At 46.0% G+C, this 1,153,433-nt stretch overlaps 3 protein-coding genes across 9 annotated transcripts; all 3 read left to right on the forward strand.

Moving 5' to 3' along the window:
- The first annotated feature begins 187,877 nt into the window (after positions 1-187,877).
- HDAC7 (histone deacetylase 7) lies at positions 187,878-721,763 on the forward strand. Of its 7 annotated transcripts, XM_075337158.1 has the most exons (27): positions 187,878-187,964; positions 379,226-379,301; positions 451,810-451,870; positions 526,878-526,940; positions 630,665-630,837; positions 637,682-637,766; positions 638,395-638,506; positions 653,725-653,843; positions 659,287-659,409; positions 659,765-659,874; positions 661,332-661,455; positions 662,922-663,109; positions 663,500-663,697; positions 667,859-668,075; positions 668,799-668,932; positions 671,245-671,365; positions 680,983-681,032; positions 685,058-685,165; positions 686,460-686,515; positions 686,648-686,735; positions 695,362-695,481; positions 697,972-698,069; positions 711,231-711,349; positions 711,471-711,604; positions 713,279-713,363; positions 715,343-715,493; positions 716,691-721,763. In XM_075337158.1, the coding sequence occupies exons 5-27, from the start codon at positions 630,712-630,714 to the stop codon at positions 716,740-716,742; spliced, it is 2,718 nt and encodes a 905-aa protein (XP_075193273.1). In that variant the 5' UTR covers positions 187,878-187,964; positions 379,226-379,301; positions 451,810-451,870; positions 526,878-526,940; positions 630,665-630,711; the 3' UTR covers positions 716,743-721,763. The 7 variants fall into 7 exon arrangements, 6 of the variants coding, with proteins under 6 accessions (XP_075193273.1, XP_075193275.1, XP_075193270.1 ...); XM_075337160.1 differs by lacking the exon at positions 526,878-526,940; XM_075337155.1 differs by lacking the exons at positions 187,878-187,964; positions 379,226-379,301; positions 451,810-451,870 and having other exon boundaries at positions 526,540-526,940.
- A 94,867-nt stretch (positions 721,764-816,630) lies between these two features.
- Positions 816,631-888,067, forward strand: LOC142290550 (twist-related protein 2-like). The gene is made up of 2 exons (XM_075334512.1): positions 816,631-817,393; positions 886,449-888,067. Exon 1 carries the CDS (start codon positions 816,866-816,868, stop codon positions 817,352-817,354), a length of 489 nt encoding a protein of 162 aa, XP_075190627.1. The 5' UTR covers positions 816,631-816,865; the 3' UTR covers positions 817,355-817,393; positions 886,449-888,067.
- Positions 888,068-981,924: 93,857 nt separating this feature from the next.
- Positions 981,925-1,029,676, forward strand: SLC48A1 (solute carrier family 48 member 1). The gene is made up of 3 exons (XM_075334513.1): positions 981,925-982,154; positions 1,023,932-1,024,099; positions 1,028,634-1,029,676. The coding sequence occupies exons 1-3, from the start codon at positions 982,022-982,024 to the stop codon at positions 1,028,768-1,028,770; spliced, it is 438 nt and encodes a 145-aa protein (XP_075190628.1). The 5' UTR covers positions 981,925-982,021; the 3' UTR covers positions 1,028,771-1,029,676.
- Positions 1,029,677-1,153,433: the final 123,757 nt, after the last annotated feature.

A 1,153,433-nucleotide genomic window follows, 5' to 3' on the forward strand; every position in this document is an offset into this window, starting at 1 on the left:
AACCACATACAAGATATCTCCCGCGCCTCCCCCATAATCTGGAACGCTCTACCCCAACACATCAGACTCTCATCTACCATGGAAAGCTTCAAAAGGAACCTGAAGACCCACCTCTTCCAACAAGTGTACAACCGACAATAACCCTCAGACCAGTACACCACTGTGCAACCAGCTCTGTCATCACCTATTCTATCCTCACCCATCCCCTGTAGACTGTGAGCCCTCGCGGGCAGGGTACTCTCTCCTCCTGTACCAGTCTGTGCCCTGTGCTCATGATTATCGTACTTGTTTTTTTTTGTATACCCTTTTCACTTGTAAAGCGCCATGGAATAAATTGTGTTATAATAAATAATAATAATAATTAATAATAATTATTACACCTTCTACACCTTGGGATAAGATCTTGGAGATGGGAATATCCATTTAAATTTCGTAATTTAATCTATTATCCATATATAATATTTTCTCTGTGTATACTATCACAAAAGGTTTGAGCTATTTCAGGTTTTCCCAAATTATTAATATTCCATTACGTAAAACTCATATTTGCAGGGGAAAAAAAACAGTAAACTTTATTGCTTGAGTTATCTGGATTTTTGTACAACTTTGTCAATGTTTGTGATAAAAAATGATTACTATAGACCTTAAGGAAGGCTTAGAATCCGAAACGCGTAATCTTATAGATTGATTGCTACATACAACTAATTTTACTGTTACCTGGACTTTTTAATATAGAATTAAGTTATTGTTTACTTATTTTGGACATTCTGAATGTTCGCTGGACATTTCCTACATTTTCCTATGTGGTGAGCTCCCACCCCCATTAAGCTGGATTTTCTTTTTCATTAAAAATAATTAAGGACCTTTTTCTGAATGTCCATGTTCAAGTATTTAATCATTAGTAGCAGTGGTATATGCTGTGGATTCTTCCAAGTAAGAAAACCTGATTTGGGATATTATAGCTCCAACTTCTAAAAAAAAAATTCCAATGTTAAAACGTTCCTTATCCAAAATGTATACAATTTCAAAAACTATGTGAAAAGGTCACAATGTACTTCCAGGGAGAAACAGAAAGATGATACGGGAGGTTTCTCTGATGAAGGTTAGTTTACATCAATCCTAGTCTGGCAGTTTTAGAAATCCAAATTTTTATTCAGTATCAGTTATGTCTGATATTGAAGTTGTTATGAACATAATTTACAATCTAGAACAAAAACAATACATGGAAACCCTACAGTTAGTAAATAGTAACAAAGGTAACATAAGGACTTACGAGTGTAAAAGCTATCCCACCATGAAAAGGTGTACCCCAATCAGACTGGTCCCTAACTAAAGGTTCCTGTCTGCCCATAAAATGCAGGGGTTTTTTTTAACTCAAAGAGAGGCATTAGTTTGACAGGGACCCAACAAACATGAGGTCGCCTTGCCGCTGGCTGTTGGGCTCACATATAATCTGGTTAATTTTGTGTGCTAAGTATCTCAATTTTTACATGTTTTTTCAGAGCAGTAATGCATGTCTATATTCCCATATTCATTGTTCCATATATGTTAGCACTGTAGTGTGCAAGTGTCTTTTTTTTGTTGACTTATTTAAAGGGCACACCAAATTTACACTGTTGTACAAGCTGTACACTGACTACTTTACTTTGCATCAAAGTGTCATATCTTCAGTGTTGTCCCATAAAAATATATAATTAAAATTATTAAATTATTGTCCCATAAAATGATACAATATTTACAAAAATGTGAGGGGTGTACTCACTTTTGTGATATACTGTATAAACAAGAATAAATACAATGCAAAGAAACCTTATATTAAGTAAATATTATTATTATTATTATAGCGCCATTTATTCCATGGCGCTTTACAAGTGAAAGAGGGTATACGTACAACAATCATTAACAGTACAAAACAGACTGGTATAGGAGGAGAGAGGACCCTGCCCGCGAGGGCTCACAGTCTACAGGGAGTGGACGATGTTACAATAGGTGAGGACAGAGCTGGTTGCTCAGTGGTGTACTGGTCTGAGGGTTATTGTAGGTTATAGGCTTGTTGGAAGAGATGGGTCAAATACTAACATATGTATATATTATAGAGTATGTAGTTAATATATATTTTTTTTTAGCAAAAAAGCATAAAATCCATCCTACCATGACAAGCTATACCCAATCAGGATAGTCCTTACACTATTTGCTGCTTGGCTATAACTTTTTCCACTTGTCCTAGGTTCATGCTTTCAGGCAAACCTTGGACAAGGGAAAGTGGTAAGACTACAATAGTGGCCGCTGATTGGCTGTAGTGCTCACGTGACATAATTAGACCTAGGAGACCCGGTGCCAGGTAGTGGATGACTCTGTAAATATTTTTGCTGGAAATACTTTATTTATATTGGGTATCTCAGATATGTATATGTTGCGGGCGGAGGAGGGGACGCCGCGCTCTCCCACTGCTCTGGTCCGGCTGGCACTGCGGCCTGCTGCTGCTGCTCGGTGGCTCGAGCGATGGGCCGGATCCCGGGAACTCTAGCGGAGCTCCTCGCCCGTGAGTGAAAGGGGTGTTTTGGGTGTGGGGATTGTTTATTGTCCGTGACGCCACCCACGGTTGTGGTGATTTGTTGACACCACCGCTGCTCTGTATGGGGATCCCGGGAGGGATGGTATGGAGCAGCCAGTTGTTGTGTTGCCCCTCCGTGGGTAGGGGTTGGTGATCCCGGGGCCCAGTGATGAAGTGGGAGATGCAGGGCTTGGTGGGCGCAGGGACGCGGGGGCAGCGCTGTGCCTTGCGGCACTGTGGTACCCACTCAGCCTGAGACGATGACACAGTTCTCGGTAAAACACACGGCTGGAAAGACGGTTCCCACGGACGGCTGCACCCGCTTTCCCCAGTTGGTGACGGTCCCTCTGTCCTGCACCTAAGTTGATAATGGTTGCGATGGGTTCCCACCGGTAACCCGCTCCCCGGCTTGGATATGGGCCGGAGGAGCCCTACTTTGCCCGCAGACGCTGGCCCTGAGAAACTGGTGCCCTGGCGGTGGCGGTGTCTCTCTGTAACGGTCGGACTGTTGCCTTCAATCGGGACTTGGTTGATTGGAGACAGACGTCCCCTTCACTGACGGATTTGGCAAATTATGGCGACTCCTAGCCTTGCCGGGATCCGAAAGGCCCCTTCCCTGGTGCTGACTGTTCTTCGTATACTGCTCCAGACCGCCGGGTCACTACCCGTCCGCGGTCCTTCCAGCAACCTCCGAGCAGTCCCCCTCCAGACTATCACCGCCGTCTGCTGACCTTGCTGTCACTGTCCGGGCACACAGCCGGACCAACTTCAGGCTTTCTTCACTCTCACTTTTTCTGTCACTTCAGCTTTCCTCTTTAGCTCTACTACTACTTCCCTCTACTTTCACTTCCAAACTCTAACTTTACTGTTTACTCCTTCACCTCCCTAACTGAACTGCCTGGTTCTCCCGCCTCCAGGGCTGTGAACTCCTCGGTGGGCGGAGCCAACCGCCTGGCCCACCCCCTGGTGTGAACATCAGCCCCTGGAGGAAGGCAACAAGGATTTTAGGTTAGCCTTGGTGTTCCTAACTGGGGTGTAGGGTGTGGTGGTGTTATGACCTGTGACGTCTGGCTTGCCCAGGGCGTCACATATAGTTTACAATTAATCATTTTACTACTACCCAGGATCGGCTGAAGCCTCATCACAGCAGGTCTCAGTGTTCCAAGGGCAGCATCTCAAACTGTGAGTAAAGACCTTGTGACTGCATTCCTGTGTTGCCCAGTTATTTCCTGCATCTCCGGCCCTACACCCCACCATTACAGACTACGACTCTCAGCTGCATCACCATCGATCCCCAGGGGAAACTGAATAGCATTGGCGACATCCATGTTGTCGCATACCACAGGTGGCGTCATGACATCTCCCTTGTAAATATAATCTCCACCATCATTTGCCATTAAACAACACCGCCAGGGTCACGGAACCAGGCCCTGTCGCCGTGACATCCTCCAAGCAGAATAGAGCCGACCCGGTAACAAGAAACCCCCAGGCCCCGGAGCGGGCGTGTCTGATCAATGGAGCTTTAAACCACTGTTGCGCTCTTCTGATCTAGCAAAGGCAAAGTTGTCTCTGTTTGCAGCATGGGGGTCTATAGTCTTCATCAGCACTACAAAAATGCTGCAGGTCTGAACCGTCAATCATCACAAGTGCACCACTGTCCCAGAAAGTAGGAAGCCAGAAGAGCAGCACTCTGCTGTGTTTCTTTGCACACTTGCTGACAGGTTGTTTGACACCACAGGTTTCCATGCAGGTTCGCGGAGGTGCTTACTCAGGTGTTCCACCTTCCTGGTAATTGCTCTGTTTCATTACTGAGCATGCTCTCCCAGAACCTCGCCAGTCGTACCCTCTGATTCTGCAGTTGTGCTCTTGGCTCCTGTTTGTGCTTGTGTTACGATCTATGTTTCTTGACCCCGGACTGTTCTTTGACTCTTCTCTGCCCACTCCCTGTTCTTGTTGTTACCTCCTGGCTTCTGACCTTGGACCATTACCTGACCATGTCTTTGTCTGCTCCCTGAATCTAATATGTACTCTCCTGGAATTCTGACCCTCGCCCTGTGACTTGACAACTTACTCCCTGAGTCCTGTTGTGTCCTCCTGTTTTCGGCTTGTCTGACTACCCTTCTGTCCCTACTATCCGTAGTGAGACTTGTCAATTGTTTCTTTTGCCCTTTTCCTAATCTGGCTCACAATTAGAATAGTACATGATTTGTACATTGATAATTATTCACTATTAGCATTTCCCCTATAAAAAAAAAGTGAACAGGCAGCAGCTTTGTTTTTTCCTCTGGGCTTTTGTGTATTTCTTTTCTGAAATAAATGCTTTTTAATATGAACCATACCTCACTTTAGCATATTGAACTCATTCAAAATCCCTTCAAGCAAGAGGAAAAGCTACACAGTCTTGTAAACTTTTGCTGATTTTTATTGTATCTACATGACAGGAGTCAATAAATTTCCATTAAATTCCAGCTTTGTTTAGATTACATGACGAACAAATTTGACTAGTTCGCTTTCTGTCGTTTATTTTAATATTAATGACAAGGCATGTACTGGAAAGATTCCAAATGTGTATACTGTGGTTACTATTAATTGTAAACTGGAGTCTGTCATCTCACCAATCCATGGTAGCTATTTTTCCAGAAGAGTATCCTATGTCTGATATTTAGATGCACTGTAGTTAACTCTATTCAGACAATTTGGCCCTGCAGTTCTCCAAGTGTCTATGTGTGTTTGTTTCTGGGGTAATAGATTTTGGTAAATCCCTGATCTGTAAATCTACATAATGTGGTACTCTAAAGGCTACTTTACACACTGTGATATCGGTCCCGATATCGCTAGTGTGGGTACCCGCCCCCATCTGTTGCGCGACACGGGCATATCGCTGCCCGTGCCGCACAACATCGCCCAGAGCCGTCACACATACTTACCTGTCCGGCGACGCCGCTGTGACGGGCGAACCGCCTCCTTTCTAAGGGGGCGGTCCGTGCGGCATCACAGCGACGTCACTGAAACGTCACTGAACCGCCGCCCAATAGCAGCGGAGGGGCGGAGATGAGCGGGACGTAACATCCCGCCCACCTCCTTCCTTCCTCATATTGGCCGGGAGGTAGGTAGGGAGAGCTTCCTCGCTCCTGCGGCGTCACACGCAGCGATGTGTGCTGCCGCAGGAACGAGGAACAACCTCGTTACTGCTGCAGTAACGATAATTGAGAATGGACCCCCGTGTCGCCGATTAGCGATTTTGCACGGTTTTGCAACGATGCAAAATCGCTTATCGGTGTCACACGCAACGGCATCGCTAATGCGGCCGGATGTGCGTCACAAAATCCGTGACCCCAACGACTCCGCATTAGCGATGTCGCAGCGTGTAAAGCCCGCTTTAGGCCTCCTTCACACGTCCTTATTTCCGGTGACGTCCGTTTTCACACATACTGGAGACAGGGACCCACATAGACCCATTAAAATCAATGGGTTTCCACACATGTGCGTGTTTTCACATGGACTGTGTGTCCGTGTGGAGCATACGTGTGTCAATGTGCTCCACATGTAGGCATGTCTATCTTCGGTAGCACGAATGTCACAGGGCCTGCACATTGTTGTGTGACACGTACCAAAGAAAACACGAGTCTGTGAAATAAAATGTTTTTCTATACTCACCTGTCTCCACTGCTGCTGTCACATGCTTCCGACCCCCACTCATTATGCTTATTGCATATGCACTGCACCTCGGACCGGAAACAGCAGCAGCGCCGGAGACAGCAGCACCATGGATAGGTAAGTATAGAAGTTCATGCTGTCAGTGTGCTATGCAGATGTCACACGGATAGCATACAGAAAGCACACGGAAAACACACACACACGCACCTACAACACGGACCATGCAAAACGTGTGTGGTTTTTTACAGACGTGTGAAAAAAGCCTAACATGATACTGTTGCGGGCGGGGGCGCAGACCACGTCGGGGGGCTACTCGAGGTGCTCGGATCCGGGATCGTGGCTGTGGCTCGAGTGGCAGCCGGATTCGGGGCTCGTGCAGCAGCCGTCGCCCTCAACTTAATAAAGGGGTTATTTACAGGGGAGAGTTTTGTCAGTGACGCCACCCGCAGGTTGCGGTGATGGTTGGTGACACAGCTGCTGCCTTTGTATGGGGCGCCCGGGGCTGATGGAGCGGACAGCAGCAGGATGGTATCCCCTCCACGGGTAGGGGAGGAGTAGTCTCGGGGCCCAGGTGCAGGTGGGAGTGGAATGCTGGACCGGATGACACCGGTGTACTCACTGTATTTGAATAAACCACACAGAGTCCAAATAGTAAACCAAGTGCCGGATACCGGTAGCCTCTGGAGGGGTGTGCTCAGGTCCCGCACACCGGTGAATAGATCAGGGGCCCTTCCTCCTGCACTCTAGTTTGGTGTCTCATGTGTTGACTAGTCCGAATGGAATGGGAAAAGTCCACTCCCGGTGTCTTTGCTGTGGGAGCTGTTGCCCGCGAGATCTGACCCTTGGGATTTTTGCAGGCACTTGCAGACGCCCTTTCACCCGCGTTGGGCTTCCGTCTCACTCTATCTGGGCTACTCGTGGGACAAGACTTGGAATCTTGTCCCCTGCTGGTTAATCTGAAAGGTGCTTGAAGCTATCCTCGCCCTGGGGTCCAGGTACCCCGACTGTGCATGGCCTCTGGACCGGATTCCCGCTGTCGGCACCGGCGGGCTACAACCCTGCCTCAGTCCACTTAAAGTCTCCCGCGACCAGATCTCCGTCGCCTGTGGCCCTGCTCTGCCATCTGCCACCTAGTCAGCTCACGCAGTCCAGTAGTCCAGGAGCTACAACCCCCGACTATCACTTCACTCCTCTCACTTCCACTGCAACTCACTAACTGACTTGTTCGCTCCCTGAACACCTCAGGACCCTTAGGTGGGCGTCAACATCTGCTTGGCCCCACCCACTGGTGTGTCCCTATTGTCCTGGGGGGGTGACTAGGCTTTGTGGCTGGTGTATGTACCTGTGTGTGGGTTGTGTTGGTAGGACAAGGAGGAGAGAGTCCTGCATCTGAAAGATGGATGCAGTCTCCTGTGACAACCTGGTTTTGCCAGGGCGTCACATTACCACATGATGATACACTGTTGGCAACTTGTCTCAGGACAATAGACCTCAGATTTTAGAGTCGTCTCATATATTACATTTATAGTGTGGCGCCCGGGACAAGCCAGGTCGTCACAGGTACTACACCAACAGACCCTACACCCCGGCTAGGCACACCGAAGCCAAACACAAAATCTTTGTTGCCTTCCTCCAGGGGCTGATGTCCACACCAGGGGGTGGGCCAGGCGGTTGGTCCCGCCCACCGAGGAGTTCACAGTCCTGGAGGCGGGAAAAGAGACCAGTTTAGTTTTGGAGAGTGAAGTGGTAGGAGAGGAGACTGACCGTGTCCGGGTGTGTGGCCCGGGCACTGAGCAAGGTTGGCAGACGGTGGTGACCGTCTGCAGGAGAGGCTAATCGGAGCAAACCGTATGCACCGTGGACGGGTGGTGGCCCGGCGGTACCGGATCGGAGAGTAAAGAGAAGCCAGCACCATCCGGCAGGGCCTACGGACCCCAACCAGGCTAGTAGTCGCCGTAAAACTGGTCAAATCCATTAGCGAAGGGAACCTCCGGGGTTTCCCAGCAGCCAAGACCCGATTGAAGGCAACAGCTCACACCGTAGAGGGAAACACAGTCACTGCCAAGGCTACAGTTCCCAGGGCCAGAGCCTGCGGGCAAAAGGGGCTCCCTCAGTATCCATCCAAGCTGGGGAGCGGGTTACCGGTGGGAAGCCATTGGAACTGTAAACACAACACAGGTGCAGGGAAAGGCAGTCACCATCAACCTGCCGGGAGGAGAACAACCGCAGCCGCCTGTGGGACCTGTCCATCCAGCCGTTTGTTTGACCAGAGACTCTGTGTGGCTCATTGGCTGAGTGAGCACCACCGTGCCGTGCGGCACAGCGCTGCCCCCGTGACCCTGCACCTCACCAGGCCCCGTAACCCGCCTGCTATCCCCAAACCCTCACCGGGCCCCGGGACAACCAATCCCCCTACCCACGGAGGGGAGAACCAACACCCAAGCTGCTCCCTGTCATCGCTCCCGGGATTCCCTTCCAGAGCAGCGGTGGTGTCACCAATCTCACCACAACCGTCGGTGGCGTCACGGACAATAAATCCCCAAAATCATTCCCCTTTTAACTCACGGGTGAGGAGCGCCGCTCGAGTCCCCGGGATCCGGCCCACCGCTCGAGCCACTACAGAGCAGCAGCAGCAGCAGCAGCAGTAGCCGGACCCGAGCAGTATGTGAACGCAGCGTCCCCTCCTCCGCCCGCGACAATAGCATATCAAAAGGATATGCTATAAATGTCTAAAAATGCCCCTCCTGAGATTCACATCTCTCCATTCATTTCAGAGCTCTGAAATTCAAAGCATATCCTTCCTCTGATTTTTGGAGTTCCCATACAAATGAATAAATAGTGGTGCAGGTGCCGACACCTTCCAATTTGTAACAGCAGTGCCCCACTCTGAAAATATGTTAGGACCCAGGCTCTCACAGTTAGGGTGCCCTCACACGAGCATGAGTATCGGAACGCATCACTTGGTGCGGCCGCACACTCTCAGCCGCATAGAAATACATGCAGCTGAGCTGCTCCTGTCAGCAGAGAAGCTAGGCGCGCCGGGTGATGCGTTCCGATACTCATGCGAGTTATACGCTCGTGTGAGGGCACCCTCAGGACACTCATCTATGTGACATTTTTCTTTTAAGAATCTTCATTCTATAAAATTGCCGTCCCTCCCCCACAATTTTTTAACACCATTAACAACCTAAAATAAATCAAACACTATAACTATGGTATAAGGGCTCGCTCATACAAGCGTATATATCAGATGAGTGCTATACAATGTTTTATTGGATAGCACTTAGATTAATATTATTCTGTGGGACAGTTTGTTTCTATTCTCATTTTGATTTGTTATGAGAAACAAAATCACAGCATTCTGCGATTTTCTGCACAAATCGAATGTCACTCACTCATAGACTTGAATTCATCGAACTGCACTCGTATGACGTCTGCGTGCAGTCCGATTTCAGCCGACTCACAGAATGGAGAAGAAGTAGACATTTTTTTCTTCATCATCTCTTGATAGTCTGCTCCAATTGTCTTATGCAAGAGAATCGGATCACACTGAGCTGACACTGATCAAACTCTGATCAGCGTGTGACTGAAGTACCATTACCATACACAATTGTATGACCCCGGCCTAAGGGCGGCTTTGCACGTTGCAACATTGCACTTGCGATGTCGGTGGGGTCAAATCGAAAGTGACGCACATCCGGCGTCACTTTCGACATCGTTCTGTGTAAATCCTAGATGATACGATTAACGAGCGCAAAAGCGTCGTTATCGTATCATCAGTGCAGGCTCCGACTTTTTCATAATTACGCTGCCGCGACAGGTACGATGCTGTTCCTCATTCCTGCAGCAGCATACATCGCTGTGTGTGAAGCCGCAGGAGCGAGGAACATCACCTTACCTGCCACCGGCGGCTATACGGAAGGAAGGAGGTGGGCGGGATGTTTACATCCTGCTCATCTCCGCCCCTCCGCCGCTATTGGCTGCCTGCCGTGTGACGTCGCTGTGACGCCGCACGGCCCGCCCCCTTAGGAAGGAGGCAGGTCGCCGGCCAGAGCGACGGTCGCAGGGCAGGTGAGTGCATGTGAAGCTGGCGTAGCGATAATTTTCGCTACGCCAGCTATCACAAGATATCGTACCTGCGATGGGGGCGGGGACTATCGCGTGCGACATCGCAGCATCGGCTTGCGATGTCGCAACGTGCAAAGCCCGCCTAAGTCTCTGAGTATCTTATTCTATTTTTTATTATCTGTGTCTCCACAGTATTATATCCCAAGGTATGATAAAATAAGGCTATGTGCACACGTGTGCGCTCTGCACCGCACCGAAAAGGTGCGCTTCAGAGTTAGGCTGAACAGCTGCGTTCTGAAGCGCATGGTGCCGGCAGAGAACGTGCGCTCTGCATGCTGCCTCTTCCTATAGACAGCATGCAAACCGCACGAAAGAAGTGACATGTCACTTCTTAGAACGCAACGATTCGGGCAGCAGCCGAATCGCTGCGTTCTAATATGCCACATGCGCACGGCTCCTGCACAATCTCCATAGACTGTGCAGGGGACGCAGGACGCATGCAGTTACGCTGCGGTGCAGAACGCAGCGTAACTTCATGCAATACGCACACGTGCGCACATACCCTTATACTCTTGCTCTTATAGATTTTAGTTGTACTGCTTAACCCTTTACGAACCAGGGCATATTTCATTTTTGTACTTTCGGTTTTTCCAAGAGTTATAACATTTTAATGTTTTTTTTTTTTTATCAACATAGCTATATGAGAGATTGTTTTTATAGGGCAAGTTATAGGTTTTAATGACATCATTAATTTTATAATGTACTGAAAGAAAGAAAAAGAAAACAAAGGGGGATAAACTGATAATTTATGGGGGTTTTTGCATTCATTACGTGATAAAAATAACCTGGTAATATGATTCTCCAGTCAGGATTATGATTAAAATGTTTTGTTTTTAACATTTGGGATGCTTAAAAAAAATTCAGATCTTTGTAAAAAAAAAAAAACATAAAAAACCACAACCCCCCCACTTTATTTGTGTCTCCATTTTCTGAGATAGGACCTTTTTTATTTTTCCATCAATAGAGCTGTATGAGGGTCTGTTTTTTGTACTGAGCTGTAGTTTTGAGGTGCAAACAACATTTTGATCACATTCATTATCATTCATTATATATTTTTTAGGAAAGTGCAGCTACCGAAAAACTGCAATTCTAACATTTCATTTTTTTTCCTTTTTGGCACTTATCCTATGGTTTAAATAATATTATATTTTGCTAAAATATATATTGGATATTTTCAAACATAATGATATCAAATATATTTCTTTTTTTTCCCCATATTTCCCCATTTTTTCCCTTCTTTATTTTTTAATGGGATAAGTGGGGTGGGTTAATTTAAACATTTATATATATTTAGAATATATATTTTCAAACATTTTTTTGTAATTTTTCATTTATTTTATACCATTGTAACTATTTGTTGCAATTTTAGTGCATTGCAGTACATAATATAATTGCAGTTCTCCTATGAAGCACAGTGTCATGCCATGTTCAGTTCCAAACTCATTAGGTGCCACGGCAGCGTCAGGCTCTGTTCACACTGCAGAGTCTGACAAGCAACCTGATGTCTCCTAGTTGTTCAGCCAGGCCGGGCGTCGGTTATTTCATGTGCACTGTTCCTCAGTTCTACAGGAGTTAATTCCTGTTCACCTTGGGAACTCTGCTAGGAGCCCAGGTTGAGCATTCAAACAGGAGAAGAGAAGGGGTTAATGCTGCGCATCAGCCAAATGAAGATGTAGAGTTGTTTATGAATGAATATCTTTTTTATTTCATAGGTCTACGCGTTTCAAGGACCTCAGGACCAGGACATCAACCACATTAGGTGAGTGTATATATTTTGTATATTACTCCTGTCATCTGGTAATACCCTATCAGCGCTTCTTTTTTCTAGTCTTAGGCTAGTTTCATACTTGCGTTGAACAGCATCCGTCACAATGCGTTGTGTAACGCATGTGACGGATGCCTTGCAAAAAGTGTGATAATAAAGGCCACGGATTCCAGTGAAATAACGCGTTGCATTATGTTTTCTTTAGCCGAGAGAGAGAGCCCTCATCTTCACTGCACACACCACGATACTACCGCCCTCATCTTCACCGCACACATCCCGACATCACCGCACACATTCCGACATCACCGCACACATCCCGACATCACCGCACACATCCCGACATCACCGCACACATCTTCACCTCACACATCCTGACATTACCGCCTTCATCTTCACCGCACACATCCCGACATCACCGCACACATCCCGACATCACCGAACACAACCCCGACATCACTGCACACATCGCGACATTACCACCCACATCTTTACCGCACAGATCCCAACACTACAGCCCTCATCATTCCCGCACACATCCCGACATTACTGCCCTCATCTTCACCGCACACATCCCCACATCACCGCACACATCCCGACATCAACGCACACACCCCGACATCACCGCATACATCGCGACATTACCGCCCTCATCTTCACCACACACATTCCGACACTACAGCCCTCATTTTCACCGCACACATCCTGACACTACAGCCCTCATCATTCCCGCACACATCCCGATACTACAGCCCTCATCATGACCGTACACACACCCCGGCAATACCGCACCCATCATCATTGCACACACACACCGGCATTACCTCAGTGACGTTTCCGCTGACAGCGTGATTCACTTCAGTTGCTGCGTGGAGCTCACAGGAGCGGTGGTGTTCTACTGCCACTCCTGTCAGCTTCATGTAGCAGAGCTGGATGCGTCGTGGGACCTCGTGGATTACGCCGGACCTGGAGGAGTATTTGGGGATTTTAATAAAGTGGTGAAAGAGGGTGTTTTTTTTGTCTTTTATTCCAAATAAAGCATTTTTTCGGTGCATGTGTTCATTTACTTTCACTTACAGGTTAATTATGGAAGGTATCTCGGGGAGACGCCTGCCATGATTAACTCCTTATTACCCCGATTGCCACTGCACCAGGGAAATTTGGGATGAGCTGGGTAGAGTCCCGGGGCTGTCACATCTAATGGAGGTGGCTGCTGGCTGATATTTTTAGGCTGGGGGGCTCCCCATAACGTGGGGCTCCCCATCCTGAGAATACCAGACTTCAGCCATGTGGCTTTACCTTGACTGGTATCAAAATTGGGAGGTACCGCACGCCGTTTTTTTAAATTATTTATTTATTGCACTGCACGATATAGACCCGCCCACCGGCGGCTGTGATTGGTTGCAGTGAGACAGCTGTCACTCAGCGTGGGGGCGGGTCTGACTGCAACCAATCATAGGCGCCGGTGGGCGGGGAAAGCAGGGAATACGAGATTGAATAATGAGTGGCTGGCTTTTTCTAAAGAGGAAAAGCCGTCGGAGCTTTGTGACAACTGTGCAGTGTCGCACCCGTGATCAGTGAGTATGAGACAGGGAGGGAGAGGGGGGACAGAGACCAGGAGGGATTTTAAACGATTTCGCATGCGCAATAGAACATGATGAAATCCGTCAGCGGATTCCACCGCTTAGTGCATAGCGGTGGAAACCACCACCATAGACAATCATTAGACACCATGGCGGATTCCAACGGAATCCATCAAGGTTCGCTATTTTAACGATACAAAAAACGCTACATGCAGCATTCCTTCCACCCGACGCAGCATCAAAATAACGACGCTGCATCTTGCAGAGGATGCAACACAAGACCATCCGTTGCTATCCGTAGCTAATAGAAGTCTATGAGGAATATAACGGTTTCCTGCAACGGTTACCATAATTCCTCAAGGCTACGGATAGCAACGGAAGCCGTCCAACGCAAGTGTGAAAGTAGCCTTATCAGGAGCCCAGGTTGTTAATTACCAATCACAGCCATCTCCTTCCTATATAAGGTACTGGATCCTGGAGCTCAGTGCCGATAATAGCTCCAGCTTGTGCAGTGATTCTGTTCTTATAGTGGTTATGCAATCTTTTTTTTTTTACTTCAATCCCTGTGATGTTTAGTTTGAGAGCTGCACTCACTTCCTCACAGTGTGTATTACCCCTACTGGAATAAAACGCCATCAGTGGGGAGGCAATGCAGTTACTTACTACAGTTTCTTGTATCATCAGCCCCTGAACATGTCCAGGCTTCACGGCACTGATAGAAGCCATGGGAGAGGCGAGTGCAGTGCCAGCATTCTGATTCTGTCTCTGTCATCATAGCTTCTAATTGTGAAACAAGATGTGCTGGTGTCAATCACATAGCTCCTACCACTGCCTCCTGAAAACCATTGGGGGACCAACCCTTTAAAGTCAAGGGGGAGACCTTTTTTTCATATTGGGACCCTTTTCTAAGTTAAAAAGCATGTATTTAAAAAAACAAACAAACACACTCACAGCAAGCCAAGGATAATCTTTAACAATGATAACATCACAAAACGTGGGTATGTGTATTTACATTTTTGAAGTTTTTTTGCTACAAATAAAAACACTCCTGTGTGATAGCATCCAAATTATGTCTCCATATTGTGTACACCATTTGAATATAATAATAAACGTTTTTCTTACTGCCGGAGAGTAATCTTGCGGGGTGACAACCTGATAGAAATGTCTCTTTACCGACACGGTTCTTTAGTCACATAGCCGTTACAGAACCTGGTAAAACATTGAAGTGGGTAGTTTATAGAGACTTTATTGTGGCATTTCTCAGAAACCATAAGAAACCTGCTGACTCGGTAGGCAGTGTACTAATAAGTAACAACTGACAGGTGGCCTAATATTTCTAGTACCAGGTGACTATCAGAAGGCTCAAACTTCTTTTTATTTTTAAGGAAGTTCCCCTTGCAGGTGTCTTTGTTCTGTGCTCCCAAATGTGGCCATAGCTTAAAATTTATATATCATGTTTATTAGATATTGTATTCCAAAAAAGAAGAGTTCCCCTACGTTGTTCTTTACAGAAGGCTGCTCAGATCCTGTATATTCATCATACTGTACATCATGGGGCGGCTTTGCTACTTACAGTCCATCATAATCCCCAGCACATGGCCACAAAGGTTCTTTTATACAGGTTATCGTTCTTATATACAGTAAAACAATGAGTCCCAACTACCGTAAGTGTTTCTGGAGCACAGTCATATTTAGTGAGATTCTCTGCTGTGATTGACAGCTGCTTGGAGACTCTATATTCTGTGTAACATATCTAGCCATGTAATGGTTTCTGCAAATATCCCTTATTTGAATGTGTACTTTCTTTTTTTTTATTTTTAATTTAGGCCACCTTTGAACTTCTATGACATGAACACATATAATATACGGCCATAGTTGTGCACTTTAGTGGCATATGCCTGTCAGCATAATAATGAAAGGCATCCTATTACAGACTAATATTAGTGCCTAATAGGGGAACCTAGGTGGTCAACCCACTGGCATACCTAAAGTCTGTAAATTTGGACCAGAGCCACCACCTGCGTGTTGATTTGATCTATGGTTCCTTGTAGTGTTCTAGATACTATAAAGACAAGCGTGTTCACCCCCTTTATAATAATGTCCCCTGTCTTGGCTCCTTCTTGTAATAACCTCCCCTATCTCCATTCTGGCCCCTTCCTGGTATAATGTCCCCTCTCCTGCTATTATGTTTCTATCCTGGTATAATGCCATCCATCCTGGTATAATGTCACCCATTCTGGTATAATGTCCTCAACCCTGGTATAAGGTTCCCATCCCTGGTATAATGCCACCCATCCTGGTATAATGTCACATTCTTTTATAATGTCCTCAACCCTGGTATGTGGTTTCCAACCCTGGCATAAGGTCACCTGTAATGCCCCACGGGGCCTCAGGGGTTAATCGTCACCGGGCCAGTGGTTTTGTGGGGTTGCTGTGACTGGCCTGACCCGGCTCCGTGGCCCCGTCGGCTACATATAAAACACAGACTGGTGCAAGGTGTAAATGGGGGTGGAAGGAGGGTGGAGGGTCCCTGGGAAGCGTGTCACCAGTTACAGCGATGACTGGGGTCTCGGCCTCCTCCACTGCAGACCCTTCCTGTGACTTTTCTTCTTCCAGGAGTGATGTTGGATGGGAATGGGGGATGCTTTGCAGCGACACCCGTGGTGCTCGGCCAGGAATAGGCCGCTGCTGTGAGATGTTGCTCTCCTCCAGGGCTGATATTAACACAGCCCAAATAGTCCAGCTCCCCATAGATGGAGCGACCCCCTGGTAGGATGAGGGCGATGGGGACGGCTGATGGCGCCAAAGTGCAGGGCAATCGTGCCACTAATGACAAGGACAACACCGGGGCTGCGGTTCAAAGTTCCTATTACACACAGTTCTTAAAGCTCCCTGGAGGTGCCACTTTCCACCGCCATGGATGAACTCCAGCCGATCCCGGGTGAATCGGAGCAAATCACCGGTATATGTGGAAATGTGTGAGACTTTCCTTCTTGCGCTTGGTTGTGGATCCCCATGGCTTGAAGCAACTTGGGGACACTGCTGTCCATGTTAAGTGTTCTGTCCCGTGTGCAGGTGACACAGGTCGTCGCCGTGGGTCCTGGCTGTAAACCCGACCCCGGATCCTATATGTTACTGTGCTCCGGGAAAGTGGGTGGTGGGCGATGGGACTTGAAATCCCCGTCCCCTGCATATTCTGGCAGACAACATAGAGTATAATCTGCCCTAGGGCTTCTGCACCCTGTCAGTGCTCGCACTGTGGGAACTGTTAGGCTCGACCTCAGCTACCATGTCTCCTCTGTCTCATCATCTCCATCGGCCGTCTCTCACCCTATTCCAGTCTCATTCCTGCAGACTCCATGCGGTGTTGTCGCCCCTGGTCCTGGGACACCGTCCACCAGTCTCCCGTCCTCAGGAGCCTTGCTCTCCTTCCTCTCTTAAGGCTGTCTGCTCTCTCCTGCTCCCAGACTGAACTGAAGTGAAAAAGGTTTGTGTCTCTCTTACTCACTTAGTGCCTCCACCCTTGGGATGACTCTTAGTGGTGTTGCCCGGGTAACCTGGAATTCCACAGACCGTCAAGCTTCCTGTGTAAGTGGTGACTAATAGCTAGATGTTTTGTAAGTGAAAAAACAACACCAGGGATTATCTCCTTCATCACTCGAGTCCAAGCATTGCATCCCAAATGAAATGCAATGCCCTGTGGCGACTGAAACCCCAGGGGTGCCACACACCCATCCTGGAATAGCTGATTACTGCATGTCAGCATGGGCAGCACTTGATGTCACTGTCATGCACCACCCACCTTAGGCAAATCAGTTTCTGCTGCGAGCCACTGATTTGCCAGCAGCGTGTGTTGAAGCACAGGGAGCCAGTGGGTCTCTGCACCCCAATACATTTCAGAATGAGTGTTTGAGGACATTGATTTCAGTGGTTGAGGATAGGCAACAAATGCAGTTTTGCTGTAGGACAGTTCTGATGCCGGAGATATTATAACCATATCCTGGTTAAAACCCACAAGGGGAACAGAAATTAATTTGCAATGTCCCACCTGATACAGTATATGGAAATATGCCAATTAAAATAGGTAGTATTGTGTATGGCAGAGGTCCTCAATCTCTAGGACTGTAAGAGCCACATTCAGCTCTGAGAGAGGGTCGCAAGACACATTGCGCTCCCGCCCCCCTCATGTTAATGACACCCAAAGACCCCATTACCAGTTTAATGACAGGTACATTTTTTTCACAGGAATCACACCAAGACAGTATACTAAGTTCCAATGGTTCCTTCCGTACCCCTATACCAATCTGCTCTTCTATGTGGTGCTACTCACAAGTCACCATCTGGAGATCTGCTCTTCATAGTTGTTTGATAGACCTGGCACTAAGGCACCAAGTTAGCAGACAGCCACGAGCCACACATCATGGTCCCACAAGCCATATGTGATTTCCTGTCCTACAGGTTGGGGACTCCTGGTGTATTGTATAACTACATAGCTTTCACTAACTAGTTTGTGATTTTGATTGTAAACTTAATTTTTATTTATTTTACTCGCGTATATATTAACTCCACAGTGCTCTACAGACGTAATGTTAGCCGTTTGTAAACTTAAACTGAAAAAAACAAACATTAATCTCCAAATAAAACATAGTGTGAACAGGGGCCAGTTGCTATAACTACACAAAGCACAAATAAAGGGATACAGTAACACGCTGTAAGCGGGAAGACATATGCAAACACTGAATATAGGGAAATTTAAACTGCATCAATGCAATATAGAATATACTTAATTAAAAAAATTAAAGTTCTTAGGACAAAAGTTGGCCAATTCTTGTGTGCCCACCAACCACGGCAAGGTGACGTTTCTTTGATGGGACCTTATCCTAGTGTCTTGAATCTCCTGGACTAAAAGTCTACAAATATATGGGCAGATAGGATCTGGCACTAATTAAAAAAAACCCTGTGGCTGATGGGCGGAGAGCACAGTCAGGAAAGGAGGTTGACTACACCTCCAATATATACTGCAAAATAACCCCAAAAAACTTAATTTCCTAATAAAACAGCAAGTGTGAACAGATGCCAGCTGCTATAGCTACAGGAAACAAACAAAAGGATAAAGTAGCACTCTGTAAGCAAAAAAGACATGCAAACATTGAATATAGGAATTTTAAACTGCATTAATGCAGTTTATGCTTGGAACCTGTGCTAAGAACCTTCATTTTTCTAAATATATTCTGCATTAACACAAAATATAGTTTGAAAATTGAAGGTTCTTAGCACACAAATTGGCCAATTATTGCATGCTCATCAAAAGAAGATAACCTTTCATTTATGGGACTCTATCCTACTGTCATGCCTTCCCTAGTGGCCAGCCAGAGGCACACCTGTGCAATAATCTTGCTGTCTAATCAGTATCTTGATATGTCACACCTGTGAGGTGGATGAATTATCTCAGCAAAGTAGAAGTGCTCACTAACAAAAATTTAGACAAGTTTGTGAACAATATTTTAGAGAAAAAGATCTTTTGTGTCCATACAAAAGGTCTTAGATCTTTGAGTTCATCTCAAAAGTGTTGCATTTTATATTTGTGATCAGTGTATATTTTGAGATAGATTAGCTTTGAAATACATGCAAAAAAATTCATCCCATGTAGCATTCTATTGTTTAATCTGAGTTTCCATTGTTACACTCCTTATACAGCCTTATGAAAATATAATATAACCACGTACAGGAATACGGCTATAGCAGTGTCAATATAATAACCTTGGCATTTTCTATGTTGTACTGTTATCATGTAATCCATGCCTTAACATGTCTGCTGGAAGGACATCACAGCAGTGGGAAAATTACTCTGGTTATGCTCTGTGTTTCCAGCGGCTCTCCTCAAACCTCTAATTGTGTCAGCGTGTATTATGTTTTGCAATATTCACTGTAATCCCCGTTGTATTATACCATTCCGAATGTCAGCTAGCTTCATATAGGAATTAAACTAAGATCGTATAGAAAGTGTCTCCTCTTATAAGAGGGGAATGTGTTTGGTATTTGAAAACAGCTGTCCTCAGAATGCTTAGCGCACCGCGGATTAGTCACACAAGTTCTCACATGAATTCTGTAAGAATCGCCTTCTGGACGGACTATTGACGATATGTTCATTTATTATCACATACAGTTGCGATCCGAAATATCCACTCCTGGAGTGAGAAAATGTTTTAAAATTAAAATTGACCCATTTCACTGTTTTTTTTCTAAAAATTTAATTTGTGACTAATTAATTCACAGAGAATTGCAAAGCATCCAAATGACCTGAAACGACGTTTAAAACACTGTGAGGCCTCCGAGGATTGTATTCAATCCATTACTAGCTCTAAACATAACCAAAGTAATGTCAAAGTGACCTCAACATATATAGCTATGGGAAAACAGATGGTAATATGTGGTAACAACAGCCTGTTTAATAGCACAATGCACTGAAGGACTTTTAAAATGGAAATTTGATTTCCAAATTATCCTTTTTTTGTGGACAGATGCATGCTGATGTTTATACATAGCCGATGTTCTCCAAAGAAGCCATGGCTTCATTACATTTGGGGCTCCAATAATTGGGGAGTAGTAACAGGTTTTCTGTTTGGAAAATTAAAGGGAAGGTGTCATGAAAAAAACATTTTATCAATAACTGAACAAATGTAAAGCATTCATGCTTCAATGTTTTGTTTAAATGTTATCAATTGTTTTCAATTGAGCAAAATATGAAAAAATAATGTAAAAAGTTTGATATGTATCACTTTTAAACACTAGGGGGAAGCAGCAGCTGAAAACCTAGTTTTCAACTAGCTCACATTACAACTGCAGTAAAAGTGGGTGGAATCTGCTCTCATGTGTGTGATGTCACACTTCCCCCTTCTCTGTTGGGGGTTTGCAAAAGGATAAGGGAGCATGAAGCTTAGAATCACAGTGTGGATCCATTTTGTTAGTGACTGCAAAGTGATCCTGCACTGTGGAAAGTGTCACTGAGGACAGCTGGCATAGTGCTCCACTGTATAATGTGCCCCACTGTATTCTGTGCCCCATATACAGTATTCTGCAACCATTTTACTATGCCCCCATATTACTGTGCACCATATACTGTGCCCCCATATCACTGTGGCCCATATTACTGCGTCCCCAGTGCTCTCTGTGCCCTCAGCGTCCTCAGGTTTTGCTATGTGCCCAGCATCCCCCAGTTCTCTCTGTGCCCCTCCAGCATCCCAAAGTGCTCTCTGTACCCCCAATGTTCCCGAGCGCTCTGTGTCCACAGTGTTCCTGTAACAGTTTGTCCCTCCCCGCCTGTGCTCATGGTGTAATATTCTGTCCTTCCTTGACTGTCCTGTATGTACTGCTTCTGGTGGGAAATTCTTTGTTCTTCTCAGCATGGGACTCCTCCAATCCACAACTTGGTACACAGAATAGAGCCAGGATGTCTAGAATCCTTTCATGTATCAAATGTCCAGGGGAGGTGTGCTCTTCTGCCCACCTAAGGGGCTGATCCCAGGAGAGGAAAACAATGAGACAAATGTTAGTTAGTTAGTTAGTTGGATCTCGGCTGGAGACGTACTAGGATCTATGGCTGAGGCTGGATCCTATTGCCTGTGTATGGACTGTTACAGATTGGAGATCAGTGGCCACGTGGGATTGTGTTTTGTTGTTCACTCATATGAGGACCATTGCCATATTTTCCCTGACGTCGGAATACCGGGAGTTGACCCTGGATCTGTTGTTTTGTTGTGGACTCCTTGCAGACTTTAAGGATTTATATTCATGTTTAGTGCTTTATCTTTGTGGTTACAATAAAGCCCTTTGGATTGTTCCTCGGCCTAGCGTCCCTTACTGCTCTGTCGCATACCCCGTCACAAACTGGTTGGCAGCGGTGGGATCAGAGCAGAAGAAATGGAGGCCAACGGCTCATCAACGTCTGGAACCACAACCTCAGGATACAGGAACTGGACTATGTCGAACCTTAAAACAAAGGCCCATGAAATAGGAGTTGGCTACAAAGGACTCTCCAAGGAGCAACTAATTGAGGCTTTGAAAGGCGCTTGCCTGCAAGATGGCACTGAGGAAGAATTTCCACAGCAAGGGGAGGAAAGATGGGAGCTGGAGGTAAATACCCAAAAAAGTCAGTGGGTTGTTTAGTATGAGGAGGAGATGGCACTGCTGGGAGATGAGGCCACCATAGAAGATAAGAGGGAGGCTATACGTGGAGCTAAGGAGAGGGCATTGCTGGAAAGAAGGTTTGCTGTGGAAGCAGTTAGAATTTCAAGACAGACTGTACTCACAGCACTCACCATGAGTGAATTCCCCAGAGTGTCCAGTAAGGACTTTAAACCATTTAATGAGGCTGTATGTGACATTGAGGGCTTCTTCCAGGACTTTGAGCATCAATGCTGAATAATGGAAGTCCCAGTTTGCATCTACGGGAGCGGAGCCAAGATTTTTGCCTGTTCTGTTACCACACGGCATCCCGACGGCTGTTGGGGCCACCAGAGTTCAAGTAAAGCCAGAGCCACACAGGGAGCTGAGGCCGGACGCTGATGCCCCCTACTGGGATTGACAACCACACCAGCAACAGATGATGCCAGTGATGACCACGCAAGAGCAACAACAGCAGGAGATGCTTGCCCGAACCTGGAAGGAAAAAGAGTACCTGAGGAAGCCACCTTCCGTGTCTGTGGGCCGCAGCACATAGAGTATGTCCGGCGGTTTCACTCCGAGAAGGGATGGGGTTTTCTGTGGGAAGCAAATCTCTCAGAGAAAGAGTTTGTCACCTGCCGAGATGTTGAGCAGCATCTCCCCAGTGGTCACCCAGGTCGTAACCTGGAGGCCAGACAAGTGGTCTGCTACACCCACCATTGGGGGGAATGGGGCTGGTATGCCTTAGATGTGAAGCGGCTCGCTATAGTCGATGAGCGAGTAGTACCAGCCGCCGCTGTTGATTACCTGCCTCCCAGTGCGCGGGAATAAGAAAAAAAAAATGTTACAGTACCAGTAGTTGCGATGCCATAAAATTGCTAGGTATCGGTGCTTTCGTTTGTTATTTTTCATAGCTTGTTATTTTCCATATGGAAAATGTTAGTAAATAAGTGCCTAATCAACCAGTTTTAATGAAAAGAGTACAAATTACCAGATTTGCCAGCAAATTGTTGAAAAGTGTACAACCGGTACATGGACTCCGTTTAAATGTTATATATAAGTAAATATGGACCACGGTCACAGGACTGGCGTGACCAACACAAACTTCTGTTTTGTATAATAGTTGCACCTCCTGTGCCAACCAGAGTCGTCTAAAGTACAACACCCGGGACCTTAACCCGGTCACGGACCCACAATTGGTTTCCAGAGGGAACAGGTTGTTTGGGTGGCGGGTTATTGGGATCCAGGACGTTGGGACTGGACTGTCACAGGAAGGGGCTGCAACGGAGTAGGTTGAGCCTCCATTACCATAGAAACCGGTAGCGTCCCACGGTTGGGCGACTAACTCTTAACAATTTTAGTAACGTTTAAGGGCATTGCCTCTCCTGTGTAGGATGGACCTGTTAATAAAAATGTGTTAACTAGAGTTGAGCGCGGTTCGTGGTTCGTGGTTCTCCAGTTCTAGGCTCGAGTTATTTTGGGGCCTGTTCTAGATCGAACTAGAACTCGAGCTTTTTGCAAAAGCTCGATAGTTCTAGAAAAGTTCGAGAACGGTTCTAGCAGCAAAAAAACAGCAAATTCCTAGCTGGCTTTCCGCTGTAATAGTGTAAGTCACTCTGTGACTCACACTATTATGACATTTCAGTGTATAGTGTGCGTGAACAGCGCCTTCAGATCACTCCTGTTTGTATAATGGCGATCGCCATTTTTTTTTTTTTTCCTTGTCTTCCTTCCCTAAGCGCACGCGTCTTGTGGGGCGGGCCAGCATGTCAGCCAATCCCAGACACACACACAGCTAATTGGACTTTTAGCTAGAGAAGCAACGGCATGTGTGATAGGATGTCCATGTCACATGTCCCTGCATTATAAAACCGGGCATTTTCCTCCAGCACGCCATTATCTCTTCTGCGTCCTTGGTGTCAGACATCACTGGCGCAGCTCCGTCCTGACTGAGCCCTATCGCCGATACTGCTGTATACACAGCGCTGGACAGCTTAGGGAGAGCACTTTCTATAAGTCCTTTTAAGGGCTCGTATGGGCAGGGTCAGAGCCATAGGTGACAGGTCCTGAAAACAGAGTAGGTCAGGGATTTCGTCGCTGCATTTCCCCATTAGGAGGGAATAGAAAGGCAGGCTTCCATTCCTCTACCCAGAGCCCCACAATCCTGGCACTGTACCCTCCTGTCCTCTGCACACTCCAACTCATTATAACTAAGCCATTATACTAGCAAACAGTCAGTGTACCTAGTGGCATCCTAAACTTGGCTATTGGACTTTGCTATAGTCCCACTAGTGCAAAGACATTTGCAGCACCTCTACCTGCATTGCACACTCAAACTCTTTTTAACTAAGCCATTATACTAGCAAACAGTCAGTGTACCTAGTGGCATCCTAAACGTGGCTATTGGACTTTTGTCTAGTCACACTAGTGCAAAGATATTTGCAGCACGTCTACCTGCATTGCACACTCAAACTCTTTTTAACTAAGCCATTATACTAGCAAACAGTCAGTGTACCTAGTGGCATCCTAAACGTGGCTATTGGACTTTGCTATAGTCCCACTAGTGCAAAGACATTTGCAGCACCTCTACCTGCATTGCACACTCAAACTCTTTTTAACTAAGCCATTATACTAGCAAACAGTCAGTGTACCTAGTGGCATCCTAAACGTGGCTATTGGACTTTTGTCTAGTCACACTAGTGCAAAGATATTTGCAGCACGTCTGCCTGCATTGCACACTCAAACTCTTTTTAACTAAGCCATTATACTAGCAAACAGTCAGTGTACCTAGTGGCATCCTAAACGTGGCTATTGGACTTTTGTCTAGTCACACTAGTGCAAAGATATTTGCAGCACGTCTACCTGCATTGCACACTCAAACTCTTTTTAACTAAGCCATTATACTAGCAAACAGTCAGTGTACCTAGTGGCATCCTAAACGTGGCTATTGGACTTTTGTCTAGTCACACTAGTACAAAGATATTTGCAGCACGTCTACCTGCATTGCACACTCAAACTCTTTTTAACTAAGCCATTATACTAGCAAACAGTCAGTGTACCTAGTGGCATCCTAAACGTGGCTATTGGACTTTTGTCTAGTCACACTAGTGCAAAGATATTTGCAGCACGTCTACCTGCATTGCACACTCAAACTCTTTTTAACTAAGCCATTATACTAGCAAACAGTCAGTGTACCTAGTGGCATCCTAAACGTGGCTATTGGACTTTGGTCTAGTCACACTAGTGCAAAGATATTTGCAGCACGTCTGCCTGCATTGCACACTCAAACTCTTTTTAACTAAGCCATTATACTAGCAAACAGTCAGTGTACCTAGTGGCATCCTAAACGTGGCTATTGGACTTTGCTATAGTCCCACTAGTGCAAAGACATTTGCAGCACCTCTACCTGCATTGCACACTCAAACTCTTTTTAACTAAGCCATTATACTAGCAAACAGTCAGTGTACCTAGTGGCATCCTAAACGTGGCTATTGGACTTTTGTCTAGTCACACTAGTGCAAAGATATTTGCAGCACGTCTACCTGCATTGCACACTCAAACTCTTTTTAACTAAGCCATTATACTAGCAAACAGTCAGTGTACCTAGTGGCATCCTAAACGTGGCTATTGGACTTTTGTCTAGTCACACTAGTGCACAGATATTTGCAGCACGTCTGCCTGCATTGCACACTCAAACTCATTGTTACTAATACATTATAATACCAAAAATTGAGTAAACTTAGTGGCATACAAGAAGTGGCTGTTGTACTCCATTAATGCCCCACTGGTGCAAATCTATGTGCATCACCTCTGCAGGACACCCTCCTGCTCTGTTTTTAATAAGCTATAATGATAGCAAAAAAAACTGCCATTTAGTGGCATCATAGAACTGGATGTTGTATTTCATTATTGTCCCACTGGTGCAAATCTATTTGCAGCACCTCTGCATTCTACCCTCATGCAGATTTTGCTACGCTAATGTTATAGCAAACTCAGGGAATTCATTGCTGCATTTGATAATTCGGAGGGATATAAAGTGAGGCTTTCTTTAGCTTTTCCTTCTGTTCATAGACAGCATCTCCAAGTCCACACCCGAAGAGCAATTTCTCCTCCACGTTTAAGTGTGGAGAGGCAGCTAGTGCGCATGCGTGTGCCGATTTACCCCAGCTGCAGCCTAACTACAGTGTTTCGCCTAGTGAGTATGCTCAGCCTGACTGTGCCATTCCTGACGCTAAGTCTTCATTTCGGGATACAGCGCATGCTCCCACACTTAGTGTGAAAACCCTCTTTGCACAGGTACTTGCATTCCGTGCCGGGTCTAAGTCCTGTTTTGTGCCTAGACACCATGCTAAAGCTGATAGTCTTTTTTCAGAGACTCTATTTCATGCAACTGACCATGCTCAGGCACTTACTGCATCAGAGACTAGGTCCGGTAATGAACTCTTTGGCCCTGCACCTGATGTGGGGGGGCCTATATAGACCACAGGGCATCAGGTGTCCTGACGATGTGGCCAGGCCACTCCCAAATGGCTTGCAGAGGCCTGCCCCTATGACTTGTCACCTCATTATTGATGGTCAGACGATGACTGGTGAGGTGTTTGGGTCATGACAGCCATGAGGTCATCATTGAAGTTGCGGTTCCAAATAGGACGCTAGTTATGCCACTCATGACGTGTCACTCTGCTTTTGTCTCCAGGAGGTGCATTGTGGTCCACCCTGGTTTGTGGCGGACCCAGGTTATAAAACGGGCTGGAGCCAACAAGGAGGTGCGCAGTCTTCTATTATGCTCTGAAAGAGCACACCTCCATGTGTTGAACCCATTGCGGCTTTAGGCCAGAGGTAGGCAGGGATAGGGCGTTGATGCAGGCCGCCACCACAGTTGGTAACGCAGAACGGTTAAGACCAGCTCCTGTCCTACAAGTCCTGCTTGTGCAGCCCAGTGGCATTAACAGGCCTGCTGCTGCTGATGCGCCTGCTGTTCACAGGTGTGGCCCCAATGCACACGGTCAGCGTACTGAATGGCCCCTGTGATGTTAACAGGGAGTTCCTGGGCTGGGTGGGCGTGTGGACCCTGTGACGCTAACAGGGCTCCCAGTCTCAAGATCCGAGTGGCGTCTAACTTGGTTCAGGCTACTATTAGTTTCATAGCCACACAGCTCTGTATCCTCCACCGAACCTTCCAGTTGCCAACCTCTCCTTTTCCATCTGGGAGCACGGTGGACACTGACTGCTGATGGGGATATATACCTTTCTCTTTCTTTTCTTATTAATTTTCGTTATATTGCGGTAACATAGTATATACCACCTTATCCAAATCTGCCAGTCCCACCGTAACAGATGGTGTTTCTTCATCAAATGTTACTTTTGCTTAACCACCAAACCCACGGGCCAAAACTTTTTTCCCCTTTCCAACACACCTGTTCCCCTTTTCACCCGCATCTGTCCTTTTTCAACTCATTTTGTATATGACCAAAAGTGCAACTCTGCAGGGACACCGTACTCAATGGCATCTCAGCACAACAGCCACCCCTCGGTCCCTCAGATGTGGACAAGTAAAAGACCATTTCCTCCTATCCATGACAAACCGTTGAGATTCACTCTGTGCAGCACTGGTGTTTAGTGGAAAAGCAGATCTAAGATTGCGTACCACCTTCTGCAGATACTCCTGTATACGTGCGTCCATTTCTATGGCAGGAATTATTTCGCCAAATTTTGTCTTGTACCGGGGATCTAACAGTGTGGCAACCCAGTAGTTAGCATTACTTCGAATTCGTACAATCCGAGGGTCATGTTGTAGGTAGTGCAGCAAGAAGGCGCTCATGTGTCTTGTGCATCCAGGAGGACCAAGTCCTTGGTGTGTTGGTGGCAGAGAGGAGAGAATCGTGCCTCCTTCCTCTGCCCTCTCCCCACAACCTCGCACAACCGAAATGTGAGCAAGCTCTCACTCATCTGCTGAGTCTTCCATGCCCATCGCCAGTTCGTCCTCCATTTCTTCATGGGCTCCTGCACCTTCCTCAACACTTTTTGCTGATACTATGCGCCCTTGTTAATCCCTCTCCCTCACCATGACTGCCGCATAGGTGCCGCTGACCATCTGGACCTCGTAGATCTTGTTATCCCTTCCGCATATGACTCCTCCTGTACTTCCTCCCCTTCCTCTTGTCCCAACACCTGACTCCGAATAATAATTACAGTGTGCTCCATCATGTAGATGACCAGAATTGTCACGCTGAGAATGACATTGCCAGTGCTAAACATCTTCGTCGACATTTGTAAACTGTGTAGCAGGGTGCATAGGTCCTTGATCTGACACCACTCCAGCAGCGTGATCTGCACCACCTCTGGATCAAGTTATCCCAGGCTATATGTCATAACGTATTGCAGCAGGGTTCGGCGGTGCTGCCACAAACGCTGCAACATGTGCAGATTCAAATTCCTGCGTGTGGGCACATCACATTTCAGGCGTTTAACCGCCAGACCTAAAGACTTCTGTAGCGACGAAAGTTGTTGAGCTGCTGTGTGCGCACGATGGAAGTGAGCACATAGTGAGCGTGCCCGCTGCACAAGGCCATGTAGGCCGTGATGGTGTTTTAAAAATTGCTGGAGAATTAGGTTGAACACGTGAGCCATACAAGGCACGTGTGTCACATTGCCCTGTCGATGGCCCGCAGCCAGGTTTGCATCATTGCCGCACACGGCTGTTAAGTCACCAACGGAGTACGCTCCGTCAATTTGTACTCCGGTCGCCAGGTGACAACGTGTTCCTTTCATGCATAGTGCTGATGATGGGAGAGGAGTCGACGCCAGCGGCGCAGGTGGACGCAAGTTATGCTCACCCACTGGGCTGCATTACCTTGACAGATGCAGAATCTCTGGATGAATGTAGCTGGTGGGTATCTCACAGATTAAATACCATCATTCAGCTACAACCAATGGGAAGACACCACACCCTTTTTTATGCCCATCCTGTCTGCAGACCATTGCCAGACATAGCTCTGCTTTTACCCCCAGTTCAGTTTTATGATTTTGTGTGCTTGTTACCTGACTACTTTTCCTGCTTGCTGTTTATGTACCTTGTTGGCCGATCCGCATTTCACCTCTGCTTGTTTTCTGATTAAGTCCTGGCCGTTCCATTCTGTTCCTGTTCCTCAATTAATGTTTTGACCCTGCCTGACTACTATTCTCTGGAACTGCAGCCTTCCACAGGTATTAATCACCTTGGGCCCTGTGTAATTCCTAATCCCTGTATAGGGGTTAAAGGGTTTCAGGATTCTAGGGGTCCTGCTTGGTGAGTGGCTTCCCTGTAGCCTATCATTTACAGCCCATCTGAGTGTGTGGATCAAGGAAGGCGTTACACCGTGCTCTCTGCAGAAGGCCATGTGGGCCAGGATAGTGCTTTAAAAATTGCTGGACAACCAGGTTCAACACGTGAACCACACAAGGCACGTGTGTCACATTGTCACAGCGAAGGGCCGCACCCATGTTTGCATCATTGTCGCACCCGCCCTTCCCTGGCTGCTGGTTGAGTGGAGACAACCATTGATGAAACTCGGTCTCCAGAGCTAACCGTCCACAACTTCTCAGCGGTGTGACTCACATTTCCCATACATTTCAAAGTAAACCTTTGACCGCCTGATGGCATTGAGCTCTGCTGCCAGCATAGTAAGGAGGTGTGTGGTATTCCTTGTGCGCAGTTACAAGGAAGGGTGGCCTGACCACACAGGGTTTGCGCCAAGGTGGAGGACCCACACGAGGTTGAAGAGGCAGAAGCAGTGTATTAACTTCTACATACAGAAGAAGGATTGAAACAACTCGTGGGGACGGCAAGACTTGTACAGCAGACCCTTCTCCATCTCTCCCCACAGTAACCCATTGCCCAGTCAGCGACATGTAACGCCCCTGTCCATGCTTACTGGGCCAATTATCTGTGGTGAAATGCACCCTGTCACACAGAGTTTCTCAAGGAATCAGTGATGTTTAGTGCGACATGCTGGTGTAGCGCGTGCACGCCTTTGTTGGAGGAGGAGTGGCGCCTGGGCATCGGCTCTTGGGGCACTGCGATGGGCATAAGGTCTCGTAAATCCTCGGTTAAAAAGGTTGGAAAGGCAGCATTTTGGTAGCCAACAGTTTCCAGATGCTGAAAGTCAACCTCTAAGCCATGTCATGCCCTTCTAAAAGCATGTAAAACACAGCGAGGGGACTCCAACCACAGTCTCCCTCGTTGCCACTAACTGGGCCACACACACCCCACTTGACTGGCATGGGTTGACCCCCCTTTTGAAAAAGAAACAGATGCTTTGCATGAAGCACTCTCAAAAATACGCGTGCCTTTGCCGTCCCCTGGCTGACCCAGGGGAAGAAAAGTCCTCTGAGAGCCATGACTTGTTCATCTTGGTTCTTTTAGAAACACAGCGAGGGGACTCCAACCACAGTCTCCCTCGTTGCCACTAACTGGGCCACACACACCCCACTTGACTGGCATGGGTTGACCCCCCTTTTGAATAAGAAACAGATGCTTTGCATGAAGCACTCTCAAAAATACGCGTGCCTTTGCCGTCCCCTGGCTGACCCAGGGGAAGAAAAGTCCTCTGAGAGCCATGACTTGTTCATCTTGGTTCTTTTAGAAACACAGCGAGGGGACTCCAACCACAGTCTCCCTCGTTGCCACTAACTGGGCCACACACACCCCACTTGACTGGCATGGGTTGACCCCCCTTTTGAATAAGAAACAGATGCTTTGCATGAAGCACTCTCAAAAATACGCGTGCCTTTGCCGTCCCCTGGCTGACCCAGGGGAAGAAAAGTCCTCTGAGAGCCATGACTTGTTCATCTTGGTTCTTTTAGAAACACAGCGAGGGGACTCCAACCACAGTCTCCCTCATTGCCACTAACTGGGCCACACACACCCCACTTGACTGGCATCGGTTGAGCCCCCTTTTGAAAAAGAAAAAGATGCTTTGCATGAAGCACTCTCAAAAATACGCGTGCCTTTGCCGTCCCCTGGCTGACCCAGGGGAAGAAAAGTCCTCTGAGAGCCATGACTTGTTCATCTTGGTTCTTTTAGAAACACAGCGAGGGGACTCCAACCACAGTCTCCCTCATTGCCACTAACTGGGCCACACACACCCCACTTGACTGGCATCGGTTGAGCCCCCTTTTGAAAAAGAAAAAGATGCTTTGCATGAAGCACTCTCAAAAATACGCGTGCCTTTCCCGTCCCCTGGCTGACCCAGGGGAAGAAAAGTCCTCTGAGAGCCATGATTTGTTCATTTTGGTTCTTTTAGAAACACAGCGAGGGGACTCCAACCACAGTCTCCCTCGTTGCCACTAACTGGGCCACACACACCCCACTTGACTGGCATCGGTTGAGCCCCCTTTTGAAAAAGAAAAAGATGCTTTGCATGAAGCACTCTCAAAAATACGCGTGCCTTTGCCGTCCCCTGGCTGACCCAGGGGAAGAAAAGTCCTCTGAGAGCCATGACTTGTTCATCTTGGTTCTTTTAGAAACACAGCGAGGGGACTCCAACCACAGTCTCCCTCGTTGCCACTAACTGGGCCACACACACCCCACTTGACTGGCATCGGTTGAGCCCCCTTTTGAAAAAGAAAAAGATGCTTTGCATGAAGCACTCTCAAAAATACGCGTGCCTTTGCCGTCCCCTGGCTGACCCAGGGGAAGAAAAGTCCTCTGAGAGCCATGACTTGTTCATCTTGGTTCTTTTAGAAACACAGCGAGGGGACTCCAACCACAGTCTCCCTCGTTGCCACTAACTGGGCCACACACACCCCACTTGACTGGCATGGGTTGACCCCCCTTTTGAATAAGAAACAGATGCTTTGCATGAAGCACTCTCAAAAATACGCGTGCCTTTCCCGTCCCCTGGCTGACCCAGGGGAAGAAAAGTCCTCTGAGAGCCATGATTTGTTCATTTTGGTTCTTTTAGAAACACAGCGAGGGGACTCCAACCACAGCTCCCTCGTTGCCACTAACTGGGCCACACACACCCCACTTGACTGGCATGGGTTGACCCCCCTTTTGAATAAGAAACAGATGCTTTGCATGAAGCACTCTCAAAAATACGCGTGCCTTTGCCGTCCCCTGGCTGACCCAGGGGAAGAAAAGTCCTCTGAGAGCCATGACTTGTTCATCTTGGTTCTTTTAGAAACACAGCGAGGGGACTTCAACCACAGTCTCCCTCGTTGCCACTAACTGGGCCACACACACCCCACTTCACTGGCATGGGTTGACCCCCCTTTTGAAAAAGAAAAAGATGCTTTGCATGAAGCACTCTCAAAAATACGCGTGCCTTTCCCGTCCCCTGGCTGACCCAGGGGAAGAAAAGTCCTCTGAGAGCCATGTCCACATTGTCAGTGGACAGACACGTGTGCTTATCTGCCAGCAGACCCCCAGCAGCACTGAAGACAGGTTCCGAGAGAACGCTGGCTGCAGGACACGACAAGATCCCCAAGGCGTACGTGGCGAGCTCAGGCAATTTATCCATATTGGAAGCCTAAAATGAGCAGGGCTCAAGTTGCACAATAATGGAATCGATATTTCCTTGCATATACTCATATATCTGTGTGTCCTCCTCTTTTTCCTTGTCCAGCTGTTTTGTTTTCGCATGAGTATATGTCCTTGTCACTTTCCCATGTGTTTGTGTTGTGTTGTGAGTTGTTTGTCACCTTTTGGACACCTTTGAGGGTGTTTTCTAGGCGTTTTTATGTGTTTGTGATTGCCTGCCATTGTTTCCTATGCAGCTCGAGTTCGGTTCGTCGAACGTTCGACGAGCCGAACTCGAACGGGACCTCCGTTCGGCGAGCCGACCTCGAGCCGAACCGGGACCGGTTCGCTCATCTCTAGTGTTAACTTGTTATATTTCCTTTTTACAGTTCAAAGCAAAACAAAAATAAACCTCTGCTGTCCTGTAGCTCACGGACGAGCTACGTTTAACCAAAGGGGAATGTGACGCCCTGGCCTTTCAGGTCGTCACAGGTATTGTGCAATCTGCCCATCTGCACAGTATCCACCCTCCTTGGTTACAGGTCCTGATCCTTTGGTATTGCTAACAGCTTAGCCAATTAAAATCCTAGGAACACTTTACACTGTACCCACCAGGCACACCATTGGGGGGCCTGAAGGGAATAGGGCCGCCCACATGGGGGGTTGGTAGGGGAAAGTGAGAATGTGACAGTTGAGCTGATGAGAGAGTGAAGTGAACCAGGAGAGGAAGGAGGTGCAGGTGACTCTCTGAGAGAGAGAGGTCACCGGCCTGGAGCAGGGCTCCTGTAGTTACTAGGTGGCAGACGTTGGTCTGGGCCTGGTAGGAGCTGGAACCCTGGTCGCAGGGGATTGTGTCAAGGGGCACGGACTGCCGAGTAGGGCAGCCGGCGGCCTTGAGCTATCACCGGGCAGGGGACAGGGTACGACAGGGTACGTGGACCCTAGGCCGGAAAGTAGCTTCACGCGTCCCGGTAATTTATCCGACAGGGGTGAAGACTTCAAGATTCATCCCCTACACACTCAAAAATCTGGGTACTAGCGCACCGATGGGATAGGACTTTCCCAATACAGTCCAAAGAAATCCTACACGTGAACCCTGAGAGCAAGCTCACTCCATTAGCCATACGGGTGAGCGGGACCCGAAGAATTTTATACCTGAGGGTCCAAATAGAGACAAAGGTGCCAAGGAAAGGGCCACAGGCTAACAGCAACACCAAGGGCACGGACCCAAGTGTGCTCCCTACCAGCTGCAGTGGTGCTCAGAACTTTAGTTTACAAGCTGTCAGTGTTGTTATTCATGGACTGAGTGAGTACACTGGAAACCCCTTTTCCTATCCCCCATGGCACCCCAAGCACCAACAATGCAACGGGCCCTGGGACACAAACCCCCTACCCACGGAGGGGTTAAACACATGGCTGCTGCACCATGGTCACCGGGCTCCCAAACAGCAGCGGTGGTCCCTCACATTACCACGCACCGTCAGTGGCATCACAAACTTTTTATCTCTCTTGTACATATCCCCCCTTTTCTTTTAATTCAAGTGTCCGCGCGGACTCCAGATCCGAGCGGCTCGCCCGCTGACATGGAGGTGGTACAGGGTGACCTGCCAGGTGCGGAGGTCTGAGGTGAGTTACATGTGCAGGGACATGAATAGTACAATACCAGGCTGCAGGTCACGGCTCACCGCCGGTCCCGTGCTCAGGGGGAAAGTGGAGCGCATAGTATAAGCTGTAGGCTCCACAGAGACGGCAGCGGCCTCCTCCCAGAGCTGTGATCTGGATATCCCAGGGGGTGTGTCCAGGTCACAGCAGGAAGCAGCCACAGTGCAGGAGAAGGGGTCGGAGCCCGACTATCAGCCCTTATGCACAGGGACTGCTGTATTTGTGGTGTTAAACTGTCGTTACACACTTCAAATCTAAGATGGCAGCCACCAGTGTTTCAGTAAAAATAGAACTAAATAAAAACTAAATAAACAATGAATTTAATTTTGTATTAAAAATAATTGATTCCATAATCAGCAATTATTAATACAAAAACTACAATCGCAGCCCCTTCCCTTTAAGCAATAGATTTTTAACAAAACTTCCATAAAATATTTTTTTGGGACCAGCAACATTATTGCTCTTTGGAAAGGGAAGGAACCCCCAAGATGTCTTCAAATATTATACAAAATACACATAGTGCCTGAGGATGTGGATGTAATTGATAGCACCATATCCTAAATTATGTGACAAACCAGAATAGACCTCTAAATAACATTTCTCCCAGCAGTGAATATACCTGCAATGAATAACTTTTTTTGTAGGGGGGTTGTTATCACGGCATTCTTTGTATTTGCAAAAATGAACTATTATCAAGATTCTTCAGTTAAATACAATTATGGTGATACCATAATTTTAAGATTTTTTTTTTCTTTATTTAAGTGATGGAAATAAAATACAGAGGTTTGTAAAAAGATGTTTGTTTGTTTTTAACCCCTTCACCTCTGAGTCTATCACCTTCATGACCAGGCCAATATTTACAATTCTGACCAGTGTCACTTTATTATGCAATAACTCTGTAACGCTTCAACATATCGTGGTGATTTTGTGATTGGTTTTTCCTGACATACTGAACTTTATGATGGTGGTAAATTTAGGATGATATTTTTTGTGCTTATTTATGAAAATATCGGAAATTTGACGAAAATTTTGCAATTTTCAAATTTTAAAATTTTTGTCCTTTAAACCAAAGAGTTATATCACACAAAATAGTTACTAAATAACATTTCTCACATCTCTACTTTACAAAAGCGTAATCTTTTAAACATTTTTTTTTTGTTTGGAAGTTAGAAGGGTCCAAAGTTTATCAGCAATTTCACATTTTTCTAACAACATTTGCAAAACCATTTTTTTAGGGACCACATCACATTTGAAGGGACTTTGAGAGGCCTAGATGACAGAAAATACCCAAAAGTGACCCCATTCTGAAGACTGCACCCCTCAAACTCCTCAAAACCACTTCCAGGAAGTTTATTAACCCTCCAGGTGCTTCACATAAGTTAAAGTAATATGGAAGGGAAAAATGAAAAGTTTACTTTTTCCCACAAAAATGTTACTTTAGCCCCAAATTATGCATTTTCACAATATATCAAGAGACCATGCACCATACAATATGTTGTGCAATTTCCCCATTGTATGGCAATACCCCTGATGTGCCTAAACAGTGGAAATACCACACAAGTGACCACGTTTTGGAGACTAGACCCCTCAAGGAATGTATCTAGATGTTTGGAGAGCACCTTGAACTCCCAGGTGCGCCACAGAATTTTATAATGTTCTGCCATGAAAATGAAAAAATACATTTTTAACCACAAAAATGTTGCTTTAACACCAAATCTTTGATTTTCACAAGGGTAATAGGAGATATTGAACCATACAATTTGCTTTGCAATTTCTCCTGAGTACGCCCATAACCCATATGTGGTCAAAAATTACTCCTGAGACACATGATAAAGTGAAGAAGGGAAAGAGCGCCATATTTGAGTTCAGATTTGGTTGGAATGGTTTACGGGTGTCATGTCACATTGGCAGAGCACCTGAGGTACCAAAACAGCAGAAACCCCCCACAAGTGACCCCATTTTACAAATTGCACCCTCAATGAATTCATCTAGGGGTGCAGTGAGCATATTGCCCCCACAGATGTGTCACAGAATTTTATACTATCGGACTGAGAAGACATATAATTAAACTTTTATTACTAAAATGTTGTTTTAATCTCATATTTCCAATTTTCACAAGGCTAATAGGTAAAAAGACCCCATAATATCTTATACAATTTCTCCTGAATTTAGCAATGTCTCCACATGTGACTGTACAATACTGTTTGGCTGCACCGCAGTTCTTGGGAGGGAAGGAGGGCCATTTGATTTTTGGAACACATATCTTCCTCGAATAGTTTGTGGACTCCATTTGCAGAGCCCCTAAGTGCCAGAACAGAAAAAAAAACACTCAAGTGACCAAATTTTGAATGTTTAACACCCTTCTGCAAGTTAATCTATGGGTGTAGTGACGATTTAGCGTCTGGAAAACACTAATGGAGTCAAACGCTATGAATGTGGCAGAATTCAAAATTGCAAATAAGTCCTTGTCGTGCCCAGTACATTGTAGTGCTCGTCCATTGTGCCCAGCTTGTGGTTCTAGAGACACTCACCCCGTAAATTAGGTGGGCTTTCCTCACTACAACAATGATAAACATGTGGATGCTAGCAGTGGTTTAGTTATATTTTGCTGCTGAGAAAGAAGGAGGGCATTTACATTTGGGAGTGCTAATTTTTGCTGATTGTCTTTTTTATAAAGGATCCATCGTGCTTTTCCAAAGCCTTTGTGCTACCAGTGACGTGGAATCCCCCTTATTTCCATTAACAGCTGATGGACCTGAGTGAGGCAGCAGAGTTACTCTGCACTCCGTTTGGCCTCTTGTTCAGCCTTGTCTGACTTTTCAAAAGTGAATAAAACTTTTGAAGGCCTTACTTTTGTGCACACCTAAAAAGATGAGTAAAAAAATGGACAACACCTCACCACAGATAAATAGGAGCCGCGCCGTACATCGATCTTTGGGAGACAGACTGAACAAATCATCAGCAGTCATATATGTATTTTTTGCAATGTACACCATGCGGTGTAAGTGATTAGGTGGCTTTATTTCTCAGGTCAGTTCGATTACAAATTTATACTGTTTTCTTTTTTAGGTTTCGCTACTATCACACTAAAAAAACATTTTTTTTTACAAAATAAAGCTTGTTGCATCACCGAATTTTGAAGGTTATAGTTTTTTTTAGTTTTCGGCCAACGGTCATGCAAAGGCTTGTTTTTATGGAATGAGTTGGAGATTTTATTGACACCATTTTGGGTCATGTAATATTTTTTGATCGCTTTCTATTCCTCTTTTTTGTGAGGCAGAATTAAGAAGACACAGAAAGAAATTCATGAATTTATTGTTTTGTTTTTACACCGTGTCATAAAAGTCAAAAGACAGTGTTAGACTTCAGTTCATTTCAAATACAGTGAAACCAGATTTATATTGTTTTTTTTGTTTTGCTGCTTTTACACCATAAATACAACTTTATAGAAAAAAAATGTTTTTGCACTGCTGTATTTTGAAAGCGATAGCTTTCTATTTTTTTGCTGACGGAGCTGTGTGGTGGCTTATTTTTTGCGGGACAAGATGAGTGGTACTATTTTTATTTATATATGACTGTTTTATTCCACTTTTTTGTCAGTTGTAAGATGAAAAGACATAGGTTTTGCTACTTTTTTTGTTTTTTTTTTACAGTGTTAATTGAAGGGGCTAACTAGTGGGAAACTTTTATAGATCAGGTTGTTACAGGTGCAGCAATACCAAATATATGTACTTTGTTTGCTGATTATTTTTTATGTAAATCTACATGGTATAATTTTTTTTTTTTAATTTTTTTGGTCTTTATTTTCAGATTTTTTTAAAAATATTTTTACAATATATTTTTTACTTTTTTACTTTGTCCCTATATAGGACATTACCTTTTATTACCCTGGTCGCTGATATAATGTATTGCAATGCACCATTATTGCAGTCCGTGTAGTACTGACAAAAGCCTCTAGGATCATGCTCCTGACATTATCCCAGTGGCTTTCCGTAGGTGGGTGACCTGGAGGTTATCATGATGACGTTGGGTCACTATGGCAACGAATGGGCCCTCAGGATCACATCACAGGGGCACCAATCAGAGAGGAGCAGGAGTGCGATCCCTCCCCCAGACCCCTAAATCCTGAGATCGATATTGATTGCAGCATTTAGGGGGTTAAACAGCTAGGGATTGCACGGGGACCATCTAACAGCTTGGGCTCGGCTGTCAGAAAAGCCAAAGTCTCGGCGGCGATCAGTTACTGTGCCTGCACGATCATCAGAATGTATCCCGTACATCCTTGGTTGGGAACGCACTGACCACCAGGAAGGTCGGTATGTGTCCATTGTCATGTGTCCATTGAAGCTGTTAAAGGGACTCTGTTGGCAGGTTTTTGCTACCTCATCTGAGGGCAGCATGATGTAGGCAAACAGAAGACACTGATTACAAAGATGTATTACTTAGTTTACTGGTGAGCTGCTAATCACAGAAGAGGACGTGTCAGACTGCCCTTAGCTCACCTAGTCTACCAAGGATAATCTCCTGAAGATAAAACAAACATTGCAGGTAAACAACATCTGGGCGAATAAGAATGGGAGAAAAATAAGAGACAAGAAGAAGTAAAAGAAAAGAAGAGAAAAAGAAGAGAGAAAGAAAAAAGAAATGGAAGGTGAGATAAATGGTGAAAAATAAGAGAAAACAAGAACAAGAAGAAACAAAAGGAGCGGAAAGAAGAACAGTGTAGTGGATGTTGATAAAAGGACAGTATAGTAAATAGAAAAATATGGGAACATCAAGAGAAGTATGTAAGATTAACGAAAACTGAAATGTTCATTATTTTGGTGCAAAACTGAAAATCAGATATGGTACAAAAAAGAGGGAGGCAGAGGATAATGGAATATTGCATGTATAGAAAATAACGACTTGCAGGAAGAGTCTGTGAGTACACTGAAGTGGGAGGTGTATGGTAAAAAATCGTTTTTAAAGGGGAAGTGGTATTATGACAAGTGGCAACATATAACTCTTCTCCTATACAGTATATATGATTTTCTCCCACTGTGAATTTTCCCATACACAGTAGGATGGCCACCACAGCCACCCATGCACAATGTGATGCCACTACAGCCCCTCATTCACAGTGTAAAGGCCCCTATACACACTATTATTGCCATAACAGTCTCCCTTACACATTATGAAGGCCTCACAGACCCCCCTACACAGTTTGATCTGTGCACAGTATGATGATCACCATAACCCCTAAACACAGTATGATGTCCTCCACAGCTTCCTTAGATACCATATGATGGCCCCACAGTATAATGCACAGTATAATGCCACCACAGCCCTTATACATAGTATGATGCACCACAGCCTCTGTCTTCTCTAGGTCATCTAACAGGGGGATGTCAGACAGAGTGATCTTGTGATGTCTTTGCACCACTTGGCATCCTATGCATGTGTACTGCTCCTGTAGATGGCTCGGATCCGGGATTACTGGAGGGTCTCCAGACCCGGGGGCTCTGGGTCACCTGAAAATGAAAGGGGGCTATTTACAGGGGATTAATGTTTGTGACGCCACCCGTGGTTCGCGGTAAGGGGTGTACCGCCGCTGCCAATGGGAGTACCCGAGGGAGATGGAGTGGGGCAGCCAGATGACGTTCCCTCCACGGGTAGGGGAGGCCCCGGGACTGTGGACGGTGGAGGCGTAGGGGAGCGTGATGCAGGACAGGCAGGGAGATTGAGGGGAGGACAGTGTACTCACTCAGGCCATATGGATGTTGGTGAGACCATTAAGCAGACTCTGACACAGAAGTAAACCAAGTCTCTGGGTGCCGCGGCCGCTTCAGGGGGAACACGATCGGGAATCCGTCCCCGTTGGTATTGCTGATAGTTCAGGACCTGCCTCCATGCACTAAATTTAGACTGTTCTGTGTGACCCCTCGGCCTAGAGCTCTCGGGGTCCCGCTCCCTACAGTTAGTTAGAGGAGCTGTGCTCTCGATGGCTGACACGTGGGATCTTAGTGGGGGACCGCATAAGCTGGAAAGCCCTATCCCCCTTGTTGTGTTGATGTCTTCGATCTCTGAGCTCTTGGGGAAAGTTCATAAACAGACTATCCTCCACAGGTTAATTATCAGGTTGCGTGAAGCTACTCCCTGATCTAGAGTCCAGTACCCTGCCGTGCTCTGTACCGGTTCGGTTACTAGATTTTCCGGTGCCGACCGTTCTCCCAAACTAAGTCTGGCACCCCTCTCTAATACCCTGCGACCGGGTCTCTGATTCTTCCAGTCCCAGACCACCGTCTGCAACCTAGCCAACGTCTCCCGGGGAGCTCCAACTCCCTCCAGCTACTCACTCTCTGAGGGCTACCACTGCACAGACGAAGTCCCTCCCACCAGTCTGCCTGACCCCTAGGCGGGTGGGCCTGTTCCAGCTAGACCACCCACTGGTGTGCCTGACAGGGTGTGGTGTGAGGTGTGGCTAGGATTTGAATGCTGATGGAGCAATAACAAAGGTTAGGATCCCAGAACCATGGGGGGTTGAGCTCTGCACCAAAAGAGAGAGGAATGCAGTACCCTGTGACACCCTGACTAGTTCAGGGGCATCACACATGCTGATGGACTCCACCAGTCTGCAGGCACAGGCCAGAAGTAGCCATTGCCTCTTTGCTCTTGGCAGTAAGGCAGGCTTTAGCGCGATAGCACCCGCCGCCGTCGCACATGCGATATGTGGTGATTCCTGCTGTAGCGAACATTATCGCTACAGCAGCTTCACACGCACATACCTGCTCGTCGACGTTGCTGTGACTGCCGAACAATCCCTCCTTCAAGGGGGAGGTGCGTTCGGCGTCACAGCGACGTCACCGCGACGTCACTAATCGGCTGGCCAATAGAAGCGGAGGGGCGGAGATGAGCGGGACATAAAATCCCGCCCACCTTCTCCCTTCCGCATTGCCGTCGGGATGCAGGTAAGGAGATGTTTGTCGCTCCTGCGGGTTTACACACAGCGATGTGTGGAGCTGCAGGAACGACAAACAACATCGTACCTGTGGTCGACCCGACATTATGTAAATGAACGACATTACACAGATCAGCGATATTGTACGCTTCTGTGCTCGTTCATCGTCGCTCCTAGGATTTACACGTTGCGATGTCGCTACCGTGCCGGATGTGCGTCACTAACGACGTGACCCCGACGATATATCGGTAGCGATGTCGCAACGTGTAAAGCCCCCCTAACAGCCCTGGAAAAAGCACACCAACCAATTACCAGCTATTGTATTACAGAATCTCATTCATTTTCATACTCTTCTTACCTTTATATCTTGTCTGTTTTTTAAGAGCTCCTACATGGGAAAATAAAACCCTTTAATATTTGGGTTTCTAGTTTTGTGCTGTCGTTTAATACTTTTTTACAAACAGACTTTTAAATTGTGAGTCCTTTTGTAAACTATTATAAGCTTCTCTCGTAATAATAGCCCCAGAATTTTATTTGTTTTTAAATATCTGAGGTTTTTTTTGTTTTTAAATTCCCCTTTAATTTTTTTTCATCCCTTAAATAAAAACAAAAAAAACAGTTATTAACTAAATAGAAGATTTCTTCTTCTGTTCTGTTGTTCTACAAGTTGTCGACTTTTTACTAATTGCTTTCCATTTATTTCTCCAATTTCATCAATTATGTTTTGTAAACATTTGGATTTCTTTTTTTCCTTTTCCAAATAATCTTCGTTTTGTCCAATTTTTTATTACTCTTATTTTGGAACATTACAAGGCCAAGGTGGATTATGGCAACTTTCTCTTTTTATAAATCCATTGCAATCAGTGAGTTTAAAAAATACATTTTGTCTCCTATAAATTGTAAGGTCAAAAAACTGAAAGTAATAAGCTAATGTCCCAAGACAACTTTACATTCCAGATATTTTGATGTAAACCAGAAACTGAACTAACCTTTCCAGTTCTTCCCAAATAATGAGACAATCGTCTATATAATGCCCACCCTTAGACAAAACTCTCCTCACACATCTCCATAAAAAAATTGTAATAACTGGGGAGAATTTCATCCCTGGGACTTTCGGATGTTTATTGCAAAGGTATTTAGATTCTCTCTTAGTAATTATACAATTAGATTTCCCTTTATCTAGTAAAGTCATGTTATTTCTGGTACAATTCAGTGATATTTTTGTTTACATTTTTTTATATGCATATCCTTCTGCCTACGTTTTAGTCATTATTAGCGATGAGCGAACTCGAACCATAAAGTTCAGGGTTTATACTGGACACCAGGTGGTAGGGTCCTGAACCCGATCACACACTTTTACCTGTATGTCCTATTCCTGTTCAGGCTTGTCATCCCAATAAAGCTTGTTGAAAGGTTACAGAGTAGCCAATCAGCAAGCCTTTTCGGTGTGGGTACTTCCGACCCCATCATAGCCATGTCAAGTATTGATATGGCTCTGATTGATCAGGTAAATCGCTGTAGAAAAAAAAATGGTGTAGGCTACCACCCTATTGTGACAACTGTGTGCGTAAAATAGACAGCTACAGGCTGCAGCCCCCACCGGTGAGCTTTACCGTGGCTGGATATCAAAATGGAGGGGATCCTATGGCGTTTTATTTTTAACTGTTTAAATTAATAATTTAATAAAAGGCGTAGGGTCCCCCAAGTTTTGGTAACCAGCCATGATAAAGCAGACAGGAGGGGGCTAGTGTGATCAGGATGGGGGCAGCCATAAATATTGCCCTCCCAGCCTAAAAATACCAGCCTGCAGTTGCCCAGAATTGGCACATCGCATTAGATGTGCCAATCCTGGCGCTTTACCTGGCAAGTTACGTGATTGCCCTGGTGCTGTGATAATCAGGGTAATATAATATTTTAATGACAGCTGTGATTTGTCAAAAAATGACAGCTGCTGTCAAGCCCTGATTAGTAATGGGAGGCGTCTATGAGACATGCCCATTACTAAACCTGTAAGGGAAAAGAAATAAAACACAAACACGGAAAAAATCCTTTATTTGAAATAAAATACACACCCCCTCTTTCATCCATGTATTATCCCTCAAAACACCTTTGCAGACAAAGTCCTGTGACGATCCTCAGCTCTGCTATATCCAGAGGCTGTTGAGAGGGAAAACATGTCGACTGTATCCAGGCATCACTGACAGCCGAGGGGGAGCCGGCTGTGAGCAGGTGATGTCACTCAGGTTCCCATGGTGTGATCTCAGGTGACCTGACTGCCGGACTGTCAGACTGCAGGACACGGCCATGACCTGCAGTCCGGCAGTCAAGTCACCTGAAGTCACACTGGGAGCTTCCCCACTGCCCTCAGTGAAAGTTGAAGCCTCTGCTGTACTGTCAGGTTGCGAGTTACAGCCGACAAGCCAGAAGCACTTTCCCTGAGGACAGCAGGGTAGCTCCTGCTATCCTGATAATATCAGCCCCCACCTGTCTGCTTTACATTGGCTGGATATCAAAAATAGAAGGTAACCTCTGCCTTTTTTAAAATTAATTATTAAAATAATTTTTGAACAAAGGAGCTCACATGAGGGGGCTTCAGCCTCTGTCTGTTTTACCTGAGCTGGCTATCAAAATATGTTGGGAGCCTACATAATTTTTTTTAAAATTATTTATTTATTTTTACACTACCGTACAGCAACTGACCATAACCAATCCCAGATGCGGACATACAGTAGGGTGCATTGTATAGCCGTCTGCAACCAATCACAGACGCTGGCACAGAGAGTGGGCGATGGAAGCAGTGAATATTGATAAAGCTTAATAAGCAAGCCCGGAAGAGAGTCTGACTGAAGTGTGATCCGCCGGGAAACACGGTATATATAACTATCCTGCCCTTACTACAATCTAACTCCCTTTGTAGCCCCCTAGTGTTAACTACAGCCCATTATACAGCCCAGAACTTCTCGTCACCATTAACTTGTATGGAGTTTTGTTGTTCAGGTTCAGTTGCTGAACCCAATTTTTTTTTGTCCATGCTGGTTCAGCGAATCCGAATATCTGGTTTAGTTTGCAGGTGCCATGTCATATTGCAGCGTCCCTAACATGCCAGAAAAACAGAACCCCCCCCCCCAGTAAGTAAGCCCAGTTTACAAACTACATCCCACAATGCATTCATCTAGGGGTGCAGTATTCATATTGACACAATTTTAGGAATTACACACCACTGGGAATTTATCTACAGGTGTATTGATGATTTTGACTCCATGGGTGTTTTCCAGAGACAAGTAACAATGAATGTGCTGAGTGAAAATTGCAAATCTGCCATTGTAGTGCCCAGTTCATTATAGTGTCCATGCATTGTTTCCAGCTTGTGTTTCTGGAGACATGCACCCCGTTAATTAAACGGGCTCTCATCACCACAGAAATTCCAAATGTGGATGCTACATGTTGTTTTAGCGCACTGTGGGGCACAAAAGGGGTGTGGGCATTTGGATTTGGAAATGCAGATTTTGGTGTGTTGTTTTTTTTTGTGGGGGTGAGGGTACGACCATGATGCTTTTCCAGAGCCTTTGCATTACCAGCAACATGACAAAGTGCCTTTATTTCCATTGATAGATGACGGACCTGAGTGGGACTTTTTTTATGGATTCAGTTGAATCTTTTATTGAGAACACTTTCCAAAAAAATTCCATTCTACAGGCAGATTATACTGGTACACAGAGTTACATTGTAGACACCACAGTGTATTTTTATGTCCCTGTATTCTAGAGACAGAATAAAAGATTTTTTTCTTAATATAAAATAACAGCAAAATAATATGAACAGTTAAAATAATGAAATTTTAATATGATTTTTAAAATAATAATAATAATAATAATAATAAACATCGCAAATAATGTGGACATATTTGCTGTCTCAGCAATCCTAACGACCCACACAACACAGAGATCAGATTGTTTATGGGGGCGGGTGAGCCCCCAGTGTGACCTCAGGTGACCTGACTGCCAGACTGTTGGTCACGGTCATGTTCCACAGTTCAGCAGTCAGGTCGCCTGAGGTCACACTGTAGGAACCTCTGATGAACTCAGCAGCTGTCGTGATCCAGGCCGGCTTTTCCCTGCTGTGGTTACACCTAGCTCTGGCTTGGTCATGTCAGGGGTTAACTTCCCTTGCTTCGCTCTGGATCCCAGGATCTTGCCTCTCTACCTAAGGGTCAGTGCCAGTGATATTCCTGCCTTGCAGCTTGTATACTGGTTCTGGTGAGTGTTCACGATCTGTCCTTCCTCCCTGCAACTGTGTCCTGACTTGTACCCTCCCCCGTTTGTCTGCCAGTCTCAGTCCCTGACTTCCCACTCCTGTCTGTTGTTTGTGTTTCCCTCTGCATACCTGATCTCCCGGCGTCCGACTCAGTTCTGTTTTCTGACATGATTTTAATACTCCCTTTGCAGTTACTTGACTTTTCTGGCTAGACCTTGACTGTTTGACTACTCTATTGCCTGCTGGTGGTTCACCTGTTAACTGCCTGCTCAAGTTACTCTGCTGTGCTTCAGCTGCCTTTCTGTTAAAGTGTGACTTTTTCTCTCCTTCACTATTCTGCTGCCACCTAGTGGGGAATATGCTGTACTATATCTTACTAGCCCTTTGTACAGGGTGACACCAGCATGATTGAGAGAACAGTTGGTTCAATTTCCACACAACTTTGCATCGGTTGGTCATCACAGCCAGTGTTGTCATCAACATCAGCAATTTCACACTGACTGTCCATCTCTTTCCCTGTCTGTACCTCTGATAATTCAATGTGCCCCTCCATGTCTCACAGCTGCTGATTCCACTGCTCCCTCTCCTACATATCCTACTGTGTAACATTGTGCTTGGGTTTCTGAGTTTCTGTTCTTTCTCCATTCTCTGTTACATCATTTTGTGAGGTTGTTTTCCTATATAAATATAAGGGAGATGACATAGTTAATGCCACAGTTGTGCCTACTGACAAGTTTGGAAGCCAACTTGAAGAGCCTTTTTAGGCGACATGCATCATTAGGTGCCAATGGCAGATTTCAGCGTAAGCCAAGCTCAAATTTTCCTGCTGCATGATATCAGTCACCACTTTACACTGCTCAAACAGTTGCTCCAACATACACAGAGCTGAATTTCATAGCCTTACAAGTTACAACATTTCAAATCAGGTGGCACTCAAGCAGACCATTCTGATGTTACAATGTCTAGAAGGCATGCTTCGCCACATAAGAATGGTTGAAATGCTTAGGCTTTAGCGGGCTTTACATGCTACGATATCGTTAATGAATTATCGTCGGGGTCACAGTGTTTGTGACGCACATCCGGCATCATTAATGATATTGCAGTGTGTGAAACTTATGAGCGACCTTAAATGATCGCAAAAGCGGTCAAAATCGTTTGCCGCGGAGAGGTCGTCCTGAAACAAAAAATCGTTATCTGCTTATTAGCGATGTTGTTCGTCGTTCCTGTGGCAGCACACATCGCTATGTGTGACACCACAGGAGTGACGAACATCTCCTTACCTGCCTCCACCGGCAATGCGGAAGCAAAGAGGTGGGCGGGATGTTACGTCCCGCTCATCGCCTCCCCTCCGCTTCTATTGGACGCCTGCCGTGTTATGTCGCTGTGACGCCGCACGAACTGCCCCCTTAGAGAGGAGGCGGTTCGCTGGCCAGAGTGACGTTGCAGGGCAGGTAAGTCCATGTGACGGGGTTAAGCGAGGTTGTGCGGCACGGGCAGCGATTTGACCGTGTCGAACAACTGACTGGGGCAGGTATGATTGCTTGCGATTTCACTAGCGAGATCGCAGCGTATAAAGCCCGCTTTTCTCCTGGCCATGGCCACAACCGTCTTCAAGCTGAAATATTTGAAAAAGAAATTTAGCAAATTTAGGATGTGTGCAATTCAGAGAGCAAGAGTTATTTTGCCCAAATATGATACAACAAGAATTTTCCAGGCATTGTCGCTCATGGCCATACCCAGTTGCAGGTCATGGGGAGCCATCCAGTATGAGATTTAGTGCTTGAAACATAAGAGTAACATCCATTCTGTGGCTTTTATCACACATGATCATAAGCTGTAAAACAGCTTAGCAGTGTGCTAGCTTAAAGGGAAGCAATCACCAGGATTTTCGTATATAACCTAAAGCCAGTGCTATACTGGTACTATCAGGCAGATTCTATACATACATGCAGTGGTTAGCTAGGATCTTTAGGTTTTGAAATCCAAGAAAGTGAAGATTATAAAATGAGCAACTTCTTGAGTGATAGTTGCACTGGAGCAGATCATATATTCATAGTTATCCCCTCCCCCTGTTAGAATTAGCATAAGTATTATACAAACGACTCAAATTTGTCTAGCAGGACCTGTGTGAGGTTATATCCATGTGACCTGGTATCCAGCTTTGGTGGCTGAGGCCCCGCCCCTTCTGGTCACATGGGTATCACCTCACACAGGTCCTGCTAGACAAAGTGAGTCGTTTGTATAATACTTATGCTAATTCTAACAGGGGGGAGGGGATAACTATGAATATATTATCTACTCCAATGCAACTGTCACTCAAGAAGTTGCTCATTTTACAAACTTCACTTTCTTGGATTTCAAAACCTATACATCCAAGCTGACCACTGCAGCTATGTAGAGAATCAGCCTGATAGTGCCAGTATAGCACTGGCTTTAGGTTATATACGAAAATCCTGGTGATTGCTTCCCTTTAAAAGAACAAAAAGACAATGTAATGAGTGGATACAACTTCTTACCTTGTTGTTGTTGGGGATAGGGTCATGTCCACTGTGGAAGCTTCACAATTTGTCCTCAGTGCTGTGTTACATCGCTGCCACTCAAATCATTGATTCAATGGGCCATGAAAAACATAGAATCCCAAAATGTCAGTGTCTCGGACGTGTACTGCCCCTGCAGCGGTCAAACTGCTCGGATCCGGGTGTCGCTACTCCTGGCTCGATGGTCTCCGGACCTGGGGGCTCGGGGTCACTCCAAAACATGATGGGGGGTTATTTACAGGGGAGTTAGGTAGTTTGTGATGTCACCCGTGGTGTGCGGTAATAGGGAGTACCGCCGCTGCCGTTGGGAGTACCTGGGGTGATGGAGTGGGGCAGCCAGATGACCTTACTCTCCACGGGTAGAGAAAGGCCCCGGGACCCTGAATGGTGGGATGGATTGCAGGGGGAGCGCAGACTCGCTGGGAGCAGGTGTTAATCAGGTACTCACTCAGAAGGAAAGCAGATGCTGACAACATGGTAAACCAAGTCTCTGGGTGCCGCTGCCTTCTAAGCTCATCCAGGTTCCATGCCCCGTAAGGCACTGCCTGATGGTCTGATGCCTGCCTCTATGCAGAGAATTTTAGAAGTGTCCAAGTGGCCCGAAAGCTTGAAGCTGTCCAGGCCCCGCTCCCTACTATGGGTAGTAGAGGAGCTTGCTCTCAGGAGCTCACGCTTGGGATTTCAGTGGGTTGCTTTGTTTGGAAAGCCCTATCCCCCTAGTTGTGCTAGTGCCCCCAATCTCTGAGCCTCGTGAGAACAGTCCATAAAGGCCCTGTCCTCCGCAGGTTAATTGCCGGGTTGCTTGAAGCCTCTCCCCGACCTAGGGTCCAGTACCCCAACGTGCTTTCGGCCCCAGACCGGCTATTGGACTGCAGCTGCCGACCGTCCTCCTCGACTAGCCAGGCACCCAGTCCCAATATCCCGCGACCAGGTCTCCGACTCCTCCGGGTCCAGACCACTGTCTGCAATCCAATCTGCTTGTCCCCTGGGAGCTTCAACTCCCAGCTTCCTCGAGCTCCTCACTGCTCGAGAGCTACCACTAAACTGACATGTCACCTCCCACCTCCCTGCCTGACCCCTAAGTGGGCGGCCCTATTCCAGCTTAGCAGCCCACTGGTGTGCCTGAGAGGGTGTGGTGCGTGGTGTGATTGAAATTTTTGGATGCTGATGGAGGCAGTGCCACCAGTTGGGAACCCATAACCATTAGGGGGTTGAGTCCTGCACTAGGAGATAAAGAGCATGCAGTACCTTGTGACGACCTGACTAGTCCAGGGACGTCACATTAGCGTTTGAGTGGACCTCTAGGGTCATCTTGTATAACACCCTTCTCAATGCAGAATTCACTAAACCATCTCATGCAGATGTCTGTCCAGTCTGTGTTGAAGACTTCTATTGAAGGAGAGCTCACCACCTCTCATGGAAGACTGTTCCACTCATTGATCATTGTTACTGTCAAAACGTTATTTCTAATATATAATGTGTATCTTCTCCCTTTCACTTTCATCCCATTACTTCTTGTGTTTCCATGTGTCAATAAGTATAAGGAAGATCCCTCTACACTGTGACATCCCTTCAGATATTTGTAGGCAGCTGTTAAGTCTCCTTTTAGCCTTCCTTTTTGCAAGCTAAACATTCTCAGATCTTTTAACTGTTCCTCGTAGGACATAGTTTGCAGTTTTCTCACCATCCTGTTAGCTTTTCTCTGAACTTTCTCCAGTTTTTCTATGTCTTTTTAAAATGTGGAGCCCAGAACTTGACACAGTATTTCAAATGAGGTCTGACCAAAGCAGAGTAGAGAAGGATAATTCCTTCACATGATCAAGACCCTATACTTCTCTTAATAGATCCCAGATCTATGTTTGCCTTTTTTGATGTTGCATCACACTGTTGACTCATGTGCATTCTGTGATCTATTAAAATACCCAAGTCTTTTTCACACTTGCTGTTGCTTAGTTCTCTTCCTTCCATTCTGTTGATATTATTTTCATTTTTCTTGTTCAGATGTAGAATTTAGCATTTCTGTTAAACACCATTTTATCAGTCACAGCCCATTGTTTCAGCTTATCTAGATCCTTCTGAATCCTTTCTCTGTGTTAGCTATCCCTTCTAGTTTTGCAGTGTCTGCAAATTTGATTTGTTTACCTACAGCTCCCTTATCTAAATAATTTCTAAAAATGTTCAACAAAACTGAGGCCAAGCAAAGCCTTGTAGTACCCCACTTGAGACACTCTTCTAATTGAATTGCAACCATTTATTTAACTCTTTGAGTATGATCACTGAGATAGTTATGAATTAATCTAACTATAGCCTTGTCAATCCCATACTTGTTCATTTTGAGAAGTCTGGCATAACTTGTTTGCCACAAACCCATGCTGGCTCTGGTTAATTATTGCATTTTTATCCAAGTACTTACATACATGCTGTTTAATAATTTGTTTAATCTTTCTTAGTATAGAATACGGACAGCAGGAGAAAAGCAGGTTAAAGTACCGCGCCAAACCACAGGAGTACAAATGGAATTAATAGATCTCTTTTCTTTATTTTCACAGGTCTACGCGTTTCAAGGACATATCCGTCCTCTTCCTCAGGACAAATGCAGAGAATACCATCATGGTATTCTCTGCATTTGTCCTGAGGAAGAGGACGGATATGTCCTTGAAACGCGTAGACCTGTGAAAATAAAGAAAAGAGATCTATTAATTCCATTTGTACTCCTGTGGTTTGGCGCGGTACTTTAACCTGCTTTTCTCCTGCTGTCCGTAACTACTCTGTTTCGCGGGACTGCTGCCTTCCACGCTACTTTTATGCTGTTAAAGGGGTTGTGACTGTCACAACCTTATCAGGTGAGTGTCCCTTCTTACATTCACCTCACACTGTTATACCGGGTAAGACCCTATTTGCGCCTTTTTTTCCCACAGCCTCCTTGCTTAGTATAGAATAGGGATCACTGGCCTGAAATTTCCTAGTTCCATTGTCTTTCCTTTTTTGAAGAGAGGGACAATATTTGTCTTTCTCCAATCTTCTGTAACTTCTCTGTTTTCCATGGATTTTAAAAGATTCTGGCTAGTGGTTCTGCAATTTCCTCTGCTATCTCTTTCAGTATCCTAGGATGCAACTCATCTGGGTGAGGAGATTTAAATTCATTTAAATTAGCTAAGTATTCCTTCATCAGCTCTCTGTTTTTAGATAGTGTGGATTCTTTTATCACTTCAATAGCACAATGAAGATCAGTTGATGTTATATTTACTTTCTTAGAGAACACAGGTGCAAAATGGTAATTTAAAAGTTTGGGTTTCTCAACATCATATTTAACCACTTCACCTTTTTGTCCTGCAAAAATGATTATAGCATCTTTGGCTTTTCTTTTGCTTCTGACATTCACTCCAAAACTTTTTAATGCTTTTGGTCTTCCTTGGAAGCCTCGCTTCATTATTGGCTTTAGTTCTTCTAACACTTGCCACGCAGTCCCCGAAGACCGCATTAGATTCTTCTTTAGATATGCCCCCCTCTTGCCATTTGATATGCATTTCTTTTTAGCAAGTGTTTAAGTTCTGTGTTCATCAATCCTAGACTCTTTAAATGCTTCCAATTCTTCATTCTTTTACAGATTGTTACTAATTGTGCAGTAAGAATTTAATGTATCAAAATATATCATTGTTTTTGGACATTTATGTCCAAGGGTAGTGGGTAGGAACCATCCAGCCATTGGATTTTTCCTATCCTTTTTCTGAGACCATTAAAATCTGCTTTTCTTAAGTTCAGCCTTAGGCTATGTGCCCACGGGGAAAGTGTCCTGTCGATATATCCGCAGGATATTCCGCAGGAGCTCCCAGAAAACTGCAGCACAACTTTGTCTGTTTCCATGCTGCGGTTGTATTGCGGAATGTCCTGCGGATATGCTGTGGTCATTCTGCATTGAGGATACAGTACCATGGCTCCGGCAATGCATCCTCAATGCAGAACAAGTGCTGAGTGATCAGGGAGTTCATACTTACCTCCAACATGCAGCACTTCTCTCCGGCCGTGTCTACACTGTGCAGGAGAAGGTGGGCGGGCCTAAACTAGCTCCGGCTGTCACATGACCAGAGCTTGTGCAGGCCCTACCCACCTCCTCCTTCCTTCTCCTGGCTCCACCGCGCTCCACCGGAGGAAAGTGACCGGGTGTCTGCTATCAAGGCAGGCAAGTATGGGACCAAGGCAGATTTCCACAGGTAAATCCGCAGGAATAATTGACATGCAGTTATGTGCGGCTGCGGGACATCCGCAGTATATTCCGCAACCGCACATTCCGCAATGTGGACACAGAGAATTCACATGTCCCATAGGGTAACATGGGGAGTGTCTGGACTTGCTGAAACCTGCGGATTTATCTGGAAAATCCAGATAAATCCGCAGGTTTTCCGCGGCAAAATCCGCTGAAGCAAGCTTCCGTGGGCACATAGCCTTAAAGTCTGAGTCCTAGCAGATCTTCCTCCTTTTGTAATTCAAAAATTGAGGATAGCTTGATCTCTGCTACCTAAATTTCCAGCCACCTTTACCTCTAAGACAGCAGATCTTCATGTATTCTCTTCTACCTTTTGAAATATATAGTTGTCAGAAGGAGAAGATAAGGCCTAAGACACACAGCATGAAAATCAGAGCGAGTGGAATGCAATAAAACATTCCACTCAGACCAATATTAGCCTATGTGCCAGCACCCATGAGAGATTATTTTCTCAGCCATAATCAGACCAAGAAAATAGTCACAGCATGCTGCAGGTGCAATGGGATCCTTGTCTCTATCGCACCCATTCAAGTCTATGGGGCGAGAAAAAAATCGCACTGCACTCGCAACACACCGGTGTACTGTGCAGAGCGAGAATAGCTGGCAACGGAGGAGAGAGGGAGATAAATCCCTCCCTCCCCTCCGCAGCGCTGGCTCGCCCCTCCTCAGTGCCAGCCTGCCCCTCCTCAGAGCCGGCCCGCCACCTGCAGCTATGGTCCGATTGCAAGATCGGACCCCAGTCGTAGTGACATCCGCATGACACTCGGCTCTCTCTGTGCTGCCAGCGTGAGCCGAGTGTCATGCGAGGATCGCAGTAGTCCCCCGTGTGGCCCCGGCCTAAGAATTTTACTGGACTAATTACTTTTGCCTGAGAGAGATTCCCAACAAATATTTGGAAAGTTAAAATCTCCCATGATCACTATATCATACTTTTTTGAGAACAAAGACATCTGATGAAAAAAAGAGTTCATCCATGTCTTCCGTCTGTCCAGGTGGCCTATAGTAAACACCTACAATAGTGTCCTTTCTGTTCTTCTCTCAAACACAGCTCACATTCTCTGAAGCTTGTGTTTCTGTGGAGATATAGACTTTCCTAACATACAATGCAATACCTCCCCCCTTGTTAAGACTGTTTCTAATAAATAAGTTGTAGCCTTCAAGGTTTGTATTCCAATCATGTGTATCATCCCACCAAGTTTCAGTGATATCTACAAAATCATATCTATCTTTGTGTGTTAGTAGCTCCAATTCTCCTTCTTTGTTTCCCATACTCTGTGCATTTGTATAGACACATTTTTAGTTTGTAGTCGGTTTATCTTGCTCCTTTATTTTCATTCGTAATTCGCTGTAATTGTTCATTATTTCCCCTTCTAATAGCAGGGTTCTGAAAAGAATTCATTAGCTGCATACTTTTTCCTGGCTGTACATTTCTAATCCTATATTTCACTAGTTTAAAACTCTCCTGATTAGTGTAGCAAGGTGTCTACCAAATATGTGTTTTCATGTTTTCGTAAGATGCAACCCATCTCTAGCAAGGAGTCCATCATACAGGTAATTCACGCCATGGTCAAGAAACCAAAACATTGCTGACGACACCATTGACATAGTCAGTTGTTCACCTGTAGAATCCTGTTCAATCTCCTTGTCGCATGACCATCCACATGTAAAGATGGATGAGAAGACGACCTGTGATCCAAGTTCCTTCACTTTCCGACCTAGATCTTCAAAGTCTTAGGTTCTTTTTAGCTGCATATACTGTCCATGTCCATATTTGCTGCTTTATGTGTTGATGGTGTATTTCATTTTCATTATTAATTACAAGGCTAGAGGGCAGTCCATATTCTCCTGCCCAAGGAAGCACACAGCAGGCACCACTTCTTGCAAGAAATAATGGCGACTGGGTATTTTATTGCAAGACTGGGTGCACATCATCATTTCTCAAATGGTAGTAAAATCAAATTCCCAGTTGATTGTGCGATTTTGATTTTGCAGCCATAGCAATCCCAATATGATTGGAAAATGTGGAGATGTGATTAATAAGAAGCAGAATACCTCATGGTGATTAGGTTCCATAACTATCTCCAAGGGTTCAGTCTATTGATTTGCTGGTTCTGAGCTTAGTGGGGATCCATGAACTGCTTCCATAATAGATGAATGTCTGTTTTGAATTGCATTTTTTGGTGTGTTTTTCTGCAAAGAGATGCAGGTTTGGTGCAGATTTTTGCAACAAATTTCTTCACCAAATCAGCATCCCCTGGGAAGAAAAACACATCAAAATTACATTGCATCGATTTTCTGCAACCAAATGCTCACATACCCTAAGCCAGTAATCCGGCATTGAGTTCACCTCAAGTGAGTTCATAGAGATTACCTCAGGTGAGTTCACTGAGTTCATTGAGTTCTCCTGAGGTCACAGCTGATGTACCTGGGAGTCACCAGCTGTGATCTCAGGTAAACTTGCTGATGTCACTCTCATAACTGCAGCTTCGTCAGTGATCAAGGTTACGTTTTCTAATGTAATCGAGCACTACAACCTTAGATGTATTAGAGTCAGGGGATAATGTGTCAATGGATTACGTCAAACCTGCAGGGAAGTTTTGGGGGTTAAAAAATTGGAGAAAGAGGGTTTTTTTTTAAATAAAGGCTTTTTCTCTGTGTATTGTGTTTATTTATACTTACATGATTAGTAATGGGTGGGTCAAAGACCCCTACCCACTACTGATCCAGGGCCTGATGGCAGCTGTGATTTTTTGACAAATCACAGCTGTCATTAACCCTTATATTACCCTGATTGCCATTGCTCCAGAGCATTCCGGATGAGCCAGGTAAGCGCAAGGATAGGTGCATCTAATCGATGCGCCAATTCTGGGGTGGCTTCACCAGAATAACCAATGGGCTTCCCCAGCCTGAAAATACCAGCCCGAAGGTGTCTGCTTTATCTTAGCTGGGTATCACAATTAGGGGTGACTGCATGTTGTTTTTTTAAATTATTTATTTAAGTAATTTAAAAATTTTGCATGAGGTCCCTCATATTTTGATACACAGCCAAGATAATGCAGCTGGGGGCTGCAGCTTTCAGCGGTCTGCTTTATCTGCATTGGGTATCAAAATACAGGGGACCCTAAGCCATTTTTCCAATTATTTTTATATTTTTACACTCAACTTTGGGACCCATACAGCTAGTGTGAGGGCAACTAATCACAGACGCCAGCAAGCTGGCAGTCTAACTGCAACCAATCATAGATGCTATCACAGAGGGTGAGAGGGGGAAGCAGTGAATATTCATGAGATTTAATAATTGGACCCGGAAGCAGTGTAACAGCCGCGCGGAAGCTCGGTAAGTATAACTGTCCTGCTTTAACCCCCAATTTGCTTCCCTTTTTCTTTTTTAATAAATATATAACATCTTTGCCAGTCTGTGCACCAGAAAACCAAATCTGCAGTATAATTTACACGGTTCTCTAATGAATCTCTTAAAAAAGTTATCACCTAATTTGAAATTTTAAACTAGTTTTACTACTACTACTACTACTCACTTTTTTGCTAACCTGAACCTTCTCACTGTTTATAAAGTCTGTTGGATGACAGAAGGTCTGCCCTTTCTTGCTAAGAACTGTCCATTTTTCTTAAAACAAAATTTTTTTGTTCCAAATTTTAGATTTTGTAATGTCAGTATTCTGGCCTAATGCCATCAATTAACTGCTCACTATTCATTTGTGGGTTAGACTCATAATTTAACCAAATTTCACAAAATACTAGAAGGTCATTTAGCCTTTGGTGAAAGTGTATATACAGTCATATGAAAAAGTTTGGGCACCCCTATTAATGTTAACTTTTTTTCTTTATAACAATTTGGGTTTTTGCAACAGGTATTTCAGTTTCATATATCTAATAACTGATGGACTAAGTAATATTTCTGGATTGAAAAGAGGTTTATTGTACTAACAGAAAATGTGCAATCCGCATTTAAACAAAATTTGACTGGTGCAAAAGTATGGGCACCCTTATCAGTTTCTTGATTTGAACACTCCTAACTACTTTTTACTGACTTACTAAAGCACTAAATTGGTTTTGTAACCGCATTGAGCTTTGAACTTCATAGGCAGGTGTATCCAATCATGAGAAAATGTATTTAAGGTGGCCACTTGCAAGTTGTTCTCCTATTTGAATCTCCTATGAAGAGTGGCATCATGGGCTTCTCAAAACAACTCTCATATGATCTGAAAACAAAGATTATTCAACATAGTTGTTCAGGGGAAGGATACAAAAAGTTGTCTCAGAGATTTAAACTGTCAGTTTCCATTGTGAGGAACATAGTAAGGTAATGGAAGAACACAGGTACAGTTCTTGTTAAGCCCAGAAGTGGGAGGCCAAGAAAAATATCAGAAAGGCAGAGAAGAAGAATGGTGAGAACAGTCAAGGACAATCCAAAGACCACCTCCAAAGACCTGCAGCATCATCTTGCTGCAGATGGTATCAATGTGCATCAGTCAACAATACAGCGCACTTTGCACAAGGAGAAGCTGTATGGGAGAGGGATGCGAAAGAAGCCGTTTCTGCAAGCATGCCACAAACAGAGTCGCCTGAGGTATGCAAAAGCACATCTGGACAAGCCAGTTACATTTTGGAAGAAGGTCCTGTGGACTGATGAAACAAACATTGAGTTGTTTGGTCATACAAAAAGGCGTTATGCATGGAGACAAAAAAAACACGGCATTCCAAGAAAAGCACTGGCTACCCACAGTAAAATTTGGTGGAGGTTCCATCATACTTTGGGGCTGTGTGGCCAATGCCGACACTGGGAATCTTGTTAAAGTTGAGGGTCGCATGGATTCAACTCAGTATCAGCAAATTCTTGACAATAATGTGCAAGAATCAGTGACGAAGTTGAACTTACGCAGGGGATGGATATTTCAGCAAGACAATGATCCAAAACACCGCTCCAAATCTACTCAGGCATTCATGCAGAGGAACAATTACAATGTTCTGGAATGGCCATCCCAGTCCCCAGACCTGAATATCATTGAAAATCTGTGGGTTCATTTGAAGCGTGCTGTCTATGCTCGGTGACCATCAAACTTAACTGAACTGGAATTGTTTTGTAAACAGGAATGGTCAAATATACCTTCATCCAGGATCCAGGAACTCATTAAAAGCTACAGGAAGCGACTAGAGGCTGTTATTTTTGCAAAAGGAGGATCTACAAAATATTAATGTCACTTTTATGTTGAGGTGCCCATACTTTTGCACCGGTCAAATTTTGTTTAAATGCGGATTGCACATTTTCTGTTGGTACAATAAACCTCATTTCAATCCAGAAATATTACTCAGTCCATCAGTTATTAGATATATGAAACTGAAATAGCTGTTGCAAAAACCCAAATTGTTATAAAGAAAAAAGGTTAACATTAATAGGGGTGCCCAAACTTTTTCATATGACTGTATAGGCAGTGATTAAGATGCTATCTAAAAGTAGAATTGAGAGCAGACACAATGGAACACAAAAAACAGAATGATATAAAGTGATGTATAAAAGACAACACAAGGGGCTAGAATACAGCACAAAGGCGTGAGCGGGATTAATATGGAAAATCCTTAATTGAAAAGGCTTTTTCTAAATGATTCCCTTTTCCCATGAGCCAACTTCAGAGACTCTGAAAAAATAGACCCAGAAATATTTTCTTATTTTGGAGCAGATTGGTATGAGCCGAGTGCAAAGGTTAAGAACTAAGGGCACAAAACAAGCTGCAAAATGATATTCAAAAACAAAACAAAAAGAGCTTGTGCCCGGTGAGAAACTAAGAGAAAGACAAAGAAGGATTGCTTTAACCCCGCGACTGCCAAGCTTTGCCCTCAAGCAGAAGACTGAAAACAAGAGCGTATTCTTGGAAGTTGCGCACAATAGGCCGCTTCATTTTCCTGTCTTGTCAACATGTGTTAGATTTGGATATCTAAAAATATAATCCCCTCTCTCATAAAAACACAAGTCGTACAAATAGATGGCAAATCATCTTCAGGCAATGGCAGTGAACTGTTAGATGGCATATGTTTATCAGGCGAGATAAGATGTTCCAGGAAAAAAACATTTATTTTATTTCTTAATGTTTGAACTTGGCACAGTTACAATCCTGTGGAAGAAGGACCATTAAAATATAACCATACAACCAGTTTTCAAACTGTCTAGAAATTCTTCGACAGCTAATAAAAATAGGACACATTTTTATAGTGTACATGAAAAAATAGGAGAAATAAAAACATAGCGTTTACATCAGTATACTGTACAGTATTGTGCCACAGACAATCATTAGCTGTAATCGCTAGAATTTTTCTTCAAATTCAGGCATGAAAAAGGTATCCTGTCTAGTTTTTGGATAAATGTAAGCCCCCCCCAGCTGGGGGGCACCCCCCAGTTTTTTTCTGGGAGGTGCCCTCTATCTGTGTGTACTTCCACATGGTTTGGCACAGTTCCCACGGTACCCCAGCTATGATCTCAGCTCCTCAGCTGAACTCATTGAACTCAATGATGGATTACCGGATTAGGCTATGTGCGCTCATTGAGTATTTGGTTGCAGACATTTCTGCACCAAATCTGCATTTTCTGGCAGGAAAAATGCACCGAAAATGTGTAAAAAACGCATAGTGTTTTCGGTTCATTTTTCTGCCAGGAGATGCAGATTTGGTACAGAAATGTCTGCCTAATCTGGTAATCTACCATTGAGTTCAATAAATTCACCTGAGGTCTTAGCTGAGGTTCTCACGGTACCTCAGCTATGACCACAGGTGAATTCACTTCAAGTCAACTCATTGAACTCAATCCCAGATTACCGGAATATGTGTTCATTCTGGTAATCCGGCATTGAATTCAATGCTGCTGGATTATTGCCTTAAATGGTGCCGATTAATCAGATAATCCAGCACCATTAATGTTAATAATCCGGTAATCCAGGACCACTGAACTCAATGCTGGATTACTGTATTTGAGTTCCATGAGTTGACCTCAGGTGATTTCAGCTGTGACCTCATGAACTGATTGACGTCACTTCTCTCAGAGCTGTGGTTCTGTCAGTGTGTCCCACCGGCTGCAATGAAAGTTAATGTTTTCTAATGTGACTGTGTACTGAGACCTCAGGGTGTAGTAGAGCCGGGATCATTATGGGATGTTATGGTATGGATTACGGCGGACCTGCAAAGGTGTTTTGGTGGTTAATAAATTGAAGAAAGAGGGTTTTTTGTTTGTTTTAAAAAAAGGATTTAGCTCTTGCTATTTTGTGGTTTTTTTTTTCTTACACATCTAGTAATGGGGGGGTCTCATAGATGATCCAGGGCTTCATAACAGCTGGTATTTTTCTGACAAATCACAGCTGTCATTAACCTGTTATATTAGTCTGATTGCCACCACTCCAGGGCAATGGTATAGGATGCGTCAATTGTGGGGCAGCTGTAGGCTCTTTTTTTTCAGCCGGGTAGGGCCAAATAACCATGGTCCTCCCCAGCCTGAGAATACCAGCCTCCAGCTGACTGCTTTATCTTGGCTGGGTATCAAAATTGGGGGGGATTACATGTTTTTTAAACTATTTATTTAAATCATTAAAAACAGCCACATGGTGTTCCTCGTATTTTGATAGACAGCCAAGATAGAGCACACAGCTGGGGGCTGCAGCCTACAACTGTCTGCTTTTTCTGTGCTGGGTATCAAAATATGGGCAACCATATGCAATTTTTTCCAATTTATTTATTTTTACACTATACTTGAGGGACCCAGACAGCGAGTGTGAGGGCAACCAATCACAGCCGCTGGCGTGCTAGCAGTCTGTTTGCAACCAATCACAGACGCTATCACAGAGGGTGGGTGGGGGAAGCAGTGAAATTTCATGAGATTTAATGAGCAGAATGAGAAATAATGTGACAGCCGCATGGAAACTCAGTAAGTATAATTGTCTTGCTTTAATCCCCATTTAGCATCCTTTTATCTTTTTTATATATTATTTTTATCTGTGTGGTAGAAGTCAAACACTAACATGGATTTCCCTGAGAAGTCCATGTTCAGGATCCATGCATGGACACTAGGTGTCTGGTATGGAACTTAAACTTTAGAGTTCTATTTTGCCCATCACTAATTACCAGGTCTTTTTTGCTGCACATTGAATGCCATGAAAACGAAACCCAATAAACAATGGTGGAATTGTTTGCTTTTTAACTCCCCCCTTTAAGTACATTCAATGATAAAAAGAATGTTGTTATTCAAAACTACAGCTTATTCCTGCAAAACAAACCCTCATAAGGAAATGATAAAGCAAAAATAAAACAAGAAATTATGGCTATAGGAAGAGAAGTAAGAAAAATGAAAGCATGAAGATGAAATTAGTCTGATCATGAAGGGGTTAAGGGATTAATCCTACTGGGCACAAGCAGAAGACAAAATAAATTCTAAAGTCTCATAAAATTGAAAGTCAACTGGTAAGTGGTGAAGTAACCCACGTACAACTCCAGTTTCATTCTTGCCTAACCTACGGAACATCTAATATTTATTGTTACTTCACAAACTGTCCTGCCAAATTATTACAGTTATAAAATTAAAATCTCACTTACTGGTTTCAATAAAGTAAATGTAAAAAAACGACTAATATTTCCTTTTCATATCAATATCAGTATTATTTCACTTTTATAGGTAGCCATACATATGATAAAGTAAGCCTGTTATTTCTGCTATTTGCTTAGTCTGTACAAACTGTGAGAACGTCTAAGAGTCTGCAATGGCCTCACCCACAATATTATTATCCTCATTCAGGAGCAGAGAGGTTTCTGAAATAAAACCTAGATCTGGTACGCTAACTAAATATTTTCATGTTATCTGAGAAGATCCAATAAGTATCTTAGTAATGCAATTCAGATGTTATCAATGTGCAAACTCAAAATGATGTTTTTGCGCTATGAGGCCCCTTTACTGGTGGTGGGATACATCATTTCACATAGCCTGGAAAACAGTATTTGTTTGGATGTTTCAACATGTTCTCCCACTTCTCATATGGTTCCTGTAAGGGTGGCCATCCCCACAGAGCAGGGAGGGACTAATGTGTTCTCCGGTTCGGGAGACTTGGCTGGTTGTAAGGGGTGGTGTCGTGTGGGTCATACCTTTGGAGCTGCCGTATGTTGCCGATAGCTCAGGCGACTTAGGTCCCTCCAGCGGAGAAAGCAAACACGGAGGTGAACAGTTATTTTCTGGTTAACTTTAGTTCAAGAGTTCCAACTTTACAGTTGAGACAGCAGGCACATTCTCTTAGTTCACAGCAGCAAAGCCTATCATGCTGGGCACAACATCTTGTCCACTTGTTTCATTACAATGCACATCATTGACAATATGTGTAAGGGCGGCTTTGCACGTTGCGACATTGCACGTGCGATGTCGATGGGGTCAAATCGAAAGTGACGCACATCCGATGTCGCAGTCGATATCGCAACGTGTAAATCCTTTTTGATACGATGAACGAGCGCAAAAGCGTCGTTATCGTATAATCGCTGCAGCCTCCGACATTTCCATAATGCCGGTGCAGCGACAGGTGCGATGTTGTTCCTCGCTAATGCGGCAGCACACATCGCTGTGTGTGAAGCCGCAGGAGCGAGGAACTTCACCTTACCTGCCGCCGGCTGCAATGAGAAGGACGGAGGTGGGCGGGATGTTTACATCCTGCTCATCTCCGCCCCTCCACTTCAATTGGCCGCCTGCCGTGTGACGTCGCTGTGACGCCGCACGACCCGCCCCCATAGGAAGGAGGCGCGTCGCCGGCCAGAGGGACGTCGCACGGCAGGTATGTGCGTGTGAAACTGCCGTAGCGATAATAATCGCTACGGCAGCTTTCACTAGATATCGCACGTGCGACAGGGTCGGGACTATCGCTGCAGCATCGGTAACACATTGTTACCGATGTCGCAGCGTGCAAAGCCCGCCTAACTCCTATTGGACTACCTTCTTTTCCCTTGTTTCCGGGGGCTCACCCAAAGATGCATTGACTATGGCGGGGGACATCATATGGTTACTACTATCCAAGCGCTAGTAATCTTGCCAATATGGAGAGGAGGAGGAGAGAAGGTTGCCCACAGTCATAGCTAAGGGTGTTACACTAGATCAAACCTCCAAAGGATCCAAGTAGGATGATGAGTTACTGGGATAGGCCAATATCTTAACACGACACATGTACTTCTCCTCCTTTCTCTCTAGCCACAGCCTCTCAGATATTATAGGTCCATATTTCTCCACCCAGCCTGGCATCATGGTTCCATACATCAGAGTCATTAAGTCTCGTTGGCTAGAGATTGGTGTCTCACCCATGGAGATTTGTGTTCATCCTTCGACCAGAGTACACAGATTATTCAGCTGATCTATCGTCCATTACTATGGCAGCCTTTTCACCAAGGCCTATACTAAGCATCCCCCAGTAGACCTGTCTATGATCCCACATTCCTGCCATGAACTAGTTTCAGGCACCACCCATGCATGTGTGTGGCCATTCCTCTAGGGTTCACACTGTCACACTGACTGTAGCCTACATTTTGGGATAACTCACACTCATACCTGCAGTCCAATTTATTGAGCAACCAGCATGTCCTATCTAATCTCTAATCAGTTCCTAACTAAGGGTCCCGTTACATGTAGCGACGTTACAGCAATCCCGACAACGATACCACTTGGTCAGGATCGCTGGTACGTCGCTACATGGTCGCTAGTGAGCTGTTAACCAGGCAGATCTAAGTAACGACGCAGCAACGTTACGGCGATCCTCGGTGGTCGTTGGGACCCTGTCAAACAGCAGCTATTCTGATGGGCGTTGAAAAGACAAAGCAAAAACACAGTGATGCATGCTGCCCAGCGGGACACCAACGATGAGAAAATGAACCAGGGCGTTCAGGTATGATCGGCAATATCGCAGCGGGTGGCCGATCGCTGCTATGTGTCACACATAGCGAGATTGCTAGTGAGGTCGCTGTTGCGTCACAATATCTGTGACGTTGCAGCGATCTCGCTAACGACATCGCTATGTGTGACGGGGGCGCTTAACTATCTAAGACGGAGTCATCCTATTCCCTGTGACTGGTTCCTCCCTCAGTGGGTTGATCTTACACTTAACTACTGCTTATCCTTACTGTTGCTACAGACTTTATTTAAACCAGACATTAGATGGTGACATTTCCCGCAACAGCCTACGTAGCAAATCTGCACTTTACATTTACATTTCTACATAGCAATCTTATTATATACATTATATATAGTGATATGTTTGTGTCTTCAGGGGAAGGAATCTGACCACCTCTCTACATTCCCACTAGCTTTCCTTACTGGAGGTTACTTGCAGGATTAAAGTGCACATGGGTGAGAGACATTAAACTGAATCTGTCAGGAGGGTTCCACTCCCTAAACAATTTGTACGGGCAAGTAGCTTTCTCAAAGACAAGTTAACATGGCCAATCCGTTCCTCCATTACTGAGAAATCAGCTTTTGAATTTATATAGAAATGTGACCTTGGAGCTATTGTAGATCTGATGCCTCTGTCACTCCAGCTCTATTCCAGGCCCAGAGCTGCCTTCTCCTGCTTGACTGACAAGTGGTTTGCCTGAAGCCATATAGATGCTACCCCATGATTGACGCAACAAGCCTTCATTAGAAAAGAAATGCCACAATCTATATGCCATTTCTGTGGAAAAAGATCTTCTTGTAGGAATATATTTGATGGAATTGAGTGTATACTTAGCAAAGCATCTCCCTATGCCAGCAAATGTGTCACAATCTCATCCATTCTTGATGAACTGGGAGCTTTACAAATGCCCCATGGGTTGAAACACCAGTTCTGTGAATGATTTCATTTGCAGACCTGCATCATAAATGTCTTCGCCATGAGGTGTGGTATTAGATGAGAATCTCTCCAAGGACAGCAAGTGAATGGCCCATGGAAGAAAAGCTTCCCACATTTTTATAATGTGATTATATGGAAAAATAAGTCAGGTTTTACTGTTTGTAAAGGTCTGAGGTCTGATCAGATTAAAGGAAAGTTGCTATATGTTGAGCAAAGCTGTGGTATTTTGGAATCACATCTTGCTTTTAGGTAAAGGAAAAAACAAAGTAATGTGGATGGTATTAAATTAAAGGAAAGTTTACCATAAATCGGGCCAACTGCATGGATGACATTAAGAACAATCTAACATCAGAGTATCACATGAAAAAAATATACTTATTGATATCTCATCTTTAGCAAAATACTATTAGTATTGTGTTTTGGTCAGATGAAATTATAAGTTGTACAGCATACAGTGCCTTGAAAAAGTATTCATATCCATGGAGTTTTCCCACGTTTTTTCAAATTATACCATCAAACGTAAATGTATTTTATTGGGATTTATGTGATACACTAACACAAAATGGCTAGTATTTGTGAAGTGTAAAGGTAATGATACATGTTTGTTTTTTTTTAACTATAAACCTGAAAATTGTGAAATGCATTTGTATTTAGTCACCTGTAGAGTGATACCCCTAAAAAAAAAAATCATGAGTGACTAATTGTCTCCAGAAGTCATCTAAATAATAAATTGAGTGCACCTGTTTGTACTTTATTCACAGTATAACTACAGCTGTTCTGTGAAAGTCTCAGGCTTGTTTGAGAACATTAGGGATGAAACAGCATTATGAAAACCAGGGAACACACCAGACAGGTCACAGATATAGTTGTGAAGAAGAATAAAGCAGAGTTAGATTATAAATAAATAGTCCAAGCTCTGAACATCTCAGAAGCACAGTTCAATCTAGCATCCACAAATGGAGTATGGCATAACTGCAACTCTACCAAGATGTCCACCTAAATTGACATCCCAAGCAAGGATGGCACTAGTTAGAGAAGAAGCCAAGATGCCCATGGTTACTGTGGAGGAGCTGCAGAGATCCACAGCTCAGGTTTGAGAAAGTGTCCATAAAAAAACTAATAGTCCACAAAAAAACTCCACAATTTTGGCCTTTATAGAAAAGTGGCAAGAAGAAAGCAAGCCATAAGAAGTCACACTGACAGTTTGCAAACAGCAATGTAGAGGACACAGCTAGCATATGGAAGAAGGTGCTCTCGTCAGATGACACCAAAGTAGAATTTTTGGACTAAATGCAAAGCATTTTGTATGGAGAAAAACAAAAAACTTCACATAACCCTGAAAACACCAGGTACTGTTCATTTTGATAAGTCAGCCTGCCAGCATTTTTAATTGACAGAAGGATGCACCTATCAGATATTATGCCCCTAGTTGCACTAAACGTCTGCTCAGACATAATGCTAATGGCAGGACAGGTGAGCACCTCCAAGGCTTAGAGGGACAGTTCATGCCACATGTCCAGCTTGGATACCCAATAGTTGTACTGCACAAAGGAATCATGGTGGATGCTGGAATGATTGACTGGGTACTTCTTCACCATCTTCCAAAACGTTTCCCTCCTTGTCGGATTACCCTGTGCATCAGGGCCTGGGTGCTGGGAGGGTCTATTGAAACTGTCCCAGACTTTTGATAGTGGTCCCCTGCCTCTGTTGGACGTGGTGTCTCCGTTGGCTTTCCTCCTTGGTTGCAAAAAAACACCAAAAAGGAGCCAAGACAAATGATATGTGCACACACAGAATGTGGTGAGCCTTCCTCATAAAGATGGCTGCAGCCGAGGTGCAAGATACTGATGTCACAGCCACTCAACCTCCACACTAGAGGGGAGGGGTGGCTGCTTAGCATAAGACATGCACACTAATAAGGCTTGCACTGGGAGCCCATCATATAATGAGTGAAATGCACAGTGTCTGAACTGTGACCTATAAATGACGCCAGAAACCCAGGTCAGGCGGGCTAAACAGCACTATATAGGTGCATCTCGCACGGATACACGAGACGCACAGTGTCTGAATAATGGCCTATAAATGACGCACAACACCAGGTCCAGGCGGGTCAGTTAGCACTATGAGTACATAACACATGACATGCTCACCATTTAACCACCTGAATTCAAAAGGTCCACACACATCCTGCAAAAATGGATAAAATGTGCCATACCTCAAATAGTGAGATATTAGTGTCGCGGGCGGAGGAGGGGACGCCGCGCTCTCCCACTGCTCGGGTCCAGCTGCTGCTGCGGCCTGCTGCTGCTCGGTGGCTCAAGCGGTGGGCCGGATCCCGGGGACTCGAGCGGCGCTCCTGGCCCGTGAGTGAAAGGGGTTTGGTTGTTGGGATAGTTTATTGTCCGTGACGCCACCCACCGTTGTGGTGATTGTATGGACACCACCGCTGCTCTGTATGGGGATCCCGGGAGCGGTGACAGGGAGCAGCAAAGTTGTTAGTTCTCCCCTCCGTGGGTAGGGGGTGGTTGTCCCGGGGCCCAGTGATGAGGTGGGGGATGCTGGATGGCAGGGCCGGTGCAGGGCTTGGTGGGGTGCAGGGACGCGGGGGGGCAGCGCTGTGCCTCACGGCACTGTGGTACTCACTCAGCCTGAGACGGGGACACAGTTCTCGGTAAAACACACGGCTGGAAAGACGGTTCCCACGGACAGCTGCAGTTGCTTTTCCCCCAGTAGTTGACGGTGACGGTCCCTTTTCCTGCACCTAAGATGATGATGGTAGCGATGGGTTCCCACTGGTAACCCGCTCCCCGACTTGGTTATGGGCCGGAGGAGCCCTACTTTGCCCGCAGGCGCTGGCCCTGAGAAACTGGTGCCCTGGCGGTGGCGGTGTCTCTCTCTAACGGTCGGACTGTTGCCTTCAATCGGGACTTGGTTGTTGGGAGACCCAGAGGTCCCCTTCAATGACGGATTTGGCAAATTCACGGCGACTCCTAGCCTTGCCGGGATCCGAAAGGCCCCTGCCAATGGTGCTGTCTGCTCTTCGTATACCGCTCCGGTACCGCCGGGCCACCACCCGTCCACGGTCCTTTCGGCAACCTCCAAGCAGCCTCTCCAGCAGACAGTCACCGCCGTCTGCTGACCTTGCTGTCTCAGTCCGGGGCACACACCCGGACCAACTTCAGGCTTTCTTAACTGTTACTGTCTCTTCCACTTTACTCCTCTGACTTGCTCCTCTACCACTTCACTCTCACTTCAGACTCTGACTAGACTGAACTGCCTGGTTTTCCCGCCTCCAGGGCTGTGAACTCCTCGGTGGGCCGAGCCCACCGCCTGGCCCACCCCCTGGTGTGGACATCAGCCCCTGGAGGAAGGCAACAAGGATTTTTGTGTAGCTTTGGTGTACCTTATCTGGGGTGTAGGGTGTGGTGGTGCTGTGACCTGTGACCCCTGGCTTGCCCAGGGCGTCACATTCCCCCTTAGCAAAATGCAGACCATCAGCGGGCTGCCCGTCCAACACCGGTTTTATTTTCTGGAAAGATATAAAAGGTAAACATACACATAAAATAACTTCATCCCACATCGGGAGGTTCATTTCTTAAACGTTACTAACATTTTAAACGGTTGCGGCTGCCGCTCTCTCCTACCCAAGTAACCTGGCCCTGATGCTGCCCCTAAAACCCAGGCAGCACCCCTTGACCCCAGTCCTGAACCAGTTACCCGAGCGGGATCTGTCCTTCCCCTCCAGAGGGTAGCCACCGGTTCCTGTGGTGACTGGGCCCCAGCCTGCTCCACTGTGGGCCCTCCCTCCAACCTGCCTCTCCGGAGGCCCTTAACGGTTAGCTGCACCAACACATTTTATTTACAAGCCACTAATGTTTGTGGTTGCCCTGCAAGTTCACGGGCTTGTCCATAGAGAGTTCCCTATGCAACCTTTTAAAGGGTCCCCACGGGGACAACGGTGCCGGCAACGGCCGGTTTCAATCACGGTTAATCAGGTTACTGTTCGGTAATCATTTATTTTCATTCTTTGGCAAACTTTTCAAAACTTTTAACACACATACTTTCTTGTCCCAATGGGGACGGTGCAACGGTGCTCCGCTGCCCTTACTCCGATCCTTCATCATCGCTTGAGGGAGGGGGTGTAGCGCTCACACGGGCCTCTTGGCTGCCCCTCAATTTTGCATCTAGGGCGAACCACCCCCTCTCTCCACAGTGCCGGGTGTACTGGACCAAATCGCCCGGCATCAGATTACGACCGGTGTTCTGCCTTCGTCCACGTGTGAGCTGTGTGGACTCCGGCATACAGCTAACCTTCATCCACTGTTTCAATAAACAGACTGTGCTGCCTTTAAGTCTTTATTTATTAAATGATGATGGATAAGTGGATGATCATAAGAAATGGATGATTAATTGGTAAAAACTATAACAAAAGATACAAATCCAAATCAGTACAGGCATATCACAAATAACAGAATGACATACATAGTAGTACTGGTATTTACAGAATCTGCATAACATAGAGAGCAATGCATATGACTGAATACAACATTTACACTGCTGATGCTGCCCTACACCTGCTCTGCATGTATCACGGCCTATGTAATCTGAGTAGAACCACTGTTACTTCACAGTGCCTACATAACAACTGTACACATATTCTAACATAAATATGTAGTTTAGTACAATGATTCCTACCGGGATCCACTAGTCAGGAGGAACGATTGAAGAAAAGGAACTGGAGCCAGCTATAGCACCTCTGAATCCTTTGGAGGCACCAAGATATCTGCGTCTCCAACTCAGGAAGGGAAGGGAAAAGGGCAGTCGAAGGAAGTATCTTTTCCTTAAAGCAACAGGCTCCAACCCACAGAAATACTGTGGAGATGTATGAGGAAAACACTTAAAACATAAGAAAGCCAACAGTGACCTCTTGTGGGCAACAAACGATATTACCCTTATCCTATTTAATGAATAGAAGACAGAACACTCCCCGCTTGGCGTTAACCAATGCCACTATTGGACTCCTGAGGGGATAACAACAACACAATTTCAGTGACTGGTCTAGTGAACAGTTTGTTCTCTCCGAGCTTGCTCCCTCTGACCTCTACCTTGCGTACTCTCCCATCCTTGCTGGGAAAGGGTTTGGTGACCAGGCCGAGTGGCCACTCATTTCGGTGTGATTGACTGTCCTTTACAAGTACCACATCACCAAGTCTGATGTTTGGATGGTCTTTCTGCCATTTTGTTCTGGTTTGCAGAGTGGAGAGATATTGTTTCCTCCATCTGTCCCAAAAGGCATTGGACACGTTTTGTACTTGCCTCCATTGTCTTCTGTAGAGGTCTTTCTCGGTGAATTCTCCAGGTGGAGCTCCTGGGACACAGGTTTTCTGTGTAAGTAACATGGCAGGAGTAAGAACTGTTGAGTCTCCAGAATCTCCAGAAAGAGCTGTCAATGGCCTAGCATTCATGATAGCTGTAACTTCGGCCAAGAACGTAGTCAAGCTTTCGTGGGTAAGTCTGGTGTTTGCTTGCAAGAGGATAGAATCTAGAATCTTGCGTGCAATTCCTATCATTCTTTCCCAGGTGCCTCCCATGTGCGAAGAGTGTGGCGGGTTGAAGGTCCAGGTGCATCCTTGCTCACCTAGGTACCTCTCTACATTTGTAATGTCTAGATTAGAAGGGATTTGGAGTTCTCTTGCTGCTCCAATAAAGTTCGTGCCTCTATCAGAACGAATGTGCTTCACAGGGCCTCTGATAGCGATGAAGAGACGAAGTGAATTTATGAAACTTGAAGTGTCCATAGATTCTATTACTTCGATATGAACAGCTCTGACAGACAAACAGGTGAATAGAACTGCCCAACACTTTGCTTCGGCATGGACCTTCCTAGTGCGTCTTGTAGCTACGGACCAGGGGCCGAACACATCCAGTCCAACGTTGGTGAAGGGGGGTTCAGTACTGAGCCTGTCAGGTGGAAGATTGGCCATCTTCTGGTTTTGAAACATGCCACGAAGTTTGCGACACGTAACGCAGTTGAAGATGAGTTTGCTCGCGCTTCTCTTCGCTCCGACTATCCATAGTCCAGCCGCTCGTAGACTCCCTTCGGTAAACAAACGACCTTGATGTCTCACCAAGATGTGATGATGTTGAATGAGCAAGGTTGTGACGTGATGACGCCCGGGAATTATTACCGGGTGTTTCTCTGAGACTTCTAACTTAGCTTCTTGAATGCGGCCACCTATTTTCAGCAGCCCATCTTTGTCAATGAACGGGTCGAGTTTCCTCAACGCACTGTCTCTAGGAATGGGTAGTCCTTTGTCGAGATTGCCTATTTCCTTGTTGTAGGCTTCATTTTGTACAACATGGAGTATTGTAATCTTGGCTTTCTCTTGGTTGGGAGCAGTAAACGCATGCTTGCAGTGATGCCAACCTTTACTGCATCTCTGATTTGTTGGTAGTTCGGACTTGTAAAACTGAGTCACGTGTAGTAAAAAGGCGATGGCCCTAACAAGTGAGTTCCAGGTTGAGAATCTACTGAACCGATGAGATCCGAGGTGACATCCTGAAACCACTGTATGAAGAGCTGACACGTGAGGACGAAGGTCGTCGTCGACATCTGGATCCATCAGTTCGAATGTATCGGGCCTGCTGATGTAGGATGTTGTCTGGTACAGGAAGGCAGGGCCTGTGAACCATGTAGTGTCCTTAAGGTGACTTGGTGCAACGGATCTAGTCGCCTGGTCGGCGGGATTGTGATGAGTAGATACGTAATGCCACTGATCAGGGCAAGTTGATCTTCTTATTCTCAACACCCGGTTGCTGACGTAGACGTAGAAGCGTCGTGTTTCGTTGCAGATGTATCCTAGTACCACCTTGCTGTCAGTGTAGAACTCTGCATCTTTGATCTCCTGATTCATTCCATCTGAGATAAGTTCAGCCAGCTCAACTGCAAGGACAGCAGCACAGAGTTCCAGTCTAGGTATCGTGTGTTCACGGAGTGGCGCCAGTTTCGTCCGACTCATGACGAACCCAATATGGATCTGTTCATTCACATCGGTGGTTTTAAGGTATACTACTGCTGCGATTGCTTTGACTGATGCATCGCAGAAGATACAGAGTCTTTGAGATTTGACTTCTGTGGATGGCACAGGAGCGTATGGTCGGTTCACATGAAGATCGGTCAAGGCCTCGAGAGACTTCCTCCACTCTGCCCACAGGTCTGCCTTTTCTGCAGGAAGTGTATCATCCCAATCAGATGTCTCTTGGGTGAAGTCTCTTAGCATCATTTTACCTTGGACGGTAACTGGAGCTACGAATCCCAGAGGATCGTACAAACTATTCACAAAGGAAAGGACACCTCTACGTGTGAAGGATTTTTCTTCTTTGTTGATCTGAAAGGTGAAGGCATCTGTCTTCAAGTCCCAAAGTAGTCCTAGGCTCCGTTGCATGGGAAGAGAGTCGATGCTCAGGTCTATGCCCTTCAGATCACTGGAATAGTCTTGAGAGGGAAAGGCTTCCATCAGTTCTCGGCTATTGGATGCAATCTTATGCAACCTTAGGTTGGACTGAGCGAGCATTTCTTGAGCTCTTTTTAGAAGACTGATTGCTGCCTCGTTTGTGGGTGTGGATTTCAAGCAGTCGTCTACGTAGAAATCCTTTTCCACAAAGGATCTGACATCCGACCCGTACTTCTCTTCACCTTCTTTGGCGGAATTCCTGAGACCGTAGATAGCCACTGCGGGGGAAGGACTATTCCCGAAGATGTGTACCCTCATCCGGTACTCTATGATGTCTTTATCTGGGTCGTTGTCACGGTACCAGAAGAACCTCAGGTAGTTTCTGTGTTCCTTTTTGACGAGAAAGTAGTGAAACATCTGTTGGATGTCAGCCATAAATGCCACCGTATCTCTGCGGAAACAGAGTAGAACTTCTAGGAGTCTGTTGTTGAGGTCTGGGCCAGATAGTAGGACATCATTCAACGAGACGTCTTCGCACTTGGCACTTGAGTCGAACACCACTCTTATTTGGCCTGGCTTTTTAGGATGGTACACTCCGAAGATGGGTAAGTACCAGCGTTCCTCAGAGTCTCGTAGTGTAGGTGCGATCTCTGCATGGTTATTTCGGAATATCTTCTCCATGAAGGTAAAGAAATGTTCTCTCATCTCGGGAGACTTCTTGAGCTTGTGTCTGAGGGAGACAAATTGACTGTAGACCTGTTCCCTGTTGTTGGGTAGGCGTTGTCTCCGTGGTCGGAATGGTAAGGGTGCCACCCAGCTGTTCGACTTATCTTTGGTTATTTCTTGGTCCATGATGTCCAAGAACATCCTGTCTTCTATGAACATTGCTGTTTTGTTGTCCTCTTTGGTCCTGTGGAAGACTGTACAGCCTATGTGGTCTTGTTTGCCCTCACAAGCGTGGTCTTCGTTGGAAGGAACTGCGAAAAGACATGGCAGAGGAGTACTGCTTGGTAATTCCTTTACCAACAGACTGTTGTGACATGGTCGGAAGAAAGACGGACGTCCATTTTCTAGTGTGTTGGTGAGCATACTGTTGACTGAGGCTGGCTTGTGTGCTCCTCCTAGACAGACATCTCCTACTATGACCCATCCTAGGTCAAGTCTCTGCGCATATGGAGCGTTCTGGAAGCCGTTAATGGACTCTCCAGCCTTATGCACGCGTAGCATGTCTCTTCCAAGGAGTAAGGCTATTGGAGCTTCTGAGTCCAGTTCTGGAATCAGGTGAGCTATACGCTTCAGATGGGGGTGATGAGCTGCTACCTCTGGTGAAGGTATCTCGGACCTGTTGTCAGGAATCTGGTTGCACTCCAGTATGGTAGGTAATGATAGGCAGGTCTGACCATCTATGGATTCCACCTTGTATCCGCTTGCCTTCCTCCCCGCCGTCTCAACGGTACCTGAACATGTCTTCAAGGAGTAGGGAGAACCGGGGCCTGCAATGTTGAATCTGCTGAAGAAGATGGACTTGGCAAGAAACCTGTTGCTCTGGTCGTCCAAGATCGCATAGATCTTAATTGCTTTGTCCCTGCGGCCTGCTGGGTAGACTCTGACAAGGCAGATTTTCGAACAGGACCTTCCTCCTGTGAGTCCTTTACAGATCTCCGTACATTGAGAGGTAACCACCGTGGTGTCTTCATCAGTGTTCTTCTGTTTTCCATCGTGTTCTTGTGCTTGCGGCAACACTCGTGTAGGTGGTCCAGGGTCTAAGGCTGTATTGTGATCCGTGCTGTCACATTCTGCACATTTCACGCTAGCTTCGCAGTTCCTGGCCATGTGCGATGTTGCAGCACAGCATTTGAAGCAGATGTTGTGTTCCTTGAGGAAGCCTTTGCGATCCTCTAGAGACTTCTCCCTGAAGGCTCTGCATTTTAGTAGAGGATGTGGTTTCCGGTGTAGAGGACACTGTTTACTGATATCCTGGGGTTTGTTCTCTTCTGGAGGATGCTTACTCTCTTTGTGAGCAGGACCTGAGGAGACAATGTTAGTTTTGTGGACTGCCACGGGTGCCCTACTGGGTTTGACACCGGGGGCGGTGGTACATGACAGAGTAAAATCAAAACTAGGGTCATTTCTGATTTTAGCTTGCTGAGCTACAAAACCTACAAATACAGCAAAGGGCGGGAATGGCGCGTTATGTGTTTGCTTATACCGTGAACCGTGTGAGACCCACTTTTCTTGTAGATTGTAAGGAAGTTTTTGCACTATCGGATTGACACCCCTAGCGGTATCCAAAAATGCCAATCCGGGCAAATCTCCTTCCTCTTGGGCAACCTGTAACTCTACTAACAGATCACTTAGCTCTCTTAGCCTTTGAAAGCCTTTGGGTCCTATCTTAGGGAAGTCATCAATTCTTTTAAACAAAGCATTTTCAATAACTTCTATGGACCCATAGCATTCATCAAGTCTCTTCCACGCCAAGTGTAGACCTTTGCGTGGGTTTTTAATGTTAATGTCTCTTAGTCTTTTGGCGTGTTCTACCGATTCACTACCAAGCCATTTTACCAGGAGATCTAACTCCTCACTACAAGAAAGGTCCAAACCTCTTATGGTGTTCTGGAACGAGGCTCGCCACGACCTATAATTCTCGGCACGATCATCGAACTTTACAAGTCCTTTTGTGACCAGATCTCGACGAGCAAAGAACTTTGCAAAGTCCATGGTGGCTTGGTCAGTGCTGGTGCGAGCCGGTGTGTGGTCGTGTCTATTGTGTGGTGTATCACCATACCTGTAGGGTGTTTCCGCCTTCGGAAAGTCAGCATAGTACCTCCCCGGAGAGGAAGGTGTCTCTTTGTGGTAAGATGGTGGTTGTACCTTCCGCTCTGTGGAATAGTAGTTTTGGTGAACCTCCTCGTGCTGTACACTCTCTTGCTTGAAGCGGTGTAATTCGAGGTTGGATGGCTGGCCGTCTGCGTAGTCTGTTCGGTGAAGCACATCTGAGCTGTCATCTATCCTGGAGTATTGGTAGACGTATTCTGCGACGCGCTGTGCTGGATCAGGTCCGGCCCAAGAACATCGCTGCGTCTTTCTTCGGGGTGCTCTGCCGCTTCCAGGAACTCTGCCTTGGCTATTGCGGCCGCTGTCTCCTTTTCTACCGCAAGTCTTTCTAGAGTCAGTTGCAGACGTGCACTCTCTGCTTCTTGTTCTGATTGCAGATGTGCACTCTCTGTCTGTTTTAGTTTGAGTTGCATTTCCTGTTCAGCAAAGGAGGACCTCACTTTAGCTGCTTCGGCCTCAGCGCGGGCGACGGCAGCAAGCTCCCTAATTGAGGACTTAGTAGAGCTTGCCCGTGACCTTGTCTTCAGGGAAGACGCTCGGCTGACAGACATTGTGCACTTGGCTGCAGACTACTTTAGCGGGAAACAGAGTCTATTTGCGGACGGCCTTCCGCGTGGTGGAGAGTGGAATGGTGGTTTCTGGCGTACTGCGGTCTAGTCACTGCGGCTGTATTGTGGCTTGTTACACCTCATGGCTCTCCTGTGGCAAGGAATGAGGCAGTCTCCTTGCCTGCCACGAGCGCTCCTGCTCAGCAGCGCCGAAGGTCTGCCAGACTGCGCAGAGTGCAGGAGAAACCTCCTCAGAGAGGCAGCACAAGGGTGACACCTAGTGGTACTCCTGTTGCAAGAAATGAGGTGGTCTTCCATTCCTTGCCTGCCGCGGCTCCTCCTACTCAGCAGCCCCGAAGGTCTGTGAGGTTGCGCAATGTGCAGAGGTTTGCTGCTCAGGGAAGCAGTGAGACTCCCGTTATCTCTGCACATTGTGAGACCGAGGATCCCGCCTCTATTTCCCAGAGGCAGGAGGGTGAGCATGTGCAATGCTTGGTGGGTCCTGATTCGCCCACTCACGTCACACGGCTTGATGACAAGGCTGGTGACGTGGTGAATCCTGATTGGCCAGGCTGGGACGTCGTGGATCCTGATTGGGTCAAGTCCGTCATCTCCGCCTCGCGCCCGCCCTTGGCTGGAGCGACACCTCCTTAAAAGCTCATCCTGCCATCATGGCGGCGCTCGACCGTCCTTCTATGTTTGGATGTCTGGCAGCGTGCTGCCACGCCACTGCTCAGGCATTATCGTCTTCTGTGGGCTTGGCCCTTGCTGCTTAGGCAGCACCTGGTTTGCAGGCCGTGTCCCTGCCTTGCTGCTCCAGCAGTAGCTCCTTCGACAGGCCGTGTTCCTGTTCCAGGTGAGCTCCTCGAGTCTCCACCGGACTCACCTGGTTATTGAAAGCACACGTGCGTGGGCACCTCTGTGCTACCCTCGTGCCATATTCTCGTGACTTCCACTGGCACACGTGCGTGGGCACCTCTGTGCTTCCCCGTGCAACAGGTACACCGAGCCGTGTGATCCCTGCCATACAACCCTCACGGGTTAGGGCAGACCGGTGTACATAGATCGTCTGTGACATTCCAGACGATCGCTAGCAGCAACCCGCTCACTCTTCACCCACCATAGCAGCGGTCCCTTACACCGCACAGTGGACCTTGACCGGCGGAAGCTGTCCATTCCCCATCTTGGCACGCTTCCCCGGGTCCCCCTCGTAACAGTGGCTGCTGCGACATCCATATGCAGTACAGCGTGGATGTTAGCGGTCCCGTACTACAGCCTGCGACCGGCTATCTTTACTGGAGCTGGACTGCGCTCTTGTTCTATTTAGCTGTATGGCGGCTGCTGTAATACCCGTGTGCCGTGTAGCGTGGGTGTTAGCTGTCCCGTACAGTTCGTACAATTGCTGCCTGCGACCAGCAGCCCGTTTTTACTGTTCTGCCTTCGTCCACGTGTGAGCTGTGTGGACTCCGGCATACAGCTAACCTTCATCCACTGTTTCAATAAACAGACTGTGCTGCCTTTAAGTCTTTATTTATTAAATGATGATGGATAGGTGGATGATCATAAGAAATGGATGATTAATTGGTAAAAACTATAACAAAAGATACAAATCCAAATCAGTACAGGCATATCACAAATAACAGAATGACATACATAGTAGTACTGGTATTTACAGAATCTGCATAACATAGAGAGCAATGCATATGACTGAATACAACATTTACACTGCTGATGCTGCCCTACACCTGCTCTGCATGTATCACGGCCTATGTAATCTGAGTAGAACCACTGTTACTTCACAGTGCCTACATAACAACTGTACACATATTCTAACATAAATATGTAGTTTAGTACAATGATTCCTACCGGGATCCACTAGTCAGGAGGAACGATTGAAGAAAAGGAACTGGAGCCAGCTATAGCACCTCTGAATCCTATGGAGGCACCAAGACATCTGCGTCTCCAACTCAGGAAGGGAAGGGAAAAGGGCAGTCCAAGGAAGTATCTTTTCCTTAAAGCAACAGGCTCCAACCCACAGAAATACTGTGGAGATGAATGAGGAAAACACTTAAAACATAAGAAAGCCAACAGTGACCTCTTGTGGGCAACAAACGATATTACCCTTATCCTATTTAATAAATAGAAGACAGAACAACCGGGGTGCTCCTCTGGTAGGTGAGCATTCACATCCCCCCGGGCTATAAGCACTTCGGCCTCCAGGCCCGGTTCATATATGAATCCATAGCCCCAGCGGACATCAAACCGCCTCACCTGCCCTTCATACAACGGGCCCCGGACACGGAAAGTTGCCTGACGGAGGTTCTCTTTTTCCCGGATTGCACGGGCCACCAACTCCGCCTTCTTTCTTTCCCTCTCTTCAATCTCCAGGCCCAACGGTACCGGCTCCCTGTCCCAGTACGGCGCTGCTGCGAGCTCCGGCGCACGGGTCGGGCCCCGCGGGACATTTTGGACGCTGCCCACTGTTAGGGATCTGGGCGGCAGGTCCCGCGGCTTCTTGGCCTTGGACACCGCCTTGCAGCGGCAACCCGGCGTAACCTCAGCCGAGGTGTGGGGGATGGGCACAGGGGCTTTCCTCTGTTGGGCCTTCGGCACGGAATGGGCTATCAGCTCCGGCTTGGGGAACGCCTCCGGTTTGGGCTTCGGGGCTTTCCACGGCAGCACCTCCGGGCGGCTACCGGCTCCGGCTGCAGGTCGGCCCGCCGGGGCGGGCATGCTGGGTTTCACTACCGGTTGCGGTAGCAGCGGGCCTAGTGGCGGGGTCACAGCTTCCGGGACGGGTGGCGAGGGAGGCAGCAGGGTGAGAGGGTTTAGACCGGGTCCCGCAGCCACGATGACCGGCCTTTAAGGGCATCGGGGCGTGGGTCACTCACCCTCCCTTCCGCAGCTTCCTCCTCGCGTCTCCGCACGGTTGCTATCACGTCCGCCATGTCGGTCTCCCACTCCTCCATGAGAAGCTGCATTTTGACCTGCAGCCTCTGGTAGAGCTGCGCGGTCTAGATCTCCACCCACGCTGCGGTTCCCGGCACGGGGGCTACGCTGTTATTAACTGGAGCGGACATCTCGGCAGTCGTGCTTTCCAGGAACTAGCAACAAGATGGCCACAGAGTCCTGGCGTCCCTGCTTTTAGAGCCGTGGCTACATGTACTCAGTCGCCATTTCGTCCCCCTTAGCCTCTTTCCGGTCCCTCCTCTATCGGGGCGGGGTCTTGGCCTTCGCGCCTCCGCTACTCGAGAAGACGCTCGAGCGGGAACTTTTCACTCCAAAGATGGCGGCTTCTGAAATTTTCCGGCCGGACACCTCCGGCGGTAACAAGGCGCACCTCTACCCAATGGCAGAGTGGTAAGATCCTGTTCGTGACGCCAAGTTGTCGTGGGCGGAGGAGGGGACGCCGCGCTATCCCACTGCTCGGGTCCGGCTGCCGCTGCTGCTGCGGCCTGCTACACCACCGCTGCTCTGTATGGGGATCCTGGGAGCGGTGACAGGGAGCAGAAAAGTTTTTAGTTCTCCCCTCCGTGGGTAGGGGGTGGTTGTCCCGGGGCCCAGTGATGAGGTGGGGGATGCTGGATGGCAGGGCTGGTGCAGGGCTTGGTGGGGTGCAGGGACATGGGGGGGCAGCGCTGTGCCTCACGGCACTGTGGTACTCACTCAGCCTGAGACGGGGACACAGTTCTCGGTAAAACACACGACTGGAAAGACGGTTCCCACGGACCGGCTGCAGTTGCTTTTCCCCCAGTAGTTGACGGTGACGGTCCCTTTTCCTGCACCTAAGATGATGATGGTAGCGATGGGTTCCCACCGGTAACCCACTCCCCGTCTTGGTTATGGGCCAGAGGAGCCCTACTTTGCCCGCAGGCGCTGGCCCTGAGAAACTGGTGCCCTGGCGGTGGCGGTGTCTCTCTCTAACGGTCGGACTGTTGCCTTCAATCGGGACTTGGTTGTTGGGAGACCCAGAGGTCCCCTTCACTGACGGATTTGGCAAATTCACGGCGACTCCTAGCCTTGCCGGGATCCGAAAGGCCCCTGCCAATGGTGCTGACTGCTCTTCGTATACCGCTCCGGTACCGCCGGGCAACCACCCGTCCACGGTCCTTTCGGCAACCTCCAAGCAGCCTCTCCTGCAGACAGTCACCGCCGTCTGCTGATCTTGCTGTCTCAGTCCGGGGCACACACCCGGACCAACTTCAGGCTTTCTTAACTGTTACTGTCTCTTCCACTTTACTCCTCTGACTTGCTCCTCTACCACTTCACTCTCACTTCAGACTCTGACTAGACTGAACTGCCTGGTTTTCCCGCCTCCAGGGCTGTGAACTCCTCGGTGGGCGGAGCCCACCACCTGGCCCACCCCCTGGTGTGGACATCAGCCCCTGGAGGAAGGCAACAAGGATTTTTGTGTAGCTTTGGTGTACCTTATCTGGGGTGTAGGGTGTGGTGGTGTTGTGACCTGTGACCCCTGGCTTGCCCAGGGCGTCACATTAGTTTATATTTTGGCGCAAAACATGTAAGCTCGCAATCTGTTCGTCAAGGATTCTCACACTTGCGAGTCCCTACACTGAATTAGTTAGAAGCTTACATATTTTGGGCCAAAATATAAACTAATATCTCACTATTTGAGGTATGGCACATTTTATCCATTTTTGCAGGATGTGTGTGGACCTTTTGAATTCAGGTGGTTAAATGGTGAGCCTGTTGTGTCGCCCTGGGCAAGCCAGGGGACACAGGTCATCACACCACCGCACCCTACATCCCAGTTAGGAACATCACAGCTAACCAAAAATCCTTGTTGCCTTCCTCCAGAGGCTGATGATTCACACCAGGGGGTGGGCCAGGCGGTTGGCTCCGCCCACCGAGGAGTTCACAGCTCTGGAGGCGGGAGAAACCAGGCAGTCCAGTGAGGGACATGAAGGAGTGAACAGGAGAGTAGCCCAGGCAGGGCTTGAGTGAACAGCTAAGAGGAGTTAAGGAAGTGAAAGTAGAAAGAAGTAAAGTAGTAAAGGAGGAAAGCAAGAGTGGTGACAGAAAGAAAGCCTGAAGTAGTCCAGCTGTGTGCAGGACAGGTCAGCAAGGTCAGCAACGGCGGTGACTGTCTGGAGGGGGACCGTTTGGAAGTTCCTGGAAGGACCGCGGACGGGTAGTGACCCGGTGGTCTGGAGCAGTGTACCGAAGGACAGTCAGCACCAGGGCAGGGGCCTCTCGGACCCTGGCAAGGCTAGGAGTCGCCATAATTTGCCAAATCCGTCAGTGAAGGGGACGTAGATCCCCCAACAACCAAGTCCCGATTGAAGGCAACAGCCCAACCAGAGTAGGAGAGACACCGCCACCGCCAAGGCACCAGTCTCTCAGGGCCAGCGCCTGCGGGCAAAGAGTAGAGCTCCTCCGGCCCAGCTTGAAGTCGGGGAGCGGGTTACCGGTGGGAACCCATCGCTACCAACACAGAAACAAAGGTGCAAGGAAAAGGGACATCACCGTCACCTACTGGGAGAGCAAGTGCAGCCGTCCGTGGGAACCGTCTTTCCAGCCGTGTGGTTTACCGTAAAACTGTGTCAACGTCTCAGGCTGAGTGAGTACCACAGTGCCGCAAGGCACAGCGCTGCCCCCATGTCCCTGCGCCCACCAGGCCTTGCACCTCCCTCACCATCACCGGGCCCCGGGATCACCAACCCCTACCCACGGAGGGGCAACACAACACCTGGCTGCTCCGCATCACCATCCCCGGGATCCCCATATTGAGCAACGGTGGTGAAATCACCACAACCGTGGGTGGCGTCACGGACAATAAACTATTCCCACACCCAACAACCCCCTTTCACTCACGGGCGAGGAGTGCCGCTCGAGAACCCCCGGGATCCGGCCCACAGCTCGAGCCACCACTGAGCAGCAGCCGCCGGACCCGAGCAGAAGGGGTGAGCGTAGTGTGCTGACACCCTCCTCCCCGCCCGCGACAACTTGGCGTCACGAACAGGATCTTATCGCTCTGCCGTTTGGTAGAGGTGCGCCTTGTTACCGCCGGAGATATCCGGCAGGAAAATTTCAGAAGCCGCCATCTTTGGCGCGAAAAGTTCCCGCTCGAGCGTCTTCTCGAGTAGCAGAGGCGCGAAGGCCAAAACCCCGCCCCGAGAGAGGAGGGGCCGGGAAGAGCTAAGGGGGACGGAAACAAGATGTCTGCGCCCGACGGAGCCGCTGGAGGAGTGGTGGTCGCAGCCGCAGCGGCACCCGCAGATGGGCATGGGCCTGCCCAGGTCCCGGCCATACCGGCGGGAGGTGCCGCGGCCCCCGCGCTCGCTCAGGTCATGCCGTTCTCCTTGCCCTATGCGCCCGGAGCTGCCTGGCTACCGCAGTATGACGGGAAACCGGATGCTCTACAGGCCTTCCGGAAAAAGCTTAACCCGTTGCTAGAGCTGTACCCCCTGACCGATAAGCAACGTGCAGCGATAGTGCTAGGCCAGTTAACCGGCGCGGCTGAGCAGGAAGCGGAGACCTGGGCCGAGGGGGACCGGCTCTCTGTAGCCACCATCTTTGAGAAGCTACAGACTGCCTTCGAGACCCGGACTGAAGCTGAGCTGAGGATGCAGTTTTACCAGTGCCGACAACGGGCTGGGGATAGCATTCGGGACTATGCTTTACGTCTGCAAACCGCCCTCCGCACGCTGAAGCGGGTGAACCCTATTAATGAGGCGGATAGCAACAAGATGTTGGTGGAGCAATTTGCTCAGGGGATGAGGTCTCCTGAGGATCGTAAACAACTCCGGCTGTGGGCCCTGGAACACCCTGATGTGGACTTTGCGGTGTTAAAGGAACGGGCTATTAAAGCGCTACAGCCCCCAGCTGCAGAAGTTCGGGAACCTGCCCCGTGGCCCGTCGAGGCGGCCCCCGTTGTGGCGGCCTCTGCCCTACCAACCTCTCCAATACCTACAGCCCCAAGCAGCACCGTGGAAGAACTGGCAGCCCAGGTCCGTCGCATGGATGGAGACCTCGCCAAGATCCTTGCTGCACTACAACCTCTGACCAGATCTCAGCCTCCAGCACAGATACAGCTCGCTGACAGCCCGGAGGATGTTCCCTGGATGCAGCGGAGAAGTGCCAATAATCCGCGGAGCAGACCTCCAATCTGCTACAAGTGCCGTAAGCCTGGTCACTACTTCCGACAGTGCCCGTTAAACGAGCAACCCCTGGGGCCCCGGGCCAATCCTCAGGAGTAGAACATCGTGGCCCCCCGGACTGGCGAGATCGAGATATCGGGGCCCGACCCATCATTCCCGTGGCTGTGGACGGTATACCGGTGATGGCTCTCTTGGACACTGGATCACAGGTAACCACCATACCGTACACGTTGTATCAGCGGTATTGGGGAATGGACGAACTGGCACCCCCCAGACACTAGTATAACACTGATTGCTGCCAATGGACTTCCATTGACCCAAGTGGGGTATAAACAAGTGGCTATACAACAAGAAGTAACAAGGCACTCCCAAAGTGTGATGAAAAAGTGTATTTATTGTGCTTGAAGAACGTTTTCGGTCCAAATTGGACCTTCCTCAGTAGCACTAAGCATAAAAATAAAATACAAAAAATAAATAACATAGATACAAACGGTGTATATAACACTGAGGGCAAACAAAATAGTTACATGTACAGTGTACATTGCAATATTCAAATTCATATTCTTTGATAGAAAAAATCTCATACATATATTCATTTCATATATGTGACAATTTATACATTATTCTGTGATAAATAAATTTCATATTGACTCAGACTTTTTTTGAAGATAAAACATGAAATGAAGAGAAAAGGAGTAAAAATGGAGAAAGAGAAGAGGAGCCAAAGGGAAAAGAAGTTGGTTTGTATAGGGTTAATGGAAAGAGGATGTGTGATAAATGTCTTTAACAGTGAATGAGTGTGGTGGCAGGGAGAGACCGATTGATAGCATATGTATATAGTCATCAGGGGTGTAGGATGTGATAATATGATTACAGAGTAGGGTAAGATAGTATGAACACAAGCGCTATGTGTGGGAAAAGGTCATATAGGAATTGTAAGTATAGTGTAAATGAAAGTGAAAGACTGGATATGAGTAGTCTGAGAGAGAGGGAAAGGATTTATTGAATAGGCTGTGAAGGGGTAGATAGCCGTCAGACAGAAAGAGCTTCATACGTATATTAATTTCACAGATGTGGCAATTTGTACATTATTCTGTGACAAACAGATTTCATAAGGCTCAGAGATTTACTGGAAAAATATGACATAAAAATGAAAACAAGGAGTGAGAGAAAAGAAAAGAAAAAGAGAAAAAGAAGAATCAAGAGAAAAACGGGGGAATGTTGGTTTGTACAGGGTTAATGGAGAGAGGGAGGAGGAGGTATAGTGGATGTCCATATGAGTAAATGAGAATGGTAGCAGGGAAAGATCTGTGGGTAGTATGTGTGTATTACCATCAGGGGTGTAGGATGTGATAGTGTGATTACAAAGTGAAGAGAGCTGATATGAATGTAAGCGCTGTGTGTGAGAGAATGTTATGTAAGAATTGTAAGCATTGTGTGAATGACTGGATATGAGTACAAGTAAAATATATCTTTGTACCGTGTTAGCCAGTAGAGATAAAAAAATTGTTTAAAAGAACAGAGAGTCCTCAGTGGTTGATACCTTTTAATGGCTAACTGAAAAGATGGTAATAATTGCAAGCTTTCGAGACTACTCAGGTCTCTTCATCAGGCATGGTATAACACAAAATCTGAAGAGTCACGTATTTATACACAACAGGACTTAGAATAGTGCAGTAAAAAAAAAAAAAAAAAAAAAAAAAAAGAACAAGTTATATGAAACAGAACTATCTCTATGGCAGGGGGACAAGCTGTTCTAGCCATAAATACTGCTGCAGTTCAGTGTGAAAGTTTTATTGTCCTTTGATAAGGGTCTGGTCCAGGGCTGTGACATGCTCGGATGGTCAGAGGAGCACATCTTTTAACTGATGTAAAAAGACATGAATCCATGAGACACATTCATTCCTACTCTGAATGTGTCAAAGGTCATCATAAGTTTGTACTCCCATAGTCTCCTGTCTCTCTGGGACTTGAAGTTTCCTTTCAATACCAGCAATTTCATGTCCATGATGCTGTGGTCTGGGTTACAAAAATGTTTGGCCACAGGTAGATCCATCCTTTTTTCTCTAATTGTGTGGCGGTGAGAATTCATCCTTGTCCTGAGCTGTTGTCCTGTCTCCCCTACATACAGACCCCCAGTTGGACATTTGGTACATATAATTAAGTACACCACATTGGTTGTGGTGCAGCTGAACGTACCTGGGATCTTGTAGTCCTGATGTGATCTGGGAATCTTTATCTTGTCCGTTGTCAATATTAATGGACAGGTCTTGCATTTTTTCTGGTTGCAGGGAAATGTTCCTGTTGGTGTTGGAGAGGACAGGGAGCTTCTGACAATGATGCTTCTTGAGTATTAAGAAGGAGAGGGAAGGGATTTACAGGACAGTCTTGTAACGAGGTAAATAGCCATCAGAGGAGTATAGAGGAGGCTGAGAGGATTAAGTGAAACATGACAGGAACAACAAGTGAGGACGCCGAGGTGCTTATCGAGATATCGGGGCCCGACCCATCATTCCCGTGGCTGTGGACGGTATACCGGTGATGGCTCTCTTGGACACTGGATCACAGGTAACCACCATACCGTACACGTTGTATCAGCGGTATTGGGGAATGGACGAACTGGCACCCCCAGACACTAGTATAACACTGATTGCTGCCAATGGACTTCCATTGACCCAAGTGGGGTATAAACAAGTGGCTATGACTGTGGGGCAAGCTGAACTACAACATCAGGGTATGATTGTGATCATGAATGAACCCAGTGATCATAACCCGAAGATAGTGCTAGGAACCAATGTGATGAAGCACTGTATGACTGATGTGTTGACCCTATTACAACAGCTGGCCGCCACAGCAGCAGGAAGCTGGCAGAGAGCTGTGCAGCGTGGGATCCGGGCTCTGATGTACCGCCAGCATGTCAGCTCCACAGGAGGGGAGATTGGGGGAGTGAGAGTAATGGATGTGGCTCCGTTGACTGTGCCCGAGGGGTGGTGGATGTGAAGAAAGGGAGAGTGCCTGTGAGGGTGTTGAACTGTGGAGAGGAAGAAGTCAGGCTTCCCCGGTATGCCACCATTGCCAAGCTGCTCACCCTGGACCCTCACACTATCCATGAAGCCAGTCCATCCACACACACACCCACCACTAGCACTTCCCCACCCCAGGGGGAGACAAAGGAGTGGCACCAACAGTTACATGTAGGCACCGATGATACCCCTACGCACCACAGGGCAGGGGTATACAGGGTGGTGCAGGAGTACGAATAGGTTTTCAGTAAGCACCCCCTAGACTTTGGGCAGATCAAGGGGGTCCAACACCACATCCCCACCGGTGAACACCCCCCTATCAAAGAGAGGTATAGACCTATTCCCCCTGCACATTACCAGTGTGCCAAAGATATGTTGAGGAATATGAAGGAGGCAGGGGTTATTCGGGACAGCTGTAGTCCCTGGGCCGCTCCGTTGGTACTGGTCAAGAAGAAGGATGGTACCATGCGGATGTGCGTGGACTACCGGAAGATCAATCAGATAACCCATAAAGATGCCTATCCATTACCTCGTATTGAAGAGTCTTTAGCTGCACTGAGGACTGCAAACTACTTCTCGACCCTTGATCTCACCAGCGGGTACTGGCAAGTGGCCGTGGCCCCAGAGGACCGGGAGAAGACCGCCTTCACCACCCCGATGGGTCTCTGCGAATTCAATAGCATGCCGTTTGGGCTGTGCAATGCCCCCGGAACCTTCCAACGGCTGATGGAGTGCTGTCTGGGACATCTAAACTTCGAGACCGTCCTGTTGTACTTGGATGATGTGATTGTTTATTCCCAGACGTATGAAGCCCATCTGGAGCACCTGGCCGAGGTGTTCGTGTCCCTTGCCAAGTACGGGATGAAATTGAAGCCCTCTAAGTGTCACCTGCTGAAACCCAGGGTGCAGTACCTAGGGCACGTGGTGAGTGCGGACGGTGTCGCCCCCGACCCTGAGAAGATTGCTGCCATCCAGAGCTGGCCGAGACCAACTACGGTGAGAGAAGTAAGGCAGTTTCTGGGTCTGGTGGGGTACTACCGGCGCTTTATAAAGGGGTACACGAAGATGGCTGCCCCCATGTAGGACCTCCTCGTGGGACAGACCAAAGGTGGTAGACCCATTGGAGCCCCACTGTCGTGGGAAGACAAGCATGAGGAGTCCTTTTGCCAGTTGAAGGCGGCCTTGACCGGAGAAGAGGTCCTGGCGTATCCTGATTATGGGCGCCCATTCATCCTCCATACAGACGCCAGTAACGTGGGACTGGGAGCGGTCCTATCCCAGGTCCAGGATGGAAAGGAGAAGGTGATTGCCTATGCCAGCCGAAAACTCCGGCCGACCGAAAGGAACCCTGAGAACTACAGCTCCTTCAAGCTCGAGCTATTGGCGTTGGTATGGGCTATCACGGAGCGGTTCCGCCACTACTTGGCAGCAGCAACATTCACCGCGTTTACGGATAACAATCCACTGACTCACCTGAACACGGCCAAGTTGGGCGCGCTGGAGCAGCGGTGGGTAGCCCGGCTAGCCAACTATGATTTCACCATAAAGTACCGAGCCGGTCGTGTCAATATAAATGCTGATGCACTCTCCCGAATGCCCCATTTGTCAGAAGAGGGGTGCGACGATGACGACCTCGAGGAGATCGAGTTGCCTGCGTTTCACCAGCCGCCTACTGAGAGGGTACAAGTACATCAGCAACGGGTGGATCTGGACCCACGGCCCAGTCAAGAGTGGCAGGAAGCTCAGAACCAAGCGCCGGCTGTTTGCCTTGTCAAGACTCTGGTGGAACAAGGTGCTATGGGAATAGACCCTGCCGCTCCAGCCGAAGCCCAACGCTTGTGGAAAGAACGGAAACGGCTTTACCTACACCAAGGGAGGCTGTACCGCGAACTGATCAACCCGAAGACCCATGAAAAAATATGCCAGTTGGTCGTTCCTCAAGCTGACGTGGCTACTGTCCTGCGGGCATACCATGATGGTGCTGGCCAATTTGGGTGGAAGAAGCTGGAGATGCTGTTGAGGGAGCGGTTCTATTGGAGTGGGATGCGTGAATCGGTGGAAGCCTGGTGCCGAGAGTGTGGTCCTTGTACGCTGAGGAGAAAGGACGAGACTAGCCAGAGGGCACCCTTACATCCAATAGTCACCCATCAGCCGCTGGAGCTGGTCGCCCTAGACCATGTCAAGCTCACCCCTAGCCGAAGTGGGTACACCTACGCATTGACCATTGTAGACCACTACTCAAGATTCATGGTGGTAGTCCCTGTTAAGGACCTAACTGGTCGAACTGCTGCTCGAGCATTCCAGGCTTATTTTTGCCGACCCCATGGGTACCCAGAGAAGGTGCTGACTGACCAAGGCCCGGCCTTTGAAGCAGAGGTGTTCCACGAATTCTGCCAGTTGTACGGCTGCAAGAAGATCCGGACCACTCCTTACCACACCCAGACCAACGGCATGTGTGAGAAAATGAACCACTTGGTCCTGGGGCTCCTCAAGACGCTACCACTGGAAGAACGGAACTTGTGGCCGGAAAAGTTACCCGACTTGGTCGACATGTACAATAATATCCCGTCTAGCTCGACGAAGTGCACCCCAGCGTATCTGATGAGGGCTAGGCCTGGCCGCCTGCCGGTGGATCTGGAGATGGGGTTGGAAGCCCCAGAAGCACTCCCTTCGACGGCGGAGTGGGAAAGTCGGAGGAGAGCACAATACCGGCAAATCCAGGAGTATGTGGAGAAAAACCTCAGCCGAAGTCGAGAACAGCAGGAGCACCGCTTCAATCAGAAGGCATCCGCGGGTCCTTTCCAGCCAGGAGATGTAGTGTTGAAACAGAAGAGGAAGGCCCACAAGCTGGATGATCAGTGGGAGCAAGTCCCCTACGTCATACAACCCACAGAATGGGGAGATGGGAAGGCCTACCAGATCAGTCGTGACCAAGGGGGCACCCTGGCCACAGTTTCCCGGGACCATCTAAAAAGGTGCCCACCAGCGTTGAAGGCAGAGGCTGAAGTACCGGTTCCTCCACCAGCAGAGAAGGCAGCAGAGGTAATCCACACCGTAATGGGTGACTTCCCAGCAAACTGGCCTACACAGAACGGCGCGGTGATTCTTCCAGTGATACTGTTCCCACAACCCGTGGATGAAGAAGTAGTGGAAGCGGTCAACCGTGAGCCAGAACCAGAGCCAGTGCCCAGGGATGAACCTGTACCCAGCTCCCCTACACCTCCGCCTGCTCCACACTATAGCAGCGAGGAGGAACCGATTGTTCCCTCTACCCCACTGTCTAGCCTCACTGACACCGGGCCCCGGAGGTCCACCCGTCCCAACCTAGGTAGACCCCCACTTAGGTACAGGGAGACCGTCCTGTGAGTAAAAGGTGTCAGGGAATGTAAAGAGTTGTTTGTTTGTTTGAAAAAGTTGAAAATGATGAAAAATGATGATTACCGAGTACCTAACCTGATTGTCAGAAGTGATTTGCAACCGGCTGGAGCCGGCACCGTTGTCCCCGTGGGGACCGTTTAAAAAGTTGTTTTGCATGGAGGACTATCCATGGACAAGCCCGTGAACTTGCAGGGCAACCACAAACGTTAAGTGGCTTGTAAATAAGTTGTTTGCCGTTACCGTTTCTGCAATGCCACCTCCGGAGAGGCAGGTTGGAGGGAGGGCCCTCAGCAGAGCAGGCTGGGGCCCAGCCACCAAAGGAACCGGTGGCTACCCTCTGGAGGGGAAGGACAGATCCCGCTCGGGTAACTTGTGCTGGACTGTGGGTCAAGGGGTGCTGCCTGGGCTTTAGGGGCAGCATCACGGCCAGGTTGCTTGGGTGGGAGAGAGCGGAAACCGTAACCGTAAACCGTTTGCAACGTTTAAGAAATGTGCCTCCCGTTATGGGAAGATTCATTAAAAATGTAAATATGTTATTTTACCATGTTATCTTTTACAGAAAAATAAAACCGGTGTTGGACGGCAGCCAGCGGACGGTCTGCATTTTGCTAAGGGGGAATGTGTCGCCCTGGGCAAGCCAGGGGACACAGGTCATCACACCACCGCACCCTACATCCCAGTTAGGAACATCACAGCTAACCAAAAATCCTTGTTGCCTTCCTCCAGAGGCTGATGATTCACACCAGGGGGTGGGCCAGGCGGTTGGCTCCGCCCACCGAGGAGTTCACAGCTCTGGAGGCGGGAGAAACCAGGCAGTCCAGTGAGGGACATGAAGGAGTGAACAGGAGAGTAGCCCAGGCAGGGCTTGAGTGAACAGCTAAGAGGAGTTAAGGAAGTGAAAGTAGAAAGAAGTAAAGTAGTAAAGGAGGAAAGCAAGAGTGGTGACAGAAAGAAAGCCTGAAGTAGTCCAGCTGTGTGCAGGACAGGTCAGCAAGGTCAGCAACGGCGGTGACTGTCTGGAGGGGGACCGTTTGGAAGTTCCTGGAAGGACCGCGGACGGGTAGTGGCCCGGCGGTCTGGAGCAGTGTACCGAAGGACAGTCAGCACCAGGGCAGGGGCCTCTCGGACCCTGGCAAGGCTAGGAGTCGCCATAATTTGCCAAATCCGTCAGTGAAGGGGACGTAGATCCCCCAACAACCAAGTCCCGATTGAAGGCAACAGCCCAACCAGAGTAGGAGAGACACCGCCACCGCCAAGGCACCAGTCTCTCAGGGCCAGCGCCTGCGGGCAAAGAGTAGAGCTCCTCCGGCCCAGCTTGAAGTCGGGGAGCGGGTTACCGGTGGGAACCCATCGCTACCAACACAGAAACAAAGGTGCAAGGAAAAGGGACATCACCGTCACCTACTGGGAGAGCAAGTGCAGCCGTCCGTGGGAACCGTCTTTCCAGCCGTGTGGTTTACCGTAAAACTGTGTCAACGTCTCAGGCTGAGTGAGTACCACAGTGCCGCAAGGCACAGCGCTGCCCCCATGTCCCTGCGCCCACCAGGCCCTGCACCTCCCTCACCATCACCGGGCCCCGGGATCACCAACCCCTACCCACGGAGGGGCAACACAACACCTGGCTGCTCCGCATCACCATCCCCGGGATCCCCATATTGAGCAGCGGTGGTGAAATCACCACAACCGTGGGTGGCGTCACGGACAATAAACTATTCCCACACCCAACAACCCCCTTTCACTCACGGGCGAGGAGTGCCGCTCGAGAACCCCCGGGATCCGGCCCACAGCTCGAGCCACCACTGAGCAGCAGCCGCCGGACCCGAGCAGAAGGGGTGAGCGTAGTGTGCTGACACCCTCCTCCCCGCCCGCGACACTGTCATGTGTTATGTACTCATAGTGCTAACTGACCCGCCTGGACCTGGTGTTGTGCGTCATTTATAGGCCATTATTCAGACACTGTGCGTCTCGTGTATCTGTGCGAGATGCACGTATATAGTGCTGTTTAGCCCGCCTGACCTGGGTTTCTGGCGTCATTTATATGTCACAGTTCAGACACTGTGCATTTCACTCATTATATGATGTGCTCCCAGTGCAAGCCTTATTAGTGTGCATGTCTTATGCTAAGCAGCCGCCCCTCCCCTCTAGTGTTGAGGTTGAGTGGCTGTGACATCAGCATCTTGCACCTCGGCTACAGCCATCTTTATGAGGAAGGCTCACCACATTCTGTGTGCACATATCATTTGTCTTGGCTCCTTTTTGGTGTTTTTTTGATATAGTTCTTTGTGGTTTTTCTCTCCTGCTTGGTTGCCCTAGGAACTATGTCCTCTGCCGCCAGCATTGTCAGAAGGTAATTTTTGTAGTAATTGCTCAATTAGGGCCTTCTGGTATTGCACCATTTTACTAGTGCTCTCCTGCCACAGGAAGGAGAGATGGAAAGTTCTTGTAGCATGGGTTGAGAAGGGTGATAACCAGTAATCAGTGTTGGCCAAAATGCGTATAATGTGAGGGTCATGGGAGAGGCAAAGGGACATAAAGTCAGCTATGTGTGCCAGACTCCCAACTGGCAATACTTCCCTGTACCCACCAGGATGACTCTCCTGCTCCATCTCCTCCTCTTCAGCTCATCCAAGCTCAACAGATGGGATGAATTTGGTGTGGGTAGTACCCCCTGTAGTGCAGGCAACATCTCCTGTTCCTCCTTAGCCTCCTCCTTTTCCTCATTATCACCAAATCTGCACTGTGAAGATGAAATGAGACTGAGTTGCGTAATATCACCCTGAGTACTTTCTTCCTCCATCTTCACCTGGTCCACATGTAAAGCTTCCTCTTTAATTGTGAGCAGTGAGCGTTTGAGTAGACAGAAGCGGGAAGATTGAGCTAATAATGGTATTATCGCCAATTATCGTCATGGTTTATTTCTGAAGGTTTTGTAGAACGTCACAGATGTCAGACATCCATGCCCACTCATTGGTTTTATATGTGGAGGCTGAAGGGAATACCGACTAGCATGTTGTAGCTGGTATTCAACTACTGCCCTCTACTGGTCACAAAGCCTTGCCAACATGTGTAATGTGGAGTTCGAGCACATGGTCACATCGCACACCAGTTGGTGAACTGGCAATTGCATACACTGCTCAAGCTTAACAGACCGGCAGCAGCTGTAACTAACATTCAGAAATGGGAGCAAATTCCGCACACCTTCACAAGTAGCTCAGGCAAATCTGGTTAGGTTTTCAGAAACCGCTAAACCACTAAGTTGGGCACGTGGGCCAGGCATGGTACATGTGCGAGCTTGCCAAGCTTCAGAGCTACCACCAGGTTACTGCCATAATCACACATGTCTATTCCTGGTTGTAGGTTCAGTGGCGAGAGCTACAGATCCATCTATTCTGTTATATCTTTCCACAAGTCTGCAGCGGTGTGCTGTTTGTCACCTAAACAAATTAGTTTCACCAAAGCCTTTTGTTGCTTCTAGCTTGTGACTGATATGGAAGACATGCTCATAGATGAGAATTTGAAGATGGCGGATGAGGAGGAGGGGGTGCAGCAACTGGTGTAGGAAATAGAAGAAACCCTGAAGAAACTAGAGCACACAATCCACAGCATTGGTAGTTCGTGTGTCATCCCAGGGTCCTCAATATTCACCCAGTGTGCTATCAGGGAAATCTAGCTTCCCGTGCCACAAGCACTTTTCCACGTGTCAGTACTTAAGTGGATTTTCCCAATAACTGCATTGGTCAGGACACGGGTGATGATATGGGAGATTATATAGGAAACGTGCACCGAGGGATAGCCGCTGCCATGCGGTTGCAGAAAGCCTCACTGTCCACAAGAATAAATGGCAACATTCCCATGGCAAGCATTCTGGAAATGTGACCGTTTATTGTTTGCACCTGTAGGTGGGTTGTTGGGTATTTACATCAGCTGAACATTGCGCTGGGACAAAGAATCAGATATGGTACCTTGCGAATAGGCAATGACAGGAGCAGGACCAGAGGCATCCATGCCTGCATCCTGGACAGGAAATTGGCAAGCACATAGCACAGGGGAAGAGGCATTGGTGTCACCCACAGAAACTGATTGTGGACCCAGATGTTTGGCTCACTTATTCAGGTGCTCTCATGATGTTCCTGAGCATGCTGGCAGTGGTCAGGCGCTTCTGATCTTGGTACAGCACGGGTTGCAAATAACTGTACTTTTATCATCTGCAATTTCTTCAAAAAAGTGCCAGACTGGGGAGAACTTAACCCTTGGCCTGGGAACTTCACGTATTTGAGTGCTATAAGGAACAGTTGCCTGCCTTTTCCCTATGGACACTCCACTGCCTATTCCTGCCTGTTGCAGCTCTGTAGACCCCTTCCCCTCTGTTCTACTATCCTCGCTCTACATAGCACCTTCCTAGGTTGATTCAGTGACTTCATCGACCACCACCTTGTTTTCCACTTCCGCACTGTGGTCCTTCTGACTTCTTGACTTAACAACATCACTTGTTGGCAACTGTATCTCATCATCATCTACCTTTTCTGACAAAAATTGCTATTCCCCACTTTCGTCTTCTTCTTCTAACCATGGCTGCTCAAATATTTGGACATCACTACAAACGATCTTATCATATCCCTCTTGAAACATGCAGGGACAAAGGCAAGAATTAATAAATAGAAATATAAAGAACTCCTCACAGTGTCTGAGTGTGGCATCACTTGTCTACTGGGATTCGCTCTGGTGGGAGGAAGGAGGATCAGTGTGAGGATTTTGTGGTCCACATTCTTGGCTAGTGAGAGTGGACCATGTGGAAATTATCTGCCATCCAATTCACCAACTGTTTTGGCCTCAAGAGTGGTGTCCCTCTTGCCCTACAAAGTAGAACAGGAAGCTAGGTTTCGTGGATGAGGATGTTTGTTGTTCTCCTGCAGAAGGCACAGTTTCACCTGGCCCATGACAGGTGACAGCAGCACATGCACTTCTTTGTCCCTTACTGCATGCGTTGCATATTTCAAATTAAGTATATAATATGTGCCTGCAAACTTCCTAGTATTAATAGGGAAAAGAAAATATGTAGCCCTGAAAACAACTTTTGTTTTTAAGTTACAGCAGCAGTATACCTATAGAAGGCTTGTAAGACAATAAACCACAATGGTTTTAATAGAGAAAGGACAGTATGTGAAAAGGATTTTTGTTTTAATGGTGTAGCAGCAGTATACAATTACTGCAATAGCAATTAAACACTGTCTATATGCCTGCTCTAATCTAAGCTCTTTTTCCTAGATCAGCTTTCCCTGAACTGCTTCCAGAGCAGAGTGTGCTCAGCATCGTGTCACTAGGTCTTATATAAGACCTAATGACGCAATGTGTCTGGCCAGTCACAGTAATACCAGTAGCCAACATGGCTACGGTATTATCAAGTATGTCAGGCAATTCCTGCATGGTAATTGGCTTTCTAACAGCCGCAAAACATGTGAGGGAGGGAGTTAAGCATGGCGCTCAAGCAACGGTGATACTCAATTGAGTAATAAGTAGAGCTGATTGGTGTTCAAATCGAACTGTTTGCCAATCTCAAATTCGACCTGTGTTAGGCGATGTTCGAGTCGTTCGACGAGCGCGAACAATTAGCTTCAAGTTCGACAGTTCGAGGTTATGTTCGATAACGGTTCGATCACCAAAAGCGTAACTGGCTTTTCACAGTAAGTGTAATGCGATCATTGTTTCTCTTGCACCCATTCAATTCAATGGGGCGAGAGAAAAATCGCACTGCACTCGCGGTACACCGGTATACCGCGAGTGCAGGGCGAGAATGGCAATAGTTGGCTATGGAAGAAAGAGGTGTACAGGCCCTGGAGCATGGAGATTGGGAAATGAGCAGGGGAGTAAGTAGACCACCAGTAGTGGTGAGTACGTCAGAGTCCATGGCGAGGAGAGAAGGAGGACAGTTCAGGGATACTGGCATTACACACTACAATTGATCACTCTACTAAACTTGGTGCTGTATCCCTGATCTGATGGTGTTTGTGGTGATGTATTAGTGAACTGATGGTAGTACTGGCACTGCATTCATGAACTGATGGTGGCTCTGGTGCTGCATTCCTGTAGTCATGGTGGTTCTGATCTTGAACACTTGTAGCAGTCTATAAAGGTGCTTCATTGCTATATTAAAACTAAAAAATCCTCAAAACTTAGGGGCACTTTGCACACTACGACATCGCAGGTGCGATGTCGGTGGGGTCAAATTGAAAGTGACGCACATCCGTCGTCGCAGGCGATATCGTAGTGTGTAAAACCTTTTTGATACGATTAACGAGCGCAAAATAGCAATCGCATCATCGGTGTAGCATCGGTCATTTCCATAATTTGGAAATGACCGATGTTACGATGTTGTTCCTCGTTCCAGCGGCATCACACATCGCTGTGTGTGAAGCCGCAGGAGCGAGGAACATCTCCTACCTGCATCCTGCAGCTCACGCCGGCTATTTGGAAGGACAGAGGTGGGCGGGATGTTTACGTCCCACTCATCTCCGCCCCTCCGCTTCTATTGGCCGCCTGCCGTGTGACGTCGCTATGACGCCGCAAGACCCGCCCCCTTAATAAGGAGGCGGGTCGCGGGCTGGAGCGACGTCGCAGGGCAGGTGAGTGCATGTGAAGCTGGCGTAGCGATAATGTTCGCTACGCCAGCTATCACCATGATATCGCAGCCGCGACGGGGGCGGGTACTATCGCGCTCGGCATCGCAAGCATCGGCTTGCGATGTCGTAGTGTGCAAAGTGCCTATTAGTTGTGAGATTGAGAGGATTACTTTTCAGTTTCTGCTCCAAAAACTTTAACTAAGGATGTGTTCACACTGATGTTGTGGATTAGAAACTGTCCAAAACATCATCAAATAAGCAAAACTTTGTTCTGGTGATGTGTGCACGTACTGACAGTGGTTCTGGTGATATATTCATGCAAGTGCCCATTAAAAAATTTTTTGCAGCTTTTGGAGTTGGTTCAAGATGACAAAGTGGCCCTTGGACCCAAAAGGTTTGCGAAAACCTGCACTAAATACTTTAGCCATTGGGTAAATGACCATTCAGCTGACTACTATGTTTCCCATCTGCCAATATACAGGAACACTTGGCTTGCATCAGTGATCCTTTGTTTTCTATAATGGCTTATCTTTACTATGGAAAAAAGAATCAGCCATTGAAGTTCTAACTACTGGATCCTTCTCTGGACCAATATCATCTGTCAGAAGGTCCCCTTACACATTGCATGGTCAACTTATCTCATCAAAATCGGTGGGTTCAGCTGCCTTTATGCCTTTTACACAATAAGGGGTACTTTGCGACATCGCTAGCATTGGCTAGCGATGCCGAGCGCGATAGTCCCCACCCCCGTCGCACATGCAATATCTTGTGATAGCTGCCGTAGCGAACATTATTGCTACAGCTTCTTCACACGCACTTACCTGCACTGCGACGTCGCTCTAGCCGGCGACCTGCCTCCTTTCTAAGGGGGCGGGTCATGCGGCGTCACAGCGACGTCACACGGCAGGCGGCCAATAGAAGCGGAGGGGCGTAGATGAGCGGGATGTAAACATCCCGCCACCTCCTTCCTTCCGCATCGCCAGTGGAGGCAGGTAAGGAGATGTTCCTCGCTCCTGCGGCTTCACACACAGCGATGTGTGCTGCCGCAGGAACGAGGAACAACATCGTATCTCCTATTCGTGCGACATTATGAAAATGACCGACGCTACACAGATCAGATTTTCGACGCTTTTGCGATTGTTTATCGGCGCATCTAGGCTTTACACGTTGCGACGTCGTTACCGGCGCCGGATGTGCGTCACTTTCGATTTGACCCCGACGATATCGCAGTAGCGAAGTCGCAGCATGCAAAGTACCCCTAAGTGTATGGGGGTTCTTTATTGTTAGGACCTTGCTAACAAAAGGTGGTTGTCAAAGGTTGACATTTAAGTGATTAGCTTAGCAGGATATATCTTATGTCAGCATAAACTTCCAACAATTTACACAAGGTTCTTAAGATAAAAAGGATGCCACGGTGGAGCTAAATTTTAATAATTTTATATACATGAATTAGTTTTCTCTTTTATTATCTTGGGTCACTTTTACATACATATGTCATCATTATCTTTTTTCTTTAGTATTGATGCTATACTTGTCTTAATATCCCCCAGAGGAATAATCATCTTCCTGCCTTTGACATTGGTTTACTAGCTGACAATGTTAATAATCACTGTACTATACAAGACTTAAGAACGGAATTTGGGAAACACCGAAGTATACAAATGTAGGCGCATTACTCAAGGGTGTATCATATGAGTGCTTGGCAAAGCGTAGTGGAGATTACTGCCCAGGTCTCTATAAATGGGTTAAACTGCTCCTTGTGAAGATGTCAAATCTACACAGACAAAAAGCCAGAACTGTGCAAAGTCAAAGTGTCTCAGCCAAGAATCACAAGTTTTACGAGTTAAACCTCCTCAGATGGTGCATACCAAATTGGTAACATTTTTGTAACACATTGCTAACTTTTGACTCATCATCACAACTTGAAAAGCTGCAGATCCCAGGGTTCGGAATCTGTCTACTTTGTTCTCACTTTAACCCATTACATTTAAGTATTATTTCAGTTATAAAGTCTCTTTGGAATTGCTGAGCACTTATATACATTGGTCTCAAGTCTAGCATAATTAACCCCTTAACGACCTTGGACGTACTGAGTACGTCATGGTGACATGGTGCTAAACGACCCATGACGTACTCAGTACGTCCTGGCGAAATCGCGGTCCCGGAGCCCCGGGGAGTGAAATTTATTTACTTAAACGGTGGATTCGGGAAGGAGGGGACCTCTGCCTGACGTCAGGAGGGGTGGTGCCTCCTCCCCGAACCTACAGAGGCTGTGATTGGCTGACGAACGCCGCTCAGCCAATTACAGCCACTGTAATGTTCCAGCCATTGAAAATGGCTGGAACATTGAAATCCAGCCCTGATCAGTGCTGCTGTAGCACTGGCCATTGGCTGGAGCTGGGTGATCGATGCTTCACCCGCCCCCAGCTCTGATTGGAGAGACCGGTCTTGTGACCGCTCTCTCCAATCAATGTGGATCTGCGGCCTGTGATCGTCCCTAGAAGCCGAGGAGAGCGGTAAGTTGTTGTCCCGCCGCCGCCCGCGCCCTGTCCCCGATCGCCCCCGCCGCTCGCCCCTGTCCCCGATCGCCCCGCCGCTGCTCCCGCTTCACCGCTGTCCCCGCCGCTGCTCCCCGCTTCACCGCCGCTGTCTCCGATCGCCCCCGCCGCTGCTCCCCGCTTCACCGCCGCTGTCTCCGATCGCCCCCGCCGCTGCTGCCGCTTCACCGCCGTCCCCGCCGCCATGCTCCCGATGCACCGCTGTCCCCCGCCGCCATGCTCCCGCTGCACCGCTGTCCCCGACGCCGCTCCCGCTCCCACCGCTGTCCCCGCCGCCGCTCCCGATCCACCGCCGTCCCCGCCGCCATGCTCCCGCTGTCTCCGCCGCCATGCTCCCGCTGCACCGCTGTCCCCGCCGCCGCTCCCGATCCACCGCCGTCCCCGCCGCCATGCTCCCGCTGCACCGCTGTCTCCGCCGCCATGCTCCCGCTGCACCGCTGTCCCCGCCGCCGCTCCCGATCCACCGCCGTCCCCGCCGCCATGCTCCCGCTGCACCGCTGTCCCCCGCCGCCGCTCCCGATCCACCGCCGTCCCCGCCGCCATGCTCCCGCTGCACCGCTGTCTCCGCCCGCCATGCTCCCGCTGCACCGCTGTCCCCGCCGCCGCTCCCGATCCACCGCCGTCCCCGCCGCCATGCTCCCGCTGCACCGCTGTCTCCGCCGCCATGCTCCCGCTGCACCGCTGTCCCCGCCGCCGCTCCCGATCCACCGCCGTCCCCGCCGCCATGCTCCCGCTGCACCGCTGTCTCCGCCGCCATGCTCCCGCTCCACCGCTGTCCCCCGCCGCCGCTCCCGATCCACCGCCGTCCCCGCCGCCATGCTCCCGCTGCACCGCTGTCTCCGCCGCCATGCTCCCGCTGCACCGCTGTCCCCGCCGCCGCTCCCGATCCACCGCCGTCCCCGCCGCAATGCTCCCGCTGCACCGCTGTCTCCGCCGCCATGCTCCCGCTGCACCGCTGTCCCCGCCGCCGCTCCCGATCCACCGCCATCCCCGCCGCCATGCTCCCGCTGCACCGCTGTCTCCGCCGCCATGCTCCCGCTGCACTGCTGTCCCCGCCGCCACTCCCGATCCACCGCCGTCCCCGCCGCCATGCTCCCGCTGCACCGCTGTCTCCGCCGCCATGCTCCCGCTCCACCGCTGTCCCCGCCGCCGCTCCCGATCCACTGCCGTCCCCCGCCGCCATGCTCCCGCTCCACCGCTGTCCCCGCCGCCGCTCCTGATCCACCGCCGTCCCCCGCCGCTCCCGATCCACCGCCGTCCCCGCCGCCATGCTCGCCACTGTCCCCGCCGCCGTCGCACCCACCTTTTTCAGCCGCTGCTGCCCCCGATCGGCGGCGGCCGCCGCCTCCGTCATCGGCTGCCCCTTCTCCATTGCCACACCACCTATCTCCCTCCATGTGCTGCAAGCTACCCTCCCCCCACGTGGGGGGAGGGTGGCTGGCTTGCAGCACATGTGGGGGGAGGGTGGCTGGCTTGCAGCACATGTGGGGGGAGGGTGGCTGGCTTGCAGCACATGTGGGGGGAGGGTGGCTGGCTTGCAGCACATGTGCTGCAAGCCACCCTCCCCCTACATGTGCTGCAAGCCAGCCACCCTCCCCCTACATGTGCTGCAAGCCAGCCCCCCTCCCCCTACATGTGCTGCAAGCCCCCCTCCCTCCCCCTACATGTGCTGCAAGCCCCCCTCCCTTCCCCTACATGTGCTGCAAGCCCCCCTCCCTCCCCCTACATGTGCTGCAAGCCCCCCTCCCTCCCCCTACATGTGCTCCAAGCCCCCCTCCCTCCCCCTACATGTGCTGCAAGCCCCCCTCCCTCCCCCTACATGTGCTGCAAGCCCCCCTCCCTCCCCCTACATGTGCTGCAAGCCCCCCTCCCTTCCCCTACATGTGCCATCTCTCTCTCGCATCAGACTCTGCCCCCTCCCCGATCTGCTGCCTGCTCTCTCCCATTTTCCATCTACTGCCCCCTCTCACCCTCCTCGATCTGTTGCCTCCTTCATCTGCTGCCTCTTCTGTCTGCTGTGATCCTGCTGCCTAGATCCATCCTGTAAGGTAGGTATCCCCATCTCACTCCCCCATCCTCTGCCGCTCCTCCATCCGCTGCGCCATTTCCCATCATCCATCCGCTGTGCCCTTTCCCATCCTCTGCCGCTCCTCCATCCGCTGCGCCATTTCCCATCCATCCGCTGCGCCATTTCCCATCATCCATCCGCTGCGCCCTTTCCCATCCTCTGCCGCTCCTCCATCCTCTGCCGCTCCTCCATCCGCTGCGCCCTTTCCCATCTTCCATCCGCTGCGCCCTTTCTCATCTGCCACCCCGCCCTCTCGCATCGCATTATCCAGCGCAGTTGCTCGCTTCCAGACTGCAGTGGATGATGCGATGCGAGACTCGTGCATTGCTCTCACGTTTGGCACTGGTCTTAGTGGCAGGCGCTCTTTTTTTTTTTTTTTTTTTTTTACTGATGTCTGTATTTTTTATTTCGCCAAACTAATTTTTTTTGTGTGGGGGGGGGGGTCTAGTTTCCAAAATGGGATCACATGTGGGGGAGCTCCATTGTTTAGGCACCTCAGGGGGGGCTCCAAATGAAACATGGCGTCTGCTAATAATTCCAATCAATTTTACTGTGAAATGGCGCTCCTTCTCTTCTGAGCCCCGCCGTACGCCCAAACAATTGATTTCCACCACATATGAGGTATCGTCGTACTCAGGAGAAATTGCACAATACATTTTATGGTGCATTTTTTTCTGATACCCTTGTGGAAAAAAAAGCTACCTGTTTGAAAAAACAATTTTGTGGTAAAAAAAAGAATAAAATATTTTCACGGCTGAACATTACAAACGTTTGTGAAGCCTCCAGGGGTTCAAAGTGCTCACTAAACAGCTAGATAAATTCCATGAGGGGTCTAGTTTCCAAAATGGGGTCAATTGTGGGGGAGCTCCATTGTTTAGGCACTTCAGGGGGGTCTCCAAATGAAACATGGCGTCCGCTAATAATTCCAACCAATTTTGCTGTGAAATGGCGCTCCTTGCCTTCCGAGTCCTGCCGTGCGCCCAAACATTTGATTTCCACCACATATGGGGTATCTGCGTACTCAGGAGAAAATGCACCATAAATTTATGGTGCATTTTTTCCTGATACCCTTGTTATAAAAAAAGCTACCTGGTTGAAGCAACAGTTTTGTGGTAAAAAAAATTTTTTTTCTTTTCACGGCTCAACGTTATAAACTTCTGTGAAGCCCCCAGGGGTTCAAAGTGCACATCAAACATCTAGAAAAAATATTTGAGGGCTCTAGTTTCCAAAATGGGGTCATTTGTGTGGGAGCTCCATTGTTTAGGCACCTCAGGGGGTCTTCAAACCCGACATGGCGTCCGCTAATGAGTGCAGCTAATTTTGCACTCAAAAATTCAAATGCCTTGCCTTCCGAGTCCTGCTGTGTGCCCAAACATTTGATTACCACCACATATGGGGTATCTGCATACTCAGGAGAAAATGCACGATACATTTTATGATGCATTTTTCCTGATACCCTTGTGAAAATACTAATTTTTATGGCTAAAGTAACATTTTTGTGTTAAAAAAGTAAAATTTTCATTTTTTCGTCTACATTGCTTTGGTTGCTGTGAAGCTCCTAAAGGGTTAATAAACTTCTTGAATGTGGTTTTGAGCAGAGTGAGGGGTGCAGATTTTAGAATTGGGTCACTTTTGGGTATTTTCTGTCGCCTAGGTTTCTCAAATCACTCCAAATGTGATGTGGTACCTAAACAATTTTTTTTTGTAAATTTTGTTGGAAAAATGAGAAATTGGTGATGAACTTTGAACCCTTCTAACTTCCTAACGGAATTTTTTTTTTTTTCAAAAATTGCGCTGGTGTAAAGTAGACATGTGGGAAATGTTATTTAGTAACTTTTTTGTGTGACATATCTCTCAGATTTATGGGCATAAAATTTCAAATTTTGAAAATTGCAAAATTTTCAAAATTTTCGCTAAATTTCCGAAATTTTCACAAATAAACGCAAAACATATCGGCCTAAATTTACCACTGACATGAAGTACAATATGTCACGAAAAAACAATCTCAGAATCGCCAGGATCCGTTGAAGTGTTCCAGAGTTATAACCTGTCAAAGTGACACTGGTCAAAATTGCAAAAAATGGCCGGGTCTTTAAGGTGAAAACAGGCTGGGGGCTGAAGGGGTTAAAAGTACAAATTGTTCCAATTTTATTGTGGAAATGTTGAAGGAGTCTAAGGAAGACTGATCCAAAGTTAACACTTTTTACCTAAACTAATTAATTATACAGTACTACTTCTCATGAAGGCAATAATCTGATGAACTGCACCTACTCATACTCGGTCAAAAAAACATTCAACTATGGTCTTGTGGTTTGTATGATCTGTTTTTACAAAATTCATCTGCTCTGCCTTTAATCACCTGAATTTTCATATATAAACTAAAGCCAGTGCTATACTGGCGCTATCAGGCTGATTCTATACATACCTTTAGTTGTCAGATTAGATGTATAGTTTTTGAAATACAGGCAAGTAAAGTTACAGAAATGTACAACTTTTTGATTGGCAGCAGCTGCCAAATAGCTAATATGTGAGTCGGGTTTTGCTATCTATTCCTGCCCCTGTATGCCTGCCTGGCCTTAGACTATATGGGCTGCATTTATAACACGCCCCTATCACGTGACAGAAATTACTCATATCTGGAAGGAGCCCATACAGTCTAGCATCAAAAGAGGCCAGGCAGCAGACAGGGGCGGGAATAGACAGCAAAACCTGACCCACATATTAGCTATTCGGCAGCTGCTGCCAATCAAAAAGCTGTTAATTTCTGTAACTTTACTTGTCTGTATTTCAAAAAGTATACATCCGATCTAACAACAAAAAGTATATATAGAATCAGCCTGATAGCCCCAGTATAGCACTGGCTTTAGTTTATGTAGGACAATCCTGGTGATTAGTGCGCTTTATAACCTCATTCAGATGTCAAGGAGTCACATGTGTTTTTTCTGTTTTTGTTTTTTTGTATAGAAAATCTGTCCATTATAGTCTATGGGGTTGTTCACATGGCTGTGTTTATTATGAACCAAGTGGTCTACAAAAAACACTAATGAACAATGGTCTGTGTGTTTATGTATGAGTAAAATGACAGATGTCTGAATAAGGCCTTACACTGTGAGAGGGGATATATATCTAAGTTAAAGCTAACATCCTATGACAAGTGTCTTAGGAGGCTCATGGCCTCTCTCTGCCATATAAGAAGACAAGAAAACCATAACTAACAAATGGTATGTGGGAAGCCCTGATACACATTTTGAATTTTTAGCTCAGGAGCTTCAAGTTCTATCTCTTGCCAGAGGTGGAACGAATGTGGTTGAAAAGGTATCCCACCGGACTCAGCGCTATATTCACCTGGCGGACCAACTTCAGATGCACCTCCAGTTGAAATCTATTGCGGAGCACAGAGCCACTAGTTCTCCTTTCCGCACTAAAGGGTGCTTTACACGCTGCGACATCGCTAGCGCGATAGCACCCGCCCCCGTCGTTCCAGTGATATGTGGTGCTCGCTGCCGTAGAGAACATTATCGCTACGGCAGCGTCACACGCACATACCTGGTCAGCGACGTCGCTGTGACAGCCGAACAATCTCTCCCTCAAGGGGGAGGTGCGTTCGGCGTCACAGTGACGTTACCGCGACGTCACTAAGCGGCCGTCCAATCGAAGCGGAGGGGCGGAGATGAGCGGGACGTAACATCCCGCCCACCTCCTTCCTTCCACATTGCCAGTGGATGCAGGTAAGGAGATGTTCGTCATTCCTGCAGTGTCACACACAGCGATGTGTGATGCCGCTGTAACGACGAACAACATCGCTACTCACCTGTCAACGATTTTTGGTGTTGGAGCGACCTCTCCAATACCAACGATTTTTACCTCTTTTGCAATTGTTTAAGGACGCTCACAGGTGTTACATGCTGCAATGTCGCTAACGACGCTGGATGTGCGTCACAAACACTGTGACCCTGACGATATATCGTTAGCGATGTCGCAGCATGTAAAGCACCCTTTACTCTAAAGCCACGGGACTATGCCTATTAAAGGCCAGTAGCTGCAGAGTATGTCAGTGTAATGATGTCAGGTGTCACGGTGCAACACTATATCATTGCTCCGCCTGACAATATTACACCAGCGTTCTCTGCAGCTGTGGGCATCCAGGCCATTCTTGTACTTTTGAAGTGACTCTACCATTACAATCTCATGTGGCAGAGAGTTCCACAGTCTCACTGTTTGCATTTAGAGATGGGTGAGCACTAAAATGCTCAGGTGCTCGATCTTCGAGTCAAGCAGGTAAAATGGTCTGAAGGTGCTTAACTCGACTAACGAGTATGATGGAAGTCAATGGTTGGGTAGTTCATCTCTCAACCCACATACAGCCAGCCTTAAAGAGCGTGCAGCCAATAAGTTTGCTGTTCACCAAGGACTTTTTCAGTTCCAATTCTATTACATATTTAATCTTTTACTAGAGATAAGCAAATACGGTAAGTTAGAGTGGAATTGATTTGATTTTACAAAAACCAGCATTCGCCAAAGTTCGGATTTTTGTACTTTGCTTCTGCGTGGATTAAGCAAAATGGTGGCCGCTAGCTTCCATTTTTCTAAACCAGAAAAGGCCATCAAATCATTTAAAAAAATCAAAAATCTTATACTCACCTCTCCAGCCCCTCCACTAGCCACCTGTCCGGTACTCGTCACAGTTTCAGACCTTTGCCAGCGCATGCGGAGAACACTCCCAGGCCTAGCAAAACTGAAAGCCTGAAAGCCTGAAAGCCTGAGGATAGTGACCAAAGGCCCTGGGAACTTCAGTGCTGCTGATGCCAATCTGTAGATGCAATGCGTATCTGGTTGGTGGAGGTGAGGAGCAATGGTGCCGGAGCAGTAAGGTGAGTATAAAGATTTTTATTGGTTTTTAGATATTACGTTTATTATGCTCTGAGATCTGAAGAGACTGTGGAGTATACTAAGGAACATTAAATTCACAGAAAATACCTTTTCTGCAAATTGAATTTTCCAGGAAAAGATAAATGAACAGGTGAATTCAATTTTGGCCTAATCCACTCATCTCTACCTTTACCACATAACTGTATATTTTATTTCTTTGGCTAAATAAACATGGCCTTATATTTATCTACGTTGAACTTCAATTGCTATTCTTAGCCCAAGCCACAAGGTTAGATACAGTGAAAAGCAAAAGGGTAACAATGTTTTGAACTTTTGACTTTCATGCTAAATATTGCATCATCCACTACATCCTTGAGCGTGAGACTACCTTCATTTTATAGACAATTATCTTGGCTCTCTTATACAGAAATATGTCTTGCAACTATTTAGCATATGATTAGTTATGCAGATTCTTGTCTTATTACTATTTTTCATTTGGACTTGCATTGTTACTGTTGTGTTTGCATTGTTACTGTTTTGCTCCTTGTGTTTGAAAAACATTTCTCTTCCTGTACACTGCAAATTACAATCTTTTTTCACATTCCCTAATAGCTCAGTGTTTTATTAGGCGAAAGGTCACTGGTTCAAATTGAGACGCAGCCATGAAGAAGATTTCCCAAGAAAAGAGAATTAGTATCATCCAGCTCATCGATACCGGTCTGTTGGCCAATAATATTGCCAAACTGTTTTATGTAACTACCATGACATTTGAAAGAATACAAAATGAAGTCTGTCCATCCATTCAAAACCAAGAGGAGGACGTCCAGGCAAAATAGAGTCAACAAGTCAGTTTATCACAAGTACTATCAGTTCTGACACGACAAACATGGCAGTTGAGGTGGCTCATTTGCTCCATAATAGTGAGATCACAGATGTCCATGCAAGCATTGTGCGATGCATGTTAAACAAGTCGTCTGGAATAGTGGCTTGAGAAAAGGTGAAGAAGGCTTAACTTCAATATCATCATAAGAACCGTTGACTTGACTATGCAAAAAAAGTCAGAAAAGTTGACAGTAAAAGATTGTAAACAGTTGATTTGGAGTGATGAAATGAAAGTCAATATGATTGATGATGATGGTGCAAATAGGTCTGGGGAAAAAAACGGTCTAACGGATAGAGAAATTGAAGGAACTCTTGCAGAAGCCTGATGATATGGGGTTGTTTCACAGCCAAAAGTGTTGGACCAGGATCGATGGTGTTCTCAATGCTGAGCTATATGTTAGTATCCTACATGACAATTCGTACACTTGAGTACTATGGGTATGAAAAGGATGACATAGTGTTGCAGCAGATCAATCACAGCATACATCAAGTTTAGCAAAGGAATTGTTCAATGACAATGAATTGGAGGTGCTGGATTCAACCCCACAGTCCCCAGACCTTAACTCATTGAACACTTATGGGTAGAGTTGAAGAAAAAGCTGTAAACAGTGAAGGGGGGAGTATTTAGTCAGCCATTAATTGTGCAAGTTTTCCCACTTAAAAAGATGAGAGAGGCTTGTATGGAAAATCATAGGTAGACAACAACTATGAGCGCCAAAATGAGAAAACAAATCCAGAAAATCACCTTGTCTGATTTGGCAAGTTTTTTTGGAAAATAATGATGGAAAATAAGTATTTAGTCATCTAAAAACATGCAAGATTTCTGGTTCTTACAGACCTACAGACCTGTAACTTCTTCTTTAAGAGGCTCCTCTGTCCTCCACTCATTGCCTATAGAAATGGCACTTGTTTGAACTTGTTATCAGTATAAAAGACACCTCTCCACAACCTCAAACAGTCAAACTCCAAACTCCACTATGGTCAAGATCAAAGAGCTGTCGAAGCACAGCAGAAACAAAAGTGTGGCCTTGCACCAGGATGGGAAGACTGAATCTGCAATAGGCAAGCAGCTTGGTGTGATGAAATCAACTGTGGGAGCAATAATAAGAAAATGGAAGACATACAAAACCACTGATAATCTCCCTCGACCTAGGGCTCCATGCAAGATCTCACCCCGTGGGGTCAAAATTATCACAAGAACGGTCAGCAAAAATCCCAGAACCACACGGGGTGGAACTAGTAAATGACCTGCATAGAGCTGGGACCACTGTAACAAAGGCTGCAATCAGTAACACACTACACCACCAGGGACTCAGATCATGCAGTGCCAGACGTGTCCCCCTGCTGAAGCCAGTACATGTCTGGGCCCATCTGAAGTTCGCTAGAGAGCATTTGGAATATGCAGAAGAGTATTGGAAGAATGTCATGTGGTCTGATTAAACCAAAGTAGAACTGTTTGGTAGAAACACAACTCGTCGTGTTTGGAGGAAACAGAATGCTGAGTTGCGTCCAAAGAACACCATACCTACTGTGAAGCATGGGGGTGGCAACATCATACTTTGAGGTTGTTTCTCTGCAAAGGACCAGGATGACTGATCCATGTACATGAAAGAATGAATGGGGCCATGTATCGTGAGATTTTGAGTGCAAACCTCCTTCCATCAACAAAGTCATTGAAGATGAAATGTAGCTGGGTCTTTCAGCATGATAATGATCCAAAGCACACCACCAGGGCAACAAAGGAGTTGCTTTGTAAGAAGCATGTGAAGGTCCTGGAATGGCCTAGCCAGTCTTCAGATTTCAACCCCTTTGAAAACCTTTGGAGGGAGTTGAAAGTCCGTGTTGCCCAGTGATAAGCTCAAAACGTCATTGCTCTAGAGGAGATTTGCATGGAGGAATGGGCTAACTACCACCTCAATGTGTGGGAACCTTATGAAGATTTACAGAAAACGTTTGACCTCTGTCATTGCCAACAAAGGATATATAACAAAATATTGAGATGAACTTTTGTTATTGACCAAATATTTATTTTCCACAATAATTTGCAAAAAAAATCTTGCCAAATCAGACAAGGTGATTTTCTGCATTTGTTTTCTCATTTTGTCTCTCATAGTTGTGGTCTACCTATGATGTCAATTAGAGGGCTCTCTCATCTTTTTAAGTGGGAGAACTTGCACAATTGGTGGCTGACTAAATACTTTTTTTCCCTCACTGTACATACCCAAGTGAGTGGACTACTGTGTACCAACATTGGGAACAAGTAGAAGAGCCCTGGAATCAGATTTAGGCCAAGAATGCTTGAATCTGATAGAGAGAATACCCAGAAGGATTCAGGCAGTGTTGAATGCCATTGGTGGATTTACAAAATACTAACAAGACAATTCAAATTAAAATTTAGATTTTTAGGAGCAAAACAGTAACAATGCAGAGTCTGACTTATCTCCCCTACGATATCTATCTATTACAATAAATGGCACCACACTCTCTCCCGAAGTCCGCTGACTCAGAGTAACCCTTGACTCTGCCTTATCCTTCAACCGCACATCTAAGCTCTCACCACTTCCTACCACCTTCAACTCAGAAATATTTCTAGAATCCATCCTTTCCTCATCTCCCAATCTATAAAAATGCTAGTGCATGCCCTTATCATCTCCCGCCTCGACTAATGTAACATCCTCCTCTGTGGCTTACCTGATAATACTCTCGCACCCCTCCTGTCCATACTTAACGCTGCTGATTGACTAATCCACCTCTCTCCTCGCTACTCTTCTGCTATCTACTACTAACACTGACTTACAAAGCTGTACGTTTCTCCTCCGTGTAGCTCAGAATTTTCTGATATATTCCCACACGTAACCTCTGGCCCTCCCAAGACCTCCTTCTTCCCTCCCCACTTATCTGTTCAGCATCCAACCCCCTTCAACACTTCTCCCGAGTATCCACCATCCGTGGAATTCTGTGCCCAAACACATCTGATTATCTGCTACAATCGCAAGCTTCAAATGGAACTTGAAAACCCATCTCTTCAAGAAAGCTTACATCCTGCAATGACTCCACTACCACCTCACCAACGTAATTGCCGCAACCTCCCCAACCTACTGAGTGTAAGCCCACAAGGTCAGGGCCCTCTCCTGTCTCTACCAGTCTGTCTACTGTAATTTATATCTGTATTATCTATGTAACCTCTTCTTATGTACAGCCCGATGGAATCAATGGTGTTCTATAAATTAATAATATTTAAAGGCCCTTACTGAGGACATGATAACTTTTAAATAAATCAACAGTTATCACAAGATATTAGTTGTTAAATAGATCTATATTTTCTACATCTCCTGAACTTATCTTATATGACTGGTTGCACCCATTTTTACCCTGCTTTTTCCTAGCTACTCCTGTGTGTATTCCAAGGTACTTAATTCCTATAGTACTCGGTGGTGTATGCCATTGTTCCGCCCCCGAGGAAGCAGTCGAGCTGCTCGGATCCGGGTTCACTGTGGCTTGAGGGTCTCTGGACCCGGGGTATTTACAGGGAAGTTATAGTTCCTGACACCACCCGTGCTGTGTGGTAATTAGGAGTACCACCGCTGCTGTTGGAAGTACCCAGGGGTGATGGAACGGGGCAGCAAGGTGTTGGAACCCTCCACGGGTAGGGGATTCCCCGGGACTCGGTGAAGGGGGGATTGCCGTGGGGATGAAGGGGTCACTCTCGTACTCACTCAGTTCATAAGCAGACACCGACAATCAGGTAAACCAAGTTTCTGGGTACCACTGCCACTGAGGGGAGCTCGTCCGGATCCCATCCCCAAGTGGTGCTGCCTGGTGGTCCGTGCCCTGCCTCCTGGCACTTAGTTTAAACTTCAACTTGATAGCCCGGTAGCTTGGAACTAGCTGGGCCCCGCTCCCTACTATGGCTAAGTAAGGGAGCTTACTCTCAGGGCTCACGCTTGGGATTTTCTGGACCGTTTTGGTTGGAAAGTCCTATCCCCCTCATTGCACTAATGCCCCGATTCTGGAACGGGTGGGAACGGATCATGAAGGATCCTTTCTCCTCAGGTGAATTGTCGGGTTGCCTGAAGCTACTCCCCGACCTAGGGTCCGTGTACCCTGTCGTGCCTTTGCTCCCATACCGGTGATAGGGCCAGGCTGCCGGTCGTCCTCCTCGATGGGTTCGAGCACCTTGCCACAATCCCCTGCAACTGGGGGTCCGACTCCTCTAGGCCCATACCACCGTATGCAACCTAGGCAGTTACTTCGGGAATCCCACTCCCAACTTCCTCTGAGCTCCTCTCAACTCAACTCCACTCACTTACTGACTACACTTCCTCCCCTCCCCGACCCCCCAGATGGGCGACTCTATTCCTCTCAAGCCGTCCACTGGTGTGTCAGGTGGGTGCGGTGTAGGGTGTCTCTAGGATTTTCATTTGCTGGTAGAGGCAACACCACTTAAGTAGGAACCCAGAACCAAGAGGGAGGCGGAATACTGCACAGAAGGGCAGCTTGTACAGTACCCTGTAATGACCTGATAGTCCAGGGGCATCACACCATCAAGACCCAGTGATTTGTCTACTTTAGTGATTTTAAGGCAGCGCTGTAATTCTTGTTGGGTTAAGCAGGTGACATTTATTGGAGAATTTATGGTATCCCTGTAAATACTGTGGAGAAGAAGGTGTATAACACATTAGCTTTTCCTTCATCCTCCTCCACCATTGTTTCCAGATTATTTTTGAGGGACCAACACTCTCATTTTTGAGTTTCTATGTGACGCCCTGGGCAAGCCAGGGGTCACAGGTCATGACACCACCACACCCTACACCCCGGATAGGTACACCAAAGCTACACAAAAATCCTTGTTGCCTTCCTCCAGGGGCTGATGTTCACACCAGGGGGTGGGCCAGGCAGTTGGCTCCGCCCACCGAGGAGTACACAGCCCTGGAGGCGGGGAAACCGGGCAGTTAGTGAGTTGGAAGATAGAGTTTGAGGAGTGAAGTTGAAGGAAGTGGTAGAGGAGCAAGTGAGAGTAGTGACAGAAAAGGTGACAGTTGAGAAAGCCTGAAGTTGGTCCGGGTGTGTGCCCCGGACTGAGAACAGCAAGGTCAGCAGACGGCGGTGACTGTCTGCAGGAGAGGCTGCTTGGAGGTTGCTGAAAGGACCGTGGACGGGTGGTGGCCCGGCGGTACCGGAGCGGTATACGAAGAGAAGCCAGCACCATTGACAGGGGCCTTTCGGATCCCGGCAGGGCTAGGAGTTGCCGTGAATTTGCCAAATCCGTCAGTGAAGGGGACCTCTGGGTCTCCCAACAACCAAGTCCCGATTGAAGGCAACAGTCCGACCGTTAGAGAGAGACACCGCCACCGCCAAGGCACAAGTTTCTCAGGGCCAGCGCCTGCGGGCAAAGAGGGGCTCCTCCGGCACATATCCAAGCCGGGGAGCGGGTTACCGGTAGGAACCCATCACTACCAACATAGACTTAGGTGCAGGAAAAGGGACCGTCACCGTCAACTACCGGGGAAAAGCAACAGCAACCGTCCGTGGGAACCGTCTTTCCAGCCATGTGTTTTACCGAGAACTGTGTCACCATCTCAGGCTGAGTGAGTACCACAGTGCCGTGAGGCACAGCGCTGCCCCCGCGACCCTGCACTTCACCAGGCCCCGTAGCCTGCCTGCAATCCATTCCTACCCCCTCACCGGGTCACTGCACCCCACCAAGCCCTGCACCGGCCCTGCCATCCAGCATCCCCCACCTCATCACTGGGCCCCAGGACAACCACCCCCTACCCACGGAGGGGAGAACCAACAACTTTGCTGCTCCCCGTCATCGCTCCCGGGATCCCCATACAGAGCAGCGGTGGTGTCCATACAATCACCACAACCGTGGGTGGCGTCACGGACAATAAACTATCCCAAAAACCAAACCTCTTTCCCTCACGGGCGAGGAGCGCCGCTCGAGTCCCCGGGATCCGGCCCATCGCTCGAGCCACCGAGCAGCAGCAGGCAGCAGCAGCGGCAGCCGGACCCGAGCAGTGGGAGAGCGCAGCGTCCCCTCCTCCGCCCGCGACAACTTACTTGGCGTCACGAACAGGATCTTACCGTTCTGCCGTTGGGTAGAGGTGCGCCTTGTGACCACCGGAGGTGTCCGGCCGGAAAATTTCAGAAGCCACCATCTTTGGCGCGAAGAGTTCCCGCTCGAGCGTCTTCTCGAGTAGCAGAGGCGCGAAGGCCAAAACCCTTCCCCGATAGAGGAGGGGCCGGAAAGAGGCTAAGGGGGACGAAATGGCGACTGAGTGCATGTAGCTGCGGCTATAAAAGCAGGGACGCCAGGACTCTGCAGCCATCTTGTTCCTGGAAGAAGCCGCCAGCAGCATGTGGATGCCGTCCCGATGCACCGTAGCCCTCGCGCCGGGAACCGCGGCGTGGGTGGAGATCCGGACCGCGCAGCTCCACCAGAGGCTGCAGGTCAAGATGCAGCTCCTCATGGAGGAGTGGGAGACCGACATGGTGGACGTGATAGCAACTGTGCGGAGACGCGAGGAGGAAGCTGCGGAAGGGAGGGTGAGTGACCCATGCCCCGATGCCCTTGAAGGGACGGTCATCGCGGCTGTGGGACCCGGTCTAAACCCTCTCACCCTGCTGCCTCCCTCGCCACCCGTCCCGGAAGCTGTGACCCCGCCACTAGGCCCGCTGCAACCGCAACCGGTAGCGATACCCAGCATGCCCGCCCCTGCGGGCTGACCTGCAGCCGGAGCCGGTAGCCGCCCGGAGGTGCTGCCGTGGAAAGCCCCGAAGCCCAAACCGGAGGCGTCCCCCGAGAAGTCCCCCGAGTCGGAGCTAATAGCCCGTTCCGTGCCGAAGGCCCAACAGAAGAAAGCCCCTGTGCCCATCCCCCACACCTCGGCTGAGGTTGCGCCGGGTTGCCGCTGCAAGGCGGCGTCAAAGGCCAAGAAGCCGCGGGACCTGCCGCCCAGATCCCTAACAGTGGGCAGTGTTCAAAACGTCCCGCGGGGCCCGACCCGTGCGCCGGAGCTCGCGGCAGCGCCGTACTGGGACAGGGAGCCGGTACCGTTGGGCCTGGAGATCGAAGAGAGGGAAAAGAAGAAGGCGGAGTTGGTGGCCCATGCAATCCGGGAAAAAGAGAACCTTCGTCAGGCAACTTTCCGTATCCGGGGCCCGTTGTATGAAGGGCAGGTGAGGCGGTTTGATGTCCGCCGGGGCTATGGATTTATTTACGAACCGGGCCTGGAGGTCGAAGTGTTCATAGCCCGGCGGGATGTGAATGCCCATCTCCCGGAGGAGCACCCAGGTCGGAACCTGATGCCGGGCGACCTGGTCCAGTACACCCGGCACTGTGGAGAGAGGGGGTGGTTCGCCCTAGATGCCAAATTGAGGGGCAGCCAAGAGGCCCGTGTGAGCGCTACACCCCCTCCCTCAAGCAATGATGAAGAACCTGAGTAGGGCAGCGGAACACCATTGCACCGTCCCCGTTGGGACCATCAAACAGTGTGTGTTTAAAAGTTGAAAGTTTTGAAAAGTTTGCCAAAGTATGAATGTAAATGATTACCGAACAGTAACTTAATTGTCTGCAACCGTGATTTGAACCGGCCGTTGCCGGCACCGTTGTCCCCGTAGGGACCATCCACAGTGTTATGCATAGACAAGCCCGAGGACTTGCAGGTCAACCACAAACATTAGTGGCTTGTGAATAAAAATTATGTTTGTTGCAGCAACCGTTACCGCCTCCGGAGAGGCAGGTTGGAGGGAGGGCCCGCAGTGGAGCAGGCTGGGGCCCAGCCACCACAGGAACCGGTGGCTACCCTCTGGAGGGGAAGGACAGATCCCGCTCGGGTAACTGGTTCAGGACTGGGGTCAAGGGGTGCTGCCTGTTTCTTAGGGGCAGCATCAGGGCCAGGTTACTTGGGTGGGAGAGAGCGGCAGCAGCAACTGTTAAAATGTTCCGTAACGTTTAAGAAAAGTACCTCCCGTCGTGGGATGATGTTATTCTACTTGTATTGTGTTTTCTCTTTTTTATATTTTCAGAAAAATAAAACCGGTGTTGGACGGGCAGCCCGCGGACGGTCTGCATTTTGCTAAGGGGGAATGTGATGCCCTGGGCAAGCCAGGGGTCACAGGTCATGACACCACCACACCCTACACCCCGGATAGGTACACCAAAGCTACACAAAAATCCTTGTTGCCTTCCTCCAGGGGCTGATGTTCACACCAGGGGGTGGGCCAGGCGGTTGGCTCCACCCACCGAGGAGTACACAGCCCTGGAGGCGGGGAAACCGGGCAGTTAGTGAGTTGGAAGATAGAGTTTGAGGAGTGAAGTTGAAGGAAGTGGTAGAGGAGCAAGTGAGAGTAGTGACAGAAAAGGTGACAGTTGAGAAAGCCTGAAGTTGGTCCGGGTGTGTGCCCCGGACTGAGAACAGCAAGGTCAGCAGACGGCGGTGACTGTCTGCAGGAGAGGCTGCTTGGAGGTTGCCTAAAGGACCGTGGACGGGTGGTGGCCCGGCGGTACCGGAGCGGTATACGAAGAGAAGCCAGCACCATTGGCAGGGGCCTTTCGGATCCCGGCAAGGCTAGGAGTCGCCGTGAATTTGCCAAATCCGTCAGTGAAGGGGACCTCTGGGTCTCCCAACAACCAAGTCCCGATTGAAGGCAACAGTCCGATCGTTAGAGAGAGACACCGCCACCGCCAAGGCACAAGTTTCTCAGGGCCAGCGCCTGCGGGCAAAGAGGGGCTCCTCCGGCACATATCCAAGCTGGGGAGCGGGTTACCGGTGGGAACCCATCGCTACCAACATAGACTTAGGTGCAGGAAAAGGGACCGTCACCGTCAACTACCGGGGAAAAGCAACAGCAGCCGTCCGTGGGAACCGTCTTTCCAGCCGTGTGTTTTACGGAGAACTGTGTCACCGTCTCAGGCTGAGTACCACAGTGCCGTGAGGCACAGCGCTGCCCCCGCATCCCTGCACCCCACCAAGCCCTGCACCGGACCTGCCATCCAGCATCCCCCACCTCATCACTGGGCCCCGGGACAACCACCCCCTACCCACGGATTGGAGAACCAACAACTTTGCTGCTCCCCGTCATCGCTCCCGGGATCCCCATACAGAGCAGCGGTGGTGTCCATACAATCACCACAACCGTGGGTGGCGTCACGGACAATAAACTATCCCAAAAACCAAACCCCTTTCACTCACGGGCGAGGAGCGCCGCTCGAGTCCCCGGGATCCGGCCCATCGCTCGAGCCACCGAGCAGCAGCAGGCCGCAGCAGCAGCGGCAGCTGGACCCGAGCAGTGGGAGAACGCAGCGTCCCCTCCTCCGCCTGCGACAACTACATTATGTGCACACGGTGCATTTTTGCCCCGTTTTTGTCATGTTTTGTCCTGCAAATTTTCAGAATTCAGCAACGATATCCTGATGCCAGCAAACTTGATACAAATTTTGATGTGTTATGCACATGTTTGGGATTTTTCCCTTGCAGATTTTGCTGCAAAAAAAAAATCTGCAGCATGTATGTCTTTTTGCTTTTTCGTCATTGGAAGCAATGAAAAAAAACATATTAAAATAAAGCAAACTGCGTCAAATAACGGCAATAATATGTGTTTTTTCCGCACTGTTTTTTCTGCCAGAGCATGCAGATTTGGGGGCAGATTGTCTGCAACCAAATCTGCAAGGTGTGCACATAGCCTTAAGGCCGCTTAACACGCAACGACATCGCTAACGAGATGTCGTTGGGGTCACGGAATTCGTGACGCACATCCAGCCTCGTTAGCGACGTCTGATGATTAGACTCCCCTCCACAACCCACCACCGGGGAGGAAGGTGCAAGAGCAGAAGTCAACAACCCCACCGACAAAAAGACAAATCAGGGAAAACAACGACTACAACTCATACACACGGCAACCAACCACACACAAAGGAGCCACTAAAAGTGCACAAGGGGCAACAACATAAAAGGGGGGGGGGGGGGGGGAACAGACTACTGGATAACATCCATACCATACAACCAGCACACCACGAACTGCTGCAGCCTGCACCAATGCTGCAGCCCACAACGAAAGCTCCTTTCTCCTCCTGGCCAAGCTACCAAATGATGCAAATAACCGGCACCCTCTGGTGGAAGTAGAGGGTATGTATAGGACCTAGGCACAGTCCCAACCGAAAACATCTGACCAGGAGTCAGGAGTTGTTAGAAGGTAAACTGACATTAACCCTCTCCTCCCCAAAGGAAAGGGAATCCATTTAATCAGCAGAGTCTCACAAGGTAAAGTGAGACTCTGACCCAGAACCTGACACTAAACTCTATACGGCCTCGTTCACACGTACGTGCCTCCGGTACGTGTCTGGTGCGTTTCCTCACGTACCGGAGACACGAACACACGTAGACCTACTGTATGTATTCCTATGGTTTTGGACACACGTAAGTATTTGCGCACAGAACGTGTGTCTGTTTCGTACTTACGTGTGTCCGTGTGTTTCTCATGCCGACATGTCCGTTTTCTCTTCGGCATCACGGGTGTCACACGAAACGCAAACGTGTCACACATAATGCAAAGGGACCACACGGATGTGTTCCGTGTGACACGCATTGGAGAGAAGACATGTGTCTGTGAGAAAAAAAAAAAACTTTACTCACCTTCTCCAGCCCTGCAGTCTCTGCCGCTGCTGTCACTTGCTGCCAACCGCCGCTCATTATGCTAATTGAATATTCACTTCACTGCGGCCGGAAGCAGCAGCAGCGGGGAGTCGGCAGGACCGGAGACCGAAGATTAGCACCACGGACAGCGACGCTAGGGACAGATGAGTAGAAAGTTCCCGTTCTCCATGTGTTATCACAGATAACACACGGAGAACACACGTGTGCCATACACACTGCACACCGAGGGCAATACGCACCTTTGACACGTCCGTGAAAAACGTGCGTGATTTTCACAGACGTGTCAAAGAGGCCTAACACAGAAAAGTTCATGACAAATAATGACTTCTCACTAATTCACTGCCTCATCAACTTGCTTTATAAGGTTATTTTCTGCAGTTTCCCTTATATTTGGTGACATAGCAAACCCCATCAGAATTGTATTCTTTATTCTCTTTCCACTTATCTCCACCCATAGGGACTCTACATTTTTATTTGCCTCACATATTATCACGTTAGATGGGTTTTAGGGACGGTTTTACATATAAACGAATCCCTCCACACTTTATGTATTTATATAGGTTTATTCCTCCTCTCAATAAGACCAGCCACCTATGCCACCTCCACTTTCAACACTTGGGCTCAGCTCTCTATTCACACTATCTTTCCCGCCTGTACAGTAATTGCTCTTACCTTACCCACAGTGCCTAGTTTAAACACTCCTCCAACCTTCTAGCCATTTTTTCTCCCAGCACAGCAGCACCCTCCTCAGTGAGGGGCAGGCCATCCCTAACCTGGAGCCTGTAGCCAACAGAGAAGTCGGCTCGAATCTCCAGGAACTCAAAATCTTACCTCTGACACCAATTCATTAACAATACAGTTACATCCTTAACCCCTTCACGACCGTGGGCAGTAAAATTACGTCCTATTTTAACGTGACTTAACGACCAGGGACGTAATTTTACTGCCTAAACTTCATTTGATTGCCGTGGCCATAGCAACGGCTTTCAAATGATGTCCCCTGCTGTTTCTTACAGCAGGGGGCCTTTGCTTCACCCCAGGGGGGGTGGCATCGCCACCCCCCATCGACGATCGATGTGATTGGCTGTTCAAATCTGAACCGCCAACCACATCTTTCGCACTGATTTCGGTAAAAATAATACCGGAAATAGTGCGATACTGTGAGATCCGGCTATGAGATGCTGTAGAAGCTACAGCAGATCATAGGTGGATCTCAAACATGCCGCCCCCAGCCCCTACAGCACTGATTGGAGCGATCGTGCTATGACGCGCAATCGCTCCAATCAGTGTGCAGTGGGGCGGTTTGATTTGCTGGTGGCCGCCCTCCCCAGGCCTGTGCTAGTCTGGGGACCCTCCCCCAATATGTCTGCAGCGTGCAGCACTGGCTGGTACTAGTGGTACCACGCCACCGCTGCTGCTGCCGCTGCTGTCAAGTCATGGAGCAGGAGCAGGAGCGGTGAGTATTGTGCACACCTTGCAGCCCCTGCGCGCTCTTGTGATTGCTCCTGCGCGCTCCCGTAATTGCCCCTGCCCGTGCCCCCCTGCGATCTGCCCCCCCCGACATCCCGATCTGCCCCCCGACATCCCGATCTGCCCCCCGCCATCCCAATCTGCCGGCCTCCCCAGTGATCTCTATTCTGCAGCCCCTCCGGTATCTCCCTCCTCCTCTGCTCTCCTTGCAGCCCCTGCGCGCTCTTGTGATTGCTCCTGTGCGCTCCCGTAATGGCCCCTGCCCGTGCCCCCCTGCGATCTGCCCCCCGACATCCCGATCTGCCCCCCCAACATCCCGATCTGCCCCCCCACATCCCGATCTGCCGCCAGACATCCCGATCTGCCGCCAGACATCCCGATCTGCCCCCTGACATCCCAATCTGCCGGCCTCCCCCGTGATCTCTATTCTGCAGCTCCTCCGGTATCTCCCTCCTCTGCTCTCCCCCTCCCCCTCTGCTGTCCCCCTCTGCTGTCCCCGTCCCCCTCTGCTGTCCCTGTCCCCCTCTGCTGTCCCCGTCCCCCTCTGCTGTCCCCCCGACGTCCTCTTACCTGTCTTCACCAGCCGATCACATCTGCCTCCATCGCTGGGTCCTTCTTCCTGGGTCTTCTGCTGAGCTGTCCAACTTCCTGCCTGCTGGCTGCTGCTGTAAAGCTGTTCCTTGCCTTCTGTTCCTCCTGCTAATCCTCTGGGTACTGTGAGTATAACTTTTTTTTTTTTCTTTTTTTTCCTCTATCCCCTGTCGATTTTTACACCTCATGCGTCCCGCGCTGATCAGGGATGAAGATAACGTATCTGCATCCGTGGTCAGTTTTCGGCGGGACTTTTTTTTCCCGTATTCCCGATGCTTTTTGTATCGCATCTGTCCGTGCGTCCCGCCGAGCGCTGATCAGGGATGCACATAACGGATCGGCATCCCTGCTCAATTTTTGGCATGGCAAAAAGCATCGGGGATACGGAAAAAAAAGTCACGCCAAAAATTGAGCAGGGATGCCGATCCGTTATGTGTATCCCTGATCAGCGCTCGGCGGGACGCACGGACTGATGCAGTACAAAAAGCGTCGGGGATACGGATCTGATCGTGCGTCCCGCTGAGCGCGGATCAACATCCCTGCTCAATTTTTGGCGTAACTGTTTTTTTTTTTCCGTATCCCCAGCGCTTTTTGTATCTCATCCGACCGTGCCTCCTGCAGCGGCCGATCAGTGCACTGCGTCTGTGCGTTTGAAAAGTCAAATGGCGTTCCTTGTCTTCTGAGCCCCGCCATGCGCCCAAACAATTGATTTCCACCACATATGAGGTATCTGCGTACTCGAGAAAAATTGCACAATACGTTTTATGGTGCATTTTTTCCTGATACCATTGTAAAAAGTAAAAAAAAAAAGCTACCTTGTTGCTGCAAAAATTTAAAAAAAAAAATAAAAAAAAATAAATAATTTTCACGGTTCAACGTTATCAACTTTCAGTGGAGCCCCTGGGGGTACAAGGGGCTCACTAAACATCTAGATAAATTCCTTGAGGGGTCTAGTTCCAAAATGGGGTAAATTGTGGGGGAGCTCCACTGTTTAGGCACCATGGGGGGGGGTCTAAAAACGTGACATGGCGTCCGCTAATGATTCCAATCAATTTTGCTGTCAAATGGTGCCCTTCTCTTCTGAGCCACGCCATGCACCCAACAATTACTTTCCACCACATGTGAGGTATCTGCGTACTCAGGAGAAAATGGACAATACGTTTTATGGTGCATTTTTTCCTGATACCCTTGTGAAAAAAAAAGCTACCTAGTTGAAGCAACAGTTTTGTGGTAAAAAAAAAAAAAATTTTTTCTTTTCACGGCTCAACGTTATAAACTTCTGTGAAGCCCCCAGGTGTTCAAAGTGCTCACCAAACATCTAGAAAAATTATTTGAGGGCTCTAGTTTCCAAAATGGGGTCACTTGTGGGGGAGCTCCATTGTTTAGGCACCTCAGGGGGTCTTCAAACCTGACATGGCGTCCGCTAATGAGTGCAGCTAATTTTGCATTCAAATGGCGCTCCTTCCCTTTCGAGATCTGCCGTGTGCCTAAACATTTGATTTCCACCACATATGAGGTATCTGCGTACTCAGGAGAAAATGGACAATACATTTTATGTTGCATTTTTTCCCGATACCCTTGTGAAAAAAAAGCTACCTAGTTGAAGCAACAGTTTTGTGGTAAAAAAATGTTTTTTTCTTTTCACGGCTCAACGTTATAAACTTCTGTGAAGCCCCCAGGTGTTCAAAGTGCTCATCAAACATCTAGAAAAAATATTTGAGGGCTCTAGTTTCCAAAATGGGGTCACTTGTGGGGGAGCTCCATTGTTTAGGCACCTCAGGGGGTCTTCAAACCCGACATGGCGTCCGCTAATGAGTGCAGCTAATTTTGCATTCAAATGGCGCTCCTTGCCTTCCGAGCACTGCCGTGTGTCCAAACATTTGATTTCCACCACATATGAGGTATCTGCGTACTCAGGAGAAAATGGACAATACATTTTATGTTGCATTTTTTCCCGATACTCTTGTGAAAAAAAAGCTACCTAGTTGAAGCAACAGTTTTGTGGTAAAAACATTTTTTTTTTTCTTTTCACGGCTCAACGTTATAAACTTCTGTGAAGCCCCCAGGTGTTCAAAGTGCTCATCAAACATCTAGAAAAAATATTTGAGGGCTCTAGTTTCCAAAATAGGGTCACTTGTGGGGCACCTCAGGGGGTCTTCAAACCCGTCATGGCGTCCGCTATTGAGTGCAGCTAATTTTGTGTTCAAAAATTCAAATGGCGCTCCTTGCCTTTCGACCTCTGCCGTGCACCCAAACAATTGATTTTTACCCCATATGGGGTATCAGCGTACTCAGGAGAAAATGCACAATAAATTGTAGGGTGCACTTTCTCTTTTCTCCCTTGTAAAAATGAAAATTTTATGGCTAAAGTAACATTTTTGTGTTAAAAAGAAAAATTTTCATTTTTTCCTTCCACATTGCTTTGGTTCCTGTGAAGCACCTAAAGGGTTAATAAACTTCTTGGATGTGGTTTTGAGCAGTGTGAGGGGTGCAGTTTTTAGAATGGGGTCACTTTTGGGTATTTTATGTCACCTCGGCCTCTCAAAGTCACTTCAAATGTGATGTGGTCCCTAAAAAAAATATTTTGTAAATTTTGTTGGAAAAATTAGAAATTGCTGATGAACTTTGACCCCTTCTAACTTCCTAACGAAAAAAAAATTTCTTCCGAAAATTGCGCTGATGTAAAGTAGACAAGTGGGAAATGTTATTTAGTAACTATTTTGTGTGACATATCTCTCAGATTTATGGGCATAAATTTTCAAAGTTTGAAAATTGCAAAATTTTCCAAATTTTCGCACAATTTCCTAAATTTTCACAAATAAACGCAAAACATATCGGCCTAAATTTACAACTGACATGAAGTACAATATGTCACGAAAAAACAATGTCAGAATCGCCAGGATCCGTTGAAGCGTTCCAGAGTTATAACCTGTCAAAGTGACACTGGTCAGAATTGCAAAAAATGGCCCGGTCATTAGGGTGTTTTAGTGGCTAGGGGTGAAGGGGTTAATCTCCTATTGTCTTCCTGTTGTTGCATTTGGCACAGATAGAACTTCAGAGAATACTACTACCTTTAAGGCATTGAAGCTTATGGCTTAATTTTTAAGGACATCTACATCTAGCTTTGACTTTGGTGCCCATGTGTGCCATGAATGCAGAGTACTCACCAGCCCATCTGTAATGCTCAACGCCACAGGTGGTAAAGCAGCGAGCTGAAGTAGACCCAATGGACCATACTGGACCTTGCAATTTCATGGGAGAAGCTTGACTAAGTACCCACAGTGAGGCAGACGCCAGGTGCTACTCTCAGGACTGAGACCGGGACTATGGCGGCTGACCCGCAGGGCAAGGGCGGGTACAGGAACAGACAGCCAGAGGCCGGTGGCACGGCCAGGTAGGACAGGCCCAGTCTCTGGTGTAGCAAGGACTACTATGGTAGCTCAGGCTGGAGACACAGCCGGTTAGGACAGGCACAGTCTCTTATCTAGCAGGACTACCGGGATAGCTGAGGGTGGAAGCACGGCCGGGCTGGACAGGCACAGTCTCTGATGCTGCAAGGACTACCAGGGTAGCTGAGCATGGAGGCACGACCAGGATGGACAGACACAGTCTCTGATGTAGCTAGGACTACCGGGGTACTTAGGCTGAAGGCACGGCCTGGCTGGACAGGCAGGGAAGTAGTACACTGTAACAAAAGCACAGCGGACAAGGGGACCTGACAACTAGCTGGCTGGGTGCCGAAAACCACTAACTAACTAAACACGTTGATCAGGCATCTCCCCTAGTGCTCATGTGGTGCCCTGGACTAGCCAGGTCGTCACAGGTAACACACACACACCCCCACCCCCACTAGACAGTAACATTAGCCAAACACAAAACCCTTGTTGCCTCCCTCCAGGATCTGATGTCCACCCCAGGTGGGGTGGAGCCAAACGGTTGGCCCCGCCCACCGAGGAGTTCACAGGCCTGGAGGCGGGAAAGAACAGTCAGAATAGTTAAGGAGGTTGAAGTGAGAGGAGTAAAGGGGAGAGTGTCTGGGTTTGTGGCCCAGGCACTGACAACAAGGTTGGCAGACGGTGGTGGCCGTCTGCAGGAGTGGTAAATCAACGCGGAACCGTAGGACAGGGGTCGGGCGGTGGCCCGCCAGTACTGACCGGGGAGCGAAGTGAAGCCAGCACACACAGGCAAGGCCATCGGACCCCGACTAGGCTTGGAGTCGCCGCCAACAGTCAAATCCGAGTGTGACAGGAACCCCAGGGGTTTCCTAACAACCAAAGACCCGTTAGAAGGCAACCGTCCGCACCGTGAGGGTATACAGCTACCGCCAAAGGCTAGAGATCCAAGGGCTAGCGCCTGCGGGCAAACGGGCTCCTCCGGCATCCATACACCGGGGAGCGGACTACCATTGGGGACCCATCGTAGTCAAAACAGTACACAAAGGTGCAGGGAAAGACAGCCGCCATCACCTGTCCGGGGAGAGACACTGCAGCCGGCTGCGGGACCCGTCCATCCAGCCGTTTGGTTTACCGAGGACTTTGTGCATCACTTACTGAGTGAGTACACCCGTGCCATCCGGCACTGCGCCGCGCTGTTCCTGCAACCCGGCACCTCACCAACCCTGCCTCTCCGTCACACCACCGGGCCCCGGGACCACTGACCCCTACCCACGGAGGGGGAAAAAAACATCCCAGCTGCTCCCTACCATCGCTCCCGGGATCCCCGTCACCAGCAGCGGTGGTGCACATCTTCACCACAACCCGTCGGTGGCGTCACAGACTAAATCCCCCAAAACCAACCACCCTTTTCACTCACGGGCTAGGAGCGCCGCTCAAGTCCCCGTATCCGGCCCACCGCTCGAGCCACCGAGCAGCGCCAGACCCGAGCGTTAGCGAGCGCAGCGGCAGCGTCCTCCCTGCCCACGACACTCAGAGGCACTTTCTGGAAGTGATGCGCTGGTCCTTTAAGAAAATCGCAGCGTCGTTCGCATGCACCCCAGGAACACTCCAGGAGGACCTGCGCCATGTGCACAGAACCCGGGAAGGGGAGGCAGGGAGTGCACACGTGGAGCAGCGAGGAGAAGCTGGGACACATAGTGACAGTAAGCGCGTGTTTCTGTGGACAGGAGAGGGGAGAGCCCATGGACTCCAGTGACACGCTCGCACCAGGGCCGTGGGGCACTCGTTCCCAGGCCAGTCCTTGTCTTGGGTGGGATGTCGTGGCGGCAAGGCCCAGTTCCGTGACCCTGGCGGTGTCATTATAAAAAGGGGATTATTTATAAGGGGTGATGGTAGTCATTCGTGATGCCACCTACGGTACTCGGCCACAGATAGCCGACGCTGCAGGATGGGACCCCTGGGGCAGATGGTGATGCAGCTGAGTTTGTATAGCTCTCCACAGGTAGAGCTGGGCCCCAGGGCCGATGGGGGTAGTAGTCTGCAATGGTGGAGGTGCAGAGCCAGAGGCCCAGGCGAATAACGTAGGGACACAGGAATGAAGTTTCAAGGTTTTTACTCACTGTAGCAAGTTCCAAGGTAACACGACTAGTCAGTGACTGCCATTAGAGTGCTGGGTTCCACTGTGATGAGCTCCAGTCGATCCTGGGCAGTTCGGAGGTGAAGACCGGTGCACCCTTCTTATGTTCTTTCCCTGGTTGTCTTCCTGCGCTGACCTCCTGTCCCTCGCCTGCATACACAGACCCCGAGCCGGTTTCTGCAGGCCCTCTCAGGTTGCGTGATGCTCTATCCGTTTCGCCCTTTGTGGTCACCATTTCACTGGATGTGTGTGGATTTGGCTTTGGCACTTGAAGTAACCTCCTCTATTCTCCTCTAGTCTAGGGACTGGATCCCCATCTGTGGCCAAGTCCCTCCACTCCATTACGTTGTATGTAGAACGAGGCCACGAGAGTATGGTAGCTCCTGTGGGCCCTAGGACCTTTTCTGTCGTGTGCCTGGGTCAAGCTGCACCAGCTCCAGACCACAGGTCTTTACTCCTCCACTGCGCTTTCCGACTGGCTAACTTCCTACATTCTGCTCCCACTAACTAGACTCCAACCCCCCAGGCCGACACTACCCCGGCCTGATGGAGTGTTGCTAATGAGAGTGTTGGGTGTTTGTGTGTACACCGATGGATGACCTCCTCCTTACCCATGGATAGGGCACCACACCTCTGGCTGAGATGTAGTACCTCTGTGGCAAATGAAGCCTCAGGGGCGCTACACCATCTTAATATTGAAGGATCAGTGTGACATGTACCAGAGAAAACACGGCTCTTTGAAATAAAAAGATTCTCTATATTCACCTGTATCAGTGCTGTTTTCTTTGGCTCTGCTGTCTTCTGCTTCTGATCCCCGTTCATTATATTCATTGATTATTCACTGCACTGAGGACCTGGAAGCTGGAGCATCGCGGGGACAGCACTGCTGAGAACAGCATTACTGGGTACAGTGCCGGAGACAGCATCCTGGAGGGCAGCATCACCGGGTACAGCATTGCTGGACACAGCGCCAGGGACAATGCCAGCATCGCCGCATTGCCAGTGACAGGTGAGTATTCAACAAGCAAGCAGTGTGTGTGCAGTGACGTCCAGGAGGTCATTGGAGTTCCCAATGAACTCTGATGAACCCGTGAAGTCACCGTGGTGACACCCGCTGTAGGTTTGTTCTTTGGGAACTCCAATGACCTCCTGGATGTCACTGCACACACACACACACTGGTTGCTGGATACTCACTTGTCACCGGCGATGCTGTCCCCACGATGCTCCTGCTTCCAGGTCCTCAGTGCAGTGAATAATCAATGAATATTATGAGTGGGGGTCAGAAGCAGGAGACAGCAGAGTCGAAGAAAACAGCGCTGGATACAGGTGAATATAGAGAATCTTTTTATTTCAAAGACCCGTGTTTTCTCTGGTACTTGTCACACTGATCCTTCAATATTAAGATGGTGTAGCGCCCCTGAAGCTTCATTTGCCACAGAGGTACTACATCTCAGCCAGAGGTGTGGTGCCCTATCCATGGGTAAGGAGGAGGTCATCCATCGGTGTACACACAAACACCCAACACTCTCATTAGCAACACTCCATCAGGCCGGGGTAGTGTCGGCCTGGGGGGTTGGAGTCTAGTTAGTGGGAGCAGAATGTAGGAAGTTAGCCAGTCGGAAAGCGCAGTGGAGGAGTAAAGACCTGTGGTCTTTTTATTTCAAAGACCCGTGTTTTCTCCGGTACATGTCACACTGATGTCACACGTATGCAAAGACAGATGTCACATGTGTGACACACACACACACGTGACACACGTATGACACACATATGACCATAGCAATGCGTGTGGCTTGTACCTGATCAAACATGGACGTCTGAAAGGGACCTTAGAGTAAGTTGGCAACTGTTATCTTTCAGGTTTTTTTAAGGTAAGCACTGCAGGATGAAAGCTATATTATCCCAAGGTGCATTATTGGAAAGATTCCTGACTAGCCTTGTCTTCAAAACCAGAATTAGGACTGGCGATGAGCGGACTCATTAAAGTTCGGTTCAGTAGATGCAACCGGACTTAAGATAAAGTTCAGTTATGGACCCGGACTTGACCTGAACTCCACTGAACATAACTGATTGGGCAGTTCAGGTCTCCACCTACATAGAGCCAGCCATAAACAGAGCACTTACAAAGGGAAGGAGGGATCGGTTTGTTTTTCTTGTGCATACCATATCCGATAACTCTGTTTCTACCAGCAGTGGGAATCATTCAAACACTGCAAGTGGCTTACACTGGGCCAAGCACCTAGCGTACCCGAGCACAGGGATGCTCGATCGAGTGGTTAGCATATGTAAAGCACCCGAATGCGAATGTAGCACCCAGGAATATGAGGTACTCGGTTCTGGGCAGTGTCTCTATTGGGAATGTCACGATTTTGGCCAATACCTGGTTCCGTGACCTGGGCCCTTTTTGTAATGGGGATATTTACAGGGATTGGTGAATAAAGTTTATTCGTGACGCCACTTGCGGTGTTGCAGCTATATGTAGGGAACCGTCGCTGCAGAATGTCTGTACTGGGGCTGATGGTATTAGCAGCTAGTATGGTAGTCTCTCTGCAAGTAGGGTATTGCCCCAGTGAGTGTATGGTGCGGTGGGAGTCAGAAGGAGTCCAGACAGGTATTCAGTGCAACTGGTTCACTCACTTTAGGTGTTAACTGGTTGCCCGAGGCCGGCTGGTTTCGCCTCCAGGTCCCTGTCATCCCAGTGCCAGTCTGGTTCTCTGGTACCTTCTTCCCCTGCACCTGTCTCTGGTAAGTGGGACCCCATGTTATGGAACACTGGGGGTCCTCAGTCTGTGGTTTGTCCACATCTGTCCGCCTGATGATAGCGTGAACCCTGTGGGGATGGAGTCTCTAGTCCTGTACCCAGTTCTCCCTTTGCTACTGAGTCTTCAGATTCTTTAGGGTCAGCAAGGTCCTTGATGGTCCCCTTTGCTGTACAGGTGTTAACAGGTCGGCTTGAGGTTCTCTCCTGTCTTGGGGTCCTGTACCTCGTCGGTGCATAGTTCCGGGAGTACTCCACCGGAAACCACTTCTCCTGGGTACCAGTTCACCGTTAACCTGAGTCAGGGAGTCACTTCACTTCTACCTTTACACCTCTGCAGTCACTACAGTTGTCCTCTTAGACTTACTACTGACTAAGTGTGTTCCTGACTACTTTCCACGGTCTGCCCCTCCCACCTGGTCAACTAGTGGACTGGAGTGGCTCCACCTCTAGGCGGCCATCCATGGTCCCACCCTCGCTAGGTACCATTCTATAAGGGATTGTTGGGGAATACTTCGATTACCTGGGTTTTTTGTGTTACCTGCACTGGGGTTCTGGGTCCCTAAGGGGTAGGCCCTGCATCCTTGTGGGGATGCAGAACCTTTTTGCACCCTGATGGCTTTAGGGGCGCTATATTAACACTGATTTTTTTTTTGCAACGTCCGTGTTCGGTACGAACACCGAACTTTACTGTAGGAACTTTTGTGCTTGATTATTCTTAATTTTTTTTATTTATTTATTTTTAAATACCAGTTTATGTTTATTAGTTGCAAAGTTTCATTATCATCTAGTGAATTAATAGGTTTGGGCTCAATATAATGTTGGTTGTCATACTATTATAAGCAATCAGATACTGATAATATTAATGCTTCAGATATTAAAGTGTTCATTGTGCTTAGTTTGCAAAAATGTCAATAAAACTAAATTTATACTTTTACGTGACCATGTGTTTTGTTAATTTACGACGTCACATAAGTAAAACCCAAAAAAAAGTAATAACATGTGAGCAGATTTTCCATTCAAAACAGTACATAAAGGTTGGAGGTATGCAGGCTCAGGTTAAATGCATTCCAGTCTTTATGATCAGAAGGCAAAGTGTCTACAGCTTCTTAAATTGGCTTGTAGGCTTCCCTAGAGCCTCAGCGGTGATAATGTTTCTTACCGTAAAGGCCACTTCACACATAACGAGATCGTAAACGAGATCGTTACTACGTCACAGTTTCTGTGACGCAAGAACGACTTCAATTGCGATCTCGTCACGTTTGACACGTACCAACGATTCACCCCCTGCTGCGAAATCGCTGATCGATGCCGAACAGCTTGGGCCATTTTTGGCTCGTTGGAGTCCTGCTGGGCTGCATGAATCTGTATGTTTGACACCCTATTAACGATTTCGTTGACGACCTAGATGAGATGCACGAAGGCGTGTTGTTGCGTCCCCGTTTCCACGCCCCTTCTGCACCCATTGGTTGGCGTGCCCAATCAGAACGCAGTATTGGACACCAATCAGAGCGGAGGGTGTGGAAAAGGCGACGCCCGCCCGGCCGCCCAATCAGAACGCAGTATTGGCCGCCAATGAAAGCGGAGGGGGGTATGGAAAAGGCGACGCAAATGCACGCCTACGTGACTCACTGCATTTTACTACGCCCCTAATGGGATTGGAATCGTTAACATAGTTGCTGTGTGACAGGGTCCCAACGATTTGAAAGATCGTTATACGGGACGCATGCTCGTTCATAAACTCGTTATGTGTGACACCCAACATGCGATTTCAACAACGACTCATAAACGATCCAGAAAGTGTGACGTAGTAGCGATCTCGTTCACGATCTCGTTATGTGTGACTGGACATTAAGTCTCTTTACATGTAATCATTAAAGAACATCTTGTTCATTGCCGCCGGGTGATTTAAAAATGACAAAAATAACACAACATATCTCATCCTTCAAGTTGTTTCAGAAATATACATTGTAGATACAGCGTCCTGAGCCATCATTCTCTCACACACATCCTTCACCTTCATGACTTCCTCCTTCTAGTTTTATGTATCTACATAAACAAATCAACATGTCAAGTATGAACTTATAATCCTATCTTCAGGGCTAGTGAGGATCAGCATACTTGTACATTCTCCTCTCAACCAGAGAGAAACCTGTTATGGTATCCACCAGGGGTGTCCTGAAAAGATTCTGAGATCATACACAAGGATTAGTTACTGATTCTGACCATAGAGTCAGAAATGAGAGCAATCAGCCAAGCAGAAAGTCATTTGCCCCAATGATGACTTCAGATAGAGATCCACCAGAGGCTTCATCTTACATGGGAAATTACTATGCAGTCACTCTACTGGTCAGTTCAGTAATGCAAATCCTGATGATACAATGAACCTTCGGCAAGTATTTCTAACAGAAATGAACACTCTGTGAGCCTGAATTGTGACGCCCTGGACCCCAGGGGTCACAGAATACCATCACACACATACACACCCCCTTCCCTGGTAGGGACCATCCGTCAAACAAAAACCCTTGTTGCCTCCTCCAGGGTCTGATGTCCACACCAGGTGGGGCGGAGCCAGGCGGTTGGCCCCACCCACCGAGGAGTTCACAGGCCTGGAGGCGGGAAAAAAAAAAGTTAGGTAGAGTTTGGAGTTCAAGTGAAGTGGAGTTGGACATTGAAGTGGAGAGACTGTGAGTGTCTGGGTCGGAGCCCAGGCACCGTCAGCAAGGTCTGCAGACGGTGGTGGCCGTCTGCAGGAGTTAGTGGACGTCCGCGGAACCGTAGGACCGGGGTCGGGCGGTGGCCAGCCGGTACCGAATCGGGGAGCGGATTGAAGCTAAGCACCAAGGCAGAGTACTCAGACCCCGACTAGGCTCGGAAGCCGCCGTAACGGTCAAATTCTCTGATTGCGGTCTAGACCTCAGGGGTTTATTCCCACCCAAGTCCCGTCAGAAGGCAACAGCTCAACCCGTCCGGATAAGAGCCACCACCAGTGGCCAGAGATCCAAGGGCCAGCGCCTGCGGGCAAAACGGGCTCTCCCGACACGTACAAGCCGGGGAGCGGACCACCCGTGGGAATCCATAGGGGTCAAACACTTACACACAGGTTCAGGGAAAGACAGCAGCCACCAACCCGTCCGGGGAGAGTGAAGAAACCGCAGCCAACTGTGGGCCCCGTCCATCCAGCCGTTTGGTTTACCAGAGACTCTGTTATTGACTATCTGAGTGAGTACACCAGTGCCATCCGGCACAGCGCTGCACCGCTGCCCCACATCCGCGCTGCCTCTCCGCATCGGCACCTGCACCTAGCCCCTACCCAGCTACATCCATCCATCCAAACCCCCAACCGGGGACTCGGGACCAACCGCCCCTACCCACGGAGGGGCCAACACCTCAGCTGTACCCCGCCATCGCTCCCGGGAACCCCCTTCACAAGCAGCGGTGGTGCCCACCATCACCACAACCCCGTGGTTGGCGTCACAACCGACATCCCACCACCAAACCTCCCCCCTTTTCACTCGTGGGCGAGGAGGCGCTGCTCGAGCTCCCGGGTTCGGCCCCGTGCTCGAGCCACCGAGGAGCAGAAGCACCGGACCCGAGCGCCAGAGATTCCCCCAGGCGAGCGGCGTTCCCCAAAAACCCCTCTCCACTCGCGACAACTTGGCGTCACGAACAGGATACTACCCATCTACTTACCAGTAGAAGTACGCCTTGCAGTCACCGCCGGCGGTGTCTGGCCGAAAAATTTGAAATTCCGCCATCTTGGGCGCGAAAAGTTCCCGCTCGAGCCGTCTTCCCCCAGCAGGGAAGGCGTGAAAGTGAAGCCCCGCCTCCTGAAGAAGGAGGTGCCGGAAAGAACCAAATGGGGATGGGTGAAGAATGGCGGCAAGTAACTAGTGCTGCAGAGTGCAGGGACGCCAGGACTCTGCCGCAACACGTTCCTGGACCCAGCAGCAAGACGTGCCAGGAGCTCCTGACCATGGTCCACTCCATGATGGCGGAGTGGACGTCGGAGAAGAAGGGCCTGGCCGTGATCGTTCGGGCATCCGAAGTGGAGGTGGTTCCAGAGGAGCGGGTAAGCGACCCACGCCCCTATGTCCCTGAGGGATCGGTCGATACGGCTGAGGGGCCCGGCCTGCTGCCGTCCACCACACCGCCTCCCTCGCTGCCCCTGCCCGCGGCCAATGCCCTGACCGACTCGTTACCCCTGTCACCGGTAGCGGAGCCCCCAGCGTTTGTGGAAAAAGGCCCGAGCCTTACCTTTGTCACCATCCTGGCACCTGTCTCTGCTTCCATCCCAGCCGCACCGGAGATGACGACGGCCCCGGCAGTCCGCCCCGCCGCAGCGGAGGCAACCCTCGACCGGAGGCCAGCACCGCAAGTCACGTCCACTGCTCCCAGACACCGGGCCTCGGCTGAGGCACGGCGGGGATGTAGCTGCCAAGAAGCAGAGCAGGCCACGTCACAGCGGGGTCCCTCGGTACCAAAGGCGCCAGTCATAGCCGGCATGGAGGGACTCCGGCTGGGCCCATCCCCCACACAAGCTGACCCGGAGCAGGTTGAAGATGCTCCATACTGGGAGCGGCAGCTACGGCAGCTGCGCCACGAGATCGCTGTTTAAAGAGAAGAGTTGAATCGGTAGCGGTTCCCGGTTACCTTGCTGTCGGTCCCCATTGGGACCCTGTTGATGTTCCAGTTGGCCCTCAAGATTAAAGAGTCCGGTTGAGGAGCAGTCATACCCACACCGCTGGCAGCTGAAAATGGAGTCCTGTGGGACAGTGTCACCCCTGAGTGAGGGTGGCATTGGGGGCTCGTGCTATCCGGTGGTGGACTGTGAGAAAGCTGCAGGAGGAAGCTGTACCGGAGTCAAGTGTTGTGGATAGCCCCTGGGACCCAGCTGACAGTCCCCGTTGGGACCCTATAGCAAGTCTCCGTTGGGACCCTACAGTTTTGTTTGTGGTAGCCCGTTGGCTATGAAGAGCCCCGTCCTAGTTGGGACAAGTCCTGTCACCTTGGTCACGTTGTTCACCTTGCTCCCCCTCCTTGTTTGCATGAGAAACTGCTCATGGACACGGCCGAGAACTTGCAGGCCAACCCAGAAACATTTGGGTCTGTAAATAATGTCCCTTCCTGCCCCCGGCCATACCTTCTCCCGCACTGCCAGTCTCCAAAGAGGCAGGTTGGAGGAGGGACTCACAGCGGAGCAGGCTGGGGTCCGGTCACCACCAGGACCGGTGACCATCCTCCGGGGTCAGGGGTCCCCCTGGACGTGGGGCCCCCTGAATGACAGTCGGGTGCGAGACACTGCACCCGTTCCCGCTTGGGCAACCTGAACTAGGTTCTGCATTCCGGACTGGGGAAGAGGGGTGCTGCCCATTTCTTAGGGGCAGCATCAAGGTTGAGGTTGTTTGGGTGGGGAAGCGAAAGAAATGGGACCCGTTCGTTATTATTAAAAATGTTATTATTCATGTTTGCAACGTTTAAGTGACATACCTCCCATAAGGGAAGATTTGAAATGCATACTGTTTTGTTTTTAAATTTTTCAGAAAAATAAAACCGGTGGTGGATGGGCAGCCCACGGACGGTCTGCATTTTACCAAGGGGGAGTGTGACGCCCTGGATCCCAGGGGGTCACAGAACACCATCACACACATACACACCCCCTTCCCTGGTAGGGACCATCCGTCAAACAAAAACCCTTGTTGCCTCCTCCAGGGTCTGATGTCCACACCAGGTGGGGCGGAGCCAGGCAGTTGGCCCCACCCACCGAGGAGTTCACAGGCCTGGAGGTGGGAAAAACAGTTAGTCAGAGTTTGGAGTTCAAGTGAAGTGGAGTTGGAGATTGAAGTGGAGAGACTGTGAGTGTCTGGGTCGGAGCCCAGGCACCGTCAGCAAGGTCGGCAGACGGTGGTGGCCGTCTGCAGCAGTTAGTGGACGTCCGCGGAACCGTAGGACCGGGGTCGGGCGGTGGCCCGCCGGTACCGAATCGGGGAGCGGATTGAAGCTAAGCACCAAGGCAGGGTACTCAGACCCCGACTAGGCTCGGAAGCCGCCGTAACGGTCAAATTCTCTGATTGCGGTCTGGACCTCAGGGGTTCATTCCCACCCAAGTCCCGTCAGAAGGCAACAGCCCAACCCGTCCGGATAAGAGGCACCGCCAATGGCCAGAGATCCAAGGGCCAGCGCCTGCGGGCAAAACGGGCTCTCCCGACACGTACAAGCCGGGGAGCGGATCACCCGTGGGAATCCATAGGGGTCAAACACTTACACACAGATGCAGGGAAAGACAGCCGCCACCAACCCGACCAGGTAGAGTGAAGAAACCGCAGCTGACTGTGGGCCCCGTCCATACAGCTTTTTGGTTTACCAGAGACTCTGTCATTGACTATCTGAGTGAGTACACCAGTGCCATCCGGCACAGCGCTGTACCGCTGCCCCGCATCCACGCTGCCTCCCCACATCGGCACCTGCACCTAGCCCCTACCCAGCTACATCCATCCATCCAAACCCCCAACCGGGTCCCAGGGACCAACCGCCCCTACCCACGGAGGGGCCAACAGTTCAGCTGCTCCCCGCCATCGCTCCCGGGAACCCCCGTCACCAGCAGTGGTGGTGCCCACCATCACCACAACCCCGTGGGTGGCGTCACAACCGACATCCCACCACCAAACCTCCCCCTTTTCACTCGTGGGCGAGGAGGCGCTGCTCGAGACCCCAGGTCCGGCCCCGTACTCGAGCCACCGAGGAGCGAAAGCACCGGACCCGAGGGCCAGAGATTCCCCCAGGCAAGCAGCGTTCCCCAAAAACCCCTCTCCGCCTGCGACAGAATCATCTTGCTTATGTAGTGCCCCTGAATACAACAGGGTGCTACAGGGAACTGCATCCTGCCCCCAGGGTGCAGGGCCTACCCCCTATGGTTTTAGGTTCCCAACAACGGTGTCACTAACATTCGCACTACAAATCCTCACCACACCTCACACCATGACCTGTACAGACACACCAGTGGGTTGGTCAAGTTGGAGCAGGGTCACCCACCTAGGGGTCAGGCAGACTGGTGGGAGGGGAGACAAAGAGTTGAGTGTTAGCCCTCAAAGAGTGAGGAGCTGGGGAGTTGTAGCTCCCAGGGAGGCTACAGGTTGGGTCACAGACAGTGGTCCGGGACCACAGGAGTCGGGGACCAGTGGCAGTGACATTGGAAAGGGTGCGACGAACATAGTGTAGAAGGACTGTCAGCACCAGAACCCCAAAGGAACTGACCGGTACCAAGCACGGTGGGGTACAGGAACCTGGGTCAGGAGCAGGTTCATCCGTCCTGATAATCTGTGGAGGATAGTCTCTTTATGAACTTTCCCCAAAACCTCAGAGATTGGAGGCATCAGCACAACGCAGGGAATAGGGTTCTCCAAAGTACACAACCCACTAAAATCCCAAGTGCCAGCCATCAAGAGCACAGCTACACTACACATAGTGAGCGGGGCCCTGAAAGCTTCAAGCCGAGGGGTTACAATGGTCAATCAATTTCACGGAGGCAGGGCTCCGGACTTACCAAGTGACACCGGTGGGAGCGGGACCTGGACAGGCTCCCTTCCCCCGCAGAAACTGCGTTACCTAGAAACTTTGGTTTACCATCTGTGTGAGCGTCTGCTTATGCCACCTAATCCAGCACCAAGTCTACCGCAGTGAGTAACTTGATCCCTGCACCCTGCTTTCCCTAGGCCAAGCCACCTGCTCACCATCCCCCCCACTGTCTGGGGCCTTCCCTACCTGCGGAGGGACTGACACCTTGCTGCCCCACACCATCTGCCCCGGTACTCCCTTCTGCCCCAGTACTCCCCTTACCGCAACAAGCAGGTGGTATCATGAACATTTATCCCCTGTAAATACCCCCTAACATTTGAGTGGCCGCAAGCCCCCGGATCCGGAGACCCTCGAGCCACAGCAACCCCGGATCCGAGCAGTTCGACTGCTGCAGGGGTGGCACAATTACTAAGGAATAACCTGTATATCTCAAGGTCCCACGCAGGACAATATAGGTAATGGGGTAAACAGATGTGCTTCTCCTTACCTTTTATCCTGGGTCACACAGGATGTGCTTCTTGAGATTACCAGTTTAAAAAAAAGAATATGTTGGTATGTGTGTACTTATATTATTTGTGGTGTTTCATTTTTCTCATTTTATGTATATATATACACAGTAGATACTGAAAATTGTAGATTCACATTGAAGGTATCCAAACTATGAATTAACACATGTGGAATGAAATACTCAACAAAAAAGTGTGAAACAACTGAAAATGTGTCTTATATTCTAGGTTCTTATAAGTAGCCACCTTTTGCTTTCATTACTACTTTGCACACTCTTGGCATTCTCTTGATGAGCTTCAAGAGGTAGTCACCGGAAATGGTTTTCACTTCACAGGTGTGCCCTGACAGGTTTAATAAGTGGGATTTCTTGCCTTATAAATGGGGTTGGGACCATCAGTTATGTTGTGCAGACATCTGGTGGATACACAGCTGATAGTCCTACTGAATAGAGTCCCGGGACTATCGCATCTAATGGATGCGGCAATTCCGTGCGGCTGCTGGCTGATATTGTTAGGGTGGTGGGCTCCTCATAACGTGGCGCTACCCATCCAGACAATACCAGCCTTCATCCATGTGGCGTTATCTTGGCTGGTATCAAAATTAGGGGGTACCGCAGGTTTTTTTTTTTATTATTTATTGCCCGCTGCCGTCTGTGATTGGCTGCAGTGAGACAGCTGTCACTCAGCATGGGGACGTGTCTGACTGCAACCCATCATGGGCGCCGATGGGCAGGGAAAGCAGGGAATACCAGATTGAATAATGAGTGGCAGCATTTTCAAAAGAGGAAAAGCCGCTGGAGCTTTGTGACAGCCGTGCAGCGCCACGCCCGTGCCCAGTGAGTAGAAAAGAGAGAGGGATTGTGCTGGGGACGCAGGACACATGCAAATACACAACGTGCGCACATAGCCTTACTGTGAAAAGCCACGCTTTTGGTGATCGAACCGTTATCGAACGGTAACTCGAACGACCGAACTTGAAGCTAATCGTTCGAATTCATCGAACGACTCAAACACCTCCCAAAATCACTCGAATTTAAAATTGGCGAACGGTTCGAATCGAACATCGCTCATCTCTAGTGCCAGCCATTAAGAGCACAGTTACACTAAATATAGTGAGCGGGGCCCTAACATCTTCAAGCCAAGGGGCCACAACAGAGAACTAAATTGTGCACGGCTCCGGATTACCAAGTGACACCAGTGGAAGCGGACACCCGGACGGGCTCCCCGTAGTGACTGTGATGCACAGAGACTTTGGTTTATCTCCAGTGTGAGTGTCTACTTTATAATCCTCATCCAGCACCATGACTACCCACAGGGAGTAATCTGGTCCCCTGCACCCTGCGCTCGCACATAATCACCAAAACCCCAGAGGCTGGGGCCTTCCCTACCTTCGAAGGGACTGACACCTTGTTGCCCTACACCATCTGTCCCAGTAGTCCTTCCAGCAGCGAAAATACTCCCATTACTGCAACCCGCAGATGGCTTCACAAACGTCTCCCCTGTAAATAATCTCCTTTCAAGGATCGGAGTGAGTGCCAAGCCCGGGTCTGGACCCCTTGAGACACGACCACCCCGGATCCGAGCACCCCGGTCTGCACCGGGGCAGTACATCTGGAGAAAGAGAGACGCTGCCTGTGTGGCGTCTGTGAACTACAGTGTTGGAAGAGGTATGGTGCCGGCTGTGACCGTGAGAGTTTGCTAGTCTCTGTTGGGCGAGTAACAAACCAAGAAAAAGACATTCCAAAGGCCGGCGAATCTGAACTGAGGAGAAGACATCATCATGTGGAGTCCCGAGATTCTGGGTCCGTGTTAGAAGAAAAGCTCCACCTGCCCTGCTGGAAAAAGGGCGCACTGACAAAAATCACAGAGCCAAACCCCCAGAGTGGACTAATCCCCCCTCAGTGGTACCGTGAGCCTCTATCACTGTGCGAACTTAGTCAGGTGTAGTGTAGGCCTCAGTAGCCAGAGCACGGCATCCGGCAAGGTCCGAAAGCGGATGCCAACTAGGTAATAGTGCAGTTGTTAGCATATTTTGCCTGTCCTGTATGCTGCTTACCAGTGTTTGTAATAGTTGGGGTTATGCACTGTTGGTATGCTCCAGCCAGAATCTGAAGCTTTAAATTTACTGTTGCGGCAATGCATTGCAGACCCCGGTAGCTTGCATAACTGCTTACCTTCTGCTTATAAATAAAGCTGTACCCTTGTTTCTGCAACCTCGTCTTGTGTACCATAATTATACCTGTGTGACACCCTGGCAAAACCAGGTAGTCACAGTTAGGCCCCTGCATAACACCTTCCCTCACTAGGAAACATACAGCCAACCAAGAAACCCTAGTCACGCCCCCTTAGGGAAAGATAGACACACCAGTGGGCGTGACCAGGAGGTTGGGACACGCCCACCCAGGGGTCCAGACAGCCCAGGGCGGGAAAAGCAGCAGATGAGTTTTGGAGTTCAAGTTCAGAGGAGTGTGGAGTGGAAGTCAGGTCTGTGTGTCAGGCCTGAAGCTGACTGACAGGTACCAGGGTAGGAGCCCTGGTACCACTGGCTAGGAGGCAGACGGTGGTCTCCGTCAGCAGGAGACGGGTAGACGGCTCGGTGGAACCGAGGTGGACCGGGACAGGGTTGTAGTCCGCCGGTACCGACACGGGGAACCGACCCAGAAACCGGAGCACAAAGGGGGGTACTCGAACGCTGTAGCCAGGACCAGTACTGGAACTGGTTAATTAACTGATTGAGGCCAGGACTAGAGGTCCTGTCCCACCCAAAGTCCCTCATAAAAGACAACAGCCCACCGATTAGGGTTAAGAGGTCACCGTCAGGGCCCATAGATCCCACGAGCCAGTGTTTGCAGGCACGGCTCCTTAGGCCACATCCAGCCGGGAGCGGACTCCTGAGTTTCACACTAGGAAAGTCCACCTTACACACAGCAGTGCAGGATAAGGATAGAGACCACCAGCAGGGTGGGGGACCAGAACGCAACCGGCCGCAGCAGCGGCCACCATCACCTTGGTTTACCAGAGACTCGTGTGATTTACTAACAGTGAGTATGTGGCGCCCTGGACAAGCCAGGACGTCACAGGTACTGCAACAACACACACCACACCCCGGTTAGGCACATCAGCCGCACACACAAATCCTTGTTGCCTCCCTCCAGGGGCTGATGTCCACACCAGGTGGGGTGGAGCCAGGCAGTTGGCCCCACCCACTGAGGAGTTCACAGTCCTGGAGGCGGGAAAGGAAGGAAGAGTAGTTAGAGAGAGTGAAGTAGAAGGAGTGAAGTGGCAAGTGAGGAGCAGACTGACCGTGTCCGGGTACGTGGCCCGGGCACATGCAGCAAGGTTGGCAGACGGTGGTGGCAGTCTGCAGGAGTGGCCTATCGACGCGGAACCGTAGGGCCGGGGCTGGGCGGTGGCCCACCGGTACCGAACCGGGGAGCGAAGAGAAGCCAGCACAAACTGGCAGGGCCTGCAGACCCCGACCAGGCTGGGAGTCGCCGTTCAACTGGTCAAATTCGTTAGCGACGGGAACCTCCGGGGTTTCCTAGCGACCAAGACCCGATTAAAGGCAACCGTCCAAACCGAACAGGGAGAGACAGCTACCGCCAGAGCTAGAGCTCCCAGGGCCAGAGCCTGCGGGCAAAAGGGGCTCCCCCGGCATCTATCCAAGCTGGGGAGCGGGTTACCGGTGGGAAGCCATCGGGACCGAATACACACACCAGGTGCAGGGAAAGGCAGCCACCACCAACCATCCGGGAGTGATCACAGCAGCTGGCTGCGGGACCCGTCCATCCAGCCGTTTGTTTTACCGGAGACTCTGTATCTGTTCTTGGCTGAGTGAGTACCACCGTGCCCTCTGGCACCGCGCTGCCCCCGTGACCCTGCACCTCACCTACCCTGCATTCCTTCCTTCTCCTTACCGTGCCCCGGAACCTCCAACCCCTACCCACGGAGGGGAAAACATCCCAGCTGCTCCCTAACAACGCTCCTGGGATCCCCGTCACCAGCAGCGGTGGTGCCCCAACCTCACCACGACCCGTGGGTGGCGTCACAAACCAAATTCCCAAACCAAACCAACTCCTTTCAATCACGGGCGAGGAGCGGCGCTCAAGTCCCCGGATCCGGCCCACCGCTCGAGCCACCGAGCAGCAGCCGCAGCAGCCGGACAAGAGCCGTGAGCGTGGTCGAGCAGCGCACCGCCCGCCCGCGACAACTTGGTGTCACAAACAGGATCTTACCATTCTGCCGGCTGGCACAAGTGCGCCTTGTGTCCCACCGGTGGTAGCTGGCCAAAAAATTTCAGAATCCGCCATCTTGGGCGCGAAGATTTTCCCGCTCGAGCGTCTTCTCAAGCAGTGGAGGCGCGAAAGCCAAAGCTTCGCCCCTGAAGAGGAGGTGCTGAAGAAAGACCAAGGGGGGACGGATGGCGTCCGGCCGCATGTAAGCGCGGCTATAAAAGCAGGGACGCCAGGACTCTGCGGCCATAGATTTGGTTCCTGGAAGGCACCGTTACCAACATGTCCGCCTCGTCTGGCCACGCAGAGACTACGGAGCCGGTGCCCGGAACAGCGGCATGGCTCCGGGCCCGAACAGCGGGGATCTGCTGGCGCTACCGGAATCAGATATGCCTTCTGATGGAGCAGTGGACCGCGGAGGTAGAGGAGTTAGCTGCGGTCGCCCGGGTGTACGGGATGGAGGCCATGATGGAGGAGCTGGTGAGTGACCCACGCCCCTGTGTCCCTGAGGGACCAGCCGCTGCGGCTGAGGGACCCGGTCTGCCCCTGGCCCCCATACTGCCTCCATCTTCCCTGCCCGCGCGCCCCGCCGCTGCTGGTCCATCTGGCTTGCACCCCCTCTCAGCGGCAGTCGAAAGAGTAGCGAGCCCGGAGCCTGCGGCAGCTGGCGGCAACCCGCCTGGCGCAGAGACGGATGATAGTGACTCCGGGCCGGACACGGAACCTGTCTCGGAAGAAGAGGGGGTTGCTGGCTTGCATGACATGGAGGCCACCTACATTCCAAGGAGCGGAAACAACGGATATCGGGCGGCCCTTCCCCGCCGCGCCTGTTATGCGCTGGAGGGGTTGGTACCCGTGTTTTTTCACCCGGGGCCAGGTGAAGAGGATGAGAGTGAGCAGTGGCGGCAGCGGTCCCTCCGTTGCACCGTTGTTCCCGTTGGGATCACCAGTACTGTTGTTAAGTAAATGAATGAAAATGAATCAACCAAAGTTTAACCAGATTGTCAACCGTGATTGAACCGGCCGTTGCCGGCAAGTTTGTCCCAGTGGGGACCTTTTGCACGTGCGTAAGGAACTGCTTACGGACACGCCCGAGAACTTGCAGGGCAACCACAAACTAGTGGAAATGTAAATATTTGGCTTAATTCCGTTGCCGCCTCCGGAGAGGCAGATTAGAGGAAGGGCCCGCAGCAGAGTAGGCTGGGGCCCGGTCACCACCTGGACCGGTGCCCATCCTCCGGGGGTCAGGGGTTCCCCATGGACGTGGGTCCCCCTGAAAAGACCATAGGGTGCGAAATACCGTACCCGTACCTGCTCGGGCAGCCTGGATATGGACTGGGGTCAAGGGGTGCTGCCCATTTTCTTAGGGGCAGCATCAGGGCCAGGTTGTTTGGGTGGGAGAGAGCGGAAGCCGTGTGTTGTTAATAAAAATGTACCGTTAGTAACGTTAAAGAAAGTGCCTCCTGTTAAGGGAAGTTTCATGAAAAATGCTTATGTTAATATGTTTGCCGTTTACTGTATATTTATCTTTTTCAGTTGCAAAAATAAAACCGGTGATGGACGGGCAGCCCGCGGACGGTCTGCATTTAACCAAGGGGGAATGTGGCGCCCTGGACAAGCCAGGACGTCACAGGTACTGCAACAACACACCCCACACCTTGGTTAGGCACATCAGCCGCACACACAAATCCTTGTTGCCTCCCTCCAGGGGCTGATGTCCACACCAGGTGGGGTGGAGCCAGGAGGTTGGCCCCACCCACTGAGGAGTTCACAGTCCTGGAGGCGGGAAAGGAAGGAAGAATAGTTAGAGAGAGTGAAGTAGAAGGAGTGAAGTGGCAAGTGAGGAGCAGACTGACAGTGTCCGGGTACGTGGCCCTGGCACATACAGCAAGGGTGGCAGACGGTGGTGGCCGCCTGCAGGAGTGGCCTATCGATGCGGAACCGTAGGGCCGGGGCTGGGCGGTGGCCCACCAGTACCGAACCGGGGAGCGAAGAGAAGCCAGCACAAACCGGCAGGGCCTGCAGACCCCGACCAGGCTGAGAGTCACCATTAAACTGGTCAAATCCGTTAGCGACGGGAACCTCTGGGGTTTCCTAGCGACCAAGACCCGATTAAAGGCAACCGTCCAAACCAAACAGGGAGAGACAGCTACCGCCAGAGCTAGAGCTCCCAGGGCCAGAGCCTGCGGGCAAAAGGGGCTCCCCCGGCATCTATCCAAGCTGGGGAGCGGGTTACCGGTGGGAAGCCATCGGGACCGAAGACACACACCAGGTGCAGGGAAAGGCAGCCACCACCAACCATCCGGGAGTGATCACAGTAGCCGGTTGCGGGACCCGTCCATCCAGCCGTTCGTTTTGCTGGAGACTCTGTATCTGTTCTTGGCTGAGTGAGTACCACCGTGCCCTCTGGCACCGCGCTGCCCCCATGACCCTGCACCTCACCTACCCTGCATTCCTCCCTTCTCCTTACCGGGCTCCGGGACCACCAACCCCTACCCACGGAGGGGAAAACATCCCAGCTGCTCCCTAACAACGCTCCTGGGATCCCCGTCACCAGCAGCGGTGGTGCCCCAACCTCACCACGACCCGTGGGTGGCATCACGAACCAAATTCCCAAACCAAACTAACCCCTTTCACTCACGGGCGAGGAACGCCGCTCGAGTCCCCGGATCCGGCCCACCGCTCGAGCCACCGAGCAGCAGCCGCAGCAGCAGCAACAGCCGGACCTGAGCCGTGAGCGCGGTCGAGCAGCGCACCCCCGCCCACGACAAGTACACCAGCACTCCCTGCGGTCGCCATCCCCTGCACCCACCAACTGGGTCCCGGGACCACCATCCCTACCCACGGAGGGGTTAACAACTTGTTGCACAACATCTCCCCCGAGTACCCCGTAACACCAGCGGTGGTGTCCCACCTCACCACACACCGTGGGTGGCGTCACAAACTTACTATGGTCTAGCCCGTACATCTACGTCCCCCCCATTTTATTCGGCGTGTCCGCGAGACCCCCAGGTCCGGAGACCCTCGAGCCACCACCCCTGAAGGCCCGGATCCGAGCAGCGCCGGCTGCTGGCACGGGGGCCGCACACCTGCATCGCAGTGGTCCCTCGACTATCGCTACATCACAATAGGAACCTAACACTGACCCTCACTACAAAAGCGTCCTATCCCTGCGAGCAAAATGACTGTGCGGCCCTTAATTTTCCTTTATTCATTACTTTGCATGGCTGCAATATCTCCGGCAATGCCCACAGACTAAAAGCTTTCTTATAGGCTGCTCTGTAGCCTTTTAACAAGCTTTATTCGGATGACAAAACTGAATAGGAACTGAACATACAGTCAAATGTCCATGTACGGGTCCGAGATCCAGAGCCCCGATGTTCGGTACAAACCCCGAACTTTATAGTTCGGGTTCACTCATCTCTAATCCTTAAAGGGAACCTGTCACCTACAGTATGTGTTCTGACCTACCAGCAGACGCATGTGTGCCCTAAATCAAATTCAAGAAAAGATAAGGGTGTTAATAATGCCAGTAGATTTTTTTTCACTAAGGTGACACAATGAGATGGTTATTATTAGTGTCGCGGGCGGAGAGGGTTTTTTGGGGAACGCCGCTCGCCTTGGGGAATCTCTGGCGCTCGGGTCCGGTGCTTCTGCTCCTCGGTAGCTCGAGCATGGGGCCGGACCCGGGGGCTCGAGCAGCGCCTCCTCGCTCATGAGTGAAAAGGGGGGTAGGTTTGATGGTGGGATGTCGGTTGTGACGCCACCCATGGGGTTGTGGTGATGGTGGGTACCACCGCTGCTAGTGACGGGGGTTCCCGGAAGCGATGGTGGGGAACAGCTGAGATGTTGGCCCCTCCATGGGTAGGGGTGGTCTGTCCCGGGGCCCCGGTTGGGGGTTTAGATGGATGGATGTTGGTGGGTAGGGGCTAGGTGCAGGTGCTGATGCGGGGAGGCAGCGCGGATGCGGGGCAGCGGTGCAGCGATATGTCGGATGGCACTGGTGTACTCATTCAGATAGTCAATGACAGAGTCTCTGGTAAACCAAACGGTTGGATGGATGGGGCCCACAGTCGGCTGCGGCTTCTTCACTCTCCCCGGACGGGTTGGTGGCAGCTGTCTTTCCCTGCACCTGTGTGTAAGTGTTTGACCCCTATGGATTCCCACGGGTGGTCCGCTCCCCGGCTTGTACGTGTCGGGAGAGCCCATTTTGCCCGCAGGCGCTGGCCCTTGGATCTCTGGCCGTTGGTGGTGGCTCTTATCCAGACGGGTTGGGCTGTTGCCTTCTGACGGGACTTGGGTGGGAATGAACGCCTGAGGTCCAGACCGCAATCAGAGAATTTGACCGTTTCGGCGGCTTCCGAGCCTAGTCGGGGTCTGAGTACCCTGCCTTGGTGCTTAGCTTCACTCCGCTCCCCGGTTCGGTACCGGCGGGCCAACGCCCGACCCCGGTCCTACGGTTCCGCAGACGTCCACTAACTCCTGCAGACGGCCACCACCGTCTGCCGACCTTGCTGATGGTGCCTGGGCTCCGACCCAGACACACACAGTCTCTACTCCCACTCCTCTCAACTCCACTTCACTTGAACTCCAACTACTAACTCTAACTCCTACCACCAACTGACTATTTTTCCCGCCTCCAGGCCTGTGAACTCCTCGGTGGGTGGTGCCAACCGCCTGGCTCCGCCCCACCTGGTGTGGACATCAGACCCTGGACGAGGCAACAAGGGTTTGTGTTTGACGGATGGTCCCTACCAGGGAAGGGGGGGTGTGTATGTGTGTGATGGTGTTCTGTGACCCCTGAGGTCCAGGGCGTTACATTAGCACAGCAGTATCATAGTCAATATGCTAAGCTATGCTATATGCTACTATACTCATAGGTCTATATCTTTATTTGTTACGGATACTGCGTATTTAACACGAGGTAAATATAAGGTCATTACTGGCAGTCAGCACTGTCTTCTGCTCACGCTTATACTGGTATTCATTTCATAATGTATTTGAGCATTTTCTTTTGTAATTAGCTGTCAGTGGAAAATTCCATACACATAATCTATTTTTGTAAAACCATGATCATATTTTGACTTTCATGTAAGATATGTATTGCGGAAATTTTAACCTTCAGCTGCCTCTGCTTTTGTATATACTTGACCTTATAAAGACTTAGAAGTGAATATAAGACAAATGCAAAAAATCCCATTATACAGTAACTGTGACATTTCAGGTAACCAGGTGATATTATTGGTCTCTCCTGTTTATTTTGCTGGTAGGAAAAACCTGGAAAGGACCTGGATAATGGAGGCAGAAGAGAAAAGATTCTGCGCCAAATGGGACAGTCCAAGGTTTGGGCTATTAATGAGTGTAATTAGGATGAAGCTCTGACAGGATTTCCAGGGTTTTCAGAAAAGTCTAAAGTGACACTATATGACTGCAGACTTGTGAATCCTCACATCGCACACAGTGCATGATCTGAACATTCTGCAGTGCCAGAGATGAGTCCGAGCAGCCATGTGACCACAAGCATGCGATATGCACAGTTCTGGCTACATTCCCACTAGACGTGTGCAATCTCTCGCTTAATACAAGACAATTGAGTGAGGCTGTGCATGTCTAGTCCTAATGTGGACAACTACTTATACTTCTATATAATAATAATAAACTGCACAGTTGGATAAATGAATGCCCAGATGCTGCCCTTGTCTGGACATAATGAATCAATTCTATTGTGCCAACTACCGCTCATATAAGTGGGTGGGGGCCCATGCCTGCACAGGGGCCCATCAGGGGAGGGCAAGTCCAAGCCTTGGTATGCCTTTTTTTGATGGGATCCTATAGCTTTCAGATTTACCTCAAAACAGCCCTATAGATTTATTGATATACAGCTTGTGAAAAGTATTGAACACGTCACCAATTTTCAAAGTAAATGTATTTTTAAAGGTGCTATTAACATGAATTTCTCACCAGACGTCATTAACAATGCATCCAATCCACAAGAGGCAAAGAAATTAAGCACAGATGTCCATAAATTTAGTTACGTGCAATAATGGTAAATGACTCAAGGAAAAAGTATTGAACACACTTACTGAAATGTATTTAATACTTTACACAAAATCCTTTGTTGGTGATGACAACTACAAGATGCCTCCTGTATGAAGAAACTAGTTGCATGCATTGCTCAGGTGCGATAGTTGGCCCATTCTTGCACACATACTCTTTAAATTCTGAAGGTCCGGTGGGATCATTCTATGAACTCTGAGCTTTAGTTCCTTTCATAAATTTTCTATTGAATTATGGTCAGGTGATTAGCTCAGTCATTCTAGCAGCTTTACTTTCTTTCCCTGAAACCAGTATGAGATTTTCCTTGTCTGTGTATTTGTGATCATTGTTTTGCTAAAATGTCCACCTTTGTTTTTTCTTCATCATTCTGGTAGATGGCAGCAGATTTTGATCCAGAATGTCTTGGTACATTTGTTCGTTCATCCTTCTTTTATTGAGGCCTAAGACAAACATCCACGGATACACGTGGACCTATGTTTTCATTATTGTTTGGACACACGTAAGTATTTTGGAACGGAACGTGTGTCCATTCCGTACTTACGTGCGTCCATGATTTTCTCACGCTGACATGTCCACGTATTCTCCGGCAGCACGGGTGTCACACGGCCCGCACCCGTACCACACGGATGTAGTGTGGATGCGGTTCCGTGTGACACGCGACGGAGAACACGTGTCATTAATTGAAAAATAAAAAAAACACATACTCACCTCCACCAGCCCCGCAGATTCTTCCACTGCAAAATCTTGCTGCCGGCTGCCACTCGTTATGAGCGTGTAAAGGAGGTGGGTGTGGTGTCACAGGCACTAATCTCCGCCCCTCCGCTCGGCCGGAAACAGCGTCAGTGGGAAGTGGGCGGGGCTGGAGCCGAAGATCAGAACCCTGGACAGCAGCGCGGACTACGTGAGTATGCAAATTACCGGTTCTCTACGTGGTATCGCGGATAGCACACGGAGAACACACGTGGACCGCACGTACCCGAGACACGTACTTACCACACTCAACACGCAGGGAAAATACGTGTTTTGCGGCACGTGCTTGTTTTTAACAGATGTGTGTTGGAGGCCTGAGATGAAGTTTGTCAGTGACATAGGATAAAAAATAGACCCACACCATGATGTTCCCACCTGCAAACTTCACTGTTGGTATTGTGTTTTTGGTTGATATGCAATGGATTTTGGCCTTAAAATATGGTGTATATAATGGAATCCAAAGAGTCCAACTTTGGTCTCATCTGAGCAGGCCATATTCTCCCAATAATTTACAGGCTTGTCTAAATGTTGTAGAGCAAACTTTAAATGCACTTGAGCATGCTTTTTGCTCAGTCTTAGGCCTCTGCCACACTCACGTGAAATTCACGCACGTGCCGAGAGACACGTATTTTCCCTGCGTGTTGCGTGCAGGTAAGTACGTGTCTCTGGTACGTGCGTGACACGTGTGTTCTACGTGTGCTATCCGCGATAGCACACGTAGAATCGGTAATTATTATACTCACCTGTTCCTTCCTGATGTCCGCGCTGCTGTCCGTGGTGCTGATCCTCGGTCTCCAGCCCTCCCGTCTCCCCGCTGCTGCTGCTGCCAGGCAGTGAAGTGAATATTCAATGAGAATAATGAGCGGCGGTCGGCAGCAAGAGGCAGCAGCGGCAGAGACAGGAGGGCTGGAGAAGGTGAGTTAATGTTTTGTTTTTTTTTCAATGACATGTGTGTTTTCTCCGGCGCGTGTCACACGGGACCGCATCCACACTACACCCGTGTGGTGCGGGTGCGGGCCGTGTGACACCCGTGCTGCCGGTGAAAAAACGGACATGTCAGCGCTTTCAAAAACGCACACACGTACAAACGCACACGGACACACGTTCCGTGTGGTTTTACGTGTGTGTGCCTGCTACAATAGGGTAGCATTGGTTAAAGTGTCTCCGTGCCGCCGGTACGTGTAAAAAATGACAAACACGTGCCGGAGGCACGGATGTGTGGCGCAGGCCTTATGTGGTGAGCGTTCATGCAGGCCATGGAGATTGTGCTTTACTTATTGTTTTCTTTCAAACAATTGTAATTGCTTCATTCCAGGTCTTTCTGTAGCTCTCCACAGGTAGTCTTTGGCTATTGGACAACTATATTGATAATTCTTTTCAATCCTCTGTCTAAAATATTGCAAGCACCTAGTTGTGGTCGGTTTATGGTGAAATAATGTTTTTTTCCACTTATGGATTATGGCCCCAACAGTGCTCTCTGGAACCTTCAGTAGTTTATAAATTCTTCTGTAACAAAGGACATCAGTATGTTTTGCAATAATAAAGTTGCAAATGTCTTGAGACAGCTCACTGGTTTTACCAATCATGAGAAGTTTCTTGTGTAGCACCTTTGTAATGAGACACTTTTCTGTAGGCCATCAGTTGAACCAGCTGATATTATTTTTCAATAAGTGTCAGGATTGCTTTCTAATTACTGATAGATTTCAGCTGTTGTCATGACTTTTCATTTATTTTTTCACCTGTCTTTCGTCATGTGTTCAATATTTTGCCCTCATTTTTCACTATTACATATAATTTAATTTATGGACATCTATGGTTTGATTTCTTTGGCTGTAATTGACATTTCGGGCGAAATGAATGTCAACAGCACCTTTAGAAATACATTTACTAGAAACTTGGTGGCGTGTTCAATACTTATTCCACCCACTGTGCCTACAATTCTATATTTTTACATTCTTGAATTTACTAATAGTTGAACTTTACTGTTGTAGTTTTATTTATTTTTTTACCTAAATAAAGACTAATTTTTCCTCAATTATTTTTTCTACTTTGCTGTACATACATACCAAAACTTCCTATTTATTTCTTTATATTAAATTGATTACATTAAAAATGGCTGGAAATGCACTCAATATTTTGGTAAAATACACTAGACAATCAGAATGAATCTAATTTTACAATAATTAACGACAATACCATAAGCATTCTGTCAGTGTTATGGTGTGTAATGGTAAACTCAATTAGGTTATTTGATCCTTGTGGTTTATACATTTCAAAGCATGAAACCAAAATTCTTACGTTTAAACAAATAATTCTTGCCCCGTCTCCTCCACTGCAAGTCTCTCATAATGCCCTTACTGTGTCACTTTGTGTCTCCTAAAAACAGTAAATGTATTATTTACTTCACAATCTCCAAATGCTGATTTCATGGAGGTGGTAATGACATGGAAGTCATGATCTGAAGTCAGTCACAAGCTTTGACCGAGCGATCTACTGAGCAATCCACCGAAAGTGTGATGTTGTTATTGAGGTCCAGTACCAGCTCAACGTAGTGACTATGACTTTGTATCCAAGTATATAGAGAAAATCAGAACAGCACTACAGAATCTTACAGGTTTCTGTCAACCATATTCCAGACGCAACAAGAATATAGTTTGTATAAATCTTATTCTTTATACACAAAATTTTGAGAACTGATCTGTTCATCAGACAGCATGCATCAAAAGGTCAGGAGGATCCCGTTGAGAAGATGCTAAGGGCTGTATCCATTATGGTATGGACTTGGTGGTATGGAAAGCACTAGTGTGCAGCTTCACAGGGGATCATATCCTTGGCACCTTCTCAATAGAGTCCTCATGACATCTTGATTGATGCACCCTGCCTAATGAAGGCTCTTCTGGATGGAAACATTGCAAATAAAGAATATGAGCTACACACAGTGGCATAATTAAAGTTTGATGGGCCCTGGTGCAAAGTTTGGACGTCCCCCCCCCCCCCCACGTACACTGACACTCGGAGTATAGGATAATGATGCTGACACTTGGGGAACAGGATAGTAACGCTGACATTTGGCTCTTTCCCTCAGTACCCAGGTTTACCATGATCTGAAATCCCTCTTTCTCTCAGCACTCAGCTTTCCTATGTTCTGACATCCATCTTGTCTTCGGCACCCAGCATCCTCAAACTCTGCTATATATCTTTCCCTCAGCACTCAGCTTTCCCATATCAGAGCATGGGAAAGCTGAGTGCTGAGAGAAGATATATAGCAGAACATGGGAAAGCTGGGTGCTGAGGGAAAGAGCCTTTTTCCCTCAGCACAAAACTTTCACCTCCCATGCTTGTATCTTTGTCCCCCCTTGTATATAGTTCTCCAAATACCATAAGGGCCCCACATAGCCTTTCATATTGTATAAAGGTTCCCACATAACCCTTCCTATATTAGAATGCACATGTGACGCCCCTGGACTATCAGGTCGTTACAGGGTACTGCACAAGCTGCCCTTCCGTGCAGTATTCTGCCTCCCTCTTGGTTCTGGGTCCCTACCTATATGGTGTTGCCTCCAACAGCAAATCAATTCCTAGATACACCCTGCACCACACCCACCAGACACACCAGTGTACGGCTTGAGTGGAATAGAGTCGCCCACCTGGGGAGTTGGGGAGGGGAGGTGAGGAGTGTAGTCAGTAAGTCAGAGTGTGTAGAGGAGAGAGGTTGGGAAGTAACCCTTGAGCTGTGAGGAGCTCAGAGGAACTCGGGAGTGGTGACTCCTGAAGGAACTGTCTAGGTTGCAGACGGTGGTCTGGGCCTAGAGAAGTCGGACCCCCGTTCGCAGGGGATTGTGGCGAGGTGCTTGGACCTGTTGAGGAGGACAGCCGAGCACTATCACCGGTCCCGGACCAAAGGCACGACGGGGTACACGGACCCTAGGTCGGGGAGTAGCTTCAGGCAAGCCGACAATTCATCTGAGGAGAACGGAGCCTTTATGATCTGTTCCCACCCGCTCCAGAATCGGGGCATTAGCGCAACGAGGGGGATAGGACTTTCCAATCCAAAACGATCCAGAAAATCCCAAGCTTGAGCCATGTGAGCAAGCACCCATACTTAGCCATAGTAGGGAGCGGGGCCCGGCTAGTTCCAAGCTACTGGGCCATCAAGTTGAAGTCAAACTAAGTGCCAGGAGGCAGGTCATGGATCACCAGGCAGCACAATTGGGGATGGGACCCAGACGAGCTCCCCTCAGCGGCGGCGGTACTCAGAGACTTGGTTTACCCGGTTGTCAGTGTCTGCTTATGAAGTGAGTGAGTACGAGAGTGACCCCTGCACCCCACGGCACCCCTTACCGAGTCCCGGGGCATCCCCCTACTCGTGGAGGGTTACAACACCTTGCTGCCCCACTCCATCACCCCGCGTACTCCCAGAGGCAGCGGCAGTACTCCCCAATTTACGAACTATACATCAACTCCCCTTTCATTGGAGTGGCCGCACAGCCCCCGGGTCCAGAGACCCTCGAGCCACAGAGAACCCGGATCCGAGCAGCTCGGCTGCTTCCACGGGGGCGGCACACATACCCATAGTCATCCATGTATTATAATGTATTTCCCATAGTCCTCCATGTGTAAAGTAGCTCTCAAAAATCCAAAATACACAATTACCCCAATAAAATAATTTTATTAATCAAAACATTATAAAAACACCCACTCTTATAGAAAAATACATAGTACAGTATAAAGATATATTCAATGTATGCCAGGTCATGGGTGTAGGGAGACACGGATGACTAACTCACCCTAAATCTTTCCCTATCGATAATGCACCTACCTAAATCGCAGAGATGCACCATAAGATAAAAGGGTGCCCTCGCTCCATGGTGGCTTTTCCTGTTCAAACCCTCCAAACACTCTTCCTTTATCTAATTAATCCAATCATCAATTGATCATCCACAAATGAGAAAATAGGAGAGAAATGTAGTAAAGAAGAGGAAAACACATTAGAAATAGTATACGGCACACATTCCACTGCTAAAAGTAGCCATTGTTAGTTGTAATATACAACTCAAGTCTTGTAGCTTATGCTACCAAAATCTAGTTAGCCACACTACCTCAATGGACACCATCAGATATCAACTGTACTACAAGGGTCCATTGGGGCAGTACCTAAACATATATAAATAGAAAACCTACATCAATAAGATATATTATACAGCTCAAATCCTACCGCTTATGCTACCAGAATCTGGTTAGCCGCAGTACCTCAATGGACATCATCAGATATTTACCATATTAAAGGGGTCCATTGGGGCAGTACACATGCATATATTCAAAAAACACCTATATCAAGACTTGGAGACAAAACATATTAGCTATACACAAATGAGGTCCATCTAAAAAGTGACCACCCAATAGGAGAGATTTTTCTTATGTAGAAACCAATTATTTTGCAGATACATAAATATACATTGGCATCACATTAAGTCCAACTTCCAGACAATCTCCTCCATATTGATCACAGACTGTCTTCTGCAGCACCTCTGAAGCCATCAGGAGCTACAAGGTAACTGTCAAAGATGCAGGGCCTACCTCCAGACACCCAGAAGACCAGTGCCGATAACACCAAAACATTCATTCTAATCCTTGTTTTTCCCTTCCCAAAGACTGGTGAAAGACTAGGGTTGGGCCCAATGGATTGCCACCTTGGAGTGGAGATGATTCAATCCACTAGACGACAACCAGGGGAGGAGGGGACAGACAGTCAGTAAGTGGAAGTGAGAGGAGACGGACATAACCGTACTGACAGCAGAGTGCAACGGTGATCTGAGGGCCCAGGCGTGTGGTTGCCGGTGGAGTACGGTGGAGTACTCCCGGAACCATAACACCAACTGGGTACAGAATCCTAGGTCAGGCAAACACTCCAGGCAGACCTGATAAAATCTGCACAGTGAGGGGACAATCCAGGACCTCACTGACCATAAAGTTTGGGACCCATTAGTAACGGGAGAACCAGGGAAAAGGTCCAGATAAACCGACCCCACAGGGTTCAAGCAAATAGAGGAATGGAGAGCCGGTATGATGGAGGCGGTGGCAACCATGTGGGCTCATGAGAGCCGGGCGCCACTTGCCCGAGTTGCACCGACCTGTCTGCCAGAATCCACCCTCGACCAGACCGCATCCTCATCCAACCCAGCCAGACCAGACCAGGCCGCATAGCCTTCTCCGGTCGAGAAGGACCAGGCTACACCGCCTCCTGACCCAGCGATGACAGACCAAGCCGCACCCCCATCAAGAGCCATGGAGGAGGCCGCTGCCACCACTGATAATGACCACCCTCAGGTACTGTCTCCAGTTGCTGCTGTGGACTTGGCAGTGAGCTACCCTGTTCTGGCACCAAAGGGCCCTGAACCGGGTTTAGAGGGAGCAGCGATCGCCACCTGGGAACGGGCCCGTGTCGAGAAGGACACACTTGGGGCATGCCAGACCATGATTATCCAGTTGGCCCGGGAGCGGGAGCAGCGGGAGGCACATTGGGCGCAGGTGGATTCCAGGGACCTCCATGAGAAGCAGCGCCTGCGGTGTGCCAGCTGCCGGGCACGGGGACTGTTGCACCAGGGGGTGGTGGAGCAGTTCAGCCAAGGGAGTCCGGGACATGAGACCCCTTCTCCCTAAAGGGAACCCTGGTCGGGACTTGCATGCAGGAGATGTGGTCACCTACACACGTCACTATGGGGAGCGGGGCTGGTACGCCTTGGACGTGGTGATCTGTCCAGCGCGGGGCCGCTACAGAAATACCAGCCCCCACCCCTGCAACAGCACCAGTTTCCCAGCTGTCACCAGGAGGCAGTAGAGGTGCACAAAACCAGTGCACCCAAAACTTGAGTGCTGATCCCAGGAGGACAGTCGACCCACATGGCTCCTTTCCAGTTCCCTGGTAGCTGTAACCTGCTGTACTACCAGATGTTTTCTTGTTCCAGTTTAAAGGTTGAAAAATGTAAATGTTGAATTAACCTGGTTTTGCATAATTATTGATAAATATGGACCAAAACTGCGGGACTAAAAGCAGTAAAAACCTTTGTCTGTAAATAGTTGCATCAGTTGTGCCTACTACCGGAGTACAACCTTACAAAAAGGACCCTCATTGACACCACAAGCAAGGAAAGGAAAGGTTCGCAGGAAGGGTCTGAGGCAGAGGTGGTCAAGACCCAGTCGCCATGGAAACCGGCGACATGCCTCCTAGGGGTTTTGGGACCAGGACCTTTGGGTGGTGGGTGATGGGAAGGGAAGGGTGCTCAAGTTTAGTAACGTTTAATAAAGTGCCTCCCCTACATGGGAAGAGAGTTTGATGTTTGAAAAAATGTGCATTAAAAATGTTAATCTTGTTCACTGTTGCAGCCCGAGGATCTGCTGGAATTAATCAAGGGGGAATGTAGTGCCCCTAAAGCCATCAGGAGCAACAAGGTACTGCATCCTGTCAAAATGCAGGGCCTACCCCCAGGAACCCAAAAGACCAGTGCCGGTAACACCAAAACATTCATTCTAATCCCTTTTTTTCTCTTCCCAAAGACTGGTGACAGACTAGGGTTGGACCTAATGGATGGCCAGCTAGGGGTGGAGCCGATCCAGTCCACTATACAACAACCAGGAGAGTAGGGGTCAGACAGTCAGTAAGTGGAAGCGAGAGGAGACGGACGTAACCGTACTGACAGCAGAGTGTAACGGTAACCTAAGGGCCTAAGCGTCTGGTTGCCGGTGGATTACAGTGGGGTACTCCCGGAACCATAGCATAGGGTACAGAATCCTAGGTAAGGCAAACGCTTCAGGTAGATCTGATAAAATCTGCACAGTGAGGGGGCCATCCAGGACTGACCGTAAAGTTCGGGACACAGTAGCAACGGGAGAAACAGGGAACAGGTTCAGAGAAACCGACCCCACAGGGTTCAAGCTACCTGTTACATGGACTAAAACTGAAAGACAACCAGGAGGTGACCCCAAGACACTCCAAGCCACGAGGACCCACCAAGCAGAGACAGGTGCAGGGGAAGACAGCCACCAGGTTATGACACCCGCACTGGGACTAAGGGGATCAGTGGTGAGGACCAGCCTTCATCGGGTTGCCAGCCATAACAATGCTGTGAGTAAAGAAACCAGTTACACTGCAATCCTTTGTGTGGCCTACATTCTTTCCGCGCCCAACAACATAATCTATCCCCTGGGGCCTGGCCCTACTTGCGGAGGGCCCAACATCCAGACTGCCACCAACACCAGCCCCAGTAGTGAAAACTGTGCAGCGGCGGTTCCACTTAAATAGTCGCAACCCGCAAGTGGCGTCACGACAACTTTTATTACAATTCCCCTGTAAATAACTCTCTTTTAAAGCGACCCCCAGGGTCACGGAACCGGGCAACGGCCACCCAATGAACTGTCCCAGTAACTACACAGTCTGGGACCGAGTACCCCATAGCCCTGGGGTGAGTCACTTCCAAGGGTTTAATAGCATTCAGCAAATTAGTAGATGGCTTATCAGGTCAATCACGTCCTCCACCATAACCATAGTTAGTAGTGTTAGTCAATGCTGCATAGGTTCAATATAGTTAAAGTTGATCACCAAATGTGATGTAGCTCGAGTAGCCAAACCCTTCTGAGATTGTGGCAGGCAGAATCTGTAGCATCCTCTGTTCATTTTATGGGTTTGTTATTGGAGGAGGAAAAACGGTTACTCCTAGAATCAGAGAAGAGTTTGAATGGTTTAATTGAAAAAACCCTAAAATTTAAGTCTGATTCAGAATTTAATAAGAAGGAAAGTCTTTTACAGATCACAGTGGAGAGATATCAAAACCAGTTAAAGACCAGAAACATTCACAGTTTCAAAAGGACTATAGTGAAGTTAAGAACTATAGAGCTTATACCTTTTTGGAGGTTAATAGAAAACCTTCTGAGGTTTCTTCTTCTGAGACTGATCAGTCAGATTCTGAAGGAGGGAAAACTAAACCTAGGTCTAAGAACCAGGGTGATGGGAGATTTAGCAAAATAGGTGGATGGTGTAGTCTGAGAAAGAGATGGGGTCTAGTACATGGGACCAGAAGTGCCACAAGGCAACACTTTGTGGAGGAGAATTTTGGAGCCGCTGTTGGTGCTCCTTTGCCAGGTGTAGCCTCTTCCTCATCTTCATTGTCCTCTTCCTCTTTTTTTGGGACAACAGGCCCCCAACAACTTCTTCTCCAGGTGCCGGAAATAACATTGGCCAAGGCTGTTGGACAGGTTGTAAATCTTAGTGGTTGCCACCTCTCTGAGGAAGAGATTAGTGTCCTGAAGAGGGACATATCCTTTGTACCCACAACGTCCTTGAACCTTTTTTCCTGGGTTAAAGACTTGAATCTGTTTTGCTGTAAGTTAAGGTGGAACATTTTTTTCAAACTTAATGATGGAGAACAATGCCTAGCTTTGGGGTTGGAAGAGGAAGACCTAGAGGGTTTCAATGATCCTTTGAGTTTGATGAATGAGAACAACCATGCTCAAGGTCAGGGTCCTTTTACAGATCTTAAAAAAAGAAGTACAAGAATGCAAGCGATTATGGCAATATAGATTTTTTTTTTTTTTAAGAAGATCAAGCCCCCTAGTGGTAGAGCTTCTTCTTTTGAATAGAGGTGAGTGGGAGGCTTTGGAGCAATTGGACAAAGGAGGCAATGTTGTGGTCCTTGACCATCATAGATACCACGCGATGTGTATGATGATTTTGGACAACAAAGAAAACTATAGGGTACTTGAGAGTGATCCTACTAACAAGTTTCAGGAAATTATCATCAATTTATTGGATGAGGGGTTAGGAGATGGACTCATCTCTGTAAATGAGCATACATTTTTAGTCCCTGGTCTCCCGGTAGTACCCACATTCTATGCACTCCCTTAGTTGCATAAGGGGGTTAACCCTCTCAATGGAAGACCAATCGTGGCTGGGATTAGATCTATTAGCTAGAATATTGGCATCTGCGTTGAAAAGATCTTGAGACCATTTGTTGTTTCAATGCCTGAGGGACACATCCGATTTGCTTCTTAGATTGGATGGTGTGACAGTGGATCGAGGGGAATTTTTGGCATTGATCAATATGGAGGCCCTTTACAGCAGCATTATATATGCTAAGGGGCTTAAGGCTGTTGAATAATATCTTGCGAGGAGGGTCACACAATGAGTTCGTCCTCGATCTACTGTCATTTATCCTGCACCACAATTATTTCCTTTTCAACAGTAAGTACTTCCACCAGCTCAGGGGGACCACAATGGGTTTTTCCTGTGCACCAACTTATGCAAATCTCCTCCTGGGTTGGTGGGAGGAAACTGTTGCTTTTTCTGATGAGGAAAAGTGGTGGCAGGATAAAATAGGGGCGTGGCATCGTTACATTGATGATGTACTGGTCTTTTGGATGGGCATGAAGGAGGAATTTAGCAAGATGGTGGACAAGTTAAGTGTTAATCATTTTAACCTTAAATTCACCTTCGATATTGATCAGCGTAGTATCCCATTTCTGGACTTGGAGATATTTATTGATGAGGGGGGTGCTGTTTACAACAACATGTATGTAGGAAACCTACAGTAGCAAACAGCCTCCTCCGTTGGGATTTTCACCATCCACTGCCCCTTCGTAAGGATATCCACAAAGGGCAGTATTTAAGAGCGAGGTGGAATTGCTCTGACAGCCACTACTTTTGTGTTGAAGCATCCAAATTGCGACACAGATTTAGGGAAAGAGGGTACCCTGAGGAGACACTTTGAGATGCCTTTTACAATGCCTTGAGAAGTGAGAGAAATTTGTTACTTATCCCGAGACATAGAGAGGACACCTCTGGACAGGTGAGGCTTATAGGCACCTTTAACGAACAAACTGATCAGGTTTTTGGGGTGTTAAAAAGGTTTTGGGGTGTCCTCAATGTGGATGAGGCTTTGGCAGAGTTTATCCAGTCGGGTCCCAAAATTACCTTCAGAAAGGGTAGGTCCATTTCGGATCATCTGGTGCATAGCCATTAAAGGAGGCCAGTACCAGACGATTTGTGGCTAAATAGAAAAATCTGTGGGACCTATAGGTGTGGTAGGTGCTCCTTCTGTTGTTGGGTGACCCAATCGAAATCTTGTGTAAGTGCATTTTCAGGCAAGACTTTTTTTGCAAGGGATTTTTCTAATTGTGTGACAAAAGGTGTGGTGTATGTGGCTACATGTATGTACCCTTTAAGCTATGTTGGAAAAAGTTGACAAGAACTAAAACGGCATATTGGCGACCATCTGGGGGATATACGTCATAGGCGAGATACCTCTATCTCTCGCAATGTTAGGGAGTTCCATGTAGATAAAGAAGATGCTATCTCATTCTATGTCCTGAAAGTAATTAAACAGAATAATAGGGGAAGAAACTAGGAAAACAGAATCCTCCATAAAGAAACCGAGTAGATCTATCGTATGGACTCTGTGAGCCCCGAAGGTCAATGAGGCATTAACTTTTGGGTGTTTCTTGGATCAATAATATTGAGCGTAGGGGTTGGTTTAGCGACCTCTGCTTGAGGGGTACTCCTTGTGGTTCTCTGTCAGGGGCTTTATTGGCCTATATCTATACATTTGCTAGCTTGCATAGACTCAAGAAGATGGTTTGTGATCGGAGTCGGACCTTTTGGTGTTATTTTGAGGGTCTCATTTTGAGTATGATATAATATTCTGGTATTACATTGGAGAAACATTGTGGGGATAAGACAGAATGATTATATTTTGACACCCAGTCAAATTCTCTCTATAACCCTTTTTTTCCCCTATCTTTTTTCCCTTGGAAATGGGGATTTATGATATGTTTATCTGCCTTGAACAATTAATGTACCGTACGATAGTAATTATGATAGTTATTCCCTGTGTAGTTATTCCCTATTCTTCTCTGAATGGTAGGGGGATGTGGTTATTAGCCTACCTGTAGATTCAGTGATCTCTCTGCCTGCAATTAGAGTGCTTTTCTGTATAGCTCTCATGTGGGTAAAAGTAAAGATGTTTTAATCATCTACCCTCTGAGAATATGCCTGGTTGCGCACTTTACGTCGGATTGTTCCAGCGCTGTACTAATTGTGGGCGTTCTATGGTGGTATAGCTAGGCTATTAGTTGCCTTTGTGAATATGCCTGCCTACATACCCTGCGTGGGATTACACACGCGCTGTGCTTTTTGTGGGCGTGCTACGGGGGTGTGACAAGGTTGAGAGCGCTGTCTGTATTCTAATCTGAAAATAAGCTGCCCCTGTAGCGTATTCCAGTCTGTGAATAGCATCTTTTCAATACTTATATAGATTGACGCAGGCGCAAAGCTCCAGTGGATGTACTGAGGCAAAACCGGAAATGGGGTAGCGTGTACTGTTTAAAAAGACGGCGGTAAGCATCTAGATCAGGTATGTTGTGTATCGATGCCGATCCTGCTGGTTGGTGAGGGCCAGCTGGCCTATTCAGAGGAGGAGACGGGGGGGAATGTACTGATGGGCTGCAAGACTATATGGACATAGGATTAATTGCCTTTGTAGCCCATGGGAGACTAACCTTGGTATTCTGGTGAGTCAGTCTGCTATATTCTATGCATGGTATCACCAATGTATATGGTCTCGCTGTGTCTGAGCACTGGGTCTTGGATTTGGCACAGTGCACAAATACATGCATTTTGGGGATAGGGAAGTGAGAATTTGGGAACATGAATTGATATATATTAACAATCGTGGGACGCATTTCTTTTGTATTTTCTCCCCCAGATCTACAGTGCCTACAAGTAGTATTCAACACCCTGCAGATTTAGCAGGTTTGATAAGATGCAAATAAGTTAGAGCCTGCAAACTTCAAACAAGAGCAGGATTTATTAACAGATGCATAAATCTTACAAACCAACAAGTTATGTTGCTCAGTTAAATTTTAATACATTTTCAACATAAAAGTGTGGGTCAATTATTATTCAACCCCTAGGTTTAATATTTTGTGGAATAACCCTTGTTTGCAATTACAGCTAATAATCGTCTTTTATAAGACCTGATCAGGCCGCCACAGGTCTCTGGAGTTATCTTGGCCCACTCCTCCATGCAGATCTTCTCCAAGTTATCTAGGTTCTTTGGGTGTCTCATGTGGACTTTAATCTTGAGCTCCTTCCACAAGTTTTCAATTGGGTTAAGGTCAGGAGACTGACTAGGCCACTGCAACACCTTGATTTTTTCCCTCTTGAACCAGGCCTTGGTTTTATTGGCTGTGTGCTTTGGGTCGTTGTCTTGTTGGAAGATGAAATGACGACCCATCTTAAGATCCTTGATGGAGGAGCGGAGGTTCTTGGCCAAAATCTCCAGGTAGGCCGTGCTATCCATCTTCCCATGGATGCGGACCAGATGGCCAGACCCCTTGGCTGAGAAACAGCCCCACAGCAGGATGCTGCCACCACCATGCTTGATTGTAGGGATGGTATTCTTGGGGTCGTATGCAGTGCCATCCAGTCTCCAAACGTCACGTGTGTGGTTGGCACCAAAGATCTCGATCTTGGTCTCATCAGACCAGAGAACCTTGAACCAGTCTGTCTCAGAGTCCTCCAAGTGATCATGAGCAAACTGTAGACGAGCCTTGACATGACGCTTTGAAAGTAAAGGTACCTTACGGGCTCGTCTGGAACGGAGACCATTGCGGTGGAGTATGTTACTTATGGTATTGACTGAAACCAATGTCCCCACTGCCATGAGATCTTCCCGGAGCTCCTTCCTTGTTGTCCTTGGGTTAGCCTTGACTCTGCGGACAAGACTGGCCTCGGCATGGGAGGAAACTTTCAAAAGCTGTCCAGGCCGTGGAAGGCTAATAGTAGTTCCATAAGCCTTCAACTTCCGGATGATGCTCCCAACAGTGGAGACAGGTAGGCCCAACTCCTTGGAAAGGGTTTTATACCCCTTGCCAGCCTTGTGACCCTCCACGATCTTGTCTCTGATGGCCTTGGAATGCTCCTTTGTCTTTCCCATGTTGACCATGTATGAGTGCTGTTCACAAGTTTGGGGAGGGTCTTAATTAGTCAGAAAAGGCTGGAAAAAGAGATAATTAATCCAAACATGTGAAGCTCATTGTTCTTTGTGCCTGAAATACTTCTTAATACTTCAGGGGAACCAAACAGAATTCTCGTGGTTTGAGGGGTTGAATAATAAATGACCCTCTGAATAAACTTTTCTCAATTTAAAAAAAAAAAAAAGAAATAACATTCTTTTTTGCTGCAGTGCATTTCACACTTCCAGGCTGATCTACAGTCCAAATGTCACAATGCCAAGTTAATTCCGAATGTGTAAACCTGCTAAATCTGCAGGGGGTTGAATACTACTTGTAGGCACTGTATCTGCTAAATCTCCCACCACCCTAATTCTTATGTGCCAGCCCCGTGCACACAGCCGCCGCTGCTCGGATCCAGACCTTCTAGGGGGGTGGCTCAAGTGTCTCCGGACCCGGGAGTCTCGCGGACACGCCGAATAAAAGGGGGGACGTAGGTGTTCGGGCTAGGCCGTATTAAGTTCGTGACGCCACCCACGGTGAGTGGTGAAGTGGGACACCACCGCTGCTGTTATGGCTCACCCGAGGGAAATGTAGTGGCAGCTGGATGTTAGCCCCTCCGTGGGTAGGGATGGTTGCCCCGGAACCCAGTGTCTTTGTGCAGGGTATGGCTATGGCAAGGGCGGCACGCCTGAGCAAGCAGGGGGATGTTTGGTTACTCACAGTAAATGAATCACATGAGTCTTTTGGTAAACCAAAGGTGCTGGTGGCCAGCCGCCGCGGCCAGTTGCATTCAGGTCCCCCACCCAGGCTGGTGGTCACTGTCCTTTTCCTCTGCACTTGTGTTGTGAATGGTGGACTGCCTGGTCTGGAACTCAGGACTCCGCTCCCGGCTGGATGTGGCCTAAGGAGCCGTGCTCGCAGACGCTGGCACGTGGGATCTATGGGCCCTGGCGGTGGCCTTCTACCCCTATCGGTGGGCTGTTGTCTTCTATTAGGGACTTTGGGTGGGACAGAACCTATAATCCTGGCCTCAATCGGTTAATTAGCTAGGCCGCTGGTTTCGGTTCTGGCTTCAGGGTCCGATTACCTCCTCTATGCTACTGTTTCCGGGTCAGTTCTCCGTGTCGGTAGCGGCGGACTAAAACCCTGTCCTGGTCCACCTCAGTTCTGCCGAGCCCGGCTGGATGTGGCCTAAGGAGCCGTGCCCGCAGACGCTGGCACGTGGGATCTATGGGCCCTGGCGGTGGCCTTCTACCCCTATCGGTGGGCTGTTGTCTTCTATTAGGGACTTTGGGTGGGACAGAACCTATAATCCTGGTCTCAATCGGTTAATTAGCTAGGCCGCTGGTTTCGGTCCTGGCTTCAGGGTCCGATTACTTCCTCTGTGCTACTGTTTCCGGGTCAGTTCTCCGTGTCGGTAGCGGCGGACTAAAACCCTGTCCCGGTCCACCTCAGTTCTGCCGAGCCGTCTTCCTGTCTCCTGCTGACGGAGACCACCGTCTGCCACCTAGCCAAAGGCACCAGGGCTCCTACCCTGGCATCGTTCAACTTGAACTTCCTCTGATGGAGCTACACCTAGCTCCAGCCCACACTCCTCTCCACTTGAACTACAAACTGAACTAACTACTGTTTTCCCGCCCCGGGCTGTCTAGACTCCTGGGTGGGCGTGTCCAACCACCTTTCCTGCCCACTGGTGTGTCTATCTTTCCCTAAGGGGGGTGACTAGGGTTTCAGGTCGGCTGTGTGTTTCCTAAGTGAGGGAAAGGTGTTATGCGGGGGCCTATCTGTGACTACCTGGTTTTGCCAGGGCGTCACACTTAGACCTAAGTTTAGTTTTCCCTCCTTCAGAATCCAACTGATCAGTCTCAGAAGAAGAAACCTCAGAAGGTTTTCTATTAACCTCCAAAAAGCTATAAGCTTTATTGTTCTTAACTTCACTATAGTCCTTTTGAAACTGTGAATGTTTCCTGGTCTTTAACTGGCTCTGATATCTCTCCACCGTGATCTGTAAAAGACTTTCCTTCTTATTACATTCTGAATCAGACTTAAATTTTAGGGTATTTTCAATTAAACCATTAAAACTCTTCTCTGATTCTAAGAGTAACCGTTTATCCTCCTCCATTAACAAACCCATAAAACGGACAGAGGATGCTACAGATTCTGCCTGCCACAATCTCAGAAGGGTTGGGCTACTTGACCTACATCATTTGGTGATCAACTTTAACTATATTGAACCTATGCAGCATTGACTAAAGCGGGCTTTACACGCTGCGACATCGCTAGCCAATGCTAGTGATGGCGAGCATGATAGCACCCGCCCCTATCGTTATGCTGATATTTTGTGATCGCTGCCGCAGCGAACATTATCACTACGGCAGCGTCACACGCACTTACCTGGTCGTCGTCGTCGCTGTGACTGCCGAACAATCCCTCCCTCAAGGGGGAGGGACGTTCGGCATCACAGCGACGTCACCGCGACGTCACTAAGCGGCCGGCCAATCAAAGCGGAGGGGTGGAGATGAGAGGGAAGAACATCCCGCCCACCTTCTTCCTTCCTCATTGCTGGTGTGTGGCAGGTAAGGAGAGGTTCCTGGTTCCTGCGGCGTCACACGTAGCAATGTGTGCTGCCGCAGGAACGAGGAACAACTTCGCCCATGCGACAGCAGCGATATTTGAGAATGGACCCCCATGTCAACGAGGAGCGATTTTGGACGTTTTTGCAACGATCCAAAATCGCTCCTAGGCGTCACACACAACGAGATCGCTACAGCGGCTGGATGTGCGTCACAAAATCCGTGACCCCCAACGAGATCGCTGTAGCGATCTCGTAGCGTGTAAAGCCCACTTAACATTACTAACTGGATATGGTGGAGGACGTGATTAGCCTGATAAGCCATCTACTAATTTGCTGAAAGCTATTAAGCCCTTGGAAGACTGTCTGTGATCAATATGGAGGAGACTGTCTGGAAGTTGGACTTAATGTGATGCCAATGTATATTTATGTATCTGCAAATAATTGGTTTCTACATGAGAAAAATCTCTCCTATTGGGTGGTCACTATTTAGATGGACCTCTTTTGTGTATAGCTAATATGTTTTCGCTCCAAGTCTTGATATAGGTGTTTTTTGAATATATGCATGTATACTGCCCCAATGGACCCCTTTAATATGGTAAATATCTGATGATGTCCATTGAGGTACTGCGGCTAACCAGATTCTGGTAGCATAAGCGGTAGGATTTGAGCTGTATATATCATATTGATGTAGGTTTTCTATTTATATATGTTTAGGTACTGCCCCAATGGACCCTCGTAGTACAGTTGATATCTGATGGTGTCCATTGAGGTAGTGTGGCTAACCAGATTTTGGTAGCATAAGCTACAGGACTTGAGTTGTATATTACAACTAACAATGACTACTTTTAGCGGTGGAATGTGTGCCGTATACTATTTCTAATGTTTTTTTCTCTTCTTTACTACATTTCTCTCCTACATTCTCCTTTGGGGATGATCAATTGTTGATGATTGGAGGAAAAGTCACCGTTTAGCGGGGGCACCCTTTTACCTTATGGTGTATCTCCGTGGTTTAGGTAGGTGCATTATCGACAGGGAACAATTTAGGGTGAGTTAGTCATCCGTGTCTCCCTACACCCTCGACCTAGCATACATTGAATATATCTGGTGGGTGTTTTATAATGTTTTGATTAATAAAATTATTTTATTGGAGTAATTGTGTATTTTGGATTTTTGTTTTTTTTTGAGGACCCCTATAAATATTTAATGGTTGTTTTTGATATAAAGTAGCCCTCATAGCACTCCAATTATTATAATGCAACTCCCATAATCCTCCATGTATTATAATTCACCCCATAGTTCTCCATATATTATACTGCACAACATAGTCCTCCATGTTTTATAATGCACCCCCATAGTCCATGTATAAGGTAGCCCGCATAGTCCTATATGTATTATAATGCAGCCCCATAGACCTTCATATTGTATTATGCAGTCTCATAGTCCTTCATGTATAATGCACCCCTATAGTCCATGTATAAGGTGTCCTTTAGACTGTATTATGCAGCCCCATATGCCTCCATGTATAATGCACCGCTATAGTCCATATATAAGGTGTCCTTCATATTGTGTTATACAGCCCCATAGGCCTCCATGTATAATGCACCCCTATAGTCCATGTATAATGCACCTGTGACGCCCTGGGCAAGCCAGGGGTCACAGGTCACAACACCACCACACCCCACACGCCAGGTAGGCACATCACAGCTAAACTACAAATCCTTGTTGCCTTCCTCCAGAGGCTGATGATTCACACCAGGGGGTGGGCCAGGCGGTTGGCTCCGCCCACCGAGGAGGTCACAGCTCTGGAGGCGGGAGAAACCAGGCAGATTAGCCCAGGCAGGGCTTGAGTGCAGACAGCTCAGGGAGGAGCAGGAGTGAGGAGCTAAGTAGAGGAGTTAAGAAAGTGAAAGTAAAAGTAGAAAAGTAGAAAAAGGAGAAAAGCAAGTGAAGTGACAGAAGAGAAAGAAAGCCTGAAGGGTCCAGCTTTGTGTAGGGCCAGATCAGCAAGGTCAGCGACGGCGGTGACTGTCTGGAGGGGGACCGTTTGGAAGTTCCTGGAAGGACCCCGTTGGCTGTGTGCCCGGTGGTCTGGAGCAGTGTTCCGAAGGACAGTCAGCACCAGGGCAGGGGCCTCTCGGACCCCGGCAAGGCTAGGAGTCGCCAAATTTGCCGAATCCGTCAGTGAAGGGGACGTAGATCCCCCAACAACCAAGTCCCGATTGAAGGCAACAGCCCAACCCGAACCGGAGAGACACCGCCACGGCACCAGTTTCTCAGGGCCAGCGCCTGCGGGCAAAGTGTAGGGCTCCTCCGGCCCAGATTGAAGCCGGGGAGCGGGTAACCGGAGGGAATCCACCGCTACCACAAGTCAACCATAGGTGCAAGGAAGAGGGACATCACCGTCACCTACCGGGAGTGCAGGTGCAGCCGTCTGTGGGACCGTCCTACCAGCCGTTTGGTTTACCGTAAAACTGTGTCCACGTCTCAGGCTGAGTGAGTACCACAGGGCCGCAAGGCACAGCGCTGCCCCCGCGTCCCTGCGCCCACCAGGCCCTGCACCTCCCTCACCATCACCAGGGCCCCGGGATCACCAACCCCTGCCCACGGAGGGGCAACACAACACCTGGCTGCTCCGCATCACCATCCCCGGGAGCCCCGTATAGAGCAGCGGTGGTGAAATCACCACAACCGTGGGTGGCGTTACGGACAATAATCATCCCCTCACCCAACAACTCCCTTTCACTCACGGGCGAGGAGTGCCGCTCGAGAAACCCCCGGGATCCGGCCTACAGCTCGAGCCACCACTGAGCAGCGGCCGCCGGACCCGAGCAGAAGGGGGTGAGCGCGGTGTGCTGACACCCTCCTCCCCGCCGCGACAACTTGGCATCACGAACAGGATCTTACCGCTCTGCCGTCTGGTAGAGGTGCGCCTTGTTACCGCCGGAGGTATCCGGCAGGATAATTTCAGAAGCCGCCATCTTTGGCGCGAAAAGTTCCCGCTCGAGCGTCTTCTCGAGCAGTAGAGGCGCGAAGGCCAAAACCCCGCCCCGAGAGAGGAGGGGCCGGAAAGAGCTAAGGGGGACGCGATGGCGGCTGGATGCATGTAGCTGCGGCTATAAAAGCAGGGACGCCAGGACCCTGCAAACATACCGTTCCTGGAAGAAAGAGAGAAAGACACCATGTGGATGCCGTCCCGAAACACCGTGGCCCCCGCGCCGGGAACCGCAGCGTGGGTGGAAATCCGGACAGCGCAGCTCCATCTAAGGCTGCAGGTCAAGATGCAGCTCCTCTTGGAGGAGTGGGAGACCGACATGGCGGACGTTATAGCCACCGTGCGGAGACGCGAGGCGGAAACGGAGGAAGGGAGGGTGAGTGACCCACGCCCCTATGTCCCGGAGGGACCGGTCGCTGCGGCTGAGGGACCCGGTCCAAGCCCTCTCCCCCCATTGCCTCCCTCGCCACCCATCTCGGGGGCTGTGACCCCGCCACTAGGCCCGCTACCACCGCAACCGGTAGCGATACCCAGCCCGTCCGCCCCAGCGGACCGACCTGTAGCCGGAGCCCGTAGCAAACCGGGGGTGTTGCGATGGAAGGCCCCGAAGATTGTGCCAGAGACAGTCCCCGAGCAGTTTCCCGAGCCGGAGCCGATGACCCGCTCCGAGCCAAAGGCCCAGCTGCGGAAAGCCCCTGTGCCCATTCCCCACACCTCGGCTGAGGTGGCGCCGGGTTGTTGCTGCAAGGCAGCGCCCAAGGCCACGACACCGCGGGATACGCCGCCCACCTTCCTGACAGTGGGTAACATTCTGGATGTCCCGCGGGGCCCGACCCGTGCGCCGGCGATGGCGGCAGCGCCGTATTGGGATAGGGAGCCGACATCGCTGGGCCTGGAGATCGCGGAGAGGGAGAGAAGGAAGGCCGAGCTGGTGGCCCGAGCCATTCGGGAGAAAGAAAATCTGCGGCAAGCGACCTTCCGTGTCCGGGGCCCGTTGTACGAAGGGCAGGTGAGGCGGTTTGATGTCCGCCGGGGCTACGGGTTTATATATGAACCGGGCCTGGAGGCCGAAGTGTTTGTAGCCCGGCGGGATGTGAATGCCCATCTGCCCGAGGAGCATCCTGGCCGTAACCTCATGCCGGGGGACATGGTGCGGTACACCCGACACTGCGGAGAGAGGGGGTGGTTTGCCCTGGATGTGAAGCTCAGGGGCAGCAACGAGAGCAGGGTGAGCTCTGCGCCCCCTCCCTCGGATGAAGCAGCAGAAGGACCGGAGTAGGGCAGCGGATGCCCGTTGCACCGTCCCCGTTGGGACCACCATTCTTTTGTTTGTTTAAAAGTTGAAAATGAAAAATGATTGATCCAAGAAGAAGTTACCTGATTGTCTGTAGTGATTGAACCGGCTGGAGCCGGCACCGTTGTCCCCGTGGGGACCGTTTAAAGTTTTGCATGGGAACTATCCATGGACAAGCCCGTGAACTTGCAGGGCACCACAAACGTTAAGTGGCTTGTAAATATGTTGTTTACCGTTACCGTTTTCCGCAATGCCGCCTCCGGAGAGGCAGGTTGGAGGGAGGGCCCTCAGCAGAGCAGGCTAGGGCCCAGCCACCAAAGGAACCGGTGGCTACCCTCTGGAGGGGAAGGACAGATCCCGCTCGGGTAACGTGTGCTGGACTGTGGGTCAAGGGGTGCTGCCTGGGTTTTAGGGGCAGCATCAGGGCCAGGTTGCTTGGGTGGGAGAGAGCGGAAACCGTAACCGTAAACCGTTTGTAACGTTAAAAGAAATGTGCCTCCCGTCTTGGGAAGAGTTATGATTAAAAATGTAAATATGTTAATTCCAAATGTTATCTTTTTCAGAAAAATAAAACCGGTGTAGGACGGCAGCCTGCGGACGGTCTGCATTTTGCTAAGGGGGAATGTGACGCCCTGGGCAAGCCAGGGGTCACAGGTCACAACACCACCACACCCCACACCCCAGGTAGGCACATCACAGCTAAACTACAAATCCTTGTTGCCTTCCTCCAGAGGCTGATGATTCACACCAGGGGGTGGGCCAGGCGGTTGGCTCCGCCCACCGAGGAGGTCACAGCTCTGGAGGCGGGAGAAACCAGGCAGATTAGCCCAGGCAGGGCTTGAGTGCAGACAGCTCAGGGAGGAGCAGGAGTGAGGAGCTAAGTAGAGGAGTTAAGAAAGTGAAAGTAAAAGTAGAAAAGTGGAAAAAAGAGAAAAGCAAGTGAAGTGACAGAAGAGAAAGAAAGCCTGAAGGGTCCAGCTTTGTGTAGGGCCAGATCAGCAAGGTCAGCGACGGCGGTGACTGTCTGGAGGGGGACCGTTTGGAAGTTCCTGGAAGGACCCCGTTGGCTGTGTGCCCGGTGGTCTGGAGCAGTGTTCCGAAGGACAGTCAGCACCAGGGCAGGGGCTTCTCGGACCCCGGCAAGGCTAGGAGTCGCCAAATTTGCCGAATCCGTCAGTGAAGGGGACGTAGATCCCCCAACAACCAAGTCCCGATTGAAGGCAACAGCCCAACCCGAACCGGAGAGACACCGCCACCGCCACGGCACCAGTTTCTCAGGGCCAGCGCCTGCGGGCAAAGTTTAGGGCTCCTCCGGCCCAGATTGAAGCCGGGGAGCGGGTAACCGGAGGGAATCCACCGCTACCACAAGTCAACCATAGGTGCAAGGAAGAGGGACATCACCGTCACCTACCGGGAGTGCAGGTGCAGCCGTCTGTGGGACCGTCCTACCAGCCGTTTGGTTTACCATAAAACTGTGTCCACGTCTCAGGCTGAGTGAGTACCACAGTGCCGCAAGGCACAGCGCTGCCCCCGCGTCCCTGCGCCCACCAGGCCCTGCACCTCCCTCACCATCACCAGGGCCCCGGGATCACCAACCCCTGCCCACGGAGGGGCAACACAACACCTGGCTGCTCCGCATCACCATCCCCGGGAGCCCCGTATAGAGCAGCGGTGGTGAAATCACCACAACCGTGGGTGGCGTCACGGACAATAATCATCCCCTCACCCAACAACTCCCTTTCACTCACGGGCGAGGAGTGCCGCTCGAGAAACCCCCGGGATCCGGCCTACAGCTCGAGCCACCACTGAGCAGCGGCCGCCGGACCCGAGCAGAAGGGGGTGAGCGCGGTGTGCTGACACCCTCCTCCCCGCCCGCGACACACCCCTATAGTCCATGTATAAGGTGTCCTTCATATTGTATTATGAAGCCCCATAGACCTCCATGTATAATGTAGCCCCATAGACCTTCATGTATAATACAGCCCTATAGACCTCCATGTATAATGCAGCCCCCTAGGCCTCTGGCCACCGTGTACTCACTGATTTTATAAAACAAAAACAAAAAAAACAAGTACTCACTTCTCCTCATTCTGCCACTGCTCCAGTCAGAGCGTCCTCTTGTCCTGCGCTCTGTGCTCAGCAGTCGCACGAAAAGGACGTCACCGCGCTCTGCTGCACTGAGGCGTTGAGCACAGGGGGAGAATGATGGAGCATGGAGCAGGGCAGGCCGCTAAATGCTTCATCATTGCTGGGGGAGATGACAGGTGAGGGGGCCCTGGTGCCACTGCTGCTGACACTGGGCACCCCTGACTCACGGGCCATATAGCAGCCGCGTGGTCTGCCACAGAACAGCGCCGATCCTCTCTCACAGAAAGGAGCTGGCTGCTTCTCTGCAGGGCAGGTGCCGGGCCCCTAACCTGCCGGGCCCGGTTGTGATGGCAATCTCTGCGGCCGCGGTCGTTACATTCCTGCTTACAAAAGTTGTGTTTTGTTTAGTCTGGAATATTTCACTAAATCTAAGGTTGAGTATTCAGCTATGTAAATGAGATCTACCAAAAGGCAGAGTAAATAATTTAGCAAAGGTACAAAATAAATGAAAACTTAACCTTAAAATGTTAAAATCAAGAGACTCAATTGACAAACAAACATAAACGCCTGTGAAAATAGGCACCACAGTGGAATAAAATGTGTGTAATGTATTACCTATCACAAAACTAGACATGTATACCACCAGTCGCACTCGTTGCTATAATGAAGTTTACCAAGGCAGCAAGGTGCAAACACAATACTAGGTGACTTAGAAAAATTGGAACTGTCTCACCATTCGTTGTCCTGAGACTAGTTCACTAATGAGGTAAGTAGCGGGCAGGGGGTGGGGGGGTGCAAATACAAACTGCCTCACAATTCCCCAAAATTACCAGGCTGTCTGTGACCACTCACATCCCTCCTTTCCAACGCGTTTCTTCAGTGTGTGAATCATCAGGGCATCCAGAGTTTGGGATTGGGTGAGTTTGAAACGTTTTTCTTAAAAAATGGAAAAGATTAAAAATAATATCACAGTTGGTCTGAACAAACGTAGGGGCAGAGGTGTAGTCTGGTTTTTCTGCTTGAGGGGTAAAGAATCAGTGTGTCCCACTTCATCTTAAATCGATTGGCTGTATCACCTCCAATAATTATTGCAACCTACCTTTTCTGTAAGTTTTTTTTTTTTTTTTAACAAAAAACAATGTGTGGTGGTGATGGTTGGGGGATGATTAGCTACTTGAAAAAAGCACTGTAATCAATGAAGATGCAGCATTATTCATCAGAGTGCAACAGCTAATTAGTGGAGGCATCTGAAGTTGGAGTTCCACTGATCCAATATTGATCGTCTATCATATGGATAGGCCATCTATATTAAAATCCCAAACAAGTTCTTTAAGTTTTACATTGGTTTTCCATTTTATAGGAGTCCTAAAACATTTCAAGTCTCTCAAATGTGAAAACATTCATGTGGCCCACGGGTCCCCAACCAGGAGTCATACTTGGCTTGTGGGCCTATGATGTGTGGCTTGTGACTGTCTGCCAGCTTGTTGCCTTAGCACCAGATCTAGCAAACAGCTATGAAAAATTGATCTCCAGATGGTGAATAATGTGGGTAGCCCCACACAGGAGAATAGATGTGGATGCCCATATACTGGCTTAGGCCGAAAACACACTTCCGCATAAAAAAAGTACGTGTGACACGGACCGTTTTTCGGGTCCGTGTTCCGTTTTTTATGGGTGTTTCTCCGGTACGTTTGTCATCCGTATGATGACGTATGCTATCCGTGTGTGCATGTAAAATGTCCGTGTGTGCGTGTAAAATGCCCGTGTATGTGTACGTGGAATGTCCGTGTGGAATGTCCGTGTGTGGGATGTAAAATGTCGTTGATACATGTCGTCTGACAGCAGACAGAGTTACGCGATGAGAATGAACTCGGGTGAACTTCACCCGACTTCATTGTCATACCGTGGCTCTGTCTGTGTCGCGTACTGGTTAGCGGTCACCCGTGAAGGACTCACCGGTGACCGCTAATCCCCTGAGTGACTGAATTGAGCAGCGCGATTAGTGCTGCTGTTACTCAGGTTACCCGCGGCTAGCTGGATCCGCCCCCCAAGACCGCAACTCACCTGTGACTTCATCGCTGTCACTTGGGCGACTTGCAGTCATAGTTGGAGGATCCAGCGGTGGCCGCGAGTAACCTGAGTGACAGCTCAGCTGATCGCGATACTCATCTCAGTTGCTGCGTGGAGGTGACAGGAGCGGCGGTGTCCTTCTGAAGCTCCTGTCACCTTCATGTAGCTGAGCTGGAAGCGATGCGAGACCTCCGTGGATTACGCTGGACATGAATGGGTATTTGGGGCATAATAAATTGGTGAACGAGGGTATTTGTTATTGTTTTTTATTTCAAATAAAGGATTTTTTCACTGTGTGTGTTTATTAACTTTAATTTGCCGGTTAATATTTGGGGGTGTCTCATAGATGCCTGCAATGATTAATCTTGGACTTATTGGCAGCTATGGGCTGCCATTAACTCCTAATTACCCCGATTGCCAACGCACCAGGGCAAATCGGGAAGAGCTGGGTAGGGTCCCAGACCTGTCGCATCTATTGTATGCGGCAATTCTGGGCGGCTGCTGGCTCATATTGTTAGGCTGGGGGGCTCCCCATAACGTGGGGCTCCCCATCCTGAGAATACCAGCCTTCAGCCGTATGGCTTTATCTTGGCTGGAATCAAAATTGGGGGGGACCGCACGCCGATTTTTTTAATTAATTATTTATTTATTTCACTGCACAGTATAGACCCGCCCACCGGCTGCTGTGATTGGGTGCAGTGAGACAGCTGTCACTCAGCGTGTGGGCGTGTCTCACTGAAACCAATCATAGGCGCCGGTGGGCGGGGGAAGCAGGGAATAGTAGATTGATTAATGAGAGGCCGGCATTTTCAAATGAATTGAAGCCGCGTATTTTCGGCACAGCTGTTCCTCACCGCGCTGGTGATCGGGGATTGGTAAGTATGAGCCGGGGGAAGAAACAGACCGAGCGCCAATGTAAGTATGACTGAGAACAGCAGAAAAAAAGGTAAGTAGACTGACTTTAATAAAAAAGAAAAAAAAATAGATCGCTTGTTTAAAAACGCACACGGACGAAACGTGCTGAACACGGACATACTCCGTGTGCGGTCCGTACAGGCACGGACCCATAGACTATAGCGGGTCCGTGCCTGCGTGCTGCCGGCCAAAAACGGACATGTCGTCCGTGTAGAAAACCACACACATGTACTTACGACACGGACACACGTTCCGTGTGATTTTACGTGTGTGTGCCATCACCCATAGACTAACATGGGTCTCCGTGTCTCCGTGTCTCCAGTACGTGCAAAAACGTACCAAACACGTACCGGAGGCACGGATGTGTGTTGCAGGCCTTAGGAGGTTTAAAGATAATTTAAAGTGAATCTGTCACCATATTTGACCTTTTAAAACTGTTAATATGAGCATACAGGATATAGAATGCTGAAATATCTCATACCTGTCTGCCTCAAATCAGATGCTTTAATGTGGACAAATTATCTTTTATCACTTTATATAACTGAGCTCTTCCAGGCTATGGGGCAGATGTTGTCTGGAAGATAACTCTGCCTCCAGAGCTTATTTTAAATAAAAGGGGTGTTACCAGTGTGATGTGTGATGGCCGCTCTCTGCTTTCACTGTAGCGCTGTGTGTGATTATATCTGACACTTCTTCAGGTTCCTCTCCGCTTCAGCCTCCAGCTTGCAGGCAGACAATGTTGCTAAATTGCTGCAATACATCAGAGCTCAAGGAGCTGCAATTTGTTTGCAAGAAGTCAAATTTAATTTCTCCTGTTCTGTGTCAGTTACTTGTCTCACACTGGTAATGCCCCTTTAATTTAAAATAATCTATGGAGGCGGATTTATCTTCTAGGCAGCAATCGCCCCATAACCTGGAAGAGCTCATTTACATAATGGTTTATCCACAACAAGACATCTGATATGAGACAAACAGGTAGGACTTTTTTCAGCATTCTATCACCTGTATTACCATCTTAACATTTTAAAAAGGTCAAAATAGGGACAGGTTCCCTTTAAGTATGGTAAGATGGAGATAGTGGTAAGCTGGAAATACTATCAGATGTGCTTGAAGCTAGATGAAATAGTGTGGTAGGAGTTCTTGATGTGAGAATACTTAATGGAGGTAATGTGGGAACCTCTGGATCTTGGTAAATAATTCCTGTGGAAAATCTTTGGCTGTCATTATACCGGCAATGGGGTTCTAGGTGTCACTACTGTGAAGGAAGTTGGAAGTGGATGTTCCTTGCTACCCTATCTCAGAACTGAATGTGGTTGTCAAGGTTGGGAACTACTGATGTAACCCATAGAATAGCAACATTTGTAAAAGTATCTAATCTTAACATGTTTTCTTAATCAAATTTTACTAAGGTTTACAAAAATTTGCAACATTGGCGGTAAGGAATAATTCACATAGTGATGAGCGAGCGTGCTTAGCCTCACTCGTTACTCTAATAGCGTTCTTACCCTAAGGGTATGTGCGCACGTTGCTTTTTACCTGCTTTTTACCTGCTTTTCTGCTGCTTTTTCTTCTGCGCTGTTTAACCCCATTACGACCGCGTTACGTTTTAAAACGGCACTAAAAAAGGGTACTTATTCCTTTCTGCCGTTTTAAAACGGCGGTCGGAAAAAAGGATCTAGCGCCCCCCAGAGTCAGAAAATTTCCGGGGTCTCAGCTGCCGGGGGTAGCTGAGACCCTGGAGATCATGATTCGGGCCGGTTTTTCCGGTCCCCGCTCACCTGATGACCGGTATACACCGTATACCGATCATCAAGTTATAGTAAATGACCGCGCCGGTAAAAAATCATTTATCTCCCATCTGGCATGATCAAACATGCCAGATGGGAGATAAATCTTTTTCCCGGTTCCCTCCGGTCCCCTCGGTATCCCCAAAGTGCCCCCCCCCGACCCCCAACCCCCTCCCGAAAATCCAAGATGGCCGCGCGCATCGGAGAGCACAGCAGCGCGCCGGCCGCATTTACAGTGTTCCTATGGTTTCTGTCGTATGTGCCATAACACATACGACAGAAACCTGCTCCCTAGGCCCTGCCGGGTCCCCCCCTACCCTCCCCCTGGTGTCCCCCGGTGTCCCCCGGTGTCATACATACCGGAGCGCTGATCCCCCGTGGCCCCCTCCTCCGGCTCCTTCTCTGCAGACTCCGGTCACATGAGCAGAGCGCAGCTGTCAGCTTCCTGTGTTCAGGACGCTGGCTGCTGCTGCACAGAGTCTGCAGCTGTGACCCGGGGAGAGTGGGTGCAGATTCTTTGCACCCACTCTCCTCAAATGGAGGGTCTGCCCTCCTAGAAAATGGGGGATACGTTCCCTGAACGTGTCCCCCATATTCTAGAAGGTCCAGAGGCGACGTGGGACGTCCAAATGGATTACAGTGGATTTTTTTTTTTCTTTTCAATAAATTGGTCAATCAGGGAATGTTTTGGGGAGTGTTTTTTCAAATAAATTTTTTTTTGTTGTCAATTTTTTTTTTATTACTGTCAATTAGTTATGTCGGGTATCTGATAGACGCCGTGACATAACTAATTGCTGGGCTTGATGCCAGGTGACATTACACACCTGGTATCAACCCCATTCATTACCCCGTTAGCCAACGCACCAGGGCGCGGGATGAGCTGGGGCGAAGCGCCAGAATTGGCGCATCTAATGGATGCGCCACTTCTGGGGCGGCTGCGGCCTGCTATTTTTAGGCTGGGAAGAGTCCAATAACCATGGCTCTTCCCATCCTGAAAATACCAGACCCCAGCTGTCAGCTTCACCTTGGCTGGTGATCTAATTTGGGGGGACCCCACGTTTGTTTGTTTTTTTTAATTATTTATTTATAAATAATTAAAAAAAAAAAAACAGCTTGGGGAGCCCTCCAAATTGATCACCAGCCAAGGTGAAGCTGTCAGCTGTGGTTTGCAGGCTACAGCTGTCTGCTTTACCCTAGCTGGCTATCAAAAATAGGGGGGACCCCATGTCATTTATTTTAATTATTTTTTTTTTTTTTTGGGCTAAATACAAGGCTAGGCATCCTTTAGTGTCACATGAAAGGCACTAAAGGGCGCCAGCTTAGAATATGCAGGGGGGTGGGACGTTATATATGTTTGACATCTATCCATTCATCCATTGTAGCATTTTAGGCTATGTGACCACAATCAGGGTTTGCAACGTTTTGGGCGCAGAGTGTTTTCCCTGCGTCCATAACGCTGCGTTGTGCAGTAGAAGCACAGTGGCAGGATTTTTAGAAATCCCGTGCCCACTGTTTCTTTTCTCCGCAGCATAAATCGACCTGTGGCGCAGCTTCCCGAGCCTCAGCATGTCAATTTATGCTGCGGAGATGAGTGTTCTTTGCAGGTAGAATAGAGCTAAAGTCCACAGCAGCCTGAACCCAAATCGTGGGCATGGGCAGCTGCGTTCTCCCGTGGACAACACTCACATTTCTGCAGGAGGCTGACACTGGGTACTAGACGCCGTGTCGCTGGATCATGGCCACATAGCCTAAAGGCTACTTTACACGCTGCGATATCTGTCCCGATATCGCTAGCGTGGGTACCCGCCCCCATCTGTTGTGCGACAAGGGCAAATCGCTGCCCGTGCCGCACAACATCGCGCAGACGCATCACACATACTTACCTGCCCGGCGACGTCGCTGTGACCGGCGAACCGCCTCCTTTCTAAGGGGGCGGTCCGTGTGGCGTCACAGTGACGTCATTGAGCGGCCGCCCAATAGAAGCGGAAGGGCGGAGATGAGTGGCCGGAACATCCCGCCCACCTCCTTCCTTCCTCATAGCGGCCGGGAGGCAGGTAAGGAGAGCTTCCTCGTTCCTGCGGCGTCACACATAGCGATGTGTGCTGCCGCAGGAGCGACGAACTACATCGTTACTGCTGCAGTAACGATAATCGAGAATGGACCCCCATGTCACCGATGAGCGATTTTGCACGTTTTTGCAACGATGCAAAATCGCTCATCGGTGTCACACGCAGCAACATCGCTAATGCAGCCGTATGTGCGTCACCAATTCCGTGACCCTAACGACTCCGCATTAGCGATGTCGCAGCGTGTAAAGCCCCCTTAACAGTGAGAAATTTGTTGCTACAGCAACATTTTTGTGAAGTACCTGTGGATTCAAAATGTTTACTATACTCCTGAATAAAATACTTGAGGGGTCCAGTTTCCAAAATGAGGTCACTTGTGGGGGGTTTCTGATGTATAGGTACCCAAGGGGCCCTGCTAAAGTAACATGGTGCGCGCAATTTACTTCAACTTTTCCAAAATTCAAATGGTGCTCCTTCCATTCCAAGCCCTCCCATTTATCCAAACAAAGGTTTTTGGCCACATGTGGGGTATCCCTGCGCTTACAAGAAATTAGATAACAACCTGTGGGGTACACGTTTTGTTGTTGCCTCTTGAAAAAGTGAAAAATGTGTCGCTAAATCAACATTTTTGTGAAAAAAATGAAAATTTCAATATGGCAACCTAAGCTTATCAAATTCTGTGAAGTATTCGTGGATTCAAAATGCTCAATATACACCTAGATTAAAGCCTTGAGGGGTCTTATTTCCAGAATGGGGTCACTTGTGGGGGACCTCCACTGCTTAGGCACCTCAGGGGCTCTCCTAATGCAACATGGCGTCCGCTATTGATTCCAGCCAATTTTGCAGTCAAACTGCACTCCTTCTCTTCTGAGCCCTGTAGTGTGCCCAAACAGTTGATTTCCACCACATACAAGATATCAACAAACTCAGGAGAAATTGCGCAATAAATTTCATGGTGATTTTTTTCCTGTTACCCTTGTGAAAAAAAAAGCTACCTGGTTGAAGTAACAATTTTGTGGTAAAATTTTATTTTTTTATTTTCATGGCTCAACGTTATAAACTTCTGTAAAGCTCCTGGGGGTTCAGGGTACTCACCAAACATCTAGATAAATTCCTTGAGGGGCCTAGTTTCCAATATGGGGTCACTTGTGGTGTTTTTTTGCTGTTTAGGTACCTTAGGGGTCCTCCAAATGCGACATGGTGCCCGCAATCTTTTTCAGCCAAATTTCCTTTCCAAAATTCAAATATTGCTCCTTCCGTTCCAAGCCCTCCCATTTCTCCAAACAAAGGTTTCAGACCACAAGTGAAGTATCACCGCGCTCATAAAAAAGTGGGTAACAAACATTGGGGTCAAATTTTTGGAATTACCTCTTGAAAAAGTGAAAAAATTGATGCTAAAGCAACATTTTTGAGAAAAAAATGAAAATTTTCAATGTGACAACGTAACGTTATCAAAATCTGTGAAGTACTTGTGGATCCAAAATGCTCACTATACCCCTAGATAGAAGCCTTAAGGGGTCTAGTTTCCAAAATGGTGTCACTTGTGAGGGGTTTCTGCTGTTTAGGTACCTTAGCGGACATGTAAATGCAACATGGTGCCCGCAATCTATTTCAGCCAAATTTGCTTTCCAAAATTCAAATATTGCTCCTTCTGTTCCGAGCCCTCCCATTTGTCAAAACAAAGGTTTCTGACCACATGTGGGGTATTGGCGCGTTCATAAGAAAGTGGGTAACAAGTTTTGGGGTTCATTTTGTTGTGTTATTTCTTCTAAAAGTGAATAAATTTGGGGTAGAGCAACATTTTGGGTAAAATTTTATTTTTTGCTTTTCTCATTCCACTTTGCTTTAGTTCCTGTGAAGCACCTGAAGGGTTAATAAACTTCTTGGATGTGGTTTTGAGTACTTTGAGGGGTGCTGTTTTGAGAATGGTGTCACTTTTAGGTATTTTCTGTCACTTAGGCCTCTCAAAGTCACTTCAAATGTGATGTGGTCCCTAAAAAATGGTTTTGTGAATTTTGTTGAAAAAATGGGAAATTGCAGATGAACTTTGACCCCTTCTAACTTCCTAACCCCAAAACATTTTGTTTCAGAAATTGCGCTAATGTAAAGTAGACATGTGGGAAATGTTATTTATTAACTGTTTTGTGTGACATAACTCTCTGGGTTAAGGGCATAAAAATTAAAAGTTTGAAAATTGCAAAATTTTCAAAATTTTCATCAAATTTCCGATTTTTTCACAAATAAAAGCAAAAAATATCGTTCTAAATTTATAACTATCATGAAGTACAATATGTCACGAAAAAACAATGTCAGAATCACCGGGATCTGTTGAAGCGTTCCAGAGTTATAACCTCATAAAGGGACACTGGTCAGAATTGCAAAAAATGGCCTGGGCATTAAGGACAAAACTGGCTTCGTCCTTAAGGGGTTAATGCCAAAATGGATGTGTTCTTCTATTCAAGCAAAGTCTATGGGAATTTGGGTTTCTTGTTCACACTATGTTGTTCAAAATGCTGCCTTTTTGTGGCAGAACTTTGGTCAAAAACTCAGCTTTTCAAGGAAGCAACATGTCAATTGTTTTTGCCATTTGGGTTTTGCACTGCAAAGCTGAGTTTTTGACCAAAGTTCTGCCACAAAAAGGCAGCATTTTGAACAACAATAGTGTGAACAAGAAACCCAAATTCCCATAGACTTTGCTTGAATAGAAGAACACATCCATTTTGGCATTAAACAGCGCAGAAGAAAAAGCAGCAAAAAAGCAGGTAAAAAGCAACGTGCGCACATACCCTAATAGTGTTTGGGGACATGGCAGGTTTGAAGTCGAAAGCATAATGAGATGGCCCTTTCCTCACCTGATATGAACTCTATTGAGAACTTGTTGGCCCTTCTTGAACTGGAGATGAAGGAAAACAGTCACCTATCTGAGCAGTGTCTGGGAGGCTGTGGTTGATGCTGCCCAAAAGTTGATCATCAACAGATTAAGAAACTGACAGACTCCCTGGATGAAAGGATTATGACTCGTATTGATAAAAAGGGTGGCTGTGTTGGTTACTGATAATTTTGAAATGTCAGAAATGTGTTTTTGTAGATTGTGAGTTGCTTGGTTTTTATTCTCACTTTAACAGATGAAAGTAAACAATTGAAATGGTAGAATTTAATTTTTTGTTTAGTTGCATAGTGATCCTGCACAGATAGATGTTTTCCTAAGAAAGAGAAAACCTCAATTTTACTTTCGTAAATATTCAGGTTTCAGGTTTATTAACCTTTTGGATTGGCCAACACCACTGTAGTTGTTCAATAAGAAAATTAATCATCAAAAATACAAATTGCCTAAAATTTGTGTATAAAGTATAGTGTGATGCCTTAACAAAACCAGGTAGTCACAGATGACTGTACTCCCCACCAAGGGTACAGGAATCACCTCCTCCTTGGGAATTAACACCACACACCCCACACATAGGAACACCAGCCACAAATCCTAGTCGCCCCCCCATGGCAGCCAGGACACACCAGTGGGCGGGACCAGGCAGATGGGAACGCCCACCTAGGGGTCTTGAGGTGACAAGGGGTGGGAACCAGAGAGTTTTTTAGTTGAGTTTTGAGTGCAGTTGGAGTTGGAGTCTGGAGGCAGACAGAGTGAGCAGTCGGTGAGAGGAGCTGAAGTGCAGTGTGGTCAGGGTTGGAGCCCTTGGAGCCCTTGGAGGACCGACTAGGTGGCAGACGGCATTGTAGGGCCACAGGCGACGGAGATCCGGTTGCGGGAGACCTGAAGTGGACCAGGGCAGGGTTGTAGCCCACCGGTACCGACAATGGGAATCCAGTTCGGAGGCCGTGCACAGGCAGGGTACCTGGACCCTAGGACGAGGCAAACTTCAAGCCCCTTGTTAATTGACCTGTGGGACAAGGTGCCAGGCTTTGTTTCCGAGGAGATAAGCTTAGATAGAGCAGACCGGCAGCCCAACGCGGGGGATAGGGTGTCCGCCAAGAACCCACTGAGATCCCACGGGAGCAGAGTCTGCGGGCAACGGCTTCCTCTGCGTACAAAGCTGCAGGGGAGCGGATTTCTCCCATTCCAAGCGGGTTTAATCAACACACAGCAAGACACAAGTGCAGGAGGAAGGGTCCCTACATTGTCAACCCGTGTGCGGGACCAGCACACCCCTCCAGAGGCAACTGGCATCCGGCCTTGGTTTACAATACAGACTCTGTGCGAATCCTTCCTAATTGTGAGTACACCGGTGTCATCCGGTCCGACCTGCCGACAGAGCCCCAGCACTGCTCCTTACATACACCTGGGCCCTGGGACTACACCTCCCCCTACCCATGGAGGGGATACCACTTTGCTGCCCTCACACCATCGGTCCCGGACGCTGGCCCCGAGAGGCAGCGGCGGTGCCACCATCCCATCACCGCAACCCACGGGTGGCGTCACAGACAATCTTCCCTGTAAATACCCCCTTTTTTCACAGTTGCGAGGACGGGCAGTTGCACGAACCCCGGGTCCGGTCACCACTTGAGCCCCAGACACGATCCCGGATCTGAGCGCCACTCGAGCAGCCCCGTTGCCGTAGCGGAGGCGGCACCCATCCGTGACAATAGTACCCCTCAAATCTGTGTCAAAAGCATCTCATTCATCACCGCTTCAACCTACATAATGCTCTGTGTCGATAAGGGACAAGAATAGCTAATGGATGTTAGGTTTGGCCAACGTGAGACATGTTTAATCCTTCTGGAGGTAAGCTAATTCAGTTAGAAAAACACATCTACTGTCTCTATGTCACTAGGAATTTTGCACAAAACTCACTAGTTATCATAGCGGCATCAGACTCTGTTCACATTACAGATCTTGACACTTCATCTTATGGTTTCTCTTGTGCTTCTGACCTACACAGGCAGGTTCGGGCATCAACCAGCTGGGGTCTCATTATTGATCAGGCTAGCAAGAGTTAACCTCTGTTAGCCTGCTTTTCATTTCTTTGATCACATGTTGTTGGAAGCCTATCACATCCTATTCTAGATGGTGGAATCTGTCCTTTCACGCCGACTATAGTTTATTGCTGTGTTGGTCTGTGTGCTGTTGTGTCTAAATGCTGATGATGATTGTATTGCTTTGTGCTTGGAATTGTTGTGGAATTCTCCCGTTGCCTTGTTTCCTCCCTGCTCTTATTTTGCTCCTAATCTCTTTTTGTCTTAAGGCCCCTTTACACACTGCAACATCGCTAGCGATATCGCTGTAACGTCACCGGTTTTGTGACGTAATAGCGACATCCCCAGCGACATTGCAGTGTGTGACACGCATCAGTGACCTGGCCCCCACTGTGAGGTCGCTGATCGCTCCAAATTGTTCAGGACCATTTTTTGGTCCTTTGTTTCCTGCTGCGCAGCATGCATCGGTGTGTTTGACACCGTTACAATGACATTGTTAGCGAGTTAGAAGCCAGCCCTTAGGCGTGCTATAGTATTTCCTTTTCCGCCCCCTTACCTCCGATTGGGCGGCTTTCACTGAAAAGAAGGCAACTTTAGCACCTCCGTCCTTTGTTTCAAAGCTACCTTGTTCCTGAGCGTGCTGGTTTGCAGATCATTAGAGAGTTCTCCAGTCTGCAATACCGCACAGAGGACTCTACAAAGATCCGCTAAGCAACAGAAGCTCAGGAACAAAGGATATACAAGCGCGACTTTTGCCAATCTTTCCAAGCTCGGGGTCGCCAATAAGAACACACTAGCGATTACCAATCGGAGCTGAGGGGGCGTGTAAAAAGGACACCTATCTGGCTTCAGCGCCAAACACCACGCCCCTAACATAGGTGTGAGTCGTCAATTAGCTGCTGTGTGACACGTCCCCAACGACCAGCGAAGTCATTCTGCAGGTCCGTATCGCTGCTGCATCGTTGGCCAGATCTGCCTTTTTGACAGCTCACCAGCGACTGTTAGAGACTTTTCAGAGATCCCAGCCAGGTCGGGATCGCTGGTGGGATCGCTAGAAAGTCTTAGTGTGTAAAGGGGCCTTTATACCTCTATGTGTGTGCCAAGAGATAGAGTTTTGGTTTCCCCTGTTTATCTATTTCTGTTGGCTTCACCACTCCTGCTCTGGCCCTCCCAAGGGTTGAGGGGAGAGGTATAAGATCAGGGCTGGTCATGAGCAGGGCCAAGAAGGCGGCTCAGACATCCTCACCTTCAGAGGTAACTCTGATATCAGGGATTGCTAGGGTCCCCTAACCTGATGGCCAGTTTAGGAGCCCCTGTCCCCTGCTTTCTCCCCATTCACTATGACATTCTTCTTATGGAACATTTCCTCCAGGGAAGACTGCACTGAATTCCAGAGACACCATAGGACATGAAGTGCTGGTGTGCCCAAGATGTAGACCTGATATCTCTTTATTATGAGTCCTAAAAAACCCAGCTTTTCCATTATGTAACAGAAGATGGAATATTGTGCCAGGATAATAGACTGATCCTTTTCTTGCAAATAAAGCTCAAAGCAAAACCAATTTGCAAGCAAAAAGACAAACAAGCTAATGTGATAGAGATGGGGCTGCTGGGTGAGTTCATGAAAGAATAGGAATCTTTGATGGAACAATCGCATTTTCATAGTACACTATTAAAAATGTTTTTTTCTTCTCAAGATGTAAAAATGGCTATTTTTGCTATTTATATGCTCTGTTAGGAAAATTAGACATTTTATAGTCATTCTTAGTTATGTTCAGACACATTTTCAGACAGTTCTCTGTTTTAGAGAGAAGAGTTGACTCAGTTTAACAAAAATAGGAAATAACTGGAAAATCTATTGTATTAAAGTGGTATAGTTTTGGATACGTGTACAATATAATTCCTTTAATATGACATTACCAGGTGGTAATTAGTGCTAGATAATTATAATTTTAGAGATTACCAGGAAAGTATTTAAAACTTTCATGCCGAATCGGCATGAGAAAAAAATCGCTGTGCCTCATTGACTTAAATTGGTCAGAGTGGAATGAGAGATTCCCTTCTGAGCCCTGCCGTGCGCCCAAACAGTAGTTTTCCACCACATGTGGGGTGTCGGTGTACTCAGGAGAAATTGCACTACAAATTTTATGGTCCATTTTTTTTTCTTTTGCCCTTGTAAAAATGAAAAAAATGGGGCTAACGCAACATTTTTGTGGTTAAAATGTATGTGTTTCATGGCTTAACATTATAAAATTCTGTGAAGCACCTGTGGGTATATATATTCAACAAATTAAATGGACACTGTCATTTCAACAAACTGCGTAAATTTATGGTAAAAGTAAATGTCGCACCCACGGGGAAAGGGGTTAACTTGATACTCGTCGGTGGGCCTGATTACGTCGGATCTGGGGATGTCACGGGTGGCACTTGCCTGGCTTTGTGGGTCGAGGTGTACAATAAAAGGTGTTAGGGTGATGGAGGATGGATGGTGGATGGGATATTGGGGGTGGTTGAGGATTTGTCTCGTGACGCCACCTGCGGTACGCGGCCAGGGAATTAGGCGCTGCTGCTGTCCTCCGAGGTGGATGGTTATAGTAGCCAAGATGGTTCTGCTCTCACAGGTGGAGCGGACCCCGGGGAGGATGATGAGGGCATACCTCCCAACCGTCCCGGATTCTGCGTGACTGCCCCAATTTTAGAGGTGTGTCCCGCGGCTCACAGCTGATGTCTTGGCTCCTCCCCTCAGTGCAGTGAATAAATTAAATTATATTCTCATTGGCTCTGGATTTTTGGGTCAGCCAGGACTCAAACCCATGAACCGTGAGCTCATAGTTCCATAGGCAGCAGCTCTAACCACTGAGCCACTGCCTGTAGTGAAAAGCATAGAAAGATTTGGTAATCTTGACCTCTATATTGCAGGTGAGACACCAGAAGCAGATTATTCAGCAGCAAAGATGGATGGAGGGATGGATGAATGAATGGATGATAGAGGGATGGATAAATGATAGAGGGATGAATGGATGATAGAGGGATGGATGGATGATATAGGGATATATAGATACATGACAGATAATAGATAGATACATACATAATAGATAGCTAGAATCATAGATAGATGGATAGATTGATAGATAGATAAAATCATAGATAGATAGATAGATAGATAGATAGATAGATAGAATCATAGATAGATAGACAGAGGGATAGATAGAGGGATAGATAGATGGATAGATAGATGGATAGATAAATAGATAGATAAATAGATAGAGAGATAGATAGATAGATGGATAGAGGGATAGATAGAGGGATAGATAGATGGATAGATAGATAGAATCATAGATAGCTAGAATCATAGATAGATAGAATCATAGATAGATAGAATCATAGATAGATGGATGGATGGATGGATGGATGGATGGATGGATGGATGGATAGATAGATAGATAGATAAATTTGGCATCTCTTTGTAGGTGAAGGAAAGAGTCAGATTCATTTGTTCCCATAAAACTACTATAAAGAAATGAGGAAAAAAAAAACAAATACATTTTTTTTTCTTTCTTATTTTCACCAACTTGGATTCAAGCCAGCAGCCTCCTAGCTTTCTACCTGATCTAAGCTGTTGAGCCACCGGGAATCGATGATGTTAGATGCAGGATTTTACATAAATGAACCTACAATGCAGCCTCTGATTACACAGGACACAGAGCTACATTGTATTCTACAGGGAGAGGAAAAGAGGGTTTTTTTTGTCTTCTAATAAAATTACTAAAAATAATAAAAACAAAATAGAACAATGTCATTTTATTACACTTTTTTTTATAAAATAATAGACATCACAAATCAGCAAATAGCATGGACATATTTGGTGTCCCTGTAATCGTAACGACCCGAACAACACAGCGATCAGACTATTTATGGGGATCGGTAAATGGCGGAAACAAAATGGCGCAATTTATTATTTTTCTTTATTAAAACCCATAAAAAATGTAATAAAAATGTATCACTGAGGCCGTGTTCACACATAGCATAAATGCTGCGTTTTTTCTGCAGGTGTCCGCACCACGATCACAATAACATTCTTCTCTGATTATTGCGTGTTTGCGGTATTTTTTATGCATTGTCCTCTTATTTGATACATGTTTGTTGCAGATGTGAATCCTGAAGATTATAAAGAAAAAAAACACCAAATCCGCAGAGTTCAGCAGTATCTTTACATGCACCAGGGGCGGAGATTTCATGACGTCTCATCCACTTTGCTTGGACAATTAGTCTGTGTTCACATGTAGTGTGAATGCTGCATTTTTTTCTGTAGTGTAAGGGTATGTGCGCACGTTGCTTTTTACCTGCTTTTTTGCTGCTTTTTCTTCTGCGCTGTTTAATGCCAAAATGGATGTGTTCTTCTATTCAAGCAAAGTCTATGGGAATTTGGGTTTCTTGTTCACACTATGTTGTTCAAAATGCTGCCTTTTTGTGGCAGAACTTTGGTCAAAAACTCAGCTTTGCAGTGCAAAACCCAAATGGCAAAAACAAGTGACATGTTGCTTCTTTGAAAAGCTGAGTTTTTGACCAAAGTTCTGCCACAAAAAGGCAGCATTTTGAACAACATAGTGTGAACAAGAAACCCAAATTCCCATAGACTTTGCTTGAATAGAAGAACACATCCATTTTGGCATTAAACAGCGCAGAAGAAAAAGCAGCAAAAAAGCAGGTAAAAAGCAGGTAAAAAGCAACGTGCGGACATAGCCTTAATGCATTTTTTTCTGCTGTTTTTTGCACATTTATTCCGCTGTGTTTAATTATCCAAGCAAAGTGGATGTGATTCCATGATTCCAAAAAATGCAGGAATAAGCTTCTCTGTACAATAAAAACACTTAAAAACGCAGATTCACACTGAACCAAAAATACATTAAATAATGGAGAAAAGGAGAAAAAATGCAGCAAAAATGGAAAACCCAGAGAAGATTGTTATTGTGTAGCTTGGTGCAGACAGCGGCAGAACAAAAATAAACAGGATTTATGCAACGTGTGAATACGGCCTTATAGGCACAAATAAGCAACATGTCATATAGTGACACATAGAAATATAAGAAAATTCTGACTGCTATGAATATGTATGAACAGTCTGGGGAATCTGCTGAATGACCCTTACTGACAAATGGGTGTGACTAGGGGTGTGGCTAGGGGCGTGGCAAAAATTTGCCACGGCGCACTGCACGCGCCGCATACTTTGTCCCTCTTTCCTTTCTTCAAAAGTTGGGAGTTATGTGAGGGGGGTCGTGGCCATTGGCGCCGAAGCGTGGGGCGACAGCGTCAGGAAGGAGAAGCGGACACAGTCTCTGTGGTTCCAGGTGTTTTACTCACAGTTCTTTAGATAATCCGATTGCCGCTCCCGGAGTACCGGTCACCGCCGTGATGGGCTCAAGTCGATCCTTAGCAATTCGAGGTCACCACCGGTGTTCCCACTGTGAGTCCTTTCTGGTCAGGGTCCCTCCAATCCCTGTGTATGAGAATGTGGAACGGGCTGCGGGTGTCTCCTGCACTCTCCGCAGACCCAAGAATCCCGTGTAGCTGTAGAGAACCCAGGCTGAGCTACCTGCTCCAAGCCGCGGTCCTTTGGCGCTCCAAGAAATGTGAGGTAAAGTAGAGTGGACCGAAGTCCTGACTGTGCTCCTCACCCCAAGCTGTGCCCGGGGCAATCTGACTATGTATGAAGATGCTTCTTCCCTTTTCACCAAGTGGTGCCCACCCCACAGGTGGTGGTCCTAGTTACCGGGAAAGTCCCATGTTTCGTGATGGCCACCCCCTATCTACCCTAGGCCAACCCCTGGTGGGAAAGCACCTAACTGTGTGTGGTGTGTGAATGTGAGAAACACCAGCGATTAACCTCTTCTTACCCAGGATAGGTGGTATACCTTAAGGGAGGTGCAGTATCTTGTGGCGACTGAAGCCTCAGGGGCGCCACAGAAACATATATACTTTGCAATTATTTCTGCACTTACGGGCCATTTTTCCCTAATCTGTGGGAGGGCTTCACTCTGAAAAGCTGCTTGGGCTGTCAGCCTACTATGGCATTAGATTACAACTGCCTATTGAAGTCTATGGAGAGAGGAAGAGGAAGAAAAGGCAAGCGCAGAGTGAGAAGCAGATGGAGAGAGAGAGGCACAGACACACAAAGACCACTGCTGCTGTTTGTCTAGCAGGTAGGTTTGCCAACTTGATTTTTTAATTTTTCTAAACAGCTTATCGAAAAATCACAGACAGTTAACATTTTTTACATGCTCACTGGTAAATCATAATAAATCCTTCAGATTCTAAGTGATATGTGTCTACAGCATGTAATTCTGATATAAAGACATTAGCTGTTTTTTCTGTGAACTGTTATATGACAATTACAGTCACAACAATCTGTACAGGCTTTTCCAAAAAAATCAGACACATCATTTTTTTTTTTTACCAGTGGTGGAAAAGGTAACTTTTTTGTGATGAGCGAATGGATTTGACACTATTCGCACAAATATTAAGGTATTCGGGATATTCGTTACTCGACAAGTATATTGGTATTTGAGTAGATGTGCCAATTCTGGCACTTTGCTCTGCTCTTCCCAATTGCCCTAATTCGGTCACAATTGGGGTAATATTTTTGGGGTTGATGTCAGCTGTGTAATGTCAGCTGGCATCGAACCCTAGTGTTAGTAATGGAGAGGCGTTTATCAGACACCTCCATTACTAACGCAGTAATCCCCTCAAAAACACATACATGGATACTTAAGGTCCTGCAATGCCCTGCACATGAGGTAACAGACATAGTGAATCAGAAGAACTGTACTACATTGCTAATTGGGGGTATTTGCTATGCTATTATCATTATTATTATGCTAACTGCATATCGGGATAGGATCCTGGAGATGGGGACACCCCTTTAATCTCTTACAGGACCATTTACAGTTTCCCATCTTACAGAATTGTAATGTATCAGTAAATATCGGATACCATACTGATGGGCTGTCTGGCATACAGTTTTCATCTCGCACTGTACTGATTTCAGAATCAAATTGCAGCATGGTGAATACATCTGATTAAATCCCATATCTGCACTGCCTCATTGAATAATAACATGGGTCCGAATGCAGTCCCTTTTTATATTGGATTGCACTTGATGTATACACTGGTGTGAGTGAGTCCTAAGAAGTACTACAATATCCCGCTGTAATATCTGTTAGGCTAGGTTCACATTTCCGTCAATTTGTATCAGTCACAACCCGTTTGGCGGATTCCGTTGTTTCCCATAGACTTGTATCGCTGATAAGTACTGGACAGTCAGTTTCCAGCAGCGATGCAAAGTCCAGCGTCCCACAGATATCACTTTATAGGGTTTACCTTGCTGTGATGCATATTTCTGAATGAATGCCTGATACAACTAATGGAAATCTCTAATATGTCCCAGTAGATAATCTGATGCACATTTGGAAGGCTCCGACTATTTATAGCCCTTATTTATTAATACCAGGCGTGTTCCATCCCGCCAGCGTACGCTACTACTGGAGGCGCTTCCATCTACTCTTTATGTATGATAATGTATACGCCAGGATCTCTTCAAAGCCGCTGCTGAAATTGGTTCCTGACACTGTTTTATCTTTCGCTTTAGGTGAACATCTTGGCAGACCCTTCTGGTAGCACTGGGGTTAAGGGCAAGTAAAGCATTTCCTTCTATTGTCAATTGAACGAGCCATAGATCCCTCCTGTAGGGGTCCTCCCCTTCCCTCCTCTCCTCACTCTTCTGTTCTTCTGGCCGCTTCTACTCTCACTCTCTCCGACTGCAAAGAGTGGATCTTGTGATGTTTCAAAGGATCTTTGCAGAACAACATCCCCTCACTATGGTTTCCCAGCTGTAGGATTGTCCGCATAGGCACCCACCACTGGTGAGTCTCTCCATGCCTCCTATGCATGGCCATCGCTCTGTCTTTTCTCCTACACCATATCCAAGGGCACTGAATTCAATTTCCCCCTTCTTGACTCATTTCCAGTTATTTTTGTTGTGTTCTTGCAGAAGCCAAAAAAAAAAAATCTTTGTCCCGCAGCCAATTTCTGTGGAAAATAAATGACAACGCACTCCTTTATACACAAACCATAAATGTAATCCATATCTCGGGGAGGTTTTCATACTCCAAAAGTTTGTATATGGGCTTATCAGTTTATACACGTTTCCAGCTCGATGGATGGATTCCCATTACACAACAGAGAAGGTTAATTTAGTTCAGATTCTTCCGCTAAGAGGCTTTTCCGCAAGGAATTTGTTTATATTCTTGTAAAATAATCCGGCATTTTTTGTTTAACCTGCAAATGCTTTCTAGGAATTCCAGGCAGTGAGATTTCTCTAATCATTACTTGGTAAAAAAAAACAAAACAATATCCACTAGAACTAAATTTAGGGGATGACGTTTGAGAGATGTGATGGGGGCTGCGATTATACGAGATGATGTATTTATATACAGAAATCACTATTATTATTAGGAAAATATTACCCAAGACCCTATAAGTGACGGAAGATAATGGAAATATTCACACTGGCATTATTATGTTTCTAAAATTTGGGAAATAACAAGTTAGAAAGTCTGTTAGTGGTGGATGAGATATATTCAGATGATATATGGAATAAAGTAGAAGCAGAGCTGAGCTTGTTGAGATGACAAACTGTTCTCTGGATTTTTATTAGGGCTCATTCACATGTGACTTTTTCATGTACTATATGAATTGGCTGAGTTTCATCAGAGATTAATCAGTTTGGTCTGAGTTTTATCATCTTTTTTTGTATGTAAAAAAATCCCATTCTCTACCGTCTAACAGTCCGTGTAAATTGGACCGCACTGAGATGGTATCCGACTGCTGTCCAGTTTTTTCACCGACCCATAAAATTACTATACTTTCTCACTTGGGTCCACAATTTTGCACAGACTGCACAGACTGCATAGACTGCACAGACTGCATAGACTGCACAGACTGCACAGACTGCATAGACTGCACAGACTGCATAGACTGCATAGACTGCATAGACTGCACAGACTGCATAGACTGCATAGACTGCATAGACTGCACAGACTGCATAGACTGCATAAACTGCATAGACTGCATAAACTGCATAGACTGCACAGACTGCATAGACTGCATAGACTGCACAGACTGCACAGACTGCATAGACTGCACAGACTGCACAGACTGCACAGACTGCATAGACTGCATAGACTGCACAGACTGCATAAACTGCATAGACTGCATAAACTGCATAAACTGCATAGACTGCATAGACTGCATAGACTGCACAGACTGCATAGACTGCATAGACTGCACAGACTGCACAGTCTGCACAGACTGCATAAACTGCATAAACTGCATAGACTGCACAGACTGCACAGACTGCATAGACTGTACAGACTGCATAAACTGCATAGACTGCATAGACTGCACAGACTGCACAGACTGCACAGACTGCATAGACTGCACAGACTGCATAGACTGCATAGACTGCATAGACTGCACAGACTGCACAGACTGCACAGACTGCATAGACTGCACAGACTGCATAGACTGCATAGACTGCATAGACTGCACAGACTGCACAGACTGCATAGACTGCACAGACTGCATAGACTGCACAGACTGCATAGACTGCATAGACTGCATAAACTGCATAAACTGCATAAACTGCATAGACTGCATAGACTGCATAGACTGCATGGACATGTGAACAGCCCCATTCATTATAAGGCTGAGTTCACATGTCCTATAATCATCCATTAGGCTGGAGTCACACTTGCAAGAGACTCGCGAGAGTCTCGCATTGCATCACCCGGCGTAGCCCTCCGCTCTCCGGACAGGAGAATCTCAGCTGCATAGAAATACATGCAGCCAACCCGCTCCTGTTAGAGAGTGCGGCCGTGCCGGGTGTTGCAATGCAAGACTCGCGTGAGTCTCTCGCAAGTGTGACTCCAGTCTTAGAGGGGATCCTGCAGAGATCCGTTTGCAAAATGATTTCTGCTGGATCTGGTTTTTTTAACATCGGAGTCATGGAGAATGGATGTGTTAACGGATTGCTAGATATCTTCCATTTCAAACGGATCCTGTAGGGAAAAAACAGATCCATTAAAAATGCCAGAAAAACGGTTGACTAAGTATCACTCCGTTAATGAATCCGTTCTCCATAGACTCCAATATTAAAAAAACGGATGCGGCAGACATCAGTTATTTAACAACAGACAAAAAAAAAGATGTGTTTGCAGAACTTTGTTCCCAACAAATTTCTCCAGGACTGGACATGTGAAGTCAGTCTATGTACAAGGGATCTCTGTACAAAACACGGAAAGCACTCGCACACCAAAAACTGATGTCAATGAGCCTTAAGACTGCAGTAAACCTTCCTAATGTATCAGTTAATTATCAAGGTGCAAAAATATGGAATAAAACTTTTACTTCATTCATTTTAAAGGGAATCTGTCAGCAGGTTTTTGTCACCTAATTGGAGAGCAGCATAATGTAGGGGGAGAGACCCTTATTCCAGCGATGTGTCACTTAGGTTGCTTTCACACTTGCGTTGATCTGCATCAGTTGCAATCCGTCGCCTTGAGGAAATACGGTATCCTGCAAAATATTTAGCAGGATTACGTTTTTTCCCCATAGACTTGTATGGACGACAGATTGCGACTGATGGCCTTGCATTGCATACACCGCTTGACGGATCAATCGTGGAACAACTGACCATCAAGCGGCAGGAACACCACATGTAACGTTTTTTGAGCGGCGGAATCCTTATGTTTTCACTGCACTTGCTCAGCTCTTGTGTTTAATCATTGAAATCAACCTCTCTCTCTCGGCAGCCGAACGATCAGCTGATCGGCGGGCGGCGGATTTTGTGAATGATCAGCTGATCGGCCGGCGGCGGATTTTGTCAACGATCAGCTGATCGGCCGGCGGCGGATTTTGTGAACGATCAGCTGATCGACCGGTGGCGGATTTTGTCAACGATCAGCTGAACGGCCGGCGGCGGATTTTGTGAACGATCAGCTGATCGGCCGGTGGCGGATTTTGTCAACGATCAGCTGATCGGCCGGCGGCGGATTTTGTGAACGATCAGCTGATCGGCGGGTGGCGGATTTTGTCAACGATCAGCTGATCGGCCGGCGGCGGATTTTGTGAACGATCAGCTGATCGCTCGGTAAAACAGTAAAAAAACAAACAAACAACAGATCGTTTTTTTTGCAGTATCAGTCACATCAGTTGTGCCACTATCTGCAACGCATCCATTGCATTAGTCACACAACGGATTGCAACTGATGCAAAACGACGCAAGTGTGAAAACAGCCTAGTGTAGTTTTGATAAAATCACTGTTTAATCAGAAGGAGCTTATCATTAGAGGACTACTTGGTGTGCTGCCAGGTAGTCCAGCATATTCATGATCTGTATAACTGCTAGAGCTGCAGCAGAGAAAACATTGATTTTATCAAAATAACAGCAAACAGCTCAGTAATTGACACATCGCTGGAATCTGGGTCTCTGTCTCTACATTATGCTGCGCTTAGATGGGGAAGCAAAAACCTGGTGACAGATTCCCTTTTACTGTGCTACCTTGATCTGAAGTTATCACCTTGATGTGACACTAGGGCTATGTTCACAAGATGTTTGTTAAGGAGTTAGTGTAAATCCGCTCCAAAGTCTTCCAGATCAGCTCCAAACAACGCCTGGAAAGTTTTTCCCAATCATTTCTACTGAAAATCTACTCTGTTATTCATAGGAAGAGATTTGGAGAGTTATTTTTTTCCTCTGAACAGGTGTTGAAAAATGTCTGGTTCTCACAAAAAGTGCATGTCACTTCCTCGACATCGATTTTGATGGAATATGCTCCAAACTGGGCACTGTCAAATTAATAGTAAAAACACTTCCTGAAAAAAACTGTTCAAAACTTCTTCAGGAAAAATAAAAAAAATTGCCAAAAACTCCTCAAATAGAGAGCATGTCTGGAAGCGGATGTTACTTGAAAAACTACACAATAAATTCCAGTGGGCACAGGCCTAGAGATCACGGCTTTAGAATAGTAAGACATGATTGCAGAATGTGACTGCGGACTATAACACTAGAATGTTCTACATAACTGGTTTACATTTCTATGCAAAATAGTATTTTTTATGAGTTAAGGCCGATGTTATATTTATTTCTTAGTATTTATAGCTCTAACATATTCCAAAGTGCTGTACAAATAATATACTCGAGTCCTTGTACCCAGCGGTGCTCACAATCTGCTTGTATCACATAGATGTAACAACACCCCAGGGTCAGGTACAATTGTTTTTGTTTATATACTGCTCCACTACAATATACAGTATATATTCCACAGATAATAAGTGGTGTATGTAGCTGACATGTCAGATGCCATACATTTGAGTTTGTCATTTCATTGTGGAGACTGAGTCCTCAAATAATGAAATGTTTTTGCAATTTCTTACATTTATGATATAGCCACAGTAGATGCCACAAATTCTTGTTTGATGCTGGACCCTTAAGGCCCTAACACACATAGCCAACTCATTCTGCTGATTTGGGCAAGATCGGCTAACCATCTGCTGCTGTTGAAGGAATTAAAGGGGTTGTCCAGTAAAAAATGACAAGTGTACACTCACTCTGTGTGTCACTCTATGTGATTTCAGACTTATGAATCCTCACATCGCGCACACTGTGCACTGTCAGGGTTCTCCGGTGTCAACACCGATATTCATCTTCCTTAACAGAGTCCAGCTCGAATTTTTCCGGCAAGCTCAATGTAAATGTGGTACCCCTGAGGCTTCAGTCGCCACAGAGTATTGCACCCAACATTGGGTGTAATGCTAAATCCGGTTCCTCAGGAGTCCCGGTTTTACCACATTACACACTCAAATACATACCAGGTTACCCTGTTCCCACTGGGGACTGGGCTAGGGTCGGGTAAATATGGGGTCGCTGACAGAGAGGCATTTACAGGATGCCCTTAACAGGGGCCCCAGTCCCACCAGCTTAGGACCTAGGAGGGGGGAAGTGCAGCCAGTAGGGGGAATCAGGAGCCAACACAACAGTTAGAGAGTTCTCCAGCAGGAGAGCAAGGGAGCAGTCGCATCTTACAGGTGCTCCGGAGGGAAGAAGTTCTCAACTGTTGCCACGGGAGAGGGATCTCTGCTCCCCACAGAACCAACGCCACACAGGGTGGCAAGACCCTAGGGAAGATCATACTTCACGTTGGTTTTCCAGAATCTGCCTGGTCGGAGAAAGTTTCAAGCTTCCCTGACCACACAGGGCCTGACAGCACAGTGCCATATAGGATCCGGGGCCTCGCTTCAAGCCGGACCCCACATCGGAACTGTGGCACCTGCAGATATGGGACAAGAGTACATGTCGTGAAACCCAGGGTCCCCTCGCAGCTTCAAGCCAGGGGATCCACAGACAGGCGTGACAAGGAGAAACCCACTAAACACCAAACCAGACTGATCTTTAAGGGGATTCGGGTTCAACGGAGCCCATCATAGCAAGTGACCGGTATTACCTGGGTGAGTGGCATCGTACAAAAGTGAGTAAATAACCTGGAACCGCAGCCATAGACACTGACTCTTTATTTCCCGCACTGCCGCTCCCCACCACCATTACTGCTCCCCTTATCATCCTCCCCGGAGCCCGCTCTACCTGTGGAGAGCAATACCATCCCTGGCTGCTACTATCATCTGCCCCGGAGGACAGCGACAGCAGCGGCGGCCCATTTCCTGGCTGCATACCACAGGTGGCATCACGACAAACATTCCTCACTACTACCCCCAACATCCTTCCTTCAGCCATCCTCTATGCACCTCGGGGCAACAGAGCCAGGCCAGGCCGCCTGTGGTATCGATGGTCGACGGTCCGGCGACTAGTGGGTTAAACGCACCTGCCCCGTGGGGCGCTACACAAGTGTGCGAGGCTAGCAACAGTCAAGTTGGAGTCTAGCCGGGAGTCTGCATATCGTATACTTAAAGTCACGTGACCACCTTTCCCGGCGTTGACACCGGATAATCCTCACAGTGCACAGTGCGCGATGTGAGGATCATAAGTCTGCAGTCAACCCCTTTAAGGAGAAGGCAGTTGGAATTTCAACGCCTGATCCTTTTGTTTTGGGGGAGATAATGTCTGGAAGTGGCTTTGTCCTCTCTTCTTCCGTTAAAACAGTTGAATGCTCAGCCGAGCTGAGTGCAGATGTATGAGTGTTGAAAGAGACAGTTGTCTACTATCTCATGTGTATGGCTGGCTTTAGCTGGGCGTTCTCAAGAGATGAGCCCAATCTCATGCTCCCTTCACTTGTCCGTGATTCCGGTACGTATGACATCCGTTTTCATACATACCAAAGACACGGACATACGTACACCAATTAAAATCAATGGGTCTGCGCACACATCCGTGTTTTCTCATGGACGTGTCCATGGGGAGTACTCATGTGTACGTGTGTTCCACATGGAGACAAGTCCGTTTTTAACCGGCAGCATGGATGTTTAAGTTCAATAGTGTGACGCCCTGGACTAGCCAGGTTGTCACAGGTAGGCCCTTACACAAACACCTCCCCATTTATTAAGGTGACAGCAGCCAACCTACAAAAACCTTGTCACCTCTCCCAGGGGGCGGAGCCAGGTGGTGGCACCGCCCACCGAGGAGTTCACAAGCCCTGAGGCAGGAAAAACAGTGAAGCTCCCCGTGGGGAGCAGAGTTGAAGGGTGTAGATGAGCTTTGACTGTGAAGTGGAGTGAAGTTCAAGGGCAGACTTGCGTTCAGGTCTGCCATAGTCTACGACAGGTGTCTGGGTTGGAGCCGAGTCACCTCTGGCAAGGAGGCAGATGGTGGTGGCCGCCTGCAGGAGCTGGGATTACAGCCAGTGGAACCGTAGGGACTGGGGACGGGTGGTGGCCCGCCGGTACCAAACCGGGGAACCGATCGGAAACCGGAGCACCAGGAGGGGTACTCAGACCCAGTACGAGGCCCAAAAACAACTGAGCTGAGTCAAATCAACTGATTGAGGATTGGACTTTAGGCCCCTTCCCACCTAAGACCCGACTGAAGACAACAACCCAACCATTAGGGTAAAGCCACCGCCCAGGCATAGAGACCCGACGGGCCAGCATCTGCGGGCAAAAAGGGCTCTCCCAGCACACACCAGGCTGGGGAGCAGACTACCATTGCTCAGGCATAGGAGTTGTCATTTTCTACACAAGTGAGGTGCAGAAGAAAGGCGGAAACCACCAACCTGAAAAGGGAAAAAGCGCAGCCGGCTGCGGGCACCGTTCACCATCTTGTTTACAACAGTGCCTTTGGGCCGCGCGCCGCACCGCACCGACACACCAGTACCATCCAGTCCCCTGCCTCAGCATCTCCCTCGGGCCCCCGGGACCATCATTCCCCCTACCCACGGAGGGGGTCAACACCAAGCTGCGCAACACCGTCCCCGGGAGCCTAGTCAACGGCAGCGGTGGTGTCCATCCATTCACCACAACCTGTGGGTGGCGTCACAAACTCAAATCCCCTACAAACAACCGCGGCTCCGGCCGTGGACCTCCCCACTGAAGTCTCTACGTGTAGCGGCAACCCCCTTGCAGAGCGACGTGACCCCCGGGTCCGTGAGAAGCTCGAGCCACCCACCGACGAGCACGGATCCGAGCGGCTCGGCAGCCGGCTGAGCCCCGGGGCGGTACAATAGAAATCAATGGGTTTTGGAAAATCACGGGTGGAACACGGATGTCATCCTTGTATCGTCCATGTGTCATCTGTGCGTGTTTTTTTATTGTACCAAGAAGAATAATTTTGTGCAGCCCCTTTTTTTATATTTGATTACAATCTGGTGTGTGCACTTTCTGTGTGGAGTGTTGGAGTTTGGTAGAGAAGGTGTTTGTATTTGTGCTGATTTTGCTTGAAAGAATGGCCCCCTCGTGGACACAGATCTTTAAGCACTAATTCCTAATTTGGCACACATTTTCACATAAAAACCCTTGATTAAAACATTTTCCATTTTTTTCTAGCATTGTTCACACGAATGTTAGACAGACGTAAAAAATGGATGCACGGATAGTCACGCAGATGTACAAAACGGACCATGAAAAATGTGCGTTTTTATCATGGACATGTGAAGGGTGCCTAAGGGTGCTTCAATTTGAGCACAACCTGCACCTATCTGAAATAGGAATCCAATTTAAAGGGAACCTGTCAGGTCCAATATGCACCCAGGACCACGAGCAGTTCTGGGTACATATTGCTAATCCCTGCCTAACTGCCCCTGTATCTAGTACCAAAGATAAAGAGATCTTTAGAAAAAGTGACTCGCCCACCCCAGGGCTATGGGACACCCGGTGCCGGACCGGACTAGTCCGGTGGTAGTCAGTGGTGGCTGGGCCCGGCTCCGTGGCCCTGGTGGGTGTCAGTTGAATATGTGGCTTAAGTTAAAGTTTGTGTTCGTGACGCCACCTGTGGTATGCGGCTAATAAGCCGCCGCTGCTGTGTGAGGCCTCCGGGATGATGTTATAGCAGCAATGGTAGTACTGCTCCCCACAGGTGGAGCAATGCCCGGGGCACGGTTGGTGCTTGTAAGTGTCTATGCAGATGAAATAACTGAGGCAACTTCAGAGGTGCAGTTCAAGTTCTTTTACTCACAGTTCTTGTCAGGGCAGGCAGAACCCTTGGACTGCTGGGACCGCTGTCAGGGACCTCCGTCTTCTGGTTGATTCAGAGTGTGAAATCCGGTACCCTCTCTCTTAGTGTCTCTTTCTCTGCTGTCTTCACTAGCCTTGCCTTGTTAAGATGGACTTGGCTTGGCCTCCATTACAGTCTCCAGGCTGGGGGGTCACCTGTCGGCTGATTACCCCTTTTCTGAAGGGCTGCTCTGGGTTCTGGCCCTGGGAGCTTGCAACGTCCCTGGGCCTCGGTTTTTACTGTTTGGAGATTGTCTTTTCACTCCTCCAGTTTCTAGGGACCGTCCCCTGTCGCAGCTAATCACTCCACCGATGTCACTGTGGACCAGGCCACCGCAGCCTGCAGCTACTCGTAGCGCCTCTGGGCCCTCGGCTTCGGTACCCAACAAGGACAGCTCGTGGTACCTACAGGACTACCCGCAGCCCTGCGACCCTTTCTTTCCTTCTCTTCTTTCTCCTCCTTGCCTGCCTCAGCAGGCCTCCTCCTCCCTCCTTTCTCTCGTTCTTCTCCTCCAACTACATGCTGCTTCTCTCACTCCCTGAGGTAAACTGAAACTAACTTGACCTTCCTTTCTCTATCTGCTCTCTGGTCTCCTCCCACCTCCCCAGTTGCTAAGCTACCACCCTATGGGAGCAGGGATGGGTCTTACAGCCCCTCTCAGCATGCAGCATGGGAGGGTTGCCTGCCACTTTCCCTGGTCCTGTGTGTCCCTAGCAATGGGTGTAGTGTGGATTTACCAGGGGACCGGAGTTCACTCTCTTCCTCTCCCAGAATGGGGCATCACACCGCTGATGGGGTGCAATGACCTGTGGCGACGGAAGCCTCAGGGGCGCCACAAAAGTATCATGCGCACTATGAAGCTTCGGAGAGGTCTAGTGCGCATGTCCGGAAGTGGTGGGGACTTATGATCATGCGCATGACCCTATACCTGGCATCAGAAATGGTGACAACAAATCCAGGTATGTGCGTCACTGCTGATGATGCTGGGCAATGGGCATTGAATAGTATGGTAGCACGTCCTTGTGGTCGTGCTAACATACTTAGAGGGCGGACTAGCCGGATTAGCAGGGATTAGCAATATGTACCCAGAACTGCTCGTGGCTCTGGGTGCATATTACACCTGACAGGTTCACTTTAAAGTCATTTTACCTGTAGCCCCATAGAAAATCCTAGATCTCATTATATCAGGACACATTATCAATAGTGATGAGCGAGCATGCTTGTTACTACTCGGTACTCGCACGAGTATCACTGTACTCGGGCTACTCGGCGGGGACCGAGTAATCTCGCGATACTCGTGCTGTACTTGTGGTCTTCATGTTGGCGCTCTTTTTACAGCCATCCCTTATGCAGGGATTGGCTGGCAGACCACTGCAATGCCACAGCCCTGTTACTTGTGGAATTACAGTGATTGGCCGGCCCTCATAGCATGACCGTGCCTTTAGCCCGACACTTCCCCGCTCGGCTACGGCCCCTCCCGCACTCCACTCCGCGTGTATATATATATGCACGCTTACACACACACGCACGTTTTTTTTTTAAATTTAAAGTTTTATGGTTTCTACATGCTGCCGGGGATCATTTCAGAATAATACTCGGGTCTCCCATAGGATAACATTGGGCTCGGTGCTCGGGCCGAGTACACGAGTATTTTTAGATGCTCGGCCCGAGCCTCGAGCACCCGAGCATTTTAGTACTCGCTCATCACTAATTATCAAATGTTATCTATATATATAATTGCCTTATTCTGTCTGTCTGTCTGTCTGTCATGCTCCAAAATTGTGTCCTTACGGTGACATGTCCTTACGGTGACACAAAGCTGATTGGCCGCTGGGCTCGCCATGGCCCCGCCCCCCCCGCACGGATTGGCCGCTCGCCTCGCCTCGGGTCCGCCCCCCCGCACGGATTGGCCGCCACTCAGACTCAGACTCAGACTCACGCTCACACTCACGCTCACGCTCACGCTCAGGCTCACGCTCAGGCTCACGCTCACGCTCAGACTCACGCTCAGACTCACGCTCACACTCAGACTCACACTCAGACTCACACTCAGACTCAGACTCAGACTCACGCTCAGACTCACGCACAGACTCACACGCACACTCACACGTACACTCACACGTACACTCACACTCAGACTCACGCACACTCAGACTCACATGCACACTCAGACTCACATGCACACTCAGACTCACGCTCAGACTCACGCACAGACTCACACACAGACTCACGCACAGACTCAGACTCACACTCAGACTCACACTCAGACTCAGACTCACGCTCAGACTCACGCTCAGACTCACGCTCAGACTCACGCACAGACTCACGCACAGACTCAGACTCAGACTCACACTCAGACTCAGACTCAGACTCACGCTCAGACTCAGACTCACGCACAGACTCACGCACAGACTCACGCACAGACTCACGCACAGACTCACGCACAGACTCAGACTCACACTCAGACTCACACTCAGACTCAGACTCACACTCAGACTCAGACTCACGCTCAGACTCACGCACAGACTCACGCACAGACTCAGACTCACACTCAGACTCAGACTCAGACTCAGACTCACGCTCAGACTCAGACTCAGACTCAGACTCACACTCAGACTCAGACTCAGACTCAGACTCAGACTCACGCTCAGACTCACGCTCAGACTCACGCACAGACTCACGCACAGACTCACGCACAGACTCAGACTCACACTCAGACTCAGACTCACGCTCAGACTCACGCTCAGACTCACGCACAGACTCACGCACAGACTCACGCACAGACTCAGACTCACACTCAGACTCAGACTCAGACTCACGCTCAGACTCAGACTCACGCTCAGACTCACGCTCAGACTCACGCACAGACTCACGCACAGACTCACGCACAGACTCAGACTCACACTCAGACTCAGACTCAGACTCACGCTCAGACTCAGACTCAGACTCACACTCAGACTCAGACTCACGCTCAGACTCACGCACAGACTCACGCACAGACTCACGCACAGACTCAGACTCACACTCAGACTCAGACTCAGACTCACGCTCAGACTCAGACTCAGACTCAGACTCACACTCAGACTCAGACTCACGCTCAGACTCACGCACAGACTCACGCACAGACTCACGCACAGACTCAGACTCACACTCAGACTCAGACTCAGACTCACACTCAGACTCACACTCAGACTCACACTCAGACTCACACTCACACGCACACTCACACGCACACTCACACTCAGACTCACACGCACACTCAGACTCACATGCACACTCACACTCACACTCACACGCACACTCACACGCACACTCACACTCAGACTCACGCACACTCAGACTCACACGCACACTCAGACTCACACGCACACTCAGACTCACACGCACACTCAGACTCACACGCACACTCAGACTCACACTCAGACTCACACGCACACTCAGACTCCCACGCACACTCAGACTCAGACTCACACATACTCATACTCAGACTCACACGCACACTCAGACTCACACGCACACTCAGACTCACACTCAGACTCACACGCACACTCAGACTCCCACGCACACTCAGACTCAGACTCACACGCACACATACTCATACTCACACTCACACTCACACTCACACTCACACGCACACTCACACTCACACGCACACTCACACTCACACTCACACTCAGACTCACACGCACACTCAGACTCACACGTACACTCACACGCACACTCACACGATGGAGCACGATGGGGAGTGCGCAGCATGGGGGATGGAGCACGATGGGGAATGCGCAGCATCGGGGATGGAGCACGATGGGGAATGCACAGCATGGGGGATGGAGCACGATGGGGAATGCGCAGCATGGAGGATGGAGCACAATGGGGAGTGGGGATGGAGCACGATGGGGGGTGTGCAGCATGGGGGATGGAGCACGATGGGGGGTGCGCAGCATGGGGGATGGAGCACGATGGGGGGTGGACCACGATTGGGGGTGCACACCTTCCCCCAAAACACACACACACACACACACACTGCCACACACGCATTGCACAACACACCACACACACACTGGGAACCACAAACACCGCCCTACACAGACACCCACACACACAGACAACGCCGCAGACACACAACACCCAACACACAACACCCAACACACAAACACCGCGGCACACACAAATATATGCACATACCGCACAACACACACATTGCACAAAACATACCTCCCCCCAAAACACACACACACATACACAAACCGCGCAACACACATACACACAACGATACAGACACACAGCGCTCCACAAATAACGACACACAACACAACACACAAACAACACCGCTCTCACCCCCCGCTACACCCAGACAACACCCAGAACATGTACAGCCCCTACACAAACACTTGGTAACTACACACAACAACATCTATATATATAACAAAAATCATACATTAACTACACAATTCTAGAATACCCGATGCGTAGAATCGGGCCACCTTCTAGTCTAATATATAAAGCTGAATGTGTGTATGTACGTCCGGGATTGGTATCTGCACCGTCGCAGCTACAGCCACAAAATTTTGTACACTCACACGTCTGGACCCCGAGAGCGTCATAGGCTATGTTGTGGGGCGAAATTTTAACCCCGCACGTTCCAATTTACCAATCAATTTGCCCCTATCTACATAATGGGGAAAAGGTGAAACGAAAAGTGTATCCACACCGTCGCATTTACAATCACAAAACTTTGCACAGACACCTCATGTGACCCAGGAAACGTTGTAGACTATGTTTTGACAGGAAAATTTAACCCTGCGCTTTACAGCTACTCTCCAAAAAACATGCCTTCATTAAAGTAAATGGAGCCTGGAACTACAGGTTATTAGTAGGAGCTGTGATTGGTTGCTATAGCAACAAAATACATTCATAGTATAAGAAGCTTATATGTGAGGTAATAAGATGTCGGTGGGGAGATGGATAGAGAGAGACAGACAGGGAAGGAGACTGAGAGATAGAGACAGACAGGGAAAGAGACAGACAGAGACAGACGGTGAAAAAGAGAGACAGACCTAGAAAGAGACAGACCTAGAAAGAGACAGACCTGGAAAGAGACAGACCTGGAAAGAGACAGATGGGGAAAGAGACAGACAGACATGCAGACAGGGACAGAGACAGGCAGACAGGGAAGGAGGAGACAGCCAGAGAGATATACAAAGATAGATGAGGAAAGACACAGACCTTGATAGAGACAGACGGGGAAAGAGACCGAGAAATAGAGACTGGCAGACAGGGAAAGAGACAGACAGGAAAAGACACAGACAAAGAGACGTGGAGACAGACCTGGGAAAGAGACAGACCTGGAAAGAGACAGAGAGATAGAGACAGACAAAGAAAGAGACAGAGACAGGCAGACGAGGAAAGAGGCAGACCTGGAAAGAGACAGACAGGGAAAGAGACAGACAGAGACAGACGGGGAAAGAGACAGATCTGGAAAGAGACAGATGGAGAACATTACTTGGCCAATTTAGTTAAATCTGTGTGGAATATCTGTGGTGTTGAAATATATGTTGTGAAATGCTTATATTAGCTTAGTTTTTGCCTTTTAATAATTACATTTCTATCTATTTGTTTTGTGTTTTTTGTGTGCAGAATAAATTTTTGTTAATACATTCTATTTTGTTAACAGCAGTTATTAACCCGGGCGAAGCCGGGTAGTACAGCTAGTTATATTATAAACTGGGGTGTTACAAAGGCTTCAGGTTAACCTATTGCATTATTTATTGCCCTGTAGCCATTACATGACTGATTCAGCTTTGCTGTATTTCTATAAAGGTGTCACCTTGATTTACAATGTATGTATTTGATTTTTTTGAAGACTTTTGTTCCAGTGATGACTGAACCATTTGGATGCCGCATGTGACTGGTCTACTTTATCATGAAATCACGTTTTTTGTTATTTTCATCTTATATATCTTATTGATAAAGCACCAATATATTTGATTGTGGTCTCATTTCCGAACTTATAGCTCATGATGTAATAATATTGTATTATTATCTGCAGTTTTACACAGGACTGTAGGCAGACATACAGCTTTAGTGAAATCTGAAAGTTATGATTTGCAAAAGAAGGAACCTGCCACATGGCACATGCAGACTGATCTGTAGGCAGCATGGCCCTGGAAAGAGGCAGACCAGGAAAGAGACAGATCTAGAAACAGACAGCCGGGCATAGAGACAGCCGGGTAAAAAGACAGCCGGGTAAAAAGACAGCCGGGTAAAAAGACAGCCAGGCAAAAAGACAGCCGGAGAAAGAGACAGACGGGCAAAGAGACAGAGAGAGAGACAGACAGACAGATACCGAGATTGAGACAGATAGACTGATGTAAATACAGACAGAGAGATAGAAACAGACAGACAAGGAAAGAGACAGACAGCGAGACAGATAGACAGCGACACACAGACAAAGACTGGGAGAGAGACAGAGAGACAGTTACTATCCCGGGCAACGCTACTACAGCTAGTATATATATATATATATATATATATATATATATATATATATATATTGTGAGATAGCATCCACCAATGTTGTAAATGGTCGCTATGTGTTGCTGCAGTGCAGAAGGTTCCCTGCGAAATGAACCTGAAAATGTTACTATAAGACCTGTAGTTCCACAAGTCTTGGTGTTGTATTTAAGGGTCAGGTTTAATTTAAGAATAGGCAGTGTGCTGGACAGGTCTGGATAATCACATACCCTGCCCATGGGTGTGTTTGACATGTGGTTGACAAGCCACATGGCTCTTTAATGGAGTCTGTTGTTTGGCACATGGCAGACTGTGTGGAGTCTGTGAGCAGTGTGTGGTGCCACACTGTAGGAGAAGCAGCCTGACACAGGTTGCTAATCTCTGAGAGCCAGGAGCCTCTGTATGGAGCACAGCTGAGGGACATCAGCCTCTGTTGAGAGACTGCCAGGAGGCAGAGTGTGTAAGGAAGCTGCCAGGCTTCCATGAAGAAATCTCATGGAGAGGTGTGTGGACTCACTTAAGTGAATGTGTGCAGAGACTGCTAAATTTCCTGAGAGGAATGGACTTAGAATCTGTGCATTAATCAAGACTGGGGTGCGTGTGATCACTGGGTGAGTCCACAGTTACACAGACTGTAATACCGTGTATATTCCTTTTAAGCCAGAAGAGGCTTTTTGTGTTTAAGTTGCAAGTGTGGTTTATGTAGCTTTAAATAAACCAACTAGACTTTTAAATGGGAAAGTGTTCCTGTGTGCCTCAGTTATAGCAGCCAAGTGAGTGTCCCCCAATACATTCAGTGAGCGCAGCCTCACAATATCAATTGGATCATCTCCTCCTGTTCTATAACATACAGCCTGCAGATCAGAGACCATTTTCCACATGACAGGTTCCCTCTAACTAAAGAGTTAATTATCAATGTCTGCATTCTGTCTTATAATAGTAGATGTGAGTACTGGATGTCGTCTGCAGGTCTCTGTGTTGTGTCTGCTCCACGGGTTCAGGATCGGCAATGGGAATTTAAGATAGTTTTTCTTGAAAAAAACAGCAGAACGTCGGGAAGAAAAGTGAGGTAATTAACGTCTGTTTGTGGAAATGTCTTGCTAGCCCTCTGGCATTAGACTTGAGAGAGTCATAACCCAGGACCATGGCTCTCAAGCATCTCTGACTCATTTTTGCTGAGGAAGCAGACAATACTTATGTCAGCGAGGCGGAGTCTGTAATAAGACGCTCGTACAATTCATGGTCTATTTTTCATTTTTAATATCGGAAACACAGGTTTCACTGTCTGTGATCCCGATGACCAATGTTATTAGGGTCTAAAATGCAGGAATTGTCAATAGATGTGGAGGCAGTAGACGTACGTCAGTAGAAAAATGGATGACTGATGTCTGTGTATCTGGCTCACATACAAACACACAGCCAAGAGAATATTAAAGCACTTTCCAAACTTTATATCATACAGTATCGAATAAGGTCTGGTTTGGCTCATTAACTCCAGTTATAGTGTTTACAGTTTAGATATAATTCTGATTCCATTGACACAATTTTATGTGCGTACTTCACTAAAGCCTACTCCATCTGTATGCTGTATTAGGGAGAAAAAGTTATAAGCAACTTGGAAGATATGTGAGAAAAAACATTTCTTTTACCTTCAATTGCCCATCATACAAGTAAAATAGGCCATAGACCAGGGGTCTCAAACACGCGGCCCGCGGGCCGCATGCGGCCCTTCAGGTGGCTTCTTGCGGTCCGCTGGCCCGTGGACCCGGTAAAGATGGCGACCGGTGCAAGGGGCCGCAGCCGCCAGCTATTTACTTCAGTTTACAGTTTGGCCTTTGCCGCGCACAGTGAAGTTCTCGCTGCAGAACGCAATAACAGCCGCCTGCCAATCAGAGGCAAGCACCTGCTGCATATGACCTCAGATGCTTGCCTGTGATTGGCCAGTGGCTGTTGTGCAGTGAGAACTGCTCTGCACGCGCCGGCAGAAAGTACAGCGGTGACAGCAGCTGTGATCATTACCGGGTCCACGTGCCTGCGTGCTGCCGACGGAGGATAGGTGAGCAGAATGTTTGTGTGTGTGTGTTTTTCTGTTGCTGGCTGAGGCTGCAGTGTGTGTGTGTGTGTGTGTGTGTGTGATTCTGTTGCTGGCTGAGGCTGCACAGGGTGTGTATATGTGTGTGTGTGTGTGTGTGTGTGTGTGATTCTGTTGCTGGCTGAGGCTGCACAGGGTGTGTATATGTGTGTGTGTGTGTGTGTGTGTGTGTGTGATTCTGTTGCTGGCTGAGGCTGCACAGGGTGTGTGTGTGTGTGTGTGTGTGTGTGTGTGATTCTGTTGCTGGCTGAGGCTGCACAGGGTGTGTGTGTGTGTGTGTGTATGTGTGTGTGTGATTCTGTTGCTGGCTGAGGCTGCACAGGGTGTGTGTGTGTGTGTGTGTGTGTATGTGTGTGTGTGATTCTGTTCCTGGCTGAGGCTGCACAGGGTGTGTGTGTGTGTGTGTGTGTGTGTGTGTGTGTGTGTGTGTGTGTGTGTGTGTGTGTGATTCTGTTGCTGGCGGAGGCTGCACAGAGTGTGTTTGTGTGTGTGTGTGTGTGTGTGATTCTGTTGCTGGCTGAGGCTGCACAGGGTGTGTGTACGTGTGGGGACATGCATGGGGCACATTACCACAAGAAGGGGGCCTGCATGAAGCACATTACCACAAGAAGGGGATCTGCATATGGGGCACATTACCACAAGAAGGGGACCTGCATGGGGCACATTATTATAAGAAGGGGACCTGAATGAAGCACATTACCACAAGAAGGGGACCTGCATATGGGGCACATTACCACAAGAATGGGACCTGAATGAGGGTACATTACCACAAGAAGGGGTCCTGCATGGGGCACATTGCTACAAGGTGGGACCAGGATGTGCACATTACTACAAGAAGGAGTCCTGCATGAAGCACATTACCACAAGAAGGGGACCTGCATATGGGGCACATTACCACAAGAAGGGGACCTGCATGGGGCACAATATTATAAGAAGGGGACCTGAATGAGGACACATTACTACAAGAAGGAGTCCTGCATGGGGCACATTGCTACAAGGGGACAAGGATGCGCACATTTTTACAGAATGGGGAACAGGAGGGGCACATTACTACAAGATGTTGGCCAAAATTACTATGCGGTGCTTATTGTAAAACTGTATTACTTACAAAAAGGGGAAAAAATCTAAATAAAAAAAGTGTTTTATAATATATATTATACACACATACAAAAAAGTACACATTTGTTATAATAGTCAAATGAAAAATGTTCAAAAACAGTGATCCAAGGGTGTATAGAAAGAAAAAATGGTACCACTAACAATGTCACTTTGTCCTGAAAAAAATTCGGCCCCTCAAATTTTGTGTGTGCGGCCCGTACACCCGGCCGAGTTTGAGACCCCTGCCATAGACAATGATGATTTCAGTGCTACAGACAATTCACAGCCATAGTTACTGAATAACCGGCTGTAATTAGGGATCTATTTTACCAGTCATCGTTACGCTCGTCTCATACTACGTTAGTGAATTCTTTACTGTGCCGTCAGTGGCTCTTAACTTTTGCCTGAGACTTTGGACTCCTTTTGCCTCCTTATATGAGTATTCTATGATTGCATGGTTCCATCTCAATTCCATTTTTTTTGGCTTCAGATGAAAGCCCCTGACCTATACAACAAAGAAGGCAAAAATGTATTCTAGTCTTAGGGCGGCTTTGCACGGTGCAACATCGCACATGCGATGTCGGTGGGGTCAAATCGAAAGTGATGCACTTCCGGCGTCACTTTCGAGATCGTAGTGTGTAAATGCTAGATGATACGATTAACGAGCGCAAAAGCGTCATTATTGTATCATTGTTGCAGGCTCCGACTTTTTCATAATTATGCTGCAGCGACAGGTTCGATGTAGTTCCTCGCTCCTGCGGCTGCACACATCGCTGTGTGTAACGCCGCAGGAGCAAGGAACATCAGCTTACCTGCCGCCGGTGGCTATGCGGAAGGAAGGAGGTGGGCTGGATGTTTACATCCTGCTCATCTCCGCCCCTCCACCGCTATTGGCCGCCTGCCGTGTGACGTCTCTATGACGCCGCACGACCCCCCCCTTAGGAAGGAGGCGGGTCACCGGCCAGAGCGACGGTCGCAGGGCAGGTGAGTGCATGTGAAGCTGGCGTAGCGATAATTTTCGCTACGCCAGCTATCACAAGATATCGTACCTGCGACGGGGGCGGGGACTATCGCGTGCGACATCGCAGCATCGGCTTGCGATGTCGCAACGTGCAAAGCCCGCCTTAGGCTTCATGCACACGTCCATGTGATATATCCTGATATATCCTTGTCTTGTTTGATTTTTAGCAAACATCACTCAAAGCCAAGGAGTAGAATGGATGTATTTATACACTCGTTAAAATTACGGATTCGAGAGTGAAATCCGTAAAACTCAGAGCAGGTCCTGATTTTATCTGTTTTGTGGATCAGACTTGGCCATTAAAGGGGTTGTTCATTACTCGGATACACCTTCTCAGTCACCATGTGAAATACTAACCGCTATAGTCACCTTTGATGCCATTTCTGCTATATTGGCGCCTTGTCGCCCAAGGCTTGTGTGTCATTGTTATGACAAGCGAGCCTTGTAGACAATGTGCAACCACTTCCCTCCCTCTCAGGAGACTGAAAGCCAGAAGAAGTGAGAGGTGGTGCTGCTCTCTAACCTCCTCCTGTTAACATTTTTTTCCAAAGAAGGTAAGAGTGAAGCCGCCTCTAATAAGCTGCGGGGCTCCACTTTGTGCTTTAGAATTCCATCCGAGTTTTTAAAGAGCTTGTCCACTACTTTTACATTGATGGCCTATCCTTAGGATAGGTCATCAATGTGTGATTGGCCATGGTCTGAGACCCGGTACTCCCACCGATCAGCTGTACTCAGTGCCGACGGCAGCAGGTGGCCAGAAATGCTCTGTTCCAGAGCTTTCCCATCAACTGATAGTGGCCGGAACTAGGTACGGCACATCTGCCTTCCAATCAAATCAATAGGAGAATGTGCAGTACCCGTCCACAGCCGCTATCAAAAGAGAGGGCAGTTCCAGAACCAAGTATTTTCCACTGCTTGCTGCTGCCGCCAGCACCAGAAACGGCTGATCGGAGGGAGTGTCAGGTGTCGGATCCCGGCCGATCAGACATTGAAGACCTATCCTATGTAAATGCCATCAATGTAAAAGACAACATCTTTAACTTATTCATTGCTAAGAGTCAATTGCTAAAGAAAAGGTTCAGGCAGTCTACCTACGTCAGTGAAAAAAATGGAGAGAAAAAACGAATGCACCTACAATAACACTTGAGAAAAAAAAAATGGTCCGTTTCTCTGAGATGGTAACACTGATATGGATGTGTGAATGCAGCCTAAATAGTAGAAAAATGGTCTGTGTTGCTTATAGCAACCAATCACAAAACAGCTCTAATTTCTTTTATTGCTCTCGAAAAATGAAAGCTGTGCTGTGATTTGTTGCTATGGACAACAAAGATTTTTTTTTCATCTAGACGATTTCTGACCTTTAGTGTTCTACTTTTATATGCATGTGGTTTTAAGAAAACGTTCCAGTAATTGACAGTGGTCACATATGTGTATTTATGGCCAAGCCATAATCATATATATCAGAGACCTAGCCAGAACATAGCGAGCTGCAGCTTTCTTTCACCCGGAGCACAATGTACTGTGCCCTGAAGGCTATGGCAAGTGAGTTGCATGTGACTTATGACTGCTGAAAAAAATCCAAAACATATGGAAACATTTGCCACTCTGTGTTGCAGTACGTCACAGCTCACAATGCATATTTGTTCCAAGTCCTATATCAGTCCTCCATCTTGAACCCCTCCCATGTATATATGTTCACCATTCTGGTACATATGTTCCCCATCCTGGGCCTTTACTGGTATAATTGTTCCCCAAACTGGAATATATACCCCCCTTACTGGACCCCTTCCAGGTATATATGCCCACAATCCTAGGCACTTTTAAGGTATATATGTCCCCCAGTCTAGGTCCCATCCTGGGTTCCTTCCTGGTATGTCCCCCCTCTTGGACCCCTTCCACGTATATATGTTCACCATCCTGGTAGATATGTCCCCCATTCTGGGCCTACCTGGAATATATGTCCCCCTTCCTGGTTTATATGTTCCCCATCCTGGTTGATATGTTCCCTATCCTGGGCCTTTACTGGTATATTTGTTCCCCAAACTGGTATTTATATCTTCATACTAGGCCACTTCTAGGTACATATGTCCACAATCCTGGGCACTTTTCAGGTATATATGTTCCAAAGTCTTGGCCCCATCCTGTTATATGTTCCTCATCCTGGGTTCCTTTCTAGTATATATGTCCCCCCTCTTGGACCCCTTCCACATATATATGTTCACCATCCTGGTATATATGTCCCCCATCCTGGGCCTATCCTGGAATATATGTCCCCCGTCCTGGTTTATATGTTCCCCCCATCCTGGTTTATATATTCCCCATCCTGGGCTCTTACTAGTATATTCCCCAAACTAGTATATATATCCCCCATAATGGGCCCCTTCCTGGTATATATGTCCCCAATCCTGGGCATTTTTCAACTATATATGTCCCCCATTCTTGGCCCCATCCTGGTATATGTTCTTCATCCTGGGTTTCTTCCTGTTATGTATCTCTCCCGTTCTGCCACTATTCTATAACACACTGAAAAAACCCAAAACATTTTACTTACCTTACCCCACCCCCCAGCCGCGGCGTCCTTTATTATAGCTGGCAGAGGAGTCAGAAACTTTCATGGTGGATGATGTCACTGCCATGCGACCCCAGTCATGGGCACGCCCCTGCAGCATGGGCCCAGTTGCGGTTATGATCTCTGTGACCGGGATTGCTACGGCATGTCAGTGCCGTTTCTGTTTTTACGGCTCTCCCACTAGTGAGTAGTAGCATAACTGTGAATGAATTCTATGCAGTATGTTTCTATTAAAACTGATATTTCATTGACTTCAGAGTGACCTAAAGCAAAGCTGCCCCTCCACCTGTTTATCACTCTGTTCTCTGCCTTTGAGGGATTAGTTACTGTATAGAGTATGATATGATTTATTTAATCGTAAAAATAGAAAAGTCAAGTATTTTGCTCCTCTGGACAAATCTTTCCCCGAATCTGAGATGCCCCTGAGATTTCCTAACTAGATGATCCAGTTCCCTATTCACTTCTTCACAGGGGTCTGTATCACTCAAACGTTTAATGCAAACCAGATGGGCTTGAAAACTGCAACAAACACTGCAAGGGGCCACGACTTACCTTGAGGCCATGCTGTGTGCATTCCTTATATTCCTGCAAGCCTCTGGTGAAAGTGATATAATATACATTTCATCCTTAATCTGGACAAAAACAATTATTTAATGTTTTCTTAATATGCAACTAATTTCTTTCCTATGACGAGTTCATACATCTTATTGTAGTATGTTCTTTATTGTGGAAATTGTAAATGTTCATTAAACAATATACTCATTTCCGATTATATACCTTCTATGCAGGGCCATAATAAAACCACAAGGTAAAACTTACATTAGTTTAATTTTTTTTAACTTTTTTTAAGTCAGCGAAAATAACATTGTGAGGTATAGAGAACATAGGAAGGCCAAAAAATGAAAGCATAGCTCCAGGTTTCATTAATATTTTAGATTTTATATGCAGAATTAAGCTGTTACTGAATGGCAACAATGTCGCACAACAACAAATATCAGCCACATGACGAAAAACAGCACAATTACAGTAGTAGTGCAGTGTATAAGTTTTTAAGAGATCTCATACATAGGCTGCTTTCACACATCCGGTTTTTCCTGTGCGGCACAATCCGGCGCTTTGCAGAAAAACTGCAACCGTTTTTTTTTGCCACTGGTTGCGTTTTTTTGCATAGACTTTCATTAGTGCCGGATTATGCCGCCTGGGCTTGCGTTCCGTCCGGTTTTTTGCCGCATGGGGCATATTTAGCCGATGCGACGGCCGGATGGAACGTTGCCTGGCACGTTTTTTTGTCCGGAAAAAAAAAAACGCATCGCACCGCATCCGGTCGATATGGCGCGATTTGCAATGCATGCCTATGGAGGCCGCATGCGTTTTTTTCCACTGCGCATGCTCAGCAGCGTGCCGCAAGCGCCAAAAACCGGAGGGGCTGCATGTCAAAAACGTATGCAAAGGATGCGGTTTTGTCGCCGCATCTGTTGCATAGGTTTTAGAGCCGGATTGGCCGGCTCTGCAAAACCGGAGGTGTGAAAGCAGCCATAGACTTCGGAGGATATCCAAAGCCCAAAAATTGACTATTGACTAGCACTGTGGATTGGAAATCTGCAGAATATGTTGCATATGTTAGCGTGGACTTCACCCTTTGCAATGCAAAAAGTGAACATTGAAATTGCAACACCAAAAAGAAAAAAATATGGAGTTACGGAAATCACAGGATCAACATGCATGTTAATGATATGGTAATAATTAAAAAATGGAAACAAAATGTTCAAAACATCTTTATTTGTTTAATAACAAATATGAGCACCAGGAGCACAAATATACAAACTTACAAAACTTGGCTGCTATCAATGAGGTTATTAATGGTTGAGTAATATTGTGTCATGCTGAATACACTTGTGCATGCGAATCATCAAGATCCACTGCTGGCAGCTGCCTTTGCAGTTACCGACCAATGACATCACAGATGTGCTGATGGGAGACGAGTCCAAAGACGCTAAAGGCCATGGTAGCACTATTGGGCCATGCAGGCTGCTCACTTTAGCACAAACAAAATGCAGTCTGATGTTGTTTTTGAAAAATGGGACATTTTGGAGTAATGAACATAACACTGATTCCATGACCAAATCAATGTAACACTAAGCTGCTCATGTTCCTAGAATGAAGACGATAGGTGTCTGGCTATCGTATTTTATGCCACCATACACCATAACCCTGGGAGTAGGACCAGTGCAACGTTCACTTGTGAACCCTACTTCATCGCATTGCCCAGATGGTATCTAATTGGAGACTAAGGCTATGTGCGCACTAGAGCAAAATACCCGCGGATTTACCCGCGGATTTGCCGCGGAAATTTCTTGAGAAATGTCTGCAATCTTTGTGCAGACATTTCCCATGAAATTCTATGAGAAAAAAAAAAAGCTGTGCGCACTGGTGCGGATTTTTCTCAAGAAAGTTTCGGTGCGGAAATTTCTCGAGAAACTTTCTTGAGAAAATGAACATGTCCATTAAGGCTCTGTGCGCACTAGTGCGTTTTACCCGCGGATTTACCCGCGGATTTGCCGCAGAAATTTCTTGAGAAATGTCTGCAATCTTTGTGCAGACATTTCCCAGCAAATTCTATGAGAAAAAAAAATAGCTGTGCGCACGCTACAGATTTTTCTCAAGAAATTTCCTTGAGAAGAATTTCTCGAGAAAATTTCTTGAGAAAATGAGCATGTCAATTCTTTTCCGCAGGTACCCTGCGGATTTCGGCAGTACAGCCTGCAAAATCCGCAGGAAACCACCCGCGGGAAAATCGCGGCAAATTCGCGGCTATTCCGCGGCTAATCCGCGGCAAATCCGCGGCAAATCCGCATGCGGATTTGGTGCGGATTTTTTCCGGAGGTCCGGAAATCTTTCACTCCCAGAAGTTTCTCAAGAAATTTTCTTGAGAAACTTCACATTTCTAGTGCGCACATAGCCTTAATCCGCAGGTATCCCGCGGATTTCTGCAGTACAGCCTGCAAAAATCCGCAGGGAACCACCCGCGGGAAAATCGCGGCAATTTCGCGGCAATTCCGCGGCAAATCCGCGGCAAATCCGCATGCGGTTTTGCCGCGGATTTTTTCCGGAGTTCAGCAAATCTTCACTCCCAGAAGTTTCTCGAGAAGATTTTCTCGAGAAACTTCACATCTCTAGTGCGCACATAGCCTAAAAGCTGGAATGGAGGTTTATCATCTTCAGTGATAATAATAATATTTATTCATTTATATAGCGCTGTTACATACAATGGTAACACTGTCCCCATTGGGGCTCACAATCTAGGTTCCCTATGAGTATGTTTTTGGAGTGTGGGAGGAAACCAGGGTACCTAAAGGAAACCCACGCAAACACGGGGAGAACATACAAACTCCTTGCATATGGTGTTCTTATTGGGATTTGAACCCAGGACCCCAGCGCTGCAAGACTGCAGTGCTAACCACTGAGCCACCGTGCCGCCCCATGATAAGTCCCAATCTTGTCAAATGATAGCCGGAGATTAGTTTGGAGACTAAATAGGCAATACCAAGAAAAGGCTTTTACAAGGGAATATCTGTCACAGCGATCTCCCTGCATTAAGAGACTAGTGACAGATTGAGGGCTAGAGAGCCATTTACATGTAAGGCTCTCAAAATTAAATGTAGTTTCCTTTATATTGGCATGTAATGGATTAATGTCAGTTTCTCCTTGCCAGGAGCTTACTCATTACCTCTCCTCAGGCGCTTGCAGTTTGGGACCATTCCCAGTCCCTATATTTATTATGTACTCACTGTAGAGGGTGAAAGTTATACTGAACCCTTAGTCTGAGACTTGGCCTGGAGGTGGAAGGAGCTGTTGGAATCCTTCCTGTCTGTTGTGGTGTAGGCTACAGTCATGGTGCCTGACTGTAGCCAAGAAGTTGATGTTTATCCTTTGTTGATTCCCCTGTATATCTTTCTTCCCTGAAGTGTTGCTTTAGTGCAGCGGTGGGACTAGTGATCCATACCTGCCCATTCACTAGTCAGGACTATTGTAGGGTCTCTCAGAGCTTCAGGTTCCTGCTCGGTGACAGGTGAGGAACCTGTTTAGGGACTGGTTAGGAGTGCAAGGTACAGTTGCAGGTAAGTGGAGACAGTGTTCATCTTCCCTTTCACTAGCACTAGGGTCCACCATTGTTAACGTGCCCCTGGTGTATCCCATGTTTGCTGAAACAAACTGTGTGTTTTGCCCCACGCTTGACTTTCCCCAAGTCCGTGTGTTACAATATCACACTGGTCCTATTTCCAGAATTATGGTGCGGGATTGCATGGAGTACGGTAGCTGGACCCCCTAGTTTTCATTTCAGGTACACGAACAGCTCACCAATACATTGATTTAATCATAGAACCTGTTATATGACTATTTCTCCAAAGTGTTCCAGGAACCGCTTTTCAAAATGACAAAGCCAGGTCACATGCTGGTCACACTACAATGAGCAGGCAGTGTGGCCTAAATGTGATACCATGGTCTACAGTGTCTCCAGACTTACCTCCCAACAAGCACATCTGGGATGTTATTGGTTGGCAATTGCAAAGAGAGCTGCAACTTAGATGATTTGAGAGCCCAAATGCGTTTGGCAAGGCAGAACATTCCTCAGACAACCATTAATAACCTCATTGATAGCAGCCAACTCTTATAATTGTGTTTTCCTGTGGCGCTCATACTCAGCACTGAATAAATTAAGATGTTTTGAAAATTTTGTTTCCTTTTTTTCATCATTTACATATCATTGACATGTCTATCTATCCTGTGATTTCCGTAACTCCAAGACTTTTCTTTATAAATATTGAAATTTTTATGTTGAGTAGTATATATGGTTTGACCTAACAACTTTTGCAAGAAATAGGCAGAAGTAATTATCATTGTTTTTTTTTATTGTCGTCTTTCGACTTTAGAAGGTCCGCAACAGCAATGTATCATTTACACATACCACGATAAAGCATTTTGCAATCATACTTTTTGAGTTGTTGATGTAGGCATCAACAATCTGAAACATGATTGCAGTGATCTTAAGCGGGCTTTACACGCTGTGACATCGCTAATGCGGAGTCGTTGGGGTCACGGATTTTGTGACGCACATCCGGCCGCATTAGCGATGCCGTTGCGTGTGACACCGATAAGCGATTTTGAATCGTTGCAAAACCGTGCAAAATTGCTAATCGGCGACACGGGGGTCCATTCTCAATTATCGTTACTGCAGCAGTAACGAGGTTGTTCCTCGTTCCTGCGGCAGCACACATCGCTGCGTGTGACGCCGCAGGAGCGAGGAAGCTCTCCCTACCTGCCTCCCGGCCGCTATGAGGAAGGAAGGAGGTGGGCGGGATGTTACGTCCCGCTCATCTCCGCCCCTCCGCTGCTATTGGGCGGCGGTTCGGTGACGTTTCAGTGACGTCGCTGTGACGCCGCACGGACCGCCCCCCTTAGAAAGGAGGCGGTTCGCCCGTCACAGCGACGTCGCTGAACAGGTAAGTATGTGTGACGGCTCTGGGCGATGTTGTGCGGCACGGGCAGCGATATGCCCGTGTCGCGCAACAGATGGGGGCGGGTACCCACACTAGCGATATCGGGACCGATATCGCAGTGTGTAAAGTAGCCTTAAGGCGATATGCACACGTTGAGTAATTGGTTTCAGAAATTTCTGCACCAAATCTGCATCTCTTGACAAAAAAAACATGTGTTATTGCAGTGATTTTGATGTGTTTTTTCCATGTGTTTTCTATTCACTCAGGGGTGGTAAAGCTAGTTTCCATAAGGAGACTGACATAAGCATTCCACCATGCCAGTGGTGAGGAGACTTTAAGCCGCAATGCTCCTCTGGGAAATATGCAAATTGTCTCTTCAGTGAGGAAGTAGACAAACTCTAGTGCCACCTATTAGAGGTAGCAATCTTAAAAGTCAAAAGTGACCCTTCAATGAGCTTTGTCATATGACTTAAGATTTGTGCCAGATCAGAACTTCAATTTGCAGACATGTTGTCCCTCGTCAGAGCAAAGTATGAGATTTGATCTGGCTGTATGAGAGGCTAAGACAGGGTCTAAAGGGGAAGCTATTCTCCTTGTGAAGACTGACACACCATTCCAGCATGTCAGTGGTGAGGAGACTTTAAGTTGCAATCCTCCTCTGTGAAATATACAAATTGTCTTTTCAGTGAGGAAGTAGATGAATTCTAGTGCCACCTATTGAAGGTAGCAATCCTAAAAGGCAAAAGTGACCCTTTAAACAACCTGTGGTGGAAAAACACTGCAAAAAAACTGAAAGAATTGACTGCTGCAGATTTATTTGTCCACCAAATCTACAAGATACAATTTGGTGCCAATGAGTCTCATTCCCGGTAAATGCCAATCTTTATTTACTCCTTTATGGCCATTCTTCATATTCGTTTAGCTTTCCTGCTCTGAGCACAAAAATAAAGGGTGCTTTACACGCTGCGACATCGCTAGCGATTGCTAGCGATGTCGCAAGCGATAGCACCCGCCCCCGTCGTTGGTGCGATATGTGGTGATCGCTACCGTAGCGAACATTAGCGCTACGGCAGCGTCACACGCACATACCTGTTCTGCGATGTCGCTGTGCCCGCTGAACAATCCCTCCTTCAAGGGGAAGGTGCATTCGGCGTCACAGCGACGTCACAAAACAGCCGTCCAATAGCAGAGGAGGGGCAGAGATGAGCGGCCAGAACATGCCGCCCACCTCCTTCCTTCCTCATAGCCGGTGGACGCAGGTAAGGAGATGATCATCGCTCCTGCGGTGTCACATGTAGCGATGTGTGATGCCGCAGGAACGAGGAACAACCTCGATATGTACGAGACAACAATTTTTGGTAAATGAACGACCTCTCACATACCAACGATTTTTGTCTCTTTTGCGATCGTTCAAGGTCACTCCTGCCTGTCACACGCTGCGATGTCGCTAACGGCGCCGGATGACGTCACAAACACCGTGACCCCGATGATATATCGTTAGCGATGTCGCAACGTGTAAATGGCCCTTAAGTTTGATACGATGATTTCAGTAATAAGTTAATCATTGGATAAGAACCACAGATGAATGAGCTTTTGAGAATTGTTGGAAAGACAACCAAGGGCTGACAGCTTCACTGTATGACTTTTGCCTACAAATGGAAACAATTACATTTGCTAAAAGAGGACTCAGCACTGCAATACATTAAATTCACAGATTGTGATTAATTACTTGTGTATGCATTCACAATTCTTTCAAATTAAAGATAAATGAGCTAAATGGATACAAATTATAAAGTGACTGATTTTTCATGAATTGCTTATTACAAGGATTAACATCCAATGTGGTACCTAGTCTATGATGCTATAGGGCCAGTGATGGCGAACCTGTGGCACTCCAGCTGTTGCAAAACTACAATTCCCATCATGTCTTCACAGCCAAAGCTTTTGCTTTGAATGGCCAGGCATGATGGGAATTGTAGTTTTGCAACAGCTGGAGTGCCACAGGTTCGCCATCGCTGCATAGGCCATAGCAATCAACCAGATTCTTGTTTTCATCAGTATCCCTATTACTAAACAGAGCAAACCCAAATGCTCTTTATGGGTCACTGTGCTGTGCAAATCTTTGTCAAGCCCCAATTATCCCCCCGTGTATATCCCTATGCACCAATGAAGCCATCATACTCCTGTAATCCTTAGGATATTATTTCAATTAATTACATATAAATACAACATGGAGATCATGTTTGCTTGGCTTGTGGTTTCTTTTAGACTTTGGTTTTACAATATTTAGTGATTAAACAATATATTAGTAAGGGTAATATTAGATATTTTAGTTAAGTTGCTATATAGTTCAATTAAGGGACATAAGTATAGCAGACAAGTTTTCCCAGGCGAAGCTGCTTTGGAAAAACGCTGGCAGTTGAAACTCTATAATATGACATAGAGAGTATAGAAGAATGGGCCAAAAGGTGCCCAGCAATGTTGTGCATTTTGTTTATATTATAATGCACTTTGCAGTGGTTTTTTTCATGTGGAATCTAGCTGAAAAAGACATAATCTCCCAGAGGAAACCCAATGCGAAACGCGCGTTGGGGCCCGGTGGACCGCGCCTACCTTAGGACGGGATAATATGGGTAAGCTGGATCATAGTTAAATGTAGCATGTTTATTGCATGAGGTGATTAGCCCTATAGCGGCTGATGGATTTATTGCAGTTTTGAACTTCCATGTCTGGCCTATTTATTATTGGATAGTCTATATATATATATACATATATACATATATATATATATATATATATATATATATATATATATATATATATATATATATATATATATATATTTATATATAAGATTTCACTTAATTACTGTTGATAGGTGTGTTTCTACCTGTATTCACATTATGGGCTATTATTACTGTTAAACTGACTTGATGATACATGTGAATTAGTATGAAACACAGATCAACAAAGGTCACACGTATTGTAGGTTTTTCTGCTGCTATCTGCCCCATCAGAACATTGTGCTATTGTGTCTGTGCAGTATATTGCAGAGTGGGCATAGTGCAATACTTGTACAGATATATATTATTTGCATATTTAGAATTTTTTTGCATTAATCGTTCCCGGCTAATTTTGCAACATACGGGCATTGTGCAATTTTTATACAAATTTATATCTTACTTCGATCCCTGCTGATGTACCGATCCCTTACTTTGTCCTTGGCTAGGCGCTTTCCGTCTTTTCTGCACCTGTGGTCTTCTCCTCATTATTGATTAATTTTTATGCGTGTTCTTGTGTCTAAATAAAAATTACTCATATTATCGTATTATGGAATTTGACTCCAGTTTTTCTTGGATATTCTGTGCTCAGTTTTACTAAAAAAATTGTCTTTGATGTTATTATGGTGTCTCAGATGATATTGATCTCACGTACGTTTAGTGGTAGCATAGTTATTTTCAGCCATTTCCCAAATCTTTACTATTCTCCATTGTGGACTACTTTAAATTTCAAAATAAAAATTGGCCACAGATAGAAAATGCTTCAAAATAACTTAGTTTTAGCGGCTATATCTTGACTGCAACATGTGACTACTGCAGCCATTAAGAGGGTTTGTGCTATGTACTCTGGCATGACCATTGATACTAGTAATTAGCTACAATGGCCATTGGCCACATATTGTAGACAAAAAAGTCACCAAATAGAGAACCCCTAGAGAAAGAAGTCTGGAGTGCATTGAAGAGATAAAATTGGAGTGGCTGCATCTTCACCCTTGATTTTTTATTAAAAAAGAGCCAATATCCCCAGAAGTAAGTTAATTTATATCAACTATGAATTATTATAAGGTATATGGAGGTAGAAAAAAGAAAAAGCACTCACCGATTGTTGCTGTGCAATAGAAGAGTATTTATTCACATGTGTGGATTACATGCTGTGGCAAGCGGGGAGGGGTTAGGACGGAGCAGCATGTCAGACGACGGCCGTTTCGCACTCTATAGTAGTGCTTCGACGGGTCTAACTTTAGACCCGCCGAAGCACTACTATAGAGAGCGAAATGGCCGTTGTCTGACATGCTGCTCCGTCCTACCCCCTCCCCACTTGCCACAGCATGTAACCCGCACATGTGAATAAATACTCTTCTATTGCACAGCAACAATCGGCGAGTGCTTTTTCTCTTTTCTACCTCCATATACCTTGGACTATGCTGCTTCTTTTTTAAATAAGCACCCCGTAGCTGTTTAATTCTTTTTCACTGCCCGTTTTCCTGCTGCCAGAAGTTTGCTGCAGATAGCGGTAAAGCGCCAAGTGTGATTGATAGCTGATGCCAGAAAAATAGCCATGAATTGAGTAGTGCCCTGTCCTTATCATTTTTCTGAACTTATGAATTATTATAATATTTTAGTAGTATACCCTAATACCCTTAACATAGGAGTTGACTTGTCACCAAATATGCAATCAATTTAAAATAGAAATAAAGAAACATAATATATGATATGGACAGGGTTAATGCCAACCTACCCTACGTTGTTCGACAACCTTTGGCAGCGATAACAGGCTCCTGCAGCCATCTGTGATCTTCTTGCACCTGTTTGCTGGTAGTCTCATCAACCGCAAGTCTCTCGAGCTCTTCAACGATTGTAAGGTTCCATTTCCCAGTAACAGATTTCAGTGTTCTACAAAAATGTTCAATTGGATGAAGATCAGGAAGGATTCATTATTTGCAAGTGTAACATAGTAAATTTTTCCATCCTAATCTTTCTTGTGTACTTTTGGATGAGTGCTTTTGGTCATTAGCTTTCTGTAAGACATTCCACTCCAACCTAGTCAAAGGTACAACAAAGCAGCCCCTAAACTTTATGGGTCCTCCGTTAGTTTTCACTGTAGTTAGGCTTCACAGGCTATATTTTTGTCATCTGTAAACACGTCACTGGTATGTATTGCTAAAGAGCAGTGATGGGCGCATTGTAACTATTTGTATTTGTATTATACATCCCCAAAGTACTATTCCAGTATTTGTCACAAATAACGAACCTAATGCAAGTCAACGGGGAACCTGAGCATTTTTCTTGTCGTGACGAATACTGGAATAGTACTGGGTATTTGGTAAGCATTATCTGAACACGAATAGTTACTATTCACCCATCACTACTAAAGAGCTTTAGTATGATTTTATCTGACCATAGAATATTTTCTCAGAAGGATTGTGATTTCTCCTTGTAGTTTTTTGCACTGTTCAGTCTTTTTTATGTCTTTATTTGATCAGTCGGGTCCTCTTTGTCTTTTGCCAGTAGAGACCTGTTTTGGTCTGTGTGGTATATGGTACAGTTTGAAAATGGTTTTAGCTCAACCTGAAGTTTTTAAAGGGAACCTGTCAGGTGTAATATGCACCCAGAATCACGAGCAGTTCTGGGTGCATATAGCTAATCCCTGCCTAACTGTCCCTGTATACACTAGCATAGATAAAGAGATCTTTAGAAAAAAAAATTCTAAATATCGTTTATTATATGCTAATGAGCGTAGGGACTAGTCCCGATGGCGTTTTTCCCCTTAGCTGGTTGGCCTACAGAGCATGCTAGCACGCACCTGTGGGCGTACTAACATGCTAATGAATGCGCAGCGTCGCCGCACATACCTCAGTCTTGACGGCCACCGGAGGACGATAGATGCGCATGATCCGGAGTCCAGAAGCGCTTCCAGTCATGCGCACAGTATCTCACTGAAGCCAGGAAGCTTACATCCAGCATCAGGTTAGTGCGCATGATTGGGTACTCTGATCCCGGGTACTCCAGATCATGCCCAGTGCACATCATCCTCCGCTGACCACCATGAACAGTGAGGTATCTGCGGCGTCGCTGCACATTCATTAGCATGTTAGTGCGTCCACAGGGGCGTGCTAGCATGCTATATGGGCCGACTAGCTAAGGGAACTAATGCCCTTGGGACTAGTCCCTGCGCTCATTAGCATATAATAAACGATCTTTACAAGTACTTTTTCTAAAGATTCCTTTATCTATACTAGTGTACACAGGGACGGTTAGGTAGGGATTAGAAATATGCACCCATAACTGCTCGTGGTTCTGGGTGCATATTGCATCTGACAGGTTCCCATTAAGATGTTGTACTTGATTTCATTGCTACTTTTTAAACCAACTATTTTAGGGTTCAGAAACTTAAGCGGGCTTTACACGCTGCGATCGTACCCGCCCCCGTCGATTGTGCGACACGGGCAAATCGCTGCCCGTCGCGCACAACCTCGCTTACCCCTGTCACAAGGACTTATCTGTCCTACAACGTTGCTGGGTCGTGCGGCGTCACAGCGAAGTCACACGGCAGCCGTCCAATAGAAGTATCCCGCCCACCTCCTTCCTTCCTCATTGCTGGTGGAGGCAGGTAAGGAGATGTTCCTCGCTCCTGCTGTGTCACACATATCGATGTGTGCTGCCGCAGGAACGAGCTACAACATCGCTAATTAGAAGAGAACGATTTTTTGTTTTAGGACGACCTCTACGCTGCAAACGATTTTGGCCACTTTTGCGATCGTTTTAGGTCGCACATAAGTGTCACACATACAGCCGGCTTTACAAAACGTTCAGCAATGCAGAGATAATCCAATAAGACTTAACATTTATTTATTCATTCATGTTTAAAACAAGGTATAAAAAAATACAGGAGCCTTTGATGAGTGATTGATCCTTGGAGGATCAAATGTTAGTCAAATTTCCTGAAATTAGTGGTTTTAAGTGAATTTGTCAATTTTGAGATTTAATTTGCTGTTTGAAAAAAACCCAAAACAAAACTTGCCCGGCCCCATTTCCCACAGTGCTGAAGCATCAGTGAGCAGGCTAACATCAGCTTCTGTGGCCGATCGGACCTCCCCATAATTACCTGCAACTACGACATCTTATGAATTATCAAACCGCATACAGTAGTTGTCATTTCTGGAGCCATCAGAGATTAGTGTTTCCCAGTGGAGCACAATTTGTACAGTAGTCATTTTCTATCTCCAATGTCACAGGGTAAAGGGAGCTTTACACGCTACGATATCGTTAATGAATTATCATCGGGGTCACGGTGTTTGTGACGCACATCCAGCGTCATTAACGATATCGCAGTGTGTGACACTTATGAGCGACCGTAAACGATCGCAAAAGCGGTCAAAATTGTTTGCCGCCGAGAGGTCGTCCTGAAACAAAAAATCGTTTTCTGCTTATTAGCAATGTTGTTTGTCGCTCCTGCGGCAGCACACATCACTATGTGTGACACCGCAGGAGAGACGAACATCTCCTTACCTGCCTCCACCGGCAATGAGGAAGGAAGGAGATGGATGTTACGTCATCTCCGCCCCTCCACTTCTATTGGACGCCTGCCATGTGACGTCGCTGTGACACTGCACGAACCGCTCCCTTAGAAAGGAGGCGGTTCACCGACCAGAGCGACGTCGCAGAGCAGGTAAGTGCATGTGACGCCGCCGTAGCGATAATGTTCGCTACGGCAGCGATCACCACATATCGGCCATACGACGGGGGCGGGTGCTATTGTACCGCCCCGTGCTCGGCAGCTGAGCCACTCGGATCTGGACCTTCAGTGGGTGGCTCGAGGGTCTCCGGACCTGGGGGTCCTGCGGTCACTCCAATCAAAAGGGGGTTTGTGGTTTGGGGACGTAGTTGTACGGCCGTAGCCGTGTTAAGTTCGTGACGCCACCCACGGGATGTGGTGAAGGTGGACACCATCGCTGCAGTTACGGGGCACCCAGGGGAGATGTTGCACAGCAAGTTGTTAACCCCTCCATGGGCAGGGATGGTGGCCCCGGGACACGTTGGGGGGTGTTTGGTGGTGCAGGGAGATGGGTGGCCGGAGGGCACTGATGTACTCACTATTAGTAAACACATGAGTCTCTGGTAAACCAAGGTGATGGTGGTCGGTGCCCGCAGCCGGCTGCAGTCTGGTCCCCTACCCGGCTGGTGGTCTGTCTTTCTCCCGCACCTGTGTTGTGATGGTGGACTACCTGCGCTTGCAACTTCAGGAGTCCGCTCCTGGCTTGTGGTAGCTTGCGGAGCCCTTTGCCTGAAGACGCTGGCCCGTGGGATCTCTAAGCCGTGGCGGTGGCTTTCTATCCCCCTCGTTGGGCTGTTGCCTTCAGTCGGGACTTTGGGTGGGACAGGACCTCTAGTCCTGGCCGCAATCAGTTAATTAGCTAGCCCCCAGTAGCTTGTAGACCTAGCTTCAGGGTCTGAGTACCCCCCTTTGTGCTCCGGTTTCTGAGTCGGTTCCCCAGGTCGGTACCGGTGGGCTATAACCCTGTCCCGGTCCTCCTCGGTTCCACCGAGCCGTCTTCCCGACTCCTGCAAAAGAAGACTGCCGTCTGCCTCCTAGCCAGATGTACCAGGGCTCCTACCCTGGCACCTGCTCAAATTGGGTTTTCTCTCCTCTGCTGGAGCTGCACACAGCTCCAGCCCACACACCTCTCCAACTTGAACTCTGAAACTGTTCTCCCCTTACTATCCCACCTCAGGCTCTCTGAACTCCTCGTGAGCGTCTTCCAACTGCCTGGTTCTGCCCCCTGGTGTGTCCATCCAGCTCTGACGGGGGTGACTAGGTTTTTATGTGTTTGGCTGTATGTTACCTATGAGGGACAGGTGTAATGCGGGGCCCTATTTGTGACTACCTGGCCCGGCCAGGGCATCACACTATCACGCTCGACATCGCTAGCAAATGCTAGCGATGTCGCAGCGTTTAAAGTCTGCTTAAGTCTCTTTCTCCTGTAGAGTGTATGCTCTTATGGTGGTTGGCGTTGTGCTCTCTCTTTCTCTTCTGTAGTTTGTAAGTCCTTACAGTCAGCTGAATTCTCTCTTTGTAATAGCAGGTAGAAGGAAAAAATCTGGGCACTGCTTACCATCTATTAGGACCTGCCGGTGGCGTTTTCTTAATCCAAAATGTCCTTAGTATAGGAGCCGCTTGCGCTTATGCTATCCTGCAGCAGGATCTTTCTGACCCCACACCTATAGATACACGACTAAGGGAAGACTGGCAGCCACCGTGCCTGCTATTGCCAAGCAATAGAAACATCCATCCAAAAAAGTAAGATTGGCAGCACTTTGCGGTGTGAGAAGTTTTAATGTTGCTTCATGCAAACAGGTGAGACAATGAAGGGGAGGTGAGGGGAGGGAGCACAAAGGACGACGGTACTGTTTCGCATCTCTAGGGGTGCTTTCACGGGTTCATGACGGTGGACACAACAACAACTGCTCTCACTTTTTCACCTTCCCCTATCAACCCCCCAAGTGGGCGTCCCTATTCCCTTCACGCCCCCCAATGGTGTGTCTGTTGGGTATGGTGTAAAGTGTTCCTAGGCTTTTGACTGTCTCTGATTTTAGCAACACCAAAGGACAAGGATCCTTAACCAAGGAGGATTGGATACTGTGCAGAAGGGCAGCTTGCACAATACCCTGTGACCACCTGATAGGCCAGGGCATCACAGATGTGTGATATGAAAGACAAGGCAGAGTCAAAGGTCACTCCGAGGCATCGAACATTGGGTACTGGGGAAAGCGTGATGTTATTTATAGTCATAGATAGATCAGGTAGAGAGTGTAGGTGAGTTAGAGGAAAGATGATCAGTTCAGTTTTGGCCACATTGAGCTTTAGGAAGCGAGAGGAGAAGAAGGAAGATATAGCCGAGAGACACTCTGGGATTCTGGACAGCAGAGATGTGACATCTGGACCAGAGAGGTAGATCTGAGTGTCATCGGCATATAGGTGGTACTGGAAGCCATGGGACTTTATGAGTTGTCCCAGGTCAAATGTATAGATGGAAAAGAGTAAGGGTCCCAGGACAGAACCTTGAGGGACGCCAACAGAGAGAGGGCAAGAAGAAGAGGTTGTGTGGGAGTGAGATACACTAAAAGTGCAGTTGGAAAGGTATGAAGAGATCCAAGAGAGGGCAAGGTCTCTGACACCAAGGGAAGAAAGACTCTGTAATAGGAGGGAGTGGTCGACAGTGTCAAAGGCTGAGGACAGGTCTAGAAGTAAGAGTATAGAGAAGTGATTGTTAGCTTTGGCAGTAAGTAAAGGTGGTGTCACACACAGCGACGACGACAACAACATCGCTGCTAAGTCACCATTTTCTGTGACGTAGCAACGACCTCAACAGCGACGTCGCTGTGTGTGACACATAACAACGATCAGACCCCTGCTGCGAAATCGCTGCTCGCTCCTGAATATTCCAGGTCATTTTTTGATCGCTGCTATCCCGCTGTGCCATGATGATAAGCTCAGCATCCTTGTGTTTGACACCGCAGCAGCGACGGTCGCGACGACGCTGAAGGCAATGACGTAGGACTGAAAGCAGGACAAGGGCGTGTTTTTGCGGTGTATTTTGCAACGCCCCTATGACTCTGATTGGTGGTTACAACAGCGTTCCGATTGGGTACCTTGCCGAAGGCGTTACAGTGATTTCATTCTTTAAGTTTCATTCCTTGTTCCACGTAGTAGATTCAAACTGCATGTTGAAAAAGCTCAGGTAGAATGAATGAAAGCACTACTGCGTCTCCCTTTGTTTGGCACGGTCACCCAATCAGGCGCCGCTGTAGCGATCACCAATCGGAACAGAGGGGCGTGAAAAGAGGCAACGCAAAACATGTCTAGGGGTAAACACCACGCCTCTATCAAGGTCTGAGTTGTCGCATAGCGACGCGTGTGACACCGCACAACGACCGTCGAGGTCGCTATGATCGCTGCTCCGTCGCTGCTTAAAATTACATGTTTGACAGCTTACTAGCAATCATCTAAGGTCGCTGTTACGTCACAGGAAATGGTGACGTAACAGCGACGTCGTTGTCGCTGTCGTTATGTGTGAACCCAGCTTTAGTCATTTGTGATTTTAGCCAGGGCACTTTCAGTAGAATGATGTGGACGGAAGCTGGACTGTAGGTTGTCAATATGAGAGTTAAGCCCGCTTTACACGCTTCAATATATCTCACAATCCGTCGTTGGGGTCAAGTTGTAAGTGACGCACATCCGGCATTGTTTGTGAGGTATCTGCGTGTGACACCTACGTGCGATCAGGATTGAACGCAAAACCGTTGATCTCAAACACATCGTATCTTTGTCTAGAATTGAACGTTTTGTTGCACGAACCTAGTCAATTGAAACGTGTGACATCCCTCATACGACTTTGATGTCTGAGGCTATGTGCACAGGTGTGCGCTCTGCACCGCAGCTTAAAAAAGGTCCGCTTCAGAGCGCAGCTGAAAAGCTGCGTTCTGAAGCGCCTCACAATGTCTGTGATTCACTAATCTCTGTCAGTCGGTCACTATCTCTGTCCCTCTCTCTCTTTGCATGTCAGTCTATCCCTCTTACCCCCTCTCTCATACTCACCGATCCCCGATCACCGGCGCGGCGCTGCACGGCATTCACACTGCTCCGGCGGCTTTTACTATTTTGAAAAAGCCGGCCGCTCATTAAACAATCTCGTATTCCCTGCTTTCCCCGCCCACCGGCGCCTATGATTGGTTGCAGTGAGACACGCCCCCACGCTGAGTGACAGGTGTCTCACTGCACCCAATCACAGCAGCCGGTGGGCGTGTCTATACTGTGCAGTGAAAAAATCCTTTATTAGAAATAAAAAACACAAACATATACCCTCGTTCACCACTTTAATAAGCCCGAAAAAGCCCTCCATGTCCGGCGTAATGCAGGATGGTCCAGCGTCGCTTCCACCTCTGCTGCATGAAGGTGACCGGAGCTGCAGAATACACCGCCGCTCCTGTCAGCTCCACGCAGCTAATGAAGGGAATAGCGCAATCAGCTGAGCTGTCACTGAGGTTACCCGCTGCCACTGGATACAGCGGTGGCTGCGGGTAACCTCAGTTACAGCTCAGCTGATCGCGCGGCTGTCTTCAGTTGCTGCGTGGAGCTGACAGGAGCGGCTGTGTCTTCTGCAGCTCCAGTCACCTCCATGCAGCAGAGCTGGAAGCGACGCTGGACCATCCTGGATTACGCCAGACATGGAGGGCTTTTTCGGGCTTATTAAAGTGGTGAACGAGGGTATATGTTTGTGTTTTTTATTTCTAATAAAGGATTTTTTCGTGTGTGTGTGTTTATTTACTGTCACTTACAGATTAATCATGGAAGGTATCTCGGGGAGATTCCTGACATGATTAATCTAGGATTTAGTGGCAGCTATGGGCTGCCAATAACTCCTTATTACCCAGATTGCCAACGCACCAGGGCAAATCGAGAAGAGCCAGTCCCAGAACTATCGCATCTAATGTATGCGGCAATTCTGGGCGGCTGCTGGCTGATATTGTTAGGCTGGGGGGCTCCCCATAACATGGAGCTCCCCATCCTGAGAATACCAGCCTTCAGCCGTATGGCTTTATCTGGCTGGTTTTAAAATTGGGGGGGACCGCACGCCGGTTTTTTTAATTATTTAATTATTTATTTCACTGCACAGTATAGACACGCCCACCGGCTGCTGTGATTGGGTGCAGTGAGACACCTGTCACTCAGCATGGGGGCGTGTCTCACTGCAACCAATCATAGGGGCCGTTGAGCGGGGAAAGCAGGGAATATGAGATTGTTTAATGAGCGGCCGGCTTTTTCAAAATAGTAAAAGCCGCCGGAGCAGTGTGAATGCCGTGCAGCGCCGCGCCGGAGATCGGGGATCGGTGAGTATGAGAGAGGGCTGCTTAATTCAGTTACTCAGGAGTTTAGCGGTCACCGGTGAGTCCTTCACGGGTGACCGCTAATCAGGACGCGACACAGACAGAGCCGCACCATGACAATGAAGTCGGGTGAAGTTAACCCGAGTTCATTCTGACAGTGCGGCTCTGTCTGTGTCTGCTGTCATCTGCCATTCCGCTCTGCTACATGGCTGTCTGTGTCTGCTGTTAGCGGCCATGTAGCAGAGCTGAATGGCAGATGACATAGTAAGAACGCATCCCTACACATTACACACGCTTGGCATGTCAATAAATAAAAAAAAAAGGGTGCCCAATGCATACGTCACAGAACACATGATCTAAAGGATCGCACACAAAATTGATCAATTTAACATAGACTACTAACGCACGTGTGACAGCAAATGAACGACCAACGTGCAATCGCATAAGATCCCGTATGCAACCTGGGCGTGTCACATCGCAAATGCGATTGTACAACTAATTGCAACGTGTAAAGCAGGCTTTAGAGGAGAGGTGGGAGGAAAGCTCAGCATGGACGTGCTGTTCCAGGAGTAATACTTATTCATGGAACACTCATCCGGACACATAAGGACCGATACTTTAACATTGGCGCTATATACACCAGTCTTAGGTGCTTAGTGGAATAGTATGGGTCAAATTTATTAAGGGGCATACTCCGCCTAATGAATTCAGAAAATCTCAGTAGCATACGCTTCCATGCCACAGAGGACTGGAGTAAGAATTCTGGTATTAGTAATGGCATAATTTTTAAAGAATTTGGCCCTCAGATTTTTCCCATTTTGTCCAGTTGTACAGAACTGTCATGAAAAAGATTTCTGACGTAAACACTTTGTGAATCAGCCCCATAATGAGAATATGGATAATAAGACATCGTTCAATCATAATTCTAGCACACTAAAAATATATAGTGTGAATACGCACCAAAGCACAAAGATGGTCATAATATGACATTTTGAGAAGTATGAATAATTTCCATTATAGAAAAGTTGAATAATCATATTTATTATTTGATATTTATTACTAACATATATTTATCATTATTACTAACAAATACAGTATCCACCCAAACACATAGGACACACAGCAACAATCTGCAGGAAAAAATGATGTCAGGCCGATCCACCCAACACATAGCCATCTAAAAGACAACAATTGTAGGGTTCCCGCATCAGTTTTCCTCTTTCACTGCATCCAGAAAAGCTCTTGAATCTTGAATAGTAAACTTATGGATAATATTTCATTTCAAATTGTTGACGCCATAATACTATGGTCTTTTGCTAAGACAGAGTTTTTATGAACAAGGAACAGGGAATGAAATGTTAGTTTTAAAGGGAACCTGTCACCAGGATTTTCCCTTATGAGCTGCGGCCACCACCAGTGAGCTCTTATATACCACATTCTAGAATACTGTATATAAGAGACCAGGCCGCTCTGTAGAATGTAAAAAACAGTTTTATAATACTCACCTGCAGGGTGGTTGGGTCTAATGGGTGTCGCTGCTCTTGATCCAGAGCCTTCTCTCTTCCTTCCATCGCCGTCCTCCTTCCCAGCCCCATGTGGATGACGTGTCCTACGTCATCCACACAGAGGCCTCCATTGTGCTCCTGCGCATGTGCACTGTGATTTGCCATGCTAATGTGCCGCCCAGAGCTATGGGGTACTCGGTCCCGGGCCGTTTATTTATGGGGATGCTGTGTCACGGTTATGTAATGGTCGATGCCCGGTTCCGTGACCCTGGGGACACTTTTTAAAAGGGAATATCTACAAGGGAATGAAAGAGTTTGTATTGTGACGCCACTTGCGGGTTGCGGTTATGGCGATGGAACTGCCGCTGCACAGTCTGTTACCTCTGGGGCTGATGGTGGTGGCATAAGTAGGGCTGGGCCCCGGGGAGTGAATGTAGGGGTCCGTCGCAGAAAGAAGGAAGACCAGACGATGGGGATGCAGTGCAACTTCTGTTTACTCACAGTGATGTTGAGCTGTGGCACTGAGGACAGCTGGTTCAGACCCCTGGTCTGTTTTGTCCCAGTGCCGGTATGGTGACCTGGTAGTCTCTTTCCCCGGCATCCCTCACTGGTTGGTGGGACCTCATAGCCTGGAGCGTCGGACTGTCTGTCAGCAGTCTCTCGTCCGTACGGCGGGCAGTGCGAACCCTGTAGGGTCGGTGTTCTATTCCGGTCCCTGGCTCAATCTTTACTGCTTGGGTCAGTGAGGTCCGTGAAGGTCCCCTCACTGTGCAGGTATTTGTCAGGTTGCCTGAAGCTGTCGCCTGACCTAGGGCCCTGTGCTCCGTCGGTGCTCTGGTTCCAGAGGTACCTGGCTGTACCGTCCCTGGCAACCACTCTCCTTGCCACCTAGGTCACTGTTACATGACCCCGTCTGGATACACGTCCTTCCCCTCCAACTGTCACTACCGGACTCCACTGTCTGAGTGTCTGTCTATGTCTGTTTGACCCCTCCCACTGAGCTGCCTTCTAGTGGATTGGACTGGCTCCACCTCTGAGTGGCCATCCATTGGGTCCTGGACTAGTCAGTCATCCTGAATGGGGAGTGGGAAACTGGGGATGTTATGTGTTTTGGTGGTACCAGCACTGGTCTTCCAGGTCCCTGGGGGTAGGCCCTGCATCTTTGTCAGGATGTAATAACGAGTAGTGCCCTGAGGGGTTCAGGGGCGCTACACTAAGGGCAGAGTAAAGTACTGTAATGGAGGGAAAGGTCAAAGAATGGCCACGCATGCGCACGAGCTACAGTACTTTGATCTGCCCTTAGCAGGACAGATCAAAGTGCGGATGTGCAGCAGCGCAATGGTGGCCTCTGTATGGATGACATAGGACATGTCACCCACACGGGGCTGAGAAGGAGGCCAGCGACTGCACAAGATGGAAGAGCCGCAAGACTCGAGAGCAGCGACACCCATCAGACTGGACTACCCCCTAACTGAGTATATAAAGGGTCTTTTTTACATTCTACAGAGCAGCCTGGGCTCTTATATACAGTATTCTAGAATGCAGTATATAAGGTCTTGGAAAAGGTATAACAACCAGCATACCATTACTCTAAAAATTTCTTCTTTATTTCATCATAAAAATTCAATGTAAAATTTCATATTCCGGGCATCAGCCCCACCTTACATGTTTTGGACTTAGTCCTTACTCATAGGCATCATATATAAGGCCTTACTTAAGTAATCACTGGTTTGTCTGATTTTTGTCCAGATTGCACAAAGCATTCCATTAATTGTGTACTTACATTATTTTTCTGGTCAAGTGTTTTATTTCATTATTTTAATTTCTTGTACATTTGTGTATCAAACATATGAGTTTACATATATCCAAACAGTCTCACTAAACACTTTATTTCAGGATATATTTTACATGGTGTTGTTAATATTCAGGGCTGCCAATAATGTTGACCACAACTGTATCTGTCCTGACGAACTAATTCATGTGAATGGTATACCGCCATTTTATTGAATTACCAAAATCTATGTCCTCTGTTGTGTAGTGCAGATAAAATGACAGCACATTTCTCCAACGTCCTAATCTGCTGATCTGATACCTTGTAATACTCTATTCTTGAGTATCAATATGACCTCTTGTCCGCCAGACTGCAAGTTTAGAAAGAATTGGGAGGATACAGAAGAACACAAAGGAATCTTTCAAGTAGATCCAGGTTTTTCATGAGATACAAGATTGGCAGGGAACGCGGAAGCCGGGTCATGTTCTGAAAGCAGAAAGATACGAAACTAATACAGAAGGCAACATCTTTTCATCCATTGTGAAGGGAAACACATATGAGAGGGAAGGTAATATTCTTTATGCTGCTATGAATTAGGCTTATTTATGCCCCACATAGGTTTTACTTTACTAAATAAATAGATATGTAGACTAACTTTCCAACAAATATGCCAATGACTAATAAAGCATCAATGGTCTCTGATTTTATATACGACACTAGAGATGAGCAGACCTTTTCAAACTTTAATTAACATAATTTTCCCCCCAAAATTGATTTGCTGTGGATATATTTGTGCAAATATCAATAATAGAATTGTAATTGCTTGGAAAATACATATGAGGAAAGAAGAGAGAGAACCTGCTGACCATAAGAGCTTACATTCTACTGGAAAGAGAGAGAGAAACAGGACCCTGCTGATGATAAGAGCTTACACTCTACAGGAAAGAAAGAGGACCCTCCTGATGCTAAGAGCTTAAACTCTACAAGAGAGAGAGGACTCTGTTGACCATAAGAGCTTACAGTCTATAGCTGATCGAGAGGACCCCACTGACTATAAGAGCTTACACTGCGGGAGACAGAGAGAGAGAGAGAACCCAGCTAACCATAAGGGGGGCTTTACACGTTGCGATATCGCTTCCGAAATATTGTTGAGGTCATGTCGTTAGTGACGCACATCCGGCGCCGTAAATCCTAGATGCGCCGATAAACGATCGCAAAAGCGTCAAATTAGTGTAGTGTGGCGTCGGTCATTTTCATAATGATGGGTCGACCGCAGATACGGCAGCACAAATCGCTGCGTGTAAACCCGCAGGAGCGACAAACATCACTTTACCTGCATCCCGACGGCAATCCGGAAGGGAGAAGGTGGGCGGGATGTTATGTCCCACTCATCTCCGCCCCTCCGCTTCTATTGGCCGGCCGATTAGTGACGTCGCGGTGACGTCGCTGTGATGCCGAACGCACCTCCCCCTTGAAGGAGGGATAGTTAGGCAGTCACAGCGACGTCGCCAAGCAGGTATGTGCGTGTGAAGCTGCCGTAGCGATTTGTTCGCTATGGCAGCAATCACCCCATATCACAAGTGCGACGGGAGCGGGTACTATCGCGCTCGGCATCGCTAGCGATGTCGCAACGTGTAAAGTACCCCTAAGAGCTTACACTCTACAGGAAAAAGAGAAGACCCTGCTGGCCATAAGAGATGATAACAGCTTATGTAACGCCCTGGTCTATCAGGTCGTCACAAGGGTGCCGTGCAATCAGCCCTTCTGCATGGTACCCGCTCCTCCTTGGTTACGAGTCCTGTCACTTTGGTGTTGCTACCAACAGGTGTACACAAATCCTGAGGAACACTCTGCACCACACCCACCAAACACCCATTGGGCAGCCTGAGGGGAATAGGGCCACCCAGATGGAGGGCTGGTGGAAGGAGGGCAGAAGTGTCAGTGCAGTTGTAGAGTTGTAGAGTGGAAGTTGGAGGAGAGAGACAGTGGTGACAGTGTAGGTCACGCTGTGGAGCTGGGCTCCTGTACCCGTCCCAGGTGCCAGACGTTGGCCTGGCCAGAAGGAGCTGGAACCCCGGTCGCAGGGGGTAGTGGCAGGGAGCACGGTGCTGCTACAGAGAGCAGGCCGGCTGCCTTGTGCTACAACCGGGCAGGGACCAGGGCACGATGGGGTATGTGGACCATAGGCTGGGAAGAGCTTCATGCAGCCCAGTAATTCACCCGACGGGAACGGAATCTTCAGGAACCGTTCCCCTCCCGTTCCAGAATCGGGGTACTAGCGCAATGCGGGGGATAGGACTTCCCACAACCGTCCAGGAAATCCCAAGCGTGAACCCTGAGAGCAAGCTCACCCTGCTAGCCACGCAGGTGAGCGGGACCTGAAACGCTTCAAGTGTAAGGGATCCACACGTAGGACACACAGTGCCAAGGGACAAGGCTTCAGGTCAACAGGTAACACCAAGAGGACACGGACCCAGCGTGTCCACCGAAGGACCACAGAGTGCTCAAGAGTTTGGTTTACCTGGTGTCAGCGTCAGTGACTTTGGACTGTGTGAGTACACGTTACTCTCCTTGCACCCAGCGGGTTCCCCACACCATTCATCACCGGACCCCGGGACACCACTTCCCTGCCCATGGAGGGGTTAACAACTTAAGCTGCCACACACCTGCGTCCCCAGGCTCCCCAAACCGGCAGCGGTGGTCCCTCACGTTACCACACACCGTGGGTGGCGTCACGAACATTATCCCAAAACCACAAACAATTCCCCCCTTTATTTACGTGGGTGCCGCGCGACGCTGCCTCGGATCTGGAGACCCCTCTAGCCAATGCGGATCCGGGTCCGAGCAGCCCGTCGGCTGTCACGGGGGTGGCACACTTACACTTTACAGCAGAGCTGGCTGGAAAAAGGAAGTACAATGAGTACTACCCAGGTATACAGGTGAACATACAAACCTATATTCTCACATTAAGGTTTCTGCAATTGGGCATGTAAACGATGGCTACTACAGTGCCCTGGGCTTCACAAGCCAAGAGATCAATCAAAGGGAAAATGTGTGCTGACTTGTGCTGCCATCAAAAGGATGGAGTTATTCAGTTCAAAAATAGCTGTTTCAGCCATTGCATTTCAAAATCTCCGACTACTTTTTCAGGATTTGCCCTTTCTCTCTGTCACTTGCTGCCTCAATAAACAGCCATTTTTAAATCACATGGCTCCATCCTTTTGACAGAAGGACAGGTCAATGCACACATTTTCCCTCAGATCGATCATACATTCTACAGGAGAAAAAGAGAGGATTCTGCTGACCATAAGTGCTTACACTCTACAGGAGAGAGAGAGATATAACCCTTCAGACCATAAGAGCATACGCTCTATTGGAGAGGGCATAGGAACTTACACTCTACAGGAGAGAGTTCCCTGCTGACCATAAGAACTTACACTCTACAGACGAGAGAGAGGACCCAGCTGACTATAAGAGCTTATACTCTACAGCAGGGGTCCACAATCTGTTGTTCAGGAGCCACATGTGGCTCGTGGGTCCATGATGTGTGGCTCAAGGCTGTCTGCCAGCTAGATGCATTTACACCAGGTCTTGCAAACAGCTATGAAGAGCAGGTCTCCAGATGGTGACATTTTTGAGTAGCACTGCACAGAAGAGCAGATCTCAATGGAGGTAGTAACCTCTGGATATTGGTATACTGTCTTGGTGTGCTGATTTCTGTGGATGATCTTTAGCTGTCATTATACTGGTAATGGCGACTCTGGGTATCACTACTGTGACGGGGTGGGAGCTAAATGTTGCTTAGTACCCTCTCTCAGAGCTGAATGTGGCTCTAAAGGTCAGATAGTTTGGGGACCACTGCTCTACATGAAAGAGAGAGAACCCTGCTGACCATAAGAGTTTACACTCTACATCAGCGAGAAAGAGAGGACCCCATTGACTATAAGAGCTTACATTGTACAGGAGAGAGAGAGAGAGGACCCTGCTGACCACAAGAGCCTATACTCTACAGGAAAGAGAGAGAGGACCCTGCTGGCCATAAAAGCATACACTCTACAGGAGAGGACCCTGCTGACCATAAGAGCTTACACTTTACAGGAAAGAGAGAGGACCCTGCTCACCATAAGAGCTTACACTCTATAGTAGAAAGAGAGAGGACCCTGCTGACCATAATGCGGGCGTCACACGAGACGATCTATCGTGCGATATGTCGTAGGGGTCACAGTTTTCGTGACACACATCCGGCATTGTTCACGACGTCGTCTCGTGTGACACATAAGAGCGACTCTTAACGTTCGCAAAATGGTTGTAAATCGTGTACACGTCGCTCATTTTTAAAAAATCGTTTAATCTTATTTGCGCAGATTGTTCATCGTACCCGGGGCAGCACACATCGCTCCGTGTGACACCCCGGGAACGATGAACACAGCTTACCTGCATCCTGCCAGTAATGCTGAAGGAAGGAGCTGGACAGGATGTTTACGTCCCGCACATCTCCGCCCCTCCGCTTCTATTGGGTGGCCGCTGTGTGACGTCGTAGTGACGCCGAACAACCCACCCCCTTCAGGAAGTGGATGTTTGCGGCCCACAGCGACGTCGCTCAGCAGGTAAGTACGTGTGACGGGGGTTTAACGACTTTATGCGACACGGGCAGCGATTTGCCCGTGATGCACAAACGACGGGGGTGGGTACGATCGCTCGTGCGATCGCACGATAGATCGTATCGTGTGACGCCCGTGAGGCGCCCTGGACTAGCCAGGTATCCACAGACAAAACACACACACCCCCACCCACGGACAGTTACATTAGTCAGACACAAAACCCTTGTTGCCTCCCTCCAGGGTCTGATGTCCACACCAGGTGGGGCGGAGCCAGGCGGTTGGTCCCACCCACTGAGGAGTTCACAGGCCTGGAGGCGGGAAAAGTGACAGATTAGTCTTGGAGGTGAAAGAGAGAGGTCACGTACTCCAGGTATCTGGGTCGAAGCCCAGGCACTGACAGCAAGGTTGGCAGATGGTGGTGGCCATCTGCAGGAGTTGGTGGAACTCCACAGAGCCGTAAGGACCGGGGCTGGGCGGTGGGCCACCGGTACCAGACCGGGGAACGGAGTGAAGCTAAGCACAACCAGGCAGGGCCATCGGACCCCGACCAGGCTTGGAGCCGCTAATAATAGTCAAATCCGAATATGATAGGAACCCCCGGGGTTCCCTAACAACCAAGTCCCGATTGAAGGCAACCGCTCACATCGTGAGGATATACAGCCACCGCCAAGGCTAGAAATCCAAGGGCCAGCGCCTGCGGGCAAAATGGGCTCCTTCGGTATCTGTACACCGGGGAGCGGACTACCATTGGGAAGCCATTGTGGTCGACACAGTACACAAAGGTGCAGGGAGAGACAGCCACCATCACCTGTCCGGGGAGAGACACAGCAGCCGGCTGCGGGACCCGTCCATCCAGCCATTTGGTTTACCGGAGACTTTGTGCATCTCTTGCTGAGTGAGTACACCCGTGCCATCCGGCACCGCGCCGCGCTGTCCCTGCAACCCTGCACCTCACCGACCCTGCCTCCCCGTCACACCACCGGGCCCCGGGACCACCAACCCCTACCCACGGAGGGGGAAAACAACATCCCAGCTGCTCCCTACCATCGCTCCCGGGATCCCCGTCACCAGCAGCGGTGGTGCCCATCTTCACCACAACCCGTGGGTGGCGTCACGGACTAAATCCCCAAACAAACCACCCCCTTTTCACTCACGGGCGAGGAGCGCTGCTCGGGTCCCCGGATCCGGCCCACCGCTCGAGCCACCGAGCAGCAGCAGCGCCGTTAGCGAGCGCAGCGCCCCGCCGCCCGCGACACCCGCATAAGAGCTTACACTGTACAGGAAAGAGAGAGACTTACCCAGAGACTCTAGACATGGAAAACTTACAAACGGTTCCACTGGTTACCAGTGATCTATGATGGCCTAGGTACTGACCAGTGACCACCACTGTACAAAGTATGATAAATAATTGATAAGATGTCATAGCTGCAGGACATTATATTGAGCCCTCCTTGGTAATGCAAAATATTGAGAGCCTGATCTCTGAAGCCTGAGCAGTGTGGGAAATGCTGCTAAGGAAGAGGGTTTTTTTGCAAACTGTGAATTAAATTTCAAAATGTTTAAATTTGTGTGAAGCTAAGAATTTCAGGAAATTCTACTCAAACTTGATCCTCCGCTCATCTTTATAAGATACCAATTCTTGCGTCTCCAAATATTCTTTCTCTTTACCAGATGTCCCAAGATCATATCACATAAACATGGTAAATACCAGATAATGATCTGTACAGAGACCTCATGTTTGTAAAGAACTAGAATATGACTGCTGCAAAACCAAGCAAAAGGCTCACTGATAGAGGGCACAGCCATTAGTCTATGGTTCTGTTCACTTTTCTGTGGAGAAATGTTCATTTTTGATCCAAGTCATGGAACTAAATCATCTGTAAAAGTCTTCGTCAAAATCATAGACATCAATTGGATGCCATCCATGTGCAACCTGTGCTGTCCGTTATTAACATTGCAATTGGTAGGAGAAGGTTTACAATTTTATTCAGCATATGAGCAAATTAATAATAGTAAAAATTGACATACTGACCAAATACTGATGAAAAAAATGGAGGTGTGATTAAGCTTAATAAGGAGAGAAAAATTAGAGAATGTGTGAACATGGTCTTATACTGAGAAAATAGAGACAACAAGCTATTTTATTAGAAGCAAAAGAATTTTTACTAATCGCTATATTACAAAATAAGTGTACATACTTGCACCGCCAGTAAGATGGATTAGATATGTTGATCTGGTCTACATCTGCAAAGCCTGTTCTGAGGCCATAGGTACTGTACTTTGTATATTGATTTAGTCTTAAGGCCACTTTACACACTGCAGTCTTGCTAGCGAGATCGCTAGCGAGCGTACCCGCCCCCGTCGGTTGTGCGTCACGGGCAAATCGCTGCCCATGGCACACAACATCGCTCGGACCCGTCACACTACTTACCTGCCTAGCGACGTCGCTGTGACCGGCGAACCGCTTCCTTTCTAAGGGGGCGGTACGTTCGGCGTCACAGCAACGTCACTAAGCGGCCGCCCAATTGAAGCGGAGGGGCGGAGATGAGCAGGACATCCATCCCGCCCACCTCCTTCCTTCCTCATTGCGGGCGGCCGCAGGTAAGGTGAGATTCCTCGTTCCAGCGGTGTCACACATAGTGATGTGTGCTGCCGCAGGAACGACGAACAACATTTTACCTGCAACAGCAACGATATTTGGGAAATGGACAGCGTGTCAAAGATCAACGTCGGCGGTCGCTCGTACATGTCACACGCAACAACGTCGCTAACGAGAACGGATGTGCGTCACGAATTCCGTGACCCCCTCCGTTGTGTGTAAAGCTGCCTTTAGACCCCCAAACACATTAGCCTAAAGTCGATCAAACTCACCAATATTGGTAGTTTCGGAGAGCAGTCTAGTGTGTATGGAGGCCTCCTGGATCTTCCATGACAGATGATGTTGAGGTACAAAATGATCCGGCTGTTAACATGAGTTCAGATCCTTTTTTTTAGCAACTAGATAAGGGTTCTGGGGTTGGTTCTCTCATAGAACATACTGAAACATTCGGCCCAGTTGAGTCGGTCTATATATAGTGGAGTCATGAGAGATGGCTGTTGGGCAACAGTTCTCTAATGGGTATGGCGGTCTTTACACCCTTTTCACATTAGTATCATGACTTTCTTCCAGCATATCCATGATAGGTAACTATAGATCTATTCATTGTTCTATAATGTGTTCATCAGGTTTCCATTGGAATTGTGGTAAGAGTGGTACTCCAGATCATGCTTTGTCCCTTACGTCAAAAATAATGGATCTCCTGTAATGAACCTAAAACTTTCTGCTTCTAGTTCTGTGGCATAGGTGGTGATAACAGAGGCGGACACAGATAGAAAACGGGCATGAACAGTACATAAGCCCTTTGCAGTACAATAGTTCTGTCTATGATCTTCACTATGTGCTGATATGGAGGTAGAAAAGAGCCCCTTTACTTCTTGGTCCCCTATGTGACTACATTGACTGCACCAATGATATGTTTGCCCTTGGGTGATAACTTAGCATGATATTGTGACGCCCTGGCAAAGCCAGGTTGTCACAGAAAGAGTTAATCCTCCTTGGTAATCTGATCCCACACCGGTGCTGCAAGACAAACCAGTGTTTGGAGAGACAGAGAGAAGAGGAGTCTGGAGTTGTAGCTCCCAGGCTGAAAAGTGAAGCGTGCTCCGAGAGGGCCGGGACAGGCTGCGAGTGAGGAAGGGGCCAGAGATAGCCGGGCAGGGTAGTGGCCCCCCGGTACCTGGGTGACCCGGATCACTGCAGGGGAGTGTATTCCCCGTTCCCAGCTGAGGAGAAAGAGGAAGAGAGTGGAGAGAAAGGCACCTGGCTTCAGGGAAAGAACAGGAGCTGCTGCACCGTGTGTGGGACACTAACACCCCCGTACCGAAGGCTGCGGACACCGGCAATTCCTAGTTTACCAGTGACTCCGTGTGAATTACTTGTGAGTACGCCCGTGCCCCTGGGCACCGCACCGCAGCACTGCGCCCTGCTCCCTGCTTACCCCATCACCGGGCCCCGGGACAACCAGCCCCCTGCCCACGGAGGGGAGAAATAACAACTAAGCTGCTCCCTGTCACCGCTTCCGGGATCCCCATAAAGAGCAGCGGTGGTGTCCACAATCACCACAACCGTGGGTGGCGTCACGGACAATCTCCCTTACCAAATCCCCTATTACTGTGGAGCCTGGGATCACAGACCGGGTCACGCCACCGTGATACCCACAGAAGTGACCTCGTGGCCCGGATCTGAGTACCCCTTGTCCCCGGGCGACACAATATCAATCTCTTCTGATATATTCTACCTGTGCTTCTCTGTCTTGCTTCTTAGAGTGAATTAGTATCTTGATATATGGGCTATTAATTTATATCGCCAATGCAAGTGGTCTAGTGGGAATTTCAGGATCATTCTGAAAATTACAAAAGTGATTTCCTTTTATTTATTTAGGTCTTACCACCTGAGTTTGATGCGGCTATGTTCACATAGCGTTTTACCCTATTTTCAGCGGCTCTGTCAGGGCTTATGTCCAAACTCCCCAAAAAACAGGATTCGGTCGTATGCTCTGACAGGGCCACCAACTATAATGATGCAGACGAAGTCACCATGTACATAGTTTTCGGCCATATATGCCTGTTGCGGGTGGGAATCTAGACATAGTAGACAACATCTTGCTACCCACCTCAACTAAGGCATGTACAATCAATAATGAAGTTGGGTTAGACCAGCTTTACCAATCATGGACTGCTGGCTATCCTTTCAGTGTACTGCAAGTTGAGTGGATTGTGCTATAGTTGTCCAGATTGGTCCTATAAGGCTTCAGTTCCACTTGCACATAGCTTTCAATGTGAGAGCATCGGAAGCGATATGCTAATGACCCTCTGCTGCAAATATCAGCTGAGGCTCATGTGACTGTGATCCAATCATGCAATCGGATCACAGTTGCGGAGAAGAAGCAGGGAGCACTTTTTCCCTCTCCTCCGCTGCCTGTCTTTGCGTACATCCCACTGCGGTCGGATGACATGCTAGTGCAGTACGATGTTTCACACTCTCCCATAGACTTGTATGTTGTATGGGGGGTGGGGGGGGTGAGCCGAGACTCGCTGCTAAACACAGCATGCTGCGATTCATTGCTAATGCCGATATGGCATGAGAAATTAATCGCAGGATGGTCACTGCCTCATAGTTTTGCAGTGGTGCAAGTGCAATCTGATGTTTTATTGGACTGCACTCGGCTGTGTTAATCGCAAGTGGAACCGAGAGCTAAGTCCTAGTATTTTGTACTTCAAAGTTGGAGGCGATTGTCCATATACTGTATATACAAAGATAGATATCATTACAGTATATTTTATTACCATGAATGAAAGCTGAAGAAAAAGCAATACTAAATTTAACAGGTTTTGCGTGTTTTTCATTTGAGCCCTATTATTCATTTCATTTTTGCCTTTTTTAAATTTATTTTATATGCGTTTTCCTGTTTATTTTTATGTTCGCCATTGTTGATATGATTTGTGGTTTCCAGATGTTTGCAGCTGATTCATCATTAGCAACTTTTCAAAAAATGACAATTTTTTGTGTAAATGTATGTCAGCTCTTTTGGTATTATTTTATTTGTTCGTTATTTTATTGGAACATGTGACTTTTTGCTCTATAATGTATAAAATAAGGAGATTTTATTTATTTTGCACATACGCCATTTTGAAATATTTAAAAAAAAAGAAAAAAAAAGAAAAGTATTATTTGAGTTTTGGGATAAGAAGTAGAACCGCCATAGAACCCATGTAAGTTATTCTGACCACAGTCCCCGTGTTGTGTATTCAGGCCAGTTTTGCATAGCTCACTGGGATCTTCTCTTCTGGCCAAACAAAGCTTATACATATTTTTCTGCTCTTTCACAACTATTTGGGAACTGGATTTTTAAACATACCTCAAATGGGTGTATTACAATATAACTTAATTCCTCAGTCTCTGGCATCTGAGTGATGTTAATGTTCCACTAAATTACATATTGTGCCTAAAAAAATATGAAATCACTAGCGCTAATGCTATGAAAAAGTCAATGCGACAGGAAAACATAGCACACAGTGGTCCTGGTGGTTGAGCTGTGGCTGCATCTCATCCAGCTGTTTCCAGGGGTTTAATTTTGTGCAGCTGGGGTGACCTCACCACGCTCACAATCCCTGGAGGCCTCGAAAAAGTCATAATCTACCAGCACGGAGCCAGCAACTCGAAATGCGTAAATGAACATCCAAAAATGTATGCACACATTTCCCAGCCCTTGACACATATCCTAAGAGTTTCTCCATGTTGTATGTTACTATGCAGCAGACTTTACAACTTAAACCATTGAGTTACATAAGATGTTCCATTGCTAATGCCCTACATTGTGCATGCTTGTGCGTCTTTATCTACGTTTCATACAAGTATTGTGTATATATATATATATATATATATATATATATATATTTATATATATATACTGTATGTGTATGTATGTATTCTGTTTATATATATATATATATATATATATAAAAATATATGTTGGTTTGTATTTCAATTACCGTATTTTTCAGATTATCTCCCAAAAAATTGGGAGGAAAGTGAAAGGTGAGTCTTATAATCTGAATGTTGCGAGGGTGGTGGAGAGGGGTCGCAGGAGGCCGGAGGAATGCTGCGGCAGCTGTGCAGGATCTGCGGCGGTTGGGTTGGTTCTGCGGCAGCTGGGCTGGTGCTGCGGCGGCTGTGTGTGGTCTGCAGTGGCCTGCGTTGGTGCTGGGGCCGCTGTGCAAGGTCTGTGGTGGCTGATGATGGGGCGGCTGGCGCTGCAGCGGCTGTGTGGGGGTTTGGGTGGCTGGTGCTGGGGCTTCGGCAGCTGGGCTGATGGTGAGGACTTCAAATAATGGTATCCGGAGTCGTGCGCAGATGGAGCTCTCGGCTCAAGATCTCAAGATCGTCTTAAAAATTTAAAAATATGGTATGTTTTCAAGTGATTGTTCTGTCGGTTCATTTGGACAAGCACCTTATGGCAAATGTACTGGGACTTAATAACTCTTCTGCCTCTGTTTCACACATTTGTAACTAAATTGTTCTACCATTTTTCTTCTCATCTGCTTTAGCATGTTAACTTGTCACTGTCCTATCAACAATCTCATAACTCAGTAATACAGGAGAATATAAGAATCTCTGTAATATATCGTATCAGAGAAATCGGTCTCTTTCTCCACTTATGAGCAATTTCTCCTAATCTCATCATCCAATTTGAAAAACAGCTGATTGCCAGAACAGTGAGGTGTCAGGTTACAGCTCCTATTATACTCTATTGAGAGGGAAGCGTAAAGGAGGAGTTAAGATCGTTAAACAGTGAAAGGCAAACAGAGCGGGACAGAGACAGGAAGATCTAGCTGGTTAAGGGAACCTGTCACCAGATTTCTCCTCTATTACCTGCGGCCACCACCAGTGAGCCCTTATATGCAACATTCTAGAACACTGTATATAAGTTTCCAAGGCAACTTGTATAATATAAAAAACACCTTTTGTTATACTTATCTTTGGGGTGGTCCAGTCTGATGTCTTAAAATCATGATCACAGTGGGGGGTGACACATCAAAGGAAATCGGACATGTTTCGGCTAGTAGCGTCTTACTTCTGGAGTAAGGCGCTATTAGCCGAAGCATGTCGGATTGCCTTTGATGTGTTACCCCCCCCACTGTGATCATGATTTTTGGACTTTTTTAAACGAATCTCCATAAATAGTTTTTAACCTTTTGAATTGCTGGAGACCTTATTCTATATTGCCTGGAAGTGTTCTGCCTGAGCCCAGGGCAGCTCCGTGCACCAGCATCGATCCTGACTTCGGACTATTGAGAGGGTTAGCTGAATCAATTTTCCTATTTGGTCTGATGTCTTGGTCTGGCTCCTCCTATCTTCTTGCAGTCGCAGTCATCCTCCTTGGTTCATGTGGATGACACGTTTTACGTTGTCCACACAGAGGCTTCCATTGCGCTCCTGTAATGCGTAGAAGCAGGGAAAAAAGCAGGGAAAGGTCAAAGACTGCCCGCGCATGTGTACTACAATATCTTGCTCTGCCTTCACCAATGCAAAGAGGAGTGCACGTGCATGGGAGCGAAATGGAGGATACTGTGTAGATGACATAGGATGTGTCATCCAAATGGAGCCGAAAAGGAGGTCAGCAACCGCAATAAGAGAGGAGTCACCAGATCGAGACCAGTGATGCCCATCGGAATGGACCGCCCCGCAGGTGAGTATAATAAAGGTGTTTTTTTACGTTGTATAGATTGGCCTGGGCACGTATATAAAGTATTCTAGAACACTGTATATAAGGGTTGACTAGTGGTGGCCGTATCTTATAGGGGACAGGTTTCTTTTAACTATTTTACCTCACTGCTGGATTCACAGCCACACAGCTTAGGATTCCTGCATAATATCCTCCATGCTGCTTCTGCCTAAATGCTACAGAAAAAGAAGAGAAGGAAATTATCTCTCTGAGTGTACTGTGTATGGGAGACATCAAAGCAACTAGTTTCTATCTACTAGCTCTGAGATAACTGAAAAATAGAGACAGGGCACATGAGGTGGATGGATTATCTCGGCAAAGGAGAAGTGCTTACTAAGGGTACCATCTTACTAAACGACGTACCAGCGATTCCGACTACGATATCACCTGGTCAGGAACGCTGGTGCGTCACTACATGGTCGCTGATGAGCTGTCAATCAGGCAGATCTCACCAGCGACCAGTGACCAGCCATCAGCCAGCAGCGATTCGTGGAAACGATGCTGCGCTTGGAAACCAGGGTATATATCGGGTAACCAAGCAAAATGCTTTGCTTGGTTACCTGATATTTACCCTGGTTACCAGCGCACACCGCTTAGCGCTGGCTCCCTGCACTCGTAGCCAGGGTACACATTGGGTTACTAAGCAAAGTGCTTCGCTTAGTTACCCGATGTGTACTCTGGCTACGTGTGCAGGGAGCCAGCACTGGCAGCCTGAGAGCGGTGTACGCTAGTAACCAAGGTAAATATCGGGTAACCAAGCAAAGCGCTTCGCTTGGTTACCTGATATGTACCTTGGTTACCAGTGTCCACAGCTTCCAGACGCTGGCTCCTGCTCCCTGCACATTCAGATCGTTGCTCTCTCGCTGTCAAAAACAGCGATGTGTGCTTCACAGCGGGAGAGCAACGAGCAAAAAATGAACCAGCACTGTGTGTAACGATCAGCGATTTCACAGCAGGGGCCAGGTCGCTGCTCAGTGTCACACACAGCGAGATCGCTGATGAGGTCACTGGTACGTCACAAAACCTGTGACTCAGCAGCGATCTCGCTAGCGATCTCGCTATGTGAGAAGTACCCCTAAGACAGAGTTAGACAAATTTTGTGAACAATGACGATATGTCGTCGGGGTCACAGTGTTCGTGACGCACATCCGGCGCCGTTAGCAATATCGTTGTGTGTGACTGAAAGGAGCGACGATCAACGATAGCAAAAATGTCAAAAATCGTTGATTGTTGACACGTCACTCCTTTTCATAATATCGTTGGTGGTGCATGCCGCTGGTTGTTCGTCGTTCCTGCGGCAGCACATCACTATGTGTGACACCACAGGAACGACAAACAGATCCTTACCTGCGTCCACCGGCAATGAGGAAGAAAGGAGGTGGGCTGCATTTTCCGGCTGCTCATCTCCGCCCCTCCTCTACTATTGGTGACTTAGTGACGCCGCTGTGACGCCGAACGAACCGCCCCCTTAAAGGAGAGATTGTTCGGTGTCTCCAGCAACATCGCTAAGCAGGTATGTGCGTGTGACACTGCCGTAGCAATATTGTTCGCTACAGCAGCGATCACATCATGACGAAACAGCGATGTGGGCGGGTGCTATCGCTAGCGATGTCACAGCGTGTAAAGCCCCCTTTAGATCTTTGAGTTCAGCTCATGAAAAATGAGATCAAAAACAAAAGTTTTATGTTTATATTTGTGTTCAGTGCATTTTACATGTCTACACACACTTATTAGAATTGATAGTAGGTATATCAATAAAGATAGGTGAAGTCATAGGAGATGATGTTTTATTATGCCTTATTATTATTATTATTATTATTATTATTATTATTATTATTTATTTATAGAGCACCATTAGTTCCATGGTGCTGTACATGAGAAGGGGGTTACATACAAAATACATATACAAGTTACAGTAGACAGACTAGTACAGAGGGAAGAGGGCCCTGCCCTTGCAGGCTTACATTCTATAGGATTATGGGGAGGAGACAGTAGGTGGGGTGTAGATGGGGCGGCAGCTCCGCACGGTGGTGGGGCGGCAGCTCCGCACGGTGGTGGGGCGGCAGCTCCGCACGGTGGTGGGGCGGCAGCTCCGCATGGTGGTGGGGCGGCAGCTCAGCACAGTGGTGAAGCAGTGAGGTCATTGAAGGTTATAGACTTATGGCTCTTTTCTTCCCCTCCTCCACACTATCGTATTTTTATATGCTATTGCATACATTTTGTAACATGATTACTATAATAGCTCCAACATATTGTACATCTGATAAAGAATACCAATTTACCAAGGAGTTTTCTAACAGAAATAAGAGGTAACACGTCTTGGCTACACACTGTTCACTATGGAATTTGGTCACAATTATTACATTGTCAGTTGTGCATTTTATATATTGATTCAATCCATTCTTTCAGATCTTAGATTGAGTCTTTATTAGATATTTACAGTAACTTATTTGTAATGTTCCTGCAGACGTGTACTAATTCAGCAATTTTTAAAACAGGGTAAATTCCACTTAAGTTTGCTGAGTGGCACGTTTGTTTCTTCCTTACTGATTAATTTATACAAAACTATGGCTATACATTAACGGCAGAACAGTGGGGGTGGTAGAGTATTTCTCAGAAGAGATATAGGAGCAATTATGTGCATCGCTGCTCAGACATGCCAAAGTACTAATTGTGTTTATTTCATTCCAGTCTTGTTTCCTTTGTTTTTGAAAACTATTGTCTACATGAGATATACAAGGGTAAGGTCTGGACAAGGCGAGGAAGGAACGGGGAGTTCAAAAGTACAAGAAGAATGCTAATGCTGATGAAGCATTTCTTACCTAAAATTTGGATAACCTGTAGATGGAATATGTACTTTAGGTTTAGGACTTATTCACATGAACTTATAGCAATCATGTTTTATGATTCACAATTTCTGGCCCATTCATGGATCTCCTTCCCCAAACTAAGTGTTATTTACTGTATATCTGTCATGACTATAGCTTGGCTCTGAAGAGGTTAAGTCAGGTTGGAGGAGTCTGTTCAGGCCTGCCTCATTCCGGGACTCTCGTCACTTTATTATTGTCTGTATACCTCCGGAACGCCGCCATTAATAGCTCTGCAGCGTGCGTCCTGGTCCCTGTAAGTTGACTCTGATCTGTCCCACTACCCAGCCTACCACTCCATGACTGCCACTCCCCTAGTCCTGTCCTCCCATCCTGTTTACCTGACCCCGGTCCCATTCTGTGTCTTGGCCTCCTTCCCCTCCTCTGTACTTACTTGATCTCCCGGCCTCCGACTTTGGCTACATTCCCTGACTACAACTCTGCTCCCCTCCGGCTCCTGACGTGATCTCTTGGCTTTCGACCCCCTTGCTTCCACTTGACTATGGCTTGCTCATTCCCTTGGTTTCATGTGACATCCCGGTTTTGTCTTTAGGCTTGTTTGACTGTCTGACGTGGTGGTGCTAGTGACCTTTTGTGGGCTTTTATTGTACTGCACTTAGAAGTCTGATCTTCTCTAGCTCCTGCGCCCCCAAGTGAAAGCTTGACAATATCTATGAGGCAGTTAGCTCAAATCAGGAGAACGGCGTCAGACTGGGAATGACGACTCTAACGGTACGTAAAATATGTCTTCTATATGGGCATGAGAATAAGCCCTTAGTTTGAATTGTGAATGATGACTATATAATGAATTCCTGTTAGGTCATATGGTTATCCTAGAGCAATAGTCCTCAACATTTCTGATTTTGAGAGCCACATTGAGCTTTGATAGACGGTCACAAGCCACATACCGCTCCTGCCCCCTCAGACATCCAGAGCCGCCTTACCGGTATAATAACGGCCAAAGCTTTTCACCAAAATCACACCAAGGCAATATACCAAGATCCTCTACCCTAATTCAGATCTACTCTTCTGTGTGAGGCTACTCACAGAAGTCCCCATCTGGAGACTGGTTCTTCCAAGTTGTTTGCTAGACCTGGTGCTTGTGCACCAAGCTGGAGGACAGCCACGAGCCACACATCACGGGCCTTTGAGCTACACGTGGCTCACAAGCCACAGGTTGGGGACCTACAATGCAGACCAAACGTTTGGACACACCTTCTCATCTCTAGAACAACTGTTAAGAGGAGACTTTGTTAAGCAGGCCTTCATGGCAAAATAGCTGCTAGGAAACCACTGCTAAGGATAGGCAACAAGCAGAAGAGACTTGTTTGGGCTAAAGAACACAAGGAATGGACATTAGACCAGTGGAAATCTGTGCTTTGGTCTGATGAGCCAAATATGAGATCTTCGGATCCAACCACCGTGTCTTTGTAGAAAAGGTGAATGGATGGACTCTACATGACTGGTTCCCACCGTGAAGCATGGAGGAGGAGGTATGAATGTGTGGGGGTGCTTTGCTGGTGACACTGTTGGGGATTTATTCAAAATTGAAGGCATACAGAAGCAGCATGCCTACCACGGCATCTTGCAGCGGTGTGCTATTCCATCCGTTTTGCGTTTAGTTGGACCATCATTTATTTTTCAACAGCACAATGACCCCACACACACCTCCAGGCTGTGTAAGGGCTATTTGACTAAGAAGGAGAGTGATGGAGTGCTACGCCAGATGACCTGGCCTCCACAGTCACCAGACCTGAACCCAAATGAAATGATTTGGGGTGAGCTGGATCGCAGAGTGAAGGCAAAAGGGCCAACAAGTGCTAAGCATCTCTGGGAACTTCTTCAAGACTGTTGGAAAACCGTTTCCGGTGATTACCTCTTGAAGCTCATTAAGAGAATGGGAAGAGTGTGCAAAGTAGCAATGAGAGCAAAAGGTGGCTACTTTGAAGAACCTAGAATATAAGACATATTTTCAGTTGTTTTACACTTTTTTTTAAGTATTTCATTCCACATGTTTTAATTCATAGTTTTGATGCCTTCAATGTGAATCTACAATTTTCAGAGTCCTGAAAATCAAGAAAACTCTTTGAATGAGAAGGTGTGTCCACACTTTTGGTCTGTACTGTATGTCCTACAGGGAGGCTGTCTGCTTGAGCCTCTCTGGCCCCTCTGCTACTCACTGCTACCCATCTGGTCCTTGTCACATCTGTGGATCGGTGTCGCTAAGGCGAGGCTCCAGATTTGCTAGGACAGGGAAGGTTTCGGCACATGCCACCTGAAAGACCTTGGCCCGTGATATGACGGCGTATTCGCATAAACCCTCCGGGCCTAGCAAACACGGAAGCTTTGGCCTAGCAACTGAGGCTCTGGAAATGTAAGCGCTGCTGATGTCAATCTGAAGATATGACAAGGATAAGATGGGTGGCAGTGAGAACCGGAGGGGCAGGAGAGGTCAAGAGTGATGTGGGTTTAGAGATTGTTAGTACTTTTTGCATATTACGTCTATTATGTACTGAGATCTGAAGAGACCCCAGAGAATAATAAGGATCATTAATTGGAATCAAATTTCTTGTGAAAAGATGCTTGAATAGGAAAATTCTAATTTTGCCTGATCCGATCATCTTTACTTGGCAATCTTGTCTGTGAATCAGCGTGGAGAGCTGCAGGATCAGCTTTATGTTTAAAAGGTGTAGTCATGATGATCCAACGAAACTGGAATAGATGGAGTAACATTCTGATTAGGCCTCCTTCACATGTCCATGTTTCCGCTACGTCTGGCATCCCTTTTTTTCCCACAGTTACCATACATACCCATTATAACCTATGGAGCTGCTCACATGTCCATGTTTTTACACGGATCATGTGTCCACGTAAAATACATGAAGACAAATCTCAGTTTTTTTTCCGGCAACAAGGATGGCAAAGGCCTATATAAATCTATGGGTCCCTAAAAAACACGTACAGCACATGGATGGCATCAGTGTATATAATCAGTGTGCTGTATGTGTTTAACATTGCAAAGTATAGGAGAAGATTTTGAATATCTTTAGTTATTTATTCATTAGTGAAAAACACTGATGGCACTGATGGCACAATGATGGAAAACTCTGATGACAGTAGAAGCGTTTTTTCACATACATGTTTTATATGGACATGTGATGAAGGCCTAAACCATATATTTTTTTTAACTGCAAATGGTATGAAAAGAAGTCAGAATTGACACATAAACGATTTATTATTGATTTATTATTGACTATTAGCAAATTACATGTTTATTCTTATTCTTTGACACTCAGAATATTATTAACAATAACGCTAATAGTCTTCAATGAGTCTCTGGGACAGTATGTACACATGATTTGTTTTACACAGATTGACAGCAAAATCATATAAAATTATATAAATACTACATAAAAAACACATTTTGGCACTTTTTTAAAAATATTTTTAAGTATGGGAAATATTTTCTGCTTCTATTTCATATACCAGGCAAATTAGGTGCCTTTTCTATGCTGAAAACACTCATAGTTACATACAGTAGGTTGAAAAAAGACCTAGATCCGTCGAGTTCAACCTTCCTCCACCAGTTCTACATTTGTCATTAAATCATTTATAACCAACAACGTTGTGTGTACTGAGGAAATCATCCAGCCCTATTTTAAAAGTTGATATAGTGTCAGCCATTACTACCTCTTGTGGTAGGGCATTCCACAGTCTGACTGCTCTAACTGTAAAGAACCCTTTCCTATTTAGCTGCCGGATTTGCCTTTCTTCCACTCAAAGTGACTGACAAAATGCTTTATTTTTTTTATAATTTTTTTTTTATTTTTCTAATCTGAAAAATACATGCAAACAATGGAATACAAGTAGATAAATCATATTTTAAGCATTTTTTACATTGATTTTGTACTGGAATTGGCACCAAAATCCACATTAAAAATGTAAGTGTTAACAAACCTGTATTGTATTTTTTTCAACAAACTAATGAGCCCTTGATATATATTTTCAATATTAACCCCTTTACCAGCCAGCAATTTTCCTTTTTTATTTTTCGGTCATTATAACCGTACGAGGACTTGTTTTTTCCGGCACGAGTTGCACTTTTGAATGAATGGAAAACGGGAAAAATATTCCAAGTCTGTTGATCACAGGCAGAGAGAGCAAAGGTGATTAAATATTGTTTTTAACCACATTAATTTGGAGTTTATAGATAATAAAGGTATTGTTAAAAGGTAAAAGACTCCTAAATAAATTTTGGGGGTAAAGCCTAATGTCAGGTTCCTTTAAAAAGAATGTATGAATTATAATGTTACACAGATATAATGGGTTTTATTGCATGGATCAGTATTATTAACTTAAGGCCGCTTTACACGCTGCGAATTTGGTACCGATATCGCTAGCATGGGTACCCTCCCCCATCTGTTGTGCGACACGGGCAAATCGCTGCCCGTGCTGCACAACATCGCCCAGACCTGTCACACGTACTTACCTGCCCGGCGACGTCGCTGTGACCGGCGAATCGCCTCCTTTCTAAGGGGGCGGTTCGTTCAGCGTCACAGCGATGTCACAGCTGCGTCAGTGAACCGCCGCCCAATAGAAGCGGAGGGGCGGAGATGAGCGGGACGTAACATCCCGCCCACCTCCTTCCTTCCGCATAGCGGCCGGGAGGCAGGTAAGGTCAGGTTCCTCGTTCCTGCAGTGTCACACAGAGCGATGTGTGCTGCCGCAGGAACGATGAACAACTTTGTTACTGCTGCAGTAACGATATTTGAGAATGGACCCCCATGTCACCGATGAGCGATTTTGCACGTTTTTGCGACGATGCAAAATCGCTCATAGGTGTCACACGCAACAGCATCGCTAATGCGGCCGGATGTGCGTCACCAATTCCGCGTCCCCAACGACTTCGCATTAGCGATGTCGTAGCATGTAAAGCCCCCTTTAGGGTAGGATTCCACTTGCGAGAGACACCAGCGTATCTCGCATCGCAGCTTCTGGGATGGCCTGCCTCTTTTCCGATGGGAGCGTCTCAGCTGCATAGAAATAGATGCAGCTGACCCACTCCTGTTGGGACAGACGCAGGCCATCCCGGGAGATGCGATGCGAGATACGCTCGAGTCTCTTGCAAGTCGAATACTACCCTTAACGTGGTTGTTTACTGGTAGGGCAACCTCTTCTGATTCCACGTTTCCCCCACGTGAAATAATAGACTATACTCATCTCCTAGACTATACTCACCTCCTGTACCGGAGCCCCTCCAGCAATGTCCTGGATCGAGGTGACGGGGTTCACATAGGGTTGTGACATCACGTGAGCCCCACATCCAATCAGTGCCGGCTTCTGTCTCCCCCGCCTTCAGACCAAACGAGTTAACATGAAGTGAGCGCTGCGGCTGCACCTCATTGACCTCATACTAAAACCTGTCACTGCAACTGAACATAGAAAGATTTCTTCATTTTCTGAATCCAAACTTGCTTCATGACTTTTTTCGCAGTATATTAGTGAAATCATGTGCTGACAGAATAGTTCTGTGCCATAAGCACAGCACACTTACATTCTGCTCCTCAGTAATGGTGCTCATCAATCACCATCCCTGACATTTCACCACATTGGATCCTTTCAGAAGCACAGCAAGTGGCCAGATTGCTGCTCAGTTTGAAGATTTTGCAGAACCACATGGACGTCTCCTTAGCAGCTACATTTTGTCAGATTACTTCATTCTGAATTAAATGGGAAGAAAGCGTTCAGCTAAAGAAGTGGTGTCATGCCGTATCCAGGTGTTCTCCATAAAGAAATAATAGTATGACTAACGGATATCATTGAAGTCAGCTGACATTACAAACATGATATTCTTTTTTCCTATAAACGCACACTATGCGTCAGCGCACTGTGATTAATGAATACATGAATTTCGCTTTTGCAGTAAATACCAAAAACATAAAGTACTTAGCGCATTTTTTTAATCAAAACATGCAAAAGCCATCCAACTGCAATACTCAACCGTGGCAACTACACAGCGAAGGGACCTTGGTTGTTTAGATCCATTTACTGATCAATCTGGTCACTGTTGGGGCAGGTAACAGTTGATCGGGCAAGGGTGTTGGATCACCAACAATCGGACATTAATGACCTATAAGGCTGGAAAACAACCTAAACCATTTATCTAATAAGGGATCATGTAATACCACATTTCCCCTCTAAAAAATGTCCAGCCACCAGTTGGTTTAAAAAGAGGTTTTCTGATGGAAAAACTCCTAAAAGGGTCTAATAAAAGGATTTGTTCGCTAATATCAGTGTTTTAGATTTATGCGATCCAACGAATAGGGAACAAATGGGTCAAATCTGTGCAGACACATAAGATAGATGTGGACAATCTGCACAGACTAAAGGGGGCTTTACATGCAGCGATATCGCTAGCGATATCGCTGGTGAAAGCACCCGTCTCCGTCATTTGTGCGTTACGGGCAAATCGCTGCCCGTGGCGCACAAAATCGTTCGGAGCTGTCACACGGACTTACCTGCCTAGCGACGTCACTGTTGCCGGCGAACCGCCTCCTTTCTAAGGGGGCGGATCGTGCAGCGTCACAGCGGCATCACTAGGCGGCCGCCCAATAGTAGAGGAGGGGCAGAGATGAGCGGCCAAAACATCCCACCCACCTCCTTCCTTCCTCATTGCTGGCGGTCGCAGGTAAGCTGTAGTTCGTCGTTTCCGAGGTGTCACACGTAGCGATGTGTGTTGCCTCGGGAATGACGAACAACCTGCACCCTCAACAATCAACGATTTTTTGAAAATGAACGACGTGTCAACGATGGACGATTCGGTGAGTATTTTCCATCATTAACGGCTGCTCGTTGGTGTCACACGCAACGACATCGCTAACGATGCCGGATGTGTGTGACGGAATCCGTGACCCCGGCGATATATCGTTAGATACATCATTGCTTGTAACGGGGCCTTTAGGCACCTTTCTGCCTTCATTGTTCATGGATAAAAGACATTATATAGAGACATGTCCGCTTTTGATTCGAGTCAGGGTACCTTGTGTACATTACATTGTGACACAATTCTCGTAAATCAAAGAAACCTACCAACATTAAAAAAAATATAAAATTAAAATATGTTTGTTATTGCTGGCACACCCCCTGTATTTTAAGGGTATATTTTTGTTGTATAACGTGTGATCTGATATATTTTTCAAGAGACAGAACATGTTCAATAAACAGAAATGTTCCCTTCCACTATTAAGCCATATAGTCTATACAACTGATTTAAAGCAATGAAGGAAATGCCATATTTACTTGGCAGAAATCCCTCGGGGCACAGAAACATGGCACAAGGTCAGTAGTAGGAGACTGGGGATAAAAGTGTTTTGTGAAGTAGGGTCAGATTCATTAACCTTCCCAGAGACAGAGGGAGGCAGGCCATGAAAGACGAGCCACTAAAGATGGAAGTCCTGGCCATTAAAGAACAAGCCCCTGCATGTTCACAGTATTGAATCAGCTCTGTAGATTATTTTTTCCATTGAAAATGAAGTACAGCATTAGGCACATAACAGATACAATCCGCAGTGTGTTAGCTGCACATTACTGTAGATCTCGATGAACAATCTCACAACTGATTCTTTATAATTGTTTCAGTAAAATATAAAATAATTTGTGGTTGGAATAAATATGTGTATAGCTATTATATTCTGTTATTTGTGTGTTTATGGTTCTGGAATATCTTCCTTTGGATCATTACTGTACCTATTGGAATTGATGAATTGGTTGGCGTCTTATTTTAGTCTTATGAACATTCATCGAATATCACAAATATCATGACCATTCAAAATGTAACCATAAGAAAAAAGTTATTCACTATGTCTTATTAACGTCATGTTACTGTTGCCTTAGTTCATAGTTAGAAAAGATCATCAGACATAATAGAGAACAAAAACCTGACCATAACTATGCAATGTGCAAACTCCCAGCCACATTCTGACCAGACATGCATGGCCTCATTCACTAAAGTCTAGTGTGAATGAGGCCGGGAGTTTGCATATTGCATAGCTGTTGTCACGATCCCTCTGTGCAGAGCATCTTGCACACTAGGAGATGCTCTGCTGTGTTTTCCTGGGCTACTGGCTGGCAGGTTGATTGACAGTGCATGCGTCCATGCTGGTTCTGGGAGGTGCTGATTGCTCAGGTGTTTCATCTTCTGGGTAATTGCTCTGCTTCTTTAGTGAGCATGCGCTCCCAGAAACTTGCCAGTCATACTTTCTTGTTCGGTTGTTGTGCTGTTGACCTGTGTTCCTGCCTGTGCTCTGATCTTTATTTCCTGACCCAGGACTATTGTTTGACTCCTCTCTGTCTACTCCCTGTTCCTGTCGTGACCTCCTGGCTTTTGACCTGAGACCTTTACCTGACCACGTCTGTTTTCTCCCTGAATCCATTACATGCCTTCTCGGAATGCTGACCCTCGTATTGTGACCTGACTACGCCTCTGTGTACTCCCTGTGTCCATACGTGTCCTCCTGTTACCAGACCCCAGCTTTCCTGACTACTCAACCGCTTGTACTACCCGTAAGTAGTGACTAGCATCAGAGCTGTGGTCACATGACCGCTCAGTCTCCCCCCGCCGCCACCAGAAAATCCTCACAGTGCTTGTTATGCACAATGTAAAGATTCCCGAGTCGCACAGAGTGATAAGCTTGGACAACCCCTTTAAAAACTGTCACAATTAGACTTATGGCCTCTCCGTATTGATTTTATAAAGTTAAGTTGATGCTGAAAGAAGACAAAGTTGTTCTAAATACTTACATTCCCATAGGGATAACATCTGTCTTCTATGTGCTCGGAGACACTGTTTGTGTATTTGTTTTATATTTTGTAAGCACAGAATTATATAACTGTTGTATCTGTAATAATAACAAAGCTGATTATTACATGGATGATGATCATGATGTTGATTATTTATGTTATTCTTGTTCTTGGTATTAAACAGCCGGGATAATATTGCTCACGGCCTGAGTTTAGCTGGGATTGCGGAACCGGTTGAGTTTGTGAAAATAACTTGATGTCCTCCTGGTATCCACAGACATTAGTACTCTCGCTGTAAAATATGGCTGCCTTGAACTTCCTGGTATTGTTTATTCTCTCTGTTTCCTAACTATAAATTCTAAACATGTCCTTAAGCCTTTATCTCTAAACAGATGCATGAAGTGTTCTCATGTGAGTACACAAATCAATTTGGTTTTAATTTAAGAAGATGCAGATCCTGAGTGCAGATACTTTGATAATGTGTAATACCACGGTAGATCTACAGTACGAAAGTATAACATGCACTCATGGGAAGGGTACACTGAAAATGTATCTACAGCTTTTAATATTCTAGTATTTTTTAGATTCCAAGTTCTGTGCAGATTCAATTCATATAAGATATAGGATAGGTGATAAATGTATCATCACCAGAGACTGAAATGCTCAAACCCCACTAATGACTATTTATTGTCTGTGGGAGAGGTGGTCAGGTCATGTATGCACACTATATGTCCCAAAGAAGAGAATGGAGGAGTGATGATCATGCACATTAAAGGGGTGGTTCACCCATATTTTTTATTTTCTAGATCGATATTATATTGAGAAACAATGTTTCTCTCAAATACCTTTTGTTTGCAATAGTGCCTGTGAGAGGCGCTATTGCAGACCACTGTTCCCGCTCCGTGACCTCGGGGATCCGGTGACGTCACGTCAAGTTCCTTACACTGCGGCCGGCCGCAGTGTCCATGAGTGATGGGCTGTGGGCGGTGTTTCACCGCTCGTCACAGCCCATCTGCTCCCTCCTCCCTCACAGCAGAGCGCTGCAAGCAGGAGACACGCTGAGCTGTGACAAGTGGTGAAACACCGCCCACAGCCCAGTGATTCAGGAAGACTGGGGCCGGCCGCGGTGATGTGACAGTTCTGGAACTTGACGTGACGTCACCGGATCCCTGAGTTCACGGAGCCCAGGGGTCACGAAGTGGGGAACAGCGGTCTACAATAGCGCCTCCCACAGGCACTATTGCCAACATAAGGGATTTGAGAGAAACATTGTTTCTTAATATAATATCGATCTAGACAATAAAAAATATGGGTGAAACACCCATTTAAAGTTCTATTTACATTGGGGACACAGTACCCCAGTTCTTGTGATAACTGGGGGTCCCAGCAATCAAACCAGCAGGAGCCAAACATTATATCGCCCATCCTTTTGTTCATAGGGTAACCCCTGTAACACAGCTTTATAGAAGTAGCTACAGTAGCTCCATCTTTCCTATTCAGTGCTAACCTTGAGATTGTTGATATTTTTCAACAATTTGAGTTCTTAAGTTCTCAGACACTTCTCTTCTCCTCTTTCTGTTCTCCGTGCTTAGTGTGGCACTCACAGATACACAATGCAATGATTGGGTCAACTTCTCCCCTTGTTATCTGGTTTTAGGTGTGATTTTCATATTGCCCACACCTGTTACTTGTCACAGGGGAGTTTGAATGAGCATCACATACAGTTGAAACCAGACGTTTACATACACTATCTAAAAAGACACATCTGCATGTTTTTCTCACTATCTGACATGAAATCAGAATAAAACATTCTAGTTGTAGGTCAATTAGGATAACAAAAAATATTTATATTTGCCAAATTCCAGAATAATGAGAGAATGCTTTAAGGCATTTTTATTATTTTCTGCAAAGTCAAAAGTTTACATTTGGTACCATTGCCCTTAAACTGTATGACTTGGGTCGAACGTTTTGGATTTCCTTCCACAAGCTTGTCACAATAGTTGGTAGGAATTTGTTCCCATTCCTCCTGACAGAACTGGTGTAACTGAGCCATGTTTCTAGGTGGCCTTGCTCGCACCGGCCTTTTCAGCTTTGCCTATACATTTTCAATAGGATTGAGATTATTATTATTATTATTTATTTATTGAGCACCATTGATTCCATGATGCTGTACATGAGAAGGGGGTTACATACAGAATACATATATAAGTTACAGTAGACAGACTAGTACAGAGGGAAGAGGGCCCTGCCCTTGCGGGCTTACATTCTATAGGATTTTGGGGAGGAGACAGTAGGTGGGGTGTAGGTTGGGCGGCAGCTCCGCACGGTGGTGGGGCGGCAGCTCCGCACGGTGGTGGTGAAGAGATAAGGGCTTTGTGGTGGCCATTCCAAAACATTGACATTGTCATGCTTAAGCCACTTTGTAACTAGTTTGGCAGTATGATTCGGGTCATTGTCCATTTGAAAGATCCATTTCCACCCAAGCTTTAAGTTCCTGGCTGATGTTTTGAGATGTTGCTTTAGATGTTGCTTCAGTTTTATCACATAATCTTCTTTCCTCATGATGCCATCTATTTTCTGAAGTGCATCAGTCCCTCCTGCAGCAAAACAACCTCACAACTTGTTGCTGCCACCCACATATTTCATAGTTGGGATGATGTTCTTAGGCTTCAAAGCGTCTCCCTTTTGCCTCCAAACATAACGATGGTCATTATGGCCAAACAGTTCAATTTTAGCTTCGTGAGACCAGAGGACATGTCTCCAAAAAGTAAGGTCTTTGTTCTCGTGTGCATTTGCAAGCATTAATCTGGCTTTTTTATGTTTCTTTTGGAGTAATGGCTTCTTCCTGGCAGAGTGGCCTTTCAGCCCATCTTGCTACAGTACACGTTTCACTGCGGATAATGACACAATCTTACAGCTTCCGGCAGCATCTTCACAAGGTCTTTTGCTTTTGTTCTTGAGTTGGTATGCACATTTCTGAGCAAAGCACATTCATCTGTGGTACACAGAACCTGTCTCCTTCCTGCGCAATATGACGGCTGGACATTCCCATGTTGTTTGTACCTGCATATAATTGTTTGTACAGATAAACGCGGCACCTTCAGGTATCTGGAAATTGCACCCAAGGAGGAACCAGACTTGTGCAAGTCCACAATTATCTTCATAAGATCTTGGCTGATTTCTTTTGACTTTCCCATGATGCTACATAAAGAAGCAGTGTGTTTAAGGTGTGCATTAAAATGAATTGGATTGGTTATTACCATCATCTGGTGAGAAATTAATGTCAATAAGCACCTTTACAAATATATTTACTTAGAAAATTGGTGATGTGATTAATATTTATTTCACCCCCCGTTTAAGATACTTTAGAGACAGGTTGACCAGAATTGTATTCTCATAGAACTAATGTTAACACTGCATTACATCTATAGGGGACTAAGTGGTCTGTTTCCATAAAAGTCATGAAGTTGAAAGTAGAGGTAACGTCAATCCAGAAATGTCACTTCATAGAGTTCTTGTCCTCACAGTTGTATGGGTGGTGGGGCCCCGTTCCAGGGATTAGTAGGGGGTCCATTTGTCAGACCCCACTAATATGACATTACCTATAAAGTGAGTAGATGAGATTTGTTTTCTTGATTGGATTAACCCTTTAAGCATGTACTTGTCACAATTGCTTAATGTGTGACAATGAGAACATGATAAACGTATGGCAAGGAATTGGAAGGTGTGTGATCTGGTTAGTACAGTAAAATTGCAGGAACTATAATCAAATTTAACAACTAAACTTTCATATTTTTTTTATTTCCGATTTTTGCATAAATAGAAGCTTGTAAGAAGTCCGTTTAGGATTTGCAATCCAAAGGGCTTTGGAGCTTTTACTATTTGGGATTATGATCAAGTTTTCACTTGTAATAGTTATTTGATACATGTATACATTTATGTCATGTTTATGAATTGCATAGTACTACGGGATAGCTGCCATTAATGCGTTCCATATTTCCTGTTATTTTAAGTGTTTGGTATAGTAAAAGCCAATATCCAATAACTAAAATATAACTTTATTGTAGCCCATGAGGGTCCTGTAAAACATCAGAAACAGATACATTCTCATGTAAACACTATGCAGATGCATTTTTCAGGTGCAAATATATAACATTTAGGGTATGTTTCAATTTAAAAACATTTTAGCAAGAGATTCATATAACATGCGGCTTCTGCAGATTTATGCCCAGAAAAAAACCTGAAAAAAATAAAGTGTGGACTTATCAATATCACATACAGTGTGTTTAGCCCCTGCCCAATGCTGCACCCCAACTACAAAGAGAAAATGTTGCCATGTTGTCATGCGGAGATTTTCTCTAACTTTGTTGATTGCCATGGTGGCATCAGGTCCTGTTCAGATTTCATATTCTGACTCTCCGTCTGAGAGATTCTCTGGTGTCTGGGAGCAACGTAGGCAGACTCAGGCATTGACCTGCTGTGTGCTGATTCATAGGCAGGCTAGCAAGATTTAATCTCTGCTACTTTGCTTGTTTGATCACCTAATGTGAGGGAGCCTATCACATCTGCTCCCTGCCTATATATACTGGCTGGGTCCTTCTTCCTATGCCAGCTATAGCTTGTCTTAGTTAGTCTGGTGTGGTGTCCCAGACTTTCTGATGCTTGTAGCTCTTGCTGCTTTGTGCGGTTGTAGAGGTTTCCCCAGTTATCTTGTGTTGTTTCTTTCCTGCTAATGTTTTCCTTCTGAATCACTTATTGTGATTGTGTGTGTGTGTGTGTGTGTGTGTGTGTGTGTGTGGTGCATCAGAGTTTTTCCCTTGTCTGTTTTCATTCATGTTTAACATCAAACTCCTCTCCCATTCCTCCCTGGTGGGAGGCGGAGTGCGGAGTCAGACTAGGTCTGGTCAGGAGAAGGGCCAGGAGCACCATTAGTAGTATCCCTGAGATTAGGGATAACCCCTAGTGTGAAGGATAGCATAGGGCCCCTATCCCTTCTTATTCAACAAGTCACATCATGGCAAATTTAGGAAAGAGCTGAGAGCTGTACTTGGGTTACTCTGGTAGCCCTAGAGATAATGAATTGATTAGAAGTTTAGCATGCACTCTGTGAGCGTGATCCAGAGTCACGGCTCTTTCAATTCTTGTGAATCTCAGCAGTTGGATCACCAGTGATCAGTAAAGTTTCCCTTAACCTAAGGATAGTGAATAACTTTCATTACTGAGAGGACTCCTTTAAATACTTGATCTGATTAATTATGTTTTGGGACTTTTCCTATAATCAGTGAAATAATACATCACATTTTATTATGGGACATAATAAACAAATCAGGATTAATTAATGCATTACTTTATATACTTCTGGATATTGGTGTGTACAACACCCCTGTGTGTGTGTGTGTGTGTGTGTGCGTGTGTGTGTGTGTGTGCGTGTGTGTGTGTGTGTGTGTGTGTGTCCGTGTGTGTGTGTGAGTGTGTGTGTCCGTGTGTGTGTGTGTGTCCGTGTGTGTGTCCGTGTGTGTGTGAGTGTGTGTGTGTGTCCGTGCATGTGTCTGTGTGTGTGTGTGTCCGTGTTTCCATGTGTGTGTGTGTGTCCGTGTGTGTGTGAGTGTGTGAGTGTGTCTGTGCGTGTCTGTGTGAGTGTGTGTGTCCATGCGTGTGTGTGTCTGTGTGTGTGTGTCCGTGTGTGTGTGTGTCCGTGTGTGTGTGTGTGTGTCCGTGTGTGTGTGTTTTCTTTCTTATTCAGTCTCATGTGATTAAATATTCAATTATGTGGGGTTGCGCCTTCACCTCTGATGATACTTTCAGTTACACGTGTTGCCTGGAGCTGTAGATCTCTGAACTCCATCTAAACTTCTGCTCTTTATCATGTTGGATATCTTCCAAAGCCTTCAAATAGATATGCAGTGTGTATGTATCGGTAAGAGTATTTACTCAAGTATGAGAGCTTCACATAGAAACAAGCATATGCATAAATAAACATATGGCACTCATTTATGGTCAGTGTTATGAGCTTAAAGTGGTTTTACACATTTATCAAAATGAAGCTTATTCATTAGATACTGAAAACGTCTGCAACTTTCAAATATACTTCATGTTTCAACTCCTCATAATCTTTAGAAAACATGAATATTCTTGTTTCCATTCAGAGGCTGAAAGTGTTGAACAGGCTTAAAGGGGTTGTGTGACCTTTAGCTGGCGCACAGCTCCCCAGGCTTACTGCCTATTTGCGCACAGCGCACTCTTGCCTAATTGACAGTTTTTACTATTGGCTTGGGATGAGCGAACCTGAACTATAAAGTTTGGTGTTTGTACTGAACACGGACGTTACCAAAAAATCATTGTTTGAGTTCAGAGTTAGGGTGCTTTATGTATGCTGACCACTCGATCGAGCATCGCTGTGCTCGGGTACACTCGGTGCTCGGGTACACTCGGTGCTCGGGTACACTCGATGCTCAGCCCAGTGTGAACCACCTGCAGGCTCTCACCGGGTAAATACATTATCACACGTAGCGGGCAAAATAAAAAAAAAAACCTGCCCGTCCCCCGGAAATGCTCTGTTTATGGCTGGCTGTATGTGGGTAGAGAGCTGGATTGCCCAGTCAGTGACTTTCCATGGGGTTCATGGCAAATCTGGGTCCCAAAACAAACTTTATCTAAAGTCTGTCTGAAACCGAATTTCAACAGGTCCGCTCATCCCTACTAGTGACATCATTGGGCAGCCGCCCTAAACTGTGTGCTCGCTAATACTGCAAGCAAAGACAGCTTGAGCTCTGTAACATAGCTCTATCAGAAAGAGCTTGTAAGCGCTGTGCATGATCAGCCACCTCTGATAGACTACAGAGGTGGCTGGTAACCCAGGTGGCAATAAGCAGTAAACAATAAAATTATATATAATAATATTTATTCACATGTATAGCTCTATTCATTCCATAGCGCTTCACATACATCAGCAACACTGTCCCAATTGGGCTCACAATCTAAATTCCCTATCAGTATAGTGTGCTTTACACGCTACGATATCGTTAATGAATTATCGTCGGGGTCACGGTGTTTGTGACGCACATCCAGCGTCATTAACAATATCACAGTGTGTGACACTTATGAGCGACCTTAAACGATCGCAAAAGCGGTCAAAATCGTTTGCCGCGGAGAGGTTGTCCTGAAACAAAAAAACGTTTTCTGCTTATTAGCAATGTTGTTCGTTGTTCCTGCGGCAGCACACATCGCTATGTGTGACACCGCAGGAACGACAAACATCTCCTTACCTGCCTCTACCAGCCAGAAGGATGTGTCGCGGGCGGCGGGGCGCTGCGCTCGCTAACGCTTGGGTCCGGCGCTGCGGCTGCTGCTCGGTGGCTCGAGTGGTGGGCCGGATCCGGGGACTCGAGCGGTGCTCCTCGCCCGTGAGTGAAAAGGGGGTGGTTTGTTTGGGGATTTAGTCCGTGACGCCACCCACGGGTTGTGGTGAAGATGGGCACCACCGCTGCTGGTGACGGGGATCCCGGGAGCGATGGTAGGGAGCAGCTGGGGGATGTTGTTTTCCCCCTCCGTGGGTAGGGGTTGGTGGTCCCGGGGCCCGGTGGTGTGACGGGGAGGCAGGGTTGGTGAGGTGCAGGGTTGCAGGGACAGCACGGCGTGGTGCCAGATGGCACGGGTGTACTCACTCAGCAATAGAGGCACAAAGTCTCCGGTAATCCAAATGGCTGGATAGACGGGTCCCGCAGCCGGCTGCCGTGTCTCTCCCCGGACAGGTGATGGTGGCTGTCTTTCCCTGCACCTTTGTGTACTGTGTTGACTCCAATGGCTTCCCAACGGTAGTCCGCTCCCCGGTGTATAGATACCGGAGGAGCCCGTTTTGCCCGCAGGCGCTGGCCCTTGGATTTCTAGCCAGTGGCGGTGGCTGTATATCCTCACGGTGTGAGCGGTTGCTTTCAATCGGGACTTGGTTGTTAGGGAACCCCGGGGGTTCCTGTCACATTCGGATGTGACTATTGACGGCGGCTCCAAGCCTGGTCGGGGTCCGATGGCCCTGCCTGTGTGCTTAGCTTCACTCCATTCCCCGGTCCGGTACCGTTGGGCCACCGCCCAGCCCCGGTCCTTATGGCTCTGCGGAGTTCCACCAACTCCTGCAGACGGCCACCACCGTCTGCCAACCTTGCTGTCAGTGCCTGGGCTCCTACCCAGACACCTGCAGTACGTGTCCTCTCACTTTCGCCTCCTAAACTAAACTGTCACTTTTCCCGCCTCCAGGCCTGTGAACTCCTCGGTGGGTGTGGCCAACCGCCTGGCTCCGCCCCACCTGGTGTGGACATCAGACCCTGGAGGGAGGCAACAAGGGTTTTTGTCTGACTAATGTAACTATCTGGGGGTGGGGGTGTGTGTGTTGTTGTGTCTGTGGCTACCTGGCTAGTCCAGGGCGCCACAGAAGGAGGTGGGTGGGATGTTACGTCCTGCTCATCTCCACCCCTCCGCTTCTATTGGACGCCTGCCGTGTGACGTCGCTGTGACGCCGCACGAACCGCTTCCATAGAAAGGAGGCGGTTCGCCGGCCAGAGCGACGTCGCAGGGCAGGTAAGTCCGTGTGATGGGGTTAAATTAGGTTGTGCGGCACAGGCAGCAATTTGTCCGTGTCGCACAACCGACGGGGGCGGGTACGATCGCTTGCGATATTGCAGCGTGTAAAGCCCGCTTATGTCTTTGGCGTGTGGGAGGAAATACACACAAAAACACAGAGAACATGTGTGGGAGAACATACAAACTCCTTGCAGATGTTGTCCTTGGTGGGATTTGAACCCAGAACCCCAGCGCTGCAAGACTGCAATGCTAACCACTGAGCCACCGTGCTTTCATATCACTCTGTCCTTGCAAATCGAGAACATTTTGAATAAATAAATTGGAACGTTGCTTAGTTTTACAAACAATTTGCAATTTTACCCAAAAATGAACATAAATAGCTCTTTAATACCTCCAACAATTAGAAGTATTAATATAACAGCATAGGGAAACCTTTGTGATCTATACAACCTGGGTTCCATACTAATACGTTTTACCTATCCTGATACATTGAAGCAAACTATAAGGATAAAAAACAGATGTTTGCAGCTGATTTATTTAGGTTGCTGGACTTGATACAATGGAAAAATGTCCATTATGAAAAGTATTATTTCTGTTCAGGTTTCCAGCCTTCCGATGTATAAAAGAATGGACAGCAAACAAGGATCCTATATAACATTTGGGAAGCCATTCTTAATACATGCTATATAATACATACATTTACAGGGGATTCCCTAATAAATAACATTTGCCCATAAAGTTTCATGAATAAATATAAAACAATGTTCTGGTAAATTCTTCTAATCATGAGGTAACTGAAACAAGATCTACAATTAATCCTTCTGGAATATTAGGCTTTACATGACATTTTCTGAATTAAACCGATATCGCCATAAAAGTCTAATTTGGTTCAGTAGAATCACAGGTGACCATAAAATCCAAACATAATACAAACAAAAGTATGGTGGGCTTAAAGGGGTTTTTCCTACGAAAACAAATTATTATAACTGGTCATCTCTGGCTGTCGCAGAGACAATAGATATCTCTCCAAAATGGCGCACTACAGAGCAGCGCTCTTGGAATCAAAAGGAGTATCCTTTCTTTTAGCAAGTTATCATCTCTTGGGGATAGGTGATAACTAGAGATGAGAGAAGCCAGAGATCGGTGTTCGGTTTTTCATTCCAAACACAGACTTTACAAAAAAAAAAAACAGAGTTTGGGTTCTTTACATCTTCCAATTACTTGCAAGAGCATCACTGTGCACGGGTACTCTCGGTGCTCAGCCCAGTACGAGCCACTTGCAGTGTTTGATTGGCTCGCACTGGGGGTAACAACAGCGTGATCGGATGTAATGTGTACATAAAAAAAAAAACAGAAAAACTCTGCTCACCCACTCCGAAAGTGTTTTGTTTATGGCTGGCTGCATGTAGGCGGAGACCCGAAATGCCCAATTAGTGACTTCCTTTGGGGGTCAGGTCAACTCTGGGTCCCAGACAGAGCTTTATCTAAAGTCCGGCTGAACCCACCAAACCGAACTTCAACCGGTTTGCTCATCTCTAGTGATAACTTGATTTTGTAGGAAACTCCTTTAAATTGAGGGAAGATGGAGGTTAGTGGTCACCCCAGGATCAGATACTTATCTCCTAACCTGTGGAAAGGTGATAAATATTCATCTTGGAAAATCCCTTCTAGGGTATATTAACACATACAGTAGTGGTTTATATAAATCTTCAAAAGCAGCATCTGAAAACCAACAAATGTTGTTTTTTTTACAAATGAAACATTTATGTTACATATTTTACCTGTAAATTCCATGCAGGCAGGTAATCATAACGTTGAAAAACTACTGTAATCAGAGTAAGGCTGTGTCCTCTTGTTCTGTAATGCAAACAGCTTTTGGATCCATTAACGGATCTGTATACTCACTATTGACTTTAATGGTGATGGATCCATTAGGATCAATCCTTTAGCCATCCATTGTTAAAGAAGGACTGCTTGTCTCCAACGAATCCAAATACGGATATCTAGTGGATCCGTTAAAGCATAAAAGGAGTCTATGGGCAACGGATCCGTTAGTAAAGCATCCAATGTTCACTCATCAGTTAACAGATCTGTTGCCATAGACTCCCATTATGCTAGAACGGATCCGTTGCCTATAAATGCTGGCTAGAATAGAATACGATAGAATAAAATAGGATAGGGTACAATCCTTTTGGATAATGAATAGATAGGATAAATTGAAAGATAAATAGAATGAATAGATAGATAGACGAATAGCTAAAAAGATACAATGAACAGAAAGAATAGAATACATAGATATATAATAGATCAAGAGAGATAGCTAGATAGCTTGGACAGCGGTTTAGCTGAATTAAAAAAAATTAGAAAAAAAATGACATGAGTTCCCTCCCAAATTTCATAGCCAGCACAGGAACAGCAGCAGCTGTGGGCTATATCCTTCAGCTGTCAGCTGTCCTTTGGCTAGTTATCCAAAATAGAGGGAATCCCATGCATACTATTTAAATTATATAAATAAATAATTTTAAAAAATGGCATGGGGTCCCCCCATTTTTCCAAAACCAGCCAAAAGACAGCAGACAACTGGGAGATGATATTATTTGGGTGGCAAGGGCCATGGTTATTTGGCCCTTCCCAGCCTAACAATAGCAGCCCGCAGCTGCTGCAGAAGTGGCGCATCCATCAGATGTGCCAATTCTGGCTCTATACTCGGCTCTTCCCGTTGCCCTGGATTGTTTTTATTAATCAGGGTTTACTTTCTGTGTGTGATACCATTTTATTTTATACTATATTGTACGTAAAAAAGTTTTAATATTATCTCACATGCTGACTTACCGGATAAATTGGTGAGATTTTTCTGGGAGCCCCCTTGCAGGCAATCAGCCTATGCCTTAAGGCTCTGTTTTTTCCTGAACTGTTGACTTACATCAAGCCCAGGGGTTAGTAATGGAGAAGTGTTTATCAGACACCCCAATTACTAACAAAGTAAATGTAAAGTTAAAAAAAACACACAGGAAAAAATTGTTTATTTGAGTAAAGACTCCCCCACACTATCCCTCGTTCACAATAAAGTGGTGCTGACACGTTCTCTTTAGTATTAAAGGGAACTTGTCAGGTTCAATATGCACCCAGAACCACGAGCAGTTCTGGGTGCATATTGCTAATCCCTGCCGAACCGTCCCTGTAGACACTAGCATAGATAACAAGATCTTTACAAAAAGTATTTCTAAAGATCTTTTATCATATGCTAATGAGCGCAGGCACTAGTCTCCTGGGCGTTGCTTCCCCTGGCAAGTCGGCTCCATTAGCATGTTAGTATGTCCCTGTGGGCGAGCTATCATGCTAATGAATGTGCAGCATCACAGTATGATCTCACTCACCTCTCTTCTGCCGTCGCCGCCCGACGTTGGATTTTGGCTCAGTGCGCATGATCCTGAAGGTTTGATCATGCACACTTCTTCAGTTTGAAGCTAGGACGCGTACACCTGGCTTCATAGTGCGCATGACCCAAACTCCAGGGTCATGTGTACTGAGCCAAAATCCAGTGTCGGACACAATGGCGGTGAGGTGAGTGACATCGTCCTCTGTCGCTGCGTATTCATTAGCATGTTAATACGTCCACAGGGGCCTACTAACATGCTAATGGAGCCGACTAGCCAGGGGAAGCAACACTCAGGGGACTAGTCCCTGCGCTCATTAACATACGATATACAGTGGAACCTCACTTAATGAGTAACCCACTTAACGAGAATTTCGCTTAACAAGCAAAGCTTTCTGTAAATTTGGAACTCGATTTACAAGAAAGCTTTGCTGTACGAACAAAATCCTCACCGCACACACTTCCGGTTCCGTACATCCACCACGCTCTGACCCGCACTTGCAGTCCACACAAACACACACATGTACGCACAAAACACACACACACACGCATACAGTATTATGCTCACCTTACCTTCCGTTCCACCGCTGGTCTCATGGTTCTTGTAGTTCCCGGCTACATTGCAACGTCCTCGCAGCGAATTACAAGACCCAGGAGGCCTGCGATGGAGCGGAGGTAAGGTGAGCGTATAATATAATATAGTGTACCTTACCTTTCATCGCCGGCCTCCTGGGTCCTGTTGTTCGCCGCTCCGCTCCACTCCAGGCTGTGCATCGGCATCCATAGCGACGAAGCAGGAACTTCCTGTCACCGCTACTCAAAGGCAGCACGCTGGCCAATCAGAGGCAAGCGGCTCTGCCTTTGACGTCAGAGCTCTGGCCACGGAAGTTCCTCCCTCATCGTTATGGTAACCCGATACAGGGCCCGGCCCCGTACCGAAGAACAGCAAGTCCCAGGAGATCGGCGATGCAATGGAAGGTAAGGTGAGCATAATATGTGCGTGTGCGTGCGTGCTTGTGTGTTTGTGTGAGTTTGTGTGTGTTTGTTCGTGTTTGTGTGTGTTTGTGCATGTGTGGAATGATAGAATAGGGGACCAGGATGGGACATTTAACAAGTTGTGGAACGAATTGTCTGCATTGCAATGATTTCCTATGGGAACTCTTGCTTTGCTGAACGAGTAACTTGGTTAACAAGCACACTCCCAGAACGGATTGTTCTCCTTAAGCAAGGTTCCACTGTATATATATATATATATATATATATATATATATATATATATATGATATATAAAGATACGATATAACATACGATATATAAAGATCTCTTTATCTATGCTAGTGTATACAGGGACGGATAGGCAGGGATTAGCAATATACACCCAGAACTGCTCGTGGTCTCGTGGTTCTGGGTGCATATTGGACCTGACAAGTTCCCTTTAATAGATTTAAGAAGTGAGTATTTATGCTCCCCTTCTCTCAAGCACCATAATAACACACTGCATTCAGATAATGTGGTAGGTAGTGATAGTATATTCCTGACAAGCTGCAATTATCATGACATATTGTGCCAAGTTCCAAATTTAGCTTTGCTATATGTGTATATTCATGAACAATCACATATAGTTGCTTGGAAATAAATCTACCTTTCTTGCACAAGCAAGGTTAATAAGCATTATAAGACAGTCTAAATCCCACTGATGAACTGTGGGAAAGATGTTGTAAGCTTGCAAAGAAGGGAGTGGTGGGATTGGATTTAATTATGGTTCCCAGAAATCTTTCCAGATAGAACGATGATTATTTAATGCAGAATGAAATAGTAATCAGCATTTTGGGTGTGTGTTAGGTGTCTTGGATACCGGCTGCGTCTCAGCCCTCCTCACTGCCAGGGCATCCCAGTTATTCATATGCATTAGGAATATAAAGTCACATCTGCTTAACTGTTTAAACAAATACTTTATTAAGTCTGACGGCAGAGAAGGACAAGGAACAAAGAGCGTTCTCCGAACGAGCCACAACGCACTGCTTCATGCAGACATCATCCACTAACGTCCTTCTGACCGTACTAATATCACTCAAGCAAATGTTGGTTCTGTTTCCTTGGAAAACCATCCTGCCAAACAGCACGTTACCGCTCCTTGTATTGCAATGAGCTTTGTGTGCCAAATGTCGTAATCCATTTTATACACTGCCATGTTATATGGGAAAGCAAAGTAGTTTACCCGTAATAAACTCTCAATTACTGGTGCAATTTATATGTTACTAACCAACCCAATATTAATATGGATACAATGTATAGGGCACTGCCAAAAGAGAGTTATTATTGTCCTATAGAAAATCGACTTAGTAAAAAACAAAGGATTGAGGTCAGAGCATGGGTGAAAGTGCAGCTCGACTGACAATTACCTATGGTACAGACAGGAGCGGATATACTATTGTTGTGGCCCAAGAGGTCAGGGGGCCACACCAACCTCCAAAGCGTCAAGAAGCTTTCATAATAGCGCGGTGGTGCAATGGTTAGCACTGTAGCCTTGCAGTGCTGGGGTCCTGGGTTCAAATCCCACCAAGAACAACATCTGTGAGGAGTTTGTATGTTCTCCCTTTGTTTGCATGGGTTTCCTCCAGGGTCTTCAGTTTCTTCCCACACTACAAAGACATACTGATAGGGATTTTTGATTGTGAGCCCCAATGGGCACAGATGATCACATCTGTGAAGCACTGGACTGACAGCTGTAAATACCCAATGACATTTAACACTTACCAAATAACTTAATAATAATAACTCACACCACAGACCGATGTTGGGTAGGCAAATGACCATAGCTTTATTACTAAACTGATACTTCCTAAACCTTTTATAACGCAATATTAGGCACTGACCTCCACCAACCACATCTTCATTCCCCATCCCTGGTTACTGCCCCAAGGCAGTGATCATGTGACTCTCTAAGGGCCCAAACAACCCACCGGCTATGACAACATACCTCGGAACCGAGTATGGACTGAAATACCAACCAACAGGGAGAGCGAGGGTGGGTGTTGATCCACGATTCAGGGGGTATGAGGCAGGGAACCTGTACCCCACTAACGTTTATACTCCATCTTTCCCTCCCCTCCTATCCCCGATCCAATCACAGCACCTGTACATACACCATATTTATAAACATGGTCATTTTGCAAAAATTTCCAGCATTTAACGCTTCGCAGTCCTTGCCCCTGTGCTAACTGCTATGGGTCCTACTGTGGAACTAATCTATATATATAATTGCCTTATTCTGTCTGTCTGTCTGTCTGTCTTGCTCCAAAATTGTGTCACGTGACAGTGTCACCGTAAGTGTCATACAAGTGACAACTGTCGGATTGGCCGCTGGGCTCGGCCTAGCCCCGCCCCCCCACGGATTGGCCGCTCTCCTCGGCCTGGCCCCGCCCCCCACATGGATTAGCTGCTCTGGGCTCGGCCTGGCTCCGCCCCCCCACGGATTGGCCGCTCGCCTCGGCCTGGCCCCGCCCCCCACATGGATTAGCCGCTCGCCCCGGACCTCCGCACGCCTCGCCCGCTCCAGCGTACACCGGCTCCCGGTACACATGTGCAGGGAGCCGGCATACGCTGATGCCTCGCCCGCTCAGCCCCGCTCCAGCGTACACCGGCTCCCGGTACACATGTGCAGGGAGACGGCATACGCTGTGGTCAATAATGAAGTGTCATGCAGCGGTGAAAGAGTTAAAGACACTGCAAGACACTTCATTATAGGCAGCGGGCACCCCCAGAAGAGAGAAGACAGAAGAAAGAAGACCCCGCAGTCATACTCACCAGACGCCGACCGGGAGCAGGTGAGCGCATCAAGGTCCTGCAGCGGCGGAACACACACACACGCACACACACAAATAAGAACAGACACACACACATCAGATCACACTCACTCACTCTCACACACACCTCACACACACATCAGATCGCATCCACACACAACAACATCCAGTGATATCGCTTACTTCTCGGCGGCGATACTGTGAGTGCAGTGACCTTCCAGGACCTGCCGGAGGATCACATGGCTGGAAGCATGTGGTATCTCCGGATGTTGTGAGTGTGTGAGTGTATATGTGCGATATCGTCAGTGTGTGTGTGCGTGTATGCGATCGGGTGTGTGCGTGTATGCGATCGGGTGTGTGCGTGTGTTCTGATGTGTGAGTGTATGCGATCGGATCTGTGAGTGTCGGCAGAGGAGCACGGCGTGCAGCACAGCTGCTGGGACCGCCCACCGGAGGGCACAGGGAAAAGTGGGGTGTGAGTGTATGCGATCAGATGTGTGCGTGTATACTGTCTGATGTGTGACAGTGGAGCACGATGGGGAGTGCGCAGCATGGGGGATGGAGCACGATGGGGGGTGCGCAGCATGGGGGATGGAGCACGATGGGGGGTGCGCAGCATGGGGGATGGAGCACGATGGGGAGTGCGCAGCATGGGGGATGGAGCACGATGGGGGGTGCGCAGCATGGGGGATGGAGCACGATGGGGGTGTGCGCAGCATGGGGGATTGAGCACGATGGGGGGTGCGCAGCATGGGAGATGGAGCACGATGGGGGGTGCGCAGCATGGGGGATGGAGCACGATGGGGAGTGCGCAGCATGGGGGATGGAGCACGATGGGGGGTGCGCAGCATGGGGGATGGAGCACGCTGGGGGGTGCGCAGCATGGGGGATGGAGCACGATGGGGGTGTGCAGCATGGGAGATGGAGCACGATGGGGGGTGCGCAGCATGGGGGATGGAGCACGATGGGGAGTGCGTAGCATGGGGGATGGAGCACGATGGGGAGTGCGCAGCATGGGGGATGGAGCACGATGGGGAGTGCGCAGCATGGGGGATGGAGCACGATGGGGGTGCGCAGCATGGGGGATGGAGCACGATGGGGGGGCGCAGCATGGGGGATGGAGCACGATGGGGGTGTGCAGCATGGGGGATGGAGCACGATGGGGGGTGCGCAGCATGGGGGATGGAGCACGATGGGGAGTGCGCAGCATGGGGGATGGAGCGCGATGGGGAGTGCGCAGCATGGGGGATGGAGCATGATGGGAGTGCGCAGCATGGGGGATGGAGGACAATGGGGGGTGCGCAGCATGGGGGATGGAGCACGATGGGGGATGGAGCACAATGTGGGGTATGCAGCATGGGGGATGGAGCACGATGGGGGGTGCGCAGGGGGGGTGCGCAGCATGGGGGTTGAAAAAAAATCATAATTTTGTCCAAAAAAAGAGCAGTGATTTGAACTTTTAGGAGTTTTTTTTATTTTTTTCATAATTTTTAAAACTTTTTTTTACTTTTTTTTACACTTTTTTTATTTATTTTACTAGTCCCCCTAAGGAACTTTACACCTGTATAATCCGATTGCTTGTTCATTTCTGCTGATCAGAGCAGCATCGCTCTGCTCAGGAGAAATGCTGCTTTTCTGTGAATACCGGCGCTCTGTCGGCTCTCACAGGAAGTGAGTCATGGTAACGTCAGGGGTCACCAGCTGACCCCGTGCTACCATGGCAACACATTGGCACCCTGTGATCGTGTCACGGGACCACCGATAATGGCGGGGAAAGGCACAATCCCCGCTGTAGCCATTTAAATCGCACTGTCAATATTTGCAGCGTTATCTAAAGCATTAACAGGAGCAGGTGGATCTCCAATCCACCTGCACCTCTTAGCCACACATCTCTGCTCATCAGCTCAACAGAGATATGTGGGGATTTCTGTAGGCTTGCCGCCGAAGCCCACGGTAACCACAGGAAGCTAACCAAGGACATACAGTTACGCCCTTGTTCGTAAAGAGGTTAAATATATATTTAGGTGATATAGATAGCACTAAAGGGATTGTCTATACTTTTCTATTTATGATTAGAGATGAGCAGGCCCATGGAAGTTTTGCTTCACCAAGTTGCTTGCAGGAACCCATACTTGACCTGAACTTGATCATGGAGCTCGAACTCCATTGAAATTCAATGATTGGGGAGTTGGGTTGTCTGCCAACATACAGCCAGCCATAAACAGAACATTTCCGGGGAAGGACGGCGTGGTTTGTTTTGGGGGGTGACAAACTACATCCGAAAACGTTTTACCCCATTCAGATACTGCAAGCAACTTGTACTGGGCCAAGCACAGAGTGTACCCAAGCACCCCGACGCTCAATCAAGTGGTACACCATAATCCGAACTCGGACACTATTTAGTATGAACCCCGAACTTTACAGTTCATTATTGCTCATCTCTGTTGATGATCTATCCTTAGGCAGGCTTTGCACACTACGACATCGCAGGTGCGATGTCGGTGTGGTCAAATCGAAAGTGACGCACATCCGGCGTCGCAGTCGATATCATAGTGTGCAAATCCTTTTTGATACGATTAACGAGCGCAAAAACGTCGTTATCGTATCATCGGTGTAGGGTCCGACATTTCCATAATGCCGGTGCAGCGACAGGTACGATGTAGTTCCTTGTTCCTGCAGCAGCACACATCGCTGTGTGTGAAGCCGCAGGAGCGAGGAACATCACCTTACCTGCGTCCCGGCTGCAATGCGGAAGAAGGTGGGCGGGATGTTTACATCCTGCTCATCTCCGCCCCTCCGCTGCTATTGGCCGCCTGCCGTGTGACGTCGCTGTGACGCCGCACAACCCGCCCCCTTAGGAAGGAGGCGGGTCGCCGGCCAGAGCGACGTCGCAGGACAGGTGAGTGCATGTGAAGCTGCCGTAGCGATAATGTTCGCTACGGCAGCAGTTACAAGATATCGCAGCTGCGACGGGGGCGGGAACTGTCGCACTCGACATCGCAGCATCGACTTACGATGCAAAGTACCCCTTAAGCTGATCATCAGCCTCCGCAACTGCTCACATCCAGCTGCCATCAGCTCTAGGGACAGCTGACAACCAGGGGTGCCATGTGTCGCTCCACACTGATTGGAGAGTAATGATCTATTTTGAGGATAGGCCATCAGTGTATAATTTCTGGACAACTCCTTTAGAGAGATGTGACTGAACAGCCTAGGCTCACTGGTGTAGGTTATACCACCTTACAATGGAAAAGCCTTTACGGAACATCTATCGTAATACTGGAATTGTGTGTTCACATGGATTAGAGGGGTGTACGTAGCATCTGTCTTATGTCCGGATCCTGACAATGTTTAGAAAACAAGCTCGGCAGAATGTAAATCCTACTTCCAAACCTCATAGACAATACCTTATTGAAAAACACTCATGTGTCTTGTTATGAGTGGATTATTATCTGCACCTTCTTCCATGTGTGCCGTTGTGTCACGTACATTTTGTTTCTGTTTCCCCTGCACACAAAAGGTGTTAATGCCGGCTTCAGGACATGAGCGGGTTCTATAGTTGCCTTTACATAAGGCTTCATAGACTGGAAAGTTTCACAAACTCCAAACCTCTAAGTGGCTGTTGTGCTCATCTAAGGGAGTTAATGGAAATTGGCTCATGATACAAAGTATGATTCCAGTCATCTTTCACTATATACAATGCCGTATACTAAAGGATCTCTTAGTAGGTAGTGGAGAAACCATACATTTTCTAACAAAGAGAAACATGATACAGTTACATATTTATAATAAATTCTTAATATGACATATTTATATGGAAATTAGCTGCATTTTGGGGGCTAGCTGGGTGGCCGGGTATGTCCCTGTGTAGGGAAAATGTAATGCTCCCAATCCTTGAGGTACAACCTCCAACACTCATATAGTTCTAAGACATGCCATATCTTTATAAGATAAGCATTCTCCAAAATCTTGGCTGTTTGCAACCACCATGGCAGAAATAGAATTGATTGCAAAGTATTTTGTGCAACTCTTATTAAATACTCTTTAGGATTGCTGCAGGCTTTCAGAATACTATTCTTTGACAAATAGAATTGTGTGAAACAAGGTATTTGAAGGTCTGAAACAAAAAAACAGAGCTCCAACCTTAACATTTTTTCACATGATACTATACAAATAGTATGACTCAGCTCCATCAGACTTAAGCTGGTGTCACACACAGCGACAACGACAACGACGTCGCTGCTACGTCACCATTTTCTGTGACGTTGCAGCGACGTCCCGTCGCTGTCGCTGTGTGTGACATCCAGCAACGACCTGGCCCCTGCTGTGAGGTCGCCGGTCGTTGCTGAATGTCCAGCTTCATTTTTTGGTCGTCACTCTCCCGCTGTGACACACACATCGCTGTGTGTGACAGCGAGAGAGCGACGAAATGAAGCGAGCAGGAGCCGGCGTCTGGCAGCTGCGAAGCTGTAACCAGCGTAAACATCGGGTAACCAAGGGAAGCCCTTTCCCTGGTTACCCGATATTTACCTTCGTTACCAGCCTCCGCCCTTGCTGCCAGCGCCGGCTCCTGCTCTGTGCACATGTGGCTGCAGTACGCATCGGGTAATTAACCCGATGTATACTGTAGCAAGGAGAGCAGGAAGCCAGCGCTAAGCAGTGCGCGCGGCTCCCTGCTCTCTGCAGTGTGACATGTAGCTGCAGCACACATCGGGTAATTAACCCGATGTGTACTGTACCTAGGAGAGCAAGGAGCCAGCGCTAAGCGCGGCTCCCTGCTCTCTGCACATGTAGCACAGCGACGTTATGATCGCTGCTTCTGCTGTGTTTGACAGCTAAGCAGCGATCATAACAGCGACTTACAAGGTCGCTGTTACGTCACAGAAAATGGTGACATAACAGCGACGTCGTTGTCGCTGTCGCTTAGTGTGACCCCAGCTTAAATCCATTGATGTAATAGGACATGTTTGATGTATTGATCCTTAAATAGGTTGTCCAATACTTTTACATTGATGGCCTATCCTGATTTGAATGGAAGGGGGGTGATCAGTATCCGGCCGCGGCCACTATCAGAAGACGGGGCAGCTTCAGAAATGAGCATTTCCGGCTTCCTGCTGCTGGCAGCAGAACCGAGAACAGTTGATTAGCAGGAGTTCCGGGTGTCAGACCCCAGCTGATCAGACATTGATGACCTATTCTATGGGGCACTTTGCACACAACGACATCGCAAGCCGATGCTTGCGATGCCGAGCGCGATAGTCCCCGCCCCCGTCGCAGGTGCGATATCATGTGATTGCTGCCGTAGCGAACATTATCGCTACGGCAGCTTCACATGCACTCACCCGCCCTGCGACGTCGCTCTGGCCGGCGAACCGCCTCCTTCCTAAGGGGGAGGGTCGTGCGGCGTCACTGCGATGTCACACTGCAGGCGACCAATCGGAGCGGAGGGGCGGAGATGAGCGGGACGTAAACATCCCGCCCACCTCCTTCCTTCTCATTGCAACTGGGACGCAGGTAAGGTGATGTTCCTCGCTCATGCGGCTTCATACACAGCGATGTGTGCTGCCGCAGGAATGAGGAAGAACATCGTACCTGTCGCTGCAACGTAATTATGGATTTCCCAGACACTACACCGATGATACGATTACGACGATTTTGTGCTCGTTAATCGTATCATCTAGGATTTACACACTACGATGTCGAGTGCGATGGCGGATGTGCGTCACTTTCGATTTGACTCCTCCGACATCGCACGTGCGATGTCGTAGTGTGTAAAGTGCCCCTAAGGATAGGCCATCAATGTAAAAGTAGTAGACAACCATTTTTAAACTCCAACACACATTACAGAGAAATTGGTGTAACCTAATTAGAAGCCTAGCTGACACAGGACTTCTCAACATTGGGACACAAGGAGGAGGTGTTCTGAGCTTCAGTGGCTGATTCTTTTGATCACTCAAGAGTCAAGCCTTCTTCAGTGTTGTCTAGCAGTAGCTCAAGGCTCATTTAGACATCATTGGAAAATGAGCTTTTGTATGATTATTTGTTCCTACTATCGCCACCCCTGCTCCCCCCCAAAAAAATGTTATCGAATAACTGGCCAACAACTGATCTACGTTTTCTTAGTTGATCGGATCATTTTCTGAAGAACATTGCCTGATGCTCTATATTAAAGTTGAGCTGTGCTTTCAAAAATTTTTAGAGAAATTAATAGTACAGGTGAATATAATAACAATCTTTGTAATATATCTAAGCAGAGTAATTTGCTTCCTTCCCCACTTACCAGACATTTCTTCTCCATCTGCCTTCTGATCTTCTTATCCACTCAGAAAAAGCAGTTTAATTCCATCTTGCTCAAACAAGGTGAACTGCATATGTCGTGACACAGCCCATTATACTCTATAGCAAGGATCCCCAACCTGCGGCTTGGGAGCCATATGTGCCTCGTGGGCTCATGATGTGTGGCTCGCGGATTTCTGCTATCAGATCTAGCAACCAGCTATGAGAAGCAGGAGGTGACTTTTGTGAGTAGCCCTGCACAGAAGAGCAGCTTTAGATGCACATAGGGGTGTCCACCCATATCCTGTCCACTATCATTAACTTGAGAACGGTGGCAGCTATAGGCATAGAAATGGTGTCTAGGTATAGTAAAGTAGCTATGCGCTATGCAATGAAACCACCTATAGTGCCACCTTGTGGAAAACAACGGAGTTAGCATTTTTATCTTGAAAACAGAACGAGGTAGAGAAAAAATGTGAATTAAAAAATTGTAGGGCATCATCAATACAAATTGACACCTTGCATACAGAAATGCTAAGATAGGAAACCCATGACCCCCCCCCCCCCAAAAACATTGAATGCTGGTCACGCATATTGTGCTCATTTAACTTTGATGCTGAAAGTGGCCACCATCACCTGCAATGCACATCTGAACTCTGGACAGCATACTGTATCTTACTGCACATTGTGCAATATGGTAGGTGACACGTTTGCATAAGCATCTGTGATACGTCATCGTAGATCCAGCAATGTTGGTGGAGGGGTCGCATACACCTGCTGTTTGATGTGACCTCACAGAAAGAAGTCCAATGGGGTCAGGTCAGGTGAGCGTGGAGGCCACTCCACACAGCCACCATACCCAGTGACTTATAGGAAAGTCTCCATGAGGTATCACTTCACGTCCGCAGCCTTGTGAGTTTTACACGTTCTAATCATAGCATTTCTGTATGCAAGGTGTTGATTCGTATTGAATTGATGATGCCCTACAACTTTGTAATTCCCTTTTTTTCTCTATCTTGTTCCATTTTCGAGCTAAAAATGCTAAATGCGTTGTTTTCCACCAGAATGGCGCTCTAGGTGGTATCATTGCGTAGCTCATGGCTACTATACCTAGACACCACTTCTATGCCTATAGCTGCCGAGGTTCTCAAGTTAATGATGGTGGACAGGATATGGGTGGACACACTGTATATACTGGCTATGGGGTTGGAGAGATAAAATAAGTACTAAGCTGGACATAGGTTGCTACTGCCAGATAGAAGGAGTGCCTGAAGCCTGCTGGGATAGTGGGATGGGATTGCTTCATTCAAGAATATCAAATAGGGGTAACATGGAATCCCCTGAATGCAAGACCAATGCTTTGGTGTGATTTCTATGGGGAAAGTTTGGTTGTCATTCAGCTTAAAATGGCTCTGGGTGTCACTACTGTGGGGGAGGTGGGAGCTGGATATCACTACTTGGGGGTACTGGATGTGGCTTGCGACCCTGTCTCATAGCTGAATACAGCTCTCAAAGTAAGAAAGATTGGGGTTCACTGCTCAATTGAAAAGGAAGATGAAGAGTGAGTAGCAGAGAGAGGAAACTGGCAGAGACAGAAACATTGTGCAGAGCTTTCTGAGAAGTCTTTTACCTCACATCAGAACTTGTTGCTGCACCATGTCTCTGTGTACTAAAAAATGAATGAAAAGCAGAAATCCCGCTCTGTGCTGTATACGGCAGAGATCACTGTAACTAATCTCCACCAGCTCCCAGTGGATTGCAAATTAAGAGATAGAGAATGCAAAGGTAATGCAGGGTATAGCATTGGCAAGATATAGAATTATTCCTTATGTGCACAAACCGGGCACCTAATTCTGAAATATTACTTGAAAGTACAATTACCCTTTAATGATATTTCTTCACCATACAGTTTTTGTCATGTGAACGACCCAATTATATAGTTGATCAGTGGATAGACTAACTGGGCCTATAGCACAGAATCCTTCTTCTTCCCCCATTCAAGGCATGTCCACATCACCAATGAGAGTGCAAGTGTATAGGATAGTCAGGGAAGATAGGTGTAAGAAGAAATGTATCTAAAGTCTATAGGCTTCGGTATTTATTATTTTTTGTACTGTTGATCATCTGAATGTGTGTTTAGTAGGTAGATGGGAGAAACCAATTAGTTATAATTTCCTATATTTATCATCTTAGATTAAAAGGGGTTATTAATTGCCAGCAGTGGCGATTTGTGTGCCAAGTGCATTTAGCAAGCCAGAACATTCCTCAGACAGCCATTAATAACATCTATGATATCTGCCAACGTGTGTAAGTGTGGGGATTTATGTATGTGGTGCTTATACTCGATACTAAATAAATCGATGTATTTTGAAAAATTTGTTTCCATTTTATCATCATTTGCATCACTCCTGTAAATTCCATAATTCCACAATATTTTATTTTTGGTGTAGCAACGACAACATTGATGATAGTATATGACCAATAGGTAGAAGAGAGAAGACGTGGGCAAAATATTGAGGGTGTGGTTAGAAAAGGGGCATGGTTTATGTCCCTGAAAATTTAGTGCCTCTTCTTAAATTTTAGTCCAAGTGTCCCAAAAACATGTAAAGGGAATCTGTCACCAGATTTTTGCTACAACGTCTGAAAGCAGCATGATGTGAGGTAGAGACCCTGATTCCAGTAATGAGTCTTACTTGTAATTTTAATAAAACCATTGTTTTATTTTGTTGCAGATCTAGATGTTCTCTGAATGGCTGAGCTGTCTCTAACCACACCCACTCCACTGATTGACAGCTTTTTGTGTACATAGGCAGAAGGCTGTTAATGAATGGTGGGTATGGGGTTATAAAGGGTTCATTAATATGGAAGCAGGTTTACTTTACCTCTACTGATAATCTCCTGCTGATAAAACAGTGATTGTATAGAAACTACACTAAACAGACCAGTAAATGATACATCGCTGGAATCAGGGTCTCTGTATATTTTGCTGCTATCAAATAAGGTGGTAGACAAAATCTGTGACAGGTGTCCTTTAAGATTAGTTGGCAACCCTGGAGTACTATATGGCTGCTATTATTATGGCTGATATTCACCTGCTAGCTATTTCTACATGAAAATTACTTTACAAGCCCAGATTTTGACAGGTGAGAATCCTTTGCTGTCATTTTTTATTTGGAATTGACTCAATGCTACAAGGAAAACTTGCACTTAACTATAGAAACCAATGAACAGTTTGTATAATCTGTAGGAATTGAGAGTGAATGTCAATTGGCCTATTTCCTTATGATTTTCTTCCAAAATATTGCATGAAACCATTCCCTTGCTTCATTGGGGACTGTGTCGATATTGGATGAGCTGTCGGTAGGAGAGTATAGCTTATCTTCCCAGTGTGATTATAACATTAGTCCTGTTCATTATTATTTGCTTGTTCCCATTTACAAATATGTGTTATAGTGATATGAAAGTGTGAGATATAAGTACCAGGCATCCATCTAGGGACCCAAGAGCTTATCTGTCTTCCTCTGCAAGCAGGAAATCCTAGAGATAGCTCTGAAAACAATGATTGTCCGCAGCCCCTTTCCCTGCTGGCGGAGCTGTCGCTGAAGCGCATTTTGCAGAAACACAAAGATAACAGATAACGCTAGATCACATTGTACCTTTTGGCTAAATCCCATGAATTTTGTGCCTATTCTCTGCAAGCGCTAAACATTAAAGATGAGTAAAGATTTTGAAATTAGAATTCATCAGCTTTGTAGAATTTTCCCCCAAAATTTCAGGGAACCAATCAGCAGGATTTTTCTATATAATCTAAAGCATGCTATACTGCACTATCAGGCTGTATCTCTACATACCTTTAGTGGTCAGCTCGATGTATAGGTTTTGAAATCCAAGAAAGTAAAGTTTATAAAATCAGCAGTCTTGAGTGACAGCAGCTGAGGATCAGATAATATCTGGGGCGGGTATTCATGTGACCAGAAGGGGCGGGGCCTCAGCCAGAAGAAAAAATGTTGCTTCCTGGTATCAGCTTTATTGGCTGAGGCCCTGGCCCTTCTGGTCACAAAGGTATGACCTCACACAGGTCCAGCAAGTCAAACATTAAATCAATTGTATAATACTTATGCTAATTCTAACAGGGGGAGGGGATAACTATGAATATATTATCTGCTCCTTTGCTGCTGTCACTCAAGAAGCTGATGATTTTATAAACTTTACTTTTTTGGATTTCAAAATCTATACTTCTGAGCTGACCACTAAAGGTATGTATAGAATCAGCCTGATACTGCCAGTATAGCACTGGCTTTAGCTTATACTGTAGCAACAAGTGAACAAGTCCTGCACCGCCTGCCCTCAGATTACCTCCAAGTTCAGTGGCTCACGTGCTGATGACTGCCATGTAGCGCTGGTTTGCAGGCGCAGCGTGCTGGTCGGTATTGAGCAGCTAGGAGATCCAACAACAGGAAGATGAAAAATCGACCGCAAACAGCTGCTATGCCAAACAATTTCTTTTTTATTCAAGCGTTCTTTTCATCGGTGCAGATAAAAATGCGGGAGGTGACTAGGATGCGAGTCCCTCCAAAGGACGACGGCCGTTTCGTCTGTAAGCCAGACTTCTACGGGTCCACAGTGGACCCGTAGAAGTCTGGCTTACAGACGAAACGGCCGTCGTCCTTTGGAGGGACTCGCATCCTAGTCACCTCCCGCATTTTTATCTGCACCGATGAAAAGAACGCTTGAATAAAAAAGAAATTGTTTGGCATAGCAGCTGTTTACGGTCGATTTTTCATCTTCCTGTTGTTGGATCTACTGGCTTTAGCTTATATAGGAAAATCCTGATTGGTTCCCTTTAAATTTGCAGAAAATTGAGCTGCCACAAATCTCATATACTACAAGGCCTTGGCCTCCAATTGACTGGTAAAATATGTGTATAACTCTGAGGCCCCTTAGGATTGTATTGAACCCCTTTCAAGTTCTTTAGCATAAACACACTGTTAGGGCCGCTTTACATGCTGCAATATCGTTACCGATATCGCTAGCGTGCGTACCCGCCCCCATCGTTTGTGCGACACAGGCAAATTGTTGCCCGTGGCGCACAAAATCGCTCGGACCCGTCACAGTACTTACCTGCCTAGCGACGTCGCTGTGACCGGCGAACCGTCTCCTTTCTAAGGGGGCAGTTCGTTTTGCATCACAGCGACGTCACTAAGGGGTCGCCCAATCAAAGTGGAGGGGCGGAGATGAGCGGGACATAACATCCCGCCCACCTCCTTGCTTCCTCATTGCCGGCGGCCGCAGGTAAGGTGAGGTTCCTCGTTCCTGCGGTGTCACACTCAGCAATGTGCGCTGCCACCGGAACGAAGAACTACATCGTACAAGCAGCAGCAACGATAATTGGGAATAGGGGGGCAGGTCACCGATGAGCGATTTTGAACGTTTTCAAAATCGCTCTTAGGTGTCACACACAACGACATTGCTAAAGCGGCCGGATGTGCGTCACAGTTCCATGACCCCAACGACATCGCTTGAGCACTGTCGTAGCGTGTAAAGCGGCCTTTAGTAATGTTAAAATGGCCTCAACATATCTGCATGGTGACTGGTTATAACTGACAATTTGTATAATAACACACTGCACTGTTTCACTTTTTGTGCTTTTTATAATGTAAAAATGGTTAAAATAAAATCCTTTTTGGGGGAAGTTTACATTCATGACTGGTGTTTATACACAGGTGGTGTACATTGAAGAAGCCAGGGCTTTGTCAAAAGCTGCTGTCCAAAAATTATCTGTATTTGAAAAGTAGCAACAGATTTGTCATTTGTTAATTGAAGAAGCAATAGATTTTACCATGCTGTCCAAAAATTATCCTTTTTTGGGACCAGCAATAGGTTTGCTGTTTGGAAAGAGAAGCAATGGTTTTTTAACAAAACATCCAAAAATGATCCCATTTTTGTCAGCAGTTTCTAATATATTTACCCTGTACAGAGTTGGGTTCCCAGCAGCAATAGTATATAGATATAAATCACAAGGGACAAAAAGGAGATAGTTCGCTGAATAGTGCAGCATCAACAACAGCATGGGGCGATTGGTGGCAGCCCAGACAAGAGCAGTACAGTACATCTATAAACATAATTGATAGGCAGGAGATATATGGCTGTCTATCAGCAGTGGCAGCTGCTTCCCAGTACAGAATATGATGGGACAGGCAAGGAAATGTCTGGCTGTGGAGGGTTAGCATTGGTGGTCCTGGCAGCAGCAGATCAGTACAGATATGACATGACAAACATGTAGGAGATGTGTGCCTGTTTGTTGTCAGTGGCTGTGTTTTTCTCTCCTTAGCTCTATTGCAGAGCCATGAGCTCTGACTTGTTCACATTATCCAGAATCACTCTGAAATAGCTGGTATATTCCCTACCTCAGCTTTTATACTGGCTTTAATGGTCTCCTGAGTGGCTGTACTGTACTGTTTGTGACATCATCGCAGCTGCAGTCTCACATTCTGATTGGTGAAAGAAGAAACTGGATGTGGCTCCTGGTCAGCATATACTCTATATACAGTGTGTGTGTGTGTGTATATATATATATATATATGTATAAATATATATATATATATATATTTGAAACCGGTCTCACATTTTGATTGGTGAAAGAAGAAACTGGGTGTGGCTCGTGGGCAGAATATACTATATACAGTGTGTATGTGTATATATATATATCTATATATATATATATATATCTATATATATATTTATATTTATATATATATATATATATACATATATATATATATATATATATATATATATATATATATATATATATATATTTGAAAACGAATGCTGACATGTACACTCATAAGATATACAGTATCTTGTGTAACAGATGTAATGTTCTGACTGTGTAGGGGGCAAGTATAAGTGTGGTGTACATATCAGTTACATTACGATAGATTATTTATAATCTATTTTATAATAATTATGAGTGTCTGGTCTGGGAATAGAAATTACAGACTAGTCTGAAATATTTTAGGTTTTATGTCTAGGGTATGGATTAGTTATGGGGTCTGGTTTCGGGGATTAAATTATTTAGGGGTCCATCCAGGATTTTTGAAATACTTTAGTAAACTGTGCTTTCAAATGCATCTGCATCCATTCCTGAGACAATATTACATTATAAAGTATAATGTGTGGGCATCTGGCAGCACTGTAAGTGCAGTAATAGGGTCCAGGGCACTGTCAGACAGAATTTGTAATAGCAGCAGGATAGAAGGTTTGTGATGCCATAGATTGTAGGAATGGGTACTATCTGTATATAAACTAGCAGTCCTGTTTTCAAATATGCTGTAGTTAATGATGAGTGAGCATTACCATGCTCGGGTTCTCGATATTTGTAACAAACAGGCCGAACACTTGGATGGCTGCGACTCAAGTACAGAGTATAATGGAACTCAACTCAATGGGGGACAGCTCAAGCTTGTTAGAGTTCCCCTTAGACTTCCATTATACTCGGGTGCTTGAGGTGCACCCATCCCAGCATCCAACTGGTCGTTACAATTACCGAGCTCCCGAGCATGGTAGTGCTCGCTCATCACCAGCTATAATATGTTGCCTATAGTGCAGAACTTTTTGCAGGATGAATGCTCTGCGGGTTGTTTCACAGCACTGGGTTTCACGCTGTCCTGGGAGGTGCTCTCGCAGATGCTTCTCGTTCCTAGTGATTGCTCTGCTTTTTTAGGGAGCATGTTATCTCAGGACACCGCCAGTTGTACTTCCTGTTTACAGTTGTGCTGTTGGCTCCTGTGATGCTCAGTAATCTGATCTTCGTCTCTCGACTGCTGTTTACCCATCTCTGCCTGTCCTCCCCTCTTTCTGTTGTAACTTCCCGGCTTCTAACCTCGGACTTCCTCCTGACCACGCCCTCGCCTGCTACCTGAATCTTTTGTGTACTCTCCTGGAACCCTGACCTTTGGCTTTTAGCTCAACCTCGTCTCTGTCTGCCCCCGTGTACTGTCGTGGCCTCCTGGTTTATGATCTCCATTTACTGCGTACTAGTAGTGTCTAGTGCCACCTTTTGACTGTCATCACATTGGCTTTCTCCGACTATGAATGGAATGGAGGTCAAGCACGTGCATCTCCGCTCTATCAGGACGGGACTGCAGAGCCTGACCTCCAGCATTCAGCAAGTTACCTATTTTGGGGGGTAGAATAAATCTTTAAATATTAAATCCTTTTGCCTCTTAGGCCAGCTTGGGGGGGAGCATAACCTGAGACAGCTAGTGACAATATATGAAACTTATTTCCTGAAAGAGTTATTATCCTAAAACTGATGAAAATCCAACTATTAACCCCTTCACGACCCTAGACCACGAGGGAAGTCTTAATTAGTTGTAAATATTATTATTTTCCGTTGTTTCTTATAGTCCAGTTGGAGACTACCTTTAAGGGTTGATTATGAACTGTGCCAGATCCCTTTAATTGCAGGCACAAGTGATGGCTTCTGACACATCTTGTTACAGAATGAAGAGGTTTATTGGGTTCACCACCTGAATTTATTTTTTGGCAGGAAAACTGGTGCTGCCTGCAGGTCTGCTCCTCCGATCCAAAGCGATGCTATGCGGAGCGTCTGACTCTGATGAGGGTTTAGCCTTTGTAAGTTGTATCCAGCGCCTTATGTCATGACCACGGTGTGGATGGACCTCCTATTACCAGATATATTTTCCTACTTGTATTCTTGTTTTTATTTGTTTTGGGGGGGTTTTCTTGTCACAGAGGAAAAAATGTATATATCTATGTGGAAAATATATTTGTCTCTTTTCTCCAGACTACGAGCATTGTTCCCACAGAATGCCCAGGACAGATTTAATTTGTAGCAGGAGACTACTGTGACTTTACTAGTAGACTCACACTTTCTAGCCATGTGTCACTACTTTTCTCTTGCTTTGACCATCCCATCCTATGCCTTCGGGGCCCTTCCATTGTGCAATGACTCTCTCAGGCTTTCCTTACTTAAACATGGTAATAATAGGGCATTTTACCTCTTGTTAGAAAACTAAGCGTGGGTCACTCACTCCATTAGGTCGTAGCCTGACACTGTGTACAACACATGCTCACCATTCAGACCATTAAGTCTGCTAGGTATTTCAGGCTTTTACATATAATATTAAATGAAATCCATCAGCAGTTCTTTTACAGTGCTGATTGCATATATTATTAAACAGGTTGATGTACTTACTTTGAAAACCCATGTCAGAGTCAAAGCTAGATACTGTGGCATGCAAAAGTTTGAGCACCCCTGGTCAAGTTTACTGATATTGTGAACAATTAAGCAAGTTGAAGATGAAATTATCTGTAAAAGCCATAAAGTTAAGGATAACACATATCCTCTGCATTTTAGACACAAAAAAAAATATATACAGTACAGACCAAAAGTTTGGACACACCTTTTCATCTCTAGAATAACTTATTAAGAGGAGACTTTGTGCAGCAGGCCTTCATGGTAAAATAGCTGCTAGTAAACCACTGCTAAGGACAGGCAACAAAAGCAGAAGATACTTGTTTGGGTTAAAGAACAGAAGGAATGGACATTAGACCAGTGGAAATCTGTGCTTTGGTCTGATGAGTCCAAATTTGAGATCTTTAGATCCAACCACCGTATCTTTGTAGAAAAGGTGAACGGATGGACTCTACATGGCTGGTTCCTACCATGAAGCATGGAGGAGGAGGTGTGATGGTGTGGGGGTACTTTGCTGGTGACAATGGTGTGGATTTATTCAAAATTGAAGGCATACTGAACCAGCATGGCTACCACAGCATCTTGCAGCGGCATGCTATTCCATTCGGTTTGCGTTTAGTTAGACCATCATTTATTTTTCAACAGGACAATGACCCCAAACACAAATCCAGGCTGTATAAGGGCTATTTAACTAAGAAGGAGAGTGATAGGGTGCTACGCCAGATGACCTCGCCTCCACAGTCACCAGACCTGAACCCAATCGAGATGGTTTGGGGTGAGCTGGACCGCATAGTGAGGGCAAAAGGGCCAAAAAGTGCTAAGCATCTCTGGGAACTCCTTCAAGACTGTTGGAAGACCATTTCCAGTGACTACTTCTTGAAGCTTATGAAGAGAATGCCAAGAGCATGCAAAGCAGTAATCAAAGCAAAAGGTGTCTACTTTGAAGAACCTAGAATATAAGACATATTTTCAGTTGTTTCACACAGTATTTCATTCCACATGTTTTAATTCATAGTTCTGATGCCTTCAATGTGAATCTACATTTTTTAGAGTCATGAAAATAAAGAAAACTCTTTGAATGAGAAGGTGTGTCCAAACTTTTGGTCTGTACTGTATAATTTTTACATTTTTAAATTCACAAGAAAAAATAAAGTTGGCCAATGCAAAATATTGGGTACCCTGCATGGTTAGTACCATGCAGCACCCCCTTTGGCAAGTATCAAAGCTTGTAAATGTTTTTTGTAGCCAGCCAAGAGTCTTTCAATTCTTGTGTGAGGGATTTTCATGCTTTCTTCCTTGGAAAAGTCTTCTTCTGTAAGATTCCTGGGTCCTCTTGCATGCACTGCTCTTTTGCGGTCTAGCCACAGATTTTCAATGATGTTCAGATCAGGGGACTGTGAGGGCCATTGTAAAACCTTCAGCTTGTACCTTTTGACATAGGCTAATGTGGATTTTGAATTGTGTTTAGGATCCTTATCCATTTGTAGAAGTCATCCTCTTTTCAACTTCAGCTTTTTTACAGATGGTGTTATGTTTACTTAAAGAATTTGTTAAACTTTAATTGAATCCATTCTTCCCTCTACCCGTGAAATGTTCCCAGTGCCGTTGGATAGAACACAACCCAAAGCATGAATAATCCACCCCCATGCTTAATGGTTGGCGAGATGTTCTTGTCATGAGTCATGACATTCTGTCTCCTTTTTTCCCCAAACATTTGGTTTGATCATTGTGGCCAAGGAGTTCTATTTTAACCTCATCAGTTAACACGACTTGTTTCCAAAATAAATCAGTCTTGTTTAGATGTTATTTTGCATACTTCTGATGCTAAATTTTATGGTGACTCTTCCATGAAGGCCATTTTTTGTAGGTGTCTCTGAACAGTAAAACAATGTACCACAACTCTTGAGTCGGCTAAATCTTCCTGAAGGACTTTTCCAGTGAAGTGAAGGTTCTGATTTGCCACTCTAGCAATCCTACGAGCAGCTCTCACAAAAATTTTGCTTGGTTTTCCAGACCTTATCCTGACCTTCACTGTTTATGTAAGTGCCATTTCTGAATTAATTTTTGAACTGAGGAAAGGGCAACTTGAAAACGCTTTGCTATTTTCTTCTAGCTTTCTTCTGCTTTGTGGGCCTTCACCATTTTGATTTTCAGAGTGCTAGGCAGCTGCTTTGAAAAACCCATGGCTGTTGTTTTATTTGCACAAGGTTAGAGGAAGCTGGGTTTTTATAAAGCTGTGAAATTAGCATCACCTGCTCTTTCCTAACTATGATAATGAACAAGCCACAAACCTAACAGGCTAATTAAGGTCTGAAATGATAGTCAAAGTTATATGAGCACACAAATCTCCAAGGGTGTTCAAACTTTTGCATTGGCCCATTTTCATTTTTGTAGTTTTTAAAATGTTAAAGATGAAAATATTTTTTTTGTTCTTACCTAAAATATAAAGGAAATGTGTCATCTTTAACTTTATGCCTTTTAGAGATCATTTCATTTTCAACTTGATTAACTGTTCACAATAACAGTAATTTTGACCAGTGGTGCTCAAACTTCTGCATAGCACTGTAATACAAAGTGTATTTATGGGCTAAACTACATCTCTGCCCATCAGCCCCTCAGTGTCCTTCCTCCTTGCTGAGATCTCACACTGCTCTGTATGAGCTGCAGCTGTCAGACAGGCTGTGTGGGAAAATTGACTTTAGTTCATGAGTATAATTGAACTTTAGGGCTATAACAATATATTGCTAAACTTCTAAAATGCTCAATGTAATGGATTATACTAAGTCACGGATATGGTTTGTTAAAGTTATTACACCAGTCTAATTAGATCTTTATTAATGTATGTAGTTTTGGTGACATATCCTCTTTCCGAGCTATATCTAATTAATTAAAAGTGTTGTTAGCAGCATGACCTTTTCTTAGAAGCGAGTGACCTTTTGGAAACTTTTTAAAATCTCAGTATAATATTTACTGTATCACTGGAGGAAACTTCAAGGAAACTGTAGCATTTAGTGGTGTCCATTCAAATGCACAAAGTACCAAGCAAGCTGAATAAGCAAATCCAGCCTTCTCTTTTTATTTTATAATATTTATGGTTGTTGTTGAGTAATTTCAATACTAATTAACTAATTAGGTTCCATACAAATGCATATCAGACATATACTTTATCTCTTCTAACCATTTGGCCCCAGTTCTGTATATAACATGGTTAGAATTGGCTCTCAAAGCACCACTCCAGCTCCCATCGGTCTTTGGAGGTTTGTGACCTTGCCGGCAGTTTCGGTGTTTAATGGAGCGCGCTGGAGGTCAATTGTCAATGTAAATCTATGAGAGCCTCATTCTGGTCTCATTTTGGCTCTCATTGAGATGCATTGGGAGCTTGTGACATAACCTCTGACTTCCGGCCAATGAGATGCCACGATCACAAGATGGTGACGCAGTATCAGAGTGTCACCAAAAAAAGATGAAAACGCTGAAGAGTGAATATAAAACCGAGGACAGGCGACTGAGGTTTAAAGCACCTAATTAAAGGGAACCTGTCAGGTGCAATATGCTATCAGCACCATGAGCAGTTCTGGGTGCATATTGTCTAATCCCTGCCTAACTGTCCCAGGCTATATTAGTATAGAGATCTATAGAAAAAGTATTTCTAAAGATACTTTATGATATGCTTATCAGTGCAGGGACTAGTTGCAGGGGCTTTTTTTTCTACCCAAATAATCGGCTCTCTTAGCATGTTGGCACGCCTACAGGGGCATGCTAACATACTACTTAATGCCGATTGTGTAGCGTCATCAGCAGTGATGCACTTACCAGTGTCTATTGTCACCGCTTCAGTACACCAGGTTTAGGGTCAGTGCGCATGATCAGAAATCACCGCGCTTCCGGTCATGTACGCTATGAAGCCGGGTGTACGCGTCCCAGTTTTAGAGAGGTCTAGTGCCTAAACCTCTGATCATGCGCACTGACTCTAAACACGGCGTTCTGAAGTGGTGACAACGGACACAGGTACACACGTCAGCACTGATGGTAATAACATGTTAGTACACCCCTAGGGTAGACTAGTCGGATGAACTAACGTCCTTGTGGCTAGTCCCTGGCCTCAGTATATCATAAAAGATCTTTAGAAATACTTTTTCTAAAGATCTCTTTATCTATTCTACTGTATACAGGGACAGTTAGGCAGGGTTTAGTAATATGCACCCAGAACTGCTCGTGGTTCTGGGTGCATATTGCACCTGACAGGTTCAATTTAAGGGTTCGATCACATTTAGGTATAAACACAATGAGTGGAATCCAATAAAAAAAAAATCATATTGCACTTACACCAATGTTAAACAATAAGGCAGCGCTGTTTTCAGCGTGATGAAAAAATCGCAGCATGCTGCATATGATAGCGTAAAATGGATGAGACTCGCCAAAGCAAGCCTGCGTGTGAGAAAAAAAACAGACAGCACACGGACCATACATATGCCGTTCATTTTTTACGGATGCATCACCATTCTGAAGCATAGAACACTATAAATGGTCCTATAAATGATTGTAGAACAATAGTTGCTGAGAAAAAAACGCATGTCATACGTATGGTAGGCGAGAAAAAAATCCCACATACACTTAGCACTCACATGACATATGGAATAACAAATGGATTTCACTCGTCCAATTTTTCTGAAGTGATTATTTATATCCAGATGTGAGTGAACCCTTATACCGCCTCTATTCTGACTCAAACAGAAGTTACTGTTTAGGACATAACCAGGACCTGATGTTTTTGTGCTGACATATCTAGCATATGGATGTGATGCTGTATGGCTTGTAAAGTCATGCTATTCTACCTATGTGACTGAAAACCAGATGACTTTCACCATTGAGAACTGCAAAACAAATTACAAACTAAACATCTCTGATAATTTGCATCATTAACCTCTGGTACTTAATGTCTGATTGAAGCACAGCAATCAGAAACACAAATATCCTGTCATTACGCAATGGCAGCCCTGGGGACAATGGTCATCTGTTAAATGGTTTCACTGACTGATTCCTTTTCCCACATCTCCAAAGGAAGCGTTCAGGAATTACTATAAATCAGGCACGTTTTATTTAAAGATTTTTTTTATCACCAATCTCTTATAGTAACAATTGATATAGTGCAGTTCCATTGGGTGCAAGACACCAAATATAGAGGCCATTTTTCTGTGGAGGACACTAAATATAGAGGCCATTTTTCTGTGGAGGACACTAAATATAGAGGCCATTTTTCTGTGGAGGACACTAAATATAGAGGCCATTTTTCTGTGGAGGACACTAAATATAGAGTCCATTTTTCTGTGGAGGACACTAAATATAGAGGCCATTTTTCTGTAGAGGACACTAAATATAGAGGCCATTTTTCTGTGGAGGACACTAAATATAGAGTCCATTTTTCTGTGGAGAACACTAAATATAGAGGCCATTTTTCTGTGGAGAACACTAAATATAGAGGCTATTTTTCTGTGGAGGACACCAAATATCTCCAGTTTAGCACAGTTGGGGACCAAGTCCCTTAAGCGGGCTTTACACGAGACGACTGATCGTGCGATGCATCGTCGGGGTCACGGTTTTCGTGACGCACATCCGGCATCGTACACAACATCGTCTCGTGTAACACCTCCTAGCGATGCAGTATCGCTCACAAATCGTGAGTCGTGTACTCGTCGCTAGGTTTCATAAAATTGTTCATCGTTTCCGTGGCATCACACGTTGCTCCGTGTGACACCACGGGAACGATGAACAGCAGCTTTACCTGCCTCCCGCGGCACCCGACGGCTTAATGGAAGGAAGGAGGTGGGCGGGATGTTTACATCCCGCTCATCTCTGCCCCTCTGCTTCTATTGGCCGCCTGCCATGTGACGTCGCTCTGACGCCGAACGTCCCTCCCACTCCAGGAAGAGGACGTTCGTCGCCCACAGTGAGGTTGTCCGGAAAGTAAGTACGTGTGACGGGGGTTAAACGAGTTTGTGAGCCACGGGCAACTAATTGCCCGTGACGCAAAAACGATGGGGGCGGGTACGATCGATCGTGCTATCGCACAATCGGTCGTCTCGTGTAAAGCAGGCTTTAAGGGTTTAAAAATGATCAATCTAATTTCTGTCCTAATTTATTGTAAACTGCTTTGTGAATATTGCCCATTATCATTAATTCTACCTACTCCATTCCAAAGTTGTATTTCTTTTTCAGAATTTTATCTTTTCATTTCATTTATTTCTTTGCAGTACTTGAAACCCACTCTTTGTCTTAGGGCTCTTTTCCACTTGCAATTTTCATGTGCGAGTGCCATCCTATAAAAAAATTGGATTGCACTCGCACCAGTGTTAATCAATGAGGCAGTGTCCTCTTGCTTATTTTTCTACGGCACAAATCGTGCTCTTGGTGCAATCGCAGCATGCTGCATTTTGCAGCGAGTCTCAGCTCGCGCACCCCCATGCAACCATATGGAAGCATGTGAAACATCACACTGCACTCACATGTTATGACAGCATAGGAGATGGGGAGAAAGTGCTCCCTGCATCTTCTCAGCACCTGTAATGCGATTGCAAGATCACATCACAGTCGCATGACCCTCGGCTGACACCTGCAGCAGAGGGCATTAGCATATCGCTTCCGATGCGCTCTTATCGGAAGCAGTACACAAGTGAACATGAGCCCTTAAACTGGAAATGGCTCTCTCCCTAAAACAAGAAAGGGTGAATAACTTTAAATTGTAAGCTGAGGACTTTGTAATCTGTGCAGTTGAACAAGGTATATTATTCACCGATGCTAAACAGCACACCACAAAATGCCTGGCCTACAGCACAGTGTAAAAGGCCTAATTTATCTCTAAAGCTAGGGGGCCCTATGCTATCCCTAATCACATGGATACTCCTGATGGTGGAGATGCCTGAGTCTTCTTTCTTACCTTGCTCCTGAACAGCCGAGGAAGAAATGGGAGAGGAGTTTGATGAAACAGACAGATAAAGACAGACAAGGGAAAACCAAAACTCTGTCAAACAGCACACACACACACAAAGGTTAAGACAATAAGAGATTCCGGAGGAAAAACAGGAGCAGGAAGGACACTACAAAACTACAGGGGTAAACTTCACAACTGCACCAAGCAAAAAAAATAAATAAATAACTTTCACTAGAAAGTTTAGGACACCACACATCAAAGACCAACATAGACAAACTATAGTTGGCATGGGTGGAAGGATTCAACCAGCATAAATAGGAGGGGAGCATGTGTGATAGCTTTCCCCAAAACATGTGATTAAAGGAGCAAGCAGACCAGCAGAGATCAACTCTTACTAGAATGCCTATGAATCAGCACACAGCAGGAAGACACCCGAGTCTGCCTGTGTTGATCCCAGACACCAGAGAAACCATCGTGTGGAGTGTCAGAATCTGCAATCTGAACAGAGCCCAATGCCCCATGACAGTCGACAAACATTGTGCAAAACTCCATGTGACAATTTCACAGTACAGTACTTGGCTAGGGGAGCCAAGTACAGTCGGGCAAATCATTTCAATTCGAATTCACCAACTGTGCCAAATTTTCCCCAAAAAATCAGTTTGCATCTAATTATTTTTACCACAAATGACCATACTGAAAAGTTTCTAATTGACCAGAACAAGCGTGTACAACACTCTAAATTGTATTACAAGTGTTTGAACCCATTTTGAGATCTTTAATGCAAACTCAGCCTTAGAAAAGTCCAACTAACCTCAACATATCTGGCTAGGGGAAAACGGAGAATAACCACAGTATTTGGGTGACATGTAGAAGTCTAAACCATTACAAGTGTGCAAACAAAATTACAGCACACTCACATTGTGAGATAGACAGTTGTATTGAAAATTATTGATTATAGAAAGTTTTCCTTTGGTGTAAACCCCCCCCTCAAACTATGGATTTCCTATCTCACAATGTAGGAAACAGAATTTTTGTGACACACAAGCATTGGTTTCAGGATTTTGGTTTTATTAGCAAAGTTAGCATTAAAGAGTTTAGAATTGTCCTTGTTTGCAGTGTGTAAAGAGTAAAAAGGGCTGTTATTAAGGTGCTGCAACTGCAGTATATCTGAGATCGGTCAATTCACAGTCACACTAAGTGACTATACAGCTACTGCACCTCCCTATATCACTTGGATCTTTGGGTTATTATTTACAGACTAAAACAAGCATTCTAATTTTCAGTGGGATTCATCACTGCAGTAGTACACCACAATCAGATTAGGTGTTTTTCTATCCCTATGTGAAAAATGAGTTGTTAAGCCCCTCCCACTATGCTGGAAAAGCCTAAAATGGTGCTGCTTGGTCGATGACTATGTGATATTATAGCTGCAGGGCATTATGAAGAAGTCTACATGGTCATGACTGTTCATATTCAGACATGATGTCATACAAATGTCAGAAATACGTTTTTTGGTTGCCGCAGCATTGTAATAAAATGCAATAAGAGGCAATTAAAACATCATATTTATACCCAAAATGTTATTAGTAAAAACATCAGCTCAGGGTGCAAAAAACAAGCCCTCACACTTTATTTACCAAACGTGTAACATTGTTATGGGTTTCAGAAAATGGTAACACAAGCAAAATTATATTTTTCTCCAAATTTTCCCCAAATGTTTCACCACTGAAATAAAAAAAAAACCTATACGTTTGGTATCTGCGTAATCGTACAAACCTGGACAAACAGTTTGCCAAGTCAGTGTTACCGTATACTGAATATTGTAAATGAAGAACCAAACATTGTTAAAATACACTTATTTTGCAATTTCAATGCACTTGGAAATTTGTTCCCGCTTTCCAGTGTCTCACATAGTAAAATGAATGGTGTCATTCAAAAGTAAAACTTTTCCCACAAAAAGATAACCTCATATGGGTTTGTGGGTGGAAAAATAAATAAGTTAGCTCTTGGAAGAAGGGGAAGAAAAAAAGGGAAAACAGCCCGGTAATGAAGGGTTAATATTGGGAACAAATGTTACACTATCACTAGTTATATGATTAGTAAAGATGCCGCCACAATAAAACATAAAAACTTTGATAGGCTGTGAGAAGGTACTGATATTAGAAGCACTGACAATGGGAAATGGGAGTTGTATTTTTAGTTGTTGAACCCAAGGCAACCCTTTGGGTACGTGCCCATGATCAGGACCCACTGCATCCTGGATGCTGCAGTTCTTGACCTGCGGGGCTGTGAATCTCTTCCGCAGGAGACCGTAGCTGGTTGTCCCCACGATCCGGGCTCGGGCAGTTGCGGTCTATCTAAATTGACATGCTTCCGGCTTGAAATGCCGCAACGCGGGTCAGTTTACTCTGAGGGCAGTACACACACAGTGGGCATGGGATTTCTAGAAATCCCATCCTCTGTGCTTGTGCTGTACATCCCAGCATTTTGGATGCAGCTGAAACACGCTGCGTCCAAAACGCTATTACCCTTGATCATGGGCACGCAGCCTTTAACAAAAGACCTAGCTTGTTCAAGGTAAAAGCGCATTGGAGTGGGCCGACAAACCAACAAACGCATGTTTAGAGTAACAACCCTAATTAGAGTGGGTACCTCAGCAGACAAAAATGCTTGTACTGCGAAAAAATCATTGCATAAAGCCCAAAACTGATATTACTACCATATGGTGGTAGATACAAGTACTGCAAACCATATAAAAGAAAACAGTATGGATATACAGTATATGCTCACTCATAGGTGATACCGCTACTCTTTTCAGACAATATCCTTTCACTTTTTATTTGTTGTCCTTTTACTTTCCTTTTCAATATGACCCAGGCCATCACGACTTCTTCCAGCCATGACAACACAGATAGATTTGACTGTTCACACTTCCAGCATAGTCCCCACTTATCCTCATTCCTCACCCTACACAGGACTCTCTCGAACTCAGGAAACAACTAGAGAATTCGAGGAAACAGTTTCCTGAGTTTGAGACTCCTTATAATGTCAGAATATTTTAATTGCTCTTTTTTTTTTCTTAATTTTTCATTTCTAATTTTTGTTTTTAAAGGTTCACAAAGGTTGCAAAATTTGAAATTATACAATACATCTAGTTTAATTTATACTATTTTTGAAAACATTAATATTCTAATTGAGCTGCTATTATTTTAACTGTTAAGGATCCAACTAGTATTTGAAATACAGCGGGCGGTCCTATGACGTATATGTACATGTATTCATATGGGCTCTTCCTCTGCCAGAGTAGATTGTTGATGTTTTTTGATGTCCTGATGAAGGAGACTTGATCATTGAAATGCGTTGACCTGTAGAAAGAAATAAAAAGATGAAATAATCAACATCAATTCCTTTGGTGATAGCGCGGCATATACCCGACTCCTCCTTCCCTAATTTGATTGTCTCTTTCCGGGGCTGTGGCTGATTCGCCATTTTGCCACCTAAATATAGGAGTTGTGACTGGCACAACCCCACTAGGTGAGTGTGTTTTACCTACACTTACCTGTTGCCCTAACGGGTACGACCCCATTTGCGCTTTCCTCCACAGCTCATCCGCCGTATCCTTTTTTTTTTCGGCAATCTTGCCATAAGAGGGCTGTTTTTTTTTGCAGGATGAGTTGTAATTTTCAATGAAACCGTATGTTTTACCATATAGTGTACTGTGGAAAAATTGCAAAAAAAAGTTTGATTACATGATTGTTTTGGGGATATTTTATTCACCGTGTTCACTATATGGTAAAACTGATGTGTCATTGTGATGCCTCAGGTCGGTACAATTTCATAGACACCAAACAAGTATAGGTTTAATTTTATCTAAAGGGTTAAAAAAAATCAGAAGTTTGTCCAAAAAAGTGGCGCACTTTTTGTGCCATTTTCCGCAAACCATAGCATTCTCATTTTTTGGGATATGGGACTCAGTGACAGCTTATTTTTTTTATCTCTAGCTGATGTTTTTGATTAACTATTTTTGCTTAGAAGCTACGTTTTGACCGCCTGTTATTGCATTTTGTGCAAAATTTGTGACAACAAAAAAACGTAATTGTGGTGTTTAGAATTTTTTTGCCGCTACGCCATTTACCGATCAAATTAATTGATTTTATATTTTGATAGATCTGGCGTTTTTGAAAGTGACGATACCAAATATGTGTGTATATATTTTATTTTTTTAACCATTTAATTTTCCATGGGGCAAAATAGATCTTTTAAGTTTTTTTTATTTTTTTTAATTTTTAAAACTTTTTTTACTTTTTTTTTCTTCTTTTATTAGTCCCCCTAGGGGACTATAAGGATCAGCAGTGGGATCACTCATTCATTTCTTTTGATCAGAGCAGCATTGTTTTGATCATGAGAAATGCTTCAATCTTGTTACAGCTGCTGCTCTGTTGGCTGTAACAGTATCTACATCATGATAGCGACAGGAGCTCATCTCATGACTCTGCGCGATCATGGCAACCATCGGCTTTTTGTAATCGCGTCATGGGGCCTCTGATGGCGGTGAGGAAAGGCACATTCCCTGCTGCGGCCATTTAAATCGCTGTCACATTTTGACAGCGTGATTTAAGGTGTGAACAGGCATGGGTGGATCACAAATCCACCTGCGTCTGTGAGGTACACATGTCTGCTGTTCAAATCAGCAGACGTGCGGGGATCACCACCGACTCAGCGCAGCAGCCAGTGGTGATCACCCCTTCAAGACTTAGGATGTACTGTTACGTCCTCGGTCGTGAAGGGGGTTAAAGCTGCTAGATTCCCTTTTCATTGCACCCATAAAGTATGATGCCAACCAAAGTTCCCGACAAACAATGTATGATACAGTGAATTCCTCAACACACGGTATGATGGCCCTACTGTTTCCCATTCAGTTACCCCAGCAAAGTATGGTGACCACAACATAGTATGATCCCCAAGTGTGAGCCCCACACATATTTCTGTCAGATGGACTGTTGTGACATCACAATTCTGTGTGCCAGGTACTGACACTGACATTATAAAACTGTTTCTGTCAGGTAGCTTAAAAGATACAAGTGGTTACAGTCAGGTAAGTGGCTGTGACATCATGCGTCAGGTAAGGTGTTATGACATCACAGCTGTGTTTCAGTGAGGTAATCAGGGTGTTAGGCAGATAATGCTGCTATATTACAACTAGAAAATTAAAAAAATAAATATCTGAAGCTAATTACATCATTACTTTAACCAAACCAATGCAAAAACCTCCACTCTCCAGAGTAATTTTCAGCCTCTGTATTCATGAAATCTACAATTTTAGTCACGTCTCTGCCTGTGGGTGGGAGCAACCTGTCCCATATGACCAGGAAACAATTTTCCCAGGAGGGCATGGTTAACTGTCACCTAACTGCTAACACTTGACTTTCTAATTGTCTTCCTTTCAGACCTACAGATAAAATTGTCCCTCAAAAACATCCTCAGGAATCCCAATATCATACAGTTAATAGTCTATCTTATCTATTTATCTAACTATCTATCATCTACTTGATGTCTGGGCATACTTGTAGCATCAGGGACCGTAAAGGACTGGTCGTGACCACTTGGATATAGTGGCTGGAGCTAGCACAATTAAAATAATTATACAAGGGGGGCTTTGCCCCCCTGCACCCTCCCACGAGGGGGTCTTGCCCCTAAAACCCTTACTTCTATTATAAACAACTCCATGACCATGTGGACTTAACAATTAATGTTTATACCACTGTGCCGCAAAAGGATATGCCAGGCTACCTAAGCCGGTCACACCCACCTAATCTGCGTTCCCACCCACTAATTCCAGGCGTTCCTGCTCACTGTCTCTGCTCACTATCTCTGAGTGGTCATGCCCAGTCACTGCCAGTCCCTGATACTACAAGTATGCAGATATCTGTCTATCTTCTGTCTCATCCCTTTGTTACATCTTCTGTACATACTGGAGTTCCCCTGTCATTACCACATAGCAATATCGACTTCTTCATTGTCAGATGACTACACACCATGTGTGACAGAGCAGGGGGGCAACTAAGCATGTGCAACTGTAAGAAGATAAAAAAATGAGAAGACGAACACAGGAACACAGTTAGTGCCTAATATAGTGTCTGTAAGCGAACACCGCCATCTGCTGGTCAAAAATTATAGAGAAAGTGAAAGCAGTCAAATTGCAATAGTAGGAACTTAAGACTGAAGTACATGTTCTCTCAGGGAACAGACTGGAAGAGACACCAAGTCAGGTAATAGGGTTGTGACTAAATCCTAGTGGCTAGAAGGACCTTGGGCGTGACTGACTTGATTAGTAGGTGTGGTTGGCTTTGTTCATGGGCATGGTGATGTTTCCTCCATTCACTATAATCATGCAAGGGGGAGCTTTGCCCCCCCCCCCTGCACCCACCATCTGGGGGTCTTACTCCCAGACCTCCACTTCTATTATAATAAACTTCATGCCCATGTGGACTTAGAAAAATAATGTTGCTTCCTGGTATCAGCTATGTTGGTGGAGGCCCTGCCCTTTCTGGTCACATGGGCATGACGTCAGCAGAGGTCCCTCTGTACACTGGGTTTTGGATGTTACCCAGCTAATAGCTGTGGTGCAGTTAGTAATTATGAAAGGCCCATGAGGGCGGAAAAGGGGAGATGTTTGTGCCCAAACCTGCAACAGAACGGAAGAAGTACATCAAGCTGGCCTATAATTGCCATTATGAGATACCATAACCGAATACAGGAGTAGATTTTATTTTACTAGTCCCCCTAGGGAAGTTTATGCCTGCACTTTGTGATCTCGGCTGCTGATGCATCACTCTGATCAGCAGAAATGCTGCTTTCTTGTGAACACCGCTGGAGCGTGTGAGATCTAAGGGGGGATCCACCCGTGCCTGTTAGCCGCACATGTCTGCTGATCAGATCAACAGATATGAGTGGGGAATAAGGCAGGCCCGCATTAAAGGGCCATACATATAGGTACGTCATTGGTCATGTACACTGGGTTTTAGATGTTACCCAGCTAATAGCTGTGGTGCAGTTAGTAATTATGAAAGGCCCATGAGGGCGGAAAAGGGGAGATGTTTGTGCCCAAACCTGCAACAGAACGGAAGAAGTACATCAAGCTGGCCTATAATTGCCATTATGAGATACCATAACCGAATACAGGAGTAGATTTTATTTTACTAGTCCCCCTAGGGAAGTTTATGCCTGCACTTTGTGATCTCGGCTGCTGATGCATCACTCTGATCAGCAGAAATGCTGCTTTCTTGTGAACACCGCTGGAGCGTGTGAGATCTAAGGGGGGATCCACCCGTGCCTGTTAGCCGCACATGTCTGCTGATCAGATCAACAGATATGAGTGGGGAATAAGGCAGGCCCGCATTAAAGGGCCATACATATAGGTACGTCATTGGTCATGAAGGGGTTAAAATAAAAATACAGATGAAATCTTGACATTGACGATGGCTTTTCTATTAGCAACATTTTTAATGATGCTGTGTAACGTGGGAAGATTCCTATGTTATATGAAACTTTCCAGGAATTCTTTGAAGAGAGCACAGATCATGCTGAGTGACGCAGCTGTAGCAAGTACTCATGTATCCAGTCTAATCATTATGGCAATGCAAACGGGAACTCACACTGACCAGAGCAGGAGCATGTGGCCACATAATTTAATAAATCAAGTCAAAATTACCATATAAGAGTATTGACGTACATATCAATGATGAGATTACAGTTAAGGTTCCTTGACAATGACAATTAATGTTGCACTATTGGCAATCTTGGCACTCTCCTACTCAAAATCTGTCTTGTTCCACCCTCCAAACCCCAATCCTCTTTTCTCATGCACTTACATCTTAGCTTGTGCTAAAGAGGTTGTCTTTGGTTAAAAAATCATGTTTGTTATCTTCTGAACATAGTGACACAATGACACACGTGTCCATGAGTTGTGTCTGATATTGGAGCTCAGCCCCACGGAAGTGAATGGAGCTGAGCCACAGTACTACATACAATCTGTAAATAGGCATGGCATAGCTTTTAGAAGAAAGCAGACAAACTAGTGTCACCTATTGGAGGTAGCAATCCTAACAGTCAAAAGTGACCCTTGTCATCTGACTTAGGATTTATGCCAGATCAGAATTTTGCAGACACTTTGCTTTGGGATGGTTGTCACTCGTCAGTGCAAAGTATGAGATCTGATCTGGCTGTAAGAGAAGCTAAGACGGGGTCTAAAGGCGTAAAGTCTCCTCCCCACTGGCAGGCTGGAATAGTGTGTCAGTCTCCACAAGGAGAATAGCTTCCCCTCTAGACCCTGTCTTAGCCTCTAAGGCCGGGGCCACAGGGGTACTAATGTGATCCTCGCATGATATTTGGCTCACGATGGCAGCACAGCAGGAGCCAAGTGTCATGCAAGTGTGCAAGTGTCACTGCGACTGAGGTCCGATCATGTGATCGGACCTCAGCTGCGGGGGATGGGCCGGCACTGAGGAGGGGCGGGCCAGTGCTGAGGAGGGACGGGCCGGCACAGAGGAGGGGAGGGAGGGATTTATCTCCCTCTCTCCCCCATAGCCGGCTATTGCCATTCTCGTTCTGCACTCGCATTACACCGGTGTACCGCGAGTGCAGTGCGATCTTTCTCTCGCCCCATAGAATTGAATGGGTGCGAGAGAAAGAGTCTCGCATTACAATCGCAGCATGCTGCGATTGTTTTCTGGGTCCGAAAAAATAATTGCTCATGGGTGCTGGGACATAGGTTAATATTGGTCCAAGTGGAATGCGATGTTTTATCGCATTCCACTCGGTCCGATTTTCATGCAGCGTGGCTTAGGCCTAATACAGCCAGATGAGATCTTATACTTGCACTGATGAGGGACAACCATCCCGAAAGACCGTGTCTGCAAATTGAGGTTCTGTTCTGGCATAAATCCTAAGTCATATGACAAGGCTTGTTAAAGGGTAACCTGTTGACTTTTAGGATTGCTACCTCCAATAGGTGGCGCTAGAGTTCATCTACTTCCACACTGAAGAGACAATCTGAATATTTCCCAGAGAAGTATTGCAGCGTAAAGTCTCCTCACCACTGGCATACTGGAATGGTGTGTCAGTCTCCGCAAGGACTATAGCTTCCCCTTTAGAAGAAAGCAGACAGTTTTTCTATTTCTTGGATAATTCCTTTAAAACAAATAAGTTCTCTTCTTTCTATCTATACAAAATCTTAAAAACATCAATTTGATTTCTCTGCTACAAATAGGAGAATCTCTGTGTACATTAGGAAAACCTAATGAAGCTGTCAAATTCATTTATTCTTTTATTAATGAAATACCACATATTAAGCCAAACAAGAGAGTACTTCAAGTAATTTTTCTCTTTCTTTGAATTTCTGCCTCTCGTAAATCCACATTACAGGCCCCTTCCTCCCTTCATCTCAGCAATGGATTGTTTCTCACCATCAGTAAGGAAATAGACATGTCTACATTGTTCTAGAGAACACAAATGTGGTGCACAGATGTGGTGACCACATTACTGCCCATGAAAAATGTTACACATGACAAACGGCTCTCACGCAGCAACATGTTTAAAGGCTCCATCTGGTGGACCAACGGAGTCTAGCGGCTTCCAACTGGGCACTGCAGAGTGCAGTGAGCAGTGTCCAGGAGAGAAAACAGGACTACAACAATTTTACACACGGCTCAAGCTATTTGTTCATCATCACCATCTGTTTAGCATCATCAGAGATAAAGAGGAGCAGATCTGAGTCATGCAGCAGAAGCTGTAAAGTCAGAAAAAGGTTCCTAAAATATACATGTTATGGGTGGAATTCGTCAAGACGGTCATTTCCCTCACACGCCCCCTGGAGTAAGAAGCGACAAACTTATTACTAATCGCATACCTGTTAATGAATTTGCCAACTATTCCAATTGTCTCTCCAAGGAGGAAGGAGACAAACTCTAGCGCCACCTATTGGAAGTAGCAATCCTACAAGTCAAAAGTGGCTTTTTAACAAGCCTTTTCATATGACTAAAGGTGGCTTTACACGCTACGATATCGGTAAAGCGATGTCGTTGGTCATGGAATGTGTGACGCACATCCGGCCGCGTTAGCGATGTCGTTGCGTGTGACACCTATGAGCGATTTTGAATCATTGCAAAAACGTTCAAAATTGCTAATCGGTGACATGCCCCCCTAAACTCAATTATCGTTGCTGCTGCAGTAACGATGTTGTTCGTCGTTCTGGCGACAGCACACATCGCTACGTGTGACACCGCACGGAGGAACCTCTCCTTACCTACGACCCGCCAGCAATGAGGAAGGAAGGAGGTGGGCGGGATGTTCGTCCTGCTCATCTCTGCCCCTCTGCTTTGATTGGGCGCCCGCTTAGTGACGTCGCTGTGACGCCGAACGAACCGCCCCCTTAGAAAGGAGGCGGTTCGCCGGTCACAGCAACGTCGCTAGGCAGGTAAGAAGTGTGACGGGTCCAGGCGATGTTGTGCGCCACGGGCAGCAATATGCCTGTGATGCACAAATGATAGGGGCGGGTACGCACGCTAGCCATCTCGCTAGCGAGATCGCAGCGTGTAAAGCGGCCTTTAGGATATACAGTATACCAGATCAGAACCTCAATTTGCAGATTTGGCGTTTCAGGGTGATTGCCTCTCATCAGTGCAAAGTATGGGAACTGATCTGGCTTATGAGAAGCTATAGTGGGGACACAGGGAAAACTATTCTCCTTACGGTGACCTGACAAAGCAGTCTGGCTGCCAGTGAGGAGTCTTATAGCTGCCATGCTCCTCTGGGAAATATTCCAATTGTCTCTCTAGGGAGGAAGGAGACAAACTCTAGCGCCACCTATTGGAAGTAGCAATCCTACAAGTCAAAAGTGGCTTTCTAACAAGCCTTTTCATATGACTTAGGATCTATAACAGATCAGAACCCCAATTTGCAGACACGGTGTTTCGGGGTGATTGCCCCTCGTCAGTGCAAAATATGGGAACTGATCTGGCTTAACTATTCCAGTCTTTTATGAATCAGAATCTAGTCCATCTAGGCAGTAATTTATTCCACTCTCTGGCCAAGCTCAACCCCCTCCCGCTAAGTGGCACCCAACACACACTTTTTAGTAGCTTAACCCCTTTACCCATGGGCAATTTTCCATTGTTCGAATATTTGATTTTATATTTTGATAGATCGGACATTTCTGAACACGCCGATACCAAATATGTGTATGTCTTTTATTTTTTTTAACTGTTTTTCCAATGGGGCGACTGGGAGCTGATTTGAAATTTTAGTTGTTTTTTTTGTCATATTTTTAAAAACTTTTTTTTAAATTTTTTTTTATTTTAGAGTAAAAAGATGTAACATTTATGTTCAACGAATTGCACAAAAGGGTATACGTGCTTCATAAATACTGTTACCCACCATAGAGCCAAACTGAAAAACACTGGAAAGCGAGGAAATATTAATTAAAAAATGATTTTATATTACCTCCCTTACAGGAGAGAACTATGGACTTCATTTGGATCAATTAATGGGGATTATACAAGAATGTTAATCAGGCAGCCATGTGATATTGTATAATGTTTCCCTAACACACTAATATAAAGAGAATGTGGCTGAAAACTTGAATGACGAGTTATCTTGCATATGGAAGCTATCAATAGCTTTTATGAATGCATTTATACTGGTTTTCCTACCTTGAGTCTCATTCGTTCTGTATTTGTATGTACTCTGTTATCTCCTTTACAGGCGATTTAATGTGACATATTACTGCAGTAATTTATTACTTTGCTTCGGGAAAAACACTATATAGTTATTTTTTATTACTTACGGTAACACCAACATTGTACGCAGTACTCTTCAGAGGCGGCCGCTGTTACCATTCACATCAGTCCCTAATGGGTCTTATCATCTCATCTCCATATCTTAAGTGGGCTTTACACACTACAATGTATCTTACAATGTGTCGGCGGGGTCACGTCGTAAGTGACGCACATCCGGCATCGTAAGGTACATTGTAGTGAGTAACAGCTACATGCGATTGCGATTGAACGGTAAAACGTTCATCGCACGCACGTCGTTCAATTCCTAAAAATTGAATGTCAGGTTGTTCATCGTACCCGGGGTAGCACACATCGCAGTGTGTGACACCCCGGGAACGATGAACAGATCTTACCTGCGTCCGCGGCTCCCGCCGGCAATGCAGAAGGAAGGAGGTGGGCGGGATGTTTACGTCCCGCTCATCTCCGCCCCTCCGCTCCTATTGGCCGGCTGCCGCATGACGTCGCTGTGACGCCAAACGTCCCTCCCACTCCAGGAAGTGGATGTTCGCTGCCCACATCGAGGTCGTATGGACGGGTAAGTACGTGTGACGGGGGGGTTATTCGTTTGTGTGACACGTTCAACAAATCGAACGTGCCACACATACGATGGGGGCGGGTACGATCACATACAATATCGTATGCTGGATCGTATGGTGTAAAGCAGGCTTAAGTCGCACACAACATATATAATAGTAAAATATAATGTGAAAATGTTTTAATCTGTAAAATGTAATGTTAATCACTTTTGAATAATCCCTTTATTGGCTAACCACGAAAACTGATTCCAGATCTGTGAACTCATAAATCGTTAAAGGAAATCTGTCACCAGGTTTTTGCTCCCCCGTCTGAGAGCAGCATAATGTAGAGACAGAGACCCTGATTCCAACGATGTGTCACTTACCGAGCTGTTTGCTGTCATTTTGATAAAATCAGTGTTTTCTCTAGCAGTTATACAGATGTTAGGGAGAAGACAAAGAGGAGGGGAGCCAGCACTGCATGCAACAATGAGAAAATAAAAAGTGTAATATTCACAAATTCATTCCTACTGTAACAATTCAATGAGATTTTTTGCAAATGATTGATCAATGATTTGAGCCCCCCCTGCCCCGTCACGGCAAATCTCTATATGGGGGTCCCTACACTATGTTAGAAATTATTCTCGTACCATAAGGTCTCATCATATAATGAGCAGGACCATATAATAGGTGTTAGGGTGAAGTCTTAACCAGAGATCACTTGTTGCCTACTGCCTGGCCTAATTGGTGTGAATCAAGTGTATGCGTAAAGAATCACGTCAGACACAGTCAGATGTGAAATCTCTTCTTGATCACAGTAAAAATGGCAGCCAAAGAGAACAGGAGAAATCATGCTGCCTCTGATATAGGCTGGGGGCGTACACAAGTTCAGATATGCCCATTTAGTGGGACAGTTCATGGGCTAGCCAATGGGGAGATCTGTGTTGCTGTTGATGGGCGAGTCTGACATCAGTGGATGAATACCTGTACCTGTTCATCCTCCATTTTGAATTCTCTCTCCAAGGGTGCTATGGCAGCCGTGTGACATGAATTTATAGTGGTTGTGACTATCACCACTACACAAGGAAAGCCTTTTTATTAATTTCATGATTCATCCCCTTTCTCGGATAAGACTTGATTTGCGCTCCTCTTGTCTTTCCAGTTTACCTCTAAGCTCTTTAACACAAACACAGCCTTAGCCATATCAAAGTGACATCCATACATATGGCTGTAGGGGGAAAAAAGATAACCATTCTTCACTTCTTTACTGCTGTTCTGTTACACACACATTTTACAGTATAATCAGAGATTTTTGGCTTTTTTTCCTTATTTCTATTGCTAAGCTGTAAACTGTAACATGTTCTCACTAAACAGACTCACCCTGAAATGGTTGCTGCGCTGTATTCCCTGCCTCGGCTTTTATATAGGCTATAAAAACTGAGCTATACTATGTGATGCGCTATACTATTCGATGGCTGTGCTATATATACTATGTGATGCGATAGCTCCAAGGCATCATTGGGAAACATACTCAATTGCGCCAGAGGTCATCTCTGTTTCATGTAATCTTCGACAGTGTATAAAATAGTGGCAGGAACTTTTGACAAATCATCCGAATGAAATTGCTTAAATTTGGTGGGAACAACAAAATTTTCCCAAATTTGTCACAAATTTGATTTGCATTGAATTGAATCGCTCAACTCTACATGTAACACGTGGACCATTTGTGGACAGAGGAGTGCAACTAAGTAAGAACATGAAAACTACTTTTAGGGTACGTGCCCATGATCAGGACCCATTGTGCCCTGGAGTCTCCTCCGCAGGAGAATGCAGGAGACCGATGCTACCTGTGCCTACGATCAGGGTTCTGGGTGCTATGGTCCCTCGCTTCTGTGGTCCCTACGCAGTTTTCACTGTGGGCCGTACATGCACAGTGGGCATGGGACTTTTATAAATCCATCCACTGTGCTTGTGCTATACATCACAGCGTTTTGGATGCAACACTGCAAACACTGATCATGGGCACATACCCTTAAAGGTTGAGTTTTTCTTCCTCTCCTTGTGTTCTTCGATGACCCCCTATAGTATTTTTGTGCTTCTGATAGAAAGTATTTCTTATTTAATAACTGTTTATAGAATGTTCACAGGTAGGGATTTTTTCCTACATTTCACACCTATTCAAAACTTTTCTGTAGAGAAACTCACATATTTGTAGAATTTATTAAAAGAGCTTAACTGAACGGTGTTCCCCATCAGGTTCAGTCATTATTTTCTGCCTATTGCCCGAAACGCAAACTTAAATGTTTATTCCCAAAATAAAAATGTATCCTCCAGGGATCCTGATAATGTGGCTCCAGAACTCTAAAAATGGTGCTCTGCATCCTCATTTTTAGCAAAGCAGTGGTGCACATGCTCGATCTCCCCTTGATTCTGGTAGTCTCATAGACACTGAATGATGAAGCGGAGGTTGAGCATGCGCACTTCCTCTCTTTTCAAGACAGGGGTGCTGAGCCCCATTCTCAGGATTCTAGAGCCCCATTCTCAGGATTCCAGAACCTCATTCTTGGGATTCCAGAGCCTCATTTTTGGGATAAGAGATAGCTTGTTGTTATGGGAATAATTTTTTGACTGAAGATAACATTTTCTTAAATTGTTTTCAAATTTATAATGAAAATCCATAAAAAATTCCAACATTTGTAAAATGGTACAATGTTTAGATATTTAAGGGCACTGACATACATGCATGGAGCATAAGGTTATACTGTAAGCTTTTAAGCGTTTTCCACTTTGGACAGATCGGCCTTTTACAACCTGTACTTAATTCTTTTCTTATAATACAGCTCCTCTGGAGAACCTACACGGGTTCTTTTGTAACCAGTAGCTAATGGGATAGGCCTACACAGGACATGACGCAAGTGACTGAAAGTCTCTAAATCTTCATAAGTTCCATATTAGGGATTCTTCAATCATATTTTTCATATATTGCTTATTTTGTTTTGAGATCTTCTTAGGAATGTAGAAATCCTATGTTCTGTTTATTGGAATCCTTTTGTATTACATTGTGCCCCAAAAGAGTTTTTGGCATAAAATAAATAGGAAGGACAAAGGTAAAAGGATGACATCATGTTTTCTTTTTCTTCTTATATTTCTATCAATTTCCTCTAAAGAAAAGTCAACATTTTACATTTCATATCTTGTTTCTTTATCTCTAAGTGCTTCGGTATCCCTTGTACTCCTTCCCTGTCTAAGAATTTCTTTGTATTTTCCCACTATGGAGGCCTATGTGAGCTTACAGCTAGTGCTGTTTGTTTTCAGATGGCAGGCGCGACGCAGGGGCACTTCCTGTGCTGGCAGGAAGCAGCCGTTTCCCGTCAATTTCCTGTTACTATGGAAACAAGAATTCAGAAGCAAGAAAACTTTGACCCCGTTGAATTGGTTAACTTTCTAAGGAAGGGGGTTTTTTTTAGAATTCATTAATCAATTCTCAATGCCCAGTGTGGCTTTTCAAGATGAAAAATAAGTAATCTTTATATAATTTACAAAAAATTACATTTTTAGTTGTTGAAAAATATTCTAAAAAAATATACACTACATGGAGAATTTATTTTGAACTGGATTAATTTTTTAATAGTAAAGTAATGTAATAATATTGTAAAATCTATGAGTCTTTGTTGCTTGAATAACTGTATTGGTAAAGATTTCACAATTATCAAAAATCCCTCACTGCTAAACAACTATTTTTAATGGCCCGATATAATGAGAATAGGTTTGCTCTACTGTAGATATTCGTGCTCAGAAGAAAGACAAAACTCCATATTCACAGAGAATACTTTGGCACTGAAAAATAAATAGAACTGATGTTGATGCATAAGTGATTTATTAAAGGGTACTGTCAAATATAATAAAGCTGTTAACTTGCAGATATGGGGTCAATCTGCAAGTTACCCGGTGCCCATGTGAAGCCCCTCCAGTGTTGTGTCGGTGCATTACCTTCAGGGACTCCACTCGGCTGGATCTTGTCACAGGTAGGAAACCTTCTTCTAGGATTGTCGTGACGCCACTCTCAGAATTGCGGTCAGTGGGGACCGCCACTGCAGGTTAAGGGATGCCTGGGGCTGATGGTGGGTGCAGCCAGTTGTAATAGCCTCCTGAGAGTGAGGCAAGCCCCAGGGCCCTGTGTAGGTGTGTAGAACCACAAGGCGCAGAATAACTCCACACAAGCAGAATGTCTTTCAGGGGTTTTACTCACTGTTGATGGCAGGGTGAGTAACCCGGGCGTAGCTGGGATGAACCAGGCTGGAACCAGGTATCCTTCAGGCTGACTGATGAGGGTGGCTACCGACTCGCCTTCCTTAGCCCTTCTGTGGTTTGTGGTAACCCCGACTTTTAGTCCCTATGGGGGTCACCCAGGGAAGTAACTGCTCCCCTCGTTTGTTTGCCGTTTGCTTGTCGCCTGGACCAGATCACTCCAGCTGCTTGCCTCCTGTGAACTATGGGCCCTAACTGTGGCTACGTGGCTGCGGCTTTTGTGGTGTTGTGGCGTGGGCTTTGAGGGCCCCACACCGGCAGGTTTAGCAAGGAAAGGTGGATCTATCCCCGCACCGGGATCTGCCGCCCGTTTGGGCCTGGTACTCCCTGACAGTCTCCTTACTTTCCACTACACTGCTCTCTCTCCAGCTGTGTGTGGTGTTCGGGCAGCACTACCAGGTGACCGTTCTCCCCCGTCGGTAGTCACTGCGCGGACGCTGTTAGACTGCAACAGCTCCAGGGTCTGCTTCTGCTCTTCCTGAGCTGCACACTAAACTGGCTCACTCGTGGGACCTGCACTGCTGCTCCTGTCTGAGCTCCACTGCCATGCTCCTCACTCCTCCACACTCTGCTTCAGACTGTTTACTCCTCCTTCTCTTTTCCCCTTGTGCCTGCCTACGCCACCTAGCAACCAGGCTCTCTACCACACCCCTTGAGTGGAGATGGAGGCTTCGCCCCCTACACTCCTCAAGTGGAGGTGAAGGCTTTGCCCCCTCCTAGGATCCCCAGGGGTCCTCTCAAAGGTACATGTGTGAGACCTGATCACTATGCGCCTGTGTAGTCACACCTCGGTCAGCCTTCTGGATTACCTGTCTTGTACTGTCCCCAGCATGGGTGCAGTACTCAGTGGTGCCTGACCAAGTCAGGGGCGCCACACCCACACTGAAAGCCCCACTGCCAGGAGGTAATGAACTGCATTCCTGCTAGCAGCCTTGAGCTTTCAGTTAAGTGGGTGGGCCCTGTTACTTCAGTCATCACTCTGTGCATGTTGATCAGTGGCTTTATCCACATTCCCAGTATAGACTGACAGATGACACTAAGGGGTACTTTGCACGTTGCGACATCGCTACTGCGATGTCGTCTGGGTCAAATCGAAAGTGATGCACATCCGGCGCCGGTAATGACGTCGAAACGTGTAAAGCCTAGATGCACCGATAAATGATCGCAAAAGCGTCGAAAATCGGTGATCTGTGCAGTGTTGGACATTTCCATAATGTTGCACCAATAGAAGATACAATGTTGTTCCTCGTTCCTACGGCAGCACACATCGCTGTGTGTGAAGCCGCAGGAGCGAGGAACATCTCCTACCTGCCTCCACCGGCTATGCGGAAGGAAGGAGGTGGGCGGGATGTAAACATCCCGCTCATCTCCGCCCCTCCGCTTCTATTGGCCGCCTGCTGTGTGATATCGCTGTGACACCGCACGACCCGCCCCCTTAGAAAGGAGGCAGGTCACCGGTCAGAGCAACGTCGCAGGGCAGGCAAGTGCGTGTGAAGCTGCCATAGCGATAATGTTCGCTACGGCAGCTATCACAAGAGATCACATCTGCGACGGGGGCGGGGACTATCGCGCTCGGCATCGCTACAATCGGCTAGCGATGTCGCAGCGTGCAAAGTACCCCTAAGGCTTGGCTGGCTGTCAGTCAACGTAGGGAGAATTGCCATCCACAACAATTCTATTTATGCTTCAGTGTTGAAGTATTCTCTATAAAAAGAGACATGTCATTAGTAGAGATGGGTAACCCACAGATGATCGGGTTTGGCGAGTCCAGATGGACTTTGAGACCAGACTTGAATCTGAACATCTACTCGGATGCCATATAAGTCTATAGGGACCTGAACATTGTGCTGTAAAATGATGCTAGTAAGGACTAGGGGGATTAGAACAGGACAATATAATGTCTGCCCGGGACCACAGACTCAGGATGGCTGCCACCGCAGACTGGAGGCTAACCGTCCACTCAGCAGGATCCCAAGGACCCCGAAACCCTTTAATCCCTGTACAGGAATTTGGAATTACTACAGGGTCCAGGAAGTCGCTGCCTATGGAAGGCTGCAATCCAGAGAAGAGTAGTTGCCAGGCAGGATCAAAACTAGAAAGTAGAAAAGGGACAAAATCTGCAGTCAAAACAGTGGTCAGGTAATCAGGGTAAGGTCAAACCGGAGATGGCAGTGAAGTGCAAAAACGGCAGGCAGGAGAGTCGTCAGAGAACAAGCAGAGGTCAAAACATAGGGATCAATAGTAAGTGCAAGATGTGAACCAGAGACACAGTAGTAATACCACAAAACTAAAACTGGCGGCGACCAGCAGACTTGAGGAGGAATAAGAAAGGTGTGGTGCCTTCCCATTGGCCCTAGCTTAAAGGTGGTAACTTTAGCTGGAAGGCACATACCAGCACATACCAGCACAGTCAGCCAGAGGTGCTGCAGGTCCTAGTGAAACCCAGCTTAGTTGAAGAGCGGAGACTGTGCCCACCAAAGCCATTGGTACTGACTCGTCCCTCATCACCAGCACTGCCCACAACAGGAATATGGCGGTGTCTGGTGATCGAAGCAGAAGTCGCAGAAGCGGACTCTGGTGGAGAGGTGACAGACAGTTATTCTTACCGAGTCTCCCACGTGGCTGTCAAATTGCTTCTGGATCTGCTCATTAATCCTCATACATATTCACTGCTACCCTGCTCACCGTCAGTCTCATAAGGAGAATAGAATATCAATTGAGTCTGAATGCAGATACATAGAGCAAGAAGCATCTATAATTTGCACCCATAGGTACTTAGTGTGTCACTGTATTGTACTTTCATGATGCACAGCATTATTATTTTTGAAGCATTACCTCCAGCAAGGTATCCTTCCAAAATACTGCATGTATTTTATGGGTTAACATAGAGTCCGTGAAAAATCGTCAGATACCATATTAAGGCCCCATTACATGCTATGATATATCTAACAATATGTCGTCGGGGTCACGGATTCCGTGACGCACATCCGGCATCGTTTGCCATATCGTAGCGTGTGACAGCTACGAGCGACTGTGAATGAGCAAAAATACTCACCTTATCGTTGCTCATTGACACGTCGCTCATTTTCAAAAAATCGATCGTCCTTCTGCGCGTCAGTTGTTCATCGTTCCCAAGACAGCACACATCGCTCCGTGTGATACCTCGGGAACGATGAACTGCAGCTTACCTGCGGCCGCCGGCAACGCGGAAGGAAGGAGGTGGGCGGGATATTACGTCCCACTCATCTCCGCCCCTCCGCTTCTATTGGGCGGCCGCTGTGAGACGTCACTGTGACGCGGAACGTCCCTCCCCCTTCAGGAAGAGGATGTTCGCCGCCCACAGAGAGGTCGTTAGTATGTGTGACGGGGCTAACGACTTTGTGCGACACGGGCAACAAATTGCCCGTAACGCACAAACGATGGGGGCAGCTGCGATCGCACATGTGAACGCACAATAAATCGACGCGTGCAACGGGGCCTTTAGGCTTTTTTTCTGCATGAATCTATAATATACTTGTATGTATAAAGGAATATACAAATAATGTGTTTTATCAAATGTGCCTACATTAGTGACAGTGAATGTGGTTGACAGCCAATAAAACCATATATATTAAAATAAAACTGATGGGTTAAAAATATTTTTTGCACATTTCACCCAGTGTATTTTAGAATGAACATTCAAAATATGGATATATATCTGTGATGAACTTACAATGAACTTGAAACAATTTCAATTGACATTACACTAACCATTTCATAAGCATTCCAGATGCAACTCCACCCGAAATGACCTTCAATGATTATATATATTCTATTTCTACATTTACCGTACATGATGGTCATTATGGTTTAGATCTACATGAGATAGGCTGATGGACTCAAAATTGTACTTTTTAAACATATTTGGTTCACATTGCACAAGGGAAAGTCCATTGAGCAATTTATTTTCAACTATTAATGAGAAATTCCCAGTTATCCAGGAAAATTATTAAGGACAATTTCTTCTCATCAAGGAAACATAAAAAAAAATCGACTAAAGGCTTCTTTACACGCTGCGATATCGGTCCCGCTATCGCTAGCGTGGGTACCCGCCCCCATCTGTTGTGCGACACGGGCAAATCGCTGCCCGTGCCGCACAACATCGCGCAGACCCGTCACACATACTTACCTGCCCGGCGACGTCGCAGTGACCGGCAAACCGCCTCCTTTGCTAAGGGGGCGGTCCGTGCGGCGTCACAGCGACGTCACTGAGCGGCCGCCCAATAGAAGCGGAGGGGCGGAGATGAGTGGGGCGTAACATCCCGCCCACCTCCTTCCTTCCTCATAGCGGCCGGGAGGCAGGTAAGGAGAGCTTCCTCGTTCCTGCGGCGTCACACATAGCGATGTGTGCTGCCGCAGGAGCGACGAACTACATCATTACTGCTGCAGTAACGATAATCGAGAATGGACCCCCATGTCACCGATGAGCGATTTTGCACGTTTTTGCAACGATGCAAAATCGCTCATCGGTGTCACACGCAGCAACATCGCTAATGCGGCCGGATGTGCGTCACAAATTCCGTGACCCCAACGACTCCGCATTAGCGATGTCGCAGCGTGTAAAACCCCCTTTACAATCAATTTTATAATTATTTATGGTGAAGACAGTAATACATGTAATACTTCAGTGAAACATAAGAATAAGCTTTATTATTTCATCAAATAATCCAGATATCTACTTAAAGGAATATTCCAATCAGAAATCAAGGTGTTAGAACATTGCCCGATGCCTAAGAGGTTAGCGTTTTACTGTATGCTTGGGACAGTGTATTATAAATAAAAAAAATTGTAGTCATGTATACCACGTAAATCATATTACATGTTGTGTAATAACATTTTAACTCCTTCACGACCAAAGACGTACTGGTACATCCTTGGCAATAATGCAGCCTCACGTGGTGAGCCCGCATTATTCCCTGCAGATGTCTGCTGATCAGCAGACATGTGCAGCTAACAGTCGCTGGTGGATCTCCAATCCACCCGCACATGTTAACCCCTTAGATTGCGCTGTCAACCTCTAAGCCGGGCTTTGCACGTTGCGACATCGCAAGCCGATGCTGCGATGTCGCACGCGATAGTCCCCGCCCCCGTCGCAGGTACGATATCGTGTGATAGCTGGCGTAGCGAAAATTATCGCTACGCCAGCTTCACACGCACTCACCCGCCCTGCGACCGTCACTCTGGCCGTCGCCCCGCCTCCTTCCTAAGGGGGCGGGCCGTGCGGCGTCATAGCGACGTCACACGGCAGGCGACCAATAGCGGCGGAGGGGCGGAGATGAGCAGGATGTAAACATCCTGCCCACCTCATTCCTTCCGCATATCCTACGGAAGCCGCGGTGACGCCGGTAGGAGATGTTCCTCGGTCCTGCGACTTCATACACAGCGATGTGTGCTGCCGCAGGAACGAGGAACCACATCGGACCGTCGCTTCAGCGTAATTATGGATTACGCAGACGCTGCACCGATGATACGATTACAACGATTTTGCGCTCGTAAATCATATCATCTAGGCTTTACACACTACGATGTCGCATGCGATGCCGGATGTGCGTCACTTTCAATTTGACCCCACCGACATCACAGCTGCGATGTCGTAGTGTGCAAAGCCGCCCTTACAGCATTATCTGAAGGTCTCTAGTGGGGCGCCAATGGGTTGGCATGGCAATGTGGGGTCAGATGATGACCCATAACATCTTTCCTGTGAATGCCGGCAGAGCGCCGGCACTCACAGTAGCACAGCATTTCTCCTGATCAGAGCAATGCTGATCAGGAAAAGTGATCAGAGTGTACAGTCATAAAGTCACTTAGTGGGACTAGTAAAATTAATTAAAAAAAAGGTTTAAAAAATAGATGCCTGTCCATTACTAATCCCTTGGCTTGATGCCAGCTGACATTACACAGTTGACATCAACCCACAAAATATTACACCAATTGCAACCACACCAGGGCAATAGGAAAGAACCAGGCAATGTGCCAGAATTGGTGCATCTAATGGATGAACCACTTTTGAGGGGCTGTGGGCTGCAGGAAGGACCAAATAACCATGGGCCTTCCCAGCCTGATAACACCAGCACGCAGTTGTCTGCTTTACCCAGGCTGGTTAAAGCAAGAATTTAAAAAAGTCTGCTTTACCTTGGCTGCTAATCAAAAATAGGGGGACCCCCATGTCATTTTTTAAATTATTTATTTTTATTAGTTAAACGAGGCTAAAAACACCCTTTATTGCACCATAATAGACACTAAAGGGTGCAAGTGTACAATATGTGGTGTGGGGACTTTGCTTTTATCAACTTCCAGTGCACAGCGTGTCCTGAGTATCACATCACCAGGTCTTATATAGACCAGATGATGCAATTAGAGATGAGCGAACCTCTGAAGGCTCGATTCTGGTGGTCCTGAAGGGGGCAGATGCTCCAGAAACGCGTCGACCTGAATGACAATAAAGTGACACTGATCTGAACATCTTCTGAAGTGATCTATTGGCGCGGCATTGAACACCTCTCTCTTGTGCTTTCTGTCAAAAAAAAAGAGAGGGAGAGATAGAGAGAGACAGAGAGGGATAGAGAGAGAGAGGGGGAGAGAGGGAGAGAGAGGGAGAGAGAGAGGGGGAGAGAGAGAGGGAGAGAGCGAGAGAGAGGGAGAGAAAGAGGGAGAGAGACCTTGTTCTGGGAAGCGGCTCGATAATGTCCGGCTACTCCACTCTGTGTGTAATTAAAATAAAAATATGTTTTTAAATTAAAATTGAAAATATAAAAAAAATTTTTTACCAACACAGCTGGGAATTGAACTCGTGAAGTTATGCTTCTTAAGCGAGCACTCTATCCATTCAGCCACTCTCTCCAATGAGGAAGATAGGCAGATTTCGTTATCTTGAGGTCTGCAAAGCAGACTGAAGTCTGAGGTGACAGCGCGATTCTCTTCATGTGCTACGTGGAGAGGACACAGCGATCGTGTTCTACGGTGCTGCTGCATCTTCATGTAGCAGAGCGGACAGTGTCGTGTGGATTACTTCGGACCTGGATTGTTGTTTTGGGATTAATAAAATGGTGAAAGAGGATTTATTTTGGCTTTTATTCCAAATAAAGGATTTTTCACTGTGTGTGTATCTTTCCTTTCACTTTCAGGTTCATCATGGAAGGTGTCTCGGGGAGACGCTTGTCATGATTAACCTCTTATTACCCCGATTGCCACCGCACCAGGGCAATTCGGGATGAGCTGGGTAGAGTCCCGGGACTGTTGCATCTAATGGGTGCGGCAATTCCGGGTGGCTGCTGGGTGATATTGTTAGGGTGGTGGGCTCCCGATAATGTGGTGCTTTCCATCCTGACAATACCAGCCTCCAGCCGTGTGGCTTTATCCTGGCTGGTATCAAATATGGGGGGAACCGCATTTTTTTGTTTTTTAATTATTTATTTATTTATTTTACTGCACGATATAGACCCGCCCGCCGCCGGCTGTGCTTGGTTGCAGTGAGACAGCTGTCACTCATCGTGGGGGCGTGTCTCACTGCAACCAATCATGGGCACCGGGGGGCGGGAAAAGCACTGAATAACTAATTGAATAATGAAGCGGCAGCCATTTTCAAAAGAGGAAAAGACGCCGTAGATTTGTGACAGCCGTGCAGCGAGGCGCCCGTGATCGGTGAGTAGGAAATAGAGAGGGATTGTGCTGGGGACGCAGGACGTATGCGGACAGCAACATTTTCACATAGCCTTACTGTGAAAAGTTACGTTTTTGGTGCTCGAACCGTTCTCGAACGTAACTCGAACTGCCGAACTTTTAGCAAAAAAGCTCGAGTTCATCGAACGACTCAAACACCCCCCAAAATCACTCGAACATGAAATTGGTGAACCTCGAACATCGCTCATCTCTAGACGCGATGCGGCTGGCCAATCACAGCCATGCCAGTACTCGGTTAGTTATGAAAAAATATAAAGACAGTATCACTTCATTTAGGTTTTGCTATTAAGGAAAGGCCCTAAAAACCATTTTGGAAGTTGTATTAGATGAATTGCTAATTTGTTGTCAGATTGACTCACAGACTCTACGCCTGCTTATGCCAGTCCATTAATCTCTTTAAGATCTTTAGGATATGCCATTACTCTATGTTCATGGGAATCTGGCCTCACCTACCCTGAAAATGATGGATCCACAAAACTGCTACAGTTCCGTACATGGTTGGCTGACCAGTAATGCCTTTGTGCAGAGGAAAAGCTGTGAAGAAGATGTAGTGTTTAAGTTGCGCTGAGGAAGGGGAACCTTTATTCTCAGGATAGGAGAGAAAAAAGCAAAACTTGTATGTCAGCTCTGCGGTTCCTGGATTTAGATGCCTTAATGTGTGGAAATAAAACAGAATTTTATACTGGAACCTCCATTGTGTGCTGGATTTTTCATGTTTGTTATTCTAGAGATAGGCCATCGTTTACTGAAATGGTAATACTCATTTAAAGAAATTAATAGAATGGCAACACCTACACAGTACCATGCACAACTGCAGCCCCAGGATGGGCCTCAAGTGAACATTATGTCACTATTTAGTAAGAAAGACAAATCCCCAAGACTGCGTGTCCACGATCAGTGTTTGCAGCGTTTTGGATGCAGCATTCTTCAGCTGCGTGAAAAACGCTGCGTTGTACAGTACAAGTGTGACGCCCCTGGACTACTGGGTCATCACAGGGTATTGCACAATCTGCCCTCCTGTACAGTATCCACCTCCTTCTTGATTTTGGGTCCCTAACCATATGGTGTTGCCTACATCAGCTAATCAAATCCTAGATACATCCTGCACCACACCCACCAAACACACCAGTGGACAGCTTGAGTGGAATAGAGTTGCCCACCTGGGGGGTTAGGAAGGGGAGGTGAGCAGTGTCAAGAAAGAAGAGTTTGAGTAGTGAAAGTAAGAGGAGGTCGAGAGCAGGGCTCCTGAAAAACTATATAGGTGGCACATGGTGGTCTGGGCCTAGAGGAGTCGGACCCCCAGTCGCAGGGGATCATGGCAAGGGGCATGGATCTGTTGAGGAGGACAGCCAGCGGCCTTGCACCATCACCGGGCTAGGACCGAGGCATGACGGGGTACGTGGACTCTAGGTCAGGGAGTAGCTTAAGGCAACCCGATAATTTACCTGCGGAGAACGGAGCCTTTAAGATTCGTTCCCTACCCATTCCAGAATTGGGACATTAGTGCAACGAGGGGGATAGGACTTTCCAAATCCAGAACGATCCAGAAAATCCCAAGCGTGAGCCCTGAGGGCAAGCTCCCACACTTAGCCATAGTGGGGAGCAGGACCCGGCAAGTTTCACACTACCGGGACCACCAAAGAAGTAAACTTAGTGCCAGGAGACAGGTCACGGATCACCTGGCAGCACCATTGGGGACGGGACCCGAACTAGCTCCCCTCAGCGGCAGCGGTGTCCAGAGACTTGGTTTACCAGGTGTCAGTGTCTGCTTAATGGACTGAGTGAGTACCAAAGTGACCCCCTGCACCCAACAGCATTCCCCCACCATCACCAAGTCCCGGGGTATTCCCCCCTACCCGTGGAGGGGTCTAACACCTGGCTACCCCATTCCATCACCCCCAGGTACTCCTAACTGCAGCGGTGGTACTCCTAATTACCACAAACCACGGGTGGCGTCACAAACTATATCAAATCCCCTGTAAATAACCCCCTTCATTTGAGTGGCTGCAGGACCCCCAGGTCCGCAGACCCTCAAGCCACTGAGAACCCAGATCCGAGCAGCTCGGCTGCTGGCACGGGGGCGGCACACAAGCATAGTGGATGGGATTTGTAGAAATTCCGTGCCCACTGCTTGTTTTTTCCGCAACAAACACTGACCTGCGGTGCGTCTTTCCAGACTGCAGCATGTCAATTTTTTGCTTAGGATTTGCATGCGTCCTCCGTTGACAGAACACAAGCAAAAGACTGCCGTACACTGAACCCTGATCATGGGTACGAGCAGCTGCGGTCTCCTGCGTTCTCCTGCAGAGGAGACTCACGGCTCCGCCGGTCAGCACCCGCTGTGTCCAGGACACAGTGAGTCCTGATCGTGGGCGCATACCCTTAGGCTACATTCCCATGATCAGTGTTACTCACGTTCTGGGCACATAGTATTTTTAAATAGCGCCTTCTGCAGAGATCAGGGTGAACAAATCCATATTGCTGTTTTGTAAAGTCCTTCTGCCATAGAAACAAATGAAAACAAATTCACATTTCCAAAAGTAAAGTATAAACACTAAATTACTTCACCAATGCCTTTCCCAAATGCTAAAAAATAGCAAAATGCAAATCAGGCAAATGTTTCCCTCAATCCTACCACCAGGAGCTTGAACTTTACTAATGTCATACAGAATGTTATTTATGAGCCATGTAATAAGATGTTTCTGTATATTACGAGGTATAATAAAGGAGAAAAGAAACTGTTACTAATAAAGAGTAAATCTTCTAGTGGATGACATATCTGCTGCTAAAGGTCTAATTAACTAGAAAAGGAAATAGCTGTTCTTAAAATTTTGATCTATTATGGGGGACATAGTTGCTCATAATGGGATAATAAAGGTACTCTGAGTCTCCAACCATATACACATGGAGGAGAAACTATGATAGGAGTTACCTCTTTAACTGTTTCTTCTAGCCTCCTTCTTCTGCTGTTCTATGATCACAGTGTGGCGTCCCTGTGGCTTCAGGCGCCACATGGTACTGCACCTTATCCGGGGTGCAGTATTCATCTCGGATACGGAGGAGGTCGTCACCGGTAAATCACCAAACACATCCAACACATAACACGGGAGCTTTTTCACTGTGACTGAGCCAGGGTAGGAGCCGGGGGTGGCCATCACGAGGTATCGGTCCTCCTGCCCACTGGTTCAGCAACCCGGGAGGCGGGGCACCTTCAGGGGAAGTTAGGAGTCATCACACACAGAATTCAGTTAGCACCAGAAAGGAATTAGCGCCAGATCGGCACCCAGGAAGGGGGTCGAGAAGGCATCAGGATGAGATGTCCGGAAAAGAACCCAGAATAGAAAGGGGCCTGTGGTCCGGAGCTAGAGGCTCCACCCGGGTTCTTAGGAAGAAGGGGGATCACAGCATCCGCGGGGAGTGCAGCAGGCACCCGTGACCCGTTCCACGGCCCAGGAGCTGGGGTGAAGGGAAGACCACTGGAAAGGACACACAGAAGGAAACACCGGCCTTGACCTCCGAACTATCCAGGACCGGCTGGAGCCCATAACAGCGGAGCACGGCACTCCAAAGGCGGTGTAACCTCAGTTAGTAAAGAACTTTAACTGCACCTTCTGTGTCATCCCATCACTGCCTGCGCTCCCATCATCGCGCCTTGCGCCATAGATGACTACCACTCCCAACATCCTCCTTGGGGCCTGAGCTCTGCCTGTGGAGAGCTGTACCATCCAAGCTGCGTTATCATCCGCCCCAGAGAAGACCTCCCGCAGCGGCAGCTAATACTTGGCCGCACATCACAGGTGGCATTATGAGCAACTACCATCCCCATCATCACGCCAACATTAATTGACACCGCTGGGGTCACGGAACCGGACCTGGCCACCGTGGCATTTAGAAGCTGAACCGCGGCCCGGTAACGGGTAGCCCTAGACCCTGTGGGTGAGTCAACTGTAATCCATATTAAATATATATTGTAATTAATATCCAGTATGAAAATAACAGCACAGATCTCCCCTGTGTTTACATGTGGCACACAGTCCTCTCCCCCACCCGCATACTCAGTGGTATCTTGGAGCTCAGAGGCAAGAAGTCTCACACATCTGTTGAGATAATGAGACAGTAGAGGGATTTCTGTTTACTTCTCTTAAAGGACGAGAGCTTTATACTAAATTAGTGAGGTTTTTTTTTACTTTTGCTAATTATAAATATTTGAAAAACGGTTAGAATTAGGCCTCCATTTTGTTATTACTGAGTCCTTCCACTCACACGGGCACAAACAAACCAGGGGAGAGGTTAACCACATGTCCCTATACAGACTAGGAGTACCCCAAATCTCAACCTGTTTTGTCCCTACCTGACCACAGAGGTTGGCAACCCAAACTTGCGCAATGATGCCATCACTCATTTTCTGCTGACCCTAAGGGGTACTTTGCATGCTGCGACATCGCAGGCCGATGCTGCGATGCCGAGCGCGATAGTCCCCGCCCCCGTCGCAGCAGCAATATCCTTGTGATAGCTGCCATAGCGAACATTATCGCTACGGCAGCTTCACATTGACTCACCTGTCCTGCGACCGTCGCTCTGGCCAGCGACCCGCCTCCTTGTTAAGGGGGCGGGTCGTGCAGCGTCACTGCGACGTCACACGGCAGGCAGCCAATAGGAGCGGAGGGGCGGAGATGAGCAGGATGTAAACATCCCGCCCACCTCCTTCCTTCTGCATATCCTACGGAAGTCGCAGTGACGCCGGTAGGAGATGTTCCTCGCTCCTGCGGCTTCACACACAGCGATGTGTGCTGCCACAGGCGCGAGGAACAACATCGGACTGTCGCGTCAGCGTAATTATGGATTACGCCGACGCTGCACCGATGATACAATTATGACGCTTTTGCGCTCGTTAATCGTATCATCGAGCCTTTACACACTACGATGTCGCATGCGATGCCGGAAGTGCGTCATTTTCAATTTGACCCCACCGACATCGCACCTGCGATGTCGTAGTGTGCAAAGCCCGCCTAAGTGTCCTAAACTATAAACTAAGTGTAACACAAAACACCATTAAAAATAAAAAAAATGCACACAGGCAGAGGGTGAGAAAAAGTGTCGTGTTCACATAGTTTTACAGGGAGAATGAAAGAAACTGAAAGAAACCCAAAAAGACTGAATAAGTGGAACCTCTCCTAATCCCAAATGAAACAGAATGGGAGAAAGCTGGAAAAGGAAACGCACAAACAAGCTGGGGGGAAAGCAAAAGCATTTACTTATAAAATTTATCTTAAACTGAGGCGCTGGAACACCAAACATCCATCCACCTTGGAATATAGCCAATACTAACAGGGCAAACTAAACAAGGAAGTGAACACACCTGAGTAAAAATAAAACAGAAAGGCAAGACAAAGGAAAGGAAAGACAAGAGAACTAACAGCAGTTGGACCGATACAAAACATGTTGTGGTCCAACGGAGAGGGAAACCGACCATACAACCAGAAGTCACAAGATTAAGCACTGGAGTTCAGCCTTGATAATATTACTTTACGAAGCTTCCTATGCAGTGATAGCTCCTTTTTATAGATGAACAGGGCTGAACTACAAGACCAGACATAGTCCATGGACAAAAGTAGCACTGTTCCTGTCCATGGGCTATTATTATCTTATCCAACCCTTTAAAATTTCAATCATACAATGAAATTTAAAAAAAATTAAACTGAGAAATACTGTTAATATTTTCCAGAAGAAACAAAGTAGGAATTCAGTGGACATGAGTAATACATAAAAAAATAAGTTATCAAAACTAATGTAAGTACAGTAACTTGATCTAAGGCTGAATACTTAAAATCCAGATGATATAGCGATATTCCATAATATGAAATAAAGTAGGTGGTTTGGACAGAAATTACAATTTATCTGAAACAAATCTTTTTCACAGTATTCATAGAATATCACTCATGTCCGCAGACATTCCTGAGATTACCCCTTTTAGTATTCAGCCAAGGTTAACATTACAGACCCCTGAGAATCACATGGTTGAGAAATATGTTAAAGTCTGCCAATATCTGGTGATTGGAGTATACTGTGGGACCCATCCAACGGAAATGACTGCCTTGCCAAAAAGTCTCCCACACACTGATACAAATTTAGAAAATAAATGAAGCACAAATAAATGATTAAAACACACAGAGAATGTGCGGTTTCTATATGTTTATTTATAAAGAGGTCATTTGGAAATGTTCGAGTAACTCAGGATTCCCTACAATGTGCGCATACTCTGAATGTAACCAGTGAATGTGTGGAGGTCATCACATTATAGCAAGAAACTAAATACCCCCGTACAATCACTAAATAACATGAAGTGTGCTATTATGAGCTGCAGGTACAATGTTATTTTATTTGGTTTATTAAGTCCTGAGTGTTAAAAGGGGGGTTTCCTTATAGCTCCATTACCCCAGTAGAGAAAAAATTAACTAGCACATTGCTTTCTTCCAAGAAGGCTGAGTAAAGCCTGCTTTACATGTTACGATTTAGCATACGATATTGTATGCGATCGTAACCGCCCCCATCGTATGTGCGGCACGTTCAATTTGTTGAATATGTCGCACAAACGAATAACCCCCGTCACACGTACTTACCCTTCCATACGACCTCGCTGTGGGCGGCAAACATCCACTTCCTGAAGTGGGAGTGACGTTCGGCGTCACATCGACATCACACGGCAGCCGGCCAATAGAAGCGGAGGGGCGGAGATGAGCGGGACGTAAACATCCCATCCACCTCCTTCCTTCTGCATTGCCGGCGGGAGCCGCAGGACGTAGGTAAGATCTGTTCATCGTTCCCGCGGTGTCACACACTGCGATGTGTGCTACCCCGGGTACGATGAACAATGTGATGTTCCATTTTTAGGAAATGAACGACGTGCGTGCGATGAACGTTTTACCGTTCAATCGCAATCGCATGTAGCTGTTACACACTACAATGTACTTACGATGCCGGATGTGCGTCACTTACGACGTGACCCCGCCGACACATCGTAAGATATATTGTAGCGTGTAAAGCGGCCTTAAGAGTAACATATCTGGAGACGTCTACTACGCCGGTATTATAAATGGCATGTGGTAGGCATTGCACCTGTTACACTAAAGAGCTGCAAGTTATTCCTCTGCTAATAGGAAATCCAATTTCTGCACATATCACAGACACTGTATAGGAGGGTGCCATATGCTTTTCATATATTTCTATCTCCAGGATAATAAATCCAGAGACAAAAAGACGAGTCCTCTAAATTTATGAAGAGTGTTCCACCTGCCACTGTATTCTCTCCTAACAGATATTAACCAAACAACATCATGTCATGGACTGTTCTGTACAGCCGAGTTGCTAATATGTTGCCTGTAAATAAGACAGTGCACCCTCCTTCAAGGGAAGTCATGTCCAAATGAAGTCTCAACTACCACTGATTTCCTAAATTAAAGGGAACCTGTCAGCTGATACATGCTGCCCAATCCGTAGGCAGCATGAATGAGCCACTGGCTTTGTGATCACAGCCAGTTATGTCTCATTATGAAATACTTTGGCATTTCAGAGAAAAATATACTTCCAATAGCCACTGGGAACCGAGCTGCGCAAATGACTAGTCATATAGGCGCGTTCCCAGAGCCTTCTCCCACCTTCTGACCGTGCCTGACAACTCTCTGCCTATACGTGCACTTAGACAAAGACATGTCAATTCAGGGCAGAGAGAAGCCGCCATGGATCCATCTATACGACTAGTGCACAGAGCAGCTGGGTCCCCAGTGGCTTCTCCCCACCCTCTGACCATGACTGACAGGTCTCTGCGTATACGCGCACATAAACAGGATCCTGTCAGTTCAGGACAGCGGGCAGAGAGCAGCCATCATGGACCTGCCTTTATGACTAGTGCACAGAGCAGCTAGATCCTTGGTGACTTCTCCCTACCCTCTGACTGTGACTGACAGGTCTCTGCCTATATGGGCACATAGAAAAGGACCTGTCAGTTTAGGGCAGCGGGCCAAGAGAAGCTGCCGTGGACGCACCTGTTTGACTAGTGCACAGAGCATCTGGGTCCCCAGTGGCTATTAGAAGTATATTTGTCTCTTAAACGCCCCAGTGAAACTTACCTGGCTGAGGTCATGCAGATAGTGCCTTATACATGTTGGCTATATATGATATGCATGTATCAACTGTCAGGTTCCCTTTAAATGTCCCTATAAACCCCTTTGGCACTGCCCAGAAATTTGTGTTTATGGAAACAGGATTGTAAGTTAATGACCATTAACCTTAAAACCAGTTACTTAGTTTGCTATGTCAGAATCTCTGCCCAATATTATAAGAAGATCTATGGCTCCCAAAGGAATGTATAAAATGATGTCTTCCCATCTATTGGATTGGTAATATCATCCACAGGTTATATTGTATTCCATCACTGTTGGAGAGCTGCCCCAATGCTCCATATTTGAGGCCATGAGATAATATATTCCATAAAAGCATATTTCAGCACTAAGGAAAATTTTTGAACAAAATAAAAACTCCTTAACTCATTAAGGACAGCGGTATTTAAAGTGGGCTTTACACGCTACAATAAATCTTACGATGTGTCGGCGGGGTCACGTCGTAAGTGTCGCACATTCGGCATCGTAAGTTATATTGTAGCGTGTGACAGCTACGTGCGATTGCGATTGAACGTTAAAACGTTCATTGCATACACGTCGTTCAATTGCTAAAAATTGAAAGTGAGGTTGTTCAATGTTCCCGAGGTAGCCCACATCGCAGTGTGTGACACCCCGGGAACGATGAACAGATCTTACCTGCGTCCCGCGGCTCCCGCCGGCAATGCGGAAGGAAGGAGGTGGGCGGGATGTTTACGTCCCGCTCATCTCCGCCCCTCCGCTTCTATTGGCCGGCTGCAGCGTGACGTCGATGTGACGCCGAACGTCCCTCCCACTCCAGTAAGTGGACGTTCGCCGCCCACATCGAGGTCGTATGGAAGGGTAAGTACATGTGACAGCAAATAATCGTTTGTGCAACAAGTTCAACAAATTGAACGTGCCGCACATACGATGGGGGCGGTTACGATCGCATACGATATCGTATGCTTAATCGTAACGTGTAAAGCAGGATTAACACTCCTGGATCTTAAGACATTTCTAGTTTTTATGCCACAAGATTTTACAGCTCATGTATTTCCTTTTCACATTTTAATGTTTTTTCTTTATACAGTAGTGATTATTAAAATTACAAATTGCACTTATGGAAGTGTAGAGCCTCTGAAGCCATCAGAGTGCTACAAGGTGCTGCATCCCCACAAGGATGCAGGGCCTACCCACTTAGGGACCCAGAACCCCAGTGTTGGTAACACCAAAAACCCAGGTATACCCAGTTTTCCCCAACAATCCCCATTACAATGGTACCTAGCTAGGGTGGGACCATGGATGACTGCCTAGAGGTGGAGCCACTCCAGTCCACTGGATGACCAGGTGGGAGGGGCAGACTGTGGAGAGTAGTCAGTTCAGAGTTGACAGGAGAGGTGTGAAGAGGGAAGTGAAGTGACTCCCTGACTCGGGTTGACGGTGACCTGCTACCCAGGAAAGGTGGTTGTTGGTGGAGTACTCCCAGAACTACGCACCGACGGGGTACAGGACCCTAGGACGAGAAAGAGCTTCAAGCTGACCTGTTAACACCTGCACAGCAAAGGGGACCATCAAGGACTGCTGACCCTGAAAAATCCGAAGACTCAGTAGCAAAGAGAGAACCGAGGACAGGACCAGAGACTCCATCCCCACAGGGTCCACGCTACCGTCAGGCGGACAGAGGTGGACAAACCACAAACCGGGGACCCCCAGTGTTCCATACCACAGGGACCCACTTACCAGAGACAGGTGTAGGGGAAGAAGGTACCAGAGAACCAAACTGGCACTGGGACGACGGGGACGTGGAGGCGAGACCAGCCGGCCTCGGGCAACCAGTTAGCATCTCAAGTGAGTAAACCAGTTGCACTAAATACCTGTCTGGACTCCTTCTTCCGATGTCGACTGCCCCATACACCTGCTGGGGTAATACCCTACTTGCGGGGGGCCCAAGTAATCAGAGCTGCGCATTCCATCATCCCCAGCAAAACCTGCAGCGGCGGCTCCCTACACTTAGCCGCAACACCACAAGTGGCGCCACAAATAACTTTATTCACAAATCCCCTGTAAATATCCCCCACAACAAAAAGGTACCTGGGCACGGAACCGGGTAACGGCCACCACCGTGACATTCCCAATAGAGACACTGCCCGGAACCAAGTACCTCATATCCCTGGGTGCTACAGAAGTAGCAAATATTTGTGTTTTCTATGTAGTGTGTAATTCATAACGTTCAATGTTTCAGCAATTGCAATACTTATTTTTCTACCATTATAATGGCAATGACAATACATCAATAGGTCATTCAAAACCCCTTTAAGGTGGGCTTAATCTTTACATTATTTCATAATGATTAATACCTAATATGTGTTTCTTGCCCAGTAAAAAGCTGTAGGTTACATGTATGGCTGACAAAATAACATTTTTATAAAATAATAAAACATAATACCCCACTGAAAACATAATACCCGAGATGCTACAATTGCTGGATGAAGTATCCAATTTACATGGTCTTCTCTTCCCTCGATTCCTTTCTCACCATTCTGTCTTTATGACCTTCATCATTTGTCATGGGAAAAATGATTTGTCACAACCCCGGATTGTGACCTAATGCTAAGACTGAGGAGGAAACAATAGTTAAATATTGCTCAGTTTTCACCGGCACAAGATAGTGTTGCCAAAGGAAACAAAAGAGATAAGAGAAGGTAGTGAGAAACGGAAAGATTGTATAAAAAGCCTGCTTACTTTCACCCATATTGTGAGGTGATGGCAATGGGAACGATCTGATGATAGCAACGTCTGTCCTTATACTGGGTCAGCAGTTTTTCTCTGGGATCTTATTAGCACTTATTGTGAATAAAGCAAAGTGGTTTGTGTGTGTGTGAAGCAATATATATAATATAGTAAAAAAAAAAATCTATATTAGTATATGAGACTCTCACACACTCTCACTCGCACCGTACATTTTTTTTGTATGTGATGCCACCATTAGAAAATAGTGGCTCTCGTCACCCAACCCCAAGTCTACGGTCCAGATCTGTGTTCTCGACTCCAGCCATGGACAGGAGTTGTGCAACTTTCCTTACCCTCTGAGATCCGAGGATCAGCTTATGATTAGGCGGATGGCAAAACGTCACTTATGCAAAATTCCTTTCTGTCCAGGATCCCAAACTCACCTTATGGGTAGCTGGGTTGGCAAAATGTCACTTCTGCATAATTCCATGCCCTCCATACTCCTAGACTCAGCTTATGATTAGCCGGGCTGACGAAATGTCACTTGTACAAAATTTCTTTCTGTCAAGCATACTAGACTCAGTTTATGATTAGCTGGGCTGGTAGAATGACACTTGTGCATAATTCCATGTGCTGCATACCGCCAGACCCAGCTTATCATTAGCCGGGCTGGCGAAACGTCCCTTGTGCAGTTTTCCTTTTTGTCCAGAATCCCAGACTCGGCTTATGATTAACTAGGCTGGTGGAATGTCACTTGTGCATTATTCCATGCCCTCCATACTCCCAGACCCAGCTTATGATTAGCCGGGCTGGCGAAACGTGACTTGTGCAAATTTCCTTTCTGTCCAGAATCCCAGACTCACCTATATGATTAGCCAGGCCGGTGAAACTCCACTTGTGCAAATTTCCTTGCCCCCCATACTCTCAGAGTTGACTTATGATTATCTAGGCTGGCGAAACACTAAACAGATGATATCATGCCAGGTTGGGGACTCAAATGCCATCCCAGGACCTGGAAGCTCAGGAAATTCATGCAACTTCTGTCCACAGCCAAAGAGCACTGACATGGACCATGAGCCAGAATTGTGCATAGCGGTCTGCTCATCTCTAGTCTCACTGTAAACTAAGCTACAGTAGCAAATAGCAACTTCTAAACATGTCCCATCCTTTGGGTATCATTTCTGATTCGTCTGTTGAACTTTCTCTAAGTTTAGAAGAGCGCTGACTTTACGAGAAAGAATAGTGTCACAAACAAATATCTCAAAGAGTAATCCACTTTTAGTCTTTGGATGTCAAGAGAAATATCAGGCAATATAATTAAAATTAATCTGATATTTATTTTGTAATTTTTTTTTTGTTTTTTTGTTTTCAATATAGTTGACAAGGTCAATCTGTCCATGTACCAAAAGATCACCTGGTGTGAACAGGATCTGACATAACAATGACCCCTAAGATCCAGCAAAGATGACAATAGCATACGAAAACAATGGCAATATCATAATTTAGGATTTAATTTATCTGAGGCTGCTCTGTACAGAAGGCAAACACAAATATTATTATTATTAGGGATGATCGAATAGCTCAAATATTCGGCTTCGTGAATATTCGACGGCAAACACAAATATTATTATTATTAGGGATGATCGAATAGCTCAAATATTCGGCTATGCGAATATTCGATGCGCAATGTACCGTAAGTCTTTGGGAAGCCCAAATAGTTCTGAATAGTTGTTATTCGGGTTTCCCATAGACTTAAATTGCGGATCGAATATTCGCGAATAGTCGAATAGCGGGACTTATTCGGAAAATTTTTGTGAAGCCGAATATTTGAGGTATTCGATCATCCCTAATTATGATCAAAAGCCCAAAACCGTATAGAGTGGAAATTCCCAGGTGAGAGTTTTTAACATGACCAAAGGTTCTCCAAAGATGGAACGTATTCACTAAACTTTAGACTAAATATAACTTGTATTCCTGTGTCTGGTCTTAGGAGAAGGTCAACTGAGAGACCTGTACTTTCACTAAATCTTTAACCAGCGCTAAAAAAAGTAGATTTACAATGTGTTCAACTAGAGAAAAATATGACAAATAGTTTGAAAGTGATACTTTTGTCGTTAAACATTGATGATAACATATCTAAGTTGCAATTTTCAAATTGGTCGGTGGTGGTGTTCCACTGTGACAACCACTCTATATATGCCTTTCTAGGACATAAGGATGCCCAAGAGGAGACAATAAGACAACCAGTCCCGAAAATGTGGATAACTAATGTTAAGAATATCCTTAGGTTAATCGAACATTGTAAATCTTTCACATCAGCTACAGTGCAAACAATAAATAGGACAAAATAACTGAAATAATACAAAACATGCTCCAGCGCTTCCAGTATAATGCTTCCAGTATATGCTTCCAATATAATGCTTCCAGTATATGTTTCCAGTATATGCTTCCAGTATATGCTTCCAGTATAATGCTTCCAGTATATGCTTCCAATATAATGCTTCCAGTATATGTTTCCAGTATATGCTTCCAGTATATGCTTCCAGTATAATGCTTCCAGTATATGCTTCCAATATAATGCTTCCAGTATATGTTTCCAGTATATGCTTCCAGTATATGCTTCCAATATAATGCTTCCAGTATATGTTTCCAGTATATGCTTCCAGTATATGCTTCCAATATAATGCTTCCAGTATATGTTTCCAGTATATGCTTCCAGTATATGCTTCCAATATAATGCTTCCAGTATAATGCTTCCAGTATATGTTTCCAGTATATGCTTCCAGTATAAAATGACCCCTTTATAACTAAAAACCTTAGTGTACATAACTATTCACACCCCTAAGTCCGTACTTTGGAGTTTCCTTTTGCATCAATCACAGCTGCAAGTTGCTTTGGATAAGTCTTTATGAGCTTTCAAAATTTTGCTCATTTCACAAGGCAAAACTGCACCAGATCTTTCAAGTTAGATGGTGATTTCCTCTATTTAAGTCTGACCACAGATTCTCAATTGGATTGAGGTCTGGATTTTGATCAACACATTTTTACATGTTTCCCCTTAAACCATTCTAGTGTTGCTTTAGCAGTATGCATTGGGTCACTGTCTTGTTGGAAGGTAAATCTCCATTTCACATCATTGACAGACTGAAACAGGTTTTGCTCAAGAATATCCCTGTATTTCGCATCATCTAACTTCCCCTCGACATGGACCATTTTTCCTGTCACTGCTGCCAAAAAACATCCACACAACATGATGCTGCCACCACCATGTTTCACTGTGGGGATTGTGTTCTTGAGGTGATGAACTGTGTTGGTTTGACACCAGACACAGTATTTACCAAGAAGCTCAATCTTGGCCTCATCTGACCACAGCACCTGCCCTCCTTGCCCGTGCTGAGAGGTTTGGTGGGCGTCCATCTTTTAGCAGGTTTGTTGTGGTACCATGTTTTCTCGATTTGATGATAATGGATTTGATGGGGATGATCAGAGATTGGGATATCTGACTTGTACTTCTAAACAACTTTGTCTCTGACTTGTTTGGAGATCTCCTTGGTCTTCATGTTGTTGTTTTGTTAGTGGTGCCTCTTTCTTAATGGTGTTGCAGCCTCAGAAAAAGTGTGTATATACTGACAGACCCTGGGACACTTAGCTTGCACACAGGTGGACTTCCTTTCCCCAAGTATATCACTTATGATTTGAAGGTAATTGCTTGCACCAGAATTGTTTAGGAACATCACAGTAAAAGGGTGAATAAATATGCACACGGCAAATTTTATTTTATTTGATCCCATAAATTTAATTATTGGCTATATTTTTCTCACTTCTCTTCCCCAACTTAAACCATGCAGTGCTGACACATTACACACGAATTGGATTACAAAAATATTTAAACACAGGTTGTTATAACAAAATAGGTAAAAATCCAAGGGGGTGAATACTTTTGCAAGACACTATTTTCTCCAACTGAACTCATATACATGTGCGCTCAGCATTTATTCTCAGTAAGACCGGAGTCACACTTGCGAGAGGCTCACGTGAGTCTCGCATCTAATCACCTGGCATAGCCGCCCACTCTCCGGACAGGAGCGGGTGAGCTGCATGTATTTCTATGCAGCTGAGGTGCTCCTGTCTGGAGAGTGTGCAGCCGTTCCTGGTGATGCGATGCGAGACTTGCGCGAGTTTCTCACAAGTGTGACTCTGGCCTAAAGAGAACAAAAGGATCTGTCTTGTTAAAATTCAGCATACCCCACCCGTCTTTCCTCTAACATTTACCTATTGGGAAAATTAGGATTCCACCATACACAGTACATTATGTCAATCCACATCTTTTTAAAAATAGTGGCTCTATATAACTGTTGATAACCTTATTGCGTGGATTCTATTTTATATTTTTTGCACTATTCAGCTAGTTTGCTCTTTGATGAAGTTGCTAATTATATCATCCCTTTGATGTATCTGAAACTTCAGGGACTCTCCCACAGTTGTATATACGGGAAACTATGATTGCAGAAGCCGGGCGTGTTTTTTTTTCTGAGAGCACAGAACAGTCTTTTGCTTTTGGTCATCAAGTGAAGCTTCTATATGTTGGGCACAAAGCCACTATATGATCCTAGGATGTAAACACTAACCCACGCCAGCCTTGATTCGGAAACTAATCTGGTAATTGCAAGGCAAACAGAGAGAAGCCGCCCACAAAGCGCAGAGTTTTCTTCATTTTACTGTGGGAGGGTTATAAATAGTCTGTGAATTTCAGTTAATGATTGCGTGGGCCGAGAAGAGCCTCGTATCCTCGAATTACACAAATGAATATTAGCAGAGACTCGTGCTCAGACTTGTACCAATTTCACACAACCTTAATTAGTGTAATCGGTGTCTGTGAAGCCGTGACAAGGATTTTGCAGGAATTTTCTCTCCTTATACACCTGTTACATGAGTAGAATGGAGGAATAATCTTACAATGAAAAGTGGAAATTGCCTTTGTTCTTATCTCTGCAGATAAATGCCTAATTCTAATTAAAGAGTCCTATTTGCAAATTAAAAGATCCAAAGAAAGAAAAAGACCCTAAAAGGGTTATTCCCATCACCAAGATCCTATCCCAATTTGTGGTAGGTGTATAATAATAATATTACCAAATAACTCCAATTAGGCTGCTTTCACACATTCGGTTTTTGCCGTCAGGCACAATCCGGCGAAATGCGGATAAAACAGATCCTGCGCCGTATCCGTTTTATTCCCCATTGACTTGTATTAGCGCCGGATTGCTCTGCGTTGCATGCGGCGTCCGCCGGATCCAGTGAAATTTCTTCATCCGACTGCCGGAAAGGATGCAGCATGGCACGTTTATTGTCTCCGGCAAAAAAACGGACCACGCTTAATCCGGCGCTGTCTGGCATGTTGTATAATGGAAAGTTATGGGAGCCGGATCCGTCGTCATCCGGCATATGACGGAATCCAACGACGGATCCGTTTTTTTTAAGTGAGCATGCTCAGTATCACAACGGAATAACAAAAAACGGATGCAACGCATGGAAAAAACTGATGCGACAGATCCGTTTTTTTGCCAGATCTGTCGCATCAGTTTTTTCGCCAGATCGTGCCTGATGGCAAAAAACTGATGTGTGAAAGTAGCCTTAGAAATGTAGTATAGTTCTCCTGATATAGCTATGTCTCTTACCTCATGTGCTATGCATTGCAGCTTAGGTATCCATGGTTACGTCCACAGCAACTAACTGTCACTATATAAGTGGCTGTAACCATGGATACCTAAGCTGCAATACCCTGAACATGAGGTAAGAAGCATGGTTATATTAGGAGAATTATACTACATTTCTAATTATCCTGGTTGCTTGTGCACCTTTTTCTACCACACTTTTTCCTTCCACTCAACTTTCCATTAATATGCTTGGATACAGCACTCTGTGAACAGCCAGCTTCTTTAGCAATGACATTTGTGGCTTACCTTCCTTGTGGAGTGTGACGCTAGCCAAAGGCTATGTGCGCACACTGCAGTTTTGTTTATTCAGAAAAAAACGTATCTGGCCAAAAAATGCATCAAACTCATGCGTTTTCGATGCGTTTTTGCAGCGCTTTGGTGCATTTTTGCCCAATGCTTTTTTTCACTATATTCAATGGAAAACTGCAAGGAAAAACGCAGAAAGAAGTGACATGCTGCTTTTTTTTTGTACCCAAAACTGCAGGCAAAAAAGAAAGCAACATGCGCACAGCCTTTCTGAATTCTCCTAGACTTTGCTGGGGAAGGAAATGCATGCAGTTTAGGGCAACAAACTGCACCCAAGACTGCACCAAAAACGCAGCAAAAACTGCACTGTATGCACAGGGCTTTAGACACATCTTTTTAGATAGGCCTGGTATATCACCTCACTATTCTAACTTCTCTCATTTTTTCCTTTCTACGTCCTTCCTCTTCATGCCTTCTTTCATCATTGACACACAGACTCCAAGCGCTCAGTAGTAGTCCTCTTTATATGCAGGCACACAGATACTGACTAATAACCGGTTCATGCAGCTTTACATGACTAAAGGCCGCTTTACACGCTACGGCATCGCTAAAGCGATGTCATTGGGGTCACGGAATTTGTGACACACATCCGGCCGTGTTAGTGATGTCGTTGCATGTGACACCTATGAGCGATTTTGAATCGTCGCAAAAACGTTCAAAATCACTAATCGGTGACATGGGAGTCCATTCCCAGTTATCGTTGCTGCTGCAGGTATGATGTTGTTCGTCGTTCCTGCGGCAGCACACATCGCTACGTGTGACACCGCAGAAACGAGGAACCTCACCTTACCTGCGGCCGCCGGCAATGAGGAAGGAAGGAGGTGGGGGGATGTTACGTCCCGCTCATCTCCGCCTCTCCGCTTCTATTGGTGCGGCCGCTTATTGACGTCGCTGTGACGCCGAACGAACCGCCCCCTTAGAAAGGAGGCGGTTTGCCGGTCACAGCGACGTCGCTGGGCAGGTAAGTAGTGTGACGGGTCCGGGCGATGTTGTGCGCCACAAGCAGCAATTTGCCCGTGATGCACAAACGATGGGGGTGGGAACGCATACTAGTGATATCGGTAACGATATCGCAGCGTGTAAAGCGGCCTTACCTCTTGATGAATGATACATATTTTATCTGCTAGGAGTGGGACTGGCTCATCTTTCATCTATTGAGACTGCTGTCAGTAAAGGCTGCTTTACATGGTACGACCGATTGTGCAATTTCACAATCGAGCGTACCCGCCCCCGTCCTTTTTACGTCACGGGCAAATCGCTGCCCGTGGCGCACAAAGTCGGTAACCCCCATCACATGTACTTACCTCTCGTGCGACCACGCTGTGGGTGGCGAACGTCCACTTCCTGGAGTAGGAGGGACGTTCGGCGTCACAGCGACGTCACACGGCCGCCGGCCAATGGAAGCGGAGGGGCGGAGATGAGCGGGACGCAAACATCCCGCCCACCTCCTTCCTTCACATAGCCGGCGGCGGCCGCGTGACGCAAGTGAGCTGCTGTTCATCATTCCCGGGGTGTCACACGGAGCGGCGTGTGCTACCCCGGAAACGATGAACAACTAAATTAAACGATATTATGGAACCTAGCAAGCAGTACACGACTCACGATTTGTGAGCGATACTGCGTCGCTAGGAGGTGTCACACAGGCCTGAATCGCTGTGCGTCACAAAAACCGTGACCCCGACGATCTATCGCACGATAGATTGTCTGGTGTAAAGCAGCCTTAACTGTTATTATTTATTTATTTATTTTTTAATTGACTTTACAAAAAGTTGGCAAATTGAATGTGAATAATGAAAAAGTCCAAACTGCAAAGGTTTTGGGCAATTACGATTTAAAAAAAAAATTTGCGACAATTGAAACAGATTTATTCCAGAAAACTGATGAGAACTGCTTGATAAATCAGGGCCACTGTATGTAAGTAACATGCAACAAGCCATTGTGAATTTTTGGAGGGTTGAAATAAATATTTGGGGTTTGGCAAGGGTAAAACTTTCAAGGGAGCACTTGACTTTATATAATCCTGACAGCGGTGGCCTTGGCGTTATTCTGTTCTATGATAAAAAAAAAAGCATATTTTTATTTGAGGATTACTTTAGAACCAGACATTTTAAGAAAGAAAACTGACCACTTGGCAGATACATAAATCATTGTGCGGTTCTCCCTAAGCAGGGGTTACATGCGGCTCATTTCACACTTGTGTTACTTCTGGTCACTGACTCATCTCCTCCAAGTTCTCACCATTATTCCTATATGTTCGGTTCTAGGACATGTATTGTCTGCTCAGTGTATCTATGCTCTACCTATCACTGGTCTGCATTTACAGTGGTCTAAGGCGCTGTTCACACGTCCAATTGTGATCAGTTTTTAAGAGAAAAGAAAAGATCAATTACAACCAGAGCAAAACAGTCCAAAATGGAAACTAATAAAAAAGGACTAGTTTAAAGTGAACCTGTCAGGTGCAATATGCATCCAGAACCACGAGCAGTTCTTGGTGCATATTGCTAATGTGATGCCCTGGGCAAGCCAGGGGTCACAGGTCACATCACATGCACCCCACATTCCCTGCAGGAACACCAAGGCTAACCCAAAATTCTTGTTGCCTTCCTCCAGGGGCTGATGTCCACACCAGGGGGTGGGCCAGGCGGTTGGCTCCGCCCACCGAGGAGTTCACAGCCCTGGAAGTGGGAAAACCAGGCAGTTTTAGCTCAGGCAGAGCTTGAGTGAGAAGCAAGATGAGTTTAGGAGGAGGAAGTAGAAGGAGGTGAAGTGGAGAGTTAGAGTGACAGAAAAGTGACAGTAGTAAAGCCTGAAGTTGGTCCGGGTGTGTGCCCCGGACTGAGACAGCAAGGTCAGCAGATGGGGGTGATAGTCTGCAGGGGGACTGTTTGGAGGTTGCTGGAAGGACCGCGGACGGGTGGTGACCCGGCGGTACTGGAGCAGTATACGAAGAACAGTCAGCACCAGGGCAGGGGCCTTTCGGATCCCGGCAAGGCTAGGAGTCGCCATAATTTGCCAAATCCGTCAGTGAAGGGGACCTCTGTCTCCTAACAACCAAGTCCCGATTGAAGGCAACAGTCCGACCGTGAAGGGGAGACACCGCCACCGCCAAGGCACCAGTTTCCCAGGGCCAGTGCCTGCGGGCAAGAGTAGGGCTCCTTCGGCCCAGATTAAAGCCGAGGAGTGGGTAACCGGTGGGGACCCATCGCTACCAAGAGACTTTACATAGGTGCAGGGAAGAGACCGTCATCGCTAACTGCAGGGAACCGCAGCACCGTAACCGTCCGAGGGACCCGTCCAACCAGCCATTTGTTTACCGAGAACTGTGTCGTGTTTACTGGCTGAGTGAGTACCTCCATGCTGTGCGGCACAGCGCTGTCCCTGCGCCCCTGCACCTCCACAGGCCCCATCCCCACCTGTCCACCATCCCAATCCCATCACCGCGCCCCGGGAGCACCAAGACCCCTACCCACGGAGGGGCAAACCAACAACTGGCTGCTCCGTACCATCACTCCCGGGCTCCCCAAACAGAGCAGCGGTGGTGTCCACTCAATCACCACAGCCGTGGGTGGCGTCACGGACAATAAACTATCCCAAAACCCAATCCCCTTTCACTCACGGGCGAGGAGCGCCGCTCGAGTCCCCGGGATCCGGCCCATCGCTCGAGCCACCGAGCAGCAGCAGCAGGCCGCAGTGCCAGCCGGACCCGAGCAGTGGGAGAGCGCGGCGTCCCCTCCTCCGCCCGCGACAACTTGGCGTCACGAAAAGGATCGAACCCATCCAGTTACCTGGAGGAAGTGCGCCTTGTTCTGGACTGTCAGCGGTGTTCCGCTGCAAAAATTGTGAAAGTCGCCATCTTTGCTGCCATTTTGGGCGCGAAAATCTCCCGCCCAGCGCCTTCTTCCCCAAGCGGTGGGCGTGAAAAAGAGGCTCCGCCCCCTGAGAACGCGGGCGGAAGTGACGCTCCGAAGGACCAGACGCGAAAGGAAAACTTTAAAAGTTGCTAGAAGGACTGCTCCCGAGTACCAAGGGGGAGCAGGTGGAAGGAACCGCAGTTTATGTGACCAGGACTGTAAAGGCAGGGACGCCAGGACTTTGCCTAATTCCGTTCCTGGACAAGCAGTAGCCGCAACCCCGATGACATCTTACCCGGCTCCGGCAGTCCGCCCAGCCGCCACGGTGATGACGTCGGCTCCGTCAGTCCGCCCGGCCGCAACGGAGGTGGCACCCGATTGGAAGTCTGCTCCAGATGTGGCGCCAGCCGCTCCCAGGTACCCCGTCACGGCTGTGGAGCAGCCGGAGTGCACCTGCAGAGAGGAGGAGCAGGCCAGTGAGAGATGGAGCCCTCGGCAGTTAGCGAGGCCGGTTGTAGCCGGCGCCGAGGGCATCCAAGTTGGCCTGGCTTCTGAGCAGGAGGCAGAGCACGGAACCCGTGCCCCGTACTGGGAGTGGCGGCAGCGGCAGTGGTAGTGGAGCATGGACGGCTACCCACAAGTTAAAAAGTTGACTTTTATGGACTGTCACCCCTGTTGAACACCCTCAAGTTCAGGAGGAGGCCATCTGCTCCGCAGGTGTGGGGTGGCAGAACGGTTTAAAGTTTTAGAAAACGTACCTCCCGATGTGGGAAGATGTATGATTGTAATGTGTTGATTTTTCCAGTTTTAATAAATGTTGGTGGCCAGACGGCCCGAGGACGGGCCGTGTTTTACCAAGGGGGTGTGTGACGCCTTGGCAAAGCCAGGTTGTCACAGAAAGAGTTAATCCTCCTTGGTAATATGATCTCACACCGGTGCAGCAGGACAAACCACAGCCCCCAGTGTAAGAGAAAAGCAGAGCAGAGGGGAGGGGCTGGAGCAGAGTGTAAGGAGAGGCAGACAGAAGAGGAGTCTGGAGTTGTAGCTCCCAGGCTGAAAGTGAAGCGTGCTCCGAGAGGGCCGGGACAGGCTGCGAGTGAGGAAGGGGCCAGAGGTAGCCGGGCAGGGTAGTGGCCCCCCGGTACCTGGGTGACCCGGATCACTGCAGGGGAGTGGATTCTCCGTTCCCGGCTGAGGAGAAAGAGGAAGAGAGTGGAGAGAAAGGCACCTGGCTGCAGGGAAAGAACAGGAGCTGCTGCACCGTGTGTGGGACACTAACACCCCCGTACCGAAGGCTGCGGACACCGGCAATTCCTAGTTACCAGTGACTCTGTGTGAACTACTTGTGAGTACGCCCGTGCCCTCAGGCACCGCACCGCAGCACTGCGCCCTGCTCCCTGCTTACCCCATCACCGGGCCCCGGGACAACCAACCCCCTACCCACGGAGGGGAGATATAACAACCAAGCTGCTCCCTGTCACCGCTCCCGGGATCCCCATAAAGAGCAGCGGTGGTGTCAACAAATCACCACAACCGTGGGTCACGGACAATCTCCCTTAACAAACCTCCTTTTACTGTGGAGCCTGGGATCACAGACCGGGTCACGCCACCGTGATACCCACAGAAGTGACACCGTGGCCTGGATCTGAGTACCCCCTGGTCCCCGGGCGACACACCAGATCTCCCAATCTTGATAGATGATATAGTTATGTCTGGTATAGTGATCCTTAACCCTACGCGTACCCCCCCACTTATAATTTGGGGTTCATCAGGGGGTCAGGTCAGGCAGCTGGGAGCTGAATTGCTTCCCAGTTGTCCAAAATGCCTATGGGAGCCCATATGTCCGGTCTCAATGTCCCATATGGTCTGTTCACCTAGGTACAGTGGGTAGATGCCACGTTTGCTCTCAGTGCTGCTGCCACCACTGGTTTTCAGCTCAGTTCGCACAATCAGAACGTCCCCAGACTTCCAGTCATGTGCACTACACCAGTTTGAAGACGGGACGCGTACACCCGTCTTCATAGTGCGCATGACTGGAAGTCCGGGACTTCTGATCATGCGCACTGAGACGAAATCCAGCATCTGGTGGGGTGACAGCAGAGAGCAGTGAGATCGACCATACCTCTGACGCTGCGCATTCATTAGCATGTTAGCACACCCACAGGGGTCTGCTTACATGCTAAGGGGGCCGATGAGCCAAGGGAAGTAACGCCCTTGCGACTAGTCCCTGTCCTCATTAGTATATTATAAAGGATCTATTGAAATACTTTTTCTAAAGATCTCTTTATCTATGCTAGTGTATACAGGGATGGTTAGGCAGGGATTAGCAATATGTACCCAGAACTGCTCGTGGTTCTGACAAGTTCCCTTTAAAAATGGTCCCTTTGGTTTCTGTTTTGCAACCGTTTCGATTCCAGTTTTAATGGATCCACTTTTAATAGAGGTGTCTACTAAAGCCTCTAGTGATATGAGCATGCACAGTGCTAAAAAAGGGATTGGTTGACAGATAACAAAACAGATGACCATCCATTATTATCCAATTCCCATGGACTTTAATGTTAATAAAACAGATCCAGTTGCTGTTTTTTGGGTGGACAAAAATTGGATGCAGACTGTAGTTTTTGACTCTGCTATAAAGACAAATAGTAGCTGGATTGGAGGGAAATAGATGACATTTTATGTCACTTCCATTCCAAGTCATAAGTAATCCTGCACTGAAATTTAATTTTTGTTTTTATGATTCAAAAACAGAAAAAACTACTTGATATGTGAATACAGCCTAAACATATTTACCACACTGGAATTGTAATGTTGGGCAGAGACGTTAGAAATGTGTTGTTTAGGCACTGAAGGTTTGATGCAATTTCCTGCCTCTCCCTGAACAACAAATATCAGGGATAGGAGGGATTGGGCATGCTAAATTTCAATATGGCTCATCATTTCTTTGGAAATAAGCTGATGTCCATTGAAATATAAACAATAATGGATGATAAAGATTACATTTATGATGGGCTAGAGAGGTTTTCTTAAAGGACATTTTTAGAGACAGGATTGGTTACACTGGCTGAGGGATCTGCCAGATATTTTTTTACCCCTCTTCCATGGAAATAAAAGGCACTAATAGGAAAATCATATATCATCATTGTCAGAGGTCTCTGATAACAATTATTTAATATCCATAGTCAACTTGTAGAGAGCTCATGATAATTAAAGCACCATTCAGCGGTTTTGTTGTTTTTTCAGCAATGGAGTGGTGATTTAAATGTATGCCCCCTTTCATATACTCATCTTCTGACATCTTCACCTTTTACCAACGACATTCTGGTCCCATGGCGCGATCTTGTGACCGTAACTCCTGATTCATGTACTTAACACATTTAAAGGGAACCTGTCACCTAGAATATGTGTTCTGACCTATCAGCAGACGCATGTGTGCCCTAATTACACCTCCCTACCCATCCCTGTGTTATAAAATTGTATAATATGAAAGTAATAAAAAACTTTTTATTACCTTCATATTTCCTATCTAAATAGCAGGGTATTTGGTCCCATGGGCGGCGCCTTGCCCTATGGACATCTGCATACTTTCCGTGGTATCACGCCCCTGTGGGCGTGATACCATGGAGTCACATGAGCGACGTCCCCGTCGCTCATTCTATCCTGCGCGCATTGCGGCAGGCTTCTCTTTGCCAGTTTCAGATGCGCACTGCGCATGCGCAGTGCGCATCTGAAGCCGGCGAGTGAATAGCCGGAAAAGAAGCCTGCCGCAATGCGCGCAGAATAGAATGAGCGGCGGGGACGTCGGTCATGTGACTCCATGGTATCACGCCCACAGGGTATACAATTTTACAGCACAGGGATGGGTAGGGAGGTGTAATTAGGGCACACATGCGTCTGCTGATAGGTCAGAATGCATATTCTAAGTGACAGGTTCCCTTTACGTAAAAAGAATGTGACCAACCCTTTAAATTAGGTATATTTATTTTCTCTTTCATCATTTCATTTCAATTCCTATTAGTATTGCCCATGTTGTCATTTTAAGAATAACTAAACTATTTTTTAATTTAATTATCTTCCTTTCATTACATACATTTTGATAAAATACTTGAATACCATGTTTTGCGCCTTTCTCTCCAAAATATATACTGTTTTAATGCCCAGTTTATGCTACAGCTCGACAATAACATTAATACACTATATTGAAACAATCTGCATGTGGAAATTCCCCTTTGTACGGCTGTGGGGAGCAAAGAGACTCAGACACAAAAAAATTCCCCATACTAACTGTAAAAAATATAGTGTATAACTTCACAAAGCAGCGGTTGAAAGCAGCTTCTAAAAGAGCATGAAGTGAGGATTGAATCAGCTCTGCAGCATAATGTCTGGGAGAAAATGGAGCAAAATAATATAATCAAGTATATTATGTAAACTCATAACTGCACTGTGAAAAAAAGTGCAATTTTGCCAATTCACTTGGGGTTTTGTTTTTATGGGGTACGTTATACTGCAAAAATTACTTGTCAACAGTAGGTCAACACCCTTGTGTTCAATACGATTATGGTCATAGCATGTAGTCATTTTTATTGTTTTCTTTTCGTGGTTTTTTTTTGGTGGGGGGTTGTTTGTTTTTTTGCTTTGTTTTTATGTTGTTTTTTGGGGTTTTTTGTTGTTTTTTGGGGAGGTTTGGTTGGTCATAGAAAACATGCTAATTTTTTATATATACTGTATATTTTAGTAATAGAAATAAATCTGAAATGTGTAAACATATGCTGTTTGTGTCGCCATTTCCTGAGACTGATAATTTTTTACTTTTCAGTCAATATAGCCATATTAGGATTTTTTTTTCCCGTGCTCAACTTTAGCTTTCATTGATACTATTTTGGTGCGCATACAACATATTGATAATTTTTTTTGTTTCTGTTGTGTTTTTGATGGAAAATTTGGGGGGGTTTATTTTTTTATTTTTTGATGTTAATTGTATGTTTTAAGCAATTTTATATTTTGATAATCTGAAGTTCAATGGACGCGATGATAGCAATTATGCTTTAGTTACTTTTAAACTGGGAAAAGGAAGCAATTTAATTTTTAATCTTCTTTTACATTTTTTACTGTTTTTGTTTTACTTTTTTGCTGTTTTTTTACTTTGTTTTTAGTTTTGCTAGGGAACCCTCAATCGTTTGATCACCTATGCTAGGGATTTCAATTCTATACTATTACAGTATATAGTATAAATTACAGCCTTCTTTGAGGCTCAGGCTATGGGTACAGTTCCACTTGTATATAGTTTCCAATGAAAAGCATCGGAAGTGATATGCTAATGGCCCTCTGCTGCGAGTGTCATGTGACTGTGATCCGATCTTGCGATCGTATCACAGCTGTGGAGAAGAGGGAGGGAGCACTTTCTCCTCATCTCCTCCGCTGCCTGTTTCTACGTATATCGCACTGTGGTCGGATGACATGCGAATGCAGTGCAATGTTTCACACGCTCCCATATACTAGTATGGGGGGGGTGTGAGCCAAGAATCACTGCCAAACGCAACGTGCTACGATTCCTTCCACATGCTGTTATGGCATGAGAAATCAATCGCAGATGGACACTGCCCCATAGTTTTGCATTGGTGCAAGTGTACCGCCCCGCGGGCTCGCCTGCGACCGCCGAGCCGCTCGGATCCGTGCTTGTACGGTGGGTGGTGGCTCGAGCTCCTCACGGACCCGGGGGTCATGTCGCTCTGCAAGGGGGTTGGCGCTACACGCAGGGACTTCGGTGGGGGAAGTTCCATGGCCGAGCCCGCGGTGGTTTGGTAAGGGGTGTAAGTTCGTGACGCCACCTACGGGTTGTGGTGAATAGATGGACACCACCGCTCCTGTTAACTAGGCCTCCCGGGGATGGTGTTGCGCAGCTTGGTGTTGACCCCTCCATGGGTAGGGGAGTGATGGTCCCGGGGGCCCAAGGGAGGTGCTGAGGCGTGGGAGCGGGTGCGGGCGTATGCTGGTGCGGTGCGGCACGGTGCACGGCCCGAAGGCACTGGTGTACTCACTATGACACAATAAACGGGAGTCTCTGGTAAACCAAACGGGATGATGAACGGGCCCACAGCCGGCTGCAGCTTCTCCCTGAACAGGTTGGTGGTTTCTGCCTTTCTCCTGCAGCTTGTTATATGAATGTTTGACTCCTATGCCTAAGCAACGGTAGTCCGCTCCCCGGCTTGCTGGTTCTCGGAAGAGCCCTGTTTGCCCCCAGACGCTGGCCCTTTGGGTCTCTATGCCTTGGCGGTGGCTTTACCCTGTATGGTTGGGCTGTTGTCTTCTAACAGGTCTTGTGTGGGATAGGTCCTTAAGTCCTCAATCAGTTGATTTGACTCAGCCCTGTCGGCTCGGGGCTTCGTACTGGGTCTGAGTACCCCTCCCGGTGCTCCGGTTTCCAATCGGTTCCCCGGTTCGGTAATCCCAGCTCCTGCAGGTGGCCACCACTGTCTGCCTCCTTGCCAGAGGTGACTGAGCTCCGACCCAGCCTCCTAAGTAGACTATTGGCAGGCCTTGTCACAGATCTGCCCTTGAACTCGACCTCTCTCCTTCACTGTCAAAGCTCATCTACTTGTGCACTAGAGCTAGAACTTGTGTCTTTCCCGCCTCCAGGCCTGTGAACTCCTCGGTGGGCGGAGCCAACCACCTGGCTCCGCCCCCTGGTGTGGACATCAAACCAGGAGGGTGGTGACAAGGGTTTCTTGGTTGGCTGCTGTCACCTACTCGGGGATGGGTGTGTGTGTGTGTGTGTGTGTGTGTGTGTGAGACTACCTGGGACGACCTGACTAGTCCAGGGCATCACCCAAGTACAATCCGATGTTTTATCGGATTGCACTCGCCTGTGGAAAACGCAAGTGGAACCGAGCCCTATAGCTAAGTTTCAGAGAAGGACCAAGATGGTGGTAATGGGTGCCGTCAGCAGGGCCTCGGCTGCCATTATAACCCCTTGATCCACTGCAATTATGTCGTAAAGGGCTATTAGGTGCAGTTAGGCGCAGTTGAGCGCGTGCACTGGCGATTGCGCTATTTAAAGCCTGCTATCAGTGATTGAAAGAGGAATTTAAATAATTAAACAGTGATTGCAGGCAGCGCCGATCACTGCTGTGACGGGAAGATACAGATTATGTATATCACCTGAAATCTGCTCTGCATGAAGCGGACTCAGCTCTCGAGCCTGCTCTATACACGCGCACACCGACTGCGACGTACATGGGTGCATAGAGGGGTTAATTGGCGTGCTCATTCTTGTAAATGCCACCACTATAGAAGATAATAACGTTTTTGTAACTTTAATGTGAGATTAATTAAAGAAGTAGGTCAGGTTCACTTGTTTCATATGATTCATTCTGAAAGTGTTTAACAATGTTAAGCATTTGAAGAACATCCAGCCATGGTGATGCCTCATGTGCCACTGTCTTAGGCCACGTGCACACATTGAGTATTTGGTCAGTATTTCACATCAGTATTTGTAGCCAAAACCAGGAGAGGGTGAATAATACAGAAGTGGTGCCCTTATTTCTATTATACGTCTCCTCTGATTGTTCCACTGCTAATTTTGGCTACAAATACTCAGGTAAAATACTGACCAAATACTGAATGTGTGAACGTGGCCTTAAAGTGTACAGTAATTATCATAGTTCATTGTACTTTGGTATGCCAACAACAAGTAATTTTTTAAAGAGGTAGTTAATCTGGGATTATATAGCATATGTACAGGATGTACCATTTTAGTCTGATAGAATGAGGTCCCAACCATCTATCAGATACTTACGTTATCATCTACCAATTACCAGCAGTCCCACTGTCAAGATAAATGAATACGATATTAATGTCATAGGTTGTAAATATGCCATAAATGTTCAATGGGAAAATAATTTTAAAGGAAATCTATAAGCAGGGTTTTTTTTGCTACCTCATCTGAGAGTAGTAAGGCGAGGCGGCAAGGAAATTCTGAATCCAACTATGTATCACTTAGATTACTAAGTGCAGCTGTTCTGGCACAATCACACTTTTTGTATTTAGCCATCTAGCAGAGCTGAGAGAGCTCTCTATAGAGATTTTACATTGACAGTGAGGTGTCAGTTACAGCAGATGGCGTGCTGGACTACCGTGCACATGGCATTGTAGTCCGAGCAATGATAAGTCCTGTTGGTTAAACAAACATAGCAAATAAACAACAGATGGGACCTTGATAAGACAGGCATCCATGAATTTTATGTTTTGACTCTTGCTGCATGCTGTATTCAGATTACATAACAAAAACCTGCTGACAGATTCTCTTTAACTAGAAGTCAATGTTTTGACTTTTAATACCTATATCAGAAAACTGACCAGCAGCTTCCAGAAATGTGAATAGGCGCCATCAGAAAAAACATAACTACAAAAGCATATCCAGTGGCACTCAATAATATAAGGATACATTGACATACTATTAGTGCTATAAGAATATTAGAAAAAGGAGAAAAATACATAGCTAATGTAAAAAACGAGTAAAAAAGACAAAGGCATTGCATTACTGCTTTGGAAATATTGACAAAAAGAGATTTTTAGCTTATGTATTGGCCAATACATGTGAGCCCGATTACCAGCGGCAAGGTGATCTCATTATATATATAGGGTTAATGTGCAGGTTAATAGCATTCTGAAGCCGTTCAGCTGCCACACTGAGAGCCATGCTGCTGGGAGGTAATGAACTTTATTCCGTCTGGCAGCCTCGGGCTTTCAGTCATAGAGATGTGGCCTGCTTGGCTTCAGTCACTGCTCAGTACATAGTGAGCAGCAGCTGTAACTGCACCCGGCACTAACTGACAGCCGGCTCTGTACTGATACATTGCACGGCCGGCTGACAGTCAGCAGTGGGAGCATGATTACAGCTGCCGCACACCATGTTCTGAGCAGTGACTGAAACCATGCCGACTGCTCCTATCTGACAGAAAAACAGAAGCTGCCGGGAGGAATAAACTTCATTTTATCCCAGCAGCTGTGATCGCACAGCTTCAAAACACTATTAACCTGCAGATTAACCCTATAACTGCAGGTTAATAGTGGTTTTTGACATGATAGGTTACATTTAATGGTGTTGTCCAGTTTAGACCAGTCGGCAGTGGGTGGATGGAGCAGACATCACATGGTGAGCCCAGCCATATATAGCAGATAATGGCTGGGACACTAAGCCAGGACCGACTTTTAACAGTTGTGAATATTAACCTGTTAAATGCTGCTGTCAAAATCTGACGGTGGTATTAACAGTTCACGCCAACATAGGGACGCGTCATTTTATGTGGCCTATCAGTGCCCCCGTGACGTGATCTGTTGAGGAACTTTGAGACTTAGTTATTACAGTGTTCTTTTTGAAACTTTGCCTATGGCTAGGCTGTAAGGGCTCATGCGCACTGTGAGATAGCGACCACCAATAAATGGTGAATGGTCGCTATATGTCGCAGTGGAGAAGTCGCTGCGAAATTAAACTGAAGAGGTTGCTATGGGACTTGTAGTTCCACAAAGGCTTGTTTCTGCATATAAGGGCCAGGTTCCCTTTAATAATGCCTGTGTGCTGTGCAGGTCTGGGAATCACAGACCTCCACCTGTGGGTGTGTCCAGTCTGATTTAGGAGACTCCGTGTGTGTTCTGCAGAGAGTGTGAGAGCAGAGCAGGGAGCTCTGGGTGTATCAGCCTGTTGGAGGCTGAACACAGGGTTCTGGAATTCAGTCTGGGTTTAGACTGGAAGTAGTGTGCAAGCCAGGCTGGTTAGTGCTGTGGCTACTGGACCAAAGCTCTCCTGGAGTGGAGAGACAGACAGGAGTCTGCAGAGTGTCTCTGGGTTCTTGGAAGGAGCCACAGCAAGTGTTGTTCCCTGGCAGGAGCCAGTGTGTACAGGCGCCACACTTCCAATAGAGACTGTATTGGACTGGAAGCCCACGGTATGTGGTTGTGCTATGTTTTTGCCTTAAGCCAGGAGAGGCCTGTTATGTTGAATGTTTGCCGTTTATGACAAGTTTTTAATAAACGGCTGGATTTTTTATAAAAAGACTGTAGATGTGTTGCTGAAGCTACCTCACCCCACTGCAAGCGAGTTGAACCCCCAGGTTGCGGGGTGTAACGTTACAGCACATAAATGCTGAAATTTCTGCAGCTATTTACAGCACATGTGCGCTTCAAATTGCTGCAGAAACACTGTGTAATGGATGCAGTGTTTCAGCAGATTACATGCCGATTTCATGTGCTATGGCTGCTGCCCCCACCATAGACAGAGTGGGAGCTGCATCCAAAGTGCACAAATTAATTGACATGCTGCACTTTTGAACACACGGATTTGGGTCAAAATTTTAGCATCCAAATCGCTGCGTTCAAAAAAGCATCATGCGCACTAATTATGCACAATCTACATAAATTGTGCTGGGAACGCAGGACGCATGCATTTACGCTGCAGTGCTAAACGCAGTGTAAATGCATGCTATTATGCAACGTGCACACGAGCCCTATGATTTTTACTATATCCAGCAAAATCAAAACTGTGCTTTTTTTGTTGCAACACCTAAAAAGATTCTGTAAGAAGCAAACAAATTGTCATATCTATACCAAAATAGTACCTATGAATAAAAATATTCTTTTTAGTTCTCAAAAAAATAAGCTCTCATACAGCACATCAAAAAATTTATTTTTTACAAATTTCTTTTTTTTACCACTAAAATAATAAAAAGACTTGACAAATTTGGTATTGGCATAATTGTACTAATGAGTAGAATCATACTGCCAGATCATTTTTACCACATAATGTACATCATAAAAACAATTCCAGTAAAACAATTTCAGAAATGCGAGTTTTGGGGGGGGGAGTTGCAATATCACAGTACTTAGAAACCTTTTTGCAATCTCCAGTACACTATGTGGTAAAATTAATTGTGTTATTCGGGTACAACTTGTCCTCTCATACAGCTATGTGAACATAAAAATACAAAAGTTATGGCTCTTGGAAAACGTGAGGAAAAAAAACACAAAAACGAAAAAACGGCAATTGGCCGTGTCGAGATTAAAGTGTTTGTCTACTATTAGGGCAACACCTTCTGATGCAACAAGTTTCCCCCAGATAAAATAATAAAGCCTATATTCACCTCCAGTACCGGCGCCCTTCCTGAAGTGCCTCGTTTCGCGGTGCCAGGGATCACGTGGGTTTGTGACATCATGTGAGCTCTGCGTCCAATCAAACCGGCTTCCTTCTCCCCGCCTTCGGACCAAATGAGCAATCAAGAGGAAGTTTTTGCAGCTACATAGCTCTCTTCCTGTTGATTAAATTGTTTGGTCCGAAGAGAAGGTGAGAAGGAACTGGTGGGGAGAAGGAAGCCGGTGATGATTAGACGGGGGCTTACATGATGTCACAAACCACTGTGAGCCCTGGCACCGCGAGTCATTGATCTGCTGGAACAGCAACAGAGCTGGTATGGGAGGTGAGTATAGGCTTTATTATTTTCCCTGGGGGAATGTAGAATCAGAAGAAATTGTCCTAGCAGTGGACAACTCCTTTAAATTGTCAGTAGATCTGGCAGGGAATTACTTTAATTACTTTAATCAATAACAATGTACTGCAGCTGAATTAAATCTCGCAATAAAAATGATCCCTGCTGAACTGATACTGGTTAATCTAAGATTGTCAAAATGTAGAGTTTTTATGGTATACCAAAATATTCATAAAAACTAGTGCGTACAAAACTAATGCATTGTGTGCTTTGCAGGAAACCCCTTTCTCAACATTTAAGAACAGGTTGTGTGTGTGGTCCTTGCAGGACACGTATTGACCAAAAGTTTGCAAAGCTCTGAAGCTACATTACATGTATAAATCCCATGGCAGATAACACGGTCTTATAGCATCTACCACATAACTATTTATCTGAACAGCAGCAATAGAACAATAACCTCACAAACATCATCTGGAATACCAAACAGATTACTAGATACACAGAAATTCCCACTGATGAGATCCATAACAACATGACATACCATCATGATAGTGACATGGCTGCAATGGTTTATTTTTAGCACTTAATACAATACTTACATTATAGTGTTTATGCGAGATTAAAATAGGCCACCTGCATGTGCTTTCTTCAAGTAAGAGTTCAGTTTCAGTTTCCTGTTTGAGTCAGGCCTGACACCTTTCTTGAGTCATTTCGGGTATGTTAAGGCTATGCTGCTCACGCAAAGCCTGTTTACAATTAGCTTGTACTGGGATTCCCAGAAAGAGTCACCAACTCTGCAGATCTCATCCGGACATCCTCAGGCTGTGTGACACAGGTGTAGGGCTAAAAATAAGTGGTCTCTGTGCATGAAGTGGTTAACTGGTGAAACGAAACTTCAGCTCTGATATGTACGAGCTCAAACCAAAGCGCCTTCCTATGTACAACGTTTAAGAAGAATATTGTTACAGTAACAGAATTGTCATACTACAGGATTGTGCCACCACTGCCCGATGCCATCACAACCCAATTTAGATTTTGTCTCTAACAGCACGCGGACCCATATAGCTAGCTGAATGGATCTATTCACACATCTGTGTGTTTGAGATCATTGAGGCTCAGAGCCAATCCTATTCTCATCCATGTTTGTACATCAGACTCAGGTCTCAGAAGTCCATAGGATCCGTGAAACAGGAATGCAAATCAGAAGGCTTCCGATTTGCTTATTTTTTCCATCCATGACTAGTGATGGACTGTAAAAGACTGGATCCGCGCGGTTTCAAGGGTGCCCGGTGCCAAACCCGTACTTGGGATTCCGAGTGTTTGATCCAGATCTGGCACTCGAGAAATTTTAAAAAATAAAGAAAATAAGAATGAAGCAAGCACTTCATACTTACCAAGGCTCCGTTGCGGCTGTAAACTACTCCTGTGGCCTGCCTGGGCCACTCATCATTGCTCGTCCATATGCACTGCTTTCCCTGCCCACTAGCCATCCTGGCGACAATGATTGGTTGCAGTTAGACACGCCCCCAGCCTGTGTGACAGCTGGGGGGCTTAATAAGCATGGGCCTCCCCAGTCTGAGAATTCAAGCCCCCAGCTGTCAGACTTTATCATGGCTGTGTACTAAAATTGGGGGGGACCGCATACCGTATTTTTAACCCCTTCAGCCCCCGGGCACTTTCCGTTTTTACGTTTTTGTTTTTTGCTCCCCTTCTTCTGAGAAGCATAACTTTTTTATTTTTCCATCAATCTTGCCATATGAGGGTTTGTTTATTGCGGCACGAGTTGTACTTTTAAATGAAACCATAAGTTTTACCATATAATGTACTGAAAAACAGCAAAAAAATTCCAAGTGTGGAATAATTGCAAAAAAAGTGTGATCGTGCAATAGTTTTTTGGATATTTATTTCACTGTGTTCACTATATGGTAAAACTGAGATATCTATGTGATGCCTCAGGTCAGTGCGAGTTTGTAGACACCAAACATGTATAGGTTTACTTGTATCTAAGGGGTTAAAAAAATTCACAAGATTGTCCAAAAAACGGGGCGCACGTTTTGCGCCATTTTCCAAAACCCGTAGCGTTCTCATTTTTCAGGATCTGAGGCTCAGTGATGGCTTATTTTTTGTGTCTCGACCTGACGTTTTTAACGGTACCATTTTTGCGCAGATGCTACGTTTTGATCGCCTGTTATTGCATTTTGCGCAAAATTTGCGTCGGCCAAAAAACGTAATTTTGGCGTTTGGAATTTTTTTACCGCTACGCCGTTTACTGATCAGATTCATTGATTTTATATTTTGATAGATCGGGCATTTCTGAACGTGGCGATACCAAATATGTGTGTATTTCGTATTTTTTTAACCCTTTAATTTTCAATGGGGTGAAAGGGGGTGATTTGAACTTTTAGGTTTTTTTATTTTTTTTAATTTTTTAAAACTTTTTTTTTTTACTTTTTTTTATTTTACTAGTCCCCCTAGGGGGCTATAGCGATCAGCAATCCGATCGCTCTGCACTATCTGCAGATCTCAGCTACAGAGCTGAGAATTGCAGATTTGCTGCTTTACTTTCAATGCCGGCTGTATTCCGGCATTGAGAGGAAGTGAGTCATGTTAGCCACAGGCGTCATCACATGACCCTGTGCTACCATGGCAACCACCGAAAGTCACGTGATCATGTCACGTGACTTCCGGTGGGGGCGGGGTAAGTGACTGTCATGGCGGCGCCCATATACATATCGCTGCCAGATTTTGGCAGCGAAATGTAAGGGGTTAATCCATATGCTTTCTGTGTGCTGGGTATCATAATATGGGGAACCATACGCTAATTGTTTGACTTATTTATTTTTATACCATGATACTGATATTAAAAAAAATCACCTCTTTCAAACAATTTTATCCCTGTGTAACTTTTATTTCTATAGCACCAACATATTTTGCAGCACTTTACAATTAAATGAGTACTTGTACAGGCAAGAAATACATATAATTTAACAGTTACCAAGAGGAATGAGGAGAAGGGATGGGGAGCACCAAGGAGCAGCTACAGCATTACACTGCATTAGGCCCCCTTCACACGTTCGTGTCTCCGGTACTTGTTAGGTCTGTTTCCGTATGTACCGGAGACATGGACACACGTCCTCCAACGTTATTTAATGTATGGAGTTACACGTGCGTTTTTCCATAAGGTGCGTGTGTCCGTGTGCGTGATACGTTTGTTTGTCCGTAAAACACGGATGCATGTCCGTTTTCTGCACGGAAAACACACACACGCAACCAGTGAAAGTCTATGGGTCCGTGAGCACACGTACGTGACACGGATGCATCTCCGTATGGTCCGTGTACGTTTTGTGCTTTTTTGAAGCGATATCGGTCAATCTCCCTCAGTCCGTCGGTCGGTCTCTCTCTCTCTGTCTGTGCCTCTCTCAGTCTGTCGGTCAGTCTCCCCCCTCTCTCATACTCACTGCCGCAGCGCTGCACAGCTGTTAAAAAAAACTCCGGCGGCTTTTACTATTTTAAAATCTCGTATTCCCTGCTTTCCCTGCCCACCGGCGCCTATGATTGGTTGCAGTGAGACACGCCCCCATGCTGAGTGACAGCTGTCTCACTGCAACCAATCACAGCCGCCGGTGGGCGCATCAATATCGAGCAGTAAAAAAAATAAATAAATAATTAAAAAAAACCAACGTGCGGTTCCCCCCAATTTAGATACCAGCCAGGGTAAAGCCATACGGCTGAAGGCTGGTATTCTCAGGATGGAGAGCTCCACGTTATGGGGAACCCCCCAGCCTAATAATATCAGCCAGCAGCCGCCCAGAATTGTCGCATCCATTAGATGCGAAAGTCCCGGGACTGTACCCGGCTCATCCCGATTTGCCCTGGTGGTAATAAGGAGTTAATGGCAGCAGCCCATAGCTGCCACTAAGTCCAAGATTAATCATGACAGGTGTCTCCCCGAGATACCTTCCATGATTAACCTGTAAGTTAAAGAAAATAAGCACACACAACGAAAAATCCTTTATTTGAAATAATAAACAAAAAAAACCACCCTCGTTCACTACTTTATTAAGCCCCGAAAACCCCTCCAGCTCCGACGTAATCCACGGAGGTCCCGCAACGCTCTCAGCTCTGCTACATGAAGGTGACAGGAGCTGCAGTAGAACACCATCGCTCCTGTCAGCTCCACGCAGCAACTGAGGTGAGTAGCGCGATCAGCGATGAAGCCACTCAGGTTACTTGCGGCCACCGCTGGATCCTCCATCTGTTACAGCAAGTCGCCCGAGTGACAGCGATGAAGTCACAGGTGAGTTGCGGTCACGGGTGGATGACTCCAGCTGGCCGCGGGTATCCTGAGTGACAGCAGCGCTAATCGCGCTGCTCACTTCAGTCACTCTGGGAATTAGCGGTCACCGGTGAATCCTTCACGGGTGACCGCTAATCAGTACGCGACACAGACAGAGACACGAGATGACAATGAAGTCGGGTGAAGTTCACCCGAGTTCATTCTAATCGCGCGACGCTGTCTGTCTGCTGTCAGCGGGCATATAGCAACGTCATTGTGCATCGCACATGGAACATTTCACACAGACAACACACGGACATTACACTTACGGATCTCACACACACACGGACATTCCACACGCACACACGGCTAGCATACACAATCACATGGATTTCACACGTACTAGAAAAATGGACAAAAAAATCGGAACACGGACCCGAAAAACGGCACGTAAGACACGCACGTGTTTTTCACGGACGTGTGAAGGGGGCCTTACAGGTAGTATGAGGAACAGCAATATGGACCTCATCTTTAGAGTTTGAGGGCATGGTCATTAGAATAACTTTTTATCTCCCTGGAGTACGCTCAAATCCCTTTACAACCAAGGAAAAACTGGTACCTCCTTGGTTGCCTCCCTTCGGTTACCGTGGGCTCTGCTGATGAGCCCGCAGTATTCCCCGCACTTATCTACTGATCTGATCAGCAGACATGCATGGCTAACAGGCACGGGTGGATCTCGGTTCCACCTGCGCCTGTTATCCACTTAGATTACGCTGTGAAACACAGACAGCTCAATTTAAAGGGCCATGGCAGGGATGGTGCCTTTCCCTGCCACCATCAGTGACTCCGTGAGTCCATGTGTTGTCATCATAGTGTAGGGTCAGCTCAAGATGCAAAAAATAAGCCATCACGATGCCCCAGATCCAGAAAAATGAGAACATTATGGGTCTCAGAAAATTGTGACAACCACAATTTCTTTTTTTGGACAAACTTCTGAATTTTTTTTCACCATTTAGATAAAAGTAAAAGTATACAAGTTAGGTATCTACAAACTCGTATTGACCTGAGACATCATATTGACACATTGATTTTACCATATATTTTAGCGAAGAGTGGATCAGGTGATTCTTCTTAGCCAATTAGCTTAGAGGGTGGCATTGTTATTCCAATTTCTATCCCATATTTTTAGTTACTACTTCACCAACTAGCGTACCTAATAGTTGACATAATAAGAGTTGATGGCAAAGTCTTCTTAAGATTTGCCTTTGGGTAGAAAGGAACATGTGAGACAATAGTGCATTGTTTTTTTTTTATTTTGTGTTTGTTTTTTTTTTTGCTTTGTTTGTTTCTTTAAGCTTTTAGTTTCAGAGAGTACACTCAATATGTTCCAGATGTACGTTGCAACCGATGGCTCACAGTGATGAGGGGCCCAGGCTGTTCTATTCTGGTCATTTATAGATACGACAGTGTTGTTATTGACCTACTTTAGTTTCCGGGCATACACATTGTACTCAGATCATACCTTTTCAGTAAATCTGTACAAGAACACTCGATACTGTTATAAAACATTTATCTGCACTTGGAACAGTTTTTATTTGTCTTGTTAAAAAATAACAGCTTTCTCATATTGCTGTTGCCAAAGTTGCAGAGAAACCAAAAAATGGCTGAGTTTATGAATTCCGCTTTTTATAGAACTTGTAGAACAATATTACTAATTTTGTGCCCATGGTCAGAAACACCTAATTCACAATATGGTATGCTACTCACACTTTTCTATAAATAAGCAAATTTAGGGTGGTTGCACACAATTGTTTTTAATCAGCATTCCAGTTTTTTATTCTAAAGCCAGAAGTGACACCTTTTATATTTCCCATCACTTTTAAATACACTTAAGCCATTGGCGCCAAAAGTTGCCATGGAATAAAAAGAGCCCCAAAACATTGGGTAAAACAACCTTAAAGGGAACCTGTCACAAGTTTTCGGCCTATAAGCTGCGGCCACCACCAGTGGGATCTTATATACAGCATTCTAACATGTTATATGGCCCAGGCCGCTGTGTAGAACATAAAAATCACTTTATAATACTTACCTAACGGTCGCGCTGTGGTGGATTTTAGTCAGATAGGCGTCTCCGGTGTCCGGTGCCGACACCGCCTTTTTCGGCCTTCTTTGTTGTCCTTATGAAGCCGGGGTGTATGAAGCGTCCTACGTCATCCACACTCGCCAGCATTGAGGCCCTGCGCAGGTGCACTTTGATCTGCACTGAGTAGAGCACATCAAAGTATTGTAGTGCACGTAGGATGCGTCATACACACAGGCTTCAGAAGGAGGATGAAGATGGCTGAAAGAGGAGGCGCCAGCACTGGACAACAGAGACGCTCATCTAACTAGAATCCACTGCAGCGCGATCATTAGGTGAGTATTATAAAGTGTTTTTTACATTCTACACAGCGGCCTGGGCTCTTATATACAGCATGTTAGAATGCTGTATATAAGAGACCACTGGTGGTGACCGCAGCTTATAGGCTGGAAAACTGGTGACAGGTTCTTTATAAGGATGTATTCCCACTAGTGTTTTGGGGGTTTTTTTCCACCTTATTTTATACACTTGTTTTCCGTTCCAAATGCAGTTCTGGAAAAGAGACTACTGTACTATGATCCATTGTGTGACCTACAGTGCATTGCAATATACGCATCAACTGACAATCCCTCTCCTCCGCAGCTGTGATCCGATCGGATCACGGTCGCATGACACTCGGTTCACACTCGCTCAGGAGCCAAGGTTCATTAGCATATCATATCTGATGCGCTTGCATTGAATACTATGTGCTCATGTGGCCCTAGCCAAACTCACAAATTGCTTCTCTACCTTCACAGACGATCTACACCCTTCTTATGCCTAATCTCAGTACTATTTGAGCACTGTATGCCTGCATTATATTTGTACTATATGATGGTATTTGGCATGTAGACTATCATATACAAATATATATTTCAAGAAGGATAATTACATAATTTTTTATTGGGGTGGGGCGTGACTTATTCCAGGTGGCTGGCGTTTGTTCCACTGACACAAAAAATATTTATTTTATTACATTTTAAAAGCATTATTCCTTGTTGTTGATAAACACAACCCTGAGCCTATGGGCTGATGTATTCTGGCCACTACTAGTGTTGGCGAGCTTTCCATATTCAGTGTCTAGTGTGGCGTGAGGTGGTAGTCTTGGAAGAGGTGTTTTTTTCTTACACCCTGGCACGCTACATGAATGATGAGGTCTTGGTTGGGTGTGTGGACCTGTGTTGTGAAGGCAATACACCCGTGCAGGCCACATGCTGCCCTTGCCCTTGGCTGACCAGGACCAGATCATACATTAGTCACTGATAGTGACCACCAATTCTTTAAAAATAGTCTTTTACTTAACAGGAACTTTGCAAGTGTTAGGGTGAACACTTATCCAGGATTCACTCATATTGCCTACTGCCTGATTCTAATTGGTGGGGATCGAGTGCATGCTGGAAAAATTAGATCAGACACACAGTCAGATATTCATCTTCCCTCGATCGAGGTTGGCCCAAAAACTGGTTTATTTCAACTGAAACATGCCTTGATATAACCTTGGAAAGGGGCATGTCCGGATGTGTTCATTGGTCAGTGGGTTGAACAATGTGTTAGTCCATGAGCTCATTGGTGGGCGTCATTGTAGGCGGTCTATGTCATCTGTGGCCATCTTGGTGATGCTGATGGGCGGGTCTATGATGTCATCGGGGGCCATCTTGAGTTCCTCTGAAGACTGACTGGCTTATGTATAGAGAATCGATTTCATTGAACACACTTCTCACAGTGCTCTATGTCCAGAGGTTAATTAAGTATTTCATCTTATGGCTCTCCTCAACACAAGAACTGTACATAAGAGATAGAGGTCACATATCTTCCCATACATTTTCTTTGTCAACATGAAGTATCTCCAATAACAGTCCGGTTCTTTTCACCACCACCAAGCTCAACATCACAGTACAGTTCATGAGAGTCATTCTCTCCCTCCTGTGGTCCCACGTCCTGTTCTCTTTGAAAAACAGGTGGGTTACCCCCACCCCCCCTTTGTCTCACGTTCTATTCCGCTAGGCCGTTACCTTCAGGTTTTGTGAAATATCTAAGGTCTTGCTGCTGAGCATAATATTTGAGGGCCTGTCTCACTCAGTCACTTGTTCTCTTAGTCAGTACACTGACCCAACTCTGTTGGATCACTCCGTATTCTGTTCACCTCTTTTTCATACTGCCCCTTGCTTCAGTCTCCTCTAGCTGCAGGGACACCCACATCATATAATTAGACCTTAGATCCATGCTGGTCACACTCAGGGCCCTATCTGATGTTCTAACAGGAAAATAGTCCCTTTTCCTGCATTTTAGCCACTCCCACTATCGGCTAGTCCCAACATTTAACTCTAACTGTCCCTGTTCACCGTCTCATCATCTGTTGCTGGGTATAACTCAGCTTCATCACTGTACTGTGCATTACAATACAAATTACATTTTACCAACACTCTACCGCAATACATATTACACTTCACATTATATAACATTAATGAGATTGGTGTCTTCAAGGGAGAACGCAACGACATGTACACCCCCTTACAAGTGCACATGCTGACTGACATACTAAGGGGACACACACATATATCATGCGGTGGCACTCTGCTTGTAGCTAAGTACTTTTCCCTTCATAAAAGATTGTCCATTTTAAAACCTTTTTAGCCAATGGCTTGCTTTAATTAAAAATACCAAAATGATAATCACTTTCCCCAATAATGCAAGTCAATGAGTGTGAGAAAGTCAGATGTCACACAGACCATCCGTTTGCCATATGATTTCTAGATTCTGTAGAATAGAACACTAAATAGTCCTATAAATAATTGTGTTGATTAATACTTACTGAGGAAAAAACACATTGCACATGGATGGCATACAAAAGTTATACGAATTCTTGGCAAGAAAAAAATTGCACATTCGCATAGCACTCCCACGGAATATAGAATACCAAACGGATTTCATTTGGCAATCTTTTCTGCATGAAAATTGAACCGATTTATTATACGCAGATGTGAGCAAACCCTAAGGCAGGCTTTGCACACTACGACATCGCAGGTGCGATGTCGGTGGGGTCAAATTGAAAATGACGCACTTCCGGCATCGCATGCGACATCGTAGTGTGTAAAGGCTCGATGATACGATTAACGAGCGCAAAATCGTCGTAATCGTATCATCGCTGCAGCGTCGGCGTAATCCATAATTACGCTGACGCGACAGTCCGATGTTGTTCCTCGCTCCTGTGGCAGCGCACATCGCTGTGTGTGAAGCCGCAGGAGCGAGGAACATCTCCTACCGGCGTCACTGCGGCTTCCGTAGGATATGCGGAAGGAAGGAGGTGGGTGGGATGTTTACATCCTGCTCATCTCCGCCCCTCCGCTCCTATTGGCCGCCTGCCATGTGACGTCGCAGTGACGCTGCACGACCCGCCCCCTTAACAAGGAGGCGAGTCGCCGGCCAGAGCGACGGTCGCAGGACAGGTGAGTCCATGTGAAGCTGCCGTAGCGATAATGTTCGCTACGGCAGCTATCACAAGGATATCGCTGCTGCGACGGGGGCGGGGACTATCGCGCTCAGCATCGCAGCATCGGCCTGCGATGTCGCAGCGTGAAAAGTACCCCTTAATCTGATCAACAATTTACTATAGCCTAAGGGCTGTTTCACACATCCGGCATTTTGCCTGATTGCCGGATCCGGCACACTCCAGCACAGTGTAATACTGTACAATGACACCGCGGCAAGCTCCGGTCACATGCTGTCATGTGACTTGAGTATGTAACCGGAGCTTGCCGCAATGCCATTTTACAGTATTACACTGTACTGGAGTGTGCCGGATCCGGCAATCTGGCAAAATGCCAGATGTGTGAAACGGCCCTAAGCCAATGGTCCCCAACCTTTCTGAACTTGAGAGCCACAATCAGCTCTGGGTGAGGATCGCGAGCCACATCCAGCTCTCGACACCCTCACAGAAGTGACATCTAGATCACCCATTATTAGTGTAATGTCAGCCAAAACGTTTACTCAGAAATCACACCGATGCAGTATACCAAGATCCAAGGGTTATGACCCAACTAGCTTACAGATTGGCTCTTCTGTGTGCGGTTGCTCATTAAAGTCACCATCTGGAGACCTGATCCTCATAGCTGTTTGTTAGACCTGGTGCTAATATACCAAGGTAGTAGGCAGCTGTGAGCCACACATCACGGGTCCATGAGCCACATGTGGCTTCCGAGTAACAGGTTGGGGACCCCTGGCCTGAGCTATGCATATGCAGGGCAGACGTATCTGCAGGAGTTTACATTTACTTCTGTCAGTTTCCCTAGTTCCACTGCTCATTTATCAGCAGTGTAAAGATTGAGACTCGGACGATCTGCAGAACGTTGGGCATTTGCACTTGACTGCTAAAAAGCAAAAGGCAGGCATTGTAAAATTCTTCTATGTTCTCGATTCAGTTAATATGGTGCATTGTGTCTAGGAACGTTACATTCATTGAGAACTTCAATAATATCACTTTATTTTCTTTGGCTTCAGAACATTTAGTCCATCTGGCCTGCAAATGGATTCAATTCCACATTGTAAAACTGTTTAAAAAGACCACACCAAAAACAATAGAAATATGTTACAAAAACATTCCTTTCAACTCCACACAAGTTCTATTTATTTTCCAGTTGTTACAGGTCACTTGATTTCTTCAGCTGTTCAATTCACTAGCAGCCTTTCTAGTGGTACGGGAACTGTCCTGATCCACACCAGTCGTGCCCGGATTGTGCCAATGCTTCGTTGGCTACGTTCCCGCGATGAGTTTTTGGTGAGTTTCTGATGTTGCAAATTTTCTGCTCTTATTAGATAAATTAGGTTACGTGCATATTGTCATTGCAGTTTACGTCTCTTTTTGGTGTGCCGTGTTTTAAACAAAGCTGCTTTGTTTTTGATAATCCCCGGTATTCGGCATTGACAGAACTTTATTGATATACTTTTGTATGGATTAATAATAATAATAATAATAATAATAATAATATTATATAATGCATTATATAATAATATATAATATATTAATTATTATTATTTAAATAATTATTATTATTATTATGATTATTAATTACATCCATTTTTACGTGTTTCCACTGTGAAAATGCACTAAAAATGCAAATGTCTTTTTTACCTGCGGATTTTCGACATTTGATGCAATTCGATAGAAAAAATCTGTACGTAACAGTAACACTCACCGTACGCACAAGTAACACTGACATGTTGCACGTTTGAAACACGCACCGCAGGTAACAACTAAACAATTGGCATGAGATTTCCATAAATCTCATCCACTTTGCTGGAACTGTAAGTCTATATTCACACGTTGCATGTTTGCTGTGTTTTATGCGGATTTTTTTTCATGCGTTTTATGCAAACTGAAAGCTGCTTTTTACAGTAGCAACAAAATGAGATTTCAAATATCGCATACACACAATGTCTTTCATTTTCCTGAATGAATTAGAAAACCGCGGCATTTTTTAAAATCTGCATGTCAATTCTTTCAGTGATTTTACAGCATTTGTTCACTCATAGAAAGCAATCAGTAACTGCAAAAATGCAGCAAAAACACTGCTAGCAGTTTTTGCAACATTTTTTGAGGAAAAAAATGCAGGAAAAGCAGGATGTAAAACCTATTTATTTTTGTGATTTTTCCCAAGTATAAACAATAATACATTTGTATTCTTACATGACCATGGATGTTTCTCCTGACTTTGTTCAGTTTAAATGTCATAATTAAATAAGTGTTAGACTAAGCAATGCCCTATCAACTGAATGCCCTACGAATGAAAGTAAACAATGCCCTATCGACTGAATGCACTACAATGTGTGAAAGTAAACAATACCCTACCTACTGAATGCTCTACCAATGTGTGAACGTAAGCAATGTACTACCTACCAAATGTCCTACTAATGTGTGAAAGTAAACAATGACCTATGAACTGAATGCCCTACCAATGTATGAAACTAAACGTTGTCCTGTCAACTGAATGTCTTACCAATGTGTGAAAGTAAACAATGCCCTACCAATTGAATGTCCTGCCAATGTATAAAAGTAAACAATGCCCTAATAAATAAATGCTCTGTCAATATGTGAAAGTAAGCAATGTACTACCAACCAAATGTCCTTCCAATGTGTAAAAGTAAACAATGACCTATCAACTGAATGCCCTGCCAATGTGTAAAAGTAAACAATGCCCTAGCAACTGAATGTCCTATCAATGTGTGAAAGTAAACAATGTCCTACCAACTGAATGCCATGCCAATGTATAAAAGTAAACAATGCCCTACCAACTGAATGTCCTACCAATGGGTGAAAGTAAACAATGCCATACCATCTGAATGCCATACCAATGTGTAAAATTAAACAATGCCCTATCAACTGAATGTCCTACCAATGTGTGAAGTAAACAATGCCCTACCAACTGAATGTCCTACCAATGTGTGAAAGTAAACAATGCCCTACCAACTGAATACATTACCAATGAGTTAATAAAGTAAACAATGCGCTCTATTAATTCAACATCCCCTGCTGTCTTCCATTAACTCATATAACCTTAGTTTATGACTACTCTTCATACATGAATCCATCCTTTTTTGCTCCGAATAGTCACTATTTTTTCAGATTCAAATATCTTTTTCCCCTAAACTATTTGATCTAGTTGTTTGTTTTCCAAAAATGTATTGTTTTCACATACATTTTGCATTGGTGGTCTAACACCTTGTATTGTTCATGCTTGCAAGGTGCAGCAAAGCTGACGTTGGGATCCTGAAAAAAACGCAGCAAAAACGTAACAAAATTACAGTAAGAAAAGCAGCACAAAATTCAAGAAAGCCTGCATTTTGGCTGCAGCTTTTTTACTGCCAAGAAATCAGGTTTTGGGTGCACATTTTGTGGATCAGATTCAGCCATATTAATATATAGGGATACGTAAAAAATAGATAAAAATAAAAATATATTTTATATTTTACAACCAATTTGCAACCATTTTGCATCTGTTTTTCCATTCCTAAGTAAAAATGGAGAAAAGTTTAGACTGTGTTTACTTCCTTTACGTTTAAAACATGGATGAGAAAGAAATGGATGCCAAAGAGATGTAAAATGGATGCAAATCAGAAGTAAAATAGATGTCACATGGGAGAAAAACTGTCTGTTTTTGATGGATGGAAAGATCACTAGACTCTGTGATTTGGCATTGATCCAGGAAACTCATCTGATTGCTGTGTGTGGAGTCAGAAAGGAATTTGTTCCCCTAATGTTGCGCTTACTGTCTACCACATGGGGTTTTTTGTCTTCCTCTGGATCAACATGTTAGGTTAGATCATGGGTTGAACTCGATTGACTTAAGTCTACCTTCAACCCGAATGTGTGAATATAGCTTTAGAAAGACAAAATCCAACAAGTTATAACCTTATTTCATCAGCAGCTGAAATGATTGTTCTCGAGGTTTATTATGTTTACCCTTTGAAACAAGTTCAACAAATTATGATATAAAGTCCAACCGGGTTGAACATTTGCCACCAACAATCTAATTACCGAATTAACCATTGAGCCGTGTGGCTGAGCTGTTCAGATAAGGACAGGATTGTGCTAAAACATCAACTCCAAGAAATGTAACATGTATGACAGCTGGACTATGTGGTATTAATGGGCCATACTGAATCATAGTGCCATGAGAGGTCTAATTGTAGTTTGGATTGATTTACAAGAGTCAGCGAGGTCTATCCTGGTGCAGGTTATTCTGGTATCATAGGAAGGAAGGAGGGAAATCTATTATTCAACATTCAAGGTAACTTATGAATATACTTCTGACTCACAAGGTACCTCAAACTTCACTTCAGCTACAAGGTTCTGGTTCTCTACAGGTCTTAGCTTTTGCTTCACACAAGACAGTGTTTCCAGTGTTAGCAAAAGACCAGTGATGAGTGTAAGGGAGGCTGGCAGATTGCTCATTTCAGTAACATAAGAACCAGGTATAAGGGATGGCAAGCTCTAGCATACACTAAGATTTGCTGCTGATCTCTTTCCACTGGGTTCCCAAGTTGCCTGATGTCAGGAGATTTGTCACCACTGTTACTTGATGTTGAAACTTGCTCCCTTGCAGGTCTGCTCTTCGCACACACCCAATTATGGACAGAACTAAACTGAGGGTGTCCTTACTTCTCTATATCTGTGTTTCTACTGACCAAAGGAACAGGAACATGCTTAAAAATGTCTACTTAACTCCGACCCAACAGTCAGCTAGCAAGAGTTTATCTTTTCTGGGCTGTTTGTTAGTCTCCTTTAATGCCATGCTATTGGGGAGCCAGTCACATTCGTTCCCCTACTATATATGCGGGAGGACTCATCCTTTAATGCCATCTGTCATTTCGGAATACTGGTCTGGTGAGGTGTTGTGATCCAGACTTACTAGTGTTTATAGTGATGAGTGGCTGTCAGTGGTTGTCCCTTTGATGCTGCCTTCCTTCTCTTGCTTTTCTCCTTTGTCTCTTGCTGTTTGTTACTGTGAGTTTGCTGTGTGTCTGAGTTTTGTTTTTCCCTGTCTGTCCTTATCTATGTATTCATCACACTCCTGCCCCTTCTTTCCCTGGGAATAGGGTAACAGACTAGTTCTAGTCAGGAGAATAGTAAGGCACAGAACTCCAACATCTCCCCCATCAGAGTTAATCCAGAAATTAGAGATAGCCTAGGGTCTCCTAGTGTGAGGAACAGTATAGGCGCCCCCTGTCCATTACATGTATTGGTAAGATAGAAGTTTTATACAGATGATTTGCAGCATAATATAATATGAAGAATAGGCAAGAGAACACAGTACTAACTGATTCAAGACAATCACGGCCAGAATACATAACAATTAAAGAGGACCTGTCATCTCTCCTGAAAATGTCATAACTAAATACATTCTATGTATTACAGTTGAAATAGCATTTCTGGGGCATCTTTTGTAATAGCTTTTGCATTTTTGTCGTTCCTCTGTTGTTCCTCCTGGGAATGTATGACAAGGAAAAGGTGACACCGAGTTGTACATTTCTTCCAAGGGAGAAACAAGGAGAACAAAACAAGAGTATAGTCCAAAAGTATTCAATATTTAATGCAAAAGGACTGGCTTGAGAAAAAAAAGTCGGCAACACAAATCAATAGCCATGTGAATAACAACAAGAGAGTGGCAAAGGCAGTCCGACGCCATGTTTAAAAGCATGGTCTTCTTACGTGGAGTTCCACCTTCCCCCTGATGAAATGATCTAAACCGCCATAAGATCGTGAAACGTACGTTGGGGTCCTTGTTCCAGGGGGACCGCTTTGCTGCAAATCTTTTGGCTGTGTCATGACTATGGGTATGCTTATTTGAGCAACACTTCTTTACGCTGCCCACAGTCTCTACTTTTCTCTGACCTCTTTTTGGCCAGATTCTTAAATTACTTGAAATTTTGCATGATGGGTATAATTAACTGATTCATTTACTTAAAATCTTCTCCTGCTGCTAGGGCTATGTGCAATATCAGGGCTACATAACTAGTACTATCTAATGTCAATATATTGGGTATCCTGTTATTTGTAGTACTACCTCTTTTGAATCTATGATAATTTATTATTTATCCAATTCTTCATGGTTATATATTTTTTCTGTAGTACTCTATGCTCTGACTGCGTTTAGACCCGCAGACATTATTTGGGTTGTATTTTAACCCCATGCTTTGTAATTCCATACTTGTTGTTATACACATGCCTATTTATTTGTGTTGCCGACTTCTTTTTCTCGTGCCAGTCCTTTTGCATTAAATATTGAATACTTTTGCACTATACTCTTGTTTTGTTCTCCTTGTTTCTCTCTGTCTTTAGAGTGTGCCATGTAGGTAAAAATGTTTTCTTTTCCCTACTAATTTTGGATATTTTTATCATAATTTCTTCCAAGTGGTGTGTCTACTAGAGATGAGCATTGTTCGAATCGAACTGTTCGCCAATCTCAAGTTCGACCTGTTTTTGGCGATGTTCGAGTCGTTCGACGAACGCGAACACTTAGCTTCAAGTTCAACAGTTCGAGGTTATGTTCGATAACAGTTTGATCACCAAAAGTGTAACTAGATTTTCACAGTAATAATGTCATTCAATGTTAATACAGTGGAACCTTGGATAACAAGAACAATCCGTTCTGGGAGTGTGCTTGTTAACCAAGTTACTCGTTTAGCAAAGCAAGATTTCCCATAGGAAATCATTGCAATGCAAACAATTCCTTCCACAACTTGTTAAATGTCCCATCCTGGTGCTCTATTGTGCCATTCCCCACATGCACAAACACACACACGTACAAACACACACAAACACACACAAACACGTACGAACATGCACGCACACACCCATATTATGCTCACCTTACCTTCTGTTCCATCGCCGGCCTCCTGGGACTTGCAGTTCGCCGGTACAAGATGTGTATCGGGTAACCATAGCGACCGATGCCGGAACTTCCGCTGCCAGAGTGCTGACGTCAACGGCAGGAGCCGCTTGCCTCTGATTGACCAGCGCGCTGCCTTTGAGTAGCGTTTGACAGAGGGAGGAAGTTCCGGCATCGATCGCTATGGTTACCCGATACACATCTTGTAGTGGCTAACTACGTGTATCGGGTAACCATAGCGATGAGGGAGGAACTTCCTCCTTCTGTCAGACGCTACTCAAAGGCAGCGCGCTGGCCAATCAGAAGCAAGCAGCTCCTGCCTTTGACGTTAGCGCTTTGTCAGCGGACGTTCCGGCATCGGTCGCTATGGTTACCCAATACACATCCTGTAGCGGCTAACTACGTGTATCGGGTAACCATAGCGATGAGGAAGGAACTTCCTCTGTCAGACTCTACTCAAAGGCTGGCCAATCAGAGGCAAGCGGCACCTGCCTTTGACGTCAGCGCTCTGTCAGCGGAAGTTTCGGCATCGGTCGCTGTGGTTACCTGATACACATCCTGTAGCGGCGAACTATGTGTATCAGGTAACCATAGCGACGAGGGAGGAACTTCCTCTGTCAGATGCTAATCAAAGGCAGCGCACTGGCCAATCTGAGGCAAATAGCACCTGCCTTTGACATCAGCGCTCTGTCAGCGGAAGTTCCGGCATCGATCGCGATGTTTACCTGATACACATCTTGTACCAGCAAACTGCAAGTCCCAGGAGGCCAGCGATGGAACGGAAGGTAAGGTGAGCATAATATGTGTGTATGCGTTCGTGTTTGTGCATGTTTGTATGTGTTTGTGTTTGCTTGCCATTGTTTTCAATGGTGTTCGAAAGTGTTCGACGAACGTTTGTCGAACGTTCGACGAGCCGAACCGAACTCGAACTGTGCCGCCCCCGCGATAGCCGATGGGCTGCTCGGACCTGGATCCACAGTGGCTCGAGGGGTCTCCGGATCCGAGGCGGCATCGCACGGCCACTCGAAAATAAAAGGGGGATTTTAAGGGTGGATTTGGATAGTGTTCGTGACGCCACCCACGGTTTCGGGTAAAAGGGGGATACCACCGCTGCCATTAGGGGAGCACCCAGGAATGATGGAGCGGCAGCTAGAGATGTTAACCCCTCCGTGGGCAGGGGAAGGTGTCCCGGGGCTGAGTGCTGGGCAGGCTGGGAACCTGTTGGAGATAAAGGGGCACAGTGTACTCACACAGTCCAGGAAAGCTGACACAGACACTGGGTAAACCAAAGTCCTGAATGGCCCATGGGCATTGGCTGAGCACGCTGGGTCCGTGCCCCTGTGGTGTTGCTTGTTGACCTGAAGCCTTCTCCTTGGCACTGTGTGTAACTTGGTGGATCCCTTTCGCCTGTGACTACTAGGTTCCCGCTCACTTGCGTGGCTAGTAAGGTGAGCCTGCTCTCAGGGTTCACGCTTGGGATTTTCTGGATGGTGTTGGGAAGTCCTATCCCCCTCGTTGCGCTAGTACCCCGATTTTGGAGCGGGTGGAGAGCGGTTCATGAAGATTCCGTCCTCGTCGGGTGAATTGCTGGGCTGCATAAAGCTCCTTCCCAGCCTAGGGTCCACGTACCCCGTCGTGCACTTGCCCCTGTCCGGTTATAGCACAGGGCCGCCAGTCTGCCCTCTGTGTCAGCACCGTGCCCCCTGTGACTACCCCCTGTGACCGGGGTTCCAGCTCCTTCCAGGCCAGGCCAACGTCTGGCACCTGGGACAGGTACATGAGCCCAGCTCCCCAGCGTGACCTTGCTTGTCACAGCTCACTGGCAGGCTCTCTACTAAACTGACACTTACGGTCCTCCTTCTACCTCCCATAGATCTGGGTGGCCCTATTCCCCTCAGGCTGCCCAATGGGTGTTTGGTGGGTGTGGTGCACAGTGTTCCTCAGGATTTGTGTTTACCTGGTCTTAGCAACACCAAAGTGACAGGACCCGTAACCAAGGAGGAGCGGGCACCATGCATAAGGGCAGTCTGCATAGTACCCTGTGATGACCTGATAGGCCAGGGCATCACAGAACACTACGGTGGTGGCTCATCTCTAGTGTCTACACAATCATTGCTGTCAGTCTGTATATAGTCGCTGCTGTCAGTCTGTACGTAGTCATTGATGCCAATCTTACTATGTATGAACACATTCTAATGACAAAGACCAGAAAGGTCAAACTATGTTTTTCCACTAGGCTGCGACTATAAAATTGTCTGGTGTTAGTCACTGAAGTTTCATCACATGGTTCATTAAATCAAAAAAGCTCTTTATTTTTGTCTTTAGTCAGTTTTTATGACTTTTAAGAGCCAAAAGTCTTAAAAAGTCTCAAATTTGTTTAAAATGTGACATATTGAAAACTCCTCCATAAACTATACCGAAAGCAGGGACTGGAGTGAGATGCACCAAAACATGCGACATTTGGTAAAAGTTACACTTCATGAATCGGTCTAAAATATCTAGATAAGCAAATCAGACAGGGAAAAAAATAATTAACAAAGACAACTTAAAAAGTGGTGCAAAAAGCATGAGCAAATTACTTATATAGCTGTATAGAGTGGAAAATAAAATGTTATGGCTCTTGAAAGAAGAGTAGGTAAAAAACAAAAGGGCAAAAACTGACTTGCCTGGTCAGGAAGAAGTTACACCACAGTGCCACCTGAACAAATATTAAGCAGCTGCACTCCCCCATAATAAATATTAAGACACTGGGTCCTGTTTGAATAAAGGTTTATCCACTATGCCCCTAGTAATAAATATTAAGTCACTGTTTCCATCAATGAAACAATAATCCGACATTCACAAGCGTTGCCCTCCTGCCCTCATCGATGCATCCCTGCCTGCTTATACTACACGGAAAAAGTAACAGTAATAGAAAATCAGTCAATCCCACATGTCCGTAGGCTTATACATTTGCATTGCTCATCCATGGGCACAATTTTCTACATATGGAAATCTTATAGTCAACCATGGATTTTCATTAACTATACCAAAAAGGGAAATGAAATGTAAGGTTCAAGTAAGTGCAGAGAGTGATAGCTGCAATATGGGCTTATATTGGCACCAGTAAATATCATATCACTCCTATAATGGTGCTGGCACGGTCGTCTCCCTGTTTTAATGACTAGTGACAGCTTTTGGATTAGAGCCTCTCACCTGTCATCTCCATCTTGGACTCGACATTTAAATATGGTTTCATTTCTTTGGGTACTGAAAAAGTTAATGTCAGTTTTACTGCTAGCAGCTTTCCTGTTGTGCTAGTCAGCTGTAGCTGCTTTGTTGCCACACCCATTTGTGTTAAAGTAGCTAGGTTTCCCAGCAATCTTTGCTGATTATACAAATCCATTTGTATGCTAGCCGCCTTGGTGGAAGGAGCTGCTGTGGATTCACCCTGAGACGTATCTTCTTCATTTCGGTTGTTTTTCCCCTGTTTGTCTCACCTACCTTCCTGTTGTATTAGTTCAGCAGTGGGTCAAATGTACCTTACTTCTCACTCCTTAGTTAGGACTATAGTAGGGATTTTTCGGGGCTTCAGGTATTCCTCCTCAGTGACAGGTCAGGAACCTATATAGTATCTGGGCTACGAGTGCAGGGAACAGCACCAGGTAAGAAAGAAGGTGTCCCACATACCATCTCATTAGTACTAGGGTCCACCGTTGTTATTGTTTCCTTGTTGTTCCCCTTGTCCATCGTGTAGTTGAGGTGTGTTTTGGTTATGAACACCAATTTTATGAATAATTAGAGAAAAATACTGCTAATAGACCGAAAGACTAATTTTTCTAAAATCAATTTTTATTTATAAATATTAAAATAATTAAATCAAGCCATATTTTTCATATGCAGCTATATCGATTAGTGAGCACACACCCGGTCGTGCAAAGCTAGATGTACTTAAAGGGAGTATTAATCTAGGAGGGTGAGGTATAGCCCAAGATGATTCTACTCATTAAAGGGATATTGCTATGATGTATAAATAGGGGCCAGGTCATGAATCCCTAGTCTGTCTCCTTCCTAGCCGCGGAGGTTAATACGCCATACAGTTTTGGGCGCCCCCGCTCGACGTCGGCTATCCCTAGTACACCCTAAAACCTAACTGTGTGCCAAAAATTGACCCAAAGCCCAAAGGGGTATAATTAGTGCTGAAGTCAAAGTGGTTCAATCATACTAGGTGCATAGTCAGAACACTAGTAAATGTTAAGTATGGCGGATCCTATTCAGCCCCGTACTGACAGGGTGGGTTGCTGAGGTCCTCCCTGCATCGGACAGGAGGACTATTTGCTCACACAAATAGTGAGCAATACAAAAACTAAGAGCTGTCTGGAGGGAGGTTAAAAAGAATATTGAAAAAAGAATATTGGGGTGGCCCAACTTTGTCAAAACAACAAAAGACAGATAGGAAAGGTTCAACAGGGCCAGGGTTTCAAAATAGGAGATAAGGTTTGGTTGTCTTCCAAAAATATAAAGATGAAGTTGCCACTGACGAAGTTGGGTACAATATTCATTGTCCCATATGAGGTTCTGAAGGGGGTCAATCTGGTTGACTTTAGATTGAAACTCTCTCATTCCCTTCACAACCCTAATGTTTTTCCCATTCAAATAATTTGTCCCAAATTCAAATCAATTCAAATTGTCCCATTCAAATCAGCATTGTCTCCCTTGTCCCACCCTCCTCCTGTTTCCATTGAGGATCATGGATTCTCAGAAGGTCCGAAATTCCTTTCAATAGCCTATTTCATTGGAAGACATAGGGATCCGAGTAGAGATCTTGGGTTCTGGATTATTCTGTGAAAACTGATCATTTGGCCAGAGAATTCCATCATAGGTTTCCTAGAAAACCTGGGGTTCCAGTGGTCCTCCAGAAGATGAGGTACTGTCATGATTCCTCCACTCTTTAGGATGCACTGAGTGGCTGCTGTTGTAACTGTAGAGTCGGGGCATGCTCAGCTGTGAGTTTGGTGAAGTCCAGCTCAGTCATTCAATCTGTTACTGGGGTGTGCTAAGGAGTTTGTTGAGTCATTCTGGGAGGTAATGGGTTATTCAGGTGTTTACGGTCCTTATGAGTGCCCACCTACTTACCTGAGCAGTTTTTCCCATAACTAGTCGAATCATTCTGTTCAAGTGGTGCTTATTGGCCTGTATTCTTGTGCTCTGTTTGATTGATCTATTGCTAACTGACACCTTGGATCATGTTATGATTATCCGTTTTTTTAGCCCCTTTGCTCTTATCCACTACTTTCCCAGAATTCAGACTTTGGACCGTGACCTAACTACGTCTTTGTGTATCCCCTTAGTCCTTGATGTGTTCGCTAGGTATCTGACCAAAGAACGCTTGACTACTCTGTATCACGACTTTTCCTTAGTGCCTAGTGTTCACACCACAGTTGCTAATGGGGCTGTGTCTGTAACTGCAGTTCATTCCTATTCTAGTGATTGCATCAGGCACAATCATATCTGTATCATTACACTGCACCTGGGTATACAATGCAATAAGGAATTAAAATGTGCTTAAAATAAATCAAAGACAAATTAATAAAATGTTAGACCAGGCAGCTGCTAAATTGTTAGACCGAACAGCCTGTTTTCTTACAGCTTATAGCTAGTCTGGTGTTTTCAATGATTCTCTGAAGAAAGGAAACCAAATCAACCAACTTAATACAATGAGAACTGAGGTTTCCTTAAGAGATGTACCTTCTGCTTTGACCAATGTCTGACCAAGTACTGAAAATCATAGCTACACAAAATTCCCCTGAAAAAGAACCTGCATGATGACAAGTGCCTAAATATTTGTGAAGCCTTCTATCATCTATCCACAAAGTGGGTAGTCTTTATGTGACCCACCATTTGACAGTATCATTGACAGTATCACTAAGGTTGACAAATCTCCGGGCCCGGATGGCATACACCCCAGAGTACTACAGGAATTGAGTTCTGTGATAGATAGACCATTATTTTTAATCTTCTCAGATTCCTTAATAACAGGGTCAGTACCGCAGGACTGGCGCATAGCAAATGTGGTGCCAATATTCAAAAAGGGGACAAAAACTGAGCCGGGAAATTATAGGCCGGTAAGTTTAACCTCTACGGTTGGTAAAATCCTTGAGGGTTTCTTGAGAGATGCTATACTGGAGTATCTCAAGAAAAATAACCTTATGACAGAGTATCAACATGGGTTTATGAGGGATCGATCCTGTCAAACTAATTTGATCAGCTTCTATGAAGAGGTAAGTTCAAGCCTGGACCAGGGAAATGCAGTGGATGTTGTGTATATGGACTTTTCAAAAGATTTTGATACGGTGCCACACAAAAGGTTGGTACATAAAATGAGAATAATGGGGATAGGGGAAAATATGTGTAACTGGGTTAAAAACTGGCTCAGTGATAGGAAACAAAGGGTGGTTATTAATGGTACGTACTCGGACTGGGTCTCAGTTCATAGTGGGGTACCACAGGGGTCAGTATTGGGCCCGCTTCTTTTCAACATATTTATAAATGACCTTGTTGGGGGCATGCGGAGTAGAATTTAAATATTTGCAGATGATACTAAACTCTGCAGGGTAATCAATACAGAGGAGGATAATTTTATATTACAGGGAGATTTATGTAAATTGGAGGATTGGGCTGAGAAGTGGCAATTGAAGTTTAATGTAGATAAATGTAAGGTCATGCACTTGGGTAGAGGAAATAACATTTATGATTATGTACTTAATTGTAGAACACTGGGTAAAACAGACACAGAAAAAGACTTGGGTGTATGGGTGGATGGTAAACTTCACTTTAGTGGACAGTGTCAGGCAACTGGTGCCAGGGCTAATAAAATAATGGGATGTATTAAAAGAGGTATAAGTGTTCATGAAAAAAATATAGTTCTACCTCTGTACAAGTCACTAGTGCGACCGCACTTAGAATACTGTGTACAATTCTGGTCACCGATATATAAGAAGGACATAGCTGACCTGGAGAGGGTGCAGAGAAGAGCCACCAAGATTATTAGAGGAATGGGTGGGCTGCAATACCAAGACAGGTTATTAAACTTGGGGTTATTTAGTTTGGAAAAACGAAGGCTTAGGGGGGATCTAATCACAATGTATAAATATATGAGGGGACAGTACAGAGACCTTTCCAAAGATCTTTTTACACCTAGGCCTGCGACAGGAACACGGGGGCATCCGCTACGTCTTGAGGAAAGAAGGTTTAATCATAATCACAGATGAGGATTCTTTACTGTACGAGCAGTGAAACTATGGAACTCTCTGCCGCATGATGTTGTAATGAGTGATTCACTACAAACATTTAAGCAGAGCCTGGACGCCTTTCTTGAAAAATGTAATATTACCAGTTATGTATATTAGATTTTATGACAGGGTATTGATCCAGGGAACTAGTCTGATTGCCGGATGTGGACGAAGGAAGGAATTTTTTTCCCCATTGGAACTTGTTTGCCACATTGGGGTTTTTTTGCCTTCCTCTGGATCAACATGTTAGGCTACGGGTTGAACTAGATGGACTTAGAGTCTCCCTTCAACCTTAAAAACTATGATACTATGATACTATGATCATACCTTACTGTATTGTCTTATCAATTAAATGCACAGTCAAAGCTTTCTTGATACAGTCATAACCTGTTATGTTGTGGGAATGAATACATTATTTGTATTCTTCTTTAAACTACTCAAGGATACACCAAAAATTACTACGGAGAGCAGATCTCTCACACCAGATCTGTGCACCTTCAACAATGCCTAAAACATACATTGTACATCGTCCTCCAACCACAAATGGGGGTTGCATCCAACTGCACCCGTCACAATCAATCAGTAGTAGATCAAGAAACTTTGATTTTTCAAGATATAGCCTTAATTTCTTTATGATGCTGACTTTTTCTTTTAGATCTCGAGAATTTTTTTTAGATTTTTTATTTTAAAAAAATAATTTCAGTACTGTGTGAATTAGATTTTGTATAATTAACGATCGTTCTGTTTCCATCAGTAATTCAGTAAACAGTCCTGTAAATGACGGGGTACATCTGGCTATCTACATGAACTATTACCCTTTGGTCCGTAGACAAGAAAAAAATCTTGGTGCATTCTTTTTCCATTCTTTCTAGAATAAGAGAACTGAGTACCGTATATATATTTTCTTAAAACAATGGGTAATATGAAGAGATATTACAATTTAGCAAACAGAGGTTACTCATTTTGGAATGGAACATTGTACAATTTTCCAATATTATTCAGTTTGAAACTATATTCAAGAGCACAATGGAAAATCTCTGAATACATATACGGTACCATTCTGCTCACACTGAAACATAAGCGCAGTTCTTTTGATCCCAGGCTTGAGAAATCCCCACTAATCAACAATACTAAACAGGCGCTACACAAAAATTATTTAAATGTTTAGTTACAATTTAGTTGCTGAAATGTATACATTACTTATGGGCAGACATTCCGCTCTGTACTACTTTTTTTTGTGCGAATATTACTATAATTCTACCATTATTAATTCGACGTGTCACTATCCATCTACCCAAAATTCATTAAAATGCTCCATGACTAATTTAAAATTTGGACATTTAATGCCATTCTCAAGGTAAGCCTAACAGGAAAAGAACGGATGTGATAACTGACATTTGTGGCACGTCAATAGAAGTTTGGACACATTAGTCTCCGCCAGCTATTTCACAATGTACACACTCATTTCCAAAGCCATAATCTTTTCATTTAGCCACCAGTCTTTAAGAAACAAACTATGACAAATTATTTATTTGATTATTTACCATGTCATTAGGTTTGCAAGATTGAAAGAAACCTCCTTAAAAACTAAGAATTGGCAAGCCAAGTTGAGTTTTAAAAGTTGCCCCATGAAGTCATCACAAAACCAGTGTCTAATCATGTGTAATAAGTGTTCCATGAAGAAATGATAATGGAAATAATTAGAGATGAGTGAATCTTTGGAGGTTCAGTTCGCTGACCGCAAATGAATCCAACCTCCTCTGGTCCAAACTTGGCCCGAGGAGGTTCGTAATCACTGATTGGCAGTTTGAGACTCCGCCCACATACAGCCAGCCATAAGCAGATCACTTCCGGGAGAGGGTAGTCAGGATTTTTCAAAACATTTTTTGGTGCAAACTACAACCGATCACGCTGTTTTTGCCCCCAGTGCAAGCTGTACAAACACGGCAAGTGCATCGCACTGGGCTGAGCGCCAAGCGTACCTGAGCACAGCATTTCTTACGCAAGTTAAGTTCGCATGTAAAGCATTCGAACTCCGAACCTGAGTCCTGTTTTATGAAGATAGGGTTTGATTAAAAAACAAACCTCGGGTTCGCTCATCTCTAAAAATGATCAAGGACAAGAAGTGGCTCTGTGACTGTGGAAATATGTGTGTAAAATAACACTACCAGCAGAAGATGTGGACATCATCATGTGCCACACTTATATACTTTAAATGTGGTTAAAAATGCCAATTTCTGTCAAATTATATAAAAAATGTTGCAAATTGCCCTTAAAACTCTTGACACGCCACAATCTAGATCACAACCATTGATTAGCCACGTATAGACACAATCAGGACACGGGCAGCACTGAGGCTCATTGATTAGTACTGTAACCTTGTATCTCTGGGGTCCTGGCATTTGCTTGCCCTATCTTTGCCGGGGTTTCCTCTTGGTACTCTGGTTTCCTCCCAAATTCCAAAGACATACTGATAAGGAAATTTAGATTTTATGCCCCAATAGGGACAGTGATGATGATGAGGTCGGTAAAGTGCTGAGGAAATTAATGAGGCTATATAAGGGAGTAAAATAAATAAATAACACTACATGTACGAAAACATTTTGACACATCTTTTATTCATTGAATTCAGGTTTTTCAATTACTACCATTGCCAGGGCCACACATGCTGTCTGCCATCATGAACATTTGTGAAGGAATAGGTTATTCCAACGACCTCACTGACACCAGCGCGGTCTTGTAATAGGATGGCACTGTTGTAAAAAGTCTGTATATGTAATCTTGTCTTGTGAAATGTATTCCCTCCGAAATACTCCCATTGAAAAGAAAAAATAATTAGAATTGGAAAGTAGAAATATTTGGGAACCAAAGCAACTCAGTGATGAACTGGAGACCACGTAAGTTACTGAGCGAGGTTGCCGAGTGCTGAGGAGCATAATGCATAAATGTTGCCAATCTTTTGCTAACTCAATAATGCCAGAGCCCTAAACCTCGTCTGGTATTAGGATCAGCGCAAAAGTTATGCGGCTGGAGCTTCATGGTATGCGCGTCCCTGGCCAAGCACCTGCAAGCAAGCGTGACATCACCAAGCACAATGCCAAGTGGCAGAGCAGTGTAAGCCACCACTCAATTCTGCATCAATGGAGAAATGTTCTGTAGAATGTAGAGTCACACTTCTCTATCTGGCAGTCTAAAGACCAAGTGTGTTTGGGGAATGCCAGGAGAATGTTACCTACCTATTTACCAACTGTAGAGTTTGGTAGAAGAGGGCTATTGATTTGAGGCTGTTTTTTAATGAGTTGGCATAATTCCAGTGAAGGGAAATCTAAATGCTTCAGCATACTAAGACATTTTGGATAATATGTAGCTTCCAACTTTTTGAGAACATTTTGGTGAAGCCCTTTTTCTGAAGCTGTGTAAAGGCTGATAACTCTGTACCCCAGAACCTCAATGACCTGAGGGCCGCCCTTCAAGAAGAGTGGGATGCTATGCCCCACAGACAATAACTCCACTTGTGAACAGCATGGGAAATCATTGTCAAGCTGTAATTGATGCTCCAGGCCGCATGAGGTAGTGAGATGCCCTTCAATGGAAGTCTTCAAAAAGAGATTGGACAGACATTTGTGTGGGATGATATAGTGAATCCTGCTGTGAGCAGGGGGTTGGACCAGATGATCCTGGAAATCCCTTCCAATTCTAATATTCTATGATTCTATGACATTCTTTTTTGGGAGGTGTGTATACCTACCACTGTTGTTGGCTCTTGTTTCAATATATTGAGATGAGGAAATCACCATTGCATGCGTCTACTTACATGCCCTACTTTCATGATAAAATATCACTGCAGCGTGAAATGTTTACGTTTTACATAAATTTCACCCGAAAGCCAAATATAACTTTTTGTGAGTAGTGCAGTGTTCATCTTATGACACATTTTCTCAAAATCATGGTTTTTGTTTTTTATTGAAGCTGATCATCTTATGCAATACATCTAAGGATATCTTCAGCTAAAAGGAAAGGGAAGGAAAGGGAAGGAAGAACAAATCTGTAACTTTATGCTCGGTTTCAAAAATGGAATGTGACTGGACGTTTCCATTATATGTCAAGGGGATCTGTTAGGATTTATTACAAGAAATTGTAAATAGATTTACTGTAGATTAAGAAATAGATTATGTAAAAGCAGACACCTCAACACCAGTGTGAAGAGATTATGACATCTGTTACGTATCATTAATGATATAGTTATTTGCTAAACATTTAGATATTCTTTATATTAGAGTTTTATACAGCAATTTAATTCTTCCATTGTATTTTATTTAGGCCTACATGACTTCTACATGAAGAGGAATATACAAATTAACGACTGAAATCAATGGAATAAAGCTTTTATGTTACGGTATGTATATGTAATATGTCTTATTAAATACTGATATTTCAAATTATGGTATTTTATGTTAAAGGTGTTGTCTTTACATACAGTCTAGTAGGAAGGGTATTATCCTCTGCTCTAGATGACCAGAAGTGTAAATTAAAGAAACTACACAAATAAAATTGGTGTGTGAGGGAATGGGATTTCTGACAAAGCAACCAAACTAGTGGTGAGAGAGCACTACCATGCTTGGGTACTCGGCACTTAAAATGAGCAGAACAGATGCTCGGATGGGCTCGACTCAAGTACCGAGTATATTGAAAGTCAATGGGAAACTCAAGCACCCGAGCATGGTAGTGCTCGCTCATCACTAAACTGAACCTCAACCTCAGCTGATCATGGAGCTCCTAATAGTGGAACTGCACAGAATCAGTTTTATGCCCTATATATACTATAGTATTATGGGGCTGTAGGTGTTGCCATGCTATTATCCATCAGGTGCGACATGTACAGTTGAAACCAAAATATTACATCCACTATCTAAAAAGACATATCTGCATGTTTTTCTCACTATCTGACATGAAATCAGAATAAACCTTTCCCATTTTAGGTCAATTTGGAGCCAAAAATAATTATATTTGCCAAATGCCAGACTAATGAGAGAGAGAATCTTTTAAGGCATTTTTATTACTTTCAGCAACGTCAAAAGTTTACATACACTAATACGGGCGTCACACAAGACGATATATCGTGCGACATGTCGGCGGGGTCACGTCATAAGTGACGCACATCCAGGATCGCTTGATATATCGTAGCGTGTGACAGCTATGAACGAGCAGAAATACTCACCTTCTCGTTCACCACTGACACGTCGCTCATTTTCTAAAAATTGCACGTCCTGTTGTTCATTGTTCTCGGGGCAGCACACATCGCTCCGTGTGACACCTCGAGAACGATGAACACAGCTTACCTGCGTCCCGCCGGCAATGCTGAAGGAAGGAGGTGGGCGGGATGTTTACGCCCCGCTCATCTCCGCCCCTCCGCTTCTATTGGCTGGCCGCTGTGTGACGTCGCTGTGACGCCGAACGTCCCTCCCCCTTCAGGAAGTGGATGTTCGCCGCCCACAGCGACGTTGCCTTAGCAGGTAAGTATGTGTGACGGGGGTTTAATGACTTTGTGCGACACGGGCAACTAATTGCCCGTGACGCACAAACGACGGGGGCGGGTATGATCGTTCGTGCGATCACGCGATAGATCGTATCATGTGACGCCCGCATTAGAGTACTATGCCTTTAAACAATATGGAATAGCCCATATGATGATGTCATGTCTTTGGAAGTTACTGATAGGTTTATTGGCAACATCTAGGTTAATTAGAGACCACCTGTGATTTTATTTTAATGCACACCTGAAACACATTGCTTCTTTGTGTAGCATTATGCGAAATTCAAAAGAAATCAGCCAAGATCTCAGGAATAGAACTGTGGACTTACTCAAGTTTGGTCATCCTTGGGTGCAATTTCCAGATACCTGATGGTGCCTCGTTCATCTGTACAAACAATTATATGCAGTACAAACAAGGTTGGAATGTCCAGCCATCATACTACTCAGTAAAGAGATGGGTTCTATGTACCAGAGATGAACGTGCTTTGGTCAGACATGTGCATATCAACCCAAGACCAAAAGCAAAACACCTTGTGAAGATGCTGGTGGAAGCTTGAAAGATTATGTCATTATCCATAGTGAAATGAGTACTGTATCAACAAGGGCTGAATGGCCACTCTGCCAGGAAGAAGCCATTGCAGCAAAAGAAACATAAAAAAGCCAAATTAATGTTTGCAAATGCACACAGGAGCAAAGACCTTTATTTTTGGAGAACACCATCCCAACTGTAAAACACGGGGATGGCAGTATCTTGTTGGGGGTTGTTTTTCTGCAGGAGAGACTGTTGCACTTCACAAAATAGATTATCAACATGAGGAAATAAGATTATGTGGCAATACTGAAGCAATATCTCAAGACATCAGCCAGGAACTTAAAGCTTGGGCAGAAATGGGTCTTCGAAATGGACAATGACCCGAAGCATACTGCCAAACTGGTTACAAAGTGGCTTGAGGATAACAAAGTTAATGTTTTGGAGTGGCCATCACAAAACCCTGATCTCAATCCTATTGAAAATGTATTTGTAAAGCTGAAAAGGCAGGTGTGAGCAAGACAACCTACAAACATTGCTCAGTTACATCAGTTCTGTCAGGAGGAATGGGCCCAAATTACTACCAACTATTGTGAGAAGCTTGTGGAAGGCTATCCAAAACGTTTCAACCAAGTGATACAGTTTAAGGGCAATGTTACCAAATGCTAATGAAATATATGTAAACTTTTGATTTTGCAGAAAGTAATAAAAATGCTTTAACCCCTTCACGACCGACCGATTTTGTGCTCTCCTTTTTTTTCCACCATTCTTCTTCCGAGAGATGTAACTTTTATATTTTTCTGTCAATATGGTCATGTGAGGGCTCATTTTTTGCAGAACGAGCTGTAGTTTTAAATTAAACTATGAGTTTTACCATATAGTGTACTGGAAAATGGCAAACAAATTCCAAATGTAAACAAATTGCAAAAAAAGTGCGATTGTACTATTGTTTTTTAGATATTTTATTCACTGTGTTCACCATATGGTAAAACTGATGTGTCTCTGTGATGCCTGAGGTCAGTACGAGTTCATAGACACCAAACATGAAAAAGGTTACTTTTATCTAACGGGTTGAAAAAAAATCAGACGTTTGTCCGAAAAAAGTGGCATACGTTTTGGCGTACATTTTGCGCCATTTTCTGCGACTTGTAGCATTCTCATTTTTGGGAATCTATGGCTCAGTGAGGGCTAATTTTTTTGGGTCTCAAGCTGACGTTTTTAATGGTACCATTTTTACGCAGATGCAACATTTTGATCTCCTGTTATTGCATTTTGCGCAAAATTTGTGGCGACCAAAAAACGTAATTTTGGCTGTAATTGATTTTATATTTTGATCGGAAATTTATGAATGCGGCAATACCAAATATGTGTATATTTTTTATTTTTTTAACCCTTTCCTCTTCAAAGGGGCGAAAGGGGAGTAATTTGAACCTTTATTTTTTTCTTTTTCAAAACTTTTTTTTTACTTTGTTTTTTTAATAATCCACCTAGGGGGCAATAAGGATCAGCTGTCTAATCACTGGTTCCTTTCTCACATCAGAGCAGCATCGCTCAGAACGGGAGAAAAGCGCATCTCTTGTAATAAGCAGTACTCGGCTGCTGGTTACAGGTCCTTAGTCATGTGAGCCACAGGAGTCATCACATGACCCTGTGCTACCATGACAACCATCGGATCCACGTGATCACATCACATAACTGCCGGTGTCGGCCTGTAAGTAAAGTTTTAGCGCAATCGCAATTATAATGGCGCTGTCACATATTGACAGCGCCATTTAAGGGGTTAAAATGCACGGCCAGAACACGTTTCTACTCGTGCCTGGCTGGCACACATGTCAGCTGTATATAACACCTGGCATGAGCGCTGATCACCTCAGGCTGCTTGCAACAGCCAGTGGGGATTAACACTATGACCGCTAGGATGTAATATTACCACCCGCGGTCGTTAAGGGGTTAAAACATTCTCTCTCTTACATTATTCCGGTATTTGGCAAATATAAATAATTTTGGTTCCTAATTGACCTAAAACGGGAAAGGTTTATTCTGATTTCATGTCAGATAGTGAGAAAAACAAGAAGATGTGTCTTTTTAGATAGTGTATGTAAACTTCTGGTGTCAACTGTATGTACCTAAATTATAGATTCGCCCAGACCAATGACTGTCCTGTGCTCAGTGAAATACATGGGTTTCAACAGGGATGTTATAGAAGAGCATGACCCTGATGGTAGAGAGCAGGGGATGGGACATCTCCTGACACTAACTCGTGTCTAGTCCCTAGGCTCTCCTAACGTCCCTGTGAGTCTTTCCCCTCGTTGCTAGCATGTGAAAGACCCTTACTGTCCCTCCACTCACCCTATATAATGACAAGGCTGGTGAGTACACTAGACGTCACCACTATAGTAATGATACACGGGGAAGGAGGACAGACAGGGATATAGACAAAAGGATATACCAATGGACTTCACGGTTGCAGCCAGACAACAAGGCTGCAGACAACATGGCTGCAAATAGTAGCACAGCAAAAGCTACAGCAGCTGATCACCAGCAGCTCCTAAAGAACTACTCCCTCCAAGGTGGTCAGAAACAGAATGAATTATATTACCGGCAACAGGTGATGGATCATGTGACTATTTAAAGGAGATAGGAGTGGTCACAAACTGGCTGCACCTGAGGTAAACTAATCAGGAGCTGCTAGCAAGAAAATGACATTAACCCTCGCTGCATCAACAGAAAGCAAATACATTTAAAATGCATATTCTCATAAGGCAATGTGAAACTCTGCTCCTAAACCTGTTACAAGTCTTCTAAAAACAGGACAGACTCATGATAGTGTCGCTATGTACTTAGAGTTGGAGCCTGTGCCCTGGATCATTAGTGTACTCCCCAGAATTATAGTCAGCACTGCTGCACTAAGTTTTCTGCCTGCTCAGTGATGATGGGCCGCCTGTACTTCTCTCAGTATTTGCGTCGCATTAATCTGTCTCATATGTCACAGCTCAGTCAGTCAGTTAGCAGCTGTGCTGGTGACAGGTGATGCTGTCGTTTCAGTGTGCTTCTCTCCAGCACATGATGATACCAGCTCTAGTAGGAAGTCCCGTTCCTCGATTTTATGGTGTCTTTTATGCTTCTTTGCTGGCTTATGCCTCACTACACAAAATTATACAGTTTTACATAGGACTGCAGGGAACATCTACTACATTATCTGTACTCGGTCATCTCAGTGTTATCTGTAGTGATACATTTTACTTTTTGGTATGTGTATGTAGAGGGGGAGGAGTGTTTATTGTCTTTATTTTTTCATTATGTAGGCATACAGTAAGGCTCTAATACATTTTTAGGGGTACTCTGGGTCCTCTCGAGAGAAATTCACTTAGTAGCTGTTCTCCACACCAGCCTTTCTACAAAGGAATAAATGAATAGTATTAAGACTGTACCTCTATATTAATGTTCTTACTAAGGTACCAACTACCGACGAAATGTAACGTAGGTATCAGATTTCATAGGATCAGGATAACTTATAATTGCACATGCATCTCAAGGGGTGACATCATGGCTACAGCATTTGTGACCACTGCAACCAATCACTAGGCTCATGCCAATCTAAATGGTACAAGTCCACTGAGCCCAATGATTGGCTGCAGTCCTCTCTTGCTAAGTTGAGCCATATCAACAAAGACAGCGGCGGAGGGGAAGTGCCAAAAGAGTAGGGGGAATTATGCTCATACTGTTATCTTTGGATAAAGAATTGCTTTAGAAAATAAAATTTTATACTTGGAACATCCCTTTAAGATTGTATCCTCCAATATCACTTCACCTGGTAACATTGAACAAATCAGACAGATCATAGCAAAATATTTCCAGGGGAAAAAGGGGTGTCAGGTTGTGCACGCTTACGTTTTGATCTAGATGATGTTTTTATGTCTTAGGTAAAAAGCTCTGAAACTAAATATTTGTAATATAGGTTTGATATATTTTTTGGGTTATATCACATTTAACCCTTGAACCTTATTTTATCCTATGATCAATTGTAAAAAACCTCTAAGCTAATTCATGCTGTGCATATAACGGGCAGCATGAATCAGAGACTGCCTGTGTTCTAGTAACCAAGTATGTATGGAACCATGCAACTAGGATGACTAGTCCAAGAGGCCAGTCCCCCACGTCTTCTCTCCATCCGTTTTACTGAAAAGTTTCTCCCTATACACACGAATAGGGAAAGACCTGTCAGTCTAGAGAAGTAGGGTGGAAAGAAGCCACCGGGATTGCACTCTTGGTCTGGACTAGTCAAGCTAGTCATATTGTCAAAAGACACTATCTCAAAATATGTTTTATCTGAAGATCGTAGCGATTCAGATTTATGCTGCCCATGGTTTGAGAAGCTTCAATCATCTGACAAGTTCCCTGTAGTTGGCTCTACCTTGTGTTCAGTCTTGCATTTACTATGGCCAAAAAGAGCTTCACAGATTAAGGAGGTTTTTTAAATGAGAGTGTAACTATGGTGGGGTCAGAGGTGACACTCATGTTCTGATGACTGAGTGGACAAGTCACTTACTTCATTATTGGGACTTGGGGTCCTGTTACATATGTAACACTCTTGCACCCCTCCAATTTATCCTAAACTTTGTGGCTCCATTAATCCACCACTCCCCTCGCTATTTCCCAGCCTGTCCTCTCTGTCAATCCCTTCACTGGCTTCCCGCTGCCCAAAGACTCCAGTTAAAAACACTAACCATGACATACAAAGCCATCCACAACCTGTCTCCTCCATAAATCTGTGACCTGGTCTCCCGGTATCTACCTACAAGCAACCTCTGATCCTCACAAAATCTCCTTCTCTACTCCCCTCTCATCTCCTCTTCCCACAATTGCAGACAAAATTTCTCTTGCGCCTCCCCCATACTTTGGAATGTTCTACTCCAGCATATCAGACTCTCACCTACCATAGAAACCAAGAAAAGGAACCTGAAGACCCATCTCTTCCAACAAGCCTACAACCTACAATAACCCTCAGACCAGTACATCACTGCGCAACCAGCTCTGTCCTCACCTACTGTATCCTCACCATCCCCTGTAGACTGTGAGCCCTCACTGGCAGGGTCCTCTCTCCTCCTGTACCAGTCCTTTTTTGTAATGTTGACGACTGTTGTACTTGTTTTTATGTATACCCTTTCACTTGTAAAGCGTGATGGAATAAATGGCGCTATAATAATAAATAATAATAATATGTTGCTCAAAGACAAAGATGCCAAGTAGTTACCAAGTTTCTAAGGCCCATACATTGAAAGCACGGTATCTGTGAGGGTCTCAGCCCACAGACCTCCACTGATGGAATCTACCTTTCTGAATACATATCAGGTGATCTTATAAGTGGAAAATCCCTTTAAGCTGGGGGGATTCATGATTACAGCTAAAACACCAGACCAACATCATAACTTTTTTTTTTTATTTACCAGATGATATGATATTAAGCCTACGTTCAGGCAATGGAGGCTAAAAGACATGATGTCATGTAATAGGTAATTTCGAAACCCATCACGGAAATTATACTGAGAAAGAAAACTAAGAAAAAAAAAATCTTATATGTGAGAGAAAAAGGTACAATCAGGTTGAAGACGTGTTTGTCAAACCACAAACTGCTTAAGAAGATATACTGACACAAAGCGCCAAGACATAGGTTAGACTGATCCAGCTTACAGATAGACATACAGTAAGCGCGCATTGTGGGTGCCAGATCTGAGACAAACCCGAAGCACCAGCCTAACAAAGGTAAAGTGATATTTGCTTATTTTATCACTAGTCTGCACTTAGCAATTTGCTTTCAACATAATATACTAAAGAAAAGTGCCAAAAATGCCAATCTTAAGATCCTATTAACAACTTAACTCTACTTGTTTTTTTGCAACTCAGGCAGGCAGCGAGTTAATGAATAATCCACATCTGAATGGGCTTCTTGGTGTACAACAGGCATAAAATAACTGTTTATGGCACATGACTGGTTAAAAATAGCGTTGTTTCTAGTACCAGGCATTGTTACACAGAGGTATAAAGTGAATTATCTAACTTTTTACATTGTATAAAGCCATGATGAAAGTGTTAGTTTCAGCTTACACAGTTCTCAGAAATATGTATGGTTGAAATATGTATACTCTTTGTAAGAGAATACATATTTTTAATAGTTATACTCTTAAAGGTGGCGTTTAGGAATCCCATTTACCCTGGAAGACATTGGGTATAATGCGGGCACAACCCACCAAGGTCTGGCATATGTCCCATGCTCATTATCGCCATGCTTGACTCTACGACAGCATCGGCTGCATGTGTCTGTAGGCTGTATGTGAAGTCTTCCAGGAAAGTGCTCTTTCCAAAATATTTCTGGTGAATCTGGGTCTTAGTAGTGCGTGATTTATGGTTGTGTTAAGGTTCAGGATCTTTTTTTAGCCTAAAAATACTATCCATCAATAGTATCAGTAACAATTCACCAATTAATGACCCCAGACCACGGGGAGATAACCAAGTAAAAAGCTAGGAAAGGAACAAGCACTATATAATGGATATGTATTTAGAGTTGTAGTCACCTCACTTAATCCCTTCACCCCCGGGCAATTTGACATTTTTCACTTTTTTTCTCACCTTCTTCCAAGAACCATAACTTTTTTAGTTTTCCATCAATATTGCCATATGAGCGCCTGTTTTTTGCTGGACAAGTTGTAGTTTTAAACAAAACCATGAGTTTTACCATATAGTGTGCTGGAAAATGGCAAAAATAATTCCAAATGCAGAAAAATTGCAAAAAATTGTTCACAATATGGTGTCAGTGTGATACCTCAGTTCGGTACGAGATTGTAGACACCAAACATGTATAAGTTTACTTTTATCTAAGGGGTTAAAAAAAATTTGAGAAATTTGTCCAAAAAAAATGATCCATAGTGTTCTCATTTGGGGCTCAGTTATGGCTTATTTTTTTGCATCTTGAGCTGACGTTTTTAACTGTACCATTTTTGCTCAGATGCTACGTTTTGATTGCCTGTTATTACATTTTTTGCAAAATTTGCGACAACCAAAAAACTTAATTTTGGTGTTTGCAATTTTTTTGATGCTACGCTTTTTACCAATTAGGTTAATTGATTTTATATTTTGATAGATCGAGCGTTTCTGAACGCGGCAATACCAAACGTGTGTTTATTTTTAACTTTTTTTATTGATTTTCAGTGGGGCGAATGGTGGGCGATTTAAACTTTTAGTTTTGGTGGGGGGTTTGTTGTTTTTTTTTTACTTTTTTTTATTTGACTAGTCCTCTTAGAGGACTATAAGGATCAGCAGTCTGATCACTCGTTCTTTCCTATTGATCAGAGCTGCATAGAATGTTGCGTTCCTCTTAAGGCCCCGTCACACACAGAGATAAATCTTTGGCAGATCTGTGGTTGCAGTCAAATCATGGACATATTGTTCCATTTGTACACAGCCACAAACCTGGCACTGATTGTCCACAATTTCACTGCAACCACAGATCTGCCGCAGATTTATCTCTGTGTGTGACAGGGCCTTTAGAGCCGCTGCTCTGTCGGCTAAAACAGGAACTATGTCATGATAGCAACAGGAGTCACCACGTGATGCATCGTTTCCATGGCAACCATTGGCTCTCCATCATCGCGGCACGGGGCCTCTGATGGCGGCGGGGAAAGGCGCATTCCTCATTGTGGACATTTAAATTGCGCTGTCATATTTTCACACCGCGATCTAAGGGCAAATCAGCAGACATGTGCAGCAATCACCGCAGCAGCTGGCAGTGATTACTCCGACATGATTTAGGATGTACCGGTACATCCCAGGTCGTGAAGGGGTTTTAAACTGCTTAGATAAAGGGAGCATGTCACTAGAAGGAAATACAGGAAAGCAACATGGCTATAGAATAGAGTTCATTTTAAATTCAATATTAAGACCATTAGGTTTAAGGCTTTCTTCACACATCCGTGTCTCCGGTACATGTGACATCATTTTTCACACGTACCGGAGAAACAGACACACATAGACCCATTAAAATAAATGGGTCTGCACACACATCTGTATTTTGACATATGCATGTCCATGTGCTCTACACGGTGACATGTCTGTTTTTCTCCATCAGCACTGATATCACACAGACCGCACACTTATGTGATCCATTTGCTGCTGTCTCTGTCTCTGCTGTTGCTTCCGGGTCCTGCTCATTATGCTCTTTGCATATTCACTGCACTCAGCGCGGACCCGTAAGTAACAGCAGCATCGGAGACAGGTAAGTGTAGCAGCTTATGCTGTCCGTGTGCTATCCAGATGTCACATGGATAGCACAGGGACAGCACACACAGAACACACAAATGGACATTCGCACCTTCACCACAGACTGTGCAAAACGTTAGTATTTATTTTGCATGGACGTGTTTAAGTTATATCTCCATTCAAGTTCTCTGTGATTAAAGGGTTATTACAATCTCCAAGATCCTATCCCAATATACACTAGGTGTAATAGTAATAATAGCAAATGCCTCCAATAAGAAATATAGTATAATTCTGATATAGCAATCTCTTACTGTTTACTAGTCTCTTACCTCATGTGCTGAGCATTGCAGCTTAGGTATCCATGGTTACGGCCATAAGCAACTAACTAATTGTCACTACGTAAGTGGATGTAAGCATGGTTACTTAAGCAGCAATACCCTGCACATGAGATAAAAGACATAGCTACATCAGAAGAACTATGCTACATTTATAATTGGAGGTATTTGCTAATATTATTATTATGCCGACATCATATTGGGATGGGATCTTGGAAATGGGAATACCCCTTTAAGAAGACGAATTCTATCACCCCCTCTTCTTTGTTGTGGGATAAATTCTATTTTTATCAATTTTTATTTTTTTTCAGTATGTCCCTTTTCGACAAGGTGTTTTAGCACTGGCAAATTCAGTCTCTTCTTCCTTATGGTATATCAGTGATGATTGATCTTGCTCTTGAAGTCCCAGGTTCTTTAGTCAACACACCATAAGGAATAAGGACACTGAAGAAGGCAGATCACATAATCAGAATTATATGTCAAATGTTCTATATTAAAGGTTACATTTGTAGTTTGGTGGATGAAACTAGGCCCTTTAAGCATAAGGAGGCAACTAATGCAGGAAAGGCAAGGATACCGGTCAGAATGGTCTGTGTTGTTTTCTTTAAAGACCCTATGTCTGAGTAAGGCGGTCCCCAAAAACCCCTAAAAAAGATGGGTTTTTAAATTCCTGAATCTCAGGTAAACAAACAGTTGTGAAGCAATTTCCATTGTTTTCTAAAGCCCCTTGTCACATTTAGCAACTTACCAGCGATCCCGAAAATGATGCGACCTGATAAGGATCGCTGGTAAGTCGCTGGGAGGTCGCAGGTGAGATGTCACACAGTCAGACCTTACTAACGACTCAGTAATGATACAGGTCGCAGTAGCGACCTGTATAACGATCTCTGCTGTCATTGGGAACCTGTCACACAGTTTCAAATATAGCGATGCGTCCTGCCCAGCAGGACATCGCCTTTGAAGAAAATGGTCCAGGACATTCAGTAACGACCGGCGACCTCACAGCAGGGGCCAGGCCGTTGTTGGATGTCACACACAGGGACATCGCTATCAAGATCGCTGTTGCGTCACCAAAACCGTGACTCAGCAGCGATGTCGCTTAGTGAGACGTGGCCTTAACAATTCAAGCAACTTGACCACTCCCCTCACTAAGGGTAGATACCAATGGAATACGATCTAAACTTTTTTTTTATTATGTTTATTGTTTAAAATATTCAATCTGTCAAATTAATCTATTTACATTACTTTTTGTGTATCCAGATGTTTTTTGGTGTATTCTCTATATTTGATTTTTTTTTTTTTTTTTACAATAGTTTTGAATGAATCAAAGAATTGAATGTTGGTGATTGTACTAACCAAAGTAAATTTTACTGTTTTATCTGCTTGGTTTAAATATACATGAAAAGCATGGAAGTTCACATTGTGTACCAGTCCTCAGAAGGAAGATGTCGTCTATTTATCACCACCATCCTAAAACATTCCTGAAGTGGAGGAAACATAGACAGAATCATCCTCCAATGCACTCATTATGATATTAGCGGATGTGGGCACCATGTTGGTGCCCATTGCTGTGCCATGTAACTGTAAATAAAAATCATCTCGAAACAAAAAATAATTTTGCTTCAAAACCACCTGCAGAAGGTCTAAAATAAATTGTCTGGCCTCAATAGAAAAATGTTATTATGTCAATTTTTTATTAACTGCTTTAAAGCCTTTCTCATGGTGTATCGAAGTATACAATGATGTGACATCAAAAGAGATCAGAATAAACTCCCCAGTAAGATTGACATTTTTAATTTTTAATAAAAAATGAGTGGTATCCCTAATAATAGAAGATACTTGTTTTGCCAAAGGGTTTAAAATTTTGTCCAAAAAATACCAATTTAACTGAAGGCTGAATTTGTCCCAGAGACGATAGGTTGTTCTAGGCAGTACATATAGAACAGGTGTAGTAGAATATTCCACAAAAGATAGTCATACAAACCCTGGTCAATTATTTTCTCATTGAGGGCCATATTTCGTATTAATTTAAGTTCCCTTATGATAGCAAATTTGGAATCATTGTTTAGTTTCAGATATACCTCTGTATCATCTAATTGTATTCTAAACTCCAAAATGGAACGTCCTTGTTCATAATGACCACGTTTATCCGCATGTTTTATAATAATCTTGGCATCATGTGCAAGTTAATGCTTTTTATTTCCCAGTAGTTAGATTGGGATGTTTTAAAATGATTATCTGAAATATTTTTTCGTTTTTCAAGATATTGATTAACTACAGCAATTAAAGCTGTAACCGGTGAATTTGTAGGTAGAGTAAAATTACTTTTTTCCACTCGAGAAACCTTTTGGAAATTTAGCGCACCAGTACACTCCAACTGAATAACAGACAATACAAAACCACTCTTTCAATTTAACAGATCTAAAAAAAACCCATTACATATCAATTGTAAGCTGTAACCAATAAATATGTGAATTAGGTCCGATTGTAAACCCCTTATTAAGTATTGACATTTGCGTATATGTTAATACCTTTTTTGAAATGTTCACCACTAGTTCTGATGATCCTTCTCCCTTGTGGTTACTTGTGTCTGTGCTTGTGTGTTTTCTTCCCCTTGTTTCTCTTTTTTGTTGTCGATGGTGCATCTTCCTCCTCTCCTTTTCCAACTTTCTGTCAATACTGAAAAGTCCATATTTTAAAGGAGTATTAGCAGTCAATATAGATAAAGGTTTTTATTTTTATGATTTATCAAATTTCCCATCCATAAGGTAACCTCTCCTTCTCCAGTTGTTAGCGCTATCCTTTTGCCTATCCTTTTGCCTCTCCAATAGTCCTCCATATCTTGGTTCCACTTCCGTCGTTTTGTCTCGTCCAATTCAACACACAACTTGTCAATGTGAACAGTAACCTTAAAGGTAACACAATCTTCACTTCTCAAGTGTGTTTGGAACTTAGTCTCGATAAAAGGGATGACAACTTTAATTTTTTAATTTCTTGTTTCAAAAATTCAGTATTTAAAAGAATAATGTCTATGGCATATTTATTGGATATTATACTGAATTATAATGACTTTCCTGACCTTAAATTTAATCGTACACTGGGATGTTTTGTGCTTTGAAATATTCTCCAAGTGTGGTTAATGCGATTGCATAGTAAGAGAACATTTCCCATAATTTTCATACTTGCATTTGACATCTAAGATGGACGGCGTACTTAGGAAAGCTCCATCTCCATCTATGCCCCCCCCAGTATACGCTCATGATCTTCATCAGTATAAGTGAACACATCGGGCTCCAGGTTGTTAGATCCCATAGTTCACAACAAATAGAAAAATTGAAATAATGTGCAAAATTTTCTTAGATATATAGAAAGAAAACTGGAACAGAACAAAAAAATATAACAAAATGAGAGAAAGGGCGCCCAGTAATTCTATATTCAATGGTAAATTAATTAGAGCAGAAAAAGAAGGTAGCGCTCCAATAATTTCAACAATAAGCAAAAAAAGGTGGACTTTAATAGCCCATGTGGCATAATGACGTTTCTGTTAAAGGGGTTATCCGGCTTATTTTGAGGTTTTTTCATTATTACCCTATTGGGCTACATTGGGGCAGGTAAGTAGATAGTGACCACTTACCTGCCCTGCTGTCAGCCCCTCTCCCCCGGCTCAGAGTGGTTATGTGACCGCTCCTGCCGCGATTTTGCTGCTTCTGGTCATTTCATGTCAACATGGGCAGGGCCATGTTGACATGCAAATCTGGAAACAGCATGCCGCCTCCCTGCTGGGCGGGTACAGTGCAATGAGCCCCGCCCCCTTCCCTGCACCCTCCCACACATTCGCTGCACCACATACTCTGCCCACAATCTCCCCCTGCACTTCTGTTGGACCCGTGATCTGGGGGCGGGGCCTGGCAGCGGCTGCCGTGGTGTCAGCGCCAGCACCGGACCCCCTGCTGAGGATCGCACATTCAAATGTACCGGCATCACAGATCACAGATGCCGATATATTTGAAAGCGCTGATGAGAAGGAGCGCTGCGCTTCTCATCACTGTCCGCTGTCTGTGCTCTCTTCAGCACAGCGGTGACGTCACTACTGTGCTGATATGGCCAGAGCACAGACAGCGTGCGAACGTGCAGGAGCGGCGGGGACCGAGGACGGGTGAGTATGTACTCCCTATGGGGGGGGGTTGGTGCACAGCCCGATGTGTGTGTGTGTGTGTGTGTGTGTGTGTGTGTATGCGGTGCACAGCCTGATGTGTGTGTGTGTATGCGGTGCACAGCCTGATGTGTGTGTGTGTATGCGGTGCACAGCCTGATGTGTGTGTGTGTATGCGGTGCACAGCCTGATGTGTGTGTGTGTGTGTGTGTGTATGCGGTGCACAGCCTGATGTGTGTGTGTATGCGGTGCACAGCCTGATGTGTGTGTGTGTGTGTGTATATGCGGTACACAGCCTGATGTGTGTGTGTGTATGCGGTGCACAGCCTGATGTGTGTGTGTGTGTATGCGGTGCACAGCCTGATGTGTGTGTGTGTGTGTGTATGCGGTGCACAGCCTGATGTGTGTGTGTATGCGGTGCACAGCCTGATGTGTGTGTGTGTGTATATGCGGTGCACAGCCTGATGTGTGTGTGTGTATGCGGCGCACAGCCTGATGTGTGTGTGTGTGTATGCGGTGCACAGCCTGATGTGTGTGTGTATGTGTGTATGCGGTGCACAGCCTGGTGTGTGTGTGTGTGTGTGTGTGTATGCGGTGCACAGCCTGATGTGTGTGTGTGTATGCGGTGCACAGCCTGATGTGTGTGTGTATGCGGTGCACAGCCTGATGTGTGTGTGTGTGTGTATATGCGGTGCACAGCCTGATGTGTGTGTGTGTGTGTGTATGCGGTGCACAGCCTGATGTGTGTGTGTGTATGCGGTGCACAGCCTGATATGTGTGTGTGTGTGTGTGTATGCGGTGCACAGCCTGATATGTGTGTGTGTGTGTGTGTATGCGGTGCACAGCCTGATGTGTGTGTATGTGGTGCACAGCCTGATGTGTGTGTATGCGGTGCACAGCCTGATGTGTGTGTATGCGGTGCACAGCCTGATGTGTGTGTATGCGGTGCACAGCCTGATGTGTGTGTATGCGGTGCACAGCCTGATGTGTGTGTATGCGGTGCACAGCCTGATGTGTGTGTATGCGGTGCACAGCCCGATGTGTGTGTATGCGGTGCACAGCCTGATGTGTGTGTATGCGGTGCACAGCCTGATGTGTGTGTATGCGGTGCACAGCCCGATGTGTGTGTATGTGGTGCACAGCCCGATGTGTGTGTATGTGGTGCACAGCCTGATGTGTGTGTATGCGGTGCACAGCCTGATGTGTGTGTATGCGGTGCACAGCCTGATGTGTGTGTATGCGGTGCACAGCCTGATGTGTGTGTATGCGGTGCACAGCCTGATGTGTGTGTATGCGGTGCACAGCCTGATGTGTGTGTATGCGGTGCACAGCCTGACTTGTGTGTATGTGGTGCACAGCCTGATGTGTGTGTATGCGGTGCACAGCCTGACTTGTGTGTATGCGGTGCACAGCATGATGTGTGTGTGTATGTGGTGCACAGCCTGATGTGTGTGTATGCGGTGCACAGCCTGATGTGTGTGTATGCGGTGCACAGCCTGATGTGTGTGTATGCGGTGCACAGCCTGATGTGTGTGTATGCGGTGCACAGCCTGATGTGTGTGTATGCGGTGCACAGCCTGATGTGTGTGTATGCGGTGAACAGCCTGACTTGTGTGTATGTGGTGCACAGCCTGATGTGTGTGTATGCGGTGCACAGCCTGATGTGTGTGTGTGTGTGTGTGTGTATATGCGGTGCACAGCCTGATGTGTGTGTGTGTGTGTGTGTATGCGGTGCACAGCCTGATGTGTGTGTGTGTATGCGGTGCACAGCCTGATATGTGTGTGTGTGTGTGTGTATGCGGTGCACAGCCTGATATGTGTGTGTGTGTGTGTATGCGGTGCACAGCCTGATGTGTGTGTATGCGGTGCACAGCCTGATGTGTGTGTATGCGGTGCACAGCCTGATGTGTGTGTATGCGGTGCACAGCCTGATGTGTGTGTATGCGGTGCACAGCCCGATGTGTGTGTATGCGGTGCACAGCCTGATGTGTGTGTATGCGGTGCACAGCCTGATGTGTGTGTATGCGGTGCACAGCCTGATGTGTGTGTATGCGGTGCACAGCCCGATGTGTGTGTATGCGGTGCACAGCCCGATGTGTGTGTATGCGGTGCATAGCCTGATGTGTGTGTATGCGGTGCACAGCCTGATGTGTGTGTATGCGGTGCACAGCCTGATGTGTGTGTATGCGGTGCACAGCCTGATGTGTGTGTATGCGGTGCACAGCCTGATGTGTGTGTATGCGGTGCACAGCCTGACTTGTGTGTATGCGGTGCACAGCCTGACTTGTGTGTATGTGGTGCACAGCCTGATGTGTGTGTATGCGGTGCACAGCCTGACTTGTGTGTATGTGGTGCACAGCCTGATGTGTGTGTATGCGGTGCACAGCCTGATGTGTGTGTATGCGGTGCACAGCCTGATGTGTGTGTATGCGGTGCACAGCCTGACTTGTGTGTATGTGGTGCACAGCCTGATGTGTGTGTATGCGGTGCACAGCCTGATGTGTGTGTATGCGGTGCACAGCCTGATGTGTGTGTATGCGGTGCACAGCCTGATGTGTGTGTATGCGGTGCACAGCCTGATGTGTGTGTATGCGGTGCACAGCCTGACTTGTGTGTATGTGGTGCACAGCCTGATGTGTGTGTATGTGGTGCACAGCCTGATGTGTGTGTATGCGGTGCACAGCCTGATGTGTGTGTATGCGGTGCACAGCCTGATGTGTGTGTATGCGGTGAACAGCCTGACTTGTGTGTATGTGGTGCACAGCCTGATGTGTGTGTATGCGGTGCACAGCCTGATGTGTGTGTGTGTGTGTGTATATGCGGTGCACAGCCTGATGTGTGTGTGTGTGTGTGTGTATGCGGTGCACAGCCTGATGTGTGTGTGTATGCGGTGCACAGCCTGATGTGTGTGTGTGTATGCGGTGCACAGCCTGATATGTGTGTGTGTGTGTGTGTATGCGGTGCACAGCCTGATATGTGTGTGTGTGTGTGTATGCGGTGCACAGCCTGATGTGTGTGTATGTGGTGCACAGCCTGATGTGTGTGTATGCGGTGCACAGCCTGATGTGTGTGTATGCGGTGCACAGCCTGATGTGTGTGTATGCGGTGCACAGCCTGATGTGTGTGTATGCGGTGCACAGCCCGATGTGTGTGTATGCGGTGCACAGCCTGATGTGTGTGTATGCGGTGCACAGCCTGATGTGTGTGTATGCGGTGCACAGCCTGATGTGTGTGTATGCGGTGCACAGCCCGATGTGTGTGTATGCGGTGCACAGCCCGATGTGTGTGTATGCGGTGCATAGCCTGATGTGTGTGTATGCGGTGCACAGCCTGATGTGTGTGTATGCGGTGCACAGCCTGATGTGTGTGTATGCGGTGAACAGCCTGACTTGTGTGTATGTGGTGCACAGCCTGATGTGTGTGTATGCGGTGCACAGCCTGATGTGTGTGTGTGTGTGTGTGTGTATATGCGGTGCACAGCCTGATGTGTGTGTGTGTGTGTGTGTATGCGGTGCACAGCCTGATGTGTGTGTGTATGCGGTGCACAGCCTGATGTGTGTGTGTGTATGCGGTGCACAGCCTGATATGTGTGTGTGTGTGTGTGTATGCGGTGCACAGCCTGATATGTGTGTGTGTGTGTGTGTATGCGGTGCACAGCCTGATGTGTGTGTATGTGGTGCACAGCCTGATGTGTGTGTATGCGGTGCACAGCCTGATGTGTGTGTATGCGGTGCACAGCCTGATGTGTGTGTATGCGGTGCACAGCCTGATGTGTGTGTATGCGGTGCACAGCCCGATGTGTGTGTATGCGGTGCACAGCCTGATGTGTGTGTATGCGGTGCACAGCCTGATGTGTGTGTATGCGGTGCACAGCCTGATGTGTGTGTATGCGGTGCACAGCCCGATGTGTGTGTATGCGGTGCACAGCCCGATGTGTGTGTATGCGGTGCATAGCCTGATGTGTGTGTATGCGGTGCACAGCCTGATGTGTGTGTATGCGGTGCATAGCCTGATGTGTGTGTATGCGGTGCACAGCCTGATGTGTGTATGCGGTGCACAGCCTGATGTGTGTGTATGCGGTGCACAGCCTGATGTGTGTGTATGCGGTGCACAGCCTGATGTGTGTGTATGCGGTGCACAGCCTGACTTGTGTGTATGCGGTGCACAGCCTGACTTGTGTGTATGTGGTGCACAGCCTGATGTGTGTGTATGCGGTGCACAGCCTGACTTGTGTGTATGTGGTGCACAGCCTGATGTGTGTGTATGCGGTGCACAGCCTGATGTGTGTGTATGCGGTGCACAGCCTGATGTGTGTGTATGCGGTGCACAGCCTGATGTGTGTGTATGCGGTGCACAGCCTGATGTGTGTGTATGCGGTGCACAGCCTGACTTGTGTGTATGCGGTGCACAGCCTGATGTGTGTGTATGCGGTGCACAGCCTGATGTGTGTGTATGCGGTGCACAGCCTGATGTGGGGCTGTTATTTGCAATGCTGTAGTGATGAGAGGTCAGTGCTGGGGCAGAATACTGACGGACTGTGTGTGCAGGGGGCGGGCAGAGTGTGATGGAGGTCACTGGGGAGGGGCTGGACACTGAGGCTGGGCGGTGACAGCTGTGACTGGGAGGTTTAGCACAGGAAGAGGTCAGTTTGCTGGAGCTGAATGTAAACAAGGAGCTGCAGAGAATAAAGGGATAATTCAAGAGGAACAAAAGTTAGAAAACAAAAAATAACAATGTAGGGGTGTTTTATATGACAATACAGCACAGATTAGCTTAAACTCAAACATTTTTGTTATGTCGGACAACCCCTTTAAAAATAATCTTTCTACAGTAATATATGTTAGTGAGGAGGAAGTATATAAAGCAGTATTAAATCATTAAGTGAATATAATCTCATTAATGAGAATCTACCAAAACTGCACTGCATATTAATGTATTGTAAACTTCTGTGAAGGTATAAAAAGCAATTGCTTTTTTTTCCTCTATGATTTTCTTTCTAAATCAGCCCCGAGATTAAGTTTTTATGACCATGGATCATGGATTTTTCTACCCTATTTATACTATGCAGCTATTAATTCTGCAGTATTTGATGCGTTTTCTTTCTACATTGACTTTAATGGAAGAAACAATATTTTGTTTGGCAAACATTTATTAAAAATTACATGTAGGTGAAACTGTTGTCCAGGACTTAACAAGTTAATATGAGATTGGTGGGGTCTGGTAATCAGCAAACAGAGTGACTGGCTGAAATTCACTCCGGCATATGAGCGATGTACAGGTCAGGGCAGAGTAGCAGAATACATTGGTGAGTTGCAGCTACCCAGTACTGCAGTTTTTCTTCCATTCACTTTAAAGCATTACTCCAACGTTTGTTTTTTCAGGACTGGTGTTGCTTTAAATTTAAGTCCCATGCCCATAGTCTCACCTTTTCAGAGTTTTCATCTTTTTTTCCACAACACTCCAGTCCAGCAGCGCTTTCTTGTGACTAACTTCTTACTGGCCGGAAGTCACAAGCTTCCAATGTGAGTCTATGAGAGCCAGAGTGAGGTTCTCATAGACTTGTATTGAGTTGTGACCTTCGGCACACTCCATGAAACACTGCAGAGGCGGCCGGTCACAAACTGCATAACACAGACCGGAGCGAAGATAAAAGAGAAGGGGACGTAGATTTAAAACACCAATCCAGTAGTGAAATAAAAACAATGCTGGAGTGGTGCTTTAATGGGAGAAAATTAGCTGTACTTGGCAGTTATCACTAAGTAATGTGCAAGGTTTCGGAATTCTGCCCCATACATCTCTTATATCAGGCTGCACAACTTCAGCTGATGGGTGGGGTGCCGGGTGTGAGACCCCCTCTGATCTGATAGTGATGTAAATTAGCTCTCCTCCAGGAGGGTGAAAATTGCCTCTCTAGTGCCATCTATTGGAGGCACGGTAGCTCACCCACAATGAGGGAAATGTATCAGCTCCACTGCTCTAGTTTACAGCAGCAAAAAGTCACCAAATTTATTGCATGTAGTTTTCTAACAAGTGCACTTTTCTTGGCAAAAGGGAACAGTGTGACAAATTTACTATAATGTATACCAAAAACTGGTGTACATTATAGTGCTCAATAGATACCATAAATCTATAAATAATCATGCACCTATTAAGAAATGTGACACACCTTACGCCTTACTCCAGAGCGGCTACAGCTCAAGAATGATCTATGAAATACCAGTTTCGGTAAATAAAAAGCATCCCAGCAAAGTATACAGTATGAGAATCCTCACTTGCTGTTCATACGATGCTTCTTTTTTCCTTGTAGATTTTGTTGCTGAAAAAAGAAGCAGCGTGTCAATTATTTCTGCATTTTGTTTTCTGAGTTTCTATATTCCACTGCAATGCTTTATCACTACAGTGGATTATATTGCAGCACTTCACCTCACACACCATGTATACGGCACGGTGTGTGAGGCTCTCCATAGCTCAGTAACCCGGGGTCATCATGGTGGTGACCAAGGCTTGCCATGGCAGAGCTAGGGTTCCTGTGATGTCATTACAGGGACCTGATCGCTAAGGAGAGGTAAGCCATTCCTCTCCCTGCCTCCTGAATGCTGTGATCGCATTGATCGCAGCATTCAGGGGTTAAACTGCTGGGAGCAGCTCGGGGACTGCTTTGGGGAGTGACAGCCACAGTAACATCATCCGGAGACCCGGCAGCGATCTCAGGGGTACAGCGCAGGGACTCCGCAATTACCATGACTAAAAAAAGCACAACAAAGAAGGAAAAAATGCATGTCAAAAACGTGCAAACGCATTAAAAAATGCGAGTTTTTTCAGCTGCGTTTTTCCTGCAAAAACATGCTTTTATATGTGTGTGACGCCCTGGGCAAGCCAGGGGTCACAGGTCATGCACCAACACACCCTACACCCCAGTTAGGAACACCAAAGCTAAACTAAAATCCTTGTTGCCTTCCTCCAGGGGCTGATGTTCACACCAGGGGGTGGGCCAGGCGGTTGGCTCCGCCCACCGAGGAGTACACAGCTCTGGAGGCGGGAGAAACCAGGCAGAAAGCTCAGGGAAGAGCTAGAGTGTGGAGCTAAGATAGAGTTTGGAGGAGGAAGTGGAAGGAAGTAAAGTGGTAAAGGAGGACAGTAAGAGTGGTGACAGAAAAGAAAGAGTGAGAAAAGCCTGAAGTAGTCCAGCTGAGTGCAGGACGGGGTCAGCAAGGTCAGCAACGGCGGTGACTGTCTGGAGGGGGACCGTTTGGAAGTTCCTGGAAGGACCGCGGACGGATAGTGGCCCGGCGGTCTGGAGCAGTGTACCAAAGGACAGTCAGCACCAGGGCAGGGGCCTCTCGGACCCCGGCAAGTCTTGGAGTCACCAGAATTTGCCAAATCCGTCAGTGAAGGGGACGCAGATCCCCCAACAACCAAGTCCCGATAGAAGGCAACAGCCTAACCATTGTAGCAGAAACACCGCCACCGCCAGGGCACCAGTTTCTCAGGGCCAGCGCCTGCGGGCAAAGAGTAGAGCTCCTCCGGTCCAGCTTGAAACCGGGGAGCGGGTTACCGGTGGGAACCCATCGCTACCAACACAGAAACAAAGGTGCAAGGAAAAGGGACATCACCGTCATCTGCTGGGAGAGCAAGTGCAGCCGTCCGTGGGAACCGTCTTTCCAGCCATGTGGTTTACCGTAAAACTGTGTCAACGTCTCAGGCTGAGTGAGTACCACAGTGCCGCAAGGCACAGCGCTGCCCCTGCGTCCCTGCGCCCACCAGGCCCTGCATCTCCCATCTCATCACCGGGCCCCGGGATCACCAACCCCTACCCACGGAGGGGCAACACAACACCTGGCTGCTCCGCATCACCATTCCCGGGATCCCCATATTGAGCAGCGGTGGTGCTACAAATCACCACAACCGTGGGTGGCGTCACAGACAATAAACAATCCCCACACCAAACAACCCCCTTTCACTCACGGGCGAGGAGTGCCGCTCGAGAACCCCCGGGATCCGGCCCACAGCTCGAGCCACCACTGAGCAGCAGCCGCCGGACCCGAGCAGAAGGGGTGAGCGTGGTGTGCTGACACCCTCCTCCCCGCCCGCGACAACTTGGCGTCACGAACAGGATCTTACCGCTCTGCTGTTTGGTAGAGGTGCGCCTTGTTACCGCCGGATGTATCCGGCTGAAAAATTTCAGAAGTCGCCATCTTTGGCGCGAAAAGTTCCCGCTCGAGCGTCTTCTCGAGTAGCAGAGGCGCGAAGGCCAAAACCCCGCCCCGAGAGAGGAGGGGCCGGAAAGAGCTAAGGGGGACGCGATGGCGGCTGGCTGCATGTAGCTGCAGCTATAAAAGCAGGGACGCCAGGACTCTGCAGACATACCGTTCCTGGAAGAAGAAGTCACCATGTGGATGCCGTCCCGCGACACCGTAGCCCCCGCGCCTGGAACCGCGGCGTGGGTGGAAATCCGGACCGCGCAGCTCTACCAACGGCTGCAGGTCAGGATGCAGCTCCTCATGGAGGAGTGGGAGACCGACATGGCGGACGTCATAGCCACCGTGCGGAGACGCGAGGAGGAAGCGGAGAAAGGGAGGGTGAGTGACCCACGCCCCAATGCCCTGGAAGGGCCGGTCATCGCGGCTGCGGGACCCGGTCCAAGCCCTCTCCCCCCGCTGCCTTCATCGCCAACCGTCCCGGGGGCCGTGACCCCGCCATTAGGCCTGCTACCACCGCAACCGGTAGCAATACCCAGCGTCCCCGACCAGGCGGGCCAACCTGTAGCCAGAGCCCGTAGTAGACCAGAGGTGTTGCCGTGGAAGATTCCGAAGGCTGAACCGGAGGCATCCCCTGAGAAGTCCCCCGAGCCGGAGCCGATGACCCGCTCCGAGCCGAAGGCCCAGCCGCGGAAAGCCCCTATGCCCATCCCCCATACCTCGGCTGAGGTAGCGCCGGGTTGTTGCTGTAAGGCAGCGCCTAAGGCCAAGACACCGCGGGACACGCCGCCCAGATTCCTGACAGTGGGCAACGTCCAGAATGTCCCGCGGGGCCCGACCCGTGCGCCGGAGCTCACAGCAGCGCCGTATTGGGATAGGGAGCCGGTACCGCTGGGCCTGGAGATCGGAGAGAGGGAGAGGAAGAAGGCCGAGCTGGTGGCCCGAGCTATCAAGAAGAAGGAGAATCTCCGCCAGGCCACGTTCCGTGTCCGGGGCCCGCTGTACGAGGGGCAGGTGAGGCGGTTTGATGTCCGCCGGGGCTACGGGTTTATCTATGAACCGGGCCTGGAGGCTGAAGTGTTTTTAGCCCGGCGGGATGTGAATGCCCACCTGCCTGAGGAGCATCCCGGCCGCAACCTAATGCCGGGGGACATTGTTCAGTACACCCGACACTACGGAGAAAGGGGGTGGTTTGCCCTGGATATGAAACTGCGGGGCAGCCAGGAGAGCAGAGTGAGTCCTGCACCCCCTCCCTCGGATGAAGCTGAAGGCCTGGAGTAGGGCAGCGGAGCACCGTTGTCCAGTCCCCGTTGGGACCACAGTGGTTTGTTTGTTTGAAAGTTGGAAAAGTTTACAGAAAATGATAAGAAAAATGATTACCGTGTACTTCACCTGATTTCAAAAAGTGATTTGGGGACCGTTTAAAAAGTTTTGCATGGGAACTATCCATGGACAAGCCCGTGAACTTGCAGGGCAACCACAAACGTTAGTGGCTTGTAAATAAGTTGTTTACCGTTTACCGTTTTCCGCAATGCCGCCTCCGGAGAGGCAGGTTGGAGGGAGGGCCCTCAGCAGAGCAGGCTGGGGCCCAGCCACCACAGGAACCGGTGGCTACCCTCTGGAGGGAAAGGACAGATCCCGCTCGGGTAATTTGTGCTGGACTGTGGGTCAAGGGGTGCTGCCTGGGCTTTAGGGGCAGCATCAGGGCCAGGTTGCTTGGGTGGGAGAGAGCGGAAACCGTAACCGTAAACAGTTTGAAACGTTTAAGTGAAAGTGCCTCCCGTTATGGGAAGATTCATTAAAATTGTATATATGTTACCGTTTACAATGTTATATTTTGCAGAAAAATAAAACCGGTGTTGGACGGGCAGCCCGCGGACGGTCTGCATTTTGCTAAGGGGGAATGTGACACCCTGGGCAAGCCAGGGGTCACAGGTCATGCACCAACACACCCTACACCCCAGTTAGGAACACCAAAGCTAAACTAAAATCCTTGTTGCCTTCCTCCAGGGGCTGATGTTCACACCAGGGGGTGGGCCAGGCGGTTGGCTCCGCCCACCGAGGAGTACACAGCTCTGGAGGCGGGAGAAACCAGGCAGAAAGCTCAGGGAAGAGCTAGAGCGTGGAGCTAAGATAGAGTTTGGAGGAGGAAGTGGAAGGAAGTAAAGTGGTAAAGGAGGACAGTAAGAGTGGTGACAGAAAAGAAAGAGTGAGAAAAGCCTGAAGTAGTCCAGCTGAGTGCAGGACAGGGTCAGCAAGGTCAGCAACGGCGGTGACTGTCTGGAGGGGGACCGTTTGGAAGTTCCTGGAAGGACCGCGGACGGGTAGTGGCCCGGCGGTCTGGAGCAGTGTACCAAAGGACAGTCAGCACCAGGGCAGGGGCCTCTCGGACCCCGTCAAGGCTTGGAGTCGCCAGAATTTGCCAAATCCGTCAGTGAAGGGGACGCAGATCCCCCAACAACCAAGTCCCGATAGAAGGCAACAGCCCAACCATTGTAGCAGAAACACCGCCACCGCCGGGGCACCAGTTTCTCAGGGCCAGCGCCTGCGGGCAAAGAGTAGAGCTCCTCCGGTCCAGCTTGAAACCGGGGAGCGGGTTACCGGTGGGAACCCATCGCTACCAACACAGAAACAAAGGTGCAAGGAAAAGGGACATCACCGTCACCTGCTGGGAGAGCAAGTGCAGCCATCCGTGGGAACCGTCTTTCCAGCCGTGTGGTTTACCGTAAAACTGTGTCAACGTCTCAGGCTGAGTGAGTACCACAGTGCCGCAAGGCACAGCGCTGCCCCCGCGTCCCTGCGCTCACCAGGCCCTGCATCTCCCATCTCATCACCGGGCCCCGGGATCACCAACCCCTACTCACGGGGGGGCAACACAACACCTGGCTGCTCCGCATCACCATTCCCGGGATCCCCATATTGAGCAGCGGTGGTGCTACAAATCACCACAACCGTGGGTGGCGTCACGGACAATAAACAATCCCCACACCCAACAACCCCCTTTCACTCACGGGCGAGGAGTGCCGCTCGAGAACCCCCAGGATCCGGCCCACAGCTCGAGCCACCACTGAGCAGCAGCCACCGGACCCGAGCAGAAGGGGTGAGCGTGGTGTGCTGACACCCTCCTCCCCGCCCGCGACATGTGCAGTAAAGGACCACACAAAAAAAGCAACTTGGGCACAGAGCCTAGAGGTTGATTTCTTTTATTCAAGAATAAATGTGGATTGTTATTCATGAGAAAAAAAATGACAATTCCCTGAAAATAAGATCTAGACCATCTTTTGGTGCAAAAAATAATCTAGGACCCTGTCTTATTTTGGGGGGAAACAGGGTATCTTAAAGGGGTTGTTTTCTAGTCACCTGACTACTGACTACATATAGTTACTGGTGGTGCCGTGACTTCCCAATGGGGCAGACACTGCTTGCAGGAAGGTGAGTGCCTGCATCTCTGCCAACCCGTTTCAACAGCCGGGCTGCTCAGATCCGGATCCGCGGTAGCTTGAGGGGGCGACCGGACCGGGGTAATGCGGCCACTCGAATTAAGGGGATATTTACAGGGGACGGTGTATTTACAATTCGTAACGCCACCCGTGGTGTGTGGTAAGGTGGAGTACCACTGCTGCAGCTGGGGAGTACCTGGTGGCGATGGAGTGGGCAGCAAGATGTTTAACCCCTCCACAGGTAGGGGGGCTGCCCCGGAACTCGGTGATGGTGACAGGGATGTGCCATTGGGGAGGTAAGGGTCACTTGCGTACTCACTCGGTCCAATAACGCTGATACCGACAACTTAGTAAACCAAAGTTCTGGACAATGCTGCCGCTGAGGGGAGCACGTTTTGGGTCCCGTTTCTGCTGGTGTTGCCTGTTGATCTGTGACCTTTCCCTTGGCATCTTGTTCTCTTCTCAGTTGTGCCCTGTAGCTCGAAACTAGTCGGGTCCAGCTCCCCAGTATAGCTAACTGAGGGAGCTTGCTCTCAGGGTTCACGCTTGGGATTTCCTGGACCGTATGTGTGGAAAGTTCTATGCCCCTCGTTGCGCTAGTACCCAGATTTTGGAGCGGGTGGACAGCGGATCTTGAAGGCTCCGTTCTCGTTGGGTAAATTGTCAGGTTGCCTGAAGCTACTCCCTGACATAGAGTACACGTACCCCGTTGTGCCCTGGTCCCAGCCCGGTGATGGTACAAGGCCGCCGGAGGTCCTCCACGACAATGCCGTGCCCCCTGTCACGATCCCCTGCGACCAGGGGTCCAGCTCTTACCAGGCCCAGACCATCGTCTGCTACCTAGTACCTCCAAGTAGCCTAGCTCCTGACCTCCTCTCTCCTTCACTTCCAACACTACACTGGCCTACTCCTGACACTCCTGACCTCCCCTTAACCAACCCCCCAAGTGGGCGACCCTATTCCACTCAGGCCGTCCACTGGTGTGTCTGGTGGGTGTGGTGCAGAGTGTTCCTAAGATTTTGATTAGCTGGTTTTGGCAACACCATAGGTTAGGGACCCATAACCAAGGAAGAGGTGGATATTACACAGAAGGACAGAATTTTGTTTTCCTCCACCTTCTGTAGTGTCCGTATAACGGACTGTGCGCATGCGCGGTGAAGTATACTGCGATGGGCTGTCCTACCTGGTTGAGGGGGCGGGCTGCCGGGCGCTTTTGCGTCCTACTCCCACATCGCAAGTGCGATGTTAGGAGTGCGCCGGATGTGAACTGACCTCATTTCCTGTGGGACGCTGTGCGTTCCACTGATGCGCTCCACCACACTGGGCGGAAGTGGTGGGTGCAGGCATGGATGTGACGTCAGACGCCGGCAGGGAAACGGCGACTATTTAAGAGTACTTTGACTGGACAGCGGTGTACAGCTTATAAGAATTGTTGCTGTCACCGCTTGGTAAGTCGCTGATTTCTTTTCCTTTTCTTCGTTAATAGGATGAATAGGATAGTTTGTTGGGGGCTACTATATACATATCAGAAGAATATTCCCCTTTATTTTCCCCATTTTCTCACAATTTTTCTAGATTTACCCAGTAGAGGTTATCTCCTCATTTGACTCCCCTGATGAATGATGTACAGGAAACGCGTCGGGAGAAGGAGATTCTGGGAGAGGACAGCTAGTCCGTTCATAAGGGGTCCAGGACCTGTTTGATGAGGGTCTGTTGTGGATACGCCGAATATGAGGACTTACTGACCATCTATGGGGGACAAGACACCAGCAATTGGGTGAGATTGTTCCCTATTAGATATAACCAGGTCAACAACTTGGCTTTTTTGAATCCCTGGTTTATGTTGTATTGTTTAACCGAATGTGCAGCATCCTAGTCACATACCTGTGGGTGTGTAGTCATTATAGTGAAATAGCGCCATTATCCTAATTTCAATGGGATCTAGTTGAACAACTATTTTGACCATTTCGGTTAAATCTGCTTATTTTTGCCAGCACCAATCATACTGTAGGTGTATTTGTGTGGTTATAGGATTTGCCAGTTCCCCAGGCTCTGTAGAGGTTCTCGCAATATTCTGAATTTTATGCATAGGCAAGGTGAACCCTTCCCTATTTTTAGAGGAATTATTAATAAAAGTTACATTTTAGGTATTATTGCTGTAATTTCTGGTCCTTCTAATTATATATACCATACCAGTGGCTGCATTATTTTTTTTTTTTTTTTACTACTGGACATCCCCTCTGAGATATTCTCAAAACATGACATGCTTAAAAACATATATATTTTCTGTGAAGCAACTACTTCAAGATTCTGTTCACACTTTATGGTTTTGTTGAACTTTTGTGAAGAACTATGTTGGTTTTGGTAAAAAGTAATGTAAATGTTGCTGACCATGATATTAATATCGTGAAATGTTGCTGACCACGATGGAGACGTGATGGTAGACTTGGTATTGCACATTTAATAGAAGTATAGGAGGCATTGTCACAGGTGTTCTCTCTATGGATTATCCTCAGTTCTCATGACCTGTTGGGGGCGCTAAAGAACTGGAGAAGCAAATGTATAATATCAACATAATTCCCCCCCCCCCCGGGCGCTACAATTAAAAGTGTAAACATCAAAGCTACATATGAAACCCAGCAACTGGAAAAGGACATGCACCATGTGAACGGGGCTGTCAAGGTCAGACAGTCGCCTGAATGTCACAGCTGTCACAGATCTAAGACGGGATCCTAACCATGCCCAGCACAATCATGCCTCATACTGATTAATAATGTCACTCAGTGGAATGTATGAAATCTAGCGGCGGTTCATGTGTACCTCGTTCATCTACAACAGCCGAGCGTGAGATTGTTGTGCTTCCGCTACACTTCAATTTTATGGATGAAGAATGTCGATGTTCCAGATCAGATTATCATTTGCAATCTGTGTGAAGTGTTCTGCTTAGAATAGCATTTTCCATCCTGAACAGCCGGCATGTCAAGCAAAAGACCAAAGTCATACATTTCCATACTTTTCAAGTTTATATTTCATAATTAAAGAGAAAGCCCCACATTAGCATGAAGAGCTGTATAGAATGTTATTTTTTAAATTGGCATTTACAGACTTATTACATTATTGCATTCTCTTCTTACCACAAATGCCTTATAAGCCAATATCGACTATTGCCTATATAGCACCAACATATTCAGAAGTGCTGTACAGAAAATGTTTCCAATCACACTAGGTTCTCTCTTGAGTGGGGCTTACAGTGAAAGGCCTCCTTCAAACGTCAGTGATTCCGGTACCTGTGTCGCCATTTTTATACGTACCTTTAAAATCAATGGGTCTGCGCACTCATCAGTGATTTCTCACGGACTGTGTGTCCATGTGGTGCACACGGGTGTCAGTGCGTTCTGCATGGAGACAAGTCCATTTTTCTCCAGCAGCACTGGTATCACAAGGACCACACAGTGATGTGATCCGTGTCACATGCATCAGAGAAAACACATGTCTGTGAAATAAAATGCTTTTCTATACTCACCTGTCTCCAGCGATGCTGTCTTCGATGCTGCTGTCACTTGCTTCCAGGCCCGCTCATTATGCTCATGAATATTCACTGCACCACGGACCAGCAGCAGCACGGGAAACATCAGCACCAGCGACAGCAGCGGCGTGGACAGGTGAATATAAAGTTCATGATCTCCGTGTGCTATCACGTGTGCCAAAACCACATTACATGAAGGGCCGTACGCACCTTTAACACGTCTCTTTCACAAGTCCGCATTTAAACACTTACGTGAAAAACTGGTACTAGTGTCATCAGAGTTTTGCATCAGTGTACGGTCCATGTGTCTATTTTTACCATCAGTGTCATCAGTGTCTTTCATGGATGAATCAGTAAATTAAAACATCATAACACCTCTCCTATGCATTGCAATGTTAAACATAGACCGCACACGAATGTCATTGTTGTGCTGTACGTATTTTTTCATGGACCCATAGACTTGTGTTGGCATCCATACTGTAAAAACACAGACGTGAATGGCACCTTAGATTATATAATCGGTACTTGCTGTATCCATGAAAAAAACTGATTTAACAAATATGTGCCACAAGGATGTGTGAATGAGGCGTTACATTCATGGTCAGAGTGCGGACCTTGATCAGACTAGCAGAGGGTCAACTGACTCCAATTCATTAGCCTCATAAGCAGATATAACACTGTAGAGTTCAGGTCAGGAGACCAGTGTCCAATCTGGACATGGCAGTCCCTTCTAAAATCGTGAAAGTCGGATGTGTATGAACGACTTTAGGCCAAAGCAATTTTACCAAAATTCTGGCGTAAATTGCTTTACAAATCTGAAAGATTTTGTCAAGGTAAAAATGGGGCAACTTTTATGTTTTTACATTTTCTTCCAGCTGCACAAAAATGGGTGGAGCTGAGGCATGATGGGGCGTGGTGGAAGCACTATGCCACGGCTCGTCTATTTCATGGGACTGCTGTCACCTCTTTATGAATCAGGAGCATTGGCTTCTGCCACATTTCCTCATGAACATGGGAAAATCGCCAGTCTTTATGACTTTGAGACAAAGTTTTTTATTTTAAAAAATACTGTGGACAGTTTGATTGGAAATCCGCCAGTCAGTATTGATGTAACAGCATAAAGGCTGGTGCACTACAGTATGTTAATAGCATGCCAGGCTGAGCTGTTTATATATATATATATATATATATATATATACTAGAAGGTGGCCCGATTCTACGCATCGGGTATTCTAGAATTTACGTATTGTGTAGTTCATGTATGATTTTTGTTATATATATATATAGAGATGTTGTTGTGTGTAGTTACCAAGTGTTTGTGTAGGCGCTGTACATGTTCTGGGTGTTGTCTGGGTGTGACGGGGGGTGAGAGCGGTGTTGTATGTGTGTTGCGTGTGTTGCGTTGTTTTTGGAGCGCTGTGTGTCTGTAGCGTTGTGTGTGTGTGTTGCGCGGTTTGTGTGTGTGTGGTGTGTTTTGGGGGGAGGTATGTTTTGTGCAATGTGTGTGTTGTGCGGTATGTGCGTATATTTGTGTGTGCCGCGGTGTTTGTGTGTTGGGTGTTGTGTGTGTGCAGCGTTGTCTGTGTGTGTGGGTGTCTGTGTAGGGCAGTTGTTTGTGGTTCCCAGTGTGTGTGTGTGTGTGTGTGGTGTGTTGTGCAGTGCGCGCGCGTGTGTGTGTGTGTGTGCATCAGCCTCTCTTCTCTCAGCCTACCTCTCCCAGCCTCCCTCCTCCCAGCCTCCCTCAGCATCAGCCTCCCTCTCCCAGCCTCCCCAAGCATCAGCCTCCACCAGCATCAGCCTCTCTCCTTCCAGCCTCCCCCAGCATCAGCCTCCGCCAGCATCAGCCTCCCTCTCCCAGCCTTCCCCAGGATCAGCCTCTCTCCTCCCAGCCTCCGTCCTCCCAGCCTTTCCCAGCATCAGCTTTCCCCTCCCAGCCTCCCTCAGCATCAGCCTTCCCCAGCATCAGCCTCTCTCCTCCCAGCCTCAGCCTCTCTCCTTCCAGCCTCCCCCAGCATCAGCCTCTCTCCTTCCAGCTTCCCTCAGCATCAGCCTCCCCTTCCCAGCCTTCCCCAGGATCAGCCTCTCTCCTCCCAGCCTCCTTCCTCCCAGCCTCCCCCTCCCAGCCTCCCTCAGCATCAGCCTTCCGCTCCCAGTCTCCCCCAGCATCAGCCTCCCCATGCATCAGCCTCCACCAGCATCAGCCTCTCTCCTTCCAGCCTCCCCCAGCATCAGCCTCCCCTTCCCAGCCTTCCCCAGGATCAGCCTCTCTCCTCCCAGCCTCCTTCCTCCCAGCCTCCCTCAGCATCAGCCTTCCGCTCCCAGTCTCCCCCAGCATCAGCCTCCCCAAGCATCAGCCTCCACCAGCATCAGCCTCTCTCCTTCCAGCCTCCCCCAGCATCAGCCTCTCTCCTTCCAGCCTCCCTCAGCATCAGCCTCCCGTTCCCAGCCTTCCCCAGGATCAGCCTCTCTCCTCCCAGCCTCCTTCCTCCCAGCCTCCCTCAGCATCAGCCTTCCCCTCCCAGTCTCCCCCAGCATCAGCCTCCCCAAGCATCAGCCTCCACCAGCATTAGCCTCTCTCCTTCCAGCCTCCCCCAGCATCAGCCTCCCCAAGCATCAGCCTCCACCAGCATCAGCCTCCCTCGTCCTAGCCTCCCCCTCCCAGCCTCCCCCAGCATCAGCCTCTCTCCTCCCAGCCTTCCCCATGATCAGCCTCTCTGCTCCCAGCCTCCTCCAGCACGCCGTGCTCCTCTGCCGACACTCACACACCCGATCGCATCCACTCACACACACCCGATCGCATCCACTCACACACACCCGATCGCATCCACTCACACACACCCGATCGCATCCACTCACACACACCCGATCGCATCCACTCACACACACCCGATCGCATACACTCACACACACAGACACTGACGATATCGCACATACGCGCTTATACTCACAACATCCGGGGATATCACATGCTTCTGGCCATGTGATCCTCCCGCAGGTCCTGGAAGCTCACAACAGCACAGTATCGCCGCCGAGAAGCAAGCGATATCCCAGGATGTTGTGAGTATGTGGATGCGATGTGTGTGTGAGAGTGAGTGTGATCTGATTTGTGTGTGTGTATGTGTGTGTGTGTGTATGTGTGTGTGTGTGCTGTTATGTGTCTGTATTTTCCGCCGCTGCAGGACCTTGATGTGTGGATGCGATGTGATGTGTGTGTGAGGTGTGTATGAGAGTGAGTGTGAGCCGGTGTACACTGGTAACTATGATACACATCGGGTAACTAAGGGACCTTAGTTACCCGATGTGTATAATGGTTACCAGCTTTCACGGCCTCCGTCAAGATGCCAGCATCGCAAGGTTATGTGTGGCGCTGCTGGGATCCTGACGGAGCCGGTGTAGAAGCAAGCGATATCCCAGGATGTTGTGAGTGTGTGGATGTGATGTGTGAGAGTGAGTGTGAGAGTGAGTGTGATCTGATGTGTGTGTGTGTACTCACCTGGGAGTCGCGACTGCGTGTCAGTTGGGCCAGAGCGAGCGTGCATTGCGTGAGGGGGGCGGGGCCTGCAGAGAGCCGGGGCGAGAGGCCAAACCGTGTGGGGGGGCGGGGCCATGGCGAGCCCAGCGGCCAATCAGCTTTGTGTCACCGTAAGGACACAATTTCGGAGCATGACAGACAGACAGATAGACAGACAGATAGACAGACAGACAGACAGACAGACAGAATAAGGCAATTATATATATAGATATATAGTGAGTGTATGTATGTATGTGTGTGTGCGTGTGTCTGCCGCTAAAGGAATCCACGCCGTCACATTTACAATCACGAAATTTTGCACAGACGCCTCATGTGACTCAGGGAACATCATAGACTATGTTTTGAGGGGAAAAATTTAACCCTGCGCTTTACAGTTACTCTCCAAAAAACCTGCTTACATTAAAGTCAATGGAACTGGGAGTTACAGGTCATTAATAGGAGCTGTGATTAATTGCTATAGGCAACGAAGGACATTCTTAGTATAAGAAGCTTCTGTGTGAAGTAATATGATATCGGTAGAGACAGATAGCGAGAAACAGAGAGGGAGAGATAGAGACAGAGAGAGAGAAAGAGGCAGACAGACAGACAGGAAAAGAGACAGACAGAAAGAGACAGACAGACAGAGAAAGAGACAGACAGACATGGAAAGAGACAGACCGGGAAAGAGGCAGACAGGTAAAAACAGGAAAAGAGACACACAGAGAGATAGAGAGGTAGACAGACAGAGACAGGGAAAGAGGCAGACAGGGAAAGAGACAGAGAAAGACAGGGAAAGAGACAGAAACAGACAGGGAGAGAGACAGAGACAGACAGCCAGTCAGACAGGAAAAGAGACAAACAGAAAGAGAAAGACAGAAAGAAAGAAAGAGACAGACAGATAGGGAAAGAGACAGACAGGGAAAGAAACAGGGAAAGAGACTGACAAGGAAAGAGAGACAGGAAAAGAGACAGACGGGGAAAAAGACAGACAAACAGAGACAGATAGAGACAGACACAGGAGAGACAGACAGGGAAAGAGACAGACAGAGAAAGACAGGGAAAGAGACAGACAGAGAGTGAGACAAACAGAGGCTGGGAGAGAGGTACAGTGAGAGAGAGACAGAGAGACAGTTACTATCCCAGGCAACACTGGGTACTACAGCTAGTGTGTATATAAATAAATATATATATATATACCAACACACACAGCCAAAAGTGTTAGCACCCTTGAAGTTGTGCCAGAAAATTACATTACAGACATCACTAGGGGGCGCACAAACATCACTAGGAGGGTGCACAGACATGACTAGGGGGCACACAGACATCACTGGGGGGTGCAGAGACATCACTGGGGGCGCACTGACATCACTAGGGGGGCGCACAGATATCACTGGCGGAGGCGCACAGACATCACTGTGGAGTGCACACACATCATTAGGGGGCACACAGACATTAGTGGGGGGCACAGACATCCCTAGGGGGGCACAGACATCCCTAGGGGGGCACAGACAGCACTAGGGGGCCACAGCCATCACTAGGGAGGTATGGACAACACTGGGTGGCACGGACAGCAATTGCAGAGCACAAACATCACTAGGGGGGGCAAACATCACTGGGGGTAGTACACAGCATTAGAGGGTACACAGCACTGGGGGTGATTAACAGCACTGGAGGGTGCTGCACACAGCACTGTGGGGGCTGCACACAGCACTGTGGGGGGCTGCACACAGCACGGGGGGGCTGCACACAGCACTGGAGAATGGGCACACAACACCGGAGGGCAGACAGGCACACAGCAGGTCCTGACCACATTTGTAAGTGTAAATGTGACGTCCTGGACTAGCCAGGTAGTTACAGACAGGCCCTTGCACAAACACCCGTCCCCTAATAAGGTAACAGCAGCAAACCTAAAAACCCTGAGTCACCCCTCTCAGGTCTTGACGTTCACACCAGGGGGCGGAGCCAGGTGGTTGGCCATGCCCACCGAGGAGTTTGCATAGCCTGAGGCGGGAAAACACAACAGATCTGTTAGGAGGGAGAGGAGAGTGGAGTAGTTGGAAAGGAGAGGAGTCAGGAGGAGTAAACGTCTGTCAGGGATCTGGATCGAAGCCCGGATACCCTGTGGCCAAGAGGCAGACGCTGGTTGCCGCCTCCAGGAGCCGGGAAGACAGCTGGTGGAACCGTAAGGGACCGGGACAGGGTAGTGGCCCGCCGGTACCGAACCGGGGAACCAACTGGAAACCGGAGCACCAGGAGGGGTACTCAGACCCAGAACGAGGCCCAAAAGTCACTGGACCGAGTCAAATTAACTGATTGGGGTCTGGACCTTAGGTTCTTTCCCATCCAAGTCCCGACTGAAGACAACAGCCCAACGAGGGGGAAAGAAAGCCACCACTCAGGCAGAGAGATCCCACGGGCCAGCATCTGTGGGCAAACGGGCTCTCCCGACACACACAAATCCAGGAAGCGGACTACCGTCGCTGAGGCGTAGGCAGTCAAAATCTACAAAACGAGGTGCAGGAGAAAGGCGGGAACTACCGAACCGGGTGGGGGACCAGACGCAGCCGGCTGTGGGCACCGACCACCATCTTTTTGGTTTACCAGAGAATCCGGTGTATCTATCATAGTGGGTACAACAGTGCCCTCGGGCCGCGCACCGCCCTGCATCGCACCAACACGCCCGCACCCTAACATCCTACCTCACAACCACCGGGCCCTGGGACCATCACCCCCTGCCCACGGAGGGGTCAACACCAGGCTGCACAACACCGTCCCCGGGAGCCTAGTTAACGGCAGCCGTGGTGTCCACACTCACCACAACCCGTGGGTGGCGTCACAAACTTAAATCCCTAAACACCACATCCCTGGCCGTGAACCTCCCCACCAAAGACCACCCCCCCTCACGTAGTGACAGCTTCCCTTCAGAGCGACGTGACCCCCGGGTCCGGAGGCGCTCGAGCCACCCACCAACGAGCCTGGATCTGAGCGGCTCGGCTGCCGGCCGAGCCCCGGGGCGGTACATAAGCACCCTAGCACTACTGCCCCTGGGAATCTGCCCGGGGGCCACAGAAAAACTCATCACAGGTCCGCGGTTCCAACCCCTGAGCTAAAGCAAAGCAGGGGTGCCCCCCACCACCCACGGTGATGTTCAGCTCACCGAGTGCCTACCTTTCCCTGCCGGATGCCGTGTCCTCACTAACTCTGCATTGCTTTCAGCACTGTGATGAGGCGCAGAGTGATGACCTCATCACATTGGGCTGCGGGATGGCGCGCTGCCTCTTTGCTCCACTCGCCTTGCTTCTGGCCCCATGGCTAATTTGCAAGCAATGCCCTAGAAGGGCTTCACCTGCAATTTAGCCATGTGTGTGTGCAGTGGCTGAAATGACACAGCTGGGCTCCTTTGCTGCGGCTGTGACTGGGGCTCGGTGAACAGGGGGGCCTGGCCTGCCCGGGGCTTAACAAAGCTAAGTAATTACCCCGGGCCTGGCTGGGCCCCCTCTCTTCACTGGTCCCAGTACACCAGTCATGGTAGTAATGCCCTGATGTAATGAATTTAATGGACATTAATTCAGAATTTACAATGGGTTTTTACTAGTATTGTTTTTTTCATATGGGCCAAAGAATATTTTTGGGTCCCAATGACTTCTATCTTTGTACCTATGATAGTTGTGTTCCTTCCAGTTCTATGCCGATGGTGCTGGCGGTCAGAATCTGTAGTGTAGTGGTAGAGGTGGCAGTTGCCCCATGCCCCTCAATCTCAGTGGCCCACTCAGAGCTACCGCTACTGTATACTGTATAGGCGTGTGCTGTGCCAATACAGTTATACGCTGGGGTTAGAGCAGGAAGACTCCCTGCTACTGAGGGTCATTAGACTCCCTGCTAGTGGGGGCTACTGAGGGCTGTCATACAGTGGGGGGCTACTGAGGGCCATTATACATAAGGAGGCTACTAGAGGTCGTTATACAGTGGGAGGGGACTACTGTGGGGCCCATCATGCTGTGTATGTGGCATCTGTGGGGGGCAGCATGTTGTGTAAAGGGGAACTTTATATGGGGGGACCTAGGAGACATTACTAAATGTTATGTGAGCACTTAAGAGGCATTATTGCAATAGGGGGACTCTGTATTGTGATTGTGAAATGGGCACACTGGGGGCATTATTACTTTTTAAGGGGCAAAATATGGGCACCACTATTTTCTAGGACACTTGCACAGGGCATTAATATTTTCATTATTTGGGATATTTTACCTTCTAGAGGACCCAAACAAAACATTTTACTTTGTAAGAGGCACAGCGGTGGACTTTATGTGGGGCACTAAGAGGATCAGTAATAGGGACACATACAGCAGCTCAGCATTGGGGTATGAGCAGGATGAGGAGTTTGCAGGTCGGAAATAGATGAGGAAGAAGCTGGAAATGTGAGAAGTCAGATGTCTCTTTGTTGCAATCTCTGCAGACGAGTCTTGAGTGGAAGAAGTTGTTTTGTTGGTTTAGGCAAGATGGAAAAGAAGATGGGAAAAGTGAACTCCATAAGAAAGAGCGTCAGCTATAAGTCAGCATCTATAACTGTACTGTAACCTCTTACACGTTCTGTAGGACTGGTATCTACCACTATATGGTGACTGTGTGGCAGAAATATCTTGTATAGTGATTTTCAGTAACAGCCAAGTCATCTACTGAGGTTCCCCTATACCTATGATTAGGCTGCACCTCCGTAGTTGTACACATGGTTATCTGGTTAGGGGCCCACTCAGATGTCTTGCCCCCCTGAGCACAACCCCTAGATACACCTCTGGTCGGAATTAACCAAGAACTGCAAAGGAAACAACAATGTGCTCGGCTCGGAGACAGCAGCTCTGCTTTTTCTTTCTCAGCCTTATTATTTTTTATTATATCATTCTCAACTTTTCCAATTAGACATTTGGTAAGTTAATACATGTATTAACTTAATACTTTTAATTCTAGATGGATACAAAAGCTAAAAACTAATTATAGTTGGTTAGAAAATTTCTTCCAAATGTTTTACAGCACATTGTAGATATTTCAAATATTTTACTAGTGAGGAAATCCTGTTGTAAATGATCTTTTAATGTACTTTTGCTAATAAAATGCATATAGTGTAAATATAAGTCTGATCAATGTGAAGGAAACAAATGTTTTTTCAGCTTTGGTTCATTAATCCCTTTCTGAGCAGCTATTTCCACCATATATTAAGTGGATTACATTTTGAGCAATGGCTCCTGTGAAAAAAATTTAAAAAAACATTGGCTCAAAGGTGCATAAGTTGATGAGTCTTGGTCTATGGTATAGCTTTCAGATTACTAAACTAAACTACCATACTAAATTCGGTAAAACTACTATGGATTGAAAACATTACCAGTATATCTATTTATCTTTTTCTATTTAGTGGATAATTCTGTTTTTAAATGTTCTCTAACCATAAAGAGTACAATAGTTCCCTACTATGGATGATGAGCGCGAAGCAGAACGGTGAAGTTGAGGTTCGTACCAAACACCCAGGCCTTGAACTTGAACACGGACTGTTAAAAAAGTTAATATCAGAGTTCAGGTGATGTTCATATGCTGCGTAGCCAATCAACATGTTTTATTGCATGGGGAAGATGACTGGAAGCTGCTGTGAACAATAAAGAAAAAAAATATGATGTAAGCTCCTGCCTATTTTTGATAACCAGCACAAGTAAAGCAGACAGATGAGGGCTGTAACCATTAGCTGTCAGCTTTACTGTGGCTGGTTATCAAAAATAGAGGGGATCCCACACTTTTTTTTTAATTATTTATTTAAATAATTTTTAAAAATGGTACAGGTCCCCCCTATTTTTAATAACCAGCTAAGACAAAGCAGGCAGCTGGGGGTTGGTATTATCAGGCTAGGAAGGCCCATAGTTATTTGGCCCTTCCCTGCCTAAAATAGCAGCTCACATCCACCCCAGAAGTGGCTTATCTCACACTCATGAGACCATTCCATGCCTACCACTCACCAGGACTGATCAATGTAGCCTTGTTCTGAGAACGTTCTAATAACAAGGCTTCATAGTAATTGATTTCGTCATGGGATATTACACCATTGGATCACTTTGGAACTTAGTAATGGAGGTGTCTGACAGATATATATCCATTACTAACTCCTGGGCTTGGTGTCAGGTGTCAATTTACAGCTGACACCAACCCCAAAAGTATTACCCCGATTGCCACTGCAACAGGGCAATCAGAAAGAGTGTATGCGCTATCTCTGGGGTGGCAGACGGCTAATATTTTAAGGCAGGAAAGAGCCAAATAACCATGAGCCTTCCCAGCATGATAATACCAGCTGTCTGCTTTACCTTGGCTGGTTATCAAAAATATGAATGAGCCCACCTCGCTTTTTTAAATGATTTATTTAAATAATTAAAAAAAAAAAAACAAGATGGGATTCCCCCTATTTTAATACCCATCCAAGGTAAAGCATACAACTGAGGGTTGCAGCCCGTAGTTGTCTGCTATACCTGTGCTGATTATCAAAAATATATATTTTTTTTCATTTATTCTTTATCCACGTTTGTTTGTTTGGCAATTACCCCATTTTGCTTCCTTTTGCATCTCCCTAGCCATTACTATGACCCTTTTACAGCACAGACGTTCAGGTCTCCATTAACTCCTGGGTCCACGATCAAGTTTGGGTCAACTCCGGTCCCGAACCAAACTTTCTACTCAAGTCCTGCCAAACCCAGTGGACCCGAACTAACATGCATCCGCTCATCCCTATTCCCTACAAACTAAAACATCATATTACACCCCCAGCAGAGGATTCCAACCATTATGACGGCATAGATATTAATATTAGAAGAACCTTCAGTATATGGCGAATGTTTTTACATATAAAAGTGCCACCTATTCTTTTCCATCCAGTAAAAAAAAATATATATACAGTACATACCACCCCAACAAAGGCAAAGGGACTATTTTAGTCTGTGTCCAGTGAACGGGGACTGTGGATACCTTTCACTTAGGTTCCAGGAGCTTTCCTATGATATACGCCAAACAGACAACATAGACAAAGCATGATCAAGGCCTAATTTCAGTTTATATTGTACAAACTGACCAGTGGTCTCATGAGATCTATGAGGCTATTCAGTTTGGGTCAGGAGACCTGTAGCCGGGTCCATACCTAACAGTCTATATTCAGACCTTAAAACATGGATGTTTGAAACAGGCTTAACAAGAAGCAGCAAAGATGCCTATCCTTTTTTTATTTAAAATTAGGACTAGATCCCAACTTTCCTTTTTCATCTTGTTGGGTCTAAGTTCTATTTTATCAAAGAACTCTAGAAGGAAATTTGGCAAAAATAATCCCAGGCATGGCTTGTACATTATGCTGTGCTAATTTCTATTCGGTGGACATGACAGACCTGTGAATTGACATGTTTGTCTGAAGGTAGCCTTAGAATATAAGGGGAGTAGGGGAGAGAAGTTCATGCTGTTCCCAGCAGAATGGGAACCAGTACAGGACTACCATTATCTATAGAATGAAAGGATGAGGCATGGAGAACTCCATTCATGAAATGTGTGTTGCCACCTAAAGGTCCAGTCACACATAACGAGATCGTGAACGAGATCGCTACTACGTCACAGTTCCCAGATCGTTGCTGAGTCGTTGGTGAAATCGTATGTGAGGTGTCACACACACCGACTTTAGGAACGAGCATGCGACCCGTATAACGATCTTGTAAATCGTCGGGTCCCTGTCACACAACAGCTGTGGCAACAATTCCGATCTCAAATCACTCATCTAGGTCGTTCAGGGCCGGATTATAGGCGGGGCAGGCGGGGCTGGAGCCCAGGGGCCCCCACCAAAAGAGCTTCTAAGGGGGCCCCCACCATACTTGGCACTAGGCACCTGTCAGCATTTTTTTTTTCACACCCTCTCCCTCTCCGTAAAGACAGTCTAATAAATCAGCTGTGTTTTTTGGGGGGGGGTCACCGCTATTTATTTGCATCTGCGTCTTTAAGACGCAAAAACAAACTGCGGGCACAGGACGCTGATTGACCTCGGAAGTACCAGCAGCCGCTTGCACTTCTGGGGTCAGAGGTGTGCTAATACTCCCTGCTATGTGCTGCGGCCGTACCCAGCGAGGGGCGGGGGGGGCAGCTGCCCCCCCCTAGAAGCAGGGGCACGGTGTGGTGGGCCGCTGTCTGCTGTCCCCGCTGTGCTCCTCTACACTGTGTACAAGCCAGGCACACTAGCAGGAGCAGGAGCAGGAGGCAGCGCGCTGTGCCAGCGCTGCTGTGTGTCGGCATGTACACTGCAGAGGAGCGCAGCAGAGCCGATGACCGCAGCTTCCTCTTTCCCTTCCTATTCAAATGTATTTGCGTCTTTCAGACGTAAATACATTTGAACAGTGCACCGGGACTGGGCCCCGCCCCTGACGTGCAGCAACGTGATGAGATCAGCACCTTGCTGACGTCATCACAATGCTGCCGGCGCCACACAGGGGACATGAGGAAGCGAGCGCTCCATGAGAGAGCTGAAGAGACAGATTTAATTAATGGGGATGAGTGAGGAGGGGCAGAGGACACATAACGGGGAACATTTGTGAAGGAACACAGCTCTGTGACAGGCAGAGGAGGAGCACTGTATTCCGAGGAAGGGGGGGAGGCAGGAGTGTGTAGTGATGGGGCAGTGTAATTTGTGTGTGTAGGGGGTGATGAGGGTTGTATTGTGTGTAGGGGGAGGGGTAATTGAGGGTGCATTGTATTGTGTGTGGGGGGAGGGGTAATGGAGGGTGCATTGTATTGTGTGTGTGTGTGTGTGTAGGGGTAATGGGCGGTGCATTGTATTGTGTGTGTGTAGGGGTAATGGGGGGTGCATTGTATTGTGTGTGTGTGTGTGTATAGGGAGTAATGCGGGGTGCATTGTATTGTGTGTGTGTAGGGGTAATGGGGGGTGCATTGTATTGTGTGTGTGTGTGTGTGTAGGGGGTAATGGGGGGTGTATTGTATCGTGTGTGTGTAGGGGTAATGGGGGGGTGCATTTTATTGTGTGTGTGTGTAGGGGTAATGGGGGGTGCATTGTATTGTGTGTGTGTAGGGGTAATGGGGGGTGCATTGTATTGTGTGTGTGTGTGTGTGTGTAGGGGGTAATGGGGGGTGCATTGTATTGTGTGTGTAGGGGTAATGGGGGGTGCATTGTATTGTGTGTGTGTGTGTGTAGGGGGTAATGGGGGGTGCATTGTATTGTGTGTGTGTGTGTGTGTGTAGGGGTGATGGGGGGTGCATTGTAGTGTGTGTGTGTGTGTGTGTGTGTGTGTGTCAGAGCTGTGTGTGTAAGAAGCAGTACTGTGTGTGTATATATGAATTAGAGCAGTCTGTGTGGCCCCCCCCAGAACTATATGGGTTCCCCAGAGCGCTATGTCACCCATCCCAGTAATGAGTACACCACCAGAGCTGTTTGCCACTCCAGTAACGTCTATGCCCCCTGCCCCTCCTGTAATGTATATATTGTAGCCACCTAGCCCCTCCTGTGATGTATATACAGCAGTGCAGTCATGTGTGTTAGTGACAGCCATCGTGAAACAGCCACATGTCCTGAAGGAGCTGGACGGAAACAAGCGGGAGAGGTGACTGAGGCTGCTGGCGACTTCCCCATATTAATACCTGTAAGGGCTCATGCGCACGTAACTGCTGAATATTCTGCAGCGATTTGACAGCACATGTGCGCGTCAAATCGCTGCAGAAACACTGCATAATGGATGCAGTTTTTCTGTACAAAAAAAGCCGATTTCATGCGCTCTGGCTGCTGCCCCCACCATAGACAGAGTGGGAGCTGCATCCATAGCGCACGGAATAATTGACATGCTCATTTTATGAACGCACAGATTTGGGTCAACATTTTAGCACCCAAATCGCTGCGTTCATAAAAGCAACGTGCGCACGTATCATGCACAATCTACATAGATCGTGCTGGGGATGCAGGACGCATGCATTTATACTGCAGTGCTATGCGCAGCGTAAATGCATGGAATTACGCAACATGCGCACGAGCCCTAATGCGTCTGTGTCTGCATGTATGTCAGTGTATATGACTGTGCATATATTTGTCTGTTTATATGTATTTTTCTAAATTTGTCTTCAAATATGTATATACGTATGCCTGTATGTGTATGTGCGTGTCTGTGTGTGGATGGGGTCCACTGAGACTCTTTCACCCGGAGGCCACAAAAACCTGGAGCCGGCCCTGACTGCCTTAACATTGGGATCAATAAAAAATATGTGACAAAAGCGGTCTTTACACGCTACAATATATCTAACGATGTGTCGGAGGGGTCACGTCGTAAGTGACGCACATCCGGCATCGTTAGTGATATTGTAGTGTGTGACAGCTACGAGCGACCCTGATTGTGCGTTAAACCGTTGATCACATGCACGTCGTTCATTTTCTAAAAATTGAACATCTGGTTGTTCAATGTTCCCGAGGCAGCACACATCGCTCCGTGTGACACCCCGGGAACGATGAACACAGCTTACCTGCGTCCCGCCGGCAATGCGGAAGGAAGGAGGTGGGCAGGATGTTTACGTCCCGCTCATCTCCGCCCCTCCGCTTCTATTGGCCGGCCGCTGTGTGACGTCGCTGTGACGCCGAACGTCCCTCCCATTTCAGGAAGTGGATGTTCGCCGCCCACAGCGAGGTCATTTGGAAGGTAAGTACGTGTGAGTGGGGTTAATTGTTTGTGCGACACGGGCAACAAATTGCCTGTTCCGCACATATGATGGGGGCGGGTGCGATCGCATACAAGATCGCATATGTAATTGAAACGTGTAAAGCAGCCTTAACTCTACTTTCTGTGTATAAGTGACGGTTGTGAGTTATCCTGGACTGTGTCTGTATTGTAGTACTGTAAATCTGAATGTGGCAGAACAGGATAAGATAACTGTTCAGTGGATTTATATCTAAATGCTACAGTTCGTGCTCTACTGTTATGGCTAAAAATGTTAACGTTATGGGGCCCCCACCAGATTTTCTGCCCAGGGGCCCCCACCAACCTTAATCTGGCCCTGAGGTCGTTAACGAAATCGTTAGCTAGGTGTCAAACATACAGATCCATCCTGCCCAGTAGGACTCGAATGAGCAAAAAATGGCCCAGGCTGTTCAGCATCGACCAACAATTTCACAGCAGGGGGTGGATTGTTGGTACGTGTCAAACATGACGAGATCGCTGGTGAAGTCGTTGTTGCGTCACAGAAACTGTGACGTAGCAATGACCTCGTTCACGATCTCGTTATGTGTGAAGTCACCCCTAGTGATCCCGAGAAAGGGGCTCTACTATGCCCCACCTAAACAGGAATTCACACCACTCCTCCATTCAATCCATGTAAGAACAGCCTGATAAAGCATTGTATTCAACGTCTCAGTCCCATAGAGAATGAATGGAGAAATGGCAGAATTCCCAGTCCCTGCTCCATTCAGATGGGGCATCTCAGAGCTCCTTTCTAGGAATTGGTGGGGGCTCAGTGGCCAGAACTGCAGCAAACAGCTACTTATATAAAGACAGAAACAAAGACTTTTAAAGATGGAAATAATCCTTTAAGGTCTCAGGCAAGCGTCCAAGTTACGAGTTGTTCTTTCAAGCACAATAACCATGTAATAGAGCACCATATAGAGCACTATATATTGGTGCACAATGACGACAGTCGCAGGGATCCTCTGTGCATCTGACACCTCCCTATGTCACCATTGACTTCACTGGGATTTTTGTGCTGTTATTAGGCATCAGTTATATTCAGTTTCATGGAGCTATTATTGCTTTTGTTTTGTGAAAATCACTTCGGCTGCTATGTTATTCTTCCCAGAAATAGAGAAATCTCAAAGATCTCATCACAGGCAATGACATAGATACAGTATATTAGTAATGGATTACAGTAAATTCTTAAAATGCTAAAGAATATACAGTAGAACCTTGGTTTAAGAGTAACTTGGTTTGAGAGCGTTTTTCAAGACAAGCAAAGCTTTTTAAAATTTGTAACTTGGTTTAAGAGCAATGATTTGCAATAAGAGCAAATTCCCTCTGTGTGCACTTCCGGTTCTGTCCTTTCACCGAGCTCTAATCTGCTCTGGAGATAACTTTCTGTCCATATGTACTGTATATTGTATACTGTATACCATTGTACAGTACAGTATATACTATATAGCATTTCTATCAATTTGCATTTGTGGATACAGTATTGTACTCTCTTTCGGCTAACCAGTAGAGCACATTGCTTATTCTGTACCTCTCGCACACCAACAATTCTATTGGAAGCTAATGTGCAGTGTAATGTGGTTTAAGTGTTTTTTACTGTACAGTATTTTGTATTGTAATAATTTTTTATGAACACAGTACATTATTTTGTATTACTGTATTAAGTTTGTATAAATACAGTAAATATTTTTGGGTTGTGGAACGAATTGTCTGTGTTTCAATTATTTCCTATGGGAAAATTGGCTTTGATATGAGAGTAACTTGGTTTAAGAGCACACTCCCGGAACCAATTATACTCGTAATCCAAGGTTCCACTGTTCTATATATGTTCATTGACCTCCCTCTTTGCATGCAGTAATAGTCTTTCTTCTTTAAAGAGAATCTGTATCAGGATTTTATACTACAAACTGGTATACTTTATGTAAAGGTGCTTTCCTGCTAAGTAATTCCTTAATTTTCTTGCAGAAATCTAATTTTCTGTTTAGAGAAATCCATAACTAGAATTGTGTGCTAATGAGCTGCAAGTGGCGCAGGTGGGCTCAGCACTTATATGTATACTTTTCTACCACGTCCCCTTCTACCTCCCTTCCATTGCCTGCCTCCTGGAGGACTGACAGGTGACTGACACGAGTAACCTAGAGAAAGGAGGCAGGTAGCAAGCAGGAAATAGGAGGAGAGGGGACAGGAGAGCTGTAAGTGCAGGCCCTGCCCACTGCACTTGTAGCTGATTAGCATACAGTTAGGTCCAGAAATATTTGGACAGTGACACAATTTTCGCGAGTTGGGCTCTGCATGCCACCACATTGGATTTGAAATGAAACCTCTACAACAGAATTCAAGTGCAGATTGTAACGTTTAATTTGAAGGTTTGAACAAAAATATCTGATAGAAATTGTAGGAATTGTACACATTTCTTTACAAACACTCCACATTTTAGGAGGTCAAAAGTAATTGGACAAATAAACCAAACCCAAACAAAATATTTTTATTTTCAATATTTTGTTGCGAATCCTTTGGAGGCAATCACTGCCTTAAGTCTGGAACCCATGGACATCACCAAACGCTGGGTTTCCTCCTTCTTAATGCTTTGCCAGGCCTTTACAGCCACAGCCTTCAGGTCTTGCTTGTTTGTGGGTCTTTCCGTCTTAAGTCTGGATTTGAGCAAGTGAAATGCATGCTCAATTGAGTTAAGATCTGGTGATTGACTTGGCCATTGCAGAATGTTCCACTTTTTTGCACTCATGAACTCCTGGGTAGCTTTGGCTGTATGCTTGGGGTCATTGTCCATCTGTACTATGAACTTTGCGGCATTTGGCTGAATCTGGGCTGAAAGTATATCCCGGTACACTTCAGAATTCATCCGGCTACTCTTGTCTGCTGTTATGTCATCAATAAACACAAGTGACCCAGTGCCATTGAAAGCCATGCATGCCCATGCCATCACGTTGCCTCCACCATGATTTACAGAGGATGTGGTGTGCCTTGGATCATGTGCCGTTCCCTTTCTTCTCCAAACTTTTTTCTTCCCATCATTCTGGTACAGGTTGATCTTGGTCTCATCTGTCCATAGAATACTTTTCCAGAACTGAGCTGGCTTCATGAGGTGTTTTTCAGCAAATTTAACTCTGGCCTGTCTATTTTTGGAATTGATGAATGGTTTGCATCTAGATGTGAACCCTTTGTATTTACTTTCATGGAGTCTTCTCTTTACTGTTGACTTAGAGACAGATACACCTACTTCACTGAGAGTGTTCTGGACTTCAGTTGATGTTGTGAACGGGTTCTTCTTCACCAAAGAAAGTATGCGGCGATCATCCACCACTGTTGTCATCCGTGGACGCCCAGGCCTTTTTGAGTTCCCAAGCTCACCAGTCAATTCCTTTTTTCTCAGAATGTACCCGACTGTTGATTTTGCTACTCCAAGCATGTCTGCTATCTCTCTGATGGATTTTTTCTTTTTTTTCAGCCTCAGGATGTTCTGCTTCACCTCAATTGAGAGTTCCTTAGACCGCATGTTGTCTGGTCACAGCAACAGCTTCCAAATGCAAAACCACACACCTGTAATCAACCCCAGACCTTTTAACTACTTCATTGATTACAGGTTAACGAGGGAGACGCCTTCAGAGTTAATTGCAGCCCTTAGAGTCCCTTGTCCAATTACTTTTGGTCCCTTGAAAAAGAGGAGGCTATGCATTACAGAGCTATGATTCCTAAACCCTTTCTCCGATTTGGATGTGAAAACTCTCATATTGCAGCTGGGAGTGTGCACTTTCAGCCCATATTATATATATATAATTGTATTTCTGAACATGTTTTTGTAAACAGCTAAAATAACAAAACTTGTGTCACTGTCCAAATATTTCTGGACCTAACTGTACAATTTCAACTATACATTTCTCTAAAACAGTAAATTAGATTTCTGCAAGAAAGATAAGGATTACTCAGCATTAAATTGCCTATACATAAATGCATCCAAGAAAAACAGCAGAAGAGGCAGCACTCACTGGCATTTCAATGCGATTTTTTATTCTTCCGTGTGCGGGTCAGGTACAAGGTGGAGGGGCAAGGTGAGGAGAGGCAAACAACGCCGGACAACGGCAGGCCGTTTTGTGCTACTGCGCTTCAACAGGTCCTATGAAGTGCAGTAGCGTGAATCGGCCTGCCGTTGTCCGGCGTTGTTTGCCTCTCCTCACCTTGCCCCTCCACCTTGTACCTGACCCGCACACGGAAGAATAAAAAATCGCATTGAAATACCAGTGAGTGCTGCCTCTTCTCCTCTTTTTCTTGGACACTGTGCATGAACTGCTTTACCATGTGGATTCGTGCACCCGGTATATGCTTATTGGGAGTTTGCTAAGCAGTGATATGAATTGGGAGTAGCGGTGCCCGGCTTTTTCTTCTTTTTTGTGGATCTTTACATAAATACCATTAGTGGAAAATCCTGTTGACGGGTTCTCTTTAACCCCTTCACGACCGGCCAATTTTGCGCTCTCCGTTTGGTTTTTTTTGCCACCCTTCTTCCGAGAGCCGTAACGTTTCTATTTCTACATCAATATAGCCATGTGAGTTTTTGCGGAACGAGTTGTACTTTTAAATGAAATCATGAGTTTTACCATATAGAGTACTGGAAAACGGCAAAAAAATTCCAAGTGCAGAAAAATAGCATTGTAAATGTTTTTGACATTTTATTCACTGTGTTCACCATATGGTAAAACTCATGAGAGGGTGACATGCCACAGGTCGGTGCGAGTTCGTAGACACCAAACATGAGTAGGTTTACTTTTATCTAAGGCATTAAAAAAAAATCAAAAGTTTGTCCAAAAAAAGTGTTATACGTTTTGCACCATATTCTGCAACCCGTAGCAGTCTCATTTTTTGGGATCTTTGGCTTATTGACTGCTTATTTTATGCCTCTCGAGCTGACGTTTTTATTAGTACCAATATTGCGTAGATACTACATTTTGATCGCCTGTTATTGCATTTTGCGCAAAATTTGCAGCGACCAAAAAATGTAATTTTGGCGTTTGGAATTTTTTTGCTGCTACGCCGTTTACCGGTCAGATTAATTGATTTTATATTTTGACAGATCGGACATTTCTGAACGTGGTGATACCAAATGTGTTTATTTTTTATTTTTTTAACCCTTTAATTTTCAAGGGGGCGAAAGGGGGGTGATTTGAACTTTTAGGTTTTTTTATTTTTTTCTAATTTTTCAAAACTTTTTATTTTTTTTATTATTTTTATTTTACTAGTCCCACTAGGGAGTTATCTAGTCCCCCTAGCAGTCTGATTGCTCTTCCATATCTGCTGATCACAACTACACAGCTGTGAACACCAGATATGCTCATCTCCTATCTCACACACCTCTCGGCCGTGTGAGACAGGAAGTGAGTCGTGAGCTATAGGAGTCATCACATCACCCTGTGCTACCATGGCAACCATCGAATCCACGTGATCACGTTGCGTGACTTCCGGTGTCGGGCAGTGAGTAAAGGGGATACCACGACCGCTATTATAATGCCGCTGTGACAGGACAGTTTTACAGCAGCATTTAAGGGGTTAACAAGAACTGGCGGATTGCGGATCTGCTCGTACCTGGTAGGCACACATGTCAGCTGTATAAATTAGCTGACATGTGCGTAGATCAACATAGTAACATAGTAACACTATGATCGCTAGGACGTAATTTTACGGACCGCGGTCATTAAGGGGTTAAGTGGATGTCCACTACTTGGACAACCCCTGTAAAAATAAATAAGCCTACACTCATCTCCAATGTGGCCGCAGTTTCAGCGATGTCTGAAGTCGTTTTCACAGGGCCCACTTGGCATTGTTATAACACACAAACCCCGCGACAATTCAGCGCCTGGCAACTATCTCCTCTCCTTTGGACATTTGAGCAGGATGAGAGCACTGTGCTGACTTGCTCCTCAAATGTCCAAGGGTTCGGTGAAGGAAGCCGGCACTGATTGGTCGCAGGGCTCGCGTGCCATAACTATGTCACATGGGCCGCAGGAACACGACTTCAAACATTGCTGGGACCACCAGAGGTGAGTATAGGCTTATTTATTTTTCCAGGTTGAATAAGGGAAATGAGAAGGGGTTGTCCAAGTAGTGGACAACCCCTTTAAAGGAAATTTAATACTCTCCCTTTCAGTAGGAAATTTTGTTATAATGTCATGTGAATTGTGTCCAGCATCTTTGTAAATAATATGGTATGTGAATTGTAATGTAATGCAAAGTGGGATATGTTTTGTTTCATTATGAAGGTAATGTAATCTGTAGTAATGTAGCATGTTATAGTGTTTTCATGTATGATGTGCACTGTCCTGTTATGGGGTTGAGTTCTGACCAGCATACGGGCAGTGAGCAGGGTCAGAAGTAGTTAAGTGTTGGGACTAGCCCATAATGGGAGGGGATAGTTCATAGGGAAAGACAGTTCCTTCTAGAAAGTTAGTGAAGATCTAGTGTGTGATAGATATGGATGGATAGTCTGTAGGTCTTCATGGTCGCATGCAGTTGGTGACTTGTGGCGGAAGGAGTAGAGAGAAGACCAGAATCAAGGTAGCATGATCAAAAAGTGATGACTGAGACAAAGAATGTGAGACAATGCTGAGGCTAGAGACTGGCCTTCAAATAGAGTGGGTCCAGACAGGTGGGTCTGAAGGACGGGGCTTTAGTAACAAGGCTCCAAGCCTAAAAAGTATCTGGTCAGGATGGATTGGTACGTGAGTGAAGTTGGCTTTCCCAGCGGAGTCTCCTTAAGCATCTGAGAGCATAAAGCTTTACTCTGGCACTACTAGCTAACCTCTACCCCACTCCTCTATGAGGGGAAGAGACATGGATTCTGAAGCAACTGGGAACACAAGGCTCTACTATGGCCAAGTGGCAAAATCTCTTCCCCCTCTGCTACGAGGAGAAGAGACTGTTACAAATTGGACTATAATGTTAGGCTGAGTTGTGCTGGGAGTCTTATGACTAGTAAAAATGGAAAAAAAATGTGGGAATTGCAAATACTGTATGTCTGAATATGCTTTGTGAAACTAAAACATGCTGGAAGATGTGTGTCCACTATCTCATGCATATACTTGGGGAGGATGAACCGTTAAGTAAATGTGACGCCCTGGACTAGCCAGGTAGTCACAAACATACCAACACACACACCCCCACCCTAGGCAGTTACACCAGCCAAACACAAAACCCTTGTTGCTTCCCTCCAGAGTCTGATGTCCACACCAGGTGGGGCGGAGCCAGGCGGTTGGCCCCACCCACCGAGGAGTTCACAGGCCTGGAGGCGGGAAAGGTGTCAGATGAGTGTTGGAGGTGAAAGTGAGAGGAGTGAACACTGAGGTGTCTAAGTTGGAGCCCAGACACTCACAGCAAGGTTGGCAGATGGTGATGGCCGTCTGCAGGAGTTGGTGGAACTCCGCAGAGCTGTAAGGACCGGGGTCGGGCGTCTGCCCGCCGGTACCGGACCGGGGAACGGAGTGAAGCTAAGCACACAGGTAGGGCCATCGGACCCCGACCAGGCTTGGAGCTGCCGTCAATAGTCAAATACGAATGTGACAGGAACCCCCGGGGTTCCCTAACTACTAAGTCCCGATTGAAAGCAATCGTCCACTCAGAGAGGATATACAGCCACCGCCACAGGCTAGAGATCCAAGGGCCAGCACCTGCAGGCAAAACGGGCTTTTACGGCACCTATACGCCGGGGAGCGGACTACTGGTGGGCAACCACAGGAATCAAGAACATTCTTAAAGGTGCAGGGAAAGACAGCCACCATCAGCCGTCCGGGGAGAGCACAACAACAACACTGCAGCTGGCTGCGGGACCCGTCCATCCGGCCGTTTTGGTTTACCAGAGACTTTGTCAGTGATTGTCTGAGTGAGTACACCAGTGCCGTCCGGCACCGCGCCGCGCAGTCCCTGCACCCCAGCCATCCAGCCTCCCCGTCACCACCACCGGGCCCCGGGAACGCCAAACCCCCTACCCACGGAGGGGACAACATCTCGGCTGCACCCTACCATCTCTCCCGGGTTCCCCGTTACCAGAAGCGTTAGTGCCATCATCACCATGTCCCGTGGGTGGCGTCACGAACAATTTCCCTAACCAAACCATCCCCATTTCACTCACGGGTGAGGAGCGCTGCTCGAGTCCCCGGGTCCGGTCCACCGCTCGAGCCACCGAGCAGCAGCAGCAGAAGCCCCGGACCCGAGCGTGGCGAGCGCGTCCCCTCCGCCCGCGACATAAAGAGTTGTTGAAATTGAATTGGTGGTCTCCATCTGGAAGTGAGTCGTCATATGGTACTTGCCAGCTGATGCCAACGGCAACATGTGGCCTTCACGGGCATACAGCCCACACAACACAAGTTCACACACCTCATCCAGGACCATATCTATTATGTAGCATGCCAGTGCGTCTGGAGTCAATCCCACAGCAACAACTACCACTCCATGCTACTCTACATATAGTCTAGTGGTAAGAAATATATATGTAAAGCTTGGTTTTGGCGTTTTCCAATAGTGAGTCAAGCAGGAGCTCAAGGTGATCCAACATCCATGGGCTCTTTTCTACTATAGCATTGCTCTAAGTAACTAAACAGTAACTAAAAAATTGTTTAAAAGAACTGAAGTCCTCAGTGGTTGATACCTTTTAATGGCTAACTGAAAAGATGGTAATAATAGCAAGCTTTCGAGACTACTCAGGTCTCTTCATCAGGCATGGTATAACACAAAATCTGTTGAGTCACATATTTTGTGTTATACCATGCCTGATGAAGAGACCTGAGTAGTCTCGAAAGCTTGCTATTATTACCATCTTTTCAGTTAGCCATTAAAAGGTATCAACCACTGAGGACTTCAGTTCTTTTAAACAATTTTTTATCTCTACTGGCTAACACGGTACAAAGATATATTTTACCTGTATCAAAATGGAGGATATAAACAGTAACTAGACAGTCCTGTGGTGTCTGGCTATAGAAGGTCACAGCATTTGACTGCGCAAACTTCTCCCTGACCTTCTATTATTTGTGTGTGATTTTCATCCCTTTCCCTTTAGGACCCTGCAGAGATTATCAGCCTTTCAGCTGCTTTTCATGACCTCTTCCTTGGTGTCTTTATATAACTTTTCTTCCTATTACTCGGTGCTGGTTTATATGTCTTTATCAAGACTTCAGTGCAAGCCGTCCGTTTGCAAACACCTGAAGAATCTTGGTGGTAATTACAATTCATCTCCCTGAGTCAACTGGAGATAAGTTGATTGTTGTTTTCCCTTGTTTGTTATCCCTGTGTGTCCTTTAAGGCTCCTTTACACACTGCAACATCGCTAGCGATATCGCTGTAACATCACCGGTTTTGTGACGTAATAGCGACCTCCCCAGCGACATTGCAGTATGTGACACGCATCAGCGACCTGGCCCCTGCTGTGAGGTCGCTGATCGCTAAAAATCTTTCAGGACCATTTTTTGGTCATTTGTTTCCCGCTTCGCAGTATGCATCGGTGTGTTTGACACCGTTACAACGACATAGTTAGCGACTTAGAACCCAGCGTGCTATAGCGTTCCCTTTCCCTTGCTGTGTGACACGTCCCCAACGACCAGTGAGGCCGTTCTGCAGGTCAATATCGCTGCTGCGTCGTTCGCCAGATCTGCCTGTTTGACAGCTCACCAGCGACTTTTCAGCGATCCCGGCCTGGTCGGGATCGCTGGTGGGATCGCTAGAAAGTCTTAGTGTGTAAAGGGGCCTTTAGTGCCTAGTGGGGTTGACGAAGAGCTCATTCCATCCACTATCTACCTAGGGCTCAGATCAGGGTCAGCCTAGGGCCAGATATCCAGCTTGGCGCATATGTAAGGAACCTATCTAGAACAGTGAAGTAACCCAAGGACCAGCGGTCAGCTTGATTAGGGGGTCACCATCTCCCCCTTCCCTAGACACAGGGTTAACCCTTTCATTCCCTTTCACCTTCGCTTGGTACTTCCCTGTATCTAGTGTGACACCTTATGCTTGTTCCTGGAGAAAGTAGGGGGTTGCCAGAAAGCCTCTTTTGCTTGGTCATGTCATTGATATACAGGGCTGGGTCATCTAACTGATCCTTTGTCATTAGTAAAGATAAGAATAATTAAGTTTTGTTTTCTGTGTGCATGAATTCTGTGCTGTGACATCATGTTGTGCATTATCCTTGTTCTGTAACGTTACTGTGTGCAATCATATGGTCCAGGTCAATGCACCCTGGCTGTGGACAGGAGCTGCTGAATTTCCTGAGCATCTGGATTTCTCGGCACAGCGCTTGATTCGCCAGCCTGGCGTGACATCATGTGTGCGGCACGTGGTACACATGTGCTTTTTCTTGACAGCTTTCTGCACAGTTACTCATAAGATCAGTCTGGGATTCCAGAGTGTAAGGAAATGTACGCAGCTCCTGTCCACGACCAGAGAGCAATGACCTGGAGCATAGACCAGGGTTGCACAAAGGGATCCACTCATCTCTAGTATTAACCATACCTCACAACTTTTGAAAAATAGAAAGGACAAATTATTCAAATTTTGATCATGCCCCTAGCCACACCCCCAAGTGACTACAACCCCCCCATTCCATTCACCACTTCTTTCTGCCCTTGAAGGAGGAGTTGTCAGAGGGGCGGGGGTAGTGATGCACAGTCAGCAGATGCGTGAGACTGCGGAGTGTAGACACAAATACTGGACTGTCCTGCTGTTTCCAGGACAGTTGAGACTAGAGATGAGTGGATTGATTCACAGGAATCTGGTCCAAGTCAGTGATACCTGGCGGTTGGACGGGAGACCGTGAATCTCTTACATTCCAGCATTCCCGGCGCAACTTTTGATTAGACAGGAATAGCGCAACGTCATCTGTGCATCATGTTCATCTCTAGTTGGAACCTATGAAATAATTTTTTGTTCATTCGTAGCAGCCAGAACGTTTTCATTTTTATATAAGCTTTACTATATCTAAATCTGACCTTTTTTGACTGTAAGGCCATATTCACACATTGCATAAATACTGTGGTTTTTGTTTTCAGCAGGTGTAAACACTGAACTACACAACAAAAATCTTCTCTGGTTTTATTGCATACTTGCTGTGTTTTTTATGCCTTCCCCCTTATTTGATGCATTTTTGGTGCAGTTGTGAAGACACGTTTTTAATGTGGTTTCTATAGAACAAAAAAAGCTCTGGTTCTGCACTAAAAAAAAACATTTTTTTAAATGCGTTTTTTTTAGGTTCCACACAGGTAAGCAACTTTTTTCCTCTACAAACTACTATGTGGAGCCTGTAAAAAAACATAAGTAAAAAAATAAAAATGCTGTTGCATTTATAAAATGCAAAATCAAAACTAAGCATTAAAAACCTGTATTTACATCTTCACCAAAATCCCATCAAATAAGGGGAAAAAACACGTAAAAGAAACATAGTAAACATTCAACAATCGGAGAATATTGCTATTGCGTTGTGTGGTGCAGACACCTGCAGAGAAAAGCAGTAGAAACAACAGCATTTACACTACATGTGAACACAGCCTCAGCATTACAATTTTATTACTCTTTTTATAGGTTCAGTATAGAAAAATAATCAATCACACCATTTTTTTATGCCTCTACCGATCACCATATGATCTGATTGCTCTGATTGCTGTGTTGTTAGGGTTGTTAAGATTACAGGGATTACAGGAAAACAAAAATGTCCATGTTATTTGCTGATTTCAGATGTTTATTATTTTTTTTTTTTTTTTAAAAAGCGCATTAAAATGTCATCATTGTAATTGTTTTTGTTTATTTTTTAGCTTTTTTTTTTAGAAACAATACTCTTATGCGGGCGTCACACGGTACGATATATTGGGCGATATGTCGGCGAGTTCACGTTGTAAGTGACGCACATCCGGCATCGTTTGATATATCGTAGCGTGTGACAGCTACGAGCGACGGTGAATAAGCAAAAATACTCACCTTATCGTTGCTCGTTGACATGTCGCTCATTTTCAAAAAGTCGTTTGTTCTTTTGTGCGCCGGTTGTTCATTGTTCCCGAGGCAGCACACATCACTCCGTGTGACACCCCGGGAACGATGAACTCAGCTTACCTGCGTCCCGCCGGCAATGCGGAAAGGAGGAGGTGGGCGGGATGTTTACGTCCGGCTTATCTCCGCCCCTCCACTTCTATTTGCCGACCGCTGTGTGACGTCTCTGTGACGGCGAATGTCCCTCCACCTTCAGGAAGAGGATGTTCGCCGCCCACAGCGAGGTCGCTCAGCAGGTAAGTACGTGTGACGGGGGTTTAACGACTTTGTGTGCCACGGGCAACTAATTGCCCGTGACGCACAAACGACGGGAGCGGGTGCGATCGCTCGTGCAATCGCACGATAGATCGTCTCATGTGACGCCCTCTAACATTACCAGATCCTGTATCTGTAATTTTTAGCTGCTGCTTACAATGTTGAAGGTTGTCGGTTCAAGTCATGGAGGGGGGAATACCTAAAAAAAATTATATTTTTTTCATCATTTTTAAAAAAAATTTTGCAGCTTTATAGAAACAAAAAGCATAACTTTTTCTTCAACTATACTATACAGGTACAAAAAATTATACTGCAATGTACAGATGTATCTCTATGTACCTGTATAATCTGTTCCTGGATTCACTACAAAATTTTCATGTTTCTCAGTATGGGCTGGGGGTTGTTGGTACAGCTGCTGACTACAGCCATTGGGTTGTGACTTCAAGTCCCAGGGAGACAGTCTTGCTGAATCGAATGGTTCCGAGCTATCCTATTAACACTCCTATTTTTTTTTTTTAAAGAATTGTCCCAGAGATGCTTAGCACTTGTTGGTCCTTTTGCCTTCACTTTGCTGTCCAGCTCACCCAAACCATCTCGATTGGGTTCAGGTCTGGTGACTGTGGAGACCAGGTAATCTGGCATAGCACCCCATCCCTCTCCTTCTTAGTCAAATGGCCCTTACAAAGTCTGGAGGTGTGTTTGGGGTCATTGTCCTGTTGAAAAATAAAAGATGGTCCAACTCAACGCAAAACGGATGGAATAGCATGCCGCTGTAAGATGCTGTGGTAGCCATGCTGGTTCAGTATGCCTTCAATTTTGAATAAATCCCCAAAAGTGTCACCAGCAAAGCACCATTACACCTCCTCCTCCATGCTTCACGGTGGGAACCAGGCATGTAGAGTTCATCTGTTCACCTTTTCTGCGTCGCACAAAGACACGGTGGTCGGATCCAAAGATCTCAAATTTGGACTCATCAGACCAAAGCATAGATTTCCACTGGTCTAATGTTCATTCCTTGTGTTCTTTAGCCCAAACAAGTCTCTTCTGCTTGTTGCCTGTCCTTATCAGTGGTTTCCTAGCAGCTGTTTTACCATGAAGGACTGCTGCACAAAGTCTCCTCTTAAAGGCTACTTTACACACAGAGATAAATCTTTGGCAGATCTGTGGTTGCAGTGAAATCATGGAAATATTGTTCCATTTGTACACAGCTACAAACCTGCCACTGATTGTCCACAATTTCACTGCAACCACAGATCTGCCGCAGATTTATCTCTGTGTGTAAAGTGCCCTTAACAGTTGTTCTAGAGATGTGTCTGCTGCTAGACCTCTGAGTGGCATTGACCTGGTCTCTAATCTGAGCTGCTGTTAACCTGCGATTTCTGAGGCTGGTGACTCGGATAAACTTATCCTCCGCAGCAGACGTGACTCTTGGTCTTCCTTTCCTGGGGCGGTCCTTATGTGAGCCAGTTTTTTTCTAGCATTTGATGGTTTTTGCCACTGCACTTAGGGACACTTTCAAAGTTTTCCCAATTTTTCGGACCGACTGACCTTAATTTCTTAAAGTAATGATGGCCACCCGTTTTTCTTTACTTAGCTGCTTTTTTCTTGCTATAACACAAATTCTAACAGTCTATTCAGTAGGACTATCAGCTGTGTATCCACCAGAATTCTGCACAATACAACTGATGGTCCCAACCCCATTTATAAGGCAAGAAATCCCACTTATTAAACCTTACAGGGCACACCTGTGAAGTGAAAATCATTTCCGTTGACTACCTCTTGAAGCTCATCAAGAGAATGCCAAGAGTGTGCAAAGCAGTAATCAATGCAAAAGGTGGCTACTTTGAAGAACCTATATAACTGTATATATGCAAACACAGACACAAAGTATATATACATATATACAGTAGGTACTGTAGAAATGGTTAGGCAGTTGTGGAAAAATGCTGCAAAGTAAAAATTTAAAAAAATAGAAGTTAATTTTTATCAATTAGCAAAATGCAAAGTGCATGAGCAAATGAGAAATCTGAATCACATCAATCTAACATATAAAGCTGAGTTTATGTATGTGTATGTGTGTGTATGTCCGCTGAAGGAATCGGCACCGTCGCATTTACAATTACGAAATTTTGCACAGACACCTCATGTGACTCAGGGAATGTCATAGACTATGTTTTTTCAGGAAAATTTAACCCTGCACTTTACAGTTAATCTCCAAAAAACTGCCTCCATTAAAGTAAATGGAGCTAGGAGTTACAGGTCATTAATATCAGCTGTGATTGGTTGCTATAGGAACAAAGGACATTCATAGTATAAGAAGCTTATGTGTGAGGTAATATGATGTCGGTGGGGCGATGAATATAGACAGAAAAGGCAAGAGACAGACAGGGAAAGAGACAGGGAGAGACAGACAGGGAAAGAGACAGACAGAGGCAGACAGGGAAAGAGACAGGCAGACAGGGAAAGAGGCAGACTGAGAAAGAGACAGACAGAGAAAGAGACAGACAGGGAAAGAGACAGAGAGAGACAGAAAGGGAAAGAGATAGACAGAGGCAGACAGACAAGGAAAGAGACAGGCAGACAGAGAAAGAGACATACAGGGAAAGAGACAGAGGGAAAGAGATAGAAAGGAAAAGAGACAGACAGTAAATGAGACAAAGTCAGACAGGGAAAGAGACAGACAGGGAAAGAGACAGACAGGAAAAGAGACAGATGGGGAAAGAGACAGATGGGGAAAGAGACAGATGGGGAAAGAGACAGACAGCAAAAGAGACAGACAGAGAGACAGACAAAGGCAGACAGGGAAGGAGACAGACAGAGAAGGAGACAGAAAGGGAAAGAGACATACAGAGAAAGAGACAGACAGAGAAAGAGACAGAGACAGGGAAAGAGACAAGGAAAAAGAGAGACAGGGAAATAGTTAGAGACAGGGAAAGAGACAAGGAAAGAGACAGAGACAAGGAAAGAGACAGATGGGGAAAGAGACAGACAGGGAAAGAGACAGACAGACACAGACAGACACAGAGATAGAGAGAGACAGACAGACAAAGAGATAGAGACAGACAGACAGACACAGAGTTAGAGACAGACAGACACAGAGATAGAGAGAGATCTACAGAGAGACTGATACAGAGACAGACAGAGAGATACACACAGACAGAGACAGACATGGATAAAGACAGAGACATACATGGAGAGACAGACATACAAGAGACAGACAGACACAGGGCAAGAGACAGACACACAAATACAGACAGAGACAGATAGGGAAAGAGACAGACAGAGAGACAGATACACAGACAGACACACAGAGACAGACAGACACAAAGAGACAGACAGATAGACAGACAGAGACTGGGAGAGAGACAGAGAAACAGTTACTATCCTAGGCAACGCCGGGTACTACAGCTAGTTAATTGATAGAAGTATTAACATTTTCTACTTTGAAAGTATATGTGACTCTCTCTCGATATATATATATATATATATATATAAACTCACATGAAATTTCATTATTACACTATTATATTAGATGTGTGTGCTTTGCAGCAACCCAGGCTTGCCAATCAGATAAAATGTCTATTTACGGAAGTCAGCAAAGGGCTGCAAGTGAAGTAATGATAAGCAGTGTTTTGCTGGTGTGCTTTTAATAAGGGTTACTCAATAACACTAGGCAGGAAACAGACTCTCAACAGTGTTTGGGTTAATGGCTGGAGGAAATGCCAGGCTAGAAATGACATAGGTAGAAGTCATTTACCTAAATCAGCGTGGTTTGCAGAGCTACTTAAAGGAGTTTTCCATTTATGCATGTCTTAACCCCATCTGCTGTAGATAAAACTAATATATACAGCTATACTCACTGTCATAGAGGTAAATTAAAATCCATAAGGCATGTCCTGAAAGAGGACATGTCCAACCCCACATGGAACATATGGGTTTAATTATGACTGAGGAAGAACGAGAAAGCCAAGACTACATCTGGCCCCTGTTCATTTAGGACCCTCTGGTGGGGACAGGTAATTAAAGCTGATATATCTGCTGGGAAACAGACACAAAGTCTGGGGTCTATATATCCAGGGTTTGGGAAGCGTTAAATATGGCACCTCTGAAGTCAGCTCTGCTGAGTTTCAAAAGCTTGTCCCAGTCTTTTTGGGGCCAGTGGTATGTGATCAATTTTGGGGTTTGTATCATTCCTATATTTATGGAAAACACATTTTCAGCTTTGCAATCCCGAGGGGAAGAACATGCATATTTTTATAAAATTTTGTGATCACTGCATCAGCCCTAAATTAAAATTGGTATATTGGATGATGCTATCCATGAAATGTTTCATTTTTGTAGAATGATAAAATCTTGATAAGAAACATGACCACAATATCTTCAACCAGCATGCACAGACTATTCAGCTCGTCCATTACTGTGGCAGCCTGTTTGCCTAGACCTATGCTAAACATGCTCCAGTAGACCTTACTGTGATCCCTCGTTCCAGCCACGAACCGGCTTCAGGCACCATGCGTACTTGTGTCTCGCTATTCCTCTAGGGTTCACGCTGTCTCACTGACTGTAGACTACTTTTAGGGATAACTTGCACCCATTACCAGCAGTCCAAGAAATTGAGCAATGTGCACGTCCTTTAGGTGCAAAGCAAAGATATCCTGAAAGTTTGAGATCTCATAGTTTTCTAGAGACTGAAGCCACATGCCATGACCGGCCTAGTTATGAGTAACCAAGGGGGAGTTTTGTGAGAGTGACTGTTCTCTAACAAATACAGAAGATTCAATTGACAGCTTTTTCAATGCCAAGAAGAAACATTGCTGTGTACGATTGTTCCACATTTCATTGGAGTTCTTCGGTCCAAAATCTGACCCATTTCTGTGATGCAGGTTTAGCAATTTTTCTTTTGTTTATCCTTTTTTAGTTTATGCAATTGAATGTATTGCATTGTCTTGTAACATCTTTTGTATATTTTTGTAAACACTGTAAATTTTTTGGATTAAATATATAAAAAAATGTATTAGCTTTGTTCCTCTTGCTCTAATAATCACATCCCCAAAGCTAAACGTTATCCGTAATGGCTGTCCAATCAGCCTACATAAGTGATTTATGTTGGCAACTAGAATTTTTTCTTGGGTTATTGTGGAGCTTGGCAGTGACTGTACCGCGGTACATATATATTTCAAGCGTTGGAATCAGTTGTATATATACATGCGATCAATGTGGGTTTTCCAATAATTGGCATAGTAGTGAAAGCAGCCAATTGAGAGGGAATTATACCAATTTTTAATTTTATGTAACAGACTGCACCTACAAGAGATGATTGTCCTTTAGTGGATAACCCCTTTAAGTCTATAGGCAGTTTTCCCTTCTCTAAGTGTATAACCCATATATGTAAATAAATAAATATATATATATATATATATATATATATATATATATATATATATATATATATATATATATATATATATATATAAAAAATGTATAACCCATACTGTCCTTTTCTCATGCAGAATGATGTCTGGTATTATCCTGGCACCACCAGTGTTCTCAGAACTGAGGCTTAAACCGAGCAAGTGAATGATATGAATGTAACCCTCATGGCAGTGCTCATGATATAAAGACATGCTAGCAGATTAATAATTTCTGAAATATGCCATTGCAATGTGAACTATCTAATGGCCATTCCACAATAGTTAAAGAGGTTATTATGCACTACTTTAACATTGATGGCCTTCACATTACACTTCTAACTTCTTGTACAAGATTTAAAGGGAAGTGTAAAGTGAAAGAAAGATAAGATCTTATCAAGGTATATCCCCAGTGGTGACAAAATAGAAATCAGTGAAAACCACTATTAGCTGTCTAGGTGACAAAAACTGAATTGAATCAGCTGACATCATGAATTGTAAAGTGCTGTGGAATATGTTAGTGCTATAGAAATAAAAATTATTATTAGTAGTAGTAGTAGTAGTAGTAGTAGTAGTAGTAGTAGTAGTAGTAGTAGTAGTAGTAGTAGTGGTAGTAGTAGTATGCACCTGGAACTCCAGACTAAAAAATTCCTGTCAACACACACAAAACAAATAGTGTTAAAAACGTATTATGGTTGCAGCTGTTGCAGTTATACACTTTCCCTATAGACATTTTGTATGAATTGCTCATGGTTTCTGTGTTTATACATGATGGGAATGTGTCCTGGTCTTGTAATGACACACAACTGCATGGCTCATTACAGTTCTAGTACTGTTATCGGGACTGAGTATTGCAGAGTCAATTATCTGTGTGTCCAGCACATGTACAGGTAACATTTTTAAGAATATAGATGCCACCTGGAGGTCTCCTGAAGGTCACACCTCTCTTTCCTAACCAACTTAAGGCCCTGTCACACACACAGATAAATCTTTGGCAGATCTGTGGTTGCAGTGAAATCATGGACATATTGTTCCATTTGTACACAGCCATAAACCTTGCACTGATTGTCCACAATTTCACTGCAACCACAGATCTGCCGCAGATTTATCTCTGTGTGTGACAGGGCCTTTACCCTGACCACATCCTTCAGGGACTTGCGAGGCGGGTCTCCAAGGCGGCATGTCCATAGAAGAGACTTGACTAATAGTCTTGCAGAGTTTGGACAAACTAAAAAAGTCAAGGCACCCTTATTGTTCCAAGTGGCAAGGCATGTCCAGAACTTTAGCAGTCCCGGGTAGTATGTCACTTCCATTTTACCACTCTCCTATGAGGTGCCTGGTGGTTCATGAAAAGCCATCAAACATCTGTCTGCCGTAAAAAGGGCATGTAAAAACATGGAGAAAGAACTTACGGAAACCTAAATCGAATTAGCTGCATACAGCATATGGCAATGTCGTCCCGATAATGGCACTGTGAAGGTATAAGTGGCAGTGTCATCCTGACTGGCATTGAGTGATGTAAGCAGTGACACCTGAGGTTCCACTAATCCAATCTTACAGTACCATGGAATCTACATCCTGTTAAATAGAGGTACAATAAACATGGCTGAATAAGGCCTAAGACCATTCCATAGGTGAGATAACAGAAATCAAAAAGCTCTAGAATATTTGATACAAGGATATTTTCTCTATAGACCTTTAGAATGGATTATCTCTTATATAATTGCATTATTGCTTCTTTAGTGGTAATTTATCACTGCAGCACCGCCATGTCTGTTTGCACCCAGCCATTTGATCTTTTGCAGGGGAGCACTTTACTGTAAACTTATGAGAGGAAGATTTTGTGGTGTTTTTATAGGACTTATGTAATGTTCTATACACACAGAAGCAAGGAGGATTAGACTTTCTCCATGGAGTGAGCTGCCGGTGAAGCTACTGCACATTGCTTATTTTTGTTCACAGAGCAATCTGGTGTAATAAATAAAGAATGAAATTCCTTAATCTTTCGCTCCGGGGCACTATTCACAGGTATTTGTTAAAGGTGTAGTGTAATATCTTCTCAGAATCTTAAGTAAATATCCTCAGCTTCCTTCATGCCGTCTAGTCCAAACAAACTTAGGAAAAAAATCTTGTAGGATCCAAGATGTACAAGTTATTATCCGGTCTGGAAGCTGTTATAGCTAGTTGTCTTCCCATATACATCAGTAGCTCTTAGAACTTTGTAAGTTGCTCTACCATTATCTGGACACCTCTGACAACCATATTGATCACCTTTGGGGCCAATTTTCTTTTTTACTTAAATGCATGTAATTGGCGCTAACAATCCCTTTTGCAATTGTGTTTTACAAAAAAAAAATTGGAATATTGGCCTTGTATATATAGCCTCTGTGTTGCCCTATCTACTGCTGGCTGCAGAAAAAATTAACTGAGAGTCAGCCTACTAGTCTGATGAAGATTTTGTACCTCTTTTAATCTGACTTTTTGAGCTAATTTATAATCATAGACCATATTAAAGTAGAATGTGCAAGGACTGAAAGATCCTGTAAGAGCTACATGATGCAAAATTTTTAATAAAAGCCATTTGCAAGAAAGTTTAGCCCCAAATACATGGAGTTAAGCGACCCTGTGTCATGCTGGTGAAATGCACTGGTGGTAAGCATTGCTCAACTCACTGTGGTCACCACTCTCCTCTTCCCAATTTCCAAAGTTTGTCTCTCTGAGCAGCCTCCTGTAGTATTTCCAATTTTTTTCTATTTGGATATTTCCAAATCTACTACATCCTCCTACTGCTGGTGAGTTCCCACCTGGCTATAGGAAGGTGTGGCCAGACTCTGCAGGAATTTAATCCCACTGTGTCCAGCAGTGTTTAGGTTCCATGGTCAATCCCCAACCAGCAGGGACTTCATTAGGCCACTCCATCCACCACTTCTCATCTGATCTAGGTTCTTGTTCAGTTTTCAGTCAAGTTTCCTGCAAGGTGCTTCTAAGTGTTGTCTCCTCCGTTTCCTGACGTGCCTTGCCTTCTCATTTATCCCAAGTTCTACGCTCATGAACTCGTCTATGAATAATGAACCTGTGCTGCCTACCCTGATTTCAGACTGTCTGACTATGTCTCCGACTGTGCCCTCTGTATCTCATACACCTACCTTGACCTGTAGGTCATCTGCTGCAGTCCCAGGATTGACCTGCGAGTGGAGCCTGGCAACTACCTGTGGCCCAGCCTATCCTCACCATCAGAAGCTCTAGTAAAAACCGGGTAGTCTCTTAGTTACGCCTGTCAAGGGTTAGCCCAGCCCATGGTGCAGTGCGTCCACACCCACCAGCATTACACCCTAGGACTGAAGAGTCTCATAGGTGATATCCTATGAATATGCCATAAATGTCTAATAAGATAATATGTCTTTAAACTTCTTGGCTGTGGTGTGCAAAATAGTAAGAATGAAAAGTTTTATAGTACATTCATTTTGTTAAAGGAGCAGAGATCATTTTGTATAAATTTGTTTCTATGACATTGAAGGATCTATGATGGTTAATTATCATAAAGTATATAATCTAATCCCGCGTTGTCCAAAATTATTAGGTCATAAACAATTTTAGGAAGTTCAAAAGGGTGGAACGCTTTATAGAGGTACTGCGATACCACCCAGGAGCCATTTCTAACTGAAGCAATCAATAACTGTATTGACTTTTCTTTTTAAGTAGAGCTGTGATTGAGACCTTATGAAATTAAAGATGTTGACCTATTTACATTTTTTGAGTCCATATGCTCATAGACTTTCAGCAAACTGAGTGTTTATTCACCCTTCCCGCATCCAGCGATGCCTTTATTCTTTGTTGACTGACTGTAGCTGGGATGGCTTGTCTAGAGACCTTGTAACCGCTGCAGTCAATCTCGGAGCTCAGCAGCTTGTCCAGTCTACATTGGCAGAGCCATTCAGACAAGCTATTGGCTGCACTGGCTACAGCCCCATTCATTCTATACCTAGAGCCACTTCACTAGAGGTACCAAAGTTAAACAAACCTATTGCCTATTTGTCAAGGTGCAGTTATTGTATATACATTGATTATTATTATTATTTATTATTATAGCGCCATCAATTCCATGGCGCTTTACATGTGAAAGGGGTATACATAATAGGGACAAGTACAATAATCATAAACAATACAAGGCACAGACTGGTACAGGAGGAGTGAGGTCCCTGCCCGCGAGGGATCACAGTCTAAAAGATCAGACATTTATATATTCATGCCCTGAGGATATGCCATAAATCTTTAGATTGGGAATCCTATCAATATAAATTGTAGAACATTTATATATAGTCATTAATATTTATGTAGCTATAAATAAAAAAACCCTTTTAGCACCCCAAGATATATTATTAGGTTTAAGTGGAATTTCAACCAACCATCTATTCCTTATGGAGGTCTCCAGATTTTTCCCCCATTTGATAATGTTGTGGGTAGAAACCACAAGCACAGGAGTTAGAAGAAATAGCTGTTGGTCATCTGAACTTTTTAGCCGACTATCGAAGGTGTAGGGGCGTCTTATGGCTAATTCGGAAATCTGGAATTGACATATGGTAGGCATGATTGGAAACAGCAAATAACTCATAGTCCAGAAAATTTGTCTAGACATGAAAGAAGACAGCAAGAAAACATCATAATCCCATAAGATAATTTCCATTTTATGGCTGGAATTTCTGGAAAGAGGATGACATTACTTGTAGTGACTCCTCAGACATGATTAAGATGAGCCGAAACATAATCAGCATTGTTCTAGATCAAATGGTCGTCTGATTGTACTTCAGTCATTAATCAAAGACTGTCTAAGCTAAAGGTTATGATACAAATAAACCACAATGCAAGTCCATGGAGGATAAGTTTCCTTTCTCCCAGCCCATTGCATTGTTAAATGGATATATTATATACAGAGGCTCAGGCGGGAGTCACACTACCAGGAAGTGAAGTGTTTACAAGGCTCACTAAAAATAAATATACTGAGAATGCTTCCAAGATGATGTATCCAGCAAGCTCTTTTAATCAGCGTTCAGATGAATAGTTATATTGTTCTTTTACATCCATGTCATTTGTAACGAATCAACAAAGCCGTGCAGCTTATTTTTTTACATACCGTAAGCATGCCGGGCTCTTAAAGACACAGCAATAGAGGGTCATTATGGTGAAAGTAGCTAAACATCCTACATGTGAGGTTGGCCACACACTGGAAAATGTAACCAAAATTCCTCAAACCTGTATAGTTAAAAATTAAAAAGTTTTTTTCGTTCTTGGCTTAACTTGACCAAAATGATTATATGTGGAGGATATTACCGCCATTAAATTCAGCCAGAGTTAAACCACCATATAATCCAACCATCTAATTTTAGCAAAGCTGAAAAACACATAAGTGTACATGCCCATAATCAGGACCCGCTGCTTCCTGACCTGCGGGACTGCGAGTCTCCTCCGCAGGAGACCATAGCTGCTCATGCCCATGATAAGGGTTTAGGGCACTGCGATCTCTTGCTTGTGTTCTCCCTATGAAGAACGCTTGCAACTCCGCAGTAAAGAGTTGACATGCTTGAAAGCCGCACCGCAGGACAGTTTTCGCTGTGGGCTACACACGCACAGTGGGCATGGGATTTCTATAAATCCTATCCTCTGTGCTTTTACTGTACAACGTAGCATTTTGGACCCAGAGAAAACACACTACATCTAAAATGCTGCAAACACTGACTGTGGGCACGCACCCTAAAGGGTGCTTTACACGCTGCGACATCTCTAGCGATTGCTAGCGATGTCGCGAGCGATAGCACCTGCCCCCGTCGTTGGTGCGATATGTGGTGATCGCTGCCGTAGTGAACATTATCGCTATGGCAGCGTCACACGCACATACCTTGTCAGCGACGTTGCAGTGACCGCCGAACAATCCCTCCCCTCCCGTCACTGCGGCGTCAATAAGTGGCCGGCCAATAGAAGCGGAGGGGCGGAGCTGAGCGGGACGTAACATCCCAGCCACCTCCCTCCTTCCGCATTGCGGGTGGACGCAGGTAAGGAGATGTTCGTCGTTCCTGCGGTGTCACACATAACGATGTGTGATGCCGCAGGAACGACGAACAACATCGTACCTGTGGCAGCAGCGATATTAAGGAAAGGAGCGACGTGTCAACGATCACCGTTTTTTAACGATTTTGCGATCGTTGATCGTCACTCCTTGGTGTCAATCGCTGGGATGTAGGTAACGGCGCCGGATGTGTGTCACTAACGACGTGACCCCGATGATATATCGTTACCGATATCGCAGCGTGTAAAGCATCCTTAAGGGTCAATAAACATATTATTGTTATATGGTGGCAACACTTTTAGGTATCTTCTTTGCGTACTTGCATAGGTTTCCTCCAGGTAAACCTCAAATAGCAATGTCAGCCCCACTGGGTCCAGTGATGATGATGTCCGTGACACAATGAGGAATATGTTGGTGCTATACATACAGTATATATACTGTATGTATATTGAGGTATTGACATGGGGATGGGAATTTTGTACGTACATCAGATGATTAATATGTTTCCCATGTTAAACACCTAAATTAAAACTGACTGCTGAAGTGAATTTGTCACCAAGCTCTTTTTTAGCTTTAGTATCAGACTCCACACATGGAGCGTCACTTTAATATCAAACTTCTCAATTCACATTGGCTGGAGGAAGATGTCTTTAGATAGAGGGGAAATGGGGGAGTCTTGATTTGTTAAAACTGTTTGCCCAATGCCCTTTTGGCTGACAACTGTTTTTCATGACCACACCCTACCCACGTATGCTTTCCACGGCATGTGTTCTCAATGGGGAGAGGGGAATAAGCAGCTGCCACACTTCTATAGTGGCAGCTCATTTTCACTAAGTACAAAAGTACGAAAGTCAACATGTTTGAGCTTCCTTCTATACTGACTTTTCAAAATTAACAAGTTACGCCAACCTTTCTCTGATGTGTATGATACACCTAATCTGATGAAGTATCCAGTCTCTTTAGGTGACTACAGGCTTCTCAATCCTGACAGCATGCGGTGCGGTCATCAGATGACCTCAGGGAGAAAGTTACACTTAGGAATAAGGGTCCTTAATGGCCACTGCAAAAAAAGGCTTATTGGCAGTTGTTAAGAGGTTAAAATTGCAAGATACTGAAGTGTCTGTCGCGGGCGGAGGGGATGCGCTCGCCAAGCTCGGGTCCGGGGCTTCTGCAGCTGCTGCTCGGAGGCTCGAGCGGTGGGCCGGACCCGGGGACTTGAGCAGCACTCCTCACCCGTGAGTGAAAAGGGATGGTTTGTTTGGGGAGAGAGTTTGTGACGCCACCAACGGGACGTGGTGATGATGGCACCACCACTGCGGGTGACGGGGATCCCGGGAGAGATGGTAGGGAGCAGCTAGGATGTTGTCCCCTCCGTGGGTAGGGGGTTGGTGATCCCGGGGCCCGGTGTGACGGGGAGGCTGGATGGCTGGGGTGCAGGATTGCAGGGACAGCGCAGCGCGGTGCCAGACGGCACTGGTGTACTCACTCAGAAAATCAATGACAGAGTCTCTGGTAAACCAAAACGGCCGGATGGACGGGTCCCGCAGCCGGCTGCAGTGTTGTTGTGCTCTCCTCGGACGGCTGAAGGTGGCTGTCTTTCCCTGCACCTGTTAGAATGTTCTGACTCCTGTGGTTGCCCACCAGTAGTCCGCTCCTCGGCATATAGGTGCTGTAGGAGCCCGTTTTGCCCGCAGGCGCTGGCCCTTGGATCTCTAGCGGCGGTGGCTGTATATCCTCTCGGTGTGGACTGTTGCCTTCTGTTGGGTCTTGGTTGTTGGGAAACCCCTGGGGTTCCTGTCACACTCGGATTTGACTATTGTCGGCGGCTCCAAGTCTGGTCAGGGTCCGATGGCCCTGCCTGTGTGCTTAGCTTCACTCCGCTCCCCGGTTCGGTACCGGTGGGCCACCGCCCAACCCCGGTCCTACGGCTCTGCAGAGTTCCACTAACTCCTGAAGACGGCCACCACCGTCTGCCAACGCTGCTGTCAGTACCTGGGCTCCTACCCAGGCACACGCAGACGTTTTACTTCTCTCACTTTCACCTCCAAAACTAATGTCTGTTTTTCCCGCCTCCTGGCCTGTGAACTCCTCGGTGGGTGGGGCCAACCGCCAGGCTCCGCCCCACCTGGTGTGGACATCAGACCCTGGAGGGAGGCAACAAGGGTTTTTGTCTGACTGTTGTAACTGTCTAGAGTGGGGGTGTATGTATGTTGTTATGTATGTGACTACCTGGCTAGTCCAGGGCGTCACATGTCTTGTCATTCAAATCTTTTGGGTGGCTAAACTCACTAGGAGTGGTGACTCCAATTGAGTTGTGGCAGATTTGCACTATACTTTTTTCACATTTATAGCACCACTCTAGCTTTTTTGGTTTTATTGCACTGCTGGAGTGGTGCTTTAAATCTAAAGGGTACTTTACATGCTGCGATATCAGTACCGATATCGGTAAAGAGCGTACCCGCCCCCGTCGGTTGTGCGTCATGGGCAAATCGCTGCCTTTCTAAGGGGGCGTTTCGTATGGCATCACAGCGACGTCACACGGCAGCCGTCCAATAACAGAGGAGGGGCAGAGATGAGCGGGCGGAATATCCCACCCACCTCCTTCCTTCCTCATTGCGGGTGGCCGCAGGTAAGGAGATGTTCGTCATTCCTGCGGTGTCACACACAGCAACGACATTTGTAAAAGGAGCGACGTGTCAACGAGCAAAGATTTTTGACGTTTTTGCACTCGTTGATCGTCGCTCCTTGGTGTCACACGCTGTGATGTCGCTAACGGCGCCAGATGTGCGTCACTAACGACGTGACTCCGACGATATATCATTAGCAATGTCGCAGCGTGTAAAGCACCCTTAAAGGCCCCGTCACATGCTAACGATATGTCGTCGGGGTCACGGACTTTGTGACGCACATCCGGCATCGTTACAGATGTCGTAGCGTGTGACACACCGAACGACTGTTAACGAGCAAAAATACTCACCTTATTGTTGCTCGTTGACACGTGGTTCATTTTCATAATGTCGTTCCTCCTTCTGCGCGCCGGTTGTTCGTTGTTCCTGAGGCACCACACATCGCTATGTGGGACACCCCGGGAACGACGAAAACAGCTTATCTGCGTCCCACCACCAATGCAGAAGGAAGGAGGTGGGCGGGATGTTACGTCCCGCTCATCTCCACCCCTCCGCTTCTATTGGGCGGCCGCTGTGTGACGTCACTGTGACGCCAACCGTCCAACCCCCTTCAGGAAGAGGATGTTCGCCGCCCAAAGCGACGTTGTTAGGGTGGTAAGTACATGTGATGGGGGTTAACGACATTGTGCGCCACGGGCAACAAATTGACCGTGACGCACAAACGACAGGGGCGGGTGCGATCGCTCATGCAATCGCACGATATATCGTCGCGTGTGACGGGGCCTTTAGTCCCCTGCCCCCTGTCTTATACTCACCTTCTGGCAGCTTCATGTTCTATCATGACCACTCCTATTGGTCTCCGTCAATTTGTGACCTGCCGGCAGTTCCAGTGTTTGCTGGAGTGTGCTGGAAGTCGTAACTCGATACAAGTCTATGAGAGCCTTGTTCTGATCTCATAGACTAGTTTGGGAACTTCCAGCCAGTCAGACGTTACAGTCTCAAGAATGCGCCGTGGGACCTCAGCGGTGCCAAAAAAGTATGAAAATGCCAGAGAGTGAGTAAACTACCAGGAGTAGGGGACTTGGATTTAAAGTGCCACTCCAGTGTTGGAAAAAAAAATACGCTGGAGTGGTGCTTTAAGCACACTAAACTCTATTTTGGGCCATCTTGTTAAATAAAGGAATTTTTCAACTCCCAGATGGATGTCCAGACTACATTACACAGTAAACAAATCCTTATTTATTTAACTTATTCCTTTTGTCACCTGTATATTCACTTTTGCACATGGACTTGGGATGTGATGTCCTTTTGGGTTTCTCTCTTGGATCATGTGTGTGAGTGTGGTCACCAGACACTTTACCCCTTGCAGAACTAGACTTTCAGTCCCATTGGGCTCTTTTTGGTACTAAAAACAAGATGGTCTCTTTCCAAGCTTTGACCACTGGAGGCCACCTATTTCCTCTCTGTGGACTTCCAATCCAGAGGTATGACTAGGCTGTTGTGGACCCTTCTTCTACTTGCGATAGATCACTTCCTTGTGCACATTTGTTTGCAGTTTTTTGCAGAAATCATGATTCCATGAGAAGGAAAAAAAATAACAGTGCTGTCTCCAGACTGGTCTGTGACGTGACCTACCTTGCAATTTTTTTCCATGGAGCATTGCCTTGAAAAACCAGTATCCCTCCTGACCTAGAGGAATCAAAGAAAATCTTTGTAATCTCAGTCAACCCCATTAACAAAGTTGTAACACGAAACATAATCCTTTAACTGAAGCATAATGCTAAAAAAATACCAGTAATACAGACCAGAGAACGATTCGAGCATAACGCTCTTTAATTCTTTTGCATTCAGGTCCTTAAATGGGGGTTTCATGGTCCCAAAAAGAGGGTAATTCTGATAGATATTTCCATTGTGTACTTACTCATGTGAACAAATACTGTCACCTTTATTTTCGCTCTGTCTTAGATCTGTACAGCAGTATGAGGATTAGTATGTGGAATGTTGGCTCCTTCACTTAGTTCCATTCCTATGAGAAAAGATTTGTGTTATTAATACAGCTGTCAATGTCTATCATATCCCTGTATGGTTCTTAACTATGTGCCTGCATCTACAATGCTCTAAACCGGAGGCTGTAAATGGTAGTGCCGTGATTTTCTATGAGAATTATCATGCTCAAAAATTATGGAGGGTTATTGGGTAATTTACAAATATTAACAATGTATTAATGAGAAAATCCTTGAATGAATTCTTGGTATATCCGTAGTGTAGATGCAGCTTTATTGGGACATTGCTCTGACATAAATTTTATATTTCAGATATACATAGAAGATGGAAGACATCGCTAGCCTGTGACCGTGAAGGCGACATCATTAACAGGTATGTTAAATTTAAAAAATGGACATCTGTTTCATTGTAGAGTGTTACGATTATGAGCAATATAAAGATTCTCATTGGCACGCAGCGTGCATTGGGTATATCCAAGTTCAAATATTCCTGACATGTTGCACCAAACGGATAGCAGACCGCGATGTAGAGAGTGGAAGTGATTGAGCGTATGGTAGTTCCTATTATTAAAATAAAGACAGATTCGGCACTACTCACACATTTGCGACTTGGATCATGTGGTGGATTTATGGCCTCTGACGTCTTCGGAATCAAGGTGAACACTTGGAAAGGAGTCAAATCAAAGATCCATAGTGTTCAAAGGTACAAAAGTGGTACTCTCCAACCATAAAAGATAATATTTATTTTAAAAAATTAAAACATGTGGGAGAAGTAGGGCGCATGAGACAACGGCCGTTTCGTGGTGGAACCCGTTGAAGCGTGTATATTGCAAAATGTCTTATGCTTCCTCCTGCATGTTTTAACTTTTTCAAATAAACATTACCATTTATAGATGGAGAGTGCCACTTTTGTACCTTTCTACACTATGGATGGTAGTTCCTATTAAACTTGTACTCCGTTAATTAATCATATTTTGAATATCTATCAAAAAAAGAGAGAAATTGCAACACAAATCTAATACAGTAATTCAATGCACACCCAGAAGTTGTAACGCAAAACAGCTCTTTAAGGCCCCTTTCGCACATCCGTGTCTCCGGTATGTGAGGTGTCTGTTTCACGTACTGGAGACATGGACACACGTAGACCCATTAAATTCAATGGGTTTCTTCACATGTCCGTGTTTTGATAAGGACCGTGTTTAAGTGTGAAGCACACGCATGTATGTGTGCTCCACACAGCAACATGTCTGATTTTGGCAGGCAGCACGGATGTCACACAAACTGCACCCTGATGTTATCTGTGTGACACCTACTGGAGGACACCTCACTGAAATTAAATGGATTTTTATACTTACCTGTCTCCGACACTGCTGTTGCTTCCTGGTTCCGCTCATTCTGCCTCATGAATATTCACTGCACTGACTGTGGACCTGGAAGCAAGTGTGGCAGTAACGCCTGAGACAGCACTGCCAGAGATAGGTAAGTATACAAGTTCATTCTGTCCATGTGCTATCCAAATGTTACACAGCACATGGACAGCCCACTGATGACACACACACTGACACATGGATGGCCTACGGAACTCTTCAATGGATTGTTTAAAATGTTTGTTTTTTGAAAACGTGTGAAAGGAGCCTCAGATAGAAAAAACATGTTCAGATTGTAGATTCTCACATGCCGCCCAATGGTTTCTCTGGTGTCTGGGATAAAGACAGGCAGACTCGGGCGTCAACCTGCTGTATGCTGATTCATTGACATACTAGCAAGAGTTAATCTCTGCTAGCCTGCTTGCTCCTTTAATCACATGTTGTGGAGAGATCTATCATATCTACTCCCCTCCTATTTCTACTGTTGGATTCCTTCTACCCATGCCAGCTGTAGTTTATTCTGTGTTGGTCTGTGAGGTGTGTTGGGTGTCCCAGACTTTCTCTGGTGAAAGTTGTGTTTAGTGGTGCTTTTTACTTGGTGTAGTTGTGGAGCGTACCCCTGTTTTTAACTTCCTACCTCCTCCACAGACAGGCTTCAAATGTCCAAAACTCCTTTTCAGCTTTTACTAATGTAAATTCAGTACAGGCAACTAACAAACAGGTTGTAAGAGCTAAAACAAACTAGGCAAACAAAATCCTGCTCGACTGACCACTTACTAGACCATATGACTTACCTGTCTGTCTCAAAACAGTAGTAACCTGTACCTATAGGTTGTATGCAGCTGAAAGGGAACCTGACAGCTGATATATGCTGTCTCCTCCACGGGCAGCATGTATCAGACCCTGCAGGTATGATTTCAGCCAAGAATGTTTGACTCTAAACAGTTTATTAGCAGCTGGGGACCAAGCAGCTTGGGAGACTAGCTGGACAGGCAGGTCCATGGCGGCTTCTCCACGCCCGCTCCACTAGACTGACAGGTCTTTGCCTAAAGCATGTATAGGGAGAGAGCTGTTAGTCTGGGGCAGCTGTAAAGGGGAAGAAGCCACGGGGAACCTGCCTGTCCAACTAGTCTCCTTTCAATCTGGGTTCTCTGACAGTTTTTAAAGTAGTTTGTTCTGACCATACCACCATTTCCGACAACTGAGGTGAGACCTACAGAGCATCTATGAATTTTCCAGTCACTGCCCTACTATTTGAGATATATATATATATATATATATATATATATATATACACAGTATACAGTATATATATATATACTGTATATGGAAAAGTGATACGTGACTTACAGGTTTCACCTCGGTTTCTCAACAATACACATATATATGTACCACAGTACTGGATTTGTATCTGGTATTGAAGCTATAACACCACTTCTTCTGTATTTTATGCGGATTGCGTAGCTGAACATATACATCTAGCTGTGGTACCTTCTTGTTCAGCTCACTTTGATCTATACTGTAATGAGGTGTGTCAGGGACCAGTCACTCGGTTGCCTCCACACACATCTCAATGTTCCATGCCACTTGGTCCACTTGAAAACTCATGTAATTTTCCTACTAATCACCTTGGTAAACAGTTTGTACTAAAATTGTACAGCACTAATGAATCAGACGGTTAGAACAGGAAATGAGGAAAAACGCTTGTATGTTACATTACACAATCACACCCATAAGGTTTCAGTGCACTTGGCATTGGTCCAGCTTGAGGGTAAAAGAAGCCAGAAGTAAAAGATCTTGATTTGTTTCTATGGCGGAGTTTTCAATCAGGAGAGACCCAAACCTGCCGGACAGTAAAGGCTAAAGAAAGCAGCAGGGGAGGGTTTAATAGAGCAAGAAACATTTAAACCCATTGATAACATCCTTGAAAAAATATTTATATATTAAAAAAGACTACAAGGTAAGCTATATACCACCAGTCACAAGATAGATTAATTTACGTAGTATAGTACTTGAAATGGTTTTCTCCTTAAAATAGGGGTTCCAAAACTTTGCCCATTAACAGCCTTATTTAGAAATCATAAGTTGTTGGCCATATTGATAAGACAGGAACACCATCCTTACCTGCGCCTCCACATTGGACTCTAATTGATCACATGATCCGGTGATACCATCAAAGACATGAAGCTGTCGGTGCTATATACTGTACCAGTTTATGCATTTCTGGAGGTCTTGCTACAGACCAACTTTGGGGAATCTCTGCCTCAGGAAAACCCCTTTTAGGGCTTTGGGATTACATAGAATGTGTTTATTCATTTATTGTCCCCACAAAAATGTCTCCACTAAAACACTCATTAAAAGCTTGATGCAAACAGCAGATCTGGTTCTGGAGGTCTCGGCATGACCGTCTATAACATAGTTGCCCACTAGATTCAATGGGTGCCATTTAATAAACCATACAAACAAAAATATTGGGACAGATCTTTATCACTGTATTCAGATTTATCACTTAGGTCCTCTAGAGGTAGTGTAGGTCTGTACTAATGTGGAGACTTAAATTATATTGTAGGACAATAGTCCATCTGTATGTGGTGTCTGCTCCACGACCGGACACCTGATTTAGTACATTTCTTAGGTCCTACATGCTAGTTTTAAACTGGTCTGTTTATTTTGATAATAATAAAAGTAAAGTTTTATAGATCTTTAGTTAAGGTACGTCTAGTTGCCCTTTAAGAATATTGTATAGATGAGTTAATCGTCTCTAGACCATATCTCAGGCGAGGTGTCTGTAGTCACAGTAACTTTGTACATTGATGCAAGGGTCAGAAGAAAGGTGGGTAGAGTGGGAAGAGCGCCTGAACAGCCAGCAGGAGTGGGGACAGGGTCCCAGGAGTCAATGGTGGCAGTGGCGTGTAGCACACACTGTGCACTGTGGGGGTTTGCCAATGTCAGAGCCGAGAACAGCGATCACGTGGCTACGGGTATGTGATATGCAGACTCCCGGACACATTCCAACTAGATGTACGCAGTCTCTCTCAATCCAAGTGTATTCAGCGAGGCTGTGCCCGTCTAGTTGGATCTGACCGGGAGTCTGCATATTGCATACTTGGAGACATGTGACAGTCGTTACCGGCTTTGACACCGGCAAATCCTCACAGCGCCCAGTGTGTGCAATGCGAGGATTCCCAAGTCTGCAGTCACATAAAGTGACACATAAAGTGACTTCAGACATGTGGATTTAGACTGAACAACCCCTTTAAAGGGAGTCTGTCACTAGGATTTTAAGAACTAAGCTATTTTTTATACATGTGTAGCTTTTTCAAAGCTTTTCATTACATTTTTCCATCACTGAGAAATCATTGTTTGCATTGATATGTAGATCTGAATCTTCTGTCACTCCAGCTCTAATCCCCACACAGAGGCGCCTCTTCCTGCCTGATTGACAGTCTATAACCTGTGTAACTTCAGGCAAAGGAACAGATAGTCATGCTAAAGGATGTCACACTAGACGGTAATAGAGCTGGAGCGACAGAGGCTTCAGATCTACAGCTTTACTTACATATCAATGCAAACACTTATTTCTCAGTTACTAAGGATCAGACTGGCCATGTAAAGGTATTAACGGACTTATCTTGGAAAAAGCAACATGTTCATATAAATAGTTGGGGGTGTGAAAGCATCTGACAGATTCCCTTTAGGTTTATGATGATTATTCTTTTAACTCTTCATTACCTAGAGACTACACTGCAGCAATATGTTACTGGCTGTGGTTACTAGAAGGAAGGTGAAAATTGTAGAAGCATGACTTTTATTCTGCGGGTGTATTCTTATTATTTGTAGTGTAATATGTAATAAAATACATAAAAATGCATCATGGGATTGAATCTGTTTCTCCTTTGATAGTGAACTTGGGGAATCATAGCTTTATGATTTTATATTAAGTGTATGGGGCTTTTGTCATGTTGAAATAGAAAATAACTATCCCCAAACCATGAAACCCAAATTTAGCAATCAGAATCCTATCTGATAAAGTGTGATTCATTGTTCCAGAGAAGACAAAGCCGCATCAGAGGTTTCCGATTCTCAATTATGTAACTTCCACAAGAGGATATATCAAAAAATGGGCAGAAATGTAATAAACTTTTACACATGTACAAAATTTTGTAAAAATGAACACCGAAAAACCATATAGTGAGTTTATCTTTGAAAAGACATACATGGGATCGCTTTTGAAATCTTGTCTTTCCGCCTGTCTTATAACAATTGTAAGACGTCTGGTTACACAGGGTGATATAGGGATGAGGAACAACCATTTTTAGGTCATCCTAATAGATATGATCAACAACAAACAAGCAAATTCTTGCTGATGGCGCAATCAATGCATAGTTGTAAAATGACCAATGCTCGGGAACGATTGCTCGTTATGATTCTTCACCTGATAATTGCCTGTGTATATTATATGTCTTACTGGAAGAAATGCATTCCACCGCAGCTCTACGGTGACAGGTCAGGTCACTAGGTTCTTAAGAATGACCTATTTTACTGATATTGATTATCAATGTAGATTTTATGGCTGTATGAGTCATTATATGTAAGTATTACTGATAGGTGTGACGGAAATGATTACATTCCCTAATTAGTGGTAGTTACATACTTACATAGGTTGAAAAAAGACATTGGTCCATCTAGTTCAACCTTCCTCCACCAGTTCTACGTTTGGTCACTAAAGGGGGCTTTACCCGCTACGACATCGCTAATGCGAACTCGTTGGGGTCACGGAATTTGTGACGCACATCCGGCCGCATTAGCGATGCCGTTGCGTGTGACACCAATGAGCGATTTTGCATCATTGCAAAAACGTGCAAAATCGCTCATCGGTGACATGGGGGTCCATTCTCAAAAATCGTTACTGCAGCAGTAACGAGGTTGTTCCTCATTCCTGCGGCAGCACACATCGCTCCATGTGACACCACAGGAACGAGGAAGCTCTCCTTACCTGCCTCCTGGCCGCAATGCGGAATGAAGAAGGTGGGCGGGATGTTACGTCCCGCTCATCTCCGCCCCTCCGCTGCTAGTGGGCGGCCGCTCAGTGACGTCGCTGTGATGCCGCACGGACCGCCCCCTTAGAAAGGAGGTGAATCGCCGGTCACAGCGACGTCGCCGGGCAGGTAAGTATGTGTGACGCGTCTGGGTGATGTTGTGCGGCACGGGCAGCGATTTGCCCGTGTCACGCAACAGATGGGGGCGGGTACCCACGCTAGCGATATCAAGACCGATATCGCAGTGTGTAAAGCCCGATTTAGTCATTTATAACAAACAATGTTGTGTGTACTGAGGAAATCATCCAGCCCTTTTTTAAAAGCTGTTATAGTGTCTGCCATTACTACCTCTTGTGGTAGGGCATTCCACAGTCTGACTGCTCTAAGGGGTACTTTGCACACTACGATATCGCAGGTGCGATGTCGGTGGGGTCAAATCGAAAGTGACGCACATCCGGCGTCGCAGTCGATATCGTAGTGTGCAAATCCTTTTTGATACGATTAACGAGCGCAAAAGCGTCGTTATCGTATCATCGGTGTAGGGTCCGACATTTCCATAATGCCAGTACAGCGACAGGTACGATGTAGTTCCTCGTTCCTACGGCAGCACACATTGCTGTGTGTGAAGCCGCAGGAGCGAGGAACATCTCCTACCTGCGTCCCGGCTGCAATGCGGAATGAAGAAGGTGGGCGGGATGTTTACATCCTGCTCATCTCCGCCCCTCCGCTGCTACTGGCCGCCTGCCGTGTGACGTCGCTGTGACGCCGCACGACCCGCCCACTTAGGAAGGAGGTGGATCGCTGGCCAGAACGATGTTGCAGGGCAGATGAGTGCATGTGAAGCTGGCGTAGCGATAATGTTCGCTACGCCAGCAATCACAAGATATCGCTGCTGCGACGGGGGCGGGGACTATCGCGCTCGACATCGCAGCATCGGCTTGCGATGTCGCAGCGTGCAAAGTACCCCTAACTGTAAAGAACCCTTTCCTATTTAGCTGCCAGAATCGCTTTTCTTTCACTTGTAGGGAATGCCTCCTGGTCCTTAGTACTGTCTTTGGAAGAAATAAGTGATGTGCCAGTCCTTTATATTGACCACACATGTATTTATGCATATAAATGAGATCTCATCTGAGACATCTTTTTTCTAAACTAAACATATCTAGTAGTGTGCACCTACCTTTACTACCTTTACTCAATATGTCAGTTTAATGTATTCTAATGTTACTGCTTGATTCTGTTGGATTGATACATAAAAATACTTTTCACATCTACTCATTCTCTTTTTTTGTATCTCCATGTTAGCTGGATCTATCTGAAAGGTAAATTCCTGAGCAAGCATGAGATCTTAAAGGGAATCTATAAGTAGGATAGAACTATTTTATGTAGTTTTTCAAAAACAAGTCTAGCAAAACCTTTACATGGTCAATCCATTCCTCCATTACTGAGAATTCAGCGTTTAAATTTATATGCAAATAAGTCTGAAGAGCAATTTGTAGATGTCACAGCCTTTCTCCTGTTGCGGAGTTTGGTGACATGTTCTGGGTCAGAGTCTCACTTTGTCTAGTGGGACTCTGCAGATTAAATGAATTCCCTTTCCTTTGGGGAGGAGAGGGTTAATTACAGCAGCTCCTGACTCCTGGTCAGGTGTTTCCGGTGGGGACCATGCCCAGGTTCTATAAATACCCTCTATGTCCACCAGAGGGTGCCGGTTATTTTCTATCATTACGAAGCTTGGCCAGGAGGTGGAAGGAGCTGTGTTCATTCTCTCTCAGTAGTGCTTTGGCTGCAGAATTGGAGTTTGCTGCAGCATTCTTAGGCCCATTTCACACGTCAGTGAAAAACACAGACGTTTTTCACTGGCGTGTAAAACACGCACATGTCCCTGCGTGTGCCGAAAATCACGGCACACGTGGGTTGTCTAAGTGCAATCCGGGCTCCGTTCTCCGTGGCCCGTGATTGCACTTAGAGATTCACTCACCTGCGCCCGCTCCCGCTGTCCGTGGTGCTGAATCCTCCTGCGATGCAGCATCCAGCCGGCGGTGACCCCTGCAGGAGCTGCTTCCGGGTCGGCTGTGTCGCGCATAATGAATATGCGCGACAGTAATCAGCCGGCACAGAAGGAGCAGAGAGAACAGGCTGCAGAGGACATCGCTGGACGCCGGGTGAGTTAATATGTTTATTATTTTAAAAGCACGTTTTTTTCTGGCACGTGTTTCACGGACCACACCACTGCGTGGTCTGTGGAACATCAGTGATGCCAGAAAAAAATGGACATGTCTCCGTGCAGCAATCACGCACACGCGGGTACGCTGCACGGAGACACGTGCAGTGACAAATCACTGACGTGTGAGCAGACCCATTCATTAGAATGGGTCTGCGTATGTCAGTGATTCTGGTAGGTTTAAAAAAAGCACAAACGTACCAGAATCACTGACGTGTGAAAGGGGCCTTAGGTGTGTTTGAAGTTCCCCAGTTGTCTGTTTATTCACTTTTATATTGTCTCCCGTTGTGCACCTTTTGTGGCTCCTTTGTGTGTGGTTGCTGTATATACAGGTAGTTTTGTTGTTGTCACCCGTCTGTCCATATTTGTTGGTGGAGTATTGGCTCCTGTTCTTGTCTATTCCCCCCGGATGGTGAGTTGTGGAGAGGGGTCATAACATCAGGGACGAAGACAGGAAATAGGGCCTAGAGTAATGACTTGGACCTCCCTACCATTGAGGGTACCTCCAGGGTTAGGGTGAGCACAGGGGCCTCAGCTTTAGGGTCAGTAGAGGATCCCCTAAGTTCACCTAAGTCACTCTGTGACAGTAAATCTGAAGCCTTTGTCACTCCAGCTCTATCCCCCGCCCAGCGCCGCCTCCTCCTACTTGACTGAGCCTCAATGCTGTGAGACTTCAGGCAAAGGAGCCAAGCAGGAGGAGGCGGCGCTGGGTGGGGAATAGAGATGGAGTGACAGAGGCTTCAGATCTACATGCAGCTCTTCATTCTCATTGGCATGTCCATTCAAACACTGATTTCTCAGTAATGGAGGAATGTACTGCCCATGAAAAGATATTGCTGTACTTGTCTTGGGTAAAATTCTACTGACAAATTCATTTTAAGTTCAAAACTAATTTCAGACCATTTCCATAGCCTGTCTATAGGTATATGAACATCCAAATACATATAGAATTTCATATGCCCATTTAGTAATAAAAGATTTGCAGAAATTCATAACTAGCTACCCACAATCCCACTACAGAAAGGATAATCACATGGTATCATTTCTTATTCCCTCAATACATCTCATTGCCAGTAAATCTCTACATACCTGTACATTATGGGGAAGAAAATAAAAAAAGCTGAAAAGTAAACAGCAAAGATTTCTTTCCATAAAGGCAACAAAAATAATGGTGTAAATAATCTAAATTGTATACACTTTTTTTTAAATAAAATGACACAGATTAGTAAATAACACGGATATTGGTATCCCTGAAGTCATAAAACCCCATAATACATTAAGCAAATTATTTATGGTGATTGTTAAATGGTGTAAAATGAAAAAAAAGAGCACAATATATTTTTTCAATTGAATTTCTAACAAAAATTTATAAAAATCTAAAGCTTAAAGAGGTTGTCCACTACTTTTACATTAATAATAATAATCTTTATTTCTATAGCGCCAACATATTCCGCAGCGCTTTACAATTCAGGAGGCTCATATACATATACATATCATATACATAAACATATACAAACAAGTAACAATTATAGAAGATACAATATTTAAAGGGAAAAAAAAGGCAACCCTGCTCATGAGAGCTTACAATCTACAATGAGATGGGGGGAGGGGCAAGGTACAAGTGTTTATTTACAATGACAATCCAGCCATCTCAAGGAAATGGGGGATAGATATTGGCTTCCTGGACCAGTTGGCCAGAGCCTTGAGATGCATTTGGGTGCCATGGAGTTTGACGTGGGGTTATGTTCTGAGAAGTTGTAGAGGGATTAGGTGAAATTAGTTTGGCTAGGGAGTGTGATAGGCCGCCCTAAAAAGATTTGTTTTTAGGGAGCGTCTGAAGCTGAGTAAGTTGTGATTTGTCCTAACTTCTTGGGGTAGAACGTTCCAGAGGTTTGGTGCAGCTCGGAAGAAGTCTTGGTAGTCTTACATTTATGGTGTATCCTTAGGATAGGTCATTAATGTCTGATTAGCCGGGGTCAGACACCCTGCACCCCTGACGTTAAGCTATCCTCTGTCCCGGCAGCAGCCGGAAATGCTCAGTTCTTTAACTACTCCATCGTGTTATAGTGGTACTGCACATCCTATCATTAATTCGAATGGGAGGCGGATGTGCCATACCAGGTTGTGGCCATTATCAGAAGACTGAGCAGCTCCAGAATGGAGCATTTCTGGCTGCCGCCGCCAGGACAGGGTACAGCTGATCGGCGGGGATGTGGGGTGTCGGACCCCGGCCAATCAAACATTGATGACCTATCCTAAGGATACACCATCAATGTAAAAGAAGGGGACAACCTCTTTAAATATGTATATAGCACAATGGTGCTTAAAAATCCTAAAGCTCGCCTCGCAATAAACAAGATAAAGACCTCATATAATGAATTTTCTGTAAATATAAAAAATGGCTGTTATGGCTATGAATATGGGAAGGTGAGAAGAAAACAAATTCTTCTGGACATCTGAAGAAGAGCATCACCAAATATTTAGCATGTACATGCATTGCGTGTGTTGTGTGAACGTTACATATTCTTGTGAGCACTATACATAATCAGGCGCAGTGTATGCATGTGTGTGTAATGTAATAACATTTTTGTGGAAGCAGAAGGGTATAACAGGGGAAGAAGGGTGGGCACACGTGCGGGACAGGGGCCCTTCATTGTCAGTATCGGCCCCTGAATGTATGATGTTTGTATCATGAAATCTGGTGACACACGGCTTTAACCTTGGTAACATAGCAGTAAATGTTTAATAAACGCAATATTCTTGTGTTACACCAAACAAGGAACATTGATGTCTGAGTTTTATTCTTATGACGCAAGATCTGTGTGGAATATCTGCAACATGATTTCAGTGTTAAATCTGGCAAACAATCTCTGGCACACTGTTATCCTCTACCATATGGAAAAGCAAGGAAAATGCTGGTGGAGTTCAGTCCAAACTGTTATTAGTTGGCAAGAGCGCCCATTGTGCTGAGAAAGAAGCCAGTGTGTTGAATCATAAGGTATTATGAATCCAGTATTTAGTGCCAGGCCTATTCGTTATGTGCACATATCAGACAGAAAAAGATTGGCTTTGTATCCCACAGTCATGGCTCAAGAACTGGAGGACATCAAGAGCTTCAGCAGTGCTTGAGTATGGGTTAGCTGCATACCATTTTGGGTTGGAGTATAATTGTGCTAAAGCCTCCATTTTTAATGGAAAAGTGTTCTTCTTGGACCTGATATTTTCTTTCTCGCCCAAACCCTTTGCCAATTGAGTTGTCGTTTTCTGTTTGTAAAAACAGAACAAGTCAGAAAAATATTATCCTGTCCTTGGTTTACTGGAGGTGGTCACCGTCCAGCTTGTTTTCATAAAGCAGGAGTCAATCAAATGTAACTGTTTATTTCCTGAACTGGCTCTAGTAAATAGAGCAATTAAAATAAGTCATGAGAACAATCCAGGACTTTTAGAGCTTCGTATTGTAAGATCGGAAACATGTTTACTTGTTTATAACATTTTCATTTCCAGCAAACGTAGCCAAAATAATTAGTAATTCACTGATCTTCTCCTCTCTCAACTCTCATGCTCCATTCAGTTTTATCCAGTGTTGTCCATTACATAGTGACAACATCACAACCATGGCAGAATCATTCTCACTGTACCACCTAGCCAATTGGGGCCTCTTTCTTCCACTTTAAAAAAAGCCTCAGCCTTCATATATTACTACAACGATGACAATCACATAGGATGCGTGTGATGACTGGTCTAGTGCCGAAAAGAATACTCTATTGTACATTGTGTTTAGTACATGATATATTATAGCAAATCAAATTTCAAAGCTATTCAGTCTATATAGGCATGGCTGTGTTCTGCCAAGTCATCATGGAATAAACTGTATATATGTGACGCCCCAGGGCAGTGGGATACTCAGTCCCAGGTGTGTGTTGAACAGGGGAGTCGTGGTCGTGGCCGATGCCCGGTTCCGTGACCCCAGGGGTCGATCCGAAAAAGGGTGTTAAAGTTGAAAAATAAAAGTAAAATAAATAAAAGAGTTTTTGACTATGCCACTTGCGGCTATTTTGTGGGAGCCGCCTCTGCGTGATCTTCCTGGTGCGGATAGTATAATGCAGCTCAGGTGTTCTTGCCCTCCGCAAGTAGGGCTAGGCCCCAGAAGAGGATGATGGTGGTTGTAGTGTGTGGTGTAAGATGATGATGCACCAATGTAGAAAGGATTCAAGCCACACAGGAACTGCAGTTTAAACTGTTTTTTACTCACTGTTCTGGTACCGCCACCCGGGTGGTGCTGGTTTTCAGGTGTTCCCTCACCCTTTGTTCCCAGTCCCAGTTGGTGACCTGGTGAGCTGTCCTCTGTGCACACTTTGGTTTTTGGTGGGTCCCCGTGGCCTAAAGCTTCCTGGGATCCCTTCCGTTTCACAGTCTTTACCTGTATAGCAGGCAGCCTGGACAATTTAATGGGCTGGACTCCTGTCCCTGTCCCCAGGTCCCCTCCTTGCTGCTTTGCTCTAGACACTCAGGTTGGTTAGGGATCCTGATGATCCCCTCACCAGGCAGATATAACAGGTAGCTTGAAGCATACTCCCATTCAAGGGTTTTGCACCTGGATGCTGTGAGTCCTTGTCCTGCACTCCTCTGGCAACCCTGGGTTCCTTACTCCACAGCAACTCTCCTCCTTTTTTTAGCTCCAGTTCCTTCTTCAGGTTTTAACACCTTTCTCCTCCCTTTCTCTCACGTCTTCCTCACACCTAACTGATGTTCTCCTCGCTCTTAACTGACTTCAGTTCCCGCTCTCTGTTCAAGTTCAGCCCCCCCTCCCAGGTTTCTAGCTTACTGATTGTATGAGCCCCCTTCCAATAGGCAGCTTCCATCAGGCACATCTCTAAGCTGTCTCCAGGCAGGGAAAAGGGGTTGTGTGTTTGTGTGTTGTGTTGTCACCGGCACTGGTATTCCAGGGTTTGGGTTGTCCACAGGTTACATATTTTGTGGCACCTGATAACTCAGGGGTGCTACATATATATGCACAGTCATGACCGATCATGTTGGTGTGCCGCTCCCGTGCCAGCAGCCGGGCTGCTTGGATCCGATCCGGATCCGCGGTGGCTCGAGGGGTCTCCGGACCCGGGGGTCGTGCGGCCACTGAAATGAAAGGGGTATTGTGTTAAAGTTCGTGACGCCACCCGTGGTATGTGGTAATATGGAGTTCCACCGCTGCAGTTGGGAGTACTCGGGTGCGATGGAATAGGGCCGTCAAGGTGTTATACCCCTCCACGGGTAGGGGGAATGCCCGGGACATGGGTGATCGTGTTTGGGGAGTGCCATTGGGTGCGAAGGGGTCACTTTCGTACTCACTCAGTCCATTAAGCTGACACCAACAACTGGATAAACCAAAGTTCTGTATACCGCTGCCGCTGAGGGGAGCTAGTTTGGGTCCCGTCCCCAATGGTGCTGCCTGGTGATCCGTGACCTGCCTCCTGGCACTAAGTTTACTTCTCTGTTGGTCCCGGTAGTATGAAACTAGTCGGGTCCCGCTCTCCACTATGGCTAAGTGTGGGAGCTTGCTCTCAGGGTTCACGCTTGGGATTTTCTGGACCGTTTTGGTGGAAAGTCCTATCCCCCTCATTGCGCTAGTACCCTGATTTTGGAGTGGGTGGAGAGCGGATCTTGAAGGCTCTGTTCTCGTAGGGTAAATTGTCAGGTTGCCTGAAGCTACTCCCTGACTTAGGGTCCACGTATCCCGTTGTACCCTGGTCCCAGCCCGGTGGAGGTGCAAGGCCGCCGGCTGTCCTCCTCGACAGTTCCGTGCCCCTTGTCACGATCTCCTGCGACCGAGGGTCCAGCTTCTCTAGGCCCAGACCACCGTCTGCTACCTAGATGGCTTCTTAGGAGCCCGGCTCCTGACCTCCTCTCTCCTTCACTTCCAACACTCAACCCTCGACTTTCTCTCCTGACACTCCTGACCTCCCCTAACCAACCCCCCAAGTGGGCGACCCTATTCCACTGAGGCTGTCCACTGGTGTGTCTGGTGGGTGTGGTGCAGAGTGTACCTAGGATTTTGATTAGCTGATGTAGGCAACACCATGTAATTGGGGGCCCATAACCAAAAAGGATGTGGATATTGCACAGGAGGGCAGATTGTACAATACCATGTGACGACATGATAGTCCAGGGGAGTCACATTAGCACCCCTTGAATTTGTTCCAGAAAATGAAGTATTTCTTTTTAAATCAGATCTTTTTAATTTAACAACTAAGAATCAATACAGAGAAAATATATTGCATCTTATATAACTAGTAAAAGCGTACATTGAAAAAACATATGTTGTCTATAAATCAGGGAAAATGAACTATTTCTCACAGAAAATTATTGCAATGACACCTGTTTTGTTATAAACGTTTATTTCTTTTATGTGTATCTCAACAACATAAAAAAACACAGAGAAAAAGAGGCAAATTGAACATAATTTCACACAAAACCCCAAAAATGGACCAAACAAAATTGTTGGCACCCACCTTTCCAAAATTATGGATAAACAACTTTGGTTCAAACATGTGATGCTTGTTCAATTACCTGTAGCAAGTAACATGAAAACCACACCTGAAGCCAGATAGAAAAGGAAGACGTTGACTCAATCCTTGCATTGTATGTCTGTGTGTGCTACACTAAGCATGGAGTACAGAAAGAGAAAAATAAAACTGTCAGAGGGCTTGAGATCTAAAATTGTTGAAAAATATCAAGTCTAAAGGCTGATTTACACGCTGCGACATCGCTCAAGCGATCTCGTTGTGGTCACGGAATTTGTGACGCACATCCGGTCACTTTAGCGATGTCGCTGCGCGTGGCACATATGAGCGATTTTTAATCGTCGCAAAAACAGTCAAAATAGCTCATCGGTAACATGCCCCCCTACTCTCGAATATCGCTGCTGCTCAGTGTACAAAGTAGTTTGTCGCTCCTGCGGCAGCACACATCGCTATGTGTGACACCGCAGGAACGAGGAACCTCACCTTACCGTCGGCCGCCAGAAATGAGGAAGGTAGGAGGTGGGCGGGATGTTTACGTCCCGCTCATCTCCGCCCCTCCGCTTCTATTGGGCGGTGGTTCAGTGACACTGTTGTGATGTCGCTGTGACGCTGAACGAACTGCCCCCTTAGAAAGGAGGCGGTTCGCCGGTCACAGCGACGTCGCTAGGCAGGAAAGTAGTGTGACGGCTCCGTGCGATGTTGTGCGCCACGGGCAGCGATTTTCCTGTGTCACACAACTGATGGGGGCGGGTACGCACGCTAGCAATATTGGTCACGATATTGCAGCGTGTAAAGCGGCCTTAAAGGTTACAAGTACATCTCTGTTCCTTTGTCCATGGTTGGAAACATAAGAGGTTTATGTAGCGCCCCTGAGAGTGGTTGCTACAGGGTATATCATTATATCCTTCCCAGTCAGGGAAGAGGTTGGTCCAGTAAGTTTACACACACCTCACACCACCATACAGCAGGGAGAAGTACTCACTAGGAAAGGGTTAACAGTATTTCTACACACACAGTTCCTGGCAGATGCCAGGTGGCTTCCACTAATTAGATCAGGAGTGATTGCCATAGCAACTTGCAAAAGTGGGGGCATGAGAAGTTAGGAGTAGAAAACAGTTTCACTTTACATCAGAAGAGCTTGGACATGAAACAGAGCAGACGCACAGTGTAGTAGCTCCCTGGGGGTTGCTGTCAGGCGCTCAGGGAGGCAGAACAGAGCTGTCTGGATGTAACACCACAGAGACAGTACAACCAAGTCAGGGCCAGTATCACCTAGAGAGACGGGACCCGACACATGTAATCGTGGACTTAAAGACAGGAGTCGCCAGAGCATGGGACTGAGCACAAGAGAGGTACAGAGCCTCAATTCGGGTGGCCGCGGCGCAGCAGCAGAGAGGGAGCCTGGAGATGTGACACAGGTCCGACCCACGAGAGGCCCAGGCTGCCGGCCTGTACAAGCAAGGACCGGGGGAGAGTACAGAGTTGTACATGGAGGAGAAAGGCCACAGATTACCAAACCGGATCCAGCCTCTGACCTGCCCAGGATCGACCGGAGTCTCTGACGGCGAGGACCAGCACCCTAGGTGCGATACCACCTGAGCCAGTAAATAAAGTGACTGGAACCCGCCCCTGGTGACTCTGTGAGTAACTACCGCCGCCCTAAACTCCGGTGCTTCCGTGGACTGCCACCCCCATTCTCACCAACCTCCCGGGGTTCCCCGCTCCCATCGTGGGGAACGATACCATCCCGGCTGCACCTAATACCTGCCCCCGAGAGAGACTACAGCGGCGACTAATTCTTGGCCGCATACCACGGGTCGCGCTGTGAAGCATCCCCGTTCCCCATCCAGTACTGCAGTACTGCGCCTGGGAGAGGACTAGTCGCAGGAAGGGTCGGCGGTGGAGGAGGCTGATACACCAGTCACCGCTGCAACCGGTGATACGCTTCCCAGGGGCTCGTCACCCTCTTTCCATCCCCATCTGTACTGGACACTTGATTGTTTATTGTTCGTTTTTCATGTGGCCGACGGGGTTACGGAACTGGGTCAGGCCAGTCACAGCTACCCCAAGGAACCACTGGCCCGGTGAGGAGTACCCTAAAGGTACCGTCACACATAACGAGATCGCTAGCAAAATTGCAGCTGAGTCACGGTTTCTGTGACGCAGTAGCGATCCCGTTAGCGATCTTGTTATGTGTGACACCTACCAGCGATCAGGACCCTGCTGTGAGATCTCTAGTCGTTGCAGAATGGTCCAGGCCATTTTCTTCAAAGGCGATGTCCTGCTGGGCAGGACACATCGCTGTGTTTGACACTGTGTGACAGGGTCACAGTGACTGCTGAGATCGTTATACAGATCGCTACTGCGACCTGTATTGTTCCTGCATCGCTGGTAAGATCTGACTGTGTGACATCCCACCTGCGACCTCCCAGCAACTTACCTGCGATCCCTATCAGGTTGCCTCGTTTTCGGGATCGCTGGTAAGTCGTTGTGTGTGACTGGGCCTTTAGGCCCCGTGAGATGCTACATTTACAGCCCATGGCACTGTAGCTAATCTCCCTGGACGTTGAAGGGCAGAGAAAAATTGATGAAAAGTTGTAACGCAGTATAGTCCGGATGGTAGATAAGCAGCCCCAATCAAGATCCAAAGAAATTCAAGGTGTCCTGCAGGCTCAGGGTGCATCAGTGTCAGTGCGAACTATCCGTCGACATTTTATTGAAATTATGGCAGGCGACCCAGGAGGACTTCACTACTGACTCAAAGACATAAAAAAGTTAGACTGCAGTTTGCCAAAATGTACGTGAGTAAGCCAAAATCTTTCTTGGAAAGCATCTTTTGGACAGATGAGACCAAGATAGAGCTTTTTGGTAAAGCACATCATTCCACTGTTTACCAAAAATGAAATGAGGTCTACAAAGAAAAGAATACAGGACCTACAGTCAAATATGGTGGAGGTTCAAAGATTTTTTTAGATTGTTTTGCTTCCTCTGCAACTGGGTGTCTTGACTATGTCTATGGCATCATGAAATATAAAGATTAACAAAGGATTTGGGGTCACAATGTAGTACCTAGCTGGGTTTCTGTCCTAGGTCATGGATTTTCCAGCAGGACAACGACTCCAAATATGCTTCAAGAAACACCCAGAAATGGATGGAAGCAACGCGCTGGAGAGTTCTGAAGTGGCCAGCAATGAATCCTGATCTAAATCTAATTGAACACCTGTGGAAAGATCTTAAAGGGAAGGTGTCACGTTTTTTTTATTTTTGTATTAATAATAGTGATTATGAAATCAAGTATTTTTATTACAAAATTAAATTCACTGTTTATTTAGTTTTTATTTAATTCTAGTTTTACTGAAGCACTGGGGGCTGCCATCTTGGATCTGCTGTGAGTAACGACAGTTACTCACCTCATTTATGGCAGCCCCCAAGGCATTCACTCTTAGTTGGACTGCAACCTTAAGGCCCAGTCACACTAAACAACATCGCTAGCAACATCGCTAGCAACATCGCTAGCAACATCGCTGCTAACGAACAACTTTTGTGACGTAACAGCGATGTTGCTAGCGATGTTGCTGTGTGTGACATCCAGCAACAACCCGGGCCCTGCTGTGAGGTCGTTGGTTGTTGCTGAATGTCCCGGGCCATATTTTAGTTGTTGCTCTCCCGCTGTGAAGCACACATCGCTGTGTGTGACAGCAACAGGGTAACAACTAAATGTGCAGGCAGCAGGAGCCGGCTTCTGCGGACTCTGGTAACCACAGTAAACATCGGGTAACCAAGAAGCTCTTACCTTGGTTACCCGATATTTACCTTCGTTACCAGCGTCCGCCGCTCTCACGCTGTCAGTGCCGGCTCCTGCTCTGTGCACATGTAGCTGCAGTACACATTGGGTAATTAACCCCATGTGTACTGTAGCTAGGAGAGCAGGGAGCCAGCGCTAAGCGGTGTGCGCTGGTAACCAAGGTAAATATCGGGTTGGTTACCCGATATTTACCTTAGTTACTAAGCGCAGCATCGCTTCCACGCGGCGCTGCTAGCTGGGGGCTGGTCACTGGTTGCTGGTGAGATCAGCCTGTGTGACAGCTCACCAGCAACTCGTGTAGCCACGCTCCAGCGATCCCTGCCAGGTCAGGTTGCTGGTGGGATCGCTGGAGCGTCGCAGTGTGACATCTCACCAGCAACCTCCTAGCAACTTACCAGCTATCCCTATCAGGTTGGATCGTTGTTGGGATTGCTGGTAAGTTGTTTAGTGTGACTGGGCCTTTATTCTTAATACAGGAAAGCTCCCTGCTGTGACCTGGGCGTGCCCCCTGGGCTGTCCAGATCACAGTAGAGGGAGGAGATTAGCGCCATCTTTGTGCAGCCCACAGCGTATTCTATGTGCTCCACTTTCCCCCTGTCACCCACTGGGATGGACGGGGTGAGTACTGGTGACGGGCAGCGGTAATTGCACCATAACTAATCCTGGCTACTCCCCACTCTGCCTGTCAGCCCCCGCTGCACTCTGCCGGTCAACCCCGCCCCGCTGGCACTCTGACGTTCACCCTCCCCTGCACTCCGCTCACAGCCCCTCCGCTCACAATCCCTCCCTGCGAGTGCTCACCTTGGGCCTCCGCACCTCCCTGCTATGTACTCTGATTGCTGACAGGACAGGCTGCAGGGGGCACAGGTCTGAGGTGAGTGCATGTTGCCGGGAGCGGTGATCACGGCATGACATCTGTAGTGCAGTGCCGCTCAGGCTGCAGATCACCCCTCCTCGCCGCATATCACCTCGGACCTTCGATCCCGGCTGGCAGCACAGTATATGGGGGCACGAGATAGGGAGACTGTCAGCAAGCAGGGCATAGGGAGACTGTCAGCGAGAGGGGCATAGAGAGACAGTCAGCAAGCAGGGCATAAAGAGACTGTCAGCGAGCGGGGCATAGGGAGACTGTCAGCGAGCGGGCATAGGGAGACGTTCAGCGAGCGGGGCATAGGGAGATGGTCAGCGAGCAGGGCATAGGGAGACTGTCAGTGAGCGGGGCATAGGGAGACGGTCAGCGAGCGGGGGATAGGAAGACGGTCAGCGAGCAGGGCATAGGGAGACGGTCAGCGAGCGGGGCATAGGGAGAAGGTCAGCGAGCAGGGCATAGGGAGACTGTCAGCAAGCGAGGCATAGAGAGACAGTGGAACACTATGCAGCTGGCCTTAGTGACACTTTAGACATACTAGGATCAGTTTGCGGCCACCAACAAAATGGCTCCACACTGTGATCCTAAGCTTCATCTTCCTTATCTTTTTGGAAACACCCAGATTGGGAGGGGGAGGTGACATCACACACAGGAGAGCAGATTCTGCCCACTTTTACTGCAGCTGTAATGTGAGCTAGCTCTACAGTAGTTCTACAGTCGGATTGCAGCAGGTACTCCCCCCTAGTGTTTAAGCGTGGAAAATATCAAACTTTTAATTTTTTTATATTTTTCTCAATTGAAAACAAATAATTTTATTTAAACATAACATTAAAACATTAATACTTTATATTTTTTCAGTTATTGGAAAAAAAAATTAAAATTTTTTGACGATACCTTCACTTTAAAATTGCTTGGGAGAAGACACCATTCAAATATGAGTGATCTGGAGCAGTTTGCAGAAGAAGAGTCATCTAAAATTCCAGATGAGCGGTGTAAGAAGCTTGTTGATGTTTATAGCAAGATATTGCAGTTATTCATTCCATAGGTTCTGCAATCGATTATTACGTTGAGTGTGCCAACAATTTTGTCCAGCCATTTTTGGAGTTTTGTGTGAAATTATATCTAGTTTGCCTTTTCCTTTTCTGTTTTTTTTCTTGTGTTGTTCCAATACACACAAAGGAAATAGACATGTGTATAACAAAACATGTGTAATGGCAATATTTTTGCTTTTTTTGCTTGTTTTTTTCTCTGTTAATTATTGCAGTTCAGCCTTCTCAGTTTATAATAAGTGATCATACAGAATATAGATTTTCTTAGCTGCCAGTTAGTCTGCTTAAAGCAGTTGTCACGTCACTTCCTTGTTCTTCTTTTCACGTCCCAAAAGAGTTATGACAATGTTGGGAATAACTTGTGGCAAAACAGGACATCCCATGGAATTGAAACCAAAACATTGCAAATATGCATTTAATGTTTTCAATTTTACACTTTTGAAGTCCTATTTAGCTGTAAAAATTCTTCTTAATTTAACTGGTCGATCATCTAATGTTTATGGGGTCCTCCTGACTCGACCAGAAGGATAGGCCATTTTGAATTTAAAAGTCCAGCTGCTGCTCACTTCCTGTTGATTGCGCTTGTATCCGATGGCGGGGAAACAGAAACAGGTGGTGATTGGATGTGAGGCTCGCATGTCATAACAATGGGACATGAGCCCCAAAAACACGAGTTTCTGTTTCACAGAAGTCAGGAATACAGTATGCAGTAAGGACAAATCAGTGGTCTTTATTAGGCTGGAACAGGGAGATGGAGGGGGGATGGGTAAGAAACAGGCAATGAAGTACTATGCAAAAGAAATTAAATAACATTGGCACATTTCACAGTTACTCTCAACTGATCAAGTATATATTCACTCAGCAATAACCCAACCCCGTTTTTTCCATCAGGAGAGCATTAAAGTCACCCTACTGGGGTCATAAAATGTAATTAAACAGGAAAACAAACTTTTGAAGACCCACTTATGTCAGTGGTTCATTAAACATGGTGCAGTTGTGTGGCAATGCACTACACCATCAGGTAACTCTATTAATAAGCTATTATCTCTCTCAGTAGCATACACAAGGTGGACAGTAATGGCCTGGCTCTCTTCTGTCTAATGTCCGTTTCTCGGTCTCTGGTTCTCAATGTCCAATCTTCGGTGCTTGACTGCGTAAGCTGATCCTCTTCCAGTGATGGTGTTCGGTCTACAAGTTCTTCTGGTGATGATATTCAGTCTTCGGGTTCCTCTGGTGAGGATATTTGTTGTTCGGGCTCCTCTAGCAACAATATTCAGTGTTCGGGTTCCTCTGGCAATGGTATGCTGTCAGGGCCGGCCTTAGCCTGAACGGTGCCCTGTGCAAAACTGCCCTTTGGTGCCCCCCCCCCAACTGATTTTTTACCCAGTTTTCCAGGAAACAAGCGAGGACAGGAGGCCATTTTTTTTATATCCTAAGAAAATTGATGTCTTCAAATGTACAATAAATTACAAATTTGTGCTGGAGAATATGGAGAATATGCGCCTCAAATCCACCACGTCTGATCTCGTTTTTTTAGAGGTCTTCCGATTTCAACCATTTATGCCGTATCCATGGATATTACACCGCACCCCAGCTCCGACTCCACCCCTCAAGCCCTCCACACTCACCACTATTCTTGGGAAAACGTATGTATGAGTGTGTGTGTGTGTGTGTGTATGTGTATGTATACTGGTCTCCTGCTCTGTATAATATCCCCCCACACACTGTTCCTCTGTTTAGTATCCCCCACACACACTGTTTATCAATATAATATCCGCCACACACACTGTTCCTCTGTATAATATCCTCCCACACACACTGCTCTTCTGTATAATATCCTCCCACACCCACTGCTCCTCTATATATCCTCCCACACACTGCTCCTCTGTATAATATCTCCCCACAAACACTGCTCCTCAATATATCCCCCTCCACACACTGCTCCTCTGTATAATGTCCCCACACGTATACTGCTCCTCTGTAAATACCAACACACACTGCCCATTTGTATAATATCCCACACACTGCTCCTCTGTGTAGCATCCTACACACACACACACACACACACTGCCCCTCTATATATCCCCCACACACTCCAACTCTGTATAATATACACACACACAATGACCCTCTGTGTAATATCCCTCATGTACACTGCCCTTTTGTACACTATCCCCCACACAAGCTGCCCCTCTTTATATATATCGTCACACACACATAATGCTCCTTTGTATATCACCCCACACACACTACCCCTCTGTATACTATCCCCCCACACACACATTGTTTCTCTGTATAATATCCTCCTGGTATATATGTCCAAATCCTGGTATACATGTCTGCATCCTGGGCCCTTCCTGGTATGCATGTCTCCATCCTGGTTTATTGTTCCCTTCCTAGCATAAATGTCCTGTTCCAGGTATATATGTCCCCAGCCAGGGACCCTCCTGGTATGCATATCCCCATCCCAGTTTATTTGTCCCTATCCTGGTATATATGTCCAATCCTGGGCACTTCCTGGTATGTATATCCCACTCCTGGGCACATTCTGGTATATATGTCCCCATCCTAATTTCTGTCCCCTTCTTGGTATATAAGTCCTCCTCCTGGAATATATGTTCCTATCCTGGTTTATTTTTCCCTTTCCCAGCATATATATCCCCATCCTAGGCTGCTCCTGATGTATATATATTCCCCTCCTGGGCACATTCTGGTATATATGTCCCCATCCTGGTTTTTGTCCCCTTCCTGGTATTTATCTCCTCCTTCTTGTGTATATGTGCCTTTCCTGAGTCTCTCCTCATATATTTGTCCACTGCAAAAAGAAAAAAAACAAACATTTTACTCACCCTCCTCGGTTCCCATGTCCTGCAGCATCCTCTCTGAGCAGCGATGCATTACAGCTAGATGTGTGCCCTCCACACATCCAGCTAAAGCAAGGCAGGGGCTGCAGTCAGCGGGCGCCCCCACCACCCCCGGCTGGAGTCAGCACCCCCGCCCCTGTAGTTAGCACCACCCCCGTCCCCCACGGCTGTAGTCAGCACCCCCCTGCCACCCGTGGCTGTAGTCAGCGGCCACCCGCGGCTGTAGTCAGCAGCCCCCCCACCACCCGCGGCTGTAGTCAGCGGCCCTCCCGCCCCCCCCTGCGGCTGGAGTCAGTTGCCCCCCCCCGCGGCTGTATTCAGTGGGTCCTCCACCACCCCTGACAATCTTCAGCTCATAGAGCGCCTTCCTCTCCCTGCCGGATGCCACGCGCTCTCCAGCTCCGCGTTGCCTGCAGCACTGTGATGAGGTGCAGAGTAATGACCTCATCATGTGGGATGACGTGCCACCTTTCTGCTCTGCTCCATTCACAGTGCCTCCCCCACCACATGGTTAATTTTCATGCGATGCCCTAGAAGGACTTTGCACGCACCTTAGTCATGTGCAGACTGCAGTTGTGGCTGAAGTAACATCACCAGGGGCTACATAAAGCTAAGTAATTACCCGGCGGCGGTTTCAGTAAAAACGCAGTGCTAGGACTGGAGGAGCCAGGAAATTTACGACTTCTTACCTCACTGCTGCGCCCCCCCTGAAGCATGGCTGATGGCGCCCTGTGCGACCGCACAAGTCGCACATAAATATAGCAAGAAAGGACAGACTATAGGACCATTGCTTTTTTTATCATCAAGGGACTAAACCCAATAAAGTCATAGCATAAAACAAGAGAGGAAGTTGGGGATCATAGCCCAGAATAATCACACGTATCTTTCAAAACATATAAAAAGTTTTAATAATTCCAATTTTACATTATAGCAAGATATAAGTCAATACAACATCATTATTGTGCAATTAGCATACAGATTTGAGGTATACAGGGGGAATCCTGACAAAAATATCACTAGGGTCCAGTAACCAGCATGGGAATGAAATTCTAGATCTAATAAAATCCCAAGTAATTAAATAGAGTAGACCACAGAGTGTTGCTCAACAGTAGTCCCAGCCATCAATATACATTTTGGCTATATGTAGAATAATGACCATACTCTGTGGGCTTCCATAAAAATATATATAGGTGTTAAAATACAGGGATAGACTTTTTTACTACCAAAAGTTTGGGACTGTAGGGCGTACGAACGCCAGCTGTATTATATCCACAGTTAAATCCCAAATCTAATGTCAAGCAAATTGCTGGTAGTACACTTACCCATGCTGGGGTGGATGCTAGAGTGGAGAACGTGCCCCGACGCGCACGTTTCGTTAGCTTCCTTGGCGGGTCGTGGTGTATTGTGTGTGCATTAGTAAGCAGGTTTAAATACATGCCTACGGTGTGTGTGGCAGCGGCTAATTGGACGCAGGAGGGGCGCGTCCCTAGCAGAGGTGCGCGTCGTTGGGCATTCCCGGAAATGACGTGAGTGTTTAGTGTGTCGTCACACAGACACTCGTGCCATGCCGTTCGGAAGCCGGCAGATGCGAACATGAATGGACCACACTGCGCATGCATTACGCACCGCCATGGACATCCTGCTGACTGGGAAAGAAGGTGATGTAGATTACAGCATACTGCAAACAAAGAGATTTTACATCCACACTGCAGGATTAATAGTTAGGTCTGAATCACGCCCTCCCTGTATACAGCGCGACCATGACACATTATATCATCATTAATATACATCATCCTGTGTCATGCAGCGCTGAAAATCACATGGACAGCGTGTAATATCAAAACCTACATCTCATTCCATACAAGTCGCACATGCCTAAAGCCGGCCATGTATGCTGTCTTAAGGTTCCTCTGGTAATAGTATACAGGCTTTGGGTTTCTCTTGGCTGAGTGCGCTTCCAGATGATTCCCTTACAGAAGACATGAGCTTGCTCTGCTATGCAGACGTCCGTTATCCTGATGTTCTTGGCGCCAACTCTGCTTTTCCGCTGTCGGCCTAGTCTTTTATATTTGGCAACTACTCCACGGCGCTCACCTGACTCGGCATCTCCTTCTAACTCTTCCCACGAAGAAACACACTCCTTACAGTTTGGTTCCTGGTGACCCTAATCCTCCGGCAGATGGCAATGTTGGTGCACAAATGCCATGGAGCACTGAGTCCTAGTATCTTCTTCTGGCCACCCTCTTACATTCCGACACCACTGCAATCGCACCAGTACCGACAATGAGTATAAGCTTTTTTATTTTTATGGGGGCGCTCATGGGGAATGAGGAGTTGTCTAAGTAGTGGACAACCTCTTTAAATAAGCAGATACCGCAAAAAACTAAGACGTAAGCCATGACAGCCCGATAGAGCCCTGACTGTAGGCTAACATCGCCTTAGAAAATTCAAGTCATACATTTTAGTATCGAATTCCCAATAAAATCAGTAGAAAGTGAATACAGCCAAGTATCTGTGCCTCGCTTCCAGTCTATAACTGAAAATAAGAATGTTGGATTTCACTGACAGAAAGCAGACACCTTTTGAAAGTTAAAGAATTCATGGTTTATTCACAAAACCACAGAAACTTTAATTCTAATGTAGCTCATATAGCACTGCTGTGTATCCCAGAAGTCAATATTACACTATAAAAAACCCTTTCAAACAATGTTCAAAAGGGTTAACATATTCCAGTTAATAGACTCAAACTTCAAGAAACCAAAATGAGTCATAGGTAAATCAGGCCGAAGAAATGAGCCCCAGAGCACAAACATCCATCAGAGACTGTACACCTTGGGACCATATATCACAAGCTTCTATCTCAGTGCTAACATGTATTTCTTCCAGTAATTGGTTGGGTATTAGTTCATTGTGTATATGCCTCATCGTCATCTCTATGACCTATAGGATATGTTTCTATGTTACTCATTTCTCAGGAAGAGGTTTTTTGCTTTATAGACTGAATTTGAGTCACAGTGTTTACATTAAGGACGTTGCGGCAATTGCGCATAAACATAAAATCCTTACATTAAAGTCCTTACCCTACTAGTCCCAAAGAAGAAATGTATAAATAATTACACTGCTCAAAAACACAAGAGAACACATATCACTTATTGGATGAAAGACTCAGGTAAAACATTTTTTAAAGAGGTGGCCCACTAATACCCCAGGTAAAATAATAAAGCTTATACTCACCTCCTGTACTGTCACCCTTTCAGTGGTGTCCAAGATCGCGGTGCCAGGGCTCACGTGGCGAGGTGACATCACGCGCAATCTGTGCCCAATCAGCGCCGACTTCCTCCTCCTCGCCTTTGGCCCTAATGAACAATCAACAAGAAGTGAGTGCATGAAAATAAGCAATTTTGTTCTTAACAGACAAATTTGCTTCTTCCTCTGCCAGAATTAAGCAGTCATTATCAGAATTCTGGGGTAAAATCTGTATTCATTGAAGACTTTTCTATTAATGAGATAGGATATGGCAGCTGTTACTGATGAGATTCTATGTAGACATAAGAGAGAGGAGTATTGGGGCTTTGCCTCTAGCACCTCCCTCTGCTTCTATCTCTGCTCTCTGCCTCTAGCTCCTCCCTCTGTCTCTAGGTCCTCCCTCTGCATCTAGCTCCACCACCTGCCTGTCTCTACCTCAGTGTTCCTCAGCTCCAGTCATCAAGGCCCACCAACACATGAGGTTTTCAGGATTTCCTAAATATTGCACAGGTAATGGAATTATTCACTGTGTGGAAATCCCGAAAAACCATCACCTGTGCAATACTGTGTAAAGCCTGAAAACATGATCTGTTGGTGGACCTTTAGGACTAGAGTTGTGTTTGCCTCTAGCTCTGCCCTCTTCCTATAGCTCCTCCTTCTGCCTCTAGCTCTGACTTATGCCTCTAGCTCTGCCCTCTGCCTCTAGCTATGCCTCTAGCTTTGCCCTCTGCCTCTAGCTCTGTCCTCTGCCTCTAGTTCCTCTCCTCTCTCTAGCTCCATCCTCTGCCTATAGCTCCTTGCTCTGCCTCTAGCTCCGCCCTCTGCTTCTTCCTCCTCCCTCTGCTTGTAGCTCCTCCTGAATGTGTTATTCTCCTTACATAGCAGACTACATTGTTCTCTGTACAGATGGCTTACATAGCAGTCACTGTCCTCTTTATAGTGTCATATATAGGACCTGAAAGTTTCTGAGAGCTGCTGCAGCTATAGGATTTCCCTGCAGTTGCTCTCCTCCTCCGAGAATCACACCCAAAGAGCCAATTTATCTTCAGTATATGGTGAAAATGAAGTCAATGTCAGGCGTATAGCTTAGATGTCATGGTTACTAGTACTTATCCACTAATGATTTTACAGGAAACATTTTATATATAATATATACAGTATGCATTCTAATACACATTAATTTATATAGTGTAGGCATTATCATCAATGTAGAACATTTTTCTGAGTCATGGTGCTTCCTTTGCAACTTGTCCAGTTACACTAGTTGCTATTTCAAAAAACATGAACTGTAGTGAAACTTTGGCTTAATTTTAGCCTGCAGGGTTATAAGAGAGCATAGTTTCTTCTTTTTCTGGTAAATTTCAACTCCTAGGCGCTGGTCACAGCTGTTGAGAATCTGTTTACATATGCTACTTGATATAGGCTGGCCTGGAAGACGAATACATCCACAGAGAATTGCGTGTATACAATCCATAGGGCACACGATACAGATATTGTATAAAGGATGTGTAGAAATACTCTGTATACTGTAATGTCTATGAGATCAGTTCTTGCAAGTGAAATTTATCTGTTAGATTAATTTTATTTACTAAGCTCTTGGGGAAGCTAGTTCTCATTAAAGAGATCAAGATAAAGTATAGGGTTTAGAAGGCAGTGCTTCATAGAAAAAAACATGAAAATCAGTTCTTGTCTAGAAGGAAGAAAACTAGTGTCACCTACTGGATGTAGCTACCATTTGTCTGAGCCTTTAATGAGCCGGGATATTAGACAAGCAGATTCTAAGCTTCTAAGTGAGATAAGCTGCCACAAAAAGTTGTCTGGCAGGGACTTATCCCCCTCTCTTGATTGAGAACATATGAATGTCGCGGGCGAGGGAGGACGCCATCGCTGCTGCGCTCTCGCTAACGCTGCTGCGATGGCTGCTCGGTGGCTCGAGCGGTGGGCCGGATCCGGGGACTTGAGCAGCACTCCTCGCCCGTGAGTGAAAGGGGTGGTTGGTTTGGGGGATTTAGTCCGTGACGCCACCCACGGGTCGTGGTGAAGATGGGCACCACCGCTGCTGGTGACTGGGATCCCGGGAGCGATGGTAGGGAGCAGCTGGATGTTGTTTTCCCCCTCCGTGGGTAGGGGTCGGTGGTCCCGGGGCCCGGTGATGTTGTGGGGAGGCAGGGTCCGTGAGGTGCAGGGTTGCAGGGACAGCGCGGCGCGGTGCCGGATGGCACGGGTGTACTCACTCAGCAAGAAAGGTACAAAGTTCTCGGTAAACCAAATGGCTGGATGGACGGGTCCTGCAGCCGGCTGCAGTGCTTCTCCCCGAACAGGTTATGGCGGCTGTCTTTCCCTACACCTTAATGTTCTCTCTCTGACTACTATGGATTCCCAACGGTAGTCCGCTCCCCGGTGTATGGGTACCGGAGGAGCCCGTTTGCCCGCAGACCCTGGCCCTTGGGTCTCTAGCCTTAGGCAGTAGCTGTATACCCTCACGGTGTGGGCTGTTACCTTCAATCGGGACTTTTGCTGTTGTGAAACCCCTGGGGTTCCAGTCACATTTGGATCTGACTATTGTCGGCGGCTCCAAGCCTGGTCGGGGTCCGATGGCCCTGCCTGTGTGTGCTGGCTTCACTTCACTCCCTGGTCGGTAGCGGCAGGCCGTCGCCCGTCCCCGGTCCTATGGTTCCGCGTTGCTCCACCACTCCTGCAGACGGCCACCACCGTCTGCCAACCTTGCTGTCAGTGCCTGGGCCACAAACCCAGACACCCAAGTGTTCACTCCTCTCCCTTCAACCTCCAAACTCTATCTGTCACTTTTCCCGCCTCCAGGCCTGTGAACTCCTCGGTGGGTGGGGCCAACCGCTTAGCTCCGCCCCACCTGGTGTGGACATCAGACCCTGGAGGGAGGCAACAAGGATTTTGTGTTTGGCTGGTGTCCCTGTCTAATGGGGTGGGGTGTTTGTATGTTATCTGTGACGACCTGGCTAGGCCAGGGCGCCACATGAACACTTGGCAAACCAAGTGGGCATGTGTATGAAGAGCCTGGAGAAAAGAGCATTTAGGTGAAAGTCTGGCCAACCTTAGATACATTCAGTTAATGAATGCACTTAGAAGGTTATGTCATTGTCAATCATCTAGTATTGTTTTCCAGCCAATGGCTCTGGGGTTTCCAAAAATGTCATGATACAAAATGTGTGACTTTTTAATGGAAAGCCTTGCCTCAAACCCTTCATAAATTTCTCCTTGGTCTTTTGACCTATGGATCAACAACCTTTGCGACTTGTGGGTCAACACAATTTTTTTTTCAAATGTAATTGTCTTGAAAGAGAACCTGATAGGCAGCTGACACATGGTGGCCGATCCATAGGTAGACTGTATCAAACGCTGTTTATACAATCTCATCCATCTATATTACCCTAAAACGCTCCAGCAGGTGTATGCCTATACGCACAAGTATTGATAGTCCTGTCCATGCAGTGCAGTAAGCAGGGAGAAGTCACCGGGGACCCACCTGTCTGACTACTTTCGGGTGCAGCTTGGTCCCCAGCAGATTTCAAAGCATGTTTTTCTCTGAAACGTCACAGCATTCATTTCAGAGTAAAGTATGCCTGCCTGAGATTGTATTCCCAGTGTCTGATATATGGTGGGATGTCCATAGTCGAGAACCAGTCACTCTCTGCCCTTATTCACACTGAGGTCTGCTCTCACACTTGGTGAGGTTTTTAACAATAAAGAGTGTAGGTACCATCCCAATTTGGGTACACCTTGTTGTGGTGGGGAGGCTTTACGCTTGAACATCCACTTATAACTGCAAGTATACCAACTCATTCTCTGGCTCAACCTTTTGGTTTTCTAGTGTCTGATATATCTTGCCCATGGATTGGGCAGCATGGATCAGCTGTCAGGTTCCCTTTAACACTAAATATGAGGACATACACTAGCCATATATATGTCAAAAGGACTCTCAGAACTATTCCAGAGTAGAAACTCAGATTATATAGTGTGAATGGCCTGTAAATGTAGGCAAAGGTAATGAATGTAACCATCTGTCAGACAAAGAAATAAGTCTAGAAATTAAGGAAACAGTTACATTTTTTTTTTTTTAGTTTTTATATTAGGACTCAGGAGGAAATGTTTATGTTCATAAGAAACTGAATTGCTTCCATTCTTGATCTCTAGGTGCTTGGATCTCTGTAGATAAAGGGAACCTGTCACAAGATTTGTCCTCTATAAGGTGCGGCTACCACCAGTGAGCCCTTATATACAGCATTCTAGAATACTGTATATAAGAGCCCAGGCCGCTCTGTATAACATAAAAAACATCTTTATTATACTCACCTGCAGGGTGGTTGGGTCAGATGGGCGGCACTGCTCTTGGTCCGGTGCTTCCTCTCTTCCTTCCATCACAGTCCTCCTTCCCTTCTCCATGTGGATGATGCATCCTACATCATCCACACAGTGTCCTCCAGACCATATTTCTCTGTCCAACTGAGGGAGAGGAAAGTACTGTAATGCGCATGCAAGTGGAAAGGGCAAACACCGCCTGCACATGCGCACTACAATGCTTTGCTCTCACCTCAGCAGCACAGAGAGAAGTGCGAGTGTGCAAGAGCTCAATAGAGGCTTCTTTATGGATGACATAGGACGCATCATCCACATGGAGCTGGGAAGGAGGATGGCATTCGCAAGAAAATAGGGGGCGCCGGACTGAAACCAGTGATGCCCATCAGACCTGGCCGTCCCACAGGTGAGCATAATAAAAGCTGTTTTTTATCTTATACGGAGAAATCTGGGCTTTTATATACAGTATTCTGGAATGCTGTATATAAGGGCTCACTGGTCGTGGCCACAGCTCATAAGGGAAAATCTGGTGACAGGTTCCCTTTAAATTAAACAGATTTTTCACTTACCCCTTTAAGTCCTATTACTGAGCTTTTCTGCCTTTCGGGAAGCTGCTTTATTTTTAGACCAGATAAAAAGCTCAAATAAACATACATTTTGTCACACTGTCAAAGAGATTGCAAGTGGGAGATTAGCATTTTTGGTGAAATAACAGACATGATCATGCAATCCGCACTCTGAAATACAGGAAGCCGCACACTTAACGGTTTGATGTCATCATAACAAATATACTGTATATAACAAGTCCCAAAACAATTAAAGACACAGGGAATTTGAAGAATAGATCAACCCCGGTGTCTAAAGTCATATGATTTCCTAAAAGGACTATTGAGACATAGCTGGTCAAACTGGACTACTCCGCTCTGAGCATTGCACTGCTGAGAATATGGAACTTGCTCAGGCAGAGCAGGCTGGTAGATGATCCATTTTTTTTAATTGAGGAACTAAAAGAATTTCATAACAGAATGAGCTGTGTAATCTTGGTAAAAGCTCCAAGCCTTTCATACTTTAAAATAGAACAGAAGAATACATTTCACAAACAGCCACAATATATTTATAATCAGAAAAGGGAACTATCTTTTGATAGCCGGAGATGGGGGAACAAATGATTTCAAAGCTTTTCCTGAAAAACCCAACTGTCATGAGATATTTTGGTAAAAATAAAGCTTTCACTGCATTTTTTTTTATATTTCGTGAGAAAATTATGTTTTTTTCCTAATATCTCAGTAGATGTTTGTTTAAAATCCTAGAGCATTGTTCTGTACTTGAGGAAGTAGCCTCAGATGTTCAAAAAACATAGTCATCCATGGTTTTTAAAAGAACTGTATAAAAAAAGTATACTGTGCATGATATCAATGGAAACTTGTTATCAATTATTCTTCACAACCCACCTAAAATGCTATAAAATGTTACCAAATGCAGATTGGTCAATGCAAATAGCAACATATGGATGTGATGCCTGGACATTCAAAATGGTTGTGTCATGGTCTTCTATCAGTGGCAGAGTTTAGTGACAGGTTCTGGGTCAGAGTCTCACTTTACCTTGTCAGACTCTGCTGATTAAATGGATTTCCGGTCCTTTGGGGAGGAGAGGGTTAATTTCAGTTTACCTTCCAGTAGCTCCTTACTCCTGGTCAGGTGTTTATGGTTGGGACCACGCCCAGTTCCTATATATACCCTCTAATTCTAGTGAAGGGTGCCGGTTATTTTTAATCATTTGGAAGCTTGGCCAGGAGGAGTAAGGAGCTGGAGAAACCCTCTCTTTGTCGTGCTTTTTTTGCTGCAGCAGTTCGTGGTGTGCTTGTTACGGCATGGAAGTTACCCATTAGACTTTTTACTCCCCTCCCTTATGTTGTTTCCCCTTGTGCACTTTTAGTGGCTCCTTTGTGTGTGGTTGCTGTGTGTAGAGTTGTCAATGTTACCCCTGTTAGTCTTTATTTGTCGGAAGGGTTGTTTACTTCTGTTTTTGCCCCTTCCCCCAAAGTGGTGGGTTGTGGAGGAAGGTCAACCATCAGGGACAAGGAAAGGAGATAGGGCCAGGTTGGGGCCCGGGGTCTCCCTACCTTCAAGGGTACCTCCGGGTGTAAGGGTGAGCGAAGGGGCCCCAGCCTTAGGGCCCGTATAGGTTTCCCTGTGTTTCCCAGTCATCTGTTAGAGGTTGACAGGAAGAAAATTGATGTACCTGAACTTTGGTGCTGGAGGAGACGTCTACGGATTCCATGGACAGTGAGCAACATCAACAGAGACATTTGGACCAAGTAAAGTCAAAACTGTCTCTGGAAGCTTTGATAACCAAACAAAAATTCGCTTATTTTGAAGACATTATGAGGAGTCAATTGTTGGAGAAAGAATTAATTCTTGGATCAGTCCATGACAGAAGAAGTGGACAGCCAAGAACCCGTTGGATCAACACCATCAAGAGAATGACCATTGGGTGCGAGCTGAGAAAAGCCATGTAGGACAGAACTGCCTGGCGAGCAATGATCCATAGAATGACCAAGAGTTGTACTTGACTGGGCGAAGAGGAGGAAAATGCTCTAACCGCTAACTGCTTTCCAAGGGCTAAGGAGAGAAATTTCAGTACATGTATAAAAGCAGTAATAAACCATACATCAGAAAGTGTTTTAAGATTTCCTGAGCTGTATGGAAATGACCTTTTAAGTGTTCACTGTGCATTTTAATAGGCAAGTGTCCTTAAATCGGGGAACCCCTCATGCAAGTGGACAATGGATGAATCAAAGAGAGGTCAATCAACACACCAGCCTGCTGAAGAAACTGCCATCAGACACTGTACAAGTAATGTTCATACGCTGCAGGAGTTGTGCAATGTGTCTCTGTTCCTTATATAATGGTTCCAGAAGTTTAGTGGGGGGGGTGAGTGACATGTTTCCTTTAGTGGTAGAGTATGCATATGTGTAGGCATACAGCTGCTTAAAGGGGTTGTCTGGCCTTTGGACAAAAGTCTGCAGTGACGTTTAAGTCACTTCAGACCCTTGAATCCTGACAGCACACAATGCGCATGATGTCACAATTTCCTGATATTCCTGGTGGAAGTTAAAGGTCTCGTGACCTCATGTGTGTGATTTGCATACTTGTGGTCACTTCCCAACTAGACGCATTCAGGGTCTTTCACAAGAAGTGAATTGAAAGAAGTCGTATGAGACTAGTTTGCATGTGGCCATAAGTATGGAATTTATATATAGACAGTCTCATGACCACCCAACAGTTCAGAATACTGGGAAACTGTGAAAGCATGCGCAACTGTCAAGATTTAGAAATTTGCAGTCATAGAGTCATTGCAGACTTTTGTCCCAAGCCTGGACAACCCCTTTAAAGTGCATTTCCACTGCATGATTATCATAAATAAGGGTGCTCTCAAACTGCATTTTGTCCCCCTGGTCCCGTTGGGGCTTTGTCCGAACCCCCGCAAAATGGTATTCAGACCTATGCTCTGTTAGGGCCATTGACTATAATAGTGCAGATTGAGTCATGGTGTATAAGGCAGATACCTAGATGAAGTCTACTAAATGTAGGTGTCCACCTCCAGTAAGCATATACACCCAAAAATGGTGCACCACAGATCACACATTGACTCCGTCTGCACCATTCTAGTCAATGGCTGTGTCGGTGCATACGTCCAAATCCTGGGATCGAACGAAAGCCCCAACAGGGCCACTGACCGGGGAACCAAGCGCAGTGTGAAAGCACCAATCCTAGTAACAGTCATTTCAAAATAGTCATGAAATCTAATCAGGATGGCTATCACTCAAGCAAGCAAAACGCTCGATGGTCAGGTTAATTAATCCTTTGGTTTTCTTAAACATTGCTTCTTCTTGGCAGAGCATTGTCCTGTCTAAACACAACATGTGAAAAACGATGAAGACATATATAGATGCGCAGCCAAATATAACAACAACTGGGGCGCTACCACTTCAAAGAACCACTAAAAAGCAATACAGAAAAAAGGAGCACACCAAGAGATATCGGGTAATACATTTCAATAACTCCATGATTAAAAACAATTAAAACCATGAACCCCATAAATATGTGAATCACGAATACAACAATGATAAGCAACAATAATAAATATGTAATCAAGAGGAATCTTATAACAAACGTTATATATTTATTACTGTTGCCTATCATTGTTGTATAGTGATTTACATATATTTATGGGGTTGTTATAGTCTTAATCATTGAATTATAGAGTGTTAATAAAATGTATTGCCCCGTATCTCAGCACCTTTGTTATACATTGCTCTTTTTTTTCTCTCTTTTTTTGAGAAACAATACATGTATTTTAGAGAATAATGGCAGACAAAGGCACTAAACAATAAAGTACATATTGTAAAGCAGAATTGTCTGTTTGAACAGCCTAATACATGTCTGCCGACTGGCAAACACCTTCAACGCTGCTCATGACTTAGGGGCACTTTGCACACTACGACATCACAGGTGCGATGTCGGTGGGGTCATGTCGAAAGTGATGCACTTCCTGCGTCGCTCTCAACATCGTAAATCCTCAACATGTGTAAATCCTAGATGATACGATTAACGAGCGCAAAAGCGTCATAATTGCATCATCGGTGTAGCGTCGGCGAATTCCATAATTACGCTGACGCGACGGTCCGATGTTGTTCCTCGCTCCTGCGGCAGCACACATCGCTGTGTTTGAAGTCGCAGGAGCGAGGAACATCTACCGGCGTCACCACGGCTCCCCTCGGCTATGCGGAAGGAAGGAGGTGGGTGGGATGTTTAAATCCCGCTCATCTCCGCCCTTCTGCTCCTATTGGTCGCCTGCCGTGTGACGTCGCAGTGACGCCGCACGACCCGCCCCCATAATAAGGAGGCGGTTTGCCGGCCAGAGCGACGTCGCACGGCAGGTGAGTGCATGTGAAGCAGCTGTAGCGATAATATTCGCTACAACAGCTATCACAAAGATATTGCAGCTGCGACGGGGGCGGGGACTATCGCGCTCGGCATCGCATCATCGGTTTGCGATGTCGTAGTGTGCAAAGCCCGCCTTAGTGTAAATGGACCCGTTTACGAAACTGGGGGAACTTTTACAAATTGTCCTGCTGAGCTTCATCACCGGTTATGGAGGCATAGGAATGCTCATTCACTATTATCAGCCCATCTAAACATCTATATTACCAGGAATGACACTCCCACAATAGAAAAATCTGAAACTTGGATCAAACTGCCCATCTGGGAGGTCTAAAAATTAATGAAGGAATGAAGATTGCAGACTGAAAGTGCAATTTTATTTTTTTAGCTAACATGTAAAAATGATGTCAAAGGTGCCTATAACCTTTATGGATACCTATAGCTGAGGCCTTAAAAATATAAAATCTTCTAATTTGTGCAATAAGGACAGGCTATAGTCTGGAGTCCACTCCATGCAGTACGAGCCAGTCTGCGAATTAAAGTACAGAGAGCTGCACAATAATCATTTTTCAGAATCGTTTTCAGCTGTGATCTTCCTCTCGGTAGAAGCATGGACTGGCCATTATATGTGTTTTTTCTTGAGTTTCTGTCTCCACTCCAGTGCAACAGGGTAGAGTAAGACTATGCATACGCTGCAGATTTGGTGCAGAAATTTTCTGCATGAAATCTGCACCTTCTGGTAAAAAAATGCACCAAAAAATGCATGCGTGTTGATGCATTTTGGTGCGTTTTTAATGCTTTTTTTGGTGCGTTTTATTTAATGACGTCAATGGGTGGAAGAGCTACAAAATGCACCAACAATTGACATGCTGAAGTTTATTTTCTGCACCAAATCTACAAGTAAAAAATATGCAACGTGCGCACAGTACTTCAGAATTCTTATTGACTTTGCTGTCATGTAGAAAGACATGCAGAATTGGGCCACTAACTGGAACAAAAGTGCACCAAAACACACACTGCGCACACAGCCTTATGAAGACGGAAACCTAGTAGACTGCATGGACTATGACTAGTCCATGCTGCTATTGAAACAAAAGCTATAAATAAAATGATTTTTGTTCACACCGCTGCACTACATTTACTTTTCTCCATAATTCTAGGCACAGCCTGTCACGATCGTCTCTCTGCATGTTGAGACCAGTGGCAGCCTTGGGACTGGAGCTAGCATGTGGCTCTCTTCATTTAAATGGGTTTCATTTCTCTTGGCACTGAAGTGGTTAAGTGCCAGTTTTGCTATTGCAGCTTTTCTGAAGCAGTTGCTGAGTGATCAGCTGCACTTACTAAGTAGTCATGCCCTTCAGGGTTAAATAGTGGTGTATCCCAGCATTCTCTGCTGAAGATACAAAGGGATTTGTATCCTGGCTGCCTTTGAGGAAGGTTTTGCAAGTCAAGTTCCTATGCTCCTTTTTGTTGTTAAACTTCCCCATTTGTCTTTTCTTCCATGGTGTGTTGTTAGTGCAGCAGTGAGGTCTAGTGAAACCCAACTGCCCCTCACTAGTCAGGATTACTATAGGGTCTTACCAGGGTCCCAGGTTCCTGTTTGGCAACAGTTGTGGAGACTGTATTGGGACTGGTGAGAAGAGAAGAGATAGTTGCAGGTGAGGTTAGGAGGTGCCCACCTACCCCTCTCACTAGTTCCAGGGCCTCTCATTGTTTTTGTGTCCCTTTTTATGTGTTTTTGTTGTGCATCAGACGCAAGTAGGTCTGAACGCACCCTGACACGCTTGCTACACACTCTGATTTATCTTTGTAAAAATCAGGGATCAATATCACTCAACAGAGTTATAATAATGTCACAGCTGGCAGCAGTGACCCCTGGTGGAAGGTAGGAATCATTACAGTATGTATGCAGTAAGCTCCTATGCTCCCCCTAGAGGTGGGTGCAGGCAGCCAATAGTTTATCATTGTACTTTCTATGCTGAGGATGTGAAAATCTGCACTGGAATAATTACTATACAAATAATTACAAGATTAAACCTATTTAGATATTTGCATAAATAGAAATAAAAAGAATAAAGATTTACGTCTATGAATAATTTGAGATTTACTCTTCCTCATTCACTTTGTTGGTCCTTTTGGAAAAATATGGGAGAAATTTACAGTGCAATATATTGGTCCTCAAAATCCGTGACCAGGTCAACAAGAAAAATTACTTTTTTGTTAACTTTAAAAGAGGATATATGTTTTAGTCATGACAAATGATAGGAATATATTGAATAAAAGCATCCACATGTTGGTGAAAATACTGATAATACAATGCTGTAATTCTCTTGATCTTTAATAGGTTAAATGCGTCTGTTTTCTATCCATACATTCCTGATGAAATCCTCTTATGGCGTACAATGTTAAGCATGCAGAAAAGCTGATAGCACAAACTAGTTCCTAGGAGAAATGAAAAACATTAATTACATTGTTAGCATACTGTATGGTACTTGGACTGATGAGGACCTGAGAAGACCTGTCAGTTCCCCTGGCACTAATCTAACCCCTATATTGGTATATAGACTCTGATTAAATATTTTGTGGTGACTCAACAGTTAATGTCTGCTGTAATCCTGCAACTGGACCTCATGTTTAAGTGTCTAGGAGTCCTCTCACTGGTAATACTCAGCGTAGGAGTCCTCCTTATGTAAATTGCCAGTTCATTCACTGCTATTGATAGAAGATGGCCACTGATGTCACTCCTCCATCAAATCCCATTCATTCACTGCAGCAAGCATGCACAGCGATGGTGTTCAAAAGAACTGCCCCTGTTTATCGATGCGTGAACCCAAACTGTAAAGGTCAGGGTTTGCACCAAACATGGACTTTTAACACTAGAAGTCCCAGAGAGGGGTCATTTAACATTTCTACCTTTGGAACCCAGAGACGGGTCGAATGACCTGAAGGATTTAGGCTAACATCCTATAATCACCGTCTTTTGTTCTGTAATTAAGGCCATTACTATCGCACCACAGGAGGTTGTTGTTTTCCATGGAGTTTAGCCATTTAGTTTCTAGTTAGTTCTATTCAGTTTATTGTATGTCATTTGACCCTCTTTCGGGACTTCAGGGGGGAGCTCGAAATTTCTGGGACTTCTAGTGTTAAAAAGAATCAGAGTCCAAGTGTGGAGTTTGGATGCTTTACGTAAGATGACCCCTTGATCAGGAATGCGGTATGCTCGGTGCTCGACCCAGCGTGAGCCACTTGTAGTCTCTGAATGGCTCCCACTGGGGTTAAAAACAATGTTTTTGGATATAGTGTACCCCAAAACAAAATCCCGCCCTCCTTTCCTCGGAACTGCTCTGTTTATGGCTGGTTGTGTGTGGGGGGAGAGCTGAACTGTTCAGACATTGACTTCCATTGGGCTTCAGGTCCAGAACGAAACTTTATCTATAATCCGGCTGAACCCACAGAACCCGAACGTCAACAGGTCCGCTCATCTGTACCCCTGTTAAACTTTTAAGTTGTAAAATAATTGCAGGGAAAGACTTGTAAATTAAAATATATAAACTACAGTGCCTTGAAAAAGTATTCATACCCAGTGAATTTTTTCACACTTTTTCACATTATACACAGAAACCTAAATGTATTTTATAGGGATTTAATGTGATATACCAACACAAACTAGCAAGTATTTGTGAAGTGTAAAGGAAATGTTACATTGTTTTCTAAATTATTTAAAAATATAAATCTGAAAATTGAGACGTACATTTGTATTCATCCCCCTGTAGACTGATACACTGTAGGACCACGTTTTGCTGCAATTACTGCTGTACATCTTTTGGGGATGTCTCTGCCAGCTTTTCACATCTAGAGGTTGAATTTTTTTTTCCCATTCTTCTTTGCAAAATAGCTCTAGTTCAGTGAGATTGGATGGAAAGGTTTGGACAGTGACTAGGCCATTCAAACGCATGAATATGCTTTGTTCTAAACCATGCATTGTAGCTCTGCCAGGATGATTATGGTTGTTGTCCTGCTGGAAGGCAAACCTACGTCTCTTTATAAAGTCTTTTTGCAGCCTCTAAGAATTGCCCTGTATTTACCTACATCCATCTTACCATTAACTCAGACCAGCTTCCCTGTCCCTACTGAAGAAAAGCCTCCCCACAGCATGCCACCACCATGTTTGACGGTGTGGATAGCGTTTTCAGGGTGATGTGCAGTGTTAGTTTTCCATCGCACACAGCATGTTGCTTTTAGCTCATAATGTTCTAATTTGGTCTCAACTGACCAGAGCACCTTATCCACATGCTGGCTGTGTCCTATGCATGGCATGTGGATGACTGTGCTCTGGTTAGATGAGACCAAAGTAGAACATTATGGGCTAAATGCAAACTGCTATGTGTGGTGGAAAACGAACACTGACTTAGACTCACTTGTAACAGGGTTGGTGCCTCAGAATTGGAGGATTGCTGATGTGGTACCGATATTTAAGAAAGGTAAGAGGGTAGATCCAGGCAACTACCGTCCAGTAAGCCTGACATCAGTAGTATGCAAAGTTTTTGAGGGCATTTTAAGGGATGACATGCAAAAATATATTGCAGAAAATAATATGATAACTGACAAACAGCATGGATTCATGAAAGATAAGTCGTGTCTAACCAACCTGTTGGGGTTCTATGAGGGGGTAAGTTCAAACCTGGATATTGGTAATGCAGCTGATGTGATTTATTTGGACTTTGCAAAGGCATTTGATACTGTACCACATAATAGCCTTATACTAAAGCTCCAGAAGCAAGGACTAGGGGAAACAATATGCAACTGGGTAAGGAATTGGCTAAAAGATAGGAAACAAAGAGTAGTCATAAATGGTACATTCTCTAAATGGGCCATAGTCAGCAGTGGGGTGCCGCAGGGATCTGTGCTTGGACCGATTCTTTTTAATCCCTTTATTAATGACCTTGTGGATGGGATTGATAGTACAGTGTCAGTCTTTGCCGATGACACCAAACTATGTAGGATATTAAAAACTGACCTGGATAGTACAATATTACAAAAAGATCTGGATAAGATGTCAGAATGGGCAGATACTTGGCAAATGAGATTTAATGTTGATAAATGTAAAGTAATGCACCTAGGACGGAGTAATCCTATAACTGCGTATACATTAAATGGAAGTAAACTCGGGACTACAGAACAGGAGAAGGACTTGGGTATTCTCATTACAAATAAGCTGAGCAGCAGCACTCAATGTCAGGCAGCAACTGCTAAAGCAAACAAGATTTTAGGGTGTATAAAAAGAGAGATTAGATCCCGTGATCCCAACGTATTGTTACCCCTCTATAAATCACTTGTAAGGCCACATATGGAATATGGGATCCAGTTTTGGGCTCCACATTTTAAAAAGGACATTCAGAAGTTAGAGTCAGTTCAAAGGCGGGCAACTAGACTATTACAAGGAATGGAAGGCCTCCCATATGATGACAGGTTGAAAAAGTTAGATATGTTTAGCTTAGAAAAAAGACGTCTCAGAGGAGATCTCATTTATATGTATAAATACATGTGTGGTCAATATAAAGGACTGGCACATAACTTATTTCTTCCAAAGACAGTACTAAGGACCAGGGGGCACTCACTGCGAGTGGAAGAAAAGCGATTCCGACACCTAAATAGGAAAGGGTTCTTTACAGTTAGAGCAGTCAGACTGTGGAATGCTCTACCACAAGAGGTAGTAATGGCAGATACTATAACAGCTTTTAAAAAAGGGCTGGATGATTTCCTCAGTACACAAAACATTGTTGGTTATAAATGACTTAGTGACTAAATGTAGAACTGGTGGAGGAAGGTTGAACTAGATGGACCTAGGTCTTTTTTCAACCTAAGTAACTATGTAACTATGTAACTGCCCATCACCTTGAAAACACCATCCCCATCATGTGTGCCCTGGCTTAGGTTTTGGGTACTTTCACAAGTGCTAAATGGGTCCGTATTTTTAATGCATTAGCAATTACCATGCACATTTTTACCACAGATTGCACAGTTTTATGATGCGTTTTTGCCAACAAGAGCTCTGCAGAGTTAGACAGGTTGAAACCCCAGCAAGTGACCATAGAAATGTGTACATTAATTGGACTTATGGAAAAAAGATGCTACTATAAGGCCTGTGAAAGCACCTAACACCAGCCAATTGCATGTTGCTCCAGAATTATTATTTTAGGAGAAATAAACCTTTTTTTGTTAGAGCAGATATGTGAGGAATGTTCACAGCGTTATAACTACCCCAATGCTATAGCTTAATAGTACAGTCCAACCTGAAATAACATTCACTAGACACTTTCAAAAGAACATCATAAGACAAGCCGCCATGATCCATCACTGCGTGTTCTGTAGATTTTATGGCTTGTATATAACTCTCTGGAGCATATAATACTTTAGGAGTATTCTTGGTAAAACAACAACCAGACCTCTATCTTTCTTCACTTGTCAAATATTTTTTTTTATTATTGAGATGATTCTTCACATGTAGAGAATAAAAGTCAAAATTAGTAAGAAAGCAGGCTTTATATCATACCATCATACCAGCAGTGTCATAACAGGGGCGCACATATCATTAATGCAACCTGTGCAGCCGCACGGGGCTCAGGAGGTAAGGGGCTCATTTACACATCCAAAGGAGATGGAATTGTGCATTATGATGCGTTATTGAAGTGAAAAGGGCCCATATACTGCTCTTGCACAGGGGCCCTTTTCTGTCTGTATCCGCCAGTGTGTCACAGCATGAGTAGGGGAATAGAGCTAGTTACCCTGGGCGCTAAAACCTATATTATTATTATTATTATTATTATTTATTTATAGAGCACCATTGATTCCATGGTGCTGTACATGAGAAGGGGGTTACATACAAAATACATATACAAGTTACAGTAGACAGACTAGTACAGAGGGAAGAGGGCCCTGCCCTTGCGGGCTTACATTCTATAGGATTATGGGGAGGAGACAGTAGGTGGGGTGTAGATGGGGCGGCAGCTCCGCACGGTGGTGGGGCGGCAGCTCCGCACGGTGGTGGGGCGGCAGCTCCGCACGGTGGTGGGGCGGCAGCTCCGCACGGTGGTAGGGCGGTAGCTCCGCACGGTGGTGGGGCAGTGAGGTCATTCAAGGTTATAGGCATTTCTGAACAGATGAGTCTTTAGGTTCCGTTTGAAGTTTGCAAGTGTAGTAGATAATCTGACGTGTTGAGGCAGTGAGTTCCAGAAGACTGGGGATGTTCGGGAGAAGTCTTGGAGGCAGTTGCATGAGGAGCGAATGAGAGAGGAGGATAGAAGGAGATCTTGGGAGGACCGGAGATTACGTTTTGGAGTGTAGCGAGAGATTAGTTCAGAGATATATGGAGGAGACAATTTGTGGATGGCTTTGTAAGTCAGTATTAGTAGTTTGAATTGGATACGATGGAAGATTGGGAGCCAGTGAAGTGACTTGCAGAGAGGAGAAGCGGGGTGGTAGTGAGGCGAGAGGTGGATCAGTCGGGCAGCAGAATTAAGGATGGACTGGAGAGGGGCGAGCGTGTTAGCAGGGAGACCACATAGGAGGATGTTGCAGTAGTCGAGGTGGGAGATTATGAGAGCATGCACTAGCATTTTTGTAGATTGAGAATTGATGAAGGGACGGATTCTGGAAATATTTTTGAGTTGAAGACGACAGGAGGTGGTGAGGGATTGAATGTGTGGTATGAAGGACAAGGCAGAGTCAAAGGTCACTCCGAGGCACCGAACTTTGGGTGCTTGGGAGAGCGTGATGTTATTTATTGTAACAGGTAGATCAGGTAGAGAGTGTAGGTGAGATGGAGGAAAGATGATCAGTTCAGTTTTGGCCACATTGAGCTTTAGGAAGCGAGAGGAGAAGGAAGATATAGCAGATAGGCACTCTGGGATTCTGGACAGCAGAGATATGACATCTGGGCCAGAGAGGTAGATCTGAGTGTCATCGGCATATAGGTGGTACTGGAAGCCATGGGACTTTATGAGTTGTCCCAGGCCAAATGTATAGATAGAAAAAAGTAATGGTCCCAGGACAGAGCCTTGAGGGACACCAACAGAGAGAGGACGGGATGAAGAGGTTGTGTGGAAGTGGGAGACACTAAAAGTGCGGTTGGAGAGGTATGAAGAGATCCAAGAGAGGGCGAGGTCTCTGACACCAAGGGAAGAGAGGATCTGTAGTAGGAGGGAGTGGTCAACAGTGTCAAAAGCTGAGGATAGGTCTAGAAGTAGGAGTATAGAGAAGTGGTTGTTAGCTTTGGCAGTAAGTCATTTGTGATTTTTGTCAGGGCAGTTTCAGTGGAATGATGTGGACGGAAGCCGGACTGTAGGTTGTCAAAGTGAGAGTTAGAGGAGAGGTGGGAGGAAATTTCAGCATGGACGTGCTGTTCCAGGAGTTTTGAGGCGAATGGGAGTAGCGATATGGGGCGATAGCTGGCAGCAGAGGTTGGGTCGAGGGAAGGTTTCTTTAGGATGGGTGTGACTGTTGCATGTTTAAAGGCAGAAGGGAAGGTACCAGTTGTTAAAGATAAGTTGAAGAGATGGGTTAAGGCTGGAATTAGGATAGTGGTGAGGTTGGGGAGGAGGTGGGTTGGGATGGGATCACGTGCGCAGGTGGTGAGGTGCGCTTTTGAGAGAAGATGTGCAAGCTCTTCTTCGGTGATAGTGGAGAGGAAGTTTATGGGGGAGGAGCAGTGGTCTGTTATATGAAGGGGTTGTGGTGGTTGAGCAGAAAAGACTTGTCTGGTTTGGTCGATCTTTTCTTTGAAATATGTGGCAAATTCTTCTGCGGAAATGAGGGAGGTTGGAGGGGGCAGTGGTGGGCGAAGGAGGGAGTTGAAAGTATTGAATAACTGTTTGGGGTTGTGTGTTAAAGAGGATATGAGGTTTCTGAAGTATTCCTGTTTAGCCGAGGTGAGGGCCAAGCGAAATGTGTGAATTGCATTTTTGAATGTGGTGAAGTCTTCCTGGGAGTGCGTTTTCTTCCAGCGCCGCTCTGCAGCCCTAGACACTTGCCGCAGGGGAGCAAAGTTGAATGTAGGGGAGCAAAGTTGAACTGTCCAAATTGTCAACTGAGTGGTGTCATCAAACAGCACCCCTTTTTGTAGCACTGCAGTGAGTGTCCACTCAATACTGTCTATACACAGTGAAGCAGTAGTAAATGGCCACTCAATATTGTGTATACAGACTGTAGCAGCAGTGAGTGACCACTCAATATTGTCTATACACAGTGAAGCAGCAGTGAGTGGCCACTCAATATTGTGTATACAGACTGTAGCAGCAGTGAGTGACCACTCAATACTGTCTGTACAGACAGTAGCAGCAGTGAGTTTCCACTCAATACTGTTCATACAGTGTAGCAACAGTGACTGACCACTCAATACTGTCTGTACACACAGTAGCAGAAGTGAGTGGACACTCAACACTGGTTATACAGAGTGTAGCAGCAGTGAGTGGCCACTCAGTACTGTCTATACAGTGTGTAGCAGCAGTAAGTGCCCACTCAATACTATCTGTACAGAGTGTAGGAGCAGTAAGTGGCCACTCAATACTGTCCTTACAGAGTGTAGTAGCAGTAAGTGCCCACTCAATATAGTCTATACAGAGTGTAGTAGCAGTGAGTGCCCACTCAATACTATCTATAAAGCATTTAGCAGCAGTGAGTGCCCACTCAATACTGTCTATACAGAGTCTAGGCAGTTACCAAAATGATAATGCTCTCGGTTAAGGATATGGTTATGGTAGGGATGGGGTTAGGTGTAGGTTTGTGATAATAAAATAGTTAAATAATAAATAATAATTGAATAAACTGTGACGCCCCAGGGGCTGTGGGGTAATCGGTCCCGAGCATGCGGTGCGTAGGGGGGGAAACAGTCGTGGCCGAGGCCCGGTTCCGTGACCCTGGGGGTCGGTCCGATTAAAAATGGGTGAAAAAATAAAAAGGGAATAAAAATAAGAGTTTTCGACTACGCCACTTGCGGTGTGCTGCCAGGTTATTGGGGCCGCCGCTGCAAAGTCCTGCTGGGGCTGATGGAGTAGTGCAGCTTAGGTGTTTTGGGCCCTCTGCAAGCACAGACAGCCCCTAGAAGTGGTTGATGAGGGGGAAATGGTAAGGGACAGTCAGTATATGTGTGCAGAGGCGGAAAGGAAACAGTCCACACCGGTATTGCAGTTTCAACATGCCTTTTACTTGTGGCTGGTACCTGGAACTGCTGGTGTTGGTTGCATGTGTTCCCGCTCCCCTTGTTCTCTGTGACAGCTGTGACCTGGGATGGCTGTCCTCTGTGGACATTTGTTGTTCGTGGGCTCCCATGGCCTACAGCTTCTTGGGAGTCCCTTCTCTTCAGTTTTTGGTCCTATTGCAGGCAGCCTGGACTATTTAAGGGGTTCAGTCCTGAATCCCCTCTTCGCTGCTGATGCTTCAGACTCTTTTGGGTGGTGAGGGACCCTGGAGATCCCCTCACCTGGCAGAATTAACAGTTGACCATAAAGTGTCCCGCTGTCCTAGGGTCTGCACCCCGCCTTGTACTGAGTCCTGTGAGCCTTGGTTCCAGACTTCCACAGGCGTCCCACGGTCCCTGGACTCTTACGCTTCCACAGGTAACTCACGATCCCTGGAGTCCTGGTTCCCTGCTCCACAGTCCCTCACTCCTATTACAGCACTCCGTTTTCATTGCCAGTCTTTTCCTTTCTTTTTGTACTTTCGCTTTCAACTCCTTCTCTCTCCTCACAACTCCTCTCCTACTACTCTCCGACTACACACTCTCTCCTCCCGCCAACTTCCCAACTGACCATTGGCCCCTCCCCTTCGCTGGCTCTCTCCCTACAGATTGGGTGGCAACTAACCAATCAGTGCCATCCCTTTTACCTATTGCTAGGCAGTTTCCCAGTCTGGTGTTGGGGTTGTGTATGTGGCCTGAATGTGCTGGTGTGTTTACTGGCACGGATATTCCGGGGTTTGGGTTTACACTGGTTACATTTTGTGGCACCTGGTACCTCAGGGGGTGCTACAAAACCAACAAAGAAATATAACAATATATAACTTTTTATTTTAAGAACTTAAGGTCTGATTTCAGCACAAGAAGCAAAAAATTAGAGGGTCAAAGGGCAAACTCTAATTACATCAGTATTTCTCTCAAAATACAACTCATCTACTTAGAGGATTAGGGGAAGGATCTAAGTGAGCGCTAATGGTTAAAAGGTTATGGGTGCAAAATACTTTCCTTGCCTCAGGCACTAGCAACCCATGCTACACCACTGCATAGCTGGCACAAGTTCTCTCTATTGCCTCTTAAGCAATCTTAACCCCTTCCCGATATGTGACAAACTTATGTCATATGTCGGATCCCCATGTTAAATGCAGGCTCAAGAGCTGAGTCTGCATCTTACCTGGCAAATGATGACTGTGTTACATAGTCATCATCTGCTGCTAATAACACTAAGAAAAGCTGAGCATCACCGGCTGCTGGTACCCGCTAAAATGTCATGGTTAACCTCTAACAATGGCATTTACAGTGTGAGAACTGGGGGTTATGGAGGGCGTTCCGCTTCCCATGCCCATGCCCCCACCCTTGCTTCCATGTCAAAATCATATGGCAATAGACTACCATGGCTGCCAGTCCTTAATCCTGTGAAGACCAACCTGAGGCTGGCATATAAAGGAGACCATGGTTTTTACTATATACTACAATACTGTACTATTAGATAATAAAAAAAGCTTTTAAAAATGTAAAAAAATCAAAAATATCTAAAAATTTGAATCACCTCACTCCCCATTATATCCGCATTAAAAACAAAGTACGGTCTTGGTTTTGGAAACTTCGCAAAAAATGCAATGAATCAATCAAGACGTCATATCTTACCCAAAATAGTATAAATAAAAATGTCAAAATAGAGAAAAAAGCCCTCACACATAAATGTTACAGGTCTTGGAAGATTATGCCCCAATGAGTGTTTTTTTTTAAATTTTTTTTATTTTCTCCACCGCTTAAATAGAAAGAAAACTATAAAGTTTGACATCACTGTAATCACACTGATATGGAGAATCATGTTGACAAGTCGTTTTTCCCTATACAGTGGCTACTTTAACCCATTAATAAACTACGACGTGTGTGTGTGTGTATAGATATATGTGTATAGATATATATATATATATATATATATATATATATATATCTGTCCTAGGTCTCCCTCTCTCCCTTTGACATCTTTCACCGCACAGTGGCCGACAGCTAACAGGCGCAGGTGGATTGGAGATCCACCTGCACCTGTTAATCCCTTAGATCGCACTGTGAAACTTTGACAGCGCAATCTATCGTGTTCCGGTGGGCATCGTGCTATTCCTCGCTGTCATTGGCGGCCCTGTGATGCAATGACAGGGCACCAATGGGTTGTCATGACAGCATGGGGTCAGCTGATTTCAGCATTTCTGCACAACAGAAGCAATTGGACGGTGCAGTCATAAAGTCCCCTAAGGGGGCTAGTACAATCAATAAACAGTATAAAAAAAGTTTTAAAAAAATGTAAAAAAAACCCCTAAAAGATCAAATCACCCCCTTTTTAACCCATTGAAAATGAAACAATTTCAGAAATGCCTGATCTCTCAAAATATAAAATCAATTCATCTGATCGGTACACTGTGTAGAGAGAAAAAATATCAAAACGCCAGACTCAAGTTTTGTTAAGTCACCACATCATTGCATTAAAATGCAATAACAAATAATCAAAAAATTTCATTTACCCAAAAATGGTATAATTAAATTAAAATCGTCAGCTCAAGACACAAAAAGTAAGCCCTCACTGAGTGCTAGATCCTCAAAAATGAAAACGTTATAGGTCACGAAAAATGGCGAAAAAAAGCGCAATTCTATTTTTGAATTCTGAATTTTTCTTTAAACACTTAGCTAAAAGTAAAATTATACATGTTTGATATCTAAAAACTCGTATCGACCTGGAGAATCATACTGATAGTTCAGTTGTACCATACAGTGAACATGGTGAATAAAAAAAACACAAAAACAATTGTTCAATTTCTTTTTTTTGCAATATCACTCCACTTAGAATATTTTTCTCTTTTTCCAGTACAAAATGGAGCAGAATGAATGGTGTCATTCAAAAGTACAAAACAGTGGCTATATTGATGGAAAAATAAAAAAGTTATGGTCTTGGAAAAAAGGGAGGGAAAAATTAAAATGGAAAATCACAAGTTAGTGAAGGAGTTAAAAAGAAAACCCAAAACCCAATTGTGTTTGGGTTTTGGCAGTGTCACCATCATTAATTATTATGTTCACTTAGAATAATATTCCAAATTGAACTGTACTTTAGAGGAGATTCTTTGAAGTCACCTTTGGTCTCCCCAAGGCGTTGAGAATCTAAAGCGGGCTTTACATGCTGTGACATCGCTACCGATATATCGTCGGGGTCACGTCGGTAGTGACACACATCCGGTGCCGGTAGCGACATCGCAGTGTGTGACGCAAATGAGCGACGATCAACGAGCGCAAATACGTGCAATATCGTAGCTCGTTGTCACGTTGCTCATTTCCATAATATCGCTGCAGCGACGGTACAATGTTGTTTGTCGCTCCAGCGGCATCACACATCGCTGTGTGTGACACCGCTGGAACGACAAACATCTCCTTAACTGCCTCCACCGGAAAAGTGGAGGCAGTTAAGTTCAGGACAAGTACGATAAACTTGGTCATAATAAGAGGAAAATCTTTCACACCCCAATAGTTATGATATGAGAGCATTTGTGTGTTGTAATAAATAATGTGTAATCTTCGCTCTGGGGATATAATGTAACACCCTGTCTGCTTTCATATATGGCCATTTAATAGCTCCGACATGAGCAGCAAAGCCTGGACTTACTCCCTCGACTGAGGATTCTGGAAGCTGTGACAAAGACGGGCAGGCATCTCTTGCAGGAAAGGGATTTGTAATGGCTTTTGCTTGTGGTAATACTACAGAGTAGTTTGTGATCCATTTTATCTCAGGGGAGTTTTGCAAGAACTCTGATGTCAGCCTTCAGCTATTACAAGCTTCACATAGTATCATGCAGACGCCGGGCTGCAATCCCTTTTCATAGGCAAATTTCTTATAGGAGGACTAGTATAGGATTTCTGAACTTTAACTGCAAATATTATTAAATAAACTTTGCAGGCCTGATGAGGTTGGTGTACTTACTTTGAAAATCCAGTTAATAAATGGCTGTATGATCTGCTTTCAACATTTTCATGCCTAATATTGAAGTCTCTATTTGGTATCAAAAACACTCATCATTATATCAGGAAGATACAACTATTATGATGTGGATTTTCAAAGTAAGTACACCAACATCAACTGGTCTGAGAGATCTATTAAATAATGTATACAGCTTGTATTGTGAAATCTGAGGACAGATACACCTTAAAATAATTTTTTCCCTCGGAACTGTCATTTGGTTTAGATACGCTTGCATAGATCTTAATAGGCATTCAACACTAGATAGAGAGAGATGGAGAGAGAGATATAGATAGATAGATATAGATAGGTAGATAGATGGACATATAGATTGATGGATAGATAGATAGATGATAGATAGATGGATAGATAGATAGATGGATAAATGGATATGTGGAAAGAAAGATAGATAGATAGATATGTAAATAGATAGAGGGATAGATAGATAGATAGATAGATAGATATGTGGATAGAGGGATGAATAAATGGATAGATAGACAGATAGATAAATGGATAGATAGACAGATAGATAAATGGATATGTGGAAAGATAGATAGATAGATAGATAGATAGATAGATATGTAAATAGATAGAGAGATAGATAGAGGGATAGATAGATAAAGCATTGTAAAGACCTTTAAATGAATTATGCTATGCTCATAATAGCCTACAGTATATATTATAATCCACAGCTGAATTCTCTATTCTGTATTCTTCAGAGCTGAATTCCCCAGTAATCCTTTGCAATCCATAAGGAATTGGAGCTTTTTTTTGTTAACTACGTGAATTTTTGAAAATGCTGTAAGTACGGTATAAAGTCCAAGAATAAAAGGACATGATGAAAAACAACTCATTCTGCCAGTTAATATTGGTTTGTCCCACCAATGGGTCAGGTTATAACGCAAGTACAGCACCCCAATAATTCACTCAAAAACAACTGATTAAATGGGATAAATTATGAAGGAAAACAGGCATAAAAAATGTAAAAAGAATGTAATATACCAAATACACCAATCTGCTTTCTGGTATTTGCCTACCTGGGCGATACACATCTGAAAGTCTGGCGAGTGTATCCGATATCCAATGGTCTTTCCCGTATCAGCTAATTATCAGCGTTTCAATATCCTGCTGAGTCCCCGCTGATTGGGATGTCAGAAGCACATTCCTGCTGTCACTACTCACTTGTATTTTTCAACACTTGATTTCTACTCTACATTGTTAACATTTAGTTTAGTATTAAATTTTTATTTTGGCGAAAAAGGCAATTTGTAATTGTTTATTTGATCAGTTCTGTTAACATATAAATGAATAACTCTAACAAAAGTGTACATATAAGAAATCCTAAAAGTAACATAACACATCATATGTGACAACCACCAAATAGTAAATCAATTGATATGGCTTAAACGGATTCTGTCAATAAGATCGACCCTCCTAAGGCTGCTTTCACACTATGTTTTTTTAACATGCGTAATGAACGTTTTTTTAACGCAAAAACGGACCAGTGCAAATGCGTTTTCATTTCAATGCATTTGTAGACTCGCGTCTACATGCGTTCACATGCGTTTGCGTGCGTTATAGTGAGGATCCAGCGACTTGCAGTTTTTTAACTTTTTTCAAAAACGCTACTTGTTGTTTTGAGCTGCGTCCAAATACTGTTTTTCACTGGATCCTGACTATACCGCACGCAAACGCATGTGAACGCTGGCATGCTGATAGACAGGATCCTGTTTGTTCTACTGAGCATGCTCAGAAACCAGCCTGGCGTGATCAGTCTCTCTCTCCCCCTCCCTCTCTCCCCGGCCTGAGAGCGGCGGACACTGGTAACCAAGGTAAATATCGGGTAACCAAGCAAAGCACTTTGCTTAGTTACCCAATGTTTACCTTGGTTACGTGTGCAGAGAGCAGGCAGCCCGGCTTCTAGCAGCTGCGGACGCTCGTAACCAAGGTAAATATTGGGTATCCAAGCAAAGCACTTTGCTTAGTTACCCGATGTTTACCTTGGTTACCGGCGTCTGCAGCTGTCAGATGCCGGCTCCCAGTCTATCACGTTCAGTTCCCCTCACTCCCGATCACATGACTTCAATGCCCGCCTATAAACTTCAAGTGTCAGGATCCTGCAAAATAACACATGCGTTTGCATGCGTTTTTCTTTGTAAAAACAGGATCCACTTTTACAGCAAAAAACGTTCATGACGCATGTTAAAAAACGTAGTGTGAAAGCAGCCTAAGCAGTCTATATGGATTTGCAGGTCATAGGAAGGTGAATAAAATGATACCTTGATAGCTACCACCTGATGTGCTATTCCAAAGCAATGAATATTTTATCTCAATATGCAAACGAACTGTTAGGATTTATGGGTTGGACACTGATCTGGAAGAGAATCTGCCTGCAGAGCTTATTATAAACTAAAGGAGGAGTCACCAGTGTGAGACACGTAATGACTGACAGTCTGCGAGTCCTGATCTCACTCCAGAGCTGTGTGTGATTGCTAAGTGTTGAGAGTAGAGCAGAAATAACTGTGATATCATTCATTTCTTTAGCTTTCATCTCACACAGCCAAAGTGGAGGGTGAGGAGTACAGCAGAACTAACAGCACTGTGAGGAGAGCTGCAAGAAATGATTGTAATGAGACAAGGTCCAGTGAGGAGAAAAGAAAGTAATTACATGACCCACACAGAGGGGTCTGGTCTCCTGATCTCAATTGAGAGCTGGACTTGACTACAACTAACACTTCAGCTTTCATCTCACAGGCAGCCAATGTGGGGGGAGCGCAGTACAGCACAGATGACAACACTGTAAGAGAAGAACTACAGCTGCAGATTTGCTTGTAATGAGATAACATTCAGCTGTACTGCCGCTCCCCCCTCACTGGCTGCCTGTGAGATCGAAGCTGAAGAAATGTTAGTTGTAATCAGGCTCAACTCTGCAGCTGAGCTCACAGTCCTGTGAGAGGAGCACTACATCTGCAAGTGTGGTTGTAATGAGACAAAGCTCAGCTCTGCTGTACTGTTAGTTGTAATCACACACATCTCTGCTGTAAGATCAGGAGAGCAGACTTTCAGTCATTACATGTCTCATACTGGTTACTCCCCTTTTAAATTAAAATATTCTCTGGAGGCAGATCCTCAGGGAAATCAGTGTCCGGCCCATAGATCTTAACAGCTCATTTACATATAAGAAAAATGTGGATTCCTCTGGAATAACACATCAGATCTCAGCTATCAAAGTATCATTTTATTCAACTTACTATGACCTACATGTTCATTTAAACGTCTTAGGAGGATTGATCCTACTGACAGATTCCCTTTAATAGGCTGGATGACAATCCATATGGACACTGTAATGGAAGCTCTTAAGGGTACTTTACACGCTGCGATATCTGTACCAATATTGCTATTGAGCGTACCCGCCTCTGTCGGTTGTGCATCACGGGCAAATCGCTGCCCGTGGTGCACAACATCGCTAACACCCGTCACACGGACTTACCTTCCCTGCGATGTCGCTCTGGCTGGCGATCCGCCTCCATTCTAAGGGGGCGGTTTGTGCGTCGTCACAGCGAAGTCACACGGCAGCCGTCCAATAGCAGAGGAGGGGCAGAGATGAGCGGCCGTAACATGCCGCCCACCTGCTTCCTTCCTCATTGCTGGTGGACGCAGGTAAGGAGATGTTCGTCGTTTCTGTGGTGTCACACATAGCGATCTGTGGTGCCGCAGGAACGACGAACAACATCGTACCTGCAGCAGCAACGATATTTGGAAAAGGAGCGACGAGTCAACGAGCAACGATTTTTCACCTTTTTGGGCTTGTTGATCGTCGTTCCTTGGTGTCACATGCTGCGATGTCGCTAATGGCGCCGGATGTGCGTCACTAACGACGTAACCCAGACAATATATCGTTAGCGATGTCGCAGCATGTAAAGCACCCTTTACTGGTTGCCATCTAGTATCAGTTACAGTTAGGTCCAGAAATATTTGGACAGTGACACAATTTTCGCGAGTTGGGCTCTGCATGCCACCACATTGGATTTGAAATGAAACCTCTACAACAGAATTCAAGTGCAGATTGTAACGTTTAATTTGAAGGTTTGAACAAAAATATCTTATAGAAATTGTAGGAATTGTACACATTTCTTTACAAACACTCCACATTTTAGGAGGTCAAAAGTAATTGGACAAATAAACCAAACCCAAAAAAAAAATTGTTATTTTCAATATTTTGTTGCGAATCCTTTGGAGGCAATAACTGCCTTAAGTCTGGAACCCATGGACATCACCAAACGCTGGGTTTCCTCCTTCTTAATGCTTTGCCAGGCCTTTACAGCCGCAGCCTTCAGGTCTTGCTTGTTTGTGGGTCTTTCCGTCTTAAGTCTGGATTTGAGCAAGTGAAATGCATGCTCAATTGGGTTAAGATCTGGTGATTGACTTGGCCATTGCAGAATGTTCCACTTTTTTGCACTCATGAACTCCTGGGTAGCTTTGGCTGTATGCTTGGGGTCATTGTCCATCTGTACTATGAAGCGCCGTCTGATCAATTTTGCGGCATTTGGCTGAATCTGCGCAAAAAGTATATCCCGGTACACTTCAGAATTCATCCGACTACTCTTGTCTGCTGTTATGTCATCAATAAACACAAGTGACCCAGTGCCATTGAAAGCCATGCATGCCCATGCCATCACGTTGCCTCCACCATGTTTTACAGAGGATGTGGTGTGCCTTGGATCATGTGCCGTTCCCTTTCTTCTCCAAACTTTTTTCTTCCCATCATTCTGGTACAGGTTGATCTTTGTCTCATCTGTCCATAGAATACTTTTCCAGAACTGAGCTGGCTTCATGAGGTGTTTTTCAGCAAATTTAACTCTGGCCTGTCTATTTTTGGAATTGATGAATGGTTTGCATCTAGATGTGAACCCTTTGTATTTACTTTCATGGACTCTTCTCTTTACTGTTGACTTAGAGACAGATACACCTACTTCACTGAGAGTGTTCTGGACTTCAGTTGATGTTGTGAACGGGTTCTTCTTCAAAGAAAGTATGCGGCGATCATCCACCACTGTTGTCATCCGTGGACGCCCAGGCCTTTTTGAGTTCCCAAGCTCACTAGTCAATTCCTTTTTTCTCAGAATGTACCCGACTGTTGATTTTGCTACTCCAAGCATGTCTGCTATCTCTTATGGTGCCCATATAAGTCTATGGGGACCAGAATCCGGAGATTAAAAATGTTGGTGTTAGGGATACTGGGGTAGGAGCGCATGCGGTGTACTCACCCAAGACTGTGTCATGGCAGCAAACACCTTCCGGGTCATGCTTTTCTCTTCTGGAGTCGACACTTCAATATTCATTGTTTTGCCCGCCCAATGGCGCGTATATTTGGTTGCAGCTAGATGCACCCCCACCCTGAGTGGCAGCATGTCAGCTGACTGCAACCAATCACAGGTGACAGGAAGGCCGGTGGGCGGGGAAAGCAGTGCAAGTGTCTGTGGGTCAGTATGGTGAACGTGCATGTCTTTCGGAAACACATGCACATTCCTGTCAGAAGTGTGCACGGCTGTACCGGTGATGGAGTGGCAGACTCGTACAAGTCTGACATGACATCAGCCGGCTCAGCCTGCGCTCTCTGTACATGAGAGTGCATGTACACAGAAACACATACACGCTCCTGTCAGAAGTGTGTGCGACTGCGTCGGTGATGAGGCTTTTTTAATTTTTATTACTTAAATAAATAATTTTAAAAAAAACGACGTGCGGCCCCCTAATTTTCATCCCCAGCCAAGATAATGCCGCCTGGGGGCTGGTATTTTCAGCCCGCAGCCGTGCGGATCCAGACTTTTACAGTTCAGATCCACCCAGCCCTGGATGTTGACCTACTCATGATACAAAGCACAGCACATCCTCTATAATACATGAGGGAGGCAGTGTGATGGCCGGGCATGCATGGCTTACAATGGCTCATGGTCACTAGTGTTTATTGATGATATGAATGAAGACAGAAGCAGGTGGATGAATTCTGAAGTGTACAGGGCTATACTTTCTTCTCAGATTCAAGCAAATGCAGCGAGGTCAATTAGACAACACTTCTCAGTACAGATGGACCCATAACATACTAAGAAAGCAATACAGGAGTTTTTTAGGCAAAGAAGTGGACTATTTTGCAATGGTTTAATCAATCACCAGATCTCAACCCCATCAAGCATGCATTTCAAATACGTAAGATAAAACTTAAGGCAGAAAGACCCACAAACAAGTAACAACTGAAGTCAGCTGGAGTAAAGGGCTGGCAAAGCATCACAAAGGAAGAAATACAGTTATTGCATAGAAATTACTCTCTGAAAAGTGTTAAAAATGAACATATTTATTTATGGTATACCGTATTTATTGGGTTATAACATGCACGGGATCATAAGATGCCTCTAAGTTTTAGAAGAGGAAAATAGGAAGAAAAATTTGACGCAAAAAATGTGGTCATAATGCACTGTTATGAGGAAATTTGCTGTTGACACTGTTATAGGATTGATGCCCCCCAATTACGTACTAATGTCCCCCACACTGGTCCCCTTCCAGGTATGTGTCCCCCAACCTGGTGTGTATGTCCTCCCTCCTGGTATATATGTTCTTCCATCTTTGTCACACCATGGCATATATGATGCCCATTCTAGTTTATATGCTCCACATCCTTGAACATATGCCCCCTATCTTGGTATATATGGCCCTTATCCTGGTATATGTGGCCCTCATCCTGGACCCATCCTGATATATATGATCACTATCCTGGGCGCATTTTGTGACTTCAACCTGTAAGCAGCGCGGTGCATTACATCAGAGGTTCCCAACTCCAGTCCTCAAGGCACACCAACAGTGCATGTTTTCAGGATTTCTTTAGCATTGCATGGGTGTTGGATTCAGCACCTTTGCAGGTGATTAAATTATCACCTGTGCAATAGTAAGGAAATCCTGAAAACATGCACTGTTGGTGTGCCTTGAGGACTGGAGTCGGGAACCTCTGCATTACATCACTGCCATGCACCCAGTTACACACAGAAGTCAGCTGCCAAAATATTCACTGCTCCCTATGCCCGTGATTATGGGCATGGGGAGCAGTGAATGTTTATTCTCTGTAATAGCAGACATATGTGATTACCCAGCTGCTGCAGGAAACCGGCAGCTGGGTGATCACGTGTGCTCGCTATTAAAGAGAATGAATATTCACCGCTCCCTATGCCCATAAACCCACCCACCTCTTGACGCTGGATTCGGTAAAGAGAAGTTGGCGGCATTATGGGCGTGGGGAGCAGTGACTCTTCATTTTCTTTATTAGCGGGCACACTTCTTAGCCTCAGCGTCTTATGATCCAAAAAATGCAGTAATTTGCCCATTTACTTTTGCGCCCCTGAAATGAGGAGACGTTGTAGAACAATAGTTGCAATTCCTAAAGATCTGCATCTCAGTTGTTTTTTTTTTAAATAAAAATAGTGGCATGCGGAGTCCACATCACAAAGGTTTGGCTACTGTCCAAATATTTCTGGATTTAACTATATATACTGTATATATATTACCTTTAGCTGACATTCAACTTCTCATATAATGATTGGAAGATAAGAACTACTTTTTGGCACTGGTGATATCACCTCCCATGAGTCCCTGAGACCGCTCTCATTTTCTTGAGCTCACAATGGAGTACATCACAGGAGTCTTGTTTTACACATCAAAATTGTTTCAGTATGAGTGAATAAGTGAAGAAAATGGAAAAGTATGCTGGTAATATTAAAAGAATCTGTTTGTTTTATATTTTTTGCCAAATATAAGTGGGAATGGATGACACATCCAAGACAAGTCTTGCAGGACATACTAGACACTGTGTACAGCCTGCAACATGATTACGAGTGCGGCTAAAAATATGGGCCTTCACATTGTAGACACCCATGAGTCAGCCTGGGCCGAGCTGTTGCACTACACACTACCAGGTGGTGTATGATTAACCAGGGAATGTTTACTACATATAATTCAAGGCGACAACCAACAAGAAAGTTTGAGAAAACTCATGGGTCATAGATCCTTATACTCTTTTTCCAAAAACAATTATTGTCAGAGGTCATTAGATCATAATTAGTGTAGGTTCACACTGAGGTTTTTTATGCAGATTCTGAAGCTTTTCTGCTCTAAAATCCACATCAAAAAAGCTTTTTGAGCTATTTAGATTTAAGATCCCCAGAAAAAAATTTGATGTGAACATAGTGTAATAATTGAACAAGTCACTAATCCTGCAATGGGTGACAGTAGACAGTCAATTTCTTCCCACGTGGAAGAAGGGTCATTTCCATATCCCTTTTTCCAGGCTGCACCGCCTGGCCTACAGGTTTCACTATGCCAGCTTGGCACTCTCCACTAGAAAAAAAAACTTCACAGCTGTTTCCAAACAAATTGCCTGTTGTCACCCCCTGTGAACAGATAACACTTTAAACGGAACCTGTCACCAGTTTTTTGCCCTATAAGCTACGGCCACCACCACTGGGCTCTTAGGCTATGTGCGCACGTTACGTCCTGACCAGTGCAGAAAAGAACGCACCCTCTGGCAGACGTGACGCTGCGTGTTGACAAAAAGAATGCATCCTAAACGCATGTATTTTGGATACATTTTACGTACATTTTACATGCATTTTGGATGCATTTTTGTCAGTGCGTTTCCCCGGCAATTCAGCTCTGCTACATGTCCGCTGACAGCAGACACAGACAGAGTCGGGCGATGAGAATGAACTCGGATGAACTGCACCTGACTTCATTGTCATCCCGCGGCTCTGTCTCTGTGTGCTGTCATGAACTCAGATGAACCTCCGAGGTCAGTGCCAGGAAACAGGAGTCCACAGCAATGACGTCAGAGCTTCACCCGATTTCACTGACATCGCGCGGCTCTCTGTGTGGCAGCCTGATTTGTGGTCACAAGTGAAGGACTCATCTGTGATCGCAAATCCCCTGAGTGACTGCAGTGAGCCGCGCGATCAGCTGTGCTTTCACTCAGGTTACTCGCGGCCACAGCTGCAGTCCTCCACCTGAGAGCGTTAGCCGCGGGTAACCTCAGTGACAGCACAGCTGATCGCGCGACTCACATCAGTTGCTGCATGGAGCTCACAGGAGCGGCGGTGTTCTACTGCCGCACCTGTCAGCTTCCGATGTAGCAGAGCTGGAAGCGTCGTGGGACCTTGCGTGGATTTCGTCGTGTTTTTGAGGGATTAATAAAGTGGTGAAAGAGGGGTTTTTTTTGTCTTTCATTACAAGTAAATGATTTTTTGGATGTGTGTGTTTATTTTCTTTAACTTACAGGTTAATCATGGAAGGTATCTCGGGGAGATGCCTGCCATGATTAACCTAGGACTTAGTGGCAGCTATGGGCTGCTGCCATTAGCTCCTTATTACCACGTTTGGCAACGCACCAGGGCAATTTGGGATGAGCCGGGTAGAGTCCGGGGACTGTCGCATCTAATAGATGCGGCAATTCCGGGTGGCTGTTGGCTGATATTGTTAGGCTGAGGGGCTCCCCATAACGTGGAGCTCCCCATCCTGAGAATACCAGCCTTCAGTCGTGTGGCTTTACCCTGGCTGGTATCCAAATTGGGGGGGAACGCACGTCGTTTTTTTTTTTTAAACTATTTATTTATTTTTTAAACTGCTCGATATAGACACGCCCACCGGCAGCTGTGATTGGTTGCAGTGAGACAGCTGTCACTCAGCGTGGGGGAGTGTCTGACTGCAACCTATTATAGGTGCCGGTGGGCAGAGGAAGCAGGGAATACGTGATGGATTAATGAGCAGTCGGCATTTTCAAAAGACAAGAAGCCGCTACAGTGTGAACACCGTGCATCGCCGCGCAGGTGATCGTGGATCGGTGAGTATGAGAAAGGGGGTGGGAGGGAGAGACCGACATGGACAGAGAGATAGAGACAGAGAGAGAAACCGTCCGACAGACTGACCGACTGACAGAGAGAGACCGAAAGAGCTGCGTTTATTATGTCAAAAACACATGCAGATCGCTAGTAAAAAGCAAGTGAAACGCATTCTTTCTTGAAACATATGCGTTTAGACATTTCTCATTGCCTTCAATGTTATTAAAACGCTGCCAAAATGGCAAAAACAATTAACATGTTGCTTCTTCAAACGCAGGGATTTTGACAAATTTTCCGCAAATAAAATGCAGCGTTTGTAAATGCATCGTGCGCACAAGAAAGCCCTGTTTTCCATAGACTTTGCCTGGAAATCAAAACGCATGCAATTTTGCATTAAAATGCTACAGCTCAAAATGCTGCAGAAACGCATGAAAAAAGCAAAGTGCGCACATAGCCTTATATAGAGCATTCTATCATGCTGTATATAAAAGCCCAGGCTGCTGGGTATAACATAAAAAACACTATAGAATACTCACCTAGAAGGTCGCTCTAGTGCACAACGGTCAGAGGTCAGAGGTCAGAGATTGCGCTCCTCCACCTTCTGTTTGATGATGTCCCACAGATGCTCAATAGGGTTGAGGTCTGGAAGCATGCTTGGCCAGCACCTTTACCATTAGTTTCTTTAACAAGGCAGTGGTCGTCTTGGAGGTGTGTTTGGGGTCGTTATTATGTTTGAATTCTGCCTGCAGCTCAGTTTCAGAAGGGAGGGAATCATTCATGGTCAAAATACTTATTTCATGCAATAAAATGCAAATTAATTATTTAAAAATCATACAATGTGATTTTCTGGATTTTTTTTTTATTCTGTCTGTCACAGGTGAAGTGTACCTACAATAAAAATTACAGACTTCTCCATTTACATACATAATTGCCAGTTGCGGATATAACCGTATTCCACAATGCACTGCGGCACTGTCAGTTGCGCCGCCGCAGTTCAAACCCACATCATAGCCATGGTAACCAGGGACAACAGTGCAGGCGAAACCCAAATTGTGGGCTGAGGAAGCACAATTCTGTTCCCAGTCTAACATTGTGCTACCCATAACACATCCAGGTATAATGAGGTGTTGATGTTTTAAATTACATATTTGCGATGTCACGGAGCAGTAAGGAGGCGTGGCCGGGTATATCCACCCTTGCCTGACATCTCTATGCCTTGAACGATGTTGCTGCGAGGGACAAGAGATGGAGGCACTGACGAAACATGGCGGCACTGACGAAACATGGCGGCACTGACGAAACATGGCGGCACTGACGAAACATGGCGGCACTGACTAAACATGGCAGCACTGACGAGACATGACGAGACATGGCGGCACTGATGAGACATGACGAAACATGGCGGCACTGACGAAACATGGCGGCACTGACGATACATAACGAGACATGGCGGCACTGACGAAACATGGCGGCACTGACGATACATAACGAGACATGGCGGCACTGACGAAACATGGCGGCACTGACGATACATAACGAGACATGGCGGCACTGACGAGAGAGAGAGAGAAAAAAATATACATACTCATTATGTTTATGACAAACAACAGATATGTTGGTAAGCGCAAACAGTGTGACACATGTCCACTGCTCCTGTCAGCACCACTAAGCATAGACAGATGTTCATTTCACCCCACTCCTGATGCAATAGCATCGGGCCTATTTCTAGTACTTTATAAGTGGGAAAAACTGCAAAATCAGAAGTGTTTCATATACTTATTTTCTCCACTGTATATATACAGTATGATTTTACTGGTAATGGGGGCTCTGGGTGTCACTTCTGTGGTGGGGTGGAGCAGGATCTAGATGTCACTACTCAGGGTGCTCTGGATGTAGCTCGCGACTCTTTCAGAGCTCAATGTGGCTCTTCAGGTAAGAAAGGTTGGGGAGCCCTGCTCTAGACCATGAATCATAGACTGGTCTCATGAAATCCAGTCTTATGCTGTATGACACAATGACACTCGGTAGTCGTCTGAAGTGTCTTCTTGTTTTTATTATGAGGAAAACATACAAATCAGGTTGCATATGGGATTTCCAAATTCAGGCAATGTGGTATCATTTTGGTGACACTTCCCTACCTGATACATTCTGAGAATGAATGACTAGCAATTTCTGACACATAAGAGTCACTGTAATCACTAAAATGCTACATTACTGTATGGTTTTCCAATAATACTATATGCTAGTAAAGTTGATGGGAATTTAGAGGGGTTTTCCAATTGTACTTGAATAAAGCTTAATAACTGGAGAATAGAATTATATGCAAATTTATGTTCCTTGTATATGAATTTCTCATTGCTTTCAAACTCTCTACCTGTAGCCTTAGGGTGCGTGCCCATGATCAGTGTTTGCAGCGTTTTGGATGTAGCGTGTTTTCGCTGCATCCAAAACGCTGCGTTGTACAGTACAAGTATAGTAGATGGATTTCTAGAAATCCCGTGCCCACTGTGCTTGTTTTTTCAGCAGCAAACACTGTCCTGCCGTGCGTCTTTGCAGACCGCAGCATGTCAATTGTTTGCTGCGGTTCGCATGCGTCCTCCGTAGAGAGAACACAAGCGAAAGACCGCAACGCACTGAACCCTGACTATGGGTACAAGCAGCTGCTGTGTCCTGCGTTCTCCTGTGGACGAGACTCGTGGCCCCGCAGGTCAGAACCTGCTGCATCCGGGATGCAGTGAATCCTGATCGTGGCACATACCCTTAGGGTATGTGTACACCACATTTCGAATCCACTTGAAAAAGCACAGCGAAACCGGCACTAAAAAAGGAACATATTTCCAGACTTTCATGACTTTTTTTCACTGCTTTAGGATTCGGAAACCATGAAGCATTTAAAAGAAGTAACATGTTCATTCTTCAGCCAGCTTCATTTGGAAGATGTCCACTCTTTATAGATAAAAGTATGGGGAAAAGACACCAGCAGCAGACCCAACAAAAACAATGACCGCAAAACCATCAGAGAAGTGATTTATTTCTCATGCGTGAAAATCAGTATTTTTTTACAGTGTTTTGGCTCCATTTTTTCTTCCAGGAGCAATAACTTTTTTTTTATTTTTTGTCATCATAACCATATACTGTAAGGCAGGGGTCAGGAACCTTTTTGGCTAAGAGAGCCGTAAACGCCACATATTTTGAAATATAATTCCGCGAGAGCCGTACAATATGTTTAAAGGGCCATTGACAGATCAATCGCTCCAATGTTCACTTAGTACAGCAAGGAATGCTCCTCCCTGCTGTATAAAGCCACAACTGGACTGAAACAATGGTAATTAGCAGTAAAAAAATCAAATAAATAACTTACATTGTGAACTTGCGATGCATGACATCAGTCCAGCAGTCTGGCTTCTTCTTTTTCCTGCGCATGACTGGAAGCTGGCATTCTTCACACCTGATGTTGAGAGAATGCCAGCTTTGAGGCATTCGCAGAAGAAAGAAGCTGGAATATTGGACATGTCACACAACGCATTGTCAGTTATGTCAATTATCTATTTTATTATTTTACAGCGAATTATTGTTTAGGTCCAGCGGTGGCTAAGGCTACTTTCACACCTCCGGCTTTTGCAATGCGGCACAATCCGGCACTTTGCAGGAAAACCGCAACCGGTTTTTTTTGCTGCCGGTTGCGTTTTTCCTGCATAGACTTTAATTAGTGCCGCATTGTGCCGCATGGGCTTGTGTTCGGTCCGGTTTTTGCCGCATGCGGCAGATTTAGCCGATGCGGCGGCCGGATGGAACGTTCCCTGCTACGTTTTTTGCTCCGGCAAAAAAAAACCGCATCGCGCCGCATCCGGCCGATGCGGCGCTTTTCCCAATGCATCCCTATGGATGCCGGATGCGGCACGATGCGGCAAAAACCACATCCGGCCGCCGCATGCGGTTTTTGCCACTGCACATGCTCAGTAGCATGCCGCAAGCGGCAAAAACCGGACCGGCCGCATGTAAAGAACTTATGCAAAGGATGCGGTGTTTTCACCGCATCCGTTGCATAGGCTTCACAGCCGGATTGAGCCGCACGGCTCAAACCGGATGTGTGAAAGTAGCCTTAGTGCAGCAGAGAGGAGCACTCCTTTGTGTACTAAGTGACCGCTGGAGCAATTGTATCTGTCAGTGGCCCAGACACCCTGCTTCCCATACAGCCTGCACCCCCCATATCACATACACACACTGCTCCCCATACAGCCTGCACCCCCCATATCCCACACACTACACCCCCATATGTCGCATACCCTGCTCCCCATACAGCCTGCACCCCCATATCACACACACTACACCCCCATATCTCACACACCCTGCTTCCCATACAGCCTACACCCCCATATCTCTCACACCCTGCTTCCCATACAGCCTGCACCCCCCATATCACACACACACACACTGCTCCCCATACGGCCTGCACCCCCCATATCCCACACACACACACACACACTGCTTCCCATACAGCCTGCACCCCCCAGATCTCACACACTACACCCCCATATGTCACATACCCTGCTTCCCATACAGCCTGCACCCCCCATATCACACACAATACACCCCCATATCTCACACACCCTGCTCACATATCTCACCCTGCCTGTACCCCAACTTACCCCTCTCAAACACTCTGCACCCCTTCACATGCTTCTGTCACAGTCTGCAGCCCTAATATGCCCCTCACCCTGCAGCCCCCCTCACCCTCATGTCCCCTGTTTTCTTATTACCAGTCATGTGTCCAAATCTCCTTCAGGATTCAGTATCTTGCTTTCTGCCCGGCATCCTGTGTCTCCTCCCACACAGTCACATGGGCGTGACATCATCGCAGGTCCTGCAGGATGGAGATTCCGTCTGCTGTGCAGGTCAGGACTAGCACTCCTGCAGCTCAGACATGGCTGGTGGCCTCTCCAGGTCAGGGGCCCCTCTACTGACACTGGGCTGCCCTGACTCACAGGCCGGCCACTACACAGCAGCACTACACATAGACGCAGAGCGGCTGCCGGGCCCCTATGTGTACTAGTGCCGCTGTGTAGTGGCCGGCCTGTGAGTCAGGGGAGCCCAGTGTCAGTAGAGGGGCGGCTCACTTCTCGTTCCCCCGCTGATCCGGTCTCCTCGGCGCATCGTCCATTGCTGTCGCTCGCTCTGACCTCTCAGCAGGCGCGCAGTGATGACGTCACCACGCTCGCTGCAGAGCTGTCAGAAGAACGCCGACAGTCACAGCGGGGAGAATGATAAGAGAGCGCCGCTCACTCTCTCATCATTGCTCTCAATTGTATCGGCACCTGCGATGCCGATGCAATTGAAAGCTCGATCCTCGGCGGGGGGCGGTGACAGCGCGGCCACCGGGCCCCCCTGAGTAGCGGTGCGCCACTCCTGCCACCGCGAGTGGGCCCCCCCGGCAGCTGACCGGGTTTGCCGGGTGCTGGCGCCGGCCCTGATCCTTCCCATAGACAGGTAGGAGCCCTGTCTGCGAGCCAGATACGGCCATCAAAAGAGCCATATCTGGCTCGCGAGCCATAGGTTCCCGACCCCTGCTGTAAGGGCTTGTTTTTTATGGGACGAGTTGTAATTTTGAAAGACACCATTCATATTTTCAGTGTAATGAACTGAAAAATAGATAATAATTCCAAGTGCGGTAAAATGGTGGAAAACCAAAACACAATTCCTCCATAAGTTTTGGGGGTTTTGTTTTATCATTATTATAAAAATTACCTGACAATATGATTCTCCAAGGTACAATTACGACCATACCCAAAATAATTCAGAATCTTGAAACACAATATTTGGTTTATGTGATCATTTTCTCAGACCTGTAACATTTTATTTCTCCTTAATTTGCATGCTGAGCTGTACTTTTGTTTGATACCATTTTGAGATATATTACATTTTTATATATATAGCTTTTATAGTATTTTTTAAAGAAGCATGGTGACTTCAAAATGGCAATTTTATTTATTTTATCCTTTTGGATTTTAATGTTTCTAATGTACATAAACAGCAGAAACCCCCCACAAGTGACCTCATTTTGGAAACTAGAATAATCAAGGAATTCCTCTAGTTGTGTGTCGAGCATTTTGAACCCATAGGTGCTTCACAAAACATTTTAACATTAAATAACATAAATTGGTTAATGCGCTCTCCCCACTACAATAATCCCACAAACATTGTCACTTTCCACAGTTAAAGCACAGAGGGCCTCATAAGGAGGATGCATTTAGATTTGGGTGTGCAAAGGTCCCAGGTGGGAACCATATCGCTTTTCCAGAGTCTTTGTTCTACCAGTAACATGGGACCACCCGACAGACGACAGACCTGAGTGAGGGCTGGGTATGTGTGGGACTAGTTAGGGGTTTTATTGGTTGTTACAGAACATTTTTTGATTGCTTTCAGTATAAGGCTGGGATCACATTCAAGTGTTCTGCTCTGACCACTTACGTCACAGTTTACATGTAAATGTCACGCATTTAATGTGGTGGGCGCGTTCAGACCAACAGATATCTGACACAAAAGAAAAAACACCCCACAACTACCTCGGAAACAAGGGGAAGCACCGGGAACACAATAACAATGGTGGGCCCTGGCGCTAGTGACAGGGTAAAAGGACACCTCCTGCCTTAACCTAGAGCTATACCCTGCACTCCTAGCCAAACCCTATAGTGACTCTGCACCTGTCGTCAAGCAGGAATACCTGAAGCCCTAAAAAATCCCTACTATAGTCCTAGCGGTATGGCTCTCTAGGCCTACCGCTGCACTTACACAACAGGAGGGTAGGTGAGACAAATAGGGGAATACAACCAAAACTGGTGAAGATCCAACTTCAGATCGAATCATCAGCAGCTCCTTCACCAAGGGGGCCAGCAGGACCACAGGAAATGAAACAACATTTAAATGCAAAGTCCCATATAGAGATGAGGGATTCCAGTCAAAAAGTTGTTATACTCTCCAAAAACAGGGAGACAACCGTGACAGTAAAAATGTGATTCAGACGAAACCCACAAAGGAATCACTCACATGAGGCAGGTAAAGACGCCTTAGACTCCGTTTGACATTTGTTCCAGTGAAATCCATCTTTTCAGGTGTGCACATACACAGAGCTTTGGTCATCCACACTTGTGCACTAGAAAGGCGTCTTAGGCTAGGGCCCCACTTTGCGTTCTCCTACTTGCAGTTTAGAACGCACGTTTTTGCCTTAATTGATTTAGCCAAAGTTGCCTTTTTCTGAAATTTAGAGCTGAAAACGCATGCGTATTTCCCGCGTTTTAGCTGCGTTTTCAGCACTTTTTACCTGCTTTTCCAATTGCGTTTTGAAAGATGCGTTTTGAACATCAAGAGACAGCTAAATAAAGTTTAAGCAGTCAAACAGAATGAAACAATGGAAAAAAGTTAAACAAATCTATAATTTAAAGTAAAATAATGGAAATATATTTATATCAAATTTTTTGCGGTAATTCGATATTTAACGAAAAAATAGCAATAAATTAATATTTTTTTTTATTTTATTGGTTGGACTATGTGTGTGTGTAAAGGGACATATGAAATCATTATATTATTTTGATGTCCAAAAAGCATGCGTTTTTAAAGTCCAAAACGCATGTTTTCTGCACCAAAAAAGCAGGTTAAACGCAGGAATTTGGAGGATTCTTGTTTTTTGCCATTTCTCATTGACTTCAATGTTAGCAAAACTAACCGAACATGGCAAAAACAACTGACATGTTGCTTCTTTGAACGCATGGTTTTTGCCACAAAAAATGCAAATTCGCAGATGCGTTTACAAATGCTAAGTGGGGTCGGAAAAATCACATTTGCGATTGATTTTAATTGGAAATGGAAACGCAAGCATTTTGGCAGGAAAAAGGTGCTTCTCAAAACGGACCAAAAAAAGCACCTGAAACGCAGGTGGAAACGCAAAGTGGGGCCCTAGCCTTAAGGCTAAGAACGCACTTTGCGTTCTCCTACTTGCAGTTCAAAACGCACGTTTTGGGCTTAATTGATTTGACCAAAGTTGCCTTTTTTTTTAGAAATTTAGCGCTGAAAACGCATGCGCATTTACCGCGTTTTAGATGCGTTTTCAGCGCTTTTTACATGCTTTTTCACCTGCGTTTTGACAAATGCGTTTTGAACATCAAGACACTGCTAAATAAAGTTTAAACAGTCAAACAGAATGAAAAAAGAGAAAAAAAAAGGATCAAATCTATATTTATGGGAAAAATAATGAAAATAGATATATTTCATAAAATTATAGCGGTCATATACATTTTATCGCTAAAATAGCATTAATAGCATATTTTTCTTAAATTTAATTGTCGGACTATGTGTGTGTGTGTAAAGGGACATATGAAATCATTATTTTAATGTCCAAAAAGCATGTTTTCTGCACTGAAAAAGCAGGTAAAACGCAGGAATTTGAAGGAATCTTGGTTTTTGCCATTTCTCATAGACTTCAATGTTAGCAAAACGCACCCAAAATGGCAAAAACAATTGACATGCTGCTTCTTTGAACGCATGGTTTTTGCCACAAAATATGCAAATTAAAGGCAGCATTTAGAAACGCAAAGTGCGGTCTGAAAATCACCATTTTCCATTGACTTTGCTGGAAAATCAAAATGCATGCCTTTTAGCATGAAAAAGGTGCTTCTCAAAACGGACCTAAAAAGCAGCAGAAACGCAGGTGGAAACGCAAAATGCGTTCTTACCCTAAATGATGGTACACCACCGGAACAGAGGCCAGACGAAGCCCAAAGTGTCTCCATCTGCCTCATTAGATTGAGTGGTTCTAACAAAGGTTTTGTCTGATTCGTGGTTTTTTTTAATTTACACAGAAACCCGCGTAAGTGCTCAGTGGCGAGCGCAGGATAAATGTCAGCCGAGCTTTATAACGATTTTTGGGAGGCAGAATGACGAAATAGATAGCAGTACAGGAATATGTCTTATTTTTATTTTTGTGAGGTTCACTGTACAGCATTAGTGATTAGATGGCTTTATTCTTCTGGTTGGTTCGATTACAGCAATACCAGATTTATATCAGCGTTTTTTTATGTTTTGCTTCTATCACATAGTAAAAATATATATATTTTTTATAATAAATAGTTTTTCTGTCGCCATATTCTGAGAGCTGTAACTTTTTTTGGTGAAGAGGGCTGTATGAGGGCTTATTTTTGGTGTAATGAGTTGAAGATTATTTTGGTACCATTTTAGGGATAAACATTTTTTGATTGCCTTTTATTCAGATATTTCAGATGCAAAATAAATGAAAACCTGCAATACAGTTATTGTTTTTATTTATTTAGCGTGGTTCACTGTGCAGTAAAAACGATAAGACCAATTTATTCTTCGGATCAGTACGGTTATGTTGACTTGATACCTAACGTGTATAGCCTTTTTTATGCTTTGTTTTTAGTGTGTAAAAGTAGCAATGTTTTACAAAAATTAATTTGTTTTTGTGTTGCCAGATTTTGAGAGAGCTGTCATTTTTTTACTTTTTTGCTGAATGAGCCATCTTACAGCTTGTTTTTTAGGGGATGGCTTGCAGTTTTCATTTCTACCAATTTCTTCTACATTTTTTATTGCTTTTTATTAAAGTTTTTGTGTCAGTTTGATGAAAAGGCGACATTTTGGTGTGGTTTTTTTACAATTTTTTTTTTACGGTGTTGGCTGTATGGATTAAATAACGTGACAGTTTTATAGATCGGGTGGTTCCAGAAGCAATGATACCAATTATGTATACTTTTTTATGTTTATTTTTGTGTTAACACAAAAGCTGTGTTTTTAGTGGACAAATGGGTTTCCGTGATTTGTGTGCACTTTTCTGTGGGTTTTTTTTTAAACTTTTTTACATATTTTTTTAATTTTTTCACTTACTTCCACTGTGGGGCATAAATATTTTTCTCTTTGAGCACTGGTTTTGTTTACTCTAGTGCAAGAGACCTGTCAGTTCCTCACTGACACAGCCTATTAGACCCTGCTTACAGTAGGATCTAACAGGCCACTGTACCCTTCGGACATCAGTTGACCTCAGGGTACCATGGACTTATTCCCGATCACAATTTTAAAATGGTGATGAGGGAATAAGGCCCATTAACAGCTGCTGTTTTGCTATGTATTGGTGGCCGTTAACGGGTTACATAAAGGTGCTTTGATTTTGATACTTTCTGGTATTTTGCTTTGACAAAACTGTATTGATACAGTCATGTGCGGATTACATGAGTTTCTAGGGCGTTTCTACAGTGAAAACAGCATCAACAACTCATCCTGTGAACAGAGCCTGAGGCGGTCATTACAAGGCGCTTTTAGAGAGATTTTAATGTTGTAGAGTTCCTGCGCCATTTCTGCGGCTGTTATGTAAATGAGCTTGCTTTCTATTTTATTGCATTTTTGTCTCTGATTGGCTTGTCACGTTTTAAATAAAGTTGTTTTTTTTTATATACTTATACTTCCTGGTATTTGGTTTTGACAAAACTTTATTGACATTTATGTGCAGATTACATGAGTTTTTTTACACCTGGATTTTCTACATCAATACAAATTTATAGAGAAAATCTGAACATGACACTCGGCGTACCCGCAGGAAAAAGTCCTGCGGATCTGAAACTCGCACCGCAGGGCAGTTTACGCTGAGTAAAAAAGACGCAGAGTGGGCAGGAGATTTCTATCCACCCCATCCACCGTGCTGGACCTGGCAGGCTGTGCTCACATGCTCCGATTCTCTCACATTTTATTCTGCTGCCAAAACCCGTTCTCTTGGCAGTAAAAAAGCTGCTTCCAAAAAGCAAGTTCTGTTGCGTTTTTGGTGTCATGTTTAAATAAAGTTTGTTTCATTCACCACAAAAGCAACGAAAATGAAGCAGTCTGCCATTTCAGTCAGGGAAAAAAAGAAAGTGTGTGTGAGAGATGTGTGATCTCAGGTATTGCTGGTACTGTAGCTTTTAATTTGCATAAAACTAATGAAAAAACGTGAATTTTTGACACAGTAAAAATACATAGAGAAGTGAGGTGTAGTGTCCGCTGAGCCCGGGGTGAGGTGTAGTGTCCGCTGAGCCCGGGGTGAGGTGTAGTGTCCGCTGAGCCCGGGGTGAGGTGTAGTGTCCGCTGAGCCCGGGGTGAGGTGTAGAGTCCGCTGAGCCCGGGGTGAGGTGTAGTGTCCGCTGAGCCCGGGGTGAAGTGTAGAGTCCGCTGAGCCCGGGGTGAGGTGCAGGCGGCACATTGGTTACCACTGCATGGTGGCTCAGTGGTTAGCAGTGCAGTCTTGCAGCGCTGGGGTTCTGGGTTCAAATCCCACCAAGAACAACATCTGTAAGGAGTTTGTATGTTCTCCCAGTGTTTATGTGGATTTCCTTCAAGGTCTCCGGTTTCCTCACACACTCCAAAGACATAATGATAGGGAATTTCCACTGAGCTGAGTGGTCCCGGCTGAGCCCGGGGTGAGGTGCAGTGGTCCCGGCTGAGCCCGGGGTGAGGTGCAATGGTCCCGGCTGAGCCCGGGGTGAGGTGCAGTGGTCCCGGCTGAGCCCGGGGTGAGGTGCAGTGGTCCCGGCTGAGCCCGGGGTGAGGTGCAATGGTCCCGGCTGAGCCCGGGGTGAGGTGCAGTGGTCCCGGCTGAGCCCGGGGTGAGGTGCAGTGGTCCCGGCTGAGCCCGGGGTGAGGTGCAGTGGTCCCGGCTGAGCCCGGAGTGAGGTGCAGTGGTCCCTGCTGAGCCCGGAGTGAGGTGCAGTGGTCCCGGCTGAGCCCGGGGTGAGGTGCAGTGGTCCGGGGTGAGCCCGGGGTGAGGTGCAGTGGTCCCGGCTGAGCGCGGGGTGAGGTGCAGTGAGCTCGGAGTGAGGTGCAGTGGTCCCGGCTGAGCGCGGAGTGAGGTGCAGTGGTCCCGGCTGAGCGCGGGGTGAGGTGCAGTGAGCTCGGGGTGAGGTGCAGTGGTCCCGGCTGAGCGCGGGGTGAGGTGCAGTGGTCCCGGCTGAGCGCGGGGTGAGGTGCAGTGGTCCCGGCTGAGCGCGGGGTGAGGTGCAGTGGTCCCGGCTGAGCGCGGGGTGAGGTGCAGTGGTCCCGGCTGAGCGCGGGGTGAGGTGCAGTGGTCCCGGCTGAGCGCGGGGTGAGGTGCAATGGTCCCGGCTGAGCGCGGGGTGAGGTGCAGTGGTCCCGGCTGAGCCCGGGGTGAGGTGCAGTGGTCCCGGCTGAGCCCGGGGTGAGGTGCAGTGGTCCCGGCTGAGCCCGGGGTGAGGTGCAGTGGTCCCGGCTGAGCCCGGGGTGAGGTGCAGTGGTCCCGGCTGAGCCCGGGGTGAGGTGCAGTGGTCCCGGCTGAGCCCGGAGTGAGGTGCAGTGGTCCCTGCTGAGCCCGGAGTGAGGTGCAGTGGTCCCGGCTGAGCCCGGGGTGAGGTGCAGTGGTCCGGGGTGAGCCCGGGGTGAGGTGCAGTGGTCCCGGCTGAGCGCGGGGTGAGGTGCAGTGAGCTCGGAGTGAGGTGCAGTGGTCCCGGCTGAGCGCGGAGTGAGGTGCAGTGGTCCCGGCTGAGCGCGGGGTGAGGTGCAGTGAGCTCGGGGTGAGGTGCAGTGGTCCCGGCTGAGCGCGGGGTGAGGTGCAGTGGTCCCGGCTGAGCGCGGGGTGAGGTGCAGTGGTCCCGGCTGAGCGCGGGGTGAGGTGCAGTGGTCCCGGCTGAGCGCGGGGTGAGGTGCAGTGGTCCCGGCTGAGCCCGGGGTGAGGTGCAGTGAGCTCGGGGTGAGGTGCAGTGGTCCCGGCTGAGCCCGGGGTGAGGTGCAGTGGTCCCGGCTGAGCGCGGGGTGAGGTGCAGTGGTCCCGGGGTGAGGTGCAGTGAGCGCGGGGTGAGGTGCAGTGGTCCCGGGGTGAGGTGCAGTGGTCCCGGCTGAGCGCGGGGTGAGGTGCAGTGGTCCCGGCTGAGCGCGGGGTGAGGTGCAGTGGTCCCGGCTGAGCCCGGGGTGAGGTGCAGTGAGCTCGGGGTGAGGTGCAGTGGTCCCGGCTGAGCCCGGGGTGAGGTGCAGTGGTCCCGGCTGAGCGCGGGGTGAGGTGCAGTGAGCTCGGAGTGAGGTGCAGTGGTCCCGGCTGAGCGCGGAGTGAGGTGCAGTGGTCCCGGCTGAGCGCGGGGTGAGGTGCAGTGGTCCCGGCTGAGCGCGGGGTGAGGTGCAGTGGTCCCGGCTGAGCGCGGGGTGAGGTGCAGTGGTCCCGGCTGAGCGCGGGGTGAGGTGCAGTGGTCCCGGCTGAGCGCGGGGTGAGGTGCAGTGGTCCCGGCTGAGCGCGGGGTGAGGTGCAATGGTCCCGGCTGAGCGCGGGGTGAGGTGCAGTGGTCCCGGCTGAGCCCGGGGTGAGGTGCAATGGTCCCGGCTGAGCCCGGGGTGAGGTGCAGTGGTCCCGGCTGAGCCCGGGGTGAGGTGCAGTGGTCCCGGCTGAGCCCGGGGTGAGGTGCAATGGTCCCGGCTGAGCCCGGGGTGAGGTGCAGTGGTCCCGGCTGAGCCCGGGGTGAGGTGCAGTGGTCCCGGCTGAGCCCGGGGTGAGGTGCAGTGGTCCCGGCTGAGCCCGGAGTGAGGTGCAGTGGTCCCTGCTGAGCCCGGAGTGAGGTGCAGTGGTCCCGGCTGAGCCCGGGGTGAGGTGCAGTGGTCCGGGGTGAGCCCGGGGTGAGGTGCAGTGGTCCCGGCTGAGCGCGGGGTGAGGTGCAGTGAGCTCGGAGTGAGGTGCAGTGGTCCCGGCTGAGCGCGGAGTGAGGTGCAGTGGTCCCGGCTGAGCGCGGGGTGAGGTGCAGTGAGCTCGGGGTGAGGTGCAGTGGTCCCGGCTGAGCGCGGGGTGAGGTGCAGTGGTCCCGGCTGAGCGCGGGGTGAGGTGCAGTGGTCCCGGCTGAGCGCGGGGTGAGGTGCAGTGGTCCCGGCTGAGCGCGGGGTGAGGTGCAGTGGTCCCGGCTGAGCCCGGGGTGAGGTGCAGTGAGCTCGGGGTGAGGTGCAGTGGTCCCGGCTGAGCCCGGGGTGAGGTGCAGTGGTCCCGGCTGAGCGCGGGGTGAGGTGCAGTGGTCCCGGGGTGAGGTGCAGTGAGCGCGGGGTGAGGTGCAGTGGTCCCGGGGTGAGGTGCAGTGGTCCCGGCTGAGCGCGGGGTGAGGTGCAGTGGTCCCGGCTGAGCGCGGGGTGAGGTGCAGTGGTCCCGGCTGAGCCCGGGGTGAGGTGCAGTGAGCTCGGGGTGAGGTGCAGTGGTCCCGGCTGAGCCCGGGGTGAGGTGCAGTGGTCCCGGCTGAGCGCGGGGTGAGGTGCAGTGAGCTCGGGGTGAGGTGCAGTGAGCGCGGGGTGAGGTGCAGTGGTCCCGGGGTGAGGTGCAGTGGTCCCGGCTGAGCCCGGGGTGAGGTGCAGTGGTCCCGGCTGAGCGCGGGGTGAGGTGCAGTGAGCTCGGGGTGAGGTGCAGTGAGCGCGGGGTGAGGTGCAGTGGTCCCGGGGTGAGGTGCAGTGGTCCCGGCTGAGCCCGGGGTGAGGTGCAGTGGTCCCGGCTGAGCGCGGGGTGAGGTGCAGTGAGTTCGGGGTGAGGTGCAGTGGTCCCTGGTGAGCGCGGTGCGGTCCCTGTGATTGGCCCCGCAGACAATGCTGCGCCCTTTGTGTGAGTGGCTGTGCTGTGAGCGCTATTTTTGGCCGGCTCCTCCCCCCGCAGATCTATTTCTGTCAGTGTGCGCTCGGGGCAGTGTAGCCATGCTGTGCGCACTCCCGGAGCCGCCTGCCTGCTCAGCCATTGTCAGCCGGGGCAGGTGAAGCTGCGGGCAGTGCCAGGCTGCGCCTCTGCAGGGTCTCGGCAGGGTCTCCCTCCTCGGATGGCAGGCTGGCTCTCGGTGCCCGTGTGCTGCTGACAGGACTGCGCTCGGGGTGGATTGCCTTCTTGTGACTGTGTGGATTTGCCGTGCACCCCCGGCCGATGTGCCCAGGACGGGACCCGCTGCCATCCTTCACCCCTCGCCTCCATGCCTGGATTACATCAAATGTTAAACACCATTTACGAGGCTGATTCTGCTTCCTCCACAGATGGCATCAGAAGGGGCGAACCGGGCCTGAGGTTCGGGCACAAGGCTGGTGCCAGCGGAGCAGGTAGGTGGCTCCATTATGTTCTAGCTGCAGAGGGACTACAAGTCCCAGCATTGTGATGCATGTGTGAGCGGCAGTGTAGTGTGCGGCTCTTGTGTTGGTAAACCTTGTGCTGTTCCTGGCAGAGCTGGTGCCCACACCCAGGTACAATGTGTGATCTCAGGTGTGACAGGTCAGGGTGACCCCACAGCTGCCCGGGGGGGGGGGGGGGAGGGGATGGACCCCTGCCCTCTTCTTCCTGCCTTCCCTGTAGTGACCCATCACCTTGACCTGCGGAGACTGATTGAAGTGAATGCTTTGCGATTTGATGTTTGGAAACCCTTTATTACTTGGTAACAATGTAATAAATAACTATGACCACTTAGTGGCATCATAAACAGAAGACAATAAAACAGAACTGACATATTATTAACATACAATATTAATACAAACATTCAGCAGCAAAACGTTCACTTCTGTTTTGCAAAAAGCAATTAAATCCAATAATGTTCAGATATGGAAAGCGCAGAACTGTCCTTAGTCACTGGCACATGAATGATTCCCAGACCCCTTCATAGTGATCAGTGGATGCTGTTTCCATAGAGGGGCTGTTGGTTCCTATGGCGTGCCCCCCCCCAAAAAAAAACAACCCAAAAAACTAATAGATGATCAAAATAGCCAAGATGATGTCTCCATATCTTCTCTATCAGGGTCTGCTGTTGTCCCTGAGAGTAGATTGTTTTACAACTGGGTCTTCCATGTAAGTTGCTGGGTGACAGAGGTAGATTATTATTATTATTATTTATTATTATTATAGCGCCATCAATTCCATGGCGCTTTACATGTGAAAGGGGTATACATAATTGGGACAAGTACAATAATCAGAAACAATACAAGACACAGATCATTGTTTCTGGATTCTGCCAACATAAGAATGGGGCAGATGGTGACTTTGGCCACGTCACAGGTCACGTGGCTACAGATGCTACATCATGGTGTAACTGAGGTGGACAGAGTTTCTTTGTAACGAGCATTTTGCCCAAAATTCAACTAGTTCTGACTTTTTTGCAATTTGCTTACGGCAGTCACGACCCCCAGGGGTCTCAATGTGATCCCAGTTATCGCCATTATGCTGCACAGATCAATCTTTGGATGTGTGACCTATGTTGTCACCAAAGTCACCCTGCAATCCTAGACTAACATTTACGTCCTGTCACCCATTGGCGGAAGCAAGGACCAAATAAGGTGGGAGTTTGCCTTTTCTTTGAGAACCGGGGGTGTGTGTCAATTTCCCCTATATTATTTCAATGGACAAGACATAACCTCCCTATTACTGTATGCCAAGAAACTAAGAGATCTTTCTGAGAAATAACAAAAGCATTGGTACTGGTGTTTACTATAATAAATAGGATAATCCAATCCCCGACCCTTGTAGTGCCCTCCACAATTGTATTTCCATCGCTGATGACCAGGTTTTCTTTTAGGACATGACTGTCTAGTTCAGTATTAGTGATAAGCGAGCACTACCAGGCACGGGTGCTCAGGACTCGTAACATATATGAAAGGTAGTTTCGGTCTGTTTTAGCGCTTATTGAACCATTTGCCAGTGGTTTTAAATGAATAAACTTTTATTGCTGAGCTCCTGTTAACACACTACGCGTTTCAGCAATCCACTGTTGCTTTCATCAGGTATCTGATGATTCATAACAAGCAGTGATAAGTGAGCACTACCATGTACGGTTGCTCGGTACTCAAAACGAGTAGTGATGAGCGAGCACTACCATGCACTGGTGCTCGGGACTTGAAACGAGTTGGTATAGGCAAGCACAACAATGCATGGGAGCTTGGGACTTGTAACAAGCACTGATAGCCAAGCACTACTATGCTCAGGAGTCGAAACGAGTAGTGATAGGCAAGCAATACCATGCTCGAGACTTGTAACAAGCAGTGATAGGCAAGCACTACCATGCTCAGGAGTCAAAACGAGTAGTGATAGGCAAGCACTACCATGCTCAGGAGTCAAAACGAGTAGTGATAGGCAAGCACTACCATGCTCAGGAGTCGAAACGAGTAGTGATAGGCAAGCACTACCATGCTCAGGAGTCGAAACGAGTAGTGATAGGCAAGCAATACCATGCTCGGGACTTGTAACAAGCAGTGATAGGCAAGCACTACCATGCTCAGGAGTCAAAACGAGTAGTGATAGGCAAGCACTACCATGCTCAGGAGTCAAAACGAGTAGTGATAGGCAAGCACTACCATGCACGGGTTCTCGAGACTCGTAACTAGTTCACGAAATGAGCAATCAGACTTTCAGATGGGTTCGACTCGAGTACTGAGCATAATCTTGATCGAGTTCCCCGTTGACTTCCTTTATACTCGGTAAGCGAGTCCCGAGCATCCAATCTGCTCATTTTGTATCCCGCGCACCCGTGCATGGTAGAGCTCACCCATTACTAATCAATATGTCTCTTCGGAGGCTTGTTACGCATTTTTTGGCACAAAAGTGTGTATTGCTTAGGCAAGCCCCCAGCTATAATGCAGCCCCAATAAATAATTTTGAATTGGCACACATATTTTCAGCATTTGACATTTTATTTTTAGAGGAGGCCTGGGTCCAATGTTATCGCTCAAAACAAAGCAAGTTAAGCTGCTGCTGCTATGCGCCCGAATTCTCAGGAAGCCTCACATGTGAGAAGAAGCAGATGTCTGGGGCAGGCATTTCTCAGCCCCGTGCGTGGAGAGAATTCGGATCTTTTTACATTACCTACTCACATTAGCAGGAGGTTTAGAGTCCTGGCGATCAAAAAGAATTTTGCGATGAGTTTTGCACAGTCCTGAACAATTTGCATACACAAAATAAGTGGAATTGTCTGATAATGAGGGCAGAGGAGGAGGAAGTGCAATGTGCAAAATGTTACATGATTGAAAGAAAAGTAGCAGATGCTTGGAATGCAATGGAAAAAATGTAAACATGCGACGGGTACGAAGGAGACTGAGCAGAAGCCACAAGGAAACAAGAACGGGCAGACTGGTTGGGCCTGTTAGTCGTCATAAGCAGCATTTTAAGAGAGAAGAGCTGTTTTATAAATAGAGACACATTTAGCATTACTAGGTCACTCATTACATTGCTGGGGGGAAGGAAAAGAATGCATTGCGGCTTTCTTTCTGGTTATATCCAGTTGAGGGTATGTGTAACATAGAGGCAAAATGTGCCGGTGTCATGCGGCACAAGGAGACGGCCACTGGGAACCCTACATGTGGCTACTTTTCTTACTGTTTTCAAACATGAGAGGTGAAAAATTCCCCTTTGAAATCTTAGAAGACGGTCACAACAGTGGTGCCGCTGCCCAGCACCGGGCATTTTAGTGACGTGAGACCTCACCACATAGCGCCATATTTGCTATCTTAATTCTGCACAGCCACAAGTTGCCTTGTAGCCCTAGGCTACGTTCACACACAACATTTTTTGCTTTTCTTCGAAAAAGCTGCTTTTTAGGCTTTGTGCACATTGTTTTATTGTGTGTTTTCTTTTTTTACTGCAGATTTGTCACAAAACTGCATGCAAATCCTGATGCCACCTAAGGCTGAGTTCACACTTACGTTGTTTTGCATCCGTCACTATCAGATGTGTGACTGATGCAACAGATGCGTTGCAGATAGTGGCACAACTGAAGTGACTGATGCTGCAAAAAATGATCCGTTGTTTGTTTGTTTGTTTTTTTACTGTTTTACCGGCGGCCGGCTTTTGTGAGCGATCAGGTGATCGCTCGGCGGCCAACTCATTGTTCACAAAAGCCGACCGCTGGGCGATCAGCTGATCGTTCACAAAAGCCGGGCGATCAGCTGATCGTTCACAAAAGCCGGGCGATCAGCTGATCGTTCACAAAAGCCGGCCGATCAGCTGATCGTTCACAAAAGCCGGCCGATCAGCTGATCGTTCACAAAAGCCGGCCGATCAGCTGATCGTTCACAAAAGCCGGCCGATCAGCTGATCGTTCACAAAAGCCGACCGCCGGGTGATCAGCTGATCATTCACAAAAGCCGACCGCCGGGTGATCAGCTGATCGTTCACAAAAGCCGGGCGATCAGCTGATCATTCACAAAAGCCGGCCGATCAGCTGATCATTCACAAAAGCCGACCGCCGGGTGATCAGCTGATCGTTCACAAAAGCCGACCGCCGGGTGATCAGCTGATCATTCACAAAAGCCGGACAATCAGCTGATCGTTCACAAAAGCCGGCCGCCGACCGATCAGCTGATCATTCCAGCCGCTGGAACTGAATGTACAGTGGATCGTGTTTTTTTTTACTGCGCATGCTCACAGTAGAAAACGAAACGCCGCACACAAAAAAACGTTACATTCAGCGTTGCTCCCGCCTGACAGTCAGTCAGTAAACGACTGTTCCGTCACGCAGCGGATGCAACGCAGGGCCATCAGTCACAATCCGTCGCTAATAGAAATCTATGGGGGAAAAAAAACGATTCCTGCAAAATATTTTGCAGGATACCTCAATTCCTCAAGGCGACGGATTGTGACTGATGCAAAACAACTGAAGTGTGAACTTGGCGTAAGTCATTGAGAATCCTTCCTGAAGTGTAGTGCACATGTAGAAGTATTTTCTCGTTGCAGATTTGGTGCAGAAATGAATCTGCAGCATGGCAACTTTTAGTATTTTTGCAGCGTTTTTCACCCATCGATGTTAATTTGAAAACCGCATGCAAAGAATGCTTTTTTTGCTCTGTTTTTCCTGCCAAGAAATGCAGAAATTTCTGTAACCAAATACTCAGCATGTGCACATAGCCTTACAATCCCAGCCAGCAAAAGCTATGAGATTTCAGAAATATCATGCACACACGTATTTTCTTTCCTGACTAAATTCGAGCACTGCCGCGTCCCTGAAATCCGCAGCATGTCAATTGTTTCAGTGTTTTTGTAGCACTTTTTTCCCATACAAAGCAATGAGAAAGTGCAAAAACGTTTTGCCGCATTCTTACAATGTTTGCTGTGTTTTTAGTGAATGAGCCATCCTGATTAAACTTGCCAGATCCTACAAATCCTTTGTTTTGAACAGTGTTTTTAATGCCAAGAGAGCAGGTTTTCTCTGCAGAAAAAAATGCTGCAAAAACGCTGCGTGATCGAAGCCCTGCACCTTTTGTGTGTTTGTGTTTTCGAGTTCTGGTTTGGGGCTACAAATACTATGGGAAGTTTCAATTGAAAAGAACCAAAGATCCATTGAATCGGGGGCAGAGTTCTCCCCTGCGGTGACGGCATTTTATTTTTAGTATGCTGTGTATACTTAAGATTTTCACTATTCCTTCTACAATGGAGGGAGAACAATTACTGTTGATATATACAATCTTACAGTTTCTAGGCACTTCCTCCTCTGGGACAATTATTTTTATTCACAAACTTCCTGTCTTGAGAGATTTATTTTGGCACATACCTGCAGTTTCTAAAGTTGTGTAGCTGCAGCTGAGAACATATGATGGTCTTGTAATAACACCCATATTTACAATGCACTGATTTACATCGGATATATTGTACTGATGGAAATCACCTTACTACTTAGACATCAAAAGGCTCTTTGGGCACTTTTTTTTTTTTTTTTTTTTTTTTTTTTTACTACAGTTGACATTATTTATTACAACTTTACATATAAAATTAGATCTTTAGATCCTGATCTAATCAACCTGATCGATTCTTTGCTGCGCAGCCATGCTACTGAAATCTCTTGTGAGACATCTTCTTCCTGCTTAGGAATTTAAAGGAATTTTCCAATTTTTACTCCCAGGCATAAGGGTATGACCGCACATTGCGTCGTCCAAAACGCATGTCAAAACGCACCCTCTGGCAGTAATTGATTTTGCCCAAAGTTGCTCTTGACCACAAATTTGCGCTAAAAACGCATGCGTATTTACCGCGTTTTAGATGTGTTTTTAGCGCTTTTTACATGCTTTTTCCCTTGCGTTTTGAACATCAAGACACTGCTAAATGAAGATTAAATAGTCAAACAGAATGAAAAAAGAGGGAAAAAAAGCAAAACCTATATATAATTTTTAAATTATTTAAGAAAAGTTATATTTCATGAAAATATAGCGGTTTTATAATATTTATTACTAAAATAGCAATAAAATCATAATTTTCAATAATTTAATTGTCGGACTGTGTGTGTAAAGGGACATATTATACCATTATTTCAATGTCAGAAAAGCATGCGTTTTGGTATTCCAAAACGCATGTTTTCAGCACCTAAAAAGCAGATAAAACGCTGGAATTTAGATATAGCTTGCTTTTTGCCATTTCTCATTGACTTCAATGTTAGCAAATCACAACCAAAATGGCAAAAACAATTGACATGCTGCTTCTTTGAACGCATGTTTTTTTGCCACAAAATATGCAAATTAAACGCTGCGTTTTGAAACGCAAAGTGCGGACTACAAATCCCCATTCTCCATAGACTTTGCTGGAAAATCAAAACGCATGCCTTTTGGCATGAAAACGCTGCAGATCAAAACGGACCTAAAAAGCACCTGAAACGCAGGTCGAAACGCAAAGTGCGGACACAAGCCTTTGGCCGGCTTCTCACTTGCGATTTTCTCGCAGTAGTGCAATGCGAGAAATTCTCGCATTGCACTCAAACCCATGTTAATCAATGAGGCAGCTCCCATCTGCTATTTTTTATTCTCAGTCCAAATTGGAGTGAGAAAAACATCGCAGCATGCTGCATTTTGGTGAGTTTCTCGCACGAGTCTCTCCAATGCAAGTATATGGGTGCATACGGACCATCCTAGTGACATGCGTTTTTCACAATAGATTTCACGCATGTAGCAGAGAACAATGTAAATGCTCCTGTACATAACATTACATGAGTAGCAGCTGCTGACGGTAAAAACTGATTGCACACTGACAGCACACTGACAGCACACTGATGACTAGTGAACTAAAATCGGCCGACTTTTTTTCCTTCTACTCGGACCAATTGTACACGCATAAACGTGATTCCAGCCTTGCATATAAAATTAGATCCTTAGATCCTATAGGATAGGGTCCTGATAAAATCAACCTGATCGATTCTTTGCTGTGCAGCCATGCTACTGAAATCTCTTGTGAGACGTCTTCTTCCTGCTTTGGAATTGAAAGGAATTTTCCAATTTTTACTCTCAGGCATAAAAGAGATTTGTCTCTCTTTAAGGTGTCCTGTGTATGTGATTCTTATTTTTATTTATTAACACCACAGCTTTATTCGCTATCAAGATCATATTTACAGATGTTCTTGAACGATGGAGACTTAAAGGGGTTATCCGGCTTCTTTTGACATTTTTTTTTTTTTTATTTCCCTATTGGGCTGCATTGGGGCAGGTAAGTAGATAGTGAGCACTTACCTGCCCTGCTGTCAGCCCCTCTCCCCCGGCTCAGAGTGGTCATGTGACCGCTCCTGCCGCGATTTTGCTGCTTCCGGTCATTTCATGTCAACATGGGCAGGGCCATGTTGACATGCAAATGTGGAAACAGCATGTCGCCGCCCTGCTGGGTGTCTACAGTGTGATGAGCCCCGCCCCCTTCCCTGCATCCTCCCACACATTCCCCCGCACCCATTACTCTCCAGTAACCTCCCCCTGCACTGCTGTGGGGTCCGTGACCTGGGGGCGGGGCCTGGCGGCAGCTGCCGTAGTGTCAGCGCCAGCACCTGGCCCCCTGCTCAGGATCACACATTCAAATGTACCGGCATCACAGATCACCGATGCCGGTACATTTGAAAGTGCTGATGAGAAGCAGCGCAGCTTCTCATCACTGTCCCTCCCGCTGTCTGTGCTCTCTACTGTGCTGATATGTCCAGAGCACAGACAGCGGGCGAACGTGCAGGAGCGGCGGGGACCGAGGACGGGTCAGTATGTATTCCACATGTGTTCCCGATGGGGATGGGGATAGGGATGGGGGGGGTTGCAGAGCCATATGTGTGCGTGTGCAGAGCCATATGTGTGCGTGTGCGGTGCAAAGCCATATGTGTGCGTGTGCAGAGCCCTGTCTGTGCGTGTGCGGTGCAGAGCCATATGTGTGCGTGTGCGGTGCAGAGCCATATGTGTGCGTGTGCGGTGCAGAGCCATATGTGTGCGTGTGCAGAGCCATATGTGTGCGTGTGCGGTGCAGAGCCATATGTGTGCGTGTGCAGAGCCATATGTGTGCGTGTGCGGTGCAGAGCCATATGTGTGCGGTGCAGAGCCATATGTGTGCGGTGCAGAGCCATATGTGTGCGGTGCAGAGCCATATGTGTGCGGTGCAGAGCCATATGTGTGCGGTGCAGAGCCATATGTGTGCGGTGCAGAGCCATATGTGTGCGGTGCAGAGCCATATGTGTGCGGTACAGAGCCATATGTGTGCGTGTGCGGTGCAGAGCCCAATGTGGGGCTGTTATTTGCAATGCTGTAGTGATACCAGGTCAGGTGCTGGGGCAGAATATACTGACAGGGAATGTGTGTGCAGGGGGCGGGCAGAGGGTGGGGCTGGACACTGGGGTGGGGCTGGACACTAGGGTGGGGCTGGACACTGGGGTGGGTGGTGACAGCTCTGACTGAGGGTTTGCACAGGAAGTGGTCATGTTTGCTGGATCTGAATGTAAACAAGGAACTGCAGAGAATAAAGGGATAATTCAAGAGGAACAAAAGTTAGAAAACAAAAAATAACAATGTAGGTGTGATTTATATGACAATACAGCACAGATAAACTCAAAATTTTTTGTTAAGCTAATGTCGGACAACTCCTTTTAATAGTTTATTTCATCTGGGATAATATGGCGGAGCCCCTATAGCTATAGGTGTGGTGGAGCTTTGGTCTTCCAAAACAATCGAGGAGTTTCCTCCTTCTCTCTGTGTTGGTGACATGAATAATGGGGTCGTCTGTCTGCTTTTAGCTCATTAGTAAATTAACTGAGTGAGACGGATCAGCCTCCTTCAGATTCTTTAATGACACAGGGAGGACATGTAAGGACCCTGCCTTTTGTTGGAATAAAGTGAAAGTGGAGTAGAACTAAATTTCATGAAGGACTCACTCAAACTGGCGTATAATACGAAGGAGTACAATGTGAGCAAACATCGCACTGCACTCAGACCAATGTTGTTCTGCATATTTTTTTCTCAGGTCTATTTGGCATGAGTACAAAAAAAAAAAAAAAATCGTAGCATGCTACAATTGACGAGACCCACCAAGGCAAGTCAATGAGTGCGATAAAATAAAACGGACGGCAAATGTATGTCACCCGACAAAAAAAAATAAAATAAAATGTACAGTACAGACCAAAAGTTTGGACACACCTTCTCATCTCTAGAACTACTATTAAAAGGAGACTTTGTGCAGCAGGCCTTCATGGTAAAATAGCTGCTAGGAAACCACTGCTAAGCACAGGCAACAAGCAGAAGAGACTTGTTTGGGCTAAAGAACACAAGGAATGGACATTAGACCAGTGGAAATCTGTGCTTTGGTCTGATGAGTCCAAATTTGAGATCTTTGGATCCAACCACCGTGTCTTTATAGAAAAGGTGAACGGATGGACTCAACATGGCTGGTTCCCACCGTGAAGCATGGAGGAGGAGATGTGATGGTGTGGGGGTGCTTTGCTGGTGACACTATTGGGGATTTATTCAAAATTGAAGGCATACTGAACCAGCATGCCTACCACAGCATCTTGCAGCGGCGTGCTATTCCATACGGTTTGCGTTTAGTTGTACCATAATTTATTTTTCAACAGGACAATGACCCCAAACACACCTCCAGGCTGTGTAAGGGCTATTTGACTAAGAAGGAGATTGATGCGGTGCTACGCCAGATGACCTGATCTCCACAGTCACCAGACCTGAACCCAATCGAGATGGTTTGGGGTGAGCTGGACAGCATAGTGAAGGCAAAAGGGCCAACAAGTGCTAAGCATCTCTGGGAACTCCTTCAAGACTGTTGGAAGACCATTTCCGGTGACTACCTCTTGAAACTCATCAAGAGAATGCCAAGAGTGTGCAAAGTAGTAATGAAAGCAAAAGATGGCTACTTTGAAGAACCTAGAATATAAGACATATTTTCAGTTGTTTCACACTCTTTTAAGTATTTAATTCCACATGTTTTAATTCATAGTTTTGATGCCTTCAATGTGAATCTACAATTTTTAGAGTCATGAAAATAAAGAAAACTCTTTGATTGAGGAGGTGTGTCTAAACTATATATATATATATATATATATATATATATATATATATATATATATATATATATATATATATATATATATATATATATTTATAGACAATTCTTTTTGTTTTGTTTTTTTATTTCATTTTTTTCCACATTGTTCACAGCCTGGATGTGTGTTTAAAAAAAAAAAAAAAAAAAAAATACCAACCACACTACATATTATAATCTTGTACCATTAGTGTCTTTCATGTGGCACTAAAGGGTTTTTAGCTTTTTTTTTTTAGCGTCATAAAGAAATTATTTAAAAAAAAAAAAAAACAGCGTGAGGTTCCCTCTATTTTTGATAACCAGCAAAAGTAAAGCAGATAGCTGTGAGCTGATATTATCAGGCTGGGAAGGTCCATGGTTATTTAGCCCTTCCCAGCCTAAGAATAGCAGCCTGCAACTATTCCAGATGTGGCACATCACATTAGATGTACCAATTCAGGTGCTTCGCCTCAGCTGTTCCTGGTGCAGTGGCAATCAGTGTAATGGGTTTTGGCATTGATATCCCGGCCCAATAATCATAATACCAGCCCCCAGCTGTCTGCTTTATCTTTGCTGTCTATAATTATAAGGGAGACCCCACGCCATTTTTTTTTTTAATTTTGATTATTTAATTTTTAGTTTGAAAAAGGCTAAACATCTTTTAGTTACACATGAAAGGCACTAAGGAAGTAAGTTTGTAATATGTAGTGGGTTTGGCACTTTACCTGCAAGATATTTATCTGTTCTATATCTATCCATCCATCCATAGTTTTATATTTGATTGCTTTAGATTTACTATTTCTGACAATTAGCAAGAATTTACATAGCTTATTCTAGGATATAAAGCATGATGTGAAAAACACATTGCATATGGATTCTAGGTCAGAAAACAAATGCACACTTTTATGACAAAAGGATACCCATATGGATTCTACTAATCCAACTTTTCAGGAGCGGAATGGGACCAAATTTTTTCATGCGAATGTGACCGAGATCGTTTTTTTTTTTCTTCCCCATGCCAAATCAGCATGAGAGAAAATTGCATATCTTGGCTCGCTCACACCCATACAAGTCTATGGATACATGTGAAACATCACACTGCACTGATGTCAACAGAGTGCAGTCCAATATATGCTGAGACAGGCGGCGGAGAAATTGAAGTTGTCCTGCTTAATTTCTTGTAGTCCATAAGCTGCAGACAGTAGAAATAACAAACCGCTTCTTACTCACCCTCCCCAGGTCCAGCATTGTCTTTCCAATGATTATTCAGTCTTTGCTGATCGACTGTAGCAGTGAGGTCACACATACAGCGCTCCTAACCACTTCAGATAATCACTGTGTACGGAGACTGTGTTGATATATAAGGAGCCTCTGAGCTCAATGATTGTCTGCAGTGGTTACACACTATAAATGTGAGGTCACCGCTGCAGCCGATCAACAAAGACCTGAGAAGTGGCGGAAATAGCAAAGCAGAACCTGGGGAGGGTGAGTGAAAGCTTGTTTTTTTTATGGTTCTAGAAAAAATATGAAAAGGACGACCCCTTTAGTTCCCAGATTTCCAACAGAGCAGCCATGGAGTGAACACTTAGATTGCTTGAGCCTACTCAAATCAGTGGTTTCTTTAGGATGTTGAGACCAATTCCTAAAACCATGCGTGCTACAACCTTGTCAGCCATTTTTACACATTCTGACAATGCGTCAAAACCTTTTTTTTTTTTTTTCTTTTAGGTATAAATTAGCTTTTCCTATTGTACTTGGTCTCCTCAGTCCTAAGTTTGGAACAGTCTTGCTTTGTACTTAATTTTCAGCTTGTCCTTTTGTATTGGTATAAAGGGGTTGATTTTTGACAGCAGCTTCTGTGCAGCTGTAGTCTCTTATAATAGCTGCGTCTATTCCACTTGGAAACACGCTCGAATATCTAAATACAGTCTCCTGTGAAGAACAAAAGGTTGCCTTCAAAAAAGCAAACACAAAGGGCTTGTTTGGGCAAGTGCTTCGATTTATAGGATGTCATGTAAATGAAATAATTTGGAAACCAAAGGAGATATAAATAGTTCTCCGATTGTGTTCTCAGACTGTTTTACTGCATTTAGGAAATTGTGTACCAAAAGCAATTATTTTGTGTTTTGGCAGTGGTGTCTACATGTGATCATCAAGTCAATGCTGGAACAATGCCATGTGGCAGGAAGCGATGCTCTAGAAATGTTACTGCTGGCATCAACATTGTAGGTGTCACATCTAAGAAAGATTGGAGTCTGTTCATACAGAGAAACTCGGGGAATTTACAATAGCCAAAAATATACGACATTAATTGGTTAATCAGACTTGTATGTGTATTCCGTATTCCCATTTTATATCATTATTAGAAAGGTTGTTCTTCCAGAACCGGTTTGGTGCAGGCCACAATGTTCAGCAGAATTTAGGGAGCTCATTGTTTTTACCCTTTAACCACTCCTTTAAGGAGAATCTGTCAGCAGGTTTTTGCTACCTCATCTTAGAGCAGCATAATGTAGGCAAAGAGATTCTGAATCCAACGGTGTATCACTTAGACTACTCAGTCATAATTGTTAAAATTTAGCAATGTAGTATAGCTGAGAGAACTGCTCCCGCCCACACCAGGCTCTGAATAGAGATTTACACCTCACTGTCAATGTACTATCAGATGAGGGGGTGTCTGGGACTGCTGTGCACATGACCTTAGTCTGAGCAATAAGGGGTACTTCTCACATAGCGAGATCGCTAGCGAGATCGCTGCTGAGTCACGTTTTTTGTGACGCAGCAGTGACCTCATTAGCGATCTCGCTGTGTGTGACACTGAGCAGCGATCTGGCCCCTGCTGTGAGATCGCTGCTCGTTACACACAGTGCTGGTTCATTTTTTTGACGTTGCTCTCCCGCTGTGAAGCACACATCGCTGTGTTTGACAGCGAGAGAGCAACGATCTGAATGTGCAGGGAGACGGCGTCTGGCAGCCTGCGGTCAGCTGTAACCAAGGTAAATATCGGGTAACCAAGCGAAGTGCTTTGCTTGGTTACCCGATATTTACCTTGGTTACTAGCGTCCACCGCTCTCAGGCTGTCAGTGCCGGCTCCCTGCACACGTAGCCGGATTACACATCGGGTAAATAAGCAAAGTGGTTTGCTTATTAACCCGATGTGTACTCTGGCTAGGAGTGCAGGGAGCCAGTGCTAAGCGGTGTGCGCTGGTAACCAAGGTAAATATCGGGTAACCAAGCGCTTGGTTACCCGATATTTACCTTAGTTACCAAGCGCAGCATCGCTTCCACGCGTCGCTGGGGGCTGGTCACTGGTGAGATCTACCTGATTGACAGCTCACCAGCGACCATGTAGCAACGCACCAGTGATCCTGACCAGGTCAGATCACTGGTGGGATCGCTGGAGCGTCGCTAAAGTGTGACGGTACCCTAAGAGTCCTGCTGATCAAACAAACCAGGAAAACAGATTGGACCTTGAGAAGACAGGCATCCCTGAATTCTGTGTTAACCCTTGCACTATGCTGTCTTCAGATTGCATAGCAAACACCTGCTGACAGATTGCTTTTAAAAGGATTGGAACTTGCTGCTGCATCTGCAAAGTAGTCTTTAAGTTGTGAAGCTGAAAGAGTAAGGCTATGTGCCCACGCTGCGGAAAATGCGCGGATTTTGCCGCGGATTTTTCGCGAAAATACCACGGATTTTTCAGAAATCTGCAGCAGAGCTACTCCCCAGCCATTTCTATGGCATTTGGGAAATGCTGTGCCCACGCTGCGGATTTTTCCGCAGCGGAAATCATGCGGATTTCCGTGCGGAAAAATCTGCAGCATGTCAATTATTGTTGCGGATTTTGCCTATTCAATTGAATGTAAAAAAATCGCAAAATCTGCAACGAAATCCGCGTCAAATCCGCACAAAATCAGCACCTATGAAAAGGTGCGGATTCCGGGGGAATGCTGCAGATTTAGCTGCAGAAAAATCCGCAGATACAGAGTCCCGTGGGCACATAGCCTTACTAAACAGAGCCTAATGGTCTGGACCAGGACACAACAGGAAAAGTGTATGGCTTGAATGGGGGTCAAAAAAAGCAATGTCCTGGTCAGAAGAGATCACAAAAAAACCCTGCTAAGGCTGGAGTCACATTGGCATATGGCATCCGATGCGAGAGCAGCATTGTCTTACATGGGGCCGAGTGCAATGCGATAATTTCTCACATTGCACTAGTGCAAGTCACTTGCAAGTGTGACTCCGGCCTAAAGCAGGCAATGGGTAAAGCACTCCGGGGCAAACGTAGAGCAGGAGGAACAGTATTAATCCAAAAGAATTGCCAAACAAAGCTGGGTCAGAGTTCAGAGATATCAATCCAATCCCAGGAGTATCTAGATACACAATAACATGCACAGCAATACCGACCAGAGAAACTTAAGCTGGGTTCACACATAGCGACAGCAACAACGACGTCGCTGTTACGTCACCATTTTCTGTTATGATTGCTGCTGCGTCTGCTATGTTTGACAGCTAAGCAGCAATCATAACGACACGCGTCGCTGTGGTACATGTGCAGAGAGCAAGAAGCCGTGCACACTGCTTAGCGCTGGCTCCCTGCACTCCTAGCTACAGTACACATCGGGTTAATTACCCGATGTGTACTGCAGCTACATGTGCAGAGAGCAGGAGCCGGCACTGGCAGCGAGAGCGGCGGAGGCTGGTAACGAAGGTAAATATCGGGTAACCACCTTGGTTACCCGATGTTTACCTTGGTTACAGCTTACCGCAGCTGCCAGGTGCCGGCTCCTGCTCCCTGCTCGCTTCATTTCGTCGCTCTCTCGCTGTCACACACAGCGATGTGTGCGTTACAGCTAGAGAGCGACGACCAAAAAATGAAGCTGGACATTCAGCAACGACCGGCGACCTCACAGCAGGGGCCAGCTCGTTGCTGGATGTCACACACAGCGACAGCGACGTCGCTGCTACGTCACAGAAAATGGTGACGTAGCAGCGACGTCGTTGTCGTCGTCGCTGTGTGTGACACCACCCTTAGATAAAGCAGCGGGATTGTGGCAATATGTTACTATTGTGACATGTTAGGGTTGTCGGTGTGCATCCATGGGGATCCTCATGATCTTAACTGTATAGTAAAGCTACTTGTGAAGGGAGCTGTAAATTGGCTCTACTCAATTAAATGCAGCAGATTGGTGGAAGGAGAGCAGTGCAAGGGGTCACAGGGCTAAACTAGCTCTGGAGCGTCTTTATTCTGAGGATTGGTAGGAAGTCATAACACATCATAACTAGTGAGCGAATTTCCCATTGACTTCCACTATACTTTGTACTTGAGCCACGCCGAAGCACGCCAATGATCGAGTGGTGAGCACGCTCGCTCATCACTAATCATAACAGACATAATATTTTGTAAGTGTCTGTTCCCACACTCGTAGCTTTTGGACTCAGCTTGTTTTTGTTGCTTCCAAAACACTGCATACTACAGTACAAGTACAGTGGATGGGGTTTATAGAAATCATATATTTTTTTTATTTGATTTTTTTTCATTGCTTTTGAAATGTAGGAAAGAGAACATTTCTAAGGGAACCTGTTACCAGATTTGAAACCACGGGCAGCATGAGTCTGAGCCTGGCTGCACAATTGCAGACAGATGAATTTTTAGAAAATATACTTTAAAGTACCACTCCTACGTTTCTTTTTGTTTGTTTTCTGCGCTGTTGTGGCACTTTAAATGTAAGTCTCCTGCTCCCTGTTTTACACTCGCCTTCCAGCAGCTTCATCCCTTTTCGGTGACACTCTAGTCCCACGGCACCATCTTGTTCACGTAATGAAACTTGTGGACAAGAAGGGGTATTTATCATGTTTTTGAAGTAAAACTACTGTACCACAGTTGTGAAAAAGTGTACAATTTTTATTATTACAAAAAGTGCAAATATCAAAATCACATGTGATAACAGTTAGTAGTTAGACATACATAGTTAAAATCCAATTAGATGAGACAGAGAGAGAAAAAGGTCCCAGGGAGGGAGACAGACTACCCCTTAGCTAAAACTGGGAAGAAAGTGGTATTACTATATCCCGCGGGGGCATATAAGTAACCAAAAAATATCAATAGTATATCCCCTGGGTTAGTGGAGTGATGGAATGTCCATACATTAAACAGTAACCAACAGGATAAGGTCCAGATCAGGGCCTGAGTACACCAGTATGTAAAATTACCAGAAAATACATAGCAATATCTCAGATAGAGGAAAAAAAAATGTATACAATGGTGGGGAAGTTGGCACCTGAAGGACCTACCTGTGGTATGTATAGCACCCAAAAAGGGAGTCTGTCAGCCTCACATGTGAACCCGGTCCCGACACGTGTTTCGCATGTGCTTCAACGGGAGACCATGACTTGTTCACGTAATGTCTGAGTGGCTGGAAGTAATAAGTCTATGAGAGCCAGAATAAGGCTCTCAGAGACTTGCATTGATTACTGACCTCCGGCGCGCTACATGAAACACAGGAGAAGCCGGCAGGTCACAAATCACCTGAGACCAACCGGAGCGGCAGCGATAACAGAAGACACTGAAGGGTGAGTATAATACAGGGGCAGGGAACTTACATTTAAAGCAGCACTACTTCAGCAGTGCAATAAAAATGCGTCTCTGCCCTGGACCAGCTTCTCCAGTGCTGCTAGAGGTGATTGACAGGTCTCTCGTCATGGCAGAAATCTGTCAATCACCTAGAGCTGCACTGGGAGAAGCTGGAAAAAATGTGGGTCTTTATGTTCTAAAAAATATACCTGACTGCAGTTGAACAGCCAACATCTGATTCTTGCTGCCCACGATTTCGGCAGCATTAATCAGGTGACATGTTCCCTTTAAATTATGTAAATACTAGAACAGTCAAGACTGACAGACGTCACAGAGAATGTAAAGCCTGGTAAAAGGGCAAGTTAATGTCACAGAAGAGAATGTTGATCTTCCTTCTAAAATATTCACAATAGATGAGAGAAATTGTCATTCTCCGTAAAAGGTTATCCTGTTTTTGCATGTATTTTTGGAAACCTCAGGTGCAACGTAGAAAAAAATAACAAAAGCGAATTGGTTTCATGCATCCCTGCAAAAATGCCCCTCACTGGCTGGGTCGCCTGCTGGGTGTGAATGTAAAAACACAATATTTACGGTAGTAAACAACATAGAATTTATTCTTATTATTACTCTGTTTCTGGCGAGGCCTGCAACAATAGGGCCAGGTCAACTCTTGGAGAGGTTGATGTCCAACTTTTTTAGATATTCGGGAGATAAACTGTTCGGCATATTGGTTATCTTAGCTAAAGCACCATCCATACATCCGATTTTTCTTGTATAAAGTTGTTTGTATAGGTTAGCGCTCTGACAGAATACAGCTGATGGTCCGGAAAGACAAGAGGAGTCATGTCTGTGATCGATCCAATTCGCAGTCCAAACTCCTACATTTTACACCTAGACCTGCAAGGGAAAAAGGGGGCATCCTCTACGTCTAGAGGAAAGAAGGTTTAATCATTACAGACTCAGATTCTTTACTGTAAGAGCAGTGAGACTATGGAATTCTCTGCCACATAATGTTGTAATGGTTGATTCATTTCTAAAATTTTGAGGCCTGGGTGCCTTTCTTGAAAAATATAATATTCCTGGTTATGTGCACTAGATTCTTTGATGTGGCCTTGATCCAGGGAACTCATCTGATTACCGTATGTGGAGTCGGGAAGGAATTTTATCCCCTAATGTGGCACTTACTGCCTGCCCCATAGGGTTTTTGCATTCCTCTGGATCTATATTTTAGGCTATATGTTGAGCTTGATGGATTTAACTCTACCTTCAACCTTAAACTATGCAACCATTTCAATGCATGGGTCCGTGGTGTGAACAGACAACACAGGGACGCCTTCCATGTTGCCTCTGTCCACCAAAACAAGTATGTGAATTCTGTCCAAGGCTCTCAGCTTTCATTATTATTATTTATTATTTTCAGATTTGATGTATTAGGTCTGAAACAGAGCCTAATAGATCCGTTGGACTAAACCTCTCATACACGTTAAACTAACGATGAGTTTCCGTCAACACTGATGTGCATTAGAGCCTTGGACAATTTATCTTCGTGTCTGACTTTGGACTGTTGATTACAGTAATTTGTAAATCGGAAATAAAACCTGCCTGGTCGCAGGTGTCTTCCTGAGAACGCAGGAGCCCAAGACCAAAGGAGGTCTCCTGTGTGTTGGAGAGCTGGCCGAGAAGGCTGTTGGTCCAATGATCAACCAAAGCAACGTTCGGACATCCATCTCATGTGTGGTGAGCTTTACAGGCGGTTCATTAAGTTTACTCTTCAATTTATATTTAGTTCTGCAATAATCTTGCCACATACTACACTGATTTTACCATCAAATAGTGATGCAGACCTCTAGCAGTATAAACAGTGCCTAAGAAACATGAAGAGTTTAGAACACCTTGACAGAGAAGACGAATGGACATGTTACTGGTGACTTACGCTGCTATTATACAGGTGGTTATCTTAAAAAAAAAACAACAACAAAAAAACAACTAAAATAAATAAAAAAATTACTCCATGGCCTCCAAAAACTGCATAAAATACTAAAATGTGTTTAAAAACCTTCTGTATGCATGTTTTGGACATGGATTTTTCAGTTAAGCTCCTGAGGAGGAGCCAGAGTTCACCTGAGCCCAACGGTTACACTTTAACTTTTTCCTTGGGTCATATATGACGAGGCAGCACAACCTTTAGCCCCACTTGGATCTTTGTGAGGAACTGTTAGAAAAATGGTTAAAGTATCAACTTACGAAGCATCAGGAATGCTAAAAACCCACTGAACTCTGCAAAGCAAACAATGGATCTTTCAGCCACTCTTCAGAAATAATGAATTGGCTAATGCTATTTACCCAGCCCTCTATATATGACACAGCTGAATATTTCGGACGCTAATTCCAAGTTTCCCGTTTACCATCACGTCAGTGGGAAGACATGTTGGCAGTGCAGAAATCGCTGATTTGGGGTGGATTGCTCATCGATAATAAAGCCACTTTTGCCCAAGTGTTGTCATTGTAGTAGTATTTGTGGCTCAATACTGACAGGCGAGTGATGTTTGCTTTTCCTGTAATCGGTGAGAATGTTTCTAGACAAGTACGGCAGACATTTACCGCTGTACCACGCATTTCAGCATTGAGGCCTCTTATCACAGAGTGGATTCACCACGTGAGCAGGGTCACATATTGCACTTTTGTTCCAGTATGTTACAGATAAAACTAGTGTATTGTTTTCCATTACAACACATATATGCTACCATCTGATTAGTGTATTGTTTCTGCAGTTTTAGGGTACTTTTAGTTTCGGCTGTAGTTATAGATCCATTCAGATGAAAGATATATTTAAATAGAATTTACCCCTTGGGCTTCATACATGTATATCCATGTACATGAAGCCTTGGCATGAAATCCACAAGGTTTTGTAAAGCAGACATAATACACACTGTATGCCACTGAACGGGGCCCCTAGAAGCCACAACGTTAACACTAGAAGTCCCACTAATTTCGAGCTCCCCCCTGAAGTCCCGAAAGAGGGTCAAATGACAAATACAGTAAACTGAATAGAACTAACTAGAAAGTAAATGGCTAAACTCAATGGAAAAGAACAACCTCCTGTGGTGCGACAATAATGGCCTTAATTACAGAACAAAAGACGGTGATTATAGGATGTTAGCCAAAATCCTTCAGGTCATTCGACCCGTCTCTCGGTTCCAAAGGTAGAAATGTTAAATGACTCCTCTCTGGGACTTCTAGTGTTAAAAAGGTTTTTGGGTTCAAGTCTGCATGATTGTGAACTTGTGACTCCTCAGCAGTCATGTGATGGCAAGTGTGCAATATGCAAACTTCCAGTTACCTTACAACTAGACACATTTGCTTGTATTGAGTGAGGACAGAAAAGTCTAGTCTGCACATGACTGCATATATGCAAATCGCAAACCTTGCAATAACGCGCACGCACGCACTGGAGAATCCTGGCATTGTGCGGCACACTGAGGATTCGCAAATCTGCAGTGTCGGAGTAACTGTAAACTTGTACCCGAAACCTGGACAACTCTTTTATTATAGTAGGCATTCATTTTTGCTGTATCTGTATAACATTTTCTGCTTTTCTTATCTTTTAACGGTGTATTTACCAATGTTCTGCCATCTAATGTGTCCCAACCTTCCCCCAAGTGATACAGCAATACTGGAGGGAGACTGGTGCCAGAACCAATCCCATTCATGTTCTCTAAGGGATTATTTTTCACATCTCATACATCAGCTGTTGTGCAGGACTGACCCAGGGGACAGATCAAGAAATGTTTGTCATAGGTTGTCTGGCTCAGACGTAAAACGAGACCGGACACAACTGATAAATGTCAATGAACCCTAAGTAAGCAGGACAATAAGTTGTCACTCGACTTTCTAAGAAGCAATGATAGTATAATTGTGCAAAGTCTAATTATATGTCATTATGTGTCATGGACTTCACTGACTTCACAGATCAATGTTTCGTTTAAGGCTACATGTACATTGTTTCAAACACTGTTCGTTTTAGAACAGAAGAAAAAGTTCTGTATGTTTTATACTTCTTAAAGAGGTGACCTAACAGAATGCAGATGGGGCCCATCTGGGTATTAGGGGGTCCATCTGCTTCCGTTTGCACCAGTTAAGCAACGGGTCTGTTTCTGACAATATTTTGTTTACCTGTTCCTAGAAATGGAAAATAGAAACCGAATATTGAAATGCAACAGTGTGAATATGCTCCACCCCACTTGAATAGATATTGTACATGTTCAGAGACCTATGCCTTTATATAGTCCCAGCCACAGTCTATCCCTTCAATGGCGGCCATGGTTTCCCCATACAGTGCTTGATCTGCCGCAGTGTGTTCCCAGCACAGTACGTCCCATTGTTTAATCTTTGGGATAATCCGTTGTCTAGAATTCAGATAATGAAGCTGTATTCTTAAGAGGTTAATATAATAGGTTTACACTTTTAATGGTGAGGAGTCGACTTCACCAGGGTGGCACCTGCTATTACAAGGCTCTCATTAGCACGGGACACATTGGGTAACAATGCCTAGAGGTGCTCGATTACCTTAGCAGCTGAGATTGTGCAATATTCGTCTACCCACACAGTAATCCGCCCTGAATTTAGCTCCGTCTCATTTTTTTACTTGTGTATTTATGAGTCCAATCACATTACCTGTAACTCTTCTTATTTATAGCAATACTGGGACCTAAATAACTTCCACAAGCCGCTTCTTGTAGCTGCCCATAGTGCAGGATGTGAACATCTGCCCCGGTCATAGATGCACCAGTAGAATAAGTTATTTATGTGAACTTTATTATTAATCGCCTCCACAACACTGATGATATCTATAGACTTCCGCTCACCACTTACCCAGTATTAAAGCTGCTGCTAGTTGCGAATGGGAACACGCATAAATAAAGCTTCCTGTCTGTCACCAGTTATATAGGGGGTGCTTTAGACTCCATACCTAATGCCAGTGTATTGATAATTAATTTGTTCTGTATATTTGGCATATGTGCTGTGAAAGTTCCCAGATGTATCATTAAAGGGAACTTGTCATCGTTTTTTTCGGCCTATAGGTTGCGGCCACCACCAGTGTGCTCGTATATACAGCATTCTAACATGCTGTATATAAGAGCCCAGGCCGCTGTGCAGAATGTAAAAAACACTTTATAATACTCACCTAATGGTAGCACTGCGGTGGAGTTGGGACATATGGGCGCCTCCGCTTTCGGCCATCTTCGTCCTCCTGAAGCCAGTGTGCATGACGCGTCCTACGTCATACACACTCTTCGGTCCTGCGCAGGCGCACTACAATACTTTAATCTGACCTGCTCAGGGCAGATCAAAGTGCGCCTGCGAAGGACCTCAGTGCCGGCGAGTGTGGATGACTTAGGACGCATCATGCACCCCGGCTACAGAAGGAGGACGAAGATGGCCGAAAGAAGCGGCGCTGACACCGGACAACAGAGATGCCCATCTGACTCAAATCCAACGCAGTGCGACCGTTAGGTGAGTATTATAAAGTGTTTTTTACATTCTGAATAGCAGTCAGGGCTCTTATATACAGCATGTTAGAATGCTGTATATAAGAGCCCAGTGGTGGTAGCCGCAGTCTCTAGGCCAAAAAAACTGTGACAGGTTCCTTTTAATGCACTGTTTACACTACGGAGGCCAAAGGAGTGTAATTTTGGCCACCACTAGACTGTTAAATGTGGATAAAAAATGAAAATACCCTTTTGTGCCACACAAAAGATCCTCATCCTCGGCAGAGCATCGTTGTGTATATGTAGGATGCCAACAACTATGGCAGCCTATCTGTACTGAATGTGTGAAGTGTGTAAACAGGCTATTAATTGACCAACGATCTGTAAATGTTTACCAATAAAATGATACACAAAAAAAACCCAATTGTATTATAGGGGTTGTAAAAAAGTTTGGTAGTTATGCCCGCTCCATAGAATAGTGGATCACTTCATGATTTCCAGGGGTCCGTCCGCTGGGACCTCTCCAATCCTAAGAACTGAGGCTCTTAAGAGTCCCATGTGAATAGACCAGTGATGATTAGTCAGCGAGCACTACCGTGTTTGGTAATCGTAACAAGCAGATAATGCTCGGATAAGCACGACTCGAGTATAATTTAAGTCAATGGGGAACTCAACATTTTTCTGTGAAATCTACCGGAAAAAAAAGCTAGAGTTCCCCCTTGACTTCCATTCTGCTCAGGTACTCGAATCGTGCCCATTCGAGCCTCCCAACTGCTCTTAACGAGTACAGAGCACCCGAGCTCCCTCATCGCTAGTGGTTAATCATGAATACCTCCACTCCATTTATTCTTAATAGAAATGCCAGGAACCAACCAAATGCTGCGTTCAACTATTTCTGGTAGTCCTACAGTAAATAAATGCAGAGGAAGTGTGCGAAATCAGCCATCACTATTCACAAAAGACTCTTCAGAGCCCCGGTTTTTAGAATTTGCTGGCATCTAAGTGGTTGGATCCCCAGCAATCCTGAAGTTATCCAAAGCTGATATGTTTGTTCCTTTTTACAATCATTCTGAGCTTATAAAATATTTTTATTAGCCTGTCTAACCAGTCCAGAAATGACCACCAATCAGTGGTCGGTGGTGTATAATGGACTAGATAGGCTCATCTAAAGGGACCATAAGTTTTCATTTGTGATTCATAACCTGAAAATTTTATTGGGAACTAAAACAAATCCAGCGAAACATTCTTCATGAAGTCTTCTTTATTAACTTCCAAAAAGAGCATTATTAAAAGTTCAGAAGTTGCAGCTACATGAAATATTAAAACATTTGCAAAATGGCTTTTAATATTTCATGGAGCTGCGACTTCTGAATTTTTCGGAATGCTTTTTTGGAATCCTAATAAAGAAGACTATTTATGAAGAACGTTTTGCTGGATTTATTTTACTTCGTACGATTTTATTCTTCACACGTGAGGTTGCGGTGTATCTTCAGGTGGGTGGGTAGACTGACTGGATTGGAAAATTAGATTACTTACATAAATAATTCTTTCTGTATCTTTGTTCCTCCACCCAAAGTTGTTGAGGGACTGGAAGAAAATAAAGACATGGATTGGTTGATTATTGGGAAAACTCGTGTAAAATGCTAGGTCTTCAGACTTCTCTGAATCGCTTAGTAAAACCTTGATTTTTTTTTTCTTTTTTTCATTGAACTGGAATGTTGTGAAGGAAAACACACGTTAACATTTTTTATTTTCTGTTTTTCATGGCTCGAAGGCTCTTTTACTCAGGAATGGAGCAGCTTTCTGAGCCGGCAGCAAACCATGAGAAGCTCAGCTGCTCCTGGCGGGTGTCAATGTGGATGTTTTCCACAGAGCCTTCTAAGGTGCTAATTAATTTATTATTACGGCTTTTCTCGGTTTGCTTGTTGACAAGGTTCCTTAATTAGATTAGTGGTTATGTAGCTGTCGCGGATAACCTGAATGGAGCATTTGTTCTCTCTGGGTAAAAGGCTGCTATAGGATAAGAGAATTTCCGATTTTCATCTGACTTCTGCCTTCATACAGACGCCCGCTAATAGTGTTCTTGGAGTGACTCATGGAAGAAATAGATGTGGATGTGCTTTCCATCTGCCTACCATGTCTGTATTCAGCAGGGTCCTTGTCCCCTAATGTATGAGCTCAGAAAGTATCCTTGCCGAATGACAGGTATGTGAGTCGCGGTACACCATAACTACAGGTTAAGAAGTTTATGTACGCTCTCCCCAAGACAAACAATACATATGAACCTATTGGCTTTCTCTAAAAGAAAATGTACTTTAAAGTAATGAGAGTGCGGAGGCGAGTTCCAATCTGGCTCTGCTTGACCTGATTGTAAATCTCATTATTCTTTTTTCGTAGTATTGGTTATTTCAAATTTCTTTTCAGAGCGGTGTCGTTGTTTCTCGCCCTGTGACCTGCAGAGGATATCAATACCCTTCATTTCAAGGGAGAAAATGCCCTATAGCAGTTAATGAGCAGCACAGTGTTGAAACTTTTTGAATATTTTACTATTTTTAGCCTTTATCTGTTGAGTTTACCGGTTCCATAACAGGGCTATTCTTCTACAACTCTGTCATTTCTTACTTTTCCTCTTGGCTCATGATACCCCAAAATGAATGGGATGAGAAGATGATCTTATAAGGAATGATACTTATTCCGCTTTATGCTATACGTGCATGAGTATCTCTCAAATATGTATAGCCATAAAAAAAAAGTCCGTCATCAAAGTTGCCAAAATTCAAGTATAAACTCATCTGTAGTAATATTCTTTACCATTTATTATACGTGTTATTCCTTTTAGTCACCTTCTGCTCTATAAGAATGAAGAGGAACAGTCTGCAGCACTCTTAGTGGACGCAAAGTCAAAAATATTTGTGCCGCCCCCCGCGACAGCCTACGGTGAATCGGACGACGGGGGGCAACGGAGGTCGGGGGGGGGGGAGTGGAAGACAGCAGAGGGAAGCAAATACCTTACCGGATGGCGGCAGATTGGGGTGACCGGCCGTGACCTCGATCTTCAGAGTCCATAAACATCTTGAAGAGGGCGCGCACCCACCGCCCCTCCACATCTGATTGGAGGGATAGCGTCACATGTATGCTAGCTCCAATCAGATCGGGGGGGGGAGACACAGAGGTCACTCTGCTCCTGCCAATGGCTGATGATATAGCAAATTTACAAAGCCATGTGGACAGAGCCAGAGGTGCTTATCCTCAGCGCTCTTCAGATTTTCCGGTACGCCGTACCGGCGCGTACCACTGCAAAAAAAGCACTGGGTATAAGATCAGCAAGACCATGCTTTTCCACAGGTTTTGTGTGAAAGGAGAGGTAGGCATTAAATTAATCTGTGCAGTTTTCCTTTAACCATTACCAAGAACTTGTCCTCTTGTTAATGATTGAAGAGTTCCCACTTTTCCATTCTGACCTTCTATCAGTTTTATTGACTTGCAATATAAAGCTTAATAGAGGAACAATTTTGAATAAATTATGTCGTTAAAATGTGACGTCACTGAGCGCAGATTGGAGCAGGAAAAGATGTGAAACGTCCAATTCACATAAGAATATGTCCTTTCCACATGTTCTTATGGGCATATACGGTACGTCAAGATTCTCTCCAGGAGCGAGGGAGCCAATGCCTTAGGCCCTATGCGCACTAGAAAAAGGATTTTTCTCAAGAATTTTCTTGAGTTTGAAAGATTAGTGCACTTGCGTTCAAAAAAACGCACCAATAACCACCGAAAAATGCATGAGTTTTTACCGTGTTTTTGATGGGTTTTTTTCCGCAGGTTGGTCCCTGCATTTTTTTTTTACCATTATCTATGGCAAAAAACCCAGGTACCTGCAGAAAAGAAGTGACATTCATTCTTTTTCTCAAGAAATTCTCCAGAAAGTGTTCTTGAGAAAAAAACGCAGTGTGCGCTTAGGTATTTTTTTTTCCATAGGTTTTGTTGGGGAATGCCTGCAGAAAGGTGACAACCATTTTCTCAAGAACTTTCTGCAGCAAAAACGCACAAAAAACGCGGGTAAAAATGCAGAGTGCGCACAGGGCCTTACATTGAGAGCCGTAAGCTGTTATATTTATAAATAGCTCAAGGACCCATTACTCTAAGGCTGTGTGTGCACTTTGCTTTTTTACATGCGTTTCCGCAGCGTTTTAATGCCAAAATGCATGCGTTTTGATTTCCAAGCAAAGTCTACGGGAAATAGGGCTTTCTTTAGCGCACAATGCTGTTAAAAACGCAGCGTTTTAGTTGCAGAAAATGTGTCAAAATCTCTGCGTTTAAAGAAGAAGCATGTCAATTGTTTTTGCCATTTTGGCAGCGTTTTGCTAACATTAGAGTCAATGAGAAGTGTCAAAACACATCCTAAGTCAAAATCCTAGTGTTTTACATGCTTTTTTGATGCAGAAAGCATGTTTTTTTGACAAATTAAACGCATGCGTTTTTGACATTATATTAAGGGCATGATATGTCCCTTTACACACACATAGTCCGACAAGTAAATTTATGAAAATCAATAATTTAACGTTATTTTATACATAAATATTAGCACACCGTTATCATTTTAATAAAATAAGCTATTTTCAGTATGATTTTAATCATGATATTTGCTATCATTTTTTCCGTTTTTTTCATAGTGTTTGAATGTTTAAACTTTATTTAGCAGTGTATTTGTCTTCAAAACGCATCTGACTTTAAGCAATGAAAAAGCATGTAAAACGCGGTAAAAACATGTCCAAAACGCGGTAAAACCGCAAGCGTATTTATAGCGTTTTTGTGGTCAAAACCAAATTTGACAGACAATTTCTGCCAAAGGGTGCGTTTAGAACTGCAACTACCTCGACGCAAAGTGCGCACATAGCCTAAATGTTCTATATATTTTTTTTTTTTTACATGTCCTTTTTTTGTTGACCAGTTGTTTGCCCCCCAAAAAATGGAGTCATGTCCCACTTTGATCCATGTTGTGGCGCAAACTGCAAGTCAATGGCCTCTAAAGAAAAACTGATTGGGTCACAAGTGTGGGCCGTGTGCTGTCCGTATTTAACTGTTTATTGGGTAGGAGATGCTAAGAATAATTGTTTCTTCTTTTGAGTAACATGGATGCAACAAGGATTGTAAAAATGGACACAAGGACCAAAACTGGGTCCAGCACCCAAAAAAATAAATCGCCAAATTTTTTTCAATGCGAGAAAAAAACTTTCTGAAACCGGTCTAATAAGACCATATGGGTTGTTAGAGCATGTGCAGACTGTCTTTTTCAGTTTTTCAGGTGGGTTCTGCCTGAAATCCACCCAAAAAAGCCTCTAAAAAAAAAATAAATTGCTAAAAAGAATGAAGACATGCAATGCAATGTCAAAATGTCTCGCTATTCATATGTGCAGTTATTTTGGGCTGCTTTTAACCACTTCAGCCTTCAAAAGCCATGAAACAGCTAAAAGAAGTGGCCGGTTTATTCTCGAGGTGGGTTCTGCTTGGAAGCCGTTTAACAGTTTATATCAAAATGTAAAAAAAAGCCTGTAGAAAACAATGGAAAAAATGACCGAAAGAAGGCAGAGAAAAATGCTTCAGGACAAAAGATATCAACAAGTCTTGAAGTATCTTCCTTTGGCAAAACTCAGCGGATACGCCGTCCTCTAAAAGCCTACAACCTGCCGTAACCCTCAGTCTGATATAGCGCCGCACAATGAACTCTACCCTCACCTACTGTATCCTCAGCTATCCCCTGTAGACTGTGAGCCCTCGCGGGCAGGGACCTCTCTCCTCCTGTACCTGTCTGTGTCTTGTATTGTTTATGATTATTGTACTTGTCCCTATTATGTATACCCCTTTCACATGTAAAGCGCCATGGAATTGATGGCGCTATAATAATAAATAATAATAATCTTTATTTCTATAGCACCAACATATTCCGCAGCGCTTTACAATTCAGAGGTTCATATACAAGCAAGTAACAGTTATAGAAAATACAATATTTACAGAAAAAAAAGACAACCCTGCTTTTGAGAGCCTGCAATCTACAATGAGGTGGGGGGACAAAGAACAGGTACTTATTTAGAATGACAATCCAGCCATCTCAAAGAAATGGGAAATAGATAAAGGCTTCCTGAACCAGTTGTCAGCCAATCTTTGAGATGCTTTTGGGTGCGGTGGAGTTTGACGGAGAGTTATGTTCTGAGAAATCATGGAGGAACTATATGAATTGAATTCAATTAGGGAGTGTGATAGGCCGCCCTACAAAGATGTGTTTTAGGGAGCATCTGAAGCTGAGTAAGTTGTAGTTCGTCCTAGTTTAGTTAGAGCATTGGTGCAGCTCGGGAGAAGTGTTGGATTTGTGAGGTGGAGGTTCGGATTAGTGTGGATGTTAGTCGAAAGTCTTTTGCAGAGCCTAGACAATCGGTAGGATGATAGACATAGATGAGGGTGGAGATGTAGCGGGATGCCACTGTGGAGAGCTTTGTGAATGAGAACAAGCAGTTTGAAGTGGATCTTATGATATATGGGCAACCAGTGCAATGACTAGCATAGAGCGGAAGCATCCGAGTAACAGTTAGCCAGATAGGTGACACCATGGGCACATACCCTTCACGGCTCCTAGAGTTTGCTGTATTTTGTCTACCCTGAATGAGCTGTAAGGAAAGCTCCATTCCCAGATGTATCCAGCTGCTGCTGTCAAAGATGAAGAAAACAATGTATACTAAGCACTTTACTGAGAAATCGTATAGTACGCATCCCTCCCACTTCTCTATTTTTATTCTCAAAAACATGTTTGATGGCCCCATGAGGACCTCATTCCCAGGGATCCGTTTGGGCCGGTGACTTGTGACTGCTGTGCAGCTTGTCCCTGCTGTCTTAGATCATTACCAAGTGATCTGATCTGCGCACTGGGAAAGACATAGCTATATCTAAGGCTCCAGGGGGTCTTTTTAAGGAGAGGTACTTGACAGCAGAATATGTCATCTTGTTGACCCTGCTTCAGCTTTGAAGTAAAAATAGCTGCTGCTCCCTTGAGTGCTAAGTGCTATTTAATTAGATGGTCCTCCTGCTCCGGCGTGGCAGTGAACATAATCCTTCAGTGAGTGTTTCTAGCTCCACCTGATAAACAGGGTGTTCTGTAAAATGAATGGACCTGAGATGCTAATTCACATTGCCTTCAAGTTACAGCTTGCATTGTGTATGGTAATAATTATAATTATGTGTTCGGGCATAGATATTCTCAGTCGGAGCTTTTCCCAGCATCAGCACTGTGTTATGTTAGTGTTTAGGGTGTATTTATAGTATACTTTGGATATATTGCATTACTAATGTGCCAAGTGTCTGTATTGCATTTAAGTAAAGCGGAAAAGTTGTTTCTTTAGAAAACTTGGTGGTGAAATAAGAAGATATTGCAGTCTGTGATTTTCCATGTATTTCAATAGCGCCTCCATCAATTATATTACACGTAACAATCTGAGCGTGCACTTCCATACTCAGGTGCTCTGTACTCTTAACGAGAAGTGATGAGTGAGCACTACCATGCTCTGGTGCTCGTAACGGGTAGTGATGAGCGCGCACTAACATGTACGGGTGCCCTGTACTCGTAATGAGTGTGAACTACCATGCTCGGGTACCCTGTACTCGTAACGAGTAGGGATGAGCAGGCACTACCATGCTCGGGTACCATGTACTCGTAATGAGTGAGAACTACAATGCTCGGGTACCCTGTATTAGTAACGAGTAGTGATGAGCAGGCACTACCATGCTCGAGTGCCATGTACTCGTAATGAGTGAGAACTACAATGCTCGGGTACCCTGTATTAGTAACGAGTAGTGATGAGCAGGCACTACCATGCTCAAGTGCCATGTACTCGTAATGAGTGAGAACTACAATGCTCGGGTACCCTGTACTCGTAACAAGTAGTGATGAGCAAGCACTACCATGCTCGGGTGCCCTGTACTCGTAATAAGTAGTGATGAGCGCTCTGTACCTTGCTCGGTACTCGTAACGAGTAGTGATGAGTGTGCTCTACCATGCTCGGGTGCCCTGTACTCGTAATGAGTATTGATGAGCGCCCTCTACCATGCTCGTGTACCCTGTACTCATAATGAGTAGTGATGAGGGCCCTCTACCATGCTCGTGTACCCTGTACTCATAATGAGTAGTGATGAGTGCCCTCTACCATGCTCGTGTACCCTGTACTCATAATGAGTAGTGATGAGTGCCCTCTACCATGCTCGGGTACTTGTACATTATAATTAAATGGGGTTTTCAAAATCCCATTCCCGTGTTGCAGAAAAAAATCTCCATGGGTTTCAAATCTGAAACATGCTTATTTTCGTGTGGATTTCACCCCATTCAATACCTTGTAATGGAGTGGGGGGAAATTTGCAGCCAAATCTGCAGGAAACTCATGCTGACAAATCTGCAATGGATTTGTGATTTTTGGTCCAATCTGCAGCATATGTTTTCTACGACATGTCAACATGGTTTACTTTTCACACATCGTAGTACATCCGTAAGCTTAAGTGTCATTTATAAGAATGACCGTATTGAAGAATAGAGGAGAAAAGATATAATGTTATGTTTTATCTACAATTTTTTGTTTGTAAGGGCCCATTTAGACTTCCATTTTTTTAAGTGCGTGTTCCTTCAGTGTTTTTCACAGATACAATATGTACCCATATACAGTTTGCAAGGCTGTTCACATGTCCATTTTGGGGGTGCAATTGTCCACCCCAAAAATGTCAGGTATTTCTGATTTTTGACCCATGGATCAATACCGCACCTTCAGATCAATGAGTTATTGGGGGGGGTGAGGGGTAGCACACCAATAACATCTGTGTGTTAGACGAGTGCTGTTCGTTTTTTACTGTTCAATGGGTATGAGTAGCTTGGAACTTTTCCTTTTTTCTTTTTTTCTTTTTTTTTTTTTTTCTTGTATGTGAAAAAAACAGATGCCACATTGATGGTAAAAACAGACACATGGCCAAAATTGGATGAAATATGTTCACTGATGATAAAAGTTCCTTCTTTTTACGCACATAAAAACAAACAAAAACCCTGACGTCTTGGCAGCCGTATGTGTCAGATCTTTATACTTGTGTATCTTCTTCTGGCAAGTTTGTAAAGAGGAACGATTTATATACGTATCATACTTGCTGAAACCATTATTAAGGAGGAAATGGGGAATAAAAGAAGCTTATAAAATCATCATCTTATATTTAAACCACGATATTGAACAATAAACATAAAATGTAATAGTGACCTTACAATAGCAGTAGACAGTCGACCTTACACCGAGTGCACCATGTCAGGCAGCAATGTGTAAAAATACAAGTTCTGCCATCAATTATCCATATAAGTAGTAGTAACACTCATGGTTAAACATGGGGCAATTGACAGGAAAATAACAGCTGCACGAAAACTTGCCACATTCCAAGAGAATGTTAGGGTAGGTCAGGACACTCAAAGACACCCATATAATAGGTTTGTTATTAACCAAATATATAAAAAAGGCATTTATATTCTTGGCTGATAGTTATACAGTGGTTTGGTATGGTTTTGGGTCACTCGCACAGGTCCCTGGGATTTTTTTTTTTTTTGCAAAAACCTGATAGTCAAAGGAACATGGACATGTGAACAGCGCCCTACACTATGATGGATACATGTTCTACCTCATGTGCTTGTCGCACCTCAATAAACTCTTTGAGACTGAACTTCCTTTGTGGTTGTGGCAGCGCTGGGAAAATTGCAATTTTTCTTTCCATTAGAGCACACTGACATGAGTGTGAAAAACGGATGAGTGTAATGTGAGAAAATCTCGCATTGCACTCTGACCAATGTTAGTCAATGAGGGAGAGCAGTTGGTCAGCTTCTGGATGCGAGAAAAGCCGCAATATGCTGTAATTTTCTGGGAGAGCCATATCACTCCCACCCATTCAAGTAAATGGGTGCGAGAGAAACATCGGACTGCACTCGGATCTTATCCCAGTGCAGTGCGATATACGCACATGCTGACAATGTAGGAGATGGGGGGGGATTAACCCCTCCCTCTCCTCCCCAGCGCCCGCCCTCAGCTTCGCAGCTGTGACCCTATTGCAAGATCGGATCACAGTCGCATGACACTCAGCTCACGCTCGCAGCAGAGCCTGAGCCTGGAGTCATTAGCATATCGCATCCAATGCTCTCGCATCCGATGTCATACGATCGTGTGAATCCAGTCTTAGGCCTAAGCCACACGGCGAGAAAATCGGTGCGAGTGGAGTGCGATAAAACATCTCATTCCACTCGGACCAATTCTAGCCTGTGTGTCAGCGCACATGAGCGATTATTTTCTCAGTCCTAATCGCACTGGTGTACCGCGTGTGCAGAGCAAGAATCGCAATAGCCGGCTACGGAGGAGAGAGGGAGAGAAATCCCTCCCTCCCCTCCTCCGTGCCGGCCCACCTCTCCGCAGCGCTGGCCCGCCCCTCCTGAGAGCCGGCCTGCCCCCCGCAGCTGAGGTCCGCTCACACAGTCGGACCGCAGACGCAGGGATACTAGCATGACACTCTGCTCCTGCTGTACTGCCAGCGCGAGCCGAGTATCATGTGAGCATCGCAGTAGTGCCTCGTGTGGCCCCAGCCTTAGTAGTGTTCTACTGAAGAAGAACACAGATAGCATCTTACGTGAAACACTGAATGAGGCCTTACCTTCAGCAGCTTGATGTGCACCAGTGGGCTCCGGCGTTTAGTTATTTACAAGTTTTATCTGTTGCTTCTGGCCTTTATTTCGTTATCTTAGGGAAAGCTTGTATTTTATATGAAATATATCTTTTTAGGATATGTTTTTCAGGCCGATTCCACTTGGAACTTGACTGAAAATGCGCTAACAAGCCTTCAAAAAGAATGACCATATGCACATCAATGTCAAAACGCCTTTCTGTGGATATGTTCTGTGTCTTGTAACTTCTTTTTGAGACGCCCCCAGCACCGCGGCGGTCGCCTAAGGGACACCGCTCCACCTCCAGGGACGCCGCAGGGACTTCACTTAGGGATCTTCTCTGGCAACAGGTATGTCCGGTTATTTACATCTGAGTCGTGACGCCACTCTTGGTTTGTGGTCAGGGTTATGGGTGACCGCCACTGCAGTTTAACGAGCATCTGGGGCTGATGGAATCTGCAGTCGGGTGGTGTGGCCTCCTGAGAGTGAGGCTGGCCCCAGGGGCTCGGGCGTATGTGTGTAGAATAACAGGTCGCAGAATAATTCAGTTTCAGTCCAAAGTGTCTTTCAACTTGTTTACTCACTTTTTGATGTTTTGTTGTGAGAAGCCCGGGCGATGCTGAGACAGACCAAGATGGAACCAGGAATTCTTTCAGGCCGTTCTGAGGGTAGCCGTTAACTCGCCTTCCTGACACTTTTTGTTCCGGATAACCCATGACTTGCAGTATCGTAGGATTCATCCAGGGAAGTTGCTACTGCTTTTCCTCCCCTTTCTGGGCCCATTTGCCGGCAGCGTGGACCAGGTGAGATGGCTTCTGGCCCTATCTCCTTAGGGGTTCCCCTGTTCCTGCTGAGGTTTGAACTCTGTATCTTTGAAGAACCTCTAGTCCCCTCACCGGCAGGTTTAGCAGATCAGTAAATGGATGTCTGGCTCTAGGGACCTGTTCACTGTGTGTGTCCAATCACCAGCAGTCCCCGTACTCGATGGCCTCTCTTCAGGTGTCTTTCAGACTGACTTTCTGGTCACTGTACTCCCCCGCCAACAGCTACCACACCTGCAGGGTCTGACTAGTGTGGCTGTAAGTCTGCTTCCTTCAGCAACTTCTGTACACTGCTCCAGACTAGCTTGCTCTGCCTACTCTCCTGACTGCCACTGCAACTTAGCTTCCAGCCTCTCCACTACACCCCTTGCTGAGAATTGAAAGCTAACCTCTTCTGAGGCTACCCAGGGGTCCCCTCTAAAGGTGTGGGAAACCTGGTTGCTATGTTTCTGTGTGTACACACCTCATTCTGGCCTTTTGGAATCACCTGGAAGCACTGTACCAGCATGGGTGCAGTACTCTGTGGTGTCTGACCAGGTCAGGGGCGCTACATTTTTACCGCTTAAGGCATCGAAATCTGTGAAGCGGCTAAAAGACCTGACCCGACCGTTCTTCTGGAGGCTTCTGCTTGGCAACCACCATTATGTTATACGTGAAATTTAAAGAAAGTGTTGGTGGCAAATCCGCAGCAAACGACGTCCAAGAAGGCTTAAAACAAACAAAAAAACCATGGAGAACTCTGCTGTATGCACATACCCTTATAGTGAGATCAGAGATGTTTATCAAAAATAATCAGATTTATTTATTTTTTTTTAATTCAGAGATATTTGTACACGATTGCCAAATCTGAATCACCCTTCTCCCTCCCCAACCCCCAAAGATGACGAGGGACCAATTCCTGTGATTTGTCATGAAAAATACTTGAAGGAAAACCATGTCTGCAGAATTTCCCGTCCGTCAGGTTGTTACTCTAGTTTTGCAACAGTGGTTTGACACGCAGAGTTTTTTTTGTGGTGTAAGCCGGGAGTTAGTAATGCCAGTCAGAGCTTGCCGGCATCCCAGCCAGGAGCACACGCTGCGGCCCGCCATTGACGTTCGCACTGCCTTTTATATCTTCCAGTCTGGGGCTTGAATACGTCATAACAATAAAAAAAGCAGGGCATGTTCTGCTTTCTTCTGAATAAAGAAAACACCCTGCAGATTTTCATTAGGGAAGCAAAGCCGCCTTCTCATGGTTAACTCCTTCAGCACCTAACGAGCTGCAAAGAAACAAGCTTTCATACATTTTAATTAGCCTCTGGTTCACCTAATTGACAAGGCAAGATAATATTCTGAAGTCAAGAGTGGATTCTGAAAACTAGCATTTTCCATGTAAAAAATGTTAGATTTTTTTTTTCTTATACCTTCACCAGCTTTATAAGGAAAGTCCAGTAAATGTAAAGTAATGGTGACCTGGAAAGCACCAGTAATTCTACCAATCCAGTAACCAATTTTACGTGAAATCGCATATGTTAGAGACATTAGACTGATATGATAAATTCTTTTTGGATTTTTGAAGCAGTTGTTTTTTTGCAATAATTAAAGTGCTTAAAGGGAACCTGTCAGCAGAAATTTTGCAATAAACCTAAAAGATTCCCCTCTGCAGCTCCTGGGCTGCATTCTGGAAAGGTTCCTGTTGTTATTGTGCCCCCTTTGAGACCAAAATAAAGACTTTATAAAGTCTTACCTTTTTTGTATGCTAATCTTTTTTTATTATGTACACGGGGGCGGGCTCTCTTGCGTCCGTTAGTCGCCCTCCTGCCGCCTTACACCGTCCCCCATCGTTCATTTCCATAACTGAGGACGCTGCCCAGTGTTCCCGAGGTCTCGCGCATGCGCCGTGCCACTCTCGCGGGACTTAGCACTGTGCACAGTGTGACCGCTGGTGACGTAATTGAGCAGGCGTGAGATTATGGGCGGCGCTGTGATTGTCATTAGCAAGTACCCGCATATAATCTCGTGCCCACGCTTTCCCCTCTGCCTCCACCGTTCTTCACAAGCGCTGGCCATATGACCCCCACGTCACCTCTTACCCATCTTTCCCTGGAGCACGAAATAGATGGGAGGAGCGGAGCAGCATAATGGTGGAGGCAGAGTGAAAAGCGCGGGCACGAGTTTATGGGCGGGTACTTGCTGATGACAATCACAGCGCCACCCATAATCTCACACCTGCGCAATCACGTCACCAGCGGTCACACTGCACAGTGCTCCCGCGAGAGTGGCACGGCGCATGCGCGAGACCTCGGGAGCACTGGGCAGCGTCCTCAGTTATGGAAATGAGCGATGGGGGACGGCGTAAAGAGGCAGGAGGGTAACTAACGGACGCAAGAGAGCCCGCCCCCGTGTACATAACAAAAAATTAGCATACAAAAAGGTAAGACTTTATAAAGTCTTTATTTTGGTCTCAAAGGGGGCACAATAACAGGAACCTTTCCAGAATGCAGCCCAGGAGCTGCAGAGGGGGAATCTTTTAGGTTTATTGCAAAATTTCTGCTGAAAGGTTCCCTTTAACACCAACCTGAGCATTTCTGATTCTAGATAGGATTGCAGAAACATGAGCGCATTAATTTGTGCCATGATGATTTGTTTGCATTGTGGAAATTATTCTTAGCAAAATTGTATGTATTTTTTTAATTATTGTAGGATATGCATGTTATGGAAAACATACACTTAAAATATGCACAGTGCCCGCACTGTGGCTTTACCACCAAGGACACCATCTGTAAAGAGTTTGTATGTTCTCCCCGTGTGCGCGCGTAGGTTCGGGTTCTCCGGTTTCCTTCCACACGGCAAAGAGATACCGATAGGGAATTTAGATTGTGAGCCCCAATGGGGACAGTGATGTGTGTAAAGCGATGTAGCTCTATGTAGGAGACTAAAGTAAATTTGTAAGCTTTTATTATAGGCTTGAACTCATGGCATTCATCCAAAAAACAGAACTGCCAACTAGCTGAATGGTGATTTCAGCTGCTGATGGGACTGGCAGAGGAGATGGCGACGCAGTGTGCAGGGAATTCCGGGCGCCATTTCTAACTTCATGGAAAGAAGGGCTGATATTTTAAGTCAACGCATTTCAGCGATCTCTGAAACGTGTTGACTTAATAAAACATCTCATTTCTACTTTGCCATCTGGATCTTCTTAGGCAGCATGGCACCCATTCTTTCCCTGAAGTTTGATTGCCTTCCCACATGGGGCTGCTGCATCTGTGTTTCCATGTGTGGTTGCGACTTCACAACCCGAGAAGGCGGGCCTCATTTCATTCATATCTCCTGATTTACCAGAGTAAGACCCTATTGCGCTGCTTTTATTCTAGTGCTATAGGCGCCATTTCTGAAAACGTCTTAGACCTTTCTACTTCCTAATCAACCATTTCATGGAGTAGGTGGAAAGTGTGCAAACCACCTTGCAATCCTGTAGATGGGGTCAGTTTGTAGGACTGCATGATGGATACACTAGACTTGGCGATGTACATATTCTAGCTGGTAGCCAAAAAACATATACAGCCAGCAGCTCTCTCCCAACCTTCTCATCCCTGTGTATTTGGTTGAGTGTCCATAGTAAAATGCAGTTAAGCGGGCTTTACACGCTACGACATCGCTAATGCAAAGTAGTTGGGGTCACGGAATTTGTGACGCACATCCGGCCGCATTAGCGATGCTGTTGCGTGTGACACCTATGAGCGATTTTGCATCGTTGCAAAAACGTGCAAAATCGCTCATCGGTGACATGGGGGTCCATTCTCAAATATTGTTACTGCAGCAGTAACGAAGTTGTTCCTCGTTCCTGCGGCAGCACACATCGCTCCATGTGACACCGCAGGAACGAGGAACCTCTCCTTACCTGCCTCCCGCCCGCAATGCGGAAGGAAGGAGGTGGGCGGGATGTTCGTCCCGCTCATCTCCGCCCCTCCGCTTCTATTGGGCGGCGGTTCAGTGACGTTGCTGTGACACTGAACGAACCACCCCCTTAGAAAGGAGGCGGTTCGCCAGTCACAGCGACGTTGCTAGGCAGGTAAGTATGTGTGACAGGTCTGGGCGATGTTGTGCGCTACGGGAGCGATTTGCCCGTGTCGCACAACCGATGGGGGCGGGAACGACCGCTAGCGATATCGGTACCGATATCGCAGAATGTAAAGCGGCCTTTAGGCAGAATGATGAGGGTATAGGTCTCCTAGTGCCTTACAAGGAAATACAGATGGGGATATAATCTCATTTTACACATGGTATGGGGACGTTTGGGGAACCGGTTTTGACGCTTTAGTAAACACATTTTTCCTTTATGCAAAAATATAAAGGTTTACACCTAGTAGTCTTAAATGCCATCAATTCTTAGAAAGTTTCTTCAAGAACAGGGTGCATTGTTTAGGAGAAAAGAAAAAAAATCATCAGTTTGTTTAGTCTTTGAAAAAAAACGTGTATTCATTTCTGCTTTCTTCATGTATGTTCTGTAACTTGATAAATTAATAGAAAGGTAGGGTTTTTTTTAATGAATCCGTGTAATGTCAGAAGGATCTCTCTGACATATCCCTAGGACAGAAAGCTGTGATGAAGGCCAAAATATAGACAATAGTCTCATCAATGGCCCAAATGTTTCCTGTAGCGTGAAAATAAAAAAGTATGGTGAGGCATGCCAACCCAATGGAGGCCAAATAACACTCTTTGGCTTCTCTTAGGTAAATGTGGGTCTGTGGACATGTTGGACAATACTGTGGCCACATATGGATCTTTCCCAGACAAATTGCTTGTTCAACTCCCATGCACATGCACACTCAATGGAGCATGCATGTGTTCTCAATACAGAGAGGGAAATGATCCACTGCCGGACAGCCAGCGTGCCATGAAATCTATCTCTACCCCAATGACTCCGGAATAAATGACCCCGGAACAAGGAAAGGTTGGTGACCCCAACATCGCCAGGTTTGGACATCATCCATCTAATGTGTGCAGCCTCCTAGTCTCCTTAGTGGAGAAAATCGTTTTGCTTCTTTTCAGGCCAGCGTCCGTCTTTGAAGATAAGGTATTTTATCATCTGTAAGTCTTTATCCTTACTTGAAAGAAAGATTACAAGTGTCCTTATCAGGATATTATTTGCAATTAGCAGCATTTCTGTGTGCACAGATAACAAAGCCTCCTTTTATAAATGTTTGTGCAAGTTTATCAAAAAACATAGCTGAAAACAACATAAAAGCACATAAGGTTTTTCATTCTTCACTTCTGCCAGGGCTCTTTGCTTTGGTTTTATGTGTAATGTTGTGAGAAATGTTGTCTTTCCAGATAAGACGTATGTGCAAATGAAAGTTTACTAGGTGCTGGTCTATATATACTATAATCACTCCGGGTAATGACTGTGTCCTTCCTGATATAAATGTGTACTTTTACCTATGCAGACAGGAAAATAGCTCATATACACATAACAATTCACTTATCAACCATTTGTGAAAATTTTCTGTGAATTTAGAATATTCTGACGTCAAACAGCTACAGGAATGTGGTCTATGTGAATTTCCCAATGGTATATACATTTACTGTACATTTTGTATGTTTATTATACAGTGGCTGTCTGTTTCACATTGGTTTCAGGACCATGTTATGTAATATTGTGGCTACGGTTGCCTTGCAGTGCTGTGGAAATTCCATAATTTAGATTAGAACTATTGGCTTGTAAGAATATTAGAGAATCATTATCACCTCTCCGTAAGGGTCAAGAGAGCAGGGGTCCCATGTTCCTTCTTTGAATGTAACACGGGTTACACATATCCGCTACCACTTCACTCAGTCTATCGGAGCATCAGCGATGGCGGAGTACAGCCGTGGTAATACTTATGCTTGACCACTGCTTTAGTCAGATTGGTGATTTGACCCATTCGTGTCATCGGTGGGGAATCCATTGGTGGGATTCCAGAAGATTATAACTTTATTAGCAATCCTTTTGTAGAGGTGATGTTTTTTTTGCTCAGTCCAGCCTAAGTTTTCATAGTGTATAATTGTTAATGATACGCAGTTTACATATGGATAATAACGATAATGGATGAAGTTATGTGATTTCATAGGAGAAGAAATTCTAGAAATTTCTAAGGATGACTAGTTATATCCGTGTCCATTGTGGTGATATGTTGAGTGATTTAATGTAGAAATCATTTACTACTCTGGACATGGAATTTTAGCTAGCCAAGTACTTATAAGATCAATTACATTGTGGGCCCCATGTATATAGTGGGGCTTGATGTCATATGGATTCCAAGTACAAATTGGGGTTTAAAGGCTGGGGTTTTCCCATCATTCAAATGGGCCAATCTAGGACCCTACTGTAAAAACTAGTTTACAGACTAGATATGGATAAAAAAAAATTTGGAATCTATTTAAACAAAGTACCCCATTCTCGTCAAGGTTTTTTGACCCATTATACAAGTCCCCATAGATAAGTCACTGGAAACCACTGATTTTGGGTGAATTAACTGACCATCTAATCTGTCTTTGAGTCCCGCGACTCTTGGCCTTTTGGATTTCAGTGGCTGATCTTTTGTTCCATGGGAAGTTAAGCTGCTGACCGTCTAGTTGCAGCTTTTATTATAGAGAACATAATAATTCTCAGAAGAGCCGAGCACTCCCGTGTATATGGAAGCCAGAAGAGATGGCTGTTGGCTGAACGTAGGTTTGGGAGCCTTAAGGTGGTGTCACGCATAGCGATGACGACAACGACATCGCTGCTAAGTCACCATTTTCTGTGATGTAGCAGCGACGTCCCATCGCTGTCGCTGTGTGTGATATCCAGCAACGACCTGGCTCCTGCTGTGAGATCGCCGGTCGTTGCTGAATGTCCTGCTTCATTTTTTGGACGTTGCTCTCCCGCTGTGAAGCACACATCGTTGTGTGTGACAGCGAGAGAGCGACGAACTGAAGCGAGCAGGGAGCCGGTGTCTGGCAGCCTGCGGTAAGCTGTAACCACGGTAAACATCGGATAACCAAGAAGCCCTTCGTTTGGTTACCCGATATTTACCTTAGTTACTAGCATCCGCCGCTCTCAGTCAGCCAGTGCCGGCTCCCTGCTCCCTGCATACGTAGCTGGAGTGTACACATCGGGTAATTAACCGGATGTGTACTCTGGCTAGGAGTGCAGGGAGCCAGCGCTAAGCTGTGTGCTCTCACGCTGCCAGTCCCGGCTCCCTGCAACGTAGCTGGAGTACACATCGGGTAATTAACCCGATGGGTACTCTGGCTAGGAGTGCAGGGAACAGGGAGCCGGCACTGGCAGCGTGAGAGCGGCGGACGTAAGTAACTAAGGTAAATATCAGGTAACCAAGAGAAGTGCTTTCCTTGGTTACCCGATATTTACCTTAGTTATGCTTCCACGCGTCGCTGCTGGCTGGGGGCTGGTCACTGGTCGCTAGTGATATCTGCCTGTTTGACAGCTCACCAGCGACCATGTAATGATGCAGCAGGGATCCTGATAAGGTCAGATCGCTGGTCGTGATCGCTGCTGCGTCGCTATGTGTGACACCACCATTAGTGTTTACAGCTCTTTGTCCAGGGTTGCTCACATAGCTACCCTCCATGGCTGCATATGTGCACTTCATCCTATACTATTAACGTACAATCTGTCGAGGGTTGTAAAAGTCGAGAAGGCGCGTCCACCTACCCTCCAACTAGGAAGTTGGAAGTTGGGATGCAGGAAGACCATTCTGAAAATACAGGTTTGAAATCGGTTATATAGGTTAAAAAAGACCTAGGACCATCAAATTCAGCCTTTCTCCACCAATTAATAATTTGCCACTAAATTATCTATAACCCACAGTGTAATGTGTACTGAGGAAATCATCCAGCCCTTTTTTTAAAAAAAAAAACTCCTTACCATATAGGAGGTCTTCCACCCCTTGTAATAACCTAGTTGCCTGCCTTTGAACTGACTCTAACGTCTGATTATCCTTTTTTAAAATGTGGAGCCCAAACCTGCATCCAATATTTTATATGTGGCCATACAAGTGATTTATAGAAGGGTAACAATGCGTTGGTATCACTGGATGTAATCTTTATTTTTTTTTATACATCCTAAATTCCTGTTTGCTTTTGCAGCTGCTCCTTGACATTGAGTACTGCTGCTCAGCTTACTTGTAACCATAATACCAGTCTTTCTCCTGTTCTGTAGTCCTTTTGTATACGTCCATTTTAATGTATACGCGGTTATAGGTTTACTCTGTCCTAGGTGCATTACTCTACATTTATCAACATTTAAATCTCATTTGCCAAGTGTCTGCCCATTCAGACATCCTAGTCAGATCATTTTGTAATATTGTATTGTGAAGGTCCGATTTTTAATATCCTAAATACAGTAGTTTGGTCAGTAAAGACTGATCTTTACTCTAAATCCCATTCACAGACCCATTCTTTTCAATCTCTCTAGGACAGATCCCTGTGGTCCCCACTGCTGACTATGGCCCATTTAGGGAATGTACCATTTACGACGACTCTTTGTTTCCTATCTTTTAGCCAATTTCTTACCCATCTGTATATAGTATTTCCTAGTCCCTGCTTTTGGAGATTCAGTAAAAGGCTAGGTTCGCACACTGCGTCTTTTTGACGCTGCGTTTTTGTGCGTTTTTGGCCACTAAAAACGCACAAAAACGCACCTGCGTCGAAAAAACGCATCAAAAAACGCACGCGTTTTTTCTGCTATTTGGTGCGTTTTTGGCTGCGTTTTGCTGCGTTTTTCCAATGCATTGCATGGGGGGAAAACGCAGAAAAACGCAGGAAAGAACTGACATGTCCATTTTTTTTTTTTTGCTCAAAAACGCAGCTTAAAAAAACAGTTGTGTGCGGACAGCAAAATTGAAAACTCATAGACTTTGCTGGGGAAGCAAAGTCATGCAATTTTGAGGCCAAAAACGCCGCGAAAAACGCACTGTGTGCACATAGCCTAAAGCTGTTATGTGGTACAGTATCAAATGCCTTTGCAAAGTTTAAATAAATCACATCAGCTGCATTAACAACATCCAGATTTGCATTTACCTCTTCATAGAAACCAAACATGTTGGTTAGACATGACTTATCTTTCATGAATAGCCCATTAAATTGTGCCAACATTAATCGAAGGTTTTTGGTACCAAATATGGAGAAATAATGGCATATGCTATATTGTAATGAAACACTTCTATGATACGATATTACTGCGCTTTGGATATCCCACTATAATGGTCTCAAAATAAATTCTAGAACGTTTTATGAAATAACGAAGTCCCTATTGTTTTGTGAAGGACACTTCTACTCTAGCTTATTCTAAATATTAAAAAGCAGTGTCAAATGTAAGTACGGAATCTGAAGAACTGTATTTGTCAACGCAAGTAATCAGCCGAGTATTCGCACATTTGTGTGTAAGTTGTACTATATCGTCCAAGAGAATAGAAATTCATTGGAATGTATGTGAGTAAACTGAACTGCGATAAAATGACTACTCTATGGAGTTTTTGAGGAGTCAGAAAACCTGACATGAAAACATGTTTTTTTTCTGTGTATTGTCACATATTTGCTGTAGTTATTCAGCATTTCGTTAAAAAGTGGAATTCTTTGTAAAGTTTTGTATAAACAGCGTGACAGTTGGTATCAGTTCCTTGTTTATACAGCATTTTACAGAATATGATTCACTCCTGATCACATGGAAAAGCACAAAATAGGTTCTGCGTTTCCTCAGATGAGGTTTACTTCTCAAATATGGTTGCCTGTCCCCATCTAAAACTGAAATCAGCATTTATTAGGCCCTGTTTAGGGCACAGTACTAGCCTTCTAAAATACCTCCTTTGAAAAGATCCTATTTGGCAGCTTGTGACGTATCCCAATATTGGCGTAAAAAAAGTTAACTGCATCCTGTTACATTAATCCATACCCTTTTTTCATATCTTGACCTAATGGAGGCCAAAAGGACACTCTCACTTGTTCTCCATTGGATTTGCTCACTGTGTATGTTGGGTACTTTTTCTGGTATATATATATACACACTAAAGGGTGCTTTACACGCTGCGACATCGCTACCGATCTATCGTCGGGGTCACGTCGTTAGTGACGCACATCCGACGCCGGTAGCGACATCGCAGCGTGTGACACCAAGGAGTGACTATCAACGATCGCAAAATCGTCCAAAAACGGTGATCGTTGACACGTCTCTCCTTTCCTTAATACCGTTGCTGCTGCAGGTACGATGTTGTTCGTCGTTCCTGCAGCATCACACATCGCTATGTGTGACACCGCAGGAACGATGAACATCTCCTCACCTGCGTCCTCCGGCAATGCGGAAGGAAGGAGGTGGGCGGAATGTTACATCCCGCTCATCTCCGCCCCTCCGCTTCTATTGGACAGCCGCTTAGTGACGTCGCTGCACAGGTATGTGCGTGTGACGGTGCCGTAGCGATAATGTTCCCTACAGCAGCGATCACCAAATGTCGCACATACGACGGGGGCTGGTGCTATCACGCACGACATCGCTAGCAATCGCTAGCGATGTCGCAGCGTGTAAAGTACCCTTAAGCGGAGACCATTAACATGACCTGGACAAGGGCTATAGGGCTATATTTTTTTTTTTTTTTTAATTTATAGTAACAAAGACCTGCTTTTTACATTACTGTAGATACGTATTAATTAAAGGGGTTGTTCACTACTAAGGCAATCCCTTCTCATTCAAAGGTGTCCCCCACGTAAAATAAAAAAGCCTATACAGTGGAACCTCGGTTTACAAGTAACTTGGTGTGCGAGTATTTCACTATATGAGCAAAGCTTGCTGCAAATTTGTAACTCTGTTTACGAGCAAATACTCACCGCACACACTTCCGGTTCCGTACTTTTACCGCACTCTGACCCGCTCTTGCAGTCCGCACAAACATGCACAAACACACACGCGCACACACACATATTATGCTCACCTTACCTTCCGTTCCATCGCTGGCCTCCTGGTTCTTGTAGTTCGCCGGTAAAGGATGTGTATCGGGTAACCATCGCAACCGATGTTGGAGCTTCCGCTGCCAGCCACTTCTCAAAGGCAGGACGCTGACCCAGAGGCAAGCGGCTCATGCCTTTTGATGTCAGCGCTCTGGCAGTGGAAGCTCCAGCATCGATCGCAATGGTTACCCGATACACATCCTGTACCGGCGAACTACAAGAACCAGGAGGCCAGTTTCCTATGGAAAATTTTGCTTTGCTAGACGAGTAACTTGGTTTACAAGGACACTCCCAAAACAGATTGTTCTTGTAAGCCAAGGTTCCACTGTACTTCTCTCCCATACTTGCGCCATTCCAGCGTTGTCGCGGCTCATGTGATGTTGTGACATCATGTGAACCCCGCTTCCAATCAGCGCCAGCTTTTGCCACCAAACCTTCGGACCAAACAAGAAATCAACAGGAAGTGAGCGTAGCTGTAGCATTCACTTCCTGTTGATTTATTTCGTATGATCCAAAGGAGGGGAGATAGAAGCCAGCGCTGATTGGACACAAGTTTATGTGACGTCACAACATCACATGAGCCGCGGCACCGCTGGAATGGCGCCTGTATGGTAGGGGAGTGTAGGCTTTTATATTTTACCTGGGGAAAACGTGTGAAATGAGAAGGGGTTACCCTAGTAGTGGACAACCCTTTTAAGTGCAACTACTGTGAATCTCCACTTTTATTGAACACCCTATACTTCTACCAGAGGAGTAACTGTAGATCCTGGGCTCCAATGAATCCTCTATAAAAGTCCCTCAACTATCTTGTGCGAGTAATAATAGTGGTGTCCTGTTATGTGGCAAAAGATCTTTTGGCACCCGACTAAACACGAGGGCCAGGGTGTGACTGCTGCAGTACCTCTGCACCCACTATAGTTAGCTATATTTCCCCTTTTCCTCTGATGATGCTTATAGATGTAGAAAACAAGATATTTCTGCAGACTCTGCATGGTTATTATTCTAATATTTAAGAACCTGCAACAATAACTATACATATTATAGACCTGACCATAGTGTTTCCCATAATAAGGGAGCCAGCACCCAATACAGTTTTTACCATTTGACATAAGAAGGCTCGACTTTGCTTCCATGGTTTGGCTATCTGCCGTCCAGAATTGCTCAGATTTGCATATAAGAAGAGCTGTTTTATGGATGCCAGGTTGACTAGGTGGCCTACTTAGTTTTTCCGTGATTGATTATCTTTGATCCTATCAGTGGAGATCAGTGCTATTTCTAGTACACAAACCACAATTCTTTGGGTTGGGATATCCAGCACACATTTGGATAGAAATACTATATATGTGGTCACAACACTGATATTTGTTTTAGTCTCTAGATTGTGCCTCTGACTCAGAAGGATATCCCTGCCTTTTATGTTGTGCCAATTCTTTATGTCCACTTGTTTTGTGGAACTCCTTCTCTTGACTTACCTCAGACCCTCTGCTACTTCAATCACTGACTGCATTTTACTATTACAGTGACATAGGCATAAATGGGTCATGAGAAATGATGGTACATAAGTGATGAGAAAATAAAGGCTTGCTTATTTATTTGACATCAGGACCTTCTTGAGGCTTCTGGTCACCTCAACCAGCAGGACCTACTCCTTATTCCTACTCCTGTTCTCTTGCTTGGTCTTATCGTTTCCTACTATGAGTCTACAGTTGCTGGGTCATCTGGTCTTGTTGGGGCCTTCATATCTGATTGTACACATCATTTGTGTTCATTAGTATTCTTTACCGATTACTGTAAATACATTAAGGCACTCCGATTTGAGTTTGAAGCCTGACCGTTTCTATAGATTTCAGACACTATCAGTCACTTTTTTTGGTTGCGTTTCTTGAATGACTACACTTTGCATTAGGAACTTAATCCTGATAGACTTAGCTATGCTTCCTCTCATTGGTTTATATTTGTGAGGTAAATCCGGAGATATGACGATAAATCATGACATTCAAGTCATGTCAGGAAGCCCTCTCCTGGTGTCACTACCCCCTTCCCTTCACACAACTGGTTTAGCAACAAATCCATGGCCATGTCCTGTGATATGGAAATTAGGTGGCTTTAGGACAATGGATACAGGATGACTCCCTGCCGTCACCCTGTAGTAGGAGCTGCTAGCTAGTTAGCAAGGCTATGGAAATAGCCAGACAGAACGACTCCAGTAAAAAATGGTTCATATCTCGCAAGCCATATCTCCGATAAATATGGCAACCATAACAATGGTGTCTCCGCATGTGGACGATGCTGGCACACCCTTTTTATGGAAGTAGGACATTGGGAAACACACCAAACGTGATATCAGCCATATGGGAACTCGTAGACAGGTCATGAGTCCCCTCGTTCTGCAGCTAAATTCATAACTGTCACAATGAGAGCATTGGCGTCCGTCTACGACGCTCCCAGGCACAGTTATGGCCAAAATCCCCTTTTCTGGATAATTCTGATCCATGCAGGGGGAGTGGCAGTGCTTCCCCGTGAGGTCACTAAGGTAGGAGGAGACCTGGATTTGCCCAGGTTGATAACCCTGCTTCGGCCATTTTCCAAGGTTCTTCTCGCTGGGGGCACGTGCAGGAAACATCTGTGGGAGTTCCTGGAAACCTGGTCTACAGCGCCCCCCTGTGGCCAGACGCAACAAGGTAACTGCTGGAACTGTGTATGCCTGTTTGTAACCCATGCTTTGATTGTAACTGTACTCTGACATATGTATATTCTGTAGATTCCCTATTGTATATATTGTAGTTTCTAGTGTGCTTTAGGCTGATTAAATTATATAATTAATCTTGGGCTGTTCTGTTATCTCGATCTTGAATCCCACGTCTGTGTGTTCGGCTAATAGTTACCGTGAAGCGGTTGGTGGCAGCGAGTTGTGCCAAGGATTATTGTGGGGAGGCCAGTGAGATTCGGGAAGATATTATATATTCCGCCCGCGGAGGTCGGGGGAATATATACCCTACTCTCACCGGGGACCCTTCAATAATCGGCATAAGTAGTATAGCGGCCTCCTTGCTTATTGTCGGGCAATTCCATAATTGGCCTGACTATAAGAGGGGCGCTAGAGAGCGCGTCACGTGCTCTGTCTGTCGGTCGGGAGGTATAAAGGAGGGGTGACCCCCCACTTGTTACCCCCCGATTGTGACGTACTGGTAGCCAGCGCGGGGGATTTCTGAGTGACCCCCCCGGTGGTTTGTGACATATTGGTGGCATAGCGGTGGGATCGAGATAATAGTGTGTGTGAGTGTGAGACCCATACTCCCAGACACTAAAGACTGCCTGCAGCAGCTGTGGCTGCTGGGGTCTTCAGACCAGCTCAACACTAGAGTGTCAGAGTGCAGATACTGTAAGGTGTGTGGAGGCATCAGGTGTCAGTTCTGTGTCAGTGACCAAAGTCTGCAACAATGGCTGATAGCACCAGGAGCAAAGCCAAAGGAATGGCCGATGCTCAGGCCAGAGACGATGAGGAGGTTGTCCACGAGCCCTCCAGGAGCTCGACGCCAGAAAACCGTTCTGCCGAGGACATTGCACAACCGGGCACTGCTGGACAAGATGAGGAGGAGCTCGCCCAAGGTTCCTCAACGAGCCAGATGCCAGCCCTCCGCTCTGCAATGGACAGTGAAGCACCAGGCTCCGCAGCGGGCCGCAGATCACCACGTGCCATTCCACCGAGCCTGGGAGGCTCGGATAGCCTTCTTCAAATGGCTATGGCCCTTCTCCAGGCTGGAGACCGGGATACCTACGAGATACTCATGGCAGAGCGCAGGGCAGAGCGGCAGGCAGCGCGTGAAGAGCGCCAGGCAGAGCGTGACTACCAGCTGCAGCTAGCTCAGCTCCGGCCCTCATCAGCCACACGTGACCTTCAAGACACCAAACTTCCAAAGGTCCGTGTTGAGGACTTCCCAGTGCTGGAGAAGGATGGAGACTTGGACTCTTTCTTGACTGCTTTTGAACGGACTTGCTTGCAGCATCATCTGAACAAGGACCAGTGGGCCAAATACCTGACCCCCCGTTTAAGGGGTAAGGCCCTGGATATCCTTGGGGACTTGCCTGCTGAGGCGGATCAGGGCTACGACACCATCAAGCGGGCCCTGATCCAACAGTACAACCTCACCCCGGAGTCCTACCGCAAGAAGTTCCGGACGCTGCAGAAGGGACCAAAGGACTCCTGGGCTGACCACCGGCGGGCACTTGCCCGAGCTGCCGACCACTGGACCCAAGGCCTGCAGCTTTCCACCGGACCGGAGATCCTGGACTTGTTCATCACGGAGCAACTCTTGTGGAACTGCCCTGAGGATCTCCGCCAGTTCATCCGAGACCAGAAGCCAAAGGGATCCACGGCTACAGCTGCCCTTGCCGATGACTACACCAACAACCGGGCCCCTGAGGCCAGGAGAGCGGCCACCAGCAGCACCTGGAGAGGGGGTAAGATGAATTCTGCGACTGCCCCACCTGCCCCTAGACTGCAGGGGGTGTCCCCCTCAACTCCCCTCTCCAGGCCCGTGGCGGAACCAAGACGGTGCCACCAGTGCAACCTACCTGGACACTTCAAGGCCATGTGCCCTCAGCGTCCCAAGGCCCCGGCTCCGTCCCCGTCCCAAGGGCCGCCCAAGGTGTATTGTGTGGGTGGGGGTGGTGGTAGGTCCCTGGACAGCTTCCAACCTGTCACCGTCGGCCAGTCTGTGACCATAGGACTGCGAGACAGCGCCTCGGAAGTGACTCTGGTGCGGCCTGAGATGGTGTCCCCCCAAGACTTGATCCCTGGAAAAACCCTCGCTGTCTCCGGGATTGGAGGCATTGACCCGGCGCTGCCTGTTGCTGACATTTATGTGGACTGGGGCGCAGGGCGAGGGGTGAGGGAGGTGGGGGTAACTGATCGGATCCCTGCAAACGTGCTACTTGGGACAGATTTGGGGCAAATAACCTCCCAGTTTGGCCCCGCCCCAAAGGCTGAACCTTCAGCCAGTACTGACATGACTCCTGACAATGTTAATGTGTTATCTATGAATGATGTAAGGGAGGAGGGAGTGAACTCCGATATTTCTGCTTGCACAGACACCATAGACACACACGCAGCTGCAGCTGTGACAGGAGGGGAGGGGGTCAGAGACAGGTGTGACAATGCCTCTACAAGTAACCAGCCTGTGAGCTGGGATCTGTTGCCCTCTGCAGGGATAAGCAGAGAGCAGGGTGCTGCAGGGGGAGGACCAGTGTGTGGGGTGGGGGCTACCACAGCAAATGTGGGGTCCCCAGAGATTTCACACCGGGGTTCTGTTGCTGCAGGAGGGGAACAGGCAGGTGAGATTGGGGCCGGTCCAGGAGCGGAAGTGCTCCCAGGTAAGATCTCGGTGCAGGGTTCCCCCACAACCGGGGTGTCAGGAAGCCAGGTAGGTCTGCCTGAACCGGCGACTTGGTCAGGAACGGAGGAGGAGCAGGCACGACCCACGGTCGCAGCGGCTGTGGCCGCTGTCACCCGCAGTGGGAGTGCTGGAAGCCAAGGGGCCTCCCGGAGGTCCGATAGCTCTTCCCCTTCTGACCAAGTGGCAGCCGAGTCAGGTGGAGGCCAGGACACAGGTCCCGGGGTACTGACCGAAGATGTGACAGTCTCGTCGATTCTGGCCACATCTGGTCAGGGGTTTCAGGCAGCGTTAGAAGCTGACGACAGCCTGAAAGCTCTAAAGGAGCAGGCGGCACAGCCTCCCTCGGACTCGGACCCGGAGCGAGTGGTCTGGGACCAAGGACGGCTGTACCGGGCCACGGTCCAGCAGGGTTCACCGGAGGCGTGGCCCAGGGACCGACAGTTGGTGGTACCCTATCCGTTCCGGACGGAGTTGTTGCGGATCGCACATGAGATTCCGATGGCCGGACACCTAGGGATCGCTAAGACCAAGGCCAGGTTAAACCAGCATTTCTACTGGCCAAAAATGGGGGCCGATGTGGCTGCCTACTGCCGTTCGTGTGAAACCTGTCAGAGAGTGGGGAAGGCGGGGCCACACCCCAAAGCCCCACTAGTATCTCTGCCAATCATCGATGAGCCTTTCAGGAGGGTGGCTGTGGATCTGGTCGGCCTGCTGGCCATCCCCAGCAGCTCCGGGAAACGCTTCATACTGACGGTAGTGGACTATGCCACCCGGTACCCAGAAGCAGTGGCCTTGTCGTCCATTCGGGCTGACAAGGTGGCCACCGCATTGCTGGAGATTTTCTCCCGAGTGGGTTTTCCCCAGGAAATGCTCACTGACCGGGGGACCCAATTCATGTCCCAGCTGATGGAGACCCTCTGTAAGCAAGTCCAGGTGCGACATCTGGTGGCCAGCCCGTACCATCCACAGACTAATGGCCTGTGCGAGCGGTTCAATGGCACCTTAAAGCAGATGCTTAAGATGTTGGTCGACTCCCATGGGCGTGACTGGGAGCGGTATCTCCCACACCTGTTATTTGCTTACCGGGAGGTTCCACAGGCCTCAACAGGATTCTCACCGTTTGAGCTCCTGTACGGGCGACGTGTGCGGGGCCCCCTGGCTCTGGTGAAAGAGGCTTGGGAAGGGGATTTGGCCACCCCTGGAGTGTCGGTTATCGAGTATGTCATGCGCTTCCGGGACAAAATGCAGGCCTTGACGCAACTGGTACACGACAATATGGCTCAAGCCCAGGCCGATCAGAAGCGTTGGTACGACCAGAACGCTTGTGAGAGGACCTACCAAGTGGGTCAAGAGGTGTGGGTACTGGTCCCCGTACCACAGGACAAGCTTCAGGCAGCCTGGGAAGGCCCATACCTCGTGTACCAGCAGCTCAACCCTGTGACGTACCTGGTCACCCTGGACCCTGCCCGTGGAAGGCGGAAGCCCTTCCATGTGAACATGATGAAGGCACATCATGAGCGGGAGGCATGTGCGCTCCCCGTGTGCAACCTGCCCGAGGAGGGAGAAGCGGAAACCCTCTTGGATATGCTAGCCCAGGTTAGGGCAGGCGGATCCATTGAGGATGTGGAGGTTGGCCACCAGCTCTTGGAGGACCAACGGTCCCAGCTGTGGGCCACCCTACACCCCTTCCGGGGGTTGTTTACCAACCAGCCCGGAAGGACTGACTTGGCTGTCCATCACGTGGACACTGGGGATCATCCCCCGATCCGGCGTTCAGCATATCGGGTCTCCCTGGAGGTGCAGCAACACATGCGCCAGGAGATTGACGAGATGCTGGAGCTGGGGGTGATCCAGGCATCCAACAGCGCTTGGGCCTCGCCTGTAGTCCTCGTCCCTAAGAAGGACCGAACCACTCGGTTCTGCGTGGACTACAGGGGGCTCAATGCTGTCACGGTCGCCGATGCGTACCCAATGCCACGCATCGATGACCTGCTCGATCAGTTGGCCGGGGCTCAGTACCTGACCATCATGGACCTGAGCCGGGGATATTGGCAGATCCCCCTGACTCGCAAGGCCAGGGAACGCTCTGCCTTTATTACCCCATTTGGACTGTACGAGTCCACGGTGATGCCATTCGGGATGAGGAATGCCCCTGCCACTTTCCAGCGGATGGTCAACACCCTGCTCAAGGGACTTGAAGGGTACGCGGCCGCGTACCTGGATGACATTGCCGTCTTCAGTCCCACCTGGGAGGACCACCTAGAGCATCTAGCACAGGTGCTCAGGCGGATCCACCGGGCAGGTTTGACCATCAAGCCGGGAAAGTGTCAGCTGGCCATGAGCGAGGTCCAGTACCTCGGTCACCGGGTAGGTGGGGGAACGCTGAAGCCCGAGCCTGAGAAAGTGGAGGCCATCGCATCCTGGCCCACCCCCAGGACCAAGAAGCAGGTGATGTCCTTCTTGGGGACCGCTGGGTACTATAGGAGGTTTGTTCCATGCTATAGTAGCCTGGCAAAGCCCTTGACGGACCTCACCAAGAAGAAGCTGCCCTCTGCAGTCGATTGGACAGTGGACTGCGAGACAGCCTTCCGGGCCCTAAAGGACGCCCTGTCCAGCCCGCCCGTGCTACAGGCAGCCGACTTCACGCGGCCGTTTGTAGTACAGACCGACGCCAGTGACTTCGGCCTCGGTGCGGTGCTCAGCCAGGTGGACTCTGCGAGCCAAGAGCACCCAGTCTTGTACCTGAGCAGGAAGCTGTTACCAAGGGAAGTGGCCTATTCTACAATGGAGAAGGAGTGCCTGGCCATAGTGTGGGCCCTGCAGCGTCTGCAACCCTATCTATACGGGCGCCACTTCATCGTGGAGACGGACCACAATCCCCTCAGCTGGTTGCACACCGTCTCTGGGACGAATGGGCGATTGTTGCGATGGAGCCTTGCGCTCCAGCAATACAACTTCACCATTCGCCACAAAAGGGGCCGTGACCACGGTAACGCAGACGGGCTGTCCCGACAAGGAGAGGTCGCGGACGGGCGCACGGGGGAACACCGGAGTGTGCTGCCCCCTAGCGCCCTCAAAAGGGGGGAGGTGTGAGGTAAATCCGGAGATATGACGATAAATCATGACATTCAAGTCATGTCAGGAAGCCCTCTCCTGGTGTCACTACCCCCTTCCCTTCACACAACTGGTTTAGCAACAAATCCATGGCCATGTCCTGTGATATGGAAATTAGGTGGCTTTAGGACAATGGATACAGGATGACTCCCTGCCGTCACCCTGTAGTAGGAGCTGCTAGCTAGTTAGCAAGGCTATGGAAATAGCCAGACAGAACGACTCCAGTAAAAAATGGTTCATATCTCGCAAGCCATATCTCCGATAAATATGGCAACCATAACAATGGTGTCTCCGCATGTGGACGATGCTGGCACACCCTTTTTATGGAAGTAGGACATTGGGAAACACACCAAACGTGATATCAGCCATATGGGAACTCGTAGACAGGTCATGAGTCCCCTCGTTCTGCAGCTAAATTCATAACTGTCACAATGAGAGCATTGGCGTCCGTCTACGACGCTCCCAGGCACAGTTATGGCCAAAATCCCCTTTTCTGGATAATTCTGATCCATGCAGGGGGAGTGGCAGTGCTTCCCCGTGAGGTCACTAAGGTAGGAGGAGACCTGGATTTGCCCAGGTTGATAACCCTGCTTCGGCCATTTTCCAAGGTTCTTCTCGCTGGGGGCACGTGCAGGAAACATCTGTGGGAGTTCCTGGAAACCTGGTCTACAGCGCCCCCCTGTGGCCAGACGCAACAAGGTAACTGCTGGAACTGTGTATGCCTGTTTGTAACCCATGCTTTGATTGTAACTGTACTCTGACATATGTATATTCTGTAGATTCCCTATTGTATATATTGTAGTTTCTAGTGTGCTTTAGGCTGATTAAATTATATAATTAATCTTGGGCTGTTCTGTTATCTCGATCTTGAATCCCACGTCTGTGTGTTCGGCTAATAGTTACCGTGAAGCGGTTGGTGGCAGCGAGTTGTGCCAAGGATTATTGTGGGGAGGCCAGTGAGATTCGGGAAGATATTATATATTCCGCCCGCGGAGGTCGGGGGAATATATACCCTACTCTCACCGGGGACCCTTCAATAATCGGCATAAGTAGTATAGCGGCCTCCTTGCTTATTGTCGGGCAATTCCATAATTGGCCTGACTATAAGAGGGGCGCTAGAGAGCGCGTCACGTGCTCTGTCTGTCGGTCGGGAGGTATAAAGGAGGGGTGACCCCCCACTTGTTACCCCCCGATTGTGACGTACTGGTAGCCAGCGCGGGGGATTTCTGAGTGACCCCCCCGGTGGTTTGTGACAATATTGCTTTCTTTCACCCAGTTTTCAGACCTGACAGTCCTGATCTGTAGCTGGCACTGACATAACTTGCCGTGGAAACATTCATTATACTTGACGCACAGAGCTGAGTAGGGGATATCAAATACATGTCAAGTTGCATTGAAACAAATAACTTGATATTCATCCCCAAAGTGACTTGTCCTCAGCCACATGGAGCGCTGGCAGGACTTAGGGACTTACGCCCACAACGATGTGATTTTAAAGAGCTGTGCTGTAATAAGCAGACAACATTACTTCCCGAAGAAAGCCACAAAATCTCCTATTGGCAACAGGGACCGTTTGCCAACTGCGCCTCTGATAGGTTTTGCCGAAGAGCTGCCAAGTGCATTAAGAAGGAAACTGATCTTGTGTATTTAAACAAAGCAGTCGTGATCCTTAAGCAACGACTTCTAAAAGCTACAGAATGCATATATGCCTAGCTGAATGGAGTTTTTTCATCATTCCCATACATGCTTTTCCTTTGCCATATGTCTCTATGCTGCCAAGCAGGTCTGTCCACTTACAGTGCTGGTATACAAGCCAAGACACTTAACCCGTTCAACAAGAGACTGTTGGGGAAAATCAGTGAAAAGCAATCTCAAATTTTTCTGTGTAATTAATAAAATGATATAAAGATATTATCACTGTCAGTGACTCTTATTTGAAAGAATAGGCATATTCATAATCTTAAAGGACTGTATTATGTAAAAATAATCTAGAATCATCTTAAAACTACTTCATAAAGTTTGTTTTCTTTTTGTTGTAAGTTAATAAAAGTACAATTTGCTGAACACTTTTTGGACAGTTTATGGGGGTTCTAACATTTTCAGGACAGGGGTATAGCTAGTGCAAAGGTTTTATTTGTAGCCAAGCTTTGGTGCCTAAGAGGAAAAAAAAATGAAATGTGATTGTTTGAGGGGGGGGGGGCTGTTACTGCATTTGCATAGGGTCTTGAATTTCACATTATTTTATTGGTCTAGACTGGGGTTTTCCAGCCTTGGGCTTGCGAGACCCATGTAGCTCCCGAGTCGAAGTATGGCTCGCAAACCCAAGTAGTGTGACTCGCGAGCCCAACAATTGTGGCTCACAACTGTCTGCCAGAATGGTGCACTAGTGCCATGTCTAGCAAACCAGCTATAAAGAAAAGCTCTCCAGATGATGACTTATAGGCTAAGGACACACTGTGAAAAAAACGGAGTGAGTGGAATGCGATTCCACTCAGACGAATATTACTCAAAGTTTTTTGGTTTTTTTTCTCATCCCTAATCAGATTAAGAAAACAATCACAGCATACTGTAGGTGGAATCCAATTTGTTTTCTCTCGCACCCATACAAGTCTATGGGTGCGAGTGAAACATGGCGCTGCACTCGCATTACAGTGGACTGCAGTGAGATATATGCATCAGCTGATAATGGAGAAGATAGGGTGATTAGTCACGCCCTCTCCTCCGCAGCACCCGCCCTCTCCTCTACAGTTGTGCTGCGATCGCAGGATCGCATCACAGTTGCATGACACTCGGCTTACACTCCAGCAGAGCGGGAGCTGAGTGTCATGCAATGCAATCGTATTAATACTCGTGTGGCTCCAGCCTTAGGAGTAGCCCTACACAGAAGAGCAGACCTGGATATACATATACATGTGGGGGGAGGGGTAGAGAAATAAATATTGTAAGCTGGACAAAGAATGATAACTGTTATAAGGGAGCTTGAATCTTATGCAAAAGTCTGGTGAGAGACTGATTCTAAGAATATTGAATGAGATTCAAGTAGGAACCCCTAGATATAATCATGCAACGTATATGGAGGGCACACAAGGCCTCTATGATGAAGCTTTGGCTGTTGTACTGGTAATGGTGGTCTATGGTTGTTACTCTGGGATGGGGCTGTGACTCGAGGCCATCTCTAAGTTAAATGAGGCTCTCAAAATAAGAAAGGTTGAGGTGCCCTGGTTTAGACAATTATTAACCCAGGGGGTACTACCCTTCAAGGTTGTTGTTTTTTATTTTATTTTGTTATTCTTGCAATCTGATAAAAAGAATTATAATGCCAAAGATTTATTAACCAAGCCGACCAGCTTTAAGGTCATTGGTCTATATGTTATGGACTTAATGTCTATCTGACATTTTCCTTTTTGAGGATTTGCATAAAGTATAAATACATATTACATCAATAATCATCCTTACAAGATTTATTGCTCTATTACAAGGTATAAATGTGAAAATACTTTTTTCTTAGTTCTATTTATTTTTAGAACTTGGTGATCATTATTGAGTGTAATCATTGATTTTTCTTGTTAGTCGTGTGATTCCAGCATATCCAGTGACGTTCTCACAGTATCGACCTGCACACAAATGAAGGTCATGTCAGTGACCGCATATTAATAAAACACATAATGTAGAACATAAGCACAAGTAATAAGTTTCATAAAATTATAAGTTAGAATTATATCACAGGATTGCTCTCTAGAACGGAAGCCTTTTATAGTTTAGTAGTTATGACGGGTAGGGAGCCCAGAAAGAAGACGTCATCAGCTTAGGTTGGCTAAAGCCCTTCAGAACGGAGAATGAGAAACCTATGGAGCTTGGTCTCCTAATGGAACAAACGTGGGGAAAACAATAGAGGAAAAATCCTATAACCCTTCACTACAAAGGATGGTCCCAATCAACTTGTATAATTTCAGTTTCGAGGTATAGATAAATTGTCTCTTGAGGACAATCTCTTGTTGTTGTTGTCTGTCTTCGTCTAATTGTGATATCACCCAGACAGGTTTGTCAGTATACAGTATATATCATATACACCAGTCCTGGAGTATGTAATTACCAAAAATATCCTTGCTGTGGAAAATGACTCAAAAGCTTAAATTAACCTGGTGTTGTCTCCACCTCTTCGGAGATTTCCGTGGGAACTGAAGTGTATGAAAGTCTTGAAGCCTAGCAGTAATGATGATGATGGGTGTGTGGAGTGCATGACAGGTAGAGCTTATCCTATGATTTTTTTAAATAAAAGGGAAAGACCTGGATATGGACATTGTTATAGTGGAGTCTAAAGACATTCAAGAAAATCAGCCGTGTACTCCTCTCCTCGTTAACTTACAATGATGGTTGGGTTGGGTAGCTTCAATCTACATCTTTGTGTATGGGCAAGAGGAAGGTTGGTTCGTTCTCACACTGGTCACATTGTTAAATTAGCTAACATAGCAGCATGCTTACCATTGCACATGACATATCCTCATCTTACAAGGATTCTTAGGCCCGATTACCTTTTTTTTTTTTTTTAGGATAGAGTCACACTTGCGTATGACTCGCATGAGTGCAGTGCAAGAAAATCTCGCATTACACTTGGCCCCATGTAATACAATGCTGCAGCTCATACCTGCAAGTTTTGTCCTCACCTGTCATTGGACTGAGTAAAAAAATTGCAGCATGGTGCGATTTGTCTGCGAAAGCTGTATCACTCGCACCTATACAAGTCTATATGTGCGAGAGAAACATCGGACTGCACTCGGATGTCATCTAAATGCAGTGCGATATATGCACAGGCTGACAATGGAGGAGATGGGGAGATTAATCCCACCCTCTCTTCCGGAGCTGTAATCTGATCTCAGGAACAGACCACAGTCGCATGACACTTGGCTCACCCTCGCAGTAGAGCGGGAGCCGAGGGTCATTAGTATATTGCATCCAATGCTCTTGCATCAGAAGCGATATGCCAGTGTGACTCCAGCCTCAGGCCTAGTGTTTTTGCTGCATTTCTTCTGTTTGTTTTTTTTTGTTTTTTTTTGTGTAGGTAAAAAAAGCAGCATTTTACAGTAGAAACAAAATGACATTTCTACAGTCTCATTCACAGTGTTCTAGAGAACAGAAATGTCCCAATGGTCATTGTGACAGGAACAGTATTACATAACCTCACAAGCCAGACGTAGTATAGGGCTTCGCTTCCACTTGCGTATAAATACGTCGAGGGCAATGCAATTAAAAAAATTGAAAAATCGGATTGCACTGTCAGTGTTACTGAATGAGGCAGGGTTGATCTGTGAGGTTTTACTCAACTGTTATCAGGCTGAAGAAAAACAAATTGCAGCATGCTGTGTATGGCCATGTGTATCGGCCGAGACTCACCAGAGTCTCAGATGTGAGCGAAGCCTTAAAAAGACAGTGAAGTTGTCTATCTCTGCTCGTATCTTTCACCAGTTGAAGGCAAAGTAAATATAATGCAGAATAAAAGCTCCAGACCTGGCTTGTGACATCACATGCTCCAGAAAATGGAGGTTCTGTCAACTAATTCAAAAAGTTGTTTGTTTGTTTTTTTGGTTACCAGAGCTGCCAGAAAGCCCTACGGTGCTGGGCATAAAAACCGCCTGGCACACACTAATATAGAGATTGTATGTTCAATCTGAGCTCACATGGACTCCTTCCAGATTCCTCTTGCCTTGGTTTTGGCGTAAGGTAATAAACAGGAATTTCCATTAAAACCCCATGAAAGTATTCAGCCCTAGACCATATGAGTGTGTTAGATGGGTAAAAATGAAATGGTTGGACCTAATTATTGGACAGGGATGTATCTGGGCAGCTCTACTAATACATGACCATGCTGATTAGATCCTTTCATTATAAATTTTACTATGTGGAACTTTTCTCTAATTTGTATATTTATGTGCCATGATTATTTTACAAAACAACATATTATGAATGATTATTGTTGTACTTTTTTTCTGTTTAATAGTTTCTATTAATTCTGCAAAGTTAGATATTTGTTCAGCGATAATGATATTACCACTGGCACTGATAATGCTATTTGGTAGTAGTAGACCTTTTAAAGAGGCCCTGTCAACGGGTGAAACGTGACCAGTGTTTGATCTCATTTTATTCCTGCTGCTCTCCTGAGTATTCCCTGTGTATTCTAGGGATTTGGGCTTTTTATGGTCTTTAACAAGGGGGAAGTGCTCACAGGGTAATGATGCAGATCAGTCTTGGGTCCGACAGGTTCAGCTGAACTTTCGTTAAAAGTTTGGTTCGGTACCCAGACTTGACCCTGAACTTGATAAAGTCAATGGGGACTTGAACTTTTAATGCTGTAAAATGGTAATAGTAAGAGCTAAGGGGCTATAAAAGAAGGCAAATGGGGGGGTAAGAGCAGGCCATTTGCCTGCAAACAAATGTGGACCGGGAACAAATAATAAAATGAACTGCATGAGGGCTCCCCTATTTTTGATCACCAGTCAAGGTAAAGCAGACAGCTACTGGCTGGTATTATCAGGGTGGGAAGGCCTATTATTATTTGGCCCTTCCAAGCCTAAAAATACCAGCCCGCAGCCACCCCAAAAGTGGAGGATTCATTAGATGTGCCAATTCTGGCGCTTTGCCCGGCTCTTCCAGAATGCCCTGGTGTGGTGGCAGTTGGGGTAACATTTTTGGGGTTGATGTCAGCTGTGAATAGACAGCTGGTATCAAGCCCATAGAATAGTAATGGAGAGCCGTTTATCTGACCCCCATTGATAACTAGCTGCAGCCCCCAGCTGTCTGCTTTACCTTGGCTGGTTATCAAACATAGAAGTAATCCCATGTCACTTTTTTTTTTTTCCCAACAAACTTTAATCCGGATCCAAACTCTCATATGAATTTCCATGAGAAGTCCATGTCCGGGTTTGAGCATCGTACACTAGGTCTCCGTACAAACCGGAGACCTTACTATTAAGCTTTCCTCATCTCTGGTCATCTTTAAGACTTACTAGAACTTGCCTGACTTGGCACACATGTCACATACAAATACTAGTTAAGAAAAGAAAGTATATACAGAAAACACCTAAATGTCAGTTTTCACCCACATTGTTTTACTGGAATTGAGTGTCCATCCCAGTATCACTTTGAGTAACATTCATAGAGGAACTGGTAACCAGATAAGAAGTTGACAATGAGAAGGTTTCCAACTTTGTACATTCCAATGTTTCCCCTTATTTCTGGTTGTTGATGTAATGGTCACAGATAGACATGCCTAATCCATTATAAGGGATGTATTTGTGAATCAGATTAACATGTAATAAAGAACAGGACTTTACAAGGTCAATGGATAAAGTCATTCTGTAAAGAAATTGACAATGAGAAAGAAGGGAAAAATGATGGTCTCAATGAGAGACTACTGATAAATTGTTTAGTTGTACATAATAGAATAATGTACATGTTGGGGGGTAATTGCAGATATCAGACAATCTATTGATCATTTCCAAAACAGGAGAATTCAGAAGCAAAGAGATATTGAGGTTGCTGGGTGAACAATAGCCATTTCCCTACCACTTTTGGTATATCTCTCTCTCTTTTTTTTCTTCTCTACTAGTAAAATATATTATAAAAGTGAGTACACCCTTCATAAATTATTTATAAAAATGTGAGTACAGGAGTACAAGAGTACAGCTTGTATAACAGTGTAAATTTGGTGCCCTCTAAATAACTCAACACAGTCATTAATACCAAAATCAAAGTCAGTACATCTCTAAGTGAAAATGGCTAAATTGTGCCTAAAGTATCAATATTTTGTGTGGCCTCCTTTATTGTTCAACCACGGCCTTAACTCCCTTGCGGATGCAGATCACTAGAGTTTCACAGGAAACATTGGGTCCTCTTCCATCCTCTATAATGATATCACGGAGCTAGTTAGAGAACTTGTGATTTACCACCTTCTGTTTTTGAGGAGGCCCCACAAATGCTCAATAGGGTTACGTTCTGGAGACCAACATGGCCAGTCCAGCACCTTTACCTCAGTTTAGAGGACATATCAAACTTACACTGTTATACAAGCTATGCACTGACTACTTTACATGGCACCAAAGTGTCATATCTTCATAAAGATCATAAAATATTTACAAAAAGCCAGGGATGTACTCACTTTTGTGATATACTGTATATGCTTCCCTATGCATAGTATAATAGAATGGTAGATTTGGAAGGGACCTCAAGGGCCATCTGGTTCAACCCCCTGCAAGTGCAGGCTTTCCTAAAACATGCCAGCTATATGTTTATCCAGTTTCTGCGTGATTTCCAATGATGGAGAGAGCTCACCACCTCCCGTGGTCACCTGTTCCACTCTCTGACTGCCCTCACTGTCAAAGTTTTTGTCTAATATTTTTTTTATTCCTTTTAGTTTCATCCTATTGGTTCTTGTACTTCTGTGTGCTAATGAGAATAGGCTAGTTCCCTCTTCACTGTGACTTAAGGGGGCTAACGATCGCAAAAGTGGCCAAAATCGTTTGCCGCGGAGAGGTCGTCCTAAAACAAAAATCGTTCACCTCTCATTAGCGATGTTGTTTCTCCTTCCTGTGGCAGCACACATTGCTGTGTGTGACACCGCAGGAGCGAGGAACATCTCCTTACCTGCCTCCACCGGCAATGAGGAAGAAAGGAGGTGGGCGGGATGTTACGTTACGCTCATCTCCGCCCCTCCGCTTCTATTGGACTCCTGCCGTGTGATGTCGCTGTGACGCCGCATGACCAGCCCCCTTAGGAGGCGGATCGCCGGCCAGAGCGACATCTCAGGGCAGGTAAGCCGTGTGACGGGGGAGCGCGATTTTGTGCGCGACGGGCAGCGATATGCCCGTGTCGCACAAATGATGGGGCGGGCACGCACGCTAGCGATATCGGTACCGATATCGCTATCATGTAAAGCCCCCTTTACCATCCTGATACCGGAGTTTCCATTCTTAAAAGTTGATGTCCGTCTTGTATCCATAACATAGGACATGTACAACTTAATCAGTGATGTTAGGTCAGTGAGGATGGACAGCGTGTAGATTGGTTTTCACTACCTATCTGGGTTTGAGTTATAGTCTAAAGGGATTGTCACTAGGGATGTTCAAATACCTCAAATATTCGGCTTCGCAAATATTTGCCGAATAGGTCGCCGCTATTCGACTATTCGCGAATATTCGATGCGCAATGTAAGTCTATGGGAAACCCGAATAACAACTATTCAGAACTATTCGGGCTTCCTATAGACTTACATTGTGCATCGAATATTCACATAGCGGCGACCTATTCGTCGGATATTCGCGAAGCCGAATATTTGAGGTATTCGATCATCCCTAATTGTCACCTTTTAAAGCACCCCACCGGCATCCTTTTTATTGCACTGCTGGAGTGGTGTTTTAAAATGAAGCCCCCTGCACTATCTTATACTCGCCTTCAGGTGGATTCATCTTTTTAAAGCCCAACTTTTTAAGTATGTTGTCAAAGTTGGCATTTCTCACTGAAGAGGCTTTTTTTAAATTTAACCTTAGTCTGATAACGACAGTTTTCTTTTAACCATGTTTAACTGATGTTGACTTCTCATCAGGCGGTTCTGTGCAATATGTTAGCAATTAGTAGTAAATAATTTACATAAGCTAGATAGACATCATTATCAACATCCTTCCTGCCTAAGTTTATCTTTGGTAACTTATGTACCTGTGTGATATGGCTCTCCTGTTTCTAATTTTGCTCTCTCAAGGTCTGGTTTGCGAGAACTTCTGTGCAGGTCACTGAGGTTCACTTTCTACTTAGCGGAAGTCAGTTCTCATTTAGGAGAATACGCCAATCATCAATGGGTCTACGTTTCCTTGTATAGGTCATTATTGACTGAAATATTTGTAGGTGAAATTGCTCACTGTAACACTTGCCGACACAGTTTGGTTATTGCAGGTAAGCGCTTATGGTTGGTGTTATTTTTTTTTAAACATTGCAGTTGCTCAAGAATCCCATTTCCTTCTCAGTAGTATTATATGTTGTCAACTCCTTGTTGGGGTCTTGTTTTTATACAAAGTGTCATATTTGAGTGTTGATTTTTGTTCTTTAGCGCTCCCATACATATTCATACAATGAAATGTCCAAAGGCATTATTTGCTCAATGGCTGTACCGTAGTGGTAACGTCCATAAGATGTTTAAGGGGATCTGTCGGCTTCCCTTACGTGTCTGTGCTAGAAAATTGTATAAATACCTCTTGAAATCTCAACGATGGAGCTTTATGAATAGAATAGACATTTATGAATATATTGACAACTTAGGCTATGTTCCCACGCTGCAGATGAGTTGCAGATATTTTCTGCAGGTAAAGCGGAATGTTCGGCAGAGAACCGCATGTTAAAATGGGATGCGGGATGGAGACGGTTTACCCGCGATTTTACATTACTGTTACTTGTCTCTTTGCAGCCTAATACTCTCCAATCAGCACTGCCAATTCCAGATTGTGTATGGATACGCCTCTTTGACAAAGGGAAAGGGAGCACCCAGTTGTCAATGTATTCATGTATTTTTAGGATGAGTAAAAGAGGAAGAGAACAATGCAGAGTTCTAAGGAAAGATTTTCCAGGATTATATTATGGGGAGTGCAAGCCCTTACTAAAAAAGACTTTTTAGATGACATGTCGTCTTTAAGGGATTACGCATACATCTTTTGCTCTGAAGTTACACCTCTATTTCCATATTTATATTAGTAAAATATAATTGGAATCAGAATTGGAAGCTACTTTTATTCTTTTCTTGAAGAGCTTGTTAATCAGGAAATCTCTGCTTTTACCCAAGCACCTATGTTTTGTCTTGTTTCTTTCCAAGGCAAAGGCCAGGCGCATTCTCTCCTTGCTGGGCTTGTCTAGCCAGAGAGGTGGCATGGGCTGGACCTGCGTAGGGTGCTTGTGGAAGCCTAAGGCAATGTCCCATTTTTAGTAGGTGTTACCTTTCATTAATGAAAGCATGGGAACGCGTCTTTCAAAAACATCCAAACTCTGAGATGAGAGGGCAGGAGAAGGCATGCAGTGTCACTAGCCGAGATGATGGGATTGAAGAATCTGCCGGATTATATACCTAATAGCAGAAGGGAAGATAATTTTTGATTCAGTGTAAGGTAGGATTTCTGGTTACAAAGGCATGCTGGCCATAAGATGATATCTGTCCTACAGTATGACCTGCTTGTCACATGGGTTTTTATAGTGATACAATCTTAGTTTTTGCAGTGTGTGTGTGTGTGTGTACATATATATGTGTGTGTGTGTGTGTGTGTGTGTGTGTGTGTGTGTGTATGTGTACATATATATATATATATGTGTATATATATATATATATATATATATATATATATATTATAAATATGAGAGAACCTTTCAGATGTTTTCTTTTTGGAAATGAACTAATTCGGTGCATACAATTTTTAGATTCAGTTGTTGATGATTGACTTCTATGTGGGACATACTATTGCTGGGTATCCATTACATGTAGTACTGTAGGCGCAGAAGGTCCAATCTTTGGTTTAGCATTGCAGACCTGCTAGTAATGTTACACTACTGATGTTTCTTCACTTCCATGCCATGTGCACAGTATCATCACTGACTGTACAAGCCGTCACTCTTCTATCCTACATTGCCCTTTATCCCATGTATCCTCTATCCAGTAATACCCCATATGCTGATAATGTGACAGCTTTGTAACAGGAGTCAGGAGATTTCACACCTCTTCTTTTGCGTTTTGGCCAGTCATATGCTTTACCTCCACGGTCTTTTCTTCAACGTCGTGTAGCATAAAAAGGGTTTATTTTCATGACGCCAAATACTTTACTGCATAGATTTTCTAGCAGACCTGCTTATCAGGTTGGGCGCAGCAATACATTCTTGCACAATATTTAGTGAACTGCTTAGAGTAGTAGCATTTGAATCATAGTTGATACTATTTGGAAACTTGTTGGACATTTTGTGAAACTGATTACAGGAAATGTATCTGACATGGAGACAATTGGATCCTTATGAATTAAATAGTTATCCCCAAAGTAACAAGTATTCCCTATAGGATAGGGGATAATGTGCTTAACACTAGTGGTCTGACTGCTGGGACCCCCAGCCATCCCAAAATATGGGCTCTGGAGCCAAGGGAACAGGACTCTGTAGCCTCCTATTTAATGGAGCGGGGGTGCACATACTCAACCTCTGCTCGATTCATTGTCAGTGGGACTGCCAGAAATAGCCCAGAGCTGTACTCTGCTTTCTCTGTCATGACCAGCTGAGGGAGGATTCTCCGGTCGTGATGTCTGTGTAACCAAACCCCCTTATCCTCTAAGAATAAACACACGGACTGCATGCGACTTGGTTCAAAATGGCCACAGCAGCCTTTTATTGCCTATTGTTTTACAGACTAGCACCTTAGGGACGCCGTCCAACGGGCGACCCAAAACAACCACATAACGGTAACAATAGACAATAACATTTACAATACCCCCCGGGGTAGGCCCAGTCCACTAACTACTATTCCCCCTGTCCCCGGCCGCAACACACCGACCCAGAGACGAGGTGCCAATCACCCACGGATTGACCCCCACACTTTGGCAGAACCCCGTGCCTGCCACATCCCGGAAACCGAGAGCCACCATACCAAGACAATGACTCCCGGTCCAGCCACCAATCACTTCCAAACCTCTGGACCAGACCTACCCCCACCGCTGCTGTGACAAAGGGTATCCCAACTACCCAAAAAACATCCCCCACATGACAACACAAAGGGAGGGTGGGCGGGGATCGTTCGGCGTCCGGAAACAGAAGAGGAGGTAACTCTTTCCTCTCCCAGACTAACCCTTTCCCTGCTCCTCCTCTTCCTCCACGGCTAAGACCATCCCCCAATGCCATATTAGGCATACACACCACTGTCCCTATTAACCCCATCACTCCCTACCTCCCCCTTGGTCATGTCGCCCCTCCCCCCCCAAGTGGGTCCGTGGCTTTCTTGACCAGCTGAGGGAGGATTCTCCGGTCGTGATGTCTGTGTAACCAAACCCCCTTATCCTCTAAGAATAAACACACGGACTGCATGCGACTTGGTTCAAAATGGCCACAGCAGCCTTTTATTGCCTATTGTTTTACAGACTAGCACCTTAGGGACGCCGTCCAACGGGCGACCCAAAACAACCACATAACGGTAACAATAGACAATAACATTTACAATACCCCCCGGGGTAGGCCCAGTCCACTAACTACTATTCCCCCTGTCCCCGGCCGCAACACACCGACCCAGAGACGAGGTGCCAATCACCCACGGATTGACCCCCACACTTTGGCAGAACCCCGTGCCTGCCACATCCCGGAAACCGAGAGCCACCATACCAAGACAATGACTCCCGGTCCAGCCACCAATCACTTCCAAACCTCTGGACCAGACCTACCCCCACCGCCACAGGACAGACCACGTGACACCTTACGTGGCCTGGACCCGCCACACACCAAAAGCACGCTCCACACCATCCTGCAGACCCAACGCCCATAAATCCAGACCGACCTCGTTGAGGTGCACACCATCACCCCTCCGAAATCGCCAATCTGCCGGCTCCAAATCCCTGTGCCGTACCACAATCCCACCATTCCTGGTCACAAACCTAGCCACTACCCTATTCACCTGGGCCCTGGCCTTATTAACCTTCTCCACCGACCGAGCCCCTCTCCATGCCAACCTGGTCACTATGTCAGACCATACGACCAGCAAACCAGGATACCGCTTCCACAACTGCAGTAAGTCAATCTTTATGTCTCGGATCAAATCCCGCGACGCCCTGGCACCAAGATCATTACCCCCCACATGTAATACCAGCACATTCGGGGGCCGCTCCACTTTACAATGGAAACGAAATTCCGGGACCACCCTGCCCCACTCCATGCCCCGAACTCCGATCCATCGAACAGTCGCCTGCGCACGATCCAAACCCAGCTGTCGACCATTCAGGCGGACCTCAGCCCGACGGGCACCCCAAAATACGAAGGAGTGCCCCAAGATCCAGATCAGGCACTTCCCTATAACAAATAAAACAAAACGAAAATATCAAAACCAATAACAGCACAACCACCAACACATCTAGAAACACCCCTTTCCTCAAACCTACCGCACATAACCAAAGTACCATGATGCTACAACAACTGCGGTCTCACATACCGCCGAAAACAAGAAGATTCCCATCTACCAATACGCTTTACCACCTCATCTCCAAGCCCCCAACGAGCTGCCTCCGTTGCTGCACCAATTCGGAATGAATGCGACCCGAATTCCTCCGGGCGCTCCCCCGCGTTACGTAGACTTAGCCGCAGCACCGCCACAAACTGAAACCTCGACAAAAACGACCCATTCAAATGCCGCAACAACGGGCCAGGTAAGCCTCCCCTCACGGCCATAAATCTCTCGACTAAACGCACAGGGCACAATTCCTCTCCTGGAACCGCATATAACACCACCAATCTACCACGGCCCAGCTGATCCATTTTTTGACCGGCGAATCCGGCACTCCACCTGACTACTGCTCACTCGCACGTCCTCAAACATCAAACCACCACCCGTCACCCTGGACGGGCTTACCAGCTCGCCTATCCGGAACGCCCCATAAAAAGCGAGACCGAAAGCCGTTGTAAACAGAACCGTCTCGTACACAGACTCACAAATGCCGCTCAGGCCACCCACCATCCGTCTCAACAAACCGAACGATACAGGACGCCTCTTGTCCCTCTCCCGTACGCCGCGGCGAAAACCCCGCAAAGCCTGACGAACCCGAAAATCCTGTGAAACATCACACTCCCCTCTCATTTTTAACCAAAATGCCACTGCCGACACCCGATGTGCCACAGCCGATGCCGATCGCCCGGCTGAAAAATCCGTACTCACCAATGACAACAAAGCCACCAAGTAATCCACGCTCTCCCCACCAAACATCAGACACAACAACTCCTCCCATTCAGCCCACACCTTAGCATACCGGCACCAAGTCACCTCGGTCACCGAGTTCCGAATCAAGTCTGAGATCACCGCCTCACCAGATGCCACAAATCCTCGGGACACTCCACTCCAACTTCGTCCGCCCACGGCAACAGCGCCCGAAACCTGCTGAACTGAAAACGAGACAAAGCATCAGCCACCTCGTTGTCAACACCCGGAACGTGCCTTGCCACTACCTGCACATTCAACTGCAGACATCTCAACACTAAATGCCGCAAATACACCACCACCGGCTCCGACTTAGCAGACAAGTTGTTAATCGCGTGCACCACCGCCTGGTTATCACAATGAAAACACACTTTCCTTCCGGCAAAGTGCGACCCCCATAGCTCCACTGCCACTACAATGGGGAATAGCTCTAACAGAGCCAAATTTTTAACCAAGCCGCTCTCCCGCCACGCCTGTGGCCACTGCCCGACACACCAATGACCTCTGAAGACAGCCCCAAACCCGGCCGACCCCGCCGCATCCGTAAACAGCTGCAACGCCCCGTTAGACGCCACCCTCTCCATCACCAGCGTCCGGCCGTTGAAATGCTGCAAAAATTGATCCCATACTTCCAAATCGTCCCTGATCGCCTTTGTGATCCGCACAAAATGCGCCGGCAACCTTACCCCGGCCGTCGCCGTCGCCAAACGCCTCGCAAACACTCTCCCCATTGGCACAATTCTGCAAGCAAAATTCAATTTCCCAAGCAAGGACTGCACCGCCTTAAGCCGCACCTTCTTCGCCGCTTTTACCCCCGTCACTGCGGTCCTCAAATCACGGACCTTCTCCGCCGGCAACCTGCATTCCATAGCAATGGTGTCAATTTCAATTCCCAGAAAACACATCACCGGCGCCGGGCCTTCCGTCTTATCCGGCGCCAAAGGAATCCCGAAGCTGGCCGCAACTTTTTGCAACGCAAATAGCAAACCCGCACAAACCATCGAACCCGCCGGCCCGACACACAGGAAATCGTCCAAGTAATGAATGATGGACGTAAGCCCGGACACGTCCCGAACCACCCACTCAACAAACGAACTAAATGCCTCAAAGTATGAACACGAAATGGAACAGCCCATTGGCAAACAACGATCAACATAATAACTGCCATCCCACCAGCAACCCAACAAATGCTGACTATCTGGATGAACCGGTAACAACCGAAACGCCGCTTCCACATCCGCCTTTGCCATCAATGCACCCCGCCCCGCCGCCCTAACCAGGTCCAACGCCTTATCGAACGACACATAATATACCGCCGACAACTCCGGTGCAATGCCATCATTCACCGATAACCCTTCCGGGTAAGACAAATGATGAATCAGCCGAAATTTATTCCGCTCCTTCTTTGGTACCACCCCCAACGGTGAAACCACCAAATTCCCGCACGGCGGGGCGACATAAGGACCGCCCATCCTGCCCAAAGCCACCTCCTTTTCCAGCTTCTCATCCACCACTTCCGGGTGATCCCGAGCGGAACGCAAATTACGATACGGCGGGCCCGACGCATTAACAACCGACGGAATATGAAAACCATCGGAAAAACCAGAACATAACAACGCCGCAGCCTCCTCGTCCGGATACCTATTTAAAAACGGAACCATCACTTCTACCTTCACCGGCGTCGTCCCTCTTACCAGCCCCATCACCAGCCTTTCCTTTTCCTTTTTTAAAACATTTGGACAAGCTATGTCCCCCCCCACATCCGGAGCATTCATGCTTAAAACGGCACGCCGCCCCAAACCTGCACTGCCCTTCATTGTACTGCCAACACAAACCTTTTTTGAAACTTGCCGGGGACCCGGCCCCCGAACCCCCGGCGCCCCCCCGAAAGGGCTGAGCCGGTGCCGACATCAGTCGCATCCATAAGGAAATATCCTTATGGTCCCAACGCATATCTGGCCGCAATGCCTTCCGCTGCCTAAATTGCTCGTCGAAGCGCAGCCACGCCAGCCCGCCATAAACTCGATAAGCCTCCCCTATCGCATCCATGTAGCCGAACAAAGCCGAACAATGCTCCGGCTCCTTCTCCCCGACCACGCTCGCCAAAATCGCAAATGCCTGTAGCCAGTTGGCAAAAGTCCGAGGAATAAGCCTATAACGGCGCTTTTCCTCCTCGTCCTTCTCCTTTTTGGAGTCACTCGGCTTAACCCTATCCAAATTAAATTTCCCCAGGGGAAGCAGAGAAAATATCTCTACATATTCCCCTTTCCAAATTTTTTCCCGCACCTCCTTCTTTAAATGGGCCCCCAGCGGGCCTTCAAAACAAACATAAACTTCGCTTTTAGCCCTATCATCTAAGCGCACCACCTCATCCTCCTTCTCCTTTTCCTTCTCCTTTTCCTTCTCCTTTCCCCCCCCGTCTCACTCCCCCCTTCGCCCCCCCCTTTACTCGCACCCGCTCCGTCACCCCCCGTCACCGACGAGGCCCCTAAACCGGCTGCACCCACCCACGCCGCCACCGGCGCCTGAGCCCCCTCCCCCACCGCTCCCGAAGCCGCCGCCAGCCCCTGCAACAGCCCCAACAATTGACTCCACACAGCTAAGCCAGCGGGCGCTGCCGTAGCCGCAGCCGCCCCCCCCCCCGAAGCCCCCCGCCAGCGCAGCCCCTGCCGCCTCCGCGGCCGTCTCACCCGACCGCCGCTCGGCGTCCTCCGAGACCGCCGCCTCGCTGTCCTCCGTCTGTCGTCCATCCGACTCCTCCGAAACGAAAGCCTCTTCCCCCTCCTCGCCGCTGGCCTCATCTTCCATCCGACATCCGGGGGGCGCCGCCGCAGCACCCCCCCCACCACGGCCGCCAGACAGGGCCGTCGCGTGGGCAGAGTCATCCCCGCTCCATCTCTTGCCCCGGGGTGACAACCCAGGAGACCGTCCTGTCCCCCGCGCCGGCACCCCGGGCCTCGACCTCTTGCGCCCGCCCCCCTGCCGACTGCAAGGGGCCTCTGGGCGCGGACGAACAGACGCCCGGCTCCGGGTCTCAGCCGTCGTCGCCTCTGGCCCTCCTGGGCTATTGCAGGCCTCCGTCCGCCGAGTCCTCCCGTTCCCACGGGAGACTGCCACATCCGGGGGCTGCACAGCGGTACTGAGTGACCCGGCGGTCGCCGCAGGGCTCCCGCCGTCACTCCTTCTCTCAGCCGCACCGAGGTCAGGCACCGCAGACCTCCCCCCGGCGTCGGACCTACCGCCACGTGCAGCCCCGCGGTCCCCCCGCCGACTGCAGGGGGATCTGCTGGCCTCTCTCCTGCGCCGAGCGCGCTCCCGGCCTGGAGCCGCTGCACTCACAGTAACTCCAGCCCGGAGGCCGGGACCGGAAGCAGGCCCCGTGCTGGCCACTCCCACCTCCCGACCGCCACGGCTGGAACGAAGATTCCTCCCGCCGGCCTCAGCAGCAGCCAGACGCTGCTGCTGCGCTGCACTCTGCGGAGGGTCCCTGGAGGGGCTCTTACATCTCCTCCTCGCCCCCCCCGCGCCCGGGGAATACCTGCGGGGGGGCCGCGACTGGCGCCCGCCGCTGCTGGGGGGACGAGGGGCAAGCGCCGACGGGTTAACCCCGGCAGCCCTGATGTGGGTCTGCACTGCCAGGGGCCCGTGCGCTGCGACCGCAGCCTGAATCATACACTGGAGCTCCTGAAGATCTGCCATGGAGGTGCACGTCCAGATCGTTCGGCGTCCGGAAACAGAAGAGGAGGTAACTCTTTCCTCTCCCAGACTAACCCTTTCCCTGCTCCTCCTCTTCCTCCACGGCTAAGACCATCCCCCAATGCCATATTAGGCATACACACCACTGTCCCTATTAACCCCATCACTCCCTACCTCCCCCTTGGTCATGTCGCCCCTCCCCCCCCAAGTGGGTCCGTGGCTTTCTGATCCATCAGTAATAAACAGAGTGTAAGCCAAGCATGCACACATTGCCTACACTCAAGACTATACTCTACAAAGCTCACTTTCAGGGTATCAGAGCCCATTCTTAGGCTTGTTGATGTGTCCAATGGTGGGACCCCAGCAATCAGCAAGTTATCACTTATCCTATGGATAGGGGTTCCTTGCTATTTTGGGATCAGGTTTTAGGCATTTCTCTAGTATACAAAGGTATTTAAGGAGGTTGGCCACTACTTTAACATTGAAGACCTATCCTTAGGATAGGTAATCAATGTAGGATTGGCTATGGTCTGACACGGTCACCCCCGACGATCAGCTGTTCTTGGTGCCAGTGGTAGCAGCCTGTGGACTGGAATGCTCAGTTCGGAGCTGCTCCATCTTCCGATAGTCGCCAGGTACTGCACATATGCCCACTATTCAAATCAATATGAGGCGGAAGGGCAGTACCGACCACTATCAGAAGATAGGGCAGCTCCGGAACTGACCATTTCTGGCCGCAGTATGCCGCCATTGGCACTGAGAACAGCCTGGATTCCGGCCAATCAAACATTGATGACTTATCCTAAGGATAGGTCATCAGAAAGTAGTAGAAAACCTCTTTAAGCAGATGTTTTGATGGTGTCTCCTAAATGCCTTAGGAAATGCTGGATTTGGTATAAAGTTTATTCAAATGAACATCTGTTTTTTTCTTTTTCACAAACTTTATGGTGTCAACAGTTTAATAAGGGCAATAACTAAAGACGAGAGTCCAAAGTTTCAATGTGCTGATCTCTATAAAACATATTAGTATAGAAATGAAGGACTGCTTTATAACCGATAATACCATCATGTCGTAAATTTATTACTTGGCTGCCTATTTCCTTAGTTTGGGCATCTGTCTCTTGTTTGGAAAGGATAGTGTGGTCACCGCCTGGCCATTGTGAATGCTGTTTGGTATTTGCCCTAGGCCCCACAGATTAAGTGCTACCGTATGGGCTAGTGAAAGGTTAGGCCTCAAAGGAGGTCACATTTGCTACAAGATATATGATCAGTTCTGCATAAAAGTTTCATTTTCACCTTTTGTGTCGGTTAACATTTGATATACCGAAATTGTCATTGCTCTCCCAGAATAGTCCTGCAATTACAGGGCACTAACGCTTGCCTTGTATGACGGTATTTTAATATGGTTTGCATTTGGATGAAAAATTTAATGCAGTGTTATATGCTTGGGTGGTGATGTACCACCATTGGGAGGCTTTTCTGCAGTATATACTTGTTTTTTTCGTCTTAACACAAACATGGGGATCAAGTCTGCATGCATGTATATTTTGTATTTAGTGGTTAAAGTTTGCATTACATTAGATGCTTCTTATTTTCTAATCAAGCCAGCTAAGAAATGGCTTTTTTTTTTTTCTTTTTTGCAATGTCTTTCGGCCTTTTTCACTTTTGAAAGAGTTAAAGGAAGTAATGTAAAGGCCAAACTGGTTAGCCCTGTGATCTTCTGTACTATTGATACTGCTAGAGGAAATCTGATCTGGCCTGGAGGGGTGGGGGATAGGACAGGATACACATAAATAGAATTCAAGATGCAGAAGGAAGATCACCCCCTCCCCACCATCCCCAAAAATACAAAAAAAAATGTCTTATGGCCTAGGAGCAGACTTATCCTATTTGTTAGGTTGTGTGTTACAGTCAGGAGTGTCTGTTCTCTAAACTGAGAAAAGGAGTCCAAAAGCAGAGGTAACGTCACTGCCTCCAGCTCTACAAATTAGCGATGTTAAGAAGGAAGGAATTGTCTTGCAGATACCACTAAGGCTGCTTTCACACATCAGTTTTTTGGCATCAGGCATGATCCGGCGAAAAAACGAATGTGACGGATGTGGCAAAAAACGGATCAGTTGCATCAGTTTTTTTCCATCAGTTCCTTCAGTTTTTTGATGGATCCGATGTGTTACTGAGCATGCTCAGTTCAAAAAACTGGATCCGGCGCCCGTATCCGTTTTTTTGCCGCATTATACCAGATCAGGAGTCCATAGGCGTCAATTATAAAACACGCCGTATGCGCAATGTGTTTTTTCTCCGGAGACAAACGTTCCCCTCAGCGTTCCATCCAGCCGCCGGACAAGCAAAAGCCGGATGGAACACAAGGCCATCCGGCACAATCCAGCGCTAATAGAAGTCTATGGGGGGAAAAAGGTTTCAGGTTTTTGCCGGATTGTGCCTGATGGCAAAAAACTGATGTGTGAAAGCGGCCTAATTGGAAGTACAGAAACTTCCAAAAGTGAGTGTCAGGCCCGACAAGGAGCCTTGCAGCATGACTAGGGACAAGGCTCCTTGCAGGCTCAGATATTGATGTATAGGGAGCTTCTATACCTTTTTTTTTTTTTTTTAATTCTGGAGAGGGTTCAGTTTGCCTGCTATTTTTCTTTCCGGGCATTGCGAACAAAGCTCCCTCGTCTCACTAGTGGAAAGTTAGCTTTTGCTTTGGTATGACCAGTACATCTACAATAAAATAGCAGCTTCCACTATGTGTAAAGGTACCGTCACACATAACGAGATCGCTAGCGAGATCGCTGCTGAGTCACTGTTTCTGTGACGCAGTAGCGATCCCGTTAGCGATCTCGTTATGTGTGACACTTACCAGCGATCAGGCCCCTGCTGTGAGATCTCTAGTCATTGCAGAATGGTCCAGGCCATTTTCTTCAAAGGCGATGTCCTGCTGGGCAGGGCACATCACTGTGTGTGACATTGTGTGACAGGGTCACAGTGACTGCTGAGATCGTTATACAGGTCGCTACTGCAACCTGTATTGTTCCTGCATCGCTGGTAAGGTCTGACTGTGTGACATCTCACCTGCGACCTCCCAGCGACTTACCAGCGATCCCTATCAGGTCGCATCATTTTCGGGATCGCTGGTAAGTCGTTGTGTGTGACTGGGCCTTAACTGTTAGAAGTGCCCAGAATAAATTAACTGCGTATTTACATCTTTAACTGTATTTATTAGTGATGGCTGTTTTTAGTAATTCTCCTCATTTGGCTCAGCTCTTTAACAATGCGCAAAAATGACTCTCCATAGGATTCAGGGCTCCGGCCTAGCATGGCACAGTCCTGCCATCTCCTCTCATAGTTTTATATTTATACTAGGAGTCGTGCAAAGCTCCTGGAGTTGGGACACCTAATTATGCCTGCCGTGGAGTAAGGTCCAGTTCTGATCCTGGGTAAGAATGAAAACCTAAGAAAGCAAATTATAATGGTGCAGAATGTGTGGAGGACGGTGAATGAGGCCAGGACAAGAGGGTAACACTGGGTAGGATTTCCAGATCTTCATGACAGGTCCAAGTGTCCTAGACCTTAGTGCTTCACTGACCAGCCGCAAAGGACTAGACCATGCCACAATTACCTATTAAGATATTAATTATATTAATCTACAATTTAAAACAAAACACTAATCCAAAATATTTGTAATATTTATATATTCATACATATTTTATCCAATTCCCTTCTCACTGTGTTTCCTTTATTGGCGCAGCAGTCATATACAAAATTCCAATTATATTAACCTGTTTCTGCCAGCACGGTGGCTCAGTGGTTAGCACTGTTGATATCCTGGTGTCCTGGGTTCAAATCTCCCCAAAGACCACATCTGCAAGGAGTTTGTATGTTCTCTCTGTTTGCGTGGGTTTCCTCCTGGTGTTCCGGTTTCATCTCATTTTCAATTGAGTCCCAATGGCGACAGTGATGTCTGTATAGCTCTGTGTAATTATTAATGGTGCTATATAAGCGAGTAAAATCAATTATGGCAATCCTGGATGAAAACCAGTATGATAACCTTTTATAGCTCCCACAGAGCTCCTGAATAAGGGGTGCTTCACACACAGCGAGCTCACTGCCGAGATCGCTGCTGAGTCACGCTTTTTGTGACGCAGCAGTGACCTCATTAGCGATCTCGCTGTGTGTGACAATGAGCAGCGATCTGGCCCCTGCTGCGAGATCGCTGCTTGTTACACACAGCCCTGGTTCGTTTTCTTCAAAGGCGCTCTCCCACTGTGACACACAGATCGCTGTGTGTGACAGCGAGAGAGCGACAAATGAAGCGAGCAGGGAGCAGGAGCCGGCATCTGACAGCTGAGGTAAGCTGTATCCAAGATAAACATCGGGTAACCAAGGTGGTTACCCGATATTTACCTTAGTTACCAGCCTCTGCAGCTCTCACGCTGCCTGTGCTGCCGGCTCCGGCTCTCTGCACATGTAGCTGCTGTACACATCGGGTTAATTAACCCGATGTGTACTGTAGCTAGGAGAGCAAGGAGCCAGCGCTCAGTGTGCGCGGCTCCCTGCTCCCGCACACACAGCTAAGCGGTGTGCGCTGGTAACTAATGTAAACATCGGGTAACCATACCCGATGTTTACCTTAGTTACCAGTCTCCGCAGCTTCCAGACGGCGGCTCCGTGCAAGCGCAGCGTCGCTTGCACGTCGCTGCTGGCTGGGGGCTGTTCACTGGTCGCTGGTGAGATCTGCCTGTTTGACAGCTCACCAGCGACCATGTAGCGATGCAGCAGCGATCCTGACCAGGTCAGATCGCTGGTCGGATCGCTGCTGCATCGCTAAGTGTGAAGGTACCCTAAGACATACTTGGGGACCCCATACAGATATGTTAGCCAATCATTCAGCCAGCAGCTATCTCTCCTCACTTCTCCAGACACAGGTACCCTCACTTTGCCGAGTGCTCCTGTGTTCTCTGTGAGTGAGGTGCTGACAGATATTTCTGGCAGCTGCTTATTTTGGCAGGAACAAATGGATCTGCATTCCAAAATCGGACATGTCAGATTCTTATCTCTCCCGATATTATTGGTCTGGGAGGAGTTTGGAGCCCCCCCCATGCACATTAATAGACTTTTCTGAATCCCTTGATATCAGCAGGTTCAGCTGGCCTACGGTCAATGTGTATTGGGGCATTGAGTTATTCTATCAGCCTATCCTTGGTTTCCATATTGCTGCATAATTAGTCTTGCCTTCTACTATAGGGACTGTATTCAGTAGGTTATCGCTCATGGCATGGTCCTGTACATTGCACTTGGACAGCGTCTTATCCTGGTTAAACCTCCATGCATGTTCATGCACACGCCATGTACATAACGATAGATGTTCTTCCCTGGAAGTAATGCTTGTAGAGGAGAATACCTTTCTAAATAAGAAATTACATTTTTTTTTTTCTGTTGGATTTTTACAGAATGAAAAGCTAAACTTTAGAAGATCGAGCCGAGGCCTCCTTATGCCCCTCTTTAGAAGCCCCTATTATGGCTTCATATCAAACAACGCCCTATATTGTCACAATGACGTACGCGGCTATTAAACCATCTTAGAAATCCATTAGCGCATATTGTTTATTTCGCGGCTCAGGGTGTAATATTACAGTATGTACATAATGAGGCATATATAAACACTGTAGGTAACAATACGCACAATATGTGTGTATGTTTTGTATTTTTGCACGGTATAAACATTTTTCTGACATGACGCCCAATACCATAGTCAAGGAAATCCAAGTATTTAGAAATCTTTTAAAGTAGTATTTGGTTTTGGTTATAAATATACATGTTTTCAATTATGGTGGGGAGGGGGACATTTGACATACTCCGATGGTTTTAAATAGCACCATTGTTTGAACAGACGACATTCTCGAGTTCTCAGCAAGCAAAAGAGTAAGCAATTCCCACGTGAATATAAAAGATACAAACAAGCACTCACAGGGAACTATGGGTAAAGTAAATGGCCACTATGTCATTGCAGCCTGCAATGTATTAGCTTACGCCAGAAAGTGAATTAACAAAAAACATTTGCACTAATATTTGTAGAAGTGGATTTCTGCTTCTTCTATGCTGCATGTTAAGTAGAATATTGGTCTTTTCTATGGAGGAGAATGAAATTTTCTCTCCACATGAGTCAGTGTATCAAAGTCTTGGTCCCAGAGAAACCGGTGTATACATACATTATGTGCAATAGGGAATTAGTTTGGTTAAAGCAGCTGACCCTTCTTCTATACATAGCATTAGTTTGATGGTGTAAGCATCCATCTTAGGCCTCCTTCACACGTCCGTGTCTCCGGTACGTGTTTGGTCCGTTTCCTCACGTACCGGAGACACAGGCACAGGTAGACCCATTAAAATCAATGGGTCTGCCTCACATGCGTATTCTGCCATGGACCGTGTGAACATGTGGAGCATAAGTGTGCCAGTGTGCTCCACACGTAGACATGTTCGTTTTTCTCTGGCATCACGGGTGTCACACGGAATGCAAACGGGTCACACGGAATGCAAACGGACCACACGGATGTGTTACGTGTGACACGCACCGGATAAAACACATGTGTCTGCGAGAGAAAAAATAAACTTTACTCACCTTCTCCAGCCCTCCTGTATCTACTGCTGCTGTCACTTGCTTCCGACCGCCGCTCATTATGCTCATTGCATATTCACTTCACTGCGGCCGGAAGTAGCAGCAGTCGAGAGTCGGCAGGACCGGAGACCAAAGATCAGCACCACGGACAGCGAAACCAGGGACAGGTGAGTAGAAAGTTCCCGTTTTCCATGTGTTCTCACGGCTAACACACGGAGAACACACGTGTGCCATAAACACTGCTCACGGAGGGCAATACGCAGCTTTGACACGTCCGTGAAAAACGTGCGTGATTTTCACGGACGTGTGAAAGAGGCCTTATAGAGAAGAAAGGCATTCTAGAGTGACTACCAGGAGTGGACACAGAAGAGGGCTAAAAAAGGCTACCAGGAGTGGACACAGAAGAGGGCTGCCATGCAAGAATAGTATATGGGCCCTTCACCTTTGCAGTCCAATAATGGGTTTGTGCAGGAGCCGTTTCGGATATGGAAGTGTTCCCTTACCTGCTGGGCCCCTCTTATCGCTTGGGCCCCCCTTTCTCTTGGGGGAGCCCCATTTCTCTTGGATGGGGCCCCCTTTCAGCTGCACAAGTTGCACCAATAGTATGTTCACCCCATGTCCATAGTCCATACGGCTGCACTAGTAGTATGGAACAATACACCATATGGATATGCCCCCTAGTGAAAATGTTAAACTCCGCAACAATAAATATGTAAAATACCGCTTAGAAAGCTATATGATAAAGCAAGTAATCATAAAACACACACTCTTAATTATAGTAAAATACAAATATAGCTAAAACGATAAGATCATACCGTAGTTAGGTCATTGTTTTTTGAAGAATGCTTGGTAAGGAGAGATGTGTTGAATCCATTATATTTGTGCTTTACGGTGAGTATCTTTATGATATATTTTATTAGCAATATTTTTCACGTATTTATGATTAATACATGGGACAATCCCACTAGACGGCACCATCATTTTGCCTTGTTTTTATGTATTTAAAACTTTAGTTTGCGGTCTATCCTCATGTTGCATAGTTTCTGATGAAGAAGTCAGTCTAACCCAGAAAAGCTTTGATTTGGTACATCTTATGAAATGTTTACAGTATACCCAATGGCCTTTTGATTGTTCCTCACCACTAGTGAAGCCAGAGTATGCAATCTCCTTAAGAACTCCCTTGGGATCGACAGTAGCTTGATTATATTGTGGTCATCGACAGGTCTTCCACACAACACCCTATAGCCATTTTTAAGAGTTATTGGCCCCATCGTTTTACGAACGTTATCACCCTATTAATGGTTTTTTTCAACACCCATTTTATGGCCTAATATCTGTAGTCAAAGTTAATCAATCTGTCCTTTTAAACAGCGGTCTATAGATATGAGGTAGCTGATGTCTGAATATTCGTTCAGCTGTCAGTGACCTCTCCCATTCCCCTATACACATACCTGCTCAAAACCCTCTAAGGTGGTTTATCTTCTGGGAGAACAAATAATCAGCCATTTTGAAATCTAACATGACCAATCGTTCATACTTGAAACGTCTGCCATAGGTGGAGAGAAAGGAAAACCTCTTTCATTCTATAGAAAGATGCACTGGTCCGGACAAAATTGTTGGGTTTGGCTCAAGTTCATCTAATGTGTATAAATTTGTATAGTCACTGGGGTAATCATTCCTTCACTTGATATATTGACAATGGAAAAATGTGGATAAAGAGAATAATAATGTAAGATACTCAACTTTAACATTTTGTTGTGATCCTCTGCCAGCCTTTTCCATGGGACAGCCTGCTTCAATATTGAAGTAACGTAACGTGACTCAAGTACCAACTATAATGGAAGGGAATGGGAAACTCTAGCATTTCAGCAGATCTTCTGGGAAAAATGCTTAAGTTTGCCTTTGACTTTGATTATACTCGTTACAAGAGTCGAGCCTGTCTGAGCGTCCGACTGCTCATTACCAAGCACCCGAGCATTGTAGTGCTCACTCATCATTAATTGCCAGCTGTTCTCACAGATTTGCTAATCTCATTCTACTGAAAAGACTTGCAGAAAGCCATTGTCAAATCCTCGTCATTCAGATCCATGGATGAATTTCTAACTTGCAAAACTTTCAGGACAAAATCAGCCAAATGTTAACCCTTTTACTTATTGTAACTTCCATGTCATATACGCAAAACAGCTGTATTTTTGCTCTATCTTTTCGAGTATTGCAATAAAAATAACAAACACAACTGGAGCATTGTGACATAAACAACTAATATTTGACACCCTTAGGGGTACTTTGCACGTTGCAACATCGCTACTGCGATCTTGTCGGGGTCAAATTGAAAGTGACGCACATCCGGCGCCGGCAACGACGTCGCAACATGTAAAGCCTAGAAGCACCGATAAACTATCGCAAGAGCGTCGAAAATCGGTGATTTGTGTAGTGTTGGTCATTTCCATAATTTCGCTGCAGCGACAGGTACGATGTTGTTTCATCGTTCCTGCGGCAGCACACATCGCTGTGTATGAAGCCGCAGGAGTGAGGAACATCTCCTTACCTGCGTCCCGCCTGCAATGAGGAAGGAAGGAGGTGGGCGGGATGTTTACGTCCCGCTCATCTCCGCCCCTCTGCTCCTATTGGCCGCCTGCTTCTATTGGCCGCCTGCTGTGTGACGTCGCTGTGACACCTCACGACCCGCCCCCTTAGGAAGGAGGCGGGTCGCCGGGCAGGTAAGTGCATGTGATAATGTTCGCTACGGCAGCTATCACAAGATATCACATCTGTGACGGGGGCGGGGACTATCGCGCTCGGCATTGCTACAATCGGCTAGCGATGTCGCAGCGTGCAAAGGGCCCCTTAGGGTATGTGCACACTATAACCCTTTGTAACAATTTTATTGCTATGGGTTTTCAACTGGCATAATCTACTAAAAAAACACACAAAAAAACCACACATAAATTGAGCCAGGCGGTAAAAGATACTCGATAAGAAAATGCTATATGAGTGTATTGATGCAACGTAATCACTGATCACATAGTTTGGAAAACTTCTATGCTATTCGGACCCCATGGGTGGAATATCATCATGCCCAGAGAAACGACCTATCACCTTAAACAACTCCTATATCAAGAAACAGACTATCAACTGGAAACACTCATGGTAAAATGGAATAGGTACTTGCCAACCCCTCCCCCTCCCCCCTCTTACTTCCCCCCTTATCATATAGCAACTCTTCCTTTTTCTATACCTCTTATTAATAAGTGTTATCATAATCCCCGAGTAGGTTAATGTATACAGTATGTGTTTACTTGTATGGTTGAAAATTAATACAATTGTTTGAAACTAAAAATGACACACACACACACACACACACACACACACACACACACAACCGCGTTATCCTGAAGTGTGTTCTCGTGCTTTAAAAAACCCGGTGGCTATGCTGGCCTCTAGTGGTATGTGTGCAGGTTACGTATTTGGTTGCAGAAATTTCTGCACCATTTCTAGAATCTTTTGGCAGAAAAATGCTGCAGCAAAACATGCATTATTGCTTAGTTTGTGGCGCGTTTTTGCCTTGCGTTTGTGGTACAGATTTTACACATTCATTAGGAAGAATGAAAAACACTGCAAGAATTGAAATGCTGCGGATTTATTTCTGCACTAAATCTGCAAGCCACATTAAGCAATGTGTGCATGACACTTCTGGATTCTCATAGACTTTGCTGGCATCAGGATTCCCTTCAGGTTTTGTGACAAATCTGCACTCCAAAACGCATCGAAAAACCTGATCAAAAACCCCACACAGACCGACGTTGAGAGCACATATTGTTAAGGCTGCATTCACATGCAGAGGTTACGCTGCCGCTGAAATCCACAGCAGCCCTGTGCCCCTGCAATCTTTCCACTCTTTCCCGCCATAATCCTTTTAATCTTGCAAGGAAATGGCTATTTTGCGTGCACGATCATAATCTACAGATTTGCAGATGTAACTGCTGTGTCCCTGCAAGAAACAGGGTTTGTGCAGGGAAACAGTGGAAAGATCACAGGGGCACAGGGCTGAAAACAGAGTATGAATACAGATGTAAAAAAAAAACCACCTAAAAAAATTCTATTAATATTGCCGTGAGCGGTATGTCTAATATGAGTTCTACTTTGAAGGTTAATTATGTTGCTAATCACCTAGTATTTATACTTCAGCTAATGTCCTGCCTTGTCACAAGCTTTGGCGCACGGCTTCCTGTCTGTCAGGAAAGCAAGGACATAGGAATCTTACTTCCTGCCTACTTTCTTCCTTTTAAACATTACTTAGAGTATATAGAATACAGTATGGGAAGGTTGGCGTACTCTACTTGAGGAAAGCTGGGTGATACCCAGTACAACCACCAGTACATTTTCTATGGCTGTCAGTAGAGGAGCTTTCCCAGCAAACCTGCCCAAATACGCAGCGGTAGGCAAAAGATACTGTATATCCATTGCTACAAAGATCTGTCACTCCAATTACTATAAGTGTAAATGCACCTTCTAAATTATGCCTTTCCCATAAAAGAGAAAAACTTATAGAACACTGATTTTTTTATTTTTTTTGCACATAAGTTTTAGGATAGCTCTTGCCTTAATTCTTGAGGTTGCCCTCTGTGACTTGTTCTCCTTCATGTCCCATAACCTTGTACATGAACATTACTAATAAAATCCTCAGGATGTTTGTGACAGAGTTGCACAAGCTGATGTAGTATTTCATAATTTTGGATAAATATGAGTACAAGATACTGGAGTTCTGCCAGCACCAGTGCGTAAAAATGAACCGTGGCAAACATGCTAAGTCTTGTTAGCCCTGTCATATCTCCAAAGGAACTATTAGGAAAAGGTATCCCAAAGGTAGCCTCCTTGTTGAATTGTCTTTACGGGATTACAGACGCCCAACTTCTGTCCTTTTATGTGGAAATGATCTGGTTTCCTAGTCATTTAATTCAAGGCGCACCTTAAACCCCCTCCACCCACAGTCTAAGCTCTTGAGATCCAACGCCCATGACTTTTCTCCTAGCAAATTAACATTTTGTCTCGAGAATGTTTAGACCAAGGAATGGGATAATGAGGAAATACTGTTCTCTGGCTTTTGGCTTCCGTTTTACTATAGCTTGTTCCTTCCAATCTGTTCACAGCAAGTGTTATTTCCTTAGCTGCCTTGCGTTGCGAGTCTATATGCCTATCTGGGCATCAAGTGTTGCTGTAGGACTATGCATTCACTAACACTGCAGTGTGCTCTTTCTAAAGGAGAAGTATAATTCCATTGTTATGGAAGACTGAGTGTTTTTCCTTCATTTTGGGAACAAAACAGGCCATTTTTGTGTATTTAACTCTATACATTTACTATAGTGAAAAATACAATATATGAATCTACAGTGGTGGAATGTGTAGTTGTCCATTCACTATTTTCTCCAGCTAACAGTATCATGAATTGCACTATGTTATCATTCTTTTTTGTTACTGTGAATGAATGTTTATAACCATTGAGCCACTCACTAAACTGTGAACGTGCCCCGAGCTCTGTATTTAGGATCATTGATTCCTAAGATGATAATACACAATTTATACTTTATGGATTGAGGTGTACACAATAGGGAATAATGGTGTATGTAGGATGTAAATTACCGTATGTTACCTTGCTCTGTGGTATGGTATTAACAATAAATGCCTGGAATTAAATGATTACATTGAGAGGGCAGAAAAAGTACATTAGGTCAACCACCGGTAGTTTATACTGCTAACCACAGTACAAACCAAAGTTTTTATACTCTGGTTTCTGCAATTGGAAACTTGCTTTTCTGTAGAAAGACCTTTAGATTCTTTTTAAAGGGTTATCAAAATTACAATATGCTCTTATGATATACATACATATTTATTTCTGCTAATATTAGTAATTTGTAAATGTGCCCTGTTTTGCACATATCGCACACACCAAAGGATGCCATGCCAGTCTCTTTCTACCTTCCAGTTGCGATTTTATATTCCAGTTGATCATGCTCAGGGCAGTTTCTCATCTTGCTCCATTCCAGCACAGCTCTATTCTGCCTCCAGCACTGACATAGTATTTTTTAATTTAGAATTCACACTTTGCTCCTGTACACTGTCTACTTTATCTTCTTTCATCTACATCATTATAACTGATGCATGCTTTTTATCATTGTCAGCTGTTTTCCAGGACTGCAACTCCTTCACAATGGGGCTTTTAGTTAATGGGTAGTGCAGAGCTGAGCTATTTTTGTTGCCTGCTGCTCTGCTCCTGTACAGTACCCTGCCTGTACGGGTACTGGTATGGATACAGATGCACATAGGTACAGGAAGGATGACTGATGCAGGTGGGCACGGCAAGGACCAATAGGTATGGGAAGGCAGGTACAGGTAACACAGAGGGTTAACAGAACCTGACAACTAGCTAGCAGAAAGACTAACTAGAGATATTGCTCAGGCACCTCCCCTAATGGGAGAGTGCCTCTCAGCCACAGGTTGAGAGGCATTTTTGGGAAATGGTGTGTTCTAAGTGCATTCCTGGAGAGCCTGTGTGGCATGCACTGGTCCAGGGGGAGAGGGAAGCAGACTAGGGAAAGGGAGGCAGACTAGCACATGGGTGACTGTGGAGCTGCAGTAGAGGACACAAGCGACTGTGGTGAGTAACTTGAGTATGTGTAGTGCCGGCATTCCTGCAGGGATGCTGACTTAGACGGTTAGTGCCCCACGGGGCAGGTGGATTTAACCTACTCGTTGCCGGGCCGTCGACTGTCGTTGTCACGGGAGGCCTAGCCCAGCTCCATTGCCCCGAGGCGTACAGAAGATTACTGGGAAGGGATGATGGAGGTAGTTGGTTTTCCAGAATCTGACTGGACTGGGAAAGTTTCAAGCTTCCCTGCCCACACAGTGCCCGACAGCACAGTACCATATAGGATCCAGGGCCTTGCTTCAAGCCGGACCCCACATCGGAACCACGGCACCTGCAGATGGGGACAAGAGTACATCTCATGAAACCCCTCGTAGCTTCAAGCCAGGGGATCCACAGACAGGCGTTACAACGAGAAATCCACCGAACACCAAACCGGACTGATCTCTTAAGGGATTCAGGTTTAACGGAGCCCATCATAGCAAGTGACCGGTATTACCTGGGTGAGCGGTATCATACAAAAGTGAGTAAACAACCTGGAAAAGCAGCCATAGACTCTGACTCTTTATTACTCGTACTGCTGCTCCCCGCTGCCATTACTACTCCCCTCATCATCCTCCTGGGGCCCGCTATACCTGTGGAGCACGATACCATCCCTGGATGCTACTACCATCTGCCCCGGAGGACAGTGACCGGAGCGGCAGCCCAATCCCTGGCCGCATACGACAGGTGGCGTCACTACAAACACCTCACAACTACCCCCATCATCCCTCCACAGCCATCTTATGTACGCCTTGGGGCAACGGAGCCGGCCTAGGCCGCCCGTGACAACGAAAGTCAACGGCCCGGCGACGAGTAGGCGCTACAGATGCACAAAGACAACATTAATTGTCACTACTGTTGTCTCAAGTTACTGTGCCTGCAAATATTTTAACAAATAAAGAAAAGTTTTGCAGCAAATATACCACTGTGTATGATTTTATTTTTGGGTAACACTTTTTTATTAGGGGTAATGTGATAGTCTTGCTCACATTGATACGGTACCCAATGTGCTGAAAAGGACTTTGGACATTTGGTAGTTTTTAATATCAGAGTTGTTAGTCCATGGCAAATACAAGTAGTTACTAAAATAGACATGCCACGAAGGTGACAGATCCACTCTTAAGAAGGCCCAGTAGTGTACAAATCTCCTTTATTGCTAAATTGTTGACCTGGAGTGAACACATTCCTTGTAGTACAATATTTATGCCACACCTATTTTCAGCTCTGTGTACGATAATGGCTATCTTTTCTATGCTCGAGCTTACAATAGTGTTTAATCAACGTGCAGACTGAATAGACCGCACTATCAAGCAATGCCCAGGTTCTGCTACGCCTGAGATATCAGACATTGACTACCAACCAAGGTAAATACCAGCCAAGTCCATGTTATTCGCTAGCTCTCTGATCCGCCAGGCTTTCTTCAAACTTAATTGCTTTGGCTGGTGTTATTACCTTTTATACAAGGCCTCATAAAAGGCTATTTCTATTCCAAACACTCCGAGTACATTGCTGACCTTCAGTATCACCACCTATGGCCTGATCCTTCTAAGAAGAGAGCGCATTCCTCAGCCCTCCATTATTTTTACCTTGATATCTTTACACAATCAAGGTGCAGCCTCCAGTGAATCAGAGGCCAAGGTGGGAGGAGATGAGAGCTCACCGGCTCACCCTGCCTAGGAGTTCCCACGGGCCGCACAGAGACCTGGCACTTAACCTAGTATTGTTGGCAGATGTCCCAAGCTGTTTGACAAGCGCAGATGGGTTATATTTATACTGGGCCCTTTTAACATGAAAATGATTAATGGTTTATTTTTATTTTTCTTGTTTAAGGAAAAATGGTGACAAAGCTATGGAGGCTTGCAAAGAAAAATCAGATTGTGTGCGCTAAATCCAGGCAGGGCGCGTGTAATCCAATGGTCAGTGCAGCCATAGAGCCTTATTCATCCGCAGAACACCAACGTATGAAATTGTATCGAGGCTCCCCATTGATATGTCAAATAAATAACTTTTTTTCTTTCTTAAATAGTTAAAACATGAGCACAGGTTCAATAATCATACTATTTTATTTGCATATCTTGGTAGAATGCCAAGAGGACTGCTATCAATGTGCTGTGAACTGTAAAACTAGTCAAGAAGGGAGTAGGGAGCAGCCATAGCTGTCTGAAGGTAGAATTAGCTGTGTCTTGGGGAAATAGGTGGCTCCAGACACAAAAATGTGGCCACAATCACATAAATGTTTTAGCTTTAATGTTTAAAGATTACAAATAATATTTACGATCTATTAATATACTGCTGCTTATATAGTAACGTAGTCTACAGACATACCGTAAATCCTAATCATAGAAATTATTGATGCAACGTTTGCGCTGGCCATAGGGGTTCATGTAAATGGCGAGGATGAAAATATATAAAGGGTGACATTAATGGTGTTAACTCATAGCAGGCCATGGATCATGTATTAGGAAGACATACTATACCTAGAACATTTTTATGTAGTTTTTTTTCAACAAAAGCTACAAGGGGATTGAAAAAGCGGGAGAGGAATGAATCCAATCTTGACCATGGCCTCAAAAACTATATGATAAACCAGGGCTGTGGAGTCGGAGTCGGAGTCGTGGAGTCGGAGTCGGAGTCGGAGCTCATTTTGGTGGAGTCGGAGTCGGAGTCGGAGTCGGTATAAAATGCACCGACTCCGACTCCTAAGATATATAATAAATTGGGGACAGGAGTGCAATGCAGAATGTGCTGAATATTTTACTAAATAACAACATTTAGTATAATGCTTATATTTAAGTGAAAAATTTATTGTAGTACAATGTGAACATCAGACATTTAATTGTTTTTATGATACAATAATCAAGATATTTGGATAGAACATAAAATATTTATTGGAATACAACTTTAGAACACAAAAAAACTAATAAATTGTAAATATGTAATATATATAATATATATATATATATATATATACAGTGTATATACACACACACAAGATATATATGTAATCTACTGTATATTACATAGTGTATTACATATTTACAATTTATTACAGTTTTTTGTGTTCTAAAGTTGTATTCCAATAAATATATTTTATGTTCTATCCAAATATCTTGATTATTGTATCATAAAAATTATTAAATGTCTGATGTTCACATACACATATTCATGTACTACAATAAATTTTTCACCTAACTATAAGCAATATATGTAGGAGTCGGAGTCGGAGCCGGAGTCGGAGTCGGTGCAAGAGAATTTGAGGAGTCGGAGTCGGAGTCGGAGTCGAAGGTTTGGCTTACCGACTCCACAGCCCTGTGATAAACTCCGTTAAAATGGCACATATGCAAGCACACTCTTAGGCCTGCTTCACACGTCCATGCAAAATGACGTTTTGCATGGGTCCATGGTGAAGGTACGTATGTGTGTGTGTATATGTTTTATGTGTGACATCCAGATAGCACACAGACAGCATGAGCTGGTATACTTACCTGTCTCCGGTGCTGCTGCTGCTACTTCCGGACTCGCTCTGAGTGCAGTGAATATGCAATGAGTATAATGAGCGGACCAGAAGGATCAGCCGCGCCGGAGACAGGCAAGTATAAAAATCCTTTTAGTTTTCAGTCACCTGTGGTTTTTACAGTACGTGTCACACAGATCACATCATTGTGCGGTCCGTGTGACACCCACACTGCCGGCAGAAAACGGACATGTCTATGTCAAAACACAGATATGTGCAGGGACCCATTGATTTTAATGGGTCTATGTGTCTCCGGTACATGTGAAAACTGACGCCACACATACTACGTCACACATACTGGAGACTCGGATGTGTAAAGAAGGCCATAAGCAAATTATCACACAACTAGCACTTTATCAAGCACATTGATCATCGGGTCTGTGTTCACTAAGACTATGTGCGTACTTTGCGTCGAGGTAGTTGCAGTTCTAAACGCATCCTGTGGCAGAAATTGTCTTTGTCAAATTTGGTTTTGACCACAAAAACGCTATAAATACGCTTGCGTTTTTACCGCTTTTTAGCCGCGTTTTACCGCGATTTTACATGCTTTTTTCATTGCTTAAAGTCAGATGCGTTTTGAATACAAATACACTACTAAATAGAGTTTAAACCAGGGCTGTGGAGTCGGTAAGCCAAACCTTCGACTCCGACTCCGACTCCGACTCCTCAAATTCTCTTGCACCGACTCCGACTCCGGCTCCGACTCCGACTCCGGCTCCGACTCCGACTCCTACATATATTGCTTATAGTTAGGTGAAAAATTTATTGTAGTACATGAATATGTGTATGTGAACATCAGACATTTAATAATTTTTATGATACAATAATCAAGATATTTGGATAGAACATAAAATATATTTATTGGAATACAACTTTAGAACACAAAAAACTGTAATAAATTGTAAATATGTAATACACTATGTAATATACAGTAGATTACATATATATCTTGTGTGTGTGTATATACACTGTATATATATATATATATATTATATATATTACATATTTACAATTTATTAGTTTTTTTGTGTTCTAAAGTTGTATTCCAATAAATATTTTATGTTCTATCCAAATATCTTGATTATTGTATCATAAAAACAATTAAATGTCTGATGTTCACATTGTACTACAATAAATTTTTCACTTAAATATAAGCATTATACTAAATGTTGTTATTTAGTAAAATATTCAGCACATTCTGCATTGCACTCCTGTCCCCAATTTATTATATATTTTAGGAGTCTGAGTCGGTGCATTTTATACCGACTCCGACTCCGACTCCACCAAAATGAGCTCTGACTCCGACTCCGACTCCACGACTCCGACTCCGACTCCACAGCCCTGGTTTAAACATTAAAACACTTTGTAAAAAACGGAAAAAAATTATGCCAAATATCATAATTAAAATCTTACACAAAATAACTAATTTAATTTTAATTATAACTATATTTTAATATTTATGCATATTTAACCTTAAATGATGGATTTTCATTAATTTAATTGTCGGACACTGTGTGTGTGTGTGTGTGTGTGTGTGTGTGTGTGTGTGTGTGAAGGGACATATTATTCCCATATTATAAAGTAAAAAACGCATGCATTTATTTTGTCAAAAATGCATGTATTCTGCATAAAAAAAACATGTAAAATGCTGGGATTTTGATTTTGGTTGCGTTTTGAATGTTCTCATTGACTTTAATGTTAGCAAAACGCTGCCAAAATGGCAAAAACAATTTCATGCTGCTTCTTTAAACGCTGAGTTTTTGCCAAATTTTCTGCAACTGAATCGCTGCGTTTTTAACAGCATTGTGCGCACAAGAAAGCCCTATTTCCCATAGATTAAAACGCTGCTGCTCAAAAAGCTGCGAAAACACATGAAAAAACGCAGGGTGTGCACATAGCCTTAAACTGATCCGGTTTTAACCTTTTAGGCTATGTGCACACATTAGGTGCTTAGTGCAGATATTTCTGCACCATTTCTGCACCATTTCTGCATCCCTTGGTAGTAAAAATGCAGCAGCAAAACCACATTTTTTCATGTTTGTTTGTTTTGGGGGGTTTTTACGTCTTTTTATTAGTATCCGCAAAATCTGCAGCTAAAACGCTGAAAGAATTGACATCCTTCAGATTTAAAGTGAACCTGTCATCAGAAATTTAGCTATAAAGCTAAAAGTTTCCCCTTCTGCAGCTCCTGGGCTGCATTCTAGGAAGCTTCCTATAGTTTTTGTGGCCCCTTTTATTCCAAAATAAATACTTTACAAACTTGTACCTTTTCGTATGCAAATTTCTTAAATCTTCCATGGGGGCGGGCTGCCTGATGTACGTTGCTGTCCTCCTGCCGATTTACGCCGCCCCCGAACGCTGAATTTCAAACCTCAGGACGCCACCCCTGGGCGTCCATGGTCCCGTGCATGCGCTGTGCTACTGTAGCGGTGCCGTGCACTGCGTGCACGTGTGACTGCTGGTGACGCTTTTGCGCGGGCACCGACTGCTCCGTCCGCTCCTCCCATCTATTTCCTGCTGCTGGCTGAGCAGGATGGGAAGGAGGTGACGTCCGGTCATCTGGCCAGCGAGCGCTTGCGCAGAACGCTGGAGGAAGAGGGGAAAGTGCGGTCATGAGGTTATGGGCGGCACTTGCTGATGACACTCACAGCGCCGCCCATAACCTCGTGCCCGCGCAAAGTGTCACTAGCGGTCACACGTGCACAGAGTGCACGGCACCGCTACAGTAGCACAGCGCATGCGCGGGACCACGGGCGCCCAGGGGCGGCGTCCTGAGGTTTGAAATTCAGCGTTCGGGGGCGGCGTAGATCGGCAGGAGGACAGCAACGTACATCAGGCAGCCCGCCCCCATGGAAGATTTAAGAAATTTGCATACGAAAAGGTACAAGTTTGTAAAGTATTTATTTTGGAATAAAAGGGGCCACAAAAACTATAGGAAGCTTCCTAGAATGCAGCCCAGGAGCTGCAGAGGGGGGAACTTTTAGCTTTATAGCTAAATTTCTGATGACAGGTTCCCTTTAATTCTGCACCAAATCTGCAAGGTGAAAAAAAACGTGTGCAAGGGACTTCAGGATTCTCATTCACTTTGCTGGCATCAGGAAACTCTTTAGGTTTTGTGACATCTGCTATGTGTGCACAGGCCCTTAATTAGTTGCTTGGGGTTCATTGGATGCCAAGCAAGTTTATTTTTGTCATATTTCCACTAGTATGGTAGGTAGGTAACCGTCTATTTCAGTGGCTTCCTATCTCGGGCGCCCCGTCCTTCTCAGAGCATCGCGATACGTGGCCTCTACTGTATGTGCCACAGCGAGGTGCAGCGACTAAGGCTGTGTCCGCACGTTGCCGAATTTCATGCATTTAAGCTGCGTATTGCACCACAGCGTAAATGCATGTGTCCTGCGTCCTCAGCACAATCTATGAAGATTGTGCATAATCCATGCGCACGTTGCGTTTGAGAGCGCAGTGATTTGGATGTCAAAAGTTTGTTCCAAATCGCTGAGTTATAAAAAGCAACATGTCAATTATTCCGTGCGCTTTGGATGCAGCTCCCGCTCTGTCTATGGGAGAGGCAGCATCCCAAGCGCATGAAATCTGCTTTTTTTCTGCAGAAACACTACATCCATTATACAGTGTTTCTGCAGCGATTTGAAGCGCACATGTGCTGTCAAGTCTCTGCAGAAATTTCTGCAGGGACACGACGCAACGTGCGCACATAGCCTAATAGTGGAAGTATTTTGACGCAACTAACTGAAGGTTAATGGTAGGGTGTTCTTGCTGTGTCCCGTCCACTTCAAAACACAGCGATGCAATCCCCTGCACCGCCCTACCATGTGACCCTGTGGGTAGACGGAGCCATGTAACATTAATCACAAAAATAGGGAAAAACTTGGACCTCATTATTTCATCATCGGGTCACTCCCATCATACACATTGAAAACCATGAACATAACTCTTGGGAGTTTTTGTGACCCATAGATAGATAGATACAACAGTATAATTATAACGAATGCTCAGACTGTTTAATAAATTGATTTTATTTATCACAAAATTCTAAAAAACAGTTCATTATATTATAGATACTGAGTAAATATTCAACCACCATAAATTAAATACATAATCCAACCATTGACAAGAGAGAAGTGTGGACACTGTAAAAAGGCCAAAGTGGGAAGGGAACCGGACAGTAGAGCGAACACTGACCCAATCAATAAATGGGCAAAAAGATATATACGTGTTACAACCGTATCTGGAGCACAGGCTCAAGTAAGAATATATAAAAAAAATGGAGCAATCGCCAAGCTGTTCAGCAGAGCAGACACTAGGTGGCGCTCAAGCTCAAAAACCACACCAGTCTGCCCGTACGTTCAGCGAAAAAATGTAACCGAACAATGCTCCAGACTTACCCATATTAAATGTTGTGAAGCTCAGTCACCGGGTCCCCTCCCTTGCCCGACGTACGTTTCGAGGTAGATCTTCTTCTGGGGCCATAAGGGAAGTGAAGAAAGGTGTGTGTTTTTAGGGTGCCATGTAATGAGCGCAAGCGGTGGGTGGTATTCCAAACATGTGATCAAAGCCATCCGACCATTCCAGGAGAAGCGTGGGTGGGAGGAAATCCTCCTGACGTCATTAGATCCGTGCCTCTCCTTTTTAAGGAAGCATCTTCAGGCAGTGTCAGAGTGGGAATGCCCACCGCATGCGCTCCGGGCCGCCATGTTGTTTGTGGGCAAATATGATGGTAAAGCAAGTATAGTGCGATCAGTACATATAGCTCCAAAAAACGGGGGTATATTTATGTATACAAGAGCAAATAGGGACACAAATAAGTACTGTAAAGTAAAATCCCTCAGTAAGGTGGAGATGTAAATTTTCCAACGGTATATCATACATACATTAACCCCAGAGTTCATAGTACCAGTAAATTATATATATATATATATATATATATATATATATATATATATATATATATATATATATATATATTATAATATATAAGTAATTATATACTGTTACAGCCCTCAAACTGCAGAAAATATATTACAAAATAATACATTTCATAAAATACGATAAATCAAATGGGGATATAATCAGTTTCATATTGTCCTACATATTTAGGTTATATTTTTCTTCATGTAACATTGCAGGGGATGCCACACTAGCACTGCATCTCGTTCAAACAACTACGCCGCGGGGTGCTGACAGTCAATCCCCCATCCATTTTATATTGATGGCCTTTTCCTAATGATAAAGCCATTTTTACAGGATTAGAAATTAATGGTCTAACTCCATTGTCAAAACGGCTTAAACTTTCATATTACCAAAAATATCCACAGCAAGAGACGGAAAATATATATTTACTGGCTCTTTTCATTACTTATATAGTAAATGCCTTGTATATAATGTCAGGTAGCCATCTTTGTAACCTACAATGGGATTTAAGTGTGCTTAATTTTGGATAATTTTCCGCGTTTTCGGTTGTCATCCTTAGGTAAAAGCATTCGCTTTCTTCCATTGTGCTGTTATACTCCGCTCTCTTGTGTGGGTTGAGATCCTTCTTGACATGCATTCGATTCAGTAAAAAAAAAAAGAACAGATTCCCATCCCTTTGTTAGGGGGTGAAGGTAAGATTGGGTTACTATGTCTGCTTGCCAGCTAGCCTTCAGATGTGGCTGTGCTGTGCCATATGCTCGCTTCAGATGAAAATGATGTTACCCATAACTCAGAGAAGGCCGGTGTCATGTTTCCGAAGGGTCCAGGTATTTGGTCACAGTATGAATAATCCTTTCTTTGTACTGCGGGTTATCCCGTTACGTTCTGTTACCAAAATCCATGAAAAAAAAAAGAATGTAAACAATAGGTAAATACAGATGATAGAGAATGAAATATGACTCACGATGAGGAGGTCCTTTGTGAGCTTGGTACAAGCTGTTGATTGAGTTTGTGGAAAGCCCCATATAACAGAACAGGACTATGAACGATTAGAGCCGGCTTAGTCATCGTGAGACGGACTGTTTACTAACATTGCGGACATACAAGCCGTCATTTTCCTTATTGGCATTCTCCCATCATTGTCCTGCATTCCCGGTAGATGTTCTTCAGTTTGTAGGATAAAGCACAAGTCTATTAAGACCCGAGAAGATGGTGGATGTTCACTGGCAAACAAATTATGCCATATACCAGAGATCTCCCACCCATCAATTTGCCAGTATCATTTGATCTTCTGTACATACAGGACATAATGGGGTATAAATGTGTTACAGTGGAAATATTAACCCCTAATGATTTGTAGATACAATGGCAGAGTGCACACATCGTTGGCTTCATCGTAATGTAGTGATCAAGGTATAGGATGTTGCAAAACTTCTCAAGCAATTTAAAGGGGGTTAACTCCTCATTGACATCTCTTTATCTGAGAGTCATCACCTCCGGAGATCCCAGGCAAACGGCTCTTTTTGCCAGGAAACATTTCAGCTACATTTCTGTGGTCATTTCAGAGACGATGTAGGATGGCAGCCATACTGTGGTCCCTCTCTCCTCTGTTTCTTTTAAGGGGGTCCTGAATGGGAGATCCCCTCATTCTGTGCCAATGTTATGCCCTAGCAGGACATGGGACAACTCCCTTAGACTATGTGCGCACTAGAAATTGCATTTTTCTTGAGAAAAAAAACGGATCCTATGAAAGAATCCCGCACCCTCGGTAAAAAATGCGATAAAACCGCACCCGCATTTTTGCTGTGTTTTGCCGCAGATTTTCCCATTATCTATGGCAAATACCGCACGTACTTGCGGAAAAGAAGTGACATGCTCATGAATTCCGCAGCGGAAAATCCGCGGATAAATCCGCGAGTCTATAAAAAAAACGCAGTGTGCGCAAAGCATTTTTTAAAACCCATAAGATTTGCTGGGGAATGACTGCAGCAATGTTAGACACATTTTCTGCAGCAAATCCGCGGCAAACTCCACGGCGTGCGCACAGGGCCCTATGGGTTGCTTTGCAAACTCCCTATTTTCTGTGCAAGAGTTGCTATACAAGAGACTACTTCTCTTTGCTGCGCTGACCTGTTTCAGGCCCCTCCTAAAAATGCAACAGATAACACCGAGATCAGGATAAATATTTTCCCCTCAATCTTTGTACAAGGCGAATAGGAAAGATTAAATGTCATTATATGTCGTTGTTGAAGGAAAAGAGGAGACATCGCATAGAAGGCAGGCGGATCAATGTGCTGTATGGATCTGTTCCAGATTACAGCAAATATGCACACGCCGATCCCATCACAGTAGTATCACTAAATATAGATAGAAGATTAATGCCATATGTTCAATCATCCTAAAATTCTTCTGTCACCCCTAACGCCCCCAGAGACACAATGCACCCCTGCCTCGTAGAAAACAGGATATATAAAAACACTTCACCTTGTTTTATTTTTAGCTTGTCATTTCCTCTTTAACGCACCAACATTTCAGTTCTCACTGGAGAATTGAGAGCAGTTATTTGCTGACAATATGAAATTGCATAAACGCGACCAGATGTATCTGCGATATCTACATACCTTGCTCCATGCAGAGGAATAATTACATGTGAGGCACAATGTACCCCAGCGATCACAGAGTAACAGTATCGAGGCTCGGTGGAGCCACAACTGGTTTTCATGGTACTAAAATAGATTGAGATTAGTTTGTTCAAAGTGCACTATTTCTGCAGGGCAGGAGCATTGATAGGGTTGTGGTTAGGCACTTGCTAGCAGGCCGCGCTCCACTCCCTGTCTCGTCTGTTGTTAATCTTGAGATATTCTGCTCTGTGTCTGTAATACCAGCTCCATGTTTGGAAAGGCAGCCATAGACATTAGATCTTTGTAGGCAGATTGTGCACAGCGTAATGTGTAAGTATGGTAGACATCAAGTTTCTTAAAGGGAATCGGTCAGCAGGTTTTTGCTATGTAAGGCCCCCTTCTCACGTCCGTGATAAAAATACACTTTTCACGGTCCGTGGTGTGTGTGCGTGTTCTGTGTGTGTTGTGAGTGTGCTCTCTGTGTGCTATTTGTGATGGCACAAAAGCCTGCTTTACACGTTGCAATTTCAAATACGATATCGTATGCGATTTGCAACGCCCCCATCGTATGTGTGGCACGTTCAATTTGTTGAACGTGTCGCACAAACGATTAACCCCCGTCACACGTACTTACCCGTCCATACGACCTCAATGTGGGCGGCGAACGTCCACTTCCTGGAGTGGGAGGGACGTTCGGCGTCACATCGACGTCACGCGGCAGCCGGCCAATAGAAGCGGAGGGGCGGAGATGAGCGGAACGTAAACATCCCGCCCACCTTCTTCCTTCCGCATTACCGGCCGCAGGACGCAGGTAAGATCTGTTCATCGTTCCCATTGTGTCACACACTGCGATGTGTGCTACCCCGGGTACGATGAACAATCTGACGTTCAATTCATGAGGAATGAACGACATGCGTGCGATGAATGTTTTACCGTTCAATCACAATCGTACGTAGCTGTTACATGCTACAATGTACCTTACGATGCCGGATGTGCGTCACTTACGACGTGACCCCGCCAACACATCGTAAGATTTATTGTAGCGTGTAAAGCGGGCTAAAGACAGCAGGAACTTCTATACTCGCCTGTCTCCGACGTTGCTGCTTCTGTGAATACGCATGAGAATAATGAGCGGGCCAGGAAGCAAGTGACAGCAGCGCCAAAGAGACAGGTGCTGGAGACAGGTAAGTATATAAAATAATTTATTTCAAAGACACGTGTTTTCTCCGATACATGTCAAACTGATGTCACATGGATCACATCAGTGTGTGGTCCGTGTGACACCCATGCTTGCTGCCAGAGAAAAACAGACATGTTGCCATGTGGAACACACTGACACGTGTCTGTGAGAAAACAGGGATGTCTGCGTATGTCCATGTCTCCGGTATGTATGAAAATGGACGTCATACGTACTGGAACCATGGACATGTGAAGTGGGCCTAAACTGAAGTCAGCATGCTGCAAGGGCTAACACAAAATTCAGGGCTGCCTGTCTTGTCACAGTCTGATCTGTTGTTTCTTTGCTATGTTTATTTAAGCAGCTGGACTTATCATTGCTCAGACTACAATATCCACTGCACAGCAGTCTGGCATGCCCCCTCTTCTGATTGACACCTCACTGTCCATTTACAATCTCTATACAGAGCCTGGTGTGGGCGGTACAGCTCTCTGGGCTCTGCTACATGGCTGAATCTAAAAATTCTGATTGTCAGGCTGCACTCAGTAATGATACATAGTTGGACTCCGCACCTCTTTGCCTACATCATGCCGCTGTTCCATGAGGCAGCAAAAATCTGCTGACAGATTCCCTTTAAGGGAAGATGAAGAAATGAAGGCAAGGGCTATCCATTGAGTTTGGCTGTGACTCAAATCATGTGGCCAGAAATCATGTTGCACTGCTCCTACATCACAGCATAGTGGGAGTGTGTTTTCATATATTTTTATTAAAATAAGGTTAACAAAATAACATATCAAATCCACACAATCAAGATATTATTATGCGTAGCATACCATTATTTGAATACATGTGGGGATCTATTGTATGAATAAAACTTTTCATCTGGGGGGGAAAGGTATAGGAAAAGAGAAAGGAGAGGGGAAGGGGAGGTAAAACAATTACTTTATTGGGGATGAAAAAGGGGAGGAGGGTGGAGGCAAGGAAAAACAAGGTGAAGAGGGAGTGGGTAAAAGGAAGAACAATGAACGTAAACAAATCTCAACCATGTTAACAGGCTTCCATTCCAGGAATATAAGCATATTGTCAAGAAAGCATGACTGAAGGTTTGAATAAAAGGATTCATGTTATAAAAAAAGGTTTTTAAATAGTTATAAATATTTATTTATGTAATACCTTGTATAAAACTATTCCAGTGATCCCATCTTCTGTAATAGGAGGCAAAGGCATTGTTAATGGTAGCAAAGTACTTCTCGAAGTTGTTGTGAAGAGAAGTAGTCTCTACGACCCATAGTGGGAGTGTGGTCACAGTCTTTCTGATAATGTCACACTATGCGGCATATATCGATTTATACTTGTAAAATATGTAGAGCGGCCAAAGTTGCCATATAGCCAGGTCCCCATATGGACATATTAGACTGTTGAACCTATTGATATTGACGGGATCGGCTGACATTAGTCTGTATGGAGACCCCCAACATGTGATTGGTGGTGAAGATTGGGATTCAACATGCCAGATTTTCAATCCTTTTGTTCTCTAGAGATAAGCCGTCACCAAAGATGTATGGCAGCTACTCTCTCTTAGAGGACACAGGAGCACTTAGCAGAACAAGTGCTCTCGTGTATGGGAGCAGCAGACTGATGGCCGAATGATCAGCCAAACCATCGCTCCACTAACAGCCATTCAAAGGGTATTTAAGCTAAAAGAGGACTATTTTGTCTACAGCAAGATCAGAGGCTCTTATCATGGGGAACCTCTTGAAAAAGTGTTTTTCTATTCTCTAAAGTTATGGCACATTCCTAGTTTTGCTCCCACCTGATGGGTAAAGTAGATAGAACATTATATCAGCTAAACCTCCGGAACGTCAGGCTGATACATTTATCTGCTCTGATACATTGTAGCAGATTTTCAGAAGAGATTTGTTTTGCGGTTGACGTATTTAGTTTACAGAGGATTATCTTGATTTTACTTTATGAAATAGAATAATTAAGCTTTATTTAAAGACAACCCCTGTAAAGGATTCATCTGGATTTCTACAACTTTTGTAATATCAGCAGGGAATGTGAATTGGGAGCCCACCAGTTTCTATATCTAATGGTCCCTTTGAACTATTTGCGCAGACATTGCATTTCGAAGGTCTGTGAGATAAAGGTTTCTTCAGAGTTGGCTTTGCAATGCTATTGTTATACCAATGAAAAAAAACACTCTGTGTGAACATGGCTTAATATTATTTTCCTCTACTTAATTTACCAATTCTTTGGGACAGGAGGTGCAAGTAAATGTTGAGAAAATCTAAATCTTCTCGTTTTGGTCTTGAAATAATATTTTTGCTTCCTCTTAACAGTTAAGAGTTAAGAGTTTTCTAGGAATAAAAATATTACTTCCTCTTACAAATTGTGCCCAATTGTCATCTGCTAACCCTTTAAAGGCTTGTGCTTCCCAATCTGAGGGTAACCTAAAATAGGGACATACTCTGATTCCAGCAATGTGTAACTTCCTGGGCTTCTTGCTGTAGTTTTATTAAATACCCTATTTTATCTGCTGCAGATTTGCTAGTCTTCTGAATGATAAGCAGTGTAACCCCGCCCACCATCAATGATTGACATCTTTCTGCCTACACTGTGTATAAATACAGAGCTATTAACGGTAGAGAAGCAGAGATTGAAGAGTTCATTAATATTGAGGACTAGTTAGTAGGAGCTTTTCATTGAGAGAACTAGCAGATCTGCAGCAGATAATGCAGTGATTTAAGAAACCAAGCAAGTGACACATCGCTGGAATTGGTGTCCTTACTGCTACTTTATTGTATTCACAGATGGATTGACAGTAAAAACCTGGTGACAGATTACTAAATGTCGCTATCAGTGTAATATATCTATGATTCTGATTAGGGGACATTGCCACGTCACTGGAACTGTGGCATGTAACGTAATTGTGGCCGCTTTCACACTTCCAGATTTCATGGTTCGTGTAGAGCCCACAGTTTCCAAACTAGCTACGGGCCTCCTGACCCAATCTCAACAGTCTCATACGTAGATATTTTGTTGTTAAGTTTGGGTCCAGCCGGCTTGGATATAACTGTTCATACATAGACTGTAAAACTCAGATGTGTGAGATGACGCACTTGTGAGGTAGTGCACATGACCGTGGAGCGCGCACTCCATGGCGGCATCATGTGTTCCATAAACCGGAAGGAGGCGTGATCACAAAGCCAGATCTGATTTGAGCGCACTTTGCGACCGCGCCGTGTACAAATCAGAATTAATTGAACGCTGACACACAGCTTACAGGGACCTTAATGCGGCAGAGCGCCCTGTCACCCTGATCTGTTCAGTGGCAGCAGATGCTGCTGTACTCTATGCATTACTCTCTGATGAATCACATTGCGGAAACGCGTCGGGAGACATGATCTACTGTTCGCCATCTCTGGCTGTACCTGCCAGTAAAGGAGGCCAGAACGTTTAACAGATTTAAGTATTTGGATGGATTATAGACGCCTCATCATCACTAGACGTGGTTGAGTCTGTTCTCCTCAATTCATATTGTATCATCATTGACCAAATGGTGACTGTGTGAAGTGAAATGTTTATCTGGAAGCCATAAGGTGTGTCTGATATCCTCTACATAAATGTTGGTTGTTGCTAGAAATTTAGGGATTTTTCTTTTTATATAGAAACACCTGGACTATGTAATTTACGCTTCACTCCTGTATATTTGCCAAGCATAATGCCGTAACTTGACAGGCGACTATTAGATATATGATGCGGTTATACCAGTACATGTGAACATCTCCGTACTTTTGTCTGGTGTACCCATGAGCAGCAATGGGCACTTTCTTAGGCATCCGATACAGTACTGGTTAAGGCTTCATTGGACTTCACCAGTCGACTTATTTGTATCATTGTTTGCACAGTGTGTTTGTTTTTTTTTTTTCTTCTATTTTAAGGTATACACATCAAAGGTTATATTTTAAGATCTAACATATAGTGGGATAACTTTTTTTTTTTTTTTTTTTTTTTTTTATGGTGGGTTGGACTATCTGTGTCAAAATATCCAGATAAAATTCTGAAGAGTTTGGGTCCAGTTGGCCCAGACAGAATTGTCCAATCATAGACTGTAAAAACTCAGATGTGTGAAATCCAATATTTTAAAAATAAATCACCCATGGGCACATTTATTACACGTGCCTATATGTGGCTATTAATGGGGAATGGAATGTACATCATGAGTCGTCTCCCCGCCTTTGATCCGGGATCAGCATCCCTGCAGATGAGGGCTGAATCATTCAGCCTTCATCTGCCTCTAACAGCCACAAGTGGAGCTGTGCTCTGCCCACTGCTGTTAACCTGTTCAATGCCACTGTCAATCTGAGATAGTAAAATCTTCTGTGTCATTGTTGCATTGTCCTGAGGAAGGGGGCAGAGACCCCTGAAACATGTAAACTTGTTCATGCTTCCTAATAAATGACTTGGAAAATTATCCTTTGGATCGAATGGTGATAAGCGCGGCGCTGATCCCCGACTTCTTTATGAAACTGCAATCTGAGATAGTGGCATTTAACGTGTGCTAAGCTGGGGGGCACGCTCTTCTGAATCATCATTGGTGCATTTGTGACGCGATTTGCAGGACGCTGAGGAGTTATCATGACAGCCAGTGGTCAGCTGATGACCCCTAGGTTTGTCATCTCAGTACTTCTGTGAAACCATCCCATGACTGGCGTTTATAGACTGTGATTACTTCTATATACAGCAATGCTGTGGCATTGTTGTATATAGAACAAGTGATCAGAGTATTGCAGGTTCAAGTGCTCGAAGAGTCTATTAAACCAAAAGCGCAAAAATGAAAAATCAACTGGTCCTTAAGTGGTTTTTTTTTTTTTTGTTTTTTTTTTTTAATACAAAGCCATTGGAAATGGATAACTTACATGAAAGCAAATCACAAAGGGTGAGACTGACCCAACAAAAACTTAATACAAAGAATACTGATTTCCCAATTACGGCAGAATACAGGCCTACTTTGGAGTTGATTTTGAAGTTATTTGGACTTTTTTAAGTTTCTTGCAATAATTCTGTCCTTGTGTTCCTATCACGGAGCAGAAAAATTGAATTCCAAATTTTTGTTTGGGCCTAGCAATAGTTATGATAATCCAGTGTGGGCACGGATGACAGCAGCATTTACAATCCAATGATTGTATGGATGGCGGGTGGGCCCTCGGACACTTCTTCCTTCAGTGACCCGAGGAACCTCTGACTATGACAACCCTTTTAATAGAGGAATGTTAAGAGTCGTGGAATTCAGTGTTCCACATTGGCCACTAAAAGCAGCAGGTTTTGTTTTCGTTGTCTTACTTGATGCAACTTTTTGTTTCTGCAGAAGTATATTAAGACTTCAGTCATTCATGTCTACATGTGCCATATTGCTCCCATATCTATGAATAATGGTAAAGGAGGCTGGGTGGATTATTTGTAGGTTTTCTGCATGGTTGGTTGTCATTTGAGGTTCTAATTGAGCGGTAAATAGGCCAAGATATTTGTCAGACTTGGTGATTGATTATGGAAAGTCCGTTTTAAACCTTCTCTAGAACATGTATTAGTATGCAGAGTCTATTGTCAGAAGCTATAACACGTAACTTTACTCTCATTTCACCCGAAAATAATATCCCATAACTGAACTGGAGACAACCCTGGCTTAATTTTCTTATCCCGCCTTCCTCCCATGCATCGTAAAGCCTGACAATGTGCAGCTCGTTCAGGTTGTATCCGGAATGGTGACACGCCAAAGAAAATATATCCTTGTATAGAACATAAAATCATTCTCAAATGTCAGTGCTTTCGAAGAAGTTGAAATATCAGTCTCTTTTCAAACATGGGATTATACTAAAAATAAGCGTATTTGCATATTCCTGTCACTGTAAATGATGTAATCCATCTTTAATTATAATATAAATTGAAATGATTCAGTTGGTTGTCATCGGAAACTGTAATTAAATTTGTTGGTAAACCCACCTCTAGTAGTTGGAGATATGCCGACATCAGGCACTTGTTCCCAAATTTCTGCCGATAGTTTGCGTGCAGGTACGTGGGGACACGGTGTCTTGTGGAAGTTGGCAGCATCCAACAACCCTATGAGCAACGGAATAGTAATTTTTTTATTTTTTTTTCCTCCATATTTGTGTACAGTACAAGAGCATAAATCACCATAGTAAACTTTGTACAGACTCCGAACAAGCAGGGAATGCTTGGAGATTCCAGATTAATAAGTGATTATTGATTATTTGTTTTGCAGTGGATTTGACTGTTCCCTCAAGCACAGTCCTGACACAGCCTTCCCCTATGGAGTTTCACGTCATCCATCACATTAATCCGCGGCCTGACGCTGCTCTGCTCAACATGAAACCGTCCCAGCAAGCTCTGTTCCCTACCATCACCTCACAGCCGCACATGGAGCACAAGCTCAGGGTAAGTGATATTGTCATCCCGCCATCCAGTCTGTGCATACAGCGTTTACACCCTCAGTCATACATATACGCTCCTGAGCTCCAGCATACCTCTGACAGGGAGCTCTGTCAGTCTGACATATCTCTGACAGACAGCGCCGTCAGTCTGACGCTGCAACATACCTTCGACAGACAGCGCCGTCAGTCTGACGCTGCAACATACCTTCAACAGACAGCGCCGTCAGTCTGACGCTCCAACATACCTCTGACAGATAGTGCCGTCAGTCTGACGCTGCAACATAACTCCGACAGACAGTGCCGTCAGTCTGACGCTCCAACCTACCTCCGACAGACAGCGCCGTCAGTCTGACGCTGCAACATACCTCCGACAGACAGCGCCGTCAGTCTGACGTTCCAACATACCTTCAACAGACACCGCTATCAGTCTGCTGCTCCTTCCTATAGAAGAAAAGAAGGGTTTAGGCCAAGGCCAAAAGGACAGATTTTCCGCTTTCTTTGAGTGGATAAGGCGCAATGTGTACAATTAATGTTTATGCAAGGGGGTGTTCCTGGCATATAATGGCCGTGTATTTTTAGCATCCATACAAGAGGACTTTCCAAATTGTGAGTCTACCATCCTGAGCTTATACCAGCCTGATTCATTAAAGTCACTCACTTTATTAAATCCTAAAAAATGCAAAAAGGCAAGAAATTCTAAAAATAGCGAGACATGACGCAGAGTGAGCAATCAAAGGGATTACTTATGAAGGGGGACGGACACCTGGAAAAAAATACGTAAACGTATCCAGCAGAATGATGGCATACCCAGCAAACGTGCCATAGGTAGAAGTAGCTCAGATACGAGAAAGGGAAGGCAGCAACACTCAGATGTTTGCAGACATTTACAACCTCTTTGCCTATTTTCTATCTAGGTTTTTTGTGTTTTGCCTCTTTTTGTTTGCACCTAATTCATTATTCTGTTTTTCTTTTAAGTCTATTTTTTTGTGCTTGTCTGTTTTTTTCTTGTTTTTTTTTTCCACTTTGTGGGCAGAGTTTAGCAATTCCAGATATTTTATTCTGATTCATCAATTGCAACTTTGGAAAAAGTCCAAATTCTTTTTGATGAATTAAGCATCAAAAACAATAGCCATTATTACAACAAGGAAAAAGAGGAAAGTGACTTAAAAAAACCTTCAAATGGTAAATCGTGGTCTAATTATAGAATATTTAAACTGCATTACTGCTAAATAGAATATACTTTATAAAATGAAGGTACTTATATTGGCCATTCATGTGTGACCCCCAGATACAAGGCGTCCTTTCTCTGATAGGAGCCTAAACCTATCGTATTTTTTGGACTATAAGACGCACTTTTTTTCCCCCCAAATGTTGGGGGAAAGTGGGGGGTGCGTCTTATAGTCTGAATGTAGGGCTGCGGGGAATGAGGGTGCTGCGGTGGAGCGGGTCATCGGGGGCACAAGCAGGCTGCAGCAGCGCCTGCCGTGACCATGTGGACCCGCTCATTAGATATGCACGCCCACCCTCCCGCCCATCTCTCAGCGCCGAAGCTGGCGCTGACAGGTGGGCGGGGGATGCACGCTTACTAAACAGCCTGCCGCATGATCACCACCCCTGGCAACTACAGCCTGGAGTGATCATGTGCGGCTGTATTCACTGCTCCCCGCGCATCATTATCAGCGTGGGGGGCAGTGAATCAGTACACTCACCGGCCAGTTCCCTGCAGCATCGCGATCTCCTCCTGTCTGTGCCGGCAGCGCTGTGTGGAGCCGGCCACTATATCTGCAGCATCGCGATGTCCTCCTGTCTGTGTCGGCAGTGCAGCTGTGTGGAGACTAGCGGTGCTCACAGCTATGACGTCATCGCTGTGTGCACGTGTCCACACGCAGCCGCGCCGCCGGCACAGACATGAGGACATCGCGATGCTGCAGGGATCGTGGCCGGCTCCACACAGCGCTACCGGCACAAACAGGAGGAGGAGCGATGCTGCGTGGAGCGAGGAAAGGTGAGTATAAACGTATATTTTTTTTTTTTATTATTTTTTTTTTTTTTTTGCGTGCCACAGGATGCAGGACATATAGCAGGTTGGGGGTATATGAGCAGGATGGGGTATATGAGCAGGATGATGGCATATAGCAGGATGATGGTGTATATAGCAGAATGGGGGTACATACCAGGATGGCAGTATATAGCAGGATGGGGCTATACCAGGATGAGGGACATATAAAGGGCCAAATCGGCTCCCACACTAATTAAAAACTGCGTTAGGCTATGTTCACATGTTGCAAGTTTTTGTTTTTTTTTTCCTGCACACACAACCTGCTCTCTAGGCAGTAAAGAAGCTGCTAATTTTTGCTGCTTTTCTGTGTGCAATTTTGCTGTGTCTTAGCAGTGTTTGTGTTTTGTTTTTTTTTGTTTTGGGTTTTTTGTGTGTGTGTGTAGAGTGTCATTTGTCTACTGTACATATTAATAAACGTTTTTTTCTTTAGAAATGCATGGTTGCGTTTTTTGTAGTGTGTTTGCACTTTCTCATTGCTTTCTATCTGTGAAAAAACTGCAGAAACGCTGAAACAATTGACATGACTCAGATTTTAAAAAAAAGCTGTAGTTTTCCAACTCAGTCAGGAAAGAAAAAAAACAAGCATTTGTATGAGACTTCTGCAATGTCATCATAGCTTTTTGCTTCTACTATAAAAAGCATCTTTTAATTTGCATATAAAGCGCTAACAAAAATTCAATGTCTGAACTTAGCCTTAGGCTGATGGGAGTAGTACTCTGCCAAATATGGAGGCAGTCACCATCTCTTACATTATACTACAAAAATAAGAAAAACTTCGTAGCTGAATAAAGCAAGTATGAATAGGTGCAAGCTGCTATAACTCCATAATATACCGATAAAAGACTACAGCAGCACTCTATGTGCTAAGATGCATGCAGGCATTGAATATATATGAAACTTAGGGGCACTTTGCACACTGCGACATCGCAGGCCGATGCTGCGATGCCGAGTGCGATAGTGCCCACCTCCGTCGCAGCAGCGATATGTGGTGATAGCTGGCGTAGCGTAAATTATCGCTACGGCAGCTTCACACACACACTCACCTGCCGTGCGACGTCCCTGTGGCCGGCGACCCGCCTCCTTGTTAAGGGGGCGGGTCGTGTGACATCACACGGCAGGCGACCAATCGGAGCGGAGAGGCTGAGATGAGCAGGATGTAAACATCCTGCCCACCTCCTTCCTTCCGCATATCCTACGGAAGCCGCAGTGACGCCGGTAGGAGATGTTCCTCGCTCCTGCGGCTTCACACACAGCGATGTGTGCTGCCGCAGGAGCGAGGAACAACATCGGACCATCGCGTCAGCGTAATTATGAATTACGCCGACGCTGTACCGATGATACGATTAAGACGCTTTTGCGCTCGTTAATCGTATCATCCAGGCTTTACACACTGCGATGTCGCATGCGATGCCGGATGTGCGTCACTTTCAATTTGACCCCACCGACATCGCACCTGCGATGTCGCAGTGTGCAAAGCCCGCCTTAGACTGCATTACTACTATACAGAGTATACTTACAAAATTTACCTACTTGGCATGCAGGGTGGCCAATTCAGTAGCCACAACAAGGCACATACTCACAAACACGATGTAAATGTGAAGTACTGCACCTAGGACGGAGTAATCCTATAGCTGTGTATACATTAAATGGGAGTAAACTCGGGACTACAGAACAGGAGAAGGACTTGGGTATTCTCATTACAAATAAGCTGAGCAGCAGCACTCAATGTCAGGCAGCAGCTGCTAAAGCAAACAAAATGTTAGGGTGTATAAAAGAGAAATTAGATCCCGTGATCCCAACGTATTTTTACCCCTCTATAAATCACTTGTAAGGCCACATCTGGAATATGGGATCCAGTTTTGGACTCCACATTTTAAAAAGGACATTCAAAAGTTAGAGTGAGTTCAAAGGCGGCAACTAGACTCCTACAAGGAATGGAAGGCCTCCCATATGATGACAGGTTGAAAAAGTTAAATTTCTTTCGCTTAGAAAAAGATGTCTCCAGAGGAGATCTCATTTATATGTATAAATACTTATTCCTTCCACAGACAATACTAAGGACCAGAGGGCATACACTGTGAATGAAAGAAAAATGATTCCGACAGCTAAATAGGAAAGGGTTCTTTACAGTTAGAGCAGTCAGGCTGTGGAATGCCGACCACAAGAGGTAGTAATGGCAGATACTATAACAGCTTATAAAAATGGACTGGATGATTTCCTCAGTACACACAACATTGTTGGTTATAAATGACAAAATATAATTGGTGGAGGAAGGTTGAAGTAGATGGACTGGGGGCTTTTTTCAACCTAAGTAACTATAGGGCCATTTACACGCTGCGACATCGCTAACGATATATCGTTGGGGTTACGGTGTTTGTGACACACTTCCGGCATCGTTAGCAACATCGCAGCATGAGACAGCCTGGAGCGACCTTAAACGATCGCAAAAGAGGCAAAAATCGTTTGTCTGAGAGAGGTTGTTTATTTATGAGAAATCGTTGTCTGGTCAGTAGCGATGTTGTTCCTTGTTCCTGTGGCAGCACACATCGCTATGTGTTACACCGCAGGAGCAACGATCATCTCCTTACCTCCATCCACCGGCAATGAGGAAGGAAGGAGGTGGGCGGCATGTTCCAGCCGCTCATCTCCGCCCCTCCTCTGCTATTGATGGCTGCTGTGTGACGTCTCTGTGACGCCGCATGAACCGCCCCCTTAGAAAGGAGGCAGTTCGCCAGCCAGAGCGACATCGCAGGGTTAGCGATGTGTTGTGCGCCACGGGCAGCGATTTTGCCCGTGACGCACAACCAACAGGGGCGGGTACGCATGCTAGCGATATCGGTACCGATATTGCAAAATGTAAAGTAACCATATGAGTAGACCACAGGGAAAATCAATCAGAAATAATTATTCTCCACTAGTCTGGGTCATGTGGAAACAATCAGAGCTTGCACTATTCTGGTCCATCTGAGCTGAATGGTGCATGCTCCCGCATACATTCACAATGAGTCCATAATTTGTGTGTGACTAGCCTGATGTTTTTTTTTCTTCCGTTTGAAACTGTCCTTCAGAGATCGAAAGCTTGTTCTGTTCAACAAAGCGGAGTACGAGGTCTCCTCTAATCCTTTAGTGTCGATTCTGTGGAGCAGAGTTACCTGCTGGGACTTCATTAACCTGCTCATGTGTATACGGCAACACTTATTATATCCCATTTATGTAAGATTGTGTTCACCATGCTGCCAATCTGTCATGGTGCTGATCATATTTGCAAGAATAGCCCAGCATTGAGTGATATTCTTACTCCTGAATGGATAGACACCACAATGTATCTACAGCACAACGGATCCAGCACTTTGGCACGGCTTTTATTATCTTATGTGATTATCATGGCCATACTGTCTTTTGTATGTTCTGTTATTTTAGCTTTGTTGATTAAAGTAAATAAGTCTGGAGCACCATGGGGATTAGCTGCAATACCAGACACACCCTGTGGTCAGGAGTGGCGCTTTTGTGAAGCCCCACAGGTGTTGTGTCGGTGTCGGTGCGTTACCTTCAGGGACTCCACGTTGCTGGATCTCCGTCACTGGTAGGAAATCTTCTGTTTTGATCGTGACGCCACTCTCAGTATTGCGGTCAGTGGGGACCGCCACTGCAGGTTGAGGGTCGCCTGGGGCTGATGGTGGGTGCAGTCGGATGTAGTAGCCTCCTGAGAGTGAGGCAAGCCCCAGGGCCCTGTATAGGTGCGTAGTACCACAAGTCGCAGAATGACCACACAGGCAGGATGTCTTTTAGGGTTTTTACTCACATTTGATGGCAGGGTGAGTAACCCGGGCGTAGCTGGGGTGAACCAGGTGGGAACCAGGTATCCTTCAGGCTGACTTTATGAGGGTGACTACTGACTCGCCTTCCTTAGCCCTTGGTGGTTTGGGGTGACCCCGACTTTTAGTCCCTATGGGGGTCACCCAGGGAAGATGCTGCAGCCTCTCTCTCCCCTTCGTTCGCCGTATGCTTGTTCCCCGGACCAGGCCACTCCAGCTGCTTGCCTCCTGTGACCTATGGGCCCTCACTGTGGTTACATGGCTGCGGCTTTTGTGGTGTTGTGGTGTGGGCTTTGAGAGCCCCACACCGGCAGGTTTAGCAGGGAAAGGTGGATCTATCCTCGCTTCGGGATCTGCCGCCCGGTTGGGCCTGGTGCTCTCCAGCAGTCTCCTTACTTCCCACTCCGTTGCACTCCCTAGCTGAAGCTGGCTTTCAGGTAGCACTCCTAGTTGACCGTTCTCCCCCGTCTGTAGCCACTGCGCGGACGCTGTCAGATTGCACAGCTCCAGGGATCTGCTCCTCACTTGAGCTCCCTGGACTCTACACTGAACTGGCTCACTGCTCCTCCTCTCCTGTTCTTGCCTACGCCACCTAGCAACCAGACTCTCCACCACACCCCTTGAGAGGAGATGGAGGCTCTACCCCCTCCACTATTCCAGTGAAGGTGAAGGCTTGCCCCCTCCTGGGATCCCCAGGGGTCCTCTCATGGGTACATGTGTGAGACCTGATCACTATGCGCCTGTGTTCCACACCCCGGTCAGCCTTCTGGATTACCTGTGTTGTACTGTTCCCAGCATGGGTGCAGTACTCAGTGGTGCCTGACCAGGTCAGGGGCGCCACACTTTCTCTGACAAAGAAGCCTACACCATGCACCTCACGCTCAGCATGATCACACATAGCGACAATCGCACATATGAAGTGTTCAGATTCTGTCTTCTGCCGCCATGGATTGACCTTCGTTCTTGTCTTACAGCTGAACATGGAATGTCGCAATGCCGATCATGGACGACAGGACCAAAGTCTCAGGCAGCTGGTCAACAAGGACAAGAGCAAATGCAGTATGAGAATTGTTATTGTCTTACGTTATCTCCTCTAATACACAAGTGTAAATGATAGACCGCAATGGAAATTAATCCAGAGTATACAGTAATGGCACACTGTAAACCTGTGATACTATCTGAGATTCCCCATAATTGCTCGGCAGGTAATTCTGCTTACTTTATGGCTGCTTGTGTTGTGGACATGTCGGCTGGGGAACCATGGGAAATTTGGCATTTTCAGCAGTATCTGTTATTGAACGCATACGTTACATATGAGTAATTCATCTTTAAAAAAAAAAACAAAAAAAAAACTGTGATAAAAATGAACAGCGGATCCCTTACAATTGGGTCCACGCTTGATCGGCACAGTCACATTACTCACCATAAAGAGCGACGCGTTTCATTCACAGAACTAGGATGGGGCTGACAAACATAGTACAAGATCGCCCTCTGCAGGGAGAATGCAGAAACACTGCTCCATTCAACTGTGTGGAAACAGATGGAAAAGGCCCTTCTGCCAGAATAGTATATGGGCCCGTTAGAGTCCAGTAGTCCTGCTTTGGAGATGGACTTTATCTTCGCGGATGCGTTTCTATAATGTTCTATGTCTGTTTTACTTGTAACTTTGCTTCTTTTATGGTCCTAGGTGCCAATGCCAGCCCAGCAGTGAAACAGAAGCTGTTACAGATGATCCGAAACAAGCAGCAATTAGCTCCGGGCCCCAATAACGACACCAACAGCGCCCCCATTTCTTACAGGTAACTGTAAATGTTGGCACATTGTATTAGCTAACAGTAGAAAAGAACAGAGAGGATTAATTATATGTAGAGCATTAAGTGATGATCTAATTTTGCATCACTTCAGTTTATTATTATTATTAGTATTATTTATTATTATAGTGCCATCAATTCCATGGCGCTTTACATGTGAAAGGAGTATACATAATAGGGACATGTACAATAATCATAAACCATACAAGGCACAGACTGGTTCAGGAGGAGAGAGGACAGTGTCCGCGAGGGCTCACAGTCTTCAAGAGATAGATGAGGATACAGTAGGTGAGGGTAGAGCTGGTTGTGCGGCGCTGTATCAGACTGAGGGTTACGGCAGGTTGTTGGCTTGTCGGAAGAGGTGGGTCTTCTGGTTCCTTTTGAAGCTTATTTGGAGTGTCCCTTGGAAGTGGCCACATTTTTGTTTGGGTTCCTGTATGCGACATCTATGTAGTCATATAAAAGCATTACTATATCTGAGCTGAGTGTGGCAACATGTAATCAAAACCACAAAAATCTTAAAAAATAATAACAAAAGTAGGGTAACCAGGTCCATAGAAGTGAATAGAGCGGAGGATACGTACTGTATGTGCGCTATTGCTCCATTTCACAGGGACTTTGGGACCCCGTTCTATGAAGTCCCCTATATTTAGTGGGACAATCTGTCTCCATAAGGAAGCTATAAACACTGCTAGCATCTTCTGAGACCCAGGTGCATGGACTATAAAGCTGATTTCTAGCATGGTGACATCTTATGCCTCCTAGAGCTGGCAGGGGTGTCTGTCCTACAGTGTAATGTGCATTGGGCTCTTCCAATTCTCCCAAAAGATGATGTTGGGGGAGAGAAGGATCCGACCTGTATAATTTCAGTGTTTAATCCTTTTTTCTGCTAGAGGAACACAGAGGCGCACTGCTGAGCCCAGCTTTCCTTTGTATTGGGGAACGGGAGGTAGCTGTCCACCAAACGATTGTTAGACGACCGCTATCGAATGTTAATGGGGGCCATTAGTGTCTCTACTTCCTAGCTGTACTATATTCTATCAATTGCATCTGTAAATGATTCCTGAAACATTGTGTTATTTTTTATGTTTGTAAGGTCTTGGGTTCATGGCCATATCAATACTCTATTATTGCTGCCATAAAAGTATATGAGCCCCAAATGTGCACTGCACGATGGCATATGAAGTCCTCTACTGCCCTGTAATACTGAGCCAAAAATATTACATCTTACATGGGATTATATGGTGCACACTAAACACTCTGTTATAAAACTTAATGTAATACATATATATTTTATATAAATAAATAAACCAATACATATGGACACTGATTAAGAGCTGAGGAATTGTCCACAGCCATTTTCATTAAAAGATAGATCTTAATTTTTTAAACTTAATACTTTGCGCAGAAAAGTCTATTTTTCAGTATAAGGAAGGTTTAGCCAAAGGCTCAAACCACCATTTAGTTAAATCATTCACTGTCCATTCACAGCACACAGTATTATAAGAAAAGAGGGAAAGGTGGGAGGGAGACAGAGATCCAGTCTGCTAGACAGGTTGGCTGACTGGATCTCTGCACTTTGATACCTGAACTAATTTCCCCCTGTGATGGCTACTAGTGGCATAACTAGAGTTTGATGAGCCCTAGTGCAAACTTTGGACCTGGGGCCCCCCCTCCTTATGTTGAGCAGATGTATGTGTGTGTATGTATGTATGTATCTAAACATTTAGCATTATAAATCCTACGAAGACATACAAGTTGTCCCCCCCCCCATTACGTAGTAATGTCCCCTACCCTGTTCTAATGTCCTCCATCCTGGGCTCCTTCCCCGTAAATATGCCCCCCAACCTAGTAGATATGTTCCCCATCCTAGCCCACATCCTGATTGTGTGTGTGTATGTCACCATCCTGGTATATATGTCCCCATCCTAGGCCCCACCTGGTATGTACTGTATACTGTTGCCCTCCTCGTGTATGCTGTTGTGGCGCCCCTGACCTGGTCAGGCACCACTGAGTACTGCACCCATGCTGGGGACAGTACAACACAGGTAATCCAGAAGGCTGACCGGGGTGTGGAACACAGGCGCATAGTGATCAGGTCTCACACATGTACCCATGAGAGGACCCCTGGGGATCCCAGGAGGGGGAAAAGCCTTCACCTTCACTGGAATAGTGGAGGGGGCCAAAAGCCTCCATCTCCTCTCAAGGGGTGTGGTAAGAGAATCTGGTTGCTAGGTGGCGTAGGCAGGCACAAAAAGGGAAAGGAGAAGGAGGAGTAAACAGTCTAGAGTCTGCAGCAGAGTGTGGAGGAGTGAGGAGCAGGAAAGTGAAGCTCTGACAGGAGCAGCAGTGAAGGTCCCAGATGTGAGCCGGTTCAGAGCAGAGTCCAGGGAGCTCCGAGGAGAGCTGACCCCTTCCCCTGGGCTGCTGTAGTCTGACAGCGTCCGCGCAGTGGCTACCGACGGGGGAGAACGGTCAACTAGGAGTGCTACCCGAAACCCATCTCAGCTAGAGAGAAGAGCACGGAGTGGGAAGTAAGGAGACTGCTGGAGAGTACCAGGCCCAAACGGGCGGCAGATCCCGAAGCGGAGATAGATCCAGCTTTCTTTTGCTAAACCTGCCGGTGTGGGGCTCTCAAAGCCCACGCCACAACACCACAAAAGCCGCAGCCACGTAGCCACAGTTAGGGCCCATAGGTCACAGGAGGCAAGCAGCTGGAGTGGCCTGGCCCAGGCGACAAGCACACGGCAAACGAAGGGGAGAGAGGCTTCAGCATCTTCCCTGGGTGACCCCCATAGGGACTCAAAGTCGGGGTTACCCCAAACCACCAAGGGCTAAGGAAGGCGAGTTAGTAGTCACCCTCACAAGTCAGCCTGAAGGACACCTGGTTCCCACTTGGTTCATCCCAGCTACGCCCGGGTCACTCACCCTGCCATCAATTGTGAGTAAAAACCCTGAAAGACATCCTGCCTGTGTTGAGTCATTCTGCGCCTTGTGGTACTACGCACCTACACAGGGCCCTGGGGCTTGCCTCACTCTCAGGAGGCTATTCCAACTAACTGCACTCACCATCAGCCCCAGGCGTCCCTCAACCTGCAGTGGCGGTCCCTACTGGCCGCAATACTGAGAGTGGCGTCACGACAAGAAGAAGATCTCCTACCTGTGACAAGATCCAGCCGAGTGGAGTCCCTGAAGGTAATGCACCGACACATACTAGCGGGGCTTCACACTGTCCCCATCCTGGGATCTGTCCTCATCCTGGGATCTGTCCCCATCCTCGAATCTACTGTCCCCATCCTGGTAAATATGTCACTGTTCTGTCTAACGCAAAAAACAACAACATTGTACTCATCGTCCCTCGCTCCTGTGTAGCCAGTGCACAGTGGCCAGCAGCTTTCATCTGTGTCGGTGCTATTGCAACACATGATGTCAAGCACTGCCCTCAGTCACTGAGACACAGATGAAAGCTATCTGCTTCTGTTTGGCCGGCAGCGTGCATCGCAGTACAGGGATCCGACAAATCTCTGCACCTCGATGCATTTCAGCTGGATGTGCAACCTCGGATGCACATCCAGCTGAAGCAGGGGCCCGGTTGTGGTTGTGATCCCTGCAACTGTTATCATTCTGCCCTTGATGGCTACGTCATCGGTCAAACAATGATTCAGTGACTGGTCAGCTGTCACTACCCTAAATCAATCATCTCAACAACTAAGGGAAACCAAAGCCTGTATTACCTCGAAACTTTCCTACCAAAAACCGTACTAAAAAGGTAACCAGATCCGACTGGATGACTAATAATGCAATGTGTAACCCGACCCTCCTTTTCGTCATCTATTTCTTTGTCGCTCCATTGGGAGACCCAGACAATTGGGTGTATAGCTTCTGCCTCCGGAGGCCACACAAAGTATTACACTTTAAAAAGTGTAACCCCTCCCCTCTGCCTATACACCCTCCCGTGCATCACGGGCTCCTCAGTTTTTATGCTTTGTGTGGAAGGAGGCACACATTCACTCAAGCTCCCATTTTAGTCAGCAGCAGCTGCTGATTGTATCGGATGGAAGAAAAGAGGGCCCCCACAGGGCCCCCGGCATGCTCCCTTCTCACCCCACTAAGTCGGCGGTGCTGTTAAGGTTGAGGTACCCATTGCGGGTACAAAGGCTGGAGCCACATGCCGTTTTCCTTCCCCATCCCTTAGAGGCTCTGGGAGAAGTGGGATCCTAACCGGTCATCCATTCACTGGGACCGGGCTCCCTCCGCAGCCCCTGTGGGAATCTGCCGGACAGGAGACTTGGTATCATCAGGGACAGGGCCCTGCATCTAAAGGTACTCTGTGTCCTCATGGGGACGGTGCATGGAGCGCTTGTGTCACAGACGCTGCAGCGGCTGCTGTTTTTTTGTGACGACCGGGACTTCCGCGCCGACCGCGCCTGTTTGCCGGCCGCGGTATTAAATTTAGTCCCCGGCTTCATGCGGCCTAGTACCATAACTCCCGCCCCCGGGCCTGCCAGTCAGGGGTAAGGGCGGGACGGTCGACCTGACGTCGACAGTGAGGGCTGGAGAATACTTTAGGTGTCCTCCTCCCCCCTCACTGATCACTATGGGGCACCAGATTCCCGCACTTTATTAGCGCCGCCCACGGCTCCCTCCTCCCCTGAGAGCTCCGGCAGCCATTTTTACAATCACAGTCTGCCGGTGGAGGATTTCAGGAACGAGCTCTACAGCTCTGGGAGGCCCAAGGCAGGGAATCTGGTGGACACACAACCGCTTTGGGCGGTCGGTAAGCCACACCGGTCACCCGGTGCTGGTCCCCCTAGGGTGCCGAAGTGTGTGTGTGTGTATATATATATATATATATATATATATATATATATATATATATATATATATATATATATATATATATATATATATATATATATATATATATATATATATATATATATATATATATATATATATATATATATATATATATATATATATATATATATATATATATATATATATATATATATATAATAATCTCTATACATTTTCTCTGTTCGGCCGCATTGTTTTTGCTTTTGGCTATATACCCTCAGTGATCGCTCTCCTAGGAGACAACAGCATGTCGTCCACAAGGAGCAAGGGTGCCAAGACACAGGGTTATTTTGCAACCTGTACCTCTTGTGCGGCTATGTTACCTGCAGGTTCCACCTACCCTCACTGTGAGCAATGCTCGGCCCCTGTTGCACTCGCTCAGCCGGAGCCTCGGGCACTGGTGGGACCCTCGGCTCAGGCAGGACCGCCGGCTTCCCCTGTCCAGGTGGCAGGGACAGAGTTTGCAGTTTTGGCTGAGAAACTCTGAGTCGCTTTCACAATCCATGGCTCAGTCTATGGACAAATGGTCTGCTAAGATACTAGAAGCCTTGCAGTCCAGATCGGTCCTTACACAGGCCCCGGGCACTGTGGGATCATCGCCCCCAGGCCCCTCTCGGTCTGCGCCGCAGCGTGCTCCTGGGGTGGCACCTAGGTCTCACGGGGAGGACTCCGGCACGGACCGCAGTCCCAGACCGGCTAAGCGGGCTCGCTGGGAATCTTCCCCGACTTCATCACGCTGTTCGGGGTCTCAGCTTGAGGACTCTCTGGAGGATGAAGCGGATGTCGCAGCTCAGGGCTCTGACCCTGACGTTGCTCTCAATCTGGATACACCTGAAGGGGACGCCATAGTAAATGACCTTATAGCGTCCATCAACCAGGTGCTAGATCTTTCTCCCCCAACTCCACCTATAGAGGAGTCGGATTCGCAGCAGGAGAAACACCAGTTTAGGTTTCCCAAACGTACACGGAGTGCGTTTTTCGATCACTCTAACTTCAGAGATGCTGTCCAGAAGCACAGAGCATTTCCGGACAAGCGCTTTACTAAGCGCCTTATTGACACACGTTACCCCTTCCCCTCTGACGTAGTTAAGGGTTGGGCTCAATGTTCCAAGGTGGATCCTCCAGTCTCTAGACTGGCGGCTAGATCTGTAGTATCAGTGGCGGATGGCTCATCGCTCAAGGATGCCACTGACAGGCAGATAGAGCTCCTGATGAAATCCATCTATGAAGCCACAGGCGCGTCTTTTGCCCCGGCCCTTGCAGCCGTGTGGGCACTCCAAGCTATCTCAGCTTGTCTGTCTGAGATTAATGCGGTCACACGTACCTCTGCTCCGCAAGTTGCGTCTTTGACTTCTCAGGCGTTGGTATTTTCATCCTACGCCATGAACGCCGTCCTGGACTCTGCTAACCGTACAGCGGTAGCGTCCGCCAATTCGGTGGCAGTCCGCAGGGCCATGTGGCTACGCGAATGGAAGGCAGACTCTGCTTCCAAGAAGTTCTTAACCGGTTTGCCATTTTCTGGCGACCGATTGTTTGGCGAGCGATTGGATGAAATTATTAAGCAATCCAAGGGAAAGGACTCATCCTTACCCCAGTCAAAACCAAACAGACCTCAGCAACGGAAAATTCAATCGAGGTTTCGGTCCTTTCGGCCCTCAGCCAGGTCCCAATCCTCCTCGTCCAACAGGACACGGAAGGGCCAGAGGAACTCTTATGCATGGCGGTCTAAGTCACGTCCTCCAAAGACCGCCGGAGGCACTGTCTCCAAGGCGGCCTCCTCATGACTTTCGGCCTCCCCAAACCGCATCCTCGGTCGGTGGCAGGCTCTCCCGCTTTTGCGACGTCTGGCGGCCACATGTCCAAGACCGATGGGTGAGAGACATTCTGTCTCACGGTTACAGGATAGAGTTCAGCTCTCGTCCTCCGACTCGTTTCTTCAGAACATCTCCGCCCCCCGAGCGAGCCGATGCACTTTTTCAGGCGGTGAACACTCTGAAGACAGAAGGAGTTGTGATCCCCGTTCCCCTTCAGGAACGTGGTCGCGGTTTTTACTCCAACTTGTTCGTGGTGCCAAAAAAGGACGGATCATTCCGTCCCGTTCTGGTCCTCAAACTGCTCAACAGACATGTGAGAACCAGACGGTTTCGGATGGAATCTCTCCGCTCAGTCATCGCTTCGATGTCCCAAGGAGACTTCCTAGCATCAATCGACATCAGGGATGCTTATCTCCATGTGCCGATCGCACCAGAGCATCAACGCTTCCTGCGTTTCGCCATCGGGGACGAACACCTTCAGTTTGTGGCACTGCCTTTCGGCCTGGCGACAGCCCCACAGGTCTTCACCAAGGTCATGGCATCCGTTGTGGCGGTCCTACACTCTCAGGGCCACTCGGTGATCCCTTACTTAGACGATCTCCTAGTCAAGGTGTCGCGGGCGGGGAGGAGGGTGTCAGCACACCGCGCTCACCCCTTCTGCTCGGGTCCGGCAACTGCTCCTGGTGGCTCGAGCCGTGGGCCGGATCCCGGGGTGTCTCGAGCGACACTCCTCGCCCGTGAGTGAAAGGGGATGTTTGTTGGGTGTGGGGATTGTTATAGTTCGTGACGCCACCCACGGTTGTGGTGATTGCACCACCGCTGCTCAGTGTGGGGGTCCCGGGGATGGTGAGGCGGAGCAGCCAGGTGTTGTGTTGCCCCTCCGTGGGTAGGGGTTGGTGATCCCGGGGCCCGGTGATGAGATGTAAAGCGTAGGGCCTGGAGGGCGCAGGGACGCGGGGGCAGCGCTGTGCCTTGCGGCATTATGGTACTCACTCAGCCTGACACACGGACACAGTCTGTACGGTAAACCAACGGCTGGTAGGACGGTCCCACAGACGGCTGCACCTGCACTCCCGGTAGGTGACGGTGATGTCCCTCTTCCTTGCACCTGTGTTGTCTGATGGTAGCGGTGGATTCCCTCCGGTTACCCGCTCCCCGGCTGCAATCTGGGCCGGAGGAGCTCTACACTTTGCCCGCAGGCGCTGGCCCTGGGGAAACTTGTGCCCTGGCGGTGGCGGTGTCTCCCCGGTAATGGTCGGGCTGTTGCCGTCAATCGGGACTTGGTTGTTGGGGGAGCTGCGTCCCCGTCACTGACGGATTTGGCAAATCTGGCGACTCCTAGCCTTGCCGGGGTCCGAGAGGCCCCTGCCCTGGTGCTGACTGTCCTTCGGAACACTGCTCCAGACCACCGGGCACACAGCCAACGGGGTCCTTCCAGGAACTTCCAAACGGTCCCCCTCCAGACAGTCACCGCCGTTGCTGACCTTGCTGTTCTGGCCATCACAAAGCTGGACCCTTCAGGCTGTCTTTCTCTTCTGTTACTTTGCTTGCTTTTCCTCCTTTTACTACTTTCCTTCCTTCACTTTCACTTAGTTGTTTACTTTTTGCCCTGTCTAGACTACTCCTCCACTCCTTCCACTTCCTCCTCCCTGACTAGACTCTGTTGTTCACTCAAGCTCGTCCCTGAGCTATCTGCCTGGTTTCTTCCTGCCTCCAGTGTTGTGAGCTCCTCGATGGGCGGAGCCAACCGCCTGGCCCACCCCCTGGTGTGCATCATCAACCTCTGGAGGAAGGCAACAAGGATTTCTGGTTAGCTGTGATGTGCCTACCTGGAGTGTGGGGTGTGGTGGTGTGTGACCTGTGTCCCCTGGCTTGCCCAGGGCGACACATTCCCCCTTAGCAAAATGCAGACCGTCCGCGGGCTGCCGTCCTACACCGGTTTTATTTTTCTGTAAAAAGGGGATAACAGGGTTAAGCAAACATAAATACATTTTTTTAATCATAAACTCTTCCCAAGACGGGAGGCACATTTACTTAAACGTTGCAACGGTATACGGTCACGGTTTCCGCTCTCTCCCACCCAAGCAACCTGGCCCTGATGCTGCCCCTAAAACCCAGGCAGCACCCCTTGACCCACAGTCCAGCACAAGTTACCCGAGCGGGATCTGTCCTTCCCCTCCAGAGGGTGGCCACCGGTTCCTTTGGTGGCTGGGCCCTAGCCTGATCTGCTGAGGGCCCTCCCTCCAACCTGCCTCTCCGGAGGCGGCATTGCGGAAACGGTAACGGTACCCAACATATTTACAAGCCACTTAACGTTTGTGGTGCCCTGCAGAGTTCACGGGCTTGTCCATGGATAGTTCCCATGCCTATAAAACTTTAAACGGTCCCCACGGGGACAACGGTGCCGGCTCCTGCCGGTTGCTAATCAACACACAAATCAGGTGAAGTACTCGGTATAATCATTTTTCTTCTTATCATTTCAAACTTTTTCTAACAACAACTTCAATGATGGTCCCAACGGGGACGGTGCTGCGGGCATCCATTGCCCTACTCCGGTCTGTCAAGCGCTGGGGCTGCTGGCAAGGGGTAGAGTTCTGCGCTCGCTCGGGCCTCCGGGCCCCTCCTGAGGTTAACGTCCAGCGCAAACCACCCTCGCTCCCCAAAGTGCCGGGTATAGTGCACAATATCTCCCGGCATCAGGTTACGGCCGGGATGTTCTTCGGGCAGGTGAGCATGCACATCCCGCCGGGCTACAAACACCTCGGCTTCCAGGCCTGGCTCGTAGATGAACCCGTAGCCCCGGCGGACATCAAACCGCCTCACCTGTCCCTCGTGCAGCGGTCCCCGGTCACGGAATGTCGCTTGCCGGAGATTCTCCTTCTCCCGGATCGCTCTGGCCACCAGCTCGGCCTTCTTCCTTTCCCTTTCGGCGATTTCCAGGCCCAGCTTTGTCGGCTCCCTGTCCCAGTATGGCGCTGCTACCTGCACCGGCGCACGGGTTGAGCCCCGCGGGACATCCAGCACGTTACCCACTGTCAAGAAGGTGGGTAGCGTATCCCGCAGTGTCATGGCCTTGGGCGCTGCCTTGCAGCAACAACCCGGCGCCACCTCAGCCGAGGTGTGGGGGATGGGCACAGGGGCTTTCCGCAGCCGGGCCTTCGGCTCGGAGCGGGTCTTCGGCTCCGGCTCGGGGAGTTTCTCAGGGGATGCCTCCGGTTCGGTCTTCGGAGTCTTCCACGGCAACACCGCTGACTGGCTGCGGGCTCCGGCTACAGGTTGGCCCGCTTGGGCGGGGACGCTGGGTACTGCTACCGGTTGCGGTGGTAGCAGGCCTAGTGGCGGGGTCACGGCCTCCGGGACGGGTGGCGAGGGAGGCAGCGAAGGGAGAGGGCTTGGACCGGGCCCCACAGCCGCGATGACCGGCCCCTCAAGGGCATCGGGACGTGGGTCACTCACCCTCCCTTTCTCCGCTTCCTCCTCGCGTCTCCGCACGGTGGCTACAACGTCCGCCATGTCGGCCTCCCACTCCTCCATGAGGAGCTGCATCTTCACCTGCAGCCGTTGGTAGAGCTGCGCGGTCCGGATCTCCACCCACGCCGCGGTTCCAGGCGCGGGGGGTACGGTGTCGCGGGACGGCATCCACATGACGGCTGGTTCGTTTGCTTCCAGGAACGGGATGTTTGCAGAGTCCTGGCGTCCCTGCTTTTATAGCCGCAGCTACATGCGGCCGGCCGCCATCGCGTCCCCCTTAGCTCTTTCCGGCCCCTCCTCTCTCGGGGCGGGGTTTTGGCCTTCGCGCCTCTACTGCTCGAAGACGCTCGAGCGGGAACTTTTCGCGCCAAAGATGGCGGCTTCTGAAATTTTTCTGCCGGATACCTCCGGCGGTAACAAGGCGCACCTCTACCTGACGGCAGAGCGGTAAGATCCTGTTCGTGACGCCAAGTTGTCGCGGGCGGGGAGGAGGGTGTCAGCACACCGCGCTCACCCCTTCTGCTCGGGTCCGGCAACTGCTCCTGGTGGCTCGAGCCGTGGGCCGGATCCCGGGGTGTCTCGAGCGACACTCCTCGCCCGTGAGTGAAAGGGGATGTTGTTTGGGTGTGGGGATTGTTATAGTTCGTGACGCCACCCACGGTTGTGGTGATTGCACCACCGCTGCTCAGTGTGGGGGTCCCGGGGATGGTGAGGCGGAGCAGCCAGGTGTTGTGTTGCCCCTCCGTGGGTAGGGGTTGGTGATCCCGGGGCCCGGTGATGAGATGTGAAGCGTAGGGCCTGGAGGGCGCAGGGACGCGGGGGCAGCGCTGTGCCTTGCGGCACTACGGTACTCACTCAGCCTGACACACGGACACAGTCTGTACGGTAAACCAACGGCTGGTAGGACGGTCCCACAGACGGCTGCACCTGCACTCCCGGTAGGTGACGGTGATGTCCCTCTTCCTTGCACCTGTGTTGTCTGATGGTAGCGGTGGATTCCCTCCGGTTACCCGCTCCCCGGCTGCAATCTGGGCCGGAGGAGCTCTACACTTTGCCCGCAGGCGCTGGCCCTGGGGAAACTTGTGCCCTGGCGGTGGCGGTGTCTCCCCGGTAATGGTCGGGCTGTTGCCGTCAATCGGGACTTGGTTGTTGGGGGAGCTGCGTCCCCGTCACTGACGGATTTGGCAAATCTGGCGACTCCTAGCCTTGCCGGGGTCCGAGAGGCCCCTGCCCTGGTGCTGACTGTCCTTCGGAACACTGCTCCAGACCACCGGGCACACAGCCAACGGGGTCCTTCCAGGAACTTCCAAACGGTCCCCCTCCAGACAGTCACCGCCGTTGCTGACCTTGCTGTTCTGGCCCTCACAAAGCTGGACCCTTCAGGCTGTCTTTCTCTTCTGTTACTTTGCTTGCTTTTCCTCCTTTACTACTTTCCTTCCTTCACTTTCACTTAGTTGTTTACTTTTTGCCCTGTCTAGACTACTCCTCCACTCCTTCCACTTCCTCCTCCCTGACTAGACTCTGTTGTTCACTCAAGCTCGTCCCTGAGCTATCTGCCTGGTTTCTTCCTGCCTCCAGTGTTGTGAGCTCCTCGATGGGCGGAGCCAACCGCCTGGCCCACCCCCTGGTGTGCATCATCAACCTCTGGAGGAAGGCAACAAGGATTTCTGGTTAGCTGTGATGTGCCTACCTGGAGTGTGGGGTGTGGTGGTGTGTGACCTGTGTCCCCTGGCTTGCCCAGGGCGACACAAAGGCACCCTCCCGGGTGGCATGTCAACACAGCCTGACCGTCGCTCTGGAGACTCTCCAGAGGTTCGGGTGGATCATCAATTTCCCAAAGTCAAAATTGACACCGACCCAATCACTGACTTACCTCGGGATGGAGTTTCATACTCTCTCAGTGATAGTCAAGCTACCGCTGGACAAACAGCGTTCGCTGCAGACAGGGGTGCACTCTCTTCTTCGGGGCCAGTCACACCCCTTGAGGCGCCTCATGCACTTCCTGGGGAAGATGGTGGCAGCAATGGAGGCATTCCCCTTTGCGCAGTTTCATTTGCGTCCACTCCAATGGGACATTCTCCGCAAATGGGACAGGAGGTCGACGTCCCTAGACAGGAACGTCTCATCCCCTGGCAGCCAAAACCTCTCTTCAGTGGTGGCTTCTTCCCACTTCTCTGTCGAAGGGAAAATCCTTCCTGCCCCCATCCTGGGCTGTGGTCACGACGGACGCGAGTCTGTCAGGGTGGGGAGCGGTTTTTCTCCACCACAGGGCTCAGGGAACCTGGACTCCGACAGAGTCCTCCCTTCAGATCAATGTTCTGGAGATAAGGGCAGTGTATCTAGCCCTAAAGGCGTTCCATCGGTGGCTGGAGGGCAGGCAGATCCGCATACAGTCGGACAACGCCACGGCGGTCGTGTACATCAACCACCAGGGCGGCACGCGCAGCCGTCAAGCCTTCCAGGAAGTTCGGCGGATTCTGCTGTGGGCGGAGGCCACAGCCTCCACCATCTCCGCAGTTCACATCCCGGGTGTAGAAAACTGGGAAGCAGACTTTCTCAGTCGCCAGGGCATGGACGCAGGGGAATGGTCTCTTCACCCGGACGTGTTTCGAGAGATCTGTTGCCGCTGGGGAACGCCGGACGTCGATCTCATGGCATCTCGGCACAACAACAAAGTCCCGGCATTCATGGCACGGTCTCAAGATCACAGAGCTCTGGCGGCGGACACATTAGTTCAGGATTGGTCGCAGTTTCGACTGCCTTATGTATTTCCTCCTCTGGCGATGCTGCCCAGAGTGTTACGCAAGATCAGGTCCGACTGCCGTCGCGCCATTCTCGTCGCTCCAGACTGGCCGAGGCGGTCGTGGTACCCGGATCTGTGGCACTTCACGGTGGGTCAACCGTGGGCACTCCCAGACCGACCAGACTTGCTGTCTCAAGGGCCATTTTTCCATCTGAATTCTGCGGCCCTCAACCTGACTGTGTGGCCATTGAGCCCTGGCTCCTAGCGTCCTCAGGGTTATCTCAAGATGTCATTGCCACTATGAGACAGGCCAGGAAACCAACGTCCGCCAAGATCTATCACAGGGCTTGGAGGATCTTCTTATCCTGGTGCTCTGATAAGGGTTTTACCCCCTGGCCGTTTGCCTTACCCACTTTTCTTTCCTTCCTTCAATCCGGAATGGACAAGGGTTTGTCTCTCGGCTCTCTCAAGGGACAAGTATCGGCGCTTTCCGTGTTTTTTCAAAAGCGTCTAGCCAGGCTTCCGCAGGTCCGCACGTTCCTGCAGGGAGTTTGCCACATAGTCCCACCTTACAAGCGGCCGCTGGAACCCTGGGATCTTAACAGGGAGCTAAGGGCTCTTCAGAAACCACCTTTCGAGCCGCTGCGGGATGTCTCTTTATCACGTCTTTCGCAGAAGGTGGTTTTTCTAGTGGCAGTTACATCGCTCCGTAGAGTGTCGGAGCTAGCAGCGTTGTCATGCAAAGCCCCCTTCCTGGTTTTTCACCAGGATAAGGTGGTTCTGCGTCCGGTCCCGGAATTTCTCCCTAAGGTGGTATCCCCTTTTCATCTCAATCAGGATATCTCCTTACCTTCATTTTGCCCTCATCCAGTTCACCAATGTGAAAAGGATTTGCACTTGTTAGATCTGGTGAGAGCACTCCGGCTCTACGTGTCTCGCACGGCGCCCCTGCGCCGTTCTGATGCGCTCTTTGTCCTTGTCGCTGGCCAGCGTAAGGGGTCGCAGGCTTCCAAGTCAACCTTGGCTCGGTGGATCAAGGAACCGATTCTTGAAGCCTACCGTTCTTCTGGGCTTCCGATTCCTTCAGGGCTGAAAGTCCATTCTACCAGAGCCGTGGGTGCGTCCTGGGCATTGCGGCACCGGGCTACGGCTCAGCAGGTGTGTCAGGCAGCTACCTGGTCTAGTCTGCACACTTTCACGAAACACTATCAGGTGCATACCTATGCTTCGGCAGATGCCAGTCTAGGTAGGCGAGTCCTTCAGGCGGCGGTTGCCCACCTGTAAGAGGGGGCCGTTTTCGGCTCTTTTTATCGAGGTATTCTTTTACCCACCCAGGGACTGCTTTTGGACGTCCCAATTGTCTGGGTCTCCCAATGGAGCGACAAAGAAGGGAATTTTGTTTACTTACCGTAAATTCCTTTTCTTCTAGCTCCTATTGGGAGACCCAGCACCTGCCCCTGTACCCTTCGGGCTGGTTGTTCTTTTGTGTACACATGTTGTTCATGTTGAATTGTTCCTTTGGTTCATGGTTTCAGTTCTCCGAACATCCTTCGGATTGAATTTACCTTAGACCAATTTATAAGTTTCCTCCTTCCTGCTTTTGCACCAAAACTGAGGAGCCCGTGATGCACGGGAGGGTGTATAGGCAGAGGGGAGGGGTTACACTTTTTAAAGTGTAATACTTTGTGTGGCCTCCGGAGGCAGAAGCTATACACCCAATTGTCTGGGTCTCCCAATAGGAGCTAGAAGAAAAGGAATTTACGGTAAGTAAACAAAATTCCCTTCTTTCCCAAGGAGAGGCACTGTCCACCTGTCATCTTCAGACTGAGTTTTATAAGAGTATTTCAGGCGGGCACTCCTTTCTTTTTTTTCTTTTTATTTATTTTATTTTTTTTAAAGGAAGTTGTGCTCATGTTATTGGTCAGCATACCCAATTATCAAAATATATTGCAAAAACCAGCACTCACATCAATCATTTTCTTTTCTTTTAAATTTTTATTTCCATAATTCCATACAAAGTGATCAGAAATAACGCTTTTTGGCTTCTATGCTCAAGCCTTTCTCAGATATCACATGTAGAATTTGAGAAAGGTTTGAGCATAGAAGCCGAAACGCGTCACTGATGACCACTTTAGATTATTTGCATAATTCCATACAAAGAAAAGATTTGTCAGTGCCAATTTTTCCAATAGAAACTGAGTTTTAGTTATGGATATAATTTCTGTATCAAAATGAATTAGTTTTGAAGTTCTAGAAATCTGTAATCATTAGATATAATTACTAATATTTCATCATTTACTTGTTTTTTTATTTTTTAGATCATCTGAGATGACTGAGAAAAAACCCCATCTTTCCAGCATCCCCAATAATTTCATTCCTCAGGCTGCGCCCAGCCCTTGTAGCACTTCTGAACATGGGCTTCCTCTCAGGAGAACAGGTATTTTTTTTATAGAAAGAAAAAAACAATGTGACAGATTTTTGTTTTTGTTTTTTGTTTTTTTTTTTTTGCCTATTCTTCACAGAATTATTGTTATATCCTTGCAGCATTAATCTAGCACCAAGTCATATGAAAGGCACAATTAACACCCACAAAGCACAGCATCCCAAAAATACTGAAAATTCATCAACATCCACATGAAACAAACTACAATCTTGCATATACCTTAGGCGGGCTTTGCACACTGACATCGCAGGTGCGATGTCGGTGGGGTCAAATTGAAAGTGACGCACATCCGGCATCGCATGCGACATCGTAGTGTGGAAAGCCTAGATGATACGATTTACGAGCGCAAAATTGTCGTAATCGTATCATCGGTGCAGCGTCGGCGTAATCCATAATTACGCTGACTCGACGGTCCAATGTTGTTCCTCGCTCCTGCGGCAGCACCCATCGCTGTGTGTGAAGTCGCAGGAGCGAGGAACATCTCCTACCGGCATCACTGCGGCTTCCGTAGGATATGCGGAAGGAAGGAGGTGAGCGGGGTGTTTACATCCCGCTCATCTCCGCCCCTCCGCCGCTATTGGCCGCCTGCCGTGTGACGTCGCTATGACGCCGCACGACCCGCCTCCTTAGGAAGGAGGCGGGTCGCCGGCCAGAGCGACGGTGGCAGGACAGGTGAGTGCATGTGAAGCTGGCGTAGCGATCATGTTCGCTACGCCAGCTATCACACAATATCGTACCTGCGACGGGGGCGTGGACTATCGCGTGCGACATCGCAGCATCGGCTTGCGATGTCGCAACGTGCAAAGCCGCCCTTACTGTAGAAAAGAATTCTAAAAACAATAGTATAGAGAACAATAATGAAGCAATTGTATTATTACATATGATTTAAATTTGTCTTAAACAACTAAAACCACATAAAACAATTATAATAACAGACTTGGAGTTGGTGATTAGGACAAGACCTAAAGATGGTGAGATGACACCATAGCCTGATCCAAATACACAGTGTAAATGGTAATTAACATCCCAAACTGGAAATAAAGGATAACTAGTGATGAGCGAGCACTAAAATGCTCATTAGTCAATTCGAGCTCATCAGACGCTTGGATGAGCTTGACGCGAGTAACAAGCATTATGGAAAGTCAATGATTGGCTTGTTTGAGTCTCCACCCACATGCAGCCCGCCATAGACGGGGTTTTTTTTTGGGGTCACACTACGTCAGAGAATGTTGTTTAATCCCCCAGTAAGACCTTGTAAAGCTGTAGGGGGGAAAAAGCGCAATAGGTTCTTACCCGGTATGAGGGTAGAGAGACAGAACGGAAAGAGATACTCACCTGGTAGGGTTGTGCCAGTCACAACCCCCTATGATCGCATGCTAGTGTTTTTATGTGGTTTAGCAGCGGCCCCGGAAAGCAGGTTATCATATAAATCAAATAGAAAACCGGTTTTAAATGCCGCGCTAAAAACCACAGATGTTGTAGATAAAGAGATTTCCTTTATTTCACAGTTCTACGCGTTTCAGAGACATCTCCGTCTCCTTCCTCAGGAAAAGAAATCATATTACAAACAGGCCAACAGGACCTATATATAGGAATAGGTGGCTACTTGTGTTCCTATATATAAGTCCTGTTGGTTTGTAATATGATTTCTTTTTCCTGAGGAAGGAGACGGAGATGTCTGCATCTGTGGTTTTTAGCGCGGCATTTAAAACCGGTTTTCTATTTGATTTATATGGTACCCCAGTAAGAGACAGTCAGAAACTGCGACTGGCTCTCCCTGGGCGGCCTACACACATCATACAGTGAAGCGAGCCTGTGCGTTGTGGTTGTTGCTTCATGGATAAGATATCCAAGCACCGGCGATACTCGACAGAACTCCGCAAGCCCCCAATGCTCGATCAAGTATCGAGTGCTCCCGAGCACAATCGCTCATCACTAATAATAAAGACTTGTGTAATGCATCAACATCCAGATGAATTGGGGTTTAACGATTACACAACCCGACTCCATAGTCCCTTGTGTAAAGGCCGCTTTATCTTCAGCTTTCTTAATCTGCTGTTATACACACTAAAGGCCACATATACATTATGGCTGTAGGCTGGATGATGCCTTGGTCAACCTTTCTGCTAACAGCCATCACAGCTGACTTTCCCATGCACAGGAGCATTTGTTGGGCGGAGAGCTCCTGAGTTCTCTGAGAAGGTTATCAGATGTCACATTGACCAGAGGCTTATTTGTGGGAGAACAATTTTTGCACCATTTAGTATTTACAGACTTTGTCCCAGTGCACATTGCTGGCTGCTGATTGAGTTATCTGAGAATCCATCAGTGAGCTTGCTCTGTAGTGAGTTTTGTAACTTTCTCGTTAGTCTGTTACTGAGCTCATACAGTGGAACCTTGGTTTACGAGTAACTTGGTGTGCGAGTATTTCTCTATACGAGCGAAGCTTGCTGTAAATTTGTAGCTCAGTTCACGAGCAAGCTTTGCTGTACGAGCAAATGCTCACCGCACACACTTCCGGTTCTATACTTTCACCGCGCTCTGACCCACTCTTGCAGTCTGCACAAACACACACATATTATGCTCACCTTACCTTCCGTTCCCTCGCCGGCCTCCTGGTTCTTGTAGTCCGCAGTTCCAGTATGAGTATCGCTAACAATCACAACCGATGCCGGAACTTCCACTGTCAGCCGCTTCTCAAAGGCAGCACGCTGACCAATCAGAGGCAAGCGCTCTGGCAGTGGAAGCTCCGGCATCGGTCGCAATGGTTACCCGATACACATCCTGTACTGGCGAACTACAAGAACTAGGAGGCTGGCGAGGGAACGAACGGTAAGGTGAGCATAGTGTGTGTGTGTGTGTGTGTGTGTGTGTGTGTAATGGCACTATAGGGGACCAGGATGGGACATTGAACAAGTTGTGGAACGAATTGTCTGAGCTTTCATTATTTCCTATGGGAAATTTTGCTTTGCTAGACGAGTAACTTGGTTTACAAGCACACTCCCAGAACAGATTGTTCCCATAAACCAAGGTTTCTGTCATGGTTCGCCTCCCTGTCCACATGGCTAGGGGGCGGAGCCTTCTCCCGAGCCTCACTTCCAGACCCTGGATGCCTTAAAAGCTGGCATTTCCAGTGAACCAGTGCCGGCTATAAGCTTAGCACTGCTTTGCCTGTGATTGCTGGTCCTGTGAGTGATATCCTGATCTGTTTGTTCCTGTGCCCCTGTGCCCTTGTCTGTGTTCCATCCCCTGGTCATCCCTCCTGTCCTCTGTCCCCTCTCCTATTTCCCCACTCGGTTGCTTCCTTTGGTACTGACCTTGGCCTGACTTTGACTCCGCTTTTGCTCGTCCCTCCGGTCCTGCTTCTGCCCGTACGGTGTTTGACCCAGCCTGTGTGATTATTCCTTGCATGCTCTGCAGCTCTGCTTCTCAGCTGTGCTTTGAGGTAATGCATGAGAACGCTGTGAATTCACTTCCTGGTTCTCATTGCTCTGTGTAGTGTATTATGCTACAGAGCTCTGGCTCCCCCTGGTGGCAGCATTACAGTTTCGCTGTATCCAAATTCAGCTCAACTTTGTTGTGCTCTGTGATCATAAATCAGAGGAATTCCGTAAAAGAGTTAAGGTCAGTTTACATGGACCGACTGCCGGCATGATACATCCGCTGATCTGTAAACTTTTACTTATCAGCGGTTATTTCATTGTGTGACCAAATAAACAATGTATATGGAGTGAGCTATAGTAGACCGTTCCATGCACATAGGCTGCCATGGTTTTTGGCAGTGCAAAAACGATATTTTTTTTTTTTGCGCTGCACAAAACCTCATTTCACTTTATGAACGAGTGTTTTGCCTGTGTACACCAGCATTTATAAGAATCCTTTTTCACTATTATCTTGCAGTATAAATGCAGCTTTATAAGTCCTCGTGTCAGAGCAAACTCACTGACCGATTCTCACATACCTCGTGCTGCAGTCAGCTATGTGCAGGGAAGCCTAGGACCTTCAAAAAAAGTTAAACTATGCAATTTTTAAAGAAGCTTTATTCCTATTATTATCTTAGCCAAAAAGACATGCATTTAGGTAAAAAAAATATATATTTCTAAGGTTTCCATATCTTTTAAAAATTGATGACCTAAGGGGTGCTTTACACGCTAAAGCGATGTCGTTGGGGTCACGGAATTTCTGACGCACATCCGGCCGCATTAGCGATGTCGTTGCGTGTGACACCTATGAGCGATTTTAAATTGTCGCAAAAACGTTCAAAATCGCTAATTGGTGACATGCCCCCCTATTCCCAATATCGTTGCTGCTGCAGGTACGATGTTGTTCATCGTTCCTTCGGCAGCACACATCGCTATGTGTGACACCGCAGGAACGAGGAACCTCACCTTACCTGCGGCCGCCCACAATGAGGAAGGAAGGAGGTGGGACGGGATGTTACATCCCGCTCATCTTCGCCCCTCTGCTTCTATTGGGCGGCCGCTTAGTGACGTCGCTGTGACGCCGAATGAACCGCCCCCTTAGAAAGGAGGCGGTTCACCGGTCACAGCGACGACGCTAGGCAGGTAAGTAGTGTGACGGGTCCGGGCAATGTTGTGCGCCACAGGCAGCGATTTGCCAGTGACGCACAACCGATGGGGGCGGGAACGCACGCTAGAGATATCGGTAACGATATCACATCGTGTAAAGCGGCCTTAAGCTTAGAGTTGGGCATCACTTATGTGGGTTTGAGTCCTGGCATCCTAAGAATCCATGTCCTCCCCTTCCTTGCTTGCCCGTCTCCATTTTGCACACTATTTTTTGTAGTTACTGTTCTTAGTATTGCAGTTTTGCCACCACTTGACTGTCGCTAATAAAAGTATTGTATAGAGCAGTGTAAAAATGTAGGCCGCACAGCACTCTGGAGCGTCAGGACCCCTTATACAGATAATTGTGGGGTGTCAGAGTTGGATCCCTACCTGTTTAATATATTATCTGTTTTTATAGAACTGGATAATCCCTTTTGTTCTTAGAAAAATCTAGACAAGTTATCTCACACCTGACGTGTAATGAATAATAAAAGTTGGTCATTTCTCCGGCTTTTGTAACCATTTGCATTTTCACTTCATGGGTTTTCATTAAACATTTCTAGATAAGTATCCAAATCACAGGAACATTATGTAAATCATGTGACCCCCATAGTGTCAGGAGCGAAATAGTTTGGAAGAAGCAGAATTTAGGATTTCACCACTTTAATCATAATCCTGCTTCTATATTTACACAGTAGGGGGTCGGTAGTGATGAGTCAGGTACCAACAGCCATGATATCCCCTATATGCCAGCCATACTGCACATATGTGCTCACGTGTTCGGTTCTGGTGCTGGGATGGAATCCAGAACGTGGCGAGGTTGCATGTGAGCTGCTAACATTAGAACTGTGCACTTAATTTCCCCACAGCCTCTGAGCCAAACTTGAAGTGGCCTGTCAGACCCAAGAAGTCTGGGGAGAGGAGGAAGAACCCACTAATGCGCAAGGAAAGTGCTCCACCAGCAGTTAGAAGAAGACCCCCAGAGACACAGGGTGGGTGAAGTAGGGTATTGTCCTTTACATCTTCACCAGTTTAGCTTCAGACATTTTCCAGCCTCACAATAGACACGGCTTCACATTATTTATACATCCTACGGCATTACATGTTTCTTAGATACGTTTTGTAATTTCCACTGCCTGTAGTCGCAGCGTTAATATATTGTGCTGGGGGCTTCAGTAGTTTATAATAGTTTATAAAAGATTTTATGTTTGGGATTCTCTTCTTGGTAAATTAATAGTGATGTTGTATAGCTGATGAAGTATACCATCAATGACTGTTTTCCAGTACATACGTTCTGGACCTTGCAATCTTTCAGTTGTCTTGAGTTTCTGTCTTGTCCCTTTGCAGATTCATCCCCCAGTAGTAGCAGCACCCCTGTGTCTGGCTGCAGCTCTCCGAATGATAGTCTGACAGCTGAGAATGGCAGTCTGTCCTCACTACCTGGCGCTGGCTCCGAGGTAAGGGCTTTATAAAATCCCATACATCCAAAGATACATTTACCTTCACTTAATTGGACAGTTTTTTGCTTATAATAATGTCCTGATATTGTCATCTTACTCTATAAGCACATATAAATCTTTCCAGGTATCCACCTGTCATTGCAGATTTACAGTTCATAACTCCAGTCTTGTTGTAGCTCTTTGACAAATATATGTTACTAGCTGTAGTATCCGGCGTTGCCCAGGATAGTAACTGTGTCTCTACTAGCCTCTGTCTGTCTGTCTCTCTGTCTGTCTGTTTCTCTATCTTTCCCTGTCTGCCTCTTTCCCTGTCTGCCTCTTTCCCTGTCTGCCTCTTTCCCTGTCTGCCTCTTTCCCTGTCTGCCTCTTTCCCTGTCTGCCTCTTTCCCTGTCTGCCTCTTTCCCTGTCTGCCTCTTTCCCTGTCTGCCTCTTTCCCTGTCTGCCTCTTTCCCTGTCTGCCTCTTTCCCTGTCTGACTCTTTCCCTGTCTGACTCTTTCCCTGTCTGACTCTTTCCCTGTCTGACTCTTTCCCTGTCTGACTCTTTCCCTGTCTGACTCTTTCCCTGTCTGACTCTTTCCCTGTCTGACTCTTTCCCTGTCTGACTCTTTCCCTGTCTGACTCTTTCCCTGTCTGACTCTTTCCCTGTCTGACTCTTTCCCTGTCTGACTCTTTCCCTGTCTGACTCTTTCCCTGTCTGACTCTTTCCCTGTCTGACTCTTTCCCTGTCTGACTCTTTCCCTGTCTGACTCTTTCCCTGTCTGACTCTTTCCCTGTCTGACACTTTCCCTGTCTGACACTTTCCCTGTCTGACACTTTCCCTGTCTGACTCTTTCCCTGTCTGACTCTTTCCCTGTCTGACTCTTTCCCTGTCTGACTCTTTCCCTGTCTGACTCTTTCCCTGTCTGACTCTTTCCCTGTCTGACTCTTTCCCTGTCTGACTCTTTCCCTGTCTGACTCTTTCCCTGTCTGACTCTTTCCCTGTCTGACTCTTTCCCTGTCTGACTCTTTCCCTGTCTGACTCTTTCCCTGTCTGACTCTTTCCCTGTCTGACACTTTCCCTGTCTGACACTTTCCCTGTCTGACTCTTTCCCTGTCTCTCTCTATCCATCTCTCCACAGAAATCATATTACCTCACACAAAAGCTTCTTATATGAAGAATCTCCTTCGTTGCCTATAGCAACCAATCACAGCTGCTATTAATGACCGGTAGCTCCCAGCTCCATTGATTTTAAAGGAGGCAGGTTTTCTGGAGAGTAACTGTAAAGAACGGGCTTAAATTTTCCTGTCAAAACATAGTGTATGACGTTCCCTGAGTCAAATGGGATGTGTATGTAAAATGTTGTGATTGTAAATGTGACTGTGCGGATTCCATTAGCGGACAGACACACATACACAGCTTTTATATATTGGATTTGGATTGATGTGATAACCCTCTTTCTCTTTCTTTTATAGGGTCTAATTCCCAGAGTTATGTATGTTCCCGGTATTGATGATGGTACAAATACCCTTTCTGCTGCTCGTATTCAGCCGGTCATCATCCTGGAGCCCTCCGGTGCACACACTCCACTAGTTGCAGGTATGGGCTTAGGGGGTTAGTGTATGTGACCCTCTTAATACCTTTTCAATAAAACTTCTGAGCATTCTCCATCCCTGTATTTGCTAATAAAGCAGGTCCTCTGGAGAGAAGAGTTGTACACAGGCTCTAACCCCCTGTAAAGGGTATGGGATTAACCAGAGCCGGGTTTCTTCTCTCCAAGTGAATATTAAGTCACTAAAATCTAGTAACAGAGGATAGAATATTCTTGGGTTAGTGACCACAGCCATCATATAGACGTGCTTCCTTTGGAGAGATACTGCTGCATCCCCGTCAATCATTTTTTATTATTATTATTATTATTATTATGATAGTTTTTTTTGGGGGTGAAGAGGTTTTTGAACAACTGCAGAGAAAATGAAAAAGATAGATTTTTATATATATATATATATATATATATATATATATATATATATATATATATATATATATATATATATATATATATATATATATATATATATATATATATATATATATATATATATATATATATATATATATATATATATATAATGAGAGAGATAGATAGATATACTGTTAATGAGTTATTTGCTCTGAACCTGATTATTATATGGCTTTTGGCGTGCATTTACTGAGATAAGAACATAATTTTCATTTTTCTAAGTAGTCCTGATAACTCTACAGCTAAAGAACATGACCACTTTCTTATCACTTTAAGGGAGATCTGTCACAAGGTTTGTGCTCCCCAACCTGAGAGCAGCATAATGTAGAGACAGAGACCCTGATTCCAGCGATTTATCACTTACTGAGCTGTTTGCTGTCATTTTGATAAAATCAATGTTTTCTTTCCTACAGATTTAGCAGCTCATGTATATAATGGACTACCTAGCAGATGGCGAAAAGTAGTTCTCTAATGATAATCTACTGCTGATTAAACAGTGATTTTATCAAAACTACACTAAGCAGCCCAGTAAGGGATATACGCTGGAATCAGGATCTCTGTCCCTACATTATGCTGCTCTCAGATTAGATGGCAAAAAGCTGGTGACTCATTCCCTTTAAATACACTATTGTACATAATGAGTTGCTGATATTCTTATTAGCTTCCCCCTATAATACTAATATTGTGTTTTCTAGATGGGTAATGTGGCATTGTAAGCAGAAGCATATAAAGGACATTTCTTTTTCATAGATCATTAAAATCCCTGTAATTTAGTATTTTTTCCCACTCCATATGAGATGATGGGTAGACCTGCTGATATAAACATATATCGCCTTCCGTTAAGAAGAAGAGGATTCCCCCATTCCACATTGTAACCTCCAGAATGATGTTTCTGTGCATAGATCTGAAATCCATCAATCATTTTATTACTTATTGTAAAAAGGTTTCTAATTGTCCACACTGCCACCTCGTGGTAAGTGTTGATATGACGCGCCAGTTGAAATGATCTCTTAATAAATGTTATATTCTTTTTGCATTTTAGTACCAGGCCTTAGTACGGTGCCGTTGCAGTTCGCCCACTCTCTTATCAGCACTGACCACACGGGACACAGAACTTTAAGTCGCACACGGTCTGAGCCACTTCCTCAAAATCCCAAGACGCTCCAGCAACAACTACTTTTCCAGCAGCAATATGCAGCATTCCCCAATTATGCAAAATGGGTAAACAAGGTGAGGATCGGAAATATTTTGGCAGTTTATAAATCAACTTGCTTGTGAGACATTGTGTGACGATCAGGCAGTTAAAATTGTGGTTTTTGACTCGAGTCTTAGAAGTTTCCAACGTGCAGGTGTTTAGTGCCTCCTTATATCAGAAGGCAGAGATGTTACTATAGGGTGCTATTTCCAGAGACTGAGTTACTAATGTAACACCTGCCGAAACACATGTATTAAAGCCAAAACAGGAGAGCTGTGAACACGACTTGTATCGTTCGCCCAGGGTCCGGTCTTTCATTATATGGCGTATTTCCCTTGTAGCAGAGCAGTCATTTCAGTCTATCTGGTGCATAAGCTAAACTTGTATCTGTGTCACCTCCATAACAAATTTGTCTTCTCGTATAGCGCCCTCAAAAAACAAGTGAAAAACCAAGATTAAGCCAGATCCCTTCAGAAGAAATGGATGATAGTGTTTCTATAAATGAGCGCCCTCCAGAAATAGGAGGAAACCTTTCTCGAGTCCGAATGGAGGCCTTGCGGAGCGCTGCACCCGAGGCACACAGCAGCAGTCAGCCAGTGGTCCAGCAGCACTACCTTCCACAGGTAAAGGCTACTACAGCTGAACAATGCAGAGCCATGGATGACACTGGACAATATGGGATACAGGGAACCATCACCTTATAGTTCCTCGACCTTTTAATGGCAATGTGGTGCTTCACTATTACAAATGACAAATGTGGGAATTGGAAGGGGTTAACATGTAAATGTCATTTCTTAAAAACTTGCAGCAGAAGTTCTATTTTCCATCAAAAACTCCCTATGTTAAAGTGCCTCCGATAGCCATATATATTTCAAAAAGATCTCCACGAAACAGTATTAAATAATCCTCTGTCTGTGAGAGTCTAAGCGACACACAAACCAGTAGCATTAAAGGGAACCTGTCATCAGAAATTTTGCTTTAAACCTAAAAGTTTCCCCCTCTGCAGCTCCTGGGCTGCATTTTAGCAAGGTTCCTGTACTTTTTGTGGCCCCTTTTAAACCAAATTAAATACTTTATAAACTTGTACCTTTTGCTATGTGAATTTTGTAAATCGTCCATGGGGGCGGGCTCTCTGCTGACCGTTGCTGTTCCTCCAGCAGATTTACGCCGCCCCCCCAATGCTGAATTTCATATCTCAGGACGCCGCCCCTGGGCGCCCGTGGTCCCGCGCATGCGCTGTGCAACTATAACGGGACTGTGCACTGTGTGCACGTGTGACCGCTGGTGACGTTTTGCGCAGGCACGAGGTTATGGGCAGCGCTGTGAGTGTCATCAGCAAGTGCCGCCCATAACCTCGTGACCGCATTTTCCCCTCTTCCTCCAGCGTTCTGTGCAAGCGCTTGCTGGCCAGATGACCCGACGTCACCTCTTTCCCATGTTGCCCTGCTGCAGGGTAAGATGGGAAGGAGGTGACGTCGGGTCATTTGGCTGGCGAGCGCTTGCGCAGAACGCTGGAGGCAGTGGGGGAAAGCGCGTCCACGAGATTATGGGCGGGTACTTGCGATGCAATCACAGCGCCGCCCATGATCTCGTGCTTGTGACACACGTCACCAGCGATCCTGGCGTGGGTGGCACCTCGCAGTGGGCGGCGTCCTGATGGATGAAATGGAGCGTGGGGGGACGGCGTGAATGTGCTGGAGGAACAGCAACGGTCAGCAGAGAGCCCGCGCCCATGGACGATTTACAAAATGTACATAGCAAAAGGTACAAGTTTATAAAGTATTTAATTTGGTTTAAAAGGGGCCACAAAAAGTACAGGAACCTTGCTAGAATGCAGCCCAGGAGCTACAGAGGGGGAAAGTTTTAGGTTTCAAGCTAAATTTCTGATGACAGGTTCCCTTTAATATTAAAAACATGTATTTTAATGAATAAGTTAAAAGTAATCTCCTTTACAGTAACTTGGATAATTAAAGTGCATTCACAGACAGGGTTTGCCAGTAAAAGGCAATACAGGGTATGATATAAAGTATAGGGCCGTACAGATAACAGCCAAATGATGGTCTGTATATTGATGAATACGTAGAAATCGGTATATCATGATTGGGAATAACAAAACGCTAACTTAAATTTATATATGAGTAAAACAGTGTCAAGTAATAAAGTGAGTTCATGCATTAAAGACCTTGTATTGCTAGTGTATTCAAGTAACCAGCATAATAGTTGTTCGATACCTGTGAGCAAGATATAAACAATGCTGATTGAGAGCCATCAGTGGTGTCAAAACAATGGTAGAATATACCAAGTGTGGTAATTACCTGATACTAGGCCAATTAGTCCCGTATACTTCCGTTCCCGACGCACGTTTCGTCACTTTTTGATTTCCTCGGGGGGTGTGTGGTCGGTTATCTGTACGGCCCTATACTTATACTTATACTATCATACCCTGTATTGCCTTTTACTGGGAAGCTGTCTGTGAATGCACTTTAGATATCCAAGTTACTGTAAAGGAGATTACTTTTAATTTATTCAATAAAATACATGTTTTTAATATTGATGATACTGGTTTGTGTGTCGCTTTGACTGTCACAGATAAATAAGGGGATCTTTCTGAAATTATATAGCAGAAGTTCTGTGTCTGCCTCTAACTTCTCCTCCTTCCTCTTACTCTATCTCCATAGAATTTTATGAGCACTAGAGATGAGCGAACTGAACACAGACTTTAAAATATAAATAAATAAAAATCAGTGTCCAAGTTTGGGTGCTGTACGTATGAACACCACTCGATTAAGCATCAGGGTGCTTGTGTACGCTCGGTACTCAGCCCAGTGAAAGCTGCTTTCAGTCTCTGAATGGCTCACTGGTGGAAAAATGTTTTTCGGATGCAGTATGTTTAAAAAAAAAAAAAATAAAATAAAAATATTCACCGGAAATTCTCTGGGTATTCGCCCACACGCAGCCAGCAATAAACAAACTGCCCAATAAGTGACTTCCAATGGGGTTGTGGCTCCGGGATCAAGTTTAGGTCAAGTCAGAGTCCTGACCTGAACTTTATCTAGAGTCCGGCTGAACCCGGCGAAACCCAGCTTCCACAGGTCTGCTCATTTGTAATGAGCACCACTTGTAATCTTCAATCTTCAAGGGAATCGGTCAGCAGGTTATTGCTATGTAATCTGAAGACAGCATGCTGTACGGGTTAACACCCAGTTTTCAGGGATACATTATTTTGAGACCTTGGGCTGTTTACCTGCAATGTTTGTTTAAGCTTCAGGAGATTATCATTGCCAGATTAGGTCAGCTTGTCCCCTGCTGTGATCAGCAGCTCAGTGTCTATAGCCATTGTGTATAGACAGTCTGGTGTGGGTGGGGGCAGCTTCCGCAGGTCTGCTCCATGATAAATCTAAAAACTGATTGTTTACTGAATACAGTAGTTCTGACACAAAGTGATACATCATCGGATTCAGGGTCTCTTCTCCTACATCATGCTGCTCTCAGATGAGGTAGTAAAAAAATCTGCTGACAGATTCCCTTTAATAATGGGAAAGTCTGCACTGAATGTAGATTTTAAAGCTTTTATATGTGAATTGAGATTGAAAAAGTCCAGGAGGAGACATTTTTTTTTATAAGATATATATTACAAAGTTGCTTATTTTCATGTGTAGCAATGACTTATTAAATGAAAATTAAAAGTAGTCTGTCATCCTCAAAACTGAGGTTGGACTATTTAGACCTTCATATTGGGGACTTGGCACCCAATAAAAATCATACTGTTACTGTAGATTTTAGTAATGTGTTTCATAGAAATCAGTTTTAGTACATACGTAAATGAGGGGGCTTTTGGTGCACCCATGTCATGGCCAAGGACTCTGCACCTTTCCACCCACCAAGTTGCAATATCCGCCCTTTCACTGTTGGTGATTGGTAGTTCTCTCTTTGGACTTCAGTCTGATCTAACTCCCCAGACCTGGACATATTGACACTGGAGAAGCTGAGCTCCTGCATACAGTGTCAGTGTGTGCAGGGGCAGAGTCCTCCTCTCTCTGGTGTGTAGTGGCCACTTGCTGCACACAGGAGGACAAAGCAGCGGCAGCAGATGATTACTCACACACTGTCATTGTGTGTGTTTTATCTCCCTCGGCTATCCGCATCGACCATCACTGCTTTGTGTGCAGCGAATGGCTGCTATACAAATGGGGAGGGCAATGGGAACATTGACACTGTGTATGTAGGTGCTCCTGCTGCTCCTACGTCAGTATGTGCAGATCTATGGCGTTCCATCAGACATATGGGGTGGAAAAGTATTGTGCTTCAAGGGGTGGAAAGGTGAACCAAGTCCTTGCACCCCTCAATTACATATGTAAAAAAGCTGTTCTTCTCTAAAACAAATCTACTAAAATCTTCAGTACCAGTAGTATTTTCATAGCCCCTATATGAGGTCTAAATAGTTTCATTTCAGTTTTGGGGGTGACACACTCCCTTTAAAGCAATGATTACTCTAAGTCCATTATAGTTAACAGGTAACCATGCAGACTCCCAAAAATGTATCAGAGGAATCAAAATCTGATGTGGCCCAGCAGTTCTCTAGCACTGCGGCGCTGTGTTCTAGCAATGGACAGACTCAGAGCAAATGACCATCCATTGATTTGCCACCTACATGTTCACAGACTTCCCCATAATGTTTTAAAGGCATAAAATCTTTTATATTACCAGTAAGTGATCACAGATGTAGTTTTTATTCTTTCTATTGAATGTCCAGTAATACACCGCGCCTCCTATGTACTTCTCAGAACTACGTGTGGGAGACCGCCCACCATCGCACCCCGCAACATGTGACAAGAGCGCCCCTGGACACCCTGATGATTCCCCTAGTGTCGGGAGCACATCGTCCTCTATCACGAGCAAAGTCCTCTCCAGCTTCAGCATCTCTCCCCACTCAAGACCCCTCCTCTAAAACCATGACACTTTCAGTGCCAGAACAAGCGGACAAACCACGCTTCACCACAGGTAAAAAGCAAAAAATGGGGGCAATAAGCTAAAGGGGGCTTTACACGCTACGACATCGCTAATGCAAACTCGTTGGGGTCACGGAATTGGTGACGCACATCCGGCCGCATTAGCGATGCTGTTGCGTGTGACACCTATGAGCGATTTTGCATCGTTGCAAAAAACGTGCAAAATCGCTCATCAGTGACATGGGGGTCCATTCTCAAATATCGTTACTGCAGCAGTAACGAAGTTGTTCCTTGTTCCTGCGGCAGCACACATCGCTCCGTGTGACACCGCAGAAACGAGGAACCTCTCCTTACCTGCATCCTGGCCGCTATGCAGAAGGAAGGAGGTGGGCGGGATGTTACGTCCCGCTCATCTCCGCCCCTCCGCTTCTATTGGGCGGCGGTTCAGTAACACAGCTGTGACGTCGCTGTGACGCTGAACGAACCGCCCCCTTAGAAAGGAGGCAGTTCGCCGGTCACAGTGACGTCGCCGGGCAGGTAAGTATGTGTGACAGGTCTGGGCGGTGTTGTGCGGCACGAGCAGCGATTTGCCCATGTCGCACAACAGATGGGGGCGGGTACCCACGCTAGCGATATCGGAACCGATATCGCAGCGTGTAAAGCGGCCTTTAGAAATACTGAGCTGCAATCAATCTCTGCAAATAGACACAATGATGATTAAGTGCATAACGACGTATAGAGGACGCGTTACATAATGGCTTGTCTTCCAATATAGGCATCGTATATGACTCTGTGATGTTAAAGCATCAGTGTACCTGTGGAGACAACAGCAACCACCCCGAGCACGCCGGGAGGATCCAAAGCATCTGGTCGCGCCTACAGGAGAGAGGGCTGCGAAACCATTGTGAAGTAAGATCACTCATATCATGAGAGCAGAGACCACATCGTAGTGTCTGATTGCTCTATAACTCTGCCAGAAAAGGAACACCGCCACGTCTTTCACATTACACTGATCAAATAGACCCCATCACTAGCACCGCCATAACTAGTCCAGATTCAGCACAGACGTCAAATTGCTGGGCCTAATCCATCAAACAATGGTTCATATCAGCATCCAGGGTTCATTGTCACATAGTTACTTAGGTTGAAAAAAGACCTAGGTTCATCTAGTTCAACCTTCCTCCATTAGTTCTACATTTTGTCCCCAAGTCATTTATAACCAACAATGTTATTGTGATTCTGGTGGATTCCTGAGGGAGAAGTGGGTTCACTTCAAAAAGCAAAGAAATAAAACCACACCCAGTATATTGGCTCCTTGAGGGTATGTGCGCACGTTGCTTTTTACCTGCTTTTTACCTGCTTTTTTGCTGCTTTTTCTTCTGCGCTGTTTAATGCCAAAATGGATGTGTTCTTCTATTCAAGCAAAGTCTATGGGAATTTGGGTTTCTTGTTCACACTATGTTGTTCAAAATGCTGCCTTTTTGAGGCAGAACTTTGGTCAAAAACTCAGCTTTTCAAAGAAGCAACATGTCAATTGTTTTTGCCATTTGGGTTTTGCACTGCAAAGCTGAGTTTTTGACCAAAGTTCTGCCACAAAAAGGCAGCATTTTGAACAACATAGTGTGAACAAGAAACCCAAATTCCCATAGACTTTGCTTGAATAGAAGAACACATCCATTTTGGCATTAAACAGCGCAGAAGAAAAAGCAGCAAAAAAGCAGGTTAAAAAGCAGGTAAAAAGCAGGTAAAAAGCAACGTGCGCACATACCCTTACTATTCATGCATCAGCCCAGAGGTATCCACATTACTCAGGAGAGCCTGCACAATGATTCATATCAGCATCCGTTGGACCCCATAACATACAGTAGGGTCCATTGTGATCCCATGTGCTTTCCTTGCTTGGTGTCCTGTCTGATGGAGGCTCCACCACAAAGTTGAACACTTTTTTTTTTTTTTTTTTTTTTTTTTTTTATTTCTTGTTCAGGTTAAATAACCTTATTTTGATAGAAATAATTATCATCATATCCATATAAAATTTGATATATGTAATAAAAATAATAGTTTAATAATATTTATTATTTGAGGAAGGGGGAATAATATATACTGTATATACCAGGGGACTGAACCAGCAATCATTTGATTGATTTATACTCTAGAATTGTGGTATATAGTCAGATTACTCTTCTTTCATGAAGCCCAGCCTGTGGGAGGGCTTGATAGGATCACCAAGGAGGGGGTAATGCGGCTCTTCTATAATCCCATCAGCCCCTCTACAATTGCCGGCGACAATGGGCACTGAAACATTTGCACCATGCAATTGTACTATTTAATTAATGTTGTTAAATGGTTAAAGAGCAGTGATCAGACCTAACGGTGTGTCACATGGTGGCTGTACAGCACAGATGGCACCTGCCAGCTGTGGCACAAGATCAGATTCTCAGCCTGCTCAATACACCCGCACCCAGCATAAGGCCTCTGACACACATCCGTGCCGCTGGTACGTGTTTGCCATTTTTTTGCACGTACCGCCGGCACGGAGACACGTTCAGCAATGCTACCCTATTGTAGCAGGCACACACACTTAAAACCACACGGAACGTGTGTCTGTGTGCGTTTTGTACGTGTGCGTTTTTCTACATGCTGACATGTCAGTGTTTTCTCCGGCAGCACGGGTGTCACACGGCCCGCACCCGTACTACACGGATGTAGTGTGGATGCGGTCCCGTGTAATACGCGCCAGAGAAAACACACGTGTCAGAGAAAAAAGAACAACAACCTTAACTCCCCTTCTCCAGCCCTCCTGTCTCTGCCGCTGCTGTCACTTGCTGCTGTCACTTGCTGCCGATCGCCGCTCATTATTCTCATTTAATATTCACTTCACTGCGGCCGGAAGAAGCAGCAGCGGGGAGACTGGAGGGCTGGAGACCGAAGATCAGCACCACGGACAGCAGCAAGGACCACGTGAGTATGTAAATAACCTGTTCTCCGTATGTTATCACGGATAGCATGCGGAGAACACACGTGGCCCGTACCAGAGACACGTACTTACCAACACGCAGGGGAAATACGTGTCTCTCAGCACGTGCGTGATTTTCACGTGAGTGTGTTGGAGGCCTAAGAGAAACTGTTATGTCCTATGTTTGGAAAGGGGTTAGTAGCAATCCTAATATACTCCCTATAGTACACAACTTCTACTGAAATGCTTTTATCTTTGTCTGCAGTGTATCCGTGGTAGGAAAGCATCCTTGGAGGAGCTGCAGTCTGTACATACAGAGACACATGTTCTTCTCTACGGCACCAATCCTCACAATAGACTGAAACTGGACAATCGCAAGCTCGCAGGTACAGTGCGCTTTCCTGCAGATCACACAAAGCAAAGAAAACAATAAGGAATAATACACTAGCTACATCTGATACCATACAACAATGAACCCACAGTAAAGGAAATGGACACTTTAGGGGACAATTCCCCCCCCCCCCCACTTCAATATTTAAAATAATATATTATATTTTGGGCTAAAATAATTTTTCATTTTACGTTTAATTTAAAATACTACTACTGAGCTCCTCTCAGCTAATTTATGAACCCAGACCACATTAAAGTTGAGCTGAACTTTCATGTGGTCATAGAAAAGCAGAGAGGGGCTCAGTTAAAGATTGATGACAAGTTTTCAAAACATTCCTGTTAGTCTGTCAGAACAAGCTCACTGACTTATTCACGGTTAACTCTTTCTGCAGCCAGCAATGTGCAGGGAAACAAATAACATGTAAAAAAAAAAGTCAACTGATGCAAAGTTTAAAAGAAATCCTATTTCAAAAATAATTCTTGACCCAAAATACATATATTGAAATAAAAAGAAAATGCCCCCACAGTGTCCATATCCATTAAACCTCATCGGTCTGTCTCACCTTTTGCATACATGATATAAATATGGTGTATAAACTATGGATGGAAGGGTTTTGCTTACATGGGAATCATTTTTCTTCATCTGACGGATAATTTAGATTGACAAACTGAAAATTGATTGTGGGGATTCCTATGTGACTGGAGAGCATTGGCTAAGTTTTGCATGACTTGGCTATTAATTTACATCTGGACCTCCATAAATCAGACTTTATGTGGAAATAAGGTTTCTTAACTGGCCCCAGTCAATGGGGTGCAGCTTGGAAGTCGCAAGTCCCAACATATAGGGTGTACTGTATATGGGCCCTTCACTTAATGCCATTGACTTTACATATGTCTGCTTAATAACAATATGCTTTATAGAATCTATGTATCGCATGTCTGTCATTCACAGTCCGAGTGCGATTGTTGGTCTCCAGACCCAAACTCAACAGCCTCATAGGCATATATAAGGCAATTGCTATCGGGAAAGAAGATCTGCGGCTAGTCTGCACATTGCGGCTCCTGGTCAGACCATGAATGTCTAATGTGTGAAATCAGCCTTACAGTTTAATGAAACCACGTCCCCTTCATTTTTTACCAGGTGCTGCTCCTTACACCTTGTAGTGGCCAGGTCTGGTACTGCAGGTCAATGGGACTAAGCTGTAAATAACAAAATGTATACTGCCTGGTAATCAATGCTATAGACTGTGTTGTTATGATCTGGTAACCGTGGACGATCACGAAAAATCCCATTAATAAAGAAAAAACAAAAACCACAAGAGTAGTTGGAAACTGAGCTGACTTGAATCCCCTATCTATCAGTCAACACTAGAAGTAGCAGTGGGATGTTCCTAACACACCTAGACACCTCATCACTGCCTGAGAAACTTGCTACATCTCAAAGATAGAAATGAGGAACCCTAACTTGCCTTGGAGCAGTCCCCAAAGAAATAGCAAGCCCCCAACATGCAACGAAGGTGATGTAAGAAAACACAACACACAGAAAATATCAGCAAAGGTGAAGCCCGACTTACTAGATGGGACAGGACAGATAACTGATTTCGGCCAGCACAAAACCCTGAAAAAAAACCAATCTCCTGATAATAAAAAATACTGAGACCACATGGACTCTCCCCCACTATATTAGGTACTCTTGTGCTTGACACTTTAAACAGAACTGCAGATATAATGGAAAGAAACAAAATCACAGAACAAGTAATTTTCTAAAATGAAAATAATCCAAAACTGACCAGGGAGCAAGCGCCCTTTCTTGCTGGAGGTACTGCCCTGCTCACAAAAGCAGAATGACAGATCCTCACATACAAGAAACCAAACACAGAACCAAATGAAATGAAATATGCAGAAACACTCTTAAGTGCAAATCCAGCAATTAAGCACAAACAGTAAACTTATCTGGAGTAGATTCAGGCACCAAATAAATGGAAAAATCAGAAGGGAAAACTCTCAGCCATCTTCAGAAGCAGGCAGGAACATTTATCACCAACGACCGCTAGGTACACAATGCTCTCCTAAATAAACTAGGCTGATCTGCAATAGGATTTCCTGGATTCCCAATTAATTCCATCACCTGTCTGAATCACAGATTCCAACTCAGCTTCATTACCATTCCTGGCCACCAGAGGGAGCTCCACACCAGTACCCACTTGGATGACATTCACAACATTGTGTGCCCTCGGGAAGTGACTGCATTTAGATATATATGTATATAGACTATATGTATATAGACAAAAAGACTGACGGCACTCCCAAAATGCAGTGTGAACAGGTGCAAAACTGAACATTACATATAATAATAAAAAAAGGCTGTTGCACTCTAAATTGCTAAAGCATGCAAACAATGAATTAAAAAATATTTGTCGAAACGTGGGACATCCAGGCTTCACCTCTTAGAGGCAGTAATGATTTCCGGATTTGCAGCATTGGCCACATAGGATATACTGGTGATCCTTTTGCAAATCTTGCTTTATTCTATAGTTATTAATAATATGTACCATGATAGTAACTGAACATACATCACCTACCGAGGACATAAAGGACTAGGCAGAGCGTAGATCTGTAGATTATTGTCTTGTGTAGTGACATGTAGAGCTATTGGGCTATGTTAGGTCAATACTAGAACAAAACAGGAAGTTATAATTGTGTCCAAGTGCATTGTTATCTGTTTTCAGCCTGTGTTCATCTCCTCGGTAATATCATGGCCATCCCTTCACGTGGCACTGTGATATAAACACACCGTCGTGCACAATAACCTGGCCCCATTATGTAGTGCCGAGTGTTTTTCACATTATTCACAAAGGCTTCGATTAGCTGAAAGGAAAACACGCTCGTAATGTCAGCAGAGACATCAAAATAAATGCCCCGGCTCGCCGGACAAAAACAAGGCGTTCTATTAATACTACAGAACAGCGGCCGCATAAACCGATGTCCTGCAGAGAAGGAAAACAAGAGTCAGAGATTCCAGACATGGAGGAAAGCAAACAGCATTGTGCCCTCCACAGGAAGTCCTCCCTGTCCTGTAGACACATTGTGGGGGCACAGAAGCAGGACCAAAACACATGAAAAACATTAGGCGGACTGCCTGGGCACATATGACAGGTAGGGGGATGCCATCTCTCTTAAGGGAGGGTGCAAAGCACTAACTGTAATGTGGGGAATGCCCCTCTGAGCTGTCGTCTTGTTTACAACACTCATTAGTCACTGATGAGCTGCAGTCCATGAACTGACAACCTGGTAGGTATAGGCAAGAGCAGTATTTCTGCATGAATAGAGCAGGATAAATTTGGCCATACACATGTATTGGCTGTCAGACAAACAATTGTATACGGCTGTTTTTCCTCACCCAAACATAAACGTATGCTTGGTTCAGTTGATCATACATGGTAAATTTACCGGGAACAGGGGAAGAAGTGGCAGATCTATCATGGACATCAAGGATTGAGCACTTTGAAATCCAATATGTCTGATCCCTCTTTCCCCTGACATCTGACCCCAGGGACCTGTCTGGAGTCCTCCATTTACATTCCCATTATTCTGAAATGGGGCTGTTTGCATGACTTTCATGTAATGCCAGGTTTAGGCCATAACGAGACAACTGTTTTTATGGCCCATGAGCTCAATAGATTGCACAATCTGAGTTTTCACACAGACCAAAGAGTGCAATATTCTGGTCGTTTTCTGAATTAGTGCCATGCATGTAATGGCCGGCAGCTCCGGCACCCATCCCAGATACAGACAATCACTTGGAGCCAGTCACATCCACAATTTGATTATTAGTTATTTACTTTACCTGTTTTATTGTTTTTTCCTTAGAATACACAAATGGGTTTAGTTAAAGGGAACCAGCCAGCAGGGTTTTCATTTATAAAGTAAAGCCAGTGCTATACTGGCGCTAGGATGCTGAATGTAAGCATAGCTTCTGTTCTGAGATTGGGTGTTTTCTCTCAGAAATATGTACAAGTAAAGTTTTAGCAATCACTGATATTAGATTCACAGGGGCATCAGGAGCGGGTCTTGCTGTGTATTCCTGCCCCTGTCTGCCTGCCTGGCCCTCCTCTCCCTGTCACTGTCTTTAGACATTTAATTCTGGCGCAGACAGACAGACGGGTGGAAATAGACAGCAAGACCTGACCCATATATTCCTTTTTTGTTGAACCTGTCAATCAAACAGCAGTCCATTGCTGGAACTTTACCTGCATATATAGCTCTAGCCTTAGTCGGGCTTTACACGTTGTGATATCGCTACCGATATATCGTCGGGGTCACGTCGTTAGTGACGCACATGCGGCGCCTGTAGCGACATCGCAACGTGTAAATCCTAGGTGCGACGATGACCGAGCGCAGAAGCGTAAAATATCGCTGATCTGTGTCACGTCGTTCATTTCCATAATGTTGCTGCTGCTGCAGATACGATGTTGTTTGTTGTTCCTGTAGCACCACACATCGCTGTATGTGAAGCCGCAAGAGCGACAAACATCTCCTTACCTGCGTCCACCGGCAATGCAGAAGGAAGTAGGTGGGCGGGATGTTTTGTCACGCTAATCTCCGCCCCTCCGCTTCTATTGGCTGGCCGCTTAGTGACGTCGCGATGACGTCGCTGTGACGCCAAACGCACCTCCCCCTTGAAGGAGGGATTGTTCGCTGGTCACAGCGACGTCACTGACCAGGTATGTGCATGTGAAGCTGCCGTAGCGATAATGTTCGCTACGGCAGCTAGCACCAGATATCGCATCTGCGACGGGGGCAGGTGCTATCACGCTCGACATCGCTAGCTTACTTTTATATATGAAATCCTGCTGGTTGGTTCTTTTTAACAATATGCCCCAAAAACTGCACAAAACCACATGTAATCATCTGCAGAATTGAATCTGATCACATCTGTACTTTACCCTGGGGTTTAAATTAATTTTGCATTTTTTTTTCCCTCCAAAATGCTTTGTTTTATTAATTTTTTTTTGTTCTCATAGTTTTTATTAATTTTAAGACCATATACAAATTTAAATATAATCACAGTAACAAGTGTATAACAAGCAGGGAGAAGGTTGATGGAAAGGGAGGAAGGAGATATTGGGTATAAAAGGGGGATTATTCAGATTTTTTTATACGAGGTGCAAGTACAACAGATAAAAGTTTTTTAGTTTTTTGGGGGGTTTTTTGTTCATATTTTTCGGTGCCCACCAACAAGTAATAATGAGGAGATCAGCCCTGGCCAATGATCTGTATTACTGACAGCCGCGCTCAGGGTCTTCATTATTGTTTTCAGAGTACTCTGCTGCCACCATGTGATTATGTAAAGTATTGTCATCAAACAATATTTGCCTTTTTTTTTTTTTTTAAGAACTCTTTTGGGAAATCACTAAAAATATCTAATGATAATCACTAATAATTTAGCATTTCTCCATAGAGCGGCTCTTTGGAAGGAAACAGATTTTATTTTACTTATATTAGATATTTTTTTCTTTATGGCACAATTATATTTATATGTATATAAATGTAGGGGAGAAAAAAAAAACAACTAAAAAAGGATTTATCATTTCACCCATTGTGTCAAAAACTGAGAACATTTGGCACAAAAGGTATTTAGGAATAAAAAATGTAAATTTTTACCGTATTTTGTACCTTTTTGTTGTTTCTTATAAATGGACATAGTTTAATAAAAGCTGACACATTATAGATTTAAAATATTGTGTGCCCGAAAACTGGTGTATATCCCGAATATCTGATAATTTGGCATTTACTCAGTCCTCTAAATCTAAGGTTAAAGGACTTTTTACTGTATATATTTGTATGTATTTAGCTAGAAAGCGTTATATCATATGCCCTCATTATCCAATGACGTGAAAATGACAGCACAGATTATACGCTGAACCTATCATAATGGGAGAAACTATAAGGAGATAGTCGTGCCAACGTGTGAACATGCCTTCAGTCAGTGCCATTCAGTGGTATGTAGCAGTGCCAAACACAGCCAGAGCTATTTTTGGGCAAAAACTGTCATATAATAACCCTTGTAAATTATGAAATCTAACAATATTTGCTCAACTGGAAGGGCGCCGAAGGCTTTGGATTTGCCAAATTGGATGTTTGAATTTTTCCACTATGACCAATTTAGCAAATAAACTGTAATGGTGCAGAAAAATGTGCAAAAATAACAAATAAGCCAAATTTAGCTGTATTCCCTGCAGATGTTGTGTAAATTTCTCCTCCCTTACACAGTTACAAGCGATGTGTACACCTTTTGTAGCAGATCAAAACTATATATTTAGAGATTTCTGAAATCATACTGTGCACTGATTGTATACAAAGGTAGGCATTTTCTCTCTCATGGATTTTATGTGCCTTAGGCTATGTGCCCACGCTGCGGAAAATGCGCGGATTTTTCCGCGGATTTCTCGCGGAAAAGCCGCGGATTTCCCGAAAATCTGCAGCTCAGGCACTTCCCAGCCATTTCTATGGCATTTTGGAAATGCTGTGCCCACGCCGCGGATTTTTCCGCAGCGGATTTGGTGCGGATTTTGATCCGGAAAAATCTGCAACATGTCAATTATTGTTGCGGATTTTCATCCGGATTTTGGCTTTAAAATTGGGGAAAAAAAAAAAAATCTGCGGTAAATCCGTGGCAAATCCGCACCTTTGAAAAGGTGCGGATTTTGCGGGAAAGCTGCAGATTTTGATGCAGAAAAATCCGCAGCTACATTCTCCCGTAGACACATAGCCTTAGAGAAAACAAAATACTTGTATTTCCTCTAGGGCAGGACAAAGTGCTGCACGGCTAGATGATATGGCGGCACATGTGCAATAGGCACACCATCTGCTTCCGTGTGCTCGAGCCCTTCTTCTGATTGTGTGTGTGTGTATGTATGTACAGTATGTACAGTATGTCTATATACTGTATATGTGTATGTGTAATATATATACACACATATACATATATATATATATATATATATATATATATATATATATATATATATATATATATATATATATATACATTTTATAGATAGATATAGATTGAGGTATAGATAGAGAGATAGAGGTATAGATAGAGAGATAGAGGTATAGATAGATATATATGTAAAAACACTAGATATGACAACTTCATGTTGTCCAAAAATGTCTTTAAAAATATAAATAACTTTTCATTAGAAAACATAATAGAAAATATAATTAAATATTATAATATATGACAGAAGATTTTATGATGGGCAAGCACTTCCATGTTCGGGCGCTCGATACTCCGTTAAGAGCAGTTGGACGCTCGTATGGGTGTGACTTGAGCAGACAAGTATAATGTAAGTCAATGGGGAACTCAAGCATTTTTCTGGAAGATTTCCCAGAAAAATGCTCACGTCCCCCATTGACTTCCATTATACGCGGGTCCTCAAGTCTCGCCCATCCAAGCGTCCAACTGCTCTTAACGAGTACTGAGCGCCCAAACATGGTATAGCACGCTCCTCACTACAAAAGATATATAGACTCTTTAAATTGGCTTTGATTTTCTTTTTTCCTTATTATTTTATGTGCTTATTAATAACCATAGTAGTCCTGTAACTGTGTTATTCCCATATAATACCGTACATATTTACATGTGGCTGGAATTTCCCCCTATTAAAGCTCATTAGTGGGAGTTATTTTGCTCTGTAAGCCGCACTGATTAGTGACCTGGAGCAAAATGCTGCATATGGGAAATGAAAGATTAGACACAATTCGGTGTACAGCAAGGGATGGACCTAATTATACTACATCCTTTGGGCTAATGTCTTACGCATCCATTTCTCCACATACCTACAGTATATATGTAGCAGAGCAGAGCTTGTCAGCGCAACATATCCAGGCCCATTTTGCCACTTTGAATTTTTGCACCAAAAATAATGGCAATTTTTGACACGCATCATGTCTGGCTGTATACTTAGTATATAGACCCGGCCTGGTCAAGCCGTATATTGTGCCAGATTTAGTATTGGTGTTTTGGCCGGAGGAGTAAAGGGTTTGTTAGTCTAAACTGTGCTAAGATGCACCAAATATATCAAATTGTGCTTCTCCATAAATAATCTTGGGACACCTTCAGTCTAATCCCTCCATCAGATGTCTATGTTTTCACATACGGCTCTATCCATGTTCTTCACGGCTACACCATGTACACATTATTATCTATGAAGGGTATTCACATATTCATGGGTTTTTTTTAAGGACCATGTCCTTTTTTAATCTGATTGGTGGATCAAACTCGCCCTTTTCAAGTCAATGGGTAGCACGTGGATGTATCTGTATGTGTCATCTGTTTGCTGTTGGTTTTATTTAGTGTTTAATGGGAAGTAGAGGCTTGGACTTTTTTCTTTTTCTGGCATATATCAAAAAAACCTGATGGTAAAAACACAGATGGCCAAAAAAAACTAATGAAAATGTGACCCAGCACATGAAAAATTGTCTGTACTTGCATAGAAGGTGAACACTGATGTCTAAAAGAAGGCACAACTCTTAAATCATACATGGGTGACCATAAAGTTAGAATTTTAAAAATGTGTTGGCCCACCTTTCTGTGCTGGTATTTTCCAATGACGGGTGCTGCTGTTATTTGTAGTTTTAGAATTACATTATTCTCATTCTTTCATGATGTAATGAAAATTAGGTCACCGCTGACTTCTTGTTGGACTTTTGCTTAGATGATGGAGGTGATCTGAATAGTTTACCTGCAGTGTAAATCATAAGAGAAGAATAGCGTAACATTCTATGCTTATGATCATACAGCATTTGGATATTGAACTCCCTCCAGTTTCTGTTAGGCCCCCTTCACACGTATGTGCCTCCGGTACGTGTTTGGCAGTTTTTTCACGTACCGGAGACACGTACACACGTAGACCTATGTATTCCTTTGGTTTTGGACACACGTAAGTATTTTCGCACGGACCGTACTTACGTGTGTCTGTGTGTTTCTCACGCCGACATGTCCGTTTTCTCTGCGGCATCATGGGTGTCACACGGAACGCAATCGGGTCACACGTAACACACACGGACCACACGGATGTGTTCCGTGTGACATGCACCGGAGAAAAGACATGTCTGCGAGAAAAAACCCCAAAACATTACTCACCTTCTCCTGCCCTCCTGTCTCTGCCGCTGCTGTCACTTGCTGCCGACCGCCGCTCATTATGCTCATTTAATATTCACTTCACTGCGGCCGGAGTCTGCAGGACCGGAGACCGAAGATCAGCACCATGGACAGCGACGCCAGTGACAGGTGAGCAGAAAGTTCCCGTTCTCCGTGTGTTATCACGGATACCACATGGAGAACACATGTGTGCCATACACACGGCACACCGAGGGCAAAATGCACCTCTGACACGTCCGTGAAAAACGTGCGTGGTTTTCACGGATGTGTGAGAGAGGCCTTAAACAGTACAGCAATTTTTGGACCTAATGTGGCACTAAGTAGCTATGCTGCCAGCACTATGGTACATGTGGTCCTGGTCAATAGCTGAAATGTGATCATTGTGTCTACATCATATGGGGACGTATATATAACTTTACTGACCAGCTGCTGTCTCATTTCCAGGCATTCTGTCTCGGAGGATGTTTGTCATGCTGCCATGTGGAGGACTTGGGGTGAGTACAAATTAAATATTTCCATTGTTCCTCTAACGTTGAATTAATGATTTGTTCTAAATATCACCGGTGATGTTTAGCCACACTGAATGTTAAAATGGAAAAATGATGTTCCCATTTTACTCTGACTTATTGCAAAGGTAGAACATAACTGATCCTAAAAACCAGAAGAGGCCCTTCTGCATTCTTCCTCTACTGCAGTGCTCCTCCTAGTTTCCCGCTGTGCAGGGAACAACCCCACCCCACTGCAATGTTATCATTCTCTGAATGGTGGGTTTTAGGGAGTGTTGCGGTCTATAAAAATTACACAAAGGAGCCTTTAATTCTGAGGGTTCTGGAAGCAAGGAAGTGAGGACATATGCTAGCTATACGCCATTTACTTTTTAATGTGGGGAAAACCCCTTTTTAAAGACTGATTCATCGAGTGTAAACCTTTGACTTGAGTCTCAAGTTTCAAGAACTCTCTGACATACTACTTTTTAGTATGGTAAAGTAGTACATAGTGTGGCCACATGCTGGGGATCATCATCATTCGGGGGCCCAGAGTCCCATTAAGGGATTACTTCTTCACTTAAATAGTTGAATCCACTCTTTATTTTGTATATTTACATTAATTATTTAATGTTCAAATACATAAGCCGTATGAACTGGGCAGAATATATCTGGACTATTCATTATTTATATTGTATTGATTAAGGGGCATAGAATTATTTTAAAATTGAATAAAATCTTGTCCTAAAATAATAATATAATAATAATAATTATTATTTTTATTATTATTACTAATAATAATAATTAATAAAACTCACCACATACTCCCCTACCTGACCCAACCACTACTATTTCCAGTGCCCCCACCGGTCTCTTGGCTTCCTCTTCTGGCAGGGGATATTAGATGACTGTTATAGCTTTTCAGTCGCCAAATGGTCAAATTTATCTAAGCTGGAAGAAACCTGTCTCCTAGCTCTTTCTTACGGCTCATACAGAAGTGATACCAGCAGTAGTACAGAGGAAAGATGGGCATCCGGTGTGTATGTGATTTTTGTTTCTTTTCTTTTTAGTTTAGAACCATGCACCATTTTTAAATTAATTTTTAAATGGCGAACATCCCCTTTTATTATACATACACAAGCCATTTGCTTCTATAGCCAAATAAAAGGCACCTAACTCTTTGTATTGCACAAGTCTTCCATGTGGCACTCGGACTGTCTGATGCACAGGATGGCTCACGAGTTGTAAGCACATGGGCACTTAGCGTGATTCTGTCCTGCTTCTTGTCATTCTTTCACTCTATATTTTTCTCAGATGTGGACACTTCTATATCTCACACAGTTTGTGTTGACAGTCGGACACTTTGATGTTCGTCTCTGTAATGTCACACCTCTTTATGTAGAGAGGGGCGAATATGGTCCCAACTGTCCCCTTTGATAAGAATATAGTTAATGGTACTTTAGAAATCATCCACCTTATCCTGCAGGGATATATGGGATCCTTTCATCTAACACATGGAACATGTGAAGCCCTGAAGACACATTCCTTCTTTCTTGACTGTTGTAAAAGTGAGGTTTCCTTACATCTAAGGCTGGACTTTCAGGATATCAAGTGAAGGCACTTTTTCTCTTGCCAGAGACCATAGGCCAGTACATGCGTGGGGGGTTCTTCAGGACATTAAAGACCTACATATAAGTACATCTATGATGGGAGTCCCATCACTGATTCACCCATCTTGAGCAATATGCCAGGCCATCTAAACCTCAGGGGATGATTGAGTTAAGGCCTCACATATGTGTTTGATTAGCCCAGAATCCCCCAGGTTTTCCGTGTCTCCTTTGTTATTTCCCTGGCGCTGACGCGACTCTGATGAATACAAGATGTTTCACGGGAAATGAAAGAAGAAGAAGAAGAAAAAAAAGATAAAATAAATTCCTTTCCAGTGCGTTTATTCCTAAAATCAAACCATAATTGAGATCAGAGGCACGGGCAGGCACAGACTCTCAAACTCCAGCCTCACCCAAAATCATTAAGTGTTTTATTCATAAGCAATTGAGGTCCTGAGTCTGTTCATCCTCCAGTAATACTCTAAACACTGTAGAGTTGGGTTACCAGGTGACATGGAGAAAATACATTTTTACAAATGCAAATCTTGGAAATAATCTAGAACTGGATATGAACGTTTCCGAAAAGAACATTTTGACATTTTTCTCATTGCCTTACTATAAATTCCATGGTTATGGTCTGTTTTATCCATGATCCAGGTCTTCTTAGAGAAAGCATATTACACCTGTTATCACATAGATTTTCCTATGATTATGTGCTATATGGATCAATCAGGTCTGGATTATTTTAGTTTTTGATACAGAAAATCATTGTTGGATTGCAGTGGGGTTTTTTTACTCCAAAGTTTCATTACATTGTCCAATTTTCTTCTTGCTACAAACGATCCTATGTGTTTCCTGACATGTATGCCTTCAAAGTATATTTACCTTTCCAGTATGAGTCGTGTAAATGTAGCACCCCTGAGACACTCAGGGTACTACAAGGAACTGCATCCTCTTGGGGATGCAGGACCTACCCCCTGGGACCTGGAGTACCAGTGCCGATACCACCAAAGCACTACCAAAATCCTAGTTCTCCACTGGACAAAGAGGGTTAACCACGTAAGAGGATGGTCCCCATGGAAAGGAACGAGTCCCTGGGATTAGCCAGCCTAGTGGGAGGGGTCAGCAGTCAGTAGAGAGTTTAGAGAGTGTGGCACACAAGACAGGTGTGTGGACGTGCCTGAGATGGGACCGTGCAGCGGTGACCCGGGGGTATAGGAGAGAGATCGCCAGGTTGGGTACCGGAGATACCGCTGGGACCGGAGCACACACGGGGCACAGGGCCCTAGATCAGGCGCCAGTTCTACACGGCTTGATAAATACCTGCCCGGTGAAGACACCTTCACGGACTTCACCGAACCAAATAATCCGGGGGTATCAGCAGTAAGCTAGGATCGGGGTTCGGACACTTACCTCCCTCACAGGGTCCGCACTGCCCACCGTACGGAGAAGGAGACTGTACCCCAAAAGGGACAGTCGGGCCCCAAACGCTCCACACTACGGAGACCCAACCAACAGAGCGTGCCAGGGACAGAGCATCCTGGGTCACTACATTGGCCCTGATACTCCAAGAGATCTGAACCAGCAACTCTAGGGTCCAAGGGAGTAGAGACTGTTAAAGACAACCTGGTGTGGTCTCTGTTATTATCCACCATCATCTCCCAGGCACGGCCCTACCTGAGAAGGGCCTAACACTATTGCTGCAATCACCACCACCTCTGGGAGTACCCACATTTAGCAGCGGCGGTTTTCTATCCTTAACCCCAACCCTCAGGTGGCGTCACATGACATTAACTCTATTCACCCCTATAAATAACCCCCATTACAAAAAGGGGCCCAGGGCACGGGACTCGACAACGGCCACCAGAGTGACATTCCCATTTGTTACCGCCTGGCACCGAGTACCCCCTTCCCTGGGCTCTACCTAATAAAACTCTTGGCCTTGACTGGACTCAATCTTTGCACAAGTTCCATAATTAATCCATTGTACATTGCTTGAAGATTGGTATTCCTGCTCTTCTTGATGGGATCTTGACCCATTGGTGTAAAGAAACATACTGTAGTCACATAGACTGCATTCACAGCTCTATATTAATGGTCTAAGGTCTTATACAGATGGCAGAGCTTTGCAAATGGAGACTATATGACGTAACATGAAGCCATAGGCACTTTGTATGACGCAGTACTTGGATATGGTCTCCAAGATGCATCAGTAGCCGGCTAGAAAACCTCTTAGTACGGCATCAAATGGATCTGAAAGTGGAGTAGCCCCATAGACACTTAGGGAGTTCTCATTGGCTTTGTAGAAATCATTAGTCATATTGTGGTGGTTTAGTCTATCTGTATTACAGCTTCCGTTATATTAATGTTACCTTTTCCCATGACCCTGTTCTCCTGCATACTCATACCTGACCTTTGTACACACAGGTTGACAGTGATACCATCTGGAATGATCTCCATTCCTCAAATGCCGCTCGTTGGGCTGCTGGTAGCGTGATAGACCTGGCATTTAAAGTTGTCACCCGGGAGTTGAAGGTACGTAATATGGCGTTCATCCCTAAAAGTGATCAGAAGTCTAATAATGTTGTATTATAGTGTCTCTTTAGATGTAATGCGGGCTTTACACGTTACGATCTATCGTGCGATTGCACGAGCGATTGTACCCGCCCCCGTCGTTTGTGTGTCACGGGCAAATCGCTGCCCATGTCTCACAAAGTCGTTAAACCGCCGTCACACGTACTTACCTGCTGAGCGACCTCACTGTGGGCGGCGAACATCCTTTTCCTGAAGGGGGAGGGACGGTCGGCATCACAGCGACGTCACACAGCCGCCGGCTAATAGAAGCGGAGAGGCGGAGATGAGCCCTCCTTCCTTCCACATAGCCGGCGGGTGCCGCGGGACACAGTGTTCATCGTTCCCGGGGTGTCACACGGAGCAATGTGTGCTACCCCGGGTACGATGAACAACCGGCGCCATGTTAAATAAACAATTTTTTAAAACTCAGCGACGAGTACACGACTCACGATTTGTGAGCGATTCTGCGTCGCTCGGAGGTGTCACACGAGACCTCATCGTGAACGATGCCGGATGTGCGTCACGAAAACCGTGTACCCTGACGATGCATCGCACGATAGCTCGTCTTGTGTAAAGCCCGCATAATACCATATGTATGTTAAAGGGAATCTGTCAGAATCTGTCCCCTTCACCAACAGCATATATGGACATACATAGTTTCCTGAGTAATTAGCATTTTAAATTAGGTGTTAAGTGCTTTGGGCATGGCAGAGCACATAAGTTATTTCACCAAGCAGCACCAGCCTCTTTAGCCTGATTGATGGATCACTGTCTAAGGTCATCTTGCAGACAGTGAGCTATCAATTAAGCTAAAGAGGCGGGTGCAGGGCGGGAAGACAACCTCAGGAGGCAGTGGCTTCTTAAGTGCCTAGAGTATTTAATGCATCATTGACATATGAATGAAATTGCTAATTACTCGGGAATGCGGCAACAGATGGAAGATATAAGTGTTAGTGGATTTACATATTAAAGATCAGCCTGCCCTATATTTGGTTTGGGGTGGATGATCTTCCTGACTGATTTCCTTTTAAGAAAAACAAAGGCTTGAAATGCAAATATAAAACTTTCTTAACAGTGTGTCATCATCTCTTCAGACTTTTTATCCTTTCCTACTCCATCTGCTTGGATGATCTCTAAAATAATAGATCTTAAGATCTGCTTTACAAGGGCGGGCAAAAGTTATTCAGGCCTAGAGCTAAAATAATAAAGGGAATCCTGGAGTCATCTCATCGCGGACTTCTCTTCTTTCTTACAGAATGGATTTGCCTTGGTGAGGCCCCCAGGACATCATGCGGACCCTTCCAACGCCATGTATGAACATGTTTTATTTGCACTTCTGCTAACATTGCTGAGACATTATATATTCCTGACTGAGGCCTTGTGTTTCTCTGGTGGCCTCTTCATAAGTGACGTGTCCTGACACTGGGCTTCTTGTCTCTCCAGGGGGTTCTGCTTCTTCAATTCTGTAGCCATTGCAGCCAAGCAACTGCAGCAAAGACTGGATGTAAGGAAGATTCTTATAGTGGACTGGGTGAGTACTGCAGTTTCCCATATTTCATAGTGCTGTAGGCTCCCAATTTTCTTATCATCATCAATGAAGTAACAAAACGTCCACATGGGTCATTTTGGCAGCAGAATTTCACACCTCCGTCTCCAAGACTTTTCTCGTGCCGTGCCTGTTTTCTGGAATGCACTACCCCAAAGAATGCGACTAATATCCAGCCCCCAAGTTTTTAAGCGGACATTAAAAACACATCTCTTCAGACAAGCTTATCATCATAACTTACTAACCTAACTCTCCCCTGTCCCACCTTTTAAATGCTACTCGTAACCTTCTCTCTCCTATTTCTGTCCTCACATTCTACATACAACCAATAGCACGTAAGGGCATTCAAAAGGTTACTGTCTAAAGACCAGATCATTCATCTTTATATGTAACCAATTAACTAGCATAACGATGGCCGGCCAGATCTACAAGTGTGCTTCACCTCTTGTGTCCCCCTTCTTCCCCATAGATTGTAAGCTTTTGAGCAGGGCCCTCATTCCTACTGTAGCTATTGAATTATGTACTATTTTGTTTTGTATTTGTCTATACAACCCCCCACCGGATTGTAAAGTGCTGCGGAATATGTTGGCGCTATATAAATAAACTTTATTATTATGGCAAAAATCCTGCAGCAAAATCACCAAATTGTGCTGATTTTAATGTGAAAATGTTGTGTATTTGGTGAGTTTTTGATGCTGCCTAATTTTGCTTGCCAAAGAATGCAACACATTAGGGTATGTGCACAGATTGAGTATTTACAGCAGATTTTTATACACCAAAAAAGTGATAGCTGGGAATAAAAATGGTGCATCAAATATATTTAGTTTGTGTTTTTATATGTGTTTTCATTGCGTTTTATCCCATTTAATTTGAAATTTGGAAAAACACTGACAGAATTGAAATGCTGTAGATTTGAAAAAAATGTTTTGCAGCCACATTCCCAATATGAGTATTTGGGGAGTTTTTGATGCTGCAGAATTTCTGCTCCTATTATATAAAATAGGTTACTTGCGTTTTTGTTGCATTTTTGACACCGTGGTTTTGGCATGTCATGTTTAAAATAAAGCTGTTTTTGTTTTTCCTGGTATTTGGCTTTGACAAAACCTTTTTTGATAAAATTATATGCAGATTACATGCATTTTTGTAGTGGAAATGCACTATAAGTGCATTTGTATTTTTTACCTGTCAATTTTCTGAATCAAATGCAAGTCTATGAGGATAATATGCTCCTAAAACTCAGTGTACCCACAGGAGAAATTGACCTGCTGCGGATTTGAAACGCAAACGCATCGCAGGTCATTGTATGCAACACAAAAAAGTAGCCCACTGGGCAGATTTCTATAAATCCCATCCATTTTGCTGGAACTGTAAAACGCTGTGTTATTAAGGCCCCTTTCACACGTCAGTGATTCTGGTACGTTTGTGCTTTTTTTTTATACGTACCAGAATCACTGACATACGCAGACCCATTCTAATCAATGGGTCTGCTCACACATCAGTGATTTTTCACTGAACTTGTCTCCGTGCAGAATCACGGCCACGGGTGCACGCTGCACGGAGACAAGTCAGTTTTTTTCTGGCATCACTGATGACCCACGGACCACACTATGGTGTGATCCTTGTGTGATCAGTGAAACACTTACCAGAAAATCACGGACATATTAAATATTTTCAACTTACCTTGCCTGCGATTCGCTCTGCAGCCTCTGCTCTCGGCAGCTCCTGTCTGGCTCATGAATATTCATGAGAGCAGGAACAGCCAACCAGGAAGTAGGTGCAGAGAGCGGTGGGCGGACGCTGCAGAGCCGAGGAGATCAGCATCATGGAGAGCAGGAGCAAAGGCAGGTGAGTAATGTCCATATGCAATGACGGATTGCACACAGACAATCCATGTGTGCCGTGAATCATGGAACACGGAGGGACATGTGCGTGTTTTACACGTCAGTGAAGAATGTCAGTGTTTTTCACTGACGTGTGAAACGGGCCTAACACAGCAAAAATATAAAGCATCAAAAACTCACTGTGGGCACATGCTACTACAACTTCCTTAATATAATAAGCCTCTGCTGGGCCAGGCAGATCCATATTGTTCATCTACCGGACAGTTGCTCGATCATGTAGCATTGTCCACTGCTAATATTTCATGCACTGCACCAGGGGGACACTGCAGGAATGAGATAACCACAAAAGAAGAAAACATGGGTCCTTCCGACACTAGGAACATACTGATAAAGGAAATAGAACATGTTGACTTCATCCTTTGTACAAATTTTGCATTTGGGCACAACAGTTTGAAGATCAGCCTGATGAACATGTAGAATTAAAAAATAAAAATATATTGTTTTTTTATACCACTGCATGTTAAAATATGGAGTCCATATTTAGATCATATTGTGCTTTTTGTTTTCTTATTAGATCTTATGGGAATTAATGGATTTTGTGGACCACGTTTAGGCCTGACTTACATTACGACGTTTTGTAGCGCTACTGATTTTATTGTAAAGCAATACATTGATTTGACTGCAGCTGCCACTTAAAGCATCACTCCAGCATTTTTTTGGAGTGGTGCTTTAATTTTAAGTCCCCTGCCCCCGGTTTTATACTCACCCTCTGGCATCTTCACCTTTTTTTGGCGTCACTTCGGTCTTGCGGCGCCATCTTGTAACCAGAACGTCTGACTGACCGGAAATCAGAAGTGATATCACAAGTTCTCAATGCATCTCTGAAAGCCAGAACAAGGCTCTCATAGACTTGTATTGTATTGAGTTGTGACCTCCAGGCAAGCTCCATATAACACTGTAACTGCCAGCAGGTCACAAATCGCGACGGTGATAACAGATGAAGACGCTGGAGGGTGAGTACAAGACAGGAGGTAGGGGACTTTAGATTTAAAGCACCACTCCAGCTGTAAAATAAAGAATACAAATGCTGGAGTGGTGCTTTAATAGTTCGAATCAAACAGTAGCACTACAAAAAGTCGCAGTGTAGCCCAGGCCTTAGGGCAAATCCAGACATCCGTTTTTGCGTATGAGTTTTTTCTGTGTATTTCACAGAATTTGCACCTATCTTAGTTTAAGGGACTGTTCACATGTCCTCGTACTGTCCGTTATCACGGACTGCTAAGTAGGAGAAGGTACAGAAACCTTTTTGGTTTTTGTTTTTTTCTCATCTGAGAAAATCTGATGAAACTCAGATCAAACTCATAGGACACTGCCAAAAGTCGGAATAAACTCTAAACAAAATCACTGATGAAACTAAGATTGTTTTTGCGGCACGTGAAAAAAAAGTCGCCTGAACGAGCCCGAACTGAAGCTTATAAACTGTGAGTTGGGTTTGGCAGAGGCTGTGGAATTGAGGTACCACGGTGTTACTGATGGTGTCACTTAGGAGGTGATTTGTGGTTGCCTACAGTTGTGGTAAGGTTTAATTATCCTCTTAGGGTGCATTCAGCAGTGGATAATGGTATCAGATGTGTTTCTTTATTCTGGTGTTGTGGCTTTCTCTGAAGCTGTGGTAGTTGCATGAGCAAATGTTTTGTTGTTTTGTTTCTTTAATATATAGGGTCAGTGGTTGGTTTTGACTTAGGTGTTAGGTCTGCATTTGTGAATGGTGGAGGACTTGTCTTACTAAGTAGTGAGTCAGTTTTCTGCTTTATGATTTTATGGTGATGCAGCTGTTATTTGTTTGCTGAGGTAATAATATTTTTTGCATAAAAATATAAGCATCTTCCCTGCATTATGTTGCCCAAGTTTAAGTGTCATGGTGGGGTGGGAAGGAAAATCCCTCAAAGGTTAGAATTGGCTTTTTCTGTGTGACCAGGTCACACAGATCTCACTGCCAGCCCCTACTGTGATTACAAGTGCCAGGAGGAGAGGAGCGTTATTACATCCTCTACTCTTCATATATACCGGACATATACCTCTGCTCCTCCCACCACTTACATACAACACTCTACATTATGTGTGACTATAAGGACAAACAGCTCTGATCTCTTCTCCCACATTTAATTCAGATCTTGAGCCACTTTATCATGATGTGACAGCATGTAAAAACTGTGACAGGTCCTCTTTAAGTACAGAAAATAAATGAAAAATATGACCAAAGAATACCTTCCTTTAAAGGGAATCTGTCAACAGGTTTTTGAGACACTCAAAATGTGTCACTTACTGGGCTGCTTAGTGTAGTTTTGATAAAACCACTGATTGATTAGCAGTAGATTATCATTACAGGACTACCTGGCATGCTGCTAGGTAGTCCAGCATATTCATGAGCTCTGTATAACTGCTAGATCTGCAGCAGAGAAAATATTGATTTTATCAAAATGACAGCAAACAGCTCAGTAAGTGACACATCACTGGAATCAGGGTCTCTGTCTCTACATTATGCTGCTTTAAGATGAGGTGACAGATTCCCTGTAAAGAGTTATTCCTGTCTCCAAAATCCTATCCCAATGTGTAATAGTAATAGCAGCAGCAGTCTACAATTACGGTACAAATCTAGCATATGTCTCCTGATTAGTTATGTCACTTACCTCATGTGCCGGGCATTGCAATAGCTTAGATATACATGTTTACAAATATGAGTGGTCATAATCATGGATAATTAAGCTACAGCAATCTGCTGCACAGGATGTAAGCAACATAGGTGAACTGTCTGATTACAAGTATCCGAATTACAAGTATCAGACCATACCTACGACATATTGGGATACGATCTTGTAGATGAGAATACCCCTATTAAAGGTTCTATTTTTTTATCACATTTTGTGTATATATATATATATATATATATATATTATATACACACATACATATATACACACGCCCCTGTTATATATATATATATATACTAGAAGGTGGCCCGATTCTACGCATCGGGTATTCTAGAATTTACGTATTGTGTAGTTCATGTATGATTTTTGATATATATATATATATATATATATATATATATATATAGATGTTGTTGTGTGTAGTTACCAAGTGTTTGTGTAGGGCGCTGTACATGTTCTGGGTATTGTCTGGGTGTGACGGGGGGAGAGAGCGGTGTTTGTGGAGCACTGTGTGTCTGTAGCGTTGTGTGTGTGTGTTGCGCGGTTTGTGTGTGTGTGGTGTGTTTTGGGGGAGGTATGTTTTGTGCAATGTGTGTGTTGTGCGGTATGTGCGTATATTTGTGTGTGCAGCGTTGTCTGTGTGTGTGGGTGTCTGTGTAGGGCAGTTGTTTGTGGTTCCCAGTGTGTGTGTGGTGTGTTGTGCAGTGTGTGTGTGTGTGTGTGTGTGTGTGTGTGTGTGTTGGGGGGAGGTGTGCACTTCCCATCGTGCTCCATCCCCCATGCAGCGCACTCGCCATCGTGCTCCATCCCCCATGCAGCGCACTCCCCATCATGCTCCATCCCCTATGCTGCGCACCCCCCATCGTGCTCCATCCGCCATGCTGCGCACTCCCAAACGTCCTCCATCCGCCATGCTGCGCACTCCCAAACGTGCTCCATCCGCCATGCTGCGCACTCCCAAACGTGCTCCATCCGCCATGCTGCGCACTCCCAAACGTGCTCCGTGCGCCATGCTGCGCACTCCCAAACGTGCTCCATCCCCCATGCTGCGCACCCCCCATCGTGCTCCATCCCCCATGCTGCACCAGCATCAGCCTCTCTACCCGCAGCATCAGCCTTTCTCCTCCCAGCATCAGCCTCTCTACCCGCAGCATCAGCCTCTCTCATCCCAGCATCAGCCTCTGTCATCCCAGCATCAGCCTCTGTCATCCCAGCATCAGCCTCTGTCATCCCAGCATCAGCCTCTGTCATCCCAGCATCAGCCTCTATCATCCCAGCATCAGCCTCTCTCCTCCCAGCATCAGCCTCTCTCCTCCCAGCATCAGCCTCTCTCCTCCCAGCATCAGCCTCTCTCCTCCCAGCATCAGCCTCTCTCCTCCCAGCATCAGCCTCTCTCCTCCCAGCATCAGCCTCTCTCCTCCCAGCATCAGCCTCTCTCCTCCCAGCATCAGCCTCTCTCCTCCCAGCATCAGCCTCTCTCCTCCCAGCATCAGCCTCTCTCCTCCCAGCATCAGCCTCTCTCCTCCCAGCATCAGCCTCTCTCCTCCCAGCATCAGCCTCTCTCCTCCCAGCATCAGCCTCTCTCCTCCCAGCATCAGCCTCTCTCCTCCCAGCATCAGCCTCTCTCGTCCCAGCATCAGCCTCTCTCGTCCCAGCATCAGCCTCTCTCCTCCCAGCATCAGCCTCTCTCGTCCCAGCATCAGCCTCTCTCGTCCCAGCATCAGCCTCTCTCGTCCCAGCATCAGCCTCTCTCGTCCCAGCATCAGCCTCTCTCGTCCCAGCATCAGCCTCTCTCGTCCCAGCATCAGCCTCTCTCGTCCCAGCATCAGCCTCTCTCGTCCCAGCATCAGCCTCTCTCGTCCCAGCATCAGCCTCTCTCGTCCCAGCATCAGCCTCTCTCGTCCCAGCATCAGCCTCTCTCGTCCCAGCATCAGCCTCTCTCGTCCCAGCATCAGCCTCTCTCGTCCCAGCATCAGCCTCTCTCGTCCCAGCATCAGCCTCTCTCGTCCCAGCATCAGCCTCTCTCATCCCAGCATCAGCCTCTCTCCTCCCAGCATCAGCCTCTCTCCTCCCAGCATCAGCCTTTTCGGTCCCCAGCATCAGCCTCTCTCCTCCCAGCCTATCCCACCCTCAGCCTCCCCCAGCATCAGCCTCTCTTCTCTCAGCCTCCCCATCTCAGCCTTCCCCAGGATCAGCCTCTCTCCTCCCAGCCTCCTCCAGCACGCCGTGCTCCTCTGCCGACACTCACAGATCCGATCGCATACACTCACACACACCCGATCGCATACACTCACACACACATTGACGATATTGCACATACGCGCTCATACTCACAACATCCGGAGATACCACATGCTTCTGGCCATGTGATCCTCCGGCAGGTCCTGGAAGCTCACAGCACAATATCGCCGCCGAGAAGCAAGCGATATCCCAGGATGTTGTGAGTATGTGGATGCGATGTGATGTGTGTGTGTGAGAGTGAGTGTGATCTGATGTGTGTGTGTGTGTGTGTGCTGTTATGTGTGTGCGTGTGTGTATTTTTCGCCGCTGCAGGACCTTGATGCGCTGGTAACTATGCTACCATGGTTACCAGCGCATCTCGTCCCCCGCGCGCACGGGAGCCCACACCAGCATACGCCGGCCAGCCCCAGCAATGCGAGGGTATGTGTCGGCTGGTTTGGCGGCGTACGCTGATGTGGGCTCCCAGGGGTACAGTACTCACCTGGTAGTCGTAGCTCCGTGACCGTGTCGGTTCGGGGAATGCGGGGGGGGCGGGGCCAGAGCTAGCGTGCATTGCGTGAGGGGGGCGGGGCGTGGCCGAGTTGCCAATGCCTGCAGGGTGCCGGGGCGAGAGGCCAATCTGTGGGGGGGGCGGAGCTTGGGTGAGCGGCCGGCCAATCCGTGTGGGGGCGCAGCCTGGGCGAGTGGCCAATCCGTGCGGGGGGGCGGGGCCATGGCGAGCCCAGCGGCCAATCAGCTTTGTGTCACCGTAAGGACACAATTTTGGAGCAAGACAGACAGACAGAATAAGGCAATTTATATATATATATATATATATATATATATATATATATATATATATATATATATATATATATATATATATATATATATATATATATATATATATATATATATATATATATATATGTATGTATATGTAATGTGTGTATATATATGTAATGTGTGTATATATATGTAATATGTATATATATGTAATATGTATATATATGTAATATGTATATATATATATATATATATGTATATATATGTAATATGTATATATATATATATATATATATATATATATATATATATATATATATATATATATATATATATATATATATATATATATATATATATATATATATATATATATATATATATATATATATATATAATATATATATATATATATATATATATATATATATATATATATATATATATATATATATACACCCCCCCTTGCAGCATGAGAAAGTATTGTGTGTTATTGCTGCTTGTCCAAAATGGCTTGGAACAGATTCTTGGAGTTCAAAACGAGAGTACTACGCAAAATAATTACTTTAAAAAAAATATATACACACACAATACAGTCCCACCTTCCATTCCCAGGTGACTTACTTCTGTATCTTCTTGTTCAATTAGTATCATGGTGAATGTATTGGTGACACTACATATAGTCATGGTCATGTTCCACTGAAGTCCTGCACATTTGATGGCACGAAGGCTCAACCTCTTGTGTTGAAAGACTTGATATGGGCTGAGTTATATTTGGTTGTTGCATGTTACGTGGTTTCTTGAACCTGATTATTCTCCCTCTGTAAAGATCATAGATTTATTTGAAATCCTATTCTACCATCTGATCTATTTTGGTTTCGTATTTGGCCTAAATTTCCTTACTTTTTTGGGCAGACATATTAGACCAGTTCATATCTGCCTTTATATTGGTTCCTATTTGTCCCAAATGTCAATGATTTGTGGAATTGTTGTAGTATTTTGCGTTCTATATCGGTCTTTGAGTAACCAAGTCTTTATTTTCTCATTGATTAGGATGTGCACCATGGCAATGGAACTCAACGAGTTTTTTACAGAGACCCCAATGTTTTGTACATCTCCCTCCATCGACACGATGATGGCAACTTCTTTCCTGGGAGCGGAGCTGCTGACGAGGTGATCAGAGTCTCAGTAATGACACGAGTCTGTCAGTGGTTTCTAATCCATAGCGTTACTCCACTTCCTGCTGGTTAACCGCCTGTCACAAGGCAGACGGGGGCTTTGGCTTATACAATATTTTCAGCCCTTCATAGTAAGACTCCACTTCTTGGTATTCCAAGCCGTGCACTTTCTTACTATAATCGCAGACAGATGACATAGTTAGAAGGCTAGGATTGACATTGCTGATCACGTGCTGCTTCTACTACTGAAGGGACTCTTGGGGATGAAGGGCTGAGAGGATTTTGCATTGTAAACAGTTTATCATCATCACTTTGATATTTTGAGGAACAAAGGATTTTGCAAGAAACAGGGAGGAAAGATGCAGAACAGATGGGAAATATACGTTCCTGCCCAAAATAACTCCTTTGAAAACAATGTTATAAAAGTGATAGACAGAATGCTTGCTTTTCATCATTTGAAGCTTTGCAAGAAAAAAAAAACTTTTATCTCCTGAACTGTTAACCTTTTAGCTGCACAAGGAGCCTGAAGCTTCACATTGCCAGTCAGGATCACTTTATCTTGAGAAACTCCCGTCCACTCCTGTGTTATTTTTGGGTGGTTGTCTTATCAACCTAGATGTTGTTTTGACATATTCCTGACCAAGCAGCTGATCAAGGGTGTTTGGCTCAAAATAACCAGTTCTGATTCTGGTTTTCACTTTCACACATTCCCTGTCATCTGTCAGTGTAAATATTGTTAGACTGGATATATTTGTTGTTTTTTATTTTCCATCATATAGGAATTAATATTCCTGTGATATTAGTGATTTGATTGATTTTTAGCCTCCTTCCTGCCCATCATATAGGAATTAATATTTCTGTGATATTAGTGATTTGATTGATTTTTAGCCTCCTTTCTGCCCATCATATAGGAATTAATATTCCTGTGATATTAGTGATTTGATTGATTTTTAGCCTCCTTCCTATCAATCATATAGGAATTAATATTCCTGTGATATTAGTGATTTGATTGATTTTTAGCCTCCTTCCTGCATTGCCACATGTGTATCCATGTATGTGCAAATGTGATACTGATCTTACAGGACAAGATGTGGTCTACTGGTTAGGCTTTGGCATGACAGGGCTGCGGTCATGGCAAAGCTTTGACTCTTTTGGAGAAGAAGTAGAATAGATCCTTGGCTCTCAACCTGTGCTTTGCCAGCATACTAGGGGTTACTGAATCAACCAAAAAGTCATGGGTTGACTGTCCATTAATATATAGAAATGATGACTGAGAATGGAATAAAGTTTTGGGCACAAAATTCATATATTCTACACACAATAGAAAGTGACAATGTCTATATAGGAGGTAGAAATGCACAAGAGCCACCAACAACGATTGTTCAGGACAAAAAAAATAATCAGAAAGGGATCATTTTACTGTTTTTGATGAATTTGCCAATATAAAAAAATTATCAAACCATCTTGTGTATATTGATTCTCCCTTCTCATCATTTAATGAAATTCAGACACCCCCATCCTTTTTTCTCTTGGAAGATAAGATGTTGCTAGTAGACAGCAGCTTTATCCCCTCTCCTCTCAGAAAATGTGTATGGGGGAGTTGAGAGGGACACCAGGTTTTTGCTGAGGGCAGCATGAAGTATAGATTGAGGCCCTTATTCCAGTGATATGTCAGTTACTGGGCTTATCTGCTGCAGATCTTCCAGTTCTTTAAATTCTGAGATCGGTATCACCCTCCACACCACTTATCAGTAGCTTTCTGTGTACACTGTGCGTAGGCAGAAAGCTGCCAATCATTGGTGGGTCCAGGGTTATACAGAGCACATGAACATGGAGGACTACATGGCAGATGGTTTTCTAATCCATTATTGATAATCTCCTGCTGATAAAACAAAGATTTTACCAAAAACACAGCAAGCAGCCCAATAAGTGACTCATTGTTATGCTGATCTCAGATTAGGTGGCTAAAACCTCGTTAAACTCCCTTTTTAAGAGTACCCTATAATCATTAGATTTGTAGAGAATTCTTCTGATTTTTGCATGAACATCCAGTAACAATCCAATTGCTCTGACCAGTTAGGGGCGGACATATCATTGGTTCAGCCTGTGCAGCCGCACAGAAGCCCAAAAGCTAAGGAGGCCCATTCCTTCCTCCAAAGCTCTTGGAGTTGTGCATTTTAATGAGCACTTGGGCTTCACAGGGCCCATATATTGTTCTTGCCGAGGGACCCTTTTCTGTCTGTGTCCACCAGTGTGACCAGTAATGTATGAGAAGATATGTAGGCACCACTATGCTAGCAACCCCTGTAGTTTTTGGCATGGAAAAGATTTTACAGATCACTCCCACAGCTGTTATGCGTGACCAAACCTCACCTGGATCCGTTCACCTCAAACCTTCCACAATGACCCTGGATCATCACTCTGTTCAAAGCATTTGTCTATTCATTGCATATTATCATGCACTTACATGTGATCTTAATCACAGGTTGGTGCCAACAGTGGAGAGGGCTTCAACGTGAATGTTGCCTGGGCAGGAGGTTTGGACCCCCCTATGGGTGATGCAGAGTATCTTGCCGCATTCAGGTGAGTCTCTAAGTGTAATCCTCTACCCTTCCCTTTTCCTTGCCTTTCCCTCTTTTTCTAGGTTTCCTTCCTCATCTACTCTGCTCCCACTTTTCACTCCTTTTCGTTTCTGTCTTTTCTGACCTTGTAGTGCATTTTAGTGCTGGTGGAATATGCCGGATGAGGAGAGCTGGGGACTGAAGCCCTCTGGGTGTCCACAGTACAGGTATTATTTGGGCAATATCTGTGCAGCCCTCTCCCAATTAGACATGTGTATCATTATCTATACACCTAACAGGTACAAATAACATGAGTTGCTGTGGACTGACTTACCCAACACATTCTGCACTTATTAGTTTGACAGGTGTGCCATATACACAGCCATTCTCCGAGACACCAAATGAAGAGGACTAAATTTATTAAGCCATGTGGCTATTGTTTGGGGACTTTGCATGGCCATACTAATAATTTTTTTAGACTGTTTGGAGTGCTCTGAAATTAACCTATGTGCTCAGAGAGTGGCATGCAGCCCAATGCCAGGTAATATTAAGCGATGCCCGTCCTCACTACCAGCACCGGTCCTCCCTGTTGTCGCTCCGCTTTCTGACTTGCTAGGAAATATTTTCTGGTTCTTTCTCAGTTTGCACTTTCCTTTTTCTTATGGTGATGTGTTCTGGAGTGGGTACAGTGTCCTGTGAATGTGCCTTCTAATATTTCGTAGTTATTCGTGAAATGACTGGCCTTTGGGTAACTGATGCTGTCCTGCAGCAAGTCCATTTCTTCATATCTTCTATGGTTGTGGTCATGTACTTCTAGAATAAAGCTGATGTGTTTTCTTTTTCGGTGAAGATGATAAGTTTGTGAATGCAATAAAATCACACATTGCACGAAGTAATGTCTACCACAATATATTTCTCTGTGCCACAAAGTACTTTGGTATTTTATGGCACAAAATTTTGGTTCAAGTCACAAAATAGCCTGGATGTAAAATTAAAAAAAAACAAACAAACAAAAAAAAACGTAGAGGTTCGTACAGATTGACAAATATTGAGCTCATTTATAAAAATTAATGTACCGTATTTTTCGCTTTATAAGACGCACCGGAATATAAGACGCACCCCAAACTTAGACATAAAAAAGGTAAAAAAAAGAAAAATGGGGTCCGTCTTATACTCCGGTGTTCTCTTACCGGAGGGGGGCAGCAGTGGTGGTGAAGCGGGGTCACAGGAGGCACAGGTTGTGCTGGCAGGCGCGGCAGGTCAGTGGCAGCGGGGTCCGTGGTTGCAGGTGCCGTGGTTGCAGGCGCGGTGGCGTCCGCGGTGGCAGGATCCGTGGGGTCCGTGGTGGCGGCAGCAGCCGTGGCGTGTGAGCCGTGCAACAGGCCGGTGCAGTGAGTGTCCGCGGTCCCGGTTCAGTGGTGGCAGCGGCGGCGACTGCTCAGTGGTGGCAGGGACTGCTCAGTGGTGGAGTGTGTCCGCGGTCCCGGTTCAGTGGTGGCAGCGGCGGCGACGGCTCAGTGGTGGGAGTGGGGGCGACGGCTCGGTGGTGGCAGCGGCAGGGACTGCTCAGTGGTGGCGTGTGTCCGCGGTCCCGGTTCAGTGGTGGCAGCGGCGGCGGCAACTGCTCAGTGGTGGCAGCGGCAGGGACTGCTCAGTGGTGGCAGCGGCAGGGACTGCTCAGTGGTGGCGTGTGTCCGCGGTCCCGGTTCAGTGGTGGCAGCGGCGGCTCAGTGGTGGGAGCGGCGGCAACTGCTCAGTGGTGGCAGCGGCAGGGACTGCTCAGTGGTGGCGTGTGTCCGCGGTCCCGGTTCAGTGGTGGCAGCGGCGGCTCAGTAGTGGGAGCGGCGGCGACGGCTCAGTGGTGGAGTGTGTCCGCGGTCCCGATTCAAGTAATGGCGCCCGGAGCGACGCATGCGCAGATGGAGCTCTCATCCAAGGGCTCCATCTGCGCACGCGCTGACTCCCGGAGCAGCGCGTGCGCAGATGGAGCTCTCATCCAAGAGCTCCACCGGCGCCATCATTTGAAAGTGGGACCGCGGACAACTGGTAAGCTGCACAGCCGCCCGCCCCGCATGCACAGAGTGGCAGCCAGCAGGCTGCCCGCCCACCCCGCGTACAAGCCGCCGGGTACCTGTGCTTGCGTGCGGTGGCAGCCGGGTACCCATGGCTGTGTGCGGGCGGCAGATGGGTGACTGTGTGAGGGCGGCAGCCGAGTACCTGCACGGGCACCCGACTGCCGCTCGCACACAGCACCCGGCTGCCGCCCGCACACAGCCATGGGTACCCGGCTGCCACCGCATGCAAGCACAGGTACCTGGCTGCCGACCCCACACAGCACCCGCTGCCGCCCGTACACAGCCACGGGTACCCGGCTGCCGCTGCATGCAAGTACAGGTACCCGGGCGCTTGCATGCAGCCACAGGCACCCGCCCGATCGCCTCAGACAGGACCCCCCCCCCCCCCCGCTACCGCTTTATAAGACGCACCCCCCATTTTCCTCCCAAAATTTGGGGAGGAAAAGTGCGTCTTATAAAGCGAAAAATACGGTAGTTGTGTTTCATGTAGCAGCCGGAAAGCAATGGATGGGTTGCGATAGGTACTGGAATAAAGCATCTAATCATTACATGGTCTGTCCATTTTTCACTGAGATTCTTGTGATGCAGTTTAGTAGATTAGATTAAAATATTTGATTTGGGGCGGCACGATGGCTCAGTGGTTAGCAGTGCAGTCTTGCAGCGCTGGGGTCCTGCGTTCAAATCCCAACAAGGACACCATCTGCAAGGAGTTTGTATGTTCTCCCCGTGTTTGCGTGGGTTTCCTCCCACACTCCAAAGACATACAGATAGGCACTCTAGATTGTGAGCCTCAATGGGGGAACAGTATTGCTGATGTATGTAAAGTGCTGTGGAATTAATAGCGCTATATAAATAAATAAAATTCTTATTATTATTATTATTTGTGCTTAAAATTCAAGTGCATAAAATGGTCCACGGATTGAAGCTGAAAAGTGGCCATCATTGTCACTTGTTGTACTGGCTTCAATTAGGCCTTATTCAGACATTCGTATTCGGCTAAGTTCACAAATATAAAGTAATCATCCGTTACAACGGATCCACCAACAATCCGATGGAGAAAAAGTTGAGCAGGTACAATTTCTTATGTCCATTTTTTTAAATTGATTGCAGCTGGATCCGTTTTATTAACATTAATCTATGTAAAACAGATCCGTTAAAGGATTGCTATTTGGCCGTCCGATTTTTCTTTAGTTTGTAAAGGATCTGTTTTTTGGTTACTGGATTAATTTAAAATGGAAGAAAAATAGCAATCCGTTTTCTATAAACTCCAATGTTAAAAAAAATAGATCCAGCTGAAATCAATTATTTAAAACTGGACAAAAAAGTTGGGACCCTATATAACAAGAAAAAACAGCATAAAAACAACCTCCACTTCAAAAATATTATGTATTGCAAAGTGTGCACAGTACCAACATTCCAAGCTGTACTATTGAAAAAATGAGATTTTTGGCAAAAAATTGCAATTTTTCGAGCCACCCCGCCAACGTCACGGCAAATCTCCTGGGGCAGTCCTAACACTAAAATATTTTTATTTAAAGTGTGCCATGTGGCCTCACATATGCAAAATTAGGACTGCACAGCACGTACCTTGTGCTTTTCAGTCACCGTCTCCATGACTGATTCATGGTTGTGGGCGGGACAGGCCCGAGCACATGCTGCTTAGAATAAATAGCCAGTGGACGGGGTTGGATGGCCAGTGTGAACAGCCACCAACCGCCAAAAATCAATTATTTAAAACTGGACAAAAAAGTTGTCTGCTCAACTTTTTTGCCAACGGATTTCTGCAGGATTTGTTATAATAGACGATGAATGGACATGTGAACTCAGCCTTAGGGCTGCTTCTCACTTGCGAGTTTCTCTCGCATTGGAATCGGACACATGTTAGTGAATGATTCAGCTCTCATCTGCGATTTTTTTCTCAGTCCGAATCGGACTGAGAAAAAAATCGCAGCATGCTGCTTTTTTGCGAGTTTCTACTGCGAGTCTCTCCAATGCAAGTCTATGGGAGCGTGTAAAAAATCGGATGTCACGGGACGGCACTCACACCATCCTAGTGACATCCGATTTTCTAAATACATTTCTCGCAGGTTTCCTAAAACACTGGAAACGAGCGATGTCTCACAATGTCTGTCAATCACTATTCTCTGTCAGTCGGTCTCTCCCTCTCGGTCTCTATTCTCTCTCTGTCGGTCCGTCACTATCTCTGTCCCTCTCTCACAGTCTGTCAGTCATTTTCCCCCCCTCTCTCATACTCGCCGATCCCCGGCGCCGCGCTGCACGGCTTTCTCACTGCTGCGGCGGCTTTTACTATTTTGAAAAAGCCGGCCGCTCATTAAACAATCTCGTATTCCCTGCTTTCCCCGCCCACAGGCGCCTATGATTGGTTGCAGTGAGACACGCCCCCACGCTGAGTGACAGGTGTCTCACTGCACCCAATCACAGCAGCCGGTGGGCGTGTCTATACTATGCAGTGAAATAAATAAATAAATAATTTAAAAAAATGGCATGCGGTCCCCCCCAATTTTAATACCAGCCAGATAAAGCCATACGGCTGAAGGCTGGTATTCTCAGGATGGGGAGCTCCACGTTATGGGCAGCCCCCCAGCCTAACAATATCAGCCAGCAGCCGCCCAGAATTGCCGCATACATTATATGCGACAGTTCTGGGACTGTACCCGGCTCTTCCCGATTTGCCCTGGTGCGTTGGCAAATCGGGGTAATAAGGAGTTAATGGCAGCCCATAGCTGCCACTAAATCCTAGATTAATCATGTCAGGCGTCTATGAGACACCCTCCATGATTAATCTGTAAGTTACAGTAAATAAACACACACACACATGAAAAAAATCCTTTATTAGAAATAAAAAACACAAACAAATTCCCTCATTACCAATTTAATAAGCCCCAAAAAGCCCTCCATATCCGGCGTAATCCACGGACCTCCAGCGTCGCTTCCAGCATGAAGGTGACAGGAGCTGCAGCAGACACCGCCGCTCCGGTCACCTCCAAGCAGCAACTGAGGTGAGTAGCGCGATCGGCTGAGCTGTCACTGAGGTTACCCGCTGTCACTGTTGGAGGATCCAGCGGTGGCCGCGATTGACCTCAGTGACAGCTCAGCTGATCGCGCTACTCACCTCAGTTGCTGCTTGGAGGTGACCGGAGTGGCGGGGTCTTCTGCAGCTCCTGTCACCTTCATGCTGGAAGTCCGTGGATTACGCCGGATATGGAGGGCTTTTTGGGGCTTATTAAATTGGTAATGAGGGAATGTGTTTGTGTTTTTTATTTCTAATAAAGGATTTTTTCATGTGTGTGTGTGTTTATTTACTGTAACTTACAGATTAATCATGGAGGGTGTCCCATAGACGCCTGACATGATTAATCTAGGATTTAGTGGCAGCTATGGGCTGCCATTAACTCCTTATTACCCCGATTTGCCAACGCACCAGGGCAAATCGGGAAGAGCCGGGTACAGTCCCAGAACTGTCGCATATAATGTATGCGGCAATTCTGGGCGGCTGCTGGCTGATATTGTTAGGCTGGGGGGCTCCCCATAACGTGAAGCTCCCCATCCTGAGAATACCAGCCTTCAGCCGTATGGCTTTATCTGGCTGGTATTAAAAAAATTGGGGGGGAACGCACGCCATTTTTTTAATTATTTTATTTATTTATTTCACTGCACAGTATAGACACGCCCACCGGCTGCTGTGATTGGGTGCAGTGAGACATCTGTCACTCAGCGTGGGGGCGTGTCTCACTGCAACCAATCATAGGCGCCTGTGGGCGGGGAAAGCAGGGAATACGAGATTGTTTAATGAGCGGCCGGCTTTTTCAAAATAGAAAAAGCCGCCGGAGCAGTGTGAACGCCGTGCAGCGCGGCGCCGGGGATCGGTGAGTATGAGAGAGGGCTGCTAACTTCAGTCACTCGGGGGATTAGTGGTCACCGGTGAGTCCTTCACTGGTGACCGCTAATCAGGACGCGGCACAGACAGAGCCGCAGCATGACAATGAAGTCGGGTTAAGTTCACCCGAGTTCATTCTGATTGTGCGGCTCTGTTTGTGTCTGCTGTCATCGGCCATTCAGCTCTGCTACATGGCTGTCTGTGTCTGCTGCCAGCGGCCATGTAGCAGCGCTGAATGGCAGATGACATAGTAAAAAATACGCATTACACACGCATTACACACGCTAGTAAAATCATTAATTTATTCAGAAATAGCATCGCACTTGCGTTGCACTCGCACCTAACGTGAACTAAAATCAGCCGAGTTTTTTTTCAGCCCAGTCGGACCGATTTTACTTGCATAGATGTGTTTCCACCCTTAGGGCTCATGCGCACGTAACTGCTGAATATTCTGCAGCAATTTGACAGCACATGTGCGCTTTAAATCGCTGCAGAAACTTTGCATAATGGATGCAGTTTTTTTGTAGAAAAAAGCCGAATTCATGCGCTTTGGCTGCTGCCCCCACCACAAACAAAGTGGGAGATGCATCCAGAACGCAGAAATAATTGACATGCTCATTTTATACGCACGGATTTGGGTCAAACTTTTAGCATCCAAATCGCTGCACTCATAAAAGCATCGTGCGCACGTGTCATGTACAATCTACATAGACTGTGCAGGGGACGCAGGACGCATGCATTTACACTGCAGTGCTATACGTAGCGTAAATGCATGCAATTACGCAACTTGCGCACACAGCCTAAAGGCTACTTTACATGATACGACCGATTGTGCGATTTCACAATCGATCGTACCTGCCCCCGTACTTTTTGCGTCACGGGCAAATCGCTGCCCGTGGCACACAAAGTCGGTAACCCCCGTCACACGCACTTGCCTCTCTTGCGACCACGTTGTGGGCGGGAACGTCCACTTCTTGGAGTGGGAGGGACGTTCGGCGTCACAGCGACGTCACACGGCCGCCGGCCAATAGAAGGGGAGGGGCGGAGATGAGCAGGATGTAAACATCCCGCCCACCTCCTTCCTTCCACATAGAGCCGGCGGCTGACGTGGGAGGCAGGTATGCGATGTTCATCGCTCCCGTGGTGTCACACGGAGCGACGTGTGATGCCACGGGAACGATGAACAACCGGCGCCCGATTTCAGATCCGATATTATGAAACCTAGCGACCAGTACACAACTCACGATTTGTGAGCGATACTGCGTCGCTAGGAGGTGTCACACAGGCCGGCATCGCCAGCGATGCCGGATGTGCGTCACAAAAAACGTGACCCCGACGATCTATCGCACGATAGATTGTCTGGTGTAAAGCAGCCTTTAGTCGTACATGTTCTATCCATGTTAGAACACTTATCCAGTATAGACTATGGGACCACTCACATGTCTGGGTTTTGTTTTTTTTGCCTATTCATGTCAACATGGGTTCCCACAAAAAAATAGTACTCAGATGCCATGTGCAAGTTATCGGACTGATGCTCATTTTTTACTATCAGTGGGTAGGAGAAGCTTGTGAACTTTTTTTTTTAACATGAACTAATGAATGTATACATCAAAATATGGATGAAAAACACTGATCAAAATCAATCCAAATAACTCGTACACTAAAGAAAAAAAACAAACAAGCAAACGATTTATGAATGGAACCTAAGTGAGACAGCACTGGATGTAATTGGTAACTAGAGGTCACAGGAAGAGGTGAAAGACCCATAAGTATACACCCACAGCTATCTTACACTCACAAAATGTCTTAAGGATATAAAGTAAATGACTAGGAGAGGAATACGCCTTTAAAACCATCATTTTCATTTAGCACTGTCATTAAAATTTTAATTGTTACATTATCTTCCCACCATTATAGTGTATTTATATGCTAAATACAGCTGCAGTCAGTGCCACAAAACCAACCGCCTCCACTTTGTTCTGTGGTTGCAGACGATATCAATTAAACTCTCAGGCTCCACCTCTAGGCCAAACGATAGCTATCCTTTATATTGTCTGGATATTTACATTATGTTACTACAAGATGGATTCATGGATAAATGTTAAGATTCCTAATGACGTCCGCTACTTGGACAACTCCTTTATTGTTGTAGTGCTCTCCCACACCGGTGGCATTCCTATGATGACGGCTTCCAGATCTTAGGCTATGTGCGCACGTTGCGTACTGGCCCTGCATAAATTTCTGCAGCAATTTGAATAGCACACGTGCGCTTCAAATCGCTGCAGAAAGTCCGTAGTGAAAAAAAAAAGCCGATTCCATGCGCTCTGAGTGCAGCCCCTCCCATAGACAGAGCAGGAGCTGCATACAGAGCACAGGAAAGAAGTGACATGTCCCTTCTTAGAACGTGCGCTTCGTGCAGCAGCCGAAGCGCTGTGCTTTAATACGCCACGTGCGCATGGCTCCTCCTGCATAATCTTCATAGATTATGCTGAGGACGCATGCAGTTACGCTGCAGTGCAGATCGCAGCGTAACTGCATGCAGATACGTAACGTGCGCACATAGCCTTACTGCAGTTTCATCACATTGAGATCTGTATTTTCAAAAATGTTGACCTTTACCATGAGATTTATTTTGGAAAAAAATAATATGAAGTATGATTGAAAATTTTTATTAAAGAATTTTCATACAAACAATCAATGCAAAACAAACAGTAACTTAAGTTACAATATGAAGTATGGATGGTATATTTGCTCCACATGGAGGGGAATAAATTAGTGGCCTTTTGGTTATCCTTTTTCTTGATTTGTGCTGAGCCATTGCAGACTTTTTATACATTAACTTGATTAAGCCAATTCCCATTTCAGTTAAACCTAGCCATGAGCTGACCATGCAATGGTATTGAACCAGTTTTGGGAGCTGCTATATGTTTCTTTGTATTACAAGTCACTTTCACATAATCTGTGGTTTCTAATAAAAGCCATCTACTGCAGTGCATCAGTATGAGTATACAGCAGTTTTTGCGCAATAGTTCTATAAAATAATGGTAAGTAGTACAAAAACTTTTTTGAATAGACCTTGGGAATGCCCATGGCTTGGCATTGCGATGCTTTATTAGCACAATTACAGTCTTGAAGTGAATGAGTTAAAGTGGAATTTTCACTGTGACTTCAGCAGTGCCTTAATTCTCTTCCACGTTACGAGTTTGTTTCTTCCTGCCCACCAACCCCCTTCCCTCGTTTCTACATCTGGATCAGTTTTACTTGAAAGGGATTCTATAAATAGGTTTTCTGCACAAAGAAAGCATGATTCCGCTCACGGCTTCGCTCACAATCCTTATTTCCTCATTGCCAGGTTTTATGGAGCGTTGCTTCTTGTGAGATTGTCAGCTCTCTGGGATAGCTAATTATCGCAACGAGCAGGTTCCTTCAAATGATATTGTGGGATATAACAGGACAATCATGGAATCAGATCTGTGCTTTCATGTTCTGAGACCAGCCTTCATATGTAGTCTTTGTCTTTGAAGCACCTGTTCCCTTGATACAGTGAAGGCCTTCACATTTTAGGCCTAACCAACATTCACAAATCTTTAGCCACCAATCGGCTCTCTCATATCATTGTCCATATCCATATTTGTTGCTAATGCAATATCCTGAGAAGAACGTATAACTGAACACAATACTGATGTCTGATTGCCTTCGTGATACCACTGCTATGTAACACATCAACTATCCATTCATTATACTGCCACTAGTAATATTTTCTGATTGTCCTTTACTAGAAGCCTCTGTTCTCTTGGGAAACCCTTTCAGGGCCTCAAAAATATTTTTTTCATGTGTATTATCATAGAAATGTGAAGAATGTGACAATTTTACATGTGGTGAGGCACACATTAGGTTGAAAACAAGAATCAAGCCTTAACTCCAGAGCAAGAAGACTTTTTTTAATTCTTAAAAGTATTCAAATAAATGAGTATAATACAATAGAATAGCGGGAAATTTTATCCTGAAAATATTGTAGAGCCATGATTCTTGCATTACATTGACTTACATGATCATGTTAATGATAATTGCTAGATGGAAATGACTCCAAACCCCAAGATAAAAATAAAATGAGCATATACACTGCCGTAAATAAGTAAAAAGCAATACTGCATATAAATAAATATGGGGTACTTGGTAAGCACTGTTTTGATCAAAAAAGTGTAAAGCTATCCCACCGTGACAAGGTGTTCCTCAATTGGAACAGTCCTACTTTCTCTAATATTAAAACCTCATCTTGTGTCATAGCTAGTGATGGGCGAGCACTAAAATGCTCGTTACTCGATTTGAGCTGGTCAGATGCTTGCACAAGTTTGACACAAGTAACGAGCATTATGGAAAGTCCAATGATTAGCCTGTTCTGATCTCTACCGACATACCTCCAGCCAGAAACCATATTTCCAGCGAGAGGGAGAGCGGGGTTTGGATTTGTTTGTTGTTTTGGTCACTGTACATCTGAGAACATTGACACAGAAGAGCCATTTAGAGACTGCACACATCATGCAGTGAAGCAAGCCTGTGTATATGGCTGAGGCCACACGGGGACTAATGCGATCCTCACATGACACTTGGCTCGTTCTGGCAGCACAGCAGGAGCCGAGTGTCATGCAAGTGTCACTGCGACTGAGGTCTGATCATGCGATCGGACCTTAGCTGCGGGAAACGGGCCGGCGCTGAGGAGGGGAGGACCGGCGCTGAGAAGGGGCGGGCCAGCACGGAGGAGAGGGAGGAATTTATCTCCCTCTCTACTCCGTTGCCGGCTATTGCCATTCTCGCAGTGCAATGGCGGTACACCGGTGTACTGCAAGTGCAGTGCAATCTTTCTTTCGTCCCATAGACTTGAATGGCTGTGAGAGAAAGAGACTCGCATTACAATCGCAGCATGCTGCGATTGTTTTCTTGGTCCGATTGGGGCTGAGAAAATAATAGCTCATGGGTGCTGACAAAGGCTAATATTGGTCCGAGTGAAATGCAATGTTTTATCGCATTCCAATTTTCATGCCATGTGGCTTAGGCCTTATGGTTGTTGTTTCACTGACAAAATATCCAACCATCTGCAATACTGAGCTGACCTCCACGAGTATCCAAGCACACCGATGCTTGATCGAGTAACGAGCAGTGCCGAGCATACACGCCCATCACTAGTCAGAACCCCATGGTAAGAAATGACCACTACTGGAGAACCCCAGCTTAATCAAAATAGTGTGTATTCGCCTTCTTCATTGATGCTCCAGCAGTGTCAGCGCCACTGTTCCCAGCATTAATGTGACATTGTTGTGTACCAATTGAGGCCATTGAGCAGCTACTCATCAACTGCAGCCTTTACTATTTTGTCAGAGCGGATGTCTGCTCGGACAGAATATTGATGAACTGCAGCTGACGAGATGATGGATGTCTGCTTTGTCGGATTATTGATGAGGTTAGTTGACGAGCGGCTACTTATCTGCTGTCACAATGTTGTGTCACCGCCATGAACAGCAGCTCTGACATTAATGGAACGTCATCGCTTTAGGAGACGAGTAAAAAACTGCTTATTTTAATTTGGGTACTAAATTGATTTAAGCTAGGATTGTTCGGCAGTGGACAACCCTTTACATAAATTGGATTAAACCAAGTAATTGGGTGTAGTAGTTAGGGGTGCTTCACACATAGCGAGATCGCTACCGAAATCGCTGCTACGGCACGGTTTTGGTGACGCAACAGTGACCTCATTAGCGATCTCGCTGTGTGTGACACTGAGCAGCGATCTGGCCCCTGCTGCGAGATCGCTGCTCGTTACACACAGCCCTGGTTCGTTTCTTCAAAGGCGCTCTCCCGCTGTGACACACAGATCGCTTTGTGTGACAGCGAGAGAGCGACGAAATGAAGCGAGCAGGGAGCAGGAGCCGGCATCTGGCAGCTGCGGTAAGCTGTAAACCAGGGTAAACATCGGGTAACCAAGGTGGTTACCCGATATTTACCTTAGTTACCAGCCTCCGCAGCTCTCACGCTGCCAGTGCTGCCGGCTCCGGCTCTCTGCACATGTAGCTGCAGTACACATCGGGTTAATTAACCCGATGTGTACTGTAGCTAGTAGAGCAAGGAGCCAGCGCTAAGCAGTGTGCGCAGCTCCCTGCTCTCTGCACATGTAGCGATGTTATGATCGCTGCTGCGTCGCTGTGTTTGACAGCTAAGCAGCGATCATAACAGCGACTTACCAGGTCGCTGTTACATCACAGAAAATGGTGACGTAACAGCGACATCGTTGTCGCTGTCGCTATGTGTGAAGCACCCCTTAGCCATGCTGTCTAAAGATCTGTTTACTGGTAGAGATTAGACAAGCTCTCCTGGTAGCGGAGCTATAGGTTTTGGAATGTGCCCCACCACTCTTGATCTCTGACGTTCTGTACACTGTGAACAAATGGAAGGGTCAGAAATAGGGCATGCAAATGAACGACTGCCCATCTGACACAACAGCAGATAATGTTTCCAGTTTATTGGACCACAATTATTTGGCTCTTTAATATACATCTACTATGGGAACTTATGCTGCAGTACCTTATCAGGGCATTCTCCTTGAAGAGTAACTGCATTTCTCTTCCTCTGGAGGGCCCAGCAGGTCTGGGCATTTTACAGACCGCTCATTGATTTTAATGGGCATCAAGTTTTACGTTGTTTCCCCTTTGCTGTAGAACAACTAAACACTTGCTCCCACCAGTAGCACATTCAATAATGAAGTTATATTTTGGGCTTTTCTTCTGACAAAACCTGGAGAATGCCCATGAGTCTGAATTTTATTTACACATGCGGATTCTACAAATATGGAGAACATATGGTAGACTTGGTAAATATTGGAAACATGAAATGGGTTGTTTGACAAACCATGTTTTATGCAAAGCAGTTTATAGCTGTTCAGGAATTTTAGGACTACACCTCCTGGCACGTGATGCTGCCATTAGTAGATCCACGCTGGAAAACTGGATTCCCAGGATCTAGACAAAGGAACTATTTTACACTAAGGAATTTTTGTGACCACCATTTTGGTTTTGAATCGTTTTGTTTTTTTATTTTTGCTTGTACAGTTGATATTAGCTTATATGCACAAAGTAATTTGAGATGAAGTTAATTGTTTAGTCCAGTTCTTTGATACTCGAGTTCTGATGCTGAATTCTGTTCATCTTTCTCATAACAGGACGGTGGTGATGCCAATTGCTCATGAGTTTTCACCAGATGTGGTCTTAGTTTCTGCTGGATTTGATGCAGCTGAAGGACATCCAGCCCCTCTTGGAGGATATAAAGTAACAGCAAAGTGTAAGCTTAAATTGTAGTCTTGAGTCTGTTTTGATTGATGTACCTTTATAGTGCATTTTATGACTTTGTGTATGGATTTTTGAAAGTTCATTCTTTTTTTTTTATACCTTTTTATTACCAGGTTTTGGTCACATGACACGTCAACTGATGAGCCTTGCTGGAGGACGTGTAGTTCTTGCCCTTGAAGGTGGTCATGATCTGACCTCTATATGTGATGCATCAGAGGCCTGCGTATCTGCTTTGCTGGGCAATGAGGTAATTTCAGCACATGAAAATGATATATTTTAGATAAAACAAATCAAAAAATCAAATTGTAGGTATGCGCACCTGACTATCTTACCAAGCTAATAACAAAATAATTAAAAAATCCCAAAATTTATTTTTATTACACCTTTTGTAAAAGAATTATCACTGGTACAAAAATAGAGAAGCCATATTAACAGATCCAGCAATAATGCAGTAGTTCACTAATTCCACTGCTGCAAGAGACATCGGTAATGTAACCCATCAATCATATATTTCCAATATTAAACATATTTGGGTAACAAACAATTTAATAGCAACGTGTCGGGCAACTTATAGTCACTGTTGTGGGTTATTGAAGCAGTTTTGCTACATCAGATGTCTTCTGTCAGTGTGCTGATGATTGTATAGATCGGATAATAAGATTCGGGGACTATAATAATAATAATAATCTTTTATTTCTATAGCGCCAACATATTCCGCAGCGCTTTAAAATTCAGTAGGATCATATACAAACAAGTAACAGTTATAGAAATACAGTATTTAGAGGAAAAAAAAAGAAAAAACACAACCCTGCTCGTGAGAGCTTACAATCTACAATGAGATGGGGGGGGAGGCAAGGTTCAAGTGTTTATTATAGGTGGAAAGGAGCTATGGTTTATATACCTAGTAAGCACCGTTGTGAAATCACAGGTTTTACATAGCGTTTGCTACTACATTCGGTGGCTCTGTCAGGGCGTTGATCTACACTCCCGCAAAATGGGAGTCAGGCATATACTCTGTCTGCGCCATTGCAGTGCATCATTTTCGGCCATATACGCCGATTTGAGGCGAGCAGCAAGATTTGGTCGATTACGTCATGCTGCCCGCCTCCAATAGCCATATACGACCAAAAATGATTCACAACAGAGATACACTGTCTGGATTATTATAGTCAATGTCCCCATCGGTGCACATTTCTGAATCCCATTTTGCGAAGGTTTGGACACAAGTCCCAACAGCCCCACTAAACGTAGTGAAAAACGCTATGTGAACCCTCCTGAGTAATTCCTATGGAAACTAACTGGAGAGCCTCCATCCTTCTGCATTGTTTGCTTTTCACTTTATATTTTAGCTGTACAATTAGATATTCTTCCCCACTATCTTTTTACTTGTATTTACCAGTCTACAAATATACCTTTTGGATATACTAACTAAAACAAGAAAACAAATCTAGTTTAAACAGGATTATTAAGAGAAACTATAAATCTGGATTGCACTACTATGGTTTTGTTAGAGGTTCCACTGCTTATCACAATATTTTAAGAAGTCGACTGTAGCCGGTCACATAGTACACAGGATCTTATAGTTAGGGATATTCGACCTCTTTGATGGCCTGTAGCTAGAAGTTATTGCTGGATTTCCATATTCAGTAGTTTCCTTTCATTCTTGAATTGCATTACTGTATTACTATTATAATGCGTATATTGTACATTGTATTGTATATTACAAATACAAATTTAGCATGCTTTGTTATTATATTAATATTCCTGAATATTACTATTCAGGTCTTGTTATACATAATTTTGTTAATTAGATTCAGTCTTGTAAAATTAATCTTAAACCATGAAGTTGGGTTTTCCCCAAATATATGGATAACACTCTCAGGGTAGATGTTTATTGCTATGTGCTATTTTCAATTTCTAGGTCGATCCACTCCCGGAAGAAATATTAAGGCAACGTCCAAATCAGAATGCTGTTCGGTCACTAGAAACTGTCATTCAAGTCCAGAGTGAGTGTTGTCTGTTTCTTATGGCTGGTGTGGGTGGGAGGATTGGGTAAAGGAGCACCTCAACAGTGAGAGCAGTCTGCCACGCAGTGCTCAGCACTATAATGCGTGGCAAGCACTTGCAGCTGCAAAGCACAAAAGGACTTTCCTATGCACAAATCTGGAAGACATAACTTCAAAGAGCTCGTCACAAGGCTCCCTGAGTGATAAATCAGTCTCAAATGTTGCTGAGATCTCATTTCAATTAATACCAGAATTTAATGAGAAATCAGCAGCTATAGAATGGTCTCTAAAATATGTCTTGGTTAGCCAACTTGGCTTGGACTGCTGAAACCTTTCAACAGAACTCTATATAAGTATTCAAGATGCACCCCCCCTCACACACAGACACACACCCCACCCATATAGTGATCTTTGTTGGAGACCAGGATGGTCTGGATGTTATGGTCGATATTTATGTAGACGAGTGCTTTGTGAAACCAATTAAAGTTGCTTTTGCTTTATATGCAAAAGCTCCAGACTCTTCCAAAAATAATCTCATTACACACAGCACTATATTTTATGTCTTTAAGTTGAACATCTGCATCTTATTGTCTGCAAGTAAGGGTCCCATATATAATAGATGGCTGTCTGATGAACAATGAATTGGGCAATTGATAAAGCCGGTAGATATCTCCCCAACATAATTTATCGGGACAGAGTTTGGAGGCCCCATAGACCTTAGACTGTAAGCGGCTTGGTCAACATTAGTGCGCCTTAACACACACATTTGCCAATGTTTTGCAACTTAAAATTATTTTATTTTTTTTTAAAGTGAACCATGAATGAAAGTGTAGATCACATGTCTAGGCTAAACTTGTTTTGTACTAGTCTACTTTGTATATTATAGTATCCTTCAAGCACATGGATGTACCCTTACAATATGGCATAACAGTACATCTAGTGGATGGTATAGGCACAGGAGCTGAATTTGTGTCCTCAACAGTGAGTGCTGGCTGTAATCTAATGTCAGTACACCCCTATAATGACTAGGATCAGCGTTACCTCTCTTCCCGGCCATTTCAATCCCTTAAATTCCACAGTCAATAGCAACCAGTGTATCTAAGAAATTTGACAGCGGAAAGTGGCCCATTAGCTTTTTATGACATAATTATAGGGTGCCAATAGGTTCTCATAGCCCCGATAAAGATCCCCCAGATTTGCCAGAGGCATCTTTAATACGAAGTATGCCAATGCATTATGAAAGTGAGCAAAGAATAACTGCTTTAAGAACTGAAGTTAAAATATATTTTAATAAAGTTAAATACAAATAAAAAGCGCCCTCCAAAATCTAAATTAAAGAAAGTAATAAAAATATAATGAAACCTTTTAAAAAGATTATTCTTGTCAGAATTTGCCCATTTTGACATGCAAGATGATCATGGGCCACCAACAATTCCAGTTTTATTTGTGTAGTACTTGACCCATAATGTGTTGGGTCCATTGCTATACTGTAGTTGCAGCTGCTGACCTGTCCTGTTACAGAGGCACATTAAGAAATCCAGAAATAGAAACGTCCGAGATATAGACAGACATGGCTTTAGGTTTCCCACTAAATTAAAGGTAATGGTATTAAGGTGCACAGTTTGCAGTTTGAGTTCATCCAAATGTCAGAATTGGAATATTTGGAAAGAAACATAAACCAGTCTTAAAACATTCAAAAATAACTCTTCATCATGTGATATTTGGGGCACATCATACACTACTTAAAGGAATAAATGAGTCAGTTAAAGAATTACTCAACCTCTGTCTCTAATTATCGTAACCGAGCCCTTGACATCCGGTTCTCACTAGTTGTGTTTATACGCTTCCACACACAAACATGCGTCTTCTTATATCATGTTAACAAAATGTCAGCCCCTTCACAAAACATTCATGTTCTCACTTATTTGTGTTTAACACACAGTTTAGTACAGTCCAATAACACATTTTGTTTCTTACAGGTAAATACTGGAACTCCGTAAAACGGCATGTATCTAAGGTGGGATACTCTCTTCTCGAAGCTCAAAAACATGATCGGGATGAAGTGGACACTGTGACTGCTCTGGCTTCATTGTCGGTGGGCAGGACTTCTCTAGGAGCTGCTGGGAGCAAGTATGTTTCCTTCTATTTCATAGCAATCGTTGAACTGTTCATAATAGTCTGTTGTAAACTGTAGTGTTGACCCCCCACTAGGTCTGATCTCCAATGTCTTTGTGATCTACTAGTCTTTGCAAACCTGTCTGTGACCATAATTAGATAGTGTCCAATAGAAAAAAATCCATGTGTGACCATCCATGGCCCCAAAAACCAAACATATTTACAGGAGTTATAGATCAAGACTGCACCTAAAAACTGCCTTAAGTAGTCTGTCTCTTAAGAATCAAGCAGTGAATGGGGAGTGTGTATTTTTGAAGACCAGAAAGAATTGCATTTGTGAACAACCCATCCCTTACTTTGTTAGAGCACTGGGGAGGCAGGAATTTAACTTGTGGATTTGCACCACTTTTTCTGCTATTTTATAAAAAAAAAGTTAAAAATGTTGACATATCTGTTTTAAAATTGACTTTTTCTACACTTTGAAAAGTTGATATGATTATCGGGAAGAAATGGGGCTACCTATGAACTGACAGATTTATTCATATTTGAGTAATTGCTGCATATTATAGCACAAATCTATGCTTTCTCATGGCTGGTATAGACTGAAATTTTTATCCTTGGAACAACTAAATATGCACCAAATTTATTAAGTGTTGTGCACCTCCTAATAAATTTGACACATTTTACTCTAATGCAGGGGTCCCCAACTGGTGGCTCGGGAGCCACGTAGCTTGTGGGTCCAGCTCACAACTCACAACTGTCTGTCTGGGTCTACAGCTCACAACTGTCTGCTAGACCTGCTGCTAATATACCAAGCTGGAAAACAGCTGTGACGAGCAGGTCTAGATGGTGACTTTTGTCAGTAGCCCGACATAAAAGAGTAGATTGGAAAGTGGGTATGGTAGGTAGGAACCCCTGGATCTTGGTATACTACCTCAGTGTGATTTCTCTAGAAAAGCTTTGTCGTTATAAAAGTAATCGGGCCTCTAAGTATTACTACTGTGAGATGGGTGGGAGCTTGATGTGGCTCACGACCCTCTCTGAGCTGAATGTAGCTCTTGAGGTTCGAAAGGTTGGGGTTCTCTGCTCTAATGCATATGTGTTTTAAGACTTGACATATTAGACACCAGCTAATAATCTCCCTTCATGTGTGTCTGAGACTTATCTATTTTTGTACAAAATAATAATCTATCCTACTTTTTAACCTTGCAGCAGTGAGCCTCAAGAAGAGCCGATGGAAGAAGATGGACCTATGAGTCTATGACCCAAGGAACATGGTGTCCCTCATTTTGGTGGACTGGTTTAGGCTGCTGCTCTAACGTTGTACAGTGGTGCAGATTGTAATATTTGTCTTAACACAGTTTGCAAGATCTGAGTTCATTTCTGGAGCTGCATCATCCAGAGTCAGTTCTACACGTGAAATCAATATGGGATTCTGCCTAAAATAAAATTTCAGTTGCTGCCTGGGCAATTATGTTGTACACAGATATGTAATGTCTTGTTATGACTAGGGCTATATGCACAAAGAAGACACCACTAAGCTTGACCAAAGATATCACTCAGTTGGGATGACAGGAGGGACTGATGATGAATACCACCAGTGACATGTCCTGTTGCCCAAGTAGCATAGTAACTCGACAGAACCCAAGGGAATGGACACAAAACATCTAAATGTTTTTTGAAATACATGGCTGATCGCATCCAACTAATTGATCTATGACGCTCAGGACTGGTTGAACTTGTGAGCTGGAAAAGTGACCGTACTAGTAAATGCCAAATTTGCCAACTTTGTGAAAATATATCAAGTCTCTACAAAAACTGCAGTAAAGGACGTTCAAAGACCACTCCTCCATGGTGGACGGTTGTGCATAGGAGGAGACCCTTCATGTAGACAATTCACTGGAGATTCATGATTTTCAACATAGAAAAAAAATCAAATGGATTTTATAAGTGCCTGGCACAGCTGGAAATAAGATGCCTTTTTGTTTTTCAAGAATTTCCTGATGACCACTAATCCCTACTTGGATAAATGGATTTTGTGTTGTTCATTTGCACTATGGAGAACCGCTCCTCACCCACCACAAGCCGGATGGAATCATTACATTATATATCCATGTCTAATGGGTTGTGTACAAATACAAATGGGAAAGGACATTCTTGCTGTAAAATGCGCTTGAGACAATATGATCAAACACTGCAATATCAGTGAAGTTTTTTTACATTCTCCTGTGACCACAGCACGGGAATATGCAGATATTACAATAAGTTGTGAGACATTTTGTGTGCTGATCTTTTTTCCCTGTGTGTCTACGTTCTACATGACCAGTCAGCAATTGCTAAAATTTGTGCTGTTCACATAGATGCACTTTTTCAGACCTTTGTATATTGTTTTGTATCTGAAGAAGGTTAATGCCTTATGGAGTGAAGCCACTTAATGACTCTTTAAGGTCCACGAAGGTTAATTCCAGCTCACTTGAAAATAAAAACCGTTATGTGTCATATATTTAATTTTGCAAACTGTGTAGATTCTTGTTGCAAAGCTCTGACAACTGGGGCAATTTTGCGATCCTACCCACAATGAATCATGTCTATTTGCCTCATGCTAATTTTGCACCACTTGCATATAGAGAGTCATCGTATAGGTCCAGCTAAGACACGAGTCCTGTTAACAATCAGTGGGATTAAGGGTAAGCAGCGGGATTTACACCAATTCTGCGCTGTGATGTTTGTCTTTTATTCGCTGCCAGATAAATTTTTTTCGCGAGCTACAATCACAATACTTGTCAATCTCATAGGTCTAAAGATCTTTTGAAGTGATTTCGGTGAAAAAGAAAAATAATAATCTGCACCTCTCCGCAGCCACACTTTATACCCTGTCAGGTGTGATGACTTGCAAAGGCGTAAGCGGCTGTATAGTAAATCAAAGCAAACAGCCGGCTAAACCCTCAGCTCGCCGGGTCCCGCAAATCAAAAACAAGTGTTTTATTTTTTTTGTCCCCCCTTGGGTTCAAGGTTCACTTTCCTCTCCCTTGATTTTCATGTTTGTAGCCGCTGAGTGAATCAACTCTATAATTTATCTACGTGTCAAAAAAGGGACGGTGTTGCATTTTTTTCTTCATCTTAAACATTAGAGAAATGCGTTTTATCTTCCAATTTTACCTACATCTGGTATAGATAAAGGTTTTGTGTTTAATCTTCAATGTCTTGGAATGCTTTGCCACATAAAATAGGTTTACCCCCTGTAAATACAAGAAAAAAAAAATCCCAGGACTTAATAAAACACTGATCAGGCCGTGTGTCACAACACCCCGGGATTGAGAAATCACCTCCTGTACATAGTGTATAAATGTCGACTATTCCAAGTCTGTGTTAGTTTTGTTATAGGCCATGGTCACATATTGGGCCTCATTGATCAAACCTGTCTAAAAGAAAAACTTTGTTGCCCATAGCAACCAATCAGAGCTCAGCTTTCATTTTTTTAAACGGCTTAGGAAAAATAAAAGATGCACTGATTGGTTGGGTTGCTATGAGCAACAGAGTGTTTGGTTTGTTTTTTTTTTGTTTTTTGTTTTTTACTGTTTTGATAATACTGCTCCAGTGTGTATTAGGGTGATTGCATTTTGTCCCCCATGCTCCCATTGAGACTTACTTCCAAACCCCCCCCACAAAATGGGATTTGGACGTATGCGCGCACGGGGCTATTGACAATAACTGTGCAGACGTAGTCACAGTGTGCTCTGTTGTACACAATTTTCAGGCCTCTACACCTATTGGAGGTGGACACCCAGGTGTAGTAGACTGCTGGCCACCTCTAGTAGACGTATACACCCGGAAATTGTGCATGACAGACAGAGCACACAGTGACTCTGTCCTATCTGTACCATTATAGTCAATGGCTTCATCGGCATATACACTCGTTTTGCGGGGGGTTCGGATGCGAGCCCTGATGGAATAAAACATAGTGTGATACACTTGCAGAATTGTGGGACACTTCCACTGAAATTCTGTAACAATATAATGCAAGCGAATGAGATTTTTAAATTGCAAAGCAAAAATCGAAGAAAATTTTAGACATGCATTTTTTTTTTATTTTTTTTTCATGCGGCATGTCCTATCTACTGTATTGCAGTACAATGGCTAAACCCAAATGGCTAAACTCTTAGGGAATTGGCGGCCCTTCGAGGAGTTTTTGGAGCAAAAATGGAGCGAAAATTTTCAAATCCTTCTCAAAAACTTGGAGTTTCCAATTAAACACTCAGTAAACAGACCCAGTGTGCACATATCCTTAAACTGTAAAAAGTTCATAAGTACAGTATAATTAGGCTATGAATACAATCCCATAATGAGTATTTGAGTTTTTGATACTACAGATATTCTGTAGCATTTCTGTACCTCTTAGCTATATTAGTTTACTTGTGTTTTTGTTTGTTTTGGTTTTCTTTACATGTGGTTTTATTTAATTTTTGAAGCAGTGTTTTTTGTCTCTTTTTGGTGAGTAATGTTTAAAGCTGCTTGCTTTTTAATACTTATGAGTATTAAGCTTTGGCAAAACTTTAATGATACAGTCATGTGCAACAGAAACTCAGAATACTCATACAAAAGGTCAGTTTACGCAATGTAAAAAAAGCAGCGTAGGTGTGAGATTTCTATAAATCCCATCCATTTTGTTGGATCTGTGAGATGCTTTGAAAATACATAGCATCAAAAACTCATCATGGGAAGTGAATTTACAGGTTTTTAGGCCAGTTCTAGTACGGTAACTTAATTATGAACAGAAATGTTTTTAAAAATCTGAATATTATTACTATTACATGAATCAATAATATGCAAATGATCAGACTCTAGGTGAATGAGTAATTCAGAACTAATTTAGGACTGGGAATCTACAATGATTTTATCTTCTTTTTTTAATATTTATTCAAAAATCTAAATTGTGTATATCTAACTAACTAGTAAAGAAAACCCTCTTTTTCAATTAGAAACTTTATAAAAGATTTTATTGTCTTGTCCCATCATTTTAATTTTGAATTAATCTGATTTTTTTCTTTAAATAAAATACTATTTTTAATCCAAAACAATTACTTTTTTTAATTGAAGATACATTAAAATTCCTATACTTCAGCGTCCTGATAGTTTGTCACGTTTCTGTGCTATCCAGAAGTTGTGATGGCAGATTTTGTATTCATAGTTACTTTAATATCTTCTTTATGTAATAAACCATCTTAGTTATACTTTGTAATTTTTGGAAAAAAAAAAATAAATCAGGGGTCATTAATTCAAAATTGAAAAGATTTTTTTCAATGCAGTTTTATGGTGATCTCAAAAATAGTTATATTACATTATAATATGATATATCCCATATATTATTAAATTCATGTATTTTGTCAACCAAGCAGAAAGATCATAATTTTAATTAGATTTCGTCATAACACAATTGTATTATCACAACCGACTAGATACGCATATAAACACATCACACTAAAAATGTAAAAATAATCTTCATTTTTAAGAAATTAAATGACATTACAAAAATAACACACATACCATATATTTTGATCAATTTTTATCTTAATTTGTGCTTAAAAAAAAAAAAATTGCCGGTATACAGTAAGCTTTGAACTACCCAACGGAGCAATAACTGGTTCTTTGCTAGCCTTCAATATACCACTAGAGGGCGCTGTAAGGCAACCATTGTATAAATTCTCTATATGCAGTGAGCGGAGTATAAAGGATAAATCAATTCCAAGGATGAAAGCAGAATTTGTCCTCAATGCGCTACAGAAGAATGGAAAATTGCATTATCAGAGCATTTTATTCTATGATCCCAAAGTGCATTTTACGTTACCTGGTTCATTGCATTCTCAATATACTTGCAGATTTATGATTTAAAGGGAAAGGCTCTGATTTTTATTTATTCTAGCCTTGGAGTCGGCAACTGTACACCAAAGATTATAAAGGGCATGAGTGATTTATGTATATATAACCTGTTCACTGGCTAACAATCAATTGTTTGTTCCAAGTGCTTCCACTTTTGGTATTTTGTAAAATAGAAAATGTTATCTCCGAAGGGAAACGGATTTGTACAAAAAAAATAGAAAAAATGTTTTTCAATGAAGACCTCTTGTTTTCACCACTTTCTAATGTTCCTATAGTTAGCCTGGATTTCAGACCTCCAGCTTTGTTTGAAAGCAAAGTCTAAATCTATATATCTTTATATATGTATTTTTTGTAAAAAAAAAAAAATGATGAATTTTGAGCAATAAAATGTATTTTTTTTTCTTGCAACTCTTGTATAGTTACACAGATCTGTCATCTGAGACTGTGATTGATGATTTATTACAAAGTAAATATGTGTTTTTTTGACAATGCATTCGTAAAGTTCTTCACTTGTTCTGTATAATTGTATGATAATGAAACCACATATACTCCAATAATGAGCCATAGATTACAGTCACATGCCAAAATGTAAATATTTTACTTTCTTGAGGGGTTGTGGGATGTTTGATCTTTTGGGGGTGTAAAAGAAAAAAATACTGATTTTCATGACAAACTGATGAACTCTTCATTCCTTGATCCCAAAAATCCAGCTTGGCATTTGTAACTTTGCATTGTAAGATAGACTGGCATTGAATTTTGTTCCTAGCTCCTGCTGCAGAAAACAGTTTGTGTATTTTATCACTCTGCATTTAAAGGCGTAAACATCTGCAGTTTTCATGCAGCTGATATTAAAATCCACAATGCCACATGTTGGTCAGATATGTTCAAATCCTCACAAAATAGCATCTGCAGAATATCTGTACAATCTGGATCTATCCTAAGGGTTGACAACCTTCAAAAAATTGTTCCGACATTGTAAATCTAAAATAGGATGATTATATGTAATACATTGCTATAGGTCAAATACTAACATTAACAAATGTACCCTATTCTCACTGAATATGCTAAAAGTCCCATTTTTTTTTATCCTATCCATTAGCTACCAGTTCAGAGCATGTGTGACACCCTGGCAAAACCAGGTAGTCACAAATAGGCCCCTGCATAACACCTTCCCTCACTAGGAAACACAGCCAACCTAGAAACCCTAGTCACCCCCCTTAGGGAAAGATAGACACACCAGTGGGCGTGATCAGGTGGTTGGGACACGCCCACCCAGGGGTCTAGACAGCCCGGGGCGGGAAAACAAGCAGTCAAGTCTGAGTTCAGTTTAGAGAGGAGTGTGGGCTGGAGCTAAGTGTAGCTCCAGCAGAAAAGTTCAAGTTGAACGGTACCAGGGTAGGAGCCCTAGTGCCACTGGCTAGGAGGCAGATGGTGATCTCAGTCAGCAGGAGACAGGAAGACGGCTCGGCGGAACCCAGGTGGACCGGGACAGGGTTGTAGCTCGCTGGTACCGACATGGGGTACCGACCCGGAAACCGTAGCACAAAGGGGGGTACTCGGACCCTGAAGCCAGAACCGGAAACAAGCGGACTGGTTAATTCACCAGTTGAGGCCACGACTAGAGGTCCTGTCCCACCCAAAGTCCCTCATAGAAGACAACAGCCCACCGATAAGGTTAAGAGGTCACCACCAGGGCCCATAGATCCCATGGGCCAGCGTCTGTGGGCACGACTCCTTAGGCCACATCCAGCCGGGAGCAGACTCCTGAGTTTCACGCTAGGAAGTCCACCTTACACAAAAAAGTGCAGAGAAAGGATAGAGAACACCAGCCGGGTGAGGGAGCCAAATGCAACCGGCCGCGGCACCGGCCACGATTACCTTGGTTTACCAGAGACTTGTGTGGTTTATTAACTATGAGTACAACAACACTCCCTGCGGTCGCTATTCCTTGCATGGAGACACTGGGTCCCGAGTCCACCATTCCTCTCCACGGAAGGGTTAACAATTGGCTGCACAACATCTCCCCCGGGTGCCCTACACCGCAGCGGTGGTGTCCCAACTCACCACACACCGTGGGTGGCGTCACGAACTTACTACAGCCTAGCCCGTACATTTACATCCCTGCTAATCCCTGCCTAACTGTCCCTGTATATAGTAGCATAGATAAAGAGAGATAAAGATAGAGAGATCTTTAGAAAAAGTATTTCTAAACATCCTTTATGATATGCTAAATAGCGCAGGGACTAGTCCGCCCTCTTTGCATATTAGCACGCCCACAGGGGCGTGCTAACATACTATTCAATGATCAACGTCATCGGTAGTGATGTGCGTACCTGTGCCCATTGTCACTGCCTCAGACACCATTTTTAGGCTCTCCGACACTTCTGGTCATGCGCATTATGAAGCCGGGTACACGTGTCACGGCTTCAGAGAGGTCTAGTTGGCATGACCGGAAGCGTAGGGACTTCTGACCATCGGCACTGAGCCTATACCCAGCGTCTTGGACACTGAATAGCATGTTAACACCCCCCTGTGGGATTGCTAACTTGCTAAGAGGGCGGACTAGTCCCTGTGCTCATTACCATATCATAAAGGCTCTTTAGAAATACTTTTTCTAAAGATCTCTTTTATGTATGCTACTAGAAGGAGGGATTAATATGCTTCCAGAACTGCTTGTGGTTCTGGGTGCATATTGCAGCTGACAGGTTCTTTTAAATACTTCTGCCATTTTCAGAATATCCTGAATCATGTGGCATCTGCTTTCTTTTTAGCTTACATTAAAAGTAGAAGTAATGGACTGTGGTGTAAGTGTAAGAGAGCCTTGTCCTGAGTCTCATAGACTTGCATTAAGAAACTGACTTCCTGTCACACAGAAGACCTTGTAGTGAGCCATTTAGTCACAGCTTTGGTCACATGATTCACATGAGGACCGGAGCAGAGCTGGAAATGGTTGAGGATGACAACCAGTAAGTATTATAATGCATGCACTACAGATTCAATACTGATATCTAACAGAAATTGAAAGAAGCAAAGCTAGACTGATACTTGAAATTTCCGAATTAGTGACTTCCATGGCCGATGTACGTACAGAGCCAAAACACTTAACTGATGACAATGATGTAGATGAAATTTAATGTCAGTTGTTTACAGGCAAAGTTTTCATAGAACTGACATAATATATATAAAACATTTTTGGCAGATGCTCTCATGTACAGTATATATTGTTATTAAAGGAAAAAACTTGGGTCACAATTTACAAAATGAGCAAAATGTTTAATTCCACTAAATAAGTGCTCTATTTCAATTTGGCACGCACAATTTTTATACATATATATATATATATATATATATATATATATATTGTGCTGGCCAAAAGTATTGGCACCCATGCAATTCTGTCAGATAATCAGTTTTTTCTTGAAAATGATTGCAATCACAAAATCTTTGGTATTAATGTCTTCATTTAATTTGTCTTCAATGAAGAAAGATAAAAAAAATTGTCATAAAGCCAAATTGGATATAATTCCACACCAAACATAAAAAAGGGGGGTGGACAAAAGTATTGGCACTGTTTGAAAAATCATGTGATGCTTCTCTAATTTGTGTAATTAACAGCCACTGTAAAGGTCTAGTCACACTAAGCAACTTACCAGCGATCCCAACAATGATAGGGATCGCTGGTAAGTTGCTAGGAAGTTGCTGGTGAGATGTCACACTGCAACGCTCCAGCGATCCCACCAGCAACCTGACCTGGCAGGGATCGCTGGAGCGTGGCTACACGAGTTGCTGGTGAGCTCACCAGCAACCAGTGACCAGCCCCCAGCGCCGCGTGGAAGATGCTGCGCTTGGTAACTAAGGTAAATATCGGGTAACCAACCCGATATTTACCTTGGTTACCAGCTCACGCAGCTACACGTGCAGAGAGCAGGGAGCAGCGCACACTGAGCGCTGGCTCCCTGCTCTCCTAGTTACAGCACACATCGGGTTAATTACCCGATGTGTGCTGCAGCTAAATGTGCACAGAGCAGGGAGCAGCGCACAATGCTTAGCGCTGGCTCCCTGCTCTCCTAGTACAGCACACATCAGGTTAATTAACCGATGTGTGCTGCAGCTAAATGTGCACAGAGCAGGGAGCAGCGCACAATGCTTAGCGCTGGCTCCTTGCTATCCTAGCTACAGCACACATCGGGTTAATTAACCCGATGTGTCCTGCAGCTAAATGTGCACAAAGCAGGAGCCGGCACTGACAGTGAGAGCGGGGGAGGCTGGTAACAAAGGTAAATATCGGGTAACCAAGGACAGGGCTTCTTGGTTACCCGATATTTACATTGGTTACCAGCCTCCGCAGAAGCCGGCTCCTGCTGCCTGCACATTTAGTTGTTGCAGTCTCGCTGTCACACACAGCGATCTGTGCTTCACAGCGGGACAGCAACAACTAAAAAATGGCCCAGGACATTCAGCAACAACCAACGACCTCACAGCAGGGGCCAGGTTGTTGCTGGATGTCACACACAGCAACATCGCTAGCAACGTCACAAAAGTTGTTCGTTAGCAGCGATGTTGCTAGCGATGTTGCTTAGTGTGACGGGGCCTTAACTTACCTGTGGCACCTAACAGGTGTTGGCAATAACTAAATCACACTTGCAGCCAGTTGACATGGATTAAAGTTGACTCAACCTCTGTCCTGTGTCCTTGTGTGTACCACATTGAGCATGGAGAAAAGAAAGAAGACCAAAGAACTGTCTGAGGACTTGAGAATCCAAATTGTGAGGAAGCATGAGCAATCTCAAGGCTACAAGTTCATCTCCAAAGACCTGAAAGTTCCTGTATCTACGGTGCGCAGTGTCATCAAGAAGTTTAAAGCCCATGGCACTGTGGCTAACCTCCCTAGATGTGGAAGGAAAAGAAAAATTGACGAGAGATTTCAACACAAGATTGTGCGGATGGTGGATAAAGAACCTCGACTAACATCCAAACAAGTTCAAGCTGCCCTGCAGTCCGAGGGTACAACAGTGTCAACCTGCACTATCCGTCGGCGTCTGAATGAAAAGGAACTGTATGGTAGGATACCCAGGAAGACCCCACTTCTTACCCCGAGACATAAAAAAGCCAGGCTGGAGTTTGCCAAAACTTACTTGATAAAGCCTAAAACATTTTGGAAGAATGTTCTCTGGTCAGATGAGACAAAAGTAGAGCTTTTTGGGAAAAGCCATCAACATATAGTTTACAGGAAAAAAAAGAGGCATTCAAAGAAAAGAACACGGTCCCTAAAGTCAAACATGGCGGAGGTTCCCTGATGTTTTGGGGTTGCTTTGCAGCCTCTGGCACTGGACTGCTTGACCGTGTGCATGGCATTATGAAGTCTGAAGACTACCAACAAATTTTGCAGCATAATGTAGGGCCCAGTATGAGAAAGCTGGGTCTCCCCAGAGGTCATGGGTCTTCCAGCAGGACAATGAACCAAAACACACTTCAAAAAGCACTAGAAAATGGTTTGATAGAAAGCACTGGAGACTACTAAAGTGGCCAGCAATGAGTCCAGACCTCAACCCCATAGAACACCTGTGGAGAGATCTCAAAATGGCAGTTTGGAGAAGGCACCCTTCAAATCTCAGGGACCTGGAGCAGTTTGCCGAAGAAGAATGGTCTAAAATTCCAGCAGAGCATTGTAAGAAACTCATTGATGGTTACCGGAAGCGGTTGTTCGCAGTTATTTTGGCTAAAGCTTCTGCAACCAAGTATTAGGCTAAGGGTGCCAATACTTTTGTCTGGCCCATTTTTGGAGTTTTGTGTGAAATGATCAATGATTTGATTTTTGTTTCATTCTCTTTTGTGTTTTTTCATTGCAAGCAAAATAAATGAAGATAAAAATACCAAAGAATTTGTGATTACAATCATTTTCAAGAAGAAACTGAGTATTATCTGATATGTAGATGGTCCAAATTAAGCAGATTTTAATCATTCTATAGTTTGATATACACAATGATGCATAGATGCTGTAGCAGCCAAAATATCTAACATTTTTATTTTTTTTTAATAAAATTTGATTGTAAAAATGTACTTTATCCAAAAATAGATGCATTTGAAGGGACTCTGTTACCAGTATTTTTGCCACCTAATATGAGAAATTGTAGTGTACACAGAAACCCTAATTCCAAGGAGATGTCATTTACTGGGCTGCTTCCTGTGGTTTCAATAAAATCACTTTTATCAGGATATTATCACACGTGCTAGTAAACCCACTGCCATATAGTCATCTATTTTCATGACCTCTGTGTAATCCCACAACTCATTGGCTGCTTTCTGTCTATGCACAATCAGTGGTATTGGCAGGATTATACAGGGTTCAGCATTCAGATAAATAAAGAAATAACATTTGGAACACCATTCTAAGTCTGAACTTGGTGCAAAAACCTAAAAAAAACTTCACTATATGGAGAGAAGGTATGCACACCAGTGACTATGCAAGGGGAATACATGTAATAGCAGTAACTGCTGTGTGAATACTGGCCTGAAAAATATCTCAATATAGTGAAGAGTAGAGTTGAGCGCGGTTCGAGGTTCTCCAGTTCGCGGCTCGAGTGATTTTGGGGGCTGTTCTAGATCGAACTAGAACTCGAGCTTTTTGCTAAAGCTCGATAGTTCTAGATACGTTCGAGAACGGTTCTAGCAGCAAAAAGCAGGGCTTTTTACAGCTACAGTGTGCAGGAGCCATCGCTGGCAGCCTGCCAGAAGCTGGTAACCAAGATAAACATCGGGTATCCAAGCAAAGCGCTTTGGTTAGTAATCCGATGTTTATCCTAGTTACGTGCAGGAAGCCGACACTTCCCCGCTCAGCTCGCTCCGCCCCCTCCTGCACACGGCATGTACACACACACACGTCCCCAGTCATGCAGTCCACGACACTGACGTCCTCCTGGCACTCTGCACACATGGTCCCGCTCGGCTTACCTGCGGTGATGAAGTCCCGCCCTCCCGACCTTAGCGCTGTCACTGTCCTCCATGGCCGCCGCTTGTCACATCACCTTCTCTCGCTTCCGACCCGAGACTGACTAGCGGTGACGTCACGGGCCGCTCGCGATACTTGGCTGTGAAGGCGACGGTCATTGAACTCAGTGACAGGTGCTGTCAGCAGTGCTGGAGATCAGCACAGGTAATGTACCTCGCTGACAGCAGCACTTGTCATCCCCTGCAGTGACCTGGGCTGACCCATTGATGTTAGCTCAAGTCACTGCACTGCTCTCCCAGCCAATGGGGAACATCCTGCTCTTCATTGACTGGGACAGTGTGGATCGTCATGGCAACCCCTTGGATTACACCAGACCTGGATTTGTTTTTCTTTCTAATAAATTGGTTAAAGAGGGAATGTATTGGGGAGTGTTTTTTCAAATAAAAATGTGTTTGTCGTCTATTTTTTTTTATTACTGACTGGGTTGGTGATGTCGGGTATCTGATAGACGCCTGACCTCACCAACCCCAGGGCTTGATGCCAGGTGACATAACACATCTAGTATTAACCCCATATATTACCCCGTTTGCCACCGCACCAGGGCGCGGGATGAGCTGGGGCGAAGCACCAGGATTGGCACATCTAATGGATGCGCCACTTCTGGGGCTGCTGCAGCCTGCTATTTTTAGGCTGGGGAGAGTCCAATAACCATGGACCTCCCTAGTCTGAGAATATCAGATCCCAGCTGTCTGCTTTACCTTAGCTGGTGATCCAATTTTGGGGGGACCCCTACGTGTTTTTTTTAATTATTTATTTAATTTAAAATAACAGCGTGGGGTGCCCTCAGTTTTGGATTACCAGACAAGGTGAGGTTGCCAGCTGTGGTCTGCAGGCTGCAGCCGTCTGCTTTACCCTAGCTGGCTACAAAACTAGGGGGAACCCTACGTCATTTTTTTTTTTTCATTTTTTGGCTAAATACAAAGCTAAGCACCCCTTAGGGCCACATGAAAGGCACCAAAGGGTGCAAAATTACAAAATGCAGGAGAGTGGGACATTATGTGTCTTTCTGCGATTATAATGACAGAAAAGACTGATATGAAGTGCACAAGCACAAGAAAATCACCAGAGCGCTCTACGCTGTGAAAAGCAGTAGAAAATGGCACTGGAGTGAACATGTGACCGTCTCATGTAGGATGAAGCTATGGATCCTGGGTAAATTTATGCATTTACCCTCCTTCAGTTTTTTTGCAGTACACAAAAAAAACGGAAGGCACACGGATGACAAACAGATGACATACGGACCGTCTACGGAACGGAAACGGATGCCACACGGATGCACCCGTGAAAAAAAACGGACTGTTTTTTGCAGACCGCAAAAATGGATCGGTCGTGTTAATGTAGCCTTATTCTGTTCTGCTGTTTATAAACAGCAGGCAGAAATAAGTGAATAACGCCCCCCAGCGTCAGAAAATCTCCGGGGTTTCAGGGCTAGCTGAGACCCTGGAGATCATGATTCAGGACGGTTTTTCCGGTCCCCGCTCACGTGATCACAGGTATACACCGTACACCGATGATCACGTTACAGTAAATGACAGCGCCGGTAAAAAATTATTTATCTCCCATCTGGCATGAACAAACATGAAAAATCTCCTCCCCGGTCCCCCGGTGTCGCCAAAGTGCCCCCCCTGATGCCCTCCCAGAAATCCATGATGGCCGCACGCACAGCAGCGCGCCGGCCGCATTCACCCTACTCCTCTGATTTCTGTCGCATGTGCCATGACACATGCGACAGAAAACTCCTCCCCAGGCCCTGCCAGGTCACCCCCTATAACCACACCGGTGTTCCCCGGTGTCCCACGGTACCTGTGCAGCGTTGATCCCCCCACGGCCCTCTCCTTCACAATAGACGCTGCCGCATGCACAGAGCGGCTGTCAGCTCAGCTTCCTGTGTTCAGACACAGTGAGTGGTGGTTATGCATCTGTAAGCTAAATGGGCGGCACGGTGGCTCAGTGGTTAGCACTGCAGTCTTGCAGTGCTGAGGTCCTGGGTTCAATTCTCACCAAGGACACCATCTGCAAGGAGTTTGTATGTTCTCCCCGTGTTTGCGTGGGTTTCCTCCCACACTCCAAGGACATACAGCGCTATGGAATTAATAACGCTATATAAATGAATAAATTATTATTATTACTGCAATGCCCTGCTCATGAGGTAAGGAACATAATTGATCAGGAGAGCTATATACTACATTTCCAAATGGAGGGATTTGCTTTTATAGTTTCCCTGCTGAATGACTACCAAACATGAGAGTCCGTTATACGCCACAAGAAAACACATCTAAATAGCGAGCTCTGTTATTAAGTATTCATTCAGCTGGATAACTGGACTTAAAGGGGTATTCCATCTCCAAGATCCTATCCCCAATATATAGTAGGTGGAATAGCAATAATATCAGCAAATACCAATATTTGGAAATGTAGAATAGTTCTCCTGATTAGGCATGCCCTTACCTCATGAGCAGGGCATTGCAGCTTTGGTAGCAACCATTACGACATGGACTCTGCTGCTGTGGACCCGGGGAGAGTGAGTGCAGATTCATTGAACCCACACTCCTCACATGAAGGGTCTGCACTCCTAGAAAATGGGGGATACGTTCCCTGAGTGTCTCCCCCACATATTTTAGACGGTCCAGAGTCGTCGTGGGACCCCTTTATTTTTTTTCTTACAATAAATTGGTGAAAGAGGAAATGTTTTGGGGACTGTTTTTTCAAATAAATTTCTTTGGTCGATTTTTTTTTTGTTAGTACTGACAGTTTATGATGTTGGGTATCTAATAGACGCCATGACATCACAAACTGCTGGACTTGATGTCAGGTGACCTTACAGCTAGTATCAACCCGATTTATTACCCCGTTTGCCACTGCACCAGGGCACGGGATGAGCTGGGGTGAAGCACCAGGATTGGCGCATCTAGTGGATGTGCCACGTCTGGGGTGCCTGCAGCCTGCTATTTTTAGGCTGTGAAGGCCCAATAACTATGGACCTTCCCACCCTGAGAATACCAGACCACAGCTGTCCGCTTTACCTTGGCTGGTGATCCAATTTGGGGGGGACCCTACTTTTTTTGTGTAATTATTAATATTTATAAAATAATTATAAAAAAAGAGCCTGGGGGGACCTCCACATTGGATCCCCAACCACGGTAAAGCTGCCAGCTGTGGTTTTCAGGCTACAGCCGTCTGCTTTACCCTAGCTGGCTATCAAAAATGGGGGGACCCAACGTCATTTTTTTTGTAACTATTTTTTAAATAGAAAAAATTAATGGGCTTCCCTGTATTTTGATTGCCAACCAAGGTAACGGCAGGCAGATGGGGGTGGCAACCCATAGCTGTCTGCTTTATCTGCTTGGTGTTACCTTCACTGGCAATGGAAAATCCAGGGAAGCATTTTTTATTTTTTTTGCCAAAAAACTACAAAAAAAGGACGTGAGCTTCGCCATATTTTTGTATGCTAGCCAGGTATAGCAGGCAGGTGCTGGAAGAGTTGGATACAGCGCCAGAAGATGGCGCTTCTATGAAAGTGCCATTTTCTGAGGCGGCTGCAGACTGCAATTCGCAGCAGTGGGGCCCAGAAAGCTCAGGCCAACCTGTGCTGCGGATTCCAATCCCCAGCTGCCTAGTTGTACCTGGCTGGACACAATAATGGGGCGAAGCCTACGTCATTTGTTTTCTAATTATTTCATGAAATTCATGAAATAATAGAAAAAGGGCTTCCCTTTATTTTTGGTTCCCAGCGGGGTACAAATAGGCAACTGGGGGTTGGGGGCAGCCGTACCTGCCTGCTGTACCTGGCTAGCATACAAAAATATGGCGAAGCCCACATAATTTTTTCAGGGGGCAAAAAACTTCTGCATACAGTCCTGGATGGAGTATGCTGAGCCTTGTATTTCTGCAGCTGCTGTCTGTATGGAGAAGTTTTTTGCCCACCAAAAAAATGACGTGGGCTTCGCCATATTTTTGTATGCTAGCCAGGTACAGCAGGCAGCCACGGGCTGCCTCTAACCCCCAGTTGCCTATTTGTACCCGGCTGGGAACAAAAATATAGGGAAGCCCGTTTTTTTTAATTATTTCACTTATTTCATGAAATAATTAAAAAACAAATGACGTGGGCTTCACCCCATTTTTGTGTCCAGCCGGGTACAACTAGGGAGCTGGGGATTGGAATCCGCAGCACAGGTTAGCCCGAGGTTTCTGGGCGCCTCTGCTGCGAATTGCAGTCCGCAGCCGCGCCAGAAAATGGTGCTTTCATAGAAGCGCCATCATCTGGCGCTGTATCCAACTCTTCCAACAGCCCTGAAGCCGGGTGGCTTATTGGGTAATAATGAGTTAATACTAGCTTTGTTTTACTAGCTAGTATTAAGCCAGAGATTCTTAATGTCAGGCACGTTTGACCCGGCCATTAAGAATCTCCAATAAAAGGTTAAAAAAAAGACACCACACAGAGAAAAAATACTTTATTAGAAATAAATACACAGACACATTAGAGACTCCATCTTTATTACCCCCTGTCAGCCCTCCACGATCCATGGTCTTCTGTCTTTCTCGTTCAACAAATGCAGCTCTGCTCCATCACTGCTGCATGGGGGAAGACGCTGCTTCCCGTGCAGCCTTCACTCTGTGAGTGATCAGTGCTGCTGGCTGTCAGCGGTAACAGCGGTAACGCTGACAGACGCATTACCATAGCAGCGGTGCTCCCGGAGCCGCGGTTAGCGGTGACGTTACCGCTAACTGCGTTGCTATGGCAACGGTGATCTCCGTTAATGACCGGCTGTGTCAGCCGGTCCCTAACGGAACAGGGAGTCGACCGTGTGCTAGAGCATGTCGCCGGTACACGGCGATACACAAATGTGCACTGTGTACCGGAGAGATGCACTCGCAGGTCCTACATGACGCGTCATAGTCATGTGACCAGTCTGTAGCCAATGAGATAATAGCCACGTGACTGGTCACATGGCTATTTTGACGTCACGATAGGTCCTGCATCACTGCTGGCAGTGCTGGTCACCGGGAGGATTCAGCGATCATCAGATGGAATAGCGGCAGGAGACAGAGTGCAGGAGGGATCGCGGGGACCAGTAAGTGTTATGGCAATGTTTATTAACTGTATGTGTACATTTATAATGCGTTTTTATGTGTTTGTGATTGCCTCCCATTATATCCTATTGGTTCGAGTTTGGTTCGTCGAACGTTCGCTGAACCGAACTCGAAGGAGACCTCCGTTCGGCGAACCGAACTCGAGCCGAACCACGGCCAGTTCGCTCATCTCTAGTGAAGAGGTTTTGGGGCTCCTGCTGCTTTGATCAATTCAATAGCTAAATTTATTTTTATTCATATTTCACGGCAGTAATGCAGATTCCATTATCATTTTTTCATTTTTCCATATAGCTGTTGTATTTTTCAGGCCAGTATTCACACAGCAGTTACTGCTATTACATGTATTCCCCTTGCATAGTCACTGGTGTGCATACCTTATCTCCATATAGTGAAGGTTTTTTTAGGTTTTTGCACCCATTTCAGACCTACGCCAGCTGTACACGCACTCACCCGCCCTGCGACCGTCGCTCTGGCCGTCGCCCCGCCTCCTTCCTAAGGGGGCGGGTCGTGCGGCGTCATAGCGACGTCACACGGCAGGCGACCAATAGCGGCGGAGGGGCGGAGATGAGCAGGATGTAAACATCCTGCCCACCTCCTTCCTTCCGTATATCCTACGGAAGCCGCGGTGACGCCGGTAGGAGATGTTCCTCGCTCCTGCGGCTTCACACACAGCGATGTGTGCTGCCGCAGGAACGAGGAACCACATCAGACCGTCGCGTCAGCGTAATTATGGATTACGCCGACGCTGCAGCGATGATACGATTACGACGATTTTGTGCTCATAAATCGTATCATCTTGGCTTTACACACTACGATGTCGCATGCGATGCCGGATGTAAGTCACTTTCAATTTTACCCCACCGACATCGCACCTGCGATGTCGTAGTGTGCAAAACCGCCCTTAGAATGGTGTTCCAAAGGTTATTTCCTTATTTGTTAGTAGTCTTTCGTTTATGAACCCGACCCCACCCATACCTTGCCAGACCACATTATACATATATAGCCTGGGTCTCAGCTTCCCATACAAGGTAAGTTTAACTGCATGAGAGGACACACATTAGCTAGGGACCCCAAATATAAGAGAATACCATGAAGAGGTTTTGGGGCTCTGTTGCATTGATCAATTCAATAGCTAAATTTCTCTTTATTCATATTTCACGGCAGTAATGCAGATTCCATTGTCATTTTTTCATTTGTCCATGTATTGTATTTTTCAGGCCAGTATTCACACAGCAGTTACTGCTATTACATGTATTCCCCTTGCATAGTCACTGGTGTGCATACCTTATCTCCATACAGCATTCAGATAAGGCCGGGGCCACACGGGGGACTCCTGCAATCCTCGCATGACACTCGGCTCACGCTGGCAGCACAGCGGGAGCCGAGTGTCATGCGAGTGTCATTGCGACTGAGGTCCGATCATGCGTTTGGACCTCGGCTGCGGGGGTCAGGCCGGCTCTCAGGAGGGGAGGGCCGGCGCTGAGGAGGGGAGGGAGGGATTTATCTCCCTTTCTCCTCCGTAGTCGGCTATTGCCATTCACGCCCTGCACTCGCGATACACCGGTGTACTGCGAGTGCAGTGCGATTTTTTTCTCGCCCCATAGACTTGAATGGGTGCGAAAGAAACAAAGATCGCATTACAGTCACAGCATGCTGTGATTGTTTTCTCATTCCGATTAGGGTTGAGAAAATAATCGCTCATGGGTGCTAACACATAGGCTAATATTGGTCCGAGTGGAATGCGATGTTTTATTGCATTCCACTCGCTCCGATTTTCATGCCGTGTGGCTTAGGCCTAACTGGTAGAGCTGCAGCAGATAAAACGGATTTTTATAAAAAATGCAACATACAGCCCAGTAAGTGATGATCACTGGAATCAGGGTCTCTGTTCCTATGTCAGTGATCTCTAAAGTTTCTTACTGTGAGAGCGATATTCCGCTCTGAGAGATGATCACAAGCAACTATCAGCTAGTTCCCCTCCATTGTGATACCTAGAGCATATTCTAAAGAATAGCCAAAGATCCACAAAAAGTACACAGAACTTGTGTGGCCTCCCTTATCGGCAGTATACTTACATTCAAGGGTGCCCACTTTACCCCCATTCAGGAATTTTTACATTAAACATACCACACTATTACATCCAACTTCACGCACCCAACTAACTGGCAATATTATTCTATCTCTCCCCCACTCAGTGTATTGGCATCCAGATTCCAGATCTGTTCTTCTATAGGGGGCTAGTATGAAAAGTCACCATCTAGATCATTCTCCAACTCCGGCCCTCAAGAGCCACCAACAGTGCATGTCTTCAGGATTTCCATAGCATTGCACAGGTGATAATTTAACCAGATGATTCTATCACCTGTGCAATACTAAGGAAATCCTGAAAACATGCACTATTGGTGGTTCTTGAGGACTGGGATTGGGGAACACTGGTCTAAAGACTTCTTCATAGCTGATTTCGAGACCTGAGGCTAATGCACCAAACTGGCATACAGCCGCGAGCCACGCATCATTGTCCTGAGTACCACATGTGGCTCCTAAGCTATAGTTTGGGGATCCTGCCCTACTTCATGCTGCTCTCAGATGGGGGTAGCAAAAACCCTGGTGAATGATTCTCTTTAAGAAAAAAAAAATACCTCCATGAAGTTTATTTCCTATAATTCTAGAGGAAACCGCATTAGTATACCAGTTACTTAAAACTATCAATTGATTTGCCATATGAAGCAGAGTCTGTGTTTAGGTAAATGCCAATAAAGAGTTACAGATTACGGATAGATCTGTGTTTTAGCACTGTAAGGTCAGAGTCACACTTGCGAGTGCATCGCGTGTAACTCGCACAAGTCTCTCATTGAATCACCCGACATGAACTCACACTCTCCGGACAGTAGCGTCTCAGCTGCATAGACATACATGCAACTGAGCCGCTCCTGTCAGGAGAGTGCGAGTCCATGTCGGGTGATTCAATGAGAGACTCGCGCGAGTTACACACGAGGCATGCGCAAGTGTGACTCTGGCCTTAGCAGTAAGATAGGGAGAGGTTCACATGATATTTTTAGGTAAAGACTAAAAACAGAGTTAAACATAAATTCAAGACATCAATCAGCTTTGAAGACCACAGTTCCTACTGAGCTGTGTGCTCTGCAAATAGGGTTAACAATTCCACACGCAGGAATTTCAGTTATCAGGTTCATTGATTTTATTAAAGGGGTTTTCCCAAGTTGTATCTATCTGCCATGGTAGTGCCCTCTGGACGAGGCATGCATACACGATGAGTATTTGTATGCAGAAATTTCTGCACCATTTCTTTATGTTTTGGCAGGGGAAAAGCGTGTTTTGCTGCTTTTTCAGACACCAATGAATTCTATAGAGATAGATATATACACATCTAATTGCACATTTCCCTGACATATACAGCTTTTTAGATTAAATAAAGAAAGTAAAAAATGATGTGGGCTCCCCCCATTTTTGATAACCAACAAAGGTAAAGCAGACAGCTGCTGGCTGATATTATCAGGCTGAGAAGATCCTTGATTATTAGGCACTTCCCAGCCTAAAAATACCAATCTGCACTAAAAATGCATAAATAACGTGTTAAAAACACAACATGTGCACATAGTCTAATACTTTAGCTCAGTGGCATGGCTCTGCTCATATGATGTCTCATAGACTACTACCAGAGGCAGTTTTGCCTCAGCACCATGGCAGAAGTGCAGGGATACAGAAGCTGGCCGTATCTAGACATCTGTCCGGCTTCAGAGCAGTGCAAGTTGGTTGTAAAGTATTGAGCCTCCTCATGCCATGCACTCCTTACCTAGGTAATTGGGTATAATGGACTACAGGGTGGCCGGTAACCTAGGCAACAAGTTATACACTTTCAAATTAAAAATCCTTCCATTCTTGAGAACAAAGAGGATTTTAATAAGGGATAAACTGAAAAGTTTCTTGATTTTACAAGTACTTTGCAATTTTTCCCATATATAAATTTAAGACAACCCCTTTAATATGTTGCATTAACTAGCACTTTCCACAGTGCAGAAAATTAGAGGGAATGCTGTTGTAGACTAAGAAGAATGAAAGTATTATAGTATAGACAAAAGTGAGCATCAGGTTTAGGTGGAGTAGAATATTTCTAAAACAGTAGAAACGTAAGGCGGCGTTACACGGTACTATATATCGGATGTTGTGCTCTGGGGTGGATGGTGTCGCAGCCAGGATGGTTCAGCTCCCCACAGGTAGAGCTAGGCTCCAGGGAGGATGAAGGGGTGGTAGTGGCCGTTGGCGCCGGAGCGCAGGGTGATGGCAATGATAGGCTGACACAGTGATTGCGGTTCCAGGTCTTTTACAGTCTGGTTGTCACCCTTGGAGTGCCGGTTTCCTCCGTGATGGGCCCCAGCTGATCCCGGATAGTTCGGAGGCCACCACTGGTGTTGTGGAGTGTGAGACTTTCCTTTCTTGCATTTTGTAGTATGGATGCCCGTCGTGTAAAGCTACTTAGGGACCCCTGCCTTTGGTGGTCAAGTTCCTGTCCTGTTCGCACGCAGCGTGAATCAAACGTGGGCCCAACCATGGTCCTGACTCCTGACTCTATGTGCTGTTGTGCCCTGGGATCTTTGGTGGCCAGAGAGACATGAAATCCCCCTGTCCTGCAGAATCTGGTGGTGGTGCAACATGGAGTGTACGTGTGGCGCCCTGGACAAGCCAGGTCGTCACAGGTACTACACCAACACACCCTACACCCCGGCTAGGCACACCGAAGCCAAACATAAAATCCTTGTTACCTTCCTCCAGGGGCTGATGTCCAAACCAGGGGGTGGGCCAGGCGGTTGGTCCCACCCACCGAGGAGTTCACAGTCCTGGAGGCGGGAAGTTTAGTTTTGGAAAGTGAAGTGGCCCGGGCACTCAGCAAGGTTGGCAGACGGTGGTGACCGTCTGCAGGAGAGGCTAATTGGAGCAAACCGTATGGACCGTGGATGGGCGGTGGCCCGGCGGTACCGGATCGGGGAGTGAAGAGAAGCCAGCACCATCCGGCAGGGCCTACAGACCCCAACCAGTCTAGGAGTCGCCGTAAAACCTGTCAAATCCATTAGCGAAGGGAACCTCCGGGGTTTCCCAGCAGCCAAGACCCGATTTAAGGCAACAGCTCACACCGTAGAGGGAAACACAGTCACCGCCAAGGCTACAGTTCCCAGGGCCAGAGCCTGCGGGCAAAAGGGGCTCCCTCAGCATCCATCCAAGCTGGGGAGCGGGTTACCGGTGGGAAGCCATTGTAACCGTAAACACAACACAGGTGAAGGGAAAGGCAGTCACCATCAACCTGCCGGGAGGAGAACAACCGCAGCCGCCTGTGGGACCCATCCATCCAGCCGTTTGTTTGACCAGAGACTCTGTGTGGATTACTGGCTGAGTGAGTACCACCGTGCCGTGCGGCACAGCGCTGCCCCCGCGACCCTGCACCTCACCAGGCCCCGTAACCCGCCTGCATCCCCAAACCCTCACCGGGGCCCCGGGACAACCAACCCCCTACCCACGGAGGGGAGAACCAACATCCAAGCTGCTCCCTGTCATCGCTCCTAGGATCCCCGTCCAGAGCAGCGGTGGTGTCACAACTTCACCACAACCGTGGGTGGCGTCACGGACAATAAATCCCCAAAATCATTCCCTTTTCACTCACGGGCGAGGAGCGCCGCTCGAGTCCCCGGGATCCGGCCCACCGCTTGAGCCACCACCGAGCAGCAGCAGCCGGACCCGAGCAGTGGGTGAGCGCAGCGTCCCCTCCTCCGCCCGCGACATACGCCACCCTAGTGCTCTGCACCCTGACTGCGCTGGTGCTGCGGGAACTATTGAGCTCTACCCCAGCTACCCTGGTGCTCCTATGTCTCACCAACTACGCCGGTTGTCCCCTGTTTCGTCCAGTCGAACCGGTCCTAACTGAGGAAGCTCTAAAGCCCTCTCCTCAGCGACCATGTTCTTCTGTGTCCCAGACTATTCTGAGGTAAAAGTCTGTGTGTTCTCTAACTTCCCTCATGCTGCCCCCACCTTCCTGATGACTCACTAGTGCTGGGAAAGTCCCGTTGCTATGGTGATCACCTATAACCCAGTTCCAGTGGTTGGCTACTAAGCTGTGTGTTGTGTAAGTGTTGAACACCAGTGGTTAACCTCCTCCTTACCCGGGATGAGTACTGCACCTTAAGTGAGATACAATACCCTGTAGCGACTGAAGCCTCAGGGGCACTACAGTGCCATTTCCAAAATCAACCAAATTATCTCAGCCTTAGAAAGCTTATAGGGGTCATCCAGTACTATATATTGATGGCCTATCGTTTGGATAGGTCATTAATATCAGATTGGTGGGGTTCTACAATCGGCGCCCCAACTGATCAGCTGTTCCCTGTGCTAATGGTTTGTGGCATTGATCAGTTTCGGACTGGAACAGGTCCATCAACTGTATAATGGCCATGGTGGGGCTTTGCAGTTGCACCTCTATTTATTTGAATGTACAGTTGATGGAGCTAAGCTGTTTCCATCTGCAGGTGATCAATTCCACACTTCAGTATTAAACAATGCGTTTAAGGAGACTCTTCAAACAACTACTTTGCCCTGTTACGTATAATGCAAGGTTTTTGGAAGAAGCATGTGACTATTATTTATTTACATAGCACCATCACCTTTCATTAACACTTTACATAGTATAATATTAGGGCCATATATTGTACCAATGACAATACATAGTGACACGTATAAGGTAAATTCATGAACTTATTCTGCTTTCTCAGAATTCAGCTTAATTTTTAATATATTTTAATATACTCTACTAGAACAATAGTACACTGACAGATCAAACAAAATGGCTAAACATCTCTGGCGCATACAATGGTGAGAAAGTAAGCTGGAAGTTATTGGTACAGAATGCCTGCTTTATTAAAAAGGAGTTTATTAAGTGAAAACATCTTTTTTCACTACTTCATGAATAAATTGGTGGAATTCTAGTATGTGAACCTCGGTGGATGTTGTTGATAAATATAAAACAATACCAAACCTTAGGGATGCATTCCCATGTAACACAATGAATATCTGCTGTATTTTAAAATGTCAGCATCATGCACAAAATTTGTAGAAATCCCGTGCACACGCTGCCAAAAATATCTGCTGAATAAAATATTTGTGGCGGGGATTTGAAATCTGCAGTACATCAATCAGGGCCTCCACTAGGAATTTCAGGGCCCCATACTGGCAACATTTTTAGGCCCCTTTGAGACTTCACCCAGGCTCCATCCCAGTTCTGCCTCTATCACTCCAACCTTCCACAGTGTCACCGCCATGAGTACACACACACACACACACATAAACACACACACACACGCACACACACACACACACACACACACACACACACACGGTCATGGCCAAAAATATTAGCACCCTTCAAGTTGTTCCAGAAAATGAAGTACACCCTCTACAATGCCCCTCTCCATAATACACCCTCTACACAATACACAATCTATACCGCCCATTTCCATAATATCTCTCTCACATTGCCCCTCTGTATAATATCCCCCCATACACACACTGCCTTTCTGTATAATATCTTCCACACACACACACACACACACACACACACACACACACACACACACACACAATGCTACTTGCAACATTTTGTTAAGAAAGAAGTAGTGGGCACCACAGTGGAATAAATATAAATAAAAGGAGGGGTGCTAACAAAAACTAGGCAAAAAAAATGAATTGTAACATGAGAGGATAAAAGCTGCATAGTAAAAATGTGCACACCTAGCTATTTATATAGAAACATGGCTTTAATTGGTACTAAACATATAAGCTGATAAAAACAAAGGTTAAAAACATGATTGACAAGAGAAAAAGAATGGATGAAATAGGAGGATGGACATAGTAATCCTGTACATATCCCCAATGAAGTATCAGGGCACTGATGATAGAATGCACAATATGTATATAAGGCAGTATCTGCAGATAAATAATATAAATCCCCAAAAAAACAATACCTGGCTGTAGAGCCTCATTTTAAATGTGGCAATAAGTCAATAGAGGGTAGGTTTTCAATCTATGTTTTTGGCAGCCTTATATGTTTTGTATCAATAAAAGCTAAGTTTATAGGTAAATATAAATATGTCCCCCTCCTGGTATAGATCCCCATCCTGGGCCTTTTCTGGTATGTATGTCCCCCTTTTGGTATATATGTCACCCTCATGAGTCCATCCTGGTATATATGTCCTCATCCTTGTTTATTTGTTCCTTTCATGGTATATATGTCCCCTTCCTGGGCCACTCCTGGTATATATGTCCCCATCCTGGTATATATATTCCCCTCCTGGGCATATTCTGGTAGATATGTGTCCTTCCTGGTATATATGTCCTCCTCCTTGTATATATGTCCTCTTCCTGGACCCTTCCTGGTATGTATGTCCACCCTGGGCCCATCCTGGTATATACAGTATGTCCCTGTCCTTGTTTATTTGTCCCTTTCTTGGTATATATGTCCCTTTACTAGGCCACTCCTGATATATATGTCCCCATCCTGGCTTATTTGTCCCCATTCTGGCTTATTTTTTTCCATCCTGGGATCCTTCTGGTGTATAGATATCTCCCCCACTCTTGGGCACATTCTGGTATATATGTCACCATCCTAGTTTCTTTCCCCTTTCTGGTATATATGTCCTCCTCCTGGTATATATGTTCCCATCCTGGACCCTTCCTGATATATATGTCCCCTTCCTGGGCCACTCCTGGTATATATGTCCCCATCCTGGTATATATATTCCCCTCCTGGGCATATTCTGGTAGATATGTGTCCTTCCTGGTATATATGTCCTCCTCCTTGTATATATGTCCCCTTCCTGGACCCTTCCTGGTATGTATGTCCACCCTGGGCCCATCCTTAACATGGAAAAAACAGAATTCATTGTCTTTCCTCCTCCTCACTCATCCCCTCCAAGAAGCTTCTCCATCAAACTTGATGGTTGCTCACTCTCCCTAGTCTCACAAGCTCGTTGCCTTGGAGTAACCCTCGACTCTGCTCTATCCTTCAAGCCACACAACCAAGCCCTCTTCACCTCATGCAGACTATAACTCAAAAATATCTCCCGGATCTGTGCTTTCCTTAACCAAGATTCAGCAAAAACATTAGTGCATGCCCTCATCATCTCCCGCCTCAACTACTGCAACCTCCTGCTCTCTGGCCTCCCTTCCAACACTCTTGCACCCCTCCAATCTATCCTAAACTCTGTGGCCCGCTTAATCCACCTCTCCCCTCGCTATTCCCCAGCCTCGCCACTCTGCCAATCCCTTCACTGGCTTCCCATCACCCAACAACTCCAGTTCAAAACATTAACCACGACATACAAAGCCATCCACAACCTGTCTCCTTACATCTGTGACCTAGTCTCCCGGTACCTACCCGCACGCAACCTCAGATCCTCACAAGATCTCCTTCTCTACTCCTCTCTTATCTCCTCTTACCACAATCGTGTACAAGATTTCTCCCGTGCCCCCCCCCATACTCTGGAACCATCTTCCACAGCATATCAGACTCTCCCCTACCGTGGAAAGCTTCAAGAGGAACCTCAAGACCCATCTCTTCCAACAAGCCTACAACCTACAATAACCCTCAGTCCAGTACACCACTGTGCAACCAGCTCTGTCCTTACCTATTGTACCATCACCCATTCCCTATAGACTGTGAGCCCTCGCGGGCAGGGTCCTCTCTCCTCCTATACCAGTCTGTTATGTGCTGTTAATGATTGTTGTATGTATACCCTCTTTCACTTGTAAAGTGGCATGGAATAAATGGCGCTATAAAAATAAATAATAATAATCCTGGTATATACAGTATGTCCCTGTCCTTGTTTATTTGTCCCTTTCCTGGTATATATGTCCCTTTACTAGGCCACTCCTGTTATATATGTCCCCATCCTGGCTTATTTGTCCCTATTCTGGCTTATTTTTTCCATCCTGGGATCTTGGGCACATTCTGGTATATATGTCACCATCCTAGTTTCTTTCCCCTTTCTGGTATATATGTCCTTCTCCTGGTATATATGTTCCCATCCTGGACCCTTCCTGGTATATATGTCCCCATCCTTGTATATTTGTCTCTTTCCTCATAAATATGTCCCCTTCTTGGGCAACTCCTGTTATACATGTTCCGATCCTGGTTTATTTGTCCCCTCCTGGGGTCCTCCTGGTATATACTGTATATCCCCCTTCCGGGCAGATTTTGGTATGTATGTCCCAAACAGGTTTCTGACCCCTTGCTGGTATATATGTCCTCCTCCTGGTATGTATATCCCCTTCCTGATCCCCTCCTGGCATATTTGCCTATCGCAAAACAAAATAAAAACAACAGTTTACTCAAACTTCCCAGCTCCCACATTGCAGGGCATTCTCTCTGATCCGCGATGCATTGCAGCTGGATGTGCGCCCTCCAGCTGCAGCATGGCAGGGGCTGGAGTTGGCGGAGTGGGACCCCACAACCTCCAGCCCCGGTCTTCAGCTCACCGAGCGCTTACCTGTCCCCACCAACTGTCACGTCCTTGCCATCTCTACAGCTGTTACTGCAGCAGTGTGATGAGGTTCCAGAGTGATGACATCCTTACGCTGGTGCATGCTGGGCCAGATGACGAATTGGCCCTGCTCTGCTCCACTGACCCTGCCCCCAGTCTATTCACATGGCTAATTTGCATGTGCCACCCCTTCGCATGCAATTAACAATTAAGCCATGTATAGTACTGAACCAACACTGGCGAGCCCCTCTGCTGCAGCTGTGACTGGGGCCCAGTGAAGAGGGGGGCCCTACTGGCTCGGGACTTATTAAAGCTAAGTAATCACATATTCACTGCACCACTTTACTCACATGCTGCAACCAAAGAAATGTGCTGCTGAAATGCTTTTGTAAGTATGTATTCTTAGGGTAGAGCTGACATTCAGCAGATTTTCTGCCACAGATTTGCCTTTAACTTTATATTGCAGAGCGTATAGGGGATTTTATATTTTGCAGCAAAGAATGAATTCTGGAATAATTTTGCACAGAATTACAATATATAGTTGTATAAAAATAAATAAATAATTTAAAAAAAATGACGTAGCGCTCTGCAGTATTTTTGATTCTCCGCACAGATAATGCAGACGGCTATGGGCTACCACCCCCATCTACCTGGCTTTACCTTGGCTGGCAATCAAAATACAGGAAAGCCCATTAATTTTTTAATTATTTAAAAGCAAATTTAAAAAAATGCATGGGCTCCCGCCAGTCAGGTAAAACCAGGCAGCTGGGGGGCTGGTATTCTCCGCAGCTCGAGCCGCCCCTGGAAATAACGCTTTACCCAGCTCGTCCAGCGGCCCTGATGGTAGTGGCACGCTGGTTAATAAAGGGGTTAGTACTAGCTTTGTATTCTCAGCTGGTATTAAGCCCGAAATTCATGGTATCACGCCAAATTAGACTTGGCCACCATGAATTTCTAGTAAACAGTAAAAAGAAAAACACAACACATACATTTTTTTTTATTAGAAAGAAAACAAAAAAAATGTAGAGACTCCATCTTTATTACGAAAAAAATCCTTTGTCCGACGTAGTCCACAGGGACAGCAATGTTACCTCTGCTTCATTGCTTTGTACAGACAGTCTCTACTAGAGATGAGCGAACCGGTCGTGGTTCGGCTCGAGTTCGGTTCGTCGAACGGAGGTCTCGTTCGAGTTCGGTTCGTCGAACATTCAACGAACCGAACTCGAACCGCATAGGAAACAAGGGCAGGCATTCACAAACACATAAAAACACCTAGAAAACACCCTCAAAGGTGTCCAAAAGGTGACAAACAACTCACAACACAACACAAACACATGGGAAAGTGACAAGGACATATACTCATGCGAAAACAAAAGAGCTGGACAAGGAAAAAGAGGAGGAGACACAGATATAGGCATGGCACGCCCTTCTAAAATCATGTAAAACACCGCAAGGTTACTCCAAGCGGAGTCTCCCTTTTTTCCAAAAATTGGGCCACACACACACCCACCCCTTCAGTGGCAGCAGTTGTGCCCCAGTTCTACACTTGACAGCTAGATTTGCATCAAGCACATTCAAAAATACGCCATTCTTAACCGTCCCCAGGATGACACCGGGGTAGGTAGATAAAGTCTTTGCTGAACCATGACTTGTTCATCTTGGATCATTTTTAAAAACAATGTAAGCAAGGGTTACTCCAAGCAGAGTCTCCCTTTTTTCCAAAAATTGGGCCCCACACACACCCACCCATTCAGTGGCAGCAGTTGTGCCCCAGTTGTACACTTCACAGCTAGATTTGCATCAAGCACATTCAAAAATACGCCATTCTTAACTGTCCCCAGGATGACACCGGGGTAGGTAGATAAAGTCTTTGCTGAACCATGACTTGTTCATCTTGGATCATTTTTAAAAACAATGTAAGCAAGGGTTACTCCAAGCGGAGTCTCCCTTTTTTCCAAAAATTGGGCCACACAGACACCCCATCAGTGGCAGCACTTGTGCCCTAGTTGCAAACAGGATGTTTTGATTTGCATCAAGCACATTAAAAAATACGCCATAATTAACCGTCCCCAGCATGACACCGGGGTAGGTAGCTAAGTCTTTCTTGATTCCAGCGCTGTGCATCTTGGATCACTGTTAAAAACAATGTAAGCAAGGGTTACTCCAAGCGGAGTCTCCCTTTTTTCCAAAAATTAGGCCCCACACACACCCACCCATTCAGTGGCAGCAGCTGTGCCCCAGTTGTACACTTCACAGCTAGATTTGCATCAAGCACATTCAAAAATACGCCATTCTTAACCGTCCCCAGGATGACACCAGGGTAGGTAGATAAAGTCTTTGCTGAACCTTGACTTGTTCATCTTGGCTCCTTTAAAAAACACAGCAAGCAAAGGTTACATCAAGCGGAGTCTCCCTTTTTTCCAAAAATTGGGCCCCACACACACCCACCCCTTCAGTGGCAGCAGTTGTGCCCCAGTTGTACACTTCACAGCTAGATTTGCATCAAGCACATTCAAAAATACGCCATTCTTAACCGTCCCCAGGATGACACCGGGGTAGGTAGATAAAGTCTTTGCTGAACCATGACTTGTTCATCTTGGCTCCTTTTAAAAAACACAGCAAGCAAGGGTTACTCCAAGCGGAGTCTCCCTTTTTTCCAAAAACTGGGCCACACAGACACCCCATTAGTGGCAGCACTTGTGCCCTAGTTGCAAACAGGATGTTTTGATTTGCATCAAGCACATTCAAAAATACGCCATAATTAACCGTCCCCAGCATGACACCGGGGTAGGTAGCTAAGTCTTTCCTGATCCCAGCGCTGTGCATCTTGGATCATTTTTAAAAACAATGTAAGCAAGGGTTACTCCAAGCGGAGTCTCCCTTTTTTCCAAAAATTGGGCCACACAGACACCTCATCAGTGGCAGCACTTGTGCCCTAGTTGTAAACAGGATGTTTTGATTTGCATCAAGCACATTCCAAATTCACAAGCATTTACTCTCCCCAGGATGACACAGGGGTAGTAAATTCCTTGTGGATCCATGACTTGTTCATTTTGATGAACGTTAGTCTGTCCACATTGTCACTGGACAGACGCGTGCGCTTATCTGTCAGCACACACCCAGCAGCACTGAAGACACGTTCAGAGACAACGCTGGCAGCTGGACACGACAAAATCTCCAAGGCGTAAGTTGAGAGCTCTGGCCATTTTTCAAGATTTGAAGCCCAAAATGAGCAAGGCTCCAGTTGCAAAGTCATGGCATCAATGTTCATTTGGAGATACTCCTGTATCATCCTCTCCAGCCGTTGACTATGTGTCAGACTTGTTGTCTCTGGTGGCCTTGCAAAGGACGGTCTAAAAAAATGATGAAAAGATTCCATAAAATTGCTGTTACCAGCACCAGATACGGTGCTACTGGTACGGGTAGACTGTTGAAGATGACAAGACCGTCCCATGTTTGTCAAGTTACAACTGGGAGATTCACTCCGTGCACCACGGTTGTTTGGTGGAAAAGCCGAGCTAAGATCGAGTAACAGCTTCTGCTGATACTCCTGCATACGTGCGTCCCTTTCTATGGCTGGAATTATGTCACAAAATTTGGACTTGTACCGGGGATCTAATAGTGTGGCAAGCCAGTAGTCATCATCACTTCTAATTTTGACAATACGAGGGTCATGTTGGAGGTAATGCAGCAAGAAGGCGCTCATGTGTCTTGCGCAGCCATGCGGACCAAGTCCACGCTGTGTTTGTGGCATAGAGGTGCTAACCGTTCTTTCTTCCTCTGACATCTCCCCCCAACCTCTTTCAACTGAAATTTGACCAAGGTCTCCCTCATCCGCTGAGTCTTCCATGTCCATGGACAGTTCGTCATCCATTTCTTCATGTCCTCCTGCACCTTCCTCAACATTTCGCCTGTTACCATGCGCCCTTTTTGATCCCTGTCCCCCATGGTCCCATGCCTGCCGCGTTGGTGATGATGAACGTCTGGACCTTGGTGATGTTGTTGTCCCTTGCGCATATGAATCCTCCTGTAGTTCCTCCCCTTCCTGTTGTCCCACCCCCTGACTCCGAATAGTGTTTAGCGTGTGCTCCAGCATGTAAATGACTGGAATTGTCATGCTGATAATGACATTGTCAGTGCTAAACAAATTCGTCACCATGTTGAAACTGTGCAGAAGGGTGCATAGGTCCTTGATCTGAGACCACTCCATCAGGGTGATCTGCCCCACCTCTGCATCTCGTTGGCCCAGGCTATATGTCATGACGTATTGCACCAGGGCTCGCCAGTGCTGCCACAGTCGCTGTAACATGTGGAGAGTAGAATTCCAGCGTGTCGCCACATCGCATTTCAGGCGATGAACCGGCAGGCCGAAAGACTTCTGGAGCGATGCAAGTCGCTCAGCTGCAGCGGTTGAACGGCAGAAGTGAGCAGACAGTTTTCGTGCCCTGGTCAGAAGGCCATCTAGGCCGGGATAGTGTGTTAAAAATTGCTGGACAACAAGGTTCAACACGTGAGCCATACAAGGCACGTGTGTCACCTTGTCCAGGCGAAGGGCCGCACCCAGGTTTGCAGCATTGTCGCACACGGCCTTACCAGGCTGCAGGTTGAGTGGAGACAACCATTGATTAAACTCGGACCGCAGAGCTGACCACAACTCCTCAGCTGTGTGACTCTTATTCCCAAGACATGTCAAGCTAAAGTCCGCCTGATGCCGTTGCGCTCTGCTGCCAGCATAGTAATGAGGGGTGCGTGATTCCTTTTGCGCAGTGAGAACGCTGGTGGCCTGGCCAGACAGGCTTGGGGCGGAGGTGGAGGACCCAGATGAGGTGGAGGAGGCAGAAGCCGTGGCGGAACTTGGACAGAGGATTGACACACAAGTCATGGGGACGGCAAGACTTGTGCAGCAGACCCTTCACCATCTATCACCATAGTTACCCAGTGCCCAGTCAGCGACATGTAACGTCCCTGTCCATGCTTACTGGTCCAAGTATCGGTGGTGAAATGCACCCGTTGACACACAGAGTTTTTCAAGGAAGCGGTGATGTTGTGTGCGACATGCTGGTGTAGCACGGGCACACCTTTCTTCGAGAAGTAGTGGCGACTGGGCATCTGGTACTGGGGCACAGCGACAGACATAAGGTCTCTAAAATCCTGTGTGTCCACCAAGCGGAAAGGCAGCATTTCGGTAGCCAAGAGCTTACAGAAGGATAAAGTCAACCTCTTAGCTTTGTCATGGGTCGCAGGAAATGGCCTTTTATTTGTCCACATCTGAGGGACAGAGATCTGGCTGCTGTGTGTAGACGGTGTTGAGTAGGGTGTCCCTGGAAAAATGCAGCTTTGTGAGGAAAGTGCAGGCGTAGACATGATGTCGCCTTCATCCAACGTTGGAGCTAAGTATCGATGTCTGAGAGAGCTGTACACACGCACTTGTTTCCCCTTCCAAACCAACTGACGACCTACCAAGCAAACTGCCTGTTGCGGTTACAGTGGTGGAAGTTGTGCGTGGAAAACCAGGTGTGACAGCTGTCCCCACAGTCCTAGAAGATGAAGAGCGCGCGGATGCACTAGAAGGGGCAGGCGGTGGATGGTTCGCTCCGCTAGGCCGCATTGCAGCACGGTGAGCTTCCCACCGGGACATATGATATTTATTCATGTGACGATTCATGGAAGAAGTTGTCAAACTGCTGACGTTTTGACCTCTACTAACAGAATCATGACAAATTTTACAGATCACATAATTTGGGCGATGTTTTGCTATGTCAAAAAAGGACCAGGCTAGGCAAGGCTTAGAGGGCATGTGACCTGCTGATCCACCCCGACTAGTGCTCAGAGGCAGAGTGGTGGCTAAGGATGCAGTTGTAGACGTGCTATCAGTACTCTGACTTTGTCCAGGAAGGCGCAAGGTAACTTCGTCATCAGTTGCATCCTCCTCCACCACCTCTGTTGACCTCCTCAAGTGCCTGACTGTGGGTTGACAGTAGGTGGGATCTAGAACTTCCTCATCAATTGTTGTGTTTGCACTCCCCTCACCCTCAGACCAAGCCTCTTCTTGCCCTGATCGAATATTTAAGTTGTCATCCCAATCTGGTATCTGCGTCTCATCGTCATCAGTATGTTCCTCATTGTCTATAACAACAGGTGTTACAGTTGGTGAAAAAGGGTCAACATTATGCTCAGAAACTTGGTCCTCACGGCCTGAATCAGAGTCACAAAGGTTCTGGACATCACTGCAGACCATTTCCTGGTCTGTACTCACTGTAGCTTGGGAGCAGACCTCTGATTCCCAGGCTATAGTGTGACTGAACAGCTCTGCAGACTCAGCCATCTCAGTTCCACCATACTGTGCAGGGCGGATGGAGACTTCATAGCTGGGAGAAAGCAAGTTTGATTGGGATGACAACTCAGAGGACTGGTGTTTTTTGGATGCGGTAGTTGAGGTGGCGGAGAGGGCACTTGTTGGACCACTTGAGATCCATTCAAGCATTTTCCTTTTTTGGCCATCATCTACCTTTGTTCCAGTTGTCCGTGTCCGTAAAAAAGGGAGCACATCGGATTGTCCACGGTAAGTAGTAGACATCTTACTTTTGCTGGAAGATGGTCTATCTTCAGCAGATGTTAATGGAGCTTTGCCACCTTCCCCACGGACAAACCCTTTTTTTCCTTTTCCAACACGCCTCTTACCCTTTCCACCAGCATCTGTCATTTTGCCACTCATTTTGATTGCGACAAGATTGTGCACTTAAAATTTGGTAGTAAAAATTGAGAGGTGGTGTAGATTGCAGCGGTGGTCTATCTTTATTAACAGCAGAATAAACAACAATAATTATCACTGACAATGCAACTATGGCCCTTAAACTGGCAGCAGTGTTTGCTAGTATAATGGCTTTGTAACAATGAGTTTGAGTGTGCAATGCAGAGGTGCTGCAAATATCTTTGAACTAGTGGGACAATACAGAAGTCCAACAGCCACGTTTAGGATGCCACTAAGTTCACTCAGTGCTTGCTAGTATAATGGCTTAGTAACAATGAGTTTGAGTGTGCAATGCAGGCAGACGTGCTGCAAATATCTTTGAACTAGTGGGACAATACAGAAGTCCAATAGCCACGTTTAGGATGCCACTAAGTTCACTCAGTGTTTGCTAGTATAATGGCTTAGTAACAATGAGTTTGAGTGTGCAAAGGGCAGGAGGGTACAGTGGCAGGATTGTGGGTCTGGGTAGAGGAAAGGAAGCCTGCCTTTCTATCCCTCCTAACGGGGAAATGCAGCGAGGAAATCCCTGACCTTAGCTACACAGACGCTGTCATCTTGTGTAGCTGTTAAACTCTGTTTTCACGGACCTGTCACCTATGGCTCTGACCCTGCCGGTATGAGCCCTTAAAAGGACTGATAGAAAGTGCTATCCCTATGCTGTACAGCGCTGTGTATGGAGCGTACACAGCAGTATCGGCGATAGGAGCTGCGCCAGTGATGACTGACACCAAGGACGCAGAAGGCAGATAATGGCGTGCTGGAGGAAAATGTCCGGTTTTATAATGCAGGGACATGTGACATGGACATCCTATCACACATGCCGTTGCTTCTCTGGCTAAAAGTCCACTTAGCTCTGTGTGTGTCTGGGATTGGTTAACATGCTGGCCTGCCCCACTACACGCACGCGCTTAGGGAAGGAAGACAAGGAAAAAAAAAAAAAATGGCGATCGCCATTATACAAACAGCAGTGATCTGAATGCGCTGTTCCCGCACACTATACACTGAAATTTCATAATAGTGTGAGTCACAGAGTGACTTCCACTATTACAGCGGAAAGCCAGCTAGGAATTAGCTGGTCTTTTTGCTGCTAGAACCTTTTTCGAACGTATCTAGAACTATCGAGCTTTAGCAAAAAGCTTGAGTTCTAGTTCGATCTAGAACAGCCCCCAAAATCACTCGAGCCGCGAACTGGAGAACCTTGAACCGCGAACTGCGCTCAACTCTAGTCTCTACAGAGCGAAAAGCAGGCTGACAGTGACAGTGATTGTCAAAGTTCAATTGGTATTTACTGCACTGCTTGTCAATGGCAGTCTTTGGCTGTTTTCGGCCATGTTCGTGGTGACGTCAGGGTTCACTTACCCATGGACCCGGGTGAACTCTGGCGTCCCCGTGAACACCGCCGAAAACAGCTAAATACTTCCGAGTGACGAGCAGTGCATTGAATACCACCGGAAGTTAATGATCTGATAGGGAAGCAGATGCGGCCGGGAGACAGCGGCTGAGCGGGTCTCCAGGACGCGTCGCAGGACCTGTAAGTATAATGACCATGTTTATTATTAACTATATTCTTTATTTTACAGCCCCCCACCCCACCCCCGCTCCATCTTATAACTGTAAAGTCCAAGTTCGGTGTTCGGACGCAAGTTTGCGTTATCTCAGAATACATACGAACTCGAGCTTTACAAAAAGCTTGGGTGAGTCTCCCAAACACGAACATCGGGGGTTCATTACAGATAATGTTTGCAAATGTACACTGGAACAAAGACCTGTAGTCTGACAAAACTAAAATTGAACTGTTTGGACATAATGACCATTGTTACGTTTGGAGGCAAAAGAGAGAAGCTTTGAAGCCTAAGATCACCATCCCAACTGTGAAACATGTGGGTGGCAGCATCATGTTGTTTAGTTGTTTTGCTGCAAGAGCAACTGGTGCACTGGTGTGCGCATGCTCTGATGATGTTCCTCAAACTTCCATAAGCGCGTCATGAGGAATTGCTTGCGGTCCACATTTGCGTTTTATTCCCATCCTCCGGAAGTCACTTCTATCATAGAGGAAACATTGCAAACGCGCTAAGCGCCGATCTATCCACAGAGTTATTGACAATCAATTAACCGGACCATATAAGGTATGGTATCTCCCCTCGTCCTGTGACATGCCTGTCACGCTCACCGGGTCCCCTGCCACGCTCCCCGGCTCCCCTGCCACGCTCCCCGGTTTCCCTGGCTCGCTCCCCGGCTCCTCTGTCCGGCGTCCCCCGCTCCTCAGCCTCCAGGCCCCATCACCTGTGATCCCCAGGCATCCCGGTCCCCGCTCCCGGCGTCCGTCGGCAGCTACACTCCAGGCCGGCTCCCCTGCCTCCTGTTCGCCGCTCCCTGCCCTGGCTTCTGGCACCAGGGCCTCGCGCATGCGCATTAGGGCGCGCGCGCGGTCATTGACCCTCTCTTAAAGGGCCAGCGTCCACTGACAGGATATTGAGCACACAGGTACAGGGTATAAAGGGGTTTAATGTTCAAGTGGGCGGGGCCTGTTCTTCGTGTTTCCTAAGCTAGGAGTCAGGTCTCCTTGTCTCTGTGCCATACTTACCTATCTCTCTTCTAGAGCCGCTCCTGCCTCGCCATCCGGCCCTGCCGATTCCCGAACCCCGAACGCTGACTATCTGCCATCCCGTCAGTCCGTACCATCTGTGATCCCTGTGGTGACCCGTTCCCTCGCTCCATCGGTTCCAGACTCTGCCTGACAACATCTCGGCCTCCGAACCTGAGCTCCGTCACCCGGACTACCATCAGTGACTCCGTGGTCCCAGGAACTTCTGCATTCCACTCTCTTGAACGGACTGTCCTGCTACCTATAGTGCTCCGGCTACCGGACCCCTTGCCTTCAGTAAGGTGTTCGGCCCAGTGGATCCACCTCCTGGGTCTGCCCGTCCACCTGGCCCTAACAATGCCTCATTGATGAAGCCCTTTTGAAACGCGCATCAGGCGTGGGGACCACAGCGCTAAGGTCTATTCTTGTATCCCTGGGTATGTATGTCTAATTATCTTTGCATATATGTGTCTATATTCTGGGCACTTATTATGGTGCTTGCTGTACATTCACTGTAATGATCTTCTTGTTTCATGCTAGCCCTAGAATTTTAGTTCAGTCTTGTTTTGTAATTCTCTGCACATCCCTTTCCTTAGGACGGATGGCATGTTTTTTACCTCTCTCGTGGTGCTTTCATTTACTGCTATTAGTGTTCATACCCATGTAATCTAATGCAGTTGCATTATATGTACCACATTTAACTATGTTCCCTTACTTCTGGAGCAATTTTACAGTTTTTTATTTCATTTTGCTTTTATGCAATAATAAAGAAATTGTTTTTCTATATCTCTCGTATTTGCCTTTTATGTGAGACTCTATATGTAAACCACAGCCTGCTATGAAGATGATATAGATATGGACACAGAAGATGGCTTTGGCTCATTTTTTAAAATTAATTATGTACACATATTGAAAGTCGGAGGAATATGCAACAGACCTCAGGCAACTCACAGTGTGCGATCTCGTATGCGATGTGACACGCCCAGGTCGCATATGCGATTGAATGAGATTGCACGTAGGTCGTTCATTTGCTGTCACACGAGCGTTAGTAGTCTATGTTAAATTGATCAATTTTGTGTGCGATCCTTTAGATCATGTGTTCTGTGACGTATGCATTGGGCACCCTTTTTTTTTTTATATTTATTGACTTGCCAAGAGTGTGTAATGTGTAGGGATGCGTTTTTACTATGTCATCTGCCATTCAGCTCTGCTACATGGCCGCTAACAGCAGACACAGACAGCCATGTAGCAGAGCTGAATGGCAGGTGACAGCAAACACAGAAAGAGCCGCACGATCAGAATGAACTCGGGTTAACTTCACCCGACTTCACTGTCATGCTGCGGCTCTGTCTGTGCCGCGTCCTGATTAGCGGTCACCAGTGAAGGACTCACCGGTGACCGCTAAACTCCTGAGTAACTGAATTGAGCAGCCCTCTCTAATACTCACCGATCCCTGATCCCCGGCGCGGCGCTGCACGGCACTTACACTGCTGCGGCGGCTTTTACTATTTTGAAAAAGCCAGCCGCTCATTAAACAATCTCGTATTCCCTGCTTTCCCCACCCACCGGCGCCTATGATTGGTTGCAGTGAGACACGCCCCCACGCTGAGTGACAGGTGTCACACTGCACCCAATCACAGCAGCCGGTGGGCGTGTCTATACTGTGCAGTGAAATAAATAATTAAATAATTAAATAAAACGGCGTGCGGTCCCCCCCAAGTTTAATACCAGCCAGATAAAGCCATACAGCTGAAGGCTGGTATTCTCAGGATGGGGAGCTCCACGTTATGGGGAGCCCCCCAGCCTAACAATATCAGTCAGTCAGCAGCCGCCCAGAATTGCTGCATACATTAGATGCGACAGTTGTGGGACTGTACCCGGCTCTTCCCGATTTGCCCTGGTGCGTTGGCAAATCGGGGTAATAAGGAGTTATTGGCAGCCCATAGCTGCCAGTAACTCCTACATTAATCATGTCAGGCGTCTCCCCGAGATACCTTCCATGATTAATCTGTAAGTGACAGTAAATAAACACACACACCCGAAAAAATCCTTTATTAAAAATAAAAAACAAAAACATATACCCTCGTTCACCACTTTAATAAGCCCGAAAAAGCCCTCCATGTCCGGCGTAATCCAGGATGGTACAGCGTGGCTTGCAGCTCTGCTGCATGTAGGTGACCGGAGCTGCAGAAGACACAGCCGCTCCGGTCACCTCCACGCAGCTATTGAAGACAGCCGCGCGATCAGCTGAGCTGTCACTGAGGTTACCCGCGGCCACCGCTGTATCCAGTGACAGTGGGTAACCTCAGTGACAGCTCAGCTGCGTTTTTACCGCGATTTGGTGCGTTTTTGGCTGCGTTTTGCTGCGTTTTTGATCTCTGCGTTTTGCTGCCTTTTTCCAATGCATCGCATGGGCGGAAAACACAGAAAAACGCAGGAAAGAATTGACATGTCCATTTTTTTTTTCAAGCTCAAAAACGCAGCTTAAAAAAATGTGTGCGGACAGCAAAAATGAAACCTAATAGACTTGGCTGGGGAAGCAAAGTCATGCAGTTTTGAGGCCAAAAACGCACCCGAAAAACACTCAAAAATGCCGCGAAAAACGCACTGTGCGCACATAGCCTTAGTGTGAATTTTACTAATTGAATTGCAGCAATTCCTCAATAGATAGGGTATGCTATAGCTTTTCCCTACAATCAGTTCCTACCTATCAACCTTATCACCATTCACAATCCAAAATTAGGTAGCAATTGGCTCAGGACTGCACCTAAAACACTCATATTCGGATGTGCTTTTGGTCAAAATCATGACTGCTGGCATATGAAGCAAATCTTCCAGGAGAAAATATCTCTGTAATATGGCATTACATGTAGCATGGAATTAGTTTTCTTTCTGATAGATTCTCATTCCTATAACCTCCCAGGTCTTTTGTTTAAAATTGGAGTCATACAAAGGTACAGTGGGAACCATAAAAGTCTATGAGTTGCAAACTTTGGTGCTCTATGTTTTGTAAGGAGATGTAATTTGGTCTTGAGTATGAGCCTTTATTCTGCGCAATTCCAGGCTGCCATGGATTGGAAGATGTTGGCTGGGAACCAGCGAAGCCTCATTGATTTTATAGTTGTATTATATGTAATTATAAGGAACCAGGGTTGGAGCTCTCACTGGTTTATTGGATTTTGCTTGAGATTTAGTACACTATGGTTACAGGAAGGCAGGCTATAGATTCATAATGGTATCTCTTCTGTAAATATACCAGTTCTGAGGGACTGTTCTGTGTTAGATCTATCATTCATCTCGGTCTCTACCCCTGCTCTCCATTCTGCTAATGATCTAAATGTAACGTCTTCTACTATTCAAACCTCACACTCCCATCTCCAAGAATTCTCTAGTGGTGTGTGAGGGTGCACTGGACCACAGTCACGGGCGAGGCACAGCTCTCATTTGCCCTGTCACACAACAAGGGAGTTGGGGACTTGGCTGGATGTGTGGACTTGCGTGGGGCAGGTCATACCTTTTTGCAGGCTGCTCGCCACCGTTGCTTCTGGCCTGAAGTTCTTAAACTACAGTCTATTACTGACAATCTTGAAGAGATTTTCCAATACAACTTTCCTCATGAGACAGCGGGCACATAACTTAAGCACACTTTCCAGAGGCCCCATGGACACAGTTATTTCTCCATTTTCTCAGTTGTTACTTTCCCTGGTATCTCCAGTCCTTCCTTCTTCAACGTCCCTACCATCACAGTACTGTACACAAAAGTCATTCTAGTCCACATGAGGTTCTGTGTCCTTCTGTGTCCTTCCAGCAACAGGGAATTGCGGCACTCTCGGATCTGCCGACCAGGACTGCATTCTCATTTCACCTACGTCCCTGTCTCAGTCCTTTCTCACAGAGCTGTAAGCTATGCTGGGCCTTATGCTAAGTATCCTTCTGAGGACCCTTACTAGAGGAGTCATTCCGTTCTTGGCCCGGAATAGATTTTAAGACCGACCACCCATGTATCTCTCCAGTTTCTAAGATCTCGCTATTACAGATCTTAGTAGTTTTAGTTGCCAAAAATCACCCACTAGCTGCAGCCTATAGCATTGACTTGACTTGCACATCCATACTCAACATTTGTTGTTCCCTACCTCAGTTCTAAACTGAAAACAGTCACTTACCCTGAGCGATAACCCCACCCATTGTAGGTTAGTCTCACACTTAACTCCTACTTGCTCTATAGTCAGTTGCAGGGCAGAACTTAATCTCTCACCTACATACATTTCTACACAGTTTGCATTACTTTCCTACAGAGACATTACATTACTATGCACTATAGCACTTTACATATTACCAACACTGCCACATCTATGCATTACACTTTACCTTATTATACCTTACATTAACATTGCTTATCATCACACATCTTACTTAACAATCCTATACCTTACCAACATTGTATGACACATCAGATTGGAAGACATAGAGATTGGTGTCTTCAGGGGCAGGAACAGATGAACACCTTGGTCAACCTCTTACAGTTCTATGAAATGCTTTTCCATAAGCAATCCAGTTAAAAGGGAAGATGTTGTAAAAAAAAAAAATCAATAACTAAAAATTTAAAGTTTTAATGTTTTGTTTAAATGTTATTATTTGTTTTTAATTGAGAAAAATATATAAAAGAAATATTTAAAAGTTTGATATTTTCCATTCTTAAACACTAGGGGGGAGCAGCTGCTGAAATCCTACTGTAGAACTACTGTAGGACTAGTTCACATTACAACTGCAGTAAACGTTGGTGGAATCTGCTCTCCTGTGTGTGATGTGACAGCTCCCCCTCCCAACCTGGGTGTTTCCAAAAGGATAAGAGATGTTTAGGGACACAGTGCGGAGCCATTTTGTTGGTGACCGCAAAGTGATCCTAATCTCTAAAGTGTAACTAGGGACAGTTGGCATAGTGCCCCACTGTATCCCATGCCACACTGTATCCCGCGCCGCACTGTATCCTGCCCTGTATCTCGCACTGCACTGCATTCTGCACTGTATGCTGCGCTGCACTGTATCCTGCACTGTATCCTGCACCGCACTATATCCCGCTCCACACTGTATCCTGCACTGTATACCCATGAACCCTCCACATTGTAAAGCGACGCAAAATATGTTGGAGCTATAGAAATAAAGATTATTATTATGATTCAGATGTTTCGAGTCATGAGAATCATCCTGTGGCTTGGCATTTGGTCACGGTGACAAGATCACTGTCAATGCTTTATACAACTCATTGGATGAAACAGTTTAAAAGAGAATTTCTGGAAAAAACATGTTATGTTCTATGACCGTAAAATATTAGGGGGAAAAGAAAACTTCGATGTATTTACCATAGTTATGCTAATCAGTTCCCAGAAAATTCACGGTGGTGAGAAATTAATTGCATCATTTACAATAGAAAGCATGTGAGGTCCAGACAGAAGATTTTACAGACATTCTCAAAGGCCTTCTTCAGGAAAAAAAGATTATCATCGGTTGAGAAATTCAATGATTATTGCTTAATTGATGGGAAACACCACAACTCTGAGAGCTATAAGGACATAATTACACAAGGTAAATTTTCTTCGCAAAAATTCTGCAACTGAAAATTTGTCCCATACATTTGAATAAGGATGTTTCTGCAGCATGCACATGGTTTGGACCAATGTAATGCAGAGTTATAGGAAATGATACAGTCAGTGAAACAAGTATTGAATATGTCACCACTTTTGTAAGTAAATATATCTCTAAAGGTGTTATTGACATGAACGTCTCACCAGATGTCGGTAACAACCCATCCAATTCACACAGGCAAAGAAATCAAATCATAGATGTCCATAAATTTAGTGATGTGTAATAATGAAAAATGACACGGGGAAAAAGTATTAAATATGCTTACGGACATTTATTTAATACTTCGTACAAAAGTCTTTATTGGTGATCCTTCATGGAGAAGCTAGTTGCATGCACTGCTCATGTGTGATTTTGACCCATTGCTCCACATAATCCCTCTTCAAATCCTGAAGGTTTGGTGGTCTCCTTTTATGAACTATGAGCTTTCATATCTTCCATACATTTTCTATTGGATTCAAGTCAGGTGATTTGCATTCTAGAAGCTTTATTCTCTTTCTCTGAGACCAATTGAAAGTTTCCTTGGCTGTGTGATTGGGATCATTGCTTGCTGAAATGTCTGTCCTCGTTTCATCTTCATCATCCTGGTAGATGGCAGCAAATTTTTATCAAGAATTTCTCGGTACATTTGTCCATGCATCCTTCCTTCAATTAGATGAAGTTTGACAGTACCATTTGTTAAAAAATAGCACCGCACCATGATCTTCCCAGCTCCGAAATTCACTGTTGTAATGTTTGTTTTTGGATGATATGTATTACCTCCAAAGTTGCCTCCAAAGTGTGTGTGGCATCCAAAGAGTTCAATTTTGGTCTCATCTCACCAGACTATATTCTCCCAGTATTTCACAGGATTGTCTAAGGGGTACTTTACACGTTGCGACATCGCTAGCATCGGCTAGCGATGTCGAGCGCGATAGTACCCGCCCCCGTCGCACATGCGATATCTGGTGATCGCTTCCATAGCAAACATTATCACTATGGCAGCTTCACACGCACATACCTGTGCAGCGACATCTCTTTGACCGCCGAACAATCCCTCCTTCAAGGGGCAGGTGCATTCAGCGTCACCGCGACGTCACTAAGCTGCTGGCCAATAGAAGCGGAGGGGCGGAGATGAGCGTGACGTAACATCCCGCCCACCTCCTTCCTTCCGCATTGCCGGTGGACGCTGGTAAGGAGATGTTTGTCGTTCCTGCGGCTTCACACACAGCGATGTGTGGTGCTGCAGGAACGACAAACAACATCGTATCTGCAGCTGGAGCGACATTATGAAAATGAACGACGTGACACAGATCAGCGATTTTTGACTGTTTTGCGCTCGTTCATCGTCGCTCCTAGGATTTACACATTGCGATGTCGCTACCGGCGCCGGATGTGCGTCACAACAACCGTGACCCCGACGATATATCAGTAGCGATGTCGCAACGTGTAAAGTACCCCTTAATGTTGTAGAGAAAACTTTAATTGCACTTGAACATGATTGTGTGGTGAGTGTGCATACTTGCCATGGATGTTGAGTGCATCACTTATTGTTTTCTTTGAAACAACTGTACTTGCTCACTCAAAGTCTTTCTATTGGACAACTCTTCTGATAATTCTTTTTATTTCTCGGTCTGAAATCTTCCTAGAATCAACCAGTACTGGAGCCTTCAGTTGTTTAGAAATTCTTCTGTAACCAATGCCATCAGTATGTTTTGCAGCAATAAGGTTGTTAAGGTCTTGAGACAGCTCACTGATTTTACCTATCACGAGATTTTTCTTGTGTGGCACCTTAGTAATGTGACACTTTTTTATAGACCATTATTTGAAACAATTGATATTATTTTTCATTAAGTGGCAGGATTGGTTTCTAATTACTGATAGACTTCTGGGGAAGCTACTCGGACGAAATGTGCTTCAGGGGGTCCTTTGGTACCTATTCTTATTGTCCTCATCTCCCTAATGCTTTGGATGTGGGTCTACTGTTCTCATACTAATGCAGTTATCCATGTCCTCTATTTATAGACTTTATGCTTGTAATTGATTAGTCTGTTATAATCTGGTCACCATGAATGATCACAAAAATCCCATCAGCAGAAAAAACATAAGGGTAGTTGGAACCTGAGCTGACCGGAATCCCCTATCTTTCAGACCACACTAGAAGTAGCCGTGGAGCATTCTTAAAGACACCTAGATGCCACGTCACAGCCAGAGAAACTTACTACATCTTACAGATAGAAATGAGGAAACCTATCTTGCCCCAGAGTAGTCCCCAAAAGAATAGCAAGCAAACAAAACAAACACCACAAACAAAAAGAAAAACAAACACCCTTAGGTGTGGATCAGGCAAAAAGCAAATAACTTGCAACTTATTTGGAATGGTACAGGCACAGGAATAATGGAAGGACAACTCCAAGCGAATTCAGAGACTGAGAAACAACAATAATAACCGGCCCCAGCCAGCAAACACTGCTCTACTATATAACCCAGGCTGATCTGCACTTGGGCTTCCCATCTCCCAATTAACTCCCACACATGTTGAAGCACAGTCAGCTTTAACCCCAGTCCTGACCACCAGAGGGAGCTCCAAACCAACACCCTCTTGGATGACATTCACAACTGTACCCCCCCCTTGAGGAGGGGTCATCGAACCCTCACCAGAACCACCGGGTCTGTCAGGATGGGCATGATGGAAGGCACGAACCAATCTATCAGCATGAATTTCAGAAGCAAAAACCCAAAAATTGTCCTCCTGACCATAATCCTTCCACTTAATAAGGTACTGAAGCTTTCGTCTAGTAAGACGGGAATCCAAAATTTTCTCAACTTCATACTCCAGATCTCCTTCTACCACCACAGGGTCCAGGGGCACCGCCGTGGGACCTACTGGCTCCAGATGGTTCTTCAACAAAGACTTATGAAAAACATTGTGAATTTTAAACGACTCAGGAAGAGCCAAACGAAAAGTTACGGGATTAACGATCTCCGAAATCTGATAGGGTCCAATAAATCTTGGCTTAAATTGAGGAGAAGAAACTCTCATAGTAACATTCCTGGAGGACAAACAAACCATGTCCCAGTTTAAACCGGGGACCAACAGTCCTACGCCGGTTGGCAAACCTTTGAGCATTCTCCTGGGACTGAAACAATTTGTCCACTACTTGTCCCCAAATCTGCTGCATTCTCTCCACCACAGCATCAACTCCTGGACAGGCCGAAGTCTCAACCTGGCCTGAAGAAAACCTAGGATGTAACCCAAAATTGCAGAAAAAAGGAGACATCAAAGTAGCAGAGCTAGCCCTATTATTGAGAGCAAAACTCTGCAAATGGAAAAAAAAAGAAACCCAATCGTCCTGATCCGCAGATACAAAACATCCCAAATAGGTTTCCAAGGTCTGATTTGCTCTCTCAGTCTGACCATTGGTCTGAGGATGAAAAGCAGAAGAAAAAGACAGCTCAATTCTCAATCTAGAACAAAATGCTCTCCAAAATCTGGACAGAAACTGAACTCCTCTGTCTGACATAATATTCTCAGGAATACCATGTAAACGAACTACCTGTTGAAAAAAAAAAGGGCACCAACTCTGAAGAAGACGGCAACTTCGGCAATGGTACCAAATGATCATCTTAGAGAATCTATCACAAAAAACACAAATAACCGTCATCCTCTGAGAAACAAGAAGATCCGAAATAAAATCCATTGCAATATGAGTCCAAGGTCTCTTAGGCACAGGCAATGGCAACAACAACCCACTAGAATGTGAACAACAAGGCTTGGATCTAGAACAAATCCCACAGGATTGCACAAAACTCCTGACATCCCGAGATAAAGAAGGCCACCAAAAAGACCTACTCACAAGATCCCTAGTATCAAAAATCCCAGGATGACCAGCCAATACAGAACAATGAATCTCGGACATAACGCTAGTCCTCCATTGATCAGGGACATACAGTTTCCCCACAGGACATCTCTCAGGTTTGTCCCCCTGAAATTTCTCAAGTGCTAACCTCAAATCGGTGAAATAGCGGAGAGGACCACACCTTCATTCAGGATGGTAAATGGCTCAACAATATCAAGAGGATCAGAAAAGAAACTTCTAGAGAGGGCATTGGCTTTAATATTCTTGGTGCCCGGAAGAAAAGAGACCACAAAATTGAAATATGTAAAAAAAATAGAGCCCACCTAGCCTGCCTAGGATTCAGTCTCTTGGCAGATTCAAGGTAGGTCAGATTCTTATGATCGGTGAGCACCACAACTTGATGTCTCGCCCCCTCCAGCCAGTGTCTTCACTTTTCAAAGGCCACTTCATAGTCAATAATTCTCAATTACCCACATCATAATTTCGTTCAAATGGAGAAAACGTCTGAGAAAAGAAGGCACAGGGCTTCAATTTCAAAGTTCTAGGCTCTCTTTGAGACAAAACAGCTCCTGCTCCAATCTCTGAGGCATCTATCTCCACTTGAAACGGAAGAGAAACATCAGGTTGCTGCAGGACTGGGGCAGAAGTGAACCTCTTTTTAAGCTCCTGAAAGGCCATAATTGCCTCTGGACTCCAATTCTCCATGTCAGCTCCCTTTTTGGTCAAATCAGTCAAAGGGTTAACAACACTAGAGAAATTGCCTATGAATTTACGGTAGAAATTAGCAAATCCCAAAAATTTCTGAAGGCATTTCAAAGAAGTTGGCTGAACCCAGTCATGAATGGCCTGAACCTTGATTGAATCCATTTCAATAAAAGCCGAGGACAAAATAAACCCCAAAAAGGAAATTCTTTGCACGCCATAGAGACATTTCGATCCCTTAACGTACAATGCATTTTCCTTAAGTACCTGAAAAACTGTCCTAACTTGCTCAACATGAGCATCCCAATCATCAGAAAAAAAATCAAAAAATTATCCAAATAGACAATCAGAAATTTGCCAATCAGGTCCCGAAAAATATCATTTATGAACGATTGAAAAACGGAGGGGGCATTAGTGAGCCCAAAAGGCATCACTAGGTACTCAAAATGCCCCTCAAGGGTATTACAGGCCGTCTTCCATTCAACAGCCTCCTTAATTCGAATGAGATTGTACACTCCCATAAGATCAAGTTTCGTAAACCATTTAGCCCCCTTTACTCTGGAAAACAGGTCCTACATCAGGGGTAATGGATACTGATATTTAACAGTGATTTTATTAAGGAGACGATAGTCAATACAAGGTTTCAATGACCCATCCTTCTTGGACACAAAGAAAAAATCGCCACCCAAAGGTGACGAGGATGGTCTAATATGACCTTTTTCCAATGACTCCATAATATAGGTTCTCATAGCATCATGTTCAGGCGCAGATAGATTGAAAATCTGTCACTTAGCAAATTTGCAACCTGGCACTAATTCAATGGCACAATCACACTCCCTGTGGGGAGGCAAGGAATCAGAACCAGTCTGAATCAAGAAAGGCCGTAGCCAAAAATGAGGATAAAGAGAAAATCAAAGAGACGGACAAAAGAAATTTAGGCTGCACAGTACCCACAGTAAACGAATGAGCAAATCTTTTTTCCCATTTAGGGCAGACAGAAATATTGTGAGACACGTTTCCACAATAGAAACACGTGTTCTTCCGTCTAAAACACTGCTGCTCAACATTAGAGAGAACCCTATCACACTGCATAGGCTCTGAAGACTGTTCCTCAAGCAGTACATCAGCACATATCGTTTTGCGCTCGCATAAATGTCTGTCAACCTGAATGGCTAAAGTCATAGAGGCATCAAGACCAGAAGGGATAGGAAATCCCACCATAACATCCTTCACTGTATCCATGAGACCGTTCCGAAAAAGTGCCGCAAGTGCAGCATCATTCCATTTAGTAAGAAGCGCCCACTTTCTGAAATTCTGACAAAAAAATTCAGTGGAATCTTAACCTTGGATCAAAGCCAACAAGGCCTTCTCAGCTTGATCAATCAAATTGGGTTCATCATACAACAATCCCATGGCCTGAAAAAAGGAATTAACAGTAGCAAGAATCGGATCATCAGGAGTAGAGATGAGCGAACCGGTCGCGGTTCGGCTCGAGGGCGGCTCGCCGAACGGAGCTCCCGTTCGAGTTCGGTTCGTCGAACGTTCGACGAACCGAACTCGAACCAATAGGCTATAATGGGAGGCAATCACAAACACATAAAAATGCATTATAAATGTACACATACAGTAAATAAACATTGCCATAACACTTACCGGTCCCCGCGATCCCTCCTGCACTCTGTCTCCTGCCGCTATTCCATCCGATGATCGCTGAATCCTCCCGGTGACCGGCACTGCCAGCAGAGAAGCAGGACCTATCGTGACGTCAAAATAGCCATGTGACCTGTCACGTGGCTATTATCTCATTGGCTACAGACTGGTCACATGACTATGACGCGTCATGTAGGACCTGCGAGTGCATCTCTCCGGTACACGGTGCACATTTGTGTATCGCCGTGTACCGGCGATATGATCTAGCACATGGTCGACTCCCCGTTCCGTTAGGGACCAGCTGACACAGCCGGTCATTAACGGAGATCACCGTTGCCATAGCAATGCAGTTAGCGGTGACGTCACCGCTAACCGCGGCTCCGGAAGCACCGTTGCTATGGTAACGCGTCTGTCAGCGTTACCGCTGTTACCGCTAGCAGCACTGATCACTCACGGAGTGAAGGCTGCACGCTGCTTCCCGATTGTAGTGAGGATTGTAGTGAGGATGAGGTGCCCCAGCTCATCAAGTAATGGGCTGGGGCACCTCATCCTCACTACAATCCTCACTACAATCCTGAAGTGCAGTTTCTTCAAATTCATTTAAAGGCACTTGGAACGCTGAAATTGCTGCTTATAATTTAAGCCTCTATTAAAAACCTCTTATCAGCGCTGGTTTATTGGGGATTTATTGGGCTGACAGGGGGTAATAAAGATGGAGTCTCTAATGTGTCTGTGTATTTATTTCTATTAAAGTATTTTTTCTCTGTGTGGTGTCTTTTTTTTAACCCTTTATTGGAGATTCTTAATGGCCGGGTCAAACGTACCTGACATTAAGAATCTCTGGCTTAATACTGGCTAGTAAAACAAAGCCAGTATTAACTCATGATTACCCAACAAGCCACCCGGCTCCAGGGCTGTTGGAAGAGTTGGATACAGCGCCAGATGATGGCGCTTCTATGAGAGCGCCATTTTCTGGGACGGCTGCGGACTGAAATTCGCAGCAGAGGCGCCCAGAAACCTCGGGCTAACCTGTGCTGCGGATTCCAATCCCCAGCTGCCTAGTTGTACCTGGCTGGACACAAAAATGGGGCGAAGCTCACGTCATTTGTTTTTTAACGGGCTTCCCTATATTTTTGGTTCCCAGCCGGGTACAAATAGGCAACTGGGGGTTGGAGGCAGCCCGTGGCTGCCTGCTGTACCTGGCTAGCATACAAAAATATGGCGAAGCCCACGTAATTTTTTTGGTGGGCAAAAAACGTCTGCATACAGTCCTGGATGGAGTATGCTGAGCCTTGTAGTTCTGCAGCTGCTGTCTGCTCTTCTCCATACAGACAGACAGCAGCTGCAGAACTACAAGGCTCAGCATACTCCATCCAGGACTGTATGCAGAAGTTTTTTGCCCCCTGAAAAAATTATGTGGGCTTTGCCATATTTTTGTATGCTAGCCAGGTACAGCAGGCAGGTATGGCTGCCCCCAACCCTCAGTTGCCTATTTGTACCCGGCTGGGAACCAAAAATAAAGGGAAGCCCTTTTTTATTATTTCATGAATTTCATGAAATAATTAGAAAACAAATGACGTAGGCTTCGCCCCATTTTTGTGTCCAGCCAGGTACAACTAGGTAGCTGGGGATTGGAATCCGCAGCACAGGTTGGCCTGAGCTTTCTGGGCCCCACTGCTGCGAATTGCAGTCTACAGGGAAGCCCATTAATTTTTTCTATTTAAAAAATAGTTAAAAAAAAAAATGACGTTGGGTCCCCCCATTTTTGATAGCCAGCTAGGGTAAAGCAGACGGCTGTAGCCTGAAAACCACAGGCAGCTTTACCGTGGTTGGGGATCCAATGTGGAGGTCCCCCCAGGCTCTTTTTTTATAATTATTTTATAAATATTAATAATTACACAAAAAAAGTAGGGTCCCCCCCAAATTGGATCACCAGCCAAGGTAAAGCGGACAGCTGTGGTCTGGTATTCTCAGGGTGGGAAGGTCCATAGTTATTGGGCCTTTACAGCCTAAAAATAGCAGGCCGCAGGCACCCCAGACGTGGCGCATTCCACTAGATGCGCCAATCCTGGCGCTTCACCCCAGCTCATCCCGTGCCCTGGTGCAGTGGCAAACGGGGTAATAAATTGGGTTGATACTAGCTGTAAAGTCACCTGAGATCAAGCCCAGCAGTTTGTGATGTCATGGCGTCTATTAGATACCCAACATCATAAACTGTCAGTACTAACAAAAAAAAAAAAATCGACAAAGAAATTTATTTGAAAAAACAGTCCCCAAAACATTTCCTCTTTCACCAATTTATTGTAAGAAAAAAAATAAAGGGGTCCCACGACGACTCTGGACCGTCTAGAATATGGGGGGGAGACACTCAGGGAACGTATCCCCCATTTTCTAGGAGTGCGGACCCTTCATGTGAGGAGTGTGGGTGCAATGAATCTGCACTCACTCTCCCCGGGTCCACAGCAGCAGAGTCCATGTCGTAATGGTTGCTACCAAAGCTGCAATACCCTGCTTATGAGGTAAGGGCATGCCTAATCAGGAGAACTACTGTAGAGGAAGCTCTGCTCACTGGTATATAGGTGCTCAGAGGTAATAATAGATAAAATTAGTGAGTAACCTCGGCACTCTAAATCTCCCAGACTAAGTCAGTAAGTCACAACGGATAGTAATGCAAAATCACTCTTTATTGGTCCGTATTAAGAAAAAAAATTTTTTCATAAGCATATATGTTTTTGTCCAAAACAAGTTACAAATGACGTTTCGGCCTGTGCCTTCGTCAGATTGGACTTATCTGCATGTAATCCTGAAAAATGACAATAATCAGTATCACATAAGAGTGAGAGAACAATAGCATAAACTCGAACAATGTAGAGGTACAATTGGGATGCAGCAAAAAAATTGCAACACAGCAAGAAATGAAACACATGATACAAATGTCATAATACAGTACAAGGACAATATAGTAATGTCAAATATGGGGTCAGAGTAGGCTTAGACAGCTCTGGTACGAAAGAGATGTCAATCATAAAGTAACATGTGCAGTAGGTGTAGAGCTACACTATGCATGGCAGAGCTAATGGGTAGACCGACCATAGAAAAAGAACGGAGAAAAAGTGGAGAAAAAGTGGAGAAAAAGTGGAGAAAAAATGTAGAAAAAATGTAGAAAAAGTGGAGAAAAAATGGAGAAAAAGTGGAGAAGAAGTGGAGAAGAAGTGGAGAAGTGGAGAAGTGGAGAAAAAGTGGAGAAAAAGTGGAGAAAAAGTGGAGAAAAAGTGGAGAAAAAATGTAGAAAAAGTGGAGAAAAAATGGAGAAAAAGTGGAGAAAAAGTGGAGAAAAAGTGGAGAACAAGTGGAGAAAAAGTGGAGAAAAAGTGGAGGAAAAAATGGAGAAAAAGTGGAGAAAAAATGTAGAAAAAGTGGAGAAAAAATGGAGAAAAAGTGGAGAAGAAGTGGAGAAGAAGTGGAGAAGAAGTGGAGAAGAAGTGGAGAAAAAGTGGAGAAAAAGTGGAGAAAAAGTGGAGAAAAAGTGGAGCAAAAGTGGAGAACAAGTGGAGAAAAACTGGAGAAAAAGTGGAGAAAAAAATGGAGAAAAAGTGGAGAAAAAGTGGAGAAAAAATGTAGAAAAAGTGGAGAAAAAATGGAGAAAAAGTGGAGAAAAAGTGGAAAACAAGTGGAGAAAAAGTGGAAAACAAGTGGAGAAAAACTGGAGAAAAAGTGGAGAAAAAAATGGAGAAAAAGTGGAGAAAAAGTGGAGAAAAAGTGGAGAAGAAGTGGAGAAGAAGTGGAGAAGAAGTGGAGAAAAAGTGGAGAAAAAGTGGAGAAGAAGTGGAGAAGTGGAGAAGTGTTTGTTCATGCCAGATGGGAGATAAATAATTTTTTACCGGCGCTGTCATTTACTGTAACGTGATCATTGGTGTATGGTGTATACCTGTGATCACGTGAGCGGGGACCGGAAAAACCGTCCTGAATCATGATCTCCAGGGTCTCAGCTAGCCCTGAAACCCCGGAGATTTTCTGACGCCGGGGGGTGTTATTCACTTATTTCTGCCTGCTGTTTATAAACGGCAGATCAGAATAAGGCTACATTAACACGACCGATCCATTTTTGCGGTCTGCAAAAAACAGTCCGTTTTTTTTCACGGGTGCATCCGTGTGGCATCCGTTTCCGTTCCGTAGACGGTCCGTATGTCATCTGTTTGTCATCCGTGTGCCTTCCGTTTTTTTTGTGTACTGCAAAAAAACTGAAGGAGGGTAAATGCATAAATTTACCCAGGATCCATAGCTTCATCCTACATGAGACGGTCACATGTTCACTCCAGTGCCATTTTCTACTGCTTTTCACAGCGTAGAGCGCTCTGGTGATTTTCTTGTGCTTGTGCACTTCATATCAGTCTTTTCTGTCATTATAATGGCAGAAAGACACATAATGTCCCACTCTCCTGCATTTTGTAATTTTGCACCCTTTGGTGCCTTTCATGTGGCACTAAGGAAGGGGTGCTTAGCTTTGTATTTAGCCAAAAAAATGAAAAAAAAAAAAAAATGACGTAGGGTTCCCCCTAGTTTTGTAGCCAGCTAGGGTAAAGCAGACGGCTGCAGCCTGCAGACCACAGCTGGCAACCTCACCTTGGCTGGTAATCCAAAACTGAGGGCACCCCACGCTGTTATTTTAATTAAATAAATAATTAAAAAAAAAACACGTAGGGGTCCCCCCAAAATTGGATCACCAGCCAAGGTAAAGCAGACAGCTGGGGTCTGATATTCTCAGACTAGGGAGGTCCATGGTTATTGGACTCTCCCCAGCCTAAAAATAGCAGGCCGCAGCCGCCCCAGAAGTGGCGCATCCATTAGATGCGCCAATCCTGGTGCTTCGCCCCAGCTCATCCCGCGCCCTGGTGCGGTGGCAAACGGGGTAATATATGGGGTTAATACCAGATGTGTAATGTCACCTGGCATCAAGCCCTGGGGTTGGTGAGGTCAGGCGTCTATCAGATACCCGACATCACCAACCCAGTCAGTAATAAACAAAAATAGACGACAAACACATTTTTATTTGAAAAAACACTCCCCAAAACATTCCCTCTTTAACCAATTTATTAGAAAGAAAAACAAATCCAGGCCTGGTGTAATCCAAGGGGTTGCCATGACGATCCACACTGTCCCAGTCAATGAAGAGCAGAATGTTCCCCATTGGCTGGGAGAGCAATGCAGTGACCTGAGCTAACATCAATGAGTCAGCCCAGGTCACTGCAGGGCATGACAAGTGCTGCTGTCAGCGAGGTACATTATCTGCGCTGATCTCCAGCACTGCTGACAGCACCTGTCACTGAGTTCAATGACCGCCGCCTTCACAGCCAAGCATCGCGAGAGGCCCGTGACGTCACCGCTAGTCAGTCTCGGGTCGGAAGCGAGAGAAGGTGATGTGACAAGCGGCGGCCATGGAGGACAGTGACAGCGCTGAGGTCGGGATGGCGGGACTTCATCACCGCAGGTAAGCCGAGCGGGACCATGTGTGCAGAGTGCAGTGTGTGTGTGTGTGTGTGTGTGTGTGTGTGTGTGTGTACGTGTGTACATGCCGCGGGCAGGAGGGGGCGGAGCGAGCTGAGCGGGGAAGTGTGGGCTTCCTGCACGTAACTAGGATAAACGTCGGGTTACTAACCAAAGCGCTTTGCTTGGATACCCGATGTTTATCTTGGTTACCAGCTTGTGGCAGGCTGCCAGCGATGGCTCCTGCACACTGTAGCTGTAAAAAGCCCTGCTTTTTGCTGCTAGAACCGTTCTCGAACGTATTTAGAACTATCGAGATTTTGCAAAAAGCTCGAGTTCTAGTTCGATCTAGAACACCCCCAAAAATCACTCGAGCCTCGAACTGGAGAACCTGGAACCGCGAACCGTGCTCAACTCTAATCAGGAGCCAAAGAAAAGGCCCAGTCCTGAGGGTCACCGCGCAACAAGGAGATGACAATACTAAGCTAATGCACAGGACTCCCTGAGGACTTAGGTCTTAAGGCAAAAAATAATTTACAATTATTTTTAAAGTTCAGCAATTTGGATCTATCCCCCGAGAACAATTCAGGAACAGGAATTTTAGGTTCTAAAACAGGTGTCTGTCTAAGATAAGCTGATATTGCCTGAACCTCACAGGAGAGATGCTCAATACGCTCAGCCAACTGTTTAGTATCCATACCAGCAGAAAATCTTCCATGGAACCCAAAAAAAGAGAAAAAATATATAGAATAAAGAAAAATAAAATTTCTTCTTTTGAGTACCTGTTTTTTTGTGTGACCATTATTGTTATGATCTGGTCATCGTGGATGATCACAAAAATTCAATCAGCAGAAAAAACACAAGAGTAGTTGGAACCTGAGCTGACCGCAATCCCCTATCTGTCAGACCACCGTAGAAGTAGCCGTGGAGCGTTCTTAAACAAACTTAGACGCCACGTAACAGCCGGAGAAACTTACTACACCTCACAGATAGAAATGAGGAAACCTATCTTGCCCCAGAGTGGTCCCCAAAAGAACAGCAAGCCTCCAACATATAAAGCCAAAGGTAATATAAGAAAACACAGTACACAGATAGGAAATATAGATTAGCAAAGGCAATGCCCGACTTCCTAGATGGAACAAGACAGGACAGATAACTGATTGCAATCAGTGCAAAAACCCTGCAGAAAAATACCAATCTGCTGATAAGAAAAATACTGAGACCATACGGACTCTTCCCCACTATCTCAGGTACTCTTGTAAATAATGGGAAAAACAAAATATAGAGCAGGGAGAATTTCCCTTTTCTTGCAGTGGGACTTGCAGAGGGAGAACCCGTATGGTCATCAAAACAGAAAGACAATTCCTCTCCTGCAAGAAAACAGACTTTAAGCAAAACAAAAAGAAAACAAACACCCTTAGGTGTGGATCAGGCAATAAAGCAAATAACTTGCAAATTATCTGGAATGGGACAGGCACAGGGAAAATGGAAGGACAACTCCAAGCCAATTCAGAGACTGAGAAACAACAACAATAACCGGCCCCAGGCAGCAGACACTGCTCTACTATATAACCCAGGCTGATCTGCAATTGGGCTTCCCAATTATCTCCCACACTTGTTGAGGCACAGTCAGCTTCACCCCCAGTCCTGATCACCAGAGGGAGCTCCAAACCATCACCCCCTCGGATGACATTCACATTAGTCCACTGATGTAATTCAAATGTATTTATTTGTCTGATCCCATCAAGGAAACACTATTTTATCACTTACATCATTAGATTGACCACATTTGAAAAATGTCTGTGTGACGCCCTGGCAAAACCAGGTAGTCACACATAGGCCCCCGCACAACACCTTCCCTCACCTAGGTCACATACAGCCGACCTGAAACCCTAGTCACCCCTCTCAGGGCAAGACAGGCACACCAGTGGGTGGGACCAGGCGGTTAGGAAATGCCCACCTAGGGGTCTAGACAGCCCGGGGTGGGAAAACAAACAGTCTAGTCTGTACTTCAAGTTGAGAGGAGTGTGGGCTGGAGCCAGGTGTAGCTCCAGCAGAGGAGAAATTCAAGTTGAACGATGCCAGGGTCAGAGCCCTGGTACCTTGGCTAGGTGGCAGACAGTGGTCTCCGTCAGCAGGAGACGGGAAGACGGCTCGGCAGATCCGAGGAGGACCGGAGCAGGGTTGGAGCCCGCCGGTACCAACACTGGAGACCCGACCGGAAACCGTGCACAGAGGGGATACTCGGACCCTGAAGTCAGGACCGGAACCAACGGCCTAGCTAATCAACCGATTGAGGGCAGGATTACAGAAAGGGCGCGAAGCTGAAGCCCCACCCGCTGGGAACACGGCCGGAAGGAAACAACACCCTGAGGCCGAAAACGAAACTAACCTGCCGCACGAGGGAGTGCTTGCAAAAGACCAAGGGGGAAAAGCGGGAAGATGTCTGCGCCTAATCCCGATGGTAGAGCCGCGCCGACCGCTGGAATGGCGGCGACCCGAGGTGGAGTAGTGGTTCCCGTGGAAGAGCATGAATCAGATCGTTTACCAATAGGAACCGCTGCCTGGCTGGAGCGGGAGCTAGCGAGATACTGTGTCCGGGTGCGGTCGCAGTCACTGCAGCAGGTGCTGAAATGGAAAGCAGAGGTCCGGAGAATGGTGGCCGTGGTGTGGGCCCGTGAGAGCCGAGCCACCCATACTGTGTCGCGTCGGGAGAAAGGTACCTAGACCATCCCGACCTCATTGGCCTGCCTGGAGCCGGAGCCTGTTCCTTATGTGGTGGGAGAATGCCGGCCGGCACAGCTCCCCGGAGCGACAGCATCACCTGCTATACCACCTCCGTTCCCGATAGAAGTCCGGAGTTCTGGGATGCAATGCAGCTGGTCCCAGGGTGCTGAATCCAGGGTGCCGAGTGAGCCATACGGCCCCATGCAGCAGTGGTAGTGAAACCCCGGCTACCCCAAGTTTGAATCCCCGTTAGGACTGTTAACCCTTTAAAAGTTCCCGGTTAAAAGTTTTAAAAATGGACCATGGCCGTGAACTGGCAGGCCAACCCAAAAACTATTGGGCCTTGTAAATAGTCCCCAACCAATCTTCTCACCCTGCTGCAGTCTCTGGAGAGGCTGATTGGAAGAAGGGCCTGCGGTAGAGTCGGCCGAAGCCCAGTCACCACCAAAACCAGTGACTACCCTCTGGGTCAGGGGTCCCCTGGACGTGGGGCCCTTGAAAAAGACTGCCGGGTAAGGAACTTTTTACCCGGCCCGTAAGGGCAACACCCGGACCTGTCCTGGACTTGGGCAAGGGGTGCGCACCATTGCTTAGCGGTGGCACCAGGGGGCAGGTTGTTTTGGGTGGGGGAGAGATGAGAAGGACCCGGTCCGTCCCGTCCCGGTTTTCCATGTGTAATGTTTAAGAAAAGTGCCTCCCGTAAGGGAAAAAAAACAAATGTACCAATGTTATTATATTTGTAAATGTCAATTTTTGTCTTTTCAGTTCCTGTTAAATAAATGTTGGTGGTTGGATAGCCTGCGGATGGTCTTTATTAAACCAAGGGGGAATGTGACGCCCTGGCAAAACCAGGTAGTTACACATAGGCCCCCACACAGCACCTTCCCTCACCTAGGTCACATAAAGCTGACCTGAAACCCTAGTCACCCCCTCAGGGCAAGACAGGCACAAAAGTGGGTGGGACCAGGTGGTTAGGAAACGCCCACCTAGGGGTCTAGACAGCCCAGGGCGGGAACACAAACAGTCTAGTCTGTAGTTCAAGTTGAGAGGAGTGTGGGCTGGAGCTAGGTGTAGCTTCAGCAGAGGAGAAATTCAAGTTGAACGGTGCCAGGGTCGGAGCCCTGGTACTTTGGCTAGGTGGCAGAGGGTGGTCTCCATCAGCAGGAGACGGGAAGACGGCTCGGCAGATCCGAGGAGGACCGGAGCAGGGTTGGAGCCCGTCGGCACCAACACTGGAGACCCGACCGGAAACCATGCACAGAGGGGGTACTCGGACTCTGAAGCCAGGACCGGAACCAATGGCCTAGCTAATCAACCGATTGAGGGCAGGATTACAGGTACTGTCCTAACCAAAGTCCCAAAAGCAGAAAACCACCCACAGATAGGGATAGGGCAACCGCAAGGGCCCATAGATCCCACGGGTCAGCGTCAGCGGGCACGGCTCCTCAGGCACCCAGAAAGTTGGGAGCGGACTTCCGTGTTCCATAGAGGGAAGTCCAAACACACAACCACAACCACTGCAGAGGAAGAGACAGTGACCACCAGCCCTTGTAGGGGACCAGAGTACAACCAGCCGTGGCGGCCGGCCACCAGCACCTTGGTTTACCAAAAGACTCGTCTGATTCATTTGCTTGTGAGTAACCAAACATCCCCTGCTACATCCGGGCGCGCAGGCCCCTGCCATCGCCATACAGACACTGGGCCCCGAGGCAACCATCCCTACCCACGGAGGGGTTAATATCCGGCTGCCATTACATCTCCCCTGGGTATCCCACAACAGCAGCGGTGGTATCCCACTTCACCACACACCGTGGGTGGCGTCACGAACCGAATGCGGTCAAGGCCGTACAACTATGTCCCCCTTTTCATTCGGTGTGTCCGCGTGACCCCCGGGTCCAGAGGATCCCTCGAGACACGCAGCGGGTCCAGATCCGAGCAGCGCCGGCTGCTGGCCCGGGGGCGGCACATCTGGACTGTGCATATATTTATAAGCTTGTTTCATCCCACTGGGGAAATTAACTTCTTATAAGTGCATTGGTGCATTTGCCTTCATAGTGATAGTGTTATCCTCTGCATACATTCCTGCATATTGTATGCATTTAGTCCTACTCTGTACAGAAAGTACTGGCAGGGCCAGGACAAGGGGTAGGCAGGATAGGCAGATGCCTAGGGCACTACATCATATCCTAAGAAAAGGGGCACAATATTCTCTGCGCACATTCACCACTGGACAGTGCATGGAATTCCCTGTGGAGCTGGGCCAGGTGCTGACATTTAAAAAGAGAAGAGAGGAGAGCGGCCAATGGATGCTTCCTGATCAGTGTGATGAAAGTTCACTGGCTGCTGGTGTCTCTCATCCTGCACGGAGCACCCCAATAGTGAGTGTTTACTCTCGGGACAGGTCAGTGAAGGATGGAGCAGGGCTCACATTGTATGGTAATATGAAACATTAAATTCTTTATTTTTCATTAAGCATATGTGTCGCCCTGGGCAAGCCAGGGGACACAGGTCACACACCACCACACCCCACATCCCAGGTAGAAACATCTAAGCTAACCAAAAATCCTTGTTGCCTTCCTCCAGAGGCTGATGATTCACACCAGGGGGTGGGCCAGGCGGTTGGCTCCGCCCACCGAGGAGATCACAGCTCTGGAGGCGGGAAGTACCAGCAGTCTAGAGTTGGAGTTGAGTCAGGGAGGAGGAAGTGGAAGGAGAGGAGGAGTAGCCCAGGCAGGGCTTGAGCAAACAACTAAGTGAAAGTGAAGGAAGAAAAGTAGTAAAGGAGGAAAGCAAGAGTGGTGACAGAACAGCAAGAGTGTGTAAAGCCTGAAGAGTCCAGCTAAGTGCAGGGCAGGTCAGCAAGGTCAGCAACGGCGGTGACTGTCTGAAGGGGGACCGTTTGGAAGTTCCTGGAAGGACCCCGTAGGCTGTGTGCCCGGTGGTCTGGAGCAGTGTTCCGAAGGACAGTCAGCACCAGGGCAGGGGCCTCTCAGACCCCAGCAAGGCTTGGAGTCGCCGTAATTTGCCGAATCCGTCAGTGAAGGGGACGTAGATCCCCCAACAACCAAGTCCCGATTGAAGGCAACAGCCCAGCCAGTGTAAAAGAGACACCGCCACGGCACCAGTTTCTTAGGGCCAGCGCCTTCGGGCAAAGAGTAGAGCTCCTCCGGTCCAGCTTGAAGCCGGGGAGCGGGTTACCGGTGGGGACCCATCGCAACCAACAAGTACACCAAGGTGCTAGGAAAAGGGACATCTCCGTCACCTACCGGGAGAGCAATTGCAGCCGTCCGTGGGACCGTCTTACCAGCTGTATGGTTTACCGTAAAAACTGTGTCAACGTCTCAGGCTGAGTGAGTACCACAGTGCCGCAAGGCATCGCGCTGCCCGCGCGTCCCTGCGCCCACCAGGCCCTGCACCTCCCAAGCCATCATCGGGCCCCGGGATCACCAACCCCTACCCACGGAGGGGCAACACAACACCTGGCTGCTCCGCATCACCATCCCCGGGATCCCCGTATTGAGCAGCGGTGGTGAAATCACCACAACCGTGGGTGGCGTCACGGACTATAAACAATCCCCACACCCAACAAACCCCTTTCACTCATGGGCGAGGAGTGCCGCTCGAGAAACCCCCCGGGATCCGGCCCACAGCTCGAGCCACCACTGAGCAGCGCCCGCCGGACCCGAGCAGAAGGGGTGAGCGTAGTGTGCTGACACCCTCCTCCCCGCCCGCGACAACTTGGCGTCATGAACAGGATCTTACCGCTCTGCCGTCTGGTAGAGGTGCGCCTTGTTACCGCCGGAGGTATCCGGCAGAAAAATTTCAGAAGCCGCCATCTTTGGCGCGAAAAGTTCCCGCTCGAGCGTCTTCTCGAGCAGTAGAGGCGCGAAGGCCAAAACCCCGCCCCGAGAGAGGAGGGGCCGGAAAGAGCTAAGGGGGACGCGATGGCGGCTGGACGCATGTAGCTGCAGCTATACAAGCAGGGACGCCAGGACTCTGCAGACATACTGGGTTCCTGGAAGGCACGACTGCCAAGATGTACAACCCAACTCCCAACGAAGAAGCCCCCGCTCCCGGCACGGCGACGTGGTTGAGGGATCGGACCGTCCCGCTGAGTAACCGTCTGCAGGCTCATATGCAACTCCTCCTGGAGGAGTGGGAGACCGACATGGCGGACGTGGTGGCTGCTATGTGGAGACGCGAGGCAGAAGAGGATTTGGAGGAGCGGGTAAGCGACCCACGCCCCTGTATTCCTGAGGGATCGGCCGTTGGAGCTGAGGGGCCCGGCCGGCTTCCGCTCACCCTACCTCTCTCCCTGCTACCCGTAATAGCTGCTGCCGCCCCACCATTAGGCCCACTACCTGCCCAACCGGTAGCGATACTCTGCCCAGCCGCTCCGGTGGACCAGCCGGCTGCAGACGTCCGGGACGTCCCTGAAGTACACCAAGGGGAACCGCTGGAGCCGCGGCCCCATAACAGCATGGTGCCAGAAGTCCCAGCAGTGACTGTGCCAGACCCTGAGCCTGGAACCGTGGCCTGGATGAAGGCCCGGGTGATTCAGTTCCACCAGCGTCAACAGGAACAAATCCTCCAGATGATGGAGCAGTGGACCAGCGAGGTGGAGATGCTGACTACGACTGACCCGATGTACGGAGGGGGAATGGATGTAGCAGAGTCGACTGGTGACTCACGTCCCTATGTCCTACCTGGACCGGCCGCTGCGGCTGAGGGGCCCGGCCTAGTCTCGGCCTATGCATCGCCCTTGCCGTTACTTATGGGGCGCCTCAGTATGAGCTCGCCTACTCTGCTGCTCCATGCTACCGCAGAAGGGGCTGAAGTGTTGGATGCTGGAGGCCAGGAGGCTGCGACAGCTGGCGGCAACCCGCCTGACGCAGGAACAAGAGGTGATGACTCCTACCCCAGCCTCGGGTCCGCTGTTGAGTTTGAAGAAGCAAGTGAGCGTTCCTGCTATGTAGGAGGCCCCGTGGTTGTTCATACCCCACGTACCGGTGGAAATGGGTACCGGGTGCCCCTGTCACCGCAGGCATGTCAGTGCATGTTTGATGTGCTGGTGGCAGAGGATGGGTCCGCCTCAGCAGAAAAGTACGAGTAGGGCAGCGGATGTCCGTTGTCCAGTCCCCGTTGGGACCACCACTTTGTTTGTTTGTTTAAAAAGTTTTGAAAGAATGATAAGTAAAATTACCGAAGAAGTTATCTGATTGTCTGTGATTTGCAACCGGCTGGAGCCGACACCGTTGTCCCCGTGGGGACCGTTTAAAATGTTTTGCATGGGAACTATCCATGGACAAGCCCGTGAACTTGCAGGGCACCCACAAACGTTAAGTGGCTTGTAAATAAGTTGTTTGCCGTTACCGTTTCCGCATTGCCGCCTCCGGAGAGGCAGGTTGGAGGGAGGGCCCTCAGCAGAGCAGGCTGGGGCCCAGCCACCAAAGGAACCGGTGGCTACCCTCTGGAGGGAAGGACAGATCCCGCTCGGGTACCGTGTGCTGGACTGTGGGTCAAGGGGTGCTGCCTGGGTTTTAGGGGCAGCATCAGGGCCAGGTTGCTTGGGTGGGAGAGAGCGGAAACCGTAACCGTAAACCGTTATGCAACGTTAAAGAAATGTGCCTCCCGTTTTGGGAAGAGTTATTAAAAATGTAAATATGTTATATTATTATTATGTTATCTTTTACAGAAAAATAAATCCGGTGTTGGACGGCAGCCCGCGGACGGTCTGCATTTTGCTAAGGGGGAATGTGTCGCCCTGGGCAAGCCAGGGGACACAGGTCACACACCACCACACCCCACATCCCAGGTAGAAACATCTAAGCTAACCAAAAATCCTTGTTGCCTTCCTCCAGAGGCTGATGATTCACACCAGGGGGTGGGCCAGGCGGTTGGCTCCGCCCACCGAGGAGATCACAGCTCTGGAGGCGGGAAGTACCAGCAGTCTAGAGTTGGAGTTGAGTCAGGGAGGAGGAAGTGGAAGGAGAGGAGGAGTAGCCCAGGCAGGGCTTGAGCAAACAACTAAGTGAAAGTGAAGGAAGAAAAGTAGTAAAGGAGGAAAGCAAGAGTGGTGACAGAACAGCAAGAGTGTGTAAAGCCTGAAGAGTCCAGCTAAGTGCAGGGCAGGTCAGCAAGGTCAGCAACGGCGGTGACTGTCTGAAGGGGGACCGTTTGGAAGTTCCTGGAAGGACCCCGTAGGCTGTGTGCCCGGTGGTCTGGAGCAGTGTTCCGAAGGACAGTCAGCACCAGGGCAGGGGCCTCTCGGACCCCGGCAAGGCTTGGAGTCGCCGTAATTTGCCGAATCCGTCAGTGAAGGGGACGTAGATCCCCCAACAACCAAGTCCCGATTGAAGGCAACAGCCCAGCCAATGTACAAGAGACACCGCCACCGCCAAGGCACCAGTTTCTTAGGGCCAGTGCCTGCGGGCAAAGAGTAGAGCTCCTCCGGTCCAGCTTGAAGCCGGGGAGCGGGTTACCGGTGGGGACCCATCGCAACCAACAAGCACACCAAGGTGCTAGGAAAAGGGACATCACCGTCACCTACCGGGAGAGCAATTGCAGCCGTCCGTGGGACCGTCTTACCAGCCGTTTGGTTTACCGTAAAAACTGTGTCAACGTCTCAGGCTGAGTGAGTACCACAGTGCCGCAAGGCACCGCCCTGCCCCCGCGTCCCTGCGCCCACCAGGCCCTGCACCTCCCAAGCCATCATCGGGCCCGGGGATCACCAACCCCTACCCACGGAGGGGCAACACAACACCTGGCTGCTCCGCATCACCATCCCCGGGATCCCCGTATTGAGCAGCGGTGGTGAAATCACCACAACCGTGGGTGGCGTCACGGACTATAAACAATCCCCACACCCAACAAACCCCTTTCACTCATGGGCGAGGAGTGCCGCTCGAGAAACCCCCCGGGATCCGGCCCACAGCTCGAGCCACCACTGAGCAGCGGCCGCCGGACCCGAGCAGAAGGGGTGAGCGTAGTGTGCTGACACCCTCCTCCCTGCCCGCGACACATACAAACAAACATCATTAAAAAGATGGATAATGATATATAAATATCCTGGGCTAAACAAGTGTTGATTTTTCTTTTATCAAGTTGTACATAATAAATTCATGCAGGTTCACAATGCAAGCAATTTTTAGAAAAATTTTTTATTTATAAAAATTTTATTTATAAAGTGGGTCTCCTGAAAAAGTATTCAACCTCTAATACGTCCGTATAGAATGGTCTATTTGAAAAATCTATAGTATATAGGAAAGTGCTAGTGCATTAATATAAATCCTTAATGCAGATGCACATGCACTTTAGCTATATGCTCACCAAGGGTCTGCAGTAATCATCATAGTAATACAAGTTCTTATGGAGGCAATTATGCTCTGATGCAGTTTTACTGCGGTTTTTGTCATCCCAGCATGAATTTTTTATGTGAGATCTAATGATATGAGGATATTTACTAGTTGAAGACCCTCACAAAAATACAATTGAAATCTTTTACATAGACTAAAGGCCCCGTCACACACAGAGATAAATCTTTGGCAGATCTGTGGTTGCAGTGAAATCATGGACATATTGTTCCATTTGTATACAGCCACAAACCTGGCACTGATTGTCCACAATTTAACTGCAACCACAGATCTGCCAAAGATTTATCTGTGTGTGTGACAGGGCTTTTAGGGGCACTTTGCACACTACGACACGCTGATGTGTGGCGCCCTGGACAAGCCAGGTCATCACAGGTACTGCAACAACACATCCCACACCCCGAGATAGGCACACCAGTCACACACAAATCCTTGTTGCCTCCCTCCAGGGGCTGATGTCCACACCAGGTGGGGTGGAGCCAGGTGGTTGGCTCCACCCACCGAGGAGTTCACAGTCCTGGAGGCGGGAAAGGAAGTCAGATCAGTTAGGGGGAGTGAAGTAGCAGGAGTGAAGTGGCAAGTGAGGAGCAAACTGACCGTGTCCTACGTACGTGGCCCGGGCACCGAGAGCAAGGTTGGCAGACGGTGGTGGCCGTCTGCAGGAGAGGCCGATCAACGCGGAACTGTAGGACCGGGGACGGGCAGTGGCCCGCCGGTACCGAACCGGGGAGCGAAGAGAAGCCAGCACAAACCGGCAGGGCCTACGGACCCCGACCAGGCTTGGAGTTGCCGTTAAACCGGTCAAATCCGTTAGCGACCGGAACCTCCGGGGTTTCCTAGCAGCAAAGACCCGGCTGATGGCAACCGTCCAAACCGAGAAAGGGAAATACAGCTACCGCCACAGCTAGAGTTCCCAGGGCCAGTGCCTGTGGGCAAAAGGGGCTCCTCCAGCAAACATACCGCTGGGGAGCGGGTTACCGGTGGGAAGCCATCGGGGCCGAGAACATAACACCGGTGCAGGGAGAGACAGTTACCGCCAACCTACCGGGAGTGACCGTCGCAGCCGTCTGTGGGACTCATCCATCCAGCCGTTTGTTTTACCATAGACTCCGTGTACGTTATTGGCTGAGTAAGTACCACCGTGTCGTCTGGCACTGCGCTGCCCTGCGACCCTGCACCTGGCCAAGCCCCGCAATCCACCTTACAGACAACAACTCCGGACCCCAGGACTACCAAAATCCCCCTACCCACGGATGGGAGGAAAACATCCCAGCTGCTCCCTGTCATCACTCCCGGGATCTCCGTACAGAGCAACGGTGGTGCCCCAACCTCACCACACACCGTGGGTGGCGTCACAAACCGACATTCCAAACACCAACAGACCACCCCTTTCACTCACAGGCGAGGAGCGCCGCTCGAGTCCCCGGATCCGGCCCACTGCTCGAGCCACCGAGCAGCAGCAGCGCCAGACCCGAGCGTGGTGAGCGCAGCGCCCTCCCCGCCCGCGACACTGAGGCCACGTGGGGCGCTACATTATCATTTCAGAATAACATGATTTTGATAAAGCTGCAGTGCAGAGTACATCCAATTGTACGTTAGATTAACTATCATAAAATCTCATAAAGAACAGTTCCATACTATACCGAATTTTTATGAATGATTACTATGGTGAATGATTACTATGGTATAGCAGCCTCTTCCTGCAAAATGTAAACTAAATCATTAGCCTATAATTACCATTCCATCTGAAATCTATAGACTACTGTAATTACCTGTGCACATTATTGTTAGTAATTGGCCTACATGTGTTACCCATGTGCAGACCCGGCACACCAGATACTATGAAAAAGACACACATACGTATTTTTCAGACTATAAGACACACTTTTCCCCCCAAAAAATTGGGAGGGAATATAGGGATGCGTCTTATAATCCAGATACAGCTGACTTGTGGTGGCGCAGCGGCGATGGAGTGGGCTTGCAGCTGAAGAACATCAGTGGCGGCATGAGTGGGGCAATGATGCAGGCCAGGGGCTAGGAGGAGGGGTGTCACGGTGGTGCGATGTAGGTGCCACTGATCTCTGGGCAGTGGACATGACGGGCTTCAAGAAAATGGCTGGAGAGGCAGCGCATGTGCAGTGTAATGCCGTGGGCGTTATACTACGGTATGGCAGTGACTCAGACCCCAAACAATCCATATATAGGGAACATAGGGCTTTTATTTACAGCCTCCCGGATCCCACACTACATATCATATGGCAAAACATATCATGTGACATATGACATAACAATAAAGACTGGCCCCGCTGGGCACAAACTAATACAACATTCCTCTGTCTGACACTATCAGGGGTGTGTATGTACCGCCCCGCGGCCTCGGCTGCGACCGCCGAGCCACTCGGGTCCGGGCTCGTGTGTGTTGGTGGCTCGAGCGCCTCCGGACCCGGGGGTCACGTCGCTCTGGAAGGGTGTAGTGGCAATGCACGCAGGGGATGTGGGGGTGGTTATGGTGTAAAGTTTGTGACGCCACCCATGGGTTGTGGTGATGGTGGACACCACCGCTGCGGTAAAGGTGCGGGGAATCCCGGGAGCGGTGTAGGGGTGCAGCTAGGTGTTGACCCCTCTGTGGGTAGGGGATGTTGGTCCCAGGGCCCGGTAGTGAGGGCTGGGGTGCAGGGGCAGTATTGCGGTGCAGCGCAGTGCGGTGCCTGATGGCACTGGTGTACTCACGATTAAACCACACAGAGTCACTGGTAAACCAAACGGGGTGACGAACGGAGCCCGCAGCTGGCTGCAGTTTCTCCAGATAGGATGGTAATATCCGCCTTTCTCCTGCACCTGTATGTGATCTTGGCTACCGCGCCTGGGCACTGGTAGCCTGCTCCCCGGCGTATATGTGTCGTAGGAGCCCGTTTGCCCGCAGACGCTGGCCCTTGGATCTCTGGCCTCTGGCGGTGGCTACTATCCGGACGGGTTGGGCTGTTGCCTTCAATCGGGACTTAGGTGGGAATGAACCCCTGAGGTTCAGACCGCAATCAGTTGATTTGACTATGGTGGTGGCTTATAGCCTAGTTCGGGGTCTGAGTACCCTGCCTGGTGCTCCGGTATCCAGTTAGCTCCCCGGTTCGGTTCCGGCGGGCCACTACCAGTGTCCCGGTCCATTACGCTGGTCGTATTCCCGGTCTCCTGCAGGCGGCCTCTACCGTCTGCCTGCCTGATCTGGGTCCTAGGCTCCAACCCAGGCCCCACACAGAACTGAGCTCCTCTCTCCTCTAAACCTACACTTGAACTCTCCAAACTTAATCTGCTTGTGTTTTCCTGCCTCAGGCCAGCAGACTCCTCGGAGGGCGTGTCTTTCCGCCTGACTCCGCCCACCTGGTGTGCCTGTCTGACTCTGAGGGAGGCAATCAGGTCTTTTGGTTGACTGTTGGAACCTTACTGGGGTGGGGGTGTATGTGGTGAGTGTAATGACCTGTGACCCCTGGGTGTCCAGGGCGTCACATGTATGTGCCTGACTCTCCAGTTACAGGCCTCCAGCTTGTACCACTGTGCGCACCCACCTCAGGGAACAACATTGCCCCAAGGCAGTCTTCCTTCTTTTGAAGGTTTCTTCAGGGGGCATCGGCGCCTCTAGTCAGTGCACACACACACACAGCCCCCCATCTCCCCCCTGAGACTGTCTCTCTCTCTATCAATGTGCTCAAACAAACATTCACATAATATGCTATGAGCCCCACCTACAGGAGGAGATATGTGGACACTCCCATCTCCAGCAACATTCAAACCTGCTCTTGTAATACCTTTAATCAACCTTGTGCCACTATAAGTATCAGAGTAGCTGGCAACCATCCTACAGCAGCAGATTGAGGTCTCGGATAACCAAAATCCAATCTGCGCATGCGCCCCTGCAGCCATTTTCCCATTTTCAGTAAGGCTGCTTTCACACTCCGTTTTTTTAACATGTGTCATGAACGTTTTTTTGCTGTAAAAGTGGATCCTGTTTTTACAAAGAAAAACGCATGCAAATGACTCGCCCACCCCAGGGCCTTAGGTGACTCGATGTCGGGCCGGACTAGTCCGGGGTAGTCAGCGGTGGCGGGACCCGACTCCCTGACCTTGGTGGAGTCAGTTAATGTGGCGGTATTGGGGAGATGATGATAATGTTTATATAAAATTCGTGACGCCACCTGTGGTAATTTGCAGCTATGGCGCCGCAGCTGCTGGGAGGTACCTCCAGGGCTGGTGTTCTGGCAGCTGAGGTGTTTCTTGCTCTCCACAGGTAGAGCGGATACCCCGGGGCAACCTTTGGGTGCTTGGTAAAGTCTATGGTGTTTGTTAACGAGGTGCAGGGCCGAAAGGGCGATATAAAGGAACAGACAGACAATGATTCTCTTTACCTTCTCCTTTACTTGTCTTTACCAACCAGTGAAGTCCAGGGAGCCTGTTACAGGTGGTAATGGTGATCCAGTAGCCTGGAAGCAGTCTCACACTGGCCAGATGAGTAATGAGGCCTGCTCCCTACGCTCTGTCTGAGTAAACGGGGTCCCACTGTTTTAGTATACTGAGACCCGTTCTGCTGCTCTGAGGTAATTTATTACCTTCCCCGTATGGCGGGCTGCGTGGACTGTCAAAGGTACCGTTCTGTCTATCTGGGCTCCCAGTCCTGGATTTGCAGCTGCACCTCCGGGTGCGGGGTGGACAGAGACCTGCAGTCCTCTCATCCTCCGGATGCGACCACCGGTACTCGAGTACTCGAGTGGCTCTGAACTCTGGTATTCAATTTCTTTAGCTACGACGTCGGGGTGAGCTGGCTACGCTCCCCTCCCAATGTTCTTCTCCTCTTTGCCTCTCTGTGGATGTGCTTTCCTGGGCTGAGCGATCCAACTCAGCTCCCAGCTCACACACCACACTACTCGAGTCCTTGTCTCTCTGAACTCTCCTCACATACTCTAACTAACTCCTCCCCCAGGTCAGAGCTTGAGGAAGGCTCCCTGGAACTCCAGGTTTAGAGCTCCCTCTGCTGGCCTTGGAGAGAAACTGTGTTGAATGATGGTACTTACTGGCCAATGGATTTCCCCAGCTACCACCAGGCTCAGCATTAACCCTTTTGAGGAGGGCAACACTGCTGTGGCATCCAGACCGCTGGGGCGCCACACAAACGCATGTGTTATTTTGCAGGATCCTGTCACTTGAAGTTTATGGGCGGGCATTGAAGTCATGTGATCGAGAGTGAGGGGAACTGAACGTGATAGACTGGGAGCCGGCATATGACAGCTGCGGACGCTGGTAACCAAGGTAAACATCGGGTAAATAAGCGAAGTGCTTTGCTTGGTTACCCGATATTTACCTTGGTTACGAGCGTCCGCCGCTCTCAGGCGGGGGAGAGAGAGAGGAGGGAGAGAGAGAGGGAGGGGGAGAGAGGGAGGGGGAGAGAGAGACTGATCACGCCAAGCTGGTTTCTGGGCATGCTCAGTAGAGGAAGCAGGATCCTGTTTATCAGCATGCCAGCATTCACATGCATGCAGTATAGTCAGGATCCAGTAACATGCAGTATTTGGACGCAGCTCAAAAACGCTACAAGTAGCGTTTTTGAAAAAAGTTAAAAAAACTGCAAGTCACTGGATCCTCACTATAACGCACGCAAACGCATGTGAACGCATGTTGAATGCATTGAAATGAAAACGCATTAGCACTGGACCCGTTTTTGACGCATGTTAAAAAACGTAGTGTGAAAGCAGCCTAAGACATTTTTCTGCAACAAAGCTGCCACATGTGAATATACCCTTAAAAAGCAGTTCTCGGCATTCCTACTATATGTCTAGAGCATCTGTATTGTGCCTTTCCCCTGTTATTACCCTGGAAATGATTTTAATAATTAGGTGTACGCCCTCATGTCAGCAGCCGGGCTGCTGCTCGGATCCGGATCCGCGGTGGCTCGAGGGGTCTCCGGACCCGGGGATCGTGCGGCCACACAAAACAAAAAGGGGGTATTTACAGGGGGGTGGTGTGTGTAAAGTTCGTGACGCCACCCACGGTGTGTGGTAAGGCGGAGTACCACAGCTGCCGCTGACAGCACCCGGTGGCGATGGGATGGCAGCCTGGGGTTTAACCCCTCCGTGGGTAGGGGGGAATGCCCCAGGGCTCGGTGATGGTGGCGACGGGATCCCGTTGGCTAGGTAAGGGGTACTGCGTACTCACTCAGTTCACTAACGCTGACACCGACAACTTGTAAGCCAAAGTTCTGAGCACCGCTGCAGCAGGGAGGGAGCACGCCTGGATCCCATGCATGTTGATGTTGCTGATTGGCCCCTGTAGTGTAGAACTAGTCGGGTCCCACTCACTCATATGGCTAACGGAGTGAGCTTGCTCTCAGGGTTCACGCTTGGGATTTTCTGGACCGTGTATTGGGAAAGTCCAATCCCTCTCATTGCGCTTGTACCCCGATTTTGGAGTGGGTGGAGAATGGATCTTGAAGGCTCTGTCCTCATCGGGTGAATTACCAGGACGCTTGAAGCTACTTCCCGGCCTTGGGTCCACGTACCCTGTCGTGCCCTGGCCCCTGCCCGGTGATTGCACAAGGCCGCCGGCTGTCCTCCTGGACAGTCCGTTCCCCTTGTCAGGATCCCCTGCGACCAGGGTTCCAGCTCCTACCAGGCCCAGACCAACGTCTGCCACCTAGTAATTGAGGAGCCCAGCTCCTAAACTCCTCCAACCGTCCTGTGACCTCTCCTCACGAGAGTCACCACACAACTGACTACTCCTCACACTCCTGACCCTTCTAAGCTAACCCTCCATGTGGGCGGCCCTATTCCCTTCAGGCTACCCATTGGTGTGTCTGGTGGGTGTGGTGCAGAGTGTTTCTAGGGTTTTGATTAGCTTGTTCTTAGCAACACTAATGGTCAGGGACCCGTAACCAAGGAGGATGTGGATACTGTGCAGAAGGGCAGATTGCGAGCAGAAGGGCAGATTGCACAATACCCTGTGACGGCCTGATAGGCCAGGGTGTCACATTCCCCCTTGGTTAAATGTAGCTCGTCCCCGAGCTACAGGACACCAGAGGTTTATTATTATTTTTTCTTTTTTCAAACTGTGGAAAGATAGAAAACATAGTTAACATTTTTTTATTTGCATTTTCATCCCGCACAGGGGAGGCACTGTTCTTAAGCGTTGCTAAATGGAAAGAGTTCATCTCCCCAACGATGGGACGCTACTGGTTTTAATGGTAACGGAGACTCAATCTACTCCATTGCAGCCTCTTCCTGCGACAGTCCAGTCCCAATATCCTGGATCCCAAAAACCCGCCACCCAAACAAACCTGACCCCTGCAAACCTATCCGCGGGTCCGTGACCAGGTTAAGGTCCCAGGTGTGGTATTAGACAACTCTGGCTGGCACAGCAGATGCAACTATGTACAATACCCAAGTTTGTGTTGGTCACGTCAGTCCTGTGACTGTTGTCCATAACCTCCACACTAAACCAAACCTCTCAGTCCCAGCTTCAAGACTTCTTCTGAGCTGCACCAATCCTCTGGAATGCTCTACCCCAAGAAACTAGGCGAAATCATAATTTATCGAGCTTCAGAGGCACCCTAAAAACACATCTCTTTAGGATGGCCTATCACATTCCTTAATCAAACTCAATTCACATAGTCCCTCCATGACCTCTCAGAACATAACTCTCCGTCATTCTTCACCGCACCCAAAAGATTGGCTGACGACTGGTTCGGGCAGCCTTTATCTATTCCCCATTTTTTTTTTTTGATGGCTGGATTGTCATTGGAAATAAGCACCTGTGCCTTGTCCCCATCCCCCACCTCATTGTAGATGTAAGATGTCACAAGCAGGGTTGCCTTTTTTGCTGTAATTATTGCATTTTCTATAACTGTTACTTGTTTATATATGAAACTCTGAATTGCAAAGTGCTGCGGAATATCTTAGTGCTATAGAAATGAAGATTATTATTATTATTATTATTATTATTATTATTATTATTATTTTTGGAGTGTAAAGAAAATGATACATGGTTTTCTATTATTTTAAAAATATAAGTATGAAAATTGTAGCGTGCATTTGTATTCAGCCCGCTGAGTCAATACTTTGTATGACCACTTTTCGCTATATTTACTGCTGTAAGTCTTTTGGGGGATGTCTCTAGCAGCTTTACACATCAAGAGGCTGAAATGTATGCCCATTCTTCTTTACACACTAGCTCTAGTTTAGCAACATCAGATGAAGATCATCTGTGAACAGCAATTTTCTAATCTCGACACAGATGGTCTTTTTACCATCTATCAAGTAAATAATACTTACAATGAGTTGTATTTGTTGTGTTTTTGACTTTTTGCATTAATCATAATTTTAATCGGCTTTTGAGAGCGATCAGATGATCTCTCGACCACCAGATATTGAGAGCAATCAGATGATCTCCCGGCGGACAGCTATTGTGAACGATCAGCTGATCGCTTTCATAAGCCAGTCGCCGGGTGATCAGCTGATCGCTCACAGAAGCCAGCCGCCGGGTGATCAGCTGGTCGCCCACAGAAGCCGGCCGCCGGGTGATCAGCTGATCGTTCAGCCGCCAAGAGAGAGCATGCGCAGCGAAATCAAAAGGATTCTGCTGCTCAAAAAATGTTACATGCTGCGTTCCTGCCGCCCGACTGTCAGTCACTCCACGACTAATCAGTCGGGCGGCGGATGCAACGCAAGGGCATCAGTCACAATTCGCCGCTCATACAAGTCTATGGGAAACAACGGAAATCGCCAAATGGATTGCGTTGTTTAGCAGAGCGTCGGATTGTGACTGATCATAAACAATGGAAATGTGAACCTAGCCTAAGATGTCAATTTTTAATTTAACAACAAGTCTAGTGCAGTCTAAGAATTAAAAAAAAAAACTGACTCAGCCGCTGATCCATTGTACCAATGCCTTTGTCCCTCACTGGTCTCATAACTTCCTCATCTAAAGAAGACAGTGCCTGACCGCTGCAGCCAATCAGTGGAATGAACTACTTCTTTAAGGACATATTTCTGTGAAGTTAATTTTATACCCAGCAAATCTTTGTAGTCTGATTCATGATGTCTTTAATCAATAACTAATCACCATCTCCAGATGTTGTCATACAGCACCAATCCAGTTCTAAGTCTTTACCAAGATGATTGATGGATATAGACGTGATTCAAAGAGTCTCTCATTGCTTGTTGGCATACATATTGCCTTCTGTTACTTCCTTAAATCTAAGATTTACACTCATCTGTCCATTACACCTTACTCCACATCTCCAGATGTCCAGGTTTGGTGTTTTAGCATAATTGTTCATCTTTTTTGTCTTTTGGTTTCTTGACAGTTGCACATCAACTCAGACCCATCATGTTGAGATGTCTTCTCTTGGGAAATGATGGATGGAAATCATTGTTGATTTATTTTATTTTTCTTTTAAGTAACCATGGAGTTGAACTTCTTTCTTCTAACTCTCAAAGACAGAAATTGTTTCTTTTTTTTACTAGAGATGAGCACATACTACCATGGGTGCTCGGTTTCATAACAAGCAATTGGATTCTCGGATTAGCGTGACTCGAGCGCCCAACTATAATGGAAGTCAATGGGGAACTTGAGTATTTTCCAGAAAGATTTCCAGAAAAAATTCTTTAGTTACCCATTGACTTCCTTTATACTTGGATACTTTGCTCACCCCCATCTGATAATCTAACTGCTCATTACAAGTACCGAGCACTAGAGATGAGCGAACCGGTCCCGGTTCGGCTCGAGGCGGTTCGCCGAACGGGGGGTCTGGCTCGAGTTCGGCTCGTCGAACGTTCGACGAACCGAACTCGAGCCCATAGGAAACAATGGCAGGCAATCACAAACACAGTAAAACACCTAGAAAACACCCTGAAAGGTGTCCAAAAGGTGACAAACAACTCACAACATAACACAAACACATGGGAAAGTGACAAGGACATATACTCATGTGAAAACAAAACAGCTGGACAAGGAAAAAGAGGGAGACACACAGATATATGAGTATATGCAAAGAAACATCGATTCCATTATTGTGCAACTTGAGCCCTGCTCATTTTAGGCTTCCAATCTGGATAAATTGCCTGAGCTCGCCACGTACGCCTTGAGGATCTTGTCGTGTCCTGCAGCCAGCGTTCTCTCGGAACCTGTCTTCAGTGCTGCTGGGGGTCTGCTGGCAGATAAGCACACGTGTCTGTCCACTGACAATGTGGACCTGGCTCTCAGAGGACTTTTCTTCCCCTGGGTCAGCCAGGGGAGGCGAAAGGCACGCGTATTTTTGAGAGTGCTTCATGCAAAGCATCTTTTTCTTTGTCAAAAGGGGGGCTCAACCGATGCCAGTCAAGTGGGGTGTGTGTGGCCCAGTTAGTGGCAACGAGGGAGACTGTGGTTGGAGTCCCCTCGCTGTGTCTCTAAAAGAACCAAGATGAACAAGTCATGGCTCTCAGAGGACTTTTCTTCCCCTGGGTCAGCCAGGGGACGGGAAAGGCACGCGTATTTTTGAGAGTGCTTCATGCAAAGCATCTTTTTCTTTTTCAAAAGGGGGCTCAACCGATGCCAGTCAAGTGGGGTGTGTGTGGCCCAGTTAGTGGCAACGAGGGAGACTGTGGTTGGAGTCCCCTCGCTGTGTCTCTAAAAGAACCAAGATGAACAAGTCATGGCTCTCAGAGGACTTTTCTTCCCCTGGGTCAGCCAGGGGACGGGAAAGGCACGCGTATTTTTGAGAGTGCTTCATGCAAAGCATCTTTTTCTTTTTCAAAAGGGGGCTCAACCGATGCCAGTCAAGTGGGGTGTGTGTGGCCCAGTTAGTGGCAACGAGGGAGACTGTGGTTGGAGTCCCCTCGCTGTGTCTCTAAAAGAACCAAGATGAACAAGTCATGGCTCTCAGAGGACTTTTCTTCCCCTGGGTCAGCCAGGGGACGGGAAAGGCACGCGTATTTTTGAGAGTGCTTCATGCAAAGCATCTTTTTCTTTGTCAAAAGGGGGGGTCAACCGATGCCAGTCAAGTGGGGTGTGTGTGGCCCAGTTAGTGGCAACGAGGGAGACTGTGGTTGGAGTCCCCTCGCTGTGTCTCTAAAAGAACCAAGATGAACAAGTCATGGCTCTCAGAGGACTTTTCTTCCCCTGGGTCAGCCAGGGGACGGGAAAGGCACGCGTATTTTTGAGAGTGCTTCATGCAAAGCATCTTTTTCTTTTTCAAAAGGGGGCTCAACCGATGCCAGTCAAGTGGGGTGTGTGTGGCCCAGTTAGTGGCAACGAGGGAGACTGTGGTTGGAGTCCCCTCGCTGTGTCTCTAAAAGAACCAAGATGAACAAGTCATGGCTCTCAGAGGACTTTTCTTCCCCTGGGTCAGCCAGGGGACGGGAAAGGCACGCGTATTTTTGAGAGTGCTTCATGCAAAGCATCTTTTTCTTTTTCAAAAGGGGGCTCAACCGATGCCAGTCAAGTGGGGTGTGTGTGGCCCAGTTAGTGGCAACGAGGGAGACTGTGGTTGGAGTCCCCTCGCTGTGTCTCTAAAAGAACCAAGATGAACAAGTCATGGCTCTCAGAGGACTTTTCTTCCCCTGGGTCAGCCAGGGGACGGGAAAGGCACGCGTATTTTTGAGAGTGCTTCATGCAAAGCATCTTTTTCTTTTTCAAAAGGGGGCTCAACCGATGCCAGTCAAGTGGGGTGTGTGTGGCCCAGTTAGTGGCAACGAGGGAGACTGTGGTTGGAGTCCCCTCGCTGTGTCTCTAAAAGAACCAAGATGAACAAGTCATGGCTCTCAGAGGACTTTTCTTCCCCTGGGTCAGCCAGGGGACGGGAAAGGCACGCGTATTTTTGAGAGTGCTTCATGCAAAGCATCTTTTTCTTTGTCAAAAGGGGGGGTCAACCGATGCCAGTCAAGTGGGGTGTGTGTGGCCCAGTTAGTGGCAACGAGGGAGACTGTGGTTGGAGTCCCCTCGCTGTGTCTCTAAAAGAACCAAGATGAACAAGTCATGGCTCTCAGAGGACTTTTCTTCCCCTGGGTCAGCCAGGGGACGGGAAAGGCACGCGTATTTTTGAGAGTGCTTCATGCAAAGCATCTTTTTCTTTTTCAAAAGGGGGCTCAACCGATGCCAGTCAAGTGGGGTGTGTGTGGCCCAGTTAGTGGCAACGAGGGAGACTGTGGTTGGAGTCCCCTCGCTGTGTCTCTAAAAGAACCAAGATGAACAAGTCATGGCTCTCAGAGGACTTTTCTTCCCCTGGGTCAGCCAGGGGACGGGAAAGGCACGCGTATTTTTGAGAGTGCTTCATGCAAAGCATCTTTTTCTTTGTCAAAAGGGGGGGTCAACCGATGCCAGTCAAGTGGGGTGTGTGTGGCCCAGTTAGTGGCAACGAGGGAGACTGTGGTTGGAGTCCCCTCGCTGTGTTTTACATGCTTTTAGAAGGGCATGAAATGGCTTGGAGGTTGACTTTCATCATATGCAAACTGTTGGCTACCAAAATGCTGCCTTTCCAACAACTGTGGTTATAGGCAATGAGGAACATACTGATGAAGATGAGACGCAGATACCCGATTGGGATGACAACTTAAATATTCGGTCAGGGCAAGAAGAAACTCGGTCTGAGGGGTAGGGGAGTGCAAACACAACAATTGATGATTAAGTTCTAGATCACACCTACTGTCAACCCACAGTCAGACACTCGAGGAGGTCAACAGAGGCGGTGGAGGAGGATGCAACCGACGTCGAAGTAACCTGGCGCCTTCCTGGACACAGTCGGAGCACTGGTAGCACGTCTACAACTGCATCCTCAGCCACCACTCTGCCTCTGAGCATTATTCGGGGTGGATCAACAGGTCGCATGGCCTCTAAGCCTTGCCTAGCCAGGTCCTTTTTTGACATAGAAAAAGATCGCCCAAATTATGTGATCTGTAAAATTTGTCATGGTTCTCTTAGTAGAGGTCAAAACCTCAGCAGTTTGACAACTTCTTCCATGAATCGTCACATGAATAAATATCATATGGCCCGATGGGAAGCTCACCGTGCTGCAATGCGGCCTAGCGGAGCGAACCATCCACCGCCTGCCCCTTCCAGTGCATCCGCGCGCTCGTCATCTTCTAGGACTGTGGGGACAGCTGTCACACCTGTTTTTCCACCCACAACTTCCACCACTGTAACCGCAACAGGCAGTTTGCTTGGTAGGTCGTCAGTTGGTTTGGAAGGGGAAACAAGTGAGTGTGTACAGCTCTCTCAGACATCGATAGCACCAACTTTGGATGAAGGCAACATCATGTCTCCGCCTGCACTTTCCTCACAAAGCTGCATTTTTCCAGGGACACCCGACTCAACACCGTCTACACACAGCAGCCAGATCTCTGTCCCTCAGATGTGGTCAAATAAAAGGCCACTTCCTGCGACCCATGACAAAGCGAAGAGGTTGACTCTATCCCTCTGTAAGCTGTTGACTACAGAAATGCTGCCTTTCCGCCTAGTGGACACACAGGATTTTAGAGACCTTATGTCTGTCGCTGTGCCCCAGTACCAGATGCCTAGTCGCCACTACTTCTCTAAGAAAGGTGTGCCCGCGCTACACCAGCATGTCGCACACAACATCACCGCTTCCTTGAGAAACTCTGTGTGTGAACGGGTGCATTTCACCACCGATACTTGGACCAGTAAGCATGGACAGGGACGTTACATGTCGCTGACTGGCCACTGGGTAACTATGGTGATAGATGGTGAAGGGTCTGCTGCACAAGTCTTGCCGTCCCCACGACTTGTGTGTCAATCCTCTGTCTGTCCAAGTTCCGCCACTGCTTCTGCATCCTCCACCTCATCTGGGTCCTCCACCTCCGCCCCAAGCCTGCCTGGTCAGGCCACCAGCGTTCTCACTGCGCAGAAGGAATCACGCACCCCTCATTACTATGCTGGTAGCAGAGCGCAACGGCATCAGGCGGTCTTTAGCTTGACATGTCTTTGAAATAGGAGTCACACAGCGACTGAGTTGTGGGCAGCTCTGGAGACTGATTTTGATAAATGGTTGTCTCCACTCAACCTGCAGCCTGGTAAGGCCGTGTGCGACAATGCTGCAAACCTGGGTGCGGCCCTTCGCCTGGGCAAGGTGACACACGTGCCTTGTATGGCTCACGTGTTTAACCTTGTTGTCCAGCAATTTTTAACACACTATCCCGGCCTAGATGGCCTTCTGACCAGGGCACGGAAACTGTCTGCAGTGCTCACTTCCGCCGTTCAACCGCCGCACCTGAGCGACTTGCATCGCTCCAGAAGTCTTTCGGCCTGCCGGTTCATCGCCTGAAATGCGATGTGGCGACACGCTGGAATTCAACTCTCCACATGTTACAGCGACTGTGGCAGCACCGGCGAGCCCTGGTGCAATACGTCATGATGTATAGCCTGGGCCAACGAGATGCAGAAGTGGGGCAGATCACCCTGATGGAGTGATCTCAGATCAAGGACCTATGCACCCTTCTGCACAGTTTCGACATGGCGACGAATATGTTTAGCGCTGACAATGCCATTATCAGCATGACGATTACAGTCATTTACATGCTGGAGCACACGCTAAACACTATTCGTAGTCAGGGGGTGGGACAACAGGAAGGGGAGGAACTACAGGAGGATTCATATGCGCAAGACACAACAACATCACCAAGGTCCAGACGTTCATCATCACCAACGCGGCAGGCATGGGACCATGGGGGACAGGGATCAACAAGGGCGCATGGTAGCAGGTGAGATGTTGAGGAAGGTGCAGGAGGACATGAAGATATGGAGGACGAACTGTCCATGGACATGGAAGACTCAGCAGATGAGGGGGACCTTGGTCAAATTTCAGTTGAAAGAGGTTGGGGGGAGATGACAGAGGAAGAAAGAACGGTTAGCACCTCTATGCCACAAACACAGCGTGGACTTGGTGCGCATGGCTGCGCAAGACACATGAGTGCCTTCTTGTTGCACTACCTCCAACATGACCCTCGTATTGTCAAAATTAGAAGTGATGATGACTACTGGCTTGCCACACTATTAGATCCCCGGGACAAGTCCAAATTTTGTGACATAATTCCACCCATAGAAAGGGACGCACGTATGCAGGAGTATCAGCAGAAGCTGTTACTCGATCTTAGCTCGGCTTTTCCACCAAACAACCGTGCAGGTGAAGGGAGTGATTCTCCCAGTTGTAACTTGACAAACATGGGACGGCCTCGTCATCTTCAACAGTCTACCCGTACCAGTAGGACCGTATCTGGTGCTGGTAACAGCAATTTTATGGAATCTTTTCATAATTTTTTTAGACCCTCCTTTGCAAGGCCACCAGAGACAACAAGTCTGACACATAGTCAACGGATGGAGAGGATGATACAGGAGTATCTCCAAATGAACATCGATGCAATGACTTTGCAAATGGAGCCTTGCTCCTTTTGTGCTTCAAATCTAGAAAAATGTCAAGAGCTCTCCAGTTACGCCTCGAAGATTTTGTCGTGTCCAGCTGCCAGCGTTGTCTCTGAACGTGTCTTCAGTGCTGCTGGGTGTGTGCTGACAGATAAGCGCACGCGTCTGTCCAGTGACAATGTGGACAGACTGACGTTCATCAAAATGAACAAGTCATGGATCCAGAAGGAATTTACTACCCCTGTGTCATCCTGGGGAGAGTAAATGCTTGTGGATTTGGAATGTGCTTGATGCAAATCAAAACATCCTGTTTGCAACTAGGGCACAAGTGCTGCCACTGATAAGGTGTCTGTGTGGGGCCCAATTTTTGGAAAAAAAGGGAGACTCCGCTTGGAGTAACCCTTGCTTGCTGTGTTTTTTAAAAATGATACAAGATGAACAGATCTGAAGGCAAGATGAAGCCAACATCATGTCTCCGCCTGCACTTTTCTCACAAACCTGCATTTTTCCAGGGACACCCTACTCAACACCGTCTACAGACAGCAGCCAGATCTCTGTCCCTCAGATGTGGTCAAATAAAAGGCCACTTACTGCGACCCATGACAAAGCTAAGTGGTTGACTCTATCCCTCTGTAAGCTGTTGGCTACCGAAATGCTGCCTTTACGCGTAGTGGACACACAGGATTTTACAGACCTTATGTCTGTCGCTGTGCCCCAGTACCAGATGCCCAATCACCACTGCTTCTCCAAGAAAAGCATGCCCGCGCTACACCGGCATGTCGCACACAACATCACCACTTCCTTGAGAAAATCTGTGTGCGACAGGGTGCATTTCAACACAGATACTTGGACCAGTAAGCATAGACAGGGTCATTACATGTCACTGACTGGGCACTGGCAAACTATGGTGAGAGATGGAGAAGGGTCTGCTGTACAAGTCTTGCCGTCCCCACGAGTTGTTTCAATCCTTGTTCTGTATGTAGAAGTTAATACACTGCTTCTGCCTCTTCAACCTCGTGTGGGTCCTCTACCTTTGCGCAAACCCTGTGTGGTCAGGCCACCCTTCCTTGCAACTGCGCACAAGGACTACCACACACCTCCTTACTATGCTGGCAGCAGAGCTCAATGCCATCAGGCGGTCAAAGTTTTACTTTGAAATGTATGGGAAATGTGAGTCACACCGCTATTACAGAGAATAGTAGTCAGGCAGGGTCAAAACATTAATTGAGGAACAGGAACAGAATGGGACGGCCAGGACTTAATCAGAAAACAAGCAGAGGTGAAATGCGTATCGGCCAACAAGGTACATAAACAGCAAGCAGGAAAAGTAGTCAGGTAACAAGCACACAAAATCATAAAACTGAACTGGGGGTAAAATTAACCAGAGGTTCATAGCTATGTCTGGCAGTGGTCTGCAGACAGGATGGGCATAAAAAAGGGTGTGGTGTCTTCCCATTGGTTGTAGCTGAATGATGGTATTTCATCTGTGAGATACCCACCAGCTACATTCAGCCAGAGATTCTGCATCTGTCAAGGTAATGCAGCCCAGTGGGTGAGCATAACCTGCGTCCACCTGCGCCGCTGGCATCGACTACTCTCCCATCATCAGCACTATTCATGAAAGGAACACGTTGTCACCTGGCGACCGGAGTACAAATTGACGGAGCGGACTCCGTTGGTGACTTAACAGCCGTGTGCGGCAATGATGCAAACCTGGCTGCGGGCCATCCTCAGGGCAATGTGACACACGTGCCTTTTATGGCTCACGTGTTGATCCGAATTCTCCAGCAATTTTTAAAACACCATCACGGCCTACATGGCCTTGTGCAGCGGGCACGCTCGCTATGTGCTCACTTCCATCGTGCGCACACAGCAGCTCAACAACTTTCATCACTCCGGAAGTCTTAGGGTCTGGCAGTTAAACGCCGGAAATGCGATGTTCCGACACGCAGGAATTGGAATCTGCACATGTTGCAGCGTGTGTGGCAGCACCGCAGAGCCCTGCTGAAATACGGTAAGACATATAGCCTGGGATAAGTTGATCCAGAGGTGGTGCAGATCACGCTGCTGGAGTGGTGTCAGATCAAGGACCTATGCACCCTGCTACACAGTTTTGAAATGTCGACGAAGATGTTTAGCACTGGCAATGTCATTCTCAGCGTGACAATTCTGGTCATCTACATGATGGAGCACACTGTAATTATTATTCGGAGTCAGGTGTTGGGACAAGAGGAAGGGGAGGAAGTACAGGAGGAGTCATATGCGGAAGGGATAACAAGATCTACGAGGTCCAGATGGTCAGCGGCACCTATGCGGCAGTCATGGTGAGGGAGAGGGATTAACAAGGGCGCATAGTATCAGCAAAAAGTGTTGATGAAAGTGCAGGAGCCCATGAAGAAATGGAGGACGAACTGGCGATGGGCATGGAAGACTCAGCAGATGAGTGAGAGCTTGCTCACATTTCGGTTGTGCGAGGTTGTGGGTAGAGGGCAGAGGAAGGATGCACGATTCTCACCTCTCTGCCACCAACACACCAAGGACTTGGTCCTCCTGGATGCACAAGACACATGAGCGCCTTCTTGCTGCACTACCTACATGACCCTCGGATTGTATGAATTTGAAGTAATCCTGAATACTGGGTTGCCACACTGTTAGATCCCCGGTACAAGACAAAATTTGGCGAACTAATTCCTGCCATAGAAATAGACGCACGTATACAGGAGTATCTGCAGAATGTGGTACGCAATCTTAGATCTACTTTTCCACTAAACACCAGTGCTGCACAGAGTGAATCTCAACACTTTGTCATGGATAGGAGGAAATGGTCTTTTACTTGTCCACATCGGAGGGACCGAGGGATGGCTGCTGTGCTGAGATGGCGTTGAGTACGGTGTCCCTGCACAGTTGCACTTTTGGTCATATCCCAAAATGAGTTGAAAAAGGACAGATGCTGTTGGAAAGGGGAACAGGTGTGTTGGAAAGGGGAAAAAAATTTTGGTCCGTGGATTTGGTGGTTAAACAACTGTAACATTTGCTGAAGAAACAACATCTGTTACAGTGGGACTGGCAGATTTGGATAAAGTGGTATATAATCTGTGACCGCTATATAACAAAAATTAATAAGAAAAGAAAGAGAAAGGTATATATCACCTTCAGCAGTCAGTGTCCACCGTGCTCCCAGTTGGAAAAGGAGAGGTTGGCAACTTGAAGGTTTGGTGGAGGATACAGAGCTGTGTGGCTATGAAACTAATAGTAGCCTGAACCGAGTTAGACGCCATTCGGATCTGGAGACTGTGAGCCCTGTTAGCGTCACAGGGTCCACATGCCCACCCAGCCCAGGAACTCCCTGTTAACAACACAGGGGCCATTGAGTACGCTGACCGTGTGCGTAGGGGCCACACCTGTGGACAGCAGGCGCATCAGCAGCAGCAGGCCTGTTAATGCCACTGGGCTGCACAAGCAGGACTGTTAGGACAGGAGCTGGTCTTAACCGTTCTGCGTTACCAACTGTGGTGGTGGCCTGCATCCACCACCCTATCCCTGCCTACCTCTGGCCTAAAGCCGCAATGGGTTCAACACATGGAGGTGTGCTCTTTCGGAGCATAATAGAAGACTGCGCACCTCCTTGTTGGCTCCAGCCCCTTTTATAACCTGGGTCCGCCCCAAACCAGGGTGAACCACAATGCACCTCCTGGAGACAAAAGCAGAGTGACACGTCATGAGTGGCATAACTAGCGTCCTATTTGGAAACGCAACTTCAATGATGACCTCATGGCTACCATGACCCAAACACCTCACCAGTCATCGTCTGACCATCAATAATGCGGTGACAAGTCATAGGTGTGGGCCTCTGCAAGCCATTTGGGAGGACACCTGATGCCCTGTGGTCTATATGGGACCCCCACATCAGGGCCAGGGCCAAAGAGTTCATTACCGGACCTAGTCTCTGATGCAGGAAGTGCCTGAGCATGCTCAGTAGCATGAAATACAGTCTCTGAAAAAAGACTATCAGCTTTAGCATGGTGTCTAGGCACAAAACAGGACTTAGACCCGGCACAGAATGCAAGCACCTGTGCAAAGAGGCTTTTCACACTTAGTGTGGGAGCATGCGCTGTATCCCGAAATGAAGACTTAGCGTCAGGAATGGCACAGTCAGGCTGAGCATACTCACTAGGCGAAACACTGTAATTATGCTGCAGCTGGGGTACATCGGCACACGCATGCGCACTAGCTGCCTCTCCACACTTAGACGTGGAGGGGAAATTTGTCTTGGAGATGCTGTCTATGAACAGAAGGAAAAGCTAAAGGAAGCCTGACTTTCTATCCCTCCGAATTATGAAATGCAGCAATGAATTCCATGAGTTTGCTATAACATTAGCGTAGCTAAATGTGCATGAGGGTGTGATGTAGAGGTGCTAGAAATAGCTTGTCACCAGTGGGGCACTAATGGAATACAACAGCCAGTTCTATGATGCCACAAAATGGCAGTATTTTGTGCTATCATTATAGCTTATTAAAAACAGAGCACGAGGTTGTCATGCAGAGGTGCTGCACATAGATTTGCAGTAGTGTGAATAGACAAAAGTACAATAGCCACGTTTAGGATACAACTAGGTACACTGAGTGTTTGCTACTATAAATGGCTGAGTTTAAAAAAGTTTGAGTGTGCAATGCAGGCAGACGTGCTGCAAATAACGTTCCAATACTGTGAATTGACAAAAGTACAATAGCCACGTTTAGGATACAACTAGGTACAGTGAGTGTTTGCTAGTATAATGGCTGAGTTTAAAAAAGTTTGAGTGTGCAATGCAGGCAGACGTGCTGCAAATAACGTTCCAATACTGTGAATTGACAAAAGTACAATAGCCACGTTTAGGATACAACTAGGTACAGTGAGTGTTTGCTAGTATAATGGCTGAGTTTAAAAAAGTTAGAGTGTGCAATGCAGGCAGACGTGCTGCAAATATCGTTCCAATACTGTGAATAGACAAAAGTAAAATAGCCACGTTTAGGATACAACTAGGTACACTGAGTGTTTGCTACTATAAATGGCTGAGTTTAAAAAAGTTTGAGTGTGCAATGCAGGCAGACGTGCTGCAAATAACGTTCCAATACTGTGAATTGACAAAAGTACAATAGCCACGTTTAGGATACAACTAGGTACACTGAGTGTTTGCTACTATAAATGGCTGAGTTTAAAAAAGTTTGAGTGTGCAATGCAGGCAGACGTGCTGCAAATAACGTTCCAATACTGTGAATTGACAAAAGTACAATAGCCACGTTTAGGATACAACTAGGTACAGTGAGTGTTTGCTAGTATAATGGCTGAGTTTAAAAAAGTTTGAGTGTGCAATGCAGGCAGACGTGCTGCAAATAACGTTCCAATACTGTGAATTGACAAAAGTACAATAGCCACGTTTAGGATACAACTAGGTACAGTGAGTGTTTGCTAGTATAATGGCTGAGTTTAAAAAAGTTAGAGTGTGCAATGCAGGCAGACGTGCTGCAAATATCGTTCCAATACTGTGAATAGACAAAAGTAAAATAGCCACGTTTAGGATACAACTAGGTACACTGAGTGTTTGCTACTATAAATGGCTGAGTTTAAAAAAGTTTGAGTGTGCAATGCAGGCAGACGTGCTGCAAATAACGTTCCAATACTGTGAATTGACAAAAGTACAATAGCCACGTTTAGGATACAACTAGGTACAGTGAGTGTTTGCTAGTATAATGGCTGAGTTTAAAAAAGTTTGAGTGTGCAATGCAGGCAGACGTGCTGCAAATAACGTTCCAATACTGTGAATTGACAAAAGTACAATAGCCACGTTTAGGATACAACTAGGTACAGTGAGTGTTTGCTAGTATAATGGCTGAGTTTAAAAAAGTTAGAGTGTGCAATGCAGGCAGACGTGCTGCAAATATCGTTCCAATACTGTGAATAGACAAAAGTAAAATAGCCACGTTTAGGATACAACTAGGTACACTGAGTGTTTGCTACTATAAATGGCTGAGTTTAAAAAAGTTTGAGTGTGCAATGCAGGCAGACGTGCTGCAAATAACGTTCCAATACTGTGAATTGACAAAAGTACAATAGCCACGTTTAGGATACAACTAGGTACACTGAGTGTTTGCTACTATAAATGGCTGAGTTTAAAAAAGTTTGAGTGTGCAATGCAGGCAGACGTGCTGCAAATAACGTTCCAATACTGTGAATTGACAAAAGTACAATAGCCACGTTTAGGATACAACTAGGTACAGTGAGTGTTTGCTAGTATAATGGCTGAGTTTAAAAAAGTTTGAGTGTGCAATGCAGGCAGACGTGCTGCAAATAACGTTCCAATACTGTGAATTGACAAAAGTACAATAGCCACGTTTAGGATACAACTAGGTACACTGAGTGTTTGCTACTATAAATGGCTGAGTTTAAAAAAGTTTGAGTGTGCAATGCAGGCAGACGTGCTGCAAATAACGTTCCAATACTGTGAATTGACAAAAGTACAATAGCCACGTTTAGGATACAACTAGGTACACTGAGTGTTTGCTACTATAAATGGCTGAGTTTAAAAAAGTTTGAGTGTGCAATGCAGGCAGACGTGCTGCAAATAACGTTCCAATACTGTGAATTGACAAAAGTACAATAGCCACGTTTAGGATACAACTAGGTACACTGAGTGTTTGCTACTATAAATGGCTGAGTTTAAAAAAGTTAGAGTGTGCAATGCAGGCAGACGTGCTGCAAATATCGTTCCAATACTGTGAATAGACAAAAGTACAATAGCCACGTTTAGGATACAACTAGGTACACTGAGTGTTTGCTACTATAAATGGCTGAGTTTAAAAAAGTTTGAGTGTGCAATGCAGGCAGACGTGCTGCAAATAACGTTCCAATACTGTGAATTGACAAAAGTACAATAGCCACGTTTAGGATACAACTAGGTACACTGAGTGTTTGCTACTATAAATGGCTGAGTTTAAAAAAGTTAGAGTGTGCAATGCAGGCAGACGTGCTGCAAATATCGTTCCAATACTGTGAATAGACAAAAGTACAATAGCCACGTTTAGGATACAACTAGGTACACTGAGTGTTTGCTAGTATAATGGCTTAGTAACAATGAGTTGTAGTGTGCAATGCAGGCAGACGTGCTCTGCAAATGTCTTTGCACTAGTGGGACTATAGCAAAGTCCAATAGCCACGTTTAGGATGCCACTAGGTACACTGAGTGTTTGCTAGTAAAATTGCTTAGTTTAAAAAAGTTGGAGTGTGCAATGCAGGCAGATGTGCTCTGCTAATATCTTTGCACTAGTGGGACTATAGCAAAGTCCAATAGCCACGTATAGGATGCCACTAGGTACACTGAGTGTTTGCTAGTATAATGGCTTAGTTAAAATGAGTTTGAGTGTGCAATGCAGGCAGACGCGCTATGCAAATGTCTTTGCACTAGTGGGACTATAGCAAAGTCCAATAGCCACGTATAGGATGCCACTAGGTACACTGAGTGTTTGCTAGTATAATGGCTTGGTTTTAATGAGTTGGAGTGTGCAATGCAGGCAGACGCGCTCTGCAAATGTCTTTGCACTAGTGGGACTATAGCAAAGTCCAATAGCCACGTATAGGATGCCACTAGGTACACTGAGTGTTTGCTAGTATAATGGCTTGGTTAGAATGAGTTGTAGTGTGCAATGCAGGCAGATGTGCTCTGCTAATGTCTTTGCACTAGTGGGACTATAGCAAAGTCCAATAGCCACGTATAGGATGCCACTAGGTACACTGAGTGTTTGCTAGTATAATGGCTTAGTTAAAATGAGTTTGAGTGTGCAATGCAGGCAGACGCGCTATGCAAATGTCTTTGCACTAGTGGGACTATAGCAAAGTCCAATAGCCACGTATAGGATGCCACTAGGTACACTGAGTGTTTGCTAGTATAATGGCTTGGTTAGAATGAGTTGTAGTGTGCAATGCAGGCAGATGTGCTCTGCTAATGTCTTTGCACTAGTGGGACTATAGCAAAGTCCAATAGCCACGTATAGGATGCCACTAGGTACACTGAGTGTTTGCTAGTATAATGGCTTAGTTAAAATGAGTTTGAGTGTGCAATGCCGGCAGACGCGCTATGCAAATGTCTTTGCACTAGTGGGACTATAGCAAAGTCCAATAGCCACGTATAGGATGCCACTAGGTACACTGAGTGTTTGCTAGTATAATGGCTTGGTTTTAATGAGTTGGAGTGTGCAATGCAGGCAGACGCGCTCTGCAAATGTCTTTGCACTAGTGGGACTATAGCAAAGTCCAATAGCCACGTATAGGATGCCACTAGGTACACTGAGTGTTTGCTAGTATAATGGCTTGGTTAGAATGAGTTGTAGTGTGCAATGCAGGCAGACGCGCTCTGCAAATGTCTTTGCACTAGTGGGACTATAGCAAAGTCCAATAGCCACGTATAGGATGCCACTAGGTACACTGAGTGTTTGCTAGTATAATGGCTTGTTTAGAATGAGTTGTAGTGTGCAATGCAGGCAGACGCGCTCTGCAAATGTCTTTGCACTAGTGGGACTATAGCAAAGTCCAATAGCCACGTATAGGATGCCACTAGGTACACTGAGTGTTTGCTAGTATAATGGCTTAGTTATCAGTTGGAGTGTGCAGAGGACAAGAGGGTACAGTGGCAGGATTGTGGTGCTCTGGGTAGAGGAATGGAAGCCTGCCTTTCTATTCCCTCCTAATGGTGAAATGCAGGTAGGAAATCCCTGACCTGGGCTACACAGACGCTGTTGCTGTTTGCAGGACCTGTCACCTATGGCTCTCTGACCCTGCCGGTTGGAGCCCTTAAAAGGACTGCTATAAAGTGCTCTCCCTAAGCTGTCTAACGCTGTGTATGCAGCGCATACAGCTGTATCGGCTATAGGACTCAGGAAGACGGAGCTGCGACAGTGATGTCTGACACCAAAGACGCAGAAGGCAGATAATGGCGTCCGTGAAGAAAATGTCCGGTTTTATAATGCAGGGACATGTGACATGCAGATCCTATCACACATGCCGTTGCTTCTCTGGCTCAAAGTCCACTTAGCTGTGTGTGTGTCTGGGATTGGCTGACATGCTGGCCCGCCCCACAAGACGCGCGCACTTAGGGAAGGAAGACAAGAAAAAAAAAAAAAAAAAATGGCGATCGCCATTATAGAAACAGCAGTGATCTGAAGGCGCTGTTCACGCACACTATACACTGAAATGTGATAATAGTTTGATTCACAGAGTGACTTACACTATTACAGCAGAAACCAAGCTATGATTTAGCTGTTTTTTGGCTGCTAGAACCGTTCTCGAACGTTTCTAGAACTACCGAGCTTTTGCAAAAAGCTCGAGTTCTAGTTCGATCTAGAACATGCCCCAAAATCACTCGAGCCGCGAACTGGAGAACCACGAACCACGAACCGCGCTCAACTCTACCGAGCACCCAAGTATGGACGTTCTCGTTCATCACTATTTTTCACTTTTTATCTGATGATGACAATTTGGTGATGGAACAGATTTTCCATGGTTGTTTAAAGTAACATTTTCTTTATTTTGTTTTAACTTCTGCTTTAGAAAATCCTGTTTCTTCAAATGTGTGTGTATATAAAGAGACTTACTTAGCTTACACTAAAACATATAGACAAATATTAAAAATGGGACAACAAAACTGCAGTGATAAATTCTTCTTTGAACCTCATTGCATTTGCAGATTTAATAGCCTCTACTACCAAAGACTGTTTCTGTTTTAGATTAATTTTCTTATTTCATACTGTGCTCATTAGATAATAAAATGCTGTAATACAGTAAATTAAAGGGATCTACATGACATGATAATAATAGGTTGTAATAATAATTAAAATATTACATAATAAAATTAGATAAACTTGAAAAAAATAACATTTGAACTTGTACAAAATTGGCATAAATGTTATCGAATTAATGCATTCCTGCGAAACAATTTTCCTTTCATCGCTCTTATTATTATTATTATTAACCTTTGAAAGAAATGGATGTTTAAAAAATGTTTTCAGCATAGATAGCAGATGGTATAAAATTAACAATTTTTATACTTAGCTGAATTATTCTAAGAATAAACTATAGTAAAATACATCTATTTTTTTTATTTTTATTTTAACATCACATATGCTTTCTATTTCAGATGTTGGTCTTAACATAAAAATAAAATGTATAAAAAAAATTGGAACAAACAATAAGACATTCTCCAACCTAATTACATTGATATACTAGTAGTAAAATTATAATTAGTAGGTCAACACAGCACAGTGTAATTAAGTTACAATTTTCTGAATCTTTACTTTACTTTTTTTTTTATTAATTATAAATAATAATAATAATAATTATTATTATTATTATTATTATTAATTATAATAATAATAATAATAATAATAATAATAATAATAATAATAATAATAATTACTAATTTTTTTACATATGAGATTATTAGGACCTTGTTATTAGAATGAATTCTACATTTAATCATTTGCTAATCAGGCTAATTTTGAGGATAATATATTATATAACAGATGATATATAATAGAATTGATGATAATGTTTAATTTTGAGGAAGACATTTAAGAAAGCTGAAAATGGAACAGAAAATTAAATGCAAAGACATCAGACATAAGACATCAGATATCAGATATCAGACACTGCAGTGAAATATTTGTCCTGAACACTTTTGCCAACAACATTTTTGTAGGTGTCAGAATAAAGGAGGGGTGGAATATAGCATACACTATCTATTAATTAAATACTTCTGTACTGCCTGGTATTCCACCATTATTTATTGTGTGCCAAGAAAATAAGTTCTTCTTGTGAAGTGTGGACTGTAGGACATGTCATGGAGCTAATCTCAAAAATAGTTAGTGACAAATCATATGGCTACGTTCCTATGATGAGTGTTTGTTGAGTTTCTGATACTGTGGAATTTCGGAACTTTAGTTTCTTTGCGTTTTTCATTACTTTCTTGTGCGCGTTTTTTAGCATGCATTTTTTGTACATTTTTGATTTTTTTTTATTGCTTTTTTGTGCGATTTTGATGTTGCCTTTTTATTGCATTTTTGGCACTGTTTTTTGGTGTGTCATCTTTTAAATAAAGCTGCTTTGTTTTTGCAGCCTCTTGGTATTGATATTCCTAGGTGCGGATTACATGCATTTCTAAAGCATTTTTTTACTTGTGGATTTTCCGCATTTAATGCAAGTCTATGGGGAAATTTGCACAGAAAACTCAGCGTACCCGCAAGAGAATAGTTGTCTATTAACTGCACAGCAGGTCAGTTTACGCAGTGTAAAAAAAGAAGCACAAAGGATGGGAAATTTCTATACATCCCATCCACTTTGCTGGAACCGTAAGACGCTGCGTTTTTGATACAGTGACAATAAGCAGAGTCAAAAACGCGAGTAACACTCATCGTGGGCACATATCCTAAGATATCTCTCCAGTGCATCTGAGAGTTCACAACATACAAGCTATTTTAGTAATTACGGCATAATTATACGTCAGACTTACCCTTTAATGACCATATCTGTACCTATTAATACAATCTATTAAGAATCAATACAATGTGGAATATTTATAGTGTCCTCCAGTGTATGGTCACCCAGGAAGTGCACACATTGGATGGATGTATACCTTCTGGAGTGATGGGGTTAAAGCACATGGCAGACCACAGGACATCAAAGATAATGTGCTGGTCATGACACATCTGTATCTGATTTAGTAAGAATATGGTGCTAATTGTTCACATATGACAGTGCTGAACCCTGTTCAGAGCAGTTCCTTGCATTAACCCCTTCACAGAGTGATGCTATAGGTACCTGCTTAACTCGTCCAGTGCCAAACTAGTCGACAGAACAGAATTAGCAACGCTCCGTGATTTAAATCACCTTTATTGGCTTGGTGAATTAGATCAGTTGGCATTTGCCATGTTGATCTGTACACAAAAAAAAAATAATTTCTAGGGCAAAATTAAATTTACAAGACTTTGCTATGTAGAAAAGCCAATGAATGGGTTAATACAGACAGCCCGTTACTGGTAATCTTCACCGTCAACAGGTCTGAAGTAAATGCAAATTAGTCTTCTCATGTCTGTGCGTCCATGGGTGATTCTCGGCGCTGACTGACTCCTATGGGGTATACATTATGGAAACATTTTAGTCTTTATAATACAAAGATTTTTAACTACAAAATATTTTTCATTTATTGGGACCTGAAATGAGAATATCTGTCACCGTAACATGCACGTAATATAGAGAAACATTAACTGCACCTTTATTATGAGACATTAGAATCTGATATATATATATATATATATACACACATATATATGTACATATATATACATATATACTGTATATACTGTGTGTATATATATATATATATATATATATATATATACTGTATATTCACATTAATCTAATTTTTGCTTTAAATTGACCATTTTTTTTATTATTTTTTTTGCTATATTCTTCAGGAAAATATGCTACATATAACTCACCATTTAATACAGGAAAGAAGATGTATAGCTAGGAGCAGTGCTGTACTGGGGTATCTATAGGTTTTGGTAAAAGTCTGGGGTATCTATAGGTTTTAGTAAAAGTCTGCATCTGTTGCGTTTTGTGTATTAGGGCTCATGCGCACGTTGCGTACTTACATGCATTTGCGCTGCGTATTGCACCGCAGCGTAAATGCATGCGTCCTGCGTCCCCTGCACAATCTATGTAGATTGTGCATGATACGTGGGCACGTTGCTTTTATGAACGCAGCGATTTGGGTGCTAAAATTTTGACCCAAATCTGTGCGTTCATAAAATGAGCATGTTAATTAATTGTGCGTTGCAGCTCCCACTCTGTCTATTGTGGGGGCAGCAGCCATAGCGCATGAAAACGGCTTTTTTTTTTAACAAAAATACTGCTTTCATTCTGCAGCGATTTGAAGCGCACATGTGCTGTCAAATCGCTGCAGAAGAATCAGCAGTTACATGCGCATGAGCCCTTAGCATTTTTGTAGAATTTTTTTCTAGCATGCTGTGTATGGTCTATACAAAATCTAACCCAAAAGACACCCAAACAAAATATGTTTTTAATATGCAATTTACAATACAGAAGAAGTGTTTGAAGGAAAAACCGTGATATCAAAAAGAAAAACTGCAAAAAATATTCACAAAATATATTGGAAATTGGAAGTGTCATTAACTGACTATTGAGATTTTAACTGATGGAGCCCCTGAGGAAGCTTCTCTGCGAAACACTAAACATGCTGGGTGATAATCTGATCTAATTACAGAATATTAATTTTTCGATCAGCTATAACTGAATCAATATCAGATCTAAGTGACTCATGTAACCCTGTGTAATGTTCAGTTTAGGGTACAGGGTTTGTTGTAATGGAATGCCCTAGCACAAGAGGTAGTAATGGCAGATACTATAACAGCTTTTAAGAAAGGGCTGGATGATTTCCTCAGTACACGCAACATTGTTGGTTATAGATGATTTAGTGACAAAATATATAATTGCTGGAGGAAGGTTGAACTAGATGGATCTAGGTATTTTTTCAACCTACGTAACTACGTTTGTGAGCACGGCGTCTTTTTCCGGCAGAACCCACCTGGAAAAATGCTAAATGAGGCTATGTCCGCACGTTGCTTTTTACCTGCTTTTTTGCTGCTTTTTCAACTGCAGCGTTTAATGCCAAAATGGTTGTGTTCTGCTTTTCAAGCAAAGTCTATGGGAATTTGGGTTTCTTGTCCGCACTATGCAGTTCAAACTGCAGCCTTTTTGTTGCAGAACTTTGGTCAAAAACTCAGCTTTGCAGTGCAAAACCCAAATGGCAAAAACAATTGACCTGTCAATTGTTTTTGCCATTTGGGTTTTGCACTACAAAGCGGAGTTTTTGACCAAAGTTCTGCAACAAAAAGGCAGCAGTTTGAACTGCATAGTGCGGACAAGAAACCCAAATTCCCATAGACTTTGCTTGAAAAGCAGAACACAACCATTTTGGCATTAAACGCTGCAGTTGAAAAAGCAGCAAAAAAGCAGGTAAAAAGCAGGTAAAAAGCAACGTGCGGACATAGCCTAAGCATGCCAAAAAAAAAAGACAGAGTGTGCACAGTGACATTCTGGGCATGTGTTGGTAAAAACATTTGTAAAAACAACTTTCTGTGCATATGTGTCCTCTGTCTGAATTTCTTTTAACTGTTTCAGGTTTCCATAGCAGTAAAGGTATTAAAATAAGTGACCTGACTATTTTTCTAGCCTTTCTTTTAACAGTTAATACATACAGGTTTTTGTTTTTCATTTTTTAAAAATTGCTTTCAGTGCAGTTGCAAAAAACGTTAGGGAACACCTAAAAAAAGAAGTTTCAGGTAGAACATTGCAGGTGTTTTCCTTATGCGTCTTTTGCAGGAAATATTAAATAGGTATGCGAAGTATAAAATATAGGCATGATCGAATACCTCAAATATTCGGCATCGCAAATTTTTGCCGAATAGGTCGCCGCTATTTGACTATTCGCTAATATTGGATGCGCAATGTAAGTCTATGGGAAACCCAAATAACAACTATTCGGGCTTCCCATAGACTTATATTGCGCATCGAATATTCGCATAGCGGCGACCAATTCGTCGGATATTCGCGAAGCCGAATATTTGAGGTATTCGATCATCCCTAATAAAATACCTAGTGTGAACATACCCTTACTAATTAGTTGGTCTAACCTATGTGTATCAAGTCTGTCATTTAGGTGCAGTTCACGTGTCCAGTAATCATCTGTTAGGGTACGCTCACACGAGCGACAAATACGGACGAGAGCAATGCGAGAAATTCTCGCATTACACTCGAACCAATGTTATTCTATGAGTGCGAGCTGTTGGTCAGCTTTTCTCGCATCCAGATTCTGGATGCGAGAAAAGCGGCAGCATGCTGCGTTTTGCTGCTACCGCCGTATCTCTCGCGCCCATTCAAGTGAATGGATGCGAGAGATACATCGGACTGCACTCGGATGTTATCCCAGTGCAGTGCGATATACGCACAGGCTGACAGTGGAGGAGATGGGAGGATTAACCCCTCCCTCTCCTCCCCAGCGCCCGCACTCAGCTTCACAGCTGTGACCCGATCGCAAGATTGGGTTACAGTCGCATGACACTCGGCTCACGCTCGCAGCAGAGCCTGAGCCGGGGGACATTAGCATATGGTATCCGATGCTCTCGCATCGGATGCTATACGCTCGTGTGAGTCCAGCCTTAGAATAGATCCAGCAGCGATCCATTGGGCAAACACTACTTTCTTGTCTGTATTGAAAAAATAGATTTTTGCAGGATCCATTTTTTTTATATTGGAGTCTATGGAAAACGGATCTGTTAACTGATTGCCATTTAGACGTCCATTTTTCTTTCATTTGCAAAGATTCGTTTTTTTGCTTACTGGATCAGTTTCAAAAGGAAGATTAATAGCAATCAGTTAACGGATCCGTTTTCCATAGACTCCCAAGATTAAAAATAATGGATCCTCGAAAAAACAATTTTTTCAAAACAGACAAAAAGTAGTATTTGCACGACTGATTGTTGCTGGATCCGTTCTAACAGATCATTACTGGACAAGTGAACTCAGCCTTACTACTGCGTCATAGTATTTTAGAGCCAATGTGAACTCATTGTAATAAGTCACAAATATCTTCTTATTTACTATGAATGTTTTATATACACAGACCATTCTAACTTTATATTCCACAAATGCACAACATGTGTGATCGGGAACACTGCTCATCAATGGTCATTATCATATCGTAACCTTATGGAACTAATATTGCCCCATTTACTAATGACAAATTAAGAGATTACTTATAGTAAACCTGTTTTCAGATTTCATAATTCCATTTCTATACATTTTTAAAGATCTCTTGGAGCAGATGAGGCTGATGTACTTACCTTTAAAATGAATGTAAAATGGCTGCATTTTCAGATTTAGTATTTTATCTAGCACTATACGAACTTGTCTTAATATTTGGATTATGCATTCATTACACCAGCCTCATCAAGTCTATATAATAATGTATGATAACGTAGAATCTGATATCAGATCCACTTTCGGGTGTGGTTCATGAGACACATTTATCTTCAAAAGAAAAAAAATCTCAAACTAATCCCGTTCCACCAACTTGTCTGTTCACAATCACTGGAAATCAGGGGCAGACGCAAACAGAAGGGGCAAGGGCAATATATGGGCCTTTTGTACTAGGTCATCATGTGGCTGCTTTGGAGGTAGAGAAGGTGTTTGCCTCTTTGGAGGTAGAAATGGGTCCCCGCTCCTTCAGGATGCACCAATGGCATGTCCACCCCTGGCGGGGATGTTGGCCGTCAACCACTATGGCCATCATTACAGCTCCCACATGCATTGAAACAGATATCTTTTAATGACTTCCAAACCTTCTTTATAGTAATAGGATGCAACACTACATAAATACAAAGATTGCCATACAGGATTATAGTGAGCTTCATGGGATGGCAATTGGTTGGCCCAATAGAGCAAATTTACTATGTAAAATACATCAAAGAATTTTGGCTAAAATTGAGCATTTTAGACACTTTTATGCCCAATTCAGTATAGGTAAACTTATCATGGAAAGTTCATGGCTTAAATTAACCTAAAGTATACTGGAACATTAGCGCAAAATTAGTCTAAAGTACCTGATCAAGCAGAGGAATAAAATTAGACAAAGTTCGGTGAACATGTTTGAAGACTCACTACATTTATCATATGGCATAAGCCATTAGGATACATGTGTGACAAATCTGTTCCCCTGTGTTCAGACTTTAGCGAGGTATTTGAGCAGGTTACATGTCACAAAAGCATCCCAGAGAATGGCAGATATGGTCGGGGTGTGTGGCATACCATATATTCTTTGCAGGACAGGGAAGAGTTAAATTACACATTTTATTAGATAATTGAACATATTAAAAATGCATGCTCTCTTCATAAGGAATTGTTACCATACCTTACTTCTAGAGGAGACCTGAGATGTCTCAAAAACTAGCATTGTGAATCTACTCAGATAACCAATAAAAATTGTACTTAAAAACAAACACTGCCGGGTCCCTTTAACCACTTTTAGTTTTTGCTCCATAGGATCTAAAATAAAAAGAAAAAAAAAACAAGGCATGTTTGATAAGAGACATGACTAAATTAATACTATTATTTTGTATATACAGCTCCCAAACAGACCTTACAATGAAGGAAGAAAAAAATGTGCACATAACCTTCAAGTCTAGATATCTGTCAATGTTTTAGTGTCTAACACACGAAATACACACATCATACACACAAACACTCTAAACCATACACACAAACACAAAGCACACTTAAAAGCATACACACATACACACAAATGCACACACAAACATACACAAACACACATATACACATGCACACACAAATACAAATGTAGACAGAAATGCACACACAAGCACAGACAAATGTACACACATAAACACATGCACACAAACATTCACAAACACGCAGACAAATAAATACACATACACAAATGAACACATAAAAGCACACACAAACATATACACTATGTGCAGAATTATTAGGCAAGTTGTATTTTAGAGGATTTTTTTATTATTCATTAACAACTATGTTCTCAATCAACCCAAAAGATTCATAAATATCAAAGCTTAATATTTTTGGAAGTTGGAGTGGTTTTTTTTTAGATTTGGCTATCTTAGGAGGATATCAATCTGTGCAGGTAACTATTACTGTGCAGAATTATTAGGCAACTTAATAAAAGACAAATATATTTCCATTTCACTTGTTTATTTTCACCAGGTAAACCAATATCATAGCACAAAATTTAGAAATAAACATTTCTGACATGCAAAAACAAAACCCCAAAAAATGAGTGACCAATATAGCCACCTTCCTTTATGATGACACTCAACAGCCTACCATCCATAGATTCTGTCAGTTGCTTGATCTGTTGATGATCCATATTGCGTGCAGCAGCCACCACAGCCTCCAGACACTGTTCCAAGAGGTGTACTGTTTTCCCTCCCTGTAGATCTCACATTTTATGAGGGACCATAGGTTCTCTATGGGGTTCAGATCAGGTGAACAAGGGGGCCATGTCATTTTTTCATCTTTTAGACCTTTACTGGCCAGCCACGCTGTGGAGTAGTTGGATGCATGTGATGGAGCATTGTCCTGCATTAAAAGCATGTTTTTCTTGAACGATACCGACTTCTTCCTGTACCACTGCTTAAAGAAGTTGTCTTCCAGAACCTGTCAGTAGGTCTGGAAACTGAGCTTCACTCCATCCTCAACCCGAAAAGGTCCCGCAAGTTCATCTTTGATGATACCAGCCCATAACGGTACCCCACCTCCACCTTGCTGGCGTCTGAGTTGGAGTGGAGCTCTCTGCCCTTTACTGATCCAGCCTCTGGCCCATCCATCTGACCCATCAAGAGTCACTCTCATTTCATCAGTCCATAAAACCTTTGAAAAATCAGTCTTAAGATATTTCTTGGCCCAGTCTTGACGTTTTATCTTATGTTTCTTGTTCAAAGGTGGTCGTTTTTCAGCCTTCCATACCTTGGCCATGTCCCTGAGTATGGCACACCTTGTGATTTTTGATACTCCAGTAACATTGCAGCTCCATCTTGGCAGCTTCACGCTTGATTTTCCTCAATTCATGGGCAGTTATTTGCGCCTTTTTTGCCCAACACGCTTCTTGCGAACCTCTTAGCTATTTGCCATGAAACGCTTGATTGTTCAGTGATCACGCTTCAAATGTTTGGCAATTTCAAGACTGCTGCATCCCTCTGTAAGACATCTCACAATTTTGGACTTTTCAGAGCCCGACAAATCTCTCTTCTGACCCATTTTTCCAAAGGAAAGGAAGTTGCCTAATAATTAAGCACACCTTATAAAGGGTGTTGATGTAATTCCACCACACCCCTCCTCATTACAGAGATGCACATCACCTGATTTACTTAATTGCTAGTTGGCTCCCAAGCCTATACAGCTTGGAGTAGGACATGTATAAAAATTATCATGTGATAAAATACTCATTTGCCTAAAAATTCTGCACAGTGTACAAACACACACAAAAGCACATACGTACAGACACACACAAACACAAAGCACACGCAAAAGGACACACACGCACACACAAACACACACATATACACATACACAAATGCACATATAAAAGCACACACAAACACAAATATACACACAAACATACACGAATGCACACAAAAACAAATATCCACATATACACAAAGGCACACGTACAAACACATACACACACACACACACACAAAATATACAAACAGACGCAAAGGCACACACAAACACATATATACAAATGCACCATATTCTGTATATACTGTGTATATATATATATATATATATATATATATATACACACACACACACACACACACACACACACACACACACAGACACACACAGACACACACACACACACACAGACACATACACATACACAAATTCATATCTATGTATACAACACAAGTACTTGATGAAAATAAAACACTATCATTGTCTTCTTTTCCCATTGTCTGTTTTTCTTGGAGCAATAACAATATTCCTTTTATCCTGTTTATACAATGAGCTTCATCTTGATCTTTCTTATGGCTTTGTAGCTTGTGTGTTGTGTATATATCTGTGTATCTTACAATTGGCAGCTGCATTGGAGTGTGTCAATTTCCCAAGATATATCTGACTAGTGCAGTGCAATTTCCAAACATTACTGGCAGCTTGTCCTGATCAGGGAATTCGGGGACACAAACAGATTTCACGTCTATGAATCTCTTCGGGAAGCAGAGAGTCATCTTTTCATCATCTGGTTAGGATCTGAACTGCTAGGCTCTCCCATAACTTCCTACGGAGCACATTGTCACCATGACACAATGTCATTCTGTAGGGTTATCAAATTCTTGCAGTTGCATTTTTCCTAAAGAAATTTTAATTTCTGCCTGCATAGACAGCATGGCGTAACTTTTTTAACTAAATGATGAGGTGTCCAAAAGATTTAAGGGGTAGCAATGATTCTTTGGTAAAGGCCCTTGTGCCCCCTCAGTGGCGCCTTAGGGGTCTGATGCCGCCTCTTTGTTACTTTTTTCTTGATGGGCAGTCTGCTTCAGCCTTCCGTTCACTGTGCATCTGTGCCTGCAGGGCTAAAATCTGGAACCCATAATGTCCAGCAACGTTTATACTACCTTTCCATGATGGATTGGTTTTGACTGAAGGAAAGGAGAGAGGGAGGGGGGGTAAAGGAGCTATTTAAAATCAAGGAAGAAGAGAGAAGTCAAGGATCCCTCCTCCCAAGTTATTCAGTTTGGGCGATCCAATCAGAAGAAGCACCAAGCCAATTTCTTGTGAAATCCCTCCTTAACATCCAAAAATGAGGAGTGAAAGAAAAGAGGGAAGGATTGGAGAATTATTCGGGATGCCTGCTAAGTACAGGAGCACACACTCTGTGTGAGGCAGCTGGGAGGTACAACTGACTACCAATTGTGCTGGCACTGCCACCTACCCTTCCACATTTTTGTTCCATATTGAATACACACTGTTGCTTCTACCACTTTAAAAGGTCCTGGCAACAATAAGGCAGCATCCCCTTGTTGGCTTCTGGGGGAGGATCACAAATAGGGCTGAGGCAGAAGGGACCAGTGCATACAAGATGAAAGAAGAAGGAACATGCCCTGACTCCCCTGAAGGCAGCCTGGTAACCAGTGAAGAAGAGGCTGAGCGCCAACAGCGGAAGGCCATACGTAAGCGCACAGTGCTGGTAGGCAAAGGTGGTGAAGGGAGGGTACCCCTTTCGCCTCCATGCAAGCGTAACAAAAGGAGCCCCCAATTAGATACGTTTGAGGATGTACACACGCAGCGAATCATTGCCAACGTGAGAGAGCGGCAGCGCACACAGTCCCTAAACGATGCCTTTGCAGAGCTCCGAAAGATCATTCCTACGTTGCCATCTGATAAGCTAAGCAAAATACAGACCCTGAAGCTGGCTTCACGCTATATTGATTTCCTGTACCAGGTGTTGCAGAGTGATGAGCTGGACCACAAGATTGCCAGCTGTAACTATCTTGCCCATGAAAGACTCAGCTATGCCTTCTCTGTGTGGAGAATGGAAGGTGCCTGGTCCATGTCTGCATCCCACTGAACCCACCAATGATGCCTCTCTTGTCTGCTGTGTAAGAAGGTACGTGGATACCAGAAAGCATGTCACATATTTATATGAAGTCGGCATTAGATACTTATTACAAGGAAGAGGAATAAGTCAGGTTATCTGGACGTTTTAGATGACCACTTTGGATCTTCTATGATTTGTCTTAGCAGATAACGTATCATGAAATGAAGGAACACCAGAATTACATATGGTTTTCTCGTGAATCCAAATATTCCAAATTCCATACAATCAAAGCTAATACTTTAAATATTGCTGTTAAAAGGCGTATAAATATCCCACTGTTAGAATCCGCACTCTCCAGCTGCGACAAGCCCACCTAAGGTTAGTGATATACGACCTTCTTAGCAGCACACTCAGTCTTGCAGAAGCACATGTCACTTATACCTTTGCCATATGAACTTGCAGCTAAACAGAAGGGGCGACATGCACTCCTGTTGTAAATTAGACAATATCACGGTCAGGCTGACCTAGGCCACATTATCACTTTTCATGGCTAATCATGTCTCCTGTGCGGAAACTAGGAACAAGCACTTCCTTCATTACATTATCCAGGCTGATTGAATTGTACAACTAGTAACGCTTTCACCACACTTGGCTCTAGGCAAGGTGCTCAGCGCATTGTTCATAGCCCACTAACCAGACGTGACTCCTTGGAATGGATGACTGAACAATATAGTAATATACCATCTATTAATATTATGTTGTAGTTATATTAGGCCTCTGTATTGTAACACATACATGTAATATCCAGTGATTACTGCCTACGGTCCCTCTAAGGAGACCATCCCAACATGTGAAATTATATATTATATGATCCTTGTGCAAGTCATTTCTAAACTCCAAGAAGTAATAAAAAGATACTTTGGATACAACTTATTTTTATAACCCATCCTCTTTACATTCAAATCCATCATGTTGTAATTTATCCAAACCACATCTCCCGATAGTGTACTTTCCATAAAATCTACTTCCTGACATCTATATAATCCACCTATTAGCCATGTTCAAGATTACATCCAATCAGAAACCTTACTTATTTCTTAAACATGAACCTCCCTTTTTGATCCTTTGGACCAGTGTACAAAACATGTTGACTTATTGTATTATTTTATTGTCTTTATCACGATAAACGTCCCAAAGTCCAACATGAAATGTGCGTTTTATCTTCAGATGGCAATTCCCTATTACAGAAGTCTTTACAGCAACTTAAGGAAGCCTCCAGAGATCTCAGGGCTCACGTCAACGAGCACAGATCTGTGCCGCTCACTTTGCTTCTTATGTTGTCTGTAGAACATGGATTATTTATTTTGTGTTGACAAGGCCAATATCATAGCACAAAGTCTTCATCCTCACAGGAGCCTCATGTTTTCTACCATTCCAGTTTCTGCATTCGGGATTTTGCAAAATAAAAATGACTTTTTGTCACTGAACACATGGGGGGCTGCAGAGCACCACGATGTCGGATTTAGTTGTACTACATAATCTGGCTGGGCTTACATCATGGCTTCATATGCTAAAGTCATCACTTTAGTATCCTATTATATACACTCAGTAAGTAATAAAGTGTTTATATTCCCTGAAGTCGTATCATAAACCGTTAGAAATCGGAGGCAGTGGAATTCAAGTCAAAGTGTTCCAAGGCAAAATAGACATGGGTTGTCATTACCCCCGACCCTGTCACATGCTACACCCAGGGCAGGTGCTATACAGACCTAAATCTGTGCAGATTTAACATATGTTATATCATGTAAGCAGCTCAATATACAGACAGCAGAGCTATAGATCCTAAAGAATGGACTGGAGGCAACTGGACCTCTCTCCTGGACCAGTCTGTGCCTTGTATTGTTCATGGGTATTGTCCTTTTTTTAATTATGTATTCCCTTTTTCCACGTAAAGTGCCATGGAATAAATGGCACTATAATATTAAATAATAATAACTGTCAATGACATTAAAAAAGGAAAAGTCTTGATATAAAAAGCAGATATATACTATATAATTTTCATTATATTTAGTGGTGGGAGTAGTATGAAGATACAATTATATTGTGTTTATTTTATCTCTATTATATATATATATATATATATATATATATATATATATATATATATATATATATATATATATACATATATACACACATAATAAGAGATACAATTATATTGGGATTATTTTATTTTATCTTAATACTACTCCAACCAATAAATATAATGACTTAACTATATGCCACCACTACTAATAATGATGATAACGATAACATATGCATCTTTAGCATTGCTGTTCCCACTGTTCATTTTACTAATGATGAGATAAATAATAAAACTAAGTGATAGCAGACTAATACTATTAGTAACACACCATTTCTAATACTGTGATAACTATTAACTGAAATTAATAATAATTATTATGGGATGACTAATACAACAAAATAATAATATCTTTCATACTACTAATGCCACCAGCCAAATTCTATTACCGTGATATACTAAATATATCAGAAATTGTGCTAAATTATATCGTAAATACATGTACTAGTAATGACACTTCTATTATGTCACTTCTTTTCGACTATAATAATTGTATCATTTATACTTTTGGCTAAAGTACAATTCTAATTTTGTATCTATTGACTAATAGTAGCAATACCTTTACACATTACTTCAAAGACATAAAAAAGCAACAAAAGCTGATGATGAGTGTAACACATTAATATTATCAGTCACCTCCAGTCGTATGTCTTCTGGTAATACCATGAATGCTATCACATTAGAGGCAAATAATAACTACACCCTGCTAATACTACTATGCCCATTACTATGACATACTCCCAAAAAGTGTCATTAATTATAATGATTCATAGCTATAATACAGTTAATGCTACTATGATTAAATGTTGCATAGAAGTCTACTACAACTATTATTTATAGAAAAAATAAATTATATATATATATATATATATATATATATATATATATATATATATATAGCACTTGATATAAGTGATAGTAATGATTTTCCCTTTACATTACTTTTTCCTCCCTTACTGCTTCTACTATAATAAAAGTTCTAATAAATTTCCATAAATTCTAAGTAAATGTAGTAAGTGATTTTTTTCCCCCCTATTAATGTAAACCCTGCACTTCTTCTTCTACATTTACTTGCACATTTTTAGATTTGTCAATCCCTGTTTCCACAAGCATAAGTTGTAATTAAGGTGATATATTATTTTGAGTTCACCATGGGGAAGGGGTTTTATTAGACACATTCATCTACAGAGACAAATGTCAAAATCATGTTTGTTTAATTAACACTTGACCTGTCTGCTCCTGTTGGGACCTTTAGCAAATCAAGGAGCAAATGAGCTTCAGGCTGAGGGTTTTTTTTAGCTCCAGGAAGCGCAGGGAATAACGCTATGTGTATAAGATGTCAGACATTGTCAATTTTCAGCTGAAAGGAAGAGAAAGAGGCTGTGGAATAAATGGGAAAGCTCCTCTCTCTGTTACCGAATGGCTTTACACTTTATGTTTTTTTTGTACAAAAAAGAAATAAAAAAAAAAAAAATACTAAAACACAATATTGACCAATTCACTAATGTTGCATAAGGCAAATTTACATGATAAGCCTCCATCTGGAACTATACCCCATCTATCAATCGATCGATCGTTTTATATATATATATATATATATATATATATATATATATATATATAAAAAAATAAAAATATATATATATAATTTATATATATATATATATATATATATATATATAAAAATATGTGTGTGTATATATATGGTGTGTATATATATATACATATATATATATATACTGCTCAAAAGAATAAAGGGAACATTAAAATACCATTATGTTGTTTAAGTGTTCCCTTTATCTTTTTGAGCAGTGTATATATATATATATATATATATATATATATATATACACACTGTATATATATACACCATCTGGGGGTAAAGGTGCTTGTTTGTTCAAGGTATCACCACCCACATTACTCACATTACCCCATATTACCCAATATTACCCCACATTACCTCATATTACCACCCATATTACACCACATTACCCCATATTACCCCACGTTACCTCATATTATCGCCCATATTACACCACATTGCCCCATATTACCAAATATTACTCCACATTTCCTCATATTACACCACATTACCCCATATTACCCAATATTACCCCACATTACCTCCTATTACCACCCATATTACACCACATTACCACATATTACCCCATATTACCTCATATTATCACCCATATTACACCACATTACCCCATATTACCCAATATTACTCCACATTTCCTCATATTACACCACATTACCCCATATTACCCAATATTACCCCACATTACTACATATTACCAGCCATATTACCTGCCATTACTCCATATTACTGCCCATATTACCACATATTACCCCATATTACCGCTTTGCCTGTCCCTAGTTTTGCCCCTGGATAAATCTAATACTATCATATATGGGTAAAGTAAATTAAATGCAAAATATTTATCCTTATCCATCACTCAAAATTTTTTTCTTTTGAGAATAGAGAAGTTATTAGAAATTGTCCTCTAGCCAATGTAATTTACTTTATATGCTTGTAGTATTGACCGTCAGTTTTTAATGTAATGGGTGACAAAACAGAACTGTAGCCATAAAGCGATGAATTGTAGATGTACGACTACTAAACAGTGGCCGGAGGTACAGCCTGATCAGCTGTCAGGGAACGTCCACCTTCATATCTGTAGGGTCCGGCCGAGGGCTCCGCTCAGGGGCTGAGCTTCTACTCACAAGATCTGGCAACAGACAATAAAATCCTGGCCATGACATACAGCCTGTGATGAGGATTAGTGTTCCTCCTTTTTGCTGATTTACACAGAGGAATTCAATCTATTTATGGGGCTTTTTTCTTTCCTGTATAGATCGGTTTTCATCCTCCTGCACTGATCATGTGAAATACTGGATGGGAACATTAGTAGATTTTTGGAGTTTTGCAATGGAAAACTTCAGGGTCACAACCAATGTAATAAGATATAATTGGAGTACAAAGACTTTGATTTTAGGCTAAGGTTTCTTGATTGCAGTCTTAAGAAATTCTTATGGGATGTATGCGGAATGACAATAGTATTGAGTATATATACATGTATACAGTCATCATTATTGGCCTCACAATATTGTAGACAGTATTTTTCTCCTCATTGTATCTCCTTTTCCTCTCCTATTACCATTACTATTGTTCTTTTGTTAAATTTTTCACTTTTATTACTGTAAATATTTATCTTTTAGCATCATCCAGTATTTCTACCATTGTCGATAATGTCACTTGCTGTCTGCTTAGCACAGATAAAACAAAGGTGTCTCATGAAGGTAAAGGATACCATGGTCAATCCCAGTATAACAAGCTTCACATCTGCCAATTAACTATTTATTACCTGAACAGCATAAGGAAGACTTCATCAATAGAATAACTGGGGCAAGTGGCACCTATCAATGTCTTTATCCGATTCCACACCAATTTGCCAACTGTCAACTGGAAATATAAACTATAAAGACAATCACTTCTCCTGGAACAGAGCCCTAGTTCCCCACAGTGTGTTACATATAGCTGATCATATACAATATATGATTACTATAGCTTTTATATATGAATTCTACTGTGCCAGTGTTTCCTGTCCAGATACTTCCTTCCGAATGCTCCTTCTATTATTGTACGGGTGTCTACTGTTGTAACTCAAATATGAAATATTTGTTGTGGAAAAGGAAATATTCCACAAATATAAAGAACATATCAGCTCTAAAGAGTGGATCCCATGTAAAATTTGAGTGTCTAGAACATATTGTGTTGTCTGTATCTAGTTAGACATAAATAATTCACAGATACACATTAGATGGAAAACAGATAAAAAGATGGATAAGATATACGGGATTGATCAATAGACAAAGATACAAAAGGTATTTATGAGATAGATAGATAGATAGATAGATAGAGGGATAGATAGATAGATAGATAGATAGATAGGTCAGCAAATAATACACATATAGGATATATATTAGATCAATAGAGACAGATTAAATAGGTATTTATGAGATAGAAAGAGAGATAGATAGATAGATAGATACATAGATAGATAGATAGATAGATAGATAGATAGAGATGGGCTGGATATATACAAATATAGATAATACATACAATAGATAGAGAGATGATAAATAGGTCGACAGATAATAGACATATAGGATATATATTAGATCAATAGAGATAGATAAAATAGGTATTTGTGAGATAGAAAGATAGATAGATGATATATAGATAACTAGATAGAGATGGAATAGATAGACAGATGGATAGATAGCTGATAGATAATAGAATAAATAGAGAGATGATGGATAGGTCGATAGATAATAGTTATATTAGATGAATAGAGATAGATGAAATAGGTATTTATGAGATAGATAGATAAATGATAGATAGATAATACATAGAATAGATAGATACATAGATAAATGATAGATAAATAGATAATAGATAGATATATACATAGATAAAAACGATAATAGATATATAGGATAGATATTAGATCAATAAAGATAGATGAAATAGTTATTTATGAGATAGATAAATGGATAGATAGAAAAATGATAGATAGATAGATAGATAGATAGATAGAATAGGGAAGCAGCAATCAAATAAATTATACAAAAAGCCAGGACTTTATTAGTATCCCACATAGAGACGTTTCAGTTGCCACTTTCTGAGGAAGGTCCAGTGATGAGACCGAAACGTTGCCACATGGACTAAAAAAGTCTGGGGATTTTGCATAATTTACTTGAGTGCTGCTACCCTTTATTCTATTATATATGTCCAGGAGCATTTAGCACCTTTTGTTATATATTTTTTGTGCTGCTATATTATTCGATAGGTAGATAGGCACCCCTGGTCAAAATTAATGTTATTGTGAACAGTTAAGCAAGTTGAAGATGAACAAATCTCTAAAAATCATAAAGTTAAAGATGACACGTTTCCTTTGTATTTTGGGCAAAAAAAAATAATCATTTACCTTTTAAAATGAACAAAAAAGGAAAATGGGCTGATGAAAAAGTTTTGGCACCCTGCATGGTTAGCAACTAGTAGCACCCCCTTTGGTAAGTAAACGCTTTTTGTACCCAGCCAAGGGTCTTTCAATTCTTGTTTGAGGGATTTTCATCCATCCTTCCTTGGAAAAGTCTTCCAGTTCTGTGAGATTCCTGGGTCCTCTTGCATGCACTGCTCTTTTGAGGTCTGGCCACAGATTTTCAATGATGTGCAGTTCACGGGACTGTGATGGCCATTGTAAAACCTTCAGCTTCTCCCTTTTGAGGTCGTCTATTGTGGACTTTGCTTTGTGTTTAGGATCATTATCCATTTGTAGAAGCCATCCTCTTTTCAACTTCAACCTTTTTACAGATTTTGTTTCAAGAATTTGTTGAAATTTCATTGAATCTATTCTATGCCTTTTAGAGATCATTTCATCTTCAACTTTCTTAACTGTTCATAATAACAGTTATTTTGACCAGGGATGCCCAAACTTTTGCATTCCACTGTAGTTAGTGTTGAGCGGGTAGTTGACTATTCATACTCGCTATGTTGTTAGCGAGTACTGTCCGCTACTCGCATATTCGTTTCAAGTATCGGGCGCAATGTAAGTCAATGGGAAATACTCGAGTAACCCGAATGCCGTACTTTCCGTGTGAGTAGCGAATAGTACGGCTTTCGGGTTACTCACTACTTACCGAGTATTTCCCATTGACTTAAATTGCGCCCGCTACTCGTAACGAATATGCAAGTAGCGGACAGTATTCGCTAACAGCATAGCGAGTACGAATAGATAACTACTCGCTCAACACTAACTGTAGTCTCTATTTGTGCAATAGTAGGGCATAAATAGATAGAAAAAAATATGTGTGTACTTTAGAAAGATATGAGATATGTAGATAGATAGGAGATAGATAAGTAGATGGATGGCTGGAAAATAGATAACCGGTTCCTTGACTAGTTCGGGCTTTTCATGAACATTGCAGTTAGAAATCTCTCCTGTTTTACATATTATCTAAGTGAACACAGACTGAGCATCCAGGGATCAGATGACTCTGGCACTGACTTGTGTAAATTCACAACATGAAGATATGCTAGATATCTTAGCCCCCGTCAGTGTCAACAATCTCCTGAGAAGCTCCGAAATGCGTCGTGTTGTGAGGGCACATCCTGCTCTATATATTGAGTAAATGCTAGACTTAAAGCAGAGGGGAAAAAAAAATCTGAAGGATCCACAACATGAGAGGAGGCTTTTTCCTTTGACCAGACACCAGTGGGCAGGTTCGTGACATCTCTACTGAATGTAGCAATCTGGGAACATGGACTGATTAGTAGGTAACAATTCAGTTTGCTATTCCCAGATGCACTTTTGCTGGTGTCACATTCACAAAAGCAAACATCTTAACTAGATTATGTAAATTCAATTATATTTCATACATTTGTGGCCTTTATTACAGTGCTAAAGGATAAAAGTGAAATGTATAGCAGCAACCAGAATAGATGGAAGGCATTGTTAGTTTCTATAGTTAACTAATTAATCTATTAAATTAGTATTCCAGTGAGGGAAAGAACCCCACCGGGCACTATAATTATAATTACAGTCGCAGGTTCATATGGTGCCAGTTGGGGATGACATGTCTTAATAATGTAATAATACCTCTGTATTATAGAAATGGCCAGAACCAGCTTTGAAAAAATATAATTTATTTAAATAAAGAAAATTCTCAATATAAAAAAACAATGAAAACTGTAAAAAAAAATTTGCAAAAATGGGCAATATTTATTTTACAAAGATGATCTACATAAACATGTATAGACTGCAAGAAACACAAGACTTACATGAATTAAGAAATCAGAGTTGATAGAGTATGTTGGATACTATTCAAATTACATAAAATAAAATAAATAATTAAAAAAAATAGTTGGTCCAAACAAAAAGGAGAAAGCCCCAAAAAGCATTTAGAATTGTCTAAACTTAATATTACTACAATTGTTACTAAAATGATTGCTTTAATTTTATTATTTTAATTATTTTTATTTCATGCCTATTGATAAGATTTGAAATTTATAGAAAATTGGAAAGAGGATGGTAAAATGTGTAATAAATGAATTAAATGATTGTTGTGACATATATCTGAGCGGAACCTAGCTAAACTGGGATAAAAGAGGCACAAAAGCGGCTGTGACCAGAAATAGTAATATTTAGGTCTGGTTTTTTTTAATATTCTTAACAAAAACCATTACAGCAATAAGAAAACAAGCAATGTGTTAGTTTCCAATCTTGAAATTGGGACATGACAACTAGAAGATAATACAGGAACATTTATTACCAGGATTTTCCCCCCGAGGTCATCTCTAGGATCCTCAAGATGATGTAGTGCCAGTTATAGGCAAAACTAAAAAGTGAAAAGCCTTTTGGTTCAGAAACTTAAAATCCATTCATAATCTACATGGGAATATGGCTATCTGCAAAGCCCACTCAGATGAGTAAAAATCTGCCAGGTGTGAACATATCCCAAATGAGCCGAAAAGGAAAACATTCACAGTCACTATGAGTTACCTCAAATTTAACCTGTTGTTAAGTATGTTTGCCTTAATAGATGGAGATAGATAGATAGATATTAGATAGATAGATAGATAGAGAGATAGATAGATGGATAGATGGATAGATGGATAGATGGATAGATAGATAGATGGATAGAGAGATGGATAGAGAGATACATAGAGAGTTAGATAGATAGAGGGATAGAGAGATAGATAGAGAGTTAGATAGATAGATAGATAGATAGATAGATAGATAGATAGATGGATAGATAGAAGGATAGATAGATAGATAGAAGGATAGATAGATAGAGAGATAAATAGAGAGATAGATAGAGAGATAGATCGAGAGATAGATAGATAGAGAGATAGATAGAGAGATAGATAGATAGATGGATAGATGAATAGATAGATAGATAGAGGGATAGATAGATAGAGGGATAGATAGATAGAGATAGATACATATAAATATAGATAGAGACAGATTTAGATAGATATTAGATAGATATCAATAGAGAGATAAATGGAGAGATTGTCATCACCCCATGCAATGTTTCAGTTCAAAATGGCAACCTTCCTAGATGCTTGAGAAAGGCTCTGCCATTTTCAGCTGAAATGTTGCATGGGCTGATTAAAATCTTTATTTTATTTTTTTAATTTTTAAATAGATAAATGTGAGTTAGAGATAGATAACAAATTTAGATAGAAAGAAGATATACAGAAAATTGATAGAGTAGATACACATATAGAGTATTTATGTGACAGCCAAATAGAGAGATAGATATTAGCTGGTTTGTATAGTCTCCCTATTTAGCAATAATAGATGAATAGATCAATGAATAGATGAAATAGATAGAAAAAGATATCTATGTTAGATAAATAACTAGATATATATGAGAAAGAAAGAAAGAAAGAAAGAAAGAAAGAAAGAAACTAAAAGAAAACGATGAATTGATGAATGAGACAGTCCCAAAATGTTTGCTATAAATTTGCCATTTGTAAACATCCTAAATGAGCCGAAAAAGAAAACATTCACAGACACTATGAGTTAGAAAAAGAGTAAAGAAAGAAAGAGAAGGAACAGAAGAAAGAAAGAAAGAAAGAAAGAAAGAAAACAAAAGAAAGAGAAAGAAAGAGAGAAAGAAAGAGAAAGTAGGAAAGAAAGAAAGAAAAAACAAAAGAAAAAAAAAGAGAAAGAAAGAAAATAGGTGCAGTACCAGCAAACAAAATGAGAATTTGGGATGCAACTCTTCCCATTAATAAACCAAACCTCTTATAGTAGTAAAAATGGCCTGAAAATACTTGGAAAAGGTCCACACAAGGATGAAAACATTGCTGTTATGGATGAATAAAGATCACTAATTTCACTGGATATTGGAGTGCTGCTTCCATTGTTTAATACTGGAAAGATAGATAGATAGAAAGATAGATAGATAGATAGATAAATAGATAAATAGAGAGATAGATAGAGGGATAGATAGATAGAGGGATAGATAGAGGGATAGATAGAGGGATAGATAGATAGATAGATAGATAGAAAGATAGATAGAAAGAAAGATAGATAGATGATAGATAGATGATAGATAGATGATAGATAGATGATAGATAGATAGAGGGATAGATAGATAGATAGATTTGATAGAAGATTTGACCAGCATCCTTCATTTGTCCTAAACGGCTACACTCTAACAGGAACAGACAAATACACCTACTTGGGCCTGGAAATTCACCAGTCAGGGAGCTTCAAACAAGCCATAGAGACCCTGAAAAACAAGGCCTGCAAAACCTTTTATGCCATCCGAAGGACATTGTATCATCTGAAGCCACCAGTGAGGGTCTGGCTAAAAATCTTCGATTCCATCATTGCCCCAATCCTCCTGTACGGCAGCGAAGTCTGGGGCCCTCACACTTACCCAGATTGGTCAAGGTGGGATTCCAGCCCAACAGAAATATTCCACCTGGAATTCTGTAAGCACCTTCTCCAGGTCCATCGAAGCACCTCCAACAGTGCCTGTCGAGCTGAGCTGGGCAGATTCCCTCTACACCTAGCAGCTCTGAAGAGGTCACTATCATTTCAGGCTCACCTACAGAGTAGCAATCCAAACTCCCATCACCACAAAGCTCTGATATATATACGTGGGCCAGATGAACCAGGACCCCGGGCACAGCCCTCCCAAACCCAACTGGACAAAATAACCAATCACAGCAGCCTGACAAGAACCAGAATCAGGAAGATGGTAGACGAGGGCCAGGAGAGGTATGTCAGTGACTGGAGGACCGACATCAACACCTCACAGAAACTGACCACGTACCAGAGACTACAGAGAGACTACAGACTGGCCCCGTATCTGGAGAAAATCCCGGACCCCAGAGACCGCAGGACCCTGAGCCGATATAGACTCAGTGCCCACAGTCTAGCCATCGAATCCGGACGTCACAAGCAGAGCTACAAGCCCAGGGAGGACAGACTGTGCCAACACTGTGACCTGGAGGCCCTGGAGGATGAAACCCACTTCCTGCTACACTGCACCAAGTACTCAGCAGTGAGGGACACTCACTTCAGGAGACTCTCCCATCTCTTCCCGGATTTCAGCTCCATGAAGGAGGAAGAGAAAATATATATCCTGCTGGGGGAAGAAGAGAGCGCAGTGGAGATAGCAGCGCAGTATGTGAGCGAATGCCATAGACTTCGAGAAAGAGAACTATGATAAGTCATGGACTTCCATAGCCCCCCATCCCAGATGTGGCCCCCCCAATCCCCACCCTGGATATGTCCCATCCACCGTTACCACAGTCCCACCGTGGATATGCCCCATCATAAGCCATGGACTTCCATAGCCCCCATCCTAGAAGTGCCCCCACAGTCCCCACCCTGGATGAGCCCCATCCATCCTTCCTACAGTCCCCACCCCCCATCCCCACAGCCCCAGCCCCTAATGTACACCTGCTTTGGCAAAACTAATTTGTATTTGGTCCTGCCAATAAAGCTTATTTGATTTGATTTGATTTGATTTGATAGATAGATAGAGGGATAGATAGAGGGATAGATAGATAGAGGGATAGATAGAGGGATAGATAGATAGAGGGATAGATAGATAGATAGATAGATAGATAGATAGAGGGATAGATAGATAGAGGGATAGATAGATAATAGATAGCTAGATGATAGATAGATAGATAGATAGATAGATAGATAGACAGATATATAAGGCAGCTAGAAAATGGAGATTTGTGGAAACGCACTAAGAACTGATGATGAGCCCCTGGGGGTAAAACAAGGATAAAATAACACAGAGCTGAGGATTACACAGCAGCATTAGGGGATTTTGCTGTTGGTGGAGATACTTTACAATGGCTCTTTCTTGGTGGAGCGTTTATCATGACTATTGCTTATATTCAGGCATTTTCTTTTAAGTATTATTTAGTTATTTTGTATTAGGCTTGTGAATATGCTCAGTGCCCGCTCTGAAGCCCACTCTACAGCCCTCAGATATTACTCTATCTATAAGGCATCTGTTATATGTGCTGCGGAGTCCGCTCTAACTCGATGTGGACTATGAAAGTCTTGAGAAGAGCCCAGCTTCCCCTCCACAGCAGATGGTTACAGTTTCGGAGCTTTTATGTGATATCCCCAGCTTTTTTTACTTACTCTCTGTGTTTAATAGCCTCCTGAAAGTTGAAGTCACACATGCCTTCCAAGGCCTTTGAAGCAGTTTGATGTAGACTGTAAGGGGAGGTTGCGGCTTCCCTCAGGTGGAGGGGATGCAGGGAGCAGGGATGTGGCCTCTGAATCCTAAAGTGTCCACATTGTGTAATGGCTTGGGCTGGTCATGGGAATTATATAATTCACAGAAAAGGGCAAAATTAAAAAAAAACATCACACAAAAATGCAGCCTTCCTGACCAACACCAGATCTCCAAAGCACTACATGGTAGAGAAGACCCCATGATAAATGTTATAGTAAATGTTCCGTTTACAGAAATCAAATTGAAGGGACAATTTTTTTTTATTTAAATGAGCAGCATATAATTATAACTGTCGCGTTATAGTCAGTGATTTATCCATTTCATATATCCTAGGCTCCTTCACACGTCAATATAAAAACAATAAATACAAAGTACATGTGGCAGGTTTCGTTCTGAGCATCCATGTTCATTTTTATCAAACATTCGTGTATATGTTTTAAAAATGTGCGTCATCCATGTGTCAAGTGTCTGTCATCCGTGTGTCATCCGCTTGTCATCCATGTGTCATCTGTCTTGCATCCATGTTTCAGCCATGTATCATTCGTCTGTCATCCGTGTGTCATCCGTTTGCCATCCATGTGCCATCCATCTGTCATCCGTCTGTCATCCAATTGTCATCCATTTGTCTTCCGTCTGTCATCCATGTGTCTTCCGTGTGTCATCCGATTGTCATCCATTTGTCTTCCGTCTGTCACCCATGTGTCTTCCGTGTGTCATCCGATTTTTATCCAGTTGTCTTCCTTCTGTCATCCCTTTGTCATCCGTCTGTCATCCGTGTGTCATCCTTTTGTCATTCGTTTGTCATCCTTGTTTTTCTGGTATGGATATAAAAAATGACAAAGCTTACACCACTCAGCTGGCACACGGATTGTACACTGATGCCATCTGTGTGCTGTAAATGTTTACACAGACCCATAGACTTGGTTGGCCCTTGTCATTCTTGCTACTGGAAAAAACCTGGACATCTGAGCAGCACCATAGGGTATAATAGCTACGTGAAAAAAACGGATGCCGCACATGCTGGAAACACGTACATGTGAAGGGGGCCTTAACCTGTAGTGGCTGCCTGACGTTCAGCTTAAGGGGTATGTGTGCCCTGGAACATGTCAGAAGATGTTATCAGCAGGGACCAAGGCTTCCTTGCAGTACCTCAGTTGTCTTTTGTTGGATATCGTTTCAAGCGGTACTCAAAAATAAAATTTGTATTGGAGCTTGCTCCCATTTGGCTTCTTTATTTTAGCAGTCAGTGGGGATCCTGATTAATATACTCCTACCTATGATCTTTTCTGCTATGTGCCAATGATATAAGATGATGTATATACATATTTCACTGTTCTTAGATTGAAAGAATTAATGCTTATATGAATATGAAGTAATTAAAGGGGAAGTCCAGGCTTTTCATAAAAGTATTCAGGTACTCTATGTAACTGCAGAATTGTGAATCCTCACACGGCAGATATTAATTAGTAATCTTATTTATTATTTATGAGAAATTTGTGAACAAGTGTAGCTGAAAAGTAGGGCCACCAAAATTAATGTAACAAGTGGGTCCTTGACACCCCTCTGTCTGGGTGTCATGAATATGCCTCATCTGCATGTTATCTCTTGAGGATCTGGGATCAGGAGGTCTCAATGCTTAATTGATCACAGGTCCTCTGCAGAGCACATTTGACTAATCTTGTATTGGAGTGGATTTACTTTTATTTGATGCTGAAGGAGTTAAGAATCCTTTCCCTTCTGAGATTATAGCTTTAGTCACAGCTGCAGCATTTTATCATCACTCCATTTCATTAAATGTACCCACTCCTGGCTTCACTCCATGCCGGTTATATTACTTCTATATTGACCACCTTGAAGCAGCCTGTCCCTGGAGAAGCTGAAGTGTTCTTTTCTGTTGCAGCTGAGAAGTTTTCTGCTGGAGAACCCATGGAGTACTATTTAGTGTGTCTTTCCCCTCCCGTTTATCTTACCTTCATGTTCTTTTACTGCAGTATTGAGACTAGTGTCTCGCTGGCCTTCACACTAGTCAGGGTGAGTTCAGGGCCTAGACCTGTGATAGCCCATGGAGCGGAAGGAGCAGTCTAGGGATATTAGGCAGTGCAGGGTTCAGACTAAGGTGAATGTTAGGAGGTGACCCCGCTTCTCTTTCCTTATCACCAGGGTCTTCCGTTGTATGTTCTTCCCTGGTTTTACCTTTGTGGTGCGCCACTTACCGGTGTCCTCTCCCACCCGGGGTGACATCGGGTCATGCAAACATTTGTGCCACCTTTCACACTTATAGACAGCTGTTAACATACTGTATATGTTCCTCACCTATTGCTTTCTGATATATTTCTTTCTAGTGAAAGTTACTCTATAACTCAAATCATTCTTTAATATTTTAGCTATATATCAACCATTATATTTTACACAAAGTTTCTATAATATGAAGGGCATCCATTTTTTTACAGTCATTCTTAAACTAGTTTGTGTCATTTAGACCAAGAATGTAGCATTAATCTTATAGAACCATTTTGGCAAAAAAATATCTTAAAATGACATTATAGGAATCTTGTAACAGGATCCGACAATAATCCAGGAGAGCAGCAGGAAAGCTGTGTGCTCATAGACTGTAAAGAGACAGCTGAGTCTCAAATACATTGCACTATAGAACCACAGGAACTATGTAGTATGCCGCAATATAGTGCCTCTGTATTGATATTGTATTACACAGAAAAAAAAACTATGAAATTATAACAGAATACAGGCTGCCATAAATTGTCTATATGAAGAGCGGAGCTAACATTATATTGTGGAATTACTAGTCATGCGATTTCCTTTACATGTTCAGGTCCATTTATATATTTCACTTTCTATATGTAATGAATCAAAAATTACGGAGTGACAACAATCAAATCTAGCAGATTGTGTTGGATTCTTCTATTGCTGCATATGTTATTCATGTGTATTGTAATCTTCACTGTCGTCTCCTGGCTATAAGAACAATGTAATTTGGGAGAAAATTCAAGGACTCAATGTTTTTTGCTTGATGTTTTAAAAAAATAGGTAGCAAACTCAAATGGGTTTTCCATGTGATTATGTGAATGCAGGCTGCTAAATCGTGACAGTGTGCAATAGATACACTGTCATGATTCCCCTGTATGCCCCATTTGAGTGGCCAGATAGATAAATGCCGACCAAACTCACCCGGCTTCTCGCAATAGGAAATAAATGAAAATCCCTGCAAAGTGCTTTTCAAAACTTAAAAAAAAAGTAATCATAGACCAGATATGTGTTAAAATAGGAAATATTTATTTGTTCACCTTTTTAATACCCTCAGTTGAGAGCAGAGTCTCAAATGGCAGTATATGTCATAACTCAGCAGTGATGACAAGGTGTCTTAAAGAGATAGTGCCAGAAGCAAAGTATCTCATATGTCCACAGAATAAATGATAAATGTATACTTGCCAACAGTTCCAAATGCGTTGGGACTATCGTGACTATTCAGATACATTCATCACAAATTCGAACATCTTCCCAAGATCAGAAATAGAATTTATATAAATACAAACCCAAAAGTGGGTGGTCCTAGATGACTTCTGTGTCTTCAGCACTGATTGATATCTGCCAGATTTAAGGTCACTCAGGACTTAATGGTCCCCAGGTTTCCATTTCTATCCCTGATCGAAATGCTTCATAACATCGTTATGTAATCTGAGGATATCATGCTGTAGGGGTTAAAAAAAACAAAGATCAACTATGCCTCTCTTATCAGGCTGTGTGCTGTTTACTTAAAATAAAGGCTTTATCACCTAGTGATTATCATTACTGGACTACAATGTCATGCCCATGGCAGTCCGGCACACCCCCTCTTCTGATTGACTCATCATTGTCAATGTACAATCTCTATACAGAGCCTGGTGTGGGCGGAGGCAGCTCTCTGGGCTCTGCTACGTGGCTAAATCTTAACGCTTTGATCGTGTCAGAACGGCTACAGTCAGTAATCTAAGTGATACATCTTTGGATTCAGAGTCTCTATGCCTACATCATGCTGCTAAAAACACCTATATCACAATGTAAAAATTAGGCAAACTAGCAATGCTCAGTATCAACACCAATAAAAACTAATATGTAAGGGCATAAAAGCATATAAATCTTTATTAAACAATTTGAACAAAAGTATAAAAATGTCTCAACAAATGGCACCTCCCATGGGGCAGATGAAATATATTGGAAACACCTAGCCGACCCCTCTATGAAGTAATATAGTAAAATAGTAGCACTGGACCAAAAAATATATCAATATGTATGCTACTCCATATTTGAGATGTTTGTTATAATTAGAAAATATATGTAAAACACAAGTGTGTAAAATATATCTTAAACAGAAATTACATCACACAGTATATGCACATAAATACAGTCCTATAATAATACAAGGTATACCTACAAAGGGGAGCAGTAAAGAGAGAGTATACTGGCGTTCCTCCTGGAAGAAGCAAAGCTAATGCGAAACGTGTGTTGGGTGTGAGGAACACCAGCATGCTCACCATTCCCCCATTCCATCCCTGCTCCACCAATTTCTTTGAGGCTGGGAGAAACTGAAAATGGCAAAAATCCCAAAATTAGTTATGCCCAAACTTTGTGACTATTGAAAACTTTTACACCATTTTTTTTGGCATAAAAGCATTAATGAATTGGGGACAAAGTGTTATTCCTTATGTACACACAGGGTATTCTGAAAAGTCATCAGAAACTACATCGACACTTTAAGGCTAGCCAACTTTCTAGTGTTGCAACATGGTCAAAATTCTTTCAATCCTCTAACTCTAAGATGCCATGTTTATTGTACTTCATAAGGAATTGATAGGTTGATAAATCATTAACATTGGTGTCATTTTGCATCTACTTTTGCCCTTATTATCAACATAGATTGTTATTAAGAAATAAATATGTGCACTTTCCTGCTTCTTTTTGTGTGTTTTTTAGTCATGGCGATCGTGTGGGGTTCAGGTGCTGTACCCCTGCGATCGCCGCTGGGTCTCCGGCTGATGTTACAGCTGGGACTCGGCTCTCACCGCCCGAAGCGGTCCCCGCACAACTCCGGGCAGTTTAACCCTCTGAATGCTGCAATCAATGCGATCGCAGCATTCAGGAGGCAGAGAGGAATCGCTAACCTCTCCCTGGCTATTGGGTCCATGTAATGCAATCATAGGGACCCGATCACTGCCATGGTAACCCTGGGTCGTCACCATGACGACCCCGAGTTACTGAGCTACAGAGAGCCTCACACACCATGCTGTATGCATGGTGTGTGAGGAAAAGTCCTGCGCTATAATCCACTCTAGTAATAAAGTATTGCAGGGGAATTTAGAAACGCAGGAAATAAAATGCAGAAACAATTGACATGCTGCTTTTTTTCAACATCAAAATCTGCAAGGAAAAAAGAAGCAGCGTGTGCACAGCAAATCACGATTCTCATAGACTCTGCTGGGATGCTTTTTCTTTGCTTTTATTGATTAAAAAAAACAAGGAGAAACGCAAAAAAACAAAACAAAAACGCCTCGTGGGCACATAGCTAAAGCATTATTCTCATCTCGAACATTTACATGCATATGCCATATATGTCAAATGGATGTAGGTCTCGTTTCTGGGACCCATACCTAACCTGAGAGTCTTGTCCCTCAAATTGCCGGGAATGGAGAGGACGCCATGTATATACAGCTCTTTAAGGTCCCTTTCACATGTCAGTGATTCTGGTATGTATGTGTTTTTTTTTTTATACGTACCAGAATCACTGACATACGCAGACCCATTATAATCAGTGGGTCTGCTCACACATCAGTGATTTTTCACTGAACTTGTCTCCGTGCAGCGTACACCCGTGGCCGTGATTCTGCACGGAGACAAGTCAGTTTTTTTCTGGCATCACTGATGACCCATGGACCACACTATGGTGTGATCCGTGTGTGATCAGTGAAACACGTACCAGAAAATCACGGACATATTAAATATTTTCAACTTACATTGCCTGCGATTCGCTCTGTAACCTCTGCTCTCGGCAGCTCCTGCCTGGTTCATGAATATTCATGAGAGCAGGAACAGCCGACCAGGAAGTAGGTGCTGAGAGCGGTGGGCGGACGCTGCAGAGCCGAGGAGTTCAGCACCATGGACAGCAGTAGTGAAGGCAGGTGAGTAATGTCCATGTGCAATCACGGGATCACGGATCACGGATTGCACATGGACAACCCACGTGTGCCATGAATCACGGAACACAGAGGGACATGTGCGTGTTTTACACATCAGTGAAGAACGTCAGTGTTTTTCACTGACGTGTGAAACGGCCCTAAAGGGAATCTGTCAGCAGGTTTTTGCTGTGGAGTCATAATGTAGACAGAAAGCTTCATTACAGGGATGTATTACTTGCTAGACTTCTTGGTGCAGTTTTGATAGAATCCCTGTTTTGTCTGATGTAGATGTAGCAGAGCTAAGACTTCTGGGTTGTATATAACCCCACTGATTAGCAACTTCCCGAGTACACTGTGAATTGTCAGCAAGCTGAGAAATCAGGTGGGGTAGGGTTACACAGAGTGGCCTGACTAGGCTGCACAAGACATATAGTCAAGAAGTGATAAACTCCTGCTGATAAAACATTGATTGTATTGAAACTACAGCACACAGCCTAATAAGTAATACATCCCTGACCTCTCTAACCTCATACTATGCTGCTGTTAGATTAATTAGCAAAACCCGCCAATAGATTCCCTTTATTCACTGTTATGGGGGTGCAGAAAGCGTTCTTGCTTATCGTAAGGATGTGCCAGAAATGTCGGAGTTGTGAATAGTCCTTAAAGGCCAGATCCCTTAGGCAATGATGATCCAACCTGGAATTCTTTCGATCATCGCAAATCACCCATAACTTTTGACGTTTGAAGCCAACTAGATTCACATGTGTGAGAACATACTAATGGGATCCCCTGTAGCCGTGGCATCTCGCCACTTCTTTAAACTCAAGGTGCTGAAGACTTTTATCAGGTTTACTCAGCATCCTGGCCGGCATTTCTAACACATTACAAAACTACATATATACATATGTTTGAGCAGATGCCAATGGGATTTTACGGTGCTATAATTTAAGAGTATAATATTTTTTCACTATACAAAGAAAATATGTCTAAGGCACAAATCCCATGGGATGAATTGTCAGGCTCCATGTTGTGAGCCATCTTACATTTTACCAGTGTCTATAGACGCCAATCACAAACAGATACTTCCCTTATCTGATCTTCTATGAGTTCAGCAAGGGTTAACTATAGTATTAATATACTGATACTGACAGGGCTCCCTTCTGATTTATGGCCGCTCGCACTAGAATTCAGCATGTCCCATGGGGTAAAGCTCTTCAAAGGACAACAAAATATGTGCTCGATGTTTCTCAGATCGTTATTGTTTTTTAAATTCATTTTCTAAAGTGGTTTTGCCAGAAATATCTGAAGTTTTGCCCAAAATAATTTAGCGTGCATAGAGATATGCCAAGTGCACACATGGGAACTCCAGTAAAATGCGAAGAACGTTGCTTCAGACTTCTTAAAGACCAGTTTCCTCGGTTCTAGGTATAGATATGGAATAGGTCACAAATGACTCACTTCAAGTATAGTCTACATGTATGAGTAAAATGCTGAGTATGAACGCTCAGTCATAAGAACATCACAAAACCAACCCACATATTCCCAGAAACACGGTGTTCAGAAGGAAAGAGATTTCCCACTATGACCCCAGTTACATCACAGTCTATTGTGACTAATCCCTACCTCGTATTTGTATAAAGCATCAACATATTCCATAGTGATCTACAGAGGATGGACCGGCGTGAGGCTCCCAGTGTTCCAAGTATTGTCCTTATCACAAGGCCAGTTTGTTAGAAAGTTCCTCAAAGTTAATTGCATCCTGAACAACAGAAAAAGGAGTCCACACATCTTTGTATTGGAGTACCAAGAGCCATAGGTGTAACTAGAAGCTCCTGCACGGGGACGTAATGACCGCGGTCGCAGAGATTGCCACTGCGACCGGGCCCGGGGATGCAGGGGCCTGCCTACCCCAGCCCCTGATTCAGATGGATGTGTGTCCTAGGGAATGCATCCAGCTGAAATACATCACAGCACAAAGACCCGTTGGGTCCCTGTGCTGTGATGTGCCAGCTGCCAATGAATATTCATTGCTCCCCATGCACACAATCCTGGTTCTGAGGAGCAGAGAATATGCTTGACAGTTGCTGGTTCTGTAGCTATCACAAATCATTTATATACTGTTCTCTTAATTTACAACATTATATTATGAGATTTTGTTTAGGCTCTAGCACCTAGGAGAATACTAGATTGTTCTTTCTACAGCTAAACTTTTCTAAAAATGCTAGATGTAGTGTCTCCATACGCACTTTTATAAGAAAAAATTAGGACTGGCAATTCAGTTTTACACGGAATGTGAAAATGTAGCATATATTTTAATAAATTGGAGGGACGGACATAACTTTGGGTGCAACCTTTCCTGCCACAAAGGTGCCCAAGAGGTGAGGAAGCCCATACATAGGTGAACTTGTGCATTAAGATGAGCTATTGGGCTAAAAAGGGCTCTTTTCTGTCTGTGTCCACCAGTGCTAAATTTAGTTAGGACTACTTGAGAGACAGAAAATGCAAGATATACCTGCTATGAGCTTAAAGGGGTTGTTCACTACTCGGAAACCCTTTCTAAATCCCTCTAATTATCCCCAGTAAAATAATAACAACTATAATCACGCCCGGTGCTGTAGCAGCATTGGCTGTCTCAGGGATCCCTTGACATTATGTCACTTGACCTCTGGGCTGTCTTCATGCCCCCCTCTATTAATCAAATCAGACATCCAGGGAAAATGAGAAAGCAGCTGCAGCTCTCACTTCCTCAAGTTGTCTGAACAAGGGGCGAGTGAAGTGGCCACTGATTGGCCACAGTGTCAGGAATCCCATGACATAACAATGTCATGTGATCCCCAGGAGAGTCAGTGTTGACACTACTAGAACGGCTTCGGCAATAGAGGTGAGTATAGCTGTAATTATTTAAATTGTGGGAAACATAGGGATTGAGAAGGTAGTGCACAACCCATTCAATAAATTTATCTCAAGCCCTTCCTACACCGGGCGATATTCCATTCTAGATTTTTTTTGTTTTCCTCCTCTTCTTCCAAGAGCCATACTTTTATATCAAGCTGTATGAAGTTTGTTTTTTTGCAGAAAGAATTGTAGTTTTTATTATTTTTTTTTTCATTTAAACCATCCAATGTGCTGAAAAATAGGAAAACAAATCTAAATGCTATGAAATTGGGCAAAAAATGGAATTCCGCAGTATTTTATTTTGTTTTATTTATATAGCATTTATTGTACAGTAAAAATAACATAACAATATTATTCTTCAGGTCACTACAATTATGGTCATATCAAACATGGGTGTTTTTTTATTTAAATGAAAAAAAAATTGGGATATTTTAAAAAATTGCTTGTGTCACCATGTTTTGAGACCTGTAATATTTTTATTTTTCAGTCAAATGAGCTGTGTGAGGGCTTGTTTTTTGTACCCTGAGCTGATGTTTTTGTTAATTATTAATTTATACAATATTATGGTTGATAAAACCACTCGCCACTATGGGCATATAAAATAGATTTTTGCACACTCTTTTGGTGTGCTGCCTCCAGTTTTTCTTTTTTATCTTTATGTGTCTAAGGCCCCCTTCACACGTCCGTGAAAATCACGCACGTTTTTCACGGACGTGTCAAAGGTGCGTATTGCCCTCCATGTGCCATGTTTGTGGCACACGTGTGTTCTCCGTGTGCTACCAGTGATAACACAGAGAATGGGAACTTTCTGCTCACCTGTCCCTGGCGTTGCTGTCCGTGGTGCTGATCTACGGTCTCCGGTCCTGCCGACTCCCCGCTGCTTCCGGCCCGCAGTGGAGTAAATATTCATGAGCATAATGAGTGGGGGTTGGAAGCAAGTGACAGCAGCAGAGACAGAAGGGCTGGAGAAGGCGAGTATAGAAATTGTTTTTATTTCACAGGTACGTGTGTTTTCTCTGATGCGTGTCACATGGATCACATCCGCGCGGTGCGTGTGCGGTCTGTGTGACACCCGTGATGCCGGGGAAAAATGGACATGTCTACGTGTGGAGCACAAGGGCACACGAATGCTCCACATGGACACACGGTCCATGGCAAAACACGGACGTGTCTCCGCCACGTTAGGAAACGGACCAAACACGTACCGAAGACATGGACGTGTGAAGGGGACATCAAGATAGATAGATAATAGATAGATATATAGATAGATAGATCGATACCATATATGTTTATAAAAAAAAAATGGAATAAATAAATAAACATTTATTATTTTTTTCCTTTTTTTATTTCTTTATTTTTAATGGGAAGTGATTTTAATTTTTATATATTCTTTATGTGTTTAACCCCCCCCCCTTTTTACCTTGTTTGCTAGTCCCCTATAACATAGTATTGAAGTATATAGTCAAAAATCACAGTCTTCTATGATCTCCAACCACAAACTGATCTTTATGGGCACACTATTAGGGCAGGCATGGAGCTTTTCAGTAGATTCCTGGCTGCCGTGGGAAGTCAGAGGCATCCACATTCGTATGGTTTTGGGGTGGATGGGCAATTTGAATGGCGTATCGAAATGCCACACACTGACAGCAGCAGTTAAGGAGTTAGCGGTGGCGAGTGGAGCTTTATTGTTAGCGCCGGATGATGTCTGAATAACAACCATCATTTACCGTCAGTAATGCAAGCTCAGCTTCCAAGGCCCTGTGCCCACAGGAGACACTCCCTGCGGAATTTTCTGCAGGTATTTCCGCAGGTTCACGCAGTAGCTCCCCGGAATCCGCATCTATCCATTTATGCGGATTTCAAGCGGAATTGTTGCGGAAAGCCTATGGAAAGCGTGCAGAATTCGAGCGTTATTCCTGCGGATCCCCCCCCCTGTATCTCCATAGTAGAGAGGCAGGAAATCTGCAGGAATAATTGACATGCAGTTCTTTGCGCCTGCGGGAAATACGGACCATTTTCTGCAGCCGCAAAATCCACAGCAATGAAACAGCACTCCCCAAATCCCATAGGATAACATGAGGAGTGTCTGTACTTGCGCAAACCTGCGGATTTATCTGGAAAATCTAGAAAATCTGCAGATTTTCTGCAGAAAGATCCGCAGGTATTTTCTCCCGTGGGCACAGGGCCTTACTCTGCTTCAAAAACAGGGACCTAACATTTGGCGCACTAGTATGTAATATATTAGAAAGGGATTAAAGATAAAAAAAGATGTAATGATGGTTTAATTTTTCTTTTCTTAAATTAGCAGTGCAGATAAAGATAGGAAACATTGCAATATATCCTATTACAGAAAAATGCCTCTCTCTTCTCCTGGACTAATCATTCACTTTCAGCTCACTGGTAAAATCAGTCTTCTGTGAATACAGATTTTCAGCTCACTGAGGGATGAGATGAGAGTTGCTGTTCCTAAAATGTTATGGAAAGAAGAGGGGATGGAGTTAGAGAGACAGAGACAGAGACACAGACATGCTGCTGTAACTTCTCCTGAAACTAGTAACATTTTAAATGTAGAGCCTGTACCAATGCAGTTTGACCACCACCATATTTTCAACTTTTGGCAAGTGCAATTTAAAAAAATGACATTTTTGTACAATATTATTGCATGTGATGATTTGTGAGAATTTTATGTGAAGTTTATGACAAATCCAGGCGCAAATACATGATAAGTGTGGGACTACGTGTATATGTATAACATCAAAAACACCAAACTAAAGCACAGTACAGGCTATGCACATGGTATTATGGAACTGTAATGTAGTCGGCATAATGAAAGCTATCAGTTTAGAGAATTTGATAAAACCTGTGCATAGAAGAAAAATTAAAATGGAAGAATATGAAAACCCAGGGTCTGAATATAAGAAAACGGAATTAAAGCTAATCACTGAGCCTGCAGCCACTCAAGAGGACCTGTCACATGGTCTAAAATGGCAAATTTTTGCTATTACTTTATTGCCCCAACTGCCCTAAGTATTCTGGCTTTTCTTTCATCCAGCATACAGTTCCAGAGATATGGACCTTGAATTTAGTGCTGACATTTATGGTCTTTACTCTTTACCAAAGGGTTGCTGCTCAAACGATACGTGGGAGACTTTAGGATTTCATCCAATTAGAACCAGAAGACTTGGGAGCAAATTTCTCAGATTTCAGACTTTCCTCCCAAGGCTAAGGACACACGGCGAGTAAAACGGAGCGAGTGGAATGCAATAAGAAATCATATTCCACTTGGACCAATGTTACTCTATGGGGCCACTCCCATGAGCGATTTTTTTCTCAGTCATAATCGGCCTGAGAAAACAATCGCAGGTGGAATCCGATTAGTTTTCTCTCACATCCATATAAGTCTATGGGGGCAAGAGAAACATCGCATTGCACTCGCATTACAGTGGAGTGCAGTGAGATATACGCATCAGCAGACAATGGAGGAGATGGGGAGATTTATCCCTCCCTCTTTTCCACAGCGCCCCTCCTGTCCTTTGCGGCTGTGCTGAGATCGCAGGATCATATCACAGTGGCATGACACTCGGCTTACACTCCAGCAGAGCGGGAGCCACATGTAGTGCGATGCACTCACATTAATGCTCGTGTGGCCCCAGCCTTAAATTGTTTGTGCCAAGTTTGGATGTCATGCAGTGGCGTATCCAAGGGGAGGCAGGTGGGGTATTTGCCCTGGGCACAACCAACAAGGGGGGGGGGCGCCCTCAAGTCACCTGATGCAGTGGTCCAAAGTGTCTCCCCTTTGGCTGCATTTTGCTGCCCCCCTCCCCCCCCCCCCCGTAGTGGGAGTCAGCTGTTCCCTGAGCCGATAGTCAGCTTGGGACACCTTGTCAACTTGAGAGAAAGTGCAGTGTGGCGACTCCCAGTGAACAATTGTACTTGCATCTCTCAGGGGAGAGTACAATTGAAGCTCTGACCGCTAGAACTTCCAGGTCAGGGCGATGTCAGCAGCTTGATCAGGTAATCTGATCACACTGCTTTCTTTACTTGCCTGTGTCCCAGAGACACAGACAGGATTGTTTAAGTGCTCCAGTGAAGCTGAACACACCAAATTGTAATGGGAGGGGGGTTATTTGACGACATTTCGGGAGCAAGAGGGGGTCTCCTGACATAAAATGAGGAGTGTGGGGAAGATGAGTGCTGATACAGAAAAGGGAGTGAAGTGGCGGGATTTTAGGACACAGTTTTGAAATTGAGCGAGAATTTGGGCACCGACAGTATAGGGATTGAGGAGGGGATGGATGTGGACAGTATGGGAAGTGAGGCGGGATGTATGAGCACACAGTATGGGAAGCAGGAGAGGTGTGTGATTACACAGTATGGGGAGTGCGGGGGGATGGGTTCAGACTCAGTATGGTGAGCGAGGAAAGAATAGGTGGAGACAAAGTATGGGGAGCAAGGAGGAGATGGGTGCAGACACATAATGGAAAGCGAGGCAGCGCAGCCAATCAAAAGATTCCTGTACAATACTGTGAACAATAAAGAAAAAAAAAATTACATGGGCTCTTGCCTATTTTTGATAACCAGTGCAGGTAAAGCAGACAGCTTCAGCCCTCAGCTGTATGCTTTACCTTCGCTGGTTATCAAAAATAGAGGGGATCCCATGACATTTTTTTAAATTAAGTAATTTTAAAAAAGGGAATGGGGTCTCCGTTATTTTTGATAACCAGCCAAGGTAAAGCAAACAACTGGGGGCTGGTATTATCAGGCTGAGTAAGCCCATGGTTATAAATAAAATAGCCTAAAAATAGCAGCCCGCAGGAACCCCAGAAATGGTACATCTATTAGATGCACCAATTCTGGCACTATGCCCGGCTCTTCCCAATTGCCTTGGTGCAATCAGGGTAATACTTTTCCGATCTAAGTCATCTGTGCATTGACAGCTGGCATCAAGCACAGGGTTTAGTAAGGGATAGGCATCTATCAGACACCCCCATACTAACTCAGCAAGTGTAGAGTTAGAAAAAACACACAGGAAAAAAATAGTTTAGTTGGGTCAAGACTTACCCACACTTTCTCGCTCCCCAATTTATTAATGAAACAGAAATCCTCCAAGTTCTGACGTAATCCAATGGTGTAATGTCCCATGACGCCGATCGATTCCTATACAGCTTCGTTCTGAGAACGACGCTCCATAGATCCCTGCTAGTCAGTAGTAGACCTGGAGTTTCTCACATTCGTGAGAAATTCCGTACTTTCCGCTGACTGGCAGTGCCCTATTGAGCCTTGTTTTTCCGGTCATGCGCAGCGTCCATCTCTGAAGGCGGGACACATACACCCGGCTTCAGAAGCAGAGGGTTGCTATCAAAATGAGCCACAGGCATGCGCTAGATTTCCAGGAGCTACGGTGACGCCAACTCGTGGGAATCATGTTATCACCCTCACAGGGGCGTGATAACATTGAAAGAGGACCGACTAGTCTGGGGAACTAAAACTCCTGTGACTAGTCAAAGTGTGAAGCCCCACAGGTGTTGTGTCGGTGCATTACCTTCAGGGACTCCACGTTGCTGGATCTCCGTCACTGGTAGGAAATCTTCTGTTTGATCGTGACGCCACTCCCAGTATTGCGGTCAGTGGGGACCGCCACTGCAGGTTAGGGGTGCCTGGGGCTGATGATATGTGCAGTCAGATGTAGTAGCCTCCTGAGAGTGAGGCATGCCCCAGGGTCCAGTGTAGATGCGTAGTACTACAAGTCGCAGAATGACTCAAATGTGGCGCTGTATCTTGCGGGTTGGATTCTGCGAGGTGCAGCTTACAAGCTCCCAGGTGAGGCTTTGGGGCAGATCTTCCTCAGCAGAAGGTGTCAGGTCTTCCTCATCCCAACGGGAATAGGGTAACATCTCCGGCTCTGAGTATTGCTCCACTGCCGGTGGCTCCGGAGTCAGCTCCTCAGCTTCCTGGCCTCCTCTCCCCCTTAGTTCTTCTTGGCACTCCTTTGGTGGCAGTGCTGGGGATGGGCTTTCTTCAGCAGGCCCAGGCGGGGGACTCTTTGGCGTGGTTGCTGCAGGGGTTGCCGGAACCCTCTTGGGGGTGTGCGGAGGGAGCAGATACCGATCCACCATCTCTTGTGGGAACTGGGCCTCTAGGTCAGCCTTCAGCTTCCAGTATTCGGGGTCCTCTCCTATCAGGGACTTCCTAGCAGGGACCTCTTTGGACTGGGGAGCGGTGTCTGCTCTGGCCTTGCAGGCCGGGGTAAATGGTGATGCAATCTCTTTGCGGGCCGCGCCCTGTATGGCGGCGGCCTGGTCTTGGCGGGCCGCGCCCGGCATGGCGGCGGCCTGGTCTTGGCGGGCCGCGCCCTGTTTGGCGGCGGCCTGGTCTTGGCGGGCCGCGCCCTGTATGGCGGCGGCCTGGATCGGCGTCGCAGCTGTGATGGGATCTGTGCAGGCTGGGCTGGGCGTCGCTGCAGGGACCGGGTCTTGGTGGGCCGAGCAGGGCATCGCTGCGGCGGCCGGGGCTTGGCGGGCCGGGCCTAGCAGGGCGGCGGCCTGGGTCAGCGTTACGCCTGCGGCGCGGATGAGGGTCGCGGTGGCAGCCGGTTCTTTGCGGGCCGGGCAGGGCATCGCTGCGGCGGCCTGGGCTTGGCGGGCCGCACCTGGCGTGGCTGCGGCCTGGCTCAGCGTCGCCGCGCCGGGCGCCTCTTCAGGGACCGCGGGCGTGGCAGCAGGGGTCAGGGCATCCGGGCCGGCAGGGGTAATACTGGACTCACCCATCGGTGGCAGCATCGGGGTCTGAGGCGTCGCCGTCCGGTCTGGCACTCGTCGTGCGGTTCCCCTCTCATAGGCCTGAACCGCGGCAGCCATCTCCAGAAGTTCCATACGTTCTTCTCGGATCTGCTCCACGACCCGGGTCTCCAGTCGGTCGCAGAACTGGGCCAGCTCCCGATACCACCAGGCAGCGGAGCCCGGTTCTGGATTTCTGCGGTCAGACGCCATTTCTTCTGCGCCCTCTTCTGCACGACTCTCCAGCTGTGGACTCGCCGTTGCCTCTAATAGCAAGCTGTTCAGTTTCTGCTCTGCCTCTTTCAGCAGCTCCTCTCCCAGCAGCAGGCTTCTGGCTCCCTTTCTGTCCCGACGTCTCTGGACGCTTCCACTCTCATAGCTGGCAAGGTCAGAACTCTGCAGGGGATCTCTGGGTAGCCACACCTCTTCGTGGGCGGTAACTTCTTCCAGCGCGGGCTGCTGTTGTTTTTCAGCGCGCTTTTCATGGTGGCAATATGGCGGCGCTTCCAATTTTTCAAGCGGACCGCCCAGGCACATGGTCACCTGTCTGAACAGGTCCAGTCCTTATCCTGTTCGTGACGCCAGAAGTTGTGAAGCCCCACAGGTGTTGTGTCGGTGCATTACCTTCAGGGACTCCACGTTGCTGGATCTCCGTCACTGGTAGGAAATCTTCTGTTTGATCGTGACGCCACTCCCAGTATTGCGGTCAGTGGGGACCGCCACTGCAGGTTAGGGGTGCCTGGGGCTGATGATATGTGCAGTCAGATGTAGTAGCCTCCTGAGAGTGAGGCATGCCCCAGGGTCCAGTGTAGATGCGTAGTACTACAAGTCGCAGAATGACTCACACAGGCAGAACTGTCTTTCAAGGGCTTTACTCACATTTGATGGCAGGGTGAGTAGCCCGGGCGTAGCTGAGATGAACCAGGTGGGAACCAGGTATCCTTCAGGCTGACTTTATGAGGGTGACTACCAACTCGCCTTCCTTAGCCCTTGGTGGTTTGGGGTGACCCCGACTTTGAGTCCCTATGGGGGTCACCCAGGGAAGTTGCTGAAGCCTCACTCCCCTTCGTTCGCCGTGTGCTTGTTGCCTGGGCCAGATCACTCCAGCTTCTTGCCTCCTGTGAGCTATGGGCCCTAACTGTGGCTACGTGGCTGCGGCTTTTGTGGTGTTGTGGTGTGGGCTTTGAGAGCCCCACACCGGCAGGTTTAGCAAAAGAAAGCTGGATCTATCTCCGCTTCGGGATCTGCCGCCCGTTTGGGCCTGGTACTCTCTAGCAGTCTCCTTACTTCCCACTCCGTTGCTCTCTCTTTAGCTGAAGATGGATTTCGGGTAGCACTCCTAGTTGACCGTTCTCCCCCGTCAGTAGCCACTGCGCGGGCGCTGTTAGACAGCAACAGCCCCACAGGTCTGCTCCTCACTGAGCCCTATGGAGTTCTGCTCTAACTGACTCACTGCCCCTCCTCTCCTGTTCTTGCCTACGCCACCTAGCAACCAGATTCTCTTACCACACCCCTTGAGAGGAGATGGAGGCTTTTGGCCCCCTCCACTATTCCAGTGAAGGTCAAGGCTTTTCCCCCTCCTGGGATCCCCAGGGGTCCTCTCATGGGTACATGTGTGAGACCTGATCACTATGCGCCTGTGTTCCACACCCCGGTCAGCCTTCTGGATTACCTGTATTGTACTGTCCCCAGCATGGGTGCAGTACTCAGTGGTGCCTGACCAGGTCAGGGGCGCCACAAAAGCCCTATTTAGCAGAGGTTATTAATACTTTTTTTAACCATTGAGTTAAGTGAAAAATATTATACAGGGCTGGTTAGGCAGGGAATTTAGTCATTCAGATATGAATGCTGCAGGGTTAGAGGACATAGGGGACCTGACAGGTTCCCTTTTAGTGATAAACTGGAACAGTGCTTCAGCAGCTGTGGCAGTGAAGGGGTCAATAGTACTGAGCTCTTGTGAACTCAGGCCACTTTTAGGCTCATTTTTTATGAGGCCGCTCCATTACAAATGTAATTTTGCCAAAGGCATTTTAACAGAACATGAAAACGTCAGACTTTATGCCACTTGGATTGTTTTCCTCTGATTATAGAAAAAGCTCACACAAATGAAAATTATTTTTAATGCTGCGTGGAGCCAAAAATGTGGCATGCTTTCATCTGTGAGTACACTTCCTGGACGCTTTTTGAGAATAAAACCTCACATTTACATGTTTTAGTAAGGCTGAGCCCTAAAATAAGGCAGTGTTTACAAAGCCAGGGCGGGTTAGAGAGGGATTCCTAGGCTTGGATGTGATCTGTCTGGATCCTACGCTGGGACTACGGCCAGATATACGCCACTTCGGCACAAGTCCCTGATAATCTTAGTAAATATTGCTATAAGCGAAGGTCATTTTAAGTGGATTATCTCCCACAGTCATTGCATGAATTCCTAGACGTGCAAGTGTTACTTTTCATGTGAACAACGTGGAACCACAAAAAAGCTCAAAGCAACAGAAACATGTCCCACTTGGCATCACTACTTCTGATGACACATGGTCCAATACTGGGATTTCAGGAGGTGACGAGTGTGTCGGAAGAATGACAGTAGTCATAGCCGGAGAATGTTAGCGGGCTTCTTACACCTTGGTAGGCCTCCAATTTAATACAGAACGTAACAAGATATGTCTGTTGGATGTGGATGAATCCAACATAAAAATGTGGCTTTGCTTCCAGGGGAAATATTCCTGTAATAGAGCGTTACATTCAGCACCATATGAGTACCCATGGCTCTGGGGTACGGACAGGAGCCCCGGGCGCCTCCATATGGCACCTATGCATGAAATACAAAAGACACGGGAGAACATCAGCCTTAGATTAAGTGCTGACTACGTACCCTGAATTATAGGCAGACGGAAAATATCAGATGAACACGAGTCTGGATTTGTAGAAGTAAATGACAGGAAAGCGAAATGTAGTACAATATGCTGGATGTTCCAATCAATGACCAACCATGGAGGTCTCCTTTACGAAGATTTCTATTCTAACTAATAGACAAGCTTTAAAAGTGGGGGAACCCCTCTTTGATGTATAGTTGCACTAATAGAACAACCCCCAAAATTCCAAAAATTCAAGAAATGATGCTTCTATTGCTGTAGTCTATGTTTGTAGAAAGAAATACTTTTTAAATACTTAGTCCCTTCGTGAAAGGGACATTTTCCGTTTCTGCGTTATCGGTTTTTCCTCCCCTTCTTCCCAGAGCCATAACTTTATTTTTCTGTCCACTGAGCCATATGAGAGCTTGCATTTTGTAGGACGAGTTGTACTTTACAGTCCACTGAAAAACAGAAAAAAAATCCAAGTTGGGAGAAATTGGAAAACCCCCCCGCAATTTTGACTTTTATTGGGAATTGTTTTTAAAAATGACCTAACAATATGATTTTCACATCAGTACAATTACAGTGATAACAACATGTCTAGTTTTTATTATTATTTTACTGATAAAAATAAAATCAGAAGTTTGCAAAAAAAATAAAAATTGGGGGGGTGTTCCCATTTTCCATGACCCATAATGTCTTCCATTTTTTGGTTGATGGAGTCGTGGGACAGCTTATTTTTTGCGGAGTGAGACAACATTTTTTTGATACATTTGGGGATAGATATGACGTTTTGGTCAGTTGTTATAGTATTTTTTTGAGTATTTCTGCAACCCCAAAAAAATTAATTTTGCCATTCTTGATTTTTTTGCTTTAGTGATTTCCGGGTTAATTGTTTTTATACTTTAGTAGATCACACTTTTCTGATCTCTATTTTTGATGGAGTACAAGGGGGTAATTTGAACTTTTATATTTTCTTTTAATTTTTTAAATATTTTTTAAACTTTTTTTTTTAAACTTTTTTATCATTTACTGTTCTTAATAGTTCCTTTAGGAGAATATAACCTGCAATCATCTGATTGCTTGTGTTGTATATACAATGCCATAGCATTGCTGTATATAGCAGATATCACAGTCCAGTTTCCTTTGAAGCCCGGACACAGGCAGAGTTTCAAGGGAGTGCTGCTATGATAAGCATGGAGGTCTTTAACTGTCAAAGCAACTCATTGGTGATTCACAATCACGTCACCAGCGCATCGGTAGGTGCTTAGAGTGATGCCAGCACGAGTTAAATAACTCTGTCAGATTTGACAATGGGATTTAGTAGGTTAAAAATCAAGGGGGAAACTCCACTCCAATTGTTAGGTTCTGACTGAAACACTCAGCCATTACCTGCTGATTATGGGCGGGCTCACCCAGTGAGACCGCTCCATACACCCATTTCTGACCTGCGCCATAAATATAGGGTCCATGTTGTGAAGGAGTTAAAGGGATTCTTCAGAATAAAAAAAAAAAAATAATATTATTATTGATAAATTCCTACATGTCTTTCATTAGCAAATAACACTCCTTTTGTCTGGAAAGGTAATATTAGTATAAAAAATTAAAATGGCCACCATCTTATTACATTGCTATAAACCTGTCCTAGAATGTCAGGACAGGTCAGTCTCATTCCCGCAGCGTCTCTTGGCCTCTATAGCCGGGTGTTTGTTTACCAGCTGCAGAGGGTCACTGCGCATGATCGGAAGTGCAGGAGACTTCAGATAATGAGCAGTGAACTTGTGAAGCCGACATTTGTACACCTGGCTACAGAGGCCAAGCAATGATGCAGGAAAGAGATGCACGCATGTGCGAGATTTACATGAGCTGGCGGTGGGTGATGTTGGCTCATTGAAATCATGTTATCATGCCCACAGGGGTGTCATAACACGGAAAGAGGGCAGACTAGTCACAGATATCATTAGAATAGGGAAAACGTAAATATTGCTTTTACACAATATTATCAGACAGGCATTTTTGGCCCACACATGTCCCTGCTGCTGGGTTAGAGGGCATATGGGACCTGACAGGTTCCCTTTAAGTTGCCAATTTGGATGTAGGAAATATTCTACAGAAAACATAAGCATCATACCCTCCCGAGGAAGCCCTATGCGAAATGAACGTCGGGGCTCATGGTCATCGTCCTCCCCCCCTAAGCTGGACAGAAATGGGTGAGTGACACTGTGTTCCATTTGTAAGCGCTTTTTATATCAGCATTACTTCCTTAATATAAACTGGGCATTCTATCAAATGACATCAGTAGGCACTTGTACATGCTTTCTATTTGCAGTTGGCTAGATACACATGGGTCTGGTTGATCACATGGTGTGGCCAACTTATGATATGGAGTTACCCCACATTGATTTATATATATATAGGCTAATGCTCAGTGGATACGTTCAATATCTATTATGTATCCTAAGTGATGTCACATATGCCCTTATCTTACTATGGTGGTAAGTAGGGGAGTATAGAGACGCACTGATTGTATGTTTGCACCTAAGCTCTTCTGATTTTTACCTTGTATTGTCTTTTTTGTCTTTTGTGATAAATAAAATTTTGCATTTTTTGAAAATATTCCCAATTGTTGAACTTATCACTCCATAGTTGTTTATAGGAGATATAAGATAACAAGTAGTAAGTACACATTGCATGGACCGTTACATGACTCTACTTCAAAAATTCTTGGCTATCAAATAGATTTTCTATCAGTGTAACTAGGGCCGTGACTCAAGACTCAAGTCATAATATTATTTCTAGTCATGCATTGTCTTAACTACACAATTCCATAGCAACACATAAAAAATGTCTGTGAATGAATATATATGTATATACATATAGAAAGAAAACTATAAAAACACAAACTGCATACATAGCCTGTTATGCATCTCATAAAACATTCTGTAGCCAGGTTTCCCTGTAAATTATACAGTTTACATATCCAAATTCTAGAAAAAAGGAATTCCCAATCCTAAAGCTGATGGCTGAAATAGTCACATGCCGTATCCAGAAGCCCCCACTCTTCTTTCCTCTCCCTCCCCTCACTCATTAGAAATCCCAGGGAACTTTCTTTTGAAGTTGAGCGCAGTTATTTTCATTTAAAATACTGTGCCAGAAGATTTTTTTCTGTTTAAAGGCTTGTCAATTAAACCCAGCCTTTTCCATTATAAGAGAAAAGACATCAAGGACACAAGGGATTATGGGAAATTAGATGAACAGAGAAATGGAACCATAGAAACCCATTAAGTGCCAGAACTGGACATGCTACATACATTACCGAGCATCAAAAGTCAAGAATAAATAAAGAGTAACTGCATGTTTAGAAGACTTTTCACCACAGAAGAGTGATTTGATGTGAATCAAATTTGTGTCAAATGTTTTGAAATTTGCAAGTTTTGGCATAATTGAAAAATGTGACCTTTGAATAGCACAATCCTGGAGGTAGGCTTGATGGTAGCCAGGTCCGAGCCCCCAGCATGACCCTGACTCCTGTCTAAGCCCTAATTGTACTCCCCCCACTCTGAGAGCGAGCAGGGAACCCAATAACAAAACCCCACAGAAATGACATGGACAAGGAAGAACGAATCCTCGTACACACTGAAATCAAACACAAAAGAGAGACAATATGTGTACAAGGGAATAAAAAACAGGTAGGAAATAAACGCACAACAGGGGACGTTTCACACCATGCAGAATAGCAACTGTAGTTCACCATGAATCGGATGACCACTAAGACTGGGATCACTGGAGCTACACTGAAGCTATCTTTAGCAGTCTGCTAACACACTTCCCAGCCTTAAATAGGAAGAGACCAGCTTTGGATGGTAATCAGCAACCTGACTCTCAGAGGAATTGCGCACTGCTCCAAAAAGGATTAACTTCTTCACGACTGGGAGCACTGAAACAACTCCGTTGACGCTCAGCGGATCTGAGCACATAAGAAAGCACAGGTTACCTGTAGGACTCTGCAATGTGAACAAAGTCTGATACCGTAGTTGTAATCCGTGAATGCGGATCCAGACAGCGTATGACAGAAAGTCAGGGCTCACATTTCACATACAGGGATAGAAAGAGAAAGTCTCAAAATATTGGACAAATATTATAGACAGTAACATGTTATACAACTGATGCATTGAAAAAGACGTGTATTAGTCTGTGAATAATTCAGGGATTTAATTTATAGGGGAGGGAGGGACAGTAGAGGAGGGAAGCCAGTAGCAGTGCCAGACTCAGTGTGACTGATCAGTGATATGGTACAGTGGACATCTGTCCTGGTGCATTTGAATTGCAGTTGCATTTTATTTCCCTTTATTTTTAATGCACTAGAAAACTTAAGCAAAACGCCACAATAGTTTTCTATAGGAAAAAAAATTGGAAAACAGAGTCAGCCAGAGACTACGTTATTACATCTCACAAGCTGTATTTAGTTTTTGCATTTGTTGTGCAATTCTTCTTGTGAAAAGAGAATAATTGTTTTTTTAAAAAATACAGAAGAAAATTCCTCCAAATCCAGTCACTTAACTGATTACGTCACAAAGTTTCCCTACTGTAAACATTTTTTTCATTTCTGTTTTACCAGACAATTTTTAAATTCATTCAAGCCACAACAATACAGCACCCTCTTAGAGCTGCTGGCTTTATGGTATTATCTAGCATTTCTTATGAAGTCATTTTTGAGAAGGGATTTGAATTTTGTTAAAATAAAAAGTTAAGTATGTCTGTTTTTGCACACCTGTTTACTATTTGATAACGGTACATGCCACACCTATACTGTGGCCTACTTCCACATTTTTCTTTCGGTAAGTTTACTTATCTAGCATTTCTTCATAATAGGAGTTGAAAGGATTGTCAAAAATGAACTGTAGTGTTGTACAACATCTATTGTAAAATGAAAAGTGTCCATGGCAATGGACGGGGTAGTGCAGTAAAAAACAAAAATACCCATGCCAAGAAAATAATTCACATAGTTAAGAATGTGGGAGCCACTAGCAGAAGCACCACCACTACTGGCACCAGCCGTGCAAGCAGTAGTATTACCAAATGCAGGGAATAATTCAACTCCTTTATATCTGGCATGAAGAATGGAAAAGAGTTATGAAATATTCGACACAGTATATGATGTTAACTCTGACAGCGACACCATCAGTTTGAATAATTAGTCTGAACAAAACTGCCTGTCTGATCAGAAATAACCAAAAGGGATAATTTTTTGACTATTTTTTTATTTTAAAAGATATGAATAGTCTATCAGTGCACTGTGTAAATGGAATGTACCAGATTATCATCCGTTTCTATGGTGCGGGTCACTTTGACATTACTAAGGATGTGTGTGTGTTAAAGAGATTGAATGGTGTAAGGGGTGCTTCACACACAGCAAGATCGCTGCTGAGATCGCTGTTGAGTCACGGTTTTTGTGAAGCAGCAATGACCTCATTAGCGATCTCGCTGTGTGTGACAATGAGCAGCGATCTGGCACCTGCTGTGAGATCGTTGCTCGTTACACACAGCCCTGGTTCGTTTTTTTATTGTTGCTCTCCCGCTGTGATGCACAGATCGCTGTGTGTGACAGCGAGAGAGCGACGAAATGAAGCGAGCAGGCAGCAGGAGCCAGCATCTGGCAGCTGCGGTAAGCTGTAACCAGGGTAAACATCGGGTAACCAAGGTGGTTACCCGATATTTACCTTCGTTACCAGCCTTCGCCGCTCTCACGCTGCCAGTGCCGGCTCCCTGCTCTCTGCACATGTAGCTGCAGTACACATCGGGTTAATTAACCCGATGTGTACTGTAGCTAGGAGAGCAGGGAGCCAGCGCTAAGCAGTGTGCGCGGCTCCCTGCTCTCTGCACATGTAGCGACGTTATGATCGCTGCTGCGTCGCTGTGTTTGACAGCTAAGCAGCGATCATAACAGCAACTTACAAGGTCGCTGTTACGTCACAGAAAATGGTGACGTAACAGCAACGTCGTTGTCGCTGTCGCTATGTGTGAACCCAGCCTTAGATACAGTTGGAGACCTCAGAATTTTACATACGTATGTCTTTTCAGGGCAATTGGAGGTTTTGCACTATTGTGATTTGCTGTGAATAAATTATTAACATATTAACCCAGAAGCATTTACATGAAAAAAATACAAGTTATACTGACTCTTTTCACTTTAATGTAAAACGTAATTCATATATAAGGTTGGCAACATAGTTCTTTTCCACACAAGAGAAAATGTTTAGCAGTTGTAGATCTATGATTGCATATAGTGATGCTTCATATTCATTTTGATGCAATTGTCATGAATTGGTAGAGATTATACTAGAGGTAGAGATCAAAAAGCGTGGTATTTAACCATGTGATGTCCTGGACAAGCTTTTAACCAATAAGTGCATTTAATACTTGTCATACTCACATGATGAAGTGTGAAAGGAACACTGCATTCTACAATTCCCAAGAGAAAAGAGGGGCTCCATGGGATGAACACTAAGGGAATGTGTCATCAGAAAGTGACCAATTCTATAAATCAAGTTTTTATTGTAAAGTTATTTTTTTTATTTCTATAAAAAAAATCCACACATCTTAAGCATAGTATTAAGCTTAAAGCACCTGATCTGTAGAGATTGCTTTTCAGTTACCTCATTATCAGCACAGACAGGATTACAATAACAGATAACACCTCTCACTTCAATTATCTAAATAGTGACTTTTGCCAGAATTACATAATGCTTAGAAAACTCTTCTATAAAAAATTATAAAAATCAGAGTTTGTCTTTTGATGTAGTCCACTTAGCTCAAGATCTATGATGGTAAGATGCCAGCCCGTAATCATGTGCAAAAACGTCAATTTTAAAAAATCTACAATTAGGCTATGTGCCCACACTGCGGAAAATGCGCGGATTTTGCCTCGGATTTCTCGCGGAAATGCCGCAGATTTTCCAGAAATCTGCAGCACAGCTACTCCCCAGCCATTTCTATGGCATTTGGGAAATGCTGTGCCCACGCTGCGGATTTTTCCGCAGCGGAAATCATGCAGATTTCCGTGCGGAAAAATCTGCAGCATGTCAATTATTGTTGCGGATTTACCTGCGGATTTTGCCTATTCAATTGAATGTAAAAAAATCGCAAAATCCGCAATGAAATCCGCAACAAATCCGCACAAAATCAGCACCTATGAAAAGGTGCGGATTCCGCGGGAATGCTGCGGATTTAGCTGCAGAAAAACACACAGATACAGAGTCCCGTGGGCACATAGCCTTAGAAAAAAAAAATATGTATGACTATCTGGTTTTAGTTATTACAAAATAAGGTAAGCAATACATTTCTATTACGCTTTAAGCCCAAATTTATCAAAGCAGTTATGAAATGTGGAGTTGCACAAAGCATTTGTGACTTTAGTTTCACTCCAGTTTCATCCAGCTCTGCTAAAACTGTACAGTGTACACCTAAGCTTTAGAGGTAAGGGGAAAGATATGAATATGACATAAAAATTAAATACCATGTATCGCAAAAAAAGGCAGAAATTATTTGAATAACCAGATGAAACGTTTTTTTTAAAGCCATTAAACGGGTATGTATGAAAAAAATATTAAATGTACCCAGCCAGGATCAGTGGAAAATGGTCCTGTCATGAAGTAGATAAAAGGATTGTCCAGGCTTGTGATTAAAGTTTTGAATTTTCATAGCACCTGCAATGCACAATGTCAGGATACTCTGGGGCCAGCACTGAGAGCAGACATTCACGTTACCACAAGTATATGATTTGCATGCATTCGGTCACATGCCAACCAGACGTGTGCGGCCTGACTCAATTCACTTGCAATGAGCGAGGCCGTGCACGTCTAGTTGGAATGTAGCCCTAAGAGTATGAAAATCGCATACTTGTGTTCACGTGACCGCCATCACATGCCGCAGTTACCGTAGATTCCTGACAGCATGTGGTGCGCATTCTGTAAGGATTCAGAAGTCTACAGTTACATAAAGTAACTGTAGACTTTCATCACAAGCCTCGACAACCAATTCAATCATGTTTCTCATATTAGTGATGGATTTAATTTGACAAATTCCCCACACTTGATTCCCTTGTTCATTGTAACTATGGAGCCTACAATAATATAATTAATGTATAAAGTTTTCAGTGGTCTTGGTAACATTAGTGGCTCCATCATGTTACATTATATTTAACATACTGTACAGTATCTCACCGAGAATTGCGTGTTCCACAGGATATAATGTATCCTACTTTGGTTTAGAGTCTAGTTATGAGCTTAATACAAAGGAAGAAACACATCAACCATTTAACATTTCGGTAATCACAATGAGTCATGGAGCGGCATTTAGGAAAACCACAACGAAAACAAAGAATTTACTGTAGGATTATACAGTCATTTATTGGAAAAGGATTCAAAATGGCAAAGAAAAGGCAATTTGTAAAGAGGTTTCTTTGAGAAATTTCTGTCAAAGATCCGTCACATCATAAGAAGGAGGTGTCGGGATTTGGAAACCCGAATAAATATTAGTCCTGTCTCCTCAACCTGGATTCAATATATTATATTATAACTGAGCTTCAGCATTGTAGCTAACACTAATTGTCTGTTACAGTCCTGTGAAGAATACAGACAAAAAGTATAATTAGATTTGGAAAAATTGCCTTTGTCTTAACCCATAACTAACCATGGATCGCTTTGTGGTCGGTTTAAGTCCTCATAAGAGTCCTTAGGTTATGGTCACACGTCTTTTTTAGGCCTCCTTCTCACCGGTGCAAAACACTAACGTTTTGCATGGTCTGTGGTGAAGGTGCGTATGTGTGCGTGTGTGTCCGTGTGTGTGCTACGTGTACTGTCCCTGTGCTATGCGTGTTAGGTCTAAGCCACACGACGAGAAAAACAGTGCGAGTGGAGTGCGATAAAACATCGCATTCCCCTCGGACCAATTCTAGCCTGTGTGTCAGCACACATGAGCGATTATTTTCTCAGCCCTAATCGGACTGAGAAAACAATCGCAGCATGCTGCGATTGTAAGCTGAGACTCTTTCTCTCACACCCATTCAAGTGAATGGGGTGAGAGAAAAATCGCACTGCACTCGCAGTACACCGGTGTACCGCTAGTGCAGTGCGAGAATGGCAATAGCCGGCTACGCAGGAGAGAGGGAGAGAAATCCCTCCCTCCCCTCCTGAGTGCCGGCCCGCCCCCCGCAGCTGAGGTCCGCTCGCACGAACGGACCTCAGTTGCAAGGACACACGCATGACACTCGGCTCTGCTGTACTGCCAGCACGAACCGAGTGTCATGCAAGGGGATCGCAGTAGTCCCCGTATGGCCCCAGCCTAACACCCAGGTAGGACACGGACAGCATGAGCTGCTATACTTACCTGTCCCCGCGCTGCTGTTGCTTCCAGGTCCGCAGTGAATATGCATAAGCACAATGAGCAGGCCCGGAAGTAGGCCCGGAATAGCAGCACTGGAGACAGATAAGAATAAAAAGTCTTTATTTTTATGTCACCTGTGTTTTCTATGGTACGTGTCACACTGATGTCACACAGATCACATCAGTGTGTGGTCCATGTGACACCCGTGCTGCCGGCAGAAAACAGATATGCTGCTGTGTGGAGCACACAAACATGCATGTGCTTCACACAGACACACGGTCCTCATCAAAACACAGACGTGCTCAAACCCATTGATTGTAATGGGTCTCTGTGTGTCTGTGTCTCCGGTACATGTGAAAAAGGATGTCACACGTACTGGAGACGTGGATGTGTGAAAGAGGCCTAAGACTGATGCCACCTGGAATCCACTGCTGTAAAAAATGAACATAATGTACAGCATTGTCAAAACATCATTTTGTGTTACTTCTTGTAACCACTTCTGGGTTCGGAAAACATTGTAGCGATTAAAAGAAGTAAAAAGCTTGTTCTTTGGGCGGCCTTGTTGGATACCGGTCATTGTATATACTCGTATTTGAAATTATAGAGCAAAGATGCTGGCAAAACTGAGGGCGAAGACACTTTTGGAAAATGTCCACCGGCATTTTCTTGAAGCATTTCCACCTTGAAAAACTTTGCAGTTCTGTTGGCATCTTGCACATGCTCTTGAGGGGATTTATTCATCTTCAGGTTAGGTGGAAGGTAGAAGTCTTTTTATTTAGTTTTTCCTTTCGCAAATGCTTTCTACATGGATTTTTTTGAGCATTATGTGGAAATTATTAAAATTATTAAATTTATTAGTGTTGTAACCCTGCTTCTTTAGTCACACGATCACGGGTGATAAATGAAGAAATGGTCAGAACAGATTGGATTATGAAAACTCAGATAATCTCTGCACAGGCTTGGACTGGCCCAAAGGAGGACAGGTGAATCTCCCGGTGGGCCCTTGTGCACAAGTTGGTCACCCGCTACCTTATATGAGTAGTAGTTGGCACAAAACACTTGATTCACTGTGTACTGACAATGGCAGCATCTCATTATTTATTTATCAAACTGCCCAGTTTATTATATGGTGAATTTGTGAAGGTGGATAATGTGATATATGTATGTAGCTGAACAGTGGCCCCGAAACTCAATGTTACTGGTGGACTCTTTTCACTCCAGTCCGACACTGTCTCTGTATGTAATATTACTGACTAGGGAAACATTTTTTTTATATATATACTGTATATATATTTATCTCTATTTATATACTTTTAAAAGAAATAACACAAACAAGATGCCAAAATTGAATGCAAGATCAGAAAACAAGATAATATCAAGATAATGTGGATTGTCATGAAAAATAGGAAATATTGATTTAGTACATTTAGATAATCCAAGGTCATAACATCAATTATGTAATAAAAAACCCGTAATGTAGAATTCCACGACCACTCAAACTGAATGAATTCTCAAAATCATAAAAAGAAATAATAGAAGAAGCAAGGAAAGAACAAAAAGGCCAGAAGAAACACGAGGGACAGAAGGAGCTAAGGGAATATTTAAAGAGAGACTCTTACATTCAATGTAGGCTATATATGATTCATGACCCTCCATTGGGAGTTAAACTGGAAGTTTCATTGCTTTTAACACATTCGATTGACAAAACCTGAAGTGTCATTATTATCGGCACCATGACCAAAGCTTCAATACAACCCTGACAGTCCCTGTTATAGCCCAGTGGGATCCATTGGGTCCTTTACACGGAACCTTTTAACAGTGTTTTGTTTTTTTCAGTTTGTGAAAATTGTCGTGAATTATTTTTTTTTAAGTATCTTGTGCATTTTTTAATTTTGTGATGTGTATTTTTTCAAGAAAAGAGAATAATGCCTGAAAAATTACAGCTAAAAAACACTGTACACTGGAAAATATGCTACAAAAAAAATATTGTTCAAATTTCCCATAAGAGTCTTATGTCGTTTTATTGAGAATACAGTATAAACAGTAAAAAAAAAATATTTATACAAATGTTATTGTGCTGCTTATTTTTGTTTTTGTTAATAACGTTTTATATATATATATATATATATATATATATATATATATATATATATATATATATATATATGTATATATATATATTTATATTTATATATATATATATACTGTATGTAGATATAGATATATATATATATATCTATAAGAAAATAAGTTATTAGAAAAAATAAAAATAAGCACAATAACGTTTCATGGTGATCAGTGAAAATAAAATTCTTACCCCATTCTGATCGGATTTTCTTGTTTTTGTGCTTTTTCCTCCTCTTCTACCAAGAACCGTTTTTTTATTTTCTGTCGATATAACCATTTGATGGATTGTTTTTTTGTTTTTGTTTTGCAAAACGAGTTGTAGTTTTTAATGACGCCCTTCTTTTTACCATAAAATGTAATAAGACATTTTGAAAAAAAGAGCGTAATTCCACCAATGCTTTTATTTTGGGATGTGTTTGTATGGTGTTCTAATGGAGTGGTAATTATGGCCTGGTAATATAAATCTACCAGGATGCCAAACTTCTATAGGTTTGTTATATTTTAGTCGGTGAAAATAAATCAGAATTTATAAAAAAAAAATTGGGGGTTTGTCACCATTTTCTGAGAGGTTTTACTTTTTTTTTAAAAAAGGTGAGCTGTTGTTTTTATAGGATGAGCATTAGAGAAGTACTATATTAGTCCACAGGTTGCCATAGCAAACCTATTGGCACCTGCAGTAATAGTGTTGGGGGCAATGAGCAACAAAACAGAAGCCCATATTAGATCATACCACTTAAAGAGGCCATCTGCTACTTTTACATTGATTGAAAAGACTCCGGCACACAAAATGTTATCAATTATTATTTATTTATATTTTATATTATTCGGATATTCAGAAATGATAATGACGTTTCGGCTATTTGCCTTCTTCACAACTCCATGCTCTCCACACTAAGGGAGCCGGCCTTCTGCTATAAGGTTACTTTTACATTGATGGCCAATTCTTAGACGGGCTTTACACGTTGCGACATCGCTACCGATATATCATCAGGGTCACGTTGTTAGTGACGCACATCCGGCGCCGGTAGCGACATCGCAATGTGTAAATCCTAGGTGCGACGATGAACGAGCACAAAAGCATAAAATATCGCTGATCTATGTCACGTCGTTCATTTCCATAATGACGTTACTCGTTACTGCAGCAGATACGATGTTGTTTGTCATTCCTGCAGAATCACACATCGCTGTGTGTGAAACCGCAGGAACGACAAACATCTCCTTACCTGCGTCCACCGTCAATGTGGAAGGAAGATGGTGGGCGGGATGTTTACAGCTCACTCATCTCCGCCCCTCCACTTCTATTGGCCAGCCGCTTAGTGACGTCGCGGTGACGTCGCTGTGACGCCAAACGCACCTCCCCCTTGAAGGAGGGATTGTTCAGCGGTCACAGCGACGTCGCCGACCAGATATGTGCGTGTGAAGCTGCCGTAGCGATAATGTATAAGCATAGGCCATCAATGTAAAAGTATTGGACAACCTCTTTAAATACAGCATACTAGAATTTATCTTTCAGAGATTGACAGCAGCATTTAAATTGTTAAACACACAGTGATCAGACATCACAGTGCAATTGGCTTGATATGTCGCCGTAACTCTGCCGTGATCTCTTTTTTATATACTGCTGTTATTGCGTATTATACCCTTTGGAACTATAACAACTTGGGTTCAAGTGTGACCTTAAATAACTAAACTCAATGCAAACTCCAGATTCTGAATATTTGCTTTTATTTTGAAAACTGCATCTGTCTTTCATGATTTTCATGGCCATAACTACTAAGGTAACAAGCATTTCAGCTGCTTTTAGACCCACAGCATAAGGGACCCCAACAAATGAAGAAATGTACATGAGAGGAACACCAAATGAAGAAAAGGCTTCCATGTCCTGAAATCAGATTGGTGATGGAGGAGTGGGCCCCATTCTGAGATGTGCTATGGGGCCGGTGTAAATGTCACTCCTGATGTCCACAGGGTGCCACCATATAGGAGTAAGGGGCACTTTGCACACTACGACATCGCAGGTGCGATGTCGAAGGGGTCATGTCGAAAGTGACGCACTTCCGGCGTCGCACTCGACATCGTAGTGTGTAAATCCTAGATGATATGATTAACGAGCGCAAAATCGTCGTAATCGTATCATCGGTGTAGTGTCTGGGAATTCCATAATTACGCGACTGCGACAGGTACGATGTTGTTCCTCGTTCCTGCGGCAGCACACATCGCTGTGTGTGAAGCCGCAGGAGCGAGGAACATCTCCTACCTGCGTCCTGCAGCTCACGCTGGCTATGTGGAAGGACAGAGGTGGGCGGGATGTTTACGTCCTGCTCATCTCCGCCCCTCCGCTTCTATTGGCCGCCTGCCGTGTGACGTCGCTATGATGCCGCATGACCCGCACCCTTAATAAGGAGGCGGGTCACCGGCCAGATCGATGTCGCAAGGCAGGTGAGTCCATGTGAAGCTTCCGTAGCGATAATGTTCACTACGGCTGCTATCACAAGATATCGGTGCTGCGATGGGGGCGGGGACTATCGTGCTCGGCATCGCAAGCATCGGCTTGCGATGTCGTTGTGTGCAAAGTGCCCCTAAGAAGACTAGAACCAATTGACCATCACAAAAGTCGCGTTTAGGTCTGATAAACTAGGACATCATGTTTAATAGGGATTACATTGATGAACATGCCCCATGTTATATTCTGGCAAAAAGACTGAAATTCTGTGCTGATCCAAAGGATTCACTTTTGCAATGGAGCAATGCCGCTATTTCCAGCGTGTGAAGCTCCCATCATCCCCACTCACTATTTCATCTCTAGGGACAGGATGTTTTGGAAGATGAAAGGAAGACTAATCTCAGTCCTCAATTACTTCCATACTTCTCTCTCTTTATGAGCAGAATCCCTTTTAGGAAAGGGAGGAGGGGGGTTTATGTTTCTTCATCCACTTGGATGGATTTCTTTTTATGCCATCTGTTTTGAACTAAAATATAATGTGATCAAACTATAACATTTTAAGCAAACTCAGCTGGGCAGACTCCTACAAAGTGGAGGTGAGAGCGAGCCTACAATTACAGCAAATAGCGTTCAGATCTCTCATGGCATTTAACTTCAATACCTGGATGAGCCGCTCCGCAGACATTATCTGCAACGTCTTAATAATTCATTGTGGCAAGAATATTTCTGATCCCGATTAATATACAAGAATGCATTTCTTGCCTCTTGTGACCCTTTAAAGATGTCTTTTTTGATTCTCCTTTTCTTGTCCAGATGCAAACATTATACTTATCAACAATGGCTACGTTAGTTCATTGCTGTTTATGACCGTCGGCATAGGTGCAGCATGACTGATTTTCCTACAAATACTTCTCTGCTGTTGTATACATTTCTACGCATGATATCATTCTCTAATGAGTCAATCATGATGAGGGAAAACAAGAGAAGAAATAGACAGCAAAAATCTTGGCAGTAAGCCCCCTAACACAATATGGTGAGAAGATCTGCTGTTTTGCGCTTTCTCGTACAAATATAATTTAAATTTTGTTTCCAAAGCTCTAAACCATGCTTGCATTTGTGATTAGTCTGAAATTTTGGGTGGGGAGTGTATGGTATATGAAAAACACTGTAAACATAATGAGTAATATCTTCATTAATGTAATCTAGGGTATACAGAAACATATTGTTACGGGGGGACCGGCAGATTAGGACCAGGGGGTATATATCCTAATCGCCAGTCGGGGCCCACCGTGCTCCAGATGACAAAGGAGCTGCTGGCACCTGAGGGTTAGGCGGAGACTATAGAGCTGGATGGCTCTGAGATAACCCAGGAACTCTGGGAACCGGTGACGTGTGTTGGGACACGTCAGACCGGACGACAACCCGATTAGCGTTTTGGTGCACCTAGCGCTACACCAACCACGTGTGCAGGAAACACGTCAGGCCGGGTGGTAACCAGGTAGCGTTGACCGGAAGACCGCCACGAAAGCACCCTGTCGGCCACGTGTGTAGGACACGTCAGGCCGAGCGGTCCTCCGATTAGCGTTTCTGGCCACCTCTCGACTGGCCACGTGTGTGTAGGACACGTCAGGCCAGATGGGTACACCAGTAGCGTTGACTGGGAAGCCGAGGAGGATAAGGAACACCCTGTTAACTCCACAGGGGTCCTGGGGTACACTGTCCGTGCGCGTAGGGGGCACAACCGGACAGGTGGCGCAGCAGGTGCGTTGTCCGTGTGCGTAGGGGGCACAATCGGACAGGTGGCACAGCAGGTGCGTTGTCCGTGTGCGTAGGGGGCACAATCGGACAGGTGGCGCAGCAGGTGAGTTGTCCGTGTGCGTAGGGGGCACAATCGGACAGGAAGCACAGCAGCCGCAACCCAGTTAACGCCACTGGGTTGCTATAGCAAGACTGGAACGGCAGGAGGGAAGCACGGCGCCTGACCCTGATGTGCCGAGCCACGAATCTTGGCGTGACAGGCACCGTTCGCCTAACCCTACCTACCGCTTCCCAACATAGGCTTATGCCGCAATGAGGCTCTAACATGGAGGTGTGCTCTGACTGAGCAAATGTGAAGACTGCGCACCTCCATGTTGTCTCCAGCCCCTTTTATAACCTGGGTCCGCCCCAAACCCAGGGTGGAACCACCAAGGTCCAATAGCAGAGTGCCATGTCATCAGTGACGTCACATGCAACCTATCCGGAACCGCCACGTCATTGATGACCTCATGGCAGCCACGCCCCAAACACTTCACCAGTCATCGTCTGACGACCAATACTGAGGTGCCAGATCATAGGGGCGGGCCTCTGCGAGCCAGTCCGGAGTTGCCACGTCATCAGGACACCTGACACCCTCTGCCCTATTAGGGCCTGCCACCTCACGGACATGCTCAGTGAGGTCCTTACCGGACCTAGCCTCTGGTGCACTAAGTGCCTGAGCATGCCCAGTAGCCTGAGCAACAGGCTCAGAAAGCAGACTATCAGTTTGAGCATGCTCAGTAGGCACATCCCAGCACTTAGACACAGCACGAAGTCCAAGTACCTGTGCAAAGAGGCTGTTAGGGTTAATTGTGGAAGCATGCTCAGTAGCCTGAACTGAGGACTTAGTCTCAGACATAACACAATCAGGCTGAGCATGCTCACTAGGCAAAACACCCGGCTTCAACTCTGGCTTGGGTAAATCGGCGCACGCATGCGCACTAGCCGCCTCTCCACACTTAGACGTGGTGGAAGGAACAGCCAACTGGACGACCCGAGGCACGGCCAAGAACGGCAGCCGGTGCCTGGGTGCAACAGGAACCGCAGCAGGCTGCTTGCGGCTATGGCGGCGCCGGTTCGTAACACATATACTATATATATTAGTATACCCCAACACGCGTTTCGCCTGCCTTCTTCAGGGAACAGGGATTTAACAAGTAGTAATGAGGACATGAATTTTAATAAATATCAATATAAAAATGATTTGATTTATATTACAACAGCTATATTTGGCTAAGACAAAAAATGGAATCCTGGTCAACTCAGTTAATTCATTTTTTGCTGCAGTATGATAATAGTACTTAATAGCCATTATTTTTTTATTAATATTTATTTATAAAGCATGATTGATTCCATGGTGCTTTATATAAGAAGGTGTTACATACAAAATATAGACATAAGTTACAGTAGACAGACTGGTACATAGGGGAGAGGGCCCTTTCACTTGTGGGCTTACATTCTATAGGTTAATGGGGAGGAGACAGTAGGTGTGGTGAAGGTTGAGGCATCTCCAGTGGTGGTGAGGCAGAAGCTCTGGTGGTGGTGAGGAGGCAGTGGGATCATTGCAGACTGTAGGCATTTTTTGAAGATATGGGTTTTCAAATTCTGTTTGAAGTGTGCAAGTGTATTAGATATTCGAACGTGTTGAGGCACAGAATTCCAGAAGATAGGGGATACTCGGGAGACATCTTGGAGGTGGTTGAATGAGGAACGTATAACGGTGGAGGAGAAAAGGAGGTCTTGGGAAAACCAGAGATTACGTGTTGGAGTATATCGGGAGATTAGTTCAGAGATAAATAGAGGAGACAGATAATGGATGGCTTTGTAGGACAGTGTTAGTAGTTTGAATTGAATATGCTGATAAATTGGGAGCCAATGAAGGAATAAGGGATAGGGCATAGGGGTGAAGCAGCGAAGTAGCGAGGAGAGAGATGGATTAGTCGGGTGACAGAATTAAGGATGGACTGGAGAGATGTGAGTGTGTTAGCAGGGAGGCCATAGAGGAGGATGTTGCACTAATCGACGTGGAAGATTATGAGGGCATGCCCTAACATTTTCATAAATTGGGAGTTGAGGAAAGGACGGACTCTGGAAATATTTTTGACTCTACTCTGAAAGTCCAGTATTACAAAACCTACATCTGTCTAAAAGAGTTATTGGGAATAAAGGGCTTTGTCTAATGCTAATTAAAAGGTAGAATTTAGTTTTCTTTCCTAAACTTTTTTCAAAACCAATTTACAAAATGGAGCAGTAAAACAAGGACTTGCCGATTTCGATTGCTCTTGATATTCTTAGACATAGCATAACCAAGTAGGGTCCAACTGACAGAACCCTTATTGATAAATTGAACAATGGTCTTGAGCCTCCAATTCCTCCATATTTCATGACTTTAGTGAGGAATTTAAATAGAACAGCGCCATGCATTCCTCCATTAACCAATATCTGTAGTTTCTGTTTACTTTTTATAAGTTGTATTCTGCATGTACATAAAGAATAACAGTATTTCAAGTCATATGATTTGTATCCTCCATTGTCCCCTTAGATTTCTCCTTTGCAGGCTCAACCTCTGAATTTCAATTGTCTCTGACCTAATGGGTGGAGAGTGGAGACTAACTGCTATGATGTCTCCCATACACAGTACACATGGGAGATGAGGGATTCCTACTTTCTTTATCAAGTACATAGACAGAAACAGCAGCTTCATCATGGAAGGTATTACACAGCAGTTCTGCATGTGGCTGTGAATCTACCATATTTGAAGCTGTGGCTGTACCTGCCTGTTCTCTCATTGGCTTGAGTGCTTATCTCTTCACCCTTCTTCTGCCTCCCCTCCCTATAGAGTATAATAAGAAGTGTAACCAGACACCTCCCTGTGGTTATAGTCCAAGCTTTGGCCATGACTGATTTTATTTTAAGGTCCAGTCACACTAAGCAACTTACCAGCGATCCCAACAACGATAGGGATCGCTGGTAAGTTGCTAGGAGGTTGCTGGTGAGATGTCACACTGCGACGCTCCAGCGATCCCACCAGCAACCTGACCTGGCAGGGATCGCTGGAGCGTCGCTACACGAGTTGCTGGTGAGCTCACCAGCAACCAGTGACCAGCCCCCAGCGCCGCGTGGAAGATGCTGCGCTTGGTAACTAAGGTAAATATCGGGTAACCAACCCGATATTTACCTTGGTTACCAGTGCACGGAGCTACACGTGCAGAGAACAGGGAGCAGCGCACACTGAGCGCTGGCTCCCTGCTCTCCTAGTTACAGCACACATCGGGTTAATTACCCGATGTGTGCTGCAGCTACATGTGCACAGAGCAGGGAGCAGCGTACAATGCTTAGCGCTGGCTCCTTGCTCTCCTAGCTACAGCACACATCGGGTTAATTAACCCGATGTGTCCTGCAGCTACATGTGTACAGAGCAGGAGCCGGCACTGACAGTGAGAGCGGCGGAGGCTGGTAAACAAAGGTAAATATCGGGTAATCAAGGACAGGGCTTCTTGGTTACCCGATGTTTACATTGGTTACCAGCCTCCGCAGAAGCCGGCTCCTGCTGCCTGCACATTTAGTTGTTGCTGTCTCGCTGTCACACACAGCGATCTGTGCTTCACAGCAGGACAGCAACAACTAAAAAATGGCCCAGGACATTCAGCAACAACCAACGACCTCACAGCAGGGGCCAGGTTGTTACTGGATGTCACACACGGCAACATCGCTAGCAACGTCACAAAAGTTGTTCGTTAGCAGCGATGTTGCTAGCGATGTTGCTTAGTGTGACGGGGCCTTTAGAGTACAGTAGTGGTCAAAAGTTTTGAGACTAACACAAATTTTGGTTCTTCATTGTGTTTAGATCTTTTAAGTCATATATTTCTACTGAAGTACAATTATCAGCATTTCATAAGTTTTAAAACTTTTTTTGATGAATATATCAAGTTTATGTTATAGTTTTGAGCCTTATTTTTCAAGACTTCTGCAGTTCTCCCTGACATACTGGATATCAGCGTTTGGGTCAAACTCCTGATTGATGGCAGTTGTCAACCTGTTCTTGCCTAATCGGTGCTTGGAGTTTATCTCAATTTCTGTGGAGTTAATTTTTTATCCACTAACTTTTTGAGGATTGACCACAGCTTCTCAATGGGATTAAGATCTGCCGTGTTTCCTGGCTATGGACCCAAAATGCCAAAGTCTTTTTACCAAGGCGCATTATTATTATCAGATTGGGCTCCATCATGCTGGAAAAAGCATTGTCCATCACCAAATTGCTCCTGATAGTTGGGTGAAGTTGCTTTTGGAAGGTGTTAGATACCATTTTTTATTCATGGTAATTGTCTTAGGGAAAATTGTGAGTAAGCCCTTGGATGAAAAGCAACTCTATATATGACTGGTCAAATGATTCTTTACTGTTCGCATGACACAGGACTAGAGATGAGTGAACCTGAGGTTCAGTGTTCGTACCAAATAGAGTTTGGAGATCGGGTGCTTTACATATGCAAACCACTCGTGTGAGAATCACTGTGCTCGGGTACACTCAGTGCTCAGTCCAGTGCAGTGTTTGAACAGCCTGCACAGAGTGTAACAACAGCATGATCGGATATAGTGTGCACCCCAAAAAAATGGAAAAATCTCACCCACTCTCCCCTGGAAGTGATCTGTTTATGGCTGGTTGCATGTGGACGAAGACCCGAAGTGCCCAATTAGTGATTTTCATTGGGGTTCAAGTCCGGCTGAACCCCATGAACCGAACTTCCATAGGTCTGCTCATCTCTACACAGGACTCATGGCAGCGCTCACCTTTTCTTCACTTTTTTTGTGAGTTCAGGAAGCAGGGGGAGAGGATGACAAGGGAATAAGTACCAGAATGGTAGGATAACATTACAAAAAAGTTCTTATATTCTCTACTACTACTAATTTATGAAAAGTTTGTGTCTTCAAAATGAGGTTCTGATCTGGCATAAATACTAAAGGGGGCTTTACACGCTACGATATCGTTAATGTTTTGTCGTCGGGGTCAAGTTGTTAGTGACGCACATCCGGCGTCATTAACGATATCGCAGCGTGTGACACTGACCAGTGACCTTAAGCGACCTCAAAAATGGTGAAAATCGTTCACCATGGAGAGGTCGTCCCAAACTCAAAAATCGGTAAGGGTTGTTTATCCAGGTGGTTCATCGCTCATGCGGCAGCACACATCGCTATGTGTGACACCGCAGGAGCGAGGAACGTCTCCTTACCTGCCGCCGGCCACAATGCGGAAGGAGGTAGGCGGGATGTTACATCCTGCTCATCTCCGCCCCTCCGCTTTGATTGGCCGGCCGCTTAGTGACGTTGCGGTGACGTCGCTGTGATGCCGAACGTCCCTCCCCCTTGAAGGATCGATTGTTCGGCAGTCACAGCGACGACGCCGACCAGGTAAGTATGTGTGACGCTGCCGTAGCGATAATGTTCGCTACGGCAGCGATCACAAACAATCGCATGCACGACGGGGGCGGGTACTTACAGGCTCGCTATCGCTACAAATTGCTAGTGATATCGCTACCGTGTAAAGCCCCCTTAAGTCTTATGACAAGGGTCGGTAAAGGGTCACTTTAGACTTTTAGGATTGCTACTTCCAATAGGTGGCTCTAGAGTTCATCTACTTCCTCCCTACAGAGATAATTTGAAAAGTTTGTTGAAACAGTCACCACTAATATTCTCCTCATTGCGTTTGTACGATATGTGGATCTCAGGACTCCCATTCTAGTGACAATGGGGAAAAAGTGATCAGAGCATAAGTGATAAATGTCTATCTTTGTAAAGTTCCTGTAACATGCCCAATTATTAGGGAAGCACTTCCTAAAAAACTTTTATTGTACGATCCATTTGTAATTCACATATTTCACAAAGTAATGAAGTGAATTTGCTTACCGGGCACTTTATTGGCAAATTATCAGCTATGTTCCTGGCTAATGCTACAATATATCATCTAAACCTGCACATTCTTAGGCTATGTGCGCATGTTGAGTGTTTTGGATGCAGAACTTTCTGCACCAAATCTGCATCAATTGGCAGCAAAAAAACCCTGAGATTTTTCAGTGTGTTTTTGCCATGTTTTTGAAGCGTTTTTGGTGCTTTTTTATGCATTTTTCATGATTTTGAGGTGGAAAAGAATTGGAATGCTGCAGTTTATTTTCTGCTGCAAATCTGCAAGGGAAAATAAGCAACATGTGCACAAAACCTCAGAATTCTTATTGACTTTGCTGGCATTTGTGGCAAAACTGCACCAAAAACGCATGAAAAAATACAATAAAAAATATAAGATGATGTATCATTCAGTGAATCTGAGCTCAGGTCACATATACATAATAATGTCACCTGGGTACAGCGCTCATATTTTGGCAGTGAAGCACAGGTAATCAAATTATCATCGTTGCTAATTACCGTACATAGAATATAATCTATAACCTTTCATGTACTAAAAGTTTTTTTAAGAGTTCTTCTTTACAGGGAACCAATCACCAGGATTTTCGTACATAAGCTAAAGCCAGTGCTATATATCAGGCTGATTGTATACATGCCATTAATGGTCAGCTTCCATGTTTAGGTTTTGAATCCAAAAAAGTAAAGTTTATAAAATAAGCTGCTTTTTGAGTGACAGTTGCACTGGAGCAGATAATATATTCATAGTTATCCACTCCCCCTGTTAGAATTAGCATAAGTATTATACAAACGACTCACTTTGTCTCATGCAGGACCTGTGTGAGGTCATACCCATGTGACCAGAAGGGGTGGGGCTTCAGCCAACAAAGCTGGATACCAGGTCACATGGGTATGACCTCACACAGGTCCTGCAACAAACAAAGGGAGACGTTTGTATAATACTTATGCTAATTCTAACAGAGAGAGGGGTTAACTATCAATATATTATCTGCACTGTTGCAACTGTCACTCAACAAGCAGCTGCTCATTTTATAAACTTTACTTTCTTGGTTTTCAAAACCTAAACATCCGAGCTGACCACTACAGGTATACAGTGTGTCCACCCATATCCTGTCCACCATTAACTTGAGAACAGCGGCAGCTATAGGCATAGAAGTGGTGTATAGGTATAGTAAAGTAGCCATGTGCTATGCAATGAAGCCACCTTATAGCGCCACCTGGTGGAAAACAACAGAGTTAGCATTTTTATCTCGAAAACGGAACGAGATAGAGAAAAAAAGTGAATTACAAAGTTGTAGGGCATCATCAATTCAAGCGAATCGACACCTTGCATACAGAAATGCTATGATATGAAACCCATGACCTCCCCAAAACATTGAATGCTGGTCACGCATATGGCACTCATTTAACTTTGATGCTCAAAGTGGCCACCGTCAGCTGCAATGCACATCTGGACTCTGGATAGCATACTGTATCTTGCTGCACGTTGTTAGGTGACACGTTTGTACAAGCATCTGTGATACATCGTCGTAGGTCCTGCAATGTTGGTGGAGGGGTCACATACACCTGCTGTTTGATGTGACCTCACAGAAAGAAGTCCAATGGGGTCAGGTCAGGTGAGCGTGGAGGCCACTCCACGCAGCCACCATACCCAATGACTTGTAGGAAGGTCTCCATGAGGTATCGCTTCACGTCCGCAGCCTTGTGAATTTTACATGTTCTAATCACAGCATTTCTGTATGCAAAGTGTCGATTCGTATTGAATTGATGATGCCCTACAACTTTGTAATTCCCTTTTTATTTCTCTATCTCGTTCCGTTTTCGAAATCAAAATGCTAACTTCGTTGTTTTCTACCAGGTGGCGCTATAGGTGGTTTCATTGCGTAGCGCCTGGATACTTTACTATACCTAGACACCACTTCTATGCTTACTGCCGCCATTCTCAAGTTAATAGCGGTGGACAGGATATGGGTGGACACACTGTATGCTGTATAGAATCAGCCTGATAGTGCCAGTATAGCACTGGCTTTAGCTTACTGTATATACGAAAATTCTGGTGATTGATTCCCTTTAAACCTGTTCAGACTATTTTTATTTAGACGAAATTGCCTGATGGAAACATTATATAATCAAAGGTACATATTGGTAAAATGTGGTCACTACTTAGAAGCATTTCCTACAATTGCCTCACTTCCCATACTGCCTATAATAAGCCTCTCCGAAAAGACCTAAATCCACGGTGATGATATATAATAATAATCATTAGAAAAATAATAATTTGTAACCAGATATTTCTGTCTAGAAAAGACAAACACTCAAATCACTAAACCTGGTTTTAATTCTGAATACAATTACATTAAAAAGGAACAGCATGCATGACATAACACCAGCAATGCTTGATGGTTGAATTGCAGATTTTGGCGTCGGTTCATTCTCAGCCGTTACATATGTACATAACCTCTGTAATAATATAAATCTCTAGATTGTTTCTTTTTTTTACTTGGAGTCATACATTAAATTGCCGTATTGTTAAGTAAATAGTTTTCTGCACCCCAGGCTCAGAATACTATCTGCTTATCCTTTGTAAAATGAGAATAAAAAAAAAAAAGTCCAGCTGCTCCATAGCCAGGTGCTCATAGGAAGCCCCCAACAGCACAAATCCTGTATAGGTCCCTAACATGACAGCTAACTTTACATTGTCGTAAAGTGATACTGTCACAAAATTCACCTTCACATATCCATTAGTGTTTTGCACAGTCCGTGGTGAAGGTGCGTATGTGTGTGCATGTGTGTGTTACGTGTGCTGTCCCTGTGCTAGCTGTATGACATCTATATAGCACACAGACAGCATGAAATGGTATGCTTACCTGTCCCCGATGCTGCTGTCCCCCCTGCTGCTGTTACTTTGGTTCCTGCTCATTATGCTCATTGCATATGAATGGTGCGTGCAGTGAATATGCATGAGCTTAATGAGTAACAGCAGAGGCAGAGAGAGCAGCGCTGGGAACAGGTAAGGATAAAAAAAAAATTATTTGACACGTGTATTCTCCAGGACGTCTCACATTGATGTCACACGGATCACACCAGTGTGTGGTCCATGTGACACCCATGCTGCTAGAGAAAAATGGACATGTTGCCTTGTGGAGCAGACGGACATGCATGTGCTCCACATGGCCACACAGTCCCTGTGAGAACACAGATGTGTGCGCAAACCTATTGATTTTAATGGGTCTATGTGTGTCCGTGTCTTTGGTACGTATGAAAATGAACGTCACACTTTGCAGGAGACACAGATGTGTAAAAGATGCCTTAGGCCGGAGTCACACTTGCGAAAGACTCACACGAGTCTCACATCGCATCACCCGGCACGGCCTGCCACCATCCAGACAGGAGATAAACTAGAAAAGAGAAGCGCTGATAGGGCTTTACCAGATAAAACACACGGTTAGCAAATGGTAAATGCACTCACCGATTGAGGTTGTGAGAGGTCACAACCACCACAGATAGCATGAGATAATGGCAGCTGCAGCGGCCCCACGTGTTTCAGACTTCAAAGTGGAGAGGGAGAAGGGGTTAAACCCGCGCAATCCGCCAGTAATCCAGAAGGAGATGTTGATAAATTAAACAATCAACACTGTTGATTTACTGGTCCTGAAGAAGAGGTCTTAGACCTTGAAACGCGTAGACCCATGGAATAAAAGATTGTTTAATTTATCAACATCTCCTTCTGGATTACTGGCGGATTGCGCGGGTTTAACCCCTTCTCCCTCTCCACTTTGAAGACCATCCAGACAGGAGCGGCTCAACTGCATTGAAATACATGCAGCCGACCCGCTGCTGTCAGGAGAGCAGCAGGCTGTGCTGGGGGATGCGATGCAAGACTCGCGCGGGTCTCTCGCAAGTGTAATTCTGGCCTCAAAAAGATCTCTTACATCTATGTCAGAAAAAATGCATAAAATCCAACCACCCAGCCTGACAGCTGCCGCTTGTACTGAACGATGTGAGATCTCAGCATAAACAGAGAAGGCGGACACTCATTAATTGTTCAACAGGCTAGGTGCATGAAGACTGAGTAAAAAGACTAAAACATATTAACAGTCATTCTAATATGGATTTTTAAACCAAGTACCAGCCTCATCAGGTCTGAGTGATCTATCTAATAATATGTGCCATAATGTATTGAGAAATCTGATGACTGATATTTTTAAAATTCTAAATAGACCAGCCCAACTAGCCAAATGGTGCATGGTACATCTAAATGATCTAAGTACTCTACAAATCTAAGGCTATTTTCACATCAACTTTTTCTTATATTTAATGTAGGTGTCAGAAAATGTTCCTATTTATAATAAACATTGTCATGGTGTATAATATGCCCAACATGGCAAAATATTATCTTCTTGGCATATATCTAGGCAGCATGCATTAACAATATTTTTCCTTAAAGGGTTATTCTCAAGTTGTCTCTTGAGCAGCTCAGAGCTAAGAAGTCTCCTACCGTCTTCTTACGTCTTGGTTTCCGGTAGGGCGGGCTCTCCTCCTTGAGTGACAGTTCTGGTGAGCAGAACTTTAGTGTTAGTAGAAATATAAAGCTCCACACAGGTTCTGCTATCACACATTCAGCTACTAGTGGTCTTTTTTTCTGAGTCTACACTGTTATTACAGTATTTGCACATTGAGATAAGATGGCATTTGAACAAGCACACAGGAGAAATGAGAGCCATGATGCTGGGTGCTGTGGAATTGTTATTCAATGGGATTTATAACAGCTCTGTCATGAACTGAGAGGGAGAGAAAGTGGTGAGCAGCTAACTGCTGTATGAAAATCAATCGGCTGTTGTCTGTACACTACGCTGTACACTACGTAAGATAAAAGCTCTCATTGCAAGAGAATGACAGCAAATAGAAAAGCAAGTCACTTGGAAACTTGCTTATTTTCATGCTGTCTAATGAAAACAATTTAATAACTTTAGAATACCCTGTTAACTGTATTAAAACTATAGATGACTGCAACTTACAAGAAATTAGTTGAGAGGATTAAATGCAAGATAAATAAAATGATACATAGTTGCTAATCATGAGAATGGCTATGTATATTTCATGGATGGGCTAAATATGCTCACTGGTTGCTCCCTCTCTTCGTTATGGAAATGAGTCCCTCTTAATGCTAGCATGTTATTAGATTCACGCTGCCCAAACCACAGGCAGCATATATATCATGTGCATGTTTGGGCAATTTTGTTTGACTTTGAAACACTGCAGTATTTCAGATTTTTATATAGTTTGAAAAGACGGTAAGGAATTAGAGGGAGAGTCGTGACTAGTCCAATAAGGTCTCCACCTGGCTTCGCTCTTCAGTTGATTGACAGGTCACTCCCATGTTTCGCACAGCATGAATCTAACGACAAGTTCTCTTTAAGTCCATATTCCTCAATAGTACATATGCACAATGGCTGTCACTTTTTAAGGCAACTAAGCCACTATTTCTTAAGACAGAAACAGCAATAGGTAGTGCAAAATTTGCTGAGCTCATGGACCATAGTCTACAAAACCTATGTAAAGCAATAATACAGAAACTCAGATGATTTTCAAGTTCATTTGTATCCTGTCTGCAAACGTTATAGGACAGAAAAGACCAATATCAAGTAAGGTTATCACAGTACTGACATGATTGGTATGTAGTATTATTTCTAGATCAGAGCTACAATGGTGGAAACCAACAAAGAACATGAGGAACCATCATTTGACAAAATCTACAGCCGCACCAGTATAGTAGTCAGTTGCAATGGGAAACACAAGCTCTAAGTTCATCACTAGTTCATAAACCTCTTAGCACCTCCTCAGCTTTGGATTTGGAATCATTAAATACTTAGGCTAGGGGTTCATTTAGATGTCAATTTTTCACATAGACGTTCTACCCATGTGTTTTTCTATTATAGTCCATGTAATTGTGCATAATTCTGTGTATTTTTTGTGGACCACACGGTTTGCACTAAAAGAAGGGAGGCATATCTGATTTTGATCCGAGTTACAGATGAAACTCACTAGTGTAAGGGGTCCTTTGCACGTTGCGACATTGCTACTGCGATGTCATCTGGGTCAAATCGAAAGTGACGCACATCCGGCAACGGTAACGACGTTGCAACGTGTAAAGCCTAGATGCCCCGATAAACGATCGCAAAAGCGTCGTAAATCGGTGATCTGTGTAGCGTCGGTCATTTTCATAATGTCGCACCAATAGGAGATACGATGTTTTCCTCGTTCCTGCGGCAGCACACATCGCTGTGTATGAAGCCGCAGGAGCGAGGAACATCTCCTTACCTGCGTCTCGCCTGCAATGAGGAACGAGGTGGACGGGATGTTTACGTCCTGCTCATCCTCGCCCCTCCGCTTCTATTGGCCACCTGCCGTGTGACGTCGCTGTGACGCCGCACGACCCGCCCCCTTAGGAAGGAGGCGGGTCGCCGGCCAGAGCGACGTCGCAGGGCAGGTAAGTGCGTGTGAAGCTGCCGTAGCGATAATGTTCCAGGGGGCTGTTGTGAGAGTGACATTGTAGTCTGAGCAATGAAAATTCCTGCTGCTTAAACAAATATAGCAAATAAACAGATTGCACCTTAACAAGACAGGCATCCCTGAATTCTATGTTTTAACCCTTGCAGCATGGAATCAGCATATGGTGGCACATACACAGATTCTGTACACATGACTCCAACAAGTGTACCAGTAAAAAAAGAAAATCCCATTTATTTCTCCAATCTGTCCTATAATAAGATTTTAGGTCTATTTAACTCACATGCAATATGATGTCACTCTGGTAAACCGTCCAAATAAATAGATCGGACCTTGACAAGACAGGCATCCCTGAATTCTATGTTTTAACCCTTGCAGCATGCTGTCTTCAGATTAAATACTAAAAACCTGCTGACAGATTCCTATTAATTTCAATAGGTATCGTTTACATATAAATATATGTGGATCAGACTCACCTAGTAGTGGACTTGGCCCCAGAGATTTCTTCCAAAGGTGTTTTTATTGAGTAATTTTAAACAATAACTTGGAAGGGGGGGGGGGTCAGCCCCATAGTTTTCAATAAATGCAAGGAAGATTTTAGTTTTAGTTCCTGACGTCATCAAAAATCATTACAATGGAATCTAAATTTTAAGGTTTCATGCACATAGGCATAAAACAGCTTTTTATAAGCTCCAGTTGTGCGGAGCCATAGCACAGCTCCCACAGAAGTCTATGGGAAATACTATACTGTAATATGTGTTCAACCTGCTTCTGTTTCACTCAATACTCTCTAAATAATACAGTTAGGTCCAGAAATATTTGGACAGTGACACAAGTTTTGTTATTTTAGCTGTTTACAAAAACATGTTCAGAAATACAATTATATATATAATATGGGCTGAAAGTGCACACTCCCAGCTGCAATATGAGAGTTTTCACATCCAAATCGGAGAAAGGGTTTAGGAATCATAGCTCTGTAATGCATAGCCTCCTCTTTTTAAAGGGACCAAAAGTAATTGGACAAGGGACTCTAAGGGCTACAATTAACTCTGAAGGCGTCTCCCTCGTTAACCTGTAATCAATGAAGTAGTTAAAAGGTCTGGGCTTGATTACAGGTGTGTGGTTTTGCATTTGGAAGCTGTTGCTGTGACCAGACAACATGCGGTCTAAGGAACTCTCAATTGAGGTGAAGCAGAACATCCTGAGGCTGAAAAAAAAGAAAAAATCCATCAGAGAGATAGCAGACATGCTTGGAGTAGCAAAATCAACAGTCGGGTACATTCTGAGAAAAAAGGAATTGACTGGTGAGCTTGGGAACTCAAAAAGGCCTGGGCGTCCACGGATGACAACAGTGGTGGATGATCGCCGCATACTTTCTTTGGTGAAGAAGAACCCATTCACAACATCAACTGAAGTCCAGAACACTCTCAGTGAAGTAGGTGTATCTGTCTCTAAGTCAACAGTAAAGAGAAGACTCCATGAACGTAAATACAAAGGGTTCACATCTAGATGCAAACCATTCATCAATTCCAAAAATAGACAGGCCAGAGTTAAATTTGCTGAAAAACACCTCATGAAGCCAGCTCAGTTCTGGAAAAGTATTCTATGGACAGATGAGACAAAGATCAACCTGTACCAGAATGATGGGAAGAAAAAAGTTTGGAGAAGAAAGGGAACGGCACATGATCCAAGGCACACCACATCCTCTGTAAAACATGGTGGAGGCAACGTGATGGCATGGGCATGCATGGCTTTCAATGGCACTGGGTCGCTTGTGTTTATTGATGACATAACAGCAGACAAGAGTAGCCGGATGAATTCTGAAGTGTACCGGGATATACTTTCAGCCCAGATTCAGCCAAATGCCGCAAAGTTGATCGGACGGCGCTTCATAGTACAGATGGACAATGACCCCAAGCATACAGCCAAAGCTACCCAGGAGTTCATGAGTGCAAAAAAGTGGAACATTCTGCAATGGCCAAGTCAATCACCAGATCTTAACCCAATTGAGCATGCATTTCACTTGCTCAAATCCAGACTTAAGACGGAAAGACCCACAAACAAGCAAGACCTGAAGGCTGCGGCTGTAAAGGCCTGGCAAAGCATTAAGAAGGAGGAAACCCAGCGTTTGGTGATGTCCATGGGTTCCAGACTTAAGGCAGTGATTGCCTCCAAAGGATTCGCAACAAAATATTGAAAATAAAAATATTTTGTTTGGGTTTGGTTTATTTGTCCAATTACTTTTGACCTCCTAAAATGTGGAGTGTTTGTAAAGAAATGTGTACAATTCCTACAATTTCTATCAGATATTTTTGTTCAAACCTTCAAATTAAACGTTACAATCTGCACTTGAATTCTGTTGTAGAGGTTTCATTTCAAATCCAATGTGGTGGCATGCAGAGCCCAACTCGCGAAAATTGTGTCACTGTCCAAATATTTCTGGACCTAACTGTACATCCTCCCACCAAAACATTTTTTCTAGTGAGGAATATATCAGTAATGTGGTGCCATATGGAATCAGCATATGGTGGCACATACACAGATTCTGTACACATGAATCTAACAAGTGTACCGGTAAAAAAAGAAAATCCCATTTATTTCTCCAATCTGTCCTATAATAAGCTTTTAGATCTATTTAACTCACATGCAATATGATGTCACTCTGGTAAACCGTCCATGGAGGACATTCACGCCATGATCTCCCATCACATACGTGTGTGAAGATGTCATCAGCATTGATGTGGGATACAATGTTCTCAATATCTTCCCCTCCCTTCAAATTGGGACACAATTTATCTGACTCTCCTTGTTAAATTCTTATTACTGGTGAGTGAATATTTGCTGAGCATATGTTTCCAAGAAGTATTACAATGCTGTAAATGCTTGCCAAAATGTTGAAAGGGTCACCGGCACTGCTTTGGGAACTTGGTAATAAACAGACATTTCTTTTTGATAAATCTTCTCTGTTTACAAGGCTTGCCTCCCACCCACGTATGTTTAGAGATGACGGTTAACTCATTGATGGTCTAAAAATGCATAAATTCGCCTTTTCACAGCCAACAAAATATTCTGAGCTAAAGATTCAAAAACCTGGTTACCATGTTCTTCTGCAGACCCAAAATATCTCATGATTTATTTCACATCCGCAGTCTGGTTTAGGGGGACAGATTATCCCCAATTATCACAAAAGGGGAAATTTCCTGTAAAGGTTATTTTTCTACATTTTTAACAACATAAGTGATGAACAATAGTATCAGCAATGCACATGAAGGTTGGATTGGATACTTAAAGGGAGTCTCTCAGTTGGGACAACCCTCATAAGCCGTCTATATGGGCATGCAGATCATAGAAAGTTGAATAAAATGATGCCTTGATATGTGGGATCTGAACTGTTGTTCCGGAGAAATCCACAGAACAGTTGTATGTGATGAGTGTGAAGTGTCAGTCATTACATGTCTCCCATGGGTACCGCCTCTTTCAAATAAAATAAGCTCTGAAGGCTGATTCTCAGGGAGATCTGTGTCCAGCCCATAGATCATAACAGCTCATTTACATGTAAGAAAAATGTGAATTTCTCTGGAATAAAACATCAGATCTCAGATATCAAAGTATCATTTTATTCAGCTCTGTAGGACCTTACTTTATGAGTCAGTCAGAATGGCTGCATAATCCTGATGAAGAGTATAAATTGCATCTCTGCCCACCCTAGTGTGATTCTCAGCTCCTCAATGTACCTCCTCTCTCCTGATGCTTTGCTGTCACATTGCTCTGTACATGCTGCAGCTGTCAGGTGGGAGGCTGAATAGACTTCTACACATGAACTGTCTCACTTTCTAGATGAACTAGATTCTCATCTTATTATCAGTATTATACAGCCATCAAGGTAATAAGCCAAATGTCATCAGTCTCATCAAATCTAACAGTTCTTTATAATAATACATACAGTTTGCATTATGAATTCTAATGACTGATCCATTTTGAAGATATCCTATACTACATGGTAATAATGGGCTAATATAGACACAATTCTAACTTTGTGTGTATAGATAAGGGCTGGAACGGGGTGCAGACATAGTGGAAGACCGGACATGACAGGGGTTTTTAAACATAAGGCACGGATAGGGTTAATAGGGAGTTGGACAATAAAGGGTTAACAGTAGGATCTGCACGTTCACTCAGGAAGGCTAGAGAATGGGTATCTTAAGATTTTGAGCTGGACGGTCACATGGTTGGGAACTGTTTCAGGATTGTGGGAAGATTGGAGGAAGGGGCGTAGAAGCTTGGATAGCTTTTAAGAAGAGGAGGAACCATTTGGTGGCATCCCTTTTGCCTTGGATTCTGGATGGGAAAATGACCCACCCACCCGGGAGAATGACCCACCCACCCGCACCTTTTTTTACTACTGTTATTATAAGTATTATTATTATTACTATTAATAAAAAAAAGGGGAAACTTTATGGTGTATGTTAACATTGTGGTGGGTGGAGGTGAAGTGGAATGTTGTATTACTGTCATGGCAGCTGAGGTGAGGAGGTCTGGAATTGCCTGGGTAAACGGAGTAAGGGGATGGATGCTGACCCTTTAAAATTTGTTAAGGATATGTTCCCGCTGGAACAGGTTAAAAAGGTTGTAGAAGGGACAGCACTGTGACATTTGTCAGCCCCGAATCAGAGCGGTGCGACTGGGGATGGTATTCTGGTGCTGTTTCATTGGTTAGATGCCATCCAGGATCTACTCAGAAATGTATGGTTTATGGATATGTTGATTGCAATCAATAAAGGCTGCTGTGGCCATTTATATTCCAACATCACACACCGTTTGTGTTTGTATGTGCTTGTGGGACTTTACAATACCCTAGTCATGTCAGTGAGAGGAGGAGGTAGAATGTTTGTTAGATATGTAAGACAAGCATTTTTAAATGCCCATTAGATCTGGTTCAGCAAATGTCAGAAGAACCTATTCTATACAACACTGTAAAAGAAAATACTAAAATTATGTAAATTTGTGGATAACACGGCTTATTACAAAGGCTCTTGCTGTCTCGTGAATACAATAAGAACGTACTATTGGATATCTGTGGCTCTTTATGCGCCTATGGGCTTCTATTACCATAAAGTATAATAGTGATTTGAACCAATGATCAACGTAGCCCAAAACTTTATGGTCTTCACTTCAGAAACATCACCAAACTGATCCACTCCTCCAAGTGCTATACTTTATGAGGATAAGAAGTCCACTGCCGTATAATGGGGAGCCCCTTCTTTCCAAATCGGCACTCTAGATAGGAGACCATACATTCATGTGACTCTTTCCATAGAAGATTATGGCTCTTTCAACTACAATAGACAGATGTGACAGGTGCACCCCAACTCTTCTCTCTGACATAGAAATTACATATGAGCAGTCAGCCCCAGACAAGTATTTCTGTGTACCTAGTTGGGGACCTCATAGAATGACCTAACTGGCTGCACGTTGACCCCTGATTGCAGGCTGAGCTCTCCTCTGTACACTAACAACCAACCCAGTCTGTGGGCTTTACACAATACAGTTGCCCAAGAAACACAGAGGAAATAACATTTCCTTAACTCTATATGTCGTGGACAGGTGCTGCCTCCGCTGCGGCAACCGGGGCTGCTCGAGTGGCGCTCAGATCCGGGATCGTGTCCTAGTCTCGAGTGGTGGCCGGACCCGGGGCTCGTGCAAACGCCCGTCCTCGCACACAGTGAAAAAGGGAGGTATTTACAGGGGAGATTGTCTGTGACACCACCCGTGGGTTGCGGTGATGGGATGGTGGCACCGCCGCTGCCTCTCGGTGCTGGCGTCCGGGACCGATGACATGGGGGCAGCAAGGTGGTATCCTCTCCACGGGTAGGGGAAAGGTATAGTCCCGGGGCCCAGGTGCAGGTAAGGAGCAGGGCTGGGGCGCTGTCGGCAGGTTGGACCTGATGACACAGGTGTACTCACAATTAGGAAGAAATCACACCAAGTCTGTATTGTAAATCAAGGCCGGATGCCGGTTGCCTCTGGAGGGGTGTGCTGGTCCCACACACGGGTTGGCAGTGTAGGGGCCCTTCTTCCTGCACTTGTATTTTGTGGTGTATGGATTAACCCCGCGTGGAACTGTAGAAATCCCCTCCGCTGCAGTTTTGGACACAGAGGGAGCCGTTGCCCGCAGACGATGACCCGTGAGACTTCAATGGGTTCTTGGCGGACACCCTGTCACCCGCATTGGGCTGCCAGTCTGCTCTATCTGGGCTTCTCTCTTTGGGAACAAGGCCTGGTACCTTGTCCCGCTGGTCAATTAACAAGGGGCTTGAAGCTTGCCTCGTCCTAGGGTCCAGGTACTCCGCAAGTGCACGGCCTCCGGACCGGATTCCCATCGTTGGTACCGGTGGGCTACAACCCTGTCCCGGTCCACTTCAGGTCTCCCACGACCAGATCTCTGTAGCCGGTGGCCCGACAAAGCTGTCTGACACCTAGTCGGTCCTCCTGTGGTCCAAGGGCTCCAACCCTGACCACACTGCACTTCAGCTCCTCACCGACTCCAACCTCTCAACTCCAACTCCCCACTGAAACTCTACTGAACTCCAACTCCAACTCAAACTGACTGGTTCCTGGCCCTTGTCACCTCAAGACCCCTAGGTGGGAGTTCCCATCCGCCTGGTCCCGCCCACTGGTGTGTCCTGGCTGTCATGGGGGGGCGACTAGGATTTGTGGCTGATGTTCTTGTGTGTGGGATGTGTGTTGTTAATTCCCAAGGAGGAGGTGATTCCTGTACCCTTGGTGGGGGGGTACAGTCATCTGTGACTACCTGGTTTTGCCAGGGCGTCACATATACAGATTAATAGTTTGTTCTATTTTTAAGGTTTATGTCATCTAGGTATGAATTTAAGAGAAGTCATCCAATTGAGCATGTCTTTATCATGTACCTACATCTCTACCCTTATCTCTGTCTATCACCCTACCCATTCTCTGTGCTCCACAAATGACTTTCGACTAACATCCACACTAATCCGAACCTCCCACTCCCGGATCCAAGACTTCTCCCGAGCTGCACCAATCCTTTGGAATGCTCTACGCTAAGAAAGTAGGTTGAACCACCACTTGCTCAGCTTCAGACGCTCCTTAAAAACACATCTTTTTAGGGTGGCCTATCACCCTCCCTAATCGAAGTTGATTCATATAGAGTCCCTCCACTATTTCTCAGAACATAACTCTCCATCAATCTCGACTGCCCCCAAAAAACATCACAAAGATTGGCTGGTGACTGGATTATGCAGCCCTTATCTATCCCCCATTTCTTCGAGATGGCTGGACCGTCATTGTTAATAAGCATCTGTACCTTGTCACCCGACCTCACCCTATTGTAGATTCAAAGCTCTCACTAGCAGGGTTGTCATCATTTTTGCTCTAATTACTATATTTTCTTTAACTGTTACTTATGTTTGTTTGTATATGAACCTCTGAAATTGTAAAGCGCTGCAGAATATGTTGACGCTATAGAAATAAAGATTATTATTATGTACAGTACAAAGGTTTGAGTGAATATTCGATTTTTTGTTGCTGAGAGCTTCAGATCTCCTCTCTGTACCGGTGAGGCTCCGACCTTACCTTTCAGCTGTGACGCTCCGTGTCAATTCTTTGTCACTGAATGGTGGAAAAACTTTAATGTAAACCAGAGTCTTATGTAACTTCTTCTTCCTTGTGAAGATTGCATTTTAATTATTTTAGACTAAAGCAGATGTGTCTCATATACAAAGCTACTAACCCACACTAGTTTTAGCATGTACACTGCCGTCCAGAAAAACAGCAAGAACCAAAAAGTACAGCCAGACACTACAGTATTGTTCTACAGATGTCACAATTGGCACACATTGCCTTTAATAATAGACTGATCCTGTAGACTGTAGTCCTCGTGGGCAGGGTCCTCTCTCCTCCTGGACCAGCCTGTGCTTTGTATTGTTCATGAATATTGTACTTGTTTTATTATATATACACCTTTTCACATGTAAAGAATAATAATAAAAAAATAATAATATATCCTTCAAAGAAGGGAGTAAAATACTGCCTACTACATACTCTCTAGACAGAGAAGTGTTGAGTAAAAGGGGAAGTCTGGTTTAGGAAACCAATTTTACAAAGGGAGAACCTGAATTTCTCTTCATAGAAGACCATTACACAAATAGCTGATTGGTTTTCATGGGAACCACATGATTCTTTAGTTTCTCTGGGGTGACCAAGAGAAATATTGGCCACAAAAACACCTCAAAAATTCCCCGATCGGCGTAGGGTTAAATTTACTATACACACAGTTTGCCCAAAGGTAATTAGAGGTACCCTAACTAAAGATCAATAAAATATAACTTTTAGTTTACAAATTAAATGACTATCATTAAAATGACAGAAAGGGATAAGATGTAACAGTATCAATCCCTCATGTAATACAGGGTATCAGCTGGCCGCGGAACATCTGATTAGTTATATTCCCATATGTTCCATATAATTTCACTTCCTATCCCTATACCTGCTAGTTAAAATTCCCAACTATCAGCCTGCCCGAAATGTTTTGCCACAACTGGCTTCATTAGGGACTTAAGGCTGAGTTATAATTTATTGATCTTTAGTTAGGTTACCTCTAATTGCCTTTGGGCAAATTGTGTGTACAAGACAAATATTGGGCACCTTCCAGTTTCCCCACAGATGATCACAGGTCCTAGTAGCCAGGCAGACAATCTTTTAATAATTTTGAGGAATAGAAATGTACAAAGAGTCAATATTTGTATCGATAACTCACTGATCACTGTATTATCATCTGTTAACAGGTATGCCAAGAGCAGCCATCAAAAGAAGAACCTCTGTCCCACTTGATGGCTCCAACTTGCAACCTTTTTTGACAGCTCGAAAGCTGTGCTGTAGTTATGTGAATGAACGCTACTACCAGTCATCTGGGATACGGATTCTGGAAGACTTACACTAGAAAAGGATTTGTGACGTCTAGTACGTGTCATGTTTCAGCTGGAAAAACCGAGGTACAGCTGACCTTTTCACTCCACGAATGTAAAAATCAATGGTGGACAGGCATAAAACCACTTGTAAAGAAAACCTGTGGAAGTTATTTATTCAGGAAAAGAAACATGAAACTAATCCAAATGGAGCCTTCTCTTCTATGTAAAGTCTGCAAAAATTAAACTGCTTTTTTTATAGCTTTGGAAGGATCTTATGGAAGGATCAGCTACTTGCAACTTTTCTTATCTTATCCAGCTCTTCAAAGACCTGAGATCTCTTGCATTGCATTTATGGATGGCTTTCTTGCATTCATCATATGATATTAAGGAGGGTGATCATTATATTCTAGGCCAAGCTTCAGCAGAGAACAGTCCCTGTAGTTTATTCAAAGAGCCGGCATCTGGCGGCACAGAAGGATCTCTTGTCAATCCAGCTACCTTCAGAAAAATCCGAGGAAGTGAAAATCATATTGCTCGAAAGAAAACATTTATTGTATAATCTTATTTTCTGTTTTATGCAAGGTAGAGAAAAAGCTCCAAAATGGATAGAAACATGATCCAAGTCTCCAAGTCAACCATGAAATTTAGGGAAGATAATATTCAGTAATGTTATGGGCTGGTAAGAGATACCATCTTGTTGGGTGTGTTATAGGTATTCCACTGAGAGGTAGAGTTAGGTGACTGTATTATGTCTTAGAAATGTAATAGCATGGCACATAAAGACTCCCTGATGAGTATATCTGCAGGTGGCTGAACCAATAAAGCCTTAAGCAATGTCTCCGAATGTTTCCTGAATGTTTGAATATACGGAGAGCGCATACATTTAGTCTAGAAAGGAAGCTAATTCTACTCTCTCATCCTGGATAACAGTTCATATATTTCTATAGGTGACTCCTCATAGGGGTTTTGCATCTTGAACCGGAGCCTTTCGTATGCCGCGATCTTGGTGAGAACAACAGCTGTAAACCACGTGATAATAAAGTTGTCCCTAAAAATATTTTAATTAAAAAAATATGCATTAAATAAATAAGGAATGTAAAAAGAGCATCATATAGTTTCACTTTTTTTGCCCAATATTATCTGGTTGAGCTTTAGTGTATCCAAAAAAATCCCAAAACATAATGTAGCATGTTTGTATACCTTTGGTATGAGGTATATTAAAGAGAACCTGTCACCTACTCACCTGTGGGGCGGACCAATCTGGGACGTTCCAATGGGCGTCGTTGATTTTAACCCAGCGCTTCCTCTATCTTTGCAATCGCTGTCCTCCTTCCTACTTCATGTGGTGATGCATCCTACATCATCCACACAGTGTCCTCTGTTGTGCTCCTCCTCCACTTCTCTCTGCCATACTGTGGACAGGGCAAAGTTCTGTAATGCGCAGGTGCGGGGAAAGGTCAAAGATCGCCCTCGCATGTGCACTACTTTGTCCTGCCCCCAGCATGGCAGAGAGAAGTGCACAGGAGCACAATGTACGGCCCTGTGTAAATGACATAGGACGCGTCATCCACACGAAGCAAGAAGGACGGCAATTGCAAGGATAGAGAGGGCACTTGACCTGAGACCAGCGACAACCATTGTACCGAAATGAATCGGAACACCCCACAGGTGAGTAGGTGGCAGGTTTCCTTTAAGCATCTGAATATTCATGTATGCACTGGAGGTTGTCACAAACAGAAAAGGGCCCCCGTTCAAGAACAATATATGGGCCCTGTGAAGCCGAAGCACTCATCAAAATGCACAGTTCCACGTGCTTAGAGGTAGAAATGGCCGCCTTACCTCTTAGGCCTCTTTCTGGCTGCACAGGTTGCACCAATGATATTTCTCCCCTGCACGTAAGCACTCGAGCTTTTGTGGCATATACCATTAATCTTTGATAAATGCAGGTACCACCTCTAGGACTCACACCTTCCGTATATCTATAAGGAGACCCTGTCTCACGCATCCCAGTAAAGGAAGATGTGCCAACACATGCCTGGCTCTCACCATCCACTAGAAGAGGTGCATCATTGATTGGCTATAATGTGGTATGATATAGAAAGGAATGGAGAAATTATCACCTCTTCGGTGCGTCAGGAGATGGAGACCCAATATTGACAATCTCTCTAATGTACAGTATAGCCATGACCGTAAGGGTATGTGCACATGAAAAACCAAAGTGTTAGCTGGAAAAATGTAGCATAAAATACCAGCATTTTTAACATGTTGTTAGGCTACATTCACACGATGAGTATTTGGTCAGTATTTTACATCAGTATTTCTCAGCTACCGGTAAAACCAGGAGTGGAACAATCAGAGGAAAACTATAATAATAGAAACACAGGCACCACTCCTGCATTTTTCACCCACTCCTGGTTTTGGCTTATAAATACTGATAGAAAATACTGTCAAAATACTGAACATATGAGGGTGTCCTTATTTGGGTTTTTGCATGCATTTTTTTTTTCAATTAATTTGAATAGGTGAAAAACGCTGCAAATTAATAGAAAGCATCAACATGCGGCAGATATGAAAAAAATATTTTAGGCTAAGTTCACAGACACCGTTTTTTGCAGCATTTTTTTTCTGCATCCAAAACCTGCTCTCCTGCTCTCCTAACAGTAAAAATGACAGCGGGGTGCAGATTACATGTTCAATAAAATTAGTTTTATTCACCAAAAAATGCTTTTTCCACTTTCTCATTTCTTTCTATTAGTAAATAAATGGCTGAAAGAATTGACATGCTGCAGATTTCAAAAACGCTGCAGTTTTCAAAGTGAAGCAGAAAAAAAATTATGTGCAAAAGTTTTCTGAAATCTCATATCTTTCGCTGGCACTTTAAAAAGCAGGTTTTAATTTGCATTGAAAATGCTGGAAAAATGCTGGAAAAAAAAAGCTGCATGTGAATATAGCCTAATAATAAGCAGCATGTGCATGAGATTTCAGAGATCTTATTCACTTTGCTCATACTGTAAACTGCAGATTTTTTTTGCCATTGAAATAAACCGGAAAAAACTCAGTGTGTGAACAATCCTAAAGTGTAAAATCCTCAGTGTTCTGTAAATATTCATTGCAACAGGCAACAAGGGAGATGCTGCAGGATGACACTGCGGATCACATGAATTTCAGAGGGAATGCCAGACGCTACAGATAATAAAATACTAACGTTAACAAATAACATGTGCAGGACACAATATCAAGTTTATAATAAAACGTTCTTTATTTCATCACATTACAAAACATAGATAAACACATGACTCGAAAAAAGCTAAAAAATAAACAGGTGGATAAAAATCAAATTGCTGGTTTGTGTCCACCTTTCTGAGGTTTCTAGCTTTCTGTCCACTTCTGTGAGGTTTTCTTTTTAGCTTTCTTCAAGTCATGTGTTTTTCTATTTTTTTAATGCAATGAAATAAAGAACAATTTATTATGAACTTGATATTATGTCCTGCAAATGTTATCTATTGGAATTGTTCGCTTGTGTTACCTTAGGAGATATACTACAGGGACTATTATTGGTGTTGTTGAGATGATAAAGTCAGAAGAATGTCATAAAATTGCCATTTAGCAGTCTTTTAATGGAAAAATACTGCCCTTCAAGGAAATAATTATATGATGCCTTGTTGATTTTGTAAATTTGCCCACTGACAAAGACATGAACAGTCTATAATTTTAAGAGTAGGTTAATTTTAACAGAGACAGCCCGGACTGCTGCTCCAAAGGGGCTCAAGGAAGGGCAACATGACTAGGAGGGATGCTAGGCCAGAGGGTATAGCAAAGGGTTAAGATGTGAGCTATTTTGGGAGGGAAAATCAGGAGGTGGGGCTACAGGAGTTATAGGGACATTGGATTGGTTAGGGTTAGGTCAGTGTGGTTTAGTATATATAGGGCAGAGTTGTTGGGGGTTGGTCATTCGGCACCTGGAAGACATTTGGAATCGCCCACCCACCCGCCTTATTTTCGAGATGTCTGGATCAAGGTGGAAGAGAAGAAGAGTGAATTCGTGGCAGCAGTTGGCGGAAGGGAGGGGGGTATTTGAAGTCAGTGGATTGCACAAAGAGCGGGGGGGGAACCCAGTGCAGGAGCGGGTTACCCCTGGTGGTGCAATGGTGTGCTGGTTAAGGTGGGTCCCTGCTGTGCTGGGTCACAGCGGGGCATGTTAATGTGGGTCCCTGCTGGGCTCGGTCCCAGCAGGTCAGTGGTTGGGCAACACTCGGCTGGGTGTCCTCGAGTCGGTGTGGTGCGGCTGAGGGCACATGGTGGAACTGATGTTGCAATCATGTACAGTGGTACTCTTCAATTACCAACCCCTCCTTTGCTGGTGGTTATGTTTTATTGAATTATTACTATGTTTATGGATAAAGTGTTATTATTTTGGTGATAATAAACGGGGCTGCTGTGGCCTTTACATCCAATGTCACGCAGTCTCGTGTTTTATTTTAGGTTAAGAGGTTAAAGCAGGTAAGGCCGCCAGTCAGACTTTCCATAGTCATGAGAGATAGAATATCCAAAATAAAATCCAGAAAATCACATTATATATATTATGTAAATTTATTTGCATTTTGCAGAGAGAAATAAGTATTTGATCCTTCTGGCAAACAAACCTTAATATTTGGTGACAAAACCTTTGATGGCAAGCAGCAGTCAGATGTATTTGTAGTTGAATATGAGGTTTGCGCACGTCAAGAGGAATTTTGCTCCACTCTTCTTTCCAGATCATCTCTAAATCATTAAGATTTTGAGGCTGTCGCTTGGTGACTCGGAGCTTCAGCTCCCTCCATACGTTTTCTATGGGATTAAGGTCTGGAGACTGGCTAGGCCACTCCATGACCTTAATTTGATTCTTTTTGAGCCACTCCTGTGTTGCTTTGGCTGTATGTCTTGGGTCATTGTCGTGCTGGAAGACCCGGGCACAACCCATTTTTAATGTCTGGTGGAGGGAAGGAGGTTGTCACACAGGCTTTTACAGTACATGACTCCATCCATTGTCCCATTGATGTGGTGAAGTTGTGTGTGCCCTTAGCAGAGGAACAGCCCCAAAACATAATATTTCTACCTCCATGCTTGACAGAGGTCACAGGCAGCATTTCTCTTCCTCCAAACATGGCGAGTTGAGTTAATGCCAAAGAGCTCAATTTTTGTCTCATCTGACCACAGCACCTTCTCCCAATCACTCTCAGAATCATCCAGGTGTTCATTGGCAAACTTCAGATGGGCCAGCACATGTGCCTTCTTGAGCAGTGGGACTTTGTGGGCACTGCAGGATTTTACGCCATTACAGCGTAATGTGTTACCAATGGTTTTCTTGGTGACAGTGGTCCCAGCTGCCTTGAGATCAGTAACAAGACCCCCCGTGTAGTTTTAGTCTGATCCCTCACCTCCTTAATGATCCTAAATATCCCACGAGGTGAGATTTTGCATGGTGTTCCAGATCGATGTCAATTGACACTCATTTTGTATTTCTTCCATTTTCTTACTATTGCACCAACCATTGTCTCCTTCTCAACCAGCATCTTACTTTTGGTTTTGTAGCCAATTCCAGCCCTGTGCAGGTCTATGATCTTGTCCCTGACATCCTTAGGTTACTTTCACACATCAGGTTTTTCCCATCAGGCACAATCCGGAAAAAAACGGTTAAAACGGATCCGGTACCGCATCCGTTTTATCCCCATTGATTTGTATTGTCGCCGGATTGTGCCTGATGACATTGCGTTGCATCAGGCTTTTTCCGGATGCGACTTAATTAATGAATGCGGTGGCCGCATGGAACATTTCATGCAACGTTTTTTGTCTCATAAAAAAAAACGCACAGCGTCGGGTGCGGCGCTGTGCGGCATGGTGCATGATGAAAGTCTATGCACGCCAAATCCGGTGGCATGCATCAAACGCCGGAAGCATGTACCGGATTTGGTTTTTACTTCTGAGCATGCCCAGAAGTGATTCTCTGGCCTAAGAAAATCGGTGCGAGTGTAGTGCGATAAAACATCGGATTCCACTCGGACCAATTCTAGCCTGTGTGTCAGCACACATGAGCGATTATTTTCTCAGTCCTACTCGGACCGAGAAAACAATCGCAGCATTGCTGGGACTGTAATTCGAGACTGTTTTCTCTCGCACCCATTCAAGTGAATGGGGCGAGAGAAATATTGCACTGCACTCACGGTACACCGGTGTACCGTGCATGCAGAGTGAGAGTCGCAATAGCCGGCGACGGAGGAGAGAGGGAGATAAATCCCACCTTCCCCTCCTCCGTGCTGGCCCGCCCCTCCTGAGAGCCTGCCCACCCCCCGCAGCTGTAGTCCGCTCGCACGGTCGGACCGCAGACGCAGGGACACTAGAATGACACTCGGCTCCTGCTGTGCTGCCAGCACAAGCCGAGTGTCATGAGAGCATCGCAGAAGTGCGCTGTGTGGCCCCAGCCTCTCTCTCTCACACTCACTGACTCACTCACTGACTCATTCACTCACTCTCACCCACTCACCGATCACCGGCACCGCGCTGCACGGCTCTCACACTGCTGGCGGCTTCTCCTGATTTGAAAATGCCGACCGCCCATTATTCAATCTCGTATTCCCTGCTTTACCTGCCCACCGGCGCCTATGATTGGTTGCAATCATACACGCCCCCACAGTGACTGACAGCCTTCTCACTGCAGCCAATCACAGCCGCCGATGGGCGGGTCTATATCTTGCAGTAAAATAAATAAATAAATAATTTTAAAAAAAAACGGCGTGCGGTCCCCCCAATTTTGATACCAGCCAGGGTAAAGCCACACGGCTGAAGGCTGGTATTCTCAGGATGGGGAGCTCCACGTTATGGGGAGCCCCCCAGCCTAACAATATCAGCCAGCAGCCGCCCGGACTTGCCGCTTGCATTAGATGCGACAGTCCCAGGACTCTACCCGGCTCATCCCGAATTGCCCTGGTGCGGTGGCAATCGGGGTAATAAGAGGTTAATCATGGCAGGCATCTATGAGACACCCCAATGATTAACCTGTAAGTGAAAGTAAACACATACACCCAAAAAAATACTTTATTTGGAATAAAGGACAAAAAAACACCCTCTTTCACCATTTTATTAAAATCCCCAAACACCCCTCCAGGTCCGACGTAATCCACAGAGGTCCCTCGACGCTTTCAGCTCTGCTACATAAAGCTCACAGGAGTGGCCGTGGAACACCGCCGCTCTCTATCAGCTCCACGCAGCAACTGAAGGAGTCGCGCTGTCTGCGGTGACATCACTGAGGTAGTGTCGGGGTGTGTGGTGATGATGATGCATGCCGGAGTGCCGGTGTATGTGCGGTGATGGTGCATGCGGGAGTGCCGGGGTGTGTGCGGGATGATGCGTGCGGGAGTGCCGGGGCGTGTGCGGGATGATGCGTGCGGGAGTGTCAGGGTGTGTGCAGTGCAGTAATGGTGCGTTCGGGAGTGCTGGGGTGTGTGCGGGGATGATGCGTGTGGGAGTGCCGGGGTGTGTGCGGGATGATGCGTGCGAGAGTGTCGGGGTGTGTGCAGTGATGGTGCGTGCGGGAGTGCCAGGGTGTGTGCGGGGATGATGCGTGCGGGAGTGCCGGTGTATGTGCAGTGATGGTGCGTGCGGGAGTGTCAGGGTGTGTGCGGGGATGATGCGTGCAGGAGTGCCGGTGTATGTGCAGTGATGGTGCATTCGGGAGTGTCGGCGGGTGTGCGAGGATAATGCGTGCGGGAGTGTCGGGGTGTGTGCGGGTATGACGGGGTCTCTCCCTCTCTCTCAGCATTAAAAAAAAAAAAAAAGGATCCGTTTTTTACCGGATCCGTCGCATCAGTTTTTACACACTCTGACACGGATCCGTTGCGTCAGGCACAAATCGGATTGTGCCTGATTGCAAAATACTGATGTGTGAAATTAGCCTTAGAAAGCGCTCTGGTCTTGCCCATGCTGTAGAGGTTAGAGTCTGACTGATTAATTGAGGCTGTGGACAGGAGGGTTTTTTAAACAGGTGAAAATTTAAGACCGCTGTCTTTAATGCAGGTAACGAGTTGATTAGGAGCGTATAAGTTGTCTATGGGAGCCAGAACTCTTAATGGTTGGTAGAGGATCAAATACTTATTTCTCTCTGCAAAATGCAAATAAATTTACATAATTTATACAATGTGATTTTCTGGATTTTACTTTGGATATTCTATCTCTCACTGTTAAAATTAATCTACCCTTAAAATTATAGACTGTTCATGTCTTGTCAGTTGGCAAACTTACAAAATCAGCAAGGGATCAAATAGTTATTTCCTTCACTGTCTACAAGGTTACATGCAGATTTCTCTTAGAACATTGTTGACAATAGTACCAACAAACCGAACAAAGTTATGGCTATAGACATCAGTTTTATTCTTAATCGTAAAAAAAAAAAACAAAAACTATCTCCAAATAGATCATAGCAAGTGTGAACAGGTCCCAGCTGCTATAATTACACAAAACACAAAGAAAAGTAAACAGCATGAGCTCACATGATTTGGCCTAGTTGTGCTGTTGTATTCTTTTGTATATGTTTTGTGTAGTTATAGCAGCTGTCACCTGTTCACACTCGCTATATTTTGAAGCGCAGCCTTTTGGTTTTTTTGCAGTATGTATTGGAGGTGTAGACAGCCTCCTGTTCTGACTGTGCTCTCCTCCCATGAGCCCCAGGGTGTTTTTTTTATCAGTGTTAGATCCTACATGCCTATATATTTGTATTTTTTTTAGTCCAGGAAAGGTATGATATTAGGGTAGAGTCCTATCAAAGAAATGTCACCTTGACGCGGTAAATGGGCACAAATGAATTGGCCAATTTTTGTGCTGAGAACCTTCATTTTTTTTAAAGTATATTCCATATAGCATTAATGCAGTTTAAAGTTAATAATGTTTGCATACATCTTAGCGCTTACAGAGTGCTGCTGTACTCTTTTGTTTGTTTTTCTTATGGTATGTGCACACGATCAGGACTCGCTGGGTCCTGACCTGCGGGGCCACGAGTCTCCTCCGCCGGAGACCGCAGCTGCTCGCGCCCAGGATCTGGGCTCGGGCAGTTGCGGTCTTTTGCTGTGTTCTCCCTGCTGAGAACACTTGCGTCTTTGAATTGATTGAATGCTTGTGGCTCGGGAAGCTGCATTGCAGGTCAGATTATGCTGTGGGCAGTACACACACAGTGGGCATAGGATTTCTAGAAATCGCATCCACTGTGCTTGTCCTGTACAATGTAGCATTTTGGACGCAACTCAAACATGCTGTGTCCAAAACATTGTGAACCCTGATCGTGGGCATACAGCCTTAATGGTAATCTAGCTGTTACTTATGACACCCTCTGATAAATTAGTATGCAGACTGAGCCAATCAGAGCAAGTATGTTATGGGCATAAACAGCTGTCTAATGTCTAGCGTCTTTAGGTCTTTACCTAAGGCCTCATTCACACATCCGTGTTGCATGTACGTGTTGTATCCATTTTTTTCCTGGATACAGCACATACTCATTATAATCTATGGTGTTATTCAGATGTTCATTTTTTTTTTCGGCAGCACGGAGGACAACATGCAATACCAGTGTATAGTCCGTTTAAAACACATACAGCATACGTATAGCATCAGTGTGTAATACGCGTGTTGTATGTGTTTAACATTGCAAAGTATAGAAGAAGCTTTGTAATATAATAATTTATTTAAAAAAAAATTGTTTTAAAAATTTTATTTGTAATCCATTTAAAAGGGGTTTTCCAGTTCTTTAAAACTTTGGGTCAGACCATCAATATTAAATTGGTGGGGGTCCTGACAAGGAGCTTCTTTAAGGCCAGTGCATGACTCTCCATGATTCACCAGTCTGCTTTTAGTAATCGTTGTGCCTTACATTCCAGCTTTTTCCTATTCAAATACATAGGACTAAGCTGTAATACCCAGGACAGCCACCATGAAATGTATGGCGCGGTGCTGAACAAAGCAGTGTAAAATCAGTCAGGTGGGTGCAGCGCTAGCATGCCCCTTTGAAGGGACTCTGTCAGCATGTTTCTGCAATGTAATCTGAGGACAGCATGCGCAAGAAGTAAAACAGAGAATTCAGCCCTGCGTCCACTCTTTACCTACAATGTTAGTTTAAACCTCTTATCTTTATCATTAGTGGGTCTCAGCAGTGTATGAGCTGTAGTCCAACTCGGCCCCCTCTATGAATTGCACTTTCAGTCTATGGAAATGTACAAATGAAAGCCAAGGTGGGGGCAGCTCTCCCAGAACTGCTACATATAAAATCTAAAATCTTTCACTGTGTTAGAATGGCTGCACCCAGTAATCTAAGTGATACATTGTTGAACTATGGGCCTCTTTGCCTACATCATGCTGCTCTTAGAGGAGGTAGGAAAAACCTGCTGACAGATTCCCTTAAAGCAGTTAATTACAGACTGAGAAAGAGAAAGACCACCACCAATACAATATAAATGGTGCTTACTAACAACAGACAAGAATTGTATAGACTTACATAACCTCTTTAAGGATATGTTCACATGAGCGTATGACTTGGACAAATCCAATGCAAGAAAATATTATTCAATGAGGGAGAGCAGATGGTCGGCTTTTTTCTCAAACAGATTCTGGATGAGAGAAAAGTCACAGCATGCTGCAATTGTCAGCAAGAGACGTGTCACTCCCACCCATACAAGTCTATGGGTATGAGTGGAACATCGGACTGCACTCTGATGACATACGAGTGCAGTGCGATAATTGCATCAGCTGACAATGGAGAAGATAGGGAGATTAGTTCCTCCCTCTCCTCTGCAGCTGTGATCAGATCGCAGGGTCGGATCATAATATAATGACACTTGGCTTACGCTGGCAGCAGAGCCTGAGCCGAGGGTCATTAGCATATCACATCCGATACACTCACATCGCATGCCATACCATCATGTGAATCCAGTCTAAGTGGTGCCTCCCAAATTGAAAATCATGATTTACTAATTATACAAAAATTAATTTCACATATTTCTGCCTTTTTTTTCCACATAAAAGATTCCAGACCTATAAGAGAATACAATAAAAGAACTGGGCAGACAAGAGGAGGGCTATACTGGTGCTCACTGGAGCAGGGATATCCAGTTTCTTTTTCTAACAAGATGAAGCATCAGGAGACTGGAGATAGGGGCAGTAGATTTGCCGATTTCTCTCAGAAGTTCCTATTTTCTCTGAATACAGACTTGTACTGTAGAAACATTACTAATAAGTGTGAGTGATGTGATTGATGGCAATCTGTGTACAGCACTAAGTAATGTGTTGGCGCTATATAAGCAAATAGGTAAAAATAAAATTATAAAGTGATGTATTTTATAATCAATAAACTATGTTCACTCGAAGGAGTGCTGGTCAAATTACACATTGTACATGATAAATGATGTATATTTACCGAGTTCTGTAATTCATTAATTAAACTATTGCTTATAAGGAAATATTGTGAATATTCAGTAAATCATTGAACATCAGGTGATGGGAGATAAGACCGGACCCCACTCAGAACGGGTTTACATTGCAGAGCAGTGTAATCACCAACAATATGTTATACAGGGGCTGTAAAGTGTAAGGTCTCTTTCACATTGCGTTTCAGTGGCTCCGTCGGGGCATGCGTCCGAAATCCCGCCCCTCCACCCACAAAACGTGTTTCGGATGTATGCGCCGACATGGCCATTGAGTATAATGGAGCAGACAGAGCAAGCGTATGTTCTGTCTTGCACCATTTTCGGGTGTATACGCTTTCTGCAGTCAGATGCCCAGACATAGCAGACTACGTTCAGGTGTCCGACTGCAAAAAGCGTATACATCTGAAAATGGTGCAAGACAGAGCATACACTTGCTCTGTCTTCTCCATTATACTTAATGGCCCTGTCGGCACGTTTTGTGGGGGGGGGATTTTGGGCGCATGCGCCGATAGAGCCACTGAAACGCTATGTGAAAGGAGCCTTAAACATGTCTACATTATAAATACATGAAGCTCAAGGATCATGGATTGTATGTCTATACATCACGGTATGGTATATCTATAACTGAGAGATGAGACCGGATGCAATCATGTATGGGTGTATGGATATTGGTAAAGGCACACATTGTTTTTGGCCTGGGGTCCAGGATGTTCAATCTACAACATGGACCCCAAAGTTCAGACTTAATTTATATTACTGGTCTTCAGGACTCCCTCAGGGTTAAGAGGATATTGACTATGGGTGCAGAAGGTGGCGGCCTGCCTTCGACACCAGGACACGTTCTGGAAAAGATTGCAGTAAAGTAAAGCTATTGTTTATGAAGGAAGTTGTGTATCCGAGGCTTGACACATGTATCTTACAATGTTTGTTTTGCTTGGATGTGCCATTGACAAGCTCTCTGGCGATATGTTACAAACTCTTCCAGCTGGACAGAGTCTGAACTGTATTATAGTGCTAGAAATACATGGATAAATAAATACATACACGTTGTGTTGTCACAATGTCAGGTATTGTAGAACAGCCTGCTCATATACTTTGAGCTTTATACTTCTTGTTTTCATGTGTTTATTCTTTGCGAGAAATTTACAAAAGGACTTGCCAGCGAGTCATAGACATAGCACAGATAGCGAAATCAGGAGGGATGGTGGTGGTGGTGAAGGTGGTGATGGTCCACTGCAGCCTCTTTCTTTGTGTGATTCCATGTAAATTCATCTCAAGGATCCGAAATAAGCCCTTACCTCATAAAAACATTTACATAGACTTGTGATCAATTTATTACATGGAGTTACATAGTTAGGCTGGACTCACAGGATGGTATCACAGCTGATGCGAGTGCATCAGATGTGATAAGCTAATGACCTTCAGCTACTGCTGTGCTGCCAGTGTTAATCAAATCACAGCTGAGGAGGAGAGGGAGGGATTAATCTCCCCATCTCCTCCATTGTCAGCTGATGCGATTATCACACTGCACTTGGATGTCATCCGAGTGCAGTCCAATGTTTTACTCGCACCCATAGACAATCGCAGCATGCTACGACTTTTTTCTTATCCAGAATCTGGATGAGAAGAAAGCTGACCATATGCTCTCCCTCATTGAATAACATTGATCCTAATGTCAATACAAGATTTTCTCGCATTGCACTCATCTGAGTCATACGGTCGTGCGCGCATACCCTTAAGGGTGCTTTACACGCTGCGACATCGCTAGCGATCTCATTAGCGATGTGACACGCTAGATCGCAGATGCGATTTGCCGAGATCGCACATAGGTCGTTTTTTAAAAGCGCTGGTCACGTGTGCGATCTAAGCAGATCGCATCTGCGATCTAGCGTGTTACATCGCTAACGAGATCGCTAGCGCTGTCGCAGCATGTAAAGCACCCTTTAAAATGGATCTGTCAACAGATTTTACAATAGACAATGCAAACATTTTTAAATACTTCTCTTGGACTTGATGAGACTAGTGTAATCACTTTAAAATGTTATGTCAGAATGGCTCTCTAATCTTCTTGATATGAAAATGTGTATTTCAGGAGTCCAGCTATAAAAAGGAATAGTTTGTGAGTCTCACCAAACCAATCTCCATCCATCAAGTCTGACAGCTGCAGATTGTACTGACCAATGATAGATGTCAGCAGCAGTAGGGAGGAGGGACACTGAGGAGATCTCAATCAAGCTAAGAGGGAGTATACTGAGTTTAAACTTAAATAAAAAGGTTTTACTGTTATTTTAATATGGATTGTGGAATATTCTGCAGTCATGGGTGCTGTGGGGCACTAGGTCACCCTTCCTGCTTGTTCCCTGTAGATGAGAGAGTGCTTAGTGCAAGGCACCTTTAGGGACCACTGAGGGCTCACCATGACATAGCAGTGGGCTTCATATAGTCTAATCAGAATAGTAAACTGAGAACCTCATGTCCGGTTTTGTAAAAAAACGGACAGCACTCGGACCTATGTTATTCAATGGGGCAGTGCAGATGGGCGATTGTTATCACTGACAGAATCTGCGTGAAAAAAAATTGCAGCGTGCTCATTTTTCCTCCGGAAATCAGATTAGACTCACCCATTTATGGATCAAAGAAAAAAAAAAATCAGATGCCACAGTATAGTATACGATCTTTACAAATACATTGTAATTCTGTAACATCGCAAACTGCAAAGGTTCGGTAAATTATATTAAAAGCTGCTGTTGTAAAGAAATTGAATACAGACTGCATGTGGATGACAAGTGAGAAAAAAAATTGTCCCACTTATCTGCATGAAAATCCGACCCATATTTATACACTCGTGTGACCCTAGCCTTGCAGTCATAAGGTATTAATCCATGGAGTCTGTCAGTTTTTTAATCTGTTGACGATCAACTTTTGGGGCACCAACCACAACCACCCTCCCAGACACTGTTCAGAGAGATCACTGTTTTCCTTCATCGTACATTTCCCATTTAAGAAGGGTCTACAAGTTCTCAATATCATTCAGGTCAGGTGAGGAAGGGGAAATGGCATTATTCTTTCACCTTTAAAGCCCTTTACTGATTAGTTAAGCAGTGGTGGACTAAAATGCATTCGAATGACCATTGTTCTGCCTAAAAAATAATGGTTTTCTTGAAAGATGTGGACTTTTTTTCTAGTATCTTCTAAAAACTGGCATTAACTGTGGGAGTTGATTTTTTTAGTCCATCTCCAACTTGAAAAGGGCCAACTAGCTCATATTTTATAACACCAGCCCAGAGCAGTCAATCATCTCCACCTTGCTGGCTTCTGAGTCGTCATGGAGGTCTGTGCCGGTTACTGATCTAGCCATGGAGCCATCCATCTGGTCCGTCTAGAGTCATTGTCATCTCATCAGTCCATAAAACCTTTGGAAAATCTGTCTTCAGATATTTGTTGGCCCAGCCATGAGGTTTCCACTTCTGTGTCTTGTTCAGTGGTGGTGGGTTTCAGACTTCCTTACTTCGGCCATGCCTCTGAGCATAGAACACCTTGTACTTCTGGTCACTCCAGGGAGGTTGCAGTCTTAGAATATGACAGGACTGGAAAATAATAAGTTTTTGCTGTGTCCCTCAGTAAAACAATTTCTGACTTTTCAGAGTCAGTGAAATCTATTTTTTGGCCCATTTTGCCCAAGGAGAACAAGCCGCTTAATAATTCTGAACACATTGATAAAGTGTGTTCATATCCATAGACTATATCCTCCCTCATTAATCAAATACACATCAGCTGATCTGCTGCATCAATTAAGCATTCAACTTTATATAGCTTGGAGTCAGTGGCGTTACTAGATTTGATGGAAAGTTTTGACATGGACCACACAACCGTACACTGACACTCGGAGAACGGGATAATGACGCCGACCCTCGGGGTACAGAATAATTACACTGACACTCGGGGTATGGGATAATTATGCTGACACTCGGTGTACGGGATAGTGTCGATGACACTTGGTTTCCCATGATCTAAACTTCCTCTTTCTAACAGCAACCAGCATTCCTATGTTCTGATATCCATCTTGCCCTCAGCACCCAGCTTCCCCATGCTCTGCTATACATTTTTCCCACAGCACCCAGCTACCCCATGCTCTGCTATACATCTTTCCCACAGCACCCAGCTTTCCCATGCTCTTCTATACATCTTGTCCTCAGCACCCAACTTCCCCATGCTCTGCTATACATCTTTCCCACAGAACCCAGCTACCCCATGCTCTGCTATACATCTTTTCCACAGCAGCCAGCTTCCCCATGCTCTGCTATACATCTTTCCCACAGCAGCCAGCTTCCCCATGCTCTGCTATACATCTTTCCCACAGAACCCAGCTACCCCATGCTCTGCTATACATCTTTCCCACAGCACCCAGCTTTTCCATGCTCTTCTATACATCTTGTCTTCAGCACCCAGCTTCCCCATGCTCTTCTATACATCTTGTCCTCAGCACCCAGCTACCCCATGCTCTGCTATACATCTTTCCCACAGCACCCAGCTACCCCATGCTCTACTATACATCTTTCCCACAGCACCCAGCTTTCCCATGCTCTTCTATACATCTTGTCTTCAGCACCCAGCTTCCCCATGCTTTTCTATACATCTTGTCCTCAGCACCCAGCTACCCCATGCTCTGCTATACATCTTTCCCACAGCACCCAGCTACCCCATGCTCTGCTATACATCTTTCCCACAGCACCCAGCTACCCCATGCTCTGCTATACATCTTTCCCACAGAACCCAGCTACCCCATGCTCTGCTATACATCTTTCCCACAGCACCCAGCTTTTCCATGCTCTTCTATACATCTTGTCTTCAGCACCCAGCTTCCCCATGCTCTTCTATACATCTTGTCTTCAGCACCCAGCTTCCCCATGCTCTTCTATACATCTTGTCCTCAGCACCCAGCTACCCCATGCTCTGCTATACATCTTTCCCACAGCACCCAGCTACCCCATGCTCTACTATACATCTTTCCCACAGCACCCAGCTTTCCCATGCTCTTCTATACATCTTGTCTTCAGCACCCAGCTTCCCCATGCTTTTCTATACATCTTGTCCTCAGCACCCAGCTACCCCATGCTCTGCTATACATCTTTCCCACAGCACCCAGCTACCCCATGCTCTGCTATACATCTTTCCCACAGCACCCAGCTACCCCATGCTCTGCTATACATCTTTCCCACAGCACCCAGCTTTCCCATGATATCCGAGCTGTAAAATATGCAAAAAAGATAAAGATATGGACAAACTCACCTAATAATTCTGTTCACAGTGTACACATAATGGACAATGGTACATTTCTCATTTCTTGCATACTGATATTTTGACATTTAAAGGCGTATATTGTTGGGTTATAGTTAATGAATAAAATAATGGTCAATTATGCAAAAATGTTCTTTCATTGCATGGAATGGAATTAAATGGTTTGTAGCTTTAACTATCTCAAAGCAGCACAAGTTTTACAGCAGAGGTAAAATCTATCCCTTGTGTATAGCCACCGATACATCACAGGTCTGTTATTTATATAGTTAGTGGAGGTGAAGGACATCAGGGGCTACTGACATCACTGGAATAATGCACACTGGGACACATTTGTGCCATGACCGTGGCAACTTCATGAATACCCCCACTCGTATATACGCATACTTGTCCCCCACCCCCATATAATTTGCTGGAGGCGTTTCAAACCACATTAAATAAACAGAACCAGGTCTGAAAGGAGAAAAAGTTAATAATAGGGGCAGCTCTGCGTTTCATCTCAGGAAGGAAGCAATTGCCGGCGGTTTGCAGTTACTTTGGTTGCACAATTTGCAGGCCTCTCCTGTGGAGAGACTTGTGAAAGACAGGCATACCAAGATGGAAATACCAGGCTGTTAACCCACGCTGCCCTGCGCAATATCTGTCTAGGATCACTCAAGAGCGTCATAAGTATAGAAACACTGAGAAGTAAATGAAATGGAACATGCGAAGTCTGGAGAGTGTCAACAATTGGCAATATCATGGTAAATTACCGGGAGGGGGGGGTAACCCTCACATAACGTGATGCAAAAAGATGTAAGTTACCACAGTGACTATGTTAAAAAGTACAATTAAATCAAAACAAAGGGACTGAAGAAGATTGTGCCATTGTGAATGAGGTCCGGCTTCTTTAATCTCTGGGAGGGGAAGGCAAGGTCTGGATTTGCTTGGTAAGCATCTAAATGAGCCGGGGGATGCTTCTATTTGTCCCAGAGATCACAAAATTATGGAGTATCCGCTCAGCATCGAGGTCTTCGATCCAGCATCATGGTCTGTGCACCTGTAACTTGGGCTCCTATAAATGCAATACAATTCTGAAATGTCCTGTGCACTAGAACACATGGATATCATGGACTTATCATCTATAAGCTTCACCTTTATTCTTTATGCCCTGAACAAAAATATAAACACAACACTTTTGGTTTTGCTCCCATTTTTCATGAGCTGAATTCTAGATCTTAGACTATTTCTATGTACATAAAAAGTCTTTTTCTCTCAAATATTGTTCACAAATTTGTCTAAATCTTTGTTAGTGAACACTTCTCCTTTGCCGAGATAATCCATCTCTGGTGCCCCTGAGGCTACTGTCGCCACAGCGGTATTGCACCTCAGCCAAAGGTGTGGTGCCGCATCCTGGGTTAGAAAGAGGCCATCTACAGATTCCGAGTACCTCCGGCCCTGGAGTTGGGCGTGTCACATCCATCTCACAGGTGTGGCATATTAAGATGCTGATTACACAGCATGATTATTGCACAGGTGTGCCTTAGGCTGGCCACAATAAAAAGTCACTCTAAAATGTGCAGTTTTGTCACACATCACAATGCTATAGATGTCGCTAGTGTTAAGGCCTCTTTCACACGTATGTGCCTCCGGTACGTGTTTGCCAGTTTTCTCACGTACCGGAGACACATACACACGTAGACCTAAGTATTCCTATGGTTTTGGACACACGTAAGTATTTGCGCACGGAACGTGTGTCTGTTCCGTAACTATGTGTGTCCGTGTGTTTCTCATGCCGACATATCCGTTTTTCTCCGGCATCACGGGTGTCACACGGAACGCAAACGTGTCACACGTAATGCTAACGGACCACACGGATGTGTTCCGTGTGACACGCACTGGAGAAAAGACATGTGTCTGTGAGAAAATAAAAAACCTTTACTCACCTTCTCCTGCCCTGCAGTCTCTGCCGCTGCTGTCACTTGCTGCCGACCGCTGCTCATTATGCTCATTGCATATTCACTTCACTGCGGCCGGAAGCAGCAGCAGCGGGGAGTCAGCAGGACCGGACATCGAAGATCAGCACCACGGACAGCGACACCAGGGAAAGGTGAGTAGAAAGTTCCCGTTCGCCGTGTGTTATAACACACGGAGAACACACGTGTGCCATACACACGGCACACCGAGGGCAAAACGCACCTCTGACACGTCCGTGAAAAACGTGCGTGTTTTTCAGGGACGTGTGAAAGAGGCCTAAGGCAGTGTGTAATTTGGAAGCTGACTGCAGGAATGTCCATCAGAGCTGTTACCGGTGAATTGAATGTTCATTTCTCTACCATAAGCTTTCTCCAAAGGCGTTTTATAGAATTTGGCAGTACGTCCAATCGGCCTCACAACCACAGACCACGTGTAACCACGCCAGCCCAGGACCTCGACATCCAACATCTTCACCTCCAAGATCGTCTGAGACCAGCAACCTGACAGCTGCTGCAACAATCAGTGCATAACCAAAGATATTTTGCACAAACTGTCAGAAACCATCTTCAGGGAAGCTCATCTGCTGCTCGTCATCTTCATGAGGATCTCCACATGACTGCAGTTGTAACCAACTTGAGTGGGCAAATGCTCACATTCAATGGCATCTAGCATGTTGAAGATGTGTTCTCTTCACCGATGAATATTACTTTTCACTGAACAGGGCAGATGGCAGACTGTGTGTGTGGCGCCCTGGACTAGCCAGGTCATCACAGATAACACACAAACACCCCCACCCCCCATTAGACAGGGACACCAGCCAAACACAAAACCCTTGTTGCCTCCCTCCAGTGTCTGATGTCCACACCAGGTGGGGCGGAGCCAAGCAGTTGGCCCCACCCACCGAGGAGTTCACAGGCCTGGAGGCGGGAAAAGTGGTAGAACAGTGTTGGAGTTTGAGGAGTAAACACTTGGGTGTTTGGGTTTGTGGCCCAGGCACTGACAGCAAGGTTGGCAGACGGTGGTGGCCGTCTGCAGGAGTGGTGAAGCAACGTGGAACCGTAGGACCGGGGTCGGGCGTTGGCCCGCCGATACCGACCGGGGAGCGAAGTGAAGCCAGCACACATGGGCAGGGCCATCGGACCCGAACCAGGCTTGGAGCCGCCGATAATAGTCAAATCTGAATGTGACCGGAACCCCAGGGGTTTCCTAACAACCAAAGACCCGATAGAAGGCAACCGCCCACACCATGAGGGTATACAGCTACCGCCTAAGGCTAGAGACCCAAGGGCCAGCGCCTGCGGGCAAACGGGTTCCTCCGGCAACCATACACCGGGCAGCGGACTACCGTGGGGGATCCATAGTAGTCAAACAAGTACATCAAGGTGCAGGGAAAGACAGCCGCCATCACCTGTCCGGGGAGAGACACTGCAGCCGGCTGCGGGACCGGTCCATCCAGCGGTTTGGTTTACCGAGGACTTTGTGCATCTCTTGCTGAGTGAGTACAACCGCGCCGCGCTGTCCCTGCAACCCTGCACCTCACCAACCCTGCCTCCCCGTCTCACCACCGTGCCCCGGGACCACCGACCCCTACCCATGGAGGGGGTAAACAACATCCCAGTTGCTCCCTACCATCGCTCCCGGGATCCCCGTCACCAGCAGCGGTGGTGACCACCTTCACCACAACCCGTGGGTGGCATCACGGACTAAATCCCCCAAACCAACCACCCCTTTCACTCACGGGCGAGGAGCGCCACTCGAGTCCCCGGATCCGGCCCACCGCTCGAGCCACCGAGCAGCAGCAGCCGCACCAGTGCCGGACCCGAGCGTTAGCGAGCGCGCAGCAGCGGCGGCATCCTCCCCGCCCGCGACATGTGTATAGCGGTCATGTGGGTGAGCGATTTGCTGTTGTCAACATTGTGAATGGCATGGCCCATGGTGGCGGTGTGTTATGGGCATGCACATGTTATGGATAAAAAAAACCAACGAAAAAATCAGCTGGGGGTGAAGGGGTTAATAAAGTTTTGTAAAAGCAAAAAAAAAGTAAATATAAAATAAAAAAAAGCCGCTTTACATGCCAAAAAGAACCAAAAACCGCAGTGTTAAAAACTTATTAAGAAGCAATTAACCCCCCCCCCCCACAAATAGCCTAATCTGCAAAGATTCATAGGAAGGCCCCATGCTCATTAGGTAACGCTCACACGAGCGAATGAATCAGACAGGTGCAATGAGAGAAAGTCTCACATTGCACTTGGATCAATGTTATTCAATGGAGAGCAGATGGCCAGCTTTTTTCTCATCCAGTCCGATCCCGCCAATACCGATGTGCTCAGCTAATGGTCTGATAGCTCAGACCATCAAATGTTCATACAACAGGTATCACACCATTCCTCCAACACTCTCAATTTCTATGGAGTGAAATTGGCAGTCCAGATGCATCTGGCTTTGCTAATCTTGGCAAAACATGAAGGATGAACATTTATTAAAAATCCACAGAATGGGTAATAAATGTTTTATCGCTGGGGCTCCTCTATTGGGACCCCCATGATAACTATTGCAGAATGGAGCCCTGACCTCTCTGTTCCTCTTCATTGCATGCTTTCAGTGATAAGATCATGGATTGGAGTAAGGGGTACTTTGCACGCAGCAACATCGCTAGCCAATTGTAGTGATGCTGAGCGCTATAGTCCCCGCTCCCGCCGCCGATGCAATCTCTTTTGATAGCTGCCGTAGCAAACATTATCGCTACGGCAGCTTCTTACGCACTTACCTGCCCTGCGACGTCGCTCTGGCCAGCGATCCACCTCCTTCCTAAGGGGGCGGGTCCTGCGGCGTCACAGCGACGTCACACGGCAGGCGGCCAATAGAAGCGGAGGGGCGGAGATGAGCGGGACGTAAACATCCCGCCCAACTTCTTCCTTCCTCATTGCAGACGGAACGATGGTAAGGAAATGTTCCTCGCTCCTGCGGCTTCATACACAGCGATGTGTGCTGCCGCAGGAACAAGGAACAACATCGTACCTGTCGCTGCAGCGAAATTATGGAAATGACCGACACTACACAGATCACCGATTTTCGACGCTTTTGCGATCGTTTATCGGTGCTTCTAGGCTTTACACGTAGCGACGTCATTACCGGCGCCGGATGTGCGTCACTTTCGATTTGACCCCGCCGAGATCGCAGTAGCGATGTCGCAATGTGCAAAGTACCCCTAATGGTCCAACGTGAGCAGTGCTTCTCTAATCAGTCTATGGAGACAGCAAAATGGGGTGCTTGGCTGTTCTGTTTCAATCAGCCACACTGACATTGGGATGGCTCTGTGTATGCTTGACTCTGGCTCTAGTTAAAGTTCTCCTTAGGGCTCATTCACACGACCGTCCCATTTTTGCGGTCTGCAAAAAACGGTCCTGTTTTTTCACGGATGCATCCATGTGGCATCCGTTCCATTCCGTATACGGGCCGTGTGTCATCTGTGTGTCATCCCCGTGCCTTCCGTTTGTTTTGCGGACCGCAAAACACGGAAACAGCTAGATAGATAAATAGATGGATATATATATATATATAGATAGAGGGATAGATAAATAGATAGATAGATAATAGATGAGAAAGACATATATAATGTCCCACTCCCCAGCATTTTGCAATCTTGCACCCTTTTGTGACTTTCATGTGGCACTAAAGTGTGCATAGCCTTGTATTTAGCCAAAAAATAAATAATTTAAAAAACAAGGCGTGGGGTCCCCCTTATTTTTTGTAGCCAGCTCGGGGAAAGCAGACGGCTGCAGCCTACAGACCATAACTGTCAGCTTCACCTTGGCTGGTAATCCAAAACAGAGGGCACCCCACGCTGTTATTTTAAATTAATAAATTTAAAAAAAAAATGTGGGGTCCCCCCAAATTGCATCATCAGCCAACGTAAACAATGGACAGCTGTGGTCTGGTATTCTCAGACTAGGGAGGTCCGTGGTTCTTGGACCTTCCCCAGCCTAAGAATAGCAGGCTGCATCCTCCCCAAAAGTGGCACATCCATTAGATGCACCAATCCTGATGCTTTTCCCCAGCTAATCCGATGCCCTGGTGCGGTGGCAAACGGGGTAATATATGGGGTTGATACCAGATGTGTAATGTCACCTGGTATCAAGCCCTGGGGTTAGTGATGTCACGGCATCTATCAGATACCCGACATCAAACCCAGTCAGTAATTTAAAAAAAATAGATGACAAACAAATTTTTATTTGAAAAAAACTCCCCAACACATTCCCTCTTTCACCAATTTATTGAAAAGAAACAAAACTCCGGGTCCGGCATAATCCAATAAGGGGGTCTCACGACGATCCATACTCACTGTCTCAGTCAATGAAGAACAGAACGTTCCCCATTGACTGGGAGTGCAGTGCAGTGACCTGAGCTAACATCATGAGGGCGTGACCAGCGCTGACTTCAGGGGGTTAGCGAGATACATTACCTGCAGTGATGGAAGCCGCTTCACTCCTGACATCAGCGCTTGTCACTGACTTCTATGCCTGCCGCGTTCTCAGATCACCTCTCGCGAGCGGCCCGTAACATCACCGGTAGTCACAGTCTCGGGCCACCCGTGAGAGGTGATATGAGAACGCGGCTGTCAGTGACGAGCGCTGATGTCAGGAGGGCAGGACTTCATCACCACAGGCATTGAACTTTACTAATCTCCTGATGGCAATGCTCATCCCCGCAGCTGCTCGCACTGCAGTGCGGGCAGATGCTGACACTGCTGTGCGGGCATGCTTCTGGGGATTTTGCGGGCCCATTGACTTGTATTTAGTCACGGTCCGTTATTACGGAACAGAATAGGACATGTTTCATAATAACGGAACAAACATACGGCATCCGATCTGTTTTTTTGTAGGATTGGATGCACACGGAAGTGCTACCGTGTGCCATACGAAACTACACAAAACACATGGAGAAGATGGTCCTGTCCGTAAGTCTGCAAAAAACCAGGAACTGAACAGGACAAACGGAACAGTCATGTGAATGAGCCCTAACTGTGGTTGCGCAGTGAAGAGGACAGTGGGTTTATGGACACCACTCTACTACTACTGCTTTTTTTATTTTATATTTACTGGTTTTTGGCTTTTACAAAACTTTATTAACCCCTTCACCCCCAGCCGATTTTCTGTTTTCCGTTGGTTTTTTTGCTCCCCTTCTTTCGAGAGCCGTAACTTATTTGATTTTTTTGATCAATCTTGCCATGTGAAGGCTTATTTTTTGTGGGACGAGTTCTACTTTTAAATAAATCGATAAGTTTTACCATATAGTGTACTGGAAAACTGCAAAAAAATTCAAAAGGTGGAAAAATTGCAAAAAAAAGTGCGATTGTTTTTGGGATATTTAGTCACCGTGTTCACTATATGGTAAAACTGATGTGTCAATATGAGATCGGTACGAGTTTGTAGACACCAAACTTGTATAGGTTTACTTTTATCTAAGGGGTTAAAAAAAAAATCAGAAGTTTTCCCAAAGAAAGTGGCACAGTTTTTGCGTCATTTTCCGCAACCCGTAGAGTTCCCAGTTTTTGGGATCTATGGCTCAGTGACAGTTTATTTTTAACGTCTTAAGCTGGGGTTTTCAGTGGAACCAGTTTTGTGCAGATGCTACATTTTGATCGCCTGTTATTGCATTTTGTGCAAAATTTGTGGCGACCAAAAATCAAAATTTTGGCATTTGGAATTTTTTTGCCATTACTCCATTTATCAATCAGATTAATTGATTTTATATTTTGATAGATCGGGCATTTCTGAATTCGGCGATACCAAATGTGTGTATATTTTTTAACCCTTTAAATTTTCAATGGGGCAAATGAGGGGTAATTTGACCTTTTAGGGTTTTTTCTATATTGTTTTAATTTTTTAAAACTTTTCTTTTTACTTTTGTTTTATTTTACTAGTGCCCCTAGGGGACTATAAGGATCAGCAGTCTGATCGCTCATTTATTTCTGTTGATCACAGCCATGCAGCTGTGATCACCAGAAAAACTCACCTCTTGTCACTGGCAGCACTCGGCCATGTGAAACAGGAAGTGACTCATGAAAGCTACAGGTCACAGCTACAGGACCCTGTGCTAGCATGACAACCATTGGCTCACAGCGATCACGTCACAATGCCGCCGATGGAGCCAGGTAAGTGAAGATTTACCGTGGCTTGGATTTAAATCGCGATGTCACATTTTGACATTGCGGTTTAAGGAGTTAACAGGCACGGGTGGATTGCGGATCCACTTGTGCCTGCGAGGCACACATGTCAGCTGTTCAAATCAGCTGACATGTGCGCGGATCGCCAGCAGCTGTCGGTGATTACACTATGACCACTTAGGACGTACCAGTATGGCCCATGGTCGTTAAGGGTTTAATACAGTGATGTTGTGTATTACATGAGTGTTTAGTGTATCTCCTCATCGGACACTCACTAAAGACACGCAAGCGTTTTTTTACCTATGGATTTTCCTGCATCTAATTTAATCTGATAGGGAAAAAATCTGCACATAAAACTCAGCGCACCTGCAAGAGAAGTTGACATGTTGTGGATTTAAAAACATACCGCAGGTCAGGTCACACTGCAAAAAGGGGGTAGGAGATTTCGATAAATCCTATTTAGCTTGCTGGAACTGTAAAGCGGGCTTTACACACAGCGACATCGCTAACGATGTCGCTGGTGAAAGCACCCTCCCCCGTTGGTTGTGCGTCACGGGTAAATCGCAGCCCGTGGTGGACAACATCGCTAACACCCGTCGCTCATACTTACCTGCATAGCGACGTCGCTGTGGCCGGCAAACCGCCTCCTTTCTAAGGGGGCGGTTCATTTGGCGTCACAGCGGCGTCACTAAGCAGCCGCCCAATAAAAGCGGAGGGGCGTAGATGAGCAGCCGTAACATCCCGGCCACCTCCTTCCTTCTTCATTGTCGGCGGCCGCATGTACGGTGATGTTCCTCGTTCCTGCGGTGTCACACTTAGCGATGTGTGCTGCCGCAGGAACGACGAACAACCTGCGTCCTGCAACAGCAACGATAATCGGGAAAGGAACGACGCGTCAACGATCAACGATTAGGTAAGTAATTTTTATCGTTAACAGTCGTTCCTGCGTTTCACACGCAACGACGTCGCTAACGAGGTCGGACGTGTGTCACAAATTCCGTGACCCCAACGATATCTCATTAGCGATGTCGTTGCGTGTAAAGCCCGCTTAAGATGCTGAGTTTTTTGTGCAGCAAAAATACTGAACATCACAAACTCATTGTGGAAACTTAACCTAAGACAACATTCCACAGAAGATATTTCTAGTTCAAGTGCCATCTATGAAATACCAGATCGCACTCAGACCAATATTAATAGTACTTTTTAAGATCTTTTTTTTCATGGACCTCATGAAAAAAAATTGCTGCAGGTTCTAATCTTGGTCTTGTAAATTGTAACAACTGCTGATGTATAAAAGCGGGTGCCATACAGATGAAAAAAAAAATCATTTTTTTCTGGCTGAAAATCAGACGATTTTTTTTTTTATGCATTCGTGTTAATTCAGCCTATAGACGCATGTGAAATATCCCATAGATATAATGGCAGCAAAGGAGTTAAAATCTTTAATGGTAAAAGAAGTAAACACAGGGCAGCCTCCCCACTACATTCATTTCCTAATTAGCTGCTCTGTAATCAGCGCTTCCTTCCTTAAAGGTTTCAAGATGGATTTCAGCGCTGCGCTGTTTATACATTCACGGCATTACCGCAGCTTGGTCACTTTCATACAAACCAGTAAGATTACTAATTACTAATATCACAAAAGAGCTGCTACACAGTACAAACACTGAATGTCAACCAACATGTGGCAGTGGGCAATGATTGCTAATAGGAGAACATGGCCAAATGAAATATAATGTGGGGATTCCTCTGCATTCAGACAGATGAAGCTTCATTTACATTGAATCCCTCTGATCTTCACATATACAATGTCCCATTAGTATCGAAGAGTGTAGAATAATCAATATACAACACAATAATACAACAGTAAGGGGTTGACAGGAGCTCCGACGACCTGGCCTCGATGTAAGGGATATATAGGGTACCGAATAATTAGCATTGCAATGGCTGGGTTGGGGTGTAGTTTCACCATCCACCACAAGGTGGCACAGTGCCACCATAGTTCGGTTGGGGGGACGTGGATGAGCCCAGCAGAGTAGAAAAAGGAGGAGGTGTAGTTTAGGAGGGAGTAGTGAAGAAGAGATGGTAGAGAAAAGGCTTTGTAGACTTATTGGAGAGACACCTGTTCCTGAGAAATAGAAGGCTGCTCCTTTGGCCTGTGGACAGGGGTGGAAAACCACAGACGTAGAAAGCATGGGGCTAAGTCCTAGGGACCGCCACTGTGTAGGGACGCCATCCTGAAGTGGGGATCAGCATGGCCGAAATGTCCAAACCCGCAGGGAGAAAGGAAACCGGTGGGGGTCTCTGGCTGCCGTTGTAGTGGGAATCGTAAGAGAATGTATCACTCGCCCAGTGAAGAAATTGTGCCTTTCCTCTGGAAAAGAGACTTATTTAAAGTGAATAAAGACCAAATATTGGATGAACACAGGGAGTCTGTCTTTGATTCAGTGGGAGAAGGAGCTACACTGAAGGTAAGAAGAACATGATATCGGAGATCAGGCCCCACGCTAAAGTCAGTACTCAACCCATTCCTGTTTCATGGAGATAGGCGGTCGAGGGCGCAACTACTTATGCTGCTCTCGGTGGAACTCCAGGCGGCTCCTTCACTGTCATGGGGCAAATAGGGCACAATGTAAAAACTGACACAAGTCTCGGTGCAGAGTTCACATGGTGCATTTTTCTTGGCAATTTTTGCTGAAATGTTTAATTCAAATGAATTCAAAATGGTATATAAAAAAAAGCTATTTTAGTGCACTCTCTGGCCTTGATCCATCAAGGCCATTGTTTGAACACACCGGTCTTGATGAGTGGCCGTTGCAGAGTCAGAAGCACCAAATTCATTAAGAGGTGTGCACCCCTTAGGTCACGAGCACACATTGAGCATTTGGTGAGTTTTTTACCTCAGTATTTGTAGCCAAAACCAGGAGTGGAACAGTCAGAGAAAAAGTATCATAGAAGCACGGGCACCATTTCTGCATTTTTACTCTCTCTTAAGCCCGCTTTACACGCTGCAATGTATCTTACAATGTGTCAGCGGGGTCACGTCGTAAGTGACACACATCCGGCATCGTAAGGTACATTGCAGTGTGTAACAGCTACGTGGGATTGAACGGTAAAATGTTCATCGCACGCACGTCGTTCATTCCTCATGAATTGAACGTCAGATTGTTCATCGTATCCGGGGTAGCGCACATCGCAGTGTGTGACACCCCGGGAACGATGAGCAGATCTTACCTGCGTCCTGCGGCTCCCGGCCGGTAATGCGGAAGGAAGAAGGTGGGTGGGATGTTTACGTCCCGCTCAGCTCCGCCCCTCCGCTTCTATTGGCCAGCTGCCGCGTGACATCGATGTGACGCCAAATGTCCCTCCCACTCCAGGAAGTGGACGTTCGCCGCCCACATCGAGGTCGTATGGACGGGTAAGTACGTGTGACGGGGGTTAATCATTTGTGCGACACGTTCAACAATTTGAACGTGCCACACATACGACGGGGGCGTTGCAAATCGCATACGATATCGTATGCGAAATTGCAACGTGTAAAGCAGGCTTTAGTTTTGGCTTACAAAACTCACCAAATACTCACTGTGCACGTGGCCCTACTCCATTCTGGAACTGGAGTAAGATTTGTAAAGCATGATGCAATTCGTCATGAATTTGACAAGCGACCATCGTCACTTCCCGTTATTCCTCCAATCCACCCCAGCTCTGCCCATTTTGAAGGAGCCAACTAAAGGGTGCTTTACACGCTGCGACATCGCTAATGATATATCGTCGGGGTCACGGCGTTAGTGAAGCACATCTGGCGCCGTTAGCGACATCGCAGCGTGTGACACCAATGAGCAACGATCAACGAGCGCAAAAACGTGAAAAATCGTTGCTCGTTGACATGTCGTTCATTTCCTTATTATCGTTGCTGCTACAGGTACGATGTTGTTCGTCTTTCCTGCGGCAGCATACATCACTGTGTGTGACACCACAGGAATGCCGAACATCTCCTTACCTGCGTCCACCGGCAATGAAGAAGGAAGGAAGTGGGCGGCATCTTCCGGCCGCTCATCTCCGCCCCTCCTCTGCTATTGGACGGCTGCCTGTGACGCCGCATGAACCGCCCCCTTAGAAAGGACGCGGTTCACCGGCCAGAGCGACGTCGCATTGAAGGTAAGTCCGTGTGACGGGTCTTAGCAATGTTGTGCGACACGGGCAGCGATTTGCCCGTGCCGCACAACCGACGGGGGCGGGTACGCATGCTAGCGATATCGGTACCGATATCGCAGCGTGTAAAGTAACCTTAAGGCTATGTGTGCACTTTGCGTTTTTACATGCGTTTCCGCAGCGTTTTCAACTGCAGAGTTTTAATGCCAAAAGGCATGCGTTTTGATTTTCAATCAAAGTCTATGGGAATTTGGGATTTCTTGTGCGCACTTTGCAGTTAAAAATGCAGCGTTTAATTTGCATATTTTTGGGCAAAAACTCAGCGTTTAAAGAAGCAGCATGTCAATTGTTTTTGCTATTTGGGCAGCGTTTTGCTAACATTGAAGTCAATGAAAAGTTGCAAAATGCAAGCAACATCAAAATTCTTGCGTTTTTCATGCTTTTTTGATGCTGAAAACATGCGTTTTGGACCAATTAATTGCATGCGTTTTTGGCAAAATATTAATGGCATGATATGTCCCTTTACACACACACATAGTCCCACAATTATTTTTTAAAAAATCCAAAAATAAATTTAATTTTATTCATATTTATTATCACAAACTTATCATTTTAATAAAAAAACAAAATTTTTTGATTGATAATAATTTTGATATTTGTTATCATTTTTTTCCGTTTTTTCATAGTGTTTGAATGTTTCAACTTTATTTAGTAGTGACTTTGTATTCAAAACACATCTGACTTTAAGCAATGGAAAAGCATGTAAATCGCGCTAAAACGCAGTTAAAACGCAGTAAATATGCACGCGTATTTATCGCAATTTTATGGTCAAAACCAACTTTGACAAACACCATTTCTGCCAGAGGATGCGTTTATAACTGCAACTACCTCAACGCAAAGTGTGCACATAGCCTTAGGCGGGCTTTGCACACTACGACATCGCAGGTGCGATGTCGGTGGGGTCAAATTGAAAATGACGCACTTCTGGCATCGCATGCGACATCGTAGTGTGTAAAGCCTAGATGATACGATTAACGAGCGCAAAAGCGTCGTAATCGTATCATCGGTGCAGCGTCGGCGTAATCCATGATTACGCTGAGGCGATAGTCCGATGTTGTTCCTCGCTCCAGCAGCAGCACACATCGCTGTGTGTGAAGCCGCAGGAGCGAGGAACATCTCCTACCGGCGTCACTGCGGCTTCCGTAGGATATGCGGAAGGAAGGAGATGGGCGGGATGTTTACATCCCACTCATCTCCGCCCCTCCGCTCCTATTGGTCGCCTGCCGTGTGACGTCGCAGTAACGCCGCACGACCCGCCCCCTTAATAAGGAGGAGGGTCGCCGGCCAGAACGACGGTCGCAGGACAGGTGGGTCCATGTGAAGCTGCAGTAGCGATAATGTTCGCTACGGCAGTTATCACAAGGATATCGCCGCTGCGACGGGGGCAGGGACTATCGCGCTCGGCATCGCAGCATCGGCCTGCGATGTCGCAGCGTGCAAAGTACCCCTTACACTTCCACAAAGATGCCAAACGTCTCAAAATTTTTCCAATTCTACATTGCACAAATTTCTTGCAACTCTTCAAAGCTTTTATGGCAGAATTTTGATGCAATTGCCTTGATGAATCGAGAGAGGACTCTGTGTCAGCGAAAAAACAGAAAAGTCATCCATTTTCGATCATCGTCTCTGATAAAACACACACATTCAAATCAATGGGTCCATGGAGGAAAACAAGACAGCACACTGATGCCATCAAGGTTTGTTTCATCCACATCTCCACGTGCTGTCTGTCTTTTACTGTTTAATGAGTAGAAAGATGGAATTTTTTTTGCATTTCAGTAAAATGGATGCTACACTCAGGATAAAATATGGTCACTATAACTATAAATATGGTCAATAGTGTTGTTAATGAGGGAAAGTGTCTTGCTTTATATCTCTATTTTTATGCTTCTGTTTTATTTCAGTTTCCATTTGTGGACTACATTGGATTCACTGAACTATGTCAAACCTGGGTTTTTGTTTTTTTTTTTTTAATAAAGTGGCGAACAAGGTTTATTTCAATAAACGTTTTTGTGTAAGTGTTTTTTTTTCATTACTAGGTGTAATGCTGGTGACATGGGCCAGGCTTACCCTGGAAAAAAATGGATCATACAATTTGTTGTGCAATTTCTCTAGAGTACACTAATTCCCAATAAATTGGGAAAAACTACTGTTTGAACACATGGCAGGTCACAGAAGGGAAGGAGAGCTATTTGAATTTTGGAGTGCCATTTTGGCTGGAATAAATTGTCACAAATGAAAAGCCTAAACAGCAGAAACCCCCACAAGTGACCCCATTTTATAAACTACACCTCTAGTTGAATTCTGTTAAAGGAGTAGTGAGCATTTTGACCCTCAGGTGATTCACAGAATTGCATAACATGGCTGCGTAAAAGGAACATTATCATGTTTCTCAGTTAAACGTTGCTTTATCCCCAAGTTTTTAATTTTTAAAAGATGTAATAGGAGAAAAAGAACCTTAGAATGGTAACATTGGAAGGTACCTCAAGGGCCATTGGATCCAACCCCTTGCGAGTGCAGGTTTTCTTAAATCATCCCACCTATATGTTTATCCAGCTTCCGCCTGAAGATTTCCATTGATGAAGAGCTCCCCACCTACCGTTGTAGCCTAGTCCACTCTCTGACTGCCCTCACTATCATAAAGTTTTTCCTAATGTCTAATGTAAATCTCCTTCCTTTCAGTTTCATCCCATTGCTTCTTGTACTTCCTTGTGCTAATGAGAATAAGATAGTTCCCTCTGCACTGTGACTTCCTTTCAGATATCTGTAGACCGCTATTAAAGGGACTCTGTCACCAGGTTTTTGCTACTTCATCTGAGAGAAGCATAATGTAAAGACAGAGACCCTGATTTTAGCAATATGTCACTTACTGAGCTGTTTGCTGTTATTTTAATAAAAACCTCTCTTTAATAAATTATATGAAAAAGTTAATTTCAGTAATTCAATATGAAAAAAGAAACGCATATATTATAAAGAATCATTACACACAGAGTGATCTATTTCAAGTGTTTATTTCTGTTAATGTTGATGATTATGGCTTACAGCCAATGAAAATCCAGAAGTCAAGATCTCAGAAAATTAGAATAATTATCAAAAAACACCTGCAAAGGCTTCCTAAGCTTTTAAAATGGTCCCTTAGTGTGGATCAATAGGCTACACAATCATCAGGAAGACTGATGACTTGACAAATGTCCAGAAGGCAGTCATTGACACACTCCACAAGGAGGCTAATCTACAAAGGGTTATTGCTAAAGAAGCTGGCTGCTCACAGAGTGCTGTATCCAAGCATATTAATGGAAAGTTGAGTGGAAGGAAAAAGTGTGGTAGAAAAAGGTGCACAAGCAACTGGGATAACCGCAGCCTTGGTAGGATTGTTAAGAAAACGCCATTCAAATATTTGGGGGAGATTCACAAGGAGTGGACTGTTGCTGGAGTCAGTGCTTCAAGAGCCACCACACACAGACGTATCCAGGACATGGGCTACAAGTGTCGTATTCCTTGTGTCAAGCCACTCATGACCAATAGACAACACCAGAAGCATCTTACTTGGGCTAAGGAAAAAAGAACTTGACCCTGGAATTGTTGACTCCGGTCTTCTTCACATCTCCCTCCATTCCCATTCTTATCTAAAATAACTACACAGACACCGATTATCTTTGGATAATTCTGGCCATAGCAGCCATTTATTAAACAAAATAGATAACCAATAAAATTGCAATATGGTAAGGTCCTTGAAGCTACAAACCCTGGTGATTCCTATAAAACAAACCATGAAACCAACTTGCTCCCAGCCGTTACCCACACTGGCTCAAGCGCACCACACTGTAAGGGTTAATCCTTCGTTAACCCCAACACACCCACAGGGGCCCCGACATCCCCGTCGGGATTCCCCTCAAAATTACCAGGTGACCAGCCATTCTGCCAATGAGGGGATCCATAACCGTATGGATTTCCTGAAACAATTTTAAACCAACTTCAAGGACCCACCAATACAACGCCAACCAGCCACTATGACCCGAGAAACCCACCCATACCACCCCCTCCCATACCATGCACAACCCAGTCATACCACAAATATTAGGGAGGGCGGGTGGGACTCTTACTTCAGTCACAGGAGCGGGAAAAGTGCCGCTCCTCCCCTTTGGCTAGCCAAACATTTCAAAATGGGCTCCCTCCCCCTCCCCCGCCCGTGACACCCTGACCTCCCCACCAATCAGGGGTCATGCCGGCCTCCGCAAATGCCGCGGGGGGAGGGGCGGCAATGCTCCGTCCTCTCTTGACCCTGGAATTGTTGACTCCAGTCTTCTTCACATCTCCTCCCTCCATTCCCATTCTTATCTAAAATAACTACACAGACACCGATTATCTTTGGATAATTTTGGCCATAGCAGCCATTTATTAAACGAAATACATAACCAATAAAATTGCAATATGGTAAGGTCCTTGAAGCTACAAACCCTGGTGATTCCTATAAACCGAACCATGAAACCAACTTGCTCCCAGCCATTACCCACACTGGCTCAGGCGCACCACACTGTAAGGGTTAATCCTTCGTTAACCCCAACACACCCACAGGGGCCCCAACATCCCCGTCGGGATTCCCCTCAAAATCACCAAGTGACCAGCCATTCTGCCAATGAGGGGATCCATAACCATATGGATTCCCCGAAACAATTTTAAACCAACTTCAAGGACCCACCAATAAAACGCCACAACGAAGGCACCTTGATAACCTTCAAGTGCCTGAGACCCCCCTGAACCGCAGGGCCCTTTCAATACCTCCCTGCAGGCCGAGGGCCCACAAATCAATCCCCACCGCATTCAAGTGCACCCCGTCAGCCAACCAGAATTCCTCTTCCGTCCTTTCCAACTCAACATGCCGGATGAAAACAACCCCATTCCTACTAACAAACTTCGAAATCGCCCTATTAACCTTTGCCCTCGCCTTGTTCAGCCTATCAACAGACCGCGCTTTCTGCCAACTCCTTCTCGCCACCATCTCTGACCAAACCAACGTTATCCCTGGGAAGGACACCCATAACCGTAACTAATCATGCTTGATGTCTTTTATCAAGATTCTAAAAGGTCGTTCCCCTAGATCATTCCCCCCAACATGCAAGACCAAAACGTCAGGAGGCCTGTCTAGTCAGGCGTGTCTATGCACCTCTTGTAACACCCTATTCCACCCCAACCCCTGAACCCTGAGCCATCGGACGAGAGCCACATCCCTCGCGAAACCTAACTGTATCCCGTTCCTTCTCGCATCCACTCGCCGGGCTCCCCAATACACGTAAGAATGGCCAAGGATCCAGACCAGCGAGGGGGAGGGAAGGGGTGTTTCTGCAATACAAAATGCACAAACAAATAACACCATTTTAGTGCCTTATACCCCCAAATTGAAACACAAACACCCAGGCCACCCCTCCCCCCTCCCATTCTATTGTAGGGCTCCCTACTTAGTTGCCGACAACCGCCTGGGGGTGGACATACAACTTAAAACGCCATGACTTCCACCTACCAATCTGCTTAACCATGTCTTCAGACAAACCGCACATAGAGGCCTCTGTCGCCGCCCCGATGCGAAAAGAGTGTGATCCGAAAGACTTCGGATCTAACCCCAACGACTTCAAACATGCCCTGAAAACACTCACAAATTGGTATCGCGATAAAAAAGACCCATCGTCATGACATAACAGGAAGCCATCCACCTTTGGACGGATCTGTTCGAAAATCTCGAAACACTTAAACGGGCACATGTCCGATCCCACAACCACCCCCAAACGGACTCATCTGCTCGCACCTCGTTGATCAGTTTTAGATTTCCTTATCCAAAATTCGATTCCCATGTCCACAGCCATAATGTCACCACGACTCAAATCCCCGGGAGACGCCTTACTGGGAGATACCAATTCCCCAACCCGCAGGGCTCCAAAAAACGCCAAGGAAAACACTAACCTAAACAAATTTTCCTCAAACGGAGATGAACAAACCTCCCACAACACCCCACCCAGCAGCTCCAATAAGCCGAATGACACCGGTCGTCTACCATCCCATAACTTTCGTCCTCTGCGAAACCCCTTCAACGCCTGGACAACCAAAAAACCCAGCCGTCTTGCTCCGCCCCCTCCGCTGGGGCCCGCCCCCTCATCTATCCTCTGCTGACAGGGCTCAGGGCGCTCGGCCGGCACATCACCAGAGCGCCCCGCCGCAGCGCCAACATCCACCGCTGACACAGTGGTAGCAGGCCCCGCCCCCAACTCCAGCGGAGGCCTGCTCACCGCCGCTGGGCCCAGCCGCACATTAGAATTCCTCCCAGACCGGGGCCTGCTAGACTTTTTTGCACGTGGCGCCTGGCCTGGAGGGTCCCCAGAGGGGCTTCTGGGGCGTCGCTGGGCCTGGGGAGTCAGATCAGGGGATAACCTCTCCGGCGGTTTGGACTTACGGAGGCGCCGCTCACGTGGGGGGAAGTCTCCTCCGCCTCCAGACTCCCTTCGATGATTCCCTGCACTGTCGCCTGCAGCCAGCCTGGAGGACGGTCACCTGCCATAGCTCTCAGCCAGGGTTTGCTCAACGGTCTCCATAGCTGCAGGTAAGATGGATGCGACTCTTCCTTCAGTCACAGGAGCGGGAAAAGTGATGCTCCTCCCCTTTGGCTAGCCAAACATTTCAAAACGGGCTCCCTCCCCCTCCCCCGCCCGTGACACCCTGACCTCCCCACCAATCAGGGGTCATGCCGGCCTCCGCAAATGCCCCCGGGGGAGGGGGGGGGCAATGCTCCATCCTCTCTGGACTGCTGCTCAGTTGTCTAAGGTGTTTTTTTCAGATAAAAGTAAATTTTGCATTTCATTTGGAAATCAAGGTCCCAGAGTCTGGAGGAAGAGGGGAGAGGCCACAATCCAAGCTGCTTGAGGCCCTCTTCACACGTCCGTGAAAATCACGTACGTGTTTCACGGACATGTCAAACGTGCGTTTTTTCCACCGCGTGCCGTGTTTATGGCACCACGTGTGTTCTCCGTGTGTTATCCGTGATAACACACGGAGAACGAGAACTTTCAACTCACCTGTCCCTGGCGTCGCTGTCTGTGGTGCTGATCTTCGGTCTCCAGCTTTACCGACTCGCCGCTGCTGCCGAAGTGAAGTAAATATTAAATGAGCATAATGAGCAGCGGTCGGCAGCAAGTGACAGCAGCGGCAGAGACTGCAGGGCTGGAGAAGGTGAGTAAAGATTTGTTTTTTTTTCTCTGACACGTGTGGTTCTCCGGCGCGTGTCACAGGGTACCGCATCCACACTACATCCATGTGGTACAGGTACGGGCCCTGTGACATCCGTGCTGCCGGAAAAAAACGGACATGCATCCGTGTGGAGCACACGGGCACACGTATGCTCCACACGGAGGCACGGGCCAATGGCTGCACACGTGCGTGCACATAAACCCATTGATTTTAATGGGTTTACGTGTGCCCGTGTCTCCGGTACATGCGGGCACGTACCGGAGACACGTGCGTGTAAAGGGGGCCTGAGGTGTAGTGTGCAGTTTCCACAATCAGTGATGGCTTAGGGAGCCATGTCATCTGCTGGTGTAGCTCCACTGTGTTTTATCAAGACCAAAGTCAGTGCAGCCATCTACCAGGACACTTCATGCTTCCCTCTGCCGACAAGCGTTTTGGAGATGGAAATTTCATTTTCCAGCAGGACTTCTCACCTGTCCACACTGCCAAAAGTACCAATACCTGGTTTATTAACCACAGTATCACTGCGCTTGATTAGCCTGTAAACTCAAGTGACCTTATCCTCATAGAGAATCTACGGGGTATTGTCAAGAGGAAGATGAGAGACACCAGACCTAACAATGCAGACGAGCTGAAGGCTGCTACCAAGGCAACCTGGACTTCCATAATACCTCAGCAGTGCCACAGGCTGATCACCTCCATGCCACGCCGCATTGATGCAGTAATTCATGCAAAAGAAGCTTCAACCAAATATTGAGGCATTTACTGTACCAACATTTCTTCTGAGTTTAAAAAATTATTTTTTTCAGTTGGTCTTATATAATATTCTAATTTTCTAAGATAATGACTTTTGGGTTTTCATTGGCTGTAGCCATAATCATCAACATTCACAGAAATAAACACTTGAAATAGATCACACTGTGTGTAATGACTATATAATATATGCATTTCCCTTTTTGTATTGCATTAGTGAAATTAACTTTTTGATGATATTCTTATTTATTGAGATGCGCCTGTAGTTGTAATGTAGAGCAGTGTTATAATGAGCTCATGAAGCTGCTGGGCTACTTGGCAGCACGCCAAGTAAACCTTTAATTATATTCTCCTGCTAATTAAACAGTGATTTTCTAAAAGCTACACTACACAGTCCAGTAAGTGACACATCACTGGAATCAGGGTCTCTTTTCCTTCATTATGCTGCTCTCAGAGTAGGTGGCAAAAATTTGGTGACCGGGTCTCCTCTCATACATCTCTTTTGCAAGCTAAATATTCCTAGTTTTAGCCGATCTTCATAGGACATGGTTTGCAGACTTTCTACCATCTTGGTTGCTCTTCTCTGGACTTGTTCCAATATATCAATGTCTTTCTTGAATTGAGGAGCCCAGAACTGCACATAGTATTCCAGATGGGGTCTGACCAGGGTAGAGTATACGGCAATATTGACCTCTCTTGATCTAGATTCAATGCTTGTCTTGATACATCCCAGAATTTTGTTGGCCTTTTAAGCTGCAGCTCTGCACTGTTGGCTCATGTTGAATCTGGAATCTACTGTTATGCTCAAGTCCTTTTCCCCGCTGCTTTTGTGGCTCCCCTGAGGCTCAGGTCGCCACCAGTTTCATCATCCACAACCACATACACACATGGGTTGCCCCTTCCCCACTGGGGACTGGGCTAGGGTGAGGTACAAAAGGGGTTTCCAACAGTGTGTGGCATTTACAGGATGCTGTCACAACAGGGGCCCCAATCCACTAGTTTAGGACGTGGGAAGGGGGAGGGGCGGCCACCAGGGGGAGTTAGGAGTCACACACACAGTTTACAAAACCATAGAGTTCTCCAGCAGCAGTAACAGTGAGCAGATGTCTTTCCCGGTAGCTCCTGTGGGACATAGGAGTTTAGCGGTCGCTGAGGAGGATACCGTGTCAGTTCCCCCGGGACCAGCGCTGTTCAGGGTGCAGCACCCTAGGGTGGTGTAATTCCACGTTGCATCACCAAATTCTGCTGGATGGAGAGGTTCCATACTTCTTCGACCACACAAGTTTCTAGAGCCAAGTGGCAAACAGGACTCCCGGGGCTTAGATCACGGTCAGACTCAAGGGGATCCCGCTACTGGCATAGGGAACAGTAGTCTACCTAGCACAGAAGGGACTCTAAGTGCTTCAACCACAGGGACCCGGACTACAAAGCGCAGTGAGGAAGGGCACGCAGACTACTGGACCGGTTCTGACCTCCCGCGGATTCGAGATTGACCTGAGCCCATCACGGCAGTGACCAGTGTGACCAGGTTGGTAGCTGAAGTTGTGAGTAAACTAAACTACACCCTGAACTCGCAGAGACTGTGTTGGCTCGTCCTTACTGGCACCGCTACCCAGTGCTTAGACGCCGACGGCCATTAAAACCCTCATCATCCACCTGGGGCCCACTCCGCCTGTGGGGAGTGACACCATCCTGGCTGCCATAACACCTGCCTCAGAGAGGAACCTGGCAGCGGCAACTACACCCTGGCTGCATACCACAGGTGGCGTCACGACAAATTTTTCCCAATACCCCACTTCCCCCACCATTTAACTGTACTCCTAGGGGCAATGGAACTGGGCAAGGCCACCCCGTGACAACGCCTGAGCCGACCTGAAGCGGCCCGGTGACAAGTAGGTTAACCGCCTGCCCCGTGGGGCGCTACATTTGGCGTCACAAACAGGATATCGTGCCCATTAAACCAGGTACTGTGCACCTTATGGACTGTTCTGCACTGTTTATTTGAAAAAGTTACACCTCGGCGACCATTAGAAGATCAGAAGTGGCCAGGGTGTGTCCACCCTTCGTGGGTTAGTGGGAAGAAGTGGCGCGAAAGCCTAAGCCCGTCCCCTCCCATGGTCCAGAAGGAGAAATTAAACTAACAGAGAAGGTGGGTGGAGCCAACTGCCCCAGAGATCGGAAAAGAAAGAAAAAGTAAGAGAGTCGAGTGTTGGATTTTCCCAACATTATCATAAATTAACAATATGTCTTATGTATTGTAAAATGATGAAAGCTACAGCTCCGTATGCAGAAAACAAGCCCATCAATGCAATAGTGAAAAAGTTATGGGTATCAAAAAATGGCAGCAGAAACAAGTTCTACTACCACTGTAATTATACTGGTTTGGGGAATCATGTTGCTAGGTTATTGCAAAATGAACGACAAAAAAAGATGGTAGAATTACAGCTTCTTCACAATTTCACTCCACTTGGAATTTGTTTTCTTGCTTTCATTACATGATACGATAAAATGAATCCATAACTACAAATTGACCCGCAAAAAAACAAGCTCTCATATGGCTCTATTGATGGAAAAAAAGGTGGAAAAAAAAATAAAAGCACGAAACCAAAAAAATCAGACGATTGCAAAGGGGTTAATAAAGGTGCAAATTAAAAGAAGAATAAGACCATGTGCACATGTAGCGCCCCACAGGGCAGGCGGTTAACCTACTCGTTGCCGGACCGTCAAATGTCAGCGTCACAGGCAGCCTAGCTCGGCTTCGTTGCTCCGAGACGTAGAGAAGATGGCTGGGGAAGGATGATGGGGTGGATGTCGTGACGCCAACTGTGGTATGCGGCCAGGGAATTGGCCGCCACTGTTGTTGCTGTCCTCCGGGACAGATGGTGGTAGCAACTATGGATGGTATCACTCCCCACAGGTGGAGCGGGCCCAGGGGAGGATGATGAGGGGAATAGTAATGGCGGGCGCCGAGCGGCAGTGCTGGTAATCAAGAGACAGAGTCTATGTCTGAGGTTTCAGGTTGTTTACTCACTTTTTGTGCTGTGCCGCTCACCGGGGTAATACCAGTCACTTGCCGTGATGGGCTCCATCGAACCCGAATCCTTTTAGAGATCAGTCCGGTATAGTGTTCGGTGGGTTCCCTCCTTGTAGCGCCTGTGCAGTGGATCCCCTGGCTGGAAGCTACTAGGGGACCCGGGTTTTCACGAGTAGTACTCTTGTCCCTATATACAAGTGCTGAGGTTCCGATATGGGGTCTGGCGTTATGCAAGGCCCTGGAACCTCTCTGGCATTGTACTTTAGGGGGCTGTGTGGCCAGGGAAGCTTGAAACATTCCCCGTCCAGGCAGATCCTGGAAAACCAACGTGGAGTATGATCTTCCCTAGGGTCCTGCCGCCCTGTGTGGCGCCGGTTAAGAGGAGAGCAGAAGCCCTCTCCCCATGGCAAACGTGTGAACTTCTTCCTCCTTCCCACCGGAGCACCTGAGAAACACGTCTGCTCCATTGCTCTCCTGCTGGAGAACTCTCTAACTGTTTTGTTCACTCCTGACTCTCCCTGCAGGCGGTACGTCCCCCCTCCCAGATCCTAAGCTAGTGGCACTGGGGCCCCTGTGTGAGGGTACCCTGTAAATGCCATTCTGTAGGCAACTCCTTTATTACCCAACTCTAGCCCAGTCCCCAGTGGGAACAGGGCAAAGTGGTGTGCATTTGAGTGTTTAAGTGGTGAAACCGGGACTGACCTCCTCAGGATCCGGGTTTAGCAATACACCCAAATTTGGTTGCAATACTCTGTAGCAACGGAAGCCGCAGGGGCGCCACACACACGTTGAGTATTTGAGTTTTTTACCTCAGAATTTCAGCCAAAACTAGGCGTGGGTGAATAATACAGAAGTGGTGACGTCTTTCTATTATACTTTTCCTCTGACTATTCTACCCCTGGTTTTGTCTTACAAATACTGAGGTAAAAACTCACATAACACTGACCATGTGCACGAGACCTAAGGTTCAAATGAAGAACACCTTCAACTAGACCAAGAAAAGATGCAATAAGGCTATGTGCGCACGTGTGCGCTCTGCGCCGCACCGAAAATGTGCGCTTCAGAGCGCAGCTGAAAAGCTGCGTTCTGAAGCGCATGGTGCCGGCAGATTCGTGCGCTCTGCATGCTGCCTCTCCCTATAGACAGCATGCAGAACGCACGAAAGAAGTGACATGTCACTTCTTAGAACGCAGCGATTCGGCAAGCAGCCGAATCGCTGCGTTCTAACATGCCACGTGTGCACGGCCCCTGCACAATCTCCATAGATTGTGCAGGGGACGCAGGACGCATGCAGTTACGCTGCGGTGCAGAACGCAGCGTAACTGCATGTAATACGCACACGTGCGCACATACCCTAATAATGGATTGGACCCTAAATGTCTTGTTCCTATAAGCATTGCATCAGACAAAAGTAAAATTGGGCACATTTTTGTTACATTGAAATGTCCAGGCGCTGCCCAATTTATTTATTTTTTTACCGGACGCACAGACCTATAGCTTTAGGGGGGCTTTACACATTGCGACATCGCTTCCGAAAAAGCGTCAGGGTCACGTCGTTAGTGACGCACATCCTGCGCTGGTAACAACATTGCAATGTGTAAATCCTAGATGCGCCGATAAACGATCGCAAAAGCGTCGAAAATCGATGATCTGTGTAGCTTCGGTTATTTTCATAATGTCGGATCGACCACAGGTACGATGTTGTTTGTCGCCCCTGCGGTAGCATACATGGCTGTGTGTAAACCCGCAGGAGCGACAAACATCTCCTTACCTGCATCCCAACGGCAATGCGGAAGGGAGAAGGTGGGCGGCATGTTATGTCCAGCTCATCTCCGCCCCTCCACTTCTATTGGCCGGCCGATTAGTGACGTCGCGGTGACGTCGCTGTGATGCCGAATGCACCTCCCCCCTTGAAGGAGGGATAGTTCGGCAGTCACAGCAACATCGCCGAGCAGGTATGTGCGTGTGACGCTGCCGTAGCAATAATGTTCGCTACGGCAGCAATCACCACATATCGCATGTGCGACGGGGACGGGTACTATCGCGCTCGGCATCGCTAGCCGATGCTAGCGTTGTCGCAGCGTGTAAAGTACCCCTTAATGTATTCTATTCACGCACTGTGAAAATTATGGATCTGAGTAAGACTCAGAGGATATCTTATTCTGATCTGATTTTGAGAGTCAGAGTAGGAGATACTCAGTGGGTCGGTGTCCTGTCCGAAAAAAAAACATATTTGGACAGGACACCGACACTTCACTCGGATGGGTGAAGGCAGCATTACTGTCTGGAACCTTTGTCAATCAAACTTTACTTGCTGTGTTCAATGCTGCCCTCTACAGGACATCTGTAAGCCAAGAGAACAAGTCAAATCCTGTAGTGTAAGAGCATTAGAGAATATACCCAGAAAATCAATACAAGACAAGGAGCCATGATGTGCAACCTCGATTTCCCAGCTGTAAGCCCCAGCACGTCCTCATAGACGTACCTGCAGTTTCACAACAGTTGCAGGTAATCGAACAGAGGACATAAGACACAGATCACTAAAATCCAATTGATCCCATGTACATTGCGTTTCTTCCATTGAGTTTTCTTTTATGCACAAAATCCGCTGCTTATAACAGTTCAAGCAAAGTGGATGCAATTTCATGAAAACTCATAAGCACCGTCCGGTTAAAGATATTGTTGAACTTTACATTTTTTAATGCAGATTTTTTTTCCTGATAGGTTTCTATAGGGAGCCTGAAAAAATGCATGCAAGCTGAGTTTTAAGTGTGAGTTTTCTAGAATAAAAATGCATGAAAAAGGCTTCAAATCTACACCAGAAATGCATTGAAGGGAAAATGCAAAAAAAAAATAAATCAGTCTTTGGTTAAGATGGCTGATAGATGTTACTAGAACCTTTGTGCCATCATGAGTATAAGGCCAGTGTCACACTAGTATATCGCATCCGATGCGAGAGAACTGGATGCGATATGCTGACACTTGGCTCAGGCTCTGCTGTGAGTGTGATCCGAGCAGGGGCGTAACTACCGCGGTCACCATTGCGACCGGGCCCGGCAGGTTAGGGGTCCGGCGGCCGCCCTGCAGATTAGCAGCCATCTCCTTTCTGTGAGAGAGAGGCTGCGCTGTTCTGTCGCAGACCACGCGGCCGCTATATGACCTGATGCTGCCGCTGACACCGGGTCCCCCCTCCCCATCACTGCATACAGCAATGATAAAGCATAGAGTGGCCTGCAACGCTCCCTGCTCCATCATTCTCCTCCCGTGCCTACGTGGTGACGTCACTCCTGTGAGACTGCTGTGCTAAGGCATGCAGAGCGCAGGATGGAAAGACGCTCTAACCAGAGCAGCAAGGGATCGGAGAAGAGAAGAGAGTACTTATTGTTTTTTTTTTGTTTGTTTTTTTCTTTTTTTAAATTATTATTATTATTATTATTATTATTATTAATTATTATAGCGCCATTTATTCCATGGCGCTTTACAAGTGAAAAAGGGTATATGTACAACAATCATTAACAGTACAAAACAGACTGGTATAGGAGGAGAGAGGACCCTGCCCGCGAGGGCTCACAGTCTACAGGGAATGGGTGATGGTACAATAGGTGAGGACAGAGCTGGTTGCGCAGTGGTGTACTGGACTGAGGGCTATTGTAGGTTGTAGGCTTGTTGGAAGAGGTGGGTTTTGAGGTTCCTATTGAAGCTTTCCACGGTATGGTAGAGTCTGATATGCTGAAGTAGAGCGTTCCAGAGTATGGGGGAGGCACGGGAGAAATCTTGTATGCGATTGTGGGAAGAGGAGATAAGAGAGGAGTAGAGAAGGAGATCTTGTGAGGATCTGAGGTTGCGTGCAGGTAGGTACCGGAGGACTACGTCACAGATGTAGGGAGGAGACAGGTTGTGGATGGCTTTGTATGTCATGGTTAATGTTTTGAACTGGAGTCGTTGGGCGATGGGATGCCAGTGAAGGGATTGGCAGAGTGGCGATGCTGGGGAATAGCGAGGGGAGAGGTGGATTAAGAGGGCCGCAGAGTTTAGGATAGATTGGAGGGGTGCAAGAGTGTTGGAAGGGAAGCCAGAGAGCAGGAGGTTGCAGTAGTCGAGGTGGGAGATGATGAGGGCATGCACTAATGTTTTTGCTGATTCTTGCTTAAGGAAACCACGGATCCGGGAGATATTTTTGAGTTGTAGTCTGCATGAGGTGAAGAGGGCTTGGATGTGTGGCTTGAAGGATAGAGTCGAGGGTAACTCCAAGGCAACGAGCTTGAGAGACTGGGGAGAGTGAGCAACCATCAAGTTTGATGGAAAGGCTTGTTGGAGGAGATGAGTGAGGAGGAGGAGGAAAGACAATCAACTCTGTTTTGTTCATGTTAAATTTTAGGAATCGCGCAGAGAAGGATGAAATAGCAGACAGACATTGTGGAATTTTGGTTAGTAGAGAGGTAATGTCAGGTCCAGAGAGTTAGATCTGTGTTTCATCGGCATAGAGATGATACTGAAAGCCGTGGGACTCTATGAGCTGTCCCAGGCCGAAGGTGTAGATGGAGAACAGCAGGGGTCCAAGAACTGAGCCTTGGAGGACACCGACAGATAGGGGGCGAGATGAGGAAGTGGTGTGAGAATGGGAGACGCTGAAAGTTCGGTCGGTTAGGTATGAGGAGATCTAAGATAAAGCCAAGTCTGTGATGCCCAGAGATGAGAGAATCTGTAGTAGGAGGGAATGGTCTACTGTATCAAAGGCAGAGGACAGGTTCAGGAGTAGGAAGATAGAGTAGTGTCGCTTGGCTTTGGCGGTTAGTAGATCATTGGTGACTTTGGTTAGGGCAGTTTCAGTAGAGTGATGTGGTCGGAAGCCAGATTGTAGCTGGTCAAAGAGAGCAGGATGAGAGGTATGAGGACAGTTCAAGATGGACATGCTGTTCCAGTAGTTTTGAGGCATAGGGGAGAAGTGATATGGGGCGATAGTTTGACACAGAGGATGGGTCAAGGGAGGGCTTTTTGAGGATGGGTGTGATGGTGGCATGTTTAAAGCATGAGGGGAATACACCATTTGTTAGTGATAGGTTGAAGAGATGGGTTAGGGCTGGGATGAGGACTGCGGTGATGTTGGGGATGAGGTGCGATGGGAGCGGGTCCAGTGCACAGGTGATTAGATGTGATCTTGAGAGTAGAGTGGAAAGATTGTTTTCTGTCATGGTGGAGAAGCTGGATTTGGAGGAAAAGGGCTGAGTAGCTATGATGAGGGGCCGTGGTGATTGTGGGCCAACGCTTGCTCTGATGTTGTCAGTCTTCTGCTTGAAGAAAGAGGCAAAGTCTTCAGCTGAGATGAGAGGAGAAGGAGGTGGTGCTGGAGGACGGAGGAGAGAATTGAAAGTGTTGAATAGCTGTTTAGGGTTGTGAGAGAGAGAGAATATGAGGGATGAGAAGTAGGTTTGTTTTACAGCAGTGAGTGTGGACTTGAAGGTGGTGAGGGACTCTATATATGCAATTAAATCAGTGAGTACACGGTGGCCAGAGGCCTGGGGGGCTGTTGATATCATCTAGTAACCGTGGAAGATTACAAAAAACTCCCATTGGTGAAAAAACACCAAGAAAACAGGAATAATTGTAACCTGGACTGACCGCAATCCCCTAACTATCAGACCACACTAGGAGTAGCCATGTAGCATTCCTAAAAACCTAGATGCCTTGTCACAGCCTAAGAAACTAGCTACGCCTCACAGAGAAAAATGAAGAAATCTACCTTACCTCATAGAAGTCCCCAAAGAAGTAGATGGCCCCCCACATATAAAGATTACGGTGATGTAGGAAAACACAATACACAGATAGGAAAAATAGATTCAGCAAAGGTGAGGCCTGTTGTGAATGTCAGTTATGCTTTGGCTGCTGTGAGGCTCCCTCTTGTGGCCAGGAATGGTTTGGTCAGAGACCAGGTGTGTTGAGCAATGGGCGTTTCCATTGCTAACTCTCTGCCTATTTAAACCCTGATCTGATAGCAGGCTATGCTGGATGGCAGTTGTTCCTTGTTCACCAGCCTGCTTCATCCTGCTCCAGACCACATCTACCTCAGATAAGTGCTTTGCTCTTTATTTGTTGTTTGGTTCTTTTGGCTCTTATCTGAGTTTGTCATGTGCTGTGGTTGTTGTCAGTTTATTTGCATGCAGGGATCTTCCCTCTCAGTTGCTTAGCTGGGAAGCTCCCTATAGCTATGTTTTGAGTATTGCTCCTATAAGTCCATGTGTTTGTTTCTTCTTGAATTTGTAATGATTCCTGCTTTCTATTCATTGGTATGACAAGAGCGCCTGGTATAGGACGGAGTTCAGATCTAGTGATCTGAATAGTGATAGCCTTTTTGTACTATCAGGTATTTGGATTTTTGCAGGATTTTTCTCTGGCCACCATCAGTCCCTTTCCTGTCCTGTCCTATTTAGTCAGTAGGGCCTCACCTTTTGCTAATCCTATCATCTATCTGTGTATTGTGTTTTCCTATATCACCGCAGTCTTTGAATGTGGGGGGCTTGCTATTCTTTATCTATTTTCTGAGGCAGAGAATTATTCATCTTTCCTTCCTTTAGGATAGCTAGCTTCTCCGGCTGGGTTCGCGGTGCACAGGATGTTAGTTCACTCCTCGGCTACTTCTAGTGTTGATGGTTAGTAAAAGGATGGCGGCCAGATTAGTTGCCAATGCTCTTGTCACCTTTTACCAATGATTTATGGTGGTCTTCTATGGTTCCGGATCATAACAGAGGCCCAACTAACTTGATACAAAGAAAAGCAAAGGAAACTGATCTTGGTCAGTGCAAAATTCCTATAGAAAAATACCAAATTCCTGATAGTAAAAATGGCCCTGGAGGTCGAACGATCTCACCCCCACTATATCACATACTCCTGTAAATAATGGGAGAACAAAATACCAAAAAACACACAAAAATACAGAAGAGCAAATAATCAAGTTAAACAGGGAAAATCCCTTTTCCTGCAGGAGAGATTGGAAAGGGGGAACCCCCATGCTCACAACACACAACAAACCAAACTTAACCTGCAAGAAAACAGATAGAAAGCAAAACAAGGAATACAACCACCCTGAGGTCTAAACCAGGAAGCAAGGAAAAAACTGAGAACTTATCTGCAGAAGTCTTGCTCAGGGAAACAGGGACGGAAAGAACTCCAAGCAAGGAACAGAGACTGAGGAATATACAATTATAACCGGCACCAGAAAGGCAAAAAGTGCTCTCCTATATAGACTAGACTTGTCTGCAATAGGACTTCCCTAATTCCCAATTAATGCCAATACCTGTCTGAGTCACAGGCTCAGATTCATCTCCACTACCATTCCTGGCCACCAGAGGGAGCTTCAAAACAGCACCCACACAGACGACATTCACAACAGTAACCCCCCTTGAGGAGGGGTCACCGAACCCTCACCAGAACAACCAGGTCTGTCAGGATGGGCATGGTGGAAGGCATGAACCAATTTGTCAGCATGAATGTCAGAAGCAAAGACCCAAGAATTGTCCTCCTGACCATAACCTTTCCACTTAACAAGATACAAGATGAACTACTGGCTCCACATGTTTCACCAATAAAGATTTATGAAAAACATTGTGAATACTGAACGACTCAGGAAGAGCCAAATTAAAAAATATGGGATTAAGAATCTCCGAAATCTTATAGGGCCCAATAAATCTAGGCTTAAATTTAGGCGAGAAAACTCTCATAGGCCCGCAACACACATCCGTGCCTCCTGTACGTGTTTAGTACGTTTTTGCATGTACCGGAGACACGGAGACACGGAGACCAATGTTACTCTATGGTAGATGGCACACACACGTAAAATCACACGGAACGTGTGTCCGTGTCGTAAGTATGTGTGTGCGGTTTTCTACACAGACGACATGTCCGTATTTGGCCGGCAGCACACAGGCACAGACCCGCTATAGTCTATGGGTCCGTGCCTGCACGGACCGCACACGGAGTATGTCCGTGTTCAGCAAGTTTCGTGCGTGTGCGTTTTTAAACGAGCGATCTATTTATTTATTTTTTTTTAAATTAAGGTCAGTATACTTACCTTTTTTTCTGCTGTTCTCAGTCATACTTACATTGGCACTCGGTCGGTTTCTTCCCCCGGCTCATACTTACCAATCCCCGATCACCAGCGCGGCGAGGAACAGCTGTGCCGAAAATACGCGGCTTCAATTCATTTGAAAATGCCGGCCGCTCATTAATCAATCTACTATTCCCTGATTCCCCCGCCCACAGGCGCCTATGATTGGTTGCAGTGAGACATGCCCACACGCTGATTGACAGCTGTCTCACTGCACCTAATCACAGCAGCCGTTGGGCGGGTCTATACTGTGCAGTGAAATAAATAAATAATTAATTAAAGAAACGGCGTGCGGTCCCCCCAATTTTTATTCCAGCCAAGATAAAGCCATACGGCTGAAGGCTGGTATTCTCAGGATGGGGAACCCCACGTTATGGGGAGCCCCCCAGCCTAACAATATCAGCCAGCAGCCGCCCAGAATTGCCGCATACAATAGATGCGACAGTTCTGGGACTCTACCTGGCTCTTCCCGATTTGACCTGGTGCATTGGCAATCGGGTTAATAAGGAGTTAATGGCAGCCCATAGCTGCCAATAAGTCCAAGATTAATCATTGCAGGCGTCTATGAGACACCCCCAATGATTAACCGGCAAGTTAAAGTAATAAATAGTGATGAGCGAGTACTAAAAAGCTTGGGTGCTCGAGGCTCGGGCCGAGCATCCCAAGGTACTCGTGTACTCGGCCCGAGCACCGAGCCAAATGTTATCCTATGGGAGACCCGAGTATTTTTATGAAATGACCCCCGGCAGCATGTAGAAACCCTAAAAATGTCACAAAAGTCTCAGAAGAGTGCTCAAATGACATGGCAACAGCATGGGGAAGATCCCTTGAAGCATTTATCACACAAAAGTCACAGCTGTGAACAATTTTGTCCGCGTTTTACGCCATTTTTACGGACTCACCAGAAAACCTTCCAAAATGACACCAAAATGAATTTTCATGGCGGAAATGTTAAGGGCACATACCCAATAGTGAGATAGAGCTGGTGTATGTTACTTTTGGAGATTACATGAAAGATTTTACGTGAAAACATTGTGTGGCACTTCGATGTCCCTGAGAAGAGACGTACATGAAGGCCTCTTGAGTCTAATGTGCCCATTGTAAGGAAGTGGGTCTATTGTAGTATAGCCCTTTGGCAGGGCAGCCAAAAATTGGGAGGCTCCACGTTGTCCCTGGATAGATACGTGCATGAGGGCCTGTAAACCTGAAGTGCCCATTGTAAGGAAGTGGGTCTATTGTAGTATAGCCCTTTGGCAGGGCAGCCAAAAATTGGGAGGCTCCACATTGTCCCTGGATAGAGACGTGCATGAGGGCCTGTAAACCTGAAGTGCCCATTGTAAGGAAGTGGGTCTATTGTAGTATAGCCCTTTGGCAGGGCAGCCAAAAATTGGGAGGCTCCACGTTGTCCCTGGATAGACACGTGCATGAGGGCCTGTAAACCTGAAGTGCCCATTGTAAGGAAGTGGGTCTATTGTAGTATAGCCCTTTGGCAGGGCAGCCAAAAATTGGGAGGCTCCACATTGTCCCTGGATAGAGACGTGCATGAGGGCCTGTAAACCTGAAGTGCCCATTGTAAGGAAGTGGGTCTATTGTAGTATAGCCCTTTGGCAGGGCAGCCAAAAATTGGGAGGCTCCACGTTGTCCCTGGATAGAGACGTGCATGAGGGCCTGTAAACCTGAAGTGCCCATTGTAAGGAAGTGGGTCTATTGTAGTATAGCCCTTTGGCAGGGCAGCCAAAAATTGGGAGGCTCCACGTTGTCCCTGGATAGAGACGTGCATGAGGGCCTGTAAACCTGAAGTGCCCATTGTAAGGAAGTGGGTCTATTGTAGTATAGCCCTTTGGCAGGGCAACCAAAAATTGGGAGGCTCCACGTTGTCCCTGGATAGAGACGTGCATGAGGGCCTGTAAACCTGAAGTGCCCATTGTAAGGAAGTGGGTCTATTGTAGTATAGCCCTTTGGTAGGGCAGCCAAAAATTGGGAGGCTCCACATTGTCCCTGGATAGAGACCTGTTAGGTTCTTAGTGCGTCCGTGCTTGCATTTAAAAACCGCACGTGTGTGCCTGTTGGTGGCAGCGTTCAGGTGCACTTGTGTGCATTTTGCACAAACTTGGATATAACGCACAAGTCTAGTGAATACACATCAGCACAGCATTGCAAAATGCGCAAGGGCGTTGGCAACGAACAAGGAAGTGGACGTTATGGTGGTGCAGGCCGAGACCGAGGTCGTGTGCAAGCTCTAATTTCGCCACAACAAAGGGCCACATCTACTCGCTCGCACGTCCTGTCCCAAATTCTTGGGGACCGCAGCAGTACACCGCTCTTGAACCAAGACCAGTGTCAACAGGTTGTTAGTTGGATAGCGGATAATGCTTCCAGTCAGATTGGCACCACCACAAACACTCTGTCTTCCACACGGTCAAGTGTCAGTAGCCGTGATACTGCACCGCACATTTCAGAACCTGATCCTCCTTCCTACCACCAGGCCGAGTACACGTCCACGGACATTACTGCTCCCACACTTGGACACTCGGAAGAGCTGTTCACGTTTCCATTCACACATTCTGGCCTCTCGCCAGCTCCTGTTGAAGTGGGCCATGACGAGATTGTATGTACAGATGCCCAAATATTTGAGCAGCCACGTTCTCATGAAGTTGGCAACGTGTCTCAACAAGGGGTGGACGATGATGAGACACAATTGTCAGGAAGTCAGGAGGAGGAGCAGGGTGCGGAAGAGGAAGACGACGTGGTGGATGATCCAGTAACTGACCCAACCTGGCAGGAGGATATGCAGAGCGAGGACAGCAGTGCACTGGGGGAGGGAGGCGTAGCATCCCAACAGGCAGTAAGAAGCAGAGTGGTGTCCCCAGGCAGACGTCAGGCAACCGTTCCCCGGAACAACAACACGACACAAGGTGCCTGTACAAATGTTAGGTCTTCCCGAGTCTGGCAGTTTTTTAAGTTGGCTCCAGATGATTCTAAAAAGGCCATTTGCAACACCTGCCATGCCAGAATCAGCAGGGGTACCAAAACTAGCAGCCTGACCACCACCAGCATGATCAGGCACATGTCAGCCAAGCACCCGACTTTGTGGGATGTACAACAGAGTCGAGGAGCAGTGCTTGCTGATGTCACTGCTACGTCTTCGCTTGTTGTGCATGCGAGCCAATCCCCTGTCCATGCTGCCCGCGAACAAGCCTCCTCCGGCCCTGCACCTGCAGTTGCCCACGCAGAAATAACACCATTATCAAGCACGTCCTTGTCCCAGCGCAGCGTTCAGTTATCCATTCAGCAAACCTTTGAACGCAGGCGCAAATACACTGCCAACACCCCACATGCCACACTTCTAAATGCTAACATTTCGCGACTGCTTGCGCTGGAAATGTTGCCTTTTAGGCTGGAGGAGACAGAAGCATTCCGCGACCTGATGGCGGCAGCTGTCCCACGTTACTCGGTCCCCAGCCGCCACTATTTCTCCCGGTGTGCCGTCCCCGCATTGCATAACCACGTGTCACAAAACATCACACGTGCCCTGAACAACGCTGTTTCAGCCAAAGTCCACCTAACCACAGACACGTGGACAAGTGCTTGTGGGCAAGGCCGCTACATCTCGTTGACGGCACACTGGGTTAATATTGTGGAAGCTGGGACCCAGTCTGAGCGAGGGACGGAACACGTCCTTCCCACACCAAGTTTTGCAGGCCCTACCTCAGTCAGGGTTTCACCCACACTCTACAGCTCCGGAATGTCATGCTCCTCAGCCTCCTCCTCCTCCTGCGCATCCTCATCCACTTTACCCTCCACACCAGTCCCAAGCTGGAAGTGTCGCGGGCGGAGGAAGGGACGCTGCGCTCTCCCACTGCTCGGGTCCGGCTGCCGCTGCTCTACAGCTGCTGCTGCTCGGTGGCTCGAGCGATGGCCGGATCCCGGGAACTCGAGCGGCGCTCCTCGCCCGTGAGTGAAAAGGGGTGGTTTGGGTTTTGGGGATATTGTCCGTGACGCCACTCACAGTTGTGGTGATTGTGTGGACACCACCGCTGCTCTGGACGGGGATCCCGGGAGCCTGTGACAGGGAACAGCTTTGTTGTTATTTCTCCCCTCCGTGGGTAGGGGGGTTGGTTGTCCCGGGGCCCGGTGATGGGGTAGAGATGGATGACAGGCGGGTTGCGAGGCCTGATGAGGTGCAGGGTCGCAGGGGCAGCACTGTGCCACACGGCACGGAGATACTCACTCAGCCCAATGATGATGACACAGTTCACGGTAAAACAAGCGGCTGGATGGACGGGTCCCTCGGACGGCTGCGGTTGTTCCTCCCTGCAGGTTAGTGATCACTGTCTCTCCCTGCACCTAAGTTCAGTGTTGGTAGCGATGGGTTCCCACCGGTAACCCGCTCCCCGACCTGGATATGGGCCGGAGGAGCCCCTTTTGCCCACAGGCGCTGGCCCTGGGAGACGGTTGCCCTTGGCGGTGGCGGTGTCTCCCCTTCACGGTTGGACGGTTGCCTTCTATCGGGACTTGGCTGTTTGGAAACCCGGAGGTCCCCTGCCAATGGTGCTGGCTTCTCTTTGTATACCGGTCCGGTACCGCTGGGTCACCACCCGTCCACGGTCCTTACGGCAGACTCCAATCGGCCTCCACTGCAGACGGTCACCACATCCTGCCAACCTTGCTGTCCTGTCCGGGCCACACACCCGGACCAACTTCAGGCTCTTTGCTGTCACTTTTCTCCTCTCTACTACTTTCCTCCTTCCACTTCCTTAGCTTAACTCTCATTGCCTGTGTTTTCCCTCCTCCAGGACTGTGAACTTCTTGGTGGGTGGAGACCAACCGCCTGGCTCCACCCCCTGGTGTGGACAACAGCCCCTGGGGAAGGGGATTTTGTGTTTTGACTATGATGTGCCTGCAGGGAGTGTGGGGTGTGTAAGTGTTGTGCTCTGTGGCCCCTGGCTTGTCCAGGGCGACACAGAAGCACTGCAGCACTGCCTCGGCGAAGCGGCAACAGGCTGTGCTGAAGCTAATCTGCATAGGTGACAAACCCCACAATGCAGAAGAGGTGTGGACAGCTCTGAAACAGCAGGCAGATCACTGGCTCACACCTCTGAACCTAAAGCCAGGAAAGGTTGTGTGTGACAATGGCCGGAACCTGGTGGCGGCTTTGAGGCGAGGCCAGCTGACACATGGTCCATGCGTGGCCCATGTGCTCAACCTCGTGGTTCAGCGGTTTCTAAAGTCATACCCAGAGCTGTCTGATCTGCTGGTAAAAGTTCGCCGCCTGTCTGCACATTTTCGAAAGTCACCTACTGCTTCAGCCGGCCTTGCCGGCTTTCAGCGCCATTTGCATCTTCCGGCTCACAGACTGGTGTGTGATGTCCCCAAGCGTTGGAATTCAACTCTGCACATGTTGGTCAGGATATGTGAGCAGAAGAGGGCAGTTGTTGAGTACCTGCATCACCTAAGCCGTAGGGAAATGGGTCAAACTCCACACATAACACCTGAGGAGTGGAGATGGATGTCCGACCTATGTACCATCCGCCAAAACTTTGAGGACTCCACCAAGATGGTGAGCGGCGATGACGACATTATTAGCGTCACCATACCGCTTCTCTGCCTTCTAAAATGGTCTCTGCTCAAAAACAAACATGATGCATTGCAGGCGGAGCGCGATGAGTTGGAGCAAGAAACAGTAGTGGGTGTGGGTGATAACACACAGCCCAGCCTCGTCTCATCACAACGTGCAGTGGAGGACTATGACGAGGAAGAGGATGAAGACATGGAGCAACTCTCCGGCCAAATTGAGGATATGACATGCAGTCATATTCTCGGTTCAGCGTGGCTGGCCAGAGGACAGGGTAGATGATGAGGAGGAGGAGGAGGAGGAGGACAGCATGTTCAGTCATCGTGTTGGTCAGGATACTGAAGTGATGGCTGTTAAGAGTCTGGCACACATGGCTGACTTTATGGTAAGCTGCCTGTCTCGTGACCCTCGCGTTAAGAACATCTTGGCCGACAATCATTACTGGTTGGTAACACTGTTAGATCCACGCTAAAAGGAGAACCTTATGTCTCTTATTCCCGAGGCGGAGAGGTCAGGCAAAATGCAGCAGTTCCATAAGGCCATAGTCACGGAAGTAGGCAAAGCATTCCCCTCACAAAACGCTAGCAGCATAGGTCAGGAATCAGTGGACAACCAAGGCGTACAGCCGAGAGGGGCACAAGTCCAATCAGCCAGAGGTAGGGGAACAGTCTTTAAGATGTGGGACAGTTTTCTCAGCCCCTCACGTACCACAGCCCCTGAGGTGCGGGGTAATGCCACAAGAAATCCTAAGTTTGCCCAGATGCTCAAGGAGTACCTTGCAGATCAAACAACTGTACTCCGACATTCCTCTGTGCCTTACAATTAATGGGTATCCAAGCTGGACATGTGGCATGAATTGGCTCTCTACGCCTTGGAAGTCCTGGCCTGCCCTGCCGCTAGCGTTTTGTCAGAGCGTGTTTTTAGTGCCGCAGGTGGAATCATTACAGATAAACGCACCCGCCTGTCAACTGAAAATGCTGACAGGCTGACTCTGATCAAGATGAACAAGGGTTGGATTGGGCCAGACTTCACCACACTACCAGCAAATGACAGCGGAATTTAAAGTTTGTAACGGGAATTTGCCATGTACCTCCACTCACCCATGGTAACACACTTCTGGACTTTGGCTAATCGCTGGACTGCTCCTCCTTCTCCTCATGCGCCGCCATGATGACCGTTACAATAGTTAGGCCGTTGTTTCAGGTATACCCCCAGTGGTAAATTTTTTCGCCCATTCTTTTAGAATGGGCATTACAACGACAGGAGACCCGCTCCTTTGCAATGGGAACAGTGTTTTGAGGCCCTCATGCACATCTCTATCCAGGGACAATGTGGAGCCTCCAAATTTTTGGCTGCCCTGCCTAAGGGCTATACTACAATAGACCCACTTCCTTACAATGGGCACTTCAGGTTTACAGGCCATCATGCACGTCTCTATCCAGGGACAATATGGAGCCTGACGCTGCCACCGACTGCCACACACGTGCGGTTTTTAAATGCAAGCACGGACGCACTAAGAACCTAACAGGTTTTTAGGAGCGACAATTACTGAGAAGTCTGACACTATCAGACACTGCTGACTGACGTGTATTATTCACTAGACTTGTGCGTTATATAATAGTTTGTGCAAAACGTACACCTGTACGCTGCCACCGACAGGCACACACGTGCGGTTTTTAAATGCAAGCACGGACGCACTAAGAACCTAACAGGTTTTTAGGAGCGACAATTACTGAGAAGTCTGACACTATCAGACACTGCTGACTGACGTGTATTATACACTAGACTTGTGCGTTATATAATAGTTTGTGCAAAACGTGCACCTGTACGCTGCCACCGACAGGCACACACGTGCGGTTTTTAAATGCAAGCACGGACGCACTAAGAACCTAACAGGTTTTTAGGAGCGACAATTACTGAGAAGTCTGACACTATCAGGACTGTTTTAGACTGTGTACACCAGCCCCAGATATGATGAAGGCTGGTATACGGTCACCACTAGGAATGGCTATATACCCTGCCTGCCTGCCTGTATACTGCTACAATAGTCCTAACAAGGACTCTTCTGGTCACTAGCCTGTATTCCGACCTGGCTATACCCTGCCTGTATACAGCAACAATAGTCCTGAGAAGGACTCTGCTACTGTACTCCGACCTGGCTATACCCTGCCTGCCTGTATACAACTATAATAGTCCTGAGAAGGACTTCTGGTCACACTGTTTGCAGCCCTGCTACGGAAATAACTATAAAGGGCCGCAAACCTTTCCCTGAAGCAGCAACACTCTCCCTGCACTGACTGTCTGGATGGCTGTGTGCAGAGCACAGCGCGCCCGCCGGTATAAAGGCTCGGTCACGCTGTGCAGGCCGGCCAATCACTGCAATTCCACAACTAACAGGGCTGTGGCATTGCAGTGGTCTGCCAGCCAATCCCTGCATGAGGGCTGGCTCTCAAAAGAGCGCCAACATGCAGGGATGAAGACCACGAGTACAGCACGAGTATCGCGAGATTACTCGGTCCCCGCCGAGTAGCCCGAGTACAGTGATACTCGTGCGAGTACCGAGTAGTAACAAGCATACTCGCTCATCACTATTAATAAACACACACAGTGAAAAAATCCTTTATTTGAAATAATAAACAATAACAAATACCCTCGTTCACCAATTTATTATGCCCCAAATACCCATCAATGTCCGGCGTAATCCACGGAGGTCCCATGTCGCTTCCAGCTCATCTACATGAAGGTGACAGGACCTGCAGAAGAACACCGCCGCTCCTGTCACCTCCACGCAACAACTGAGGTGAGTAGCGCGATCAGCTAAGCTGTCACTCAGGTTACTCCCAGGCCACCACTGGATCCTCCATCTGTGACAGCAAGTCGCCCGAGTGACAGCGATGAAGTCACAGGTGAGTTGCGTTCTCGGGTGGAGGATCCAGCTAGCCGTGGGTAACCTGAGTGACAGCAGCACTAATTGCGCTGCTCAATTCAGTCACTCAGGGGATTAGCGGTCACCGGTGAGTCCTTCACGGGTGACCGCTAATCAGTACGCGACACAGACAGAGCCGCGGTATGACAATGAAGTCGGGTGAAGTTCACCCGAGTTCATTCTCATCGCGCAACTCTGTCTGCTGTCAGCCGACATGTATCAACGACATTTTACATCACACACACGGACATTCCAAACGGACATTCCACGTACACATACACGGACATTTTACACGCACACAAGGACATTTTACACGCACACACGGATAGCATATGCCATCACACGGATGCCATACGTACCGGGGAAACGCCCAAAAAAAACGGAAGACGGACCCGAAAAACAGACCGTGTCACACGTACGTTTTTGTCAGGTTTCCAGGTTTTCCAGTTCTCTTTTGAATGAGCTTGCCCTCGGTTAACATGGAGTTTACTGTTCTGTTGCCCTACTTCCTGTCCAGCTGCTTAAAAGGCCGCCTCTAAGCCTAGTCCAGTGCCTGAGTATACTGCTTGCTGTGTGCTCCTGCTTTGCTGCTGCTAATCCTGATTGCCTTTGGATCCTCCTAAAGACTACCGACCGACCGACTCTGGACCTTACCCGGTTTCTCTAAGCTGTGCCCGGATTCCGTCTGCCATCTTCGGTCAGCACTCTGCCCGGTTCTCTCTGGTTCGTAACCACTCTGGACAATCATTCCGTACGGACACTTCTGGACTTTTACCGCTTGCCCCTTGTGTCCCGGCTGCGGCGCATTTAGGCCTTCCGGGGTGATTGCCGGACAGTCCCTGTATAGGGGTTCGCTCTGGTGGTCTCCCTGGGGGAGTCCGGTGCGTGGCCCCGGGAATTCCCTTCGCTCCGTTTCGGAAAGGTATTTTGTGTATTTGTACTGCTGTGTTTTCCGTTGTGTATCTACCGTGGTTACATATTATAAAACATCTTGTACCAGGAACTCGTCTCTGATTGTCATTGCCCTACGCTATCGAAATCCTCAGAACATATATAAGTATTACATTATACTCAGGCCCTAGGAGGATTTCGCTGGGGCAATGACTGAGACACGAGTAGATCAGCTCTTCTCCATGATTAACTCCCTGCAGCAGGAGATGGAGGCGGTGCAGAATAAACTTAGAGATGTGGAGGCACAGCTGGGCCATGATCACCAGGTACTGGGGCCGGCTATACAGGATTTGCAAGTCAGAGTGGAGGCTCAGGAAGCCGTCCCCACTACGTCCGTATCAGCTGCCGGTATGCCTAGGTTACCCCCATTCCGTTTCAATGGTGATCGTAGTCAGTTCCGTGGATTTGTTAACCAATGTATACTGTTTTTCGATGTACATTCTGATTATTACCGTTCTGATCGGTCAAAGGTGTTATGTATCATCATGTTATTAACCTCACGAGCACTGGCTTGGGCTAATCCCATGATAGAGAATCGGGACATCCGTTTGAACCACCTGGATGACTTTCTGACCGCAATGGCGCAAATGTTTGATGATCCGAATCGCCGTGCTACCGCTGAATCGGCTCTCCTTTCCTTACGTCAGGGAAAGCGTTCTGTCGTTGAATACGCCACTGAGTTCAAGAGGTTAGTGGTAGACACCGACTGGGGAAACAATGCATTATTATCCGTTTTCAGAAAAGGTTTGTCCAGTACCATCAAGGACGAGTTAGCCCGTTCCGAATCTCCAGGGGATTTTGAACTGTTTCTCCAGCACTGTGTGCGCATTGATACTCGTTTGACGGAACGTAGACAGGAAAAATGGGCAGCTGTAAACCGTGTAAACAATATTGCGTTTCCTTCCAGAGAACCCGCTCTCAGGACGCCACGGGAGGCCGAGGACGTACCTATGCAAGTGGACTCTTTGCAAAAACGAGAGACCAACGAACGTCGTGAACACCGGCTCCGTGAGCGTTTGTGTTTCTATTGCGGTCAATCGGACCATTTCTTGATCGACTGCCCGAAACGTCCAAATCGCCCAAATAAGGTATTGGCAGCCATGGCAGAGTGTGACAACACGGATGCAGAGTCCGATATCTCTGAGGCAAGTGGACACTTGGATGCGGTATTTCCCTTGACTGTAATGTCTACCTCACCGAAGGACTCAGAGGGGAAATATACCCATTGCTTACTCCCCATTCAGATCCGTTGGGAGGGACAGCTAATTCCTACCTCTGCAATGATAGACTCCGGGGCAGGGGGAAATTTCATGGACTCTTCCTTTGCCAGGAAACAAGGTATCCGGACTCAGCAAAGATCCTCACCGGTTACCATGGAGACGGTAGACGGATCTCCGTTAATCTCTGGACCAGTGGATCGGGAAACAGTACCGCTCGAATGCGTGATGAAGCCAGGTCAACAGGGGACCCTTGTTTTCATGATAATTTCTTCCCCTCATTTTCCGATTATTTTAGGTATTCCGTGGCTACGGTCTACAAATCCGGTCATCGATTGGGAGACTAAGGAAATATCCTTCCCACCGCAGAGTGGTCCGACCATTTGTCCAGCCGTTCCGGTTCCAGTAACACCAAATACGGAGGGCACTGTACAGGTACCTGTTTTACCCCCGGTTTACCGTGACTTCGCTGATATATGCGACAAAAGAAAAGCCGATCAGCTTCCCCTGCATAGACCGTATGATTGCCCCATAGACTTACTCCCAGGGGCGGAGATTCCGTTTGGTCATGTCTACCCGTTGGCGGCACCTGAGCTAGAAGCACTAAAAGAGTATATTGATGAAAGCCTAGCCAAGGGATTTATTCGTCCGTCTACCTCACCCGCAGGGGCACCCATCTTTTTCGTGAAAAAGAAGGAGGGGACTCTAAGACCCTGTATTGACTACCGGGAACTGAATAAGATAACCATCCGGAACCGGTATCCGTTACCGTTGATTCCTGAGCTATTGGAGAGGGTCCAACAGGCAAAAATATTCACCAAATTAGACCTCCGTGGGGCATATAATCTGCTTCGTATACGTCCCGGAGACGAGTGGAAGACCGCGTTCCGATGTCGGTACGGACATTTTGAGTACCTAGTGATGCCTTTTGGACTTTGTAACGCTCCCGCGGCATTTCAACATCTAGTTAACGATATTTTTAGGGATATCATGGACCAATTCATGGTGATCTATCTGGACGATATCCTAATCTTTTCTGATTCTCTACAGGACCACCAGGAGCACGTCAAGACCGTACTTACCCGTCTGAGGGAAAACCGCCTATACATTAAACTGGAGAAATGCGAGTTCCACTGCTCACAAATACAATTCTTAGGTTATGTCATCTCTCCTCAGGGACTGAACATGGAATCTAGCAAGATACAAGCCATTCTAGACTGGCCGGAACCGGGAAACATCAAAGAGGTACAACGCTTTGTCGGTTTTGCCAACTTTTACCGACGCTTTATCCGTAACTTTTCAGAGATTGTTCGTCCCATCACTCTGTTGACCAAGAAAGGACAGAAGTTTGTATGGTCCGCCCAGGCCCAGGAAGCATTCCATCGTCTCAAGGTATGTTTTACCTCAGCGCCAATATTAGTACATCCGAATCCCGCACTTCCCTTTATCGTGGAGGTCGACGCTTCCGACTATGCATTAGGGGCCATTCTTTCTCAAAGGACCGGGGACAAGAGTCTCTTGCATCCGTGTGCCTTCTTTTCCCGCCGGTTGTCCCCTGCAGAAAGGAACTATGACATTGCGGACAAGGAATTATTGGCGATTATTTCCGCTTTCAAGGAATGGAGACACCACTTACAGGGAGCCGCGCAGCAAGTGATAGTACTCACAGATCATCGTAATCTGGAATTTCTTAAGTCTGCCAGGTGCCTGTCTCCACGGCAAGCCCGTTGGAGCCTATTTCTTAACCAATTCAATTTTATCGTTACATACCGTCCAGGTTCACGTAATGGGAAAGCCGATGCCTTGTCCCGAATCCACGCCGTGGACTCCGTACCTGGAACCCCGTCTCAGACCGTGTTATCGGATGCCAATTTCGTTGGAGTAATCCAGGACCAGGACTTGTGGAAGGACATCAAGCTGGCCTATGATGGTGACGTATTTCTTGCTGCCCCCCCGAATGATGTAACACTTGTTCTTCGGAATGGTGTGTGGTTGAGAGAGCGACGCATTTATGTCCCGGAGGCCGTAAGACTTCGGGTTCTCAAGTTGGTCCATGACTCCGTGTTGGCTGGTCATAGGGGGGTACAGAAGACGCAGGACTTTCTGAGCCGTTTTTTCTGGTGGCCTACCTGTTTAAAGGATGTGAAGGACTATGTCCACTCATGTGTGGTTTGTGCCCGGTGCAAGGTCCCTCGTGTGGCTCCTACGGGACTCCTCCAACCGTTACCCGTGCCATCTCGCCCTTGGGGGTCTATCTCCATGGATTTTATTGTGGAGTTGCCAGTCTCAGGCGGGCACAATACCATTTTAGTGGTGGTGGATCGATTGACTAAAGCTGCTCACTTCATTCCGTGTACCGGTCTTCCCTCAGCCGCAGAGACAGTGGATTTGGTTATCCAGAACGTATTCCGATTGCATGGGGTACCAGACGAGATCATCTCTGACCGGGGCGTGCAGTTCACGTCTAGATTCTGGAAGGGGTTTTGTACGGCACTCCAGATTGATGTCTGTTTGTCTTCTGCATACCATCCTCAGACAAATGGGCAAACCGAACGGACGAATCAAACCCTGGAACAATACCTTCGATGTTATGTCAGCCATCTCCAAGACGATTGGTTGAAGATGCTTCCGTTGGCGGAGTTCTCATATAACAACACTCAGAGCAGCTCCACTAAGGTAACGCCCTTTTTCGCTAACCTGGGTTACCATCCGACTGTTTTGCCTAGGTCACCGGTTGCGGTTTCGGTGCCAGCGGTGGAGGACAGATTGACAGAACTACGACAAAATCTGGAGGTTCTAAAGGACACTGTGGCTATGGCCCAGGAGCGTTACAAGAGGTCGGCAGACACTCACCGGAAACCGGCACCCATGTACAAGGTAGGGGACTCTGTATGGTTATCCACCAAAAACCTGAGATTGGATGTTCCTTCGCGGAAGCTGGGTCAAAAATTCATCGGTCCGTTCAAGATCACCGGGATCGTGAGCCCTGTGGCCTGTCGGCTACGGTTACCGCACCATCTAAAGGTACACCCGGTCTTTCATGTGTTTCTCCTCAAACCCGTTTCCCCTAATACGTTTCATGGTCGTGTTGTGCCCCCTCCTCCACCTGTGATGGTCGACGGCGAGGAGCAGTTCGTGGTTGAGGACATTATTGACTCCCGGCTCCATCGTCGTCGGCTCCAGTATCTGGTACGTTGGCAGGGGTACGCCCCCGAGGACGATTCCTGGGAACCGGTGGGTAACATTCGGGCACCCCGGAAGATTGCCCAGTTTCATCGACGTTTCCCGGACAAGCCAGGCCCTGATCCGTCCTGAGGCCGTCTCTGGGGGGGGGAGTAATGTCAGGTTTCCAGGTTTTCCAGTTCTCTTTTGAATGAGCTTGCCCTCGGTTAACATGGAGTTTACTGTTCTGTTGCCCTACTTCCTGTCCAGCTGCTTAAAAGGCCGCCTCTAAGCCTAGTCCAGTGCCTGAGTATACTGCTTGCTGTGTGCTCCTGCTTTGCTGCTGCTAATCCTGATTGCCTTTGGATCCTCCTAAAGACTACCGACCGACCGACTCTGGACCTTACCCGGTTTCTCTAAGCTGTGCCCGGATTCCGTCTGCCATCTTCGGTCAGCACTCTGCCCGGTTCTCTCTGGTTCGTAACCACTCTGGACAATCATTCCGTACGGACACTTCTGGACTTTTACCGCTTGCCCCTTGTGTCCCGGCTGCGGCGCATTTAGGCCTTCCGGGGTGATTGCCGGACAGTCCCTGTATAGGGGTTCGCTCTGGTGGTCTCCCTGGGGGAGTCCGGTGCGTGGCCCCGGGAATTCCCTTCGCTCCGTTTCGGAAAGGTATTTTGTGTATTTGTACTGCTGTGTTTTCCGTTGTGTATCTACCGTGGTTACATATTATAAAACATCTTGTACCAGGAACTCGTCTCTGATTGTCATTGCCCTACGCTATCGAAATCCTCAGAACATATATAAGTATTACAGTTTTTTATGCGGAAGTGTGTTTTCGGCCATAGGAACATTCCTGGAGGACAACCAAACCATGCCCCTGACTTTAAACCGGGGACCAGCTATCCTACATCGGTTGGCAAACCTTTGAGCATTCTCCTGGGACTGAAACAACCCCCTAGAATGTGCACAACCAGGCTTGGATCTGGAACAAGACTGCACGAAACTCCTGAGATCTTGAGACAAAGAAGGCCAGCAAAAAGATCTACTCACAAGATCCCTAGTGCTAAAAATCCCAGGATGACCAGCCAATACAGAACAATGAATCTCGGACAGAACTCTAGTCCGCCATTGATCAGGAACATAAAGCTTCCCCACAGGACATCTCTCAGGTTTGTCCCCCTGAAATCTCTCAAGTGCCAACCCCAATTCGGGCGGAAGAGTGGAGAGAACCACACCCTCATTCAGGATGCCAGTTGGCTTGGCAACATCCAGAGAATTAGCAAAAAAACTCCTAGAGAAAGCATCGGCTTTAATATTCTTAGTGCCCGGAAAAAAAAGAGACCACAAAATTGAAACGAGTAAAAAATAGAGCCCACCTAGCCTGCCTAGGATTCAGTTTCCTGGCAGACTCAAGATAGGTCAAATTCCCATGATCAGTGAGCACCACAATTTGATGTCTCACCCCTCCAGCCAGTGTCTCCATTCCTCAAAGGCCCACTTCATTGCCAATAATTCCCGATTACCAACATCATAATTTCATTCAGATGGAGAAAACTTCCGAGAGAAGAAGGCACAAGGCTTTAGCTTGGAGGTACTAGGATCTCTTTGAGATAAAACTGCACCTGCTCCAAACTCTGAAGCACCTATTTCCACTTGAAATAGAAGAGAAACATCAGGTTGCTGAAGGACTAGGGCAGAAGTGAACCTCTTTTTAAGCTCCTGGAAGGCTATAATTGCTTCTGAAGTCCAATACTCAACATCAGCTCCCTTTTTGGTGAAATCAGTCAAAGGCTTAACCACAGTAGAAAAATTGCCTATGGAATTATGGTAGTAATTGGCAAAACCCAAAACTTTTTGAAGAGATTTCAAAAGATTAGCTGAACCCAGTCATGGATGGCCTGAACCTTGACCAGATCCATTTCAATAGAAGCCGAGGACAAAATAAACCCCAAAAAGGAAATTTTCTGCATGCCAAAGAGACATTTTGATCCCTTAACTTACAATGAATGTTCCCTAAGTATCTGGAAAACCCTCTGAACCTGCTGAACATGAGCAACCCAATCATCAGAGAAATTCAAACTATCATCCAAATAAACAATGAAAAATTTGCCAATTAGATCCTGAAAAATATCATTCATGAATGATTGAAAGATGAAGGGGGCATTAGAGAGCCCAAAAGGCATCACTAAGTACTCAAAATGCCCCTCAGGTGTATTAAAGACCGTCTTCCATTCATCACCCTCCTTAATGCGAATGAGATTATACACTCCCCTAAGATCAAGTTTCGTAAACCACTTAGCTCCCTTTACTCTGGAAAATAAGTCTGACATCAAGGGCAGTGGATACTGATATTTAATAGTGCTTTTGTTAAGGCGACGATAGTCAATACAAGGTCTCAACGACCCATCTTTCTTGGACACAAAGAAAAAACTGGCACCCATAGGCGACGAGGAAGGTCGAATATGACCTTTCTCCAATGACTCCTTAATATAGGTTCTCATAGCATCATGTTCGGGAATAGACAAATTGAAGATCCGTCCCTTTGGAAACGTCCAACCTGGCACCATTTCAATGGCACAATCACACTCCCTGTGGAGGAGCAAAGAATCAGAACCAGTGTCATTAAACACGTCAAGAAAATCTGACAAATATTCAGGCACATCATGAGGCGGGGGGGAAATAGACAACACAGAAAGATCATTATGCACACATTGACAACCCCAACTAACCACAGACAAGGATCTCCAATCAAGAACTGAATTATGGGTCTGCAGCCAAGGGAATCCCAGTACCAAAATATCATGCAAGTTGTGTAATACTAAAAATGTACAATCCTCCTGATGAACTGGCGCAACCTTCATAGTTGCCTGGGTCCAAAACTGGGGTTTATTTTCAGCTAGGGGAGTAGCATCAATGCCCCTTAAAGGAATATGAGTCTGTAAAGGTACCATAGAAAAATCACAAATCTTAGCAAAACCAAAATCCATCAGGTTGAGGGCGGCCCCTGAATCAAGAAAGGCTGTAGCCGAAAATGAGGATAAGGAGAAAATCAAAGAGACGGACAAAAGAAATTTAGGTTGCACAGTACCAACAGTAAACGAACAAGCAAATCTTTTTTCCCGTTTAGAGCAAACACAAATAATGTGAGATGCATCACTACAATAAAAACACAACTTATTTTTCGTCTAAACCCCTGCCGCTCAGCACTAGAAAAAACCGAATCACACTGCATAGGCTCTGAAAACTGTTTCGCAAGCAATACTTCAGCACACATCGTTTTTCGCTCGCGTAACCGCCTATCAATCTGAATGGCTAAAGTCATAGAGGCATCGAGACCAGTAGGGATAGGAAATCCTACCATAACATCCTTCACTGCATCCGCGAGACCCTTACGAAAAAGTGCTGCAAGAGCATCATCATTCCACTTGGTAAGGACCGCCCACTTTCTGAATTTCTGACAAAAAACTACAGTGGAATCCTGACCCTGGATCAAAGTCAGCAAGACTTTATCTGCTTTATCAATAACATTGGGTTCATCATACAACAATCCCAGGGCCTGAAAAAAGGAATCAACACTAGCAAGAATCGGATCATCAGGAGCCAATGAAAAAGCCCAGTCATGAGGGTCACCGTGCAACAAAGAGATGACAATCCTAACCTGCTGTACGGGACTCCCTGAGGACTTAGGCTTTAAGGAAAAAACAATTTTCAATTATTTTTAAAGTTCAAGAATTTAGACCTATCCCCCGAAAACAATTCAGGAACAGGAATTTTAGGTTCTAAAACAGGATTCTGTCTAAGATACTCTGAAATTGCCTGGACCTCAGAAGAGAGATGCTCAACACGCTCAACCAATTGTTCTGTATCCATGTCAACAAAAAATCTTCCACGGTACCAAAAGAATAGGAGGAAAAATTAATGGAGATTTCCCTTCTTTTGAGTACCTTTTTTCTTTTGTAGGCCGGTTATACTGTTATGATCCGGTGGAAGATTACAAAAAAACTCCCATTGGTGAAAAAACACTAAGAAAACAGGAGTAGTTGGAACCTGGGCAGACAGCAATCCCCTAACTATCAGACCACACTAGGAGTAGCCGTCTAGCGTTCCTAAAAACCTAGACGCCTCGTTACAGCCTAAGAAACTAACTAGCTACACCTCACAGAGAGAAATGAGGAAATCTACCTTGCCTCAGAGAAGTCCCCAAAGAAGTAGACAGCCCCCCACATATAAAGATTATGGTGATGTAGGAAAACACAATATACAGATAGGAAAAATAGATTTAGCAAAGGCGAGGCCCAACTAACTTGATACAAAGAAAAGGAAAGGAAACTGATCGTGGTCAGTGCAAATCCCTATAGAAAAATACCAAACTCCTGATAGTAAAAATGGCCCTGGAGGTCGGACCTCACCTCCACTATATCAGGTACTCCTGTAAATAATGGGAGAACAAAATACCAAAAAATACACAAAAATACAGAAGAGCAAATAATCAAGTTAAACAGGGAGAAAATTCCTTTTCCTGCAGGAGAGATAGCAAAGGGGAAACCTCTATGCTCACAACACAAAAGAAACTAAACTTAACCTGCAAGAAAACAGATACAAAGCAAAATAAGGAAAACAACCACCCTGAGGTCTAAACCAGGAAGCAAGGAAAAAAAATTAGAACTTATCTGCAGAAGTCTTGCTCAGGGAAACAGGCTCGGATAGAACTCCAAGCCAGGAACAGAGACTGAGGAATATACAATTATAACCGGTGCCAGAAAGGCAAAAAGTGCTCCCCTATATAGACCAAACTTGTCTGCAATAGGACTTCCCTAATTCCAAATTAACGTTGATACCTGTCTGAGTCACAGGCTCAGATTCATCTCCACTACCATTCCTGGCCACCAGAGGGAGCTTCAAAACAGCACCCACACAGATGACATTCACAACAGGCTGTATTATACATGGAGCCCTGGGGGGCTGTATTATACATGGAGACCTGGGGGGGCTGAATTATACATGGAGGCCTAAAGGGGCTGCATTATACATTGAGGCCTGGGTGGGCTGCATTATACATGGAGGCCTGGGGAGCTGCATTATACATGGAGGCCTGGGGGCTGCATTATACATGGAGGCCTGGGGGGGCTGCATTATGCATGGAGGCCTGGGGGGCTGCATTATACATGGAGACCTGGGGGTGCTGCATTATATATGGAGGCCTGGGGGGCTGCATTATACATGGAGGCCTGAGGGGCTGCATTATACATGGAGGTCTATGGAACTGCATAATAAAATATGAAGGACACCTGATACATGGACTATAGGGCTGCATCATACATGCAGGTCTATGGGGCTGCATTATACATGGAGGTCTATGGGGCTGCATTATACATTGAGGTCTATGGGGCTGCATAATACAAAATGAAGGTTTATGGGGCTGCATTATAATACATATAGGACAATGGGAGTGCATTATAATATATGCAGGACTATGTGGTGCAGTATAATATATGGAGTACTATGGGAAATGCATTATAATACATGGAGGACTATGGGGGTGCACTCTAATATATGAAGGATTATGAGGAATCCTTGATACTATATATAGAAGGCTATGTGGGGGCCATTATAGTATTTGGTGAACTATATATGAGGAGGGACAAAGATACAAACATGGGATGGGAACGTTTTGTGCTGAGGGAAAAAGGTCTTTCCTCAGTACCCAGCTTTCCCATGCTCTGTTATACATATCTCAGCACCCAGCTTTCCCATGCTCTGATATGGGACAGCTGGGTGCTGAGAGAAAGATGTAAAACAGAGGACAAGATGGATATTAGAACATAGGAAAACTAGGTGCTGATAGCGGGATTTCAGATCATGGGAAACCTAGGTGCGTGTCAGTGTCAGTGACATTATCAGTGGCAGTGTCATTATCCCATACCCCAAGTGTCGGTGTGTCGGTCAGGGAGTAGCTTCAGGCAACATGACAATTTACCCGGAGCCTTCAAGATCCGCTCTCCACCCGCTCCAAAATCTGGGTACCAGCGCAACGAGAGGGATAGGACTTTCCCCAAATACGGTCCAAGAAATCCCAAGCCTGAACCCTGAAAGCAAGCTCCCTCAGTTAGCCACACTGGGGAGCGGGACCTGACTAGTTTCAGGCTACAGGGACCAACCAGAGAGAAACAAGGTGCCAAGGTCACAGATCAACAGGCAACACCAACGGCAATGGGACCCTGGCGTGCTCCCCCTCAGAGGCAGCGGTGTCCAGAACTTTGGTTTACTACAGTTGTCGGTGTCAGCGTTTATGGACTGAGTGAGTACGCAAGTGACCCTTACCTCCCCAATGGCATCTCCCTGTCATCATCACCAAGCCCCGGGGAATTCCCCTACCCGTGGAAGGGATAAACAACTGGCTGCCAACTTCAATCGCCCCATGGGTACTCTCATCCGCAGTGGTGGTACTCCACCTTACCACACACCACGGGTGGCGTCACGAAGTGTTCCATACAATACTCCCCTGTAAATACCCCCTTTTTCTATTCGAGTGGCCGCGAGACCCCCGGGTCCGGATGCTCCTCGAGCCATCGCAGATCTGGATCCGAGCAGCCCGGCTGCTGACACGGGGGCAGTACATCTGTGCCCCCAGCCCCTCTTGTGATGTCTGTGCCCCCAGCCCCTCTTACGTTGTGTATGCCCCCCAGCCCCTCTTGTGATGTCTGTGCCCCCAGTGATGTCTGTGCCCTCAGCCCCTCTTGTGATATCTGTGCCCCCAGCCCCTCTTGCATTGTGTATGCCCCCCAGCACGTTTTGTGCTGTATATACAACCTGCGTCTCCTGTGGTGTGTATGCCCCCTCAGCCCCTCTTGTGTTTGCCTCCAGCATCTCCTGTGATGTGTATGCCCCAGCGTCTCCTGTGACTTATACATCACATTGGAGATGTTGGGGGCATATACATCACAGGAGACACTGGAGACATACACAACACAGGTGGGGCTGGGGGCATTTACATCACAGGAGGGGCTGTGGGAATTTACATCACAGGAGGGGCTGGGGGCATATATATGTCCCTAGCCTCTCATGTGATGTATGTGCCCCCAGTGTCTCATGTGATGTATATACAGCAGTCCCAGCGTCTCCTATCTGATGTATATACAGTCATATGAAAAAGTTTGGGCACCCCTATTAATGTTAACCTTTTTTCTTTATAACAATTTGGGTTTTTGCAACAGCTATTTCAGTTTCATATATCTAATAACCGATGGACTGAGTAATATTTCTGGATTGAAATGAGGTTTATTGTACTAACAGAAAATGCGCATTTAAACAAAATATGACCGGTTCAATAGTATGGGCACCCTTATTAATTTCTTGATTTGAACACTCCTAACTACTTTTTACTGACTTACTAAAGCACTAAATTTGTTTTGTAACCTCATTGAGCTTTGAACTTCATAGGCAGGTGTATCCAATCATGAGAAAAGGTATTTAAGGTGGCCACTTGCAAGTTGTTTTCCTATTTGAATCTCCTATGAAGAGTGGCATCATGGGCTCCTCAAAACAACTCTCAAATGATCTGAAAACAAAGATTATTCAACATAGTTGTTCAGGGGAAGGACTGTATGTCAGTCCCAGTGTCTCCTATGTTATGTATATGCCCATAGCCCCTCCAGTGATGTATGTGCCTTCAGCATTTCCTGTGATGTATATGCAGCAGTCCCAGTGTTTCCTATGTGATGTATGTGACTCCAGCGTCTCCTGTGATGTATATCCAGCGTCTGTTATGTGATGTAAATGATATACCAATGTTATTATCACAAGGAGTTGACTGCGCTCCAGACCGAGACAAACCTGAAAAAGCAAAACAAGGAAGCCGCGGAGACACCATCACATGTTTCTCAATGCTGGCAGGTAACTAGCCAAGTCTTTCACCGGGAAGGAACAACCACGGGAAGGGCAGTCTCCAGTCAAGAAAACCACTTATGCCAAAACATGGTATCCATCCACAGACAGCTGTGTTGAGAAACACGTGATGGTGCTCCGCGGTGCTGGATGTTGATCTCCCTAAGGTCAACCATCCTTACCTATGTAGTCTTCTACTAGGCATTGCTCCCACTAGCCAGTTTCCTACTCCACACTGATGAGGGGCAAATACCCTGAAACAGCTGTCTGTGGATGGATATCATGTTTTGGCATAGGTGGTTTACTTGACTGGAGACTGCCCTTCCCGTGGTTGTTCCTTCCCGGTGAAAGACCTGGCTAGTAACCTGCCAGTGTTGAGAAACATGTGATGGTGTCTCCGCGGCTTCCTTGTTTTGCATATTTCCCAGGGGGCATTGCTCTAGAATCACTGCGTTGAGAAACATGTGATGGTGCTCTGCGGTGCTGGATGTTGATCTCCCTAAGGTCAACCATCCTTACCTATGTAGTCTTCTACTAGGCATTGCTCCCACTGCCAGTTTCCTACTCCACACTGATGAGGGGCAAATACCCCGAAACAGCTGTCTGTGGATGGATACCATGTTTTGGCATAGGTGGTTTCCTTGACTGGAGACTGCCCTTCCCATGGTTGTTCCTTCCCGGTGAAAGACCTGGCAAGTTACCTGCCAGCGTTGAGAAACATGTGATGGTGTCTCCGCGGCTTCCTTGTTTTGCATATTTCCCAGGGGGCATTGCTCTAGAATCACTGCATTGAGAAACACATGATGGTGCTCCACGGTGCTGAATGTTGATCTCCCTAAGGTCAACCATCTTTATCTATGAAACCTGAAAAAGCAGCTGTGAGAAGAAACATGATTAGTATCATCAAACATCAGAGCTGCACCAAAAAGAAGCAGCTCCGGCCGCCACAGTAGGGCTGAGTTAATTAAAGAGAACCTGTCATTAGATTTTTACTTATTAAACTAAAAGAATCACCTTCTGCAGCTCCTGGGCTGCATACTATGAAGGTGCACCTTGGCCCTGACTCCCCTTCCAGACCTCAAAAATAACTTTATGAAACTTGGCCGTTAGGTATGCTAATTACCTTGGTTGGCCAGATGGGCGGGCTCATTTTCTGCTCCTTTATTCCCCTTCTGCTGCTGATCGCCGTCCTCCTTCCTTGATTGACGGGATGACACCCTCTGTCATCCTCCTCATCGCATTTTCAAATCTCGTGCCTGTGCAGTTAGGTCTGCTCGCGCAGGCGCAGTTCGTTCTGCCATATTGCGGCCAGAGCAGAAAACATAGCTGCCCTAGCTCGCGCCGGTGAGCTAAATATGCAGGCGCGAGATTATAAGCGGGTACCAGCATGGCGCTGGTGAGGTCAGCGCTGTGCATGACCTCACCAGCGCCGTGCTCGTACCCGCCCATAATATCACGCCTGCACATTTAGCTCACCAGCGCGAGCTAGGGCAGCTATGTTTTCTGCTCTGGCCGCAATATGGCAGAACGAACTGCGCCTGCGCGAGCAGACTTAACTGCACAGGCACGGGATTTGAAAATGCGACAAGGAGGAGATGGAGGGCATCATCCCGTCAATCAAGGAAGGACGACGGCGATCAGTGGCAGGAGGGGGAAAAGGAGCAGAAAATGAGCCCGTCCATCTGGCCAACCAAGGTAATTAGCATACCTAACGGCCAAGTTTTATAAAGTTATTCTTGGGGTCTGGAAGGGGAGTCTGGGCCAAGGTGCACCTTCATAGAATGCAGCCCAGGAGCTGCAGAAGGTGATTCTTTTAGTTTAATAGGTAAAAATCTGGTGACAGGTTCCCTTTAATTGTTTGACCAAATATAGCAGGGTCATTTTCACATTGATACTTTTGTGCGGCCCCCGAAGGTTGGTAGAAATTTCCAAATGGCCCCCGGCAGTAAAAAGGTTCCCCACCACTGCCCTAGGGAGACAATTCCCTATTAAACATACCCTGCCTAGCAGAGCTCCTCCATGAGTCTTCACCTGCTCAGCCCTGAGCTTTCTTTTCTTAGTCGTTTTACAGAGCGAGGTCCCTATTGTCATAATGTCTCACCCAGGACAGGACTGGCAAGATGGGATTGCAGTTACAAGACATTCGTAGCAGAACCTGAGCCGAGGGTCATTAATATATCACATCCGATGTGCTCATATCACATGCCATACGCAAGTGACAGCGAGGCCTAACACTCCAAATTTAAAAGGGTGGTTCACCCACATTTTATTGTCTAGATCGATATTATATTGAGAAACAATGTTTCTCTCAAATACCTTATGTTGTCAATAGTGCCTGTGAGAGGTGTGATGCCCTGGCCTAGCCAGGTGGTCACAGATACAACACCATACACACCCCTTCCCTGGACAGGTTACACCAGTCAAACATTAAACCCTTGTTGCCACCCTTCAGGGTTGATGTCCACACCAGGTGGGGCGGAGCTAGGCAGTTGGCCCCGCCCACCGAGGAGTTCACAGACCTGGAGGCGGGAAAACTCAGTCTAGAGAGGAGTCAGTGGTAGTCAGTCGGAGAGTCCCGTTGTGGGCAGTAGAGTGAGAGGAGTGAGACTGTCGGTGTCTGGGTTGGAGCCCGGGCACTTCCAGCAAGGTCGACAGACGGTGGTGGCCGTGTGCAGGAGTTGGTGAAGGTCAGCGGAACCATAGGACCGGGGTCGGGCAATGGCCCGCCGGTACTGACCCAGGGAGCCGATTGGAGCCAAGCACCAGGCAGGGTACTCAGACCCCGACTAGGCTCCAAGCCAACCTTTAGTCAAATTTACTGATTGCGGTCTGGACCTCAGGGGTTCATTCCCAACCAAGTCCCAAGTGAAGGCAAAAGCCTAACCATTCCGGATAAGTGCCACCGCCAAGGGCCAGAGATCCACAGGGCCAGCATCTGCGGGCAAAAGGGCTCCTCCGGCACGTATACGTCGGGGAGAGGACTACTGGTGCCCAGGCATTGGAGTCAAGATACAAAACACAGGTGCAGGGAAACGACAGCCACCATCAGCCTATCCAGGGAGAACACCGCAGCCGGCTGCGGGCCCCGTCCATCCAGCCATTTGGTTTACCAGAGACTGTGTCCATCTGTGTCTGAGTGAGTACACCTCTGCCATCTGGCACTGCGCTGCGCTGCACCGCAACCCTGCACCCTGCCAAAACCCATCCTGGAATCCTCCTCCCTCCTATCGGGCCCCGGAACCACCAGCCCCTACCCATGGAGGGGTTAACACCTAGCTGCTCCCCGCCATCGCTCCCAGGAACCCCGTCATCAGCAGCGGTGGTGCCCACCATCACCACAACCCGTGGGTGGCATCACAAACTCTATACATCCCAAAAGAAATCCAATCCCATCCCCTTTTCACTCGAGGGCGAGGAGCACTTTTCGAGCCCCGGGACCGGCCCCACTCAAGCCGCCGAGGAGAAGGCACCGGATTCAAGCACGATCTCCCCGAGCAGCCCCCGTGACGGGGAAGCCGGCCCCCGCCCCCCGACAACTTGGCGTCTGCGAACAGGATTGAACCAGTCTACTTACCGGTAGAAGTGCGCCTTGTGAGCCCCGTCAGCGGCGTCCCGCTGAAAAATCTGAAGATTGACTCTGGAGCACGCCGACCCAGACTTTACAGTACTGAAGGAGCGGGCCATCAAAGCCCTGCAAGCACCAACTGCTAGCGCTCCCTACGTGGTCCCTTGGCCGGCTGAAACCGCCCCCGCGTCGGTAGCGCCCCCTCCCTTAGCTCTACTGGCCCCTGCTCCAGCCATCGGGACAATAGAAACGCTGGCCTTGCAAGTCTGACACATGAATGAAGACCTCACCCGGATCCTCGCCGCCCTCCAGCTCCCGACGAGAGTGAAGCCCCCGGAGGAAATCCAGCTCGCTGACAGCCCGGAGAACGTCCCTTGGATGCAGCGGAAGAAGAACACCGATCCGCGGTATGGGCCACCTGTGTGTTACAGGTGCAACAAGCCTGGCCATTACTCTAGGCGATGCCCGTTAAACGAACAACCCCTGGGGCCAAGGGCCAATCCTCAGGAGTAGACACCCGTGGCCCGGATGATTGGAGAGACCAGTTTGTAGGAGGCCGCCCTATCATTTCCTTGGCAGTGGACGGCGTCCCGACCATGGCCCTGTTGAACACTGGATCGCAGGTAACCACTATGCCTTAAGGGGGCTTTACACGCTACGACATCGCTAATGCGAAGTCGTTGGGGTCACGGAATTGGTGACGCACATCCGGCTGCATTAGCGATGCCGTTGCGTGTGACAGCTATGAGCGATTTTGCATCTTCGCAAAAATGTGCAAAATCGCTCATCGGTGACATGGGGGTCCATTCTCAAATATCGTTACTGCAGCAGTAAGGAAGTTGTTCCTCATTCCTGCGGCAGCACACATCGCTCCGTGTGACACTGCAGGAACGAGGAAGCTCTCCTTACCTGCCTCCCGACCGCTATGCAGAAGGAAGGAGGTGGGCGGGATGTTACCTCCCGCTCATCTCCGCCCCTCCGCTTCTATTGGGCGGCGGTTCAGTGACGCAGCTGTGACGTCGCTGTGACGCTGAACGAACCGCCCCCTTAGAAAGGAGGCGGTTCACCGGTCACAGCGACGTCGCCGGGCAGGTAAGTAGTGTGACAGGTCTGGGCGATGTTGTGTGGCACGGGCAGCGATTTGCCCGTGTCGCACAACAGATGGGTGGGGGCGGGTACCCACGCTAGCGATATCGGTCACGATATCGCAGCGTGTAAAGCGGCCTTTATTCATTGTACCAGCGATATTGGGCCGATAGTGAACTTGTCCCTCCCGATGATAGCATGACCGTTATTGCGGCCAATGGGCTACCTATGACCCAAGTGGGGCTCAGGGAGGTGACCCTGACTGTGGGACGGACCCAGCTAAAACGCCAAGGGATGATCATGGTGCTGAATGAGTCCAGTGACTGTAACCCAAAAGTGGTCCTCGGGACCAATGTGATTGAGCACTGTATGGGAGAGGTGTTGAGCTTGCTGCAGCAACTGTCTGCCACTGCAGGAGGGGGTCGGCAGAGGGCCCTACAGCGTGAGATCAGGGCCCTCCTGCACCAGCAGCAAGTGAGCCTGATGGGTGGAGAGATTGGTGGAGTGCGAGTGATTGATGCAGCTCCTTTGGTGGTACCGCCAAGAAGCGAAATGATGATTTGGTGTAGGGCAGCAGTAGGCCCCCAGGGACGGGATTACCCGGCGTTGGTCGAACCTTCGCCTTCGGAGCACTGGCACACGGTAATGGTAGCCAGAGGGGTGATTGACATCAAAAAGGGGAGAGCGCCTGTGAGAGTGCTGAATTGCGGGGAGGAAGAGGATAGGCTCCCCCACTACGCCACCATAGCTAAGCTGTTTATCATCGACCCCCACACCATCCATGAGCGCACCCCCACTCCCCCTGCACCCGACATGAGCAGTGTCACCCCAGCTAGGCCACTAGAGGAGTGGTGCCGGGAATTGCATGTTGGCACTGAATCTACCCCGGTACACCACAAGGACGGGGTATACAGGGTAGTGCGGGAGTATGGTCAGGCTTTCAGCAAGCACCCACTAGATTTCGGGAGGGTTAAAGGGGTTCAACATCATATCCCCACAGGCACGCATCCACCCATCAAGGAGAGATATAGGCTGATACCACCAGCACACTATCAATGCGCCAAAGACATGTTGAGGAACATGAAAGAGGCAGGGGTCATCCGGGATAGTTGTAGCCCCTGGGGAGCTCCATTGGTGCTGGTAAAGAAGAAAGACGGTACCATGAGGATGTGTGTGGATTACCAGAAGATCAATCAGATGACGCATAAAGACGCCTACCCTCTCCCCCGCATCAAAGAGTCGCTGGCTGCACTAAAAACTTCTAACTATTTCTCTACCCTTGACCTTACCAGTGGGTACTGGCAGGTGGCGGTTGCACCAGAAGACCGCATTTTCTACCCCCATGGGACTCTGCGAGTTCAACAGTATGCCGTTCGGGCTGTGCAATGCCCCGGGGACCTTCCAACGGCTCATGGAGTGCTGCTTGGGGCATCTCAACTTCGAGACTGTCCTACTGTATCTGGACGATGTGATCGTGTATTCCAAGATGTATGAGGCACACCTGGAGCACCTGGCATAAGTGTTCGCAGCCCTCTCCAAGTACGGAATGAAGCTGAAACCATCAAAGTGTCATCTACTGAAACCCAAAGTGCAATACCTCGGACATGTGGTGAGCGCCGAAGGCGTAGCCCCGGATCCTGAGAAGGTTGCTGACATCCAGAGCTGGCCGCGACCGACCACGGTAAGAGAAGTCAGGCAGTTCCTAGGCCTGGTGGAATACTACCGCCGTTTTATCAAGGGCCCCTGAGTGACTACCGGGTGCGAAGCACCGTACCCGTTCCCGCTTGGGTAGCCTGGGCCAGGTTCCTGTTTCCGGACTGGGGAAAAGGGGTGCTGCCCATTTCTTAGGGGCAGCATCAAGGTCTAGGTTGCTTGGGTGGGAAAGCGGAAGGAAATGGACTCGTTCCCTGTTGTTAATAAAAATGTTCCGTTTGTAACGGTTTAAGAATGTGCTTCCTGTAAGGGAAGAAATTAAAGAAATGCTTAATGTTTACATGTTTTGTTCCCGTTGTTTTTATATCTTTTCAGAAAAATAAAACCGGTGGTGGACGGGCAGCCCGCGGATGGTCTGCATTAAACCAAGGGGGAATGTGACGCCCTGGCCTAGCCAGGCGGTCACAGACACAACACCATACACACCCCTTCCCTGGACAGGTTACACCAGTCAAACATTAAACCCTTGTTGCCACCCTCCAGGGTTGATGTACACACAAGGTGGGGTGGAGCCAGGCGGCTGGCCCTGCCCACCGAGGAGTTCACAGACCTGGAGGCGGGAAAACTCAGTCGATTGGAGCCAAGCACCAGGCAGGGTACTCAGACCCCGACTAGGCTCGAAGCCAACCTTTAGTCAAATTTACTGATTGCGGTCTGGACCTCAGGGGTTCATTCCCAACCAAGTCCCGAGTGAAGGCAAAAGCCCAACCGTTCCGGATAAGTGCCACCGCCAAGGGCCAGAGATCCACAGGGCCAGTGTCTGCGGGCAAAAGGGCTCCTCCGGCACATATACGTCGGGGAGCGGACTACCGGTGCCCAGGCATTGGAGTCAAGATACAAAACACAGGTGCAGGGAAACGACAGCCACCATCAGGCCATCCAGGGAGAACACCGCAGCCGGCTGCGGGCCCCGTTCATCCAGCCGTTTGGTTTACCAGAGACTGTGTCCATCTGTGTCTGAGTGAGTACAGCTGTGCCATACGGCACCGCGCTGCGCTGCACCGCAACCCTGCACCCTGCCAAAACCCATCCTGCAGAATCCTCCTCCCTCCTATCGGGCCCCGGGACCACCAGCCACTACCCACGGAGGGGTTAACACCTAGCTGCTCCCCGTCATCGCTCCCGGGAACCCCATCATCAGCAGCGGTGGTGCCCACCATCACCACAACCCGTGGGTGGCGTCACGAACTCTATACATCCCAAAAGAAATCCAATCCCGTCCCCTTTTCACTCAAGGGCGAGGAGCGCTGCTCGAGCACCGGGTCCGGCCCCACTCGAGCCACCAAGGAGAAGGCATTGGATTTGAGCGCGATCTCCCCGAGCAGCCCCCGCGACGGGGAAGCCGGCCCCCGCCCCCGACAGAGGCGCTATTGCAGACCGCTGTTCCCCGCTCCGTGATCCCCGGGCTCTGTGACCTCGGGGATCCGGTGACGTCACGTAACGTTCCGGACACGTCACATCACTATGGCCGGCCCCAGTCTTCCTGAGTCACTGGGCTGTGGACGGTGTTTCACCGCTTGTCACAGATCAGCGTGTCTCCTGCTTGCAGCGCTCTGATGTGAAGAAGGAGGGAGCAGATGGGCTGTGACGAGCGGTGAAACATCGCCCACAGCCCATCACTCACGGACACTGCGGCCGGCCGCGGTGTCAGGAGCTTGATGTGACGTCACCGGATCCACAAGGTCACGGAGCCCGGGGGTCATGAAGTGGGGAACAGCGGTCTGCAATAGCACCTCTCACAGGCACTATTGCCAATATAAGGTATTTGAGAGAAACATTGTTTCTCAATATAATATCGATCTAGACAATAAAAAATATGGGTGAACCACCCCTTTAACTACTGAGACAACTTAACCAGAAAAAGTGCCTCATAAGGAAAAACACAAGGAATGCGCCCAAAACAGTTTTAGTTGCTTGGATTTTTCAGCCAAATAAATCCATGAATATACTGTGTGGTGAACATTCCCTAAATGTAAAAACTGGTACATGGTGCTTGTTTTATTGGCCTTTTTGCAGTTACTGTCCAGAGGCTCAACATGTGCTTCTCAAACCCTTCCTTTGAATGGGGGGACACAGCAATCTAAAGGCCAAAAGTAAGACATAGGGCACTAAGTAATGGCCAACTATGACTGACACTTCCATCTGCAGAATAACAGCCACGAGCGTCTAGTCAGTACCAGAAATGTGAGACATTTGAGAGCCCCAATTCCCAAAAGAGTTTCCTCCAAGATCCCACACATCTGCAGAGTCGGTGGGCCGGCTGTCTTAACAAAACAAAAACAGTCCTGAATTATCAATGCAGTTTATAAATGTAGAAGGACGTTTGGTGACATCATGGTCATGTGACAAAGAGTTCTTCACAATATGTGAGTAGCTGAAGAGGAGGAGAGAGTCTGCTATGTCCTCTGCACTTTGTGTATGTCTAGCATGGAGTGTGTAACGTAGTGTGTGTTACCATGTAGTGTTTGTCTGTAAAATAGAGTGTGCATAGCATTGAGTGTGTATATAAAATATAACGTGTGTGCAACATACAGGGTGTGTGTGTGTGCAACATACAGGGTGTGTGTGCAACATACAGGGTATGTGTGCAACATACAGGGAGAGTGTGTAATATGTTTTGTATATGTGCATTCCAAAATGCGGATTTTTTGTCATTTGCCTCCACTCGGATTCAGGTTAACGCCTTTACCGCCAGACAATTTTCTTTTTCTACTGAGAGTCGTAACTGTTTTTTTTCCGTCAATCTTGCCATATAAGGGCTTGCTTTTTGCAGAAGGAGTTGTACTTCTAAATTAAACCATAGGTTTTACCATATAGTGTACTGGAAAATGGCAAAAAAATTCCTAGTATGGAAAAATTGCAAAAAAAAAGTGCAATTGCAGGATTGTGTTTGAGATATTTTATTCACCATGTTCACTATATGGTAAAACGTATGTGTTGGTGTGATGTCTCAGGTTGGAACGAGTTTGTAGACATCAAACATGTATAGGTTTACTTTTATCTAAGGGGTTAAAAAAAGTCATAAGTTTGTCCAAAAAAAGTGGCACACTTTTTCCGCCATTTTCCTTGAACCATAGCGCTCTCATTTTTCGAGATCTATGGCTAATTGACGGCTTATTTTTTACATCTTGAACTGACGATTTTGATGGTAGCATTTTTGCACAGATGCTACGTTTCGATCGCCTGTTATGGCATTTTCTACTAAATTTGTGGCGACCAAAAAACGTAATTTTGGTGTTTGGATTTTTTTTTTGCTGCTACGCCGTTTACTGATCAGATTAATTGATTTTATATTTTGATAGATTGAACATTTCTGAACACGAAAGAGGGGGGATTTGAACTTTTAGGTTTTCTATTTTTTAAAACTTTTTTTTTATACTTTTTTTTGCATTTTACTAGTCCCCCTAGGGGACAATAAGGATCAGCAGTCTGATCACTCATTTATTTCTGCTGATCAAAGCTACACAGCTGAGATCACCAGAAATACTCACCTCTTGTCACTGACAGCAGCCAGCCGGGTGAAACAGGAAGTGAGTCATGTGAGCTACAAGAGTCATCACATGACCCTGTGCTACCATGACAACCATCACTGCGATGCTGATGGAGCCATGTAAATGAAGATTTACCGCAGCGGGGATTTAAATGGCTCTGTCACATTTTGACAGCTCCATTAAGAGGTTAACAGGCGCGAGTGGATCACGGATCCACCCGTGCCTGTGAGGCACACATGTCAGCTGTACGAATCAGCTGACATGTCTGCCAGCAGCCGGCAGGGATTACACTATGACCGCTTAAGATGTAATTTTACTGCCTGCGGTCGTTAATGGGTTAATGATGGCTGCTGGCCTCCATTTTTTGGAACTGTAAAAGGCAATCAAAATGCTTTAAAAAAAAGCACTTAATACGTTATTGCTCACATCTCTGGTCCCACCATGTCACAAGTCTGGTCCTCATCGCATCTTCAGATCACCTACTGGGAAATCTCTCTAAGTATTCTGCACAAGGGCGAGAGATTTCACACCAACATAACATGTGCAGAACCCTCCTGAGCCTTATCAAAGAGGGAAGTCTAGCGCCCAGGGGATTTCAGCAAGAGCAGCTGCAATATGAAGATGCAACAGGGACGGATAGCTGAAGAGTGGAGGAGGCTGGAAAGGTGAGCTGAGTATAAGGTATTATGCCCACTATGAGTGTCACTCGTGCTTTATTTTGCTGCATCAAAAACGCAGCGTTTTACAGTACAAGCAAAGTGGATGGGAGTTATAGAAATATCATGTTCACTGGGCTTCTTGTTTTAAGCTGCGTAAGCTGACCTGTGGTGCATTTGTCGCGGGCGAAGAGGGGTTTTTGGGGAACGCCGCTCGCCTGGGGGAATCTCTGGCGCTCGGGTCTGATGCTTCTGCTCCTCGGTGGCTCGAGCACGGGGCCGGACCCGGGGGCTCGAGCAGCACCTCCTCGCCGACGAGTGAAAAGGGGGAGGTTTGGTGGTGGAATGTCGGTTGTGACGCCACCCACGGGGTTGTGGTGATGGTGGGCACCACCGCTACTGGTGACGGGGGTTCCCGGGAGCGATGGCGGGGAGCAGCTGAGGTGTTGGCCCTTCCGTGGGTAGGGGCGGTTGGTCCCGGGGCACGGGTTGGGGGTTTGGATGGATGGATGTTGGTGGGTAAGGGATAGGTGCAGGTGCCGATGCGGGGAGGCAGCGCGGATGCGGGGCAGCGGTGCAGCGCTGTGCCGGATGGCACTGGTGTACTCACTCAGATAGTCAATGACCAAGTCTCTGGTAAACCAAACGGCTGGATGGACGGAGCCCACAGTCGGCTGCGGCTTCTTCACTCTCCCCGGACGGATTGGTGGCGGCTGTCTTTCCCTGCACCTGTGTGTAAGTGTTTGACCCCTATGGATTCCCACGGGTGGTCCGCTCCCCGGCTTGTACGTGTCGGGAGAGCCCGTTTTGCCCGCAGGCGTTAGCCCTTGGATATCTGGCCGTTGGCGGTGGCTCTTATCCGGACGGGTTGGGCTGTTGCCTTCTGACGGCACTTGGGTGGGAATGAACCCCTGAGGTCCAGACCGCAATCAGAGAATTTGACCGTTACGGCGGCTTCCGAGCCTAGTTGGGGTCTGAGTACCCTGCCTTGGTGCTTAGCTTCCCTCCGTTCCCCGGTTTGGTACCGGCGGGCCACCACCCGACCCCGGTCCTACGGTTCCGCGGACATCCACTAACTCCTGCAGACGGCCACCACCGTCTGCCGACCTTGCTGACGGTGCCTGGGCTCCGACCCAGTCACTCACAGTCTCTCCACTTCAACCTCCAACTCCACTGCACTTGAACTCCAAACTCTAACTGCCTTTCCCGCTTCCAGGCCCATAAACTCCTCAGTGGGTGGGGCCAACCGTCTGGCTCCACCCCACCTGGTGTGGACATCAGACCCTGGAGGAGGCAACAAGGGTTTTTTGTTTGACGGATGGTCCCTACCAGGAAGGGGGTGTGTATGTGTGTGATGGTGTTCTGTGACCCCTGGGGTCCAGGGTGTCACACATTTTTTCAAGCCACAGCATGTCAATTTCTCTTGTGGGTATGCTGAGTTTCAGAGCGTAATTTCCCCATAAACTTTCATTACATGCGGAAAAATCTACAGGTAAAAGAACACACATGTGTTTTTGCTGCTTTTACCAAAAAAGTAATTTAAGCAAAAAATATATCAGGTATCAATAAAGTTGGTTGAAACACAGGCAGCAATGCAAAAAGTTCAACATCCCAATACACAAACACAAATATACAGACACAAAGAAATATACAAAAATAGAGCTAGAAAGATGATAGTAATATATTAAGATAGAATAGAAATATATAGAATAGAAATACAGTTAGGTCCAGAAATATTTGGACAGTGACACAATTTTCGCGAGTTGGGCTCTGCATGCCACCACATTGGATTTGAAATGAAACCTCTACAACAGAATTCAAGTGCAGATTGTAACGTTTAATTAGAAGGTTTGAACAAAAATATCTGATAGAAATTGTAGGAATTGTACACATTTCTTTACAAACACTCCACATTTTAGGAGGTCAAAAGTAATTGGACAAATAAACCAAATCCAAACAAAATATTTTTATTTTCAATATTTTGTTGCGAATCCTTTGGAGGCAATCACTGCCTTAAGTCTGGAACCCATGGACATCACCAAACGCTGGGTTTCCTCCTTCTTAATGCTTTGCCAGGCCTTTACAGCCGCAGCCTTCAGGTCTTGCTTGTTTGTGGGTCTTTCCGTCTTAAGTCTGGATTTGAGCAAGTGAAATGCATGCTCAATTGGGTTAAGATCTGGTGATTGACTTGGCCATTGCAGAATGTTCCACTTTTTTGCACTCATGAACTCCTGGGTAGCTTTGGCTGTATGCTTGGGGTCATTGTCCATCTGTACTATGAAGCGCCGTCTGATCAACTTTGCGGCATTTGGCTGAATCTGGGCTGAAAGTATATCCCGGTACACTTCAGAATTCATCCGGCTACTCTTGTCTGCTGTTATGTCATCAATAAACACAAGTGACCCAGTGCCATTGAAAGCCATGCATGCCCATGCCATCACGTTGCCTCCACCATGTTTTACAGAGGATGTGGTGTGCCTTGGATCATGTGCCGTTCCCTTTCTTCTCCAAACTTTTTTCTTCCCATCATCCTGGTACAGGTTGATCTTTGTCTCATCTGTCCATAGAATACTTTTCCAGAGCTGAGCTGGCTTCATGAGGTGTTTTTCAGCAAATTTAACTCTGGCCTGTCTATTTTTGGAATTGATGAATGGTTTGCATCTAGATGTGAACCCTTTGTATTTACTTTCATGGAGTCTTCTCTTTACTGTTGACTTAGAGACAGATACACCTACTTCACTGAGAGTGTTCTGGACTTCAGTTGATGTTGTGAACGGGTTCTTATTCACCAAAGAAAGTATGCGGCGATCATCCACCACTGTTGTCATCCGTGGACGCCCAGGCCTTTTTGAGTTCCCAAGCTCACCAGTCAATTCCTTTTTTCTCAGAATGTACCCGACTGTTGATTTTGCTACTCCAAGCATGTCTGCTATCTCTCTGATGGATTTTTTCTTTTTTTTCAGCCTCAGGATGTTCTGCTTCACCTCAATTGAGAGTTCCTTAGACCGCATGTTGTCTGGTCACAGCAACAGCTTCCAAATGCAAAACCACACACCTGTAATCAACCCCAGACCTTTTAACTACTTCATTGATTACAGGTTAATGAGGGAGACGCCTTCAGAGTTAATTGCAGCCCTTAGAGTCCCTTGTCCAATTACTTTTGGTCCCTTGAAAAAGAGGAGGCTATGCATTACAGAGCTATGATTCCTAAACCCTTTCTCCGATTTGGATGTGAAAACTCTCATATTGCAGCTGGGAGTGTGCACTTTCAGCCCATATTATATATATAATTGTATTTCTGAACATGTTTTTGTAAACAGCTAAAATAACAAAACTTGTGTCACTGTCCAAATATTTCTGGCCCTGACTGTATATTAAGATAGACAAGATAGAGATTTCCTGCAGATATCTAATTTCCCAAAATTCCCTACATATCATACACTTGCACCCCTGCTATTCATCTGGCACTGAAGGGTGTTTAGCCTGGTTTAAGCTAATAAATAAATGTCATAAAGTGATGTGGGGTCCCTTTATTTTTGATAATCAGCAAAGTTAAAGCAGACAGCTGGGGGCTGGTATTATTAGGCTGGGAAGGTCCATTGTAATTGGGCTCTTCCAAGCCTAAAAATAGCAGCCCACAGCCACCCAGGATATGGTGTATCACGTTAGATGCAACAATTCTGGTGCTTTGCCCAGCTCTTCCTGATTGCCCTGCTGCAGTGGCAATCAGTGTAATATTTTTGGGGGTTGATGTAAGCTGTGTAGTGTTAGCTAGCATCAAGCCCAGGGGTTGGTAATGAAGAGTAAACTATCAGACACCCTCATCATTACAAAAACAGTAAAGCTGGTGTCACACTAAGCGACAGCGACAACGACGTCGCTGTTACGTCACCATTTTCGGTGACGTAACAGCGACCTTGTAAGTCGCTGTTATGATCGCTGCTTAGCTGTCAAACACAGCAGAAGCAGCGATCATAACGTCGCTGTGCTACATGTGCAGAGAGCAGGGAGCCGCGCTTAGCGCTGGCTCCTTGCTCTCCTAGGTACAGTACACATCGGGTTAATTAACCCGATGTGTGCTGCAGCTACATGTCACAGTGCAGAGAGCAGGGAGCCGCGCGCACTGCTTAGCGCTGGCTCCTTGCTCTCCTTGCTACAGTATACATCGGGTTAATTACCCGATGCATACTGCAGCCACATGTCACAGTGCAGGAGCCGGCACTGGCAGCAAGAGCGGAGGCTGGTAACCAGCGTAAACATCGGGTAACCAGGGAAAGGTCTTCCCTTGGTTACCCGATGTTTACGCTGGTTACAGCTTACCGCAGCTGCCAGTGCCGGCTCCTGATCGCTTCATTTTGTCGCTCTCTCGCTGTCACACACAGCGATGTGTGTGTCACAGCGGGAGAGTGACGACCAAAAAATGAAGCTGGACATTCAGCAACGACCGGCGACCTCACAGCAGGGGACAGGTCGTTGCTGGATGTCACACACAGCGACAGCGACGGGACGTCGCTGCAACGTCACAGAAAATGGTGACGTAGCAGCGACGTCGTTGTCGTCGTCGTTATGTGTGACACCAGCTTTAGTGAAAAGAAAAATAACAAACACAAAAATAGTTTATTTGAAAAAAAAACAAACCCACTTTCCCTGGTTCACCATTTTACTAAAGTGAATCTGTCACCAGTTTTTTAACACCTAACCTGAGAGCAGAATAATGTAAGGGCAGAGATCCTGATTCCAGCGATGTGTCACTTACTGGACTGCTTAGTGTAGTTTTGATAAAATCACTGCTTACTCAGCAATATATTATCATTAATCGATTGCTTAGATGTAAGGCTATGTAGCCTTGTTCTGTATATGGGGGGGGGGGTAACATCTGCAAGGAGTTTGTATGTTCTCCTTGTGTTTGTGTGGGTTTCCTCCGGTTTCCTTCCTCACTTCAAAATACACAACTGATAGGGAAATTAGATTGTGAGCCCAATTGGGACAGTGATGCTGATGTATATAAAGCGCTGCGGAATATGTTGGCGCTATATAAAAATAAAGATTATTATTACAGTAGATGTGGGTCGGTGTGTATCTCATATGGTATAAGCAGCTGTGTGTTTAGTATCATCTAATATATAAAGCCCAGTGTATGTGTGTATGTATGTATGTCCGCTAAAGAAATTTGCACTGTCACATTTACAATCACGAAATTTTGCACAGTTGCCCCATGTGACTCAGGGAACGTCATAGACTATGTTTGGGTGGGAAAATTTAACCCTGTGCTTTCCAGTTACTTTACAAAAATCCTGCAGCCATTAAACTGAATGGAGCTGGGAGATACGGGCTATTAATATCAACTGTCAGTGGTTGCTATAGGAACAAAATAAACTGTTAGTATAACTAGCTTATGTGTGAGGTAAAAAGATGTCGGTGGTGAGACGGATAAAGAGAGACAGTGACACAGACAGAAACAGCCGGGCAAAGAGACAGCCAGGCAACGAGACAGCCGGGCAAAAAGACAGACCTGGAAAGACACAGACCGGGAAAGATACAGACTGGGCAAAGAGACAGACTGGGCAAAGAGACAGACCTGGAAAGAGACAGACCTGGAAAGAGACAGACCGGGAAAGAGACAGACTGGGCAAAGAGACAGACTGGGCAAAGAGACAGACTGGGCAAAGAGACAGACTGGGCAAAGAGACAGCCGGGCAAAGAGACAGACGGGCAAAGAGACAAATGCCCAAAGAGACAGACCTGGAAAGAGACAGACCTGGAAAGAGACAGACGGGGAAAGAGACAGACCGGGAAAGAGACAGACCGGGAAAGAGACAGACGGGGAAAGAGACAGCCCTGGAAAGAGACAGACGGGCAAAGAGACAGATGGGCAAAGAGTAAGATCGGGCAAAGAGACAGACCGGGCAAAGAGACAGACGGGCAAAGAGACAGACAGGAAAGAGACAGCCCTGAAAAGAGGCAGCCAGGCAAAGAGACAGCCGGGCAAAGAGACAAATTCCCAAAGAGACAGACGGGCAAACAGACAGACCTGGAAAGAGACAGAGGCAAAAAGACAGCCCTGCAAAGAGACAGCCCTGGAAAGAGACAGCCCTGGAAAGAGACAGCCCTGGAAAGAGACAGACCTGGAAAGAGACAGACCTGGAAAGAGACAGATCAGGAAAGAGACAGACGTAGAAACAGACACACCTAGAAACAGACAGCCGGGCAAAGAGACAGTCAGGCAAAAAGACAGAGAGAGACAGACAGACAGATACAGAGATTGAGACAGATAGACTGATGCAAATACAGACAGAGAGATAGAAACATACAGACAAGGAAAGAGACAGACAACGAGACAGAGAGAGACACACAGACAGAGACTGGGAGAGAGACAGAAACAGTTACTATCCCAGGCAACGCCCGGGTACTACAGCTAGTATTGTATATCATGGACTGTGTGTGGGCTCATAATGTGTATAGGTGGTCTGTGTGTGTTGTAGTATATCATGAGCTGTATGTAGGATTATACTGTATATAGGGAGTATGTGTGATTCAAACTGTATATAGGTGGTCTGTGTGTACAATTATACTCTATATAGGGGGTGTTTGTATGATCTCATACTGCATATAGGAGGCTTTGTATGTCAATATACAGTTTATAGGGGCAGTGTGTGGGCTCATACTGTATATAGAGAGCTGTGTGGTGCCCCATACTGTATATAGGAACTTTGTGTTTCAGTATACAGGGGACTGTGTGGGGGCTCATACTGTATATAGGGTGTCTTTATGTGTCATTATAAGGTATATAGGGGGGCTGTGTGTGGGCTCATACTGTATATAGAGAGCTGTGTGGTGCCTCATACTGTATATAGGAAGCTTTGTGTGTCAGTACACAGGGGACTGTGTGGGGGTTCAAACTGTATATAGGGGTCTGTGTGTGGCTCATACTGTATATGGGGGATGTACTGCAGAGCCAGCTATTAGACCAGGGGTCTCAAACTCGGCTGGGTGTATGGGCCGCAGAGAGGGAAAAAAATAATTTGGGGGGCCGCATTCTTTGCAGGACAAAGTGACATCTTTATTGGTACCATATATTTTTTTTTTACACACCTTTGGATCAGTGATTTTGAACATTTTTTCACTTGTTTATTATAACAAATGTGCACATTCTTTGTTTAAATATATATATATATATATATATATATATATATATATATATATATATATATATATATATATATATAAAGAATTGATGGTAAAAAAAGTCATGCCTTATTTTGAGGTTTTGTTTTTTTTTTACATTTTATCCTTTGCTTGTAACTAATAGTGTTACAATTAGCACTATATAGAAATTTTGGCCAACATCTTTTAGTAATGTTCCCCATCTTGTTGTAATGTGCCCATCCTTGTCCCCTTGTATTTTTGTGCCCCATCCTAGTCCCCATCCTACAGTAATGTGCTCATCCTTGTCCCCATCCTATAGTAATGTCCCCAGCCTTGTCCCCATCTTATCGTATTATGCCCATCCTGTAGTAATGTGTCCATCCTTGTCCCCATCTTATAGTAATGTTCCCCATCCTTGTCCCCATCTTATAGTAATGTTCCCCATCCTTGTCCCCTTGTAGAAATCTCCCTATCCTGTAGTACTGTCCCCATCATATAGTTGTCCCATTCTATAGTAATGTGCCCATCCTACAGTAATGTCCCCATCCTATAGTAATGTGTCAACCTTGTCCCCATCCTGTAGTAATGTCCCCAGCCTTGTCCCCATCCTGTAGTAATGTCCCCATTCAATGGTATTGTACCTATCCTTGTCCCCATCCTATAGTTATGTCCCCAACCTTATCCCTATCCTATAGTAATGTCCCTATCCTGTAATACTGTGCCCATCCTAGTCCCCATCCTATAGTAATGTGCCCACTTTGTCCCCATCCTATAGCAATGTCCCCAGCCTTCTCCCCACCTTGTCCCTATTCTATAATAATGTGCCCACCTTGTCTCCATCCTATAGTAATGTCCCCACCGTGTCCCTATTCTATAGTAATGTGTCCACCTTGTCCCTATCCTATAGTAATGTCCCCATCCTATAGTAATGTGGCAGCGGCTGAAAGGGGGCAGTGGCTATAACTTACCAATCGCTCTCCTCAGCTTCCACCGGAGTGAAGCTGAGGGGAGCGGTCTCCGGCCCCAGATCCACAGTGATTGGAGAGATCGGTCACAAGGCTGGTCTCTCCAATCAGAGCTGGGGGTGGGTGAAACAGAGGTCACACAGCTCCAAACAATGATCAATGCTATAGCTGCACTGATCATGGCTGGATTTCAATGTTTTAGCCATTTTCAATGGCTAAAACATTACAGTGGCTATGATTGGCTGAGCGGCGTTCGTCAGCCAATCACAGCCTCCGTAGGTCCGGGGAGGAGACACCACCCCTCCTAAGGTCAGGCAGAGGTCCCCTCCTCCCCGAATCTAAGGTACTGTATTTGCAAAGCGATCGCAGCCACCGGGGCTGCAATTTCGCCATGACGTACTGGGTACGTCATGGGTCCTTAGGTACCACGGAGCCATGACGTACCCAGTGCATCATAGGTCGCTGAGGGGTTAATGTGCCGTCCTTCACATACACACACACAAAAAAAAAACCCACCATTCTTCTCACCTGTCCCGCGTTCCCTCGGCTGCCTCATCTCTGCTTCTTGCTGTCTGCAGGCCCGTGCCCCTGTTGACTATTGTGGCCGGTGCAGGGGCTGCAGCCACTGTCAGCGATTTATGTCACATGATTATTTTGCCGACGCTGCGTGCGCAGAGTCAAGCTCTCTGTGCACAACGTTTCCAATGCAGCCGTAGCCGTCCACCAATCAGAGGTAAGCAGCTGAGGTCAGGCAGTTTCCATTGGAGGAATAGTTGTGCACAGAGCATTGGAGTCTGAGAGTGCAGCGCCAGCAAAACATTCATCTGACATAAAGCGCCAGTGACTGCACGAAGCAGCCTGAGGGGCCGCATGCGGCCCGCGTGTTTGAGACCTCTGTATTAGACAGTGTTGGGGCATGCTGTGAGTGGTGATTGTAACTGAGAACTGGTGGCTCCCTGGAAAAATAAACTTATTTTTCTCCCAAAAGTCGTGTTTTCAGTATTGCTGCTGTTCACCTTCCTAAGTGTACGGTTCCACTTGCGAAAAGCTTCCGAAGCGATAGCATCAGAAGCGATATGCTAATGACGCTCTGCTGTGGGTGTCAGCTGAGGGTCATGTGACTGTGATCCGATCTTGAGATTGCATCACATCTGCGGAGGAGAAGGAGGGAGCACTTTCTCCTTCTTCTCCCCAGCCTGTCTCTGTGTAAATTGCACTGCAGTCGCATAACAAGGGCCTTATGTGTCCAGCGGAGCAGTGTGAGAGATGGGGTAAACACAGAATGGAGTATGAAGAGCGGAATGTATTAATTTATTATTTATTAGTTAGCAGGGGAGAAGACCCTGATGGACCTATCTGGACCTGCACAAAATCCATTTTCCTACAGAGCATCCATCCATCAAGACGCCATGGCTTGAGATCGAGGTGAAGGCCATTAAATAATAATAACTTTTTAGTTTACCTGTCTGGGCTCGTTATTAATCCCTTTTTGACCCATGATGTTCTATGTACAGTATGTCATGAGTCGTCTCACTGCCTTTGATGCAGCCTCACACACTGAGCCCACATCTTTAATACAGATGAAGGCTGTATCATTCAGCCTTCATCTGCCTCTAACAGCCACAGGTGGAGCAGTGCTCTGCGCGCAGCTCTACCGCTGTCAACCTATGGCAGCTGCATTTAACACACGCTTGTAGGGATGGGCGAACCCGAACTGTAAAGTTCGGTGTCCATGCCAAACACATGGTGTTCGTGCACACGAACACAAACACGAGCTTTCTGGGACGTTCGTGTTACAGTTTGTGTTACAGTTCGGGTCCAGGGGCTGTTAAAAAAAAGCATGTTATTAAAAAAACATTCTGATCATACTTACAGGTCCCGCGACGCATCCTACAGAGTCTGTCTCCCAGTGCTTCTGCTTCGCGTCCCTCCGATCATTGCTGCCCCCCCCCTCCGGTAAGCACCTTTGGCTAAAAGGACCTGCCGTGACAGTGACATCATACCCATGTGACCAGTCACGTGTGAATGAATGTTGTATTACCTCATTGGCTACAGACTGGTCACGTGAGTATGACGTCATCACAGGTCCTGGTGCGCCGTGATGCGAGTGTCATCGCATCATGGTGCACAATCTCCCGACGGCAGTGGTCAGCTGTATGTATTTCCACAGCTCAGGCGCTGCTGTCAGGAGAGTGGGGGTGATGCACTGCGAGACGCCAGTGCAATCATCCCGTCACTGTCAGCCTCTGCTTCATCGCTCAGTCCAGAACGATGTAGCAGACCTGACATGGCTCTCTGTGCTTCTCACTATGTATAGACTGTCTGTGCACAAGATGAAGCAGAGTTAACTTTGCTCTTTGCTTCTCACTGTGTATAGACTGTGTCTGTGCAGAGCAATGTAGCAAACCTGACATGGCTCTCTGTGCTTCTCACTGTGTATAGACTGTGCACAAGATGAAGCAGAGTTGACTTTGCTCTTTGCTTCTCACTGTGTATAGACTGTGTCTGTGCAGAGCGATGAAGCTGACATTTCTATCACTGTGGATTACATCGGACTAAGGATTTTTTTATAATAAAGGTGGAGTCTCTAAATGTTTTTTGTTTTATTTCTAATAAAAAAAAAAATCTCTGTGTTGTGCTTATTTTACTGTTTCCAAGAAATTTATGGTGGCCATATCTAATTTGGCGTGACACCATATATTTCGGGCTTAGTACCATCTGAGAATACAAAGCAGGTATTAACCCCTTTATTACCCAGCGAGTCACCGCCATGACAGCCGCTGGACGAGCCGGGTAAAGCACCTGGAAATGGCGCTAAGAAACAATGCGCCACTTCTAGGGGCAGATGCGGGCTGTAGAAAATCCCAGCCCCCTGCTGCCTGGCTTTACCTGACTGGCGACCAAAATACAGCGGGAGACCACGCATTTTTTTTTTAATTATTTTTTTAAATAAAAAAAAATTAATGGGCTTCCCTGTATTTTGATTGCCAGCCAAGATAACACCAGGCAGATGGGGGTGGCAGCAATAGCCGTCTGCTTTATCTGCGCTGAAAATCAAAAATACTGCGGAGCGATACGTCATTTTTTTTAATGATTTATTTATTTTTACAGTACTGTGATGTCAGGCAATCAAAATACAGGGAAGCCCATGTTTTTTTTTAGTTATTTAAATAAATAATTAAAAAAAAAATGTGGGCTCCCGCTGCATTTTTTTGTACTGCTAGCTAACGGTAATCCAAGCAGCTACTGGCTGTTAACCCCAACTGCTTGGTGTTACCTTCACTGGCAATGGAAAATCCAGGGAAGCATTTTTTTTTTTTTTTTTTAAAGTTTTTTGATAAAAAAGTAAAAAAAACCCAACAAAATGACGTTGGCTTCACCATATTTTTGTATGCTAGCCAGGTACAGCAGGCAGGTACGGGTTGCCCCCAACCCCTAGCTGCCTATTTGTACTCGGCTGGCAACTAAAAATATCATGAAGCCCTTTTTTTAATTATTTCATGAATTTCATGAAATAATTAAAAAAAAAACTACATGGGCTTCACCCCATTTTTGTGTCCAGCCAAGTACAACTAGGCGCCTGGGGATTGGAATCTGCAACGCAGGTTGGCCCAAGCTTTCTGGGCCCCTCCGCTACGAATTGCAGTTTGCAGCCGCCCCAGAAAATGGCGCTTTCATAAAAGTGCCATCTTCTGGCGCTGTATCCAACTCTTCCAGTGGCCCTGGTGACGGGTGGCACGCTGAGTAATAAGGGGTTAATACTAGCTTTGTTTTACTAGCTAGTATTAAGCTAGAGATTGTTAATGTCAGGCAAGTTTGACCCAGTCATTAAGAATCTCCAATAAAGGGTTAAAAAAAAGACACCACACAGAGAAAAAATACTGTAATAGAAATAAACACACAGACACACTTAGAGACTCCATGTTTATTACTCCCTCTCACACCTCCACGATCCTGGTCTTCTGTCTTCTTTCTCCTTCAACCATGCAGCTGTGCTACATCAGACAGCACAAGGGAGGAAGAACGCTGCTGCTCCTCGTGCAGTCTAATCACTCAATGAGTGAGCAGAGGCTGCGGGTTGGTAAGGCTCCTTTCAGATTGCGTTTTGCCTTACGTTCACAGGTCCCATCGGAGCATCTGTCCGAACCACCCCTCCCCCATTCTGCAAAGCGTGTTTCGGACGCATGCGCCGGCAGGGTCATTGACTGTAATGGAGCACACTACGTTAGCGTCTGCTCTGTTTTGTACCGTTTTTGCACATATACGTTTTCTGCAGATGGACACCCTAAAGGGAATATTAACTACAGTACAAAGTAGAAAAAAGTTTAAAAATATGAAAAAATTTAAAAACAAAAATATAAGAAATAAATAAGAAATAAAAGTTCAAATCACCCTGCTTTTACCACATTAACAATTAATAACAAAATAATATAAAAAATACACATATTTGGTATTGTTGCGTTTGTAAAAGCCCCATCATCCGCACATACCGCCATCCCCTAGATGAACCATAGGACCCCTCCACACACACTCCCATTTCCTCCCCCCGAACACCCCACAGAACCCCTCTGCACACACTACTATCCCCTACCTAATGATCCCCCCACAGGACCCTTTGCACACACTCACATTCCCTCCCCAACAGATGCCCCACAGGACCCCTCTGCACACACTACCATCCCCTCCCCAATGATCACCCCACAGGACACCTCTGCACACACTACCATCCCCTCTCCAATGATCACCCCACAGGACACCTCTGCACACACTACTATCCCCTCCCCAATGATCACCCCACAGGACACTTCTGCACACACTACCATCCCCTCCCCAATGATCGCCCCACAGGACCCCTCTACACAAACTCACATCCTCTCCCCTGGGATGCCCCACAGGACCCCTCTGCATACATTCACATGCCCTCCCCAACGGATGCCCCACAGGCCCCCTCCATACACACTCACATCAACTCCCCTCGGATGCCCCACAGGATCCCTCTGCACACACTACCATCCCCTCTCCAACAGATGCCCCACAGGACCCCTCGACACACACTACCATCCCCTCCCCAATGATCACCCCACAGGACACCTCAAACACACTAACATCCCCTCCCCAATGATCGCCCCACAGGATCCCTCTGCACACACTACCATCCCCTCCCCAACGTATGCCCCACAGGACCCCTCCATGCACACTCACATCAACTCCCCTCGGACGCCCCACAGGATCCTTCTGCACACACTACCATCCCCTCCCCAATGATCACCCCACAGGACCCTTTGTACACACTCACATTCCCCTCCCCAACGGACGCCCCACAGGACCCCTCCGCAGACACTCACATCTCCTCTCCAACGGACGCCCCACAAGACACATCCGCACACACTCCCATCCCCTCCCCAACGGACGCCCCACAGGACCCTTCTGCACACACTCCCATCCAGCCATACCTCTACATGGTCCTCACACAGCTACATATCCCACAAATTGAAGACATTACGCCTCTCGAAAAGTCATGGAATAAGCAAAAACATTTTTTTTTCAAAATGTCTACATTTTTTTCATTACTTAAAGGGGTGGTTCACCCATATTTTTTATTGTCTAGATTGATATTATATTGAGAAACAATGTTTCTCTCAAATACCTTGTGTTGTCAATAGTGCCTGTGAGAGGCGCTATTGCAGACCGCTGCTCCCCGTCCAGTGACGTACCCGTCCAATGCTGCCTCGTCACATCCGTGCAGCCGGCTACAGTCTTCCAAACTCTGAGCTGTGAGCGGTGTTTCACTGCTGTCACAGCCCATTTGCTCCCCCCTCCCTCCTAGCACGGCGCGTCTCCTGCTCCCCCCTCCCTCCTCGCAGAACGCTGCAAGCAAGAGACGTGCTGTGAGGGAGGAGGGAGCAGGAGCAGGGAGCAGGAGCAGGGAGCAGATGGGCTCAGAATGCAGCCGGCTGCACGGATGTGACGAGCCAGTATTGGACGGGTACGTCACTGGACGGGGAGCAGCGGTCTGCAATAGCGCCTCTCACAGGCACTATTGACAACACAAGGTATTTGAGAGAAACATTGTTTCTCAATATAATATCGATCTAGACAATAAAAAATATGGGTGAACCACCCCTTTAAATAAAATAACAACTATACAAGTTTGGTATCTGCGTAATCGTACCGACCTGGACAATCCGAATACAGAGTCAGTTTTATGGTAAAATAAAAGCTGGAAATAAAACAAAAAGAAACAATGGCAGAATATTACTTTTTTGCTATTTCGCAACACTCTTACCATTACAGCATATGATAACTAAATGGTGCCATTCAAAAGTACAACCCATCAACAAGCCCTCCCATGGCTATATCGACGGAAAAATAAAAAGTTATGGCTCTTAGAATATAGGGAGGAAAAAACAAAAGTGCAAAAACAAATAATTGGCCTGTCCATAGGGGGTTAAAGGTTTCTCCACTTGTGGACAAAGGCATAGCACATACATAGGTGACCCTTTATTTTTGCGCCTCCATTTTGTCCCCTGAAACACCTCCGCCCATATTTCACCCCCAACTTAATCGCCCTGAGCCCTCCGCCCTGCGTGTCACCGATGACGTCAGCCGGAGCACTCCGTGACGTCACTAGCGTGGCTCCCATCATACTAGGTGTCTACAATTGTAATATGTGCCAACAGCAAACTCTGCCTGGTAACGAAATATAATAGAGCTCATCCTATTGGCTAACAGCTTTGCGTTTATTCATTGGTCTTGACGTTGTAATTCCTCCCGTTTTGTATGCAGCAATTGGTTCCCAGCAGTTTCGCTGACGGCTGTGCGGACCAATGCGTGCTGAGAGCCAGCAGAGCGCTCTTGTTTGCGCACCCGTGCTCCGGACCGAGGGTTCTGCCTGTGTTGTCGGAGCGCAGCCCGGGTCCCCATGGCGGTCACCAAGCAGCTGTGGATCCGGATCATTTACGCCACAATGGGCACCCTCATTGGTGTCTCGGCTTTCCTGGCTTGGAATGTGGCCTTTGGGCAGCCCTGGACTGCGGCCATGGGGGGCCTCTCAGGTAGGAGCACTCCTGTGCTGAGCCGCAGGTGGTGATATCAGCCGGAGGAAGAGGATAATGTGAATAGATATCACCTGTTGTGTACAGCGATGGTGGGATGGGAGTGTAAGCGGAGGGGTCCTGTGGGGCATCCGGGGGGAGGGGATGGAAGTGTGCACAGAGGGGTCCTGTGGGGCATCCGGGGGGAGGGGATGGAAGTGTGCACAGAGGGGTCCTGTGGGGCATCCGGGGGGAGGGGATGGAAGTGTGCACAGAGGGGTCCTGTGGGGCATCCGGGGGGAGGGGATGGAAGTGTGCACAGACGGGTCCTGTGGGGCATCCGGGGGGAGGGGATGGAAGTGTGCACAGAGGGGTCCTGTGGGGCATCCGGGGGGAGGGGATGGAAGTATGCACAGAGGGGTCCTGTGGGGCATCCGGGGGGAGGGGATGGAAGTGTGCACAGAGGGGTCCTGTGGGGCATCCGGGGGGAGGGGATGGAAGTGTGCACAGAGGGGTCCTGTGGGGCATCCGGGGGGAGGGGATGGAAGTGTGTGCGGAGGGGTCCTGTGGGACTAGGATGAGAGTGTATGGAGAGGGGTCCTATGGGGCATCCAGGGGGAGGGGATGGAAGTGTGTGCGGAGGGGTCCTGGGGGACGAGGATGGGAGTGTGTGCGGAGGGGGTCTTGTTTGGGAGGGCAAGGGAGTGTATGCTGAGGGGTCCTATTGGGTATCCGGGGGGACAGGGATGGGAGTGTGTGCGGAGGGGTCCTGTGGGACGAGGATGGGAGTGTGTGCGCGGAGGGGTCCTGTGGCACGGGGATGGGAGTGAGTGCGGAGGGGTCCTGTGGCATGGGGATGGGAGTGTGTGCAGAGGAGTCCTATGGCACGGGGATGGGAGTGTGTGCGGAGGAGTCCTGTGGCACGGGGATGGGAGTGAGTGCGGAGGGGTCCTGTGGCACGGGGATGGGAGTGTGTGCGGAGGAATCTATGGCACGGGGATGGGAGTGTGTGCGGAGGAGTCCTGTGGCACGGGGATGGGAGTGTGTGCGGAGGAGTCCTGTGGCACGGGGATGGGAGTGTGTGTGGAGGAGTCCTGTGGCACGGGGATGGGAGTGTGTGCGGAGGGATCCTGTGGCACGGGGATGGGAGTGTGTGCGGAGGAGTACTGTGGCACGGGGATGGGAGTGTGTGCGGAGGAGTCCTGTGGCACGGGGATGGGAGTGTGTGCGGAGGAGTCCTGTGGCACGGGGATGGGAGTGAGTGCGGAGGAGTCCTGTGGCACGGGGATGGGAGTGAGTGCGGAGGAGTCCTGTGGCACGGGGATGGGAGTGTGTGCGGAGGAGTCTATGGCACGGGGATGGGAGTGTGTGCGGAGGAGTCCTGTGGCACGGGGATGGGAGTGTGTGCGGAGGGATCCTATGGCACGGGGATGGGAGTGTGTGCGGAGGAGTCCTGTGGCACGGGGATGGGAGTGTGTGCGGAGGAGTCTATGGCACGGGGATGGGAGTGTGCGCGGAGGAGTTCTGTGGCACAGGGATGGGAGTGTGTGCGGAGGAGTCTATGGCACGGGGATGGGAGTGTGCGCGGAGGAGTTCTGTGGCACAGGGATGGGAGTGTGCGCGGAGCACAGGGATGGGAGTGTGCGCGGAAGAGTCCTGTGGCACGGGGATGGGAGTGTGTGCGGAGGGGTCCTGTGGCACGGGGATGGGAGTGTGTGCGGAGGGGTCGTGGGGGACGGGTATAGGAGTGTGCGGAGGGGTTGTGGGGGACGGGGATGGGAGTGTGTGCGGAGGGGTTCTGGGGGGCGGGGATGGGAGGCTGTGCAGAAGGTTCTTGTGGGGAATCTCGGGGGAAGGGATGGGAGTGTGTGTAAAGGGGTCCTGGTGAATTAGGATGGGAGTGTGTGCAGAAGGGTCCTGGGGGCAGAGATGGGAGGCTGTGCTGAGACGTCGTGGGGGGTGGGATGGCAGTGTGTGTAGAGGGGTCCTTGGGGGCAAGCTGGGGGATGGGGGTAGTCCTGTGTCCTTGGGAGGGAAAGGGTGGACTACCTTGTGAATGCATTGTTGGGGATGGGTTTTTTGAGTGAAGTCCTAAGGGGGAATCCAGGGAAGTCTTGCGCGTGTATGCTGAGAGGTGATTTGTGTGGGGAGGACTCCTGAACGCTTATGCAGAGGGACCCTTTTCTCTTGGGGCCTTTGGTAGAGGTCATGGTGGTGGTGGTGGTGATTGTGGTGCAGACCTGCGCACGTGGGGCATTCGAGGGTAGTTTTTTTTTTCGTCCAATAGGTGGTGGCTTCCAACGCACATGGGGCATCCGGGGGAAGGGGGATTTTGCATCCGGGCAGTGGTGGAGTCCCACGCGTGTGGAAATCCTGGGGCAGTCTTTGTGTGTGTGCGCGTGTGTGTGGGGGGCCAGGGGGAGTTCTGCGTGCATATGCAGAGGGATTTCTGTGCACGTGGGGCATCCATGGGAGTTGTGCGTGGTGTGTTCCACTGGAGAATAAAGGGTCGTAGTGCTGTTCACATGCCTAAATTGTCTGAGCAGCAGAACATTATTGCGGAGGACAAGGGTATTGGTGTGTGATTGTTTAATCTGTACAACACGGATACATTTGGAAAGTGAACTTGAGGAGAATAGAGCTGGAGTGACAGAGGCTTCAGATCTACAAACAGCTCTTCTGACTCATTTCCATATCAATGAAAAAGCTGGTTTCTCAGTAATGGAGGAACAGACTGGACACGTAGAGGTATGGCCGGACTTCTCTTTGAAAGAACTTCATGTGCATATAGTTTGTGTGAATCCTGCTGACAGATCATTTTTAACAAGGGCACCTATAAGATTATCTTGGATTATATGGCCCGTGCTGCAGCCCCTGAGTCACCCTCAGGGTGTTATATGCTACTGCCTCAGTTATTACTGAGGATGAGGTGATGACTCTCTGGAGTCACACTTGCTTGGGGCTCGCATTCGTCGGACTGGCAGCGGCTCTCCTGACAGGAGCAGGTCAAGAAAAAAACTGCCGCGCAGGAAAAGAACGCAAGCGATCTCTGAATGAAAGAGGACCAAAAAAATAAAGTCAAAAAGAATTACTAAATGTTTATAACAGGTAAAATATATCTTTGTACCGTGTTAGCCAGTAGAGATAAAAAAAAGTTTGTTTAAAAGAACTGAAGTCCTCAGTGGTTGATACCTTTTAATGGCTAACTGAAAAGATGGTAATAATAGCAAGCTTTCCAGACTACTCAGGTCTCTTCATCAGGCTCAATATAACACAAAATCTGAAGAGTCACATATTTATACACAACAGGACATAGAATGGGGCAGTAAAAAAAAAACAAAAAAAGTTATGTGAAGCAGAACTATCACTATGGCAAGAGGACAAACTGTTGTGGCCATAAATATTGTTGTAGTTCATAGATAAGCAGTGTGAATGTTTTATTGTCCTCTGATTGGGGTCTGGTCCGGGCTGTGATGCCCCCGGATGCTCTGAGGGACACATTTCTTAATTGATTTAAAAAGACATAAATCCATGTGACACATTCATTCCTGCTCCGAATGTGTCAAAGGTCATCATAAGGGAATACGAACTTATGATGACCTTTGACACATTCGGAGCAGGAATAAATGTGTCACATGGATTTATGTCTTTTTACATCAATTAAGAGATGTGGTCCTCAGACCATCCGGGGGCATCACAGCCCTGGACCAGACCTCAGAGGTCAATAAAACTTTCACACTGCTTATCTATGAACTGCTGCAATTTTTAGGGCCACAATAGTTTGCCCCTTGCCATAGTGATAGTTCTGCTTCACATAACTTGTTTTTTTTTTTATTTTTTTTTCTTCTCCATTCTATGTCCTGTTGTGTATAAATATGTGACTCTTCAGATTTTGTGTTATACCATGCCTGATGAAGAGACCTGAGTAGTCTGGAAAGCTTGCTATCATTACCATCTTTTCAGTTAGCCATTAAAAGGTATCAATCACTGAGGACTTCAGTTCTTTTAGGCTACTTTCACACTTGCGTTGAACGGTATCCGTTGCATTGCGTTGTGTAACGGATGCAACGGATGTGTTGCATATAGTGACACAACGGATGCAACGGATGCTGCAAAACAACGCAATTCGTTTTGATTTTTTTTTTTTTTTTTTTCCCGGTTTTACCAGCGGCAGACTATAGTGAACGATCAGCTGATCGTTCCCTGCAGCCGGCCGCTGGGTGATCAGCTGATTGCTCCCAGTAGCCGGCCGCCGGGTGATCAGCTGATCGCTCCCGGCTGCCGGGTGATCAGCTGATCGCTCCCTGCAGCCGGCTGCCGGGTGATCAGCTGATCGCTCCCGGCCGCCGGGTGATCAGCTGATCGCTCCCGGCCGCCGGGTGATCAGCTGATCGCTCCCGGCCGCCGGGTGATCAGCTGATCGCTCCCGGCCGCCGGGTGATCAGCTGATCGCTCCCTGCAGCCGGCCGCCGGGTGATCAGCTGATCGCTCCCTGTAGCCGGCCGCCGGGTGATCAGCTGATCGCTCCCGGCCGCCGGGTGATCAGCTGATCGCTCCCTGCAGCCGGCCGCCGGGTGATCAGCTGATCGCTCCCTGCAGCCGGCCGCCGGGTGATCAGCTGATCGCTCCCTGCAGCCGGCCGCCGGGTGATCAGCTGATCGCTCCCTGCAGCCGGCCGCCGGGTGATCAGCTGATCGCTCCCTGCAGCCGGCCGCCGGGTGATCAGCTGATCGCTCCCTGCAGCCGGCCGCCGGGTGATCAGCTGATCGCTGTCACTTGCCGGCGCCCGGGCATGCCGGCGGGCGGGCGCTCAGCTGAGCGCTGTGACTTGCCGGCGGCCGGGCATGCTGGTGGCCGGTCATTCAGCTGAGCGCTGTCGCTTGCCGGCAGCCGGGCGCTCAGCTGAACGTTCGGCCACCGCGAGCCAAAATAAAGTTTGATTTAAAAAAAAAAAAAAAAAAAAAAAAAAAGAGCATGCGCAGTGAAATCCAGAGGATTCCGCTGCTCAAAATAACGTTACATGCTGCGTTGCTCCCGCTGGGCGGAAGCAACGGAGCGTCGCCCAGCGGAAGCAACGCAGCTCCTTTTGGTACAATCCGTCAACCATACAAGTCTATGGGAAACAGCGGAATCCGTTAACGGATTCCGCTGTTTCCCAAAAGGGCGGATTGTAACGGAAGGAAAATAACGCAAGTGTGAAAGTACCCTTAAACAAACTTTTTTTTAAATGTTTCTAAAACATTCGTCACCATTGTTTCAATTCTAAAATGAAGACCTAATAAAAAATTTTGTATATGTATGAAGAAAAAAAGCGTATGCCAAGGCCCAGACATAACATGCTGGAGGTCTGTTTAACTGAAGCTCTCTTTTGACCATAGTCCCCTGAGGAATAAGCATATTATGAAACGCGTTGGGAGGTCTAGGAGCACATCAGGTCAGATGGTTGCCAATTGAGGGGCATTGTGAGGCTGTTGTGTTTGGCCCCCCCCTCTAGATATTGGACAACTAAAACAATTTTTTTTTTTTTTCTTCATACATATTTATGAATTTTGTCCTTTGGACTATACTGTCTTGTATGTATAATCAGTAATTTTCACAACCTGGTTGGGGTTGTTTGTTTCTCTATCACCGTGGTGGGAGGTCACTCTATCCTCCCCCCTTGTGTGAGGTTTGTCCTTCCATGGTGATATTAGGAGCTTTTTACACTTGCTCCATTTTATTTGGTTGTTTTACAACCGTATGTGTTGTGTGGTTTAATATTTTTAACTATGAACCAATAAAGGTTATATTTTAATTGTTACCACAATTTAGATTAGTGCTGGGCTGTATCTATACATATATCGTGAAGCATTTGACAATTTTTGGGAAGTGTCTTATATTTGCCTGCTGTAATAGTGCCCGAGGATCGTACTGAAATCCTCGGTATCACTCCTGAGCTGAGAGTAACAGCTTCTTAGAAATACGCACTCACTCTCAGATCAGGAGTGGTGGCTAATTAAAGGAATGCATATTCACCCCCTTCCTCACCCAGAATCCTGCCCACTGCCCTGAGTCCTGCCCATCACTCACACTATGCCTGCTGTTCTGTATCACTGTACCAGGGTCACATCACAATCCTCAATGGCTTTTCTGAGCGGAGAGTGACAGCTTCATAGACTAAGGGGTACTTTGCACGCTGCGATATCGCTAGCCAATGATAGCGATGCCGAGCGCGATAGTACCTGCCCCCGTCGAACATGCGATATCTTGTGATAGCTGCCGTAGCGAACATTATCGCTACGGCAGCTTCACACGCACTTACCTGCCCTGCAACGTCGCTCTGGCCGGCGACCCGCCTCCTTCCTAAGGGGGCGGTTCGTGCGGCGTCACAGCGACGTCACACGGCAGGCGGCCAATAGAAGCAGAAGGGCGGAGATGAGCGGGATGTAAACATCCTGCCCATCTTCTCCCTTCCGCATTGCCAGTGGACAGCGGGCGCAGGTAAGGAGATGTTTGTCGCTCCTGTGGTTTCACACACAGCGATGTGTGGAGCTGCAGGAACGACAAACAACATCGTACCTGTGGACGCACCGACATTATGAAAATGAACGACGTGACACAGATCACCAATTTTTGACTGTTTCACGCTCGTTCATCTTCTCTCCTAGACTTTACACGTTGTGATGTCGTTACCGGCGCCGGATGTGCATCACTTTCCATTTGACCCCAACAATATTGCAGTAGCGATGTCGCAACGTGCAAAGCACCCCTTACACGTTGTCACTCTCAGATCAGGAGTGCTGCCGATAATTGCGGTGAACAAGCGCCTGGCTAATTAAGAGAATGAATATTCACCCTCCTCTGTAATTCCGCCCACTGCTCTAAGCCCTGCAGATCACCAGCACTCTGCCTGCTGTATTACCAGTACTGTGAGCCAGAGGATCGCATCGCAATCATTGGCACCTCTCCTGAGCTGAGAGTAACAGCTGCATAGAAATACACTCTGTCACTCTCAGATCAGGGGTGCCGGCTAATTAAGTGAATGTATATTCACCCTCTTCCCCAATGAGAATCCTGCCCACTGAACCGAGACTCTGCCTGCTGTACTGTATCACTGTACCAAGATCAAATTGCAATCCTCGGTGGCTTTTCTTAGCGGAGAGTGGCAGTTGCATAGATTTACACGCTGTCACTCTCAGATCAGGAGTGCAGTTGATGATTGTGGTAAGCAAGTGCATGAATAATTAGGAGAATGAATATTCACCCTCCTTTCCTGTAATTCCGCCCACTGTTCTAAGACCTGCACAATCACCCACACTCTGCCTGCTGTACCTTACCGGTACTGCCAGCCAGAGGATTGTATCGCAATCATCGGCGCCGCTCCTGAGGTGAGTTTAACAGCTGCATGGCCATACGCGCTGTCTCTCTCAGCTGAGGAGAGTCGCCGATGATTGCGATACGATCCTCTGATTGGCAGTACCGGTAATACAGCAGGCAGAGTGCGGGTGCAGTACAGGACTTAGAATGGTGGGCTGGATTACAGCAGAGGTGGGTGAATATTCATTCTCTTAATTAGCCGTGCCTTACAGCTGCACAAGGGGACAATAAAAGTTATGTATCCTGACATAAGGCTGTATAAGCCCTATTTCAGAATACTATTACAGTACACTACTAAGTCTGATTTTTGGAGTACGGTTTATATTTAAGCCTACTCCAAAAAGGCCGAAAAATCCGGGTAGGGCTTATTTTCAGAATAAGGCTTATTTTCAGGGTAGGGCTTACAGGGGAAACCCCGATGTGTTTCGAGCCGTAGCGGCCTTAGTCATGGCTGCATAACAGAGAGCCCTGCTGCATAGCTACTCCACATATCGAGCTATTGAGCCCTGATCTGCTAGAACCACATCACAAGGAGACAGACGTCCAGGACGTCTTCTTGGGCTAATATGTATTTTACTATACAATTACAATTCCCCAAAAGTTGGGACACTGTAAAATGTAAGAAAAAAACTAGAATACAATGATTTGTAAATCTTATATCCGTGTTTTATTCACAATACAACACAAATCAGAAGGTGAATGTTAGACATTTTCCAGTTAATTTGAAAAAATTAAGTCACTTAGAAATTGATGGGAGCAACCTATCTCAAAAATGTTGATGCAGGGTTAAAAACTTGCTAGAAAAGTAAGTAGCACTAATAAAAAATATACGGCAAGTTAATTTTCAAGTTACACGACTGTATAAAAAGAGCGTATGAGAGAGGCAGAGTCTCAGAAGCAAAGATGGTCAGACGTTCCCCATGTTTTGTGGTAATGCAATTTTTGTGACTTTAGCAAATCCCTCGCAGCGTTCTTGGAAGGGGATGTGCTCTGTCTGGATGGAATAGTTTCTGCTTGGCTTCGCTAAAAACAGCTGCTTTTTGCAAGATAAAGGAAATCTGCTGCCAATAAGCGAGTTGTGCACTTCAGGACTGAATGTATAAATTTGTATGTAACATACCTGGCAGGCTAGAACTCGGTGAAGTTTGGTGCCAGTAGTTAATATTTTCAATTAGCTTTGTGTTTTGGTGGTCCCAGACGGTCGGGGCTGTACAAGTAGCAACACGGGATCATTGCAAACATATGCAGCTCTGGAACTGGAACACACGGGAAGCTGTTACATCTAGGATATGATCAATCTGAGATCTTGATGGTAATTCACCAAACTGATGGACGAGTTAGAATGACAGATATGACTTATTGGGCACAGCGGTTCTGCAATAGACAAGGTTCAATGCGAGATTTTTTGGTAATAATGAAAATAGAGACCTCAATTTCCTCTTTAGTTCTGTGTTGCACTTCTCAAAAGTATGTCATGGTCCAATTTGAGTCTTGCTACCTGCTACAAGCTGACGCTATGGGGCTATAGTTCAGTATGTTATGTGGGTTATGAGCACCTGGGAAAAACCAAGTACACTGGAACTTTGGATTAAAGCGGGCTTTACACACTGCAACATCACTAGCCGATGCTAGCGATGGCGAGCGTGAAAGCACCCGCCCCTATCGTTATCCGATATTTGGTGATCGCTGCTGCAGCGAACATTGTCGCTACGGCAGCGTCACACGCACTTACCTGGTCGGCGGCATCGCTGTGACTGCCGAACAATCCCTCCCTCAAGGGGGAGGGACGTTCGGCATCACAGCGACGTCATCGCGACGTCACTAAGCGGCCGGCCAATCAAAGCGGAGAGGCGGAGATGAGCGGGACGAACATCCCGCCCACCTCCTTCCTTCCTCATTGCTGGCGTGTGGCAGGTAAGGATAGCTTCCTCGTTCCTGCGGCGTCACACGTAGCGATGTGTGCTGCCGCAGGGACGAGGATGAACTTCGCCCACGCAACAGCAGCGATATTTGAGAATGGACCCCCATGTCAACGAGGAGCGATTTTGGACGTTTTTGCAACGATCCAAAATAGCTCCTAGGAGTCACACACAACGAGATCGCTACAGCGGCCGGATGTGCGTCACAAAATCCGTGACCCCAACAAGATCGCTGTAGCGATCTCGTAGCGTGTAAAGCCTGCTTAAGAGTAACTTGGTTTGAGAGCGTTTTGCAAGACAAGCAAAGCTTTTTCCAAATTTGTAACTTGGTTTAAGAGCAATACTTTGCAAGAAGAGCAAATACTCAGCGTACACACTGCCGATTCTGTGCTCTCACCACGCTCTGACTTGCTCTGGAGGTAACTTTCTGTACATATGTACTGTATACAGTATACCATTGTACAGTGCAGTATACAGTGTGTCCACCCATATCCTGTCCACCGCTATTAATTTGAGAACGGCGGCAGCTATAGGCATAGAAGTGGTGTCTAGGTATAGTAAAGTAGCCATGCGCTACGCAATGAAACCACCTATAGCGCCACCTGGTGGAAAACAACGGAGTTAGCATTTTTATCTCGAAAATGGAACGAGAGAGAAAAAAAGTGAATTACAAAGTTGTAGGGCTTCATCAATTCAATACGAATAGACACCTTGCATACAGAAATGCTATGATTAGAACGTGTAAAACTCACAAGGCTGCAGACGTGAAGCGATAACTCATGAAGACCTTCCTACAAGTCATTGGGTATAGTGGCTGCCTGGAGTGGCCTCCATGCTCACCTGACCTGACCCCATTGGACTTCTTTCTGTGAGGTCACATCAAACAGCAGGTGTATGTGACCCCTCCACCAACATTGCAGGACCTACGATGACGTATTACAGATGCTTGTGCATATGTGTCACCTACCATATTGCACAACGTGCAGCAAGATACAGTATGCTGTCCAGAGTCCAGATGTGCATTGCAGCTGACAGTGGCCACTTTGAGCATCAAAGTTAAATGAGCGCCATATGTGTGACCAGCAGTCAATATTTTGGGGGGGGTCATGGGTTTCATATCATAGCATTTCTGTATGCAAGGTGTCGACTCGTATGGAATTGATGATGCCCTACAATTTTGTAATTCACTTTTTTTTCTCTATCTCGTTCCGTTTTCGAGATAAAAATGCTAACTCCGTTGTTTTCCACCAGGTGGCGCTATAAGGTGGCTTCATTGCGTAGCCCATGGCTACTTTACTATACCTAGACACCACTTCTATGCCTATAGCTGCCGCCGTTCTCAAGTTAATGGCGGTGGACAGGACACAAGTATACCATACAGCATGTCTATCAATTTGCATTTGTGGATACAGTATTGTACTTTCTTTCTACTAACCACTAGAGCACATTACTTATACTGTACCTCCCGCACACAACAACTTTATTGTAAGCTAATATGCATTTTAATTTTTTTTTTTTTGTTTTTTTACTGTACCGTATTTAGTATTAGTGTAGTGTAATAATTTTATATGAATACAGTACATTATTTTGTATTATTGTGATCCGTTTGTATAAATACAGTAAATATTTTTGGGTTGTGGAACGAACTGTCTAAATTTCAATTATTTACTATGGGAAAATTCGCTTTGATATAAGAGTTACTTGGTTTAAGAGCAAACTCTGGAACCAATTATGCTCGTAATCCAAGGTTCCACTGTATCTTGTGCCCCCTATACCCGGTCTTCCTTCATTACTATCTTCATTCATTAGCTTCTCTTCTGTGATCTCTGTTGCTGGCTATGCAGAGCGCAGCAGTCGAGGTGAGCTTGTCATTGGCTGCTGAGCTCCGCATGGGTAGCAACCGACAAAGCAAAACTCACTTCATCATGCCGAGCTTTGTCATTTCAGTAGATGCTTGTTGCTTGTAGAGCGCAGGAGCATCACACAACACCTCGCCTTCACCCCTCTTTCTTATACTTTGCTCAACAAAAATCAATTTCCTAAAACACGAGGTCATTCCTGAAATCCTGTCAACAGGGAATAGATTAGGGGATTCTGGACTATTTGCCATGTTCATGTCATGTCAGCAAAGCAGAATCACAACTTTGCAGTGGTGGACACTGGGCCTCCTAGAAAACTTCAGACTGGAGACATTTTATCTCATGTAAAGCGGGCTTTACACGCTACGATATCGCTAATGCGAAGTCGTTGGGGTCACGGATTTTGTGACGCACATCCGGCCGCATTAGGGATGCCGTTGCGTGTGACACCTATGAGCGATTTTGCATCGTCGCAAAAACGTGCAAAATCGCTAATCGGTGACATGGGGGTCCATTCTCAATTATCGTTACTGCAGCAGTAACGAAGTTGTTCCTCGTTCCTGCGGCAGCACACATCGCTCCATGTGATACCGCAGGAACGAGGAACCTCTCCTTACCTGCCTCCCGGCCACAATGCGGAAGGAAGGAGGTGGGCGGGATGTTACGTCCCGCTCATCTCCGCCCCTCTGCTTCTATTGGGCGGCGGTTCAGTAACGCAGCTGTGACGTCGCTGTGACGCTTAACGAACCGCCCCTTTAGAAAGGAGGCGGTTCGCCGGTCACAGCGACGTCGCCGGGCAGGTAAGAATGTGTGACAGGTCTGGGCGATGTTGTGCGGCACGGGCAGCGATTTGCCCATGTCGCACAACAGATGGGGGCGGGTACCCACGCTAGCGATATCGGTACCAATATCGCAGTGTGTAAAGCGGCCTTAAGGCCGCATTCACACATCAGTTTTTCACGTATTACGAATTAGAGCTAACCGTTTTTTCACGGACAGCCCTAGTAAGTGAAAAACTGATAACCTATTACCTATGACACTCTATTTGCTATACACATGTCTGTTTTTTTCCCCCCCAAAGACCTACAGGTATGTGCAAAATTGCAGAGAAATGTTCAACATTAGGGCACGGTTTCACCTGCGCATAGCTTCCAATGCGAGAGAATCGGAAGCGATATGCTAATGACCTCTTCTGCGGGTGTGAGCCGAGGGTCAGCACACGTATGACAAGCGAGTGCAGTGTGATGTTTCACACGCTCCCATAGACTTGTATGGGGGTGCGTGAGCCGAGACTCGCTGCCAAACGCAGCATGCTGCAATTCGTTCCACATGCCACTATGGCATGAGAAATCAATCGCAGATGAACACTGCCCCATAGTTTTGCACTGGAGGGAGAGCAATCCAATGTTTTATCAGATTGCACTCGTCTGTGCAAAACGCAAGTGGAACCGAACCCTTAAAGGGAACCTGTCAGGTGCAATATGCACCTAGAGCCACGACGAGCAGTTCTTGGTGCATATTGCTAATCCCTTCCTAACCGTCCCTGTATACACTAGCATAGATAAAGGGATATTTAAAAAAAGTATTTCTAAAGATCTTAGATCATATGCTAATGAGTGCGGGGACTAGTCCCCTGGGCGTTAGTTCTCCTGGCTAGTTGGCTCCATTAGCATGTTAGTATACTCCTGTGAGCGTGCTATCATGCTAATGAATACGCAGCATTACAGGATGATCTCACCTCTCCACCACCATCGCCGCCCGACACTGGATTTTGGGTCAGTGCGCATGATCCTGAAGGTTTGATCATGCACACTTCTTCAGTTTAATGGCAGGACGCTTACACCCGGCTTCATAGTGCGCATGACCCAATCTCCGGGGTCATGCGCACTGAGCCGAAATCCATTGTCGGATGCGATGGCGGCAGAGAGGTGAGTGAGATCATCCTGTGACGCTGCACATTCATTAGCATGATATTACGTCCACAGGGACATACTAACATGCTATTGGGGCCGTCTAGCCAGGGGAACTAATGCCCAGAGGACTAGTCCCTGCGCTCATTAGCATACGGTAAAAGATCTTTAGAAATACTTTTTCTATAGCTCTCTTTATCTATGCTACTACATACAGGCATGGTTAGGCACAGATTAGCAATATACACCCAGAACTGCTCGTGGTTCTGGGTGCCTATTGGACCTGACAGGTTCCCTTTAAGCCAAGCATTGCATCAAAATCAACAATGAGCTTCTGGGTCCATGAAAAAAGTAATGGGACCGCACTCTGAGGCCATCCTTGTGATGTTAGGTTACCACTGACAGAAGAAGGGGGAGAATAGTTTTTATTTTTTCCTTTTTTTTTTTTTTTTTTGTCCTGTAGAAAAAAACTGCCCAAACTCTCATGACACTCTCCTAGAAATCACTGATGAAACTCTGTTGGTCCGAAAACTGCTATTTTATTGTGGTTATAGTTTTATTTCCCTTTCCTGTGCCCCCCACTCCCTCATAGTTGATTGCCTTTTCACCATTTGAGCTATTGGACGGCTTGTTTTTTACATGCCAGGCTACTTATTGCAAACCTTCCGGGCGGAGATGTGGCCACCCCCCAAAAAACAAGTCTGTTGCTTCATTTTTTCTCTGTATGAGTTAGTTTAATTTCTGTATCTTTTGTTTTTCAATTTTCTTTATTTTTGTATTTGGCAAAAAGGGGGGACTTTTATTTATTTCTTTTTTTAAAAAAAAGTAACTCCTTCATACAGTATTTCTGTTCTATTTTTCAGTCCCTTTACAGGACTTGAACATTTGATGTCATTTGATTGCTTGTTCTTTATACTGCAGGCCTTCATAGGAGCAGCAAGATGGTGATGACAGGGGTCTTCCGTAGGCCTCTGGTGCCATAACTCATCAGCACCCCTCAATTGTGCTTTGGGGTGGGGAGTAGGGTGGAACCATTTAAGGTAGATGGAGGCATGCAAATGGTTAAATAGCAGCGATCAGAGTTAGCTCTGGTTGCTGCTGTTCAGTGTAATTGTCTGCTCCATAACCCACCCTTGATATGGGACGCACAAGTATCCCAGAAAGGAAGTACCGTACCCTCGTTCCTGATTGTTGGCACTATTTACACCAGCTGATAATCCGCTGACAAACAAACAAAAAGCCGGTTCACCCGCCGATTCGATCATTTATGGCGGCAAAAAAATCATTGCCTCATTGTAAAAATTGACATGCTCCTGACAGTACACAGATAATGACTGTATAAATGAACATGCAGCTGGTATCAGCCTTGTGTGAGTGCAGAGCTTATAAAATCTGCCTGTCTAAAAGCACCTTAAGGGATTAAATAATGTCCAAAGCTATGGGCAACAGCTCGGACATCGAGAGTCTTCAGCTCGCAGAACTGCGATCTTCTTGTGATGCGGCGCTGGTAAAATTCTGATCTTTAGAATTCTGTACTGTGACGCTCATTAGAGGGGTTTTCCCACAAGCAAAGTTCATTTTAAAGTTAGTTTTAATTAATAGATCTTGGAATAATAATAATAAGTTTCACAATTGGATGTGTTTTTTTTAAAAAAAAAAAAAAATGTTCCTGTGCTGAGATAATCTTATGTATGTGTCCATGCTGTGTACTGTGTAATGGCCGTGTCTGACCGTACAGGGACATGTCTGATCATTGCACAGCTTCTGGGCAGAGGAGAAAGCAAAAGAGTATAGAGACATTGCAGCTCAGGATCTTTTTGTGAGGTAAAACATTTCAATGCCTGTTTTCAAACTTTCCATCATCTATTGATTTTCTTGTTTTTGTTTTTTCTTCCCCTTCTTCTAAGAGCCATAACTTTTTTATTTCTCCATCAATTTAGCCAGGGCTTGTTTTTTGCCAGACGAGTTGTACTTTTTGAATAATGCCATTTATTCTGCCCCATATTATACTGGAAAATAGGGGGAAAAAATCCAAGTGAGGTGAAATTGCAAAAAAGTGGACAATTGTTTTTTTTGGGGTTTTATTGACCATGTTCACTGTATGGTAAAACTGAATATTCCCCAGGTCGGTAGGAGTTTGTAGATACCAAACATGTTTTTGACTTTTATTTAAGTGGTGAAACAAGTTCAGGAATTTGCCAAAAAAAATGATTTGCCGTTTTGTCGCCATTTTGATAGACCCATATCTCATTTTCGCTGTACGGTCAGACACAGCCATTACACAGCATGGACACATACATAAGATTATCTCAGCACAGGAACATTTTTTTTTTTTTTTGTAAATATCCAATTGTGGAAATTATTATTTTTCTCAAGATCTATTGATTAAACTGATCTTTGCTCTTGGACCAACCCTTTAAGGGGTTAATGTAGAAATTTGATTTAAACAATGTCATTTTATGTCATTCACGCCTTTTTAAGATGCTGCATGTGAAGACTTTATTGCATAATATTTTTGCCTCCCACTCATAATGCTTTCCAAATGACTGCATTCCTGAGCCTGGGAGGGAGAAGAGCACGAGCCTCGTAAGAGTAATCGTCGTGAAGCTAAGCATTGAAGGTACATTTTATCAGTTTGCAGAAAACTTTACATAGTGTTATGTAGTAGTATGGATAGATTTTTCTCTTCCTAACCAATACAATTATGGAGCCTGCTAAAAGATAAGCCAGTCGATCCCTTTATGACCCCAAAGTTCTGCTTCAGAAGTGAAATATTGCATTTTGAAGTTGTCTGGAAGTATATTGGGACGTGACGATGCACTTACAGCTTCTCAGCCTCACATGGATTCCTACCTCGCAGTATTCTCATCTGGCTGATTGACAGGTCTTTTGCTCTGGTACTTGGCCGGTGACCTGTCCCTCATCCAGGGGAGAGTGCCGAGAGGTAGGAAGCAGTGTGAGCCTAAGAAGCTGTAAGTGCATCATCACATCCTAATCTGCTTCCAGTCAACTTCAATATGCAATTTCTCACTTTTGGAATCGACTGGCTTATCTTTTAAAGGGCATCGTAATTATATTAATTGTTTGGAGCAGGAGGGGTAAACGTTTCTGATAGAATCCCTTTAAATTCGCTAGCCATACTTATCTATTGTATTATGAACCTAAAAATGTGCTTTTACTTTTCAGGAGTTAATTTGCACTACCTGGCATACAACATGGCAGCCTGGGCATGACTTACTGGATATAGTTGGGTGCATTGGTGCTCAGCTGGGTGCATCGGTGCTCAGCTGATTGCGTCGGTGCTCAGCTGATTGCGTCGGTGCTCAGCTGATTGCGTCGGTGCTCAGTTGGGTGCGTTGGTGCTCAGTTGGGTGTGTCGGTGCTCAGTTGGGTGCGTCGGTGCTCAGTTGGGTGCGTCGGTGCTCAGTTGGGTGCGTCGGTGCTCAGTTGGGTGCGTCGGTGCTCAGTTGGGTGCGTCGTGCTCAGTTGGGTGCGTTGGTGCTCAGTTGGGTGCGTCGTGCTCAGTTGGGTGCGTTGGTGCTCAGTTGGGTGCGTTGTTGCACTGTTGGGTGCGTCTGTGCTCAGTAGGGTGCGTCTGTGCTCAGTAGGGTGCGTCTGTGCTCAGTAAGGTGCGTCTGTGCTCAGTAAGGTGCGTTGGTTCTCAGTAGGGAGCGTCGGTGCTCAGTTGGGTGTGTCGGAGCTCAGTTGGGTGCGTCGTGCTCAGTTGGGTGCGTCGTGCTCAGTTGGGTGCGTTGGTGCTCAGTTGGGTGCGTTGTTGCACTGTTGGGTGCGTCTGTGCTCAGTAGGGTGCGTCTGTGCTCAGTAGGGTGCGTCTGTGCTCAGTAAGGTGCGTCTGTGCTCAGTAAGGTGCGTCTGTGCTCAGTAAGGTGCGTTGGTGCTCAGTAGGGAGCGTCGGTGCTCAGTTGGGTGTGTCGGAGCTCAGTAGGGTGCATTTGTGCTCAGTAGGGTGCGTCGGTGCTCAGTAGGGAATATCGGTGCTCAGTTGGGTGCGTCGGTGCTTTTGTGTTGGAAGATTTGTTCTCTAAATGGAAACATTTTACTTGTGAACAGTTTTCTCTTGGACGTAACCACGAGTCGTGAAATCAGCTGATATCTGCACGTGGATAGCTCTTCACTGTGACATGGCATTTTCAGATATTCGAAAACTGCTGATTATTTGCTGAATCATGGTGCCCAGTTTTTCCTTTTTTAAGAAAAAAAAAGTTGCAACTTTAGAAATACTTCCCTTTTTATTTTTAGCAAGGTCAGAAAACTGACGGTGCGAAAATCCTTGTTGATTCATGTTTTGTGATATCATCTTGTGATACTTCAGGCAAAAAAATGTTATTTTTTTTGTCCACAGAAAATTAGAACTTCGTAAAGAAGCGCTCGCAACAAAACTTTTATTCCCTTCATATCTCTAATGTGTGTAGTTGTATTAAAATTCTTCCCGATTGTCGTCTTACCCGGTTTCCAGCTCCGCTCCGCTCCGCTCCGGTCCAATCGTGCAGCCAGGATCCAAGTCATGTTGTCAGACAGCAACAATCTGATGACCGGTTCCCTTTAATTTAAAATACTTTCTTAACCTGACCAATCGATTTTTAATTTTTGCACTCTTGTTCCAAGGGTTGTAACTAATTTTTTTTCTTTTAAAGTTTTTTGTCACGCTTGTTATTTTGCAGGACAAATCATAGTTTTGAATGATGCAATAAATTTTAACATATATTGAAGTGAAAAAATGGAATTCCTTGCGTGTTTAAATGGTAAAACAATTGCTTCTGTCATCATTTTTGGGGGATTTCATACATTATAGTTTTATATATAGACAAACACACACACACACACACACACACACACACACACAATCTCTCACAAAAGTGAGTACACCCCTCAGATTTTTTAAAATATTTTACCTTTTCATGGGACAACACTGAAGATATGACACTTTGATGCAATGTAAAGTAGTCAGTGTACAGCTTGTATAACCGTGTAAATTTGTTGTGCCCTCTAAATAACTCAGCACACCGCAATTAATATCAAAACCGCTGGCAACAAACATGAGTAGACCCCTAAGTCAAAATGGCTAACTTGTGCCCAAAGTTTCAATATTTTGTGCAGCCACCATTCTTTTCAAGCAAGTTACATTGATGGTCATAAATGTCTGATCGGCCATGATCCAACACCCGGCATCCCCAGCGATCAGCTGTTCACGGTGCCGGCAGCAGCAGCAAAGCTACCCTTTCATCTGATGGTGGCCATGGCTGGGTACTGCAAATCCGCCTCCCATTGAAATCAGTAAGAGGTGGAGGTGCAGTGCCCAGCTGCGGCCGCTATCAGAAGACGAGGTAGCTCCGGAATTGAACATTTCTGGCTGCCGCCGCCAGATAACAGCTGATTGGCAGGGTGTCAGACCCCAGCCGATCAAACATTAATGACCTATTGTAAAAATAGGCCATCAGTGTGAAAATAATGGACAACCTGTTTAACTTTCTTGGGCATAGAGTTAACTAGAGCTTCACAGGAGTCAATGCAATGTTATTCCAATCCTCCATGACATCACAGAGATGCCTTACAAGTGATCAATAGGGTTTAGGTCTGGAGACATGCTTGGCCAGTTCAGCACCTTTACCCTCAGTTTATTTAGCAAGGCAGTGGTCATCTTGGAGGTGCGCTTGGGTCGTTATCATGTTGAAATACTGCCCTGCGGCCCAGTTTCTGAAGGGAGGGGATCATGGTGTGCTTCATTATGTCACAGTACATGTTGGCTTTCATGGTTCCCTCAATGCACTGTAGCTCCCCATAGCTGGCAGCATTCATACAGTCCCAAACCATGACACTCCCACCACCATACTTGACTTTAGTCAAGACACAATTGTGTTTGTCCTCCTCACCTGGTTGACACCATCGAAACCAAATAAGTTTATTCCTTCTGGGATGACAGCAATGCAGGCCAATGTGATGCAGTGTGCGGAGTATTGTTTGAGCACTTACAGGCTAACCCTCCCTCCACCCTTGTAACCTTTGCAGCAATGTCAGAAGCACCCATATGTCTAATTTGAAAAGTCAACCCCTGGATATAACGTTGAGCATGTGCGCTCAACTTCTTTGGTCGACCATGCTGAGGCCTGTTCTGAGTAGACATAAGCGAACCTGTTGACGTTTGGGTTCACCGGGTTTAGCCTCTCATACAGCCAGACCAGATCTCATACTTTGCACTGACGAAGGGCAATCACCCTGAAACACCATGACTGCAAATTGAGGTTTTCATCTGACATAAATCCTAAGTCATATGACAAGGCTCATTAACACTAGAACTACTGGACTCGTGACACCTATATAGAAATACATGGTGCAAAGTAGTCAAAATGACTACCTCAGTAGTTCTAGTGTTAAAGAGGTGGTTCACTACTTATTTTTCCAAGCCACATCGATATAATGTTGAGAAACAAGGCTTCTCTCAGATACCTTCTGTTGCCAATAGTGTCTGTGAGTGGTTCTATTGCAGTGCGCTCGTCCCCTTCTCGTGACCTCCCTGAAGAGACAATCTGTATATTTCCCAGAGGAGCATTGTGGCTTAGTCTCCTCAGTACTGGCATGCTGGATTGGTGTGTCAGTCTCCGCAAGGAGAAAAGCTTTCCACATACAGTAGATCATACTTATTATGGCGCCCCCTGGTGTTCTTGTAAGAAAGTCGGTGTATTATGTCCGTGCATAAAGCTGAGTCTAGGTCACTGATTCTTAGGCGGGCTTTACACGTTGCGACATCGCTACCGATATATCATCGGGGTCACGTCGTTAGTGACGCACATCCGGCGCCGGTAGTGACATCGCAATGTGTAAAGCCTAGGTGCGACGATGAACGAGCGCAAAAGTAACAAAAATCGCTGATTTGTGTCACGTCGTTTATTTTCATAATGTCGCTCCTGCTGCAGATACGATGTCGTTTGTCGTTCCTGCAGCACCACACATCGCTGTATGTGAAGCCGCAGGAACGACAAATATCTCCTTACCTGCGTCCACCAGCAATGCATAAGGAAGGAGGTGGGCGGGATGTTACGTTCCACTCATCTCCGCCCCTCCGCTGCTATTGGCCGGCCGTTTGGTGACGTCGCCGACCAGGTACGTGCGTGTGAAGCTGCCGTAGCAATAATGTTCGCTACGGCAGCAAACACCATATATCGCATGTATGATCCTGTGTGCTACCGCACTCAACATCGCTAGCCGATGCTAGCGATGTCGCAGCGTGTAAAGCCTGCCTTACTGTCTGTCCTGCACAATAGCAATAATCACTCCACCGCCTGTGCAGAGACTCCAGGTGGTGGGACTGAGCTCCTGGACATGTCTGACCACTGAATTCATTGCTTCTCAGGACATCCACCGAATACACTATGTGGTGCTATAACAAGAATGAAGGCGCAATACCGTATTTTTTGGACTATAAGACGCACTTTTTTTCCTCCCAAATGTTGGGGGAATGTGGGGGGTGTGTCTTATACTCTAAATGTAGGGCTTGACTGCAGTGAATGAGGGTGCTGCGGTGGAGCGAGTCATTGGCAGTATGCGTAGGCTGTAGCAGCCAGGGCTGTGGAGTCGGAGTCGGAGTCGTGGAGTCGGAGTCGGAGTCGGAGCTCATTTTGGTGGAGTCGGAGTCGGAGTCGGTATAAAATGCACCGACTCCGACTCCTAAAATATATAATAAATTGGGGACAGGAGTGCAATGCAGAATGTGCTGAATATTTTACTAAATAATAACATTTAGTAGAATGCTTATATTTAAGTGAAAAATGTATTGTAGTACAATGTGAACATCAGACATTTAATTGTTTTTATGATACAATAATCAAGATATTTGGATAGAACATAAAATATATTTATTGGAATACAACTTTAGAACACAAAAAACTGTAATAAATTGTAAATATGTAATACACTATGTAATATACAGTAGATTACATATATATCTTGTGTGTGTATATACACTGTATATACATATATATATATACAGTGTATATACACACACAAGATATATATGTAATCTACTGTATATTACATAGTGTATTACATATTTACAATTTATTACAGTTTTTTGTGTTCTAAAGTTGTATTCCAATAAATATATTTTATGTTCTATCCAAATATCTTGATTATTGTATCATAAAAATTATTAAATGTCTGATGTTCACATACACATATTCATGTACTACAATAAATTTTTCACCTAACTATAAGCAATATATGTAGGAGTCGGAGTCGGAGCCGGAGTCGGAGTCGGAGCCGGAGTCGGAGTCGGTGCAAGAGAATTTGAGGAGTCGGAGTCGGAGTCGAAGGTTTGGCTTACCGACTCCACAGCCCTGGTAGCAGCGCCTGCCGTGACCACGTGGGCCCGCTCATTTCATATGCATCCTCCCGCCCATCATCTCAGCGCTGAAGCCGGCTCTGAGAGGTGGGTGGGAGGATGTGCGGGGGGGGGGGGGCGGCCCGCGTGATCACCCCTGGCAACTACAGCCTGAAGTGATCATGTGCGGCTGTATTCACTGCCCCCCGCGCATCATCATCAGCTTGGGGGGCAGGGAATAAGTACGGTATACTCACCGGTCACTGCTTCCTGCAGCATCGCGATGTCCTCCTGTCTGCCGGCCCGCTGATGTCTGTGGAGAGCAGTGAGCAAAGTGATGACTGTGTGCACCGCTCTCCACACACATCAGCGGGCAGGCAGACAGGAGGACATCGCGATGCTGCAGGGATCGGTGACCGGCTCCACACAGGTCAGCGGCGCTGCTGCTGGCACACAGAGGAGGATGACCGATGCTGCTGGAGTGAGGAAAGGTTAGTATAAACGTTTATTTTTTTGTGTGCCACAGGATGCAGCCCATATAGCAGGATGGGGTATATAGCAGGATGAGGGCATATAGCGGGATGGGGGTATATAGCAGGATGGGGGTATATAGCAGGATGGGGGTATATAGCAGGATGGGGGTATATAGCAGGATGGGGGTATATAGCAGAATGGGAGTATATAGCAGAATGAGGGTATATAGCAGAATGAGGGTATTTAGCAGAATGGGGGTATATAGCAGGATGGGGGCATATAGCAGGATGGGGATATATAGCAGGATGAGGGTATATAGCAGGATGAGGGTATATAGCAGGATGGGAGTATATAGCAGGATGGGCGTATATAGCAGGATGGGAGTATATAGCAGGATGGGAATATATAGCAGAATGGGAGTATATAGCAGAATGGGAGTATATAGCAGAATGAGGGTATATAGCAGAATGAGGGTATATAGCAGGATAGGGGTATATAGCAGGATAGGGGTATATAACAGGATGGGGGTATATAACAGGATGGGGGTATATAGCAGGATGGGGGTATATAGCAGGATGGGGGTATATAGCAGGATGGGGGTATATAGCAGGATGGGGGTATATAGCAGGATGGGGGTATATAGCAGGATGGGGGTATATAGCAGGATGGGGGTATATAGCAGAATGGGAGTATATAGCAGAATGAGGGTATATAGCAGAATGGGGGTATATAGCAGGATGGGGGCATATAGCAGGATGGGGGCATATAGCAGGATGGGGATATATAGCAGGATGAGGGTATATAGCAGGATGAGGGTATATAGCAGGATGAGGGTATATAGCAGGATGGGAGTATATAGCAGGATGGGAATATATAGCAGAATGGGAGTATATAGCAGAATGGGAGTATATAGCAGAATGAGGGTATATAGCAGAATGAGGGTATATAGCAGGATAGGGGTATATAGCAGGATAGGGGTATATAACAGGATGGGGGTATATAACAGGATGGGGGTATATAGCAGGATGGGGGTATATAGCAGGATGGGGGTATATAGCAGGATGGGGGTATATAGCAGGATGGGGGTATATAGCAGGATGGGGGTATATAGCAGGATGGGGGTATATAGCAGGATGGGGGTATATAGCAGAATGGGAGTATATAGCAGAATGAGGGTATATAGCAGAATGGGGGTATATAGCAGGATGGGGGCATATAGCAGGATGGGGGCATATAGCAGGATGGGGATATATAGCAGGATGAGGGTATATAGCAGGATGAGGGTATATAGCAGGATGAGGGTATATAGCAGGATGGGAGTATATAGCAGGATGGGAATATATAGCAGAATGGGAGTATATAGCAGAATGGGAGTATATAGCAGAATGAGGGTATATAGCAGAATGAGGGTATATAGCAGGATAGGGGTATATAGCAGGATAGGGGTATATAACAGGATGGGGGTATATAACAGGATGGGGGTATATAACAGGATGGGGGTATATAGCAGGATGGGGGTATATAGCAGGATGGGGGTATATAGCAGGATGGGGGCTATACCAGGATGAGGGATATACAGTATATACAAGGATGGGGATCATATACAAGGTAGGAGGATCATTACCAGGATGGGGTACCTTAGTAGAGAATTTGGGGACATTACCCCCATAACAGTGTCAGCAGCAGATCCTCGCCCCATAACAGTGTGTCATGACCACATTTTTTGCTTAAAATTTAATTTTCCTTCTCTAAAACCAGGGTGCGTCTTATGGTCCGGTGCGTCTTATAGTCCGAAAAATACGGTAATTTCGTGACTGTTTTTTTTTTTGATCATTCCAATTATGTGACGACATAGAAATGTTATTGTATAAAAACGCCTTGTATCCCTTGTGATCAGGGCTGACATTTTTGTTGTATTTGTTGGATTGAAGAAATGTAACACGGGAGTTTGAAGATGAGCCCTAAAGACAACTAGACCTATTACCTGAGGGTAAAGGGCCTATTGCATCGCCTGAACTATCCTTTGTATGATCACTTCTAAGATCCACTTACGATTATTACTGTTTGATCAGTAAATAGGTTGTTATTGACTGTGTCTTCTATGCAGACATAAGTATAATTTTCAGTTAGTCATCTCCTTGTGAAAAAGCTCTGCCGACAATAATAGCCAAATCGGGGGGGGGGGGGGGGGGGGGGGGGAGGTGGGGGGGTAGATAAACGATATGTAAATGTCAGAAAAAGTAAGGTTTAAATGCATTGAACAAGCGCTGATTAACTTGCTATAGTCTTGATCGATGATCATCACAAGCAAGCCATCTTCCATATAAAGTCTCCAGGCTTTCACAAGACACCAAGCGGATAGAAGAAATAACGTCCATTCTTCAGGGGTTTTCCGCCAAGAAGATGTTCAATACTTAAGGGGGCTTTACACGCTACGATATCGTTAATGTTTTATCGTCGGGGTCACGTTGTTAGTGACGCACATCCGGCGTCATTAACGATATCGCAGCGTGTAACACCAGCGACCTTAAACGTCCTCCAAAGTAGTGAAAATCGTTCACCATGGAGAGGTCGTCCCAAAACCAAATATTGTTAATGGTTGTTTAAAGATGTTGTTCCTTGTTCCAGCAGGCAGCACACATCGCTGTGTGTGACGCCGCAGGAGCGAGGAACATCTCCTTACCTGCGTCCCGCCCGCAATGAGGAAGGAAGGAGGTGGGCGGGATGTTCGTCCCGCTCATCTCCGCCCCTCCGCTTTGATTGGCCGGCCGCTTAGTGACGTCGCCGTGACGCCGAACGCACCTCCCCCTCGAGGGAGAGGGATTGTTCGGTAGTCACAGCGACGCCGCCGACCAGGTAAGTAACATTATCGCTACGGCAGCGATCACACGATATCGCATGCACGACGGGGGCGGGTGCTTTTGCGTACGATATCGCTGGCAATTGCTAGAAATATTGTAGCGTGTAAAGCCCGCTTTAGAATACAGGTCAATGGGAAAGCCAAAAACATGCCTGGGTATTTTTATATTTTTACTTTGCTTATATTTTTAGCGTTTCACCTCAAAAAAGCTGAAAAAATGTAAAAGCTTTAAAAAAAAAAAAAAGCTGGCAGTAAAGACATGCCGCAAAATTGCTCAAGAAACTAATAGAAGCGAAAAAGATGCTTCAGGATTACAAAGCTTGAGAGAAAAGTAGTTTCCTGAAGCGAGTTCTGCTTGGAAAACGTAACGCTTTTTAAGCCCTGTGCGCACGCTGCGGATTTACCGCAGAAAATGTGTCCAACATTGCTGCAGTCATTTCCCAGCAAATTCTCTGGGTTTTAAAAAAATGCTGTGCGCACACTGCCTTTTTTTTATACCCGTGGATTTTCCGCTGCGGATTTAATGTGCATGTCACTTCTTTTCCGCAGGTACATGCAGTTTTTGCCATAGATAATGGTAAAAATCCGCGGGGACCAACTTGCGGTAAATCTGCGACAAACCACGGCAAAACGCGGGTGCGGGATTCTTTCAGAGGGTCCGGATTTTTCTTAAGAAAAAAGCACTTTCTAGTGCGCACATAGCCATAGAGTGGAAAAACAGTGTGAACAGAACCTTACTGTGGTGCCCAAAGCTCGGAATCGCCTCTCGCATAAAAAGAATGCACAGATGTGTAGCCAAATAAAAACATGTCGCTGCTCATATGTTCAGTGTTTTGATCGTCTTTGAACCCCTTCAGATTTCCAAAGATATGAGGAGGTTAAAGGCGCCTGTCACCAGATTGTCCCCTATAAGCTGCAGCCCCCACCATTAAGTGCTTATATGCATCATTCTAAAATATTAAGTGCCCAGGCCTCTCTTTATAATGTAAAAAACACTTTATTATACTAGTCTACGGGGCGGTCGGGTCTAGTGGGTGTTGCTGATCAGGGCGGCATGGTGGCTCAGTGGTTAGCACTGCAGTCTTGCAGTATTGGGGTCCTGGGTTCAAATCCCACCAAGGACACTATCTGCAAGGACTTTGTATGTTCTTCCCGTGTTTGCGTGGGTTTCCTACAGGTTCTCCCGGTTTCCTCCCACACTCCAAAGACATACTGATAAGGGATTTAGGTTGTGAGCCCCAATGGGGACAGTGTTGCTGATGTATGTAAAGCGCTGTGGAATTAATAGCGCTATATCTATATATATATAATTGCCTTATTCTGTCTGTCTGTCTGTCTGTCTGTCTTGCTCCAAAATTGTGTCCTTACGGTGACACAAAGCGGATTGGCCACTGGCCTCGCCATGGCCCCACCCCCCCCCGCACGGATTGGTCGCTCGCCCTGGCTCCCCCCCCCCACACTGATTGGCCGGCCGCTCGCACAGGCTCCACCCCCCACATGGATTGGCCTCTCGCCCCGGCACCCTGCACGTATTGGCAACTCGGCCCCGCCCCGCCCCCCTCACGCAATGCACGCTCGCTCTGGCCCCGCCCCCCGCACGCATCCCCCGAACTGACACGGAGACACGACTACCAGGTGAGTACTGTACCCCCGGGAGCCCACACCAGCATACTCCGCCAACCCAGCCGACACAAACCCTCACATTGCTAGGGTTTGCCGCCGTATGCTGGTGTGGGCTCCCGTGCGAGTGGGGGACGTGATGCGCTGGTAACCATGGTAGCATAGTTACCAGCGCATCAAGGTCCTGCAGCGGCGGAACATCCACACGCACACACATAACAACAGACACACACACACACATCAGATCACACTCACTCTCACACACACCTCACACACACATCAGATCGCATCCACACACTCACAGCATCCGGAGATATCGCTTGCTTCTTGGCCGCGATACTGTGCTGTGAGCTTCCAGGACCTGCCGGAGGATCACATGGCCAGAAGCATGTGGTATCTCCGGATGTTGTGAGTATGAGCGCGTATGTGCAATATCGTCAATGTGTGTGTGCGTGAGTGTATGCGATCGGGTGTGCGTGAGTGTATGCGATCGGGTGTGTGTGAGTGTATGCGATCGGGTGGGTGTGAGTGTATGCGATCGGGTGGGTGTGTGTGTGTGTGAGTGTCGGCAGAATCGGAATCGGATCTGTGAGTGTCGGCAGAGGAGCACGGCGTGCTGGAAGAGGCTGGGAGGAGAGAGGCTGATCCTGGGGAAGGCTGGGAGGGGGAGGCTGATGTTGGGGGAGGCTGGGAGGGTGTAGGCTGATGCTGGGGGGAGGCTGGGATGGGGGAGGCTGATGCTGGGGGTGGCTGGGATGAGAGAGGCTGATGCTGGGGGAGGCTGATGCTGGGATGGGGGAGGCTGATGCTGGGGGAGGCTGGAAGGAGAGAGAGGCTGATGCTGGGGGAGGCTGGAAGGAGAGAGGCTGATGCTGGGGGAGGCTGATGCTGGGAGGTGGAGGCTGATGCTGGGGAAGGCTGGGAAGAGGGAGGCTGGGAGGAGAGAGGCTGATCCTGGGGAAGGCTGGGAGGAGGGAGGCTGGAAGGAGAGAGGCTGATGCTGGGAGGAGAGAGGCTGATGCTGGGGGAGGCTGGGAGGAGGGAGGCTGATGCTGGGGGAGGCTGAGGCTGGGAGGAGAGAGGCTGATGCTGGGGACAGAGAGGCTGATGCTGGGAGGAGAGAGGCTGATGCTGGGAGGAGAGAGGCTGATGCTGGGGGCAGAGAGGCTGATGCTGGTGCAGCATGGGGGATGGAGCACGATGGGGGGTGCGGTGCGCAGCATGGGGGATGGAGCACGTTTGGGAGTGCGCAGCATGGCGGATGGAGCATGATGGGGGGTGCGCAGCATGGGGGATGGAGCACGATGGGAGGTGCACACCTCCCCCCAACACACACACACAACACACCACACACTGGGAACCACAAACACCGCCCTACACAGACACCCACACACACAGACAACGCTGCACACACACAACACCCAACACACAAACACCGTGGCATACATAAATATACGCACATACCACGCAACACACACATTGCACAAAACATACCTCCCCCCAAAACACACCACACCCACACAAACCGCGCAACACACACACACAACGCTACAGACACACAGCGCTCCACAAACAACGCAACACACGCAACACACATACAACACCGCTCTCACCCCCCCCGCCACACCCAGACAACACCCAGAACATGTACAGCCCCTACACAAACACTTGGTAACTACACACAACAACATCTATATATATATAACAAAAATCATACATTAACTACACAATACGTAAATTCTAGAATACCCGATGCGTAGAATCGGGCCACCTTCTAGTAAATGAATAAATATTATTATCTTATCCGACGCCTCCTCTCTTGTTGCAATTGCCGTCCTCTTCCTTGCTTCTTGTGGATGATGTGTCCTACGTTATCCACACAGTGACCTCCATTGAGCTCCTGCGCATCCACACTTCCCTCTGCCCTGCTGAGAGCAGAGCAAAGTATTGTAGTGCGCATGTGCGGTTGTTCTTTGACTTTTCCCTGCACATTACAGTACTTTGTTCTGCACATAGGAGCGCAGTGGAGGACTCTGTGTACATGACGTAGGACGCATCATCCACACGAAATAATAGGGAAGGAAGAGAGAAGGCGCCGGACTGAGAGCAGCAACGCACATGGGACCGTCCTGCGGGTGAGTATAACAAAAGGTGTTTTTTACGTTATATGGCTTGGGATCATATATACAATATTCTAGAATACTGTATATAGGGCTTGACTGGTGGTTACCGCACCTTATAGGGGACAATCTGGTGACAGGTTCACTTTTAAAGATAGTGAATTGGCCATTCTATTGGGGCTTCCACTTAGAAGCAGTTCACTATTTTACACACACAAATAAAAAATATATACAGTGGAACCTTGGTTTACGAGAACAATCTGTTCTGGGAGTGTGCTTGTAACCAAGTTACTCGTCTAGTAAAGCAAAATTTCCCATAGGAGATCATTGCAATGCAGACAATTCGTTCCACAACTTGTTAAATCTCCCTTCCTGGTCCTCTAGTGCCATTCCACACACGCACACACACGCACAAACACACACATATTATACTCACCTTACCTTCCGTTCCATCGCTGGTCTCCTGGTTCTTGTAGTTCGCCGGTACAGGATGTGTATCGGGTAACCATTGCAACCGATGCCGGAACTTCCGCTGCCAGAGCGCTGACGTCAAAACCAGGAGCCGCTTGCCTCTGATTGGCCAGCGCGCTGCCTTTCAGTAGCGGATGACAGCGGAAACTCCTCCCTCGTCGCGATGGTTATCGACTCACATCCTGTAGCGGTCAACTGCAAGTTCCAGGAGGCCGGCGATGGAGCGGAAGGTAAGGTGAGCATAATATGTGTGTGTGCGTGTGGACTGCAAGAGCGGGTCAGAGCGCGGTGGATGTACGGAACCGGAAGTGTGTGCGGTGAGTATTTGCTCATACGGCAAAGCTTACTCGTAAACTGAGTTACAAATTTACAGCAAGCTTTGCTCGTATAGCGAAATACTCGCACACCAAGTTACTCGTAAACCGAGGTTCCACTGTATATTCTGGTAGCAAGGTGCCAACATGGCAAAAAAGACGCTTCAGGGAAAACACCACCAGCGTTTTCTTGAAGTGTCTTGTGAACAATACTAGTCTAGGACATGCTGCTAGCACTTAGCGAGAGATCCGTGTCTGTATCGGGCTGAACTCGGTTATGTCCAAAATATATAATTAAAATGTAACTATATACAAAGAAAACCAGAATGACTAAATTCGCCCTGCTACATTTGTGTTTGCTATTGGTAGGTTGTTTGTTGTTCTTTGTGCTGGCGTCCAGGAAGACGTGAAATGTGAAATCCCTCTGCCAAGTCATCAGTTTCCACTATTCTGTATTGTGAAAGTGCACAGTCACCGGAGTATTGTATAACTGCAGCCAGGCTTATAGCGATGGGACGTCTGTGTCTCCTAGAAGTGAAGACTAATCAGAATCCTGACTGAAGGAGGGAGAAATATACAGTGCTCAGCATGAATATGTGCACCCCAACAGGGGAAATATACAGTGCTCAGCATGAATATGTGCACCCCAACAGGGGAAATATACAGTGCTCAGCATGAATATGTGCACCCCAACAGGGGAAATATACAGTGCTCAGCATGAATATGTGCACCCCAACAGGGGAAATATACAGTGCTCAGCATGAATATGTGCACCCCAACAGGGGAAATGTACAGTGCTCAGCATGAATGTGTGCACCCCAACAGGAGAAATATACAGTGCTCAGCATGAATGTGTGCACCCCAACAGGAGAAATATACAGTGCTCAGCCTGATGGTGTACAGTCCAACAGGAGAAATATACAGTGCTCAGCATGAATATATGCACCCCAACGTGAGAAATATACAGTGCTCAGCATGAATATGTGCACCCCAACAGGAGAAATATACAGTGCTCAGCATGAATATGTGCACCCCAACGTGAGAAATATACAGTGCTCATTATGAATATGTGCACCCCAACAGGAGAAATATACAGTGCTCAGGATGAATGTGTGCACCCCAACAGGAGAAATATACAGTGCTCAGCATGAATGTGTACACCCCAACAGGAGAAATATACAGTGCTCAGTATGAATATGTGCACCCCAACAGGGGAAATATACAGTGCTCACCATGAATATGTGCACCCCAACAGGAGAAATATACAGTGCTCAGCCTGATGGTGTACAGTCCAACAGGAGAAATATACAGTGCTCAGCATGATGGTGTACACCGCAACAGGAGAAATATACAGTGCTCAGCATGAATATGTGCACCCCAACAGGAGAAATATACAGGGCTCAGCATGAATGTGTGTATCCCTACTGGAGAAATATACAGTTCTCAGCATGATGGTGTACACCCCAATAGGAGAAATATACAGTGCTCAGCATGATGGTGTACACCCCAATAGAAGCCTCTTTGTTTGAGAGATAATTTTTGAAGGACAGCCAGGTCTTAGTAGATTTGCAGTGGTATGATACTTCTTCCATTTCAATACGATCACTTGCACAGTGCTTCTTCAGATGTTTAAAGTTGTGGAAATTTTTTTATAACCAAATCCAGCTTTAAACTTCTTCACAACAGTATCACGGACCTGCCTGTTGTGTTCCTTGGTCTTCATGATACTCTCTGTGCTTTAAACAGAACACTGAGACTATCACAGACCAGGTACATTTATACAGAGACTTGATTACACACAGGTGGCTTATATTTATCATCATCAGTCATTTAAGACAACATTGGGTCATTCAGAGATCCTCAATGAACTTCTGGAGCGAGTTGGCTGAACTCAAAGTAAAGGGGATGAATAATATTGCACGCCCCGATTTTCAGTTTATTATTTTTTACAAAAGTTTAAAATAAGCAATAAATTTCGTTCACCTTTACAATTGTGTCCCACTTGTTGTTGATTCTTTACCATTAACATTAAAATTTTAATCTTTATGTTTGAAGCCTGAAATGTGGGAAAAGGTTGAAAAATTCAAGGGGGCTGAATACTTTTGCAAGGCACTGTTCATTTGTACACCCTGATTACAGCAGGTCTTGTAAATTGCTCTCAACGAACGTTTTGCTTTTTCTCCTGGTGACCTGTTTATCCCGATATAAACATTTGTGACTGTGTTGTTTTTTTTGTCATGCTACCGCAAAGTTTTGCAATTGTGCACAAAAAACCCAATGCAGCTGCAATGTGAGAACGCAGCCAATTATCAGGCAACTCTTACTGGCCTGTATAAGGCTATGTTCACACACTGCATCTTTTACTGCGTTTTTGGTGCATTTTTAAGCTCACAAAGATGCACCTAAATGCATGCACTTCCATCTCCCAGCAAAGTCTATGAGATTTCTATTTTGCTGTCCGCACAGTGCTTTTTTTAGCTGCGTTTTTGAAGACACAGCCAAGATGCAGCATGTCAATTCTTTTTGCGTTTTGTACCTACGTTTTGGAGGACTGGCAGATCAATCCCCCGCTGACTCGGGGTCGTTGGGGGATTTGGTCCTTGGTATCTGGCCAAACACCGGTCCCATATAAAGTCTATGGGGACCAGAATCTGGCATAAAGGGGTAGCAGCAGGCACTTCATACTTACCGAATCACCAGCGAGGCTGTCACACTGCTCCTGTGGCCGGTCTTTCACTTCGCTCATGACCTTCATTGAATATGCACTGCTTCCCCTGACCACCTGTGGCTGTGATTTGGTTGCAGTCAGACGAGCCCCCACTCTGAGTGACAGCGTGTCTGACTGCAATCAATCATAGATGCCGGTGGGCGGGACTATAACGTACAGTGACATTAAATTTAAAAAAATTGCGTAGGATACCCCCATATTATGATACCAGCACAGATAAAGCCCAACAGCTGTTGGCTGGTATTCTCAGGCTGGGGATACTCATGGTTATTGGGAGCCTCCCAGCCTAAAAATATCTGCCAACAGCCTCCCGGAATTGCCATATCCATTAAATGCAACAGTCCTGGAACATTATCCAGCTCTTCCCGATTGCCCTGGAGCAGTGGCAATCGGGGTAATAAGGAGTTAATGGCAGCTTATAGCTGCCACTAAGTCCTAGATTAGTCATGGCAGGCATCTATGAGACACCACCCCCATCACTATCTGTAAGTGAAAGTACCGTAAATATACGCAAACACCCAAAAATCCTTTATTTGAAATAAAAGACAAAAATGCAGCCTCTTTCACCACTTTATTTTCCCCCCCAAACACCCCTCCAGGTACGACGTAATCCACATGAGGTCCCATGATGCATCCAGCACTGCTACATATCTGAAGCTCACAGCAAGTGTCATAGAACAAGACTGCCCACTGTGAGCTCCAAGCAGCAACTGAAGTGAGCCGTGCGATAAGCGGTGACGTCACTCAGGTGATTTCCGGTTACAGCTTGAGTCCTCCACCTGTGACAGGAAATCACCTGAGTGACGTCCTGCTGATCGCGCAGCTCACTTCTGTCACTCTGGTGATTTGATGTCACAGCTTGAGTTTTCCACCTGTGATCTCAAAACAGATCACGACTGAAGTGATCCACGCGATGAGCAGGACGTTACTCAGGTGATTTGCAGGAGGACTCAAGCTGTGATCATAAATCACCTGAGTGACGTCACCGCTTATCGCACGGCTCACTTCAGTTGCTGCTTGGAGCTCACGGCGAGCAGTCTTGTTCTATGACGCTCGCTGTGAGCTTCAGATATGTAGCAGTGCTGGAGGCGTCATGGGACCTCATGTGGATTGCGTCGGACCTGGAGCGGTGTTTGGGGGGTTAATAAAGTGGTGAAAGAGAGTGCTTTTTGTCTTTTATTCCAAATAAAGCATTATTTCAGTGTTTGTGTTTATTTCTTTTCACTTACAGATTAACCCCTTAGTGACGGAGCTAATTTTCACCTTAATGACCAGACCAAATTTTGCAATTCTGACCAGTGTCACTTTATGAGGTTATAACTCTAGAACGCTTCAACGGATCCCGGTGATTCTGAGATTGTTTTTTCGTCACATATTGGACTTCGTGTTAGTACCAAATTTAGGACAATATTTTTTGCGTTTATTTATGAAAAAAATTGAATATTGGCAAAAATTTTGAAAATTTTGCAATTTTCAACTTTTGAATTTTTATACCGTTAAACCAGAGATTTCTGTGACACAAAATAGTTAATAAATAACATTTCCCACTTATCTACTTTACATCAGACCAATTTTGGAAACAAAATTTTTTTTTGTTAGGAAGTTAGAGGGGTTCAAAGTTTATCAGCGATTTCTCATTTTTACATCAAAATTTACAAAACCATTTTTTTAGGGACCACATCACATTTGAAGTGACTTTGAGAGGCCTAGATGATAGAAAATACCCAAAAGTGACACCATTCTAAAAACTGCACCCCCCAAAGTACTCAAAACCACGTTCAAGAAGTTTATTAACCCTTCAGGTGCTTCACATGAACAAAAGCAATGTGGAATGAAAAAAAAGCAAAAATTAAATTTTACCTAAAAATGTTGCTCTAACCCAAATTTATTCACTTTTAGAAGAAATAACACAACAAAATGGACCCCAAAACTTGTTCCCCACTTTCTTATGAACGCGCCAATACCCCACATGTGATCAGAAACCTCTGTTTGGACAAATGGGAGGGCTCGGAACAGAAGGAGCAATATTTGAATTTTGGAAAGCAAATTTGGCTGAAATAGATTGCGGGCACCATGTTGCATTTACAGGTCCGCTAAGGTACCTAAACAGAAGAAATCCCTCACAAGTGACACCATTTTGGAAACTAGACCCCTCAAGGCTTCTATCTAGGGGTATAGTGAGCATTTTAGATCCACAGGTACTTCACAGATTTTGTTAACGTTACGTTGTCATATTGAAAATTTTAATAATTTTCTCAAAAATGTTGCTTTAGCATCAATTTTCTCACTTTTTCAAGAGGTAATTCCAAAAATTTGACCTCAAGGTTTGTTAACCACTTTTTTATGAGCGCGGTGATACCTCACATGTGGTCTGAAACCTTTGTTTGGACAAATGGGAGGGCTTGGAACGAAAGGGGCAATATTTAAATTTTGGAAAGGAAATTTGGCTGAAAAAGATTGCGGGCACCATGTCACATTTGGAGGACCCCTAAGGTACCTAAACAGCAGAAACCCCGCACAAGTGACCCCATTTTGGAAACTAGGCCCCTCAAGGAATTTATCTAGATGTTTGGTGAGTACCCTGAACCCCCAGGTGCTTCACAGAATTTTATAACGTTGAGCCATGAAAAAAAAAAAATAAAATTTTACCACAAAATTGTTATTTCAACCAGGTAGCTTTTTTTTTTACAAGAGTAAAAGGAAAATATTCAGCATAACATTTATTGTGCAATTTCTCCTGAGTTTGGCGATACCTTATATTTGGTGGAAATCAACTGTTTGGGTGCACAGCAGGGCTCGGAAGGGAAGGAGTGCCATTTGACTGCAAAATTGGCTGGAATCAATAGCGGACGCCAGGTTGCATTTGGAGAGCCCCTGAGGTGCCTAAACAGTGGCTGTCCCCCACAAGTGACTCCATTCTGGAAACAAGACACCTCAAGGCTTTTATCTAGGTGTATAGTGAGCAGTTTGAATCCACGAATACTTCACAGTTTTTGATAAGCTTAGGTTGCCATATTGAAAATTTTCATTTTTTTCACAAAAATGTTGCTTCAGCATCAAATTTCTCACTTTTTCAAGAGACAACAACAAACCGTGGACCCAACAGGTTGTTATCCAATGTCTTATGAGCACAGGGATACCCCACATGTGGCCAAAAACCTCTGTTTGGATAAATGGGAGGGCTTGGAATGGAAGGAGCACCATTTGAATTCTGGAAAAGTTGAGATAAATTGCGGGCACCATGTCACATTTGCAGGGCCCCTTGGGTACCTATACATTCGAAACCCCCCACAAGTGACTCCATTTTGGAAACTGGATTTTATTCAGGAGTATAGTAGCATTTTGAATCCACAGGTACTTCACAAAAATGTTGCTGTAGCAACAAATGTCTCACTTTTAGGCTATGTGGCCATGATCCAGCGACACGGCGTCTAGTACACAGTGTCAGCCTCCTGCAGAGATGTGAGTGTTGTCCACGGGAGAACGCAGCTGCCCAAGCCCACGATTTGGGTTCAGGCCGCTGTGGAGCTCTATGCTACCTGCAGAGAACACTCATCTCCGCAGCATAAATTGACATGCTGAGGCTCGGGAAGCTGCGCCACAGGTCGGTTTATGCTGCGGAGAAGAGAAGTACATTGGGCAAGCACATTGGGCATGGGATTTCTAAAAATCCTTCCACTGTGCTTCTACTGCACAATGCAGCGTTATGGACGCAGGGAAAACACTCTGCGCCCAAAACGCTGCAAATCCCGATTGTGGGCGCACAGCCTAAAATGCTACAATGGATGAATGGATAGATGTCAAACAAATATAACGTCCCACCCCCTGCATATTCTAAGCTGGCGCCCTTTAGTGCCTTTCATGTGGCACTAAAGGGTGCCTAGCCTTGTATTTAGCCCCCCAAAAAATTAATTAAAATAAACGACGTGGGGTCCCCCCTATTTTTGATAGCCAGCTAGGGTAAAGCAGACAGCTGTAGCCTGCAAACCACAGCTGACAGCTTCACCTTGGCTGGTGATCAATTTGGAGGGCTCCCCAGGCGTTTTTTAAAAAAAAAAAAAAAAAAACGTGGGGTCCCCCCAAATTAGATCACCAGCCAAGGTGAAGCAGACAGCTGGGGTCTGGTATTCTCAGGGTGGGAAGAGCCATGGTTATTGGACTCTTCCCAGCCTAAAAATAGCAGGCCGCAGCCGCCCCAGAAGTGGCGCATCCATTAGATGCGCCAATCCTGGCGCTTCGCTCCAGCTCATCCCGCGCCCTGGTGCGGTGGCAGACGGGGTAATATATGGGGTTGATACCAGCTGTAATGTCACCTGGCATCAAGCCCTGGGGTTAGTGATGTCACGGCATCTGAACAGATACCCGACATCACTAACCCAGTCAAGAAATAGAAAAAAATAAAGACAAAAAAAAATTTATTTGAAAAAAAACTCCCCGAAACATTCCTCTTTTACCAATTTATTGTAAATAAATAAATTTCGGTCGCTGTAATCCATTTTTGAGGTCCCACGCCGTCTCTGGATCTTCTAGAATATGGGGGGCACGTTCAGGGAACGTATCCCCCATTTTCTGGAAGAGCAAGCTCTCCATGAGCAGTGTGGGTGCAGTAATCTGAGAATACTGCACTCACACTGCCCCGGTCCAACCTAGGGCAGAGTGACCTGCAGTAACCTCATTCCAGAATATGAGGGGCACGCTCACAGAACGTACCCCCCATTTTCTGGAACAGCAGCCTCTCCATGTGAGGAGTGTGGCTGCAGATCACTGCACTCACCCTCCCCCGGTCCACAGTGGAGCCTGTGCATCAGCGACGTCAGCAGGATCCCTGCTTGCAGGGATCCAGCTGACAGCCGCTGTCTGCGCATGCGCCGCCACTCCAGCATTCAAGAGAAGGAGGCGGCGTGATCGCGGGGCCGGAGCACCAGCAGACAGGTAACGTATGACCGGGGGCTGGGGGGGGGGGGTGACGGGGGGACCTGGGGACAACTTTCTGCCGCATGTGACGTGTCACATGCGGCAGAAAGAGTAGGATGAATGCGGCCGCCATTTTCCACGCTCCGGAGGGGGGAGGGGGGAGGGGGGAGGCGGCTCTGGAGACCGGAGGGGGCTCCGGGGACCAGAGATCTCCGGTGTACCGGAGGAGGGGTCAGGGGGAGGACATTTCCCTCCGATCTGAAATGTTTGATCATTTCAGATCGGAGGGAAATGAATGCAGAGCCGGCGGCGGCGGCAGTTTTCAGCGCGCGTCGGCGCCATCTTGGATTTTCCGGAGGGGGGGTAGGGGTGGTGGGGGGACTCTCCGGTACCGGGGGCTTTGGGGGCACTAGAGGATTATATTTATTTCTCATCTGACATGTTTGATCACGTCAGATGAGAAATAAATCAATTTTACCGGCCATTTTTTTTTTTTTTAATGTTGTCGCCGGTATACGGTGTATACCGGCGATCGCATTAACGGGGTCCAAAAAAAACACCCCGATTCATAATCTTGGGGGTCTCAGCTACCTCCGGTAGCTGAAACCCCCGAGATTTTTCGTCACTGGGGGGCGCTACAAGCTTTTTCCGGCCTGACGTCTCAAGACGTCGGAACAGAATAAGTACCCTGTTTTTCCGACGTCTTGAGACGTTAGGCCGTCGCTATGGGGTTAATTATGGTGGGTGTCTCATAGACGCCTGTCATTACTAGTCTAGGACTTAGTGGCAGGTGTGGGCTGTATTAACTCGTTATTACCTCAATTGCCACCGCACCAGGGCAATGGGAAGAGCCGGGTCCAGCTTCAAGATTGTTGCATCTTATGGATGCGCCACTTCTGGGGTGGTTGTGGGCTGCTATTGTTAGGCTGGAAAGGGCCAAATAACCATGGCCCTTCCCACCCTAATTATATCAGCCCCCAGTTATCTGCTATACCTTAGCTGGTTTTAGAAAAATGGGAGGGGACCCCGTGTATTATTTTTATTTTATTTATTTATTTATTTATTTTTTAAATCAATTAATTAAAAAAAAAGGTGTGGGATCCCCTCTATTTTTCACAACCAGCCAAGGTACAGGAGACAGCTGAGGGTTGCAGCCTGCTGCTGTTCCTGTGCTGGATATGAAAAATGGTCGGGACTGCACATCATTTTTTTTTCTTTTAACAAAAAAAATTATTAAAAAACAGGTCGCCAAGCGAGCTATCCCTCTATCTACCGAGCTATTCTGTTATTTATTTATTTCTGATATGTTGTTTCTTATTATCTATTCGATATGTTCTTTCTTTGTATCCTTTCTATATGTTCTTTCTATTTGTCTACCTATATGTCAATTTTCCTATCCTATAATTTTGTTTCTCTTTTAAAAAACGCATTTACAAAAAAGCGGTAAAACGTTTTGTGTTTTTTTTGGGCCACAAAGCTGGATTTTCTATGACCACAGTAAAAAGATGCACTCAAGATGCACTTAGAAAAAAGATGCAGTGTGTGAAGCTTAAATGGGCACTGAACCAAACACTGCATGAACCCAGTAGATAGCAGGAGGTAATCCTGCCCGACAGTTCGTCATGCTGCAGGATGATCTGCCTGTTCCTGCTACAGTCCTTCCTATAGAAAACCCGCAGAGAACAGAGGCCCCGGGACACTGAAGTTTGCTTTTTTATGTTTCTCACTTTTATTTGTAATATGAGCTATCATAGAATTGAAAAAGAATTGCTGGTAATTTAAAAAAAATATATTTTTTGAGTATTTTTTTTCAGGTAAAGCAAATAGATTTGTAGGAATTGGTCAATTGGACACTTCGGTAGTCTGTGGCCCCTGGACTAGAGCCGTGAGAACGCCCCCTGTCTCTAGCCGGCATCCGTAGCTCCTGTTTTGTTTAGCTGGCCTTTCACATCTATATTGTTGCAGCGTTACGTTCATATGATGTTGCACCAGGTCAGATAATCAAAAGAAGGGCCACATGTGCCATCATAGAGGCAGTTTTTAGGGATGGGTGACATCTGCTGATGATTTCGCTGGTGCTGTATGTTAAGGCAGCACAATTGTGTGTATATAAACAACATAAGGACAAAGTATAATACATAAAAGCAACAAAAAAACACCAAAGGGATCATATGTACTTAGTTGTTGACATTATGGTATATGCCGTAAAGGCATTTCGTAGAACACAACACTCTCCACCCAAGTACAACAAAACCACCCATACTAAATATAATGCTATATATACACCCAGCAAGAACTGAATATCCAGACTATAAATGTAAGGGTATAAAGAACCAATATCCTAGACTGTGTGAACTGTGGCGCACAATAAATGGCTCAGCACTGGGCCTGGGGTACCAGTAACACTCCCTGAAGGCACCAACATCACAGTATGGACAAGAATTGCTGATCCAGTCTTCTATCCCTTATAAGATAAGCCATACCCAGAGAGTCCAACCACGGTCACCTTATATTTTTATACATTCCTAATGCATTATCTTTTTGGGTATATTCCCTTTTCCGGGCATTGAGTATTGTTTATTTTGGACTTTAGTTCCTTTTTAAGTTTGAGAAACTGGGTCTAGCCAGTGGAATACTAATACATTTCTGGCTTGGACTAGTATATGAGATGTCTATATCCATGGAAGAGCCCGGATCTACATCCTGGTTTAGGAAACTCAGGATGCATTCCCTTGGATCCATTTGTATTTACGCCCCCCATACAGTCACCTTATAATGGTAATAACCCAATACCAGAATTCCCCAATACTCACACATTCCCATACAATATGCTTTATATGGGGCATTGTCTTGTCCACATAGCGGGCAAAACCATTATTATTATTATTTATTATTATAGTGCCATTTACTCCATGGCGCTTTACATGTGAAAGGGGTACTCATAGTAGAGACAAGTACAATAATCATAAACAAAACAAGGCACAGACTGGTACAGGAGGATTGAGGTCCCTGCCCACGAGGGATCGCAGTCTACAAGGGATAGGTGAGGATACAGTAGGTGAGGGTAGAGCTGATTGTGCGGCACAATATCAGACTGAGGGTTACTGCAGGTTGTAGGCTTGTCGGCAGAGGTGGGTCTTCAGGTTCCTATTGAAGCTTGTCAAGGTAGGCGAAAGTCTGATATGTTGTGGCAAAACATTCCAGAGTATGGGGGAGGCATGGGAGAAATCTTGTATGTGATTGTGGGAAGATGAGATAAGAGTGGAGAAGAGGAGATCTTGTGAGGATGGAAGGTTACGTGAGGGTAAGTACCGGGAGACTAGGTCACAGATGTAGGGAGGAGACAGGTTGTGGATGGCTTTGTAGGTCATGGTTAGTGTTTTGAACTGCGGTCGTTGAGCAATGGGAAGCCAGTGAAGGGATTGGCAGAGACTGAACGTCAATTGTGAACACTACATAAATACTCTGTGATGAGGAATACTTGGGCTTCACATAGAGATCGCTTGGGAAATGGTTCTAATTCCTGATTGGTTGTTGTGGGTAATAATAAAATTTTTCTTTTTTGACCGTTTCGATACATAAGGCCATAAGTTGTAGACGATTGATAAAGGGGCATTCTGCATTGTTGATCACGCTGCCCCATTTGTTCTCAGAATAAAAAAGGAGACATCTAGGGATTGGTGAGAACTCCAGCAATCAGACATGTCCTGTAAATTGGTGCTAAATATCTTTTATGGTAGTTTTAGGCTGCCTTGGGGGCTTCATGTGGTCGCACCGTTCTTATTTAGGAGTTCAAGTATCCTTGCTGATCAGACATTGATAACATGCTCTGTGAATGGGCCACAAATATCTCATGTGGAAAAAAAACCATTAGGCTATCTGCACACAGAGTATTCGGTTGCAGAAATTTCTGCATCTCTTGGCAAGAAAAACGTGTATGTGTGTTTGCTGCATTTTCATTTTTCAAAGTGAATTCAATGTGTGAAAAAACGCAGAAAGAATTGACCTGCTGCAGATTTTTTTCTACACCAAATCTAAAAGGAGAAAATACCGTATTTTTCGGATTATAAGATGCACTTTTCCTTCCAAAAATTTGGGAGGAAAATGAGGGGTGCGTCTTGTATGCTGGGGGAGGTGGAGAGGGGTCACAGGAGATGCTGCGTTTGCGGGCTGTGCTGTCATCTGCACTGCTGCGGGCTGTGCTGTTGTCTGCACTGCTGCGGGCTGTGAGGCAGGCGCAGCCATTCTTAAAATGTCTACAGTGCGGGCTTCAAATAATGGCGCCCAGAGTCGGCGCGTGCGTAGATGGAGCTCTCGGCTCAAGATCTCATCTGCACACGCACCGCCTTTAGCCCATTGATCTCCCTGCACCGTACTTAAAGAAAATGGCGCTCGGAGGTGATACGTGCGCAGATGAGATCTTGGCTTCTCACTGAGCTGAGAGCTCCATCTGCGCACACAACTACTCCGGGCGCCATTTCTTTGAAGCCCACACCTATGACAGCTTCTGGATGCTCCTCCTGCACTCACAGTGCCCACAGCGAGCATCTGGGACACCCGCAGCATTGCCCTACTCCAGCACTGCCTCCTGTGACCCCGCTCTGCCACTGCTACTGCCCCCCATTCACTAAGATAGCACCCATATTTTTTTTTCCCTCTAAATTTGTGGTGCGTCGTGTCTTATAATACGAAAAATATGCTACTAAGCATATGCTCAAAACTTCAGAATTCTCATTGACTTTGCCGCCATCAGGATTTGTGTACAGTTTTGTGACACATCTGCACTTATAAATTTATGACAAACCGCGATAAAAAACTCAACGTGTGCACGCAGCCTTAACCTATGTAATTGAATTCATATAGGAAAAATGCCATTCTCTCCGTATAACAGTGACATCTTGTGTGTTCTTTCCTGTAGGTGTTTTGGCCTTATGGTCTCTCATCACACACATCATGTATGTCCAAGACTTCTGGAGAACATGGCTGAAGGGACTGCGCTTCTTCCTCTGTATTGGGATTTTCTTCTTTATCCTGGCTGTCATAGGATTCATCACATTTCTTGCTGTAGCCATATCTAATCATCAGTGTAAGTATCCGACCTCCCCCAGAACGTCTGTGGCTAATGCTGCGCTCTGATGGTGCGTGTTTGGCTGCAGAGATAATCGCATCCCACCTTTATCTAATCAGCAGAAAACCCTATGAAATCAGTCAGTGGATAGCAAAGCTCTGTTTCTCCATCTTTGCAAAATGCATGAAAACTGCGACGTGTAGGCAATTTACTGGGGCATGTGGCTGATACTGGACCTAAGGGGCCAACAGGGTCTCTAGTATTGGAGAGCTAAAAGTGACTGTTTTGTTCCTTTAAAAGAACCTTCCACTTGTAGATTACTAGCCTTCAGCATGTGTCACATAGGCTTTAGTAAAAGAGTTGCAGAATCAGCAGATATTCAGGGTAGGGTCTCATTGACAGAGATGCTAAGTAATCTGCAAAAGTTCCCTACTGTTGGGCTAAGGGTACGGTTCCACTAGCGTATAGCCTATAGCATCGGAAGCGATATGCTAATGGCCCTCTGCTGCGGGCCTCAGCCGATGGTCATGTGACTTTGATCTGATCTTGCAATCGCATCACAGGTGCGGAGAAGATGGAGGCAGCACTTTCTCCCCATCTCCTCCGCTGTCTGTCTCTGCGTACATCGCACTGCACTCGGATTACATGTGAGTGCAGTGCCTTGTCTCACACACTCCCAGAGACTCGCTGCCAAACACAGCATGCTGCGATCCATTCTGCATGCCGCTATGGCATGATAAATCAATCACAGATGGACACTGGCCTATAGTTTTGCACTAGAGTGAAAGCAGTTCGATGTTTTATTGGATTGCACTCATCAGTGCAAAAGGCAAGTGGAACCGAACCCTAAGACAAGGGCTAAACCTAAACTTTTTTTTTTTACCTAAAGTAACTTAAACCTTAATGGGAACCTGACAATTGATACATGCTGCCTGACCTACGGGCATCAGACACTGGTTGTCTTATTTCAGCCATGTTGTTTCACTCTGAAATGCTGCAACATTTCAGAAATAAAACCTACTTTAAAAGCCACGAGGAGACTAGTCAGAAAGGCGGGTCCCTGGCATCTTCTCCCCGCCCACTTCCAATGATTGACAGGTCTCATATACACGCAATCAAGGATGAGACCAGTCAATCACTGGCAGCGGGCTGGGACTACCCTTCCCCACCAGTCCCCTTTGTGGCTCAGTCAATGCCCGGCTTTCAAAGTATTTCACCCTGAAACACTGCAGCGTTTTAGAGACTAACATAACATGCTGAAACCATGCAGCCATGGCCTGATACATGCTGCTGTGCATTGGGCAGCGGGTGTCACAGGCCAGTTCCCTGATTTTTTTTTTTTTTTATAAACGTGGTTTTCCGATATAGTGGTGTATAGCCCAGAACACACAAGTATTTTCCTAAAGAAATGAGATGTAAAGTGAACCTAATGATGTGTCTACCCTGCATTACAAATAGTAAAACCACAAGTGTTAATGGACAGACAGGATGCGGATCACAAGTCGGAAGCACTTATTAGTTTGCGCTGCAGTTTTTGGATGATGCTTCATAATATCCCATAACAGCTGTCACTATGAGGGTACGCTCACAGTAGCGTATAAACAATCAGTACGATTTTCATCCTGAAAAGTAGGACGTTTTTTTCCTACTTGTCATCCGTGTGCTGTCCATGTGCAATTGTTTTTCTTTTTTCTCAGCAGCTATTATTCATTTACAGTGTCCGATGCCACAGAATGGTAATCTATCCGTAAAAAACACTATGCCACTAGGATTTTTTTCTGACACCTATAGATTTGAATAGGCGAGTTTTCCAACATGTCCATCTGCTGCATGTTGGGATTTTTATTCTCAAATTGAATATAGCTGTGAAAAGAAATTGAAGATCTACTCTGCCTTATTGAATAACATAGATACGAGTGCAATCCATTTTTTTTTTTCTTGCATTTCACTCATCCGAGTCATACGTTTATGTGAGTGAGCCCTAACATGCAGCTGACGTACCATCCATCTGCTGCATAGCCGGACATACCCTAAGGCTGGAGTCACACTTGCCAGTTACTTGCACCACTCTTGCATTGCGTCACCCTGCACGCTCTCCGGACAGAAGTGAGTCAGCTGCATGTATCTCTATGCAGTTGAGACGCTCCTATCTGGAGTGTGCAAGTCCGTGCTGGGTGACACGATGCGAGAGTGGCGCAAGTCACTTGTAAGTGTGACTCTGGTCTAATTGTGAGAGAGCGAAAGGACAGCCAGCAGCAATAGTATGTTGTCAAATCATTCTAAAAAGCAACAGGACAACCCAGTATATGAAGGCGTTATACAGACTCTACAAAGTTACATGAAGATATAAAGAAGATACAGGTCCCTCAAGATAGACCATTCTTGATCAATTTAGAAAGATGTTTTATTTTTTATGAGACTAATTTAAAAATTTCTTTCTCTTGCAGTTTAAAGGGAACCGGTCACCGTTTTTTCGGCATATAATATGCGGCCACCACCAGTGGGCTCGTATATACAGCATTCTAACATGCTGTATATATGAGCCCAGGCCGCTGTGTAGAACATAAAAAACACTTTCTAATACTCACCTAACGGTCGCGCTGCAGTGGAGTTGGGCCATATGGGCGTCTCCGTTCTCCGGTGTCAGCGTCTCCTCTTTCGGCCGTCTTCGTCCTCCTTCTGAAGCCTATGCGCATGACTCGTCCTGCGTCATACACACTCGCCGGTCCTGTACAGACGCACTACAATACTTTGATCTACCCTGCTCAGGGCAGATGAAAGTGCGCCTGAGCAGAACCTTAATGCCGGCGAGTGTGGATGACGTAGACGCGTCATGCACCCCACCTACAGAAGAAGGAGTACGAATATGGCCGAAAGAGGCAGCATCAGACAACGGAGACGCCCATCTGACTCAAATCCACCGCGACGACCGTTAGGGAAGTATTATAGAGTGTTTTTTATGTTCTACACAGAGGCCTGGGCTTTATATACAGCATGTTCGAATGCTGTATATAAGAGCCCACTGGTGGTGGTCGCAGCCTATATGCCGAAAAATTGGTGACAGGTTCCCTTTAACAATTTTTTGGTATGTTGCTAGTATAATGTGCTTTTTTGTAACTGTTAATCCTCAACCTGCACCTGTAATTATTATTTTTTTTTTTATAGTAGCAATGAATGTTTCATACTTTTTAAGGTTGAAGAAGACACAAGTCTATCCAGTTCAACCTATAGCCTAATATACCAAGGGAAGATTTCTCCTAGACTCTGCACATGGCAATCGGAATTAAGGGGGCTTTGCACGCTACGATATCGTTAATGTTTTATTGTCGGGGTCACGTCGTTAGTGACGCACATTCGGCGTCATTAACGGTATCGCAGCGTGTAACACTTACCAGCGACCTTAAACGTCTTCCAAAGTGGTGAAAATCGTTCAGCATGGAGAGGTCGTCCTAAAACTAAAAATTTTTAATGGTTGTTTATAGATGTTGTTCCTCGTTCCTGCGGCAGCACACATCGCTGTGTGTGACACCGCAGGAGCGAGGAACCTCACCTTACCTGCGTCCCGCCCGCAATGAGGAAGGAAGGATGTGGGCGGGATGTTCGTCTTGCTCATCTCCGCCCCTGCTCTTTGATTACTTAAGCAAGCATTGTTGACCTTAGGGAGATCAACATATCCACCGCGGAGACACCATCACGTGTTTCTCAACGCTGCCAGGAAACTAGCCAGGTCTTTCACCGGGAAGGAACAATCACGGGAAGGGCAGTCTCCATTCAAGGAGACCACCTATACCAAGCATGGTATCCATCCACAGACAGCTGTTTCGGGGTATTTGCCCCTCGTCAGTGTGGAGTAGGAATCTGGCTAGTGGGGGCAATGCCTAGTAAAAGACTACTTAAGCAAGCATTGTTGACCTTAGGGAGATCAACATATCCACCGCGGAGACACCATCACGTGTTTCTCAACGCAGTGATTCTAGAGCAACGCCCCCTTGGAAGTATGCAAATAAGAAAGCCGCGGAGACACCATCACGTGTTTCTCAACGCTGCCAGGAAACTAGCCAGGTCTTTCACCGGGAAGAAACAACTTATTTGCCTGCTCTTTGATTGGCCGGCCACTTTATGACGTTGCGGTGACATCGCCGTGACGCCGAACGCACCTTCCCCTTGAGGGAGGGATTGTTCGGCAGTCACAGTGACGCCGCCGACCAGGTAAGTGTGTGTGACGCTGCCGTAGCGATAATCTTCGCTGCAGCATCGATCACACGATATCGCATGCACGACGGGGGCGGGTGGTTTTGCGTACGATATTGCTAGCAATTGCTAGAAATATCGTAGGGTGTAAAGCCCGCTTTAGTTCTGTAGATCAATGTCCCATCTGCAGAATGCAGTATAACCTGTAATATTGATCAAGAAAGGCATTCAGGCCTTCTAGAACATGGTTAGTGAGCCGTCCATTACAGTAGAGAGGTCCAAAGTCTTCATCATGTTAATGGTTAATTCATTTAATATCAGGCATTTACATATGATTTTCCTTTTTTTTTTTTTGTTCTAGCCTTCACTGATCCAAAGAGTTTCTACCTGTCCTGTGTATGGAGCTTCATGTCCATGAAGTGGTCCTTCCTGCTGGGCCTCTACTCTTACCGTTACAGGAAAGAGTTTGCCGACATCAGCATCCTCAGTGACTTCTGACCCACTATTCTCCAGTGACTGAAAGTGGATTTTTTTAATGTCTTTGAATATATAACAAGCTGCCTGTCTTTTGCTCAGCTACTCTACAACCACTTCTGAAGGGAACTACACAGAGGAATGACGCAGCCGGGAGAAGACAGACATCGCATCTTCATTCTTATTTTACTTCCTTTCATCATAAGTATTTTATATTTTTAAATACTGTGTTTTATTTTCTCTTATTTTACCCCCTAATCTATTCTGGAATTTGCATTGATTTAATAACAGCACCTGAGCGCTACTTCTCTCAGACAGCGCTAATCAGCACAGTCACTTTATCGCGGCTCTGCCCAAATGGGAATGGATTGATCAGGCCTGGCGATGCCTTCATGAAGATGTCTCTTTACATTACACTGCGAGGATTTTACTTTCTTTTAAACATATGCTGTCTTTGTGTAACTAAAAAATAATTGATTTTTTTTGTTTTTGTCCATCAAAAGAACCCCAAATGATAAGTTTTTTAGCAACATGGGTTGTAAACCCCAGCGGCAGCCAGACGGCACACTACAGGTTCTGCTCTGGCGCTTCTATGTATAATGTCACCCGCACTAGGTTGGCGATCATCTGAATACCTTGGCGAGTCATATTATGGAATCTGTTATAAAACACTGAATTCTCATTTTAGAAAGGTGAACTTTGTAGGGACTTTTCTTGTTACCAGGTAGCAAATATTTGGGAAGCTCTAATGGCTTCCATTTATAATAGAAGCCTTGATACTATGCCGCATCTGTCGTAATATGCTGTCTATTATAGGCAGCACCCAAATATTCCTGTATATATTTGGCTATTATTTGCCCATTATAAATAACTTGTGGATAGAGTTGAGCGAGTACCTAACTATTCGTACTCGCTATACTCATGACGAGTACTGTCTAATACTCGCATATTCATTCCGAATAACGTGTGCAATGCAAGTCAGTGGGGAAAAACTCGCAATGTAACAACCCAAATGCTGTACTATTCGTGCGAGTAGCAAATAGTGCAGAATTCGTTTACTCATTACTTTGCGAGTTTTTTCCCCTTTGACTTGCATTGCACGCGCTATTCAGAATGAGTACGCGAGTATTAGACAGTATTTGTTATGAGTATAGCGAGTACGAATAGTTAGGTATTCGCTCAACTCTACTTGTGGACCAATGTGACCATGTGCATAGGATCCCCAAACAGTTGGGGCATATAAACTGCCACTCAATCACAATGCACACAGTCAACTAAAAACTTCATCACTGGGTAATAAATCAAGGTGAAAACACAAAAGAACAAGCAACCAAATTGATATATATGTGTATGTGTCTGTGTTAATGTGTGTATAATTTGTGTGTCCTTTAAAATGCAAGCAGATCAATGGGAGTCCGGGTCTTCAAACCACCACCAGAGAAAAGATAGAATCTGATTCGGCTGTAGTAGGTTGGTGCCAGAGAGTAAAAAAAGGCAAAAATTAAAAACTAGTATCCGGGAACACACATGATAAGAGGCAAAAAAGTAAAATAAACTGTAGGGTTTTTTTATGCTAATTATTTGTGCAAAAGACAATGTTTCAACCCTGATCCTGGGCCTTTGTCAAGGAAGGTGGCATGATGTCCTAATAGTTCCCAAACAGAAGTTACATTTATCTATTTGTACTGTATGTTATCTACCTAGAAGGGACCCTATCTTTTGACACGTTTTGATACATATCAAAATATAGCACCCACAGAGGGATCTTCCCCTATCTCTATACAAAGTTCCTCAAAACCTGCCTGATATCTCACCAATTAGGGCTATTTTCCCATAATCTGAATACCTTTCTCGCATTATGGGCAGCAATCAACTGCACCTTTTAGGCTATAGTTGTAGCAAAGGCATGTTACATGTCCTGAACATTTATGTACAAGTGACCCCACGTCTGCCTGCATGTGTTTACATAGATCCATTTCCTTGACAAAGGCCCAGGATCAGGGCCGAAACGTTGGAAACTTGTCTTTTGCACCAGTAAATAGCATAAAAAAGTACAGTTTTTCTACTTTTTTGCCTCTTATCATATGTGCACCCGAATACTAGTTTTTTATATTTGAAACCACCACTGACGGCTCAAACTCCCTCCTAGGAGGTCCACAAGTCATGAGACAGGAACGCACAGAGAGAGGGGTATCCATTCACTATACAGGATGAATTATGAAGCCTACGCTTTCTATTGAATCTGCATCCTGATCTGTGGGCTTGTCTCCTGAGCTGTGCACCTCTCTGGGGGAGTTGAGCAATTGATGGGGGTCTGCGTCCTACTTATACTTTCAAAACGGCACTCAAATATATGTATATACACAGACCCACACACACACTATGTTACAAAATTGAGTACACCCTTGCCATTTTTGTAAATATTGTATCATATATTTTCATGGGACACCACTGAATATTTGACACTGATACAATATAAAGTAGTCAGTGTACAGCTTGTATAACAGTGTAAATTTGGTGTTCCCTCTAAATAACTCAACACACAGGCATTAATGTCTAAACAGCTGACAACAAAAGGGAGTAAGCCAATGTCCAAATTGTGCCCAATCAGCCAATTTCCCTCCCTGGTATCATGTGACTCATTAGTGTTACACGGTCTCGGGTGTGATTTGGGCGTAGATGTGTTAAATTTGGTGTTCTTGCTCACACCCTATAAAATACTGGTCACTCAAAGTTCAACATGCCACCTCATGGCCAAAGAATTCTCTGAGGATCTGAAAAAAACAATTGTTGCTCTATATCAAGATGGCCTAGGCTATAAGAAGATTCCGAACACCCTGAAACCGAGCTGCAGCACGGTGGCCAAGACCATACAGCAGTTTAAAGACAGATTCTACTCAGAACAGGCCTTGTCATGGTCGATAAAAGACGTTGAGTGCACGTGCTCAGCTAAAAATCCAGAGATTATCTTTTCAAAATAGACGTATGAGCACTGACCACATTGCTGCAGAGGTCACAGGGGGTGTCAGCCTATTAGTGTTCAGCCCATACGCCGCACATTGCATCAAGTTGGTTTGCATGGCTGTCGTCCCAGAAGGAAGTCTCTTTTAAAGATGATGCACAAGAAAGCCTGAATACAGTTTATTGAAGACAAATAGACTAAGGACATGGATTATTGGAACCATGTCCTGTGGTCTGATGAGACCAAGATAAACTTATTTGGTTCAGATCGTGTCAAGCATGTGTGGCAGCAACAGGTGAGGAGTACAGAGACAAGTATGTCTTGCCTACAGTGAAGCATGGTGGTGGCAGTGTCATGGTTTGGGGCTGCATGAGTGCTGCCAGCTGTGGAGAGCGTTCACGAAGGGAACCATGGAGGCCAACATGTACTGAGCAGAGCATGATCCCCTCCCTTCGGATTCCAATGTGATAATGACCCCAAACAGACCTCCAAGACGATCACTGCTTTACTAAAGAAAGTGGGGGTAAAGGAGCTGGACTTGCCAATCTGTAGACCACCAAATGGAAGGAGGAGCACAAGGTCTCTAACATCAACCAGCTCTATCATGGAGGATGGAAGAGGATCCAGCGGCTCCTGTAAATCTCTCCTGAACTCCATTCCCAAGAGAGATAAGGCAGTGCTTGAAATAATGGTGGTCACATAAAATATTGATATTTTGGGCACAATTTGTCCATTTTTACTTAGGGCTGTACTTACTTTTGATACTAGCTTTTTATATTAATGGCTGTGTGCTGAGTTATTTAGAGGACACACCAAATATACACTGTTATACAAGCTGCACACTGACTACTTTACATTGTATCAAAGTGTCATATATTCAGTGTTGTCACATGAAAAGATATAACAAAATATTTTAACGAAATGTGGGGGGTGTACTCACTTTTGTGACATACTGTATATAATAAGCTCTAATGGTGTAGTTACTCGTCAAGTATTCACTTTCAAGGTCCAGTGTGAAGGGTGCATTCACACAGTGTCTGCGGTGTAGACATATGTGGTGAGCACTTTCTGATAATGCCGCTCTATAGCCAAACATTATATATAGTACATCAGTTCAAATATTAAAAAAAGTATACCACTCTGTACAAAGGCATAAAAAAAGATGTATACAGACACCAAAAGAAAATAATTAGAGGCTCATTGAAGGGCAAGGGGACACTTCTAGCCTTTGTCTAGGGGCATTTGGACATATTTGAGACATGGTGTAAGCTTATCAGTTGCATACACTAAACATACGCCGATGTACTGTACACTGCAGTGTGAATGCGCCCGATACTTTTCCAGGACGATTGGTGAGTGGATTTTCTCTATGTGATTATCAGCCTAAGATGTACATGTCTGAGCTGGAGAATGTTTAAAGCTAATGTTTAGCTTTCCCTATGGCATTATCTGCTGTTTTATAGTGGCCTCTGGTCGGTCACTGAGGACGGTATAACTACGGTACTTACATGGCACACGGAAAGCAGGCAAATGGGTGAAGCAATCGGCTGACAGCCAGACTCCTTCAGTGATATTGTGCGGCTGATTGCTCTGAAAACCCTCCGTCAGCCGATCGCTGCAGCCGGACATCTGTATCCACAGCACAGCAGCAGGGCATCGTCTACAGAGAAGAAGGCTGTTTTATATATGTTTTTGCTTACTAATTTTTAATTTAATGGTATCATGAAGGTTTGATTTCTGTAAAAAGTAAAATATATATTGCACCTTATTTACGAAGTGATACATATTATAAAGTCGGTGATCAGGATCGGATTTCCGTGGTCAGGTAGGGTGCGACATATCGCTGGGCCCAGCACCGGTTTCTCATAAATCAAGCATATCTTATATTTCTGCATACCAAAAATAACTTATGTCAAGTATTCATTGGCTTCCATTGGGTAGATGTATACCATTTTATTTATTCTTTTCCCCTTTGGTTTTCATCTGCATGAAAAATTAGCGTAGTTTTTAAAGAGGTCCATCTGAATACATGTGCAATACCACAGTCCTAGAGAGACAGAGGGGCTCAGTGCTAGCGCCATTGCCTGATCTCCCCTCCCTCTGTTTAGGATGTAATCGTGGTCTTGATTTTTATATCATACATGTAAATACCTGCTTCAGATTTGCACTATGGACGGTCTGAAAACTAGAGGTCTGCGTACTACTCCGGATTCTGCAGTGTGGAAAAATCCACTACAGATTTCCCTGTTTGTTTCACTGTGAACGTAAAGGGTTGTCCAGACCGAAACACAATAATGACCTATCCATAAGATGGGCCACCCGATTAGGGGTGGACCCGGTATCCCGAGTGACGGCTGGGTATGTTACAGCAGTGGCCAGAACCGTTAGGCTCCATTCGCTGCCTACTGGCCACTCATGGGTATTGTATCTCCCCAGGGTAAGACCTATGGTTTATTTACGCTACAAGATTATCATGAACCAGTGTTCCTAGGATGGTTTTGTTTTAATCTTACAACCTAAACAGGCCGCCGAACACTCAATGAAGAGCTCGTTCATCTGGTGAAATGATCATTCTCGGCATTAACCTTTTGTAAACCAGACCGGTACCGCTGAGATAAATGCAACCAGTTTGCACTGCAGGATGCATTACATATTCAGTGGGTATCTTCTGTGTAAACTGGATATTAAATCACTGCCAATCGGGAGAAAAGTTGGTGATTGTCAGTCATTTATTGCCATATGTTGATTCACGCAAACAAACTTTTACACTTCCCGAATTCTCTTCGTAGTTACTGATTTTCCAATGAAAGGGTGATTTCAGCTCTGAAGCCTGCAGAATTATATACACTTGTGGATTAAAATTCACGCATCAAGGTGGCATCAGTACAAGATAACTCATTGGGTCTCCTTTTTAAAACTTTTAGGCCTCTGATTCATCAAGACCGGCAATTTTCTCTCCAGTCTTGATGAGCAGTTGTGGGGGGATTCGGATGCTCCTTATTCATGAATGCATGCCCTATGCACCACGACAGAAATCTGATGCAAGTCCCTGACTGAAGTAAGGAACTCCACGTCTGGGACAAACTGGTGTGAAAAAAACGTTAAGTCGCAAACTTTTAGAGCAACTCAATGTTGTAACAAAATGTGACTTTTCAAAGCAATTTACTCCAGAATTCTGGTGAAGTTGCTTTTTATGTGTCTTGTTGCCCATAACTCAAAAGTTGAACCTACTGTGCCCTCTACGGAATTGCATTATATGTGACCCCCTTATATTCTATAAGTGAATCGTCCAGGGAAGGCTGCCACCATTGTGAAACACTAACGCCTTTTTATTTACAACAGTATTCGTTTCTGGCTCGTAGACTGGGACTCTTCAGCAGAACTCATGGCTGTGTGGTGTTAGATAAACATTCCATGTGACGTGCTACAGATAATAAGTTCTAGGTGATTTCTTCATCGTTGTGCAATAGGTATGCCATGGATTACGAGTTCACTTAAGGATTGGGATGATAAGGTTATACAGACGCTTTTATCTTAAAACAATAATGGCACCGATACTATTATTGCATCCATTGAAGATGCAGGGCGACCATAGACGAGCTTCTCCAGGTTTTTTGGAGTGGTGATTAACCATTGTTCAATGAAGTTTCTGGAAGCATCTTAATGTGCTGTGTTCTAATGGTTAGGTTTGTGAGATCTATTACTTGTCTGTTAATGGAGACCACAGAGGCTGGAAACCTCCTGATTGCAGGTCTGATAGGCCGGGCGTGCTAGGGGTAGCTTTTTAGCTTCAGTATGTAAACGGGTATATTGCTATTCACTGAGCAAGAAAAGTTCTTTAAATTGATAAAGCCCTTCACGCACAAGGGCCCTCAACCATAGAAAAGCCATCAAATTGTCACCAAAAGTATCCAATCAAATAACTTTTTCTAAATCTGAAGTCTGGATAGTTCTATACTAAACACTGATTATTTATGGTATGTTCACATTAGTTGCTGACCTTTCCGCTTCATTCATCTGGATATATCTGTATAGATTTCTGCAAACCCCATTAAAGTAAATCTGTCGTCAAGTTTTTGCTATGTAATCTGAAAGCAGTATGATATGGGGCCGTAGACCCCGATTCCAGCTCTGAATCACTTACTAGGCTGTTTTGCTACTTCAATAAAATCAGTGTTTTATCAGCAGGGGATTATCACTACAGGATCAGCTGTCTTGTGCCTCCTAGTCCACTGCCCTGTGTAATGCCACTGCCGCCACTGATTGGCAGCTGTGTACATTGACAAAAAGTTCCTAAACAGTGGTGTGAGCGAGGCTATACACAGCTCAGCCTTCAGAGCTCTGCTAGATCTGCAGCAGAGAAAACTGATTGTATCACGTAACTGAAAGCTACATTGATCAAATCATGATCTCTGTCCATACATCATGCTGTTCTCAGATTACATAACAAAAACCTGATGACCATTTAAGATGAATAGGAGTGTTGTCAAAAATTCTGCAACAAATATACCAGGTGTGAATATATCCTTGGGGAAAGGTAACAAAGTTTGGACACACAATCTAACAAAATGCCAATATTTACCCTTAGGCCTTAGTTCCACTTGCGTTTTTGCCTGGACGAGTGCATTCCGATAAAACATCAGATTGCACTCGCACCAGTGCAAAACTATGGGGCAGTGTCCATCTGCGATTGAGTTCGCATCCCATATCCGCATGAGAAAAGAGTCACTGCATGCTGCATTTGGCAGAGTCTATGCTCACACACCCCCATACAAGTCTATGGGAGCGTATGAAACATCGCACTGCACTCGCATGTCTTCTGACCGCAGTGTTATGTACGCAGAGACTGGCCGCTGAGGAGAGGGAGAAAGTTCCTCGCAAGATGGGATCACAGTTGCATGGCCGTTGGCTGACACTCGCAGCAGAAGGTCATTAGCATATCATTAGCATATCACTTCTTCTCTTGCATCGGAAGCTATGTGCAAGTGGAACTGAGGCCTTATACTGACACCTATACAAGAGGAGCAAGATATGTTAACAGACACTAATTTTTCATTTTCCAGAAACCAGGAATCCTTTTTTAACTCTTGCGTATTTTACCTCACTGCCATATGGTGCCCAAAACAGCCTCATAATATGGGCATTAATAGAACATGCAATGATAATAAAATATTTACCCAGCCATTGTAAAATCATCTAGAGACAGACCTTAATCATGCCCTTTCCGATGCTTATTGAGGTTTTGTATTATTCCCTTTTTATGTAAATCGGCCGATTAATTGAATTAATGCCAAAAGAAGAGCTTTGTTTCTATATAAACCACGCCATCTAAAGGACAATCCCGGTACTGCAACTCATGTCTGTACCCTGCATTTACAACATAATTCCCAGACGTTTGTAAAGCACAAGTAGCCGACATCATTCCCCTGTGACATTAAATGTAGGAGCAATGTATCATGTCAAAATGCATTTTATATATATATATATATATATATATATATATATATATTCATTCTCTCCAAAAGTGCAGATTGTGCCAATCCTTTTAATGAAACAAATAACAGACATGTTTTCCATATTAAGCATTACTTTGCTTCTATGTGTGCAGGCCTGTATAAGAAGAGGAGTACAGGGTGTACAGTGACAGCGTTGGATTTTTGGGAATCGTCCGCGTCGTTTGCTTTCTGCTCATACCTGCACTATAGCCGTGAGCAGCGGATCAGACCTTCACCGGTTATTGTGCCGCTCATCTGAAAGGGATAGCTTTTTGTATAATACATTTTACAGTTCTACTAATTGTCCTGAAAACCTGGACCATGTACCGTTTCATACATGACGTATACCTTTCATTGTTTTATCGGTTCTTTTTAAATAAACATGGCAGATAGCATTTATCTGTTCTTTCATTTCATATGAGTGATGTTCTGTGATTTTTATTTTAATGTACGCAAACAGAATTTTTTTTTTCTTTATTCTCCAGGTTTTCTCAGTATAAACTACGTAAAGCCACCACCTTTACCACTTTTTTTACGGCAGTCTAGCAACCTATGAGGAATCCTGCATAACCTAAAGAACTAGGACAAAATACATATAAAAGCCAAAGCAGACCGTTTTCTGTATTTTGGGTGAATAAAATCTACAACAATCAGCCAAAACACTCAACCACCTGCCTAAATGTTGTGTATGTCTCCTTTGTGCCATCAAAACATCCCTCAGGAATCCAAGGTGTGGAGTCCACATGATCTCCGAAGGTGTCCTGTGGAATCTAGTGTCAATGTGTAATAGCAGATTCTGTACATTTTGCAGCAGTTAGGCCCAGTGAAGTCCAAGTTTCCCAGAGATGTCTTGTCAGAACTATGGTCCCGACGTATCTGTTTTTGATGTGAGTGTATTGCGCCTATTTCTACCCCCGGGTGGAACCCGCCCCCCAGGTGGCCGGCTTCAGTGACCAGGGAAGTCCCATGATTGTGATGGCCAACCTCCATACCCACCCTGTGTGAAGGCTCCTATGCTGTATGTAATGTGTGAATGTGGAACATCGGTGATTAACCCCCCCACCCTTACCTGAGATAGATACCACACCTTAATTGAGGTGCAGTACCCTATGGCCTCAGGGGTGCCATACTGACCTAAGCCAAGGCTGAGCTGCTCTGGATTCGCTGTATCCCCTGGTGGGTCAGGGTGTTGTGAATGTTAGTTATGTCTTGGCTGCTGGGAGGCTCCCTCTGGTGGCCAGGAAGGGTTTGGACAGAGACCAGGTGTGTTGTGCAGTGGATGTTTCCTTTCCTAACTCTCTGCTTATTTAAGTCCTGGTCTGATTGCAGGCTGTTGCCGGATGTCAGTTGTTCTTTGTATCTCTAGCCTGCTTAATCCTGCTCTACACCACATCCACTCCAGATAAGTTCTTGCTCTTTATTTATTGTCTGGTTCTTTGCTTATCTGGGTTTGTCATTTGTTGTGGTTGGTTTCAGTTTATTTCCTTCCAGGGATTTTCCCCCTCAGTGGATTGTTAAGGAACTCCCTGCAGTTCTGTGTGGAGTATAGCTCCTTTGGGTCCATATGTTTATGGCTTGTTGAATTTGTTATAATTCTTGTTTTCTGTTCATTGGTATGACAAGGGCACCTGGTATAGGACGGAGTTCAGATCGAGCGATCTGAGGGCCTTTTTTGTACTATCAGGAAGTTGGTATTTTGCAGGGTTTTTCTCTGGCTACCATCAGTCCCTTTCCTGTCCTTTCCTATTTTAGTCAGTGGGGGCCTCACCTTTTGCTAATCCTGTCATCTACCTGTGTATTGTGTTTTTCCTATATCACCGCAGTCTTTGAATGTGGGGGGCTTGCTATTCTTGTCTATTTTCTGAGGCAGAGAGTTATTCATCTTTCCTACCTTTAGGATAGTTAGTTCTCCGGCTGGGTTCGCGGTGCACAGGATGTTAGTTCACCCCTCAGCTACTTCTAGTTGTGTTGGTTAGTAAGGGGATGGCGGCCAGATTAGTTGCCAATGCTCTTGTCACCTTTTTGCCAATGATTTGTGGTGATCTTCCATGGTTCCGGATCATAACAGTACATCCGGCCAAACAAATTTAAAGGGTACTCTTAAGAAGGAAAAAAAAAAAAAAGAAAAAAAACTGCTGAGAATTTTTTTTTTTTTTTTTTTTTGGGTGTTTTTCCTCTTCTTCTTTGGGTTCTGTGGAAGATTCCTTTTGTCTAGCATGGATGAATTGGGTGAGTGTGTTGCTCATCTTGATGCTAAGGTTCGTCGTATAGAGTCTTATCTTGCACAGACTCCCCTTGCAGAGCCTAAAATTCCCGTTCCTGAATTTTTTTCGGGAGATAGGTTGAGATTTTTGAGCTTCAAAAATAATTGTAAATTATTTTTTGACCTGCGCCCTAAGTCCTCAGGGAATCCCGTAAAGCAGGTTAAGATTGTCATCTCCTTGCTGCGTGGTGACCCTCAGGACTGGGCCTTCTCTTTAGCGTCTGATGATCCGATTCTCAATGATGTGGACTCCTTTTTTCAGGCCTTGGGATTATTATATGACGAACCCAATATTGTGGACCAAGCAGAAAAGGTCTTGTTGTCCTTAACTCAGGGTTTGGATTCTGCAGAAACGTTTTGTCAGAAATTTCGTAAGTGGGCGGTCCTTACCAAATGGAATGATGATGCGCTTGCGGCTCTTTTTCGCAAGGGTATTGCGGATGCTGTGAAGGATGTAATGGTAGGATTTCCCGTCCCTTCTGGTCTTGATGCCTCTATGACCTTGGCCATTCAGATTGATAGGCGTTTACGTGAGCGCAGGAAGATACCTGCTGGTTTTGTGCCTGTGGAACAGCCTTTGGAGCCTATGGAGTGTGATAGGGTCCTTTCTAATGCTGGTCGGCAGGGGTTCAGACAGAAGAATAGACTGTGCTTCTATTGTGGAGATGCTTCTCATAACATCTCTGTCTGCCCTAAACGGGAAAGGAGATTGGCTACTTCTGTTACTGTGAGTTCTTTGCAACCAAAGTTTCTTTTGTCTGTCACATTGATTTGCTCATTGTCTTCCTTTTCTGCATTTGCCTTTGTGGACTCAGGGGCAGCGCTCAATTTGATGGATTTTGGGTTTGCTAGGGATTGTGGTTTTCCCATGGTTCCTTTGCAAACTCCTATTCCTTTAAGAGGCATTGATGCTACCCATTTGGCAGAACATAAACCCCAATTTTGGACCCAGGTGCCTATGAGAGTTGCACCACCGCATCAGGAAACTTGTTCATTTTTAGTATTGCATAATCTACAGGATACCTTGGTACTGGGATTTCCGTGGTTGCAGACCCATAATCCGGTTCTTGACTGGAGATCCTTGTGGGTAGCTAGTTGGGGTTGTCAAGGTTTGCATCAGGACCTTTCCGTGTCGTCCACGTCTGCTCAGGCAGTTGATGTTCCGGCTTTCTTGTCTGATTTCCGAGATGTATTTAATGACCAGGAATCTGATTCTCTGCCCCCACACCGGGACAGTGACTGTGCCATTGAGTTGGTGCCCGGTTGTAAATTTCCCAAGGGGCGGATTTTCAACTTGTCTGTGCACGAACATGATGCCATGCGGTCATACATCAGAGAATCATTGGAGAAGGGGCACATTCGGCCCTCATCTTCTCCTTTGGGTGCTGGCTTCTTCTTTGTTGCTAAGAAAGATGGTTCGTTGAGGCCTTGTATTGATTATCATCTTATTAATAAAATTACGGTCAAATATCAGTACCCTTTGCCTCTGATGTCTGATCTGTTCTCTAGAGTGCAGAGTGCCAAATAGTTTACGAAACTGGATCTCAAGGGTGCGTATAATCTCATCCGTATTAAGGAGGGTGATGAATGGAAGATGGCTTTTAATACTCCTGAGGGGCATTTTGAGTACCTAGTGATGCCTTTTGGGCTCACTAATGCACCCTCCGTCTTCCAGGCCTTCATGAATGATATTTTTCCGGACCTTATTGGTAAATTTTTGATTGTGTATTTGGATGACATCTTGATTTTTTCTGATGATTGGGACTCTCATGTGGGGCAAGTACGGGATGTTTTTCAGATACTTAAGGATAATGCACTGTACGTTAAGGGGTCAAAGTGCCTCTTTGGGGTGCAAAGGATTTCCTTTTTGGGCTTCATCCTGTCTCCCTCCGCTATTGAAATGGACCCGGTTAAGGTTCAGGCTATTTACGACTGGGTGCAACCGACTTCTCTAAAATCTCTGCAGCGGTTTTTGGGGTTTGCTAATTTTTACCGTAAATTTATAGCCAATTTTTCTGCCATTGTCAAACCTCTGACAGATTTGATAAAGAAGGGAGCTGATGCTGAGCATTGGACCCCTGAGGCTATTGTGGCCTTCCAGGAGCTTAAAAGGCGATTCACTTCTGCCCCAGTTCTGCAGCAACCTGATGTGTCTCGCCCATTTCAAGTTGAGATCGATGCCTCAGAGATCGGAGCAGGTGCTGTTCTGCGTCAACGAGACGCTACTTCGGGTAAACTTAAGCCCTGTGCCTTTTTCTGTCGGAAGTTTGCTCCTTCTGAACGGAATTATGATGTGGGGAACCGGGAATTATTGGCTATGAAGTGGGCATTTGAAGAGTGGAGGCATTGGTTGGAGGGGGCTAGGCATCAAGTTGTGGTGCTTACGGACCACAAGAATCTCATCTATCTGGAATCGGCCAAGAGGGTGAATCCTCGGCAGGCCAGGTGGGCTTTGTTTTTTACCCAGTTTAATTTTGTGGTCTCTTTTTTGCCGGGCACCAAGAATGTTAAGGCCGATGCCCTTTCCAGGAGTTTCTGCACTGACTCTTTGGAGGTTGTCAAACCGTCTACTATCCTGAATGATGGTGTAGTTTTCTCGGCTATTTCGCCTGATCTGCGGTTGGCACTGGCGGAATTTCAGGGGGATAAACCTGAGAGATGTCCTACAGGGAAACTGTTTGTCCCAGACCAATGGAGAGACCGAGTTGTCTCTGAGGTTCATTGCTCTGTTTTGGCGGTCATCCTGGCATTTTTGGTACTCGGGATCTTGTGAGACGCTCTTTTTGGTGGCCTTCCCTGTCCCGAGATGTCCGTCGTTTTGTGCAGTCGTGTGGAGTTTGTTCTAGGTCCAAGCCCTGTTGTTCACGTTTTAGTGGGCTATTATTGCCTTTGCCTGTACCTAAGAAACCTTGGACGCACATCTGTATGGATTTTATTTCAGAGCTTCCTGTCTCTCAGAAAATGACTGTGATTTGGGTGATCTGTGACAGATTCTCCAAGATGGTCCACTTGGTTCCCCTATCTAAGTTGCCGTCTTCATCAGAGTTGGTGCCTTTATTTTTGCAACATGTTGTCCGTTTGCATGGTATTCCCGAAAACATTGTTTCTGACAAAGGGGTGCAGTTTGTATCCAGGTTTTGGAGGATTTTTTGCTCCAAATTGGGTGTTCAGCTATCTTTCTCCTCGGCGTTTCATCCTCAGACCAACGGTCAGACTAAAAGGGCTAACCAGACCCTGGAGACCTATTTACGGTGTTTTGTTTCTGCGGATCAGGATGACTGGGTTTCGTTTTTGCCTTTGGCTGAATTTTCCCTTAACAATAGAGCTAGCTCTACCACGTTGGTGTCCCCCTTTTTCTGCAATTTTGGGTATCACCCTAGGTTCCTCTCAGGGCAGCTTGAAGCGTCTGACTGTCCGGGGGTGGATTCAGTGGTCAACAGAATGCAGCAGATTTGGGGGCAGGTAGTGGATAAATTGTTTCAGTCCCAAGAAACTGCCCAAAAGTTTGCCAACTGGCGTCGGACTGTTGGTCCCTGGTTTAAAGTAGGGGACATGGTGTGGTTGTCCTCTAAAAATATTCCTATGAGAGTTCCGTCTCCTAAATTTCAGCCCAGATTTATTGGACCTTATAAGATTTCGGAGATTATTAATCCTGTATCTTTCCGTTTGACTCTGCCTGCGTCATTTAAGATTCACAATGTCTTCCATAAGTCCTTGTTGAAGAAACATGTGGAGCCGGCAGTTCCTGCAGCAGCGCCTCCTGACTAGAGATGAGCGAACCGGTCGCGGTTCGGCTTGAGGTCGGTTCGCCGAACGGGGGTCCCGTTCGAGTTCGGCTCGTCGAACGTTCGACGAACCGAACTCGAACCAATAGGCTATAATGGGAGGCAATCACAAATACATAAAAATGCATGATAAATGTACACAAACAGTTAATAAACATTGCCATAACACCTACCGGTCCCCGCGATCCCTCCTGCACTCTGTCTCCTGCAGCTATTCCATCCGATGATCGCTGAATCCTACCGGTGACCGGCACTGCCAGCAGAGATGCAGGACCTATCGTGACGTCAAAATAGCCATGTGACCAGTCACGTGGCTATTATCTCATTGGCTACAGACTGGTCACATGACTATGACGCGTCATGTAGGACCTGCGAGTGCATCTCTCTGGTACACGGTGCACATATGTGTATCGCCGTGTACCGGCGACATGCTCTAGCACACGGTCGACTCCCCGTTCCGTTAGGGACCGGCTGACACAGCCGGTCATTAACGGAGATCACCGTTGCCATAGCAACGCAGTTAGCGGTGACGTCACCGCTAACCGCGGCTCCGAGAGCACCGTTGCTGTGGTAACGTGTCTGTCAGCGTTACAGCTGTTACCGCTGACAGCCAGCAGCACTGATCTCTCACGGAGTGAAGGCTGCACGCTGCTTCCCGATTGTAGTGAGGATTGTAGTGAGGATGAGGTTCCCCAGCCCCAAGTGATGAGCTGGGGCACCTCATCCTCACTACAATCGTCACTACTACTACACTAGTGAGGATTGTAGTGAGGATGAGGTGCCCCAGCCCCAAGTGATGAGCTGGGGCACCTCATCCTCACTACAATCGTCACTACAATCCTGAAGTGCAGTTTCTTCAAATTCATTTAAAGGCACTTGGAACGCTGAAATTGCTGCTTATAATTTAAGCCTCTATTACAAACCTTTTTGCTTATGGATTGAAAAAAACTCTCCAGGTATCTGAAAAATCATATTGCAGTAATAGTTTCAATTGGCATTAAATATCATATGCCTTGAAGCATCACTTAATATACTATACTAGATTTAATAATTGCTCTACTACCGGCCGGGGTACTGCAACCAGACACCTGGTATCTGTTTGCTGCACTATCAATTACTTATTCTTTATTTTTACTTTTATTTTTATTTCTACCATATGTGGTTTATTCTTCTTTCTTTTTCCTTGTTCTATTGTGTGAATTGTTTTGAATAAATTTGTGTCTAAAACAAGGATAGCAATAAAAAGTATAAAATATTAATAAAAAAACCTCTTATCAGCGCTGGTTTATTGGGGATTTATTGGGCTGACAGGGGGTAATAAAGATGGAGTCTCTAATGTGTCTGTGTATTTATTTCTATTAAAGTATTTTTTCTCTGTGTGGTGTCTTTTTTTTAACCCTTTATTGGAGATTCTTAATGGCCGGGTCAAACGTGCCTGACATTAAGAATCTCTGGCTTAATACTGGCTAGTAAAACAAAGCCAGTATTAACTCATGATTACCCAACAAGCCACCCGGCTCCAGGGCTGTTGGAAGAGTTGGATACAGCGCCAGATGATGGCGCTTCTATGAGAGCACCATTTTCTGGGACGGCTGCGGACTGAAATTCGCAGCAGAGGCGCCCAGAAACCTCGGGCTAACCTGTGCCGCGGATTCCAATCCCCAGCTGCCTAGTTGTACCTGGCTGGACACAAAAATGGGGTGAAGCCCACGTCATTTGTTTTTTAATTATTTCATGAAATAAGTGAAATATTTAAAAAAAACGGGCTTCCCTATATTTTTGGTTCCCAGTCGGGTACAAATAGGCAACTGGGGGTTGGAGGCAGCCCGTGGCTGCCTGCTGTACCTGGCTAGCATACAAAAATATGGCGAAGCCCACGTCATTTTTTTGGTGGGCAAAAAACTTCTGCATACAGTCCTGGATGGAGTATGCTGAGCCTTGTAGTTCTGCAGCTGCTGTCTGCTCTTCTCCATACAGACAGACAGCAGCTGCAGAACTACAAGGCTCAGCATACTCCATCCAGGACTGTATGCAGAAGTTTTTTGCCCCCTGAAAAAATTATATGGGCTTCGCCATATTTTTGTATGCTAGCCAGGTACAGCAGGCAGGTACGGCTGCACCCAACCCCCAGTTGCCTATTTGTACCCGGCTGGGAACCAAAAATAAAGGGAAGCCCTTTTTTTATTATTTCATGAATTTCATGAAATAATTAGAAAACAAATGACGTAGGCTTCGCCCCATTTTTGTGTCCAGCCAGGTACAACTAGGCAGCTGGGGATTGGAATCCGCAGCACAGGTTGGCCTGAGCTTTCTGGGCCCCACTGCTGCGAATTGCAGTCTGCAGCCGCCTCAGAAAATGGCACTTTCATAGAAGCGCCATCTTCTGGCGCTGTATCCAACTCTTCCAGCACCTGCCTGCTATACCTGGCTAGAATACAAAAATATGGCGAAGCTCACGTCCTTTTTTTGTAGTTTTTTGGCAAAAAAAATAAAAAATGCTTCCCTGGATTTTCCATTGCCAGTGAAGGTGACACCAAGCAGTGGGGGTTAGCATCCAGTAGCTGCTTGGATTACCCTTAGCTAGCAATACAAAAAATGCAGCGGGAGCCCATATATATTTTTTTTAATTATTTATTTAAATAACTAAAAACAAAATGGGCTTCCCTGTATTTTGATTGCTGGACATCACAGTGCTGTAAAAATAAATCTTTAAAAAAAATGACGTAGCGCTCCGCAGTATTTTTGATTCTCAGCGCAGATAAAGCAGACAGCTATGGGTTGCCACCCCCATTTGCCTGCCGTTAGCTTGGTTGGCAATCAAAATACAGGGAAGCCCATTAATTTTTTCTATTTAAAAAATAGTTAAAAAAAAATGACGTTGGGTCCCCCCATTTTTGATAGCCAGCTAGGGTAAAGCAGACAGCTGTAGCCTGAAAACCACAGCTGGCAGCTTTACCGTGGTTGGGGATCCAATGTGGAGGTCCCCCAGGCTCTTTTTTTATAATTATTTTATAAATAATAATTACACAAAAAAAGTAGGGTCTCCCCCAAATTGGATCACCAGCCAAGGTAAAACGGACAGCTGTGGTCTGGTATTCTCAGGGTGGGAAGGTCCATAGTTATTGGGCCTTCACAGCCTAAAAATAGCAGGCCGCAGGCACCCCAGACGTGGCGCATCCACTAGATGCGCCAATCCTGGCACTTCACCCCAGCTCATCCCGTGCCCTGGTGCAGTGGCAAACGTCGTAATAAATCGGGTTGATACTAGCTGTAAAGTCACCTGAGATCAAGCCCAGCAGTTTGTGATGTCATGGCGTCTATTAGATACCCAACATCATAAACTGTCAGTACTAACAAAACAAAAATCGACAAAAGAAATTTATTTGGAAAAACAGTCCCCAAAACATTTCCTCTTTCACTAATTTATTGTAAGAAAAAAAATAAAGGGGTCCCACGACGACTCTGGACCATCTAGAATATGGGGGGTGAGACACTCAGGGAACGTATCCCCCATTTTCTAGGAGTGCGGACCCTTCATGTGAGGAGTGTGGGTGCAATGAATCTGCACTCACTCTCCCCGGGTCCACAGCAGCAGAGTCCATGTCGTAATGGTTGCTACCAAAGCTGCAATGCCCTGCTCATGAGGTAAGGGCATGCCTAATCAGGAGAACTACTGTAGAGGAAGCTCTGCTCACTGGTATATAGGTGCTCAGAGGTAATAATAGATAAAATTAGTGAGTAACCTCGGCACTCTAAATCTCCCAGACTAAGTCAGTAAGTCACAACGGATAGTAATGCAAAATCACTCTTTATTGGTCCGTATTAAGAAAAACATTTTTTTCATAAGCATATATGTTTTTGTCCAAAACAAGTTACAAATGACGTTTCGGCCTGAGCCTTCGTCAGATTGGACTTATCTGCATGTAATCATGAAAAATGACAATCAGTATCACATAAGAGTGAGAGAACAATAACATAAACTCGAACAATGTAGAGGTACAATTGGGATGCAGCAAAAAAATTGCAACACAGCAAGAAATGAAACACATGATACAAATGTCATAATACAGTACAAGGACAATATAGTAATGACAAATATGGGGTCAGAGTAGGCTTAGACAGCTCTGGTACGAAAGAGATGTCAATCATAAAGTAACATGTACAGTAGGTGTAGAGCTACACTATGCATGGCAGAGCTAATGGGTAGACCGACCATAGAAAAAGAACGGAGAAAAAGTGGAGAAAAAGTGGAGAAAAAGTGGAGAAAAAGTGGAGAAAAAGTGGAGAAAAAGTGGAGAAAAAATGGAGAAAAAGTGGAGAAAAAGTGGAGAAAAAGTGGAGAACAAGTGGAGAACAAGTGGAGAAAAAGTGGAGAAAAAGTGGAGAAAAGGTGGAGAAAAAGTGGAGAAAAAGTGGAGAAAAAGTGGAGAAAAGGTGGAGAAAAAGTGGAGAAAAAGTGGAGAAAAAGTGGAGAAAAAGTGGAGAAGTGGAGAAGAAGTGGAGAAGAAGTGGAGAAGTGTTTGTTCATGCCAGATGGGAGATAAATAATTTTTTACCGGCGCTGTCATTTACTGTAACGTGATCATCGGTGTACGGTGTATACCTGTGATCACGTGAGCGGGGACCGGAAAAACCGTCCTGAATCATGATCTCTAGGGTCTCAGCTAGCCCTGAAACCCCGGAGATTTTCTGACGCCGGGGGGGCGCTATTCACTTATTTCTGCCTGCTGTTTATAAACGGCAGATCAGAATAAGGCTTCATTAACACGACCGATCCATTTTTGCGGTCTGCAAAAAACAGTCCATTTTTTTTCACAGGTGCATCCGTGTGGCATCCGTTTCCGTTCCGTAGACGGTCCATATGTCATCTGTTTGTCATCCGTGTGCCTTCCGTTTTTTTAGTGTACTGCAAAAAAACTGAAGGAGAGAAAATACATAAATTTACCCAGGATCCATAGCTTCATCCTACATGAGGCGGTCACATGTCCACTCCAGTGCCATTTTCTACGGCTTTTCACAGCGTAGAGCGCTCTGGTGATTTTCTTGTGCTTGTACACTTCATGTCAGTCTTTTCTGTCATTATAATAGCAGAAAGACACATAATGTCCCACTCTCCTGCATTTTGTAATTTTGCACCCTTTGGTGCCTTTCATGTGGCACTAAGGGGTGCTTAGCTTTGTATTTAGCCAAAAAAATTTTAAAAAAAAATTACGTAGGGTTCCCCCTAGTTTTGTAGCCAGCTAGGGTAAAGCAGACGGCTGCAGCCTACAGACCACAGCTGGCAACCTCACCTTGGCTGGTAATCCAAAACTGAGGGCACCCCACGCTGTTATTTTAAATTAAATAAATAATTTAAAAAAAAAAAACACGTAGGGGTCCCCCCAAAATTGGATCACCAGCCAAGGTAAAGCAGACAGCTGGGGTCTGATATTCTCAGACTAGGGAGGTCCATGGTTATTGGACTCTCCCCAGCCTAAAAATAGCAGGCCGCAGCCGCCCCAGAAGTGGCGCATCCATTAGATGCGCCAATCCTGGTGCTTCGCCCCAGCTCATCCCGCGCCCTGGTGCGGTGGCAAACGGGGTAATATATGGGGTTAATACCAGATGTGTAATGTCACCTGGCATCAAGCCCTGGGGTTGGTGAGGTCAGGCGTCTATCAGATACCCGACATCACCAACCCAGTCAGTAATAAAAAAAAATACACGACAAAGACATTTTTATTTGAAAAAACACTCCCCAATACATTCCCTCTTTAACCAATTTATTAGAAAAAAAAACAAATCCAGGTCTGGTGTAATCCAAGGAGTTGCCATGACGATCCACACTGTCCCAGTCACTGAAGAGCAGGATGTTCCCCATTGGCTGGGAGAGCAATGCAGTGACCTGAGCTAACATCAATGGGTCAGCCCAGGTCACTGCAGGGCATGACAAGTGCTGCTGTCAGTGAGGTGCATTACCTGCGCTGATCTCCAGCACACTGACAGCACCTGTCACTGAGTTCAATGACCGCCGCCTTCACAGCCAAGAATCGCGAGAGGCCCGTGACGTCACAGCTAGTCAGTCTCGGGTCGGAAGCAAGAGAAGGTGATGTGACAAGCGGCGGCCATGAAGGACAGTGACAGCGCTGAGGTTGGGACTTCATCACCGCAGGTAAGCCGAGCGGGACCATGTGTGCAGAGTGTGTGTGTGTGTGTGTGTGTGTGTGTACGTGTGTACATGCCGCGGGCAGGAGGGGGCGGAGCGAGCTGAGCGGGGAAGTGTGGGCTTCCTGCACGTAACTAGGATAAACATCGGGTTACTAACCAAAGCGCTTTGGTTGGATACCCGATGTTTATCTTGGTTACCAGCTTCTGGCAGGCTGCCAGCGATGGCTCCTGCACACTGTAGCTATAAAAAGCCCTGCTTTTTGCTGCTAGAACCGTTCTCGAACGTATCTAGAACTATCGAGCTTTTGCAAAAAGCTCGAGTTCTAGTTCGATCTAGAACAGCCCCCAAAATCACTCGAGCCCCGAACTGGAGAACCTCGAACCGCGAACCGCGCTCAACTCTACTCCTGACCCTGTTTTGGTACAAGGGGATCTGGAGTATGAGGTTGAAAAAATTCTGGATTCCCGTCGCAGTAGGCGTCAGCTTCAGTACCTTGTGAAATGGAAGGGTTATGGGCAGGAGGATAACTCTTGGGTTGTGGCTTCTGACATTCATGCGGACAGGTTGGTTCGCGCCTTCCATCATGCTCATCCCGAGCTACCCGGTGGCGTGGGTGAGGGTTCGGTGACTCCTCCTCAAGGGGGGGTACTGTTGTGAATGTTAGTTATGTCTTGGCTGCTGGGAGGCTCCCTCTGGTGGCCAGGAAGGGTTTGGACAGAGACCAGGTGTGTTGTGCAGTGGGTGTTTCCTAACTCTCTGCTTATTTATGTCCTGGTCTGATTGCAGGCTGTTGCCGGATGTCAGTTGTTGTTTGTATCTCTAGCCTGCTTAATCCTGCTCTACACCACATCCACTCCAGATAAGTTTTTGCTCTTTATTTATTGTCTGGTTCTTTGCTTATCTGGGTTTGTCATTTGTTGTGGTTGGTTTCAGTTTAGTTCCTTCCAGGGATTTTCCCCCTCAGTGGATTGTTGAGGAACTCCCTGCAGTTCTGTGTGGAGTATAGCTCCTTTGGGTCCATGTGTTTGTGGCTTGTTGAATTTGTTATAATTCTTGTTTTCTGTTCATTGGTATGACAAGGGCACCTGGTATAGGACGGAGTTCAGGTAGAGCGATCTGAGGGCCTTTTTTGTACTATCAGGAAGTTGGTATTTTGCAGGGTTTTTCTCTGGCTACCATCAGTCCCTTTCCTGTCGTTTCCTATTTTAGTCAGTGGGGGCCTCACCTTTTGCTAATCCTGTCATCTACCTGTGTATTGTGTTTTTCCTATATCACCGCAGTCTTTGAATGTGGGGGGCTTGCTATTCTTGTCTATTTTCTGAGGCAGAGAGTTATTCATCTTTCCTACCTTTAGGATAGTTAGTTCTCCGGCTGGGTTCGCGGTGCACAGGATGTTAGTTCACCCCTCGGCTACTTCTAGTTGTGTTGGTTAGTAAGGGGATGGCGGCCAGATTAGTTGCCAATGCTCTTGTCACCTTTTTGCCAATGATTTGTGGTGGTCTTCCATGGTTCCGGATCATAACATCAGGGTATATGCAAACTTTTTTTTCAGGCAAATTTTGCCTGAAATCTCAAGACACAAAAGATAATGAACATACGCACTGCAATGTCAAAACGACTAGCTGTACATATGTTTTGTCTTTCAGCTTTTAACTGCATCAGACCTTGAAAGCCATGAAGCACCTAAAAGAAGTGTCCGGACCAGTCTTAAGGCGGCTTCTGTTGGAAGCCGCTCAGTAGTTATGTATACAATCAAAACGACCAAAGAAGATTATTCAGGAAAAACACCACTGACATCTGCAGCTTCAAAAACTCAGCCGCTACACCGGCGTCTAAAAGACTTTTTGTGCACATACCCTAAAGGGTGCTTTACACGTGACATCGCTAACGATATATCGTTGGGGTCACGGTGTTTGTGACGCACATCCGGCGTCGTTAGCGACATCGCAACGTGTGACAGCTAGGAGCGACGATTAACGATAGCAAAATCAGCAAAAATCGTTGATCGTTGACACGTCGCTCCAAATCATAATGTCGTTGGTGTTTCATTCCGCAGGTTGTTCGTCGTTCCTGCGGCACCACACATCGCTGTCTGTGACACCGTAGGAACGACGAACATCATCCTACCTGCGTCCTCCGGCAATGAAGGAAGGAGGTGGGCGGTATGTTCCGGCTGCTCATCTCCCCATCTCTTCTATTGGGCGGCCGTTTTGTGACGCCGCTGTGACGCCGAATACACCTCCCCCTTGAAGGAGGGATTGTTCGGCAGCAACAGCGACGTCGCTGAACAGGTATGTGCGTGTGACGCTGCCGTAGCAATATTGTTCGCTACGGCAGCGATCACCAAATGTCGCACAAACAACGGGGACGGGTGCTATCGCTCGCGACATCGCTAGCAATCGCTAGCGATGTCCCAGCGTGTAAAGCACCCTGAAGGCACTGGACAGTCAAGAGGAAGCCAGGCCTGATGGCCTTTTTAATGTGAAGTGTCCTACCAGGCCTTTCATGGTGTCTCAGGTTTGTCCGGTCCTGACTCTTCACCTGCATTTATACCTTGGATTGATCCTGAACTCAACCTGCACTTTGTTGCAGACTTTGCTCCTGTCTTGTCCTTCAGATTTGTCTGCGTATTCCCTGTTGTTTTGGGCCATCTTTTCTTTTCCGTTCCTGGCCACGTTCTCACAATCTGTTCCTTTGGTAACAAACCTTATTTATGTTCTTAACAACACAACGTTAACCGTCTTAGAAAATATTCAGCGTAAAAAGTTGAACAATTTGCAAATTGTTGCAATAATTTTGCAAAAAATCCAGTCATACATAAAAGCACTCCAGGGAGATACTGAAGTAAATCTGTGCAAAAAATTGGGAACTTTTCAAAAAAATTGCAAATGAGTAATTAGGCAAAAACATCATGAAATGCCAAACTCTGCCCACAACAGCAAACAAAAGAAAAACACACTAAAAAGTAACTTTATATAGAGTGTATACTAAAGGAATATTAAGGCGCAAATGAAAAACAGGCATAAGACACCAAAAACCTAGCCAAAAAATGGCACAAATACATTAATGAACCCGACCCTCAAGGTATCTTCAGTTCGATAATGCCTTATTCTGATGAATAGTGCCTGAATTGTATTCACATCTGACCTGTATGCCAAAAAATACTTATTAATATACCAATGACTATTACTAGTAATTCAATAGTGGAGGGATACTGCAAGTGTGAAGTCTTCTGTTACAGGGAGAATTATACAGAAATAGGTGGCAATGTTGTAATGCACAGAAATAAACACCAGGTGGCAGCGGTGCCGAAGAGAACACAAGCGCTGGTGGATTGTAAATCCAGTACTGAAGTACTGAGCGGTGCTAAAGCTTTAGTAATACATCTTTTTTCTTATATATTTTTTTTTTGTCATGCTTTTCGCCGGTTTGACAGATGCAGCGCACGCCAGTACAGTATGATACAGTACAGTGGCAGCGCCGCAACTTCCGGGTCACATGCTCCGATCACATGATAGCATCTGACCGGCGCTTGTTGCGCTGCCAGTGTACTGTATACACTGTACTGGCGTGCGCCGCATCCGTCAAACCGGCGAAAAGCCGGATGTGTGAGAGCGCCCTTACTTAAACTATGTAGCTGTATGGCACTTTTATTTATTATTTTCTACATACCTTAGCGCAATTATACCAACTTTTAATAACCCCTAAATTTACCTGATTTACTTATTATGGTCATTTGAATTGTACTTTTCACACTATATATAGTTTGTACATTAAAATCTGGGAACGACTACCTGCCTATACGTTGACATATAGGATGTGGATCCATCACACACCGAACACAAATGATTATTGCCCGAAGGTAAACAATGAATGAAGAAGGTTATAGCAAGAAAGAGGCTGACAATCAGACAAAGTACAAATAAAACAGTTGTTCTAAAAATTTTATAGTAATCAATCATCGAATATACAAGAAATCAAGACGTTCCATGATGTACTATGATATCCTGAGGTGTGTCAGGGTGTTTTTTGGAGCAGATGCAGGAGCTGAGCCTGCTCCACTCAGGGCAGACTTATTAAATGCCTTTATCAATCACTGACAGGAGCATTTAAAGGATTTATCCCAATTCCCAGATCCTATCCCAATATGTAGTAGGTGTAATAATAATATTAGCAAATACCACCAATTAGAAATGTAATATACAGTAGTTATCCTGATGGAACCATGTCTCTTACCTCAAGTTCCGGGCATGACAGCTTAGGTATCCAAGGTTACGACCACAAGCAACTTACAGTCACTATTTGAGAAGACATAACTGTTGCGGGCGGGGGACAGACCACGGCAGGGGGGCTGCTCGAGACGCTCGGATCCGGGGTCGTGGCGGTGGCTCGAGGGGAAGCCGGAACCGGGCCTGAGCACCTGTCCGTCGCCCGCAAATGAAAAGGGGGTTATTAGATGGGGAAGGTTTTGTCAGTGATGCCACCCGTGTGTTGCCGTGATTGTTGGTGACACCGTCGCTGCCTTGGTATAGGGTGCCCAGGGCTGATGGAGTGGGGCAGCAGGATGGTATCCCCTTCACGGGTAGGGGAGGTGTTGTCCCGGGGCCCAGGTGTAGGTGGAGTGCTGGGACGCATTCTGCAGGGCTGGACCGAATGATAACGGTGTACTCACTGTTTTGAATAAAATCACACAGAGTCCAGATAGTAAACCAACTGCCGGTAAACGGTAGCCTCCTTAGGGGTGTGCTCGGATCCCGCACACCGGTAGACAGAACAGGGGCTCTTCCTCCTGCACTTAGGTTGGTGTTTTGTGTGTTGACTAGTCCACATGAAACGGGGAAGTCCACTCCCGGTGACTTTTCCGTGGGAGCTATGGCCCGCGAGAACTGACCCGTGGGATTTTAGCAGGCACTTGCAGATGCCCTATCCCCCTCGATGAACTTCCGTCTCGCTCTATCTGGGCTGTTAGTGGGACAAGACTTGGAATCTTGTCCCCTGCTGGTTAATTAGAAAGGTTCTTGCAGCTGTCCTCGCCCTAGGGTCCAGGTACCCCGACTGTGCACAGCCTCCAGACCATATTCCCGCTGTCGGCACCGGCGGGTTACAACCCTGCCCCGGTCCACTTCAGGTCTCCCGCGACCGGATCTCCGTCGCCTGTGGCCCTGCTCTGCAGTCTGCCACCTAGTCAGCTCAAGTAGTCCAGTAGTCTGGGAGCTACAACCCCCGACCACCACTTCACTCCGCTCACTTCACTCTCTGAGCTTAACTGACTCGTTCCCTCCCCCTGACATCTCAGAACCCCTAGGTGGGCGTCACCATCTGCCTGGCCCCACCCATTGATGTGTCCCTGTTGTCCTGGGGGGGTGACTAAGCTTTTGTGGCTGGTGTTATGTACCTGTGTGGGGTTGTGTTGGAAGGCCAAGGAGGAGAGAATCCTGCATCTGGAAGATGGATGCAGTCTTCTGTGACAACCTGATTTTGTCAGGGCGTCACATAACCATGTACCATTGTACTGGGTCTACTCTGGTTGATGAAACATAATCCTGTAGTGGATGGGCATTCCAGGGAAATTGAGGAGTAGGGAGTTTACTGTACGGATAATTGTCTTAACACTGTGGTCCCTATGGAGACCTTACCCACATTTTTGTCTGGTTTTGAGGATGTTTTTTTCAGAGAAGGAGTGTCGAGATTTGCCTCCCTCCCCATCGTGTATATCACTGCCCAATTAATCTGCAGCAAAACTACCCAAATCCAGACTTTATAATCTTTTTGGTCCAAAGAATCAGTCACGCTAGGTACAGGGCAGTACCCAGAAAACAGCGAAAGAGAAGGGAGACCCTCTGTCTAGGGAAGGGAGAGATGGTGACCCCTGACCAAGCCTACCACTGGACCCTGGGTTCCCTCATCGCCTTAGATATGTTCCGCACCTATACACCGAGCTGAATACCTGGCCCTAGGCTAACCGTGATCAGGGCTCTAGGTAGGGAGCGGATGGGATGAGTGCTTATTCAACCCCACTAAGTGCAAAAGAACACACAGTTATAACAAACAAGTGAAGGAAGCAACAACTTATCTCCAGATGGCTCAGGAAGAGGAACTGCAAATAACAACCAGGTTACACCAGAAGAATGCGAGCCAACTGCTTGCTCTGATGACTTATTAAGGGTAGAGGACTTGTCACCAGCACTACTAAGTATTGGGAAATGAGGGTATAAATAGACATGAAGGAACTGCTGATGAAAAACAGCTTAAAAGGTGAGGAATTCTGCAGGGTCCTAAGCGAAAGCGATGAAAATAAAGCAGGGGAGATAAATAGGATACCAAATGCATTAAGCAGGAATGATAGCAGGTCAAGTAGTAGTTTGCGCAGCCAAACGCTGTGACCTTCTATTGCTGGACACCACGTGACTGTGTCACCCGTGACATCACCGGTGGGCCGCAGTGTCTTAAAATAGGTCTTCATTGTGGGGTGCTGCAAGTTCAACCTCCGCCAATCTAATATTGATGTCCTATCCTCCATGTGACTCTCTTCACAAGTCTGTAAAAAAAACAAACAAAAAAAAACCCCATGCAGCATTGTCCATTTTGACCATCTGTGTGTGTGTCATCCATGTGCCGTCCAAGTACACGTGTGTGTTGTCCGTGCATCGTCCATGTGAAATGTAAAAGTGAAAAAATGCATGACACTTAGATTAGTGGGTTAATAATGGGTTTGTCTGATAGACCCCAGTTCATTACTAACATCAGGGCTTGATGCCAGCTGACACTACACAGCTCATATCAACCCTATCTACCATTACCCCAATTACCACCGTAGCAGGGCATTAAGGAAGAGCCTAGTCTAAGTGCCAGAATTGGCACCTCTAATGTGATGTGCCACTTCTGGGGCAGTTATGGGCTGGTATTTTTAGGCTGGGAAGGGCCAAATAACCAAGGACCTTCCCAGCCTGATAGCACTAGCACTCAGCTGTGTGCTTTACCTTTGCTGTTTATCAAAAATAAAGGGGGCCCCACAGTGTTTTTTCAATTAATTATTTATTTGGCTATTAGCCGTAATATCTATCTAGCTATCAACCTATCATCTACAGTCTCTTTGAACATTTTTAACACATAAAAAACATTAATTTCAGTGTCATGCATTTTTTCCAGTACATGTCACATGAATGTCATGTGTACTGGATGTATGCACAGACAGTACATGGATGACACATACACAAAACGGAACTTCTCATGTGCGGTTTTTAAACAGACATGTGAATGGGACCTAAACCACTGATGTCAAGTACTTTATTGCCCTGTGACCAGGGTGGAGTTGACTCTCTGAGCTTCATGTTGTCATCTGCTGAATACAAGTTCATAAAATCTGTTGCACATTATGGCAGAATAATCAGCACTCAGATATTGTGGGAAAATGAACTGTTTTACTTGGATCAAACAACAGCCATTATCTGCACCATCAAAAATGGAAAATTACAGGAGAGAATGAACACAAATAAAGCTGAGAGGTCACACAGTGCCTATTGACAAACGCTATCCGTTCACACAGTGCCATGGGCTGATCCTCCAGAATAGATGCCGCTTTTGCTATAACTCCAACATGGCACACACTTCTACACTTCTTCTATGTCTTATCTTCACTTTCAGGTTACAATTTACACTGTGTGCTTGATGGAAATACAAAGTCTGGAGGTTTTACCATTCCATGACCCTCAAGCCAATATTTGTTGTAAGACTGCTCTGTGCTCTTTGATCAAGCACCATGGAAAGTGTGAGTCGGTTTAGTTTTCTTTCTTTTTGTACAACTAATAGTATATTTTTTTCCGTAGCAAAAAGTGAGATGAGTTAATTTACCGACAGGAAATCAATATTCTTTGATGTGGTCGTGGCAGGTGGGTTTGAGTTGGGTGATATCTCAGACCACCATTTCTACACAGCACATCTTAAAAATTCCCCCCTCTCATACATTAACTTTTTCACACATTTATTTAACCTAAAATGAGGATTTTACAATAGTATTGAAATAATGATACAATACAATTTAGGCACAAATTGGCCATTTTCACTTAGGGGTGTACTCACTTTTGTTGCTAAGGACACTCCGCCCTATAACCAGGCTGTGGGCACCCTCTTTGATAGCAGAATCCTTTCTGGCCAGACATGTAGGTTTTGAAATGAGGCATTTCAAGTTAGAGTCTTGATATATAAGAGATCACCTTGTTGTGGTTACTGGACTCATATGCATTGACCAATACATAAGTTAAGTATCTCTTTTTTTAAATATCCCTATAGCAGTAATGCAATACCAGAGTTCCCTTATTCATTGTTAGCATTCTAGAGTCCAGCTGTATGTATTTTTGTAGATCTCTTCAGTGATGTCCCATGAAAACATATGATAAAATATTTACAAAATTTGAGGGGTGTACTCACTTTTGTGATATACTGTTTATTTTTCATCTGGTCTCAGTGGAGACCGGGATGCATCAATAATAATGTCACAGTGTAGACATTGGGGGATAGACTGAGGCGAGGACTAGCACTGGGTTCATTCACCCTGGGAAAAATGATGGCACTGAAATAAAGCAAATGACCATATATTACAAACTAGCTGTAGTACCTGGGTGTTGCCCGGGATAGTAACTGTCTCTCTGTCTCTCTCCTAGTCTCTGTCTATCTGTCTCTGTCTGTCTGTCTCTCTGTCTCTGTATCAGTCTCTGTCTGTTTGTCTCTCTCTATCTCTATGTCAGTCTCTATCTATGTCTCACTCTATCTCTGTGTCTGTCTGTGACTGTCTGCCTATCTCTGTCAGTCTCTTTCCCCAGTTGTCTCATTCCAGGTCTGTCTCGTTCCCGGTCTGTCTCTTTCCCCGTCTGTCTTTCTCCATCTGTCTCTTTCCCCATCTGTCTCATTCCAGGTCTGTCTCTTTCCCTGTCTCTCTGTCTCTTTCCCTGTCTGGTTGTCTCTTTCCCTGTCTGTCTGTCTCTTTCCCTGTTTCTCTGTCTCTTTCCCTGTCTGTCTCGGTCTGTCACTGTCTGTGTCTTTCCCTGTCTGCTTGTCTTTTTCCCTGTCTGTCTCTGCCTGTCTGCCTCTGTCTCTTTGACTGTGTCTCTCTCTCTATCTCTTTCTGTCTTTCTCCATCCATCTCCCCATCGACATCTTATTACCTCACATAAGCTTCTTATACTAACAATTTATTTTGTTCCTATAGCAACCAATTACAGCTCCTATTAATAACCTATAGCTTGCAGTTCCATTGATTTTAATGGCGGCAGGTTTTTAGAGAGTAACTGTAAAGCGCAAGGTTAAATTTTCTCATCAAAACATAGTCTACGACGTTCCCTGGGTCACATGAGGCGTCTGTGCAAAATTTCGTGATTGTAAATGCAACAGTGAGGATTCCTTTAGCGAACATATGTAGCGCCCCTGAAACCCTCAGGGCACTACAATGAACTGCATCATCTTGGGGATGCAGGACCTACCCTATGGGACCTGTAACACCAGTGCCAGCAACAGCAACACACACCTAAAAAGCCCAGTTCAGTTACCACTCACACCAGGGCTAGTGGGAGGGCCACCCAGTGGGCAGAGCGAACCCAGAGACTAGATCACCTGGTGGGAGGGGGGTAGAGCAGTCTGCGAGACAACAGGAAGCAGGCAGTCTGTCAGAATGTAGCGAGGAGAGCAGACATGCCTCTGGCTGGGTCTGTGTAACAGTGACTCAGGGGCATGGGAGTCAGGTTGCCAGCCAGGGCAAACGAGTACCTCTGGGCAGAAGTCAAGACCCCAGGGATGGTACGAGGGAGCCCCACGGAAATCTAGGCACGAGCAGGGCACAGGGCCCTAGGTCAGGCTTCAGTTTCATACAGTGTTGTGTCCCATGAATGGGAACAACCTGTTGTATATATTTCTTGCATTGCATATTTTTTCTCCTATCAGGAAATTCCTTTATTGTTACTAGGTAGATTAGACTGTATGAAGTTTGTCCCTATGTACCTCCCTTAGTTGGCTTCTGTATAGACAGCTCCTCCCTTCTCCTTCAGTTTAGTCTAGAGAGGAACCATTACTGAAGAGACATGTCTACAACCCTGTATAGATTATTCCTTTTCACCTGCCTTTACTTTGTACTTAATACAAGATTCTAGAAGAAAACTACAGCGTTTCTCCTTGTCTTCCTACAAGTCATCGTTGGGCTGAGTTGAACTATCTGTGGATGCCGGTAGTGTGAGTAAAATCATACAGTTATCTAAGGGACTGATAATTAGAGCGGTTGGATTCACAGCTACCAGGAAGAGACAGAATATACGGCCTGGCAATTACCTGCACGGTGAGGGCTCTCCATGAGCTTCACTGACCTACAGATCTGGGGGCATCAGCAGTAAACTAGGATCGGGGTTTGGACACTTACCTCCCCGCAGGGTCCGCACTGCCAGCCGAACGGACGGACTGCTGTATCACAGCGGAGGGACCCCCAAAGTTCCAAGCTTCGGGGTCTCAACTACACTGATAGTATCAGGGAAAGAGCAACCTGAGTCACTATCTAGCACTGGCAATACAGGAACCGGAACCAGCCATCCAGGGTCCACAGTGAGTAGAGACTGTTAAAGACAACCTGGTGTGGTCTCCGTTATTGCCCCTGTACATCTCCCAGGCACAACCCTATCTGCAGAGGGCCTACCATCACAGCTGCCACTACCACCATCCCTGGGAGTACCCACATTGAGCAGCGGCAGTTCCCCATCCTTAACCGCAACCCGCAGGTGGCGTGACGAACATTAACTCTATTATCCCCTGTAAATACTCCCTTTTTATTAAGCGTCCCCAGGGCATGGGACCGGGCAACGGCCACCAAGTGACATTCCCAACTGCAACTGGCCGGGACCGAGTACCCCCTTCCCTGGGCGTCACGCATACACACACACACACACACACACATACGTACACTCAGCTTTATATATTAGATATAGGAAAAACAACTAAAGCTGCATTAAGTGCAAACTAAGAACGGCCCAGTCAGTCTATCAAAGTTACACTGGATGTGGTTTCTTTTTATCTTGATAGCAATCCAAGCTCCATTTCATGGGTATATAGCTCACTGGGGGCCATGAGGACTGGAGTTTGGAAGCACTGGTATGAAGCATGAGATCAGTATGTGGCCAGTGGTCCTCTATAGAGGGGGTCCCACTTGTGGTTGTATGGCTATTTCCATCATATTTTATACACAGATCCATGTGACACCTCATGGGCTTTTCCAGGATGAAGTATAGTGCATTACGTAGGCATTGTATAGAAGAGTGCTGAATGTGATACACGGCACATTACAGTCCTGTATAATGTACCTATATTCACATGCGAGAACATTTTATTTATATCTTTCTTACTGAGCTATTTACAGTGATTATCCAAAAATATCCTGCTCACTAAAGCCTAATGACACCTCAATGTCATTAAGTTGCAGGGCATGGCTGCCACGGTTTGTAACTAGCAGGTGTGGTCATTGCTTTTATTATCTATACTGTATGTACAGTACTTCGCTCATTAATTCTTTATCCTGGTGTGATTTAAATATTAAAGTGTTATATAATATAAGGTAGAAGCAGAGGAATAGCTAAAGAATCAGCCCAAAACTCAACTATCCCTGGTAGCCATGTTTTCAACCATGGAGGTGCATATAATTACAGTGGGTGCAGGGGAACCTCAGCAGATGACAGCTCTTTACGTACAAAACAATCACTATACCAAAGACCAAGACCGATATTTCCACCATACAATGACCTAATAGTGGTAGATGCCAGTTCTGCAGACCATATAAGAGATTGCAGAGCAGTTCTAGATAGTGACTTATAGATGGCGTTCTTTCTTATTGGATAGTTTACTTTTTCCGTCCTTTTCATCCTGCCCAGACCGCCATGAAGACTTCTTCAAGCCACAGCCCATCTGCAGACTGTACGACAAAGACACATTTGTCTTCTCATTAGTGATGAGCGAGCGTGCGCCCCACTGCTTGTTACTTGATCAACCATCGGAGTTTAAAAATGATCGAGTTTTTCATTGACTGCCATTATACTCGGTACTTGAGACGCACCCGAGATCCCTGATGCTCTATTGAGTAACGAGCAGTGGTGAGCCCACTCATGTCGCGGGCGGGGAGGACACCGCCGCTGCTGTGCTCTCGCTAACGCTCGGGTCCGGCGCTGCTGCGGCTGCTGCTGCTCGGTGGCTCGAGCGGTGGGCCGGATCCGGGGACTCGAGCGGCGCTCCTCGCCCGTGAGTAAAAGGGGTGGTTGGTTTGGGGGATTTAGTCCGTGACGCCACCCACGGGTTGTGGTGAAGATGGGCACCACCACTGCTGGTGACGGGGATCCCGGGAGCGATGATAGGGAGCAGCTGGGATGTTGTCTTCCCCCTCCGTGGGTAGGGGTCGGTGGTCCCGGGGCCCGATGATGTGATGGGGAGGCAGGGTTGGTGAAGTGCAGGGTTGCAGGGACAGTGCGGCGCGGTGCCGGATGGCACGGGTGTACTCACTCAGTAAGAAATGTACAAAGTCCTCGGTAAACCAAACGGCTGGATGGACGGGTCACGCAGCTGGCTGCTGTGTCTCTCCCAGGTGATGGCGGCTGTCTTTCCCTGCACCTTGATGTTCTCAGTTGACTACTATGGATCCCCAACGGTAGTCCGCTCCCCGGTGTATGGGTACCGGAGGAGCCCGTTTGCCCGCAGGCGCTGGCCCTTGGGTCTCTAGCCTTAAGCGGTAGCTGTATACCCTCACGGTGTGGGCGGTTGCCTTCAATCAGGACTTTTGCTGTTAGGAAACCGCTGGGGTTCCGGTCACATTCGGATTTGACTATTGTCAGCGGCTCCAAGCCTGGTCGGGGTCCGATGGCCCTGCCTGTGTGTGCTGGCTTCACTTCGCTCCCCGGTCGGTACCGGCGGGCCAACGCCCGACCCCAGTCCTACGGTTCCGCGTTGCTTCACCACTCCTGCAGATGGCCACCACCGTCTGCCAACCTTGCTGTAAGTGCCTGGGCCACAAACCCAGACATTCCAGTGCTTGCTCCTTTCACTTCAAACTCCAACACTGAACTGTCACTTTTCCCACCTCCAGGCCTGTGAACTCCTCGGTGGGTGGGGCCAACCGATTGACTCCGCCCCACCTGGTGTGGACATCAGACACTGGAGGGAGGCAACAAGGGTTTTGTTTGGCTGGTGTCCCTGTCTAATGAGGGTGGGGGTGTTTGAGTGTTATCTGTGACGACCTGGCTAGGCCAGGGCGCCACACTCACTCATCACTATTTCTCACATTTCCAGCACCATTCCCATCTATTCCCAACCTGCAGAAACTTCTCATCCTGCTGATTCCCCAATGCTGAGACTGTTGCCATCTTATTTGTCTCTAATGAAACTGTTGTATAGTAAGAGTTCATCTTAGAGTCCCACATAATAATAATGCCCATCACTGAGTGCCTTACATAGTAAAGCCCCCTAGTGTCTTCCAGCAGTGACATAACTCCTAGAAAATCATTCCGCTCTAAAAAATAATAGTGCCTCTTTTTGACCCCCTGAAAATAATAATGCCTTCTGTGCGTTTTGTTCATGTTCATAATGTCACAAGTGCCCCCGTCAAGTAATAATGCCCTTTATGTGCCAATTTAAAAATTAATATTTGTCCCCTGAATACACCTAAAAAGTAAGAATGCCCCTTGTGTCCCCTTAATAATAATGTCTGTAGTGCTCCACCAAAAGTTATATTACCCCAATTTCCTCACATATTGTAATACCCACTGAGTGTCCCCTTAATTAATAATGAAACAAGTGCCCCAAAAGAGTAATAAAGTTCCCTCAGTACCCAACAAAAAGTAATAATGCCCTAAGATCCTTACATATAGGAAGAATCCCATTCTGCAGTTTATCACTCCGTTATGCACCCCTCTATACACAGCTCCATCCTGCACTACATCACACATCTCTCATCTATATACAGCCTCATCCTGCAATACATCACATTTCTCATCTATATACTGCCCTATTCTGCAGTTCATCACTACTCTGAGCACCCCTCTATATACAGCCCCATCCTGCAATACATCACATCTCTTGTCTATATACAGCCCCATCCTGCAATACATCACATCTCAGCTATATACAGCCCCATCCTGCAATACATCACATCTCTCATCTATATACAGCCCCATCCTGCAATACATCACATCTCAGCTATATACAGCCCCATCCTGCAATACATCACATCTCATCTATATACAGCCCCATCCTGCAATACATCACATCTCTTATCTATATACAGCCCCATCCTGCAATACATCACATCTCTTATCTATATACAGCCCCATCCTGCAATACATCACATCTCTCATCTATATACAGCCCCATCCTGCAATACATCACATCTCTCATCTATATACAGCCCCATCCTGCAATACATCACATCTCTCATCTATATACAGCCCCATCCTGCAATACATCACATCTCATCTATATACAGCCCCATCCTGCAATACATCCCATCTCTTATCTATATACAGCCCCATCCTGCAATACATCCAATCTCTCATCTATATACAGCCCCATCCTGCAATACATCACATCTCTCATCTATATACAGCCCCATCCTGCAATACATCACATCTCTCATCTATATACAGCCCCATCCTGCAATACATCCCATCTCTTATCTATATACAGCCCCATCCTGCAATACATCCAATCTCTCATCTATATACAGCCCCATCCTGCAATACATCACATCTCTCATCTATATACTGCCCTATTCTGCAGTCCATCACTCCTCTCAACACCCCTCTATATACAGCCCCATCCTGCAATACATCACATCTTTCATCTATATAGAGCCTGATCCTGTAATACATCACATCTCATCTATATACAGCCCATCCTGCAATACATCCCATCTCTCATCTATATACAGCCCCATCCTGCAATACATCACATCTCTCATCTATATACTGCCCTATTCTGCAGTCCATCACTCCTCTCAACACCCCTCTATATACAGCCCCATCCTGCAATACATCACATCTTTCATCTATATAGAGCCTGATCCTGTAATACATCACATCTCATCTATATACAGCCCATCCTGCAATACATCCCATCTCTCATCTATATACAGCCCCATCCTGCAATACATCACATCTTTCATCTATATAGAGCCTGATCCTGTAATACATCACATCTCATCTATATACAGCCCATCCTGCAATACATCCAATCTCTCATCTATATACAGCCCCATCCTGCAATACATCACATCTCTCATCTATATACTGCCCTATTCTGCAGTCCATCACTCCTCTCAACACCCCTCTATATACAGCCCCATCCTGCAATACATCACATCTTTCATCTATATAGAGCCTGATCCTGTAATACATCACATCTCATCTATATACAGCCCATCCTGCAATACATCCCATCTCTCATCTATATACAGCCCCATCCTGCAATACATCACATCTCTCTTCTATATACTGCCCTATCCTGCAATTCATCAGTCCTCTTAGCACCCCTCTATACACAGGCCCATCCTCCGGTACATCACATCTCTTTTCTCTATACTGCCCTATCCTGCAGTATATCACATTTCTGATCTATATACAGCCCCATCCTGCAGTACATCGCAACTCCTTTAAACAGGACCCCATCCTGCAGTACATCATTCCTCTTAGGTTACCTGCATACACGTGCACTGCTGCACTACTCCATTATAGTGACCCTGAATAGTCAATGCCATAAAGAAGCGGTGTGGTATCAGTGCGACACTTTTGCTGGGATATGGACGTCATGTGTATTCCTGTGCCATTCGGTAGTATAAGTAGCAATAAGGTATAACAAAAAGCCACATTTATATTTTTATATTTTATAAGAGATTTTAGTTAATGAGGTTCAGTAAGTGAAGAAACATAAAATATTCTGATTCCTACAAATCGAGGGAAGCTAAAATGTTACCATTCAAAGAATTGTTACCCTCATCAGAATGTTTTATAATTTTGTATTTCAGAACTATAGAAACATATATATATATATATATATATATATATATATATATATATATATCAGTGTACATTAATATTTGTATATGACGCTATTTGTAGTACTAGATGGAGCAGCCTGTTTATTTTTTAGGTCATTTATGTCTTTCTTTCCTCATCCATCAGAAATCCTCCTTGTTGAATAACCACTGAGCAGTTCTTATCATACTAAAGCACTCTGGTAATTGCATGAGCATTCCTCCCTTGGTCAGGCGTGTTTTGATCCCTTATCTGTATTCCTAGATTTTTAAGTTCCTTACATAATTTGAATTTCCTTTGTTATCTTTGGATACTTATCTGCCAAGATTATGTTACACGTTCACGAGGATGTGGGAACATGAGAAGAGATATCAGAAGGACATTTTTCCATAGGGCATTTAGGTGCTAGGAGGGCAATGTTACATAATCGAAAATGTATTTTTATGTAATTACCATCGATCATTTCACATGCAAAGAATGCTTGCTTTGTTTTCTAAAACACAAAAATATAATTTTTTTCTAATGAAAGACTGAGAGGTACATGTGCAAGATCGAAATGGATGACTGTGGTTGGCCTCCTTCACACGTGTGGCACAGACCATTTTGTCCATCCATGTTTACATGTGACACATATCGGGAAAAAATGCATGACACTGAAATGAATGGTTTTTACGTGTTAAAGATGTGAAAAGATAGATAGACAGATACTGTATATATATATATATATATATATTACAGTACAGACCAAAAGTTTGGCCTCCTTCTCATTCAAAGAGTTTTCTTTATTTTCAGGACTCTGAAAATTGTAGATTCACATTGAAGGCATCAAAACTATGACTTAAAACATGTGGAATGAAATTCTTAAAAAAGTGTGAAACAACTGAAAATTTGTCTTATATTTTAGGTTCTTCAAAGTAGCCACCTTTTGCTTTCATTACTACTTTGCACACTCTTGGCATTCTCTTGATGAGCTTCAAGAGGTAGTCACCGGAAATGGTTTTCCAACAGTCTTGAAGGAGTTCCCAGAGATGCTTAGCATTTGTTGGCCCTTTTGCCTTCCCTTTGTGGTCCAGCTCAATCCAAACCATCTTGATTGGGTTCAGGTCTGGTGACTGTGGAGACCAGGTCATCTGGCGTAGCACCTCATCACTCTCCTTCTTAGTCAAATAGCCCTTACACAGCCTGGAGGTGTGTTTGGGGTCATTGTCCTGTTGAAAAATAAATGATGGTCCAACTAAACGCAAACCGGATGGAATAGCATGCCGCTGCAAGATGCTGTGGTAGCCATGCTGTTTCAGTATGCCTTCAATTTTGAATAAATCCCCAACAGTGTCACCAGCAAAGCACCCCCACACCATCACACCTCTTCCTCCATGCTTCACGGTGGGAACCAGGCATGTAGAGTCCATCCATTCACCTTTTCTACAAAGACACGGTGGTTGGATCCAAAGATCTCAAATTTGGACTCATCAGACCAAAGAATAGATTTACACTGGTCTAATGTCCATTCCTTGTGTTCTTTAGCCCAAACAAGTCTCTTCTGCTTGTTGCCTGTCCTTAGCAGTGGTTTCCTAGCAGCTTTTTTACCATGAAGGCCTGCGGCACAAAGTTGCCTCTTAACAGTTGTTCTAGAGATGCGAAGGTGTGTCCAAACTTTTGGTCTGTACTGTATATATATATATATGTATATATATATATATATATACATATATATATATGTGTATGTATGTATATATATATATATATATATATATATATATGTATATAGATATATAGATATATATATATACAGTATATATATATATTATATATATATATATATATATGTATATATATATATATATATATATATATATATAAAAAGTATATACACTACAGTTCAAAAGTATGAGGTCACGCAGACAATTTTGTCTTTTCATACTTTTATTTATCAAATGAGTTGCATAATGAATAGAAAATATAGTCCAGACATTGACGAGGTTAGAAATAATGATTTTTACTTGAAATAATAATTTTCTCCTTCAAACTTTGCTTTCGGCACAGAATGCTCCTTTGCAGCAATTCCAGCTTTGCAAATCTTTGGCATTCTAGCTGTTAATTTGATGAGGTAATCTGGAGATATTTCACCCCATGCTTCCCCCCTCCCACAAGTTGGATTGGCTTGATGGGCACTTTTTGGTACCATATGGTCAAGCTGCTCCCACAACAGCTCAATAACGTTGAGATCTGGTGACTGGGCTGGCCACTCCATTACAGATAGAATATCAGCTGCCTGCTTCTTCCCTACATAGTTCATGCATAATTTGGAGGTGTGCTTTGGGTTATTGTCCTGTTGTAGGATGAAATTGGCTCCAATCAAGCGCTGTCCACACTGTATGGCATGGTATTGCAAAATGGATTGATAACCTTCCTTATTCAAAATCCCTTTTACCTTGTACAAATCTCCCACTTTACCAGCACCAAAGCAACCCCAGACCATTATATTACCTCCACCATGCTTGACACATGGCATCAGGCACTCTTCCAGCATCTTTTCAGTAGTTCTGCATCTCACAAATGTTCTTTAGTGTGAGCCAAACACCTCAAACTTCGATTCATCTGTCCATAACACTTTTGTCCAATCTTTCTCTGACCAATGTCTGTGTTCTTTTCCCCATATTAATCTTTTCCTTTTATTAGCCAGTCACAGATAAGGCTTTTTCTTTGCCACTCTGACCTGAAGGCCAGCATCCCGGAGTCGCCTCTTCACTGTAGACGTTGACAACAGTGTTTTGCAGATACTATTTATTGAAGCTGCCAGTTGAGGACCTGTAAGGCATTGAATTCTTAAACTAGAGACTCTAATGTCTTGTTGCTCAGTTGTGCAGCGCGGCCTCCCACTTCTCTTTCTACTCTGGTTAGAGCCTGTTTGTGCTCTCCTCTGAAGGGAGTAGTACACACCGTTTTAGAAAATTTTCAGTTTCTTGGCAATTTATTGCATGGAATAACCTTCATTTCTAAGAACAAGAATAGACTGTCAAGTTTCATATGAAAGTTCTCTTTTTCTGGTTATTTTGAGAGTTTAATAGAACCAACAAATGTATTGCTCCAGATTCTCAACTGGCTCAAAGGAAGGTCAGTTTTATAGCTTCTCTAATCAGCAAAACTGTTTTCAGCTGTGCTAACATACTTGCACAAGGGTTTTCAAGAGATTTCTAAACATCCATTAGCCTTCTAACACAGTTAGAAAACACAATGTACCATTATAACACTGGAGTGTTGGAGTGGTGGTTGTTGGAAATGGACCTCCATTCACCTATGTAGATATTACATTAAAAACCAGACGTTTAAAGCTAGAATAGTCATTTACCACATTAACAATGTATAGAATGTATTTCTGTTTAATTTAATGTTAGCTTCATTGAAAAAAATGTGCTTTTCTTTCAAAAATAAGGAAATATCTAAGTGACCCTAAACTTTTGTACTGCAGTGTATATACACATTTGTAACCAGAAATTTACATACACTATCGAAAAAGACACATACGCATGTTTTTCTCACTATCTGACATGAAATCAGAATAAAATTTTCCCATTTTAGGTCAATTAGGAACCAAAATTATTTATATTTGCCAAATAGAATAATGAGAGAGAGAGAGAGAGTGTTTTAAGGAATTTTTACTACTTTCTGCAAGTCAAAGTTTCCATACTTTCCATTAATATTTGGTACCATTGCCCTAAACGCTGTATGACTTGGGTCAAATGTTTTAGATCTCCTTCCACAAGCTTCTCACAATAGTTGGTAGGAATTCGGGCCCATTCCTCCTGACAGAACTGGTGTAACTGAGTCATGTTTGTTGGTCGCCTTGCTAGCACTGGCCTTTTCAGCTTTGCCCATAAATTTTCAATAGGATTGAGTTCAGGGCTTTGTGATGGCCACTCCAAAACATTGACTTTGTTATCTACTTTGTCACCAATTTAGCAGTATGCTTCAAGTCATTGTCCATTTAGAAAAGCCATTTCCACCCAAGCTTTAAGTTCCTGGCTGATGTCTTGAGATGTTGCTCAGTATTGCCAAATAATCTTATTTCCTCATGATGCCATCTATTTTGTGAAGTGCACCAGTCCATCCTGCAGCAAAACAACCCCAAAACATAATGCTGTCAGCCCCTTATTTCACAGTTGGGATGGTGATCTTAGGCTTTAAAGGTTCTACCTTTTTTCTCCAAATGTAACGATGGTCATTATGGCCAAACAGTTCAATTTTAGTTTCGTCAGACCACAGGACATGTCTCCAAAAATTAAGGTCTTTGTTCCTATGTGTATTGCAAACATTAATCTGGCTTTTTTATGTTTCTTTTGAAGTAATGGCTTCTTCCTGGTAGAGTGGCCTTTCTGCCCATGTTCATAAAGTACTCGTTTCACATAAGTCATTAGTAAAAACACCAGATGTGACTATGGAAGCCATTGTAGTGACCATTACAAAAGCCCTTTGGGTATAATTTCCTATATGAAATGTAAAGTATTCCATAGACACAATGCAATAAAATATTCTTTCATGACAATCTTGCCGTGTGATTTATTTTTTGCTATCACTTGGTTACGTAACTCACTGGCTCCTGACAGACCATGAAATCTGTGAGAAAATAGAGACCTATGAGCAGTCTTGAGGCTTTTTTAGCCTGGCACCTCCTTTGCTGCCGGCCAGCATTCCTGTCGTAGTCCCACGAGAGCCTGCATCCACAGAGCATGGAATATCTAGAGACATTTTATAGTCTGTTGTGTTATTTTATATTTTGGTTATTGCATTTACATAACAAATGTCGTCAAATAAAATGCACTAGAAATAAAATATAAGCTTTTTTTTCTTCTGATTTCCATTATGGATCCCTATGTAAATGCTATGATAATATCTGTAAAGGCCACTGCTTTCTCTCATGCCAAGCTTGCTATCATTAGGTGTAGCACAGAATGTCCACTATTAATCATATGTATACTTTAGAGTGTAGAGTGCAGAAGGTCAGTACTTTCCCTGGGAATCCTATTTTTGACCTATTCAGTCTAAAGATAGGGAATAAATTGTCACATGCTTTGGTGTGAAATGGTTGTATGGTCAGGACTGCAGGGGGCATACTGTATGGTAGGGATGTACGATATTAGCAATATGGCTCACAATATATATTCCTTAATGAATCACAGGCTCTACACTGAAGCTTTCTCTCACTACGTTCCCATAGGGGGAACATTTCTCCTTGTGGAGAGTGACATGACTGGCATGTCAGTGTAAGGAGGCTTATACGCCATACAATGGTCCTCTTGGAAATTAAATATGCAAATTGCTTCTTCAGAGAGGATAAGGACTTGAACTCTAGTGATACCCATTGGAAGTAGCAATCCTAAAGATCAATATTGACCCTTTAATGAGCCTTTTCTTATGACTTCGGATAAAAGGCAAACTAGAGTCTCAATTTTCAAAGCCAGTATTTTGAGATGTTACCCCTCATCAGTGCAAAGTATGAGATCTGATTTGGCTATATGAGAGGCTCAGACTGAGATCTAAGGGGTAACTTTTCTCCTTGTGGAGAATGACATAGCTGTATCAATCCAGCCACAAAGTGGCAGACCATGTAAGTTGCAGAATGGGGTTACCAAGATCAGAAACACATAGGGGCCAATTCATTAAGGTGTTTAAGAAATAATTGTAGCATAAAACATCTCTAGAAGTGCAAAAATAGTGTGACTACTGGTGTATCTAGGCCCATCTAGGCTAATATGGATGGCCATTAAGTTCATGAAAAGTTATGCCACTTTTGTGTCATGGCGTACTCCAGAAATGTACTCAAGTCCCCGATTTGCATAGGCACATGCCATTTGGAGTGCACAATATCAGTCTATTAATTGAATTGGCCACAAAGTACACATAAAAGTGTCTCTGCTGAGAATTATATTAAATTAAATTAGGTATTTCACTTGTCTCACAGGTTTACCGCAACAAAAATGCTCGAATCCCGCAGCAATGGATAGCTGCGGATTCCGGGGAGCAGCTGTGGGAAATCTGCGGACAAACCTGTGGCAAAGTCTGCGGGTAAGTTGTCCCATGGACACATATCCTTACATGTTATCATGCACCAGTGGGAGTGATAACCTTATTTCCAGGAAGTGGCATCATCGCAGCTCCTGGAAATCTTGCACTCAGCTCATTTCGGCAGTATCAGTACATCTCTGAAGCCAAGTGTATGTGTCCCTGCTTCAGAGAGGCATACTGCACATGATCGGAAGTACAGCTTCTGCACTTCTGATCCTGTAGAGTGTGACGCACCCCAGGGCTATGGGGTACTCAGTCCGGGGCAGTATATTCACTGGGACAGTTCACTGGGGGGCCGTTGCCCGGTTCCGTGACACTGGGGGTCGCTTGAAAAGGGGTTATGTACATGGGAATGATAATAAAGTGTTTTTCATGACGACACTTGCGGGTTGTGGCTATTTAGATGGAGCCGCCGCTGCACAGTTTCTCACTACTGGGGCTGATGTTAACGGCAGCCTGGATGTTGGTCCCTCCTCAAGTAGGGCCAGGCCCCAGGGGATAGATGACGGTGTTTGTTGCTGGGGTCTACTGGTAATACCCGGGCACAGAAAGAACTTAGGCTACACAAGGGATTACAGTGTAACTGGTTCTTTTTACTCACAGCGTTGTTGTTGCTGTCAACCTAATGAAGGCTGGTCCTCACCACTGGTCCCCTTAGCTCCAGTGCCGGTGTGGTGACCTGGTGGCTATCTTCCCCTGCACCTGTCTCTGGTTAGTGGTTTCCCGTGGCTTAGAGCGTCTGGGGGTCCCCTCCTGGTCATCTTTCAGTCTTAGTCCGTATGACATGTAGCTTGAACCCTGTGGGGTCAGTTTCTCTGTTCCTGTTCCCCGGTTCTCCCATTGCTACTGTGTCCCGAACTTTACAGTCGGTGAGGTCCTGGATGGTCCCATCACCATGCAGATTTTATCAGGTCTGCCTGGAGCGTTTTCCTTACCTAGGGCTCTATACACCATTGGTGCTATGGTTCCGGGAGTACTCCGCCGTACTCCACCAGAAACCACACACCTGGGCCCACAGGTCACCGCTACACTCTCCCGTCCGTCTCCTCTCACTTCCACTTACTGACTGTCGGACCCCTCCCCCCTGGTTGTCGTCTAGTGGACTGGATCGGTTCCATGCCTAAGTGGCCATCCATTGGGTCCAACCCTAGCCTGTCACCAGTTCTTGGGAACGGGAAATAATAGGAATTATAATTAATGTTTTGATGTCACCGACACTGGTCTTCTGGGTCCCTGGGGGTAAGCCCTGGATCCTTGTTAGGATGCAGTTCCCTGTAGCTCCTGATGGTTTCAGGGGCGCTACAAGTGCACCTCTCTCAAGCTGGGACACATACACCTGGCTTCGAAGGCACGCTAACACTGCCAAAATGAGCTGCACGCATGCACACGATTTCCATGGGCTGCAATGACACATATTCTTGGAATACATTTTATCACGTCCACAGGGGCATGATAACATGGAAAGAGGGCCGAAAACAACACTCCATTGACCAGTCAAGGCCTTAATTGGAATAGCAACAATACACTTTATAAATCCTTGTTTAAACATTGATTTTGGTGAATAACATTATACAGGGCTGGTTAGGCAGGGAATTTTGGTATACATGTTTCGCCCTGGACTAGCCAGGTCGTCACAGGTACTACAACACACACCCCCACCCTGAGACAGGCACATCAGCCAGACACAAAATCCTTGTTGCCTCCCTCTAGGGGCTGATGTCCACACTAGGTGGGGTGGAGCCAGGCGGTTGGCCCCACCCACTGAGGAGTACACAGTCCTGGAGGCGGGAAAAGGAAGTCAGTGAGTGAGAGAGAGAACAGTTAGGGAAGTGGTAGGAGAGGAGCAAACTGACTGTGTCCGGGTGTGTGGCCCGGGCACCAAGAGCAAGGGTGGACATCTGCAGGAGAGGCAGATCAACGCAGAACCGTAGGACCGGGGACGGGCGGTGGCCCGCCGGTACCGAACCGGGGAGCAAAGTGAAGCCAGCACACACAGGCAGGGCCTACGGACCCCGACCAGGCTTGGAGTCTCCATTAGAGGTCAAATCCATCAGTGACCGGAACCCCAGGGGTTTCCTAACAGCCAAGACCCGATTGAAGGCAACCGTCCGACCAGCAAAAGGAAATACAGCTACCGCCACAGCTAGAGTTCCAAGGGCCAGAGCCTGCGGGCAAAAGGGCTCCTCTAGCACATATATACGCTGGGGAGCGGGTTACCGGTGGGAAGCCATCGGAGCCGAACATACACAAAGGTGCAGGGAAAGGCAGCTACCACCAACCGTCCGGGAGAAACCACAGCAGCCGGCTGCGGGACCCGTCCATCCAGCCATTTGGTTTACCAGAGACTTTGCGTATATTTGTGGCTGAGTGAGTACAACCGTGCCATCCGGCACCGCGCTGCGCAGTCCAAGCGACCCTGCACCCATCCAACCCTGCCTCCCCGTCATCTCACCGGGCCCCGGGACCACCAACCCCTACCCACGGAGGGGGAAAACAACATCCCAGCTGCTCCCTGCCATCACTCCCGGGATCCCCGTCACCAGCAGCGGTGGTGCCCAACCTCACCACAACCCGTGGGTGGCGTCACGGACCAAATCCCCAAACCAAACTACCCCCTTTCACTCACGGGTGAGGAGCGCCGCTCGAGTCCCCGGATCCGGCCCACCGCTCGAGCCACCGAGCAGCCATCGCAGCAGCGCCGGACCCGAGTGTTAGTGAGCGCAGCGCAGTGGCGTCCTCCCCGCCCACGACATACACATGTGAGTGATGCTGGGTTGGAGGACATAGGGGACCTGACAGGTTCCCTTTCAGTCTTTTGTTTCCCCATTCCCCATTGAAAATAATATATGCTCTGCCAAACCCAGTGTGCATGGGTAAAGCCAATTGGCCAGTAACTATATAAATTGTATGGGTACCAACTTCAACGAGTACAGTCTGTGACGCAGTAAAGGGTATGGTGGTTGATGGAAGCTATATCCCTCCTAGCAAGTGCTTTTTTTTAAAAAAAATTCTTTATTTAACATTTTAGAATATAACATAGATGGGTAGGGAACCATCATGACACTTTCTTACAAATTATGACAATGTGGATTCAGAAAAGCGAGCAGCAGAGAAAAGGTTAATCTCGGGCCTGGATCGTCTCTGCTAGATCAGGTTCTGAGGCCGATGTGCACAGGTGAATAGTTAGCACAGCATAAATAGACAGTCAGCTCTTCTCAGTGTGTGGATGGTTGGGCTGGAAAGCTGAAGGAGATTTTGTGGGGAAACCACATCTGAATGGACTGTCAAGTCTGGGACTTAAGTTATGCTGTTACGAAGCTGGACTTTTCCTGTGTTTCTTTTAAGTAAAACTGTGCATTTATGTTTTTGATGTCAAGTGTGAATAAAACAATGACCTTTTTGGACTGAGAACTTGTGTATACCTCTTTACTGAGCCCTTGCCATCGCCTACCAGAGCTGGTTCCCTACAAGTCCCACAAATTAAAAGTGTCATGTCAAGAACATAAAACCATTAAGTAGGATTTCCACTTTTCAGAACCTATAAGCGTATTGTTACCATTGTATTCAATTTGCTTCTGAACTGCCAGTCCATAATTAGGTTGGAATAATAGTGGGAATAGAGGTAAGGCTAGTTTCACACTTGCGTTGGACGGGATCCGTAGCATTGCGTTGTGTGACGCATGCAACGGATGCGTTGCATATAGTGGCACAACGCATGCTACAGATCGTACAAAATAACGCAATCCGTTGTAGTTTTTTTTTCCTTGACTTTACACATCTGAGCATGCGCAGTTGTGTAAAGACAGCTGCGTTAACGGAATCCGTCAAATGACGCATTCTAACGGAATCCGCCACCATAGGCGTCCATTATAAAAACAACGGACGCCTAACCTGCAGGTTGCGTTTTTTTGACACTCCGCCAAGCGCAGAAAAACGTTACATGCTGCGTTCCATCCGCCCGACGCAGCGTCAAAATAATGACGCTGCGTCGTCCAGCGGATGCAACGCAGACACTTGCGTTACAGTGCGTCGTCCATACAAGTCTATGGAGAATAGTGACGGAATGCGCTGAACGCAAGTGTGAAATTAGCCTAATGCACAACTAGTACAGATGTGGCTGTTCCATGAGGGGCGCTCTGAGTACTTGTGTCATGTTACACACTGTCCGTGATGTCAACTTTCCATTCTTCTCACTTCCTTGCTGTATCTCCTAAAACATAGAGATCTGTCTTTGCCTAAGGCTCCACGCTGTTAATCCTACTGCACACAGTCACAATCCTGACACCTGTTTGCTTTCCAGTAGAAAAATAAACTACGCTGCAAACAAAAAACTACACAAGGCCTCATAATACATGGCAGATTTCTCAGAAATCCTCATGCTTTTTTCCAGACCTCAAATGGATGTTAAAGAACCTCTACAGTTGTTGCAAATGTCGCGGGCGGAGGGTTGGGAACGCCGCTCGTCTGGAATCGCTGGCGCTCGGGTCTGGTGCTTCTGCTCCTCGGTGGCTCGAGCACGGGGCCGGACCCGGGACTCGAGCAGCGCCTCCTCGCCCACGAGTGAAAAGGGGAGGTTTTTGGTGGGTATTTGGGATGTCGGTCGTGACGCCACCCACGGGTTGTAGTGATGGTGGGCACCACCGCTGCTGGTGACGGCGGGATCCCGGGAGCGATGGTGGAGAGCAGCTGAGGTGTTGACCCCTCCGTGGGTAGGGGCTGTTGGTCCCAAGGCCCCGGTTGGGGAGGAGGTATAGGTGCAGGTGCCGAGGCGGGAAGGCAGCATGGGCGTGGGTGCAACGTTGCGATGCAGCACGGTGCGGTGCCGGATGGCACTGTTGTACTCACTCAGACACAGAAGGACAGAGTCTCTGGTAAACCAAACGGCTGGATGGACGGGGCCCACAGCCGGCTGCGGTGTTCTCACTCTCCCCGGATGGGTTGATGGTGGCTGTTGTTTTCCTGCACCTGTGTAAGTGTATTTGACTCCTATGGCTTCCCACGGGTAGTCCGCTCCCCGGCGTGTACGTGTCGTTTGCCTGCAGGCGCTGGCCCTTTGTTTCTCTGGCCCTTGGCGGTGGCGCTTATCCCGACGGGTTGGGCTGTTGCCTTCTGACGGGACTTAGGTGGGAATGAACCCCTGAGGTCCAGACCGCAATCAGAATATTTGACCTTTACGGCGGCTCCTAGCCTAGTCGGGGTCTGAGTACCCTGCCTTGGTGCTTGGCTTCAATCTGCTCCCCGGTTTGGTACCGGCGGGCCACCGCCCGACCCCGGTCCTACGGTTCCGCTGACCTACACCAACTCCTGCAGACGGCCACCACCATCTGCCGACCTTGCTGACTGTGCCTGGGCTCCAACCCAGACACCAACAGTTTTCACTCCTCTCACTTTCACTGCCTACCACAATCTACTGTCTTTTCCCGCCTCCAGGCCTGTGAACTCCTCGGTGGGTGGGGTCAACCGCCTGGCTCCGCCCCACCTGGTGTGGACATCAAGCCTGGAGGGTGGCAACAAGGATTTGATTGACTGATGTTACCTACCCAAAGGTGGGTGTGTGTGTGTGTGATGTTAGTGTACTGTGACCCCTGGGGGTCGAGGGCATCACACTCCCCCTTGGTTAAATGCAGACCGTCCGCGGGCTGCCCGTCCATCACCGGTTTTATTTTCTGAAAAATATATATAACAGGGAAACAAACAAATGGTATGCATATTTTTTTCAGATCTTCCCTTACGGGAGGTATATTACTTCAAATGTTGCAAACAATAATAAAACATTTTTAATAACAACAGACGGGTCCCAGTTCTTCTGCTTTCCCACCCAACAACCTAAACCTTGATGCTGCCCATAAGAAATGGGCAGCACCCCTGTCCCCCAGTCTGGAAACAGGAACCTGGTTCAGGTCGCCCAAGCGGGAACGGGAACAGTGTCTCGCACCCAGTTGTCATTCAGGGGGCCACACGTCCAGGTAGTGTCTTGAGGAGACCCAGGACCAAGTGATTCATCTTTTCACACATCCCATTAGTTTGGGCATGGTATGGTGTGGTCCTGATTTTCTTGCACCCGTACAACTGGCAAAACTCCTGGAACACTTCTGCTTCAAAGGCCGGACCCCGATCCGTAAGCACCCTCTCCGGGTACCCATACGGTCGACAGAAGTAGGCCTGGAAAGCTCTAGCTGCGGTACGGCCTGTCAGATCCTTAACTGGAACAACCACCATGAACCGCGAGTAGTGGTCTACGATGGTCAGGGCATAGGTATACCCATTTCGGCTGGGTGTGAGCTTGACGTGGTCCAAGGCGACCAATTCCAGCGGTTGATGGGTGATGATCAGCTGTAGGGGGGCCCTCTGGTTGACTTCATCCCTCCTTCTCAGTGTACAGGGACCACACTCTCGACACCAGGCCTCCACAGATTCCCGCATCCCACTCCAATAGAACCGCTCTCTCAGCAACATCTCCAGCTTCTTCGAACCGAAGTGTCCAGCGCCATCATGGTACGTCTGTAGGACTTTGAGCACGCTGGCCTGAGGAACCACCAGCTGGCGAACCTTCTCATTAGTTTTTGGGTTGATCAGCTCCCGATACAGCTTCCCTTGATGCAGGTATAGCCGGGCTCTTTCTTTCCACAGCCGCTGGGCTTCAGAGGGAGCTGAGGGATCCATTTTGGAGGAGCCCTGTGCAATCATGGTCTTGACCAACTGGACGGCAGGCGCCTGGTCCTCGGCTTCTTGCCACCCCTGACTGGGTAGCGGGTCCAGGTCCATCTGTTGCTGGTTGACACAAAGTTTTTCGACCGGTGGAACGCAGGCAACTCGATTTCCTCGAGGTCGTCGTCTTCCGACCCCCCATCAGGCAGGTGGGGCATCCGGGATAACGCGTCCGCGTTGGTTTTCTTGCGGCCGGCTCTGTATTTCATAGTGAAGTCATAGTTGGACAGCCGAGCCACCCACCGCTGTTCCAGTTCGCCTAGCTTGGCCGTATCCAGATGGGTCAACGGATTATTGTCCGTGTAGGCAGTGAATTTCGCCGCCGCGAGGTAATGCCTAAACCTTTCGGTGATTTCCCACACCAGGGCTAGGAATTCAAGCTTGAAGGAGCTGTAATTCTCGGGGGTTTCTTTCCGTGGGCCGGAGTTTTCTGCTGGCATAGGCGATCACTTTCTCCTTCCCGTTCTGGACCTGGGACAAGACTGCCACAGGCCCAGATTGCTGGCATCGGTGTAAAGGACGAACGGGAGGCTGTAGTCGGGATACGCCAGGATTTCTTCCCCTGTGAAGGCTGACTTCAGCTGGTGAAAGGACTCCTCATGCTTCTCTTCCCACACATGCTTGGTCTGTCCCACGAGGAGGTCTTGCATTGGTGCAGTCATCTTCGTGCACCCTTGATGAAGCGGCGGTAATAGCCCACCAGGCCCAGGAACTGCCTCACCTCCCTCACTGTGGTCGGCCGCGGCCAGTCCTGGATAGCGGTAATCTTCTCAGGGTCTGGGGCAACACCTTCTGCACTCACCACCTGTCCGAGGTACTGCACCTTAGGCTTCAGCAGATGGTACTTGGAGGGTTTCAGCTTCATCCCATACTTAGCAAGGGACATGAACACTTCCGCCAGGTGCTCCAGGTGAGCTTCGTACATCTGGGAATACACGATTACATCATCCAGATACAGTAAGACAGTTTCGAAATTAAGATGTCCCAGGCAGCACTCCATAAGCCGTTGGAAGGTCCCAGGGGCATTGCACAGCCCAAACGGCATGCTGTTGAACTCGCAGAGTCCCATGGGGGTGGCAAATGCAGTCTTCTCACGATCCTCTGGTGCAACCGCCACCTGCCAGTATCCACTGGTAAGGTCGAGGGTAGAGAAATAGTTAGCAGTTTTCAGCGCAGCCAGCGACTCTTCAATACGGGGGAGAGGATAGGCATCTTTATGCGTTATTTGATTGATCTTCCGGTAATCCACACACATTCTCATCGGGCCATCCTTCTTCTTCACCAGCACCAGTGTAGCTGCCCAGGGACTACAACTATCCTGGATGACCCCTGCCTCCTTCATGTTCCTCAACATGTCCTTAGCGCATTGATAGTGTGCTGGTGGGATTGGCCTATACCTTTCTTTGATGGGTGGATGTATGCCCGTGGGGATATGGTGTTGAACCCATTTAATCCTCCCGAAGTCTAGCGGGTGTTTGCTGAAAACCTGCTCATACTCCTGTACTACCCTGTATACCCCCTCTTTGTGATGCGTAGGTGTAGCTTCAGTGCCTACATGTAGTTCCTGGCACCACTCCTCTAGCTGTTTGGGGGGTGTGCTGCTATTGGTAGGGGGTGCAGAGGTAGGAGGGGTGGCTTCGTGAATGGCGTGGGGGTCTATGGTAAGCAGCTTGGCAATGGTAGCGTAACGGGGAAGCCTACCTTCTTCCTCCCCACAATTCAGCACTCTCACAGGCACTCTCCCCTTTTTGACATCAATCACCCCTCTGGCCGCCATCACCGTGGGCCAGTGTTCTGAAGGCGTGGGTTCCACCATCGCCGGGTAATCGCGCCCCTGGGGGCCTACTGCTGCCCTGCACCAAATCATCATCTTGCTCCTTGGTGGCACCACCAAAGGGGCTACGTCCATCACCCGCACTATACCAATCTCGCCACCCGTCAAGTTCACTTGCTGCCGATGCAGGAGGGCCCGGATCTCACACTGTACTGCCCTCTGTCGGCCTCCTCCTGTAGTGGCGGACAACTGCTGCAACAGACTCAGCACTTCCCCCATACAATGCTCAATTACATTAGTCCTTAAAATTACTTTTGGGTTGCGGTCACTGGATTCATTCAGCACCACAATCATCCCTTGGTGTTTTAACTCGGTACGTCCCACAGTCAGGGTCACTTCTTTGAAGCCCACCTGTGTCACAGGGAGCCCATTAGCCGCAATAATGGTCAGGCTGTCATCAGGGAGGGCAAGTTCACTATCATCCCAATACCGCTGGTACAACGTATATGGCATAGTGGTTACCTGTGATCCTGTGTCCAATAGGGCCATGGTCGGGACGCCGTCCACCGCCAGGAGGATAATGGGGCGGCTTCCAACGTACCGGTCTCGCCAATCGGTAGGGCCATTAGGATCTACTCCTTAGGATTGGCCCTTGGCCCCAGGGGTTGCTCGTTTAACAGGCATCGCCTGGAGTAGTGGCCAGGCTTGCCGCACCTGTAACAGGTAGGAGGTCCATACCGCTGGTCGTTGGTCTTTTTCCGCTGCATCCAGGGGACGTCCTCCGGGCTGTCGGTGAGCTGGATCTTCTCCGGGGGCTTGACTCTCGTCGGAAGCTGGAGTGCGGCGAGGATCCGGGCGAGGTCTCCATCCATGCGACGGACTTGTGCGGCGAGTTCCTCCATCATCCCACCGGGCGCTGCAGGAGCCGGTAGAGCCAGGAGGGGAGGTGCTACTGAGACGGGAGCGATTTCAGCCGGCCATGGGGCCACATCAGGAGCATCAGGGTTTGGGGCTTGCAGGGCCTTGATGGCCTGCTCTTTCAATACTGTAAAGTCCAGATCGGGATGTTACAGGGCTCACAGCTGCCGGTGCTTGCGGTCCTCCGTGGACCCCAGCCCCTGCAGGAATTGTTCCACTAGCATCTTATTGCTGTCCACATCGTTAATGGTGTCCACTCATTTCAGCGTACGGACAGCAGTCTGCAGGCGCAAGGCATAGTCTCTTATGTTATCGCTGTCAGCATTGGTAAAACTGCATCCGCAATTCGGCTTCTGTGCGGGTCTCAAAAGCGGTTTGGAGTTTCTCAAAAATGGTAGTCACTGAGGCCCGGTCCACGTCGGTCCAGGTCTCCATCTCCTGCTCAGCTGTGCCGGTTAGCTGCTCTAGCACTACCGCCGCACGCTGTCTGCCGGTCATGGCATACAGGTCAAGGAGCGGGCTAATCTTTTTCCAGAACGCCTGCAAAGTATCAGGCTTCCCATCGTATTGCGGCAGCCAGGTAGCACTGGGCACATAGGGCAGGGAGATCGGCATTACCTGGGCGACCGCTAGACCCGCAGCTCCCCCCGCCTCTGTGGCTGGAGCGAGGGCTGCCATATTACCATCTCCGGGCGCCGCCGCGACCGCGACCGGCGCCCCTTCGACAGCCCCGTCAGGCGCAGACATCTTTTTCTTGCTCCCCCCTGGTTCTCTCTGGCACCTCCTTTTCTTGGGGGCGGGGCTTCACCTTCGCACCTTTCCTGCTCGGGGAAGACGACTCGAGCGGGAACTTTCGCTCCCAAGATGGCGGATTTTCAAATTTTTCGGCCGGACACCGCCGGCGGGGACTGCAAGGCGCACTTCTACTGATAAGTAGACGGGTAGGATCCTGTTCGTGACGCCAAGTTGTCGCGGGCGGAGGGGTGGGAACGCAGCTCGTCTGGAATCGCTGGCGCTCGGGTCCGGTGCTTCTGCTCCTCGGTGGCTCGAGCACGGGGCCTCCTCGCCCACGAGTGAAAAGGGGAGGTTTTTGGTGGGTATTTGGGATGTCGGTCGTGACGCCACCAACGGGTTGTGGTGATGGTGGGCACCACCGCTGCTGGTGATGGGGGGATCCCGGGAGCGATGGCGGAGAGCAGCTGAGGTGTTGACCCCTTCGTGGGTAGGGGCTGTTGGTCCCGGGGGACCTGGTTGGGGAGTAGGGAGGAGGCATAGGTGCAGGTGCCGAGGCGGGGAGGCAGCGTGGGAGCGGGTGCAACGTTGCGGTGCAGCGCAGTGTGGTGCCGGATGGCACTGTTGTACTCACTGAGACACAGAAGCACAGAGTCTCTGGTAAACCAAACGGCTGGATGGACGGGGCCCACAGCCGGCTGCGGTGTTCTCACTCTCCCTGGACGGGTTGATGGTGGCTGTCATTTTCCTGCACCTGTGTAAGTGTATTTGACTCCTATGGCTTTCCACGGGTAGTCCGCTCCCCGGTGTGTACGTGTTGGGAGAGCCCGTTTGCCCACAGGCACTGGCCCTTGGATCTCTGGCCCTTGGCGGTGGCGCTTATCCGGACTGGTTGGGCTGTTGCCTTCTGACGGTGGCAATGAACCCCTGAGGTCCAGACCGCAATCAGATAATTCAACCTTTACGGCGGCTCCTAGCCTAGTCGGGGTCTGAGTACCCTGCCTTGGTGCTTGGCTTCAATCTGCTCCCCGGTTCGGTACCGGCGGGCCACCGCCCGACCCCGGTCCTACGGTTCCGCTGACCTACACCAACTCCTGCAGACAGCCACCACCATCTGCCGACCTTGCTGAACGTGCCTGGGCTCCAACCCCAGACACACACAGTTTTCACTCCATTCACTTTCACTGCCTACCACAATCTACTGTCTTTTCCCGCCTCCAGGCCTGTGAACTCCTCGGTGGGTGGGGTCAACCGCCTGGCTCCGCCCCACCTGGTGTGGACATCAAGCCTGGAGGGTGGCAACAAGGATTTGATTGACTGATGTCACCTACCCTTAATAGCGCTTGTTCCGGAGTAACTGACATGGTATACTCCTCAGCGACCGTTAAACTTCCGTGTCCCACAGGAGCTACCGGGAAAGATGTCTGCTCACTGTCACTCCTGCTGGAGCATTCTCTGATCAAGTAAACTGTGTGTGTGACTCCTAACTCCCCCTGGTGGCCGCTCCTAGCCCTACCCAGGTCTTAAGCTAGTGGATTGGGGCCCCTGTTGTGATGGCATCCTGTAAATGCCACACTGTTGGTAACCCTTTTGGTACCCGACCCTAGCCCAGTACCCAGTGGAGAAGGCGCAACCCATGTGTGTATGTGGTTGTGGATGATGAAACCGGTTTTGACCTCCTTTTGAATCCATGATCAGCACCACACCCTAAGTGGGGTGCAGTACCCTGTAGCGACCTGAGCCTCAGGGGCGCCACACCTCCCTTCTGTCAAGCCTGACCTTCCGTCTGTACACACTTTCCAGATCACACCCAATGCATCCAATGAAAAGGGTGATTAGATACATTTGTATGCTCAACCACAGTAGTGGTGGCATCTAATGTCATCACCACCAGAATGCCACAGCGATGTCTATGTGCCATTAGTATTCTCAACATCATCCTAGAGTAGCAGGATGATCCAAACAGCAAATATTCAATGGAATAGTATCCTGGACCCATTGTCCCTAAAATGGTTCAGCTGGACCCACTTGAGAAAGCGGTTAGCAACTATCAAACAACAGTACAGTTGAAACATTAACAATGGAAAACTCTACAAGTGAGTTGTAATAAAAAAAAAAATAAACAAACATGATAAACTTGGTATACTGTTAATGTTTCCATACACCTAGGCTGACTGTCATCAGTTATCTCCCCCTAATCCCCCATACACATGAGTGCTCTGCCCCACATTGTCAAGAAATCTAGGGGATGAAGACGCAGCTAAACACCTTTGATAGGGCTTGTCAGCATGGTGAACAAAAGGAGTGGGCATTTAAATTTAAGGTTCCAATACATGTTAAGCCAGCTTTACATGTCACGATTAAGCATACGATATCGTATGTGATCGTAACCGCCCCCATCATATGTGCGGAACTTATGTGCGTCAATTTTTTAACGTGTTGCACAAATGATTATTTGCTGTCACACGTACTTACCCTTCCATACGACCTCGATGTGGGCGGCGAACGTCCACTTCCTGGAGTGGTAGGGACGTTTGGCGTCACAGCGACGTTACGCGACAGCCGGCCAATAGAAGCAGAGGGGCGGAGATGAGCGGGACGTAAACATTCCGCCCACCTCCTTCCTTCCGCATTGCTGGCGCTACAATATAACTTACGATGCCGTATGTGCGTCACTTACGGCGTGACCCCGCCGACACATCATAAGATATATTGTAGCGTGTAAAGCCCGCTTTAGATGGGCAGCCAATCTGCCATAATCAGTGAGTTTCAAGTAGAAAGAAGGCACTCCCAGATTGACTGCAACGTGTGTTTATTCAAATGTACATAAAAACACGTTTTCGGTCCCACTGGACCTTCTTCAGTTGCACATTAGCGATGTGAGATGCCTGTGTGGGATGGCATGGAAGCGCGGTATCCACCGCTGCATGGAGGTGCGATTGCAACCCCTGCAGCTGCTATAGTTACACCCCCGCCTGCAGGTTTTTCTATGGTTTTTCCATAACCTTCAGTGATGTGGGCTACTACTAATATGTATAGTAAAGTTTGAATAAACATTTTGTTATTTTTTTTATTATTATTATGACCAGGTAAAATACTCTTAAAGTCTAATGTAATTATTACATAATGGGTAATGTTATGATGTTTCTTAAACTTGTGCTTTACATCACCTTATATAAACTTTCATTCTTGTAAAAGTAGCTTTTAAATGACACATTTACTGGAATAAGGTGAACACCTCATATTACCGTTCCTGACCATCCTTTGAAAGAACACAAGTTGTTCTGAAGAGCGGGTATAATGAGCCATGTACCAGATGTCTATGGAGTCACTAGAGCATACAAACCTTGGTCAAAGTGCAGTATAGCAAAACATTATTCAGGTCTATGACCAAACATTACTCTCCAGGTATTTAACTAGGTATTACTAAGGGTTCTTTCATCTGACTGATGACAAATAATTACTTTTAAAGGCAAGATTGCCCTTTAGTGTCTTTTTGTGTAATGTTCTAAAATTAAACATATTTAATTCCAAATTATCCGTGTTTGTAAATGACTGGTCTCCCATGAGAAAGGTTTTGAATTCTCACATTGGACAATATTGAAGCCATCAAACAAGATAAGGGCCAAGGCGTGGGGCTGGGATTAAGGAGGTGAGCCTTACTTTAAATGGGACCGCCCACTAAGCACTTGCAGCCTAATTTCCATATCAGATAAAACTTTATTTTAGTGTAACTAGCCCTTGTTCCACATTTTTAAAGAGAATCAACCATCAGGATTTTCCTATATAAAGTAAAGCCAGTGTTATACAGGTGCTAGGATGCTGAATGTAAGCATAGCTTCTGTTCCGAGAGTGGAGGTTTTATTTCAGAGATATGTGCAAGTAAAGATACAGCAATGCACTGTAATTTCATTGACAGGTGCAACAAGAAAGGAATATGTTGGTCGGGTCTTGCTATCTATTCCCCATCTGCCTGCCTGGCCTTCCTCTCCCTGTCACTGTCATAGATGTTAATTCCGGCACGTGCAGACAGGGACACAGATTCCCTTCCTGTTGCACCTGTCAATCAAATAGCAGTACATTGCTGTAACTTTACTTGAACATATTTCTTTAATAAAACCTCCCATCTCAGAACAGAAGCTATGCTTACATTCAGCATCCTAGCGCCAGTATAGTACTGGCTTTACTTTATATATGAAAATTATGGGGGTTAGTTCCCTTTAAAACTATGTTTCCAGATTTAACCCCCAACCTACTGTAATTAGTTTAATTAGGCACTGACTGAGAGTATTAAAAAATTAGTTTTCCAAATCAGCTAAACCTCTAACCTCCATGTCATAGGAATTAATATATTAAGTAAAGTAGTCAACGGTCACATTGGCAAAGTTCAACATTTTGGGTGGTAGCAACTTTCTTGCTTCCCTTGTACAAAATGTTCCACTCTAATAAAGTCCTGATTTTTTTCTTTCTTATTGTCTACTGTCCTCGTATACTCTGAAGTGTGCGGGAAACGTCTTGTAACATGTGCGATCCAACATACTTCCTGTACTAAGATCCAGGAGGATGAATGATGGAGGAGGCAGCTCATGGAAAATCACTTTAATGCACTCGTAAACATTGTTTTTTACCTGTAGGTGGTTCCCATTGTTGTACTTAGCAGGAACAAAGCAAGCCTTTCCAAAGAACCTTGGAGTTTATAATCAGTAAATATAGAAAAAAATAGAATATGTACTGTAGATCTGTGCAGGTATTATCTGTACTCTTCCAATACATCTAAAATGAAAAGCAATGGGACTGTGCAATAGTCTAGATTAAAAATATGTTGCTTTATTTCTACAGCTCCTATGCAGATCTATGTTTTAATAGTTACAGACTACTAACGTGTATAATCTGATCTTGCAGTTATATTGTATATATCCCAGCCAGATTAGGCATGCGTAAAAATCTCTGCATGCTGCGTATGGCGGCATCTGTCAACTGAGACTAACCAATGCAAGTCAATGGGTGCAAAAAAAAATTGGACGTCACATGGACCATGTGTGCGGCATCCGATTTTTATGCACACATCTTAAAGAAAAACTTAAAGACCATATAAAGGTATATATACATATATGACAAAAATATATTATATAGATAGAATAGGTAGATATCCTGCAGCTATATAATGTAAGAAACTCCCTACATATTATAATTTTGCACCCTTTAGCGCCTTTCACGTGGTACTAAAGGGTGTTTTTAACCTTGTTTAATCCAATAAATAAACAAATTATTAAGAAAAAAATGACGTGGGGTCCCCCTGATTTATGATAACCAACAAAGGTAAAGCAGACAGCTGGGGGCTGATATTATCAGGCTGGGAAGGTCCATGGTTATTGATCCCTTCATAGCCTAAAATTAGCAGCCCACAGCCTCCCCAGAAGTGGCGCATCACATAAGATGCACCAATTCTGGCACTTAGCCTTGACTCTTCCTGATTGGCAATTAGGGTAATAGTAGTTAGGGTTGATGTCAGCTGTGTAGTGTCAGCTGGCATCAAGCCCCCTGATGTTAGTAGACACCCCCATTACTAACCCAGTAAGTAAAAATAAAAAACAGACACACAAATAATTTATTTGACAAAACATTCTGACTCTTTCCCTAATTTCATGATTGTCTTGTAGTGTAAAGAGACCGATCACCTGATGAACAAGTAAATCGCTTACTTATAAAGTAAAATTCAACATTTCCGTGGCAGGAAAGATCATCATTTTTAGCGGTGCTTTGTCCTGTGTAAAAATGACTTGCACTATGGAGAACAATTGCAGCCTATGTGCATTGAAAGCAGATCGCTCAGTGTGCATCATTTACTTTGGTCTGCTTGTGTAAACAGGCTATTAACCCTAGAATGCGCAAGCAATTCAATCTACCATAGAAAACAAATGACCTAGCAGGCCTGCGAGACCCCAGGTATGCGTTCTAGGGTTAAACTATTGCCCATCGGTAAAGGTTTACTCATTGGCAGTCATATCGTGCTGCCGGTTGGTCTGTCTAAAAGGACCATTATTTCTCTGTGTGCAATGTGTAAGAGACATCATATCAGCTAGGTTTTTTTTCTAAAGGTATTTTTATTGAGGGATTTTTAACAATAACTGGGAAAAGGAGAGGGGGAGTTGGTTCTCAGCCACTAGCTCAGACACATCTGCAAATTAGATCTGAAGCCAGCAGAGGAGAAACCTAGTAAAACTTACAAGATACGAGTTATTTAACAGCCAGAAATAGTATTATTCTTCATGAACACAAACATGAAAGGGTATGCTGAAAAATTAATTGAAATGTCAAGTTCAGCAAAATCAGATCCCCTATAAGCATAAAGTGGCCAGGTGTAAGGGATCATTCTATCTATATATATATATATATATATATATATATATATAATTGCCTTGTTCTGTCTGTCTGTTTTGCTCCAAAATTGTGTCGTTACAGTGACAACCAGCGGATTGGCCGCTGGGCTCGGCATGGCCCCACCCCCCACACGGATTGGCCGCTCGGCTCAGCCTGGCCCCGCCCCCCGCACGGATTGGCCTCTCGCCCCGGCCCCCTGCACGTATTGGGCGCTCGGCCAGGCCCTGCCCCCTCACGCATTGGATGCTCGCCCTGGCCCCGCCCCCCCACGCATTCCCCGAACCCACACTGAGACACTTGACTCCCAGGTGCCGAGCCCCCCCGCACGGATTGGCCGCTCGGCTCAGCCTGGCCCCGCCCCCTGCACGGATTGGCCTCTCGCCCCGGCCCCCTGCACGTATTGGGCGCTCGGCCAGGCCCCGCCCCCTCACGCATTGGATGCTCGCCCTGGCCCCGCCCCCCGCACGCATTCCCCGAACCCACACGGAGACGCCTGACTCCCAGGTGACTGCTGCAGCCCCGGAAGCCCACACCGGCAGGACTAAGTGGAGAAAAGCCACTAGCTTACCCCGCCTGCTGGCACACGTGTGCCGGAGCCGGCATAGGCTGGTAACTATAGTACACATCGGGTAACTATAGAAACCGCTTTCCTTAGTTACCCGATGTAACTAGCTTACCTCGGGTCCCGCACACGTCGGCACTGTCGCTTTTAATAGTTACCTTTTCTCCACTTTGTCGGCGCGCTCCCGTGCACTGTGTACACTACAGTTGCCACGTGACAAGCTCCGATCACATGTTGTCATGTGACCAGGAAGTTGCGGCGCAGCCACTGTCCTGTACATAGTGTACGGCTGCTTTCAGACGTCCGTGTCACACATAGCACACATGCATGTATATACACACACAGCAGACACACATGGATACATCGAGCGCATACACACATACCGCACATGCATGTACACACACACACACACTCTGCTGTACACTCACCCAGCGGTGCGGTCCCTGGCACTGAAGTCCCCAGCGCTGTTCCTGCTTCCAGCTCCTCAGGGCACTGAATATTCAGTGAGTATAATAAGCGGCGATAAGGAGCGGGAGGCAGCAGAGCCGGAGACAGCATCGCTGGAGAGAGGTAAATATAGAAAATATTTTTATTAAAAGCAAAACCTATGGAAAAAAAAAAATGCTGTGCGCACTATGCGGATTGTGACAGCTGCATGTTTTGCTGCGGGATTCCCGCAGCGAAAACAATTGCATGTCACTTCTTTTCTGCAGGTAGCTGCGGGATTTCACTCCATTGACTGCAATGTAATCGGGAAATCCCGCAGGGAATAACGCAGGCAGCAAATTCTGTGCGGTTCATTGCGTTTTCCTGCGTTATTCCCTGCGGTATTTCGCGGTTTACCTGCGGTAATGTACATCGCTGCCCTGCGGTTTACAGGAAAGTGATGTCATTATGACAGGAAGAGGAAGCGGAGCAGAGAGTAATCACACACAGATCACACACAGAGACATATAGAATACACACACATCACATCACACACAGACACAGAATACACACACATCACACTCACACACAGACACAGACATATAGAATACACACAGAAATCAAACGGACATATAGAAAAAAAAACACGTGGGCTCCGCTGTATTTTTACCTTCCAGCCGCGGTAAACACACAGTGGCGGACCGGTATTCTCAGGCTGGGGAGAGCGAGGGACAGCGTTAATGTACCCCCCCCTCCCACAGCCGAGAATATCAGCCCGCAGCTGCTCCGGGACTGTCGCATCCATTATGCTGTGGTCCCGGAGTGTCCCCGGCTCTTCCAGACGCCGTGATGCGGTGGCAATCCAGGTAATAAGGAGTTAAATGACAGCGCATCACCGCCATTTAAGTCCCGGCTTTTAATCATGGCAGCGCCTATGAGACAGCTTTCATGATTAAAACCCGTAATTAAAGTGAATAAACACAAACAGCAAAAAATCCTTCATTTTAAATAAAACAAAAATCTCCTCTTTCACCCGTTTATTAAGCCCCCCAAAACACACAGCTCCGACGTAATCCACGTCCTCCGATGCCTGCATCCAGCTGCGACTGACAACAGCGCTGAATGAATGCAGCCTCGCAGGGAGCCTGTAGAGGTAATTACAGGTCATTTCCCACGGCCGGTAATATAAACACACTACCGCCCGGGAGAAATGCAGCGTGTCAATCTGTCCTCTATCATCTATCTATCTATCTATCTATCTATCTATCTATCTATCTCTCTATGTCAGAAGGAATTTTTTTTTCTTTCAATGTGCTTTATTGCATTGAATGCATTAAAACACATGTACCAATCCGCACGCGGCAAAACTGCGGCAATACCGCGAACAATACCGCGGTAAAGGTGCCGCAAACCGCATGTGGTTTTTGGGTGCGGTTTGTTGTGGTTCTTTACCGCAGGTGCGGTAATCTTTCAGACCCTGCGGAATTTTCTTAAGAAAATTCCATTTTCCAGTGCGCACAGGGCCTAATACTTACCTTTTCTCCACTTTGTCGGCGCGCTCCCATGCACTGTGTACACTACAGTTGCCGTGCGACAAGCTCCGATCACATGTTGTCATGTGACTAGGAAGTTGCGGCGCAGCCACTGTCCTGTGCATAGTGTACAGCTGCCTTCAGACGTCTGTGTCACACATAGCACACATGCATGTATATACACACACAGCAGACACACAGCAGACACACATGGATACACCGAGCGCATACACACATACCGCACATGCATGTACACACACACACACATTCTGCTGTACACTCACCCAGCGATGCGGTCCCCGGCTCTGAAGTTCCCAGCGCTGTTCCTGCTTCCAGCTCCTCAGGGCACTGAATATTCATTGAGTATAATGAGCGGTGATAAGCTGCGGGAGGCAGCAGAGCCGGAGAGAGCATCTCTGGAGAGAGGTAAATATAGAAAATATTTTCATTAAAAAGATCCATATTTTCTCCGGTATGTTTTACACTGATGTCGCACGGATCACATCAGTGTGCGATCCATGTGACATCCGTGCTGCCGGAGATGCCTGCGTGTGTGCGTGCGGGGTCATGAAAAGTCACATGGTCCGTGTGCAAACACGGACGTGTGAGGCACATCAGAGAAAAACATGGGTGCGTGTGACATCCGTGTTACAAAACGCATGTCACACGTACCTAAAACACGGACGTCTGAAACCAGCCTACGGCAGCGCGCTGGATCCGACAAAGTGGAGAAAAGCTGGATATGTGAAACCACTAGCTTACCCACGTGTGCCGGAGCCGGCGTAGGCTGGTAACCATGGTACACATCGGGTAACTATAGAAACCGCTTTGCTTAGTTACCCAATGTGTATCATGGTTACTAGCTTACCCCGGCTCTTGGCACACGTGTGCCGGAGCCGGCGTAGGCTGGTAACCATGGTACACATTGGGTAACTATGGAAACCGCTTTGCATAGTTACCCGATGTGTACCATGGTTACTAGCTTACCCCGGCTCCCTTCCCATGCAGATCGTTGGTCTCCCACTGTCAAACACGCCAATGCGTGCTGCACAGCAGGAGACCAACAAGCAAAAAATAAACCAGCACTGTTGCTTTGCATAGTTACCCAATGTGTACCATAGTTATCAGCTTACCGACGTACGCTGGTAACAAATGGTACACAATCCTGTAACTATGGAAAGCGCTTTCGTTAGTTACCCAATGTGTACCATGGTTACCACCTTACCCCCGGCTCCTGGCACACGTGTGCTTGAGCCGGCGTACGCTGGTAACCATGGTACACATCGGGTAACTAAGCAAAGCACTTTGCATACTTACCCGATTGTGTAACATGGTTACCAATGTACGCCGGCTCCCTGCCCATTCAGATCGATGGTCTCCCACTGTCAAACACGCCGATGCGTGCTGCACAGCGGGAGACCAACGAGCAAGAAATGAACCATCATTATTCAAGACTTGATGATTATATTATTATTCAATCTGCTAACCTACATACACATTCTAGACTACCCGATACGTTAGAATCGGGCCACCTTCTAGTAATAAAGAAAGTGTTACTTAATTCTCAGAACGTCCCCTCCTGCACTAAAGCAAAGACATCTATAATGTCACCTGACCCTGCATCCAATCAGTGGCCATAGAAGTCCCCTGACTGTATAAGTAGGACATCACTTCCCGTTGACATGCCCACCGGGGTCTTGGGGCACTCATTACCGGGCTGTGGGTCTGCTTCTGGGATGCTGCATTGGCAAGGCCCAGTTCTGTGACCTCGGCGGTGTCGTTAAATGGGAAATGATTGGGATGATCAGAATTATTCGTGACACCACCTATGGTACTTGGCCAGAGATAGCCGACGCTGCAGAATGAGAGCCGTTGGGGCAGATGGTGGCTCAGCTTGGATAGTGTAGCTCTCCATGGGTAGAGCTGGGCCCCAGGGTTGTTGGGAGTAGTAGCCTTGATACTGGATAGAGGGACTTAACGTAGGGATGCAGGACTAAGGCCGCTGGTAATAACTGGACAACACAAGGGCTATAGTTTCCTATATCTTTTACTTGATGGTAGAGTGTACAAGCCCGGGAGACTGGTCCAGTAGGTAACAAAGGTCCAGTCAGCCTGGAAGCAATTGAGGGGATCCACCTAGCCAGGTGGGTTAGTGGCCTTCCTTCTAGTCCTGTAGTGTGCGGGTCCCAGTGGCTTGGAGCTACACTGTGGTTCCTTCTTCTGGCTTTGGTAGTGATTCTTAACCGTATGGCAGGCAGTGCGAGTCCTTTACTGGTGGCTCTCTTTGGTCATGGATCCTGGCTCTACTATGCTGCTGGGTGGGTCAGGATACTTGCAATCTTCTACCTTCCGGATTCTGCTGGTGGGACTTTAGTACCCACGCGGCCTAGGGCTCCGGTGCCCTGTTCTCTGTGCTCGGTCCTGAGAGAGTTTAGTTACAGCTTCCTTCTCAGAGACAGTCTCCACTCTTCTGCCTAGTTTAGTTTCACTTTCCTGTGTCAGGGTGTTCCTAACTCCTCCTCCAGGCAAGAATGTATAGAGAAGCTCCCCTCAAACTGGATTCTCGAGCTCCCCCTTCCGGTCAGGAGTAGGAAGTGTTGAGTGCTGGTCACCTAGCATGGGAGACCCCCCTTCTTGCTTCCAGGCATAGCATCACTCCCTCTGGGGAGGGCAATGTTACTGTGGCAACTGGAGCTTCAGTATTGAAAACCAAAAGTAATTAACATATCTTCCTTTTTTTTAAATCAATCCCTGACCATTGTGTGACTTTAATAAATAATAAAAAAAATTGTGGGATTACTTTGTTGATTTCAATTATTACATGGTACTGGGAACCATATAGAACTGATAGATTTCTTTTCCTGCCCTATATTGGAGATGCAAAAGTTAGTAAACGTTAAGCTCTTGTTTTGTGAACACAGTTTTATATCATGTTTTAATGCATAGTTTGCTGAAACTGAATATGCATGTTTTCTATTATTTTTGTTTTCTTTCCTTTCAGTCTATAAATAGTGATGAACAAATAGTAAAATATTCGGGTTTTATGCAGCCACACATAGTGTTATGCAGCCCCACATAGCGTCATGCTGCCCAACATAACATTATGCTGCCCAACATAGTATTATGCAACCACACATAGAATTAACTACCCCTGTGATGCCCTGGCGCCACCAGGTGGTCACAGAAGAACACTACTCCCCACAAACCATCCCACATCAGGTTCCATCAGCCACAAAACCCTAGCCACCCCCCTCAGGGTAGGAAGGACACACCAGTGGGCAGGACCAGGCGGATTGGGAGCGCCCACCTAGGGGTCTTGAGGATCCGGGGGAGGGAACAGTTGAGTTGAGTTCAGTCTTGAAGTGTCAGAGATCCAGTCCAGAAACCGTGCACAGGCGGGGTACCTGGACCCTAATTAGAAGACGGTTGCAAGCCCCTTCTCTAATTAACCAGGCCGGGAGCAAGGTTCCAGACGTTGTTCCAGAAGTGTTAGCCCAGATAGAGTGAAACGACAGCCCGCCATGGGGGATAGGGTATCCGCAAACACCCACTGAGATCCCAAGGGTCAATTTTCGCGGGCACGTCTCCCAACCAAAACCAAACCGGGAGTGGACTTCCCCATTCCATATGAGGTCATCTAAAATAGAAGGAAAATACAAAGTGCTGGAGGAAGGGACATTGGTACACCAGCCGGGTGTGGGAACTGTATACACCCTGAAGCGGCAGCCGGCCACTGACACCTTGGTTTTCCAGCAGACTCGTGTGCATTTATTCAACCGTGAGTACACCAACACCCTCCGGTCTGGCCCGGTGCATCACCACCAACAGCCATCACCTCCCGTGTTTTGGACACTGAGCCCCGGGGCATCCACCCCTACCCACGGAGGGGTTAACATCCAGCTGCCATCCCATCGTCCCCGGGTACTCCCCAACAGCAGCGGTGGTACTCCACCTTACCACACACCGTGGGTGGCGTCACAAATTATCCACAGACAATCCCCTGTACATATTGCGCCCCTTTTTATTTGAGTGTCCGCATGACCCCCGACCCCCGACCCCGGAGACCACTCGAGCCACTGCGGATTCGGATCCGAGCAGATCAGCTGCTGGCATGGGGGGGCACACCCCCACATAGCATTATGCTGCCCAACATAACATTATGTTGCCCCACATAGCTTTATGCAGCCCCATAGCATTATGCAGCCCCACTTAGGGTTATGCTGCCCCACATAGCATTTTGCTGCCCCACAAGCATTATGCAGCCCCACTTAGGGTTATGCTGCCCCACATAGCATTATGCAGCCCCACAAGCATTATGCTGCCTCATAAGCATTATGCTGCCCGATGTAGTATTATGCACCCCCACATTGTATTATGCAACCCTACATAGTATTATGCACCCCCTCGTAGTATTATGCAGCTTCATTTAGTATTATGATTTCCCACATAGTATTATGCAGCCTTACATATTATACACCCCCACATAGTATTATGCGCCCCTAACATAGTATTATACTGCCCCATATAGTATTATACAAACCCCATATAGCATTATGCACCCCCACATAGAATTATACACCCCCACATAGCATTATACATCCCCACGTAGCATTATTCACACTCCACATAGTATTCTGCACCTGACATATAGTATTATGCACCCCTACATAGTATTATGCACCGCCACATACACCCCCACATAGCATTATGCACCCCCACCATGTAATGAATACATAATCACCTCTCCTCGGTCCCTGGCCCCTGTTCTTCGTTCACCCACTGTGGCTGTGCTCTGCACATTTCAACACAGTGGCACACTGTCATAACACAGACACAGTGAGACAATGATGAGAGGGAGTGCTGCGCTACGTCTCATCATTGCTGTCAACTGTATTGGCATCTGCGATGCTGATACATTTGAAAGTGCGTTCCTGGACGGGGGGCCCAATGCCAGTGCTGACACCGGGAGCAGCCGCCACCACCCCACTCAGCTCATGGGCCCCATAGCAGTGGCGTGGCGTGCCTCTATTGCCGATACACCACTGGTCACGAATAATGAACCTAATGCAAGTCAAGGGGGAACCCGAGCATTTTTCTTGAAGATTTTGCAGAGAAATGCTCGGGTTCCTCATTGACTTGCATTAGGTTCATTATTTTTTCATTATTTCTCACTCCTCTTGGTATCTGTTGAATTATGGGTTTACTCTGTAATGTCTTTATTGTCTGTCCAAGTATCCTCTAAAATGTAAAGTGCTACAAATAAGTTGGTGGTATAGAAATAAAAATAATGAATTATTCATATGTGCTGCAAATATTTTAAGAAAAAAATGGCATGGAGTCAGAGCGGAAATTAACCATTTATGTTGGGATCTCCCTGCGTACTTCATTTTTACGATGCCTAGGTTGAAATTTGTGGCAAATCTGCATGCAACATATATTTTTATTCATTTTTTTTTAACGGCCTTCCCCTCGATCTTGAGCCATGGTGACATGATAGATGAACAGTTTGTGGGAAGATCGATCTTGTGCAAGCCAAGATAGGTCTTCTCCACTATTATTTTGATAGTATTATCTATGGCAAAAATGAGTGATTTTTTTTCAGCCAAGTTTAAGTCTTATTTGGACTTAACCTAAGGGGCCCTTTGCACACTACGACATCGCAAGCCGATGCTGCGATGCCGAGCGCGATAGTCCCCGCCCCCGTCGCAGCTGCGATATCTTGTGATAGCTGCCGTAGCGAACATTATCGCTACGGCAGCTTCACATGCACTTACCTGCCCTGCGACGTTGCTCTGGCCGGCAACCTGCCTCCTTCCTAAGGGGGCGGGTCGTGCGGCGTCACAGCGACGTCACACGGCAGGCGGCCAATAGAAGCAGGGGGGTGGAGATGAGCGGGACGTAAACATCCCGCCCACCTCCTTCCTTCCTCATTGCAGCCGGGACGCAGGTAAGGCGATGTTCCTCGCTCCTGCGGCTTCACACACAGCAATGTGTGCTACCGCGGGAACGAGAAACAACATCGTAACATCGGTCCTTCCGCAATTAAGGAAATGACCGACGCTACACCGATCATATAATTTTGACGCTTTTGCGCTCGTTAATCGTAGTAAAAAGGATTCACATACTCCGATGTCGACAGCGACGCCAGATGTGCGTCACTTTCGATTTGACCCCACCGACATCGCACCTGAGATGTCGTAGTGTGCAAAGTACCCCTAAGAATGTTGAGCAATATAAGATAATTATGGCCACTTTCTCCATAAACAGCATCACACAGCCCACAGGTTGTGTCGGGTTCAGTTACCCCTCTCATATTCTGTTCACAGGTGGAAACGTTTTTTTTGATAAAAGGCAGACATGTTTTTAATACTGTACAGACTTTTTAACTGACACCATATTTGGCATAGCCACTTTCATGCGATAGGGTCACGTTGCATTTTTTCCATGTTTCTCCAGGGACAAAGGTGTTAATTTGTGAATATACATGCCTTTGTATGCACTACTGGCATGCTAATCCCAGCGTTATTTACTCAACTGCGCATTGTCTTTTCCAGTAGGGTTTGGAAAGGTTAATGGATGATGGTGACGCGTTATTTGTATTTGAATAAGGAGAAGCTGCAGGCACAGGTGGAGGTGATTTACTCCCATTGATGTGTTATTCTTAGATTTTACCATAAACAACCCTGCCCCCAGCTCCTTAAGGCTCATATTTTTTCAGGCTGGATATGACAAGTCTCTAAAAATTAGATGAACAATAAGCCACAATCAGTTATAAAGTGTAAAATAAGTGAAAGTCTTGATAAAAAGTAAGAATGTAGTCCCCCCAAATAATTGCTATTTATGTGGGGTGCTGCAATGTGAAGATCCTGGGGCCCAGCTTGACTGACTTTATCAAGTTATGGAATGATTGGTTCCTGAAAATACACATCCCATTCTGTTATCTCTAGAAACAAATGTTCCCTCTGCTAAATCCTGGGGTATTTATAGGAAGAGTGTTTCTTTATATATAGTAGGTAGAGTTGAGCGCGGTTCTAGGTTCGTGGTTCTCCAGTTCGCGGCTCGAGTGATTTTGGGTCCTGTTCTAGATCGAACTAGAACTCGAGCTTTTTGCAAAAGCTCGATAGTTCTAGATACGTTCGAGAACGGTTCTAGCAGCAAAAAAACAGCTAATTCCTAGCTGGCTTTCCGCTGTAATAGTGTAAGTCACTCTGTGACTCACACTATTATGACATTTCAGTGTATAGTGTGCGGGAACAGCGCCTTCAGATCACTGCTGTTTGTATAATGGCGATCGCCATTTTTTTTTTTTTCCTTGTCTTCCTTCCCTAAGCGCGCGCGTGTAGTGGGGAGGGCCAGCATGTCAGCCAATCCCAGACACACACACAGCTAAGTGGACTTTTAGCCAGAGAAGCAACGGCATGTGTGATAGGATGTCCATGTCACATGTCCCTGCATTAGAAAACCGGACATTTTCCTCCAGCACGCCATTATCTGCCTTCTGCGTCCTTGGTGTCAGACATCACTGGCGCAGCTCCGTCCTTTGTCCTATCGCCGATACTGCTGTATGCGCTCCATACACAGCGCTGGACAGCTTAGGGAGAGCACTTTCTATCAGTCCTTTTAAGGGCTCGTACCGGCAGGGTCAGAGCCATAGGTGACAGGTCCTGAAAACAGAGACAGCGTCTGTGTAGCTAAGGTCAGGGATTTCGTCGCTGCATTTCCCCATTAGGAGGGAAAAGAAAGGCAGGCTTCCATTCCTCTACCCAGAGCCCCACAACCCTGGCACTGTACCCTCCTGTCCTCTGCACACTCCAACTCATTATAACTAAGCCATTATACTAGCAAACACTCAGTGTACCTAGTGGCATCCTAAACGTGGCTATTGGACTTCTGTATAGTCCCAGTAGTGCACAGATATTTGCAGCACCTCTGCCTGCATTGCACACTCAAACTCATTATAACTAAGCCATTATACTAGCAAACACTGAGTGTACCTAGTGGCATCCTAAACGTGGCTATTGGACTTCTGTATAGTCCCAGTAGTGCACAGATATTTGCAGCACGTCTGCCTGCATTGCACACTCAAACTCGTTGTTACTAAGCCATTATACTAGCAAACACTCAGTGAATTAAGTGGCATCCTAAACGTGGCTATTGGACTTCTGTATTGTCCCACTAGTGCAAAGATATTTGCAGCACGTCTGCCTGCATTGCACACTCAAACTCATTATAACTAAGCCATTATACTAGCAAACACTGAGTGTACCTAGTGGCATCCTAAACGTGGCTATTGTACTTCTGTATAGTCCCAGTAGTGCACAGATATTTGCAGCACGTCTGCCTGCATTGCACACTCAAACTCATTGTTACTAATACATTATAATACCAAAAATTGAGTAAACTTAGTGGCATACAAGAACTGGCTGTTGTATTTCATTATTGTCCCACTGGTGCCAAGCTATTTCTAGCACCTCTGCATGACACCCTCCTGCTCTGTTTTTAATAAGCTATAATGATAGCAAAAAATGCTGTCATTTAGTGGCATACAAAAAGTGGCTGTTGGACTTCTGTATTGTCCTACTAGTGCAAAGATATTAGCAGCACGTCTGCCTGCATTGCACACTCAAACTCATTGTTACTAATACATTATAATACCAAAAATTGAGTAAACTTAGTGGCATACAAGAAGTGGCTGTTGTACTCCATTAGTGCCCCACTGGTGCCAAGCTATGTGCAGCACCTCTGCATGACACCCTCCTGCTCTGTTTTTAATAAGCTATAATAATAGCAAAAAAATGCTGCCATTTAGTGGCATACAAGAACTGGCTGTTGTATTTCATTATTGTCCCACTGGTGCCAAGCTATTTCTAGCACCTGTGCAGGACACCCTCCTGCTCTGTTTTTAATAAGCTATAATGATAGCAAAAAATACTGCAACTTAGTGGCATACAAAAAATGGCTGTTGGACTCCTTTATTGTGCCACTTGTGCCAAGCAATCTCAAGCACCTCTGCATTCTACCCTCATGCACATTTTGCTATGCTAATTTTATAGAAAACTCAGGGAATTCCTTGCTGCATTTGATCATTAGGAGGGATAGAAAGTGAGGCTTCTTTTACTGTCCTGGTACCCACAGAACACGGCCACTGTACCCATCTGTCCACTTTTGCCACGCTATTTAATTTGCCCAAAGAGCTGACTCTTTTTCTGCCATCCTAAAATTGTCTGGAATACTAAGTTAGTGTTCCTTTGCTGCCAAGCAAGGTACAACACATGTGCATTCTACACTCCTTTCCATTTCTGGAATGCAATTATTAACTGCAGGTAGTCCAGCCAATCTGTGACGAAGGTGCAGGCGTGGATATAATGTAGCCTGCATCCAATGATGGTTCTCTCGATGTCTGACAGCTCAACAATACCTTCTGTTTCCACTTCCAAAACAAGTGATGACCTGCCAATCACACTCCCTGTTGCGGGTAAAGGAGTGGAAGTTCAGTGTTAAAAACCATGTGTGACTGCTGTCCCCACAGTCACAGAGGATGAAGAGCACGCAGATGCACTTGATGGGGCAGGCGGTGGTTGCACAGACACGCTAGGCCGCATTGTAGCACAGTGAAATTCACATTGCGACTTATGCTTCATTTTAAGTCGTGTACAGGGTGGGCTCCCCAGTATGCAGCAAAACCAGGCAACAGGAAAAGGACTCTAGGCAGTTGGGTTGATAAATGATTGTTTAACTTTACCAAAACAAACAATAAGAACCATGCATACAATTTAAATAATTGAACAATCTATTCTGTTGCCTACTACCTGCTAATCCCTCTGTGTAGCAGTAATTGTGTGTTTGTGCGTGTGTGTGTGTGTGTGTGTGTGCGAACACGACTTACCAGTGGCGCATCACAAGAGCTTCCAAGTTATCTACCTAAACATAGACAAAACACATTACCCCCCCTGAATACCCTTGTTAGCTGAAGCCTCACAGATAATGCAGATGATAACAGTGTGAATGCAAACCACACAGCTCTGCAACACAGTCATGGAAATCTTGAAAAGCAACAGTCAATGCAAACATGTGTTGCTGTCCCTCTATGATTTAAACTGTACGTGACAATTTGACAGTGCAGAGCAGCAAGTCTTATTGTCTATATAGTCGGCCTACCCAGAACAGATATGTGTTTTGCTAATAAAACAAAGTGTTGCGTGCCCGCATTATTGTCTGGGCACAGCCTACCGTACCCGGGTACTGTGATGTCCAGTTGCCAGAAATACAGACTTTACGCTCCTCTCACGGTAAACAGTATAGACAGCACCGTAAGAATGTTGGTCTGTGGCACAGGATGCTGCTCACTGACATTACAGTGCTCATCATCAAAGTACAACACAACTCCCCTCACAATTGAACGAACTGTTTCCGCGGTGGCTCCTTGCTGTAACACACACCTTTAGCTTTTCCTTCTGTTCATAGACAGCATCTCCAAGTCCACACCCGAAGAGCAATTTTATATTGCTATAGTGACCAAAGGCAGATCCAAAAAAACAGCAGCCCCTTGTGTGTAGTCTGCAACAATGCATGCAATGAACGGCAAATAAGCATATTGCGTTGACAGTTGCTAAAGCTGAGCAATACACCTTCACGCTGTCAATTCATATCCATGTGATACTTCATGGAGGAAGTACTAAAAAGTGTGAGTTTTTGCCTTCTACTTCCAGATTGTTGACAAATCTTACAGATTCCATGACTTGGGTGATCCTTTGCGATGTCCAAAAATTCACAGGCTAGGAAAGGCTTACAGCCCATGCAACCTGCATAGCCAACACGACTTCTGCTCAGAGTCAAAGTTGTGGTCCAGGATTCAGTTGTTGACGTGCTTCCAGTACTTTGTCTCTGGCCAGGAAGACGCAACGTAACCTCGTCGTCAGTAGCATCCTCCTCCACCTCCTCTGCTGACCTCATCGACTGGCTGACTTTGGTTTGACAGTAAGTGTGGTCTCCAACCTCATCAATAACCCTGTGTGTTTTCATTCCCCTCGTCCTGAGTCCTCCGAGACAACCTCTTCCTGCCCTGACCGAATAGTAAAGTTGTCATTCCAATCAGGTATCTGTGCTCCTCATCATGTTCCCCATTGTCTCCACCAGGAGGATTTACTTTTTGGAAATGAGGGTGTAGATTAGGCTCAGCACCTTCTTCATCGGGGCCTGGATCCCACTCACAAAGCTTCTGGCCATCTGCGCAGATCATTTCCCCTGTCTCATGGAACTCGCTACCTCAACACGTCAGATTATCTGCTACACCCGCAAGCTTCAAACTGAATCTGAAAACTCATCTGTTCAGAAATGACTATAACCTTCAATGACACCACCACCATACATACTTGACGCTCAACCTAAACCACTCCTACTGTCTCCTCCCAAAAATCCTTTAGAATGTAATCCCGCAAGGGCAGGGCCCTCTTCCCTCTGTACCAGTCTGTCTATAGTTACTTGTATATGTATTCTGTATGTAACCCTCTTCTCATGTACAGCACCATGGAATCAATGGTGCTCTATAAATCAATAATAATAAAAATAATAATAACTTCCTTGTCTGTACTCATTGCAGCTTTGGAGCAGACCTCTGATTCCCAGGCTATAGTGCGACTGAACAGCTATGCAAACTCAACCATCTCTGTTACCCCATACTCAGCAGGGCTGGTGGAAACTTGAGAGCTGTTAGGAAGCAAGTGCGATTGGATTGAGACCACAGAGGAATGGAGTATTTGGGATCTTGAAATTGGGGTGGAGGAGAGGCCACTTTATGGAGCACTTCTGATCCATTGAAGCAGCTGCTGTTTTGGCCTCATCTACATTTGTTAGCGATGGTCGTGTCCATGAAAAAAGGGATCATATCAGATTATCCATGGGAAGAAGTACACCTGTTCTTTTGGATGGTATTTGTTGTTACAAAACGGTGACGCCTTAAACGCAAGCAGCCTGCTGCGGTTTCAGTTGCGCCCAGGCATCAGCTGCCATTTAGGCCTGTGCCTCGGGTTGTCCAGCTGGCTGCTTTCTCCTCCACGTCTAAGTGTGGAGAGGCAGCTAGTGCGCATGCGTGTGCCGATTTACCCCAGCCGCAGCCTAACTCCAGTGTTTCGCCTAGTGAGTATGCTCAGCCTGACTGTGCCATTCCTGAGGCTAAGTCTTCATTTCGTGCTACAGCGCATGCTCCCACACTTAGTGCGAAAAGCCTCTTTGCACAGGTACTTGCACTCCGTGCTGGGTCTAAGTCCTGTGTTGTGCCTAGACACCATGCTAAAGCTGATAGATAGTCTTTTTTCAGAGACTGTATTTCATGCAACTGACCATGGTCAGGCACTTACTGCATCAGAAACTAGGTCCGGTAATGAACTCTTTGGCCCTGACCCTGATGTGGGGGGCCCATTTAGACCACAGGGCATCAGGTGTCCTGACGATGTGGCCAGGCCACTCCCAAATGGCTTGCAGAGGCCCGCCCCTATGACTTGTCACCTCATTATTGATGGTCAGACGATGACTGGTGAGGTGTTTGGGTCATGACAGCCATGAGGTCATCATTGAAGTTGCGGTTCCAAATAGGTCGCTAGTTATGCCACTCATGACGTATCACTCTGCTTTTGTCTCCAGGAGGTGCAATGTGGTCCACCCTGGTTTGGGGCGGACCCAGGTTATAAAAGGGGCTGGAGACAACAAGGAGGTGCGCGGTCTTCTATTATGCTCCGAAAGAGCACACCTCCATGTGTTGAACCCATTGCGGCTTTAGGCCAGAGGTAGGCAGGGATAGGGCGTCGATGCAGGCCGCCACCACAGTTGGTAACGCAGAACGGTTAAGACCAGGTCCTGTCCTACAAGTCCTGCTTGTGCAGCCCAGTGGCATTAGCAGGCCTGCTGCTGCTGATGCGCCTGCTGTCCACAGGTGTGGCCCCAATGCACACGGTCAGCGTACTGAATGGCCCCTGTGATGTTAACAGGGAGTTCCTGAGCTGGGTGGGCGTGTGGACCCTGTGACGCTAACAGGGCTCCCACTCTCAAGATCCGAGTGGCGTCTAACTTGGTTCAGGCTACTATTAGTTTCATAGCCACACAGCTCTGTATCCTCCACCTAACCTTCCAGTTGCCAACCTCTCCTTTTCCATCTGGGAGCACGGTGGACACTGACTGCTGATGGGGATATATACCTTTCTCTTTCTTTTCTTATTAATTTTCGTTATATAGCGGTAAGATAGTATATACCACCTTATCCAAATCTGCCAGTCCCACCGTAACAGATGGTGTTTCTTCATCAAATGTTACTTTTGCTTAACCACCAAACCCACGGACCAAAACTTTTTTCCCCTTTCCAACACACCTGTTCCCCTTTCCACCAGCATCTGTCCTTTTTCAACTCATTTTGTATATGACCAAAAGTGCAACTCTGCAGGGACACCGTACTCAATGCCATCTCAGCACAGCAGCCAGCCCTCGGTCCCTCAGATGTGGACAAGTAAAAGACCATTTCCTCCTATCCATGACAAAGCGTTGAGATTCACTCTGTGCAGCACTGGTGTTTAGTGGAAAAGTAGATCTAAGATTACGTACCACCTTCTGAAGATACTCCTGTATACGTGCGTCCCTTTCTATGGCAGGAATTATTTCGCCAAATTTTGTATTGTACCGGGGATCTAACAGTGTCGCAACCCAGTAGTTAGCATTACTTCGCATTCGTACAATCCGAGGGTCATGTTGTAGGTAGTGCAGCAAGAAGACGCTCATGTGTCTTGTGCATCCAGGAGGACCAAGTCCTTGGTGTGTTGGTGGCAGAGAGGTGAGAATCGTGCCTCCTTCCTCTGCCCTCTCCCCCCAACCTCGCACAACCGAAATGTGAGCAAGCTCTCACTCATCTGCTGAGTCTTCCATGCCCATCGCAAGTTCGTCCTCCATTTCTTCATGGCTCCTGCACCTTCCTCAACAATGTTTGCTGATACTATGCGCCCTTGTTAATCCCTATCCCCCACCATAACTGCTGCCTAGGTGCCGCTTACCGTATGGACCTTGTAGATCTTATTATCCCTTCTGCATATGACTCCTCCTGTACTTTCTCACCTTCCTCTTGGACCAACACCTGACTCCGAATAATGCTTACAGTGTGCTCCATCATGTAGATGACCAGAATTGTCACGCTGAGAATGGCATCGCCAGTGCTAAACATCTTCGTCGACATTTGTAAACTGTGTAGAAGGGTGCATAGGTCCTTGATCTGACACCACTACAGCAGCGTGATCTGCACCACCTCTGGATCAAGTTAGCCCAGGGTATACGTCATACCGTATTTCAGCAGGGCTCTGCGGTGCTGCCACACACGCTGCAACATGTGCAGATTCCAATTCCTGCGTGTCGGAACATCGCATTTCCGGTGTTTAACTGCCAGACCCCAAGACTTCCGGAGCGATGAAAGTTGTTGAGCTGCTGGGTGCGAAGGATGAAAGTGAGCACATAGCAGCGTGCCCGCTGCACAAGGCCATGTAGGCCGGGATGGTATTTTAAAAATTGCTGGAGAATCAGATTCAACACGTGAGCCATACAAGGCCCGTGTGTCACATTGCCCTGACGAAGGGCCGCAGACAGGTTTGCATCATTGCCGCACACGGCTGTTAAGTCACCAACGTAGTCCACTCAATCAATTTGTACTCTGGTCCCAATGGGAAGACACCACACCCTTTTTTAGGCCCCTCCTGTCTGCAGACCACTGCCAGACAAAGCTATGAACCTCTTGTTACTGTTACCCCCAGTTCAGTTTTATGAGTTTGTGTGCTTGTTACCTGACTACGTTTCCTGCTTGCTGTTTATGTACCTCGTTGGCCGATCCGCATTTCACCTCTGCTTGTTTTCTGATTAAGTCCTGGCCATCCCATTCTGTTCCTCTTCCTCAATTAATGTTTTTGACCCTGCATGACTACTATTCTCTGGAACTGCAGCCTTCCACAGGTATTGATCAACTTGGGCCCTGTGTAATTCCAAATCACTGTATAGGGGTTAAAGGGTTTCAGGGTTCTGGGTGTCCAGCTTGGTGAGTGGCTTGCCTCTAGCCTATCATTTACAGCCCATCTGAGTGTGTCGATCCAGGCAGGCGTTACACCGTGCCCTCTGCAGAAGGCCATGTAGGCCGGGATAGTGTTTTAAAAATTGCTGGACAACCAGGTTCAACACGTGAGCCATACAAGGCACGTGTGTCACATTGCCCTGAAGAAGGGTCGCAGACTGGTTTGCATCATTGTCGCACCCGACCTTCCCTGACTGCTGGTTGAGTGGAGACAACCATTGATGAAACTCGGTCTCACTCTCCAGAGCTAACCGTCCACAATTCCTCAGTGGTGTCTCACATTTCCCCTACATTTCAATGTAAACATTTGACTGCCTGATGGCCTTGAGCTCTGCTGCCAGCATAGTAAGGAGGTGTGTGGGATTCCTTGGGCGCAGTTACAAGGAAGGGTGGCCTGACCACACAGGGTTTGGGCCGAGGTGGAGGACCCGCACGAGGTTGAGGAGGCAGAAGCAGTGGAGGAACTTGTACATACAGAGGAAGGATTGACACACAAGTCGTGGGGACGGCAAGACTTGTACAGCAAACCCTTCTCCATCTCTCACCATAGTTACCCAGTGCCCAGTCAGCAACATGTAACTCCCCTGTCCATGCTTACTGGTCCAGGTATCTGTGTTGAAATGCACCCTGTCACACACAGAGTTTCTCAAGGAATCGGTGAGGTTGTGTGCGACCTACTGTGGTAGCGCGGGCACGCCTTTCTTGGAGAAGGAGTGACGACTGGCCATCGGCTCTTGGGGCACTGCAATGGCCATAAGGTCTCGAAAATCCTCGGTCTCAAAAGGGTGTAGAGGCAGCCTTTCTGTTGCCAACAAGTTGCAGATGATGAAACTCAACCTCTTAGGCATGTCATGCCCTTCGAAAATCATGTAAAACACACTTGATCCCCCTTTTCAAAATGAAACAGATGCTTTGCATGAAGCACTATCAAAAATACGCATGCCTTTCCCGTCCCCTGGCTGACCCAGGGGAAGAAAAGTCCTCTGAGAGCCATGACTTGTTCATCTTGGTTCTTTTAGAAACACAGCGAGGGGACTCCAACCACAGTCTCCCTCGTTTCCACTAATTGGGCCACACACCCCCCACTTGACTGGCATCACTTGATCCCCCTTTTCAAAATTAAACAGATGCTTTGCATGAAGCACTCTCAAAAATACGCATGCCTTTCCCGTCCCCTGGCTGACCCAGGGGAATAAAAGTCATCTGAGAGCCATGACTTGTTCATCTTGGTTCTTTTAGAAACACAGCTAGGGGACTCCAACCACAGTCTCCCTCGTTGCCACTAAGTGGGCCACACACACCCCACTTGACTGGCATCAGTTGACCCCCCTTTTGAAAAAGAAAAAGATGCTTTGCATGAAGCACTCTCAAAAATACGCGTGCCTTTCCCGTCCCCTGGCTGACCCAGGGGAAGAAAAGTCCTCTGAGAGCCATGACTTGTTCATCTTGGTTCTTTTAGAAACACAGCGAGGGGACTCCAACCACAGTCTCCCTCATTTCCACTAATTGGGCCACACACACCCCACGTGACTGGCATCACTTGATCCCCCTTTTCAAAATGAAACAGATGCTTTGCATGAAGCACTCTCAAAATTTCCAATTTTAACTCAGCGACTTCCACTGCAGGTTTGTTTATAGAAAATACCCATCAAGTCAAAATTGTCCCTACACCTGTAGATAAATTCTCAGAGGGGTGTAATTTCCAAAATGGGGCCACTTGAAAGCGGATTCTGCTCTTTCTGCTCCTCGGGGTAAGTGGATGTTCGGTTCTTTTGCTGCCAGTAAACCGAACCTCTAAAGTTTCACTCATCTCTAGTCAGCAAAATAGCTCCAATCCTTAAAGGAATAAACTCCACATGACTACCAAAGTTTTTCTGTGGTAACTGGCTCTAAGATGTTGAAGAGAGCCTTTAAATGGGTTGACTACCCTTGAGGAGTAAAGGCCCCTTTACACACTGAGACTTTCTAGCGACCCCACCAGTGATCCCGACCTGGCCAGGATCGCTGGAAAGTCGCTGGTGAGCTGTCAAACAGGCAGATCTGGCCAACGGCGCAGCAGTGATACGGACCTGCAGAACGACCTCGCTGGTCGTTGGGGACGTGTCACATAGCAGGGGATGCTATAGCACGCTGGGTTCTAAGTCGCTAACGATGTCGTTGTAACGGTGTCAAACACACCGATACATGATGTGATTTGTAGGGATCAGCAACCTCATAGCGGGGGCCAGGTCGCTGATGCGTGTCACACACTGCAATGTCGCTGGGGAGGTCGCTATTACGTCAAAAAACCGGTGACGTTACAGCGATATCGCTAGGGATGTTGCAGTGTGTAAAGGGGTTTTAAGTCTGCAATTAATCAGATTTGCAAATCCTCACAGTGTGCAGTGTGTTTGCTGTCAGGATTATCCGTTGCCAGCTCTTAGATCTGGTGGTCATGTGAATGCAAGTATGCAATATGTGATACTGCCAGCCACATTCCAACTATACATGTCTGGCTTTACTCAATTAACTAGTATTGAGCAATGTCGTGCATGGTTCAACGCTACAAAATTCTGTGAAGCACCTCAGGGTTCAAGGTGCTCACTCAACATCTAGATAAATTTGTTGACGGGTTTATTTTCCAAAATGGGGTCACTTGTGGGGGAGCTCCACTGTTAAGGCACATCAGGGGCTCTCCAAACGCAACATGGATCTGCTAATGATTCCAGCCTATTTTACGTTCAAAAAGTCAATTGGAGCTTCTTTCCTGCCAAGCCCTGTCGTGCACCCAAACAGTAGATTTCCACCACATATGAGTCCCTTTAAGTGTTCCAAGTAACATAGATATGAATGCCAGGACTCAAGGTTTCTTAGCATAACATTGTCCAAAACATCGACATTATTTCCTTTTTCCCATAGTATAACGCAGAGAATTTACAGAGGAGTTTGAGTTTTCTAACTTCTTCATGTATCATAGATTCTTCGGCTCTGCTCCGATCCCTGTGCTGGTGCGGGAGGTGAGTGAGCAAATGTGGCGGTGTGAAATATCAACAATAAGAAGATGAGGACACCAGAAGAAACAGAGGGGCAGAGATGAAGACCCTACCCACAGTACCGCCCTTAAGTTCCAATCCAATACAAGAAAAGCTTTGAAAACACAAACGTCTAATGTAAATTAAACAACAACTAGACTGTGGATTTGTACACCGAAGATACCTATTGATTCAGTCTAAAGGGTACTTTACCCGCTACGATATTGGTACCGATAACGCTAGCGAGCATACCCGCCCCCGTCGGTTGTGCGTCACGGGCAAATCGCTGTCCGTGGCACACAACATCGCTTACACCCGTCACACGGACTTACCTGACTAGCGACGTCACTGTGACTGGCGAACCGCCTACTTTCTAAGGGTCATAGCGACGTCACTAAGCGGCCGCCCAATAGCAGGGGAGATGCGGAGATGAGCGGCTGGAACATCCCGCCCACCTCCTTCCTTCCTCATTGCCGGCGGGACGCAGGTAGGATAATTTTTGTCATTCCTGTGATGTCACACATAGCGATGTGTGCTGCCGCAGTATCGACAAACAACCTCGCTACTCACCAGTCAACGATTTTTGGTAAATGAATGACCTCTCTAAAACCAACGATTTTTACCTCTTTTGCGATCGTTTTAGGTCGCTCGTACGTGTCACACGATGCGATGTCACTAACGACGCCGGATGTGCGTCACAAACACCGTGACCCCGACGATAAATCGTTAGCGATGTCGCAGCGTGTAAATGGCCCTCAACAGTGCCATAATGCCCAAATCTTTATTTTAACAAGCATTATCCTAATGGCAGATTCTCTTTAAAAGCTTGATAGGTAAAAGGGTCAAACCAGAATTACACTGCTGCGACATCGCTAGTGATCTTGTTAGCGATGTGACACGTCAGATCGCAGATAAGATTTGCCAAGATCGCACATAGGTCATTTTTTTTTTCAGCGCCGGTCACATCTGCAATCTGGCGTGTTACATCGCTAACGAGATCGCTAGCGATGTTGCAGTGTGTAAAGCACCCTTTAATCTTTTGTGGAGGTAATCTAGATATTCTAACCTGTGCTCCCCACACTCATCAGTGAGACTATGGTGCCCATGACTCTGGCATTAGTTCACTGATTGTTCTTCCTTCGGCCACGTTTGATAAAAAGTAGCCAACTGCATTCCAGGGACACCCTAACAGACCAGCCATTTTGTAGAGAATGTGACTATTGCTAATTCTTCAGATGTGGCACAATCTTACAGAAAATGGAATAAAAAATAAAACAAGACCATACAATAAAAAAAGAATATCTGGTGATACATTCCCTTTAATTTGTATTTATCTTGATACAATGAATTACAATCTAGCCCTCTATTGTAATCTGTGTATCACGATATCAGTATGCAGAGACAACTATTGTTATAGAAAGCTGAAAATAGTAATGCCATTTACACACAACCAATATGTTTCCTGTGAGAACCCATTTGCCAGATTTTTTAGGAGGTGACATTTTCATTATCTACTATATCAGTTATTGTTTTTTTTTTCTAAATAGCTGCATTTCTCCATGACAGGGTGGTCCCTGTTTCTCTATTGTATATCAGGTAATAGCAGGAAATGCTGTTCTTCTAACAATTATTATATAGTATTCATAGATCTTTAATATTGACAATCAAAAACTAGCCGAAATAAGCCTGCATGTGAATGGGAGAGATGGGAGAGTCATGAGATAACCCCATTCTTGTGATTGTTGAGTGTCCCACTGATCAGACTTGTACTTGAGCTGAAATTGACCCCTAACCTGACACTGGAATGTAGCACTACATTTATCATGTATAATCCTTCCCAATAGCCTTTGGTTTCCCTCTTAACCCTAGAACACGCAAGCATAACAATCTACCATAAAATACCAATGACCTAGCAGGCCTGCGAGGCCCCAGGTATGCGTTCTAGGGTTAACTTAGTCAGTGTGTTCCGTTCCTTTTAAATTCCATATAGCTGCCACAGTGGCATGACTGCCTATTATTTGTGTTGGAGGCGTGGCTCAGACTTACCGCTATGGACCCCATACCTTTGCGGCAGCCATCTTGGAGGACCGGAAAGCCAGGCTCAATACAGGCAGGCACATTTTCAGTGTCATAGTGGATGGTAGCTTTAAGTTATTTCTTTGCACACATATATGATATATAGTAAATCACAAAAGTGAGTACAGCCCTCACATTTTTGTAAATATTTTATTATATCTTTTCATGGGATAACACTGAAGATATGACAGTTTTATACAATGTAAAGTACTCCGTATACACCTTGTATAACAGTGTAAATTTGGTGTGCCCTCTAAATAACTCAACACACAGCCATTAATGTCTAAACCACTGGTAACAATAGGGAGTACACTCCTACTTGAAAATGGCCAAATTGTGTCCCATTACCCATTTTCACTCCCCGGTGTCATGTGATTCATTATTGTTACAAGGTCTCCAGTGTGAATGGGGAGCAGGTGTGTTGCATTTGGTGTTCTCGCTCACACACTCTCTCATATTGGTCCCTGAAATTTCAACATGGCACCTCATGGCAAACAAATTCTTGAGGATCTGAAAAAAGAATTGTTGCTCTACATAAAGGTGGCCTAGGCTATAAGAATATTGCCAACACCCTGAAACTGACCTGCAGCACGGTGCCCAAGACCATACAGCGGTTTAACAGGACAGGTTCTACTCAGCACAGGCCTCGCCATGGTCGATAAAAGAAGTTGAGTGCATGTGCTCAGCGCCAGAAGTTGTCCTTTCAAAATAGATGTAGGTGTGGTGCCAGCATTACTGCAGAGGTTCCAGGGGTGGGGGGGGGGGGGTCAGCCTGTAAGTGCTCAGACCACCGCAAATAGTATCAAATTGGTCTGCATGGCTGTCATCCCAGAAGGAAGCCTCTTCTAAAGAAGATGCACAAAAAAGCACACAAACACCTTGCTGAAGACAAGCAGACTAAGGACAGGGATTACTGGAACTATGACCTGTGGTTTGATTTGACCAATATAAACTTATTTGATTCAGATGGTGTCAAATGTATGTGGTGGCAACCAGGTGAGCAGTACAAAGACAAGTGTCTTTTTAACTACATTCAAGCATGGTTGTAGGAGTGTTATGGATTGGAGCTGCATGAGCGCGGCCGGCTGTGTGGAGCTACAGTTCATTAAGGGAACCATGAATGCCATCATGTACCGTGACATATTGAAGCTGAGCATGATCCCGTCCCTTCGTATTCCAACATGATAAAGACCCTGAACACACTTCCAAGACTATCACTCCCTTTCTAAAAAAAAACTGAGGGTAAAGTTCCTAGATGGGCCAAACATGTCTCCAGACCCAAACCCTATTGTGCATCAGTGGGGCATCCTCAAATAGAAGATGGAGGAGCGCAAGATCTCTAACATTAAGACATTAATGGCAGTGTGTTGAGTTATTTAGAGGGCACACCAAATTGAAACTGTTATACAAGCTGTACACTGACTTCTTTACATTGTATCAAAGTGTCAGATCCTCAGTGTCATATCATGGAAAGATATATTAAAATATCTACAAAAGAATTTTGGTGGCATTTTCATTTTTGTGATATACTGTATACAGTGTTTATACATACAGTATATCACAAAAGTGAATACACCCCTCACATTTTTGTACATGTTTTATTATATCTGTTCATAGGACAACACTGAAGATATGACACTTTGATACAATGTAAAGTAGACAGTGTTCAGCTTGTATAACAGTGTAAATTTGGTGTCCTCTAAATAACTCAACACACGGCTATTAATACCTAAATGTCTGGCAACAAAAAGGAGTACACCCCTAAGTGAAAAAGGCTAAATTGTGCCCAAAGAGCCAATATTTTGTGTGGCCACCATTATTTTTAAGCACTTCCTTAACTGTTTTGGGCATGGAGCTCAATACACATCCGCAGGAGCCACTAGAATCCTCTCCATGATGACATCACGGAGCTGGTGGATGTTAGAGACCTTGCACTCCTTAAACTTCTGTTTAAGTATGTCCCTCAGATACTCAATAGGGTTTAGGTGTGGAGACACTCTTGGTCAGTCTACAACCTTTAATCTCAGTTTCTTTAGCAAGGCAGTGGTTATCTTAGAGGTGTGTTTGGGGTCATTATCATGTTGCAATACTGCTCTGCAGCCCAGTTTCTGAAGGGAGGGGATTATGTTCTGCTTCAGTATGTCACAGTACATGTTGATATTCATGGTTCCCTCAATGAACTGTAGCTCCCCACAGCCGGCAGCACTCATGTAACCCCAAACCATGACACTCCCACCACTGTAGTTAACTATACTCTAGACATACTTTACTTTCTTTGTCTCACCTGGATGCCGCCACCTATGCTTGACACCATCTAAAGCACATAAGTTTATCTTGGTCTCATCAGACCACAGGAAGTGATTTCAGTAATCCATGTCCTTAGTCTGTCTGTCTTCAGCAAACAGTTTGTGTGGCGCCTCTGCGGCTTCAGGTGCCACAGGTTACTGCACCTCATCCGGGGTGCAGTATTCATCTCGGATACCGATGAGGTCATCGCCGGTAAACCACCACAAAACATCCAACACACAACGCGGGAGCTCTGTCACTGGGACTTACATTATGGTTTCCATCTACATCTTCAAAATATATGATTCAGGTGAAACCCCCTAAGGATCCATTCACTAGCAAGTGAAGCAGAGTTACTCTGGACTCTGTTTGGCCTCTGCTTAGTGGTGTCCTTCTTTTCAATGGTGCACAAAATGGGTGCATAAAAGAATAGGCTTATCTCTGAAAAAAATCTTTTTGTGTAAAGCGGACTATTAGAAACTGATGTAATTCAATTGCTCATTCAAGCCGGAGGGTGCTACTGTATTCAGGTGAAAAATCCACTTCATCTCTTTGGAGCACTAGTTTGTCCCAGTTGGACCCCCCCTCCCGTATCACAGACCATAGAGGAGCTCAAAGTGACTCCCTCTGCCTCAATAGAGTGAATTTTACATTGGAAATTTTATCTAAATCAGAGATTTACACTGAAACCCCAATATAAGAGCTCAGGATAGAGAGCAGGATAAATGTGAGCTGAGCCTTACTGCAATTTCTTTGGGAGGCAGAATAAACAAATCAACAGCAGTTGAAGAATTGGCTTTAAAATTATTATTTTCACCGTCCACCTTGAGGTATAAGTGATAAGACAGCTTAATTTCTCAGGTTAGTACAATTAGAGCGATAGCAGATATACTGTATATAGGTTTTTGTTTTTATTTGGCTATGATCACACTAAAAAATGCTTTCCTCTCATGATGTTTTATTGTGGTGTTGCTGCCTTCCGTCTGAGTCTGGTGTGATAACTTTTGTTGGACACTACTAATATATATATAATATGTGTTTCGCTTTTACATGCCTGCGTCTTTAAATATTCTGTTCAAATGCTTTGTGTAGTGTAATAAACACAGACTTGTGCTGATCTTTTCTGAGATATATGGGAATTGCTGGAACTGATAAGGTGGAAAATACATTAGAAACAGGAGAATAAACAGGTCAAGCATTTCGCTTAGAGGCACGTACTATACGGAACAGCAAAGAATCATAGCATGTAAGAGATTAGAGACAACAGGTAATAGCAACTAGATCAAGTGGTGAAAGTGTTATGTTTTCCTTGACATAAAGCCACTTAAAATCCTTTTTAATAGTTAAATTAACAGAACCATCTATATATATATATAATTGCCTTATTCTGTCTGTCTGTCTGTCTGTCTATCTGTCTGTCTGTCTGTCTTGCTCCAAAATTGTGTCCTTACGGTGACACAAAGCTGATTGGCCGCTGGGCTCGCCATGGCCCCTCCCCCCCGCACGGATTGGCCGCTCGCCCAGGCTCCGCCCGCACACGGATTGGCCGGTCACTCGCCCAGGCTCCGCCCCTCACACGGATTGGCCTCTCGCCCCGGCACCCTGCACGCATTGGCAACTCGGCCACGCCCCGCCCCCCTCACGCAATGCACACTCGCTCTGGCCCCGCCCCCCGCATGCATTCCCCGAACCGACACGGAGCCACGACTCCCAGGTGAGTACTGTATCCCCGGAAGCCCACATCAGCGTGCGCCGCCAACCCAGCCGACACATACCCTCGCATTGCTGGGGTTGCCGCCGTATGCTGGTGTGGGCTCCCGTGCGAGCGGGGGACGAGATACACTGGTAACCATGGTAGCATAGTTACCAGCGCATCAAGGTCCTGCAGCGGCGCAACATACACACGCACACACATAACAACACACACACACACACATCAGATCACACTCACTCTCACACACACATCACATCGCATCCACACACTCACAACATCCTGGGATATCGCTTGCTTCTCGGCGGCGATACTGTGGAGTGACCTTCCAGGACCTGCCGGAGGATCACATGGCCAGAAGCATGTATTATCTCCGGATGTTGTGAGTGTGAGCGCGTATGTGCGATATCTTCAGTGTGTGTGTGAGTGTATGTGATCGGATGTGTGTGAGTGTGTTCAGATGTGTGAGTGTGTGTGTGTGAGTGTATGCGATCGGATCTGTGAGTGTCGGCAGAGGAGCACGGCGTGCTGGGGGAGGCTGGGAGGAGAGAGGCTGATCCTGGGGAAGGCTGGGAGGGGGAGGCTGATGCTGGGGGAGGCTGGGAGGAGAGAGGCTGATGCTGGGGTAGGCTGATGCTGGGGGAGGCTGGGAGGGTGTAGGCTGATGCTGGGGTAGGCTGATGCTGGGGTAGGCTGATGCTGGGGGAGGCTGAGAGGAGAGAGGCTGATGCTGGGGGAGGCTGGGAGGGGGAGGCTGATGCTGGGGGAGGCTGGGAGGAGGGAGGCTGGGAGTAGAGAGGCTGATCCTGGGGAAGGCTGGGAGGGGGAGGCTGATGCTGGGGGAGGCTGGGAGGAGAGAGGCTGATGCTGGAGGAGGCTGGGAAGAGAGAGGCTGATGCTGGGGGAGGCTGGGAGGAGAGAGGCTGATGCTGGGGGAGGCTAAGAGGGGGAGGCTGATGCTGGGGGAGGCTGGGACGGGGAGGCTAATGCTGGGTGAGGCTGGGAGGAGGGAGGCTGGGAGGGGGGAGGCTGAGAGAAGAGAGGCTGATGCTGGGGGAGGCTGAGGCTGGGAGGAGAGAGGCTGATGCTGGGGACAGAGAGGCTGATGCTGGGGACAGAGAGGCTGATGCTGGGAGGAGAGAGGCTGATGCTGGGAGGAGAGAGGCTGATGCTGGGAGGAGAGAGGCTGATACTGGGAGGAGAGAGGCTGATGCTGGGGGCAGAGAGGCTGATGCTGGTGCAGCATGGGGGATGGAGCACGATAGGGGGTGCGCAGCATGGGGGATGGAGCACGATGGGGAGTGCGCAGCATGGGGGATGGAGCACGTTTGGGAGTGCGCAGCATGGCGGATGGAGCACGTTTGGGAGTGCGCAGCATGGCGGATGGACCATGTTTGGGAGTGCGCAGCATGGGGGATGGAGCATGTTTGGGAGTGCGCAGCATGGCGGATGGAGCACGTTTGGGAGTGCGCAGCATGGTGGATGGAGCACGATGGGGGGAGCGCAGCATGGGGGATGGAGCACGATGGGAGGTGCACACCTCCCCTCAACACACAGACACACAACACACCACACACACACTGGGAACCACAAACACCGCCCTACACAGACACCCACACACACAGACAACGCTGCACACACACAACACCCAACACACAAACACCGCGGCATACATAAATATATGCACATACCACGCAACACACACACATTGCACAAAACATACCTCCCCCCAAAACACACCACACCCACACAAACCGCGCAACACACACACACACAACGCTACAGACACACAGCACTCCACAAACAACGCAACACATGCAACACACATACAACACCGCACTCACCCCCCGCCACACCCAGACAACACCCAGAACATGTACAGCGCCCTACACAAACACTTGGTAACTACAGACAACAACATCTATATATATATACAGTTAGGTCCAGAAATATTTGGACAGTGACACAATTTTCGCGAGTTGGGCTCTGCATGCCACCACATTGGATTTGAAATGAAACCTCTACAACAGAATTCAAGTGCAGATTGTAACGTTTAATTTGAAGGTTTGAACAAAAATATCTGATAGAAATTGTAGGAATTGTACACATTTCTTTACAAACACTCCACATTTTAGGAGGTCAAAAGTAATTGGACAAATAAACCAAACCCAAACAACATATTTTTATCTTCAATATTTTGTTGCGAATCCTTTGGAGGCAATCACTGCCTTAAGTCTGGAACCCATGGACATCACCAAACGCTGGGTTTCCTCCTTCTTAATGCTTTGCCAGGCCTTTACAGCCGCAGCCTTCAGGTCTTGCTTGTTTGTGGGTCTTTCCGTCTTAAGTCTGGATTTGAGCAAGTGAAATGCATGCTCAATTGGGTTAAGATCTGGTGATTTACTTGGCCATTGCAGAATGTTCCACTTTTTTGCACTCATGAACTCCTGGGTAGCTTTGGCTGTATGCTTGGGGCCATTGTCCATCTGTACTATGAAGCGCCGTCCGATCAACTTTGCGGCATTTGGCTGAATCTGGGCTGAAAGTATATCCCGGTACACTTCAGAATTCATCCGGCTACTCTTGTCTGCTGTTATGTCATCAATAAACACAAGTGACCCAGTGCCATTGAAAGCCATGCATGCCCATGCCATCACGTTGCCTCCACCATGTTTTACAGAGGCTGTGGTGTGCCTTGGATCATGTGCCGTTCCCTTTCTTCTCCAAACTTTTTTCTTCCCATCATTCTGGTACAGGTTGATCTTTGTCTCATCTGTCCATAGAATACTTTTCCAGAACTGAGCTGGCTTCATGAGGTGTTTTTCAGCAAATTTAACTCTGGCCTGTCTATTTTTGGAATTGATGAATGGTTTGCATCTAGATGTGAACCCTTTGTATTTACTTTCATGGAGTCTTCTCTTTACTGTTGACTTAGAGACAGATACACCTACTTCACTGAGAGTGTTCTGGACTTCAGTTGATGTTGTGAACGGGTTCTTCTTCACCAAAGAAAGTATGTAGCGATCATCCACCACTGTTGTCATCCGTGGACGCCCAGGCCTTTTTGAGTTCCCAAGCTCACCAGTCAATTCCTTTTTTCTCAGAATGTACCCGACTGTTGATTTTGCTACTCCAAGCATGTCTGCTATCTCTCTGATGGATTTTTTCTTTTTTTTTCAGCCTCAGGATGTTCTGCTTCACCTCAATTGAGAGTTCCTTAGACCGCATGTTGTCTGGTCACAGCAACAGCTTCCAAATGCAAAACCACACACCTGTAATCAACCCCAGACCTTTTAACTACTTCATTGATTACAGGTTAACGAGGGAGACGCCTTCAGAGTTAATTGCAGCCCTTAGAGTCCCTTGTCCAATTACTTTTGGTCCCTTGAAAAAGAGGAGGCTATGCATTACAGAGCTATGATTCCTAAACCCTTTCTCCGATTTGGATGTGAAAACTCTCATATTGCAGCTGGGAGTGTGCACTTTCAGCCCATATTATATATAATTGTATTTCTGAACATGTTTTTGTAAACAGCTAAAATAACAAAACTTGTGTCACTGTCCAAATATTTCTGGACCTAACTGTAAATATATCATTGTTACTGTTGTTTAAAAATTCAATAAAAATGTATTGGTTCAAAGAAGCTGTTTCACTTAATTGATTTTTTTTTCCATATTATATACTTAAACTTCATGGGTGCCCTGACTGTATATATATATATATATATATATATATATATATATAAAAAAAATCATACATCAACTACACAATACGTAAATTCTAGAATACCCGATGCGTAGAAACGGGCCACCTTCTAGTAATAATATAATTTATGTGGAAGCATTGTTAATTCCACATAATATTCATAGAGTACTCATCGCTGCTACGTGTTAATGCCCAAACAGATGTTGTGCATATTATATACACCGTGCAGACCAAAAGTTTGGACACACCTTCTCATCTCCAGAACAACTGTTAAGAGGAGACTTTGTGCAGCAGGCCTTCATGGTAAAATAGCTGCTAGGAAACCACTGCTAAGGACAGGCAACAAGCAGAAGAGACTTGTTTAGGCTAAAGAACGCAAGGAATGGACATTAGACCAGTAGAAATCTGTGCTTTGGTCTGATGAGTCCAAATTTGAGATCTTTGGATCCAACCACCGTGTCTTTGTAGAAAAGGTGAACGGATGGACTCTACATGGCTGGTTCCCACCATGAAGCATGGAGGAGGAGGTGTGATGGTGTGGGGGTGCTTTGCTGGTGACACTGTTGGGGATTTTTTCAAAGTTGAAGGCATATAGAACCAGCATGCCTACCACAGCATCTTGCAGCGGCATGCTATTCCATCCGGTTTGCGTTTAGTTGGACCATCATTTATTTTTCAACAGGACAATGACCCCAAACACACCTCCAGGCTGTGTAAGGGCTTTTTGACTAAGAAGGAGAGTGATGGGGTTCTACGCCAGATGACTTGGTCTCCACAGTCACCAGACCTGAACCCAATCGAGATGGTTTGGGGTGAGCTGGACCAGAGAGTGAAGGCAAAAGGGCCAACAAGTGCTAAGCATCTCTGGGAACTCCTTCAAGACTGTTGGAAAACCATTTCCGGTGACTACCTCTGGAAGCTCATCAAGAGAATGCCAAGAGTGTGCAAAGCAGTAATCAAAGCAAAAGGTGGCTACTTTGAAGAACCTAGAATATGACATATTTTCTGTTGTTTCACACTTTTTTAAGTATTTCATTCCACATGTTTTAATTCATAGTTTTGATGCCTTCAATGTGAATCTACAATTTTCAGAGTCCTGAAAATAAAGAAAACTCTTTGAATGAGAAGGTGTGTCCAAACTTTTGGTCTATACTCTATGTATAGGCAGTAATAGAATGTCATATAGACAACATGAAATTATAGGTAGAAAAATGCTTCAAGGGACTTTTCAAAATCATAAAACTTAGCAGAGGGCAGCCAATATAATATAATCAGAAAAGAACCTACTGTGTAATCACCTGATTTATCCCATCACTCAGGCACTACTGCTCTGAAGCTCCCACGCAGCCACACTCGACAACTAGCTCATTCCACTTTGCACTGACCTGCGAATTTCAGGAACTTTGACTCAAAATCGATCTTCCTCAGATCAATCAGCTCATCTCATAGTACATTAAAACATATTTTTTCTGAAGCTTTTCTTCAAAAAAAAAATAGCGAAATGAAAAAAACATCATAAATGTAGATATTTGGTAAAACTGTGTACATCTAAATATTTATCCCATAAGGTTGTGCTGAAATAAAACATTAAAGAATTAAAGGGCAGAATTAGTTTTTTGTTGCTTTCTTTCCCTCTCCAAAATGCAATTAAAAGCTATCAAAACATCATAAATACCGAAAAATGGTATCAATAAAAATGTAAGCTAAGTACACAAAAAAATTTCATTTTTCCACATGTTCATCAGTGGAAAAATAAACAAGGTGCAGGTGTCAGAAGATTTAGACACAGACTATTTTTTAAACCACTAAAGTGATATAAAATATGACAAGTTTGATTCAGTGTAATTGTCCTGACCTGGAGAATCATGTCGGCAGGTTACGTTTTTTGCATAATGAATATCATAAAAATCAAACTGAAAAATAATAGTGGAATTGTGCTTTATCACTGAACTAAAGGGGGCTTTACACGCTACGATATCGCTAATGCTGAGTCGTTGGGGTCACGGAATTTGTGACGCACATCCGGCTGCATTAGCGATGTTGTTGCGTGTGACACCGATGAGCGATTTTGCATCGTCGCAAAAACGTACAAAATCGCTCATCGGTGACATGGGGGTCCATTCTCAATTATCGTTACTGCAGCAGTAACGAAGTTGTTCGTCTTTCCTGCGGCAGCACACATCGCTCCGTGTGACACCGCAGGAACGAGGAACCTCTCCTTCCTGCCTCCCGACCGCTATGCGGAAGGAAGGAGGTGGGCGGGATGTTACGTCCCGCTCATCTCCGCCCCTCCGCTTCTATTGGGCGGCCGCTCAGTGACGTCGCTGTGACGCCGCACGGACCGCCCCCTTAGAAAGGAGGCGGTTCGCCGGTCACAGCGACGACGCCGGGCAGGTAAGTATGTGTGACGGGTCTGGGCGATGTTGTGCGGCACGGGCAGCAATTTGCCCGTGTCACACAACAGATGGGGGAGGGTACCCACACTAGCGATATCGGGACCGATATCGCAGTGTGTAAAGCGGCCTTTAGACACATTTTTTCCTGTTTCCTAAGTAAATTATATTGTGAAATAAATGATGTCTTCCAAAACTACAACTTGTCCTGCAGTCATCATACAGCTTTGTCGAAGGGGGTAAAAAAGAGAAATGGCTCTTGAAAGAGAAAAAAAAAGAGAAGTTGAAAAAAACTAAAAAAGATTTTGCAGTCCTTAAGTAATTAAATGGTTTTCCACTTTAAGGATCGTGGATCCAAAACAATGTAAAATATGTAAAAAATATGCAAATTCTCACCCTCCAACGATTCAGCACCACTGTTTGGTTCTCTGTGTTTTGGCTGCAGCGGTGACATCACGTTGACAGTGCGCATCACCACTGTAGCCAATCACTGAGCTCAGTGGCTATGCTGAGGTAGATCGGAAGAGCAACTGAGCCCAGTGATTGGTTGCAGTGGTGACGTGCATTGTCACTGAGACATCAACGCTGCAGCCAAAACCCTGAGATTCAAACGCCTCTTTAAGAGGCCCCCAAATTCTTCTAAAAACATTGAAAATCTGTTCTGCTAAAAGCGTTGACGATTACTGGTCCTACTATATTCCATCTGTTATGTGGAACTAATTGAGTTTGCAGCCATTAAACTTACCGTTTCTCAATAATTAACATTCTGAATTTGTTGTTTTGAAAAGTGAATACAATGCATGTAACTTTCAGTATAAAATGAGCCTGTAGGACTCCATACAGATCCATTTATGACTTATAGTTAGATGATAGCAATATCAGGAAAAAAAGATAGTGGACACCAAAATGTTATCATTGTTATCATCCTGTTTAAACTTTGTTTTATAAAAAATAAACAAAATAAAACAAAACATAAAAACATAGGTAAAACGAGGTGTGCACCAGGCTGACTACATTTAGTATCCTATTGTTATAGACTGGTATTGTGTAATAAAAGGGATCACGTTGGACACAGACAGAAAAGGACCCCTATGCAACAACAATATATAGGCCCTTTACAGCCCAAAGCTGGCTGCCTTACCTCTTTGGTGCCTGTGCGACCACACAGGTTGCACCAATGATATGCCTGCCTTTGAAAGGGATCATTGACATTTTCTCCATCAAAAGAGAAAACTAAGTTAATCCTTTTCATACCCTGTTGAAAACCAGGATTCTAAAGGAACCTTGTCAAAAAAGCCCAACTACCAGTAGCAATATACAGGGTGGGCCATAAGTATGGATACACCCTGATAAAAACGGTAAGGTGATATCAGCAACCACTTCCATTTTATCAGGGTGTATCCATAGTTATGGCTCACCCTGGGTGTATCCATAGTTTTGGCCCACCCTGGGTGTATCCATAGTTTTGGCCCACCCTGGGTGTATCCATAGTTTTGGCCCACCCTGGGTGTATCCATAGTTTTGGCCCACCCTGGGTGTATCCATACTTATGGCCCGACCTGGGTGTATCCATACTTATGGCCCACCCTGGGTGTATCCATACTTATGGCCCACCCTGGGTGTATCCATACTTATGGGCCACCCTAGGTGTATCCATACTTATGGCCCACCCTGGGTGTATCCATACTTATGGCCCACCCTGGGTGTATCCATACTTATGGCCCGACCTGGGTGTATCCATACTTATGGCCCACCCTGGGTGTATCCATACTTATGGCCCACCCTGGGTGTATCCATACTTATGGCCCACCCTGGGTGTATCCATACTTATGGCCCACCCTGGGTGTATCCATACTTATGGCCCACCCTGTACATCATGGCAGCTGTAAACCCATGGATCCTGAACAGTAGCCATTTGCCACTAAAAAGAAAAATCATACAGATGTTTCAACATAGCAACCAAAAGTGAAGTGATTAGACCCTTGTCTCATTGTCATACGAGATTTATTTATCAGTATTTTTTTTGTTCAAATTAGTTTTTATTGAAATTTTTGATAAATGTGGTTAAACAAAATATAAAAGGAAGGGTAAGGTAAAATAAGGTATTGGCACCCATGAAGTTTAAGTATATAATATGGAAAAAAAAATCAATCAAGTGAAACAGCTTCTTTGAACCAATACATTTTTATTGAATTTTTAAACAACAGTAACAATGATATATTTACAGTTAGGTCCAGAAATATTTGGACAGTGACACAAGTTTTGTTATTTTAGCTGTTTACAAAAACATGTTCAGAAATACAATAATGTATATAATATGGGCAGAAAGTGCACACTCCCAGCTGCAATATGAGAGTTTTCACATCCAAATCGGAGAAAGGGTTTAGGAATCATAGCTCTGTAATGCATAGCCTCCTCTTTTTCAAGGGACCAAAAGTAATTGGACAAGGGACTCTAAGGGCTGCAATTAACTCTGAAGGCATCTCCCTCGTTAACCTGTAATCAATGAAGTAGTTAAAAGGTCTGGGGTTGATTACAGGTGTGTGGTTTTGCATTTGGAAGCTGTTGCTGTGACCAGACAACATGCGGTCTAAGGAACTCTCAATTGAGGTGAAGCAGAACATCCTGAGGCTGAAAAAAAAGAAAAAATCCATCAGAGAGATAGCAGACATGCTTGGAGTAGCAAAATCAACAGTCGGGTACATTCTGAGAAAAAAGGAATTGACTGGTGAGCTTGGGAACTCAAAAAGGCCTGGGCGTCCACGGATGACAACAGTGGTGGATGATCGCCACATACTTTCTTTGGTGAAGAAGAACCCGTTCACAACATCAACTGAAGTCCAGAACACTCTCAGTAGAGTAGGTGTATCTGTCTCTAAGTCAACAGTAAAGAGAAGACTCCATGAAAGTAAATACAAAGGGTTCACATCTAGATGCAAACCATTCATCAATTCCAAAAATAGACAGGCCAGAGTTAAATTTGCTGAAAAACACCTCATGAAGCCAGCTCAGTTCTGGAAAAGTATTCTATGGACAGATGAGACAAAGATCAACCTGTACCAGAATGATGGGAAGAAAAAAGTTTGGAGAAGAAAGGGAACTGCACATGATCCAAGGCACACCACATCCTCTGCAAAACATGGTGGAGGCAACGTGATGGCATGGGCATGCATGGCTTTCAATGGCACTGGGTCACTTGTGTTTATTGATGACATAACAGCAGACAAGAGTAGCCGGATGAATTCTGAAGTGTACCGGGATATACTTTCAGCCCAGATTCAGCCAAATGCCGCAAAGTTGATCGGACGGCGCTTCATAGTACAGATGGACAATGACCCCAAGCATACAGCCAAAGCTACCCAGGAGTTCATGAGTGCAAAAAAGTGGAACATTCTGCAATGGCAAAGTCAATCACCAGATCTTAACCCAATTGAGCATGCATTTCACTTGCTCAAATCCAGACTTAAGACGGAAAGACCCACAAACAAGCAAGACCTGAAGGCTGCGGCTGTAAAGGCCTGGCAAAGCATTAAGAAGGAGGAAACCCAGCGTTTGGTGATGTCCATGGGTTCCAGACTTAAGGCAGTGATTGCCTCCAAAGGATTCGCAACAAAATATTGAAATTAAAAATATTTTGTTTGGGTTTGGTTTATTTGTCCAATTACTTTTGACCTCCTAAAATGTGGAGTGTTTGTAAAGAAATGTGTACAATTCCTACAATTTCTATCAGATATTTTTGTTCAAACCTTCAAATTAAATGTTACAATCTGCACTTGAATTCTGTTGTAGAGATTTCATTTCAAATCCAATGTGGTGGCATGCAGAGCCCAACTCGCGAAAATTGTGTCACTGTCCAAATATTTCTGGACCTAACTGTATATAGAATGCCATTTTGAAAACAAATACCGTAGTTACAAAGCAATGACATTTCATGTAGAAAATCAAGGAAAATAAAAATAAAATAAAACAACATTCTGGAGCACATGAATTTAAATGTACAATAAAAGAACTAAAGGGGGCTTTATGCGCAACAACATAGCTAACGAGATATCGTTGGGGTCACGGAATTCGTGATGCACATCCGGCCTTCTTAGCGACGTTGTTGCGTGTGAAACGCACGAACGACCGTTAACGAAAAAAATTACTCACTTAATTGTTGATTGTTGACACGTCGTTCTAATCCCAAAGATCGTTGCTGTTGCAGGATGCAGGTTGTTCGTCGTTCCTGCGGCAGCACACATCACTACGTGTGACACCGCAGGAACGAGGAACAACATAGTACCTGCGGCCGCCAGCAATGAGGAAGGAAGGAGGTGGGCGGGATGTTACGGCCGCTCATCTCCGCCCATCTGCTTCTATTGGGCGGCCGCCTAGTGACGCCGCTGTGACGCCGCACAAACCGCTCGGTAGGTAAGTACATGTGACGGGTCCTAGCGATATTGTGCGCCACGGGCAGTGATTTTCCCGTGACGCACAAACGACGGGGGCGGGTGCTTTCCCCAGCGACATCGCTAGTGATGTCGCTGCATGTAAAGTGTGTAGCCCGGTGGTCGATACCTGTAGCGGTCGCCTCAGGGTCTTCAGGGACTTCTCTCCGCCTCCAGGGACGCCACAGGGTCTTCACGTGTCGGGAATCTTCTGGCAACAGGTATGTCAGGTTAACTTTAATAGGAATCGTGATGCCACTCTCGGTGTTGCGGTCAAGGGGTGACCGCCACTGCAGTTTAACGAGCGTCTGGGGTTGATGGTGTCTGCAGTCTGGTGTTATGGCCTCCCGAGAGTGAGGCTGGCCCCAGGGGCTCGGGTGTATGTGCGTAGTACCACAGGTCGCAGAAGAACTCACACACAGTCCAGAAATGTCTTTCAGGGTTTTTACTCACAGTTCAGTTGGTAGTTGTGAGGCAACCTGGGCGATACTGAGACAAACTGCAGGGAGAACCAGGTATCCTTCAGGCTGAGCCAGGGGTGACTGTCAACTCGCTCTCCTAGCCCTTCTTGTTTCGGATGACCCCTGACTTGAAGTTCTGCGGGGATCACCCAGGGAAGTCACAACTGCCTTTTCTCCCCTTTCTGGCCCGTTTACTGGCAGCGTGGACCAAGTAAAGATGGCTTCTTGCCCTATCTCACTTATGGGCCCCCTCGTTGCTGCTGATGCTGCGGACTCTGTGTTGGTTGGTGAGGCACATCCAGCACCCTCACCAGCAGGTTTAGCAGGTCAAATAAATGGAGTACTGCTCTAGGGAGCTGTTTCCCCGTGCGAGCCTGGCCTACTTCAAAAGTCCCCGTGCTCAATCACCCAGCTCCTTCCTGAGGTGTCTTTCAGGCTGACTACTTGATAGCCATTCTCCCCCGCCGACAGCCACTACATGTACAGTGTCTGACCAGTGACTCTGCGCACGTCCTCCTTCTGCGACTGAACACTCCGCTTCCTCACTTCAGACTCGACTCACTACAGCCTCCCCTCTGTGCCTGTCTCTGCAACCTAGCAACCAGCTTCTCATCGCACCACTAGCTGAGATGTGGAGGCCACGCCCCCTCCTGGGTCTGCCCAGGGGTCCCCTCTATGGTGTGTGTGTGTGTGTGTGACCTAGCCATTATGTGTCTGTGTGTGTCCACACCCTAATCAGCCTTTGGGATTACCTGTTTGTACTGACCCAGCATGGGTGCAGTACTCAGTGGTGCCTGACCAGGTCAGGGGCGCCACAAAAGCAGCCTTAACTCTCTATATAGTAGTATCAGAAAACTATGGCATTATATAAAATAGCAGTAATATTTCATGTCAAAAACAAAAGATACACAATGCGTAAGACTAAACTTACACTAATCCCTAATGATCTAAAAAGGTATAGGACACTCATGTTAAATACAAAAGAGCAAATGTCAACAACAATTTAAAACAAAAACAATGGGAGGAAAAAATAGAAAACCTAAATCTTGCTGTGACACCGGTATTGGCACCCTTCACATTAAAGGGAACCTGTCAGCAGAAATTTCCCCTAAAACCTAACAGATTCCCCCTCTGCAGCTCCTGGGCTGCATTCTAGAAAGGTCCTTGTTATTATTGTGCCCCCTTTCTGACCAAAAAAAAGAGTTTATGAAGTGGTACCTTTTTGGCTTCCAAAGGGTATAAGGCCATCTCCAAAGAACTTGGAATCTCAGTTTCAACAGTGCGCAATGTTACGAAGAAGTTTGCCAAGTGGGGAAAGAGGAAAATTGACAAGAGATGTCTCCAAATGTTGGTGCGAATGTTGGAAAAAAAACATCACGTCAAACATTCAAAGTCCTGAAAGCCAACCTGGAACAATCTGTGGTCCTGGTTTCAACAAGTACCATATACCTCACACTAAACCAAGCAGAGCTTTATGGGTGAAGACCAAGGAGGAAACCATTGCTGAAGAAGTGACATAATAAGAAACGACCGATCTTTGCCAAGAGTACCTTGACAAATGACAATCCTTCAGGGAAAATGTTTGTGGATGAATGAAATGAAAATAGACCTTTTAGGCAATGCAAAGCTTGTAAAGATTTTTTACAGATGGCGCAAGGAAGCTTATAAGTAAAAGAATACTCTACCAACAGTTAAGCATGGTGGAGGATCCATAATGCTGTGGGGTTGCTTTGCTGCGTCTGCTACTAGAGGCTTTGACCGTATTACAGGAATCATGAAATCAGAGAATTATCAAGAGATTTTAGAGCAAAATGTCTTATCCAGTGTAAAAAAGTTGGTTTGAGTTGAAGATCATGGGTCCTCCAGCAAGACAATAACCCAAAGCACATATCCAAAAATACACAAGGATGGTTGAAAAAGAAAAAAATGGACTGTTTTAAAATGACCAGCAATGAGTCCTGACCTCAATCCCATTGAAAATCTTTGGGGTGAGCTGAAATCTGCCATTGGGAGAACCGTGCAAACATTCAAGAGCTTGAAGACAATGCAAAGGAAGAGCAGGAGAACATAGCAGCTGAGAAATGCAAGAAGTGATACTGCACCGCACATCTCAGAACCTGATCCTCCTTCCTACCACCAGGCTGAGTACACGTCCACGGACATTACTGATCCCACACTTGGACACTCGGAAGAGCTGTTCACGTTTCCATTCGCACATTCTGGCCTCTCGCCAGCTCCTGTTGAAGTGGGTCATGAGGAGATCGTATGTACAGATGCCCAAATATTTGAGCAGCCACATTCTCACGAAGTTGGCAACGTGTCTCATCAAGGGGTGGACGATGATGAGACACAATTGTCAGGAAGTCAGGAGGAGGAGCAGGGTGCAGAAGAGGAAGACGACGTGGTGGATGATCCAGTAACTGACCCAACCTGGCAGGAGGATATGCAGAGCGAGGACAGCAGTGCACAGGGGGAGGGAGGCGTAGCATCCCAACAGGCAGTAAGAAGAAGGGTGGTGGCCCCAGGCAGAAGTCAGGCAACCATTCCCCGGAACAACAACACGACACAAGGTGCCTGTACAAATGTTAGGTCTTCCCGAGTCTGGCAGTTTTTTAAGTTGGCTCCAGATGATTCTAAAAAGGCCATTTGCAACACCTTCCATGCCAGCATCAGCAGGGGTACCAAAACTAGCAGCCTGACAACCACCAGCATGATCAGGCACATGTCAGCCAAGCACCCGACTTTGTGGGATGTACAACAGAGTCGAGGAGCAGTGCTTGCTGATGTCACTGCTACGTGTTTGCTTGTTGTGCATGCGAGCCAATCCCCTGTACATGCTGCCTGCGAACAAGCCTCCTCCGGCCCTGCACCTGCAGTTGCCTACGCAGAAATAACACCATCATCAAGCATGTCCTTGTCCCAGCGCAGCGTTCAGTTATCCATTCAGCAAACCTTTGAACGCAGGCGCAAATACACTGCCAACGCCCCACATGCCACAGTTCTAAATGCTAACATTTCGCGACTGCTTGTGCTGGAAATGTTGCCTTTTAGGCTGGTGGAGACAGAAGCATTCCGCGACCTGATGGCGGCAGCTGTCCCACGTTACTCAGTCCCCAGCCACCACTATTTCTCCCGGTGTGCCGTCCTCGCATTGCATAACCACGTGTCACAAAACATCACACGTGCCCTGAACAACGCTGTTTCAGCCAAAGTCCACCTAACCACAGACACGTGGACAAGTGCTTATGGGCAAGGCCGCTACATCTCGTTGACGGCACACTGGGTTAATATTGTGGAAGCTGGGACCCAGTCTGAGCGAGGGACGGAACACGTCCTTCCCACACCAAGGTTTGCAGGTCTTACCTCAGTCAGGGTTTCACCCACACTCTACAGCTCCGGAATGTCATGCTCTTCAGCCTCCTCCTCCTCCTGCGCATCCTCATCCACTTTACCCTCCACACCAGTTCCAAGCTGGAAGCACTGCAGCACTGCCTCGGCGAAGCGGCAACAGGCTGTGCTGAAGCTAATCTGCATAGGTGACAAACCCCACAATGCAGAAGAGGTGTGGACAGCTCTGAAACAGCAGGCAGATCACTGGCTCACACCTCTGAACCTAAAGCCAGGAAAGGTCGTGTGTGACAATGGCCGGAACCTGGTGGCGGCTTTGAAGCGAGGCCAGCTGACACATGTTCCATGCGTGGCCCATGTGCTCAACCTCGTGGTTCAGCGGTTTCTAAAGTCATACCCAGAGCTGTCTGATCTGCTGGTAAAAGTTCGCCCCCTGTCTGCACATTTTCGAAAGTCACTTACTGCTTTAGCTGGCCTTGCCGGCTTTCAGCGCTGTTTGCATCTTCCGGCTCACAGACTGGTGTGTGATGTCCCCACGCGTTGGAATTCAACTCTTCACATGTTGGTCAGGATATGTGAGCAGAAGAGGGCAGTTGTTGAGTACCTGCATCACCTAAGCCGTAGGGAAATGGGTCAAACTCCACACATAACACCTGAGGAGTGGAGATGGATGTCCGACCCATGTACCATCCTCTAAAACTTTGAGGACTCCACCAAGTTGGTGAGTGGTGATGACGCCATTATTAGCATCACCATACCACTTCTCTGCCTTCTAAAACGGTCTCTGCTCAAAAACAAACATGATGCATTGCAGGCGGAGCGCGATGAGTTGGAGCAAGAAACAGTAGTGGGTGTGGGTGATAACACACAGCCCAGCCTCGTCTCATCACAACGTGCAGTGGAGGACTATGACGAGGAGGAGGATGAAGACATGGAGCAACTCTCCGGCCAAATTGAGGATATGACATGCACACCAGTCATATCCTCGGTTCAGCGTGGCTGGCCAGAGGACAGGGTAGATGAGGAGGAGGAGGAGGAGGACAGCATGTTCAGTCATCGTGTTGGTCAGGATACTGAAGAACTGGCTGTTAAGAGTCTGGCGCACATGGCTGACTTTATGGTAAGCTGCCTGTCTCGTGACCCTCGCGTTAAGAACATCTTGGCCGACAATCATTACTGGTTGGTAACACTGTTAGACCCACGCTACAAGGATAACTTTATATCTCTTATTCCCGAGGCGGAGAGGTCAGCCAAAATGCATCAGTTCCGGAAGGCCATAGTCACGGAAGTAGGCAAAGCATTCCCATCACAAAACGCTAGCGGCATAGGTCAGGAATCAGTGGACAACCAAGGCGTACAGCCGAGAGGGGCACAAGTCCAATCCGCCAGAGGTAGGGGAACAGTCTTTAAGATGTGGGACAGTTTTCTCAGCCCCTCACGTACCACAGCCCCTGAGGTGCGGGGTAGTGCCACAAGAAATCCTAAGTTTGCCCAGATGCTCAAGGAGTACCTTGTAGATCGAACAACTGTACTCCGACATTCCTCTGTGCCTTACAATTATTGGGTATCCAAGCTGGACACGTGGCATGAATTGGCTCTCTACGCCTTGGAAGTCCTGGCCTGCCCTGCCGCTAGTGTTTTCTCAGAGCGTGTTTTTAGTGCCGCAGGTGGAATCATTACAGATAAACGCACCCGCCTGTCAACTGAAAATGCTGACAGGCTGACTCTGATCAAGATGAACAAGGGTTGGATTGGGCCAGACTTCACCACACCACCAGCAAATGACAGCGGAATTTAAAGTTTGTAACGGGAATTTGCCATGTACCTCCACTCACCCATGGGTACACACTTCTGGACTTTGGATAATCGCTGGACTGCTCCTCCTTCTCCTCATGCGCCACCATGATGACTGTTACAATAGTTAGGCCGTTGTTTCAGGTATACCCCCAGTGGTAAATTTTTTCGCCCATTCTTTCAGAATGGACATTACAACGACAGGAGACCCGCTCCTTTGCAATGGGAACAATGTTTTGAGGCCCTCATGCACATCTCTATCCAGGGACAATGTGGAGCCTCCCAATTTTTGGCTGCCCTGCCAAAGGGCTATACTACAATAGACCCACTTCCTTACAATGGGCACTTCAGGTTTACAGGCCCTCATGCACGTCTCTATCCAGGGACAATGTGGAGCCTCCCAATTTTTGGCTGCCCTGCCAAAGGGCTATACTACAATAGACCCACTTCCTTACAATGGGCACTTCAGGTTTACAGGCCATCATGCACGTCTCTATCCAGGGACAATGTGGAGCCTCCCAATTTTTGTCTGCCCTGCCAAAGGGCTATACTACAATAGACCCACTTCCTTAAAATGGGCACTTCAGGTTTACAGGCCCTCATGCACGTCTCTATCCAGGGACAACGTGGAGCCTCCCAATTTTTGGCTGCCCTGCCAAAGGGCTATACTACAATAGACCCACTTCCTTACAATGGGCACTTCAGGTTTACAGGCCATCATGCACGTCTGTATGCAGGGGCATTGGTGAACCTCACAATTTTGGACTTCCCTGGCAAAGGAAAATACTACAAAGACTGACTTCCTCAAAATGGGCACATTAGACTCAAGAGGCCTTCATGTACGTCTCTTCTCAGGGACATCGGAGTGCCACACAATGTTTCATGTAAAATCTTTCATGTAATCTCCAAAAGTAACATACACCAGCTCTATCTCACTATTGGGTATGTGCCCTTAACATTTCAGCCATGAAAATTCATTTTGGTGTCATTTTTGAAGGTTTTCTGGTGAGTCCATAAAAATGGCGTAAAACGCGGACAAAATTGTTCACAGCTGTGACTTTTGAGTGATAAATGCTTCAAGGGGTCTTCCCCATGCTGTTGCCATGTCATTTGAGCACTCTTCTGAGACTTTTGTGACATTTTTAGGGTTTCTACATGCTGCCGGGGGTCATTTCATAAAAATACTCGGGTCTCCCATAGGATAACATTGGGCTCGGTGCTCGGGCCGAGTACACGAGTATCTTGGGATGCTCGGCCCGAGCCTCGAGCACCCAAGCTTTTTAGTACTCGCTCATCACTATTAACAATGCTTTATTGTTATTTTTTTTTTGGACCACTAATAAAAATATCCCGAGTATATAACTTTGGTACATTTCCATTTATTTCTGAAGATATTGTACAGCCTAAGAAAAAAAAATGAAGGGGTGCCAATAATGGTGAGCAGCACTGTATTTTTAAGTCAAAACCAGGATTGGATTCAGAAGATGTTTTACCCTTTTAATGACAGTTTTTCTGTCTGTTGTTTCTACTCCGGCTTTTGCCTTGTACATACTGATGCAAAAAGATGCAAATGTCTCCAATTAGAAATGTAGTATAGCTCTTCTGATTCACTATGTTGCTTGTCTCTTGTGCAGGGCATTGCAGGAACTTAGGTATCGATGGTTATGACCATGAGCAACTAACTGTGACTATATGTGTGGACATAACCATGGATACCTAAGGTCCTGCAATGTCCCGAACATGAAGTAAGCAACATAGTGAATCAGGAGAACTATACTATATTTCTAATTGGAGGTATTTGCTAATATTATTATTATTACACCTACTACATATTGGGATAGGTCTAGGATCTTGTTGATGGGAATACCCCTTTAAATCTGTTTTTTGTTAATGAAAGCAGTTCTGAAATCGTCAACTGAGCCCAAAATCTGTCCCTGGATAAGACCCTAGCTGTCATCATTGACCATCTGTGTTCTGCAATATTCTGGATACAGAATATAAAGGACAAATATTCACTTTACAGATGGTCAGTGATTCAGCTAAAATACAGGGTTTAGCAATGATTAGGAACAGCGCTATTCTTGGCGATAGACATAAATGTGACACATAGTTTGTGTACTGACAGCAAGCAGCGATGTTAAACATGGAGAAGACTTAGAAATCAGAGCATATTAGTAAGTTCCTAAGGTTTTCATTTACAATAGCTAATCTTTCTACAAAGTCAGCAAATTCACATAAATTCCAATTAAAATGTAATTTTTATTTAGTAATAAAATATTGTCCTAACTGTCCAATTTTCCATGATGTGCCAAGAGACCTCCAGTTACCCCTATTATAAGGGATAATATGAAAAATAGTGTTCACTGTTATCTCCAAAAATCCAATAAAGTAGAGTTGAATCAGATAATTTCTCTACCAAAGTTTGATTTCTAATGCCTTAGCCTACATCTACATTTTGCATGTACTTGTCACAATTACTATGGGATAGCGAGTCTCCTTCCTGGCCCTGCTCCTGACCAGTCCTGATCTGATTCCCCCGCCCCCTAGGGAGGGACAGGACAGGATTGTGATGAGACCTCACAGATAAGGACAGACAAGGGAAAACTAAGGGGCACTTTGCACGCTGCGACATCGCAGGCCGATGCTGCGATGCCGAGCGCGATAGTGCCCGCCCCCGTCGCAACTGCGATATCCTTGTGATAGCTGCCGTAGCGAACATTATCGCTACGGCAGCTTCACATGGACTCACCTGTCCTGCGACCATCGCTCTGGCCGGCGACCCGCCTCCTTATTAAGGGGGCGGGTCATGCGGCGTCACTGCGACGTCACACGGCAGGTGGCCAATAGGAGCGGAGGGGCGGAGATGAGCGGGATGTAAACATCCCGCCCACCTCCTTCCTTCCGCATATCCTACGGAAGCCGCAGTGATGCCGGTAGGAGATGTTCCTCGCTCCTGCGGCTTCACACACAGTGATGTGTGCTGCCGCAGGAGCGAGGAACAACATCGGACTGTCGCGTCAGCGTAATCATGGATTACGCTGACGCTGCACCGATGATACGATTACGACGCTTTTGCGCTCGTTAATCGTATCATCGAGCCTTTACACACTACGATGTTGCATGCGATGCCGGAAGTGCGTCATTTTCAATTTGACCCCACCGACATCGCACCTGCGATGTCGTAGTGTGCAAAGTACCCCTAAGACTCTGTAACACAGCCTCTGTAAAGACTATAAGAGGTTCAGGAGGAAAAGCAAGAGCAGGAAAGAAACTACAAAACAACAGGTGTAAACGCCACAACGGCACCAAACAACAAGCACAACTTTCAACAGTAAGTCTGGGACACCACACGTCACAGACCAATACAGAATAAATTATAGCTGGCATAGGTGGAAGTTTTCAACCAGCATAAATGAGAGCAGATGTGATAGGCCTCCCCTCAACATGTGACCAAAGGAGCAAGCAGACCAGCAGAGATTAACCCTTGCTAGCCTGTCCATGAATCAGCACACAGCAGGTCGACACCTGAGTCTGCTTGTCTTGATCCCAGACACTAAATAAACCATAGGGCAGAGTGTCAGAATCTGCAATCTGAACAGCACCCAACGTCACCATGACAGTCTACAAAGTTAGTGCAAAACTTTGTGGGACAGTACTACCTCCACTGAAGTCACTGGCGAGCCAGAGTCAATCTGTTACCACTAATAGGGAAAAAGGTAACCCTTCAGGATGCACCAAAAATTTGGCAAGTTTTTTGGGACTTCCAAAAGCCTCCTGGAAAACTGAATCCCATTAATGTTTCATATCCATAGAATCAGAGTGCTGCCGTGAGACACATTCAGGAAATCAGAAAGTGTTTATACACGGCAGGGAGTAGCAGCCGCACAATTGCTGTATTACACCCAACGTGTTTCAAACTGCTTAACAGTCATTGGGAAGCTCGACGTCTCACAGATGATCAAACACAAGTCAACGTGATGATAGAAGATTGCTGGGCTGGGAGGAGGCAGATAAATAGAACGACTTAACACCAGATCATTACATAATCATCTGTTTTATTTTAGAGGATGAAACCTATTCACTGACAGATTGATGAGGATGATGAACAACAAGAATTATTTTTAAGTCACTTTCATCATCAATTTAGAGAAATATATTTATTTAGAGTAAAAATCTAAACTGACAAACGCATCCTTGGAAAATTAAATAAACATACAGCCGCACATACAAATACTGTAAAACAGCCCTATGAGCATGCTCAGGGATATGTGAACATCGAATATGTGAATTGGAGCTCCTTCACTGCTGTATAGACTATACAATTGAGGAACTTAGTGCACAGGATGATCAAATAGTATGAGTGTATCTGCCATCAACACCAGCAGATTTACCTCTCCTGGGCTTAGGACTGTACATTTAAAGGGTGGGCAGGATCCAATTTTATTTGTTTGTTTGTAAATGTGACTTATAAATGTAGTCACAGCAACCTGTAGTTTTTTTCATTTTGGTAGGAGGTGCTTGTCAGTTTTTTTTTTTTTTCCAAGTGTACATTTGGAGGTAAGTGACTAACTCTATATTGGATGAAGTAGCTGGAAAGACAAATAGTCGCAGATGTGGCACCCCAGTAGGCCGGTTGCCACAGTAACATTGCCCTCCTCACAGGGGGTGACGTTCTACCTGGAAGCAAGTGGGGGGTCTCCCATGCTAGGTGCACCAGCACTCAACACTTCCTAACTCCAGACCAGAAGGGGGAGCTTAAGAACCTGGTTTGATAGGAGCTTCCCTAAGCATTCTGGCCTGGAAGAGGGGTTAGTACACACAGAAGTGAAACTGAAAGGGAAGAACAAGTGAGGAGTAGAGAGAAGATGGTTGCTGAGAAGGGAGGTGCGCCACAGCTTTCTCAGGGCCTAGTGCAGAGGACCGGACACCGGAGTTCGAAGCTGCGTGGTTACTGAAGTCCTCGCAGCTAAATCCAGAGAGCAGGAGACTGCAGGTCTTCTGACTCACAGATTGCCCAGGGCACAGCAGCATTGTAGACCCAGGAGCCGTGACCAGCGGAATGGCACCAGTAAAAGACTCACGCTGCCTGCCATATGGGTGAGAACTGCTATCGACACCATGAAGAGGGTCACAGCGTAGCTTCAATCCTCAAAGAAAAATGCTCATCTTTGGCGCTCTGTTGACTCTTACAGGAAGTGAGTTATGGTAGTGTCAGGGGTCATCAGATGACCCCATGCTACCAAGACAACACAGTGCCCCGTGATTGCTTCAAGGGACCGCCAGTGGAAGCGGGTAATGGCGTCACATCCCTTTAAATCATGCTGCCAGTGTTTGATAGCGCGATCAAAGAGGTTAACAGGCTCAGGTGGATCTCTGATCCACGCATGCCAGTGAGCTGCATGTCTGGGGAACACCGCAAGCTCACTGCCAGAGCCCACGGTAACCGGAAGCAGGTGACCAAAGATACCAGTATGTCTTTGGTTGTTAAGGGGCTAAGAACAATCTTCAGCATAAAGAAGAACAAGGAGTCCTGGATGTGATGTCTTCACAGAGCCATGATCAGAACATCATTGAGTCTATCTGCGATGTCATGAAGAGACAGAAGGATTTGTGTAAGTCTACATCCTCAGAAGATCAATGATTAGTTTTCCAAGATGTTTTGAACATCCTCCCTACCAAGCTCTTTCGAAAATTCTGTGTAAATGTATCTAGAAGAATTGATGCTATTTTAAAGGCAAAAGTTGGTCACACCAAATATTGATATGACTAAGGTGGGCTTTACACGCTGCGACATCGCTAGCAATTGCTAGCGATGTCGAGCGCGATAGCACCTGCCCCCATCGTACATGCGATATCTGGTGCTTGCTGCCATAGCGAACATTATCGCTACGGCAGCTTCACACGCAAATACCTGGTCGGCGACGTCGCTGTGACCGCCGAACAATCCCTTCTTCAAGGGGGAGGTGCGTTCGGCGTCACAGCGACGTCACCGCGACATCACTAAGTGGCCGGTCAATAGAAGCAGAGGGGCGGAGATGAGCAGGACATAACATCCCGCCCACCTTCTTCCTTCCGCATTGGCGGTGGACGCAGGTAAGGAGATGTTTGTCGTTCCTGTGGTTTGTGTGTTGCTGCAGGAACGACAAACATCGTATCTACAGCAGTAACGACATTATGGAAATGAACGACGTGACACAGATCAGCGATTTTTTTTTTCGCTTTTGCGCTCGTTCATCGTCGCACCTAGGATTTACACATTGTGATGCCGCTACCGGCGCTGGATGTGCGTCACTAACGACGTGACCCCGACGATATATCGGTAGCGATGTCGCAACGTGTAAAGCCCGCCTTAGATTTGTCTTTAGTTCATTCACTTTACATTTTGTTAATTGCTAAAAATAAACTATAAACTCTTCTATTTTGAAAGCATATTTTACACTCATGTCAAAATGTCTGCACAGTTATATATCACATTGAAGGCATCAAAACTATGAATGCACATGTGGAATGAAATACTTAACAAAAAAGTGTGAAACAACTGAAAATATGTCTTATATTCTAGGTTCTTCGAAGTAGCCACCTTTTGCTTTGATTACTGCTTTGCACACTCTTGACATTCTCTTGATGAGCTTCAAGAGGTAGTCACCGGAAATGGTTTTCACTTCACAGGTGTGCCTTGTCAGATTTAATAAGTGGGATTTCTTGCCTTATAAATGGGATTGGGACCATCACTTGTGTTGTGCAGAAGTCTGGTGGATACACAGCTGATAGTCCTACCGAATAGACTGTTAAAATTTGTATTATGGCAATAAAAAAGCAGCTAAGTAAAGAAAAACGAGTGGCCATCATTACTTTAAGGCCTCTTTCACATGTCCGTGAAAAACCACACACGTTTTTCACGGACGTGTCAAAGGTGCTTTTTTGCCCTCCGTGAGCCGTGTTTATGGCATACGTGTGTTCTGTGTGAAAACACACGGAGAACGGGAACTTTCTACACACCTGTCCCTGGCTTCGCTGTCCGTGGTGCTGATCTTCGGTCTCTGGTCCTGCCGACTCCCCGCTGCTGCTGCTGCTTCCGGCTGCAGTGAAGTAAATATGCAATGAGCATAATGAGCAGCGGTCAGAAGCAAGTGACAGCAACGGCAGAGACAGCAGTGCTGAAGAAGGTGAGTAAAGTTTTTTTTATTATTTTCTCACACACGTGTGTTTTCTTCAGCGCGTGTCACACGGAACATCTCCGTGTGGTCCGTTTGCATTCCGTGTGACACCAGTGATGCCGAAGAAAAACGGACATGTCTGCGTGTGGAGCACACGGGCACACGTATGCTCCATACGTACACATGGTCGATGGCAGAATACGCACGTGAGTGCAGACCCATTGATTTAAATGGGTCTACGTGTGCCAGTATCTCCAGTACATGAGGAAATGGACCAAACACATGCCGGAGACACAGACGTGTGAAAGAGGCCTAAGAAATGAAGGTCAGTCAGTCCAAAAAATTGGGAAAACTTTGAAAGTGTCTCCAAGTGCAGTGGCAAAAACCATCAAACTGTCATGATTCATTCCTGGCTCAGCTGCAGCTGAGCCTTTTTTTAGTTTCACTTCTGATACAGGTCACGTTAGGCGTTAATCCTTCCTTCCTCGTTCTGGAGGTCAGGCTGCTTTTTTAGGGCACTGTTTCTCTGGGACTGTGCCAGTGATATTTCTGGCTCTGCTGTGTTCTGCTCGTGAGTGACCTGTTTTCTGCCCTGCCCCCCGCCTGACCTCCGTGTTCACCTGACCTGTTGTTAACCTCCTCTGTTCTCTGTTTCCGTCTTGTCAGTGTCTCTCCCGCTGTCTCTCTGTTCATTCCTTATCTGTTTACCTTGATTCTGTCTTGTCTTCCCATTCTCCCTCGCTTCTGAGTTCTGATTTCCTGGCTACTGACTGTTTGCTTCCTGACTACTTTTAGACTTTGCCCCTGTGTATTTACAAGACCTAATGTTGTGACACGGCTTTCTGACAATTCTACTGCCATCTGGTGGGCTTGATTAGTATTACCTCTGCTAGAGAATTCTCTGCTCATACGTTTTCTCCACTGTAACGCCGCCTAGTGATTTACCAGCTAACTACCTTCTCAGGAATCCTCTCTGTAACACATTACTGTGCTGTACTGCTATTGTACATCTTAGAGTACAGCGTGACAACGCTACAAAGAAACTGGCTTACATGAGGACTGCCCCAGGAAAGGAAGACCAAGAGTCACCTTTGCTGCGGAGGACAAGTTTATCCGAGTCACCAGCCTCAGAAATCGCAGGTTAACAGCAGCTCAGATTAGAGACCAGGTCAATGTCACACAAAGTTCTAGCAGCAGCCACATATCTAGAACAACTATTAAGAGGAGACTTTGTGCAGCAGGCCTTCATGGTAAAATAGCTGCTAGGAAACCACTGCTAATGACAGGCAACAAGCAGAAGAGACTTGTTTGGGCTAAAGAACACAAGGAATGGACATTAGACCAGTGGAAATCTGTGCTTTGGTCTGATGAGTCCAAATTTGAGATATTTGGATCCAACCACTGTGTCTTTTATGCGATGCAGAAAAGGTGAATGGATGGACTCTACATGCCTGGTTCCCACCGTGAAGCATGGAGGAGGAGGTGTGATGGTGTGGGGGTGCTTTGCTGGTGACACTGTTGGGGATTTATTCAAAATTGAAGGCATACTGAACCGGCATGGCTACTACAGCATCTTGCAGCGGCGTGCTATTCCATCCGGTTTGCGCTTAGTTGTACCATCATTTATTTTTCAACAGAACAATGAGCCCAAACACACCTCCAGACTGTGTAAGGACTATTTGACTAAGGAGAGGGATGGCGTGCTACGCCAGATGACCTGGCCTCCGCAGTCACCAGACTTGAACCCAATCGAGATGGTTCGTGGTGAGCTGGACCGCAGAGTGAAGGCAAAAGGGCCAACAAGTGCTAAGCATCTCTGGGAACTCCTTCAAGACTGTTGGAAGACCATTTCCGGTGACTACCTCTTGAAGCTCATCAAGAGAATGAGTGTGCAAAGCAGTAATCCAAGCAAAAGGTGGCTACTTCGAAGAACCTAGAATATAAGACATATTTTCAGTTGTTTCACACTTTTTTGTTAAGTATTTCTTTCCACATGTGTTAATTCATAGTTTTGATGCCTTCAATGTGAATCTACAATTTTCAGAGTCATGAAAATAAAGAAAACTCTTTGAATGAGAAGGTGTGGCCAAACATTTGGTCTGTACTGTACTGTATATATATATATATATATATATATATATATATATATATATACACACACACACACACACATACACACACACACACACACTACAGTTCAAAAGTTTGGGGTCACGCAGACAATTTTGTCTTTTCCATGAAAAATCATACTTTTATTTATCAAATGAGTTCCATGATGAATAGAAAATATAGTCCAGACATTGACCATTGACGAGGTTAGAAATGATGATTTTTACTTATAATAATAATTTTCTCCTTCACACTTTCCTTTCGTCAAGGAATGCTCCTTTGCAGCAATTCCAGCTTTGCAGACCTTTGGCATTCTAGCTGTTAATTTGCTGAGGTAATCTGGAGATATTTCCCCCCCATGCTTCCCCCCTCCCACAAGTTGGATTGGCTTGATGGGCACTTTTTGCATACCATACGGTAACGCTTCTCCCACAACAGCTCAATAGGGTTGAGAACTGGTGGCTGGCCTGGCCACTCCATTACAGATAGAGTACCAGCTGCCTGCTTCTTCCCTAAATAGTTCATGCATAATTTGGAGGTGTGCTTTGGGTCATTGTCCTGTTGTAGGATGAAATTGGCTCCAATCATACGCTGTCCATAGGGTATGGCATGGCATTGCAAAATGGAGTGATAACCTTCTGTCACAAACCACCGGGGGGGTCACTCAGAAATCCCCCGCGCTGGCTACCAGTACGTCACAATCGGGGGGTAACAAGTGGGGGTCACCCCTCCTTTATACCTCCCGACCGACAGACAGAGCACGTGACGCGCTCTCTAGCGCCCCTCTTATAGTCAGGCCAATTATGGAATTGCCCGACCATAAGCAAGGAGGCCGCTATACTACTTATGCCGATTATTGAAGGGTCCCCGGTGAGAGTAGGGTATATATTCCCCCGACCTCCGCGGGCGGAATATATAAAATCTCCCCGAATCTCACTGGCCTCCCCACAATAATCCTTGGCACAACTCGCTGCCACCAACCGCTTCACGGTAACTATTAGCCGAACACACAGACGTGGGATTCAAGATCGAGATAACAGAACAGCCCAAGATTAATTATATAATTTAATCAGCCTAAAGCACACTAGAAACTACAATATATACAATAGGGAATCTACAGAATATACATATGTCAGAGTACAGTTACAATCAAAGCATGGGTTACAAACAGGCATACACAGTTCCAGCAGTTACCTTGTTGCGTCTGGCCACAGGGGGGCGCTGTAGGCCAGGTTTCTAGGATCCTTCCCACAGATGTTTCCTACACGTGCCCCCAGCGAAAGAACACTGGAAAATGGCCGAAGTAGGGTTATCAACCTGGCCAAATCCAGGTCCCCTCCTACTTTCGTGACCTCACAGGGAGCACTGCCACTCCCCCTGCATGGATCAGAATTATCCAGCAAAGGGGATATTGGCCATAACTTTGCCTGGGAGCGTCGTAGGCGGACGCCAATGCTCTCATTGTGACAGTTATGAATTTAGCTACAGAACGAGGGGACTCATGACCTGTCTGCCAGTTCTCCATTGGCTGATATCACGCCTGGGGCATTTCCCAATGTCCTGCTCCCATAAAAAGGGTGTGCCGGCATCGTCTGCATGCGGAGACACCATTTTTATGGTTGCCATATTTATCGGAAATATGGCTTGCGAGATATGAACCATTTTTTACTGGAGTCGTTCTGTCTGGCTATTTCCATAGCCTTGCTAATGAGATACAACTCTTGTTACAGGGTGACGGCAGGGAGTCATCCTGTGTCCTTTGTTCCCACACCACCTCATCTCCATATCACAGGACATGGCCATGGAGGTGTAGGTGGAACACTGAGAACAAGAAGGGAGGGGGCACTGCCAGGGAGTGATGAGGGATTATGACTGGAGTCATAATTCACCTTCATATCCCGGGATTTGCCTCACACCTCCCCCCTTTTGAGGGCGCTAGGGGGCAGCACACTCCGGTGTTCCCCCGTGCGCCCGTCCGCGACCTCTCCTTGTCGGGACAGCCCGTCTGCGTTACCGTGGTCACGGCCCCTTTTGTGGCGAATGGTGAAGTTGTATTGCTGGAGCGCAAGGCTCCATCGCAACAATCGCCCATTCGTCCCAGAGACGGTGTGCAACCAGCTGAGGGGATTGTGGTCCGTCTCCACGATGAAGTGGCGCCCGGATAGATAGGGTTGCAGACGCTGCAGGGCCCACACTATGGCCAGGCACTCCTTCTCCATCGTGGAATAGGCAACTTCCCTTGGTAACAGCTTCCTGCTCAGGTACAAGACTGGGTGCTCTTGGCTCGCAGAGTCCACCTGGCTGAGCACCGCACCGAGGCCGAAGTCACTGGCGTCGGTCTGTACTACAAACGGCCGCGTGAAGTCGGCTGCCTGTAGCACGGGCGGGCTGGACAGGGCGTCCTTTAGGGCCCGGAAGGCTGTCTCGCAGTCCATTGTCCAATCGACTGCAGAGGGCAGCTTCTTCTTGGTGAGGTCCGTCAAGGGCTTTGCCAGGCTACTATAGCATGGAACAAACCTCCTATAGTACCCAACGGTCCCCAAGAAGGACATCACCTGCTTCTTGGTCCTGGGGGTGGGCCAGGATGCGATGGCCTCCACTTTCTCAGGCTCGGGCTTCAGTGTTCTCCCGCCTACCCGGTGACCGAGGTACTGGACCTCGCTCATGGCCAGCTGACACTTTCCCGGCTTGATGGTCAAACCTGCCCGGTGGATCCGCCTGAGCACCTGTGCTAGATGCCCTAGGTGGTCCTCCCAGGTGGGACTGAAGACGGCAATGTCATCCAGGTACGCGGCCGCGTACCCTTCAAGTCCCTTGAGCAGGGTGTTGACCATCCGCTGGAAGGTGGCAGGGGCATTCCTCATCCCGAATGGCATCACCGTGGACTCGTACAGTCCAAATGGGGTAATAAAGGCAGAGCGTTCCCTGGCCTTGCGAGTCAGGGGGATCTGCCAATATCCCCGGCTCAGAACCATGATGGTCAGGTACTGAGCCCCGGCCAACTGATCGAGCAGGTCATCGATGCGTGGCATTGGGTACGCATCGGCGACCGTGACCGCATTGAGCCCCCTGTAGTCCACGCAGAACCGAGTGGTTCGGTCCTTCTTAGGGACGAGGACTACAGGCGAGGCCCAAGCGCTGTTGGATGCCTGGATCACCCCCAGCTTCAGCATCTCGTCAATCTCCTGGCGCATGTGTTGCTGCACCTCCAGGGAGACCCGATATGCTGAACGCCGGATCGGGGGATGATCCCCAGTGTCCACGTGATGGACAGCCAAGTCAGTCCTTCCGGGCTGGTTGGTAAACAACCCCCGGAAGGGGTGTAGGGTGGCCCACAGCTGGGACCGTTGGTCCTCCAAGAGCTGGTGGCCAACCTCCACATCCTCAATGGATCCGCCTGCCCTAACCTGGGCTAGCATATCCAAGAGGGTTTCCGCTTCTCCCTCCTCGGGCAGGTTGCACACGGGGAGCGCACATGCCTCCCGCTCCTGATGTGCCTTCATCATGTTCACATGGAAGGGCTTCCGCCTTCCACGGGCAGGGTCCAGGGTGACCAGGTACGTTACAGGGTTGAGCTGCTGGTACACGGGGTATGGGCCTTCCCAGGCTGCCTGAAGCTTGTCCTGTGGTACGGGGACCAGTACCCACACCTTTTGACCCACTTGGTAGGTCCTCTCACAAGCGTTCTGGTCGTACCAACGCTTCTGATCGGCCTGGGCTTGAGCCATATTGTCGTGTACCAGTTGCGTCAAGGCCTGCATTTTGTCCCGGAAGCGCATGACATACTCGATAACCGACACTCCAGGGGTGGCCAAATCCCCTTCCCAAGCCTCTTTCACCAGAGCCAGGGGGCCCCGCACACGTCGCCCGTACAGGAGCTCAAACGGTGAGAATCCTGTTGAGGCCTGTGGAACCTCCCGGTAAGCAAATAACAGGTGTGGGAGATACCGCTCCCAGTCACGCCCATGGGAGTCGACCAACATCTTAAGCATCTGCTTTAAGGTGCCATTGAACCGCTCGCACAGGCCATTAGTCTGTGGATGGTACGGGCTGGCCACCAGATGTCGCACCTGGACTTGCTTACAGAGGGCCTCCATCAGCTGGGACATGAATTGGGTCCCCCGGTCCGTGAGCATTTCCTGGGGAAAACCCACTCGGGAGAAAATCTCCAGCAATGCGGTGGCCACCTTGTCAGCCCGAATGGATGACAAGGCCACTGCTTCTGGGTACCGGGTGGCATAGTCCACTACCGTCAGTATGAAGCGTTTCCCGGAGCTGCTGGGGATGGCCAGCGGGCCGACCAGATCCACAGCCACCCTCCTGAAAGGCTCATCGATGATTGGCAGAGATACCAGTGGGGCTTTGGGGCGTGGCCCCGCCTTCCCCACTCTCTGACAGGTTTCACACGAACGGCAGTAGGCAGCCACATCGGCCCCCATTTTTGGCCAGTAGAAATGCTGGTTTAACCTGGCCTTGGTCTTAGCGATCCCTAGGTGTCCGGCCATCGGAATCTCATGTGCGATCCGCAACAACTCCGTCCGGAACGGATAGGGTACCACCAACTGTCGGTCCCTGGGCCACGCCTCCGGTGAACCCTGCTGGACCGTGGCCCGGTACAGCCGTCCTTGGTCCCAGACCACTCGCTCCGGGTCCGAGTCCGAGGGAGGCTGTGCCGCCTGCTCCTTAAGAGCTTTCAGGCTGTCGTCAGCTTCTAACGCTGCCTGAAACCCCTGACTAGATGTGGCCAGAATCGACGAGACTGTCACATCTTCAGTCAGTACCCCGGGACCTGTGTCCTGGCCTCCACCTGACTCGGCTGCCACTTGGTCAGAAGGGGAAGAGCTATCGGACCTCCGGGAGGCCCCTTGGCTTCCAGCACCCCCACTGCGGGTGACAGCGGCCACAGCCGCTGCGACCGTGGGTCGTGCCTGCTCCTCCTCCGTTCCTGACCAAGTCGCCGGTTCAGGCAGACCTACCTGGCTTCCTGACACCCCGGTTGTGGGGGAACCATGCACCGAGATCTTACCTGGGAGCACTTCCGCTCCTGGACCGGCCCCAATCTCACCTGCCTGTTCCCCCCCTGCAGCAACAGAACCCCGCTGTGAAATCTCTGGGGACCCCACATTTGCTGTGGTAGCCCCCACCCCACACACTGGTCCTCCCCCTGCAGCACCCTGCTCTCTGCTTATCCCTGCAGAGGGCAACAGATCCCAGCTCACAGGCTGGTTACTTGTAGAGGCATTGTCACACCTTTCTCTGACCCCCTCCCCTGTCACAGCTGCAGCTGAGTGTGTGTCTATGGTGTCTATGCAAGCAGAAATATCAGAGTTCACTCCCGCCTCCCTTACATCATTCATAGATAACACATTAACATTGTCCGGAGGCATGTCAGTACTGGCTGAAGGTTCAGCCCTTGGTTGGGGCCCAAACTGGGAGGTTATCTGCCCCAAATCTGTCCCAAGTAGCACGTTTGCAGGGATCCGATCAGTTACCCCCACCTCCCTCACCCCCCGCCCTGCGCCCCAGTCCACATAAATGTCAGCAACAGGCAGCGCCGGGTCAGTGCCTCCAATCCCGGAGACAGCGAGGGTTTTTCCAGGGATCAAGTCTTGGGGGGACACCATCTCAGGCCGCACCAGAGTCACCTCCGAGGCGCTGTCTCGCAGTCCTATGGTCACAGACCGGCCGACGGTGACAGGTTGGAAGCTGTCCAGGGACCTACCACCACCCCCACCCACACAATACACCTTGGGCGGCCCTTGGGACGGGGACGGAGCCGGGGCCTTGGGACGCTGAGGGCACATGGCCTTGAAGTGTCCAGGTAGGTTGCACTGGTGGCACCGTCTTGGTTCCGCCACGGGCCTGGAGAGGGGAGTTGAGGGGGACACCCCCTGCAGTCTAGGGGCAGGTGGGGCAGTCGCAGAATTCATCTTACCCCCTCTCCAGGTGCTGCTGGTGGCCGCTCTCCTGGCCTCAGGGGCCCGGTTGTTGGTGTAGTCATCGGCAAGGGCAGCTGTAGCCGTGGACCCCTTTGGCTTCTGGTCTCGGATGAACTGGCGGAGATCCTCAGGGCAGTTCCACAAGAGTTGCTCCGTGATGAACAAGTCCAGGATCTCCGGTCCGGTGGAAAGCTGCAGGCCTTGGGTCCAGTGGTCGGCAGCTCGGGCAAGTGCCCGCCGGTGGTCAGCCCAGGAGTCCTTTGGTCCCTTCTGTAGGCTCCGGAACTTCTTGCGGTAGGACTCTGGAGTGAGGTTGTACTGTTGGATCAGGGCCCGCTTGATGGTGTCGTAGCCCTGATCTGCCTCAGCAGGCAAGTCCCCAAGGACATCCAGGGCCTTACCCCTTAAACGGGGGGTCAGGTATTTGGCCCACTGGTCCTTGTCCAGATGGTGCTGCAAGCAAGTCCGTTCAAAAGCAGTCAAGAAAGAGTCCAAGTCTCCATCCTTCTCCAGCACTGGGAAGTCCTCAACACGGACCTTTGGAAGTTTGGTGTCTCGAAGGTCACATGTGGCTGATGAGGGCCGGAGCTGAGCTAGCTGCAGCTGGTAGTCACGGTCTGCCTGTCGCTCTCGCTCTTCACGCGCTGCCTGCCGCTCTCGCTCCGCAGCCTCACGCTCTGCGTGCCGCTCTGCCCTGCGCTCTGCCAGGAGTTCCTTGTAGCCCTTCTGGTCTCCAGCCTGGAGAAGGGCCATAGCCATTTGAAGAAGGCTATCCGAGCCTCCCAGGCTCGGTGGAATGGCACGTGGTGATCTGCGGCCCGCTGCGGAGCCTGGTGATTCACTGTCCCTTTCAGAGCGGAGGGCTGGCATCTGGCTCGTTGAGGAACCTTGGGTGAGCTCCTCCTCATCTTGTCCAGCAGTGCCAGGTTGCGCAATGTCCTCGGCAGAACGGTTTTCTGGCGTCGAGCTCCTGGAGGACTCGTGGGCAACCTCCTCATTGCTGTCCACAGCACCGTCCTCCCTCTCTTCGGCTCCTGCCTTAGCATTGGCCAGTTGCATAGCTCTGCTCCTGGTGCCATCAGCCATTCTTGCAGACTTTTGGTCACTGACACAGAACTGACACCTGATGCCTCCACACACCTTACAGTATCTGCACTCTGACACTCTAGTGTTGAGCTAGTCTGAAGACCCCAGCAGCCACAGCTGCTGCAGGCAGTCTTTAGTGTCTGGGAGTATGGGTCTCACACTCACACACACTATTATCTCGATCCCACCGCTATGCCACCAATATGTCACAAACCACCGGGGGGGTCACTCAGAAATCCCCCGCGCTGGCTACCAGTACGTCACAATCGGGGGGTAACAAGTGGGGGTCACCCCTCCTTTATACCTCCCGACCGACAGACAGAGCACGTGACGCGCTCTCTAGCGCCCCTCTTATAGTCAGGCCAATTATGGAATTGCCCGACCATAAGCAAGGAGGCCGCTATACTACTTATGCCGATTATTGAAGGGTCCCCGGTGAGAGTAGGGTATATATTCCCCCGACCTCCGCGGGCGGAATATATAAAATCTCCCCGAATCTCACTGGCCTCCCCACAATAATCCTTGGCACAACTCGCTGCCACCAACCGCTTCACGGTAACTATTAGCCGAACACACAGACGTGGGATTCAAGATCGAGATAACAGAACAGCCCAAGATTAATTATATAATTTAATCAGCCTAAAGCACACTAGAAACTACAATATATACAATAGGGAATCTACAGAATATACATATGTCAGAGTACAGTTACAATCAAAGCATGGGTTACAAACAGGCATACACAGTTCCAGCAGTTACCTTGTTGCGTCTGGCCACAGGGGGGCGCTGTAGGCCAGGTTTCTAGGATCCTTCCCACAGATGTTTCCTACACGTGCCCCCAGCGAAAGAACACTGGAAAATGGCCGAAGTAGGGTTATCAACCTGGCCAAATCCAGGTCCCCTCCTACTTTCGTGACCTCACAGGGAGCACTGCCACTCCCCCTGCATGGATCAGAATTATCCAGCAAAGGGGATATTGGCCATAACTTTGCCTGGGAGCGTCGTAGGCGGACGCCAATGCTCTCATTGTGACAGTTATGAATTTAGCTACAGAACGAGGGGACTCATGACCTGTCTGCCAGTTCTCCATTGGCTGATATCACGCCTGGGGCATTTCCCAATGTCCTGCTCCCATAAAAAGGGTGTGCCGGCATCGTCTGCATGCGGAGACACCATTTTTATGGTTGCCATATTTATCGGAAATATGGCTTGCGAAATATGAACCATTTTTTACTGGAGTCGTTCTGTCTGGCTATTTCCATAGCCTTGCTAATGAGATACAACTCTTGTTACAGGGTGACGGCAGGGAGTCATCCTGTGTCCTTTGTTCCCACACCACCTCATCTCCATATCACAGGACATGGCCATGGAGGTGTAGGTGGAACACTGAGAACAAGAAGGGAGGGGGCACTGCCAGGGAGTGATGAGGGATTATGACTGGAGTCATAATTCACCTTCATATCCCGGGATTTGCCTCACACCTTCCTTATTCAAAATCCCTTTTACTTTGTACAAATCTCCCACTTTACCAAAACCAAAGAAACCCCAGACCATCACATTACCTCCACCATGCTTGACAGATGACGTCAGGCACTTTTCCAGCATCTTTTCAGTTTTTCTGCATCTCACAAATGTGCTTCTGTGTGATCCAAACACCTCAAACTTCAATTCGTGTGTCTATAACACTTTTTTCCAATCTTCCTCTGTCCAATGTCTGTGTTCTTTTTCCAATATAAATCTTTTCCTTTTATTTGCCAGTCTCAGATATGGCTTTTTTTTGCCACTCTGCCCTGAAGGCCAGCATTCCGAAGACGCCTCTTCACTGTAGACATTGACACTGGCTTTTTGCGAGTACTAATTAATAAAGCTGCCAGTTGAGGACCTGTGAGGTGTTGATTTCTCAAACTAGAGACTCTAATGTACTTGTCTTGTTGCGCAGTTGTGCAGCGGGGCCTCCCACTTCTCTTTCTACTCTTAGAGCCTGTTTGTGCTCTCCTCTGAAGGGAGTAGTACACACCGTTGTAAAAAATATTCAGTGTCTTGGCAATTTCTAGCATGGAATATCCTTCATTTCTAAGAACAAGAATAGACTGTTGAGTTTCACATGAAAGTTCTCTTTTTCTGGCCATTTTGAGAGTTTAATGGAACCAACAAATGTAATGCTCCAGTTTTATAGCTCTAATCAGCAAAACTGTTTTCAGCTGTGCTAACATACTTGCACAAGGGTTTTCAAGGAATTTCTAAACATCCATTAGCATTCTAACACCATTAGCAAACACAATGTACCATTAGAACACTGGAGTGGTGGTTGTTGGAAATGTGCCTCTATACACCTATATAGATATTGCATTCAAAACCAGACGTTTGAAGCTGGAATAGTCATTTACCACAATAACAATGTATAGAATGTATTTCTGTTTAATTTAATATTAGCTTAATTGGAAAAAAAAAGGACTTTACTTTCAAAAGTAAGATCATATCTAAGTGACCCTAAACATTTGAACTGTAGTATACAGTTAGGTCCAGAAATATTTGGTCAGTGACACAAGTTTTGTTATTTTAGCTGTTTACAAAAACATGTTCAGAAATACAATTATATATATAATATGGGCTGAAAGTGCACACTCCCAGCTGCAATATGAGAGTTTTCACATCCAAATCGGAGAAAGAGTTTAGGAATCATAGCTCTGTAATGCATAGCCTCCTCTTTTTCAAGGGACCAAAAGTAATTGGACAAGGGACTCTAAGGGCTGCAATTAACTCTGAAGGCGTCTCCCTCGTTAACCTGTAATCAATGAAGTAGTTAAAAGGTCTGGGGTTTATTACAGGTGTGTGGTTTTGCATTTGGAAGCTGTTGCTGTGACCAGACAACATGCCGTCTAAGGAACTCTCAATTGAGGTGAAGCAGAACATCCTGAGGCTGAAAAAAAAGAAAAAATCCATCAGAGAGATAGCAGACATGCTTGGAGTAGCAAAATCAACAGTCGGGTACATTCTGAGAAAAAAGGAATTGACTGGTGAGCTTGATCGGACGGCGCTTCATAGTACAGATGGACAATGACCCCAAGCATACAGCCAAAGCTACCCAGGAGTTCATGAGTGCAAAAAAGTGGAACATTCTGCAATGGCCAAGTCAATCACCAGATCTTAACCCAATTGAGCATGCATTTCACTTGCTCAAATCCAGACTTAAGACGGAAAGACCCACAAACAAGCAAGACCTGAAAGCTGCGGCTGTAAAGGCCTGGCAAAGCATTAAGAAGGAGGAAACCCAGCGTTTGGTGATGTCCATGGGTTCCAGACTTAAGGCAGTGATTGCCTCCAAAGGATTCGCAACAAAATATTGAAAATAAAAATATTTTGTTTGGGTTTTGGTTTATTTGTCCAATTACTTTTGACCTCCTAAAATATGGAGTGTTTGTAAAGAAATGTGTACAATTCCTTCAATTTCTATCAGATATTTTTGTTCAAACCTTCAAATTAAACATTACAATCTGCACTTGAATTCTGTTGTAGAGGTTTCATTTCAAATCCAATGTGGTGGCATGCAGAGCCCAACTCACGAAAATTGTGTCACTGTCCAAATATTTCTGGACCTAACTGTATATATATATATATATATATGTATGTATATATATATATATATATATATATATATATATATGTAAAATATATATATATATATTTATATATATATATATATATATACACATTATATATACATACATACATACACACACTGCTCAAAGAATTAAGGGGAACACTCAAATAACAGATTTTAGATCTGAATGAATGAAATATTCTTATTGAATACTTTGTTACAAAATCACACAAAAATCATCAATGGAAATCAAATGTTTTAATCAATGGAGGCCTGGATTTGAAGACACATACAAGTTAAAGTGGAAAGAAGTCAAAATGAAAATCAAAACAAGACAAAACAACACAAAATGAAAGTGGAAACAAGTCAAAATGAGGCTCAGTATTGTGTGTGGCCTCCACATGCCTGTATGACCTCCCTACAACGCCTGGACATGCTCCTGATGAGGTTGCGGATGGTCTCCTGAGGGATCTCCTCCCAGACTTGGACTAAAACATCCGCTAACTCCTGGACAGTCTGTGGTGCAACTTGACGTTAGTGGATGGAGCGAGACATGATGTCCCAGATGTGCTCAATCGGATTCAGGTCTGGGGAACAGGCGGGCCAGTCCATAGCTTCAATGCCTTCATCTTGCAGGAACTGCTGACACACTACAGCCACATGAGGTCTGGTATTGTTTGTCCTGCATTAGGAGGAACCCAGGACCAACAGAACCAGCATATGGTCTCACAAGGGGTCTGAGGGCCTCATCTCGGTACCTAATGGCAGTCAGGCTACCTCTGGTGAGCACATGGAGGGATGTGCGGCCCTCCAAAGAAATGCCACCCCACACCATTACTTACCCACTGCCAAACCGGTCATGCTGAAGGATGTTGCAGGTAGCAGATTGCTCTCCACAGCATCTCCAGACTCTGTCACGTCTGTCACATGTGCTCAGTGTGAACCTGCTTTCATCTATGAAATTTTTCAATCCTAGTGTTCTGTGGCAAATGCCAAGCATCCTGCACGGTGTTGGACAGTGAGCACAACCCCCATCTGTGGACGTCAGGCCCTCATGCCATCCTCATGGAGTCGGTTTCTAACCATTTGTTCAGACACATGCACACTTGTGGCCTGCTGGAGGTCATTTTGCAGGGCTCTGGCAGTGCTCCTCCTGTTCCTCCTTGCACAAAGGCGTAGGTAGTGGTCCTGCTGCTGGGTTGTTGCCCTCCTACAGCCCCCTCCACGTCTCCTGGTGTACTGGCCTGTCTTCTGGTAGCACCTCCATCCCCTGGACACTACGCTGACAGACACAGCAAACCTTCTTGCCACAACTCGCATTGATGTGCCATCCTGGATGAGCTGTACTACCTGTGCCACTTGTGTGGGTTGTAGAGTCCGTCTCGTGCTACCATGAGTATGAGAGCACAACCAACATTCAAAAGTGACCAAAATATCAGCCAGAAAGCATTGGTACTGAGATGTGGTCTGTCGTCCCCACCTGCAGAAACACTCCTTTATTGAGTGTGTCTTGATAATTGCTAATAATTTCCATCTGATGTCTATTCCATTTACACAACAGCATGTGACATTGATTGTCAATCAGTGTTGCTTCCTAAGTGGACAGTTTGATTTCACAAAAGTTTGATTAACTTGGAGTTATATTCGGTTGTGACCGCACTTTCCCCTATTCCTCCAGCGTTATGCGCAAGCGCTGGAGGAATGATGCCCGGACGTCCCCTCCTTCCCATCATGCTCAGCACGAGGTCACGAGGTTATGGGCGGCACTTACTGATGACACTAACAGCGCCGCCCATAACCTCGTGCCCGCGCAAAGCGTCACAGCGGTCGCACGTGCACACAGTGCACGGCACCGCTACAGTGGAACAGCGCATGCGCTGGACCATGGGCACCCAGGGGCGGTGTCCTGAACTTTCAAATTCAGCGTTCGGGGGCGGCGTCAATATGATGGAGGAACAGCAATGTACATCAGACAGCCCGCCCACATGGAAAATTAAGAAATTTACATACGAAAAGGTACCAGTTTATAAAGTGTTTATTTTGGGATAAAAGGTGACACAAAATCTATAGGAAGCTTCCTAGAATGCAGCCCAGGAGCTGCAGAGGGGGGAACTTTTAGCTTTATAGCTAAATTTCTGATGACAGGTTCCCTTTAATGGGGTTGAGGACAGAGCTCTGTGAGGGCCAGTCAAAGTCACCTAATCTGACCTGGCTTTGGGCATGGGGGCACAGACATTCAGGAACAAAGAAGTGCATTTCCCAAAGTGTTTCCACCACATTGAGTGCACTGTATTTGTGGCGCCCCTGAGGCTTCCGTCGCCACAGGTCATTGCACCCCATCTGCGGTGTGATGCCCCATTCTGGGAGAGGAAGAGAGTGAACTCCGGTCTCCTGGTAAATTCACACTACACCCATTGTTAGGGACACACAGGACCAGGGAAAGTGGCAGGCAACCCTCCCATGCTGCATGCTGAGAGGGGCTGTAAGACCCATCCCTGCTCCCATAGGGTGGTAGCCTAGCAACTGGGGAGGTGGGAGGAGCCATCTGAGAGTAGATAGAGAAGGGAAGGTCAAGTTTAGTCAGTTCGCTCAGGGAGTGGGAGAGTGAGGAGTGAGCATGTAGGACGAGAAGAGAAGAAAGGGTCGCAGGGCCGCGGGTAGTCCTGTAAGGTACCACGAGCAGTCCTTGTTGGGTACCGCTG

Source organism: Anomaloglossus baeobatrachus, chromosome 2 (genome assembly GCF_048569485.1).
Source record: "Anomaloglossus baeobatrachus isolate aAnoBae1 chromosome 2, aAnoBae1.hap1, whole genome shotgun sequence".
NCBI lineage: Eukaryota > Metazoa > Chordata > Amphibia > Anura > Aromobatidae > Anomaloglossus > Anomaloglossus baeobatrachus.

Bases quoted from the DNA above. Each gene is read 5' to 3' on its own strand.
- HDAC7 (XM_075337155.1), top strand. From the start codon at position 526,817: ATGCCTGGATTACATCAAATGTTAAACACCATTTACGAGGCTGATTCT. The intron at 659,410-659,764 runs GTGGGTGAAGTA...GTCCCTTTGCAG, and splicing joins AAGACCCCCAGAGACACAGG to ATTCATCCCCCAGTAGTAGC. The intron at 659,875-661,331 runs GTAAGGGCTTTA...TTTCTTTTATAG, and splicing joins TACCTGGCGCTGGCTCCGAG to GGTCTAATTCCCAGAGTTAT.
- LOC142290550 (XM_075334512.1), top strand. From the start codon at position 816,866: ATGAAAGAAGAAGGAACATGCCCTGACTCCCCTGAAGGCAGCCTGGTA.
- SLC48A1 (XM_075334513.1), top strand. From the start codon at position 982,022: ATGGCGGTCACCAAGCAGCTGTGGATCCGGATCATTTACGCCACAATG. The intron at 982,155-1,023,931 runs GTAGGAGCACTC...TCTTTCCTGTAG, and splicing joins GGCCATGGGGGGCCTCTCAG to GTGTTTTGGCCTTATGGTCT. The intron at 1,024,100-1,028,633 runs GTAAGTATCCGA...TTTTTGTTCTAG, and splicing joins AGCCATATCTAATCATCAGT to CCTTCACTGATCCAAAGAGT.